Source organism: Heloderma suspectum, chromosome 11 (assembly GCF_057233095.1).
Source record: "Heloderma suspectum isolate Gila_16-S chromosome 11, 16-S_ref, whole genome shotgun sequence".
In the NCBI taxonomy this organism is placed as follows: Eukaryota; Metazoa; Chordata; class Lepidosauria; order Squamata; family Helodermatidae; genus Heloderma; species Heloderma suspectum.
Window position 1 is genome coordinate 6,996,265 of NC_139468.1, and position 1,153,433 is coordinate 8,149,697.

Here is a 1,153,433-nt window from a genome sequence, read left to right on the forward strand (position 1 = left end):
ATATGCTTTCTCCAGATTCAGAGGAATTATGCCCATGTACACCTGTTGCTGGGGAACATGGGGGGAGGGTACTATTGCACTCATGCCTTACTTGTGGGCCCTCAATTGGGGCATCTGGTTGGCCACTGTGTGAACAGAATGTGGGACTAGATGGACCTTTGGTCTGATCCAGCATGGCTCTTGTTATGTATATCTTTAAAACCAACAAAGGAGGCTTTCTGGAATGCAAATTTTCAGAAGGAAAGAGATTGCCACCAAGCCAATGAAGACAATGGGTGGAGCAAAAGCTTCAGTAATGTACAATGGTATGGTATATGGATTGTGCAGTGATTGATGGTAGGAGAATCGGGGTGTTACAATCATGCACTTATTTCATTTGAGCAGTGCTGGAGGGTATGGCATTGCAATGAACCCCTTAAGTCAACTAGGAATGGGTGATCTGAAGGCTGCCCAACCAGAAAATAAACCTCCTCTCCTCGAGAGCCCAGTCGAACTTCAAAACCCTTGAGGTGGGGGAGTTTGGGGGTTCGAAAGGAAGCTTGAAGGGGCCCAGTTCCTCCCATCTACCCCCCAGTCTGGGATGGCAGCTAGTTATCATGCAGGCTGTCAGCCTGCAGGCAACACAGCCCACCTTGAGCAGCCCCCTGTCTCTGAATCTTCTCTGTCAACACCTGCATCACAGCCCGTTATGGAATGCCTTAGAAGGTGGGTGTTATAGAACTGGAAGTTTGGACAGGAGAGCATTAATTGATCTAGGGTTTCTGCTGGAGATTGCCTTAACAGTCATGGCAGAGTTGCCAGGCACCTTCCTTTTGTTAGGGAGACTGCATGTGAAATGACAGGCTATGCCCTGCCTAGTAGTTTAGCATTCTAGAGAGAAGATGCCAACACACACACACACACACTTCAGAGATTAAACTTCTACAGACCCTGGGGAGGAATCTGAACTCTGAAAAATGACAACTCTATCAATTCACACTAATAAAGTTTTAACAAGGCATCCCCACCCCCAAAAGGCAAAAATAGGGACAAAACAGGAATAACTGATTTACTAGAAAATCAGTCCTTGATAAATAGGGACAGCTAGGGAGATATTATCAGTATTTATTTGCTTTGCATATACCTTCTCTTATGCAATTTCTTAAAGATTTCCTACATGCTCCTATTGATCCCATAGTCACGGCATAGTTATATTTATAGACAAAATTGGTAGCTTCCAATTGGTTGCCTGGTTGGTAGGAGAAACCGTTACCTTGGTTTTCAGCGCTGTGTAAATTTATGCAGGGCTGTGTGGGCAGCAAGTTATATTTTCTTCAAAAGTCATCTTTTGACATTTTTGTAAATGGTTCCTGGAGATCTCATTCCAACCCAGGTTTGTAGTATTATAAACAGGCAAGTTTTACTGACCAGTGAAACGGGCTCTTATTGCCTATATAAGGTACATCTACAAATTACAATTATTTTAATAAGGATTTATTGCTCCCAGCACATGTTTTAACCCAGCCTTGCAAATAAAGCCTATGAAGTTGTTGTTGTTGTTCAGTTGTTAAGTCGTGTCCGACTCTTCATGACCCCATGGACCATAGCACGCCAGGCCTTCCTGTCCTCCGCTCTCCCGGAGTGTGCTCAAGTTCATATTCATTGCATAGGTGATGCTATCTAGCCATCTCATCCTCTGCTGACCCCTTCTCCTTTCGCCTTCAATCCTTCCCAGCATCAGGGTCTTTTCCAGTGACTTTTCTCTTCGCATTTGGTGGCCAAAATATTTGAGCTTCAGCTTCAGTATCTGGCCTTCCAAGGAGCAGTCAGGGTTGATTTCCTTTAGGATGGACTGATTTGACCTCCTTGCAGTCCAGGGGACTCGTAAGAGTCTTCTCCAGCACCACATTTTGAAAGCATCAATTCTTCGGTGCTCAGCCTTCCTTACAGTCCAGCTCTCACAGCCATACGTTACTACTGGGAAAACCATAGCTTTGATTATGCGGACCTTTGTCGGCAAGGCGATGTCTCTGCTTCTTACTATGCTGTCTAGGTTTGCCATAGCTTTCCTCCCAAGGACAAAGCGTCTTTTAATTTCATGGCTACAGTCACCGTCTGCGGTGATCTTGGAGCCCAAGCAAGTAAAATCTGTCACTGCTTCCATTTCTTCCCCTTCTATACGCCAGGAAGTAATGGGGCCAGATGCCATGATCTTAGTTTTATTAATGTCGAGTTTCAAACCAGCTTTTGCACTCTCCACTTTCACCCTCAACAAGAGGCTCTTTAGATCCTCTTCGCTTTCTGCCATTAGGGTGATATCATCTACGTATCTGAGGTTGTTGATAATTCTCCCGGCAATCTTAATTCCGACCTGTGATCCATCCAACCTGGCGTTTCTCATGATGTACTCTGCATATAAGTTAAATACGCAGGGCGACAATATACAGCCTTGTCGTACTCCTTTCCCAATTTTGAACCAATCGGTTGTTCCATGTCATGCTTGCTCCCAGCATGCTTGTTCCAGCATGCTTGCTCCCGTGAGGCCATGCCAATTCCTGGGTTATTTATTCCTGTGTTATTTAACCCAGGAACTGGGTGTTATGTGTCATCCAGAGCACTTTTTCTGGACCAACTGGTAGCTTGAAGATGGAGCAAGCTTTTGAGTTACAATGACCACTTCATCTAGGGGGTGGGGGGAATATGTAGAACACAAGTACTCATTTGTCTGCATTCTGCAGACAAACTGGAGAGGGTTCAGAGAACGGCAATGAAGATGATCAGGGGACTGGAAACAAAGTCCTATGCGGAAAGACTGAAAGAACTGGGCACGTTTAGCCTTGAGAAGAGAAGACTGAGGGGAGATATGATGGCGCTCTTCAAGTACTTGAAAGATTGTCACAGAGAGGAAGGCCAGGATCGATTCTTAATCATCCTAGAGTGCAGTACACAGAAGAATGGGCTCAAGTTACAGGAAGCCAGATTCCAGCTGAACATCAGGAAAAACTTCCCAGCTGTTAGAGCAATACAACAATGGAACCAATTACCGAGGGAGGTGGTGGGCTCTCCCACAATGGGGGCATCCAAGACAAACCTGGACAGCCATCTGTCAGGGATGCTTTGACTTGGATTCCTACACTGAGCAGGGGGTTGGACTTGATCGTCTTATAGGCCCCTTCCAACCCTACTATTCTATGATTCTATGATATATATATTTCAATGTCCATTTGAGTTTGAGCCTGGGCTATTTGAGAAAGGCGGACTTAGCTGCTCTTCTCCACTCCCCAAATTGGTGCTTAACAGAGCTTGGTGCTCAACAACCTTGTCATACTCCTTTCCCAATTTTGAACCAATCGGTTGTTCCATGTCCGGTTCTTACTGTTGCTTCTTGACCCTCGTACAGGTTTCTCAGGAGACAGGTAAGGTGGTCTGGTACTCCCATCTCTTTAAGAATTTGCCACAGTTTGTTTTGATCCACACAATCAAAGGCTTTAGCGTAGTCAATGAAGCAGAAATAGACTTTTTCTGGAATTCTCTTGCTTTCCCCATGATCCAGTGAATGTTGGCGATTTGATCTCTAGTTCCTCTGCCTCTTCGAAACCCAGCTTATACTTCCAGTAGTTCTCAGTTCATGGACTGCTGAAGCCTAGTTTGTAGGATTTTGAGCATAACCTTGCTGGCATGTGAAATGAGCGCAATTGTACGGTAGTTTGAACACTCTTTAGCGTTGCCCTTCTTTGGAACTGGAATGTAAACTGACCTTTTCCAGTCTTGTGGCCACTGTTGAGTGTTCCAAATTTGTTGGCATATTGAGTGTAGCCCTTTAACAGCATCATCTTTTAGGATTTTAAATAGCTCCGCTGGAATACTGTCATCTCCGCTAGCTTTGTTGTTAGTAATGCTTCCTAAGGCCCACTTGACTTCACTCTCTAGGATTTATTTATTTATTTATTTATTCATTCATTCATTCATTTCATTTCTATACCGCCCAGTAGCCGAAGCTCTCTGGGCGGTTCACAAAAATTAAAACCAAACACACAATAAAACAATTTAAAATATATAGAACATTAAAACCACAATATAACAATACAACCACAATAAAATCTAGCAGCAGTGCAGGAGTTTAAAATACAGATTTAAAACAGCAAAGATAAAAATTTAGAAAGCTAAAATGCCTGGGAAAATACAAAGGTCTTCACCTGGCGCCGAAAGGAATACAATGTAGACAATGTAGGATGTCCGGCTCAAGTTCAGTGACCACACTATCATGGCTATCAAGGACATTCAGATCTTTCCTGTATAGTTCTTCTGTGTATTCTTTCCACCTCTTCTTAATCTCATCGGCTTCTGTTAGGTTCCTGCCTTCTTTGTTCTTTATCATGCCTGTCTTTGCACAAAACGTTCCCTTGAGATCTCCGATTTTCTTGAAAAGATCTCTGGTCTTTCCCATTTTATTGTTTTCCTCGATTTCTTTGCATTGTTCATTTAAGAAGGCCTTCTTGTCTCTCCTTGCTATTCTCTGGAAATCTGCATTCAGTTGGATATATCTTCCTCTTTCTTCCTTGCTTTTTGCTTCCCTTCTTTCCTCAGCTACTTGTAAAGCCTCATCCGACAGCCACTTTGCTTTCTTGCATTTCTTCTTCTTTGGGATGGATTTACTTGCTGCCTCCTGAACAATGTAACAGACCTCCATCCATAGTTCCTCAGGCACTCTGTCTATCAGGTCTAATCCCTGAAATCTATTCCTCACCTCCACTGTATATTCATAAGGGATATGATTTAGGTCATACCTGAATGGTTTAGTGGTTTTCCCTACGTTCTTCAATTTAAGCCGAAATTTTGCAACAAGAAGCTCATGATCTGAGCCACCGTCAGCTCCAAGTCTTGTTTTTACTGACTGTATAGAGCTTCTCCATCTTTGGCTGCAAAGGACATAATCAATCTGATTTCGATATTGTCCATCTGGTGATGTCCATGTGTAGAGTCACCTCTTGTGCTGTTGGAAAAGAGTGTTTGCTATGATCAGCGTGTTCTCTTGGCAAAACTCTATTAGCCTTTGGCCTGCTTCATTTTGTACACCAAAGCCATGCTTGCCTGTTATCCCAGTGATTTCTTGACTTCCGACTTTAGCATTCCAGTCCCCTATGATGAAGAGGACATCTTTTTTTGGTGTTAGTTCTAGAAGGTGTTGTAGGTCTTCATAGAACCGATCAACCTCAGCTTCTTCGGCATCAGTGGTTGGGGCATAGACTTGAATTACTGTGATGTTGAACCGTTTGCCTTGGATTCGTACTGAGATCATTCTATCGTTTTTGAGATTGTACCCCAGTACTGCTTTTCCCACCCTTTTGTTGACTATGAGTTCTACTCCATTTCTTCTAAGGGATTCTTGCCCACAGTAGTAGATACGATGGTCACCTGAATTAAATTCGCCCATGCTTGTCCATTTTAGTTCGCTGATTCCGAAGATGTCAATGTTCAATCTTGCCATCTCACGTTTGACCACCTACAGCTTACCTTGATTCATTGATCTTACATTCCAGGTTCCTAAACCTAAACTGGATGCTGTGTTCTTTACAGCATCGGATTTTATTTTCACCACCAGACACATCCACAGCTGAGTGTCCTTTCGGCTTTGGCCCAGCCGCTTCACTCTTTCTGGCGCTACTTGGAAATACCCTCTGCTCTTCCCAGTAGTATATTGGACACCTTCCGACCTGAGGGGCTCATCTTCCGGCGTCATATCTTTTAGCCTTGTGATACGTTCCATGGGGTTTGCTTGGAAGGATACTGGAGTGGGTTGCCATTTCCTTCTCCAGTGGACCACATTTTGTCAGAACTCTCTGCCATGACCTGTCCATCTTGGGTGGCCCTGCACAGCGTAGCTTATGGATTCACTGAGTTACGCAAGCCCCTTCGCCACAACAAGGCAGTGATGCAACAGGGATGCAAACCAAACTGAAATGAGCGGAGGCAGCTCAAGAGTAGGGCTGGGTCACAGCCTAATGTCTCCTGCACTGGATTAATTTCATTTATTTATTGTATTGCTATTAAATAGCATTCCCACTGTGCATCAGTTTGAGGAAAAGATTGAGGAACATTTTACTTAGTTTGTTTCTGTAAGTGACCTGCCTTGTGATGTGATAAATAAGCACAGCCGTGCAGAGCAAATGTAACCCAGTTGAACAGAGTCACAATATGAAGAACAATGAATTCAAAACTTACAGTGGGCAAAATCTCAGACAGATGTTTGTCTCTGAATTTCAGCTTCAAAAGAATAACAGTGGAAACCTATGCATACCTACTCAGAAGTCACACTACATTCAAAACACACTGCGTTTTTGTATTTTGACATCATCCCCTTTGCCTTTGGCCCCTTCCACCACTAGAATGCAGCCCTTGAGAACTTCTCCAAAATGGGATTTGGCCCTCAGGTCGAAAGTGTTTCTACACCCCCAGTATAGGATTGCAGCCTAAGAAATTATTCAGACTAATCATTTTGACGGAGAATTGTTCTTGCTATGTATCACACACTACGTTTTACCTAACACACTGTACTGTTAATTTTTGTGAAAAAAGGTTTATTCTTGTATGCTTCTAAATTGAAGCCATTTAGAATATAGGTTGCAGTATACACTTGCAGAATATATGCATATATTTGCTAGAATAAATACTAAAAAAAGAAAACAATAATTATTCTAATTTCAATTTGCTTGCCAATATTTCATTTTACATTGTTCAAATCATTTTTTTACTGAATATTCCTAATCACGTTAGAACGGACAATAATTATGTTAGGAGCACATGCAGAACACCCCAGGTTCAATGCATCTCCACTTAAAAGGAACAGGTAGCAGGTGATGGGAAAGAGCTACTGCCCATCAGAGCAGATTGGGGTGGACAATATCTGGGGGTCAGGGGGCTGCATCCCTCCCATGGAAAAATTGCTGCTGCTGCCATAATTATCATTATTATTAGTAGTAGTGGTATTCAGATGTATATACCGCTTTCCACAAAAGTATCAAAGCAGTGGTAGATGAAAGCAAAAAAATGAAAATATTGGAGAATGTTTAACCTGTACTCGTTGAACAAGCAATTTATCTGGTCCTCAGCCAAAGGGTTTCCTTCTAGGCCACTAGCTTCACTGGGGTCCTGAATGTCCATTTCTGATGCTATCCTCAGTCCTGAATTTTCAGAACTTGTATCTGTGAATTTCCTGGTCTGGATACACACCTGGATAAGACATTTGTTTATTTGTTGGTGTTGGATTCAAAGTTATTTTAGTTCAATGGAAAAACATTAATTTACACGTGTTCATTTTTTAGCATGCTTTTTAATCCTGTCAAATTCATAAAGCAGAGTACAATTAGACAATTTTAAGAATACAAATAATAATAAAAGCAGAAAGATATAATGATGAAATTGAGAGCTGACATTAAAACAGCCAATAAGACACTAGTCATAAAAAAAAACCTGCCTAAAAAGAAACAAGCTCTTTAATCTGTCACATATTGCTGGGAAGCCCATTCTAAAGCTTAGCAGGGCCACCACCAAAAAGGCTTGCTAGAGGTGATCACCAGTCTAACATTGTAAAGCTCCTACAATTTTCTAGGCACTGTACATTTTAGAAATAATAGACCCTGTCTGCAGGCTTACAATCAGGGCTGGTGTCAAGGGTAGGCATGTCAGACACTTGCCAAGGGCCCTCATCCCTGAAGGGGCCCATTGACAAGTGCCTCTTGGAGAATGAGGAGCAAAAGCAGCTGGTGACAATGATAGTGAGAAGGTAGACTCACTGAGGGAGGGGGCCAAAGGAAGGTGTCCTGGCCAAGGGCCCTCAAAAATCTGGAGCCAGCACTGCTTACAGTCTAATATATATGATACAAAAGAAAAAGGGATGGGGAGAGACTGGAACAGGAGAACATGAAAATTCAGATATTGCTAAAATGTAGTAGGTGTCCAGTGTGTTATTACCAAAAGAAAAACACCTGAGTTGAGGTACCCCTCAATTTTTTCACTGATAAAAGAGGGGGGAATGTAAAACAATACTAAAATCCAGGTGCTTTGGCAAATAAGTACCTTTATGCAAATGCTGAGACAATTTTAAAATGAAACTGAACAAAATATTGAGTATGGGGAAATACTGAATGAAGGCTTGAAAACATAATCCTTGAACTATTCTACATATGCTATACCTTCCTGAAAGAGGCTTTTTTCCTCTTTACACTTGAATATGATTTTCTATTTTGTACCCAGGTGCAATGTGTAACATGCTGCATCAGTACATGTTAAAATTTATTTGGTTACTTGTGAAATACTGTCTCCCCACCACCACCATTTTTGCATCTTTGTCGGTATCATAAACCTGTCCAGTAAATCATAACTAGGGTGGGAACAGAGAGATACATGGTCATCTGTTCATAAGTATGTTATGGCAAATGATCCATCACCTTATTGCATAATTGAATTTATGACTGTCAGTTTTAAAGGTAATTAAGTTTACAAGTGTGAAATAACAGAGGAGTAAGTGGTGGCTGTTTCAAAGGTCAAATTACCCTCAGAGTTTTATTCTTCAGTCAACATACCTCAGTGTGCATAGAGCTGTTACACTCAGAACAGATTACTATAGAAAGCCTGTTGGGTCCTTTAATTTTCCTTTTTTATTTGATGTGTGTAATCGAGATAATAAACCCACAGACTATGTGCCATCTTTAGGTAAATTAATCTTCCCCAACCCAGAACACACTAAGGAGTAAACCCCTTGAACACAGTGGGACTTACTTCTGAGTAAAGATGGATAGGATTGTGCTGTTAAACTGATCCACTTTCCCTGAAGTAAATGGGATTAAGGCTGTAGTCCTACTCACATCTAGGCTTAAATCCAGTTGTTCTGGTTTAGGTGATGTCATTTGACCTGTGAAATCTTTTTATGGTGTATGTAACAGAGCTGTCCCTGAGGTTATGTTATATTTACTCATATCTAGCAACCTGCTTCTATCAATGTCTTCTTCAATAGTCTGCCAACCATTACATTCTTCAGAAGCAGTTCACACCGAATAACTCCAGAAGAGTTTCATATAATAATACATTCTGTGACTTAAAGTGTTGCACAGAGTGTACCATGAATGTAGCTGACATCTCTCTCTGTCTCTCAAGCAACATATCTGCAAACTGCCCCTGAATAATCCAGTGAAACATTAAGAACATAAGTGGCTGCTCATATCAAATAACTGGTAATTCAGCATCAGTAATCATTTCAATTTATTGTATTAAACATTTCTATTTTAACCCCATTGTGTGTACATATAACATTCTCTTTATGCATCTTGGTTATTTCTACTCCCTTGGATTTCTCTTTGTTTTAACAAGGAGCTATAACAAGAGCAAACGCCTAGCACAAGAGAGAAAGTATCTTCTAATTATAGACTGTTAGGGTGGAAGGATTCGAAGGCACTGCTGATAACACACTTGGAACATTTCAGAGAGCGGGACCTATGACCTTACCTTGATAGTGAAGGAGAATAGAAATGAGCAAGTGGGGGCCGACCTCCTCCAGCACAGAGCAGAAAGCAGACAGGGTGCTGGGGACTTTGCAAGTGGGTTTCTCTAAAAAAATAGGCAGCTTGCTTCTCGCAGCACTCCCGGGACAAAATGTCTTTGTACTCCTCCAAGGTAAAGACTCTCCTGTAAACCAGATATGACAGCACTTTCTGCACATCCAGCTGTCTCACGATTCTCTCCCGGTGGTTGCTTAGGATATCAGCAAGCCAGTGGTGGTTCCTATCCTTGCTTTCCTTTTTTGTTGTTTTTGCGGTTATAAAACCAAGACTAGGACGGCCATCCAAACATGTTTGCACTGGGGCTAAAAATAAACATGTAAAGATATTCCAACTCTGGATCAGCTGTGCAATCTTCAACAGGCGACGGATGCATGATGCAGATGGAGGGAATGCAAGTACATCTTGTCTGCCTATGGTTATTGCAGTTCAGCTGGAAAAGACAAGGCCTGTATCCAAATTATAAAAGAAAGGGGGGGGGGGACACACAATGCTTGCAGCCCCCTAAGAGGATTACTTTACACTAATTAGCCCTTTACAAGCGTTAATAAATATCTCCACAACCATAATGAGAGAGATGGGAGAATAGCTGAGCTACTGTTACTTTTTAATTCTGTAAATCGCCTTCAAAAAAAGAGACCCTCTTTTGTAAGAACCACCTTCTTGAGGAAGACAGAATATAGGATAAATTATCCATGCCGAATGAGTGTTAAAACAAGGACATGACTTCAGGTGGATACCAAATTTCACATTCTCATGGGGCTACAATCCAAATCATCACACAACTGGTTGGCAACTGCCCTTTTTAAGTAGTATTTCATAGCTGATACGTTATGTGTAATGCACTTATGAACAGAAAGGCCTAGGAATCTATTTGTGTGGTTGTTGTGGGGAGAATGAGAAATATTTTTCTGAAAACTGGCATTGCTAACTTTTAGTGCTGAATGTATTTTATGCTTACTAAATTATTGGATCATTTTAATAAAAACACACACACACTCAGAAATAGTGTCTACTTAATGAATTAGGATTAAGAGAAGAGATTCTTACAGCTCCAGTGGAGGTGTACTGCCAGTAGTAATTATTCACATAGGACCACACTTGCATAACACCCCTCCTAACATGTAAATGCCTGCAATCTATAGCAGGGCATTTTTAAAAAAACCTTCTGTTTGTTTTTTTACAGGATTTTTTAAGACCTTTATACTGTCTGTTTCCTTGTGCCAACTTCCTCTCTCTCTCTCTCTCTCTCTCTCTCTCACACACACACACACACACACACAGCCAAACGTGTATACTTTCACATACATTTCTGCCATTTCCCACTGCGTTCATTAGCCTTACACGTACAACTTGCACTAAGCTACAGGTGACCATGCTTTCTCTAGTCCTGCTGGGGACTTCCAACCTAAGAAATGATGGGTGTTGTGAAAGTTCTGCACTTTGACGATGGAGGATGGTTTGAGATTACCAGCAAGGACATTGCTTGGCGCTTAAAGATTAGGTGCCCCAGCCCATAGTCTTATGTGCCATGGGGGGGGGGGGCACAGCATGCAGGCAGGGAGACTTAACCCTTCCTTTCCCAACTGCAATCCCCAAGAAAATCCCCTGACTGGCAAATGAACTTAGAAAAGATCTCCCATTACCATCAGTGGAAGCACTTTTTTCTCAGCTTAATTGCCATGCAGGGGAGATTGGTGAGGGTGGTTGCAGCATGTGGGGAGGGGAGGGAAGGGTTGGCCCATCTCTTCCAAGCTGAAGTTCTCCTTGAAAATTACGTCCTGCATGGCAATTATGCTCAGAAAAAATCACTTCCATTGGCATGAATGGACACTCATGGTTCTGGAGAATAAATTGGGGTCCTGGAAAATAGATTTGGGACTGGGGGTTGCATGGATAGGGCATGGAACTCAAGGCATGAGCCCCAGTTCAGAGGGACCAGTTCTGGTGCCTTCCCATTGTCATCAATCTCTCAGGGCTCCCAGTCTTGGACCATGCCACCCACAGCTTTTGCTTATGGGCAGTATGCATGGGGTTGTCCCATTTTTTTTCTCATGACAATTCTATAAGGTAGAATAGGATAAGACGTACAAGGGGCATGTAGGATCCCCCCTCCCCGTACACATGTTCAGTGCTTGAGGAAGTTCTGGGACTGCAATGGGTAGCCCTCCTTCTCCCCTTATATGCAGTGCATTCAGCAAATGTGAGTAGGAGTTCAGTGTGTATATCTGGGCCAATAAGGGTTTCTTTCTTGTGGAAAAGGTGTACAATGGTACACATGTAGATCCCCATATGGCCACACCCCCTTTCTCAGGTCCCAACCCCTTTTCTCCAACCACTGATCGTTTGGTGGTTTTCCACCCCCCCCCCAACTTCTAAAACGTTGAATGCTTCTCCTAAGGCTTAGTTACTGGCAGAAAGAGCTTTAAGCTACAATATGCTGCTATTTTTAGGTATTTGGGGGCCACCCCCTTTGGCCGTGAAACAACTCACTTGAACGCACAAGTGGGATCGGGCTGTGCTGAGTAGCTCCATCCTCTGATGTCACATGCACCATTTAGCTTCCCTCCCGGCATCTTCACATTGAGCGCAAATATCCGCAGGAAGGAGGCCTGTGTGTGGACAGCCCTACACACAAAGGCTTTCACGTGAGCAGGAACTAATTTATGCTGGCTGGAAAATGCTGGGAGTTGTAAGACTTTCTTCTGTCTAAACGTGCATAGGATTGCATTTCCCTAATACTAGAATGTTCCTAATACCAGAATAAGGCTACATACTCCACCTTTTAACAAAGACAAAACAACAGAATGCCCAAGGTCAGCTTAAGGTCCCAGACTCCCAGTATAGGCAAGTGCTCTGACAAGTACTGCCATCTTGTGCTTGTTGGGAGATAGAGCAAGTCCCTGTATGGACCAGAGTTGCATGTTGCCTTGGTAGAACTCTGCAAGCCTTCTCCCCAGCCCTGCACACAATTGATATCAATATTAGGACACTGCCTATTATAAAAAAATGTCTGGCATGCACTATCCCTGAGCATCTGCAGAATGCCTGAAGGGAAAAGCTTAGCTTTGGATAGTTTTATGTGTACAGTTGGAAGTGCAACATTTATGTGCAATGTGGCCAGCCATGCCATAAGGCAGAACGAAGCACTTTCCTCAGTTGGCAGTTAGTCATTAAAGGGTGGCAAATTGTCAATTATTTAATGTATTATGTTTTGACTGTATGGGTGTGCCACCAGGATTTTCCTTCTCAGGCACCAAAATGTCTTGAGCTGGTGGTACACACAAAACTCTTTCTGTCCCCTGGAGTGGACTTATAACTTTTTAAAGGATTCAAAAGAGTTAAACTGTACAGATTGGGGTGGGGGGATCCTTTGCTGCTTGCTTTTCTGCCAATTAGCTCCAGAGCAAAAAAGAAAAATCCAGCCTTATTATTTCTTCTGCTCAATTGCAATTTCTTATGTTAATCCAACTTCCAGGGTCAGTCCTGCCATTGGGTAAAGGTGACAACATTTGTATAGTTCATTTTATTATGAATAGCATATTCTGTGCAGCCCCAAAGGTCCAGGTTATATTGAAATATAGTGAAATAAATATTTAAATATTATGTATTGTTTGTGGAAAAATTAGCTAGGGAATCTGGATGGCGTCGGATGTAGCAACAAATTAGCTAGATACTAATGTTTCAAAATAGCAACTCCTGATGTCTGTTTGACAATCAAGCTACAAAACAGTATCGGATTCAGGATAACCATTTGGATGATATGGTTACAAGACTGTGCATGTAAAATACGGGTAGGAGGGTGGTATTGCAGTCATGACCTGCTTCTGGGTTTCCCATGGGCAGCTGGTTAGTTACTGTGTGAACAGAAAGCTGGACCTTGGTTTGATCTAGCATGGTTCTTCTTATGTTCCTTTGATGTTTTATGTGGTGAACCCTTGTTTAGGGCTTTTGTCTGCTGACCCTGTTTCTATTTCCATATTTTGTTTTTATACTATTGAGTTTGTTATGGGATTACATAATAAGAGCCATTGTTGTATTTGTTGTTGCATTTTATGCATTGGAAGGATGGGATGTACATCTTAAATATAAATCATAAATAAAAAGTCAAGTTTATTCATTAAAGTGTGTGTACTTTAAATAATATTAACCATAATGTATAGGAACTACGTTTGTAATTTAAAAGAACTTTAGCAGTAAATAAGGCTACCTTCCTTAAACTTCCATACAGTCGGGCGGGGGGAAGTATGTGATTTCCCATTTTGTGCTAGAGGCTTATCTACCTTCCTTCTGCTGAATGCGCTACTTGATCTTTTGTCTAGAGGTGTATCTAGTACAGAATTCCCAGCACTGGAGAATATATGTAAAACCATCATAAAGGAGAAGCAGACATTTGAAAGGCTAGAAATCCAGAAAGAGATCCTGCTGGATATGTTTAAAGTAAGTTTCTGGGTTTACTAATGCTGGAAATTGTCCAGTTAAAACGTTGTTCTGAACTTTGGAATCCGTTTTCACAGGGTGTATATACAGAGACCCCTCGAGACTCCCAACACTAAACATTTAAGGGAGCAAACCTACCGGGATAGGCAGCCACCTCCGAACTTATAGGCCACCGCCTATCCAATGCAGGGCAGGAAAGGCACGGAAGGGATCGTCCTGTCAGCGCTTCAGCCGCCCTGTACTTGCAGCTACACAGCTGATTTTGGCCATCTAGCTACGGGAAGGCAGACCAGGGGAAGCAGCTGCCGGATGACACGTTGGGTGTGTGTGTCCTACCGGCATTTCCTCCTTCCCCGCCCCGGAATGCCCCCAGGTATGCCCCGTTTTCACCACTCCGTGAAGTGTGGAGCTCGGGGCCGTTCTGAGCTGCCTGCAAGGCAGTGCGGGAGGGAGGGAAGGCCAGTTCCTGGAAACCAATGTACCCTATGGCTGTCTAGCTGCTGACTAGCAGCCATAGGATTGCACCCTTAGTCTACTATTCCTCCACTATCTGGGGTGCAGAGTGATGTTAGGGATACTAATAATAATGTGTGCATTTCACATTTTGGTGGGAGCAAGGGAGGCAACCTCTTTCTCCCTGCCTCAGTCTGACTGAGGCAGTATGTAAATATTTTAAGTAAATAACATTATTATTAAAATAACAACAACAATAATGTGTTTTTCAATTTTCTCCTTTCCCCCTGCCTCAGCCTGACAAAGTATATAAATCTTTTAAATAATAATAATATTAATTAGCACTAATAACGATGCGTGTGTTTCACACATGGGGGGAGCGAGGGCGACCCCACTCCGTTCCCTCCGCCTCACCTTGAGGCACTATATAAATCTTAAACAATAATAATATTAATTACCACTAATGACAACGGTGCACGTGTTTCAGATGTGGGGGGAGCGAGGGCGACCCCTCTCCGTTCCTTCCGCCTCAACTTGACGCAGTATATAAATCTAAAACAATAATAATATTAATTAGCACTAATGACAACGGTGGGCGTGTTTCACACGTGGGGGGAGTGAGGGAGACCCCTCTCCGTTCCCTCCGCCTCACCTTGCGGCAGTATATAAATCTTTAAATAATAATAATATTAATTACTACTAATAACGATGCGTTTTTCAAATGTGGGGGGAGCGATGGCGATCCCTCTCTGTTCCCTCTGCCTCACCTTGAGGCAGTATATAAATCTTTTTAATAATAATAAAATTAATTAGCACTAATAACGATTCGTGTTTCAAATGTGGGGGGAGCAAGGGCGATCCTTTCTCTGTTCCCTCCGCCTCACCTTGAGGCAGTATATCAATCTTTTAAACAATAATAATATTAATTAGCACTAATAACGATGCGTGTGTTTCACACGTACGGGGAGCGAGGATGACCCCACTTGGTTCCCTCCGCCTCACCTTGAGGCAGTATATAAATCTCTTAAATAATAATAATATGAATTAGTACTAATAATGATGTGTGTTGTTCACAGGTGGGGGGAGCGCAGGCGAACCCTCTCCGTTGCCCCTGCCTCAGCCTGAGGCAGTATATAAATCTTCTAAATAATACTAATGTTAATTAGCACTAATGATGGTGTGTGTCTTTCACACGTGGGGGGAGCGAGGGCGACCCCTCTCCCTTCCCTCCGCCTCACCTTGAGGCAGTATATAAATCTTAAACAATAATAATATTAATTAGCACTAATGACAACGGTGCGCGTGTTTCACACGTGGGGGGTGTGAGGGCGACCCCTCTCCGTTCCCTCTGCCTCACCTTGAGGCAGTATATAATTCTTAAACAATAATAATATTAATTAGCACTAATGAAAACGGTGCCCGTGTTTCACATGTGGGGGGCGCGAGGCTTACCCCTCTCCGTTCCCTACGCCTCACCTTGAGGCAGTATATAAATCTTAAACAATAATAATATTAATTAGCAATAATGACAACGGTGCGCATGTTTCACGTATGGGGGAAGTGAGGGCGACGCCTATCCGTTCCCTCCGCCTCACCTTGAGGCACTATATAAACCTTAAACAATAATAATATTAAGTAGCACTAATGACAACGGTGCGCGTGTTTCACACGAGGGGGAGTGAGGGAGACCCCTCTCCATTCCCTCCGCCTCACCTTGAGGTACGATATAAATCTTTTAAATAATAATAATATCAATTAGCACTAATGACAACGGTGCGCGTGTTTCACACGTGGGGGGAGTGAGGGCGACCCCATCCGTTCCCTCCTCCTCACCTTGAGGCAGTATATAAATCTTAAACAGTAATAATATTAATTAGCACTAATGAAACGGTGCGCGTGTTTCACACGTGGGGTGAGTGAGGGCAACCCCTCCCTGTTCCCTATGCCTCACCTTGAGGTACTATATAAATCTTTTAAATAACAATAATATTAATTAGCACTAATGACAACAGTGCGCGTGTTTCACATGTGGGGGAGCGAGGTCGACCCCTCTCCGTTCCCTCCGCCTCACCTTGAGGCAGTATATAAATCTTAAACAATAATAATATTAATTAGCACTAATGAAACGCTGCGCGTGTTTCACACGTGGGGAGAGTAAGGGCGACCCCTCTCCTTTCCCTACGCCTCACCTTGAGGCAGTATATAAATCTTAAATACTAATAATATCAATTAGCACTAATGACAACGGTGCGCGTGTTTCACACGAGGGGGAGTGAGGGAGACCCCTCTCCATTCCCTCCGCCTCACCTTGAGGTACGATATAAATCTTTTAAATAATAATAATATCAATTAGCACTAATGACAACGGTGCGCGTGTTTCACACTTGGGGGGAGTGAGGGCGACCCCTCTCCGTTCCCTCCTCCTCACCTTGAGGCAGTATATAAATCTTAAACAGTAATAATATTAATTAGCACTAATGAAACGGTGCGCGTGTTTCACACGTGGGGTGAGTGAGGGCAACCCCTCCCTGTTCCCTATGCCTCACCTTGAGGTACTATATAAATCTTTTAAATAACAATAATATTAATTAGCACTAATGACAACAGTGCGCGTGTTTCACATGTGGGGGAGCGAGGGCGACCCCTCTCCGTTCCCTCCGCCTCACCTTGAGGCAGTATATAAATCTTAAACAATAATAATATTAATTAGCACTAATGAAACGCTGCGCGTGTTTCACACGTGGGGAGAGTAAGGGCGACCCCTCTCCGTTCCCTCCTCCTCACCTTGAGGCAGTATATAAATCTTAAACAATAATAATATTAATTAGCACTTATGAAAACGGTGCGCGTGTTTCACATGTGGGGGGCGCGAGGGCGACCCCTCTCCGTTCCCTACGCCTCACCTTGAGGCAGTATATAAATCTTAAACAATAATAATATTAAGTAGCACTAATGACAACGGTGCGCGTGTTTCACACTTGGGGGGTGTGAGGGCGACCCCTCTCCGTTCCCTCTGCCTCACCTTGAGGCAGTATATAATTCTTAAACAATAATAATATTAATTAGCACTAATGAAAACGGTGCCCGTGTTTCACATGTGGGGGGCGCGAGGCTTACCCCTCTCCGTTCCCTCCGCCTCACCTTGAGGTACTATATAAATCTTTTAAATAATAATAATATCAATTAGCACTAATGACAACGGTGCGCGTGTTTCACACGTGGGGGGAGTGAGGGCGACCCCTCTCCGTTCCCTCCTCCTCACCTTGAGGCAGTATATAAATCTTAAACAGTAATAATATTAATTAGCACTAATGAAACGGTGCGCGTGTTTCACACGTGGGTGAGTGAGGGCAACCCCTCCCTGTTCCCTATGCCTCACCTTGAGGTACTATATAAATCTTTTAAATAACAATAATATTAATTAGCACTAATGACAACAGTGCGCGTGTTTCACACGTGGGGAGAGTAAGGGCGACCCCTCTCCGTTCCCTCCGCCTCACCTTGAGGCAGTATATAAATCTTAAACAATAATAATATTAATTAGCACTAATGACAAGGGTGTGTGTTTCACACGTGGGGGGAACGTGGGCGACTCCTCTCCGTTCCTTACGCCTCACCTTGAGGTACTATATAAATCTTTTAAGTAACAATCTTGTTAATTAGCACTAATGAAAATGCGTGTGTTTCACACGTGGGGGGCCCGAGGGCAACCCCTCTCCGTTCCCTAGGCCTCACCTTGAGGTACTATATAAATCTTTTAAATAATAATCATGTTAGTTAGCATTAATGATAATGCATGTGTTTCACACGTTGGGGGCGCGAGGGCGACCCCTCTCCGTTTCCTCTGCCTCACCTTGAGGCAGTATATAAATCTTTTAAATAATAATAATATTAATTAGTACTAATAATGGTTCGCGTGTTTTGACACGTGGGGGTCCTGAGGACGACCCCTCTCCATTCCCTATGCCTCACCTTGAGGTACTATATAAATCTTTTAAATAATAATAATATTAATTAGTACTAATAACGGTGTGCGTGTTTCACATGTGGGGGCCCCGAGGGCGACCCCTCTCCGTTCCCTACGCCTCACCTTGAGGCACTATATAAATCTTAAACAATAATAATATTAAGTAGCACTAATGACAACGGTGCACGTGTTTCAGACGTGGGGGGAGCGAGGGCGACCCCTCTCCGTTCCCTCCACCTCAACTTGACGCAGTATATAAATCTAAAACAATAATATTAATTAGCACTAATGACAACGGTGCGCGTGTTTCACATGTGGGGGGAGTGAGGGAGACCCCTCTCCATTCCCTCCGCCTCACCTTGAGGTACTATATAAATCTTTTAAATAATAATAATATCAGTTAGCACTAATGACAACGGTGCGCGTGTTTCACACGTGGGGGGAGTGAGGGCGACCGCTCTCCGTTCCCTACGCCTCATCTGGAGGCAGTATATAAATCTTTTAAATACTAATAATATTAATTAGTATTAATAACGGTGCGCGTTTCACACGTGGGGGGAGCGAGGGCGACCCCTCTCCGTTCCCTCCGCCTCACCTTGACGCAGTTAGGGATGGCGGAGAATTTCTCCCCGAAACTTCGGGGGGCCGAGCGCCAACGTGTTCGGCCCCCCGAACAAGTATCGGGGAGAAATCCTCCGCACCTCCCCCGCACCCCCCCCAGGACGGGACTTACCTTCCCTGAATGTCCCTCCGGGCGGCGGGTCCGGCTGGCGGTTCGGTGGGTGTTCGAGCAGGACGGAAGCGGCAGCCGGTCTTTCGACCGGCTGCCACCGCCGCCATTGCAATAAAAGAAAAAAAAAAAAAAGTCCCCTGATAGGCTACGTGACGATTCACGTAGCCTATCACGGCTAGATTTGCAAAGTCAGCCGTGATAGGCTACGTCAATCATCGCGTAGCCTATCAGGGGGCGTTTTTTTTTTTTTTTAACTTTCGCGGTACCGGCCGGGTGAGGCGGCAAGCCTCCTCCCCGGCCTGAATTTCGGCAGGGCGAGGAGGGAAGCCTCCCCCCCCCCCGGCCTGAACTTTGCAGGGGGAGCAGCGAAGCGCCTCCCCCCCACCGCGAACAAGCTGAGAGAAAAGGTAAGTGACTTTTGTCCACCCCTAAACGCAGTATATGAATCTAAAACAATAATAATATTAATTAGCACTTATGAAAACGGTGCGCGTGTTTCACATGTGGGGGGAGCGAGGGCGACCCCTCTCCGTTCCCTCCGCCTCACCTTGAGGCACTATATAAATCTTAAACAATAATAATATTAAGTAGCACTAATGACAACGGTGCACGTGTTTCAGACATGGGGGGAGTGAGGGCGACCCCGCTCCGTTCCCTCCGCCTCAACTTGACGCAGTATATAAATCTAAAACAATAATAATATTAATTAGCACTAATGACAACGGTGCGCGTGTTTCACACGTGGGGGGAGTGAGGGAGACCCCTCTCCATTCCCTCCGCCTCACTTTGAGGCAGTATATAAATCTTAAACAACAATAATATTAAAGAGCACTAATGACAACGGTGCACGTGTTTCACACGTGGGGGGAGCGAGGGCGACCCCGCTCCGTTCCCACCGCCTCACCTTGAGGCAGTATATAAATCTTTTAAACAATAATAATATTAATTAGCACTAATAACGATGCGTGTGTTTCACACCTGGGGGGAGTGAGGGCGACCCGGCTCCGTTCCCTCCGCCTCACCTTGAGGCACTATATAAATCTTTTAAACAATAATAATATTAATTAGCACTAATAACGATGCGTGTGTTTCACACGTGGGGGGAGCGAGGGCGACCCCACTCTGTTCCCTCCGCCTAACCTTGAGGCAGTATATAAATCTTTTAACCAATAATAATATTAGTTAGCACTAATAACGATGCTGCGAAGAGAAAACTCCCTGGAAAAGACCCTGATGCTGGGAAAGACTGAAGGCCAAAGGAGAAGGGGATGGCAGAGGATGAGATGGCTAGATAGCATCACGGATGCAATGAATATGAACTTGAGCATGCTCCGGGAGAGAGCGCAGGACAGGAAGGCCTGGCGTGCTATGGTCCATGGGGTCACGAAGAGTCGGACACGACTGAACGACTGAACAACAACAACAATAACGATGCGTGTGTTTCACACCTGGGGGGAGCAAAGGCGACCCTTCTCCATTCCCTCCGCCTCACTTTGAGGCAGTATATAAATCTTTTAAACAATAATAATATTTCACACCTGGGGGGAACGAGGGCGACCCCACTCCATTCCCTGCGCCTCACCTTGAGGTACTATATAAATCTTTTAAACAATAATAGTATTAATTAGCGCTAATAACGATGCGTGTGTTTCACACGTGGGGGGAGCGAGGGCGACCCTGCTCCGTTCCCTCCGCCTCACCTTGAGGCAGTATATAAATCTTAAAAAATAATAGGATTAATTAGCACCAATGACAACGGTTCGCGTGTTTCACACATGGGGGGAGTGAGGGCGACCCCTCTCCGTTCCCTCCGCCTCACCTTGAGGCAGTATATAAATCTTAAACAATAATAATATTAATTAGCACTAATGACAACGGTGCGCGTGTTTCACACGTGGGGGGACTGAGGGCGACCCCTCTCCATTCCCTACGCCTCACCTTGAGGTACTATATAAATCTTTTAAATAATACTAATATTAATTAGCACTAATGACAACGGTGCGTGTGTTTCACATGTGGGGGGAGTGAGGGCGACCCCTCTCCATTCCCTCCGCCTCACCTTGAGGTACTATATAAATCTTTTAAATAATAACGATATTAATTAGCACTAATGACAACGGTGTGCGTGTTTCACACGTGGGGGAAGTGAGCGTGACCTTTCTCCGTTCCCTCCACCTCACCTTGAGGCAGTATATAAATCCTAAACAATAATAACATTACTTAGCACTAATGACAACGGTGCGCGTTTCACACGTGGGGGGAGTGAGGGCGACCCCTCTCCATTCCCTCCGCCTCAACTTGAGGTACGATATAAATCTTTTAAATAATAAGAATATTGATTAGCAGTAATGACAACGGTGCGCGTGTTTCACATGTGGGGGGAGTGAGGGCGACCCCTCTCCGTTCCCTCCGCCTCACCTTGAGGTACTATATAAATCTTTTAAATAATACTAATATTAATTAGCACTAATGACAACGGTGCGCGTGTTTCACATGTGGGGGGAGTGAGGGCGACCCCTCTCCATTCCCTCCGCCTCACCTTGAGGTACTATATAAATCTTTTAAATAATAATGATATTAATTAGCACTAATGACAACGGTGTGCGTGTTTCACATGTGGGGGAAGTGAGCGTGACCTTTCTCCGTTACCTCCACCTCACCTTGAGGCAGTAGATAAATCCTAAACAATAATAATATTACTTTGCACTAATGACAACGGTGCGCGTTTCACACGTGGGGGGAGTGAGGGCCACCCCTCTCCATTCCCTACGCCTTAACTTGAGGTACGATATAAATCTTTTAAATAATAAGAATATTAATTAGCAGTAATGACAACGGTCAGCGTGTTTCACACGTGGGGGGAGTGAGCGCGAACCCTCCCGTTTCCCTACGCCTCACCTTGAGGCAGTATATAAATCTTTTAAACAATAATAATATTAATTAGCACTAAAAACGATGCGTGTGTTTCACACCTGGGGGGAGCGAGGGCGACCCCGCTCCTTTCTCCCGCCTCACCTTGAGGCAGTATTTAAATCTTTTAAACAATAATAATATTAATTAGCACTAAAAACGATGCGTGTGTTTCACACCTGGGGGGAGCGAGAGTGACCCCGCTCCGTTCCCCCGCCTCACCTTGAGGCAGTATTTAAATCTTTTAAACAATAATAATATTAATTAGCACTAGAAACGATGCGTGTGTTTCACACATGGGGGGAGCGAGGGCGACCCTGCTCCGTTCCCCCGCCTCACCTTGAGGCACTATTTAAATCTTTTAAACAATAATAGTATTAATTAGCACTAATAACGATGCGTGTGCTTCACACGTGGGGGGAGCGAGGGCGACCCCTCTCCGTTCCCTCTGCCTCACCTTGAGGCAGTATATAAATCTTTTAAACAATAATAATATTAATTAGCACTAATAACGATGCGTGTGTTTCAGACGTGGGGGGAGCGAGGGCGACCCTTCTCCGTTCCCTCCGCCTCACTTTGAGGCAGTATATAAATCTTTTAAACAATTATAATATTTCACACCTGGGGGGAACGAGGGCGACCCCACTCCGTTCCCTCCGCCTCACCTTGAGGCAGTATATAAATCTTAAAAAATAATAGTATTAATTAGCACCAATGACAACGGTTCGCGTGTTTCACACATGGGGGGAGTGAGGGCGACCCCTCTCCATTCCCTCCGCCTCACCTTGAGGCAGTATATAAATCTTAAACAATAATAATATTAATTAGCACTAATGACAACGGTGCGCATGTTTCACACGTGGGGGTACTGAGGGCGACCCCTCTCCATTCCCTACGCCTCACCTTGAGGTACTATATAAATCTTTTAAATAATACTAATATTAATTAGCACTAATGACAACGGTGCGTGTGTTTCACATGTGGGGGGAGTGAGGGCGACCCCTCTCCATTCCCTCCACCTCACCTTGAGGTACTATATAAATCTTTTAAATAATAACGATATTAATTAGCACTAATGACAACGGTGTGCGTGTTTCACACGTGGGGGAAGTGAGCGTGACCTTTCTCCGTTCCCTCCACCTCACCTTGAGGCAGTATATAAATCCTAAACAATAATAACATTACTTAGCACTAATGACAACGGTGCGCGTTTCACATGTGGGGGGAGTGAGGGCGACCCCTCTCCGTTCCCTCCGCCTCACCTTGACGTACGATATAAATCTTTTAAACAATAATAATATTAATTAGCACTAACGATGCGTGTGTTTCACACCTGGGGGGAGCGAGAGTGACCCCGCTCCGTTCCCCCGCCTCACCTTGAGGCAGCATTTAAATCTTTTAAACAATAATAATATTAATTAGCACTAAAAACGATCCGTGTATTTCACACCTGGGGGGAGCGAGGGCGACCCCGCTCCGTTCCCCCGCCTCACCTTGAGGCAGTATTTAAATCTTTTAAACAATAATAGTATTAATTAGCACTAATAACGATGCGTGTGTTTCACAACTGGGGGGAGCGAGGACGACCCCGCTCCGTTCCCCCGCCTCACCTTGAGGCAGCATTTAAATCTTTTAAACAATAATAATATTAATTAGCACTAAAAACGATCCGTGTATTTCACACCTGGGGGGAGCGAGGGCGACCCCGCTCCGTTCCCCCGCCTCACCTTGAGGCAGTATTTAAATCTTTTAAACAATAATAGTATTAATTAGCACTAATAACGATGCGTGTGTTTCACACGTGGGGGGAACGAGGGCGACCCCTCTCCGTTCCCTCTCCCTCACCTTGAGGCAGTATATAAATCTTTTAAACAATAATAAAATTAATTAGCACTAATAACGATGCGTGTGTTTCACACCTGGGGCGAGCGAGGGCGACCCCGCTCCATTCCCTCCACCTCACCTTGAGGCAGTATATAAATCTTTTAAACAATAATAATATTAATTAGCACTAATAACGATGCACGTGTTTCACACCTGGGGGGAGCGAGGGCGACCCCTCTCCGTTCCCCCGCCTCACCTTGAGGTACTATTTAAATCTTTTAAACAATAATAATATTAATTAGCACTAATAACGATGCGTGTGTTTCACACGTGGGGGGAGCGAGGGCGACCCCTCTCCGTTCTCTCCGCCTCACCTTGAGGCGGTATATAACTCTTTTAAACAATAATAATATTAATTAGCACTAATAACGATGCGTGTGTTTCACACGTGGGGGGAGCGAGGGCGACCCCTCTCCGTTCTCTCCGCCTCACCTTGAGGCAGTATTTAAATCTTTCAAACAATAATATTAATTAGCACTAATAACGATGCGTGTGTTTCACACGTGGGGGGAGCGAGGGCGACCCCTCTCCGTTCCCCCGCCTCACCTTGAGGCAGTATTTAAATCTTTTAAACAATAATAATATTAATTAGCACTAATAACGATGCGTGTGTTTCACACGTGGGGGGAGCGAGGGCGACCCCTCTCCGTTCTCTCCGCCTCACCTTGAGGCGGTATATAACTCTTTTAAACAATAATAATATTAATTAGCACTAATAACGATGCGTGTGTTTCACACGTGGGGGGAGCGAGGGCGACCCCTCTCCGTTCTCTCCGCCTCACCTTGAGGCGGTATATAACTCTTTTAAACAATAATAATATTAATTAGCACTAATAACGATGCGTGTGTTTCACACGTGGGGGGAGCGAGGGCGACCCCTCTCCGTTCTCTCCGCCTCACCTTGAGGCAGTATTTAAATCTTTCAAACAATAATATTAATTAGCACTAATAACGATGCGTGTGTTTCACACGTGGGGGGAGCGAGGGCGACCCCTCTCCGTTCCCCCGCCTCACCTTGAGGCAGTATTTAAATCTTTCAAACAATAATGATATTAATTAGCACTAATAACGATGCGTGTGTTTCACACGTGGGGGGAGCGAGGGCGACCCCTCTCCGTTCCCCCGCCTCACCTTGAGGCGGTATTTAAATCTTTTAAACAATAATGATATTAATTAGCACTAATAACGATGCGTGTGTTTCACACGTGGGGGGAGCGAGGGCGACCCCTCTCCGTTCCCCCGCCTCACCTTGAGGCAGTATTTAAATCTTTCAAACAATAATGATATTAATTAGCACTAATAACGATGCGTGTGTTTCACACGTGGGGGGAGCGAGGGCGACCCCTCTCCGTTCCCCCGCCTCACCTTGAGGCAGTATTTAAATCTTTCAAACAATAATGATATTAATTAGCACTAATAATGATGCGTGTGTTTCACACGTGGGGGGAGCGAGGGCGACCCCTCTCCGTTCCCCCGCCTCACCTTGAGGCAGTATTTAAATCTATCAAACAATAATGATATTAATTAGCACTAATAACGATGCGTGTGTTTCACACGTGGGGGGAGCGAGGGCGACCCCTCTCCATTCCCCCGCCTCACCTTGAGGCAGTATTTAAATCTTTCAAACAATAATGATATTAATTAGCACTAATAACGATGCGTGTGTTTCACACGTGGGGGGAGCGAGGGCGACCCCTCTCCGTTCCCCCGCCTCACCTTGAGGCAGTATTTAAATCTTTCAAACAATAATGATATTAATTAGCACTAATAACGATGCGTGTGTTTCACACGTGGGGGGAGCGAGGGCGACCCCTCTCCATTCCCTCCGCCTCACCTTGAGGTACTATATAAATCTTTTAAATAATAAGAATATTAATTAGCAGTAATGACAACGGTGCGCGTGTTTCACACGGGGGGTTAGTGAGCGCGACCCCTCCCCTTTCCCTACTCCTCACCTTGAGGCAGTATATAAACCTTAAATACTAATAATATTAATTAGTACTAATGACAACGGTGTGCGTTTCACACGTGGGGGGAGCGCGGGCGACCCCTCTCCGTTCCCTACGCCCCACCTTGAGGCAGTATATAAATCTTTTAAATAATAATCATGTTAATTAGCACTAATGACAATGCGTGTGTTTCACACGTGGGGGGAGCGAGGGCGACCCCTCTCCGTTCCCCCGCCTCACCTTGAGGCAGTATTTAAATCTTTCAAACAATAATGATATTAATTAGCACTAATAACGATGCGTGTGTTTCACACGTGGGGGGAGCGAGGGCGACCCCTCTCCGTTCCCCCGCCTCACCTTGAGGCAGTATTTAAATCTTTCAAACAATAATGATATTAATTAGCACTAATAACGATGCGTGTGTTTCACACGTGGGGGGAGCGAGGGCGACCCCTCTCCGTTCCCCCGCCTCACCTTGAGGCAGTATTTAAATCTTTCAAACAATAATCATGTTAATTAGCACTAATAACGATGCGTGTGTTTCACACGTGGGGCGAGCGAGGGCGACCCCTCTCCGTTCCCCCGCCTCACCTTGAGGCAGTATTTAAATCTTTCAAACAATAATCATGTTAATTAGCACTAATAACGATGCGTGTGTTTCACACGTGGGGGGAGCGAGGGCGACCCCTCTCCGTTCCCCCGCCTCACCTTGAGGCAGTATTTAAATCTTTCAAACAATAATGATATTAATTAGCACTAATAACGATGCGTGTGTTTCACACGTGGGGGGAGCGAGGGCGACCCCTCTCCGTTCCCCCGCCTCACCTTGAGGCGGTATTTAAATCTTTTAAACAATAATAATATTAATTAGCACTAATAACGATGCGTGTGTTTCACACGTGGGGGGAGCGAGGGCGACCCCTCTCCGTTCCCCCGCCTCACCTTGAGGCAGTATTTAAATCTTTCAAACAATAATGATATTAATTAGCACTAATAACGATGCGTGTGTTTCACACGTGGGGGGAGCGAGGGCGACCCCTCTCCGTTCCCCCGCCTCACCTTGAGGCAGTATTTAAATCTTTCAAACAATAATGATATTAATTAGCACTAATAACGATGCGTGTGTTTCACACGTGGGGGGAGCGAGGGCGACCCCTCTCCGTTCCCTACGCCCCACCTTGAGGTACTATATAAATCTTTTAAATAATAATCATGTTAATTAGCACTAATGACAATGCGTGTGTTTCACAGGTGGGGGGCGCGAGGGCGACCCCTCTCCGTTCCCTGCGCCTCACCTTGAGGCAGTATATAAATCTTTTAAACAATAATAGTATTAATTAGCACTAATAACGATGCATGTGTTTCACACGTGGGGGGAGCGAGGGCGACCCCGCTCCGTTCCCCCGCCTCACCTTGAGGCAGTATTTAAATCTTTCAAACAATAATGATATTAATTAGCACTAATAACGATGCGTGTGTTTCACACGTGGGGGGAGCGAGGGCGACCCCTCTCCGTTCCCCCGCCTCACCTTGAGGCAGTATTTAAATCTATCAAACAATAATGATATTAATTAGCACTAATAACGATGCGTGTGTTTCACACGTGGGGGGAGCGAGGGCGACCCCTCTCCATTCCCCCGCCTCACCTTGAGGCAGTATTTAAATCTTTCAAACAATAATGATATTAATTAGCACTAATAACGATGCGTGTGTTTCACACGTGGGGGGAGCGAGGGCGACCCCTCTCCGTTCCCCCGCCTCACCTTGAGGCAGTATTTAAATCTTTCAAACAATAATGATATTAATTAGCACTAATAACGATGCGTGTGTTTCACACGTGGGGGGAGCGAGGGCGACCCCTCTCCATTCCCTCCGCCTCACCTTGAGGTACTATATAAATCTTTTAAATAATAAGAATATTAATTAGCAGTAATGACAACGGTGCGCGTGTTTCACACGGGGGGTTAGTGAGCGCGACCCCTCCCCTTTCCCTACTCCTCACCTTGAGGCAGTATATAAACCTTAAATACTAATAATATTAATTAGTACTAATGACAACGGTGTGCGTTTCACACGTGGGGGGAGCGCGGGCGACCCCTCTCCGTTCCCTACGCCCCACCTTGAGGCAGTATATAAATCTTTTAAATAATAATCATGTTAATTAGCACTAATGACAATGCGTGTGTTTCACACGTGGGGGGAGCGAGGGCGACCCCTCTCCGTTCCCCCGCCTCACCTTGAGGCAGTATTTAAATCTTTCAAACAATAATGATATTAATTAGCACTAATAACGATGCGTGTGTTTCACACGTGGGGGGAGCGAGGGCGACCCCTCTCCGTTCCCCCGCCTCACCTTGAGGCAGTATTTAAATCTTTCAAACAATAATGATATTAATTAGCACTAATAACGATGCGTGTGTTTCACACGTGGGGGGAGCGAGGGCGACCCCTCTCCGTTCCCCCGCCTCACCTTGAGGCAGTATTTAAATCTTTCAAACAATAATGATATTAATTAGCACTAATAACGATGCGTGTGTTTCACACGTGGGGGGAGCGAGGGCGACCCCTCTCCGTTCCCCCGCCTCACCTTGAGGCAGTATTTAAATCTTTCAAACAATAATGATATTAATTAGCACTAATAACGATGCGTGTGTTTCACACGTGGGGGGAGCGAGGGCGACCCCTCTCCGTTCCCCCGCCTCACCTTGAGGCGGTATTTAAATCTTTTAAACAATAATAATATTAATTAGCACTAATAACGATGCGTGTGTTTCACACGTGGGGGGAGCGAGGGCGACCCCTCTCCGTTCCCCCGCCTCACCTTGAGGCAGTATTTAAATCTTTCAAACAATAATGATATTAATTAGCACTAATAACGATGCGTGTGTTTCACACGTGGGGGGAGCGAGGGCGACCCCTCTCCGTTCCCCCGCCTCACCTTGAGGCAGTATTTAAATCTTTCAAACAATAATGATATTAATTAGCACTAATAACGATGCGTGTGTTTCACACGTGGGGGGAGCGAGGGCGACCCCTCTCCGTTCCCCCGCCTCACCTTGAGGCAGTATTTAAATCTTTCAAACAATAATGATATTAATTAGCACTAATAACGATGCGTGTGTTTCACACGTGGGGGGAGCGAGGGCGACCCCTCTCCGTTCCCCCGCCTCACCTTGAGGCAGTATTTAAATCTTTCAAACAATAATGATATTAATTAGCACTAATAACGATGCGTGTGTTTCACACGTGGGGGGAGCGAGGGCGACCCCTCTCCGTTCCCTACGCCCCACCTTGAGGTACTATATAAATCTTTTAAATAATAATCATGTTAATTAGCACTAATGACAATGCGTGTGTTTCACAGGTGGGGGGCGCGAGGGCGACCCCTCTCCGTTCCCTGCGCCTCACCTTGAGGCAGTATATAAATCTTTTAAACAATAATAGTATTAATTAGCACTAATAACGATGCGTGTGTTTCACACGTGGGGGGAGCGAGGGCGACCCCTCTCCGTTCCCTACGCCCCACCTTGAGGTACTATATAAATCTTTTAAATAATAATCATGTTAATTAGCACTAATGACAATGCGTGTGTTTCACAGGTGGGGGGCGCGAGGGCGACCCCTCTCCGTTCCCCCGCCTCACCTTGAGGCAGTATATAAATCTTTTAAACAATAATAGTATTAATTAGCACTAATAACGATGCGTGTGTTTCACACGTGGGGGGAGCGAGGGCGACCCCGCTCCGTTCCCCCGCCTCACCTTGAGGCAGTATTTAAATCTTTTAAACAATAATAATAATAATTAGCGCTAATGAGAACGGTGCGCGTTTCCCACGTGGGGGGGGGCGCCTCCGCTCGTTCCCCTCCCGGCCTCGGCCAGACCCACCCGGGCAGCCGCGGAGGGGTCGAGGCGGCGCCGCCGCACTGGCGCGAGGAGGCGGGCGGGCCCGAGAACGCCGCCGCCCTCCGCCGTCTCTCGCCCGCCAGGCCGGCGCAGCGATGGCGGCCGTCGTCGCGGCGGCCGCTGACGGGGTCGCCTCACGCCTGGCCCGGCAGGAGCAGGAGATGCGCTTGCTGGCGGCCGAGATCGGGCGCCTCAAGGAGCCCGAAGGCTGGCCCGGCGGCCTCCCCGCCTCGCCCCGGGGGCGCGACGCCACCAGCCCGGAGCTGCGGGCGCTGCGGGCCGAGAACGAGAAGCTGCGCTACCGCCTCCTGCACCTCCGGCGCAGCCTGAGCGCCGAGCTCGCCCGCGCCGGGCCTCGCCCGCGGCAGGACCAGCCCGAGCGCCCCGGAGCCCGGCAGGTGAGCGCCGCCCTGCCGCGGGCTCCCAGCACGGGCCGACGGAGGAAGGAAGGCAGGAGCCCCCGCGGGCACTGCGGCGGCTGAAGCGCGCGTCGGAACGGGCCGCGCTGCCCCCCGGCTCGCCCTTACGCGCGAGGAGGCCCTAGCCAGACAAGGCGTGGGGGGGGGGGGAGAGAAGAGGTCTACTTCTGAGTCAAGAGTGCAGTAAAGGGGCTGATCCCTGTGCGGACTTACTCGGGAGTAAGCTCCATTGAAAGTATTTATTTATTTATTAATAAGTAAGTAAGACTTATATACTTCTCTACATCCCATGAACCTCCTGACGGTTGAATGATAAAAAGGGCATGATGATGATAATTCTTGTTGTTAAAATACGGCACTCAGACCTTTAAGGGCACAATCCTGTGCATGTTTAGATAGAAAAACGGCCTGCAACTAAGCTTGCGTAGCATTGCGCCCTGAAGTCAGATGGTACCAATACCAGTTAGAAAAGGAGAATACTACTACTAATATATTTTTATTATTGTTATTGGTACCATCTGTTGTTATTATTATTATTCTCCCTTTTTATTGTCATTGGTACCATCTATAATAATTCTCCCTTTTATTGTTATTGCAACCATCTATAATAACAGTAATGCTCCCCTTTTTATTTCTGTCTAAACATACATAGGAATATTATTAAAATACAGAATTAAAACCTTTAGGTTGCAATCCTATGCATGTTTAGACAGAAAAAAAGGCCTACAACTAAACATGCATAGGATCGCACCCTGAAGTCAGATGGTACCAATAAAACTGTAGCTGGTCTGTCAGGGAAGGCGTGTGTAAATAAAAATGTCTTCAGCTGGTGTGTTGGTACCTGCCTGACATCAACAGGCAGGGAGTTCCAAAGACAGAGAGCCAATACACTGAAGGCTCTGCTCCAGGTGGACTTCAGACAGACTGCAGGTCCATGAAGAACCACCACTTATTACATTTATATCCTGCCTTTTTTCCTCTTGCAAGGAACCCAAGGCAGCTTACATGATCCTCCTCTCCATTATTATCCTCTCAACAACCCTGTGAGGTAGGTTTGGCTGAGAGTCAGTGACTGGTCCAAAGTCACCCAGTGAACTTCATGACCAAGTGGGGACTAGAATCTGGGCCTCCCCAGTCCAACACTTTGACCACTACACCATGCTGACTGTAATTAAGGCTTTTGGTTAAGCAAAGAAACCAAAGTAGGTTTTTAACATTTATATAATGTGGTTGTAACTTTTCTCTGCTTAGGAGCCTCCCAATGCAAACCTTGCTGCTCGCCATGCTAAACATAAAAAGGAGAAGAAGAAAGAAAACCAAGCTGCTGATGGATGTAGGAATGAGGTGCGTGAACTTTTTAGTGTACCCAAGTAGCAACACTTGGAATGTATTTGTCTCTGTTGTATGTATGGACCTTGATCTTAAATTTTCCCTATTGGAGCAAATAGCAGCTTGGGGAGGGGAAAAAAACCGTGCAGGCAGGAAAGGTTTAAACCATTTCCCCAGTGTTGTGGTCCTGATTTATTTACTGTTTTGTATAGTGGAGCATCCAACTCCATGGGTCCCCACCCTCAACCTGAGGTGGCATAGCCTGGATGCAGGTGTACCACTACAGTAAGAACATCAAAATTACAGTTTTATTTGGCAAAAGTGGTTACTGGTGCTAAGAGAAATGAGGTACATGTGGGGCGTCTGGTGTGAATTTTTGTGACATTAAGAAGTAGGCCATGATTATCCGGATTAGCGCTAGCCATTGCTTAGCAAGTAGACTTGCAGTTGTACAGAGATGCATTTAGCATTGGCTTTTTACTATGGGAGCGTAGTACTAAGTGCAAGAAGTGCATAATAATAATAATCGGCATACGATAAGATTTAAATATGTTCTTTGTTGTTAAATACACTGGTCAGGTAGCTAGAAACAAGACATGGGGGGTTCACTTGGGAAAGTTGACAGATGCATCTGGGATCATAGTCCAGCGAAACTATATACACAGGAAGATTAAACTGCATATACAGCTGAATCCTTCATTTTTGTTTTTGCTATTGTTGTTCAGACTGTCAAAGAGACAAGCCCCTTTTAAACTGAATGATGTGAAAGATTGGTAGAGGGGGAAAAACTCCGAAATGAATGGGAGCTACCATGCTCCTGTGTGCAGCTCTCAGTCATTGCAGTGGGATTTGCACATGAGAATCACCAGATGGATCATGCCCTATGAGCGTTGATGGGCTACAGTGATATTTTTACAGTTACAGCAGGATCCAAGCTTCATCAAAGATAGGCTGAAGCTATATGAAGCACTGAAGAAAGAGCATGATGCGCTCCTTGATTCCAGAGCATCCACTCAAAGCAGACGAATCAAAATCACCCTTGCTGATGGGAAGAAGATAGAAGGGGAATCCTGGAAAACAACTCCGTATCAGATAGCTCTGGGAATCAGGTAGCTTTAAATGTGAAGTATTTTCATTGACAAAACGTTTCCTGAGAGCACAGTACATTCATTCGCCTTATTAAGCTAAAATTAGAGGCCTGCAACCAAAAAGCTGTCTGATCTGATTTGAAATCAATGGCCTAGTTCACATGCAAGGACAACTCAAAAGTGTGAGTTGTTATGTGGTGTGAGGCTGTTCACACCACATAACAACCCAGATGTTGTTGCATTGTGCATAGTTGTTGAATTGTGAGTTGTTGTGTTATGTGACCCCAGCTGCATTAACAAACCATGGCTTGTTAACCATGAACAACCCACAAAGAGAACCCATGGTTTGTTTTTGGGTTGTGAACTCTGGGTTGCTCATGGTTAACAAAGCATGGTTTGTTAGGATGGCTGGGTTCACACAACACAACAACCCATGATTCAATGACAATCCATACTCAACCCATACTCTGGGTTGTCATGTTGTCGGAACCAGGTCATTGGGAGGAGGGGTTGTGGTTGAATCGTGGGTTGTTAGTGTGAACCCTGCACTGTTAACCATGGGTTAACCACGAACCAACACAGGAAGAGAACCCATGGTTTCTTGTTGGGTTGTGAACTTTGGGTTGTTTGTAGTTAATAACCCATAGTTAAACCATAGTGTAGGGTTCTCATTTAATGACAGCCCACAACTGAATGACAGCCTGTTTTGAACTCTTACTCTTGGTTGTTGTTAGGTTTGAACCAGGTCTATAGGTTAATTGTGGGTTAAACAACCCACAGTTAACCTAACTATTAATTGTAGGTTAAAACTGGGTTGTTTAACCTACCATTAACCTATAATATCTAGGTTTGGAGGGATGAATATTCAAAATGGCTGCAGAACATTCCTGGCATTTGCTGTGGCAAATCATGGGTTAATTAAATTGTGAGTTAATTAACCCATGACCATTATGTAGAAACCGGGTCATGGTTTGTTCAACTGTCTGCGAGACAAACCTTGAGTAGGGCAACAACTTGTCAAGGGCTCCTTGGAGGGCTCTCTCAGTCTAATCCAGTAGCCAAGTCCAGACACAGACAAAGGGATTCTTTTCAAAGCTCTATTCTTCTTTTACAACTTACAACTCTACAGGTAGCAACTAGATCTGAGCAGCAGCATCCCTATGCCCTAAGTTGGAACAGTTGGTCCCCGTTTGAAAGGCAGTTACTGGCAGACCCCTGAATATAAGGACTAGGGAGAATCCCTCCCCTTTTCCCTTGGATCCTCTGGGCGCAACCGTTCTTTGAGCGCCAACCGGGCGCTACGCCTCCTTTCCGCGCCCTCCATTTGGCGCCGCTCTCTGCGTCTACACCGCGCATCCACCCAGTCTGCTATCTGTGCTGGGTCACTCCCTGGACTGCTTTCTAATCTAGGAATGTTGGTGGGAGGAATCTCTGTCAGCTGCGGGCCCTGGGAAAGAGGGGCGCGCTCCTCTCCCAGGAGCGACTGCTCTTCCTCCGAATCAGAACTACTCTGGGATTCTATGGGCTCAGTGTCCACCCTGACACAACTCATGGTTTAAATACACCATGGGTTAGTGTTACGTGCAAACCAGGCTTTTGTCTAGCAAACAACAAACAACCCAGTTTGTCGAACAAACCATGGTTGTTTTCTTAGTCACTGGGTTGTTTGTTTCCCTCTGCCTGTTCCTTCACTATATTCCAAGTGCCTTTGTGGCACTGCAGTTGTTGTTCAGTCGTTAAGTCATGTCCGACTCTTCATGACCCCATGGACCATAGCACTCCAGGCCTTCCTGTCCTCCGCTCTCTCCTGGAGTATGCTCAAGTTCATGTTCATTGCATTGGTGATGCTATCTAGCCATCTCATCCTCTGCCGACCCCTCCTCCTTTTGCCTTCAATCTTTCCCAGCATCAGGGTCTTTTCCAGGGAGTTTTCTCTTCGCATTAGGTGGCCAAAATATTTGAGCTTCAGCTTCAATATCTGCCCTTCCAATGAGCAGTCAGGGTTGATTTCCTTTAGGATGGACTGATTTGACCTCCTTGCAGTCCAGGGGATTCGTAAGAGTCTTCTCCAGTACCACAGTTCGAAGGCATCAATTCTTTGGTGCTCAGCCTTCCTTATAGTCCAGCTCTAAGAGCCATACGTTAGTACTGGGGAAACCATAGCTTTGATTACACGAACCTTTGTCAGCAAGGTGATGTCTCTGCTTCTTACTATGCTGTCTAGGTTTGCCATAGCTTTCCTCCCAAGGAGCAAGCATCTTTTAATTTCATGGCTACAGTCACCGTCTGCGGTGATCTTGGAGCCCAAGAAAATAAAATCTGTCACTGCTTCCATTTCTTCCCCTTCTATATGCCAGGAAATGATGGGGCCAGATGCCATGACCTTCGTTTTTTTAATGTTGAGTTTCAAACCAGCTTTTGCACTCTCCACTTTCACCCTCAACAAGAGGCTCTTTAGATCTTCTTCGCTTTATGCCATTAGGGTGGTATTGTCTGCATATCTGAGGTTGTTGATAATTCTCCCGGCAATCTTAATTCCGACCTGTGATTCATCCAACCCGGCGTTTCTCATGATGTACTCTGGATATAAGTTAAATAAGCAGGGCGACAATATGCAGCCTTGTCGTACTCCTTTCCCAATTTTGAACCAATCGCTTGTTCCATGTCTGGTTCTTACTGTTGCTTCTTGACCCTCGTACAGGTTTCTCAGGAGACAGGTAAGGTGGTCTGGTACTCCCATCTCTTTAAGAATTTGCCACAGTTTGTTGTGATCCACACAATCAAAGGCTTTAGCGTAGTCAATGAAGCAGAAAGAGACGTTTTTCTGGAATTCTCTTGCTTTCTCCATGATCCAGCGAATGTTGGCGATTTGATCTCTAGTTCCTCTGCCTCTTCGAAACCCAGCTTGTACTTCCGGTAGTTCTCGGTTCACATACTGCTGAAGCCTAGCTTGTAGGATTTTGAGCATCACCTTGCTGGCATGTGAAATGAGCGCAATTGTGCAGTAGTTTGAACACTCTTTGGCGTTGCCCTTCTTTGGAATTGGAATGTAAACTGACCTTTTCCTGTCTTGTGGCCATTGTTGAGTGTTCCAAATTTGTTGGCATATTGAATGCAGCACTTTAACAGCATCATCTTTTAGGATTTTAAATAGCTCGGCTGGAATACTGTCATCTCCGCTAGCTTTGTTGTTACTCATGCTTCCTAAGGCCCACTTGACTTCACTTTCTAGGATGTCCGGCTCAAGTTCAGTGACCGCACTATCCTGGCTATCAGCGACATTCAGATCTTTCCTGTATAGTTCTTCTGTGTATTCTTGCCACCTCTTCTTAATCTCATCTGCTTCTGTTAGGTCCCTGCCTTCTTGGTCCTTTATCATGCCCGTCTTTGCACAAAACGTTCCCTTGAGATCTCCAATTTTCTTGAAGAGATCTCTAGTCTTTCCCATTCTGTTGTTTTCCTCGATTTCTTTGCATTGTTCATTTAAGAAGGCCTTCTTGTCTCTCCTTGCTGTTGTCTGGAACTCCGCATTCAGTTGGATATATCTTCCCCTTTCTCCCTTGCTTTTCGCTTCCCTTCTTTCCTCAGCTACTTGTAAAGCCTCATCCAACAGGCACTTTGCTTTCTTGCATTTCTTTTTCTTTGGGATGGATTTAGTTGCTGCCTCCTGAACAGTGTTAAGAGCCTCGTGTGGCGCAGAGTGGTAGGTGGCAGTATTGCAACTGAAACTCTCCCCACAACATGAGTTCGATCCCAGCAGAAGCTGGGTCCCAGGTAACTGGCTCAGGTTGACTCAGCCTTCCATCCTTCTGAGCTCAGTAAAATGAGTACCCAGCTTGCTGGGGGAAAGGTAGTCACGACTGGGGAAGGCAATGGCAAACCACCCCGCTACAGTCTGCCATGAAAACACCAGTGAAAGCGGCGTCCTTCTAGGAGTCAGCAGTGACTCGGTGCTTGCACAGGAGGAACCTCCTGAACAATGTTATGGACCTCCATAGTTCCTCAGGCACTCTGTCTATCAGGTCCCTTAAATCTATTCGTCACCTCCACTGTATATTCATAAGGGATATGATTTAGGTCATAACTGAATGGTTTAATGGTTTTCCCTACCTTCTTCAATTTAAGCCGAAATTTTGCAACAAGAAGCTCATGATCTGAGCCACAGTCTCTGGCATGTAAAGAGTCTGGGTTTTTTGACTGCTCTTCCTCACTGCCTCTGTGACCTGACTTATCAACCCATGAATAACTCACAATTCTAGGTTCGCATGTAGCAGCCACCCATGGTTTAAACAATCCACAGTTCACAACCCAACAACAAATCATAGGTTCTCTTGGTGGGTTGTTCATGGTTAACAACCCATTATTAACCCATAATTCCAGGTTTGCACATAACGATAACCCATGATTCAACAAATCATGGTTAATTAAATCATGGTTTGTCTTTATGTGTGAACCAGGTCCATGTGTGTGAATATGAAATAGGAAGATGATATATTTACAGTCGATTTGCTTGTATGCTACAGATGCACATGTAAAAACAACAAGCAAGGGTCTTGTGGCACTTTAAAGACCCCACACTTATGATCGCATAAGATTTCATGGAACAGAGTCCATTTCATCAGATTCATAAAGTGTTATCTTCAGATGACAGGTATACATATATATGTGAGCACAGATACAAAAATGTAAGCATTGAGTTGGAGGGAAACAAAATTTAAAAAATAGTCTTTGACAGTTTGTTAAAATTTAAATTCATAGAAGTCTGTAGTGTTGTTTGCCTACATTGACGCTTTAATGCCTATTCGTCCCCTATACCCAATGCATCTCTTTGTAACTATATAATTAAAAGTTTGGCCTCAAAAGAAAGACTGCAAAAAACCTTTGGCAAGGGTTTTTATTTTTTGTGTTTAGCGAAATATTTAGCATGTTTGTGTCTTTAGTCGAGGACTTGCTGATGACGCCGTAATAGCCAAAGTGAATGGGGAACTGTGGGACTTAGATCGGCCGATGGAAGGAGACTCTACCTTGGAGCTGCTCACTTTTGATAGTGAAGAAGCTCAGGCTGTACGTAAACTCATTTTCTTTCTCTCTCTCTCTGCAAACTAACTTGGAAACAAAAGCCCTGATCCAGCAAGAGAGATCCATGTGCAGGAACAAGTAACCAATGCAAATATAAGTTGTGCATCTGCATTGCAGTGTTCATCCAGCCCAATCAAACTGAATGGATGTGTCTGTTGGTGCAAGAACATTTTTATCCAGGGTCACAGGTTGCTGCATGCACATGACTAGAACTGGATCAGGACCAATCAGTGTAATCTTATCACAAGTAATGGTGGGCATATACTTTTTGGCTAGAACATGCTTATAAGGTTGCTGAAATAACGTGTGTTGGGGATGTGTTTGCTGTTCATCTTTGTTGCTGCATGGATTCGAATCGTGAAGAATTTATCATTAGTGAAATGCAGTCAAGTGGGCAGCAGCATGTGGACAAGTATACAGAGAGGGGATGGTGGAAAGAAAAGGGCACGTATCCCACCAACTGAAAGGTGGGATGGGAGCAAGGGTTGGTGGACTAGGGTATGAGCCAGCCTAATCTAAGCTTGATCTTTTACAAGTGATCATATATGCTGGATGAAGCAGAAGTTGAGGTTTTGTATCTCAAGAGTGGAACTATTTGTGTTGCTGAGCTCTAATTTATCAGTGGGAGGGAAACCTAATCACAAATTTTACAATGATGCCATTTTTTTTAATGTAGGTTTATTGGCATTCTAGTGCCCATATCCTTGGAGAAGCCATGGAAAATTATTATGGTGGATGTTTGTGCTATGGACCTCCCATTGAGTACGGTTTTTATTATGACATGTACATTGAAAACAGGTACTGTTTTGCCAGCAAGTGTTAACATTTTAGAGTTGGCACAGTGAGTTGAAATACTGTGTGTAAAATTGGGTGTGTAATACTAAAAGTGTCTAATGCTAAAATTCGGTGTCAAATGCTAAAACAATGCTAAAAGATGTAGTGTTTTCACCTTAGGATACTGTACACAGTGATGTAAAGTTTTTGGAAATTTTGAAGCCGTGGAAAAAAAACCCAAATGTCTATCAGTAAAAGATGCAGATTAATAATTGTAATAAGAAAAGGAAGAAATAACTATGCCAGAAGTCTTACAGACATGATTTAAAGAAAAAAAAAACCTTCCCTGGCTTCAAAATGTCCAGAAATTTAACATCTCTAGTCTTCCTATTACAAAGTCTTCCTATTATCTCTAGTCTTCCTATTACAAAGTCTTCCTATTATTTCTAGTCTTCCTGTTACAAAGTTTTAGAAATCATTTGTGGGGAGGTAAAGACTCGCTAGTAATATATGAATACCTTGATTTAATAATTTTATTCATCATTCTAAGAGAAAATATTTCATAATCCAAAATTGTGCAATTATTTTTTAAATCACAAAAAGATTCTGGGGGTGGGGGAATAATTTTTTCCCAAATGTTTCTGAAGGGTTTTCTATGCCTTCACAGCTTCACATTCTGCAAAGGATGTCATTGTGTTTATGGCTGATCTTAACAAAAGAACCTTAGGATTTCACACTCGGAAGATGTCAGTACCCAAGACTTTGTTCAGATTTTGTTCTTACCAAACCAGGTCAGGGATAGGTTTCATCACCATGTTGTTCAAAAAAAGAAAAGAAGAAAAGATAATATACATTTATATACATGTTGAATTTAATTTATTAAAGAAAAGAAAAGAAATTTATTAAATTTATTAAAGAAAAGAAGAAAAGATAATATACATTTATATACATGTTGAATTTAATTTATTAAAAATTTTCACCCCTCTTTTCCAGCAGGAGTGTCAAAATTGACTTACAGTGATTAAAAGATAGTCCAAATGAAACAAAAATAACACCATATAACAGTTATTAATTTAACAACAAGATTATTAATTGGAAAGGAGCAAAGACGAAGCAGCTTAAATGTCTGAAGGCAAGAGGTTTTTACTTGGCATCTAAACACCAACGGCTGCCCTTTGTCCTATGTGCTCCCTCCAATATCAGAGGCAGTATGCCTATGTACATTAGTTGCTGGGGAACATGGGCAAGAGGGTGCTGTTGCACTCATGTCCTGCTTGTGGGTTTCCTGTGGACAGCTGGTCCACAGGAAACCCACAGTGCTGGACTAGATGGACCTTGGTCTGATCCAGCATTGCTCTTACGTTCTTTTGATGTTTTATGTGGTGAACCCTTGTTTAGGGTTTTTATCTGCTGAGTCTGTTTCTATTTCTATATTCTGTTTTTATACTGTTAAGTTTATTATGAGATTACATAAGAACATAAGAAAGTCCATTGTTGTATTTGTTGTACTTTATGCATTAGAAGGATGGGATGTACATCTTTTAAATACAAATCATAAATAAAAAGTCAGGATTATTCATTAAAGTGTGTGTACTTTAAATAATATGAACCATAATGTATAGGAACTACGTTTGTAATTTAAAAGAACTTTAGCAGTAAATAAGACTACCTTCCTTAAACTTCCATACAGTCGGGCGAGGGGAAGTATGTGATTTCCCATTTTGTGCTAGAGGCTTATCTACCTTCCTTCTGCTGAATGCGCTACTTGATCTTTTGTCTAGAGGTGTATCTAGTACAGAATTCCCAGCACTGGAGAATATATGTAAAACCATCATAAAGGAGAAGCAGACATTTGAAAGGCTAGAAATCCAGAAAGAGATCCTGCTGGATATGTTTAAAGTAAGTTTCTGGGTTTACTAATGCTGGAAATTGCCCATTGCAAACATTGTTCTGAACTTTGGAATTTGAAGAGTAGTACTCCCTCAAGTTGTCTGTTTTTACAGGGTTTATATATAGAGACCCCTCAAAACTGCCAACACTAAACATTTAAACCCATTGTTCCTCCACAATCTGAGGTGCAGAGTGATGTCAGGGATCTAACAAGCAGTTGTGGGGAATTGGTTTCAACACTTGGAACATAGGAAGTTGCTTTATACTGAGTCACGCCTTTGTCCATCTAGCCTGGTCTAGCCCTCCAGGGCTTCAGGCAGGATTCTTTCCTTGCCCTTCCTGGAGAAGCCAGGGATCGAACCTGGAAGCTTCTGCATGCAAAGCAGGTGCTCTTACCTCCAAGTGATGGTCCTTTGGAGCTGAAGTCTGCTTTTCTCTTCATTGTTCAACATCTTAGCAAGCCCTCTAAGGCGGGGGGGGGGGGGAGGACCTGCAGCCCTTGACTAATTTTATTCAGCCTGCAGAGATGGGGTGGCACAGAAAGAGAGAGAGATGGGGTGGCTCAGAGAGGGGCGTGGGAAGGGTGCAATGCTGCAAGTTCCACCCAGCATTGTCTCTGGCACCACCCACCATTGGCTGCACCCCCTGATTGACTTCCCATGGGTCAGTGGCCCTTTATAGGAAAAAGATTCCACATCCCTGCTCTGAAGGGAGGTGGAGGGCTCTGTTCCTTCTTGGCAGTCTTATTTTGTCTCCCCACCCAACAGACCGCAAGCCCTCATGTATAACCTTGTTGCTCCAAGCACCAGCTATGTGCCCACAACAGTCCTCCCTAACCCTGCAAGAACAGAGACCATCTCATGTTGGAAGGACTGGAACTTTAGGGGGTGGGAAAGAGAGTCGGGGTTGTGAGTGACCATGTCTAGCTTAAGCCTGTAGTTACTTTCTTCCCTGGATGCTGGCTTAAGAGCAGCCCCTTTCATTAGCAGTACCTGGGCTGAGAGCAAGAGACTGGTTTAACCTGCAGTAACGTGGGCCTCTGTGACCTTGCCATTTAATATATGATGAAATTGTTTCCTGAAAGAGGCTATGCTTAATATAACTAATCTACAGCCAGCCTATCTCATCTCTGTCTAGGTTCCTGTGCATGTTTTATTACACACTCTTCTGCTGGTAGGAATGTCCGACTCCCTGGGCCATGTCAGAATGAATTACTCAAGAAGTTCCTAGCTGCTAACGCAGAACTCTTGCAAAGAGGTAGACAATAACGCTGTTGCACCCATTTTAAATATGAATGGGGAAGGACCATATCTTAGCAGAAAAGCATATATTTTGCAGAAGGTTCTAGCTTCAATTCCCAGCATCTCCAGTTAAAAGGATCATGAGTGATGGGCAGAGAAAGACCCCTGCCGGAAACCCTGGAGAGGAGCCTGCCAGGCAGCAAGCAGTACTGGGCCAGATGAGCAGTGGTCTGTCTTGGTACAAGACCTTAGATTTTCATAAGATTTCAAGAAAATTCTATTTCTCTATTTGTTTCCTCCTATTCCTACTTTTTTCTTCTTCTTCTACATAGTATAACAAGTTTAAATGTCGAATCCTGAATGAGAAAGTTGATGCACCGACAACAACAGTGTACAGGTAGAAAAAAAGTGCAATTTTATCTTGCACTCTACAATAACAGCTACATTTTTTATAATCGAGGAGAAGATGCACATAAGACAAGTATTATTTTACATTTTGAGAGAGAATTCTGGGCTCAGAAATGAATGATGCTTTTTATAATGAGGACGTTGGTAACACAGTCACTTTATTGTTATAAAAGTATATAGCACCATCAAAGCACATGGCACTTGAGCTTCTGTGCTTGAAAGCCTACAAGCAGCGCTAAATCATGGTTTCCTGCTGCACATTTGGAAACACAAACCAGGGTTTGGTGTGATGTCTGAAGTTTCATTTTAATTGTAGGAACAGCAGTTAAATAAGTTCAGTATAAACACGTTGTATGTGTAACACAAAGTTCTATGTGCATTATCTTTTGGCTATTAACCTAAAAGTACCGAGTACCATATTTTTAAAATGATATCTGAACCTTAATAATCTTCTAATAGGTGTGGTCCTCTGATTGACTTATGCAGAGGCCCTCATGTGAGGCATACAGGAAAAATTAAGGCCTTAAAGATTTTTAAGGTGAGTGAAATTATTTATTTATATTTATTAACTATATTTTTATACAGCTTCTCATTTGTAACAAATGCTGAAGCAGTTTCCAAAAGAATAAAAACAAAACCAACAAAAACCACCACACACACACACACACACACACACACAACACTATCAGTAGGCTGGTGCAAAGATAGTTCATGGTGGGGGAAAGCCAAAGCAAACAGATACATTTTCAATAAATGCATAAAACATGCCAGTGTTGAAGCCTGGTATATCTCAGAGGGGTTATCATTCCAAAGAGTGGGTGCCACTGAGAATAGGCCCATTTCTGTGCCATCGCCACCTCCACCAAATGGAAATGTTTGACCATTGGCACGAACCACAGAGCCTCTCCTGAAAACCATAGTGGCCTGGGAGGCTGGTATAGGCGGCGAGATGGTCTTTGAGGTAACCTAGTCCTGAGTTGTTTAGTTTTTCAAAACTAGTATTTTCAAGGGTAAAACAACCTTAATAGTGAGTAAACTCCATTTCACCACAGCAGCTCAGTTTGCATATTATGCTAAGTCACGGTTTAATGATACATGGATGAATGTGTGCTGTCCTCTGTCCACTCCTCTTCCAGCACAGCCAGGAAAAGGACTTCGTCAAGGTTCATTTTCTATGACTCCTGGTTTCTCATTATGTACAAACCCAGGAATTTTGGTTTAAAACACACTCTAGTCAGTTGCTAAACAAACTGACTACAATCGTGAATTATTTTGCTAATCTAGTTAGAGTTTATTTTAAACCAGGGATGTCAAACCTCTTTTTAGCCTGAGGGCTGAGGGCTTATTTCAGAGAAGCCCTTGGGGGCTGTGTTCCAGTGGTGGATGGGTCCAAAGGCAAAGGAGGCTGAGTAAAAAATACCAGCATACTTTAGCTTAAAGCTCTTACTCCTAGCAACTAACCGGGTGAGTATAATTATTATGTTTGTGAATAGTGATAATAAAAATGGCATCTGGAGTGGCCATTTTGACCCCCCCCTTTTTTTTTTTTTACCTTTTTGGCACTCCATAGCTGCTTCAGATGCCTTTTTGGGGGGTGCTGTGGGACAAGAGGTGTGTGGATTGCAGGCAAGGGGCCAAAATGGCCCTTGGACCACCCAATGTTGGCACCCCTGAACTAAGCCTTAGGAGAGGCATTCAACCTTTTACAAGCGGGGAGGGCTGGGAAACCAGCAAACGATCGGTGGTAAGGGGAAAGGGAGGGGTAAGGGAAGGGATGTGGCCATCTGGCGAAACCCAAGAGGCTAGATTTGGAGCCCAGCTGGCTGGATTTGGCCCCCAGGCCTAAGATTCTGCACCTCTGTTTTAAACAGTGTAAAACACTGGAGAGGTCTAGATTTTATTTTTTTTTTAAAAAGAATGCACTACATTTATTAATGTATATTTATGCCACCCTATGTAACAAACTCAGGATGTGTTATAGAGTTTAGAAATCAACAAGCCCATCCCTCCCCAAAAACCATTTTATAAAGTTTGGGTTTGACATCTTTCCCGTGTCATGAAAATTATTGAGGTAAGGGATACGTGGATCTCCTTTTCAGAGGCTAGCCACAGCTCCAAATGGTCTCTAAGAAACCTCAAAGCCAAGAGATTTGGGAGGCCCTGTGCAAATCTGTCTCTAAACTTTTCTGTAGACCTGAAAGTTAGGACATCCGCTGTTGAGGGTTTCTTCTAGCACACTTGAGTACATGTCTTTTTTTAATAAGACCCAAGAAGTATAAAAGGAATTCACATCTGCTCATGCCTTTGGGGCATCTGTTGCCTAAATAGTCAGACGCCACTAATTTGTTTGGGTGGCTGGAATTCCTAGTCTCTTTTTTTCCTGGTAGCTGCTAGCACCTCTCTGAGATCCCTTCGTGAGGAGGACCGTGGTTCTGTTTACATGGATATGTGGTTGTTGTTTTATAAGTTCAGGAATTTGAACTGCCAAGCAGATGGCAGAGTCTGTCCGTGAGAAGGTATTGGCATATTCTCCCTCAGTATCCTCCTGTCTCACCGAATCAGCTTCCAAACATTCTGCCTGTTGTTTCACATCTCACTGTTGAATGAAATATAATGCAAGATGACAAAAGGCAAATCTTACAAGAAGCTGATGAGGCGGTGGCAGGGAGAGGAGGAGGGATGGCCTGGCTTATATAGAACAAGGCTTCTTTTAACGTCAGCTTGGTTTTAAGAACTTCAAAAATACCTTGCTGGATCAGACCAAGGTCCATCTAGTACAGTGTTTTGCTTCTGACAGCTGCCAGCCAGGTGCCTCAGGGAGATTGCAAGCAGAGCACAGAGGTCACCGCCTTCTTGCCCCTGTGGCGTCCACTATTCAGAGCAGGCTCTTTCTGCATATGGAGGTGCTTTCCTGCTGAAAGGCAACAATGAATTTAGCAGGTTTTGAAAGCCTAATTCTGTGAATGTTTACTCAGAAATAAATATCCCTTAGTAGTAATGCTGGGCTGTTTATATAGCACCATCAGCGTGCAAGGTCCTTTACAGTGTACAACAGGACAGGTCCCTGCCCCGAGGAAGTTACAATCTAGAATTAAACCAGCAAAGCAACAGAAGAGTTGGGGTGGGGAGTTGAGCATCTGGCTGTTTCAGTTGTGTATTCTTAGGCATAGTTACAGGCTTAGTTACGGAAGGTCTCCAGCATGGTGCCTGTTGGCAACAATGTGCCTGCAGTCACCTCTCTTGGTGCCCACCAGGCTCCCTGTCCCTCCCAATTTTTATTTTATTTCTGAAGGTTTTTTGCAATTAAACAAACATTAACTGGGAGCCAGGCATGCTGCAATGTGAAGTTCTGCCCTCCAGTGCCATTTTCATTTGGGTTCAAGAGAGTGGTTTTGTGTTTTGGAGCTCAGACCCCACCTCTGCCTTGCACTTAAGCTCTAGGGCAACTTTTATTTTTGTCTTTCCAGTTTGCCTTCTGGGAAATGAGTGTTTTGTGACTGGCCATGCCCACCATGGCAGCCATTGTATGAACGGCCAAGCACTCCACCCATGGCAGCCATTTTGTGAGAGCACCCATAACGCGCTCTCAAAATTGTGAAGGTGCCCACCAGTCGAAAAAGTTGGGGACTCCTGCAGTAGGGCAGGGGAACTAGATGGGTTGAGCCAAAGCCCTGGCAGCAAAGGGTTTTGAGGACGGATTTGAGGAAGTGGGAGAGGTGACTTCACACAGGCGTTCTGGGAGGTAGTTCCAAGCATATGAGGCTGTAACAGAGACAGGGCAGTATCAGTTGTGGGATGGTGGTGGAGCTCGATAAATGAAGATCACAGGCAGGGATATATTCAGTGGGGCTCACTCCCAGTTATGTGCACATAGGATTGCAGGCTTAGGGCACAATCCCATCTGGACGCCCATCAGCCTCTGAACTCATAGGCTAATGGGCATCCTATGCAGAGTGGGAGGAGTGCGGGGGCGATTTTCGCCTCTACGCTTCTCCCGCTCTGCATTTTTGCTAGATGGGCATTTATGCCCATCTAGCTAGGGAGCTGCAGAGGGGGAGGGAAGGAGGCAAGAGAGGGCTGGGGATAGCTTGTATCCCTGCTTCCCCAGTCCCCTCCCCACCCACACAACTGCCCCCTTTCCCTCCTCTCTGAAGTCACCTTTGCACTGTCTCCAACCTCAGATCAGATCCAGGAATTCAAACTATCCTATAGCGCCCCCCCCCCCCCCGTTGTCTAGGGGCCATAAAATTGCTCTCCCCGTTTATGTAAAGCAGTGCTAAGCAATCTGAGACTGTTTTGTTCCCATGAAGGGCTCAATGATCAGATGGCACAATTGTGCAATGTTTTCTTGAGTAGTGCTCATATTTAACCCTACCTTTTTTAATAACATTTTCTACATCAGAATTCGTCCACGTATTGGGAGGGAAAGGCCGACATGGAAACGCTGCAGAGAATTTATGGAATATCGTTCCCAGAAAACAAAATGATGAAAGAGTGGGAAAAGTTCCAGGAGGAAGCCAAAACCCGGGATCACAGGAGAATTGGGAAGGTGGGGTTTTGTATGCATCCTTTAGACTTTTAACCAAGGTTGCTGATGGATAAACACAAAAAGGAGTCTCTCACGGAGCCTTAAAGATTAATAGATTTATTGCAGCATAAGCTTTCAAGGATCAGAGACCACTTCATCAGATGTATGGAATGTTATCTTCAAAGCTCAAGAGTATACAGCATGAGCATAGTGACTGTTCCCAGCAGCATTCATTAGTGATGAATACTGCCTTTGTGAATGGCCACTGTACTTATTCTGTATACCAGGGTGCAGAACAATCTGGCCCGTGGAGCCACGGGTTCCTCCATGGGGCAGGGCTTAGCATCCAAGCCCCACTCCCTGAAGAAATCCTCATTGTCATCACCAATCTTCACATGGTGTCCCGAAAAGCCAGGGACTTGGCCGACACTGGGAGGAGCGGCTGGGAGGAGCGGCTTCTCCTCCCAACACCAGCTGAGCCCCTTTCTCTGTGCTGGGAGAGGTATGGAACTCCATGCCTCTCTCAGCCTGGAGAAAGGCTAAAATGAGCAGGGGAAGAGGCGATGATGCCAGTGGATGTGGCCAGCTTCCCCCTGCCCCCCATATTGCACCCTTGTTGTATACATTTGAGCTTTGCACAGAAACACTGGACTGTACTTGCATTTCATGGGTGTTTCAGCCCCACTGCTTACAATCCCCCCCCCACGCTATTATATTCTTCTGATGAAGTGTACGCTACTCCATGCAAGCTTATGTCACAATAAATCCAGTCCTTAAGGAGCCATAGGACTGTGTTCTGCTCCAACAGATTAGCACGGTTCCCTCTCTGGAATTGTTGAAGTGTATATAATAAAGAACCATTCCTATGTTTCCAGGGGGAAAGTATGACTTGAGGCTAAAACTCAGGATTGGCAAAATTCCCGTTGCTTGGTTATTTAAAAATGCAGCCATTGCTGATCCATCACTGCAGTGCTGTGTCAAGTGTGAAGCAGTTGTGTGATATTAGGGTTAAAATCAAAGAGAGTGGCTCAAACGCTTTTGCTTATAACCCAGCACCTGTCAGGTCTTTAGAGATGCGTGTTTGCTATCTGTTAATGAAAAATAGCCCTGTCACTGTTTCAAGTCCTTTTGATAGGTAAGTTTGAAAATACATTCCTTTGCTCAAAATACAAAGCTTGGGATCATCCTGTAGAAGTTAGATATAGCAAATTTCTAAATAAGAAATGTTGACTTCATGCAGTGCATAATTAACCTATGGAAATCATTGTCGCTGTATGTTCTGATAGTTGGTATCGTAAATTACTTTCTTAAGCACTCAAAGGCATTTCACCTCCATTAGCACAGGAATCTACAACACTGATGCACTTGTAGATATCTTTTATTAAAAAAAAAACCCTTTGCATACAACCTTCAGAAAACTGGAACACCAGTTTTTAAATTTAAATAGGTGTTCTGTAAGGAAGATGAGTATGTTTCTCTCCATATTGCAGATGAGGGGCTCAAGGATAGAAAGAGTGTGTTGTTCAAAGGTGCCGATAGCTCAGTCCTGTGCATGTTTACTCAGAAGCAAGTCCCACTGTGTTCAGTGGGATGTGGTCCCTTGTAAACGTGTTTTTGGAATTGCAGCTGTAACCACCCTCCCGCATTAGTTCTCTTCTATAGCTTTTGCCTCTGAGTACTGTAGCTATTGCAGAAAGAACTTTGGAGATTGCCCAAAAAAAGTGATTGCCCCTCACTGCTCTGCTATCTATCTCTATCCCAGCTCAGTTTCACCATAGAAGAATGGTAGATGAATGACATCCATGCTTGCATTTTACAACTTCATAAAATAAGAATGTTCTTTTCCTCTTTTAATTTCTGACATTTGTTTGTGTGGATTTAGGAACAAGAACTCTTCTTCTTTCATGATCTGAGTCCTGGAAGTTGTTTCTTTCTCCCCAGAGGCACTTTTCTTTATAATACGCTTATGGATTTTATCAAAGTAAGTGAATTTATTAAGCAAGAACAATTTAATATTGTCATATAGCACTTTTTTCCTGCAGAGAGATTCACATTGGTTACTTCTTGCATTAGCTGAAATTGTTTCTTTCATTTGTTACTTTGATTATGGCCATTAAGTATCCTATAAACCAAGGGTCAGCAGAAAGTAGATCTCCAGATGTCTGGGACTTCCCAGAAGTCCCTGCCAGCATGGCCAGTAGTCAGGAATGCTCAGAGTTGATGTCCAAAACATCTGGAGATCCACTTTCTGCTCACCTCTGCTGTAAACTAATGGCAAACTAATGCTCTGAGTGTGGATCTTTGTGTAGCCAAACTGGCACCATCCACACACAAGAGGGAGGTATCGATTGTCTTGGAAACCCAAGGTTTGCCAAAGTACCCCCCCACATCCCCCCTACAGACCCATTCTGTAGTCTAGTAAGACCATAGAATGCTAACTGATTGCTGTGGGTGGTAGTGGAATGCTGCAAGGCGAAGATGGAATGGAGATCCTGGAAAAGGGTATGGTTGGCTGGAACTTTGGACAGGACCACTCCACACTGCAACATTTTGTTGCAGGTCCCTCTTGTACCACTGAAGAGTGTTGTGTAGCAATTAAGAATGTTGGACTAGCACTGCAGAGCCTCAGGCTCCAATCCCTACTTGGCCATGAAGCTTACTGGGTGAGCTTTGGCCAGTCACTCCCTCTCTCAGCTGTACCTACCTCACAAGTTTATTATGAGGATCATATTGTGGGTGGTGGCGGTGGCAGGGAATCACCCAGAGCACTCTGGGGGAAGGGTGGGATAAAAATAAATTCCAAACAGGTATGTGCTTTGTGTGTATAAGGATATGCACATGTATTAAATGAACAAAAAGGAGCCATGCAGTTTTCTGTCTGCTGGACCAGATGGCCATTGGTCTGATCCAGGAAGGCTGTTCTTATTTGCAAGTCTAGTGTAAGCAAAAGCTTGGATGCATAAATACTTCCAAGGACTTCGCCGTAATTGTTGCTATGACTGAAGAGCAAAAGGGCCATTTTGTGTTTAGGAGCATTTTTTGCCTGTCGTTCATTAGATCTGGATTTACTTGTGCAGGAAGAATACCATCGGCGTAACTTCACTGAAGTGGTGTCTCCTAATATCTATAACAGCAAGCTCTGGGAGGCATCTGGTCACTGGCAGCACTACAGTGAAAACATGTTCTCTTTTGAGTCTGAGAAGGAAACATTTGCCCTGAAACCAATGAACTGTCCTGGACACTGGTTTGTGGTTCTTTTCATTACTGTTCCCAGTTATTTTGTTTTAATTTTGGACTGTGTTTTATCAATATTCACCCATCCACCATGGTTAGGAGTGCTTCTTAGACCCTGATTAGGAAACCAGCCTTAAAATCCAATTTCTCAACTGGGGTTTAGGAATATCTTGAACCGTGGTTAGAAATTATTGGGAGCAATAGAACCATAGCTACAGAAGGGGGCGGGGAGGAACTTGCATGTAAGAAGAGAGGGATGCAGGGTGGGGGGTCACAGGTGACCCTACAATGGGGTGAAGTGGTGCCTCAGGCATAGGGTTTTAGATGCCATCAAGGGTAGCACAACAGGAAGCATCTAGGTCTTTTTAGTGGGGTACTATCTGCCAGGATGATGTTGGATCAGTCTCTTGCGACCTTCTGCAGGCAGGTATGTTTTACCTACCAGTTTTTAGGTTTTTATTGTTATTTTGTATTTTGCCTCAATATTTACTGTTAGCTGCCTACTGCACCACTTGGCAGAAAGGCAGGATGCCTCTTTAATAAATACAATAAACAACTTCCCTGACTAAATCCTGTCAGTGTCATATGCTGGCTGGGGAATGCTGGGAGTTGTAGGACTTTTTTCTGTCTAAATAGGCATAGGATTGCACCCTTAATTTATTTAGGAAATGTGTATGTTGCACTTTCTCTCTAAAAAGACAATTGAGGACATGGCTCATCAAACTTTCTTCCTCACTTTCAAAAGCCCTTATGTCAACAAAATGTGGCTAAGGGCAACGGTGAGCTGGTGTGGTATAGACATATGTAGGACCTAGGTTCAAATTTTCACTCGGAGCCAAAGTATGTATGACACAGCAGATCCATAATATATTTAGTTTTATCTTAAAGCAAGTGGAGGGGCCTCTGGATCTGTTTGATTAATACCAGCTTCTGGGGAGATGGGGGTGCATTTAGATTGGAAAATAGCATTGGGGTAGGTTAAAAGAAAACCCTGCACCCCTGGTCCAGTCAAACCTGGAGCTCCTTGCACATGCTTTAAAGTAGGGGATGGGCAACTTCTGGCCCTCCAGATGTTTTGGCCTACAGCTCTCTTGATTGCCTATGCTAGCTAGGGCGGATGGGAGTTGTAGGCCAAAACATCTGGTGAGTCACAAGTTGCCCACCCTGGCTTTAAAGTAAAAATACATTTCTTATCATGGATCGTATGGTTTAAGAACTGTAATTTTAAAAAGTAAAAATAAAGATGTCAGGAGAACCAGTCTTGGCTCTCCATTTCATGGCTGGTTTGGCATTCATTTGTCAGCCACTCGCCATGTCTTGGCTTGCCTCACAGGATTGTTGTGAGGATAAAATAAGGAAAATCCATCAGGAGGAAGAGCAAGAAACCAATGGGGTACATACATCAAGCTGAGCATGGATACTTGACGTAACAAACATTTACTTCTCTCCTAGCTTGATGTTCGCCCATCGTCCCCGGTCCTGGAGGGAGATGCCGTTAAGATTTGCTGACTTTGGTGTTCTTCATCGAAATGAACTTTCAGGGACGCTGAGCGGTCTGACCCGGGTTAGGCGCTTCCAACAGGATGATGCCCATATCTTTTGCACAATGGAGCAGGTTAGGAGCCTGTGTTGGGATTGCTGCAACAGATGAAGGGTTTGTTTTTTCTAACATAGGGAGGGGAGTTCATGATAAGCGAGTATTGAAACTTCAGTGTTGTTTAAGTGCTACATAGATGACAGCTTTTATGACAAGTTTCCCTTTAATGTTGCAATTTTCACCGCAATTATTTGTATCTTAAATTTCAGATTGAAGAAGAGATTAAAGGTTGCCTGAATTTCTTGCAGTCTGTGTATGCCACCTTTGGTTTTACCTTCCAACTACATCTTTCCACAAGACCTGACAACTTCCTAGGGGAAAAGGAACTCTGGGATCATGCAGAGAAGGTAATGTAGGAAAAGATTAAATACTTCCATTCAAAGAAAGAGGCCTTGAAGCACAGTGACCATGTTTATATTGCTGACATTTCAACTTGGTGTAACTTGCCCTTAGCAACTTCAAAGCAGCCTGGATGACTTTGGGGAGCCCTGGAAGCTAAATCCAGGAGATGGAGCATTTTATGGTCCCAAGGTTAGTAACTGTTCATGCTTCTGCTTCTTGCTGAAACTCCTTAGCGGGAGATAAATGGTTGAAAACGGTGCTACCCTTGTCCTTTGCAGATTGATATTAAAATCAGAGATGCTATTGGTCGATACCATCAGTGTGCTACGATCCAGCTTGACTTCCAGCTCCCTATCAGATTTAATCTTACTTATGTAGGGTAAGTTTGCAAAAGAATCATTTTCAGCCCTTTCTGGGCCTGATTCAAAGTGCTGGTATTAACACTCAGAGCCCTAAATGACTTGGGGCCAGGTTATGTGAAGGATTGCCTCCTCCCATATGTACCTGCCCAGACCCTAAAATCATATTCAGGGGTCCTTCTCCAGGAACACCTGCCAAAAGAGATAAGGCAGGTGGCTATGAGGAAAAAGGCATTTTCTGCTGTAGCACCACGGTTGTGGAACAAACTCCCAAGAGAGGTTTTCCTGGTGTCTACATTGTAGTCTTTCTGGTGCCAGGTAAAGACCTTTTTATTTTCCCAGGCATTTTTAGTGTTTTAGCATTCCAGTTTTTTAGCTCTGCTGTCTTAAATCTGCTCTTGCGTTTTAAATATCTGCACTACTGCTAGGTTTTCCTCTAGTTGTATTTTTATTCTGTAGCTTTAATCTGTTATATTTTATATTGTATTTTCTGTTGTATTTTTGTAGTTTTAATTTTGTGAACTGCCCAGAGACCTTAGGCTATTGGGCGGTATAACGAAATAAATAATAAATTTTAGAACTTGACATGTTTGGACATGTAGGCCCCAAAACTAGCAAGGAGAGTGGAGGGATTGGAGGAGGCTGCAAACAGACCTAGAGGTACTGAGATACTGTGATTTTCCTCCTCCCCCAATCAGGTATAAACACAGCAACAGGCATAAATATGGGACAGGGGAATGCAAAGGAACTCAGAAGCAATGAGCTTGAGCAGAGACTGTGAAAACTAGGTGAGGATGTGACAGGAGACTTAGCCAGGCTTAGAGAATCTGACCCATACTTATTTATTACCATTGTTTAATATTTAATACCTCGCTCTTCAGTCCAGGGACTTTCAGAGCTGCTTATAGTAATTAAAACAAATAAGGAAGAATAAGGGAGCCATTGCAGATATTTGGGGATGGGGTGATATGATCAGAGCAGTGGGAGAGGGGGATGATTTGAGGCATGGTGTTATGAATTGGCCAAAGAAGAAAGAATGACTGGAGGGATGATGGGAGGGGGAACCAGCTTCAGCAATTTGGTGCAAAAGAATGGATGGATGATGGGAAGTGTGTTGTATGCTCTGTAAATGGAATGGAATGTGCTAGAATGGCACTCAGTTGTGTGAAATAGCATGGTAGAATTTTAGTGAATGTATTAGGGCCGCGGTGGCTTAGTGGTTAAGATGCTGAACTGCAGACCGGAAGGTCGGCGGGATAGCAGTTCGAGACCTGAGTGCCGCGTGACGGAGTGAGCTCCCATCTTCAGTCCTAGCTCCTGCCAACCTAGCCGTTTGAAAGCAAGAAATTGCAAGTAGATAAATAGGTACCGCCTCGGCGGGAAAGGTAACAGCGTTCCGTGCACCTTGGTGTTCAGTCATGCCGGCCACATGACCACGGAAGCGTCTTCGGACAGCGCTGGCTTTTCGGCTTAGAAACGGGGATGAGCACCGCACCCTAGAGTCAGACACGACTGGTTGGGGACACCTTTACTTTTTAAGGAGGATCCACAACTCGGGTGAAAGAGGGGGAAATACCCATGTTCAGTTCAATAGCAACAGCATTGCTTGTATAACCTATTCCACCTTTTGACTTCCTTTCTTTTTCAGGAAAGACGGAGACGACAAGAAAAGGCCAGTAATCATCCATAGAGCTATTTTGGGCTCAGTGGAGCGAATGATTGCTATTCTGGCAGAAAACTATGGTGGAAAATGGTGCGTAGCAGAGGTGTGCAGTAACTGGGAACGGTTCTGAAAGTTTCAGAAAGTAAAAGGCTCCCTGTAGTCCTGAACACAGACCAGGAAACAGAGTTATATATGAAAGAAGTTTCTCAGAGAGGTCATAGCCAAAATCTGGGTGAAGAAGGCAGAGATGTGCCTTTTTTAGAGCAGGAGGGTCACTCTGGAGACAGCCTTACCGCATTCATTTGGAACATAGCTGTTAGTCAAGTCCTGGGGCTGTGGGGGGAATGGCTCTGCAAGTTTGAAGCAGGAGCTATAGTGCTTATTGGCTGACCCCACTCCTGTCATGTCATTGAGAAACCTCTCTCCTCCACCAACATAATCCCAGAGCAGTTCTGTACACTTTCCACCCAGAATAAACAAACAAATCCTTCTATGTTGATAAGGCATCAAATGAACAAATACATGCATGAAGAATTCACCAGGTGCTTTTTTAAAAATAAAGTTGGACAGCCTCCCTGCTGAAGCTTGGGTGGGACAGGGGCAAGCTTCATAGCTGAGCCCATGTTTGATTCTTTGGTAAGTGAGTGATTCGCAAGGAGGAAGCTATTATTATTATTATTATTATTATTATTATTATTTATTAAATTTATTAATCGCCCCTCTGGCTGGTCACCCAGCCACTCTGGGCGATGTACAAAGCATATAATAAAACAGTTTAAAACAATAAAATTCTACAATAAAAACATTTTCTAAAATACCCTAACCCACCCTAAATGCCTGCCTGAACAACTACGTTTTTAATGCATGGCGGAAGCTAATTAAAGAGGGGGCATGGCAGAGTTCCCTAGGGAGGGAGTTCCACAGAGTGGGGGCCACCACAGAAAAGGCCCTCTCCCTCATCCCCACCAGTCTAGCTGTCCTGGCTGATGGGACAGAGAGAAGGCCATCCGAGGCTGATCTTGTTAAGCGGCCTGTCTGGTGCTGCTGGAGGCGCTCCTTAAGACAGGCTGGGCCGGAACCATATAGGGTTTTAAAGGTCAAAACCAACACCTTGAATTTGGCCCGGAAAACAACTGGTAACCAGTGCAACTCTTTCAGCACTGGAGTGATGTAATCTCGCCGGTGGCTGCCTTTAATCAGGCGAGTCGCCACGTTCTGTAGACCCAGCTAGACCCAATCCATAGCCAAAGGACATGCTGCAAACTCTGTTTTCATGTTTGCCCTGTGTTATGCTGTGGACCTTCCTGGGGTAACTCCTTGAATGGTATCCTGAAAACTAGCTTGAGTGGCTGGGTTCCCTTGAGTTAATCCTGCACCATTGATTTTATGTCAGTATCATGGCTTTTGGAGGAGAGGAGGTGGATGGTAAACAGGATAGATTTTCGTGGCTTCTTCCCATGCATCTGGCAGTATGATGCTGCTGTAGCTGCAATAAGATAGACCACTGTTTGCATCATGGCAATTGAAGCATGTTGTTTGGAGCAGAGGAGCACGTGCGATATTCAAAATGTGATGTATTCTGTATTGTCATTCTAAGTGATTTCATGAATTGGGGCAGAAAACAATCAAAATATTCCACCAATAGTCACTTATGCAGCCTAGCTGAGATGAAGTTTCTTCGACTTTGAACCAGTTTTGTTCCATTGACCCAAATTGGGATAAACCTACTCAAATCAAACTACTTCAGGTTGAAGATTGAGCTGTAGATAATGCAGTCAGTTTTTAAATATCACTGATAAACACTGATGTGAAGGAATGTTTACGGTAGTTGAATATTCACTGTGTTTCTTATTTTGGCCAGGCCTTTTTGGCTCTCTTCTCGGCAGGTCATGGTGATTCCTGTCAGCCCTGCCTGTGAAGAATATGCTCAGCAGGTGAGAGCAGAAATGTGTGCCGAAAGGAAGTGTGTGTGTGTGTGTGTGGTGAGGGGGGTGGGATTCCAAGTGCACAATATAGAAAACATTGGTGTAGTATTCAAGTAGTATTCAGGTGTAATAATGAATGACTGTAATTTTCAGAAAACTTCAGTACAGTGAAGTTGCTCTTTCTAAAGTTGGTTTGAACAGTAAAAAAGAGGGATCTGCAAATGGTTTCTCTGCTAAATTTTAATGATATTTCTAAAGTCTGAGTTATACTCATTCATTTCATTTTCACTTTTTATGTACAGTGCCCAGACCCTTATAGGGCAGCATAGGAATACTATAAATAAATGCTGCCCGTAGGCGCAGTTTTCAAAACGAAGCACATGCTTCAATACTGTACAAGAGCCATTTTTAAACTGTGTTGCAAGGAACTCTGGGCTTCTTTAGCAGCTCATGGGTTCTGCACTGAGATGATCGGCAATGGTGGCCAAGGTTCTCAGAAGGACGTCTTCTTTTCCATTAGAGATGACAGGGATCTTAGAAGGAGTCTTCTAGAATTTACTCTCACTGGGCCTAGGCCAATGGTGTGATCTCTAAGAAGAACCATGCTGGATCAGACCAAGGTCCATGTAGTCTAGCTTTCTGTTCACATAGTGACAAACCAGCTGCCCACAAGAAAACCACAAGCAGACATGAGCACAGGAGCACCCTCCAAGCTTGGATGGTTCCCTCTGTAAATGGGGAGTGTCATTTAGAACACATCCCACAATATATCTGGCAGCATGCATGGGGGTGCATAGCAGACACAGTGTTCAGATTGCCCTGGAAAAGTGTTCCATGAGCACCGGAATCTTTGCATAGAGGTAATATTATCAAATCATAATATCAACCCATTTTAACATTTCTTTCTTTAGGTCTGTAGTGACTTTTTTGAGGCTGGATTTATGGCTGATGTTGATCTAGACCAGAGCTGCACGTTAAACAAGAAGATACGAAATGCACAACTGGCTCAGTATAACTTTATTTTTGGTATCTATGAGTTCTTTTTAATTATCTCATCCCTTTTTCAGACAAAAAACCCATGATGGCTAGTACATGTAAGAGAATGTCATTGAGGTTGGTGGTTAGAAGGAAGAGCCCTCATAAGAAGAGCCCTGCTGAATCCTACCAAAGGCCTGTCTAGCCCAGCATTCTGTTCACACAGTTGTAGTGTGAACCCGCCAAGTGTGGCTTGTTGGGTTGGCTGACAAGCCACCCACAACCCTAAAACAGCCCATGGGTTCTGGCTGGCTTGTCAACCGCTCCAAGAACTCATCCTTGCCAGGTTCACACATAATGAGAAGCTACAGTATGCCCTTGCCACGCCCTGAATATTCAAAATGGTGGCATCCACCACAACAAGAAATCCCACAGAGAAATTCAGCCACGGTGGCTTCTCGTTACATGAGAACCAGGCCACTGTAGCTACTGGCTATAAGAGCTCTGGATTCTGTATATTCATATGAGAACTCCCTAGTCATTTGCTGAGCTACTGAGAAGTGTAAAAACTGTCAGTATACAAGGCCTTGGGGCACATGGAGATGTTGATGGAAAAGAGGTGCAGAGAAGGGAGGAGCTAGTACCCTCACAGCGCGAGTGAGTGATGTGTGTGTGTGTGAGAAAGCAGTGCATCAACTGGTGGCACATGTGAGTGAATAAAGAGGATGTATAATGAACAAGCACATCTGTGCATTTTCACAGGTCCCCTCTTGTAATTCATCATATAGCATGATGCTAAGCATTACTCAGAGATAACCTTGTTGGATACAGTGGGACTTCCTCCTAAGTAAGCATGCATAGGATTGCAGCTATAGAAGGCATCATGCCTGTGTCCCACGTAATGTTGCTCTGCTTTGTTCTTTTGAAGTGGTTGGAGAAAAGGAGAAAGCCAACAATGCTGTGAATGTGCGAACGAGAGACAACAAGGTCCATGGAGAAGTTTTGGTCACAGCTGCCATTGAAAAACTAAAGAAGTTGAAAGTGTTGCGTACTTTACATGCAGAAGAATTCTAGTTATTGCCTGCAGAAATCGCACTGAAAGGGGAAAATCGGCCCTATTCTAACCATGTTTACTTGGAAATAAGGCCCCCTGAGTTTGGTAGGCCTTACTTACTGGCAGGCACGCTGAGGGGTGCAGCTGTGGATTAGAGCAATAGCCTGATGCTAAAGTACTTCTTGACGTTCAGAAAACAAAACATGTAGCTGATGCAGGTTCTTTTGAGATACTGTGAAAAGGTGGGAATGTTGTTAGATATCTTGTTAGATCCCACTGAGAATTCCATGCATCTGGTTTGTTTTTTTTAAGTTCCATAGAAAATTGGCTTGTATGCTACAAAATCTTTTATTATCAACATCATTATCAGTTTATTTGTATGCTGCTTCTGCATGGTAAAACCATGCTCAAAATAGCTTATAGCAACATTTTTAAAAATTACCCAGTAAAATACACTGATAGGTAATGGAAGGTCTCAAAATGTATTTAGACATGCCACTGCTTCTGCTAGTGATTGCTGAGGAGAGTAAAATCTCAAAATGGAATATTTGTCGTATGTTTTACTTATTTTGAACCTGTATTGAGTTGACTTATTTGTGGGCAATCTCACTTGTTCATATTAGTGTCCCTCACCTGTATGTTGTAGATGCCTTGATGTGTTTAAATGTCTTGGCACAAAGGTCAAGCAAGTGCAGAGTGACTCAAGTCTGGAAAGCCGCTAGCCCTTCCATCAAGGTCAAATTCTACATGATGCAGCGGCCCGGCCATCTCACATGAATGGCTGTGCTGTGGTTCTGTGCCATGTGTGGGAAATCTCTAGATTCAGCATTTGTGACTTTGGGGGCACGATCCAAAGGACGTTGTTCTGCTCGAGCATCACCGAAACAAACAGTAGTGGTATGTATTCTGTGATGCTCCCATTCCTCCCAGAAGGGCTTGCATAGAGCAACACCTTAGTGGGTCATGCCTTGTAACATGTTTTATTTATTGGTACTTTCTTGAATTGTTCTCCCTGCTTTGGAGCATCCAAGAAACCGACGTACCAATTCTAGGTTTGAAGCTTTAAAGTTTAGTTACAGTGTAATGAATGTGTTTTGCCTCCTTTCTGGGTTGAATAAAATTTCAGTACTCAAATGTGGTGATACAGTCTTGTCAGTTTCTTAATTGAAATAATGTGGTTGAACTAGGGGTATCACTATTTACCTAGATGTATACTTTCTGTTCCTTTTTAAAATGTGAAATGCTGTTTCACTACTGTTGACTTGCTGCTGCTGGGGCCATGGGAAAGCTAGAGGAAAGCTGATTCCAAGACAATTCTACTGGCTGCACCATCTTTTGAAAAGTGAATATGATTTTTAAATGGCAACCATTTTAAGAAAAAATTATTCTTCTGCACAGATTACCAAAGGCTTAAGGTGCAATCCTATGGTTCCTGGGCAGGCATCCCAGGGTCCATAGGATAAATAGGACCTCTCCTCTGAGGGTGGAGAGAGAGAGAGGTCCAACCTTGGAAGGGGAATCCAACCTCGGAATTACCTTGTTTCTTAAACTCATTTTACAACCAAAACCCCTCTCAGCACCTCTGGAAAGCTCCACAGCTTGTGCCTCTCCAGCATTAGAGAAAGGGGAAAGCAAGCAGATTGTGGGGGTATGGCAGGGATGGATCCAAACAGGATCCAAAGCCTTCCCTGTCCCCAAACACTCACCCCAGCATGGGTATGTGCGTGCCTGTGTGGGAGAATTTACACTAGCCATGGAGCTGGAATAAATAATTTCCCTCCCATTGCAAGCAATCAGAGGGAAATAGTTTTATTATTATTTTTTTAAAAACCGAAACAGGATGAACAAGAGGTGAATGCTGCTCCTCCCTTGCTACTCTGCCAGAATGAGACTGACAGGGCTTTGGGTACAGCAGAGGCTCCAGTATTAGAGATTTATTTATTTATTTATTTAATTTCTTAATTGCCCATCTGGCTGGTCACCCAGCCACTCTGGGCAATGTACAATAATACAACAGTTTAAACCAATAAAATTCCACATTCCATATTTATACAGTTACTCATGGCGCTGAACATTTTTCTTCCCCTCCTGCTATAACTCGTCAGGGGTCAATCAAACTGGTGGATTGTAGAGTCAGGAAAGACAAAAGAACATACTTATGTTACCAGGCCTGGACTGTGGATCGCTGGCCTTGCGATTCCAGCACACTCTTTGCATAGCATGTATTCAGTCATTTCATTTTCATCCCACCCTTCGTTTAAGAAGCACAGGAATGCATACAAGAGAGATGGCTTGCTCATTTTTAAAATCACCCATTGTGTTTCAGGCCTGCATTGTGAGGGATTTGGGGATTATGCAAATAAAATATTTTTTTTCCAACAGCCTTTTCCCCCCCTTAAACTCATTTTACTACCAACCCCCCCCCCCCCCCGCCAGCAACCAATTTTTCATTACAGGTTGGAGATGATAATCAATTACATCTTTGCTTTCTCATACTACAAAATAAACACTGAATGGAGTAGTCTCGTGTGTGTGTTTTGTTTGTTTGTAGAGTCAATCTAAGTACAGATGGTAACCAGCGCTCAAGAAAATTACTGACATAAAAGGGATAAGCTTGCCTTTTTAAGTGGAGTCAAAATCTTATCCATAACTTGAAACTTCCTAAAATTTGTCAAACCATTTTTAATAGACGGTAGAAGGCTACCCTTAGCAGACAATAATAGCAACATTAGTTCTTTTCTCATGCTTGGTATATTTATAAATTGATGCACCATCTTTCAGTTTGCATTTACAGGGCAATGAACATTAAAAAGGTAGTAAAATACAGAAGGAAACAAGGGTAGAGTGGAATATTACTACTGCCATTGGCACCGTGGCGCCGGTTGCCAGGGTGAGTGTAATTCGTGGTTAGAGCAGCCAGCCCCAATGTGGCACCCTCCATGTGGTGGACTACAACCTTCATTATCCCCAGCCAGCATGTGCGGTTGCAGTCCACCATGGCTGGAGGGCACCAGGTTGGGCCAGGAGTGGGGAGACCCATGTTCACCTCCCAACTCAGCCATGCAGCTCACGGGGGGCCCTGAGCCAGTCGGGGTCAGCCTCACCTACCTCACAAGCTTGCAAGGATAAAATTGCGGGGCGGGGTGGAGGGAGCAAGAAGAGAATTGCGGCAGCCGCCTTGGAGGAACCGTGGGATATAAATGGCCTAAATCATGACTGGTTGAGTTTGGTCAAATATTTATTTTGTGAAATGAAAAAGCGCAGCAATTCATTGGCTGCTATTGGGGGGCTGAATTTATAAAATGAGCTTTTTTTAAAAAAATGAATGAATGCACTAATAATTCTCAGTCGTGTCCCCCCTCCCCCCCCCAAGCAAACACTAGCCCCTGCTGTCCTTTCATAGTAAATCCGATGGCCTTCAAGGAGCCGCACTAGTCGCCACCGACTCGCCCAGGCCAGTCGCTATGGCTCCTGTTGCGTGTGGTCACGCGGCTTCTGCCCTCACGGTGGCGCCGGAGAGCTCGTCCTAGACAGACTGGGAGAAACACACACCCGCACAGAGCCCGGCCTGCGCCTGCGCAGAGGGGGCCGAGCGCCGCTCGCCTCCTCCCCGCGGCCGCCCCTCCAGGCCTTCCTCGGAGCGGGGGCGGAGCCGAGCCGAGTCCCCGGATGAGGGCAAGATGGCGGCGCTGGCGGCGGCTGGTCTGCGGGCGCTGAAGAGGCTCTGCCGCGTCGCCCTGTTCCTCTCGCAGCTCTACGTCCTGTCCGGGCGGGGTGAGTGAACGAACAAGGAGGCGCGGGGTGGGGGGAGATGCTGCGGAAGCTCGGGGGCGGGTAGGTATTTATTATTATTATTATTAATAAATAATAATTATTAAAATATTAATTATTAATCGGTTAATATTGCTAATATCTCTCCTAGTAGCCCCCACATAGGGCCCTCAGGGCGCCTCACCAGACAGCAAGGCTGGGGTGGGCTGCGTCTGAGGGGGGGGGATTCCCCAAATGGGGGAGCGGTGCTGGGGGTGCAGGAAGAGGTGCTGGGGCTCGGGGCCCCCCGGCGCCCCTCTGGTTGGGGAGTTTTTCCCGCCTACGCAGGGATGCGGAGAAGGGGCCTGGTGGTCGTGGTGGTGGTTCTCAGGGTATTTGCGTAGTGGTGTGGGGAATGCCCTCTGCACATGCTCAGAGGGCAGATGCTCAGAGGCCTGCTACGTGCGGTCCAAAGGAGCTTCCCCCCAAGTGGGCGTCTTCCAGAGGTGTTGTGGCTGAAGCTGTGGTCCCAACACCTCTGGAGGGCGCCCAGGCGGGGAAGGCTGGTCTAAAAGTTGGGTGCCTGGCGTTGGGGGACAAGGTCTTCTGGCCGAGGGAGCCCCTTGTTACCCATGGAGGCCTGAAAAGAGGGAGGAGGAGGGTGTATTCTTTGTAATTGTTCAGACGTGGAAGATCTGCGCTCTGCTCGTGCCTGGGGGCACTGTCGGTAAATGTCATTTGTTTCTAAAGGTGAAGTCCTAGCATCAGGAAACAGTGGTTCAGGTCGAGTCCCTGCAAGGAGCTCCCTGACATACTTAGAGGACTAGAAAATGGGGGCTACTCTTCACTCAGGGGCTTTCTGCTCTCATGTATGTTTCATTTGTGCCCAGGGGTGCTGCTGTGACATTGGGGAATCGGTGCTGGGGCTGAGCCTCGGGGAGGAGTCCCCGGCACAATTTGAGATGCCTGCTCTTCCCTTGATTGGTTTTAATGCTGATGCTGTCAGATACATGCATGGTGTGTGGGCTACTTTGGAGTTTGAAAGATTATTGAAGAGTTATTTCTATCATTGTAGTCATATATAATGACACCCTTCCTTAAATCTTTGCATAGGCTTCTAATCCACTCCCTTATCCTGCTTCTATTCTTTTTATTTATTTTTTCTATACAACCCAATAGCCAAAGCCCTCGGGGCGGTTTACAAAGATTAAAAACATTAAAAATACAATATACAAAGTATACAAATATACAAAGTATACAGTATACAAATTCTAAAGCTCTCCATGATTTTGCATTCTTCTCCCTCCATCTCTGCCCAGTTTATACCTGCCTGTGACCTTTCTTCCTGCAACTGTACCACCCTCAGCTTCCCTGCAAAGGGTCCTGCCCTCTAATATTAATCCATCCATTCTGTCTGGCTGCCCCTGTGGCTGTTATATTCTCTCAGGACACTGGGACATTCTGGGAGTTGTAGGACTTTTTCTGTCAAAACATGCATAGGATTGTGTCCGTATAAGGTGCTGCATAATTCTCTCCAAATTAATTTACAGAGTACAAGAGGACAGGTCTCTGCCTCCAGGGGCGTACACTGTAATTTTTGTCACAGGGGAGATAGGGGAAGGAGATGGAAGCAGGGTTGAAGAGGGGAAGAAGATGCATTTTAGTTACATGCACTTTACTTCAGGGAATGGAGATTAAGGGACCTCATGAAGAATACCTTTTAGAGATATTTAATTTTGAGTTGCTGGGTTTATGGCTGTAATATTGTATTGTTGGAACAATGCTGTATAGTTCCAAGCAGTCTTGGAGGCCATGAGAGTATTCATTACTTAAGATTTCTTATAGGTTTATATATCAGCACTGAGTCTGAGTTAACACTTGGTAACACGAAAGCTCTGTTGATGTTACAGTCGGCATGTATCAATATTAATAATGTGCAAGTCAGCCCCAAGGCTGCATCTGCAAGGCAACTTATATTCATGCAGACTTGGGCATGGTCCATGTGTGCTTCTTGGCTGTAGCCTTGCATGTGTGAGTCAGCCCCAGATCTGCATCTCATTGAGGATATACAAAGTTGCCTTATGCTGAGTCAGACGGTCAGGCCGGTGGTTGTCTTAAGGCCTTAGGCAGAGTGGTTTTCCTTGGCCTTTCTGCCGGAGATCCTTTTTAACAGGAGATGTCCAACAGAGACTGAACTTTATGTAAGTTCTTGCTGTGTGAACATTAAGAGGCCCTGTAAGAACTGAGGATGACCTATGACCACAGGTGTAAATAGCATGATGGGATCTACGCTTTGGCATCCCTTTGAATTGAAAGCAATGTGGCCAACTGTACTGCAGGCCCCACTGAGGAGAGCGCCCTCCCAGACCATGCTATCAGTCCCAAATAATGAAATCTATGTTTTGTGGGTTTTCCCCCTTCCCCAGGATCGTTGAGCTTGGAGCAGTCCCACACACAAGCTCACCTATCAAAGGTTGCGATAGTCCCTACAAGCACACATGTGCCATCATCTAAAGTACCAGGTATGCCATTATTTTTTCATCTTGTTTTTGTTTAGAGTTAAAATATGTGACTTTGTAAACCTTGTTCTGCACTGATGCATTGTAGTGAAGCTTTTTAGAGGTCTGTGAGAAATACTGCGCGTGCAGAGTAGATTCCTTCCAAACCTCTACATGTGAAACCCTTTAAAGCACAGTTGTTATTTCAACTTCTTGGAATGGGTGACAGAAGAAATCAGAAACACAAATATTTTTTTCTTGAACTTAAAAATAACTAAAGGAAGTTTTCAAATTTGAAAAGCAACCCAGCTGTACTTTCTGGTAGAAAGTTGTTTCCTAGTAGGAGCAAAAGGATATTAATAGACTGGAAAGGTGTTGTTCACAATTGATCAGAAAAACAGCATGAACTTTAGAGAATGGATCTGAACGTGATTACAGACACCACTGCCACAGGGTGTTAATTAATGCCATTGTTAAATAAAATGTAGCTGCTAATTTGACATTGTACTTTCTCCTCCCACTTACCCTTCTGTGAAAGCAGTAAATTTTCCCTCTCTATGGATGGTAGCTCCTATTGTACTTCATAATGGCAGTCCAGGTATGTTTTCTGGACTATTCTCTCACTGTGTTTGCTTTTAGTGTTATAGGCAGTTCTTCTCTAACCTAGATCCAAAAAGTCAGTCACTTCCCTTTCCAGGTAGATGTGACCTATAATCTTACCCAAAGAAATGTCCCTGCATTGTGAAAATTGTCTGGGGCTGCCATCCTAAATATCGTTACATGGAAGTGAGACCCATTGAACCTTCTGGGGACTTATTTACACAGAGCTTCAGTTATCGGGCAGTATAGAAATGTAGTAAATACAATTTTGCTGTACATTTACCTGGGAGTAAGCCCCGTCAAATACAGTGGGCCTTACTCCTAAGTAAATATGCATAGGATCAGGCTGCACATTATTGAAGTATTTAAAATAGAAATAAATGAATTATTGAACATTGTAGAGTGAGGTGGGAAAATGCAGTTGATTAGGTGTTTTATACAGCACCTAGGAAGTTCAGATATCTTTTTCTAGCCTTGTGTGGAGAATACTGAAGCATGTGTTTACTGATTTTAATTCTTCAGAGACTACGTCAATGCCACCTTATGTGATCCAGTGCCCTAGCAATGGACTATGCAGCCGACTGCCTCCACAGTGCATGTCCTGTAAAACAAACTACTCCTGCATCTATGGAAAACCAGCGACTTTTGAATGTGAAGCCAATCCCCAGGTTCACTGTGTTGTAAGTGGAACAGCGGTTTATTCATTTGTAATCAGAACATGAATCTCATGGAAAATACTACACTGTCCTCGTTTGAAGGAAAAGGAACACAAATGTGTGCGTGTCTGGAGAAGTTCAGGAGGCGCTAGGTATAGATGAACATGATAGTCTGCTGGATCCAGACATCACTTTCTAGTTGGGGCTGAGATAGTTCACTTCTATAGTTTAATTACAGAGGTCTAAGGTAATTGTTACAAGTACCGCATTGGGATTTGCTCCAGTGATCCCTTGTGGCACTGTGCATGTGCATCCGTAGAATTAAAAAAATATATGTGGGAGCCTGATTTACCCCTACGTCTGTAAAGGGGAAATATGTGCATTGGCTTTCCCTGTCATCTGGAACCATGCACGATCAGATCATGGGGAGGAACTACGTACATTCAGCCGCTTTCCCTGCTGCAGACATTCTGCCCAATATGTGGATCACTGAGGGGTTGGGGGAGAGCTGGTGCAGCCCTCACACAATTACTGGTTTATTATTTATCAATATTTCTGAATCGCTTATGTTAAAGACATTTCTAAGCGATGTACAAGACAAGTCTTCTACAGAGGAAAAGATTACCTGTCTAGGAATGCTCGTTGGAAAGGTATGTTTTGGAAGGTGATGAAAACCCAGAAGGGTTTGTGCCTATCTCATTTGTATTGGCAGGGAGTTCCAGAGAGGATGCTACAGTACTAAAGCCCCTTTTCCGAGCCATAATGGACCAAACCTCCAAAATCGTGGGCAACACGAGGAGGGTATCTTCTGAGGGCATTGTGAACAGTTTGAGGGTGAATGCCTGAAGGGGGCCTGAACATTTTACATTTCACTGCTGTGAGGTCCCATTTTTGTACTGTCTATAGCCATGTATACCTGCCAATGGAGGATAATCCTTCATCCATCTAAAGAAGTGAAGTCTAGTCCAGAAATGATTTTGTTGTTCAGTCGTTCAGTCGTGTCCGACTCTTCGTGACCCCTTTAGCCTTGTGATACGTTCCATGGGGTTTTCTTGGCAAGAATTTTGGAGTGGGTTGCCATTTCCTTCTCCAGTGGACCACATTTTGTCAGAACTCTCTGCCATGACCTGTCCGTCTTGGGTGGCCCTGCACGGCATAGCTTATGGCTTCACTGAGTTACGCAAGCCCCTTCACCACAACAAGGCAGTGATCCATGAAGGGGCCAGAAATGATTATGCTACAATAAATGAGTTAGTCTTTAAGATGACACAGGGCTCTGTTGGCTTACACATTTTTAAAATTATTACTTTTATATCCCACCTTTTTTCCTTTTGCACAGAACCCAAGATAGCTGGCTTGGGTTTCTTGTACAGCGAGGTGGCTGGCTATTTGATTTTTTCATTCAACTTTGTGTTTGCTTAATATCGTAAAGGTGTCTAGCGCTGTGGTACTGTCAGCAGTATATCAGGCAATGTTGACAAGTCATGGGGTGGGGACTGTCCCACGTGACTGTCCTTGATTCAAGCAAAATGTATTAGATTTTCCAAAGAAAAGTCTTGTCTATTCTGTCAAGTAATATTATTATCTTTAATTTCTACTGAGTCGTGTTACTTATCTGTTAAAAAGCAAGTCATTTAATTATCTAAAACTTTGTAAGATAGGTGTCTCATTAATCTAACCTATGAGTTCTTCTATTTTTTTGCTACCTACACAGGATCCGAAAAACAATCGCCAGAAAAGCTTCATGATCAACATGACTTGCCAGTTTTGCTGGCAGCTTCCTCCATCAGATTATGTTTGTTCTGATCCTTCAAACTGTAAGACAGTCTCCTGTCCACGGGAACGATACAGTGCCAATTGCACGGTGCGGGATCATATTCATTGTTTAGGTAAGCCATGCTCTCTGTAGTTATTTGGGGTGAAATGCCATTATAGCCGCAATATCTTGTCCTGGTAGTGTTTTGCTGAAATACCTGGACTTTTGGACTTGTAACATGAAGGCCTTAAATTTAGCGAACAGAATTAAAATTTGGTTCATTCTTGAGGATTGCAGGTCATTCTCCCTTCTCTCTCCCTCCCCCCAGTGTATGTCTTTGGGTTTATGCCCATGTCACACATCGTTAGGGGCACAAAATATCCCTAGGGATGATGTCTTGTGCTGATCTGGAACCCCATCTATCTCTCAACCAACACATGCCATAGAAAACTAGGTCAGTGACTTACCGTGATTAAGTTCTCCATATGTTACTTTCTTGCTGGCAGTGCCAGCTGTTTTTGAAGTAGGAATATGCAAACTGGAAGACTTTTGGGATCCTGAGTGAAGACTAAGCTGTGTAAGCTTATTTGGTCTTACGATATCTGGCTATTGTTAAAGGGGGTGGTAGATACATTAGTCCAGGGGTGGGGTAATCTGTGCCCCTGTAAATGATGTTGGCTCCACCTCCCACCATCCCCAGACAGCATGACCATGGGCAAGGATAATGGGAGTTGATGTCCAACAACATCTATATGTCCACAGGTTGCCCCTTCTTCCTCCACTAGTCAGAAGCACTTAACAATGTTGTGGCATATCGGTCCATGTTTTATAGCACGGGTGAGCAGTCTTCAGGCTTGTGGGATCTACTTCGGGGTGTTTTTTTTTACTAGAAGCACAAGATCCCCCAATCGGAGCCTGGTGCAAAAAAAAAAAAAGCAGACTTAGAATTAAAGAGTTTTGAGCCCAGAATTAGGAAGGATTTAATCACATCTGGAGGGCACCAGGTTGGGGAACACTGAACTAAGGTCGTACCATAATGACCAATTTGACCAGTGATTAGAGTACTATGGTCAGTTTGTGCTTTGTTTTCCAGTGACCAGGTTCAGATGTCACAACAACTCAGGGTTTTTTAAAAAATCGTTGTGAACGAGTGGGAGTGAGTGGCTGGCTCCACCCCCTGATCACTCCCGCTGGGGCTAAACAACCCAGGGGCACCCCAACCCTGTGTTGTGTAGTCTGATGTACATCCCTGAGTTGCAACCAATGATTAAACCATGGGTTGTCTCGCCCCCAACAACCCAGAATTCCCAGTTTGTGTGTCATGCTAAACAACCCAGGGACACAGCATGCCTGGGTTGTTTAGCTCCTCCTATTTGCAGCAGGAGCGATCAGGCAGTGGGAGCAAGCATGATCGCTTGCTCCTGCAAAACACACAAAAGCCTAGTTTTTTAAAAAAAAAACTGGGTTACGACATCCGAACCGGGCCATAACGTGCTCTGACCTCCTTCACCTTTGTGGCTGTGCTTCTAAGATTTTAATGTATTTTTATTTTAAGGCAAACGTATCTTTCCCAAGATGCTTTATTGCAATTGGACTGGAGGCTACAAGTGGTCAACAGCCTTGGCTTTAAGGTAGGAAGGGGATTATCTGATTTCTAATTTCTCTGGGTATCCAGTATGACATGGAGTGCTCATAAACCCCAAACTGTAATGGAAAACCAGTAAGGACGTCAGCTGACAAAAAACCCTTGGTCGATCATCTGCCTTTAAACTGATTAACATTCCAGGAGCGCCAATACACCAATGCTTGAGTTTCATCATGACTGCCTGTAGTTTTCCGGGGTTGGTTTTGACTACAAAACCCTAAAACAGCCTGTGCCTTCCATACCTTAGAGGCCATTTCTTTTTGTGTTTCTGCTCTCACTTTTTAAGATTGGGCTGAGTGCACACTCTTAATAATTTAATTTCTGCAGGGGCGTTCGTTGCTGTACCCAAATCGCCTTACGTTGGTGGTTTGCTAGTATAGGATTTTTTCCACCCAAAGAAAGCAAACATTGTGCCAGGTTTAAAAAGGTGACACTGACTCCCGGTCCATTTCTGGGCACGACTCAAAGAGCTGGTATTGACCTATAAAGCCCTAAATGCCTAGGACTGCCTCCTCCCCCGTGAACCTGCGTACATGTTTAGAAGTTCCATGGAAGTCCTTTTTTGGGTCCCATCACCATTGGAGGTGAGATGAGTCACAACTAGAGATAGAACCTTCTCTGTGGTGGCACCCTGCTTTTAGGATTCTGGTGCCACGTTTGTCGCCTTTTTGTGTAGGTTGAAAAATCGTTTTATTTTCCCAGGCCTTTTAGATTTTTGTTTTTAATTTGACGTGTTTCTGTTCCATTGTTATATGAGAATTGGTGTTTGAAAAGTGGAGTAAAAACATCTAAATAAAACCTGTTTTGGACTAGATGTTTGGTTAAGTGAGTTATTTTGTTTTTGTTTATTTGGTTATTTTGTTTTTCTTTCTTTTCTTTACAGTCAGTTCTTAAGCATGGTACCTGTCCTAAGTCTTGGGAATAGGATGGGATACTGCCAGAGTTCTTTTAGTTGTGAAGACCAGTGTCAAGTCCTCAATACTTTTGATCAGATAATTGGTAGGGCTCCTTAAAATACACAATTTTGTTAGTAATTTTGTCAGTGTTGGTACGATGATATTTGTCAGTTAAGATGAATTTATTTAATTGCCTTGTCATAAACATCAAAAATAGATGGGCACCTAGATTTAGATGCTGAGCTGCTTATACGTTTAGAGCGTTTAGTGTTGCAGCATCCACCCTCTGGAATGCATTACCAGCTGTCATTAGACAGGCCCCACAGTTCTGGCGTTTAGACATCTTCTCAAGGCCACCCCTTCACACAGGCTTTCCCTGAAGTGTGACCGGCCAGCTACGGTCTGTGGCGCACAGTAGAGGGTGCAGTTTTACTGCTGATTAGCATTTATTTATTATTGTGCAGTTTTATTACATTGTTGGTTTTGATGTAATGACATTGTATGTTCACCACTATGATACCTCTGTGGAGAGCGGTATATAAATCTGGGTAATAAATAAAATACACATCCTTGTGTTTTCTCCGCAGCATCACACTCGGTGGTTTTGGAGCGGACCGTTTCTATTTGGGCCAGTGGCGGGAGGGGCTGGGCAAGCTCTTCAGCTTTGGCGGCTTGGGAATTTGGACTCTTATAGATGTGCTACTGATAGGAGTTGGCTATGTGGGCCCTGCAGACGGCTCGCTCTACATCTAACGGCTGATGCAAACTATCTCCGAAGTTGATCGTGCTGGAAAATACAAAAACTGGACTTCAGAAAGAGATCTAGGAGCGCCTGTTCCACATGCGCACATATATTTTATGTACAGCATCTGTACTTGGTCTACCTTTAGCTTAAGGTAAAATAAATGATCATTGAAGGATGCTTTTCTGGGGTTTGTTTTGTTTTGGCTTTTCAAATGCACCATTATTTTTTCTATGAAAAAGTTTTTCAAGTTGCACAAACACTATTTCTTGGACAGGTGTAAACTTAGGCATGCTAGTGGACAGGTCTAACAAATTTCTTAATCATGCCTGCAAGCGTTTCTTTTTCACATTCCAAATGGTGGTGTGGCCAAATCCAGGTTGCCGAGCAAACATTTTACTGTGAGTCTCTGATCATCTGAATTGCATCTCATCTGTCATTGTTCTGTAACTTTAATTTTACTTCAGGCAAAAATCTTCTGAAATGTTGAAAAAGGTTAACAGAGCTGCTGGAAACCTGAATATTGATCTGGGTTTGGTTGACAGATGCAATCTTAAAATCACAGAGTGGGAAGTGACCTAGGAGATCATCTAGTCTAACGCCCTGCTCAATGCAGGCTCTGCAATGCAGGATACAGTTTTAGCATCCCTGACAGATGGCTGTCCAGCTTCTGCTTAAATACCTCCAGCTTAGCATATCTCTACCAGCTCCTGAGGCTGTCTGTTCTACTGCCAAACACCTCTCACTGTTAGGAAGTTTCTCCTGGAGTTAAGCTGAAATCTGCTTCCTTGCAACTTCCACTCGTTGGTTCTAGTCCTGCCTTCAAGAGCAACAGAAAACATGTCTTCTCCATCTTCTGCCTAACAGCCTTTCAGATCACGATCATGGCTGCCCTTCATTTCCTCTTCACACTAAACATACCCAGCTCTTACTTGGTTTCCAGAGCCCTCATTATCCTGGTTGCTCTTCTCTGGATGTGCTCCATTTTGTCAATATCTTTTTAAAAATGTGGCACCCAGAACTAGACCCAATACTCCAAATGCGGCTTAAGGCAGAATAGTATGGAGCTATTGATTCCCATGAACTGGACATGATGTTTAAGAATGTAAGAAGAGCCCTGCTGAGTCAGACTGAAGGCCCGTCTAGTCCAGCTTTCTGTTTGCACAGTGGCCAACCAGCTGCCTGTGAGAAGCCCACAAGTAGTGCAGTAGCACCTTTCCGCTTGTGTTCTGCAGCAACTGGTATACAGAATTTAGAAGAAAGCTTTACATATGTGGCTTTCCTACATGGATGTCTGCATGAGGGAAAACACTTCTATGCACAGCTTTTACATTTCTTTCCACAGGAGCCACTGAAATAACAAACTGTGGGCAATTGTTGGGTTAACTCCGGACTGTTAACTCATAAACAACCCAGAGTTTCCCTGTTTGCATGTCACAAAACAATAATTGAAAGTGGAAAAGATGAGTGCATGGGAAGTAATGCCCTCGTCGCTTCACTCATCCCCAGAAATTCCTGGGTTAAACAACCCAGGAATTGCAGCATGTGCAAACTGGATCTACCCGTAGTTTAACCAACTCATAGTTTACAACCCAGAAGCCATGGATTCTCTTTCTGGGTTTGTGGTTAACAAACCATGGTTTGTAAGCACAGATGTGTTCACACATCACAACAACCCAGAATTCAACAACCCATACCATGGGTTACTGTTATGTGTGAATGTCTCAGGCTTTGCATTAAGGCAATCATGCAAGCAGCACTATAGCTCTTCACTTAATATTTCCCCATACCTCCCCCTATTCAGGAGCGTGTGGGATCCAATGCAAATTTGTTACAAATGTTTGTGAACTGCTGTAGAAAGGGAAGGAATACTTCATAACACACATTTCTGATGAGTAATTCTACTGAATAGCATATTTTAACGTTTATTTAAGGCTCCAATCTCCTGTTCTCTTCTTTCTTTCTTTCTTTCTTTCTTTCTTTTGAGAGCGGTGCATGTGTACAACAAAGTGGATGTGTACTGTCTAGCCAGATACTTTGGCTTTTGTAGGACTGATAAGTGTTGGATAACCATTGAAGCTCAGCCTTCTAATACAATGTACTGTAATAAACCTTACTTTGTTTCATCATTCTTGTCTTCTTGCTTTCCTCCTTCCATGCTGAAAATGAGTAACTACCTTAAATGTAGTCGGGTAAAACCGCCTTGATACTATTAGGTATCTAGCTCAGTACTGTAAGGTGTGGGCAGACATCAGGCTTGCAGGATCTACTTCGTTTCTTACTAGAACTTCCAAGATCTGCCAACTGGAGCCCTGGTTTGCAAAAGCCATACACTTTAAACATTCCTTCTGTGTAAAAATCCCCTCGTAGTTACCCCAAGCCTCCTTCCTATGAGCGGTGTAGGGTTTTCTTAGGGGGTGGGGTGGGGAGAGAATCATTTTGCTGCTGTTAAAACACGTGGTAGTCTGAAATCCTTGCCAGTCTACAACTCCTGTACTGGCTGGGGATAATGGGGACAGTATTCCAAGAAAGCTACCCCCAGGTTGGGGAAGGTTGCAACGCGGCGCAACACTGGCCTGGGAGTAAGCTCCGCTGAAACCCGTGGGGCGTCTTCGCAAACGCGTGTAAGCTTGCACCGAAACGCTATGCGCGCTGGCCTATTCATTTTTATTACCCTCCTACACCGCCCAAGGCTGCATATTGTCACCCTGCTTATTTAACTTATATGCAGAGTACATCATGAGAAATGCCGGGTTGGATGAATCAGAGGTCGGAATTAAGATTGCCGGGAGAATTATCAACACCCTCCGATATGCAGACGATACCACCCTAATGGCAGAAAGCGAAGAGGATCTAAAGAGCCTCTTGTTGAGGGTGAAAGAGGAGAGTGCAAAAGCTGGTTTGAAACTCAACATTAAAAAAACGAAGATCATGGCATCTGGCCCCAGCACTTCCTGGCATATAGAAGGGGAAGAAATGGAAGCAGTGACAGATTTTACTTGCTTGGGCTCCATGATCACCACAGATGGTGACTGTAGCCATGAAATTAAAAGATGCTTTGTCCTTGGGACGAAAACTATGGCAAACCTAGACAGCATAGTAAGAAGCAGAGACATCACCTGGCCGACAAAGGTCCGTCTAATCAAAGCTATGGTTTTCCCAGTAGTAATGTATGGCTGTGAGAGCTGGACTATAAGGAAGGCTGAGCGCCGAAGAATTGATGCTTTCGAACTGTGGTGCTGGAGAAGACTCTTACGAGTCCCCTGGCCTGCAAGGAGGTCAAATCAGTCCATCCTAAAGGAAATCAACCCTGAGTGCTCACTGGAAGGACAGATACTGAAGCTGAAGCTCCAATATTTCGGCCACCTAATGCGAAGAGAAAACTCCCTGGAAAAGACCCTGATGCTGGGAAAGACTGAAGGCAAAAGGAGGAGGGGTCGGCAGAGGATGAGGTGGCTAGATAGCATCACGGATGCAATGAATATGGACTTGAGCACGCTCCGGGAGAGAGCGCAGGACAGGAAGGCCTGGCGTGCTACGGTCCATGGGGCCACGAAGAGTCGGACACGATTGAACGACTGAACAACAACTCGGCCATGCCCACGATTGCGCTGCGGGGCTCTTCCCGCAGCCGGCTTGGAAATGGGAGGCGGCGCCGGGAGGCCCGTGGCGAGGCAGGCCTGCGTCACGCGGGGCGCAAACGCGCAATGGGGGCAGCCGGGCGCGAGCGGCGGCGAGGCGTCTCCTCCCTTCCTTCCTTCCTTCCGGGCGGGCTCTCTCCGGACCGGGAGGGAGGGAGGCTCGGTGATGGCGGCGAAGACCGCGGCAGGGGCCGAGCCGGCGCGCCGCTTTTACCAGCGGCTCCCCAAAGTGGTGAGGCTTGCGCCGCGCTCTGCTCTCCGGCCAGCCGCGCCTTGGTGGGTGGCGCCTGGGCTTACCCGCCTTCTCCCCGGCGCGGGACAGGAAAAACTCCCTCGCCCGCCCGTCCGTCCGCCCCCTCCCTTTGCTCCCGGGCTGCCCCAGCCGAGGAGCGGAACCCCCCGAGGGCTGGCGGGATGGGTGCCCTTCCCAAGCCGCTGCTAGTCGGGTCTCCCTGGTCTCCCCGGAGTTAGCACGCGCGCACAACAAAACTGGCCGACCCTGGGTATGGTTACTCGGAAGTAAGCCCCACGGGGGGACTTCTCTCCCTGGGAAGTATGCATAGGGCTGCACACACATTCTGTGTTTATTTAGAATCCGTTTTTCACCTTGAATAAAATCCCCAAAGCGAATAATGACAGTAATATAAAATAATACTTAAAGCAGCAAAATCATACAGAGCAGCAGGTTTAGATGCTAAAAATCTAAATGCACAGACACCATCAAACCAGCTCCAGCTATTTTTAAATAGTGGATTAAAACCATTCAGTGTACATTTAAAAAACAAAACAGTGGATTAAGACTATCCAAATATATACGTGTGTGTGTGTGTGTGGGCGCGCGCGCGCGCACACACACATATAAAACCTCTCCACCCGCTCAAATCCCAGCCCAACCCTACACATGTTTACTAAGAAGTCAGTCTTTCTCCCAGGTATTTGTACATTGATCGATTGATCGTATTTTTAGAAAAAAAGTTAGGGCTGCTGTCTCACAAAGCAATGTGCAAGCATACCTCTTCAGGTGTCCTTCCTATGTGGTAGGAACACAGGAGGAGAGGAGTGTGCTCTAGCCACCCATTGTCGCATTTGTCACACAGTCCTCCGTTGGGGGCTCTCCACACAATTAAGAACCCTGATTTGCTTCGTCACACACAGACACTACTAGATTACATCATCCTTTCATATATTCCCTAGCCATCCAAAAGACCTGCAGAAGATCTAACCATGAGTGCCTATGGAAACGCATCATTTGTAGTTCCCCTAACAAAAGATGCACTCAGACAACTTTGCCTAGGCTATTAAGGGAGTCACCAGCAACACTTCTGGCTCTGTTAAATCTCTCCTGTCCAGACTTTCAGTCTCACAACAAGATGTTGTAAACCAGGCATGGGCAGACTTCAGGCTTGCTCCAAATAGTGGAGGTGGAGGTAGGGGATGAAGCCAGGTGCAAAAAAGTTGGCTTGGGGCAGAACTAATTACCTGCTGCAGCCCATGAGCTATACATTGGGATGCCCTGCATATAAGTACAACTCTACATCTGGTTCACTCCAGAGCCAACGTTTTAATAGCCTACAAACCTTTTTGTTGTTGCTGTTAAACAATTGGGAGGCAGGAACACTTGCTAATTACTGCAAAATCATCCAAGTGATCTCCTAGTAGATCTGTATTGATGTTCTGTCTGCCCATGTTGTAAGCCAGCCCTCCCCAATCTGGTACCCTCCAGATGTGCTGGACTACTGGCTGGGCAATTCTGGGAGTTGTAGTCCAACACATCTGGAGGGCACCAGGTTGGGGAAGGTTGTTGTAAGCCATTCCTGGGCAGGGATGGCGTCGCATCTCCACAGCCCGTAGCATATTGCTGGCTCCATATAAAGGTTAAAAAGTATGGGTAGCAATGATATAAGTCATCCTGATCTAATACTGTCTCAGAATGGCCATAAAAGTCCATTAAAATGGTAGCAGATTCTTTTCAGAAGGGTATTTGCTTTTAAAACCTCTGCTCCTGTTCCCTGGTTTGCGAGCTACTTTGAAGCAAACTGCTCAGCTGCTGGTAGACCCTATCAGACAGCTAGGGCTGCAGCCTGCAGGAGAAACAAGCTGGAACAACAGCAGCCAGATGATAAGGGTCAGAAATGGGGCCCCAAAGGCTTGAGATGGGTTCGCACAGACCGCTCAGATGTAGAAATAATGGGGGCTGCTGCGTTGGTCCCACACGGACTTTCAGCCATCGTCCCCTTTGTGCTGTGCACCCAGCAACTTCCTTACATTGGTGATTCCCCAAATTATGTACCAGGAGAGACCTGCTGCTGTGATGCAAGAAATAATTACCCAGCTAAACCAAGGAGCGTACTGTGATCTCTCTGCATACTTCATTGTTCTAGCACCTTCTCCTCTTTCCAGTCAGGTTTCTCTGGGGGCAGATCGCCCATTCACATCACTGAATCAAGCAAGATTGGGTCATTGAGGGCATAATCCTATGCATGTTTAAACAGAGAAAAGGCCTACAACTCCCAGCATTCCCCAGCCAGCACTGCTGTGCTGGCTGGGGAATGCTGGGAGTTGTAGGCCTTTTCTCTGTCTAAACATGCATAGGATTGCGCCCTGAGTCACTTCCAATGTGGAGACACAGTTGAATTACAAACTGTTAAAAACATAAGACGAGTCCTGCAGATTCAGACTGTCTAAGCTGGTCTTTCCCCTATGAGGAAAGTTTATAACCCCTGGGATTGTTTAGCTTGGAGAAAAGGCGAGGGAGGGGAGACATGACAGAGGTGCACACAATTATGCATGGCATGGAGAAAGAGGATAAGGAGACTTTTTCTCCCTGTCTCATCATACTAGAACCCAGTGGGGTCATGCCATGAAGCTGATTGTTGGGAGATTCAGGACAGATCAGAGGAAGTCCTTCTTCCCACAGCACAGAGTTAAACTGTGGGATTTGCTACCAAAGGATGTCGTGATGGCCACCAATTTGGATCGCTTTAAAAGGGGGTTGGACAAATTCCTGGAGGAGAAGGCTACCAATGGCTACTAGTCCTGATGGCCATGTGCTACCTCCAGTATCAGAGGCAGTGAGCCTGTGTACACCAGTTGCTGGGGAACATGGGCAGGGGGGTGCTGTTGCACTCATGTCCTGCTTGTGGGTTTCCTGTGTGCAGCTGGTCGACCACTGTGTGAACGGAATGCTGGACTAGATGGATCCCTGGTTTGATCCAGCAGGGCTCTTCTTTTGAAGGCTATTTTAGTAATCTGGCATGGAACATAGTAGCTACTGATGGAATTCCCCCCCTACCCCACATCCTCCATGAATTTGTCTAATCCCACTCTAACCCCACCTTAAAGCCATCGAAGCTTGTAGCCATCAACATGTCCTGGAACTGGCAGCGAATTCCATGCATGATTTACACATGCTGTGAAAAAGTCATTTATTTTTATCTGGCACGAATCTACTGCTAATCAGTTTTATTGGACCTGCGTTCTAGTATTATGAGAGAGAGGGAGAGAGAGAGAGAGAGGAAAACGTCTCTCAATCCACTTCTCCCACATTGTGCTTTATTTTACACAGCTTGATCAGGTTCCCCTCTCAAGGCAGGGAGTGGGAGGCAAACCACACATGAGCTTAAATGCATCTCTCTTAAGTGACCTGGACCTTTTTAGAAATGCAAATTGCAGGCACAGGGCGACCCATCACTTTTCGAACTGTAAGGTGGGGGCGGGGAAGAGGAAGGCTATCTTTTCCCCCACCCCCTTGCAGCCGTCCCAACAAAAATCTTTGCCCAGCTGCCATCTGCATCAGGAGGGAAGCCTGTTGGTGCTAAACAGAAAAGTTCCAAATGCTTCAGCCCAGCCTTCATCAGCCTCTGCCCAACAGGAATGATAGGAGTTCAACACATAGATGTTCAACACATCTGGAGGGCATCAGGTTAGGGAAGGCTGCTTTAGCCATTTCTCATGGGAAGGTGCTCTGCCCGCCTGATCATGATTAACCTCTCCTGTCATCTGCCATTTCCAGCTCTACAATATCTTTTTTGAGATGGAGTGACCAGAATTGTACACCATTGCCTGGGTTATATCTGCAATTAGAAATACATTCTACAGAAAGAGAGAGAACTTTTAGGAAGAGACTTCCCCCCCGCCAATTGCTTCAAATGAAACATGGGGGAGGCAGGAAATAAACCCCCCTGAACGAAACATTGATTTGCCTCTTATGTAGGAGCTGCATGCCCACTTGAATGGCTCCATCAGTTCTGATACCATGAAGAAATTGATGGCTCAGAAACCAGATCTTGAGATCAGTAATGGAATGACTATGATTGACAAGGGGAAGAAAAGAAATCTGGAAGAGTGAGTACCCCCACTCTGCTGTGAGCCGCAATTTTTGGTGGAAGGGCAGATTATATTAGCATTTGTACACTGCCTTATTTGTTAAAAAGCCATCAAAGTGGTGTGCAACAATTTAAAACAATAAAACTTTCAGGTTTTTTTTTTTAAATTAAAGGCCTTTTCTGCAGTGGCCCCACACCTCTGGAATAAGTTGCCACTGGGGGTCTGCCAGGCCCCAATATTGCTGGCTTTTAGGAAGGCTCTGAAAACGCAGATGCTGTTGCACTCATGTCCTCCTTGTGGGTTTCCCTTGGGCAGCTGGTTGGCCACTGTGTGAACAGAACGCTGGAGGAGATGGACCCTTGGTCTGATCCAGGCTAGCTGTTTTTATGTTCTTGCTACTTTACTCTGGCCTTCCCCTGGTTATGTTTTATCAGACTGGATAAAGCTTCAGTTCTGTGCTGTAGTTTTGTTTTATGCTAGTGTTTGTTGTTTTCCAGAATGTTTGCCGCTGCTGCTGTTTTTAGTACTGCATCGATTTTTACTGTTGCATGCTGCCTTGGGAGGGCTTTTGCCCTCAAAGGCAGCCAAGAAATATTTTAAATAAATAAATAACCTCTTAATTTGCAGACCTTAAAGCAGGGGTGGGGAACACATTTGTGTGTGTGGGGGAGAGAACTCCCACCTGGCCCTCTGCAGGCCAGATGGAGTCAGGGTATGTGACCAGTCCCCAGGCATCATCCAGTCCCCAGTTGGCACTTCAGCTTGGGACTGGCTTTGCTGCACACAGGCTTTCCCCAGCTGGTTGAGGCGCCTTTGCCTGCACCGTGCCTTTCCCCGTCGGGCAAAGAGGCGAAGTGGAGGCTGGTGGCTCTGATGTAAGTGGGGCAGTGAATCCGCTCCAGGTTTCAGTCAGAACTCTAAAGGCCCTATCCAAGGTGCACCTTGGATAGTTCCTTTAGATTTCTGACTGGTTCTGGTTGAAACGCAGAGTGGATCTACCACCCCACTGACATCGGAGCCACCAGCCTCCACTGGGCCCTGGCCAAGGCGCATGACCCAATGAGGGCTGCGCATGCTCAGTGAGTACAGATGGAGGTGGATGGAAAACCAGGTGGAAGAGAGAATGGAATAGCGTATTCTAAACAGGAGCATGCCATCCTGCAACAAGTTCTTGCAGGGCGCAGTTGTTCATGGAAATGCCTTTTTTGTAAACGTTTAATGTAGGAGAAGAAGGTGCATGTGGGGAGCAGGAAATGTGGCAACTGATTTGAAATCAAGGTAATCTAGTGGAAGAAGCTGAAAAGGCTAATATTGAGGGGTATGTTGCTGTGTTCTTTACTTTTATGAATGAACTGAACATGGCTTTATTGTGTACAAAGGCCTTTGCAACATCTCATTGCATAAAATGGACTATCAGGCATTATAATTTGCATTGCAATGTTCAGAAAATTGACCATGGTTAAAATCAAGATTAAAATAGCAAAATTAAAAATCCATATCCGCAGTAATAGTAAATCGTGTCAATCAGTTCAGTTCAATCAATAACAGATTGTTTTTAAATGCACACATAATTTCTTAGCATTTTCATGCAATTGTCTTTTCAACCATTGGTTGGCGCAGATGTTTTCAGATGTTTCAGATCATCCATCAGGTTACCAGTAGGACTGAAGACATATTAATGGTAAGTTAAGCTTAGTGTAATGGGCTCTGGTGAACACAGCGCTCAGAGTATTAGCCTTTTGCTATGGGCTAGTAAAGATGAAAAGCCTTCAGTCATTGGCTGATTGGTTATTTTGCATTGTTTATTATTATGTTTCTGTATTGCCCTTCCTTTTAAGGAGCTCAAGAGTGGTGTACACAGACATCTCCCTGCTTCCATTTTTTTTCCTTGCAACAAGATAGGTTAGGCTGAGTGAGAGTCAATACTGTAAGGTCACTCAGTAAGTTTCATGGCTGCTCATGTTTCTGAGGGGCCTTGGGCAAAACAGCCTCAGTGGGCCCCTCCCTCAGTGAGTTTACTTTTTTACCACCATCGTCACCAGCCGCTGTTGCTCCCCCTCCTCTTTCTCATCATGGCTACCACAGAAAACCAGGGAGGAAGCAGGCTGTGGCATCTCCTGCTCCTCTTTTTCTCCACTACTGTTGTCTGAGCCGGAGTGAGAGGCAGGTGAAGAAGCTGGTTGCAATGGTGAAGAAGAGGAAGTCCAGGGGGCTGTGGTTAGACACCCCCTGCTAGGGTGTGGGGCCTTGGCAGGTGCCCAAATATGCCTACCCTTGACGCCAAGGTGTTGTGCTTTGAAAAAACGTCACTGTACTCTCCAAGAATCCTTTTGGTACAAAATACCACTATAATTTCAGGTAACCAAAGACGTTGTTCGGGAATTTGCCGCTGACGGAGTCAAGTATCTGGAGCTAAGGAGCACACCCAGAGAAGAGCAGGCCACTGGTAACCAATTATTCTGCCTTTTAAAAAAGAATTGCCTGCTGCCTCCCCTGCCCCCTGGGCATCCCCATTTCCCAAATCCTCCTCTCCAAGAAGCGTTGCTTCCCCCCATCCCCAAGTAGAACCTTGAGGAAGGGGGGATCCAGGATTTGGAGTAGTGAAACATTGAAATGCAACCCCCCTCTCCCAGTCCAAAGACCTACCCTTCCCAGTCCGAAGTTCAATCATGGCTGTCCTCCCTTATTTGATTATTGTTTACTAGCGAACGGACCTGGCTTGAAAAACACCCGGTGTAGGTCTGTGTTCAGTGATATTTGGATTTGGGTATAGCCACAGTCCGCTGATCCTGATCCATACTGGAAAGCAAAACCACTGGCTGCACGCGTGTGTGTGTGTGTGTGCGCGTGTGCGCGTGCACTTCAGCTTTCCCCAGCTTGGTGCCCTCCAGATGTTTTGGACTTCAACTCCCATCAGACCCAGCCAGAATGATCAATGGTCAAGAATGCTGGGAGTTGTAGTCCAAAAAATATTTGGAGGGCACCAGGTTGGGGAAGACTGGTGTACTTTATACTTGAAATGAATACAGATGTAGTCCATGTGTTTTTTCATAGGTATGACCAAAACAACATACGTGGAAGCTGTACTTGAGGGTATAAGACAATGCAAAGAAGAGGAATTGGATATAGATGTTAGGTAAGTTGTAAGCCAGAGAAAATCCACTGATTTGTAGGGCTGGATTCCCAGTGAAAGATTCCCAGGGCTTGTCGAGCGCTCTTGCTCTTTCCCCAGCCTCTTCTGCAAGAGTAGCCTCACAGAGCTACCTGCGTTCACTTTAGCAGGAAAACAGGTTTACCTCCACTCCCAACATCACAAACCTCATTTGTGCACTTAACAATTTTGATTCAAAACTTATAGTGAAAATATTCAGGCTGTAGTTCTCAAAGCGGTTATCCCAAATTATTCTTGTTTAAATTTAAATGAATTAGAATGAGATTACTCCAGAGTAAATGGTGTGAGGAGTGCAGCCGTCATAGACTTATGGGAGAGACTGTAGCTTGGTGACTGAGTATGTGCTTTCTGTGCAGAATGACCCAGGTTTGATCACTGGAATCTCTAATTAAAAGGATCAGGTAGCAGATGATGGAAAACACCCTTCTCTGCTTGAGGGCCACTGCCAGCCTGCGTAAGAACATAAGAAGAGCCCTGCTGGATCAGACCAAGGGTCCATCTAGTCCAGCATTCTGTTTACACAGTGGCCAACCAGTTGCATGTAGGAAACCCACAAGCAGGACATGAGTGCAACAACACCCTCCCACCCATGTTCCCCAGCAACTGGTGTACATAGGCCTACTGCCTCTGATACTTAAGGTAGCATAGAGACATCAGGACTAGTACCAATGACAGCCTTCTCCTCCATGTATTTGTCCAATGTCCTTTTGAAGCCATCCAAATTGGTGGCCATCACTACATCTTGTGGTAGCGAATCCCATAGTTTAACTGTGCTCTGTGTGAAGAAGTATTTCCTTTTAGAAGTACTTCCTGTGTAGACAGTCCTGGGTTCGATAGGGAAATAGCCTGACCTGGTATGAGGCTGCTTCTAACTACATCTTTTGCACTATTGGTTTTGCTGGCCATTGCTTTTATTTATATTCTAGATTTCTAATATCAGTGGATAGAAGAGGGGGGCCGACAGTTGCCAAGGAAACAGTTAAGCTGGCTGAAGACTTCCGGCTTTCCACCGATGGAGTGGTTGTAGGCCTTGACTTTAGTGGAAATCCTACGGTAACCCTTCTTTAACACATGCACACATTGGGGCTGTCCACACAACATGCTAACCCACACTCAGTGGTTGAGTGTCGGTTGTTTGTTGAACCATGGGTTAGCGTGATGTCTGAACCCAGGACATATTCTACAGGGTGACTTGTTAACCATGCGGTGTGGCTTATTTTTCTCAAACAAGCCACCTTGAGAACCCATGGCTTGTTGTTGGACTGTTCGGGGTGGTTAACAAGCCACATTGCATGATTAACAAACCACCCTGAGAAAAATGTCCTGGATTCAGACAAAACGCTAACCCATGGTTCAAAAATCAACCGGCATTCAACCACTGAGTGTGCGTTAGTGTGTTGTGCGAACCAAGTCACAGAGTCACCAAAACTATTATGTGTCTTTTTCAGGTTCTAAGTATTCTTTATTCACCTTTCTGTTTTTTACAAAGCTCAATTTGTGTTTCATGTTTGCTTTCAAGGCAGGACATGGCAAAGACTTTTTGGAGCCTCTTTTGGAAGCCAAAAAAGCAGGTCTGATGTTGTCGTTGCATCTTTCAGAGGTAACTTTTTGAAGTTTCAGAGGTTTACAGTGGGAACAGTCACTGTAGGGGTAATAAGGCGAGGTTTAAATACCATGTTTTTTAAAAATGAGCTGCTTAGGGTCCTGTGCAGTCAGCATCGCTTTTAAACCAGGTTGCCCTTTCCTATGTGCACAGCATGGGCATGCCAGCATCACCTAATCCTGCATGAGTAGGCCACTGTTATCCAATTAAAACATGATTGCTTCTCACATGGGAATCCTGCATGGGTAAAGGTTTTTATGGTTTCTTTCTTTCTTTTTTTTAACACATCTGGTGTCATCAGTACCCCAAATTATTCATTGTGTTGTTTCCCCAGACATTCATATTTCATTCTTCAAGCTTGCAGCTTGAAACAGCAAATTGGAGTACCTGTCCATGAGTAAATCTACTTGCAGTTAGGCACACCACCCTGCCTTTTTAGGGTGGACATTTTGTCTCTTGCGTTCTTTGTTCCTCATTATTCCTCTGCAAATGAAGATGAGGGACAAATAAAGCATAGCAGAAGAGGCATTTAATGTACTCTTCTGTTATACCTTTAACCAAGAGAAGATGGATTATAATGTTTTTTCAGGGTGTCTGTGTCAAATTACATGTTACATTAAATATGTTATCATATTTAACATGTCTGTCTCTTCTTCTTCTTTTTTTTAAGGTAGCCACAGAAGCAAACCTAATCAGGATAGGGACTGCGGTGCATGGGGAGGGTGTTTAGCCCTTTCCCCCCATGCTGCTGTCTCACTGAAAATCCCCCCGACCCCAAATTGCTCTGGGAAATAGTAGTTTTGTGATGGTGAATAGCACTTTTGTTGGATCTTGGCATGCGGGGGCGGGGGAGTAAATGTTGTTGATCTGTTTCATTTTAATTATTTTCTGCTGTTTTTATAGATGTGCTCTTTGAGATTATTTTAATGTCTAACTAAATGTTTATACATTTATAAGCGATGTTTTATGGTGTTCTAATATTTTATTGTAAGCCTCCCTGATAATGTTTTTGAGGGGCAGAGTATAAATCTAAATGAGTGATTCATAAATAAATAAATACGTTAACATAAATAACGGTCCCTGTGGTCCTGAATTGCCCCCCACCCCTTTCTTCTTTAAAACAACCAATACCAGGCACGTTAAATGTGACCCTGCATTTAACACAGTGTGTAGTTTGGCCTGACGTGTCGTGTTTTTAGATTCCAAACCGGGAAGAGGAAACCAGGCTCTTCCTGGGCCTGCCACCTGACAGAATCGGACATGGCACATTTCTTCATTCTTCATCACCAGCCTCGCAGGACCTTGTACAGCTTGTTAAGCGAAACCACATACCTCTCGGTAAGAAAAGAGCTTGAATAAAAGCTCGGTGACCATAGTTTTCACCTGTCCTCTGCTGTTGTGGCCTCTGAAAGCCACAAGCCCTCGATCCTTGCTGCCATGACAACCACTACGGTTGCAGCTACTATGCCTCAGGCCTACTCAGGGCCTGTTCTTGGTGAGAAGAGGGAAATAAGATGGCAGCTACTGGCTGAGCATCCTTGGTTCTCGTTTTCCTCCATCTTTCTTTGTCATGGAATTTGGATCAGACATACGCAGTCTCAAGATTCACAACGGGAAGCACTGATTTGAGAGCACGTGCCTGTGAAAACCGACCCCGTGTCAAACAAGTTTCATGTTGGATTAAAAGGAAAAAAAAATTAGTTCGACCCTTTCCTCTTTCATGTAGGGGCGATTTTCACATGGAAGCATTTTCAAACCAGTGCTTCCCCACATGAAACATGAGGTGGACTAGTTATGTGGTGTCTCACATCTCACTGCCACCACCATCTCATGTTAAGCCCACACAGATGACCAAACAGCTCTCAGTCTTCCTTCCCAGGCTAGCATCTGTATCATCCAGCAAAATGGTAGGGAGAATTTGAGCATTCATCAAGTGCCCATGTGTGGTAAAATAGTTAATTGTATGGGCTTGTTGTCCTTCAGACATCCAAGAAGGTTCTGAGGGAGACAGGATTTGAACCAGGGGTGTTGAACCTCTTTCATCCTGAGGGCTGGATTCCATTCCGGAGAAGCTCTCGGGGGCCACTTTCTAGTGGTGAGTGGAGCTGAAAGCAAAATGGGTGAGGCCAGAAATACCAGCATCTTTGAACTTAAAGCTCTTATTGCAACTAAACCTTAGGAGAGGCATTGCAACCTTTTAGAACAGGGAGAGACTGCACACAAGCTGGGAAACTATCAATGGTGGTCAGGGGAAAGGGTGCATGGTCGTCTAGGGAACTCCAGAAGGCTGGAGTGGGGCCCCAAGTTTGAGGTTCTGCCAATGGAGGCTGGTGGCTCCGATCTCAGTTGTGCGGTGAATCTACTCTGGGTTTCAGTCAGAATGCTACCTTGGATAGCTCCTTTAGAGCTCGGACTGGTTATGACTGAAACCCAGAGCGGATTCACTACCCTACTGACATCGGAGCCACCAGCCTCCAATGGGTTCATCACCCCTGGTTTAGACCTTGATTTTTTGGTTTGAAGATCAGGACAAAATGGTTCCTTTTCCTGAGCTGTTTTGTGGCAAAGGAGTTGGATGGCCTGCTCACATCCACTCCCGATTCCCTCTGATACAAACTTCTGTTTGCTTCCTCAGAACTCTGCCTGACGTCAAACCTCAAGGGTCAGACAGTGCCTTCGAGCAACCAGCACCATTTCGGGTTTTGGTACAATATGGGCCATCCCACCGTGCTTTGTGTAAGGCAGTTCTTATTTTCTGGGCGCAAAGACCCGGGGGTGGAACCTCTTTCCAAAAACAATATGGAGACGTCATTCAGATTTAGCCTGGCTTCTCTGTCATAAGAATACAAGCATGGCTGTATTGGACCAAGGGGCATATTCCTTCTTCTCACAGTAGCCAACTAGATATTTCCAGGGAGACCATAAGCTGGGCATGAAGGCATCTGCCTCTCCTGTTATTTCCAGCAGCTGTTATTCACAGGTATACTGCCCCTGCACATGGAGGATTTATCTACCTGTCATGATTAAGGATGTTTGGATTTTGTTAAATCCGTTCTCTCTGTGTTTCATGGATGGTCAGGCGTCCTTCATTCGTTCATTGATGGAATCAGATTTTTGGTACGGTAATTTTGTTTGTTTGCAAATGTGGATATGCACTAATGCACATTTGCACAAATGTGCATTTATGCCAGTGCACACTTCCACAAGTGTGCATTTGTGCAAATCCCTCCCAAAAGTTAAAAAACGGCCGCAAATCCACAGAATCTGTGTTACTTGGAAAAAACGATCTGTTGCAGAACCTGCATGTTGGATTTATAAAAATCCGAAATAATTTGAATCTGTTATGGATTTCTCCGACATTGCTATTCATGATTAATAGCTGTTGGTAGACCCACCTTAAGAATACAAGGATAGCCTTTCTGGATCAGATCAAGGGGTCCATTTAATTCAGCATCCTGTTTCCCACAGTGGCTAATGAGATGCCTCTAGCAAGCCCATAAGCAGGAGACGAGCAGCTCTCCCTGGTATTCAGTGATATAAGGTTCCGTATAGTGACTAGTGCCAATGAGAAGTGCCGTTGATAGATTACTACCGTTACACACGCAGTTCCTCTTTAGGGCGCAATCCTATGCACGTTTGGACAGAAAAAAGCTTACAACTCCCAGCATGCCCCAGCCAGCTGTGAAATGTTCTTTGAAAATAGGAAGTTTGAAAACCTCTGGACAGAAGACAGCTGTTGGTTGGGGAAGTATTCTGTGATGCAGTCTTATTTTAGTGTTCAAAGCAGAAAGAATTAACACTTACCGTTTCACAATTTGTTCTGCCACTAGACTGACGATAAAGGCGTTTTTGCAACTGACCTGTCTCGGGAGTACCAGCTGGTTGCGGACACATTTCAGCTCTCCAAAGTGCAGATATGGGACCTCTCCTATGATGCCATCAACCACATTTTTGCTTCCAGCCATACGAAAAGAAAGCTTAAGGAACGGTGGCATGAACTGAAACTATCTCTGCTAGGGTAGCTATATCAAAACCCCAACAAGTGGCACAGACATTATGTGGTTGATGTAGAGCAGGTGTATGCAGAAGGTATATCGGGATCTACCTGTTAGATTTCTGGGTGATTTGCAGTAGATCAGCAAGGATCTCCAACTCCCAATGGCTTAACATTTGCAAAAAAACACGCTTTTCCCCTCCTAAATTAGGCTGCTAAAATCAAGAAACCTTGGGGGGAAACGGGAGTAGATGAGTGTGCAAAAGGATGTGTGTGAGAGAGTTCAAGTTCTAGTACTGACAAAGAATTGCTGAGCTCTGCATATGCTCAGTGGCACCTCAATTCTCTGCCTACCTTTCTGAACCACTAGTTTGCATCTGGCTCCAGTTGGTGGAGCTCAAGTTTCAAATGCAAAATAAAGCAGTTCCCGCAAGCCCAAAGTCTGCCCACCCCTGAGGGAGAGAGTGTTTTCTAACTCGTTTGTAAATTCAGCAGAATCAATTGGTAAAGCTTTTCTTCCAGTTCAGCCTGCACATGGGAGAGAGTGTCTATTTGAATGGCTCCTGTTGTAAAAAAACAAAACAAAACCCCTCAAGCCCCCCTCTCGCATGTAGTAAACTAGCATGTCATGGCAAAAGCTCAGCTGAGCCTTTTGCCCTGACATATTTGATTTCTCTGTGCCGAGGAGTTGTTTTTTTTTTTAATGAGGGAATCATTCAAAATTGCAAACCGTTCTGACACGCCATCTAAAATGGTATTGCCCGGGAAAAGCTTTAGTGCTTAAATGTATGGAATGTGTAAACCAGCCTCTAATTGTTCCACACTTTGAATTGTTGCATTCAGCATCTCATCAAGTGGGTGAGGCAGTTTTTGCCATGGCGTTTTACATGTTGCACGGTGGGTAGGTTGAAACTGGAGACAAATCACACAATCGAGTAACGGGGACAGTCTAAAACATTTTAATACCTGAGGGAGGAAAGCCAAATTGCAAACCACCCTCCTATCTGAGCCACTAATTCACATGGGTCACAATTCATTGGAAAGTTCTCTTAAGCGAGCCACATAGAAATGAGTGGGAGTTCCACAAAAACTCTTACACTTTTTCACAGTTCCTGGTAATTTCAACATGGCTTGTAAAAGAATGTTTCTCAGTGGATCATCATCTCCCATGTTCAGATATGTAGGCAGTGTCCCTTTTCCTCTTCAGGAGACCCAAAATGCCTCAGGTAAGCCCAGCTAAAATTAGATTATGGGCGTAATGTAGCATAGTATCATGCATCTGACAAAGTGTATATATAAACTGCAGTAACAAGATCTCTAGGGAAACAACCCTGGAACGATCTCTGGAACAACCTTCCCCAACCTGGTACCCTCCAGATGTTTTAGACTACAGAACCCAGCATTCCTGACCATTGGCCATGCTGGCTGGAGCTGATAGGGGTTGTAGTCCAAAACATCTGGAGGGCATCCGGTTCTGGGAAGGCAGCTTTGGGCAGACAAGGAGAGTCAGTGTTCAAGCAATGTTGTTTTAGTCAGTTATGTGGAAGCGTTGTGTTTATCCAAGCCTAGTGTGGCGGTCTAAAAATCTACCCAGGTAGAGGATGTACATTGTAAATGTCTGGAATGTGCCTTCACGCTGCCTTCGGCATACTCCTCTAGATAGAGTCTCTCTAGTGTTGTAGAAAAACACATTCCAAATTCCATCAGAGAAATGACGTATGGTATGCATTTAACGGTAACTGGAAAGTCTCATCTGTTCTCTTTGGTTTTCATGAAGGACCCGTTAGCTTCACAAGGCTGATAGAAAAACAAAACCACGTCACATCTGAGACTAAGTGCAGATTGTTCAGCTGAGTAGCAATGAGATTTGCTTGGAGTGACATGCTATTGTTTGCAGGTGTAGAAACACAGTATATTCCCGTTTGATGACTTACCTGTGTGATTGAGACACCACACACATGACAACACAGGAGTTCCAGGAAGGGCTCTCCAGATGTTTTGAACTACCACTCCCGTAATGCCTTACCATTGGCTGTGATGCTTGAGGCTGATGGGAGTTGTCATCCAAAATATCTGGGGGTGGGGAAAGAGATTTCCTACCCCTGATTTAGACCCTCACTGTGGGTGCTTCCACAGTAAGTGTTTAGTGTGGAATTCCTATGCTTCATTCACTCACTTTTTCATGGGGCATCCACACAATGCCTTCAGCCAATAATTGTCATCCTGTATTTTTCTAGGGTCCATCCATCCTTTCTCAGACCACAGAAAGCCTGATTTTTAAAAGAAAAACATAAGAGAAGTACCATCTCCACAGGTGTAGAGGCCTTTAGCGGTACTTTTCCATCTTTGGAAAGGGTGGGGTTTTGACATGGACAGACTTAGCAGGAAAGCCTTTGCATTCTACACCATTTTATGAGCCTGTTTTTTAATCTACCTTTTACTTAACATTAACACTGTACTGTCATAATGTTGATTTTTTAAAATGATTTTTAAAAACTCCTTTCCAGTCACTACCATTAACCATATTGGTGATATGGTGGTGACCAGAAGGTATTTTAAAAAAATGGCAAAAATTAGGATTATCGTATTATACTGACATAGCAGTGTAACACTATATTGCAAAAATTAACATTATAGGAGCTGAGGAACTTTATGTCAGGGTGGACACTGAGCCCATAGAATCCCAGAGTAGTTCTGATTCTGAGGAAGAGCAGTTGCTCCTGGGAGAGGAGTGCACTCCTCTTTCCCAGGACCAACAGCTGACGGAGATTCCTCCCACCAGCATTCCTAGTTTAGTTAGCAGTCCAGGGAGTGACCAAGCACAGATAGCAGACTTAGTGGATGCGCAACGCAGACGCAGAGAGCGGTGCCAGATGGAGGGCGCGGAAAGGAGGCGAAGTGCCAGGTTGGCACGCAAACAACGGCTGCGCCCAGAGGCTCCAAGGGAAAAGGGGAGGGACTCTCCCTAGTCCTTAAGTTCAGGGGTCTGCCAGTAATTCCCTTTCAAACAGGGACCAACTGTTCCAATTTAGGGCATAGGTACTGTGCTGCTCAGATCTAGTTGCAATCGGTATAGTTGTTAAGTTGTAAAAGAAGAATAAAGCTTTGAAAGGAATTCCTTTGTCTGTGTCTGGACTTGGCTACTGGTTTAGACTGAGAGAGACCTCCAAGGAGCCCTCGACACTTTATGACGAAGGTGAAAGAAGAAAGTGCAAAAGCTGGGTTGCAGCTAAACCTAAAAAAAACCAAGATTATGGCAACCAGCTTGATTGATAACTGGCAAATAGAGGGAGAATACGTGGAGGCAGTGACAGACTTTGTATTTCTAGGCTCAGATTACTGCAAATGCTGACTGCAGCCAGGAAATCAGAAGACGTTTACTTCTTGGGAGGAGAGCAATGACAAATCTTGATAAAATAGTTAAGAGCATAGACATCACACTGACAACAAAGATCTGCATAGTTAAAGCAATGGTATTCCCCGTAGTAACCTATGGCTGTGACAGCTGGACCATAAGGAAGGCTGAGCGAAGGAAGATAGATGCTGTTGAACTGTGGTGTTGGAGGAAAATTCTGAGAGTGCCTTGGACTGCAAGAAGATCAAACCAGCCCATAGTCCAGGAAATAAAGACAGGTTGCTCACTTGAGGGAATGATATTAAAGGCAAAACTGAAGTATGTTGGCCACATCATGAGAAGACAGGATACCCTGGAGAAGATGCTGATGCTAGGGAAAGTGGAAGGCAAAAGGAAGAGGGGCCGACCAAGGGCAAGATGGATGGATAATATTCTGGAGGTGACGGACTTGACCTTGGGGTAGCTGGGGTTGGCGACGGCCGACAGGAAGCTCTGGCGTGGGCTGGTCCATGAAGTCACAAAGAGTCGGAAGAGACTGAACGAATAAACGAGTGTAACGACTCCCTTTCCACCAAAAATAGGTGGAAAAGCAGTTCAGTGCTAATTAAAAGACTGATTAAACAAATAAATGGGGGTCATCACACAGTGCCTACTGCAAAGGTTACATGCGTATGTGTTAAACTTCAAATGGCTCCCTCGTGGCAGCTGTGTTACACCCAAGGGTGTGGATGGAATGTAGTGACATGTCCACACAGAAATAGCGGAATACTCCCGATAGCATGGAAAGTCAATTGCAATTCTGTTTGTAGCTTACAGTGGAAGAACAATGACTGGATAGCACTAGGAAGCACCTGTCTGGAAACAGCCCGTGCCTTAAACGGATTGGTCCCTCTCATCTTGGAGACGATGTTGCTCCCAGTCACACATCCAGTTTCTAGCCATGAAGCAGGTGAGTTACCTGCATCCTTGAACTAGCTGTCTGGGTCTTCTTTAATAACTTCTGCTCACAGATAAGCTCAAGCAATTGTGCACCACAAACACAGGAAATCGATAATATCTACTTTAAGTATATTTTCTTTTGAGACCTTTCCCACCCTCGTTTTGTTCAAATTAAATGGAGTGTTTTAAGGATCAGCGTGTAGCGGAAGTTGTATGAATCTTTCTTTGCAATGGCAGTGGCATTAAATACTTAAATGCTGTACAATGTGAATTGCTTGAATGCAGAAAAGAGTGCTACTTGTATCAACAAACAATGCCCGAAGAAAATTTGTGACACTCTTCTTCTTGTCCTAGAAATATTTATTAATTATTTCACCATGTCTTGTTGCCCCAATGTCTGTTTTTTGTATGACAGGCATCACCCTGGAACAGTGGCATCTGAAATAGAAAGTGCTTTGGTTCTCTGATTCAGATAGGGCAAAGGGCTAAGTGGCATGTTTAAAATGTCGACTCAGTGGGTCTATGTAGGAGATTATTCTTTCTAGAGCACCTAAACCATGTCCATGAATCATAAGCCTTACCCACCATTCAGCTCAATATCTGAACTAGACCCCAAGAGTAAACGGGAGGAGAAAAGATGCCAGGATATGAAGATGAATTTAGCAGGCATTTAAACACACCAATGGAAGGATCAAGGAACTGATCTCAGGAGAGAAAATCATTCCAAGGGCAGGAAAGAGGAAGGGAATGGAGGTTTCCTTTTCTGAGGACAAAGGTCTCAGAGCAACAAAGAGAACTACACAGACTATGAGCAGACACAAAAGATGAATGCATGAGAGCAAGAGAACTGAGACATATGAATATCTACAGAAGTTTAAAAGAGTATGAGGGAAGCACATTTCTCTCTAGAACCAATGAGTAATTGCAGGGAAGCAGATTTTGGTTAAACGTTAGGAGAAGCTTCCCAACGGTCAGAGCTGTTTGATAGTGGAGCAGACTGTTTTGGAATGCGGTGAGCTCTCCTTCACTGGAGGTGTTTAAGCAGAGGCTGGATGCTGTCATTGCCAGAGTCCTGTGCTGAGCAGTGGGTTGAGCTAGGTGGATCTCCAAGGACTCTTCCCACTCTAAAATTGCATGATACTTTGAGTGTTAGGGAGGGGCCATAGCTCAGTGTGATAGAGCACCTGCTTTGCAGACAGAAGGTCCCAGGTTCAATCCCCGGCTTCTCCAGATAGGGCAAGGAAAGAATCCTGCCTGAAACCCTTGAGAGTTGCTGCCAGTCAGTGTCGACAATACTGGGCTAGATGGACCCATGGTCTGACTCGGTATAAGGCAGCTTCCTATGTTCCTACCTAAGCATGTTAATTTCAGTTTGTTGCCTCCTTGAAGATTGTCACTAGAAGATAGCCTTTCAGCTCTAGGATTAAATGCGACATCCAGTTTGCAAAGCACAATATAAGCAGCAGAAATGGGCAGGCCATGTTTGCTGTAAACGTTAGACGGCAATTGTCGAATGGCCGTTTTTACCTTCTTTCCCCTGGCTTTTGCAAAGAGAAAAGCTACAAGAGACTTGACCCAGCAAGGTGTTCTCATTTTGTGCTGGCAACTTTAATAAAAGCACAAAGAGCTTACAGGTGGTCCAGGGTTTCCTTTCTTCCTTGCCTTTAGCTGGTCCAGAGCCAGAGTCGGTCACACACTGCAAAAGACCAAAGGGAGTTGAGACTTGTATGAAACAAGGCCCAAAGAGGGGACAAGAATCCTGACTTTCCAGGTGGAGTGCTGGAGAAAGCCACAGAAAGGGCACAGGAAGCCAAAGACAGCGAAAGCCAACTCTCCCCTATAGGAGCGGGGGGGGGGGGAGAACTGAGGGGACATTTCTTCCCTGACTTCCTACCTCTCCCATGTTAAGATTGGTGGTTGCATGGGACTCCTCACATTGGAGGCAGATGTGCACCACAGGAAGTGGGGTCTGTTGTATATTCTAATTCAGAGGTGTTGAACCTCAGGTCTGTGGGCCAAATGCAGCCCAACTGGGTTTGCTTATGGCCACACCGACTTCCATTGGCTCCACCTCCTTTCCCCCGACCCCAGTCATTTGGTGGTTTCCCAGCTTCTGCATGGTTTTCTTCCCATTCTAAAATGCTGAAACGCCTCTCCTAAGGCTCAGTTACTGGCAGTAAGGGCTTTAAGCTAGAATATGCTGATATTTTTGGTATTTGGCCCTGCCCCCTTTGCCTTTGGCCATGCCCACCACCGAAATGGGCCTCCCCACTGCCACCACTCCGGGAGCTTTTCGGAAATGGAATTTGGCCCTTATTTATTTGTTACAGTTATATCCCCCTTTATTTCGTCCTTACAGAACCCAAGGCGGCGTACATATATAAATCCTCCTCCATTTTATCCTCACAACAACAACCCTGTGAGGTGGGTTGGGCTGAGAGTCTGCGACAGGCCCAGAGTCACCCAGTGAGCTTCCATGGCCGAGCGGGGACTAGAACCCGGATCTCCTGACTCCCAGTCCAGCACTCTCGCCACTACGCCACGCTGGTTGTCACACCTGAGGCTGAAGGGTTTGGCACCCTAGTTCTAAGTGATACATTATCCAGTTATATGCTGCACACTTGCTGAAAACCGTAATTCACAGCTATTTGCCATGAGGACTAAGTGGACCTTCCATGTACAAGGTATAGAACTGCCAAACAACAGATGCAAGGCGCAAACGGCAAGCGAAGCTTAGCACTGAGGTCCTGCATGTTGTGCAGGCAAAATCGTACGCGTTGGAAGGGGCCTTGCAGGGCACCTAGTCCAGCAGTTCCAATGCGGTGCCCATCGGGGCTGGCATCAAAGGAAGGCATGGTTGGGCACCTGCCAAGGGCCTACACCCCAGTGTGGGCCCACCGACTTGCTCCTCTTTACCATTGCAGTCTGCGTGTTCACCTGCCTCTTGCTTTGGCCCAAGCAACGGTGGTGGCGAGAAGGAGCAGCAGCAGATGCCACCACCAACTTGCTCCCTGGCTCTCCGCCTGTCAAGCAAGCAAGTGGAAGCAGTGCTGAGAGAGAAGAGGAGGAGAAAGAGGAGATTGTGACAATGGTGGTGAGAAAATAGACTCAATAGAAAATAGAAAATAGACTCAATAGAAAATAGAAGGAGGGGCCCTTTAAAGGCTTCTTGCCCAAGGACCCCCCAAAGCTCTGGTAACCATGGACATGTCCCTCAGCTTGTTTTTCAGCATGCTTTCTGTGAAATGGGTGTTTTGCCCACTGGCCATGCCCACAATGGCAGCCATTTTGTGATGGTGCCCACAGCACTTTCTCAAACATCCAAATGTGCCTGCTGGCCCCAGAAAGGTTGGGGAACCCTGTAGTACAGGGGTGTTGAACATCTTTCGGCCTGAGGCCTGAATTCCATTTCAGATAAGCTTTTGGGGGCCACGTTCTAGTGGTGTGCAGGGCTGAAGGCAAAAAGGGCAGGCCCAAAATAGCTTAAAGCTACAGGAACTGATCTGTCACCTGAAAGAAAGAAAAAGAACAGAGAGACGGAAGGGCTGGATGAGAAGAGTAAGACACTGACCAAAGGGTTTGCCTGCTGTCCTCCAGGGCTTGATGGAGTTGATGACATTGACATAATTGATCCACTTCTGCTCCCACATGGGACCAGGTCCTGAAAAGGGGAAACTAAAATGTTAGTGCAGGATTGTGTAGGGGAAAGAATATTCCATTTAAATCTCCATACACCTTTTTTAATTATTTGAACAATGATGGTAGGGAGGAAGATCACAAACATTGGGGTGGTCTATTTATGTTGAGATCTTCCTTTGCTCTAAATTGTCACTTTTGTTAGGAGTAGGACAGGAAGTATCTCTCCACAGCCCAAAGTATGCAAGATACAAGGAAATCCCAGCCCGGAGGATCAAATCCAGCCCTGGTGCCAAGGTTGCTGCTTCATTCCCAAGAGACCTGTTTAGGGCATGCTGCCTTGGAACTGGGAGGTTGTATAGAGCCATGGCTAGACCTCATCCTTCCATGCATTTGTCTAATCCTCTTTCCCAGCAACACTAGTGGCCGTCGCTGTATCTCAGAAGCAGCAAATCCCATTCTTTAACCGTTGCGTGAAGAAGTGCTTCCTTTCTTGGGTAGGCATGCTTGGGCCTACCTAAGAATCCTGCCTGGAACCCTAGAGAGCTGCTGCCAGTCAGTGCCCTGGCTCGCACATTACGGGCAAAACGAGCCAGGGTGGGTTGCTGGGGTGGTCAACAAACCACGCAGATCTCATGGCGTCTTCTAGGGTTGTGGGTGGCTTGTTGAAACACCCCAACAACCCACCCTGTCTGAGTTTGCATGTAATGACAAACCATGGTCCGCCCCCTGCTGGCATATGACGACAAGCCCCATGGAGAAATTACCCCCCGGTGGCATGTTATTACATGCAAACCAGCTCAGTGTCAATATCACCAGGCTAGGTAGGACTCGTACTTAGTATAAGGGAGCTTCCTACGTTCTGAGCCCAAAAATCATTTTACCTGTAGCCTGGGTTAGATCAATGATCATGGCTCCCCGGTGTTTAATGGCTTCTCTCATGAATCCGTAGTTGTCTACAATCTTCCAGGAGACAAAACAAAGAAAGAAAAAACACTTGGGTAGCAATCAAGAGTGTCATGGAATTTTAAAGTTCGAAAGGGCTTTGGAGGTCACCTAGTCCAGCCCCCTGCTCAGTGCAGAAATCCGTATCCCTGACAGATGACCATCTAGCCTCCACGTAAATACCTCCTGTGAAAGAAAGCCCACCACTTCCCAAGTCAGAGAGAAAGAGAGAGCCTGTGTGTCTGTATGTTTAATTTTTTTGCAAAGTTTATAAATGATACAGCAGTTAAGAGCTCCTGGTGTTCTCTGTCCTTTCCCACTTTTTGTTTCTTGCAAGCACTTTCCCATTCTTCCATTAAAAACATTTTATACCATCCTTCAGTTATTCAGGTTTAAGGAGAGTGTTCAATTTAAAAAAATATTTCACAATAAAATAATAAACCAGCAATTAAACATAAGAAAGCTAACAGTTTAAACAGTGCTAACAGTTCCGGTCTGATTGTATTTTATACATTTTTCTTCCAAACATTTTGTCAAGGGCGGCCCATCATTGAGTACAGTACATAGAAGTCTAATCTTAGAGCAGGGGTGCACAAACGACAGCCAGTAGCAGCAGCAGGAGGAAAAGAGTGGTCTGTATCAGGATTGCTGGGAGAGGGGCATAGGGTGGCCCTCTGTCCTATTTTACAGAGGATCATCTCCTATTTGAAGGTGTCCTCTATTTGAAGAGCTGTCCAGTACATATCTGTTCAATCCAGGCTGCCCTGAGCAGGGGGTGGGACTCGATGGCCTAAATGGCCCCTTCCAACTCTATGGCCTGGTTCGCACATCACGTGAAGCCAGTGTGGGTGAATTTCCCCATGGGGCTTCTCGTTGAGGTGGCGGCCGCCATTCTGAATATTTGAGCTGTGGTGGGGGTGCATTGTACCTTGCCATTCCATGCGAACCCTGCGAGGGTGGGTTGTTGGGGTGGTTGACAAGCCACCTGTAACCCTAAAACAGCCCATGGGTGCTGGGTGGCTTGTCAACCACCCCAGCAACCCACCCTCGCTAGGTTCACATGTAACAGAAAGCTACAGCACACCCCCATCATGGCTTGAATATTCAAAATGGCTGCTGCTGCTGCAACAGAAAACCCCATAGGGATATTCACCCACAGTGGCTTCTTGTTACGTGTGAACCAGGTCTATGATTCTATGAAAGATAAGGCACCATAAAAAGTGTTGCCCACCAGCTGTTAGTGCTTGAACAGGCAGGAACGTAGGCCACCTGGTCACCATTTTCCATCCTATGTTGAGTTGTACTGCAGTTTATTTATTTATTTATTTATTGTTAAATTTATTAATCGCCCATCTGGCTGGTCACCCAGCCATTCTGGGCGATGTACAACATACAATAAAACAGTTTAAAACAATAAAATTCTACCATAAAAACATTTTCTAAAATACCCTAACCCACCCCAAATGGGCAAACTATTTAAATAGTTCTATTTAAATTATAGTAATTATTTCTAAGTGTGCATCTATCCATGTAAATGAGCATTTGCAAATTTTATGCACATTGCTGCCCCCCTTTGTCTTCTTTTTGGGTGATTCCTTGGTGACCACACTTAAGAGGGGCAGAGAGAAGGCTTTCTACTCCCTTCCACAGAGATCCTTGTGCAGATCACTCCTTCATCACTGGAAAAAATGATCTATATCAGGATCGCCTGTGTGTGTGTGTGTGTGTGTGTGTGTGTGTGTACGGCCACTTACACATCTCCCCAAAAGAGAACATGCATCACCCGCAAAAGAGGACATTGATTTGCATACACAAATAGATATGTACTGATGCAAATTTAGAAGAATGATGACAACTGAAATAGAAATACAACATACCTCAGCAGAAGGAGGAAGGCTGTGACCAGGTGAGCTGTGCCTGTCTGTTTAGTCTCCCAGCCAAGTGCTGTTGATGGGCAACTTCAAGGCCTTTTAGCTCTTTCTTCTGATTGTTCTTTATCTTTAAACTGGACTTGGACCGGTCGGCTCCTCAAACAGAGGATGGCTTCAAATGGAGGACTGTCCTCTCATGTAGGACACATGGTCACCCTAGCTTGTCTGCCAACCCAGCATCACATGAATTCCTTGGTGCCAAAAAGGCTGTGTACCCTGTGCCTTAGATCCAACTTACAATGAGTCCAAGACATCAACAGAGAGCAAAGAGAAAAGCCATACTTACGGGGCTGGGAACGTAAAGGTAGACGGGCCTATTGATACCGTATTCTGGGGAGATGGCGTAAGGAGGCACACACGGTCTACAAAAAGAATAAAAATGCATGGCAAGGCAGCACAGAGTTAAATTCCTCATTCTTTGTTTTCTGTAAGATACATAGTAGGCGAACAGAGAGAGCTTGTGCCCCACCAGCAGGCCTGTTTCCTCCCCCCTCCCAGGAACCTGACACAGCTTCCTACGTTCCTATGAGCCGGAGGGTGTGGCCATCTGGGAAACCACGAAAGGCCCGAGGTTCTACACTCCTGCTTTAGAGCACCTTTCCCAACCTGGTTCCTCCCAGGCGTTTGGGACTACAACTCTCAGCAGCCCCAGCCAGCATAGCCAACTGTTAGGGATGATGGGAATTGTAATCCAACACACATGGTGGGCAGCAGGTTGGGAAAGGCCACTTTAGAGTTGCTCTGACACATCAGGAAGGAACGTGGTATGAACCCAGTCCATCCGATATACTGAGTCTTGAACAGCATACCTTGTATCATGTATATAGAAATATGACAAATCAAGCCCCTATAACAACATATACCTGTAGTAGGAAGACATGTTGCATTCATCCCAGCTCTGGGCTGGCCCCAGATGTGGTTTGGGTTTGTATGTGAGCACACGTGTGTGTGTTTGTGTGTGGGGTTTTGCTCCATAGATATTAGCGATGATCTCACAATGGCTTAAGTCTGAAGCTGATTGGCCAATTGTGCTGGGTGATGTTGCCGCCACCACCACCACAGACGGGTTGACCCCTGTGATGCTGCCATTACGTGATGCAGCTGTAGTATTACAGCTATTATGAGCTGTAACTGGTTGAAAAAAACTGGTTGCATTCAGATGATGATGATGATTAAAAAGACACTACCTGTGCTGCTCATCCGTGAACAGCAGTAGGCCTGGCCTGCCCTGGTGCCCCTCCAGATGTGTTGGGCTACACATCTGGACGGGTGCCAGGGCAGGCCAGGCTGCAATAGGCTTTAGGTCACGACGCTGTGCTTTGCTGTCCTTACTTTGCGCTCAGCTTCACATGCAGAAACAGCAGCAGCAGCTGGAATTCTGGAGGCAGGATGTGTTTTCAATCGGACACCAGCAAAGATCTTCACATTTGCCAAGGTTAACAGAGGATAAACTGTGTGTCACCGGCCGGGGCATCACCTCTGCAAATTCAAAACCGGTATCAATAGTAAAGTACAAGGAGACACTCATCCAATATACTTGCGTTATACTGTAATTTTGTCCTCACAATATCACCACTTATTACTACAGGTGTTAATTCAGGGCCAGCCCTACCATTAGGCAGAGTGAGGCAATGGCTTTGGGCAGCTGATTTGTTGTGGGGCCGGGGGAGGTCATGAAAGTAAAGCTAATTCTTAGTTAATTATTTTTATTTTATTTTTACTGCCAAAGGTGTGTGTGTATGCTTGTGGGATTTTCAACCCCAGGAGTCAAAATAACTTGGCTGGACTTTGGGTACTGTGCATCTTGGCTTGGGCGGGTGGGGGTGGGAAGAGACAATCCTGGCATCATAAATATGTTCCTGAAAATGTTTAGGAAATTGGAGGGCGGATTTTCACACCACACAAGCTCCACCTCTTCCCTGGAGCTGGACACACCTGCATTGTGGAGGATGCAAAATGGGGCTAAACCTGCCAACAGAGCTGATGGTGTCCCCACTTGCAGTGGCAGTATAACCCCCCCCGCAAACCTTTATGAGAAAAGGAAGATGGTGTGCTACAAGCCCTGCCAAACGTGAGCCCTACAAGTGTGGAACTGCTGGAGAATTTCTCCTCCTGCTAGAGAAATTTGGTGAAATTGCCCCCCAGTTTCACTGCTCACAAATAGGGTGGAGAATTTCAAAAGGCCATTTGTGCACCGCTCTAGACTGTATCCATCATTACCGTTTCCCCCTTGCAATATGCAGCCAGGCACACTAAGGTGCACAGTCAATTTGTACTGGAGTGACGGCTAGACCAAATAGCCAGCCACACACTTGAACTACCCACCAGATGTTTTGGACTACAGCTTCCAGCATTTCTAACCATTGGCCATGCTGGCTAGGGCTGATGGGAGTTGAAGTTCAAAATATTTGGAGGGCACCACATTGGGGAAGGCTGCTCTAGAACGTGCCCGATAGATCTGACACTTGAAAAAGTACTCCAGTTTTTAGTCAAATATTTACTATTTCCTACTGAATTCTTGCAAATATTTTCAGAAGAGCAGGACCCACCGAATTCACCTCCAGCTTCACTTTTGGTGATTTTTTTCTCTACCCAGCATCCTTTGCAGCATTTAAAGGGTTCTCTACCCATTTTGCTCTACCCATAATCCTTTGCAAAGAAGTTCTGTGGCAGGAGTTTCCTCAGCAGACAAGTCAAAATTTGAAAACCATTGTCTACATATTCTTTAAGAGCACGAATGTTTAACATTTTACACATTCCTTAATCTTAACTCTCATCAGCCTAGCTTTTAGTCCAACAAGCCCAGGAGACAGTTTTAAATATTTTTGTTATTTATTCATAGTACCAAAAATACATTTTTTGGTTGAATTGTAGGCTAGGTAGTGTCTTTCCAACACTAGACAAGATAATAGCAAAATATGAGAGCAAAAACTTGTGTGTTCCTGTCAAAACATTACAAAAAAGAAAGACTTCAACATAGCATTAGCTGAACTGGTACAACTCAGACAATTGCATCGACTAAATATATTTGCACTTTGCCATTTTTGAACAGAGTTTTGCAAATTAAAAAGTTTTCCCCATAAAATGTTCAGTTATAGCTGGCATAAAAATAAAAGTAAAATGCATCAACGTTGAAGAGATTGGTAAAAAAAAATATATATATATATAAAGACAACATAGATTAAGTGCAAATACAAACATACAAAGCTACATGGATACAAAAGCTTTTAAAATGAAAATACTGCCTTGATCCAAGTCCTTGAAGTGATTCAGCGCTGGAATAATTCACTGACTGGAGACCGTGTGGTGTGAACAAAAACAAAGCTTACTCATTCTTTGTGGGCTTACTCCTTTCATGACTGTTATGGAATCCCTTTGTGCCATCTGGGCCTTTGGGTAAACGCAACACTCCAACAGGTAATCCAACTGCACTCTGAATTTTGGGGCTTTGCACTGGGCTACCGACTGGACTTTTCTCTCGCGTTAGAGTCTGAGCTTGCCGCCTCCTCTGAACCCACGGACTACTAGAAGGGGTGATACTACTGTCCGACGAATAATCAGCGCATCTCCTCAATGTCTCTGGACTAGTGCTCAGGCTAAGTCTGCCATCTTCGGCAAGCGGAGACATCCTGGAAACTTTACGCAGGGAAGAAGGGCTGCTCCAAGGGCTTGATCTCGGAGACACGTTGGGGCTGAGGTGATTGTTCTGATAGGAGGAAGGGCTCAATTTGTTGGAAGTGCCGCTTTTGCGTCCCGAAATGGGAGAGGCAGGGTTGCTCTCGGGCTCCGAGGAGCTGTTGGCTGAAGATTCATCGCCAACGTATTGAAGTTCTTCGACTCTCTTATTCATGGATCGTGTCTTGTTAAGACCCTTGCCAGACTCATCGTCACGGTTCTTGACTTTTAGAACCTTCTTTTTGGGTGGCTTCATTCCAATGAGGACCACCTTCATGGCAGTTTCGTGGTCCATAATACACATTGACTCGTGAGCTTTTATAGCAGCATCGACCTCTTCAAACTCCACAATTGCACATTCTTTGGTCCCGACTTGGCTGTACCGGCTACTGAACCTCTTGATATCGGGTGGGATATCCTTCCCCGGCTTCAGGATGCGAACTGATGAAATGACACCATACCTGACGAAGGCTTTAAGAAGATGCTCCAACATCTTCTCTTGAAAGCATCCGTTCTCCTGACCTTCATCTGCAGCATGGAGATCTGACGTCAAGCAGATGTCATAGACAAGTAGCATCTTGCTTGGGAGATTCTCACTAGGGAATACCGGAACGGGGGTGTTTCGCCGAACCTTTCTGCTGTCGTTGTTCAGCTCCAGAACATCAGAATATTTCAGGGCATAAGCTGTGGTTCTCCAGTCGCGGGTCAAGTGTTTTACCTGTAAGTAAGAAACAGTAGCACATTCAGTAAAAGCCAGAGTAGTTCAACAATAAAAGGTAAAGGTAAAGGTGTCCCCAACCAGTCGTGTCCGACTCTAGGGTGCGGTGCTCATCCCCGTTTCTAAGCCGAAGAGCCAGCGCTGTCCGAAGATGCTTCCGTGGTCATGTGGCCGGCATGACTGAACAACAGGACAGGTCTTCATTCACATGTGTCAATTTCCACTAGCTTGGGACAAGTACCAACTGCCTTGGCAAACTAAGGGATACAATTAGTCTGCCATGCCAACCCTTTCAGCGCACATCCAGCGGCATATGCAGCAAGAGAGCCAGGACAGGCTTCCGTGGTGTTAGGATGCCCACATGGCCAGTGCAATGGAACTATAAAGATGTTGTCAAGCTTATTACATTATCGGTGTTGGTCCTCTTCTGAACTAAGGGGACTACTTAGAAACAGATCTTCCTGGTCCCCATACACTTTGGAAAGAGGGTCCAATTGTTGTCTATTCACCGTTAAGCACTGTATGGACTAATTTGCATGCAATGACTAACTATGGGCTAAACAACCCATGGTTAGCGGGGCTGTATGGCAGTGAGCGAGCATACAGACACCCGTCTGCCACTTCCACTTTGCATCTGCTTTCATCCACAACCCAGGAACACCCCATTCCATTGATGCGATGTGCAAACTCAAAACTCTGGGTTGTTGAAGGGCAAACAACCCCTGATTTGTTGTTGGGTTAAAACTCTAGGTTGTTTGTTACTTAGCAACCCAGACTTCCAGATGTGGATGCTGCATTGAACAATCCAGGAGCAAGGAACCCATGACCTAGGGAGGTGGTGGGCTCTCCCACACTGGAGGCATTCAAGACGAGGCTGGACAGCCATCTGTCAGGGATGCTTTGACTTGGATTCCTGCACTGAGCAGGGGGTTGGGCTCAATGGTCTTGTAGACCCCTTCCAACCCTACTATTCTGTGATTCTATGATTCTATGAACTATACCAGGCAACTTTGTATCCTTGCCAAACCTCCTATATCTGCAATTAGATACTTGGCTCAACAATACTACAAGTGAGAAGGATCTTGGAATGGTTGTCGATCACACGCTGAATATGAGCCAGCAATGTGATGTGGCTGCAAAACAGGCAAATGCTATTTTGGGCTGCATTAATAGAAGTATAGCTTCTAAATCATGTTTTGAAGAGAGGACTGAGGGGAGATAGGATAGCTCTCTTCAAGTACTTAAAAGGCTGTCACAGAGAGGAAGGCCAGGATCTCTTCTCGATCATCCCAGAGTGGAGGACACGGAAGAATGGGCTCAAGTTACAGGAAGCTGGATTCTGGCTGAACATCAGGAAAAACTTCCTGACTGTTAGAGCAATATGACAATGGAACCCATTACCTAGGGATGTGGTGGGCTCTCCCACACTGGAGGCATTCAAGATGAAGCTAGACAGCGACTTGTCAGGGATGCGCTGATTTGGATTCCTGCATTGAGCAGGGGGTTGGACTCGATGGTCTTGCAGGCCCCTTCCAGCCCTACTCTTCCATGATTCTATGATTCTGTGAAGGCATTGTTTACAAAAACAGATGCGAAGCGGTGATGGAGCAGGAGGCAGCGTGTTTGCTCTGGTGTGGCCCCACCAATCCATGGGTTAAACAACTCATGCATTGGCATTGCACATGAACCAGGCCTGTATCTATCCACAGGACATAACAGCCTGCTCCTAGACTCTCCAGGATACATAAAACCAAGAAAAGTTTAGAGCGGAAGAGTGGCTTGCACTTCTGAGACTGAACTCAAAGCCACGTTTTGCCTTCCCCAGGTGTCTGCACTCAGATTTATTTATTTATTTCTATACTGCCCAACAGCTGAAGCTCTCTGGGTGGTTCACAAAAATTAAAACCAAAGAGCACACAAATAAACAATATAAAAAGGATGGAGGGCTGAGTCAACCTGAGCTGGCTACCTGAAAACCAGCTTCCACTGGAATCGAACTCAGGTCGTGGGGAGAGTTTCGGTTGCATTACTGCCGCCTACCACTCTGCGCCACACAAGGCTCATAATATAAAATATACAAAACATTAAAACCACAGTATAACAATACAACCAGAATAGAACCAGAATAAAACCGAGCAGCAATGCAGAAATTTAAAATACAGATTTAAAACAGTTTGAAACTAGGAGCTTAAATTGCTGATGTTTCGATATACCTCTAGAGAAGAAGAGTGTGGACCAGTGCAACCTGGTGGCTCTGATGTCAGTGGGGTGGTGAATCTGCTCCGGATTTCGGTCAGAACTCGAAAGGAGCTCTCCAAGGTGTGGAGTGCCTTGGAGAGCTCCTTTAGAGTTCTGACTGAAAACTGCCGTGGATTTATCACCCCACTGACATCAGAGCCACCGGCCTCCCCTGGTGTAGACTTTGTCATTTACATACCTCCAACTAGGTGAACATTCCTTAATCCTATTGAAATCAACAGAAAAGCCAAGATACATACAGGATTGTAGCCTAACTGCACTTTGTTGCCTTCTCCTGGTGTAACCAAGATTTACAGCCACCCTGAAGCAACCCTTACCTTTTTGAAAGATGTCAGCAGTTTGACGCTGACGTACCCCATCTTGTTCCTCCGGACATGCTTCAGGAGGAAGGCATCTTTTTCAAGGTTTTCATCTGAAAAGTAATACTCAATCTGGGCCACTAACTTCAGGATCAGTTCTTGCTCTGGAGGTTTCCAATTGTGGCCAAAGTCGTCCCCGTCATTCTCACCACCGCTGAGGGGGAGAAAAAAAAGAGAGGAAATTGACCAATGCACCTTCACCTTGGCTCATTTTCTCATGCTTACCTCCTCATTTCTTCTTCTTAGAAGAGAAATGCTGCTGCAAGGTGGAAAAGGACTCTTCGAAAAGGTTGCTTCCAAGTTAGGGTCTATTAGTGCTACAGAGGCATTTTTTACCCAGTCAGCTGGGAGTGGAATTAAAATGATGGTTCCATGTGACAATATAGAGCTACATTATCCCCAAGACCAAGATCCTTCTATGATGTTTACTCATAAGTAATCCTCATTCAACAAATGCCCTGGGCAATTTTAATTGGAAGTTTCCTCTTGCCATGCCTGCCAGTTACTGCTTCCCGTTCAGTGCAGCAAGGGCATTAATTATAGATTTCCTTTCATTATTTATTTGTTTATTGTGAAATATTGTGTTTTATGTATTTATTTATGTATTATTATACTTATATCCCACCTTTTTTCCTGTTGCAAGGGACTCAAGGTGGCTTGGGTTCTCCTCCTCTCCATTTTATCCTAACAGTAGGTAGGTTTGATTTTTGTGAATGGCCTAGAGAGCTCTGGCTATTGGGTAGTATAGAAATGAAATAAATAAATAGGTTAGGCTGAGAGTCAGTGACTGGCCCGAAGTCACCTAGTGAATGTCACGGCAGAGTGCAGCCTAGAACCCAGATCTCCTGGGTCCCAGTCTAACAATCTAACCACTATACCACATTGGCATTTTAAATAGCACTATTTCACAATTTTTTTAAAAAAAGGAAAGCAATATGAAAGGAAAGCAATAATTAATTCCTTCTGCCCTTTGCAGGAAACAGGAAATGACTAAATTAAGGGGCAAGTAAGGAATGCCATACTGGCAATGAACATGAAGCAATTAAAGAGGTAGAAGCCACACAAGTCAGTTTGGTGTAGTGGTTAGAGTACTGGACTGGGGAGACCTGGGTTCAAGTGCCCACTCGGCCATGAAGTTCACTGGGTGACTTGGGACCAGTCCCTGACTCTCAGCCTGACCTACCTCACAGGGTTCTTGTGAGGATAAAATGGAGAGGAGGATCATGTATGCTACCTTGGGTTCCTTGGAGGAAAAGGAGGAATATAAATGTAACAAATACATAAAATAATAAACTTGTATTTTTAAATTTAAAACACCACCACAGGTAAGGCCTGAAGGAAGATACGCAATTCCACAAATACTGAAAGGTAGTGGATTGCTGCTGGCATATCTTCTGGGGTTATTCATTCTCTTATGTGTGGTTCCCTGTGGTAGAACAGGGAAGAAAGCATGTGAATCCAGTGGAGGTGATGGCTCCGACGTCAGAAGGGCAGTGAATCTGCTCCGGGTTTCAGTCAGAACTGGTCAGAACTCTAAAGGGGCTATCCAAGGTGCTTCACACCTTGGACTGGTGAAATCCACATATCCCTGGAAGAATTTGACAGCTCACCAGCACTGAGAATAAGGGACAAACCTGGGCTCTCTTCACATTGACAAGCATGCATGACTTGCTGATGTCAAGCCCAGAAAAAGGTTTTCTTTAAAAAATTGAAGGAAAATAAAACACACAGTCTAATGCCAAGAAATATGGAATCCTTCAACCTACGTATGGCAAATTCAAAGCACAGTTTGCATATACTAATAAGTAAACTCATTTGCAGCATAGATCCTTATGTAGCCAAAACAACAGCACTCACAACAAGAGGCTTGGGGGAATTCCAAGGTTTGCAGAAGTACAAAAATATATTTGGGGAAAAAATATCTATGGCAGTGGGGAGGAATCCCAAACAGCCCAATGAAAACTGATGTTCACTGCTCATTGGCCACACAATGCTGGCTAACCAGAAAACTGGGGGGTGGGGAATGGGGTATTCTGGAAGAGAGTATAGCTTGCTGGTGAGAACCCAAGCAGGAGCACTCCATGCTGCAACTTTCTTTTGCAGGCCCCACTTGTAGCTGCTTATTCAGCATAATGCACTCTGCTAGAAGATACACCCTCTCAACATGTCAAGCTGGAGTGCCTGACAACCCGGAAGGCCCCCCCCCCAATCCCAGATGCATGGAGGCAAGCTATTATTCAGTGGCAAGGAAAGAGGCACTCCGCACATATTTAGAGGCAAACTAGTGATTGCCCTCGTTTCAAGGCAGGGCTCTGACACCAGAAAGAGGCTATGGTGCTAAGCACTGGCTCAAACCATGTCCCGTATCTAAGCAATCCCATGTGCACTGAAAGGACTCAGATGCCGACGCCTCCCTGCAGCTGCATGTGCGCTCCAAGCTGTAGCTTCCAATTCTCTTCCACTGAAGGCGGGGTCTGAACGAGCACAAGATTTCCCAAAAGATGCCTCTTTCCTGGCAGCCCAGCGACCACAAGCTTATTCCAGAGGCGGATCTCGTCCGAAAGGGGGGAGTTGTCCTCTCCTGTTGCAAACCGCAAACACCACTGCATGCCCTTAAAGAAAAAGCAAGCTGAAAATCCAGGACTCTGGCTGCCTCCCGGGCTGCTGTGACTGGCTCCTGTCCCTGGGACATCACAGACGACCAACGCATCACGCAGGTACAGGGCGAGATAAGCTGGAAGTAATATCCTGGCTAGAAGAAGTAATATGTTGAGTAATATACAACCCGGTGTGGGGACCTGCAACAGAACGCTGCAGCGTGTGTCTAGCCCCTAACAGAAGTGTGTGCGGGCGGGGGGATTTTTGAAGAAAAGAAAGAAGGATCCTTTTTCTCACTATCTCCTCCCCCGCCAAAAAAAAAAAAACCCAGCAGGAGAAGGAGAGAAAAAGATGCCACAGGTCATGATGAAACAGCCCCAGCCTGCCGTTGTATAATAGTCCTAAGATGGAGTAGCAGAGGTGAAGCTGGCCACAGCAGTGGTAGAGCACATGGTTTACAGAGAGAAGGTCCCAGGTTCGATCCCCGGCATCTCCAGGTAGGACTAGGACAGGCTCCTGCCGGACATCCTGGAGAGGTCAGGGCTTGCATCAAGGGTCGGCATGGTTGGGCATCTGCTGAGGGCCCACACCCCAGCAGGGGCCCACTGACAAGAGCCCCCTGGACTCGCTCCTCCTCTTCACCATGGCAACCTGCTTGTCCACCCGCCTCTCGCTCCGGCCCGGATAACAGTGGTGATGAGAAGCAGGAACAGCAGATGCCGTGGCCCACGCGCTCCCTGCCTGTCAAGCAAGCAAGTGGGAGCAAGCAGGGCCAGCGTCACAGGTAGGCATGGTTGGGCACTTGCCATGGGGCCACACCCCGGCAGCGGCCCCCTGACAAGAGTTCTCCTCCTCTTCGCCACTGCAACCTGCTTGTTCACCCGCCTCTCGCTCTGGCCCAGGCAGCAGTGGTGGTGAGGAGGAGGAGCAGGAGATGCCGCGGCCCACGCGCTCCCCAGCTCTCTGCCTGGCAAGCAAGCAAGTGGGAGCAATGGTGAGGGCGGGGGGAGGAGCAAGAGCGCCAGGAGACACTTGTGCTAAGGCAGGGGGCCCATGGAGGGGGTCACGCCCAAGTGCCCTCCGAAGCCTGGAGCTGGCACTGAGAAAAGTTATGCCACAAGAAACACATTAGCCTTCAATACTGGGGCGGTCAGAAGGCAGAACAGTTTAACAGCAGCAGCAACAAAATGACACACACACCTGCTACACTAAATCATACTGCTGAAATGAAGAAAGCTTGGAGTAATGCACTCTACGTGGGGCTGCCCTTGAAGACCCATGAAGCTGCGACTTGTGCAAAATGCGGCAGCCGGATTAATAACTGGGACCAGAAAGTCTGAGCACGTTACGACCAATTCTAGCCTGCCCGCCTTGGCTGCCTGTGTCAGGGCGGACACTGAGCCCATAGAATCCCAGAGTAGTTCTGATTCGGAGGAAGAGCAGTCGCTCCTGGGAGAGGAGCGCGCCCCTTTTTCCCAGGGCCCGCAGCTGACAGAGATTCCTCCCACCAACATTCCTAGATTAGAAAGCAGTCCAGGGAGTGACCCAGCACAGATAGCAGACTGGGTGGATGTGCGGCGCAGACGCAGAGAGCGGCGCCAAATGGAGGGCGCGGAAAGGAGGCGTAGCGCCCGGTTGGTGCTCAAAGAACGGTTGCGCCCAGAGGATCCAAGGGAAAAGGGGAGGGACTCTCCCTAGTCCTTACATTCAGGGGTCTGCCAGTAATTGCCTTTCAAACGGGGACCAAGCTGTCAAGGGCTCCTTGGAGGGCTCTCTCAGTCTAACCCAGTAGCCAAGTCCAGACGCAGACAAAGGGATTCTTTTCAAAGCTTTATTCTTCTCTTACAACTTACAACTCTACAGGTAGCAACTAGATCTGAGCAGCAGCATCCCTATGCCCTAAGTTGGAACAGTTGGTCCCCGTTTGAAAAGCAATTACTGGCAGACCCCTGAATATAAGGACTAGGGAGAATCCCTCCCCTTTTCCCTTGGATCCTCTGGGCGCAACCGTTCTTTGAGCGCCAACCGGGCGCTACGCCTCCTTTCCGCGCCCTCCATTTGGCGCCGCTCTCTGCGTCTGCGCCGCGCATCCACCCAGTCTGCTATCTGTGCTGGGTCACTCCCTGGACTGCTTTCTAATCTAGGAATGTTGGTGGGAGGAATCTCTGTCAGCTGCGGGCCCTGGGAAAAAGGGGCACGCTCCTCTCCCAGGAGCGACTGCTCTTCCTCTGAATCAGAACTGCTCTGGGATCCTATGGGCTCAGTGTCCGCCCTGACAGCCTGTATGTTTCTGAGCCTGATTCAAGGTGCTGGTTTTACCCTTTAAAGCCTTACGCAGCTTGGGACAGCAGTACCTGACGGAATGCCTTTCCTGACTTGAACCTACCCAGACACTATGATCAACATCTGAGGCCCTCCTCTGAGTGCCTCCTCCAAGCGAGGCTCAGAAGGTGGCAACAAGGGGAGGGCCTTCTCAGTGGTGGCCCCCGGACTTTGGATGGAATGAGCTCCAGAAGCCCACCTGGCACCAACATGGTCATCTTTTGGTGCCAGGGTAAAACAGCCCTTTACTCCCAGGCATTTAAGGGCATATAATGGTGCACTTATGTCAGCTGTCTTGAACAGCTGTTATTGAAATTGCTTATTGATATTATTTTTAGGTATTTAAATTGTTTTCAGTTTTGTATGTTAAAAATTTTTAAACTATGTTTTATGATAATGTTGTATTATATAATGTTCTATAATGTTTATAATGCTGTAGGGTGTTTTTGGGGGGAGGGGGCGAATTGTTGTGAACTGCCCAGACAGCCTTGGCTATTTGGTGGTACAAGGAAACAGAAAAAGGTGAGCATCCAAAGTAGATCACAAAGAAGAGAAACAGGTTCTCAGGATGCAAAAATAAATTTATTATAGGAAGGTTGCTTCCTATAATAAATTTCTTTTTGCATCCTGAGAACCCGTTTCTCTTCTCTGTGATTATCTGGTGGTGTAGAAATGAAATGAATAAATAAATGAATGTTGTTGTTCAGTCATTCAGTCGTGTCCGACTCTTCGTGACCCCATGGACCATAGCACGCCAGGCCTTCCTGTCCTGCGCTCTCTCCCGGAGCGTGCTCAAGTTCATATTCATTGCATCCGTGATGCTATCTAGCCATCTCATCCTCTGCCGTCCCCTTCTCCTTTTGCCTTCAGTCTTTCCCAGCATCAGCGTCTTTTCCAGGGAGTTTTCTCTTCGCATTAGGTGGCCAAAATATTGGAGCTTCAGCTTCAGTATCTGTCCTTCCAATGAGCACTCAGGGTTGATTTCCTTTAGGATGGACTGATTTAACCTCCTTGCAGTCCAGGGGACTTGTAAGAGTCTTCTCCAGCACCACAGTTCGAAAGCATCAATTCTTCGGCGCTCAGCCTTCCTTAAAGTCCAGCTCTCACAGCCATACATTACTACTGGGAAAACCATAGCTTTGATTAGACGGACCTTTGTCGGCAAGGTGATGTCTCTGCTTCTTACTATGCTGTCTAGGTTGGCCATAGCTTTCCTCCCCAGGAGCAAGCGTCTTTTAATTTCATGGCTACAGTCACCGTCTGCGGTGATCTTGGAACCCAAGAAAGTAAAATCTGTCACTGCTTCCATTTCTTCCCCTTCTATATGCCAGGAAGTGATGGGGCCAGATGCCATGATCTTCGTTTTTTTAATGTTGAGTTTCAAACCAGCTTTTGCACTCTCCTCTTTCACCCTCAACAAGAGGCTCTTTAGATCCTCTTCGCTTTCTGCCATTAGGGTGGTATCGTCTGCATATCGGAGGTTGTTGATAATTCTCCCAGCAATCTTAATTCCGACCTCTGATTCATCCAACCCGGCATTTCTCATGATGTACTCTGCATATAAGTTAAATAAGCAGGGTGACAATATGCAGCCTTGTCGTACTCCTTTCCCAATTTTGAACCACTCGGTTGTTCCATGTCTGGTTCTTACTGTTGCTTCTTGACCCTCGTACAGGTTTCTCAGGAGACAGGTAAGGTGGTCTGGTACTCCCATCACTTTAAGAATTTGCCACAGTTTGTTGTGATCCACACAATCAAAGGCTTTAGCGTAGTCAATGAAGCAGAAATAGACGTTTTTCTGGAATTCTCTTGCTTTCTCCATGATGCAGCGAATGTTGGCGATTTGATCTCTAGTTCCTCTGCCTCTTCGAAACCCAGCTTGTACTTCCGGTAGTTCTCGGTTCGCATACTGCTGAAGCCTAGCTTGTAGGATTTTGAGCATCACCTTGCTGGCATGTGAAATGAGCGCAATTGTGCGGTAGTTTGAACACTCTTTGGCGTTGCCCTTCTTTGGAATTGGAATGTAAACTGACCTTTTCCAGTCTTGTGGCCACTGTTGAGTGTTCCAGATTTGTTGGCATATTGAATGCAGCACTTTAACAGCATCATCTTTTAGGATTTTCAATAGCTCGGCTGGAATACTGTCATCTCCGCTAGCTTTCTTGTTACGAATGCTTCCTAAGGCCCACTTGACTTCACTCTCTAGGATGTCCGGCTCAAGTTCAGTGACCGCACTATCATGGCTATCAGGGACATTCAGATCTTTCCTGTATAGTTCTTCTGTGTATTCTTGCCACCTCTTCTTAATCTCATCTGCTTCTGTTAGGTCCCTGCCTTCTTGGTCCTTTATCATGCCCGTCTTTGCACAAAACGTTCCCTTGAGATCTCCAATTTTCTTGAAGAGATCTCTAGTCTTTCCCATTCTGTTGTTTTCCTCGATTTCTTTGCATTGTTCATTTAAGAAGGCCTTCTTGTCTCTCCTTGCTATTCTCTGGAACTCTGCATTCAGTTGGGTATATCTTCCCCTTTCTCCCTTGCTTTTCGCTTCCCTTCTTTCCTCAGCTACTTGTAAAGCCTCCTCAGACAGCCACTTTGCTTTCTTGCATTTCTTTTTCTTTGGGATGGATTTCGTTGCTGCCTCCTGAACAATGTTACGGACCTCCGTCCATAGTTCCTCAGGCACTCTGTCTATCAGGTCTAATCCCTGAAATCTATTCCTCACCTCCACTGTATATTCATCAGGGATATGATTTAGGTCATACCTGAACGGTTTAGTGGTTTTCCCGACGTTCTTCAATTTAAGCCGAAATTTTGCAAGAAGCAGCTCATGATCTGAGCCACAGTCAGCTCCAGGTCTTGTTTTTACTGACTGTATGGAGCTTCTCCATCTTTGGCTGCAAAGGACATAATCAATCTGATTTCGATATTGACCATCTGGTGATGTCCATGTGTAGAGTCGCCTCTTGTGCTGTTGGAAAAGAGTGTTTGCTATGATCAGCATGTTCTCTTGGCAAAACTCTATTAGCTTTTGTCCTGCTTCATTTTGTACACCAAGGCCATGCCTGCCTGTTATCCCGGTGATTTCTTGACTTCCTACTTTAGCATTCCAATCCCCTATGATGAAGAGGACATCTTTTTTTGGTGTTAGTTCTAGAAGGTGTTGTAGGTCTTCATAGAACCGATCAACCTCAGCTTCTTCGGCCTCAGTGGTTGGGGCATAGACTTGAATTACTGTGATGTTGAATGGTTTGCCTTGGATTCGTACTGAGATCATTCTATCATTTTTAAGATTGTACCCCAGTACTGCTTTTCCCACCCTTTTGTTGACTATGAGTGCTACTCCATTTCTTCTAAGGGATTCTTGCCCACAATAGTAGATATGATAGTCACCTGAATTAAATTCGCCCATGCCTGTCCATTTTAGTTCGCTGATTCCCAAGATGTCGATGTTCAATCTTGCCATCTCATGTTTGACCACCTCCAGCTTACCTTGATTCATTGATCTGACATTCCAGGTTCCTAAACAATATTGTTCTTTACAGCATCGGATTTTCTTTTCACCACCAGACACATCCACAGCTGAGTGTCCTTTCGGCTTTGGCCCAGCCGCTTCACTCTTTCTGGCGCTACTTGGAAATACCCTCTGCTCTTCCCCAGTAGCATATTGGACACCTTCCGACCTGAGGGGCTCATCTTCCGGCGTCATCTCGTTTAGCCTTGTGATACATTCCATGGGGTTTTCTTGGCAAGAATACTGGAGTGGGTTGCCATTTCCTTCTCCAGTGGACCACATTTTGTCAGAACTCTCCGCCATGACCTGTCCGTCTTGGGTGGCCCTTCACGGCATAGCTTATGGCTTCATTGAGTTACGCAAGCCCCTTCGCCACAACAAGGCAGTGATCCATGAAGGGGAAATAAATGAATAACCATTAACAATTTTTTCCATGGAAGAGCGGTGAGATCCTTTCAGCTCTGCTGCTCAAAACAAATCCCTGGGCTCAGAATTCTTTCTTTCTGATTGTTTGTCTTTTGCACCAGGCTCTGGTTGGCAGACCTCAGGGTTCTAATAGATCCCACAAGCCTGAAGTCTGCCCATCTCTGCCTCAAGGGAACTTTCCCTAACAGGGCTGCAACTCTGCTCTGACCACTGAATAAACTGGTATGTGGGTGACAGCAATATTTCTGAAACAGGAAGAGTATTGTCTTAGATCAGGCGTGGGCAACCTGGCGCCCTCCAGATGTTTTGGATGACAACTCCCATAATCCCCGACCAGTGGCTATGTTGTCTGGGGCTGATGGGAGTTGTAGTCCACAGGGCAGCAGATTCCCTATCCCTGCCTTAGACGATGCACACATGATATGTAGCAGGGCGCTTCACCTCAGAAGAGGCATTCTACTTGCCTGAGAGGAAGGGGGAACACCTCTTTTGAGATGGGCTTGCTTTTGAGAACACCTCTGCAGTCTTTATACCAGGGCTGGGCAACCTGTGACCCTCAATGTCCTCTCATTCCTGGCCACTGAGCACCCTCGCTGTGGCTGGTGGAAGCCCAGCCACATCTGGTTACCCACTCCTGCTGTATAAGTACTTGTATTAAGAATAATTTCTCTTTTTAAAGTATCTGCTGCCCAATTAATCAGAGCACCTTTGGAGTCAGTCGGTTCAGTTTGGGCACAACTCTATAGGACAACAACCCATACAAAGCAATACCCCAGTCCTGCCAAACTGAACGGATGGTGCCACCTTCAAAACCGGATTAAGGCATGCTTACGGAAACCAAAGTAAAGGCTTTGGATGGGGGTGTTATGTGTGTGGGTGGGGCTGAAAGAACCTCCAATGGACTTCATCAGTGCTAATGGTTTTCTTTCAAAATATCCAGAAAGGTAGGAGGAGGTTATATTATTCTAGAGAACATGAATGTCAAAAAATAAACACTCAGGCAGCCAGAAAAACAACCCTATTAGATTGTGACTCATCTGCCTGCGAGTCATGCTGGAAACAAAACACAGGCAAGTGTCAATGGTAATCCATTGTCCTTCGCCCTTCAAAGCTTCTGGAGCATATTAGCAAACTGATTTCTTTCTGAATATTGACACAAACAGCCTTTTTTGTGGGGATTGGGTGTATGTGCCAGGGGAAGATACCCTGCTTATTCTCTTTTGAGCCAAGTGTCACTTGTATGACAGGACTTTGATTTATTTATCTGTTGGGCCATCCTTTCAGCAGGTGTCAACATCATCCAACCACTTGCAAATAAATCCAGGTTCCTGCCCTCTTCAATAATACCTGTAGCAATAGAACTGGACGGAAGTGGCCAAGAGAGCTTGAATATTATACCAGATGCAGACTACAGAGAAAGGGGAGCAACAGGTGAGCAAGCCAAGGCATCTGGCTGGTCAATTCTAGTAGCAGAACAGTGGGCTAGATGGACCCTTGGTCTGATCCGTGCAATGTTGTTCTTGTGTCCATAAGAGAATGTGGAGCGGACGTGGTGTGCCAACACTGCAGACTCCCTGCTCCCAGCATTCACATGGCCATTTTTGAGATATCATTGTGACTACAAAGCCAATGCAACCCTTCGTGTTGCTGCAGCGAAGCAGGCAGGGAGAAAGCACCACAAAGCCCTTCCCTGCCAGAAGGAGCATGCAGCTCCAACTGACCGCTCCCTGGGACGGCAGGCTCCGGCCTCATCCATCCGCCAGAGAACGTCACGGCAGGTTAAACGTCACGGCGAGGGAGAAGCCAGCATTACCTGAGACATCGGCCAGGTAAGGAACAGATGCAGGGGGCTTGTTTCATAGAATGCTAGAACAGTGGGGTTGGAAGGGGCCTACAAGGCCATCGAGTCCAGCCCCCCGCTCAATGCAGGAATCCAAGTCAGAGCATCCCTGACAGGTGGCTGTCCAGCCTCGTCTTGAGTGCCTCTCTAGGTGGTGGGTTTCTCCCTTCCCTGCCAGAAAGAACACCTGTAAGGACTCTGAAACCAAGAACCGGTGCCTGCATTTGGCTTTTTTCTTCCTCCCTCCCTCCCAATCCCTTTTCCGTCATGACTTTTACAGTGATGTAGTGGAACCAGGGCTCACGGGGATGTAGCCACAGCACTTTCTTTATTATTAGCAGGGACAATGAGCTGCAATTCTCACAGTATCTTGGGGGAAGGCAAGAATGAATTTCCCCAGCAACAATACATTTTTCTGTATTGTAATGCAAACTGTTTTGGGGTGGCTGGGTCTTGAATGGGCAATGAAGACCCATTAGTGCTACAAAAGACCTGCTCCTGACAGGAGATAAAACTGCTAGAACTGGTTTGTTGCTATGGATCAACAGGGCTGCCTGCCACTTTGGACTCTCCTGGGGTGTGTGTGTGTGTGTGGGGGGGGGGGCTATGGGGAACTGTCATCATGACCACCTGCACTTCAAAACACCATAAGCCTGCTTACACTGGTTGCCTGTATGTCTCCAAGCCTGATTAAAGGTGCTGGTTTTATCCTATAATGCCTTACAACGGCTCAGGACCACAATACCTGTTGGAGCACCTCCCCCAGCATGAACCTCCCCATACACTACATTTGTCTTCTAAGGTCCTCCTCCATGTGCCTCCTCCAAGGATGGCTCAGAAGGGGGCAACAAGGGAGAGGGCCTTGTCAGTGGTGGCCCCCCAATTCTGCAACGATATCGCAGAGGCCTGCCTGGCGCCACCAATATTACCTTTTCAGCACCTGGTCAGACATTTGGCAGCATATGATGAGGTTCTAATCAAGTCCTGGATTTTTCTTATTGTTGTTTCAGATTGTTTAGATGTGTGTGTCTATGTGCTGTCTGTTTATATGTTTGCGTGTAAATTGTTTTTTATTATGTATTTTAATGGCTTTTAATATTTGTAAACCACCCAAAGAACTTTGGCTATTTGGCGGTATAGAAATGTAATAAATGAAATAAAAATGAATGCAGACGGCGTCAGGCTCAATCCCTGACATCTCCAGGTTTTGGGGTTTTTTAAGGAGACCATTAGCAGAGCCAAGGACCCTGCTGGGCATTGGCAACTGCCCATGAATGCCTTGTGCCAATGCCTGTCCCATCCCTGGTGTCTCTCTCCAAAGAGCATTTTTCTTCCAACCAAGTTAAATTCTGATATCAGGGCTCAGCTGACAGAAAAAAATGGGGGTGCAAAGAGAGAGAACGAGAGAGCGTGAGAGAGTGAAAGTCCCCTTTGCATTAAGAATCACCCCCCCCTACTTTATACACGACTGGAAAAGACTTGCGCTCAAATCAGTCATCACTGTAGCCGTCTTCCCTTGCCTCAGAACCTACCACCACGAAAGCTGCAAAACTCTTCCTTTTGAACACTCATTCTCAGGCTGTACTCCAAGCAATGGGGAGAGAAAAGCCAACCCACACAAGTGTTTCCTCTTTACACAAATACTTGTGTACTTATTTCTAAGCAACCAACAGAGCCAAAATATTTGGGGATTGATTGCTGTATTTTGCAACGGATCACTTGAAAGAAAAAAAAAACACTTAAAAAAAAAGAAAAAAGCAACATCTTGAAAGAAGTAGTGAACAACAGCTAAGTGAGAGAACAAGAGACCAAGAATGCACTATAGTATTTCAGTGCTCAGCTGGGCTGGAACTGCTTCTGTGATTGGCCAGTGGCCAATTTTCGTTCTGCGCTAACAGCAGAATTACCACCAAGTGAAGTTCAATCCTCGAATTCTCCAGGTCGGGCTAGGAAATAATCCTGCCTGAAACCCATATACTTAAGCGTGGATTCCATTTGGGTTAGGGGCCTCGTAAGAAAAGAAGATTCCAAATGGAGCGGCAAGTAAATCTCAAAGGACCGCAAAGTTGTTGTCATGGCCCCCAATCTTGGTTTCGACATACACGCAAGCCACACAGTGCAGTGAAGCAGAATTTAGGATGGAGGCAGGCGTGTATTTCCCTGCAGGCTCAAAGATGCTCAGAGGGGTGTTGAAACTGAAGGGGGATCTGATCTCACCCTCTTAGCACACTAGCAAGTGCTATTTTTGCGAGCGCCGCAAATTAGGAAGGACATACAGGGTATGTGTGTATGAGGAGCCAAAGACAGGCTGTAATCTTCTTAGCACCCCGAAGCTCTGTGTTCAGAGTCATACTTTCCAACAGCACCACAGTCTCGCTCCAGGTGTCTCTAAACGGCGCAACCCTATGCATGTCTACTCAGTGTCAGGAATGATTCTGAGCGTGTGGAGAGAGTTAGCAGCTCAGATTCAGAGCGGGAACAGCCAGAACTGGAGGAGGCTTCCTCCCTAGTGAGCTCAGATATGGATAGGCGTTCTTCTCAGGAACATGGCTTGCAGATGGCTCGACCTGAAGGCCCCCCCCCTTCCTCCCCCATGAGAACCCAGGTCTCGGAGGAGGAGAGAGTGTGGGGTGTGACCTGAGCGATGCTCAGTCCAGCGCAGAGTCCAGCGCAGAGCGAAGCGGGAAAAGTTAGGGGTGGAGCTCAGACGTTCCACCTGGTTGTCTATGCATGATAGCTTAAGTAGGGGGGCACAACTGTAAGGGAGAGGCATCCCCCCCTAAGTTATTCTGGCCAGCAAGTTCTTGTTCAAACTGCCCGCAAGGTCTCCGATTCCCACTTGGCTCCTCTATTGATATTGTCAGGGTGGACACTGAGCCCATAGAATCCCAGAGTAGTTCTGATTCTGAGGAAGAGCAGTCGCTCCTGGGAGAGGAGCGCGCTCCTCTTTCCCAGGGCCAACAGCTGACGGAGATTCCTCCCACCAGCACTCCTAGCTTAGATAGCAGTCCTGGGAGTGACAGAGCGCGGGAAGCAGACTTGATGGACGCGCATCGCCGACGCAGAGAGCGGCACCAAATGGAGGGCGCAGAAAGGAGGCGTAGTGCCTGGCTGGCGCGCAAACAATGGCTGCGCCCAGAGGATCCAAGGGAAAAGGGGAGGGACTCTCCCTAGTCCTTAAGTTCAGGGGTCTGCCAGTAATTCCCTTTCAAATGGGGACCAACTGTTCCAACGTAGGGCATAGGTACTCTGCTGCTCATATCTAGTTGCTAAGAGTAGCGTTGTTAAGTTGTAAAAGAGGAATAAAGCTTTGAAAAGAATCCCCTTGTCTGTGTCTGGACTTGGCTACTGGATTAGACTGAGAGAGGCCTCCAAGGAGCCCTTGACAGATATTCGTAATTGTGTGGAGTAGCTGTTTTCCTTTGTAGCCTGAGAGTCTCTGAGGATTTGCATTTGTAAGGAACCTGGTCGCTAACTAATAAAGTAGTGAGCCTGAGGCCTGGTGCCTTGGAGTGCGTGACTGCCAACGGAGAGAACCAAGGGACCTGACACTCAGAAGTCAGTCCCACCGCATTCAATGGGCCTTTCTTAAGCGCATAACGGACTGCAGCCTGAAAGATTTCCCGGAAGCGGTAGCTGCTGCAGCAAAACAAACCGAGAGTCTTTTGGTACCTCAAAGACTAACACACGTGTTAGAGCATAAGCTTTTGTGGGCTAGAGCCCACCTCATCAGATGTGGTCGCCAGGCGTCATCAGAGTAGGATCACAGCAGCTCCATACAAATCTGTTTCTTACATCCATGGCTTGGTCAAAGCTATGGCCAAAAAAAGCAAATTCCTGTGCTGGTGTCTGTACTGAGTCACCCTGGACCGCTCCCTTGCTTATGCGTGTCTTTACTGAAAATACCCCATCTTTCCATTAGTATGCCTGAAGACAGCATACCACAACAGTCCAAATACAAAATGTGTTATATAAAACCACCAGAAAAGGGGTCAGGAGACAGCAAGGAGAAAAGTCAGGTCACCAGGGAGTTTAAAGCATTGGCAGTTTGGGAAACCTGAACAGGAAAGTCTGCGTGAGCCAGCAGAAGGCCCATCAGAGAGAGGGCCAGGCGGGACTCTCTCAGAAGGGAGCCCCACAGGCTAAGGGAATGGCTACAGAGCAGCCATCTCTCTGGGACACATGCAATTCGGACCCAGCGATTCTGAACGTGTGTAAAAACGTAAAGCTTTCTGGCAGTTACCACATCTCCTCATTCCCAAGATCCTCCTTGCAACTCCATATCACAAAGGATCCCAACAGCGGTTCGCGTGTCGTGTCTGTGAGTTAGAAGAATGACGCACCACGTGGATTTTCACCTAGGGTTGTCAGCACGTTCTATGCAGGGCCCTTCTAACAAGCCCAGATGGCTTTTAAAGATGTGTTTGCTGCTTACTGTGTGACAGCTATCCTTGACCTATGTTCCAGATCAGGTGGAAAGCTGGAGAGATCCTGTCCACACCACCACTGCTGCCAGAGGATGGAGAAATGAGTGACATTAACCGGAACGTCACTGACATCAGGGTTAGGATGGACATCAAGCCCCCTCTAGCACCGCCAACTGGGCGTGGACAAGAGCCCAGGAAACGGACCAGCAGGTAAGGCCACGTGGCTACCACGCATTGGCACAAAATTTAGCCATAGTAAAGAAGTAACAATATAAGCCTTGAAGAAGAGCAACACACATACTTTGGAAGGTGTTTTCAAAATGATGAGAAAGGAAGTAAGAGAGGATCAGACAATTTCACAAAGGATGCCTCTAACCATGACTAGTAAATGTTACGCAGTGAAATGAAACCTCCATTGTCAGAGGCGGTGTATCTCTGGTTACAAGCTGCTTGGGAGCAACAGCTGGCAAGGGCTATTGTGCCTTCAAGCCCTGCTTGTGGGCCTCCACGAAACATCTGGCCAGCAGCTGTGAGAACCAAGAGTCAGGCCTAGACAAACCTTTGGCCTGATCCAGCAGGGCTCTGCTCCTTAACTGTAGGCTGGGGGAGGGGGGAAGAAGCTGCAGTTCAGTGGTGAGGGAAGAGACACTCTGTACATGCTCAAAGGCACCTTTTCCATTGTTATTTCACATCTGTTTAAAGCAGGGGTTTGAACCTCACAGGCCAGTGGTCCAAATCCCATGAGCCTCAGTGGTTCCCCAGATGGCCAAACCCATGTCCACTGGCTCCACCTCCTTTCCCCTGACTGAAAACCTTTTGGTGGCTTCCTTCTTTTGCACAGGTCTTTTCCCCCCAGTTCTAAAAGGCGGAAATGGCTCCCCTAAGGCTTCATTACTGGCAGTAAAAGCTTTCAGCTAAAAGATGCAGATAGTTTTTGTATTTTGGCTGAAAGAGGTTCAACACCCCTGGTTTAAAGGCCTTAAATTCACAAGAATGGCCTAGATTCGGTCACTTTGCCTCCCTGATTTGAGAAAAAGAGTGACAATATTTCCCTAATATGCCATCTGCCTCTCACACTAAACTCATACTTCACCACAAACTGAAATTGGTTTTCCCATCACTTCACGCTAGAGTTTCTTGAGAAAAAAAACTGAGTATGAGCACAGAAAAACAGCAGGTTTTAAACCAGCCAAAGTAACCCCTAGGAATTTTAGGTACAGGCCTTCTGGAACAGGATTGAGGTTCCAGATCTCTCATTGTTCGGATTACTTCAGGAACTATATAGCTGGCCTTCTGAGTAGTCTTCTGCTGAAACAAACCTTCCTACTTTTGAATGGACAGTTAAGCAGTTCTAATGCTGCCAAGAAATAGCAGCCTTGAGTGAGAAACTGGAAGCCTTCTCAAAAGCCAACTCAGAATGCAAAAAGCAGGCATTCTAGGCCTTCCCCAAAGACTGCATGCATACTTCCAAACACACCTCTCTGCAACCATGAGGGCCATGTACTTAAAAAGCAAAAAAAAAAAAAATACAGGCAGAAGCTCAACATACAAACATGGGCATCAGCTTGTGCTTTCACGGTAAACGACAGTACGCTGAGTGGAGGAAGAGGTGTACCTGAAGGAGCACCTTCTCCACTATGTTCCTGCTAATTTGATAAGATCATCTTCAGAGGCTCTTCCCTGGGTGCCCCTGACCAGAATGGTGCAACAGGGAAAGAGCCTTCTCTGTAGTGGCCCCTGTCTGTGGAATTCTCCTCCCAGGGAGATCCTCCTGGCATCTTCACCGTACATATTTACACGTCAGTCAAGACCGTCCTCTCTAAGCAGGCATTTAATCTGTTGCTCTGATTCTTAACTTTACTGTGGCTCTTTAACATTTTTAATGTTTTAATATATTGATTGTTGTATTTATTGTTTTGGTTGTTGTTTTATTGTTTTGGGATTTTTATGCTAGTAAACCACCCTGACTGCAACTGCCAGTTGGGTGGTATTTAAATTAACGAACAAGCAAGCAAACATCCCTAGCTATCAATAGGCAGAGGTTAGCTTACCAGGAATTGACAGATCTCCCCCTGACCCTCTCCCACAAGATTTGTGCATCCTTTCAACCTGAGACTTCAGGAAGCTGAGCAAAAACAGCAGGCGAGGGAAGGAGACAGACACAGAAGGCCCCAGAACTACCGCGCTACGCTGCAGCTTTCGGGAATGCCTGCAGCCCCCTCATTAAGTCTGTGGTAATCCAAGATCGTGCCTTCGGTCTTCCGATTCATTTATGTCTAGGTAACTCCCTGTGAACAGCCAGCAGTGCGTCATAGCCCAAAGGGAGACTTCAATGAGCCAATCACGCTAATCAAGCAGCCCAACAGGCTGTCCTGCCCACACTGCAAAGCTTCTACGGATCCCAGCCATCCTAATCTTCTTTTCTCCTTTTCCATGTAAACAGCATCCGGCTAATGAGATTGGCAACCCCCCCCCCCCCAGCCGCGTGGTTCTGATGGAAACGGTACCCAGTGGGTCATCTGTTGGGGGAATGAGAGACTCTTCCATGGAAGGGCTGTAGCTCTGTGGTAGAGCCCCTGTTTTGCACACACAAGGTCCCTGGTTTGATCCCAGGCATCTCCAGGTAGGACTAGGAAAGACTCCTGCCTGAAACCTTGAGGAGCTGCTGCCAGTCAGTGTCAACAATACTGGGCTAGATGGACCCATGGTCTGAGTCCATATAAGGCAGCTTCCAATGTTCCTAATACTGGTCCAGCATCCATGTAACATGTCCCTTCCCCAAATGTGGTTTGGAGATAGGAAACACACTGCAGACTCGTATGCTCCTGGAAACCACTTGATGCAAACTATGGCTAAGGTTTACCAGGCCTGCTTAGAAACCATGGTTGGAAGTGGGTTTGTAGATGAGTTTTGTACAATTCCCTGTTCAGGAGTGGAAAAGGCAACAGGTCTCAAAGTTGGAGTCCCATTCCTCTTTTAAACAAGGTATGCATAAATGCATTCATACACACACACACACTTTTTAAGTTATTAAAAATGTACATTTTCCAGAGGAAAAAAAGAACATACTACGCAGCCAACTTCACCAACATCTCTTCTTTATATCAATGAAAATGGGTTATCAATTGTTATAATTTGTTGACTGTTCCAAAATTGTTTAAACCGCCTCCATTGTTGCTCAGACTTAGCACAAAGCCTCACTCCCTGTCTGTTTAGCTCTGATAATGCAGGTAAAATTCATCTCTTAATATTGATGATGCTGAATTGAATGTGCATTAAAATTAGAAAGGATTTTCTCCCTTATTATGTAGTTTAGATTATTACAGCACGATTCCCCTAAATGCTTCTGCCACCCCATCCTGCCTTTCCTTTCTTGATTCATCAATTTTATTGTATTTGTTTCAAACTTTTTCTTAGTCTACCAATTTCTCTGATACGTTCAGTAGTCGCTGCTTCAAGCTGTGGTGAGGAATACTAGCTAAGATGGCTTTAAAGGAGGATCAAACATGGAAGATGAGGAGGCCTGTCAATGACTATGTGGCATAATGGCAATATGGAACCTCCCATGTCGGAGGCAGCATAGCTCTGAATACCAGTTGCTGTGAAGAAACTGCACGGTGAGCTATTGCCTTCACGTTCTGCTTCTGGCCTTCCCAGAGGCATCTGGTTGGCCAATGTGGAAAGCAGGTTCCTGGAATAGATGGACCTTTGGTGCGATCTGTAGGTCTTTTCTTATCTTTATTAAAAGATAGGATATATGTCTGTCCGTCCGACCATAGCACCAAGACGATGAAACCCAGATGCCTGAACCTTGGCATGCATGCTAGCGGAATGTGTGCACCTTGGGATTATTTTGTTTTTAAAATGCATTAATTGATTTTAATTAATTTAAACGTGTCCATGTGCTTGAAGCCTGCAGTAGCATCTTCAGCCACGAGGGGCAGACTCCCCTAACCAGCACACAGCTTTGCAGTCCATGCAGTTTGAAGCCAGGGGAGATTAGTAGGCCAAGGGACACAGTCATACGTCTGCCCCTTTCCCGCCTGCTGTGGGGCAGCCAGAATGGAACCGACAGGGGAATAGAGCGGGCAGACGCCTCCCTTGGGACGCCTCCCATCTTCACTCAGATGGGTTGGCCGCAACGTATCCAACTCTGACGGCTGCGTACGTTGGCCAGAAGGCTTCGCTGGATCGAACTCAGGCACCTTTCCCACCGCAGTGCCCTTCGGACGTTTCGGCCTGCAACTCCCATCAGCTGCAGCCAGGATAAGCCAGGGATGCGGGGAGTTGCCGTCCAAAACACCCGGAGGGCGCCCAGCCAGGCTGGGAAGACTGAGCTGAAGGCCATTCCAGCCCACACGAAGCCGGGTCCGCCCGCTGGTCTTCACAACACTGAAATCGCCACGGGCTTGGCACGTGCCTCGCGGGCTCCGTCCCCCCGGAGAAAACACCCCCGAGGAGCAGCCGAGCCCCACGCGGACCCGAGGCTGCCACGCACACGGCAGCTGCCCAGGAAAGGCCTCCGAGCGCCGCCAGACGGACCGAGAGGCGCGGGGAGGCGCCCTTGCGCTGCTCCTGCCCGGCGGCGGCAGGTCCAGCAGAGGCGCCCGCTCCCGGCCCGGGGGCCAGGTCAGCAGGAGGAGGCGCCCCCGCCCGGCCCTGGGGGAGCCCTGGGCTCCCGGCCAAAGGCGGCTTGGAGCGCCGCGCGCGCCGGGCTGGCGGCGGCGGCGGCTCGGCGCAGCATCCGGCTCCCGCCGCGCCGGGCTTGCTGCGGGACCGGGCGGCCGCGAAGCCGCGTTGCATCAGGCAGCGCCTTGCGGCCGCGGGGGACACGCAGGCCCGCTGCGGCGGCGAGGGCGCGCCCTCCTCTTCCCCCGTCGAGTGCGGGGCGGGGAAGCGGGCGAGAGCCGCGCGGGGAGCGCGGGCGGCGGCGGCGGCGCCAGGGCGAGCGCTCCGCGGCGCGGGCGGAGAAGCAGCAGCCTCGCTGCCGGGGGGGGGGGGCGGAGGCGCGGGCGCCTCGGGGAGGCGCGTCGCCAGGAGCACAGCACGAGAGGAGCGGAGCGTGAAGGGCGAAGCGAAGAGCTGGGGGAAGAGGCCCGGGGGGGGGGAGGCTTGGAGGGAACCCACGGGGGCGGCGCCGGGAGGATGCTCGGCAAGGCCGCAGTCTGCTCGCGCGCGCGCGGCCTGGCTGGACCCGGCGCCAAACGCGTCTTGAGCAGCCATGTCAGGGCTGAAACGCAACATCAGTGGCAGGCACGGGGGAGGGCATCTTCCGGCAGGGCTGCAGCCGGGCGGGATAAGAGATTCCAGTGCCCCCCCCCCCCGCTCTATGCTTCGAAGGAAAACGACCCTTGGCGCCGAAGGGAGTTTCCCTGGACCGTGGCGTGAGAGGAAAGGGTTCCGCCTCCCTTCCCCACCTGTGGCCCCGATGAAAAATCCTCCCTTCGCCTACGCCTGCTATTAATTTAAAAACAAACCAAGCCAAACCCCGTGGCTGCGAACGACGCGTTTCGCATCGCGTCCGGTCCGGCCCGGCCCACACTCCCAGGGAGCGCTCGCCTCTTTTTGTACCTTGAGTTCCAGCCCGTTAACAGGTGACTGAGGGAGGAGGCAAAGTGGGTTTTGGGGAATACAGTCTCAGGTATTCCACTGATTTCCCGCCAATTCCCAACTAATTTTCTGCCGATTCCTGCTGTGACTAACAAATGTTCGGCCTTCTAGCCAGTGTTCCACTGATTCACTCGCCTGCTCACCAGTGGCGAGTACTGTTCCACCATCAGGCGAGCACCCCTGCATTTCCAGTGGAAGCTCTGCTCATGGGAGAAACTCGTCTTTCTCCAGCACATCTCCAATTCTCAGTAACAGAGAGGTGCCGTCTTTGCCTTACCGTTGGGCTCTTTTTGCAAAAGCCCAGCACAAGTGCCGACAGCCCTCTATTCCCCACATTGATGGCATCAAAGAGTTGGAAGGTACTTCAGAGGTCCTCTAGTCCACCTCAGTGCAGGAATCTTGCAACTCCAGTATCCTTTGACAGATGCCATCCAGCCTCTGCTCAGGAGAGCCCATCATCTCCCAAGGCAGTCTACCAAACAGCTGTTAACTGTTAGGAAATATCTCCTAATGTTTAGACGAAATCTGCTTCCCGTCAATTTCCACCTATTCATTCTGGTCCTGCCCTCTGGAGCATCAGAAAACAGAATCTGCTCCATCTTCTACGCAACAGCCCTACAGATTTTTGAATCCACAAGACTTGGAGAAGCCAACGTTGGTCGAATCCTGAACTTAACACAGCAGCATCAAGTATCACAGCAAATACAACCTCCCTTGAAGAGGGAAGCTACCAAGAGAGCCTCAGAGTCTGAAAATGCAAGGAAAAACTTTAAAGTATCTCAAGCCACCCCATAGGCAGCCACAACCTTATCACAGAACATGATCAAGCAGCTGCAGGATAGACAGAACTGACTCACGGGGCCCGATCCACCAGGAAATTATCATGAGCAAGGCCGAACAGGTCTCATACAACAGTAGGAGAAATCCTTGGTGGATTGCAAGTTTGATTAATTCATGCCTACCGGTGCTGTTTGGATCACCTGCCAAAATACCGTGAGTTCAGCCTTGCCAAAGAAGATTTCACAGAAAGAAAAACAATTGCACTGATTTATCACGACACCTAGCACTCTGCTCAGGTCCTGGGGCAGAAATGCATGGAAAAATATTAAGGAAATGTTCTCCTTAAGGAAAGTACCTACTTCCTTTTCTCCCAGTTGTCAACAGACATGAGAGCAGTGACAGTGTGGACTCTAGTCACCCAAATATGTCCCCCTTATAGTTTCCTATCTAAATGGACTTTTAATTCACAAAATGCTCTGCAGTCTTAGGGTTTGCACTTAGCCACCCTGTGAAAGAGAACTGCAAGTCAGGCAATTTTAGATTCTGCACTTAAGAATTGTACGGCTCTTAAAATGGCAACATGTTCCTTCAAATGGTCTTATGGGGCAAGGGCAGCTTTAGATGGTAAGGGGGTTTTACCTGAATTCCTTAAAAATGTGGTAAGCCACCCCTGCTGCCAAGTTTCAGGACCCTCGTGTTCATTTGGCTGAGTGGGCCCTGGATTTCTGCCCCAGAGTTGGCTTCACTGAAAGAGCTCTTGCTTATCCCCTCCTCCTTTTACAAAGTGGGGGGGGGGGAACCCTGGGGCCTGAAGAAGTATTTATTTCAAATCTGCAGTTGTCAAATATAGGTGGCCTCCAGCGACATACAGGACTTCTGGCGGACCAGTTTCTTCTTGACTCTCCCCTACTCGACTTCATACTATAAGGGTGGGCAGAAATAGAAGTAGGAAGATGCTAGTCCTTTGGATTTAAGCCTGCAGCCCAAGACCTACTTACTAGCGAGTAAGCTGCATTGGACAAGGTGGGACTTACTTCCGAGGAAACATACAGAGACAGGATTGCCCTGTAACGGGTGTGGCCCTAAACACAGTTCCAAGTAACCACGTATAGGGTTGCATAAATAGAAAAAGAGAGGAGGGAGGGGAGAAACTAGTTTGGTCCTGGCCTGGAGAAGTCCAAGAACCCACAGCCCGATTTTAAGCACGCTTACTCTGAAGTAAACCCCACGGAATTCAAAGAGGCAGACCTCTTCCAAGCCCGAGAGAAAGAGAAGCCTGTTGCGTCTTCTGGGACGGAAAGGAGCGAACCTCTCGTGGGGAAAATCGAAGTCTTGTGCCCCAGCGCAAATGGAGGCAACTCTCCAGGGGTGGCGGCGGAGTGTGTGGGGGCTTCGGGTCGGGGTCTCCCCTGGTCGGCAGTGTCAAGCTTTTCCTCCCCCTCCCCCCGGAGGAGGCCGCCCCGTACCTAGATTTCCAGCCACCGCAGCATCGGCCGGAATCGTCTTCGCTGCAGCTGCCGCCGCCTAACGGAGCCAGGCACAGGAGCCCGCGGCGCCGGTCCTCGTCGTCGTCGTCCTCTCGCTCGTCGTCGGGAACCGCGGCCACCCGGATCTCCACCGGGCCGCCGCCCGCGGCCACCACCTCCTCCTCCGGCTCCGCCATGCCGCCCGCGCTGCCCCCAGGCGAGGAGGAGGAGAGAGCTGCCGCCAAGCCGCGCCAGAAGCTCCCCAACAGTCTGCGGAGGAGCAACGCCGCGCCCGGGCCAGCCGCGGGCGGGTCCGCGTCCTCCTCCCGTTGCCGCAGCACTGAGCCCGCCGGAGCCGAGGCGGCGCTTCCAGCTCCTGCCTCCTCCTCCCCGCTCCCCTCCCCGCCACGGCAGCGGGGAGCCGAGGGGCCGGGCTGCCCCCGCCGCTGCCCCCGCCTGGCCTTCGCGGGCGGCGGCAGCAGCCGCCGGAGCAGCCCGTCGATCCAGGCGCGCAGCAGAGCGTACATGCGTAAAGATGGGGGTGGGCGACGGAACCAGAAGGAGCCCCTCGCGTCCGTTATAAACGGGGAGATGTCAAACCGGGGAGGGGGAATCACCATCCCTCCCACGTGGTTCTGGGGGAAGCGATATGCTGCGCTGCGCGCGTGCGGAGAGAGCCATCCTGCTGCCCGGGCCAGGTCAGCGCTTGGGCATCCGGCTTCCCAGAAGCCTCTCTTAAGTCACCCACCTGGAGCTCTCCAGATGCGTTGGAGCATGCCTGCTGGGGATGATGGGAGCTGCAGTGCAGCCCACAAGTGGTGGGCGCGCTGGTCGGGGATGATGGGTGTTGTGGTGCAGCACACCGCTGGAGGGCACATGGTCGGGGAAGGCTGAGTTACGCCGACTACAGGCCCCCCCCCCCACAAGCCGGTGCCTTCCCTATGGGTTGGGCCCTGCTCGCTGGGAATGATGGGAGCTGTAGTCCAAAGACACTTGGACGGCCCTCGATTGGGGAAGGCTGAGCTACACTGGTTCTTGGCAGCAGGGCCTCCCCAAGATGTCTAAACTTGCATAGGATTGCACCCTTAGGAAGCCTTCTGATGGCCGCTGGGCATTGTCTCAGGAGCCATGGGATACTGGGGTTCCCCCTTCTGAAGTCGGAGACGGCACTCCCACCTTAGAAGGGGGAGTCAGAGATCCACTGTCTTGCAGCCGGCGAAGAAAGAACTGCCCTCAGAGGTCCGGAAAGTGCCCTCGAAGCAGGGGAGAAGGGGGCGTTTCGGTGGGTGGAGGAGTCCAGAGAGGCCAGGATCCGAGCTACTCTGAGCCCCTGCCAGCCTCTTTGCCTCCATCTGTGAAGCGCTGACCCCCAAAATGCAGGGCAGGAGGATGTGGAGGTGAAGATCGCCTCTGCTGCTCCTCCCACCCTACATTCGGAAGCCTCCAAGTTCGGGGCTTCTGATCATCGAGGGCACAATTGCTAGGATTGCCCCCTTAATTTTCTTTCCTCTTCCTTCCCCATCCCCTTTTCCTTGTGTGTCGTGTCTTTTTATACTGTGAGCAGCTACTATCTTGTTCATGTATTGAATGTGAGCCGCTCTGGGGAACCCTTGTTGGCTGAGGAGTAGGATAAAAACACTTTAAATAGAGAAATTATTACAGATGCATACGGATGAAAGAGCCTTGCCAGATCAGGTCCAGCTACTTTGCCATCATGGTGGACAACTAGATGCCTCCAGGGAGTTCACAAGCATGGCCTGAAAGCAGTGGAGGCTGGTGGCTCCAATGTCAGTGGGGCATTGACTCTGTTCTGGGTTTTAGTCAGAGCCAGTCAGAACTCTAAAGGAGTTATCCAAGATTTAGATCATAGAATCATAGAGTTGGAAGGGGTCTACAAGACTATGGTCGAACCTGCTGCTCAATGCAGGAAGCCTGATTCCCAGGCGATTTCCTTTCCAAGTACTAACCAGGGCTGACCCTGCTTAGCTTCCGAGATCAGACACATCCAAAACTGAAGTGCTAGATTATAACTCTTCCCTGACATGGAACCCACCAGCCTCCACTACCTGGAAGAGAGGGCTCTTTCCCTGGTGTTGTTCCCCAATCACTGATGTTGAGAAGTATACTGCCTTTGAACACGGAGGTTCCCTTTAGCCACCACGGCTAACAGCCATCGATAGAGCTGGCCTCTTTCTCCATAACTTGACCCAATCCCCCTTTAAAGCCATCTAAATCAGTGGCCTTTGCAACATCTTGTGGCAACGGATTCCATACATTATTTTTCAAAATTTATTATTACATTTATATCCTGATACTTCCTGATACATTTATATCCTGATACTTCTCCTCTTGGAAGGAGCCCAAAGAAGCTTTCACGGTCTTCCTCCTCTCTCTTTTATCCTCCCAACAACCCTGTGAGGTAGGTTAGGCTGCGAGTCAGTGCCTGGCCCCAAGTCACCCAGTGAGCTTCCTCAGCCTGACTGAGTGGAAAGTAGAACCTGGGTTTCCCCAGTGTCGGTCCAACGTTCCAACCATTACACCACATTGGCTCTTGCACATTAATGATGTCTGGTCCAGGAAAAAGTCTTTCCTCACAATGCATAATGAATTTGTGGAATGCATGGAATGCAACCACAGGAGGCTTCCTGCACTTTTAAGTACTGTGCAGAAGAACATTTAATTAGGGGCAGATTTTCTCAGCCCTGTGATTGGATGGCATGACAAGATGCACCTGGGGATGCGTTTTTCTGCACCAGCCAACTATTAAAGACGTGGGAGCTGTGTTGAATTTGGTCCCTTTATGCCAGTGGTGCACAAGGTATTCCCCAAAGGCAACAAATAGGGGCAGATTGCAGAGAAATAGAGATTGTCTTTAGTAAACAGGGATAGGTAGAAAGGATGGATGAATCATATTGCTAGCTGGTAATAACACCGATCCAGAAGTGAAGTTTGCCACAGCAAGTAAAATGCAGAACAGCACACATGAAGTTCTGAGTTGATTGGCATGCAAGACGTCCAAGTAAAAATTAGGTGTTTTTCCCCCCCCTTCAAAGCCCATCATAGCCTCCCCCTAAAAAAACAGCAACCACAACAAACTGGCATTTAAACCAGTATCTCAGCTGTTCCATTTCAAGCTGCAGGTTGGGGAATCACAAGACCAAATGCTCCTCCCTACAAATACAGAAATAAAAGTAGGGTGTCTGGGAGAAAACAAGGGCAGAAAATTCCGACCCCTTCCTGTCATGCTCATTTGCTATCAGCAGGGAAATTGTCTGTATAGAGGAGCACTGTCTTGTGATTCAGGAGCAGGTCTTGAGGTAGACTGCATCTGAACATGGAAGTTCTGTACAGCAGTCATGGTTAATAGCTGCTGATGGATACTTATTTTTCAACAAATATGCCTAATCCCCTTGTAAACAGTGGTGCCACTAGGTAATTCTAGACCCTGGATTTAATGGGTCAGCCTTTGGATGTCCATTTGCATTACTTCCATTGGAAAGCACACATCCAGCATTTCTCTTTCTCCACCCGCTGTCATTCGTGCTGTAAAACGGCTTCCACATTACTGATATATTAGAACAACAAAGCTGTTTACCAACCCTGCTAAAAAGTAAAAGTTTTGCATTTTAAACTCAATTAAATCATTGCACGGCCACAGGAATAAAAGGGAGTTACATCACCTGCTGCGCTCTGGGTGGTCATTTGGGGTCCTGGACTTTGCCCCAAGGTCCAACCTAGCTGCCCCGGTGCTTGTAAAGGAACCGTAAAAACCCATAACAGGCATTTCCGTAATAAAGAACGGGGAAGAGATAAATTTCATCCTGCACCAGAGTGAAGTGACTGCAGTCCTGTGTGCTCTTACCCGGGAGTAAGCTCTATTGAACGCGATGGGACTTACTTCCAAGTAGGCGCTTCGCACACCATGATAAGCTGAGGTTATATAGCAATTCATTTAACAGATGCTAGCTCTCTATTTTAATTTCTGCCTGTTATATGTCTTGTTATTGCTGTCATTTTACTGGTACTTTATTTTTCTGTAATGGCAACCCTCTTTGAAAGCAAGTGCTTGAAAAGCAGACATGGAACGTATCACAAGGCTAAAAGAGATGACGCCGGAAGATGAGCCCCTCAGGTCGGAAGTTGTCCAATATACTACTGGGGAAGAGCAGAGGGAATTTCCAAGTAGCGCCAGAAAGAGTGAAGCGGCTGGGCCAAAGCCGAAAGGACACTCAGCTGCGGATGTGTCTGGTGGTGAAAAGAAAATCCGATGCTGTAAAGAACAATATTGTTTAGGAACCTGGAATGTCAGATCAATGAATCAAGGTAAGCTGGAGGTGGTCAAACATGAGATGGCAAGATTGAACATTGACATCTTGGGAATCAGTGAACTAAAATGGACAGGCATGGGCGAATTTAATTCAGGTGACCATCATATCTACTACTGTGGGCAAGAATCCCTTAGAAGAAATGGGGTAGCACTCATAGTCAACAAAAGGGTGGGAAAAGCAGTACTGGGGTACAATCTCAAAAATGATAGAATGATCTCAGTACGAATCCAAGGCAAACCATTCAACATCACAGTAATTCAGGTCTATGCCTCAACCACTGATGCTGAAGAAGCTGAGGTTGATCGGTTCTATGAAGACCTACAACATCTTCTAGAACTAACACCAAAAAAAGATGTCCTCTTCATCATAGGGGATTGGAATGCTAAAGTAGGAAGTCAAGAAATCACCAGGATATCAGGCAAGCATGGCCTTGGTGTACAAAATGAAGCAGGACAAAGGCTAATAGAGTTTTGCCAAGAGAACACACTGATCATAGCAAACACTCTTTTCCAACAGCACAAGAGGCGACTCTACACATGGACATCACCAGATGGTCAATATCGAAATCAGACTGATTATGTCCTTTGCAGCCAAAGATGGAGAAGCTCTATACAGTCAGTCAAAACAAGACCTGGAGCTGACTGTGGCTCAGATCATGAGCTTCTTGTTGCAAAATTTCGGCTTAAATTGAAGAACGTCGGGAAAACCACTAAACCATTCAGGTATGACCTAAATCATATCCCTCATGAATATACAGTGGAGGTGAGGAATAGATTTCAGGGATTAGACCTGAGTGCCTGAGGAACTATGGACGGAGGTCCATAACATTGTTCAGGAGGCAGCAACGAAATCCATCCCAAAGAAAAAGAAATGCAAGAAAGCAAAGTGGCTGTCTGATGAGGCTTTACAAGTAGCTGAGGAAAGAAGGGAAGTGAAAAGCAAGGGAGAAAGGGGAAGATATATCCAACTGAATGCAGCGTTCCAGAGAATAGCAAGGAGAGACCAGAAGGCCTTCTTAAATGAACAATGCAAAGAAATCGAGGAAAACGACAGAATAGGAAAGACTAGAGATCTCTTCAAGAAAATCGGAGATCTCAAGGGAACGTTTTGTGCAAAGACGGGCATGATAAAGGATAAAGAAGGCAGGGACCTAACAGAAGCAGATGAGATTAAGAAGAGGTGGAAAGAATACACAGAAGAACTATACAGGAAAGATCTGAATGTCCCTGATAGCCATGATAGTGTGGTCACTGAACTTGAGCCGGACATCCTAGAGAGTGAAGTCAAGTGGGCCTTAGGAAGCATTAGTAACAACAAAGCTAGCGGAGATGACAGTCTTCCAGCTGAGCTATTTAAAATCCTAAAAGATGATGCTGTTAAAGTGCTGCACTCAATATGCCAACAAATTTGGAACACTCAACAATGGCCGCAAGACTGGAAAAGGTCAGTTTACATTCCAATTCCAAAGAAGGGCAACGCCAAAGAGTGTTCAAACTACCGCACAATTGCGCTCATTTCACATGCCAGCAAGGTGATGCTCAAAATCCTACAAGCTAGGCTTCAGCAGTATGCGAACCGAGAACTACCGGAAGTCCAAGCTGGGTTTCGAAGAGGCAGAGGAACTAGAGATCAAATCGCCAACATTCGCTGCATCATGGAGAAAGCAAGAGAATTCCAGAAAAACGTCTCTTTCTGCTTCATTGACTACGCTAAAGCCTTTGATTGTGTGGATCACAACAAACTGTGGCAAATGCTGAAAGAGATGGGAGTACCAGACCACCTTACCTGTCTCCTGAGAAACCTGTACGAGGGTCAAGAAGCAACAGTAAGAACCGGACATGGAACAACTGAGTGGTTCAAAATTGGGAAAGGAGTACGACAAGGCTGCATATTGTCACCCTGCTTATTTAACTTATATGCAGAGTACATCATGAGAAACGCCGGGTTGGATGAATCAGAGGTCGGAATTAAGATTGCTGGGAGAATTATCAACAACCTCCGATATGCAGACGATACCACCCTAATGGCAGAAAGCGAAGAGGATCTCAAGAGCCTCTTGTTCAGGGTGAAAGAGGAGAGTGCAAAAGCTGGTTTGAAACTCAACATTAAAAAAACGAAGATCATGGCATCTGGCCCCATCACTTCCTGGCATATAGAAGGGGAAGAAATGGAAGCAGTGACAGATTTTACTTTCTGGGGCTCCAAGATCACCACAGACGGTGACTGTAGCCATGAAATTAAAAGACGCTTGCTCCTGGGGAGGAAAGCTATGGCAAACCTAGACAGCATAGTCAGAAGCAGAGACATCACCTTGCCGGCAAAGGTCCGTCTAATCAAAGCTATGGTTTTCCCAGTAGTAATGTATGGCTGTGAGAGCTGGACTATCAGGAAGGCTGAGCACCGAAGAATTGATGCTTTCGAACTGTGGTGCTGGAGAAGACTCTTACGAGTCCCCTGGACTGCAAGGAGGTCAAATCAGTCCATCCTAAAGGAAATCAACCCTGAGTGCTCACTGGAAGGACAGATACTGAAGCTGAAGCTCCAATATTTTGGCCACCTAATGCGAAGAGAAAACTCCCTGGAAAAGACCCTGATGCTGGGAAAGACTGAAGGCAAAAGGAGAAGGGGACGGCAGAGGATGAGATGGCTAGATAGCATCACCGAGGCAATGAATATGGACTTGAGCACGCTCCGGGAGAGAGCGCAGGACACGAAGGCCTGGCGTGCTGTGGTCCATGGGGCCACGAAGAGTCGGACACGACTGAACAACAACAACAACAACAACAAATGTGACAAACACAAATAAATCAAGAGGTGCAAGGCGCTGTACAACACACATGGTAAGCGCTACCCCAGAGGTAAAACAGGACCAGCGTCTCGCGCGACCCACACTTCCGGTTTCCATAGGAACGCGGCCAAATGCGTGGCAGGAGCTTCGCAAAGAACGGTGTTGGTGAGGAAGCCGCTCTACGGTCTGCCACTAGAGTGCCCCGTCCGTCCATCTGTCTATCTCGCTACGCCCCTCGCTCCGTTGGCCGCCCCTCACATTCAGTCGGGAACCCGAAATGTCTATAGTTCCATCGCATCCTTGTTCTCTTGGGGAGAGGCGTTTCGATTGGCCCGCAGCGTCAGCGGCGGAGTCCGTCGGCCACGCCCCCTTCCCGCGAGTCTCTCCTCCACTTCTTTTACCTCAGGCGGTGACCGTGGAATGCTGAGAGGCGGAAAGGGAGAAAACGAGAGGGCGGGCAGAGCGTCCCCCGGAAGCGGGGGTTGCTATGGTGATTGCCCAGCGGCTTCCGGGGAGGGAGGAGGAGGAGGAGAGAGCGGCGGGTTCCGCCCGAGGTGGCCGCCGAGGCTGGAGCCCGTTGCCATGGTGCCCAGCAAATGCCGCCCCGGCGCGGGGGCCCGGCCTGCACACGCCGTCTCGGTAAGCGGGGAGCCGGCGGGGGGCGGCGAGGCGAGGCCTGCGCCCCCGAAGGGCGGAGGCTGCGCGGAGCGGGGAAGCCGCCGCCCTCCGCGCCTCACCCCGCCGGCCTGCCTTTGTGGCGAAGCGTCTCCCCTCGCCATATTTTTTATTTATTTATTTATTTATTATTAAATTTATTAATCGCCCATCTGGCTGGTCACCCAGCCGCTCTGGGCGATGTACAACCCACCATAAAACAATTTAAAACAATAAAATTCTACCATAATTTTTTTTCTAAAATACCCTAACCCACCCCAAATGCCTGCCTGAACAACCACGTTTTTAATGCACGACGGAAGCTCATTAAAGAGGGGGCATGGCGGAGTTCCCTAGGGAGGGAGTTCCACAGAGTGGGGGCCACCACAGAAAAGGCCGTAGGCGGAGCCGTGGGTTGTTCATCCTCGTTTTGAGGGACCCTTCCGCCTCTCCATTTTCAGATTGCGTTGTAGTCCCGTTCAGTTGTATTCATATCATTTTTATTTGTATTTCGGTCCCAGTTCGTATGTCTAAATTCCCTGCCGGTGCATGTTCGGACAGAAAAAAGGGGCTTCCTTCTGAGTAAACACGGGGCGAAATCCAGCGTAAGACCTACTTGGAGAAGACCCGTTGAAATGACTAGGACTTAAGTTAGCCAGGACCAGTTGAGGTCTCACTCGTTTCAGTGGGTCTGTGCTACGTAGGACTTAGGTTGGGTTTTCCCCGCGTTTAGGATCGTACTTTATCATGGCTTGACAGCTGTCAGCAGTGATGGCTAAGGGTGCAAACCTATGCGTGTTTAGACAGAAAAAAGCCCTACAACTCCCAGCGTTCTCCAGCCAGCCACACTGGCTCAGGAATGCTGGGAGTTGTAGGATGTTTTTTCTGTCTAAACACGCATAGAATTGCGCCTTTTAGGGCACAATCTTATGCATATTTAGAAAAAAGGCCTCCAACTCCCGGCATGCCCTAGCCAGCATGGCTTTCTGGGGTATGCTGGGAATTGTGGGATGTTTTTTTTCTGTCTAAATATGCATAGGATTGTGCCCGTATTAATTAATTTTATATATTTGTATACATCATTCATTCATTTCTTACATTTTTATACCACCTGATAGCTGAAGCGCCCTGGGCGGCTTACAAAGATTAAAACGCATTAAAATACATTATAGATAGTATAAAAAACCATTTACATACAAACATATAAACAAACAGCATACACACAGACACACATATATCAAAACAATTTGAAACAATAAGAAAAATCCAGGACTTGATTAAAAACCTGCCTTTCCAGGTAGAAAGCTCTCTCAAGGCAGATTACAGAAAATGAAGGCCAATGTTTTGCCTGTGTCTGTCTTCTGTGTATTTTCAACTGGTGTGTTTTGCAACGTGCTAGTGTGCAACCACATATGAATATGCAATGCACAAATGGCACCCACATGCTCCTAAAGAGCACTGTCAAAGCACCCTGACGTGTGCAAATCAGGCATACAAAATATCCATAAGACACATGCAGAACAGGTGCTCGAAAAATGCTTTGCATGAGCATCTTGCATATTTTGTGTGCTTTATGTGTGAGTGATGTGCACATTTTTTTGTATCTGTGGCTTTGTTGGTATGTTTATGTATTATATGTGTGTGTGTTTTGTGGGAGTCTTATATGTGTCTGGAGTCTGCTTTGTGGGTATATTCGCATGTATGTTTTGCATGCATGTGTTGTGGGTGTCATGTGTGTATTGTGTGTGCATGTGTTCCGTGTGTGTGTGTGTGTGCATTTTGCATGTGTGTGTTTATGTCTGTGTGTAAATACATGCAAAACACCCAGCCACATCCGAAACACACACATGCAAACATGTTTTGCATGTATGCATGTTCACAGCATGCATGTGCAACCTGCATACCGTGTGTCTTGTCTGTGTATTATGCGTCTGTCTATTGTCAGTGACGTGGGGCAGAACATTTTCCAGTGTTTAATTTTTCCATGGAAAAATGTCCTTTTCATACGTTTATTAGTAAAAATTAATGTACACCGATTGTAAATACACTATTAAACGAACTTGGCTGTTTCAAAGTTGTAATTAATGTTTTTCAAGTGATTATGCCTAGCAAGTGGTTGAGAATACATATATGTCACTGAAATACATATATGTTTCAGAGTGAAATGGAAATAATACATAGTGGCAGTGAGACTAAAGGTGCCCCAACAACCTCAGTGCAAGAGAGCTGAACTCTGTCCAAATAGATGAGTCGTTGTCATATCATGCACAGTTTTGGGTTGTTAAAATTAATTAGTGTCTCAACGGTTTTCAGTACCTTAGGTTTTTTCCCTTAAATTTCAAAATGTATGGGAATAACATGCAATTTTCTTTACATTTTTAGAAGTATTCCAATAAAAATTCTACGAATATAACATTTAAATCACCCTATCGGGATAGGCAGCTGCCTCTGAACTCGGAGGCGACTGCCTGTCCAATGCAGGGCAGGAGCACCGCAGAGGGATCTTCCCCTCTGTGCTTCAACCACCCTGCATTCGTGGCTAGACAGCTGATTTTGGCTGTCTAGCTGTGGGAAGTTGGAGCGGGGGGCAGGGCGGACACTGGACGATCCATAGGAAGCATCAGAACAGCACGTCCACCTGCCACGCCCCTGGGAACACCCAGTTTTTGCCGCTCCTTGTTCCTCTTATGGGCGCAGAGTGCGGGGCCAATCCGCACTGCCTACGAGGCAGTGCAGTAGGGGGTGGAGGTCGGCTCTCAGGGAACTGACCTATCCTATGGCTGTCTAGCCGCTGACTACCAGCCATAGGATTGCTCCCTACGTATGCCTTAGAAAGAATCCACCCTCCCTGATATTCCAGGTCAAATACTTGTGGTATATTGGGACAAAAAAATTACATGTGTTCCTTTTTTTAGCTTTTTTAACAAAACGAAATACAAGTAAAATAAACCTGCTAAACTAGATTGTTCTAGGGTAGCCTTCGACAAGTTGGTGCCCTCCAGATGTTTTGGACCTCAACTCCCATCAGCCCCAGCCAGCATAACCTATGGTCAGGAATGCTGGGAGTTGTAGTCCAGAACATTAGGTTGGATATGTTAGGGCATCAGAACATTTTCTGATGTAAATGGAAAGTTTTCCTGTGCAATTACCCTATTCAATTTCCCCCTGGAAAACCCACTTCACTGTATATTATACATGTGTTATGTATATTTGTGTGTATTCTGTACATGTGTTTTATTCCTGTGTTGTGTGTGCAACTGTAGGACACAGAGGGATATATCTATCATGGGATCCTAATTTTTCAAGGCACCATCATGATGCAGTAGTATGCTCTGGTGAAGAGTTGGGGAATCAGTTTAGCAAATGCTGCACTATTTGTTCCTGTTGTATTATAGGCACTGCAATAAGATTTACTTATGTTTAGTGCTAAGAGCAAAGATTCACCTTAAACAGAAAGGCCATTCAGTTGTAATTCTAAACCATGGTTTAGTGATTCCAGAATAAGCAGGGAGAAATCTTGAGCATATGCATGCTGTGTTATGCTTGGGTGCCGAGATTAGTCACAGTGTGCAAGCAAACCATGGTTTGCTGATCTGTCTAAATCCCGCAAACTATGGGTTGCAGAGCATGGTTTGAGGAGGAAGCGTGTGAGCCCAAAGCTCATGCCTACTTGTTCTTGTAATGCTAAATCTTGGTCTAGCATTATGTCTGAATAGCCACAGATTGGCCCTTGCCTTGGAATTGCGTAATTTATGTGTTTTATCAAAGTATACCTAATTGTGTATAACAATTTCAGGGTTAAGTTCTTAAAAATACTTGGGTTCTCAAATGGGAGGTTTGCTTCAAATTGGAGTATCTATTACTTGTGGACATTTAATCAGCACGATCAATTTAGATATGCTGTTTTGCCTATAGAAAGAACATTCCTTTTTGTCTAATGTTCTTCACCTTCTGTTTTTTAAATTTTATGTTCCTGAAAGTTATTAATACCACTTTCCAATTTGCAGGCTAACAATTATGGGCTTCATTTGGTTCTCCAAAGCACATCGGCAGCAGAAAGAACCAAACCTGTGAGACCTGAATTTTTATTATCAAAATATAGAGAACCCAAATGTTCCAATCTGTACAGTGGTGTAGTGTACTTTGTATTTTGTGAAGTCTTGTGATGTCTGTGCAATACTTTGTATGAAAATGTCCATATTTTCTTCTTTTTGCTGTTAAAATTATCATGATAAGTAATTGCATGACCCCTGTTCTAGACAATATATTTTGTATCTGCTAAGTACATCTACTTATGTGTTGAAATTAATAAAGCTATTCTTAAACAGATAACCAGTAGACGTGTTTAATCCTATTTTATATATAATACACTTTGGCACAGACTTAAAGCATCTGACCTTCTATTATTACTAGATGAGCCAGAGTCATAAGCCAAGAACAAACAATAGCTTATGGCTCTGGCTTGTCGGGGGAGTGATATACCAGGATTCACACATCATGATATAAAACCTTAGGCAGAAGTTTCGCGGTTTGTTTAGCCACTCATGTTTGGAGAGTGAGAGCAGTCAAGAAACATGCACGAGCATGCTGGATTGTTCACATTAAGCCAGAATTCTTCAGAATTGTGACATGTGGAAGCAGCCACTACCTCTTATCCCTTCTCCAATCCGGTTCATCACATTCCCCATCCCCCAGTCTTGCACTCCTTTTGTTATAATTTTTTTTAAACAAACAAGATATTAATTTAGCTGGTATCAAAAATATCCTGCAACAATGCAAGAATAGAAAGGAGAAAAAACAAAGCAGTTAAGGGCTTGATCCTATGCATGTTTAGACAGAGAAAAGGCCTACAATTCCCAGTATGCCCCAGCCAGCATGCCCATGGCTGGCTGGGGCATGTCGGGAGTTGTAGGCCTTTTTTCTGTCAAAATATGCATAGGATTGTGCTCTAAGTGTCATAAATAACTGCCACCACGTGACCGTCTCTAGTGCAGTGCTTATAACATGCTTGCACTGAAGTGTAATTGTGTTGAAATATGTTTTTTGTTGCAGCTTGAGTTCAGATTACACAAAGAGCAACCCTATCTTCACAACAGATTCTTGCAGCATGATCTGGAAAAGAACTATTCAGGAAAACTAGGTAATGTTGGAAGATGGACTCTTTCTAAAATTATGCATGCTAACTATGAAAAGAAAATATGTGTTTATAGTGGTTGCATACTTGGGCCAATTTGCACAATCACTGCAACCCACCGTGGCTTATTTAAGCCACAGTGGTGTCAGGAGCGCTCTAGCTGCCTCTTGCAGTCCCCACCAATAGCCAACTCAGGACACAAACGACGAGGAATTATTTCTGAGACTTTATTCCTTTATGACTCTTTCAGAATACTAATCAATTAATACTAATCAAGATCCTCCCTCTTTCCCTTGGGTCCTCGGGACGTGATCGTTGTTTTCACGCCAAACGAGTGCTACGCCTCGTTTCTGCATCCTCCTCCTGTCGTCGCTCCCTGCGTCTGCGCCGAGCGTCCAGCAAGCCCCCCTCCAGCGCTCTCTCACTGCCAGGGTCACTATCTATCCCAGGAATGCTGGCAGGAGGAATCTCTGCCAGCTGCTGTGCCTGTGAGGGATGAGTGAGCTCCTCTCCCATGGATTGCTGTTCCTCCTCGGAATCAGAACTGCTCTGGGGCTCTATTGGCTCAGTTTCCACCCTGACATCATCCCCGCTCCCATGAGGCCCCCCCTCGTGCTCCTCCCCTGGGGCCCTGGGTTTGTGGGGGTACAGCTGGTGGAAATGCCTCAGCAGCAACAGAGCATGCACATTTTCCGTGGGTTCCCAGGATCGCTCATCTGGCCCATACCCCTTCCGGTCCACCAGATATTGCAGGTGGCCACGAGAAAGGTGGAAGTCCAGAATCTCCATGACCTCAAACTCGTCCTCCCCCTCCACCAGCACTGGCGGCGGGGGGGAGCCGGCCGAGCGATGAGGGTCACCAGAAACCAGGGGGGACAGCAAAGACTGATGAAAAACAGGATGGATCTTCATGGAGGGGGGGAGAGCCAGGCGAAAAGCAACAGGGTTAATCTGGGCCATAATCTGGAAAGGCCCCGTGTGGCGAGGCGCGAGCTTCCTTGCGGGCGAGTGAGAGGGGAGGTATTGGGTGGACAACCAAACTCAGTCCCCCAGTTGCAGAGACGGACCCGGCTGGCTCCGCCAGTCCGCAGAGGCCTTGTAGGCTGTCTTGGCTTGCTCGAGGGAGTCCCGTAAGAGGTGGTGTACCGCTTGCAACTCCTCTAAAAAGTCATGGGCCACTGGCACCGAAGAGGGAGCTAGGGTGGACGGGAAAACCTTGGGGTGGTAACCAAATTGGCAAAAAATGGAGTTTGGTGGGTGGAAGTATGGCAGGCATTGTTATAAGCAAATTCTGAGAAAGGCAGCAAGGAACACCAGTCATCTTGCTAGTATTTGACATAACAGCACAAATATTGCTCCAGAGTCACATTGGTGCGCTCGGTTGACTGTCCGTCTGTGGATGGTGGGCGGAGGAAAGACGGAGCGTCACATGGAGAAGGCCAAGTAGCTCCCTCCAGAAATGGGCAGTGAATTGGGCCCCCCTATCTGAAATGAGACCCTCAGGCAATCTGTGGAGCTGGAAAACATGTGCCAAAAAAAAGCTCCGCCTTCTCCCTGGCTGTGGGCAACCCAGAGCAGGGGATGAAATGGGCCATCTTAGAAAACAAATCCACCACCACCAGAATAGTGGTCTTACCATGTGAGCGAGGCAAGTCAGTGATGAAGTCAAGGAAGAGCAGTTTCCAAGGTCCTGAGGGGTTGGCAGGGGGTGAAGCAGTCCTATGGGCCTGCCTGAGGGGGCCTTCGCCTGTTGGCAGGTTGGGCAGGAGGCGACATAGGTCTTGACGTCCCGACACACACGAGGTCACCAAAAATCCGTGCAGGGTCTTGGTGAAGCCAAAATGCCCAGCGGTGGGGGACTCGTGGCACTGATGGAGGACCTTCTCATGGAGGGGTCTAGAAGGCACATAGACCCGGCCAGAATGGTAAAGCAGGCCACCTTGCAAAGAGAAGGGGGTAGAGTGGGGGAGGCCAGAGGCTAGCCCCAATTCCTCCACTTTTGTGTGGACAAAAGCATCCTGAGCCTGTTCAGAGTGATTAAGTTCCTCCCAAGAGTGAGGTACCGCAGCTGCCGCCAGGCTCGGGGGGGGAAGAATCAGAGGGGGGGGATTTCCCAGCTTACGAGAAAGAGCATCTGTTTGTAGGTTGTTGGAGGCCTTCACATGGCAAATCTTAAGATGGAACCGGGGAAAAAAAAGTGACCACCTAATCTGCCGCTGGTTTAAGGCACGGGCTGTCTGAAGATGTTCGAGGTTGTGATGGTCAGTTCTAACTTCGACTGGGTGCTGTGCCCCCTCCAGAAGATGACGCCAGGTCTCCAAAGCGGACTTGATGGCCAACAGTTCCTTCTCCCAGATGGTATAATTCCTTTCAGACATGTTCAGCTTCCTGGAGTGGTAGGCGCAGGGTTGCAACCTGCTGCCCGCCCGATCTGGCTGAAAAAGCACCGCCCCCCGCAAAGTCAGAGGCATCAGTTTGCACTGCAAAAGGCTTCCTCGGGTTGGGATGTAACAGGATCAGCTCAGAACTAAAAAGCTTCTTAAGTTCCTCGAAAGCCTGTTGGGCAGATGCCGTCCAATGAAAAGGAGATTTCCTGCCCTTAAGGAGGTCCGTCAGAGGAGATGTCAGCTGAGCAAAGCTGGGCAAGAACTTTCTGTAAAAATTGGCAAACCCCAGAAAACGTTGCAAGTCCTTCTTGGTGGATGGAGCCTGCTAGGAGAGGACAGCCTGGACCTTTGCAGGATCCATCCTGATACCGTCAGCTGAGATAATGTAACCAAGATTGTCCAAAGAGGTGAGGTCAAACGCACATTTCTCCAGCTTGTCATAAAGATGGTTCTCGTGGAGGCGCTGGAGGACGGTGGAGACATGGTGCTGATGGGCGTGGGGGTCCTCAGAAAATATAAGTAAATCATCGAGATACACAATGAGGAAAGTGTCCAAATAGTCCCGGAAGATGGCATTCATAAAACGCGAAAACGTGGGGGCGAGCCCAAACAGCATCACTGGGTATTCAGTACTGTACTGGATGCCGAAACAGGTCTTCCACTCATCCCCCTCCCGGATGCGAATCAGATTGTAGGCGCCACGCAGGTCCAACTTTGTGAAAATCTTGGCTCGCCCCAGGCACTCCAGCATCTCCGGTATGAGGGGGAGGGTGTACTTGTCGGGGATTGAGACCGAATTCAATGCTCTGAAATTGTGCACTGGGTGGAGTTCTCTGGATTTTTTGCGCACAAACGTGGTAGGGGCGCAGGCGGGGGAGGAGGAGGGGCGAATGAAGCCACGTCTGAGGTTTGTGTCCAAAAACTCCTGCAGAGCTCGAAGTTCCGGCTCCGACATTGAATACAGCCGGCGAGCGGGGATGGTTGCCCCAGGAATGAGGTTAATGGCACAGTCAAAAGGGTGGTTTCGGGGGGAGCTGGTCGGCCTCCTTCTTGTTGAAAACATCCCGAAAAGCCGCATACTTCTCTGGGAGGATCATGGTAGCTGAAGAACTGCCAGAAGCAGACGAGGGAGAGGAAAGGGTTAAGGCCTGGACTGGGACTGGCGCCTCGGACGGGAGGCAGTGCTCTCGGCAGTAGGGAGATGCAAGCTCCACTTGCTGAAGCCCCTAAGAAATCCAAGGATTATGCTTAAAGAGCCAGGAAACACCCAGCACGATTGAGTATTGGGGAACCTTGGCCAAGTGAAACTGAATCTGCTCAACGTGGGACTGGGCCCGCAGAGTGAGCAGAGCTGTAATTCGGGTCACCACGCCTGAAGAAAGAGGATGCCCATCGATGGTCTCCACTGCCAAGGGGGCAGGAAGAGGCAGGGTAGGAATCTTGTGGAAGAGAGCGAATGTTTCATCCATGAAACTGGTTGTAGCCCCAGAGTCCACTAAAGCTAGGGCCTCCACCTCACCCCACTGGGAGGAGTGGAGGTGAACATGCAGTGGCAGATGGGAGGGGGGGATTGCGGAAGGCACCCACCTGGTGGGGAACCGACCCCCACACTGGAGACCCCCAACAGGCTTGGGGGGCAGCCTAGTCAGGCCAGGAGATGAGGAGGAGGAAGGACAGGAGGGGGAGGCAGTGGGGCTGCGGGTCTAGCGCGGCAGGTTTTGGCGAAATGTCCCAGCTTTCCACACCGAAAGCATCGGCGCTCCACGTGCCGCCGCTCTAGTTCTAGGGGGAGGGGGCAGGAAACGTGGGGGAATGGGAGGAGGGAAATCTCGGCCCCTGGTGCCCCACCGGATCTGCCGGCGCCCCGCCGGATCTGCCGGCGCCCCTCCAGCCGACTATCTATCTGGAGGCAGGTCTGGATGAGGTCCTCCAAAGTAGGCGGGCTAGGCGTGCGTGCCAACTCATCCAAGATCTCGTCGTTCAAACCGTCCAAAAACTGAGCCACCAGCGTGGCATCATTCCACTGTAAATCCTGCATCAGCAACCAAAAAGTTGTCGCGTAGCTGGAAACTGAGTCCTTCCCCTTCCTGAGGTGGCGAATCTCCCGAGAAGCCGTCTGTGTGCGCAGGGGGTCACCGAAAAAACTGGCCATCGCTGTCATGAAACCTTGATAGTCCCTGAACAAGGGGTCATTAGCGAGAAGAAGCCCCAAAGCCCATTTAGCTGCCACGCCTGAAAGTAGGTTAATGATGAAGCCCACACGAACCTGTTCTGTCAGGAAATCCTCAGGTCGGAGGCGCATGTACAGCTCCAATTGGGCCCTGAAAATCTGAAAAAGTCCTTTCTCATCAGAAAACTTCTCTGGCAGAGCCACCGGGCACTTGCGGCAGGGGGGTATTGGAGGTGGTGGGGGTTGAACCGCAGCTTGCAGATTCTGTATGGCAGTCGTCAGTTGAGCCACTTGATCACGAAGAGCCTGGTTCTCTTGCGCCAGAGCTTGCACCGCCGAGTCCATGGCAGCCTCCAGAGGCAGTAGGAGCAGAGAGTGAAAAAAAGGAATGGGGACCAAGCTGTCAGGAGCGCTCTAGCTGCCTCTTGCAGTCCCCACCAATGGCCAACTCAGGACACAGACGACGAGGATTCTTTCCAAGGCTTTATTCCTTTATTACTTTATGACTCTTTCAGAATACTAATCACTAGTGACAAAGCAAGGAAAAGCACTGGGGAAAGAATGCAGAGTAGCCTAAGCTCCAGATAAGGCAGTTGGTCCCTGTTTGAAGGAGAATCACGGGAAGACCCTGAACTTATTGGCTAGGGAGAGATCCTCCCTTGGGTCCTTGGGACGCGACTGTTGTTTGCGCGCCAAACAAGCGCTACACCTCCTTTCTGCGTCCTCCATCTGTCGTCGCTCCCTGCGTCTGCGCCGAGCATCCAGCAAGCCCCCCTCCAGTGCTCTCTCACTGCCAGGGTCACTATCTATCCCAGGAATGCTGGCAGGAGGAATCTCTGCCAGCTGCTGTGCCTGTGAGAGATGAGGGTGCTCCTCTCCCATGGATTGCTGTTCCTCCTCAGAATCAGAACTGCTCTGGGGCTCTATTGGCTCAGTTTCCACCCTGACAGGTGGGCTGCAGCATGTGCAAGTGGCTGTTTTGAATATTCAACCCCTTGTTGCGGGGGAGGGGTTGGGGTGGCATGGTTTGTTGTTTTGTCTGAAGCTGGACTGCAGGGCTAACCCTCCAATAGTCTGTGGGTTATTTGAGGGTTGTTTAACCCTCAAACAACCCCTGCTGTCCAAGTTCAGATAACACAACAAACCATGGTAACCCCCCCCGGCCAAGGGATTGAATATGCAAAATGGCTGCTTACATGTGCTGCAACCCACCGTGGCTTAAATAAGCCAATAAATAAGCCAGTAAGACAAGCTGGATTGCAATGATCATGAGAACTGGCCCCTTATGTGTAAGACCGTTTTTCACTGTTTCTTGAAATAGAGCTACCTGTAGGCAAAATGGAGGGAGAAACTGTAGTTTTAGTGCAACTTCTCAATTCTCACAGCAAATACAGTTGTGGTGGATTTCCTGGTGCTACTTTAGTGGTCCCTGCAGGAAACAAGTAAAAGAAGGGCCGATAGACCAGTGGAGATGTTTGGGTAAGACTCAGTCTAATAAGGTTCTTAAGTGTTTTTGCATGGGTGTTCAAAGACACAGATCATCCACAGTCGATGTGTTTGCTGTGGGAAATAATTGTGTACCCATAGTAATTATGAACATAAGATAAAGATGTAAGAAGAGCCATGCTGCATCAGACCAAAGGTCTATGTAGTCTACACAGTGGCCAGCCAGATCACAAGCAGAACATGAGTGCAAATAGCATCCTCCTGCTTGTGTTCACCAGCAGCTGGTATAAAGAGGCACACTGCCTCTGGTAGTGGAGATAATGCATAGCCATCATGATTAGTAGCCACTGATAGCCGTATCCGCCATGAGGATAATTGTGAAGCTGTTCTTTTATATGGGGGGTGGTTGTGAGGATAAAATGGAGTGGGGAGAAGCAGGATTGATGCTGTGAGTTTAGAAGAAGGGTAGGCTTAGAAGAGTAATAAAAGATATCAGCTTTGATGTTTCCAAATACTCTTTGCAAAGGAATATGTTAATACTCAGAATTTAAATTCTAGCAGGTATAATTGTTTGATGAATGACATTGTTTGTCTGCAGATATATCTTATGTATGTTTACACAGAGGTCTGTCACACTGATTTCAAAGGGACTTGCTCCCAAGTTAATGTCCATAGGATTGCAGTGTTAGTTTAATCTTTGGTAATATACTGTACTGTGGTGATGTCAAAATCCTTATTTTGTTTTGCTCCTCCCCGCCCGCAGATGGCAGATTAAGCCCTTTATCACGCAGCAAAAAGTTGTACGTCCCTGTATCAACTAATTTTGCAGATATTCCTGGCCTGGAGCTGAAATATGGTGCAGGCTCTCTGGCAGCTTTTGGCGATTGCTCTTTTCCTAACCCTTCAAAATACAGAATTCAACAGACCTGTCATAGCACCAGTGGAAATATTCCAGGTAACTGATGTGAATTAGTTTGGGGGAGAGATAAAGTAGAAGTCCTATCATTGATTTTCAAATAGTACATCTAATTCCATTGGGCTGGGTAGAAGGAGAGGTGAGACAGTGAGACCCATTCCATTGGCCTGTCTGGACCACCCACTGTTTGGTTCCTTATTTCACTGAAGTGTCTCCTGCAACGGCTGCTCCACCTGATTATTATGTAGGAAAGTGATGGTACCTGAATTTGCTTTTTCTCTCCTTCCTACTCTGTTCTTTTTCCCTTTTGTATCATATCTTAAATCATTAGCCTGTACTATAAAATCTGAGCCACCTTGAGGGTGTTGACAGAAATATAACTAGATTAAGGTGCAATCCTATGAATATTTAGACAGAAAAAAGTCCTACAGTTCCCAGCACTCCCCATTCACCCATGTTGGCTCAGGAATACTGAGTTGTAAGACTTTTTTCTGTTTAAGGATTGTGCCCTAAGTAAGTAAAAGCTGCAGGACAAGGCCCTCACATATTCCCTAGTTCCGGCCAGCACATTTTGCTTGCCTCTATCTTGTAACTGCTACATATGATGAAAATGAAAACACTTGGCTGGATTTCAAGCAGTATTTTGAAAAACCTGAAGCTGGGATGGGCACTGGGAGTCTGTGATGAGATCCCAGGTCTGCCCTGTGGTTCTGACCCTCCTCCTATAATGGCCACTGTATCCTCCTTTTCCTTTCTGTTGTGCAGTCCTATGCCTCTTTATTCTAAGTTTTTATTAGATTTATATTCTGCCTATCCTCTAAGGAGCTCAAGGTAGCATATATGCTCTGATTTTATCCTTATAATAATCCTGTGATGCAGATTAGGCTGAGAGATAACCTGGAATTACAGGCAAGCATGGTCTGGGAGAACAAAATGAAGCGGGACATACGCTGATAGAATTTTGCCAAGACAACTCACTGCACATAACAAACACTCTCTTCCAACAACCTAAGAGACGACTTTATACATGGACTTCACCACATGGTCGACACCGAAATCATATTGACTACATCGTTTGTGGCCAAAGGTGGTGGACATCTATATAGTCGGTAAAAACAAGACCTGGAGCTGACTGTAGTTCAGATCACGAACTTCTTATTGCACAATTTAGACCCAGACTAAAGAGAATAGGGAAGACCCACAGATCAGTTAGATATGAGCTCACTAATATTCCTCATGAATATCCAGTGGAGGTGAAGAATAGATTTAAGGGACTAGATTTAGTAGATAGGGTCCCAGAAGAACTATAGACAGAAGTTCGCAATATTGTTCAGGAGGCAGCAACAAAAAACGTCCCAAAGAAAAAGAAAACCCAGAAGGCAAGATGGCTGTCTGCTGAGATACTGGAAGCAGCCCAAGGAAGAAGGAAAGCAAAAGGCAACAGTGATAGGGGGAGATATGCCCAATTAAATGCAAAATTCCAGAGGTTAGCCAGAAGAGATAAGGAATTATTTTTAAACAAGCAATGCGAGGAAGCGGAAGAAAATATAATAGGAAGGACAAGAGACCTCTTCCAGAAAATCAGAAACATCGGAGATAAATTCCAGGCAAAAATGGGTGTGATCAAAAACAAAGATGGCAAGGACCTAACAGAAGCAGAAGAGATCAAGAAAAGGTGGCAAGAATATACAGAAGATCTATATAGGAAGGATAATATTGGGGATAGATTTGACAGTGTGGTCAGTGAGTTAGAGCCAGACATCCTGAAGAGTGAGGTTGACTGGGCCTTAAGAAGCATTGAATGGGCCTTAAGAAGAACCTATGGCTGTGTGAACTGGACCATAAGGAAGGCTGAGCGAAGGAAGATAGATGCTTTTGAACTATGGTGTTGGAGGAAAATTCTGAGAGTGCCTTGGACTGCAAGAAGATCAAACCAGTCCATACTCCAGGAAAGAAAGCCAGGAACTGCTCACTTGAGGGAATGATATTAAAGGCAAAACTGAGGTACGTTGGCCACATAATGAGAAGACAGGATACCCTGGAGAAGATGGTGATGCTAGGGAAAGTGGAAGGCCAAAGGAAGAGGGGCCGACCAAGGGCAAGATGGATGGATGATATTCTGGAGGTGACGGACTCGACCTTGGGGTAGCTGGGAGTGGCGACGGCCGACAGGAAGCTCTGGCGTGGGCTGGTCCATGAAGTCACGAAGAGTCGGAAGCGACTGAGCGAATAAACAACAAAAAGGTCATCCAGTGAGATTCATGGCTGAGCAGGGATTTGAACTGGGATCTCCCCAGTCCCAGGCTGACATTGTAATTGCTGCAGCATGCTGGCTCACTTTATTTTCCCTACTCTCTTTCTGTTGTGCGTTCTGTGCTGCTGGCTTCTGGCTTCTGGCAAACAAGCTTATGATACTTTTATTTATTTAGATATATAGGTCTTAGGATAAATACCAAAAACCTCTTCTTCCCTCACCCAACAGTCTTTCCCCCATAACCCCGAATTCTTTTTCTCTGGGTAGTTCAGACTCCATCATCTTACGTGTGAAGTTAGGACATATATTGGTCCTCTTTATCATTCTGCAGGATATCTCTAGTCTAGAATTGGAGCCTTAGTACCAAGTCACTCACATGCAGTAGGAGAGCCAGTTAGGCATATGCATTGTCCGATAGTAAAATGGTTGTAATTTGTAAAATGTTTTCTGTCATTTTTGTAGTTAAATATTTATGGCTTTCCCCCCTATTAGATAATATCACTTATGGGAACACTGCCTTTCCCCTGGTGCACCGTACTGCAGAAGAGAAAACCCAACACTCTGACAGGTTGACCCTTGAAAGGTAAGGATAGAATGGGCATGCTGTGCTTTTTGTAGTCCTAAGTATGTTAATTTGAAAGGAACATTTATTAAATCCATGGTATTTAATAACACTTACAGCACAATCAAAACGTCTCTTTCTGCTTCATTGACTACGCTAAAGCCTTTGGTTGTGTGGATCACAACAAACTGTGGCAAATTCTTAAAGAGATGGGAGTACCAGACCACCTTACCAGTCTCCTGAGAAACCTGTACGAGGGTCAAGAAGCAGCAGTAAGAACCAGACATGGAACAACTGGTTGGTTCCAAATTGGGAAAGGAGTACGACAAGGCTGCATATTGTCGCCCTGCTTATTTAACTTATATGCAGAGTACATCATGAGAAACGCCGGGTTGGATGAATCACAGGTCGGAATTAAGATTGCCGGGAGAATTATCAACAACCTCAGATACGCAGACGATACCACCCTAATGGCAGAAAGCGAAGAGGATCTAAAGAGCCTGTTGTTGAGGGTGAAAGTGGAGAGTGCAAAAGCTTGTTTGAAACTCAACATTAAAAAAAAAACGAAGATCATGTCATCTGGCCCCATCACTTCCTGGCATATAGAAGGGGAAGAAATGGCAGCAGTGACAGATTTTATTTTCTTGGGCTCCAAGATCACCACAGACGGTGACTGTAGCCATGAAATTAAAAGACGCTTGCTCCTTGGGAGGAAAGCTATGGCCAACCTAGACAGCATAGTAAGAAGCAGAGACATCACCTTGCCGACAAAGGTCCATCTAATCAAAGCTATGGTTTTCCCAGTAGTAACGTATGGCTGTGAGAGCTGGACTATAAGGAAGGCTGAGTGCCGAAGAATTGATGCTTTTGAACTGTGGTGCTGGAGAAGACTCTTACGAGTCCCCTGGCCTGCAAGGAGGTCAAGTCATTGGAAGGACAGATACTGAAACTGAAGCTCAAATATTTTGGCCACCTAATGCGAAGCGCAAACTCCCTGGAAAAGACCCTGATGCTGGGAAAGATTGAAGGCAAAAAGAGAAGGGGACGGCAGAAGATGAGATGGCTAGATAGCATCACCGATGCAATGAATATGAACCTGAGCACACTCCGGGAGAGAGTGCAGGACAGGAAGGCCTGGCGTGCTATGGTCCATGGGGTCACGAAGAGTCGGACACAACTGAACAACAACAGCACAATCCTATACATATCTATCTAAAAGCAAGCCCCATTGCATTCAGTGGGTATAGGATTTCAACCTTATTCATGTAGTTAGATCGGCATATGATTGCAGCCTTACAGTGCAATCCTGTACCTGTCCACTCAAAAGTCAGGCAAAAATGAATTCAATGGGACTTACTCCCAGATACATGTGTATAGGATTGCAGCCTTAGATGTCTCTGGAAAGGCCTTAAGGAGTGGTTAGCATTTAGAACTTGATTAATAGATTTGTTCAATAACTAATTTATTAAGATGTTCCCCCAGTTGTAAGAGAAATTAAGGAGAAGGAATCAGGTTTATCCGTGTCGTATTATTACTTTTAGTAAGTTACCTTAGCCACTCTTGGAAAATGTTTTAGAAGGGGAAGATACTGATCTTAAAAAGTTATAATAAATTACCAGATCATAGAGATTGTTGTTTGTGGGACATTGTTGTAGGCAAAGCACTCCAGAAAGGCATCCTACATTCCATTAAATCTGCTGCAGATGTTTACAGATGGGCGTGTGTCCGCATGTAATTTCATTCATCCTTGTGCCTGGTAGGGAGAAGCAGTTCAAACTCTATTTTCCCATTTAAAAATAATATCGACAAAAAAATGTATCTTCCCTCCTAATGGGAACATTGTTGTTCAGGGTACCAGCCAGCCTTCGCTCCATATGGTGCATGCCCCCCGCCCTAGTTTTCTGTTTTTCTTTTACAATTGACACTCAACATTCCATGGCTACTGAGCATGCTCATTCTCCATTATGTAGTTTTAGGAGGGGTTTGCTGCTGTAGGTTACTTTTTTGTTAATTAATTTATTTAATCGATCTATATAGTGCTTACCATACTTAAAAAATATCTCTAAGCAGTTGATGGGGAGTTTAAAATACATTCATTTTAAAACTGCTCTTAAAGAAGCCCTCCTTGGATCCTCAAGTTCTGAACAACTTTCGCCCAGTCTCAAATCTGCCATTTTTGGGCAAGGTGATTGAGCGGGTGGTGGCGGTGCAGTTGAAGGCACACTTGGAAGAAACTGATTATCTAGACCCATTTCAGTCGGGCTTCAGGCTTGGGCATGGGACAGAAACGGCCTTGGTCGCCTTGGTAGATGATATGAGGAGGGCTCTGGATAGGGGTGAATGCTCCTTCCTTGTTCTCCTCGACCTCTCAGCGGCTTTTGATACCGTTGACCACGGTATCCTTCTGGACCACCTGGAGGGGTTGGGCATTGGAGACACCGTATTGCAGTGGTTCCGGTCCTTCCTCTCCGGCAGGTACCAGAGGGTAGCACTTGGAGAGGAGGTTTCGGACCCGTGGCCACTTACTTGTGGGGTGCCACAGGGTTCCATCCTCTCCCCGATGCTATTTAACATCTATGTGAAGCCGCTGGGGGCTATCATCAGGAGGTCTGGGGTGCAGTGTCATCAATATGCGGATGACACGCAGCTCTATCTCTCATTCAAATCTTCACCAAGGTTGGCCGTAGAATCCCTGTCCAAATGTCTGGAGACAGTGAGTGGCTGGATGGGGAGGAATAAGCTGAAGCTGAACCCTGACAAGGCCGAGGTACTTTTGGTGGGAGACAAGAGGAGGCTGGGGGATGTTGACCTGGTGTTGAATGGGGTACGGCTACCTTTGAAAGACCAGGTCCGCAGCCTGGGGGTCATTTTGGACTCCCAGCTGTCCATGGAGGCTCAGGTGTCAGCTGTGAGCCGGACAGCACTGTATCAACTCCATCTGATACGGCGGCTGCGCCCCTTCCTTCCTGACCATCTGCTCCCATCGGTAGTACATGCCCTGGTCTCCTCTCGTTTAGACTACTGTAATGCGCTCTACGTGGGGTTACCCTTGAAGACGTTTCGGAAACTGCAGCTGGTACAGAATGCGGCGGCTCGCCTGATTAAAGGCAGCCGCCGGTGAGCTCACATCACTCCAGTGCTGAAGGAGTTGCACTGGTTACCAGTTGTTTTCTGGGCCAAATTCAAGGTGTTGGTTTTGACCTTTAAAACCCTATATGGTTCCGGCCCAGCCTATCTTAAGGAGCGTCTCCAGCAGCACCAGACAGGCCGCTTAACAAGATCAGCCTCGGATGGCCTTCTCTCTGTCCCATCAGCCAGGACAGCTAGACTGGTGGGGACGAGGGAGAGGGCCTTTTCTGTGGTGGCCCCCACTCTGTGGAACTCCCTCCCTAGGGAACTCCGTCATGCCCCCTCTTTAATGAGCTTCTGTCGTGCATTAAAAACGTGGTTGTTCAGGCAGGCATTTGGGGTGGGTTAGGGTATTTTAGAAAATGTTTTTATTGTAGAATTTTATTGTTTTAAACTGTTTTATTGTATGTTGTACATCGCCCAGAGTAGCTGGGTGACCAGCCAGATGGGTGATTAATAAATTTAATAAATAAATAAATAAATAAATTCAGTACGTTAAAATAGATTGTATTATATATTAAAATAGAATTAAATACATAATTGCTAAAACATTTATATAAAACATTTCTAAAACATTAAAACCAATACTCACAACTCCATATTTAACAAACTGGGCAGCACTCAAATTCAGGGAAGGCCTGGGTAAAGAGACGGGTCTTTAATTGGTGCCTACAGCACGTTACATTTGGCACCCCCCGAATGCCAGATAAAAGGGATTCTGTACTTTTGCTTTGTTCTTCCAAACAAGCTGTTACCTCTGTCTTGTTTCTCACTGGCCCCATTTTGGCTCCAGTCCTACTGGCACTCAGTGTTTGAGTTCACTATTATAGAGGGTGATTCCCCTGTGTATTCTCCCACCTGTGCTAACTAAACCTTCTTTAAAACTTTTTAAAAAACGTGTCTTTTTTCCAGACAAAAACTGACAGTTTGCCCTGTTATTGATGGAGAAGAGCACCTACGTCTGTTGAGCTTCCAGCATAACTCCATAACTCGGATCCAGAATATTTCTAATTTGCAGCATCTTATTTTCTTAGATTTGTATGATAATCAGATAGAGGAAATCAGTGGCCTTTCTTCGCTAAGGTCCCTCCGTGTCCTTTTGTTGGGAAATAACAGGTAAAAGGGGGTGGGGGGAGAGATCGCTGACGAGCTTTTAAAAACTATTTCTGTAGGGCTGAGTTGTGTTCTCTGTCATTTTTAGCCATATATGTCCCCCTTTAGTTGGCAGAGGCTGAATGCAACACAATTCACTTCTGGTGCCAGAATGTCATTTGGAAATCACAACTTACCTAGGTATCTGCAGAGTCAAAGCTAGCTTTAAATGACCATTTAGAGTACTTAACTGTGAACACTTGGGAGATGAATGAGGTCTCAAGGCACAGAATGTGTGGGTTTGTAAAAAGCATAGTAGTTTTGCCAGTTTGCTCCTCAAACTAAGATCAAACTCAGCAAATGACAAGAACCCCTGAGGAGAGCCCAGGCTGCAGGCTTTGAAATTGACATTGCTATTCTTCAGTATGTTTACACGTGGCTTTGCAAGCCATTGGCTCAGCTGCTGAAATGTTATGGGATATTTATTAATAATCCAGATGTTCAGAAGGTTTTAAAATGTCAGCATACAAAGCTTGGGGTGGATGGGGTGTGGCCTATTGATGAGAAGGAGTGCAACACAGAAGGGAGTATGCAGAGCGAATGAAGTGTTGGGCAGTTGCTAGACCAAGACTGTTGGGCCAAATAATATCCCTAAGCATGCTTGGTCCTCATTCAATGAGTGACTAATTGCAGTATTGAAACGGTTGATTGCTTCCACAATGCATAGAAATGTAAAATTGACATCATGTGAATTTCGAGAGACCCGGATTACTAGTAAAGTATGCATACTTTCCCAGGTAAGGTCTGAAACACGGTCTTTTTCACAATAGCAGTCAGCAGTCCAATAGAGAGGAAGCCAAGCTGGATATGAGACAGAATGAGGTATAGGGGTGTGTGTGTCGTGGCCCAGAAATTAGATCCCCTGCTATCCCAGTTGGGTGTGAGGATACAGTCCCCAGAATGAGTCCTAAAAGGCACCACACTGCCAGTCACTCCCATGAGAAGGGAGCATAAGGAGCTAGTGGTGCCTTCATGGCCTGAGGAGACAGCCCTGCCCTCCTCCTGTGGAGACTCTTTCCTCACAGCCCATAGCAGTGCAAGCTCTTGGCTAGCATGCTACCTTCAGGGACAGCAGGAGACTCCCCAGCTCCACTGGATCCAGTGCCTGTGGAACAGGGGCGCCCCAACGGTTTTCTCAGGCGGAGTGGGGCTAGAAACCCACAACCTGGTGTGGTAGGACTACTTAAACCCTTAGTCAGCTTGTTGCTAGAGCAGCATCCGTATCTGGCCTGAATCTACTTTGCTCTGCAATGAGCTGTCCGTGGTCCTGCTGACCATTCTGGACTCCTGCCTCGCTTCACGGGTCACCCCTGGAACAGGATTGAGGGGGAAGAAGTGCAAGTTGCCCTTCTGCACCCTGGAAACACCTCAGATGAGGAGGGGAGGATCTTCAGTGGAGTCCAGAGATGCAGATCTGCAAACGGCACCAGCCACACATAACTTAAGGATTTCCTCCTCCATATAGTTCAACCAACCTCAGGTTGGAGGAGGGGGGAATCCCAGTGGTAGCCAGGACCATATTACTGGTGGGTTCACTGCTTACTCTTCTCTAGTGGGGTACATAACACTGTGGGAACACTCGGAAGCTTCTGGGTCCCCCCCCCAAAGCCTGCTTTTGTATCTCATCCTGCAGTCTTCTCCATGCTTTGCCCAGAAGTTAGGCACTCTACTTCCAGAGCACTCCAGTTTCAGACTAATGAATGAGCCCTTTTCCAGTTTTGTCAGTCTGCTTTCATCCCCACTTAACTTCAGTGGCAAGGGTAGACCGGTATTGTCTCTGTGGAGGCTTTGAATTGTGCATGCTGGAGCTTCATGGGTGCACTGGAACTCCCATAGTGTTGGATCAGGGCCTTGTTACATTTGATTGAAACTGATAATGGATCCCCCCCCCTTTTCAAATGGTAACACTTTGTCAATGCTTGAATGTTTCAGAATAAGGAGAATATCAAACCTAGATAACATTGTAAACCTTGATGTCTTGGATCTTCATGGAAATCAGGTACAGTGCAATTAATTAATTAATTAATTAAAAGTAGTTCTATAACACTTTTTAGTCATAGACTCTCAAGGCAGTGTACAATACAATAATAAAAAAAAACACTACAGCCCACAGAACGTGAAAGGTTAAAAGCAGAGCAACATAGTTAGGAACAGGAGCAGTAATCAAAGTATAAAATCAATTTAATACAGATTAAAAAACAACATCGTCCCTGCCCACCATTTTACAGTGCAAAAGATGTGGCACAAAAGCAAAAGGGGACTGGGAGGGATGAGGAAAACAAGCACATTCAGACATCAGTTCTTAAAGTTACAAAGTTCTTATAACAGGCTTCTGTGGAAACACTTCAGGGAGGGAAGGAGCCAAATGGCAGCAGGTGATGGAGTTGGCCTTTCTAATCTCCCTCTGTGGCAGCCAAGGGGAAGCTGTCCGTATACTGAAGCAGACCATAGGTCCATCTAGATCGGTACTACAATAATTGGCTGTAGCTTTCCAGGGGTTTCATACAGATCTTTCCGAGCCCTACCTGCAGATACTGGGGATTGCACTTGGGATCTTCTGTATGCAAAGCAGGAGCTCTACCACTGAGCTAATGTGTAAGAGCAAGAGAAGAGAGACAAAGATGGTGCCCCTGCCCTGCCCCACGTTTGCCATCCATTTATTGGTAAAGGTTCTCATTTTGACAAAATGAGAGTCATACAAGTGGGACCAGCAACAAAACGTTGCAGTGTGGAGTGCTCCTGTTCAGGGTTCCAGCCACCCATGCCTCCGTAAATACTCCAGTCCATTAACCTTCCCCATCCTGGTTTTTCATTCCCGTCCTCCAACACATTCTGTGTTCTGTGACCACTGGGCATGTGGAGTCTTCATTGAATAGTTTTGTTTTGTTGTATTTGCCCCCTTTGCTTTTTTTCTCCTAAAGATTTTTCTTTTTCAAACCTTGGGACTCCCCTGAGCATGCTGATACCTCCCTCTTGTTTCTCATTAGCCCCGTTTTGGCCAAGTAGCAGTCATAACTCAGCACCTGAGTTCCCTATTAGTATATATCAGCCTTCCTGACCTGGTGCCCTCCAGGTGTTTTGGGCTATTAACTCCTGCCTTTCTGACCCAGCATGGCCATGACCATGCTGGGTGGGGATGATGGGACTTGTAGTCCAATGCATCTTGAGGATACCAGCTTGGTAAAGGCTAGTATATATGACGATTGTTGTGATAGATGTTGCGCAGTCAAGTGTGCCCAAACACACTGTAACGTTTATGTAAGACTTGGTTTATATTTTAACCCTATAATTTTACTTACATACATACATATATATATATATATATATATATATATATGTGTGTGTGTGTGAGAGAGAGAGAGAGAGAGAGAGAGGGATCTTAAAAAAGTGAACCTGTGATAGGAAGGACTAAAGGAATTCCATTAGCGCTGACAGAGGAAGTTTATAAATAACATCTCTATGAATTCTTCATGAAACCCAGATTTCTGTTGTTGAGATGGGTGCTGTTGCTCTTTAGAAAGCAGGCACTGCAGAACTCTTAGTAAGAAGCCATCTTTGGAGAATTCCACACTTCATGCTTAGCCATCTGTTGCTGTTCTCCGTGTCTATGTGATGCCCAGCTCACATGTAAAGTGTTTATGCACTTGTTTGGCAAATCCCTTATTTCAGTGACTAATGAATATCTATGATAAGCTAGTATAGTTCTTCATTTTGCGGCTGCATTACACTACCTTTGCTCCTCTAGAATTAACCTATTCTATATGCATTTATTTGAAAGTAAGTTCAACTGTGTTCAATGGGGCATGCTCGCAGATGTGTTTATAGGGGTACAGCTGTAAGCATTTAGCTACTTCACTTCTCTAACATCTAGATGTACAATTGAATCTTAGAAGATAAGCTGCTGGCTTCTCAGTATTATTCTTCGGAGGGGATGGATGGACGGACTCTTAATTGCTAAAATATTCATTCATTTGTTACAGATTGCTATCATAGAAAATCTAAATCATTTAAGTGACCTCAGAGTGCTGAATCTTGCCCGGAATTGCTTAACATACATTGAAAATCTCAATGGACTGGATTCATTGACGGAACTTAATCTTCGATATAATCAGATCAGATTTGTGGTAAGTGATTGAACACACAGTGATTGAATACATTTGCTCTTAACCTCCCCCTCCCCCCAAAAACCCCATGCTATGCTTTGAATGAACCATATTGCCACTGCAGCTTAAATAAAATCTTTCAGTTTCTGGTGTGGCCTTGCAACATTTAGCGCATTTTTGACATGCATAATTTTCACTTTAAACAAAAACATATAAAATATATTTTGTGCAATGTCTATATAGCAGTATGCTGAGGGATTTTTGTAGTTGTGACTGTGAGCCCTCTTGCAGTGATTGGCTGAATTGCTCTAATGGTGTAGAGCAGTGGGGTGGGGCAGGCCGGAGGGTCTCTGGTTGCCAGTGGTGTAGCTGCTCTGTCCCTTAGGGATGGGAAGGGCAAGCAGAAGAACCTAGGCAAGAAAGGGTAGAAGAAGCAGAGGTCTGAGGATAGGCCTTGGGAACAGAGAACTGGAAGAGAGAGAGGTTCATAGGGAATGAGGGGAGTCTGAGTGGGGTGCAGAGAGAAGTACACATGATAAAGGGGCTGTAGAGGTGAGGCAGGCTGAAAACCCCCCACCAACTAAAACTTTGGGCTGCAGGCCTCTAATGGCTGTTTAGAATATCATAACTGAGACCCAACAGCGTTCATTTATAACAGGGGTGCAGAACCACTTTCAGCCTGAGGGCCAAATTCCATTTCAGAGAAGCTCTTGAGGGGGCTGAATTCCAGTGGTGAGTGGAGCTTAAAGCTGCTACTGCCAGTAACTAAGCCTTGGAAGAGACATTTCAGCGTTTTAGAATGGAGAAAAAGGGCACAAAAGCTGGGAAACTACCAAATGATTGGTGGTTGGGGGAAAGGGTATGAGGCCAGGGGAAGGGGCCTGGCCTTCTGGGGACCCTTGGAGGGCTGGATTTGGCCCCTAGGCCTGAGGTTCTGCACCCTTGATTTATAAGTTATAAAAATTAAGGCAATTTGTTCAGCATCACCACAGGTTAATCATGTTTATAACGAGTTTTACCCGAAATGATTTTTTAAAGGGAGACAAATTGCTGTTTAGAAACTGTCTTTTAACTTAGTAATTCCTACCATTAAGGCATTTTGTTTGTCAGAGGAAATATTTCTGTTGTACCTGGATGTGTGAAGGAAAACAGTATTCTCAGCGTTGGCTGCATTCTCCAGGTACACTGTGAATTCAGTGCAAATTTTCTTTTGTTACAGTGTTGTTGTGAACTTTAGCTAGTCATTGATGCCGTTTAACAGTCTTTGTTTACATTATGTGCTCTAAGCGCAGATCGTTCATCCCCAAAGGCCTTGTCTAAATGTACAACATGATGAGTGGTAGAATGAACTACAAATTGTAGATGCAAATCATATTTTTAAATGCTTCTCCGGCCACCAAAATATGACCTTGCAAGATAGAAAACTAGCATAGCAGGGAGATGACTGGATGGAACTTTTGTCTGGGTTACAGATTTTGTTTTTTATTTTCAGGGATATTTTTTATGTGGGGTAGCGTGAAAAAAGTGACAAATACATCTCCGCAGTCTGAGGCAGCACATCCACTCTACCACTCAGAATTGTACCACTTAATTTTGCTGCAGTTGTAGACTAGGGCCTAAGATAAGACTAGAAAGATGATCGTTCAGAAGTGGCATGTTCTCTCTCTCTTTCTCTCCCCCTCCCCCCTCCCTTGCATAATTATGGTATTGTAGTTTTTCCTTTGTTCCCCAAAATGTTTTTGGTCTGTCTTATTCAGGAAGGCTTTTGCTTTGGCCAGTGGCGTAGTGGAACCAAGGCTTCCAGGAATGCAGTGCCGGCACTTTGTGATTAGTGGGGACGCTGGTGTCCTCTGCCACCCCCTCCTCAGAATTCCCTATTCCTTCTTCACAGGGGGTGGGGGTGGGGGGAATGATTTTTCCCAGCAACAGTATGTTGGTCCTTGTTGTAATGCAAAGTATTTTGGAGTGGCTTGGTTGTGAATGGGTAATTAAGGCTCGTTAGCTTTACAAAACACCTGTTCCTGGTGGAAATGAAAACTGCTAGAACTGGTTTCTTGATATGGATCAACGCTGCTGCCTGACTCTTTGGACACTTCTTGGGGTGTGGCTGTGGGGACTGTCATGATGAGCGCCTCCACTTCCAAATTTACCATTGGCTTTGTCAGATGATGGCTGATGATGTCCTTCTAGATTATTTTATGACTGGCCATGTTGGCATTATCCCTCAGATTTAAAAACAAGTGGGGGGTGTTGTTTGGGGTTTTTTGCACTGCAATTAATATCTTTTTTATTGTTTGTAACCTGCCACTAGAGCCAATGGATTGGGGTAGAAATGGTAAAATAAGTTCCTTAAATAATGGAAGTGCATGTGTTTTATTCCGTTCTTGTAACGCGCTGATAGGCACATGCTTTTCAGTGTTACATTTAGATAGGGTTTGTGGAACCTGCCCTTCCCTGGGTCTCATGTTGATTTTTCAAAGTAGTTCTTCACGCTTGGTTTGGTTCAGTGTTACATACACACAAATCAGGCTTCTTTGGCAGTCCTGAAAAGTCATTTTGTGGTGCTGCTGTCTTATGGGTAAATGCTATCCTACAGGGCCAGCTTCACTTCCTTGGCAGAGTGCACCCTGCTGGGCTCCTCCCTACACCAGAGGTCCTAGCAGTCTTACCTGATAGTGGTGGAGGGAAACAAGGAGCAAGACTGTGTTGAGTGCTAGATCTGAGCTGCCATTTTAATATCCCACAGTGACCTGGAACAATGCTACGTCAGGGCAGTGCAGTCAATGTAAATGGTGGCACTGATGCCCTGGGGCTGAGGCCAGGCATCAATGCAGCAATGGGCCCTGCTGACGTTTGTTATGTACCGTCCTTTCATATGGCTATTATTGTTCACTTGGATTCTTGGCTCTCTTCAGATCCTTCAGTCAGAAGCTTCAGTTCAGTTCATAACACTGGTTTCGTTTCCTTTTATTACTGTTTAATTTTAACCTAGAAAAGTTCTTTAGTTTTGTGTGGAGGGAGAGAGAGTTTGGGGAGGATGTTAGGACACAAATAATGTGCTAACGTAGGCTTGGTCTCCACCTATAGCAGAATGAGGTGGCAGAATCCTGAGGTAGCAGAAGGCACTATACCACTCCTTCAGCTTATGGCTCAGTGCAGACCACAGGTGAGAGGTTCTTCCTCGGGTCCATCCGATGCCCTGCCCTGGGAAGCCCATGTGGCATAGCTGATTGGTTGGGGCGGAGCATGTATCCCTCATTACTGCCAGGCCACAGGCCAGAGAGGAGCCATTGCCAAGCTGCGCCAAGGTGCCTGGCCAACCTCTCCTGCCGTTTCTCCTGAGCCAGGCACAAATGGCAGCCCCCACCAAGACTGGGACCAGGGCATGCGGCAGAATGAGGTTGTAGACTCCTGCAGGGGGTAGAGTAGACTGTGCCACTGCAACTGTGGGGTGCTGTTTTTGGATTCTCCCCACGGGAGTAACTCTTTTTAAGTAAAAATCTGGCACATTGGGGATAAAGATATTAGCCTAGCCCACTCCTTGTGCTAGCTTTCTACTTGCTGGGAGTCCTCTCCCTGCACCCCCAAACAAGGGAGCATTAAAAAAAATGTGATGCCCCACCAGCAGTCTGATGGTATAGTCCATTCTGCCCCTTCAGAACTCCATTCTACTGCATGTGCAGACTAGGTCTTAGAACTCGTTAAGAGATAATTCAGTTTGTGGCACTAACTTCCACAGTCTTGAATTGCTGCACAAATCTATGGCAAGAACCTGGCTGGCCGGTAACTGCGAAGATGATCGCATGTGGTCCTTGGGGTTCTGCCTCATAGCTGGTTTGTTAGTTTACTTGAATTATTTTTATGCTGCTCAGCCAAAAAGGCTCCTAGAGCTGCTTACAAATAATTGGAAAAACATGACAGTCCCTGCCTTTAGGCTTACAATTTAAGAAGAAAAAGTAATAGGGAGGGAAGTTATGCAGCTTCATTTCAAAGCATAACTGTTTTCCTTTTCCAGTTGCAAAGTCACTTTCACACATCTGTGTATTTGTGCAGGCACATTCATTTGTGTGAAGAGCTTATCAGCTATTTTATTTGAATACTTTGTCCATTTGAACTGGCTTGGAAGAAGGTTCAGTTTGGAGGATCATGGATGCAATGGTATCATTATTTTTACATGCCCCTCCCGCCCCAATGTTCTTTTCTACCCCTTGAGCATTCTCTGTACGAAGACAAAAAACTGTGGCTTCCTGATCACCCAGCAGCATCTCAAACCTGATCTCTTTGGAATTAAATGGATGAGACAGGAAATGACAACACTGAGAAGGTGTCCCAAAAATAACTTTGTCTGGTGTTGTGCATGCAAGATGAACCCCTTGTATTCTGTGTGAATCGTTCCAGACAATGTAGGCCTGCCTCCTCTGTGCTCGTGTACCCACATCTGCTAGGTTTGATTAAAATCCTTGCTTCACACACAAATCTGCATTAAAAAGATATGAAGAATCTACCCATGGCTACATTAACCATCTTGATGATGAGCACAGGATGATAGTTAAAGGGTGTTAAAGAGGAACCTAATCCATGTTACCTGAAATTAATGTTCTCTGGTGGTCAGAGTGCATTGTGATTCTGTCATGTGGACAGAAATCTTATAGAAGGTCTGAATCTCTGTAGTCTTCTCAGACATTTAGGAAACCCAATACTAAGCCCAAAGGCTACGTGGCAGAGGAAGCCTTGTCTTTCAGAGTGGGTACAGAGGGTTTCTTCTTATATTGTAGAAAACAGACCAGTTACCCTTTGATTGTATGTGTCAGGAGCGCCCTGGCGGCCTCTTTCTGTCTACTCCAATAGCCAACTCAAGACACAGACGAAAGGATTCTTTTCAAGGTTTTAATCCGTTTACAACTTAATGCTAATCACTTTATCAGATGCTAATCACCAGCGACTAAGCAAGGAGCAGCAGAGTAGCCTATGCTCCAAGCAGGCAGTTGATCCCCGTTTGAAGGAGAGTCGCTTGAAGACCCTGAACTTATGGGCTAGGGAAAGATCCTCCCTCTTTCCCTTGGATCCACGGGAGGCGGCCATTGCTTGCGCGCCAAACGGGCGCTACGCCTCTTTTCTGCGCCCTCCAGCTGTCGTCGCTCCCTGCGTCTGCGTCGAGCGTCCAGCAAGCCCCCTTCCCGCACTTGCTCACTGCCAGGGTCACTATCTATCTCAGGAATGCCGGCAGGAGGAATCTCTGCCAGCTGCTGTGCCTGTGAGGGATGAGCTGGCTCCTCTCCCACGGATTGCTGATCCTCCTCAGAATCAGAACTGCTCTGGGGTTCTATCGGCTCAGTTTCCACCCTGACAGTATGGGTGAGAAATACCATGGATTGGCCCATACAATGTGGCCCAAATGTTTGTTCATCAGACCCTCAGGTCCTGCATCTGATATATCTATCCCCACTAACTGCAAATTGCAGAGTATTCATAGGAAGGTTGCCTCACCCACTCACTCCCAGGTTGTGTGTGGGCAATACCACCCCCCTCCCGCATCTCTGTGACTCATGAAAGGCTTGATTTGCATGCATTGTGTTGAGTTACACACATTCCCTGTGTTTCCCAAAGGTTATCAAAGCTAGTAACTGTATGCTATAAACTGAGAATCAGTTTTCAAGATTGGGAGTACATCTCTATGTTGTCCCTATGATGGAACTGCAGATAGTTAATCTATCTGGGGAAACCAGGAGATACCTGAAGAGTGCAGAACTGCTACTTAAAACCTGTCACTGGCAGTATTGCTACTTGGTTGGATGATTACATGCATGAGTTAGCACTTTGACGCTTTAGAGAGCAGCATGGCTACAGAATGGGATTTTATTTTGCATGCTGTTCGATTGCGGCACGCTTCCTCCTGTAAACGCTGAGGCAGCACCTTGGCTTCTTTTCTACAAGCCTGCTCAAAAAGAGGCCAGCGTCTGTTGCTGCCTCCCCCCCCCCCCCAACACTCTTTCTGTTGCAAGTGGTACAGTTTATTTTCCAAGGAGATCTGTGTCCCTTATAACCTGCACCGCAGAAGGATGGAGCTGCGTGTTCCACAACAATCAGTGCTGCAGCAAGGTTACAGTAAATACCAGTAGGCATGTTTCGTCCTCCAGAGAAGTAGAGCGTTCAAAGCATGCTCTCCTTCAGATGCTGAATTGATATTTTCTCTGTCATTCTAGAAAGATGTGGACACTTTGCCCTGCCTCCAGCGTCTGTTCCTCAGCTTTAACAATATATCTCGGTAAGCAGAAACTGGGGGTGGGTGGGGAGAGAATGTCAGTTTGCTCTCTCTCAGTACCTCAGTTATTCTTTTTCCTTTAGATGTCCATTCTAAATATTTGCAGATATTTATTTTTGTCTATGAAGAAATACTCAATGTATGGACTAGGAGAACAATAATGAACCCAACATTTACCCAGGCCTTTATGTATTTAAATGCTCAGAGGATAAATTTTCCTTCTCTGCCTTAAAATATGACCTTATTATATCTCAAAGTAGAAAGCACAGTCATTGATAACTGCAGATTCTATATGAGTCAGTTTGTGAATTGGTTTAATACTCATTATTTTAAAATGCCATAATAGGGTTTAGATTATACAGCCCATTATATTTGCTACAGTCTGTAACATAAATGGAAAACCCTTTAACTGAAGTTACTGGCTTCCATTTGTACATTTTGAACATCCTCTTAGTTACATAAGATGCAGGTTTTTCCCCTCGTTGTGCTTCTTTTGAATGAGGCCATAAAATGAGGCCATGAAATCAGTAACTTGCCTTTTTTTCTGCGCTGACTTGCTAGCATTTGAAAAGAAAATACTTTCTTCTTTTGTGGTTTTGTCTGGCTTTATTTCATATTTATATAATGTTACCTGTAACATTGAATTAAGGCTGTTTTCAAAATTACTGCTCATATTTTTGCCTAGAATGTACTTAATACCCTTGATCATCATCAAATGTTGCCATAGTTTTGTATGTTTAGCATGCTTGCTCAGAGGCAATTAAGTGTTGCAGCAGTGCCTCATTGCAGGATAACAGCCATGGTTTGCAGCAATCAGCTGTGTGTGTGGCATGCCAGGGAGGGGTCTTACTGATCTCAGTGGAATTTAACCATGTCATACTACTTCTGCTTGTGTTCTGTTGTACATGTAGAAGTGGAATGGGGAAATGCTTTTAATTGTAATCAATGGGAGATGGCAATGGTAACAGTGTCTGAAATGTTGCCTGCGGGCTACAGTTTAAAGTATAGAAGGATATGTGCCACTTGCTGAATATAAGGTTTGTATTTGTTAGCATTAAATGTATTGCAACAGCACTGAAAACATAAGCCTCACATTTAGTACACGCCCCTCCACAGTTTAAACTTGGCAGTATTACTTACACATGAACACAGGCTGCCTACGATGTTAAGCTGAAACACTCCAGCTTTATCTGCCCCTGCCCTTCTTGGACGGCATAGAATGTTTCAGTGATGCTCATATTGTTTAGTGATACATTTGTTGGGAGGGGCACAACAGTTGAAAGACTGCAGTGGTTTGTTGCTCTGGCATTAGGATGTAACCCCTGCAATCAATTGAGAATTACTTTCTGCTTTGCTGTAAGTGGCATTATTCTTCCAGTGTCCCACTTTCTTGCCTACAAAGTCCCAACAGTTGATGAGGGTGGTGGGTTTGCACTTAGAGGAGAGATTATCAATTTTTAAAAAAGGAAATCACTGTGTCTACATGTGGGTTGAACCAAGATGCCCCCTCACAGTTTTTTCAGCCTGTTGTCTGCCTGTGAAGCTAGATGGGGCCATTTTAATTATTTTTGGGGAGCTGGAGTGTTTTCCCCATTTAGTGGTGGCAGTGATTGCACTCCCTGTTGTTCCTAGGCACCATTTTAAAATATATTTTTTACCCACCAGACATCAGAGTGGGGGCTGTGCTTCCTGCCTTTGCTCTGAAGTTATTTTCATGATTCCATCTAAGCCAATGAGATGTTGAGGTTGAGATGTTATCACATAGCCAAGTCGGAATGATGGTGGGGAGCATTGTCCTTACTCAGGTGTCTTAGGTGAAGGGGAAAAAATTGCACTCAGAAGCAGTTGTGCCATTTTTTTTTTTCATGAACAGGGGTCATGACTCTGATCATAAGAACATAAGAAGCTCCCTGCGGGATCAGACCAAGGGTCCATCTAGCCCAGCATTCTGTTCACACAATGGCCAACCAGTTGCCCACCAGAAACCCACAAGCAAGACATGAGTGCAACAGCACCCCCCTGCCCATGCTCCCCAGTAACTGCTGTACATAGGCTTACTGCCTGTGATTACTGGAGGTAGCACATGGCCATCAGGACTAATAGCCATTGATCCCGAGCAGCAGCCAGAACTCTGAATTATAGAATCATAGAATAGTAGGGTTGGAAGGGGCCTATAAGACCACTGAGTCCAACCCCTGACACAGGGGAGAGAACCAGCTAGATCAGGAACATGAATGAATAGCACAAACTCCAGAGGTTCTGATCCTAGACCCTGACACTGAGCCTGAAGCCCCTTAAGCCAGACTCACCCAAACTAGGCTCTCTGGAGACAGCATCTCTTGAGCCAGATTCCCCTGAGGAAGTGACCTCCTTTATACCAGGGGTCTCTCAGTCCTCCGTTCAAGTAACACTCAAGGCAGAAGCTGATTGAGAGATGGTGGAGTGCTAAGCTCCAGACCAGGGGGATGCTCCTTTAAGGTTCTCCACTCTTCACAAAGAGGGTGGAGGCCTAGAGGGATAGTCTGGTCCCAGAGGGAATAAAGGGCCTCACTTGAGCAGCAGATGTCCTTGGAGTAAGTTGTATTTGTGGAGCTATCCAAGGTACTGCAGCACCAGCCTGCTGCCTGCCTGATGAGGTCACCCTTCGGTATCCTTTGAGGCCCATAGACTTCTGCTCATGGTTAGGCCACGACAACATACAGCAGTGAAAAAGATAAGCAGGGTGAGAGGTTTTTTGAAACGTTCCGCTCTTGTCCAAAGCACCTGCTCCAGTTTTGAGTAAAAACAAATGTATGACTCAGCGCTGGCTTAGATCCTTTCAAGCTCTGCACATTTAGCTTTCTGCTTCATTCATGCAGTTGGCTGTCATACAGATATCTACAGCTGTTGTTCCCTTTCTTGGTCCTCCTTATCCCACATCTGAAATCCTCCCAGGATTTGGAAAATAAACAGTCCTTCTGTAAACATTATCTGTGGCCCCTGTCATGTGATAACAGAGCAGGTAGCATATTCTAAGGCAAATTATGCAAATCTGTATATGAGCTTTTACCAACCTGGTGCTGTCCAGATGTGTTGGACTACAACTCCCAGAATCTTCCAGCCAGCTTTATAGTTAAGTTAGGCATGGGGAGCCTCTGGTCCACAGGGCAAATACGATCCGTAGGGGTTTCCATCTGGCCCACCAGCTTCTTCCCCAGGCAGGGAAAAGCTCTTATCTCTTATCAGCTAATTGAAGATAAGAGCTTTTCCCGATGCATGATAAGAAAGGGTTTCCTTTCTCACCGGACAGCACAGAAAGGCATCAAACTGCCAGTGGGGGAAGAAAGCAATCCCTTCTTCCATAAGCAGTTTGCTGCCTTCCTGTGTGGTGTGTGCACACGTATGTCTGGGGACTCATGCTAGGGGCTCCATGCCAACAGTTGGGGGGGGCAGTTGGGCTGTGATCACCCACAGCCAGCATGTGGCCTCCAGCATACTTGCCCAGAGCCATTGCAGCCCTCAAGCTAAAAAGTGTTCCCTGATTTATTTATTTTTTGCTGTTAGCAGGGGTTATTCACAGTGGCATAGTGGTACATCTTGAAGTGCAGGTGCAGATCATGTCAGTCCCTATAGCCACTCCCCAAGGGGGAGTCCAAAGATGAAACCAGCTGTATTGATTCTCATTAACAAACCTGTTCTAGGACTTCTAATCTGTTAGGAGCAATTCTTTTGTAGAGCTAATGGAACTTAATTGCCCATTCAGGACCAAGCCACCCCTAAAATATTTTATGTGACAGTAGGGAACAATATATTTAGCCTTGAGAAGAGAAGATTGAGGGGAGATAGGATAGTGCTCTTCAAGCACTTGAAAGGTTGTCACAGAGAGCAAGGCCAGGATCCCTTCTTGATCATCCCAGAGTGCAGGACACGGAAGAATGGGCTCAAGTTCCAGGAAGCCAGATTCCAGCTGAACATCAGGAAAAACCTCCTGACTGTTAGAGCAATACGACAATGGAACCCATTCCCTAGGGAGGTGGTGGGCTCTCCCACACTGGAAGCATCCAAGATGAAGCTGGACAGTCATCTGTCAGGGATGCTTTGGCTTGGATTCCTGCATTGAGCAGGCAGTTGGACTCAATGGTGCTATAGGCCCATTCCAACCCTACTGTTCTATGATTCTGTATTGTTACTGTGAAAATCTATTCATTTTCTCCACCCCCTGCCCCCCCAGCTACTGTGAGAATTGCAGCTAAGCTCAGAGCGAACAGGGATGTCTGAAGGGGGTGGCAGATAACGTCAGCATCTCTGCTAATAAAAACATGCCAGTGCTGTGTCCCTGTTTGCCCTGGCTGCACTACACAACTGGTCATTCACTAAGAAACATTTTCCATTTCAGGTATGTTGAAATGCTCAGGCCTTATAAGTACTATTTATCCACCTGTTGGAAAAAATAGCAAGATTATCAAAATATATTTTTGTTCTTTTTGTAAGAATATTTTTTTTCTAAAGCAATTGTAGCACTGGAAGGTCTAGAATCCCCCAGGAAGTAGTGCCTATAAGTGGAAATGTGGAAGATGTTTGTTTGTTTATTTATTTAAAGTATTTTTATGCTGCTCCATAGCCAGAAAAAAAGGCTCTGGGAGTGGCTTACAGTCAATCAGTAAAATTAGATAGTTCCTGCCCACAGACTTACAATCTTAGAAAGTCACAACACACAAGGAAAAGGGGATGGGGTGGGAAAAGGAAAATAATAATAATGAGATTTTCAGCAGGGATGGTGAAATGGCCTGTTCCTGTTTCCCTCACACCTTCAGCCCTATATTTGAAGGTCAAAAGTATTCATTTATTTCTGATGAATATTTTATTTCTCACCAACATTTAATCTAGCATGACAAAGGGTCAAAAAAGCATTTATATTTTATGGAATTGGGAAAGATCCAGCCTGCAGTCTTCTGAAGAGTTAAAGTTGGAATCACATGTTTCTGTATTTGAAAATTACAGTCAGAATCACTGAAGGTTGTTTATAATGATACTTCTGTGGTGCAATAAATGTGTAGTTCTTAGTTGTATTTAGCTAAGTACTTATTGCCTTTCCCCCAGATAACCATCTATTGGGGGAAATCAAACATAGGAGTTGCACTTGTCATATGCCAGTTATCTTAGTATATGGCTCATGTAGAGCAGTATGTAATTGACTTCATGCTTCTGCTGCCATTTTGGACCTGAGCCACCATTTTGCCTCTGGCTGTGCCCCAGTGAGACATTATTTTGCTCCTGACTCCAGTTGGTGGACCTCAGGATTCTATTACCCCCCCCCCCAACAAAGTAGACTTTGCAAGCTTGAAGTCTGCCTCCTCCTCACCACAAGAGGACTAGGACGCAAGCCAGAAAGTTCTTGGTTCAAGTCTTGACAAATCCAGAAGTTTCACATAAGTTTCTCTTCCTGGCCATGATCCCCTCCTTTCATCATCTGGGTCATTCACTGCCATTACGTTTTTTAGAGTCCTTTTTTTTGGAGACGTTCTGCCAGTATTCACTGAGCACTAATTTCTTTCAGCAGAATTTAAATTTGGCTACTTCATGATCCCGTCTTGAGTCCCTCCCCTACTCTTCATTCACCATGCATGCTGCATCCAGTATTGGATTACATATGGGTATAATTGGGTAAATTTATCATTTCTTGGTCCAGGAGGAGGAAGTACAGTGTAGAGGACGTACACAAACTTTACATCCCATTACATTTGAGAGGAACATGCAAACCAAACCTTAGCAGATATGTGAAGAAATCTTGGCCCCCCGTTGCCAAAATTCAGCTTTATCTGACATGGAGACTAATATTAATGGTTATCTTTATTACTGGAATTACATTATTAGCGGTTATTTTAAGGGGAGTAGATAAAGGTAGCCATATAAATTGGTGCTCGTATGTTTGAGATCAGTGACTGTTTCTTTCCTTTTGCTTCTCATTCAGTTTCGATGACATTCTGTGCCTTGCCGATTCTGCGTCCATTTCAGACATCACCCTAGATGGCAACCCCATAGCGCAGGAGACATGGTACAAGCATACTGTTCTCCACCATATGATGCAGCTCCGACAGCTAGATATGAAGAAAATCACAGTAAGAAAAACCCTCTTGGGAATAACTTGTAATGGATTAAACCTTACAATAAGCAAGGAGTTTTGTTTCACCAAGCCCGTCACTGTGTCATCAGGATTGAGCAGGGGGTTGGACTCGATGGTCCTGCAGGCCCCTTCCAACCCTACTATTCTATGATTCATGTTATGATTATGAAGAATATCTCTAACGTTTTGTCTGTACAAAATACTTAGCAGCTCATCTTAGCATTTATCGTCATGGGGTCTGAACAGTCAGTCAGCTTGTCCTCAGTGACCAAGGAGGCTTTGGATTGCCCTCTCCTTAAGACCATCTTCTGAAGCCCTTCTTGGCGTGCCCCTTCCTTTAAAGGCTAGTCAGGTGTCAGCCAGAAAGAAGGGTCCTCTCTATGGTGCCCCCACATTACATAATTAATTCCCTCCCCAGACATATCTGCTATCCCACCTTTGTTTCGTAGAATTTGGGTGCTGCATGTAGAGTTCTCGGGCTGTCTCCCACTCAGGCAGTGTCCTAGACCCAGACCTGCTTAGATTCAGCAAGGGGGCTTCTTCAGACTCTGGGACCAAGTGATATGTCGAGGGTGTGAAGAGAAGAACAAGAACTGGAATTTCCCTAAGTCTTCTGCCAGTATCCCTTTGGGAAGGGAGCGTAGCTCAGTAGTAGAGCACCCGCTTTGCATGCAGAAGGCTCCAGCTTCAATCCCTGGCACCACCAGCTTTAAAGCATCAGATAGCAGGTGATGAGAAAGGCTTTCTGTGCCCACATCCTGGAGAAGTGCTGCCAGTCAGAACAGGCAATACCAGGCAAGACGGATAATCATGTAATGGACGAAAAGGCATTGTAATCTGGCTTCGAAATAACACCTAGTGGCTAAAGCTGAACCAGTGGCAAGGAACACAGCTCATCCATTTTCATTCATCATGGCTGCTCTAAGTTCTTTGGATCCAGGAAGGCCAGATTAACTGGAGGTAGCTGCTGCTGCTTATTATTATTATTATCACTGTCACTGTCATCCCTCCCTTCTCCCCACTGCCCAGCAAGTGCCATGTCACGATGACTCCAAGGGCAGCTGGCAGTGTTTGCTGGATGTTCTTGTTGGGTCGATGGGCATCTGTGTCCCATCCACCACCAGCAGTTTTCAGCCCTCGGATCACTGTCCGCTGTTCCTTCCCCTCCTTTGAGTAGCCACATGGTGTAAAGCCATTTGATAGTGTGGTGTAAAGCCATTTGAGAAGAGAGGAGGAGGAGCAAATTCCCAGCAGCTCTTGGTCTTCTGGCATCTGACTGGTGTCATTTGCTAACGAAGCTCTTGCTGGTGGAGAGGGGGCGGGGGTGCAGCCTCCCAGCAGCTCTTGTCCTTGGGCCGGTGACGGGGGCCAGGGGGCCTTTCCTCTTAGTAGTGCAATATCTAAATGTATTTCACTCCCCCGCCGCCCCCCTGTCAACACACAAGCACATACATTAGGAGCAACACTAGTGCTATCGTTGTCGCTCCTTTTCCACTGTGGTGCATCTGTCTCTAGACTTTGGTGGGCTGCTCTGAAGTTGGCAGCAACACTGATATACTTCAGTCCACTAGGGGGAGCCACTAGCATGGCAGAACAGTGGACATCGGGCTTGTTACCCGTGTTTCATACCGACTGCATTCAAATTAAGGGGTTAAAGGGGAAGCAGCTGGGCACCCAAGACCCTTCAACAAGTGGAGAGATAAGAGAGAGAAATCCACAGCTGCTTGTGATGCTAACAGTAGTGTGTCCTCTTGGCCTCCATTAAATAAGTAAATCAGTCGCAGTGCCATTAGTGTGAATGGCACTTTACAGAGAAACAGCAAGCAGATGGGTTCCCGCCTGTGCCCCAAGGAGCTTACAATCTAAAATTAGATACAGGTGAGGAGGGGACGAGGGAGATGAGGCAATATGTGTTCAGTACAGCTGCACATACTGAGGTTTAGTTTTGGTAGGGGAAGAAGATTGAGAGGTTAAGCCCACAGTTTTGTGGAAAGGGTGTGTCTGGAAGAGGGATATGAAGGAAGACAAGAAAGGTGGCATTACGTGTTTGGGGAGGCAGTTGCGGAACGCATACTACTAAAAGTATCTTATGTATTAAGCAGCAATAATAATAACAACAACGCTTAATTTATATTAGTCCGGTAAAGATAGTGAAAAATACATGCAGACTTCAAAAGGATTGCAGTTTTTTTCTCCTGAGAATGATCAGACCTGCATAAGGAGCAGCATACTAAAAGTTGCAGCGTCCACCTCAGTGCACAGTGGTTCTTCTTTTTCATGCAGGGCACATAGGGGCAACCAAAGCAGGTGCACTGCAGGCCATGTTCTTGTGGAGCCTTGAAAGGCCCAATGTGGTTGGGGAGGGGCCAAGCGCCAACCAAACAGGAAGTGATCTCTTCCTACTTCCTGTTGAATCAGAGTCTGAGAACAAGCTTCAGCAGCTTGCATGGGGACTTGGAAGGCCTCACTCAGCGCAATCTTATGCTTCTCTGCTTATAAGTAAATCCCACTATGTTCAAAGGGTCTTACTCCCAGATATGTGAGCATAAGGTTGTAGCCACAGTTAGCTGAAGAACAGTGAGCAGCATGGAGGAGTAGCTAGGGGAGTGGTAGAGTGAATGGTGGGAGAGAGGTAGGCAGAGGGAGTGTGTGTGAGAAAGAGGGAGAGGTGGGCAGAGGGAGTGTGTGTGAGTCTACTCTGAAGGGAGGGAGAGGACTCTAAAGCAGGGATATTCAGAAGGCAGATCTCCAGATGTTTGGGACTTAAATTCCCAGAAGATGGCCAAGAAACTGGGAGTTGAAGTCCAAAACATCTGACAAACTACTTTCTGCCCGCCCCTGCTCTAAAATGACAATGACCTATAATTGTAATAGTTTAGTGTCTAAATAAGGGGTCAAATCTAAAGAAAAATCTATTACGTCTTACAATTTCTTAAATTGTAATTTTCAGTATATATTTACATTCTTGCAAACGTAATACACTATATTATTGATATTAAACAGAAATGGTGCATGGTAACAATGTATAGAACAGGGACTGGCCTGCGAGCTCATATTACGCCAGTACTTTTTCAGCTGCACTGGCTGCCAGTCCATTTCTGGGCCCGATTCAAAGTGCTGGTGTTAACATTTAAAGCCCTTAACGGCTTAGGGCCAGGTTACCTGAAGGATCGCCTCCTTCCATATGTGCCTGCCCGGACCTTAAGATCATCGTCAGCGGCCCTTCTCCGTGAGCCCCTGCCAAAGGAAGTGAGGCGGGTGGCTACTAGGAGGAGGGCTTTTTCTGCTGTGGCACCCTGGCTCTGGAATGAGCTCCCTGGTGAGGTTCACCTGGCACCTACATTGTATTCCTTTCGGCGCCAGGTGAAGACCTTTTTATTTTCCCAGGCATTTTAGCATTTTAGCTTTCTAAACTTTTACCTTTGCTGTTTTAAATTTGTATTTTAAACTCCTGCATTGCTGCTAGGTTTTATTGTGGTTGTATTGTTATATTGTGGTTTTAATGTTCTATATATTTTAAATTGTTTTATTGTGTGCTGTTTGGTTTTAATTTTTGTGAACCACCCAGAGAGCTTCGGCTATTGGGCGGTATAGAAATGAAATGAATGAATGAATGAATGAATAAATAAATAAAACATTGCTCATTCTTGACTAATGACCATGCTGGCTAGGGGCGATGGGATTTGTAGTCCAATCAGTTGTAGTCCAATCAGTTCTAGTCCAATCAGTTGTTCCCCAGGTTGGGGAAGGCTGGTCTACATCTTCACCTTTTGCAGGATGCTGGAGCCATGTCCATTTAGCCAAACACAAAGACACCACAGAACATTCCTACACATGAAAGGGACGAGCAGTGGAGGCTGGTGACTCCTGTTTCAGTGAATCTGCTCTGCATTTCAGTCAGAACCATTCAGAACTCTAAAGGAGCTATCCAAAGTGCTGAACCCTACCTCCCAAATGGGTTCCAGAGCGGATACACCACCCCACTGAAATAGGAGCCACCAGCCTCCACTGGGAACGAGAGGATTGAATCAAACTTCCCTGCCCGTCCACACCATGTATTGGACATTGGAAGCTGCCTTATACCAAGTCAGACCATTCGTCCTTCTAGCTCAATGTTGTCTACACCGAGGGGGGGGCAACATGTGTCCCTCCAGATGTTTTGGCCTAAAACTTCCACCAGGCCTAGCCAGCAGAGCTAATGGATCGTGGGAGTGGTAGGCCAAAACATCTGGAAGGCCACAAGTTGCCCACCCCGGACTACGCTGACCAGCAGCAGTTCCCCAGGCTGAGAAAGGCCTTTCCTAACCCTACTTGGAGATAAGCCAAGGATTGAATTTAGGACTTCCTACATGCAAAACATTTGCTCCACCACTGAGATATGATACATTTTTGGAATGACTATTTAGTAGGATTTTTAACAGCTAACAGTGTTGGAAATTTCCTGTTCAATATTATTACCGTCTCTCAATAGGCATCCACCCAGCTGCCATAAAAATAATCACTACAATGGAAGCATTGAAAAATATGTATTAGCATCAAGGATTTTCTTTAGATTAACTTTGTGCTGAATACCCTAATTGCATATTAATATGCAACTTCTCTAGGTACAGAAACGATCCTGTTCTTTCTTGAGCTTTCTATTAATAAAAAATACCTTTGTTTTTAGAAGCTTTTTTAATAAACATCCAAGAGAGATATGAATAAATCAAAATAAGTCTAAAAGTATGCTTTGCAAAATATTTGTGTTGGAGAACCTCGTAATGTTTGATTTCATTGTGAACGTTTTTTGTTACTTGGAAAATGTGTGTTCTAAAAATACTGCACTATGGGAATGTTTGAACCTCTCTTAATGGGATTGCATAATCCACCCAGTAGGGATGCCGTGTGGGTGTCACGTGCCATGATGGGACACTGGTAACATTCTTGTTCTTGGAAATATTTAGAACCATCATGCGTGTTGTTTTTTGGGGCTTATATTCCTAGTGGTCTACTTGTGGTCTACTTGTGTGAGCAGGATAAGGCTCCTCTGAGACTGCAGTAGGTACTTCTGCAGATCCCGCCCCTCTCCGGCATTTGGAGTGCAACAGATTCAGACAATTAGCTGCTGTGGTTGTGCCTGATATCACATGGCTCATGTGGGTAGACCTTAGTGGCTTTTAGAGAGCGTAAACTCTTCCAAAATAATATCCTTGACAATTCCTGTGTATCTTATGAACATGCCTTATGCCAAGTGAGACCATCAGTCCATATAGCCCCATATTACCTAGTCTGAGTGGCAGTGGCTGCAAGCAGGGGCAACTGGTGGATCTCCAAATGTTTTGGTCCCTCCCTCCTTTCTGCCTGTCTCTCCATCTCCTCTCTCCTCCTCTCTCTCCTTCTTTCCTATCTTTTGGGCTTCTTCCTTCCATCTCTCTGGCTCTTCTCTCTCTCTCTCTCTCTTCCTCCCTCCCTATTAAAACCAGTAGAGTGATTGTCCATTGGTTTTAATAGGGAGAGGAACAGCTCCCCACCTAGGACCCTGTTGCCCTAAGGCTCCTTGTTGGAGAGTGGACTTTGCCCCTCCTCCAGCTGTTTTTTGTGTGGGGGGGCTTTCCCCTCTGTACAAGTGAATGAAGGAGTCACCCCATTCACTTGCAGAGGTGGGAAATACCCTGGTGGGTGCCACATTGGACACACCTGCCATATAGTTTGATGCCAGGTGAGATCAGTAGGCTGAGAGACAGAGTTATATGCCTGTACCCTTCCCCTCTACTTTGGGGCAGCCCCTCCTCAGGGAAATGGAGTGGACAGACCCCTCCCTGGGGGGGTCTATAGGGGGCCACCATGACCGGGGCCATGCTTAGAGGTGCCAGTGGGCACAGCTTCACTCAGATGGGGCAGGGGTGATGTGTCCAGCTCTGATGGCTGCATACGTTTCCTTGAAGGCTTCACTGTATCTAACTAAGGACTCTTCCAACCTGTGTGAAGCTGCATACATCTGCTAGTTTTTAATAGAAGTATAACGTTGCTGTTACTTTGGGATTTTCTCTCTCTAATGGACTGACATGGCTCCCTGCAAGTTTGTGAGTCTCACTGTAAAGTTGTTTTGTTAACCTAGGAAGAAGAAAGGCGCATGGCATCGGTCGCACTAAGAAAAGAGGAAGAGAAGAGGCGTGAGAACCATAAGCAGACCTTATTGAAGGTACCAGGCTGTGTTGTTTTAAAGATGAAAACTAAGCGGACCTGGGCCCTGGTTTTCCCTCCCATCCACAACTTGTTGCCTTGTCACCCCTGGGAGTAGCTCCTTCTCAGTTGGCTCAATCCACACTGCATCCTCCATTACAGAATATTCTTACTCTGACTCTAGTCTATGCCGTTTCTCTTCCTACTGTCTTTTCAGGACCTTTTCAGTGGTGGCACCCCAGTTGTGGAACGCCCGTTCCAGAGAGGCTCGCCCGGTGCCTACATTAACTTGGTTCACATGATCAAAGTAAGCCATGGTGGCTTATTTAAGCCATGGTGGCTTATTTTGATCATGCAAACCAGGTTATTTAAGCCATGGTGGCTTATTTAAATTTTGGTGCATTCTGGGTGCGATTTTCATAATCACTTCCCTGGCACAGTTTGTCTTGTCCGAACCTGGGTGCCATGGCTTGTTGGAGGGGGAAACGACCCTCCAATACCCCATGGGCTGCCAAATAAGCCATGATGGCTTACTTTGATCGAACTGCCTATTGTGATCTGTTTATTTTACTTTTGATTTTCTGAGGCTTTTTAGTCCTTCAGTTTTAAAAAAGGTTGTGTTGGCCAGTGGCCATGCTGGCTGGGAACTATGGGAGTCCAATGCAGCTGGAGGGAACCAAGTTAGGGAAAGCTGACCTTGGGGTTTCTGGAAGCCTGTAGTCTCCCCATCCCTGATGCATAGCGTTTTATTTCAGGAGAAGAAACGCTTAACAATTAGCAATATTGCCCGTCAGTGGGAGAACCAACAGAATCGTTTTGCCCTGCTGTCTTCCAGTCAAGAGAACAACAAAGAGAACGAATCTTGTCAGAACAACAGAAGTGCTGCATATGTATTTCCTGAGGAAACCAGGTATGGAGGCATTATACTTGGCATCGTATGAGCCCAGAGGACCTCCCAGCCTAAGGTCCACTTAGCCCAGTACTGTGTCTCGATAGATGCCCCAGGGTAGCTCCCAAGCAGAGCAAGATAAATTTAGCTGTCACCTGCTGCGTCAGGGCCCAGTGAGATCAGTGGACCATGCTCTTTGCCTAGTAGGCTGCGGGTCAGGGACTGGAACAGGCATAGGAATATAGGAAGCTGCCTTATAGCTAGTCAGACCCTTGGTCCATCTAGCCCAGTATTGTCGACACTGACTGGCCATTGCGGCTCTCCAGGGTTTCAGGCAAGAGTCTTTCCTAGCCCCACCTGGAGACGCCGGGGATCGATCATGGGGCCTTCTGCATTCAAAGCAGGGGCTCTACTGCTGAGCTTTACCTGTCCCTAAGGAAGAAGTCTGTTTAGCACCCCCTCCCCCCAGCTGAAGTGCTCAGACTGAGGAACTAAGGCTGGAGCAACAGCTATATAGGGCCAGCGAGGCTCCCATTGGTTTCTCAGATCACCTGATCTGGCTGGTCAGACAGTACCATAGGTCTGTCTCTGGCCTTTTCGTCACCACAGAGATCAGGCCCAAGGCTCCCTCTGCCTGAGAGCTGCCTGAGCCCTGCTGGTTCATTGGTCTCACAAGTTTGGGCCATGCCCTGGCACCCCACGTGTTGCTTTCCCCCAGCATCTGATAACTTGGAGGTAAATTGCTTATGAGTATGGGGATTGCGTTTAACTGTTGTCGCTAATAGCCCCTGACGGGCCCATTCTCCATCACTTATCAGATAGTCTCCTGATATCTTCTCTTCTCCCCCTCTCCCCACTTCCCTTGTCAGTGTACCTTTGCTCAAGCTGCATTCTGAAAGATGTTCAGCTTCTTGATCAAAGTGGTTTAGTCACTAGTAGTATTCAGTTTTCTGGTGACTGGCTCGAGGGGAGTTTGGTCATTGTCCTATTACTCTAACTTTTGTCATTCATCATATTAATTATAGGAACGTGGAACAAACGTACTGCCTGAGGCATTATATAACTGGATGGTCAAATTCCTTTAGAACTGAATGGAAGGGATTTGTTAGCTGGAAAAAAAGTCTTGTCAAAGCTTTCTGTCATGTGAAGGCAGATTCTTGCCCCAGGCATTTGAGACTGAAAAACTTTGAAGAAAGTTTAGGTTAAGCCAGTGTATATTCCAGAGAGGAGTTCCATGTCTGCAGTTTGGGCTCTTCCATGCGCTTGAAGCATTTTCTTTCCAAGGTTTCAGCTAAGCAAATGTGTATGTCTGTGCATTTTCCAATACTGCAAAATCTGGACAGCCTTTGGAATGTCTGTTTAGACTTTCTGTGGCTGCTTGGTTCTAACTTCTTTTAATTCTTCTGCTCTTCTAGTAGTATTTTAAATCAAGAGGGCCAAAAGGCCATCCCACCCAACCCTGTCACAGCCTGGATCACCCCACCCTCACACCAGTATCAGCTCCCCCAAATCTACCCAGACAATCCAGAACGCAGCCTGCTGTAAGCAAAAAACAGATGCGCTGCCAAGAGTTGCTTGGAAAATAAAAGGATCCAGGTAGTTCAGAAAAGCAAACCAAGTTGCATGCAGTGTAACTAACCAGCTTGAGCTATGGAGGCCTGCTATTTATTCAAGAAATAATTTTAGTTCATCAATTCCTTCTATGGTGGCTGACATATGACCTTTTTCGTTCTTCAAAGCAAGCAACTCGGTGTATTCATAAACGGTGCAATCCAATCCACTTATACTGCAGGTGTGCACTACGGACAGTATAGCAGTCTCATACCCAAATGGTTATGGACAGTGTTGTTATGCCATACCAAAACGTGATGTTTATGGCACAGTTGATAACAATACCTGGGATTATACAGAGTGTGCCTGAAACTGAGAGCATATTTACACTACAAGCATAAGCTCTTTCTCTTTTTCCACGGATCCCAGGATTCATAGTTTGGGTGGGTGGGTTTCAGAGGTTGGTGATTACTAAAATAATTCTTAGCGTCCTCACCAGTCTCTCTGTAGGCCATTGCTCTTCATGGTAGGTCATGACACACTCAGTACAGCTGGGAACCCTGACCGTGCATTGGTTCCGCCAGTCACACCTCCAACTCTTTCATTTCTGTTGTTTAATTTTTCGTAAGGAGAAAGACAGACAAAAAAAGGAGAGATGGTGAGGAGAGGAGGAAGATAAACATACACATTTGAAAATTAACAGTGGGTCTCATGTTGCACTGCAGACTGGGGTAAAAGTGAATCTAGATTTGAAAATGTTGAGGGCTACTGTTGCAGACAGCAGGAATGAAGCCCAAGTCTTCTCACATACAAGCTAAAGTCAACTGAGCATGCTCCCTTGATCATTAGCATCATAATGCAGCATAAACGTATTGTATTTTTAAATGTTCCTTTTTGACTTACTTTGCTTTTTAAAATACTTGATAGTGGTTTTAGTGGATGGTAAAAATGAGTGTTTCTTAATAGTTAAATGAGTATATGATTCCCCCGTAGATTCAGCAATCTTCCCAAATACTATTTTTTCATTGGTATTTAAACCCTCTATAGAGGGTTTTTTCCCTCCCCCACTGGCAGCATTACTCAAAATATACAACCAGTTTAATAAGATCAAACAAACAACCGGATAATGCAAAATCAGCTGAATGAAGCTGTTAATTCTTTGTGCATGAATAGATCTCATAAACATAGGCTCCTCTGAACAGCTTCTCACAAGATGAACTGTCTGCTTCCCTGGTTGATGCCTGCACCTGTGTTATTTTAACAGAAACTGTTCTTTAACTGTTGCTCTGTTGATGATTCATAAGATAATTTCTGGGATTATTTTGGTCCTTTTCTCATAGCTTTGAGTTTGCCTGCCAAAGCCAATGATTGTTAATTTATTTAAGTTTCTTTTTTCTTTTTTTTTAACACTAGGTGAAAAAAACCCTTTGAAATAATGGCATCAATGCTTCTTTCAGGATTCTAAAATGGAAACTTAGTGGAGCTGGAATTTTTGTCAACATAAGGGGGAGACAGATCTGTCTTGACATCCTTTCTATATGCAGTTTGCTTGAAAGCCCTACATTCAAATCTTGGGCTGGTGATTTACTCACCCTGGTACATATGCAGTGTTGGGGTCCCTCTTCGTCCTGGTTAAGAAACTGAGAGCCAGACTCGCTGCATCCTCTCCCATAATTACGTAAGAAGAGCACAGGATCAGACCATGGTAAATTCTCCCAATGGAGGGATGTAAATAGTGGGGTCCCACAGGGATCTGTATTGGTACTGATGCTTTTCAACTTGTTCATAAATGATCTGGAATTAGGAGTGAGCAGTGAAGTGGCAAAATTTGCCAGTGGCACCAAATGGTTTAGGGTGGTTAAACAAAAAGGGGTTGTGAAGAGTTCCAAAAGGATCTCTCCAAACTGGGAGAATGGGCATCTAAATGGCGAATGTGCTTCAATGTAAACAAATGTAAAGTGATACACATTGGGGCAAAAAAACCCAACTTCAAGTATAACCTGATGGGATCTGAGCTAGTGATGACCGACTAAGAAAGAGATCTTGGGGTTGTGGTGGACAGCTCGATGAAAATGTCAACCCAGTGTGCAGCTGCTCTAAAAAAGGCAAACTCCGTGTTAGGCATAATTAGAAAAGGAATTTAGAATAAAACTAATATCAAACTGTCCTTATATAAATCTATGGTGTGACCACACTTAGAATAATGTGTACAGTTCTGGTCACCGCACCTAAAAAAAGATATTGTACATCTGGAAAAAGTGCAGAAAAGGGCAACTAAAATGATCAAGGGGCTGGAGCATCTCTCCTATGAGGGAAGGTTACGACAGCTGGAATGGTTTTGTTGTTGTTCAGTTGTGTCCGACTCTTCGTAACCCCATGGACCATAGCACGCCAGGCCTTCCTGTCCTGCGCTCTCTCCCGGAGCATGCTCAAGTTCATATTCATTGCATCGGTGATGCTATCTAGCCATCTCATCCTCTGCCATCCCCTTCGCCTTTTGCCTTCAGTCTTTCCCAGCTTCAGGGTCTCCTGATGCTGGGTTTCCTGATGCTGGGAATGGTTTAGCTTGGGGAAAAAGGAGGGTGAGGGATTTAGATGGCTTCAAAAGGAGGTTAGACAAATTCCTGGAGGATAAGGCTATCATTGGCTACTAGTCCTGATGGCTATATGCTACCTTCAGAGGCAGTATGCCTATGTACACCAGTTGCTGGGGAACATGGGCGGGAGGGTGCTGTTGCACTCATAGGTTTCCCATCATCAGCTGGTTGGCCACTGTATGAACAGAATGCTGGATTAGATGGACTCTTGGTCTGATCCAACAGGGCTCTTCTTATGTTCATGGTCACCTCTCGTCCAGCACCCTGCTTCCCACAGCAGCCAGCCAGATGTCTCTTGGGAAAAACTGGCAAGCAACAGCCCTCCCCCAGTGCTGCCCCTCCCCACAATGGGTATTCAGTGGCATCCTGCTCCTGCACATGAATGTTCCATATAGCTATCATGGCCACTGATCGTGATAGTCCTGTCCTGCTCTTTGAATGGCTCTAATCTCTCTTTTAATCCTGTCTAAGACAGTGGCCATGATGCTGGGCTTTGATTTTCTGTGCAGATTAGGAGCAGGAAACCTGGACAACTGCAGGAGTAGCTTCCCACATATAAGCCACAACGAGCTGCCTGAGAGCAAGAAAGAGCCTTTGACCCAGAAATCCCTTCCCCTAATCTCAGATGGTTTAAGGCTGGCTGTGGTGATGCAGTGCTTAAGGACTATTCAGCAAAGTTGAAGCCCCTTCCTCCCAGACCAACTCTGAGGCTGGAAGCGAGCTGGGCTGACGAAAAAGGTGCCTAAAGTAATGGAGTTGGCAAGGTAAAGCAGGGATGTGGCAGGGCTTAGCTCCCCTCATCCGTTCACTCCTTTTCATGTGGAAAACAGATTCCACCTTTTACTAGGACATGGCAGACATGTGGGGGAAGTGGGCATGCAAGAAGAAGAGATGGAAGCAAGCAATTTAATCCAGTTTGTTTAAACCCCTCCACAGAAATGGAACAAAGTGTCCTTATTAGGCTCTGTAGGGACCATTAAAAATAAGTATGTTATGTGTACAACATTTATGTTTTGATCATGTTGTATCCTACAGTAGCATCTATTAATGTTATTAGCTTCGCCCCTTTCCTTGCCCTGAAAGCTTTGCATTAGAATAATATTAAGCTATTTCCCTGTCCATCCAGTTAAAGCAAAGTTCTTTCTGTAATGTTTTCTTTACTTACTTTGGGATGGGCTGTGAAGCTAGTTTATTCTTAGTAATTTCCTGATCGTGAACGCCATGATTCTTTAGCCAAGCCCTCTATAATAAAATGTAATGTGTAAAAGAAGTTTCCACGTTCTTTTTGGAAGCTGTAATTTACTTTTATAGAATAAGATGTTGGAAGAATCACTTTGCCTTTATTCCTCTAAAAATAAAAAGCGGCAAAATATGAGTTTTAAAATCAAAATAATCCAAACTACTTTACTGTGTTATAGGTTTGCAAAGTTTATAACAACTCTGGGTATTTTCCAGGCAGTGAACTTTTTAAATTTCTCCTGCTTTCTGGTAAACGGGTCTGCAGTTCACAGCACCATTTACTCTACAGCAGTCCTATTAAAGGCAGCCTGTGTTGGAGTAAGTGGCTTTTGGATTGCAGTCGGAGTTTCTCTTTCCCTCCCAGCTCAAGAGGCCTTTGTCAGGGTGTTGTCAGTGGGTTCTCCAGTGTTCACATTTCTGAGCTTCTGTTACGTTTCCATAAATCAAAATTATGGAGGTAATAAAACAAACAGATCATTGCCTTTATGTTAGACTGCGGAGCATATGCAAACAGAAGCTGTGCTGCTGTGTCAGTATTTGAGCCTGCTGTGGCCCCAGAATCTGGGACCTGAGGTATGTCAACCACAGGTTCAACCTGTGCATACCTACCCAGTGCTGGCTAAAGAAGGAACTACAGGGAGTCCACCCAGGCCAGTAAGGAAGGCTAGTTAGCCACATTGGTCATGTGATACTCCCTGATCCTCCGTAAAAATGTTGGGGTCAAGCTCACTTACTGGTCTAAGCACCAAGGAGACTAGTTGTTTCCCATTTGTGATAAACTACCGGAGTCAAGGTTGATTGTTTAAGTATGGTAGTGTCAAATGGGGAGTAGGGGACACATTTTCCTCCCTTAGGGAGGCTGTCCCCATCTTCTACCATGGCCCCAGAGAGCATTGGACCACCTCTATTCCTTCCTGGGGCTGAAAAGGGATCCCACTGAGGTTTGGTGAGAGGTGGAATGCATTACACACATGTCTCATTCCATATTTCTGTAGAAATGGTCTACATTACATTTGGGTGGTAGAGTCAAGATGAACAGGAAGGTCTCAGCTCATGGGTACAGCGGCTGCTTTGCTTGGAGAAAATCCCAGGTAGAATTCCCAACAGTTAAAAACTGGTCTCGTGTAGTTGGGTTGGAAAGTCCTTCTGTCGCTCTCCTCCAATATGATGTCCTAGTTTAGCAAGCAAAAAAATAAAATAAAATTTGATCACCTTGCTTCACCACCTGGCCTCCTTGATGTTGTGTCTGTCATCGTATTATAGGGCTTCTTGAGAGGCACAATAGTTTTTAGAAAGTCAAAGCAACTATGTTCTTTTCCAGTTTCATTGTTCCAGTTTTTGTTGGGATTTTTTCTTTATTTCTGTACGTGAGGAATCTGAAGGATTGAGTCTGTACAGCACAGTCCAGGGAAAGTAAACTTAATGCATATTGAACATTCCCTGGGTGGTGCCTAGACTCCTTTATATTTCCAAAAATATGCCCAATTGATGCTGTAGCCAATTTAAAAAAAAAAAAAATTGGCACAAAGGCTGGATTCTTCAAAGTATACGCTTGGCCAGTAAGTGCTTAGAAGACAAATGAAAGCAGGTACTTTTATAATATCCCCCATCCCAAATATTTGACAGAGAAAATCAGACAAATTATTTTATGCTAAATGAGCAAGGGGTTCAGAACAGGGTAGTGAGCAAAGTAAATACTATTAATACAGTATTTGTAAAACACAGTGGTGTTCAAAGTACTTCCTATACACTTATCTCAACCACCATGTAAGGTAAATGAATAGTAGTATCCCTACAAATGAGAGTTAGCCCTACAAGTGGAGATCTACAGCAAAATGTTGCAGTGTATCCCCAATCCGTAACAGAAGTGCTCCTTTTCAGGGATCCATCAAACCTGGAACTGGAGCCTTGGAGTGCTGTTCGTTTCTTTATGGTATTTATACCCTGCCCTTCAGCCAGAAAGGCTCCCAGAGTGGTTTACAAAGATAAATAACATGAGAGTCCTCCATTTTACAATCTAAATTTAAGATGTGACATGCAAGGAATAAGGGACCTGGAGGGAGGATATGTATCATTGAATAGTAAAAGTAGCCTATTTGAAGAGATGGTGATGGTGACAGTTCACTACTTCCTCTCCTGCGCAGAGAGCAGCTGGTTGTAATGGCCTCTGAGGGAAGGAGGGGCCCAATCCCTGCTTGGTTGAACCAGCAGGAGGTGGAGAAGGCAGTTTTCTTTCCCACCCTCCTGAAGCCTTACCCTCACGTAATGCTCAAAGGCTCAGGTTTGGGATTGGCTTCCAATCCTGAACCTGAGCATTTTATTGCTAAAGTGTGGATGTGTGAGAGTGTAGGTTTCTGAAGAAGGGGGAAGCTGTCCTTTTCCCTTTCTTTCCTCCTGAACCCCTCCTCCCACCAATAAATTGCAGATAGAAGAGTTTTCTAATCTCGAGGCATGCATTCTCCTGAACCTAACCTCCCTCTCCTCAGATGCTATCAGCAAATGGGGGCTCAAGCAACCAAATCTTTATTCCCAACCCGCTGACACACACCCGATACCCTCAACATGCTGTTGTCTTGGATGCGGCTGAGCGTGCTCAGTTCTCATTGAGCGGTTCGTTGAGTGTTTTTCTTTCCTTTTTCTTTGAATTTACACTCCTGTGTAAATCTGTTTCACTGCCAAACTGACAGGCATAGGACCAGCAAATACTGAATGAGAAGCAGTGAGATCGCAGATTGGTGGCCACCGCTGAGAGATGGTGACTTGCCTAAATCCACCTAGTGGGTTTGTGGCAGAGTGAGATCTGAACAAGGGACTTCCTGGTTGACAGCTCAGTCTTGTTACCATTACACCACTTGTACTGGCTCTGGGGGTGGGGACATTCCCTTCCAAAGAATGTATTTCAAGATGATCTTTCAGCCCAAGGAGTGCATTTTTGTATTTAGGTATTGCTCCCAGATCACTAGAGTTTACAGAAGTTCAGAGCTGTGGATAACCCCGGCAAAAGTAGTACTGTTCCCTGGTCCATACCACAGCAGGAAAAACCCTCTTGTCCTACCCTTAATATGTTAATGGCATATATACACATTTTCTATTACAGAGATTCTGGCCGAACATCAGGAAAAACTTCCTGACTGTTAGAGCAGTATGACAATGGAACCCATTACCTAGGGAGGTGGTGGGCTCTCCCACACTGGAGACATTCAAGATGAAGCTGGACAGCCATCTGTCAGGGATGCTTTGGCTTGGATTCCTGCATTGAGCAGGGGGTTGGACTCGATGGTCTTGTAGGCCCCTTCCAGCCCTACTATTCTATGATACTATGATTCTACCATCAGAATCACAAAAAGCCAGAATATTAACTCTCATCCCCCTTAGAAAACTGTGCCCTGGAGGAACATTTTTTTTTTCTTTATTATATTTATATTCCACCTTTCTTCAGTTGTGGAACTCAAGGTGGCTACATGTGGTTCCCAGGTAGTCTCCCCTCCAAGCACTGACCAGACTTTTGACTTGCACCTAGTAGCAGTATATGCTCAGCGGCAGATGCTGATAAACTACAACTTCATACTGGTCCTGGGAAGATAGGTTTATTTTACTCATTTACTTGTTTAGGGGGCAATCCTATTACTTCCATCCTCAATGATTGTAAGCCTCTGAACTCCAGTGCAGAGTGGGAGGCGTGGCAAAGGCGACCTTTGCTTCCCTTTCCTCCTGCTCTGTATTTTCGCTAGATGGGCTTTTTTTTGCCCATCTAGCTGGAGCGTTTTGGAGGGGGAGGGAAGAAAGCTGGAGAGGCCTTGGGATAGCTCATATCCCTTCCTCTCCAGTCTCCTCCCCTCCCTGCCCACTGGGATGCCCCCTTTACCGCCTCTTTGAGGTCCCATTCCCGACCGCAGAGAGGCAGCTGGTGCAGTTCTCTCTCCACCAGCTATGAGAGGGAGAGGGGTTGGAGCACGGATTCCCCAATCTGAGCTCGGAGCACTGTTTCTGACCTCAGATCTGAGAATCCAAAAAATCCTATGGCCCCCCAGACACTGTCTAGGGACCATAGGATTGCTCTCCTGGAGTATTTTTATCCTGCTCCTTAACCAAAAGTGCTCCCAGAGCAGCTTACAAATAACCAGTGAAAGGGGACCATCCCTGCCCACAGGCTTACAATCTAAAATGACAGAATATACAAGGAAGAAGGAATAGGGAGGGAAGAGGAAAAAAATCAAGTCTTTCAGCAGAGGTGGTGGAATGGCCCCGCCTCCCCCTCTCTTCTCCCTCAGTGCAGCCTGCTGGAATGGCTGCTGGAGATGACAGACGAAGAAGAGGGAGCCTTGAAGGAGGTGGTCTTTAGGGCTGGTGGGATGGCCCTAATTCTTCTCTCCTCAGCACAGACTGTTGGAATGGGTTGTGGTGGTGACAGGTCCTGAGAAACTGGCTTCCAGGGATTGCAGAGTTGGCCACTCCTGCCCCTGAGTATGGAAAATGAGTGTCAAAAAAATATGTGCTCTGAGGTGTGGGAGGTAAAAAGAAGTGTCACATTTGTGGATACAAATATATGTATAGAAGAAGCTGCCTTGTACTCAGTCAGACCATTGGTGCATGCATCCCAGTATTGTCTGCAGTACACGGATTGACAGCGTCTCTCCACAGTCCTGGGCAGAAAGGAACCTTTCCTGGCCCCACCTTGAGATACCAGGGAGAGTATCTGGAATGTTCTGCATACAGAGCATGTGCTCTAGCCCTGGGCTATGGCCTGTCCCCCGAAATTTCAGGGTAAGATTTATTTTGGAGGGGCATCACGGCCACCGCCTGAAAGACGACTGATATGCTAACTGGCTTTTCAACTCATGACATATTTTCGACATGGACCTCTGTGGTAAACGTGCTGCCGAACCTCATGCTAGGGTGGCACCTGACATGATCCTGTGTTCAGATAATGGTTCTGCTTCTCCACTCAGGTCTCTTGATTCGCTTTTGAGCAAAGCTACCCAAGGGTTGTCTGTATTGGACTCGCACCTAGTGGAAGTAGATGGTGACACTCTGTACCTGTACGGCTCCGGAGCTCTGGAATCCTTGGATCGAAACTGGAGCGTTCAGACAGCCGGAAGCGTCTCCACAATCTCTTTTATTTTCATAGACTTTGATGAAATTGTTCCGGTGTTGCCGAAACTGAAGATCAGATTTCCCAATTCTCTGGTAAGAAGTTTTCTTCTTGATCTTTCAGCACTCTGGACAAGCCACAAGATGTCCAGCTGTCTGGTTTGGCTCAAGTAAGAACCTAAGTGTAGCCCAGCTGGATCAGGCCAAATGTCCATCTAGTCCAGCATGCCTCTGGGAAGCCCCAAAGTAGGCATTGACCTGGTTTGCACAATCACCACAGCCCATCATGGCTAATTAGCCATGATGGGTTGCAGAACTCGGGGGGGGGGGCAGGTTGGTGATCCAAGCCCCTGCTGTAGCAGCTTCTTGTTATGTGTGAACCCAGTGAGAGTGGGTTGTTGGAGTGGCTGACAAGCCAACCAGAAGCCATGGGCTGTTTTAGGCTTGCCACCCCAACAACCCACCCTCCTCAGGTTCGCACGTAATGAGAAGCTACGGCATGACCCCGCTGCTCCGCGAATATTCAAAATGACCACCGCAACAAGAAGGGAAATTCACCCATGGTGGCTTCTTGTTAGGTGCAAACCGGACCAGTAACTCCCTCTATTGCTCCCTAGCAAGTGTTATTCAGTGGCACACTGCCTCTGAAAAATGGAAATTCCTTTTGGCCATCTTGAGTAATAACTGTTGGTAGACGTTCTCCTCCTCACCCCCATGGATGTGTTCAATTCCCTTTTAAAGCCATGGCCAATACCACATCCTGTAAGAAGTCCATAAATTAATTATGTATTGTGTGAAGATTTTGTGTGTGGCCTATCCTGAATCTCAAGTCATTCAGTTGTACTTTGTTCTGTTTTGTACATGTGTCTTCATTTAGCTTGTCTGTTTTACTTATTTGTATGGTGAGTCACATACAGCGGACAGCTTATCCCACAGCAGCCACAGAGCCCTAAAAGGGTCAAATTTGACCTATTTGGCACTCCAAATGAATGCCTTTTTCATTATTCGTTTTTGGCAGGAACCTTAGTGGGGGGCGATAGTCCACGTGACGCCTACCCCTGTTGTATGGCCATAGTACCTGGCACTTGAGGCAGAAAAACCAACAAAGGCCTCTTCTCTGTCTTGGCATAAAAAATACAGAGTAATAAATTAAATAACAAACAATTGTCTGCCCTTCCACGACACCTAAAATCAGCTACTTGCGGCAGCCACCTGACTCTGCCTAATACTAGGGCCAGCCCTGAAACCACAGAAATATCCATATGCCCTTGTGGGCCCACCTCCTTGCCACTGTCACGACCTGCCCCCCTCCTCCCATTTGTCTTCTCCCTCTACGCCAGCCTTCCTCAACCTGGTGTCCTCCAGATGCTTTGGACTACAACCTCCATAAGTCCCAGCTAGCATGGCCAGTGTTCAGGAAAGATGGGAGTTGCAATCTAAGACGTTTGGAGGTCACACCAAGTTGGGGAATGCTGCTGTAGGCCCAGCCCACACCACTGCCCAGAAGGTGATGGCAAAGCAAGTGGAGGCTGCTGATTCTTCCCTCTGATCTTGCCACTACTCTTAGAGAGAGCAGGTGAACAGGCAGCAACAATGAGGAGAAGGATTGAGACCACTGGGCTCTTCCAGTCAGGTGTGGGCTTCAGCAGGTACCCGACCATTCCAATCCTTCGCACTGGTCCTGTCCAGATGATAAAAACTCACCTCAGGTATCCATTGTCCATGGCTATTGCCCTCTTTGGTGGAATATATATTTCGCAGTACAGAAGCCTAGATGTTAAAACGAGTCATTTTGGCTGTGCTAGTCAGAAGCCGCTCAGATCTAATGTTATCCAAATAATTCCTCCTCTCTCTGCAGTCTTCTGTCCTCCATCAGATGTTTAATGCTGCTTGTCTTTTTGTTTGTTTGTTTCCAGCACTTGAAATTCAAGGAAACCAACCTCCTCATGTTGCAGCAGTTCAATGCCTTAGCCCAAGTCCGCCGCCTTGAGCAGTTAACAGTTGATGCTCAGGGAAATCCAGTTGTCACCTTCACCTTGTGGAAGTATTATGTTCTTTTTAGACTGAGCCATTTCAATCTGCAAAAAATAAATGGGATAGAGGTAAGAAAAGGAAATATTGAAAAGATGGGGGCTGCCACGTTAAGTCTTGCCTCAATGTTTAGCGATGGTTCAGCTGATCCTGTCACTGGCTCAGTTCTGCAAAATAAGGTGCTTGTGTGAGAGGTCTTCTCGCAGGGTAAAATAATTTAAGGATACTTGTAAGAGTCCTGCAGCACTTTCCTGAGGAGGGCTCTTCACATCCTTGGCATGCCACAGTCATGAAGGACTTCGAGGAGTTCTTCCTGCGCTGTATTGCATTACTTATTTGAGTAGATTGCATACATGAGCTGTGTTTCTGTGTTCAAGTAAGCTGATGGATATATCAGCTAAACCAGCTTTAATTCCAACAGCAAAAAATATGAAAATGTAGCCAAGGGAGAAGAGAAGTGAGAAATTCTGAGGTCAGTAGGAAGCAAAAAGAAAAGGAACCTAGTAGGATGCTCATTACAGTTTTTTAATTTTTTGCCAAACTATTCTATCTTTTGATAAGTCGGGCATGTTTAAATTGGTGCTCTTGATTATACAGGAAACCCTTAAATTAACTGAGAATTGGAAACCATTGTTTAATAATTTGTTACAAACTGGGCTTATATCAGATACCTAATGAAATATATCTAGAAGTACAAATTGCAAGATTTACTTTTCAGTTCTTTTCTGGCACACATTAATTGTGGAGCACAGGACGAAGGGGCCCAAACACTAAACTCAACTGAAACCTCCCAGAGGGAGGAAAAAGAAGGAGAGGGAATAATTTCCCTTAAGTAATTCAGGAACTTATAAAGGAAAACATACCATTAAATTTCTAATATTATCTCAGAGTTGACATTTTTCTTCGCTAAACATAAATTATTTTTATGAGAATGTTTTAGAACGATCTTGTACTATCAAGCAAAATGATTAAAAAAAATTATCTATGACCCATTGGGGGTGCTATGAAATTTGAATGTTTGAAAATCTAAAAGGATTTACTGCTTCCCTCCTTAAATATACATGAATATTTTGTATTGTATATATTTTTGCACATATATGGGCAGAATCCAATGGGGTGCTTACACCCCCACCGATGGGTTCCACTGATTCCATTGCTCAAAAGAGACCCACTGCTTATGCAAGGGAAATTTAGCACTTCCTAGAGGAAGCCCCAGAATGAGCAGAAACGCTTGTTTCTGGGAGGAGGCAGGTCAGTGGAGCTCCCTTGTGAGCTCTGCCCACCTGCCTCCTTCCAGAAATGAGCATAAATGCTCATTTTGGGTTGCCCCTGGAACTGCTAAATCTCCCTTGCATAAGCGGCAAGCACTGCTTGTGGAAGGGAATTGGTGGGGCGGAAGAGAATCAGAGGACACGTAAGCGCCCCATTGGATACTTCCCTATATATATACACACACTCATACATGTATTCCCTCTCTGTCTCTCTGTCAATGTCTCCCTCTCTCTCTCTCTCTCTCCCTCCCTCCCTCCCTCCCTCTCTCTCTCTCTCTCTCTCTCTCTCTAACACACACACACACACACACACACACAGAAATAAAAAGAACTGTGGTGGTATAGCTGGTTGTGATTAAAGTTCATGTTTCAAATCTTGTCTGAGCTGTATGCATAGTAGGCAAGCTACTGGCAGTGATTGCATGTTATGCTAAATCAAGGTTTAGCTTTATGAGGACAAGTTGTAGTGAGCCTCAGGCTCACACTCTCCCCACTCTTCCAGCACAGCTGTGAGGAGGAATTCAGAAGCTTTCACTTCTGTTTTCGATGAGCTGCAGTTTGTTGTGAAGTCTGAACCCAGACAAGCTATGATTAATCTTGCCTTTGGTGTGTTGAAACAAGCCAATTTCAAATCTTTGTTTGTGAAACTGGTTTGTTTCAACAAATCATAGGCTGTGTTTGCACATCATGCTCAACCATTGTACTCTCCTCCCTCACTTTTCCTCCTGTGTGGCTGGGAGGAGGATTTCAGAAGTGTTTACTTTTGCTTTTGGTTAACCATGGCGTCCCATGTTATCCAAACCAGGAATCTTGCTTAACATCAACTATAGTTAGTTTCAAGCAAGCCAGCTTCTAACTTTGAAGCTGGCTTGCTGAAAGGAACCATAGTTGGTACTCACCGTGATTTCTGGTTTGGACAACACAGGAAGCTATGGTTAAATAAAAGCGGAAGCGAAAGCTTTCAAGCTCTTCTTGGTTGTGTGGGAGAAAGAGAGTGGACGTTGTGTCAAACCATGGTTTAGCATGATGTACGGACGTGGCCATAATTAAGATTAAACACAGTTTAGGGGGTTTGGATGCAACACGAAACTGAAGCTAATCTAACATGGAAGCAGAAGCTTCTGATCTCTTTACAGCTGTTCTGGAGGAGGAGAGGCAAGGATAATTGTATGAGTTCAAGGCTCTTACTGTAGCTTGTCCTTGTAGCCATGGTTTAGCATTACATGTGTACTCAGCCAATTTCTCTCAGCCACAGGCTCAGCCCTCACATCAGTAATATGGGGCCAATGTTGCTTTTTTCCCTTGTAGGGCTCCTAAAGAAATTGGAAAGAGAGAGTAGATGACGTGCATTTGGCATGCAAGGTGTAAAGGCTAAGTGTGATAACAGTTTGAGGAGATACTCTACAGCTTGATCTATGAGGGATATGTAGAGTTAAGTTCAAATCCCAGTCTTATCTGACTGTTTTAAGGATGATTGTGTGAAATGCTTTGAAGACACTAAAATGCTATGTATTATTCATAGTATTAATAATTGCCAGCTCAGTTGCGATTTTTGCTATGTGGCCACAGGCAAGTTGCTTCTTTCTTTTAGTTCTCTATTTGTAAAATGAAAATAATAATGGCCTATTTTACATGTTGGCTATGAAAGTGGAAGAGGGAGAACTGCAAAGCACTTTGCATGCTACAGCAGTGGCTCCTTAATTGACACGAGACAGCCAAAAGTGAGCACTTTTAAGTCACTTTTAAGATTTCAGTGGAAAGACTGAAGTGCATATTTAACCAGGTACCCACAAATATGGTAGCCAGTAGCAACCTTAAATTTAAATGCTGGTGACCACCAGGGAAAGCTTCTGGTATAATCTACTATTGTAAGTCACCAGCAACACAGGGCAGGCAGAGAGTGCCTTTGTCAAAATGGCACCAGGACGTTGGGCTCTGTGTCATGGGCTAAAGGGGAGAAAGCAGTACAGATATGCTCACAGATGTGTCCAGCTGCTCCTTGCCTGCAGAAGCTCCTCAAGCAGCAGCAGGTACAAAAGGTGCAGACTATTCTCTGTGGATGTAGATGCGAAAATGCTGACCATCACTGGCTACTAGAAACCATGATTGCCTACCAAGACCCGTCAAAGTATTTGAACCACGGTGGATAACGTCCGTTGAAACTGACAGCACTTTAAAGTGCACGACTCGGGCCGGATGCGAATCCTCCCATTTTTTCACTTCCGCAGGTTACACAGAATGACATGATAATGGCAGAAAGGCTGTTTGGTGTCTTGGCCTATGTAGCATCATCAGATGTACCCTATTGCCGCCTGCTTTCATTACTTGGAGATTGCAGGTAAAGCATATGTATGAGAGTAATCTTGCATTTGAGTGCGAAGGTTTTGGTAAGGGAGCTGGTGTTGTTTTGTTACGTATTCGTAGAGCTCCCCAATTTTCACGTTTCCTCATTCATTTCAGTGGAGGGGCAGCCTCTTCGTGTGTGCTAAATTATGTTTGTGTGGATATTACAGGAGGGGAGCAGCTAGGCGTGGGTCTCTGGTAACAGGGCTGGGGAAGACCCTTGCTGGAAACATTGAGAGACCCTCTGCCAGTTTCTTTCCTTCTGTCAGTCAGTCAATCATTTATTTACAAGCCAAGGGCCATTAATGAAACCTATACAATATCACAAAATGTATAACAGAAATAAAACAATGGAGTAATTAAACAACTTTAAAAAGTGCTCCGTGAATCTGAACTAAAATAACTTAGGCCTTTTTGCCAAAGAATAATATTTGTAGTTAATTGCAATGGCAGTTAGGGCTTAAGAATGAATTTTTGATGCCCCAGAACTAAAGCAGAAAGGACGACCTGCTGGGTCACTTGACTAACCCTTGAACACTGCTAGTTGGACTAGACCAGCCTTCCCCAACTTGGTGCCCCCCAAGTGTGTTGGACTACAACTCCATCCCGCAGCCAGCATAGTTCTCCCAGCTTAAGAGGAGAATTGTAAGACTTTTTCTTTAGTGTTTTGTTCTACTTACATTTCATCTTTAAAGTTTCTATTTTTTTCTTCTTGTGTGTTTATATTCTCCCCCACTCCTTTTCTCATTTTGGAGACTCATTTACAGCATCTGTCGAACATACCTATTAAGTTGTTGCAGTTCTGAGATAACGGGTGAATACCTTTCATGCGTCAAGCAACAAGATACGCAATAAACCAGGAACTCATAAATTTAAATTGACAAACACAAATGAAAGGCCACATATTGCAATCGCCAGTAAGGATCTGCAATAGCGTAGACTTGTAAATCTCTCTCTTTTTCCTTATCTGTACTCAGGAAGAAACAATTGTGTTATCTTTTGGAGGCAAAAGGGAAGAAATTTGGGTCTACAAGTGAAGATGACAATGACCGTCGAAAGCTTGGAGGAGAAAACGCCAGTCGGTCGACACTGAATTACTCCACAAGAGATTCCCAGACAGAAAAGCTGGAGGTGAGGAGACCGGGAGGAACAGGCGCTATGAAAATATTTCGACTGTTTGTTTTTGTTGCGGAAGCTCATCTCCTTTTTAATCAGTTTCTTATATATTTTCTTTTTTCCTGAAACGGCACAGTTGACTTCCATCCAGTGAAACAGTTTATTTCAAGATTTAACTGGAACATAACTGATATCTCCTGCTCCACATCCTAGCAGTAGCACTATTAAAAATATCCATAAGCTGACACATACATTTATTGTAAATGGAGATATTCAACACAACGAATGTACACAAAGACATACTCTTTCCCTCCTTGCTGCCTTGCTTTTATTCTGCTGCAAAATGAATATAAGCAGCTTAAAGTTTCATGGGCAAAACGCTGTAGTAAGGATGTGCAGTTGGGAATAAGCAAATAGATTTATTTACTGACTGCCATTTAGCTATTCATGGTTAAATCAATAGGAAAAAGTCAGTTGCAGGAGGAGAAGGTGGTGCTCTGTGTGTGTGTGTGTATGTGTGTGAGAGACAGACAGACAGATAGACAGACAGACAGACTGCATCTCTTCCCACCAGCCCTTTAGATCTGGCCACTTTAGTACCCCTTCGTACCCCCAACTGCCTCAAAGCGTGAAGCTTTGTGCACAGTTTATTTATTTAGAAACTTTCTATCCTCTAGGTAAAATCTCTCAGTGGTTAACATAAGGAAGAGACTAACAGTGCAGTCCTCTACATCAGGGCTGGGGAACCTCAGGTCAGGGGGCCAAATTGGGCCTTCTGGGGTCTCAGTCCAGTCCTCCAGAGTTCCACACACCCTTCTCCTGGCCCCAACCACTGATCATTTGGTGGTTTCTTGGGTTTTGTGCTGTTTTTCCCCCATTCTAAAAGGATGAAATGCCTCTCCTAAGGTTTAGTTGCTGGTAGATTTAAGATAAAATATGCTGGTATTTTTGGCCCCACCCCTTTTGCCTTTGGCCCCACACACCAATGGAATGTGGGCCCCCAACCTTTCTCTGAAATTGAATTTGGTCATCAGGCTGAAAGAGGTTTCCCACCCCTGCTCTACATGACTATTCAGAAGTAAGCCTCACCGTGTTCAAACAATAAGCATAGCATAAAACAGTAGCAGCAGAAAGACGGCTGAGCCAGGTTAGAACATTATATAAAAACTTAACTTGAATTGTTAAAAGAAACAACCAAAACAACAATAGGTTCTGGGTCCAAAACAACAATAGGTTCTGTGCCATGTGAGCCTTCCAGGGGTGGGCATTTCAGTGCTGTCGATTTAAAACTGGCAGTATATGCTCTGATCAGCCATTTCTGGTGAGTGGTCTAGTTGCCATTTTCTGAACCAATTTTAGTTTCCAAGTAGTCTTCAGTCCCACATGTAGCACATTGCGGTAGTCTAACCTGAATGTGATCATGGCATGGGTCACCGATGATATATTACAGGCGTAGGATGAGGCTGCGATGTGGCCAAGACCAACTAGTGCTTTTGTGACTGAGATCAGATTTGAATTGGAGACTTCCCAGCTCACAGAACATACACTGACTCATTGTGCTACACAAGCTGTTATTCTATGTCTGCATGTAGAGTTGTCATTCAGCACAATAAAAGTGAGGCTGTGTAGCAGAGGAATTTAAAGCGGCAAATGGCATACAGGGCAAGCTAATAATAAACCCTTATTTCCCATTTCCATCATACCAGGAAAAGGGGTTTGTAGTAAATTAGGTCCCTTGAGGGAACCAGTGATTGAGTAAAGTGCAGCTCTTTCTGTGAGGTGTGTAGCAAGTCGTCCATTATTAGGAAAAGTAAGTTCCACATGTACCTGTGGATTTTACCGAAAGTCCTACGGGAGCGAACAAGATAGCTGCCAACTCAGCTTGTCAGCAGCAAACTGTCGTCATAAATGTGATAGCTAGTTTACTGTTGAGAGTGGCACGTTGTATTCACCAAAGAATAATTATATTTTTAGATCATGGCAGCTGGAAGGGATTTGTCCTCTTTTACTACCCATTAAAAACAGTTCTGTGTGGTTTGGAGGAGCAAGTTTTGACCTCACGTTTTCAGCTGTGCTATAAATCAATTGGATTTAACACTGTGGCAGCTTCCAGAGGGCAAATTGTTATAGGGCTTTGTGGAAATCCTTCATAAAAGGGGATTAGGATAATTGAACAAGAAAGCCTCAATGCTGCGACAGTAATTTTTTCCTCCCCTCTCATCCGGCTTGCCATAAAGCCAGACTTGGGCAAAATTGCATGGCTTTTCTAGATCTTGTTGGTCAAAAAATCCTCCTGGCACACACAACACTGCTTTAGATAGTTGTTTTTGTTCAGTCGTTAAGTCGCTTTAGATAGTACAGAAAGATAATTTAATACAAATAATAGAAAATAGTGCTCCCTTAAGCTTTTTTTTAGTGTTTCAGTTCTGTTGTTTTTAAATCTATTATTGCTTGAGGCCAAGGCATGGAGCTAATGGCCAAAGCATAGTTTGATTTTGATGTCTGATCTGAGCCAATATTTTGCATTTGTGTTAGATATTTTTTGGTTTTTTTTACCTACCATGCCTTGCTTTGCTTTGTAGCTGAAAATTAGCTAATTTTCTATCCTGCCTAAGGAGCTTGGTAATGTTCAAACAGTTGCCTTCTCTTACATTGACAAACATTGCTCCCAAGAGAGAGATCCCCTTACCTCTTTTGGTACATCCTGTTCTTTGAGGACCAACATGTCAGGCTCTCTCTCTCTCTCTCTCTCTCTCTCTCTCTCTCTCTCTCATGTCCCTGGTATTTTTATAATTAAACTTTGCTGTTCTGAGGGGATTTGTTACCTTATTTTTGCCCTCAACAATGGTTCTTTTGTACAGGAAACGAAGGACAGGAAGAACTTCTGCCAAACCTACATTCAAGACTTAGTGAAGGAAGCAACTGACATCAATATGAAAAATGAGTCCTTGCAGAAACTCTGGCCTCACATGTTCATTGAACTCGTCAGGGATGCAGTGATCGAGATACGCAATAAGGATTCCTACATGAAGCTTTGCTTACAGCGGATCACCGATCAAAAATCCTAAAGTCACGACTTCCTCTGCATTTCAGTATCACGGTGTCATTTTTCACAAATTCCTAAAATGATCTCTACAGTTGCCATCACTCTAGGACGCCTTTTAAAATATATACGAATATTGCCTTGAAGGAACCCCATTTTCACAGTAAAATGTGCCCTTCTCACATTTTCAGATGAGCTTTCTTTTTTCTTGCTGAGATACACAGCATTATGCAGATAAATTGGTATCTGTGCTGTTGTCTACTGAATCCTAACCTCTCTGTTTTTTGTTGATGGCCTTGTTACTCTTTTCAAGCTAGAGCACTAGGTTTAAGAAAAGCAGCACCATTTTCTCTCTCTCTCTCTCTCTCTCTGTCTGATGCTCACCCTTTCAATAGTTTACTTGACTCTCTTGCTACTGTGGTTGGGGGTGGCAGGAAATGTCACAGTCTAAAATACTGGATTTGGAGGACTGAAAGTTAATAAATTACTCTGTTTATAAATCCAAAATCTGAGATTTTAAAGAATTGTTTTCATTTGATACTGACGGAACTGTGTGAAGGTGGCCTTAAGCTTTTAGAAGTAGGAGGTCTGCAAAAGGAACTAATAGTTCTGCCTGAGGCTGCTTCATACACCAAAAGATATTTCAAGTGTAATATGTGAATCCAACACACCTCCCATGCACTCACGCTCATTAGAAAGCTGCAAACCCAGGTGTGAAATGTCCCTGAGTTAAATGAGGAAAGAGAATACAGTTCTACAGCCTTCTATTTATTTAAGTACTACCTTTTAAATATTCTGCCTTCCTTTCAAAGCACTGTATATAATAATGTTTTTCATAATCTAGGAAATGTGCTTGAAAAGGGAAAAGGAATGGGGAGTGGAAGAAGACAAAAATAAGCTTCTTTGGGCACCAGCACTTTCATACTGTTACGTAATGAAGTTTCATAAGAACCAGGTGGAATGGTCATTGCAGAAGGCAGTTTTGGGGAAAGGAGAATCTAACAACCGTTTTCCCCAGTGCACCTTTTCATCTGAATAGAACCCCACTCACACTTTATATGTAAATGGAGCAGACTCTTGGATAACCATCCTGGTCCATCTTCTTTGGTCCTGTGCGTCGTGCTTGCGCTTTGTCTGTGTACCCACAATCCTTCATTTGCATAGTCCCATCCTGATTTCTTTTTCTTGGTCATGCCAGAGTGTGATGGAGTACTGACAGATGGTTTAGATAGATTTGTTCATCAACCTTTTTCAGTAATTGTAGGTTTTTAACTTAATTTATAACCTAACAGAACGTAACTTTAAAAGAATGTACTTTAGCAGCTAATATTGTATTCTAAGCTTCTTAAGGATTGTTTAAATTTTGGATGACTTGAAATTTTCAGGATATCATTAATCACCACTTATTTTCCTTGATAACAAGTATGTGCCATTAAGAGAGCCTTCATCTCCCTTCATTACCTGGATTTGTGTCTTTGGAATGTGGAAAAGAGCAGGCTTGTTTTCCCCCAAAGTTTCCTGGTCTTATTGGCAGGCAAATGCAATGTTCAGCTGAGTACAAAGTGCAGCGCTGCTACGTGGAGCTTAATCTGTCCATTTGCATGCCTTGGCTGAAGAAGAATTCTTGCAACAAGGAGAATTCCGAGGCTCCTTCGTCCCTGGTTACCTGCTTATTCAGGTTAGATTTCTCCGGTTGAAAGGTTGCCTAGGCGTAATCTGTCACCTGTGTCAGGCTCTCTTGCAGAATTCATGAAGGAGTTGGTACGGATCCTTGAATTACAAGTATGTGCCATGTTTGCATTGGCTGCACGTCCATTCAAATAACAAAGTCTCCAGCACTCTTTGCTTTTCTGTAAGATGGCTGTTTTCAAACTGTGTTCTGGGGAGCCATTGGGTTCCTCCAGAATCTTACTGGTGTCCCTCAGTGAGAAGATCACTACTAGAGGTCAGTCTTTCCTGAAAGAGAGCTTGCCCAATGCTACTAATGAAATGAAATAAATAAAATACTAATGCACAGCCACAAGGAAGCGTTGGGGTATGTTCTACAGTGCAGTGTCTTCTCCTGTCTTCTATTAACTTCATTTAAATATGATAAAGAGTTATAGCAGTTGTATAGAACACATAACATGGAGACATGACACTGTTAATTGCTGGCCTTTGCATAACACAGATCCTCCCTGACTTGTGTGCAGATCTTACCCTCTGCCCCCTGCTGACCTTAGCCATAGCTTGTTATGTCTGCACTCAGAATCCTCAGGGTTCATGCTAGCCAGGATTTTCTCTCAACCAGGATTCTGAAGCAGGCTTTGTTGCTGATTACAAATCCTAGCTTAAGGAGCAAGCCCTTCTTCATGTCTTTGAGAAGTTTCCAAGCGGGGCATGAGTATAATAGTCCTTCTTTGCGCTCTCTCTCTGCAATGTTTGGTACTTGGAGGTACTCTGCTGCTGAACCTAGAGCCATTACAAGCTCAAACAGGCCTGATTCATGCTTCATACATCCTAGAACAGACTTCCTCAACATGGTGCCCCCCAGATTTGTTGGACTATAACTCCCATCATCCCCCAGCCAGCATGGCCAATGGCTGAGCATGATATACCCTAGACCAGCCCTCCATAAGTCCAACACTTATAAAGGGTTCTGGGTTGGGGAAGGCTGTCCTAGGCCGGGGATGAGCTGACTTCAATCTGGCATGACTTGCTTATATATATATATATTTTCAGACTAGAGTCCTTGTAGTCAACTGATGTCTTTAAAACTTAGAAAGCAAGGTACTATAAAGGTTGGGGTGGGAGGGGAAGTTCTGGGCCAGGCGTGATGCCCTTATGGCTGTCTGGGGAATCCGAGAGGACTGGATTGGGATCCCAGTTGGGCTGGATTTGGCCTGTGGCCTGAGGTTCACTATTCTTTCCTTATGGCTGGCTGGATTGACCCAGTGAGCCTAAGGCCTTGCCATCCCATAGGCTTTTAAAGGCTTTTCTGTTTAGGTCCAGCTCCACACTCTGCTGAACTTTGCAACTAAGAATCTAATGCCTGAATCTGATTTTTTCCTCCCCCTTCTCAATCCCCTTTCCTTTTGTGTCATGTTTTTTAGATTGTAAGCCTGTGGGCAGGGGCAGTCTCATTATTGTAAGAAGAGCAAGATAAAAAATGCTTTTAATACAACCACCACTGGCTGATCCATGAGGGAACCTCTCTGAATATCTTCTCCTGGTAGGTGGAAAGATTTTTATATCAAAAAGCCATCCTTAGTTACAAACTGTCAACTATTAAGAGTTTGGTTCTGTTTTACTAGGCTGTAGCTTAAAAAAAATTGGGACTGTGTTTTGAAGTAATTTTAATAACTTACTAGAATGTATTTTGACATTTGTGTTTACCTTTTTGAAGTTGAACAACAACAACCTTGCACTTCCCTAAGAACAACCCCCCCCCCCCCCAAGTTCCATTGGAAGATCAATCATGGTTTGCTCAGCGTAATGTATAGTTTGGCCCAATTCATTTATATATACTAATAAAATGTGGGAAAGGACCCTACATATTTGTCCAGATCAACTAATTGCGGTACTGGGGTATGAAATGAATGCAGCTTTTGCTTTTGTTGAGAGCAAGGTCTGCCCACCATTGACCAGGTAAGATGTTCATTGAGCTGCTCTTTCTTCCCGGTTCCCCTTTCTGGATGATCTGAAAATCATTCACAGCTTTTGCTGATCAGGGTTGATTTTGCAGGTCCCTACATAACATACATCTCCAGCCTTTTTTCTGTGCTACCCTTGCACTGAGAGAACAGGGAACAGGGAAGAATGTCTGGACTAGCCATACAGATGTACAGAAGGGGCTGTAGGTCAAGAAGGCAGTGTAGCTCAGTGGTAGAGCACTTGCTTTGCATGCAGAAGGCTCCAGGTTTGATCCCCAGCATCTCCAGGTAAGGCTGGAAAAACTCCTGCCTGGAGAGCTGCTGCCAGTCAGTGTCAACAGTACTGGGCTAGGTGGACTGAGGGTATGACACAGTAAAAGACAGCTTCCTACTTTTCTGTTTGGTTGGCCACAGTGGGTAACACAGTGCTGGACAAGATAGGACTCTTATCGATAGGACTCATTTGTGAAGGAGTGGGACAGTGACTGGGAATGCCTTTCTTCCTGCCAAGGTTGGCAGCAGCTCACAAACGCGCTCCCCGGATGACCCATAGGTTGGGAAGGGGTAGAGGCCCTGCTTTGCACGCAGAAGGCCCCAGGTTTGATCCCCAGCATCTCCAGGTAAGGCTGGAAAAACTCCTGCCTGGAGAGCTGCTGCCAGTCAGTGTCAACAGTACTGGGCTGGATGGACTGAGGGTCTGACTCAGGCTAAAGCAGCTTCCAGTGTTCCTGTGGCTAGTGGCCGCATCTATTATTGCCTCACCTGGTCCGATTTGTGTGCTTTCTGGGTGGCAACTGATTTCCCCGAGATAGAGGAGCAGGAAATTGTGCACCCCTCTCTTGCACATACCTAACATGTGACGTAATCAGTCCACACAGAGGCTTGCATGTGCAAGCTCCCGACTTCCACCATTCTTCGCCCTCAAGGAAGAAAAAGACTGTGGGTGAGTATCAGGCTTTCATGCATATGGACCTTCATATCTTCCTCATGCATTACAAGGAGGTGAATGTTGGAGAAAGAACCATATACCCGCTTCTTCACCATGGGAATTAGATTCTCTCCCCCCCCCCCCCCCGGTAAGTATATGTACCTGATAATCATATGTACATACCTGGCATGGGTATGTACCAAATCTGTGGGGGGTTTCATGGGTTGGACATGTTTTCCCATTTGTTACATTCCCTTACCCAGAACAAGAATCCTGATCTCTGCAATTAGAACGATATCTCTTTTCCTGCTTTTGGAACAGGATCTAAAATAAAAGACCAAGTGTGCGCTTTTGTTTATGTAGAGAGTCTCTGTAGCATGAAAGGAGCAGCAATTCAACATGAGATGGTCCTGCCAGCACTGGGAAGAAAAATACCATGTGTGTGTGTCGCGTTTTTTATTTGTATGCAACTCAAGTTAGGCAGACCGCCTTGTTTGCCAGTAAAGATCTGTTATCTTCAAAGAGCTTGTAGTCGCATTCTCTGTCCTGCGATCAAACTCTGAACCACCTTGGCACAAGCTTATATAGGCCATCTCCTGTTTTCATCATGTTAATTACAAAGCCTTTGAGAGTACAAAACTGAAACTATCCTGAAGCTTGGCCCATCTCAAATGCATACTTGCCTTAAGTATCTCATCCATTACAAACAAACATAAATAGATTTCAAACCTTCCACACCCCACGCTTGCTTCTCCATTTTAAAAGAAGTCAGTGGATAGGTTTGCTCTTTTGCTGTGCTGTCGAACTTGTAATTCATGGCAGCAAACTGGCTTGACACAACGATAGACTGTTGGGAGGTTCTTAGTGGCCTCTTCTCGTGGTTTGCATTAAGTTCAAGATAGCTTTAAGTTGTGTGTCTCTTAATGATCTCATCCCTTCTCTATTTTGACTGGTTTCTCTCTATTCTCCTCTGTCCCTACATTAATCATAATCTCCAATCCCTTATGCTGTGTCCTGCCTCTGTGCTCTTCCTGTCGTGGCTCCTTAAGTGTGGAACTCTCTCCCTTTAAATGTTTGGCTGGCCTCTTTTTGTGTAAGAAATTATTTTAAAACTTTATTTTCCCCTCTTGATGTACTATTTGGGCCAGTTTTTATGCCATGCCATGACAGTTCTTATGTCATGGGTTAGTTAACCCCTGATAATCTGCAGTGCGTGCTGGCTGCCATTTTGAATAAGCATCCCCCAATTGGAGATTGCCGTGTTGTCTGAAGCCAGCCATCAGGGGTTATGTGAGGGCTAAACAACCCTTGCGTAACACTTGGCTTGTTGTAGGGTTATGCGAGAGTTGTTCAACTGGGGGCTGCATATTCAAAATGACAGCTGGCGCATACTGTGGCTCATCAGGGGTGTTAAATAACTCATGATGGATTGTCATGTCATGTGAATCAAATCTTTGACTTCTGTTTCTTCCTTTTCTGTCCTTCCTCCCTCATGCCCAAGTATCCCCTTTCCTGCCAACTCCCCTCTTTTTGTGACCTATTTCTTTTAGATTGTGAGCTTGTAGTCAAGGGATCTGTATATTTTATCTTTGTACAGCGCCTAGTGTGTGTTAGGACCTTTTATAGATAATGAAGGATGTTGAGATAATGCCAGCTTTGGAATGGAATGGATGGCTCTTGGGGAAATCCATCCTTTTGGAATGGATGGCTCTTGGGGAAATCCATCCTCTCATTTGTGTGATCCGTTCCATCTGGGAAGGACCAGACAGATATGAAAAGCTTCCCCCCTGCAAGGTTCAGTTGGAGTGTTAGTATGGAAAGAACTCATCTGCAGAGCTGACCTGAGACAATTTATCTCAGACTCACTGGCATGAGAAAGCAAGCCTTTCCATATATTTCTCATCCCACCCTTTCTTCAAGGAGCTCTGTGTGACTTACAGGGTTATCTCTGTTTTTCCTCACCCCAAATCCTGTGAGAGAGGTTGTGTGAATAGAGCTAGTCCCAGGCCCACCCAGTCAGCTTATGGCTCTGCAAAGATTTTATTTTATTCTTTTTGCTACACTTGGCACCCAGCATTTACGGTTCTCCCCTCCACCCCCCAGGTTGGCTCACAAAGGATCTGTTAAAAAAGAAAAGCCTTAAACTATAAAATAATTGCACATGAACACTTTATTAAAACGCAACAAACAGAATGATGGTAGGAACGTAGGAAGCATATAGGAACCTTATACTGCATCAGACCATTGGTCCATCTTGTTCAGTATTGCTGTCTAAACTGAGTAGGATCAGCTCTCTAGGGCTTCGGACTGGGGTCTTTCCCAGCCCTACCTTGAGTAGCTAGGGATGGAACCTGGCGCCTTTTTCATGCAAAGCACATGGCCTACCACTGTGGTTCTGAATGCACATGAGGCTGCCCCCTTGCAGAAGCTAAGCAGGTTTGAGTATGGTCAGTGACTGGAAGGGAAACCTCTTGGATATCATACATATGCCACCTTGAATTTCATGTTGGAAGAAAAGTAGGGTATCAGTCAGTGGAGGCTGGTAGCTCTGATGTCAGTGGGTCCATTCCGGGTTTTAGTCAGAACTGGTCAGAATTCTAAAGGAGCTGTCCAGGGTGCAGAGCACCTTGGATAGCTCCTTTAGAGTTCTGACTGAAACCCGGAGTGGATTCACTGCCCCACTAACGTTGGAGCCACCAGCCTCCACTGGCATTAGTAAATATGATAAGGTAGAAAGAAAACAACAACCCATAACTGGTGGCACACACCTTCAGCATCTATAAGCTTTTCTCAATTGCCAAAAAGACAAATGGTGACTGGGCCAGGCAGCCCTTCCTAGGTATCTGTTCCATAACTGGTATCATGACTAAGAATGTTCCATCCCATTTGCCCACCTGGTGATGGGGGCAGAGGGGACATGGACCAGGACCTGGAATGTTGACTGGAATGCATAGGAGGGAAAACAAACAGGAGAGGGGCTAGGAGTGGCCATAGCTCAGTGGTAGAGCCCCTGCTTTGCATGCAGAAGGTCCCAGGGTCGATCCCAGGCGTCTCCAGGTAGGCCTGGAAAAAATGGTGCCTGAAATGGAGAGCCATCGCCGCCAGTCAGTGTTGAGAACACTGGGCTAGATGGATCAAAGGTCTGAGTCAGTATACGGCAGCTTCCTATGTGCCCATGAGAAGGTGATCTTTAAGGTATCCAGATCACAGTCCACTTAGTGCTTTAAAGGTAAGAGCCAGCATCTTGAAAATGAATAGGTAACCTACGATGATTATGTAATATTGTAGTTGTATGCCCAGGTAGTAGGGATGTAGGGACTGTGTAAAATCTGCTCCATCTGTGTTTCATGGATTGTCAGGCGCCTTTTGTTCCATTGTCCGCTCACAGATGGATGCAATTTTTTTTCATTGTGCTGAAAAATACACAAATAATTCCATAAGAGGGTTTGCAACAATTTACATAATTTACTTTAGTACATAACATTTAGTGTATTGTCCTTCATTCCATTCCACTTTTCCCTGCATTTATTTACCAGTCTCAGCAGAACCTTTTCTTATGAATAAATATGTGTAATTTTGGGGAAAGTAAAAAAAAACACACAAAACCCAAAGTCCACGGACTCCACGTGGCCTGAGGCGGTCGGTCCACAGCAGATTCTGCAAACTGGATTCTTAGAAATATGAGCTCATTTTAGTCCGTCTCGAATTACTCCAGCATCCCTACGTGGCAGTGGTGTTTATAATGCTAGCAGGTGTGATATAGTGGTTAAAAATGTTGCACTGGGACATGGAAAATCCGGGTTCTAGTCCCCACTTGTCCATGAAGCTCACTGGGTGACTTTGGGCCAATCACTGACTCTCGGCCTAACCTACGTCACAGGGTTGTTGTTAGGATAAAATGGAGAGGAGGAGGACCTTGCACACTGCTTTAGGCTCCTTGGAGGAAAGACGGGATATAAATGTAACAAACAAATCAATAGCTGAGAAATAAATATTTGAAATGATCCCTATTCCGGGATTGGGGGTGGTTCTGCAATGCTGCATCTTGGTCCACAACACAATTGACACTAAGTCTTGGTATTGTGATTTATTTATTTATTCATGCATGCATGTCTTTAAAAATCGGTCCTGTCTTTGCGCTATACAGTTTGTGCCTCTAAGCCCGAGTAATGTGAACGGATTGGGCCTGCTGGCGCTAGCTCAACAGCTGTGCCCATAGAAGTGCTCCTGTGTCAATTCAGGCCAGATATTTTCCCCTTTTCGTTTAGTTTGATCAATGGCCCTACTAGATACATTAGCAAGACTTCATGTTCCACCTCATGCATTTGGGAAGCTTCCTGTACGTACTGAACCAGTATGGAGCGAAACCCCATTTTGTTTCTGGAATGCTTGAAATGGGGGTACCTGAAAAAAAGGTGCTAGCTTTTTTTCTCCCCTCAGAGGTCCGCGTATTCTGTACCTATGCAAGGATTGGATAAGAAGAACAAAATGCCTTTTTTTTTTTTTTTTGCATGTCTCAGACCGTTTCTTTAACACTTAAGTGCAAGGGAGGATAGCCCAGAATCACATCTGGTTTCCATCGACTTAAAATATACTGTTAGACAAATGATTGTAAAGTTAATTCAAAATACAGTGGTGAAGAAACTGGGCCTATGAAATGTTGTGTTTGCATTACTTTATATACACTCCCATCGTCTAGACATCTTATTTGGGTATGAGAGACTTTAATGGCATTAACGAAATTTACGTTTGGTGAAACAAGCCATGGCCGCATTTAGAGAAACGCATGGTTTTTCAGCCATGAATCATCTAGGTGGTGTTTCGCTGTGCATTAGTGTTTTTCCCGTTTCGTCATAGCGAGGATCAAGCTGGGCTCTCTAGACTTACAGTTCATCTTATTTATCCTCTTCCATTTCTATGGCATGCAAGCCAAGAAACTAGAATGCAATATCCCATGATCTGGTAGTCTTGTATACGTATCTACAGGATGTAGTTAACTTCTCATCCTTGCCATAAATTTTTATGAAACATCTATTACGAGGCTGTCATCATATGAATGTCCATGGGCACATTTGGCAATTTGAGAAACAGTCCTGAGTGGCCCCCCAAAATGGCTGCCATGGGGGACATAGCAAAGGGCAAGAAACCTGCCCACAAGACTGAGTAGAAGGCAGAGGTGGGGTCTGAGCCCCAACACACTAAACTCCTTTGAGCCCAGAGTTTTCAGCACTAGAAAAGCCTATTTCACAGCAATCCCAGCTGCCACTAAGAAACTGTAAAATTAAGTAAAAAAGGGGGAGGGGGAGGGCAACTTGGTGGACACCAAGAAAGGTTTTGGGGGCACCTTGTTGCCTACCTTTGCCATAGAACAGTGCCTTGAGAGAGATTAATGTAAGAGCCCTGCGGGATTGGATCAAAGCTTCATCAAATTCAGCTGTCTCAAACCTGATGCCCTCTAAATGCATTGGACTACAACTTCCATAATCCCCCAGCCAGCATAGCTGGCTGGTGGGTATGGGAGTTGTAGTCCACATCTGGAGTACACCAGATTGGGGAAGGCTGATGTCATGCAACGTTTTGCATGACAGCCTCCCCCAGTCTGGTGCAGTCCAAGTGGCCCGCCAGATGCCTCTGGGAAGCCCCCAAGCAGGGCTCGGAGGCAAAGCTCCCTCCTGTCAGTGATGCCCAGCAAGCTGGTATGCAGCAAGGTGCTGCCACTGCCTTAGAGGGATCCATCTTTGCGCCACAAGAGGCGTTGATAGACCTCTCCGCCATGAAAGTTTTGGAAGTCCAAACAGTGCCGTGTAGGTAATAGTGGCATCACTCATGATCATTAGCTTTCAGTATGGCTTTTTGCATTGCTGAATGTTGTGGAAGAAATTGGTCTACCAGCGTGGGAAAAGGAGAGTCGTGGGAAGGGCATATGAAAGAACTGCTGGCTGCCATGGATACAGCTGAGGACTGGTGAGTGATGAAGATGTGAAGTTGGTTGTGTTCCTTTTATCATCCAGTGCAGAATATGGTCCCTCCCAACGAAGAGTAGTAGTTCTTCTTTGGCAAGCTAAGAGCTGGTGGCACATCTCCGTCTTTCTCATGGACGCAACAAGCACCAGCGCAATCACTCCTTCCATCAATATCTTTGGCTTCCATCACTTCATCCCCAGATAAAATGAAACCCAAGGATTTGCTTTATCTTTTACTCTTGATTTCTTTCCTCTGTTGCCTCACAGTCTGAATTGATAGTGGCAGTTCCTCTTGGTAGGAACCTTTGCCTCAGTCTTCTTCTACTTCCTCCATTGCTCCCTCCTGTGGTTTCTTTTGTAAGCTCCATGGGACAGAGCCCTATACTTCTTTTGTTTTTGTTATTGCAGTGTAAAGCACTATGGGCATAAATAATGTTTTATGTTGCTCTTTACTGTCATTTTCTAACTGTATTTATTGAACAATGGTATTCCCGCGTGTGTGTGTTCTATGATGTAGAAGTTTTGGTTTTTATCATATATTTATTGTCTTCCAGGCACCTGGTAGGTGGAGGGTGTGATTCATAAATCTATTAAACAAACAGTGTTCAAGCTAACCTATCCCTATACCCCAAAACAGCCTTCTCCAACCTGGTGTGCTGGCTGGGAATGATGGAAGTTGTAGTCCAAAACATCTGGAGGACACTGGGTTGGGTGAGGCTGCTCTAAAGCAGTGGTTCTGTTATTTTCCTGGTGGACCACTTGAAAATTGCTATGGGTCTCAGTAGACTACTTAAACCTTTTTCTGTTCTACAAACCAAAAGCACATACATGTTTTGTCTTTTAATTACCACAGTCTTGCCTTTCTAATGTGATGGGTGAAATAAAGTACAATAACCTTTTTTCTTCAGCGCTGGGATTACTGTCAAAACCATACTCTGCTATGAAAATCATGGGCCCTAGGTCAGGCTGCTGAGAAGGGTCCTTTTAACTGGTAAGTTTTAAAGGAAAAAAATTAGTAGACTGCACCAGCACTGTATTATGAAAATCACAGGCATTAGGCCAGGGACTTGTTAGCTTGTTCAATAATCTGGCCTTGGTCAAAACTACCAAGATCATTGTCATCAGAAAAAAAAAAATCAAGCGTATGGCCAAGTATGGCTGTTCTTGAATGTGCCACAACTTTTCCATGAACCATACTTTGAGAACCTATACTATTGGCTGGGACAAGAAATAGGGCCTTCTTAGTGGCTGCACCAGTGTTATGGAACACTGTGTCCTGTTGAGGTTTGGTTGGCTCCATTTTTGCTTGCCTTTTGCTGGCTTGTGAAGATTTTTTAAAATTCTAGCAGGCATTTAATTTGTCAAGCTGAATTGATTTTCACTGTTAACCAGCATCTTTCAACCAAAATGGAAGTATGTAAGAAACTGCCCCTGGGTGAAGGCCTTGTTGTTAGCCAGAATAAGCTAGGGCAGGTTAATTGCTGAGTGCCTGATAATTTGGATGAACGCTGAAGTACGAATTGATATGCTGCAAGTGTTACGTTTTTTGGAGTGTTCATCAAAATACCTGTTGCAGCTGTTGGTTAACCCTGGCACTATAATGAGGCACCAGAAAAACAGTCTTCAGTTCAGACAAGACATCTGCTATGGCTTGTAAGTTATTCTGCTCTACTTTTATCTCATTCCTAACCAGCTTACACATGATAACCGTGTGCTTGAAGTTGGATCCAGAACAGCTGCTTCAGGTTAAAATCAGAGTTGGAACAGCAATCTTTTCTTGGGCATCTTGCAAGCCCAGAGTGGGATACAAGTGGGTAGCAATTGCTTGTGAAATTGGGACCCTGAGCCATTGCTGGACTTTATACTTCCTCTGCTGGTTTCCAACTAAGTTTCGTGCCTGCTAAATCAACTGACCTGAATTCAATTAGACTATTTAATTTGAAGGTGTATGATCTATAAAACTGAGCTGGTGCAGTATCCCCTCTGTGGGAGAGGGTGGAACAACTCTCTTACACAGATCTTTCAGTTGGTAGGTCAGGTCCCAAAGAAATGTGGCTCAGCTAATACACCCTATTGACATAGCTCCACTTTTGCCACGTTGGTGTCTCCTGTAATTACAATTTCTGCCCCATATTTTCTATCTAGGGCTATTCCTCTGCATTACTGTGCACTCAGTTCCATGTTCTGTAGAACCGTCTTCACACTTAGCATGGAAATATTTCAGTATTTGGGGTCTTTCCATACATTGCTCAAGTTTGTGCCAGCTAACGTCAATGGGACAACTAATTGGATGGTTCCTATCCAGAGCGATAAGAGAGACTGCCAAATACTGTAGCTTCATTTGTTATGGTAGTTTAATTTTTTGTGCATTTTTAGCACGTCACTAAGCTCTTTGAAATCATTGAGTGGTTTAGTGAAAAATCTACTTCGGCTCAATTAAAAACAATTTTCAGCAGAAATCTAGCGGTGGTTTTTTTTCCCTCATTAGGGGCAGAACTTGCCTCTGTTCTTGTTCCCATAGCCTCTCGTGCACAACTTTGTGTCTGTCTGAAGGCTGTACCTCTGCTCTCAGGATTCTCTCCAAGTTCATTCACCAGAAGCAAACACTTTGTCCCTCTTTGCTAGTCTCCAGTTCTCGGCCGAGCTGACATAAAATGCGAGGCTGGTTTTGACTACCTTTCTGCTCCTATGATTGTTTGGTGGCATGGGGCATAAATCAAGGAAAGGAAGAACTAAGAAAGCTGGAACATCTGGCATATCCTGACACCCCCCCCAAAAAAGAACATCTCATCTGCCAAAAAGAAATTCCCCTGCCTGCAGACAGACTGCAAAGGACAACGTTTACAGTACAATCAGAAGAAACGGCCTTTTCCGCCTGAACCTGCGTGCCTGTTCGGATCGTCCTTGGAGATCCTTCTTCAAGCTCCTTTACTGGTATTGCTGGTGAGGCGGGAGATGACAGGAAGGAAGAGTGTTCTCAGTTGTCACACCTTGACTCCGCAATACCCTCCCTAAGGAGTTTTCCCTGGTGCCAAATCTGCTTTCCTTTGGGGGCCGGATGAAAGCCACACCTGCCCAGGCATTTTTGGCCTCCTAAGACCTTCGGGTTTTATGCTGTTCTATTGGACTGACAGTCCACCCTGCTTTTAAAAAACAAAATTGTATTGATTGTATCTCTTGAGCCCTTAAGAGCTGCTTAAGGGAGCCCTGCCAGCTGAAGGGTGGAATATAAACATACAAAATAGAGAAGCTCATTTATTGAGCACGTCACTGGCACGAGCTACCAGGGCTAGAAGAAGGAGCCCTTGGCTCTGTGTGCCTCTGCTGAGCCACAAAATTGTGGTTTCAGAGCCCCTTTCTGGGCAATTAAGTAGTCAAAGGAGCGGGACTGACTCAGGCCACCCAGGGTTGTGCAGGGGTGAGACCCACTGTTCTTACAAGGTTCTGATTGGGTGGAGAAAGACTCCTGTGATTAGCACCTCACAACTGCAGGACCATTACAGAGATCTTTACCAGTCCTTTTATCTGGAATTCTGTAACTCTGGGGTCTCCAATGTGTTGTCCGTGGGCAGCAATACACCTGCAGACACCTCTCTGGGCACCTGCCAAGCTCTCTGCCCCTCCTGATTTTTATTTCTTAAGATTTGTTGTTGTTGTTCGTTGTGTTTAAATTTAACTGAGAGGCTGGCATGCTGCAAAGTGAAAGGCTGCCCTTCAGCAGCAACTTTATTTCGATTCAAAAGAGCGTTTTTGTGCTTTGGAGTTCAGACCCCACCTCTGTCTTCTGCTTAAGTTCTTGGGCAAGTTACTTTTCTTTCAGTGTCACCAATTTTGCTTCTGGGAAATGCGTGTTTTGTAATTGGCCTTGCCCACCACAGCAGCTATTTTCTGAATGGGCAAGACCCCATGGCAGCCGTTTTGTGAGAGGACCCATGACACTTGCTCAAAATTCCAGATGTGCCCACCGACCTCAAAAGAATGGAGACCCTTGCTTTAACTGGAAATGGCAGAGATTGAACCTGAGGCCTTTTGCATGGAACCCAAGGGCTCTCCCATGGAGCTATGGCTCTTCATCCCACTTCCCAGATGTGAACAATTTTAAGTTTTGAGACCTGCCTGACAACATTTTTTCCCCCATTGCGATTCAGAGATACCCCTGCTTTGGGATTTATACTGCTATAAAATAGTGCCTTGCTCCTGTGTGCACTTGCTTGCTGCTACCTGTGCAACCAGTGCATTTTGCAGATAAATATATTTATTACAGAGGCACCATAAGCCTCAAAGTGCCCCCTCACCCCAAAGGAGGCTGGCCTTCTACAAGGTCCTGAATCTCTCACGGCTTTGGGAAGAGACAGCTTGAAACTCGGTCGCTTTTTCGTGGTTGCTAACCCAGGGCAAATTGGATGCATTAAAGCAGCCTTCCCAACCTAGTGTCCTCCAGATATACCTATCCGGACTACAACTCCTGTCAGCCTCAGCCAGCATGGCCAATAGAAGTTGTAGCCCAACACATCTGGAGGGCACCAGGTTGGAGAAGGCAGCTATAAAGTATGGCCCTTTGACTCGCTTATCTTTCTGTCCGACCTTTGCTTAAGAATGTAAATGTGTTTTCACTGGCAGGAGCTTCACCTTGTGGCTTGCAGAGGTCCCCACATTTTTCTTAAGCTGCAGCCATTTCTTTTGCTTGATTTTTTTCGGCATTCCCCTTGGCAGTTCCTCGCAGTGTCATTCCGTGTGGTCTGTGCAGCGGCCCCATCCAAAACATTTTAGTGCTGGTTAACCAGAAGAGCTCGGAATTTGCATTTGTTCCTCTCGAAGCAGAGGGGGTAGCCCTTGGCGTTGTGTAGCAAGACGTTTCCATCTCTGCTCTGCTTTTTCTGGGAAGCTTTTGATCCTTAAGCAAAATTTACCCACCAAACCATTTACTTTTCTGGACCGGCCTCAATTGCCTTTTCCTGTTCTCTGAAATGGAGCAACTGCTTAGAGGTCTCCCTAAGATCTAATCACCCACAATCATAATCACCGCAGTGCTCCTCAGATGGATTGGGAAAGAGCTACCACTGGGATTGAGGAGTAGTGACTGCCTGCCTCTCACAGTGTGGTAGATTTCAGGACATCTGCCAAAACTGTGGGATAGGGAGTTGTCGAACTGCAATATTGGATGAATCTCAAGAATGGCTTCCATATGAGCCTGCCCGAAATCTTTGTTTTTCTTCTGCTTTGGATCCCCGACTCCCCACCAGCAGAAATACAGTGGATGGGTACTCAAGAAAGAGCTTTTTGGTGGTGGCCCTGAAGATTTAGAGCAGCGTCCCCAGGTAGCTAGGTGTTCTGAGCTTGCTTTTAATTGTGTTTTCTTTCTATTAATCCCACAACCTAATCTACCAAGCTTTGCCCCTTGCCAGTCAAGGCTCAGCAGTTTCCACCCCTGATTTAAACACACCACTGGTTCCGACCAGGGGCTAGGTATTTTTAAAAATCACAGTAACCCGACTAAAAGCCCAGCAAATCTATTCCCTCCCTCCCTCCTGATTTTTCCAATATAAGATAGTCCAAATTTGTCAACTGCAGTTACATATGTAGTCTCTTTTCATATTTTCTGATCATCTCGATTCTGTAAGGAAATGGAGCACAGGATTGCTACTGCTTTTCATTCCTGTTTCAAGAGCATAACATTTTGAAAAAAAATAAGTTTAAAAAAATGACTGCTGTCAAGATGCAGCTCATTCAAGCAACATTTAAAACTAATTCACAGTGTTAAGATTCAAATCCAGCATTTTTTAAAACAATAAAATCAGACATGATTTCAGCATCAACCACGTAGCAGCTTCAGTGTGCCATTTTTAAGATAAGAAGCTGCCTTATACTGAGCCATAGCACTGGTCCATCTAGCCCAGTATTGCCTGCACTGATTGGCAGCAGCCATCCAGATCTTTTTCCTTACCCCCTCTGTGGATGCTGTGGATTGGACTTGAGTGAGACCAGTTGCATGCGACGCATATGTTCTGTCATTGAGCTATGGCTGTTCCCTCTACTTGAATGAACAGAACGTTGGGTTGTACAGTAGCTGACTGGAACAGTTGCAGAAGTAATTTTTTTTTTTTTTACTGTCTGACACACTGATAAACCCTGTCTACCACAAGGCAACCACAAATGTAAGTGCAAGTACATATAAAAACTGCAGGTGTCAAGCTTCCTTAAAAAGAGGCATTCTCTCATCTCTTCCCTAGGAGGGAATGCATCTCGTAAGATAATGTCCTATGGCAGATGCCACAGAAAGTATGCCTTATGTTTCAGATCTATTGTTTTTGCCCATATGCAAATTTAATCACTTCATTAATCAGCTGAAATGTGTATGATGAATCAACAAAGATTTATTTTAATTGGGTCTCAGCCCTCCTTAAACACTTTTATCTCTTTCCAGCCCAAGTTTATATTGTTCACAGAGACAAAACCTGGCAGAGTTGGGGGCAATGAGAACACAAGTCCAAAATGGCCTACAATAAATATAAGTGGCTCCATTGGGACTTCCTCTTCCAGTCCATCCTTGAGGAATCAGCAGGACGTTTTGTCCTCTCTGTCTGGCCCTTTCTCTCTTTTCTCCTCTCCCTTTGAAGATTGGCTGTGGCAGTGTGGCCATAAGGCCTGGCTTACAAACAGTGTCACTGGAAACGGAACAATTCCTTTGATCTGCATCTCACACCTGCACTCAGATGCAGGTTCCAGCTTCTCTGAGGTTGACTTGCCATTTGCCAAAACACAAAACAAAAAAGGAATTCCTGCCATTTAACTAGCTCTTGTGCTGGGCATTGGCAAGCTCTAGTTCCCGGGCAACAGCTGGATGCAAATGCAAGTTAATCAAGACTTCAAGGACAGGGCCATCACCTCACATTACTTGAGCAGATCAGCCTGACTCCAAAAGCCAGCAATTGGATTGGATACAGCTGCCAAGAGAGGCTGTATGTGTGTGATAGATCATGCATAGCTTTTGTGAGCATTCCCAGCTCAGATTTCTTTGGAGTTTTCCTGAAAGCCTACTGTGAATAATCCTTTAATTTGGGGATTCTGGCCTGGTCTCTGGATCTTAGCCCAAAGCAGCGGTCTCTATCTAGCTAAACTTAATAGCTGCCAAATGTCCTCATTCACATGTGTATGCAAATTTCTATGAGTACACGTGTACCCCAAGAACCCGGAAATGTAGGGATCTTTTTCCAGAGGTGTGGTCAGCACACAGTAGATTTTATGCTGAATGAAATTTAATAGGGATAAATGCCAAGTTCTGTACTTAGGGAAAAGAAACCAAAAGCACAGTTACAAGATGGGGGATACGTGGCTCAACAACACTACAAGCAAGAAGGAGCTTGGAATTGTTGTCGATCACAAGCTGAATATGAGCCAACAATGTGATGTGGCTGCAAAAAAGGCAAATGCTCTTTTGGGCTGCATTAATAGAAGCATAGCTTCCAAATCCCAGGAAGTACTAGTTCCCCTCTACTCAGCACTGGTTAGGCCTCATCTGGAGTACTGTGTCCAGTTCTGGGCACTGCCCTTTAAGAAGGATGCAGACAAACTGGAGAGGGTTCAGAGGAGGGCAACAAAGCTGATCAGGGGACTGGAAATGAAGCCCTATGAAGAGATACTGAAAGAACTGGGCATGTTTAGCCTTGAGAAGAGAAGACTGAGGGGAGATAGGATAGTGTTCTTCAAGTCCTTGAAAGGTTGTCCCAGAGAGGAAGGCCAGGATCTCTTCTCGATCATCCCAGAGTGCAGGACACGGAATCATGGGCTCAAGTGACAGGAAGCCAGATTCCGGCTGAACATCAGGAAAAACATCCTGACTGTTAGAGCAACACGACGATGGAACCAATGACCTAGGGAGGTGGTGGGCTCTCCCACACTGGAGGCGTTCAAGACGAGGCAGGACAGCCATGTGTCAGGGATGCTCTGACTTGGATTCCTGCATTGAGCAGGGGGTTGGACTCGATGGCCTTGTAGGCCCCTTCCAACCCTACTATTCTATGATTCTATTCTATGATTCTATGCAGTGCTTCGACAAAGTGGAGATATTCACCTGAGAAATCTGTTAGCTGAAAGACAGAAGTTTTATGTTGCTAGAAATGTTTACAGAGAGACAGTTGGATACCAGTACTCAGAACAAAGGTAACAAAGGAACAAAGATACTTTAACATGTTGATCTCTCTTGAGCTGAGGATGTTTCAGGATTGGACCATGTTTCCTGCCAGGGAATTAGATTGGCCAGTTAAAGTTACCCATGTGGGTTGCTACACTAGTGGGTTGGTGACCTGGTAGTTAAGAAGGCATTAACATATATCCAGAGCTCCCAAGTATTGCATACTGCAAAAGGACAAGTCCTCTTTGAGTAGGTTATAAATAATAGAGGAGACCCACATGTCAATGAACTTGATTGAACTTCATTTACCATAAAGGCAGATAGCCTATCATACTAACATCAGGATCCTCTCGCTCAGGCACCATGAGCTTCTTGTCCGTGCAGCCTTTCCCAGAACAAAATTAATTTTATTTATTTATTTATTTATTACATTTATATCCCGCCTTTTTTCCTCCTTAAGGAACCCAAGGTGGAATACATTATCCTCCTCCTCCTCCATTTTATCCTCACAACAACAACCCTGTGAGGTGGCCCAAAGTCACCCGGTGAGCTTCCATGGCCGAGTGGGGACTAGAACCCGGATCTCCCAACTCCCAATCCAACACTCTAGCCACTACCCCACACCGGCTCTCCAACATGTGATGCCAACACAAATACAAGACACAACCAGCATGTAGATAAAAGCCATCATGGCTGAGCTTTTCAGTAACATAGTTGTAACTAATTCCGATTAAACGTAACAGTTCATGTGAGTCATGGCTAGGTTAACAGCTCTTCCTTTTAACAAGATTGTGACTGCAATCCTAGATAATAAAAAAACCTCAGAGGCAGCTTACAAGTCTTTAAACACACACACACATGTACATGTAAAAGCAATATATTAGTGCTCGTTCGTTTGCCATATTTTTATCCTCCATTTCAGACAATTATTGTCTCCCAAAGTGGCTCACATCAATAGCAAGGAGAGAGAGGCCCTGCCATCAGTAGTTCGTGATCCTGATGGCAGGACCCTGTCCCCAAAATAGGTTCAGCACCTTGGATAGCTCCTTTAGAGTTCTGGCTGGTTCTGACAGAAACCCAGGATGGATCCGCAGCCCCGCCGAAATCAGAGCCACCAGCCTCCACTGTCACAAACTAAAAAAGACACATAAAGGCAGGAGAGCGAAGGAAAAGGTAAAGGAGGGAGATCAGTTCTTCAAGGCCAGAACAAGGTGAGCGATAAGCGGGCATTCATAGCCAGCGGGGGCTAGAATGATCTTCCTTTGCTGAAGTTCTTACTTGAATAGCACTGGGTGGCTCATGTTCCTTTGGCCAACGGATGGGGCCAGAGTGATCCTTTTCTTTGGTTTTACAGCCCCAGGGCCACTGTCAGTTGGAACTGAGTATTTTTTCTGACACGGAAGGACAAAATAAGCTCCTTTCTGTGCCTCCTCTGACAGATGGATGGGGCCAAGCTGGTTTTTCCCTTGCTGTGAGGACCTTCCTGGGAGACAGCTGTGCAGCCTGCCAGTCGTGCTAGGTCCCCTGGCTGGTGGCAAAGCCAGGGCGTGCTTCCCTTCTGCTCTCCAGTTCTGGGGCAAATGCAATATAAATATAAATAAGCGCCTGTGAAGTGTTAGCCATTCCTTGGTGCTCCTTTCCCTCCACTCACCACAAACGGTGTTTGCGACTCCGAAAATATATGAGCCAGTTCATCCCATAACCCTCCTTACTTTCTCTGCCTTCATTGGTAGGTGTATCTATCATTCCCCTGCCCCCAGCCCAACTCTGTTAGTAGGCTCCTTTCAGTTCATCTGTCTCCTACTCACCCCTTGCCTTTTAAAAAAGATGTGGAACTCCCTTTCGGTAAATCAATATTTCTTTTAGCACTCCACAAATATTTCTCACCTGCACGCCTGCGATGTGACACTACGTTTTGCTTACTTTCTTTATGCCTTAGGAAACTCTCTCTCTCTCTCTCTCTCTCTCCCCCCCCCCCGACCTCCTATCCTTTGCTTTTAGCAGAAGAAATGAGAGAATTTCTTGTCAAAGGAGCTGTGGATACCTTGATTTCTTTGAAAAAGTGATCAGATTTAGGGCACAATCTTATGCACATTTAGACAGAAAAAAGTCCTACAACTCCAGATTTTGGAGGGCTCTTGGGTAAAACTCCCTCCATGGGCTTCCTCCCTCCCTCAGTAGGTCTACCTTTTCACTGCCACTGTCACCAATTGTTATTGTTCCTCATTCTTTTTCTCCTCATCCGCTTTCTCATTGTTACCACTTGCTTGCTTGACAGGCAGAGAGCCAGTGAGCAAGTGGCAACTATTCCTCCTCCTCCTCCTCCTCCCCCTCCCCCCCACCTTTGTCTGGGCCAGAGTGAGAAGCAGGTGAACAAGTGCTGGTTTTAAAGCCTTAAACCGTTTGGGACCAAGTTCCTTAAAGGACCGCCTACACCCATATCAGCCTGCCCGTGCTTTAAGATCAGGAAGAGAGGCCCTTCTCATTTGCCCACCTGTGAGAGCAGTCAGGTGGGTAACCACACATGAGAGGGCCTTCTCTGCAGTGGCCCCACACCTTTGGAACAAGCTGTCATCGGAGGTCCTCCATGCTCCATCATTGCAAACTTTTAAGAAGGCTTTGAAAACATATTTTACCTTCGCCTTCTCTTGATATGACTGCTATTGTTGCTGTTGCTTCTGTTAACATTGCTGTTGCTGCTTTTAACATCGTTGTTGGTTTTATTGTTGGATTTTATTGTTTTTATATTTTTATCACTTCTAATATTTTAATTGTTTTTATGTATTTCATTGTTGTAAGCTGCCTTGGGAGGGCGTCTGCCCTGAAAGGCGGCCAAGAAATATTTTAAATAAGTAGGTGAACAAGCAGGTTGCAAAGGTGAGGAGGAGGTGGAGTAACTCCAAGCGGCTTTTGTCAATGGGCTCCTGTCAATGGGACCCTGCCTGGGTGTGGGACCTCCACAGGTGCCCAACCTCCGCAGGTACCCAGCGCCAGCCCTGGTCGTGTTCAAAAACATATGTGTTTTTGAACATAGTGTTCAACGCCTTAATACTAGAGCTGTGCACAGATGGCCCCCCAAAATTCCCCACCCTATTTGTGGGCAGAGAAACTGGGGAGATGAAATTCTCAAGCAGTTTTTCAGCAGTGGGGCTTACCCTTGACAGAGGTTGTAGTACAGCTTCTTTCTTTTTTCCTAAATGTTTTTGTTTTTGTTCCGCAAAACATATTTTTGTGCAGCAAAAGTGGCACCCTTCACCATGCCCCATACCTAGTGTCATTCAAGGGCATTGTGTGTGGGAGGGGGGAAGGGGACCGCCACAAATACGGTGGAGAAAATTTGGCAGTGGCGAAGAATGCAGTGTGTGTTTTTCCTTTGTATAAGAATATATAGAATCAAAATATATGAGCCAGTTCATGCCATATCCTCCCAGGCTGCCTGCACTTCCTGATCTGAAAAAACCCAGTGGGAAGAATTCCCTCGTCATGTCTTCCCCTGGGCTTTAATTGAAGCGCGGGAAGCTGAGGAAACTACAGGCTTCTGGAGAGATGATTGACAATGAAAGAGGGGACACTTGTACATACTCCTCAGCCACCTCATAAATAAGGCAAGCAAAGAACCCTGAACCCAACCCACGGGGCTTTCTCCAAAATACTTTCTCCTTTGAATTACATTTCAAAAGCAATTTCATTTCTATCCAATTGAATGAGAATGGTAAAAAAAAAAAAAGAAGTGGAAGAAATTTTTGGCACAGCATTACTTAATATCCAATATAGTGAATGTAAAGATCTGGCTGTGAAGACAAACTCACCTTGACCATATGACCATAATGAGTGCCCTAACCATGATAGAGAGATCAGTGAAGTGTCTAATGAAAGCCACAGAGATGTAGATTTACAGAAGAGTCATGCCTTCCAAATGTGCCCCCCAAATCACATAAACTTGACAAAAGAAAAATGAAATGAAACCCTGAGGATAATCCCAGGTTGCACTCTCAGAAAACTCCGTAACTATTGACTGTAAGAATACTGGTTTCAGTATATAGAAATGAACTTCATCTCTTACGGTGTTATGGAATGCATAGGAACATTCTAATTGTGCAAACATTTTCTGTAAGGCTTATGCATAGACAGGGTTGCATTTTGTTGGATGGAAGGGGTGCAACAGAGAAGGGAGTAGGTAGCAGTGTCAAAGTGTTGGGTAAACGAAGTATGAATGTTGTGCGTGAGAGAGCGTGCAATGTGAATGGTAGGTGTAAGTCCATGTTTGAGTTAAGTGTGAATGGATGGGAGACAGAGAAGGTGTCCATCCTGAACCTTCTGCCCATCCATTTAATTTAGTGGGATGATCTGGAGGAGTTCTAATATTCTGAGGGGAGAAAAGGCTCCCCCTCCCTTTCTCCACACCATACAAGAAATGTGTTCTTGGACTTCTTTCCTGGAAACACTAGAATAGCCTTCCCCAATTTAGCACTCTGTAGATGTGTTGGACTACAACTCCCACCATCCCCAGCAATGGCCTTGCTTATCGGGGATGGTAGGAGCTGTGCTAATCACATTACAACATTGGAAGGATAAACGCTCACCTCTTATAATGCAATGGATTGAAGACCTTACAATGCTTTCAACATTTGAATGGGTGGTATATAGACGCCACTTGTAAATGTATACTTATTTGGATATTTGGTCTGCTTTTGTTTTGTGTATAGTTCTTAGAAACCTAATGAGGGCAGAATCTGAAATGTTTAGCTCTAAATATATTTTGAAATTGTTGTTCGTCTATCTACACTCTCTCTCTCCCCCTCTCCATATGTATGCATTGAAATTATCTATTCAGATTTATGGAGCCACATTTTTTCCCCTTCTTTCCTTCTCTTTTGTTGAAATCTTATCATAAAAATAAGTTTTTTAAAAATCACATCTGGAGGGTGCCAGATTGGTGAAAGCTGTGCTAGTGTATGATGTGACCTAGGTGAACCAGCTTTTATAGTGAACACAGGTGGACAACTTGTGGGCCTCCAGATGTTTTGGCCTGCAACTTCCATCATCCCTCACTATTAGCTATACAGGCCAGGGCTGATTGGAGTTGTTGCCCATAGCATCTGGAGGGTCGCAAGCTGCCCACCCCTGATGTAGAGGGAAGAAGGTAGTTTTTACAGGGTAGCAGCCACTGCACATGTGAGGGCCAGTGTGGTGTAGTGGTGAGAGTGCTGGACTGGGAGCCGGGAGATCTGGGTTCTAGTCCCCATTCGGCCATGGAAGCTCACTGGGTGACTTTGGGCCAGTCACAGACTCTCAGCCCAGCCTACCTCACAGGGTTGTTGTTGTGAGGATAAAATGGAGAGGAGGAGGAGGAGAATGTAAGCCACCTTGGGTTCCTTGCAAGAGGAAAAAAGGCGGGATATAAATGCAATAAATAAATAAATAAATTGTGTTATTGTGGATTTAGTAAGTAAGCCACATGAGCGGCTTTGTGGGGTACGTTTTCCGTCTTTTGCCGCAGAGCAGCTGTGGAGGATTGAAATGAGACCGCTAACTTGGCAACTGTCCTTTATTTCTGTGTGTTCTTCTGACATCAGAGAGGTATTTTTATATATCTGTCATTAGAAGCTTCCTCCACAGAATCCTTCTGTACAAGCTCTGGAGGGTGACAGCATCCAGAGAGACTAAATGTTTGACAAGTTTCAGCTTCCCTTATCCCCCCCCCCCCCCGGAAATGTCTGTCTGTCTAATAATTCAGGCTTGTTCAAAGCTTAATTTTGGCTGGGTTTGATGGTATGGATTTACCCATTCTGGCTCCTCTTACCTGAGAACTAGCTGGGTGGCTTGCCTGAGAACTAGCTGGTTCCAGTGCCTGGAACTGGCATTAGTCTAGGGTGGGTCACTTATTGCCACCACTTTGGTGGCTTTAAAAGGGGATTGGACAAATTCATGGAGGAGAAGGCTATCTATGGCTGGGTTCACACAATACGCTAACCCACACTCAGTGGTTGAGTGTGGGTTGTTCGTTGAACCATGGGTTAGCATGCAGTCCGAACCCAGGACGTTTTCCACAGGGTGGTTTGTTAACCATGCAGTGTGTCTTGTTAACCATCCTGAACAACCCAACAACAAACCATGGGTTCTCAAGGTGGCTTGTTTGAGAAAAATAAGCCACACTGCATGGTTAACAAGCCATCCTGCAGAAATGTCCTGGATTCGCACAACACGCTAGCCTGTGGTTCAACAAACAACCCACGGTTCAACAACAACCCACACTTAATCACTGAGTGTGGATTAGCATGTTGTCTGAACCCAGCCAATGGCTAAAAGTCCTGATGATTGTATGCTACCTCCAGTATCAGGCAGTATACCTATGTACACCAGTTGCTGACAGAACATGGGTGGGAGGGTGCTTTTGCACTCACGTTTTGCTTGTGGGCTTCCTGTGGGCAGCTGATTGGCTACTGTGTGAACAGAATCCTGGACTAGATGGACCCTCGGTCTTATTTAGCATGGCTGCTCTTACGTTCGTATTGCCAAAAAAGAGAAAGCGCATCACCACAAAAGAGGGCACCAGCTTACGTAACATTTGCATATGCAAAAATACCTGTATAGCTGCACATGTAGAAATAATTGCTATAATTTAAATAGAAATACAGGACATCTCACCATAGTGAAGACTGATTAGGAGACCCCAGTCTGCTCTCCAGGAGCCAACGGTTGATGGGCAACATCAGGGTTCCTGTTCTCCCTCCTTAGGGTTCTTTGACTTTAAACCAGACTTGGACTGGACAGCCCATCAAATAGTGGATAGCTTCAGACAGAGGATTGCTTTATGCCAGCTCTCCAAAACTGAGGACTATCCTCTGTAAAGTAGGACACCTGGCCATCCCTGGTGTGCTGGCCACCTTTGGGAAGGACCGGATGCAGAAATGGAGCTGTGGTAGCACAGAGGCAGAGCTGAGATGGCATAGAGAAAGACCCAAGCCAGAGAGGTTGAGAGAGCCCTGGGGTGCTTCCAGATGAGGCTTTTAGTGGGCCCATCACCCTGCCTGATTCACAAAATGTTATGGGGCCTTCAGGCCCTGCCCAACGTATCTTGCTGTCTCACGTGAGACCGCTGCTGCTGCCCACCTGCTCACTCGCTCACACCCATGCGCCTGCATGCCCACTTGCTTGCTCCCACCTTGTGACCTTTTCTAGTTGTGCGGCTCCCATGAGAACTCAGCCAAACTCTCGAGACCTCCAGCGAACTCTCGCGGGACTTGAGAGGTTATAAGAGTTCGGCCGAACTCTTACAAGGCCCCCAGTGGCCACAGTAAGGAAAAGCAGCGGCACATGACAGCAGGTTGCTCCAGAGAACTCTGCCAGTTGCTCTCTTGCTGTGGCCAATGTCGCGGTGGGAGAGCAGTTGGCAGAGCTCTCCAGAGCACCCACTGGAGTTGGCAGGGAGGTAGCAGGCCATCCTGCTAGGGGTGGGTGCGGGGTACAATTCACCACTCTTCCTGCTCCACCACCTGTTGCGGGCACGTGAGCCTGCGTAATGGAAGGGCCGGCCCTGGGCACCCCGGTCATCATCATCTTCTGTTTGTAACCTTTGCTGTACAATGTTTTAGTGGGGAGTGGTAGGAGCCCTCCATCCAGGAGGTCCCCTGGAGAGAAGTGAAGCAATGGTCTACGAAAGATGAGGAGGAAGAGAGACTGGGCACTACAAGGAAACATAGACCAAGGCCGGGGCAAGTGACTCCCTTTGTGGCCATCAAGCCAAAAAGCCTCTATGTGAGGAAGGGAGGGAGACGTTGACCAGGCCTTTACCCTGTGTCAAGCAATACAGCATCACTGGGAAAAGTGGGTGGTGGTGGCGGTGCCAGAATTATCCCCTTCCCTTTCCAGATGGCAGCAGGGTAAGACCGAGGCACATAGACAGTTCTCAATTTTATTACTTATTAAAATGATCGGATTTAAGCAACTGATTTTGGGTGTTTGCTTGTTTTTTGTCCATGGAATCTCGAGTTTAAATAATTCCCATAGGGTTAGCTATGTTAGTCCACTGCAGAAAAACAACCACCAAGCATCTTGTGGCACCAGTGCCAGGTTGTTTAAGTTATCATCAGCATCAGCACTGCTTTGAGGATGGTTACTGAAACAATTTTACATAACGTTTAGGCACAGGCAACCTGGTGTATTGGCCCCAGGAGTGTAACCAAGTCACCTGTAGTGCTAGAGAGGCCTAGAGATCCATAATGCTTGCTTCAGTTCATTATTGGTGCAATTCCCTTGCTAGTAAGCCTCTGAGCATGTGCAGATGAGTCAAAGGGCCAATAGCATGGCCATACTAATGAGCAGAGTGCTTTATCAAGCGCTCTGCCTGGGAAGCGAAGTTTGTTTGTCTTAAAGCTGCAGGTGGCTGTGCTGAGAACCAGACGCTGTTAGTCCATGCTGGGAATGAACGCTGGGGGCGCTTGCTGCTGTCATGCTGCCTCATTGCTAACATGTATGCTATAAAAGCCATGTTACCTCATGGCTCTGGGTTCAGAGAAGCCGTCTGATCCAACCGTTGGGTACACCTGCGTGCTGATTGTACTCAATGAAGTATCTCCTTGTAAGTAAACCTGGGTCTGATTTATCTTGGCACCTCTAAACTAAGGTGATCTTGGCACCTCTAAACTAAGAGGTCGAAGCCCATGGCCAGGGCAATACACCTGGTGATCTCCAGATGTTTTGGACTCCCAAGTTCCATAATCCCTTACTGTTGGCCAAGCTGGCTGGGGTTGATGGGAGTTGGAGTTCAAAACCTCTAGGGGCTGCCAGGTTGCTTACCCCTGATAACTGTCATAATCTGTATTTTTTGCATAGCTTCTTCTTCTGACCTCAGTGTTTATAATTCCCCGCTCATAACTGTGTGGGTGTACATGTCTGTCTGTCTGTCAGTCTTGTCTATGAGAGCTGTGTGCAAATGGCCTTTCAAAATTCTCCACCCTATTTGTGGACAGAGAAATTGGGAGGACAATTTCACTGACTTTCTTCAGGGGGAGGAGAAATTCTCCAATAGTTTCTCACAGGTAGGGCCCACCATTGGTAGGGGTTGTATCACAATTTCTTTCTTTTCTAGGGGTTTTTGGGTTTTTTGCACTGCCACTGCAAGTGGCAACAGCAACAACAGTGCAGGTGTGAGGGGAACTACGCTGTGTCAAGCTCCAGGGAACAAGAGGGACTAGTATTGTGCCAAAATCTGTCCTCCAGTTTCCTGAAAATGTGCTTCCCCAATGAAAGAGGCTTCCATCTTTCTTCCTCATTCTCAGGACATTTTATAATGTATTTTGATTTTTTTTTGCAGGTGATTTTGAGCTTACCTAATCACTGCAAGGTGGTCAAGGGTGCAGTGTGTGTTTTATCTTTCTATAATACTTCTCTCCATTGCTCTACAGCCTCCCAGGTGTGTTTCCTGATCTGAAAAAGCCCTCTGGGAGGAATTACCTCATGATGTCTTTCCTTGGGCTTCGATTGACATGCAGGAAGCCAAGGAGGCTCCGGCCTGCCAGAGAGGTAATTGTATGATGACAGACAGGACACTCAGACACACTCAGCCACCTTGTATGTAAGGTAAACACAAGAACCCTGAACCCAACCCCTGAGAATTTCTCCAGAATGTTCTTCTCTTTTGAATTTCTTTTCAAAAGCAATTGCTTTTCTATCAGATTGAGTGAGAATGGTAAAAAAAAAAATGTGGAAGAAATTTTTGGCATGGCACATCTGTCACTCTTTCTGTCTTTGTCTCTCTCTCTCTTAGGATATTGCCATATGCATCTGATGCAGTGGATTCAAATCCCTGAAAGCTTATGCTATAATAAATTATTGGCCTTTAAGGTGCCATAAGACGCTTTGCAGTTTTTTAAAAAAGATCAGGTAACAGGTGTTGTGAAGACCTCTGAGACCCAGGAGACCTGCTGCCCTTCAGAGTCAATACTGAACTAAATGGATGGGCATGCAAGGCAGCTTGCTATATGTCCCCTGTCTTTCTAGGTCAGGACCAGACAAGCTTTGCTGGATTTGAAGTGAGCGAACACGGATACACCTTTCAATCACTTGAAACGGCAGGAGGCAAGGCAGTGGCAGCTTCTCCTGCATTTTCCTTCCCTAGCCCTTTCTTCCACTCCATCCCAGCTCACTAAAATTGATCAGGACTTCAGGGAGGCCTCAAAGCAAGGAGGGGAGCGGTGGATGATGGGGTGGCAAAGGGAATTGGGGTGGGGGAGAGAAGCCACAGTTGTCTTGTCTCCTGGAGCATCAGGAGATCTGAAGGTACACGGATATTTGCAACCTTGGAATCTGGCATCGGATATTTTCAACCTTGGAATCTGGCACTAGACAGATCTTGTAGTCTGGCAACGGATGTGTGGGTGGGAGGTGGGGGTGAAGGATTTTTTTTAGAAATGACTGCCCGGAAGCAAACCCAGGAAAGCTCTATTGAGCTTTGGAATGGGGTTAAATTTGGAATGTTTGGAATGGTGTTAAATTTTTATATTTGACAGTTTTGTTTTTATATGAGGCTGTTATAGCTGAGTATTTGAGTATTTTATATAGAAAAATGGGGTACAAACATATTGAAATGAATAATAATAACAATAAATAATTTATTTGTTATCATCTCTTTTCTTTGAGGCTTCCTTATCCTTCCATCCTGCCTGCTAAACAATTTTGTGTGATGCTTGGGTGCAACTGCGTCAATGCAACATCATCTAACACAAGGCTTTGATTCATCCTCTGGACGGCAGTCCTCTTCTCTGCTGGGATGTCAAAGCAGAGTGCCATAGCTATCAAAGCACATTTCACCAACCTGCCACCCCCAGCCCCCCACTTTGTCCCTTCAGTACTCCTTTGACTCTCCTTGACGCATGTAGACACAAGGGCACACCACAGGAAGCACTGTGCATTTGAGGGATTAGTGTTGCGAGTGAAGGATCTGTCGTCTTGAGGAATGCAGTTCCAGATCTCCTGCATGTACCGCTGAAGGGCATTCTTATGGCATGAAGTATTGGGCGCCCTTGATCTCACTGCAGACAGAAATTCTCTGCCTGGAGCAATTAGCAAGGTGGCTCATCCGGCAGAAGGGAAGGATTGGATGGTGGTTCATTTTAAAATGAGACGCCAAGAGTCTGCAGTTGACGTAGATGAGCCTTCCCTAACCTGGTGCCCTCCAGATGTGTTGAACTACAACTCCCATCATTCATAGCCATGACTCATCTAAAGGCAGGAGGGCAAGCAGTCTCTTTCAGAGCTGACAGAGTGGAGGACATAGGAGTGCAAGCTGTGAGCTGGATGAACATCGCCTATGTGATAAACTCACAAAATGGCCTTAGTTGTAGCTGAGTAGGGATGTCGGAGAAATCTGCAACAGCACCAAATGAGTTTGGATTTCATGAATCTGACCTGCAGATTCCACAGCGGACAGGTTTTTCCTGTTGGGTGGATTCTGCAGACTTGTGGACCAGTTTTCTACCTTTCCTGAATTTTGCGCAAATTTTGTTTTAGAAAAATACGCAAAATTTAAAAAAAAGCAGCCAAAAATGTGCATTTCCCCCATAGGGTAAAATGTGAAAATGTGCATTTTGGGGGAAATTGCACTTTTTTGCATGTGGAAATCTGCACAAATTCGTCCACAGCAAAAAATCCACTTCCATCAATGGACGACCGACAGAATGAAAGGCATCTGACAATCCGCAAAACACGGAACAGAACAAATTTTACACAATTCATACATCCCTGTAGCTGAGCACATGCTCTGCAGGCAAAAGGTCTCAGGTTCTCTTTTCCTGGCATCTCCAGGCTGGGCTGAGAAAAATGTCTGAAACCCTGGAGACCCAGTGCCCGTTAGTGTGAATAATAATATGCTAGAACAACCTTCCCCAACCTTGTGCCTTCCAGATGGTTTGGACCTCAACTCTTATCAGCCTCAGGCAACTTATGGCCAAATGCCAAGACTGCTGGGAGTTGTAGTCCAAAACCCTTGGAGACCACCAGGTTGTGGGAGGCTGAGCTAGATGGACCGATGGTCATATTTTGCAGAAGACAGCTTCCTATGCACCAGTTGTTTTCCTAGTCCCCATGACACCCCTAAAGGTGCAATTGTCGGATAAAGACACTGATGAGAGGGCTTCAACATCTAAGCTTTCACTGGGGACAAAACAGACATTATTTAAACAGCAGCTACCTCTTTTTTATTCTTACCCTAGAGTAGTCACAGCAAGCCTGATCCAGATCTTAACCCTGCCCTACATGTTTTGGACTACAACGCCCAGCAGGCCTGACCCTTGGCTATACTGGCTGGGGCTGATGAGTGATGAAGTCCCAAACATCTGGAGGGCATCAGGTTGGAGGAGGCTGCTTTAAACTTTTCTATTGGTCAAGAATTTTGACATTTTCTTTTTGCAGGAATCGGCTTTCTAAATTTAGGCTTCCTCTGTGTGTGTGTGTGTGTGTGTGTGTGTGTGCGCGCGCGCGCGCGTGTGTGTTGTTTTTGTAATTTACGAGCACGCATTTCTACATGCTCCATCTTGCCAAAGCTGAAACAGAAGCCAAAGGGTTGACATGAGTAAGAGGCTTAAAGAACACAGCATCTGGCTTAGCATGCCTCGACAGTGGGAGGTGGCTGATTGATTATCCAAAATTCCCTTTCATGCATGCCTGGTGCAACCAGGTACAAGTAGGTTTCAATGTTTTTTCTCCCTGAAGGCTGTCATGTGGGATGGATTTGCAAGGGATCAGCCTGAGATGTCTTTGCAAACAGCTAGCATTTGGATGAACTGATCCTAGGGTGGTCATGTGTCCTCTTTTAGAGAGCACAGTCCTCTGTTTGAAGGTCTGTCCAGTCTAATTCTGGTTTAAAGATCAAAAGCCATAAGAATTGTTGCTTTTCACCAGTGAGCACCTGAACAAAAGGCTGAAGAGGCAGGCACACAGGTCACCTGGCCGCTGTCTTCCACACTATGGTGAGATGTATGGTATTTCTATTTAAATTATAATAATTATTTCTAAATTTGCATCTGTACCTATGAATTAGCAGATGAAAACGTTATGCAAATCAACAGCTTCTTCCTGCCCTGTTGGCTTCAGCCCCGTAGGGCATAGCAATCTTAGAAACCTCCGAGTTCAGGGGCTTCCAATCAGCAAGGGTGCAGTCATAGAATCATAGAATAGTAGGGTTGGAGGGGGCCTATAAGACCATTGAGCTCAACCTCCTGCTCAATGCAGGAATCCAAGTCAGAGCATCCCTGACACATGGCTGTCCAGCCTCGTCTTGAACGCCTCCAGTGTGGGAGAGCCCACCACCTCCCTAGGTCATTGGTTCCATTGTCGTATTGCTCTAACAGTCAGGATGTTTTTCCTGATGTTCAGCCGGAATCTGGCTTCCTGTCACTTGAGCCCATGATTCCGTGTCCTGCACTCTGGGATGATCGAGAAGAGATCCTGGCCTTCCTCTCTGGGACAACCTTTCAAGGACTTGAAGAGCGCTATCCTATCTCCCCTCAGTCTTCTCTTCTCAAGGCTAAACATGCCCAGTTCTTTCAGTCTCTCCCCATAAGGCTTCATTTCCAGTCCCCTGATCATCTTTGTTGCCTTCCTCTGAACCCTCTCCAGTTTGTCTGCATCCTTCTTAAAGGGCAGTGCCCAGAACTGGACACAATACTCCAGATGAGGCCCAACCAGTGCTGAGTAGAGGGGAACTAGTACTTCCTGGGATTTGGAAGCTATGCTTCTATTAATGCAGCCCAAAAGAGCATTTGCCTTTTTTGCAGCCACATCACATTGTTGGCTCATATTCAGCTTGTGATCGACAACAATACCAAGCTCCTTCTCGCTTGTATTGTTGTTGAGCCATGTATCCCCCATCTTGTAACTGTGCATTTGGTCTCCTTTTTCTAGGTGCAGACCTTGGCATTTATCCCTATTAAATGTCATTCTGTTGTTTTCTGCCCAGCGTTCCAACCTATCAAGATCACTTTGAATTTTGTTTCTGTCTTCCAACGTATTAGCTATCCCGCCCAATTTTGTGTCATCTGCAAATTTGATCAGCATTCCCTGCACCTCCTCCTCCAAGTCATTCATAAAAATGTTGAAGAGCACTGGGCCCAGGACTGAGCCCTGCAGTACCCCACTCGTTTCCTCTCCCCAGTTTGAGAAGGGCCCATTGATAAGCACTCTTTGAGTCCGATTCTGTAGCCAGCTGTGGATCCACCGGATCGTTGTTTCATCAAGCCCACTTTGAGCTAGTTTGCTAATCAGGATATCATGGGGCACTTTGTCGAAAGCTTTGCTGAAGTCGAGGTATATGATGTCCACAGTGTATAGGAGAGTGTCAGGATCCATTGGGATTTGAACTCTGGGTGCTTCCAGACAGAGGGCTCCTAGCACTACCAGTCAAAAGGCAGGATGCAGTTATTCCATCTTTTCTTTCTTAATGGATCCCCCTCCCCACCCCCCGAAAATGATGGAAGAAGTGGTGGGAAAGCACAGGAAGGCTACAAATGGAGGAAGATGTCACCTGGATCCCCCCAAAATGGATTTCATGAATGAGGCTATCTACAGAAATATCAGTATTTGTGTAAATAGACAGCACAAGTTATACAACATCTGTTTCCAGACATGAATAGTGTTGCTTTAAGACTAATTACCAGGTTGGCTGACAGGGACTATACAGCTGATAATGATCAGAGTAATTTGAGAGTCAAATTCATTTCATCCTTGGCTGTAGAGCATTTTGGTTTGCTCGAGTTCTGTAGAAACTGTTTTTGCACTTGTGGTAAGCTTCCTATGTTTTGTAAATAATTATTTTGTGAATTAATGAAATGTGGAATGAGATCTTAAATATTTTTTCAAAGGTTAGTTTATAAGGATTTGCTTCTACCACTAGAAGAGTAGAGAGGTGCAGCCCAGCAACAACGAATTTAAAATGATTTTCTCCTAAGAACTCAAAATCTGCAGATAAGGATTTGATCAAGGCAATTTGCTGAACCAGATTTTGATTGGCATTTTGTTGTTATGGGCATATGTTATTGTACATATTGGCAATGTAGTTGTGAACTATTGGGGGGGCGGGGTTGTGGTTGTCGGATATCGTCTTCGTAGCCCTAGTTGTGAAGCCTTCGTGCCCCTTAGAATACATCACTGTTGGTTGTAGCTGAAAAGGGGTGATAAAGATACTTTTGAAAAGGGGTGATAAGATACTTTTCAAGCTCTAGTGGAGTGGAGTGCCACCGCCAGACAAACAGTTGGCCCCTCTTGACCTCTCTTGCTTATAAATGCTTCCTCTTCAGAAAAGGGCTTATTGGCTGTACAACAGTCTAGTTTAGGCCTTGCTCCTGATGGACATATAAAGCTGCCTTAAGCTGAGTCAGAACGTTGGTCTATGTCACCCAGTATTACATAATCTGATAGGCAGTGAGCCTTTGGGATCTCCAGAAGAGTCTTTCATGCCACCTGCCACATGATCATTATTTATTTACTTTTACTTGCTAAATTTATTTCCTACCTTTTCCCCACTTGCAAGGAACCTAAGGCGGCTTACATGGGCAACCTCCTCTCCATTTTATCCTCACAACAAGCCTGTGAGGTAAGTTAGGCTAAAGATGTCAGGGACTGGACATGGGACCTCCTGCAAGTGAAGCGTGTGATGCACTTCTAAGCAGTGGCTCTCCTCTTTCTTGCTCCCCTTCCTCTGCTTGGAGGCTGAGCACTACTGTGGAGAGCCACGGTGGTATAGCGGTTTGAGTCTTGGACTGGGAGTGGGGAGACCTGGGTTCTATTTCCCACTCGGCCATGAAGCTCCCTCAGTGACTTCGGGTCAGTCACTGACTCTCAGCCTAACCTGCCTCTCAGGGTTGTTGTGAGGATAAAATGGACAGGAGGGGGTTCATGTATGTCACCTTGGGCCCCTTGGAGGAAAAGGCCAGGTACAAATGTAACAAACAAAGGAGTGTTTTTCTCCCTCTTCCATAACATTAAAACTTAGTGGTCATAGGAACATAGGAAGCTGCCTTACCCTAAGTCAGAGCCTTGGTCCATCTGGCCTAGTACTGTCAACACTGACTGGCAGCAGCGGCTCTCCGGGGTTTCAGGCAGGAATTTTTCTAGACTTCCCTGGAGATGCCAGGGATCTAACCCGGGACCTTCTGCATGCAAAGCAGGGGCTCTGCCACTGAGCTACAGTCATCCCAAGGAAGGCAGATGTGGGATAGACAAGAGGAGCCTTTCTTCACATAACTCACAATTAAGTTGCAAAATTCACTGCCATAAGGTTTGGTGGTGACCACCAGTTTAAGCTTTCAGAGGAGGTTAGACATGTCCATGGACAGACTGATGTATCAGTGGTTATTATGACAACCAAGCAGAAGCTGAATGTTGGGAGGCGGTGTGCCACTGACTTCAGGGAGGGGCTGCAGCTCTTTGCATGCAGAAGGTCGCAGGTTCAATCTCTGGCATCTCAAGGTAGGGCTGGAAATCTATCTGGAGCCCTGGGGAGCCATGGCTGCCAGTCCGTGTCAACAGTACTGGGCTAGATGGACCAAGGGTCTGACCCAGTATAAGGCAGCTTCCTATGTTCTGATGTAGTCACTGGGGAGCTCAGTATGCAGATGGCTCTTGCCTTTGTGCGCTGCTTGCAGGCTTCCTAGAGATATCTGTTTGGCTGCTATGGCAAGCAGGAGGCTGGAGTACAGAGACCTTTAGTCTGGGATCCAGTGGAGGGTCTTTCATTGTAAACTCTAATACCTCACAAGACCAGAATAATTTCTACAACTATCATTTGTTTTATATATCAGCTGAAGCCTTTCTAGCCAAAACAAATTTCCCTTGCATTCTCTACCACATGTCACTAGATTTCTCTCTCTTAAGGTTAACAAATGTTTTAAGATTGCATGCTCAGTGTCTTTGGAGCTTGGCTTTACCTAGTACTGAGAAGAATACCTTAAATTCCTTTCTCTATTTGCATTTCACCACTTCGATGGACAGGACCTTAAAGACGGAGTCTTGATCTTGGGTGGGGTCTGACATATAACATTCTTGGTGAGGGCTAAAGGAATAGTGGAGGGTTCTGGGCATGGGGCACTAAATATCCCCAAATAGGCCTGGATTCCACACTTGGTCTAATTAATCCTGATTACGTTTGCCATTCTCTCTGATGGCATGTTATTGAATTGGTTTTGTACTTGCTAATTAGGATCACCAACCCATTCAAGGCTTTTTTGAGTTGACTTTGTGATGATAAGGCAAAGGATCAGGCAGGGGGGATATATGAATGAAGTGAAGCGAATTGTGCAGGCAGAGTGCCCAGTACAAAATATGGAAATATAAAAACCAGTGATTACCTGCAACAAAATGTTGCAATGTATCTTGACCTCCTGTCAAGAATGCTCCAGTTCAAGGTTCTGACCAGCCACCCCCTGCTCCAGCAAACCATTCTATTTCATTCTCTGTCCTTCTCTCTCCCTCCCCCATCCTAGTTTTCTGTTTTTCTTTTCCTACTAACATTAAACATTCTGTAGATATTGAGCATGCTCAGTTCCCATTGGCTTTTTTTTTTTTTGGCCCCTTAGGTATGTCTTCTTTTTTTAAAAAAAGATTTCTTTGTGCTTCTGCAAACCTTGTCATTTATTATTTATCAATGTAATGTAATGTAATTTAATTTGTTTATTGCATTTTTATATCGCCCACTAACCAAAGCTTTCCCGCAAGCTTGCTGATACCTAGGGATCTGTGGATTGTGTAAAATCCATTTCGTTAGTGTTTCGTGGATTGTCAGGTGCCTTTTGTACTATTGTCCACCTATTAACAGAATCGGATTTTTTTGTTTCTGAATTTGCGCAAATTCACATTCGTGCAAATTCACATGTGTGAAAATGTGCAAATTTCCCCAAAGTGTGCATTTTCATACTTTAGCCTATGGGGGAAATGTGCATTTGGGGGCAGGGTTTTAATTTTTTTAAATATTTTTTCTACAACAAAATTTGTGCAAAATTTGGGGAAGTTAGAAAACTGGTCTGCAAGTCAGCAAAATCTGCCCAGCAGGGGAAAAGCTGGTCTGTCGCAGAATCCATGGGTTGGATTCATGAAAATCCAAACTCATCTGGTTCCATTGCAGATTTCTCTGACATCTGTACTGATACCTCGCTCTTGTTTCTTGATAGCCCTGTTTTGGCTACATTTCTGTTGGCACCCAGCACACGAGTCTGGTATTAGAGGGAGTGAAGGAACAATAGAGATGTCCTAATGGTTTGGTTCCACATTAGGAGAACAGACCAGGTAATTTGGACCTCCCAAACCCAGAGAGAACTTCAAATGGGGAAAGTTTCGGAAGCATCTTTAGGTTGTTTTAGGAGGCCTTTGGGTAGGAAGCCTGGGTCATCAGATATGCAGCTCTTACAGACACATACAGATGAGGCGTTGACTGGGCAATCACACTGCCCCATTCACTAAATTTTACGGGAGGTCCTAATAACATTAGCTTCCATTTGTAGCCCTCCCATATTTTCGCACCATTTCTGCCATTTTTTTTTCTAACTACAACAAAATTGTTAAGGAAAAAGAAGAAGATGGAACAGCTGCATGACATCTTTGGAGTGTTAGTGCAAGGAGTGCTCTGGAAGCACCCTAGCCTCTGTCCATAAAATGGTGGTAGTAGGTCTTGTTTGCATTACCGACCTTGACAGATCTTGAGCTCCCACATCTGATGACAAGTACTGTATTTTGGAATTGCTCCCCCCTGGTCATTGTAAAATCACTCTGTATTTACAATTAGGCCACGCCTAACTGTAAATAAAACCCTGTGGCCAACAAGCCATCATTAGTGTAGTCTGAATTTAATAGGTATTTTTTGGCTGAACTACAACCTCTCTGGAGATGTGCATACATGCGTACTTGGCAGGGGTTGCTTAATGAGGTAAATGCTCACTCCGTCAGATGTCCCCTCCCATGCCCCCTTGTGCCTCTCTGATTTTGTAACAGGTTTTAATTAACCACACCGAAAGAACTGTGAGCTATGGGAGTAGGAAACCTGGAACGAAGGAGTGCCCCAGCTTGAGCTGTTTCCGTGAAGGCCAGAGGTTATGGCTTCTTTTCTGAATGTTCTACAAGTGCCTTTGATTAAAGCTCTAGCCAGTGCCTCTTTTAGTTCTGCAGCTGCAGGCAGGAGGTGGGGAATGCAACTCCGCCCTCCGCAATCCACGTACGAAATCAAGTTGATGAACTAATAAACTATGTTTTTGCCACCGCCTGAAACCTTTTATCACGTTTCCCCAATCATTATGGTCTTTGATGTAAATGGTCCTTTGCCGAATCCTTTGGAGACTGAGGGAAGTAGGTAGTTTCTCAGGAGAGGTGGAGAAGCAAAGAGATTTGGGCAATCATAGAATCATAGAATCGTAGGGTTGGAAGGGGCCTACAAGGCCATCGAGTACAACCCCCTGCTCAATGCAGGAATCCAAGTCAGAGCATCCCTGACAAATGGCTGTCCAGCTACATTTTTCAAAAGATTTTCAATGGTTATGTAGGAGTTCCCAGTTGGAAACGCTATAAGAAGAGGGGTGGAGAACCTCTTTCAGTCGGAGGGCCAAATTCCACTTCAGAGAAAGGGCACATTCCAGTGGTGGGTGGGGCTGAAAGCAAAAGGGGTGGGGCCGGAAATGCCAGCATATTTTAGCTTCAAGCTCTTACTGCCATTAATTAAGCCTTAGGAGAGGCATTTCAACCGTTTAGAATGGGGAAAGAACCATGTAAAAGCCAGGAATACCAATTGATGGCAGCCGTTTTATGAATGGGAGGCCCTCCCGTTATGACAGCCATTTTGTGTGAGTGTCCATGACACTCAAAATGGCAAAGGTGCCCACTTTGGGTTGGGGGTTGGGGACCCCTGTAGTCCAAACGAGGCCATGTGTCATGATGCACCAATCCAACATTTCCAGGAACAGGCGCAGTCAGAACCTGGGCAAGCAGGTTCAGGGTTGCTTCCAGGAGAACACTTGAGTTTCCAAGGGCAGTGCAAGACAGGTCGATTCCCTATTCCCTGATCTATCGAGTACAATCTTCATCTAGAAGAATCCTGTTGGAAACAGGCCGGTGGACTGGCCTCCTCTTGGAGTTAGGAAGGCCATTGTGTGTTATAAGGGTGCTTTCGGATGAAGTTTATATCCTGAGATCACCCAGCCATGGAACATCCAGATGATGTCCCCTTTCATTTGTAAGCCTCCTGTGTTTTCTGGACCTTTCTCCTTTCTCTCTTTTTTTTTTTTTTAACAGAAAAAAAATCTTAAGATGCAAGAAGTGTGCAGTGCCTTTGAATTGGAAATGCTAGGAGCCAGCTGTCTGGAGGCACCCTAAGAACAAACACTTTTCCTCCTTATTTGCTTAAGGTCTTGGGGAGGCGCTGTTTATTGCTGAAATTACTGGGCTGACTTTTTCCTAGAAAGCTTCAGCGATTCTGAATGTTGGCTTCTTTTCCCTTTGCCTTGCCACCAGGTGCCACTTCACTATAACTTTAATGAAGTTAAATTAATGATGCTTTAAAGGGGTTGCTTGTATATTTACATTTCTCTGTGTTTCTGGGTACGCATCTGTCAGATACAGTTTGATACATCGCAATCACACCATATCAAACTCCCCTGCCACTTGCTTCCAAATTAAATGACTGTTGCAGAGCACTGCAGTTTTTTTAATATGTATACATACATACATACATACATACATATATATATATATATATATATATATAAACCCTGATGATGCCAAAATGGCAGCGCATGGGCTACCTTCCAGCTGGGACTGTTTGCAGTGAGGATGTTGCAAGAGGGTTCAAAACAGTGCTGCGATTTAGGAAGACATGTCATCAGTCTGCTAGTAACACTCTGCTCAATTTTTCCTCTTGTCTTTGTCTTTGGTGTAAGTCAGCACATGTTTGCCATTTTATGATGGAAAGAAAGATGTCAGAAGCAAGCTGATGCTAGAAGAATTAAGGATTGCTCAGCTGACTGTTTGCATTCCACAAGGAATTCACAGTTGATGGTTGTGAGAGCATCCCAAAGGCCCTTTCCCCAATCAGCATCCCTTTTTCAGGGCAAGATCATTTTCTCAGCACTCATGTTGCAAAGTTGTGGTATTTGGGGAAATGCAGTAAACTTTGCAGGACCTGAGCTGCTAGATTAGGGGTGGGCAACGAATGGCCCTCGGGCAACGTGCAGCTCCTGCCCCCCCCATTTTTTTCTCAAAAGAAAATGGCATCTGTAGTGGCTGCAGAGTGGCCAAATGGTCACATTTAGCTTGTTTGTAAGCTAAATTTGGCCCTTTTGGAGCTCCATAGTTGCTATGAAGTGCCAAAAGGATTAGATTTAGCTTGTGGACAAGCTAAATTTTACTCTTTTAGTGATCTGTAGCAGTACAGAATAGTTTGCTGCCAAATTTCAGGGGCAAACTGGCAATTTTGGGCTGTTTTTCTTTCTTTTCCCTAATTAATTAATTAATTACATCTATACCGTCCAATAGCTGAAGCTCTCTTTTTTGGGTGCCCTGCAAACTGTAGACTGCAGTGGGGGTCCAGAGGGTAAAAAAGGCCCCCAGACCTCCAGACGTTGTCCAACCCTGTACAGAGAGGTTGTCACAGAGAGGAAGGCCAGGATCTCTTCTTGATCATCCCAGAGTTCAGGATGTGGAATAACGGGCTCAAGTTACAGGGAGCCAGGTTCCGGCTGAACATCTGGAAACAACTTCCTGACTGTTAGAGCAATGTGACAATGGAACCCATTCCCTAGGGAGGTGGTGGGCTCTCCCACACTGGAGGCATCCAAGATGAAGCTGGACAGCCATCTGTCAGGGATGCTTTGACTTCGATCCCTGCATTGAGCAGGGGGTTGGACTCGAAGGAAGCTCTCTTCCTGGGCTGCTCCCTTTCTTTTCAGTGGGACTTGAGCAGAACCCCTGGGTGCATTGAGCCCCATAGAGTGGCACCATATCAAGGCGTGTGAGACAGTGTGTGCAGAACCTTGAGGGTAAGAACCATTACTTCCTTCCTGCCATTGCAGGATCTAGCCATTTATTCCTCCTCCCTGCTTCTGGTCTTTAACCAGTTACTGATCCATAACAAAGAATGACCACCAATGTTCTTTCTTTCTCTAGTTCTGCCTTCTCTTCTTTCCTTGTTCGTCTCTCTCCTTTCTGTACTCTTCCCTTTTCTGGCTCCACAAATGTATTTTCATTGGTGTGCTGTTGGAGGTTAGGCATCTAGAGTTCCTGGAGTGGTGAGCTGCGTACCTGCATGAAGCTCCAGAGTGGGGCACAAATGCAGTAGCCCTCTCTTGTTGTTTGAGCTGCAGCAATTGGTATCCTGAGGTATCCTGTCTCTAAACATGGAGGTTCTACTTCTCTATCATGGCTAATATGCATTGATAGCCGCCACCACTGCCTCCTCTTCCATAGATTTGTCTCATCCCCTTTTAAAACCTTCTTTGCCAGTGGCCATCACTGCATCTTGTGGCAGTGAATTCCATAAGTTACTGATGCCCTGTGTAAAGCAGGGGTGGGAGAAAGTAGATCTCCAGATGTTTTGGACTTCAGCTCCCAGCATTCCTTTAAATCCCAGCTGGTAGGAGCTTTCGGGAGTTGAAGTCCAGAACATCTGGAGATCTACCTTCTGCCCACCCCTGGGGCACATCAGGGGTGGGCAACTTGTGGCCCTTCAGGTGTTTTGGCCTACAACTCCCACCAGCCCTAGCCAGCATAGCCAATGGTGAAGGATCATGGGAGTTGCAGGCCCAAACAACTGGTGGGTGCAAATTGTCCACTCCTGGCATAACGCATGCAGACCTGCTTACCTGGAAACAGATCTGCTTTGCAGGGGCTTGCGTCTGTGCAAGAGACATGCAGTCACGCTAGTCCTCATGCAGTCAAAACATTTTCAGCTTGTACAAATGTTTTGACATTTCGGCTTGCTTGTGAACCAGGTATGTACGCTTTGAATGAATGTCCTGGCTGCATTGCCGAGACAAACATTTGGCTTTCAGATGATGGGCCGCCTTTCTGGGGCGGTGGCCCAGAACAATGTGATAAGCAGCCACGAGGTTGCCATGCAGTCGCTTGCAAAATATCCGAATGGAGATGGAACCTGAGGGGTGTTGCACGTTTTCAGGCTTTCTGTGGGGCAGTGCTTGGTGCTCAAATAACAGGGTGGGGGTGAGCGCAGAGTGGACCTGCCTGGCCATCTTAAAATTTGTGAAGGACACCGTAGCTTAGGGTGGCCGCTTACACGTCGCCAAAAAAGAGGACACCAACTTGCATAACATTTGCATATGCAAATCCATATGTATCAGTCCAAATTAGAATGTATTGTATTCAAATAGAAATGCAAGGTCCCCTGTGCTCCCTCCTTACGATTCTTTGACTTCAAACCAGGCTTGAACTGGAGAACACATCCAATACAGGACACCTTCAAACAGAGGACACCTGGCCACCCTACCTTAGCTATGAGTTGTAAAGACGAAATTCAAGAGTGTCCCTATATTTGTGTGTGTGAAATGTTGGGAGGTGCCAGTGTAGCATAGTGGCTCAAGGGACAAATCAGGAAGTCCTAGTTTCATGTCTTACCCTTGCCATGAATTCGGTAGGTGGCCTTTGGCAAGCCACCCAGCCTCATTCCTACCCCCACCTGCAACATGTCCCCTTTAGTCATCTAAAACTAAACCAAGGGTCTAGATCTAAACTCAAGAGCTCTAAGTGCGTTAGCTCAGGAGTGGGCAACCTGTCACTGCCCCCTCAGATGTTGTTGGACTCCCAACCTGTCACTGCCCCCTCAGATGTTGTTGGACTCCCAACCTGTCACTGCCCCCTCAGATGTTGTTGGACTCCCAACTCCCATCAGCGCCCACCCAGCATGGCCAGTGGTCAGATGTGATGGGCATGTAGTCTAACAACATCTGGAGAACTGCAGGCTCTCCCTGTCCAGGGAACTGAAGGTCCACCTATTGTCGGATGTATGTCCTACTCATAGAATCATAGAATAGCAGGGTTGCAAGGGGCCTACAAGGCCATCGAGTCCAACCCCCTGCTCAGTGCAGGAATCCAAGTCAGAGCATCCCTGACAGATGGCTGTCCAGCCTCGTCTTGAATGCCTCCAGTGTGGGAGAGGATGGAATACTCATCCATGAACTTCAGTGTCAGGTTGGACACTGAGCCCAGAGAATCCCAGAGTAGTTCTGATTCTGAGGAAGAGGAGTCGCTCCTGGGAGAGGAGCGCGCTCCTCTTTCCCAGGGCCAACAGCTGACGGAGATTCCTCCCACCAGCATTCCTGGCTTAGATAGCAGTCCTGGGAGTGACAGAGCGCGAGAAGCAGACTTGATGGACGCGCTACGCCGACGCAGAGAGCGGCGCCAAATGGAGGGCGCGGAAAGGAGACGTAGTGCCTGATTGGCACGCAAACAACTGCTGCGCCCAGAGGATCCAAGGGGAAAGGGGAGGGACTCTCCCTAGCCCTTAAGTTCAGGGGTCTGCCGGTGATTCCCTTTCAAACGGGGACCAACTGTTCTAACTTAGGGCATAGGTACTGTGCTGCTCATATCTAGTTGCTAACAGTAGAGTTGTTAAGTTGTAAAAGAGGAATAAAGCTGTGAAAAGAATCCCCTTGTCTGTGTCTGGACTTGGCTACTGGATTAGACTGAGAGAGGCCTCCAAGGAGCCCTTGACATTCAGTACCCTGGAGCAGGGGTGGGGAATGGCCACATCCCCTTCCACTGGCTCCACCCTCAGCTTCTCCAAAACTGAATTTGGCCCTGAAAGAGGTTCCCCACCCCAGGATTGAGGAAGCACCACCACAGAAGAGGTAAGAAGAGGTGAAATAGAGGGACCTGTGGCAAGCAGGTGGTGTGTTATTTCAATGCATGGGTCAACTCTCACTCATCCGTCCTGAACTCTCTTTGGCTCAGTCTCCAGTTTCTGCTTCAGAGATGTCACACAATTACAAGCTTTTTCTCACCATCACAGGAACTAGAAACTTGCTTCACAAGTGGGAGGAAGTGAAACTGACGGATATGCTCATCCAAGTAGAGGGGCTTTGAGCGCTTCACTCTTAAATGTCTGCGTTGGAATCCTTGTGCATTCAGCCATGTTTGTAGTACTGAATTAGGCCTGCCACCTCTTTTTTATTCTAACCAGCTCTGATAAATTTGTTCATGAGCTAGTTGGAAGGCTGCTGGAGGATGAGACGTCGGTGTTGGAGCAAAAAGCCCAAATCTCCTCCTCCTGAAATGTTCACAAAATGGAAATTTTAAAAGTTAGCAGGCATCTTCTTCCGTTAATCCACAACCGTATGAAGTTGGGAGCACTGCCACATGGGTTAAAGTGTTGTATTTTACCCCAATCTTCCCCAACCGGGCACCCTCCAGATGTATTGGAATACAGTTCCCATAATCCCCAGCCCCAGGTGATTGGCTGTGCAGGCTGGGGGATTGTGGGAACTGTAGTTCAATACATCTTGAGTGTGCCCAGTTGGAGAAGGCTGCTTTGTCTCTTTGCAACAGCCAGGGCTGTTTTACCCACAAAGATGCCAACTCCAAATGTTACTGGAAGTATTTCTAAGTATGACTAATAAGGGAGGGGGTTAGGAGAAAAAAGTAAATAAAGAAGTGAGGTATAATGGCCAGAGGAAACAGTTCGCTTCCCCCCAGTCCCTAAAAAAACCCCAAACAGTGACTTTTTAACACAATTAATATGCTTCTGACATGTGCAGGCACAAAACAGTTCCTTGGCAAAAGCATCTGGAGGACGTCAGGAGATCCATCACCCTGTGGTCGTCTTTTCCCTTTAACGACACTGCAATCGTGTCGCTATTCAGAAGGCCCATTCTTGTGTATCATTTCTTGTTTGCCCTGAGGAGGCTGAGCTGTTGAGATTCATTTGTCAAGACGGGGGTGGTGGAGACAGGCAAATCCAGAATCCTGACGAAGAGTTTATCCCAAAGTCAATACTTCTGAACCTACAAAGGAGGAGATTTTCTGTGATGGTTACATTGGCTTGTCCTGGCTTCCGCTGTAGCGGAGGATTGGATGGGCAACTGGTTTGACAAGGAGGGTGTGTGGTTGGGGGCCATCCCCTAAAACCATATGGAGAGATAGTTTTCTGAGGCCCTTCCCTGGCTGCCTCCACCAAATGAGGTGCAGTGGGTGGCCATTAGAGTGAGGACCTTCTCAGTGGTGGGCCCTCAGTTGCTAACCACCTTATGGTCTTTTTGGCACCAGATGAAGACCTAATTTTCCCAGGCTTTTGGATCTTAACATCTTGGAGTGCTTTTTCAATTCTTTTGCCTCAGTGTTATCTCCTCTTGTTGGTTTTATTTTGTTTCCATATTGTTTCTGGTTTTAGACTTCATGTTTTTATTCTACTTCTTGGTGGTTTTACATTTGTAACTAAAGTGCCCCCAGAACCTTCCGTTACTCAGCAGTATATAAATACTGTAAATAAAATGAATGAAAAGATTTCTTGTCATTCATCTTTGGTCAAAGGGGAGAGATTGGAAATGACCTGCAGGGAGGAACACACAGCCATGTTCCCAAGTTGGCAGTGTAAACATGATCTGGAAGCTTTTCTAGGGGGTCAGAGGAGTTCCACATGACCCACTGTGGCCTGTGGCTACACAGGCTTTTCTGCTGATCAGGCTGGTTTCCCTGACATTCCCTCCTTGTGTTGCAGCTGGGGGACCCTGGAATGGAGGGACCCCCTACCCAAAGTCCCTCAGGTCTTGGGTTCAGGTTTATCACCTCTCCCAGGAACAGTATTTCAGAGGTGCATCAAGCTTCTCCAACCACCCCTCTTCACATCCCCTCCCATTGCTGTTGCCTGAATCCTGTTTCCAACTGTGACTACTCTTTGAGCCAATTCAAACATTATTTTAAGTTGGGGCAGGCAGCCACAGTGGGGTGAAGCCTGGAGGACTCCCACCAGCCCTTCCATGGGTCAAATGACATCAAGTAGTGGGGCCATTCCCCCTGCCCCCCACCCCATAATATGTGGTTCCCGGCAGGCGCATTGGAAGGATGATCCTCCCAGCACATCTGGTGGGAAGCGGCTTTGCTGTGCTCTGGTCTTTTCCCACCAGAGAAGGCCCATGTGCACTGAAACCACTTTGCCTGCCCCACACCTTCTCCTGTTGGGGGGAGGATGCAAAGAAGGCAAAGGCACTGCTCCTCCAGCCCTCTTGTGTCACAAATCCCTTGGCTCCCTGATGTCTCTAAGCAACCTCCAGTATCAGAGGCAGTATGCTTATGTACACCAGTTGCTGGGGAACATGGGCAGGAGGGTGCTGTTGCACTCATGTCTGCTTGTGGGTCTCCTGTGAGTGGCTGATTGGCCACTGTATGAACACAATGCTGGACTTGATAAACCCTTGGCATGATCCAGCATGGCTGCTCTTACGTTCTGATGAAAAGTGAGTCATGACTCAACTTCTATTTGATTTCAGTGGGAACTGAATGCAACTAGTGTAGTCTGGATCCAAGCCAGTCTCCATGCAGATATTCAGCTGAATGTATGGAGGCTGGGACCAGGGACAGTGCCCACAACTCTGTCTCCCCCTTTTCCATGTCTTTGAAGAACGTCTGCATAGGGCTTGTATATCTGAGTTAGCATGTGAATGCACTCCGTTTTAACTGAAAAGTGTCTTGCTAGCTGGCCACAGTGGGGTGAGGATGACATATCACCCTCTGTGTCACAAATCCCTTGGCTCCCTCGGTCCTTAAGCACTCTCTCACACACAAATAGAGAGGCTTCAGTCTCATGCCTTTAATTCATTATTCACAGGTTCATTACAGATGCAAATCCGTGAAGACTCTCTGGCTACAAAGGAATGCCTCCAGGGGATTCAAATGGGATCACCGAAAGTTGCCTGCAGTTTGAAAGGGAGGCTTTCTGGCTAGGCTAACTTAGGGAGGGAGGTCCCTCCCCTCACGTGATGCTTCCCTATGTAGTCTTTCACGCATCGCTAACTGGGTCGACCATCTGAGCTCCGCCCCAACATTTCCCTCTTAGCTTTGCACCGCTGCCTTATGTCCCTTAGGTCATAGTCTCCAGTCCCCTCCTCCTCCTGCTTGCTGCTTCTCACAGAGGGGGGCAAGGAGGAAGCTTCATGCCCGGCCATCTGGGAGTTGGTAACCTGAGAAGCACGCCTACCCATATCTGAATTGGCTTGTGAAAATGCCTCCCCCAGTTCTGGCTGCTCCTCATCTGAATCTGAGCTGCTAACTCTCTCCCTGTGCTCAGAATCAATCCTGACATTTTGTTATCTCTGATAAGCGATTGGAGATAACAAGGGGATTCCTCTCTCTGCATCCGCACAGAGCCCCTGGTAGCTTCCAGAGCAGGGCAGGGGGGGGGAGGGAAGTGACAGGGCCCACAGAGGGAGCCCAAGCCACCACTGTAGGCTGGAGGCACAACCTCTGCTGGCCAGACTAGGCCCACGGGCTGGAAGTTGTCTGTGATGTACCCCTCCCACAGGTCGGTCTGCCTCCACTTTGGGACAGCTGTCCTCAGTGTCCCACAAGCTTCAGCCTTTAAATTCACCAGGTAAAAGAGACACCCAATATGCCTCCTTGGTCTCTTTTGCCCAAACAGGAGAAGTACCCAGGAAATATGAGCGCTATTGGTAGCGCAGAAAGATGAACAAGGCGTGGGATTTTATAATTTAAAAATAAAGTTTAATACAAGAGAATCATAGAATAGTAGGGTTGGAAGGGGCCTGTAAGGCCACTGAGTCCAACCCCCAAAGTTGTGTCTTATAACTATTCACTGAGTTCTCAGTCTTACCCTATTTACCTTACCCCTTCGGGCTCCTCTTCCCACAACCCCACTATCTAGATGTGGTTTCATCAAACCCTAAGTCCTTATGGCTGCCTCCAAACTCTGTCTCCCCTACTAATTTTCTGCTCCTGCCTTGTATAGACTCTGTCTCCTCTCTCACACGCCCCTCCCACCTTTCACTCACTCTCTGTCACGTTTCTCTTGGGCCCCCTCTTTCCTGATGTATTCACACGCCCAAGTAGAGAGGCTTCTGTCTCAGGCCTTTAATCCATTATCAACAGGTTCATTACAGATGCAAATCCTTGAAGACTCTTGGGCTACAAAGGAATGCCTCCAGGGGATTCAGATGGGAACACGACATTGCCTACAGTTTGAAGTGAGGCTTAGACTAACTTAGGGGGGGACGTCCCGCCCTTCCAGTGATGCTTCCCTACATCACCTCTCACGCATCGCTAACCGGGTTGACCGTCTGAGCTCCGCCCCTGACGTTTCCCTCTTAGCGCTGCGCCGTAGTCTAGCATCTCTTAGGTCACAGCCCCCGCTCTCCTCCTCCTCCGGCTTCTCACAGAAGGGAACGGGGCGGGGGGGGGGGCTTCAAGCCCAGCCATCTAGTAGTTAGTAACCTAAGAGGCACGCCTACCCATATCTGAACTAGCTTAAAAAAATGCATCCCCCAGTTCTGGCTGCTTCTCTTCTGAATCTGAGCTGCTAACTGTCTCCCTGCGCTCAGAATCAATCCTGACACTCTCTTGGAAACAATTGCCCCTAACTCACCTGGGCTGTGTTTAACACAGCAAATGCATACAAACATTCATACAGATTTCACATGGCAAGCGTTGTGATTTTGTCACAGTGCCCTTCTCTGTTTTCAGCGTATGTCTATCATGTCAGTGTGGGCAAGTGTTTGCAGGTAACGTGTGACACGTGGGCCCGCTCAGCCTGCCAGGCTTGGCCTACAGTGCTCAGGGGAGTGGCAACTGGATGGCAAACCGAGGCTTGCTGCCCTGTGAAGTGTGAAACAACCCTACATGAGGTGCACGAGGTGCTGTATTTAGGGATGTCCATTGCCAGGAAATCCAGCCCTTTTGGGGCTTGCTGGATTTCTGTGGCGCTCCCAACTCAGCTCACATTTGTGACCTGAGCTGTGGGTTTTTTTCTGGAAATCTGGGAACTTTGCAGGTCCCCCCCCGTAAATAGTCATTTGCAGAAATTGCCTGCAATTTGCAAAATTTGCATGAAGTGCGGCTGCAATTTATGCAAATTACACAAACAGCAGCCAAAATATGCTGCAATTTGCGCAAATGTCTATTTATGCAAATAAAAAATATGGAAAACTGGCCCTACTCGCTGCGGACCGAGTCAGGCTAGCTGGTGGAAGATGGAATGGAGTCCAGGAGTTCAGGATGGAACGGAGTTCAGGAGTCCAGGAGCTGAGGCAATGAAGGCTCATTGAGCTCCACCTCCCAGCTGGATTCCTCCAACATCCCTAGCTGTATTGTAGGAAAATAGAGTGACTGGGACTGGAGTGCCAGCAGTCACCCCAGATTTATTTATTTATTGTGATTTTATACCACCTTTCCCCCAAGGAGCTCATGGTTTCCATCTCCCTCCATCTTCACAACAACCCTGTGAGGTAAGTTAGGCTGAGAGATAGTAACTGGCCTGGGATCACCCAGTGAGCTTCGCAGCCAAGTGGGGATTTGAACCTGGGTCTTCCCAGCCCTAATTCAAGATTTTAATCCAGCTTTCCCCCAACTTGTGCCTTCCAGTTGTTTCGGACTACAACTCTCAGCATTCCTGACTATTGGCTATAATGGCTAGGGCTGATGGGAGTTGAAATCAAAACAATGGAAAGGCACCAGGTTAGGGAATGGTGCTCTAACCACTGCACTGTGATGTCTGAAACAGCTGAGGGGCTTTGTGGAAGGAAGTCAGAACATAGTTTAGCCTGCCCTAAATGAACACAGCTTTACACAACACTGAATAAGCTCTTAAATATGCCAGTAAAATTATATATGAAAATTAAAATGCTGGTCTTCCTTTGGCTAAGTCACAGTAACATCTGTCTTTCTTGTCTCTCTTAATTTGTAACAGAACTAGAGACCTACAGCAGTCAAAGGATGTCCCAAGGGTGCTATTTGGTATCTGCATTCTCTGTATTGTTTTTTTTTTAATGCCATATAATTTAAATCTTTCTTCCTGTTTTATATTTGTAACAATAACATGCATGATGCTTTTTCTTCCCTAATGGGAAAAATGACTCAGTTAGGTAACAGTAGAGCGGTCCAGTTGACAGTGGCGTAGCGTTCTCTGCCTGGCCTGGCGTGACATGAGGGAGGAGAAGTCTGGAGTGTTTATTGAATACTGTTCCTTGTTTCCTTGGAAAATAGCCATGCATAGCTATGGTTCTGTCTTAATCGATAATACGTAATATAAGGGAAAGTCAGAGAATAACAGTGTGTGTGTGTGTGTGTGAGTGAGTGTGTGTGTGTGTGTGCGAGAGAGAGAGAGAGAGGCGGGGGGGGGAGATGCAGAATACAAGAGATGGAAGCAGTCAAAGAGGTGTCTACTCCACATCCCCACCCCCAAGATGATATCAGATATTGTCGACCAAAACACTGGAACATGTCAGATAAAAGCTTCTGTGTTTTCCTGGCATGGGATGGTAAAAGAGACTTGTTAACCATTTGTTTATAGACCAAGGAGGAATGGTGGTTTCAGTTGGCATGTTCCACATTAACTGATGGAATTGATTACCCACAAGATGTGGTGATGGCCACTTCTTTTGAGCTGATAAGATATATATATATATATATATATATATATATATATATATATAGAGAGAGAGAGAGAGAGAGAGAGAGGAGATGAATTCATGCAACATTAACGTAGGGCCTTCAGCAACCGCTGAGTAAGAGCTGAGAACTGGAGGTTTCCAGGACTAGACCCACTCATGTGTGGCTCTATGTATAGCTTAGACTTCTCCAGATGTTTTGGCCTTCAACTCCCATCAGCTGCAGCCTGCATGGCCAATAGTCAGGAGTGCTGGAGCTGTACTCCAAAAGATCAGGAGGGAACCAGGTTGGGGAAGGCTAGTAAAGCTACTTTGTGGAATGGGCCACCAGGACCACAAGCTGGAGCAGTTTCCTAGGCAGCGAAGGCTGCTCAAGTACCAGATTGGCTCCACCCATTCAGGCTAGTCATTGGGTAGTATGTATCCAGTGTTCATCCCACATAGAGTAGACCCTTTTAAATGAATGGGATTTAGGTTAGTTCTAACTAATGTCTCATTCATTTCAGTGGGTCTACTCTAAGTAGGACTAACATTGGATACTACCCATTGGCTCTTCTCAACAGGAAGGGGTATGAAGACTTCCTCTTTAGGCCGGGAGTTCCCTGGTCAGTGACAGTGTTTCCTGGCTCTTCTTGGCATGTCCCTTATCTCTGATCTCTGGTTCGGCTCCTGGTTCCTACAGAATGGCTTACCTACAGTTCAGCGCTGATGCCAGGCATCAAACAAAACAGGCATTGGTTTTGTTTAGGCAAAGTCCCAGCAAAACATGAAAGCATTCTTCATTTTTTACATCTACACCCCTTTATTCCTCCAAGGAGCTCAATGGGTGGGCAACTTGGGTGCCAGATGTTATGGTCTACAACTCCCAACAGCCCTAGCCAGCAGAGCCAATGGTGAGAGAAGGTGGGAGTTGTGGGCCAAAAGTTCTGGAGGGCTATAAGTTGCCCACTCCTGATGGCCATGGTTCTCCTTGTCCCCAATTTTATTCTCACAACAAGCCTGTGAGGTAGGTTAGGCTGAGAAGGTGCGACTGGCCCAGCATCACCCAATTCACTTCATGGCTGAGTGAAGATTTGAACCCGGCTCTCCCAGTTGTAGTCTCACACTCTAACCACTACATCACATTTTTGAAAAAGCTTTTATAGTCCTTCCATAAGGGTGGTGGGGAGATAATAGCTCTCCTGCTGATTAGAGTCACTAACTTCAGAAGGGCAGCCCTCCCCGATCTGGTGCTCTCTAGATGTGTTTGATTACAACTCCCATCACCCCAACATGGCTGGGAATGATGGGATTTGAAGTCCCACACCTCTGGAGGGCACTTGGTTGGGGGGAAGCTGGCCTAGAACAGGGATGTCGAACTTCAACTGCCATCATCCCCAAACAGGGTTGCGGTGATGGGAGTTGCAGTCCAACATAACTGGAGGGCACCAGCTCCCATCAGCCACTGGTTGTTTGGTATTTCTGGCATGTGCATATTTCCCCCCAGTCTAAAAGGCTGAAATGCCTGAAATGCCTCTTCTAAGGCTCAGGTACTGGCAGTTAGAGCTTTAAGCTAGAATATGCTGGTATTTTGCCCCTGCCCCCTTTTCAAATTGATTGATTGATTGATTATGTATTGATTAATTGATTGATTATTATTAATACCACCTTATCTGCTATAAAGCCATCAGGGCCATGATGCCTTCTGCCTTTGGCCCAGCCCATCACTGGAATGTGCCTCCAGGGGGCTTCTTCGAGATTGAATTTGGCCCCTGGGCTGAAAGTGGTTTGACGAGGGATGGACAAATTCTGTACATTCCACTCCATCTATGTTTTGCGGATTGTCAGGCGCCTTTTGTTCCACTGTCCGTTCACAAACAGATTTGAATTTTTTTGTTATGCGGAAAAATTGGTAAATAATTCCGTAAGAGGGTTTGCAGCAATGAACATAATTTACCTTAGTACGTAACAATTACCTTATTGTCTCTCATTCCATTCCACTTTTCCTCAGCAGAAACCTGTGTATATTCCTGTGAATAAATTTGCGTAAATTTCAGGAAAGTTAAAAAAAGATCTGGAACTCCACGGACTCCGTGTGGCCTGCGGGGGTCGCTCTGCAGCAGATTCTGCAGGTCGGATTCTTAGAAATCTGAGCTCATTGTAGTCTGTCTCGAATTTCTCCAGCATCCCTAGGCTTGACAGCCCTCACCTAGAGAATTCTATAGCAGCTCATCATGTGGGAGCGCCAGCACATAGAGTTCTGGGATCCAGGTTCTAGTCCTACCAGCTGTTGACCATGGCAGATGGGTCTTTTCATAGCTCCACCATGAAACCTAAGTGTTGTTGGGAGGCAGCATACCACGGCTGAGCAGATGCAAGGCAGGAACAGTGAGGTGGGCTGGGGCTGCTGCCTCCATGTGGTCCCGGCGCCTTTCCTCGTGGAGAGGGAGAATCCTCTTCATGCAGTGACCCTATTGGGTTCTAACAGTTCGTGCAAGTTACGCAAATTATCGCCAAAATTGGGACGAACCGTGCAAATTGCGCCCCGCAATTTGTACACATTTCTGTGTATGTAATTTTTTTTAAAAAAATGGAAACATCCGCGAGCTGGACCAACTTGATGTAGGACGAGTCAGGCCAGCTTGTGGGGAAGTGAGCCAAAGTCCAGGGGACTGAGCTGATGAAAGCTAGACGAGCTCCACCCCCCTGGATGGATTCCTCCGACATCCCAACTCACCACCAGTCAAACATCCGCCCACTGGTTCTAGTTCTGTCCTCTGGAGCAACAGAGAACTATCCCGCCCCATCTTCTGCATGACACCCCTTCCGATATTTGAAGACGGCTATCACATCTCCTCTTAGTCTTCTCTGGACTAAACACACCTAGTCCCTCCAACCATTCCTCCAAGGACTGGTTGACTTCACCCAGACTTGGCTGAGTTTGTCCAATGCCTCTCCCTGTCCCGAGGCCTTTCCTCTGCCTATGCCAAGTCTTCATGCGATCACCGAGGTGAGCTTATGCAACTCCTTAGTCACTCAGTAAGATCAGTCTGGGCAAACGAATGCAAATGCCTAAACCCCGACAGTGATATCACTGAAGGGAGTAGGAGCGGCATTTCATCTCTTCCCGCTCACAGGTGGAAGGTGCTTGGCGGGAAAGCTGTGTTGGCATCCTACTCAGTTTTTCTCCCTGCAAGTAAACACATTGTGCAAGATGATAGCGAGGGGTGAGTTACTTCCTGTGGCTGATCCAGGGATCCAAAAGGCCTGTGGATTCTGCTCACCTCGGCTGGATTTCTTGCAGAGGTGTTCCCTTCTGAAGCCATGTTCAAATGGTGAGACAAAGCCACAGGCAGAGCAACCCAGTGGGTGCAAGGCAGTGGTGGGAAGAAGAATCCCTGGCAGGGGTTGTTTGAGGGTTAGACAACCTCCCAATAATCCTCAAACCACCCCTGCTGCCTGAGTTCACGCAACACGACAAGCCACGGCAAGCTGGACACCCGACATGATACAGCCCCTGTGGGTGAATGAAGCCATGGCGGGCTGTCGTGTGATGCGAAACGGGTCATAGAATAGCGAGCTGGCAAAGGGCAATGTAAATTTAATGGCTCTTAATTGCTCATTCAAGCCCCTCCCACCCCCCATCCTTTGCATTACAACAGGGATAGCTCCCAGCAGCTACTGCGAGGATTGCAGGACATCTGAGGGGGATGTGAGGTGACATCAGTATCCCTGCTAATAAAAAAAGTGCCAGTGCTGCATCCTTGTGAGCGCCGGCTCCATTACACCATTGCTGTCCCCATCCACCCCCAGCACATCCCCCTTTTGCCCTGTCTGCTGTCAGAGTTCTGACTGTGGAGAAACAATGGTGGCAGACCTGCCTCCCGCCGCCCAGGGGCAGCTTTGGAGGGCCAAAGCCCAGCCCCCCTGAAGCCCCCCCCCCCGACCACCGAGAGAGCAGCAGGTGATGATGGTATCAGGTCAGCAGAAGGAAACTCTATTTTATTCCTGTAGTCACACTGCTGCTACTGTTTCAGAGAATTTATAATGCAAAACTGCACATGCTCAGAGGATTACTGTTGTTATCAGGGTTGGCAAACCATGTTGTTATTATGTGGAATATTGAAGCCGTTGTAAAAGAGCTGGGGTGAAGATATATTTTAGTTGTGTGCTTCACCACAGAAATAATACACACGGCTGTCTAAACTGCAGCCTCAATCGACCATTAAGGGCACAATCCTATGCATGGTCAGACAGAAAAAAGTCCTACAACTCCCAGCATGCCCCAGCCAGCCATGCTTGCAACATGCTTCCATACCCACAATGCATTTCTCTGGCTTTGCTCAGTGCACAGGTGATTGAAGAACATTATGCACAACAATGCTTTTCTCTCTCACACACACACACTTTCTCTCTTTGCTGGCATTTGCTCATCCACTTTGCTGTTCAAATTTTGCTAAACAACTGTGATGTACTGGTTGTGAAATCCCATTCAAAGCAACTCTATAACTTACACTGCAGTTAAGGGCACAAACCTATGCATGTTTAGACAGAAACAAGTCTTACAACTCCCAGCATGCCCCAGAATGTGCCCTAAGTCCAGGGTATGAAATTACTTAGCTGTACCACTGGGCAAATCCCCTTTCCTGTCTGCAAATCCCCTTCCCTGCTCTCCTATCTTTTCTTTTAAAGTTGCTGTTTGCTTCATTTTCGTGTTTTTAATTGTGATAACTCATTACAATTTTTGATAAGGTAATTTCAGAAAAAGGCAACTAAAATGATCAAGGGGCTGGAGCATCTCCCCTATGAGGGAAGGTTACAACAGCTGGGATTGTTTAGCTTGGAAAAAAGGGTAAGGGGAGACATGATAGAGGTCTACAAAATTATGCATGGTGTGGCGCATGTGGATAGGGAGATGTTTTTCTCCCTCTCTCAAAATACTAGAACTCAGGGTCATGAAGGTGAGTGGTGGGAGATTCAGGACAGATAAAAGGAAGTCCTTCTTCACACAGCACAGAGTTAAACTATGGAACTCGCTACCACAGGATGTAGTGGTGGCTACCAATTTGGATAGCTTTAAAAGGGGGTTGGACAAATTCCTGGAGAAAAAGGCTGTCAATGGCTACTAGTCTTGATGGCTATCTGTTACCTCCAGAAACAGAGGCAGTGAGCCTGTGTACACCAGTTGCTGGGGAACATGGGTAGGAGGGTGCTGTTGCGCTCATGCCCTGCTTGTGGGTTCCTGGTCAACAGCTGGTTGGCCACTGTGTGAACAGAATGCTGGACTGGATGGACCCTTCGTGTGATCCAGCAGGGCTCTCCTTATGTTCTGATGTTCATTGTTTCACAATGAGAGTTCACTCATTTGTTTCTGAAATTGGTAAACATTTCAACCCTGTTGTTGATTAAAGTCTCTGTTTCTTTGTTGTTCTAATCAAGGTTATGCTTTAAAAATTACTGACCGCTATTTGGCAATACCTGTCCAATACAGACTGTAGATCCCTCCCCCCCTGAAAGATCCATTTGGCCCCCTGTTGAACTAATTTTCATCACCTATTGGAGACTTCTTTGTTCCTGCAGGTATTTTTATATCTATCTGGCTCAGAAGTTTTTTATGTACCATATTCTGCCTACCTTGCTTGTTTTATGGTAATTGTATTTCAATGATGTGAGCTTGATTGTTTCACACTATTAATTAATTTTGTTAGCCACCTTCTCGGCAGGTACATACAGGATGGGCTGTTCCTTTAGATACTCTGGGCAGTATCCAATACTGGCATGGCACTCCAGCTCGTGCCGCTGTGCCAGCAGGACCCACTGTGGGCATAATGGGGGGCAAGTGTGCTTCCTACAGTAGCCTCAGAAGTGAGCGGAAACAAACTGTTTCCAGATTGGGACAGGTCAGCAGAGCTCCCTTCTCCGAGCTCCGCTGACCTGCCCTGTTCTGGAAACGAGCTTTTCTGCTCATTTCCAGTTGCTTTAAGAACCACAAGTCCCAGTGGAGGCTGGTGGCTCTGATGTCAGTGGGGCGGTGAATCCACTTCGGATTCTGATGGAAACCTGGAACGGATTAACCGCCCCACTGACATTGGAGCCACCAGCCTCCACTGGCTGGCCCCTTGTTGTACTAGAAGTTGGTCCCACTAGTGTATGGGCAGCATAGGATATTGTCCATTAGAAAGAACCTGAGGCTTCTGTTAGTGCAGGCGGTATACAAATATCCTCAGCGGCCCTTCTCCGTGAACCCCTGCCAAAGGAAGTGAGATGGGTGGCTACTAGGAGGGCCTTTTCTGCTGTGGCACCCCGGCTGTGGAATGAGCTCCCTAGTGAGATTCACCTGGCACCTACATTGTATTCCTCCCGGTGCCTGGTGAAGACCTTTTTATTCTCCCAGGCATTTTAGCATTTTAGCTTTCTAGTCTTTTAGCTTTGCTGTGCTAAATCTGTATTTTAAATCTCTGCATTGTTGCTAGGTTTTATTCTGGTTTTATTCTGGTCGTATTGTTATATCGTGGTTTTAATGTGTTTATAGTTTATATTGTTCTACTGTGTGCTTTTTGGCTTTAATTTCTGTGATCCACCCAGAGAGCTTCGGCTATTGGGCGGTATAGAAATGAAATGAATAAATAAATATCACAAACCTCTGAGGGCTAAATGCATTCCCTAAAGTAGCACGCTGTTTTCACTGTTTTATTGTTTGAGAGTTTAATTGGCATTAGCTTGCTTAATGGTTTAATATGTTTTTAGCTGTTTACATTATTTATTGTTCTGCACCGTTTACATTGGTTGTATCTGTACGCCACCCCGAGATCTTAAATGATATAGGGCGGGATACGCATGTTCTAAATAAGCAAATAAATAAAATCACAAATGATGGAATGAAAACAAAACCAGCCTCTCTGACCAGTCGATTGACCCAAGCTTGTTTGACTGGTGAGATGCCCAGCCTTGCCCACGCAGTGCCATCTGGGAGCTCTTAAGGGGCCCTTCCCGGCAACGGCCACCAGGTGGCAGCTGAGCAACAGCCAGGCCGCGCTCCCCCGCCCAGCGCCTGGCTTTCCCCATTACGCGGGAGGTTAGCAGCGGGACGGAGAGGGAGAAGGGGAGCGTGCCCGAGAGAAGAGCTTTCCTCTGGGAAGCGTGGAGGGAAAGAACCCTGCGTGGTCCCGCAGGGCTCCCTCCGTCCTTGGCTTTGGGATTAGCTCCGGAGAGAGGGAACCTCTTGGCATCCCATGTGTCTAGAGCACCTTCAGCCCGGAGATCTCCTAAGCAGCCAAGTTGAAACTGACAAGGTAAAAAAAAAAAAAGAACGAACGAGCGAAAGAACGAAAGAAGCGGACTTTGCTGCAGGTTCCAAACTCTGACCTGCTCCTTGCATTTCCTTACCTAGCAAGCCGATTTCTGGAGATGGAGAAGAGGGCCGGCAGGGGTCCCCCCTCCCGCCTCTGATCAGGTGTTTGGGGGTCCAGGCGCCCCTTGCTAAATCTTGGGGAGGGGGGATGAGTCAGAGAGAAGGGTGAATAAAACACGATCATCACCACCACTTTTTAATGCTGGAAGGAGTGAAGGGGAGGGGGTAAAGCTGTTGTTTTCTTAAACTGTAAGGGGGACCAAATGTCCAAGACTCTGGCATCCGCATATCCGACAGGCGTGTGCGTGAGGGGTATGCGTCACAATCCAGCCGCAGTTAGGTACTTCTGAGTTCAATTATTTTCAAACACGTGCTTAGCTCTCCTAGTGAAATTAAAGTGACTTTCAGCACAGCCTGGTGCGTTACTGAAGAGTCCCACTGCATTCAGAAGGGCTTATTTATTTCCTAGCAAGCATGTTTAGGATCGTGGCCTCTGAAATGCATAGTTCTGGCTGGACAGCTGCGCTTGTCATATTCTCATGTTGCCAGAGGAATTGCTCCAGCATTGGACAGCTGCTGTGTAGTTCTAGATCCTGCGCAAAAATGACAAATCTTTGATTTTCTACTCTGTCGTTTCTGAACTTGCTGTACTGTGCGCGTGGTTACTTTGCTCCAGTTCTCTCTCTGACTCCCCACTTACAGATGGATTTTTTCCCCCTTCTGCAAGTGATCCCTTCAGTGTCACTTGCATTTTGCCCCCAGCTAGAAGAGCATCATAGCTGTAGCAAGTAAGAAAATATGTGTGTCTAAAGGAGGGTGGTGGTGGTGGAAGGGTGGGGGGAATGTGTCTTCTTTTTGGCTTCTCTCCACAGTCAACTTTGGAAGCCTCTCATGAGAGAAGGAGATAATTGGGGGGGGGGGGAAGAGCTGGTTCCAGATGGCATGCAAGCAAAATGTCTGCTTTTTAAAGAACATGCAGGATTAATGACTCCACTTTTCACATGCCGGTGAGATATATGTTGGGCCAAAGAATGCCTTTCCAGTGGAAATATGCAACGTGTGTTGGAAAACACAAGTGAATGGATTCAGAGATGGGTTTTTTTCTTCCTCCATGGAGTATGTGTGAAGAAAAGGATGCGAAAAAATGTTATACTGGAACACAACTCCATGTCGATTTTGAAAGATTTCTGCAGCCCTCCCCCCCGGCTTAATTACATTTTTATCCCACCCTTACTCCAAGGTACTCAGGAGACTGTCCACAGTCTCCCCCATTTATCCACACAACAACCCTATGAGGTAGGTTAGGCTGAGAAATAATGGCTGACCTGAGTTCACCCAGTGAGAATCATTTAGCAGTAGAGATTTGAAACTGGGTTTCCTGGATCCTAGGTTGAAGTTGCAACCACCACACCAGGAACCGGGTGCTTGATTCTTGACCAATGTGCCATTTTTAAGAAAAGGGGCTGAGGGCATCCTCCCCGCTGCTGGGTTTCTGTTCACCTGTGACCTCTCATGCCAGTCTCTCTCTCTGACCTCAGCTTATTGGTTCTACGCAGCATGCAATGGTCATGATCAACAATGAAAGGTATCCGTGTATTAGGTGTGCATGCCAGAGGCACAAGTCCAGTTTCTTTTTAAAAAAGTAGATGGTGATTTGACCTGTGCTTGACAACATTGCTATGGGGGAATAAATGTATAACCATGAGAAATGCCCTTTGTTGTTGTTGTTCAGTCGTTAAGTCGTGTCCGACTCTTCGTGACCCCATGGACCATAGCACGCCAGGCCTTCCTGTCCTCCGCTCTCTCCTGGAGTGTGCTCAGGTTCATATTCATTGCATCAGTGATGCTATCTAGCCATCTCATCCTCTGCCGTCCCCTTCTCCTTTTGCCTTCAATCTTTCCCAGCATCAGGGTCTTTTCCAGGGAGTTTTCTCTTCGCATTAGGTGGCCAAAATATTTGAGCTTCAGCTTCAGTATCTGTCCTTCCATTGAGCACTCAGGGTTGATTTCCTTTAGGATCGACTGATTTGACCTCCTTGCAGTCCAGGGGACTTGTAAGAGTCTTCTCCAGCACCACAGTTCGAAAGCATCAATATGGTCCAGCTCTCACAGCCATACATTACTACTGGGAAAACCATAGCTTTGATTATATGAACCTTTGTCGGCAAGGTGATGTCTCTGCTTCTTACTATGCTGTCTAGGTTTGCCATAGCTTTCCTCCCAAGGAGCAAGCGTCTTTTAATTTCATGGCTACAGTCACCGTCTGTGGTGATCTTGGAGCCCAAGAAAATAAAATCTGTCACTGCTTCCAGTTCTTCCCCTTCGATATGCCAGGAAGTGATGGGGCCAGATGCCATGATCTTAGTTTTGTTAATGTCGAGTTTCAAACCAGCTTTTGCACTCTCCACTTTCACCCTCAACAACAGGCTCTTGAGATCCTCTTCGCTTTCTGCCATTAGGGTGATATCATCTGCATATCTGAGGTTGTTGATAATTCTCTCGGTAATCTTAATTCCGACCTCTGATTCATCCAACCTGGCATTTCTCATGATGTACTCTGCATATAAGTTAAATAAGCAGGGCGACGATATGCAGCCTTGTCGTACTCCTTTCCCAATTTTGAACCACTCGGTTGTTCCATGTCTGGTTCTTACTGTTGCTTCTTGACCCTCGTACAGGTTTCTTAGGAGACAGGTAAGGTGGTCTGGTACTCCCATCTCTTTAAGAATTTGCTACAGTTTGTTGTGATCCACACAATCAAAGGCTTTAGCGGAGTCAATGAAGCAGAAATAGACATTTTTCTGGAATTCTCTTGCTTTCTCCATGATCCAGCGAATGTTGGCGATTTGATCTCTAGTTCCTTGGTTTCTTCGAAACCCAGCTTGTACTTCCGGTAGTTCTCGGTTCACATACTGCTGAAACCTAGCTTGTAGGATTTTGAGCATAACGTTGCTGGCATGTGAAATGAGCACAATTGTGCGGTAGTTTGAGCACCCTTTGGCATTGCCCTTCTTTGGAACTGGAATGTAAACTGATCTTTTCCAGTCTTGTGGCCACTGTTGGGTGTTCCAAATTTGTTGGCATATTGAGTGCAGCACTTTAACAGCATCATCTTTTAGGATTTTAAATAGCTCAGCTGGAATACTGTCATTTTCCCTTGCAAGAGGGAAAAAGGCGGGATATAAATGCAATAAATAAATAAATAAATAAATAAATCTCTGCTAGCTTTGTTGTTAGTAATGCTTCTTAAGGCCCACTTGACTTCACTCTCTAGGATGTCTGGCTCAAGTTCAGTGACCGCACTGTCATGGCTATCAGGGACATTCAGATCTTTCCTGTATAGTTCTTCTGTGTATTCTTTCCACCTCTTCTTAATCTCATCTGCTTCTGTTAGGTCCCTGCCTTCTTTGTCCTTTATCATGCCCGTCTTTGCACAAAACCTTCCCTTGAGATCTCCGATTTTCTTGAAGAGATCTCTAGTCTTCCCATTCTGTTGTTTTCCTCGATTTCTTTGCATTGTTCATTTAAGAAGGCCTTCTTGTCTCTCCTTGCTATTCTCTGGAACTCTGCATTCAGTTGGATAGGTTTTCCCCTTTCTCCCTTGCTTTTCGCTTCCCTTCTTTCCTCAGCTACTTGTAAAGCCTCATCAGACAGCCACTTTGCTTTCTTGCATTTCTTTTTCTTTAGGATGGATTTCGTTGCTGCCTCCTGAACAATGTTACGGACCTCAGTCCATAGTTTCTCAGGCACTCTGTCTATCAGGTCTAATCCCTGAAATCTATTCCTCACCTCCACTGTATATTCATAAGGGATATGATTTAGGTCATACCTGAATGGTTTAGTGGTTTTCCCTACATTCTTCAATTTAAGCCGAAATTTTGCAACAAGAAGCTCATGATCTGAGCCACAGTCAGCTCCAGGTCTTGTTTTTACTGACTGTATAGAGCTTCTCCATCTTTGGCTGCAAAGGACATAATCAATCTGATTTCGATATTGACCATCTGGTGATGTCCATGTGTAGAGTTGCCTTGTGCTGCTGGAAAAGAGTGTTTGCTATGATCAGCGTGTTCTCTTGGCAAAACTCTATTAGCCTTTGTCCTGCTTCATTTTGTACACCAAGGCCATGCTTGCCTGTTATCCCGGTGATTTCTTGACTTCCTACTTTAGCATTCCAATCCCCTATGATGAAGAGGACATCTTTTTTTGCTGATAGTTCTAGAAGGTGTTGTAGGTCTTTGTAGAACCGATCAACCTCAGCTTCTTCGGCCTCAGTGGTTGGGGCATAGACTTGAATTATGGTGATGTTGAATGGTTTGCCTTGGATTCGTACTGAGATCATTCTATCATTTTTGAGATTGTACCCCAGTACTGCTTTTCCCACCCTTTTGTTGACTATGAGTGCTACTCCATTTCTTCTAAGGGATTCTTGCCCACAGTAGTAGATATAATGGTCACCTGAATTAAATTTGCCCATGGTTGTTCATTTTAGTTCGCTGATTCCCAAGATGTTGATGTTCAGTCTTGCCATCTCATGTTTGACCACCTCTAGCTTACCTTGATTCATTGATCTGACATTCCAGGCTCCTAAACAATATTGTTCTTTACAGCATCGGACTTTCTTTTCACCACCACACACATGCACAGCTGAGTGTCCTTTCAGCTTTGGCCCAGCCGCTTCACTCTTTTAGGCACTACTTGGAAATTCCCTCTGCTCTTCCCCAGTAGTATATTGGACACCTTCTGACCTGAGGGGCTCATCTTCCGGTGTCATATCTTTTAGCCTTGTGATACGTTCCATGGGGTTTTCTTGGCAAGAATACTGGAGTGGTTGCCATTTCCTTCTCCAGTGGGCCACATTTTGTCAGAACTCTCCGCCATGACCTGTCTGTCTTGGGTGGCCCTGCACGGCATAGCTTATGGCTTCACTGAGTTACACAAGCCCCTTTGCCACAACAAGGCAGTGATCCACGAAGGGGGAAATGCCCTTAGAAGTCAGCTAATCTTGGATGTATCCCATAGTGGGCCTTTAATCCTTGCTAAGAATTTCCCACCCCAAACGCAAACCTCTTTGCATGCCCTGAAATGGCACCCCAGCTGTAGTTCTCATGCAACAAACACAAAAACCTACAAGGATTTTGCATTAGAATATTAATGTTGTTAATATTCACTCCTTTATGAAGGGACGACTCCTATGTTAGAATTGGCTGTGTGTGTGTGTGTGAGACAGAGGGAGGGAGGGAGGGAGGGAGAGAGAGAGAGAGAGAGAGATGGTAGGGAGGCAGAGGGTACATCTTCTGAGGACCATATCTAATAGAGGTGATTGTGACATGTTTGCTTCTTCCCCTCCTCCCTGTTCTTCTTTGGCCTTTACAGCACTGGCTGGCCTTTCTAGACACCTGTCTAACTTGTGTTGCTCTGTGCATTTGTGAGCTACTCAAGCTGGCATTTCACATGCAACTAGGGATGTACAGATTTTGCAAAATCTTTTCCATCTGCATCTCTTGGATTGCCAGGTGGCTTTCGTTCCATCGTCTGACCATTGATGGAATCTGTGTTCCCCCCCAATTTGCATGAATTTGCACTTGCAAAAGTGCTCAAATCCCCCCTGCAAGTGTGCAAATCCTCTCAAAATGTGCATTTTCATGCTTTAGTTTATGGGGGAAATTCCAGTGGTTTTTTTATTTTACATATTTTTCTACAACTGAATTTGTGTAAAATTCTGGAAATGTGCCATATTGTCCTTTGCCTTAGGCAGCAAAATATCTCGGGCCAGCCCTGTCTAAAACTGTGTTAGAGATGCCAGAGAAATCCACAGCAGATTCAAATGACTTTGGGTATTTATGAATCTGACCTTTGGATTCCAGAGTGGACTGGCTTTTTCTGTGTTACGCAGACTTGCATACTGGTTTTTCACTTTTGCACTAATGTGCATTAGCGCATTTGTGCAAGTGTGCTAATGCGAATGAGCACTAATGTGCATTAGCGCATCTGTGCAAGTGTGCTAATGCGAATGAGCACTAATGTGCATTAGCGCATTTGTGCAAGTGTGCTAATGCTAATGAGCGCTAATGTGAATGAGCACTAATGCAAATGAGTGCAAATAGAATGAGACTGTATGAGTGTGTGTATGTGTGAATCTGATTCTGTCATCGAGTGGACAACAGAACGAAAGTTGCCTGACAATGTGTGAAACACAGACAGAACTGATTTACCAAAATCCGTACATCCCTACATTGAACTATTGGTCCCTCCCAGTTTACCGAAAAGCTCTTGTGTCAATCTCTGCCTTCCCCAGTCAAGAGGCTCTCAGATAGCAGTTGATAAGAAGCACCTTTCTCTTCCTGAAACCCCAGAGAGCTCCTGTCAGTCAGAGTAGCCAATACTGAGCTAGATGGCCGTTAACTCTCCTGTAACCCCTTTAGATACTTGCAGTCAGTGGGGGCTGGTGCCCACTGAGGCTGGTAGGGCAGAGGACAGGGCAGACGATCCATATTCTACAGAGATTGCAGGAGGAGCACAGGAGACCACCTGTGGCATTTGGCAGCAGTGGAGCAAATGTACCTGGTTGTGGAGGGATCTTTCTGCCGCAAGTGGAGGGGGCACTGCCCTATCTGCCCCAGATATAGAGCCTTCCTCTGTTTGCAGCCCCCACTGATTAATATGTCAATGTACAAAGACTATTCTTTTGTTTCTAATGCTATTTCGGTGTGCGTGGGGGGAAAGTGTACATTGTTCTATCTTTAAGCCAGGGGTGTTGAAGCTCTTTCACCCAGAGGACCCCATTTAATTTTGGAGAAGCTCTCGAGGGCCACATCCAGTGGTGGGCATGGCCAAAGACAAAAGGGGCGGGGCCAACTTACATAAAATGCCAGCATGTTGTCGCTTAAAGCTCTCGCTGCCAGTAAATAAGCTTTAGGAGAGGCATTTTGACCTTTTAGAAGGGGGGGGGGAGGTGCAAAAGCTGTGAAACCACCACAGGCTCACAGTCTGGTGTGTGTGTGGGGAAGCAGGGGTGGGGCCAGAGGAAGGGGGCACAGCCATCTGTGGAGCCCCAGTGGGCAGGATTTGGCCTTTGGGGCTGGGGTTCAACACCCCTGCTTTAAGCAATCTGAACACTAAAATATTAGTTTGGATTTTGCCACGAGTATCCATTTAAAAAAGCAATTTCTTTGGTTTTTATTTTGCAAAATCTAATCTCCATCTTACTGATTTTGAATGTCAACCCATGTAATTCTGTCCCTGCGGCCCCAATGCTTTACCTAAAAGGCCAAATCTAGAGAGTTGCATGAGTTGCTTTAATTCCTTGCAGACACGTCACTAACCTTGCCCTTGTGAATTGTTTGTAATCAGCCAGGCCAGGAAATCCTCATCCAGGTGGCTTGGATGCGATTTCAGTGGAACCAGCAGAACTTCATTTGAGAACCAATTTAGGGCATGTATATATATTGTTGATAAATAGAATCTGAACAGTTGCGGCTTGGCTGTTTTGAGCAACGGGAGGCGGGAAAAGTTCCAACAGCCATTTATAATGAAGTTTAAAGCATTCAAAACCTGATAGATTGTGTCTGAACCGGGGCGTCTGCTGCTGACCAGAAATTGTCATCTACAATTAATTGTCCCACTCAAACACTTGCAGAGCTGATTCCTCCAAGAGGTATGCATAACTCCCCCACCCCACCCTTAGGAAAATGTGCTTTTATCTTAGGCAAAACTCAGCCACGATCCGGAGTTCTGTATAACCACAGAGAAATTCTGCTAGTCCTTCAGACGCTAGGCACACAGGATCTGGAGTGGAGGAGTGGAGCGGAGGAGCTGGCTGTTAATCCAGTTGGTCCGGAAGCAGCGGATGGGTGCAAAGCAGGCAGGGGACAATGCCAGAGCAGCAACCAGGGGAAGGAAGCAGAAGCTGGAGGCAGTGTCCCCACAGCAGCAATGGGTTGTTCAGAGTGAGGGACCAAGCTCTGAGGCCAGGACTTTACAGGGCTTGGTGGACAGGGATTGGTCCTTGCGGGGGTCAGCTGATGGATGTCAGGGTGGAAACTGAGCCCATAGAGCCCCAGAGCAGTTCTGATTCTGAGGAGGAACAGCAATCTGTGGGAGAGGAGCACGCTCATCTCTCACAAGCACAGCAGCTGGCAGAGATTCCTCCTGCCAGCATTCCTGGGAGAGATAGTGACCCTGGCAGTGAGAGAGCGCTGGAGGGGGGCTTGCTGGATGCTCGGCGCAGATGCAGGGAGTGACGACAGATGGAGGACGCAGAAAGGAGGCGTAGTGTTCATTTGGCGCGCAAACAACGGTCGCGTCCCGAGGACCCAAGGGAAAGAGGGAGGATCTCTCCCTAGCCCATAAGTTCAGGGTCTTCCCATGATTCTCCTTCAAACGGGGACCAACTGCCTTACCTGGAGCTTAGGCTACTCTGAATTCTTTCCCCAGTGCTGTTCCTTGCTTAGTTGCTAGTGATTAGTATCTGAAAGAGTCATAAAGTAATAAAGGAATAAAGCCTTGGAAAGAATTCCTCGTCATCTGAGTCCTGAGTTGGCTGCTGGAGGGAACTGCAAGAGGCAGCTAGGGCGCTCCTGACAATGGAATGCTCAGGCAGGCTGGTACTGCATCCTCGAGGGCGCCCTTGACGCCCAGAGCTCAGTCTACTGGCTTTCAGTGGAAACAGAACACCAGTGGTGCAGAAAGCTTTCTGGGATACCTGTTTTTTTTCTTCTTTTTTTGAAAATACTTTTTCTTCTATTTTTTACCTTTATAAATGAAATAAACAGTACCAACAACCTAGTCATTATCTACAGTTTCCAACAATACAGTATTTTTAGGAGGACACAGCAATAACGAAGAAGAAAAAAAGGAACAGAAGAAGGAAAAGGAAGAAGAAAGCAAGCAAGAAAAAGAAAAAATATAAAAAGTTACTTAAAAGGATTAAATTTGAACTGCATTACACACAAATTACAAGTATCATTCTACTTAAAAGTTATACCTATAACACTGCAAATATTACAATTCAGTACAGCATAGATAATCAACTTTACATTTCAGTATCATACCTTCAGTCTTATAGCAGCAAGGGAGCAAGCCTACAATTCATTTCCAATAACTATATATTGCCCTTCAGTTAACATATAATAGTAAAGCTTAACAATTTAACCAGCCAAAAATATTACTAATCAAAGTCTCATAATAATGATAGTAATAATAAAAAGGAAGGAAATTAAAAAGATAAGTAATAATAATAACAACTTTATGCTACCTATATTTTAGATAGTATCATTTCTAAATCTATATATGAATGCATACATTTCTATACACACACGAACAGGCATCTTATTATACAGTATATCATGGGAGACCTGTTTCAAATCATATGCACATGCCAGTGCCTTACACACTTATTGAAATTTGTTTATGCTTCCCCCCAGTCGGATGTATGAGAATTTCGATTCTGTTCACAAATCATGTGGGCACGTCTCATTCGTAATCCTTAATGCAAGCGACCAGGAGTGCTTTTTCCCAAGAAATGTGTGCAAATTCCTGAATTTGCACTGTTGTTTGAAAAATGCATTTTTTTAAAAAAAGTGCACTTTGAATTACAGGTTTTTAAAAAAATGCATTTTCATGTTTTATTCAATGGGGGGAAAGTGCACATATAAAAATGTACAGAAATCCACACTTTTCTCGTTCAAAATACACACTTTTCCCATTGGAATGAGCCAAAAAACAGGGCAAAAATGAAAATGGGAGCAGGTCGAAATGAGCTTCAAAGTGGTTTTCAGAGAATTTAGGCAACCTGAAAAACTGCTGGTCTCCCATCCTTAGCTTCCACCTGAGAAGGAACCCTCAGATTTCCTTCTTTTATGTCGGCATAGCGCAACATCGGTAGATCCTCAGGCAAGCTGCTACGTTGTAGGCTTGGTTCACCTATGCACATGATCACTTGATTTTCCCCGCAGCTGATGGTGGGCACCTAAAGACCAAACTACACATGACACCCAGCTGTAGCCTGTCATGCTTGTTCACAAAGGGTAGCTGTGGGAGGCTGTAGTCGGCAGCGTTGGGCTGGCATGTGAGGAAGAGGAAGAGGAGGGCTGCCGTCTGTTCCCTACTGTACCCACATGCAAGTTGTCACTGGGTGTTGCAGTGAGCAGGTGCTGAACCTGCCTTTATGAACCAGCTCCCACCTTTGGCAGATTCTCTTTGCCTTCTCACACCTCCCCATGCTCTTGAAGGGTGCTTCCAGACAAGCCTTTTAACCTAATATTTTGACCTAATAACCCATATTTAATAAAATGTCCAGGTGATATTGTCTTCCATTTATAACCATTCCCACCACATTTTCTCTTTTTTCTTAACGGGAAAAAAAAAAAAACCCTGTTAAGGAGGAAAAGATGGAAGAGGTGCACAATACCTTTGGGTTGGTAGCGCTAGGAGGACTCTGTCTGGAAGCACTCGAAAGACTAAACTCTTGTCCTCCTTTTGTGCTTGAAGTTCTGGATAGGCATAATTTGTTGGTGCAAGTACTGGATTGACTTTTTCCCTAGAAAGCCTTTGTAATTCTGAATGTTTGCTCCCTTTCCCTTTCCCTTGTCACTAGCCTTAGCTATGCAAAACTGCATGCAGACGGACCTAGGTTCGATCCCCGACTTTTCCAGGTAGGGCTAGGAAAGAATCCTGCCTGAAACCTTGGAGAGCCACTGCGGCCAGTCAGTGTCGACAATACTGGGCTAGATGGACCCAGGGTCTGACTCGGTATAAGGCAGCTTCCTATGTTCCTATGGAGTTTGAGTCCAAAATATCAGAGGTTGGATCCAGACTTAGTTAAACTTAGAGTACACCCATTGACATCAATGGGACTTAAGAGAGCCGGTGTGGTGTAGTGGTGAGAGTGTTGGACTGGGAGCCAGGAGGTCTCCCCACTCGGCCATGGGAGCTCACTGGGTGACTTTGGGCCAGTCACAGACTCTTAGCCCAACCCACTTCACAAGGTTGTTCTTGTGAGGATAAAATGGAGAGGAGGAGGATAACGTAAGCCGCCTTGGGTTCCTTGCAAGGAGAAAAAAAAGTGGGATATAAATGCAATAAATAAATAAATAAGTTGCCTCCTTTATGAATGACTGTCTAATGTCAGTGATGGATTGGATGAGAGTGAAGAAACTCAAGCTCAATCCAGGCAAGGTGGATAGAGTCCATAGCTCAGTGGTAGCAGCTGACGGTCAGTGCCAACAATACTGGGCTGGATGGAGCAAGGGTCTCACTCTGTATCAGGCAACTTCCTATGTTCTTTCTGTGGTCCTGAGAAGGTAGAATTTGAACCCGCATACCATAAGTGCTTTCGCCAGAGCTGAACGAATGGAGACATCGTTCTTGGGAACAGCTGGATGATGGTTTGTTCCTCCCCATCCCCTCTTAACTGAAGAAGAGCTTGGAATGACATCAAGAGCAAGGATGCCTTTTGTGCGATACATTGTAGCAAAGTAACCGAAACGACTGTCTGCTTAAAAACCGACACACCCAGCCCTTCCAGCCATGCCAGTAAATGTGCTAGCAGTTAAGAGCTGGCTTCTCTTGTATGCATGACCAGATGTTTAAAAAGGTCATATAAACTCTTTAAAAAGAAACACGACTCTTATTGCTGTGTAATTGCGTACGGTGGAGTGGTTGACCTGATGCAGCTTAATCTGTGCGGTGAGCCACTTATCACAGGAGGTGAGTTATGAGCCAGACAGTTTTTTTATGGGCTAGAGAGAGAGAGTGAGAGACAGAACAGGAGGACACTGGAGGTTCAGAAGACAATGGGCTCTGAATTAATGGTGAAATTAACGTCATCAATGCTTCATCGTTGCTTGTCCTTGTTTCGGATGTTGATCATTATATGAAGAATTTGACATTGACATGAGGGACAAAAACAGTCATAGGATGCTTGTGGCCAGGGGAGTGTGGGAAGAGGATCATGTCAAGACAGGCCGGCCCCAATCCGAGTTCCACATTCAGAGAGGGAGGAAACAAATGGATATATTTAGAAACATAGGTGGAGGACATTTGATCTTGACAAGTAACTTCCTTTGATTTTGTGACAATAGCTATTGCTCCAGGCAAGCATTCTTCTGAATCAGGCAGGTTTAAAAACCAGATATTATGCAGTGTATGGTGTGTGTGTGTGTGTGTGTGTGTGTGTTTACCTTTGTAAATGGCCATGGGGAGAGCATCCCATAAACATAGAATTGGAGAAAAAACACAGATCACAGAAAAGGCCCTTTCAGCTGGTACCCGTTGAGCTTCTCTCGGAGGGGGCATACACAGAAAGGCCTTTGAAGCTGACCTCAGGGACCAGGTAGGTTCACATGGGGAGAGGTGGTGGTCCTTGAGGTATTGGGGTCCTGAGCCATGTAGGGCTTTATAGGATAAAGCAAGTCCACACTAACATATGGTCACTGGGAAAATCCATCCCCCACCCCCAGCTACTGCGAAGATTGTAGCTAAGCTCAGAGGCAACAGGGAAATGTGAGGAAGTGGCAGATGACGTCATTGCCCTGCAGTGGAGGGCTGGTGGCTCCAGTGCCAATGGGATGGTAAATCTGCTCCAGGTTTCAGTCAGAACCAGTCTGAACTCTAGAGGAGCTCTCCAAGGCACTTCTGTATTCACTGCCCCATCGACATCGGAGCCACCAGCCTCCACTGTTGTTCCTGCTGATCAAAAAGTCCTGGTTTCAACCCTGTTGTCCCTGCCTAATGTGGCAACCAGTTTTCATGGATGCCTCTCCCTTCTTGGATGGGACAAATGAGTGAGGGCATTTAGTCTTGCAGAACCAAATGCAGGAATTCAGGCTGTCAAACCTGGGCACTTTTGCAGCCAACACTTGTCTGTTTTCAAGTGTATCTCTATGGTCATGATGGCTAGAAACTTTCCCAAATGGAAATTTTATTTACCTACCATATTGATAGGATGCATTAAGGAGCGTTCCTAAGGTGGTTTACAATGTAAAATTAAACCACGATACAATTGTAAAGGCCCCACCAATGGGGATATTCAGACAAAACACAGCAAGGACAGCACAAAAGCAAAACAAATGTATATGTGATAAAGCATCCTATGCCAACCAGGTGGCCTCCAGATGTTTTGGACTCCAAATCCCAGCATTCCTGACCACTAGCTGGGCTGGCTGAGGCTGATGGGAACTGATGTCCAAAACCTCTGGAGAGCAGGTTGAGAAAGGCTGTAAGAAAGCCTGATGCAAATGTAATGGATAGGAACACCAGAGGTTCCCTGGGCATGTCATTGAGACCACTAGGCCAGTGCTCTTGTCCTTGACATGCTCGTTTTCCAGAGCCAGGGTGCTGCTAATGTTTGGGAGCATTTCATCACACAATTCCCCCATTTTTATGTGGAAATGGTACAGCCCAAGGAGAACCCACCCTTCCTTCCTTCCTTCCTTCCTTCCTTCCTTCCTTCCTTCCTTCCTTCCTTCCACTCTTACAGGAAAACAAAACGTTATTCCTAAGTGGTGACTGACTTGGACTGTGTACGTAACTCCTGTATCATATGTATCATATTATATGATGTGACTCAAGTTCCCCTATTCATGCACTTGGATGAATAATAATATCCTCAAGAGCTCTGACAGTAGTGGCGCTCCTGGACTTTGTTAAAAGTTGGAATTAATACATCTGCAGCCGAACTTTTTTTCTTTTTTCTTTTTGTAATGGTCCTTGCGTTACAGTTGCGTCTGAAGCGTGCTAGTTAGCTTAGTTTAAGTGGGGCTTGATTCAGGGGGGATTTGAAGAGGAAGAGAATGGGTCTGTCTTGCCAAAGTAAAGCAATTGAGTTTACAGACTGACGGGAGAGGAAACTGGTGTTCCCCATTTTGCAATATTTACCACTTGGGCCTCTGGTCATGGTTTTCTGCACGTTGGCTGGGGCACAAATGGTGCCGATAAGTGTTCTTTCCTGGCCCGCGCATTGCAGCATGTGATTCGATGGGTTGACTTGGGATCCCTGCCCATACTAATCTTCGTTAGGCTAAGTACAGGAAATTGATGATCTATGATATTCTTGGCGGGTGAGTCGCAGCACTACATACTCGATAGGTCAAGAAGCAGGATGCTTGACATGTGATGCAAAGTTTGTTGCTCTGGTCTGTTTTCATTTTTAAACGTGCCAGTTCTTGAATTTGAAAGCCCTAAACACCTTGGAATATGGATACCACAAGGATGGCTTTTTCCCTTATGTCACCTCCCATAGACTTCATTTGACATCTGAGGTCCTACTCCAGGTTCCCACCCTCCAATTGAGGTTCAGCAGGTGGGCACAAAAAACAGGGATCCTTGTTGGTTGTGGCACTGACTCTCTAGAGACACATAAGGACATCAGAAGAGCCCTGCAGGATCAGACCAAGGGTCTATCTAGTCCAGCATTCTGTTCACACAGCAGCCAATCAGCCACCCACGGGAAACTCACAACCAGGAAATGAGTGCAACAGCAGCACACCCATCACGATGTGCCCTGAGAGGCCTGTGTAACTTCATAGGAACATCGGAAGCTGCCTTATACTGAGTCAGATTGTTGGTCCATCTAGCCCAGTATTGTTGACTCTGACTGGCAGCAGCTCTCCAGAGTTTCAGGCAGGATTCCTTCCTAGGCCTACCTGGAGATGCCGGGGATCGAACCTGGGACCTTCTGCATGCAAAGCAGGGGCTCCGCCACTGAGCTATGGCCCCATCAGAATACACCTTTCTGATGTATTCTGTGCCTGGCTCTTTTAGGGGGATTTGGAGAAGGGATGAAGGAGTAATTAGTTCAATTTGCCTTATCTAATTCCCCACTTTCAAACCAAGACATGAACCGGAACTCAGTCATCCTTCGAAATTTGCCCTTCTCCAAATTTTGCAATGGAGTTCCCAGTCCAAAGATGCATAAAAGTGGAGGAGGAGGGGGAGGAGCATCACCTGCGTAGTTTGTTTGTTTGTTTGTTTATTTATTTATTTATTGCATTTGTATCCTGCCTTTTTTCCTCTTGCAAGGCACCCAAGGCGGCTTACATTATCCTCCTCCTCTCCATTTTATCCTCACAACAACAACCCTGTGAGGTGGGCTGGGCTGAGAGTGCGTGACTGGCCCAAAGTCACCCAGTGAGCTTCCATGGCTGAGTGGGGACTAGAACCCGGATCTCCCAGCTCCCAGTCCAACACTCTCGCCACTACACCACGCTGGCTCTTAGGGGATTAGGGGAAAGTGCACACAAAATTCATGTATTAGTGAAGACAACATCAGAGAATGCGTTACATTAGGCAAATTGCTTGCAAAAAATGTGTCTAACCCAGCATTCTGCCTCCTACAGTGGCCAACGATGCCTCTGGGAAGCCCCCAAGCAGGGCAGGAAGGCAACAGCGGGTGCCCCCTTGCAAGTGGTATTCAGAGATCTACTACCTTTGAACTGGGAAGTTCCATATTCCTGTCATGCCTAATAGCCACTGATAGACCCCGCTCCTTCTCCTCCAGCAATTTGTCTAATCCCTCTTTATTGAATTATGTTTTATGTTTTTCATGGGTTTTTTTTTGCCAGCAAAGCCTTTCCAAAACAGTGAAATCTGTGACATGTCATCCACATCTGTAAATCTGGCGATAGACATTAGGACATCAAGGGTCGGCATGGTCAGGCATCTGCTGAGGACCCACGTCCCAGCAGGGGCCCACTGCCAAGAGCCCCCTGGACTTGCTCCTCCTTTGCACCCTTGCAACCTGCTTGTTCACCTGCCTGTCGCTCTGGCCCAGACAACGGTGGTGGCGACAAGGAGAGGCCATGGCCTGCTTGCTCCCTGGCTCTCTGCCTTTGAAGCAAGCAGGTGGGAGCAATGAGGAGAAGCAAGAGCAGCTGGTGGCAATGTTGGTGAGAAGGTCGACTCACGGAGAGGAGACCCATTGAGGGTGACTTGCCCAAGGGCCCTTAAAAAGCTGGAGCGGGTACTGCCAGAGATAGCCCAGGCAGTGATGGCCTACTGCTTGTTTACCACTGCTGACAAAGCTAGCCCATGTATCAGTCACTCGGGATCGATTACTTTGGTTTGAGAAAGATGGTGGTGGAAGCACCATCCTTGTGGATGCTGCATCTTTTCTGGTGCAATTGGTTTCCTCATAAAAGCCGAGGGACATTTTTAATGTAGAGCACAAATTCGGAAGACAAAAATGTCTAATATGAATGCATATTTGTATCTTGGGATTTAGGTGGCAATCCTATGCATGCGAACCTGGGAGTAAGTCCCATTAAACTCAGCAGAGTTTGCACCTGAGTAGACATGTGTAGGATTGCCCTGTTAATTAACAGCATTGTGAGTATACCATATAGTCTGCATACAGCGGATAAATCAATGTGCACTTCCATGACATAGAGACCCAGCGTAAGAAATTCACTAACTTTGGCCGATGGTGTTATCCTAGGAAAGATTGCCCCAGGGCAGCATCATATAGCATCAAATACAGAACCAAATAGGAGATAAATTCCTTTATAATCCCCTTTAATCCCCTTTTAAAGTCATCTAAACTAGCAGTAACGGCCACATCTTGTGGCAATGAGTTCCGCAGAGTAATCATGCCTTGTACGAAGATGTCCTTCCTGAATTGACTGCTCATCAATTACACTGGATGACCATCCTGATATTATAGGAGAGGGAGAAAGATGTCTCTTTTCCCCACTTTCTCTACACCAGGCAGAAATTTATAATCCTCCCCCATGTGGCCCACTTTCTCTGTTACCCCAATACTTCAGGGGCAATGAATGGCTACTTGTCCTGATGGCTATGTGCTACCTCCAGTACCAGAGGCAGTGTGCCTATGTACAACAGTTCTTGCGGAACTTGGGTGGGAGGATGCTGTTGCGCTTGTGTCCTGCTTGTGGGCTTCCTGTGGGCAGCTGGTTGGCTAGTGTGTGAACAGAATGCTGGACTAGATGGACTCTTGCTCAGATCCAGCAGGGCTCATCTTATGTTCTTATGTACTTAAGTGTCATCAGAAAAGTCTGCTGTAGAAACTCTCGACTGTGGCTACTGTTCCATAAGGAACTGGAGAAGGCTACCTAGGAAGTTAGAAGATGCTTTTCTTACGTCACCTGATAGCAATGCTTGGCCTATGCCAAACAGGACAGTGTTCAAAAGGGTGTAACCCAGGAGCCAGTCCACCCCCCCTTCCCCCCTTCCCAAGGCTGCCACTAAAAATGAGTGTATTATATCCTGCTCCAAAGAGAATTGGACCTTCCTATTATAGAGGGGGAAGCAATTATACAGGCTGATTGATGCAAGCTGTTTGGTTTAGAGGCCCCCCCCCCCCCGCAAGCTCTTTGTCGCATCTCAGACAGTAATTTTCATTAACTGGGAGAGGCTGGAGAAAGATGCTTCCCGCCGTACTTTTTCTTCCACAGTACTGCACGGATGTACCCTTTGACCACGCCACTGCCATTTTTCACTGGATTTTGGACTGGCAATATTTCATCCTGACATGTACTGTACTTTAATCTCTGTGTACACATGCTCGCAATTAGTTGCGTGGAAGTATTTATTGTTTCCTAAGGTCTTACTAATAAGATGGATCATAAACTTTTAAGAGAGGCTAGTAAGCCGGGCCTTGGTCCCATCCAGAATATTAATGCTGTAGCTGAACCACAAATCCTAGGAGAATGGCAATTTGCTCTGGGATATCATCGTATTGCTGTTGGCAAAGCTTGGTTCCTGAAAGGCTGATGGAGGTTGGAAAGTCTCAGCTTCAGGAGTTCTAAACAAGCGTAGAAAGAGGAAGTCCTGAACTTTCCATCTAGGTGCCTCAGTGCAATCTTTGGAAGTCATTATTATGAGTTAGTATATTTGCATACATTCACCTTTGCAAGCTTTGCTCAGTTTTAATTGGTGAGGGCAGTCAACTAAAACTTTGGTTGATTGGTTGGTTGGTAGTAAACTTTCATTGTTGAGATGGAGAATTAAATGTAAATTTGATTTCTCTGTGAGGCTACTTTGGATGTGGTGTGTTATTTATTTATACATATTTAAAAAGTGTATTTCCCACCTATTTCCCTAAAAGTGAACTCAAGGTGGCCAACAAACCAAGATCAACAATATTTAAAACCATCTTAAAAACCCATATGATTAAACAACAGAAATTATTTAAAAAAGCTCTGGGCTATTAACATGTTTTAACCAAATGCCTTCTTAAAGAGCTATGGGTTGTATGCAGTGTCAGTCCAACTTAGAATAGACCCACTGAAATTAATGGGACTTAAGCTATACTCATATGAGATACAACCCGATGTTTTTATGTGCTGCTCAAAAAGGTGAAGCGTCAGGGCCTGATGAATCTCTGTTGGCAAAGCGCTGCACAAACTAGGTGCTGCCACCAAGAAAACGCTAGACCTTGTACCTGCCTGCCTAGATTCATGACCTGCCTAGCTGCATGAGGCCAGGGCATCTCCGTAGTGCCCTAGATCGGTGGTCTCTAAAGTGGGGTGTGCAAGACACTCCACTGGGTGCGTGAGCCGCCTGACAATTGAGCAGCCTCCTGCTGCCCTGACCAGCTGCCATCGTGTGCAATGATGGTGGCGGCGAAGGCAGCAGGCTGGTGTGTTGCCCCGGCCGTGGGCGTTGAACTCTTAGGTTAGAGGTGCCAAGACAGTGATAAATCAGATTCAAAGGTTTACTTACAAGGAGACTTTATTGGGTAACTTACAGCACACAGGCATACCCAATGGTTGGATCAGACAGCTTCTCTGAACCCAGAGCCATCGGGTCCAATAGGCTTTATACAATACATGTTAGCACTATAACAGCAGCACGCGCCCGTAGCATCCATTCTCAACATCATCCAAGTGCAAGAACAGCACTTGGTTCTCAAGCATAGCTACCTAAGATAAACCAACTTCGCTTCCCAGGCAGAGTTAGGGATGTCAGAGGATTCCGCCATGGATCTCAGTGAGGCTGAATGCCAGTGCATTCGGGCGAAAAAGGGAACACAAATGGCGGCCGCTGTAGCTGCCGCCATTTGCGTCCCTGTTTTTTTTTGCTGTGATAGGCTATGTAAATATTTATATAGCCTATCACGGCAAAAAACAGGAACACAAATGCGGCTGCCACAGCTGCTGCCATTTGCGTCTGCAGGCTCCGCCCGCCCGCAAATGCACCCGGCTGGCGGCTCCGCGGAGTTGCCGTGGAGCAGAGCCGGCTGGGTTAGGATTTCAGGGGGAGGCGCTCCACACCTCCCCCCCACCGTGAATCACCCCTTCGAAAAGGTAAGTGACTTTCGCACATCCCTAGGCAGAGTGCTTGATAACGCTCTCACTCATTAGTATGGAATGTGCTAGGCCATACTATCAGCCCTTTGAATCATGTTCACATGCTCAGAGGCTTACTAGCAAAGGAACTGCAACAATAATGAACTTAAGCAAGCGTTATGGATCTCCTGCTTTCCGCTCAGCTGCCATCCTGCCTAAGGAGAGCAGGAAGGAGATTAACCCGTCCCCCTCTCCTTTGGCAGAATGAAGCCGAGGAGAAAGCACACACTATGACAGCTATGTCAGCTGCGACAGCCATTAAAACCAAGTAGCAAAATAAACGGAACTTGGAACCAGACCTTCGAATCGCTATCACAACGTATCACAAAGTGCTAAACCAAGATTTTCAAAAATAATGAAGCATATTCAATCACAGTGCCGTCACTAAAAATATTATTAATATATTTTTCGTGAGAGCAAAAGGGTTTTAAGTACAGTTAATAAAAAATTATTTTAAAGTTATTGTTTATTTCATCTTTATTGTTTATTGTTTATTTTTGTGCATGTTTTATAATGTACATAATCTAATAGTACATTGGTGCATTTATATAATTTATAAATAAACAAACAAACAAACAAACAAACATATTGTCAGGGCTCCCCTGTTGCCTACTGAATACTCCAATAGCCAAAATCAACACTCAGACAAAAGGGCTGCTTTCCCAGGCTTTAATTCCATTTACCCTAATGAGGCATGCAGATGCTAATTGCTAGAGACTCGGAGAACTACAAAGGAACAGCCACCTAGGGATTCAAAGGGAAAGTACATCAGTTGCTCTCTGTTTGGGAAAAGGGCGGCAATTCTCTGAACTTAAGGGGTGGGAGGGGAAGAACTCCCCCTCTCCCGTGATGCTTCCGGGCGCAGCTGTTGACGTCAAGCCAATGGGGCTGAGCGCCGAGGCTCAGTTGTGATCTCTCACTTGTGCCTGCGTCTGCGCCTCACGTCTAAAAGTTCAGGTTGTCCCTCCCTTTTCCATGCCTGGTTCACTGTCACTCCCAGGGATGTGAGAAGGGGGGGCCTCCCCCTCCAGCTGCACCTCTGAAGTCTGAGAGAGTTCCTCCCCCACCAATTGCGTCTCCTCCTCAGAATCAGAGCTGCTTTGGGACTTTATGGGCTCAGATACAACCCTGACACATATATTGGGGGTGCATGCTCAAGAATTTTTTGCAGATGGGGTGCACAATCAAAAACATTTGGAGAGATGAGCAAAGGGCTGGATGCGCCCAATCTCGTCTGATCTCAGAAGCTAAGCAGGGTCAGCCATGGTTAATACTTGGATGGGAGACTGCCTGGGAATCAGACTTCCTGCACTGAGCAGGGGGTTGGACTCGATGGTCTTGTCGGCCCCTTCCGACCCTATGATTCTATGATCTATGACCACTGCCCAAATGATGGCCAGAGCATGTGGGGAGGAATATATGGAAGAGGGCAATCCTTAATGTGTCAGTGTGATAGGGAATGAAAAAGCAATGAATAAAGATTGGGAAGGATATAGCTCAGCGGAAGGAAATCAGGAGTTCCCACCAGACGTTGCTGGACTACAACTCCCATTATCCCTGACCATGTTGATGGGGGTTGGGGTCCAAATAGAGATCTATGAATTTTGTAAAATATGTTCCATCTGTGTTTCACAGATTGCCAGATGCCTTTCGTTCCATTGACAGAATTAGATTTTTTCCAATTTCCCAAATTTGGGCAAATTCGCATTTGTGCAAATTCACACTTGTGCAAATACACACTTGCAAACATGTGCAAAGCCCCCCCAAATGCACAAAGCCCCCCCCAATGTGCATTTTTGTGCTTTAGCTTATGGGGGAAATGTACATTTTTGGCCCATGTTTTCTTATTTTATGTATTTTTCTATGACTAAATTTGTGTAAAATTCCAAAAAGTAAAACAAATGGTCCACAAGTCTGCAGAATCTGTGCGACTTAGGAAAAGCCAGTCCGCTGTGAAATCCATGGGTCGGATTCATAGAAATCCAAACTCATTTAATTTTGTTTCAGATTTCTCTAGGTCCAACACATCTGGAGGGCCACAGACTCCCCCCGCCCCCACACAGATGGTCCCAGATTCAACCCCTGGCATCTCCAGGTCAAAGGATCTGGTAGAAGGGTGATGGAAAAGATCTTTGCCAAAGAGTCACTGCTGGTAAAATAAGACAATATCAGGCTGGAATCTAACTGCTAGATGAACAATTAGTCTGAACTGAAATCGGGCAGCTTCCTCTGTCATTCCATCTAGCAAGGAATGGTTTTGCTTGTTCAATTGTAAGTCCTACTTATCCTTTCTTCAGTATCTCAGGGAGGAACTTAGAGTGAGCTTTGGGTTGTATGCACATATATTTGTCAAATGCTGAAAGAAATGTATTGATGAGGCATTTAATAAATTCAATAAATAGATAAATAATTTAGATGACTGACTGACTGATTTCCCCCACCATTTCTTATACCCATCAGCTGAAAATCCTCCCAGAGAGTTAGCAGAAGTACAGTCCGTTTGTGGAGATGAAGTTGTAGTTGTTGGCATGAAATGTCCCTTGACCGTTGTCCAAGATGAAAACAAACTATGAATGCCAATTGTATCAGCTTCTGTGATACACTTAGGTACAATCCTATGCATGTTTAGTTATTAAAAAAGGGCTGGCTGGAGAATGCTGGGAGTAGTAGGACTTTTTTTCTGTCTGAACATGCATAAGATTGCACCTTTAATGGGACAAACCCAAGCCCAACTGATTCTGGTGGCTCTCCTTTGTGTTGACTGTTGACCTTAGTCTAGTAGATTCAGGATTCATACATTTATTGATGTCATGTAATGTAGTATGTTTATTAAACAGGGATACATACCTCTCCCTGGCATGGTGCTTACCACTGGTCTGCAGCAGGCTTTCCTCTAGCCCAAGGAGTTTGGAGGCTGGGCTGTACTTAAGGGCAATGTATGCCGTCCATTCACTGGACCAGAATAGAATAGGTCTTTCTCTTCTTCAAATACCAACATCCTTATACCTGTCATTGATGCAGAAGTTCCAGTTGTGTACGATGGTACAGAGAAACCTTGCATTTGGTAGTGGTGGCAGCAAGATTTGGTAAAAAGACCCCAAAGAGACTATTTTAGAAGATGCATTTTAATATTCTCAAATGAAGTAACCATGATATTATGATGAATGAAAGGATACAAAGGATACGGGAGACACCCCAGTCACAAGATCTACCAAGGAAGGTACAGTGCAGGCTTCCCCAACCTGGTGCTCTCCAGATGTTTTCCACTATAGCTCCCATCAGCCCCAGCCAGCATGGCCAGGGATTGTGGGAGTTGTACTCCAAAACATCGAGAGGGCACTGGGTCACCTACCCCTGGTCTAGACTGACGGGCAGCAACCTCCAGGGTTTCGGGTAGGAGCCTTTTCCAGCCCTACTTGGAGATACCAGGGATTGAATCTGGGGCCTTCTGCATGCAAAGCAGATGCCCTACCACTGAGCTATGGTCCTACTCTGTAGGGAAATGCCCTGTTTTCAAAGGGGGACCTTTCAGGCCTGCCTTCATTCATTTACTCTTCAAGAACTGTTACTGCACTCTATTAAAAGCGAAGAAGCTGTTGTGTTTTGTTCTTTGGGTTACAAGTGGCTCTCCCAGTACAGGAAAACCACAGCATGTGATTAGCTGTTACTTTTTAGCATGTCTCTCAGAAATGGACTAAGTGCAGCTGGAGCTCATTCAGAAATATGAGTAAGTTCTCTTGGGACTACACCGCTTCAGAATGTGTGTGTGTGTGTGTGTGTGTGTGTGTGTATGGCAGGGTTGGGTTTATATATGACGGAGTGTTCCCCTATGGCAAAACATCACCTGTAGAAAGCCAGCAGGTCAGGGAGAAGGATCCCTGACCTGCTGTCTAGCGTTCTCCCTGCTGTGTGCTACTTTTGTGTGTGTACATTCAGACACACACTCTTCTTCCTGCAGCTTGAAGTGGTACAGTCCTGGGAGGGCTGTACCATTTGAAATTACTGAACATATAGTTTAGCCTTTATTCAGAGTACAACAAACTTCCTTGTCTGAGAACATAGCAAGATGGATTAGTTTAGCTCTTTCCTTATTGTGTTTTCCTTAATGTAAAAAATAAAATAAAATCTCCATGTGTTTTGGAATCTTTTTACACGCTTGGTGTCTGGAGAATTCACGCAGTGCTGGAGAGGAGAATGGGGCTGGGATTCTGCGATGCCTTTATGTGCAGGGCCCCAGTTTGCGTGTCTGCGTTTTCTAATGTGATGTCATGTTCCTCTTCCTTTCGGCTTCCTTCCCTGGAACATTCTTCTGTTTCTGTTCCTAGGCAAGAATACACTTCGTTTATAAAACATATGAGCCTTTCCCCTTCCCTGCTGTCTCCAAAGTGGCATGCAACTAAAGTAGGATGAAAAGAGCAGTATGGGTTGAAACCAATGTAAAAAACCAGCAAGAGTCTCCTGCTGCTTCTGGAGGTATCTTCTCCTTCTCCTTCTCCTTCTCCTTCTCCTTCTCCAGAGGCAGAGCTAGAGTTCCCAGAGACAAACAGCATCAAAAAGCAGCCCATGCCAGAAAACAAGGCTGAGTCTGGGCTTTTGGGGGAAAAGGCCATTGGTCCATCCCCACAAGAGAAGGGGATCTCTGCCTCTGAGACAGAGGTTGAGCAACCCCCTAGCCTCTGACAGTGGTGGCAGCTCAAGATGCATGCTAGAAGAATCCCTGTGAACAGGAGTTCCTGTCTGCAGAGGAAGCCTCCTCATGAGTAAAGGACTCCCCTTGCATAGGGCCCTAGTCATGAGGAGAACTTCTTCCAGAAGCCTCTGATGTGGGCCTCTGCTGGGATGTGGGGCCTTCGCAAGTGCCCAACCATACCTACCTTTGATGTTGGCCCTGGTTATGGCATCTGTCTCTCCCTGATTTCTCTGCCTCCCCCCCCCCCCAGCAAAACAAAACAAAAATCAAGCTGAATGTTTGCTATACTGAACTTTTGATTCAGGGTAGTAGTTATGCAGAGGAATAAGGAACTGTTGTTACCGACTGTACCTTAGCAACAGGGTGGGGCATAGGAGGAGATGAAAGCTTTCATTCTTCAACACATATTGGATGGGGGTGGGTGGGGAGGAATTAATGGGTGCAGGAGAGAAAGCCAACTCTGAGGAGTGTTTTAATTATTCCATTGCACCCGAAAGAAAGAAGCTGGAAGTGTGTCAGTCATGAGAGCGCTCAAATCTAGCCTACTTACCTAGTAAAGAGACAGCAAAAGCCCCAGGAGAAGGTTTATTATAAAGCCGGGCATCTTACAATAATGGCTCTTAGTTTCTCAGTGCTGTTGGCCAAGGAGGGAATAGGAATTAGTTGCAAAGCACTGTTTGAAATGTTAAGAAATGCTGTGGGATTCCAGACTTTTTCAGAGAGGAGTACTTCAGATGAAAGAGGATGTTAACTCAAAGTGAGACACAGGATTCTGGCTTTCATCAAAAAAAGGCTGATCTTATTTTGACAAGCACCCATGCATTAGCTGTGTTTTGATCCCTGGGGTTACGCATTACTTTCTGGATTTCAAGTGAAGGCATGATTCCATCTCCGCAATCTAACTTTCTCAACCTGTGAATGGGGCTGTGAAATGGAGGTAAGCTGAGGGTAGGACCACACATGGTCAATATCTTTATGGTCAAGCTCAGTGGAGGATGGTGGCTCCGTTGGCAGGGGGCTGGTGAATCTGCTCTGGGCTTCAGTCAGAACTGGTCAGAACTCTAAAGGAGCTCTCCAAGGTGCAGAAACACCTTGGTGAGGATTCACTGTCCTACTGACATCCAAGTCACCAGCCTTCACTGGTCAAGCTTCCTCGCCCTCTCTACAACATGTGGTTCAATATAACGATGTTCATTATTTTTCTGCACCCTTGCTGAAATCAAGAAATGTTCAGAGGTGGAAGTCAACACCTAAAGCTCTGCCTGCTTGCCAACTGAGATCTTCAGAGGTCCTTCTTTGGGTGCCCCCCCCTTTCAAGTCAGATAGGCTATCATAGGAGAAATGGCCTTTTCTGTGGTGGCACCCAAGTTGTGGAACTCTCTTCCCAGTCTTGATTGTCTGGCATTAGCACTGCTATCATTGAGCCAGGGGAAGTTCTCCTGAGGTTTTAGTTTCGCACATACTTTCAATGGCCCATTTGCTGTTTTATCTTAGGAACATAGGAAGCTGCTTTATACCAAGCTGCATGGTTAATCTATGTGAAGCCACTGGGGGCTATCATCAGGAGGTTTGGGGTGCAATGTCATCAATATGCGGATGACACTCAGCTCTACCTCTCATTCAAATCTTCACCAAGGTTGGCCGTAGAATCCCTGTCCAAATGTCTGGAGACGGTGAGTGGCTGGATGGGGAGGAATAAGCTGAAGCTGAACCCTGACAAGACCGAGGTACTTTTGGTGGGAGACAAGAGGAAGCTGGGGGATGTTGACCTGGTGTTGAATGGGGTACAGCTACCCTTGAAAGACCAGGTCCGCAGCCTGGGGGTCATTTTGGACTCCCAGCTGTCCATGGAGGCTCAGGTGTCAGCTGTGAGCCGGACAGCGCTGTATCAACTCCATCTGATATGGCGGCTGCGCCCCTACCTTCCCGACCATCTGCTCCCATCGGTAGTACATGCCCTGGTCTCCTCTCGTTTAGACTACTGTAATGCGCTCTACGTGGGGTTACCCTTGAAGACGGTTCGGAAACTGCAGCTGGTACAGAACGCGGCGGCTCGCCTGATTAAAGGCAGCCGCCGGCGAGATCACATCACTCCAGTGCTGAAGGAGTTGCACTGGTTACCAGTTGTTTTCCGGGCCAAATTCAAGGTGTTGGTTTTGACCTTTAAAACCCTATATGGTTCCGGCCCAGCCTATCTTAAGGAGCGCCTCCAGCAACACCAGACAGGCCGCTTAACAAGATCAGCCTCGGATGGCCTTCTCTCTGTCCCATCAGCCAGGACAGCTAGACTGGTGGGGACGAGGGAGAGGGCCTTCTCTGTGGTGGCCCCCACTCTGTGGAACTCCCTCCCTAGGGAACTCCGTCATGCCCCCTCTTTAATGAGCTTCCGTCGTGCATTAAAAACGTGGTTGTTCAGGCAGGCATTTGGGGTGGGTTAGGGTATTTTTTAAAAAAAATTTATGGTAAAATTTTACTGTTTTAAATTGTTTATGGTGGGTTGTACATTGCCCAGAGTGGCTGGGTGACCAGTCAGATGGGCGATTAATAAATTTAATAAATAAATAAATAAATAAATTAATCCATCCGGCTCAGTATCTATTCTGCCTGGCAGCTTTTGTGCAGGTTCTTAGCCAGAGATCCTTTTCATCAAATGCTACCTGATCCTTTTAACTGGAGATACCAAGTGTCACGATTCCCTTAGCCCCCACTTCACTTCAGTGCCCAAACATACACAGATGACAGGCTTCAGCCTACAGCTTTTAATCCATTACTTCACAGGGTCATACAGATGCAAATTCTCAGAGAAACTCTCTGTCTACAAGGAATGCCTTCAGGGAATCCAAATGGGATTTACGAGAGTTGCCTGCTGTTTGAAGAGGGAGGCGGTCTCGCTAGCCTAACTTAAGTGGGGGAGGTTCGTCTCTCCACGTGAGGCCTCTAAGCGCAGCTTCTCACACAAGGCCAATCAGGTAGACCATCTAAGTTCTGCCCCTGCCTTCTCTCTCTTTGCTCTGTGTCTGCGCCTGGCATCTATTAGGTCAACCTCCTGTTCACTGTCTCTCATGGGGCAGCGGGTGAGGAGGGACCCTCAAGCTCAGCCATCTGGACGTTTGTAACCTGAGAAGCAGGCCTACTCATATCTGGACTAGCCAGGGAAAAGACCTCCCCCATGTCTGATGGTTCTCCTTCAGAATCTGAACTGCTATCCTACTCCCCGCGCTCAGAAACACCCCAGACACCAAGGATTGAACTTTCAGCATGGCAACCAGGTCCCCTAGCAAGGAACTATGGTTCTTCTTCCTGTGTATATCAGATTACACATTGTATATCAGATAATGCACTCAAATGGGCAAATATACAAAAAGGCCTTAGCCTCTAAAGCTTATCAAGCTGGGCACCAGGGAAGCCTCCCTGGGGAGAGTGTCCCAAAACTGAGTGCCACCACTGAAAAGGCCCCCTCGTCAGTCATCGCCCACCTAACTTCTGGTGGTAGGGCCACATGGAGAAGGTTGTCTGTCTCATGACCCTCTTGACAAATGGGCAGGTTCATGTGGGAACCCAGATCTTGGCTTCCAAGCCATTTAGGGTAGTGATGTTGGGCCAGTTGCTCTGACCCCACTTAATCTACCTCTCAGGGTTGCTGTGAGGAAAAAGTGGGAGAACCCCAATGTATACTGTCCTGGGTTTGTTAGAGGATGGATGGGATAAAAAGGGCCCAAACAGTCTGAGAATTGTGAAACGATGACCCTTGGAACACCCTTGGAGTAGATCAGCCTTCTGCTACTTCTGTTTAAACATGTAGGACACTCTCAGAACGTACCATAAACATAGCCCTTTATTGGCAGCTCTAGATGCGTAAAATGTTTTATTTTTTACAGAAAGTTGGCATTTTTGCCTTCCTTCACAACACTTTGTGGATGGATACTGGCACACTCCCAAATAAATGCTCTGACTGGGAAAATATGTGAAGATCTATTTTCCCAAGGATTTTATAATCTTCCCAGTTACCTTTATTTTGTACAGATACCAATATTTTAGCCATTGTCTGAAATTGTCATTGGAAAATAGGGAATGTGGAGTCATGTCCATGATTAATTCTCAACTTAAAAGTGTCTGTCTCTCTGACTGTCTCTCTCTCTCTCTCTCTCTCTCTGTGTGTGTGTGTGTGTGTGTGAGTGTGAGTGAGTGAGAGAGAGGGAGGGAGGGAGAGAGGGAGGGAAAAGATGGATGGATATATTCCAACTGTTCCAATTTCTCAGAACAGTGTCTGTTTTCCAATTTCTGTCTGTGGTAAATTGGCTTTTGCAGTTTATCTCTTTTTCTTCTCTTTCCTTTCTAACTTCTGTTGTTGTCGCCATCTGTCATTTCCCCCATCCAAGAATGCCCTGGCTGTTGCAGTCTTTTAAGATCTGCAGGAAAGGCCCTTTTGTGGGTGCCATGAGAATTTATATCCTGCCCCTGCCCTGCAAGGAACCCAAGGCAGCTTACATGATCCACCTCCTCTCTGGTTTATCCTCAAAGCAACCCTGTGAGGTAGCTCAGGCTGAGAGTCGGATCACTGGAGTCCTGGCCCAACACTCTGACCACTACACCACTGGAATGTGCTCCCTCAAGAACTATGATTGGTCCCCACTCTCTAAAAGGGGGTGAAGATACATCTTTTAAAGTTATCCTTTTAAATTATGTAGTTGTTTTAAAGTTTTTTTTTCTAATTGTTGTAAAGTTTAATTGTTTTGAATCACTCTACTGCCTTGATGGCTTTTTAGCAAATAAGGCAATATAGAAATGGTAATAATAAGAATCAGTAAATCAATAAATGTAATTAACAGTTGTTTACTCCCTTATCTGGGATTGTTAGCATTCATATATGAATGTGAACATTCACAACATTTTGGACATCCATTGTAACTCCCCTTCTACCACTCGGTCTTGTTAAAAGAGATGCAACTTATTTTCTCGCCTTGAAAATGTATTTGCTTAGCCTTATTGGCCTGATGGTCTTAGACCAAAGAATCAGGGTTATAAATCAGTGGAAAATAGGAATTTGGAAAAAAAAGCCCTGAAGTTTCTTAGCTACTTCCACTAGAATTGTCAGTAGCAGCTGGCAAGGAACACAAGCTAAGCTGGAAGATAAATACCAAGGGAAATTTAGCTTGGCTTGCCATATATTTAAGTCAACAAGGCAAAATAGATTACATAGTACAGACCTATCCTGCACTTCAGTGAGTTTGGGATATAAATCTCACCCAAGTACATTGCTCCAGGTTAAAAACTCTTAGCTGAGCTTTCTTGTTATATGCATACATAGATTTTGAAAAGGGCTGGGGAAAAATAGTTTACAGACACCATCCATGATAGATGGAGAGTTCTAAAGGCATTTTACTGAAGTCTCTTGGGAGTGAAAGTCACAGAATCCCATAGGAGATGTCTCAAAATTACCAATTAGCTCCTTGAGTTTCTTTTTTTTCTTTCTTTTCCATACTGTTTGGGTTGGAGAAGCTTGCTTAACAGTGCAATCCTATACATGCTTTCTCAGAAATGAACCCCACTGAGCAATCCTATACCCAGGTGAGTGAGTATAGGATTGTAGCCTAATTTCCTGGGAATAAGCCCTGCTAAACTCAATGGGATTTACTTCTGTGTAATGATTGCTCTGTTAGGTTAATTAGCTCTGGGGTGTGTGTGTGCTTAATCCTATATTACTGACCTTCTTAAAAGTGTTCTCTCTTTCTATTGCAATTTCAAATCTTCTTGGGTTGGATCTGAAGGAGAGGTTTGTTTCCAAAGGTGCCCTTGTCTGAGCAAAAGGAGTCTTCCATGGAAGTTGCCCTTCTGTGCACTGAAATATTCCTTCTCTGAGTGGAATGGCATGTTTTGGATCCAATCCATTGCTTTTCTCTCTTTCTGTGTTGCATGTAGCTTATACTATGCACAAATCCACCCAACTAAATCAGATAAAGGACTGCCTCCTCTATGTACCCTTCTCTCTCACACACAGATCAACATTGGAGGGCTGTGCTCTGTGGTCCTTGAAGTTCAAGAGACGGGGCCTTCTCAGTTGTGGCACCTGTGCTGTGGAATAGCCTCCCTAAGGTAGCCTGCTTGGCGGCTGCTTTATTTGATTTCTGCTATATGGTGGAAATGTGTTTTTAGAAGGTTCTTTTGGGATTTGGCAACCTGATTATTAGTAGAACTTATTGCTGTCTTTTCCTCCCATTTTTAATGGGTTTTGGTCCAGAGTTTTAAACTCTAGTTCATGTTGATGTAATTGTTTGTTGGATTTCTTTTAGATACAATGTACAACCAGGTCTATTGATTGGTAAGTTCCTGTCCAATTGTGAAGATCATCTTTGGAGGGTTTTCTCTTAGAGATGCTATCTATAATGGGGTGATGGGTGGCTACCAGGGAAAGAGCCTTCTCAGTAGTGGCCCCTGTTTGTGGAATGCCCTTCCCAGGGAGATATGCCTGGCATCTGCATTGCATACATTTAGACACCGGATTAAGACCTTCCTCTTCTAGCAGGCATTTAATCTGTTGCTTTGATTATGAAGAGTATGTCTACGCAAGGCATTTGTTGTGTGCTTGTCATTCCTCACCCATGGTAGTTTGCAGGTGCTTTAGATGCCATCGTCATCCTCCAGGGCCTCTTTGGCGCTTTTCAAGCATTTCCATGGTTTTTTTTTTTTATCAAGGAGAGTCTGGTATTTTGGGGAATGGTGGAATCATATGCTAGTGTAGTTGCGCAATTCCACTATACCACAGCACCACCAAGAGGTTATGTAGTGGAACATATAGAAAGGCACAAAAGGAAACCCCCCAGAAAAAATGTGTGTAGAGGATCCGATCTTGATCCCAGAAAGAATCCGGAAGCAAAAACCATGGTTAAGTAGAGGGGTAAAAGCCTAACCTAGAGAAGCCCTAACTTTACTGCTGGCTCTTTTAAATATATAGTCTTTAAGGTTTTAATATTATGTTGATATTTTCATTGTTGTATTTTTTATTTTCATTGTTAATTTATTATTCTTGGTTTTTTTTAATAATTGTAAACCACCCTGAGGCATTTGCCAGTTGGGCGCTATATAAATGTAATAAATAAATACATATATAAATGTAATAAATAAATTTACATATATAAGTTTAATAAATAAATGCAGACTACTGCACTGGATAATTATTCAATGATTTTTTTTTTTTTAAAAACCCTCCGATCAGCCCATGAGTATGGGCAGTGGCCAGAGATAATAAAGATTGCAGCCCAAAACATCTGTAGGGCACTAGTTTGGAGAAGGCTACCTTAAAACACAGATCAGTTGCAAGGGTGAAATATTTCTACCCAAAGCGGGGCATACACAAGCTTTCAGATCAGCTTTGATCTTTGACTTACAGAAATCTGAGTGTACAGTAGAAGGAAATACCCTTGGCTGGTGATATGACCTTGAATGTGTAAATAACGTACAAGCCTGGGCATTTAAAAACTTGGTATATTCCACCAGCACTACACATGTATACATTTTGTTTCCTAGCTTTCTTCTCCACATCTATTCTGTACCAGGGTTATGGCTACCTTGAAATATTCAAGGGTACCTTTAAGATCCATGTGTTTTCAGACCACTTTGGCACATTCACCCACACGTTACATTTTTAGACATGCAACTTAAAAATCTTACGGACAAATGAGACGTGATGGCAACAGTTCTGTGTACTTTCTGTTTACTAGGAAGTAAATCATGTTTGAACTCGCTGGAGCTGGCTTCCAAGTAAACATGCAGAGGATGGCAGGGGGATACATAGATCCAAACTTATTTGTAGTTCAGAATTAGAATTTTCTTGGCACAGAATTTGGAATCCTTTGAACAGGTCTGGTCCTGACCTCCCTCTTGAGTTAAAGAAAGGCTTCAAATGCTCCTTTGCTGTTTTTAGTAAATTACAAGCTGCGTTTGTCTTGGGCAGATAACTACATCCAATGTTATCTGGCAGATAATGTCAAGTTTCTACAACAAACAGGTTGTGCTCCTGTTGTAAGCTTTACCGAATGGTGCACATGGTGGTTTGGAAGATAAGCTCTCGCTTTCCCCAGCCGTCTTTCAGTTATCTGATTGGTTGACAGAAACGGATAACGCCTTATCTGTGAGAAGCGATGCTGTAATGTTTCACGGCGGTGCCTTGCTGTTTGAATGCTGTGCCGGTTGTAAGCTGCCGGGCACCAAAAGCTGAGTCCGTAGAAGGCACAGATTCTGTCTTAACATGGAAAGAGGCAGGATCTTTTCACATCAACATGCTGTGTTGGTATTCTGGAATTCTTTTATGATGTGTTGGATTGTATTGCTCTATTGTGTTTCTGTTGTATCATTGTTTTGTGTTATTGTTTGTAATTGAGTGGTACAATGCCTCGAGTAGTTACGTTATGAGGCATTTGACAAAGGCCCCCAGGGCATAGTCTGAAGGCACATGAGGCAGGCACATGAGGCAGCCACCTGGCTGAAGCTAAGCAGGTCTGGGTCTGGTCAGTGTTTGGAGGGGAGACTACCCGGGAACCACATGTAGCCACCTTGAGTTCCACAATGGAAGAAAGGTAGGATATACGTGTAATAATAAATAAGTAAGTAAGTAAGTAAAATGTAATGTTTAATCATGACAGAGGGTGTGTCTGTTGTCTGTCTGTCAGTGCCATAGCGCCAAGACCATGAAACCTAGACACGTAGATGCATGCATACTAAGGGGATCCTGGGAATGTGCACCTCGGGGGTTTTAAAATGCATGAATTAATATTAATTTATTTAAATGTGCCCATGTGATTGAAGCCTGCAGTAACACCTTCAGACACTAGGAGGAGACTTTTCTAACCAACACAGAGCTTTGCAGTCCATACAGTTTGAAGCCAGGGGAGATTAATAGAGGAGGGGAACAATTCTATGCCTGCCCCCTCCCCCTACTGTCTAGCCCCCCCCCCACTCCTTTGGGCATTGGCTTTCACTTACATGGGGGAGGTAGAGTGCACATGTTCGCATGATCATGGAAGGGGAAATAACTCTTGGTGGCTTATTTCCCTACAACAGCTCATGGGTTCTGGGTAGCTTGTTAACCATGGCAACAAGCCACCCTCGCTGGATTCACATGACACACCACACTGTGCTAGTGGGGGTAATTATGCAAATCCCCCTGACAAGCAACTGGCACGCAAAGTGGGGGAAATAAGCCACAATGGCTTATTTCCCCCTCTGTGATCATGTGAACCTGGTCAATGTGTCCATCTCTAGCAGCTCATATCTTTGCTTGACAGCTACACTATATAAACTAGGGGCTATTCCAACCTGTGCGAAGCCAGGTCCGTTCGCTGGTAAATAAAAAAATAAATAAAGCCTGTGTGTGTGTGTGTGTGAGAGAGAGAGAGAGAAGGATTACATGCCCAGACATGATTTCCTTTTTACTGTGAAGCCCAACCAGGCTGTGATCTTACAGGACCATCAGAAGCTGCCTATTTGTCCATTTAGCCTACTATTACCTACTCTGACTGGTAGCATTTCTTTGGGGTCTCAGGCAGAGAAGGGTCTTTTCCATCACCTGATAACATGATCCTTTGAGCTGGAGATGCCAAGGCCTGAACCTGGGATCTTCTGCATGCAGGGGCACCCCTAGACTGGTGCCCTAGGTGAACCATGAAATTGGTGCCCCCACCCCCAAACCCCACGGGCAGATCTAGGCTGAGATATTTGGGACACTGGGAAATATTGTACCCTTATTTTCACTTTAATGAAGAGGCAACCCCCCCAGACATCTACAGTAGCAGAATTATTATTTATAATAAAACACACCCCAAATGTGTGTGTGGGTGTGTGTGTTTACTAAGCACTGTATCAGCACAGCAGGTCTGGTAAAAACAACAAAGGAGCTGAAGAGAGCCCTGGAAGGAGGGTCCCAGTTGTATTGTCAGGGGGGCCTGGCCAACGAGGTTCAACCCTCCGAGGGCAAAGGGAGCAGCTGTTCTCCCGTGTGTGTGTGTGTGTCTCTCTCACTCCTTGCCTCCAACTGGGAGCAGCTGTGGAGCGGGAGGATATCCTGCATTGCCTGAGGGAGGATCAGGTCCCAAAGGCCGGTGGCGGCCTGACTTAGTCCCACCATCCCCAATTGGTCCCTTGTTCACCGCCACTGCCTCAGCCATATCCCCTCTGTACGTGCAAGAGAACTGAAATAATGACATCTTTGTTATTGTATTTGTATTTTTTATTTGTACTTGTTTCCCTTGCATTCGTCATCCCGCTTAACTTGGAGCCCTAGGCCACCCCTGTCTGCCTGCACAGCAAGGGCTCTACCACTGAGCTATGGTCACCCTGCAAGATAATCCCTTCTATAGACATTGCATGGTCAAATGCTCAAGACAGACATGATCCCCTGCTGGACTGGGCCTTGGGATGACCCGGTGCCAACGAAGCCAGGAGCTCCGTCTCCCCTTATAATAGTTCATTAAAAGCTAAGCAGAATCCTTGAGTGGCCTCTTTTCAGATATCATATTAGAATGTACTTCGAATCTTTCTGTCTCTCCCAACAAATAGGCGAGAAAGTTAAGCTCGTGTTCAAAGGAAGGTATACATTGCAAATGTATCATTGTGATATCTCTGTTTCCTAGGTAGATGTCATAATAAAGACAGGCAGGTAATTGGTAAGGAGAGGCTGGCTTGGATTTAAATTTGTGCCAGAAAAATATTCCGGGCCCCTAATGATCACCCCTTTTTTTATTTGAGCGTTGCTTGCCCCTCCCCCAACTCATCTTCAAGCCCTGGATGAATGCGTGTCACTGGCGCCCCTACTTTTCTCACATGGAAGTCATGACTGGATGTTGCGGTCTTGGAGAAACACGGCTGTACAAACTTGGCTCTTTGAATCTGAGGCATAACGTTTAACCCCTCTTAGGTTTGAGAGGCCCTTTGGAAAGTGTTCCGTAAGAAATGCTGTTAAGTATTCTAACCGATCTTCATTTTTGTACTGTTTTCCTCAGGATTTTTCTATAATCCACCCTGAAATATTGACACACTGGAAGGCAACCACTTGCTCCCAAGCACATTGCTTTAAGGGACAAGAACCATGCTAGACAATTTTAAAGGCTCTTTAAGGTGAGTATTATCGTCTTCATCATCTCAGGAGACTTAGGTGCTTCTTCTTCTTCTTCTTCTTCTTCTTCTTCTTCTTCTTCTTCTTCTTCTTATCTCAAGAGACTTAGGTGCATATTATTATTATTAATCTCAAGAGACTTAGGTACAAATCTTCTGGCAAGTGTTTATTAGGGGATACTAGTGTACATAGAACTTCATCCGGGAATTTGAAATGATTTTGTACTTTATTTTGGTGCTTACCCCTACATAATGAATTTATGGCTTGGAACTACCTCAATCAGAACTGTTTGGTATTCAGGGTGGAGGAGGAAGGAAAAGAGAATAGAGGCATTAGTGGTCCAGCTCCGGTATCCGTTGTGAAATGAGTTCCAGGAGAGTGTAGTGACTGAGTATGGCAGTATAAAAGTGCACATAGATTAGCTTAAAGTTCTGGGCCATATTTCTCCTACAGGAGAGATAAAAATGCTTGCAGGGTGAGGCCTCTCGGGACAGGGACGGTACACAGGCAATCAAACTCAAAGCCTTCTGTCTGGATGGATGGATTTGCGACCAGAGAAGGAAGAAGAGGTGGAAACATGAGCGTTGGATGAACTAGGTCACTTTATTAATCATCTTTAAATTAATGTAACACACAAACAGGATCTGTGAGATGACAGTGCTGGAACAGACCGTAAATGTCCTGCAGGGTGGCTGGCCATGTTATTTGGGTGAGCGATATTCTGCCAAGGGAAAGAGGCAGGCCTCAGATCCCTTAAGCGACACCTAATGCACTCAAGGGGTGGGGGCTTCTTAAATTGATCCCTCCTGGTCCAGAACTCTGGGCAGGTGAGTCAGGTTAGCCCTGAAGGCTCTCCATATCTTGCCCACTGGTAGCAGAGCCCTGAGAGGCAGGCCTCGGGAATAGCCAATCACCCTAAAAGGTGCTCCTCGAGTTTTCCTTAGCTGCAGAGTTTCTTCTCACTCCTGCCAGAGTGACCAATTCACTTATTAAGATAGCTGCCCCCACTAACACCCAAACCTCAGTGCAAAGTGGGTGAAAAAACCTGCCCCACAGGGCCAATTGGAGGGCAGATAAAAAATTCCTATTTGGCCCCCAAGAAGCGAGACCAGCTAATCCTACACTGGGCAGGTAACTACATGGAAGGAGGCCTGAGGAGGGGAGCAGCGTGCCATTTAAAGCCCAAGCTCCTCCCCTAATGCCTGTGTGGCATACGTCCCCCACCACACACAGTGCACCCCCCCTCCTTCTCCCAGCTACAAAGGTGTCCTCTGCCCACATCTGTTCTGGTTGAGTGAGGAGCAGAGCTGTTTGTTTCACTTTCTCCCACATTCATTTAAAAAAAAAAAAATCTCATGTTTTTTCCTTCCTGTTTATAAAGAAATTTGTGAATTTTGTTAAGTTCATATAAAAATATGAACTGAACTAAATTCTCACCTATCCCTACACAGAAGTAAGGGCTACTGTGCTCAGTTGAGCTTTCTCCTTAGTAAGTATGTTTAGAATTACATCCGTAGTAAGATTTCTTGTGGTGGTGGGAGGTACTTTTCAGATCTGTAAATTGAATTAAAAGGCTACATTGGTTGGAAGTGAAAGTACTTTTTATGTAGAAATGTCTTTTGTTGATTTCTGCCCTATATTAACAAACATTTACAAATGACAAGTCCCAGATTAAGAGACATTCTTGGAGTTGCTTATGAAAACATCCTCTCTCTTGGCAGTGAGATGCATCCACGTTCTATTCCATGGTGCTGTGGTGATTTTAATTTTTTCCCAGTCTTGCTTGGCTCCACTTTATGCCTTTTTTCTTTGCATTTTAAGATTGCCAGCCTGTAGCAAAACCCCATGGAATAGGAAGAATCTATTTTCGTAAGGTTGGGAAGAAAACTCAGTTCAAAAAAACAAAACAAAAACCGGGCATGGCAAAGCATGCAAGATGCTTTAAATCCAGCCAAAGCAAGCTATCACGCGACAAACATGAAATTATATATATGCAGGGGGGGGGGAAATCATAACACACTAAGTCAAAATGAGGAGATTTGCATCAGGAAGGGCTCAAAGATTCCTGCCTCTGTGCTTGGAACAGAAAGTTGATAACAGCTTTGCAACTTGAGTCAAGCAGATGTACACCCAGGACAAGCTGGAAACTGGCTTCATTGTCCAGTTGGGTTGCTTTCCTTACACACACACCATGGGCCCTGATTATAATGTTCTCTTTGGGAAAAGGTTGGGATAAGCTTGGCATGGAATAATCGCCCAAACCCTAAGGACTCTTAAGCTTTGGAGTGAACACTTTTAATCTGTCAAGTAACTTGCTTTGAAGATTAAGGTCCCCAGAATGGCATCCCTTGTGTGGGATTGTTCATAGAATGTATTCATGGAAATGCACAACACTGCACACTGCTTAGTAAGCCCTGTCCCTTTTTTCTTTGAACTACAAGTAGGAGAACCATTTTCCCCCCACAAACTTCTTGCTGAATGACCGGGAGGGGGTGTGTGTGTGTGTGCGTGAAGGAACACGGTAGCTAAAAAGAACTGCTCAGAGAGGGGGCTGATTAGCCTGCTGAATTTATAGAACACTGCCTGCAAATACACAGATCTACCAAGCTTCATATCTCATCCCTCCACATCACGCATTACACATTGCTCAAACCTCTGCCCCATTAGGCTGTTTTTCTCTGTTTTACAAACCAAGTCAGGGTGTGTTCTTTCAGTTAAACATTCACTAGGAAAGCAGAATTGTCCTACAATCCGCTATTAGTATGGCCGCTTATGCATCACCCCAAAAGTGGACTAAAGCGGTCATAGATTTGCATAACATTTGCATATGCTAATGTATAGGAATAGATGCAAATTTTGAAATAATTACTATAATTTAAATGCATCTAACAGTGCTAACTGTTGATGGGGAATTTCAAGGCCTATCCACTCCCGTTATATGGCTCTTTAGCTTTAAACCTGACTTGGACTGGACAATAGAGGACTGTCTTCTATAAAGCAGGACACATGGCCACCCTCATGTTCAGGGAACCCTACAGTTTGCAGAAGTATGCTGCAGCCCACCTTGAGCTCTAAGGATAGGGAAGGTCAGAATTCTAAATAATAGAACCTTGGTTATAAATAATAGAACCAAGGCTCTATGAGCCAATAATGTGATGTGGCTGCAAAAAAGGCAAATGCTATTTTGGGCTGCATTAATAGAAGCATAGCTTCCCAATTCCGGGAAGTACTAGTTCCCCCCTACTCAGCTCTGGTTAGGCCTCATCTGGAGTACTGTGTCCAGTTCTGGGCACCACACTTTAAGAAGGATGCAGACAAACTGGAGAGGGTTCAGAGGAGGGCAACAAAGATGATCAGGGGACTGGAAACAAAGCCCTGTGAAGAGAGACTGAAAGAACTGGGCATGTTTAGCCTTGAGAAGAGAAGACTGAGGGGAGATAGGATAGCACTCTTCAAGTCCTTGAAAGGTTGTCACAGAGAGGAAGGCCAGGATCTCTTCTCGATCATCCCAGAGTGCAGGACACGGAATCATGGGCTCAAGTTACAGGAAGCCAGATTCTGGCTGAATGTCAGGACAAACTTCCTGACTCTTAGAGCAATATGACAATGGAACCAATGCCCTAGGGAGGCGGTGGGCTCTCCCACACCAGAGGCATTCAAGACGACACTGGACAGCCATCTGTCAGGGCTGCTCTAACTTGACTTCCTATGATTCTATGATTCTAAGTGTTGCATTTGGAGCAGAGGCAGACAACCAACATCATATGTTGCTGACAATGATGTTAATGTTGCTCCCATTAGACCTCCACATCTCTTTGAGGCAATCCCAGGGGGATTTGATCTGTGGTGTTTGTAATTTATTTGGGAGGACTGATAGGATGCCAGTGGTTAATTTTGAATCAGAAAAGTGCTAGGGTTCAACCCTGCCTCGGTGTTGTTTCCTGTCTGACCCAAAAGCCCAAATGTGTGGTCTGTGGTTACTTAGTGGCAAGAAAAAGCAGAACTGAACGACGCTGCTCATATGGTCCAGGATAAGAAGTTGCTTGCATTTTTTCTTGAAGCTTGAAACTCAGTTGAAACTCTTTTGTCCTGCAGGCTTCTCAGTTCCATAGTGGTGCTTGGATTTCAGCTTGTTATTCCGCAGCCCTCCATCCATCACAGAAAGGTAAGTGACATAAACAGACAAACAATATAATCTGGACCTTAATACATATAGAGCTTTTGCATCATCGGGGTAAATTTTTGGTGTGGGTGTTGGATTGTTATGTCTGTATGATGAGATTCAGGAAAGTTAGGAAGACCTCGACCTGGTTTGTATGACACCGCAATCCAGCGTGAGTTAAGTCACTCGTGGGGCTCTGTGACATCTGCTGGCCACCATTTTGCATAAGCAAACTGCAGGGTGTGTGCCCTGCGGCTTGTTCTGTCCTGGAAACCACCCACAACTCTAAACCAGGCCATGGGTTGTGGGTGGTTTGTTAACCATGCCAACAACCCACCGTTGCTGGGTTCACATGACACAACAAGCTGCCACATCTCCCCACTCCCACGGTTTGCATATGCAAAATGGCACAGCCCCACAGGTGAGTTGGTCCATGGTGGCTTGTCGTGACTGGACAGCCGCCTGTCAGGGATGCTCTGACTTGGATTCCTGCATTGAGCAGGGGGTTGGACTCGATGGCCTTGTAGGCCCCTTCCAACCCTACTGTTCTATGATTCTATTCTATGACTCTATGACTTGTGAACAGACCTCTAGAGTGCCTGGTAATTACTAGATTACTATAGAATTACTCGAGCCTCCATGTCCATATATTGTATTTTGTATTTGTTATTTTTTGGTACTATGTGTCATTTTTTGTGCATTTATGTATTTATAATACCCCCCACCCCGCATAACTCTAATCCGAACCAAAGCTTACATTTATTCTGCAGCACTGGATACTCTGAATTAGTGTAGGTCAATCCATATTACCTGTCATATTTCTTGTCAGGATAAACGCAAGGCTGCCACAGAAAATGGCAGCCTGTGTCATGTTCTCCGCCTTTGCCCTTTAATCTACTGTAATCCCCTGGCTGTTCCCCTCTGTGGGAGGAGAGAGCTGGGTGTTCCAGGAAACCTGCCCTGCACCCCCTAAGCTAGCCTGTTGCCCTCAGATGAGGTGGAGAATGCTGTCCTATCACCAGTATTGAAGTAGGATCCAACTGCCAGTCCAGTTGGCATCTGTAGAGCAGGAATGGGGTGGTTGTCCTTTGCCTCAGGCAGTCTTAGACCAGCCTTGGGAAGCATTCTGATGGAATGCCTTTCCCAGCATGAACTGGCCTATACACTACGCTCTGCATCCAAGGCCCTCCTCTGGGTAACTCCTCTGAGGGAGGCTTGGAGGGCCACAACAAGAGAGAGGGCCTTCTCGGTGGTGGCTCCCATGTATGGAATAACCTCCCTGACGAGGCCTGCCTGGCACTAACATTGTCATCTTTTTGGCACCAGGTTAAAACTGCCCTCTTCTCTCAGGCATTTGGCTGCATATAACGAGTCTTTGGATCAGGTCCTGGGTGGTCTCTTACTAATTGTTTTAGATACTTGTTGTGGTGGTGGTGGTTCTGTGTGCTATCTGTTTTATGCCCTTTTGTGTGAATTGTGTTATGCTTTTATCGTGTTATATTTCAATGGCTTTTTATTTCTGTGAACCACCCGGAGAACTTTGGCTATGGGGCGGTATAGAAATACAATAAATGAAATAAATGAAGGGAAATATTAATGTGTGTCTTCCTCCATCCCCTTTTTTCCAGCCACTCCAGTCCATTCCCACTTGCATCTGGGTTTTAGTTTTCCCCACCCCACTCCCTCTTAACAGTGAGGCAGCATTCTGTGGGCACTTACTCCTTGTTGGGATTTTTTTAGGGTTCCTCCCCTGAGTGGTTTTTATTTGTAAAATGAATGTGTACTTCTGCAAACCTCTGGGTTACCTCGAGTCTTCTGAAGCCTCTCTCATGTACATGGCTGTTGCTTTTTTGGCTACCTAAGTGATGGCAGTAGCTCAGTGGCAGAGCCCCTGCTTTGCATGAGAAGGTCCCAGGTTCGATCCCCAGCATCTCCAGGTAGGGCTGGAAAAACTCCTGCCTGAAACCCTGGAGAGCCTTTGCTGCCGGCCAGTCAATGTCGACAATGCTGGGGTAGATGGACCAGTGCTCTCCCTCAGTATAAGGCAACTTCCTATGTGTCATGAATTACGTGAGCGATAAGCAGCAGCTAGCGTTAGTCATTCAGTAGCCCAAGGTCAAGAAGCCAAGAGTATCAGTCCAAAGCCAAGGAAAATGAAACCAGATATAAGGATATGCTAAAGAATAGTCAGAGTCGTCCTGGGTTTGAGAATAACCAGAGCTGGGTCCAGGAGCTGGCAGGTACATTTTCTGCTATGGATGAGCATCATCCATTGTTTCCAGCACCTGAACTGGGCTTGAGGCTTGTGTTTTATGCAGAGGCTGATTTTTTGTGAACCACCCGGAGAGCTTTGGCTAAGGGGTGGTATAGAAATAAAATAAATGAAATAAATGAAAGGAAATATTGATGTGTGTTTTCCTCCATCCCCTTTTTGTGAGGCCAGCTGGGTCGAGCTGCAGATGTCTTCTGCCTGCCCATGTGCTGCCCCTCCCCAAGCATGCTCAGGCAAAGGCGTTCTGTGTCCTCCTCCATCCCAAATGGAGGAACAACGCTGCATTCCAGTGGTACTCTGACTGAGAATTGAATTAGAATTAGAATATAAGATGGCGATATGGGATGATGCTCTGGAATGTTGGACTGATGGAGAGAAGAGGTGGCGTGGGTTTCAGGTCTTCAACACAAATATACTGAAAGAAAATTCCATATCTTGAGTCTTTCTTTTCTGACGCCATTCCCATTTGGGTTGTGCTCAATCCTTGCAACAGGCTTTCTCAGCAACCACTCCTCCTGTGGTAAAACCATTCCTGGGCTGCATTGCTTCAGAACACAGATGGGGTATTGCATGACCAAATGCTTTTTCCTAGATATAAAAAAAAATCCCACTACATAGAAAATGAGAAGTCAAGATGGAGGGTTATTGGTTAGCTCTGTCCCTGACTTGTTGGGATTTTGTTTTAATCTGCAGGGATTTGTGTGTGCGTGCGTGCACGTGAAAGAGCATTTAGTCTCATAAGCTTCCACCTGAAGTCCAGGAAGTCCTTGTAATGAACCTCTGAAGAGCCTCTGAAGAAATTAGTCAGTAGGATCTCCGTGGTTTTGCTAATTGCCCATAGGGCTGCTCTGAAAAATCACAGAAGGGGTAATCTGGTAAAGAGAGTCTAAAGCAGCCTTCTCCAACCTGGTGCCCTCTAGATGTTTGGGGCTACAACTCCCATCAGCCCCAGACAACATGACCAATGATCAGAAATGATGGGGTTCCTAGTCCAAAACAACTGGAGTACACCAGGTTGGTGAAAGCTGGTATAATGCTTTTCTCCTAGGTTCCTTCCCCAATCTCCTCTGAAGGTCCTGTTTGCTCAATCAGAGGTAAAAGACAGTACAGCTATAGGTGCCGTTCTCCTCCTCCGCCATCGCCTCCCCCTTGCAGAGCTAGGAGCAGCTTTGAGGTGGGGGGTGACTTGACATTGGTGAGAGGGCCTTTACACAGGAGGAAGGGGTTAAATGTACTCTCCCCGATTACTGCCCCCCTGTGGTTTTTCTTTTCTTTTCTTTTTGGAGCAGTCTTGCACGGCTGCTAATCCGCAAAATGAAAATGGCAGGCGTTCCTAAGCACAAATCTCCAGGCTTTCTGTGTGGCTTGGCCCAAGGGCAGACCAAAAGAAGAAGTGTTTTTGAGTATTGTGTTAGATCAATCGCTGTATTTTGCATTCATGGCTGGGGGACTGAAGCAGACAGCATGTGGCCTACCAGGAGTCAGTGGCAAAGGGTACTGTCTGTGAGCACTGCCCAGCTCCCCCAGGTCTCTGTATCTGTGCCGGCCCTTAAACAAAGTGGAGATCAACGTGCAAACTTATCCTCAGCAGAAATTCCATTTCAGTTTGATCTTCGGGCTCAGCCTTGCAATAACACCCTGATCTGGTCGTTAATCCCACGAGATGAATGTACTTCCCCCTCCCCCCCCATCCTGAAGAATCCACCTATTGTGGACAAGCGAAAGGCATTCGTGTCCTGGAGGCACGGCAAGATCTAGAGTGGCTTTAAGCTCTGCTGGAAGAGAGAGAGAAAAATAGCCATAACCATGTGCTAACTACTGAGAAATGTAGCATTTCCTTTGGGGGGCCCCTGTGTGTTGGATTGACAGGTCCATTGTTCCGAAAAGAATGTGGCTGTCCCGCTAAGGTGCCCAGCGTTTTTGTGTAGGTTAAACAGGGTCACCAGCAACTTAACAGCGTATATTTTCGAAAACATGCATGGTCCTGACTTGCTCCCTTTTTGCATCAGCCGGGCGGGCCCCGGGGCCCTTCAGAACATGTCGCTATCTAAATAATTGCATTGTTTGTCTGAGGGGAACATGCTTCCCTTTTCAGGACTAGGGCTGTTATTTATCCTGGCCTTCTACAATGCCATCATGGGTGAGAACAGCATGATTAAGCTCCCATATAAAGTGACGATGACAACAACAACACCAAGGCTATTAAAGGAAATGGAGTGAGAGGGAAACAATCGCCTCACTTTAAGCTCCGGAATGAAGTGTAATAAAATGAAACACTTTCTTTGGGTAATGTCGGAATTAATGACAACAACAACAACAAAAGTACATTGCAAGTGGGAGGCACATTCTGCATTCGTTTCAAAGGCCTGGCATTAGGGGGACATTTTTTCAGCTCCTTGGAAGCGCCATTGGCGACAACCTTGAAGAAGTCCATTTTGCTGGAAACAAGGGAGGGCCTGAATTCCCACAAGTAAAGTTCCGTTCTGGCTACTGGGTCTACAGGGCCACCCTGGGCATATCATGTTGTAGGACAGGGTTCTATTGACATCAAGTTGAGCTTTCAGATAGAAGGTGTGTGCTCATTAAATTTTGTAAGACCCCAGTCAGCAGCCAGACATGAAAGCGGCTGTTTCTTCTCCCTGAAGCTAAGACAGGCCTCTTTCTAATGAACATAATAACATCAGAAGAGCCCTGCTGGATCAGATCAAGGGTCCATCTAGTCCAGCATTCTGTTCACACAGTGGCCAACCAGCTGCCCACATGAAAACCACAAGTAGGACATGAGTGCAACAGCACCCTCCCACCCATGTTCCCCAGCAACTGATGTACGTAGGCTCACTGCCTCTGATACTAGGGGTATGTAAGAACAGCAGAACAGCCCCTATGCTGGATCACACCAAGGGTCCATCTAGTCCAGCATTCTGTTCACACAGTGGCCAGCCAGCTGCCCACGGGAAAACCACAAGCAGAACATGAGTGCAACAGCACCCTCCCACCCATGTTCTCCAGCAACTGGTGTACACGGGCTCACTCCCTTTGGTTCTGGAGGTAGAACATAGCCATCAAGACTAGTAACCACTGATAGCCTTTTCCTCCAGGAATTGTCCAACCCCCTTTTAAAGCCATCCAAATTGGTGGCCACCACTACATCCTGTGGTAGCGAGTTCCGTAGTTTAACCATGAAGTATGAGTTTCATTCCAGTCAGTGTTTTGCATTGTTGCATTCAGGGCCAGCTCTACCTTGCAGCAGGGTGCACTGTGCTACTTCAGGTGGTGGAATTATAGGGGGATAGGAGCCATTTTTCTCCCTCTCTCATAATACTAAGACCCAGGAGCACCCCATGAAGCTGATTGGGGGGAGATTCAGCATGGATTAAAGGAAGGACTTCTTCATCCACTGCATCGTTAATTTGCTTCCGCAAGATGTAATGATGGCCACCAATTTTGATGGCTTTAAAAGGGGATCGGGCACATTCATGGAGGAGAAGGCTATCCATGGTGACCAATCCTGATGGCTGTATGCTACCGCCAGTATCAGAGACAGTATGTCTATGTACACCAGTTGCTGGGGAACATGAGCAGGATGGTGCTGTTGCACTCATGTCCGGGGGTGTAGTGGAGGCAGGGCCCACAGGGTTGAAGCGCTGGAACTTTTTGATTAGCAGGGATGCTGATGTCATCCCCCTCAGACATATCCGTTCCCTCTGAGCTTAGCTTCAGTCTTCACAGTAGATGGGGGAGGGAATGGATTTTCCCAGCAACCATATATTATTGTGAGATTCCCATGCACACATATATCTTACACCAAAGATAGAGATGCATCAACACAGCTTCTTGTATTTTTGAACTCTCCTTGGGGGCATGGCTATAGAGATTGCCATAATGAGCACCTGCACTTCAACATTTACCGAAATGCCACTGCTCATGTCCTTCTTGTTGGTTTCCCACAGGGATTTGGTTGACCCCTGTATGAACAGAATGCTGTAGTAGATAGACTCTTGGTCTGATCAAGCAGAGCTCTTCTTTGGTTTGTATGATAGGTGAGAGTAGGGGTGTCAGGGAAATCCTCAGTGGGCCCAAATAGGTTTGGATTATTTTGACTCTAACCCACGGATTCCTCAGCAGGCTGGCTTTTCCCCTGTTGGGTGGATTTTGTGGACTTGTGGAACATTTTTCTAACTTCCCTGAATTTTGAGCAAATTTTGTTGTAGAAAAATACACAAACATTATTAAAAAAACCAGCCCAAAATGTGCATTTCCCCCATAGGCTAAAGCATGAAAATGCACATTTTGGTGGGATTTGTGCATGCTGGGGGATTTGCTCATTTTCGCACATGCGAATTTGTGCAAATTCAGAAACAAAAAAAATAAATCCGATTCCATCGATAGGTGGATGATGGGATGGAATGAAAGGCACCTGACAATCTGTGAAACACAGACGGTACCGATTTTACACAATCCATACATCCCTAGTTCTGAATGGTGCATAAGGCCTTGGAAAAGGTGGTCCCAGTGTTGGTAGGAGTTGCTGTTTAGTGCTCTGCTATGCTTGGTCTTAAAAACAGAAAGTTTGCAATGAAAGGCAATTTAAAATGATGGTAATGAAAACAATAGCAACATAGTATGCTAATATCTGTCTGTCTGTCTGTCTGTCTGTCTGTCTATCTATCTATCTATCTATCTATCTCACACAAAACCCAACAAGGATTCTGCCATTAAATCAGTTTTCCTTTTGCAGGTGAGAGGGGGGGAAATAAAGAGACAAGGCACAGATATTTGGTATCAAATTTGGGCCACATTTATTGAAAATTTAAAAAGGGGAAATACCGGGACAGGCCACTAAACTGTGGCAGCAACTAGCTAGGCAATATCACGGGCTAAACATTTTCTGCCTGATGAGTGGCTTCTATGAGATTGCCACACCCAGGTCTATGCCCTTTTGGGGAAGGGAGGCCTTCCCCTGTCACCCCTTCCTGGGCCTGAAAACACTGGGTGGGTGAGGTGAGTTGGCCTCAGAGATAACCCTTATCCCCCTGCTGGGCCACAAAACTCAGAGCATAAGGCCTTGGGCATCACCTGTCACCAAAAAAGTGCCTCAGAATGATCACCTGTTCTCAGCAGCAGTGCCCGTTCCTACCAGCCAACCTGGAAAAAATGTGACAAAATTAAATAAACCATAAGAACCAAATTCAAATTCGCCTAATGGACACCCCTGCCCAAACCTACAGTGTGAAGTAGGCAAAAAGACACCCAGCCTCAGCCAATCAGACTATGAGCCAAAAATTCCTACTTGGTCCCCAAAAGGGCGACCAGCAGAACACACATTGCATATAGGGAGGGGGGGATGGAGCCACACTTTGAAGAGGCGGGAAGGAGGGTCCCGGAGAGCTGAAACACTTCTCAGGCCCCTCACCCAGCTGATGACACCACGTGGGAACTGCCAATGGCGATAGCCCATGTCCCTTCCTCCCCCCCTGCAATGCCCCCCTCTTGGCCAGGCAAGCTGGACTCAGGGTAGGGCATATCCAAAACAGCAGATTTGCATCTGCAGCGCTTAGCAATAGCTGTGTTAACACAACCAGAAAGAAGGTTCTTCGTATGTGGAGTGGGGTCACAGGGATTGTGGCAAGCCCAGATATACATGTAGAATCTGTGCAGAAGAGCCAATGAATGTGTGGAGATTGGAGGAGGGTCCAACTTTCACCCTAGATTTTGGTGTCTCTTGGGGACGGCAAAGAGTTTCACCAAACCAGCCCTCCCGACCCACCACCGGCTTGTCTTTTCATCACTGCCACTACCTCATGAAGGTGCTGCGGCCATTTTTTAATCCCAGAATTCCTTAAAGCAAGGGAAGGAACATACATTGCCCAAGTGTTTGTTGGCCTCAACGTGATGTTCTGTGATGACATGACATTGTTCTAAAGCCAGTCACAGTGAGGGCAAGGCCTCCTGCCCTCACTCTAGCGAACCACCATGGAATAAAAACGTGCTGCCCCTAGGTGTCTTAGGAGCACTACTGTGCTTGCAGTAAGTTTCTCCCCTGACTTCACTGCTGGATCAGGCCAAGGGTCCATCTAGTCCAGCATTCTGTTCACACAGTGGCCAACCAGCTGCCCACAGGAAAACCACAAGCAGGACACGAGTGCAACAGCACCCTCCCACCCATGTTCCCCAGCAACTGATGTACATAGGCTCACTGCCTCCGATACTAGGGGTATGTAAGAACAGCAGAACAGCCCCTATGCTGGATCACACCAAGGGTCCATCTAGTCCAGCATTCTGTTCACACAGTGGCCAACCAGCTGCCCACGGGAAAACCACAAGCAGAACATGAGTGCAACAGCACCCCCGCACCCATGTTCCCCAGCAACTGGTGTACACAGGCTCACTGCCTCTGATACTGGAGGTAGCACATAGCCATCAAGACTAGTAACCACTGATAGCCTTTTCCTCCAGGAATTGTCCAACCCCCTTTTAAAGCCATCCAAATCGGTGGCCACCGCTACATCCTGTGGTGGCGAGTTCTCTAGTTTAACTATGAAGTATGAGTTTCATTCCAGTCAGTGTTTTGCATTGTTGCATTCAGGGCCAGCCCTACCTTGCAGCAGGGTGCACTGTTGAGGATGCAACAGCACCCTCCCACTCAGTAAGTTTCTCCCCTGTCTTAGTGTCTTAGGAGCACTACTGCGCTGGCAGTAAGTTTCTCCCCTGACTTCACTTCTCCTGAAAATCCTATGGATGACCTCAGCATCGAACCCCACAAATGCTTTGGTGGGATCTTGTGGGACCATTTCGGCTCGGCCCCAGCTATAACCGAAGGTCGGAGATGGCAATTTCCTGCTGCTGTGGTAGGAACCACAAGTTCCACACGTGTCCTGTCCTTCCCTCTCTCCTGTTGCGACATTCCCCACCCACGTTTGAGGTCACTGGCTGCTGGTGGTGTGCCGTGTGGGGGAGGGGAGGAAGCACATGACCTTGTAACACAAATCAAGCTGCACCCCACACATTACAGGGGAGGAAAGTAGGAGAGACACAGCTGCAGTTTGTGATTACACTCCTGGGTCACACACACTTCCATCCTGCGCTTTTGCAACAGTATCAAGACCGGGTTCTCCGCACTTAAATTGCTGAACGATGGCATTCATTGCCAGTAATTTTATCCACCGGCTGCAGGGAGAGCACTGCACATAAATCAACGGAAAGAACCAATCTCCTCAGCCCTGACAATGAGATTCCTTACAGTCATAGCTCTGAAGCCATTTGAAATTGACCAGCCGAGCTGTAGAAACTTTAACAGAAGAAGTGCAGTGTTCTGTGTTTAGAACGGAACCAGGATCAACACTGACCCATGGAGTCTTTTGTGCTGCTTTAACAGAATGGGTCTGAGTTAAACCAGCCTTGCTTCCTTGAAGTGACACCTCCCTCCCCGTCCCCTGCAACACATATGCTTTCCCTTAAGCTTCAAGCAAGGCACGTATGTAAGTTCTTAAGGATCAGAGGGTTCAGATTTTGGTGAAGGAAATTCTAGGATTCCTCAGTGTGCACCTTACACATCTGGTTTTGCTCTGCAAGGTAAGCACAGGAAATATAATCAGACTGTGAGGCTTGGATAGTTGACTGAATGTTCCATTAAGATATTTGTAAATAGTTCGGTATTTCCTTATGATATTTCCTTATGAAGTGAAAGTAAAAGAATCTGCAATGCAATGGGTGGGAATCAATTTCATTTCCAGTCCTCTTTCATTTCCAAACCTGGACACACATAACACAGAATTCCCTTCTTACGGAGGATCTATTTGGGTGTGCGTACGCCTGCATGCATGCATAGATATTTACTTAATACTTGTTTCTACCATGACTCTTTTGTTTTAAAAAATGGAACGTGGTTTAGAAATGAATAGACATTAATTGTGTTAGTATTTCTGACTTGTCTTGAATTGCGATCTACAAAACAATATGAAAACAGCAAAGCAGGTAAAACAATATGAAAACAGCACAGCAGGTAAAACAAAGTGTTAAAAGCAGCAGGATAACAGTATCAGCTGCTAAAGAATGATGAAGGGTGCAATCCTGTGCATGTTTAGAAATAAAAAAGTCCTACAACTCCCAGGATTTCCCAGCCAGGATGCTGGATGGGGAATGCTGGGGGTTGTAGGACTTTCTCTCTAAACATGCATAGAATTGTGCTCCGAAAGGCCAAATGGAGCTTATTCTTTGGGCTCAAGATGAAGTAGAAAAATGTAATTGCCCAACACAATCATGTTATCAACCTCAGTGGCTGCACTTGCATGAAGGAGCAGGCTGGGCTTTATACCATGCCTTGGTGTTCATGCACATTTGTTCTTATGTACATGCATGCACTAGAAGCAAATGCTTCTCCCACCTTTAGGGATTGAACTTTTAGAGCAGGTTTCCTCAACCTGGTGCACTCCAGATATTTGGGGCTACAACTCCGATTGGTTCCAGACAGCTTGTCCAATGGTCAGGGATCATAGGAGCTGTAGTCCAAAACATCTGGAGGGCACCAGATTGGGAAGGCTGTTCTAGAGTCTTTGTGGGGGGGGAGGAGCTGAGACCTGAAGAATAACTACTCTACTGACTCACACAAACAACATTTCTAATCAAGGCTCCCCCGAAGTACAAAATGAGGACAGTGATTTATGAGGGACACGTACCAGAAAACCAGAACTGCCCCTAGCAAAATAGGGAGGGATGGAGCGTATGCAACTGCACTCAGATTCATTTCTTTGGATGCAAGACTCAGTTTTTGAAACACCAACCCACAATGGCTTTATTGTTTGGAATGCAAGGCTGGGGTTGGAGGAAGTCTCAAACTCTGGATGCATGAAGATCTGGGAAAAATTGGTTCAGGGTGGTTTGTCCTCTCAAGTGTTTAGATAATGTTTATGTCCTTTCAGATGTGGGCAGTGTCATGTGTGAGGATTGTTATGCTTTCCAGGCCTTGCTGAGAATGGCAGTCCTTTGCGGACGCAAAGATCTTCTATTTCCAGGGCACTGAGTTCTCTTAATCTTCCTTTACACAGATGTGCAGGCAGGATTATTCTTTCTTTCTTTTAATAATGTACAAAGAGCATAAACCCAGATCAATTAAGGCAGCAGCATTCACACTTTCCATATACAGTAAAACTCATTATGTGTCCATTATGTGGCTTTGAAAAATGAGATAGTAAGCAATAGTAGGGTGTATCAAACTGGCCAGGGCTCTCTTGAATGGTGCATGACATCAGAATACAGAGACTACATATGCTGTCTCCATATTTCGATGTAAATACTTTTGCCAGTTAGCTGTTCACTGTACCTCATCTTCCAGGCAGTGGTGTTCCCAGATCTGTTAATTACCTGTCACTTGTAACTAAACTACATTTCCAAGCATGCAAAAGGTGATGGTATCATCAAAATGGTTTGGGATCAGGATATCTACATACACCCATATGTACCTGCGTAAGCTTTAAGATAGGCATCGGGGTCCCTACTCTCTGGTCCACTGATGAGTAGGGATGGATCCCTTCCACTCTTAAGTTCATTCTGTCCTGTTTCCACATCATTTTTTTAAAAGTCTGAATGAAAATTCGTATGCATTTTGGTTTGCATTTTTCCTAACCTATGCATTTTTGCAAGCAGTTTTCCTTAATGTAATGCATTTTTGTGCACATTTTCTTTGCTTTGGAGAACTGCATCACAAAATTCTGGAAGTATGAATAACCACATCCTGTTTGTATATTGAATTGGGAACTGCAAACCTGGTAAGTTCTTATCAAAATGCCAGCTGAACAGAATTTACATCCCTCTCTTCCAGAGGGAGGTATAAAGCTGGTGAGTACTGGGTAGAGGGCCTTCTCTGTGGTGGTGACCAATCAGGTCACAAAGAAGAGAAACGGGTTAAGATGCAAAAATTAATTTATTATAGGAAGCCCTACAGTACATTAGGGCTTCCTACAATAAATTTATTTGTGCATCCTGAGAACCCATTTCTCTTCTTTGTGATCTACTTTGGATGCTCACCTTCTTCTGGTTTTTTGGTGCCCAGTCAGGGATGGTTGCCCCCTCTCTTTATTGGCTTTTAGGAGAGCCCTTAAAAACTTTTGTTTTATTCCAGTCTGTTTTGGGGTGATTTTTTGGCACTGTGTTTTGATAATGGTTTTACCTGCTGCTGTTCTTTTAGTAATATTTAATGTTGGTTATGCTATTTCATTGTTTTAATGGCTTGAAATCTTACAATGTTATTGCTTTAATTACTGCTTTGTAAGCTGCCTTGGGAGGGTGAACAACCTAAAAGGCAGGATAAAAATTCATTAAATAAAATCATCATCATCATCAGCAGCAACAATGATCTATGAAGATAAACCTTGTCAAGTATCATGGTTATCAAATGCTGGTCACTGGGAAACAGGCATAGATCTCCTACTGCCATCATCATCATAGTACCATAACTGCTATGTTTCTATGACAGTTCATCAAGAGAATTATTCTGATGCTGCCAGGAGCTAGATCTTTGTTGAATCAGTTGAATAATTGAGGTTAGGTGACATGTTCACCCATGATCCATTAGTGTAAATCTTCCTTCTTCCATTTCAATTGTCCTGCCTGAGCATCTCATTGTTACAACTTGGGCCAGATCTATACCTCATGGCATACCAAAATGATCCCATCGTGGTAATGCCATATCCTTCTTCCTCCCCCTCCCCCTCCCCCTCCCCCTGTTCTTGTTCTTGTTCTTATTTACATTTCTATACCACCCCATAGCTGAAGCTCTCTGGGCAGTTTACAAAAGTTAAAACATTAAAATACAATATACAAAGTTTAAAAACCGTTTACATAAAAACATATGGGCAGTATATATAAACAACGTATAACTAAAAACAACTTTGAACTAAAAACAGTCTTAAAAAACCCCCAAGAACAAAATACAGCTTAAAACAACACCGCTTAAAAACAGTACACAAAAGTCAACAAAAGGAACAAGAGTACTATTGCACATGTATACCTTGCAGCACACACAATGACATCTCTTGTGATATTTTGGATAATACGGAATGAAGAGTGGGAAATAATGCTAAAAAAGCAGTATAAGGAGTGTGTGAAGTGTGCCCCAACAGTTATCAGCACACTTCAATACCAATAAAAAGCACAAGTGTTGATCTAGCCTCGGTGTGGCACTCCTTTGCTCAGTTACTAGAATCCTGTGGTTTTGTCCCTTTTTTGTATTTGCCAGATACTGGCAATGTCCCCTCTTCGTGTACTCATTCGTTGATCTGCTGACTGTGTGAAAATAAGCTCTTTTGGGACCTGGCAGGATTATCTCCCCAAATATTCCCCAGATCATTCCTCAACTGAGGATTCATCCCACGAGTGCAGTTAGTGGTATGCAGGCACCCCAAAGCTAACATCCATCGAGACTTCGGGTGAGTACACTGGTGTGCTAGTCCCTGCACCTTGACCAAGTACAGCACCATGTCAGAACATTAGCATTTCTGAGCCCTTATTACATATTCAGTTCCTTGTACAACCAGTTAGTTTTGGAATAATTGTGGCTTCTAATTCCAGCGATATTTCCTCCTCAGGGGCGTTCTTGCATAGTGAAGTTTCAACAACTGTAGACCAAGTCCCGAGACGAAGATCTTGTTTCCTCCATGTCTAATGGAAGTGGCATTAGAATTTACACAGCAATTTAAATAGTGTATGAGCTGCTGTTTTCGGTGGAATGTCTGAATGAGGGCCAGCGTACATGTTTGGGGGAAATGGATGAATGTCTTGAGAAAGTATTTATCTATTATTCCCCATTTAGCATAATCTTAAGTCAACCCACTAAAGGGCATAATTCAGAAAGGTTAAGTGTGACCCTGTCGAGTGAAAATTAACACGATCGTTTGCTATTAGAGGTTTTTGTGTGTGTAATAAATAATAACGCACGATGTTGGCAAATAAATAGGCCAAGTTGAATTAATGGTAGTCTATTCAACAATCTGTAAAGGAATGCAAATTTCATAGGTCTGCTTAATATTTAACCTCCCCTTCCTGTCTCTCCCCCCCCCACTACCTTGCAAGCTGAAACCCTCAGATGTCTGGAAAATATATAGGGAACAGTTCAGGAAAGTGGCTGTTGAAGGGTGCCTCCTCTAGAGCAGGGTGCAGAACCTCAGGTCTGGAGCCCCAATCCAGCCCTCTGGATTTACCCAGAAGGCCATGCCCCCTTCCCCAGACTGCACTCCCCTTCCCCCAACCACTGATAGTTTGGCGGTTTCCTGGCTCTTGTGCAGTTTCTCCCCTTTTTGAAAGGTTGAAATGCTTCTCTAATGCAGTAAGAAACATAGGAAACATAGGAAGCTGCCTTTACCGAGTGAGACCATTGCTCCATCTATCCCAGTATTGTCAACACTGACTGACAGCTGCTATCACTGAGCTATGGACCCTACCCACCTTGCCTGGACTGAGCTTCAGCTTCTTTACCCTCATCCAGTCCATCACTGACATTAGACAGTCATTCACAGCAACTAACTTAAGTGCCATTGATTTCAATGGGTGTACTCTAAGTTTAACTAAGTCTGGATCCAACCTCTGATATTTTGGACTCAAACTCCATACGAACATAGGAATCTGCCTGACACTGGGCCGATCAACACTTATGGGTTTTTTTTCGCTTCCATTGAGGTTTCACTGCCTGTCTTTCACACTACGCAGTACCTGCCTCGCATTGGAACTGGAATTTCTGGCTTCCGTGCTCCCGCTTTCAATACCTTGATATCCCAGTATTTCCCCTTAATGTGCTCTGATTTTCTGCCTTCGCTACCGTATCTGGTTGTAGTCTCCTCCCCTGCCTGTCCATACACGGTAGTGTTTGTATTTCCCTCCTGTCCAATCACAGCTTTCGACGGCCCCATGTCATCTTCTGGCTACTGATTGCATAGCTTCCTCAGCACTCAATGTTTCCTCAGCAACAAGCAAAGGTCTGGATGTGCACTGCTTGTCTGATCTCAGAAGCTAAGCAGGGTCAGCCCCAGTCAGTAGTTGGATGGGCGACTGCCTAGGAATCAGGCTTCCTGCATTGAGCAGGGGGTTGTTCTATCCCTTCAAATGAGACTTAAGTTTTACCCCTCCTATCTCCCACTTTGGATTTTTTTTAAAAATTAAGGTGTTATCTTCGAAGAATCGTGGCTTCTCCGTGATTTTTTTTTTCTAATTCTGGCATGATCTTCGAAGAATCAAAAATTCAAATATTTGAAGCTTCAAATCTCCGAAGATTTGAAAATTCGAAGATTTGAAGCTTCAAATCTTCGAATTTTTGAATCTTTGAAGATTATGCCTGAATTAGAAAAAAAAAAACCACCATGGAGAAGCCACAATTCTTTGAAGATAACATCTTAATTACCCCCCCCCCGAAGCGGGGGATGGGGGGGTAAAACATAAGTCTCATTTGAAGGGATAGAACAACCCCCTGCTCAATGCAGGAAGCCTGACTCCCAGGCGGTTGCCCATCCAACTACTGACTGGGGCTGACCCTGCTTACCTTCCAAGATCAGACAAGCACGCACATCCAGCCCTTTCCTTGTTGCTGAGGAAACATTGAGGGCTGAGGAAGCTATCTGATCAGTAGCCAGAAGACGACATGGGGCCGTTGAGTGTTGTGAGCGTGGTGGGCGTGGAATCAGCAGAAACAGGAAGAGTTTCTGATCCTCCAATGAGAGCCTCCATCTTTAAGAGCAGGAAAACAGCACAGCACTCGAGTGTGAACCGAGCTTGCGCATTCGATGAAGCACCACAATGGGGAAAATGGGTGAGTGTGGATAATCATGTTTTAATGTGAGAGCATTTAACCAGACAGGACACTGAATTCATTGTGATGGTGGGTGCAATGTAGATTGGCCTACTGAGTCAGACCCTTGCTCCATCTAGCCCAGTATTGTCGACACTGACTGGCAGTAAAGGCTCTCAAGGGTTTCAGGCAGGATTCTTTCCTTGCCCTACCTGGGGAAGCCAGGGATCGAACCTGGGACCTTCTGCATGCAAAGCATGTGCTCTATCACACTGAGCTATGATCCCTCCCTATTAAGAGCTTTAAGTGAAACTCTGCTGGTATTTTTGGCCCTGCCCCTTTTCTTTTTAGCTCCACCCAACACTGGGATGCGGCCCCTGAGACCTTCTCTGAAATGAAATGTGACGTTTGGGCTGAAAGAGGTTCTGCATCCCTGCTCTAGAGCAGAGGCAGGCAACTTGGTATCCCCCAGATGTTTTAGACTACAACTCCCATAAGCCCTTGCCAGCCTGGCCAATGGCCAGGTGTCATGAGAGCTGTAGTTCAGAACATGGTGGTTGCATCCCCATGCTCTAGATGCAGATTAACTATTATTTCGTAGCCCAAATCCAGATCTACATGCACGGAGCAGCCAGAGCTGTGTGTGTGTGTGTGCGCGTGTGTGTGTGTATAGCCAACCTCAAGAGGTCAGGGGGCCATTTTTGCCCCATGGGCTGCACCTCCCCCACCCTGTGGTGCTGAATAAATAAGTAATAAATACATAAATAAATAAATCAGGTGTCTGGAGTGGCTATGGAGCTCCAAAAGGGTCAAAAGGTCTTCGAAGTGGCCACTCCAGGTGCCATTTTGTTTTTTAAATTCTTTTACAATGGGGGGGGCAGCAGGGGCTGGATAATAGCCCCTTATATCTGGAGCCAATACTGTTCTATAACCATTTGGCTCTTCTTTTCTCATCCAGCTGCCTTAGAGGGAGAGGTGAGATAACAAGGCCCTCTCCATTGGCCTGGTTGGGACCAACTGTTATTTGGCTCCTCCACTCTAAGCACCACCTCTGTCATCAGCCATTCCACCTGGCTGCATTTGGGGGAGAAGTGAGACAGCAACCTCCCCACCATCAGCTGGGCTTGGGCCGTTTGGCTTCTCCCTTCCCAGAAATGCCTTCACCAGTAGCCATTCCAGCCAGCTGTACCAGAGGGAGAAGTGAGATAGCAAGGACCTACTATCGGCCTGGCTAGGACCAACTGCCACATGTCTCCTCCCCAAACTGCATACATCTACAGCCAGTACACCTGTTTGTTATATAACAACATGTAAAATTCAATACCCAAATTCGCTCATCTTCCTCTTGCCTCTCAGGGGTGCTTGAGGAATTTAGTCCTTGTGCATTCAGATATGAACTAACTTGATCCTTACCTTCCAGACAAATGTGTGGCTTGGAGATGAGAAGATAAAAATATAAGGAGGGTCATTCTGGATCAGTCCAAGGGTCCATCTAGTCCAGCATTCTATTCACACAGTGGCCAACCAGCTGCCTGTGGGAAGCCCACAAGTAGGACATGAGCGCAAGGAACTGCACTCTAACGTTTCCCACAAACTGGTATACGTAAGCATACTGCCTCTGATACTGGAGGTAGCATATAGCTACCAGGACTAGTAGCCACTGATAGCCTTCTCCTCTAGGAATTTCTCCAATCCCCTTGTAAAGCCATTGAAGTTGGGGACCATCACGACATCATGTGGTAGTGAATTCCATAGTTTAACTCTGCGGTGTGTGGAGATGTCTTTCCTTTGATCTGTCCTGAATCTCCAGCCAATCAGTTTCATGGGATGAACCCACTGGGTTCTAGAATTAGGACAGAGGGAGAAAAATGTCTCCCTATCCATTTTGGAATGTTGTTTGCCTCCAGCTTTGCAATTCCTGAATGATTTGATGCAGTTCTCAGTGGAAACAAAATATTAAAATAAGTTTAGAAATGAGTGTATTGAGAGAGAGATGTTTAGAGCTGTGTATTTAAATCTGTACATAATTGTGATTTTTGAGCAGATTAAAAAAAAAGGTGCAGATTAATGCGGAAACAGGATGGAACAATGTATTGGTGAACATGTGCAAAAGTGTCAGAAACTGGAAGTAGACTGATTTACCCATTTGAGAGAAAACACACTTAGAAATCTGCATTTTTCACAGAAAATGCATTTGTAAATATGTATTCAAGGATGTATTTAGATGCAATTTTTATGCCATGCCAAAAATGTGGATTGATGCAGAAATGGGACAGGATGGATTGATGAGTGAACAGGTGATGCAGCTGGACATAGATTGATTCACTCATTCCCATGATGCTCTGTCCCTCTTCCATTTTGGATCATGTCTATTAAATTGCGAGCCATTGTATTCAAGTGTAATGCACCTTGAGCATCTTGACAGAAAGGCCAGATATATGTGTAGTAAGTAAATAGACAGTGAGTAAGTCATGGTGTTCCCAGATTCTTGGCAACCCCACTGGTCTCTTCAGGCCAGTTTATTTATACATGATTGGTAGCCCCTCTCAAGATCTCCTTGGGAGGTGCCGCTTGTGTGAATTTGGGGCTCTGTGGTGGGGGGCTGTGGAGGTGAATCTACTGCTGCTGTTGCTATCACAGTGGAATGGTCTCAAGTCAATGCAAAACAGAGTTCAAACAGTTGTCTTCCACTTTGCACATTTTGGCACCCTTGACTCCAAAGTTATTAATTCTCTTGACTTCAGAGTCTCTTCCAGCTTTGGCAGTGGAGCTTGCGAATTCCTTTAACCCACACAGCTGACTAAATGCCTGTGTATTCAATAAGTCGTTGCATACTGAGCAAAGAGATTAAATTACCAGCAACCATAACACCGTCCCCAAATGCTTGTATATCAGCATCCTTGGTTGCATTGTCTGGTGGCCAAAAACGTTGCACATTTCAGACTTGCTCTTGAGGGGTCATTGTGATAATATTGTCTAATACTCCCACAGTGATGAACATATTGTTCAGCTTCCTCTGGATGAGCGAGTTGTCCATGATTTACAGGAAGTTTGCCCCTTTCCATTTAATGTTCCTATTACAGCAATATGAACATGCATGTGCTCCGTGTATGAGTTTAGTAACTCTCTTCGCTATTAGCCTCTCCCTGGGTCAAATCTTTGGCCTTCCAAACTGTGGTCTCCTTTACAGCTGAATATCTTTTGAAACGAAACCTTCTGCTTTCTTTTGCTGCTCTTTTGAACTCAATCTGACCTTGGAAAGACTGCTCACACAAAGCAGCAGATGATAGTGGAGCCTCCTAGCACTAACATTAGATGTCTGTCTCTTTGCATCGCCCCTGATAACTTGTGTTGGACATCTCTATGTACTGCTGCTTCCATGGATGGGTACATAACAGTGGACTGTGAAGCTATAGAATGGGGCGCTTTTAATTAAATATACATTTGTCTCTGGCCTGGATCTCATATGATCACCCTGAAGCATGACCGCCCTGGAAGCTGTTGGGCTTCTGGCCAGAAGATGCTTGTGTGGAGACTCCATTTTAGCCTGTGCTGCTTGGCTGTGACTTGAATGTTAGTGACTGGAGCTGTTGCCTGATTAAAAGAAAGTGTAGCCAATTAATCACACGGGTTTTAGTCAATTGATCAATTTAAATTTGCATAAGTGGATTCATATTCGCATATGGGTAAAACCAGTAGTTCCGAAGCAGAAAGAAAAAGAATTTCTTTGGTTTTGGATGATGTGTGCCTGTCTTGTAGCCAACATCATTTTGGGGTGTTTTTTTTTGTTTTTTTGTTTTTAAAAACACACAAAAACAAAATACAACAACATAAACACAGTATACACATACACTAAAATATCTCTTAAGATTGTACGATATCTACCTTTGGCTCCCCTGACACAACGAATGCTTATTATTATTCTCTACTTCTTATCTTAGTTGTATATCATACATTGAGTTCACAGACATTATCTCATTTCTCTCCTAATTTTAACAACAACAAAAAGAGAACCATCTCAAAGTTCAAAAACCACATACTTAGATATCATTTTTCTCTATTTCTTGTACAAATTCTATAAAAGGTTTCCAATCTAACATAACTTTAGTTGCTGATCTTTCTTTAATTGTAATAGTAAGTTTTGCCATCTCTGCCAGCTCCATCATTTTCGTGATCCACTCGCTCACAGCTGGTATTGTTTCATTCTTCCATTTTTGTGCATACAATAACCTTGCAGCCATTGTGATGTAGAGAAAGAGGGTTTCCAACATCATTTTGGAAGAGGTATTTCCTCCTGTGCAAGAGGGAAGGGGGGCGATGCCTCTTTTGAGATAGTGCTTGCCATCTGCAGTGTTTATAAAATAATTTTAAAAACTAATAATTATCTTCCATCCTATTAATGGGGGGGTCTTCCTTAGTTGATTAAAAATGTTAAAAAGATGGCAAAATCAAATGATTTTATGTTACAACTCTAATCGTAACTATGGGCCTATTCACACCACCAGTTTATCTCTCTCCCTGTAGTGAGGTCATCCCAAGTAGTTCATGTTCATTTTGGCACAACTGACTTTGTCTTAGGAAAGCTCTAATACACCCTTCTCCAACCTGGTGCTGTCCAGATGTTCTAGACCAGCTCCCATCTGCTGTAGTCAGCATGGCCGATCGACAGAAATGCTGGGAGTTGCAGTCCAACACATCTGGGGTGGAGGCACCAGGTTGGGGAAGGGTGATCCAACCCTTGTTAAATTTCTATTTCTGTTTGGGCCTAGCAAAGACTGAGTGCTGGGATTAACGTGTGTGAAAATGTACCATTCTAACTGCCTTTCCACCATATCTTTTTAATCTCAAACCTCTCCTGCAGTCTTAAAGCTTTAACAGCTGGGATAACTTCTTCTTTTCTTCTGCTGAAGGTCAGCACTGGTCACTTTTTCCATTTTTCTCCCTGCCCCATGTAACTGAATCATGTTAAGTGATGGTTTTCAGTTGCTTGCAGCTTGATGGATGGCTTGCAGCTTTGCCAAAGGTGCCGTTGGGGGCTATAAAATGATAGTGAAACGGGCCCAACAAACAGGGCCAACAAATGTAATTTGATCTATCTCTGATAAACGTGGATATCTAGGCTTAATGGACAGTGAGAGAAGAATGGAGCAAGCCTAAGTGGGCTCGAGGCTGGGGTGGGGGGAGAAAAGGCGAATATGTTCTTTCAACCACAGCCCTCTCAATTCACGCTGGACAGGACAGAAGGTGGGTGGGCTGAATCCCCCCTCCCCATCTGAGCAGGGTTTTTATAACTTTCCCCGCCAATTGGATATTTTCCTGGATGGCTGTTTTCCAGAGAATGGAGCAGCTTTGGTGGGGCTGCTTTCCACCTGCATGGGTGCCAGGGGGGCACTTTGGCAGAGCTCCTGCCTAAGCATATCTTCTCACTGCAGACAGAGGCTGGCAGAGGGCCACCTGGACAACATCCTCATCCCTTCCAACCATCAATGGTAGGGGGTATTGCTGTGCAGGATGCCCTTGAAGTTTGCCTGTCACTTGTCTTTATTTAGGACATTTCTATGCTGGTCTCAAGGAAAACTACTATTATTGTAGTAGTAATGGGGGACTTCAATTTCCCCGATATTTGTTGGGAGACAAATTCTGCAAAACATGGCCCCTCCAGGAAATTCCTGACTTGTGTGGCAGATAACTTCCTCCTACAGAAAGTAGAGGAAGGAACTAGAGGATCGGCTATCCTTGACTTGATCCTAACCAACAGAGATGACTTAGTGGATAAAGTAGCAGTTACAGGAACTCTGGGGGAAAGCGACCATGTTGTACTTGAGTTCTTGGTTCTAAGGGAGGCAAAAGCCAAGTGTAGTCAAACGCGTACCCTGGATTTTAGGAAAGCTGATTTTAATAAACTCAGAACAATGATCCGTACGGTCCCATGGCAAGTGATGCTAGCAAGAAAAGGAGTCCAAGATGGGTGGGAGCTTTTAAAAAAGGAAATTCTCAAGGCACAATCACAAGCAATTCCAACAAGAAGAAAAGGTGGAAGACAACAGAAGAAGCCAATGTGGCTTCACAAAAAGCTTAGGGATGACCTGAAAACACAAAAGGACACATATAGGAAGTGGAAAGAAGGCCAAGTAACAAAGGAAGAGTACAGGCAGATAGCACAGAATTGCAGGGATGGCGTCAGGAAGGCTAAAGCTGAGAATGTGCTGAGGTTAGCAAGGGATGCTAAAAACAACAAAAAGGCTTTCGTCAGCTACGTGCAGAGTAAAAGGCAGAGGAAAGAAATGGTGGTTCAGCTATTAAATAAGGTTGGCAAAACGATAACAGATGACAAAGAAAAGGCAGAGGTGCTCAATTCCTACTTTGGCTCAGTCTTCTCCCAAAAGAGGGTCTATGACCCCCCTGGCAAAGGCGAAGTACAGGCTGAAGGGGCAGGATTGCAGCTTGAGATCGATAGGCATATGGTCAAGGAACACCTAATTACTTTGAATGAGTTCAGATCTCCAGGGCCAGATGAACTGCATCCTAGAGTAATAAAGGAACTGGCAGAAGAACTCTCAGAACCGCTGTCTATTCTCTTTGAGAAATCATGGAGGACAGGGGAAGTGCCAGATGACTGGAGGAGGGCTAACGTTGTCCTTATCTTCAAAAAGGGTAAAAAGGAGGAACCTGGGAACTACAGACCAGTCAGTCTGACATCAATCCCTGGGAAAATTCTGGAGCAGATGATAAAGGAATCCATCTGGAAGCACCTTGACAACAATGCCGTGATTACTCGAAGCCAACATGGATTTGTCAAAAACAAGTCCTGCCAGACAAATCTGATCTCATTTTTGGATCAAGTAACCTCCCTTGTAGACCGTGGGAATGCTGTAGACATCATATACCTTGACTTCAGCAAAGCTTTCGACAAAGTGCCCCATGATATCCTGATGAGCAAACTAGCTCAAAGTGGGCTAGATGAAACAATGATCCGGTGGATCCACAGTTGGCTACAGAATTGGACTCAAAGAGTGCTTATCAATGGGACCTTCTGAAACTGGGGAGAGGTAACAAGTGGGGTACCGCAGGGCTCAGTCCTGGGCCCAGTGCTCTTCAACATTTTTATTAATGACTTGGATGAGGAGGTGCAGGGAATGCTGATCAAATGTGCAGATGACACAAAATTGGGTGGGATAGCTAATACTTTGGAAGACAGAAACAAAATTCAAAGTGATCTGGATAGACTGGAGTGCTGGGCAGAAAACAACAGAATTACATTTAATAGGGATAAATGCCAAGTTCTGCACCTAGGAAAAAGAAACCAAATGCACAGTTACAAGATGGGGGATACGTGGCTCAACCACACTACAAGCGAGAAGGATTTTGGAATTGTTGTCGATCACAAGCTGAATATGAGCCAACAATGTGATGTGGCTGCAAAAAGGGCAAACTTTTGGGCCGCATTAATAGAAGCATAGCTTCCAAATCCTGGGAAGTACTAGTTCCCCTCTACTCAGCACTGGTTAGGCCTCATCTGGAGTACTGTGTCTAGTTCTGGGCACCATACTTTAAGAAGGATGCAGACAAACTGGAGAGGGTTCAGAGGAGGGCAACAAAGATGATCAGGGGACTGGAAACAAAGCCCTATGAAGAGAGACTGAAAGAACTGGGCATATTTAGCCTTGAGAAGAGAAGACTGAGGGGAGATATGATAGCACTCTTCAAGTACTTGAAAGGTTGTCCCAGGGAGGAAGGCCAGGATCTCTTCTTGATCATCCCAGACTGCAGGACACGGAATCATGGGCTCAAGTTACAGGAAGCCAGATTCCTGCCGAACATCAGGACAAACTTCCTGACTGTAAGAGCAATATGACAATGGAACCAATTACCTGGGGAGGTGGTGGGCTCTCCCACACTGGAGGCCTTCAAGATGAGGCTGGACAGCCATTTGTCAGGGATGCTCTGACTTGGATTCCTGCATTGAGCAGGGGGTTGGACTTGATGGCCTTGTAGGCCCCTTCCAACCCTACTATTCTATGATTCTATGAAAAGGCTTTGGGGCAAAGTACAATAAAATGGTAAAAACAGTAAATATACAAAACACTACCAAAAAACCTAGATAAAGAATGGTGGAAGCATCAATTAAAAACAGACTGAAATCCCCAGGGTGATAAAAATGCCTGGCACCGAAATGACATCAAAGACTAGTGCCAGGTGAGTCTTTCTGGAAAGGGCATTCCACAGATGAGATGCTACAACCAAAAAGGCTCTGTTTCTAGCATATATTGTGCCGGGGATCAGAGGGGGGGAAGAAAACTGATGTGGTGAAATGGAATGGAGTCTCCTGAAAAAGGCATGGCTAGCTGGGACCCTGAACAGGAGCACCCCATACGTCAACATTTTGTTGCAGGCTCCAGATTATATATGATAATAACAAGTTGTAGGTCAGTGGCAGAGCCCCTGCTTTGGATGCAGAAGGTCCCAGGTTCAATCCCCGGCATCTCCAGGTAGGAGAATGGAAAAAGTCCTGCCTGAAACCTTGGGGAGCTGCTGCTGCCAGTCAGTGTTGACAATACTGGGCTAGATGGACCAGGGTCTGACTCAGTATAAGGCAGCTTCCTATGTTCCTAATTAGAATTCCATGCAGACTTTTTACATGGTAGTGATGAAACAACAAAGGCACATTGTAGGGGTCAGATTCTCCAGATTATGGCAAACCGCCCCCTACAACCCAGCATGGCCCGGGTTTGCCCATCGCTGTGCCTTGAAAGCGACATTTGCAGACTACATTCTGCCAAAGCCTCTGATTTTCTTGTCATTGACTGTTCAGCGATGCATTCTGGCTGGCTGAGTTGCTTTGGGGTTTGGTGTTAATCTTTGTCTTCAGGCAATGTATTTAGATCTTAATCTTACCTGTGCCAGGGTGCTTGGAGCTAAGCCTCTAATGATGGTTCTGTGCTTCAGAGGCCTCTCCTTTTGAGGCAACGAAAGTGACCTGAAATGATTGTGTGTGCGTGTGTGTGTGTAAGAGGTTAATCTGTGTATGTGCCTAGAGTCCTTTAGGCTTGAAAAGAGCTCTGTATTTGCACACAGAAGAGCAGATCAGGGCTAAGTATTGTACTAGCATTAGCTCGAATATTTGATGCTTACTTTTGCTGGTGAATCCTTTGCATATTTTCTTTGAAGTAAAGCCCATTGAGATTACTCTGACTTACTCCCAGGTTAAATGTCCAGAGGACTGCAGCCTTAATTCCACAGATATATGGCAATGATAGTTTGCATGGAGTTTTACAAGGTTCCTTGCATGCAGAAACAGGCAAGGCTGAGTCCTGCCTTCTCACTGAGCCAATCAACAGAAGACGGGCGCTGCCAGTGTTGCTCTCAGGGCTAGGTGAATGGGTGGCCATGCTCAAATTCAAACCAAGAGGGGTGGGTTCTCTAGCTAAGCCCAGGGGTGGGGAACCTATGGCCCATGAGCTGCATGCAGCCCTCCGAAGTTGCCCGTGTGGCCAGCCATGGGTGTTGTCATTCCTCTCCAAATTTTCCCTGGACACCATTGCTATGGTTGAGAGCACACGCAGGATGATTCTCTCTGACGCTTCCTTCAGTGTTGTCAGGGACCCGATAGGGGCTGCCGGATGTCTGATCCTAACAATATTAGGCTTCTGGGAGATTGATCTTGCTGAGAAATAAGGCACACATAGGGATGCTGGAGAAATCTTCAACGGACAGAAAGGACATCACGTTCCTGAGGAATCTGCAATGGACCGGTTCTTCTTGCCGCTGTTGGAACTGGCAGGGAGAGAGAGAGTTTTATGCACGGCTTGTGCACTTTGGCTTAATTCTTTCCTCTAAAAATGGCAAGAGACGCAAATTGCAGCTGCAGTTTGCCTAATTTGCACAAATTGTGCCCGCAAAGTGCCTAGTTATGCATATATTACTTATGCATATCTTAATATGAGAGCGGTACAGCTTTTATCCAAAGATGTATTGATGTCATAGCAGATTCCCTCCATGCTAATTTGTCTGCTCCAACATCCTTAGGTCCCACAAAGGATAGAAGAGCAAAGTGCCGCCACTGAAGAAGATAATACAGGAATCCCAGGGATATGGGGTAGCTGGGGTCCCTGGTCAGCTTGTTCGAGAAGCTGCAGTGGTGGAGTGATGGAGCAAACAAGGCCCTGCCTTCCGGGATATTATTACGAGAGGAACTATCGTAGGCCTGGACAGTACCCAGCCTCTGACAGGACTCTTGGTCATCAGCAGTCTCCTCGCCAAGAAGACCCGCTGAATCCGTACTCCGGCCACATCATCTCTGCCATCCGTACATCGGTGCCTCTTCACAGGAATGGGGAGCAACCACGAGCAGGACTCTGGGCCGGAGTCTCCTCAGGAGGCCGTAATGACAGCAGAGGAGTATCAAGAGGGGGACGGCTTTCTCAGTCCCGGAGGCGGAGCCCCAAACCTGAAAGAAGGTACTGTGTTTTTTTTGTTTTGTTTTTTAAAATGTTGTTATTTCTTAAGGACCTGTAAGACAGGGCACTGTTGATGTTCACTGCCCCAAGCTGGTGGGCACAGAAGATGTGGCGTTTTTGGTGATGGCCTCATTGCTCTGGCACTCCCTCCAATGGGAAATTCACTTAGACCCATCCTTGTGCATTTTTGAAGTAGGTTTTAAAGACCTGGGACATCTGCTTTTATCTGATTAATTTGAATTGGGTCTGGGCTTTTAAATGGAATTTTAAAAATATCTTGATATATACATATACATATATATTTGGTTTGGGGTGGTATTGTTGAATTGTGGATATTGATATTGTAAAGTTATTTATCTATTTTATGGCACTCTTAGTGGGTAAACCTCCTTGAGAGAGCTGGATACCCTGTAAAGCTGGTATATAAATACTTAAAATAAATAAATATATTCTAGACTCAAGATGCATCCCCTCAGAAATTTAGGCTGCAATGCTATACTCATTTATCTTACTTCAACACTGGCTACAGGGCATCACACCTCGGGCAGCAAAATGTCTTGGGCCAACCCTGGTTCCTGGCAAAATGTCTTGGGCTAATGCTGGCTCCTAGCAAAATGGCTTGGGCCAACCCTGGTTACTAGCCTGCCTTTTTTTCAAGTTAGCTTGCTAACAATCATAAATTGTTGTACATAATCTGCTTTTTAAGGGGGGACGATTAACACAGGGAACTAGTGTATGGATCGCTACTTGAGAATAAAAATGTATTTATTTGATGACTGCTACCATGCAGTTTGACAGGGAGGACAAAATTATTTGTTCCAGTCCCGCCCACATGGGAATATTCCTCAGGAAATATTCCTATATTACTTCCTGTTTCTTTCTGTGAACAGAAAAATGTTATATAAAAAATTAAATAAATTACAGTTTACAGGGCATGATTGCATGTTCTGAAAGCAGTACTGGATACATGGAATTGAATACTTAGCATGGATTTCTGAACATCTCAGTGTTAATCTTTAAAATAACTAAATAAATACCTAGCCATTACATCCCTGGGGCAGTCTCCGCAGACTGTAGGATTGTTCTCTTAGCCAAAATATTGCAACAAAACAACTAATCAAAACTGGGCATCTAAATCATAGGTCTGTGGTTTTTTTAGAGTGAGTTTGCATTTTGCAAAATGTCCTTTGTGTCTCTATGACCCTCTTCTATGGAATGAAATTTGGCTGTTTTGCTGGAAACTGCAAAGAGAGATTTAGAAGGAGGGAAAGAGATAAAATTTAAAATGAAGCGGCTTAGTGTGATAGGCCTAATATGTCTTCCTAATTTTGCAAGGGCTTCAAAGGGCAAATGTAAATTCTGAGAGAAGCTGCTTCAGTTGCAGATAGCTCAAACCGACCAACCCACCAACCAACCAACGGCAAAATGTTGTCAAGTAATTCTGCTGTGGGGAATATCTAAACATCTGACATGGTTCCATTAATGATGAATGCTTTTGGAATATTTGCCTTTTTTTCCCTTCCCTGAGAATCGTGGCGGACATCTATAAAACAATAAAATAGGGATTAAGATTTGTGACTGAGATGAACTCGCACTGGAGAGCGTAGTTCAAGATGAAATGGGACAGGGTCAAAGCCAAAGAGGCTCAGAGAGCTGTGGAAATCCTTCAAAGACACAAAATATAACATTTGTACCACTTGGAGACCAGTGGAGGTGTCTTAAAGCTGCTGCTGGGCAGCTGACCAGGAAAACAGAGTAATAGATGCAGTCAAATGACAGGTGCTCAGACAGTCCTGGAGCTGTGTGGGCATCGTCTTTGACTTTTAAAGTACTTCACTGCTTGGGACCAGTTTATCTGAAAGACTGCTTGTCTCCACACAGAAAGACCCCTTGCCTCCACTCTTGCCTGACCATAGCTGAAGATCTTCAACAGACGTGTTTCTCCTAGACCATCAAAGTTCTGGTGGTGGCTCACCCTTCGTGGAATGTTTTCCCCAGGGAGGCTCACTTGCTGTGGTGTAGTGCTGAATTTTGAAGTGCAGGCACTCATCATGACAGTCGCCATAGCCACGCCCCCGAGAAGAGGCCAAAAATGTAGGCAGCTGTGACTCAGAGGAAACGGGGGAGCCTGAGGGTGTGTGCGTGTGTGTGTGTCTGTCGCAGATGACATCATTGTCCCTGCTAATCAAAAAGTCCTGGCTTGACAGCACCAGTGCCCGCTTGCTGCCTATTTTGATGCCATCTTGGTGCAGACATCTGCACTGGATGCTGGGGTTACCTGGGCTAGGACTACATGGAGTGTGTGATGTCAGGGATGGGATTTAAACAGTGTATCCCTATCCTCTGCTCACTTCTGAATAGGGCTCAGATTCTGCTATGTTCCTTTATTCTGTACAATTACCTTAGGCCGGCTGGCCAGCCTGCCTGCCTGCCTGCCTGCCTGCCTGCCTGCCTTCCTTCCTTCCTTCCTTCCTTCCTTCCTTCCTTCCTTCCTTCCTTCCTTCCTTCCTTTCTTCCACCTGCCTGCCTGCCTGCCTGCCTCTTATGCCCCACTTTCCAGCCAAGATTGTAGGTGCAGACATGGCTCCCAAAATAGCTTACAATTAAAATTCACACAAAGCTAAAATGATGATAGGAACATGTGCCTGCCCAGACTCTAAGATCATCCTCAGTGGTCCTTCTCCCTGAGCCGCCGCCAAAGTAAGTGAGGCAGGTGGCTACCAGGAAGAAGACCTTTTCTGCTGTGGCACCCCAGCTGCGGAATGAGCTCCCTAGAGAGGTTTGCCTGGCGCCTACGTTGTTCTCCTTCCAGCGCCAGGTGAAGACCTTTTTATTCTCCCAGTATTTTAGCATTTTAGCTTCCTAGTCTTTTAGCTTTGGTGCTTTAAATCTGTATTTTAAAACTCTGCATTGCTGCTAGGTTTTATTCTGGATGTACTGTTATATTGTGGTCTTAAGCTTTCATATTTTATACTGTTTTATGCTGCGCTTTGTGGTTTTAATTTTTGTGAACCACCCAGAGAGCCCTGGCTATCGGGCAGTATATAAATAAATAAATAAATAAATAAATGAATAAACAAATAAATGCACGATAAGATCTTCTGGTCCCTGGCAGTTGATCATAGTTCAGGCTTGTCCCTCCAAAGAGGTGGGCCAGAAGTAGATGCAGATAGACTCAAAGGCTGCTTGATGTTCAAGACACCACTCTAATCCTACGCATGTCTACTCAGAAGTAAGTCCCATTACGTTAAATTGGACTTACTGTCAGTTAGGGATGGACAAATCAGTGTATATCTGATCCACGTCAGTTTTTCATGTATAAACACAAGTTCATTCCCTCCAATTTCTGTATCAGTCTGCAATTAAAAAAATGTATGAAAATGCACATTTATCTTTATATGCAACTTTCCCTAGCGTAATCGTATTTGCATGCAACTTTCCCTCATATATGCATTTTTGTGCACCATTCTCCCCATCATCCACATTTTTATGTGCCACTTTCCTTAAAAAATGCATTTTTATATGCAATTCTTGATCTGAGAACTGTATCACAACATTTGGGCACGTGCAAAATTTGAAGGATAACCAATATGTTCTAATCAACATATTAGTACCGGAAAATGGTTTGCTTAAAAATGCAGACCAAGCAAGAATTCTCCCCCATCTCTACTTCCAGGTAAGTGTGTACAGGATTGCACCCTTAGTTATTCACTGGCCTCTGCGCTTTTGAATGCCTGATAGTTCTTCGTTCAATAATAATAACAACAACAGCAACAACATACAATAAAAGTACTTCTAGAAATGAATATTTTGAGAGAAAGCACATCCGAAGTACATATTTAAATACAAATGTTCCTGTGGATTTAAACAAAAATGCGCAGATGGATGCAGGAATAGGACAGAGCAGACTTATGGCTGAATACATTAGAAAATGGCGCAGTCTGGAAATAGACTGGCCCATCCCTATCTACACACTTACTTATGGCTGTATGGAGACAGGATATTTTTTCCTATAGTAAGATTCTTTGCTGGTGTCCAGGATGTTTTGGCTGACCCTGCGCAGGGAGATTTCTGCAGGGACCAGGGCAGGGTTGCTCTAAAGCAGCTCCAAAGATCCACAGTGGCAGACACAGCAGAAGTTGTAGGTGTTTTCCTCCTCTGATACATTTGCCTCCAGGGCTGCTTCCCACATTATATTTTTCAGACACAACATGACTCCTGTAAGCTGCTTCCAGATCTTCATGAGTAACATATGCCTTTTGGAATGAGTAACACACACAGCTGGCACCGTCCCCGGCGAACTCTCGAAAACCCCAACTTGATTAAACAGCTCTGAAGTGCCCAAATCTAGGGAAGGTGGTGGGAGCGGTGGGGGGATCTTGTATATTATAAACCTGGTCCTGTGAAAATCAACAGACATATAATATATAGAGCTGTGAGCAAATGGCACCTTAAAATTCTCCACACTATTTGTGGGCAGAGAAATTGGGGGGGACAATTTCACCAAGTTTCTTCAGGGGAAGAAGAAATTCTCAGTTTCTGAGAGCTGGGGCTCACTGGTAGCCGTGGTACAGTCTTTGTTTTTTCCCCCTCAGGGTTTTTGTTTTTGTGCAGCAAATGTGTTGGCAGGCTGGTCACCATTTTGCATTGTTCACTGTGCCTCATACCTAGTGTCATTCAAGGGCACTGTGTGTGCGTGTGGGTGGTGGGGGGGAAGGGGTCACCACAAAAATGGTGGAGAAAATTTGGCAGTGGCCAATAGTTCAGTGAATGTTTTTTCTTTCTATTAATATCTCTCAATTGTTCTGCAGCCTCCCAGGCTGCCTGCACTTCCAGATCCAGAAAAGCCCTATGGGAGGAATTACCTCATGATGTCTTTCCCTGGGCTTTAATTGAAATGTGGGAAGCTGAGGAGGACACAGGCTGCTGGAAAGCTGATTGTATAATGAAAGACAGGATACTTGTGCACACTCCTCAGCCACCTCATAAGTAGGGTAAGCACAAAAACCCTGAACCCAACCCATGAGAATTTCTCTGAAATTTTCTTCTGCTTTGAATTTCTTTTCAAAAGCAATTTCTTTTTTTTATCAAATACAATGAGAATGGTAAAAAAAGAGAATTTTTTGTTACAACGCTAACAATACATATCCATATATCTATATTTATATTAGCTTTTTCCAGCCTAGTTCCCTCCAGATGTTTAGGATTACAGTTCCCAGAAATCCTGACCATTGGCCATGAAGGATGAGGTTGATGGGAGTTTGGGGAAAGTTGATTGTCTGTCTCTCTGTCTGTCTGTACCTATTTATCATCTCTGGTTAAATCCATTCCCATTCATGTGCCTTGCTAACGTTTACTTATTTAAGGCATTGTCAGGAATGAGTCCAAGCCCCTTGAGATGTCTGACAGCTCTGATTCTGAATCAGAATTAGAACAGCAAGATCAGGGGCCGGGGGAAGGACGCTCCCAAGCGAGCCAAGATGCTGAGAGAGATTCCTCTGAAGGCCTGGACAAACAGATGGCCCAGGCTGAGTTGCTGCCCCCTCCCTCCAGCATAAGAACTGAGCAGGAGGAAGAAGAGAGATGTGACTTGAAAGACACTGAGGCACGCAGCAAAGCAAAGGGGGAAAAGTTAGGGGCAGGGCTCAGACACTCCGCCAGGATAGCCACTCTTGGAAGTAGGAGGGAGCCACCCCAAGGGAAGGGCGTCATTGCGAAGCAGGTCTGGCCATGAAGTTCAGGGCAAACTGTCGGCAACTTCACTACCTCCCAGTTTATCTTAGGGTTGGCGGAGAATTTCTCCATGAATCTTCGGGAGGCCGAGCACCGATGCATTCGGTCCCCCGAAAGTGTTGGGGAAATTCTCCGCCGGCCCCCCGCCCCCCCCGGGATGGGACTTAACTTCGGCGAATGTCCCTCTCGGCGGCAGGTCCCGGCGGCGGTTCGGCGGGGGCAGGGGCGGCAGCCGGTCTCCTGACCGGCTGCTGCCGCCGCCATTGCAAAAAAAAAAAGTAAAGTAAAAAACAACAGCACACACCCATGATAGGCTACGTAACAATTTATGTAGCCTATCACGGCTAGATTTCCAAAGTCAGCCATGATAGGCTACGTAAATCGTCACGTAGCCTATCGCGGGTGACTTTGGAAAAAAAAAAAAAGCGTATGCAAATGGCGGCGCCCATGGGGCGCCGCCATTTGCGTTCCTTATTTTGGCATGTCTAGTCTACGTAAAGATTTACGTAGACTACGGTGAAAATAAGGGCAACGCAAATAGCGTTCCCTTATTTTCGCCATAGTCTACGTAAATCTTAATGTAGACTAGACGTGCCAAAATAAGGAACGCAAATGGCGGTCCCCATGGGAGCTGCCATTTGCGTACGCGCTTTTTTTTTTTTTCAAAGTCACCCGTGATAGGCTATGTGATGATTTACATAGCCTATCACGGCTGACTTTGGAAATCTAGCCGTGATAGGCTACATAAATTGTTACGTAGCCTGTCACGGGTGTGTGTGTGTGTGTGTGTTTTACTTTTTTTTTCGCGGCCGGGTAGATGGGGCGCTCCTACCCGGCCTGAATTTCGCCGGCGAGGGATGGGGCACCTCCCCCCCTGGCCTGAATTTCGGCCGGGCGAGGCGGGGCGCCTCCCCCCCCTCGCCTGAACTTCGGGGGGAGAACTGAAGCACCTCCCCCCCACCGCGAAGCAAGCTTCGAGAACAGGTAAGGGACTTTCGTCCATCCCTAGTTTAACTTCCTTGATTAGAGATTACAGATCAGTTGTTTAGGGCTTGAGGCAGTCTGAGAGCTTCCTTGAATGTGCATTTGTAGAAGGGCTAGTCTCTAGCAAAATAATGTCATATTAGCCTGAAGCTTTGTCTCTTTGTGGTGTTGATTGTGAAGGGGAAGGACGATCCAGTTCCTGGCAGGAATTTATATCCCATCTGTACATGATGAAAAACCCCCCAACTACGATGTGGTTCACAACTCCCCCCACCCCGCCCCGCCCCCATAAAGAAAACACCAAGAAAACAGTAAACTACTTAAATGAAGCAGTGGTATATAACAATAATGGGGTGTGTGTCTGTTTGTCACTGCCATAGCACTAGGACTGTGAAACCTAGACACCGGGAACATGACAAGCATAGTAAGGGGACCCTAGGTATGTGCACCTCAGGGTTATTTTGTTTCAAAAACACATTAATTAATTTCAGTTAATTTAAATGTGGCCATGTGGTTGAAGTGTGCAATAACGTCTTCAGCTACTGGACTTTCCTAACCAGCACTTCGCTTTGCAGTCCAGACAGTTTGAAGCCAGGGTAGACCAGTAGGCCAAGAGACAGAGTTATATGCCTTCCCCCTCCACCCTGCTGTTGGGCTGCCCCAGGGGCGGCCCAAGACCATTTGCTGCTTGAGGCAAAGGACAGAAAGGCACCTCCTCCCATTCCATGTACAAAAGCTGACTGGACTGGTGGATGATTCTGTCCCAACACTGGTGATGGGACAGCATCTTCCACTGTACCTGAAGGCAGCAGGCTAACTTAGGAGGCACAGAGTAGATCACATGGCACACTGGTCTCTCCTCCGACACCTTGCTGCCATCTCCCAGCATCTTCCCCCTGAGCCGATTGCTTCACTCTGCCTAATGGTAGGGCCGGACCTGGGCAGCCCCTTTTAGGGGAATGGAGGGGCTGTAGGGTGGCACCTGGCAGGGGCCATGCTTGGGCATGTTTGCATTCAGAACGGGTGGTTGCAACGTGCCCAACACTGAGACTTGCGCAGGTTTGCTTGGAAGCTTCACTGTATCAAACGAAAGGCTATTTAGTAGGCTGAAGGACAGAGTTATTTTCCTGCTCCCTCTCCCATGCTGTGGGGCAGCCTCCCCGCAGCGTAATGGGATAGGAAGACCTCTCTCTTCGGGGGCTCTAGGGCTTCACCATGGAAGGAGCGACGGCTCAGGGCGCCAGCAGGCGTGGCTTCAGTCAGACAGAGTGGGCAGCTGCGTACGTTTGCTTGCAGCCTTTGCTGTATCAGCAAAAGGGCTGTTCCCACCTGTGCAAAGCCAGGTCTATTTGCTAGCACCAAAGAAGATCTGAAAACCATAAGAAGACATAAAAGCCATGAAGGGGTCTTTAGTATCTTTAGTATACTAAAGACTATAGTATACTAAAGTATACTAGTATACTAAAGTATACTACTAAAGTATACTAGTATACTAAAGTATACTAGTATACTAAAGTATACTTTAGTATACTAAAGACTATACTTTAGTCTTTAGTATAGGGCCTTTAGTATCCTGTAAATCTGGAACTCTCTATCACTACAAATTAGACATGTGCCAACCCTTCTAGGTTTTCAGTGTCTAGTGAAAGCATTCTTTTTCTAGCAGGCATTCCAGGAAGGTAATATCTTCTGTATATGGTAATAATAGACAGTATTTAATTGCGATCTTATTTTTGTTGTTCAGTCGTTCAGTCGTGTCCGACTCTTCGTGACCCCATGGACCATAGCACGCCAGGCCTTCCTGTCCTGCGCTCTCTCCCGGAGCGTGCTCAAGTTCATATTCATTGCATCGGTGATGCTATCTAGCCATCTCATCCTCTGCTGTCCCCTTCTCCTTTTGCCTTCAGTCTTTCCCAGCTACGATCTTATACATAAATGCAATAAATAAATATCATTAAATAAATAATCTAATACATGTTAATATGTATCTATAAATATACATCTAATATATTTTTATCCCACCTTTTGTTGACTGTGGTTCCCTCTCCGCATCTTATCATCACAACAACCCTGTAAGGTAGCTTAAGCTGAGATATAGTGACTTGCTCAAAGTCACCCAGTGAGCTTCTTGGCTTATAGCAGCATGGATGGTGTCAAGGGGTGGTGGTGGTGGTGGTGGGGAGAAAGCTCCCACTTTTTCTCCACTGCTGGAGCAAGAAGGGTACATGGATGTTTGGGAGGGGATTTGGAGGTGGGTAGGAGGGAGAAAGGCAGTGAGGAAGACACAGCTTCATATCTAAGCCAGAGAAGAATTCTTGTGGGTCGCAATGCTTGTATTGAGGGGGAGCATTACAAGTCAAGCTGGCCAAGATTCATTTTCTGAGCCTGGAAATGCAGATTTTGGGACTTTCATGAATCGGAATGTGTGTCTTGAAAGGAAGGTTGACCCCCTCTCTTCTTTTTTGCTTAGGAAGTTACCACTGGTGCGAGTACACCAGCTTTGGGTGATTATAGGGGCTCTGTGCCCAGATTTCTGCTGAAGGGCTCTGGTGCTGGATCTGGCCTGAATCAAATCCTTTATATGCTTTCCTCTGCAGAGGGGGAAAAAATTGTAATTGTCAGTTAGATTTATGTGAGGCTAATGAGGTGGGTGGGTAGCCTAGCCTTAAACAAACAGTGTGAGTTGAAAGGAATTACGTCTCCCCCGTGCTAATGAAAAACATTGACCTTTCTTGCAATTTTGTCAAAATATTAATGGGGGAGTGGGTGTGAGGGTTTCTCAAAGACATTTTTATACATAGAAAGGGTGAGGGGTGGGGGAAAGGGAATGACCAGAGGAAGGAGTTATACCAAGGAGGGAATCCAGGAATCATCAACATCTTGCATTTCTACGACTCGTTTTTCTTTCATTTGCTGCCAACAGTGGAGGAAAGTCTTGTTTTGCCACTTTCTCCCAAGTAAAGCTTCTAGTTGTGGCTTAGAGCAGAGGTCAGGTGCTATATATACTGGGAAAAGTAAAGTTATTTTTTAGCAATTAGGAAACAAAGTAGTAGTTTGGAGAAGACTGCTATTGAAAGCATCTTGACGTAGGGCTGAGAGAAAATGGCCCCTTGGAATTCTCCACCCTGTTTCCAGGCAGCAAAAGTGGAGAGGGGTTTTGCTGAATATACTCTGGGGGCAGTTGAAAATCTCCAACACTTTGAGAGCCTGTGGGGTGGGGTGGCAGGGGGGAAGGAAAGAAATTTTACTGGAGAAATTTAAGCTCGATTAATACTGAATGAAACTCTATTGTTAATTCATACCGGTGGATGAAAGAATCAATGGATTAAGAGAGAAGGACTGGAAATTGTAGGTGCCATGTTTGTTGCTCCAAAATATTGGGATGGATCCACAGTTGTGCTTGATAATACTCCAACCTATTTGTGGGCGGTGAAATGAAATGGGAGCGTTCTATCAGATATTTTCCAATGGGTGTGAAATTCCCCAAGCATTTGATAGGAGCCTGAGAATGAGACAGGGTGTAATCCTATGCATGTTTAGACAAAAGGAAGCCCTACAACTCCCAGCATTCCCAAGTGAGCCACTCTGGCTGGGAAAGGCTGGGATTTGTAGGGCTTTCTTCTGTCTAAACACGCATATGATTGCACCCTTACTTTCAGACAATTTCAGCTTGGCGTTAATTGATACCGTCTCTCCCAAACCGACACAGCGTGACTTCCTTTTGGGATGAGAGACCATCTGGACTTTGACCAACAGTGGGTCTTGAACCTGCATCCTGAGGGATGGCAGATCCAGGGGATTCAGCAAGCGTGCTATCACGAAAGTCTGGAAAAAGGAGGATGGTACAGACAGAGGCGTCACTTGAAGTCCAACTGGGATGGTGTGCAGTACATTATTTGCTTTTCCCATCCTATGTCCTGCCTACATGCATCAAAGCTGGACTCGTCTACCCTGGGGAACATGGGTGGGAGGGTGCTGTTACGGTCATGTCCTGCTTGTGTGTTCCTGGTCAGCAGCCAGTTGAACACTGTGTGAACAGAATGCTGGACTAGATGGACCCTTGGTCTGATCCAGCAGGGCTCTGCTTATGTTCTTACCCAGCACCTCGGTGGGGAGGCTTTGGTGCATGGCGGCTTTCCCTGGGTGGCAAAAACACATGTGCGCTGAAGCTGGGAGCACTGTTTCACTATGCCTGGGCGTTCCCCAGCTAGGGAAAGCCCTGGAGGGGTGAAGCCCGGCTGGCCCAGTCCCTTTCGCGCAGTCCCCTCCATCGGAAGGTGACGGAGGAGCAAAGGAGACTGAGTTGGCTCTCCTTCTGCCGCTCTGCATCCTCCCCAATGGGGGAAGACGTGGGGCAGGTGAACCTTCCCCACCTGAGGCGCTGGATGGAGGAGCACCAGGGCGGGGCGCAGCAACTCTGGCTCCCCAGCTGAAGTGCCGCCTGGAGGAGCTCCAGGTGATGCTTTGGCTGGAGAACGAATTATGTCAGGGGGCGTAGCTGCACCCCCTGATATCCTGAGGCTCATGGAGGGCTTGGTGGGGGGTAATCCAGCCCCCATCCAATTCTGGTTTCCCATCTCTGCTCTAGAGCAGAGGTGGTCAACTGCGGGAGATCCGGGGGCCATTTGACCTCCAGGACCACTCCCATCGTGGGCCCCACTCCACTGGGCACCACACAGTCCATGAGCATGCCCCCACCCGCACCAAATAAACAAAATAAACAAAATGCCAGTTCGCACAGAAATTCAGCCACAATCCACTCAGTAGTGCTGTAGACCACGACAAGGGTTAAATTTAGCCTGTTTCCAAGCTAAAGTTAAGCCCTTTGATACCATTTTTTTTAATAATTTGGGGGTCATGATGGATGGCAGTGGGGGCCACAGGCACCCCAAGGGCTGGATGTTACCCAACCCTGCTTTAGTGGATCATGCCGACTCCCTCTGCTATGTTGTATCCGTGCAACTTCTTATTTTTTTTTTTAAAAAAAGAACGAATCTTCCACTAGGCTTGCCAAAGGCATTCAGCTCACTGTCTGCCTGTACCGGATAGCTTAATAAACTTTCTTAAGCCCATGTGCTTTAAAAGCCTGATGGTGAAATGCGAGGGCTTGGAATGTTAATCTGCCCAGCATGGTGGTGGCGATACCGTCCCGAAAGGTGATAGATGGGTAGCTTTGGCTCAGACGAGGCAATAACTCCACCTGGCTGTTCAGATCACCTTTTTCTTGCACGAGGAGATGGCACTGGAGTCTCCGGACTCATCATGTGAGCACAGGCTATTTGTCAGTTTCCACTAACTAAAAAAGTCTCCAGGTATGAGCTGGGCTGTGGCTGCGGCCACACATTTGTCTACACAGAAGTTCAAGGAACAGCAAGATGGGCAATGACAATTTTTAGCATTTGTGTATGTTGCCACCCTTACGACTAGGCTTTACTCAGGCCTGATGATCTCTCACCCTTTTCCCTGCCTGTGGACTCAGGTCAGGTCAGGAGGGGAGGGGTTTTAGACCACCCTCTTCCTCCTCCTTCTCCTCAGATGAGAGAACCAGGGATGCTTGAGTTCAACCAACTCTTCCTAGCTTGGTTCATCTTGCTCCCATTCTTGTTTGCAGTTTGTTTTCCTTTTTCTTCGAACCGGACAAGTGTGCATTTCCATGTGCCTTTTTCAAAAGTGTGCACTTCCCCGCCACAGGGACCAAAGGGTGAAAATGTTTATTTTTTGAAAAATGCACGTTTTAAAGAGTGCCAGAATGGCCGTGGAAACATTCCATCCCCCCATCTCCCCAACTCTCACGAGACATCAGGATTCTTCCTGTCAGAGGGGTGCATCACCATCACCTGGCTGCGACTCTGTGTCTTCCTGCGGGCCGCTGTCCTCACCCACCTTGGCTCGCTCCCTGGCTCCCGTGGCAATAGCCTGTGCCTGCTGGGCTGCCGCTGCAGAGGTGGCTCCTTCTCAGGTTTGGCCCCTGCAGTGGTGGCCCCTTGTGTGCAGGTGCAGCCACTCCGGCAGGTGGCTCTTTATGAGTGGCCCCGTCGGGTCCAGGTGAGGGCAGGGGCCAGGAGGCTTCCCTCAAAACATCCCTTTTTGCATTTCCAAGCATTCAAATTGCCCCCTCTGCAGTCAAGGGGCGCAGGGGTCTTGAATGTGCAGAGCTGGTTTTAAAGGACTGCCAATTTCAAAGCAGCAGATGGAGCTGATGCCATCCACATGGCTGTGTCATGTGCCTCCCCTCTTCCCATGGGGCAAAGACATGCCTGCCCCAGAGCCAAAAGTATTTACCAAAGGTAAGGACTTGTGATAAGCTACCGCTAAAGACACCGAGCAAAGGCCTGGATGAGCCTGACCTCGCCTGATCTTGGAAGCTAAGCAGGGTCAGCTTCCTTGGGAGACCACCTGGGAATCAGCCTTCCTGAACTGAGCAGGGGGTTGGACCTGATGGTCTTGTAGGCCTCTTCCAACCCTATGATTCTATGCCGTTAGGACGAGGTGCAGGACCTCAGGCCTGCGAGCCAAATGTGGCCTGCTTGGGTTCCTAATCTAACCTGCCAGGGTTCCCCAGGTGGCCATGCCCCTTTCCCCTAACCATGGATTGTTTGGTGGATTCCTGGTGTTTGCACAGTTTTTTTCCCCATTCTAAAAGGTTGGAGTGTCTCTCCTAAGGCAGAGTTCCTGGCTGTGAGAGCTTTAAGCTGCAACATGCTGCTATTTTTTTGTATTTCGACCCCACCCCTTTTGTCTTGGCCCCTTCCACCAGTGGAATGCGGCCTCTGAGGGCTTGTCCGAAACTGTATTCGGCTCTTGGGCTGAAGGAGGTTTGACACTCCTGAGCGACAGCATTGGATTTGCGGCTTTCTGCATGCAAAGCACTGATCTATGGTGCCTCCCAAAAAGGCAAGATTTTAACTGGGGAAATCTCGGCTTACACTTGTGTAACTCAAACCCACACATCTTTACTCTGATATTGTATCCTCTGTACTAGTTGCCAATTCATTTCTGGGCTAAATACAAAGTGCTGCTTTTAACCTTTTAAGCCCTAGATGTCCTGGGACTCTGAGACCATTGTTGATCTTGATAGCAAGGATACATATGTACGCACACACTTGTATCACACTAGCAAAATTAAGCTCAGTTCCTCTGTTCTTAAGAAAAACAATTTTTTTTGACCCAAATGGAATCTTTTAAATGCTGTTTGAACTGCTGGGTCTAAATTTGCCCCTTGGGTTGACACACTGGAGTGCTCAATACTCAATTCCAGCTGAGGTTAAAAAAATAAATAAATCTGCAGCCCGTTAGAATTTTATTCGTTGTGATATATGTTTGAAATGTTGATCTGTTACTTTGAAATACGGAAATGACTGAAATTACAGTAGGCAGCATCTTGTAAAATGGATAAGCAGTAAAGTGCTAGAAGCTTGAAATATGCTGGAAGACGGGGACAGAGAGTCACCGATCGAGGCAATAAAAGGTGTTTTATTTGCGGCTGCTGGAGGCGGTGGAGACAGGAAGATGGAGGGAATGCAACGGGAGGGGGCTGGGATTAACCTCTGTGAGATTTCCAGTGGTCGTCGGATCCTTTGAAGCAGTCAGGGGCATTGCTGAAGCTAGTAGCATTATCAGGATAGAACAGCAGGCTTTGGAGTGACTTACAGGTGAGGAGGTATTCTCGAAGGCTCTGCTCTCCAAGCGCTCTGGAACTTGCTCAATTTATGAGGAAAAGGGGTTAATACCCTGAAAAGATATGTGCTCATCTCACCCCTTTGTAGGTGTGAAGTTATTTCTTTTCAGGGCACGTTTCCTTGTTAATCGAGGTCCTGCTAGGACTGAGATGGCAATTACCGGAATTATCCTTTCTGCAGTTCCCATGGGGTGGTGAGGGGAGTGAAATCAGCCCTCTGAACAGGGCAGGGGGCAGAGCTGGCTCCAGGTTTCAGAGGACCCTTGGCGAAACACCCTCAATGGGCCCCAGTGGTCTATGCATGGAGAGAACGTGAACTTCGTGCGAATGTCTCGCTTGAACTCTTCTTTGCAAACGAATTATGGCTGCACACTTCCTTGCAGGCATTGACCAGGGCTGGCTCCAGATTTCTGCTGTCCCTTGGGCAAGACACCCTCAGTGGGCCTCCTTCCTCACTGAGTGTCCTGCCCAGCTGGTGGAGTCCTCAAAGGAGGCTCTAGAGGCCCCAGAAGCCCAGGGCACTCCAGAACAGGGACTGCCCCCAGACCCACAGGGGCCTGAGCCCTCTCAGTGGCTGCAGGGCCATCCCTGTCAGGAGAAGGGGACCCTGCCTCTGAGGCAGAGCCACCCCCTCACCCCAGGGAGCATGGTCGCCTGAAGCAACAGGCTAGCAGGGCTCCTGTGTGAAGGAGTGCTTGCCTCCAGAAGAAGTCCTCAAAGGAGGAAAGGACTCCTCAGGAGTAGGTTCTGGAACGGGAGCTCTGATTACTGCAGCTGAGCTCTGGGTGGGGTCTGGCTGGTGTTGGGCTTAAAAGCCTTCACTGGAAAGCCAGCCAAGGTTGGAACAGCTTGGTCCATCCAGCCTCTGCCATGTGCCGTGCTCCTGAATTGTGCTTTGTGACTGATGCTGTTTCCTGATCTTCTGGACTGCGTAGCATACCTGACTGATTTACTATGTCTGACCTCTGCCTGGATTTTGACCACTCCTGCCTTAGCTTAAACCTCCTTGGATTGACACCTGTGTGCGTGACCATTTGCTTACCAACTTGACTGCTCTATTGCTAGGGGTGGACGAAAGTCACTTACCTGTCCTCGAAGCTTGTTCGCGGTGGGGGGGAGGCGCTTCGCTGCTCCCCCCGCGAAGTTCAGGCTGGGGGGGGGAGGCTTCCCGCCTCGCCCGGCCGAAATTCAGGCCGGGGAGGAGGCGCCTCGCCCGGCCGCGAACTCAAAAGTTTTTTTTAAAAAAAACGCCCCCGTGATAGGCTACGTGACGATTAACGTAGCCTATCACGGCTAGATCTGCAAAGTCAGCCGTGATAGGCTACGGTAATCGTCACGTAGCCTATCACGGGTGACTTAAAAAAAAAAAAAGCGCGTACGCAAATGGCGGCCCCCATAGGGAGCCGCCATTCGCGTTCCTTATTTGGTCGCTGTAGTCTATGTAAATCTTTACGTAGACTACAGCGACCAAATAAGGAACGGGAATAGCGGCTCCCTATGGGGGCCGCCATTTGCGTACGCACTTTTTTTTTTTTTAAAGTCACCCGTGATAGGCTACGTGACGATTTACGTAGCCTATCACGGCTGACTTTGCAAATCTAGCCGTGATAGGCTATGTTAATCGTCACGTAGCCTATCACGGGGGCGTTTTTTTTTTCTTTGATTGGAATGGCGGCGGCGTAGGGGTGGACGAAAGTCCCTTACCTTTCGCCGAATCTTGTTCGCGGTGGGGGGAGGCGCTTCGCTGCTCCCCCCGCGAAGTTCAGGTTGGGGGGGGAGGCTTCCCGCCCGAAATTCAGGCCGGGGAGGAGGCTTCCCGCCTCACCCGGCCGCGAACTCGAAAGTTTAAAAAAAACAAAACCAACGCCCCCGTGATAGGCTACGTGACGATTAACGTAGCCTATCATGGCTAGATCTGCAAAGTCAGCCATGACAGGCTACGTTAATCGTCACGTAGCCTATCACGGGTGACTTTAAACAAACAAAAAAAAGCGCGTATGCTAATGGCGGCCCCCATAGGGAGCCGCCATTCGCGTTCCTTATTTGATCGCCGTAGTCTACGTAAATCTTTACGCAGACTACAGCGACCAAATAAGGAACGCGAATGGCGGCTCCCTATGGGGGCCACCATTATCCGTACGCGCTTTTTTTTTTTTTTAAAGTCACCCCTGATAGGCTACGCGACGATTGACGTAGCCTATCACGGCTGACTTTGCAAATCTAGCCGTGATAGGCTACGTTAATCGTCACGTAGCCTATCACGGGGCGTTTGTTTGTTTTTTTCTTTTGTTGGAATGGCGGCGGTGGCAGCCGGTTGAAAGACTGGCTGCCACTCCCGCCCCAGACGAACACCCGCCGAACCGCCGGCCGGACCTGCCGCCGGGAGGGACATTCGCCAAAGGTAAGTCCCGTCCCGGGGGGGGGGGTGCAGAGGTGGGGTGTGTGTGGAGAATTTCTCCCCGAAACTTGTTCGGGGGGCCGAACACGTTGGCGCTCGGCCCCCCGAGGTTTCGGGGAGAAATTCTCCGCCATCCCTATCTATTGCATCGCTCCCTGTACTTGCGTATAAACAGCCAAGACTCAGTCTAGAGCAGGCCAATGAGCTACCTTCTCATCACCATTGTCACCAGCTGCTCTTGGTCCTTCTCTGCTTTTTCATCATTGCTATGGCTTGCTTGCTTGCTTGACAGGCAGTGAGCAGGTAGGCCATGGCATCTGCTGCTGGTCCTCACCACCACCACCACTGTTGTCTGGACCAGAGCGAGAGGCAGGTGAACAAGCTGGTGTCAACAGTGAAGAGTAGTGGCATCTCCAGGGGGTTCTTGTCACTGGGCCCCAGCTGGGGTGTGGGCTCTTGGCAGGTGCTCAGCCATGCCTCCCCTTGATGCCAGCCCTGGCTGGGGCAAGGAAATTTGGGGGAGAGGCTGCCCACAACAGGCACTTCCATGGGATCCTGGAGAAACCTGGTTGTGAATCTGCCACCTACCCCACATACTTCCGGAGGCCGCTGTGTCAGGACTGGTAGTGATATGAACTCAGGAGACACAAGGATATCTGTGCTCACCTTCAAAGGAGGTCAATCTTTTGCCCGTGTTCTGTGAGAGCACTCACAAAGATGAGTCTTTTGTATGGGCTCCAGAGGAGTGCTTGCAAAATGCTCATGGGCAATAGACATGCCACTTCTAGTGCCTCTCCCTTCCCCTGGCCAGAAAATTATGCTATTCCTGACCATATCCCTGACAGGAAAATGAAGCTATTCATTTCACTTCATTTATCCCATTTCTGTGGTGCCCAATAGCCAAAGCTCTCTGGGTGGTTTACAAGGCTGCGTCACATAAATAAATGTGATATGTCTATGGTGGTATTCCTAGCTCATTGGCTATGTAAACACATTTTATTTATGGATTGTGCTTTTTTTATTTATATCCTACCTGCCTAGTCTCAAGGTGATGTTTGCAATGAAGGCAAAGTAGAATAAAGGGTTACTTAAAAAAAAAATCTAGAAGCCTTCCTTGGTTAATCAGCCTCGGTTTTATTGGCACTCCCTAAAAAAAAGAAACAAGAATAATCTTAATATCATAAGAACATAAGAAGAGTCCTGCTGGATCACACCAAGGCTCCATCTAGTCCAGCATTCTGTTCACACACTGGCCAACCAGCTGTCGGCCAGGAACCCACAAGCAGGGCATGAGCACAACAGCACCCTCCCGCCCGTGTTCCCCAGCAACTGGTGTACATACGCATACTACCTCTGGTACTGGAGGTAGCACATAGCCATCAGGACTAGTAGCCATGGGTAGCCTTTTCCTCCAGGAATTTGTCCAACCCCCTGCTAAAGCCATCCAAATTGGTGGCCATCACTACATCCTGTGGTAGCAAATTCCATAGTTTAACTATGCATGGTGTGAAGAAGTACCTCCTTTTATCTGTCCTGAATCTCCCACCAATCAGCTTCATAGGATGACCCCAGGTTCTAGGATTTTGAGAGAGGGAGAAAAATGTCTCCCTATCCACATTCTCCACACCATGCATAGTTTTGAAGACCTCTTTCATGTTTCTTCTTTCATACTTTTGTTCATTTTATCTCTTGTTGTTCACTGCTCCAGAATCTGTTTAGATGTGGAGCGGCATATACATGTTGTAAATGAATAAAAACACTCCCCACATTCGAAACCACAAAAACTGAAAATACAGCAGCACAAAGTCTCAGAGAATCAGCTTGAGGAAGTAAAAAGATCTTGACCTATCCTCAAGAACCTAAAACAGGATAGGCCAGGTGAGATTCCATAGGAAAAGGGTTCAACAGGTGTGGTGCTACCATAAGAAAGGCTCTGCTTACACAAAGGATAAAATGGGGTTTGGGACATGCAGTTATGGATCATTTTGTTAAGGCCCCAATCATATAAACTGGCCTTAAACCAGTGTTTAAAATATATATTTCACTTTCCTTTTGACTTTTAGGAGCTCCTTCTGTAAAGAGAAAGAATTACTAAAATTTCAGAAGGCAACTGCTCATTAAAGAACAGTATACTAAGCAAATAAATTCTTTATTGGAGCATTAAAATCTGCTGGCAAAGGAAAAAAATGGCTGTCTGACATTTCAAATGTCAAATCCTCTACAGTTTTATGACAGAGCATCTTTTGATCTTTGGCTATATGGCATTTTCATTCCTTTCCTGTTTCTCCTGTTTCCTGTTTCTCTGACTTTTTAAAAAGCTCTTCCATTATCCTTCCCCCACAACCATTGCCATTCCTTTAAGCAAAGCCAAGGAATAAGACCATCTGATCTTGTGACAAAGATAAATATTCAGAGAACAAATTCATAGGGCATATGTATTCCTCAGACTAGTCTTGGTTTACTAGTCATTTCCTCTTCCTAGGACATTTTGGGAACTGCAGTTCTGGGCAGGGGAGAAGGGATCTCTTAACAGAATATGCAGCATTTTCATCAAGTCATGGATGTGTACAGATATAACATTGTTGGAGCAGTGGGGTCACATTGGGAACATACTTACCTCATTCTGTGCAATTTCCTCACCACGACTTAGCTCGGGGGGGGGGGGGGCTGGTTCTGTGAGATTATGGCAGAACTTCTGCTGTGCATAGAACTGATTGTTCGATGCTTATGATGTCAAGAACCATCTCACCCCATCATTGGAGCAGGTTTTTTTCAAGCATTGATTTTTTTTTAAAGGCAGTTATATATTTATAAATGTACATTTGGCACTTATAAAGAAGTTCCTGAAAAGAGATGGGGCGAGTTCAGATTGCTGACTGAATTATTGTTCAAAATGCTCATATGCAAGTCTAACATTTATACTATGAAGGCAGGAGGAAGCTGGCAGGAGAAAAAAAAAACCCTAGACAATGTGTGGCAGGAAGACTGCACATTGGCCCTGCCCACAAACTACACAGGTTTTGTATGAGCAACAATACAGATTGCTGCTCATGTGTTATCAACAAAGTGCATCTTGGGAAGTGTAGTATGACATCATGCAAAGGATCATGATGTCATGAATCATTATGTTGTGTTCACCCTTCTGATTGGCTGTTTTCACATGCTCTACTGTTTACCCTACAGTCAGCATAGAGCCGTGGAACTGGTGAGAGCATGCCCTGCCAACACAACTTCCTTGGGCCCCTCAGCCAGCTTTCTGTGGGGCTTGGATTGCACGTTACGGGATTTAAAAAAAAGAAATATAAGGAACACAGGGATGCATTTGGATCTGGCATTAGGAGGAAGTGGGAGAGTGTGGGATTTGTATTTTCACACTAAATTTCACCACCTGGACCAACTTAGGAAGTCACAAGAGGGCGTGAAATGTTCATCCTTAAAGTGGCTTATTATTTTAGTCTAGGAAGCAGGAAATCTAGGTAGCTACACCACACAAATGAGCACAAATAATTCTTCTGCTGCTTCCCTTTTCAGAGCTCTGATTAACAAGGTCAAAATTGTGCATGTTCTTATAGGTCAATATATGCAAGATATCCCTGTAGATTTCTAGTTGATAGACTCACAAACACTGCCCAGGTTCCATTTTGGGATCTCCCCTGCAGCGGAAATTACAGCAATGGATGAATCCAGGATTTTGTCAAAGCTGCGACTGGGAAGCACACCAGTGCATCTCCCCTGAAATGATAGCTAGGAAACGCATGAGTTTATGCCCTTTCTAACTCCTAAGCTTGTGTGGATTTTGAAGATATATTTTAAAACATTGAATGTGCAACCTGTCAGCATGTGATTCAGTGGAGCACAAGGGGGTCTGAGGACTGAGTGTATGGTGGGAGGGAGGCTGGGCGGTGGTGGTGGAATTTAAGTAGTTTGACCTTTGCTGCAATCAGAGGGGTGTTTTTTGTATTTTTTTGTGGAGTGGGGGTGGAAACCCAAATGAGACACGGCCCTACCTTTATTCTTCGGTATGAACAATGGAATGCATCACAGGGCTGGCATAAGCTGCTCTCGGCCACAGTCCTCACAATGTCCACTATGGGGTGAATTGACTGTATGTGCATGATAGTGGCAGGGCAGTGTGCAAGCAAGTGAGACCTACAAACCCAACTTAAAGTCTTTCCCCACAGAAAATAAGAGCTGAGTTAGGCAGAGCACAAACTTCTGTCTTACCTGCTATCTTCTGTTGCTGGGTGGACATGCTGCTGCCCAATTGAAGGTACACTAAAATCTAGCATTTTCCATGTTTTTTTGCGGGGGGAGGGGGCAGCTCTTACTTTTACCCTGGAAAAGAGAGAGAAGCAATAGCATCAAAATGCCATCTTCAGCCAATTAGATTATGACTCTAGACAAGGGGTGGGCAACTTTGGCCGTGTGTGTGTATCCGGCTGCCTCTTTCTACCACTGGACCCCTTGCAGGCCACACTCCTGCCACTGCCAGACTGCTGAAATTTTGGTGGTGTAGCAGTGGCAGTGGTGGCAGCATGAAAACCTAGAGGCTTGCCACCAAATTTCAGCAGTAAGCCACTACAGATGCTTTAAAAGGACAAATGTGCCAGTGTGGTGTTATAGCGTTGGACTGGGACTCAGGAAACCCGGGTTCTAATCCCCATTTGGTCATGAAACCACCGAGTGACTTTGGGCCAATCATGAACTCTCAGCCTAACCTACCTCACAGGGTTGTTGTAAGGATAAAATGGAGAGGAGGAGGATCATGTAAGCCACCTTGGGTTCCTTGCAAGAAAAAGGCGGGATATAAATGTAATAATAAAAAATTAAAACATATATAACTTGTTTGAATCCTATATAGTGATTTGCTGTCAAAAAGTGGCAGCAAACTGCTAGGGTTTTTTTGGGCCACCACTGGCAATTCTTTTTGCCACCAGGTTACCAAATTTCGGCAGGGCAGCAGTGGGGGCCACATATAGCCTGCAGCCTGCGTGATGCCCACCCCTGCTCTAGACCTTCCTGTCTTTATGGATCACATGGCTTTCCTTGCACACCAGCCCTCCCTGTGATGTCTGCCATTGGTTATACACAATCAAAGGTGGGAGCAAGCTTATTTCTCACTAAACAATTGGGCAGAATTCCACTTGCAAATTTTGCTATGTATCTCTGGAGCTACAGGGTCTAGAGCAGCCTACCCCGACCTGACATCTTCCAGAGTTGTTGGACCAAAGCTCCCATCACTCCATAAACCATAGTTATTGGCTATGCTGGCTGGGACGATGGGAAATGCAGTTCAACCTCTCTGGAGGGTGTCAAGCTGGGGAAGCTTGCTCTAGAGACTTTAAAGAAAAGATAAAAGCTTGGAATCCAGGTCACTGTAGGCCCCTGAAGTTGGTTGGCCCCAGGCAAATGCCCCATTTTGTCCTTTGGATGATCTGGTCCAGATTCACTACTCATAAGAACAGAAGAAGAGCTGTGCTGGATCACACGAGGGCCCATCTGGTCCAGCATTCTGATCGCACAATGGCCAACCAGCTGCCTGTAAGAAACCCACAAGCGCAACGGCACCCTCCAGCCCATGTTCCCCAGCAAGTGCTGTATATAGGCCTACTGCCTCTGGTACTGGAAGTAGCATGTAGCCATCAGGACTAGTAGCTATTGATAGCCTTATCCTTTATCCATTAACCTGGCTTCTGATGAACACAACGGTTTCTATGGCTTCCAGTTCCTGGCACCTCCTTTGAGAGATCAAGCACGGCTCCTGTGCCTAGAAAAAAATAAAAATAAACAAAAAACAGGTTCTGCAGAGGCTCTTAGAAGAATGATACTAGCAGCTCTAAAATTTTTTATCAGGGAGATAGTGCCTCTACTAGAGATAAGTCCAGTAAATTCTGAAAGTCTTATGAGATGTTGAATGTCATGAAATACTTGCCTTTCAACATGTGTTATCAGTTAAACAGTAGCTCGCTTTCCATTCATAGCTTCATTGCTAACAGCACTTTTTTTTTTTTTTTAGCCAAACTTGATGTACTGTTTAAATGAACGCTGAGTGTAAGGGATACAAAACTCTCTTCCTTCACAAAAGCTTGAATGACGCCAACACAGAATTTGTGGTATTGACAGTTGGCCTTCGAATAAAACAAAAATAAATAGTTATTAGGAATAGTTGTTAGGGCACACAATTTGTGATAAGCAAACCAGTCATATATCCCCACTTTGGTTGGGAGCAGATGGGTAACTCCCTGAAGCTGGAGTAAAATATCATTAGGTCTGTTATCGCTTTACTAATTAAGAAAAGGATAACTTTAGTTGTGAACTGGAGGGCATTTCTATGTCACATTAGTTTTATACTAGTTTAACTGTCATGGCTTCTTCCAAAGAATCCTCAGGACTGTAATTTCTGAGACTCCGTTCCCTCTACAGAGGGAGCTACAATTCTGAGAGGAGACAAGGAAGACTGTTAAACCAGTTTAAGTCTGTCACTGTAGATTTACTTGACAAAACAACACCCTTGTAGAAAAATAATCGATTTAAGAATGTTTAAAGCCTTTTCAATCACTTCGTCATTGACCTGCCTTGGAACCAAATGCCGAATTATTTTTGGCCAACCTTCTTTGCGTTAATCATGTCCTCTTTTGGCCATCAATTAAGGTGATACAATTAAAAAAAGAGGGATAGACCCTAAGTTCTGCACAAACCCCCCACAAAGTAGGGTACAAATCAGAGACATCTCATGAAATGAGGTATTGGTTTCATCAGATTCTTGTGCTGTTTTCATTGTCAGACTACATACAAATGAACTGGACCAGGAGCCTCCAAGCAAGCTGTGGGCAGCAATTTTAGATGGATTTCTCAACATGCAGAAATCTTGAGAAGTTTCATATCTGAGCCATAGGCAGCCATGGAATGAAACCCAGGGGTGGGACCAGGAGTCAGAAGAATCGAGCCAGGTGTCGGAAGGGTGGGGGGAAGGGGTCAGAATTAGGCACTTCTCCATTTCCCCAGTTCAGGAAGAGTTAAGGGAGTTGTTGCTTCAGCAATGATTAAACTCAAACTGAGAACTTCTGTAGGAGCTGGAGGCTCCACCACATCCTGGCTCTCAGCCAGGCCCTAATTCAGGCAGGTGTTTATAGGGATGTACTCGTTTTGTTAAATCTGCTCCGTGTGTGTTTCACAGATTGTCAGGCGTCTTTCATTCCATTGTCCACTCAGTGACAGAATTGGATTTTTTTAGGGATGTATGAGAACTTCATTCCACTTCTGCAGGTGCGTCTCCCCACCCCCAAAAGTAAAAAAAGTGGTCCATAAGTCTTTGGCAGCTGCACAACTCAGAAACAGCTGGTCCACTGAGGAATCGACAGGTCAGTTTCATAGAAATCCAAACTGATTTGAATCTGTTGCAGATTTCTCTGACATCCCTAGGTGCTTACATGGACTTCCTGCCCCTGAGTAGACTTACATGCAGCTAGCTGGGCAGTTCGCTGGCAGCCTTGAAACTACTGCCTGGCTCGTAGGGATGTCTGTTGCAGGGGAATCCAGTTCTTTTTTGGCTCGACAGAATTGTGCCGTATGTACAACTCGCTTTGTGTCTGTGAGCCAAGCTACGGGCTGTTCTTTGAATTCCAGGGACTTTCTTGTGCATTTTTTTGGGAAAGATTCCACAATTTGTGCAAATTTTTGAGCAACTCATACGCATTACGACCAGAGTTGTGCAAATTACACAAATTCAGCCATTATTTATGCAAATTGCTCAGAAATTTGCACTAATTGTAGAACCCCCGCCCCTACACAAAATTCCTGGAAAATCCATGAACTGGCCAACTCACTGCAGATTGAGCTGGGTACCAACTCTTGGGCTGAGCCTAGGAAAACTAATCAAACTCCACCCCCCAAATGGATTTCTCTGGCATCCCTACTGGCTCACCGTCTCCTCTGTGCCTTTGGCTCTGAGAGTGGTGGGTGAATCTGAGAGCCAGACATGAGCCCAGGTAAACAGAGTGTTGAATTCTGGTCCAGGGGCAGGATGTCAGGATTTGATGACTCCTCAGGGTCACTGATGGTGCAGGAATTTGCTAGTCCAGGGTGCAAATGAGGCCTGCATGGGGTCCCAATCCAGTACCTTCCCTTGTCCTCACTCCTTTCTCTGGCCCCACCTCTTTCCTCTGACGACTGATCATTTGGAAGTTTCCCAGTTTTTGTGCAGTTTTCACCACCCTGCATTCAAAAATGCCTCTCATAAGGCTTAGTTGTTGGCAGGAACAGCTTTAAGCTATAATATGTTGGCAGTTTTGATATTTTGGTGCCGCCTTTTTTGCCTTCAGGCCCACCGCATTTCACTTTCAGCCCTGCCCACTGCTGGAATGTAGCGATGTGCGTCGTTTGAAAACCCATCCCTTTTTGGGCCTGATGGATTGCCACAGCCTGCCCAGCTTGGCTTGCATTTGCAAGATGAGCTGTGGGTTTCCCCCAAAATCTAGGAACTTTTCTCAGTTTTTTTTTCCATAAACAGGTATTTGTGCAAATTGCGACTGTAATTTGTGCAAATGTTGGCCATAATTTGTGAAAATATCAGCTGTAATTCGTGTAATTTGTGCAAATTTGTGCCTGAAATTTTCACAAATTTCTATGTATACCCCCCCAAAAAAAAATCTGTGAGCTGGCCTTACTTAATACAGATTGAACTGGACCAGCTCATGACGAAGTGAGCCAAAGTCCAGGGGGATGAACTGATGAAAGCTCATTCACCCCATGGATGGATTCCTCCAATATCCCTACTGCAATGCCTCCCCCCCCCCCCCCGAGAGCTTCTCCAAAGTTGAATTTGGCCTTCTGGCTGAGAGAGGTTCTGCAGCCCTGTGCTAGATGGTCCTGTGCAGTGCTGAACCCTGAGCAGACCTCACCTAGAGCCAGCAAAGGCTAACATTGCCCAAAGAAAGCTCTGGCAGGAACAGTCCTTACCACTGAGGAGAACTAGTGACCAGCCTGGATGGGCAATATTTCTGGGGCTTGGAAACCCTTTGCTCCCCAGGGAGATCTTCCAGCCAGTAGCTGCAATGGCTGACGACATGAGGCAGAGATGCACCGAGCCATGGGTTCCCAGTTCTACCCTTGTCAGCTCCTGATGATCACATCCCCACCCCAAAGCTGTATGTTTCTGCACCTTCTGCCTGACACACATTGGGGCCAAAATACAAGCTCACGTCATCCAAGAGATCATTGTTGTTGTTAATTGAATGCATAACTGCATATCTCAAAGCAACAAATTGCATTCTAATTTGAGGTTGCCAGGGGTGTTCATAAAGTCCTTGAAGGCAAAACAGAAGCTGATAATAGTTTCTTTCTCAACTGAGTGTTGGCTAAGGTGAGAACATAAACCTCTATGAAGACATTAATAATTAGAAGCTGTGAGTTAAACCTTTGTTTCCAGATGCTTCTATGATGAAGGAAATACGACTTTCTCTCCCATGCAAGGTGAACGTCTTTCACAACCAAATTGACTGGGTTGGTTCATCTGTCAAGCCAAGTCATAATTTGGTGTTACATGAATGAACCCTGCTGGACTCTTGGGCTCATGTGCTCCCTCCTTATCTTATACATGGCAACCCTACCCCTCCTTTCCCAATGCTAGGCAAGCCATAGTTGGCCTTTTCATCCAAACTAGCAAATTATGGTTTGTGCTTGCCTTTTAAATCAGGACAGGAAACTAAGACCTCCCTTCCCCTACTGCAGAGAAAGCAATGAAATAAGTGAGGGGGTTGGGAGACTGATATGTGGGTGGGAGGGATGCAGGTAAGGAGGGAGGATTTCAGGTCTTATAGAATCATAGAATAGTAGGGTTGGAAGGGGCCTACAAGGCCATCAAGTCCAACCCCCTGCTCAATGCAGGAATCCAAATCAGAGCATCAGATTAAAATCCGAGCCAAAGAAGAACTTCCAGGGTTGTAGTGCCTTGTCTTCCTTCCTTCCTTCCTTCCTTCCTTCCTTCCTTCCTTCCTTCCTTCCTCCAAAGCATTTCTATCCCAGTCTTTAGTCAAAAGGTTCCCAGAGAGGTTTACATGAACCAATAATTAGGCCCTACCCTCAGGCTTACAATAATAAAAAAGACACACGACACACAAGGAAAGGGATGGCGGGGGGGAGGGGAGCTAGATGGTGATGCTTGATTTAGTTGCCCAGATGGATGGGATGAGAATAGACCTACTTCTGGAACCAATTGCACCCAGGGTTGCAGTGCCCCTGTTTTCCTCTGGGGCTGGTCTGCTTTTTGCTGGCCTGTTCCTCTTTGCTTTCTTCTCATCTGCAATTCCTCTCCTTCTGAGTTAAAACTTAATCTGTTCCTTCTCCCATCTCCTCAGGACAACATATTTCTTCAGACATCCTTCTGGTGGAAGATGGGGAGGGAAGGGCCATCACTGGCAGCTAGATTTGAGACAAGCATTCTGAGTCCTCCACATCTGTTTTTCCAGACCAGGAAATATGAATTTTGGCAGCAACACATCATATAGCATAGCAGGGTTGGTTTGGGGTGTGTGTGTGTTTTTGCATTTGAGTAGGTGTGTGTAGCTCCTGCCAACCTAGCAGCTCGAAAGCAAGAAATTGCAAGTAGATAAATAGGTACTGCCTCGGCGGGAAAGGTAACAGCGTTCCGTGCACCTCGGTGTTCAGTCATGCCAGCCACATGACCACGGAAGCATCTTCGGACAGCACTGGCTCTTCGGCTTCGAAATGGGGATGAGCACCGCACCCTAGAGTCGGACACGACTGGTTGGGGACACCTTTACCTTTTTTAGGTGTGTGTAGTCTTTCAACATGAGTGGGTCATACAAATAAATAAATAAACAAAATAATAAAGACATGCCCCAATAGATCCAATAGTTCCAACAAGAGAAAAGCAGCGATGTAGATTCAGATGGCCATAAGCAGAAAGCAGGCATGCTCAAGGTAAACCAGACCAGAAGCACCTGTAGACTATAATTAGTGGGTTAGGGTATTTTAGAAAATGTTTTTATTGTAGAATTTTATTGTTTTAAACTGTTTTATTATACGCTGTACATCACCCAGAGTGGCTGGGTGACCAGCCAGATGGGCGATTAATAAATTTAAAAATAAATAAAAAAATAAAAAAATAAAAATAATTAGAAGACTCAAGCAAACTCTGCTATACAGGACATAAAGAAAACAAAATCTGAGCAAAACCCTGGGTGTAAGCCAGTCTGATCTGTGTGAAAATTCCTTCCCCATTCCAAAATGAGGAACATCAACATGACAAGCCAAATCTCTTTTCCATGTCAACGTTTCATTATTAAGTACCCACTATGGTCTGGTATTATAAAAAAGTAAAATGGGATTCCAGTCTAAAATGGAATACGTGATAATCTGTTCCCAAATCACTAGTGATAATGCCTAGCATTGATATTTAGAACTTTGAGGGTATTCCAAAAGCATTGCATACATTATCTCAGAACTCCTTACAACAGCCTTGTAAGGTAGGTCAATATTTTTATCACCATACTGGAGATGCAGGGAGCTAAGATGGACAAGGAATGGCTACCTAAGACCATCTTTGTGAGAAGGGCTGTCGCTCGATGGTAGTGCAGCTACTTTGCACGTGAAATGCAGGAGCAGTCTTGTTTTTATTGATTGTATGCAAGTCGCCTCAGGAGCCTTTTTGACCGAGGAGTGGGCAGAAAACACTTTAAATAAATAGATAAATGAATAAATAAGAAATAAGTAAACATTAGTGGAGAATTACCATTCCCAGCACTATAACATCTAATTTCAATAGCTGCATATCTTTTCCCTATCACACGGAGAGGTTCTTCACGGCAATGATTGTCCTGCAGGAGATCTTGCACAAGTGAGTGACTCTGCAAAAGATTGTTCAGGATTTTGCAGGAACTGGAGCTAAATATTGTTCATTGTGATTTAGTTTTTTGGGGAGGTGCTGCCCAGGTGGTACAAAAACAACCCAAGCCTTTCTCAATGATGGAAAGATGTGGGGAAATGGTAAATAGAAGCTTTTTTCATAGCTAAGAGTTCAGCTCAATTAGGTTCAATGTCATTCTTGGGCAAAACAAAATGGCAGCTGCTACCTGCATGGAAGATGGAGTTGTGCCAGGGAGGGTCACTCCACAAATGTAATTTATATCTCCCTCTTTGCAGCCTGTTAATGGTGCTACAGAATTTTTTTGGGGGGGAATTCAGCCCACCACTAGATTTAAGGCATATATTTTATCCATCTTTTATTTTTCTTAAGCTGCAATACTTTGCCATTTTCAGTCTTCATTATTTCTAGGGGTGGACGAAAGTCACTTACCTTTTGTCGAAGCTTGTTCGCAGTGGGGGGGAGGCGCTTCGCTGCTCCCCCCACGAAGTTCAGGCTGGGGGGGGGAGGCTTCCCGCCTCGCCCCGGCCGAAATTCAGGCCGGGGAGGAGGCTTCCCGCCTCGCCCGGCCGCGAACTCGAAAGTTTAAAAAAAAAAATGCCCCCGTGATAGGCTACGTGACGATTAACGTAGCCTATCACGGCTAGATCTGCAAAGTCAGCCGTGATAGGCTACGTTAATCGTCACGTAGCCTATCACGGGGGCGTGTTTTTTTTTTTCTTTTATTGCAATGGCGGCGGTGGCAGCTGGTCGAAAGACCGGCTGCCGCTCCCGCCTCGCACGAACACCCGCCGAACCGCCGGCCGGACCCGCCACCGGGAGGGACATTCAGCGAAGGTAAGTCCCATCCCGGGGGGGGGGTGCAGGGGGTGGGGTGTGTGTGGAGGATTTCTCCCCGAAACTTGTTCGGGGGGCCGAACACGTTGGTGTTCGGCCCCCCGAAGTTTCGGGGAGAAATTCTCCACCATCCCTAATTATTTCCCCTAGTTTTGCTTTGTCATTATTGTAACACCCTGCTTTTTAGTCTTCAAGTCCTGTGTGTTTCAACACGGGAGGTTTCCACCCTTAAAGGTGGCCTAAAAGTAATTTTAAGTAATTAAAAAAATGGCAGAAAACTGAAATGGTGCGGTTGTTGCTGTTAAAGAATAGGTGAAGCCAGGTAAACAAGTCAAGAGTGATGGCTTCTTGTCTGGCAGGTTAAATCAACACTGTGGTTCACACATGCTTAAAGCGCGTAGATGGATTGTAAACCCCCGGGAGGCCACAAATGTGGAAAAGTTAAGTAAATGGCTTTCAAAGATGTCAGTGTAACAAGAGACAATCCCTCTTGACAATGCCCCAAGAGACAATCGGAGAGAGCAAGTAAGAAAATAAACACAAGGAACAAGGGATTTGGAAAGCATCTTTGATCTAGATTATTGGGGCTGGGTCTCTGCAACATTCCTTTCCGACCAAAAATGCATTCTCAGAAATGTTGGCTCCATGCTTTTGTTGTGGCTCAGGAAGATGCCCTTCTAGCTCAGTGCCCTGCAGTACAACAGGTAGGATGCATCTGGAGGGACCCTGCCTCAGGGGCTCTGCATAGTTAAGCATGAAGAGACCTCAAAGCCAAACAATAGCCTTGACTTTGGGCTCTGTGTCCTGTTCTGGACTGAGTAGAAGCCCACGGGGCTCAGTGTAAGGAAACAAGGAGGAGAGCTACTAGTGAGCAACTCACTCTAACAAGGGTTGAGACCAAACTGAAGCCTTTTATTGTACAGTCCCAGACTCCACCCTTTCCTACAAAATGGAAGCCTTAAAGGGACCGGCCTCTGGTCTGTAGCCTAGCATTCCTCTGTCTCTCCAAGAGCTCATGCCTGGCATGCTGCCAGCATTGGCACATCATCTCCCAAGACATAGTCTGAAGGCACAGGAGGCAGCCACCTAGCTGAAGCTAAGCAGATCTGGGTCTGGTCAGTGCTTGGAGGGGAGACCACCTGGGAACCACATGTAGCCACCTTGAGTTCTACAATGGAAGACAGGTGGGATATAAATGTAATAAATCTATCTATCTATCTATCTATCTATCTATCTATCTATCTATCTTTCTTTCTATCTATCTATCTATCTATCTATCTATCTATCTATCTAACTATCATCTATCTATCATCTATCTCAATGAAAGGTGGGGCTCTTGTAGAAGGGGGTGCTGACCTGGTGCTGAAGCTAGGCTTGAGAGTCTTAGGCTTGGGAGTCTTTGGTTGCTTGGGCTCAGGGGTCCCTAGCAGCTCTGCAGTGGCACCACTGGTTCTTCAGCCTCAGAGTCCATGTCACTGCTGGACTCCTGTGTCATGGCATTCTGTCCCTTTCCAACTCCTCTGTCTACACCTGTGTCCTCACAAGGGTGTAGACAGAGGGTGTAGTCACTATTTATTTATTTATTTATTTATTGCATTTATACCCCGCCTTTTTTCCTCTTGGAAGGAACCCAAGGCGGCTTACACTCTCCTCCTCCTCTCCATTTTATCCTCACAACAACAACCCTGTGAGGTGGGTTGGGCCGAGAGTCTGTGACTGGCCCAAAGTCACCCAGTGAGCTTCCATGGCCGAGTGGGGCTAGAACCCGGATCTCCCAGCTCCTAGTCCAACACTCTTGCCACTACACCACACTGGCTCTCACACCACAAGGACCCTTCCAACCCTTCATACTGAGCATGCTTGGCAAGGGAACATGAAAACAACACCAGAGGATCGGTGGACAATTCTGGCATGTGTGGTGGAGATTCTTTGAACTGTGGCCCTTGTTCATATGTGATTACATACACTACACATTTCCCCAATTTCTGGCCCCTGTCCCAATCTGCCTGACCTTGATAAAGCGCTATCCCTTTTTTGCCTTCTGGAGATGCTTCATTAACATTTTTGTTAGGGGTAAACAGCTAATCCTTCTTCAAGATCCTTCTCCCCAGAGGTGGGAGGGGGAGAGGTCTTTAGAAGTTCAACCTCTGAGTGATGCATCTTGTCTCTAGCACATATTCATGCCCATTCACGCGCATGAACACTAAGGCACTGTGCAGTGCTCAGCCTGTCATTTTATACAGCGCAGCTGCCAGAGTACATTGCATCCTGCTGATAGACAACATATTGTAGGACCATTATGGTGGGTCCCCCCCTCCCCCTCCCCAATATTTCTTCAACCAAAACAAAAAGTGCTTGGCTTTGAAATGGGTAGAGAATAGGTTATTACGTACTGAATCAGGGTTGTTGGACCTCAGGCTCACAGGCCAAAATTGGCCCACCTGGGGTCAGTTCAGCCCTACAGGGTCCACCGATGGCCATGCCTCCTTCTCTGCCCACCACCTTTTCCCTGATGGCTGATCATTTGGTAGTTTCCCAGCCTTTGCACCATTTCCCCCCTTCTTAAAAGGTTGAGATGCCTCTCCTAAGGCTCAATTATTGGCAGCAAGACCTTTAAGCTAAAACATGCTGATATTTTTTGGGTATTTTGGACCTGTCCCTTTTGTCTTTGGCCACACCCCCTTTGCTTTCAGCCCCACCCACCACTGGAATGTGGTCCCTGAGAGCATCTCTGAAACTGAATTCAGCCCTTGGGCTGAGAGAGCTTTGACACCCCTGCACCAAATCAACACAGTGGTGTACAAGAGGGGAAGCAAAACCTTCAGGAACGTGTGACAATGGGGGGCAGGGAGGGGTTTGGGCTGTGACCGCTTGTACAAAAATGTTACAAACATGTCCATATTTGCAGCTGTGAAATGTTGGTGATGTGTGATTAGGTTTATCAGTGGTGCTTTCTGGGGGTCCTTGGACATTTGCTGGGATGGAGTACCTTGGCAGGGCCCACCGGTACTACGGTTGGCTTACCCGGACAGTGTCCTGCAACAGCGGCAGCTGGAAAGCTGGCGGCCATGTTGATTCCCACAGTGCCCTGGAGCCCCCATTGTCGTGTCACCATCAGAGGCACGTTTGATGGGGACGTGAGATGGGGCCTTCGTGGTGGCTGGCCCCAGGCTGTGGACCTCACTGCTGAGGGAGTTGAGGTTGGTTCCCTCTCTGGCATCCTTCTGCCAGCAGGCGAAGATGTTTCTGTTCAAACAGGTCTTTGGTATGTAAGCAGGTCTGCTGGCTTGGGTGCTGTTTTTACTCTGTCATCATTGTGTTTTTAATTGCATTTTAATATATTTGGTTTATCACTGTTTTCATCAAGTTTTATTTATCTATCATTGTAGGCCACCCTGAGTACCATTTTCTTGGTAGAAGGGCTGAGTTCAAATTAAATAAGGGTGCAGTCCTATTGATTGTCCCTCAGTTATCCAAAGACCCTGAACCTGGAGGTGTCAGGGATTCCAAGGCCTCCGGCTGAGTAACGGGGCAACTGAGATGTCTTGCTGTGCAGTCCACAAGCTCTTTTTGCAGCAAATAGCACCTATTTACCTTTGAAGTGACTACAAAAGCTAAGAGCTGCCCTTTAGGTCTAATTAGCAAACTAAATCTCTTGGCAAGAGTGCTACTGAAAGCAGGACAGTTGCCTTTCAGCTCCAATGGATGGGTTTCCCGCTGTGCTTGGCTGGTTATTTCTGGTCTCCTTCTCCCTTCAAGGGGCTCCTCTCAGCCCAACTTCTGATGGGTGGGATGCTTCCCACCTCCTCTCAGCTCCTCCTGTTGAGGAAGGCTCTGTCACCTGCCTTCCATGGTCAGACCACTGTCTCCAACCTTGGAGGGGAGGGGGAGCCCAGTATCCTATGACTCTCCAGACATTGTATAGGGGTCATAGGGTTGCTCTCTAAATAAATAACCTGGAGCTGGCCTTGACACTGTTGATAAATATATATATATTTTTTAAATGGTTGCTGAGTTAACTTATTCCCCCTGTTTTTCTCTCTCCTGACCTCAGAGGCAGAAATAACGGCTCGATCGGACCTGGGAAGTATGGCTATGGGAAAGTGCCCTATATACTACCACTGCAGACTGATACGGGGCAATTGGTGCAGAAACCGCGACGGCAGCAGAGGCAGTTGACACAGAATGCATCAAACCAACAGGCGGTTGGTGCCGGGACCCCACTTGCTCACCCGGTTAACCATCTGCATCACCATGGAAGTCTGTTCCAAGAAGACCACAGGCCTCCCCGCAGGCCTCAGCTGGCAAGTGGCTCCTTTTACCAGCAGACTGCTCCCCGCCTGCAGGCCTTCCCAGCAGCTCAAAGTTTGTTCCATGATACGGACTTGACTGCGCATGTTCCCATAGCCCGCCAGCCGGCCCAAAGCCAGACTCTTGTTCAGAGGGCTGCAGCGATCGTGTGCACCGGAGCCTACAAGCAGCACAAACTCTGCAACACAAACGTAAGTGATGTCTTCCTTTTTAGGAATGTCAAGTGGTTCAGAGGAGCTTCTTAAAAACACAAGGATCACTTGAGTGGATGAGGTTATAAGAAGTGCCCTGTTGGATCAGACCAAGGGTCCATCTAGTCCAGCATTCTGTTCACACAGTGGCCAACCAGCTGTCAACGAGGAACCCACAAGCAGGGCGTGATCGCAACAGCACCCTCCCACCCATGTTGCCCAGCAGCTGGTGGACATAGGCTCACTGCCTCTGGTACTGGAGGTAGCACAGAGCCATCAGGACTAGTAGCCATTGGTAGCCTTAACCATGAACATTGCTCCTAACAGGGGCCACCCTGATGCCTTTGGGACAGAGGCCCAGGGGCCAAATTTGGCTCTCCTGGGATCCCAGTCTGACCCTCTGTGGTTTCCCAGATGGCCTTACCCTCTTCCTCCTTTCCCCCTAACTACTGATCACTTCACAGCTTTTGTTCAGATTTCCCCCTACTCTAAAAGGTTAGAATCCTAAGGTTTAGCTGCTGGCAGCAAGAACTTTGAGCTAAAATATGCTGGTATTTTTGTTATTTTTGGCCACTCCCCTTTTGCATTTGGCTCCACCCACCACTGGAATGCAGCTTCTCCAAGTGGAATTTGGCCATCGGGCTGAAGGAGGTTTTGCACCCCTGCTTTGGGAAGTTGCAAGGAGGGCGTGAACAAGGATCTTGCCTTGTTGTCAGTCTATAGCAATGTATATTGAATAGGGGTGGACGAAAGGGACTTACCTTGTCCCGCAGCTTGCTTCGCGGTGGTGGGGAGGTGCTTCGCTTCTCCCCCCGAAGTTCAGGCGAGGGGGGGAGGCGCCCCGCCTCGCCCGGCCGAAATTCAGGCCGGGGGGGGAGGTGCCCCATCCCTCGCTGGCGAAATTCAGGCCAGGGAGGAGCGCTCCGTCTCCCCGGCCGCGAAATAAAGAAGTACAGTAAAAAAACACACACACACCCCCGTGATAGGCTACGTAACGATTTACGTGGCCTATCACGGCTAGATTTCCAAAGTCAGCCGTGATAGGCTACGTAAATCGTCATGTAGCCTATCACAGGTGACTTTGGAAAAAAAAAAAAAAAAGCGCGTACGCAAATGGCGGCGCCCCATGGGCGCCGCCATTTGCATTCCTTATTTGGATAGGGGTAGTCTACGTAAAGATGTACGTAGACTATGGCGAAAATAAGGGCAACGCAAATAGCGTTCCCTTATTTTCGCCGTAGTCTACGTAAATCTTTATGTAGACTACCCCTGTCCAAATAAGGAACACAAATGGTGGCGCCCATGGGACGCTGCCGTTTGCGTATGCACTTTTTTTTTTTCCAAAGTCACCCGTGATAGGCTACGTGACGATTTACGTAGCCTATCACGGCTGACTTTGGAAATCTAGCCGTGATAGGCTACGTAAATCGGCATGTAGCCTATCAAGTGTGTGTGTGTGTTTTTTTTAACTTTACTTTTTTATTTTGTAATGGCGGCGGCGGCAGCCAGTTGGGAGACTGGCCCCCGCCCCCGCCGAACCGCCGCCGAACCGCCACCGGGACCTGCCGCTGAGAGGGACATTCACCGAAGGTAAGTCCCATCCCGGGGGGGGGGCGGGGGGCTGGCGGAGAATTTCCCCACCAATTTCGGGGGGCCGAATGCGTCGGCACTCGGCCTCCTGAAGATTCGTGGAGAAATTCTCCGCCATCCCTTATATTGAAGAGGCATATTGCCTCTGCTCACAGATACTCCATTTTGTTATCATGGCTAAAAGCCATTGATACTTAGATGCATTTTCTCTGCATCTTATGCTTTTTCAAAGCTACCTATGTAAGGGATGGGGGAGAATTTCATTCAGTTCACATGTTAATGTGGACTTACCTAATTTTACACTTTCAATCCAAAGCACAAACTGAAACTCAGGCATCCTTCAAAATTTGTGCTTCTCTGAATTTTGCAATAATTAAAAAATGCATATAAAAACTGTGCATTCTCATGAAAATAATATTGAAATATATAATATTAGGAAAACTGCTTGCAAAAATGTATATATTAGGTAAAACAGGGTACAAAAATGCATGCCTTAGGAGAAATGTGCCCCCAAATGCATACAAATGTTTATGTGAATGGTTTTTTTGTTTGTTTTTAAAATTCTCAGTGTTCAGGCTGAACCACACTTAAGACTGGAAAAATGAGAAACTGAGAGGAACTGAAATTGGCAACTTCATCCATCCCTAATTAAGCTACTGGTCATCGAGTCATCTTGCTAGATGGATCATGGCATTTTGAAGGATTACACAAGTTTGTAGATAGGTCTGTCCATGGCTGTTAGCCGCGACAGCTTAATGAAATCCCCAAGGCCTGGTGCAATATATCTCTGCTAAGCAGGAGCTGAGGACAAACAACAGGATAGGACCATCCTTGTAAGCTTCCAGGGGGAGGGTGTAACAGGTGGTGGGGAAGGCTCACTGCCTCAAGAGAGAGTCCCTATGATCCTGATGCTCCACATAGCCCTTGCAGCTATTTATTTATTGTATATATTACAGTTATATCCCACCTTTCTTCCATCATGGAACTCAAGGTAGCTACATGTAGTTCCCAGGAGGTCTCCCCTCCAAGGACTGACCAGACCCAAACCTGCTTTGCTTCAGCAAGGTGGCTGCCTCATGCCACATGAGACCATGCCCTGGGGCCCTAAAGACAACTCTTCTTGCCCAACCCTGTCTCCCTTCCTCCCCACCTCCAAATTCATCCCTCCCTCCCTCCTTCCCTCCTTCCTTCCTTCCGTTTGTTCTGTCTTTCTGTCTTTCTGTCTTTCTGTCTTTCTTTCTTTCTTTCTTTCTTTCTTTCTTTCTTTCGTGGGTAATGTATGTTCTTGAATGGCATGGAAGAGGGGGCTTTGCTTCAATTGTTGAACTTTTCGAATGTTTGTATTAGGGATGTCAGAGAATTTCTCCACGAATCTCAGGGAGGCCGAATGTCAGCGCATTCGGCCCCCTGAAATTGGTGGAGAAATGGTCTGCCTCCCCGCCCCCCCCCCGGCACGGGACTTACCTTGTTCGAATGTCCCTGGTGGCGGCGGCTCCGGCGGCGGTTCGGCGGCGGTTCGGCGGCGGCGGCTGGTCTTCCGACCGGCTGCCACCGCCGCCATTTCCAAGTAAAAAAAACAAAACACAAACAAACGTGATAGGCTACATAAAGATTTACGTAGCCTATCACGGCTAGATTTTTAAAAAACACCATGATAGGCTACGTAAATGTTTATGTAGCCTATCACGGCTGACTTGGAAAAAAAAAAAAAAGCGCATATGCAAATGGCGGCGCCCATGGGCGCCGCCATTTGCATCCCTTATTTTGGCACGTGTAGTCTACGTAAACATTTACGTAGACTACGGCGAAAATAAGGGGAACGCAAATAGCGTTCCCCTTATTTTCGCCATAGTCTACGTAAATGTTTACGTAGACTGCACATGCCAAAATAAGGAATGCAAATGGTGGCGCCCATGGGCGCCGCCATTTGCGTACGCGCTTTTTTTTTTCCCCCCAAAGTCAGCCGTGATAGGCTATGTAAACATTTACATAGCCTATCACGGCTGACTGCAGGGATGCAAACGGCGGCGGCTACAGCCGCTGCCATTTGCGTCCCGGCAGGAGAGGAGGTTTCGTGGCCGGAGGGACGGGGCGCCTCCCCCCCAGCCAGAATTTCAGGGGGGAAGGGACAGGGCACCTCCCCCCCAGCCAGAATTTCTGTGGGAGGGATGGAGCGCCTCCCCCCCACCGCGAAGCAAGCTTCGGGATCAGGTAAGGGACTTGTGTCCATCCCTAGTTTGTATTGAATGCTAAATAGACTTTCAATTTTTTTTTTTTTTAGTGTTCAAAAGGAACATTGAAAAGCCTGAATGGTTTTTGGGACGAGCCAAAGGGGGCTCGCACATTACTACTCTCTGTCTGTCTGTCTCCACTCTATCTCTCCCCCTCCACAGTCTTGGATCTTCTTTTCTTTAAGGACCTTAAAAGGAAATGGTGATGGTGCAACCCATCGTAGGTATGGCTGCAACTCCACTGGGGTCCTGACTCACCAATGCCCTAGATGAATGACTTAAAAACCAAATAATAAAAATAGGGAAGTGGTCTAGCATTAGACCCTGAAAAACGTATTCTATGTGTTCTCCCAGTATATACATTTGAGCAGTAATTTAATTTATTACCTGAAATGTTTTGAGGGCCCCTGCTGGCTTACAGAGAACACTGAGTTTTTTCTTTTATTTGGAACATTCCATGAAGTTAATATAATTTATCAAGGGGAAAGAACTCTGTTAATTGGAATCCTGGTGTTGGGTCACTTCCCCCTATGGATTCTGCTTGGGGCAGTTAATTAATTACAAATTAACTCAATCTGCCTTGGTCCATTAGGTCATTTCCTCATCGTTATATTTTTATTGTTTTTTCATTTATGGCAGAACTCGTTTTTCATGACTGACACTTTGGATCGTATGAAGTTTGAGCTTACACATTTTGGTTTGTGTGATTTTGAAAATTAAAAAAAAAAGATTGGGGCTTTTGGGGGGTGATTCATTAAGAGGATTTTATTCTTCATTGTTTTTGAAGTGCTTGATGCTGTTTTAGGCGTGGTACAAGTTGAAAACAAAAAACAAAGCGAGTCCCTGCTGGTCACTTGCAATCTACAAAATAAGACCCTATGGGATATGAAATGGGAAGGGAAAGGAATAATTAAAACACATAAAACTGGTTAGAAAGGGCTCCTAACGTAGATGGAAATTGTTGTTGCTTGCCAGATGGAAAGATGGGTCTCAGGAGGGGGAGAATTTACTCCTGTATAGTGAAATGCATGGTGGCTAGCTGATGTCAAGACCTATGCACAATATTCCAAGATCATATGTTCAGGGCTGTCATCAAGGGTAGGCCTCATTGGGCACCTGCCAAGGGCCTACACCCAGCAGGGGCCCACTGACAAGAGCCCCCTGGAGTGGCTCCTCCTCTTTGCCACTGCAACCTGCTTGTTCACCTGCCACTCACTCCGGACCAGACAACAGTAGAGATGAGAAAGAGCAGGAGATGCCACCGCCTGCTTCCTCATGAGCCCTCAATTTTTATTTATTTATTTATTATTAAATTTATTAATCGCCCATCTGGCTGGTCACCCAGCCACTCTGGGCGATGTACAACATACAATAAAACAGTTTAAAACAATAAAATTCTACAATAAAAACATTTTCTAAAATACCCTAACTCACCCCAAATGCCTGCCTGAACAACCACGTTTTTAAAGCACGACGGAAGCTTATTAAAGAGGGGGCATGACGGAGTTCCCTAGGGAGGGAGTTCCACAGAGTGGGGGCCACCACAGAAAAGGCCCTCTCCCTCGTCCCCACCAGTCTAGCTGTCCTGGCTGATGGGACAGAGAGAAGGCTATCCGAGGCTGATCTTGTTAAGCGGCCTGTCTGGTGCTGCTGGAGGCGCTCCTTAAGATAGGCTGGGCTGGAACCATATCGAGTTTTAAAGGTCAAAACCAACACCTTGAATTTGGCCTGGAAAACAACTGGTAACCAGTGCAACTCCTTCAGCACTGGAGTGATGCGATCTCGCCGGCGCCTGCCTTTAATCAGGCGAGCTGCCGCGTTCTGTACCAGCTGCAGTTTCCGAACCGTCTTCAAGGGTAACCCCACGTAGAGTGCATTACAGTCGTCAAGCAAGTGGCAGCAATGACAAGGAAGCGGATGAGGAGTAAGAGCTGCTGGTGACAGTGGTCTTCCTCTGTACCATACATAGCTGTTTTTCTGAGTTAAAATGCCCCCCGAATTGGAACCATTCCTCCAAGGGGAGTGGCTGCTGCCCCTTGATCATTTGGGTTACCCTTTTCTGCACCTTTCGCAGCTCTACGATATCTTTTTTGAGGTGCAGTGACCACAACTGTACACGGTATTCCAAACGTGGTGGCACCGCAGATTTGTATCAAGGCATGATGATTTGGGTAGTTTTAGCTTTCATTCCTTTCCTCATGATCCCAACATGGAATCTGACCTCTTCACAGCACATTGGGTCAACACACTGGTTCTTCTAGCCTAGCATTCTGTTCCCAACATTCTTCTGGGAAGCCTACAAGCTGGCCATGAAGACAACTGCCCTCTGCAATTACTTGTTCCTAGCATCTGATGTACACTGCCCCTGAAGAAGGAGGTTCCATTTAGCTATCATTTATTGATTTAGTTTAACGTACTGCATTTTTGTCCTGCTTTTTAGACAATCATTGACTCCTAAAGTGGTTCACATCAATAAAGAGAGAGAAAGACAGAGAAAGAGTCCCTGCCATGAGGCTTAAAAGCTCAAATGACGAAGGAAGGGGAGTGGAGGGAAAATGAAGAGGAGAGAGATCATGTTTTTCAAAGGCAGAACAAAGTGGGGAGCTATAAAGAGGCATTTAAATGCACCTGGAGTCTGGTGCATCTTCCCTTGATGGTGTTATTACTTGAATAGCTGTTGGTGGCTCTTGTTCCTTTGGCTTATGGATGGGGCCAGAGTATAATTCCCCTTTACTTCTGCAGTCCCAGGGCTAGTGATGTGTAATTTGTACAAATCACCCCATTTATGACCACACTTTTGTGCAAACTTAGCTATTCACAGCTGCATTCATGAGCAAATGGCTATTTGCGCAAATTCCTCCCCCCTGAAAAGTTCCCGAATTTGGCAAACTAATCTGTGGCTTGCATCACAAATGCCGAGGTGTTGCAGGGATCTGTCAGGCCCCCCCCAAATGATTTCAATGGGTCACACTCGAAGTATGACTAAATCTGGAACAACCCAAAGTGTATGTACTGCTACTGAAATGGCAGATAATATAAAACACCATGGGTTGAATCCAATGAGAGTCCTAATCAGAGAATATCCACTAAAATGAATGGGACTTGGGTTAGTCATGAGTAACTTAAGTCATTTCAATGGGTGTGCTCTAAGTAGGACTCACATTGGATTCAACCCCATGTCATCTGAGAAGGGCTAGAATTGATGGGTTTGGATATTTTTAGGGATGTACGAAAGTCACTTACCTTTTCGCAGCTTGGCTTCGCGGTGGGGGGGAGGCACTTCACTTCTCCCCCTGAAGTTCAGGCGAGGGGGGGAAGCGTCCCGCCTCACCCAGCCGAAATTCAGGCCGGGGGGGGAGGCGCCCTGCCTCACCCGGCCGAAATTCAGGCCGGGGAGAAGCGCCCCGTCTCCCCAGCCGTGAAACAAAAAGTAAAAAAAAAAAAAAAAAGACCCCGTGATAGGCTACGTGATGATTTACATAGCCTATCACGGCTAGATTTCCAAAGTCAGCCGTGATAGGCTATGTAAATCGTCACGTAGCCTATCACGGGTGACTTTGAGGGGAAAAAAAAAAGCGCGTACGCAAATAGCATGCCCTTATTTTCGCCGTAGTCTACGTAAATCTTTACGTAGACTAGACGTGCCAAAATAAGGAATGCAAATGGCGGTGCCCCATGGGCGCCGCCATTTGCATACGCGTTTTCCCCCCCCCCAAGTTACCCGTGATAGGCTACGTGACGATTTACGTAGCCTATCATGGCTGACTTTGGAAATCTAGCCGTGATAGGCTACGTAAATCGTTACGTAGCCTATCACGGGTGTTTTTTTTTTTTTTACTTTAGTTTTTTTTTTTTTGCAATGGCAGAGGCGGCAGCCGGTCGGGAGACCGGCTGCTGCCCCCGCCTGCGCCGAACCGCTGCCGAATCGCCGCCGGGACCTGCCGCCGGGAGGGACATTCGCCGAAGGTAAGTCCCGTCCTGGGGGGGGGCGGGGGGCCGGCGGAGAATTTCCAACCAACTTCGGGGGGGCGAATGTGTTGGCGCTCGGCCTCCTGAAGATTCGGGGAGAAATTCTCCGCCATCCCTAGATATTTTAGTTTCCACCGTAGTCCCTACTTATGTGGTGGCTGCCACCTTTCATTGTACTTTTGGGCCATTTCACAGATTATGTGGCAACAAACCTGGATTTGTAAGCTAATGGGAAGGTAATCAGGTGCTGCAGCCAATCTCTGAGTGTACCTTTTGTAAAATTTGCATGTTCAATATTTACATAATTATTCATGTTTTTCTGATTTATGCTTTTTAGGTGTACACTTTACCCCCCCCCAGCTTCCACCTAAAAAACAGAAATATGTATGAAGCATCCCATATTAAAATAAGGATTAGATCAATAATTAACCCCGAGTTACCACCTTAACAGAAATGGAGGTGTTTCCACTGAAATGTGGCAAATGTGTGTGTCTAACAGCCAGTGTCCCTCCCCCTGCTTTGCCCTGAAATGAAAATCAAAATTGAATGGTGCTCCAAAGAATCTGTTCTTTTAAAAACTCAATGAAGTGTGACTAGATCAAATTCCATTCTCTCCCTCTCCTTTTTTTGGTATCCCCCAACCAATGCCATTTAAATCCCAGACATTTTTTCCTGGTATTCACCCCAGGTTTCTCTTTTGTCTTGGTTTTTCACTTCATTACTCTTCGTTTCTCTGAGATATAATTCCTTCCACCCATAAGGTCTCACCCTTCCTCAGTATTTATAGCATAGTCCATGTCTTCTTCACTTACTGCTCAGCAAATTCAGACATATTTAGTATTTGTCAATCATCCCTCAATCCTTCTAGCCTCCTGGTCTGTGAATTCCCTTTAAATGGCTTGCATGCCTTCAGGGCTTGTTGTGAACAGTGTAGACCCTTGGTTTCAGATTTGGCATGCCTCAAAATATTTCTTTAGAATCCATGCAATGATGAAAGTCATTGAAACTCAACGTACAGAACGTTTACATCCGCCCCACCCCCGTTTATGGTGAAGGAGATTCAATTTCATTGCCAGATCTACATTTCAGTCTTTCTCCTTCCCCGACCCTTTTGCAAAGCCAGGAGTTTTCAATTAGAAAGCATTGAATTGTAATGGCTCTAATCCACATTGCATTTAAGCAGCCATGTGCACATAGGGGTTGGATTCAGGTTTATGCTGGATCAACTGCGCTAGCAGAAGTGGACTTCCCTGCCCCTCCTTCCCACCGCAGCCCCTCCAGACCTCTGAAAATGCTACAAAGCGTCAGCATTCCCTGCTGAATATGGAGAGCTACGATGTCAGTGGGAGGGGAATCACCCAAAAGTGAATGGAGGAATCTTCTGTGATTGGAACTCTTCCTGTTATGGAAAGCAGATCTTGGACCCAACCTATTGCACCTGGGATCTTTTGTGGAAGACCAATAATCCCCCCCCCCCAGCTCTGTGTCTGCAGAAAATAAAGTGGTGCACTTGAACTCTTTTCTAGACTGCTACAAGAAAAAAGCCAATTGCATTTTTGTTGTAGAGTGTTGAAAACTAGCACTTTTAATGTTTGCCTTTCCTTGTGCTTACAGTTACATTCCATGCTGATAGGGAGATGATATACACAATTGTGGAAAATAGATTAGATGATGATGATTATTATAATTTCTCTATCACCATCAGTGTTCTCGGCACTTTACAGAGCAGAAGAGGATAGGTCCCTGTCCTAAGAGTGAAGGACATAGTTTTTCACACAGCTTATAGTTAAACTATGGAATTCACTACCACAAGATGTAGTGATGGCCATCAGCTTGCATGGCTTTAAAAGGGGGTTGGACAAATTCATGGAGGAGAAGGCTATCAATGGCTACCCATCATGATGGGCACATATTATCTCCAGCAGCAGAGGCAGTATGCCTCTGTATACTAGTTACTGGGGAACATTATATTTATTTATTTACTTATTACATTTCTAATCTACCCAATAACTAATGTTCTCTAATGAACTAAACATCAGGAGTGTGCTGTTGCACTCATGTCCTGTGTGTGGGCCTTCTAGAGGCATCTGGTTGGTCACTGTGGGAACAGAATTCTGGACTAGATGGACCTTTGCTTTGATCCAGGATGGATCTCCTTGTATTCTTATGACCTTATGTTCCTAAATATTCAGTATAGTTGGGGCACTAAAACCCAATAAACTCTCATGTCTTTCTAGCTTGCTAGTGATATTCTGGGCAATTACTCATGTAAGACCAAGTGGCTGTTCAGGGATTTAATTTCATGAAAAGCTAAGTTGTTGGATGCCAATTTCTGTCTAGATATAAGTAATTGATGAATGGCTAACTTTGGTGGCGTGGGGGAGATAAGTGGCACAAAATCAAAAATCAAATTCTAAATGGCTAAAAATATATATATTTCTTTCCTGAACTTTTCAGCCAACTACATCCTGGTAGGTTTACTTCAGTAATTGGAAATGTCTGGGAAGTTGCCTTAAGAAAGCAAATGGAATTCATATATTACATGATGTCTGATCACTTCATCAGGTCCAAGTAACGGTCTTGGTACTGAATACTGTAGTTTGGGGGTGATTTTTTTGAAGTTGTTAATTCAGAATTAATTTATCCTACTGTAAAACTGGGCTTTTTCATAGTTTAGAAAGATAACCCTATGAGAAAAATGTGGAGCTCAGCCTTGAGGAAGTGTCCATGCGAAGATGCAGAGTCTGGACCTGAGTTTGTTGCGCCTCAGGTCATCTTAACTATTTATGTATTTCTCACATTTATGTCCCGACTTTTCTACAAGCACCCTCCAAGATCTTCCTCCTCTTCTCTCTATTTTATCCTCACAACAACCCTGCGAGATAGGTTAGGCTGAGAGTCAGTGACTGGTCCAAAGTCAGCCTGTGGGCTTCATGGCTGAAGGGGACTCCCAAGTCCCAGTCCAACACTCTAACCAGTACACCACACTGGTTCTCTTAGTTGGCATTGAATCACCAGTGTTGCAGGCAGAGACCGTTCCCAGCCTTGTTACCTGAGATACTTCAAGCTCAGTAGCTCCCAACCTTGGGTCCCCAGATGTTCTTGGATTACAATTCCCACTACCCTGATCATTGAACATGCTTGCTGGAGACGATGGAAGTTGTAGTCCAACAACTTGTGGGGAGGGCTAGATTGGGAAAACCCCTGTATCTAGCTGGACATGTCTGCTAACCACTTGCGCTATTGGTACACTTAGCCCATTATTGTCTACTCCAACTGGTGATATCTCCCCTAAGTCTCAGGATGGGTTCTTTCCTATCACCTGCTACCTCAGATCCTTTTAACTGGAGATACTTAGGATGGCTACTCAAACTGCTCCAATAAAGAGGATGTTGATTTGCATTTAATGTGCATATGCCAATTGATATACATAGAAACAATTTCAGAAAGAATGACCTTAACTGAAATAGAAACACAATGTATCCCACCACGGTGGGGAAGATTGTGACCGGGTGACCTGTGTGCCTGCCTGTCCAGGTGCTAACTCTTGATGGGCGGCTTCAAGGCTCCTGGTGTCTTATGGTTCTTTTCTATCTTTAAATGGGACTTTAACTAGACAGCCCTTCAAATGGAGGACACCTTCAAATGGAGGACTGACCTCTGTGAAGTTGGACACATGGACTCCCTACTGGGAATTGAACCTGGGACGTTCCATATGCCAAACAGGCCACTGAGCTTTGGCCCTTCCCCAAATCATTATTTGGGTACCTGGGCAAGAGTGGGCACACCTGACTTCTGTTATTTACTAATCTCTTTGATTTTATCTTACCTTTGAGCTTCCCATGGGGCTAACAGCAGACATCTCAAGCCCCTTTTAATTCTGGAGATACAAGGAAAATCATGTAGGCTGTATTCTAGCAGAAGAAAATCTGCCCTACTGTTCTAGCCAAGAAATGCAAAGGCACTGTGATGGTTGACAAGGCCTTGGCACTTTTTTTTTTTTTAATTCTGTCTAATTAACATCTTTGTTTATGTCATTACAATTTAATACATAACTTTCAACATGTGGGACTTCTTGCATTTTAGCTTCCTTTGATGGTTTCAGTTGACTTATGATGCAGCTCCAGTGAACCTCTAGTGTCCCCCCTCTTGCCTTGATACACCCACTCAGAGTTTTTGCTAGCGGTGTATGAACCCCACTCACCGGTCCGCCTGGAGGTCCTCAGGGGGGGGCAGGCAATCCATTCCTCCCCCCAGAATCCTCCCTGGCTGGCTCCGCGGCAAGTCTGCAGAGCTGCCAGCCAGGCCCGTCCGCAGCCTGACTTCCATCTGCTGCCAGACTGTGGACGCAAATGGTGTCCGCTACACTGGACGCCATTTGCGTCTGCAGACTGGCAGCGGACGGCTGCAGACTCAGCGGACGGACCCAGACCCGGCCGGCAGCAGGTAGGGTCCAACCGGGTTGAACTTCGTGGGGTGGCGGAGGTGAGTGCTCTGTACCGCCACAGACTACGGGGGGCCGGATTCTCATTGGAGTCCATGGCAGAATTCTCCGCCATCCCTAGTTTTTGCTACAGGTTTTGGGCGGCTTCTACAATCCCAAATCTGTTGCACGCATGAGCGGAAAAGCAATTTGTTCAGCTGTTTGCATGGCAAGGCGGTTGTCTTGCTGCTCCATGGCACAGCCAAGCAGTGTTTGGAGCATGGTGAGATGGCTGCAAGAAGAAAACGGCAACCTCCGCCTCATGCTGGGAAACAGCGACAAGGTAGAACCACAGGGGTTGTACCTCAGGCCGCGAACGCAGAGGTGGCATCAGGTGGCATCAGGCGGCAGGTCTGGGGAAAGACCTTTTCTCTGCCTGTCCCCAGGGGTGTGTGAGGAATTCATTTCAGTTCATTTGTGATCAGGAATTTATCCAGTTTGCAGCTTCTGGACTGAACACAGACTCAGAAGCAATCTGCGGTTGAACTCCGTATGTTTCCAAGATTGGAATTTGATTCACGGACACCCGCCTCCCAAATGTGTCCGAGAGCATGGGTACATTTGAAGAATGTGCGTGAAAAAAATGTGTACTTTGAAAAATGCACACAAATACTCTTTAATCAACGGGAGCACAATGAGTACATTTAAAAGTGCACACAATTGATGTGTACATGTGGAAAATACACATGGATTTTCAAGCAGAAAGAAAAACAAAAAACAAGGCCCACAATCTGATACAGACTCGAGTGTGCATTGAGCTTCGAGGTGGATTTTGGCGAACTTTGGTGAGCTCATGTTTTGCAGATTTGCCCATCCCTACCTGACACCCTGGAGAACTGCTGCCAATCAGAGCAGACAGTACAGCTAGTGCTGTGCTGAAAATTTCTCCCACATGTTTTTCTACCATTCTCATTCAATTTGATAGAAGAGAAATCGCTTTCGAAAAGAAATTCAAGGGTGAAGAAATTTTGGAGAAATTCTCATGGGCTGGGTTTGGGTTTCTTGGGCTTACCTGACTTAGGAGGTGGCCGAGGAGTGAGCCCAAGTGCCCTGTTTTTCATTGTGCAATCATCTCTCTGGCCGCCTGTAGCCTCCTCAGCTTCCTACACTTCAACTAAAGCCCAGTTTAAGGCGCCATAAGCTAATTCCTCCCATAGGGCTTTTCCAGATCAGGTCATGCAGGCAGCCTGGGAAGCTAGCTGTGATTAGGTAAGCTCAGAAACACCACAAACATAAATGATAAAACATCCTGAATGAGGCAGAACAAGGGAAGCCTCTTTCATGGGGGGAGAAAAGCTTCAGGAAACTGGAGGACAGATTTTGGCAGAGCACTAACTCCACCTCATCCCTGGAGCTGGACACAACCTGCATTGCTGTGAATGCAAACTGGGGACCAGCCTGCCAAGACAGCTGCTGCTGCTGCAGCATGAAGACCCCCAAACCCCTTACCAAAAAAAGAAAGAAGCTGTGCTACAAGCCCTGCCAATGGGAATTGCTACCTGGGAGAAACTGTTGAGAATTTCTCCTCCTCCTGGAGAAACTCAGTTAAATTGCCTCCCAAATTTCTCTGCCCACAGGTGGAGAATTTCAAGAGGCACACATTTCTAAGTACAATAGAGGTGAGGAACCCTTTCAGCCTCAGGGCTGAATTCAATTTTGGAGAAGCTCTTGGGGCAGTCACAGTGCCAAAAATACCAGCATATTCTAGTTTAAAGCTTTTACTGCCAGTAACTGAGCCTTCAGAGAGGCATTTCCACCTTTTAGAATGGGGGAGAAAATCCTCACAAAAGCCTGGAAACCACCATACAGGTGGGTGGGGAAAAGGGGAGGAGCCAAGGGAAGGGGCATGGCTGTTTGGGGTCCAGATGGTGACACTGTGGGGGGCAGATTTGGCCTCTGGGCCAGAGGGGGGCCCCCCGTAGTACAGAGCTAGATGGACCACTGGTCTGTCTCAGCGTAAGGCAGCTTTCTGGGAGCAACCATCAGTTGGTTGCTTTGTCACTTGGCCAGGTCTAGCACTGTTTGGAAGGTGTTGGGTTCTTATGGCGAATTCTGGGTTCTGTGGATTGCCTCTGATTTCATGTGAATCCCACGTGAGGTTGAAAGCAAACATGTGGATCTGCTCACAGCTTCTCTGAAGCCAAATTGCTGCATTCCTGGCATATATATATTAATGTGTCTTTAATAACTCCCTGTAGATCTGAGTGTCGTCCATTTTTCCGCCTGCAGAAATGTACACTTAGAAAGTGTGATAAAGCATTCCAGTCTGTCTTCAGTTCTTTTGTCAGTTCATATAAGATGTGTTTCCTGAAGATCTGGTGCATGAATGTGAAAAATACACCGTCCATTTGAAGAAACTTCACTCTGGGAAAACCTATATGTCGGTTTAATTGCATGCAGATTTTAGGAAGCCATGGAAATTGCCTTGTTCTGGAAGCCTCGATCAGAGAGATGGTATATGAATTCAAGCAAACACCATAAAGTTTCTTCCCTCTCTCAGCCCCCACTCCAAGAAGTGACATAGCATTCAAAAATCTAGAGGGCACATGCTGTCAGAAGGCAAATTTTAGTGGATTGTTCATGAAGTCCAGAGCAGAACATTTTACTGGTGTGTTTGTGTTTGCAAAATGTTACCTCCACCCACCTCATTTAAACATAACGGCTGTTTTCTTGGGACTCCCACTGATGTATTTCCAGATGCATTTCTTATTTTAATAGATTTTTAGCCCACCTTTCAGGCTATATACACACTCCCAAGGTGGGTTATATCCCACCATTTAGGAGAAAGTCTTCCCAAGGTGGGTTACAAATAAACATTAAAAACAATACCATAAATATGTAATAGAATAATAATCCGTGAACGTCTTTATTTCTATGGTGCACTAGTTGTTCTTGGACTCCAGTGCCCATCAACCCCAGCCAGCATGGGCACAGGTTCTCCACCCCTGCTTTATTTCTTTAGGCCGCAATCTGATACACTCTTTCCTGGAAGTAAGCCCCCGTTGAACATCGTTGGACTTACTTTTGAGTAGACTCACATAGGATTGCACTGTTAGTGATCGTTTTGCGTCATTATGCGTGTTTTCTTTTTTGTTGTTGTCTCTATTTTTTAGCTTCCTTTCAAAATAAAATAAAAACCCGTGATGATAAAACTGCATCCGTTAAAATATAATGAGCCAGCATAAAATCAGTATGGCTGATGGGCCTCAGCTCTATTTCTCTTTGTCCTCTGAGTCCTCTGAGCAGTGGCCGCAGGAACTCCAAGGGATGTAACTCTGGCAATCAGTCCATCTGTCCCAAATCACTGGGAAAGCCTTATTTTTAGAACTGTCGGGTCCTCTGCAATGTTACCTCCTCCCACCTCATTTAAACATAACGGCTGTTTTCTTGGGACTCCCACTGATGTATTTCCAGATGCATTTCTTATTTTAATAGATTTTTAGCCCACCTTTCAGGCTATATACACACTCCCAAGGTGGGTTATATCCCACCATTTAGGAGAAAGTCTTCCCAAGGTGGGTTACAAATAAACATTAAAAACAATACCATAAATATGTAATAGAATAATAATCCGTGAACGTCTTTATTTCTATGGTGCACTAGTTGTTCTTGGACTCCAGTGCCCATCAACCCCAGCCAGCATGGGCACAGGTTCTCCACCCCTGCTTTATTTCTTTAGGCCGCAATCTGATACACTCTTTCCTGGAAGTAAGCCCCCGTTGAACATCGTTGGACTTACTTTTGAGTAGACTCACATAGGATTGCACTGTTAGTGATCGTTTTGCGTCATTATGCGTGTTTTCTTTTTTGTTGTTGTCTCTATTTTTTAGCTTCCTTTCAAAATAAAATAAAAACCCGTGATGATAAAACTGCATCCGTTAAAATATAATGAGCCAGCATAAAATCAGTATGGCTGATGGGCCTCAGCTCTATTTCTCTTTGTCCTCTGAGTCCTCTGAGCAGTGGCCGCAGGAACTCCAAGGGATGTAACTCTGGCAATCAGTCCATCTGTCCCAAATCACTGGGAAAGCCTTATTTTTAGAACTGTCGGGTCCTCTGCAAATCACTGGTCCTGTTTTGTTCCCAATGGTTTGCCTTTGCGGGAGGCTTTATTAAAATGGTTCTTCTTCAGAGTTCAACTTCCTCTCCAGCATCTCTTAAAGCTGCAATCCTGTGCACGCTTATCTGGGGATAAACACCATTGAACAGGCAAAAATTACTTCTGACTAAATTGCATAGAATTTCTGTATGTGTGTGGTGTCTGTGTGCATGGCAGTTGTATCTTATCTCTATTGCACACACATGAACATTAAGCAAACAGCCTGCTGTTTCACAAGCAGCTGCTGCTAATGTGTCTCTTGAATACACTCATAACATCTTGTAGTAGGACGACTTACACTTTTCTAGTATATCTTTAACTGGGAGCTCATACACCCGCTTGGTAGTTGGAATTAGTGGATTAGTGAATAATTGGAATTAGTGAAGGACAGGGTGCTGCAGAGTAAATGAATACTGGTAGATCCCTCAGTGATTTGCCATAGATCAGCAAGGATCTCTGTCTCCCAATTATTTAACAGTAGCTTAACAAAATGACTGCCCATTGCTTGCCCTAAATTACACTGCTGAAGTGAAGAAAGGTTGTACTACTTACAGTAGTAAGTGAGTGTGTGTGTGTGAGAGAGACAGAGGACCATGAGATTTATTCACTTCTGGTACTCAGTACACATTCTTGGGTTCAGAGTTCTTTAGTCCTAAGTGTATGTCTTTAGGACCAAGTTCTGGTTGGTGGATCTTGGGTCTCTAGTAAAACAAACAAACAAACAAACAAACAAACGAATTCATGCAAGTCTGATGTTTGCCCACATACAGCAGGAGAAGGACAGCCTTTTGCAAAGTGTGTTTGGGGTGAAGGGCTTGGTAGTAGCTTTTGGTATGGGCATTGGGTGTTAGAAACATGACCCTATTTTCACCTGTGGCATGGTGGAGGTAGGTGGCCATTTGTCCTACTTTACACAAGTTAGACCTTTATTTAAAGGACCATCAGAGGACAGCCCTGTATTTGAAGGCATCCTCTCTTTAAAGAGGCATCCAGTCCAAATCTGGTTTAAAAACAATAAGGAGGGGGAGCAGGCCAGGGCCCAGAAGTTGCTCATCAACAGTTACACCCAGATAGCAGACTGGGAAGGTCTGCATGAGAAGGTCACGCAGTCGGTCATCTTCTCCGCTACGGTGAGACGTCTTGTATTTCTAATTAAAGAGCAGCGTTTATTTCTAAATTTGCACCTAAACACGTACATTTTCATATGCGAATGTTCTGCAAATTGGTGTCCTCTTTGGTCCTCTGTTTTGGTCACACATTTCCTCTGTTTTGGCACACGGTAAGTGGCCACCCTAGGTGGAGGGTATGCTCATACCAGCCCCATGTTTGGGCAAGCTGCTCTCAGTGGGCTCACCTCCTCACTACTGCCATCGAGGCCCATTTGTTTGCCTTCTCTCTCTGGGCCCAAAGAAGAAGCACATAGGAAATGGAGGATGCTACTCCATCTCCTCACTCTTGTCCCTGCTTGCAGAATCTGAAAGGGGAGGTGAACAGGCAGCAACAGCAAGGAGCAGGAGGGCTAGGAAACCATGTGCCTCAACCGGCGGTGTAGTAGCACATTCTGGAGGCACTCATCATGACAGTCTCCATAGCCTCCATAGTCCCCAAGGAGCATCCAAATATCCAGGTGGCTGCGTTGACCCACATCCACGAACCAGTTCTAGCAGTTTTCATCTCCACCAGGAGCAGGTCTTTCATAAAGCTAACAGGTTGTAATTGCCCATTCAGACCAAGCCACCCCAAACTGCTTTGCATTACAACTTGGAATGTATGGAATTCCGTTCTGTCTGTGTTTTACAGATTGTCAGGCACCTTTCATTTTGTCGTCTGCTCATTGATGGAATTGGACTTTCCCCCCAATTTCCCGAGTTTGCGCAAATCTGCACATGAAAATGCACACATCCCCCCCCCCCACGCACATGTTCATGCTTTAGACTATGGGGGAAATGCACAGTTTCAGCTGGTGTTCTTTAAAAATTTTTTTTTTTACTCTCTTTCTACAACTACATTTCTGTAAAATTCTGGGGGAAAAAAACTGCTCTGCAAGTCTTCGGAATCCATGCAACTTGGGAAACATTTGTCTGCTGCAGAATCTGCTGGTTGGATTCGTAGAAATCGTCACTCATTAGATTCTGTTGCAGATTTCTCTAACATCCCAAATTTCAACAAAGGACAGTATATTGCTGCTGGAAAAATTCATCCCTACCCCACCCCCCAGCTGCTGGGAGGATTGTAGCTAAGCTGAGAGGGACCAGGGAATTCTGAGGGGGGTGGCTGATGACATCAGTGCCCCTGTGATCAAAACGTGCTGGTGTTACATCCCTGTAAGTCCTCAGTCCACTGCACCACCATTCTGGACTGCACACTTGACGTTAGTGTGCAAGAGGTCCTACATGCACACCACAGTGTATGCGTGGACCTCCTTCACATGATTGAGTGGCTGCCAGGGGCATTGCCAGCAGGGTGTGTGTGGGAGACCACAACTAAGATTTGTGATTCTGCTTGCTGCTCATGCATTCACTGAATTCTGGCCTTGATTATGATGTGATCATTGAACTAAGCTCTCCTGTCTCTTCTCCGATTCAAATTTGCCACCTTCTGGGGGTTGCTTTGCAAGGAAGAAGAGATCCACTGGGATTGTGTCACAAATAGTTGCAATGCAATGTTTGCCCCACCATCTTGTGTCTAAGTCCAGTTGGCAGGGCTGGATCTGGTTGTCACTAGCACCTGGTCCACCCTATTAAGGAAACAGGTGCTCTTCCCATTAAATGGGCCCAGTTGGGCAAGCACGTGAGACGAGGCTTGTTGTTGGAAAGCCAGACTTGAACTTCTATGGCTTGGAAGCTCCCAGCTCTCACTGCAAGCCTAAAAAAACAAGACGTGAGTGTTGCTGCTAGCTTGCGAGTGATTTCTGGAGAACTGTTTAGTCCGACTGGCTGAAACAGTGGGATTTGATTCTGCAAAGAAAGGAATGATTGAACACAGATCTGTGGCTTCGAAGCGGTACATGGGATCAACAACAGGCATCCTAGCCAACTGTGCTGGCAAAACTCCATGGGTGGTGCTTGAAATGTACGGAGAATGTGTTTGCTGATATCTTTACAGTCACGCAGCATCACGTGCAAACACTCCATGCATATGGCAGGGGCATTTCACATCACCCCCAGCGTGTGGCTTGCGTTTGCTTGGGGAGAAGGTTTTCAGTAGCAACCGCAAGCAGGGAGTAAATACTGAATGGGCCCCGGGCCATGCAAGCTTTGGGGAGGGGTGTGATCTTTGCTTGATGGATCCCCATAAGAGTAGTGTTGCCAGCAGTTGGCCCAGGGAGATGCTCTTGTCCCATTCATGGGAGAAAAATGCCTTTGGGGAGCCCCTGCCTGACACAGATCTAGCTAATACAGGCCATGGCATGTGCTGGATGGTGAAGTTTAAATTGGTTATGTATTTTATGTACGTGATGCTTCTGTGCCAAATTAATACATGCTGTTTCAGAAGAAAAATGGATCATTAGAAGAACCTATGATTAGAAACGTCAGCCAGTAGGGTTGTGCCAAGGCACTGATATTTTAAAAAAGCCTGGGAGAGAGAGAGCAAAAAAGCGAGAAAGAGAGTTCATACCAACAGGAGAATTAGGTGGGACAGCTCTTCCTGTGCCTCTTCAGGCAGATGTTCACCCTTCAACTAGAGATGGAGGAATCAGTGATTTTCAAGCTTGGCTAAATTCTCTGAAAATAATTTCAAAGCTCATTTCACCTTGCTTCCGTTTTCCATTCAGAGCTTTTTCTGGTTCGTTCAAATGGAGAAAATGCACATATTTTTCCAAAGTGCACATTTTCCCTCCATTGACTAAAACATGAAAATGCATTTTTTTAAAATGTGCACTTCAAAGTGTACATTTTTTAAAAATGCATTTTTCAAATGTAATTGCAAATTTGGGAATTTGGGAACATTTCTAAAAAAAAAGTGCTCCTGCTTGCATTCGCCTCCAGGATTCCAAATAGGATATGTTTGCATGATTTGCAAACAGAAACAAAACTTACGCACATCCCAGCCTTCAACTCATGGGGTGAGATGGAGGGGGTGGAGCTACCACTCTCATCCCTGCTCCCTCTCATGCAATTCTAATTATGTGGGGAATCATATCCCCTGAATAGGCCTATAATTGTCCTACAATAAGTTATCAGTATTTCAAAATTCTGGCTACAACATTTAATTGGGCCTCTTTTTTGCAAGCAAAAACGAAATTCTCAAACAAAGAAAATATTCTTAAACATGAAATATTCTCAAACAAACTCAATGTTCAGAAGGCATCCCCACAAGGCAAAACTGGAACAGTAATAGTGATTTTGTAGGGCAACGTACTAGAGCATGGAGACCAGAAATCAGGATGGTTGGAGTGTATGACAATAACACATTACCCCATTATTGTTTGTCATCCAAATCATGCAAAGTTTTGTAGATGAAACACCTTGCAGTATCTGTTTGACCTGAGAGGATCATGGTGGGACAAACAAATTGAATATGACACCAGGATGCTTCCATCGTATCGCCTCCAGCTGACTTTAAAAAGATTGCATCACTAGGGCTGGATGAGAAATGTATTCAATCTGAATTTTTATGAGAACTTACTCAGTTCACACTTCCTGAACCTATATACTAACCAGAATGCATTTGTTTACTTTTCGGCATTTTGCGATGGAATTTGCAACTCAAAAAATGCACAGAAATGTGTATAGGTGAGGAAATTATGCACAAAAATACCGTATATACAGTAAAAGTGCTTCAAAAAGTGCACATACCTTGGAAAATGCACATACAATGCTTATACTAGAAGGAACTCACACAACAATGTGTTACGAATTTTGGTGCGGACTCCAATCCCCCCCAGCCCCAAATTTTAAGAGTGATGCAGAAAGAGGCTGAATTTTTTTTACAATTAGGATAAAGAGAAACTGAGCAAAACTAAAATTGACGGATTCACCCATCCCTATCTGTCTCCAGCCAGTCTGGCAAGGTGAAGGAACATAAGAACCTGCCTTATACCAGGCAGTGGCTCTCCTTCTCCAGTGTCTTGGGCAGAGGAAGTATTTCCCATTCACTTGCTCCCTGATCCTTTTACATGGAGATGCGAGGGACTGAACCTGGGGCTTTCTGCACGCATAGCACATGCTCCAAGCTACAGCCCCTCTCCCACATACATACACAGTGTGTGAAAGCAAGAGTGAGCGCACAGCTGCCCATGCCAAAGCCAATATGGCTTTCCTTCTCTGCGCTAGCTTCCCCACGACAGAAGACCGAACGCCAAATTCCTCATATTACTGAAACATGCATGTCGGCGGTTGATAAACTCACGTAGGGCAACGGTAGTTCCTGTCATCACCAAACGAGTTGGACATTGATTGATTTACAGGCAAGAAGAAGCACAAGGAATGATTCTTGCTAACTGTCTGCGTCCCTGGCTTTAAAGTCTCCAAAGCTTCTCAGCCAAGGAATGTATTTTTCTCCTCTTGTTCTCGCTCTACTTGCCTTCCCAGTTTATGTTATATATTTTTTTCTAGATAAGCAGGTCTTGTTATTAACCACCTGGAGAAAAACTTTGGGCAAGGGTGGGGTGCTTTTGGGAAGGCATTGTTTATGCATAAAGCTCCACAATCATGGATAGTAGTAATGAAACAGGAATATATCAGTATTCTTGGAGGAGATGTGTGTGTGTGTGTGTGTGTGTTAGGGAACAGCGAACTTACCTGGGTCCACCTTGTGCACTGCTCAACAGACCCTGCAGCTGCCCGCTCCCTTGCAGCTTTTATGTAAAGGGGCCTTTTACGCAAATGGTGGCCGTAAATAAGCCCATTTATGCAACATTACAGACAGAAATTGTCTATTTTGGCCTATTTACAGCTGCCATTTGTGGACCGGCTGGCGACTCATGCTCCATGCTGAACAGGGGTGGCTGGCTGGTGGGGTCCACAGACTCCAGTCTGGGGGGCTCAGTAGGTGGATGTCCATCGGACTCCGCCCCCCCCGGATATCCGTGATATCCCTAGTGCGTGGTATACAGTTTTGCAACAGATCAGTAACAAACAAGTAGGTAAACCAAGTACATTGCAAAGCCATAAACACACACCTTGTTGTTTGATGTTTGGTTGTGATGTTGAAGAAATCCACAACAGATTCAAATGAGTTCAGATTTCTATGAAACTGACCTGTGGATTCCTCAGCGGATTGGCTTTTTCCAAGTTGCATGGATTCCGTGGACTTGCAGATCATTTTTTTTTTTTTACTTGGGCGGGGGGAGGTGGTTGTGAAAATTTGCACTTGTGTGAAGGTGCATTAATGCTAATGCACACACTTGCCCAAGTGGAACAAAATTCTTGTACATCCCTAAAAAATTCTGATTCTGACAATGAGTGGACAACAAAATGAAAGACGCCTGACAATCAATGAAACACAGATGGAATGGATTTAACAAAATCCATACATCCCTATGACTGGCAATAGGATGATGAGTGCACATAAACTGTCAGTAGTTTCTCCATGTCAGATTCCATTGACCATGGCACTGGGCAGCAGTTTGGAACATGGCAGTCCTGTACAAAAGGATTGGGTCCTGTCTAAGTGGAATAAAACCAGAATGCTAGCACTTAACATCAAATATACCCCACTCATCCCACATCTCCACCATTGCACCCCCCCCACACACACACATTGGCCTCAAATATAGAGGGGAAGGGGTTATACATTGCCCAGGCTCCTCATTCTCTCTGCTTTCATTCCCTTGTTCTACTGAGGTACCAGGAGAGAAATGGGGGAATCCTCCATCGGCCCCATCCTGTCTGAACTTTAAATATCCACTGAGAGTTGTAATATCAACAGCCCTTTCCCACCCACCTCCACGAGACATCTGGGGTGTGGGTTGTGAGAGGTGGTTTCCCTATCATTATAGCAACAGGGATGTCATTGGCTATCTCCTCCTCTTTTGACCAATTGCTCATTTGCTGAGATGCAGACACAGAGTTGCTATGGTGGTATCAGCCTGGAGGTGGTGGCCACAGATTTTTTCCCATCAGTCTGTTTAGACAGCAGCAGTGAATCCCTGACATGTCATTTCAGGGGGCGGTGGGCGGGCGAGGAAGGGATGAACATTTGGATCTTTCATGAATATGAAACAATGTCCACAGAAGTTTGATACCTGTAGGGTCAAGAGGAAAAAAATGTCCACAGAAATTTGATACCTGTAGGGGTAAGAGGGGAAAAATGTCCACAGAAGTTTGATACCTGTAGGGTTAAGAGGGAAAAATGTCCACAGACGTTTGATACCTGTAGGGTTAAGAGGGAAAAATGTCCACAGAAGTTTGATATCTGTAGGGTTAAGAGGGAAAAATGTCCACAAAATTTTGATATCTGTAGGGTCAAGAGAAAAACGTTTGTACACTTCATAGATTGAAAAAGATCTATAACTTAACGACTGATCAGTGTTGAAAATGTGGGAAAACTGGTATGGACGTAACCCATATTTTTTGGCATTGAGAAACAATTAAAACATTTTGGAAGGTTATCTTGCATCCCAGACAATTAATCATGGGTTATAGGATCCCTGAGGATCTAGCGGTAATTCTGTTAAATTACTTGGAGGATTTAGTGGAAAAATGTTGTCATCGAGGTGGTGACAAATCTATTAACAGTGGTGAGGATGTCTATAGCTCTGTATTGGAAAATAAAAGAAAAAGATTATTGCTCCACTAACTTCAGGCCCTCCCCACCCCAAATATGAGGTACTGCTGTAATGATAAAAATGACTTGATAACACTCCAGGTTTGTCTTTGGGAAAAGCCCTACAAAGATGGACAACACTCGCCATGTACCAGAATGATAAAATTCCGTAACAATATATAACCTCTTGTACTTTCCCCCCTCTAATATGAAAAACAATATACTATAATTTATGCACGTCATTACAGTGTACTGTAGCGTATTTATAGTGCAGGGCTGAACGTTGGCAGAGGAGAACTTTTGGCCTGTGTTGGGGAGGAGGGGTTAAAGCAGAAACAGGAGGTGAAACCGTCTCCCCTCTTTCTTATCTCAGGGGTGTCATGTATTGCGTATTTCTGGCATGGGGTGCAAGTCTCGTGGTGTGCCTCTCAGCCTGGTGGTGGCCACCATATGTATTTACCCAGAATGACTGGAATGCCACCACGTCATAACGTTGCATTGTTCTGGGTATTCTGGGGAACTATGGTCACCTTTAGCAGTGGTGCCACCAGGGTGATGTAAAGAGTACCCTTTTGCCTGTGTCCTCATTGGCTGGGTCCCCCCAAGGTAGTGTCTGATGGGTTCAGATTGCTGTCATTCAAAAGTTAAGGTGGGGAAAAGGCCTTTTTTAAGGGGCCTGTGCTTTCTTTTTCCAGGAAGGCTGGGTGAGGAGGAGCAGCCGTTGCTGCCACCAGGTGAAAAAAAGAGAGACAGTGGTGATGGTGGGAAAAGCGACTTGCCTGGGGCCACCTCAAAGCTCTGGCCATTAGCCCAGAAGGAGCGTGGAGAAGCGCCAAATACTGTCATGTCCCTCCCTTCAAAATCCACCTCTCCCCTGAAAATAAATGGAATTCCAGCTTTTCCCCAGCATGTAAATAGGGCTGTGAAAATGGCGGTGGGGGTGGGGAAGGTATTTTCTCTCAGCGCTGCAGGTTTTTTTTAAAAAAAAGAAAGCGAAGGTGGCAAAACTCTACATTCCTAGGTTGTTTTTTTTTTCAAAGCATCTTTGCCTGGTGCACCCAACCGAGGAGCCAGAAAGCGATTAGTGCTTAGACAGCCTTCGGACTTCCAGCCAGTTTTTGTCAAATGGAAATAACTTTTCATTGGTTTCTCTTTAACCAAGTGCCTCTTGCATTACACACATTTTCTATAAATATGACTTTCTAGGCAAGGGATATTTGGATGGTTTTTCATTTCTTCTTTTTTAAAGTATATAAAAAAAGCAAGGCTGTAGCTGAGAAGGAGAACAGCCAAGTGTGTGACTGCAGTTAAAGGATTTGCTTGAAATAGCAGCGGCCTTGATGCCTGACTTGGGATCGCTCAGAGAAGATCCCTTGGACAGTCGAGACCAAAGACGTCACTGCTTCTGCATCTTGCTCCCAACTATGCTCCAACAGAAACTTGGAAAAGCAATTTTAGGAACCCCCCTTTTTTTCTGTTTTCCAAATTTATTCACTTTAAGCTACTGGACGTCAAAGATCTGGGAAGAATAACCAAGTTCAACTGGCTATACTGTTGATTAATGTAAAGCCATTTTAGTTAGGGAGAATTCTTAGAAAGCGGTCACCCGTGGTGTGAATTTGCATGACCCATCTCGTTTTGATAGATTTTGCAGTGATGAATCTGCATTTTGAAGTGAATGGGTCATTTGAGGCTGCCTATTTTCTGGAATTGCCAGTGCTGCTGTAAATAACAGATATAAATAATAGATATAAATTGACCTTCTCCAATGTGGTGTGCCCTCCAGATGTTTTGGATGACAACTCCCATCAGCCTGGACCAGCATGGCCAATGGGTAGGGATGATGGAAATCATAGTCCAAAAACATCTAGAAAGCACCATGTTAAGGCAGGCTGCTTTTTTACATACAGGACACAGTTTTCATTAAGCAGTTTTTAGCAAGTCCTATTACCAACATATATTTTATTTATTTAATTGAAACATTTATTTCCTACTTTTCCTATAAGATGTTCAAGGTGGCTAATGATTAGGGACGAGGGATAAATTTTAATATGAACACTTTGGAACCCCTGTACAAACCAAAACTCATTGGTTTTACCCATTGGAATTCACAGTTCTCTGAATTTTGCTATGGAGATATCCAATTAAAAATGTGTACAGAATACCTATACTAGACAAAATCAGGTTCAAATGTGCATTATATTAGGAAAACTGCTTGCAAAAATGTGCATAGATACATGCACATTCATAGAAACATGCATGCATTAGAAGAAATGTCCACAAAAATGCTTCTGAATTTTGTGCAAACTTTAACAAAAATTCTCAAAGTTTGTGTCAAACTAAAGACTGGAAACATGAGACATGGAGAGAAGCAGAAATTGGCAGGTTTGTCCATCTCTCCTAATGACAATAAGTTATAAACAAATAAGATTACTACAAGCAACAGAATACAAAAAGATAAAAGGCAGCTGTTTGAAACAATTAGACATGAAAAACAATTAGTGCAGGAGCTGAAAACTATTCATGTCTCAGAAGCCTGTCTAAACAGGAAAGTTTTAGCTCTCCAGTGGAAGGCCATTGAGGAGAGGGAGTTCCATAGCTTGGGTACGGCCACTGAAAAGGGTCTCTCTCTAGCTCCAAAGAAGATATTTCTGGGGAAACTGGGACACACAGGAGGGCTTCTGATGAAGATCTTAGCAGGTGTGCAGGCTTGGATAGGGGTGTACAGATCGTGTAAAATCCATTCTGTCTGTGTTTCATGGATTCTCAGGTGCCTTTCATTCCATGTCTGCCCATTGATGGAATCAGATTTTTCTATTTCTGAATTTGCACAAATTTGCACGTGAAAAAATGCACAAATTCCACCAAAATGCACAAATTCCCCTAAATTTAGCCTAAGTGGAAAATGCACCTTTTTGCCTGGTTATTTTTGTGCATTTTTCTATGACAACAATTCCAGAAAGTTGTTTTTTTTAACGGTCTGCAAGTCCGTTATCTGTCCACGGGCTGCGAGATCCATGGGTCAGAGTCATAAAAATCCAAACTCATTTGGTTCTGTTGTAGATTTCTCTGACTTCCCTAAACTTGGCTAGGAGAATATCCTGGTCCAAAGCCATGAAGGGCTTTAACAGCCATCACCAGCTCTTTGGATTGGCCAGGAAACAGATTGGAAGCCACTTCAGTTGTTTCAGTTAGGGAGTCACGTGCTTCTTCTTTACAGGCCCACTTAACAATTTGGCTGCTGCACTCTGGCAGTAGGGAGGGCATTTGTGGGACAAGTCTAATATTTAAAACCTGGACCTGTATGCAGAGAATTCATTACTTATAGGGAGCCTTGGAAATGGAGTTTCCAATATTTCTTTGCTTCATTGACTGAGCCAGGTCACATCAGGAACTCCATTTCCCAGGCTCCATGGTGGCAAAAGGTAATCCTCACCAGCGTTGGACAACTTGTGACCCTCCAGATGTTCTGGCCTATAACTCCCATCATCCCTCACCATTACATACTCTGGCTAAGGCTGATGGGAGTTGCAGGCCAAAACATTTGGAGGGCCACACATTGCCAACTCCTGCTGCACGCAAATGTCCAGGCCTTAAAGTTGAGGCAGGTGCACTGCTGATTGTCTCCTCCCCATCCCCCCGTCTGCTGGCTCCTCTTATTTTGCAGTGGTGGGTTTTGGGATGGAGGTAGATTGGTGGGTGGACTGCGAGGGAGCTCCCCTGTTAGGAACAGCCACAAGAGTAGGCACAGTTGGGCACCTGCTGAGGGCCCACACCTGGGCAGACAAGAGCTCCCTGAACTTGCTCCTTTTCTTCACCCTTGCAACTTGCTTATTCACCTGCATCTTGCTCTGGCCCAGACAACAATGGTGGTGAGAAGGAGGAGCAGGAGATGATATTGCCTACTTGCTCACTGTCTGTCTGTCTGTGAAACAAGCATGAGAAAGAGGATGAGGAGCAATAGTAGTTGGTGACCTTGGTGGTGAGAAGGTAGACTCATTGAAGGTGTGTTGCCCAAGGGCCCTAAAAAAACCTGTAGCTGGCACTGTCCCTGAGGTTGGTCCTTCTGAGCTTATTGGAAGATCTCTCAATGAGATCTCTGAAAGTGCTCAGAAAGACTGTATTAATTATGAAGTGAGTTATGGGTGATTCACTAGTCATGAATATCATCCCATCACTGTTGTCTTCACCATTGTTGCTAAAAATTTAGGTTAGATCTTCTGATATAATCACTGGTACTTTCTACATCACCATCAATAAGTATTAATGTAAGATTAGCAGGATATGGATTTTGGTCATCATATCCTCACTCTGTTAATAATCATGCTCAGGAAGATCAAAAATATTTTTGCTGTTGCTGACATTCTAATGCTAGATTCTGTTGGCACGGGGTAAACTAGACAAATCTACTTTTTCTTTGTCTGCTTATAAATGTTGCAAAAAAACCAGAAAGAAAAAAAAAATGTTTGGATTGAGCCATAGCACTTGTACAGAACACAGACACAATTTTCCAGGACTTTGTAGAACTCCATCCTCTTGTCTCCCAAGATAATCCTAATCAAATGAAATGTCTTACAATTCCTTATATTTGTTCATTAAATTGAACCACTATGTTGTCTCTTCTCTCTCTCTCTCTCTCTCTCTCTCTCTCTCTCTCTCTCTCTCTCTGTTTTTGAAGAAAGAACAAACATAATTGTTTCCAGTACAGGCACGCAGTCCCAACAATGCTTTCTTGGTCACATCTGGCAGGGTTGCAGAGGTCAGATTAATCACATTTCTGGTTTTTCCATCTCCATTGTCCCTGACGAGCATTTAGTTGATATTAGAAAAATGTAAGAATGATGCCATTATTGTCACCAAATGCAGCTGAATGCAGTACTATTGGGCCAGGGCTGGGCAGAAGGTAGATTCGAATCTACTGGTAGATTGCTGGATGATTTGTTATTATGTATTTTTTATTACTTATTACATTTCTGTACTGCCCAATAGCTGAGGCTCTCTGGACAGTTCACAACAATTAAAACCATAAAATACAACACGATAAAACATAGTATAAGACATAACATTTTAAAAGTAGCATGTAAACGCAAAGTAAAACCCACATGCGTCTGCTGATAAAGAATCAGTGTGGCTTCCACAAAGTTCTGTCTCACTGACTCTTTAGAGTTCTTTGAGAGGGTTGATAAACGTGTGGTCAGGAGTGATCCAGTAGGCATTGATTACTTGGTCATCCACAAGGCTTTTTACAAAGTCCCTCACCAAGGACTCCTGAGCAGACTTAGCAGAAACCAAAGACATGGAATAAATGATAAATTTTCCCAATAGAGTGTATAAACAGTAGGGTCCCCCAGGGATCTGTATTGGTATGAACATTTTTAAATTTGTACATGAATAGAGATGGGCGAACCTACTGTGGTCTGGGTTGCGTAGTGAATTGCTGGGCAGTCTGTGAGTGCCTGGTGGAGTGTGGTGTGGCTACCTGATCCCTCACCAAGCCGTCATTTTGCATAATAATGGTGGCCTGGCCTTTTTCATAAAGGCCAATTTCACGCAAATGATGGCTGTAAAACAGCCATTTACTCAAGATTACAGGGGTAAATCACCATTTACCCCTGTAATCTTGCATAAACGTTTGCTTTACGGCTGCCATTTGTTTAAAATCCACCTTTACGAAAAAGGCCAGGCCGCCATTTTGCAGCTTGGCAAGGGGTTGGGTTTTGAACGTTAGTTTGAATGTAGTTTGAACATTAATGTTTCACAAAGAAGTAAATGATATGATAATTGTATAACACTGTATATAACAGCTCATACGGACATTTCATTGTAAACAAGCAAGCCACATCCTGTGCCGTTCCCTGGCCATGTTTCTCCACGCAGTTCACAGAATAGATTGTTGTTTATTCGTTCAGTCGCTTCTGACTCTTCGTGACTTCATGGACCAGCCCACGCCAGAGCTTCCTGTTGGCCGTCACCACCCCCAGCTCCCCCAAGGTTGAGTCCGTCACCTCCAGAATATCATCCATTCATCTTGCCCTTGGTTGGCCCCTTTTCCTTTTGCCTTCCACTTTCCCTAGCATCAGCATCTTCTCCAGGGTCTCCTGTCTTCTCATTATGTGGCCAAAGTACTTCAGTTTTGCCTTTAATATCATTCCCTCAAGTGAGCAGTCTGGCTTTCTTTCCTGGAGTATGGACTGGTTTGATCTTCTTGCAGTCCAAGGCACACTCAGAATTTTCCTCCAGCAAAAGGCACCCTCAGATAAATTTAGCACCCTCAAATCTATCGCTTAAGACGGAGCACACTTATTCACATCCAGGGTGACCCTAGTTCAGGTTTTCACCTTTCTTAGTTTGGAGAGTTATTCATATGTGCATTTATGGGAGATGTAGGAATATTGATATAATGGGTTTTGTCTGCCTGAGCCCTAGGGGTATATGAAGCCCCCATACCTTTGGTCCGTGGGAGTCTGCGTGTGGGGGGGGAGGCGATGTGTTCCTCCCCCCTGGAATCCTTGCTGGCCTTGGCCGGCTCTGCTCTGCAGTGAGTCCGTGGAGCTGCCAGCCAGCTCCGGCCGCTGGGACGCAAATTTGGCGGCCTGCTACGACGGCCGCCATTTCATTCCGCAGCCCAGCTGTGGAAGGAAGATGACGACCTGACCCGGAGCAGCTTCTGCTGCCAGGTAAGGTCCGTCCCGGGGGGATTTTGGGGGGTGGCAGTGGGGGGGTAGTCCATTCTGCCACGGACTCCGGGGGGCCGGATTCTGAAGAATCTGGCCTCACTGGAGTCCGTGGCGGATTTCTCCGCCATCCCTACTGAGCCCTTCCATAGCCCATGGATGAGGTGTCATGGTGTGAGAAGCCTCCAGATGACTATAGCAGCTAAAGATTCTGACAGCTGCTACAAACACCTGTGAGCTCCTTCCAACTCCCTCTCTGTGGCACTGAGATTAAAGCCACATGAACAAGGTGAATTCAGGTGCAGATCAGTCACTACCAACTGACTGAGAATTCAAGTTTAGTCTCTTGTGCCTAAGCATTAACTGCACTGTTGCAGTAGAGCTAACAGTCATGTTCTGTTAATTGTGTTTTAGCTCTGAGAGATTCAGGTAACTTAATGTAACTGACAGATGGCTGGAAAAAAGAGAGGCAAGGTTAACAACAAAGCATGGTGTTCGGGAGAGAGTTACCTGGAAAAGCTTAAGCATATACAAATCAGCAAGGCCGGATGAAGTTCACCCTAGGGTTTTCCTTTCTCTATTTTGAAGAATTAGTAAAGGAAATGGCAGAACCTCTCAAAGAGAGTTCCATAAATCTTAGGCACATAGAAAGGTAGCAGATGGCTTGAAAGGAAAGGCTGTATTATAGTCTTGGAAAAAGGAAGGCTTTGGAAATGGATGATTTGTTTGTCTGAGTTCCTGAGCAGAAAATAATTCAAATCTCTAAAGAAGAGGATAAATTTTGGAATAATTGTGATGAAAAATAATAATAAGTAGATGTCTATATTTCTGGCCTGTGCCTCTTCTGAATGCTTTCCCTCCTAATTCCATTCTGTTCCATTTCTGTATTAATTTGTGATTATTATTATTATTAATGTTAAGATATCCTTTCAAAAATGTATTTTAAATGTAGCTTTTGAGACATTTCAACTGGTAAGAGCATGTTATAGTTGTGGAGCATCAGAGCCAGGGCTCAGTATACCTACAAAAACTTTGGTGAGATCATCCTTCCGCAAGCTAGTGCCCTCCAGACGTATTGGACTAAAACTCTCAGCATCCCCCAGACAGTGGCTGGGGATGCTGGGAGTTGAAGTCCAACACACCTGGAGGGTACCAGCTTGGGGAAGGCTGGCCTAGATTCATAGCATGGATTGAGTGATCACAAGTTTCCATGGCATCTCTACTGTGTTGGATTTCTTTGTCTCTTCCCTGGCTTCTTCAAAATGACAAGCAGTCTTGAAAAGCTGTGATCAGAAGAGTGGTGAGGGCTGGAGGAACTGCTTAACCCATTCCCTACCTTTCATTTGTCTGTTAAAGAATCCCACCCACACTGTTTCTTCCCCACTCATAGATGAAAAAGGCTTGGATCCCTTAAGCGTTTCCCAGCCTCTCCCGTTGTCTACAAGGTAAATTACTGAAATGTGTTTAGAATTTTTCCTCTTCTGGGGACCTGTCTGTTAGGAGCTTTTTGGACAAATGCCACGGAAATGCCTTCACTCTCTCGGATGCTTGTGAGTTCAGGCTGGTTGGATACCTGTAAATTAGCACAGCTGTTCCAGCACTGCTCTGAGATGATGCAGGTTTGGAAAAAGGATCCACACAGGTCATTCTGTTACCAAATCTATCCCAAAAAGCAATTAGAGTATTGGCTAAGCATTTGGAAAGGTCCAGCTTTCATGGCTCTCTAGTATCTGGAACACCTGTCCCCCAAGTTTTCCTGCTCACTTTAGCTCTACTGGATTCCCCCACGTCATGCTTGGTTTACCAGCTTACTGCTACTTAGATCAGGATTTAAAAACAAAACAAAACACAAGGATTGAAAGGGAGAAAACACTAACTGATGTGTCACTTGAGAAAAGTCCATGGAAGTTATTAATAGGGATTTTAGTCTTGCTCTTACATTTGTCCCCCAAATCTTGTTCAACTGCACTCCTTGATTGCAATCCTGCACCCTTTCTGCAGGGAGAATGAGGCCCAGAGTCATTCCCATCAGGCCCCAGTATATATTTTACCCACACGTACTGCTCTACTCCCCCTTTTCTGAAGAGAAAGCCTGTTGCACTACAGAAACGTCCTCAGTTTCTCAATTTTGCAGTCCTCCATTCTGGTTATCCCATTTGCTCAGCAGTTTGAGAATTATTTTTTAAACTTTGCTTCATAATTTGTACACATTTTTGTGCACTTTTCTACTAATACACACATTTTTGTATGCAATCTTTCTTAATATATACATTTCTGCAAGCCATTTCCCCTGATACAATCCATTTTTAAATGTTGATTTCAGGACATTTGTGTGCATTTGGTATGCATTTTTCATTGGAGAATGGCATCACAGAATTCGGAGAAGTGTAAATTTAGGAGGAAGATTACTGAGTTTTGGTTTGTGTATAGGTTCAAGAATGCAAAATTAACTACAAAACAGATTTCTCCCCCCAGCACTAGTTTGGATGTGATCTGGCATTAATGCATATAAAAAAGGGAGCAGTGGTGACTTGATTTGTGTTTCTAACACAATCCTCATGTAATTTGTTTAACAGGTGTGCCTTGAGAACAGAAGCATCAGGGAGGTTCAGTGTGCATCCTACAACAACAAGCCTTTTATGGGTCGATTCTATGAGTGGGAACCTTTTGCGGAAGGTAAGGGGAGATAAATCTCAGTGTCTTTCTAACGTGATGGAAAGAACTTCCTATTCTTCTGGAGCACATTATGTGACTTTCACTGTTCTGCTAGGTTGGTCATCTGTTTTGTGTGTGTGTGTGTGTGTGCGTGCGCACGCGCGCATATATTTAAGAGACCAATGGGGAGCATTTCAGTTCCCCAACTCATTCTGTAGCAGACCATACAGTTACCATGTTGCAGCAAAAAAATAAGGGTCAAAGGGTGAAGCTGCTAAATTGATATGCTTGAGGAGTTTTATGACCTGGTCTGCACTAATGCAGATCAGAACATAGTTATCTGCTTGCTTTCATGAATGTTCTGACATAGTTCTGGGTTCAAGAAGGGTATCAAAATACATTTTACAGTACTTATTTTGAGAGAAAATTTTTCTCAAAATACTTAATGAAATGCATTTTTTGGGGTGCAGATTTTAGAGAGAGGGAAAAAAACTTTGCAAATTAATTCTGGGAAGGGACCAACCTATTAGGGAACATTACATATGAAAGTAATGCAGATTAGAAAAAAAAGACTGATTCTCCAATCTTTACTGCTGAATTGGAATTCGTTAGCAAATTTGGCACTGTGAAACTTGGCTTCATCAAAGCCTGGGATTGCCTAAGAGCACAATCCCCTACCCCCTGCCGATGTTTATGGTTGGAGGGTGTTAAGATGGCACTGTCAGGGTTGGATCAGAGCCCAGAGAGCCCCAGAGCAGTTCTGATTCTGAGGAAGAGATAGAAACCATGGGAGAGGAACCCGCGTCTGTTCAGAGGAACAGCCAGGGGGAGAGCCCCTCCCGGTACACATTCCTGAGAGTGATAGTGACCCTGGCAGGGAGAGGGAGGAGCAACAACAGTTTCTGGATGCTAGGCACCAGTGCACCCTCAAGCGCGAGATGGCGGGCGCTGAGAGGAGGCGCTCAGCCCGCTTGGCGCAACGGCAACATCGGCGCCCCGATGCCCCACGGGAAAGGGGTGGACTCTCCCCTCCTAGCTCATAAGTACAGAGGTTTCCTGCATTCCCCTCCAAACAGAGATCAACTGATTCCTAAGGTTAGAACACCTGAGTAGGCAGCTCTCTTAAGTCTCATTCGTAGGATCAAGCAATTAGCATCTGTAAGCGTCATTAGATTGAATGGGAATAAAGCCTTGGAAAAGAGCCCTATCATCCGCGTGTCGATTCTGGCTACCTGAGGATTTCAGAAGGCATCAGGGGCGACCTCCTTGACAGGCACGTTGGTAGCCCTCTGTTGGCCTCTGTCAGTAGAGAGGTCCACTATCAGCTCCACCATGGCAGAGGACCCCTAGGAGGGTGGAAAGCTGCCACCACCAGTTCTTCCACTGACGTTAGCAGGTAAAAAGCACTAAAATAGGGCATTCTGTGGGCAGGGGAGGGGTGTGGAGAAGCTGTCTTTGGATCTGCTGTCCTGATGCAGCTCGATTAGCTATGGCTGCCTTGGAACTGGCCTAGCTAATCCCCCCATTGCTATCAAAGGGGAGGGTTGTAAAAACAAAGATCTGTTACACTGAAAAGCCTGATGACTGCCCCTACCCCTTTGTTCCATGGCTGGCATGAGTCTGCACAGCTAGGAATGTAGCGATAGATCTATCTTGTCCCTCCCCAGGATAGCTCTGAAACACATTACAAATGTGTCCCTCTTCATGTGTTTCTTTACACTACTGATCTTGCTTTGCACGTTCATCAGGAATGGGTCACCTCCCCCAACCCTAACTGGATCTTGTAATCATTTGACCAGATTCTCTCATCATTTATGCTCTACATAGTTCTGTGTCATAACTACTGCTTTCTCTTGCATGCTTGATATTTTGGGCATAGTTTATGCAAACGATCAATTTTCTTCTTGTTTTTGGGGCAGATGTGCCTGCCTGCTTATGTAGCTGATGATGTCATGCACCTGATGAGGTGGATTCTAGTCTATAGAAGCTTATGCCACAACACACTTGTTGGTTTACAAGATGCCCCAGGACTCTTGGTTGTTTTTGTTGCAACAAACTAATGTGGGTGGATTATTTAAGAGATGCTACTCTAAATGTGACCTCTGACTGTTTTGAGGAATAAACGAAAAACCAAATATTGGTAATCTCGCATGTATGTTCCTGGCTGGTTGGCTAGCCTTATGTGAGAAACTGGATCTCTCTCTCTTCTTCATCTCTCTCTCTCTCTCTCTCTCTCTCTCTCTCTCTCTCTCTCATGTCTGTCTGTCTGTCTGTCTGTCTCTTCTAATCTATCTCATCTATCTCCATGTGAGGAATTACTGTTGACAATTAATGTGGTTTGAGACTGAACACTTTGAAATAGGGATATATGAGAGTTTTGTTTTGCAAATCACTCAAAAATGCCCTGTCCACAATCCTGAATACGAACGGGAGTGCTTTTTCTGAAAATCTGTTGGCAATTTCCCAAACTTGTGTTCGCATTTGCAAAATCTCTACTCAAAAAAATGCACAGTTTTCTTAAAATGCACAAATTTTGAAAAATGTGTAACTTCCTCAAAAAGTTTCTCAAAATGCACAAATTCCTCAAAATGTGCAACTTCTAAATCAACCACACCTTAGGGAAATTTGTGCAAATTTGGGCATTTTTGCACAACTTTCACGTTCGAGAGCTGTTTGTTTTGTGCACTTTTTCCATTTGTGCAAATCAAAGAGCAATTGCAAATGTGAACACAAATCACAGAGAGATGAGCAGCAAGCTGATGTCTGGAGAATCTTGGTGACCTCACGGCTAACCTATTTGCTCCGGGAGAGATTTAATTAAAATATATGATGTTGCTGTTGATTATTTTCTTTTTGCAAAGCATTGGCACAGCATTAGTGTACATTTCTAAAGTCCCTGCAGAGATATAGATTTCCTCCAAGGAAGTGTAAAAACACTTTGAGGTGAGCAATAGGCACCCACTGACAAGGATTACAAATCAACTAGCCATCTATTAGAGGCTGGAAGTTAGTTTTTCTCAGACCAGATCAGGAGAGGCCCTTTTCCTCCTGTGTTTGTGGGGAGCAGAGGGAGAAGAGATCAGCAGTGGAATTTTGCAAAATCCTCACTATGCTTTATAAAATATTATCTTTCCCATCATAAGTTTGCTCTCTTACTGTTAAGGTCGTCTGTGTTCCTCATTCTCCTGCATAGTAGATGAAAGGTGTTTATGAAAAACAACACTGCCCATCACGATCTGTCAGATTGAACTGGGGAAAACAGTATGCCCCATCACGTTCTTTCCGACTGATGGACCTCCTAAAAAAGAATCCAAGTGCTAAGTCAGGGCTTTTAAGGACATGGAGAGTGGTGTTGGCCACAGCCCTGATCTGTGCAGAAGGCCAACTAGATATACATGAGAAGCCCACTAGCAGGACATGAATGCATAACCTCTCCTTGTTGTTCATCCTTAGTGTCTGGTATTCAGAGGTTTTCTGTCTCTATACATGGAGGCTCCACTCTGGCTCATTATGTTGTTAGATGTTATTATTGTTGATAGGATAGTATTGCATGAATACATACATTATAACTATTTATATCTCTCAGTTGGATTTTTACTTGATTTGATAAAGGTCCCAGGGCATCGTCTGAATGCACATGAGGCAGCCACCTTGCTGAAGCTAAGCAGGTTTGGGTCTGGTCAATGCTTGGAGGGGAGACCATCTGGGAACCACTAAGGCGGGGCTACCAGAGGCTGCTCGGGAAGGAGTCTGGGGGAAGGAGGACCAGCCAGCAGCTGCACCGGGTGGATCCTGAGCCTGCTTCTGCCCCTGCCAAACAGGTACGAAGGCGGGGCTGCCAGAGGCAGCACCTCGGCGTCACGCCAAGTGCGATGCTAAGTGCGCACTTCACGTCGCACTTGGAGTTGCACGGAACAGCACCTGCAGTCCCACCCACCTGCTTCTCCAGAGACACCAGCAGCCACAGATACCAGCAGCAAATAGCAGCAGCAGAGGGCAGCAGCTCTAAAGACCAGGGAGAAAGGGGCAAATGTGGACTTTATTTGCTCCGTCTTAGCTGCTGTTCTCTTTTATCTTTTTTATATTCTTTTAAACTGTTGTGCATTTTATATCTTAACATTTTAATATGTGCCTGGGAGGACTATTGAGCAACTCAGGGGGTCAGGGAGGTGCCACTATAACTGTGGTCATGGGCAGGGGGAGGTATGGCGTTGGGGGATTAACAGGCCAGCTGAGGAGAAGAGGGGCTAGACACCTTACAGCTGTCCCCTGTTCTGGTTCTTCCCCCAACCTGATGGTTCCCGGCAGCCTTACCAGTCTCCCCTTGGGTCTGATGGTGCTGCTGCTGAATGCCAGGTCAGCCCAAAATAAAATCTCCCTCATCCATGATTTGATTGTGGATGAGGGGGCTGACCTGGTATGTATTACTGAGACCTGGGTGGGGGAACTGGGAGGGGTCACTCTCTTCCAGCTGTGCCCTCCTGGGTACTCGGTGCAGCACCAACACCGACTTGAGGGTTGGGGAGGGGGGGTTGCCGTGGCCTATAGGAATTCAATCTCCCTCTCCAGGCTTCCTGCTCATTTGAGTGCAGATCTTGAGAGTTTGTACCTTGTGTTGGGTACCCGGGACAGATTGGGGATTCTGTTGGTGTACCGCCCACCCCGCTGCCCATCAGTCTCCCTGCCTGAGCTGACAGAGGTGGTCTCGGACTTGGTGTTGAGGACCCCTAGGATGATGGTCCTGGGGGATCTCAACTTCCATGCCGAGGCCGCTGTATCCGGGGCGGCTCAGGACTTCATGGCCGCCATGACAACCATGGGGCTGTCCCAACATGTCATCGGCCCAACGCATATAAAAGGACACACGCTTGATCTGGTTTTCTCGACTGGGCAGGAGGATGGTGATCTGAAAGTGGAGGAATTAACATCTGTCCCTTCGTCATGGTCAGATCACTTCCTGCTGAGGTTTAGACTCCTGGCAGCCTTCCCCCTCTGTAAGGGTGGGGGACCTATTAAAATGGTCCGCCCCTGGAGATTAATGGATTCCGATGGATTCCAGAGGGCTCTGGGGGATTTTCCTGCTGGTATGGCTGGTGCTCCTGTCGAAGCCCAGGTCGCTCTGTGGAATGCAGAGATGACTCGGGTGGTTGACACAATCGCGCCCAAGCGCCCTCTCCCTCTGAGCAGAGCCTGGCCAGCTCCTTGGTATACACCTGAGTTGAGGGCAATGAAGCAAGAGGGGAGACAGCTAGAACACAGGTGGAGGAAAACTCGTGCTGAGTCTGACCGAACACAGGTAAGAGCCCACTATCGAGCCTACTCTGTGGCGGTGAGGGTGGCAAAGAGACAGTTCTTTTCCACCCGCATTGCATCTTCTCAGTGTTGTCCAGCGGAGCTTTTCCGAGTGGTTCGTGGCCTGTTACATTCTGGGCCAGGGAGAGAGACGGTGGAACCCTCGGTGGCATGCTGTGATAAGTTTGCAAGGCACTTTGAAGATAAAGTCGCTCAGATTCATCATGAATTGGACACCACGATCAATGCAGTCCCATTGGTAGAGGCGTTCAGAGCACCGTCTGGTCCAGTTTTATTGGATGAGTTTCAGTTACTGAGGCCTGAGGATGTGGACAAGGTGCTTGGCCAAGTCTGATCGACCACTTGTGTGCTTGACCCTTGCCCTTCATGGCTTATTAAATCAAACAAGGAGGGGATGTCCGGCTGGGTCCAGGAGGTTGTAAATTCCTCCTTGAGAGAGGGAGTGGTGCCTGCCGCTTTAAAAGAGGCAGTAATTAGACCACTCCTGAAAAAGCCTAAACTGGACGCAGAGGATGTTAACAATTATAGGCCAGTGGCCAACATCCACTTCCTGGGCAAGGTGCTTGAGCGGGTGGTTGTAGGACAGCTCCAGGCACTGTTGATTGAAACAGATTATCTAGATCCATTTCAATCGGGCTTCAGGCCTGGTTTTGGAATGGAAACTGCCTTGGTCGCCCTGTGGGATGACCTTTGCCGGGAGAGGGAGAGGGACAGGGGGAGTGCGACCCTGTTGATTCTTCTGGACCCCTCAGCGGCTTTCAATACCATCGACCATGGCATCCTTCTGGATAGGTTGTCTGGGTTGGGAGTTGGAGGCACTGCATTACAGTGGTTCTGCTCCTACTTGGATGGCCGATATTCCAGAAGGTGGTGCTGGGGGATTATTGCTCTGTGCCATGGCAATTGTGCCATGGGGTTCCACAGGGCTCTATTTTATCCCCTATGCTGTTTAACATCTACATGAAACCGCTGGGGGAGGTTATCCGGAGGTGTGGGCTGAGGTGCCATCAATATGCGGATAACACCCAGCTCTACCTCTCTTTTTCATCAAATCCAGGTGACAGAACAGTGGCTGTTCTGAATCAGTGCCTGGGCACGGTAATGGACTGGATGAGGGCCAATAAACTGAAACTCAATCCAGACAAGACGGAGGTACTGTTAGTGGGTGGTTCGTCTGCCCGGCTAGGTGATATTCAACCTGTTCTGGAGGGGGTTGCACTCCCCCTAAAGGATCAGGTTCGTAGTTTGGGGGTGCTCTTGGATCCAGAACTGTCACTTGAGGCACAGGTGAACTCAGTGGCACGGAGCACTTTTTATCAGCTTAGGCTGGTATACCAACTACGCCCTTATCTGGACAGAGATAGCCTAGCTACAGTGATCCATGCTCTGATAACTTCTCATCTGGATTACTGCAATGCGTTATACGTGGGGCTGCCTTTGAAAACGGTCCGGCAACTTCAGCTGGTCCAAAATAGGGCAGCAAGATTGTTAACAGGGACTGGCCTGCGAGCTCATATTATGCCAGTACTTTTCCAGCTGAACTGGCTGCCAGTCCATTTCCGGGCCCGATTCAAAGTGCTGGTATTAACATTCAACCCCTTCATGGATCACTGCCTTGTTGTGGCGAAGGGGCTTGCGTAACTCAGTGAAGCCATAAGCTATGCCGTGCAGGGCCACCCAAGATGGACAGGTCATGGCAGAGAGTTCTGACAAAATGTGGTCCACTGGAGAAGGAAATGGCAACCCACTCCAGTATTCTTGCCAAGAAAACCCCATGGAACGTATCACAAGGCTAAAAGATATGACGCCGGAAGATGAGCCCCTCAGGTCGGAAGGTGCCCAATATGCTACTGGGGAAGAGCAGAGGGAATTTCCAAGTAGCGCCAGAAAGAGTGAAGCGGCTGGGCCAAACCCGAAAGGACACTCAGCTGTGGATGTGTCTGGTGGTGAAAAGAAAATCCGATGCTGTAAAGAACAATATGGTTTAGGAACCTGGAATGTCAGATCAATGAATCAAGGTAAGCTGGAGGTGGTCAAACATGAGATGGCAAGATTGAACATCGACAACTTGGGAATCAGCGAACTAAAATGGACAGGCATGGGCGAATTTAATTCAGGTGACCATCATATCTACTATTGTGGGCAAGAATCCCTTAGAAGAAATGGAGTAGCACTCATAGTCAACAAAAGGGTGGGAAAAGCAGTACTGGGGTACAATCTTAAAAATGATAGAATGATCTCAGTACGAATCCAAGGCAAACCATTCAACATCACAGTAATTCAAGTCTATGCCCCAACCACTGAGGCCGAAGAAGCTGAGGTTGATTGGTTCTATGAAGACCTACAACACCTTCTAGAACTAACACCAAAAAAAGATGTCCTCTTCATCATAGGGGATTGGAATGCTACAGTAGGAAGTCAAGAAATCACCGGGACAACAGGCAGGCATGGCCTTGGTGTACAAAATGAAGCAGGACAAAAGCTAATAGAGTTTTGCCAAGAGAACATGCTGATCATAGCAAACACTCTTTTCCAACAGCACAAGAGGCGACTCTACACATGGACGTCACCAGATGGTCAATATAGAAATCAGATTGATTATGTCCTTTGCAGTCAAAGATGGAGAAGCTCCATACAGTCAGTAAAAACAAGACCTGGAGCTGACTGTGGCTCAGATCATGAGCTGCTTCTTGCAAAATTTCGGCTTAAATTGAAGGACGTTGGGAAAACCACTAAACTGTTCAGGTATGACCTAAATCATATCCCTGATGAATATACAGTGGAGGTGAGGAATAGATTTCAGGGATTAGACCTGATAGACAGAGTGCCTGAGGAACTATGGACGGAGGTCCGTAACATTGTTCAGGAGGCAGCAACTCAATCCATCCCAAAGAAAAAGAAATGCAAGAAAGCCAAGTGGCTGTCTGATGAGGCTTTACAAGTAGCTCACGAAAGAAGGGAAGTGAAAAGCAAGGGAGAAAGGGGAAGATATACCCAACTGAATGCAGAGTTCCAGAGAATAGCAAGGAGAGACAAGAAGGCCTTCTTAAATGAACAATGCAAAGAAATCGAGGAAAACAACAGAATGGGAAAGACTAGAGATCTCTTCAAGAAAATTGGAGATCTCAAGGGAACGTTTTGTGCAAAGACGGGCATGATAAAGGACCAAGAAGGCAGGGACCTAACAGAAGCAGATGAGATTAAGAAGAGGTGGCAAGAATACACAGAAGAACTATACAGGAAAGATCTGAATGTCCCTGATAGCCATGATAGTGCGGTCACTGAACTTGAGCCGGACATCCTCGAGAGTGAAGTCAAGTGGGCCTTAGGAAGCATTAGTAACAACAAAGCTAGTGGAGATGACAGTATTCCAGCCGAGCTATTTAAAATCCTAAAAGATGATGCTGTTAAAGTGCTGCATTCAATATGCCAACAAATCTGGAACACTCAACAGTGGCCACAAGACTGGAAAAGGTCAGTTTACATTCCAATTCCAAAGAAGGGCAACGCCAAAGAGTGTTCAAACTACCGCACAATTGCGCTCATTTCACATGCCAGCAAGGTGATGCTCAAAATCCTACAAGCTAGGCTTCAGCAGTATGCGAACCGAGAACTACCGGAAGTACAAGCTGGGTTTCGAAGAGGCAGAGGAACTAGAGATCAAATCGCCAACATTCGCTGCATCATGGAGAAAGCAAGAGAATTCCAGAAAAATGTCTATTTCTGCTTCATTGACTACGCTAAAGCCTTTGATTGTGTGGATCACAACAAACTGTGGCAAATTCTTAAAGTGATGGGAGTACCAGACCACCTTACCTGTCTCCTGAGAAACCTGTACCAGGGTCAAGAAGCAACAGTAAGAACCAGACATGGAACAACCGAGTGGTTCAAAACTGGGAAAGGAGTACGACAAGGCTGCATATCGTCGCCCTGCTTATTTAACTTATATGCAGAGTACATCATGAGAAATGCCGGGTTGGATGAATCAGAGGTCGGAATTAAGATTGCTGGGAGAATTATCAACAACCTCTGATATGCAGACGATACCACCCTAATGGCAGAAAGTGAAGAAGATCTAAAGAGCCTCTTGTTGAGGGTGAAAGAGGAGAGTGCAAAAGTTGGTTTGAAACTCAACATTAAAAAAACGAAGATCATGGCATCTGGCCCCATCACTTCCTGGCATATAGAAGGGGAAGAAATGGAAACAGTGACTGATTTTACTTTCTTGGGCTCCAAGATCACCGCAGACGGTGACTGTAGTCATGAAATTAAAAGACGCTTGCTCCTTGGGAGGAAAGCTATGGCCAACCTAGACAGCATAGTAAGAAGCAGAGACATCACCTTGCCGACAAAGGTCCGTCTAATCAAAGCTATGGTTTTCCCAGTAGTAATGTATGGCTGTGAGAGCTGGACTATAAGGAAGGCTGAGCACCGAAGAATTGATGCTTTCGAACTGTGGTGCTGGAGAAGACTCTTACGAGTCCCCTGGACTGCAAGGAGGTCAAATCAGTCCATCCTAAAGGAAATCAACTCTGAGTGCTCATTGGAAGGACAGATAATGAAGCTGAAGCTCCAATATTTTGGCCACCTAATGCGAAGAGAAAACTCCCTGGAAAAGACCCTGATGCTGGGAAAGACTGAAGGCAAAAGGAGAAGGGGCCGGCAGAGGATGAGATGGCTAGATAGCATCACGGATGCAATGAATATGAACTTGAGCACGCTCCGGGAGAGAGCGCAGGACAGGAAGGCCTGGCGTGCTATGGTCCATGGGGTCACGAAGAGTCGGACACGACTGAACGACTGAACAACAATTAACATTCAAAGCCCTTAACAGCTTGGGGCCAGGTTATCTGAAGGATCGCCTCCTCCCATATGTGCCTGCCTGGACCTTAAGATCATCGTCAGCGGCCCTCCTCCGTGAGCCCCTGCCAAAGGAAGTGAGGCGGGTGGCTACTAGGAGGAGGGCTTTTTCTGCTGTGGCACCCCGGCTCTGGAATGAGCTTCCTAGCGAGGTTCGCCTGACACCTACATTGTATTCCTCTCGGCGCCAGGTGAAGACCTTTTTATTCTCCCAGGCATTTTAGCTTTCTGAACTTTTAGCTTTGCTGTTTTAAATCTGTATTTTAAACTCCTGCACTGCTGCTAGGTTTTATTGTGGTTGCATTGTTATATTGTGGCTTTAATGTTCTATATATTTTACATTGTTTTATTGTGTGCTGTTTGGTTTTAATTTTTGTGAACCGCCCAGAGAGCTTCGGCTATTGGGTGGTATAGAAATGAAATAAATAAATATAGAAATGAAATGAATGAATGAATGAATGAATGAATAAATAAATAAATAAAGTAGCCACCTTGAGTTCCATGATAGAAGAAAGGTGGGATATAGATGTAATGCATACATGCATACATACATACATAAAGATCTGAGGTTGTAATATTTCTGCAAGTAAAATAGTTTCAATTCTGTTTCATATGAATACTTTATTGACTTGGTCCACTTAAATATTTTTCCCTCCTCCCAAACCATCAGGATTGAGTGTGCCATAAAGCTGAATATATAATTCAAAAAAGATTACTTAGGATTAGCCTTTTCAGCTTCCTCTTAGCTATCAGTGGTGTATGGAAGAACAGTATTAACACAAGCACTGTAGAAGGGGTTATAGCAGCCTAACGCCACAATCCTATATGTGTCTACTCAAAAGTAATTCCCACTGTGATCAGTGGGACTGATTCACAAGTAAGTGGGTACAGGATTGCAGTTCAAGGAAAATAACCTTTTAAACAATAATATATTACAACTGCCTGTGTGTACACACATGGGAACAGTGAGTTGAACACACCAACTTCTTTGGTGAACAAGATAGCCCTAGGGAACAGTGGTCTAGGCCGTGTTGTAATTATACGGAGATGATAATCGGTTCCATACTGTGGGTGGCATGGTGCTGCTGCTTCTTCTTGAAGCAATAACAGCATGTGTGCTACTTTGGAGACCTCCTCCTTCCCAATATTCACTAGTGATGACTCATTCTCTATGGTGCCAGCAGAGGAAGCTCATGGGATTCAACATATTGCTACTACCATTTCTCTTCCACTCTCCTGAACAACACAGTCCTTTGTAGGAAGGGTTGAATTTTGCACCTCATGTTTGTACTGGAATTCTTGGAAGGGCACCTAACCCATAATTTACAGCCAAGCCCTAATGATGGAGTTAAGAATAATTTTACCACCTTCTTAAAAAAATGTGTATGTGTGTCCATGTTATGCATATAGTTTTATTTCTCCCTTGTTCACTATGGTACAGCTGCAATTTTAAACCATATTTTACCTGCTACTGCTCCAATACAAACTTTTGTCTTTATTATTTTTCTAAAGTCCATATTTAAGGGAGCATGAACCCTATCAATTTAGAATCTAAAATGAAGTATATTAGTTTATCTTGGAACAGTGATATTGGAACAGTAACAGTGGAACCGGGGAGGGGCCATAGCTCAGTGTGACAGAACACCTGCTTTGCATGCAGAAGGTCCCGGGTTCGATCCCTGGCTTCTCCAGGTAGGGTGAGGGAATATTCCTGCCCGAAGCCCTGGAGAGCCATTGCTGCCAGTCAGTGTTGACAATACTGGGCTAGATGGACCAATCGTCTGACTCTGTATAAGGCAGCTTCCTATGTTCCTAACAGTGAAACGTCAAGGTTGGTGAGAGAGAGGGAGAGAGAGAAGGAGAAGTTGGCTCTGAAAAATGGTGAGTTTGTAATCCTGAGTAAAAAATATGAACTTTGTACAGGGTAGCCTTCCCCAATCTGGTGCCCTCCAGATGTTGTGGACTACGCCTTCCAGAATTCCTGACCTTTGGCCATGTTGGATGCAGCTGATGGGAGTTGACGTGTGTGAAAGGTTAAATAATAATAATAATAATAATAATAATAATAATAATATATAAAGCGCTTTGTTACAAAGTGCTGTACGTAAAAGAATAACTCGACAATTTAAAATACATAATTACAATGATTCTATTACAACTTATCTCAAAAATACAATATTATAACAATAGTCTTAATAACCCAAATACTCCTCCAACCCACCTTGCCATGGTCCTGATCTGGAGTGGGGCCCCTGTGCCTTCTAGATTTACTTTAAAATAAAAGTAAAGACCTCTGGTTTCTGTCTGGAAAAGCCATGTTTGCCCAGTAAATCTGTGCTTGACTTTTGCTTGCTTGACTTCTCATTTTAATTACCTCTGTGTTTGCATAGTAATAAACTGAACGTAGTTGGAGAAGAATGGTATGCTATAATCTGAAAAATTTATGCTATGATTTTGTACGATGCAATTTAGTGTCTGCATCAATTATGGGGTGAACTACATGTGGTATTAATTGTGTGATTGCATTTAACTTGTTCAGCCTTTAAAATTTCAGTAGGAGCTTCATGGCTATCAGGGACATTAAGATCTTTCCTGTATAGTTCTTCTGTGTATTCTTTCCACCTCTTCTTAATCTCATCTGCTTCTGTTAGGTCCCTGCCTTCTTTGTCCCTTACCATGCCCGTTTTTGCACAAAACGTTCCCTTGAGATCTCTGATTTTCTTGAAGAGATCTCTAGTCTTTCCCATTCTGTTGTTTTCCTCGATTTCTTTGCATTGTTCATTTAAGAAGGCCTTCTCTCTCCTTGCTATTCTCTGGAAATCTGCATTCAGTTGGATATATCTTCCCCTTTCTCCCTTGCTTTTCGCTTCCCTTCTGTTCTCAGCTACCTGTAAAGCCTCATCAGACAGCCACTTTGCTTTCTTGCATTTCTTTTTCTTTGGGATGGATTGTTGCTGCCTCCTGAACAATGTTACGGACCTTCGTCCATAGTTCCTCAGGCACTCTGTCTATCAGGTCTAATCCCTTAAATCTATTCATTACCTCCACTGTGTATTCATAAGGGATATTATTTAGGTCATACCTGTATGGTTTAGTGATGCAGTCCACCACATCCAGAGGGCACTAAGCTGCCCTATGTAGTCTTTAAGGATTTCTGTTGCAAAAAAGAATATTGTAGAGGGAAGGGCTTCATAACTTGTGACCCACTGAGCTGAATACACTCTGCTGCCCATGTAGCAGAGGTCACCAGACCTGCCTGGCTGAAACTGGGAGAGTGGGGAGTTAGGCTGTACACTTAGCAGGCCATGATCCATGACTGGTACACTGTGTGCAGCATGGGGAGTTGTAGTTCAAACTCTGTGGAAATCCCCCCCAATGTATCACTACATTTGCAGGTGGCGAGGGTGGGGGCGATTTTGATGGTTTGGAGGGATTTGGGCAAAGGTGTATACCCCTTCAGGTTGGAGGGAGAATTATACAACTGAATGCTCTCACATGTCAAAGGCTTCCAGCACATAGAAAACCAAGTTGCCAAAGAATGGGCTAGGTTAGAACTGTATGTCCTAGTTGCTGGTTTTTAACTGTGGGGAATTTTTGACATGAGGGAGCATTCAAATGCAGCGTCTTCCTTCCACTGTATGTTAAAGTGGGGGAAAGCTATATCTGTCATGCCCCCTCTGCAAAGGAGTCCCTAAAGCTGGACATAGCAGAGGAGCTGCCTGTGCCAAAGGATATTGAGGCAGATCAGGTGGTTCCTGGGTCATCGGGGGAGGCGGCAATCAGCTCTTTGCCTCAAGACATAGTCAGCTCTCTCTCAGACTTGGAGACCAATGCCAAGTGGCCACCTAGCCCAGGAGCACAGGCATCCCAAGGTTCAGGCTCCACCAGCTGCCAGACACACAAGCTCCCACCTGGGGAATAAGGATTCTTTTTGAGTAAAGGTATACTCATAAGCAAGGCTTTGCTCATGAGTAGACCATTCCTCATGTGGCACTGTGTTTTCGGTGGTGCTATGAAAGCCTTCAGTTCTTGGCACAGAATGCTGGAACAATGTCTGTATATCAGCTCCCAGACTTCTGTCTTGTATTTCTCTGATAGCCTAGCTCTTCTTTGAAATTCCCTGTGTTTGGACTTTGGACTGCCTACTGGCCTTGCCTTTGGTACTGACCCTGACTAATTCCCTGGAGTTCTGTCTCTGCACCATTGTGAATGGGACAACATCCCATGGGTTATTCTGAAATATCAGCTCTAAACTCGGCTAAGTGAAGGTGTACGGGTGGGAACACTGAGAGATGGGGAGGCTGAAGGAATGTTGTGTGGGTTAGAATATAAGCAATGTCTTTGCTGAGGTCCCAGGGCAGAAGAAGCCTTTTCATTCTTTGTCCGGATTGGAATAAATGATGTCACTTTAGTCCCCAGACTCTCCTTCTTCAGAATGGGAAGCAATGGACACATTTTTCAGATGGCCTGCTGTGTTGGCTCAATTGCATATTTAAGTCCTTGCATCTGTAGAGAAGTCTCACCAAGGTAATCCACGATGGATGCTTCCCAGGGCTTGTGAATTCTTGGCTTGGACAACATAGTCCATCTCTGAAGCAACTCTCCCCCCACTCTCCATGTTGTCTTGGCCTACCAGGTCCTGGTTTTCACAGGCATTCATTCAGGGATGCATTGATATCCATCCTTGTGACTTGTGCAAAAATGTCGCTGTCCCGGTTCCTTAATGTAGCAGCCAGAATCATGAAGGGTCTCCTCATTACTTGTAATTTACCTTGAATAAACTAATTTGAGTTGGTGGCCCAGCAGATGTTTTGGCAATCTACGTGCTTATCTCAAGAAGCAATCCAGCTGTGCTGTTTTTCATCCAGCTGTTAGTTATTACTTCCAGCATACCAGCTGCTTTAAGGCTCTCTTTCTCATGGCTATAGAATCCCTCTTTTCCCATCTTCCGTCACTCCTTTGCCTCCACCTGTTTGAGATTTTTGTTTTGTTTTGTTTATTACTTCTGTTTCTTTTTTGGGTCAGGGGGTAGGGGATTAACTATTATTGAGCTTCTATTTTAATTGTTTCCAGTTACTGGACTATAAACCATTTTTGTTCCCACATTACGTGAACTACTCTTTTAGCGCCAGATAGGCCAAAAGGCAAATAAAACTAAAAAGGTTTGGGCAACTGAGAAGTCTTGAAGGATGCAGCTGTATTGGCTGTTGTGGGCGAAAGGAGTGGGGGGAAAAATAAAGAGACGAGACACATGTAAATGGTCTAAAAACTCAGACCACATTTATTCAAAATCAGCAAAGGGGAAATACCTGGGCAGGTGGCTAAACTATTGTGGCACCTAGCCAGGCAATATATTGGGTGAAACATTCCATGCCTGCTGAGTGGCGTCTATAAGGTTGCCACCCCTCAGGCCTTCCCTTGTCACCCCAACCCCCAGGCCACAGAACACTGGGTGGGTAAGGTGAGTTGAGCTCACAGGTAACCCTTATCTCCCCACTGGGGCTGCAAAACCCTGAGCGGGAAGTCTCAGGCCTCATCTGTCATTGAAATGGTGCCTCAGAATGCTTGCTACCCCTATTCACGCTAACAGTGCTTGCTCCCACCAGCCTACCATTGTCAAATTAACCTGACAATGAAAATGAAACCAGATTTGCCTATTTAGATACTCCTGCCCCATTTACAGTGTGAAGTAGGTGAAAAGACTCATGGCCCTGGCCAATTGGCCAAAAATTCCTGCTTGGCTCCCAAAAGCGTGAGCAGCAGAACCTCCACTACATCCAGGGAGGGAGGGAGCTGCACTTCAAAGAGGCTGAAGGGAGAGGCCCTGCAGGCTAAAACGCCTTGTGAGCCCCTCCCCCTGCCAGGGACACCGTACTGTAAATGCTAATGGTGATCACTTGTGTCTCTCCTCCCCTCCCCACCCCGACCCCCGGACATGGGGTAAGCCATTTCTAGCAAGAGACTCTACAACTCTGTAATATGCAGAGGTGTTTAAGTTAAAATCTCAGGCTCAGAACCAAGTTCATTCCATTGGTGGCATCAGCATCTGGCAAGATTGGGGAGTTATGGATGTTGCACCCCCCCCCCCAAGCTGGGCCCTGGACCTAAAGTAGTTCTTACTGCCCTCTCCTGGTGCTTGAGAAGCCAGCAGGGAGTAAGGATTAAAGACTGTGGGACTGACATTAACAAGGGTTACTCTCTTTGGGGGAGAGCCTAGTGCTTAAAACAGAAGTGGGGAATATGTGGTCCTCCAGATGTTGTTGGGCTCCAACTATGAGCAGACTCAGCCAGTGTTTATTTTCTTTTAGAAATAAAATGATGCTACAGAGCACTAATTGGGTGAAATTTAGTCCTGTTTAGCACCATTCAGCACTAATCAAGCAATTTATTTTAAATCCCCCCTCTCAATGTGGCCTCCAGGATGGGGTATCGAGTGAGTGAAAGTGCCCCCTGGACCTCCCACAGTATCTAGGCAATGGGTCTCTTTCCTTTGGGGGAAAAAATCCTGAAGCAGTGACCACCATAAACCACCCTTTACACTGCTTTTTCAGTGCTGATTTTGAATCGAATCATGGGAAGCTGGCCCATCTCTATGCCCGGTAGTGCAGAGCAGCTGTCCTTGCTGCAACTTGGAATTGATGCAGCTCCTTGGTTATTGTGGATAAAACCCATGCCTGCTTGAAGAAAGATACATGGTATTGATATATAGACAGAGACCGACTGACAGACTAGGGATGGTAGGTCAATCCAGTTTTTTAAGCCAACTGACCTGATTTCTACCTCCTAGACTATTACACAGATTGGAACGCTGTCGTCTTTCAGTTCTTGCATTTCTCAAAATTTTGCGATATGGTTCTTGGCTCAGACAACATGAAATATATATTTTGGGGCAAAATTTGTACAAAAATGTGTGTTTTAGGGTAAATGTATGCAAAAATGTGTATTTTGTGGGAATATTGAAATTGTGCTAGTTTCTATGCATTTAAATAAATAATCAAATCACAGATTGACATGAAAACAGGATGAAACCTAGCTATGAATGAATACATGCAAAATTGACATGGACTGCAAAGAGACTTATTTGTCGAAACATTTCATGTTAACCCCTGGATTCTCCCTTCATGGTTACATGTGTGGGTTACCAAGAAAGTTGGACAGTACTGAAATAACTCAACAAGTTGAGCTGGGGTGGAAGGTCCAGGACTGGGCACAAATTGAGTACGCATCACTGATCCCCTTTCATGGAGGAATCTTCTCCATCCTGCAGATTTTCACTTCAATTTTCCCAGAGGATATTGGAAACCATATCATTCTGTGAGGGATGGAGTGGGGGGCAAGTTCCATCCAACAGAGATTTTTTATTGTAACCTCCTCAAACTGCAGTCTCCAGTATTCTTTGGGGGAGAAACCATGTCAGTTAAACTGTCATCATATTTATTATTTAATACATTTATATCCCGCCTTTTTTCCTCCTTAAGGAACCCAAGGCGGCGTACATAACCCTCCTCCTCCTCCATTTTATCCTCACAACAACCCTGTGAGGTGAGTTGGGCTGAGAGTCTGTGACTGGCCCAAAGTCACCCAATGAGCTTCCTTACTAAGGAACCCAGTAAGGTGTCCTGACTCCCAGTCTATCACTCTAGCCACTACACTACATAAAACCAACGTAGGTTCATAGCAGTGGGGACTGGTGGCTCTGCTGTCCATGGGGCAGTGAACCCACTCTAGACTTTAGTCAGAACCATCCAGAACTCTGAAGGAGCTATCCAAGGTGTGACTAGTTTTGACTGAAACCTGGTGTGGATTTACCACCCCACTGACATTGAAGCCACCAGCCTCCACTTGTTCATATGTGTAACAAATGTGGATACCATATCTCTGAAATTACTACATATTTCTAGAGCTATGAGCCAGCAGTATTATTTATTATGTTTAATCATGCTATAATAGACATTTATAAAATGGGTTCATTTCCGTTATTCAAACAATAATAACTAAGTGTGCAGTCCAATGCACCCTTATTCAAACAATAATAACTTAACCCTTATTCAAACAATCCAAACTTCTAAGTGTGCAATCCTATGCATATTTAGATAGAAAAAAGTCCTACAAGTTCAGGACTTTTGTGTGTGTAAACATGCATAGGATTGTGCCCTAAACTGCAAAAGCAGACACTCTGGTCAAATACAGTAGAACTGAATGAGTTTTACAATCCATGCTTCTCCTTCAGTTGTATTAATTGTTTTAGTTTGTGAATGACACATTGGGGAAACAGATGGGTGTTTGCCACATTTTGTATGTTTTTCTTTAAAATAATGAGGCCCTTCCTAAACTTGAGACTTAATCAATTCCTCTGTTTCCTTGCCATCTGCTATGCTTGCATTTGTCCTGGAAATAGTAAATATCCTAAAACTTGTAAATATCCTGTTAGTAATATATGCAATGGTGTCTGTGGGCAGATTCTGAATAATCATATTTGGATTCTGCCAAATTTGGAAATGCATTTCTCCCCCAATTTTGCAGTGGCCAGAACACTTTTTCCATTGAATTAATTGTTCTTTTGCCTGGATTGCACCCTTTGTTATGAAAACTGAAGCCCGCTGTCTAAAAGTGCCCTCCTAGATCCATTTCATATCATCTTAAAACTAGATATTTGGGGCAGATGACACAATACCTCTCTCCTTTCCCTGAGTCTGGGGTATTCTCTTGAATCCTGCTATTTAGTTGAATTCTGTTGAATGATTTTTCTTGAGTTTCATCTGCCAAATGTTTGTGTGTCTGCTGGTTTCATTTTTGCTTTCTTTACTGCTTTTTAATTACCCAGTTTTGGTTGACACTGTTATATATTACATTATACGGCTGTCTTTAGTATTGGTGTTAGCACTGGTGTAGTGGAAGCTCACAGGGATGCAGAACCAACGCTCTTTGATTAGCTGACGTCCTCTGCCATCTCTTTCAGAATACCCTGTTCCCTCTGAGCTTAGGTGCAATTGTCACAGTAGCTGGAGGGAAAATGACTGAACAACAACAAAGCAACAATATATAGTTTTGAGCTATCCCTGTTGTAATGCAAAGTATTCTGGGGTGGTCTGGTCTTGAATGGGCACTTAAAAAAGACCTGCTCCTGTTAGAGATGAAAACTGCTAGAACTGGTTGGTTGATGTGGACCAACACAGCCACCTACATTTTTGGCCTCTCAGCGGGGGCATGGCCATGGGGACTGTTATGATGAATGCCTGCACTTCAAAATGTGCAACTACACCACTGGGTATTAGCTGCTTGTCAGGTTCTTGTGCGGTTTGTTGGAAGGCCCAGAAGAGACTGCATTGCCGTGGCCAGGCAGTTGTCAAGTTCTAGAACAGCAAAGGATGATCAGAGTGGCCAGAGGTGGCATTTAGTCACGTTGCTCAGACTGATGACCCAGGTTTGAGGCCACACTTCTATTAGACCACCCAGGCCCATAGTGGGTGTCTAGATCGCCTACTGTGGTTGGGCTGATGAACTGCAGTACCCCTTTCTGGCCATTATCCTGGTGGCACTGCAAAGCAGCAAAGATCAGGCCAGTAGATCTCACTGACTGAGAGCTGTCTTGGTGATATGGACAATGAAGTACCTGGGTGCTGCTACCAGATTTTCCGGTTCGAGACTTCAGATATGGTACACCAATCTTGTAGAGAGTGTTGGCCCTGAAAAGTGGGATGTAGTTACTTTGATACAGTCTTCTCTAACCTTGTGACCTCCAGATGTTTTGGACTACATTTTCTAGCATTTCTGGCCATGCTGGCTGGGGCCTTTGGGGGTTGGAGTCCAGCACATCTGGAGGATTGGGGAAGGCTGTCTTGCAGGCCCCCAGACAGATAGGATTGGTCTTGAAAGTGGCATCTATTCCTCTAAGGCAGGGATGGGCAACTTCTAAGGCAAAACTTCTGGACGGCCACAACTCCCATCACCATTGGCTATGCTGGCTAGGACTGATGTGAGTTGTAGACCAAAACATCTGGAGGGCTATACATTGCCCATCCCTGCCCTAAACGAAACACCTCTGTAATGTCTTCCCAAGCTCCTCTTTGCCAGCCGTCTGTAAAACTCGGGCTTCTGCCTTCTTGCTTGGCTAACAGCCAACTCTTAGACGGTTTCTTCCCTACCATACACAGAGCCAGAAGAGCACCAATTTCAGCCTCCGCACAAGCAAGTGAGGTATATTCAGTAGCTAGTAACCACCCGATCTCATGGCCATTGCACAAGCATCTCCTAGCTGTCAGCATCCATTAAAGAAGCATCTTTAGCTGTTAGCTAATCAAAAACTGAGAGAAAAGGTTGCATGACCATAGCACCCGTTTTTGCTTTTTTTGCACTTGCATTTTTGTTAACGTTAATGGCTGCCACAAGGAAACTTGTCATAACTGCAGCCAAAGGAAAGCAGAACTGCAGAACAAATCAAGAAAGTTCGAGTGAAAACGGGGCCTTCAGCTGTTGTGTATATTCCCTTTGCAAAGATGCTAAACCACATCAAACTGCCTCCTAATTGTGTAATCCTGGTAAATATGGCACATCTGGGACATAGAAGGCAGTAGAGTAAAATGTTGCTTATACAACTTTTGTCATATGGGATTCTTGATTATCTGGCTCGGTAGATCGCCTGCAAAGCTAAACTAACCAAATGAAACCAATTAAAATTAACAAGCTTACTGGCTTGGGTTATCCCACACAGGAGAGCAAGATGTTTGAGCACAACAGTGCTGCAGATAAGAGGTAGCTGAGAGTAATTATGTAAAATAGCCTTTCTGGAGGACCATCTACAGATGTGTGAGGACTCTGCTCTGTCAGATTTTTTAAACAGATTTTTTTCCAGTCTGCATCACCTGGAAATGCATGTGGACTGGATACATTTTGCATTCATAAATCTGTACATTTCCAGATGTGCAATTCATAACAGAATTCCCCCCCATCCGATGAAATGTGCACATTTGAAAAGTGTGTACATTTCAAAAATGAGCCCAGATATGCTTTAGTGGATGGGTGGAGGCATACAAAAAATGTGTACAATTTGAAAAATGGACATTTTAATAAAATGTACAAGAAAATCTGTACAGATTTATTTCAGTTTTTAAAAAATCCACACAGAATCACCATGGAATAGACTTGGAGGTGGAAAATGGAGGAACTCCATGGAAATGGGCCTTGTGATGGGTGATTCTACCAGGTCCATCTAATCTAGTACTCTGGTTCTAAAAGTGGCCTGCTACTACATTCTTTTGGAAAGACCCTCAAGGAGGGCATGAAGGTTAAAGCAAAGACCAGGGAATTAGTCAAGGTCAGTACCATAGGCAAGGGCTGTAGGCAGTCCTGGTCCAAACACAGGGAGGTCCAGAAAAGAGCAAAGTTAGCAGGGGAAGGACCAATCTGGAAGATGATGCATAGACATTGTTCCAGCACTCTAGGCCTAGAACTGAAGGCGTTGACATCTGAGCCTTCAGAGCCCCACCCAGAGCCCAGCTGTGGGCCACCAGGCATAGTCTATTCATGAGCACAGCCTTGCTCACAAGTATACTTTTACTCATGAGGAATCTTTGTTCCTCAAGCAGGCTCTCCTGCATCTGGTAGCCAGCTGTACCTGCACCTTTAGGCACTTGCGTTCCTTGGAGGTAGGTGGCTTCTCTGTACCTGCCTCTGGATCTGAGAAGCACACGTTGAAGGAAAGGGCCAATGGCCATCTCTCCTGAGGGCCCAGGATTCCCCTGAACTGACTCAAGGTCCCTCAACACGGGCAGCTCCTCCCTGATGTTCAGCTCAGGGGGCTTCAGGTCATTGTCTGAAGAGGGGTCCTCCAGAGAAACATTGCACCTAGAATCAGAAGAATCCATTTCTTCTGACCTACTTTACACCAGGCTTCCCCATGCCCCAGTGCAGATGTGTTGGGCTACAGATGTGTTTCGCTACAACTCCCACATGCTGCAGCCAGCAGGCTCTCCACCACGGTTGGCCATGCTGGCTGGGGATGATTGGAGTTATAGTCCCCACACATCAGAAAGGTGCTGGCTTGGGGAAGGCTGGTTCACATCAACTGGTTTTAGAATGGGGCGCAGCGACATTTTAAGCCCGACCTGGAGTTGGTTCCAAAAATGGCACCCCCCCCCTGCTGAGCACTCCCCCCATCTTTCTCCATGTATAGTTGGGTGTATTCCATCACCAACAGGAGCCAGTGGTATTGAGCAGGGGGTGGAGAAAGGGACAGCCTGACAGCAGAGAGAAGGAAGTACTTATTCACACAACACGTAATTAACTTACAGACCTCGTTGCCACAAGATGTGGTGATGGCCGTTGGCTTAGATGGGTTCAAAAGGGGGTTTAGATGGATACATGCAGCATAGGTTTACCAGTGGCTATTGGTCATGATGGAACCGCCATGTTCCGAGACAGTACAACTACCATTTGTTCAGGAGCAACAACAGCGGAGGGCTATTGCCCCCAAATCCCAGGTGCATCTGGTTGGCCATGATGGGAAACAGGATACTAGCCTAGATGGAGCTTTGGTCTGATGCAGCAGGGCTCTCCTCACACACACACACACACGTCACAACACTGGGTAAGTGATTGTACAAGTTTGGGGAGAGGATAAGAACTGGACCCCAGGGCAACATTTTGGACAACAGCACCACGGGAAGGGTAATGTCACTGTGTAGTTTCACCCATTCTCTTGGAGGATTTTAAATTATTATTATTATTAATAATAACAACAATGCAACAACAACAACAACAACAATAACAATAATATAAATCCTCCCTCCCTTGTGGGTCATGTCTGTCATTCTGCTTATCTTTGTAAGCTAGACTGGGAACCTTTTTAGTTAAAGGGTGGGGTATAAATGCTGCAAATAAATAAAATTAATTCTAGCAGATTGGTAAACCACAAACTTGCAGGAATGGATCTGCCATGTACTGATCTGACAGGTTCAAACACGTGGCTTACACATTTTGGAAGGTAGGAAGCTGTCTTATACCAAATCAAACCATTAGTTGATTTAGCTCAGTAACTGGTCCATCTAGCACTGAGTAGCAGTAGCTCCACAGGGTCTCAGTCTTTCCCATCCCTATCTTGAGATACTCCTGGGACTGAACCTGGAAACCTTTGCATGCACTCTACCTAGGAATGCTGGACTCTGGATTTCTATTAATCTGAGCTGAGAATTCTGCAGCAGACTGGCTTTTTCCGAGTCATGTGGATTCTGTGGATTTCCGGACTAATTTTTTTTAAAAATTTTTTTTGGAGGGGTGGTATTTGCACTAATTTGCATCAACTAATGTGGATTAGCACATTTGTGCAAATTTGAATTAGCACTAATGCAAATGAGTGTTAGTAGAACAAAATTCTGGTAAAAAAAAAATCCGATTCCGTCAATGATTAGACGATGGAACCATAGACTTCTGACCATCTAGGAAACACAGATGGCACGGATTCAGCAAAATCTGTACATCTATAGCTCTATCACTGAGCCCTTCTGAAGCCCTAGTTAAGAAACATGGTCACACTGTCTGCTTGGAGGACTGTTCTCTGCCTTGTTCTTGCTTTCACTGCATGCATGTTTCTTCTGTCAACACTTACGATAATGGCACCAACAAAAGGGGGGAAAACAGCCCTATTTGTGATATCTCTGAGTTGCAGGAGAAGGTCCTGAGAAATGTCACCATAAAGTAGCTCAGGCACTTGTGATCCAAGAGTTCAACCACCTGTCAACACGATCCCTGCCTCTCCCTGTACAATGGCTTCTCTTTCTTCCTCTTCTGAAATGCTTTGGAAACAAACTTTGCCGGCTCTGAATGAGTGACTGCCTTGAGCCACAGGCCAACACAGTCGCTGCATTAGCACAGCCAATTATCATTAATCTCTGTAAGTGATTTGTAGGTTTTTATAAGGGGAAGGATAAAGTTTTTAAAGGTTTCATTAACCATGCATGAAAAACTGGAGGTCTGACTTCATGCTGGTGCAAAATGAAGGCTTGGCTGAATGGATCCAGATGCAGATACATCGCCATATTGCTAATGCATGAGTCTTGCCACTGGCCCCAGAAGGCAACAAGTTATTGTCGGCTGACCTACAGAAGTGCTTAGGATGCAGAAATTGCTGAAGTGAGAGTGGTACTTGAAAGGCTGTGGAATGCGTGTGGGAGCGCTTTTTTTTTTTTTTTAACTTACAATCTGAATAATATTGCATGTTAAAAGTTCAGAAACACTTTGGACATTTCTACCCAAGGCATTTATTGTGCCTCATGTTGTGCCTCATCATTCCGTACTCATGATGGCTTGTGGGTTCTTTCGACAATGTCATGACCCTCCAGTTTTGCTTCTGTTTTTAAACAGCACTTTAGGCGAGGGTTTTAGAGCAGGGAAAATGCATTACTCTTTATGAAATCAAAAGAAAACACTTTCCCCACATGTGGAATTGCAGTATTGTGCTGTACTACAGTGCTGCCTAGAGGTTATGTAGCAGAAAAGCAGGAAAGGAAACACTCTTCATGTAATGCTCGGATCTCAATTCTGTGAGATCGAAAGTAGATACATTGGATTAACAGCCTTGTATAGAAAAGCTCTTTAAACATGCCTAAGATGTTTTGCTAGCTCTGAATCATCCTCCAACTGAATCTTTAAAGCTAAGAAATTGCTTTCATTGATCACTGTGTCTCTCCCTGCCCCCTACCCCCTGCCGCCATCCAGTAAAACAGTTACAAGCCTTGAGTTTTGGAGCCACTAATTTTGGGTTGAGTTTTTCACTATCATTCATTTATTTATTACATTTCTATACCGCCCCATAGCCAACGTTCTCTAAGCCTCTTGTGCTGAAATAGATATGTATATACAGCATTTTCCCTTCCCAAATGAAATGATTTAAGATATCTTGGGTAGATATGAGAGAGCCTGGAAAAAAAGTGGTAAAAATGAGGGGAAAACAGAGGAAAAATGCCCCCCCCCCGGACTTTGGGAAAATTTGGGGGAAAGTGTTTCTCCCCCTATTTTTTTCTGGATTTTATCCTCTCTCTCCCTCTCTCTCTCGTCCTGGGAGAGAGAAGGAGGGAGGGAGGCAGGGGTGAGGTAAGTGACTCAGCTAGGAACTAGTTATGAGCCTCCTGTTCAAATCTCGCCTCTGCCATTGGCTTTTGGCAAACCATTGTTTGCTCAGCTTCAGCAGGCCCAAGTATGCAATATGGGGCTATCACTATCCAATGGGCTTGCTGTTGTAAATATTACGGAGATGAAGTACTTTTTAAAAGGAAATAGCAGACATGTGGCCCCAGTTTAGATCTGGAACCAGGTGGGGGAAGGACGGGCCTTTAACCATTCACTCTGGGCTGTGGTCCTGGTCAGGGCCTGCTGCATCTGCTATCTGCATTGTAAGAAAAGCCTCCATTGGCACGTATGGGAGCTTTTTTTCCAATGCAAATAGCAGGTGTAGGCACCTGACCTGGATTGGGACCATTGCATGGGACAAAGGGTTGAACCCCGTGCCCCACCCCAACAGGGTCCTGATCTGGATTAGGCCTCCAGCAGCTGCTGTTTACTTTTAAAAAGCCATGCACACAATTGCTAATTGCGTGCATCGTGTTATGAATTGATGGAGATAAGGCTATCAGTGACTACTAGACATGATGGCTATGTACTACTTGGAGGCAGTATGCCTCTCCATACCAGTTGCTGGTATGGTTGGGAGGGTACTATTGCACTCACATCCTGCTTGTGGGCTTCCTATGGGCAGCTGGTTGGCCACTGTGGGAACAGAATGCTGGAGTAGAGTGGCCCTTGGTCCCATTCAGCAGGGCTCCCCTTATGTGTCTATGTCATGTCTAAATTGGTCCTCAGAAAGTGTGCCATATGAATTCAATGTAGTATTATCACATAAGTGAATGCCCCAGGCCATATTTTGGAGTGTGGATTAATTATGGATTAAAATGTTGCTTTTTTATTTAGGAATGGATTCATTTAAATATTGTTGACCAACCTTTCTGTCCAAAAATGGGACCCCTTAGCACAGCTAACAAACAAGATATGAGAACAATAAGATAGCAATCAAAATTAAAAAGAAAGAAATGCAATACAGCAGTTGAAACAATGCTACAGAAGCCAGGAGAGAACATGAGAGACAACAACACCCAACTGTAGTCCACTTAACACATAAGAGTTAACTCTGAGCATGTAAGTGTTAGAAGCTCCTGAGTATGTACTCCTGCTTGGTAACTAAAGAATATTGGTGGTCCACAGGGATTATAGTAAAGCCGTGAGAATGTAACAAGAGTCCTGCTGGATCAGACCAAAGCCCTGTCTAGACTAGCATCCTTTTCCCCACAGTAGCCAACCAGTGGGATAGGAAGGCAATCTCCCCCTTCCCCTGTTCTCCAGCAACTGATAATTTCAGAGGCATGCTGCCTTTGATCTTAGTCATCTTGACCTGCAGTCATGGATAGCTTTATCGTCCATGGACTGGTCTCAGGCAAGTAGACCACACAAGCCTGGAGTTGGTCCAATTATGCCTTGCTGGATGGAAGTCTTCACTTGTACACACACACCCCACACACAGATTACAAGAACTTAAAACAAAATTAATGTTCAGCAACTGCTCTGCCAGATTAAACCACAGAATTTCCCTGCAGTGAAGGCATCTGAAAGTGCAAACTGAAATCCACATCCAAGGCAAACTTTTAGCCGTGTCATTTCCTTGGCACCCGAGGGTGCTGTCTGTTTTCCAGGTCGAGGCATGTTGAACAGTGACACATTATGGGCACAGCCTCCTTTTGAAATATAGCGTGGCCAGCAGTGAGGGCCATGAGCTGTTCCTGTGTGGTGGACTCATGAGAAAAGAGTGATGACTTCACTTCAGCCTGGACACAGTGCAGCACAGGGCAGCCAAGGGGTGTGTGTGTGTGTGCATAAAAGTAAGTGAAATAACAAAGGTAATGCACCAGACGTGTGTTGTTAGACTTCGAGACATCTTGTCAGTAAAATCAGGCATTCGGGAAGGTGAGCTATGCAGAAGTATTAATCAGAGTTAGCATTTGTATGGCACTGTAGAGGCTTCAAAACAAACTGCACCCACGATCTCAGTAACCTTAACCAGCAGCAAGGTAGATCAGTAGTATTGCTTCTATCATATTAGGGCTTTGTAATGCTCTCTTCACTGACTTCCCTTTTCATTTTCACTGTACACTTCTTGTACAAACAGACAAACTTCTCCATGGAGTTCTTCCCTTTTTTTGGTCCAGATTGACAAATACTTAGGATCAGTGGTGTAGTGGTAAATTTTAAAGTGCAGGCGCTCATGACAGTCCCTGTAGTCACACCCCCAAGGGAAATTAAAAAATGCCGGCAGCTGTCTAGATCCATATCAATGAACTAATTCTCACAGTTTTCCTCCCCACCAGGAGCAGGGTCTTCTGTAAAGCTAATGGGTCTTAATTGCCTACTCAAGAACAAGCCACCCCAAAATACTTTGCATTACGTCAGGGATAGCTCACAACTATATATCATTGCTGAGAAAATTCCTTTCCTCCCCCAGCTATTGTGAGGATTGCAGCTAGCCTCCAAGGGAAAAGGCAGGGCTGGCAGATGACATCAGCATCCCTGCTGATTAAAAGGTGCAGGAGCTGTGTCTCTGTGAGTGTAGCTCCACTAAATCATTGCTTAGGATGCTTGTTTCAAAAAAGAGATTACAAATATACAAAACTTTGGTATCTTAGGGGTGTTCTTAGAAATTTTGGCTCAGTTTTTTGTGGGGAGGGGGAGGCTTGAGAGGTGTGAAATGGGGGGTGGGGTCAAAATTACACCGCCACTCTCACCTTAATTTGCTGCTGGTGGCTACCATTTTCCCCACAAACTGAGTGACCCTGCATCACGACATAGTGTCACTCCGAGGGGCGTTAGGAAGCCATGGCAACTCCCACTGGCAGCTGCCATTTTTTTCCCAGAACCCCACTCAGAATGACACTATGTTATGACGTGGTGTTGTTCAAAGATGGGGGGATGAGTTATGGGGTAAAATGATTGCTGGTTTCTGCTGGAGGGAAAAGGCTACCACCACTAGCGAGTTTCATGCCCCCCCCCATTTTGCACTACACCTGACTCAAAAGGACTCAAAGTGCCCCCTTCATTATCACCACCTGCAAATGGGGCAGCAAAAAAGGGGGGAATTTTCACTCTGCTTTAGTCAGACCCACACAAGGCATGATCCAGCCCAAGTTGAACCCTCTTAAAGTCCCATTGTTTTCATTCAGAGCATCAAGCACAAGCTCAAATCTTTCCCATTGAAATCCATATATCTTGGAAGTGCTTCACCCTGACTGGATCATTCTTATTCCACGTAGGATTTAAATCTTTCTAAAGAGTCCCAATTCTTCATGCTTTTAACATCTCTCTTATTTATTTAATAATATTGGAATAAATGGAAACCAGATTTCTTTGAAATGAGCCTTATTTATTCTGTGCTCTTGTATATAGGCATACAGCCAGTCTTTATTTATTGATCTGAAAATGTATATCCCATTTGCTAACCTTAAAAGGGCTTTGTCATTTCTGCTGCTGCACAAATGTTTACTCTCCATTCTTTTATAGAAGAAGCTTTTAATTCTTGCCATTTAGCTGCTATTAGGATCTCAGCTGCTGTATGTAAATTTAACACCAACTTTATTTATGTAATACTGACTTGAGAGAAGTTGTCTGGATCCCCCACCAGAAATGTGTATCTACTGCCCACTTACGGGAGGAAAGATGCTTAGACAAATTCCTGGAGGAGAAGGCTATTAATGACTACTAGTTCTGATGACTATATCCTACCTCCAGTATCAGAGGCAGTAGGCCTATGTACACCAGTTGCCGGGGAACATGGGCGGGAGGAGGCTGTTGCACTCATGTCCTGCTTGTGGGTTTCCAGTGGTCAGCTGGTTGGCTACTGTGGGAATAGAATTCTGGAAGAGATGGACCTTGGACTGATCCAGCACAACTTTTCCTTCTGTTCTTACTTTCCAAAGGCATCTCAAATTGGATGCCATATTTAGGGCGGGGAAGGTTTTGCAGGGGTGGGGAGGAAATTCACATAAGTGAAACCTAAAGATGTGAGGCTGCTGGCTAAACAGTTGCTGGAAACATATACCAAAAGGTGGGTCTAGTTTCAGAGATAAGATGAGGCAAACAGAGGCAAACAAGCTTTTTTCTTTCTTTTCTGAAACACATTAACATATGAATGAAGAATCCCATTAATAGTGTACTGTGAAGGGATGTGTCAGGACAAAGTGAGGTGAGAGGAGGAGAAAGTCAGTACCTGTTCCTTAGGAGTAATTTAACTCGGCTTCTTTTCTGCTGCCAAGATTTACTGGCACACCTCTTTACCCTATCAAATCACTTTATAAAAATAGAAACAATAAACTGGTTTTTAAGCCTTAACAACCTGCTCCATTGAGCTCTTGGAGTCAGCTTTCTCGGTGCCTCATACTTCAGAACCCCTCAAAAATAAATACAAAATGAAATCTGTAATGCTGTTCCTCTGCCCTTTTCTGCCCCTGAGCATATTCAGCCAATTTCCCTGATTGAATGTCTAGGAGAGGCAAAGGGCTCCCTGAGGCCTAGTCACGTCTTGACATAAAGTCACATTTCACCAACAAGTAGGCAATTATTGCGAGGAAATGAGTGTGCTGCAGAAGAAATGTTTACTATGGATAAACAGTGGGATGTTTGAAGAGAGAGGATCAAGGGCTCAGCATTTCAGTTAACATGAGGGCTGAGTCGAAAGAAGCAGGCTGTGAGCTTGGGGTCTCCAACATGGTGCCTGTGCCCACCAGGCTCTTTGCCCCTCCTGATATTTAATGTATTTCTTAAGAGTTTTAAAATATGTTTTTAATTGGGAGTCTGGCATGTTGCAAAGTGCAGGGCTGCCCTCCAGCACCATATGTATTTGGATTAAAGAGAGTGTTTTTTTGTTTTGGAGCTCAGACACCACCTCTGCCTTCAATAATAATTTAAAAATGTGTACAAAAATGCATGTATTAGGGAAGTGTACACGTTGTTCTTTGGCAAGTTTCTGTTCTTTTAGTCTCACCAGGTTGCCTTCTGGGAAACGAGCATTTTGTGACCAGCCATGCCCACCATGGCAGCCATTTTATGAATGGGCTAGGCAACCCCATGGCAGAGATTTTGGGAGAGTTCCCACAACACTCCCTCAAAATTCCAAATGTGCTCACTGACCCAAAACGTTTGGGGACCCCTGGAACATTTTCTCTCCCTGCCCCATGAAACGCGACTTCCCTTTTGGAGTGGCACTGTTTTGATTGGGGGATACTACAGAGAGAAGGTCCTTCATGAACACCTGGAAGACCCTCCTGCCCCATAGCTGGTATTCAAGCAGGGAATACAGTGAGAAGGGACCATAGATCAGTGGTAGAGCATATGGGCTGCGTGCTGAAGGTCTCCAGGTTTCATCCTGGTTGGCATCTCTGGCTAAGAGGATCAGGTAGCAGAGGGTGAAGAGATCCTTCTCTGCCTGAGAAACTCTGGGAAGCAAATCTCAGTTAGGAATGGGACATATATTCATTTGGTTTCCATTTTAATGTGAACCTACCTAATTTCACACTTGGATCACCCATATACCCGTTTCTGTGGATTACCCATATACCTGTTTCACAGCCATATTTTGCATATAGGTCTATGGGCAAGTGCGGCCAATTGCCATGTTTTTTGAAAACATGGTGACTGGGACAGAGACAAACAGGCCCAGGTAAGTTGCAGGCTGCTTACTGAGCTGGGGGAGGGGGGCTTGACTGCAGCCCAGAGGGCCAGAGAGCAGGGGGAGAGCTTGGCGGGTGCCCAGAGAACCCGAGCTGGGATATGTTCTCACATCCCTATCTTCAATCAAAAATTGTGTACACAGATGTGTGCATTAGGGAAAAGTACACATTGTGTATATTAGTGAAAATACTAAAAATGCACTACATTAGGAAAATTGCTCGCAGGCTTCTTGCACATTAGGCAACATTCTGCAAAGAAATGCATGAGTTAGGAGAGATATGCACAAAAATATGAACACATTTTCATGCGAACTTTAAAAAAATTCTCATAGTTTGGGATGATCCAAATTTAATACCGGAAAAATGAGAAATGGTGAGAAACTGAAACTGACAGATTTGACCTTCCCTACACTAGTGATGTATGGATTGTGTAAAATCTGTTCTGAGTTTTATGGATTGTCAGATGCCATTGATTCTTTTGGCTGCTCAGTGACAGAATCGGGTTTTTTCTGAGTTTTCAAATTTGTGCATCCATGCACTTCTGAAAATGTGCAAATCCCCCCAATTTGCACATTTTCATATTTTAGCCTATGGGGGAAATGCACATTTTTGGTGTTTTTTTTTTTAAATGCATATTTTTCTATTACAGACTTTTCACAAAAGTCAGGGAAGTTAAAAAAAAAATGGTTTGCAAGTCCATGGAATCTGCCCAGCTGGGGAAAAGCCAGTCCACTAGGGAATCTGTGGGTCAGATTAATACAAATCTGAACTTATTTGATTCTGTTGTGTTTCTCTGACATCCCTAAACTCAGTTTAGCATAGGCATACTGGACCAACAGTTTGACTTGGTGTAAGGCAACTTCTTATTTCCCTACTGTGTTCCATTTGTGAGAATCTTTGCTGTCGCATGGGTTCCACCACTTCAGCACCATTTTTGGTTTGTTCAAAAGAGCCACCCCGTTGTCCCAGTACCAACAATATCACCATGTATCTAATCAGAGGCTATTGGACAATGTCACTGGCAGCAACCAAAGCCAGTTCAGAGCGAGGATACTGCTGCGTAATATGGCATTTGTGATTATTTATTTATTTTTGTCATGTATCTATCTATTCTTAGGTGCAGACTATTATTGAAAAGAATCCATGGATTTGACAATGAGGGGAGAACACATGTTGAGAATCCTTGGCTTAATTGCTTCCTTGTTTGTTAGAATTCCCCAGTGTTAATGCTAACATATGGTAAAATAAGTTAGGTCTCTCTCCCTCTCCCTTCTATTCTCCAGATGTTTTTGCTGATCTGCGTGGTTGTGCAGAAACCTACAATGTATTGTGAATTTTTGGAGCTCTCTGCCATTTTGTTCTGGAGAAATTGCTGTTAAAAAAATCCCTCTGAAACTATAATATGAAGTTGCTTTAATTTTCAGCTGCTCATGGCTGGGCTTTTCTCTGAAAGGTGGAAGCACCTTGTGCAGTTCCTTGTTGGAATCAAGAAATGCTCAAAAAACTGTTCACCTTAGAAAGTTCTCTCGATGGGATGATTGAATATGCAGAGGCCAGCTTCTGTTGTCCAGTACTGAATGACTAGACCCATTCTGGTCCTCCACCATGAATGTATGATACATCTGTTCAGCAAATTCTAGCTAGGGATGCTTGAGGAATTTGATCTTTGCAAATTTCAATATGAACTGACCTGATTTGTTCCTCCTGGACTAATTTGCAGATTAGAACTTAGTTATCCACTGGCTTTCACACTTCCAGAATCTTCTGACACAGTTCTTGGCTCAAAAAACAACCTCATGTTAAAAACTGAGCATTTATATCTCTCACATTGGTTAGGGATCCCTCCCCCTGGTTAGCCTTTCTAAAAAAGAGACTGGAATATGTCTTACTGAGTTGTTGTCTATTTGTGTCTTTCTAATTAAATAAGAATAGACTTGTGTAGTTTGAGAGAAAATATGCTTTAAAATACATATTTAAGTGCAAATTTTCACATGGATTAAAAATAATAATAAATGCATAGATTCATGCAGAAACAGGATGGAACAACTTATGGGTGAACACCTGCAAAAGTGACATAGACCAGAGAATAGACTGATTTGTCCATCCCTAATACTAACTGAGGCTGACAGACACAGCTATTTCCCCAATCTTTACCCAGAAGCCATGCCTGAATTGGGTCACAAGGTTCTTAGATCTAAATCTGGAAGCAGAGTCTGCATGATGTGTGTGTTAGTCATGGGCATGTAGATTTTTGTTGTCTCTTCCTTCCATGTACCATATGTCTTTCATATGGGCAACTCTTTTGCATGTGACAGTAGTTCATTGATCACTAAGTTACCACAGGTTGCAGGGCAGGTTCCAGGTTTAGGAGAGCCCTCTGGCAAGACAGCCTCAGTGGACCCCCCGCTCTCAGTGAATCTGCTTCCCTGCCATCTTTGTCACCAGCAGCTGTTGCTCCTCGTCCTCTTTCTCATCATTGCTACCACATACTTGCTTGATAAGGAGTGGGCAAGTAAGCAGTGGCATCTACTGCTCCTCCTTCCCACCGACACTGTTGTCCAAGCCAGAGCGGGAGGCAGGCAAATAAGCAGGTTGCAATGGTGGCGAGGGGGAGCAAGGCCAGCAGACTCCTCTCAGTGGGCCTCTTCTGGGGGGTGGGCCCTCAGCAGTTGCCCAACTGTGCCTACCCATGATGCCAGCCCTGACAGGTTGCCACAACTAAGGTTGCTTTTGACATTCTGGCTGTGTGGGTGGTGCTGTAGGATAAACCTTCTTTTGTTTGTTTGTGTAACATGAATGTGCCAAAGCACTCAGGCCAATTTGCATTTTATAATGAAGGCTTATAATTTAAGAGATATGATACCAAAGGGGAAAGGACAGGGGAGGGAACAGCACCCGGACCCCCCAAAATGCATTTGACAGCATGCGTACATTTGAAAAATGTGCATGAAAAAAGTGTACTTCTGAAAAATGCACACAAATATGGGTTCATCAATTGAAGAAGAATGCACACATTTCAGAGATGCACACAATAGATGTGCACATTTGGAAAAATATGCACGGCATTTCATGCAAAAGGGAAAACCCGAAGGTTGAGACCTGATACAGACTTGAGTTAGAATGAACTTTGAGAGGGAATTCGGAGAATGTTGCCAAGCCCGAGTTTTCATGATTCACAGCTGCCTGTCTCTCTGTGTCTGGTTCATATACTGGTGGTGATATGCTGTAACTGAGTGCTGAGTTACACCATATCCTATGCTCTGTCATGACAATGTTGGCAGGGTTGTTGGCAGTGCAGGGGGGCTTTTTTTTTTTAATTTCCCCCTTTCATTGAAGTTAATGGGAGCTAAATTCTTTGTACCATGTCTGGAGCTGTAGTGCCATCAAAAGGTGCTGAGGGTGACCTTGTACTGAAGGAGTGTGAAATGCAATCCAAGTGTGCTTCTCCCCTATGCTGCTCACATCCCACCCATGAGTCTCTCCCATCTTAGTCGTTTCACCCCCATAGTGGCCCACTGGCATATCTGGAGTGTTCTGCCAGCACATGTATTTTTGTGGTTGCAGTGTATCTTGTGTTCTGCTGGAGTAGTGGGGCTTCTGCCACATCTTATATCTCTTCAGCTGGTGTATCTTCAATATAGGATTGTGTCCTAATATATGTCAGGACATGATGAATATCTAAGCTTGGGTTTTGAGCCAAAAATGGGCCACTCCTGTGAAGGACATTATCTCTCTCTCTCTCTCTCTCTCTCTCATCTATCTATCTATCTATCTATCTATCTATCTATCTATCTATCTATCTACCTATCTACACACACACACACACACACACATACACATTTATATACATCGCCCTCCCTCCCCCCCCACACACACGAGAGTGGAGATGTATATAAATCCTGCATTTGCATCATCTTGTTTTTTTAAATGAATCCGATAATTTGTTTTCTAGATTACATCCAGGGGCAGGTAATGTAAATGTAGATCTTGACGGTTTGAAAGGATTGCTACAAACTGCTCCAGGGAATGTTATCTGTTGGCATGGAGATAAATTCTGTGGTGGTGGGCAGCTGATCCACATGGTGAACCCCTGCAAAGTGTACAGATTTTAGCCTGTTTGTGTGAGGTGGGCAAGCCATCTCTTACTGGACGGTGGGATAGAATGGGCTCCCTCCCCCCAAAAAGAAACCCGTTACAAGAATCTTTTTGTATCATAATTGCTGGTGAAACAATAATGTGACATGCCTGGAAAAGGATCATAAGAAAGTGTTTGGCTACATTTGGGCCTCCGCTTTAGATATCAAGTATAAAAGCAGACCTCAAAGAAAAGTTTTTTTTTTTTTAAATGGGGAAAAGATCTTTTTAAAGCTGGTGACATCATTGGAGTTGGAAATAATATATAGTTGCGTGGTGTTTTTTTTTTTTTTACTGTATTCCTTTCTGTCATTATCCCTGATAAGGAGGCATGTGTGTAAAATGCATTACTGCAAATACGCTACCAAATGCTTGAGCCAGACAAGACTAGGCTATGCAGCATCTGTTGAATGATTCCAAGCATTTAAAGCAGGGTTGCCAAAATGGTTCACCAGCCAGCAGCTAGCCCGGGGCATTGAAATGCTAGTGGGTCAGACTCACTACCCAGGGGATGTCCAGAGCCTGCGCCCCACGTTTTCACTTGAAAAAAAGAAATTGCATTTTTTTGATGGTGGGCGGTGGGAGGGGGAGGCAGTGGTGGGCTTCTTGTGGTGGGTGGCTGCAGCTATGCTGGAGCCAAATGACAGCCTGAAATGTCAGAGTCAGGAATCTAATTTGTTGTACTCAGTAAAAACCATATACATCTTTATGAAAGGAAGGAACGCAGCGACGGCAATAGCAGCCAAGACAAAAACAAACTCAAACTCTGCATTACTGGTCAAACAACTCCTTCTGGCCTCTTTTCTTTCTCACATTCAGCTCCAGGTTTTGTGGGGCCCTTGGGCAAGATACCCTCAATGGGAGCCCTCCCTTAGGGTGCAATCCTATGGGATCTGCCCTTGATGTTCATAAGGCTCCAAACTTGGCTTACGAGTATCCAGTGCAGAGCGGGAGGCATGGCGGAGGCGGTCCTTGCCTCTGCCATGCCTGCTGCTCAGCATTTCAGCTAGATAGGCTTTTTGCCCAGCTAGGTGAGGTGTCATGGAGGGGGAGGGAAAGAGGCTGGAGAGCCCCCAGGATACCGCATAAGCCAACCTCTCTAGTGCCCTCCCCTCCACACCCATGGGAATAGACTCTTTACCTCCTCTCTAGGGATGTACTTGTTGTTGTTCAGTCGTTCAGTCGTGTCCGACTCTTCGTGACCCCATGGACCATAGCATGCCAGGCCTTCCTGTCCTGTGCTCTCTCCCGGAGCGTGCTCACTGCTCAAGTTTTTCACATATTGTCAGGTGCTTTCTGTTCCATCATCCACCCATCACGGATGGCAGAACTGAAATATTTCTGAATTTGTGCAATTTTGCACATGTGAAATTGCATAAATCCCCCCCCCCCCCAATTGTGCATTTTCACACTTTAGCCTATGGAGGGAAATGTGCATTTCTGCCTGGTTTAAAAAAAAAAAATCTTGGGTATTTTTCTATGAATACATTTGCCCCAAATTTGGGGAAGTTAGAAAACTGCTCTGCAAGTCTGGGGAATCTGCCTGACAGGGGGAAAACCAGTCCGCTGCAGAACCCACAGGTTGGATTCATGAAAATCTGAACTCATTTGGTTCCGTTGCAGATTTCTCCGATATCCCTACTCCTCTCTGAGGTCACTTTTGCAGCCTTGGAGAGGAGGCCGACACAGTTCTCTCCACACCGGTGGTGATGGGGAGGGGCAAGGGCAGGGAGCTTGGATTCCTGGCTCCAAGGTTGGGGCACTGTCTCCAACCTTGGATCCAGGAATTTGAAATATCCTATGGCCCCCCAGACTCTGTCTAGGGGCCACAGGATTGCTCCCTTTGTGAGTCTACCCAGTGGTGTAGCTAGGGCTGGATCTGGGGGGGGGGGCAAAGTAGAGCCCCCCCAATGTCCCCCCCCCCCGAGAGTGGCAGGTGATGAGAAGCAAACTCAATTTTATTCTTCTAGCCATAATGGTTCTCAGATTTAAATGAGTTTAAAATGCAAAAACACATGTACTCAGAGTATTTCTTTTAAGCAGGGCTGGCAAACTGTTTGATGGTTCATAGAATCATAGAATAGAAGGTTTGGAAGAGGCCTACAAGGCCATTGAGCCCAACCCCCTGCTCAATGCAGGTTGTTCAAATGTATTAGAAATGTAGAAGCAGTTTTAAAGCATGGAATGGTAGATGAAGGGTGTGGGGAACAGAAACATTAGTTCTCTGCTTCACGAGTGAAGTCATACAGATGGCCATCTAAAGGGAGCTGCTCTAAGCCATTAGGTTCAGGCACTAAAATTACCAGCTGCGCCACTGAGTTTACCTTCTCACTGCCATCATCCCCAGCTGCTACTACTCCTCACCCTCTTCCTCATCATTGCTCCCACTTGTTTGCTTGACAGGCAGAAAGCCAGGGAGCAAGTAGGCAACAACATCTACTGCTCCTCCTTCTCACCACTTCTGCTGTGTGGGCCAGAGCAAGAGGCAGGGCTGGCGCTACCATTAGGCAGAGGTGACAGATGCTGGGAGGTGGCAGCATGGTGTTGGAGCTGTGCACCATGTGCCTGCTCGGAGCTCCCTAAGTATTGAAGGATGCTGTCCATTGTTAGTGTTGAAGACCAGCCAGATGGGCAATTAATAAATTTAATAATTAAAAAATATATAATAAAATTGAAGACAGAGTCATCTACCAGTCCTGGTGGCTTTCATACATGGAATGGGAGGGGGCAGCCCCTTTTTCTTTGCTTCAGGCAGTAGCATCTCTTGGGCTGGCCTTGCCTCTCCCTAACTATGTGGTTTAGCCATCAGCCAGTGTTTTTCTCTTGGGTAAGTGCTAGGGCATACTCTAAAATCATCACTTTATTTATTTATTTATTATTTATAATATTTATAATATTTATAATATTTCTTGGCCACCTTTCAGGGCAGAAGCCCTCCCAAGGCAGCTTACAACAATAAAATACAACTTCACACAGCACATAGTTAAATTATGGAACTCACGACCACAGGACGTAGTGATGGCCACCAGCTTGGATGGCTTTAAAAGTGGGTTGGACAAATTCCTGGAGGAGAAGGCTATCAGTGGCTACTGGTCCTGATGGCTATGTTCTACCTCCAGTACCAGAGGCAGTGTGCCTATGTGCACCAGTTGCTGGGGAACATGGGTGGGAGGGTACTGTTGTGCTCATGTCCTGCTTGTGGGTCCCTGGTCGACAGCTGGTTGGCCAGTGTGTGAACAGAACGTTGAACTGGATGGACCCTTGGTGTGATCCAGCAGCGCTCTTCTAATGTTCTTATGATCCCAAAGTGCCTCCATTTCCCAGCATTCCCTGTCCAGGGGTTTGAGTACCCACTCTGAAGCTCACAACTCCCTACCATATAACTAGGTTGCATGAGAAATTAGTTTCAGGGTTTTTTTTTTTAATATATATTCTACCAAATTCATACCTCCCAGAACCGAATGTGGACCCAAACACAATCTGCAGTTGAACTCCATACATTTCTGAGCTTGCATTGTGATTCATAGAACAAAAATAATAATAAAAGCATTTAAAAATACGTACGTTTGAAAAAGCCTCAGAAAAAGTGTGGTTTTGAAACATGCATCCAAGCATGCTCTAATCAATGGGAGAAAAGTGTGTACATATAAAAATGCACACAGTTGATGCATACATTTGGAAAACTGCTCAGGAAAACATGAAAAAACTCTATTTACCACGATGGGGGGAAAACACAGGTACAAATACTGCTATTTTTAAAAGCTGAGAAAACCATCATATAATCCCATTTCCCTCTCATTCCCATAGGAGCGAGTAGATCCCACATGTTCCAGTTGAAAAGAAAAATGTAAGTTCTGGATGAGATGAGCTTCATCATGGAAATAAGATAGATTTGTTGTTCTGTGCTGTCAGCAACGTCATAGGAATGCTGGCTTTTTTTTTTTTTGGTGCTATCCTCCTGAACTGTCAAGGTAGAAGAAACACATCCCAGCAGACTTAGGCAAATGAAGTCTTCATGCATCTGTAGAGTTATAACTTGTGGATACAGTTCTTGGGGAGGAACTGAAGGCAAGATGCAATTTGCATGAAAACGTCATTCCAGAATTTACCCAGTTCACACCTCCTGGATCTGAATGTGGACCTGAATGCAATCTGTGGTCAAAGTCCATACATTTTTGAGTTTGCAAGCAATCCACAAAACAAAAACTTTTATTCAAAAATGTGCATATTTGAAAAATGTACATGGAAAAATGCAGACTTCTGAAAAATACACACAAACACACTTTAATCAGTGGGAGAGAATGGGTATATTTCAAAAATGCACACAATGGAAGTATATGTAAGTGCTCACAAAATTAGGCATGCGAAAAGAAAAAAATAAAGCTCACGATCTGATATGGACCTGAATCAGAACGAGCCGCAACAAGCTTGAATTTTGCTGATTCGTATACCTCTAGAGCCAATTACCATAGCTACATTATGGGGGCATCTCTTGACCTGTGTGTTTCTCTTCTCTGCCGTTGAAATAGGATGTGTTTCCCTTGTCGTTGTTTGGTTTGAATACTGTTTGAATCTTTGATTTGGCTGAACTAATAAAATGCTTCTTGGTTTGTTGGCTGGAGAACCATACTCAAAGAGTTCATGTCAATGGTTCCTCATCAAACTAGAGGTTTATTTGTTTGTTTGTTTATTTATTCAATGTATTCAATTTATAATCTGCCTATAGACAAATACTCTAGTTAATACAAAGTTAAAAACATACAAAAGCATACAACAAGAAAAACAATTTAACAAAAATTCCACAATAAAAACAACATGGCATAAAAACAGTATACAAGAGTCAACACAGAGGAACAAGAGTTCTAAAAAGGGAAGTCCTGCTGGAATAATAGAGTCTTTAATCCCTGCTTAAAAACCTTCAAAGAGGTCAGCACTGAGTGGGCTGCCACAGGGTTTGGTCCTAGGTCCTGTACGTGTGAACATTTTTATGAATGACCTGGAAGAAGAGATGTGGGGTGGGGGTGGGAGGAATGCTTATCCAATTTGTACATGACACAAAATTGGGTTGGACAGCTAATCCGTAGAAATAGGAATAAAATTTGAAATGATCTTGACAGGTTAGAAGACTGGGCAGAAAATAATATAATGAAATTTGATAGAGACAAGTGCAAAAATTTTAATTTAGAAAAAAGAAATCAAATGCACAGGTATAACATGGGGGATTCCTGGCATGGCAATAGTATGTGCAAAAAGGTTCTTTGAGTTGTAGCCAAACACAAGCTGAATATGAGTCAGCAGCAATATGATGTGGCTTCAAAAAAGACAAATGCAATTTTAGGTTGCAACTACAGAAATATAATTCCAAAACAACAGGAAGTGATAGTTCCACTCTACTCTGTGCTAGTCAGACGTCACCTTGAATACTGTGTCTAGTTCTGACATGACATTTTAAGGATTCAGATAAATTGGAATGTGTTCAGAGAAGGGCAACAAAGATGATCAGGGGACTAGAAACTAAGTCCTGTAAGGAAAGATTGAAGGAACTGGGTATGTTTAACCTATAGAAGAGAAGACTGAAGGGGGAATGATAACACTTTTCAGGTACCTAAAGGGTTGTCACACAGAAGAGGGCTACAACCTGTTCTCCGTCATCCAAGACTGTAGGACACAAAATAATGGCTTTAAGTTGCAGGAAGGCAGATTTCAGTAGAGTATCAGGAAAAACATCCTCAGAGCAAGAGCCGTGGACAATGGAACCAACTTTCTAGAGACGTGATGAGCTCTTTGTCACTGGAGGTATTCAAGCAGAGACTGGACAGCCATCTGCACAGGATGCTTTAAACTGGAGTCCTGCACTGAGCAAGGGGTTAGATTCAATGGTCTAAATTGTCCTTTCCAACTCTATGATTCTATGCAGTGATGAAGCTAGGTAATTTGAAACTCTGGATTTCATGGTCTTACTGGGGTGAGGTGTTCAGATGCTAATGTGTATTACTTCATTTACTTCAAAATGTAGCAAGCCAGCCCTGTGGCATTGGGGACCCCACCTGCTCATTCTCCTGAGTTCAGCCCTGGACATCTGCTTCAAAGTCCCACCCTGATGGCACCACTGTGTGTATCATGGGAAAGGAGACAAGGAAAGAGAGGTAGATCTGTATGCTGCTACTAAGGGTGAAGGAGGAGCAGAAGCATGCCTGGTCCTTGTGTTGCAAGAACAGGACCTGCCATTTTCCTCGATCTGAAGCAACATGTTTCTTGCATGGAGATATATTGCTTCCTGCATTCTCTGCTAGTGGAGGCAGAGCTGCAGAAGATGTACATTGCCTCCCCTCTGTTCTTTGTCCCTGTGGGCTTCTGATTTGCCTGTGTCCCCTGCATGCTATAGCCAGAAGGCCACTGTGGTCAAAAGATGGAAAATATGTATTGGGATGGGTGGCCAGGTGTCCTACTTTGCAGAGGATAGTTCCGTATTTGAAGTGCTGTCCAGTCCAAGTCTGGTTTAAAGATAAAGAACTATAAGAAGGATTGTCAGGGAACCTGAAGGTATCCATTTCAACAGGTAGCACCTGGACAGTAGACTGAACAGCAGGCACGCTGGTCACCTGTTCAGGTTTCCCCATGATGTCACATGTACTGTATTTCTACTTAAATTGTAGTAACCATTTTGAAATGCACATTTATACCTGCAAATATGCAACTTCTGTGCAAACCTTTTGCGCTCTTCTTTTGGGACGATGCATTTCCTCTTTTTGGGCGATGTGTACATTTACAATATAAATACAATAAACTCACAAGAAAAACAATGACAACATAAAACCAATAGTCATACTGACATAGCATGAAATATAATATGGATGCAGAACCAAAAACCATGATCAGTTATGTGAGTTAGAAACTACACTTTGGGGACTAAAATAGTATATCCTAAATGCTAACAATACTCAAATCCTTTAAAAGTCTTGGAGAACAGAATAGTCTTATCCTGGCACCAAAAAAGATAGCAGTGTGGGTACCAGGTGAGCTTCCCTTGGGAGAGCATTCCAGAGCTAAGGAGCCACCACTGAAAAAGCTCTGTCTCTTCTCACCACCTTCTGAGCACTCGATGAAGGGCTTGTGTGGATGACCTTAGGCAGGGGTTGGTAGGTACGCTATGACTTACTGGACCATGTCTCAACACCCCAAAGGTAACGTTTTGCATTTTTTCCTCCTAAGACTTCATTCTGAACCCTAGCATGGGAAGATCCCTATCTGCAAGATCCCATTTCTGTGTTCTAGCCATTGGCCTATAAGAAGTCTCATCAGTGGTAACCAGATGCGCATAACCATGCTGAGATCATATATTTCAAAAGAGCGATCATATACTTCAAAGTATGCGAGTAGCCAGGAGTAGCAAATTTGGTGTGCTTGATGTATTCTTGCATATTGGGCAAAAGGACTTAGCCTCAGGACTTAACAGACTCCTCAGCACTGGGGTTACTGACAATATTATAAATAATCTGATATTTGGTTTCCTGAACCTCATATGTTTCCAACAGTTTCTTTACACGACCTGCCAATAATTTCTAAAGAATGGGAGCTAGAATCCAAGCCGATTAAAATGGTAACGCAAAAAAGAATATGTCGTTAGTTTAGTGTTCAGTTCTGTTGAATAAAAGATCAGCGGAGATTACTATTTAATAGCCACCACCTTCCAAAGCACTTGTAAAAAAAGTAGAGAGAGTAATATGTTGTATTGTTTGGCATAATTTCATTTTTCTTTTTTTCTAGAGTTAATTTACTGGCATCTGGCAGTAGAGCTTCTATAATTTCATTTGTGTTCACCTTGGCTCAGTCCCCAACTTTTCCCTTCTGTATGTCCCTTACATTTGCAGTTGATTCACCCTAGATGTGTACAAAGGATGACACTGTAATCTGTCAGAGGAAGGACCACAGCTCAGTGGAAGGGATGTACAAGAATTTTGTTTTGCTTTGTTTTTGACTCGAATTTGCCTCATTCGCACCTCCAAATGTGAACATAAACATGAGCGTATTTTTTTTCAGGAAAAGCTCGCATGTTCCCAAAGTTACATTTCTGTTTGATAAATGCACACTTTAAACAGGTGCAGTTTTTTAAAAAATGCATCCCCCGCCCCGAAATCCACACTTTCATGTTTTAGTTTATGGGGTGGGGAGTTTCTGACTCAGCTGGAAATGAGTGTCAAGCAACGCTCATTTCTGGAATGGGGCAGGTCAGCGGAGCTCACAGAAGGTTTATTTCAAGGAGTGCTAGTTCCTGTAGTGCCAGAAGTCCATTCTGCTGGAGCAATGGAACTAGTGGAGGTGAAGGGGCAGTAAAGGGTACTACCCTTTATGATTTGGGGAGCCCATTGCTGGCACTTTCCAGGACGTTCTATGTGCATGTGCTTGCAGATGCAGCTTCTCATCTCAAATTGCACATATGCTCATGCACTAAGATAAGGCCTCAAAACTCAATGAAGAGCTCATATATTTGGGTAGGTAAAGGCATCAACACATCATGTGCTGGGACAGGATGCCTAATCCTCTCAAGACCTCTCTTTTCTAGTATGCCTGGCCTCTCATAGACTCCCTTTAGATGTTATGCTGAAGCACATACAGGAGTGGGTGAGATGAGGTCCCGCTCCATGTGCACTCAGTAACCTTGGTCATGATGTCTGAACAGTGATATTTCCAGACTCTGTTGGAACTGAGTATTCAAGACAGAGTAGCAAATCCAGGAGCAAAATCAAGTCTTGAAAAATGGTAAGCATAAACAGCACTGGACTGTGGAATAATGTTCTCTTTTGAATAGTTCAGTGTGTCAAACTGCAGAAATATACTCCCTTCCGTTTACTGACATTTTAGATTTAGCTGTCTTAGCTGCAAAACTTTATTTTTGGATCACATTCTCCTTTTTATCAGGAAGCATTTTCTCACTGAACAGCATTGTGGGTGGGCTATCATGGAAGATAAACAAATCTACCCATCGGATAAACGTCTTTCCTTATTTATTCTTCTGTATTTCACTTGTTTAACTTATGTTTTAGTGGTGTTATTGTTACTGGGGTTTCTCATTCAAAAATAGTGTGAAGGCAAAAGATGATTTCTCTGCCATCTCAGTGTTAGGGCCAAAGTAGATGCAACAACTTTTGGTGTATAGTGTTTTTAATTAAAAAAATTAAATCAGAATACAGTTGTGGAGGATGGAAGTGAAAGATCCATGTGTGGAAGGAGACAGACACCACTTTGATGGCTTTTTTGCAGATAAGGCAGTATATAAATGTTAATAAATAAATAAAATAAGTAACAATTTAGAATGGGGTTTAAAAGGCATTCAGAATGGGGCTTTGGAAAAAGACTGATCAGGTTCATTTGTCTGCTCACATCTTGCATGGATGCTTTGGCCAAAGTTTAGGTTTTGCATTATTTTTAGCTACGACAATATCCTCACATTCCTGTTACTTTTTGTTGGTGTGGTTTGCCTTCCAGTGGATGTAACTCATGTGGAGATTGTGTGTACACACGTGCACGCGCACACACACACACACACACGTGTATATGTCCTATGAGGAACAATTGAAGGACCTGGGCATGTTTAGCCTGGAGAAGAGAAGACTGAGAGGGAACTTAGAATCATAGAATAGTAGGGTTGGAAGGGGTCTACAAGACCATCGGGTCCAACCCCCTGCTCAATGCAGGAATCCAAGTCAGAGCATCCCTGACAGGTGGCTGTCCAGCCTCATCCTGAATGCCTCCAGTGTGGGAGAGCCCACCACCTCCCCAGGTAATTGGCTCCATTGTCATATTGCTCAGGAAGTTGTTTTTCCTGATGTTCAGCTGGAATCTGGCTTCCCGTCACTTGAGCCCATGATTCCGTGATAATACAATGATAGCATCCTTCAAAAATGTCAAGGTCTGTCACCTAGGACAATGAAGAGAGTTGTTATCTGCTGATGTCACAGAGGACAGGACTAGATCTAATGGGCTGAAATTCCAGGAGGGTAGATTTCAGTTGAACATTAGGAAAAAGATCTTGAAGGTAAGAGCCGTTCTGAAGTTGCTGCATCAAATAAGGGGTTGGACTAGATGGTCAACAATTAGAGGAAGTTGAGGATTTCATTCAGATCCTTTTTTAAATAAGAACTTACCAAACTTTGCATTTTCCCCATAAACTGGATGGAAAGAACTTGATTTTTTTTTTTAAGTGAATGTGAGAGAAAGTGAAATAGGCACATTGGTTCATCCAGGAAGAGGACTTTGAGTGCTTAGGTCTTAACTGTCTGGCTTTAAATTCTCATGTATTCAACTATTTTGTTGTGCTATTTTGTAATTGGAGATGCCACCTCCTTTTTTCTGGCAGGCTCCTCATCTTCAAGAGTTACGTGGCAGGCAGGAGCAATGTGGTCGTCTCCATGCTAGGAATAGCTGTACCTATTGTATGGGGCTGGTGTAGATGGATGAGAGTTTGGTTCAGTTCGTTTTTGATAAAAACGTCCCCAAATTCACACATTTCTTCATAAATGGGATGGAAAGAACTTGATTTTTTAAAAAACCTGAATGTCGGAAGAAAGCAAAACTGGCAGATATGCCCGTCCCCACCTTCAAGGCCTCCATCAACACCATGATTCCATATTTGCATAATCCAGCCTTCCCAATGTTTTGGACTACAACTCCCAGCATTCCTGACCATTTGACATACTGGGTGGGGCAGATGGGAGGTAAAGTCCAAAACATTTGGAGGGCACCAGGTTGGGGAAGGCTGGGATAATCTGTCTGATAATGATGGAGAGCCAGAGCTGCTTGCATAGTAGCTGTTTGGTTGTGCCCTGCCTCTTTGGTGATGGGAGGCAAAGGGTCAAGAGAGGAGGCCACAAAGATGGCGAGAGGGCAGGAGGCAGTGGAGGCAAGTGGCTCTGATGTCAGTGAGGTGATGAATCCACTCCAGGTTTCAGTCAGAACCAGTAAGAACTCCAAAGGAGCTAGCCAAGTTGCGAAGCAGAGTTCTGGCTGGTTCTGACTGAAACCCAGAGTGGATTCACCACCCGCTGACATTGGAGCCACCAGCCTCCACTGGTAGGAGGGAGAGCACATTGAGAGGAAACATCAAGGAGGCACCTACCTGCAGCATGACAGAATTCCATATGATGTGTAGGGATCTATGAGCATTTTGTTTCCGTTTGCGAATCATGTCAACACGTCCTGTTCACCATCCCGAACACGAACGTGAGCAGGAACAGTTTTTTCAAGTAACGTTTGCAAATTCCCGAATTAGCAATCATGTTTGAAGACGTTGTTGTTTTTTAAATGCGCACTTTGAAATGCACATCGTAAAAAAAGAAAAGAAAAAAGAAGCATTGTCATTCTTTAGTCAATAGGGGGAATGTGCACACTTTTGAAAAATACACACAGAAATGTGCACTTTTCCCATCTGAATTATCCACTTTCTCTTTTCGAACAAGCTGAAAAACAGGTTGAAAATGGGAGCGAGCCAAAGTAAGCTTCAAAGTGATTTCTGGAGAACTAAAGCAAGCTCGGAAATTGCTGCTTCTCCCATCCCTAATTACATGTGACTTTAAATGCATCGCTGCCTCTAATGTGCAGGTTAATAATACAAGAATAACAACAATTTAGGTCAAGATAATGACAGAGAAGAAAAGCCAAACTCTCCTGTAGTGCAGGTTCCAAATTAGGGGTGTATGAGAAATTTGTTTCAGTTCATTTTTGATCAGTACTGTTCATTTTTGCTCAGGTTTTTCCCAGTTTGCACCTTCTAAGCCCGTACATTTCCAAGCTTGCAATGTGATTCGTGGTCTTAAAAAAAAAAAATGCGTTCAACAGCAAGCATACATCTGACAAATATGCATGAAAAACTGTGTACTTTTGAAAAATTTGCACAAATATGTTTTAATCAGTGGGAGAAGAGTGCATATATTTCAAAGATGCACACAATTGATGCGTACATTTGGAAAAAAAATATGCATGAAAATACGTACTGATTTTCATGTGAAAGGAAAAACAAAACAAACCCTAAGCTCAGAATCTGATATGGAGTCAAGTTGGAACAAGCTCTGAGATGGGATTTGGAGAACTTCAGCAAGCTCAAATGTTTCTGATTTGCACATTCCTATTCTGCGTTTCTTCAGCAAAGGAGATCGTTACCTTGTCGTGGTGCTGGAGCTTGAGCACCTCAGTGATGTCATGAGCTAAACCGTGAAGGGACACCCAAGATGGGAAGGTCATGGCAGAGAGGTCAGACTAAATATGATCCCTGGGGAAGGAAACGGCAACCCACCCCAGTATTCTTGCCATGAAAACTAAATGGATCAGTACAACCAGAGATATGTCAGTATACCATCGGAAGATGGGACTCCCAGGTCGGAAGATGGTCAAAAAGCTACTCGGGAGGAACAGAGGATAAGTTCAACTAGCCCCAGATGTGATGACGCAGCTAGCTCAAAGCCGAAAGGACGGCTAGCAGCCGATGGTGCTGGTGGTGAACGATGAATCTGATGTTCTAAAGATCAACACACCATAGGAACCTGGAATGTAAGATCTATGAGCCAGGGCAAATTGGATGTGGTTATTGGGGAGATGTCAAGATTAAATATAGACATTTTGGGTGTCAGTGAACTGAAATGGATTGGCATGGGCCATTTCACATGAAATGACCACCAGATCTACTACTGGGGACAAGAGGACCACAGAAGAAATGGAGTAGCCTTCACAATTAATAATAAAGTGGCTAAAGCAGTGCTTGGATACAATCCAAGAAATGACAGAATGATCTCAATTCAAATTCAGGGTAAGCCATTTAACATCACAGTGATCCAAATATACGCCCCAACCACAGATGCTGAAGAAGCAGAAGTAGATCAGTTCTATGAGGATCTGCAGCACCTACTGGATAGTACGCCAAAGAAAGGTGTTATTTTCATTACAGGAGACTGGAATGCTAAGGTGGGTAGTCAAATGACACCTGGAATTACAGGCAAGCATGGTCTGGGAGAACAAAATGAAGCAGGACATAGGCTGATAGAATTTTGCCAAGACAACTCACTGTGCATAACAAACACTCTCTTCCAACAACCTAAGAGACAACTTTATACATGGACTTCACACCAGACGGCTGACACCGAAATCAGATTGACTACATCCTTTGTAGCCAAAGGTGGCGGACATCTATGCAGTCGGTAAAAACAAGACCTGGAGCTGATTGTAGTTCAGATCACGAACTTCTTATTGCACAATTTAGACTTAGACTAAAGAGAATAGGGAAGGCTCACAGATCAGTTAGATATGAGCTCATTAATATTCCTCATGAATATGCAGTGGAGGTGAAGAATCATAGAATCACAGAATAGTAGGGTTGGAAGGGGCCTACAAGGCCATCGAGTCCAACCCCCTGCTCAATGCAGGAATCCAAGTCAGAGCATCCCTGACAGATGGCTGTCCAGCCTCATCTTGAACGCCTCCAGTGTGGGAGAGCCCACCACCACCCTAGGTAATTGGTTCCATTGTCGTATTGCTCTAACAGTCAGGAAGTTTTAACAGTCTTTAACAGTCAGAATAGATTTAAGGGACTAGATTTAGTAGACAGGGTCCCGGAAGAACTATGGACAGAAGTTCGCAACATTGTTCAGGAGGCGGCAACAAAAAACGTCCCAAAGAAAAAGAAAACCAAGAAGGCAAGATGGCTGTCTGCTGAGACACTGGAAGCAGCCCAAGAAAGAAGGAAAGCAAAAGGCAACAGTGATAGGGGGAGATATGCCCAATTAAATGCAAAATTCCAGAGGTTAGCCAGAAGAGATAAGGAATTATTTTTAAACAAGCAATGCGCAGAAGTGGAAGAAGATAATAGAATAGGAAGGACAAGAGACCTCTTCCAGAAAATTAGAAACATCGGAGGTAAATTCCAGGCAAAAATGGGTATGATCAAAAACAAAGATGGCAAGGACCTAACAGAAGCAGAAGAGATCAAGAAAAGGTGGCAAGAATATACGGAAGATCTGTGTAGGAAGGATAATAATATCGGGGATAGATTTGATGGTGTGGTCAGTGAGCTAGAGCCAGACATCCTGAAGAGTGAGGTTGAATGGGCCTTAAGAAGCATTGCTAATAACAAGGCAGCAGGACATGATGGTATCCCAGGTGAACTGTTTAAAATCTTGCAAGATGATGCTGTCAAGGTGATGCATGCCATATGCCAGCAAATTTGGAAAACACAAGAATGGCCAACAAATTGGAAAAAAATCAACTTATATCCCCATACCAAAAAAGGGAAGCACCAAAGAATGTTCAGACTATCGAACAGTGGCACTTATTTCACATGCCAGTAAGGTAATGCTCAAGATCTTGCATGGTAGACTCCAGCAATTCATGGAATGAGAATTGCCAGATGTACAAGCTGGGTTTCGAAAAGGCAGAGGAACTAGAGACCAAATTGCCAATATTTGATAATGGAGAAAGCCAGGGAGTTTCAGAAAAACATCTATTTCTGTTTTATTGACTATTCTAAAGCCTTTGACTGTGTGGATCATCACAAATTGTGGCAAGTTCTTGGTGGTATGGGGATACCAAGTCATCTTGTCTGTATCCTGAGGAATCTGTATAACGACTAAGTAGCAACAGTAAGAACAGACCACGGAACAACGGACTGGTTTAAGATTGGGAAAGGAGTATGGCAGGGTTGTATACTCTCATCCTACCTATTCAACCTGTACGCAGAACACATCATGTGATGTGCTAGTCTTGATGAAGCCAAGGCTGGAGTTAAAATTGCTGGAAGAAACATTAACAATCTCAGATATGCAGATGATACCACTTTGATGGCTGAAAGTGTGGAGGAGCTGAGGAACCTCATGACGAAGGTGAAAGAAGAAAGTGCAAAAACTAGGTTGCAGTTCAACCTCAAAAAAACCAAGGATTATGGCAACCAGCTTGATTGATAACTGGCAAATAGAGGGAGAAAACGTGGAGGTAGTGACAGACTTTGTCTTTCTAGGCACAAAGATTACTGCAGACGCTGACTGCAGCCAGGAAATCAGAAGACGTTTACTTCTTGGGAGGAGAGCAATGACAAATCTTGATAAAATAGTTAAGAGCAGAGACATCACACTGACAACAAAGGTCCGCATAGTTCAAGCAATGGTGTTCCCTGTCGTAACCTATGGCTGCGAGAGCTGGACAATAAGGAAGGCTGAGCGAAGGAAGATAGATGCTTTTGAACTGTGGTGCTGGAGGAAAATTCTGAGAGTGCCTTGGACACTCCAAACCAGTCCATACTCCAGGAAAGAAAGCCAGACTGCTCACTTGAGGGAATGATCTTAAAGGCAAAACTGAAGTACTTTGGCCACTTAATGAGAAGACAGGATACCCTGGTGAAGATGCTGATGCTAGGGAAAGTGGAAGGCAAAAGGAAGAGGGGCCGACCAAAGGCAAGATGGATGGATGATATTCTGGAGGTGACGGACTTGAGCTTGGGGGAGCTGGGGGTTGCGACGGCCGACAGGAAGCTCTGGCGTGGGCTGGTCCATGAAGTCACGAAGAGTCGGAAGCGACTGACCGAATAAACAACAAAAATTCCACGTTTGTTATGTGCAGGGGGAGGGGGAGGCTTTGGGAATGAGTGAGCCTCCCTCCCTCAAGGGGCTCACCTCCTCCTTACCACTGTTGCTGCCACCCACTTGCGTTTAGCTTTAGGCACAATTGTCACCACCACCCAGAGAGTGGTGGTGGTGGTGGTGGTGGGAGAAGGCATGCAGATGCTCCTGCCCTTTCTTCTTGCTCCTCTCACTGCTTGCTTGAGACATCAGGAGAACAACTAGCAGCAGGAAAGAAGAGCCACAGCATGGCCAGGAGGCTCTAGGGATTGATAGTGGGGCCCCTACTGAAGTGTAGGCCCCTAGCCTGTGCCCAGCAATGCGAACCCCTGATCCCAACCCTGTCGAGAGCCATGGCTTTTAACCAGTTCACCCCCCCCCCCCAGCTTTAGCTTATATTGAAAAAGTGGAGGAGATCCAGTCACAGATCTCATGACGTGATATAGTTTGGTCTTTACAGCCCTGGGTTTGAGTCCATAGAACTACATCTGAATTTTTCTGGAGGGCTGAGTAAACGTAAAAAATAAATAAGAGGAGAGATGGTTGTTTCTTCTCTCTGTCTCTGAAGTGCATTGGAAATCTAAGTACTGTTTTGCTTGCATGGAGTCATGAATTGGAAATTTGCTTTGTGTGTGTGTGTGTGTCAGGGTGGAGGAAGAATGCAAAGCATCTAGGGTATGTGTTGATGCATGTAAGGTAGATAGTTGTGGGTGCCAGCAGGGCAAAGTTTATGACTCTTCTGTACAAATTTCAGATGAACTTTCCCTTTTTTTGGCTATAAATATAATTCCTCCAGTGATTCATCTTTTTGTATTTCCTTGTCAATATTTGCTCTTCTTGTGGTCTCTAACTCTGCAAGTGATTTCTTAAACCCACATTTTTCAGGCCTTTTTCTAAAAATTACATCTCCCTCCTTGTGATTTTTGTTTTAAAGAACCAGTTGGAAAGGAATGGTCAGGACATTGCCAAAAATGGGCAATTCTTTGGGATGTACAAAGCAGTCAAACATGAATACCAAGTGCCTGAATCCTGGGTCTGATGCATGTTTCTCACTTTATATCTTACAGATGTGTATCTTTGGCCACTTTCTAGGTGCTTCCGTATCTGGGTAGAATTCTGTTGTTATTTTTAGCACCATCTATGTACATATCACATCACAAAGAACAGTCTTGAGCAATCACAATCCTAAGGGGCTAACAATCTAAAAATAGAGACAAAGGGAGAGAATGTGGGGAGCGGGGGCAGATGAAGTCAAGGAAAGCAGCAGAGGAACATGCAATTACTTCAGTTATATGTACTCAGACTTACTTACGGAGGAATATTGGGACTCAGGGGGTGTTCCTATGGATTTGCTGATTATCAGCTTTAAAGTCTGCATGCTTTGAGACCAGTAAACTGTAAAGACCATCTCCACTGTGAGGCAATGGCACAGAGCCTCAGTGCCAGTAGGGCTGTTGGAGAAATCTGCAATGGAACCAAATGAGTTCAGATTCTAATGAATCTGACCAGCAGATTCCACAACGGACTGGCTTTTCCCCTGTCGGGTGGATTCTTTGGACTTGCAGACCATTTTTCTAACTTGCCCAATTTTGCACAAATGTTGTCTTCAAAAAATATGCATTAAAAAAAAGCCAAAAATGTACATTTTCCTATAGGCTAAAGCATGAAAATGCACATTTTTGGGACTTTGTGCATTTTGGGGGAATTTGCGCATTTTTGCACTGCAAATCTGTGCGCATGAGCATTTGCGCAAATTTGGGAACAAAAAAAAATCTGATTCCACTGACGGACGGACTGCAGAATAAAAAGCACCTGACAACCTGCAAAACACAGACAGACTGGATTATACACAATCCATACATCTCTAAGAGTCGGAGGCCAAATCTCACCCTCTTGGGTTCCCAATCTGGCCCTTGGGGGTTTCCCAGTCGGCCATGTCCCTTTCACTTTCCCCTGACCACTGGTTGTTTGGTGTTTATAGTATTATTTTAATATATTTAAAATAATGGTATTGCAAACAATTTAAAAACTACCAGAATAATACAAAAAGCAGTAAGATGAGGCAGCATCTGATCCATTGCAGTGATTTACAAGCCAGAGAGGGCCTTGGTGAACAAGTGCGCTTTCAGAAGGCATTTGAAATTTACCATGTTTTCTGCCTCCCAAACTGCATAGTGGAGGGTTTTCCAGGGGGTGGGCACCACCAGCAAGAAGGCCCACCTTCAAGCTATGACATGGCGACATTCTGTTGGTCGTGGAATGACCAGCAAAGCCACCCCAGAAGATCGCAATGCTTGGCTGGGTATAGATAGGGGAATGTGGTGTGCTAGATACCTTGGTCCCAAGTTGTTTAGAGCAGGGCTTTAGATGTCAACAACATAACCTTGAACGTGGCTTGGTAGCTAATAGGCAGCCAGTGCAGGGTTGTTGTTGTTTTTTTTAACACAAGTCTTACGTAAATATAGCTGGGTGTCCCACTGAGCCCCCTAGCTGCTGCCTTCTGCACTAACTGCAGCTTCTGAACCAGGTACAATGCAGCCCCATAGAGTGCATCACCAGTAGTCTAATTGTTTTGTAAAGCTGGGGCGATCATGCAAACCTTGCTGCAATCCAGACAATTGCCAGTGAATCTATTTTTGTATCAAAAGCCCCATATGGGAAATAAATTCCAAAGAAGTGAGAAAATCCTAACATAAACCATACAGATATGTCTCAGTGTTTCAGACGGGGTGGGATCTGACATATTTGAAAGCTGGGATCCTTCATATCTATGCATTCTACTACCAAGATGAGTTTTTGACTTTTCTATAATAATATATATGGGAATCATGGTCAAAGTCTGGTCCTCAGCTGTTGTAATTAACCTGGACTACAAAGGTGCAATTTTGTGGAAGAACAGTGGGAATGAGTGAATCTGTCAGTGTAGTTTCTGGTCAGTTTCTCATTTTTCCAACAATAGGCTTTGGCTTAATTCTGCATCAGTGTACTTTAAAAACACACACACACACAGAAAAAAATGTGTGTGCATTTTTGTACACACTTCTAATATACACATTTTTGTGTGCACATTTTGCTAATGTATACCTAGGGATGTCAGAGAAATCCAAAATGGATTCAAATGACTTCAGATTTCTATGAATCCAACCCATGGATTACACATCTTCTGAGTCACATGGATTCCATGGACTTGCCAACCATTTTTTAGTTTCCGGAATTGTACACAAATTTAGTTGCATGAAAATACAAGTTGCTTGAAAATATGCTAATATATATGCTCTGATCTGTGATCTCCCTTCAGCCTCCATGGTGTAGTGCTCTTTTTGTAGATGTGCTCTGTTCACTGATGGTACATCGACCTAAGAAAGACGTACAAAATGTTATGTGTGTGCTAGAGAAAGTTATGTAAATTGTGGCAGACTTTTTTGTAGACTTTTCTGAAGTGTGTGTGTGGGGGAATCTGATGCTGTCAATGAGTGGATGATGGAATGAATGGTGACTGACAATCTGTGAAACACAGACAGAATGGATTAAACAAAATCCATACATCCCTTGTGCACAGTTTTGAAAAAGATTTCCCCTGTTATAATGCATTTCTGTGGATAATGTTTAGGGCTGTGAACAGATGCTTCTTCACATCTTCTGAAGCAGCCCCACTCCACTTCAGACCGATTCAGACCCCCTCTACTTTGATTTGGATCCGGATCCAAAATGAGATTCAGGTGTCCAGATCAATTCTGATTTGTTCCTGGGCCTAATTCAGCATTTAAAGCCCTTTATGTCTTGGGACCAGGCTATCAGAAGTACCACTCTCTCCTGTATCAATGTGTCTGGTTATTAAGATCATTAACAGAGGTCTTCTTGCATGACCTAACGATCCCTGCAATATATCTGGTTGGGACCAGGAAAAGAGCCTTTTCAGTTGCCATATCCAAAAGGAGTGAAGGAAGAAGCCAAGAAGAAACTAACTAGTAAATGATAAAAAAATCTAGAAAAGACAGATTTGAATGGAGAAGGGAGGAATATAAGAAGCTGCAATGAGTGCATGCACACACCCCATATCGAAACAAACAAGCACAGCCCTCTCCCAACCAACCACCTCACGCGATGGACAAATGCAGTCTTTTGCCAAACTATATATACCCCCTCCTCCACCACTGTCTGTGATTGGAGACTGCTGGCTTAGGTTCAGCCCTAGAGTTCCCATTCGCCAAAGCACACTCCCTCCTCCTCCTCCGCCTCTTGCCTTCCCCCTCCCTCCTCCTCTCATCTCCCCCCCCCCCCGCATGATCTTTCAGAAGTTGATACATTTTGGAGACAGCCTGTCTGGGCTGCTCAGAAAGCATAAGAAGAGCTATGAATTTCTGAGGAGGATGAAGTGCCTTGTGGAGGAGCCGCTTTGCTTCGGGGTGCCTCAGTGCTGGTCTGATCCACTTTGTATCATGACGACGCACCTCTGAATCAGCCTGCTTGTTATTTGGGCTTCCTACCGAAACAGTGCATGGCCCTAATAATTTTAATTATTGTGAGCATTTCTGTGTGCACTTTCCCCTGTTTGGTATATGGGAAATGAGTGTGCTGTGACTGGCCATGCCCACCATGGCAGCCATTTTATGAATGGGCAAGCCTCCATGGCAGCCATTTTGTGAGAGCATCCACAAGACTCTCTGAAAATTCCAAATGTGTCTACTGACCCAAATTGTTTGAGAACCCCTGCCTAAAGGAAAAACCAAAACCAGGGATGGTGATTTACCAGGTTCAGGGACCAGAAAACAGGGATTGATGCTGGTAAATTGGCACAATTGGATCATGCACTTTGCTGGTTGCATTCCAGCTATGAAACTGATTCTCTCAGTTTCTATCCAAGGAGGTGGTGTGTGTTTTATAGCTGGGGATAGGGGAGAATTTTGTGCAGTTTGCATTTAGAAAAGAACTTACCAAGTTCATATGTCTCTAATTAATAGGTGACATTCAGAGTTTTCAGAATTTTGTGATGCAGTTCTCTGAACAAAAATGCTTATAAAAATGCTTTACATTACCTTAGGAAAAAATGTGAACAAAAATGTATATCTTAATGGGAAAAATATACAAAACAGCTTTATATTAAGGAAAACGGCTTGCAAAAATGTGTACATTAGGGGACATGTGCAAAAAATGTGTTTGAATTTTCATGCAGACAGATTACAAACTGATGTGGAAGCAGAAATGAACTTAAGAGGGGGAAAATGAGAAATGGAAAGACACCAAAATTGGAAGATTTGTCCATACCTCCATATAGCTAGTAGCCACCAGCTATCAAAAGCCATCAGTGCTCATTTAAGCAATAATCTTCTAGTGACCACTGTCCATTTAATAAGCACCTAAGGCTCTAAGCTCAACAAATGCCTAATTAAACTCTTCTTCACTTCGCACAGCCAGCAACCTATGATTTAGGTTACACATATTTATCATGGCCAGCTGGTTTTAAGCAATGGAAAGTATTGCCTGTTTTCTTCGCACAATCCATTTTGTATGTTCCTTTGAATGTAAAACCCGAACAAGCCAAAAATTAAAGTTTGAACTGTAGCTTCTGTAACCTGAATGAGTACTTACTAGTTAAAGCAATTTCATAGGCAACTTTATTAGCCTTACATGCCTGAATAGCAAAGATATTTCCAGAGAAGCACCTTAATGATTCGAATGGGTAAATACTCATTTTAAAACCATTATTTAATCTCATAAAGGGTCCATTGAGTCCTGCACTTTACATGTGAATTGACTATAAGCAGGAGATGCATATTAAGCAGAAAACTCCTGAGCATGTATTGTTAGGAATCACGGGCTTCTAAAGAGGAGAGCTTCGAATAAATTGTTGGGTAAGTGGTCTGTTCTCTCTGGTTTCAATTTGCATGCATAATGCAAGCTGTGACTGATGGGGGTTTCTTGTGTTTTGATGAATCTAGAAAACCACCATGAATTTCTATGATAAAGTTCAGCTTGAAATTTTGTGCATGGACTCAAGCAGATGGATGTGGAAATTGGCAAGACTTGAACTTGATGAGATTCTCCAAGTTCCACCTCAAAGCTTGGTCTGAACCATGTCCTCCGTATAGGGAGACTGGAGAAATCCGAGCTGGATTAAAATGATTTTGGATTTCGAAGAATCTGCTCAGCAGAATCCACTGTGGACAGGCTTCCTTGGGCTGCTGGAGTCCGTGGACATTCCGATCTTTTTCTTTTCTTTTTTTTAACTTTCCTGAAATGTAAGCATATTTATTCGAAGGAAAATACGCATGCTTCTGCTGACACATATGGCATTCTGGAAAATATATGCAGGGAAAAGTTGAATGGAATGGGGGACAACATGCTAAATATACTAACATAAATTACATTAATTATTGCCAACCCTCATAAGGAATTATTTGTGTATTTGTCTGCATACTGGGGGAAAAAAAAACAATCTGAATCCATCTGTGAACGGATGCCAGAATGAACAACACAGCAAAATCCATGAAACATACATGGAACGGATTTCACAAAATACGGACATCCCTACGTCCATGTCAGATTGTGAACTTTCCCCCTTCTTTTCACATGAAAACCACAAAGAACCTGAGAGTGCATTTGTAAGTATACAATCTTCTCCCATTGATTGGATGCAGAACCACAGGCTGGGGGTGAAATTTGGCCCTCCTGGGGTCCCAGTCCCACACTTCTGGGTTCCCCAGATGGCCACGCCCCTTCCTCTGGCTCCACCCTCTTTCTCCTGGCCATGGGTCATTTGGTTGCTTCCCAGCTTTTCTGCAGTTCTTTCCCCATTCTACAAGGCTGAAATGCCTCTCCTAAGGCTGACTTACTGGCAGCAAAGCTTGCGTTCGTTACATTCTTCACATTTATATCACACCTTTTCCTCAAGGGGCACAACACACAAGGCAGAGTACATGTTCGTCTTCCTCGCCATTTTAAACTACAATATGTTGGGTTTCCCCCCCATTTTGGCCACATCCCTTTTCTTTTGGCCACACCCCCTTTGCCTTTGGCCCCACCCACCACTGGGATGCAGTGCTTAAGAGCTTCTCTGAAATTGAATGTAGCCCTTGGCCTGAAAGAGGCGCCCCACCTCTGGATTATAGCATCTTTGTGTGCACTTTTTAAAAAAGTACACATTTTTTGCACACATATTTTTCTAGTGTAATAATTTTCCAAACACATGTCCCCCATCCCCCCCCCCAGGCGCAAATAGCATCACAAGCTTGGGAATGTGCAAGTTCTAACCGCAGATCGTATTCACATTTGGGAGGTGGAAGCAGCATCCATTCTGACAACGGAGACAAATTTTTTCATACATCCCTAAAATAGATGAGGGATGCTCAGGCATTTGGCCACTCACCCTGTAAGGGGTTAAGTCTTTGTGAGCATTCCGGCTGTCCTTTCCGAAAGGCAAATGGGCTTTGTGAGCATTGGAAGTGTTGCAAGGGCTCGAGGGTACTCACAGTGTCCCCACCATGTATGTGTCCATGGTCCCATTCTTCCCCTAATCAAAAGCCCAGACAGTTATTTTGGGACAGGAGAAAGCAGTGATGGTGGTAGATCTCCCAGCTGTCCAGAGAGTCTCTTTTCCTTCTCACTGGACATGATGCATAGAGCATCAATTTCCAGCCAGGGATATGCCTACTCAGGTCAGAAGGGCTCCACTCATTGAAGGTCCCTCTGGCAAATTTTGAGGGATTGTCCCCATGCACCAGAGCTCACCCTATTCAGCATGGTCCGGTCCCCCAACATGGTCACTGGGCTGCTGGGGCTGCCTTGGGAAGGAAGGAGTAGGGAAGCCTGCTTCCACCAGCCCAGTTGCAGGCCCCTGAACCTGGATCCAACCCATATGGTCCCATTCATATATTTGAATGAAGCTTCCTTATAAAGACTATTTGTCCACAGCTAGGTAATTCTAGGCCCTGAACGTAATGGTCTTATGGGAGCACCTGATTAGATGGTCATGCATGAAGCACCCAACTAACGTTTCTCTTCACCACCACCACCCTGCTGCCATTCCGTGCTTTACCACAGCTTCTACATTCCTGGTATGTTAGAACAACACTGATTTAAAAAAGAAAGACAAGGAAATACTGAGCATGTGCTGTTTCACATTTGAAGCTTACTTAAATCAAAGCAAAGCTAGGGGTGCACGAAACCCACTTACCTGGTCTCGCAGCTTTTCGCGGTGGGGGGGAGGCGCTTCGCTGCTCTCCCCCCGAAGTTCAGGCCGGGGGGAGGAGGCTTCCTGCCTCGCCCGGCCGAAATTCAGGCCGGGGGGGAGGCTTCCCGCCTCGCCCGGCCGAAATTCAGGCTGGGGAGGAGGTGCCTCGCCTCTCCCGGCCACAAAATTAAAAGTAAAAAAAAAACAAAAAACGCCCCCGTGATAGGCTACGTGACGATTAACATAGCCTATCACGGCTAGATCTGCAAAGTCAGCCATGATAGGCTACGTAAATCGTCACGTAGCCTATCACGGGTGACTTAAAAAAAAAAAAAACGCGTACGCAAATGGCGGCCCCCATAGGGAGCCGCCATTCGCGTTCATTATTTGGTCCCTGTAGTCTACGTAAATCTTTACGTAGACTACGGCGAAAATAAGGGCAACGCAAATAGCGTTGCCCTTATTTTCGCCATAGTCTACGTAATCTTTACGTAGACTACAGTGACCAAATAAGGAACTGGAATGGCGGCTCCCTATGGGGGCCGCCATTATCCGTACGCGCTTTTTTTTTTTTTTTAAGTCACCCGTGATAGGCTATGTGACGATTTACGTAGCCTATCACGGCTGACTTTGCAAATCTAGCCATGATAGGCTACGTTAATTGTCACGTAGCCTATCATGGGGGTGTTTTTTTTTTTTTAGTTTTATTGGAATGGCGGCGGCGGCAGCCGGTTGAAAGATCGGCTGCCGCTCCCGCCCCTGATGAAGACCCGACGAACCGCCGGCCGGACCCGCCGCCGGGAGGGACATTCGGGAAAGGTAAGTCCCGTCCCGGGGGGGGTGCGGGGTGCGGGGGTGTGTGGAGAATTTCTCCCCAAAACTTGTTCGGGGGCCCGAACACGTTGGTGCTCGGCCCCCCGAAGTTTCAGGGAGAAATTCTCCGCCAACCCTAAGCAAAGCACCATCATGACTACAGGAATAAGATGGAGTTTGCTTCTGCTGCCCTGCTGCAAAACACATTTACTTGGGAATAAATATGAGAATTTCGTTTCAGTTCATCCTGGATCAGAATTTACGTAGTTCGTAATTTCCGGACTGAACATGGACTTGGACACAATCTGTGGTCGAAATCTATACATTTCTGAGCTTGCAATGTGATTCACAGACAACCCCCGCCTCCCATGCATTGACAGCAGGTGTTCATCTGAAAAATGCACATGAAATAATGTATACTTTTAAAACATGGATGCAAATATGCTTTAATCAAGAGGGGAAGAATGTGTACATTTCAAAGATGCACACAATTGATATGTACATTTGGGAAAAATATGTATGAAAATACGCATGGATTCTGATGTGAACGGAAAAAAAACACCCCCAAAGCTTGCAATCTGATATGGACAAAAGCTGGAGCGAGCTTCCAGGTGGCATTTGGAGAACATTGGTGAGCTCGATGTTTTGATGATTTGGACATCCATACGAAGAAACACCACCTTGTGCTTATTCATATGGATAACAGATCTTTTAAAGTAAAAGTAATACAATGAGTATCTGTAACTATTTACAGACCCAGCCAGTTGCCCCCTGATGATATACATATTTTTAAATGCCCATGCCAGCCCACATACTGATTTCAGGGCTGTTTGCCTTTGCCCTCATCACCTGCCACTCTCTGGATGGTCATTTGCCCTGCCCTGGGCTGTGTGTGTTCCTTGGCCTGCAGGTTCCGTGCTAGCCACTTCAAGGTTTGCCCATCAACCCCAGTATTGTCTGTGCCGATGGGCCTCTAGGGTCACAGACACAGCAGGGTCTTTCCCAATACCAGCTACGTCTTCCTGTTAGCTGGAGATCCCAGGGGTCAAACCTGGGACCCTCCCCACAACTATTTCTGCAAGAACAGAAATATTTTTCCCCATCTGCTGCAGGGCTGTGAGCTCTTCAGAGTTTGCACAGAAGTCAAACTGCTTCTTTTCCAATAGGAAGATCCCGTGACCCACAACGTTTAAATCTGTTCTGACGGGTTCAAATAAGTCAGCATATCCAGAATAGTAGCATGTTGAGATGGATGCATCTGTCAGTTTTGGTTTCTCTCAGTTTCTCAATTTTTTCCAGTCACAAGCTCATTCTGTCCTATCTCTCCATCACTTTGCTAATTGTTCTTTAAAAGTCAATGCAAAAGTTCATACATATTTTTGTGCATATTTCTCTGAAAGCATTTTTGTACAATCTTTTGCCTAGTACACCCATTTTTGCAAGCAATTTTCCCTAACATAATGCATTTTTGGTACATTCTTTTTTTTTTTTTTTTAACCAATATACACAGTTTTGTTTACACATTTCCCCCTAATATACATATTTTTGTACAGATAATTTGACTGGAGATCTGCATTGTAAAGTCTGGAGAAGTGCAAATACTGAGAAATAATTGCCTTTCAGTTTGTGCATTGGGTTCAAGAACTGTATATTAGGTAGGTTCACAACAAACACATTTCTCCCTCTCCCCTGATTGCATGCTGGTGGTGCAGGAATTTTCCTTGCAGGTCTTTGCAGACTCTTGATTCCAACAGAAGACCTGAAGGATATAAGGTTTAATTGAAAAGGAAGGTAGTTTTAGGTGGGAAAAACAAACTCAACCCAGTCTAAAGATTTAAAAATGACACCCATAATTATTTGCAACCCATTTTTATATCCTCTTTGCACACAGCTAATTTTGACATTTGCAGCTGGCTTCATCTGGATCAGAACATGATCTGGTTCGGATCAGTTTAACGTCTTAGTCAGCCTTTCCCAACCTGGTGCCTTCCAGATATTTTGGACATCATTTCTGTACTGTGCTGTACTTTGTGGTTTTATTTTTTTGTGAACCACCCAGAGAGCTTTGGCTGTTGGGCAGTATAGAATGAAATAGATAAACAAACAAACAAATCCCATCAGCCCCGGCCAGCACGGCCAATGGCGGGAATACTAGGAGTTGTTGTACAGAACATCTGGTGGGCACCAGCTTGGGGAAGATGGTCTTAGTATTTGCAGATATGCATGGCAGCCATTTAGTGCAGCTGTGGAAGTGGGAAAATATGTTTTGTAAAATAAAACTGTTCAGAATCAAAAGTAAGTGGCAGGTTTACATTGCAGTCTTCTTTAAAACAAATCTTTCAAAAATCTTCAAAGCAGTTTGTTTGATTCCTCCCCCCCCCCTTTTATATTGTTCAGTCTCCCTTGGAGAAAACTATTAAGAAGTCTGTTAGCTCTATGGATTTTTTCTATGGAAAAGCATCACTTCTGCAGAAGCCTCTAAAAATATACCTGTGTTTACCCTGGGCAGGGTTTGTGCTCTGGTATATGGATTCTCATGTCACGATTTGATTTATTTGGATTATTTGGGCTTTGAATGATCCTCTGTATCCTCTGTTTGGATATTGGAGGTGGGACAAGTATATACATAGTACTTGGTCAACAAATCACAGCATTTATTTATTTATTTATTTATTTATTTTAATTTAATTTTTTAATCACCCATCTGGCTGGTCACCTGGCCTCTCTGGGCAATGTACAATAATACAACAGTTTAAAACAATAAAATCCCACATTAAAACATTGTATTTCTAAAAATACCCTAACCCACCCCAAATATCTGCCTAAACAGCCATGTTTTTAATGCGTGGTGGAAGCTCATTAAAGTGGGGGCATGGCAGAGTTCCCTAAGGGGCGAGTTCCACAGAGTGGGGTCCACTACAGAGCAGGCCGTCTCCCTCATCCTCACCAGCCTAGCTGTCTTGGCTGATGGGACAGAGAGAAGGTGGTCCTAGGCTGATCTTGTTGAGTGGCTTGTCTGGTGTTGCTGGAGGCGCTCCTTGAGATAGGGTGGGCTGGAACCATACAGGGATTTAAAGGTCAAAACCAACACCTTGAATTTGGCCCAGAAAACAACTGGTAGCCAGTGCAACTCCTTCAGCACCGGAGTGATGTGATCATGCCGGCGGCTGCCTTTAATCAGGCGAGCCGCCACGTTCTGCACCACCTGCAGCTTCCAAACCATCTTCAAGGGTAACCCCACGTAGAGCGCATTACAGTAGTCTAGATGAGAGGAGACCAAGGCATGTGCTACCGATGGGAGCAGATGTTCGGGAAGTTAAAATATTTAAACTTTAAAATATTTTCTGAAATAATCATCAAGGACAATGCCTTGCTCAGATTTATGAATGATCAGATCCTGGTTGGGGCATGCAGAGAGAGAGGGGGTATGTGTATATGTCTAATACCAAATGATATCATCAAAACACTGTTATCCCAATCAACAATTGACTATAATCAAGACAATTTATTACTATGCATCACTCACAGTGTACCAGAAACATACAAAACAAAGTCAGACCATTGATTTCTCCAGTCAAGGTTTGCCTGCACTGACTGGTGGTGGCTCTCCAGGGTTTCAGACAGAAAGGGGGGGGCAATGTCAAAGACAGCCACGGCTGGGCACCTGCTGAGGGCTCACACTACAGCAAGGGCCCATGGTGGTGGTGAGAAGGGGAGCAGTAAATGTCTGTGAGCGAGTCGTAGCAATAGTAGGGAAGGGGACGAGGAGCAATAGCAGCTGGTAACAATGGTGGGGAGAAGAAGGTAGACTCATGGAGGGAGGGGGCCCATTGAGAGTATCTTTCACAAGGGAGCCCAAAAACCTAGAGCTAGCCCCAGGCTGAAGTATTTTCCTGCCCTACCTGGAGAAGCTGGGAATTGAAGCTGTGACCATTTGCTCTACCACTGAGCCATGGTCAGCATCCACAGAGGTTCATATGGGGTTAGGCAGTCCTTTCGATAGCCTGGTTTCTCGGCCACTTAGTTCCATAGAGGTAAGAATCAGCATTTTGAATCATCCTTGCAAACAATTTGGTTTCCAAAATACAAAATACGATCCCTTATACAGATTTTCTGGGATGTCAAACATTTTAGATGTGCTTGGTGACAGCTCTCTGAACCATTTGGTCTTTCTGAACACAGTCTTCCAAGACAAGCCCACACAGAGCATATTGCAGTGATCTAACCTAGGTGGGACCAGGGTGTGGATAACTGTGGCTAGATCAAGGTTTTCTCAGGATGTTCACAGGTGAACCCTGAAAGGGTTAAAAATAATACTGTCAGGATATGTTGTCCATACTAAACCCCCCCCCCCCGACTTCCCTAAGATGAAGAGTGAAAACTTGTAAAACAGTTTCATCAGCCAGTTGCGAGAGTTCATGTGCTTGGTAAGGAACCTCGAAATGAGGCATCCGTGGAATTGTTAATTGTTGCCTTTGCCCATAAATCTTTGCAGAGGGTTTGTATGTCTTTAGGGTTGGGTTCATTAAAGAGGTGGCTGGTTTGTATCATAAAATGAGAAATGCTAACACAAAGCAGGATCGTTTCCCCAGTATGTCTATTCTGAACAGCCACAGAAAATTCTTTTCCAATATGGTGTGTGGGGGTTTTGTTTTGTTTTTAGAATTGCATTTTTCTTGATCTCTCTCTCTGTCTCTCTCTCTCTTCATAAAGAAGAAGCAGTTGATATGTTTTTGGCATTTCCCTCAAATTCAGTATCATATAAAACACTGTCTTAACTAGCGCTGTCACTGCTGTTTCACTTAAAGCAAGATGCAAGAAAGTTTGCCGGCCTCCTCCTTTGGTGAAACAGCTGATGGATTTTCAAGGGAAGACTAGCTGATTTTTTTAGGTGGTTCCATCCACCCCTACATTATCATCAGATTTTGCCTATGGCAAAATTCCAAGCTAATTGGGGTCATATCTCCTCAAGCAAAGCATCTGATGATTTTTGAGAGAAGCCAAATGAGCTCTGATTAGGGATTGATGAATCTGTCAATTTTGATTTATTTCAGTTTCTCATTTTCCCCATCCTAAATTTGCTTTGTCTTGAATTTCTCCAGTCTTAAGTTCTGTCCTGAACTTTGAGAATTTTTTTGTTAGATGTTTTCATGAAATTTCATTAACATTTTGTGCACATTTCTCCTGATTCATATATTTTTGCCTAACCTAATATACACACTTTTGCAAGCAATTTTCCTAATAGAATGCATTTTGAATATTATTTTCCCTAATGTACACACTTTTTTTTCATACACATTCTTTTTATGGGAGAACTTGAAATTTGGAGAAGTGTGAAATTTGAAGGATAATTGAGTTTTGGTTTGCATAGTGCTTTGAAACTTAAGTGCAAAATTAGGTTAAGCTCACATTATTGTGAATTGAACAAATTTCTCCCCCACCCCTAGTTCTGATAAGACTAGAAAAATTCCTCACAGGATTTTCACCTGCTCTTATTTGAGTGATGGGCAAACTCTCTTCAGTTCGATTCAGTTTTGGGATCTTATGAGCATTGTTGGAGTATACTTTTGAGAAATAAGCACACATATCCTTTTCTGAAAGTTCTAAACTCATAATGTTGGTTGCATTTGAAGTACTAGTTCCCCTCTACTCAGCACTGGTTAAGCCTCATCTTGAGTACTGTGTCCAGTTCTGGGCACCAACTTGAAAAGGTTCAGAGGAGGGCAATGAAGATGATCAGGGGACTGGAAACAAAGCCCTATGAGGAGAGACTGAAAGAACTGGGCATGTTTAGCCTTGAGAAGAGAAGACTGAGGGGAGATATAATAGCTCTCTTCAAGTACTTGAAAGGTTGTCACAGACAGGAAGGCCAGGATCTCTTCTTGATCATCCCAGAGTGCAGGACATGGAATAATGGGCTCAACTTACAGGAAGCCAGATTCCAGCTGAACATCAGGAAAAACTTCCTGACTGTTAGAGCAATACGATGATGGAACCAATTCCCTAGGGAGGTAGTGGGCTGTCCCACCTTGGAGGCATTCAAGATGAAGCTGGACAGCCATCTGTCAGGGATGCTTTGGCTTGGACTCCTGCATTGAGCAAGGGGTTGGACTCGATGGTCTTATAGGCTCCTTCCAACCCTACAGTTCTATGATTCTATGATTCATTTCAGTTTGCTTTAAAAAAAATGATTTTTTTTTGTGCTGGTCCTGGACACTTACCTCAGCTCAAATGGTCCTAACCCAACATCCCCAAAGTGTGATTTTTAAGGCTTCATGGACCAGTGGTCAAGCCCAGGTATGTTCCCAAGCCTTGGAGGAAAAGAGTTGTGTTGTCCCCAAGGTTTTCTGACCCAAGATCTGGGATGCTTCCCAACCCAGATATGTAAAGGCAATATAATTAAGCTAAAAGGACATCTTGCAGGTATACAGAGATGCTCATTTTACATTTTGAGCCGTACAACATCTCTGGGAAATGTCTCGATTAATAATGCATCTAAGCATTAGGAGCTGGACAAATTGGTATTCTGAAATTTGTACTACAAATTTCAACAATAAAGCTATCTCTAATATTTTAGTGCCTACGACAAGGTCATCTCCACTCTTTGTCTCTGCAATTTCTCTGTAATTTCTCTCTTCAGTATAAATCTTATCTGCTCTTTCACTAATATTATTTTCCTGGGAGGATGGTGAGCTGATCACTAGTGTTCTTACTCCTCCTTTTTGTTGCTTTTGAATACAATCAGATGACGACCCTAAATGTAAACAGATGATCATTTGTTGTTGGGATTTTTTTTTTTTTTTAAATCAGCATCTTGCTGAAATGTAATATTTGGATTATTGTAGGGAGAAGTTTTGTTGCAAGACTTTAAGTCCCTGGCAGTTTTGAAACTAATATCAGCGTCAATCATTCTTGCAGTGAAAGTTGGGAAAAATTCCAGGGTGATAGTTCCCTGCTGCCGAAATGGGAACCATCAAATTCTTTTGCAAGCTGAGGTTTTCCTTGGGGGGAGAGGGAAGAGTTGATGACATGCAGGTTTATTTCTTTTTAATAAGAAATATGCACTCATAGACTCACATTCACTATGGAATAGTTGCACACATCTTGAACCCTTCCTTGGCAAGAATTGTCACAGGAAGTTGGAATCTCGAGCAGTTTCCAGCTTGTTACAGACAGTTTAATGGGAAGTCCTCAAGGCATTATCCAGGGGCCCTTTCTTAATTTAGGGTGGTGGCTAGATTAAGTGTTCTGGCAACTTAACAGCCACTTCAGACATATATATTCTTTCTCCCCCCCTTCTGGCAGTGCAAAGGAAGGAAATATGGGGATTGCTTCTCAGTTCCAAAGAGGGAATAAGAGAAGAATGTGAGAAAATTGATACACAGAATTATGAATTTCGAGCAAAGCTGGTTCCAGCATGTAGGGCCCCCTCATCGTTTTGTCCTCTGTAGCCCTCCTCCTACTCCAGTGGGCATCCTGGTGGGCTTGCCCAGTGGCAGCACTGCTCTGATTGGCATCACAGCATTGCCCCAGGGCATTGTGGGAAATGTAAATGTCAACCACCTGGGTCCTCTCACTGAGTGCTAGAAAAACGGCAATGGGGTGGTCAACAATGGAGGTCTTCTTAGTGGCCATTTTCCTTCCAGAATGCCTCATAGAAACACTGCAGCTGGGCATTCCAGAGAAAAATGGTGGCCACCACCTGGAGAACACAGAGAGCACCTTCCACGACACTGCTGCCAATGTAACCCTGACCCCAGATCCTTACAAAATGAAATGGTTAAACCTCTCCCTGCAAGTTGCCTCCTGAAAACTGAGTGGCAGTTTTGTCCCGCACTAGTGGTAAGGGAACTGAGATCCACAGAGGTTGGTATTAGAGGCTGGCATCAGGAGAGTATCAAGAGTAGGCATGGTCAGGCACATTCCAAGGGCCCATATCCCTACAAGGCCCCACTGACAAGAACCTCCTGGACTTGCTCCTCAACTTCACCCTTGCAAGGTGCTTGTTGCCCTTCCTCTAGCTCTGGCCCAGACAATGGTGGTGGTGAGAAGAAGGAGCAGGAGATGCCACTGCTGACTTGCTCCCTGGATCTCTGCCCATCAAGCAAGCAAGTGGTAGAAATGATGGGAAAGAGGATGAAGAGCAAGAGCATCTGGTGACAATGGTGGTGAGAAGGTAGATTCATGGAGGGAGGCGGAGCATTGACAGTGTCTTGCCAAAGGGCACTCAGAGACCTGGTTCCAGCACTGACCAGGATGTGCCAGTCTTCCAACTATTCTAGTTCATTCTCAGACTTTTTGTTAGTGGCAAGCAGAGGACAAGAACAAGTATGGTATGTCCAGGAGGGAACAGCAAATGCTAATGGTTTGTTTGTTGTTAGTTTTTGAAAAAACTTTGCAAACACTTATCAAAATGAAAATATTGCCTATTAGTCATTGGGAAATTAGAGAAGTTACGTGAAATATGTTGGATCTGTTGCATGAAAATCACTTTAAAATTTGTCACTGGATCAGTTGCCCTTGGGTCATCGTTAGGAACACTGGATGAAATCCAATTTGAAAGAAGGTCAGATTGCACACTGTGATAATTCTTGAAATGCTACCCTTGCTTTTCTCCGCCTAAACAGCTGCAAAGAGAACCGGTGTGGCTTCTGCTGTACAGAATGTAAAGCACTCTGGCAACTTTATTGCTGAAGGTCCTTTTCGGGGGTTACTGAGGACCAGATGCTTGGATAAATTGTCATTCCTGCTTCACAGCATGAATGTGACTTCTACATTTGGGAGTAGTACCTAGAGGAATAATGGTATTAGTTTACATGTGGGCTTCCAGAGTTCACATCTCCCTAACTACAGCTGAACTAGGAAACTAACAGGGCAATCCTATACATGCCTACTCAGAAGTAAGCCCCATTGAGTTTAGTGGGACATTCCCAGGCAAGTGTGTTTAGGATTGCAAGATTTACTTCTGAGTAAACCTGATGTGATTGAGCTATATGCCTGCAATCCTACTTAACAGAGAGTAAATCCCGTCAAACCGAGTAGGAGTTACCTGGGTTACCTGGGAGTAATCCTTATAGAATTCAATGGGCTTTATGTCTGAGTAACTATACTTAGGATTATCCTTAAATTACGCAATTCCATACATGGTTACTCAGAAGTAAGCCCCACTGAGTTTAATTAGGCTTTCTTCCAGGTACGTGGGGTATAAGGTCACAACCTAAGGCTACCACCCTATGTACACTTACAAGAGAAAGTATTGTCCTATTCAGGCATTCACCTGAATGGGTGAGGGTTTAAAATGGGTACTGGGATAGGGCCATGCATGTGGGCCCCGCTCCCTACATCTCTGGGCATGCTGACCCCACCCCCCTCAGTTGAGACCTTGCCATGCTGAGTTGGTAAAGTCTGAAAGGGAATTCTACCCATGTTCACTTGAACACTGGTAGAACTCTCCACATGATTGCAGACCCTGCCTTTTCAGGGTTCCTGATTGCACAAGGGGTTCCACTTGTGTCCAGGCGACCATGGGTAGAAACCCCTTCCAGACCTTGCTGATTGAGCACAGCAAGGTTTGAACTGAGGGGGGTGGAGCCAGCACACCGAGAGACATAGGGGGCAGGGGCTCCATGCACAGCCCCAACCCAGTACCACTTTAAGTCCTCACCTATTCAGGTGAATGCCTGAATAGGGCATAAATCAACCTTCTTTCAAAATAATCTATTCTTTGGAAAGTTAAGAAAATCTGGGAAATCTTTAAAAGAGATATGGGAACCCACACTGTTTTGAGTGAAATTTCAGGTGTTTGGAGGAAGGAAAGGAATGTGATAATCATCTATGTTCACCAAATGTAAAATAATAATAATAAATGATCAGGTTGATATGATGCTATTTTTCTCATTTTAAAAAGAATGTCACTGTGGTTTCTCTATTTACTGTGTGCTGCAGCTGATGTCATGCACTCCCAGTAAAATATTATGATAAAGTGGAGGGAGGGTCAGGATAGGAGTATGGGTTTGATTCAGTCCTCAAGTGCAAACTCTATTAGGCATCGTGCTCTGTTTTTCATTGCAAGGCTTGATGATGACATCTTGGGGTTATATCTGCTTTGCTTCATGAGAAAACCTTCCCATTACCAAAGGTGAGGGACACATTATGCATGGCGCTGGGCTGTTTTTGATGATTGTTCCTCAGCACACTGAAAACTAAGACGATCCCTGCGGGATCAGACCATGGGTCCATCCAGTCCAGCATTCTGTTCACACAGTGGCCAACCAGCTGCCCACAGGAAAACCCACAAGCAGGACACGAGTGCAACAGCACCCTCCCACCCATGTTCCCCAGCAACTGGTGCACATAGGCACACTGCCTCTGATACTGGAGGTAGCATATAGCCATTAGGACTAGTAGCCATTGACAGCCTTCTCCTCCAGGAATTTGTCCAATTCCCTTTTGAAGCCATCCCAATTGGTGGCCATCCCTGCCATAGCTCAGTAGTAACAGTGCATGCTTTGCATCCAGAAAATTCCAGGTTTGATGCCTGGCATCTCTAGGTAGGGCAGAAAAAATGCCTGCTTGAAACCCCAGAGACTGATTGATTGCATTTATATCCTGCCTTTTTTTCCTCTTGCAAGGAACCCAAGGCAGCTTACATTATCATCATCCTCTCCATTTTATCCTCACAACAACCACCCTATGAGGTGGGTTGGGCTGAGAGTCTGTGACTGGCCCCAAGTCACCCAGTGAGCTTCCATGGCTGAGTGGAGACTAGAACCCGGATCTCCCAGCTCCCAGTCCAACGCTCTCGCCACTACACCACACTGGCTCTGGAGAGCCATTGCTGCCAGTCAGTGTTGACAGTGCTCAGCTAGATGGACCAGGGTCTGATTCAGTATAAGCTAGATTCTGATGGGTATCAAGCTATTGCTCCAAAGACCAGGCAGGCTATTTCACCTTTGGCACATTTGTGAAATGGATCGAGGGCCAAAACGAGACGTGACGTTAATAGCATGAATGCAATTTATATGCACTTAAAAAAATGTAAATAACAGTCATGGGTGAGTCCTGAGCGGTGTCAGGACCACAGGAGATGGGGAGGAAGAGCCTAACCCTCCACCTGCCATGGGCCCAGTGGAAATCCCGCCCCCCCGGAGAAATAGGTGCTTCTGGAGTGGAGGTGACTCATGTCTGCTGTAGATATATTTTTAATGTGCACATTAATTGCATTCATGCCATTACCATCACATCCGGTATGGCCCTTAGGATACTAGCTAGGTGGATAATGTTGCTCATTTATTTTGGGCTTCTGGAATTCAATTCTCCTGAACAATCATTTAGCATGCATGCTTAGGAAAGGAAAGGTTCCTCTTGTGCAAGCACCGAGTCATTACTGACCCCTAGAGGGATGTTGTTTTTCCTTGGCGTTTTCTTGGCAGACTGTATAGTGGGGTGGTTTGCCATTGCCTTCCCCAGTCCTAACTACCTTTCCCCCAGCAAGCTGGGTACTCATTTTACCAACCTCGGAAAGATGGAGGGCTGAGTTGACCTAAGCCAGCTAACTGAGGCCTGGCTTCCGCTGGGATCGAACTCAGGTCGTGGGGAGAGTTTTGGTTGCATTACTGCCGCCTACCACTCTGCACCACATGAGGCACCACACACATGCTTATTCAGTAGTAAATCCCACTGTCTTCCATGGGACTTACTCCCAATAAAGTGTGTTTAGAATTGCAGCCTAACAAAAGAATGCTGCAACCTCATGCCCACTTACCTGAACTAGGGATGTCAGAAGAATCCATCTGGGGGGCGGGCGTGCAGCTTGCCGAGCTTTCATCAGCTTGATCCCCTGGACTTTGGCTTGCTTTCTTGTGCGTTGACCCGACTTGATCTGCATCGAGTTGGGCCGGTTCACAGAGTAAATAGCAGTTCGTGCAAATCGTAACTGTAATTTGCACAAATTCCAGATGTAATTTGCACAAATTATGTGAATTGTGGCTGCAGTTTGCACACATTGCTATTTATGCAAACAAAACAACAAAACAAAAACGTTCCCGGGATTCAGGAAGAAACCTGTGGCTTGGCTCGCAAATGCAGTCCAAGCGGAGGGTGCTGTGGAAATCCTGTGAGCTCCAGCAACGGACATGCCTAAGCTGGACACAGTGGGTCTGACTTCCGAGTAAATGTGTACAGCTTTGTGCAATGAGGGCGTGATCGTACCGGGATAGTGGGCCGATGACAAGTTGGAGGTGGCCAACTATCTGATGCAGGGTGGGTGGAGGAGAGAGGGGATCCTCTCCTCTGCACTCTGCCTGCCCTGCTTTTGTGGCTAGATGGCCGATTTTGGCTGTCTAGCCAGGGCGCTTCAAAGTGGGGGTGGGAGGAGGCCATGCGGTGCACAGGAAGAGTCATAACAAAGTTTCTGTGGTCTCCTCCCTTCCCCACCCTCAGGAATGCCCCCATCATCATCATCATCATCATCAATACCCCACCTTTTCCCCAGTACTGGGACACAAGTACTTTTTACTCTCTATCTGTGCTCCATTTCCCAGCATGGAGACCGGTGAGAACCACGCCATCTACAAAGTACCTTGTTCTTGCTATTTTCTTGTTCTTGTTATTTTCTTGGTTTTGTTATTTTCAACTTTTGATTTCAGTTTGATTTGCCTGCTACAGCAGAATGGCGGTACTTGCAGCTGAAACATCTGTTGGTATCTAGACTCAGTCCTGCTGATTTTAGTGCTTCGGAGTCTCTCTTGCTCCTGGAAATACTCATTGAAGCTGATCAGATATATTGACCTAAGGTTCACGTTTATAAATATTTATTATCAACAAAGCAGCGGGAGAGGGGGTGGGGAGTGTGGTTTCTGTGAACCAAAGATCCCTATGGCCTCTAGACACTGTCTAGAGGCCATAGTATTGCTCTTTTAATTGCATAACATCCAGCACAATACATTGCATGTGTTTTCCCCTCCGCCCCCAACATATCTGCAATATAACTGTTTAAAAACCTGTTGCTTTATTCAGGACATTTATCTGTAGCTGTGTACGCATAATTTTTGTTTGGGGAACTGAAAACCACAGATATTCATTCCATCCCTGTGTTTTAATGCTCCTCCTTTCCCCCCCGGACACTGAAAGGTCTAAAGAGCCTCTTAACTTGCCTTCCGTCTGGGACTCTTCACATCTTTAAATGTTCCATGAAGTTCGGGCTTCGTGTTCACCACGCTGCTTCAAGCACTTTTACTAGCTGACTTTCTGCAGAATAATAGTCGGTAATTCAGGAGAAATGACTGGAGGGAGCTGTTGAAAGGCTGTGGCCTGCATATGTGTGTGTGTGTGTGTGTGTGTGTGCGCGCGTGCGTGCGTGTGTATATAATATGTTTTTAAGGGCCTGAGCCAATGCAGAATGGTTACAATGGAGAGTGGATAATGGATAACATCAGGTTTTGTGAAAGCTGCTTTTTGGCGAAAAGATGCTCAATGTATAGCTCACGGCTTGTGAGTGCAATATTTTTGTCGCAACAGAGTTTTTCAAAGATTCCCCTGCCCTTTGTTTCTTCCCTCCTCTTGGAGTACTGCCAACTGGTAAAGAAAGACACCTTTCTCCTTCCAGTCTTTCCACATATATAGTGGGACTTAAAGAGCTAGGGCCATTGTCACGAGATCACCCTGGCACTCTTTCTGGACAGGCTGAAAGATATGGATAGGGCACTGGGGAGTGTCTTAAAGTGGGGATCCCGGCAGCTGGTTCCCCGCCATCTTACCTCCTGAGCAGCATTTCTATGGCAGGCCTGGCAGATTGAGCTCAGTACTTCAAGGGCACCATCGAGGCTGCAGGACCAACCCTCCTGAGCATTCCGTCACCTGACTCCAAGATCCAGTCCTGGCCCAGCAGGCCCTATAAAGACCTTGCCACAGACCCTGCTATTCAGCCTGTGCAGCTGGTCTCTGGTGTCAGGATATTGCCTTGATGGCTGCCTTGTATCTTGGCCTCTGCCAAGTTCTGACCCAAGTTCTCTCCCACACTGGAGGCCTTCAAGACGAGGCTGGACAGCCATCTGTCAGGGATGCTCTGACTTGGATTCCTGCACTGAGCAGGGGGTTGGACTCGATGGCCTTGTAGGCCCCTTCCAACCCTACTATTCTATGATTCTATGACCCTGTACCTGCCCCCTGTCCTTTGCTACAGCTCTGGAACTCAGAACCTGATTGTTTTGGACCACATACCTGCTTCTGGCTTATTTGGATGGACAGCCATCAACCCCCCCCCCCTGGTCCCAGCACTCAAATGCCTGGAGCCTAACCTTTGTGGAGACCTGACATGGATGTGAGGTCAATGGGTAGACAGGTGGAAGGATGAATGGATAGTCGGACAAATGTCTAGGACAGGCTGGCATTTATGAAGGCTAAACTAGATGTAAAGCAAGAATCACCAGGCAAGGGTAACCCGTGTATGGGTGACACTGTCACCTAGATGTCCTTATGCCCTAGCACTCTATCTGCATTCTCATCAAGAATCTGTAGTCTAACATAATTTGGGAACATGTGGCAGGGGGAAAAACAATTCAAAAAAGTACTGTGTGTACATTGCAGAGTTCTTCTGGAAAGAATTCCTTTTCATCTCACTTTCACATCTCTGCAAAACTAAAACATTGCCCCTCTTTATCTGGTTTGGGTCTGGCAATCTCAGTACTCTCCCAGAGTCTAGGTACTGGATGTGGGCAAGCCAACTGACATTATCTCCAGACGAGGTTGAAGTCACAGCAATCACCAGGCCTAGTGACTTAGAGGGAACTGGGACTTCCATCAGTGACCCAGTTAATCCTATGTGTGTGTTTTGATCAAGCAGCCACTCTCTGGTGTCTTACCTCCTCTACCACCAATACTTCAATCCCTCAGAAAACCAGGCAAATTAGGTTCTGTGGGTCAAGGATGCCCTCTAAGTTTCAGTACCTGCCTGAATGCTGTCAGCTAACACCACAACCCAGTTGAAACTCACCAGCCCTACAAAGCCCTTAAGTCCAAGTCAGCTCCTCTGTCTGAGCAACTTTCCTCACCCAGTAGCCACCAAAAGCCCTTGCTTGCCTCTTGCCCTTTGGATCCTTGACCGCCTGCTCCAAGACCTGAGCAACAGCCTGTTGTTGACCACATCACATCATCTGTCTCTGACTCTTTGTGCCTCAGCCTGCCTGCATTGGAACTGGACCCACAGCCTGATATTCATACCACCCCCCCAAACACACACACACACACACACACACACACACACTGTTCAGTCTTCTAAGTCTAACACAGAAACAAAATTCAAAGGGATCTTTATAGGCAGGAGTGCTGGGCAGAATACAACAGAATGAAATTTAATAGGGACAAATGCCAAGTTTTTATTTTTATTTATTTATTATTAAATTTATTAATCGCCCATCTGGCGGGTCACCCAGCCACTCTGGGTGATGTACAGCGTACAATAAGACAGTTTAAAACAATAAAATTCTACAATAAAAACATTTTCTAAAATACCCTAACCCACCCCAAATGCCTGCCTGAACAACCACGTTTTTAATGCATGATGGAAGCTCATTAAAGAGGGGGCATGGTGGAGTTCCCTAGGGAGGGAGTTCCACAGAGTGAGGGCCACCACAGAAAAGGCCCTCTCCCTCGTCCCCACCAGTCTAGCTGTCCTGGCTGATGGGACAGAGAGAAGGCCATCCGAGGCTGATCTTGTTAAGCGGCCTGTCTGGTGTTGCTGGAGGCGCTCCTTAAGATAGGGTGGGCCGGAACCATATAGGGTTTTAAAGGTCAAAACCAACACCTTGAATTTGGCCCAGAAAACAACTGGTAACCAGTGCAACTCCGTCATCACTGGAGTGATGTGATCTCGCTGGCGGCTGCCTTTAATCAGGTGAGCCTCCGCATTCTGTACCAGCTGCAGCTTCCTAACCATCTTCAAGGGTAACCCCACGTAGAGCGCATTACAGTAGTCTAAACGAGAGGAGACCAGGGCATGTACTACCGATGTGAGCAGATGGTCGGGAAGGAAGGGGTGCAGCCGCCGTATCAGATGGAGTTGATACAGCGCTGTCTGGCTCACAGCTGACACCTGAGCCTCCATGGACAGCTGGGAGTCCAAAATGACCCCCAGGCTGCGGACCAGGCTGGTCTTTCAAGGGTAGCCGTACCCCATTCAACACCAAGTCAACATCCCCCAGCCTCCTCTTGTCTCCCACCAAAAGTACCTTGGTCTTGTCAGGGTTCAGCTTCAGCTTATTCCTCCCCATCCAGCCACTCACCGTCTCCAGACATTTGGACAGGGATTCTACGGCCAACCTTGGTGAAGATTTGAATTTATTTATTTATTTATTTATTTTATTTCATTTCTATACCGCCCAATAGCCAAAGCTCTCTGAGAGCTGAATGAGAGGTAGAGCTGCGTGTCATCCGCATATTGATGACACCGCACCCCAAACCTCCTGATGATAGCCCCCTACGGCTTCACATAGATGTTAAATAGCATCGGGGAGAGGATGGAACCCTGTGGCACCCCACAAGTAAGTGGCCATGGGTCCGAAACCTCCTCTCCCAGTGCTACCCTATGGTACCTGCTGGAGAGGAAGGACTGGAACCACCTCAATACGGTGTCTCCAATGCCCACCCCCTCCAGGCGGTCCAGGAGGATACCGTGGTCAACAGTATCAAAAGCCGCTGAGAGGTTGAGGAGAACAAGGAAGGAGCATTCACCCCTATCCAGAGCCCTCCTCATATCATCTACCAAGGCGACCAAGGCCGTTTCTGTCCCATGCCCAAGCCTGAAGCCCGACTGAAATGGGGCTAGATAATCAGTTTCTTCCAAGTGTGCCTTCAACTGCATCGCCACCACCCGCTCAATCACCTTGCCCAAAAATGGCAGATTTGAGACTGGGCAAAGGTTGTTCAGAACCTGAGGATCCAAGGAGGGCTTCTTTAAGAGTGGTCTTATCACTGCCTCCTTGAGGGCTGATGGCATCACTCCCTCCTCAAGGGAGGCGTTCCGCCACCGGTGCTCTAGCCGTCTCACCTCCTGTTCCAGAGCTCGTAACTGTGGATTGAACCATGGTGCAGTCCGAGCCCTGTTCAGGGGGAGGGGGCGTTTCGGAGCCACCTGATCTAATGCCCCAGTGATTGTGGCATTCCAGCCACCCACCAGGTCTTGACCGAGTGGCCGTTGGCGTGCCCCAGAGAATCCCCAAGCGCGTTCAGGAATCCATTTGGATCCATAAGACACCTGGGGCAGACCATTTTAATGGGTCCTCCACCCCTGCGGAGGGGTTGTGGAACCGAGAAGTCCAACGTCACCAGATAGTGATCTGACCATGACAAGGGGGTGGTGGATATACCCCCGACTTCCAGATCACTCCCTGCTTCTCCAGAAACAAACACAAGGTCTATTGCATGACCGGCTACATGGGTGGGCCCAGTTAGAAAATGGTGCAGCTCCCAGGAAGCCATGGTCTCCATGAAGTCCTGAGGTGCTCCTGTGAGGATGGCCTCCGAATGTAAGTTCTGCACCTAGGAAAAAGAAACCAAAGGCACAGTTACAAGATGGGGGTTACCTGGCTCAGCAACTCGTTCCCCTCTACTCAGGATTGGTTAGGCCTCATCTTGAGTACTGTGTCCAGTCCTGGGCACCTCACTTTAAGAAGGATGCAGACAAGCTGGAGAGGGTTCAGAGGAGGGTGACAAAGATGATCAGGGGACTGGAAACAAAGCCCTATGAGGAGAGACTGAAAGAACTGGGCATGTTTAGCCTTGAGAAGAGAAGACTGAGGGGAGATAGGGTAGTGCTCTTCAAGTACTTGAAAGTTTGTCCTAGAGAGGAAGGCCAGGATCTCTTCTCAATCATCCCAGAGTGCAGGACATGGGATCATGGGCTCAAGTTAAAGGAAGCCAGGTTCCGGCTGAACATCAGGAAAAACTTCCTGACTGTTAGAGCAATACGACAATGGAACCGATTACCTAGGGAGGTGGTGGGCTCTCCCACACTGGAGGAGTTCAAGACGAGGCTGGACAGCCATGTGTCAGGGATGCTCTGACTTGGATTCCTGCATTGAGCAGCGGGTTGGACTCGATGGTCTTATAGGCCCCTTCCAACCCTACTATTCTATGATTCCAAGTCCTCCAAGTTTCAGTAAATGACTGAATACTCTCAGCCAACCTCACAACCCATTTGGAACTCTCCAGGCCCTATAAAGCCTCGGTCAGTGTTTGGGATGTTCAAGCAATAAGTCCAATTAAAGAAACAAATGAATCAATAAAACATAACCGATATTTTTTAAAAGTGCATGTGTTTAGTTAGGTGAAAATGCAAAGGACAAGGGGGTTGGTGGTTCTGCTTTGCTCTTCCTGTGCAAAATTCATGCCGTGCCTCAGTTTGCATAAAGCCTGTTGATTTGGAGATATATTATTTTTTAAAAAAAAATGAAAGGAGAAGCTTTGTTGAAGTGCTGCTCAAGAAGACTGGAATGGCTGCACACCTCTGAGGTATCTTGTGCAGAAGGTTCCCTTGGGAATCAAAAGCAGCTGCCTTCAAATGGCTTGCCACCATGTTGACCAAGATGGATGACCAGATCTGTGCTCTTTTGGAAGGAAACTGTATTGAAGTATTTAGTGGATGAAGAAGAAAATTATTCATTGACTAATTGACCTAAACTTCACCGATAACATTAGTGTGCAGCAACTTGTCTAACACTCTTCTATAAACCCTGAACTGAATACAGCAGCAGATAAGATTTCCATTGACAATGAAAGTCAGTTCATGCTTAACCCAGAATGTTTCATTTCCCCCTCCCTTCCAACACCTCTGCAGAGTGCACACACCATTAGCTAGTGCTAGCTAATCCCCCCATCTCCATCAATGGGCTTAGTTTTTCACCTGCGGCATTGAGAACTAAGGGAGGGAAGGATGCAGCCATGGTGAATCATGTGTGCATTGCACAGATTGCAATCAAAGAGAGTTAAAAAAAAATGGGAAGGGCTGTAGCTCAATGGTAGAGCACCTGGGCTGCATGCAAAAGGTCCCACATTCAGTCCCCAGCATCTCCAGATAGGGCTAGCAAAGAATCCTGCCTGGAACCCTGGAAAGCCATGGCTGCCAGTCAGTGTCAACAATACTGGGCTAGATGGCCCAAGGGTCTAATTTAGTATGAAGCAGCTTCCTATGTTCCTATAAAAATATAAGAAGAATCATACTGGAGCAGACCGATTTTGCTAAGTATCCTTTTTCACACAGTGTCCAACCAGATGCCCCCAAGAAGCAGGGCAGGAAGGCAATAGAATCCTAGAAATGTAGGGTTGGAAGGGGCCTATAGGACCATCAAGTCCAAGCCCCTGCTCAGTGCAGGAATCCAAGTCAGAGCATCCCTGACAGGTGGCTGTCCAGCCTCGTCTTGAATGCCTCCAGTGTGGGAGAGCCCACTACAACAATAGCCTTTGTTGTTTATCCCCAGTGCCCCTGTGACCTTCTGCATACTTTTGCTCCACCACTGAGCTTTCCTCACTTCTCTTTATAGTACTCGACAAGGTACCTGAGAGGACTGTACCATATCTGCCCCTGCCCCTGGCTCTTCCTAATACTAGCTATGTCCTGTCCCTCCCTTGGTAGCTCGTGAGAGGACTGTACCATATCTCCCCCTGTCCCTGAGTCTTCCTAATGCCAGCTATGTCCATTTGTTTGGTTGGTAGTTTTTGAGAGGACTGTACTGTGTCTGTCCCTACACCAATTCTCTCCCCACCACCCACAATACGATTTTTATTTTTTATTTATTTTATTTACTACATCTATATACCGCACAAAAGCTATTTGTGCGGTATATAAATGTAGTAAATAAAATAAATAATAAATAAAAATCGTATTGCGGGTGGTGGGGAGAGAATTGGTGTAGGGACAGACACAGTACAGTCCTCTCAAAAACTACCAACCAAAGAAATGGACATAGCTGGCAATAGCCAAAGCTGTCTGGGTGGTTCACAAAAGGTTAAACCCCCAAATTGTTGTTGTTGTTCAGTCGTTCAGTCGTGTCCGACTCTTCGTGACCCATGGACCATAGCACGCCAGGCCTTCCTGTCCTGCGCTCTCTCCCGGAGCATGCTCAAGTTCATATTCATTGCATTGGTGATGCTATATAGCCATCTCATCCTCTGCCGTCCCCTCCTCCTTTTGCCTTCAGTCTTTCCCAGCATCAGGGTCTTTTCCAGAGCGTTTTCTCTTCGCATTAGGTGGCCCAAATATTTCAGCTTCAGCTTCAGTATCTGTCCTTCCAATGAACACTCAGGGTTGATTTCCTTTAGGATGGACTGATTTGACCTCCTTGCAGTCCAGCGGTCTCGTAAGAGTCTTCTCCAGCACCACAGTTCGAAAGCATCAATTCTTCTGTGCTCAGCCTTTCTTATAGTCCAGCTCTCACAGCCATACATTGCTACTGGGAAAACCATAGCTTTGATTACGCGGACCTTTGTCGGCAAGGTGATGTCTCTGCTTCTTACTATGCTGTCTAGGTTTGCCATAGCTTTCCTCCCAAGGAGCAAGCGTCTTTTAATTTCATGGCTGCAGTCACTGTCTGCGGTGATCTTGGAGCCCAAGAAAGTAACATCTGTCACTGCTTCAAACCCCCAAATACAACATAGTAAATTATAAAATGTTTACTTATTTCTTTATTTATTATATTAATATCCCACTTTTTTCTGGCAAGTAACTCAAGGCGGCTGACATAGCCCTCCTGCTCCTCTCTATTTTGTCCTCACAACAACCCTGTGAGGTGGGTTAGGCCAAGAGTCAGTGACTGGCCCCAAGTCACCCAATGAGCTTCATGGCCAAATAGAGACTAGAACCCGGATCTCCTGAGTCCCAGTCCAACACTCTAACCACTACGCCACACTGGCTTTACATGTTTACTAGCTATGTCCCTCCTTTGGTGGTACTTGAGAGGTCTGCACCTCTCTTCCCAATACTATTTGCAGCCCAATACTCTTCGCAAGTTATCTATCACCCCTCCCTTAGCAGCCCAACACACTATTCTCACTGTGTAAGTTAACTTGAGTATTGATTCCCCACCTCCCTGTAGAAAACCAGCCAATAAATCTTATCAGCAACACCGATGACTTCATTATCTTATTGGCTTTCATACTTCTCAATCCCACTTAGAAAGGAATTTTGCTATCTTGATGCCCTCCTTGTTTACATGCCTCCACTCCAGTCAACACCGCCCCCAAGCACCATTCCCGCTTGTATATTTTCATGCGATGCACAATTGCCCAAGATCAGAAAGCTTCCTGTGGCGGTAGAAACATAACTTTTTGATGAATGAGCTTTGTCCTTGGCACACAGCAGCTGCCCGGTGATTTTTAATAAAGCCCTGTTTTTGGTTATCTCATTATAACCAGAGGTATTTCTTAAGGACCTTAAAGGTCAGACTGATTATAAATGTCAAAATATCCACCAAGCCAACAGGGAGAGAAAGAAAAAAAAAAATCCCTGTTAATTGTTTGGGAACAGTGAGCTGGAAAACTCTAAAACCTCGTTGTAACAATTCTATTATAAGATTAATATGCCACAGCAGTGCCTGAGGGGAACGTTCAGTGGGAAGCTGAAGCCATTGCTGGCAATTATATTCAGGCAATTTAACTTTTATTAATGACCCTTCATCAACTTTGTTGCTTACATATTGCCTTGTCTGGCACGGTAAAGATGGTTTCGGCTGCTCCATCTTAAAATCGTTGCACAAAGGTGGACTGCAAAGAATGCAGCCAACCTTACTTGAGGGCTGTCATTCAAAATAACAAAATGAATAATGATTGATTGATTTAGAATATTTGCATCCCGCCTTCTGGTCTAAAGACCCTCAAGGCAGCTCACAAGATAAGATGATGAAGATGATAACAATTTTTAAAATTACATTTCTATCCCACCTTATTGATTTATTTACAATATTTGTATACTGCTCCATATCTAAAACAGATTTCAAAGCAGTGAACGTGGCAGATAAAATAGTAAAAGAATAAAAAGATTAAAACACCATACTGAAATTGTGCTTTTTAAAAAACAATGCCAATAGAAACCATGGCTGGTCGGTGAAGGAATGCCTCCTGGAACAGTGCTGTTTTCAAGAGGCTCCGGAAACAACACAGTGTTGGTGTCTGCCTGGCCTCCAGGGGCAGGGAGTTCCAAAGAAAGGGGAGCTTTCCACACTGAAGGCTCTTCTCCTGGTCAACTCCAGTCAGGCCATAGGTCCACGTGGAACCGCCAGGAGCATGCCCTCCGATGACCACAGGGACCGGGCAGGTTGGTAAGGGAGAAGGCGCTCTCTCAGGCATCCTGGTCCCAAGTTGTTTAGGGATTTGTACACTAGTACTAATACCTTAAACCTGGCCCGGTAGCGAATGGGCAGCCAGTGCAGTTCCCTCAGCAAAGGAGTTACATGCTGTAAAGAGGCAGCTCCCGACAACAGCCGAGCTGCTGCATTCTGCACTAGCTCCAGCTTCCGGAGCAGCCTCAAGGGCAGCACATTGTATAGAGCGCATTGCAGTAATCCACACAGGGTGCACTGCAGTAATCCAGTCTTGAGGTTACTAGCGCCTGTACCACTGTGGCCAAGCTATCCCTGTCCAGCTGGTAAAAAGCACTCTGAGCTGCCATGGCCACTTGGGCGTCCAGCGACAATGATGGATCTAGGAGTTCCCCCAAACCACAGACCTAATCTTCCAGAAGGAGTGCAACCCCATCCAGAACAGGCAAAGAGCCTATCTCCCAGACTTGGGAACCACTCACCCCCAGCGCTTCTGTCTTGCTAGGATTCAGCTTCACTTTATTGGCCCTCATCCAGCCCATTACTGTGTTTAGACACTGATCCAGGACCAGCACAGACCAGGATGTCACAGGGAGATAGAGCGGTGTGTCATCAGCATACTGATGGCACTTGGCTCCAAATCCCCTAATGACCTCTCCCAATGGTTTCATATAGATGTTAAAGAACATTGGAGACAAGATGGTACCCTACGGTACCATCCTCTTGCAAGCAATCCAAGGTGGCTTACATGAGCCTTCGTCTCTCCATTTTATCCCCATAACAGCCATGTGAGGTAGGTAAGGCTGAGAGTCAGTGACTGGCCCAAAGTCACCCAGTGAGCTTCATGGCCAAGTGGGACTAGAACCTGGATCTCCTGAGCCCCATGTCCAACACCCTAACCACTATGCCACACTGGCTCTCATCATAATAATAGAACAACACCAGAGCATCACAAAATAGAGCAGAAACACAAAACAACATGGAGCTAACTGAAGGCACCCAGTGGGTCCTGTCACTCACAATGGTGCGACTGGTGGCTACCAGGGAAAAAGCCTTCTCTGTAGTGGCCCCCTGTCCAGGGAACACTCTTTCTAGGGAAGTATGCCTGGCATCTTTGCTGTATACATTTAGACGCTAGGGCAAGCCCTTGCTTTTCTGCCAGGCATTTAATATTTAATCTGGTGCTCTGATTTTTAAATTTACTGCTGGCTCTTTATTTTTTTATATTTTTATATTTTTAATGTTTTGATATTTTGATATTTTCATTACTGTTTGGGTTGTTATTTTATTTTTTATTTTTATTTTTTATGATCGCAAAATTCCCTGAGGGCATCTGCCAGTTTGGTGGTACAAATTTAATTAGGCATCTGCCAGTTTGGTGGTATAAATTTAATTAGAAAAATAAAATGAAAACCTAACAAAAAGATCATAGCCCATCTAAATGCCAATGATGAGGGCTCTAATCAGGAATCCTAGGGAAGAGAATTCCTGGATGCCACTACAGAGAAGTCCCTGTCCTGCGTCCCAGCAAATTGGACCTCCGACGACAACAGGACGCAGAATAAAGCCTTCAGCGATGAATGCTTTCTGAATGAACACTCTGATTCTAAAAAGACACCAATCTATGTGGTCTTTTGTAGTAAAAACAACAACAAAAATTCTCCCTAAGAAATGTTAGACCCAATTCAGAATGGAAGAAAATAAATGGATTTAGTTGGATTGCATTGTGCTGCCTGAAAATCTATCCCCAGCACCTTATGTTTTCTGGCAGCACTATTTGTAAATCTTACTTGCATTATAGGATGGCCAGGTGTCCTACTTTACAGAGGACTGTCCTCTATTTTGGAGAGTGGGCAGAAGACAGTCCTCTATTTGAAGTTGTCCTTTATTTGAAGGGCTGCCCAGTCCAGGTTGGGTTTAAAGATAAAGAGCATAAGAAACTGTAGGAAGGAAGAGGAGGGACCTTGAAGTTGTCCACCAGTAGTAAGCACACAGGTTACTACTACCAGGTGGTCACAGTCTTCCCAACTATGGCAAGATGTATTGTATTTCTACAACAGCTTTGGTCACCTTGGTGGATGACCTACACTGGGAACTAGACAGGGGGAGTGTGTCCCTGTTGGTTCTGCTGGACCTCTCAGCGGCTTTCGATACCATCGACCAGGGTATCCTTCTGGGCCGCCTTGCTGGGATGGGACTTGGAGGCACTGTTTTACAGTGGCTCCATTCCTTCTTGGAGGGGCGGACCCAGAAGGTGGTGCTGGGGGACTCCTGTTCGACTCACTGGCCATTGGCTTGTGGAATCCCTCAGGGTTCTGTTTTGTCTCCCATGCTATTTAACATATACATGAAACCACTGGGGAAGGTTGTCCGGAGTTTTGGGGTTCGGTGTCACCAGTCCGCTGATGACACCCAAGTCTACTTTTCCTTTCCATCTAATTCCAAGGAAGCTGTTGGGGTGCTGAAACGGTGTCTGTCGGCAGTAATGGACTGGATGAGGGCAAACAAATTGAAGCTTAATCCAGACAAGACAGAGGTGCTCCTGGTCAGTCGAAAGGTAGATCAGGGAATAGGGATACAGCTTGTGCTAGATGAGGTTACACTCCCCCTGAAGACAGAGGTTCGCAGCTTGGGTGTACTTCTGGATTCAGCCCTGAACCTGGATGCCCAGGTTTCAGCGGTGGCCAGGAGTGCATTTGCACAGTTAAAGCTAGCGCGCCAGCTGCACTTGTTCCTTGAGATGTCTGACTTGGCCACAGTGACACATGCTTTAGTTACATCCCGTTTGGATTACTGTAGCACACTCTATGTGGGGCTGCCTCAGAAGAGTGTTCGGAAACTTCAGCTGGTTCAAAGAGCTGCAGCCAGACTGCTGACTGGGGCTGGTTACAGGGAGCATACAACTCCCCTGTTAAAACAGCTTCACTGGCTCCCGGTCTGTTTCTGGGCACAATTCAACATGCTGGTTATGTCCTATAAAGCCCTATACGGCTTGGGTCCAGGTTATCTGAAAGACTGTATTCTCCCCTATGAGCCTACTCGTGCCCTGAGATCTTCAGGGGAAGCCCTTCTCGCCATCCCACCATCAGCACAGGCACGTCTGGTGGGAACGTGGGAGAGGGCCTTCTCGGTGGCTGCCCCAAGGCTCTGGAACTCCCTTCCCAGGGAGGTGAGAGTGGCACCCTCCTTGATATGTTTTTGTAGGCATGCAAAAACTTTTTTGTTCCAGCAGGCCTTTGGGGATAACTAGTCTGGACCTGTGAAAATCTGACATATGGATATTATTTTTGTTGTTGTGGTTGTTTTTTAATGTTTTAATATTTTTACAATTTTAATATTGATGATTTAATTACATTTTTAACTTTGTACAGTTGTAGTTATATTTCTTATAGGGCCGCGGTGGCTTAGTGGTTAAGACGCTGAACTGCAGACTGGAAGGTCGGCAGGACAGCAGTTCGAGACCCGAGTGCTGCGTGATTGAGTGAGCTCCCGTCTTCAATCCCAGCTTCTGCCAACCTAGCAGTTCGAAAGCAAGAAATTGCAAGTAGATAAATAGGTACCGCCTCGGCGGGAAAGGTAACAGCGTTCCGTGCACCTCGGTGTTCAGTCATGCCGGCCACATGACCACGGAAGCGTCTTCGGACAGCGCTGGCTCTTCGGCTTAGAAACGGGGATGAGCATGGCACCCTAGAGTCGGACACGACTAGTTGGGGACACCTTTACCTTTTTAGTTATATTTCTATTCATAGATTTTAATTGTAGAAGTTTTAACATTGTAAGGCCGCCTTGAGTCCCAATATTGGGAAAAAGGTGGGATATAAATAAATATAATAAATAAATAAAATAAATAAATATTTCTATTTAAAATACAGTAATTCTCTCTAAATTTGTGACTAAATTTATGAGGGGCGTGACTGGAGGGATGCCAGGGTCCGTTGCAGAGTGAAGTGGGAAAAGTTAGAGGCAGAGCTCAGATGCTCCACCAGGTTGGCCATGCATGAAAGCCTATGCAGGAGGGAGCCACCCTAAGGGAGGTGCATCTCTCCTAAGCTAGTCGGCGAGAAGTTCTTGCTGAGACCGCTGGCAACTTCTCTAACTTCCACTTCGGCTCCTCTATTGATATTCATAATTGTGTGGAGTAGCTGTTTCCTTTGTAGTTTGAGAGTTTCCTAGAATTTGCATTTGTAAGGAACCTGGTTATTAACTAAGAAAGTAGTGAGCCTGAATCCTGGTATCCTGGAGTGTGTTGATTGCGAAGGGGGAGGACAAAGGAACGTGACAAGGGGCTGGACAAATTCCTGGAGAAGATGGCTATCTATGGCTACTAGTCTTGATGGCTATGTGCTACTTGCAGTACCAGAGGCAGTGAGCCTATGGACACCAGTTGCTGGAGAACATGGGGAGGGTGCTGTTGAACTCGTGTCCTGCTTGTGGTTTTCCCGTGGGCAGCTGGTTGGCCACCGTGTGAATAGAATGCTGGAATAGATGGACCCTTGGTCTAATCCAGCAGGGCTCTTCTTATGGTCTTATGTTCTGCCATGAACTCTGTAAGTGGTCTTGGGCAGGTTGGTCTTTCTTAGCCTCAGGCTTCTGTCTGAGGCAATATCATAATTCCATATAATAGCAAACTCAAATGGTTGAGTGTCTACTAGTCTGGAAGTTGCCCAGGGCTACTAAAACAACAACAGTGATGGAGTAGATTCTGCATTCTCAGCTGACTCCTAAGATATGCAGATGTCTAGAAGTTTGCAAATTAAAAGAAACAGCGCATAATCTCTTTTGGCTCCAAGGGCCACTCCTGATGTTGGCTGGGGGCCCGGGGGCCTCATGTATATGCGCGCGTGGGCGTGCACACTCTCCCTCTCTCTCTCTCTCCTCATCACCCCACACACATGTTCCCTCCCTGCCTGCTGAGATCCAAGGATTGTTGAGAGGGGGGAGGGAAAAGCCTCTCCCATCCCCAGTGATTGCCACTGAGATATCTGTTACTCTGCCATGACTAGCAGCGGGAAAACAGTGATCTTGGAAGTCAGGGAATAGCGGCTTTTCCCATTGCAGCACAGCTGATCAGATGGGGTGTAGGGAAAGGTGGTTGAGGTTCTGCCAGCTTTGGGGGCCACAGAAGCAGCAGGCAAGTGTTGCATGCGGCCCTAGAGCTACGGTTGTGCTGCTTGTGCACTCCTGTCTTATACCCTGAGAATGAATATATCTATATCTATATCTATATCTATATCTATATCTATATCTATATCTATATCTATACACTGACAACAAAGGTCCACATAGTTAAAGCGATGGTATTCCCTGTAGTAACCTATGGCTGCAAGAGCTGGACCATAAGGAAGGCTGAGCAAAGGAAGATAGATGCTTTTGAACTGTGGTGCTGGAGGAAAATTCTGAGAGTGCCTTGGACTGCAAGAAGATCAAACCAGTCCATCCTCCAGGAAAGAAAGCCAGACTGCTCACTTGAGGGAATGATATTAAAGGCAAAACTGAAGTACTTTGGCCACATCATGAGAAGACAGGATACCCTGGAGAAGATGCTGATGCTAGGGAAAGTGGAAGGCAAAAGGAAGAGGGGCCGACCAAGGGCAAGATATTCCCCTTGGATGGATGATATTCTGGAGGTGACGGACTCGACCTTGGGGGAGCTGGGGGTGGCGACGGCCGACAGGAAGCTCTGGCGTGGGCTGGTCCATGAAGTCATGAAGAGTTGGAAGCGACTGTCCGAATAAACAACCACATATCTATGTATCTATATGAATGATACATGCACATTATTAATAATAGAATAATAAAAATATTAATGTAGTGCTCTTTTAGTTGGTCTTCCATTCCTACTTTAAGCCTCTTCTCTCTGTCTTTGCATTCTGTCACCACCTTATCCCCCCCCCCCCATGCAGATATGATCATGTTTCTCTGCTGTTCATTTGCCTGCACTGGTTATCTTTTCCTTTTTACATTTAATTTAGAAATCTGTTACTTTTGAGTGCATTCACTCTTTTCTTCTTCTGTCATCTCTGATTTATCTGCAGCAGTCTGCTCCTTTCTGTTGCTTGTAAAAACTGGTATCTCATCCCTCTGTCACATGTCTTCCTGCTCTTTCTCTTATTGATAATTATCTCTGGGATACTCTACCAGCAGATATTCATTTAATTGATTCTTTTCCTCTCTGTTTTTTAAAATGCGTTAAAGTGCATTTAGCTTGGCTGACCTATGCTGATTTATTTTGCGTTTTTTTATGTTCTTCTTCTCCCTGATCAGGGAGGGGGCCATAGCTCAGTAAGCACATGCTTTATGTGCTGAAGGTCCAGGATTCAGCCCCACCATCTCCAGCTAAAACAGGGGTGGGCAACTTGTGGCTCTCCAGATGTTTTGTCTTACAACTCCCATGATCCTACTGGCTATGCTGGCTAGGGCTGATGAGAGTTATAGGCCAAAACATATGGAGGACCACAAGTTGCCCTCCCCAAGATAAAAGGATCAGATCACAGATGATGGGAAAGAACTCTTCCTGCCTGAGATCCTGCCAGTCAGTGTTGACAATACTGGGCTAGATCGACCAAGTGAGGCAGCTTCCTATGGTCTTATGAGCCCAGCTTCCCTTCATCTTCACAACCCCATTTGACAGGAGAAGTGCTCCACTTACCAACTGTTGATTCAGCATTCTCTCTTGCTCCTCTCCCTGTGTTTCAAGCAGCCAGTCTACCTATTTGTATTTAAACATATACCTCTGTTCAGTCTAGTGGGAAGGGCCATGGCTCAGAGGCAGAGCACACGATTTGAATGCAGGAGGTCACAGGTTCAATCCCCAGCATCTCCGGGGGGGGGGGGGGGGCTAAGAAAGAATCCTGCCTGAAACTCTGGAGAACTGCTGCCAGTCAGTGTCGACAATACTAGGCTAGATGGACCAAGGGTCTAATTTAGTATAAGGCAGCTGCCTATATTTCCACATCTCCTTATAGCTTTTTTTACTTTTTAGGTTTTGTCTAAATTAGACTATTGGAGCAGAACCTGTCTTTTTATATGATTTGCATAGTGCCTAATTTTTTTGAGGTGCTTTATTAATTCTTGTTGTTCTTCGATACTAATAACAACAACAATCCCACCTTCTCAGGTCCTTTGGAAGTGCATTTCCATTGTCTCATGGGCATGTCACAGCACGTGCAATACAACTGTATGAAATCCTTCCAGAACATTTGGAGCCGAGCAATACCAAACATATGTCTGATCTCTGCCGCCCCCCGCTCCTCTCAAAAAGCATTCATTATGTCAATTAATGACTAGAGTCATGCATTATATAGGAAACAATGTATTTCTTAAACTAGCTGAAGCAGGAAAGAAATACGCAAAAGGTAACGTTGTGTGTATGTTTTTATGGCTGTTCGCTTTAAAGAGATGTTATGGATTCCTAGAGATTTTAGCATATTGCCCCCTCTTTTTTATGTTAATGACAGAGATTGCTCTGTGTGCTGTTACGTTTGATAGTTTTATTACCAGTGTCGTCTGAAGAGAGACTCATAAGCTCTTTGACTTTGTGAACATAAATATTCTTCTTGAATCATTGCTTGGAATGCTGCTTCTTGAGTCCTCCTACGAGCTCAAACTTGACGGTTCTTTCTTCTTCCTCCCCTTTCTCATCTTGTTTTTCTGTGATGTGGCATAATGTCATTGTGGAACTGTGTTCCAAAAGATTGTACAGGGAGCAGAAAACTCTCATGATCTGCTGATCTTTCAGAGAAGATTAAAAACTGCAGTGGAAGGTAAATTGAGGCCATCTTGGCACCATGTATCTTGGAAGAATGTACATGCAATTCCTCTTTGACTATTGTCTCTTCCTCTTGCCTGCTGTCTTAGCATTCATTACACAAGGGCTGAAGTGCTGAATTCCAGATTTAGACTTAAAGTTTGGATTTTATGCCATGCAAAACGTTTATGCCAGCTGGTGGCAGAAGGTTTAATGGAGTGAGGCCCAAACTTTGAATCCTGATCTTTTGAAGGATAAATTTCATGATGGAGTATTCTACAGCCCCATGGAAGACAACAACAGTAGCAACACCAGAGGCATTTCCCTCATGAGGGTACTATGACTTTTGATTCTTCTTAGCTCTTCTTTTCCCGACATTCCCCACATAAATTCCCCATGTAATTACTACTACTATATAGCTGTCCAGGACCCACCCTACCATTACGCAGAGTGAGGTGGTTGCATCAGGTGGAGGATGCCAGCTAGGGGTGGATGAAAGTCCCTTACCTGTCATCGAAGGACGTTCGTGGTGGGGGGGAGGCGCTTCGCTGCTCTCCCCACAAAGTTCAGGCCGGGGGGGGAGGCTTCCCGCCTCACCCCAGCCGAAATTCAGGCCAGGGGGGAGGCTTCCCGCCTCGCCCCGGCCGAAATTCAGGCCGGGGACGAGGCTTCCCGCCTCGCCCAGCCGCGAACGCGAAAGTTGTTTTTTTTTTTAAAAAAAACGCCCCCTGATAGGCTACGTGACGATTCACGTAGCCTATCACGGCTAGATCTGCAAAGTCAGCCATGATAGGCTATGTCAATCGTCACGTAGCCCATAGGGAGCCACCATTTGCGTTCCTTATTTAGTCGCTGTAGTCTACGTAAATGTTTACGTAGACTACGGCGAAAATAAGGGCAACGCAAATAGCGTTGCCCTTATTTTCGCCGTAGTCTACGTAAACATTTATGTAGACTACAGTGACCAAATAAGGAACGGGAATGGCGGCTCCCTATGGGGACCGCCATTGCCCGTACGCGCTTTTTTTTTTTTTTTTTAAGTCACCCGTGATAGGCTACGTGACGATTGACGTAGCCTATCACGGCTGACTTTGCAAATCTAGCCGTGATAGGCTACGTGAATTGTCACGTAGCCTATCAGGGGGCGTTTTTTTTTTTTCTTTGATTGCAATGGCGGCGGCAGCAGCCGGTCAAAAGACCGGCTGCTGCTCCCGCCCCGCTCGAACACCTGCCGAACCGCCGGCCGGACCCGCCACCGGGAGGGACATTCGGTGAAGGTAAGTCCCGTCCCGGGGGGGGTGTGGGGGGCGGGGGGGTTTCGGAGGATTTCTCCCCGAAACTTGTTTGGGGGGCCGAACACGTTGGCGCTCGGCCCCCCGATGTTTCGGGGAGAAATTCTCCACCATCCCTAATGCCAGCAGATACCGGGAGGTGGCTGCGAAGTGTTGGAAGAGAAACCTGTGTGCCATGAGACCTGCCCTGTGACCCATAAGCTGCTGCCTTGAGGTGTGCTGGAGAATGCTGTCTTCTCCAGTTTTCCTTTATTGAACTAAAGCAGGGATGGGAAACGGGGGATGTCAGAGGAATTTCAGAGGAAACTATGGATGTTTGGGGCTTGAGCTTGGTGAGTTGTTGTCTGCTCAGGCCCCCAGACACTAGGGGTGGACAAAAGTCACTTACCTGTCGTCGAAGGCCTTTCGCGGTGGCGGGGAGGCGCTTCGCTGCTCCCCCCGCGAAGTTCAGGCCGGGGGGAGGCTTCCCGCCTCGCCCGGCTGAAATTCAGGCCGGGGGGGAGGCTTCCCGCCTCGCCCGGCCGAAATTCAGGCCGGGGAGGAGGCGCCTCGCCTCGCCCGGCCGCGAACGCGAAAGTAAAAACAAAAACAAAAAAACGCCCCCTGATAGGCTACGTGACGATTCACGTAGCCTATCACGGCTAGATCTGCAAAGTCAGCTGTGATAGGCTACGTGAATCGTCACGTAGCCTATCACGGGTGACTTAAAAAAAAAAAAAAGCGCGTACGCGAATGGCGGCCCCCATAGGGAGCCGCCATTCGCGTTCCTTATTTAGTCGCTGTAGTCTATGTAAATGTTTACGTAGACTACGGCGAAAATAAGGGCAACGCAAATAGCGTTGCCCTTATTTTCGCCGTAGTCTACGTAAACATTTACGTAGACTACAGTGACCAAATAAGGAACGCGAATGGTGGCTCCTTATGAGGGCCGCCATTATCTGTACACTCTTTTTTTTTTTTTTTCAAAGTCACCCGTGATAGGCTACGTGACGATTCACGTAGCCTATCACGGCTGACTTTGCAGATCTAGCCGTGATAGGCTACGTGAATCGTCACGTAGCCAATCAGGGGGCGTTTTTTTTTTTCTTTCATTGTAATGGCGGCGGCGGCAGCCGGTCAAAAGACCGCCTCGCTCGAACACCCGCCGAACCGCCGGCCGGACCAGCCACCTGGAGGGACATTCGGTGAAGGTAAGTCCCGTCCTGGGGGGGGGTGCGGGGTGCAGGGGGGGTGCGGAGGATTTCTCCCCGAAACATGTTCGGGGGGCCGAACACGTTGGCGCTCGGCCCCCCGAAGTTTCGGGGAGAAATTCTCCGCCATCCCTACCAGACACCAACTTGCATACCCCTGAGGTTGCCCGACTTGGCATGTGCACACCAAATCGTGCAAGCTTGCAGTCCCCCACTTGTCCATGAGCTGCCATTTTATGCAAAATTGCTGTTAAGACTTTTACAGAAATCATAAATAGCGTGTTTTATGCAATGTTGCAGGCATAAATGGTTAGACCATTTATGCCTGCAATTTTGCATAAATCATACTATTTACGGCCATCATGTTGCACAAAATGGAGGTTTCCGTAGAAGGCTTACTCGTGATTTTGTGTCAAATGACAGCTCATGGACAAGTGGGATGCTGTGTACTGCTTAGAGGGGCTTGCAGACCACCTGGTGGCTTGCCCTGTGCACCCACCAGGGTAGGGCAAGTGGCGGGGGACCAGAGAGTGAGGCGGGCATGGGGGAGTTCACCCATCCCTATGGGGAACCCCTGGCCCATGGATGTAACCTGGGCTATAGAAGTTCCCTGCGGAACCTCCTTGGAATCCCCTGTGGGGGAATCACCAGTGTTATGTCCTCTAGCTGCTGCCTCAGTCAGGAGAGCTTCACTGCACACAAGTTTTCTCCAGCTGGGGAAAGCCCACATGCAGCAAAGCTGGTCCCTGGCTGAAACACCAGCTGGGCCTGGCACCCCAGCCAGCTCTTCATCCCAGGACGACATGATGTCAGGGGCATGGCCACACCCCTGGAGATGCCAGGTATTGAACCTGAACTCTACCACCGAGCTCCAGCGCCTCACGCCATACAGGATGAGCCCATGGTAAAGGTAAGGGGTAAAACTGGGTTTCCATATCACTCTCAACAGATTGCAGATGAAAATAGGGATATGCAAGCAACACCCCAATTCTCATACGAAAGATTACTGCCTTACCTCCTCTGAAATATGCATTATTGAAGGCTCTACCCTACTGGTATTATTTATTTACTTAAACGTATCCTTAAACTAAAGGTTAAAAAAAAAGTCTCAAGGCAGTTTACAAAATAAAAACATGGAACTGTTAAAATGCAATTATCTAAAAGAACAACATTAAAATACCATTTGAATACAAACAAAAAATAAAATAATAATCAGGAACAGTTAAAACCATAAAATGTGATGAACGTATTGTTTTAAAATATGTCCCCTTGAATGAATATATTATGAATGAATGAATATATATATATATATATATATGTATGTATGTATGTATGTATGTATGTGTGTGTGTGTGTGTGTATGTACAGATTGTGTAAAATCCATTCCATCTGTATTTTGTGGATTGTCAGGGACCTTCTGTTCCATTGTCTGCTCATCAATGGAATTGGATTTTTTAAAATAGCTGAATTTGTGCAAATTCTCATGTGGAAAAATGTGCAAATTCCCTGAAAACGAACATTTTCACACTTTAGCCTGTGGGGGACATGCACATTTTTGGCCATTTTTTTTTTTTTAAAAAAGTATATTCTTTTACGATGAAATTTGTGTAAAATTCAGGAAACTCAGAAAAATGGTCCGGAAGTCCACAGAATCCACCCAACAGGGAAACAGCGGTCCACTGCGGAATCTATGACTCAGATTCATGAAAATCTGAACTCATTTGGTTCCATTGTGGATTTCTCAAACACACACACACACACACACACACACACACACATGAGGTTCAATTAAAAAATACCTTAAGAAATAATACTGGGCACACAGTTACTGATTACATATCAACAGCACAAACCTAGCCCCCAGCTCTGCTGATTGGCTAAGATTCAGTAGGATGGAGGTGACCCCTTCCTAGCAGGTGGTGACAGGGGCGGGCAACGTCTGCCTTGCAGGCCCCAGTCCTGCCCATGGAAAACTCTGCATCTGCAGATCTACCCCCAGTGGCTGACCCCAAGCTGGGATGTTCCAGAGGTTGCATGGGCTGAGGTCATCTTTGGATCCAAAGCCCCTCCATTTCCCTGAAAGGGCCCTGGATCAGTCCCCTCCGCTATGCCAGCTTTCAGTGTAGCTAAATTAGCGTAGCTAATTTCCCCCTATTGGTTTTGACGAGGGTGAAATTCCCACCACCCCCACTTAAGATTGCTCTGTAAATAGCAATTTGAGGTATATCTGCTCTGAGAAGAAAGCTCTTCTTGTGCTCTGGTCTAAAGCATGCATGGCATGTTTTATGTAAGCTAAATTTTTGTTGCTATAATTTTGGGCAATGCAGGGAGAAAGCATGGCGTGTTTCTGCCCGGGAGACCCGCTCACACAGAGGCGTTGTAATTGGGCGGCATGTGCTCTGGCCTCGGCTGTTAATCAGAGCTAATTATTAAAGATACATTCCACACAGAGCTGTTATCTCGAGGAATTTGCACAAATGGATTGGGTGGATCAGGGTTAGTGCTGGGTAGAAGCTCTTCCTTCCCATAAACTGGGGGAAACGCACGTTACGTCAAGATAAGAAGTAAAAAAATATAATGTTTATGAAATTCGTGTCTGCCCCATCGGTTGAGCACTTCACCTTACATCTAGGTGGAGTGGTGGAGACACCCAGTGGACACTTACTTGAAAGCAGCGTTCTTTTTGTGGTAACATTGCCCATTTGAGGCCTCGTCCCTTCTATTTACCCAACGTTCCTCTGTTAAATGTAATGTTTATGAAATTCGTATCTGCCCCATCGGTTGAGCACTTCACCTTACATCTAGGTGGAGTGGTGGAGACACCCAGTGGACACTTACTTGAAAGCTACGTTCTTTTTGTGGTAACGTTGCCCATTTGAGGCCTCGTCCCTTCTATTTACCCAACGTTCCTCTGTTAAATTTCTGTTCTGCACACAGTCAGTCCTCCTTGTCTTCTTTCATGGCTTCAAGACGGCCCAAGCAGAACATCAAAATGGTACCCTCCATGCTGATAAACCTAAATAACTCACCATTTTCTGCCCTTTAATGGTACTCCAAAATCTGCCACCCGAGGTGACTGCTTCACCCTGCTTGATGGTGGGGTGTGCCCACGTCCTAGGGCTGATTGAAAATGCCCCCCTCCCCTAAATTTGCAACCCCACCTGCTGGTGATGAACTGGAAGGCAGATTTTGGAGGGATAGGGGTGAAAGCATTTGAGGTTTGGGGGTGGGGGCTTAACAGGTATTGGTGATGGTGGTAGCAGCAGCTTTCCCCCTTTTTGTATGTGTGTTGCTGCTCTCCCCCACCCCTACAATGCCGTTTTAGAAAGCTGCTACAGCAATAAATAGTATTGGTCCAGTATTGTGGGTGGGAAAGAACAGCCACCATGGAATAGCTCTGCCTTGAGCGCATGAATTGGCAGCAAAATAAAAAAAAAGTGAATTTCACACATCTAATCTTGAGCTGAATGTTCTCAGTGGAGAACTTGTGATATGTCTCCACTTCTCATCTATTGCCATTGGCCTCTCTCAGGAGTATTTCAGAAAACAGAAACAGAAATAGAATCATAGGCTTGGAAGGGGCCTACAAGACCATCGAGTCCAACCCCCTGCTCAGTGCAGGAAGCCTGATTCCCAGGCAGTTTCCCATCCAAGTACTAACCAGGGCTGACTCTGCTTAGCTTATGAGATCAGATGAGATGGGGTGCATCCAGCCCTTAACTTTCCAAATCAGAGGAGATTCCCCCCTCACCCTGAAAATGGAAGCTATTCTGAAAGCAGGTTTGCTGTGTGTAGCATGTAGACTAATCCCACTTTTGCCTCTGTTCAAATTGTTCTCGCAGATTTTTGTCTGATTGATTCAGCGTGGCGTAGTGGCGAGAGTGCTGGACTGGGAGTCGGGAGATCCGGGTTCTAGTCCCCACTAGGCCATGAAGCTCACTGGGTGGCTTTGGGCCAGTCACTGACTCCCAGCCCAACCTACCTCACAGGGTTGCTGTTGTGAGGCTAAAATGGAGAGGAGGAGGAAGAGGATTATGTACGTCGCCTTGGGTTCCTTACGGAGGAAAAAAAGGCGGGATAGAAATGAAATGAATAAATAAATAAATATGAAAGATCTGTATGACCAGAAGTGATAAGTAAAATGCATGTGTATATCCTGAGGAGCGAAGTCTCAAGGAACTTTCAACGTCCTTCAAATGTAATGGTCTGCCTCCAGCCTTTGTCTCGAAGCGCTTGCTTTACATTCGTAGAACTCTAGCCACTCCTTGGACCTTGAACTCCCAAGAACATGGAGCTCATTTAGTAAGATTTATCCCTTTGTTACTTTTATATCCTGCCTTCCCTCCAAGGAGTGCAAGGCAGCATACCTGATCCCCCTCCTCTCCATGTTTTTCCTCGTAAAAACCCTGTGAGATAGATTAGATGGAGAGTCCGTGACTGGCCTAAAGGCACCCTGTGAGCTGAGTGGGGACTAGAACCTGGATCTCCCTAGTCCCAGTTATGGATGGTGTGGGTGCCCAACTGGGTCCGGGAGTCCGTCAAGCTCCCCCAGCCCACCCCCCGGACTGCGCCCTCCAAGCCCTTGGCCTCGCTTGCTCCCACTCGCACCCTGCCGGATGCTCCCAGATGCTCCCGGATGCTCCCTGTACTCACCTGGACCTGTCCGCAAGTGCCCACCATTTTGCCGGGTTTTTTTTTTAATGGAAAAAAAGAGCTAATTAAAATGCACACATTTAAATATACACACATTCAGGCTGGAAAAACTTGATCTATGCAATATTAGAAACATAATGCCTCTAATATTGCATAGATCAAGCTTTCCCAGCTTGAATGTCTGCATATTTAAATATGCGCAGTTTTAATTGGCAACTTAGTTTTTTCCATTAAAAAGATCTCTGCCACATTGCAGGTGCTCTCGGCCAGGACCCAGGGTGAGTGCAGGTGGCTCCCGGAGTGCGTGGGGGCTCGAGTGTGGGCCTGGGGGGGCGCGTGCTTCAGTGGGTGCCCACTGATACCAGGCGGGGGTGGATTCGCCCATCCCTAGTCCCAGTCTAACACTCTAAGCACTGCACCACTCTGACTCTCACCACACCAGATATGCCTTGGAGACCTTAAGAATAGAAGAATGTAAGAAGAGTCACGGTAGATCAGACCAAGGCTCGATCTAGTCCAGCATTCTGTTCACACAGTGGCAAACCACCAGATACCTCTGGGAAACCCATAAGTAGGGCCCCACCTGTCTTGGGGTCATGCAGGCAGCCATGCACATTGACTGAAATCTTGAGAGCAATGGCAATGTGGATGTTTGGAGACAACCCCTCCCTCCAGACTGAAATCAACAGGAACACCCATGCTTGCGCATGCATGCCTAGTTGCTCCAGCTGAAGAGATGGCTGTCGTCCCATGGAGATGGGAGAGAACCTATGAAGCAGACTGCCAAGCAGATAGGAAGCTAGAACAGATAAGCAGCTCCCAAACATGGGCTGCTGTCATACCTCTGGAAGGTCAAACTATGGTGTGGGTTCTTAACAACGGTTAGCAGAAGCCATGGTTTCACATGATGTCTGAAGGCATCCCATTAGTGTTCCAGTGTCCATCAGCAGTCCCTGGATGCTGCTGCAACTGAGTTAACTGTGCTGAGCGAAACATATGGCATAGATATACCACTGGACTGCCCACCGCAGTGAGATGCTTTCAAAACATATTCATAACTTTATGACAGGCCATGATCTGAAACAGGCACCAGTGTTTATAGATGTCTCATTTTATTGTGCCTTATAATGATAGTATCAGCATCTCTCCTGGGGTCTGTAAAATGTATTACCAGACTTCTCTGCCATCTCTCTTTTTTTAGAAACCAGGCTCATTGGCGGCATCCCAGCTGTCAACAATATTTGCAAAAGAACTGAGGATGTATAATCCCCCAAAGCCCGTGCTTTTTTCATCCTAAAGCTGTTCTTCTAGAGAGTGTCTTGGTTAATTTACTGTAACATCTGTAAAGAAATGCCATATATTTCTGTGTCGGTTACTTACAACCAAATTTATTTCATTACTTTCAATGGGAGGAGGATTATGAACTACATTAATAATGGAGGTTCATGTAGATTTATTTTCCCATGTGTGCAGAGGGTCTCCAGATAATATTGCACAATCTTGTGGGATTAGCAAGGACGTCTGTCTGAGTCAGGGAAGCCTACAGACATAGACTTCCCCAGATCCTAGAACCCTAAATCACTGGGGATTCCGGGACTGGGGAAACTCTATGTATGTAGGCTCTCCTGCCGTGCCCTCCCCCCACTCAGGCAGCTAATGTGTGGGGACAGCAATGCATCATCAGGGGCACTGCCCCACAGCCTCTTAATCATCCAGTGCCCCTTCATGGTAGTTACGCATAAAGGAGGCTAGAGAGATCGACCAGGAGATTCTTGGACTTGCCCATTGAAAGTCAGATCGAGGTGTGCTCAGCATCAAATGTCAGCATGGCTGGGCACCTGCCAAGGGCCCACACCCCTTCAGGGGCCCACTGGCAAGGGTCCCCTGGAGCTGCTCCTCCTCTTCCCCATTGCAACCTGCTTGTCCACCCGCCTCTCGCTCTGGCCCCGATACCGGTGGTGGAGAGAAGGAGGAGCAGCAGATGCCCCGGCCCACGTGCTCCCTGGCGCTCTGCCTGGCAAGCAAGCAAGTGGGAGCAAGGATGAGAGAGAGGATGCGAAGCACTAGAAGCAGGCATTGCCAGTGAGAGGGGAGACTCGCGGAGGGAGGGAGGGGGGCCACTGAGGGTATCTTGCCCAAGGGCACTCAAAACATGGAGCTGGCAGGGAGTGTGTCTCCCAAGGGGACATGCTATCTGGCCAACTACAACCCCCAGAGTTGTTGTTATTATTTGCTGCTGCCGCTTCTCCTTCTCCTCCTTCTCCTTCTCCTCCTCCTCCTCCTCCCTCCCTCCCCCTCCTCAAATAGTAGGGTTGGAAGGGGCCTACAAGGCCATCGAGTCCAGCCCCCCGCTCAATGCAGGAATCCAAGTCAGAGCATCCCTGACAAGTGGCTGTCGAGCCTCGTCTTGAACGCCTCCAGTGTGGGAGAGCCCACCGCCTCCCTAGGTCATGGGTTCCATTGTTGTATTGCTCTAATAGTCAGGACGCTTTTCCTGATATTCAGCCAGAATCTGGCTTCCTGGAACTTGAGCCCATTCTTCCATGTGCTGCATTCTGGGATGATCGAGAAGAGATCCTGGCCTTCCTCTTTGTAACAACCTTTCAAGTACTTCTTCTCCTTCTCCTCCTCCTTCTCCTCCTCCCCTCCTCCTCCCCCTCTCCCTCCTCCCCTTCCCCCTCCTCCTTCCTCTCCTCCTTCTTCCTCTTGCTCTTCTTCTTCACCCCTCCTCCTCCCTCTCCTCCCTCTCCCTCTCCCTCTTCTTCTCCCCCTCCCCTCCCCTCCCCTCCCCTCCCCTCCCTCCTCCTTCTCCTCCTCCTCTATACTGCCTCTTATTTTCCCAAATCCCGAAGCAGTTTACAAAAGAATACATTAAATACAAAACAATAAATCGTACCATGTTAGAGACTAATTCAAAGACAGGTCATGTCTGGGGGAAAGGCAAAGTAAGAAGATATGTTGTTAATAAATGCCTCAAACGTGCCAGCGTTGAGGCCTGGAGTACTGCAGAGGGGAGATAGTTCCACAGGGTGGAATCTACCACAGAAAAGGCCCGTCTCCGTGCCACCACCAAACAGAAACCCATAGGCCTTGGCACAGATGAAGATTGTAGTGTCCTGGGAAGCTGGTATAGGGAGAAATGTTCCTTGCGCTAACCTGGTCCCAAGATGTATAGGACTCCCAAGACGTATTTGTATACGAATACCAACACCTTAAAACTAGCTTGGTAGAGCGTGGGAGCCAGGGGAGTAGATCCTTTAGCACAAGCTTCTATGTGCATTAAGGCACCCACTCACTCACAGTATCTCCGTCTTGGCCCCACTCAGCATGGCCAATGGCCAGGAATTATGGGAATTGTAATCCAAACCAGTGGTATAGTGGAGCCAGGGCTCTCAGGGATGCAGCGCCGGCACTCTTTTTTTTGATTAGCAAGGGCACTGATGTCCTCCCCCTCAGAATTCCCTGTTCCCTTGGAGATTAGCTGCAGCTATCACAGTAGCTGTGGGGACATGGATTTTCCCTGCAACAATATATTGTTCTTTGTTGTCGTTTGGGGTATCTTGATCTTGAATGGCCAATTAAGACCCATTCGCTTTACAAAAGACCTGCTCCAAGCAGATGAAACCTCCTAGAACTGCTTTGTTGATACGGATCAGCACCGTTTCCTGAAAGTTTGGACTCTCTCTGGGATGAGTGGCTATGGGAACTGGCATGATGAGCGCTTGCGCTTCAAAATGTACCGCTGCACCACTGGTCCAGACATCTAGAGGGCACCAGGCAGCCTACCCTTGGTATATATAATACACATGCCTGAGTGCCATGTCTGGCTATGAATGCTGCAGGCATAAAGAGCTTAAAGGGAGCAAAATCAAACAATCTAAGGGGCGTCCATCAGGCCTCCACTCAGTGGAGGCTGGTGGCTCTGATCTTGGTGGGGCTGTGAATCCATCCTAGGTTTCAGTCAGAACCAGTCAGAACTCTAAAGGAGTGATCCAAAGTGCTGAACCTAGTTTGGGGACAGGGTTCAGCACCTTGGAAAGCTCTTTTAGAGCTCTAGCTCGTTCTGACTGAAACCCAGAATGGATTTACAGCCCCACCGAAATCAGAGACACCAGCCTCCACTGCCTCCAATTTGTCAAAATGGACAGGGTGGCATGGAGGGGAGGGTGGAGCCCATGTTGCAAGTTCATACCAAGCCCTGAAATAGGGTGTCCAGGCAGGTATAGAATCACAGAATCATAGGGTTTGAAGGGGCCTCCGAGACCATTGAGTCCAACCCCCTGCTCAGTGCAGGAAGCCTGATTCCCAGGCAGTCTCCCATCCAAGTACTAGCCAGGGCTGACCCTGCTTAGCTTCCAAAAATCAGACAAGATCGGGCACATCCAGCCCTTTGCTCAGGTGTCCTACTTTACAGAGGAATGTCCTGTATCTGAAGGTTTGATAGACGACAGTCCTGTGTTTGAAGGCATCCTCTGTTTGAAAGGATGTCTTGTCCAAGTCTGGTTTAAAAGTAACGAACCATAAGAAGCCATTAGAAGGGAGAGGAAGGACCTTGAAGAGGCCCATCAGCAGTTAGCACCTGGGCAGCAGACTGAGCAGGCACACAGGTCACCTGGTCTACGGTGAGATGGACTGTATTTCAATTTCAATTATAGTAATTATCCCTAAAGGTGCACCTATACATATTTATTTATTATGTATAATTAATATGAGATCTTAATGGTATAGGGCAGGACAGAAATGTTTTAAATAAAATAAAATAAAATAAATTATTATATTTCTATTTTGCCTTTTTCTTCTTTCAAGGAACCCATGGCAGGTGACATGGTCCTCCTGCTGTCCATCGTATCCTCGCAACAACCCCATGAGATAGGTTAGGCTGAGAGTCAGTGATGGGCCCCAGTCACCCAGTCAGCGTCAGGGCCTAGAACCTGGTCTCCCAAGTCCCTGCCCCAAACTCTGACGCAGGGGTAGACAGCCTTTGAGGGCTGTGGACATATTTGGTGATTTGAGAAAGTATCCTTGGCACCACCTCAGCATGGCCATGGATGGCAGACATGGCAACGGACAAGTAACCTGCTCAAAAGACTTGAGTGCAAGAGGAAGGTTTGGTCTGAGCCCCAACACACTAGGGGTGCAATGCTATGCATGTTTAGACAGAAAAAAGTCCTACAATTCCCAGCATGCCCCAGCCAACCATGCTGGCTGGGGCATGCTGGGAATTGTAGGACTTTTTTCTGTCTAAACTTGCGTAGGATTGCACTGTAAATAACTCCTTTCAACTTACAGTTTTCAGCACCAGCTACATGCATAGACTTCCCGAGAAGTTCATGCATGTATGTAGTCACCACTGGCAGAAACTTATTTCACAGTGATCCCAGCTGCCAGTAAGAAAATGTGTTGATTGGGAAAAAGTGGGAGGGTTAGGACACCTTGGTGGGCACCAGGAAAGATGTCCAGGGGGACACTGGTGTCCCCAGGTGCCATGTTGTCTATCCTTCTGTAACCAGTAAGCAACACTGGCTCCTATAAATTAGCAGATGCAGTTTTTGTCCAACCCTTTGTCCTCTCTTTTCACAATGTGTAACTGGCCGCCCTACCCAGAGAAATGAGGCTTGGGCCCTACTTGCCGAATGTTTCGCTGAATGTTTACACCATTATTAATGACATTGAGTATCTTTTATATATAATTCAAAGTTGGGAGTTGGTCATCCCTTTTTGAATGCCTTCCCATTGATGGATTGTCATGAAACACATTTCATTGGAAAGCTCTTGACACGCAGATTCCACGAATAGCAACAGGGGTTTGCTATAATTCGAGTTTGGGAGTTTATTTATGTCCATAAAGTTTTTTTTAAAGAAAGAATTAGGCTATCTTTCATAACAATGTACTGTAAAGTTTCATTTCTAATATCAAAAATGTCAAGTATAATTAATAAAGTACAATTAGTTGTGAACTGGAGCAAAATGAAATATGAACACAAAATAAGTCTCTTTATACCTTTATGAACATGGGTGCAGGCCAAAGTATAATGATATGCCAGTAACATACAGCCTGTAAACAAATCATGAAGGGATTAGGAGACACTTACACTTTGAATGTTTCAATAAACACAGTTAGTTAAGTTAAACCTTTCATTAGATTTGATTTTTCTCCACGAACTGCGTTCGCGGGGAACCAACTGGTTATATGCATGCACTCTTATGCATTGTTTTCTTTGATTTAGAAGTTGTTTAATTTTCTATGTGCTCAATAATGCAACAAACCCGCTCAACAACAACCCTATTTAATGGTAGTCCCCCCCCCCCTCGCCATGATGATGAATCAGTTTAAAATAACATTTACAGATTGGTATTCCAGAAACAGCCTCAGCCATTCACACATCTAAGCCAGCTGTTTATTTCCTGAAACCATCATGCTGCCATGTTACCATGTAAAATTCCACATTGTACTATTTATATATGTCTTGTGAAAGGAGATCTTCCAAAGCTGCTGAGGCTTGTTTATTTAACATTCTTTCTCCCGCCCACAAGAGTAATTCTAATGGGCACTTGAGCTAAATATGAGCAGAAAGGTTAAGCTACCAAAGCAGCCATCTTAGTTTCCCTCACTTTTACAAAGGGAATCAGATATAACCTTTATGGTATGATTGGTCAGTATGGCAGCCATCCAGAACATTGGACAGATGTTGCGAATTTGTACACTTCTCTTATTTTCCAAATAGGTGGATAATTAAAGACATTTTGTGTGCCCTTTTGATCAGCTGTTTTGTAATCTGTTACTTTGCAATCCCATCAGGCTTAAAGTCTGACATGGACTGACAGGCAATCAGATAATGGCAAATACGTGATTAATGCCAATGGTATTCCTTACTAGGAAAAAGTTGAGGGTCATCAGGGGGATCAGTAAAGTCCTGGGGCAGGGATGCAGAACCAAAGCTGGCCCTTTGGGGTCCCCCAGATGGCCATACTACTTTCCCCCCAGCCACCAATCATCTGGTGACTTCCTGGCTTTTGTGCATAGCTCCCCATTCTAAAATGTTGAAATGCCTCTCCTGTGGCTTAGTTATGGTCAGTAAGAGCTTTAAACTGGTATTTTGTTCACATTGTTGACCCTGTCCCTTTGGCCTTTGCCTCCACCCGCCACTGGAATGTGGCCCCCAAAGCTTCTCTGAAATGGAATTCTGCATCTCTGTCCTATGGGGATCCCCTCCAATGTGAATTTCTGTGAGCTGTGGTCATGGAAGGGGAACGGAGCTGGGGATGGGTGAGAAATTCAGTATATTGAGTTTATGATGGGCATCTAGCAAATCCACACCTCTTGAACCAATATACAAGCTGAACGAGATTGTCAGATCCATCCATCCCTACATTAAGCATGTGTATAGATTTCTCTTTTAATTTTGTGTGTGTATGCCCATAGATGTTTAAGGTTTTTAAGGATTATAAACTATATTAATGATGGAGGGGATGCAATGTCACTCTACTTCGTAGAAGCTGAAGAAAATGAAATTTATTTATTTATGTATTTATTTTATTGCATTTATATCCCGCCTTTTTTCCTCCTTAAGGAACGCAAGGTGGCATACATAATCCTCTTCCTCCTCCACTTTATCCTCACAACAACCCTGTGAGGTAGGTTGGGCTGAGAGTCTGTGACTGGCCCAAAGTCACCCAGTGAGCTTCCATGGCTGAGTGGGGACTAGAACCCGGATCTCCTGACTCCCAGTCCAACACTCTAGCCACTATACCACACTGGCTCTCAATATAGGTGATGGATCAGACATGAAAGGATTTTGCTTGAGCATAAACTACTCTCTACATTAGGGATAGGCGAGCAACTGATCCTAGTTCACTGGGATCCTCCAAGCATCATCTTGCTGCATGCTTGATTCTTATTTGCGTTTGCAACCACTGCTTGCGCTATGTGAACAGGAAAATTGTGCACATCAAGCAGTGACTGAATGTAAGGTTTGTGGAAATTTCCCCAGATTTGCACAGATTTCCTAATTTGTGCAACTTTCCTCCATAGACTACAGCAGGGCTGATTCAGTCTACAGGGAAATCTGTGCAAATTAAAAAATTTGTGTGAAATCAAACTGGGAAAGTTTCACAAATGGAACATGAGCACATGTCTGGCAATGTGCAATCATTTTTGGCAGAAACGTGCTTGCGATCACATTCGGGGCATCAAACAAGGCATGTTCGCATGTTTTGTGAGCAAAAATGAAATTCTCATACATCCCTACTCTAAACAGCCAGTACTTTCCATGTGATTAAGGAAGCAATCCTCAGCTCTCAGGGAGAACAGTGGAGGGGTTGTTGGTATGATGGATCTCCCCCTCTTCTGGTGGAGAAAGAGTTCCATGAGTGGATGGAACTCCAGTCTGCTACTGGAAGTCTCCTCATGTTGGTGTTGGAAAGCTCTGCTACCATTACTGTTCCACATGTAATGCTCTGATGGTGGTGACATGGAAAATGGGACATGTCAGAGGAGGCTGTGGATCTGCCAGGATCCTAAAACGATGGATTCTCCAGACACTCCCCCTAAAGGCCCTAAACTATGCCAGTGCTGGTGCAATTACCCATGATGGGACAGAAAGAAGAAAAGAAAATGAATGGGATAAAAAAGGTAAGAAAAAGACACCTATCATCCACCCTGGCCACAGAGATCCAGCAGGACTTTGGATCTGGTGGTTGATCTGCCACAGAATCTCCCCACCCCCTTAGAGTCGCTCTGCCCCATTGCAATCCTATCCATGTCTCCTCAGAAGTAAGTCCCATCAAGTTCCATGGGTCTTACTCTCAGGTAAGTCTGTATAGGATGGTAGCTTATGTCAAGACTTTGAACTATTGATTAGGGACAAAAGGGATACAGACACACCCAAACAAAATGCAAGGAAAAATAGCTTGAAAACCATACTGACACAAAGAAATGTTTGCCAGAAGAAAAATTAAATGAAATCGAGGAGAGGAACCACTCCCTACAATGGATTGTTTTCAAATGATGTTCTGCAAGCAAATAAGACTAATCTCTGCAGGCCTAATAAGGACAAAAATACCTCAGTGCAATGAAATAAAAATAGCGTATAACAAGGACAAGGCCTTCAACTGGAATATGCAAGCTTAGTTATGCAACTGGTTTAAGCATCTATTTTGGGGGGGGTAATGCGTACATTTTATTAGTGGAATACTCTTGAAATAGAAGAATTTTTTGGAGTAAACAAATGTCATTCCATTAGAGCATTCTCATAAACTTATAATGGACAACCAATGGCGAAATGCGGTTCTCTATCAGTGGTATGTTATGGAACAAGTGATGGTTGAATGATGGAGTTGCCATCTCCTTGCCCAGAATGATCCAGAGGACAAGGAATTCTCCAAAGAGCAGGCATCGAAGATAATTCAGGCAATGAACAGTAAGGATGCAAGCTGTACATGTTCAGAACTCACCCCCCCCCATCAGGGGAGTGATCTGATGTAGAGTCGATATAGAGTTGAACCAAAATTTCTTAGAAGACATTTTTGGGGAGAACATTTTTGTGCATTTTCTTTTACTTGTCCCCTAGAAAACGAAGGGCAGTTTGCAGAATGTCCTCCTAATATTTTCCACTATTTTTGTGGCAAACACCATTTTTCTACCACAATGCCCCAGAACTATGCTAGGTCTGGGCATTGTGGATGATACAAGATGGTGGCCAGGCCGCTAACACAGTCATGGCATCTGCCCTTTGCAGGAGCAGCAAAAAATAACATGTGGGATAAGAGAACTGAGCTGTGCTACTACAACTGCTGATGTCAGGGTTGTATCTGAGCCCATAGAGTCCCAAAGCAGTTCTGATCCTGAGGAAGAGAGGCAACTTGTGGGGGAGGAACTTTCCCAGACTTCAGAGGCGCAGCTGGAGGGGGAGGCCCCCTTCTCACATCCCTGGGAGTGACAGCGAACAAGGCGTGGAAAGGGAAGGACAACCTGAACTTTTAGATGTGAGGCGCAGACGCAGGCACAAGTGAGAGATCACAACTGAGCTTCGGCGCTCAGCCCCATTGGCTCGATGTCAACAGCTGCGCCAGGAAGCATCACAGGAGAGGGGGAGTTCTTCCCCTCCCACCCCTTAAGTTCAGAGAATTGCCGCTCTTTTCCCAAACAGAGAGCAACTGATGTACTTTCCCTTTGAATCCCTAGGTGGCTGTTCCTTTGTAGTTCTCCGAGTCTCTAGCAATTAGCATCTGCATGCCTCATTAGGGTAAATGGAATTAAAGCCTTGGAAAGCAGCCCTTTTGTCTGAGTGTTGATTTGGCTATTGGAGTATTCAGTAGGCAACAGGGGAGCCCTGACAGCTGATGGCGAGCCACACCCTCCACAAGCTGGTGGGTCATTTCTGGTGGAGAAATGTGGTGAAATGGCACCCACAATGCTGCTGCCTAGAAACAGAGAGGAGAGGGAGCCTGTGAACGAAACACCCCACCTGAGACTTTCATGGGAGGGAAGCCCAAGGTGCTGATGAAGCTCACATTCTCTGAGGCTGAAGAAGTAACTCTTCTCTCTTCCTCTAAAACTTTAACCCAGGGATGCAAATCTGGCCCCTTCCCTGGGCCTTGCCACCTTTCCCCCAGCCACCAATTTTTGGTTAATTCCTGATTTTTGTTCCATCCCCCCCACCCTTCAAAAAGGTTGAAATGGCTCTCCTAAGGCTTAGTTATTGCATTAAGAGATTAAGGGCGCAATCCTATGGCTGCTAGTCCATGCTCTGAGTCTGAGCCCATGCTCCAAGGTCGGTTCCCTGAGAACCAACCTCCACCTCCTCCTGCGCTGCCTCATAGGCAGCGTGGATCAGCCCCATGCTCCGTGCTCATAAGAGGAGCACAGAGCGCCGAAAACGGGGCGTTCTTGGGGGCGGGATGGGCGGAAGTGCCATTTTGACACTTCCTATGTGTCATCCGGCATCTGCTCCCCATGACTTCCCATGGCTAGACAGCCGAAATCAGCTGTCTAGCCATGAATGCAGGGCGGCTGAAGTGTGGAGGGGACAATCCCCTCTGCGCTGCCGCCGCCCTGCACTGGATAGGTGGTCACTTCCGAGTTAGGAGGCGGCTGCCTATCTTGATAGGATTGCGCCCTCCCGCTAAAATATGCTGGTGTTTCGGGTATTTTTGTTCTGCCCTTTCTGCCTTTGGCCCTGCCCACCACTGAAATGCAGGGCCTTAGAGCCCCTCTGAAATTGAATTCAGGCCTTAGACTCAAAGAGGTTGAACACCCCTGCTTTAATCCATAGGTTAAACATCTGAATTGTTAGCTGATTAGTCAGTGGAGGCCAATATTAATGAATAGGGGCAAATTTTTGTCGGTGAGGTTTTGGGTTAACAGTACATGTGGTTATTTTAAGGCTGTTTGGTCTTGATGTGTTAGTATGACAGGGATTTTTAAAAAAGGAATTATTAAATAAACATGCTCTTTCCTTTGAATGAATGGTAGTTCTTTTTTCATTTTTAATACATATTTAAAAATATCTGCCCCCTCTGATAAGCAAGGCACCTTACAAAGGAATTGAAAGACAGCACTCAAAGAAACAAAAATATGTCTTAGAGGTTTTCTACAGAAGGCATTTATTGTGCATTTGTTATTTATTGTGCATTTGTTATTCCTTACTTGTGGTTGTTTATGGGTTCTTTAGATGGGTTCTTTATGGGTTCTTTAAATGAAATTGTTACCATCCAGTTTCACTTCTCTTTTTTACGAACACTTTTGCAGGCTTTTTTTTTAGAGTTTGGGAAATTGAGTATTATTTGTGAAAGTGAAAGAAAATGTATTTTACTACTTGTGTAATTATGTTATTCCACAATAGCACAGTGCCACCTAGAGGTTATGTAGCAGAAAAGCAGGAAAGGGAGCTTTGTCTAGAGCTCAGATCTCAATACTGTGAAAAAACCAAAAGTAGATACAGCAGATTAACAGTCTTGTGTAGAAAAGCTCTTAAAGAAATGATCAGCATGAGTCATCCTCCTCCACTGTGCATGCAGAAAGGAGTTCCTCAGAGGGCCCAATGAAGCCTTTGAACTCTCCTTCCTCACTCCAACCAGCTCTTGGCCAGGTGCAGGAACCTTCCTGATACATGAGGAACCTTCCTGATACACACCCTTCCCTTCCCTGCTCCTCCACACAAGAGGAGCTTCACCTTGCAGTTTGGACCAAACTGCAGTTTCCTATTCCACACAGCTATGGGGAACTGTGGTTTGTACAAACCATAGTTAGGTAACAAACCAGAGGACTCTGTATGCTGCTTTTTTTAATGATGGGGTCAAGGGGGAGGTTTGCGGACCCTGTATTCCCCTCCCCATGATTGAAAAAAAAAAATGGGGGGGGGGAGATTGATCTGTAAAATGACCAGGGGATAAAAGGTTAAGCAGCTTCTCTCTATCTGTTCTTCCTTTGCTTCAAATTGTAGCCCGGAATACCTGATTGTGACTTAAAAGCAAAACAAAAACTGCAGAGTTTTGAGTCAAACCTTATCAGTAGAATGAAGGAAATGGTAATTTGTTTTAAAAAGTAGGATTGTATATTGAGCAAGTGACTGACTTTTTGACCTGCTGCTACCAACTACATGGCAGCCAGGAAGCCCACAAAAGGCCAAGGGCACAAGAGTTTAAGAAAGCAACTCCCCCCCCTTTGCACTTCTCTGCAATTTGGAATAATTAAAACCACCGCAACCAAAACAACTCTGAGACTGAAATGACATGGTACTGTAGTAATGAAGCAGCTGATGGTTGATAGGAAGACTCCTTTTGTTTCAAGTCAGTATATTAATTAAAAACACACATATGTTTTAGTGCCTTTATTCAAAGGTTTACACACTATTTTGCAATATCTTTATTGGTCCTAATAAAGGGATTGCCCAACTGAATTTTTGGAATTTTTCTCATGGACAATATGGCTATCTTTGCAGTCAATATGTTTATGTTATACTAAACTGTGTGAGACAGAACCCATAATTTAAATGATGATGATTTTTTAATGAAGCAAACAAGAAGAAGGCAGGGGTAGAAAAAACACAAATCCCTGCCAAAATGCAGTTATGCATAAAGCCAAAATGAAGGGCTTAAACCCACAATGGATTGGAACTGCCCCTGGTAAATAAGAAAATGGTAGAGCAGTGATGGTCACCAATTTGGATGGCTTTAAAAAGGGGTTAGAAAATTCATGGAGGAGAAGGCTATCAATGGCTACTAGTCTGGATGAATATATGCTACCTCTGGTACCAGAGGCAGTGAGCCTATGTACACCAGTTGCTGGGGAAAATGGGCAGGAGGCTGCTGTTGCCTTCATGTCCTGCTTGTCGGTTCCTGGTTGACAGCTGGTTGGCCATGGTGTAAACAGAATGCTGGACTGGATGGACCTTTGGTCTGATCCAGCATGGTTCTTGTGTTCTTATGTTCTTAGTTTCATGTGTTAGGGCCATTTGAAGGCTGTGGTTGATCTAGGGAAGGGCTGTAGCTCAGCAGTAGAGCCCCTGGTTTGCTTTCACAAGGTCCTAGCTTCAATCCCCAGCATGTCCATGGAAGACTGGGAAAGCTGTTGCCTGAAATCCTGGAGATCCAGTGCTGGTCAGTGTTGATAGTATTGGACTAGATGTACCGATGGTCAGACTCAATAGAAGGCAGGTCCCTATGTTCATTTATTCTCATGACCTACATGATTTCCCCTCTGCTGGTCCAAAAATAATAGGGATTGAATGGAATTTGAAGGGTGGTTTTATACCAGTGTCCCAGGCTGTGGGATCATAGAATCATAGAATAGTAGGGTTGGAAGGGGCCTACAAGGCCATCGAGTCCAACCCCCTGCTCAATGCAGGAATTCAAGTCAGAGCATCCCTGACAAATGGCTGTCCAGCCTCGTCTTGAAGGCCTCCAGTGTGGGAGAGCCCACCACCTCCCCAGGTAATTGGTTCCATTGTCGTATTGCTCTTACAGTCAAGACTTTTTTACTGATGTTCAGCCGGAATCTGGCTTCCTGTAAATTGAGCCCATTATTCCGTGTCCTTCACTCTGGGATGATCAAGAAGAGATCCTGGCCTTCTCTGTGACAACCTTTCAAGTACTTGAAGAGTGCTATCATATCTCCCCTCAGTCTTCTCTTCTCAAGTCTAAGCATGCGCAGTTCTTTCAGTCTCACTTCATAGGGCTTTGTTTCCAGTCCCCTGATCATCTTTGTTGCCCTCCTCTGAACCCTCTCCAGTTTGTCTGCATCCTTCTTAAAGTGTGGTGCCCAGAACTGGACACAGTACTCCAGATGAGGCCTAAGCAGTGCTGAGTAGAGGGGAACTAGTACTTCCTGGGATTTGGAAGCTATGCTTGTATTAATGCAGCCCAAAAGAGCATTTGCCTTTTTTGCAGCCACATCACATTGTTGGCTTATATTCAGCTTGTGATCGACAACAATTCCAAGCTCCTTCTCGCTTGTAGTGTGGTTGAGCCACATATCCCCTATCTTGTAACTGTGCATTTGGTTTCTTTTTCCTAGGTGCAGAACTTGGCATTTATCCCTATTAAATGTCATTCTGTTGTTTTCTGCCCAGCGCTCCAGTCTATCCAGATCACTTTGAATTTTGTTTCTGTCTTCCAAAGTATTAGCTATCCCACCCAATTTTGTGTCATCTGCAAATTTGATCAGCATTCCCTGCACCTCCTCCTCCAAGTCATTAATAAAAATGTTGAAGAGCACTGGGCCCAGGACTGAGCCCTGCGGTACCCCACTCGTTTCCTCTCCCCAGTTTGAGAAGGTCCCATTGATAAGAACTCTTTGAGTCCGATTCTGTAGCCAACTGTGGATCCACCGGATCGTTGTTTCATCTAGCCCACTTTGAGCTAGTTTGCTCATCAGGATATCATGGGGCACTTTGTTGAAAGCTTTGCTGAAGTCGAGGTATATGATGTCTACAGCATTCCCACGGTCTACAAGGGAGGTTACTTGATCAAAAAATGAGATCACATTTGTCTGGCAGGACTTGTTTTTGACAAATCCATGTTGGCTTTGAGTAATCACGGTATTGTTGTCAAGGTGCTTCCAGATGGATTGCTTTATGATCTGCTCCAGAATTTTCCCAGGGATTGATGTCAGACTGACTGGTCTGTAGTTCCCAGGTTCCTCCTTTTTACCCTTTTTGAAGATAGGGACAACGTTAGCCCTCCTCCAGTCATCTGGCACTTCCCCCGTCCTCCATGATTTCTCAAAGGGAATAGACAGCGGTTCTGAGAGTTCTTCTGCCAGTTCCTTTATGACTCTAGGATGCAGTTCATCTGGCCCTGGAGATTTGAACTCATTCAAAGTAATGAGGTGTTCCTTGACCATATGCCTACTGATCTCAAGCTGCAATCCTGCCCCTTCAGCCTGTACTTCGCCTTTGCCAGGGGGCTCATAGACCCTCTTTTGGGAAAAGATTGAGCCAAAGTAGGAATTGAGCACCTCTGCCTTTTCTTTGTCATCTGTTATCATTTTGCCATCCTTATTTAATAGCTGAACCACCATTTCTTTCCTCTGCCTTTTACTATGCACATAGCTGAAGAAAGACTTTTTGTTGTTTTTAGCATCCCTCGCTAACCTCAGCTCATTCTCAGCTTTAGCCTTCGTGACGCCATCCCTGCAATTCTGTGCCACCTGCCTGTACTCTTCCTTTGTTACTTGGCCTTCTTTCCACTACCTATATGTGTCCTTTTTCATTTTCAGGTCATCCCTAAGCTTTTTGTGAAGCCACATTGGCTTCTTCTGTTGTCTTCCACCTTTTCTTCTTGTTGGAATTGTTTGTGATTGTGCCTTGATAATTTCCTTTTTTAAAAGCTCCCACCCATCTTGGACTCCTTTTCTCGTTAGCGTCGCTTGCCATGGGATCTTACTGATCATTGTTCTGAGTTTATTAAAATCAGCTTTCCTAAAATCCAGGGTACGCGTTTGACTACACTGAGCTTTTGCTTCCCTTAGAACCAAGAACTCAAGTATAACATGGTCGCTTTCCCCCAGAGTTCCTGTAACTGCTACTTTATCCACTAAGTCATCTCTGTTGGTTAGGATCAAGTCAAGGATAGCCGATCCTCTAGTTCCTTCCTCTACTTTCTGTAGGAGGAAGTTCTCTGCCACACAAGTCAGGAATTTCCTGGAGGGGCCATGTTTTGCAGAATTTGTCTCCCAACAAATATCGGGGAAATTGAAGTCCCCATTACTACTACATCATGCTTCCTTAAAACATTGGCTATTTGCTTTTCAAAAGTTTCATCCTTGTCTTCTCCTTGATTGGGTGGCCGGTAGTAGACTCCAGCCACCAGGTTCCTTTTATTCTTTGCTCTATTTATTTCAACCCAGATGCTCTCGATGGGGCTACCAAGCTCGTCCTCCTGTATTTCTGTGCAGAGATATGTATTTTTCACATACAGTGCAACCCCACCTCCCTTTCTGTTCCTCCTGTTCTTTTTGAACAAGTTATATCCTTCAGTTGCTGTATTCCAGTCATGAGAGTCATCCCACCAAGTCTCAGTTATACCTATCAGGTCATAATTTCCCTCTTGTATTAAGAGTTCAAGTTCGTTCTGTTTGTTTCCCATACTCTGGGCATTAGTATATAGACATCGAAGACCATGTGCTTCATAGTCTGGCTTTCTTCCTACATGTGTCTGAAGACTATTATTGGGTGCTATCAGAGCTGTTCTCTCCGTTGCAGTGCATGCGCCTACGTCCATTGTTACCCCCAACGTTACATCTCCCTTCCCCATAGGATTCAGTTTAAAGCCCTCCTGATGAAGTTCTTCATGCTGTGGCCAAACACATTCTTCCCATCCTTTGTGAGGTGCAACCCGTCCCTAGCCAACAGCCCATCTTCCAGGAAGTATAGCCCGTGGTCCCAGAATCCAAATCTCTCTCGTCGGCACCACCTTTGTAGCCAGTCATTCACCCGGAGTATTTTTCATTCCCTTTCTATCCCTCTTCTAACTACTGGAAGGATGGATGAGAAAACTATCTGGGCCCCAAAGTTCTTGAGTTTCCTTCCCAAAGCTTCAAAGTCTGATGTGATCTCTTCGTAGCTCTGCTTGGCAGTATCATTTGTTCCCACATGGATGAGAAGAAAGGGATACCTGTCAGTGGGCTTTATGTGTGCAGGCAACCTTTCAGTCACGTCTCTCATCTGTCCTCCCGGGAGACAACATACCTGGTGAGTCCACGGGTCTTCGCGACATACTTGGGTCTCGATCCCATGCAGCAAGGAGTCTCCCTCTACTACCACTCTTCTCTTCTTCTTCTTGTAGGCCTGGGTTTCATCGCCTCTGTTTGACTGACCTTCAGCCTCTTGCTCACTCTCATGCAGGTTCCCCTGTGATTCTTCCTCTGCAGGCTATCCTCCAGTCTCATCCGCAAGTACCTGGAATCGGTTCCACAGCTCCACTGCTTCCACTGGTGTGGCGTCTAGTTCTTCTTCTCCTAACTGTCACCCTTTTCCAAGGAGTATCCTCTACTCCATTTTTCTTCACCTCAGCATTTCCCACTGCCTCATCTTGGTGTTGCTCTTCAAGCTTCTGGTCTTCCCTTTGCTGCTGTAGTTCCCCCATTCTGTCCAAGAACTCTTCATGTTCTCTTATTCCCTGGAGGGTTGACAGTCGCCGCTCCAGTCCACTTACTTTTTCTTCAACAGCGTGATCAACTTGCACTTGTTGCAGGTGTAGGCCATGTTGTTCTCAGGCAAGAAAACAAACATTGCACAAACCTTGCAGGTCACCACCACTGGAGTCTTGTCCTTCCATAGCCTCTTTTCCCTTTTTGTGTCTAGCTTTGTGATTGTTCTAGACTAGCCTGTGCCTGCTCCTCTACTCAGTAGAGGTTAAAAGCAGAGTCCCACTGGTGTGAAAGTGTGTGTTACAAGACAAATAAATGGAAAAAAGTTAGTTAAAAAAATAAAAAATAAAAAATAAAAAAATGAAAAAAAATGTTAGGGGCCTCCCCCTTGACCTCCCCTGCCGAACTCCCCTGGCCAACTCCTGTTTGCTCCCCCTGTCTGCTCACTCTGTTCACTCGCTCTCTGGGAGCTTGCCTGCTTCTGTAGTCCCTGGACCAGCTGGAGCAGCTTGCTCTGCTCTGCTCTGCTCTGCTCAGCTGGGAGGCGGGAGCATTACCTCTGAGGACTCATGGTCCAGAGGTACTGTCTGAAGCAACCCAATTCCTTGCTGGATCAGGCCAAAGTCTGTCTCATCTGGGGATGGGAGAACCAGGGATCCTTGAGCTCACTGAAATTCTCAGAACTTTACTTCAAAGCTCAGTTTGTCTCATTCCCATTCTTGATTGCAATCTGGTTTTTTTGGGTTCATTCGAATGGGAAAACTTGTGCATTTTTCAAAACTTGTGCATGTTTCAAAAGCAGCGCCTTTTGAGAAAGTTCTACATTTTTCAAGTGCAGATTTTGCAAATGTGAATGTTCAGGGATTTGTGTCATTTTCTGAGAACACGTGCTCCCATTTTCATTTGAGGTTGTGAGCAGGTCATTTTCGACTGATTTGTGAACTGAAATGAAATTCCCATACATTCCTAGGGTCATCCAGCATTTTGTATCCAATAGCAGCAGGCTAGGTAGCTGTAGAAGCTCATGTTAGGAGAGTGGTGGCCATCTGCTGTCATTTGTCCCCATCATCTGCTAACCATATACTTATTCTCCACATGGAGATGATCTCATAGGGTAGAACCCTATTGTACCTGTTTGCTTGGACCCACCACTTTTGGTGGTTTGCTTGGACCCACCAACAGGGCTTTTGCACTTCTAAAAATAACCCAAAATGAGTAGAAATGTTCATGTTCAGAACAGGTCAGGTCAGCAGAGCTTGCAGAAAGGAACTCCGCTGAACTGCCCAACCCAGGGCATTTTTAGAAGCGCTGAAGCTACGTTGCGCAAGAGGTGGGTCCTGCAAACGCAACGGAGCCAGAGGAGGTGGAGTGGCCCAATTGGATACTGCCCATTATGTTCTTTACAGGGCTTGTGAGATTCAAATTCTCTTCTTTAGTGCCCATCCCACTTTGTAAAAGGAGTTCTTTAGGATTTTACAGTTTCATTCCCCCTTTTCAAGCTTATCCATAGAACTGCCTTTTCCTTGGGAAGCAAACTGTATCTATTGTGGCCGAGGTGCTGATAGATTTGGTTAATGTGCCCCAGAGAATAATCAGTTCTTGTGGGGCCCCCTCCCGACCCCTATTCCATTTAAAAGTGAGCATGGCTGGCTGTGTCATTTTGATAAATAACGGCTTTCGAGCCACTTCTTACCTCTTTTCTTCTCCCTCAGGCTCACACATTTTTCTTAAGGCCTGCAAAACAAAATGTGTAAAAGAGTTAAAGAATGAATGTGTAACAACAGCAATCCCCCAAAAGCGAACGTGAACCTTAACCCCCTGTTGAATAGGACAGAATTAACTGGGCAGCATGGTGCCTTTTCCTACTCAAAGATGCTGTGTTCACATGGTGGTCTTGCTGGGAACTTGTAGTTAATTCTAAATACGGTACAAGTCCGGAGTCTCCAGGTTGTGATGGAAATAGCCGAAGGTCTCTCTCCCCACAGCATTAGAGTCACAAAAGCAAAAGGGCTGATTGTTTTACAACAGGATCACAAAAGAAACATCCGCATTGCTTCAGTTTGCCAGAAAATGTTCTTGAATTACCATATTAAGAACTCCCTGTATGCAGATAATGGGACTGGAGAGGAGGGTTTAAAATTGTGTTGCCTTCTCATGGACATGCTGGCTTTGTATATTTGTTTTTCCATGAGAGAGTATTCACACATGCAAGCCCCTAGCAGAAGTCTGAAGTGGATCACCCAGCAGGGCTGGCCCAAGACATTTCGCTGCCTGAAGTGAAGGACAGGATGGTGCCCTTCCCCAGGGCTTGCATCAGGGGTAGGCATGGTTGGGCACCTGCCGAGGGACCCCACCCCAGCAGGGACCCATGGACAACAGGCCCCTGGGCTTGCTCCTCTTCAACATTGCAGCTTGCTTGTTCACCCGCCTCTCACTCTGGCCCAGACAATGGTGGTGGTGGTGGTAGTAAGGAGGAGGATGCCATGGCCCACTGGCTCCCTGGCTCTCTGCCTGTCGAGCAAGCAAGTGGTAGCAGGAGAGGAGGAGCAGGGGCAGGTGGCAATAATAGCAGTGAGAAAGTAGACTCACTGAGGGAGGGGGCCATCCGCCCCCCATCTTCCCCCTCCCAAATGCATAGTAAATTGCATACATTAGGGGTAAAGTGCACACAAAATGTGTATCTTAGGGGAAATAACATTCAAAAATGCATTATATATTAGGACAATTGCTTGCAAACATGTGTATATTGAGCAAAACTGCATGCAAAAATGTGTGCATTAGGATAAATGTAGACAAAAATGCATACACATTTTCATGTGTCATTAAAAATAATCTCAAAGTTCAGGATGAACCAAATTTAAGACTGGGGAAATGAGAAATGGAGTGAAACTGAAATGGACAGATTCATCCATCCCTATTTTGGCACCTGTTTATAGAGTTTTCCTCCACACCTTTACTAAGACAAGCACAACTGTGGCATAGTTATCATAAATACATATATACCCACAGAGATGAAGGGTGGTTTTAAAGTATTTTCAAAAATAAACAGATAAGTAAAATATGCTAAGAGTGAACTCAGTTCTCCAATTCCTAATGGCTACATATGGGACAAAATGACACCATCCATGCTCAAGTAGGGGTGGCATTAGCAGACTTAGAGGAAGCCTTGTATTTAAACACTTGCTTGGTAGCCATGGGTGACCATGAATTCTATGCAGGTGAGTAAGCATGCTGGTGAAGTAGGGATGGAGCAGTCCACTCCTCCCCAGTGCCCAGCATAGAAACCAAGCAGGGTGCCAGAGGAGGGACTAGTTATAGCTACTAGTCCTGATGGCTACATACTACCTTTAGTAGCAGAGGCAATATGCCTATGGACACCAGTTGCTGGGGAACCTGGGTGGGAAGGTGTTGTTGCATTCATGTCCTACTTGTGGGTTTCTTGTGGGCAGCTGGTTGGCCACTGTGTGAACAGAATGCTGGGCTAGATGTGCTCTTATTTATTTATTTATTTATTTATTTATTTATTTCTATACCGCCCAATAGCTGAAGCTCTTCTTATGTTCCTAATCTTTAGGGTATCAAAAACCTAAGGGGAAACCCCAAAACAGCCCAATTTGAATTCTTAGCATGCTCAGTGGGGATGCAATGCTGACTGATCTTTTTTGGGGGGGGAGCAGACCCAGAACATCAGTGGAGTGGTGGGGATGAGTGGAATAGAATGGAATAGAGTTGTCCATTGCAGGGAAATCCAGCCCTTTTTGAGCCTGATGGATCCTTGCGATCGAGCTGGCTCAGCTTGCTGAGCCTCATGATAGTTCCCCAAACCTGGGAACTTTATTGGTGTTGTTTTGTGCAAAATCACAGGCCAATTTGTGCAAAAATGTGGCTGTAAATAGCACAATTTGTTCATAATTGCGGCCATATATGGCCTCATTTGCACAAATTAGACCATTTAAGGTTGCAATTTTGTGCAAATCCTGCTATTTACGGCTGTGTTTTTGTGCAAATCAAAATTAAAAACAACCCCCAAAATCCATGCGTCATCATCACATGCCAAGTCATCACAAGTCAAAAAATCCACAAGTCATCACATGCCAACTCATCACTTGCCATGTCAGGCTAATTCATGGATGATTGAGTTGGAATCTGAGAGGCTGAGCCAGCAAAAACTCACCAAGCTTCACCCCCCCCAACGGATTCCTCCAACATCCCTAGAATGGAGTATCCTTGAAAAGGTCATGGCTGGCTGCACCGGGAACAGTAGGAGTCCACACTTTGTTTCAGGTCCCACTTATTACAGTCAACTTGCTAGCCCTCCTGTCAGATCTCACAGAACAGAATTCTTCTTTTTCATTGCCAACTTCTACAGTACGATGGTTCCATTACATGACAGATGGTTCACTGCAACTTTTTTCCCCAAGAAAGAACAGTAAATATATTAAATTAAGTTATTGGGATGGCCGTTGGAAGGCATAGTTGGACTGCTGTCATATATTTTGTTTGGATTCCTCATTCTTTCCTCTGCTGCAGAAAATGGCTGATCCATCATTGAGGTCACGAACAAGGTCCTGGGAGCTAGCTGTCATTAGGCTGGATTAGAATGTGGGCAAAACAATCCTTGAAAAGAGGCTAAGCAGATATAGAAAAGAATGCATGCTTTGGAGGGGTGGGGTGGGGTGAGGCAGGGGATCCAACTAGGTTGACAGGACTGGAGTGGGTGATGATAGTGTCTTTGTTGGTACTGTCCAAAGTCTGTTTTTGTTGGCACTGTCATGCTGATGTAGAGATGGTGGCTGGTATGTATTTATTTCAGGCATTTCTATGCTGACCTTCATAAATATTTATCCCAGGTTGGTTTACAATGCAAATGAAAACAAAACATAACACTAAAATGACTACACTTCAATCAAACAGTTAACACAACTAAATGGCAGGCAGTTAGAACAGCAGAGTGAAAAACTTCCTTTCCTAATATTACAAGTTTCACTATTTTAATAACTCATTATGGTGCCTGGGAGAATAAAAACATCTTAGGCTGCAATCCTGTACACCAACCTACTGCAACCCAGCACCCTCCAGATGTGGGGGAACTGTATTTCCCATCATGCTTGGAGATGCTTGGAGTTGCAGGCCACCACACCCCAAGGGTGCCAGTTTGCGGAAGGCTGTGTTACACGTTTACTCGGGTCTAAGGCCTATTCAACTCAGTAAAGTGGGATAATGGCTAAGGCCTGGGGCAGTATCCAGTGATGTCATTCTTCAAACTCAAATAGCACTAGTGGAATGCTGCTGAATCTTTCCATTGTGCAAGTTTATTTATTTACTTATTAGATTTATTAGCTGCCCATCTGGCCAGCTACCTGGCCACTCTAGGTGGTGTACATTACAAATAACACAAAATACAACACAATCAACTGAACATTGCTCTAACCCCCACCCCAAATGCCCACCTGAACAGCCAGGTTTTCAAAGCCTGGTAGAAAGTCATCAAAGATGGGGCATGGCAGAGGTCACTAGGGAGGGAATTCCACAGAGTTTCTTTTCCCTTCTTTGTGAGCAACGTACGATACAGCCAATATTTTGATGGGTGCAGGCAGAATTTGTTTGTGCGGGAACACATGATCATGTAGTCCACACCCAATTCACAAATCCTGGCAAGTGTAACACCTTCATCAGGCCTCACTTCTGTCCCACATGTGCAGTATGGGGCCAATGATACTGGCATTTAATCCAAGGGTGTTGTAAGGTTTATGAAGATAACGTAAATAAAAGCTTTTAAACACTTGCATTTTTAACATAAATACTAAGCATTGTTCTTTACAAGGAAATAACCTCTGCTTTCAGATCCTGGTTTTAATTATATCTATTGTGTTTCTAAAGTGCCATCTATGTACTTCAGAAGAATGAGCAGGGAGGTCCCTACCCAAACAAACTTGCTATCTAGAAAATGAGAGAAGGTGGACAATAGAGAAAAGGGAGGGAGATGAAGGCAGGCATAAGAAGGCAGAAGAATGTGCCCTAAACAACTATGATGCTGTTCAAACACTATTAGTGCTCAGGGTGTCTTCTTTGGTAAGTGGGAGAGGAACATTTGCTCAAGGGGGTGTTGTCTTTCCTTCCAGGACAAAGGGTTTCTTTGGGTCATTAGAATGGAGCTGGCATCTGTCTCAGCCTCCACCATTGCCTCCTTGTTTAGTCCACAGTTACACCCCCGTGGCTGACGCTGTAGTGCTTTCATCTCTCACTCAGCAGGAAACAAAAAGAGCCCTGAGCCAAAGGAGAAGGAAGTTTCTAATTATCCACAATAGCTACTATGTTATGAGCCACTTGGCCAAGGAAGGTAGGAAAATAACACTTGAAACCCAACCCAAACCCAGTTATTTCGCACGGTGACAATTGGATTGGGTTGTAGGGATATCAGAGCTTTGCAGCTTGAGTTGACAACTGGCTTTTGTTGGGTTTTGAACAGAGTGAGGACTGGTGGTTCCATTGGCTTTGCTCATTGACTCATTCTTATGACCAGACTCAGGCAAGGGGATTTTTCAGCTCCTCTCCCCCAGTGTGAACAGAGGCATGGGCAGAGTTCTCATGTTATACCTTATGGCTGCTCATTCCCTTGTGCCCATGCACAAGAGCGAGCAGCTGGAATACATCAGAGGACAATTCTGCCAGAGCCTCCAGTGCTCATCCTGTTGGAGCCAGGGAGGAGATTTCAGAGTGGGGTTGCTGTTTAAACTGGGCATTCCCTGACTCAAAAAATAACTTCAATGGCCCACGATGGTCACCAGCATTATAGTACAGGTGTTATAGGCAGGGAGTTTTTCTCTGACCCTGATTGTAATTGGAGATAGAGAAGGATCTTGTGTTCCCTCGCTGGCCAGGCGGTGGAAGCTGTAGCAACCTGTTCTGTGGCAGAGCTCTCGTGCATTCATTTGTACACATGTAGGATGTTCTGACATAGCTGCCAGGGAGCATAGCTGGCATGTGCATTGGTAGGGGGTCGGGCTATGCAGGGCAGCCCCCTTACATATTCGTTCAATGCAGAGGGTATTTGATTGAAACACCTCCCCCCTCACCAGGGAGTGATTGAAATGGCCCCATTTCCTCGAGATTTCCACCACTAGGTGGAATGGACCCGGAGTCTAAAGCAGCACTGAACTCTGCATGTAACAGAAAACATTGGTTATTCGGCAGATAAGAAATGTAATACATACATACATACATGTAATAAATAAATTATATAAGAAAAGTTGAGATATCTAGTGTGGTGTTTTGGTCAGAGTATTGTAGTAGGAGTGGGAAGACCCGGTTTCAAATCCTTCCTCAGTTCTGAAGCTTGCTGGATATAATTGGGTAGAGGAGATGGCTTCAGCTGTATGCCAGCTGAAGTTCCTTGGAGGAAGGGTGGGATAAACATGCAATTAATTTTTTAAAAGAAGCAATACCTTTGCAGGGACCAAGTAGGAAGTCACGAAGAAGCGAGCAAGCTTTTGAGTTCAACACTTGAAAGTTTGTGTTCTCCTTTGTGACATTTTGGTTGATCCTAATTGTTGTATTACTCTGCTGTTAGCTTTGGATTCCCCCTCACCCATGAATCGAGATGGCTACCTGCCTGCAATTTTATTTTTCTGTATCTACAATTTTCAGAAAGATTGAAAATGTGTCTCTCACACATTGCAGCCACTTGTCTGTGATGCCTCACAAGACTCTTAGATGGCCCTTGATGAAAGCCTTCAAGAAGAAAATCCTTTAAACGCTGCCTTTTGCAAAATGTAAGCCCACTGAGATTCAAGACTAGATGCCTTTCCTGGGGGGGGGGGGGAAATGCATACAGCACATTTGGGCAATTTCCTCAATGCTTCTTCCACTAATTCTGGTAAAGCTACTGTACCAGCTCAAAAGGAATTTCACAAAATACAGTAATCCCCTTTTAAAGAGTGAATTGATTCTGCACATTGCACACTCTAAGCCAGCCTTTTCAAGAAGGATTCACTTGTTGGAGAAATGAAATGGAAGGAATATAGCTCATGTAGGAGAGGCCCCAGTTGAGGGCAATTTTCTGAGGTCCCCCTCAAACCCGGAGGTGGCTGCGCCGATGACTGACACAGTCATTATACTTTTTAAAGAGGAGGCAAGAATACCGGGTGATGTCTTCTTGGAGGTGGCAAGCTTGCTGCTTCTTACAAAGTGCACTGCATTAATTTGATCACTCTCTCGTTAAATTTTACTTAAAAAGTTAATGGCAATGTTTTGTGAAAAGGACAATTAATGAATATTATTTGGTAACGTCATGAAGGTGCTTTTAAAACATGCAGTAAAATTGTAACTGCATCACCTCTTCTGCCCTCTTTTCTCCTTTTATTGTTTTGCACTGTTAGAACCCTAGCCACTGTCTAATCTCAAACAAGCCCATGAAGGGAATTGGGCAAACTGTAGCCCAGCTGCTTCTGAGCACATTCTGATTAGGAACAGATTTTTCTCTGCTTTCCCTTTTGATTCTGTGGTCTCCTAGCCAGCAATCAGTAACTGTACTACTGAAAACCTATGTGCTGCAGAGACCTTATGCACTGCTTTGAAGATGTGGGGAAATGATCCTGAGAAAACTTAATACAGTAGAAAAACATGTGTGTGAGTGTGTGTGTAGGAGCCAGAAGAAATTGAAACGATGAAATATATAGCAGCCCTGACTTATTTTGCTACTAACCTATAAGGGCACTATTGATGTTAGAGAATTCTACGGCAGATTCAAATGAGTTCAGACTTCTATGGCTCTGACCTGCAGGTTCTGCAGGCAACCAACTTTTCCCAAGTGGCATGGGTTCTGTGGAGTTTCAGACTGGTTTTTAATTGGGGGGGGGGTTGTGAACATTTGCACTTGTGCTAATGTGCATTTCTGCTAATACATACTTGCGCTAATGGACATTTGTGCTAATGCACATTAGTGCTAATGCACACTTGTGCTTATTCACATTAGTGCAAGTACATTAGCACAAGTGGAATGAAATTCTCATTCATCCCTAAACAAAAATCCATCAATGAGTGCATGATGGAATGGCAGATGTCTGGCAATCCACAAAACACAGATGGAGCATATTTGCACTTCCCTAAAGGGCACCCATAATTCTAAGTTCCATAGAAAGGAAAATTCTGCCAGGTATGTATTTTTCCCACTGCTGCACTACTGTGCTGGGCAAATTTGCACCTGGTAGACATTTCCAGTGCTGCTGCTGAATTGAGGAAACAAAAGCAGAACGCACACTGAATATTGCAATTCTTTATGAGGAGCTACAAACAGGAACACACAGATCTGGGTGCTGATGCCTCCTGTGGTGAATTACCAGAACTACAGGCTGGAGTGTTCCCCGAGGCAGTAAAGGCATTCTAGCAGCCATATTGAAATCTGCCACAATTGGTGGGGGGGAGTCTGTTCTGCATTCTTATTAGTATCTGGACCAGGAATTTCTTCATTGGCTGGGGAGTGCTGGGAACTGTAGGCCAACACATCTGGAGAACACTTGGTTCGGGAAGGCTTCCTTAGGGCATTGATCGTTATGCAACTTCGTGACATAGATCATAGATCATAGATCATAGATCATAGATCATAGATCATAGAATCATATCCTTCCTTTAGTGCCATTGTTGCACCAAAGATCATCTCATCCTCTTTCTTTCTTAAATTGATATCCTGCCTTGGTGCTCAAGAGGGCTAAGATAATACAGTCTAGCCTTGTATTTAAACACTCACCTGGTAGCCATGGGTGACAATGAATTCCATGCAGGCGAGTAAGCATGCTGGTAAAGTAGGGATGGAGCACTTTACTCCTCCTCTGTGCCTGGCATAGAAACCAGGCAGGCTGCCAGAGGAGGGACTAGTTATAGCTACTAGTCATGATGGCTATATGTTACTTCCAGCATAGGAGGCAGTATGCCGCTGTATACCAGTTCCTGGGGAATATGAGCAGGAGGTTGCTATTGCATTCATGTCCTGCTTGTGGGCTTCCCACAGGCAGCTGTGTGGCAACTGTGTGAACTGAATCCTGGACTAGATAGCCCCTTGGTCTGACTCACCAGGGTTCTTCTTATGTTTTTATGAAGCCTCTTCCTCTGCAACCAGCATAGAAATGTAGCAGGCTGTTGGAGGATTACCCCCAGCTGGCAAGCTTTTGATTTTTGATTTTTGTGCAGGCTTGTAACACTTGTGGGCTTATTTACTGACCTGTAAATCATCACATACTGTAATGTTGCCTTTTGTGCCATTGTTCAAAGTTCCATGTTACATGATGCATTGCAGTGAATAAAAGATGTCTCTCTGTACAGCTCTGCTGTGTTCTGGTTGATAGCTCCAAAAATTTCTGAGTGTCTGCTCTGTTTGTGGAACTCCATGGGACACTAGAAAGTGCCCCAGAATCATGTCCACAGAAAATCAGAGATTGGTGTGTGTGTGTGTGTGTGTGAAGTGAATGAGTTAACCCAAAGCAGAAGTAGTGAAGGAGGTACTGAGTAGGGATATGCAAATCACCAAAACGCGCGTCCACCAAGGTTCTCCGAATTCCATCTCAAAGCTCATCCTGACTTGAGTCCGTATCAGATTGTGACCTCCGCTTTTTTTCTTTTTGCATAAAAGTCCATGTGTACTTTCATATGAATTTTTACAAACTGCACATCAGTTGTGTGCATCTTTGAAAAGTATGCATTCTTCCATCGATTAAAGTGGATATGTGTGATTTTTTTAAAAAAACAAAACATTTTTTTCATGTGCATTTTTGTACAAATGCTGTTGAACTCATTTTGGGGTTTGTGTGTGTCCACAAATCACATTGCAAGCTTGAAAATGTATGGACTTTGACCACAGATTGCATCCAAGTCTGTGTTCAGTCTGGAAGGTGTGAACTAGGTAAAATCCTGATAAAAAAATGAATGGAAACAAATTGTTCCCACAGCCCTAGTAAGGGGCAGCTCCACTCCCCCCCATCCCCATTGGCTTCCTCCACCTAAGCCAAGGGCCCGTCCAATAGATTTTGCTGCTTGAGGCAAAGGACAAGATGGCACCTCCTCTTCCAACTGAATCTTATTTCAGCACTAGTGATGGGGACAGCATCCTCCTGAGGGCTGCAGGCTAGCTGGGGGTGCATGGAGTAGGCCACATGGCTTACACATCTCTGCTATTCTATCCCCTCCAGCATCTGCCACCTGAGGAGGTTGCCTCAGTCTGGCTAACAGTAGAGCTGGCCCTGGCCTGCCCAAGCCTGTCTTTGGGAGGACTTTGTACTAGAGTGTTCATATTTATAGCCCATCCAATACATATGCATAACATGGTCTTTCCTCTCTTTCAGTTAAGGGCAGTCAGAAATGTGAACTTAATTGCCGAGCAGTAGGATACCGATTCTACGTGAGGCAAGCAGAGAAGGTCATCGATGGGACGCCATGTGACCAAAATGGAACCTCCATATGTGTATCTGGGCAGTGCAAGGTAAGAGTGATGCCAATTTAAAGATTTTGTGTTTTCCCTTATATGCAGCATCTATCAATGTATGTCAAAAGGGGTGGGAGGTTTTGGGCAAAAAAATGCTTCTAGATATTGCTTCACCATGCCAGAGGACTTCTTTCTATAGTCAGACACAACTGTTTTCTTTAGGCCTTGCTTTCTTCTCTTGTCGCCTTACTTGTCCACATCTGGACTATATCACACATGTTCCTGAGCTTTATTTTAGCTTTTCAAAGGATTATTGGAAGCTTTGAATTTTCTTTGTAGATGATAGATAGGTTTGGAGTTCCTATTATTTATTAAGGGATCCCTTGATCTAAAGCAGAAGGCCAGAAAACTTGCTGTTTTGATCCAAACAGAACATGCAAAGCTCAACTGGGAGTCTTCATGATTTAGCAGTGGTGTGCATGGCTGGGGGTGGAACCAGGAGGCAAAATCCATCCTCCTTCTCCCCTAGTTTGAGTCTATGTGCAACTGTTGTGTAAACAGCCCTTTGGGCTTTTTGATTTGACCAAGAAGTCAGCTGTGCCTGTTTATAACTTCACTGTTTAAACCACTTGTTCCAATTATCAACATTCTTCCTAGGGCTAAGATAAGCAAAACATAAAGAATGGCTCATATCTCAGGGCATATCTGTGTTACAAATGTGTTATCAGTGTTATACTAATTTTGCTGTCATGGCTTCTCCCAGAGAAGCCCTAGGAGGAAAGTAACCAAAGACTAAAAAAAGAGGGAGGATATGAAGTTCCGAGGGTGCACAAAATTAAATATTTCATCTCCCCCCCCCTCGGATCTTTCTCCTCAAAAGAAAACCAGTGAGATTTTAATTTAGCAAGGATGCTGATAATTTTGTTAAAGATCCATATCCCCATTCACAGGATGATAGTTTCCAGGTCTTGCTGGAGCAAAGGAATGACTCTTAGGACACAATCCTATGCACGTTTAGAGAGAAAAAAGTCTTATAACTCCCAACATTCCCCAGCCAGCATGTTCGCCCATTGCTAAGACGAATCAATAGTCTAATTCAGTGTAAAGCAGCTACAAACAGTCAGGGCCAGAAATATTGGAACAAGGATAACTGTTTTGGCATTTGGCCTCTGTACACCACCACACTGAAGTTGAAACACACCCAGATGGGAGCGAAGTCAGGACTTTCAGCTGTAATTCAAGGGGTTCGACAAACATGGGGCACTAACCATTCAGGAAGTACAGCCAGTCGCATACACACACCCCCATCGTTGGTGGCTCATAAGTAATGGAACGAATGGCTGACAAGCAGCTGCATGGCCAGGTGTGGCCTGTTTCCTGGGTACCCCATGACCAATCAAGCAGTTAAAAGGCCTGGAGGTGGTTCTGAGTTTGCATTTGGTAGCTGTTCACTGGAACTCCCAACATGAGGTCTAAAGAGGTGTCCATGCGAGTGAAGGAGGCCATCATTAGGCTGAAGAAACAACATAAACCCATCCGAGAGATAGCAAAAACATTGGGAGTGGCCAACACAACAGTTTGGAACATCCTGAACAAAAGGAATTAACTGGCAAGCTCAGCAACAGCAAAAGGCCTGGAAGACCACGGAAGACAACTAAAGTGGATGACCGCAGAATTCTGCTCATGGTGAAGAGGAACCCTTTCACAACATCTAGCCAGGTCAAGAATGCTCTTGCAGAGGTAGGCATATCATTGTCAACATCTACAGTCAAGAGACGGCTTTATGAATGTAAATACAGAGGCTTCACAACAAGGTGCAAACCACTGGTAACGCTCAAGAACAGACAGGCCAGATTAGCCTTTGCCAGCAAACACCTAAAAAAGCCTGCCCAATTCTGGAATAAGATTCTTTGGATTGATGAGACCAAGATTAACTTGTACCAGAATGATGGGAAGAGAAAAGTATGGAGAAGGAAAGGAACAGCTCATGATCCAAAGCATACCACATCATCTGTCAAACATGGTGGAGGCAGTGTTATGGCATGGGCATGTATGGCTGCCAATGGAACCGGGTCACTGGTGTTTATTGATGACCTGACTGCTGATAAAAGCAGCAGGATGAATTCTGAAGTGTATAGGGCTATACTTTCTGCTCAGATGCAGCCGAATGCTGCCAAACTGATAGGATGCCGCTTCGTATTGCAGATGGATAATGACCCAAAACATACAGCAAAAGATACCCAAGAGTTTCTCAAGGCAAAGAAGTGGGATGTTCTTTAATGGCCAAGTCAGTCACCTGATCGCAACCCAATAGAGCATGATTTTCACTTACTGAAGGCAAGACTGAAGGCACAAAGACCCACAAACAAGCAGCAGCTGAAGGCAGGCAGCTGCAGTAAAGGCCTGGCAAAGCATCTCGAGGGAGGAAACTCAGCATTGGGTCATGTCCATGGGTTCCAGACTTCAGACAGTCATTGACTGCAAAGGATTTTCATCCAGGTATTGAAGGCGATCTTTAAGTTTGAAATGATGTTGGTTTGTTCCATTACTTATGAGCCACCAACGATGCGTGTGTGTGTATGCCACTGGCTGTCCTTCCTGAATGGTTAGCGCCCCACTTTTGTCAAGCCCCTTGAATTACAGCTGAAAGTCCTGACTTTGCTCCCATCTGGGTGTGTTTCCTTTCAATTTCGATGTGGTGGTGTACAGAGGCCAACTGCCAAAACAGTTATCCTTGTTCCAATATTTCTGGCCTTGACTGTATGTCCCTTTGTAAGCTTGTTCCAAACATTTTAAGCACCCCATTACTTGTCTGCAATCCTACCTAGGACTGAAGCAAATTAGGAAATTTGCACAAATTTGGGGAGATTTTCCTTAAAACAGAATGATGTCCTTAAGCTCCTTCACCAGGGGGAAGGACCATAGTTCAGTGGGAGAGCACCAGCTTTGCAAAAAGCCCCAGGTTCCATCTCTGGTGTCAGCGTTGCCCCTGAACATAAGGAGTGGCAGAATGGTTCAGATTCTGAAGAAGAACTGCAAGATGTGGGGGAGGAAGTTTCCCAGGCTTGTACAGACATGAATAAGCAGACTCCTCAGGTTTCAAAGGCCCAGCTGGACAGAGAGGGCCCGTCTTCACACACCCCTGTGAGAGATAGCAAACAAGGAGAGGCAGGGCTTGGAGAACCTGAATTCTTAGATGCCAGGCGCAGACGCAGAGCCAAGAGAGAGGTGACCGGGGCAGAGATTAGACAGTCTGCCTGATTTGGCCTGGTGTGAACCGCTGCACCTAGAGGCCTCACAAGAGAGAGGGAGATCTCCCTCCACCACTTAAGTTAGGATAGTGCGCCCGCCTTTTCTTCAAATGGCGGGCAACTTTTGTAGCTTTCCTTTGAACTCCCTGAAGGCATTTCCTGTGTAGCCTGTGAGTCATTGACAATTTGCATCTGTATGACCCACTGAAGTAAATGGATTAAAAGCTGTGGATTGAAGCCTCTTGTCTGTGTTTTGATTTGCCCTTCGAAGTTTCAGCAGGGGCAAAAGGAATCCTGACATCTGGCATCTCCAGCTGAAAAGAGCATAGCCTTCCCCAACCTAGTGCCACCCTGATGTATTGGACGGACTACAACTCTCAGTGACTGGCTGGGGGATTTTGGGAGTTGTAGTCCAACCTGCCAGGAGGGCACCAGGTTTGGGAAGACTAGTCCCAGGTGATGGGAAGGATCATCTATGTGAGACCATGGCCACCCGCCATTTGTCCATGCAGGGTAGAGTAGACTAAGCTGGATGGATACATACTCTGACCTGAGATGAGGCAGCTTATTAGGTTCAGCAAAGGAATGGTGTGCTCTTTGCTTGGGAGATGGTATGGAACAAGTTACGTGCACACCCTGTTCTGCAGAACTGAATCACTTCTAGACAGAATCCCATCAAAATTGCAAAAAACATGGGATTAACAATGAAAGGGGCTCTCATATTGGCATAGAAAGGTTGTTTCCAGTTGGCTAGCTGAACTTCTACTCAGGTGATCCAAATGTTCAATAATGTTTTTGTGTGTTTTTTTTAAATGACATACAACTAATCTGTACTTCGTAGCATTTGGAACATCAGTTCAACCCCTGTTTTAGCATGGAAATGAATATACCTCCTCGAACTCTCTGCTGTATGAGCTTTGATGTTAATGATTCCCAGAATACTTTGCTGAATATTCTCCAAATACTTGGCATTCCATGATCCTCCGATTTCACTATTTGATATTACTCATCAGCATTTGATAGCTGGGATGCAATGGCATTTAGCCATTACACGATAATTGGCATTTGACTGTATTTTGTATCTAATAGCATTTGAGAAATGGCATGTAATGTATTTCATCATTGATAGTTTTTGACAACTGATGTATTCTTATATTTGATGCCTGCCAAAACAATCTATTACTAATGTTTTTGTTCTGCTCTCCCTATGAGGAAGTGCATATCTGGTCTTTCCCCTTCCAGTTTTAATGTCACAACACCCCTGTGCATTAAGTTAGGATGGGAAAATGAATGGTGCAAGGTCACCCAATGAGCATCATTGTTGAGTGGGATATCTAACCTGCATCTCCCCAATCCATGTCCAACATTAAGCCCACCTGGCTATGCTGCAAAACAGAAAAGACGGGATGACAACTCAACAAAAATACACAAGCTGCAAGGGAACTTACAGAACTGCACTTGATCAATATATTATATAAAATAAATAGAAGTTTATAAACATGTATATGATGAATAAAGCACAATTGATAGTGTACACCAAATTACAGGGAAGGGAATATTTCCAATGCATATGTACCATATCACTCATATCAATAAGTTTCAATGCGTATACATCATAACAAACATATCAGCTTCATAACAAACATATCGGTCCAACAGAACACCGGTGTATTACCATTTTAACTAAGAATAATCTTCCTCAAGAGCTTCTCTAGACCACTCTTTTAAATACATAACCAGCTATGAAAACTGATATCATAAGAAAAAATTTCACTTCCTGAATTTAGGAATTTTCAGTGGTGTACTGGTTAATAAGGCAAAATAGCCAAATATATTATAAGTTGTGAATGACATAATTCATCTGGAGAAAATTTCAATATTGAATGTAGAAATTCTGGTTTTCTCCAACTCATTCTTTCCCCAGAATGTATTTGCATTCTGAAAGCCAGTCACCAAACAAGAGATAACCCTGGCACAGTAGTATGTTTTATTTACTTATTTTGTTAATGTGTTTGTTTTTGAAAAAATAGATTCCCACTTTTTGATCTGAAAAGGGCCACAAGGCAGCTTGTGGCCCTTAAAAAAAAAAAAAATCTGTAATGCAAATGTTAAAAACCATGAAAACCAAAACAGAACTATAGTATAAACCACAGAACAGAACAGGAAAGACAGAACTAATTAAAAGCAGCAGCAAGAAATGAGAACATTCCAAAATTGGAGCATCCCAAAGGCTACTTGAAAAAGCACTGCCTCTGCCACCTGAAGATTATCAGAGAAAGTATATCCATTCTCGTAACATTTTCTTTTTCTTTTTTAAGCTTCCTTCTTTCCTTTTGTAGTGCTTTTCTGCTTTCACATCCAGGATGTCCATTTTTATTTTATTTAGAAAGTACTGAAAGATTAAGCGATGAAATAATGTATTAGCCCAGTCTGCATGTCATGACAACCCACATTCTTTTTTAAAAATTGTGAGTTGTTATACACAAATTAGTATGCTGATGCATGCTGCCTGATTACTCCTGTTGCAAGTGGGAGTAGCTAAAAAAATCCAGGGATGCATCATCCCTGGTTTATTTAGCATTGCATCCGAACCCAGAGCTCAGGCTTATCTCCCCGCAAAGCCAGAGAAACAACCCTAGAACAAACTATGGGATCTTTCCCTGGCTTGCCAGGGGGGAGACAAGCCAGGGGTCCAGGGATGCAACACTCTGCTAAATGGAGTACCCCTGGGTTTAGCTGCTTCTGCTTGTAGCCCAAGCATTTGGGCAGCATGCATCATCTCGCTGAAGACAATCCACTTTTTCTTTTTAAGTATGGGTTATTGTGACATGTGAGCTGGGGCACTGTATTCTTCCACTGGTATTTGAATGCATGTTGATGCTTTGTGGAGGGACTCAATGGAAGAGTAGATGCTTTGTGTGTGGAAAGTCCCAGATTTAATCCCTGGCAACTGCAGTTAAAAGGATGATTTATGACTTAAAATAAAATAAAATACAACAATGCATTTCTAAAACTGGAAATAATTTCTGCAGAAAAATATAGTAGTGGAAATTTTTTCTTTCCACTACACATCATTGGGATGAATATAAATCAATAAATCATAATCTCACTCAGGTTGAATTACTGTAAAAATGAGAGGAGGGCTGTTAAGTATTATCCTTTGCCAAATTCAGCCCCTTTTCCACCTTACTTAAACAAATTGCTTATTAAATACTTTTTCTTTTTCTTTTAACTACACTTGCAAATTGGGACGGGGTGTTCATGCTCCATTCTCCCTTCCCTCTTTTTTTAACAATTCAAAGAGGTAAGATGAGAATGTTAATTGCATGATTAGGTGATTAGAGAAGACATACGTATTAACAGTTGTCTTGGATCAAGTGTCCATTATAGCAGCCAGACTTCCCTATCACGTTCTGTGTGATCTTCTTTTTCGCTTTCATTACTGTTTGTGCATAATCTTATCTCAAAGCAGGTATGTTCTGAGGCATTGTACAATATTCTATATCTTAATCCTTTTAGAGAATTCAGTTGGATTGTGGAATGACGTTGTGACAAGCCTCTCTTTGTTCTTTCTTCATTGTTGGCACTGCCATTCCATTCTTGACATAATCGCTGAGATTTTCTTTCTCATTCCAAAGCTATTAGCCAAGCATCTTAGTACTGATGGAAGGGAGAATGATTCAGGTAATGACCTTGAACCTTTAGGGACCCTGAAGGAATCCCAGCATAGACCTTTCTACCTTTTTCTCTTGTGTGAACAAAATCTTCTTCAGGCTTCAGCCACTAATGCAAGAGATGGTTATGTTCAAGTCAACAGTTCTAGAGACTGACTAACCTGCTGATAAGAGTATATTTCACATTAATGCTCCCGTTTTAAACATACTTTCTCTGAAGTAAGCCTTATTGATATTACAGATATCAGAGAGCGTGGGGATAGGAGGTAGGTAGGCAAACTTATTTGCAAAGTAGGTGAAAAGAGGGAGGGGGGAGGGAGACTGGTTGGTTAGAAAGAGAGAGAGATGGATGGACAGACAGACAGGCAGAAAGAAGGAAGCTGGCAGGGAAAGATATACAAAGTGGTTAAAAGGAAGGAAGGAAGGAAGGAAGGAAGGAAGGAAGGAAGGATTGTTGGAAAGAGAGATTGGGGACCATCATGTCATGGACAGATATGGAGAGATATATTTCATTAATTACAACTGAATCTTAAACCCCTGAAGAACCTTTGTGGATAAATATAAGGTTATTAACATATTGAAACTCCTGTGATCTCAGTTGACAGTGATTGGATTTCCTATGCAATGTTTATGTTAAAAAAGAGGGATATCAGAGTGATCCAAAATGGATTCAGATGACTTCAGATTTCTGTGAATCCAACCCATGGCTTCTGGAGCTGGCCAGCACCTTCCACATCATGTGGATTCAGGGACTTGTGGACCATTTTTTAAAACTTATGGAATTGTACACAAATTCAGTCATACAAAAGCATGGAAGTAACTGGAAAATGTGCTAACAATATGACAACAACAGTGCATTTGCTCTTATTTGTAAAGTCATGAATGGCCACTTTTAGTTGGTTTCTCAGCAAGCACTGGGGAGAGACTGAGAGATGCATATCCTTACTGCCAGCTAGGGATTTCGGAGAAACCTGAAATGGATGACTTCAAATTTCTATGAATATGACCCATGGATTCCACAGCAGACTGGCATCTTATGAGTCACGTGGGCGTGCGGATCATTTTTTTACATTCCTGAATTGTATGCAAATTTACAAAAGTTACTGCAAAATATGATAATATATACACCATTAAAAAAAACAACCCCCCCAACCCCCACACAACATTTTATACATCTCTGAACTCTCTTCAGCCTCTGCTGTGTAGCACTCTTTTTTGTGCGCTCTGCTCATTGATTGTACACTGAGCTAAGAAAAATGCGCACAATGTTACATGCCAGTGAAAGTTACATAAATTGTGGTGGGCTTCCTTGTGCACTTTTCTGAAGGGGGAAAACGATCCAATTCCACCAATGAGTGGGACAATGGAATGAAAGACACCTGACCATCCACAAAACATAGATGGAACAGATTAAACAAAATCTGTACATCCCTAACTGATATTGATAGATCTTACTTTCAATTAAGCATGCTTAGGGGTGCAACCTTATGTTAACTTCCAGTTTATGAGTCACTTCCAGTTTATGAGTCACAGTTGTTTATATGTGAAAAGCGCTATTCCTTCAAGTAACTACCAAATTCAAAGAAATCTAGAACGGGGGTTGGTGAACTCCTTTATGGGGGGCGGTGTCCTGCTTCACATGTGAAGCCAGTGCATATGAACTAGGTGGCCATGCTGTTGTAATGTACATTATAATGTATATATATACATCTGTCCCTTTTCCATGTCTTTTGGGTAGGGATGTATGGATTTTGTAAAATCTGTTCTGTCTACCTGTTGCTACACTTAATCCTTAAACTTGTAAACAAAAGGCTATCACAGTTATACTATATTTTAAAAGTATGCTTATCCACCACTGCAAGCAGTGACAACCCTGACAGCCCACATATCCACTTAAAATGCCTTGTTTTAAATATTTATTTATTTATTTATTTATCAATCACATTTATATCCCACCTTTCTTCCTCTTTCAAGGAGCCTAAGGCAGCTTACATTATCCTCCTCCTCTCCATTTTATCCTCACAACAACAACTCTGTGAGGTAAGTTAGGCAGAGAGTCCATGACTGGCCCAAAGTCACCCAGTGAGCTTCATGGCCAAGTGGGGACTAGAACCTGGATCTCCCAAGTCCCCGTCCAACACCTTAACACTACACCACACTGGTTCTAGAATGTCAGGAGTAGGGATGTTGAAGAAATTTGAGATGGACTAAAATGAGCTCAGGTTTTCAAGAATCTGACCTGCAGAATCCACTGTGGAGCGGTCCCCTCAGGCTGCGCAGAGTCTGTGGACTTGTTGTTTTTTTACTTTCCCAAAAGTTACGCATATTTATTCATAGGAAAATACACAGGTTTCTGCGGAGGAAAAGTAGAATGGAATGGGGGACAGTGCACTAAATATTACGTACTAAGGTAGATTACGTAAATTGTTATGAAACCTCTTACATAATTATTTGTGTATTTTTCCTCATGATGAAAAAAAAAAATCACATCTGTGTGTGAACAGACACCAGAACAAAAGGTGCCTGACAATCCACGAAGCACAGATGGAGAGGATATTACGCTGCCCATACATCCCTAGTCAGGAGTTGTTATTGGGGTGTGTGTGCGTGTGTGTCTGTGTGTGGAGTGGCCCCCCTGAGAAATCATGGAAAAACTTCCCTCTACTTTTGCAGCCTTTACACGAGCCCACAACAGTGTCTGGGGCGGGGCAGTGTATTTCTGTCTCAAAACTGCTTTAGAATCTGCTAGGAAAGGAATCTTCCAACATCATTTTCTGAAGTAATCCAACCAGTGTTTGTTTAATGAATTCTTATCTTTTTCCTTTAAAGCGGGAATGGCCTCCCAAACTTGTGCAACCTTTTTGATTCCCTGCCCCACATCAACGTGACTTTTCAGAGGGTGATGAACATCCTCTTGCTCATGTTTGTGTGTGGGGTGGTGGTGTGGGGGAGAAGAGCGAAAGGAATGGGCCAAACATGTGAATTCCTCAGCTTTAGAGTACTTTGGCAGGGTAGTGACAGAATGGGTGGTAACCAATCCAGCTATTGCATTACCTGTCGTAGGGACTGAACAAGAACTACAACCCCCTGAGGACCTGGATATTCTCAGCAGATAGATTAAACTTTCTGTCTTCGAACAAAAGCTCATTGGCTGTGCAGGAAATTGCTTCTGAATGGAGCTGAAAGTTGCAAGGAGAAGCTGCCAGGATAACTATGCTGCTAAGTGATGTCTAAATGCTTTCCCATGGGGCTGGTAACACCATACCACCCCAGTTTCTTTCTTTCTTTCTTTCTTTCTTTCTTTCTTTCTTTCTTTCTTTCTTTCTTTCTTTCGGACAGAATGTTTGCAATAGGACTTTAACTTGTCTGGAGTAAGCACTTGCTATAAATTGTTGCTACTGGATCTCAAACTCTTCTGGCTTGCCTGGATGCTCTCTCAGGTTTGCAGAAAATTCAGTTTCTCCCTGATGAAAGGAATGGGCTCCCTGGCACTCATACCTGTTTCCTGATACTTGCATGACTCCTCTTCCAGTTGAGCTCCATTCAAATCCTGCTCAGTATGGGTTCTCAGTCTGGAGGACACAGGAAGACAGGTATCATAGAATCATAGAATCATAGAATAGTAGGGTTGGAAGGGGCCTACAAGGCCATCGAGTCCAACCCCCTGCTCAGTGCAGGAATAAATGACAGGTATAAATGACAGATGCATGCTTCAGCTTGTTCTTTCAAAATGCCCACCAAAATCACCTGAGGGAGGATCAAGCTCTCTCTCATGAGCATTTTGAAGGGAATAGCTTTAATTTTATATACATGTGCAACTTTCACTTGTATATAAATGTGATGCAAGCTTATATGCAGCTTCCATACCTACTGGAACATGTACAAATTTTGCACGTTGAGGAACTGATCCAATATCTTGTGAGAAGTGACCCTAGAAGTGTCCTTGAGCCAAAGTTGAGAGTCTGAGTTTTACTGTGCATTTTACAGAGCGTGTGGGTGGTGGAGGTGGTGGTGGTTCTGCCTAATTCAAATCGTTTCAGTGTGTTGATATGGTGCACACAGGCTGCAGACATGGTCCCCCCCCCCCACACACACAAATCTCATTCGTGTATAGTGACATCTAGTGTTGATCTGACATACTGTATCTCACTGCTTATCTTGTGCCTGATTCCTGTATGCATTTGCGGTCGCTGCTTGCTTTGTGTGAAAGAGAAAATTGCACAAATCAAACAGCGATCAAATGTGAGATTTCCCCAAATTTGCACAAATTGGCACAACTGTTCTCCATAGACTAAAGTGGGGCTGATTCAGTCTACAGGGAAATTTGTGTAAATTAGGAACTTTGTACAAAATCGAGCCAGGAACTTTAAGCGCTGGCTCGATTTTGGATTGAACATATTGACATAGGGCATGGATTGAACATGAGCACATCCAGCAATATGTGAACATTTTCAGCAGAACTGTAGAATCTAAATTGGTTTCTGCAGCAAGGCCTCCCCAGTCCCCACAGCTTTCTTTCAAAGCTGTGGGGACCTTGCCATCCCTCAAGGACCACCTCAGAGGTCCAGTGTTGCTATTAACTATCAGTGTTGCGGGAGGCCAGTTTTAAGGGCTGTCCTATGGGCTGCATTCCCAAGGGATGGAGGGCTCTGATGTCACAGATGTAGGGATGTACGAAACTCTTACCTGGCTCCGCGTCAGGCAATCTGTGGTGGGGGCGAGGTGCTCTGTCCCTCCCCCCGGAATCCTCCCCGGCCGGGCTCCGCTCCGCGACTTCATGGAGCCGCCGGCTGGGGCCACCCACAGCCGGATGTCCGGCCACTGGGTTGCACAGGGGTGCAAATGGCGGCTGCCGTAGCTGCCGCAATTTGTGTCCATGTCTTTAGCCATAATAGGCTACATAAATATATACGTAGCCTATCATGGCTAAAGACATGGACGCAAGTGGCGGCGGCTATGGTGGCCGCCATTTGCGTTCCTTCCTATTGCCGTGATAGGCTATGTATATATTTACGTAGCCTATCATGGCAAAAGACAGGGGCACAAATGGCAGCTGCTACACCATTTGCGTCCCTGCCCTGAGCCGTGATAGGCTACATAGATACTTATGTAGTCTATCACGGCTTGCCAGGTATGCAAATGGCGGCTGGCTCCAGATGGCGGCCACCATTTGTGGCCACCATCCGGCAGCAGCTGGAGCTGCTGGAGCCACCGCTGCCTCCAGAGCTGCAGCCAGGTAGGCTCCGTTTCTCAGGGCTTTCGCAGGGTGGTGGGGCGGGTTGCTCCATTCCGCCAAGGATTCTGGGGGGCCGAATTCACTGGAATTCGGTCTCCCTGGGATCTGTGGTGGAATTCTCTAACATCCCTACAGAGATGTCCATCCATCCAGCAGGCAGGAGGAGGAATGATGGAGGCTATTTTTGCCTTTCAGCCCTCTGAAATAGCTTTCTAACCCTCACTCCTTTCCAGGGATGGGATGGCAGCTGACTGGCCTTTGGATCCAGCAGACCCACAGCTTCTTCCCTCCCTGTCCCCTGGCCTGCCCCCCAAACACCCATTTTCTCCCGTATTGGAATCCTGGCTTTGGGAGAGGGAGCCATTACGGAGCATTCTACAGCAGCTAGGAGGACTTGGGAGATTCACATTCAGCTCTCCTCCTCCAAGGTTGTGGTCCTTTCTCTGGCCTCTGAGATCCACTGCATTCCATGTCCTCTCAGATCTCACTAGGGGTTATAGGATTGCTCTCTTAGGGAGCCAACAGGTTTGAGAGCTCATATTGGGTATGCGTAAAGGAGACTTTTGGTGCTGTTACTAAGATGTGTGTGTGGGGGGGGGGAGAAGGAGGCAGTGGGCTGAACTCCACATACTGATAGAACCAACCACCTCTTGTATTAGAATGATGGCGGATCTCTTGTGGCAAGCATTTACAAAGCAAATGAGAAGCTTGTCATGATTAATCTTCCCTTGAATCTGAAGCAATATGCAAAGTCTGGTTGGCAAAATATTCTTGCCTTTTCAGTTTAGCAGCTGCTTTCGAGAAGTAACCGGTGACTCATAAAACAACACCTTCATCTTACAACCTGGGCTGTTGTCTCTGACATGTGGTTACAAAACTGGGGTTAGCTGAGGACATGCCTTGTGATGAGGGTGGTATTTGGAGGAAGCTGTGGAACACAACTGCAATAAAATGCAACAGATCTTGTGGTGCGAGATGTAAAGATTTCATATATCTATCCACCCCAAAGGTGGTTGTGGGGGAACAGGTACCCCAACATGCTGTACAATGAAGGGTAAACTCAAAAATGGGATCTGGCTACAATGGTCCGGTTGACACCTTTTTTGGCCAACTGTATTAGCATAAGGCAGTGAAGGAGGCTCAAACTGGGGCCTCCAGTAACCAGTCTTCCATGACATATCTCCTGTGCCATCAGTGCTCAGGGCCTTCAACGAGCCAGTTGGACCATGGGCTGAGGTAGGCAACCTCTTTGGGCCCATGGGCACATTTGGCAATTTGAGAAACTCTTGTGGGCACCACCATAAAATGGCTGGCCACTGGAGGCCCCAGTTTGAGCCCCCCTCAGTGGCTAGTCACAAAGGACAAGTAATCTGCCCAAATGACTGTGGACCAGCGTGGTGTAGTGGCTAGAGTGTTGGACTGGGAGCCAAGAGATCTGGGTTCTGGTCCCCACTCGGCCATGGAAGGTCACTGGGTGACTTTGGGCTAGTCACAGGCTTTCAGCCCAGCCCACCTCACAGGGTTGTTGTTGTGAGGATAAAATGGAGGAGGAGGAGGATTATGTATGCCGCCTTGGGCTCCTTAAGGGGAAAAGGTGGGACATAAATGAAATGAATGAATGACAAGGCAGAGGCAAGAACACATGATTTGAATCCACTGTTTTCAGCACCATGTTTTTTGCCCCTTATTTTCTTGGTGGCTGGGCACAGTGCAAAGGAAAACACCAGTCTGCAGCTGCCCACTATCTTCATTTCCTGATAATGTCTCTGAGCCCAATCATGTAGCACAGCGGCATTCATGGGAAATGAAGATGGCAGCAGCTGGAGCCCCTCCCCCCCTTGGTTAGAAGTGATCCCAGATTCCATTAATAAAATGTGCTAATTAAAAACAAAACAAAACTGGGAGAGGTAGGGCAACCTTAGTAGGTTCTGAGAAAGGTGTCCAGGGGTACATGTTGCCTGCACCTGCTCGCTCTCTATGCAAGGGCACTCTCTAGGTTGCAGTTTTGGCCCGAGCAGTATCAGCTGACCCTGCAGCCTGAAGATGGCCAGTTGATCTCCCAAACCAATGGAGAGGCACCAGGCCCTAGGATGTCCTTCCAGACTAGTCCGGCTGAGCAATATGTCCCATAGAGTAACTGCACAAACTTTTCTCTTGCTGTGCCTTGTATTTGCCTGCCTTTCTCTCCAGTTGAATAGTAGAACTCCAGCCTTATTACCACCACATCTCCTGCCTCACAGGTGACAATCACATTTAGGGATGCTGGAGAAATCCGCAATGGCACCCAATGAGTTTGGATTTTCAAGAATCTGACCTGCCGATTCCTCAGCGGACTGACTTTTCACCTGTCAGGCAGATTCTATGGACCTGCATACTGGTTTTCTAACTTTCCTGGATTTTGTACAAATTTCATCGTAGAAAAATATGCAAAAAACCAGCTAAAAATGTGCATTTCTCCCTTAGGCTAAAGTGTGAAAATGTGGATTTAAGGGGAATTTGTTAATTTTTGCATGTGTGAATTTGCGCAAATGCTCATTTGCACAAATGAAAATTTGTGCAAATTCAGAAACACCCCCCCCAATTCCGCCGATGGGCGGATGATGGAATGAAAGGCACCTGAAAATCCATGAAACACAGATGGGATGGATTTTACACCATCCATACATCCCTATTCGCATTACCTGCATCAGAACCAGACTCTATGGCAGCTTGTTGTAAGCTAGCCCCCAGGCCTGATGATTAGGGCAGTAGACATCGATGTTACACAGATATCTTGTTCAGACTATAAAAAGGTCCAATTTATTTGTATTTATTAATTAATAAAATCTCTTAATTGCCCGTCTGGCCAGTCACCCGGCCACCCTGGGTGATGTACAACAGTACAATTTAAAACAGTAAAATTACACATTAAAACATCATCTAAAAACACCCTAACCCAACCCACCATGTAAACCATCACCAGATACATTTTTGATCCTAATGCTTACAGCTTGGACCAGGCAAGGTGGTTCAGATGAAATACAGCCAAAGCTGGACTGCCATCTGTAATGGACAGAGAAACTGAAAGAGCCTTTGTTACACTGTAAATAGCTGTCATAAATCACAATTCTACTATGATTACACATTTGCCGCTACAGAGCTGTTGCCTATGGTAGAAGGTGTTTGGTTTCATCTGATCATAGTTCTAAAACTAATGGGTTGGATCCTCAAAACTGCAAATGGGTTTCCTCTTACAGAATAACTTCACTGATTCCTCTTGCCTACCTCGGCCTCCTGTTACGTTCAAAAATGAATAGTATGGGATATGGCAGAGGGTGGAGGGAGAATTGTCAGAAATTGCCGAATCCCATTATGCAAGTGCAGATGCCTTCTGGTTGTGCTAAGTCCCCCTTGGATCAAAGTCACTGAGCTTACATCAGATAATGTTATAGTTCTCAGTTTCCCAGATTTCCCAGAAAGTTGTTTAAAACATGTGTTCAATTATGAGTTTAACTGGTCTTTGGTGCCATCTGGTGGATAGCTGGTCACTCTGCTGTATTCAAGTCTATTGAAGGAACAGTTATGGAACATGGCTTAGTAGTGAATGCTTGCACTTTGGGTAGTAACAGAGAATGAACTTCATGGACTACAGGAAGAGTATAAGAATTAGTGCTGTGCTGAAAATTTTGATTCTTCCATTTTTGGCATTTCGTGGGGACAGAATAAAAACTCTGGTGGAAGAGGCTGGGAGAGGTGAGAATTTTGGAGAATTTTCTCCTTGGGGAGGGGGACAGGGTTTCCACATACCTTTTTAAATGTAGGTAATTCTTGAGGGGTCTTCTTTCTATTGTTTTTAAACACCCCCTGCACTTGCAGGAGCCCAGGACTCTTCTCCAGCCTGGCAGTTCTTTCTGAACTCCCAGGAGACCATGCATCCTTGCCCTCTCCAATAGGCATCCAGGAAGAACTCCCATTAATTTTAATATTTTTAAGCTTGACTTCTGGCACCATCTGCATATTCACAAAATCTTGGTGAATACCTACTGATATTTTTATCCTCTGTTTCGGGGTGCAAGACCCTTCTTTTCTTTCCTATGAAAGACCATTGACTCATGGAGGAAAAACATCAATCAAGGGTTGAAGTTGGGTTTAGCTGGAGCTAAAAGAAGGCAGAGTCAGCAATAAGGTACAAGCATCTGTATCTCCAGTTTTCTTTGAGTTATCTTTGGAGAGGTGATAATATGTCGGGTGGGGTTGCAGGCTGCGTAACAAGCCAATGAGGCACCAAATAGCAACTTGAATGTACAACCTTTTCCTAGGAAGGGAGGATCACCAGCAAGGACCCAAGCAAAAGAGAACCTTCTCTGGAGATCCAAAGAGAACTCTGGAGAGAAGCCTACTGCTTTTCTCTGGACTCCAGCCTAAAAAGAAGTCCTTCTTCACACAGTGTAGAGTTAAACTATGGAATTTGTTACCACCAGATGTAGTGATGGCCAGCAACTTGGATGTCTTTAAAGGTGGAGCTATCAGTGGCTACTAGTCACAATGGTTATACAGATTCAGAGACAGTATACCTCTGTATATCAGCTGTTGGGGAACATGAGTGGTAGGGTGCTATTGGACTCATTTCCTGCTTGTGGGCTTCCCTCAGGTAGCTGGTTGGTCACCATGTGAACAGAATGCTGGATGAGGTAGGCCTTTGGTCTGATCCAGAAGGGCTCTTATTCTGTTCTTGTTTTTAATCAACATACTATGGTCACTTCCAATATGTCTGGTTGCTTCTCTTAGCTTTCTGTAGCCTGATAGCAGTGGTGTGGTGCTACATTTTGGACTGCAGGTGCTCATCATGACAGTCCTCATAGCCATGCCCCCAAGGAGCATCCAAAAATTCAGGCAGCTGTGCTGATCCATATCAACAAACCAGTTCTAGCAATTTTCATCCCCACTAGGATAAGGTCTTTGGTAAAGCTAATGGGTCTTAATCGCCCATTGAAGACCAAGGACCATAGGCTTGTTGTGCCTGGCATCGATGTATGGAGGATAGAACCAGACACATAAGGCCGCATGGTAGCAGCCTTTTCTTGACAGGGGTAAAGGGCAGTCAACACCACAGCCACACTGACTCCTTTTCTGGTGAAAGGCATGGAGCAACCCAATCCAGCTGACTCTGTGAGCCAGTTCTGGGGTTTCCCCACACAGCTTTCAATGACTAGGTTCTCACGGCATGCTAACCCATGCTCAGTGGTTGAGTGTGGGTTGTTGTTAAGCCATGGGTTGTTTGTTGAACCATGGGTTGGCGTGTTGTCTGAACCCAGGATATTTTCTTCAGGGTGGCTTATTTTTCTCAAACAAGCCACCTTGAGAACCCATGGTTTGTTGTTCTGTTGTTCAGGGTGATTAACAAGCTACACTGCATGGTTAACAAGCCATGCTGTGGAAAATGACCTGGCTTCAGACCACACCCTAACCCCCAGTTCAACAAAGAACCCATGGTTCAACAACAATCCACACTCAGCCACTGAGTGTGGGTTAGTATGTTGTGTGTTCAGCCCCAACCTTTGGCTTGTTTTGTTTCTGAATCCAAGTATAAAATGTCTCACTCTGTAGGCAGAGAGTTCCACAGGCCAGTTACATGCTGGAGGAAGAAAGGCCTTCCGTTTTCTTTTAAACTGCTCCATATCCATCAACAAACAATTTTATGTGGAAAGTGCATGCTGTTTATTTGCTTTGAACATCTTTACACAAGGATGCTCTCCAATCATGCAGAACTCCGGTCACATCAATGCATGACCACACAGTGGCGCACCACTCTAAAGAATGAGCTCTACCTTCTCCTGTATGAAACTCCAGTCCAGAAGGAACTGACTGACCCTTGATGACAGTTTTGGATAGCGGTATAAAACCCCCTCGAAAGCTGGTCTGGGTTGAAGCCACTTCGTTGCCTGCTGAGAGAAATCAAAATGTCACCCCTCTAATGAACATGGGGCACAACGCACTGAGAAGTTTGCCCGCACAAGCCCCATGGAGGTGGACAGGAGCTGCACAATGGTACGGTAGTACTCTTGCACTGCTTCATTTCATTGAGGTTTGTGCATGTGGGATATGCCAAAACCTAGAGCTGGCCACCTCCCTCTGTGCCACCTGGAACAGCACCCATCACCTGAAGTCATCCTCTCAGCCTGCAAGTGACTTAAATATGTATGAAATGACGTTTCTTATTACATGTGTATGATCCCATTGTCCCTATGAGCACAACTTCAAGTCAAAGCTTTCAGTTAACCTTGTGTAGTTTGTGAAGCAGTGCTTAACTGAGCTCTCTTGCTCCCTAGCGGGCCCATAACTTAATTTTTGCTCAAGAAAGAACTCTCAGTGAGAATGTAGGCATTTTGACTGTACAACTTTTACCTTCCCCCCCTCAACCCCCCTTGATGCTGAGGGAAACATATATCAAATCTGAAACTCCAAACAGGCCTTTATGGAAAAAGAAACCCAGTCAATCGTAGATACAGAGGCTGTTTGCTTGAAGGTGCTCCAAAACCCAGCATCAAGTGAATGGACCCCTGCACTTTATCCTAAATGTAAATTAGGACAGTTGCCAACTTACATAAATAAATAGCAACCTGGGGGGGGGGGCGGAACCAGCTGTGGGGACTGTCAGGTTTCATGACTTCAGAGGGGCAAAACAGAACCATTACTAGGGCAGGAAGGTCATTCTCATAAAGGAAGAAATATCTCTCTCCCAGAGTCCCAGGGATCTTGCAATAGTGGTATATGGTTTGCTCAGCAGCTAATGAGGAAATGTTCAAAGTGGTGGGTTTTTAAAAAATATATTATTAAGGAAGAGGCAGTGCTTTGCCACTGTCTATACCTGCAAGTCTTGGAGCACAATCCTATGGGTTGCACCCTTGGTGATCATAAGCCCCTGAACTCAGAGGCTTATGAGCATCCTATGCAGAGCGGGGGATGCGACAGAGGTGATCTTCACTGCCCTGTCCCCCTGCCCTGCATTTTTCACTAGTCAGGCTTTTTTGCCCATCTAGCGAAGGCATTTCAGAGGAGGAGGGAAGGATAAGCCATAACTTGGCCTCTTCAGTTTCCTCCCCTCGCTGTCCACTAAAATGCTCCCCTTTCCCTCCTCTCCAAGGTTGTATTTCCATTTTTTGGAGGGGGGGGGGAATTGCATATTTGTACAAATGCAAATTTGTGCAAATACAAATTTTCACATATTCAGGAAAAAACTCTGAAAAAATTGGCAATAAGCAGATGATGACACAAAAGGAGCCACTCTGCAAAACACGGACGGAACAGATTTTACAAAATCCATACATACCTAAGCAGCAGTGTCAGTGTCCCACTTAGGGTTGAACATGAGTTGATTTCTCTCTGTCTTTCATTTTTCGAGTCTTACGTTTGGTTCATCTAGCACTTTGAGAATTTCTCCAGTCTTAGATCAGTTTGTCCTGAACTTTGAGATTTGTTTAAGGGTTCACATGAAAATTCATATGTATGTTTTTGTGTGCTTCTCCTAATGCATGCATTTTGTATGCATCTTTGCCTACAATACACATTTTTGCAAGCAATTTTTCTAATATAGAATGCACTTTTAAATGTTATTTTTAGGGTTGTGCACCGCTTCATCCCAAAGATGGAGTCGAAGCGGGCCACTTTGGGCTGCTTCGGGCCCCTTCTGAGGCAAAGTGGAGGGGGCACGAAGTGACCTGAAGCAGGTCGGGGGCTCTCTGAAGCACTTCAGTGTGCTTTGGAGTGTCAGCACTCTGGCCTGGTGGTGCGGGTGCTTCCAGCGCCTCATGCGAGCCATCACAGGAGGAGTCACCATCATCGCCCCCACCACCTCTGCCTCCGCCTCTACCACTGCTGCCGCCACTGACGCTGTTACTGCCACTATTGTCGCTGCTGTCATCGCCATTATCGCCACCACTGTCCACTGCCACCTGCTCCTGAGCCCCAGATGCGTGCCGGCTCTTGTTGCAGGGAGCCACCATTTTAAAAATGGTGACTCCCTGCAACAAGAGTCAGCGTGTGTCCAGGGCTCAGGACTGGGAGGCATGGTGGCAAGGGATGTCAGAGAATTTCTCCACGAATCTCAGGGAGGCCGAATGCCAGCGCATTCGGCCCCCCGAAATTGGTGGAGAAACGGTCTGCCCCCCCGCCCCGGGATGGGACTTACCTTGGTCGAATGTCCCTGGTGGCGGCGGCTCCGCCGGTGGTTTGGCGGCGGTTTGGCGGTGGCGGCGGCTGGTCTTCTGACCAGCTGCCACCACCGCCATTTCCAAGTAAAAACAAAAACAAAAATAAGCAAACGTGATAGGCTACGTAAAGATTTATGTAGCCTATCACGGCTAGATTTTAAAAAAACACCGTGATAGGCTATGTAAATGTTTACATAGCCTATCACGTCTGACATTGAAGAAAAAAAAAACTGCGTATGCAAATGGCGGCGCCCATGGGCGCCGCCATTTGTGTTCCTTATTTTGGCACATGTAGTCTACGTAAACATTTACGTAGACTACGGCGAAAATAAGGGCAACGTTATTTGCGTTCCCCTTATTTTTGCCATAGTCCATGTAAATGTTTACGTAGACTACACGTGTCAAAATAAGGAACGCAAATGGCGGCGCCCATGGGCGCCGCCATTTGCGTACATGCTTTTTTTTTTTTTCAAAGTCAGCTGTGTTAGGCTACATAAACATTTACGTAGCCTATCACGGCTGACTGCAGGGACACAAACGGCGGCGGCTACGGCCCAGAATTTTGGTGGGGAGGGACGGGGCGCCTCCCCCCCACCAGAATTTTGGGGGGAGGGATGGAGTGCCTCCCCCCCACCGGGAAGCAGCAAGCTTCGGGATCAAGTAAGTGACTTTCGTCCATCCCTAATGGTGGCGGGCGGCGGGGGTGATGACGGAGGCAGTGGTGATAGCAGCAGCAGTGTCAGTGGCAGCAGCGGAGACGGCAGCGGTGGAGGCAGAGGCAGAGGCGGAGGCAGCAGCGGTGACAGTGGTGATGGCAGTGGCAGTGACGACGCCGGTGACTCCTCAAAGTAATGGCTGCTGGCGTGTGTCCCGAGGGCCCAAGTAAGGAGCTGGAGGTTTGATTGGGGTCTTTGGACGGGGTGGGTGGGAAGTGGGATTTGGCCATTTGAATCTCTCTTCAGGTTTGGGGCTGAGGCAGATTGGGGGTCCCCCAAATCAGTCCAAAGCAAATCAGTCCTGCCTTGGAAGCCCTGAAGCAGCTTCAGAGTCAGTTCGGGGGGTCCATGCACAGCCCGAGTTATTTTCCCTAATATACAGTTTTTAATATGCATTTTTTTGTTTGTGGAACTCCCTTGCAAAGTTCAGAGAAATGTGCATTTCAAAGGAGAACTGATCTTCGGCTTGCATAGTGGTTCAAAAGTGCAGAATTAGCTACATTCTCATAAAAATGTGAACTGAACTAATTTCTCCCCCACCCCTACTCATGTTCAAGAATTGCTAATTCATAGTTAAGACCTTTTAAACCAAGCAAAAGATCCAAGTCTGTTTCACATCAAACTAATGTAAAATGACATACAGCAATTCAAAGATATAAACTTTATCCCAACTTAAAATAATTAGGTTGTGGAGATGATACTGCTAAGCAATGCTTTACTTCTGTGTTTAAACTCATATTCCACCCTCTCCCAATGGCTTGAGTTCCTCCCATGTCAACCTTAGTGTAACTGATCAGTTGTATATGTCTGATTCTGTAAAATAATATGTATCATTCCTTCTGGAAGACTAGGCTTTTGCTAACTATGCCAGCATAGTCAGCTATAAAAGGGGACATAATTATCCCCAGTCTTTTTGAAGGTTATGGGATCAGTGTTTGCACCCAAGATATGCCTTGCATGCTATATACACATAGATGAGTCTTTAGCTTGTAACTTGTGTGTTGGGTATGTTTAAACTGGGACCATTGAAAATCAGACATTGGCTCATTGTGTGTCATGTGCTGTTGGGGTTGGAACTGGAAACACATGGCTCTTTGGACAGCTGCACCGTGGGATGAGCCACCAGGGCTACACTTTGGACTATCTCCCTGGGAAATGAAAGATTCCCAGGTAATGGAGTGACTTTGCCCACCATGGCTGGCCACTGTTTCTCCTCAGCAGGGAAAGCTCCAAAGTCTTCAGGTTTGGGCTGGGGAACCAAGTCTTGGCTTGTGCCCTGGTTTTGACCTGACCTCCCAACTTTGACTCCTAGCTTGAGTACTGGCATGTCCCCAGCTCTCACTTAATGACTACCTATGGCTCATCTCTATGCCATTGTCACTGCTGGTCAGTAAAGGGAATGACAGAGTTTTTAATTATTTATTATTGCATTCATATTCCACCCTTTTTCCACTTGCAAGGAACCCAAGGTGGCTTACATGGGCCTCCTCTCCATTTTATCCTTACAACAACCCTATGGGGTAGGTTAGGCTGAGAATCAGTGACTGGTCCAAAGCCACCCGCTGAGCTCCATGGCTGAATAGGGTCCACACCCTAGATCTCCCAAGTCCCAGTCCAACACTCTAACCTCTACACCACATTGGCTCTCTAAGCTGACACTAGAAGCCCAATCTGGTGACACTAACTCTGGGGTTGGTAACTTCCAAGGGTCCAGGGGCTACTTTCCACCCCAGCCCCCTTATGGGCTGCACTCCCACTGCTGTACTGCCAAAATTTGGCAGCATGGCATTGGCAAAAATATCAGTGGTTTGCCACCACAGTTTGGCAACAAACCATGACGGATTCCGAAAAGGGACAAATTTAGCTTGTTTTCAGACTAAAGTTCTTGGAACTCTTCATCAGACATGATCAAACAAGGGGGCAGGGATGGAAAAGTAAAAAGCTGGGAGTGGTGTAGTTGTTCCCCAGGTCTGCACTTTATAAGCATTAGTTCATGCTTTCCCATGCAAGGGAGGGCTAAAATATAACACATTGTAAGACCTGTTCTTTCCCCGTTATATTCTTTAGTGTCATTAAATCAGTTCTGAACATTCTGCGAGATTTTTGACTGCCTCCTCTGTGGAATGACAAAGGTGTGTGAAAACGTCCCCATAAATGTTTGAGAATCCAGAAAGTGTCCCTTAACCTTTTCCTTAAGATTCTTTTGTACCAGGTTTTCCTCAGGAGCTCAGTTTCACCATTTGCTTCAAAGGGGTCCAAGGAGATCCTCTGTCACATTTAAATTTCACATCCCCGGTGTTCAAATAAACTCAGATCACAGCGTAAAAGAAACCACTTGACTACTGCCTGGATTTTAACCTCTGTGCAGCATTTATGTCCAATCGTAACTTGGTCTCAGATCTGGGCCTCCCAAACTAGTGCATGAATAGGGAACCTGAAACCAAGTGACGATTTGTGTGGTTTCTTAATTAAATTTTGGCTCCCACGACGTGTCTAACAGAAAATTTTCACAGCTTTACAAGCAAGCACCTGTAGTATCCACTGGCAACAAGTACGGATGCTACTAAATATTAACCCCAGTGTACCATTGAAAGGGAATTGTTCGTTTCTACATCTAATGTGAAATGGGAGCTGTCAGTGATCGTGTGACAGTGTTGCAGTGTGCATAGGGAGTCCAAGAACTCCGTCTTTTTCCATAATGCCACCTTGCCCAGCAACTTTCATATTTCTCCCTATCCAGGAGATGCACAAATTATTAGCGCTGTGGGCAGGTGGCCTCTCAAAATTCTCCACCTTATTTGTGTTGTGGGCAGAGAAATTTGGGAGATGATTTCACTGAATTTCTCCAGGGGAAGGAGAAATTCTCAGTAGTTTCTCACAGGTAGGGTTGCCCACCAGAAGGGCTTGTAGCATGGCTTCTTTCATTTTTGGTAAGGGTTTGGGGTTCTTTCATGCTGCAACAGCATCAGCTGCGTTGGCAGGCTGGCCCCCATCTTGCATTCACCACAATGCAGGGGTGTGTGTGTGTGTGCGCGTGGGAGGGGGCGGTGTTGTGTCAAGCTCCAGGGATGAGGGTGGAGATAGTGCTTTCCTGAAATCTGTCCTCCAATTTCCACAAAGTTTTGTTCCCCCATGAGAGGGGCTTCCATTGTTCTGCCTCATTCTCACGACAGCCGATAATTTATGTTGAATTTCTTTTTGTGGTGTTTTTGAGCCTACCTAATCACAGCTAGCCTCCCAGGCTGCCTGCACTTCCTGATCTGAAAAAGCCCTAAGGGAGGAATGTATGTATGTATGTATATGTATTTATTTATTTATATCCCACCTTTTTTCCTCTTTAAGGAGCCCAAGGCGGTGTCCATAATCCTCCTCTGCTCCATTTTGTCCTCACAACAACAACCCTGTGAGGTGGGTTGGACTGAGAATCTGCGACTGGCCCAAAGTCACCCAGTGAGCTTCCCTGGCCGAGTGGGGACTAGAACCCGGATCTTCCGGCTCCCAGTCCAGCACTCTCGCCACTACACCATGCTGGCTCTCTTGAATGACCACTTGATGCCTTCCACTAGGCTTCAATTAAAGTGTAGGGAGCTGAGGAGGCTACAGGCAGCCAGAGAGATGATTGTGCAATGAAAGACAGGATGCGTGTGCTAGCTCCTTGGACACCTCCTAAGTCAGGTAAGCCCAAGAAACCCAACCCCAACCCCTGAGAATTTCTCTGAAATTTCTTCAGTATTGAATTTATTTCTGAAAGTGATTCCTCTTCTATCAAAACTGGAAGAGAATGGTGGAAAAATATGCGGGAGAAATTTTTGGCACAGCAGTACAAATTATTGTTGGATTGCGGGCAGGACACATTTATGGAGTGGATAGGTATGTGTGTACATGTTGCATGATTAAATTGAGCATTTTCCTGCCCCCACAAGGCATCTAATGATGTGAAATGGGGTAGAGAAAAACCCACCATAATGACATTGGGGTATGGGGTCAGTTGTGCTAGATATTATGGGTGGAGTGGCCATGTACCTATCTTCTCCCGGAGGAGAAGTTTATCAGTGGCTACTAGTTCTGATGGCTGTATGGTACCTCCAGTATCAGAGGCAGTAGGCCTCTGTACACTCATTGCTGGGGAACTTGACTAGGAGGGTGCTATTGTGCTCTTGCCCTACTTGGGGGTTTCACATAGGGAGCTGGTTGGCCACTGTGTGAACAGAATGCTGGACTAGATGGACCCTTAGTCTGGTCCACCATGTTCGTAATCCTCTAATTGAAGGTGTCCTCTTCTTGAAGTGCTGTCCAGACCATGTCCAGTTTAAAGACAGAACCAGTTTCAAGATAGTACGTGGCCACCCCAATTACAGTGAGAGAGAAGGAACTTGATGCAAGACTGCCATGTTCAGTGGCAGCCCTACGTAATTAGCTTTGCATAGCTCTTGCCTGTACAGTCAGTACAATAAGCTGTAGATCTACTCAAAAGTAAATCCCATTGAGTTCAGTGGAACTTCTGGGACCTGAGTTTCTTCTCTCCCTCCTCCCATCCCTTTTTCCTTCTGTGACATGTCTTTTAGATTGTAGGCCTGCAAGAAGGGATGGTCTTGTTTCTTGCTGAGTATATGCAAGCTATGCTTGGACCCTGTTTTGGCTGAGGAGTGGGGGGAAAATGATGAAAATAAAGAATAAAGCAGTGTGTATAGGATTCCAGGCTCGGCACAATTTAGACCCCGGTGGCCATGATGGAATGGAATCTCTTCAGTGGCATGGCCAGGCAGAGAAGTCATTAACCTTCCTTGTTGAAAGAGTTCCTCTGCTCTTTGTTTCAAAAGAAGGCACTGCTCAAATCTTCTAAAATCTCTCTTTCTTAAAATTAGTCTTATGTGTACATAATACTGGATTCTGTAGAGCATTCTTCCATAGCCATGACACCCTTTAAAACTCCTTTAATAATGTGTCTGCCTTGTAGTTCGGGGCTGCATAACATGGAATACAACCCACCCCACCCCCAGTACTTCATAGCCCAAGAAAATTGGCCAGTGTGTCAGCAATTGTGTTGTACCCCATGGGCTGGCAGTCACAATTGCTCCCTGGCAGTATTTTATTTTAATTAGGCTTGTCTGTAGTTTTTACAGACTCCTGTGTGGTATAAATTAGAAACATACGTTAGCTGTGTATATCTCTCATTGCAAGCAAAAGAAGGGCCCAGACCCAAAATCTGCTTTCTGTTATATTCTGAATGGAAAATGTTTGCCCAGGCGTCGCTCTCTCTCTCTCTCTCTCTCTCTCTCTCTCTCATTCTCATTCTCATTCTCTCCCTCGCCGGGAGCATGCCAGTATTAGTAATGATAGCTGCAGGTTGGCAGGCTGTTAGAATAATAGAAATTAGAGATGGCAAAAAAGATTATTAGGTCACACAGACGATTCCCTTGACACTACAGGTCTGTTCTTTATAGTCTAGAGAGGGTGAGGAGTTTTGTTTTTCCCCTCCTCCTCCTTCTTCCCTTTAGTTCAGTTTAGTCTGCATTTGAGTTATGCATAAATACTTGAGCAGGTGGGCTTCCCATAGGGAAATTTTTTTTTGGATGCTAATTCTGAAGACTTGATTTCCTCATGCAAACAAAGAAGGAAAATATGCAGAAAGGGGACCAGAGCTTCTAAGATAAGCCAAGGGCCATGGTAGAAAAGGTAGTACTTTGTGATTTAAGAAGTCTAGGCCTTGTGCAACCCCATGACGTTCCTGGGGAGCTGTTGAGGCCCCAGTAGGGCCTACCGCAGAAGGCTCTCCTAGCCCCACCCTTTCTTCCCCTGTCACATCGGTGCACTGTGAAAAATCAAAATGGCACCCAACTGGCACTGATTGGACTAGTACTGCCACCAAGTGAACCTGTCATGGGTGGCCCCACCAGCTTGGAGAGGATCAACCAGAAGGCAATATGTTAAGCAGAGCCTGAAGCTCAGAGCTAACTGGCCCCAAAGAAGCCCAAACTGAGAGTTACTAACCTCGCTAGGAAAGTGTAGGATTTGCCCCCAAATCTGGAGATTCCCTATGGAATGGGGATGGTGCTAGATATACCCACTTCCCTACCCTCTCCAGCCTAGAAAAAGAGCATGACTTGTGGTATGGGAGAAATGCTACTTCTGTCTGCTATTTTTAGTTTTAATATCTGTATGAAAACAATTAAAGTGTTTTAATTGTTTAATGGGCCACTTCAGGGGGGGGGGCAATGTGAGGAGGGAGAGCAGAGATGAACACACTAGCTCCACCCAAATGTTTGAATAACATTTTTGTCCTCTCCTTCTCCAAGGAGGTCATGGTTGTGAATGTGGTTCTCCCCCACAACCCATTTTATCCTCACACTAATCCTGTAAAGTGGATTAAGCTGAGAGATGGTGACTGGCCATCCATTAAACTTCATGGCTGTGAGGATTTGAAACTGGGTCAGATGGAGTCTTAGTTCAACACTGGCTCTCATAAGTGATGGTGCCCTGAACATTTTAACCAGTTCCATTGGCACTGTTTTGGCTTCTCTGAAAATTCCACAGTTTTGCCTCAGGAGGAATCTCCACGTTCACTTGCATTTTACTCAAAGCAAATGCAGGTAACAACCTAGGGTGGTTGAGAAGCCAGCTATCCCACCAAGAAAGCACCTTATTGGAATGGAATGACATTCTGGAAGGGAGTCATTGTAGCCTTCTTCAGGCATCCTCTAAGTGTGTCATCTCTACACATGATGAGGGAGAGAGGGAAAATCAGTGTCCTAAGTCATGCAGAAAGCCTTCAAGGATAGATGGGCCATGCTACTTGTAGTGGGTGATGAGAATGGGGACAGAAGGGGATGGAGCTAGTGTGTTCATCTCTGCTCTCCCTCCTCACATTGCCCCCCCCTGAAGTGGCCCATTCCCCCCCCCTTTAGAAACAAAATGGCACTCAGTAGCAGTTATGGAGTGCTAAAAAGGACAAACTCAGCTTGCTATCAAGCTCAATTTGTTGATGGTTGCACTCCATAGCCACTACAGAAAGCTAAAAGGGTCAAATTTAGCTTGATAGCAAGCTGAATTTAGCCTTTTTAGTGCTACAGAGTACTATGCAGTGTTTTACTGCTGAATTTGGCAGCAACCCAGTGATGTAATTTTTAAAAAACTTCCCTCCTCTCTCTGCAGCCTGAAAAGGGGAGCATGGGGGACAAAAGCCCCCTCCCCAACTTCTCACAGTTGCCCACCCCTGGTGTAGAGACTACGGGCTCCTTCACACCGAGCTTTTATCCTGCGATTGAGATTGCTCCTTCACAGAAGTTTGTGGGCTGTTTCCATGACGCAGTGACCATCCAAGGCATCTCCTGCACTAAATGCCCTTCATTCCATTTTTAAATAGATCACAGATAATGAGCTATCAAATTACCCTGTTGTGTTCCTCTTCAGTTTCCTCCATGAAAAGAGTTAAAGTGGCAAGAAGAGGAGTGAGATCAATGAAAGATAATGGAAGACTCAGATACAGGGAGAAGGAGGGGGAAGGGGATGAGGGTAAAGGAGGCATGTGAAAAAGGGTGTCGTTGTGATCCTGCATTTAAAACATCAGCAGAAAGCCCCATTTTAAATGTAGGATTTTAGGCTGGTGTAGAGATGCCCTACTTTAAGAAACGCTTGGAGAGGTTTTGTCTCTCAAATCTGGTCTTACAACTAAGCTTACAACTAAGGAAATATGATAACAAGGTCACCGCATTATCATTTAAGAGAAGAGTTCTGATGCTGGAGAACTCCCTTCCCTCCACATCTCCCCCACAAGTGAGTTCTCCTTGGGAGTGGGCAGAAGGAACTGCAGGCAGGCTTGGGGATGATGGTCAAGATGCAAAGTGGGAGAAGGAGCCCTTCCACTGATCTATGCTCAGATGGATTTCTAAAAGAAAATTAATGTATGGCAAGAAAGACTTGGGAAGTGTGTGTGTGTGTGTGTGTGTGTGAGAGAGAGAGAGAGAGAGCGAGGGAGAGAGATTCTTTTCACGAAGCTATGTGTCCCAGTGTGTTAAAACATTTGTAAGAGGCCCTTGGGGCAGAGTTGACCTTGTGGCCAAAAATGCAGAACCTCTGGATGCCATGCTCTGGGAAGAATTTTCTTCCAAGCCTTATACATCAGTGATGTATAGTTTTCCGCTATTTAACATGTTTTATTATTCATCAAATGGCCAACAGAGTTCAAAACATATGTAGGTAGTTACAATTTGGTACTCTCTGCATACTGAGACAAGAGAGAAAGATTGAGAGAGAGAGAGAGAGAGAGAGAGAGAGAGAGAGAGAGAGAGAGTATTTGGTGAAGCTTCTGTAGTGATTCCAAAATAGCTTGAACAATTTACTAGAAGGAAGCAAAAACTCTCTATCGGTTAGAGTTACAATTGAATAATTTTACAGACAATTGTTGTTAGGGCAATAAAATCCAACTTTGAAAAATCTCTCTTGATTACTTATGTGCAGGCACAGGTTGAAGGGAAATAATTGTGGCATTAGGAAAAACACACACATTTGCAACATGTGGGCACCAGCTTTCTTTAATTTATTTCTTGTCCCAACCCCATGCCCTTCATTGTCATCTTCTTGTTACATGGAAAAAATAAATAAATTTGTATTTTAATTTTATTTTAATGACGCTGCTGGTTTTCTTTGATGAATAGAGATGTTCAGAATGCCACTGAAAAATGTCACTAGACTTATGAACAATCTTTTTGGCTTCCCTTGAAATTATTTGCCAGAGGAGGAATCTCCAAGTTTGCCACAGATTTCATAGGAACAGATGAAGCTGCCGTATAATGAGCTGGAGTCAAGGGTAGCCTTGTTTGGGCACCTGCCAAGGGCCCACAGCCCAGTAGGGGCCCATTGACAAGGGCCCACCTGGAATTGTTCCTCCTCTTCACCTTTGGAACCCGCTTATTTACCTGCCTCATGCACTGACCCAGACAATGGTGGTGGTGAGGAGGAGGTTCAGCAGATGCCACACCTTCTTGTTCACTGGCTGTCAAGCAAGCAAATGATAGCAATAATGGGAAAGAGAATGATGAGCAATAGGAGGAGGTGACAATGGTAGTGAGAAAGTAGACTCACTGAGGGAGGAGGCCCATTGAGGGTGTCTTGCCCAAGGGCCCCCCAGAACCTGGGACCAGGACTGGCTAAGGCCATTGGCCCATCTTGCCTATCTGTTGTCTACTCTGGCTGGAAGTGACCCTCCAGAAAGTCAGGCAGAGGTCTTCTCCAACCTTGCTACCAGAGATGGCTACAGAATCAGATTCCACTTGATTCCATCCCAGATTCTTCAGTTCATCACATCCAGCATGGCTTCTGGATCCCAACTTGGTTGGGGTAGACGAATCAGTCTTTTTCTGGTCCATGTCACTTCCACATGTATTTATCCATAAGTCTGTTCTGTCAATTTCCCCTCCAAAATATGTATTTGTGCAAATTTTGGTATGTTTCAATTGCTTGATAACTATATTGCAATATTTGGAGAAGTGCAGAATCTAGTGGGCTCCTACATTCTGACACACTAGTCCAACAGGTGCCAATCAGGTCACTGTGTGTAGGAAGTTGCCAAGACTGAATTTCTCATACAAAAGAGTATAGATTGGTAGAATGGCTGGCGATGCCCTGAAGACACTGTTCACTTCCCAAATTAGAGGGAATGAGTGATATTCCTTTATGTCAGTGGTTCTCACACTTTTTTTCATGGACCACTGAAAATGGTTGGGAGTCTTCGTTAATCTTTTTTGTTCTGTAAATCAAAGCTCAGACATTATTCATGTTTTAATAACTTTCTTTTCCCCTCAGGGCAAGCATCAGTGTCGAAATCAATGCTGTATTATGAAAAATAGGCTCTAGGCTAAGCCGTTGAGAAGGTCCATTTAAATTGAATTTTTTTAAGAGAAAATTTACAAGGCTACACCAGGCCTATATTCTGAAAATCATGGGCCCTAGACTAGGATGTTGTTAGCAATTTACAGTTGAAATGTCCTAGGCCATTGTTAACCTGTTCAGTAATCTGGCCCTGGTCAAAACAGCTTTGATCCTCATTGTAAGAAAATAAATAAATAAATCGAGTACAGGGCCAAGTATAAATATGGGCTGTTCTGCAAACTTTCTGTGGAGCACCTGAATGGAATTTAGGGAATATAAGGGGGTGGGTGTCCTCTGGGTGCAATGATTCAGACACAATCTATATTACCTTCTCCTCTCAACTTCCTAATCATATCTCTCACATCCATGTTGATAAAGCTGCTCAGGAAGAGAAGGCAGGCAGACAGACTCTCAGAGGAGGGGAATTGTATTTTAGAAGGTATATTTACCATTAATAATGTTGATATTAAAAATAGAGTGGCTGCTATGTGTGTATACAATTTACAGTTGCAATGTTGTTTTGCTTCTATATGCCCAAAGTTATGATCTTTGGTTTTGGCAGCATAATAAGTCAAACCTTGCTGATCTGCTGTATGTAAATGGTTGAATTCAATGGAACACCTAGAGTGTGTGCTATTAATTTTCCACATTACAAATGTTTTAAGTAAGCCCATGAAATGTGTGAATTATAGAATTCAGGGTGAATCTAGCAATGTTGAGAGCCTGAAAGAAGTTTGACCCCAAAGTCTGATAAGCTTCTCAAAAGCCGCAACTCTGCTCCTGAACCTGCTGTGCATCTTCATCCCACAAATCTCAAAAAGTATTCAAAGATTTATTAATGTTACAGCTCCACTCATTTTTACATTGCGATGGTATATATAAGCTAGCAACATATTCTTTGAGCCCCATTTGCTCTAATGTACAGTCAGGGCCAGAAATATTGGAACAAGGATAACTGTTTTGGCAGTTGGCCTCTGTACACCACCACATTGAAGTAGGGATGGCGGAGAATTTCTCCCCGAAACTTCGGGGGGCCGAGCACCAACGTGTTCGGCCCCCCGAACAAGTTTCGGGGAGAAATCCTCCGCGCCCCCCGCCCCCCGCCGGGACGGGACTTACCTTCCCTGAATGTCCCTCCCGGCGGCGGGTCCGGCTGGCGGTTCGTCCGGTGTTCGAGCGGGGCGGGAGCGGCAGCCGGTCTTTCGACCGGCTGCCGCCCCCGCCATTGCAATGAAAGAAAAAAAAAAAACGTCCCCTGATAGGCTACGTGACGATTCACGTAGCCTATCACGGCAAGATTTGCAAAGTCAGCCGTGATAGGCTACGTGAATCGTCACGTAGCCTATCACGGGTGACTTTAAAAAAAAAAAAAAAAGTGTGTACGGATAATGGCGGCCCCCATAGGGAGCCGCCATTCCCGTTCCTTATTTGGTCGCTGTAGTCTACGTCAATGTTTACATAGACTACGGCGAAAATAAGGGCAACGCTATTTGCGTTGCCCTTATTTTCGCCGTAGTCTACGTAAACATTGACGTAGACTACAGCAACTAAATAAGGAACGCGAATGGCGGCTCCCTATGGGGGCCGCCATTCGCGTACGCGCTTTTTTTTTTTTTTAAAGTCACCCGAGATAGGCTACGTGACGATTCACGTAGCCTATCACGGCTGACTTTCCAGATCTAGCCGTGATAGGCTACGTGAATCGTCACGTAGCCTATCAGGGGACTTTTTTTTTTTTTTTTTTACTTTCGTGTTCGCGGCCGGGCGAGGCGGGAAGCCTCCTCCCCGGCCTGAATTTCGGCTGGGCGAGGCGGGAAGCCTCCCCCCCCAGCCTGAATTTCGGCCGGGCGAGGCGGGAAGCCTCCCCCCCCGGCCTGAACTTCGCGGGGGGAGCAGCGAAGCGCTCCCCCCCACCGCGAAAAAGCTGCGAGAAAAGGTAAGTGACTTTCGTTCACCCCTACATTGAAGTTGAAAGGAAACACACCCAGATGGGAGCAAAGTCAGGACTGTCAGCTGTAATTCAAGGGGCTTGACAAAAGTGGGGCACCAACCATTCAGGAAGGACAGCCAGTGGCATACACCCCCCCCCCATCGTTGGTGGCTTATAAGTAATGGAACAAACCAACATCATTTCAAACTTAAGGATCGCCTTCAATACCTGGATGAAAATCCTTTGCAGTCAATGACTGCCTGAAGTCTGGAACCCATGGACATGACCCAATGCTGAGTTTCCTCCCTTGAGATGCTTTGCCAGGCCTTTACTGCAGCTGCCTGCCTTCAGCTGCTGCTTGTTTGTGGGTCTTTGTGCCTTCAGTCTTGCCTTCAGTAAGTGAAAATCATGCTCTATTGGGTTGCGATCAGGTGACTGACTTGGCCATTAAAGAACATCCCACTTCTTTGCCTTGAGAAACTCTTGGGTAGCTTTTGCTGTATGTTTTGGGTCATTATCCATCTGCAATATGAAGCGGCATCCTATCAGTTTGGCAGCATTCGGCTGCATCTGAGCAGAAAGTATAGCCCTATACACTTCAGAATTCATCCTGCTGCTTTTATCAGCAGTCAGGTCATCAATAAACACCAGTGACCCGGTTCCATTGGCAGCCATACATGCCCATGCCATAACACTGCCTCCACCATGTTTCACAGATGATGTGGTATGCTTTGGATCATGAGCTGTTCCTTTCCTTCTCCATACTTTTCTCTTCCCATCATTCTGGTACAAGTTAATCTTGGTCTCATCAGTCCAAAGAATCTTATTCCAGAATTGGGCAGGCTTTTTTAGGTGTTTGCTGGCAAAGGCTAATCTGGCCTGTCTGTTCTTGAGCGTTACCAGTGGTTTGCACCTTGTTGTGAAGCCTCTGTATTTACATTCATAAAGCCGTCTCTTGACTGTAGATGTTGACAATGATATGCCTACCTCTGCAAGAGCATTCTTGACCTGGCTAGATGTTGTGAAAGGGTTCCTCTTCACCATGAGCAGAATTCTGCGGTCATCCACTTTAGTTGTCTTCCGTGGTCTTCCAGGCCTTTTGCTGTTGCTGAGCTTGCCAGTTAATTCCTTTTGTTCAGGATGTTCCAAACTGTTGTGTTGGCCACTCCCAATGTTTTTGCTATCTCTCGGATGGGTTTATGTTGTTTCCTCAGCCTAATGATGGCCTCCTTCACTCGCATGGACACCTCTTTAGACCTCATGTTGGGAGTTCCAGTGAACAGCTACCAAATGTAAATGTAACACTCAGAACCACCTCCAGGCCTTTTATCTGCTTGATTGGTCATGGGGTACCCAGGAAACAGGCCCCACCTGGCCAAGCAGCTGCTTGTCAGCCATTCGTTCCATTACTTATGAGCCACCAACAATGAATGTGTGTGTATGCCAGTGGCTGTACTTCCTGAATGGTTAGTGCCCCACTTTTGTCAAACCCCTTGAATTACAGCTGACAGTCCTGACTTTGCTCCCATCTGAGTGTGTTTTCTTTCAATTTCAGTGTGGTGGTGTACAGAGGCCAACTGCCAAAACAGTTATCCTTGTTCCAATATTTCTGGCCCTGACTGTATATCAAATCTTGTCTACTCTGTTACTATCATATCTTGCAGAAAGGCCCATTAAATGTTTGAATATTTCATTAACATCACTCCTGAAGATTCCACATTCTATTTTGTGGTGCATTGTGGAGCAAATATGGACCCATAATCTGCATGGGAACAATTTCCAGGATCAACATGCAAGTATTCCGGGGAAATATTTAAAGGACTGCATGACCCACATCGTCCTATTCACTCACTAAACTCTTTGAGAATGGCCCTGTTTCATGTTCCACCACCTTCAAGGCCTTCTCTGTTGCAGCAACTAGACTGTGGGAGGCAACTCTGCTGGAAGGTTCATAATCATCTGGCCCCTTCCTTAGACATCTTGGTGGAGACAGTCTTATTTCAGTGAGCATTCAGTATTGATTCATTGAAACCCCCTAATTTCTATAGTTTTGATGAAGCTGTTGTCTTTGTTGCTGAGTGCTTCTTCTCTTGGCATCATCTTGATTTTTATGTTACTCTATATTTTTTAAAAATGCTATTATTAGTTGGTTGCCTTTTCTATTGTATGCTATGTTTTGCTCCTGTGGTAGGCCGTGTGGAATGCCCTTATTGGAACAGTAGAACCATGGCTTATAAATTTTAATGTAAATCACTAAATAAAATATGCATGGCATCTGATGAATTTCATCATGGACATGAATCTTCCAGTGGAAACTGCAACAGGGAATGGAAATTCTCCTGATGGTTTCCAAATCAAACCATTCGTATATTTATGTAACATTTGCAAAACACTCCTAGAAACTTCCTGTAACACAAAAGACTTAATGCTTCAGGAACATGTATCTCATAAAATATCTGATCTAGACAGTGGCTCCTTATGTTACTTACATTACTGCTCCCTTAGTCTGAATGGAAGTGTCCTTTCCTTGAGTAGATTTTTTTTCTCTTATGGTGTATCTCATATGCACACTGAGATTTGTGTGTGTGTGTGTGTGTGTGTGTGTAGGGAATGGAAGCACTTCCAAAAACACTATTTTCCAAGAAGCTGCAGCTATCTGGATATTTCACTGCCTCATTCCTCAAATCCCTCTGCAGCTGACATCAGCGGGTGTCGTGGAACTTTCTTACCTGTCACATTGTCTTTCCTCCTCTGTGAAACTCATTGGGCTTTTCCCCTAAGGGGAAGTCACCCCCCCCCATGCAAGTATAATGAACAGAGGTAGGTGCTGTTTAGTTAAGGATAGAGGGAAATAGCAAGAACAGTTGGCTGAATGACCTTGCCAAAGTATGAGGTGACTGTTAATGAGGAATTTGAACAGAATATTAAGAAAAACATAATGTCACAAGCTAAACTCATAATCTAGACTCTAATAATTGAATTCACTTTAGAGGAGCCCCAGTTCTGAGTCCCACTACCCATCTGAGGTGTGGTCAGAGGGCATGAGGAAGAGAGTCTTCTTGTTAATGGCACCAAGTTTATGGAAGTCTTTGCCATGCAAAGTGAAGTCCAGCTAGTTCCATCCCTATAAATCTTTTACTAACCCTGTGTGTGTGCATGTGTAGATGGCTAATGTACTCATCTTTCTTTTTGTATTTGCTGGCCAAGATTTCTCCTCAGGGCCTCCCTTCAACTGTCTCTCAACTCTTTTTTTCAAACATACCCCAAAGGCATGTTAAATTCCTATTTAGGCCTTCTATCCCTGAGAACAAAATTGTGGCTGCATCACTGCACTGATCCATGCATTGCACAACGCTCAAGACTTATATTTGGGAGGTGGTGGTGGTGTGTATTAAGATAAACGATCTGAGATCATTCATAGGAAGCTGCCTGATACCAAGTTGGACCATTGGTGCATCTAGCTCAGTACTGTCTGAGTTGACTAGCAGCAGCTCCCCACGCATTTCAGACAGAGATCTTTCGCAGCCCTACCTGGAGATGCTGGGGATTGAGCTTGAGACCTTCTGCATGCAAAACAGGTTCTCTGCTACCGAGTATGTCCCCTCCATAGAACAGCCAGTGGTGCTATTCTAATCTTACACTATATCCACTCACTCAAAAGGTTAAATTGTACAGGAGTATAACTTGTGACAAGAATGTGTTTCACTTGTATTTGAGCCATACAATATCTACGGATGCTGCCCTTTATAATTAGAGCAAAGCATTCAAATTATACTTGAAGGTTGCTGTCATGTGCATGCTTGCTTGGGAGTAAGTCTTATTAGAATACATTTGCTTCCAAGAAAATGCATCAGACTGTGCTGCCCATATGGCTGTATCCTGCCTTGGGATGCAGCCATTTGTGCAGTACAATTGAACCCCAAAGGAACAGCTCATCCGCCTGCCTGCCTGCCTGCCTGCCTGCCTGCCTGCCTGCCTCTCTATCTATCTATCTATCTATCTATCTATCTATCTATCTATCTATCTATCTATCTATCATCTATCTATCTATCTATCATCTGCATACACACACAGAGAGAGAGAGAGAGAGAGAGATGCACATATGTTTTTAGTATATTTTCCCCATGTTGGTTGGGAATGATGGGAGTTGCAATCTAACATCTGGAGGGTACCAAGTTGGGGAAGGCTATCACACAACTTGTGTGTTATCCATTGGCACAGTCCCATTGACCCAAAGTGTGGCCGCTGTTAAGCTAACTCTTCTCGTGTGGTCTCACAAGAGGAAGGCATTTTTAAGTCTCAGTCTCAGGTTACAGAGGTTGCCCCAAAGTGCAAAGATCCCTTCAGCTTGTGCTTCTGGATAAACTTAACCAGTTTTATGGTGGCTATTTATGGTCCTTTCCATTGTAACAAACTGTGGTGGATTCTGTAGTGTCAGGGCATTTAAATCCCCCAAGGGCAGATAGGAAAACAGTAGCATCACAACCAAACTGATAGCCATGACTGAAAGAGCAGTGAAACATCTGGTAGATACATCAGTTGTCATGAACTTTAACCTACACATATGTCAGAATGGCTAATGTGAAATGCACCTTTTAGAAATAATGGGATTCCTGGGCTAATAGACCTGTGTACCAGAGGTTGCCTGCAAAGATTTTCTGAGATACACATATCATGATCTATTAATTGTGTGGATGCTGTCAGCAGGGCTCCAATAAGGCACAGATTCCCTACTCTCAAAATTACAGGACTGCTAGCATTATAAGCCAGAATCCTTCCAGTCTTGGAAGTCAGGTGACCTCCTAAGAGTCAATCCTGTGGCAAGGTTTACTGTCTGGGGGACAAATTTGTTTGGTTCACATTTTAATGTGAAGTTTTCAAATGTCACCAAACCAATAAGCAAACTTAAACTCAGTTATCCTTTGAAATTTGCACTTCCCTGAATTTGGCAATTGAGTTCTCCAATAAAAGAAATGCACACAAAAATGCATATGTTCATGAAAATAACATTAAAATGCATTATATTAGGAAAATTTCTTGCAAAAATGTGTATATTAGAAAAAGTTGTGTACAAAAATGTATGCCTGAGTACAAATTTTCATGCAAACTTAAAAAAAAAAATTCAAACTTTGAGATGAACTAGACTTAAGACTGGGAAAAATGAGAAACTGAAATGGTCAGATTCATCCATCTCTAGATTTGGGCCATGCTAGGTCCAAAACATGCTAGGTGCAAAACATGTATCAGGTTGCACCAAGCACTACTGGGACGAAGAAACAAAAATGGTTGTTCCCCTCTCCTCCATTTTTGGGAAAATATAAAAGCCAGCAGTTCCTAGGTTCTGTCCATAAGAGCATCCCCCTTTTCATCTGTGATATATTAGAGAGTATGGTCTCCAGGGGTGGTTATTTGGTATCCCTCTGGTGTACTATGATGGTGGATGAAGGGGCAGCCTTGCTGACTGTCAGCACTGACTTTATGAAAAGTTCTCCTTTGATGAGGAAACACCAAGTCCCTGGTTTAGAATTTCCCACCCAATTGTGCCCTGCTGTACCATTGCATGAAGCCTTGTGGACTATGCTACAGGATTGGTGCTTAGGTGTCACCTGACTTCCAAGACTGAAAGGATTCTGGCTTGTGGTGCTAGCAGCCCTGTGATTTTGAGAGTAGGAGATCTGTGCCTTATTGGAGCCCTGCTGCACCTGACAGCATCCTGTACCTTTGCAAGATGAGAACGGTCCTTCTACCAACCTAACTGGCAACAGCTCATTCACGATGGAGAAGGAGTTTAATAGAATCATTGCCTGAGGTTTTCTGAATTTCAGCTGGCTGCTCTCAGGTTGTGCTGGGATTTATTTTCTTTTGTCATTAGCAAAGGGAGCCATCCCAATCCCCGCTTATTTGTAATTGGCATGATGTGCGTAGGTTTTGTTTTGTTTTTCCATGTTTGGGGGTCGCTAGTGGAAGTAGATGCATTTTGGTTGTCATTTCTGTTGCCTCTCTCCAGCTAAAGCAGGGTGCAAAACCTCAGGTGTGTGTGTGTGTGTGAGCTAGTTCTCTGGGCGTCCCAAACTGGCCCCACCTCCTTTTCCCCAAATGATCAATCTTTTGGTGGTTTCCTGGCTTTTCTGCAGTCCCCTCCCCCCATTCTAAAAGGTTGAAATGCTTCTCCTAAGGCTGAGTTACTGGCAGGAATAGCTTTAAGCTACAATATGCTGGTGCTTTCGGTATTTGTAGTTATTTGGCCCCACCCCTTTTGCCTTTGGCTCCACCCACCACTGGAATGTGCCCTCCTCCAGCTTCTTAGAAAAGGAATTTAGCCTTCAGGCTGAAAGAGATTCTGCGCCCCTGACCTAAAGGGATTGTTTTCATAGGTTGAAGATAGATGTGGTATTTAAAGACAAGGGGCAGAGAGTCAAATCAGGTAATACTTTGCCTGATCACTCCTCTACACATGGTGGAAACAGGCTTCACTTCCGGTCACCCAGCATGCCTGACCTGCCTCTTGTGCCACTGGCTGTTGACATATACACATTGGGGCTGCAGTGTTCCAATAGGGCCTATTTCATGCTGTGAATTTTCTAGATAAAACCCAGGGATCGACTGTGCCTTTTGAGCCAATGCAGGTTGGGTTCTATATACAAAGACCTGATTTGGGTGGTCTGCCTCTGGTGGGGATGTAGGGAATTTAGAAAACACACTCAGGTGGACAGGTGTGCTGGGTGGGTATGGAGGTAAGGTAGGGATGGGCGAATCTGCCAGTTTTGCTTTCTGCCACATCCCAAATTTATAAAACCTCCAGTTCTTTCTCTCCCAAATATGAAAAGCTTTGTGAATTTTGGCCAATTCTGATAAAAAATGAACTGAACTGCAATTCTCACCCATCCGCACTAGCCAAATTCAATATGCACAGTAATACCCAGCATGGTACCTGTGTGCCACATAGCTGTCAAAGATGAGGAGCCTGCCAGAAAAAAGAGGGGGCAACCTTAACTCAGCACCACAAACATGGCTGAACCCAGACTTCAAAGCATTAAGCACTCAAAGCCCCGGGCCCGGCTGGATGAATCTGTCAACTTCTAGTTCTCCCACATTTCATCAGTATTTAAAATCTCGAGTTCTTTTGTCCTGAATATAGAGAACTTTGCAAATTTTGGTCAAAACTGAACTGAAACGAAATTCTCACCCAACCCTACTTTGAGTACAGTTTTGTAGAAACGCGATATACATATGAATAGATCAATGTATCATCTTTAAGTACATGATTCACACATGCAAAACCTGATTGTTTTGATGATTCTAATACAGTCTCCCCCCCACTCCCCCCGCAAATTTCATGCTTTGTGGGAAGTTCTAAGGGCAGTGCTGCAAGTTTAGTTGCTCTTTGGAAGAAGGGCACACTAGGGAATTTTTGTGTTTTTGTGATCTCTTTATATTTACACACACACTGTGTGTGTGATGCTTTGTAAGGAATTAATAATAGGCCATACTATGCTAGGAAAACTTGAGGCCAAGTTTGCTCCCCTACTAGCTCTCGACACCCGATACATAAAATGTGGTGTGTAAAACGCCACCCAATACTGCTATAAATCTCAGCATGTGCTAAACATTAATCTACCTCTCCTAAAGAACAAAGGAAGAATCAGAAACATCTAAGGAATGGCAGCAAGACTAAGCTTCATTTACAAATTTCACACTAAGGTCTGGGGGAGGGGGGGGGAGATTGTCTGACTCATTTTTTTTCTACAGCCATTGCTTCCCTTTAGGGCCAGCTACATCAATATCTTGCACGTTGAACACTTATTTCTCTAATAAAGGTTATGGGTTTAAGCAGCTGCCTCTTGTAACAACAGTGACCTGATTCTGAATGCTTAGGGGACCTTTAGGGGGAAGATAGATGTTAACATCTGTAGAGCGGTGGGGCCATTTTGAATGCACTTCACTGTTTCAATCCCAAGCATACTTTTTTGTTCTCCAAGTTTGCCAGCAAAAGCCAGTAATCAAAAGCAGATTGGCTGATGCCTGTGACATCAATAAGACACTTCACTCTGACCCAAACCCTGGAACATTTTCGTAACTAGTTTTAAAAAGGTTCTGCTTCTTTGAAAAAAAAAATGAACCAAGGGATGAACATACAGATGGGTAAAACATAAATGTGCGACTTCAAAGTGGCAAGAATGGGTGGGAGATGCAAGAATGAAGACTATTCAAAAGACTGCATGTCTGCCGTGCAAGTTACAGAGCCATGGAGAAAAATGGACTGGACCTTATTGGACAATGCTTTGTCCAACTACTCTCCTGTATGTGGAGGGAAATGGGAGCCAGAGAGTGCACCTTACCTCCCCATCCACCAAGCAAACCTGTCCCACTTCCAGTGGCACCAGTTCTGCATACTGTGACAGGGCCCCAGTGGGGATCCTGTGCATAGAATGGAATGTGCACTGGCTGAAATTGTGCCAATCCATTCCATTCCTGGGTTTTATCTGTAGCATTAAGCCTACGAGTGCTGAATTGTAGCCATGGAAGCCCTGTTGGAACACTACAGCCCCAATACGGACATGTCAAAAGTAGGGATGGGTGAACATTTTGTTTTAAGTGCCACCTGAAGAAATCTCTTGCCCATCCCTAGTGTCATCATAGCCCTACCCAGTGCATCAGACACTGACTCAGGAGGGGAAATCCTGTATCTCGACCTCAGCTGGATCTTGAAGGTGCATCTTTAGGGGACCCGTATAGCTGTCTGGGTGTCCCAATCCACAGAGAAGGAAGCTCAGTATAAAGGGGCACCACCAGACATCAAATCAGGGCTCACTTCTCCTAAGCAAGCAGCCAGAGCCCCACAAGCAGCTGGCCCATCAACTTCCCCTTGCCTGAAGTGTTTGAAGACCCACAAAGAAATCAGAGAACTTCAAAGAGGTGCTATTTGCCAAGGTAAAGGGTGGGCCCTTTAAGGTGTTGCTCTTCATGAAGGAGGTGGGACTTTGTTCATTGGTCAGGACCTGCATAATGGCTCAGTTCAGCCCTGGAAAATTTGGGAGTACATGGTCTGCTTTGGAGCTGTCCAAGGTCCTGCAGACCCATCTTTGGCTGATTCCTTGTCCTGCCATCTGCTCTGTCTTTGCTATATGCTCTCTCCAATTGTTTTTCATCAGTCAGCTAACATTCTCCAGCAGTTCGACTCCACTTCCTGCTATGAAGATGATCAGGGGACTGGAGACAAAGCTCTATGAGGAGAGATGGAAAGAACTGGGCATGTTTAGCCTTGAGAAGAGAAGACTGAGGGGAGACAGGACAGCACTCTTCAAGTACTTGAAAGGTTGTCACAGAGAGGAAGGCCAGGATCTCTTCTCAATCATCCCAGAATGCAGGACACGGAAGAATGGGTTCAAGTTCCAGGAAGCCAGATTCCGGCTGAATGTCAGAAAAAACTTCCTGACAGAGCAGTACAAGAATGGAACCAATTACCAAGGGAGGTGGTGGGCTCTCCCACACTGGAGGCATTCAAGATGAAGCTGGACAGTCATCTGTCAGGGATGCTTTGACTTGGATGCTTGCATTGAGCAGGGGACTTGATGGTATTATAGGCCTCTTTCAACCCTACTATCCTATGATTCTATGATTCTGCCCAGCCAATGTGATTTTTGGCTTATTCTCAAGCAGACTTCAACCCACCTTGTGGGCCTCCAGTAGCCAAGACAGGAGAACTCAAATGCAACACAGGGGATCCCACTTTTGGTGGCACCCCATGCTGTAAATAAATAAAGAAATCCCTATGTCACTTGTAACATACAGTTCACCAATATTTTTTTAGTAAGCTTAGTTGTTCTTAATCCTAAATTGCATCTCCCAGATTTCTGTAACTGCTCAACAATTCTTGCTTCCCATAAAGTCAAGGAAACAAAAGCAAACATAGTCTCCAAATCATACTGAGTAAAATGTAAAAATGCCCTTATCAAACCCTTGATGTGTTTTGGTAAAGACTTTCCTTTTGAGAGAAGTTGCCTTAATAGAAAATCTGTACTCTGGTGCCCCTGAAGAAACACATCAGGCATTTTACAAGGACATGTTATCTTTTTATAAAAATGTATTTTATAATACCATTATGAGGTTTTGTTTCTTCTTCTTCTTCTTCTTCTTCTTCTTCTTCTTCTTCTTCTTCTTCTTCTTCTTCCCCTTCCCCTTCCCCTTCCCCTTCCCCTTCCCCTTCCCCTTCCCCTTCCCCTTCCCCTTCCACTGCTGCTTCCTCCTCCTCCTCCCCTTGCCCTTCTTCTTCTTTTGCTTCCTTGTTTTTGGCACTGCTCCCTTTTTTTCCTTTCTCCCATAAGCTCCACCTAGAGACCAGTGCAGTGACCAGTAAAGGGGAATCCTTCTCCCACAAGAATTCCAACATGGATGAAGGGCCCAGGCAACACAAGAATCTCTGTTGATCCTTGCATGCTTGGCATCATTGTGAAACAAACAGTTCCTTCTTAATTTGGAATTTGGCAGCTGAAGAATTATTCCAGGATACGCAAAATCATTTTTTTTTAACTGCACATTTCTTAAGGTGATTATTATGTTGTCATTTCCTTATGTTCGTAGTTTAGTGGTGAGTCATTAAAAACAACAGCAGCAGTTTGACCATTCACTTTTGAATCCTTTATCTAAAAGCAGTTTCTGCAAGTTGGTGATGACATGGTTAATATTTCCTTGATAAAGTATGTTTGGATAACATCTTCCACATTTCAAAGGAATGCACGCCACTCTTCAAAACCAAAACTATGCTGGAGTCTTTAGAGCATCAACCAAGGGCCTGAACAGTGTAACAAATACATCCTATTATTCTATACTTTTTGTTTGAGAATTCTCTTGCCAGATCTCATTCTTCGCCTTGAGGTTTTTATTGTTAAAAGGCCAGATGTGAGCTGAGCAGCAGTATTATGAAGTGGAATGACAAACCTGTCAGTTAGAAACACACATGCAAAGCAGCCAGAATTCTGAAAGATTTGGCTCAGGTGTCCAAGTGACTAATTCATGAACCAAGCTTCACTGGACGATAACACAGCTTGGTTGCAGGAGATGGGCAGGTGATGTGATTTTCAGAGTCATCCATATTATCCAGGTTTGCCACCTGTGCATGTTGGTGCATAGTGTAGCACCTCTCTCTTGCATGGGAGGGAATGCAAGAGCTTTGGCTATTGCGTGGTATAGAAATGAAATGAATAAATAATAAAAAATGCCTTTTTGAAAAAAGGGCAACTGGTGTGACACATGTGCAGGTCATCACAAAGCCCCAGCAAGTGGCAGGCATCCACATAGAAGAGGCATTCCCTCTTGGGTGCAAGAGAATAGGGGAAACCATTCTTCTGAAATGACCCCTGCTTCCTGCAATTTCTACTTGATGATGCAGATGTGGATGCTGGGATCCTCCCTGCTGCAACTTTTTTGTTCAGTGTACCCTAGCACCCTCCATTGGTCATGCTGTCTCAGAATGATAGGGGTTGTAGTGCAGCACATCTGGAGGGTATCAGGGGTGGGGAAGGCTGTTCTTGTGCCATGAACTGAAATAGCTCTGCCAACTTCGCCACCCTTTTTGCACACTTGGAGATGACATATAGGTAACAGGTGGTGGTGGTTATACAAACCTGTCACTGGTGATGATAGCATGAATCCCGGTGGCTGGGGGATGTTGCTTCACCCGCCCCGCCAGAGGTCTCTAGAGTGTGGGCAGAAAGAATTGCTCACACTCCAGATATCTTCATGATGATGCCCTCTCATTGCATAATATTGTTATGAAGACAAGCTCTGTAGGGAATTGGGATGGTGGTGGTACCCAGACTCCAAAAATGATCTTCACCATCATGACCATGTAACATGATGCAACACTCAAGAAGTTGTGTTGGCAGTCAATGTTTTCTGCTATCCAGTTAGCTGGAGGTGTTCTTAAGAGAATATTCAACACAGCTCTACACGTGAAGACCAGCTTTAGAGCTCTCTAGACCCCAGGCAAAGGAATCTTAGATCCCACCTCCCAACTCAGCTATCCTCCAACACCTAAAGGGTAAAGATGGACAGATCTGTCAATGTCAGTTTCTCTTAATCACTCATTTTCCCCATCTTAAGTTCAGTTCATCTCAAACTTTGAGAATTTATCCAGTCTTAAGTTCAGTTTGACCTGAACCTTTTTTTTTTTTTTTTAAGTTTGCATGAAAATTCTTAAGATTTTTGTGCATGTTTCTCCTAAGGCATGCATTTTTGTATGCATTTTTACCTACTATACACATTTTTGCAAACATTTTTCCTAATAGAATGCATTTTCAAATGTTACTTTCTCTAATAACACATTTTTTGTGCACTTCTTTTTTGGACTGGAGAGTTCCATTGCAAAATTCAGAGAAGTGCGAATAACAGTTTTGGATCACATACTGGTTTGAAAGTGTGAATTTCTCCCCCATCCTTACTCAAAGGAGAGATTCTCCTCCACTGTTCTGAGGCTATGTAATGTCTCAGTTCCCTACCCCTCCCACACTATAACATGTCTTGTCTGAAAAGAGAAAAATGGTTACCCCCTCTGCCTGTGGAGCACCATCCTTTTAATTCGCATTCTCTGTGCAGTGCCCCCCCCCCCAATTGCTTACAATCTAAGCAGCTGAAATACTCAACTCTCCTGCGGTCCGCCATGTGTCCCTTTCATATTATCCCAGTTTTCAGCTACATCTGCATGAGACCTGCAGTAAATCTCTTTGTGGTAAAGGTAGCCAAGTTGGAACTGCCAATGGTTTCTTAAATGCTTAAAACAGCTTCTCCACTACAACTTGCCTGCAGGGAATAGATTTGACTCCAGTGGATGTGCTCAATGGATGCTCAAGAGGGTCTCTTTTTCTTTTTTTTGGAGGGGGAAAAAACCGCTGAATTCCTTTCATGGTTGTCTATACAGGTCTATACAAACCTGCTAAGTGGAAAACTAAACCATACTGGATTGAGGGTGGGAAGCGAGCTCTTGTGGAACATTTAATTTTTGTCATGTTGCTGTGAGACCTGTTTCCTCAGCTTGTCCATTTTTAGAATAGATACCGTATGTGAAGTTTGGCTTCTAGGCAATGCATACAATGTTTTGGTTCTGGTGCCAAATGAGAAATGGAGAACATGTGCAGTGTAAAAAAAATAACTTGGTCCCATTCACAGCATGTATGTAAAACATGTACAGCTATACGTAGCTGAGTCTAGACAAACAACGTTTTGGCATCTGATTTTTGTATGGAGCTTTGAATTGGAAGAAAGTTGCCATTAAGGAGTAAAGATGGGATTGTTATGAAAGTGAAAACAATTCAGACTGTAATTGATCATGCCAATAATTCACTTATCCCCTTCCAACTTGGCTTTCCTCCAACACCCAGAGGTAAGGACCGATGAATCTGTCAATTTTGATTTCTCTCAGTTTCTCATTTTTCAAATCTTCAGTTCATCTCAAACTTTCCAAAATTATCCAGTTTTAAGTTTGGTTTGTCCCAAATGTTGATCTATTTTTTTTAAAAAAAGATTGCATGAAAATTCATAACTATTTTTGTGTACATTTCTCCTAATCCATGCATTTTTTGTAAGTGTTTTTTTTACCTACAAGAGGAAGGGACATTGCTCAGTGGTAAAGCACCTGCTTTGCAAGCAGAAGGTCCCAGGTTCAATCCCAGGTGGAGCTAGGAATGATCCTGTCTTAAAGCTTGGAGAGTTGCTGTCAGTCAGTGTCAACAATACTGGGTTAGATGGACTAATAGTCTGACGGTATAAGGCAGCTTCCTATGTTCACGTATCCATATTTTTTTTGCAAGCAATTGTCTTGATATAATGAGTGGTTTAGCATTCTTTTCTTACCAGTTGCTGGGGAGCAACAATAGGGTTGGGCAATGCTTGAGGCTGCCCAGAGGCATCTGGTTGGTCACTGTGGGTAAAAGGATGCTACGACTAGATGGACCTTTTGTCTGATCCAGCATGGCTCTTCTTATTTATCCTTCAAATTTAGCTCTAGTTATGGGCAGGAGCTGGGATGCATGTTAGTTCGATGAGGGGACTAGCCAGAGATAACTATAGTCCCTAAAACTCCTTGAGCTTGAAAAGGAGCTACGGCAGACCAACCAGTTGAAGGGCAGATATCAAGCCAACTTAAACTCACCTTAATGTAGAACAGGGGTGTTGAACCTCTTCCAGCCCAAGGGCCAAATTCCATTTTGGAGAAGGTCTTGGGGGCCACATTCCAGTAGTGGGTGGACCAAAGGCAAAAGGGGCAGAGCCAAAAATGCCAAAAGTACCAATATATTTTAGCTTAAAGCTTGTACTGCCAGTAACTAAGCATTAGAAGAGGCATGTCAAACTTTTAGAATGGGAACAAAATACACAGAAGTCAGTAAACACCAGTTGGGAGAAAGGGGTGGGGCCAGAGAAGGGGATGTGGTAATCTGGGGAGCCTTGGAAGGCCAGGTTGAGAACCTAAACAGGCCATATTTGGCCCATGGATGTGAGGTTCTACACCCTGATGTAGAATATAAGCATTAGAATTGTGTACAAATGGCCTCTCAAAAGTCTTCATCCTATTTGTGAGCAGAGAAATTGGGTGGACGATTTCACCAAATTTCTCCAGGGTAAGGAGGAATCCTCAACAGTTTTTCAGAGGTAGGGTTCACCATTGGCAGGTGTTGTAGTACAGCTTCTTCCTTTTTGCCTAGGGTTTTTTTTTGGGGGGGGTTGTACTGCCACTGTAAGTTGCCCCACGTTTTCATTCTCCGCAATGTAGGTTGGTGGTTGCCATAATTTGTGAAAGGGAACTCCATTACCCAGGTACTATGCAAAGGTACATCATCCAAGTAGTACTTTATTCATGGACATTTTTCCACGAGGAAGCATTAAAAAAAGAAGTTGATCTACCACCTGAAGTCTGAAATACTGTCCATTCTGCCAGCATAAACTCTGTCAACATTCTCCATGACCTTGCCTCCTCTAGGGATGGGCAATCTGTTTTGCTTTCTCCCCCATTAGAATTGCTTAAATACCAAATGCTTCCCGTCCTGTTTATAAAGAAATGTGTGAATTTTAGTAAATTCTTACTAAAAATGAACTGAACTGAAATTCTTACTCATGTGGCCCAGACAAATTTGACAAGTTTGTCCATGCTGTTCCTGGCATGGAGAAGACCATGCTGTGGCTACCTGCCATCTATCTGCTAAAGTTGAGCCTGTCAGGAAAAAAACCACCACCACCCAGACATGAGAATCCTAATTCTGCACTGGCTGCCAAGATTAGGGATGGCGGAGAATTTCTCCCCGAATCTTCGGGGGGCCGAGTGCCAACGCATTCGGCCCCCCGAAATCGGCGGTGAAATTCTCTGCCCCCCCACCCCCCCTGGGACGGGACTTACCTTTGGTGAATGTCCCTCCTGGCGGCGGGTCCCGGCGGCGGTTTGGTGGCGGTTTGTTGCGGGCGGGGGCGGGGGGCGGGGGCCGGTCTCCCGACCGGCTGCCGCCGCCGCCATTGCAAAAAAAAAAAAAAACCTACAGTAAAAAAAACAAAAACACACCCGTGATAGGCTACGTAACGATTTACGTACCCTATCACGGCTAGATTTCCAAAGACAGCCGTGACAGGCTACGTAAATCGTCACGTAAATCGTAGTCTATCATGGGTGACTTTGAAAAAACAAACAAACAAACAAAAACGCTATTTGCGTTGCCCTTATTTTCGCCATAGTCTACGTAAATCTTTACATAGACTAGACGTGCCAAAATAAGGAACGCAAATGGCGGCGCCCATGGGCCGCCGCCATTTGCATACGCGCTTCCCCCCCCCCCCAAAGTCACCCGTGATAGGCTACGTGACGATTTACGTAGCCTATCATGGCTGACTTTGCAAATCTAGCTGTGATAGGCTACGTAAATCGTTACGTAGCCTATCACGGGGTCTTTTTTTTTTTTTACTTTTTGTTTCGCGGCCGGGGAGACGGGGCGCTTCTCCCCGGCCTGAATTTCGGCCGGGCGAGGCGGGAAGCCTCCCCCCTTCGCCTGAACTTCGGGGGGAAAAGCGAAGTGCCTCCCCCCACCGCGAAGCCAAGCTGCAAAAAGGTAAGTGACTTTCGTACATCCCTAGCCAAGATGCTTCCAGCTGGAATTCAAGGTTTTGGTGATGACATTTAAAGCCCTAAGTGGCTTGGGACCTTGACATTTGAGGGAGCGCCTGGCCCTATATATGCCCGCCCAAGGACTGAGATCTGTTGGAGGGGCCCTCCTCTGCGTCCCACCAGTGTGAGACACACACTATAGTGGGACATGGGAGCGAGCCTTCTCTGCTGTGGCACCCCGGTTGGTGCAGACATTGGTTTCAGTTTGGCAGCAAGTAAAAACATGGCTTTTTACCAACTTTTAACTTTGAGGGCTAAATACATTTCCTAAAGTTGCACGCTGTTTCCACTGTTTTATTGTTTTTGATTTTCTAAATGGTATTAGCTTGTTTAATGGTTTTATGTGCTTTTAGCTGTTTAAATTATTTATTGTTTTATACTGTTTAAATTTATTGTATCTGTACGCTGCCTTGAGATCTTAATGATATAGGGCAGGATATAAATGTTTTAAATAAATAATAAATAAATAATTCAGCCCCACAAACATGGTTAAATACACAAGGATTCAAACCCAGCGTTTTAAGACGTAAGCACTAAACGCCCTGGGCCTGGATGGACGAATCTGTCAGTTTTCCTTTCTCCCACATTCCAATTTTGTAAAAGTTATTTCCATCCCATTTATGAAGACATTTTTGTGTTTCGCTAAGTTCTTATAAAAACAGCATTGTTCGCTTGCTGACGGCTGCCCATGTGGCAATAAGCTGTCAGTAGGGATGGATGGACGCACCCATGCCTGGCTTTGTCGGGTGCTCATTGAGCTGCCTCTGCTCATGGTGCCGTGCGAGTTCCGTCATGGCCCGGCGGGCGCCCAATGAAGCCACAGGGATGCCCACCGTCCTAGCAAGCCACCGTTATGCACAACAGTGGTGGTGCGGGTGCTCCCGGGTACGTGATGTTGTGTAATTGGCGGCCGTAAAGGGCTAATTTATGCAGCGTTACACACTGCAGTCACACCGCAGTGCTGTGTAAATGGGCCCTTTGCAGCTGCCAGTCACGCAGCATTACCTTCCTGGGAAGTGCCTGAGATGCAACTGCCATGCACAGTGGTGGCTTGCTAGGAGGATGGGGCAGCTGCTGGGCACTTGGTGAGCTGCAGGGCACCCTGCAGTTCAGCGAGTGGGGGCCAGGAGGGTGGGTGGAGGGAAGTCCACTGGACTCCCCCCCCCCGCAGACGCTTGCAACATCCCTCGCTATAGGTGGGGAAGAGTTAATCCTCCAATAATTGACAGTGTATGAGAGTTTGGGATATGGCTTTCATGATGATGATGATGATTTGATTATATTTGTATTTGATGATTATTTGATTATTATGATTATGATTTTGTGAGAGTTTGGGATATGGCCTTGATTATTATTATTATTATTATTAATAGATTATATTATTATTTGATGATTATGATTATGATTTTGTGAGAGTTTGAGATAAGGCCTTGATTATTATTATTAATAATAGATTATATTATTATTTGATGATTATTTGATGGTTATGATTATGATTTTGTGAGAGTTTGGGATATGGCCTTGATTATTATTATTATTATTAATAATAGATTATATTATTATTTGATGATTATTTGATGGTTATGATTTTGTGAGACTCTGGGATATGGCCTTGATTATTTAATCAACCAATATGATTAGAGGCAGAGAGGAATGATCAGAAAATAATTTCTTTATAGAAAAATGGAGTCTTTTTATTTTATATTGCAATGATAAAGTTCAGGATTCAGTATAGCTTTATTTACCATTATAGGCAATTTAACTGGTCTGAGTTTGATTATGTTTATAACTCTTCTTTGCTATCATTTGTATTTATGAATCAGTGCTAAATGTTTTCCTGTGTTTATCTGCTGGGAGTTTCCTCTGTAAGAGCAAAAGGATAGATAAATAAATAAAATTATTAACCAACAACAACAATAACATTTTGATGACCTATAGTTATAAACAGTAAAACTGAACTGAACTATCAAAAAATGAACTGAACAAAATGCTCACCCTTCCCTAGCTTCCACCCCTAATCTCTGTGCTCTTGTACAGTCCTGCCCATGGCCTTTGATCCTTGAGATCCACCACTCTCCACCATCCAAAGGTCTCCTGCTCTCTCAGATGCCTCTACACTTCCCCCCTTGCTTCCCGCCATGCTTGAAACTGGCCTCCCAGTATGCCTGCATGATGCCAACTTCTTCTAATGCCTCTTCAAAAAACTCACCTTTTCTGTGAAGCCTTTCATGCAGTCCCTTAGTCCTCATACTGTAGGGTTGCCTTCCCCAACCTGGTGCCCTCCAGATGGCCATGCCGGATGGGGATAATGGCAGCTGCAGCCCAACAGATCTGGAGGGCAAGGTCTGGGTAAGGTTGCACTACTGTAACTAAGTATAAGTCTGTGAAATGGAAACAACATTTATTGTTTCTCTGTTCACACCTGTCTCCATCTCCCTTCCCTTCCTCTGTTGTCTCTCTGTTGTCAAATTTGCAAGGGATGTGTCCTCATGTACTTTGTAGTACAGACTTAAACCATAGAGCCTCAAGCCATTTGGAATTAGGGATGGCTGAACTCACCCCTGCCCCTCCTGTGAGCACTGCTCGCTGGACCCCTGCTGGCCGCCTCTCCATGTTCAACTGTAATTTTGTGTAAATGGGCTTATTTACAGGCACCATTTGTGCAAAAGGGCCCTTTACATAAAAGGACAAGCTGCCATTTCCCTGGCAGAGCAGTGGGGACTGCTGCAGTTGCCCGACTCAGCGCATGCCCAGTTGGGCAAGTGCAGGGGTCCACGGACTGGCATCTGAGGGGGCTGAGCTGGTGAGAAACTGCCAAGCCTTGAGCCCTAACCAGACGCCTGTGATGTCCCTATTTAGAATCATCTTAAATTCAACACCTTTGACCTTACTTATTCTTGCATTTGGCTTGTAGACAGTCATTCATCCATCATGGTCTCTCAGCCCTTGTCTTCATCTCGCTGCAGCAAAAGAGAGGCAGGTTTCATGCATTAGTGCATAAAGGCACAATCCTTATCTTATGCATGTTTAGATGGAAAAAAGTCCTACAATTCCCAGTGTTCCCCAGATAGCATGGCTGGCTGGGGAATGCTGGGAGTTGTAGGATTTTTTTCCATCTGACATGCATAGGATTGTGCCCTAAATTAGGCAGGTCGAGGTGTAAAGCCGCTACAAATGAGAACTAAGATTTTGGGAAAGGTAGACTGTCTATTACTGCCAGATCTAATTTTGAAACCAAATGAGACTTTAATCTCACTTCCTTTTCTGAGACTAATGAGTAAATGGCATTTTACAATTTTAGAATTATTTCAGTTCCTTTTTTAAAGCTTGGCCTATTCTTGTATGGTTCTCATCATTATATTGTTCTGCTGCTATGAACTGAGATAATCAGATATTGAGTTTTGATTTCATATTTTGCTACCACCATCATTTGAGAATGACAGGCTGTAGCTGTTCAGAAGTCGTGTGTCATGCCATTGAGGAATAATTAAAAACAAACAGCTGGCTACATGTTATTTCCCATAAATGACTCTTTCAACAAGTGTGTTCAATTTGTATGCACATGCCATCATGCCTCAGGCTTATGGTAACCAGATTTCCTGTTTTGACCGATGATGACCTGGTACATCTCATTTGTGTTTGTTGAGAGTCAATATCTCCTAGTTACTTGAGAGTTTAAGGAAAAGAAAGATGGCAATAGTTTTGGCATGCCAGTTTTGGTCCTTGGGAGGAGCAATCTGGGAGACAGAGCACTCAGTAAGCTTCTTCCCTCCTTGTACATCCCCTGTAAAACATGCAGAGGGGGAAAGGAGACCTTGAGCATTCCAAACTTTGGCCTTATTTAATAATGCGTCCTAGGCTACAATAATGCTTAATATTGATTGACTAGGGTTGTCTTCCCCAACCTGGTGCATTCCAAACGTATTGGACTGCAGCTCCCATAATTCCTTGCCAGCATGGCCATAATTCCTTGCCAGCATGGGACCACAGGAAGGCCACTTTTGTCCTGTGTGCCTGAGATTCAACACCCCTGCCCTGCTTCTTACATTGTTCAATTAGGGATGTATGAGCAGTTGGGCCCAGTGCTCTTCAACATTTTTATTAACGACTTGGAGAAGGAAGTGCAGGGAATGCTGATCAAATTTGCAGATGACACAAAATTGGGCGGGATAGCTAATACCTGATAGGCTGGAGTGCTGGGCAGAAAACAACAGAATGACATTTAATAGGGATAAATGCCTAGTTTTGCACCTAGGAAAAAGAAACCAAATGCACAGTTACAAGATGGGGGATATTTGGCTCAACAACACTACAAGTGAGAAGGATCTTAGAATTGTTGTCGATCACAAGCTGAATATGAGCCAACAATGTGCTGTGGCTGCAAAAAAGGCAAATGATATTTTGGGCTGCATTAATAGAAGCATAGCTTCCAAATCCCAGAAAGTACTAGTTCCCCTCTACTCAGCACTGGTTAGGCCTCATCTGGAGTACTGTGTCCAGTTCTGGGCACCACACTTGAAGAAGGATGCAGACAAACTGGAGAGGGTTCAGAGGAGGGCAACGAAGATGATCAGGGGACTGGAAAGAAAGCCCTATGAAGAGAGACTGAAAGAACTGGGCATGTTTAGCCTTGAGAAGAGAAGACTGAGGGGAGATAGGGTAGTGCTCTTCAAGTACTTGAAAGTTTGTCACAGGAGGAAGGCCAGGATCTCTTCTTGATCATCCCAGAGTGCAGGACACAGAAGAATGGGCTCAAGCTAGAGGAAGCCAGATTCTGGCTGAACATCAGGAAAAACATCCTGACTGTTAGAGCAATATGACAGTGGAACTAATTACCTAGGGATGTGGTGGGCTCTCCCACACTGGAGGCATTCGAGATGAAGCTGGACAGCCATCTGTCAGGGATGCTCTGACTTGGATTCCTGCATTGAGCAGGGGGTTGGACTCGATGGTCTTATAGGCCCCTTCCAACCCTACTATTCTATGATTCTATGAATTTTAATCTTTCTATCTGTGTTTCACAGATTGTCAGGCATCATTTGTTCTGTCATCTGCACATTGATAGAATCAAATCTTTCCCCCCCTTTGGAAAAGGACACCAACAAGCCTACAAAAAAGTCTGCCGCAATTTACAGAACTTTTGCTGGCAAGTCACATTTTGCATATTTTTCTTAGCTCAGCATACCATCTATAAGCAAACTATACAAAAAAAGAGTGCTACACAGTTGAGGCTGAAGAGAGATCACAGATGTATAAAACGTGTTTTTGTTCCTTGTTGAAAAAGTTCTATATATTAGTAGGGTTGTTGGAAAATTCCGCCGCAGACTCAAATGAGGCTGGATTCCAAAGAATACGACCTCCAGAGCCCACAGCAGAGTGGCTGCACTTACCTCTGGGTCTGGAGGAGTTCCCGTGGGGTGGCTCTCTGGCTCCCTATAAGACGTGATACACGAATGGTGGCTGCCATTAGCTTATTGCAGGAACGTTACAGCCATAAATGACATATTGTATGCCATTTGTGGCCATAAAGCACTTACTTTGACCTAAATACAGCTGTAAATAGCTCAAAGACTTTAGGTCAAAGTCAGTGCTTTATTGCTGCAAATGGTGTACAATATGCCATTTATGGTTGTATTTTTCCTGCAACAGGCTAATGGCCGTTGCCATTAGTGTATCATGTCTTATAGGGAGCCAGAGAGCCACTCTGCCAACTCTGGTGGATGTGGCTGGGCTCTGGAGGATTCTGTGGGGCACTGAGCAGCCTGAATTACCCCCCCCCCCGACACTTAAATGGCATCTCTGCTGTAGGACTGTACAGCTCCTTTGTTTCTGTTTCATAACATTGGTGCTTAGTCTGATTTAAGAGCCATGTTTCTAGGGTGATCAGTAGAATAAAAGAAGATGGAAGCTTTCCCCATTATATGCCCCATTGAACCATATTAACAAGTTTTAAAAACTACATTAGAGACACAAGGACCTTCTAAGCGTCACTTGTGAAAACAACTCTAAATACATCTTTGAGACCAATATTAATAAACTAATATGATTGGCTTTTTCTTTCTTTCCTTTTTTTTTTTACAATCCAGAGCCAATTTCCTCACATACGTCACTGCATCTATCCCAACTCTCAGTGTAATTTTGGGGGAATTAAGATTTGCACCTAATAAAACTGAGGTCCATGCTTTATGCGAAACCGTAAGCCATTACAAAAAAATCCTGCGGTATTTGGGTTTATTTATACCAGGCTAACCACATCAGCCAAGCATGGACTGCTGTGCTTTTCTTGTTCACATTGCAACATTTTCCTGCTTTTAATTTAGGCATGCCGAAGTGATGACTAGGGATGCTGGAGAAAACTGCAACAGACTCAAATGAATTGGGTTTTCTATGAATCCAACTTGCAGATTCTGCAGTGCACTGGCTTTCCTGAATCACATGGATTCCATGGACTCAAGGACCAGTTTTTTTTTGCTTTCTAGAATTTTACGCAAATTTACATAGAAAAATATGGAAAACTGAAAATGCGCATTTTCCCCTTAGGCTAAAGCATGAAAATGCACATCAGGGGATGTGCACATGGGGGGGGGGGATTCATGCATTTTCAAAAGTGTGAATTTGTGCAAATTTGGGAAATTGGGACGATGGAATGAAAGGCACCTGACAATCCATGGAATGCAGACGGAACGGATTTTACAGAATCCATACATTCCTAGTGATGACTAAATGCTTACTCTCCCCCAGTGTTCCCTAAACCTTTCATACCCGTGCAAATGATTCCCCCACCAGATTAAAACTGAAGGTGCACTTATGGTCAAAAGTGTAGACTTTCTTGATCAGCTTCCAGAATCAAAGACAGATTAGGGATGAATGAATCTGTCACTTTTGCGTTCTCCCTCATTTCAAATCTCAAGTTCTTTCCATCCCAAAGAAAAAGAAATGTGAGAATGCTGTTAAGTTCTTATAAAAATGAAACTGGAATGAAATTCTCACCCATCTCCACCAGCCAAATGCAATTTTCTCAGCACAGAGAGGACCACATGGTACCTGCCATATTGCTGTTAAAGATGAGGAGCCTACCAGAAAAAAAGAGGTGAGAACTCTAATCTAGCACTAACATGGCTGAATACACAGGGATTCAAACCCAAACTTTTAAGAGCAAAGGACTCAAAGTCCTTGGCCTGGTTGGTTAAATCTGTTTGTTCCGGGTTCTCCCAGATTTGAATTTTGTTAATCTCAAGTTGTTTTTGCTCCAAATATGGAGAACTTTGTTGTTCTCCATATTGGTTGTTGTTGTTGTTGTTGGTTGTTGTTGTTGTTCAGTCGTTCAGTCGTGTCCGACTCTTCGTGACCCCATGGACCATAGCACACCAGGCCTTCCTGTCCTGCGCACTCTCCCGGAGTGTGCTCAAGTTCATATTCATTGCATCAGTGATGCTATCTAGCCATCTCATCCGCTGCCGTCCCCTCCTCCTTTTGCCTTCAGTCTTTCCCAGCATCAGGGTCTTTTCCAGAGAGTTTTCTCTTCGCATTAGGTGGCCAAAATATTTCAGCTTCAGCTTCAGTATCTGTCCTTCCAATGAGCACTCAGGGTTGATTTCCTTTAGGATGGAATGATTTGACCTCCTTGCAGTCCAGGGGACTCGTAAGAGTCTTCTCCAGCACCACAGTTCGAAAGCATCAATTCTTCGGCGCTCTGCCTTCCTTATAGTCCAGCTCTCACAGCCATACATTACTACTGGGAAAACTATAGCTTTGATTAGACGGACCTTTGTTGGCAAGGTGATGTCTCCGCTTCTTACTATGCTGTCTAGGTTTGCCATAGCTTTCCTCCCAAGGAGCAAGCGTCTTTTAATTTCATGGCTACAGTCACCGTCTGCGGTGATCTTGGAGCCCAAGAAAGTAACATCTGTCACTGCTTCCATTTCTTCCCCTTCTATATGCCTATTCTATATGTGAATGTTGGTAGTTCTCATCAAAGCCAAAGTGAAATGAAGTTCTCACTCATTTGAGAAATCCACAACAGAATCAAGTGAGTTTGGATTTCTATGAAATGTTGTGGATTCTGCAGCAGACCAGCTTTTCCTGAGACACACGGATTCCGTGGGCTTGAGAACCATTTTTAAAAAAAACTTTCTGGAATTTTATACAAATGTAATCATAGAAAAATACTTTAAAAAAACAGCTGAAAAGGCACATGTCCCCAACAGGTTAAAGCATGAAAATGCATATTTTGGGGGGATTTGTGTATTTTGGGGGGATTCGCAAATTTTCTCAACCGCAAATTTGCACAAGTGCGAATTTGCACAAATTCAGGATTGGAAAAATCCAATTCTGTCAATGAGCAGATGATGGAATGAAAGGAAGCTGACAATCCATAAAATGCAAACAGAATGGATTTTACAAAATCTGTACATCCCTAGCAGACACCCTCCTTGCGACTTTCAGATAGCTCACTTAATATTGTGTCTTGGTATTCTGCCCTTTCCTTTTCTCAGACAGGGCTCAGGAATTTGATCAGGCTTTCTGGGCAATGGTGATGCTTCCCTCCTGCCTGCCAGCTGTTAAGCAGGCTGCTGCATTGGGCCTCCTCACTCAGTCATACAATGGTGGATGTTTCCAATGTCACGGCTTTTCTGCAATCAGATGGACGTGGAATCAAAATAGCGGTTCTGCTCAGCAAATAACATAGGATGATTTCCCCATTGGGGGCGGGGAATCTGCCAATGCCCATCTGATTGGGCAAGATTCCACAATATGTTTACTCAACACTGTGTAAACATTGTGAAGTCCCACGTAGCAACTGCATTTTGTGACAGTACTAGGCTCATTGAGAATAAATTAATCAGCAACTGCATCTCCTCCCCCCTCCCCCAACCTGTAGGGAATAGGAACAGATGGTTTTCTGGATTTTCCCTAAGAAATTTCCCAATTCAAAATTTCCCAGAAAACCCACATCACTAATTCTGTCAGTACTACCACCATCAGATATATGCATGTTTCGTAGGGACATGAAAGAGGGCCATCTCAGTGGCTTCTCCCAGTCTGCGGAACTCCCTGCTGAGGGAGGCTGGGTTGGCTCCTTTCTAGTGTCCTTCCGCCAGGAGGCAAATGTGTTTTTATTCAAGCAGGCCTTTCACGTGTAAGCTGGTGTTTGGGGCTGGGTGCTGTTTTTATTGATTTATTGTTGTTTTTTCAATGTATTTCTTTTATTATTGTTTTAATTATATTTTTCTTTTTAAAGTTGCCTTTGTTTCTGTTAGCTGACTTCAGTGCCATTTACTGGTAGAAGGGCAGGGTATAAATTAAATAAATAAAAAAATAGAGGTAGGTCAGGCTGAGAGATAGTGACTGGCTTATGGTCACTGAATGAGCTTCATGGCAGATTGGGGATCTGAAAGTGGGTTCCCCCAGTCCTGGCCTGACACTCTAACCATGGCAGCACACAGTAGAGATAGGAATGTTGGGGGGATCTGGTTGGGGGTGGTGGAGCTTGACAGGCTTTTGTCAGCTCAGCCCCCCAGACTCCATTCTGACTCCCACCTGCTAGTGCAACTCAGCCTGCAGCAAGTCAGGCCAGCTGGCAGATTTTCCGTTTTTTTTTTTTTTAATGCTTAAATAGACATTTGTGCAAATTTCAGCTGCAATTTGCATAATTTGTGCAAATTGTGGCCAAACTTTGTGCATATTGTGCAAATTGCACGTGCAATTTGCGAAAATGTTTATTTATGCACGCTTTCGGAAAACTCAAAAAGTCCCCAGATTTCTGGGAAAACCCACTCCTCGGCCCACAAATGCAAACTGAGTTGGGGGTGCCACAGAAATCCAGCAAGCTGAAAAAGGGCAGATTGCCCAGCAACAGACATCCCTAAGTAGAGAGCAACATTAGGAGAGGACTTTAATCTTCATAGCTTGCTTGTGGGATTCCCATGAAATGGGAATGGGAATTAAGTGGGAATCCCATTAAGTGGGCTTCCCATTAAACTGCAGGAAGCAGGATGCTAGAGTAGGCAAATGCTTGTTTTTATCTGACGTGGCTCTTATGTGTTCTTACAGATCATGTGCAGATACATCAGGCAGCTTTCTCCCTGGACGCATACTTCAGGCTCACTGCAGCACTGAATTATTTAAACAACCGATTTCACATGGCACACTAGTAGTTCTCTCGTGGGCAGTGGTGTAGTGGGGCCAGGGTTCACAGGGACACGGTGCCCACCCATTTTTGTTTGTTTGTTAGCATGGATGCTGACATCATCTGTCACCCTAACTAGAATTCTCTGTCCCCTGTGAGCTTAGCTTCAATCCTTTCTAGTAGGTGGGTGGAAATGACTTTTCCAAGTGACACTATATTGTTCCTTGATGTAATGTAAAGTATTTGGGGGTGGCTTGCTCTTGATTATTTAATTATTATCATTAAATAATTCAATGCTTTGGTGAGCCCAAAGTGTGCATCCAGGGAGAAAGCTGCCTGATGTATCTGCACATGATCCGTAAGAACACGTAAGAGCCACGTCAGATAAAAACAAGCATCTGCCTACTCTAGCATCCTGGGCAACTAAGACCCATTTGCTTTACAAAAGACCTGCTCCTGATGGAGAGGAAAACAGCTAGAACTGGTTTGTTGTTATGGATTAGGACAGCTGCCTCCAATTTTGGAGTCTCCTTGGGGGCATGGCTATGGGGACTGTCATGATGAATGACTGCACTTCAAAATGTACCAGTACAAATGTACTATGGGGCTTGTGGGCCCCATAGTTTGGCAGTTACAGTCATCTGGAGATAAGAAACAGACCTCTAAGGAAGGCACCTTTAAGCCCTCTTCACAGAATGAATGAGCAAGGTATCTGTGCTTTGAACAAGCTCCCAGAGGAGTTCATGTTCAACATGGAAGGCATCCATATTAGTCTATGTTCTACAGTTCTGGGCTGGAAGGAAGGTGTGGGGGTGGTATCACAGGACACGTGAGAATATTGCCTGCAATATTGCCTCTTGCACTCTGAACTTTGTTGGAGTGCTTGTTCAAAGTAGATTGCCGTTGTAAACTTCTCAAAATGAAGTAGTTCATAAAAAACAAGACAGTCCCAAACTCAAAACAGGCGGGTTGGCGTTTCGGTCTTCTGGGACACTGCAAGAGTTGCGCTTGGCTGCTTTGTGACAAGAAAGTGATTTTATTCAGCTTCACTCTGAGGCCAAATGAATGGTTGGGTTTCTCGTGACACATAACATGAAGGGCTGCAATTTGCAAAGAGGGGGGGGCAGAGGGAATGTGTGGCTGCATGCCAGCTTTAAAAATAAATAAATAAATAAGTTTATAAAAGAAAAATGGATTGAGGGGGAATCACTTTTCCCTGCATATAAATCAGCCCATTCACTTATGGGGTGAATATAAACGCTCATTAGTCAGAAAGCTTTGGCTTCCTCTCTACTTGCTGAGCAAGCTGGCCACTGAGATTGGTGACAGAGCTCCCCTTTGAGCCTCCCTAGGAACTCCTGGGTCTTGTCAGTGTATCATGACAAATGTTGCTTGGAGAGCGATCTGGGAATACGTCTCAATCTATGGACCATATGCTTTGGTGCAGTTAGCCCGTTCTAGTCCAGGAGTGCAGAATGTCTTTCAGACCAAGGGCCAAATTCAGTTTCAGAGAAGCCCTTGGGGGCCACATTCCAGAGGGGGGTGGAATCAAAGGAAAAGAGGGCAGGGCCAAATTACCAAAAATACCGGCACATTGTAGCTTGAAGCTCTTACTGCCTTAGGAGAGGCATTTCCGCCTTTTAGAATGGGGAAAACACCAAGCAATGGGTGGTTGGGAAAAAAGGGGTCAGGTGAGGGGAGGGGGGCATGGCCATCTGGGGAATGCCAGATTTGGTCTTTGAGTCTGAGTTTCTGCATTCCTGTCCTAGTCTCAGGATGTAATGGCCTTATGGGGACATCCCCCCCCAGTTTAGAAGGTAATATGTATCACTTTACTTAATTCAGAATGTGGTAAGCCAGCCCTGCTGCATTTGTCTGCATTTGCAGTCCTGCTCATTCTGCTAAGTGGAGCCTTTGACATCAGCCCCCAAGTCCTGCCCTATGGTCACTGTGACACTATATGTGTCACTGTGTTTTCAGCAGTAAAGCTGTCATGCTGTTTCACTGCATCATCCATGAACTCCCCACTCCTAGGAACCTGCTGGATTCACCACCCCAAAGCTTGTGAGTTTAGTGTGTGGAGGCATGCTGGCAGCTCTCCTTGGTGCTATGCGGACATGTCTGGCTATGGCTGGCCAAGCGGCATGTGCATTCCTGCTTGATGCTCAGAGCCAGGGTGTGGCTAGCCAAACCAGGGAACCAGCAGCAGAACCAAATACTTTATATTACATCAAGAAGGGTCTCTGCTGGCACTCCAAAGGCTGCAATGGGAAAAGGAGATAGGTAGGAGATAGGTAATGATGGAAGGAGACAGTAGGAAATAGATAGGAGATAGGGAGGAGGTAGGTAATGATGAAAGGAGATAGTAGGAAATAGATAGGAGATAGGTAGGAGATCAGTAATGAAGGAAGGAGAGAAAGGAGACTGATAGGAGAATGATGGAAGGAGATAAGTAGGAGATAGGTAATGATGGAAGGAGAAAAAGGAGATAAGTAGGAGACAGGTAATGATGGAAGGAGAGAAAGGAGATAGGTAGGAGATCTGTAATGATGGAAGGAGAGACAGGAGATAGAAGATTAATGATGGAAGGAGAAAAAGGAGATAAGTAGGAGATAGGTAATGATGGAAGGTATTGCAGATGAGGAATTATATAAAGTTGTGGGTCATTTAAATCCAAATTAGATCCTACATGTCTCCATTTCTGAGTCTGGGGAGCAAAGAGAGTCCAAACTACCCAGTCTCAGGGGAGCACTATCATCCTCAAGTTTAAGGAAATTTTAATATGAACCAAAGAAGGATCTGACGCCTTCCTTCCCTCTCAACCAGGCAGCCCCCAAGACCCTTCTCTCCCACCCCTCTTACCCAGTGGTGTAGTGGTACATTTTGAAGTACAGGCACTCATCATGACTGTCCCCATTGCTGCCTCTACAAGGAGAGTCCAAACACACAGGCAGCTGTGTTGGTCCATATCAGCAAATTGATTCTTGCTATTTTCATCCCACCGGGAGCAGGCCTTTTGTAATGGGTCTTAACTGCCCATTCGAGACCAAGCCCCCCCCCCCCAACATGCAGTACTTTTGTATCATAGCAGGGGACAGTGTATTGTTACTGGGAAAATTCATTCCCTCCACCTACGGTGAGGATTGCCGCTAAGCTCAGCGGGAACATGGGATTCTAATGGGGTGGCGGATGATGTCAGCCTCCCTGCTAATAAAATGTGGCTGGCACTGTGTCCCTGTGAGACATGGCTCCACCACACCACTGCTCTTACCTGGCTACCTTTGGTTCTTTGATAGCAGCAAGCAGGAGGTAGGGACATCTCTTCCTTGTCCTCCTCCCCTGCCACTGCCTGGTGTACCTCTGGGAAATGTCATTTTCTCAAGGACATTGATCTGGGCCTGGGAACTGAATGTCTGGGAAGAAGGAGAAGGTCTGGGAGCTGGCTGGGTGGAAATGGATTTAGACTGGCTCAGTAATAAGCCGAACTATTTTCCAGCATTTTGAGAATTAGCTCAGTTTATTCTGGGCCATTATGACAGGAGCCAGGCTGGGGGAGCTCGGCCATCACAAGCCAAGGAAAAGTCTCTGATCCACTGGAGCATTCAGATCGAGCTGAGATTCCCAAGACAGAGCAGAAGACTGCCAAGTATGGTAGACTGTTGCACAGCTTGGGCTGTGAGGAGAGGCGAATTTCTGTACTCACAGTGTATGAACTCCTTGGTTCACACTCTTATCAATAGAGAGGATCTCTCATTGTTCGTAAATCAACTGGTAATTCATCCCACGTTTTGGAGTTTGGCAATGGTGCTTTCTCTTTCTGGTTTTTCCTTGTTTTGGCATGTTTTGGTACAGAGGCCCCACCTCCACAATCACCCCCAATTATTATTCAGCTACCCCTGGCTTCTGAGATATCACCAAGCACATCTTGACAACCATAAGGGCTAGGAACTTGCTTTTAATTTTCAGTGAAAGCTGAGATTCCTAGGAAGCTCAGTTCTGCATTCAAGGCCTCATGGTGTTTTCGTCTTCTTCTTCTTCTTCATCTTCTTCCCTCCCATAGAATCATGGCACATGCATGTCCTTGGGTTTTGGCTTCAACATTTCGAAGTTAAGAAATGAAACATCAGGGGAGAGATTTCACAAGCACAGGGAATGTGGTGCAATACATTTAAATACTGCTACCATTGACTTGCCATTGTGAGGGGAAACTGAAGGTTCATTCTTAAATACAAATAGCCCTTTGAAGGCTTATGTCACAGCCTTAATAGTCTTTCAATGTACCATTTGTCCGCAAACATTGCTGCTGTTTTCAGTTTTCTTAAAAGGATATAGTTTACTCTGGAGTTGGATCCCAACCAATCCAAACCTACCATGTAACTTTAGGAAAAAGCTGATTTTCTGCATTAAAAATATCATTCAGATGTACTCTTTTGGAAACAATCATGTCTGTAGTAGCCTGGAAAATCTACTCTGCAGCTACCCACAGTATCTTTTATATCCAAGAAGAGATGCAGTTGGTGATAAAGTAGGAATGGACGAGTCTCTCAGTTTCAGTTTCCTTCAGTTTCTCTCTCTTTTTTTTTTCATTTTAAGTTTGGTCATCTCAAACGTTGATAATTTCTCCAGTCTTAAAAGATATCCTGAACTTTGAGATTAAAAAAACAAAATAAAAACAAAAAAAAGTTTGCATTAAAACACATAAGCATTTTGGTGCACATTTCACCAAACGTGTTAATTTCTGTACACATTTTTTGCCTAATATACACATTTTTTAAAATTATTTCCCCAGTGTACACATTTTTGTATGCATTTTTACTGGAGATCTCCATTGCAAAATTCAGATCAGTGCGAATTTCAAAGGATAACGGAGTTTCAGTTTGCATATTTGTTTGAAAGTGAGAGATTAGGTCAATTCACATTAACATGTGAACTGAATGAATTTCTCCCCATCCTTATGATGAATCCTGCTTTTGTATCATGGTGTCACATCCCACATGTCTGTCTGTGTGTGCTTGTGCTATCCATGGGCTGTTTTTTATTTATTGGTTACCTTGGGGGCATGTGGAGTCCTCCAATGAGCTTGAAGCTGGGCTCACATAAAGACATAAGTGCAGCCCTGGTGGTGGATCAAACCCTGTGGGGCCCATCTGGATCCACTATCCTATTTTCCATAGTAGCTAACCAGATGCATCTAGGAAGCCTGTAATCAGGGCATGAAATCAATAATGCTCCCCTGTTGTTTGTCCCTAGAACCTGATATTCAGAAGTAGGGATGGCAGAATAAGGCTATGTATTTATTCATAATTTTATTATTATTTATATATTTATTATTAAATTTATTAATCGCCCATTTGGCTGGTCACCCAGCCACTCTGGGCGATGTACAACATACAATAAAACAGTTTAAAACAATAAAACTCTACAATAAAAACATTTTCTAAAATACCCTAACCCACCCCAAATGCCTGCCTGAACAACCACGTTTTTAATGCACAATGGAAGCTCATTAAAGAGGGGGCATGACGGAGTTCCCTAGGGAGGGAGTTCCACAGAGTGGGGGCCACCACAGAAAGGGCCCTCTCCCTCGTCCCCACCAGTCTAGCTGTCCTGGCTGATGGGACAGAGAGAAGGCCATCCAAGGCTGATCTTGTTAAGCGGCCTGTCTGGTGCTGCTGGAGGCGCTCCTTGAGATAGGCTGGGCCGCAACCATATAGGGTTTTAAAGGTCAAAACCAACACCTTGAATTTGGCCTGGAAAACAACTGGTAACCAGTGCAACTCCTTCAGCACTGGAGTGATGTGATCTCGCCGGCAGCTGCCTTTAATCAGGCGAGCCGCCGCGTTCTGTACCAGCTGCAGCTTCCGAACCATCTTCAGGGGTAACCCCATGTAGAGTGCATTACAGTAGTCTAAACGAGAGGAGACCAGGGCACGTACTACCGATGTGAGCAGATGGTCGGGAAGGAAGGGGTGCAGCCGCCGTATCAGATGGAGTTGATACAGCGCTATCCGGCTCACAGCTGACATCTGAGCCTCCATGGACAGCTGGGAGTCCAAAATGACCCCCAGGCTGTGGACCTGGTCTTTCAAGGGTAGCCGTACCCCATTCAATGCCAGGTCAACATCCCCCAGCCTCCTCTTGTCTCCCACCAAAAGTACCTCGGTCTTGTCAGGGTTCAGCTTCAGCTTATTCCTCCCCATCCAGCCACTCACCGTCTCCAGACATTTGGACAGGGATTCTACGGCCAACCTTGGTGAAGATTTGAATGAGAGGGAGAGCTGCGTGTCATCCGCATATTGATGACACTGCACCCCAAACCTCCTGATGATAGCCCCCAGCGGCTTCACATAGATGTTAAATAGCATCGGGGAGAGGATGGAGCCCTGTGGCACCCCACAAATAAGTGGCCATGGGTCCGAAACCTCCTCTCCCAGTGCTACCCTCTGAAACCTGCCAGAGAGGAAGGACTGGAACCACTGCAATACAGTGTCTCCAATGCCCAACCCCTCCAGGCGGTCCAGGAGGATGCCGTGGTCAACGGTATCAAAAGCTGCTGAGAGGTTGAGGAGAACAAGGAAGGAGCATTCACCCCTATCCAGAGCCCTCCTCATATCATCTACCAAGGTGACCAAGGCCGTTTCTGTCCCATGCCCAAGCCTGAAGCCCGACTGAAATGGGTCTAGATAATCAGTTTCTTCCAAGTGTGCCTTCAACTGCACCGCCACCACCCGCTCAATCACCTTGCCCCAAAATAGCAGATTTGAGTCTGGGCGAAAGTTGTTCAGAACTTGAGGATCCAAGGAGGGCTTCTTTAAGAGCGGTCTTATCACTGCCTCCTTGGGGGCTGATGGCATCACTCCCTCCTCAAGGGAGGCGTTCACCACCGCCCTGATCCCCTCACCCAGTCTCTCTCTGCAGCCCATAATGAGCCAAGTTCCATTTTGTTCCATTCTGTTTCCACACCAGTTTGTGATTTTTTTAGAAGAAAATAACATGGACATTTGCATTTAGTTTGTATTATGTATCCATGTTAGGGATGTACGGATTCCCCACCATCCGTTCTGGTGGGGAATCCATGGGGGTGGGGGAGGCGATCCATTCCTCCCCCCTGGAATCCGCATGAAGCGGTTCCACTTCGCAGGATTCCACAGAGCTGAGGGCCACCCCATTCTGCCATCCGCAGGCCCCGGATTCCCCCATTTTTTTCCCGGCTCCCCGAACTTACGTAAATAATTCCATAAGTACCGCCAAAAAAAAATATTTTTTGTCATGCGACAAAAAAAAGCCGCATGACTGCTGGCTCTGCAGGACCTCGTGGTGCCGTTCCACAGAGGATTCCATGGCACAGACTGAAGGGAATTTGATCCCATTTCATTCCATGGCAGAATTCTCTGACATCCCTACTCACCTGACCTCACCTCCACAGACAATAAACAGAAAAGATGGAGGATTTCCGTGGAGTTCAAGACTCAGCCCCAGCAAAAGAAAGCCTCGGATCACAGGGAAAATGCCTCATAAAAAGGGTACAGCTGGTCGTGTTCTTCTTCCTCCATTTCCGATTTACAGATTTCTTTTCGTAATTGTTTTCGTAAAATCTGCCATTCAGCAGACAAAAAAAATAAAGGGTCCGTGTGAGCTCCGGTCCAGGTCGACTGGGCCGCTCCATTCCGAGGAGGATTCCACGGACTGGATTTGTCAGAATTTGATCCCATTTAAAATCCATGCGGAATTCTCTGACATTCCTAATCCATGTATTAATGCAGAAAGTGCAATGGTATTTATTTATTTGATTTGTACCCCACCTTTCTATGGAAAAAATGGCACTCAAGGCAGCTTACAGGCACAATTAAAATTGATTCAAACAATAATACAATATATTAAAATACAATAAAAGCATAACGTTTACAGAATAAAGAATATAAAAATTAAAGACAGTACCCGACCCAACAGACCCACTTACCCAGACCCCCCCCCAAAAAAAAAACCTGGGAAGGCTATATTCCTAAAGAAATTATGATGCTTGGCATTTTAGCAGTGATAAGACATGCAGAATTGTGAGTAGGTGGGTTCATAATGTGTTAAAACTTCATAGCATAATCACCTAAAAAGGTAAGAAAGATGGCTTAAAAAACAAAACAAAAAATTAAAGAAGAGCAGCAAAGAAGTATCCAATGTTTTCTGTCTAGCAACGAGCTGTTGCTTTTCAATGGAAAAAAGACAAAAAGCATGAAGTCTTTGGTTTTCCATTAACGTTGTATTTTCAAAGGCTCTCCCATCCATCCTAAACTTAGAGGGAAAAGATGGGCCATTTTTTTTTGTCCTGGCTTTGAAAGGCATGATTTGCATGGGTTGGGAATTATTGTCTGTCATTGGCCGTTGGAAATCCTTGCCTCTGCGACGTGTTTGAAGATATGATTTGCTGCACACGCAGCATGAATGCAAAGCCTGGAACAACAATACACTGGTGGAAAGATTCAGACCTGGCTGGGGAGAATGCAAAGCTCAGCTTGTTACCGGAGGCCTTAAGGTGATTGTCTGCCTTTATAAGTGTGTGTGGGAAAACAAACATGGCTTAATTATTCTAAGATTAGCATGCTTCTGTGATGAATTTGATAGCAGCTGCTGAACTTCACGGAGATGTCTCCCCGGTGAAGAACAAGTCCTTTCATGAAAGATGTTGGCGGAAGAACACAGCGCACCAATCAACTTTGGTTTGTCTTTGGTGAAACCAGTGAAGGTCAAGGAGTTCGTATCTATGCCTGTGAAAAATAAAAAGCCAGCCTCTAGAAATGGGTGATGTAGCTGGAACTTTCAGGCAGACTGAAATCAGACTTGCAACCAAAGAAGGCTTTTCTTTGCTGGGAGAAACTCTCCCATTCAATGAGTTTTGACTGAATTGTTCAGGTTGAAAAGTAACTAATTATCCTGAATGTGTTCATTAATGGACAGGATAATTTGAAGTTTCATTAGGCAGGATGGTTTATGGCTAAGCGCCTTCCCCTGGGGAGGCTTGTTGTCTCGACGGCGTGTGGGAATGCTGCAACATTGCCATACATACATGTGGAGTGTCCTTGGGTGGAACAAAATGTTTTGTCTGTATGCAACAGGTGTCCTGTGACTCCATTTTTGCCAAAAAGAATGGACTACTTGTTGGGGAAATGGCATTGACAAATGTGTAACTCTTCAAGGTGCTTTTGTCTGCTGGTGTGGCCATCGCTCAGTGGTAGAGGCACATGCTTTCTTGGTAAACACAAGGGAGCAGATTCAGTCCCCGGCCTCTCCAGTTGATCAGGTTGCTGATGATTGGAAAGAAGAACCTGAACCTCTCTGCCTTGAGATCTGGGGCAGCAGCTGCCAGTCAAAGTAGTCAAGAGTGGGCTAGACAGAGAAATGATCTAACCTGCTGTTACCAGTCAGCTTCTGAAGACCTGCTATGTTTAGTGGAGGTTACTTCCAAGTAGGTGTGCATAGGTTTGTAGCTTGGCAGTGCAATCCTATGCATGTTAGACAAAAAAAAAGAAAAATAAAAAAAAGAGAGAGAGAGAGATGCAACTCCCAGCATCCTTGGGGAATGCTGGGAATTGTAGGACTCTGTTCTGTCTAAGCATGCACAGGATCACACCCTTAGTCAATTAATCAGTTAGGTTAGTTGATTAAGAACACTTTGATTGATTATAAGAACTGTGCTGCACTTTATTTTTTATTGAAAAATACAACTCTTGCAGAATAAATAAATAAAAGAATGCAGATGGCCATCTTTGAAGAGGCATGGCCCCTTCTTTCTTGCACCTTACAGAGAAGGGAATGCTGCTTTGAAAAGAGAGTCAAGTAGCGAGAGAACTGCAGTAAACAACAGCAGCAGCTCTGTGGCATTCCTGATTGAGGACGATCCAATGGGAATGACACTATCTCATGATACAGCATTATTCCCTGGGGCATTTTGGGTTGGTTTCATTGAGTACAGATTTCATGTATGTAAGTAAAACCGTTCAGGAAGAAATTGGATAAACAAACAAACAGATAAATGAATAAATAAAGTAAAATGAAAAGGTTGTGTCATACACATCTCTTGGCTGGCCTGGCCTGTTTTTGCAGTGGATCATATTACTCTGCACATATTTCAAGAAAATTTCCCCATATTAATTTGAATTTGTTTTCTTTTAGTAATTTGGTGTAATATACCTTTCTCTGGACAGCTAAGGTCAATTGATCTTGAATCCAATTGTGTATTCTTGGTTGTAAAAGATGTCTCCTCCTGTCCTTGGCCAGAAAAGCTTTTTTATGATTTTTTTTTTGAAAAAAGGGATTGCAACCCTCTGCCACCGCAGATCTATTGTGCTAAGCCCCCCCCCATATGCGAATTTCTCCCACTCCATCCAAAGTCTCAAGAATGCCCTCCTTTCATAGAAGGCAAATAGCTCTGCAATGGTCCCTCCCTCCCCTCTGTACATGCATGTGTTTAGCCCAGCAGTAGACACTAGGGATGTACAGAGTTTGTTAAATCTGTTCCATCTGTGTTTCATGGATCGTCAGGCATCTTTCCCTCCATCGCCCACTGATTGACAGAATAAGTTCTTTTGCACAAGAACTTACTTCATTTGCAAATGCACGTTTTGTGCTAATGTGCACTTGCACTAATGTGTATTACCACTAATGCGCACTTGCACTAATGCACATTTGCACAAATGTGCATTAGTGCAAGTGCACATTTTGAAACTAACAAAATTGTGGAGATCCCCCCCACCCAGTTTAAAAAACCCCCAAAACTGGTTCACAAGTCTGCATAATCCACACAACTCAGAAAAAGCCAGTCCACTGTGGAATTTGTGGGTTGTATTTATAGGTATCTGAACTCATTTGAATCCCTTGTGGATTTCTCTGACATCACTACTATGAACAGAAAGTCCACCAGTGAGGGAGATACACTCTTCCCATGTTGATTTTCTAACTAGTTGCCTGAGTAGTTTAACTGCAGATTATGGCTCTGCTTCAAGGGGTGCCATTGACATTCATTACTGTAATGTAATTGGTAATGAAATATTTCAATTTTAATGGGCTGTAAATTAAAGTGTAAATTTAAATTAAAGTGATCCCAAGGAATGACAAGGGCATTAAAACCAGAAATAACAGTTATATGAAAGGCAATGGAGGCATCAACAACAAATCACATGGAAGCTTTCATATGTGATAGAATTGGCAAAACTTACCAATTTAATTAGAATTTGCAGCAGCAGGACTGCAAGCATTTTGAAATTAATTGATCTCCATTTTCAAAATTTTTGGAATATGCATGGAGTAGATCAAGATAAATCACCACATTTATTTGGAATCTCCTAAATATTGGTTACTTGTGGCATTTGTAATGCCTGGTTTTCTTGAGTGATCTATGTCTAACTTGTGATGAATTGCATCCAAAGGTGTGTGTTTTCCCCCCTCCAGTGGAAGGTACCTTCCTCCAATGGAAGGAGGAAACTGCTGGATTGAACCAAGAATCTTGGATGTATAACCAGTGAAGTGTAAGGACCTCTGTCTAATAATTAAATGAAATTCAGTGGTCCATCTGAGTGGCCCAACTGAGAGAGAACCAGAGCTTAATTTGTATAAGAGAAGTACTGGGATGTGAAGTCTTCTTTCCAAGCCTAAGTGGCAGCTTCTGAAACCAGTTTAATTAGAGCAGCCAGATGTTTTGGACCAACACACATCAGCTCCAGCCAGCATGGCCAATGGTATGCTAGGAATACTGGGGTTGTAGTCTAATGGTCTACAGGGAATAGTGGCAGGAATACTGGCAGCTGTAGTGTAGTCCAAAACATCTGGAGGGCACTAGGTTGGGGAAGGCTGAACTTGAGCCTTATACCACGTAAACTGTTAGACTCAAATCTTCAGTTATTCCCTGATAAGTGAGCAAAGGTGCAGCACTGATAAAAATCTAGAATATCTCCGCTGAATGAGAATAACATGTGAGCTACTAGAGACGGGGAAGTTGTCCTCTAAGAAATTTTGTCCGCTAAGAAATCTAAGAATTGCCAAGAAATTTTGCCTAAAGTGATATTCCAAAGCAAGTGAAATTCCAAAGCAAAAGTTCCTGCTCATGTGAAACATGGAGTGCCCCTGTAAACAGTGAAATGCCATACTAAAGGAAACTGATTTGGACCTGAGACTAACACAGCCCATCTACTCTCTCTGTCACATAAGCCTCCAAGTGACATACCGGTTTAAAATGATGATTTTTGGACTAGTGATGCCTCTGAATTTTGAATTTCCTGTCTTGGAAATATGAATCACAGTGACTCATAATTAGCAATGGGCAAACTTACCCCAAGTGAATTCATTTATTTCCTTGGAAAGGAAATTAGGAATGAATTCATCCATGTGAGCTCAGATGAGAGTTCTCTTTCAATACAAGATCGCATTCTCTGTGTATGAGATTTTGTACGTGCACAGTATCAAAGTGTATCTTGGAAGCTGTGGTTTGGAGTCACATAGTGTGGCATGACATTATGCATGACCCTGTTACGTAGCCCTTTCTTGATCGATGGTTTTCACATGTCCTGCCTGTGTGATGCGATGTTTACTCACCGAACCCCGGTATATGGAGGTGAGGAGAAGATGGACCTGTAGAGTTCTCCTCCTCCTCATGGAGCTAGCACTCCTTGCCGTCTGGGTGGCAGCTCTAGCAGGATGCCAAGCAAGCACCTGTGTGAGTGGGACAGTTGAAACAGCAATCCAGGTAAACGGGCGGGTAGGAATGCTAAGTAGCGGGGAGGGATGGGACCCCCCCCCCCAAGGGCATCATAGTGTATGCACCGGTCTCTGCTTAGGTTTGGAATAATCTGACCTTCTTTATGAGTTTCGGAGGGTATAGTTTGGTTTTCCTACCATAATCCCACACTGATTGGGGATTTTGCCCCATTATTACCTTGGATTAGTGTTTTGATGGATGATGCTGAAATATGTTAGCTTGTCTACTGCCATCCAAGTGATTTTTTTTAAAAATGTTGCACATAGCACCTCCCTTCCCCCCTGCATTTATTTATCTAAGGAATTTCTTTGAAGAGCATGTTAGATTTTTTCCCTAGTTTCCTTGGGTGGTCTCTCAAGGCACCGAGGGTGTAACCAAAAAGTAGGTCCCCCCCACCCCGCAATTCTCTTTTTCACTGAATGACCTCAGTTTTTATATGTGTTTTCTTTCAATTTAAGGCTTTAATTCTAATGAAAGAAAGGTGATATTTTCCCTTGAATAAACACACGACATCATTTTATGTTTCCAGCCCAAAGAAAGCTGCTGAACTCAGTATTTTCTTCTTTTCTTGGATTTTGCTTTCTTCTAGGGTGGGAGTCCTCAATCTCACCAATAAATCACATTAAAAAAGATCCAGGCCCAGAAAAATAAGTGGTTAGCTCTTAAAGGACTTAATATAGAATATATTTTACTCTGTAATGTGACTTCCAGAAAAACAAAATGTCATTTTGCTAAAGCAACATGGCAATAACTGTCTTCCAAAACATATGTAATAGTAATAGTTAGTGATAGGTGAATACATCCCACATTTGCCTTGAACATAGATGTGTGAATGAGCAGAACTCCAGCTCACCATAGTTCTCCAAATTCCATCTCAAAACTCATTCCGACTCAAGTCCGTATTATATAGCTTTTTTCTTTTCACATGAAAATCCATGTGTATTTTCATGTGTATTTTTCCAAATGTATGCATCAAATGTGGGCATCTTTGAAATGTGTGCATCTTTGTCCCATTGATTAAAGCATATTTGAGTGCATTTTTCGTACTTACACATTTTAATGCACATTTTTCATATGTATGCATGGTGTTGAATGCATTTTTGCAGGGGGAGAGGTCACAAATCACACTGCAGGCTTGGAAATGGATGGACTTCGGCTGCAGATTATGTCTAAGTCTGTGTTCAGTCTGGAAGATGTGAACTGGGTAAATCCTGATAAAACATTGACTGAAATGAATTTCTCATACATCTCTAGCCTTGAATCAGCTTAGTTAGGAATGTCAAGCTATTTCCCAGTTTGGAAATAGATTGGTTCAGAGTAAGCCAAGCTAAGTTAAGTTGGACCCTGTCAAAAAACCCAGTTGGAGCAAAACTAGGTATGGGTGAATCTTTCTCCCACTTTAGATATTTTTTTTTAAAATTCCAAGTTATTTCTCTCCCAAATGTGAAGAAATTTGTACATTTTGATAGATTCTTATCAGGAGCAAACTGAAATGAAAATCTCACCCATTCCGGATGGATGAATCTGTCAGTTACAGTGACCCCCAAATGCATTTTTTTAAAGCTCAAGTTATTTCCCCCCCAAATATGGAGAATTTTGCAAATGTTGTTAACTTCTTATCAAAACTGCATGGAAACAAAATCTTCACCCATTCCTGGGCTCAACATGATCCAATCCCTTTTCCACCCCCATGAGCCCCTAAACCTCTTTACCCTTCCACTCACCCCTACCTGTCCACAAATCTCTAAGTCCCTCCCCTTCATCTACACTCCACTGTCAATAACATTTTGGAGACAAAGAAGGTGATAATTATAAATTGAATTATAGTTTGGGGGTGCATAGAAAATCTGGGTTGGTTCTGAAAACAACTTTTGACAGTCACACTGAATGCCTACATGGGAGGTGGATTGGTTATGCATATGCTTCCATGTGCAAATTCATCAGCCTGCCATACCCAACAGTTATGGTAGATGATGACTTCAGAAAGTCATCCAGCTATTACCAATGTTATTTTGAGGACCAGCTGTTTCGTAAGGCCAGAGTGGGGAATGGCTGAACACTTTTGCTTTGATAATTTATTGCTGCAAGCCACCTTGGGAGGGCTTCTGCCCTGACAGGCAGCCAATAAATATTTCGATGAATCAATCAATCATTTGACAACTTAGATCCAAATGAGAGAATGCATGCAAGATGATTGAACAGTCTCCCAATATTTCCTTTACATGGAAAAACAGCATCAGAGGCTACAATTGAGAGCAGAATATCAGCGGTGGTGGAGATAGGTTCTGGTGAACTCTTTCCATTCCTGCCACTGTCCCAGTCAATGACACGCCTTCAAAGGTGCTTTCCCATCTGGTGTGTGTGTGGGGGTCAAGATGCAGGGTCTTTGTATCTTTTTCCCTGGGTGAAGAAAGCCGCTTGGGAAGGACTTTTTAAAAAGTTGATAAAGGGTGGGAGGGGAAAGGGTGAAGCAGCCCCTCTGCTGAAACTGTCAGCAGCTGGTTTTCCATTAAAGATGTCTTTAACAACAACCACCTATCAAGAGATCATCAGCACTGCCTCCCACATATTGTCTAATCTATCCCATAGATACCCAGAAATAGAACATATTCTAAAGAGGGAACCTTGAGGTAGGAACTCACTAGCACAAGTGTAAAGGGTTAGAGGTGGAAGAAGCTAAACTTGGAGAGCTTTGGGGAAAAGTCATCATCATTATCATCTTCATTATTATTATTTGTGTTGCCACCACTACCTTTCAGTTTTGGAAGAGCACTTAAACCTGTGCAGTGGCCGCCAAAAACTGCTGAAACAGTGGCTGCTACTAGGGATGTACGAAAGTCACTTACCTTTTCGCAGCTTGGCTTCACGGTGGGGGGGAGGAGCTTCGCTTTTCCCCCCGAAGTTCAGGTGAAGGGGGGGAGGCTTCCCGCCTTGCCCGGCCGAAATTCAGGCCGGGGGGGAGGCTTCCTGCCTCTCCCGGCCAAAATTCGGGCCGGGGAGAAGCGCCCCGTCTCCCCGGCCGCGAAACAAAAAGTAAAAAAAAAAAAGACCCCGTGATAGGCTACGTGACGATTTACGTAGCCTATCACGGCTAGATTTCCAAAGTCAGCCGTGATAGGCTATGTAAATTGTCACGTAGCCTATCACGAGTGACTTTGAAGAAAAAATTTAAAAAAGCACGTACGCAAATGGTGGCGGCCCATGGGCACCGCCATTTGCGTTCCTTATTTTGGCACGTCTAGTCTACGTAAAGATTTACGTAGACTACGGCGAAAATAAGAGCAACGCAAATAGCGTGCCCTTATTTTCGCCGTAGTCTACGTAAATCTTTATGTAGACTAGACGTGCCAAAATAAGGAACGCAAATGGTGGCACCCATGGGCCGCCACCATTTGCGTACGCGCTTTTTTTTTCTCCCCAAAGTCACCCGTGATAGGCTACGTGAAGATTTACGTAGCCTATCGCGGCTGACTTTGGAAATCTAGCCGTGATAGGCTACGTAAATTGTTACGTAGCCTATGCTCGGGTGTGTGTGTGTTTTTTTTACTTTAGTTTTTTTTTTTTGCAATGGCGGCGGCAGCAGCCGGTCGGGAGACCGGCTGCCGCCCCCGCCCGTGCCGAACCGCCGCTGGGACCCGCCACCGGGAGGGACATTCGTCAAAGGTAAGTCCCGTCCCGGGGGGGGCGGAGAATTTCACCGCTGATTTCGGGGGGCCGAATGCGTTGGCGCTCAGCCCCCCGAAGATTCGGGGAGAAATTCTCCGCCATCCCTAGCTGCTACACTTTGGTGCTGAAGTCATTTGGCAGTAGGTTTCTTGATGAATGAAGATGGGAACTAAGCGCCTTTTAATTTCCCCAGGGTAGAATTGCAGCTCCTTCATTCCTCATGATGCCATTCTTTACATTTCTCCACATCAGTTGTGTCAATCCTGGAATTACTCTATTATTACTTTGGGAAGTAACCTGATCAGGGCACAATCCTATGCAAGTTAAGACAGAAAAAAAGTCCTACAACTCCCAGCATTCCCCAGCCAGCCATACTGACTTGGCAGTGCTTGGAGTTGTAGGACATTTTCCTGTCTAAACATGCACAGGATTGCACCCTTAGTATATATCAGAGTAGGGAACTTCTTTCAGACCAAGGGCCTAATTAAATGTTCGAAAAGCTCCCAGGGGCTGCATTCCAGTGGTGGGTGGGGCTGAAAGCAATGAGGCCCGGTGGAAGGCAAAAAGTGTGGGACCAATATATAGGTTCCAGGGCATAGTGTGAAGGCACATGAGGCAGCCACCATGCGTGCTGAAGCTAAGTGGGTCTAGGTCTGGTCAGTGAAGGGAGACCACCTCAGAACCGTGTGTAGCCACCTTGAATACCACAATGGAAGAAAGGTGGGATAGAAATGTAAGTAATAAACAAACAAAGATACAAACAAACAATAACACACACACATATATACCAGCACATTTTAGCTTAAAGCTCTTACAGCCAGTAACAAAGCCTTAAGCGTAATAATGGGGGAAAAAGATGTATCTTCTATCTACAGATCTAAAGGAATGCCTGTTCTGTCCCTGAGAGGAGTTTTTCCATCACTTCTCCTCAGTCTGGCCATTCTCTCTATTACCTTAATTACCCTACTAACTTTCAGTGGGTTGGATCCAGACTTACGTAGTTATATGTAGAGTAGACCCACTGAAATGGTTGAGACAAGTTAGCCATGACTAGGGATGGGTAAGGATTTCATTTGGTTTTCTTTTTATGAGAACTTGCAAAAATCCACAGATTTCTCCATCACTGGGATGGAAAGAATCTGTGATTTCAAAACAAACCCGCAAACAAATGTGGAAGAAAGGGAAACTGAGAGAATCATCCATCTAGGCAGAGGGCTATGAGTGTTTGGTTCTTAAAGTCTGGGTTTGAGCCCCTACATATTCAGCCATGTTTGTGGGGCTGAGTTAGAGTTGCCACCTTTTTTCTGACAGGCTTTTCTTCTTTAACAGCTACATGACTGGCAGGCGCATCATGGCCCTCTCCATGCCTGATGACCTGCACCTGTTGAATTTGGCCAATGTAGATGGCTGAGAATTTCATTTGTTCCATTGTTTTAGAAGAAAACAACTTGAGAATTTTTTAAAAAGAAAAATAAATGTGGAAGAAAGCAAAACTGACAGATTTGTCCAACCCCAGTCATGACTAATGTAAGTCCCATTGTTTTCAGTGGGTCTACTCTGAGCATAACTAAGTTTGGATCCAACCCCTTATCTCATCTCTTCCCATGTTCCTCCATCCTTGTCTCATCTGTTATCTGTCCCAAGCAGAGACTGCATATATCCCTCATAGTGCTAAAGTGGGAATATTGAGCAAAGTTTATATTGCATTTAATCAAGCATGTTCTAATAAATAAGCAGCTTGCTGAAATGGTGGGCATCTGACTGTTGTTCATCCAGGCATAAATTTTAATGTGTAGCATTTCACTGAAACAGAATCCTTAGTTAACTGCTTTAATTGCCTGTTCAGATTTCTTTAATTTCTTCCTCCCTTCCCATCCAACTATTTCCCCCACAAACCATATGTTTCTGCACTGTACACACTGCTGCCCATGAAATACTGCTTCTGAGCCAGAGTTCAGCTCACAACTCTGTAGTTTTATAGCACTGGCTGTGGTTTAATTAAAACATCAGTGCCACAGAGGCTGAGACCAGGCAGGAAAGGAGGCGGGGAAGAAGGCAAATATAATCGGAAATAACGTGATAAATGGATTCTGATCCCACATCTGATGTTATTGCTTCCCCTGAAAGCACAGCTGGAGAGCAAAAATGTAAAATATTCCAAAATATTTTTAATGGAACTCTTTAAACAGTGGGAATGTTATTGGGAGCCTGAACTGGCCATGAGCTAATCAAAATTTAGTATTTTAATTGGGTGTGATCTAATCAGCTTTTGCTGCTCCAGCGGCAAGGCAAATATTTCTCTCTCTTTCTTTCCAAAGTATAGTTAAGGGATTTTTAAAATTGTTTCCTCTCTCTCTCTCTCTCTCTCTCCCCCTCTCCCTCCCTCATTCACACATACACATTCTCTCTTAATTTAGGTTGTCTAAAACGGTAAAACCACTGCAATTATTTTCTATCGCAATATAACTAACTGACCATCATTTGATGCCATCTCTTGGAGGGAGCCTGTATATCTAAATACATTTGTCCCAATCATTGTCTCCCTAATAATCCACACCAAAATAGGAACACAACGGTATGTGTTAATTAGATGCGATTAACTTTTCGTAAGTGTATATAATGCTTGCATTAGACAGCTGATTCGCTGAACCAAAACCATGGCACCCATTTGCAGAACCAGTGACAATTTAGATCACCTCTTAAATCACCCTAAGTGCCTCTACATGAATCAGACGCAGTGACAGTGCAAAGCTTCTCCTACCATCTCACATTCGACATTCAAGCAAACATGTGTAAGACTTCCTGTGTTATGTTTCTATGTGCAGGAGTGACTTACAGGACTATTCCCATAGCTAGGCATGTAGCAGTCTGATGCCTTCTCCTAAATTTAAAACATCCTTGTCAGGTGCCTATCAAAACTTTCCTTGGAAATCTCCAAGAACTGACAATTAGATTTGCCAATTTATTCCAGAGCTGAGCATAGAGTTAAGACGTTTTGTTCTGTACCATTAAATCCAACTGGTTTGCTCCAGGATTTGCCTTCTGCTAGAGGAAAGGACTTTCCATGAGAAAAGGGCCCCACACATGGAAGATTCTTCCATCTGATATTTGGCGATCCCCCTCCCGCCTCCCCCACACCAAAGTTCATCCTACTTAGTGGGGACGTCTGACCCTCTGTGTAGTATTTTCAGGGGTCTTATGGAGTTGCTATGGGAAGGAGGGGTGGGGAAATCCACTTCCATCAGTGCAGTTGATCCAGCAGAAATCTGGATCCACCCCAACATGTTTAACTTCAATCTACCTTCTTCATGATGTTTGGACCCATTGCGTTGAGTCATTCATAGGGGAGAACAATTTCATTGACAGTGCCAAACTTCTCTGACTGTCTCACATCTGATGCTCAAGCAAACATGTATAAGACTTTCTGTGTTATGTTTCTGTTTACGGGAGTGACTTATAGGTAGGGATGGACAGATGCCCCCCCATCTGAGTCGTCTGGGTGCCCACCAAGATGCTGCCCCTGCTTGTACCCCCCCCCCCGCTCACCGAGCTGCCCTCACCGACCTTGAGCCATCCTCAAGTGCCCATCATTCCATGGTCACCATTTTGTGAAAAAATGGTGCCTTGGGAGCGTCTGTAAATCTAATATTGTGCACATGGTGGCTGAAAAGTCCCCGTGTACACAATATTCCAGGTGTAAATGGCCCATTTCTATTTACAGGAGTGACTTACAGGAATATTCCTATGTCCAGGCATGCGGCGGTAAGGGATGTCACGAGTGCCCAATACAGCGGTGGAGTCCAACAGACTCCCTGCTGTTCAGCCCCCTGTACTCCCATTTGCAGACTGTATGGAACTCACCTGAGCCTTTAGATAACTCCTTTATGGCCACAATTTACATGACATTAGTTTTCTGGAAAGACCCAAGATGCCATTTTGCATAACAATGGCAATTCAGGGAAGGAGCAGGCAGCCCTGCCGCACTCGCCTGTTGATCGCCGAGCTGTGTAAGGGCGTGGGCAATGAGTGGGCACTAGGGATGGGGGAGAATTTCTCCCCGAAACTTCGGGGGGGCAAGTGCCAACGCATTCAGTCCTCCAAAGGTTCGGAAAGAAATTCTCCCCCCCCGCCCCCCCGCCCCCCCCCAGGATGGGACTTACCTTTTATGAATATCGCTCCCGGCGGCGGGTCCCGGCGGCGGTTTGGCAGGTCTTCGTCAGGGGCGGGGGCGGCAGCCGGTCTTTCGACTGGCTGCCGCCGCCGCCATTACAGGAAAAGTAAAAAAAACCAAACGCCCCTGTGATAGGCTACGTAACGATTAACGTAGCCTATCATGGCTAGATTTGCAAAGTCAGCCGTGATAGGCTACGTTAATCGTCACATAGCCTATCATGGGTGACTTTAAAAAAAAAAAAAAGCGCGTATGCTAATGGCGGCCCCCATAGGGAGCCGCCATTCACATTCCTTATTTGGTCCCTGTAGTCTACATAAAGATTAACGTAGATTACGGCGAAAATAAGGGCACGATATTTGTGTTGCCCTTATTTTCGCCGTAGTCTATGTAAATCTTTACATAGACTACAGGGACCAAATAAGGAACGCGAATGGCGGCTCCCTATGGGGGCCGCCATTTGCGTACGTGCTTTTTTTTTTTTTAAGTCACCCGTGATAGGCTACGTGACGATTAACATAGCCTATCACAGCTGACTTTGCAGATCTAGCGGTGATAGGCTACGTAAATCGTTACGTAGCCTGTCATGGGGCTTTTTTTTTTTTCTTTTTAAGTTCGTGGCCGGGGAGACGGGGCGCTTCTCCCCGGCCTGCATTTCGGCCGGGCGAGGTGGGAAGCCTCGCCCCCGGCCTGAATTTTGGCCGGGCAAGGCGGGAAGCCTCCACCCCCCGGCCTGAACTTCGGGGGGAGAAGCGAAGCACCTCTCCCCCACCGCGAAGCAAGCTGCGAGACCAGGTAAGTGACTTTCGTACATCCCTAGTGGGCATAGGCAACAGCCCCGTGAGCAACTGGTCTTCCTGGACAGAGGTGAGTCTGTCCATCCGCAGTGGCAATTTGATGTCTAAATTTTCTTTCTGACTAGGGATGCTTATGGAATCCTCCCTGTCTAAATTTCTCCCAGGATTTTATGGGACATATGGATTCTGTTCTGTCTGTGTTTCACGGATTGTCCAGCATCTTTCAGTTCATTATCCACTCATTGAAGGATTCAGATTTTTTCCACTTTAGAAAAGTGCACAAAAAAGTCCACCGCAACTTAACGTAGCTTTCCCCGGCATGTAACAGTTTGCATATTATTCTTAGCTCAGCGTACGATCAATCAGTAGAGCACACACATACACACACAAGATTGCTACACAGCAGAGGCCGAAGAGAAATCTGAGCTGTATAAAACAGTGTGTGTATGTGTGTGTTTTAAATGGTATATTTATCAGTGTATTTTCCAGCAACTTTCATATTTTTGAATGGCTAAATTTGCATACAATTCTGGAATTTTTTTTAAAAAGGTGGTCATGGAGTCAAGGCAACTCAGAAAAAGCCAGTCTGTAGAATCCACAAGTCAGATTCATTCATAGAAATCCAAAATCATTTGATCCGTTGTAGACTTCTCCGACATCCCTAGTTTCAAGTTATCAGACCTTGCTTTTGCAGGGACAATGGTGTCTTAGCAATCCACCATTCTTCTGTTTTGTTTTCTTTTTGTTGTTGTTTTATTTCATTTTACATTTGAGACTTGCAGACACATGCACAGCTAGGGATGTACGAAAGTCACTTACCTGGTCTTGCAGCTTGCTTCGCGGTGGGGAGGAGGCGCTTCGCTTCTCCCCCCGAAGTTCAGGCCGGGGGGGGGAGGCTTCCTGCCTCGCCCGGCCGAAATTCAGGCTGGGGAGAAGCGCCCCGTCTCCCCGGCCGCGAACTTCAAAAGAAAAAAAAAAGCCCCGTGATAGGCTACGTAATGATTTACGTAGCCTATCACAGTTAGATCTGCAAAGTTGATTGGGGATTCTGTTGGTGTACCGCCCACCCCGCTGCCCATCAGACTCTCTGCCTGAGATGACGTAGGTGGTCTCGGACTTGGTGTTGAGGACCCCTAGGATGATGGTCCTGGGGGATCTCAACTTCCATGCCGAGGCCGCTGTATCCGGGGCAGCTCAGAACATCATGGCCGCCATGACAACCATGGGGCTGTCCCAACATGTCATCGGCCCAACGCATACAAAAGGACACACGCTTGATCTGGTTTTCTCGACCGGGCAGGAGGATGGTGATCTGAAAGTGGAGGAATTAACATCTGTCCCTTTGTCATGGTCAGATCACTTCCTGCTGAGGTTTAGACTCCTGGCGGCCTTTCCTCTCTGCAAGGGTGGGGGACCTATTAAAATGGTCCGCCCCGGAGATTAATGGATTCCGATGGATTCCAGAGGGCTCTGGGGGATTTTCCTGCTGGTATGGCTGGTGCTCCTGTCGAAGCCCAGGTCGCTCTGTGGAATGCAGAGATGACTCGGGCGGTTGACATGATTGTGCCCAAGCGCCCTCTCCCTCTGAGCAGAGCCTGGCCAGCTCCTTGGTATACACCTGAGCTGAGGGCAATGAAGCAAGAGGGGAGACGGCTAGAACGCAGGTGGAGGAAAACTCGTGCTGAGTCTGACCGAACACAGGTAAGAGTCCACTGTCGAGCCTACTCTGTGGCGGTGAGGGTGGCAAAGAGACAGTTCTTTTCCACCAGCATTGCATCTTCTCAGTGTCATCCAGTGAAGCTTTTCTGAGTGGTTCGCGGCCTGTTACATTCTGGGCCAGGGAGAGAGACGGTGGAACCCTCGGTAGCACGCTGTGACGAGTTTGCACGGCACTTTGAGGATAAAGTCACTCAGATTCGTCATGAATTGGACACCACCATTAATGCAGTTCCATTGGTAGAGGCGTTCAGAGCACCGTCTGGTCCAGTTTTATTGGATGAGTTTTAGTTACTGAGGCCTGAGGATGCGGACAAGGTGCTTGGCAAAGTCCGATCGACCACTTGTGTGCTTGACCCTTGCCCTTCATGGCTTATTAAATCAAACAAGGAGGGGTTGTCCGGCTGGGTCCAGGAGGTTGTAAATTCCTCCTTGAGAGAGGGAGTGGTGTCTGCCACTTTAAAAGAGGCAGTAATTAGACCACTCCTGAAAAAGCCTAACCTGGACCCAGAGGATGTTAACAATTATAGGCCAGTGGCCAACATCCCCTTCCTGGGCAAGGTGCTTGAGGGGGTGGTTGTAGGACAGCTCCAGGCACTGTTGAATGAAACGGATTATCTAGATCCATTTCAATTGGGCTTCAGGCCTGGTTTTGGAATGGAAACTGCCTTGGTCACCCTGTGGGATGACCTCTGCTGGGAGAGGGAGAGGGACAGGGGGAGTGTGACCCTGTTGATTCTCCTGGACCTCTCAGCGGCTTTCGATACCATCGACCATGGTATCCTTCTGGATAGGTTGTCTGGGTTGGGAGTAGGGGGCACTGCACTACAGTGGTTCCGCTCCTACTTGGATGGCCGATTCCAGAAGGTGGTGCTGGGGGATTATTGCTCTGTGCCATGGCAATTGTGCCATAGGGTTCCACAGGGCTCTATTTTATCCCCCATGCTGTTTAACATCTACATGAAACCGCTGGGGGAGGTTATCTGGAGGTGTGGGTTGAGGTGCCATCAATATGCAGATGACACCCAGCTCTACCTCTCTTTTACATCAAAACCAGGTGAAGCAGTGACTGTTCTGAATCAGTGCCTGGGCACAGTAATGGACTGGATGAGGGCTAATAAACTGAAACTCAATCCAGACAAGACGCAGGTACTGTTAGTGGGTGGTTCGTCTGCCCGGCTAGGTGATATTCAACCTGTTCTGGAGGGGGTTGCACTCCCCCTAAAGGATCAGGTTCGTAGTTTGGGGGTGCTCTTGGATCCAGAACTGTCACTTGAGGCACAGGTGAACTCAGTGGCATGGAGCACTTTTTATCAGCTTAGGCTGGTATACCAACTACGCCCTTATCTGGACAGAGATAGCCTAGCTACAGTTATCCAAGGTCTGATAACTTCTCGTCTGGATTACTGCAATGCGTTATACGTGGGGCTGCCTTTGAAAACGGTCCAGAAACTTCAGCTGGTCCAAAATAGGGCAGCAAGATTGTTAACAGGGACTGGCCTGCGAGCTCATATTACGCCAGTACTTTTCCAGCTGCACTGGCTGCCAGTCCATTTCCGGGCCCGATTCAAAGTGCTGGTGTTAACATTCAAAGCCCTTAATGGCTTGGGGCCAGGTTACCTGAAGGATCGCCTCCTCCCATATGTGCCTGCCCGGACTTTAAGATCATCGTCAGCGGCCCTTCTCCGTGAGCCCCTGCCAAAGGAAGTGAGGCGGGTGGCTACTAGGAGGAGGGCTTTTTCTGCTGTGGCACCCCGGCTCTGGAATGAGCTCCATAGTGAGGTTCGCCTGGCGCCTACATTGTATTCCTCTCGGCGCCAGGTGAAGACCTTTTTATTTTCCCAGGCATTTTAGCATTTTAGCTTTCTGAACTTTTATCTTTGCTGTTTTAAATCTGTATTTTAAACTCTTGCACTGCTGCTAGGTTTTATTGTGGTTGTATTGTTATATTGTGGTTTTAATGTTCTGTATATTTTAAATTGTTTTATTGTGCGTTGTTTGGATTTAATTCTTGTGAACCGCCCAGACAGCTTCGGCTATTGGGCGGTATAGAAATGAAATAAATAAATAAATAAGTCAGCCGTGATAGGCTACGATAATCGTCACGTAGCCTATCACGGGTGACTTAAAAAAAAAAAAAAGCACGTACGCAAATGGCGGCCCCCATAGGGAGCTGTCATTTGCGTTCCTTATTTGGTCCCTGTAGTCTACGTAAAGATTTACGTAGACTACGGCGAAAATAAGGCAACGCAAATCTTTACGTAGACTACAGGGACCAAATAAGGAACGCGAATGGCAGCTCCCTATGGGGGCCGCCATTAGTGTACGCGCTTTTTTTTTTTTTTAAGTCACCCGTGATAGGCTACATGACGATTAACGTAGCCTATCATGGCTGACTTTGCAAATCTAGCCGTGATAGGCTATGTTAATCGTTACGTAGCATATCACAGGGGCGTTTTTGTTTTTTTTTTACTTTTCTTGTAATGGTGGCAGTGGCAACCGGTCGAAAGACCGGCTGCCGCCCCCGCCCCTGACGAAGACCTGCTGAACCGCCGCCGGGACCCGCCGCCGGAAGCGACATTCGTAAAAGGTAAGTCCCATCCCGGGGGGGGGGGGTGGCAGGGGGTGGCGGGGGTGGCGGAGAATTTCTCCCCGAACCTTCGGAGGACTGAATACGTTGGCACTCGGCCCCCCGAAGTTTCGGGGAGAAATTCTCCCCCATCCCTATCACAGCTTGCTGTGGTTGTCAATTCATGTCTAGGGAAGGGGAGACATTAGTCTGGTTCATGTTTTTATGAACTGAAACTCATTTATCCTTTGAAATTCACACTTCTCCAAATTTTTGCAATGGAGTTCTTTGATCAAGAAATGCATACAAAACACCTATAGTAGGCACACAAAAATGTATATATTGGTGAAAATAACATTTAAAATGCATTATATTAGGAAAAAAGGTTTGCTAATAATAGGTCCATTAGGCAAAACTGGATACAAACATGTAGGGATGTATGAATTGTGTACCTTTGGTGTCGCTTGACTTCTGCAGTTTGCGGCCAGTGCTCCATTCCGCCGTTCATAAGCCCCCGGAATTCTCCTCTTTTTTTTCTGCTCTGAAAATTACGAAGATAAATCCGTACCAACAACCGTCTGCATAACTTCCCTAAGAATCGCTATTTTTCATAAATATTTACGTATTTTCCCCCCTGCCCTGATGTGCAGTAATTACTTTCAGCCAAAACACTTCCTTCTCCAAGGGGCTTCCCAAAAGAAGGCTGTCCTAGGTGTGCCTGAGTGATGCACTCTTTGTTTAAAACAACGCTGTTTTAAAGAAAGAAAAAACCTTTTAAAATGACCATGCCGATCCTGGAGCCCTGCACGAGGTGTTCTCCCTGCTAAGCTTTATATTTCCACATCCAGCATTGTTGTTGACGTTATGAGACTAAAATGGAGAGGAGAACCAACTCTGCGCATGTCTACTCAGAAGTAAGTCTTACTGAGCTCAATGCGACTTACTCCTACACATGTCAGCACCCCACTTGCCCCCAGCTCAGCTTTGTATTTCCACATCCAGCTCATGATCAAACCTCCTGTTAGTTATGTCAGAAGACCCTTGGGTGAATGGGGGGGGGGTTTTCCAGGGAAACAGCTGGATTGAGGGAGAAGCTCCCCCCCCACACACACACGTAATGGAAGAATATAGTTCTTCTTATTCCCTGCTTCAGAAAGAACTTTCCATTATACTGTTTCTTTTTCATGAGTTTCATAACAGCAGTGTTGTGTAGTGGTTAGACAACCAGTGTAGCCTAGTGGTTAGAGTGTTGGACTGGGACTTGGGAGATGGGGGGTTCTAGTCCCCTCTTGGCTATGGAAGCTCACTGGGAGACTTTGGGCTGGTCTCAACCACACACATTGTTTGTGTGTTCTTTCTGAAGCAGTCACACTTATACAGATGCAGCATGAGGGGAAAGATTAGCAAGCTTCTCTTTCTTGGAATAAAAAGCACACTCTGCACATACTCAGAGAATGGACAAAATGAGGAATAAACATAGCAGGGAATATGAAGAACTGTATTCTTCCATTATGTGTGTGTGTGTGTGTGTGTGTGTGTGTGTGGAGCTTCTCCCTCAATCCAGCTGTTTCCCTGGAAAACCCCCCCCCCATTCACCCAAGGGTCTTTTGAGATAACTAACAGGAGGTTTGATCATGAGCTGGATGTGGAAATACAAAGCTGAGCTGGGGGCAAGTGGGGTGCTGACATGTGTAGGAGTAAGTCGCATTGAACTCAGTAAGACTTACTTCTGAGTAAACATGCACAGAGTTGGTTCTTCTCTCCATTTTAGCCTCACAACTTCAACAGCAACACTGGATGTGGAAATATAAGGCTTAGCAGGGAGCATAATACCTCGTGCAGGGCTCCAGGACCGGCATGGCCATTTTAAAAGGTTTTTTCTTTCTTTAAAACAGCATTGCTTTAAACAAATAGTTTATCACTCAGGCACACCTAGAACAGCCTTCTTTTGGGAAGTCCCTAGAAAGAGGAAGTGTTTTGGCTGAAAATAAACAGAGACGGAGGATTTCAATTTAAAAAGAACATCCACAAACAAGGCGGTGATTCACAATTCATTCATTTAAAAAAAAACTTACCTATTTATTATCTGAATACACTACACTGCGTTTTTATTTACGAAAATTCTGCGACTCTTTGCGGATGACGAAAAAAAAGCCGCATGATTGCTGGCTCCGCAGGACCTCGTGGTGCCATTCCGCAGAGGATTCCATGGCATGTTCTGAAGGGAATTCGATCCCATTTCAGTCCATGGTGGAATTTTCTGACATCCCTACAAACACGTATGCATTAGGAGAAATGCACACCAAAATACATACAAATTGCTCAAATGTGTAAGATGAACCGAAGTTATGTCAAAAACGTTTTTTATGCTGCATTGTATTTATTGTTGGATTTTTTGTTAAATAATTTTTAAGTTTGTATGCCACCTAGAGTATTTATATATAGGTGGGTTATAAATTGAATAAATAAATAAAAATGAATAAACATACAAGGGAAAGACCTTTTGGTGGTGACCCCCTGATTATGGAATGCTTTCCACAGTGATATCTGCCTGGCACCAACACTGCCATCTTTTCAGTGCCAGGTTAAGACCTTCCTCTACTCCCAGGCATTTGATGGCACATGATAGGGCTTTTAATGGGTATTTTATCAGGTCCCAGTTTTTTTATTGTAACTGGGTTTTGTTTAGCTTTTTAATGGCTTTTAATTTTTTGTATGTTAAATATTTTATATTATGTATTTTGTATTACAATTTTTGTGAACCTGTCAGAGAGCCTTGGCTACTGGGTAGTATAGAAATGAAATAAATGAAATGAAATGGAATTGTGATTGGAAAAATTATCCAAGTTCAGGATGAACTGAATTTAAGATTAGAAAAATGAGAAACAGAAAGAAACTGAAATTGAAAGATTCATCCATTGCCCCTCCTCCTCCCCTCCCCCTCTTCCTCCCCCCCCTCCTCTCTTGGCACAGGTTACCAATATACCCCAGTGCATAGGTAGATCAGTGGTGCAAAAAGGAATCTTGATGTCATTTCACAATTTCATTTGGATTCATTTTGGGGGCTGCAATTTATCAACGTGCATATAAGCATTGGTGCACACCAGTTGCATGTAAGAAAAAAAGAGACACACACATGCTCCATGTTGGTTAATAAAGCCAAACAGGAATTCTGACATGATTATGTGATCAGATCAAGATTCCTTTCTGCATATGTGCTGGTGTGCCTCAACAAGTTGTAAGAACAAAAAGGTAAACTGAAAACTGGGGACTGTGTGTGTGCAACAATTCAGAAATTCATTTTAAATATCACCAAATTAAACCCAAAGGCAGATGGAACAGAACAAAGGGCAGAGCAAACCTATGGAAAAGGAGAAATCCTTTCCTACTTCTCATAAAATACCTTTCAAAGATTTGGGAAAGGCAGCGTATCAACCCTCTCAAGGCCATTACATGACTACATCCTTCGGGGTCTTTTTATTGTGTCATTGGGTCAACGTTTGCCTAACATCATCACAAGATAGTTTTCAAGGAGGAGTATTTTCTTGTTAGCTTCAACAGAAACCTATTTCATTCATGAACCATGCAAAAATAATGGATTTTCTGCTTGCTGCTCCCTGTTGCATATACACACACAGCACAGGGTTGGGTCCAGTTTAAGGTGATTAGCTGATGGGTAGACAATTGAGGGGGGGCTTTAAATATAGTGCTTATGGACATGCACCAAAGGGATTTTAAAGTGGGAAATAGGCATCAAATCTCACATTCCAGCAATAAATTCCCCATAGGTCTTGATTATGCTGTGTGTGTTTTTTCCCCTGCTTCTTGAATTTAGTCCATTTACCAAGGCAAAAAGATATGAGTGAGGGCAGGAGACTGGGATGCACACACAGCACCTAGAACTTGCCTAAAATCAACATGCAATTTCATGTTGCTTGCTGCTGGCTTACGAACTGTTTGTTTTAACATGATTGATTTTATTTTATTTTGTTAGCCACCTTGAAACCCATGTAAAAAAAGTGTGAGAAGAATCTTCAGATAAAATAAAATAAATGACATAATGCAGAAAAGTATAGGGCTAGGATGCTTCCTGCATCCATGAGAAAAGAGAGCCCAGTGAAAAAGCCTGGAGCATCTGGAAGCCATTTATTATGCACTGGAACAGCTTACCCAAGGAATGTAAAATCTGAGACCATGTGTTGTCAATGTCTTGACTGATGGTATCATTTGATCATTGGCATTGCCTATTATATTGTAAAAAATAAGTAAGTAAAGCATGAGGGGAAAGATGGTTCTCCACAGGGTGCAGCATTTCCAGGCCCCATCTACATGAGCCTTTTACTCCAGGGTGACTGTGAGTTGAGATCCCTTAGGAAACAGGATGTGGTTGCCACTTTGCAGCCATCCATGGTTTTCTCCTGGAAAATGTGGATTTCCAAGAAGGTGTTTTGCTGCGATGCTTTTGGTTTGCTGTGGGTTTCCTGTGGTTGTGAGCTGTCCCTTCCCCAAACTGACTTCCCATTTTGCGGTGGGCATGTTGTAGGTGTGCATAGTGTTTGCATCACTCTATGATGCCTCTTTAATCCCCCTGTCCTTTCACAGCTGCGTAGTTACAGAGGCACAGAGAGGCGTTTTCATTTATTTAATCACACATTTTTGCAACTTCGTATCTCCACAATGGTTCCTTTTGGACTCAGTGGCCAGGGGCTGTTTTTTTGGGGGGAAGGACCAACTTCTCTCCGGCCACCATTTTGGAGCAATGGGTAAGCACATACCTCTCATGCCTTGGGTGAGTGTGTGTCAGGATCAGGTTTTCCTTACCTGATCCTGAAACAAACAAACAAACAAACAAAAATACTGGAGATGCCAGGAATTGAACCTGAGAACTTCTACATGCAAAGGGAACTCTACTACCACTGAGCTATAGTCTGTCTCCCCAAAGAAAGCAGTATATAGGACGCTGCCTTATATTGAGTTGTACTATTGGTTTATCTAGCCCAGTACTTTCTGCATCAAGTGTAGGTAACCTAGTGCCCTCCAGATGGCTTGGACTACAGTGCCCATAACCAGAATCATTGGCCATGCTGGCTGGCGCTGATGGGAGTTGTAGTCCAAACCATGTGGAGGGCGCCTGGTTGCTTATTCCGGGTCTACACTGACTGGTGGAGGCTCTCTGGGTTTTGAGGTAGGAGTCTTTCCCAGCTCTACCTGGAGAATGATGAATTCTGCTACTGAGTAATGGTCCTTCCCTGTACTTTTAAGGAAGTGCTTTATATCTTGTGTAGAAGAGGGTGTTCTGGCAGGGACCACTTGCTCTACAGGAGTGGGGAAAGTTTTGTTTGATAAAAGCTGCTCCTCTACACCACTCTTAAAGGTACAGGATGTCTGGTCATCCCACTTCCAGTGGCCTGGGAAAGAAGAATCTTCATTCATGTGGACAATTGCCCATAGAGAGAAAACTGAGCATATGTTTAAGTATTTTGATCTCCTTCTAAGTGTAAAGGCAATCTATTGACATTGTCTGAATTTTCCATATTTCTGCATGTGCATCCAACATTTACAGGGCTTCTATCTTACATAGAATCCCACATATCTCAGACAATCAGAGGCCAAATGGACTTGCCAAATAGCCTTTGGGAATGATCAATGAAGAGCTAGCTGATATGTGAAGATAAGCAGAGTTTTGTAAGGGCCCCAAGATGTCAGAGTAATTAATCCCAGACAGAGATTATCAGAAAAAAAAGAACATATATTTCCTCATACCAGTTCCTGAAGATTTGCTTTAAAAGACTGAGATAAGTATAGGCTTGCAAAAATAGCCAGGGCCATGGGACATCCTGGCTGTGCACCATCATTAAAGACAAAATCAAAGCAAATAAAATTCAATTTCTGTACTTATCATAACTTATCATGGTGCAGATTTGCACAGACTGCCTTGTTTTCCCCCCTGCCCCAAATAATTTGTAGGTATTGGGCAAAGACTGGGAGTGAGGGAGATAGGTACACAGAGGTCGGTGGTAGATGGCCAGTATAATCTAGAATTAGTGGCCAAGGAAGGAAGCTAGCAAAATGGCCCAGAATGTGGCTGCCAGAATCTTAACTGGAGCAGAGAGATTGAAATATGGACCTCCAATAATTATATGGCCTGAGGTAGCACTGTGGCCAGGCCCTGACACTTGAACCTGAGTCCAGTTACTAGGGGCCTTCCAAGACCTGTGTGGTATTAGCAAGACTTGGCCCTCCTCACCCATGTCTGCAGCCCTTAAGCACAATTCCAGTGGGCCCATTTGCTCGTGTAGGCAATGTATCTGGCAGTTAACCATAGATAGGCACCAGAGTGCTAGGCTCAAGAAATAAAGGGCTTCCCCTTTAAGGCTCTACACTCAGCAAGAGGGTGGAGCCTAAGAGGGATAGTTAGGCCTGGATGGATAAACAAACATAGTTGAGACTGAGACTATGTTTTATGGCAGCATGGGAGCTGCTCCATGGTCTCTATCCAAGGTCCTGAAAGACCTGCCTTTGAATTGGTCTTCTTTATGAGTCTTGATCCATTTCCTGGCCCCTCCAGGAAATTCCTGACTTGTGTGGCGGATAAATTCCTCCTACAGGAAGTAGAGGTAGGAACTAGGGGATTGGCTATCCTTGACTTGATCCTAACCAACAGAGATGACTTAGTGGGTAAAGTAGCAGTTACAGGAACTCTGGGGGAAAGTGAGCATGTTATACTTGAGTTCATGGTTCTAAAGGAAGCAAAAGCTGAGTGTAGCCAAACCTGTACCCTGGATTTTAGGAAAGCTGATTTTAATAAACTCAGAACAATGATCAGTAAGGTCCTGTGGCAAGTGAGTCTAATGAGAAAAGGAGTCCAAGATGGGTGGGAGAGTTTTTAAAAAAGGAAATTCTCGAGGCACAACCACAAACAATTCCAACAAGAAAAAAAGGTGGAAGACAACAGAAGAAGCCAATGTGGCCTCAGAAAAGGCTAAGAGATGACCTGAAAACAAAAAAAGGACACATATAGGAAGTGGAAAGAAGGCCAAGCAACAAAGGAAGAATACAGGCACGTAGCACAGAATTACGGCGATGACATCAGGAAGGCTAAAGCTGAGAATGGGCTGAGGTTAGCGAGGGATGCTAAAAGCAACAAAAAGGCTTTCTTCAGCTATGTGCGAAGTAAAAGACAGAGGAAAGAAATAGTGGTTCAACTATTAAATAAGGATGGCAAAATGATAACAGATGACAAAGAAAAGGCAGAAGTGCTCAATTCCTACTTTGGCTCAGTCTTCTCCCAAAAGAGGGTCTATGACCCCCCTGGCAAAGGTGAAGTACAGGCTGAAGGGATATGATTGCAGCTTGAGATCGATAGGCATATGGTCAAGGAACACCTAATTACTTTGAATAGGTTCAAATCCCTAGGACCAGATGAACTGCATCCTAGAGTAGTGAAGGAACTGGCAGAAGAACTCTCAGAACTTTCTATTATCTTTGAGCAATCATGGAGGACAGGTGAAGTGCCAGATGACTGGAGGAGAGATAATGTTGTCCCTAACTTCAAAAAGGGTAAAAAGGAGGAACCTGGGAACTACAGACCAGTCAGTCTGACATCAATCCCTGGGAAAATTCTGGAACAGATGATAAAGCAATCCATCTGTAAGCACCTTGAAGACAATGCAGTGATCACTCGAAGCCAACATGGATTTGTCAAGAACAAATCCTGCCAGATGAATCTGATCTCATTTTTTGATCAAGTAACCTCCCTTGTGGACTGTGGGAATGCTGTGGACATCATATACCTTGACTTCAGCAAAGCTTTCGACCAAGTGCCCCATGATACCCTGATGAGCAAACTAGCTCAAGTGGGCTAGATGAAACAATGATCCGGTGGATCCACAGTTGGCTACAGAATTGGACTCAAAGAATGCTTATCAATGGGATCTTCTGAAAATGGGGAGAAGTAACGAGTGGGGTACCACAGGGCTCAGTCCTGGGCCCTGTACTCTTCAACATTTTTATTAATGACTTGGAGGAGGAGGTGCAGGGAATGTTGATCAAATTTGCAGATGACACAAAATTGGGTGGGATAGCTAATACTTTGGAAGACAGAAACAAAATTCAAAGTGATCTTGATAGACTGGAGCACTGGGCAGAAAACAACAGAATGGCATTTAATAGGGATAAATGCCATGTTCTGCACCTAGGAAAAAGAAACCAAATGCACAGTTACAAGATGGGGGATATGTGGCTCAACCACACTACAAGCGAGAAGGATCTTGGAATTGTTGCCGATCACAAGCTGAATGTAAGCCAACAATGTGATGTGGCTGCAAAAAAGGCCAATGCTATTTTGGGCTGCATTAATAGAAGCATAGCTTCCAATTCTGGGCACCGCACTTTAAGAAGGATACAGACAAGCTGGAGAGGGTTCAGAGGAGGGCAACAAAGATGATCAAGGGATTGGAAACAAAGCCCTATGAAGAGAGACTGAAAGAACTGGGCATATTTAGCCTTGAGAAGAGAAGACTGAGGGGAGATAGGATAGCGCTCTTCAAGTTCTTGAAAGGTTGTCACAGAGACGAAGGCCAGGATCTCTTCTCGATCATCCCAGAATGCAGGACACGGAATCATGGGCTCAAGTTACAGGAAGCCAGATTCCGGCTGAACATCAGGAAAAACTTCCTGACTGTTAGAGCAATACGACAATGGAACCAATTCCCTCTCCCACACTGGAGGCATTCAAGATGAGGCTGGACAGCCATCTGTCAGGGATGCTCTGAGTTGGATTCCTGCATTGAGCAGGGGGTTGGACCCGATGGTCTTTTAGGCCCCTTCCAAACCTACTATTCTATGTTTCTATGATTCCCAGCCAGCTTGGATTTGTAGACTGCTTTTCAGCCCTAAACAAGCCTTCCCTCCTAAATCAGTTTACAATACTCTAAAACAATAGAATCAAACAATTTAAAACTGTATTAAGAACATTTAAGCAAAGGTGAAATGAAAAGCACAAAAAAAGAGTTAAGAAATTAAAATGGCAATTTCCTAACTGAATACCATTGAAAGGCAGACCAAAAAAGAACAACAATAAAAAAACATTTTTACTGCCTGCCTAAAACCCACCAGGGGCTAGTCTACCTTCTTTCAGGAGGGAACACCACAACTGGGATGTTTAAGGGCCTTGGCTCAGGGGTAGAGCTCCCGCTTTGCATGCAGACGGTCCCAGGTTCGATCCCTAGCAGCATCTCCAGGTAGGTCTAGGAAAGAATCCTGCCTGAAACCCTGGAGAGCTGCTGATGCCAGTCAGTGTTGGCAATACTAGGGTAGATGGACCAAGGATCTGACCCAGTAGAAGGCAACTTCCTACGTTCTTATTTTCCAATCGGCTACAACTATTTAGGTGATGGCACTAAAAGCAAGGCCATAACTATGATAGTAACCTCTAGGCAGGTTGATCTGGGAGGAGGTTGTCTTTCAGGTATCTTGACCCCAAACCATTTAGAGCTCTAGAAGTAAGAACTAGCATCTTGAATTGAGCATGGAAATGAATGGGAAGCCATTGAAATTGTTCTAAGTGGCATAATATGTTCTGAAAAGCACATAGCAAAAAGCATCCTAGCCACTGAATGTTGCACCAGCTGCAAAGTCTGAATGCTGTTTTAGAGCAGCCCCATGGAAAGCATGTTGTAGTAATTTATTCTTGAAGTGACCAAGGCATGTGCCACTGTGGCCAGTTCCATCTTTTCCAGGAAGAGGTACAGTTTGCATCTAAACTGAGCAAAGTGGTCCTGGTCACAGTGGGTATCTATTGTAGGCATCCCATAAGTAATGCTGGATTGAGAATGGGGAACCCCCACATTTCAAACCTGACCCATTAGAGGATGTGCCACTCCATCTACAACTAGGGATGTATGAGAAATTTGTTTCAGTATGCTGTTGATCAGGATTTACCCAACTCACAGCTTCTGGACCGAACACAGACTCAGATGTAGTCTGCGGTTGACGTGCATGCCTTTCCAAGCTTACAAAGTAATTTGCAGACCAAAATTTGACAGCATGCGTCCATTTGAAAAACATACATGAAAAAATGCATACTTTTGAAAAATGCACACAAATACACTTTAATTGATGGGAGACAAATGTGTACATTTCAAAGATGTGCACCATTGATGTGTACATTAGGAAAAATATGCATGGAAATATGCATGGAGTTTTATACGAACAGAAAAAAAAACCCCAAACTCGCAATCTGATATGGACTTGAGTTGGAATGAGCTTTGAGATGGAGTTCAGAAAACTTTGGAAATTCTGAGTTTTGCTGGTTTGCACATCCCTGTCCAGAACAGCTTGTGCGCTCAATCCTGGATCAGTTTGTCTACTGAACATCAGTAACTCTGACCATTAGCCCTGCCTGCTTGTTTCCTGCCTATCTTCTCTCTCTGCCTCATACTGCTTGCTGGATCTGTATCCTCCTGTCCCATCCATGGGCTCTGCTTGATCAGGGCTGGGTGGGTGGGTGCGATTTGGATTGTGGTTTGGATTGTGGGGAGAAGGAGGAACTTAAACATTCCCCTGCACATTTTCTCTACTTTAAATCACCTCCCTGAAGCAGGGGAAAATGTACAATTAGTGGAAAGTTTTCTCCAGTGGTGCAAATAGCAGCTGTGTGGGTGTTGGTGGTGGTGATGGTGATGGTGATGGTGGTCAGATTGGAAAAATGGCATGGGGGAAGGCATTAAGCCCTCCTTCTCCAGCACTGCAGCCCCAATCCAAATCCCCCCTTCCCCCAGTAGCTGCGTTTGCCAATTCAAAAAGCCTTGGAAGGTCCAATTACAGGTCCTCTGATGTCATCTTCAGTTTGTCCCTGAGGTCAAATACTTGTTAAGGGATAATGAGGCATGTGTCCTGGAACCAGTTCAGATCTCACTTGCTCTTCTAGGCAATAATGCAGGGCATAGCAATACAGAATTGAACAATAAAGCAGACTCTTGCCTATATAACAAGCTGGGTGTCTGGTTTAGATGTTAAGCTAATATTTGCCCAGAAAAAGAGATGCACACAAGCAAAGAATGCCGGCTGTTTTCAGGTATGGACTTCAATCAAGCAAAGGCATGATGACAAAATTAGGGATGTCGGAGAATTTCTCCACGAATCTCCGGGAGGCTGAATGCCAACACATTCGGCCCCCCGAAATTGGTGGAGAAATGGTCTGCCCCCCCCCCCGGGATGGGACTTACCTTTGGTGAATGTCCCTGGCGGTGGCAGCGGTGGCGGTTCGGTGGCAGTGGCGGTGGCTGGTCTTCCGACTGGCTGCCGCCGCTGCCATTTCCAAGTAAAACAACAACAACAACAACAAACGTGATAGGCTACGTAAAGATTTACGTAGCCTATCACGGCTAGATTTTCCAAAAACACCGTGGTAGGCTACGTAAACCTCTACATAGCCTATCACGGCTGACTTTGAAAAAAAAAAAAGTGTGTATGCAAATAGCGGCGCCCATGGGCGCCGCCATTTGTGTACGCGCTTTTTTTTTTTCCAAAGTCAGCTGTGATAGGCTACGTAAAGATTTACATAGCCTATCACGGCTGACTGAAGGCCAAGGACGCAAACGGCGGCGGCTAGGGCCGCCGCCATTTGCGTCCCAGCAGGAGAAGAACTTTTGCAGCCAGAGAGGCAGGGCACTCCCCCCCGGCCAGAATTTCGGCGGGGAGGGATGGGGCACCTCCCCCCCAGCCAGAATTTCGGGGGGAGGGATGGAGCGCCTCCCCCCCACAGCGAAGCAAGCTGCAGGACCAGGTAAGTGACTTTCGTCCATCCCTAGACAAAATAAAGAAACAAACACAAGTGTCACTACTTAAAAGCTCTGTCAAATGAAAGTTTATTCTAACACCTAAATGTCATAGTGTGTGCATGCATGCATACAGGCATCAGGCATACCTCTCTGGGGGACATGTTCCATATATGGGGTACCACCACCAAAAGGTCTTTCTCCCCGACCAACAGCAATACAACATCTACCTGAGAAACTGGACAGCCCAAAGACCTCCAGTGAAGATCTTAAAGGCTGTATAGATTTGCATGCAGGTAAGCAGGCCTTTGGGTGACAATATCATGGTAAACCTGGTTCATCCCAGTCCTAGGTTTGTCATGTCTTTCTTCATGGGAACCTGAGCAAATCAATCTTAGTTATAGCAGCTTGGAAAAGAAATTAGGTATTTTGTTAGGGGGGGGGACCCACGGCCTCCCTGTGAAACTGAGTATGGCCACATATTTGACGCGGCATAGACATCTAACAGATGTTTAAGGCATTGTATAGAAGCTTGTCTAGCCTTGTAAATCTGCATCTTCAGCCTCTTTTAAAAGCAACTTGTGTGGGCGACCTGGGGTGGGGTGGGGGGGAGAGTCCAATTTAAAAGGCCATTCTGGCTTTTGTATATTCGCAAAGCTGTAAATTTCAGAATGTTCTCTGTACCTTCGTAAGTTTTACCTTGGTGACCAGGATATATAATACAGATGTTTCTTAGAAAAGCTATTTGTGTTTAGTAAAAGTTGCATTAATTTAAACTTTCAATGTCCTCTCCCCCGCCCCCGCCCCCACCCCCACATATGCTAAACTCACAGGAGGCCTCTGACAAGGTGCACTGAGGTCAGACTGTATCAATTAGATACCCTGAGTGGAGTTTACCTGTTTTGTTAAATTGTGTGCTGCATAAATCTGCATGAAATGTGCCCTCTACTCCCTTTTCTTTCTCCCTGGGGTCTTGTCTTTATTTTTCACTGGACGGAAAATGGCATACTCTACAGATTGCTATCTGTATCAATGAACACTACCCTTGTGCTTTTCTTAACTTTTAGCCCTTTGGATTTTGGATTTTTAGTCGTGGCTGGGAGTTGTACCACAGGGTCTACACCAAGGACTTTGTGGCACCATCAGCCTGGCCAGAAGTCAGCGTGGTTGGACCGGGATTAATGCAGTTCTCCTAAGGCGGAGCAAAAAAGTTTGCCCCAAATTCACAACCCCTTTTGCACATGGTGAATTGGTCTCTCTCTCTCTCTCTCTCTCTCTCTCTCTCTCTCTCTTTCTCTCACCCGCCCCTCTGTGTGTGTGTGTGTGTCTGTGAGGGGGGTCACTTTTGGCAGGGTTTCCCCAACTGAACACAGAAGACAGGAGGGCTCAGAGCGAAAGTAAGAGAGAGATACTCCATGGAGCAATTATGTGGGCACCAGGCAAGACAGAGTGGTGCTTTTTACAGCAAGGCAAGCACATGATAATTGTTGGGATGGAATAGGTCAGGGGTAGTCATATGGCTTTTGGACTACAATGCCCATAATCCCCAGCCACCATGGCCAGTGATCAGGGATTGTAGGAGTTATAGGGTATCTAGGGTACCTATTAAAATGAATGATGGCTCTACTCTATTCCATTCATTTCAATGGGTCTATTCTAAATAGGACTAACATTGGATGCCACCAACTGTCCAAAACATATGGAGGGCACCAGGTTGCCTACCCCTAGAAGAGGCCATCAATGTGGGTCTGCCCCCCCCGGCTGATCCCAAGCATGGAAGCCAGCCCCAAACAGGCATCCTGTTCATTGATCTTTCTTGAAAGAACCCTGCTGGTGATCAATTCTGATGTATTGTTTCCCATGTGTTTTCTTCCTATGAATCATATCAGAGACAATATCCATATTGTCTTGCTGAACAACGCCCTTTCTAATTTTCATATAGCCAGGATTTAAAAGGACAGGAAAAAAACATCACACCAACATCTCCCTCTTCCTTTTCTGGATAAACTGTTCAAAAATGCATCTTCTGATTAAGCAGTTTCCACATCTTTTTTATTTTCATTAAGTTAATCACTGCATCAATGTTTCCTTTGTTAATTACAACAAGGGTCATTCTGAACATTTGATCTGGCAGCTGAGTCATGGCAGTAATTTGCACCAGGCGTGTAATGGATCTGTTCTTTGTTCTGTGCTTCCTTGTTCTAGCTGTCAGGGTTTGTGGTGTCCGAACTTGACTCAACTTAATTTCTCTTATTACATTTCTATCCTGCATTTTGTTTTCCTCTTGGAAGGAACTCAAGGTGGCTGGCATGGTCCTCCTCCTTTCCATTTTATCCTCACAACAACCCTGTGAGGTAGGTTAGGCTGATAGTGACTGGCCCCGATTCACCAAGTGAGCTTCATGGCCGAGTGGGGACTGCAACCTGGGTCTCCTGAGTCCCCATCCAACACTCCAGCCACTACCCCACACTTGGTTTCTTAAATGTGCACAGATGTTGTGCACATGGGCCAGCTTTTGTGTGCTTCTGAAACATTTCTTTCAGGATGCATGCAGACATAACTGCAACCAAACTGCAGTTGTGCCGCCAACCTGCAACATGGCAGTCAGGTTCCAAAAACCAAGCAAAACCTAACCACCACCAGAGATGGACAAATCTGTCGGTTTCACTTTCTACTGCATTTAGGTTTTTAAAAATAATAATCTTAAGTTCTTTCCATCTCAACTATGAAGGAATTTGTGAATTTTGGTAAAACCCTATTAAAGAAGAATGAAAACGAAATTCTCAGCCATCTGCACTGGCCAAATTCAGTAGGTACAGCTATTCTCAGCATGGAGAGGTCCATATTTCCCATGCAGCTGTTCAAGGCAAGGAGCCTTCCAGAAAAGAAGTGGTAACCTTAATTCAGTACCAGAAACATGGTTGCCGACACAGGGCTTCAAACTCAGACTTGTAAGAGCTAAACATTCGAAGTCCTCTACCTGGTTGGATGAATCTCTCATAGGGATTCCGCGACGGATTTGAAATCCATCAGAGAATTCCGCAACGGATCTCGGTGAGGCCGAATGCCAGTGCATTTGGCCCCCCAAAATCCGTGGTGGAGCGAAGCCCCCGCCCCCCCAACCCATGAAAGGCATGCGGGACGAAGTCCCTGCTGCCCCCACCCCACGAAAGGTGCGCGAAATGGAGCACTTACCTGCTCCCATCTGTGCTGCTTTGCGAATGGCGGCCATCCTGGCTGCCATTCGCTTCCTCTTCTTCCTAGCCGTGATAGGCTACGTAAATACTTACGTAGCCTATCACGGCTAACGCAGGGACGTCATTGCATCCCTGTGGAGGCCGTGATAGGCTACCTAAGTATTTATGTAGCCTATCACGGCGGGGGGACCCCAGCGTACACAAATGGTGGCAGCTACTGCCATTTGCATACGCTTGTCAAGGGCTCCTTGGAGGCCTCTCTCAGTCCAATCCAGTAGCCAAGCCCAGACACAGACAAAGGGATTCTTTTCAAAGCTTTATTCCTCTTTTACAACTTAACAACTCTACTGTTAGCAACTAGATATGAGCAGCAGAGTACCTATGCCCTAAGTTGGAACAGTTGGTCCCCGTTTGAAAGGGCATCACTGGCAGACCCTGAACTTATGGGCTAGGGAGAGTCCCTCCCCTTTTCCCTTGGATCCTCTGGGCGCAACCATTGTTTGCGCACCAGCCGGGCACTACGCCTCCTTTCCGCGCCCTCCATTTGGCGCCGCTCCCTGTGTCGGCGTCACACGTCCAGCAAGTCTGCTTCCCGCACTCTCTCACTCCCGGGACTACTATCTATGCTAGGAATGACGTTGGGAGGAATCTCTGTCAGCTTTTGGCCCTGGGTAGGGATGTACAAAAGTTCCACCACGGATCTCGGGGAGGCCGAATGCCAGTGCATTCGGCCCCCCGAAATCGGTAGCGGAACGGCCCGCCCCCCGCCCCCCCCGGGATGGGACTTACCTGGGGCTGATCTTCCTGGTGGCGGTGGCTGCGGCGGCGGTTTGGTGGCGGTTCGGCAGCGGCGGCTGGGGCGGCTGGTCTTCCAACAGGCTGCCACTGCCGCCATTTCCAAGTTTTTTAAAAAAACAAAACAAAAAACATGATAGGCTACATAAAGATTTACGTAGCCTATCACGGCTAAATTTTTAAAAACACCATGATAGGCTATGTAAATCTTTATGTAGCCTATCATGGCTGAGTAAAAAACAAACAAACGCGTGTACGCAAATGGCATTCCTTATTTTGGCACGTCTTAGTCTACGTAAACATTTACGTAGACTATGGCGAAAATAAGGGGAACGCAAATAGCGTAGCATCTACGCTATTTGCATTCCCCTTATTTTCGCCGTATTCTACGTAAATGTTTACGTAGACTAAGACGTGCCAAAATAAGGAACGCAAATGGCAGTGCCCATGGGCGCTGCCATTTGCGAACGCGGGTTTTTTTGTTTTTTGTTTTACTCAGCCGTGATAGGCTATGTAAACATTTACATAGCCTATCACGGCTGACTGCAGGGATGCAAACGGCGGTGGCTACGGCCGACACCATTTGCCTCCCTGCTAGCCAGCGGCCGGATGTCTGGCTGCTGGCAGAGCTGGCCGGCGGCTCCGCAGAATCCCTGTGGAGCGGAGCTGGCCGGCCAGGATTCGGGGGGGGGGAGGGACGAAGCGCCTCCCCCCCGGCCAGAATTTCAGGGGGAGGGACGGAGAGCCTCCCCCCCAGCATCAGCATAATCCGCGAACAGGTAAGTGACTTTCGTACATCCCTAGCCGGGGAAGGATGAGCACGCTCCTCTCCCAGGAGCGGCTCCTCTTCCTCAGAATCAGAACTACTCTGGGATTCTATGGGCTCAGTGTCCACCCTGACATCACTGTGGTTTTCCCCCCTGCCATGATAGGCTACATAAATATTTACGTAGCCTATCATGGCTCAATACAGGGACACAAATGGCGGCAGCTACGACAGCCACCATTTGCGTCCCTGCAGGGCTGCCCAGCAGCCGGATGTCCGGCTTTGGGCGGCCGGAGCCAGCTGGCGGCTCCATGGCTTGGCCGCGGAGTGGAGCTGGCCGGGCAAGATTCCAGGGAGAGGGATGGAGTGCCTCCCCCCCACCACAGATGCCCCTGTGTGGAGCCAGGTAAGGGATTCGTACATCAGTTTCGGTTTCTCCCACATTCATTTTTTTTAAAAAAATCTCAAGTTCTTTCCAGTCAGAAGCAGAAATAAGTTGCAGTGAGGACTGTTATTACCCCCCCCCCCCGCCCCGGAGGGGGGACCTCCCTGACCTGGAAGTCTTTATAGTCCTTCCAGGTGAAGGGAACCTACTTGCAGCCTGGGTGAGGTCACACTAGAGCTTCTGAACACTTAAGCACCCAGGTAACACTGTTACCTGCAACCCCAATGGCTCCCCACAGGAAAGAGTAGCATACAAGTCCATAGTTTTCTGGTTGCAGCCCCAACAGCTCCCTTAGGTTCCAAGTAAACTATGCATTGGTTTCAATGGGCTGTATATAGGGGTGTCAGAGAATTTCTCTGCCAACGTATTCGGCCAACGTATTCGGCCCCCCGAAGTAGTTTCAGGGAGAAATTCTCCCCCCCGCCCTCCCCGGGATGGGACTTACCTTTCGCGAATGTCGCTCCCGGTGGCGGGTCGCAGCGGCGGTTCAGCAGGGCTTCGACAGGGGCGGGGGCGGCCTTGGTCTTTCGACTATTTCGACGATTCGGCTATTTGCGTTGCCCTTATTATCACCGTAGTCTACGTAAATCTTTACGTAGACTACAGCGACCAAATAAGGAACGCGAATGGCGGCTCCCTATGGGGGCCGCCATTTGCGTACGTGCTTTTTTTTTTTTTAAGTCACCCGTGATAGGCTATGTGATGATTAATGTAGCCTATCATGGCTGACTTTGCAGATCTAGCCGTGATAGGTTACATAAATCGTTACTATCACGGGGCGTTTTTTTTTTTACTTTTCTCTTGAAGTTCGCGTCCGGGGAGACGGGGCGCTTCTCCCTGGCCTGAATTTCGGCCGGGGGCGAGGTGGGAAGCCTCCCCCCCAGCCTGAATTTCAGCCGGGCGAGGCGGGAAGACACCCCCCGCTCGCATGAACTTCGGGGGGAGAAGCGAAGCGCCTCCCCCCCACCGCGAAAAAAGCTGCGGGACAAGGTAAGTCCCTTTCGTACATCCCTAGCTGTATACTTACCTTTGTCTAGACTGCACCCACTGAAGGACAGAAAACAGAAAGTAATGGAATGGCCATGGCCCTTTCAGTGATTCCAATATTTTATAGCATGGACGCCAAAGCCCTGTGGGTGTTGCCCAACGTATCAGTAATAAAAGAACAGGATTAGTTCTCTTTGGACTGTTCTCTTTGGGTTCTTTGCAGTGTGGAGAATGCCTTAGGAATTTACTTCATTGTTGGTTTTTTTAAAAAAAATAATGTTTCCTTTTGGGATGAATGAAGGAGCATTGGTATTCACTTACACCAGCTGTGCAAAGTCTAATCTGGTGTGTTTTGATCTTGGTTTCAATTAAGCCTGAAGATTTTTAGCCAAATGCTTCGTTTGGCTCTTGGTTGCAGGTCTGCAGCCCCCCTCAGCAGCATTTACAATTATAGGACCCGGAAACTTGGGATTTCTCCAATAAATGGATAGTAAAAATGCATCTGGAGATTAAGCATTATTCTTTGTAGCATGATCTTTGAATGGATGGAAGTGATTTTGCATTATGGGTGTTGTTAGAAAAAGGGTTGGGGCACTTGTAGAGAAATCCTATGGGCTGGTGGCATCATAGATACATATCTAGTTACTCATGCTTAACTAGTTTTTGCTGATATGGTACTCAAAACAGAGCCTACAGTCTAGTCATGGTTATTATTTTTAAATTTGGAGAATACACTCTCAGGGATTATATGGATCCAAATGGATTCCTGAACGCGCTTGGGGATTCTCTGGGGCACGCCAACGGCCACTCAGTCGAGACCCTGGTGGGTGGCTGGAATGCCGCAATCACTGGGGCATTAGATCAGGTGGCTCCGAAACGCCCTCTCCCCCTGAACAGGGCTCGGACTGCACCATGGTTCAATCCGCGGTTACGAGCTCTGAAACAGGAGGTGAGACGGCTAGAGCGCCGGTGGCGGATGTCTCACTCCAAAGACGATCAGACACGGGCTAGAGCTGTATCTTCAGCCTATCACGTGGCGGTGAAGGCAGCAAAAAAGGAATATTATGCTGCCTCTATCGCGTCTGCAGAGTGCTGTCCCAGGAGGCTGTTCCAAGTGGTCCGGAGCCTGGTCAGTCCTGTGGCTCCGGTACCACTGGAGCATTCTAAGGCCTCCTGTGAGGCCTTGGCAAGGCACTTTGCAGATAAAATTGATCAGATTAGGTGTGTTACTCTGCACGCTGTGGATACAGTTAGTGAGCAAGAGGCAGCCTGTGGCAAACTGGTTTTGTGGGATCAGTTCCAGCTTCTTCCTCCTGATGAAGTGGACAAGGTACTGTCATCTGTAAGGCCGACCACCTGCTTGCTTGATCCTTGCCCATCTTGGCTCATTATGGGCTGCAGAGAGAGACTGGGTGAGGGGATCAGGGCGGTGGTGAACGCCTCCCTTGAGGAGGGAGTGATGCCATCAGCCCTCAAGGAGGCAGTGATAAGACCACTTTTAAAGAAGCCCTCCTTGGATCCTCAAGTTTTGAACAACTTTCGCCCAGTCTCAAATCTGCCATTTTGGGGCAAGGTGATTGAGCGGGTGGTGGTGATGCAGTTGAAGACACTTGGAAGAAACTGATTATCTAGACCCATTTCAGTCAGGCTTCAGGCCTGGGCATGGGACAGAAACGGCCTTGGTCATCTTGGTAGATATGAGGAGGGCTCTGGATAGGGGTGAATGCTCCTTCCTTGTTCTCCTCGACCTCTCAGTGGCTTTTGATACCGTTGACCACGGTATCCTCCTGGACCGCCTGGAGGGGTTGGGCATTGGAGACACCGTATTGCGGTGGTTCTGGTCCTTCCTCTCTGGCAGGTACCAGAGGGTAGCACTGGGAGAGGAGGTTTCAGACCCGTGGCCACTCACTTGTGGGGTGCCACAGGGTTCCATCCTCTCCCCGATGCTATTTAATATCTATGTGAAGCTGCTGGAGGCTATCATCAGGAGGTTTGGGGTGCAGTGTCATCAATATGCGGATGACACGCAGCTCTGCCTCTCATTCAAATCTTCACCAAGGTTGGCCGTAGAATCCCTGTCCAAATGTCTGGAGACGGTGAGTGGCTGGATGGGGAGGAATAAGCTGAAGCTGAACCCTGACAAGGCCGAGGTACTTTTGGTGGGAGACAAGAGGAGGCTGGGGGATGTTGACCTGGTGTTGAATGGGGTACGGCTACCTTTGAAAGACCAGGTCCGCAGCCTGGGGGTCATTTTGGACTCCCAGCTGTCCATGGAGGCTCAGGTGTCAGCTGTGAGCTGGACAGCGCTGTATCAACTCCATCTGATACGGTGGCTGCGCCCCTTCCTTTCCGACCATCTGCTCCCATCGGTAGTACATGCCCTGGTCTCCTCTCGTTTAGACTACTGTAATGCGCTCTACGTGGGGTTACCCTTGAAGATGGTTCAGAAGCTGCAGCTGGTACAGAACGCGGCGGCTCGCCTGTTTAAAGGCAGCCGCTGGCAAGATCACATCACTCCAGTGCTGAAGGAGTTGCACTGGTTACCAGTTGTTTTCCGGGCCAAATTCAAGGTGTTGGTTTTGACCTTTAAAACCCTATATGGTTCCGGCCCAGCCTATCTTAAGGAGCGCCTCCAGCAGCACCAGACAGGCCGCTTAACAAGATCAGCCTCGGATGGCCTTCTCTCTGTCCCATCAGCCAGGAAAGCTAGACTGGTGGGGACGAGGGAGAGGGCCTTTTCTGTGGTGGCCCCCACTCTGTGGAACTCCCTCCCTAGGGAACTCCGCCATGCCCCTCTTTAATGAGCTTCCGTCGTGCATTAAAAACGTGGTTGTTTAGGCAGGCATTTGGGGTGGGTTAGTTAGTTAGTTAGTCACTCAGAACCAGTCAGAACTCTATAGGAGCTATCCTCCTGTCCTGTGGTTGGGTGTGTGTGTGTGTCACTCTAGCATGACAGCAGGAGGGAACCTTTAAGAGGAAAGCCATGGGTCCCTAGCAGCATGTGAACGGTTCTGGGTGGAAGCAGCTATAAGTGTGTGTGTGCGTGTGTGCGTGCGTGTGTGTGTGTGTGTGTGTGTGTGTGAGAGAGAGAGAGAGAATGTGAGAAAATTCAGAAGAAGCTAGTAGAGTTCTAGATCAGCCAACAGAGTTGCAACTTCTCTCTGCCATCAAGTGGCACCATCAGGGTAGGAATTCAGGGCAGAAGTTCAAGGTCCCACTCAGCAGAATGAGCAGGAGGGTTCCGGAATGCAGCAGGGCTGGCTGAGGTGCCATCAATATGCGGACGACACCCAGCTCTACCTCTCTTTCTCATCAAACCCAGGTGAGGCAGTGGCTGTTCTGAATCAGTGCTTGGGTACGGTAAGGGACTGGATGAGGGCCAATAAACTGAAACTCAATCCAGGTACTGTTAGTGGGTGGTTCGTCCGCCCGGCTAGGTGATATTCAACCTGTTCTGGAGGGGGTTGCACTCCCCCTAAAGGACCAGGTTCGTAGTTTGGGGGTTCTCTTGGATCCAGAACTGTCACTTGAGGCACAGGTGAACTCAGTGGCATGGAGCACTTTTTATCAGCTTAGGCTGGTATACCAACTATGCCCTTATCTGGACAGAGATAGCCTAGCTACAGTTATCCATGCTCTGATGACCTCGCATCTGGGTTACTGCAATGCGTTATACATGGGGCTGCCTTTGAAAACGGTCCGGAAACTTCAGCTGGTCCAAAATAGGGCAGCAAGATTGTTAACAGGGACTGGCGAACGAGTTTATATTACGTCAGTACTTTTCCAGCTGCACTGGCTGCCAGTCCATTTCCGGGCCCGATTCAAAGTGCTGGTATTAACATTCAAAGCCCTTAACGGCTTGGGGCCAGGTTATCTGAAGGATCGTCTCCTCCCATATGTGCCTGCCCAGATCCTAACATCATCTTCAGAGGCCCTTCTCTGTGAGCCCCTGCCAAAGGAAGCGAGGCAGGTGGCTACTAGGAGGAGGGCCTTTTCTGTTGTGGCACCCTGGCTCTGGAATGAGCTCCCTAGTGAGGTTCGCCTGGCACCTACATTGTATACTTTCTGGCGCCAGATGAAGACCTTTTTATTTTCCCAGGCATTTTAGCATTTTAGTTCTTTAGACTTTTAGCTTTGCTGTTTTGAATCTGTATTTTAGATCCCTGCACTGCTGCTCGGTTTTATTCTGGTTTTATTCTGGTTGTATTGTTTACTGTGGTTTTAATGTTTTATATATTTTGTATTGTTTTATTGTGTGCTCTTTGGTTTTAATTTTTGTGAACTGCCCAGAGAGCTTCAGCTATTGGGTGGTATAAAAATGAAATAGATAGATAGATAGATAGATAGATAGATAGATAGATATAGATGATAGATAGGTAATCACATTTTGAAGGACACACATATTACCATCTAAAGATAGGGGTGGGGATAAGATTACTAATTCCAGAGTCTAAAATTACCAAACTGCACTGCTGGACTGTTCTGCTGGTGAGAGGGAAAGTGTATGCAGGAGCACTGCATATGAATTCCCTATTAAGAAAATACAGCAGCGTGTTTCCGCCTCTGTGGCATATAGGATATTTCACATACTCAGAAACCAAAAATATGGCCCATTATAATAATGGACACCTTGCTAGTATGTCAGTGTAGACCAGCATTAGAATTTGAAACTGCAGGGTCTGCCCTTCCTCCCTCCTACAAAGTTCAGAGTCCTGGTAGTAGTTGTGGCATTGAGAACATAATAAGCGGTGTGAGAAGAGCTGTAATGGCCAGAGCTATCTGAAGTTTTTCTTGGTTTGTTTTTGAAAAGAGGTGGGTTCAAGAGATACAGCTCTGCAATGACAACATCCAGACATTGGTCTGAAGAAGACGAGGTTGCAATAACATGAAAAGTAAGTTCAAAGTGAAGTTGTTCCATGTTTGTAGTCAAGCTGGAGACCTGGGAGAGATGGCAGTGCTTTATAAACAGACTTTTGTTCTTCATGCATTGCATACATTGCTGTCAGGAAAGGGGGAAGGATATTTGGTTTTTGGTGTTTTTGTGTGGGGGTTTTATTGGTGGTGGGGGAGAAACCTGGGATGGAGACCAGGAATCTGTCATCAGAATGCAGAAGACTGGAGTAAGGCCAGGCAAAATAAAATGCTTGAGATCAAGTATGGGCAGGTGACAACTGAGGACCTCTTTCTTGTTTTTCCCCCAGCATCTCTGCCATCATATCAAAAAAGAGCGGAGGAGGAGATAATGATTTTAGCACAATGAAAATAAATAAATAAATAAAGAAAGAAATACATACTTTTGGTATTTTAGAAGAATGTGAGCACGGCCAGGGCTGGGCCTGTTCCCCCGCTCCAATATCAAAACACCATTTGCAGGCCACGAAACTGGGATCTGAGCTATTTTGGATGGTGGAGGGCATGCCATTTTCATGAAGGACCTTGCCAGAACTCCTTGACAGGTCTGATTAGTTGGCACCCATCATCTTTTCCCCCAAAAGTGCCCCATTCTGAGAGGCATTCTGGGGAAAAAATGGCAACTGACACACACACAAATGAGGTCGTCCCTTATATGGGCCAGCTGCCAATTCCTCCCACGATGTTCCTTGGAGTGGGGTATTTGGGGGGAGGAAAGATGGTACTTGCCAGCTGATTGGAGGTGGAAGGGAGTTCTGATTCCCCCAGCATTCAGGCTGAACTTGCCCTAGTTCAAAGACTTAGCCCAGCCTTAGGGTGGAGTAGGGATGTACGAAAGTCACTTACCTGGTCTCGTAGCTTGCTTCGCGGTGGGGGGGAGGCGCTTTACTTCTCCCCCCGAAGTTCAGGCCGGGGGGGGGAGGCTTCCCGCCTCGCCCGGCCGAAATTCAGGCCGGGGAGAAGCGCCCTGTCTCCCCGTCCGCGAACTTCAAAAGAAAAGTAAAAAAAAAAAAAAAGCCCCATGATAGGCTACGTAACGATTTACGTAGCCTATCACGGCTAGATCTGCAAAGTCAGCCGTGATAGGCTACGTTAATCGTCACGTAGCCTATCACGGGTGACTTAAAAAAAAAAAAAAAGCGCGTACGCAAATGGCGGCCCCCATAGGGAGCCACCATTCGCATTCCTTATTTGGTCGCTGTAGTCTAAGTAAAGATTTACGTAGACTACGGCGAAAATAAGGGCAACGCTATGGGAGGAAGACTACAGGGACCAAATAAGGAACGCGAATGGCGGCTCTCTATGGGGGCCGCCATTTGCTTACGCGCTTTTTTTTTTTTTTTTAAGTCACCCGTGATAGGCTACGTGACGATTAATGTAGCCTATCACGGCTGACTTTGCAGATCTAGCCGTGATAGGCTACGTAAATCATTACGTAGCCTATCACAGGGGCGTTTTTTTTTTTTTACTTTTCTTGTAATGGCGGTGGCAGCAGCCGGTCGAAAGACCGGCTGCCGCCCCCGCCCCTGACGAAGACCTGCCGAACTGCCGCCGGGACCCGCCGCCAGGAGCGACATTCGTGAAAGGTAAGTCCCATCCCGGGCGGGGGGGTGGCGGAGAATTTCTCCCCGAACAACCTTCGGAGAACCGACTGCGTTGGCACTCGGCCCCCCGAAGTTTCGGGGAGAAATTCTCCCCCATCCCTAGGGTGGAGCAGAAACAATTATGGGAGGGAGGGAGATCAGCTTCTAGATGAGCATTCTGCCAGACAGAGTAGCAGGTCTTGCACATCAAAACCACCAGTAACAGGCTGAGCATAATCTCTTGGGACATTCTCCTATTGCAAATTGTATTAGCAATGACTGGGAGCTATGCAAGAGAACAACTGCTATCTTTTCCAGGCATGCTTACACAGGGGGGATGATCTTGTAGAATGGAGGTAAGAGTATTTCCGTGTAGGACAGAGCAGGCAGGGCCAGGGGAGGAACCTGCAGAGTGATTCAGTCTTGCTCTGTTCTGAGCCTTGTTCTGCTTACTTCTGGGTAGTCATGCACCAGCTTGTCCTGCTTTCTGCTGACTAGTCACGCACTGGCTTGTCCTGCTTACTCCTGAGTAGTCATGCACAGGCTTGTCCTGCTTACTCCTGAGTAAACATCATGCTCATGTTTCCTTCCAACTAAATGTACAGAGGCTAGGTGTTGGGATGCTATTTGAAAGTGCTACTGAGTTATTCTTTCCTGCTTACTTTTGAGTAGACATGCAGAGTCTTGTCCTGCTGATTTGTGACTAGACATGCTGTTCACACTTACTTCTGTTCACGCTTTAGTACTACTTTAAAATGGTAACAATGGATTTTGGGAAAGGCTGGGTTTTTCAGCCCTGCCTACTTTTGCATTTGGCTTCACCCACATTTGCATTTGGTCCCACCCACCACCCCGAGAGCTTCTCTGAAATGGAATCCAGTCCTTGGGCTAAAAAACTGTTCCAACCACTTCTGTAGATGTGGCAAAGTGGAAAAGTGGAAAATTAAGTGGAAAATTCTAAAATGAACAACTGTGCTATTTTATTCCTTTGTGCCAAGATACTGACTTTGGAAATGCTGAACGTATGTTTGAGGCAGGACCCATGCATCACCATAGCATCACTGTTAACCATACTTGCATGTAAACCCATGCACTTCTGCATGGGTTTACACCACTTACAGCCCCTGTACTCAGCACTGGTTAGATGGGCCTCATCTGGAGTACTGTGTCCAGTTCTGGGCACCACACTTTAAGAAGGATGCAGACAAACTGGAGAGGGTTCCGAGGAGGGCAATGAAGATGATCAGGGGACTGGAAAGAAAGCCCTATGAGGAGAGACTGAAAGAGCTGGGCATGTTTAGCCCTGAGAAGAAAAGACTGAGGGGAGATAGGATAGCACTCTTCAAGTACTTGAGAGGTGGTCACAGAGAGGAAGGCCAGGATCTCTTCTCGATCATCCCAGAGTGCAGGACACGGAATCATGGGCTCAAGTTCCAGGAAGCCAGATTCCGGCTGAACATCAGGAAAAACTTCCTGACTGTTAGAGCAATGTGACAATGGAACCAATGACCTAGGGAGGTGATGGGCTCTCCCATGCTGTACATTCAAGATGAGGCTGGACAGGACAGCCACCTGTCAGGGATGCTCTGACTTGGATTCCTGCATTGAGCAGGGGGTTGGACTCGATGGTCTTGTAGGCCCCTTCCAACTCTACTATTCTATGATTCTGAGCTTGCTAATAGTTCTCATTAAAGTGGTCAATCCATATTTGGGTGCTGCCAGTTCAAACTGTAAGTGGGAACTCACTAGGGATGGAGAAGAAATTAGTTTGGTTAATGTGGACTTAATATTTCAAACCAATATGCAAAATGAAACTCAGTTATCCTTCAAAATTTAGACTTCTCCAAATTTCACAAGGAGTGTGTGTATGTGTGTTAGAACATTGCAAATAAATAAATACATTTGATCAAAACAGCTGTCCACTCAACACATCCAACTGCTGCCCAATAGTATAGACAGAGAGGAAATTACTTCCAGCAATGGTAGTAGACAGCAGTTATGTGTTTGCAAATTGGAAGGATTACAACAATCTCCAGAGCAGAAAGGTGAAGAAAATTCAGTCTGGAAGGGGATAGTGGAATAACCATGAGGTCTGCCTTATGGTCTGTGAGCTTCCCAGCATAGGGAATTCTTGGGAATTCATCTTGAAGGGAAGAGGTCTTAAGTCTTCAACTGCCCCCTGGATCCAGGAAAGTACTTAAACATATGCATCTCCTTTTAAAGAGCATGAGTAATCCATTTGCTAAGCTATTCACCCTTGGATTTCCTGATGTAAACTGAAACCTGATTAGGCTGAGATGGGGAAAGCCCAAGTGGCTCCCTGCACCCCCCCTCTCTGCCCCACCCTGTACATTCTTGGGAATGTTGTATTCCGTTGTCCACACCTGACTGTTTTGCCAAAGGGGATGTTAATACTATACAAATGGAAACTATACAACCCAGATTAAAATCTTTTAAGTATTGGACCAGTTTTGTTAGTTTAACTTTTCTAATAAGTGTTGAAGGAAATGTACAAAGTTTTCTTAACCCCCCCCCCCCCGATGTACTTTCTACTGGGGGAATATTGACCTTCTTCCATTCTGTTGGGTTTCTCGGGGGTCTATTTTACTTGGGGACTTTGGGCGACCCAATCAAATCCTATGTTGTTCTAGAGCACAATTAAACATGATTGATCCCCGATAGACAGAGGACTCTGCTCTTGGAGCCCTCTGTCCACCCAAAGCCCTGCCAGGAAGAGCCAGGAAGAATGGGAAGAACAAGAGAAGCGTTTCCACTTCCTGTTCCTCCTGAAATGCATTTTGAGTTAGGTGAGCCTCCAAGATCATCTGACTCTCCTACTGTGAGTGGGGATCCACCAGATCCATATCTTATCTCCTCCCCACCCACCGTCCCACCCTCCAGATAACCATTTTCTCCCCTCCTGAGGTCACAACAACAACCTCAGCAGAAGGAGCCTCTGCAGAGCTTCTCATGGCAGCTGGGAGCAGGTTGGGGCTGGGGAGAGCCACAATCAATCTCCTCTTCTGAGGCTGGGGCTCTGTATCCAGCCCCAGAAGAGATCTGCAGCATTCATTGGACCCCACATGCTGTCTAGGGCAGTAGCGTAGTAGTGGCAAATTCAGAAGCGCAGCGTCCCTTTGTGACAGTCACAGCCACGGCCCCTCACAGCCATGCCCCCTTCTAAGATTATGCAACCTTGTAAGATATATAGCCCTCAACTGGGATCCAAAAACAGTGCAGCTGAGAGTAAGGCAGGGGTATTTCAGTTGGACATCTGAGAAAAAATGCAGGGGTGTTAATCTTTTTCACTCACTCGCTCACACACAAACATTTTAGGTTTTCAAAATATGATACTCTGTGGAAGCTTCACCCACTCAACTCAGCCCTCATGGACAGACCCCTTCTCATTTCAGCAGCCCCCTTGCACACTCCCTTAGCACCCCAGCATTACCCGTTAGCCTTTCCTAAGCGCCTTCATCATATCTCCCCCCTCCCCCCCCAACAGAAACGTCCACACAGCCAGCTGCATTGAACCACACACACACACACACACACACACCCCTTCTTTCTCCTCTCCCCCAACTGATTTTTCCCATTTCCCTCCCCTCCACCAGGGTTTGTTTGCCCAGATACATGCCAACCTTGTACCAAAAAAGTGTAGAGCAGGTTGCTTTTGGCAACTCTGCTTACTGTAGAAATTAATTAACAGTGCAATCTAATGGGTCTTTATTTCGAATTAAATTTACAGAGATCTTGGGAAGGCAGCTAAGGCTGCCGTCCTACGCACACTTACCTGGGAGAAAGCCCAACTGGCAATTGAACGTAGTGGGGCTGACTTCTGAGTAAACATGCTTGTGTGACAGATCCTAAAAACTGGCACAAACCAGCCACCTGCCCTGACCCCTAAGTAAATAATGGTGGTAGTGCCCCCCCCCCCACTCTCCTGCTGCTGCCGTGGCCAGCAGCAGCAGCAGCAGCCCTCAACGGGGGGCTGGTGTTGCAGGAGAGGAGGGCAGCCCCGGGCGCACAGGCACGGAGCAGGGACGGGCAGAGAAGCCAAGAGCTGAGGAGGAGAATTCGGGGGGGAGAAGGCTGCAGAGCTCCCTCAAGCTCCCTTTCTCACTCGCCCCCTTTGTCTGGCCGGCTCTGCGTAGGAGAGGAGAGGCAGCCAAGAGGCAGCCGCCCGCACTCCCTCTGCTCCCTCCTCCTTCCCTAGCAGACTGCGACCTGGCTGGGGGCTGGCTTCAAAAACAGTGCCAGAGCAAAGCCACCACTATACCACTGGCCTAGGGGCCATCAGATTACATCCTTAGCACATCCTTTCTGCATGCTGATGACAATTTACTTTTCCTCTCTACCTCAGATCTAAGCTACACGTAGGGACACATGAGAATTTTGGGATTTGCCCACAAAACATGTGGGCATGCATGCCGCATTTGAAACTCTGAACATGAGTGCAAGTGCGGGCATGTGTCTACTGACAACATTCACAAATTGTTGAACACATGCTTCCATTTGTCTCATACCCAATTCTCAGTTTGATTTGTGCAAATTTTGAAATTTGCACAAATTTCCCCTGTAGGAATCAGTAGAGCACTGGCTTTTCTGCAGAGGACTGGATTTTCCCCAGTCAGGAAGATTCTGTGGTCTTGCACACAGTTATAGAATCAAAGAATCATAGAATAGTAGGGTTGGAAGGGGCCTACAAGGCCATCAAGTCCAACCCCCTGCTTAATGCAGGAATCCAAGTCAGAGCATCCCTGACAGATGGCTGTCCAGCCTCGTCTTGAACGCCTCCAGTGTGGGAGAGCCCACCACCTCCCTAGGTCATGGGTAGGGATGTCAGAGAATTTCTCCATGAATCTCGGGGAGGCCCCCTGAAATTGGTGGAGAAACGGTCTGCCCCCCCGCCACCCCCGGGACGGGCCTTCCCTTGCTCAAATGTCCCTGGTGGCGGTGGCTCCGGCGGCGGTTCAGCGGCGGTTTGGTGGTGGTTTGGCGGCGGTTCGGCGGCCGGTCTTCTGACTGGCCGCCGCCATTTCCAAGTAAAACAAAAACAAAAACAAACAAACGTGATAGGCTACGTAAAGATTTACGTAGTCTATCATGGCTGACTTTGAAAAATGGGCGCCGCCATTTGCGTACGTGCTTTTTTTTTTTTTTTTTTAAGTCAGCCGTGATAGGCTACGTAAACATTTACGTAGCCTATCACGGCTGACTGCAGGGATGCAAATGGCGGTCGCTACGGCCGCTGCCGTTTGCATCCCGGCAGGAGACGAGGTTTCGTGGCCGGAGGGACGGGGCGCCTCCCCCCCGGCCAGAATTTCAGCGGGGAGAGATGGGGCGCCTCCCCCCGGCCAGAATTTCAGGGGGAGGGACGGGGCGCCTCCCCTCCTGGCCAGAATTTTGGGGGGGAGGGACGGAGCGCCTCCCCCCCACCATGAAGCAAGCTTTGGGATCAGGTAAGGGACTTTCGTCCATCCCTAGATGGGTTCCATTGTCATATGGCTCTAACAGTCAGGAAGTTTTTCCTAATGTTCAGCCGGAATCTGGCTTCCTCTAACTTGAGCCCATTCTTCCATGTCCTGCACTCTCGGATGATCGAGAAGAGATCCTGGCCTTCTTCTCTGTGACAACCTTTCAAGTACTTGAAGAGTGCTATCATATCTCCCCTCAGTCTTCTCTTCTCAAGGCTAAACATGCCCAGTTCTTTCAGTCTCTCTTCACAGGGCTTTGTTTCCAGTCCTCTGATCATCTTTGTTGCCCTCCTCTGAACCCTCTCCAGTTTGTCTGCATCCTTCTTCAAGTGTGGTGCCCAGAACTGGACACAGTACTCCAGACGAGGCCTAATCAGTGCTAAGTAGAGGGGAACTAGTACTTCCTGGGATTTGGAAGCTATGCTTCTATTAATGCAGCCCAAAATAGCATTTGCCTTTTTTGCAGCCACATCACATTGTTGGCTCATATTTCGCTTGTGATCTACAACAGTTCCAAGATCCTTCTCACTTGTAGTGTTGCTGAGCCACCTATCCCCCATCTTGTAACTGTGCATTTGGTTTCTTTTTCCTAGGTGCAGAACTTGGCATTTATCCCTATTAAATGTCATTCTGTTGCTTTCTGCCCAGCGCTCCAGTCTATCCCGATCACTTTGAATTTTGTTTCTGTCTTCCAAAGTATTAGCTATCCCGCTCAATGTTGTGTCATCTGCAAATTTGATCATCATTCCCTGCACCTCCTCCTCCAAGTCATTAATACAAATGTTGAAGAGCACTGGGCCCAGGACTGAGCCCTGTGGTACCCCACTCATTACCTCTCCCCAGTTTGAGAAGGTCAAACAGTTTTTCTAACTTTCCAGAATTTTGCGCAAATTTAGTAAATAAATAAATAAATGCCCAAAGGTGTTAGGGATGTCAGAGAATTCCACCACGGATCTCGGTGAGGCCGAATGCCAGTGCATTTGGCCCCTGAACTCCGTGGTGGAACGGCCTGCCCCCCCCATCCCCCCCAGGATGAGACTCTCCTGGGGTGGATCTTCTGGGCGGCAGTGGCTCCGGCAGTGGTGGCGGCGGCGGCGGCAGCCGGTCTTCTGACTAGGGATGTATGAAAGGCACTTACCTGGTCCTGCAGCTTGCTTCGCAGTGGGGGGGAGGCGCTTCGGTTCTCCCCCTGAAGTTCAGGCCGAGGGGGGAGGCGCCCCGCCTTACCCGGCCGAAATTCAGGCTAGGGGGGGAGGCGCCCTGCCTCGCCCAGCCGAAATTCAGGCTGGGGAGAAGCGCCCCATCTCCCCAGCCGCGAAATACAAAAGTAAATGTAAAACACGCACACACACACATGTGATAGGCTACGTAACGATTTACGTCGCCTATCACGGCTAGATTTCCAAAGTCAGCCATGATAGGCTACGTAACAATTTACATAGCCTATCACGGCTGACTTTGGAAATCTAGCCATGATAGGCTATGTAAATCGTTACATAGCCTATCACGTGTGTGTGTTTCTTTTTTCTTACATTTACTTTGTAATGGCGGCGGTGGCAGCCGGTCGGAAGACCGGCCGCTGGCCCTGCCCCCACCGAAATGCCACCGAAACGCCACTGGGACCCGCCGCCGAGAGGGACATTCGAGGGAGGTAAGTCCCATCCCGGGGGTGGGGGGGGCAGAGAATTTCACCACCAATTTCGGGGGGCCGAATGCGTTGGCATTCGGCCTCCCCGAGATTCGTGGAGAAATTCTCCGCCATCCCTACTTGCGACTGGCCGCTGTCGCCGCCATTTCCAGGCTTGTGTAAAAAAGAAAAGAAAAAAAAGACGTGATAGGCTACGTAAATCTTTACATAGCCTATCATGGTTGGGTGGGTTTAAAAAAACAACAACCAGCGTACGCAAATGGCGGTGGCTACGGCCTTTGCCATTTGCGTTCCTTTTTTTACCGCCTTAATCTACGTAAATATTTATGTAGACTATGACGGCGAAAATAAAGGGGAATTCAAATAGCGTAGCGGGTGCTATTTGCATCCCCTTTTGATTTGCCGTTTTAGCCTACGTAAAGATTTACGTAGGCTAAAATGGTGAATGAAAAAGGGACGCAAGTAGCGCCCGCTACACTATTTGTGTTCCCCTTTATTTTCGCCGTCATAGTCTATGTAAATATTTACGTAGATTAAGACAGCCAAAAAGAAGGAATGTAAATGGCGGCGGCCGTAGCCGCTGCCATTTGCGTACGCGGTTGTTGTTGTTTTTTTACCCAGAGCCCTCCGCGGCCAGAAATCCGGCTGCGGACGGCTCTGGCCTGGCCGGGCCGGGCCTGGCTGGCTGCTCTGTGGAGCTGATGTGGAGCACAGCCGGCCATTCGAGGATTCCGGGGGGAGGAACGGAGCACCTCCCCCCGGGCCAGGATTCTGGGGGGAGGAACGGAACGCCTCCCCGCCCATCAACATAATCCATGAAAGGTAAGTCACTTTCGTACATCCCTAAAAGGTGTGCATTTTCCCCATAGGCTAAAGCATATAAATGCAGATTTCCCCCATATGCTACAGAGTGAAAATGTGCATTTTGGGGGGATTTGTGAATTTTTACAAGCACGAATTTGCACAGCTGCAAATGTGCATAAGGTCTGAAACTAAAAAAATAAATAAATCTGATTCTGTCAGCGAGAAGACAACAGAACAAAAGGTGCCTGACAGTCTGCAAAATGCAGATGGAACACATCCCTAGTTGTCACCTAATGGCATGGACTGAATTTATAATGTAGCACAGGGATAGACAACCATTTTGGCCCTGTTGGCAAATTTGGCAATTTGAGGAACGGCCATGAGCACCACCAAAAAAATTGCAGATGTTGGAGGCATGGCTGGTTACAAAGGATAAGTAATATACCCAAATGGCTGAGTACAAGGCAAAGGTGGGGTCTGAGCTCAAAAATACAAAGTTGAAGTGATTTCAGACGCCAGTAAGAATTAAAGAAAATTAAAAGTGGAAGGAGTAGTGCAACTTGATGGGGCACCAGGAAAGGTGAATGTGTGTGTGTGTGTGTGTGTGGGGGGGGGGCTGGACTGGTTTTTGTGGGAACCACATAGCACAACAAGAGCTTACAGGGCAGATTGATTGATTGGTTGATTGATTAATTAATTGTTACATTTTAATACCACCTAATAGCCAAAGATTTCCAGAGAAAAATTGCCTAGATCCAATTAAACAATGGTAGCAGGTGGGACCAAATTTTTGCATGTCTTAGAAGAATATGAAATAATGTTTTGAAATTATTGATTTCATTTTCCTGGAAGAGATCTATTTACTCTGAATCCACAACAGAAGGATGAGAGGAGAATTATTCCAATCGTTTTAAGGCAACTTTTATCATGCAGGGATTATGGACCAATTTGCATTTGAAAAAAGGAATGGAAAGAAAAGAAAAAGGTCACAAAATGAATTAAGTTGGAAAATGTGTAAAAGAATAACACCATTTCCCAAAGCAGATCTGTTTAATTCTGAATGGTAACATAAACTATGGATTTGCAGCATTGTAATCTTTTAGAGTTAGGGAGACTTATTGTTCCTCAAAACTGCCTTCACGTTATCTGGATGCCTTGGAAAAGTAGGAGGGTGAACATTAGTTTTTTTAACCAGGAAGATCTGTGGACCTCTCATTCACCACCTAGTCTAGAGCAGCTATGTGGTGGAGAGTGCTGACTAGGGATTGCAGAGAATTCCACCATGGATTCCAGTGAGGCCAGATTCTAAAGAATATTCTAAAGAATCCGGCCCCCCAGAATCCGTGGCGGAATGGCCTCCTGCCCCCCCACCTCCCCGTGGAATGCCCCCGGGACAGAACTTACCTGGGGCGGATGCGGCGGATGTGGCGGATGCGGCGGATGCGGTGGATGTGGCGGATTCGGCAGCGGCGGCAGTGGTTCCGGCTCCGGCGGCGGCTCCGGCGGTTGGTCTCCTGGCTGACTGTGGCTCGGGTGCTGCAGCTGCCATTGCCGTCCTTGCAGTGTGATAGGCTACGTAAGTATTTACGTAGCCTATCACGGCTAACCCCCCTCAAAACAAAAACCAGTGTACGCAAATGGCGGCTTCGGCAGCCGCCATTTGCGTTTCCTATTTTTTGCCATTCTAGCCTACGTAAATATTTATGTAGGCTAGAACTGCGAATAAAAAGGAACGCAAATAGCGCCATGATAGGCTACGTAAATACTTATGTAGTCTATCACGGCAGCCTGGCTGGATGCAAATGGCAGCTGGTATGGCGGCCGCCATTTGCACCCGCACCAGCCCGTTCGCAGCTGGAAATCTGGCTGCAGATGGCCCTGTCCGGCTGTTCCGAGGAGCTGCTGCGGAGCGGAGCTGGCCGGGCAGGATTCTGGGGGGGAGGACCGGATCGCCTCTCCCCCTGTCGAGGATTCTGGGGGGAGGGTCGGAACGCCTCCCCGCCACTGCGAATCAATCCACGAAAAGGTAAGTGAGTTTCGTACATTCCTAGTGCTGCTGACACATTTCTCTCTAGGGATGGTGTGGGTGCCCGTCTTGGTCTGGGATTATGGCAGACTGCTCCTGCCCTCAAAACCTCTCCTGCCATGCCCTGCCCTGCTCGACCCCTGCCCCCGCTCACCAAGCTGCCCACAACTTACCTGGTCCCCATCTGCCTGGGCCCCATCTGCATGATCACCATGTTTTGAAAAAAAAACATGGCGATTGCAATACCATGCACATAGACTTATATGCATAATGGCTCCGTGAATCTTGTGTGTATGGGTGATTCATGGCACCATATTGTCTATAAGTCTATGTGCACAATATTGCAATCTGCTGCAATACTGCAACCTGCAATATTGCAATCTGACTGCTGCAGAGGCGGACGAGGCCTGGGTAAGTGCGGGTGGCTCAGCGAGTAGGCGTGGGGCTTGGGCATGGGTCCAGGGATGCTTGAGTGGGGGCAAGGGCTGGGCAGGCACTCGAAGAACCCAGAGGGGGTGGTGGCACCTGCCAACCCTAATTCTCTCTCCTTCTTACATACTCACTCATTGTAAAGTGTTGTGCAGACAAACTCCCAAACAATGGGTTGGATCCTGGATACCATTTGACTAAGTCAGGATCCAATCCAATGTGATTTCCTTCTCTGGTTTCAGTAATGTATAGGAGTGTTTTAAGAATTTGTTAACACTTACTGATAATTGGATATATGCATCAGAGTTGGTTGAAGCCTGAGTCACACTGGGACAATTTGGACCATTTTTGGTGGTTCCCAAGGCAATGCTCCAGTGTGATCAGAACTGAACCTGCTGGACCTGGATGAGGCTTTGTTACTGACTCGGGCTTTGGAGATGCAGACATTCTCCTCTCTAAACAGTGTATTTCGGTGTCATTTCTCTGACTATGAGAGTGGAGAGTTTAGTTGAGCAACTGACAGGTGAAGTGCACACCTTCTGATCCTAGGGTGTGTTCTACCAGGGGTTCTCAAACCACTTGCTTTGGGAAAGGACAAGGATGGGACCATGAGATGGCCATTCTTCAATGCTACCAGGCTTCAGTTTGAAAAAAGCCTGAAATTGGTTTTCAGTCATTATAAATCCCTAGTCCCTGTGCCTCTTCTTCTGAAACATTGCAGACACACCTCTGTGATGTTAGTTATTTTCATACACATTGCCCCCAGAATTCACAGGGATGGTGGTGGTATGAGGAAGTGATTCACCCAAAATTGTGGACTCCCCTTCCATATAAACAGCTGCACCTATCCTTCTGAAACGTTGTCGACTTTTTATGCAGGGACATCTCTAGGCCCTCTACCATGCACATACTGCAATGGGGGGGGGGAAGAGATTACTTCTGAAAAATATGCACAGAAATGCACACTTTTCCCATTCAAAATGCACACTTTCCCCCTTTGAACAAGCCCCCCCCCAACCCAGGTCCAAAATGAAAATGGGAGCAAGCCGAAACGAGCTTCAAAGTGATTTTGGGGAGAATTTAGGTGGGCTTGAAAATTGCTGATTCTTCCAGCATGTATGGGATGAAGGAGGTCCTTGTGACCCTGATCCCAAACCTTTTAGGGCTTTACAAGTTAAGACCAGTACTTTGAAGTGCGCCCAGCAGAGACAGATTGGAAGCAAATGACAACTGTGCCATATCGGTGTAATGTAAACCCATGAGGATCCCTGTTACGGGATGTGGTATCTCTTAAGATGTAGTAGATTTTCTAAAGGTCAGATGAACCATAGATAGCCAGTGGGGGTGTTCCTAGAATTTGCAGCAGGGATGTTCAAATAGTTCAGCACCTTCACTCAAATTCTTGCAAGTGGCATCAAGGTGGGCACAGGTTCTGCTTACACCCGGGTGCCCTGTAGAATGCTTGGTGCCACCACCACCACCTCTTCCTCCTCCTCTCCCTTCCCTTGGGGGAGGCAATGATGGAGGTGGCAGCAGTAAGAGTTCCATTAGACAGAGCTGCCTCCTCCATCATGAATGACCTGCAGAGCAGGTCCCACTGGGGATTCTGGGACTTGTAGTAAAGGGCCTGTCACTGACAAGAAGAAAGACTCTATGGGTCTGTGGGAGCGCCTGCTGCCGCCACCCCCCCCTTCTTCTTGCCTAGGGATGGGAGAATGAACCATCTTTGAACTTATTAACGTTCTCCATTTTCCACCTCAGTTCTCATGTCACCTCATTCTCATTCCTGCATGGATAGAATTGATGGCTATTCCTTCTTATTGGTACACGTTCTGTTTCTTTCTGCTGTTTTTATGCCAGAGCTCCTTCACATCCCCACAGGCACTCTTCAGGGCTTTTCCCCTGCCCCTTATTCAGCTGAGCTGCCCCAGGACGCTAATTGCTGATGCTGGCTATGCCAGTTATCTGTATACCATCTGGCAGTATACAGTCAAGCTAATGCTACGAACAACCAGCTGTAAATATGAGGCTGTGGAGTGTGCCCAGTGTCAAGGGTTGGCATGGTTGGGCACTTGCCCAGGGCCCACACCTCAGCAGGGGCCCACACCCCAGCAGGGCCCCCTGGAGCTGCTCCCCCTCCTCCCCATTGCAGCCTGCTTGTTTGCCTTCCTCTTGCTGTGGCCCAGACAGCGGCGGTGATGAGAAGGAGGAGCAGCAGCTCCCACGGCCTCCTTGCTCACTGGCGCTCTGCCTCTCAAGCAAGCAAGTGCTGGCAATGATGACAAAAGATGAGCAAGAGCAGCTGGTGACAACAGTGTGAGAAGGTTGAGTCTCTGAGGGAAGGGGCCCACTGAGGGCGTCTGGCCCAAGGGCCATCAAAAACCTTGAGCTGGCGCTGCTGTGAAGCTGTGCCAAAACAAAACATCCTCCATTGTGCGCTGGGCACTAGAAGATGACTGGCTACCCATGTGAGTAAATGTATGAATTTCCAACATCCATGACCAGCACTTGGTTTTCCCAGAGGGCTAATTTGGGAAAGGAGTGGGTATAGTAGGCCAAATCCCTTTCTCCTCACCCCCAAATGATGTATGGAAGCTATTTGCCATGGGGATGATGGGAGTTGCAGTCTGACACATTTGGAGGGCACCAGGTGAAGGAAGACTAGTCTGTGGCCAAGTTCCATTTCCATAGGAGTTGCTCATCCTTACCTATCTTTTGGGATTGGCAACTGATGGGACACATGGCAGCTAGGCCAGAGTTTACACAGGACAGCCCCCTCCCCACCTCACCCAAGTAGTTGGCTTTGGGCATAGAGACATCTGCATCCAAACCTAATTAGGAAGGTATCTTGCAGGGTTAGGTTTTACTGCAGAAACATTATTAAAACCTGTGGTCATCCCATGAAGCTGATTGGTGGGGGATTCAGGAGAGTTCTTCATACAATGCATAGCTGTACTATGGAATTCAGTGCCATAAAGCGTTATGGCCACCAACTAGAATGGCTTTAAAAAGAGATTAGACATAGTCATGGAAGATAAGGCTATCAATAGCTACTAGGCAAAATGGGCACATATTATATCCAGCATCAGAGAGTTGCTGGGGACCATAATCAAGAGGATGCTGTTGCACTCATGTCCTGCTTTTGGGCTTCCCACAAGGAGCTGGTGGGAACAAGAATTCTGGCTAGATGGTCCCATGGTTTGATCCAGCATGGCTCGTCTTATGTTACGTTTTCAGACGACTTGTAAATGATGCAGTTGTCTGTATTGTGATCAATGATGCTGGATTATTTTCTAGTAATAGTGGAGGTGGGCAGAGAGTGGGAGCAACGGCTTCAAAAGCCTGCATTGTTTAATTGTCCAGAGGCACCTTCAGCCTCCAATTCTCCAGTCATGCCTGCATAAGTTAATAAGGCACTGGCGAGATTCCTTGTGCAGAAAAAGTTGCCGTAGCTTCTTAGAGCTTCATAAATCAGAGCAGATGCCAGACTTGTCATTGCCCATTTTCTGGTCCCTCCCCTTCTTTACTTAATACTAACTATACACACACCCCTACCTCTTTCCCCAACTCATTGCCCCCTCCCCAAACAGGGAGAAGTCATTACATGAAAAGATCAGCTTACCAGTTGTCTTCAGAGCAGAGTGGCTGAGTGCAGAAGCTCCTGGTAGTTAACACAGTGAGTGAGGCAGAAGAGAGACAGACATGCACTGAGCTGCAGCCCCCAAGGCTGCGATCCTTTTGAGACACCAGAGCATCTGTTAGCTGTTAGCACTTGGCAAAGGGATTCAACCTCTAGGGTAGTTGTCGAGTTGGGTGATCATGCTTGCCAGCTACCTGTTATTGACATTGCTCTCCTTTCAAGCCACGACATCAACAAAAGCTGAGGAAGAGGTAAGAGCGTAACACCTTCTCAGGAGGAGTCATCTCCTTGTCGGCATTGTTCCCCTGTCCCACCTCTACCTGTCAAAAAGATGGCAAGGTTGTTCTGCACAGCCAGCGTGTTAAATATCATTGGTAGTAAAGAAAGACTGGGGGGGGGGAGAAAACCCCACTGTTGAAAAGTTATCTTATCTGGTCTGTTTGACAAGGAGGTGCGTAGCATTTCCTGTGAAATAAAATTATGATGTGTGGGTTGGGGGTGCATGGGTGGGCTTGCAGGAATTACTTTAAATACTGGACTGTTTTCTACTACCCTCTGCAGTATTGGACATCTGTGTGCTTCTGTACTTGGGGGATTTTGGTAGGAAGATGTGTCTGATTAAATCTACTGGTGTTTATTTTGCTGTCGTCTTCTTGTTTGGGGTGTGTGTGCCTCCATTCTGCTAGTTACGAGCATATCCAGTCCACATGTTTTGAGTAGACTTGAATTCACCAGCACAGGTCACAGGAATATTGAAAACTGCCTGTGTTTTTTTGGAATGTTTGCCTGTGGTTTTATTCAGGATGTGTTTGGTTACATTCATAATGAATGTATGGCAATGAGTCTGTTTGATAGATGCTGCTGTTTAACACTGTGTTTAGTCGAAGACCAGTTCCTTTGAGATCAATGGAGCTTCTTTCTCTGTGTTTAAGAGCTAGGTTTACCATGTTAAACATTCCACAATGAAGTGCTCCCCCTTTATAGTTCAACCAAAAATCTCAGAGAACCATTAGATAGATTGAAAAAGATTCAAAAATCCTCATGTGACAATAACAGCGTCGTTGTTTTGAAGACTGCCATAAAAATGCCAATAGTTTCCTCTTTTCTATTAACCTCTGTCACCACCAATTGCCATCTGTATTTATGTCTGCTTATGACAACCCGTGGTATGCAGAAGAGCTAAATAAAAATCAGCACTCCACAAGAGGAGAGATTCTGCTTTGAAGGTATGCCTTTTGTTAGTTTTGTCAGACATTTCCAACAGGTTTATAGGGCTTGCCACATCTACTTTCCCTGCTGCTGGAGTGAGCTGAGCTCACATCGGTGTCTCCAGCTGTTGGGCGGATGCTAAAGATCACTTTCACTTCTAGCACTTTACTGTGCATACATGTGTGTGTGTGTTTTGGGGAGATGCAGGATTCATCGGTTAGTCAATTCCTGAAACAAAAGCTTTATTTGGAAATCATTCAGGGTTGGGAAATATCTTGGCTGCTGTAACGAAATTAAAGCACAGGTCACCTTGGAGCAGAGTCTCAACTAATCTTGGATGCATTGATGATCACAGTGCCTGGACGCTGGCCGTTACTACATGGTTTTGCTAAAGTTCTTTAAACTTTTGTGTTGATTGTTACTCAAGCAAAGGGCAGGATAGAATAACTTTGAGCGCGGGCAAAGCAGGATGTCTACAGCAGCTGACAGGGCTCTCCAGGGTTTCAGAGCTGAATCTCTCTGAACCCTACCTGGAGTTGCCAGGGCTTGGATCCGGGTAAAGCATGTGCTCTACCACTTAGCTCCAGCCTTTCCTCAAGACCTACCTTGTCCTGGCTCGCAAGACTGTGGCAGCTCATATGGAAAGTATTTCTGTCACCGCGGAGCGCACATGTGGTCTTGAGAAAACCGCATTAAGCTTAAATCCAGAATGGCAGTGGGCTGTTTGGCTGCCAGTTCCCTTGATTAGCCAGTAAAGCAGGGGCTGTGTTGTTACCTAGAAATGAGTTTCCCTAGGACAAGGTGTGACATGGCATGTTTTCATGCTGTAATCTGACTGTCACATGCTTTAGACTTCTCCCTGTCCATTGAGCTCTTTGGTACGGATAGCATGGAAAATGTGAACAGAACGTTCTTCAGACTGTATTATCTCTAAGAGTGACAAATCTATGCTTTGCTCAGAGCATACGTGCCTAATGTCAAAAGTCACAGAGCAGTTAGTGCACCACTGAGTAAAAAGGGGGAGCATTTTGTCAACAATGTTGCCCCCTCTCCCACACAAAACGTGCCTCCCATCTTGGGCATTTCTCTCTCCTCTTAGCGAAAAGTTGCAAAGGGGTGGGCATCAGGGGACAAGAGGGAACATGTCCCCAGTGCGAGGACAACCCAGCCAATGATCTCTCGCTCCAATCTGCTTTGCATATAGTTGACTAACTGGGGAAGAATGCAAAGGATAAGCATCATAATGCATGTCACCAGCCATAGCCTGCCCAATTAGTCATGTGCAACTATACACGACGAGAACAGGATTGGGAGGAAAGTTTTGCCCTTCAGTGGCCGAGGGAATGAAACCACCAGCACAGCATGGGAAGACAAGGAGCACCAACCCCTAGTGTAGTCAAATAATACTAGAACGGCCTTGGCAACGGGGGGTGGGGGGCTTCTTTAGATCAAGGGATGAATTCAATTTTGGAGAAGCTCTTGGGCTGTATTCCGGTGGTGGGCAGGACTGAAAGCAAAAGGGGTGGGGCCAGAGGCAAACGAGCCCCCCCCATCAGCATATTTTATGCTTGAAGATCTACTGCCAGTAACCAAGCCTCAGGAGAGGCTTTTTAACCTTAGGGGATTGGACTCAGTGGTCTTATAGGCCCCTTCCAACCCTACCATTCTATGATTCTATGAACCTAGGGGGAAAAACTGCACAAAACCATCAAACAATCAGCAGTCAGGAGAAAGGGGGGGTCAAGAGAACAGGGTATGGCCATCTGCTGAACCCCAGAGTGTTGGACTGGGAACACAGGTTGGCCAACCGCGGCTCAATGCCCCTGATTTAGATGGTCGCGTGCAGGGCTTCACTTATGTCCAAATGTGGTAGCTCAGCCCTGCTGGATTTAGGGGCCTTCCTGCTTATTCAGCTGAGTGCAAAAGTACACAAGAGTGAGATGTGATTATACTCTTGAGGTCCCTGCCCTGCCAACATTTCCCCCCAACCTAGAGCCAACTTTTGCAACAGAAATCAAAACCTCTCAGAAAAACCTGTGAAGCACTAATAACTGTGCAGTGTCTACCTGTAGTTCAGAATTTGCTAGAACAGAGCAATGTTTAGGACTGTTTTCACAAGAAGCCAAATTGTTGATGTTTCAGGCTCTTTGCATTTTCTGTTAGACTGACATCCTACAAGCTGTATTATGCATGTTCAAGTGGTAATGTTTTGTAGTCTTATAAATATTATCCCTAACACACCATCAGGAAGGGGCCACACCCTGAGATGTAGAGAGGGGTATATGAGGCCTGCTTGCCAAAAAACAGTTCCCTGTGGAAATTCTGTTGCCTAAATGAAAATTTGCCTGGATGTGGGTAACTTCCATCAGCGGTGCAACTATATAATTTTATCCCTTGGATTTAATGGTCCACCACTCCATGCTTTACAGTTGCTTCTACACTCCTGATATGTTAGAACAATGCAACAAAACTATTTGCCATCCCTAGCTGGTTTCCTACTTCTGATATATTAAACAAATTCCATATTGTTGGCCTTGACGTTGTTAGTGGTATTCTCCCCAAAGCACATCTTAGCATCACCTGTTGCCTCTGTTTGCATCTCCTTTGCACATGTTTGTGCTCCCTTTTGTTGTCCTCATTTGGGCAAGATGTTACAACTGCTTCTACATTCCTGATACGTTAGAACAACACAACAAAACTGTTTGCCAACCCTGATATGCATATGCAGATTTATATTTTAAGTCCTTTGAAGTAGTTGCTCCATCATTATTCATTCATTCAATTTATAACTGGACTATATACATCTACTCTAAATGGTGTACAAAGTTAAAAACAATTTAACAAAAAAAATCCAACACAGCATAAAAACAGTATTTGTTGTTTATTTGCTCAGTCGCTTCCGACTCTTCGTGACTTCATGGACCAGCCCACGCCAGAGCTTCCTGTCGGCCATTGCCACCCCCAGCTTCCCCAAGGTCGAGTCTGTCACCTCCAGAATATCATCCATCCACCTTGCCCTTAGTCGGCCCCTCTTCCTTTTGCCTTCCACTTTCCCTAGCATCAGCATCTTCTCCAGGATATCCTGTCTTCTCATGATGTGGCCAAAGTACTTCAGTTTTGCCTTTAATATCATTCCCTCAAGTGAGCAGTCTGGCTTTATTTCCTGGAGTATGGACTGGTTTGATCTTCTTGCAATCCAAGGCACTCTCAGAATCTTCCTCCAGCACCACAGTTCAAAAGCATCTATCTTCCTTCGCTCAGCCTTCCTTATGGTCCAGCTCTCGCAGCCATAGGTTACTACGGGGAATACCATTGCTTGAACTATGCGGACCTTTGTTGTCAGTGTGATGTCTCTGCTCTTAACTATTTTATTAAGATTTGTCATTGCTGTCCTCCCAAGAAGTTAATGGAATTTAACTGTAACTTGAGCCCACGGAATAATGGGCTCAAGTTACAGGAAGCCAGATTCCGGTTGAACATCAGGAAAAACTTCCTGACTGTAAGAGCAATATGACAATGGAACCAATTACCTGGGGAGGTGGTGGGCTCTCCCACACTGGAGGCCTTCAAGATGAGGCTGGACAGCCATTTGTCAGGGATGCTCTGACTTGGATTCCTGCCTTGAGCAGGGGGTTGGACTCGATGGCCTTGTAGGCCCCTTCCAACCCTACTATTCTATGATTCTATGATTCTATGAAGTAAACGTCTTCTGATTTCCTGGCTGCAGTCAGCGTCTGTGGTAATCTTTGCACCTAGAAAGACAAAGTCTGTCACTGCCTCCACGTTTTCTCCCTCTATTTGCCAGTTATCAATCAAGCTGGGTGCCATAATCTTGGTTTTTTTGAGGTTTAACTGCAACCCAGCTTTTGCACTTTCTTCTTTCACCTTCGTCATGAGGTTCCTCAGCTCCTCCTCGCTTTCAGCCATCAAAGTGGTATCATCTGCATATCGGAGATTGTTAATGTTTCTTCCAGCGATTTTAACTCCAGCCTTGGCTTCATCAAGCCCAGCACGTCGCATGATGTGTTTTGTGTACAGGTTGAATAGGTAGGATGAGAGTATACAACCCTGCCGTACTCCTTTCCCAATCTTAAACCAGTCCGTTGAATGAGAGTTCTAAAAAGGGAAGGCCTGCTGGAATAATAGGATCTTTAATTTTGGCTTAAAAACCTTCAAAGAGGTCAGCAGGCACATTTCAGCCAGCAGGTCATTCCACAACTGAGGGGCAGCAAAAGAGACATCCCTCTTGTGTGTGGCTGCTAATCTCACATTAGGCAGCCACAGCAGATAACTACATATTTCTGTAATCATGACTACATGAATAAAATGGAGTTTGCTTCTGCTGTGTTGCTGCCATTGACAATTGCCAAATGGTGGTCATTTGAGTTCCCCACCCTCGGTCTGTGGGGCTCTGGACTTTGGCTCCGAGATACAGCTCTAGCTGTACCACTGATTTCCATTCTCCACTGCTTTTTCCCTTGTGTTTGCTCTACTCCAAGAGTACAGATATGTGCTCACATATCACAGTGCTTTATGGGCTTTGTAGCCTTGAAGTGGTTCACAGGCAGTAGGCATGTGGTTGGCCACCGTGAGAAACAAAAAGCTGCCATGAGCACTATGGGGTGGAAATGGGGGATACGAATCTAACAAACAAACAAACAAACAAACAAGGCTCCTCTTATGTTCATAAACATGTAGTACTGGATCCAAAGAAGACTGAGTGAAAGGCAACTAGCCACTAGTGCCATTTCAGAAATGGTGATTTATTGATTGATTGATTGCATTTCTATACTGTCCAACAGCTGAGGCTCCCTGGGCATTTCGCAACAATTAAAGCCGTAACATTCAAGATGATCAAACATAATATAAATTTTAAAAAGTTTAAAAGTAGCATGTAAAAACAAAGTAAAACCCAACAGCAGTTACAGCCCAGGGAAAACCTGCATGAAAAGGTGCTTTTTTAAGAGGTGTTTGAAAGATGCCACATTTTCTGCCTCCTGAACTGCATGGGGAAGGGTTTTCCAGAGGGCGGGTGCCGCTACGGATAATTGGGTAGGGTCTATAGCACTTCTTCTACTTCTGCTTGAACAACAGGGCTGCTGATCATGTGGTGTGTGCATATTTTATTTATTTATCACATTTCTATACTGCCTATTAGCTGAAGATCTCTGTGTGGCTTACAAGACAAAGCTTAAAACCAGAAAATACAAGAACACAGTGCTAACATAGTACATACCACATAGGCTGCTAAGGAGAGGGCCTTTTCTGCTGTGGCACCCTGGTTGTGGAATGAGCTTCATGGAGAGATTCGCCTGGTGCCTACATTGTGCTCGTTTTGGCAGCAGGTGAAGACCTTTTTATTCTCCCAGGCATTTTAGTTTTCCAGCTTGATTTATACCTGGTATTGTATTTTAAATGTTTGCGCCGCTGCTAGCTTCTTTTTGGATATTATTTTATTTTTATATTGTACTTTTAAACTTTTAAACTTTTATATTGCATTTTATTGTCTGAATTTTATTGTCTTGTATTCTATGGTTTTGATTGTTGTGAGCTGCCCAGAGAGCTTTGGCTATGGGGCAGTATAAAAATGTAATAAATAAATCAAGTAAGTAGTAAAACATACTTTCAAAATCATAAGTTTAAAACAGAATAAAACCAAAGTAGTAACCAAAATAAAAGTCAGCAGCAGTGCAAAGATCTAAAATGGCACTAACACTGTTTTTAAAATTGAAGGGCTAAAATGCTGGGGGTTGAAGAATGAAGGTCTGTACTTGGTGCCAAAAGGCCATCTCCTTCATACCCATCCACCTCACCTCATTTGGCAGAAGCACCTAAAGAAAGGCCTCTGAAGATGATCTTCGGGTCTGGGCACTGGGCAGGTATCTATGGACAGATACAATCTTTCAGGTAACCTGCCCCTAAGCTGTTAACACAAATACATGTTTAGGCTCATTGCAGTATGCAAGCTAACACATGCACAGGCCGTGCACATTCTTCGTATGTGCAAAGCACCGGCGTGAACATATGAAGAGGGCTACTGTGTTACACCTACATCTAGGAGTGGGGGAACTGGCAATAATCCCACAGAGTGGGTGGGATTATTGCCAGGGACAAGCAGAGATCCCACAAAAAAGTGGTACTCTGTAGGCCACAAGCGAAGTGAGGAAGTTACATGAAGGAGTGGGAAAATACATAAGGAGAGCCCTGCTGGATCATCTAGTCCACCTAGTCCAACATTCTGTTCCCAGGGTGGCCACCCAGCTGTTGACGGGAAACCCATGAGCAGGAGATCAGTGTAACAGCACCCTGCTGCTCATGGTCTCCAGCAACTAGTGCCCATGGGCTTACTGTCTCTGATACTGGAGGTAGCTTATAGCCATCAGGACTAGTAGCCATCGATAACCTTCTCCTCCAGGATTTTGTCCAACCCCCTTTTAAAGCCATCCAAATTGGTGGCCATCACTACATCCTGTGGTAGGAAATTCCACAGTTTAACTCTGCACTCTGTGAAGAAGTACTTCCTTTTATCTGTCCAGAATCTCCCACCAATCAGCTTCATGGGATGACCTTGGGTTCTAGTATTAGGAAAAAGGGAGAAAAATGTCCCCCTATCCACATTCTCCACACCATGATAATTTTGTACACCTCTAAGATGTCTCCCCTCACTCGCCTTTTTCCAAGCTAAACAATCCCAGCTGTTGTAACTTTTCCTCACAGGGCAGATGCTCCAGCCCCTTGATCATTTTAGTTGCCCTTTTCTGCAGTTTTTACAGCTCTACGATATCTTTTTTAGGTACAGTGGCAGTGACCAGAACTGTGCATAGTATTCTAAGTGCGGTCACACCATAACTTTATATATGGGCAATATGATATTGGCAGTTTTATTCTCAGTTCTTTCCTAATCATGCCTAATATGGAATTTGCCTTTTTCACAGTGGTCACACGCTGGGTCAACATTTTCATCTAGCTGTCATCTACAACCCCAAGACGTCTTTCTTGGTTGGTCACTGGTAGCTCAGGTCCCATCAGGCTATACTTGAAGTTGGGTTTTTTTTTTTTTTTTTTTGCATCACTTTACACTTGCTTACACTGAACCATTTGGATGCCCATTCTCCCAGCTTGGAGAGATCCTTTTGAAGCTCCTCACAATCTCCTCACATCTCAGCAAATTATTCCTCTACTTAAAGCAAAGATGAGTAATCCTGGTTGTATAGGCAAGAGATTGCTTAGTCATCTGCAACAGCTGTTCAGTCCAGTGCAATCAATCTTGCACAATCACTCCTGTCCTACGTCAACATTAGATACTGATGTCTAGGAATCGGAAACATTTTTCCCCCAGCCCCACTGAAAGCTATTTGCATTTTCAACAAAGCCCAAATAATCGACCAACCCTTTTCGCCACTCTGGAAATTATGCATTTCTCCTCCAGTCACTTCCACTTCTGTTCTTTTCTTATTAAGAGGATGCTTCTGATGTTTCCCCTGTATCAATCTGGGAATGCTTTTTATGGAAGCTCTTAGATACTGTGGGGCATAGCAAGGCATGCAAATGGCTTTCAAGCCTCATAAAACATTTTAATTAAAAGCCAGGGAATTCTTGTGAAACTCTGTCCTGGCATTTCCATACCAACCCCCCCCCTCTCCCACCTACCATTTTAAGAGGTTGGCTTTATAATAATTTTGGTTTATTGCTCTGCATAGCACTCTTTTTTGCATATTATTCCTTTGCATGTAATCAGCTCTGGGAGGAGAGGCAAGTGTGTTAATGAAATTATTCTGCATCTTGCCACCAAAAGCCCATCTGGAAACGGGCCCAGCTCTGCATGCTGGATGTCTTCTGAGTAATTGTATGAGCTTCCTGCTGTTAGTGTCAGGGAACTTAACTTTGTTCTAAACCTTCCTTCAGGGTATTGTGTGCTATGGCTGAATTACAGGGAATGCTCACTGGGATGGGCATCATGGAATTAACAGTGATTAGGAATTTTAAAGCCAGATTTGAATTTCTTTGCCTGGGTGAAACACAATGCATGATAGATGGACCTCAGACCTGCAAAGCATGAATTGGCAAGACAGCTCAAGTCTATGGTAGGGCTGTGTTCTGTTCTCCACTTCAGGCATAGCCTGAATGAAACCAATTTCAGTCCTGACATCTGAGTAGGGATGAACAAATCTGTCAATTTGGGTTTCTCTCAGCTTCTGTTTTTCTGATCTTAAGTTCACTTCATTCTGAACTTTGAGGTTTTTTTTTTTTAAAGTGCTTATGAAAATTCATATGCATTTGCATGTGCATATGTGTGCATTTCTCCCAATTTGTACACAGTTTTGCTAATATACCCATTTCTGCAAGTGATGTTCTTAATATAATGCATTTCTTTTTATTGCTATATGCTTTTTTTGTGTGCACTTTCCCCCAATATACATATTTTTGTAGGCATTTTTTTAATTGGAGAATTCCGTTGCAAAATTTGGGAGAACTGCAAATTTCGAAGGATAACAGAGTTTCCCATATTGGTTTGAAAGTGTAAATTAGGTACATATTTGAGTTAAAATGTGAATGGAATGGATTTCTCTCTCATCCCTACTTCTGAGCCTGGTCTACACAAATAGCAAGTCTGTATCTGTGAGCAGGGCTGATGGTTTGCCTCAGAATTGGGCATGGGCTTAGGAACATAGGGTAGTATCCAGTGTTGGTCCTACATAGAGTAGACACATTGAAAGGAATGAGACTTACATTGGTCACAACTAAGTGCCATTCATTTCAATGGGTCTACTCTACGTAGGACTAACATTGGATACTACCGAGAAGAGCCTGCCTTGTACCAAGCTCAGGTCGTTGGTCCATCTAGTTCAGTATTGTCTATATTGACAGGTAGTGGCTGCCAATGGTTTCAGAGAGGGGTTTTCTCCAGCTCTACCTGGAGATACTAGGATTTGAATCTAGGACCTTCTGCGTGCAAAACTATGGCCTTGCTGGAGCAACCTTTCCAGTAATTTAGAGTAGAGGCAAATTCACCTGGTATGGGATGCTCTTCCTCTTGGGCACTAGTTGATGGTCACCATTCTTTTCCCCACAATAAGATAATCAGAAAGGCCCTGCTGGATCAGACCAAGGGTCCATCTAGTCCAGCATTCTGTTCACACAGTGGCCAACCACCTGCCCACGGGAAATGCACAAGGAGGACATGAGTGCAACAGCACCCTCCCATCCATGTTCCCCAGCAACTGGTGTACATAGGCGTACTGTATAATAATGATGATGATGATGATGATAATAATAATAATAATGCCTCTGATACTGGAGGCAGCATATAGCCATCAGGACTAGTAGCCATTGATAGAGTTATCTTCATCCTGTGGTGGTGGATTCCAAAGTTTAACTATGCTCTGTGTGAAGAAGTTCTTCCTTTCATCTCTCCAGAACCCCCACCAATTAGCTTCATGGGATGACCCCTTTGGGTTCTAGTATTATGAAAGAGGGAGAAAAATGTCTTCCCATCCACTTTCTCCACACCGCGCATCATCTTGTACATCTCTGTCATGTCTCCCCTTACACACCCTTTTCTAACCTAAACAATCTCAGCCGTTGTAAACTTCCCTCATAGAGGAGATGCTCCAACCTCTTGATCTTTCTTGATGACAATGCTATATGAGTTGTAGTGTCACTGTGATGGGGGCTTCTGGGTAAAATAAAAACTGCAGCCCCCTATCCTGTGCTGCCATTTTGTTTTACTCAGAAGTCCCTGTCAGAGCAATCACTACCTCATCAAATAGTGTCAGTCTGCATGGATTGTGGGGGAACATTGAGCTTTCACTCCCATGGCTCCCTGAAGAAAATTCTAAAGAAAATGCCCCCGCAGTTTTGCCACCCGTGAAAGGGGTGGTGAAACTGGGGAAGGCATTCCACTCAGTCCTTCTACCCTGGACTGGGCACCACTTCAGACTGCGGCTTCTGGAAGCAAAGGGCACATGTTTGAACTGAACACATTAAAGGTATGATGTGTAGATATTAGCACACCCTCCAGCCTGTTAGGGATGAGTCTAAGCGCCTTGAGATGTCTGACAGCACTGATTCTGAAGCAGAGTTGGAGCAGCTAGATCAGCCATGGATTCAGCCGTGTGACTAATTCAGGAAGCTCATTTTATTTATTTATTTATTTATTTCATTTCTATACTGCCCAATAGCCGAAGCTCTCTGGGCGGTTCACAAGAATTAAACCCAAACAACACACAATAAAACAATTTAAAATATATAGAACATTAAAACCACAATATAACAATACAACCACAATAAAACCTAGCAGCAGTGCAGGAGTTTAACATACAGATTTAAAACAGCAAACCTAAAAATTTAGAAAGCTAAAATGCTAAAATGCCTGGGAAAATAAAAAGGTCTTCACTTGGCGCTGAAAGGAATACAATGTAGGCGCCAGGCGAACCTCACTAGGGAGCTCATTCCAGAGCCGGGGTGCCACAGCAGAAAAAGCCCTCCTCCTAGTAGCCACCCGCCTCACTTCCTTTGGCAGGGGCTCACGGAGAAGGGCCGCTGACTATGATCTTAAGGTCCGGGCAGGCACATATGGGAGGAGGCGATCCTTCAGGTAACCTGGCCCCAAGCCGTTAAGGGCTTTGAATGTTAACACCAGCACTTTGAATCGGGCCCGGAAATGGACTGGCAGCCAGTGCAGCTGGAAAAGTAGGCTTAGAGAAACAGGAGCCAAAGGAAACACAAAGAATCTGGTTGATCACTTTGGGAAACAGGATGCTAGACTAGATAGGCCTTCTAGGCCAGGGGAGGGACCCTCCCTAGTGAGCCAAGATGCTGGGAGAGATTCCTCCAAAGACCTTGACAAACAGATGGCCCAATTAGGGATGGGGGAGAATTTCTCCCCGAAACTTCGGGGGGCCGAGTGCCAACGCATTCGGTCCTCCGAAGGTTTGGGGAGAAATTCTCCGCCCCCCGCCCCCCCAGGATGGGACTTACCTTTTACGAATGTCGCTCCTGGCGGCGGGTCCCAGCGGCGGTTCGGCAGGTCTTCGTCAGGGGCGGGGGTGGCAGCCAGTCTTTCGACTGGCTGCTGCCGCCGCCATTACAAGAAAAGTAAAAAAAAAACAAACGCCCCTGTGATAGGCTACGTAACGATTAACGTAGCCTATCACAGCTAGATTTGCAAAGTCAGCCATGATAGGCTACGTTAATCGTCATGTAGCCTATCACGGGTGACTTTGAAAAAAAAAAAGCGTGTACGCAAATGGCGGCCCCCATAGGGAGCCGCCATTCGCGTTCCTTGTTTGGTCCCTGTAGTCTACGTAAAGATTTACATAGACTACAGCGAAAATAAGGGCAACGCAAATAGCCCTTATTTTCGCCGTAGTCTACGTAAATCTTTACATAGACTACAGGGACCAAATAAGGAACGCGAATGGCGGCTCCCTATGGGGGCCGCCATTTGCGTACACGCTTTTTTTTTTTAAAGTCACCCGTGATAGGCTACGTGACGATTAACGTAGCCTATCACAGCTGACTTTGCAGATCTAGCCGTGATAGGCTACGTAAATCGTTATGTAGCCTATCACGGGGCTTTTTTTTTTTTTTTTACTTTTCTTTTGAAGTTCGCGGCCGGGGAGACGGGGCGCTTCTCCCCGGCCTGAATTTCGGCTGGGCGATGCGGGAAGCCTTCTCCCCGGCCTGAATTTCGGCCGGGCGAGGCGGGAAGACACCCCCCCCTCGCATGAACTTCGGGGGGAGAAGCGAAGCGCCTCCTCCCCACCGCGAAAAAAGCTGTGGGACAAGGTAAGTCCCTTTCGTACATCCCTAGGCCCAAGCTGAGTCCCTGCCCATGAGAACTGCCCGTGAGTCCCTCCATGGTGAGAACTCAAGTTTCTGAGGAGGAGGAAGAGGGGTGTGACTTGATAGATGCTAGGGCACATCGCAAAGCGAAGTGGGAAAAGTTAAGGGCAGGGCTCAGACACTCCATCAAGTTAGCCATAGGGATGGTGGAGAATTCCACCATGGATTCCAGTGAGGCCAGATTCTTTAGAATCCGCCCCCCGGAATCTGTGGCGGAATGGCCTCCTGCCCCCCCACTCCCTGCAGAATCTCCCCGGGATGGCACTTACCTGGGGCGGATTCAGCGGCAGCGGCGGATTTGGCAGCGGTGGCGGCGGCTAGTCTCCTGGCCGGCCACGGCAGGGCTGCTGCTGCCACCATTGCCGTCCTTGGACCATGATAGGCTACGTAAGAATTTATGTAGCCTATCATGGCTAATGTAAAAAAAAAAAAATACGTAGGCTAGAACGGCGAAAAATAAAGGAACGCAAATAGCGTCCACTACGCTATTTGCGTTCCCCTTTTTTTCGCCGTTTTATCTTACGTAAATATTTATGTAAGATAAGTCGGCGAAAAATAGGGAAAGCAAATGGCAGCCACCGTAGCTGCTGCTATTTGCGTATGCTGTGTGTGTGGTTTTTTTTTTTACGTTAGCCATGATAGGCTATGTAAATTGTTACATAGCCTATCACGGCTGTCTAGCTGGATGCTAATGGCGGCCGCTACGGTGGCCGCCACTTGTGTCTGCACCAGGCCGTCCGCTGCCGGAAATCTGGCTGCGGACGGCCCTGGCCGGCTGCTCCGTGGCCTGGCCGCGGAGCAGAGCCAGCCATCGAGGATTCCGGGGGGGAGGACCGGATCACCTCCCCCCCCGTCGAGGATTCCGCATGGAGGGACGGAGCAAAGATAAGTGAGTTTCATACATCTCTAGTTAGCCACTCTCAGAAGCCAATGTAAGAGGGAGCCATCCTAAGAGAGGGGCATCACTGCGAAGCAAATCTGTCTGTGAAGATCACACCCAAACTGTCAGCAACTTCACTACCCTCCATTTTGTCTCCTCCAATTAGAGGTCATAGATAAGTTGTTTATGGGCCTGAGGCAGTCTGAGTTTCCTGGAATCTGCATTTGTAAAAGGCTAGTCTCTAGCAAAATAAAGTAGTATTAGCCTGAAGCTTTGTCTCCTTCTGGTGTTGACTGCAAAAGGGGAAAGTAGGGATGTACGAATTGTGTACCTTCAGTGCCACTTGACTTCCGCAGTTTGCAGCCTGTGCTCCTTTCTGTCCTTAACAAGCCCCCGGAATTCTCCTCTTTTTTTTCTGCTCCGAAAATTACAAAGATAAATCCATACTGACAACCGTAATTCCAGTGCCCACCCGTCTGTGTAAGTCTGCATAACTTCCATAAGAAAGGCTATTTTTCGTAGATATTTATGTATTTTTACCCCTGCCCTGAGACGTGCAGTAATTACTTTCAGCCAAAACACTTCCTCCTCCTAGGGGCTGCCCTAGGTGTGCCTGAGCAATGCACTCTTTGTTTAAAGCAACGCTGTTTTAAAGAAAGAAAAAACCTTTTAAAATGACCATGCCGGTCTGGAGCCCTGCACGAGGTATTATGCTCCTCTCCATTTTCGCCTCACAATGTCAACAACAATGCTGGATGTGGAAATATAAAGCTCAGCAGGGAGAATAGTACCTCGTGCAGGGCTCCAGGACTGGCATGGTCATTTTAAAAGGTTTTTTCTTTCATTAAAACAGCGTTGCTTTAAACAAAGAGTGCATTGCTCAGGCACACCTAGGACAGCCTTGTTTTGGGAAGCTCCTAGAAGGAGGAAGTGTTTTGGCTGAAAGTAAACGGAGACGGAGGATTTCAATTGAAAAAGAACACCCACAAACAAGGCGGTGAGCACAATTCATTTTAAAAAAAAAACTTACGTATTTTTTATCCGAACATACTACACTGTGTTTTTATTTACAAAAATTCTGTGACTCTTTGCGGACAATGAAAAAAAAGCTGCATGACTGCTGGCCCCACAGGAGCTCGTGGTGCCGTTCCGCAGAGGATTCTGTGGCATGGGCTGAAGGGAATTGGATCCCATTTCAGTCCGTGGCGGAATTCTCTGACATCCCTAGGGGAAAGACAATCCATTTCTGACAAAGCCTATCACAAATGACAGAGATGGACACATTTGAAACATTCTCATGCCAAGGGTCATTGACCAATTTCCTTCCTACCCCCACGATGACACATTGTTGAAGGCATTCCTGCAACTTGCCCCCACTTGGCTGTAGTGATATAATCACATCAGGAGCACTGTTCCTCTTTCAGCACAAGGGCCAAATTCAGTTTTGGAGAAGCTGTTGGGGACCACAATTCTAGTGGTGGGAGGGGCCAAAGGCAAAAGGGGTGGAGTCAAAATACCAAGAGAACCCCAAATACCAGCATATTTTAGCTTTAGAAAGCTCTTTCTGCCAGTAATGTAGCCTTAGGGGAAGCATTCAAACCTTTTAGAATGGAGGGGAAAACACACTGCAGCAACTGGGAAACCACAAACAGTTGAAAGAAAGCGGAGGGGCCTGGGGAAGGAAGTGTGGCCATCTGTGGAATGCTGGAGGGTTTCATTGGGACCCCAGGAGGTCTGGATTAGGCCCGTGGGCCTGAGGTTTAACACTTCTGACATAGCCAAATCTGACAGGTGATGTTCATCTATTATAATGTCTTCCCATTCATTCCCTGACACCTGATCAGATGGATTCAGCCATGTGACTAATTCGGGAAGCTTAGAGAAATAGGAGCCAAAGGAAACACAATAATGACAAAGAATCTGGTTGATCACTTTGGGAAACAGGATGCTAGACTAGATAGGCCTTAGGTTTGATCTAGTAGGGCTGTTCTTAAGCAGTTGGGGAACAATTAAAAATGGTGAACATTCAAATTACAAAAATCCCCCCTCCCCCCTAAAAAACATTTCTATCACACTGAAATCCCTAGTTTCTGTACAAAAATTGAAACTGGGGAATGTCTGGTCCAGCTTCTTATATAACCCTGTACCTTTGCAGACTATGCATCAGGATAAAGGATGCTATCTGAGCATCCTTTACAAGCAAATGTGGCCAGATGGTGATATGTATACATAATAGTTTTGCTTTCAGAAACTGAAATAATGCAACCTTAGCAAGAGAAAAAGGATAACTTGGTACTGTGCCTCTGAGCAATTGAAAGCAGCTCTGTTTATACTCAGAACACGGAATCTATTTGAAAATTCAGTCTTTCTTCCTTGCCTCCCCACCCCACCCCAAATCAGTGGCACAAAACTTTTCTTTCCCTTCCTCTCCTCTCCTCTCCTCTCCTCTCCTCTCCTCTCCTCTCCTCTTCTTTCCTTTTTGGAACAAAGTAACAATTTTGGCAGAGGAGTTGGATCCTGGTCCTGTTTTCTTGCTCTGCTCCTGTTTTCTTGCTCTGCTTCCTTTGGCTCCTTTTATCCATTAGCATTCCTTAGCTGTGTCTCAGTATTACTTAGCATGGTAAGAAGTCCTTGGGCTAAACTACACACGCTGTTAAATGTGTAGCATGTAGCTGAACCTTAGTTTTTTATTTTATTTTACTGTAAGCAAGCAGGGCTCCAATCCATATCACGACCCTCATGCATGGTCGGGGGCGGGGGAATAAGCCTTCCCACCCATCTGCTCTCTCCCTTAAATACCCACCACCACCATAAAGGGAAAAAGGACCTCCACTAGCACCAATGGAGGGGGTTCCCCCCCCTTTTTTTAGCCCTGGCATGGGGGTGGGGGTACAGGCAGTGGTCCCAATCTTGATCAGGATCCCATGCACTTGTACTAACGGGGAAAAACAACAACTAAGGATCAGCTACATCCTAGCCTACACATTTAACATAGCGTGTAGTTCAGCTCCCTTTTAAAAGGAAAGTAGTAGAAAAACCCAATGCATTGTGAACAAATACATTGCATAAGATTTCCAATTGCCTTTGCTTCGACTATCATAATTTCTCCCTGAAGGCAACAGCCAGGCAAGGACTTTGGTGCTTGAACCATGAGCTTCATAGTCTGCATCTGTGGGCTGGGCTAGTGATTTACCCTGGGGCGTGCCCTGGGACTGCGTGTGCTCTTGTCCCACAGCCATCTTATAGTGCCCAGTATTGATTACTCTGTCCCAGTTGCCATTTATCCATATCAGATTGCCTGGCGGGATTTGTTTTGTACAAAAATGTATGTATATTTTTGTGCATATTTTTCTCCAAATGTATGTATTTTTTTTCCCATCCCTGTTCTCTGCAACTCACATCACAAGCTTGAAAATGTATGGACTCAAACACAATTTGTGTCTGTGTCCACATTCAGTCTGGGAGGTCCAAATCGGGTACATTCTGTGCAAATTGGGCACATTCTGGTCAAATACATACTAAACTGATTTCTCATGCATCCACCTTCCCATGTACATTTGCTATTGACTATCTTCTCTCATGCAGCTAAAATACACTACTGATGAGGCCAGTCCTATATGTATCTGGGGGGAATTCCTCTTTTTCCAGTCTGCAAAATAAACTTTCAATGCATAAGTAAATTCTTTCATAATGTAGCATGGATATGCTATATTAAATAGACATGCTACCAGTGGTAATTTAGTAACCTATGGCAGTGGTTATTAGTTCTGGAAATGGTGTGTTTTTTGCATTACCACTGGAGGTATGCCACATTATACATGCACCACACTGGCTATAACTACTGCTAGTAGATCCTGAGATGCAAGTAGGGATGGAACCAGGGATGTTTGAGCTCACTGAAATTCTCCAAACTCTACTTTGAAGCTTAGTTAGGCTTGCTTCTGTTTTTGTCTGCAACCTCTTTTTTGGTTTGTGCAAATCAGAAAAGTGCACATTTCGAAGGGAAAAGTCCCCTTTTTGTGTACATTTTCAGAAGTGTGCACTTCTCCCCCATTGACTAAAGCATGAAACTGTGTATTAGTATTTTTTAGATGTGCATTTCAAAGTGTGTATTTTTCAAAATTCAAATGCGACTGTACTTTTTGGAATGTGAGAACAGTTCTTGAAAAAATGCTCTCCTGTTCACATTTGGGGTTGCAAATGGGGCATGGGTGGATAATTTTGAACTGCACTGAAATTCTCGTGCATCCCTTACTTACTGAAAATTGTAGACAGAATCCCCACAAACATATCCTTCATATGGTAAATGCAATTACTGTTTGATTGCATGGTTGTTTTGGACCAAGCCTATTGACAGCTTCAATGCAGGAAAATCATAGTTTATACATCAGCTACACAGCTTCTGAAATCCCTGCCCCCTCCATCCAAATCATGGTCATGATCATAGCTGGGATGTTTAGCAGAACGGTTTGTTTAAAATAATGTTTTATGCCTGGTTACTGTGGGTTGTTTGGGGTATGAAACAGCTGGATGTGGTTGCAGATGACACATGATTAAACGGTGCTGAAAGATTTACATTGAGGAATAACAGTGCTATAGAGATTTGGGGGAATTCCGGCTCTCTGTTTGAAGAGTTCTGGTGTGGATGGCTCGCCACAACCACAAATTTCCCCAGTTGCTTATATCACCACCACTTCACCATAAATCACTGGATGTGGTCATGCTAAAGGCCTCACATAGATTTTCCCACCATTCTCACTTGCACGGTATTGCTAATGACTGGGACATAGGAAGCTGCCTTATACTGAGTCAGACTGTCTAGATTGGTGTTGTCTACTCTGACTGGTAGCATCTCTCCAGGTTCTTTGGCAGTAGCCTTTTCTGTCACCTGCTACCTGGTTTTCTTTTCTTTCTTTCTTTTTTTTTTTTTTTGGTTTTAATCTGGAGATTCCAGGGAATGAACCTGCAACCTTCATCATGCAAAGCATGTGCTCTACCATTGAGCTGTAGTCTTTCCTAGTCTCTGTGTTGACTGTTTTGGACATGGAATTGAAAACTGTCCTTCTAATTTCTACAGACCACCCTTTCATAGAATGATAGAATGATAGAATCGTAGAATAGTAGGGTTGGAAGGGGCCTACAAGGCCATCGAGTCCAACCCCCTGCTCAATGCAGGAATCCAAGTCAGAGCATCCCTGACAGACGGATGTCCAGCCTCATCTTGAATGCCTCCAGTGTGGGAGAGGGAATTGGTTCCATTGTCATATTGCCCTAACAGTCAGGACGTTTTTCCTGATGTTCAGCCGGAATCTGGCTTCCTGGAACTTGAGCCCATTATTCCATGTCCTGCACTCTGGGATGATCGAGAAGAGATCCTGTCCTTCCTCTCTGTGACAACCTTTCAAGTACTTGAAGAGCGCTATCCTATCTCCCCTCAGTCTTCTCTTCTCAAGGCTAAACATGCCCAGTTCTTTCAGTCTCTCTTCACATGGCTTTGTTTCTAGTCCCCTGATCATCTTTGTTGCCCTCCTCTGAACCCTCTCCAGTTTGTCTGCATCCTTCTTAAAATGTGGTGTCCAGAACTGGACACAGTACTCCAGATGAGGCCTAACCAGTGCTGAGTAGAGGGGAACTAGTACTTCCCGGGATTTGGAAGCTATGCTTCTATTAATGCAGCCCAAAATAGGATTTGCCTTTTTTGCAGCCACAGCACATTGCTGGCTCATATTCAACTTGTGATCTACAACAATTCCAAGATCCTTCTCGCTTGTAGCCATGTATCCCCCATCTTGTAACTGTGCACTTGGTTTCTTTTCCCTAGGTGCAGAACTTGGCATTTATCACTATTAAATGTCATTCATTCTGTTGTTTTCTGCCCAGTGCTCCAGTCTATCCAGATCACTTTGAATTTTGTTTCTATTAGCTATCCCTCCCATTCCCTCCCTCTCCATTGCACATTGCTGAAGGCTTCCCTCCGTGTCTTCATTTACTTTTCATTGGTCTGTCCAGCAGTGCCTTTAAAGACTATACATGGCTGGGGCTAATATTTGAAGATTTTTATCTTCCTTAATAACATGATGAACTAAATGTGTTTATCATTCAGTTAACAAAATGCTGGAGTGGATAATTCCATCACCAGACCAAATGTTCCATGAAATGAAGACAGGAGAGAGAGAGAGAGAGAGAGAGAGGAAGAGGAAGAGGGATGGAGGGGGAGACCTATTCAGTCTGATGTGGCCTGCTGGGGAAAAGGACCACAATAAAAAAAAATCCATTGGCTAAGGGCATTATCTGTCAGAGTCTTTGAGATGATGGCTTCAGGTTTACCTGGGTCTGTGTAGGCTGAAGGCTCAGGGTAAAATCCAACAAAAGTCCTCCATAGAGTAGACCCACTAGAATGAATCGGGCTTAAGTTATTCATGACTAACTTAGGTTCCATTTATTTCAGTGGGTCAAGAGCCCTCTTCAGGCATAGAAAGGAATAGGAACATGTACCATCAGCTCCTTGATTAGAAGTAAGGCTTGGGGAGAAAGTAGTTTGGTTTGCATTTTGATGCAAACTTACCTAATTTTTCCATCTCAAACCAATACGTGAACTGAAACTCAGTTATTTTTCAAGCTTCAATCTTCTCCGAATTGTGCAATGGAGTTATTCAGCCCCCCCCCCCCAAAAAAAGCATACAAAAATGTGTATATTACGAGAAAATGGATGCAAAAATGCATATATATGTGAAAATAACATTCAAAATGTGTTATATTATTCTTGCATAAAACATGGATGTTAGGCAGAATTGTGAAAAATGCATGCATTTGGAGAAATGCACACAAAAATGCACAGTGATTTCCATGCAAACCTTAAAAAAAAATATATCTCAGCCATCACCACCAGGACTCTTGGGAGCACTGAAAGTAGTGGTGAGTCATCTGCTGGCTTTGCAGAGTTTGCACCTCAAAATGGCCAAAATGCCACCCCCCTCAACATTGCAGCAATAAGAACAGGCGGCAAAGTTAGAATAGCACCTTCAAGCATTGTAAAACTGGCTCCGCTCCTACATCACTGTTTCTGTTGCCCTATGGAGGGTGGATCTCTGAAGGGAAGAGCCTCTTCTGTCTGTGGAAGTTCTCTGTGCAATTTGGAACCCTTTCAAAGGGTGATGGAAATGGCAATTGAGGGGGCAAGGCAGACACATCCCCCCTCCTCACCCTTTTACTTCACAAAGTTTTAGAATGCCCAGAAAGTGCTTATCTGTTGCAATGAGGAGAAAGGTGGTGTTTAGAAACTAGAGATGGATGAATCTGTCAGCTCCAGTTTCTCCCAGTTTCTCATTTTTTCCTGTCTTAAATTCAGTACATCCCAAACTTTGAGATTTTTTTTTTAAGGTTTGCATGCAAATTCATAGGCCTCTTTTGTGCACACTTCTCCTGATACATGCATATTGGTACACATTGTTGCTTTTTTTTGCAAGCGATTTCCCCAATATAATAAATATTTGAACATTATTTCCCCTAACATACTTATTTCTTGGTATGCATTTTTTTGACTGGTGAAGTGTGAACTTCAAAGGATAACTGAGCTAAAGTTCACATAATGGCTTGAATGTGAGGAATTACGTAAGTTTGCATTAAAATGTGAACAGAACAAATTTATCCTCCCATTCCCATTAAAAAGAGAGGATATCCACAAGGAAGGACAACAGCCACATTGGTCATAGCTGCTAATTGGAAATCTACACTACACGTGATCTTTGCCAAAAGGCTGAGAAGTGAAATCAGCAAATGAAGTTTCCCTTCACATATGACAATAGAAAATCTGGGACCTTGCACTAATGGAGAAACTCACTAAACATCCTCAGGTACAAAGAGGACAAGTAGAAATTGACACTTTATATGAAATATGGTTTCCATGTTTTGAATTTGCTAATATTGAGAAGAATACACGGCAACCTACTAAGACATATGGAAGTCTATGGCATAGTGTGTTAGGATGATGAGTTTATCAGTTAATTTTGCTTGTACCAAATAGAGACCCTGAGTGATCAGAAAGACTGTAAAGACTGCATTTGGATTTGTTACCATTAATTGTTAGTTTGAAAAAAAAATCAATTAGAAAAAGAAGGAAGTGGCTGTGAAGAGGGAATGTGTGAGGTCTTCAGTCGTCTGTGAGGGCCAACCATGAACCTTTTTTAGAGATTATCAAGACTTCTATGAACTTGCAGAGGGTGGGTGATCGTCGCTGTGAAGGAGGTAAGCTCTCCTCCCCTAGAATGTGCGAAGAGAGCCCCCATTTGTTGAGTCATGTGTGCAGTGGTGTAGTGGAACCAGGGCTGGTAGGGATGCAGCCCCAGCACTTTTTTTTTTATTATCAGGAACTCTGATGTCATCTGTCACCCCCCCTCAGAATTCCCTATTCCCTCTGAGCTTAGCTGCAATCCTCACAGTAGTTGGGGCGCGGGGGGGGGGGGGATGAATTTCCCCAGCAACTCTCTCTCTCTCTCTCTCTCTCTTTATTTATTTTCTATACTGCCCAATAGCCGGAGCTCTCTGGGCGATTCACAAAAATTAAAACCAAAGAGCACATAATAAAACAATACAAAATATATAAAACATTAAAACCACAGTAAACAATACAAAATATATAAAACATTAAAACCACAGTAAACAATGCAACCAGAATAAAACCAGAATAAAACCAAGCAGCAGTGCAGGGATTTAAAATACAGATTTAAAACAGCAAAGCTAAAAGTCTAAAGAGCTAAAATGTTAAAATGCCTGGGAAAATAAAAAGGTCTTCAGCTGGTGCCAGAAAGAATACAATGTAGGTGCCAGGCAAACCTCACTAGGAGCTCATTCCAGAGCCGGGGTGCCACAGCAGAAAAGGCCCTCCTCCTAGTAGCCACCCGTCTCACTTTTTTTGGCAGGGGCTCATGGAGAAGGGCCTCTGAAGATGATCGTAAGGTCTGGGCAGGCACATATGGGAGGAGGCGATCCTTCAGATAACTTGGCCCCAAGCTGTTAAAGGCTTTGAATGTTAACACCAGTACTTTGAATCGGGCCCAGAAATGGACTGGCAGCCAGTGCAGCTGGAAAAGTACTGGCATAATATGAGCTCATTGTACAGTCTCTGTTAACAGTCTTGCTGCCCTATTTTGGACCAGCTGAAGTTTCCGGACCATCTTCAAAGGCAGCCCCACATATAATGCATTGCAGTAATCCAGACGAGAAGTTATCAGAGCATGGATAACTGTAGCCAGGCTCTCTCTGTCCAGATAAGGGCATAGTTGTTCCCTTATATTGTTCCCTGTGGCAATGCAAAGTATTTTTGGGGTGGCTTGGTCTTGAATAGGCAATTAAAACCCATTAACTCTACAGAAGACCTGCTCCTGGTGGAGATGAAAATGGATAGAACTGGTTTGCTGGGAGGATCGACACAGTTGCCTGAATTTTTGGACTTCCTCTGAGGGGGTGTCTATGGGGACTATCATGACGAGTGCCTGCCCTTCAAAATTTACCACTGCACCACTGACTATGTGTTCAGAAGGCCCTTTCGATTAGATGTGGAATGCTGCCTTTTGCACACAACTTTCCATGCAGGTCCCCTCTTCACATGCTTCTGGGGGTTCCACATGGACCAATGGCCTGGCTGGGGTCCACCCGGAGAAGAGCCTTCAGTATGGTGGCTCCCATCCTATGGAACTCCCGGCTTCTTGAGGTCAGGCAGGCACCAACACTGGGTTGTTTTCGACGCCTCCTGAAAAAACAGTTCTTTTCCAGGAAGCTAACCTTCCTTGGTTAGCCAGCCTCAGTTTTATTGGCACTCTGTTTTTTCAAGAATAATTTTAATGTTTCATTCTTTTTATGTTTTGTTCATTTTATCTCTTGTTCACTGCTCCAGAATCTGTTTAGATAGATGTGGAGTGGTATGCTGTAAAATGAATGAATGAATGAATGAATGAATGTATGTATGTATGTTCTAATGGATGCTCATAGGTGTGGGGAGGGGCCAAACACCATGATGCCCCTCCCATTCCCACCCTTATTCCTGATAATGTCAGGTAAGGGCAGCTAGGCAGTTTAGGATCTGAAATAATAGTGTGATTCCCAACTCCTTTTTCTATGTCTGTATGAATGGTTATGTGCATATGAAGAACACGTGGAGAAGGAACCCTGGGAGTTAAAGACTTCATGTGAGATGGGTGAAAGGTGCAGCAGTTCCATATTCCATTTGTTGTAAAATGAAAAGGGGAAATGTTAATTAAAAAAGAGAGTTTTGGACTGGTTCTTTTTTTCTTTTTTCTTTTCAAGAGCCATTCTGAAGGGTTTGTTTGTCCTTGGAAGTGAAGCTTGTTCCTCTATTTCAGCCAACCTCTACTTTGTACTTTCTTAGATTTGACTATGAGCAGATGTGATCAAAGGCTTCTGCATTTAAAGTACCAGAGAGATGACGAAGCAGCTGTAAGTGAAAGCGAAACATGTTGGAATATGTTTAAACCAATCCGACACACTTTCAATGTGAGGTTTGGAACTGTGCATCTTTGTTGCATTCAGCTGGGAAATCTTGACGGTCCAATGAGCAAATGAAAGCTGTGATACATTCCCATGGGTAATGGTACAATCCATTGGAAAGTTGTCCCATGGAAAATTTGCCCTTGTTTGAGATAAGGGATATATAAGAAATTTCTTTCAGTTCGGTTTTGAATTTACCCAGTTCATGCCTCCCAGTCCCAAACATGGTCCCAGACACAATCTGCATTAAAAGTCTGTACATTTCTGAGCTTGCAATGCAATTCACAAAACAACAAATCTGTTAAAAATATGTACTTTTGAAAAATGTGCACAAACATGCTTTAATCAATGAGAGAAGAATGTGTACATTTAAAAATGTACGCAATTGATATACAATTGATATGTTTGGAAAAATGCACACAGAAATACACATGGATTTTCATTCACAAAGAAACAGAAGAAGAAGCAAAGATTGCATTTTGAATTGGACATAAGTTGGAATGAGCTTTGAAGTGAAATTCAGAAGTGAAATTCAGAGAACTGTGATGAACTCATGTTTTGCTGATTCCGACTTCCCTAGTTGAGAACTACTCCACACATGTAGGTACATTACTTGACTTTTATGCACGTGACTACTGTACCCTTGGGTTCACATAATATCTTATGTGATATTATGTGAATGCTGGAAATGCTGCAAGACTTTTAGTAACAGAAGGAGGCTTTATTCAGAATAGGCTTAATGAACTTAACTACAATGTTCTGGCCTGAGCCAGCAGGACTCTACAGGAACCCAGAAAGGACAAAATGAGAAACCAGCAAAGCAGAAACTTCCCTTTTGGCTTCTTGTACATATTACAACAGTCCAGCTGTACACTTCCAGCTGGGGGATCAACAATGTCCTTGCAGCAACTGCATGGAGGCACTGCTGGGGGCACCCAACTCTAGGATCAAGTTTTTAGTGGTCCTGTTGTCAAAGTTCAGTTGTTGCCGTAAGTTCAAAACTGCCCATTTGGAGGGCACCATCTTGGGGAAGGCTGCGCTGCAGTTATGCATTATATAACACCTAAGCTCTGAATTGCCTGGGCTATCTCAGGAAGTGTCTTCTTCCATATGAGTGCCACCGTAGCCTTCTGGGTACAAGCTAGAAGATGCAGACTTCTTTTGGTGATGGTCCCTGTCCTTTGCTCTCAAGGTAAGCAGTTCAAGGTCATATACTGTTACAGAAAACCAGGGACTGCTCTGGGTTTGATGGGGCACTAGGCAAAAGTGATATCTAGTCCCCCCTTCTCTTATCAGGGGGCTTAGGCAGACTTATCTGGAATGATGGCAGGGCTCCCAGCAGGGATTATGAGAAATTTATGTCCATTTGGTTTTAATCAGGATTTACCCAGCTGGCACCTTCTGGACCGAACATGGACTCAGATGCAATCTGCAGTCGAAGGCTGAACATTTCCAAGCTTGGAATGTGATGTCTGAACCAAAAAAACAAAAACAAAACAAATAACAGTGTTCAATAGCATGTGTGCATTTGGAAAACGTGCATGATGCACTTTAATCAATGGGAAAATAATGCGTGCATTTCAAAGATGTGCACAACTGAAGAGTACATTTGGAAAAATACACATGGAATTTCATGCAAAAAGAAAAAAAATCACAGTGAGCTTTCAGGTGGAATTTGGACAACTTTGATGAACTCGGGGTTTGCTTGTACTCATGTCCCTAGCTCCAAACAGTCACTTTACTGATTAATTAAAATGGCAGCTAGTCCCAACCACCTGGCACTGCTCAAAATACTGAGCCAGAAAAGAAATTAAAGGAGGTGGGGCAGGTATCAGCAGGGGGCCCAGCCAGAGTAGGGGGGCTGGCAGCTGCTCAAGGATGCCAGGTACTGATGCTGAAGACACTTCTTTTCCTTTCAAAAGGCTGGTTTTATTATAGCTGGTTGGCCAACTTTTGTTGTTGACTTTTCTGCTGGTTTTAGTGCTGAACTTATCTCCATTTCAGTGGTTTTCCTCTCCTCTATAAGACACCTTGAGATCCTCCTGATACAGGTGTGAAGTACTTCGCTACGATAAATAAAGTTGCCTTGCTATTGGCAGGATGGCAGAATTTATTTTAGAAGATGGAGATATGTTTCCCCATGAGCCTGTGAACCAGGCAGTGTTTTTCAGTGGTTTCCATGCCCTTCACCTCTCTGACCAGTGTATCAGAAGATCAATTGTACTTCACCCTTGTTAAACTTGGACACATGATCCACAGCAGAATAATTTAAAATCATAGATCCAGTCTTCATGACAGGAGAATGGGAGACAGGAAGGAATTAAAATGAGTAATTCAAGTCTCATTAAAAAACAACAACCAAAAGACACTTTCCCCCCTTTACTTTGAAGGAAAAGGATGGACTCTCTTTGGTATTTTGAAAGTCTTGAAACTCTAGGATAATATAAAACACATGAAAAGTAGTTCTGACTCAAGGTCTTTTCCAAAGCCCACTGGCGATTCTTCAGCAGAATTCAGTGGGTTTGGATCAAGCCCTTAAAACTATTTATGATGTGCTCATAGAACACAGAGAGAGTTTTTTGAGTGTGTCTTCTTGAAGAGATCAGAGTGGAGAGATGCATCTCACTCCTCTATAGTGAAGTACTTCACATTTGGAATTCTTATTGGTAGTCATGGACTGGTTTTAGGGATGGACGGACTCACCTCCGTCCAGGCTCGTCAGTTGCTTGCTGAGCTGCCACCGCCCACGCCCACTTGCCACAGTGTGCAAGCCCCTTGACAGCTCAGCGAGTGTCCAACAAGCACCATTGACCCACCCGCTTCTTCTCCAAGCCATTCACACCTGTAATGTTGCATAGATTGCCCTCTACAGCTGCAATCTATGCAACATTCCCTTCCCAGAAATGACTGAGCCACCAGTGTTGCACAAAATGGCGGCTCAGGGAAGGAGCGGGTGTGCTGCTGGATGCTCATGGACTGTGCAGCGCTCAGGTCCAGTGAGTGCCGCATGGTCCGTGAATGGGGTCCAGGGGGCTAAGCGGGGGTGGGGGGTCCATTGGACTCCACCCCTGCATTGGGTGCCTGAACACCCCTACCTGGGTCACTCAACAACTGCGGCACAAAGTGATGACATTCGTGTGAAGGAGTTGTCACAGGCACTACATTTAGGGGTGGACGAAAGTCACTTACCTGTCCTCGAAGATTTCCCGCGGTGGGGGGGAGGCGCTTCGTTGCTCCCCCCGTGAAGTTCAGGCCGGGGGGGGAGACTTCCCGCCTCGCCTGGCCGAAATTCAGGCCGGGGGGGAGGCTTCCCGCCTCAGCCGGCCGAAATTCAGGCTGGGGAGGAGGCGCCTCGCCTCGCCCGGCCGCGAACTAAACAGTTTTAAAAAAAACAAAAAACGCCCCCGTGATAGGCTACGTGACGATTAACGTAGCCTATCACGGCTAGATCTGCAAAGTCAGCTGTGATAGGCTACGTAAATCACCACGTAGCCTATCACGGGTGACTTTAAAAAAAAAAAAAAGCGCGTACGCAAATGGCGGCCCCCATAGGGAGCCGCCATTCGCGTTCCTTATTTGGTCGCTGTAGTCTACGTAAATGTTTACGTAGACTACAGCGAAAATAAGGGCAACGCAAATAGCGTTGCCCTTATTTTCGCCATAGTCTACATAAACATTTACGTAGACTACAGCGACCAAATAAGGAACGGGAATGGCAGCTCCCTATGGGGGCCGCCATTATCCGTATGCGCTTTTTTTTTTTAAAGTCACCTGTGATAGGCTAAGTGACGATTTACGTAGCCTATCACAGCTGACTTTGCAGATCTAGCCGTGATAGGCTACGTTAATCGTCACGTAGCCTATCACGGGGGCGTTTTTTGTTTTTTTTTAAACTGTTTAGTTCGCGGCGTTTTTGTTTTGTTTGTTTTTTCTTTTATTGCAATGGTGGCGGCGGCAGCCGGTGGAAAGATCGGCTGCCGCCCCCGCCCCTGACGAAGACCCGACGAACTGCCGGCCGGACCCGCCTCCGGGAGGGACATTCGGCAAAGGTAAGTCCCGTCCCAGGGGGGTGTGTGGGGTGCGGGGGGGGTGCGGAGAATTTCTCCCCGAAACTTGTTCGGGGGGCCGAACACGTTGGCGCTCGGCCCCCCGAAGTTTCGGGGAGAAATTCTCCGCCATCCCTAACTACATTAGATGTAGCATCTAGGTGATCCTAATGTTGTTGTTGTTTTAGATCTAGTTTAAGTCTACAAGCCCCAATCTGGATTTAGACCACTGCACTACTATTAATGTATCTGGTTTGATGGCTGCTTTGACCTTGTTTTGATGTGTGTGTGTGTTTTAAAATGCAGTTTTTAATATGTTGTATGGCAGTTGTTAGCCACTCTGCGCATCTCCATTTGTAGGGGGAAAGTGGGATATAAGTGTTATCATAAATAGATAAAAATGGCTAAAGGTGCAGTCCTATGCATGGTTAGGCAAAAAAAAAAGTCCTGCAACTCCCAGAATTCCCCAGCCAGCATGTAGGACTTTTTTCTGTCTGAACATGCATAGGATTTCACCCTAAATATATATTATCTTATTCTACAACAAAATGCTGCTTATTCCCAAGTCAATGTATAGCAAGCTGTACACATACAAGCCTTGAGAGGAGGTCCTTTTGCCTAATGAAAGAAAGCTACTTAGTATGCAGCTTGGAAGTTGTTGTCTAATGGTGCAACCCTATTCTCAAATGCTGGGAGTTGTATGACTTTTTTTTCTGTCTAAACATACATAGGATTGTACCCTAACACACAAAAAAACTGCTACTGCCCACGCCACCTAGTGTTGTACCTCTAATTTAGAAATGTTGAAGTGAAATTAATAGAGGTTCAAGGCAAAAGGAGAAGCTAATATTGTCCAAAGATGGTCTTTAAAATTGCTGGTGTCACTAATCCCCTATTAGGTATAACAAGGCTCAATTTTTGTCTTTCAAATGGCTTCATGGAGTCACATGTAACTCATCAAGGCTGATTTTAAACATCTTTGTTAGCATAGCAGGAGAGGTTAGTCAAGATTGGTCCCATGGGTGCAATTGTTCAAACTTATAGCTGCACAAATTTATTTGAATGCATTGCTACATATACAAGCGGTTTAAAGTTCCACCCTGGTGGTATGTCTGGAGATAAACTCAACGGTGGTGGCCAGACTTCCAGAGACTGATTGCACTGGCTTGTCAAGTTTGCTGAAGTTTAGCGGCCAAACCACGCTGGCTTGCTGATAGAGCTGTATTGTTGTTGATTTGGTAGTGGTTGTATTCAAGGCAGCAGGATTGGTTGGTTGGTTGGTTTTTTAAATATCCAGCTGTTTTCAGCTCTGTCTTTGGAGAATGGCAACATGCAGTTGGCACAAAGTCACCTTTTCCCTTTGCAAAGGGACTGAATGAGAATGAGTAGAAGGCTATCTCAGGGAGAGGTAAGACAGCATGGCCCATTCCATCAGCTTGGCTGGGGCTTCCAACAAACTGCCATTTTGTTTCATTTGCCCCCACTGAGAATTGCAGCAATTTTACCCACCTTCCTCAGAGTGAGGTTTACACAGCAGGGCACTCTCTGTTGGTTCACCTGGGACAGACTGCTGCATGATGCCTTCTTTTGCAGAACTACCTCCATCAACATCAGAGTGGGGCTGAATGGTCTCCTAATAATGGAAGGGAGGCAGATTTAAGCAAAGGTGTGGTGATGGCTGTGCCTGATGGACCCTACTTATAGGAGGTAAGATAACATCAAACCATGGGCATTCTGGTCCACCCAACAGGAAACACAGCCAAGTCACTTTTCAAACTTAAAAGGCAGTGGAGAGAGGGGGGACTTGCCCCTGTAAGTAAGGTAATCAAATTCTACTCCCCTCCACCTGACCACCACACAGACACACACAGACACACACTGAATTTCCATCAGGAAACCACATTGAAATGAACACACAGAACAACTGTTCCTGTCTTCTTGACTGCAATGGGCTTTCGTCTTATTTAATTTATTCTCAGTTTCATCCATTTTGTCATGCACTTGGTGGGGCTTAGCAGCAGGAGGGGTAGAGTTAGTACAAAATGATGGAATCTGCCAACCCGTGTGAGTAAGGGAAAAGTTACCCACACGTGTTGCCTATTCATTTATATGTTGGTTTTTGTTGCTTATAAATATCCGTCCAAAGAAGGGATGTGCGAATCAGCACAACGTGAGCTCACCAAAGCTCTCTGAATTCCATCTCAAAGCTTGTTCCAATTCGAGTATGTATCAAATCGTGAACTTTTATCTTTTTTTCTCTTTTCATATGAAAAGACGTCTGCATTTTTCCAGATGTACACATCAATTGTGCACAACTTTGAAATGTGTGAATTGATTACATTGTATTTGTGCCCATTTTTCAAAAGTACTAGGGATGGTGGAGAATTCCAACACGGACTCCAGTGAGGCTGGATTCTTTAGAATCCGGCCCCCTGGAGTCCATGGTGGAATGGACTGCTCCCCACCACCACCCCGCGAAGTCCCTATGGACTGGATCCTACCTGCCTCCAGCGGATCTGGATCTGGCTGCTCCGGCCTGCTGCTCCGCTGTGTGGCTGCGAATGGCGTCCATAAACAAATAAATGGCGTCCCCTACACATCCGTAAATAAATGGCATCCGTAAATAAAGCGGGGATGCAAATGGCGTAGGGGACGCCATTTGCATCGCTGCTTTAGCCATGATAGGCTATGTAAATATTTACGGAGCCTATCACGGCTAAAGCAGCGACGCAAATGGCATCCCCTGTGCAGGATGCCATTTGCGTCCACAGCAGCCTGGCAGTGGATGGAGGCCCTGCTGCGGATCGGCCTGGCCGGTGACTCTGTGGACTCGCCGTGGAGTGGAGCCGGACGGGCAGGATTCTGGGGGGGAGGAACGGATCACCTCCCCCCTGTAGAGGATTCCGGGGGGAGGAACGGATCACCTCCCCCCCGGCCAACCCCCGGCGAAAGAAAGGTAAGGGGGATTCGTACATCCCTAAAAAGTACACATTTTTTTCCTGCTCATTTTTCAAATGGATGTATGCTGTTGAATGCATATTTTTTGATTTGTGAATCACATTGGAAGCTGGGAAATGTATGGACTTCAACCGCAAATTGTGTCCATTTTCAGTCCGGAGGGTGCGAAGTGGGTGAATCCTGACAAAGACTGAACTAAACTGAATCCCTCATACATCCCTAGTGCAAAGGCCTCCAGGGGGGCTAACAATCATTTAAACCCAATCAATAACAAAACATTTGATAAATTAATAAGGAACATAGGAAGTTGCCTTATACTGAGTCATATCATTGGTCTATCCAGCCCAGTATTGTCTATATTCATTGACTGTCAGAAAGTGGCTCTCCAGGGTTTCAGGCAGGAGTTTTTCCAGCCCTACGTGGAGATGCCGGAGGTCGAACCTGCGACCTTCTGCATGCAAAGAAAATGCTCCACCCCTGAGGTATGCCACCCCCCTTGAAAATGACTGAATTAAAAACAACTGTAAAACAGAGTTTTTGATCTCTAAAACAGAAGTATTTATAATAATAGCACCATTTATAGCAATAATTTAAATAATATAATTTATATCTGGCATGGCTCCTCTGATTGATCAAGGCTGGCCCTTTTTTCCGTTGAGTTTTGTTTCCAGCATCTCTAGGGTTGATCCCTGTGTTTTAATTTGTTAGGGAAAAAAAGATGGAATGGAAAGAATTTCTGCTTTGTGCTGCAATCCTGCTAAGACACGACTTAAATTCCATTGGACTGGATTTAAGCACAGCCAAAGTGAATGCAGGATTTTGGCCTTAAATTACTCTTTATTTTTCAGAAGCTTCTGTATAGGAGTGCAGGGAATGGGGAGAGGAAGAGAAATATATCACTTAGAGAGCAATATTATGCATGTCTGCTCAGAAGTAAGCTCCCAGCATGTCCAATGGGACTTACTCTCAGGGAAGTGGATACAAGAGTGCAGCCTAAAGGATTCTTGCAACATTAGGATATTTATCTTATTGAAGGCCCTGTTGGCATTCTGAACATGATCGACAGACAATGTTGAGAGACACAGCTAGTGCTGTCAGCGAAGGCCATAAATCTTCTATGTCCACACAAGTCTTTAATGTGGATTGTTCCTCACTTTGTGACACTTCAGTGGTGATGAATGAAGAATATATGAGGACTTCTGCCCCTGTTGCTGCCCTAGCACATTCCAGCAGTGTTGGAGTATTTAAATCAAGTGGACATTTATGGCAAACAGGCGAAGGATTTCTACCTGTGGCATTTCAGATGTCATGTTCAGATCTTTCCAAATGGCAACAAGGTAAAAAACAAACAAACCACACACTGGCAATTAATTCAAGGTGTAGGGAGATACTGATTTGTCTATCAGTAATGGAAGATATTGCTGATGTGAGCTGTTTCACCTTGCAGTTATGTCACAGGGACTGCAACATCCCAAGATGTGGTCTGAAGACACTTGAGGCAGCCACCTTGCTGAAGCTAAGCAGGTCTGGGTCTGGTCAGTGCTTGGAGGGAAGACCACCTGGGAACCACATGTAGCCACCTTGAATTCCACAGTGGAAGAGAGGTGGGATATAAATGTAATAAACAAACAAACAAACATCTTCTGCAAAGTCCACACTGGACAATGCGACTTCGTTGCTTGGTGATGCAGCACAGCACAGCAGCCAATGGTTGCTTGCATGTCTGAATGAGCCATCACAGATTTAACCTCACAGAGAGAACTAACTTTCACATAACCTTGAAACATGATGGTTGAGCATCTGCTTTGCATGCAGAAGCTCCCAGGGTCAGTCCCTGACATCTCTAGTTACAAGAGGAACAAGTAGTGGATACTGTGAAAGACCTGGAGAGCCTCTGCCAGTCACAATAGACAATACTGGCCTAGATGGACAAGGAGTCTGATAAGGAAGCTTCCTGTGTTCCTAAGACTTTTTTAAAACATATTTTATTGTTTTTTCAAATTTAACAATACATTAAATGACTGAACAGCATGAAATATCAATAAGAACATCCTTGATAACATGCAATTGTGTTGCTTGTCTGATCTCTTATCTTTATCAAGTTGTACTCTGTTAACCCAATAAATCATTCCATAAAGACCATGTGACTGTGGTGGTTGATATACCTTTTGGGCTGTATCAAAAAGTTTATAAAATCCCACCAAGTTGTGCCGAAGTAATTCCCATTCTTGCACATTTCTGTAAGCCCTTTGTGCGTTGGCTAACTTTTCCATTAGAGCTATTGGTCATAATCTGAGTCAACTTGAACATTTAGCTGAGAGCAATCAAGTGCGGAGGCATGGTGATGCATGTAGGTGGACGAACTATCCTGAAGTACATTAAAATTGTAGGTAGCCTTCGTGGTCCATTAGAAAATGAAAATCCAAAACCCACCATAGGGCAATACTTTAATGAGGACCAACCAAAATGTCACAAAAAAATGAGGTACGTTTTTGAGTTCTCCAGAACTATGGTGATGTTAAGTAATGTAGCTGAGGCTGTAATAGACAATGTCTGAGCTAGATGGTTCAGACCATTCATGGTGATAAAGCAGCCTTCCCCAACCTGGTGCCCTCCAGATGCATTGGACTGCAACTCCCAGCATGGCCCAGCTGCCTGGGGCATGCTGGGAGTTGCAGTCCAACACATCTGGAGGGCACCAGGTGGGAGAAGGCTGTTATAAAGGCTTAAAATGCCACATACTTTAGTGTTGGATACATCTGGTAACACAATTCATTTTTGTGTGGTGTTTTACTGCCAGATATTTTTATTTATTTATTTATTTATTAATTATTAAATTTATTAATCGCCCATCTGGCTGGTCACCCACTGAATTGGGGTGATGGCCACTGAATTGGGTGGCTTTAAAAGGGCGTTATACAAATTCATGGAGGAGAAGGCTATCAATGGCTACTAGGCTTGATGGCTGTGTGTTACCTCCAGTACAAGAGGCAGGGAGCCTATGTACACCAGTTTCTGGGAACATGGATGGGAGAGTGCTGTTGTGCTCATGTCCTGCTTGTGGATTCCTGGTTGACAGCTGGTTGGCATCTGTGTGAATAGAATGCTGGACTAGATGGACCCGTGGTCTGATCCAGCATGGCTCTTCTTAAGTTCTTAATGAAGAGGACCACCTCAGTAAAACACAGCACAAAAATAATCCAGATGCAATCATTCATGCCATGCCATCACATTGAGACTGCCTTTTTGGCAGAGTTTTATTGGTAACATGGATGCCAATGAACTGAAGGAAATGTTTAGAACTTCTCCTAGCTAAACCAGAATTAAGGAGGAATAGAGCCAGAGCTGAGCTGGAATTTCCAAGAAGCCTTTTTTTTCCTCAGAAAAATTCTGAGATTTTTGTTTTCTTTTTCTCACCTAGAAAAAGAAGGCAACTTTGTGGAATTTACTCTGAATATTATTCACAATTTGTCTCCCATGAGGAACCAGAAAGATGTTACGTCTGGGGGCATTGTTGAGGATGAAACATGGTGGCCAGACTGCCAACACTGTTGCTGCTGTTATCATGATTTGCAGAGACAACAAACAAACAAAACAATGTTTGGGAAAAAAGAAAGCAAAAAGCTGCAGTACTGCCACTACTGACAGTGAGCCCAACCCCCAAGAAACTGTTGGAGAATTTCTCCTCCCCATGGAGAAATTCAATGAAATGGTGCCCTCCAATTTCTCTGCCCACAATTAGGTGGTTTAACATCATGGTTAAAGAATTTGAGAGAATGGTTTAGCTGTCTTTCTATACAATTATTCAGAGCAGCAGCATCAAATATGAAAAGAGCTGTCATGACAGCTAACCTCCGATAGGAGATGGCACCTTAAGAAGAAGTACATCAGAAAAAGGTACACACATCCAGCTGACTCAGCAGCGGCAGATCTGGGTTGACCATGAACATTTATTTTACACTTCTTATCATCTTCCCCAATCTGGCATCCTCCAGATGCATTGGACTACAACTTCCATCATCCCCATGTTGACTGGGAGGTGTGGTTAATGGGAGCTGTAGTCCAACACAGTCTACATGATCAGAACTGTTTCTTTGGGGGGGGGGATGTTATGCAGGACATTGAGATCTAAACTCTTATCCATAAGCTCCTTTGGCTTGTGAGATTTTGTCACATGCCCTGAAATGCTCCCAAGTGTCTCCTGAAATTAAATAGTGCAGGTTTCTAGCCTTTAGGTGTGGCCCTGCTTGAGACCCTTGAGATCAGAACATCAGAAGAGCCCTGCTCCTGCTAGATCAGACCAAGGGTTCATCTAGTCCAGCATTCTGTTCACACAGTGGCCCACCAGCTGTCAACGGGAAACCCGCAAGGAGATCACAAGTCCCCATTTGCTCATAGCTCTAAGGAGAAGCCAGATCAGAGAGAACCAAGGGCATTATATGGTCAGGTGGGCATAAAATATTGGAAATAATATCCCAATTGAAATTTGGGAAACTCTGTGGCGTAAGAGCCATAATTTTTCATTAAACATATCCATTAGAGACAATTTGTATAAGGTGATGACAAGGTGGTATATAACACCAGTTAAAATAAATAAATTAAATAAGATTGTCCCACTGATTGTTGGAAATGTCAGAAACAAATAGGAGATTGTTTATCATTTATGGTGGGAATGTGCTTTGGCCAACAAACAAAAAAAAACTGGAGGACGATCAATAAAAATATGGAGAAAATGCTAGGCTACACAGTTTCATTAGATCTCCTGTCTCATCTTCTTAATTGTATGGATAGATTTGTTAGTCAACAACATAATGGATTAACAGCGTATATGTTGGCTGCAGAAAGAATATTGGATGCAAAAAACTGGAGGGGACAAATAACAGCTTCTAGTGATGAATGATTCAAAAAATAGATGCAGGACTTTAATATATTATATTAGAATTGCAGAAAAAAAGGACAAAGTGGTAGTGGGGGTGGCGGGTAGAGAGAATCAGAGGAACAATAAAGGAAGAAATGGGGAAAACTTTCTTATCCCTACTCTTTATATGTGATGCATTGTAGAGCTTCATATTCGACGTAGGACTACAATGGGGCAGTGCAGGCATGTGACCTTGTTTCTTTGCAGTTTTGTTCCCCATTTTTCTCTTTCATTTGCAAGTTGCCTGCCTCCCTTTCTGCAAATTGTTAATGCAGCAGACCTGATTTTCCTGTCTCAAAAGCCACTTCGAAACCTTTGCTTCTTTCCCCATCTGCTCCTGCAAACTGAAGCAAGAGTGTGGGTGTAGGTGTGCGTGAGTGAGAGAGACAACAATTGCTTCATTATTTCTGCTGAACTTGGCAGATGGTGTAACATTTGGGCAGTGTTCCTTCTTAGTCATAAGGTCTGAAAATGTATTCCTTTAAAAAAACAAAGAAAGAAAGAAGCAAAAGTAGTGAAAAAGTGGCTGTTATGCTGCAAAAAGAAGGGTGACCATCTTTGCAGTCCGCATACATACCCACTGCACCATCAGTGGCAATGTGGCAAGGAGGGGACAGACATCCATTAACATGTCAGCATTGAATGGAAAAGAGGGGAAAATGCGGTCCTTTTCTTCTTTCTAAGACAAGATTTCAGGGGGAAAACAACAACTCTGGGGTCTTTTTGAAAACCTAAAATTATTACCCTCCAATGAACACCCCCCCTGAATTATATCCTGCTTTTTCAACCAGCAGGCCATCATGGTGGAATACAATGTGTTGGATCCAACCCTTGCGCGAAGAGGAGTCCACTCATACAATGCCCCATCCTCTCCCCCCTGCAACCCCTTTTGTGTGCCCCGAATCTGTTCCAGAGGGTCCCCTGACCCTTTGGGGTAGGTTTGGACTGCACATGGGGAGGGGAAAAGAGGGGTGAAATTTACTGGCCATGTAGAAAGTTGTAGATTTTTTAAAAAGATCAGGTTCATCACACGAGGCTGAAATCCCACATCCTGGGGCTTTTTGCTTCTGGTTTCTTTGTGGGATTATGATGGGCTTCTTTACACAGGGAACACATGATTTGAATGGAGAACTTCTTTTCTAGTCAGCAATGTTCTATAGATTTCATTATACAGCACCATCTAGTGGCTGTATAATAGCACAACACAGTCATTACACACTGCGGATATCTCGCATTAACCTTTGTTATCGGCTTAACTCTGATCTGTTGAAAAGTGGGATAAAGCTCAAAAAGTGTGGGAGATGTTCTGGAAGTTGATGACATCATGTAAAGGATGCACAAATCTCCGTGAGTGACTAGTCATGAGTGTGCAATTACAGGCTTGTTTAGAAATGCTTGATGTGGGTTCAAAAGTTCCCATTACTTTTTAAGCAAGGGGGCTTACCAGAAGTGGCGGCCACAGCTTTTTCTTCTTCTTTCCCTTCTCTTTCTTTGATTGTAAATAAGTAAAACCCCACTCCTGATAGTTTAGCATGCACCAAAAGAGCAGTGTGGTGTCACTTCTATCGACAGCTGCTTCCCAGCTGTTGTCCCCCACAATGCACCCTTGATAGTGCACCTGCTAAATGACCAGGTATTATGAGGATGATGATGATATAAAGTTGGGGGGAGGACAAGTTGCCACTGATACTGCTTCTGGTAAATCCTTTCCCCTGAAAATTAATGAGAATGTTTGCTTAGGGATAGGGGAGATATTCAGTTGGCTTACCTGAATTTGCACCTTCAGACCCAAACTCAGTTATCCTTTGAGATATTCTGTGAATGTTGCAATGGAGTTATCTGAACAAAACATGCATACAAAGATGGCACATTAGAGGAAGTCACACACTCCATAATACATTGTATTAGAAAATATCTTGCCCAAAATATGCATATTAGCAAAAATGCATACAAAACACACGTTTTCGGAGAAATGTGCAGAAAAATGCTTATGAATTTTCATGCAAACTTACCCCCCCGCCTCCTAAACCCTCAAAGTTTGTGGCAAATCAAACTTATTACTGCAGAAATTCTCAAAGTTCAAGGCACATCGAATTTATGACTGGAAAAATGAGAAATGGAGAGAAACTGAAATTAACAGATTTGTCCATCCATATTTTCAACCCTCCCTTACATAAATGGCCAGAATAGCTACCCTTGTTCACCATGTGAGAATGAGCTGGCAAATGTGGAGTGGTCAGTGAAGACCAGCTCTACCACAGAACTCTTCTAGTGCCCCAGGAGCAAATGCCCTAATGCCCCAGGAGTACAAAATGCAAATGCCCCAGGATACATTTGCATCCTTCTAATGAAAATGGCTCAGGAGTACAAAAGGCATTGTACTGCTTAAGCGGTCTGTTTCTATACATTTCCTCCTTCCCCCCAATGTAAGGATATTTAATGGAATGTTTTAACTTCACAACAGATCAGATTGTTATATCTACAACTCAGAACACACAAAGGGACACTGGGTCACGGACCACCTGTCCGTGGTCACCAGCTGCTCACTTGTCAACATCGTTGCAAAGTATCTGTAAAGGCTTCTCTTGAAATGTCCCCAAAGGGCATCAGAGGGACAGTAATTTCCAGGGACAGCAATTACCAGTGATTACCAGGGACAAAGACTAGAAAACAAGGACTGTCTTTGATAAATAGGGAGAACTGGAGTATACATGTGTCTCCACTCCTTCCCATTCCTCCATAGTCCCACCCCTTTCAATATTAAGTTTATAAGCTTCTTGGCTTAGGGACCCGACTGTGTGTGTGTGATTGTGAAAGTCCCATGCATATTGGCCATGCTATATAAATAAATAATTAAGTAGCCTGCTAGACTTTTGCACTTGGATCTTTGGTTGGTAGGCACCATGATTTGGCACAGCAGCAGGAATAATAATGATTCAAAAAGCTGCCCAGAAACAAGCACTCAACACAAAATTATTAAATTGCTGCAGATGTCAGTTGTCCCCCCTTTTTCTCCTCTTTCCTCAGGGTGGGAGATTAATAGCATACTCTTACAAAAGTAACAACAAAAAGCACTGATTTTCCCAGGCCTGCCATGGATTTATTTCTCTGACTGTTTTTTTTATAGCCTCTAGCTATTTTTCTTAAGTGAAGTGGGGGGGGGGGATATCCTAGCCATGCCCAGGGAAATTTTTAGCCACCCTGCTATAAATCTAAAACTCAGTTGTGGTTGCTAGTTTTGTCCCACTCTGTGCTAGAGAAAAAGAGCGCTTAATTTGTTGCGTTTTGTTTTGCCAAGTTATTGCAGTCACATGGTAGAGCTCAATAGAGGAAATGACTCAGGAGTTTTATCCTCCTCCCTCTGCTTGTATGCATTAGTGTGGGTAGATATTGGACCTTTGGTCTCCTTTTACATGAGTTATTTATTAAGCAGTTATGAAATGCAAGGGCAAGAGGCCATGTCGATTCCGGTAGAGGAAAGCATTCGATCTGGCAAACAAGCATGACCTAATGATACAGACCCAAGCAGTAGAAGTATTGGATCATCTACTCCAGGTCCAGCTCCAGCTTTCTGAGGGCGCTTGGCCAAGACACATTCAATCAATGGCCTCCCTCCCTCTACCTTCTCACTGTCATTGTCACCAACTGCTATTGCTCCTCTCTCCTCTTTCTCATCATTGCTACCACTTGTTTGCGTGATGGGTAGAGAGCCAGTGAGCAAGTCGGCTGTGGCCTCTCCTGCTTTTCCTTCTCACCACCACCACTGTCTGGGCCAGAGTGAGAGGCAGGGGAGCAAGCGGGTTGCAAGGGGAAAGAGGAGGAGCAAGTCCAGTGGGCCTCTTGTCAGTGGGCCCTTGGTGGGGTGTGGGCCCTCAGCAGGTGCCCCACCATGCCTACCCTTGACGCCGGCCCTGATCTACTCCATTCATGTTTCCAGTGACCATTAGTTATACACATAACATATATCCAGGAGACCTTATCCAACCATTCTTTAAAAGACTTTAAAGAATGGTTGGATAAGGTCTCCTGGATATATGTTATGTGTATAACTAATGGTCACTGGAAGCATGATGGACTGATTTAATTAAAAGTATTAATTATAACATTTACATTCCACCCTTCTTTCTAGATGCTCAAGGCAGTATAATTCCCCCCCCCCCACACACACACACTTTATCATCATAACATGCCTGTGGGGTAAGTTGAGCTGGTCCAGGGTCATCTGGTGAGCTTCCTGGCTGTCTGAGTAAAAATCTGAACCCTGGTTTCCCAGGTCCCACTCTATAAACTCTACTTTAACCCACACTGGTTTTGGTATGTGAAGCCTTCCCTATTATTTCTGCAGATGATTCCAGCTCACTAAAAAAGTTGCCTAGTATGTGACCTGAAGTTTAATTTCAGCTCTAAACAAAGAGATGCTACACACACACAACTGGAAAGTCCATGATTTATTTGGGACACCTGTCTGTAGAAGTAAACATTCCACCTCAATAGCCTAAGAATAATAATTGCATCCTTATTTCAACTGAGAAGATTCTGCAGCTTCCTAGGTATGTTATTCCATTGCTGCTCTTCTGTTCAGGAAACTCTTCCTAAGCTTTAGACTCAATTTATTTTCCTATAGTTTTGAAACAATTATCTCCTCACCAGATACAAATGAGCAGGCCTTCCACCTTCTTCTAAGCTTCTTTTAAAGGTTGGAATCCAGTTAGCACATCCCCCCTTAATCGCCATCCACCATCTATCTAGCTTTAAATGCATAGCTCCTTCAGTCATTCTTTTCTTTCTAGATGCTCAGTACCCTTATGGAACTGTGCCAGGAACTGAACAGGATACACCAGACATTTTTTTAAAAAAAATCAGTGCTAAATTAAATATCAATTTAATCAATACTCAAACTGATATCCCGAGTTGCTAGAAAATTGTAATTATTTGGTCTAGAAATTAGTACTGTACCATGTACATTCTCTGACCAAGTGGTGATTTTGGAACTGTAATACATGGGAAGGGTTTGCTTGTTTAGATCAGGCTTTCCCAACCTGGTGCCTTCCTGCCCTTTTGAACTTCAACTCCCATCAGCCCCAGCCAGCAAGGCCAATGTCATGAGCAAAATACCTGGAGGACACCAGGTTGGAAAGGCTGTTTTAGAAGTTTGTTTATTTATTTCTATACCACCCTGTTGCAGAAGCTCCCTTTATCTCCAACCCCAGAGGCTCTGAACAGGTTACAATGCATCATAAACATTAGGAACGTAGGAAGCTGCCTTATACCGAGTCAGACCATTGGCCCATCTAGCCCAGTATTGTCGACACTGACTGGCAGCAAAGGCTCTCCAGGGGTTCAGGCAGGATTCTTTCCTCACCCTGCCTGGAGAAGCTGGGGATCAAACCTGGGACCATCTGCATGCAAAGCATGTGCTCTATCACACTGAGCTATGGTCCCTCCCTCTGACATTCTCAATGGAGACCAGGATAAAAATGGGGTGGGGGGAGGAGGACTGACATCTTACACCTCTCAATTCAACCAGTTCCCACCATTTCCCATCTTCTCCTACCCACTCCTGCCCTAATGTTTCTTGGTGTGAAAGTCCTTAACTTATGGAAGATCCCCAATCACAATTTTTTCTACCCCATTACATAGGCTTTTGCTACATTCGTTGAAGTCCCCTATTGGTTGATGCACGAGGAATGATGTACCATTATAAATCTCTCCCCTGCACCATTTAAAAAAAATAAATAAATACTTGATTTTCCTACCCCAAGGCCACTCTTGAGCTCACCATAGTGCTCAAGTACATGTCTCCCGCAGTGTTCCTTAAAAACAACAACAGAATTATTGTTCCCATTGTTGTTCCCTATTTCCCATATCCAGCAAGGTTTTCTCATGGCTGCAAAAGAAGGCCTTCCTGCCTTGAGTAGGGCTGGTGAAGTGTTCCACCAACCACCACCACCTCCCATCTGGAAGCAGACTTATCCATAAAAATAAGAGGGGATGTGCATCTGTGTCAGGGGTGTTTCTGAGTGCAAGGAGCGGGATAGCAGTTCAGATTCTGAAGGAGAACCTCCAGACATGGGGGAGGAGTTTTTCCAGGCTAGTCCAGACTGCTTCTCAGGTTACAAGCTTCTCAGGTTACAAACGCCCAGCTGGCTGAGGAGGAGGGTCCCTCTTCACACACCCCTGTGAGAGACAGCGAACAGAAGGAGGCGGGGTTTGGGGAGTCTGATCTAATAGATGCCAGGCGCAGGCGCAGAGCAAAGAGACAGAAGGCAGGGGCAGAACTTAGACAGTCTACCCAACTGGCTTTGCGTGAGAAGCTGTGCTCAGAAGCTTACTTTTACTTATTTATTTTTATTTGCAGTATTTATATATAGAACAGATTTGGGGGCAGTGAACACAAGAAATAAAACAGTAAAAGAATAAAAGTATGAAAACACCACATTAAAATTATACTTGCTTAAAAACACAATACCAATACAAACGTAACTGATCAATTAAGGAATGCCTCCTGGAACAGTGCTGTTTTCAGGAGGTGCTAGAAACAGCACAGTGTTGGAGCCTGCCTAACATCCAGGGGCAGGGAATTCTAAAGAAAGGGGGCCACCACGCTGAAGGCTCTTCTCCTGGTGGACTCCAACTGGGCCATAGGTCCATGTGGAACCACCAGGAGCATGCCCTCTGATGTCCTCAGTGACCAGGCAGGTTGGTAAGGGAGAAGGTGCTCTCTCAGGTATCCTGGTCTTGAGTTGTTTAGGGATTTGTACATGAGTGCAAAAACCTTAAACCTGGCCCAGTAGTGAATAGGCAGCCAGTGCAGTCCCCTCAGCAAAGGACTTACATGCTGGAAAGGGGCAGCTCCTGACCACAGCTGAGCTGCTGTGTTCTACATGGAACTTTTATGGAGAACTTTTACGGAGAAACCCGAACTCTACTTTCATAGAGAAACCCGAGCCACCAGGTGAACAGGTCCAGTAAGTGGCAGCAGCTCAGTGAGCAGGATCTCCACCCCCCTCTTAGACTCTCGGGACATCCCGAATTTTAATTCATTAAAATGTGTCCAGGTTGGTGAAACCTGCAGTAACATTCCCTAGGGGCAGATGTCCCTGGCTAGCACATGGCGTTGTAGTCCATGCAGTTGGAAGTGAGGGGAGATTAGTAGCCTTAGGGACAGATTTATATGCCTGCCTCCTTGCTGTGGGGCACCCCCACTCAGGGAAATGGAGTGAACTTGCCCCTCCCTCTGGTTGCTATCAGTCTGTCAAAGAGCATGCTTTCACTCAGATGGGGTGAGCACAGTGTGTCCAACTCTGGAAGCTGCATGCGTATGTTTGAAGGCTTCACTGTATCAAACTTAGGGATATTTGAACCCGTGCAAAGCTAGGTCCAGTAGCTAGTTACAACTTAAAGGGGTGAAGTGCCTTTTCTGGCACTGCTGGTTTTGCACAAGCTGTTGAAATCCTCCATAATCCACCAGTGGGTTGACCAACAATTGATCTCATGTTCAACTTCTCCATGATCTCATGTTCTTCAGCTTTCACCCTTTGTCCTTTCCATTTATTCCAAACTCCCCCAGTCCTGCTTCTTACAGCTTCTTTTTGACTCATGGAAATGTCATCATCTTTCAGGTAATGTCTCATGGAAGCTTTGGCTTGAAAAAGGGTCAGTTAGTCAGCAAGTTAGAATTTGATTTGGAGGCCAGAGTTACGACTCGTTCTGCTACAAAAGCATTCTGTGGGGGCTTCTATGGATACAAGTTCCCAGAATATTGTGGTTTCACTCTTGATAGGAAGATGGATAGGTCTTGTTTGATTATGAGCTTTTAAGCAGTGACATTCTGCACTCAGAGCAAAGTAGCACATTGTTGGTTGGTAAGATAGTTTTCCAAGGTGCCTGGGTGAATGCCAGAGAATTTGGATCATTCGTTTTCTGAGTGGCAGTTGGGTTCACATTAGAGGGACAGAAAGCCTTCTGAAATTTGTATATCAAAGAGAGCTATTGCAGGTTACAAAATGCCACCTCTTACTACATTAAAAATCAGAACTGGTGGGAATTTTCAATGAATTGTTCCCAGATCTTTTCACCTAGTTCAGTGATTGGTATCACAAATGAAATAAAAACTGTAGCAGGTTTTTGTTCTCTATGGTATCACATTGCTAGGGCTATGCAGGAATGAGTGTGGGGTAAGCCCTTCCCCCAGTGCAGCTAATTTCCATACTAATCCAAATTTGAGAACCTCCATCCCCTATGAGCCATGTACGCCCTCCCTCCCTCCCTCTGAAATACTACTGCAATGTCAATAGCCCATGGCAAAACAATGCTTTCTGAGGGCCGCTGGAGCTGTGTGTTCTGTCTCACCTCATTACCAGAGTGCCACCATCACCACCTGGCTGAGTAGCTAGCTGACCACCTTCTACTATATACACTCAGTTGCCCCTGAGGAGTTTAATTCAGAGGAGGCCTTATTAGTCATTCCGCAACCAGTAGAATTTCACCATGTAATAGCAAGCAAGGAGGACTTCTCAGTAGTGGCACCCGCACTCTGAAATGCTCTCCCATGCATGGTTTGCAAGGCAAACACTATGACAAGTTTCAACCACCTCTTGAGAATTTTGTTTTTAACCACAGGCTTTCCCTGATTGCTTATTTTATTTTTATATTTGCTGTAATGTTTTAAAATGTATTATTTTATATTGTATGATATATGCAGTTTAGTGCAACCACTTAGAGATTTTAGTATAATAAGCAGTATAGAAGTGTGACAGACAGACAGACAGACAGATATGGATATAGATAGTACATTTAAAGGGAACAGGAAGGGAGTAAACCAGGAATTTTAATTTGAGCTGGAGAAGAATTCAGGGGCTGTTAATGCTCATTTAAAAGTAGAGGCATTTGGATCCAATATTTCATTGAATTTCATTTATTATATTTTTATACCACCCAACAGCCAAAGCGCTCTGGGCGGTTCACAAAAATTAAAAATATATGATACGTGTTATCATATGGCTCTTCCAATAGAAGTTGTGAAATGTGCTAGTTCCTTCCTATTCATACAGAATGCTGATGTGCTGTTGGTATATCTTTGGGCTCCTTTCTCAATCTGCTTCCAGGTTTTAGTGATGATGTGATCTGTGCTCATGATTAAAACAAACAACAAACTCATGTTGTTTGTTTTAATCCCCTACTGCAGATTCAACTTTAGTGCAATCACAGGAGCTCTCCTCTTACCACATACAATATTATGTGGATCCACCTGAACCCAAGATTTGATTTGACTGATTGCATTTATGCAGCCTCCCATCAACAAATGTTCTCTAGGTGGCTTACTGATCAATACAAACAAAATAATATGATAAAAAAATAAAATAATTAAAAATAATAAAAAGCTGCATAAAAGCTCACTCCTAATAAAGATAGTATAAAACAATAAGGCACTTATATTAAAAAAGAAAACAAAAACAAAACCTAAAACCTAAAACAGCAAGAGCCCAAGGGATATTTAAAATAGGGATGAACGAATCCCTTATCTGGCTCTGCGCAGGGGCATCCGCGGTGCGGGGGAGGCGCTCCGTCCCTCCCCCCAGAATCCTGCCCGGCCAGCTCTGCTCTGCGGCCAAGCTGCAAAGCCACCGCCCGGCTCCAGCTGCCCGCAGCCGGACATCCGGCCGCTGGGCACCCCTGCAGGGACACAAATGGCGGCTGTCGTAGCCGCTGCCATTTGCGTCCCTGTATTGAGCCGTGATAGGCTATGTAAATATTTACATAGCCTATCACGGCAGGGGGAAAACCCCCAGCATACACAAATGGCGGTAGCCGCCACCATTTGCATACGCTGGGTTTCCCCCCCCGCCGTGATAGGCTACGTAAACGCTTACGGTAGCTGCCGCCATTTGCGTACGCTGGGTCCCCCCCCCCGCCGAGATAGGCTACGTAAATACTTACGTAGCTTATCACGGCCTCCACAGGGATGCAAATGGCATCCCTGTGTTAGCCATGATAGGCTACGTAAGTATTTACATAGCCTATGATGGCTAGGAAGAAGAGGAAGCGAATGGCGGCCAGGACGGCCACCATTTGCAAAGCAGCGTGGACGGGAGCAGGTAAGTGCTCCGTTTCTCATGCCTTTCGTGGGGTGGGGGCAGTGGGGACTTCATCCCGCGCGCCTTTCGTGGGTTGGGGGGGCGGGGGCTTCATTCCGTGATGGATTTTGTGGGGCTGAATGCACTGGCATTTGGCCTCACCGAGATCCGTCGCGGAATTCTCTGACATCCCTAATTTAAAAGGCCTGAGTCAATAAAAAGATCTTCACCTGGTGTCAAGGTTCTACTTATGATCTGGTCCCCCCGAGCAACTCCTTAAGGATCTCTTGCCTCCTTAAGTGTCCCACCTTCCTTCTTACAAACTTCCCTTTCCCAGTAACATGGGGTTTAGGTTGTAGACGTGGGGTGACTGACACTCTAGACACAGGGTTTAACCACAATAGTTTATTGGTTGTTTTAAAGCAAACAAATGACAAGTAAAGTTATTTGCACAATAGAGCTGAGAGATAAAAAAGGCCTTAAAAGAAAAGAAAATTTGCAAAATGCAAGTTCCTTTACCATAGCTATATTTAGTAGGGATGTACGAAAGTCACTTACCTTTTCGAGGGGGGGACATTCGCGGTGGGGGAGAGGCGCTCCATCCCTCCCCCCAAAATTCTCTCCGGCCGGCTCCGCTCTGCGGAGATTCCATGGAGCCGCCAGCCAGGGCCGCCCGTAGCCGGACATCCGGCCACTGGGCAGCCTGCAGGGACGCAAATGGCGGCTGCCAAAATACATCATCTCTGTATTTTGATGTGATAGGCTACGTAAATATTTATGTAGCCTACCACAACAAAAACAAAAACAGCGAACGCAAATGGCGGCGGCTACGGCAGCCACCATTTGCGTTCCTTTTTTTTTGCCATTTTAGCCTATGTAAATATTTACATAGGGTATTACAGCAAAAAAAAAAAAGGAACACAAATGGCAGCCACTACGCCATTTGCGTTCCTTTTTTTTTTGCCATAATAGCCTACGTAAATATTGACGTAGGCTAAAATGGCAAAAAAAAGGGAACGCAAATGGCGGCCACCATAGCCGCCGCCATTTGCGTTCCCTTAGTTTTACTGTGATAGGCTACATAAATACTTAGGTAGCCTCTCACAGCTTCCGCAGGGATACAAATGGCGTCCCTGCGTTAGCCGTGATAGGCTCCCTAAGTATTTATGTAGCCTATCACGGCTACATGGAAGAAGCGAATGCAAGAAGCAGTCACAAGTCAGCGCAGTCGGAAGCAGGTAGGTGCTCCGTTCCGGGCCCATTTCGTGGGGTGGAGGGGGGGGGGCTTTGTTCCACCACGGATTTCAGGGTGCTGAATGCACTGGCATTTGGCCTCACTGAGATCCGTGGCGGAATTCTCTGACATCCCTAATATTTAGACTTTTCTACGGGTGTATGAACCCCACTTACCAGTCTGCTCCGGGGTCCGCTGGGGGGGGGAAGTGATCCATCCCTCCCCCTGGAATCCTCCCTGGCTGGTTCTGCTCCGCGGCGAGTCTGCAGAGCTGCCGGCCGGGGCCGTCTGCAGCCAGACTTCCGTCTGCTGCCGGGCTGCAGCCGCAAATGGTGTCCAGCGTAGGGGATGTGATTTGCGTCCCTGCCCTTTGCTGTGATTGGCTATGTAAATATTTATGTAGCCAATCATGGCAAAGGGCAGGGATGCAAATGGTATCCACTATGCCGGATGCCATTTGCGTCTGCAGCCTGGCAGTAGATGGCTGCAGAACAAAGAGGACAGATCCGGACCGGCCGGTGCCAGGTAGGGTCCATCCTGACCTTAGTTCGCGGGGTGGCGGAGGGGAGCAGCCCATTCCACCACGGACTCTGGGGGCCCAGACTCTAAAGAATCCAGCCTCATAGGAGTCTGTGGCAGATTTCTCCACCATCCCTAGACTTTCTAGGCAGCTTCTTCCTGCTCTCTCCTCACTGCTTTCACTGTTGCTCTTGCTGCTGTTTCTGCTGCTGCTGCTACTCTTACTGACACTCTCTTTTTATACCCTACTCCCCCAAATCCAAAAGTACTGCTTCAAACCTGAAGAAATGAAACTTAATCGGGGAAATGAAACCATTCCTCTGAGGGCTACCCACTATGAACAAAACTCCAGGTCTCTAAGCCTGACCATTTTGTCCATTGCCTCTGTAGGTCTCAAACCTCCACACCTGACATTGAAAAGAGCATAAATATGGTGCCAAGCAAGCCTCTCTGGACTATTCCAAAGCCAAGGTACCAACACCAAGAAAGCCCTCTTCTTATTAGGGATGTACGAAAGTCACTTACTTTTCCGGGAATATGTTGATGGGCGGGGGGGAGGCGATCCGTTCCTCCTCCCCGGAATCCTCCACGGCCGGCTGTGCTCTGCAGCAGCTCCGCGGAGCAGCTGGCCAGGCCCAGCCAGGCCAGAGCCGTCCGCAGCCGGATTTCCGGCCGCGGAGGGCTCTGGGAAAAACAACAACAACAACCACGTACGCAAATGGCGGCAGCTACGGCCGCTGCCATTTGTGTTCCTTATCTTTGGCCATCTTAATCTATGTAAATATTTACGTAGACTATGACAGCGAAAATAAAGGGGAACGCAAATAGTGTAGCAGGCGCTATTTGTGTCCCTTTTTGATTCACCGTTTTAGCCTACGTAAATATTTACGTAGGCTAAAACGGCGAATCAAAAAGGGACACAAATGGCGCCCGCTATGCTATTTGCGTTCCCCTTTATTTTTGTCATCATAGTCTACGTAAATATTTACATAGACTAAGACGGCCAAAAATAAGGAACGCAAATGGCGGCGGCTGTAGCTGCCACCATTTGCATACGTAGTTTTTTTTTTTAAACCCAGCCATGATAGGCTACGTAAATCTTTACGTAGCCTATCATGTCGTTGTTGGGTTGTTTTTTTTTTTTTACAAGACTGCAAATGGCGGCGGCGGCAGCCGGTTGGAAGACCAGCCCCCACCACCGCAGCCACCGCCGGAGCCGCTGCTGCCCGGAAGATCCACCCCAGGTAAGTCTCATCCTGGGGGGGATCCGCAGGTGGGCGGGGGAGGTGGCAGGCCATTCCACCATTGAGTTCGGGGGGCCGAATGCAGTGGCATTCAGCCTCACCGAGATCCGTGGCGGAATTCTCTGACATCCCTACTTCTCACGAGCCCTCTGCTTCACTCAGAGGGAACACATGGAATGTGGACTCCAAAGTAGGGATGGCGGAGAATTTCTCCACGAATCTCGAGGAGGCCGAATGCCAATGCAGTCGGCCCCCCGAAATTGGCGGTGAAATTCTCCGCCCCCCGCCTCCCCCTTGGGATGGGACTTACCTCCTTCGAATGTCCCTCTTGGCGGCGGGTCCCGGCGGCGTTTTGGCAGCGTTTCGGCGGTGGCGGCGGCGGCGGCCGGTCTTCCGACTGGCTGCCGCCGCCATCATTACAAAGTAAATGTAAAAACAAAACAAAACACACACGTGATAGGCTACGTAACGATTTACGTAGCCTATCATGGCTAGATTTCCAAAGTCAGCCGTGATAGGCTATGTAAATCATTACGTAGCCTATCAGGGTGACTTTGGAAAAAAAAAAAAAGCACGTACGCAAATGGCGGTGCCCATGGGCACCGCCATTTGCGTTCTTTATTTTGGCCCGGGTAGTCTACCTAAAGATTTACGTAGACTACGGCGAAAATAAGGGCAACGCAAATAGCGTTGCCCTTATTTTCGCCGTAGTCTACGTAAATCTTTAGGTAGACTACCCGGGCCCAAATAAGGAATGCAAATGGCGACGCCCATGGGCACCGCCATTTGCGTATGCGCTTTTTTTTTTTCAAAGTCACCCGTGATAGGCTACATAACAATTTATGTAGCCTATCATGGCTGACTTTGGAAATCTAGCCGTGATAGGCTACGTAAATCGTTATGTAGCCTATGACGTGTGTGGGGTTTTGTTTTGTTTTTACATTTACTTTTTTATTTCACGGCCGGGGAGATGGGGCGCTCCTCCCCAGCCTGAATTTCAGCGGCGAGGGATGGGGCGCCTCCTCCCCAGCCTGAATTTTGGCGGGGCAGGGCGCCTCCCCCCCCGGCCTGAACTTCGGGGGGAGAACCGAAGTGCCTCCCCCCCACCACGAAGCAAGCTGCGGGACCAGGTAAGGGACTTTCATCCATCCTTACTCCAAAGAGAATATTAAGGTTTGGATAGGCATCTATGGTAGGGATGTATGAGGAATTCATTTCATTTCATTTTTGATCAGGTTTTACCCAGTTTGCATCTCCCAGACTGAACGCTGACTCAAATGAAATCTATGGCCATTGTCCACACATTTCCGAGCTTCAGTGTGATTCATGGTCCCCAAAAATATGTTTGACAGTGTGTGAGCATTTGAAAAAGGTGCATAAAAATGTATTTTTCAAAAATGTGCACAAACACACTTTAATCGATGGGAGGAGAATGTTTGCATTTCAAAGATGCACACAGTTGATGCATACATTTGGAGTAATACGCATGGAAATACACACACATTTTCATGCAAAAAGAAAAGATTGCAATCTGATACGGACACAAGACGGAACAAGCTTTGAAGTGGAATCTGGAGAACTTTGACAAGCTCGAGTTTTGTTTGTAAGCACATCCCTTATCTACGGAAGAATGCTTGATGGCAGTTGATGAATTGCTCATGTAGGGCCCCAGCTTTGGCAGTGGAACCTAGGAAGCCGTGACCTCATGAACAGAAACCAACACATGCTTTCCCCAGATATCCCTCCAGTGTTTCCCAACTCTCTTGAAAACTTCAAAGGGGTACTAGGAGCTGAGCTGTTGTGGGGTGGGGGATTAAAATTTGAGAGTATAATTATTTGGGGGAGGGAGGAGGTACTGTGTTATGAGGATTTTCCCCCTCCCATGTGGCTCATTCTTTGTGTATCACTTGACTACCTTAACATTAGGGCTGTGCGTGCCCCTCTGTTCCAACTTGGAAGCCACACACTTTGGGGTTTCCGAGGTGGGCCCGATTCAGCCCAGGCCGAGTTGCCACCCCCCCCACGACCTGCTTCAGCCTACAAAGCTGAAGTGGGATTCGGACATCCGAATCCCATTTTGCCCCTTTCCCCCAACATGCCACCCAGCCTCCAACCACTTACGTGGGCCCTTGTTCTGTTGGGGGTGGCACTGCTGCCAGGGGAGCCGCTGCTGCTGGGGCAGCTGTTGGGGAAGGCACTGCTGGTGCTGCTGGGGAAACTGCTGCCTGTCACAGCCGGCCAACCACTGTTCTGCCCTCTTTGCAAGGAGGGAAGGACGGGTGATTGGCAGGAAGCTCCAGCTGCCCATCAAGCCTGCACAGCCTCCTTCCTTGCATGGAAAGAGACTATGCAGATTTGACAGGCACGAGGGCAGGAGTTGCCCTCCACCTGGGCTCTCTCCCTTCCTTGCAAGGAGGGGATGGCGCCTGGTTGGAGGCCAACTCCCGCCTCTGCTCAAACCTTCATGTGTTCCTTGCTTGCAAGGAGCCTCTGAAGGCTTGAGTGATGCCAGTGGTGGCAGCTTGCAGTGAGAGTGGGCTGCTGCCGTTGCTGCCCATGGAGCCGCTGCTGCCTCCAGCTCCTAGGCTGTCTAGATGCATGCCGGCAGCCATCTTGTTCCGGAATAGGGGGAGCCATTTTAAAAATGGCTTCCCCCATTCCTTGGAACAAGACGGCTGCTGGTGCACATCCAGAGGATGAAGGAGAAGGGGGCTGGGTGGCAGCAGTGGGGGTGGCATGGGGGATGGGCCTCCGTATCACTCCGAAGCGCACCGAAGCGCTTCGGAGTGACCCGATCTGCTTTGGAGCCCCTCCGCCTCAACTTGGAGGTGGCCCAAAGCGGCCCGAGTCACCCCGCTTTGACTCGGAGTTCAGGCTTCAGGTCAAAGTTGCGCATAGCCCTACTTAACATTGCCTGTGCGAAGAGAAATAGTCACTATTTCAGAACCCCACAGCACATGCAGTGTTTGTTGCATGATATATGCTCATAATATTTATCTGCCATGACAAGATTATACATCCGTCCTTTAAAATGTATTACTGTTTGAAGGTGGTTGTTGGGCTGGGGGGGGGAGTTACCTTTTCCTTGAAAGAATGTGAAATGTTTTCTCTTCATAAAAGAGAGCACTTGAATCCACATTTATGTAAATCATGTTGGGACTAGTTTATTGGCAGTAGCAATATTTTCTACCTATCCTTTACTGTGTGGGCAGTTGAGACACATTGAAACTGCCCAATTCATTTCTCCAGATGTGTCAAGAACACACAACATGGGAAATGACACGTTAAAAAATGCATAGAATGGACTACCAATAACTTAATTACCTTTCACCCTGATAGGATTACCTTGTGCAAAACCGTCTGCTTTTCAAAAGCAATAAGCAGGAGGAGAATTGCCTTGGTAGATTCCACCTCAAGTTGGCATGTGTTGCTTTGCCTATGTCAGGGGAGAGGAACCTGTGGCCCTCCAGATCTCACTGAACTCCAACTCATATCAGCCCTGGCTAGCATGGCCAATAGTCAGGAATGATGAGAGCTGTAGTATAACATCCATAGAGCTGCAGGTTCCTCACCCCTGGGCTTAGGTAGTCCTGAATAGGTGTGTATCTCTTAAAAAATGTGGTCGAAGTTTCTCTTCCTCTTGTAATGCTACAACTCAGGGTCATCCAATGAATCAGATTGGCTATAGATTCAGGACAGGAAAAAAAAACCTGTACAAAAGACAACAACAATGCATAAAGTAATTAATGGAACTCACTTCCACAAGATGTGGCTATGGCTTAGATGGCTTCAAGGGGGGATTAGATACATTCATGGAGGAGGAGGAGGAAGAGGAGGAGGAGGGGGAGGAGGAGATCTTTATCAATGATTATTAGCCATGATGGCTAAACAGAGTCTGCATATTCAGAGGCAGTACATCTCTGAATACCAGGTGCTATGGAATGACAGGAAACAGGTGTTGCCATCCTGCCCTACCTGTGGGCTTCCTGGAGACATTTGTTTCGCCATTGTGGAAAGCCAGATGAAATGGAGGACCACTACAGGGCCAGCTCTAGGTTTGAGGGCACCCTAGGTAATTTCCCTTTGGTGGTTCCATCCTATACTGGTGGCCCCCTGGCCATAGGCTTATCTGGTGGTTATTTATTTATTTATTTATTTATTTATTTATTTATTTATTTTATTAATCGCCTATCTGGCTGGTCACCAGGCCACTCTGGGCAATGTACAACAATAAAAACAGTTCATACAATACAATTCCACATTAAAAACATATTTCTAAAATTACCCTAGCCCACCCCAAATGCCTGCCTGAACAACCACATTTTTAATGTGTGGTGGAAGCTCATTAAAGAGGGGGCATGGCAGAGTTCCCTAGGGAGGGAGTTCCACAGAGTGGGGGCCACCACAGAGAAGGCCCTCTGCCTCGTCCTCACCAGCCTAGCTGTCCTTGCTGATGGGACAGAGAGAAGGCCATCCGAGGCGGATCTTGTTGAGCGGCCTGTCTGGTGTTGCTGGAGGCACTCCTTAAGATAGGCTGGGCCAGAACCATATAGAGATTTAAAGGTCAAAACCAACACCTTGAATTTGGCCCGGAAAACAACTGGCAGCCAGTGCAGCTCCTTCAGCACTGGGATGATGTGATCTCGCTGGCAGCTGCCTTTAATCAGGTGAGCTGCCATGTTCTGTACCAGCTGCAGCTTCTGAACCATCTTCAAGGGTAACCCCACATAGAGCGCATTATAGTAGTCTAAACGAGAGGAGACCAGGGCATACTGATGGGAGCAGATGGTCGGGAAGGTAGGGGTGCAGCCACCGTATCAGATGGAATTGATACAGCGCTGTCCAGCTCACAGCTGACACCTGAGCCTCCATGGACAGCTGGGAGTCCAAAATGACCCCCAGGCTGTGAACCTGGTCTTTCAAGGGTAGCCGTACCCCATTCAACACCTGGTCAGTATCCCCCAACCTCCTCTTGTCTCCCACCAAAAGTGCCTCGGTCTTGTCAGGGTTCAGCTTCAGCTTGTTCCTCCCCATCCAGCCACTCACCATCTCCAGACATTTGGACAGGGATTCTATGGCCAACCTTGGTGAAGATTTGAATGAGAGGTAGAGCTGCATGTCATCCGCATACTGATGACACTGCTAGGGATGTACGAATCCCTTACCTGGTTTTGGTGGGGGCGTCCGCTGGCGGGGGGAGGCGCTCTGTCCCTCCCCCCGGAATCCTCGATGGGGGGGAGGTGATCTGGTCCTCCCCTCCCAGAATCCTGCCCGGCTGGCTCTGCTTCGCGGTGGCTCCATGGAGCAGCCGGCCAGGGCCATCCACAGCCGGACTTCCGGCTGCGGACGCAAATGGCGGCTGCGGATGCAAATGGCAGCTGCCATCGCGGCCGCCATTTGCATCATTCCAGGCTGCCGTGATAGGCTACGTAAGTATTTACATAGCCTATCACGGCATCCCCCCCCAAAAAAAAACGGTGTACGCAAATGGCGGCGGCTACGGCGGCCACCATTTGCATTCCCTATTTTTTGCCGTTTTATCCTACATAAATATTTACATAAGCAGTTACAGCGAAAAAAAAGGGAACCGCAAATAGCATAGTGGGTGCTATTTGCGTTTCTTTTTTCTTTTTGCCATAATTGCCTACGTAAATATTTACTTAGAATAAAACAGTGAAAAATAGGGGATGCAAATGGTGGCCTCCGTAGCCGCTGCCATTTGCATATGCCTTTTCTTTTTTTTGGCTTGCCGTGATAGGCTATGTAAATACTTACGTAGCCTATCATGGCAAAAACCAGAATGCAAATGGCGGCCACAGCAGCAGGTCGAAAGAGCAGCCGCCTCCGCAGCTGCTGCTGGAGCTACCGCCATCTGGAACATCCGCCCCAGGTAAGCTTTGTCCTGGGGGCAATCTGCAGGGGGTGGGTGGGTGGGTGGCAGGCCGTTCCACCACGGATTTCGGGGGGGCTGAATGCCAGTGCATTTGGCCTCACTGAAATCCGTGGCGGAATTCTCCGCCATCCCTAGCACCGCACCCCAAACCTCCTCATGATAGCCCCCAGAGGATTCACATAGATGTTAAATAGCATCGGGGAGAGGATGGAACCCTGTGGCCCCCCACAAATGAGCGGCCATGGGTCTGAAACCTCCTCTCCCAGGGCTACCCTCTGGTACCTGCTGGAGAGGAAGGACTGGAACCACCATAATATGGTGTCTCCAATGCCCAACCCCTCCAGGCGGTCCAGGAGGATACTGTGGTCAATGGTATCAAAAGCCGCTGAGAGGTTGAGGAGAACAAGGAAGGAGCATTCGCCCCTATCCAGAGCCCTCCTCATATCATCCACCAAGGCAACCAAGGCCGTTTCTGTCCCATGCCTAGGGATGGCAGAGAATTCCACCATGGATTTCAGTGAGGCCGAATGCACTGGCATTTGGCACCCCAAAATCTGTGGTGGAACAGCCTGCCCCCCGCCCCCCCATGGATTCCCCCCAGGATGAGGCTTACCTGGGGCAGATGTTCCGAATGGCAGCAGCTCCGGTGGCGGCGGCAGCGGCTGGTCTTTCGACCGGCTGCTACGGCTGCCATTTGCATCCTGGTCTTTGCCGTGATAGGCTATGTAAATATTTACGTAGCCTATGACGGCAAGCCAATAAAAAACACACACACCATGTCGTACACAAATGGCAGCAGCTATGGCGGCCGCCATTTGCGTTCCCTATTTTTCGCCATTTTAGTCTACGTAAATATTTACGTAGGCTATTATGGTGAAAAAAGAGGGGAATGCAAATAGTGCCCATTATGCTATTGCGTTCCCCTTTTTTTCGCCATAATAGCCTATGTAAATATTTACGTAGCGGTGCGGAGCCAGCCGGGAAGGATTCCGGGTGGGAGGACCAGATCGCCTCCCCCCGCGTTGAGGATTTCTGGGGGAGGGATGGAGCGCCTCCCCCCCCCACAAAAAATTCCACGAAAAGGTAAGTGAGTTTTGTACATCCCTACCCATGCCCAGGCCTGAAGACCGACTGAAATGGATCTAGACAATCGGCTTATCTAGATTCTCTGGTTGAAATGGGACATTTAAAATGACATCCCCTGGCTACGTTGGGGGGGGGGATTGGGGGACATTTAAAAAGGAGGCTTGCAGACCCAGGGCAGGCATATCTGTTGCTGGGGTGGTAGAGTCCAAGCAGTATCCAACGTCTACTTGGTTCTGCTGGGCCTGAACCTCTGGTCTGAACCAGCAAGGCTCTTATATTCTTATGTGCATCTCAAGTGAACCTCAGGGTTATTCCCTTGGATGCTTCACACATTCATGGGATCCAAGGGTGGCTATGTGTCCTCTTTTACAGAGGGCCATCATCTGTTTGAAGGCCTCCTCCAGTTGAAGGACTATGCTGTCCAATTCCAGTTTAAAGATAAAGAACCAGAACAACTGTTGCCCATCAGGAGTTAGCACCTGAACAGCAGACTGAACAGGCAGGCACACACACAGGTCACCAGGTCACCATCTTCTATTGTATAGTAAGATGTACTATATTTCTATTTAAATTACAATACTTATTTCTAAATTTGCTGCTATATCAGTTAGCATATGCAAAGTTCATACAAACTGCTGCCCTCTTGTTTGGTGATGAATTTCCTCTTTTTGCCAATTCATAAGAGGCCACCCTATGGGAGTATTCAAGGCCTCCCTGCATGGAGTAGATACACCCTAAAATGTTAAGGGATAGGGATGTGTGAACCAGCAAAACTTGAACTCACCAAAGGTCTCCAAATTCCATCTCAAAACTTGTTCTGACTCGAGTCTGTATCAGATTGGAAACTTTTTTTTCTTTTCGTATGAAGATCTGTGCATTTGTGTGTGTGTGTTTTTCCAAATGTACACATCAGTTGTGCACATCTTTGAAATGCATGCATTAGTCTCCCATTGATTAAAGTATATTTGTGTGCATTTTTCAAATGGGCATTTTTTCATGCACATTTTTCAAATGTACGCATGCTGTTGAAGGTGTGTTTTTGCTCCTCGAATCACTTTGCAAGCTTGGAAATGTACAGACTGCAGATTGTGTCTTAGTCTGTGTTTGGTCCAGAAGGTGTGAAATGGGCAAATGCTGATCAAAAATGAACTGAAACAAATTTCTCATACATCCCTGTTAAGGGATCTGAAGCATGCACTCTTGGCTGTATACTTTTCTGGCTGCTGAATTTCTTTCCTTGTGCCATTACTATGTTGTGTGTGCATATGGTGTGCATATGGTTGTATACTGTAAACAGTTTTGAGCCAAGGAAATGAGTAAGAAAAGTAGATCACACAAGACTGAGGTCAGCTCTTCCTTGTTTCATATGACACAATCAGAAGCAAAAAAGTTTTTTTTTTTTTTTTAGTACTAAGCTCTTCAGTTGTGAAACGATATATTAGCCAGTTAAAGCTAAGGGGGGACCAACAGAAGGTCAAGATAGTGTTCCAAATGCGCATTACAATTGTCCCTTCATTTAAACACTGGCCATTAAACACTGCCAATGTTTACTGTAAACAGGAATCTAAATGCAAGACAAATTAAAAGATTAGAGGCAAACTGTCATTATGAGATTACAGCTACTCCAAACAGCTTCAGTTTACTGACATAATCCAGTAAAATTTTGAATGCCCTGCTTTAGTTTCCAGTATTGAGCTCAGATTTCACCAGGAAATAGAAGAAGAAGAAGAAGAAGAAGAAGAAGAAGAAGAAGAAGAAGAAGAAGAAGCCGCCGCCGCCATCTACCAAGTCCTCAAAGACATTTGAGATTCACAAACATACATTCCAATCCTGGCACAAGCAGAGCCATAGCAAGCCCTGCGAGATTTGATGGGTGGGTTTCTGCCCACTTTCCCCAAGGGAGGCTTTGCATAGGAGCTGTTGCTTCAGCAACAATGCAGCTCAATGATGCTTTTATAGAGGAGCTGGAAGCTTCTCAGCTAGGACCTGATCCAGGCAGGTGCTTGCATGTGCTTTTCTCTCCCCCTGAATAGACTGACATATGTCTAACTGGACACTTCACCAGGGGCTCCAAAGCTCCTGTCAAGCATGCCATCTCTTCTGTTCCTGTGGTCCTTGGGTGCTAGAAGGTGAGATCTGAGAGCCAGCCAGGGGCTCAGATGACCTCCAGTCCTGTGGCTGTCATGTCTGGGTCTGAAGGCTCCTCAGGTTCATTGGGGGTATGGGAATCTGCTGAAGGTGCTGCTAGCCCTCACCAGAGACAGGGCCTCTTTGGTGGTGACATCAAAACTTTGAAATGGCATAATTTTGATTTTAGCTATTGTTTTAATGCTCAGATTTACCGTTTCCCATTTTGAATGTGTTTGAATAGAAAAGTGGGTTAGGTGTTTATCAAATGAAATCAATAAAAATGTGGATTGCATCTACTTTACACATGCAGAATTCAAATGCACACTTGAACACTGACAACTGTTAGTAAAATCCATGGCGAAATGTCCATGTGGCCCCTGGAGGTTATTGCTATTCCATAGGAGTTGTGTGGCTCACACGCAACCTCACACTTCATCTGCTGGAGGGATGAGGGGGGAGGGACATCTGTATTTCTGTTCAGGATATTTTTGTGTGACAGAAGCCTGGAAGTTTGGGGGATGGGGGTGGAGAAAGCAAATTAAAACTAATGTCACTTTAAAAATGGTAGCCTGAGTTTCCTTCTTAAAGGGAGGGAGTCTTCTTGACATTTGAGTTGATGATGCAGCTTTTTAGCTTCACTTAATTTTGTCAAGTACATCTGCAATGCCCTGCAGTGGTTTCTTATGCAATAATCCATTAAGGCTCTGGAGATGTTTTGCATCGTGGGTGGGATTTGGTTTAATGTCTAATTCCCCCCACCCCTAGCTTTGAAAAAAGCTTTCCAAACAAGCAGATGCAGGTTCTGAGTTCCTTACTTAATCCGTGTTAGCGAGGCAGAGTGCTCTGTTTCTGTCCATCCTCTTGTGCCTGTGTGGATAAGTGGGTGCGTGTGGAAATGATCATGCCCTGGAAGTTGACCCACATGACGTTATGAGTTGGCAGTGCGTCTTACATTTCTGACGACCACGTGCCAGGAAAACAGAATTAAGTAACTAACATATTTGGTGTTTGCCATCACTGGCCAAGGAAACCAGATGTCAAGTTTCCAGACCTAAAAGAACCTTTTATTGTGCTCAGATTAAAAATGGCACAACTGTTTATATAGCTGTAGGCAGGAGCAAACACAGGTGTCAACTGAAAAATGACCGAGTGCAGTATGACCAAAGGGGCTGGGGGCGGGAAAGCATACACAACAGGTTGGATCTGGACTGGTTCTCTTCTTGGATGATATATGAACTGCAAGTCTCTTGAAACTGTAATTCAGGCTTAGATGCTTTGGTCTTTTTAGTATCAAGGCAACTGGATAAAACTGGCCCTGAATTTTCATCTAAGGTCACTCTGAAAGTGAATCCAGCAGGTTGTGCTCTAGCAAGAAGTGTGTAGAAATTAGGGAGATGTGGGATGACTACTCTGCTAGACCTACTGAAGGTCTTTTGGATTGTCTTGAAATTCATCAACACTCTAAAGCCACACGTTAGCCAATATTGTGGTGATTATAGGGATGTTGCAAGCGCAGTTCGGGGTTTGGGAATTTGTTGAGCAACCCTCGCCCGTGATCCCCAAACTGCACCCACCAAGATGCTGCCCTTGTTCACCCCCCGGCCACTCATGCCCGCTCGTGTTTCCCAGTACTCACCACGAACCCAGTACTCACCACGACCCATTTTCGTGCCTTTGATTTCTGAGTAAAACAGGAAGTTAAAAAATGTGCATATTCAAATATGCGCAGTTTGGAGCTGCGAAAGCTAAATATGTGCAATATTAGAAGTATAGTCAGCGAACTTGTGGGTGGCTCAAGCACAGGTTTGGGGGGATGTGAGCACGGGCGCTGCTTTGGTGAGTGCCTGGAGAACCCGAACTAGGGTGAGTTCTTACATCCCTAGGTGATTAAACTAACAGACATTTCAGAGACAGTGAAAAGAACTCATTGGGTCTCTCTCTGCATTCCCTTGACAAAAAGCAAATCAACACTGCCTTTCAAAATAAGTTGGACACTGTGTTCAAATGACAGATAAACCCTGCATCTTTCTCTCTCTGTGCTTTATTTTTGCCACTGTTTGACTCAGAGCTCCTGCTGGCAGCCACCATACCCTGTCGACACACACGCACAAATTGCCCCTGCATTGATGCTACAGCATGACATAGCATTGTTCCAAGGGAGCATCTTGGTGGAAATGTTTAAGGGCCCCTTAAGAGAGAGAGACACCACCCCCTCTGCCTGCCTCTCTACCAGCAGCAAGTGCCCTCCAACATTTAGAAATGTTAACCCCCCTGTGAAATATAAGCAAATTCTTTCCCCCACCCCTCCCTGCCTATCGCACACACCATTCATGCTGCTGGAGAATGGGATGGTGAATTGGGGAAAGGCATTTCATCTCATTCCTAGTTGCACACACAGAGAATATTTTAATTGTTAGTGACAAATTAAAACCAATCAGGTTTTACATCGGAATGAGAAATGGAGGCTTCAGGAACCGGAAAGTCTCCTAACTCCTTCTTTGATGTTACTTTCTGATTTTACATGTTAGTCTAAATATCTGCAGCCAGAAAAAGAGCAAGAGGCCTAACAGTTTCAACATCCATCTGTGGGATTGTACTGGAAGGACAACAAGGGCTTTCTTCAGTCTTAAGCCTTCTCAGGCTTTCTATTTTTTTTTTTAATTGTTGCCTGACATCTGCTCTCCAAATGTGGGCCTGTCATTTTTCTTGTTCAATTTTCTTTCCTGCCTGGTTTAGAAAGAGCAACCAACCATGGATGAGAGCAAGGAGGTTGAGTACTCAGCACCTCCAGGTCTATCTCCTCTTTCTATGACCTCCTCAGGCTTGACAATAAACAGTATAACAAAATGTCAGCCTCTTATGTTGCTGAAAATGTTTCTGGGCTAAATTAAAAAAGCCCCCCCCCTTTTGTTTTTGCATGTGGTTTAGCAACAAAAGAAATCCCTTGCTGAGGAGGTGGTCTTCTGGGAGAGATGTTGGGCCCTGGTCCACCTTTAAATCACATTTCAGGAATTTCACAAAGCAGCTTTCCCTAACCTGTGCCCTTCAGATGTGTGGGACTGCAACTCCCATCATTCCCATGTTGGCTGGGGATGATGGGAGTTGTACACCAACACATCTGGAGGGCACCAGGTTGGGGAAGGTTCACATGAGGGGAAAAAAGAGAGTGGAGGGAGGAAAGAAATACTCTTTTTTTCAAGTCAGTTCTGTTAGAAAACAGTAAAAAAAAAAAAGCAGGAACTTCTAGGGGGCTATAGAGGATATAGAAAAATACAGAACACTGCCTAAAAAAGTAATGAGTGAACCTCAAAAGCCTCAAATCAGGATGAGGATCTATAATCTAGGCCACCTCCCCCAATGACTGGAAAAAGAGCTCAGTCGTAGTGAACACACTACTTAGTGACCACACAGTTTAGGCAGACCCTTTGCACCACCAAAAAAGAGGAAATGGGTCTCACCCGCCCCTCTGCAAAAAAAAAAAGAAGAGGACACAGATTTGCATAAAATTTGAAATGCTAATGTACTCATTTTTGTGTACATAGTTTTTGTGGAGGTGAACTACATCACGGACTTTGGGAATGTACAGAATTTGATGGCACTCCAGCTGTGTTTAGGTTTTGGAAGGAACTATTAGCTTTAGCAACATAGCTTATTAAAACTGGGGTGGCTTCCTTCCAGCACCAGAATTTGCTCCCCAACACCACACTAGCCTAACAAGTGTGTAATGTCAAAGAAAATATATCATATATTTATTTTAGCTATGTGGAGCCCAATGTACAAAAAAAAAAAAAAAGGCATAGAACATCCATCAATTAAGTAATTAAAAAATCTTCATGTATTGTTACAAAATGGCAATATCAGTCATTATTTTGGGAGATGGAGGTGGGAAGGATGGAGCTCAGGTACTCTAATTAATGATACTTTAATAACTGACCTTATAGCTCTACCTGCTCCGCACATCACAGGTGCTCAGGACAGGTGTGGTTAGCTGGCAGGTGCTTAGGGGCTCTTCCTGTTTTATTCTCATTTCACACATTCCGGGGCAAGGCCTTTGCATTTGCCAATGGCTCTGGAAGACATTTAAAAACCAGCCATTTGAATTTATTTTCCTATAGATTAATGCACAGTGAACTCATTTTTTGGATTGGCTGCCACTGTTTCAGCCACCAGCTGCAAAGGTGATAGCCATGTTAGGCAAATTTCTCAGCTTTATGGCACCTATCAACCTGTTCACAAAAATGTCAAAGCTGGCAGTAAAGCTTGATATGCACAGTGACTTGATTTTTCTAACCTCTGATTTTAGCAGTTTTATAACCTGTGGGAGCAAGGGCCTTTCCAAATGACAGGTGAAAAACAAAGCAAAAATTATTATTATTATTATTATTATTATTATTATTATTATTATTATTATTATATTAGCACTTGACTGGTATAGGCTTCAGTTGTCCTGACATTCTGGTAAATCACTATCCCAATTTTCTTTTCAAATTAACATTTTATTGAAGATTTATTTCTTTATTATAATACATACAACACCTTTCCCTCCAAAACCTCTCTTACTCCTACGATTCCCCTTGCTTTAACACAGAAGGCACTTGGCTCTATTTCGTCTACATTTTGTGGATGTTGGACATCCCTTGTTCATTTTTTTTTTAAAGAAAATAGCTGTATTCTTCTATGGAATTTTCCAGTACAATGAACACAGGCTAAACATAGCCCTGAAAGACATTAAATTAAACAATCAATCACAAGCAATTTTGTTTAATGTGAACTGCTAGATTTGTCATTCTTCAAGGTCTGTTCCCTCTCCAAGGTCTTTAGAGGTTACATTTCAAGAATGGTGAGCAGATAAATCTCATCTGTAGTACACGTGCGTGCGTGTAAACATCCACACACGAACATGATGGTGTGATGTAGCACTCAGACTCCCATTTCACACGTTGCAGCTGCTGAGATATACTTTGAACGGCTGGTGATAACTTATTTCTGGGCAGCGATGGTTCTTCTACTATAGCTTTAGTGAGACCCAATATGCATCCAGCTTTTTAATCAATGAGATACTGATTATCGCAGACAGCAGGCAGACTACAACAGATCTGGTCTCGTCTAGATGTTTTTGGACTCCAACTTTCATCTACGGATATATGAGATTTTTTTTTAGTTTGCAAATCAACCGAATGTGCCCCATTCACAAACCTGAACAGGAGTGCTTAAAAAAAAAAAAAGTTCACGCATTCCCCAATTTGCGATTGTGTTCAGAAAAGTAATGAGTTTTTTTTTTAAATGCACACTTTGAAATGCACACTTTATTTTTTTAAAAAAGCATTTCTGCTCTTTAGTCAATGGGGGGGGGAAGTGCACACTTTTGAAAAATGCTCACAGAAATGCAGACTTTTCCCATTCGAATGAACCAGAAACATATTGCAAATGAAAATGGGAGGGAGCCAAAGTGAGCTTCAAGGTGAAGTTTGGAGAAATGTGGCAAGCTTGAACATCCCTGGGTTTCCCATTCCTACTGCCATCCCCATGCGTGTGTGTGGGGGGAGGGGTTGAAGGAGTGATCCAGAGCATAAAAATGGGGGTATTGTAGGTGAGTCTCCGTTTTGCTTGTGCAAAGATGAGTCCTCGTTTTAGCAATTAACACAATATTGTGCCCTTGTAGGGATGTTGGTGAAATCCACAACAGAATCAAAGGAGTTTGGATTTCTATGAATCTGACCCATGGATTCTGCAGACTTGAGGACTGGTGTTTTTTTTTAACTTTCCAGAATTGTATGCAAATTTAGTCATAGAAAAAATATATAACATAAAAAGACACCAGCTGAAAATGTGCATTTCCCCATAGCCTAAAGCTAGAAAATGAGGTGTGTGTGTGGGGGGGATTTGTGCAAATTTGGGAAACTGGAAATTATCTAGTTCCATCAATGAGCAGACGATGGAATGAAATGCGCCTGACAATCTGTGAAACACAGGCAGAATGGAATTTACAAAATCCATGCATCCCTAGGCCCTCATGCCATGGGTTGGGAAGAGACTTCCAGGAAGAACCATGTTCTTTTTGGGGGGTGGGTATCATTCATGAGATGTCCAGGGGGGCATAGGATATTGGCTGTTCTCCGTTTTCCAAATGCATATGGCAGGTGTGTGCTCCAGAGAGGGAGAACATGCTGTATAAAATTAAGTGTAAAGGGCTGGTGGGGGGTGGGGGTGGAGCCAGAAGGGAAGGATCATGAAATTGTCTTTTGATGGGAAAGACCCATAGAAATCAATGGAACAATTTCGCCATGGCGAACGTAAGTCCTGTTGATTTCCATGGGTCTGTTCTAAACATGACTAAGAGTAGACCCATTGAAATGAATGGTACTTATGTTAGACTTTCGTTGGGTAGAACTCCGAGTCCAGATCTAGCCCCATAATAAGCAGCCAGCTCCAATTCTTTTGAGACATCTTTTCTCACTGTTCCCATGGAAATTTTGGAAAGGGACAATTATACTGGATTCGTATCTCACCCTTTTTTCAAGGAGCTCAGTCAGAGTGGCGTGCATTTTGAAACACCTGTGGAGGGAGTGTCCTGCTTGGGTAAACCACTGGGGGAATTTCAAGAGAACAATAAGACTATCGGAATGTCTGAGTGGGATTCTGCACATCTGTAATGAGCTTAAACACAGCCTGTTTTCAAGCAATGGGCAATACTGAAAAGAAATGGAGTCCAAGGGAACATGGAGCGCCGTTTATTTATCTATATGGAGTTTTCCTCCAAACGCATTAGAAGAGCCCCTCGCAATGCAGCCTCTTGTCCTGCCCTAGAAACACTTGAAATGCAACCGGATCTCTGCCTGCATCAATGACTCTCAAAAGTCCCTCTGCAACACCATTGTATGTTTCTGGGGAGGAAAGAATTTTAAGCCAATGAAGATTTAGCCACCATTGTGTGGCTGTGAGGCGTGCAAGCTCATCTGAAGCTCATTGGGGGCCACCTGCCTTTCAGGGTGATGGCGAGGAAGACGAGGGCAGGACTGGAAACATCGAGGAAGAATGGCAACATGTTCTTAATGGCCAGCAATATTGGTTCATCTTTGGGAAAGGGGGTCCCTAATGAGAAATACCTTTTGTGTTGCCTTTGTCGTCTACACTGAAAGGGGATCAAGATCTTTTGAAAAGGAAAGCAGTGGATGCACTTTGGTTGTGATAGGCTTTCAAAGGCGAAATGAGTACCAGATTCAGCAAACCATCTTTGATAGGTCACCCCTGGGCCACCTCCTTCCCTCATTGCTATTGAATAGGTGGCCAAATCAAAAGGGTTTCATGTTGTTCCAGCAGAATTCAAACTAAAGCAAGCCCATAAATGGGGGAGTTGGGAGCGGGGGAAGTGGGCTTTCTCTGGTTTAGGCCTCATGTGTTAATTTGTTAATTTGAGAAAAGTGCTTTTTGCTTTTTGGTGTGTGTCCACACATATATATTCTACAGATGGTGAACATCTGCGTGTAGCTGATACAGGGTTTACTGCAGCTGTTAAATGGAACAGGGAAGGGGTATGCTATCGTTTTGTTGAACTGTTGTTATACTGAAGTGTGAGAATGGAGTGGATGAGGAACCATCAACTAAAGCGTTCTGCAGAAATGTTAATGTCCTTAACGTTTTATGGCTGAAATGTACCATACTGAGAAATGTGGGCCTGCTTTGAAAGGGTTCTTCAGTGAACATTTACTGTGCACAGCATGAAATGTGTTTCTGTGGGTCTGTTTGTATTAAAAGAGACGTGGCACCCCCCCCCCCAGCAGTGAGCGATACAATATGCTGAGTGGTAATTCTGAACGTGAGGACTGGAAGTCAGCGGGAGACTGGTGTGCGAAAGAGCTTTCTTGAAAACCTAGATGTTTGTATTAAGCAGGCAGACTGCCCAGTTGGCAACCCTGTCAAGTCCCAGTACTTGGGTTTAAAACTGATTTATGGTTCAGTACTATAAACTCTTGTGCTGGGGTAGCCCGGGTTGCCATTTTAACTTTCAATGGATGGGCGAAGAGAAGAACAAGATTCACAGCATGGTCAAAGATGGGGTCTTGGATACATTGCCAAAAAGGAGGAGTTTTTGAGAAGTACTTGTGCTGAGTCTTTTTAAATACATTACAAAACCCAGAGATATGGCTGCTCCTAAAATTAGGAATGGGCAGCAGAGGCTGGTGGCTCCAATGTCAGTGGGGCAGTGTATCTGCTCCGGGTTCCAGTCAGAACCAGCCAGAACTCTAAAGGATCTATCTAAGGTGTGAAGCTATCACCCCGTCCCTCAAGCAGAAATGGTTTATTTTTCTATTTCTGATATTTATATACTGCTAAATATAATAAAATCCCTAAGTGCCAGTGTGGTATGGTGGTCATAGTATTGGACTGGGACTCAGGAGACCCGGGTTCTAGTCCCCGCTTGGCCATGAAGCTCACTGGGTGACTTTGGGCCAGTCACTGACTCTCACCTAACCTACCTCACAGGTGGTGAGAAAGAGGATCATGTAAGCTGCCTTGGGTTCCTTGCAAGAAGAAAAGAGGTGGGATATAAATAAGTAAATGTAACAAACAAACAAACAAATGAGTGGTTCATATATAAATAATGAAATTGCATTTAAAATACAATATTGAAAACAATTCAAATTATAATAAGAGCAATGCAAGGAGCAGTAAGATGAAGCAGCATGATTAAATTAATTTCAAGCTAGGGAAAGCTTGGTGAACATCAGAAGGCATTTGAAAAATGTGCACCCCCCACCACCAATAAACCTGCATTTTCATGCTTTCACTTAAGGAATAAAAGTGGGCATTTGGGGTGCATGCTTGGAAAAGTGTGCAATTTTTGTGTTTGAGAATGCACACTTCTGTTTGTAAAGAAAAGATGCTCATATTCAGGAGCAAGAATGAGGTGAGACAAGTATCGAGGTGGAACCTCACTGAGCTCAAACATGGCTCATTCTCCTATCTCTAAGTAGAACCTTGTTCTGGGCCCTGGCAGAGGACCCAAAGTCAAGACCTTTTAATTTTAAATGATATTCTTTAAATGTAACATATGCATGTTAAAAACAATACATCTGAATTATGGCTGAGCCAAAAGTTCCTGGATGGACTTTTTTAATTTGAAAGGGGGAGCTCTGAGCGTGTGAGACTGAGAAAGGGAGGGAGTTCAGCAAAACCTGAGCTTGCCAAAGTTCTCCGAATTCCATCCTGAAAGCCGTTTCGACTGAGTCCATATCAGATTTCAAGTTTTTTTTCTTTTCGCATGAAAATCCATGCCTATTTTTGTTCATATTTTTCCAAAAGTATGCATCAATTGTGCACATATTGGAAATGTATGCATTCTTCTCCCATTAATTAAAGTGTGTTTGTGTGCATTTTCCAAAAGTACGCATTTTTCATGTACATTTTTCAAATGTACACATGGTGTTGAGTGCATTATTTTTGGTCTGTGAAACACATTGCAGGCTTGGAAATGTATGGACTTTGACAGGAGAATGTGTCTGAGTCTGTGTTCGGTCTGGAAGCTGTGAACTGGGTAAATCCTGACCAAAAACAGACTGAAATGAATTTCTCATACACCCCTAGGAGAGAGAAGTTTTACAAAATGATTCACCTTTATTATGGCTGGCACTGCCTGTGCACGATATAAGTGGCATCACTTCCGCTCCCTGCTGCTGTTCCTCTCTCTCTCTCTCTCCCCCCCACAAAATGCCCAACCAAGGGAGCAAAACAATGTTTTTACTCTGATTTGGCTTCATGATGACTCCATGCAGCCAATGAGATTTGATTATATGCTGATGTCTCAAGCCAAATCACAGTGAAGGCAAAGTTTCCTGCCTTCACCCTGGTGTTTTTTGTCAATAAAGAAACGAATGCAGAGAAGTGCAAACAAACAGCAGAGAGGAATGAGCACCCAGCAATAGTAAGTGGAGAGAAAATGAAAACTGTGCTAGTAGAGACCCCACAGAATCACCAAAAGCCCTCCCCCGCCTAAGGCTGTGAACGTGGTGGCAAAGTTAAGGGCGTCATTTTGGCACAGCTGAAGCAAGAGCATGAAATGTACATCTGTTGGTTGGTTCATATAAAAACAGACATTGCATCCCCCCCAAACACACACACACCCCATGACAACTGGTAATTCTGAGCAAGGATATTGAAAGTCAGCAGGAGATCTGTATGGAAGCACTTCCTGAAAACGTTCTGTACAAGAGGAAAGAAAATGAAACCAGCAGCACAAACAAGAATTTGTTGGCCATTGAAGGGGCAGGGATTAATATCCTCTTCTAAGCTTGGCACACTCCACTTCTAGTTTGTGAGAAGCATATGCAGCTATTCACAAGCATTTTCCAACAGAAGTAGGGAAGCCTAGAATTTAACCTTTTTTTTGAAATTAAAAAATAAATAAAACCCTCTCCATTTTCTGGGCTCCTTGAACCACTCAGTCTGAAGGGGATGACCAATAGGCACCCCCACCCTCCAGCTGCCAGCATTAGAAAACCAATCTGGAATTATTGGGAGATTGTGTTAGGTGGCCAAGAATTGGTACTTGTTAGAATACATTGGTGAGTACTCACACATCCAGGACAAGCAAGTTCAATGAAAAGAATGGGGGGGGGGATGCAGCATGAGTTTTCTCTTCTCTTTGCTCAGAGAAAATGGCTGTACAATTAAGCTGCAAAGTGGAAAGGTCAAAGGTGTCTTTAGTTTGCTGGGGCAGGGCCATAGCTCAGTGGCAGAGGACATGCCTTGCATGAAAACGGTCTCAAGTTCAATCCCCGGCATTTCCCTGTAAGCCTTGGAAAGAGCCCAGTCTGAAACCCTGGACAGCTGCCAGTCCATGTAGACCCAGGGGTGTAGAAATTCAGGTCTGCAACCCACATCCAGCCTTCCTGGGGTCCCAAGCTGCCCCTCCATGGTTCCCCAGAGGGCCCTTTCCTCCTGGCCCCTGGCCCTTTCCCCAGTCACCCATCATTTGATCCCCGCCCCAGGTTTTGCATGTTTTCCCCCATTCTAAAAGGCTGACATGCCTTTCCTAAGGCTTAGTTAGTGACAGTGAGACCTTCAAGCTACAATCTGCTGATATTTTTGGTGTTTTGACCCCACCCCCTTTTGCCTTTGGCCCCACCCCTTTGCTTTTGGCTCCACCCACAACTGGAATGCAGCCTTCGGGAGCGTCTCTAAACTTGAATTTGTCCCTCAGGATGAAAGAGGTTCAACACCCCAGGTGTAGTCAATGCTGAGCTAGACGGACCACCAATGGTCTGACCTGGTAGCTTCCTGTGTTCCTACTGTCAGCTGCTTGCAAGGAGCCAGCTTGATTTCTCCTAACTGGAGATCTTAATGAGCAAGAGGCAAATGGGGTGTCAGATAAGGCACAACCAAAGCTAGAATGGGTTGGATCCAGATCCATTCACACATAGAATAGATTAATTGAAATCAATGAGACTTTAATAAGTCATGACTAACATGATAAGTCCCGATGGTTTCAGTGGGTGTACTCTAAGTAACTAACTCTGGATACAGCCCAATATGATAAGGGCGAGATCACCAAATATTTATTTATTTATTTATTTAGTACAATGCCTTTCTACCAAAAAAATGACACTCAGATGGCTTACAGAACCAATTAAAATTGATTAAAAAAAAACAATACAGTATAAATACAGAAAAAAATATTATTAAACACAACACCCAACTCACAGACCCACTTTCAGGCTAAAAGTCTTCTTAAATAAAGCAGACTTTGCCTCCTGGCAGAAGGACAGCAGAGTGGGAGCAAACCTAGGCTCCCTTGGGAGGGAATTGCATAGCCTAGGGGCGACCACCAAAAAGGCCCCCTCTTGGGTTGCCAGCAAACATACCTCTGAAGGTGGCAGTCTTGAAAGAAAGGATTTGGTGTTACGTGTGAACCAACTTACACTGGTACAACGAAATGGAAGTCTGCATTGAATCTGGTGTTAGATTAGGACACGGTGTTTGTTTATGGACTATACCAAGGTACAGTAAAATGCTACTTGCAGATGTTCTGGTTGGGAATTCTCTGCTTCACATTTAAATTTTGGAAATTATCTTAATTGGTCTAAGGCACAACCACAGTATATGTTATCGCTTGAGGAATCTGCAGAGAATGCCAGCGCTCTACAGAAAAAGAAGCACTCTCTATGGACAATGAAGAGAATTAAAATGTTCTGAGTTATATAACTTTTTTGTTAAGTTGACAAAAGGGTGATTTCACACTTTATGTAATTGTCTCCAAGTTGTTGTTGTTGTTTTCCTTCCTAAGCCTGTTTTTGTGACCAGGAAAAGCACTAGATATACAGTAAATGGGCAGTGGAGTTTCCAAGGCATGCTGGGAGTAGTAGCCCAACGCATCTGGAGGGTACCAGTTTGGGAAAGTTTTCTGCAGCTGGTGCATCTGCCTGATGTCAGGGACCCCAGGTTCATGATATTTTGTTAATAGCTTTGCATATGGATACATAGAATCATAGATTCTATGTATATACCCATATCATGGGTAGCTTCTATGCCAGCACTAGCTGGCCCCAGGAAGATATAGTTCTAATGTGGAGATTATCATTTGATCAGATAGGTCCATGTCCAAAGCTGTTAACAAGTGCTGCTCACCCCATATGGAGCCCATAGCAATGTATGATGAAGCCTGCTGGATCAAGCCAGTGGCCCATCTAGTTCAGCCTTTCCCAACCTGGCTACTTCCAGATGTTTTTGCACTACATAACATTTCCCAGCTTTCCTGACCATGGGCCATGCTGGTTGGGGCTGATGAGAGCAGAAGTCTAAAACATCTGGGAGGCACCATGTTGGAGAAGGCTGATCCAGTTCATCACTTTGTCTCCCACAGTTTGGCCAATCAAATTCCCCTGAGAAGCCCACAGGTAGGGCAGAAAGGCAATAGCCCTCTCCTGTTGTTTCTCCCTAACAACAGGTATGCACATTGTCTGCACATGTGGGTTACATTAGGCATCACGAGTAACAGCCATTCTCCAACCTAGGTCCCTCTTGGTGTTATGGGCTACAACTCTTATCAGCCCCAGAAAGCATGGTCCATGGTCAGGGAGTTGTACATCGAAACATCTGGAGATTATACATCATAGGAGACCATGCTTGTTGTTGTTGTTGTTCAGTCGTTCAGTCGTGTCCGACGCTTCGTGGCCCCATGGACCATAGCACGCCAGGCCTTCCTGTCCTGCGCTCTCTCCCGGAGCATGCTCAAGTCCATATTCATTGCATCGGTGATGCTATCTAGCCATCTCATCCTCTGCCGTCCCCTTCTCCTTTTGCCTTCAGTCTTTCCCAGCATCAGGGTCTTTTCCAGAGAGTTTTCTCTTCGCATTAGGTGGCCAAAATATTTGAGCTTCAGCTTCAGTATCTGTCCTTCCAATGAACAGTCAGGGTTGATTTCCTTTAGGATGGACTGATTTGACCTCCTTGCACTCCAGGGGACTCGTAAGAGTCTTCTCCAGCACCACATGCTTACATTATACATTATAGGCTGCTGTACATTATATAGTACAAAACAGGAACATAGGAAGCTGCCTCATATCAAGTCAAACCATTGGTTCATCTAGAGCAGTATTGTGGACATTGCCTGGCAGCAGCTCCCCAGGGTTTCAGGGAGAAACTTTTCCCAGCCCTACCTGGAGATGCCAGGTATCAAACCTGGGATCTTCTGCATGCAAAGCAGGGGCTCTACAACTAACCCCCTCCCCCAATGGTAGTCAAGCTGGCTTTTGAGACAGCTGGCCTACCATTGCTGATGGTCTCATTGGTGAACCTCTGATGATCCTCTGAGGAACCACAGGGCTCCTCTGGAACAAGCTGATATATATATATATATATATATATATATATATATATATATTTGCCCATTCCAGATTTGGACAGGATCATGTTCTAATGTTTTTGCAGGTTCACTGTAATTAGTGAACGCTTAGACAATCTTCAACATCAAATCATTCGTTTCCCTTTTATTTTGACCTCCCAAAGCCCTTCCTTCAAAATTTTATGTAAACATGACACAGTATTCTTTTTTTTTTTTAAAGGTTAAATCCTACTTAATTAAACATGCATAACAGTCTGAAGTTCATTTGGAAGTTCAAGGATCTCCATTGGTGCAATGAATCCATTTGTTCACCACATGCCTGGCTTCCACTTGGAAACAAGGCACATTGTCTTCTAGAATGATTTAGCAGTGTGTTTACATAACCAGAGTCCACCAACTCTTAATGTGTTCCATAACATGACACAAATTAATGTTTCTCTTACGAAAGGATCTCTTTCCCATTTCATATTGCCAATATCCCTGCCCAGTTACCTGTTTCCTTGGTAATGTCCAAAGCATCATTGGATTTTTTTTTTTTAATCAGAAAAGAGCCATGCAGTTGGCTGGGTAGGTGTCTGGTTTCATTTTGTTATGAGTAGGGATGTCCGGACTTCGTGAAATCCATTCCGTGTGCGTTTCATGGATTGTGCAGTGTTGTTCATTCCATTGTCCATTCACAGATGGATTCATTATGTGAAAAAATACACAAATAATTCTGTAAGAGGGCTCACAACAACAATGTACATAATTTACATTAGTATGTAACATTTAGTGCAGTGTCCCCCATTCAATTGGCATATGCCTCAGCAGAAACTTACATATTTTCCTACAAATGCATTTGTGTAAATTTTGGGAAAGTAAAAAAGAAAGAAAGATCTGAAAGTCCATGGACTACACATGGCCTGAGGGGGGCAGTCCACAGCAGATTCCTCAGGCTGGATTCTTAGAAATCTGAGTGCATTTTAGTCCATTTCAAATTTCTCCAGCATCCCTGGTTATGAGTATCTCCATTAGTCCTGCTCTCCATCCCTGGTAGTGGTGGCAATACTAAGAATGTAGTGACTGCACTCTATGTGAAACAGAGAAAACTATGTGTGAAGAGAACCATGTGTGGTGTAGTGGCTAGAGTGCCGGACTAGGACTAGAAAGACCCAGGTTCTAGTCCCCACTCAGCCAGGAAGCTCACAGGGTGAATCTGGGCCAGTCACTAACTCTCGGCCTCTCAGCAAAGACATTGTGAGGATAAAATGGAGAGGAGGAGGACCTTGCACACTGCCTTGGGCTCCTTGGAGGAAAGGCGGGACACACATAAATAAATAAATACGCAAGAAGCTGGCTTATATTGAGTCGAACCATTGATTTCTCCAGCCTAGTGTTTCCTGTGCTGACTGGCAGCAGCTCTCCAGGGTTTCAGAGGGGAGTCCTTCCCAGCTCTATCTTGATATGCCAGGGATTGAACCTGGAACCTTTTGTATGCAAAATGTGTGCTCAGCCACTGAGCTACCTAGTAAGAGTTTATTAACTGTGCTGCTTGGAGATGGAGAGCTTGCCAGGAAGGTGCCTGTTCCTGGAAAAATCCCCATGGTTAGATTTACTGGGAAGCCAGGCCCAGAGTTTAAGAACAGACAAACATAGGAAGAGCCATGCTGGATCAGACGAAGAGCTCTAATGCAAGATTGGCAGCCACATGCAAGAGGACCTTTTCCTTTGCTGCCCCTCAGTTGTGGAATGACCCGGTAGAAATGTGCCTGCTGACCTCTTTGAATGTTTTTAAGCAGGAATTAAAGATGCGATCATTCCAGCAGGCTTTCCATTTTTAGAATGTTATTTATCTTTGCTGATTGTTATATACTGGAAGACAAAGAAGGCAGGGACCTAACAGAAGCAGATGAGATTAAGAAGAGGTGGAAAGAATACACAGAAGAACTATACAGGAAAGATCTTAATGTCCCTGATAGCCATGATAGTGCGGTCACTGAACTTGAGCCGGACATCCTAGAGAGTGAAGTCAAGTGGGTCTTAGGAAGCATTAGTAACAACAAAGCTAGCGGAGATGACAGTATTCCAGCCGAGCTATTTAAAATCCTAAAAGATGATGCTGTTAAAGTGCTGCACTCAATATGCCAACAAATTTGGAACACTCAACAGTGGCCACAAGACTGGAAAAGGTCAGTTTACATTCCAATTCCAAAGAAGGGCAACGCCAAAGAGTGTTCAAACTACTGCACAATTGCGCTCATTTCACATGCCAGCAAGGTGATGCTCAAAATCCTACAAGCTAGGCTTCAGCAGTATGTGAACCGAGAACTACCGGAAGTACAGGCTGGGTTTCGAAGAGGCAGAGGAACTAGAGATCCAATCGCCAACATTCACTGGATCATGGAGAAAGCAAGAGAATTCCAGAAAAACATCTATTTCTGCTTCATTGACTACGCTAAAGCCTTTGATTGTGTGGATCACAACAAACTGTGGCAAATTCTGAAAGTGATGGGAGTACCAGACCACCTTACCTGTCTCCTGAGAAACCTGTACGAGGGTCAAGAAGCAACAGTAAGAACCAGACATGGAAAAACCGATTGGTTCCAAATTGGGAAAGGAGTACGACAAGACTGCATATTGTCTTATTTAACTTATATGCAGAGTATATAATCATGAGAAATGCCGGGTTGGATGAATCAGAGGTCGGAATTAAGATTGCCAGGAGAATTATCAACAACCTCCGATATGCAGACGATACCACCCTAATGGCAGAAAGCGAAGAGGATCTCAAGAGCCTCTTGTTGAGGGTGAAAGAGGAGAGTGCAAAAACTGGTTTGAATTGAAACTCAACATTAAAAAAACGAAGATCATGGCATCTGGCCCCAACACTTCCTGGCATATAGAAGGGGAAGAAATGGAAGCAGTGACAGATTTTATTTTCTTGGGCTCCAAGATCACTGCGGATGGTGACTGTAGCCATGAAATTAAAAGACGCTTGCTCCTTGGGAGGAAAGCTATGGCAAACCTAGACAGCATAGTAAGAAGCAGAGACATCACCTTGCCGACAAAGGTCCGTCTAATCAAAGCTATGGTTTTCCCAGTAGTAATGTATGGCTGTGAGAGCTGGACTATCAGGAAGGCTGAGCGCCGAAGAATTGATGTTTTCGAACTGTGGTGCTGGAGAAGACTCTTACGAGTCCCCTGGATAGGGGTGGACGAAAGGCACTTACCTTTCGTCGAAGCTTGTTCGCGGTGGGGGGGAGGCGCTTCGCGGCTCCCCCCGCGAAGTTCAGGCCAGGGGGGGAGGCTTCCCGCATTGCCCCGGCTGAAATTCAGGCCAGGGAGGAGGCTTCCCGCCTCGCCCAGCCGAAATTCAGGCCGGGGAGGAGGCTTCCCGCCTCGCCCGGCCGCGAACGCCATTGTTTAAAAAAAAAAAAATGCCCCTGTGGTAGGCTACGTGATGATTAACGTAGCCTATCACAGCTAGATTTGCAAAGTCAGCCATGATAGGCTACGTCAATCGTCACGTAGCCTATCACGGGTGACTTAAAAAAAAAAAAAAAGCGCGTACGGATAATGGCGGCCCCCATAGGGAGCCGCCATTCGCGTTCCTTATTTAGTCACTGTAGTCTACGTAAATCTTTACATCGACTACAGCGACCAAATAAGGAACGGGAATGGCGGCTCCCTATGGGGGCCGCCATTATCCGTACGCGCTTTTTTTTTTTTAAGTCACCCGTGATAGGCTACGTGACGATTGACGTAGCCTATCACGGCTGACTTTGCAAATCTAGCCATGATAGGCTACTTTAATTGTCACATAGCCTATCACGGGGGCATTTTTTTTTCTTTTATTGGAATGGCGACGGCGGCAGCCGGTCGAAAGACCGGCTGCCGCTCCTGCCCTGCTCGAACATCCGCTGAACTGCTGGCTGGACCCGCCGCCGGGAGGGACATTCGGTGAAGGTAAGTCCCGTCCTGGGGGGGGTGCGGGGGGCAGTGGGGTCTGGAGGATTTCTCCCCGAAACTTGTTTGGGGGGCTGAACACGTTGGCGCTTGGCCCCCTGAAGTTTCGGGGAGAAATTCTCCACCATCCCTACCCCTGGACTGCAAGGAGGTCAAATCAGTCCATCCTAAAGGAAATCAACCCTGAGTGCTCATTGGAAGGACAGATACTGAAGCTGAAGCTCAAATATTTTGGCCACATAATGCGAAGAGAAAACTCTCTGGAAAAGACCCTGATGTTGGGAAAGAGTGAAGGCAAAAGGAAAAGGGGATGGCAGAGGATGAGATGGCTAGATAGCATCACCGATGCAATGAATATGAACTTGAGCACGCTCCCGGAGAGAGCGCAGGACAGGAAGGCCTGGCGTGCTATGGTCCATGGGGTCACGAAGAGTCGGACACAACTGAACGACTGAACAACAATTTATCTAGGCATTGTGCAAGAATTTGAAAGGGTCACCCCCGAAAATTGACTCTCCCCCGCTCAAAATGTCTAACCCAATGTCAAGTCAAGTCCAATCTGTGCTGGGCCAAGTTGAAAATGGAGTTTGCACCCCACCTCTGCCACTATCCTGCCTGCCCTTTACTAAGCAAAAATAACAGCCTTGTCTTGGGGGTGGGGGGTGGGGGGACAGGCCATGTAGGCCTCATACACAGAGAGAGAGAGAGAGAGAGACATAGATACTGGGCCCAGTCCTCACACACACACATACACACACACTCCCATAAGGTCTTTGATGGGAAATGATATGTAAGCCATAATTTCCTGGCATCTCCTTAACTGGAAATGACAAATGGAGCAACCTTTCCTGCCAGGGAAGCATGGATTTATAGTTTTCTAACTACAGCCATCTTGATCCCCAGAAAGAAATTACATTACAACCAAGGAGAGGCATGGTAGAGCCTCATCTACCTCTTACTCCCTTCCCCAATTCCCAAACTGTGTTGTTGTTGTTGTTGCTGCTTTTTTGGCAGGGGGAGTAGCCTGCATAACTAGGATGAATGGAAGGGAAAGGGTTTAATCTATGGAGTTTTGAAGTGTCCTCACTGAACTCTGGAAAAAAACCCAAATGTGCGTTTGGGTGTTTGACAGGAATACTCAAGAAGACCAGCTGATTTTTGTCATGCATCAGAAGGGTCACACACATCTAATAAGAACTAGCACTGCTATTAACATAAGTAAAGCAATGTTATTAATGCAGATCAAATGTCACACCACACACACACAAAGTATGACAAATTGTTCATTTGGCATGCATACTTAGTACATGAAACCACTTACCTGTTTAAAGGAATAGTGTACAGAACAAGAGAATTGATTGGAATTATACAGAGCTTGCATAAATTGCTGCCTGATATGAAGTACAAGATGGCACCCGCCCCATTCCATGTACAGAAGCTGGTGGGACTGGAAAGTGAATCTTATTTCAACCAAGGGTGGGCAAACCTCCCCACAAACACCTGCCACGCACCAGATTCCTTCCACTTACCCAACCATGTTTGGCACACTGGGCAAGCCATCGGATGGTCTATGGGTGCCTGGCGAGTGGCTTGCAGCACCTCTTCTTTCCACAAGCCACCATTTTGTGTAAACATCACAGGTAAGCTACTTACATAAATTGTGATTTCCACAAAATGGCAGCCATAAATAGCACCATTTATGCAAAATTACAGGTGTAAATGGTCTAATTAATGGCATCAGGGGGGCAAGCTGGCAAGAAATTGCTGAGCTTGAGCCCCAATTGGATGTCCCCCAACATCCCTAAATTCAACACTGCTGATAGAACGCTGTCCTCTGCAGAAATTGAAGACAGCACGGTAGCTTAGGGGGTACTGGGCAGGCCATGGAGCACACATGCCTCACCCTCCAAAACCTCACTGGCACTTTCAGCCTCCCAACATCCATTGCCCGAGGTGACCACCTCAGTCTGCCTAATAGTAGGGCTGCCCCTGGAACTATAGGTCTCCCAAATCATATATGTTTGTACCATAAAAAAAAGGATGACTTCCCTCTGACCCTATTAATAGCACCCCTGGGCATTGAAGTTGAGTCAAGCAGAGTTTGAGTAGTTCAGGGGAAAGGGGGACATATCTAAATGGTACAGAACACACTTTGCATGCAGACGTTGCCAGCCAGGATCAATCCCTTGTAGGGCTAGAAAAGAACCTGAAGAGCCACAGTCAGTCAGTGCAGACCATACTGAAACAAGTAGCTCAATGGTCTGACTCAGTTCCATTGCTTCTTGCTTCAGAATCAGATCAGGGAAAGTAGGAACATTCCCAGACTTCTGTCACAGATCACAAGATCCAGTCAGATTCAGTAGATGTCTTGTGATTTTTTTATTTTCATTTCATCTCATTTATTTCATTTTCATACTGCCTAATAGCCAAAGTTCTCTGGGTGTTTCACAAAAAAATAAAAAAAAAGTGCTACTCCATTTCTTCTAAGGGATTCTTGCCCATCAGAACCTGGTTGAAGTGACCACCTGGAAACATATGTATACAGTCTTGAGCTTGATAGTATAAGAAAAGTGGGTTATAACTAATTAATACTTCAGAAGCTGAAGTACTATAGAGTTAAGGGATAGTGGTTAGACTGATGGGCCATAAATCTTACCTACTTCTTTGTTAGGTCTGGAACACCTCTTTATTTTTCTGGACTTGATTTTAAGGAAGTTTATGTTTCCAAGGGTTGGCATATTCCGATTCCCCAAATCTAGGCAGGTGAATTGGCATATTATACAAATCAATTCTCTACAGTCTTTTGTCCTTCTTTGCTTGAAGAGAGCTCTGAGGCCAGAGTATACACAATCCACACTTAGTTTACAAGGCCAGGTCCCAACTTCAGTCCATGAGGTTCTTGGTTAGAAGAACCCCTGTGAATCAAGCAGTGATTGTGGAGGAACGGAAAAAGTTGTCTTATACCAGGTCGGGCTATTTGTCCTTCTATTCCAGCCTTCTCCAACCTGGCACCCTCCAGATGTTTCCCATCATCCATGAATATTACCATGCTTGTTGGAGCTGATAGGAGTTGTAGTCAAAACATCTAGAGAGCACTATGTTGGTGGAGGCTGTTCTAGCCCATTATTGTCTATTCTAGTCTTCCCCAACTTGATGCCGTCTGCTTGTTTTGTACTTCAGGGTCTCTGGCAGGCAAACAGCTGTGTAACCTGATACTTCATCCTAACTCAAGAGGCCAGGAGTTGAACCTGGAACCTTCTGCATGCAAAGCATGGGCTCTACCACTAAGCTATTATCCATCCACTATATAGGTTTCTGACAGTTTTCAGTGCTGCTACACGAGTTACACAACTCTGTTCTAATGCAATGCATTTCTTCCATTATTGTACATGTGCCATTCCTTTCAAATCAACATGAATCAGGTTTTGGCACTGAAAAGAAGTGTGTGCGTGTGTGTGTGTGTGTTTGCCTTACAGAGTCACTATGAAGGTGAACCCAAAGGAAATTGCTATTTGTGCACATTTGTTTTGGTTTAAATAGTTTATGGTTTTCAGCACAGGTACAGAAATGAAGTGACTCCAAATCCCTTCACTTTGGGAGACATAAAGCTGCCCTTATAAGCTTTAGCCAGTTTTAATCAAGTTTACTACCTGCTCTATGATGCTTTCACCTCATAAAGCTGACAAAGAGGGGATAAAATGGCGATGATGAGAAGATCCGTTGTTGGCACATCCATGGAGCCAAATGGAAAATATTTAAAAGGATGAAACACAGATTCTTTCCCCAAGATATCTGATTAGAAACACTTGAAAACCAGCCTGGTATTATTGTGAAAGAAAGAAAGAAAGAAAGAAAGAAAGAAAGAAAGGCAGGCAGGCAGGCAGGCAGGCAGGCAGGCAAGCTAGCAAGCTAGCAAGCTAGAATTCAGTTATTTGTGTGTTAGGAAATAGTGCCGAAAAAAGTTAAAGGCCAGCATGATATGCATTGTTGCTTAGGATGTGGGGGACTCAGATTAATCTCTCCCACCTCATCTGACCATGAAGTTGGGTGATCTTAGGCAAAAAATCATTTGTGGCACAGTCTAAGCTACCTCAGAGGGTTGGTGGTAAGGTAGACTGGAATGGGAATCAAGACCGCAAAGCATGCTTTACATCAGGCCGCCAAACTTGTGCCAAGCCAAACACAGCTCACCAGGCATGCTTAGTGGCCTACAAGGCATTTGACTAGAGATGTTGGAGGAATCCATCCAGGGGGTGAAGTTCACTGAGCTTTCAACAGCTCAACCCCCCGGACTCTGGCTCACTTACCTGCAAACTGGCCCAACTTGATCCATATCAAATCAAGTCAGTTCTTAGAGTTTTGTTTTTGTTTGTTTTTTCTTTTCTTAAAATCGCCATTTACACAAATTTCGTCTGAAACTTGTGTAAATGGCTATTAAAAACAAAACAAAACAAAGCATGAGGACATTCATGGATTTTGGGAAAAAGCCTGCAGCTTGGCTCACAAATGCAAACTGAGCCAGGGGCTCCAGGGTAATCCAGTGAGCTCAAAAAGAGCCAGATTTCCCCACAATGGCCATCCCTACATTAGACTGGTATAACATAGGTAGGCTATGCCAGTAAGGTGAAAGAACAGGTGGCATTATTTCTTGGTCCCTCTTCAGACAGTTTTCAGTTTGGCATCCATCTTGGAACCACACACAAATGTGCAGAACTCAAGCATGCTCAGTTCCAACCTTTCTAAAGAACCATGTTTGCCTTTTGACCTTGAGGTGGCAACAGTGTAAACATTAGAACCAGCCCCCTTTTTTTGCAATTTCAAGCAAACGGGAGAGAAATCCTGAGAGAAATCCTGAGGGCTGAATGGGGCACAGAGAGGTTGTGTTCATGCAACTTTTGTGCAGAATGAAGGGTTTTCTCCCAATGAAGCAACCTGTTGCACTCCCTCACCCTGATGAAGCAGGCCCACATACAGAAATGTATTATTGCATATCGATAGCTTGCACTGTATTAGGGTGGTCTAGGCAATGAACGCTGTCTTACTGAACTGATGCCTATGTGGTGCTGATCCCTAAGTCATGACCTTGGAATTCCCACACATGTACACACACCACCAGCAGCGTCATACAAAAGATAAATTACACTCTGCATTTATCTCACTTCTGACCTTTTTTAAGCTCATTCTCCATGAATTTACATCACACCACAGCACATCTGGAGACATCACCTTGCATGAAGTGGTAGAAAACATCCATGACTTCTTTCCCATGCTATTTATTGGTGAACTGTTAACATTCAAATTGCTGCAATGGAAATTCTGAGAAATCCCTTTTTGTCCTCCCCCCCCTCCAAGTTATAATGTGAGAGATATTTTATTGGTAAATGGCCAATGATTGTATCTTCTACTGTTTGGTATTTGTGGCCAGGTATCTGAAAACTAGGGATATGCAAATCAGCAAAACTTGAGCTCACTAAAGTTCTCCAAATTCCATCTTGTAGCTTGTTCTGACTTGAGTCCTTATCAGATGGCAAGTTTTTTTTCTTTTTGCATGAAAAGCTGTCTGTATTTTTATGCATATTTTTCCAAATTCATTCATCAGTTGCACAGATCTTTGAAATGTATGTATTCTTCTAGCGTTGATGAAAGTGTGTTTGTATGCATTTTTCAAAAGTACACATTTTTTCGTGCACATTTTTCAAATGTGCGCATGCTGTTGAATACATGGGGGGGGTCTGTGAAAAATTAGGTCACATTATAAGCTTGGAAATGTATGGACTTTTGCTGCAGATTGCATCAGAGTCTGTGTTCAGTCCAAAAGGTGCAAACTGTGTAAGTCCTGATAAAAAAGAACTGAAACAAATTGCTTATAATCCCTACTGAAAACTAGGGATGGATGAGTGCCCCCCCATCTGGGTTTTCTGGGCACCTGCCCACCCCCTGCCCCTTCTTGCATGCCCCTAGACCCGTGCTCAAGCCCCACACCTGCTCATTGAGCTGCCCACACTCTCTTGTGCCCCGTCCTCCTGTGCCATGATCACCATATTGCGAAAAACGTAATGATCGCAAAAATGCGCACATAGACTTATATGCAAAATGATGGTGTGAATCGCCCATATACACAAGATTACAGGCGTAAATAGCCCATTTACATTTGTATATATGGGCAATTCACAGCACCATTTTGTGTATACGTCTGTGTGTGCATTTTTGCAATTGCCATGTTTTTTTGCAAGCTGGTGATCACGGCACAGGACGACGGGGCCTGGGTAAGGGTGGGCGGCTCAGTGAGCTTGGGGTGGGGGGTTGAGCAGGGGCAGGGGCTTGGCAAGAATGGCTCAGAGGTGCAGGCATTCTGCTAGATTTGCTGACCAAAACAGGTGCATGCACCATCCCTAATGAAAACTAAGTACAAGCAACAGAAAGAGATCCACTCCATAGCACTCTACAAAGCCAATCGATACATGGAGGTTGGGGAATAGACACAGTGGTCATGGTCCTGATTTCCCCTCCATATGTTTAGTCTACCTGCTTTCTGAAGGTCTTAAAGAGTCCAATATGAGAAAGGGAGAAATATTTTTGATAGTAGAATTGACAAGAGAGAGGGGTACATGATAGAATTGTGGGTGGGATACTCCAGAGAAGGTCTAGAACCAGCAACAGAGAGCTAAATGTCCAAAGTGCCACCAATAGAAATGTTGACACAAAGCCTATCTGTCTTGTTAAGTAAAAAACAAACAGTGGATTAATCAAGTTGGATACATTGGCATAATGCCTAGAGTCTTGGTAAGATGAAATCTTGTCTAGAATAGCAGATCAAAAATAATTGGGTGAAGTATTACACCTTGCACAATGCTCGAATGAGAGAAATATCTGACTTCGCATTTGGCCTGAGGTGTAGACTCCAAACCAAGAACATCTTGTATGTTAAATACGTCTTGCAATGATTATATGATGGTTTTCTAAGATGAATTGTATTTTAGGTGATGGGGTGGGATTGCATTGTTAGGTTGGTATTATTAATAGATTCTCATGTACACACAGTAATGTGTGAATCAGCAAAACTTGAGCTTATTAAGGTTCTCCAAATTCCACCTTGAAGCATGTTCTGACATGAAAATCCATGCATATTTCATGAACGTTTTTCATGTTTCCATTTTTCTCCCATTGCTTAAAGTATGTCTGTGTGCATTCCTCTCGGCAAGTCTACATTTTTTTCACGCACATTTCTCACAAGCGTGCATTTTTCAAACACATTTTTATTGTTGTTCTGCAAATTGCACTGTAAGCCCCTATATGAATGGACTTTGACTGCAGACTGCATTCAGGTACATGTTCAGTTCCAGGACGTGCAAACTCACTAAATCCTGGTCAAAAATGAACTGAAACAAATTTCCCATACATCCCTATGTACAGATTCAACCTCCTCTCCACACCATCTGACTCAGCTTTTGCCACTCAGATATTCAGAGATGTGTTGACCCTTACTGAGAAATTGTTGCTAGTATTATGAACACTTTTGGCTTCCACTGAAATTTCTTTACTCCTTTAGCTGAGCAGGAGCCTCCACATTTACCCTCAAAATATTTAACTAGAGGTAAAATGTGGTGACAATTCTGTTAGTAAAGTAAATGCCTATGTAGCCTGATATCTGAAGGTTCACTTGAATCCATATGAACTATCCTGATTGCTAGCCTTCTCTGCGGTGGGACCCCATTTGTAGAACTCATCCCCTACTACTATTTGCCAGGTGCCTACTTTATTAGGAATTAGGTTTTAAAAAACCCCTCTTGTGACCCCAGAGTCCAAGAATGACCTGGAAACATCCAAAAGAGGCCTTGGGGTATAAGTGTGTGTGTGTGTAGATAGATAGATAGATAGATAGATAGATAGATAGACAGACAGACAGACAGACAGATAGATAGATTGATTTAAGGTGGCTCGGCCTATTTCGTAAATCCCAATTTATGCAAATGGCAGCCATAAAGCAACCATTTAGGCAAGATGGCTGCAATCTTGTGTAAATGGCCCCTTTACAGCCCCCAATTGTGTAAATGGGGATTTAAAAAAGGTCTGAGTTGCCATTTTTATGCAAAATGGTGGCTTGGTGGACCAGCACGGACTGCTGTGCTTGTCTGGCTTGGCATGCGTTGAATTGGGAAACGTGGTGGCCTTTGGACTGGAGTCTGGGAGGTCAAGTGTGGGGAAGTCTGCCAGACACCAATCCCATTCCAGACTCCCACAACATCCCTACTCTCATGACCCCAGAGTCCAGCAGTAACCTGGAAATAGGAAATAGATGGTGAAAAAATAGTAGGGATGTACGAAAGTCACTTACCTTTTCGCAGGGGTGCTTCGCGGTGGGGGGGAGGTGCTTCGCTTCTCTCCCCAAAGTACAGGCGAGGGGGGGAGCCGTCCCACCTCGCCCGGCCGAAATTCAGGCCGGGGGGGGAGGCTTCCCACCTCGCCCGGCTGAAATTCAGTCCGGGGAGAAGCGCCCCGTCTCCCCAGCCGCGAAACAAAGTGTAAAACAACAACAGCAACAACAAAAACCCGTGATAGGCTATGTAACAATTAATGTAGCCTATCACAGCTAGATTTCCAAAGTCAGCCGTGATAGGATACGTTAATCATTACGTAGCCTATCATGGGTGACTTTGGGAAAAAAAAGCGCGTACGCAAATGGCGGTGGCCTATGGGCGCCGCCATTTGCGTTCCTTATTTGGTCCCGGTAGTCTACATAAAGATTTACGTACATAAAGTCTACATAAAGATTTACATTTGTGTACGCACTTTTTTTTTTTTTCAAAGTCACCCGTGATAGGCTACGTAACGATTTACGTAGCCTATCACGGCTGACTTTGGAAATCTAGCCGTGATAGGCTACGTTAATTGTTACGTAGCCTATCACGGGTTTTTTTGGTTTTTTTTTACACTTTGTAATGGCGGTGGCGGCAGCCGGTCGGAAGACTGGCTGCCGTCCCCGCCCCCGCCGAAAGGCCGACGAACCGCTGCCGGGACCCGCCGCCGGGAGGGACATTCACCAAAGGTAAGTCCCATCCCGGGGGTGGGGGTGGGGGGGTGGCGGAGAATTTCACTGCCGATTTCGGGGGGCCGAATGCATTGGCGCTCGGCCCCCCGAAGATTCGGGGAGAAATTCTCCGCCATCCCTAGAAAATAGTGGTGCCGATGGAAAAGTCAGTGGGCCTGAGCAACACTGTAGAACAGCTGTCCCCCCTGAGCTTGAGATACCAGAGACCTCAAGCCTAGTCCAAAAGCTGCAGCCCCAGTCCCAGGAACAGGCCAGCACATCTACTTCCAAGGGCCCCACAATCCATGACAGCAGGCCCTGGCCTGAGTTCCTGGAGATTGGGAGATCTCAAGCATTTCTCCCAATCTCCAGGAACTCAGGCCAGGGTCTGCTGTCATGGCTTGACTTTAGGCCAGGGACCAGCCCATTAAGGCCATCCATTTGCATGGAACGGTGGAGTCTGAGAGGGGGCCTTTACTGTCCAGACATAAAAAGCTTCACTCTGGTCTCAGACCTTGCTGGAGCCAATTGCATGCCGGGAGCTCTCCTTGGTGCTGCAGCCTGCAGCCTCCCTTCCTTCACTGAGTCTGTGGGCTCCTCCTTGGGGTCAGAACAAGAAAAAATGGTTCTCTTTGGCTGGTGGAATTAATAGCATTTGATTTTAAACAAATCATGTCAACAGCTAGGTTTTGCTATTCTCAGTTTTTTCTCTTTTTAAATATTTATTTCATTTCTATACCGCCCAATAGCCGAAGCTCTCTAAAGTGTTGATAGTCTTGGTTATTTTCCGAAGATACTGTTTTACTGAAGAAGATATTGTTTGCCGCTGTGGTGGAAGTAGGCAGAAACAGGATGGAAACTGCATGGAGTTCTTTCTCATTGAACATTCTCACTCATGTTCATCACTAAGATATTATGCAGCTGTGGCAAAACAGGAAGCACGAGTGACTCGCACATCCTGACCTCCATTAATTGCTGTAACATCTGATGAAGCTAATTGTGTGGGTGGCAATGCTTCATCTTGCTCAGTTCCCCATGCAATTTGATTCTCAAAGAAGGCCTCTTGATGGGCTGTTGAATTTTGCCTTAAATGTCACACAGTAAATTCAGAGGCAGAACATGTAAGGAATTTTGAAGGAAGCAGAGACGGGTTTCTCTTGGACTAGCAATAGTATGTCCCAGCCAAGCGAAAACAGGAGAGGAAGCACAGTCCAATCATGCTTCTTCTTTCGCCGTATCCAGGTAAAAGGGGCTTTGGAGTATAGGTATTGTTGCTAGTGAACAATTTCTTTACTTTTTTAGCTAAGCAGGACCCTCTGCATTTGCCCCCCCCAAATTAACTAGAGGTAAAATGTGGTGGCAATTCTGTTAGTAAATTCCTACATAGCCTAATATCTGAAGGTTCACCTGCTCCCATATTGAACCATCCTCATGGTTAGCAGCCTCAGCAATGGCCTGATCTGTGTAGTACTCTGGGTGGCTACAAGGGAGAGGGTCTTCTCTGTGATGGGAGCCCATTTGTAGAACTCCCCCCCAGCTATTTGCCAGATGCCCACTTTATTAGGAATTAGGTAAACAAAACACCCTCTCATGGCCCCAGAGTTCAGGAGTGACCTGGAAATATCCAAAAGCGGCCTTGGAACATAGGTATAAAACTACTGGAGTTCCATAAAGCAGTGTTGAGTGGTAACAGTGGCTCTAAAGAGGCCTTCCCCAATTTGGTTCCCTGCAGGTATGTTGGACAACACTTCCCAGCATAGTCCAACGTATCTGCAGTGCACCAGGTCAGGGAAGGCTGCTCTAAAAGCTGTCTTCTTCACCTCCACAAGGGTGGAGGAGACAGCTGTCTCCAAAGTTATCTAATTTGTCTCTGAAATATCCCCGTTTGTGGATCCATCTGTAATATCATTTCATGCAGTTCAGCACTATCCATCATTGCATCATAATACTTGTACACACAGTCTCTTCATTGTTTCATAGGGATGTTCTTTTTGTCGTGACGTGCCCATGTGTTTTCGTAAACTCTGTAGGGGAGGACTAACCCTTCTGTTCTGTGTTTGACTATATCCTAATACAGCACTGCCTGATCCCATACTTAAGGTTTCCGGAGGATTATTGCAGTAAGTACAATAAATTAAAACCATATTTGAAGCCATCCCAAAGCAGCACTCCATTCTGGATGATATACAGATCCTCCTAGGCTTGGAACTATGTGTGGTCATGGCACTATGACATTCTACTGAAAGCTAATACTGGAGATTCTTGATCTATCTCGGTGGTTTTATTTTACTTCTATCAAATTGTACTTAGCCATGGTTCCAGAGATCCCACGGCTCGGCTTGTAAATACAAGCCGAATTAGGCGGGCAGTGGAAATCTGTTGAGCCCCCCAAAGGCCAGATTTCCAAATGACAGACATCCCTAATCATTATTAGGATCAGACATTCTTTTCATCCCTCCCATTTTTTTCCTCACTGAACTTCCAGTTGGACAAAGACCTCTGTGATTTCAGAACTTGCACCCAGCATTTCTAGTAGAACAGGAGCTGAAGAAAACAGAGCATGGCCTCTTCTGGATGCAATGCTAAACCATGGATTAGCAGAACCTTCCTCAACTTGGTGCCCTTCAAACTATAACTCCCAGGATTCCTAACGATTGGCCATGTTGGGAAGGGCTGATGAAGTTGAAGTCCAAAACATCTGGAGGACACCAGGTTGGGGAAGGCTGTGTTAGTACTACATGAAAGAGACATTTCGCCTCCTCCAGCATGATGGCAAGGAGGAGATGGGAAGCATCTGCTTTTCTGTTTTTAACTGAACTGGCAGTTGTCTTCCCCCATACAATACCTCTGGTAACAATTCAACATCGTCATGTAGCATCTTCCCAGAGAAGGGCTCCCAAAGCATGTGCAGCTGTGTTGCTGGCAGACACTCTGCTGAGCTGTGGCAGTGCTTTTAAACTGTATTAAACATTGGGGAAAAAAATTAGGAAGCCCTTGGGCCACCTCATTATTACCTGCAACTACTACTGCCTAAGGATTGACAGATCTGGCCATTTCATTTTCTTGTACATCCATTAAAAAACAAACAAACAAACAAACAAACAAACAAACAAACCTCAAGTTAATTCTGCCCCAGATATGAAGAAATCCACACATTTTAGTAAATTATTATCAAAAATGAACTGAAATGAAATTCTCACCCATCTATACCAGTAACATTTAGGGATATCCTTTGCAAGGAAGTCTGGGCCCTTTGGGGCTTGACAGGTTTCTGCAGCATTCCCAACTCAACTTGCATTTGGGAGCAAAGCTGAAGGTTGTTCCCAAAAACCAGGAACTTCTTTCATTTTAAACAATGTGTGTAAATAGAAATTTATGCAAATTGAGGCTGCAATTTGTGCAATTTGCACTAATTGTGCAAATTGCACAAATTGCAGCCTCAATTTTCATAAATTTCTATTTGTGCAAATCAAAGCTGAAATTTGTGCAAATCACACAAATTGTGGTGGCAATTTGAGCAAATTTCTCTAAATGCAACCAAAAAAATGGAAAATCCATGAATTGACCTGACCTGACACAGATTGAGTCCGGGCATCTCACGGGAAATGAGCCAAAGCCCCAAGGGGGGGTGGGGCAAGCTGATGAAAGCTCTGTGAGCTCCACTCCCCAGCTGGATACCTTAGTCTAAGGATGTCAGAGAAATCCAAAATGGAACCAAATGAGTTTAGATTTTTATGAATCCAACCCATTGATCCCTTAATTAACAGGCTTTTCCCCTATCAGGAAGATTGTGTGGACTTACATACCATTTTTTTTCTAACTTTCCAGAAGTTTGCACAAATTTATTTGTGGAAAAATATGCAAAACTAAAAATTCTGGCCAAAAATGCACATTTCTCCCATAGGCTACAGTGTGAAAATGCACATTTGGGGGGAAATTGTGCATTTGGGGGGAATTTGTGCATTTCTGCATGTGCAAATTTGTGGCCAATGGAACAAAAGGTGCCTGACAATCCACCAAATGCGGATAGAATAGATTTTACACAATCCATGCTTCCCTTCCTCAGACTTCCCTAGCCAAATCCAGTAGGTACAACTATTCTCAGCACGGAGAGGACCGTGATGTACTTGTCTGCCATGTAGCTATTAAAATGATTTAATATACCGGGATTCAAATCCAGACTTTTAAGAGCTAAGCACTCAAAGCCCTGGGCCTGGATGGACAAATCTGTCAGTTTCTGTTTCTCCCACATTCACTTAAAAAAACAAATAAATCTTAAGTTCTTTTTGCCCCAAGTATGGAGAATTTTGTGAATTGTAGTAAAATGTTATTAAAACCAAACTGAAGCAACATTCTCACCCATTCCTACTACTATCCTCAAAGTCAGTGTATCTTTGCGTGCACCCTATGAAGTACCACCCAATTTTCCAACCCACCTTCATGTGGATTCAACAGAGCCTTGCAGGGAGAGGGGAGACTTTGCCCAGCCTGAGTTCATAGGTTCAATCCCTGGGATCTCCACTTAAAAGGATCAGATAGCAAGTGATGGGAAAGACCCTCTACCATAGTCCCTGGAAAGCCTCTGCCAGTCAGACTTGAGAAGACTGGGCTGGGGACAGGCAAACAAGTCTGTTTGCATGTCCCCGGGTTCTTCAAACATCTCCTTATCATATAATAGAATAGTAGGGTTGGAAGGGGTCTATAAGACCACTGAGTCCTTGCCGCTCGTCTCGTGCCCGATTCCTGTTCGTGCTTGTGATCTCTGCCCACTCTGCGTAAACAGGAAGCTTACACAAACCAAGAAGCCATCAAATGGGACATTTGTAGAAATCTCCCCAAATTTGTGCAAATTTCCTAATTCTGCAAATTTTCTCCATAGGCCACAGCAGGGCTGATGGGTCTACTGAGGAGATTTGCACAAATTAGGAGATTTGCACAAATTAAACTGGAAAGTGGGAATGAGACGAGCTAGCATGGGCTTGTGTTTGACAATTTGTGAACATTTTCGGCAGACACACACTCACACTCATGCTTGTATTTGGAGCTTCCAACGGGGCATGCTCACATGTTTTGCGAGCAAAAACGAAATTCTCATACATCCCTGGACTGGGCTAGATGGACTGCTGCCATGGCTTGGTACAAGGCAATGTCATACGCATTTAATCTGAGAAGAAGTTCTAGGGAGGCGAGAGAGTGGCTGACCCAAGTTCATCCACTGAGCTCCTTGGCTGAGCAGAGAAATAAATCCAGGTCTCTTGGGTGTAAGCCCAGCTATCCACTGCAATGGCTCTCTAGTTTTCTAGTCCTCCATCCATGCCATGTGCCTTCAGCAAATCACCACCTGCTGCTATGCCAATCCCAACGCCTCGGAATCAGACTCCATCATCAACTCATAATGCCTGTTATCACCCGCTCACAATCTGGTGCCACTAGATCAGTGAAAGCACATGATTGTCACTTTGTATTATGTATGCTGCCATCGCTGGGCTTCTTTGAATATATTCACTTAGCGATGCAACGCTAACATCTGCTTTCCATTTGGAGAATCAATCAGCACTTCATCTCCGTGAATGCCTGGCGCTAGCCAATCCTATTGTGTACATCGCCTTAAATCCCCATGAAGTCCTCCACTGAACGTTGCATCCAGATTGCCCCTTGTTTTTCTCGAGGGACTTAACTCAAATTAAATTTGGCACACAAGTCTTGAACAGTTTCTGTACTGGGGACCTGCAACTTATAAAGTTTTTGGGAACATGTTGTGGACTGTCTTTGAGAATCCCGGAGTTGTTTGGCATGTAGCATGACTTTTATTTTACTTTTCAAAGTAGAGTTAAATGTCGAGTGTAAATCATAACACTACAAATTGTATTTTGTGTGTGTGTGTGTGTGTGTGTGTGTGTGTGGGATGAGATGGTTGTGGCATTCTGAGTTAGAATTTTGCAACAGTTGTGTAGTCCACACTATGCAGTACATAAGCGAGGTGGGTTAAAATTAGGGCTGCAGCGCTTAAGCAATTAATCAGAACATTTTAAATCCAATTCAATGGTCCTGATTCACTGGGCAACATAATATCTACCTACCTACCTACCTACCTACCATCTGTCATTCATTCATTCATTCATTCATTCATTCATAATATTTATATATATATATTCATAATATTTATATATATACAAAATATATTTATATTTTGGAGCGGTGAACAGCAAGATAAAAGAATAAAACCCCATAATTTAAACAATTAAAACATTTTAAAGGAACAGATTCTGAACATAATAAACTGCAGCTGGTCACTCAGGGAAGGCCTCCCAAAATAATGTTTTCAGGAGGTGTAGAAAGTAGGGGTGTACGAAACCCCGCTTACCTGGCTCCACTGCGTTCTGCAGGTGGGGGAGGCGATCCGTTCCTCCCCCAGGAATCCTCGATGGGGGGGAAGGCGATCCGTTCCTCCCCCCCGGAATCCTGCCTGGCCGGCTGTGCTCCACAGCCAGGCTGCGGAGCTGCCGGCTGGGTCAACCTGCAGCGGGGCCTCCAGCCGCTGCTGGGCTGGTGCGGACGCAAATGGCGTCCTGAGTAGGGGATGCCATTTGCGTCCCTATGGTAGCCCGTGATAGGCTACGTAAATATTTACGTAGCCTATCACGGCTAAAGCAGGGACGCAAATGGCGTCCCCTACTCAGGATGCCATTTGCGTCCGCACAAGCCTGGCAGCAGCCGGAGCCGCCGCCGGAGCCGCAGCCGGAGCTGCAGCCAGGTAGGCTCCATTTCGTGGGGCTTTTGAGGGGTGGAGGGCTCCGTTCCACCACGGATTCTGAGGGGGCAAATTCACTGGAATTCGGCCCCCCTGAGATCCGTGACGGAATTCTCTGACATCCCTAGTAGAAAGCAACATGACGTTGGCACTTGCCTGGCCTCCAAAGGCAGGGAGTTCCAAATGAAGGGGGCCACTATGCTGAAGGCACAGATCTTCTGCTGGACTCCAATCGGGCCACAGGTCCACGTGGAACCACCAGGAACTTGCCCTCTGATGACCTCAGTGACTGGGCAGGTTGGGAAGGGAGAAGGCGCTCTCTCAGGTATCCTGGTCCCAAGTTGTTTAGGACTTTGTACACTAGTACTAAAACCTTAAGCCTGGCCCAGTAGCAGATAGGCAGCCAGTGCAGTTCCCCCAGCAAAGGAGTTACATGCTGGAAAGGGGCAGCTCCCGACAACAGCTGAACTGCTGCGTTCTGCACTAGCTCAAGGTTCTGGACCAGCCTTAAGGGCAGCCCCACATAGAGCTCATGTCAGTAATCCAGCCTTGAGGTTACTATTGCCTGTACCACCATGGCCAAGCTATCCCTGTCCAGGAAGGGCCGTAGTTGGTGAACCAGCCAAAGCTGGTAAAAGGCATTCTGAGCTGTCATGATCACTTGGGCCTCCAGCGACAATGATGGATCTAGGAGTTTCCCCAGACTATGAACCTGATCTTTCAGGGGGAGTGCAACCCCTTTCAGAACAGGCAATGAGCCTATCTTCTGGACCTGGGAACCGCTCACATATAGGGCTTCAGTCTTGCCAGGATTCAGCTTCAGTTTATTAGCCCATTACTGAGTTTAGGTACTGATCCAGGACTTGCACAGCCTCTCCTGATTCAGATGTCACAGGGAGTTAGAGCTGTGTGTCACCAGCATACTGATAGCATTTAGCTCCAAATCCCCTAATGACCTCTCCCAGCGGCTTCATATAGATGTTAAACAACATTGAGGACAAGATGGTGTCCTGCAGCAGCCCATAGTTCAATTGTCAAGGGGCTGAGGAATAGTCACCCAATGTTACACTTTGAAATTGGCCCTGTAGATAGGACCGGAAGCACTGTAATACAGTGCCGCTGATACCCATCCCATGGAGTTGATCCAGGAGGATACCATGGTCAGTGGTATCAAAAACTGATGAGAGATAGAGCATAATTAACAGGTTGCACTCCCCCTGTCCCTCTCTCAATAAAGGTCATCCATCAAGGTGACCAAGGCTGATTCAGTCCCGTAACCAGATCGAAACCCATACTGGAATGGGTCTAGATCATCAGTGTCCTCCAAGAGTGCCTTCAGTTGCTCTGCCATGACCCACTCAAGTATCAGCTGTACTGGCTGCCAGTCAATTTCTGGGCCTGATTCAAAGTTCTGGTATTAACATTCAAAGCCCTAAACAGCCTGGGGCCAGGTTATCTGAAGGATCGCCTCCTCCCATATGTGCTTGCCCAGACCTTAAGATCATCCTCAGCGGCCCTCCTCTCTGAGCCCCTGCCAAAGGAAGTGAAGTGGGTGGCTACTAGGAGGAGGGCCTTTTCTGCTGTGGCACCCCGGCTGTGGAATGAGCTCCCTAGTGAGGTTCGCCTGGCAGGCACCTACATTGTATTCCTTCTGGCGCCAGGTGAAGACCTTTTCATTTTCCCAGGCATTTTAGCATTTTAGCTTTCTAGGCTTTTAGCTTTGCTGTTTTAAATCTGTATTTTAAATCTCTGCATTGCTGCTCGGTTTTATTCTGGTTTTATTCTGGTTGTATTGTTATTGTGGTTTTAATGCTTTTATAGTTTATATTGTTTTACTGTGTGCTTTTTGGTTTTAATTTTTGCGAACCACCCAGAGAGTCTCGGCTATTGGGCAGTATAGAAATGAAATGAATAAACACATAAGTACCTCCACTAGAAGAGAGGTATTTGTAACTGGGCAGTAGTTGTCTAATACCAGAGTGGGCTTCTTCAGGAGTGGCCGCACTACTGCCTCCTGACAATGTTTGTCATAGAAGCCGTGAAGCTGGAATGCCAGAGACAGCCTCAGCATGGAAGCTGAAGTCACCCAGAACCACCATCCTGGGTTCCTCGAATACCACGCTCAAGACTGCCTCTGCCAGCTCAGTCATGCCAGGGAGGATGCTGGGCAGCAGGGTAAGTGGTACACCAGCAGCATCCCCAATCTGTCTCTATGGTCCAACAGTAGGTGCAGCCCCATAAGGTCTGCTCCAAGGTGGAGTGGTTTCCTGGTGATAGAGATGGAGGTTCTATGAACCACAGTGACTCCCCAACCCCCAGCCCTCCAACCTATGCTGGTGCTTCACTGAGTACACAGGTGGGCAGAGCTGAGTCAGGTCAACCCCACCCAGCTCACCCCCTCCAAGTATCAGTAATACATGCCAGGTTGGCCTTCTCATCCATGATTAAATCATGAATGAGTGCGGGCTTCTTGTGGACCGACCTGGCATTAAATAGCAGCACGACAAGACAGGAGGGCTCAGTGAATGAGATATCAGGCACATGAGAGCTAGAGGAAGGGGGTAGAAGGGGAGCAGTGTGTAGATTTCTGTGGCCCATCTACTTTGATGTCCCAACACCCTCCTTCTGCCATATCTTATTCTGCCCCAAGTCACTGGAATAGTGGTACCTGCTCCTTGGGTCCCTGTATCAGAGTTTCCCAAGCACATCCTTACCACACCAGAACTACCCACACACTCTCAGTACCCACCCACCATTCGACACATACACTAAGCTTATCCAACAGTCACTCCCAACCAAACAACACAATCACAGTTTGTAGCTTGTAGTTATAACCAGCCACTGGTCACATCTAGACATCAGGCTTGCCAGCCAGCCAGCCAGCCAGCCAGCCAACATAAAGCACAAGAAGGTGCTTATTTCCTAGCCATTCAAACTACCTCCATTAGTTCATGCTCATTCCATTGGTCGCCTGAAGTGTGGCAAATAGTTCTCCCACCTGGCTCTTACCCAGGGGAGGCCCCGCGTCTAACTACCACTGTCTCTCACCCTGGGCAGAAGAAGCAACTCTGGTACATGAAGCCCCGATCCCCTGTCTCTCACCCAGGGTGGGCAAACAATGAGATGTAAGTACAGCTGTTATCAGGGGATCCCTGCTCTCACTCAGGGACACCCCACTAACACAAAACAGGTAGTCAATGGACAAGCAGAGAGTAAAAAGAAAACTAAGGAACAAGAAGAAAGTAAGAGACACCCTCACCCTCGTGGCATCCTCAAGGGGCAAACCAAAGGGGTGCACCCCTTTGGGGTTGCCCTTACTGGGGCTGTCCACCAGTGGCAGCCCACCATCTCTTGGCAGGGCGGCTTAAATCTCTGTGATGCCAAAGGTCTCAAAATGGTTAAGAGACAGCTCTCTGTTAAAATTGGTGGGAGATCTTCAACAGGTGGCTTCACTCCACAATCAGTGTCAGGCTGACTCAAGGCAAAGCTACTAGGAGGTGTGTGTGTGTGTGTGGGGGGGGGGGGCGCATTGCAAGTAATTGCAATGAACTAGAACAGGTGGAACAAGTCTCTCCAAGTTCTCTTCTCTCACCAGTCTCTCGCCAGTTCGAAGTGCAGAGTGCCTGGTCCTGAGTCTGTCTATCTATCTTAGGGGTGTGCATCAACTACAGGATTCAGTTTGGACCCTGATTTGGTGCTTAGAAAAGCAGCCTGATTCAATGTGGACCAATTTGGAAGCTACCCGGTTTGACTTGGGTCTCTGCCAGAAGCAAGATTCAGAATGAAGCTTTGTGTCTGCCATTGACTACCATAGGAAATCCACAGAATCTCAAACATGTTTTACTTTTTAATATAATAGGGTCAACTTTGCAGGCATAATAGAAACTTCATAGAAATAGGTGCAAGGGCATTGGTTCTGAGCGCCATAAATAAACAAACAAACAAACAAATAAAGGAAAGTGCATATAACTTATTTGTTTCTCGACAGCATTAGATGACATTTGCCAGCAGAGTTGCCCCCTGTGTGGGAGTAATCCTTGTCAAATTTCAAGCAGATAGTTGCAAAGGCTTCCTGTGTGTGCAATGGGTTTTTTGGTTTCAGAATCTGTGCAAATTTGCACATGCAAAGATGTGCAAATTCCTACAAAATGCACAAATCCCCCCAAATGTGATTTTTCATGCTTTAGCCTATTGGGGACATGCACATTATCAGCCAGGTTTTTTTATTTTTGTGTATTTTTCTACCACAAAATTTGTGCAGGTTAGAAAAATGGTCCGCAAGTCCATGGAATCTGCCCAACAGGTGGAAAGCTGGTCCACTGCAGAATCCATGAGTCAGATTCATACAAATCTGAACTCATTTGGTTCCATTGTTGATTTCTCCAACATCCCTAGTGGGGAGGAGAGCTCACAGACTTTTTTCCCTCCCAAATCCATCTCCCTGCTGTGCTTGTAGTACTCTGCACCTGCTTGGTATTCTGGGAGCAGTAGAGGGGTTTCAGCAATTGTAGGATGTTGGGGAGGGGCATGCAATGTTGGGGAAGGGTAGGCAAAGCATGCATGACTTTGGGGCAGAGCCAACAGGTTCTGCCTCACTCCTCCCTTCCATACAAGCCTCAGAGGCAAACATCTGAATAGTATTGCTCTTATATCTCATCCCACCATTGAATCTTAGTTTGCAAGCCCCTTGACCTGTCTTTTTTCCTTATGTGGTTCAATAAAGGGCTGCACACACTGGCTGTACTGTATAATATCTTTCAGTTCATTAATTATAAACATCAAAGTGTGATATTTGTTTTTTCAGTACTGCTGATTAAAAATGTTCTCAAATAGAATTGTGCTGTGTATTTAATCTGCAGGGTCTACTTACAGAAATCCAAGAAAAACAGCTCTGGAGAGAGAAAGGCGGGGGATGGTTTCCTTTATTTCAAACATGTTTTGAGGATTATTTGGTTGAAAGGATGCAAATGTTACAATTACGTCAGGAGACTTTGAATCTGGTGTTGATCATCATCTTGAAGGTGGCATTATTGATGAGCAGGTTCCAACTTTTTCAGACTAATTGTGAGGTTTGCAGTGCCTTGAAAAAAAGAAGAAAAAAGAGTATCCCTAAAAACTCATGTGGCCCGAACCTACCATGTTTTGCACAGATCTCATTCAGTTCAGCAGACCCTGCGTGAGAGAATTTCCCAAGTGATTAATTTCACAGTCTTCCTCCACAGAACCTGGATGCTCTTTGCATCTATTTGTTGCCTCTTGCTGCTTCTTGATCCGGTTGCAGAAATCCAGTTCCTGGATTGCTTGTTTTCCTCCTCACTTCTCAAACATTCACTTTATAGGGATTATTTGGACACCATGTTTGATGCTAAAGGTGACCCAAAATGGTGGGGAGGGAGGTTTTTTTTTTAATGTATTCTACTGAAAAGTGGGCTGAGCTTCACTTCCAGTGATTGGGAGGGGACTGCCCTCTGCTGTGAACTCACTTGGTGGCCTCAATTAAGAGCACAATCCTATGCATTTTAGACAAAAAAAGTAAGACTTTTTTCTGTCTAAACCTGCATAAGATTATGCCCTAAGGCCCTAATGCATGCATAGGATTATGTCCAAGCAGGGATGAGTTTTGTTTGTTTGTTTGTTTCAGTTTGGTTTTGATAAGAATTTACCAAAATTCACAAAGTTATCCATATTTGGGACAAAAAAACCTTGTGATTAAAGAAATTCAAATATGGGAGAAACTGGAACTGATGGATTCATCCATCCAGGTCCAGGGCTTTGAATGCTTAGCTCCTCAAACTCTGGGTTGGAATCCCTGTATAGTCAACCGCGTTAGTGCCGAATTAGGGCTGCCACCTCTCTTCTTTTCTGACAGGCTCCTCATCTTTAACAGTTACATGGTCGGCAAGTACACATCATGGCCCTCCCCATGCTGGAGATGCCTGTACCTATTGAATTTGGCTGGCACAGATGGGTGAGAATTTTGTGTCAGTACATTTTTATAGGCTTTTACCAAAATTCACAAAATACTTCATAATTGGCAAAGAAAGAATTTTTAAAGATTTTAAAAATGTGAACATGGGGAGAAGTGAAACTGACAGATTTGTCCAACCCTATGCCCAACTGCAATATGGGAATAGTAAGACCAACTTACCCAACAGGACTGTTGTATGGGTTACATAGATCTGTCTCTGTATGCATCAGAATGAGGAGGTAGCATGCTGTGATGATAGAATGGACTGCACCATTTCAGACTGCAAATGTGGAGGGGCGATGGTTTCTTTTTAAAAAAATACTCCCTTGTGTTGAAAACAACAACTCCATTCAAAGAGAAAACCAGCGTAGCTGTAAAAGGATGAACTAGCTCCATTCTCTCCAATGTCCTTCTCATTGCAGGGAACGTTTGTACATGGGAAAGCATTTGGAAGTGGCATCCCCTGGTATTGTTTGAAGCGGCACAGTCCATTCCATAGGACCCCCATCTCACTGTACTGCAACAGCCAATCCATTCTGAAAGATCATGTCTCATGAAGTGTGCAAATTATGCAAATTCAGCCATAAGTTGTGTAATCTGCACAAAACTGTAATTTGTGCCAATTGCTCAGAAATTTGCACAAATGGCAGAACCTCCCACATCCACCCCAAATGTGCAAAATTCCTGGAAAATCCATGAACTGGGCCAACTTTCTCAGATAGATTCAGGGGCCACAGTGGAAAGAGAAACAAGGTCCAGGGGACTGAGCTTAGGAAAATTTATTTATTTATTTATTTATTTATTGCATTTATACCCCGCCTTTCTCCCTCTCGCAAGGAACTCAAGGCGGCTTACATTATCCTCCTCCTCACCGTTGTATCCTCACAACAACAACCCTGTGAGGTAGGTTGGGCTGAGAGTCTGTGACTGGCCCAAAGTCACCCAGTGAGCTTCCATGGCCAAGTGGGGACTAGAACCCAGATCTCCCGGCTCCCAGTCCGTCACTCTCACCACTACACTACACTGGTGGAAAACTCATCCAATTCCACTCCCCAAACAATTATCTAACTGCACCTCTGTCCTTATGTCTTGAATGAAGGCGCCATCAGTGAATATGTAAGTGGCATCCCCCAATATTGTCTGAGGTGGCACAGTCCCTCCCATTGGGCCCCATCTCACTGTACTGCAAGAGCTGACCCAGCCTGAGACATAATGTCTCATGAAGTGCTTTGAACTCTCCAAAGCACTTTATGGAAAGACATCTCCTCCTTGAGCCTCCTTTCATCTTTCCTCGGCTTGCCTCCTTTCCCTCTTCCTGTTGTTTGCTTCTAATATTTTTTGTCCTAATCATCTGGTCACAATTTATTCTACCCACCCCAGAGTAAAACAGCCCCTCCACATCTCACTCTGACTCCCATCAATAACTCACCTTCCCTGTTGAGCTGTAGACCAACATTTTTCTCCATCATTGTTGAGCATTCCAAAGCTCTGAGCAGCTCCAAGCAGCTGCCTTTAAAACAAACACAACACCAAAAAAATAAAATAAAAATCAACCTGCCAGAAAAAATGGCTTTATTCTTCACCCCTGAAATTATTTTGGCTCAAGGCCCAAGACCAGTAATGTTCAGTTTTGGACCAATTACAGGTGTCTGCTCCAATATGCCATAACTCATCAGTGTTATAAATATCTGCTTCACACTACTGAAAGAGGGAGACTCCTGGTAATCCAGCAGAATACCGAGCTTCACTGTGTGCCTATGTCTGGTAGAGCAGTAGTGGTTTTGTTGCTGTTGTTCTTTTTCAAGTAGGATCCAGAAGGTACTTCTAGAGGAAGGACTTCTTCACACAGCACATAAACTATGGAATTCACTGCTACATGATGTAGCTATGGCCACCAACCTGGATGGCTTTACAAGGGGATTAGACAAATTCATGGAAGATAAGGCTATCAATGGCTACTAGTCATGATGGCTATGTGGTATCTCCAGGATCAGAGGCAGTCTGCTTCCATATGACAGTTGCTGGATAACATGAGGGTGCTATTGCATTCATGTTCCATGTGTGAGAGTCCCAGAGGCACCTGGTTCATCACTTAAGAACGGAATGAAGGAGTAGATATGCCTTTGGTCTCATCCAGCATGGCTCTTCTTATGTCTTTATGGTGGCAATTCTAGCAAATTTGATTGATTAGAATTGGGTGAGTGACCTGTGGCTTGCATTAGATTGGCTCATCAATAAATGGAGCCGTTCCCCCAAATGTTACTTCCATTGGATTGCATAGAGGAGGTAAAGAGGCCGCACCCCCCACACACACACACTCACACACCCAAACTCCAGGAGCTGGTGGGGAACCCCCCCCATTGAAGACCCTTGGGGCAAGAGGTTCCTGAGTGGGGGTTAGGTTTCCCAACCATCACCAGCGCACTTCTGAGTGCAGCCACTTTTTGTTTCCAAGGTTTGGGTTCAAAAGTTGTGGTGGGATCTTCTCTAACTTTGATTTTAATCCAATCCACTGGACAATTCATGGTCTCCTAATGTTTGCCCCTTTGAGGTGAGCATAACAAGCCCCCAAATCTTATATACAGGATTGAGAAGGACATCTGATATGCCAGCCCAGCATTAAGACTTGCTACTAGGGTTGTACAAAACCCCACTTACCTGGCTCCGTTGGGGTCTGCAGGTGGGGGGAGGCGATCCGTTCTTCCCCCCAGAATCCTCGATGTGATAGGCTACGTAAATATTTATGTGGCCTATCACGGCTAAAGCAGGGATGCAAATGGCATAGGGGATGCCATTTGCGTTCCTGCTTTAGCCGTTATATGCTATGTAAATATATATGTAGCCTATCACAGGCAAGCATAGGGACACAAATGGAATCCGCTACGACGGCCGCCATTTGTGGCTGCAGTAGCCCGGCAGCAGCTGGAGCCGCCACCGCCGCTTCATCCACTGCCGGAGCTGCTGCTGCCGCATCCACCACCAGGTAGGTCCGTCCCGGGGGGATTCGACGCAGTGGCGGGGGGGTAGGCCATTCCGCCATGGACTCCGGGGGGCTGGATTCTAAAGAATCTGGCCTCACTGGAGTCCGTGGTGGAATTCTCTGACATCCCTACTTGCTACATGTTTAAAATGGTTGCATATACCAACCCCTGTGTAGGGATCATTGAACATGTGATGTTGGAACTCATAGAAGTTCACTGAATTTTTCCTGGAAGCTCATTTCACCTCGTTCTAGGGGTGGACGAAAGACACTTACCTGTCGTCGAAGCTTGTTCGCGGTGGGGGGGAGGCGCTTTGCTGCTCCCCCCGCGAAGTTCAGGCCGGGGGGGGGAGGCTTCCCGCATCGCCCGGCCGAAATTCAGGCCAGGGAGGAGGCTTCCCGCCTCGCCCGGCCGCGAACTCGAAAGTTTAAAAAAAACCAAAAAACGCCCCTGTGATAGGCTACGTGACGATTAACGTAGCCTATCATGGCTAGATCTGCAAAGTCAGCCGTGATAGACTACGTTAATCATCACGTAGCCTATCACGGGTGACTTTAAAAAAAAAAAGCGCATACGCTAATGGCGGCCCCCATAGGGAGCCGCCATTCGCGTTCCTTATTTGGTCGCTGTAGTCTACGTAAATCTTTACGTAGACTACAGCGACCAAATAAGGAACGGGAATGGCGGCTCCCTATGGGGGCCGCCATTATCCGTACGCGCTTTTTTTTTTTTTTTAAAGTCACCCGTGATAGGCTACGTGACGATTTACGTAGCCTATCACGGCTGACTTTGCAAATCTAGCCGTGATAGGCTACGTTAATCGTCACGTAGCCTATCACGGGGGCGTGTTTTTTTTTTCTTTTATTGGAATGGCAGCGACGGCAGCCGGTTGAAAGACCGGCTGCCGCTCCTGCCCCGCACAAACACCCGCCGAACCGCCGGCCGGACCCGCCGCCAGGAGGAACATTCGGCAAAGGTAAGTCCCGTCCCGGGGGTGTGTGCGGAGTGCGGGGGGGGGGTGCGGAGGATTTCTCCCCAAAACTTATTTGGGGGGCTGAACACGTTGGCACTCGGCCCCCCGAAGTTTCGGGGAGAAATTCTCCGCCATCCCTACCTCGTTCACATTCCTGAATGCAAGCATCTTTTTTTCCCCAGTTGGGAAAAACTGCATTTTTTATAAGGGAAAGCATGCATTTTTAAACGTGCACATTTTTCATATGCTGAAGTGTAGGGATGGCAGAGAATTCCACCACGGATCTCGGGGAGGCCGAATGCCCGTGCATTCGGCCCCCCAAAATCTGTGGTGGAACGGCCTGCCCCCCCGCCCCCCCTGCAGATCCCCCCGGGATGAGATTACCTGGGGCGGATCTTCCGGGTGGTGGCGGCTCTGGTGGCGGCTGCGGTGGCTGGTCTTCTGGCCATTTGCGTACGTCTTTTTTTTTTTTTTTTACCCAGATGTTTTAGGCTATGTAAGAACTTATGTAGCCTAAAATGACTGGGTAAAAAAGAAAAAAGAAAAAGGTGTACACAAATGGCGGCTATGGCCGCCACCATTTGCGTTCCTTATTTTGGGCCGTCTTACTCTACGTAAATAATTATGTAGACTAAGACGGCGAAAATAAGGGGAATGCAAATCTTTTGCGGTGGGGGGGAGTCACTCCATCCCTCCCTGGAATCCTCGATGGGGGGGGGAGGCGATCCGGTCCTCCATCCCTCCCTGGAATCCTCGATGGGGGGTGGCGGTTCTGGTGGCGGCGGCTCCAGTGGCTGGTCTCCTGGCCGGCCACAGCTGGGCTGCTGCCGCCGCCACTGCAATCCTTGCAGCCGTGATAGGCTATGTAAGAATTTACGTAGCCTATCACGGCTAACTCTTCCTCAAAAACCAACCCCCCCCCCGCAGCGTACGCAAATGGTGGCGGCTACGGTGGCCGCCATTTGCGTTCCCTATTTTTCGCCGATTTATCTTATGTAAATATTTACATAAGATAAAACGGTGAAAAAAGGGGAATGCAAATAGCGTAGTGGACTCTATTTGTGTTCCTTTATTTTTCGCCATTCTAGCCTACGCAAATATTTACGTAAGATAAATCGGCAAAACATAGGGAATGCAAATGGCAGCCGTCGTAGCCACTGCCATTTGCATATGCTGTGGGGGGTTTTTTTGGGGGGGTAGCCGTGATAGGCTACGTAAATTCTTACGTAGCCTATCACGGCTGCAAGGATATCAACGCCGCTGCTGCATCCGCCCTAGGTAAGTGTCATCCTGGGGGGATTCTGCGGGGGGCAGGGGGGCAGGAGGCCATTCCGCCATGGATTCTGGGTGGAATCCATGGTGGAATTCTCCGCCATCCCTAATTTTTTGGATATGCACACTTGTACAAGTGCACACTTTCAAATGTGAACTGAAGTACAAAAAATTACAAAAGATTCCTGAGAATTGTGTTCCTGTTTGCATTCGCATTCAGGACTTCAAATGTTCATGTGATTGGTGAACACTGATAGTAAAGGTTATCAATGGCTACAAGTCCTGATGGCTATGTGCTACCTCCAGTACCAGAGGCAATGAGCCTATGTACACCAGTTTCTGGGGAACATGGGTGGGAGGGTACTGTTGCGCTCATGTTCTGCTTGAGCATTTCCAGCCAACAGCTGTTTGGCCACTGTGTGAACAGAATGCTGGACTAGATGGACCCTTGGTCTGATCCAGCAGGGCTCTCCTTATGTTCTTATGTTCTAACAGGAATGAAATTCCCGTACATTCCTACCACTGTGCCTCACACTGTCACAAAGCATGCTACGTGTCCATTAAGAGAAGCCTAAAGACCTAGGTAGTTTAAGGCTAATCTTCCCCCATGTGAACCAACATGGTGGGATGGGTGAGAAATCCACTCCTCCCCAGCCTTTCAGTGAGCCGAGACAGAGTTGCATTCCAAAATCTGCATTTTTGTGAGCTTTCCAGTGCAGCTCATCTCAGCAAAAATGTGCACAAAATTGTGCATATTAGGGGAAAGTGCAGGCAAGATGCATCTATTTGAGAAAAGCGTGCACAAAGCTGCATTTCAGCAATGTAAAATACTTGGGGGGAAAGGCATGTTTAAACATGCACACAGAAATTTACATTAACACATACTTTAGGGAAAATCTGCACACACACCCCTCGGGCAATTTCTGTACAGATTTCTGTAGCTTTTTTTTTTTTTTTAAGGCAAGCTCATGCAGACATGGGATAGAATGAGCCTGACCTCAAACAACCGTCCAAAGTCCAAGACTGAGAGATCTATCTATCCTTACCTGCCTGAATATTAAGATTAGGGCTGTGCACTGCCTCGGTCCGAAACCTGAATGACGAGTCAAACTGGGCTGCTTCAGACGTGCCTCCATGTGATACGAAGTGGAGCAGAATAGCAACGAGGCACCCTGGAGCAAAGCAGCTTGTACACGAAGCACCTCATCTGACTCGGTGATTCATTCTAAGCAACCCAGACAGCCTGGTCCCAAAAGTATCAATTTGAGAAAAGTTCAGTGAGGGTTGAGAAGGAGCGAGGGGGGATGGGAGGAGGAAGAAAGGAGCTTTGGCAATTGGAAACTGTAGTTGCCAAATTGGGGCTGAACGTAACCCAGCATTCTCCAATCAGAGACAGTGAAGGATGAGGGGGGAAGACTGCATAACTGGAGAAAAACGGCTGTGTTTCAGAGACAGAGATCATTCTGGTGGTGTCACTTAGGGATGTGACAAACTTCCCCCCTTCTCCCCCCCCTGCAGTCCCTGCTCCGCTCACTGGTCCCTCCACCACTGCCACAATCATCATCTTTTTAAAAAACATGGTGATTGGAATTCTATGTGCACATAGACATATATGCAAAAAGTGCCATGAATTTTGAGTTTATGGGCAATTCACAGAACGTTTTGTGTATATGTCTATGTGTGCACATAGACTTATACACAAAAAGCGCTGTGAATCACCCAGGCAGGAGGAGGAAACGAGGCGCATGTCCCTGCTGCTCGCTAGCTGTCTCCTCCTCGAGAGCAGGAGATGGCTAGCAGTCCTTGGGGGTGTTTCCATCAGCGATTTACCCCCTTGATTGACAAGGCACAGTGCCCCTTCATTATAGAGATCCTGTGGATTAAAATGGGGGCTGGTTTCCAACTTTGTGTTGGAAGAAAGTAAAACAGGGATCCATGAAATCACAAAGGGATCCTCATGATTTCGTATGATTTTTAAATGGGAGACTCCCCAAACCACCATCCAATCACAGAGCACATCTGCCTCTGAGCCAGAAAAGTCATGGATCCACCACTAGGGATGTATGAAACTCACTTACCTTTTTGTAGCTTGGATTCGCAGTGGGGGGGAGGCGCTCCGTCCCTCCCCCCGGAATCCTCCCTGGGCCAGCTCTGCGGAGCTGCCGGCCAGGGCTGTCTGCAGCTGGAGTTCTGGCCACAGACGGGCTACTGCGGACGCAAATGGCGGCTGCCGTAGTGGCCGCCATTTGCATCCTGCAAAGCTCCCATGATAGGCTACGTAAGTGTTTATGTAGCCTATCATGGCAAGCCCCCCCCAAAAAAAATAACAGTGTACGCAAATGGTGGCGGCTATGGCAGCCGCCATTTGTGTTCCCTATTTTTAGCCGTTTTAACCTACGTAAATATTTACGTAGGCTATTACGGCAAAAAAAAGGGGAATGCAAATAGCGTAGTGGGTGCCATTTGTGTCCCCCCCCATTTTAGCCTATGTAAATATTTACTTAGGCTATTAAGGCGGGAAAAAAAGGAACGCAAATAGCGCCCACTACACTATTTGCGTTCCCCTTTTTTTCGCCGTAATAGCCTATGTAAATATTTACATAGGCTAAAACGGCTAAAAAAAGGGAAAGCAAATGGCGGCCACTGTAGCTGCCGCCATTTGCGTATGCTGCTTTTTTTGTGTGGCTTGCCTTAATAGGCTTACATAGCCTATCACGGCCTCTGCAGGGATGCAAAAGGCGTCTCTGCGTTAGCCGTGATTGGCTACGTAAGTATTTACGTAGCCTATCATGGCTATGATGAAGAAGTGAATGGCGGCTGCAGGGCGGCCGCCATTCGCAAGTCAGCATGGATGGCAGCAGGTAAGTGCTCCATTTCGCATGCCTTTCGTGGGTTGGGGGGTCGGGGGCTTCATTCCACCATGGATTTTGCCATGGCATTTGGCTTTACTGAGATCCGTGGCGGAATTCTCTGACATCCCTATCCACCACTCCTGGGCACAGCCATGGCACAAAAACAGGGATCTGAGGCAGGGATCCTCTATATTTCATATGATTTTTCACACCATTTGAGGTGAAGCAGAAGATCTGGGATCTGCTGGGAAGCAGCAGATCTGGGATTCCTAGTGTGCATACTTGGACAAAGATGAGTTCTGTGGTTTGATGTGGGGGTTGGGCAGGGGGACCGAATGTAAAAATTCAGAGGATCCATATTGAATTGGGTGTCTCATCCATGGCTTTATAATATGATGGTGCTATGAAGCCCCCAAATCTATTTTTTTTGTCACTCAATCCATGGGCATAGATGTGCTCTGTGCTATGACAGTGTTTGGGGGTATCTTTCTTGTAAAGATCATGAGGATTTTATGGATCCTCATTTTACCCAGTCCCCTTTGTGTTTACTGCTCTCTTTCCCAGCACAAGCATATGTATGTCTACTTGGAAGTAACTCCCATTATGGTCAATGAGACTTGTTCCTGAAATGCAGGTGCATCTGGACTTTCAGGGGAAAGAAGAAAGGGTGGGGGTGGGGGGAAGCCTCTCTTATTGGTTGAGCAGCCCCTGCCAGTGAGATGATATTCACTCCAACCCCCACCCCCACCAGGAAGTATGTTCTGTGAAGCAATTTTTACTGGTGTGGAGAACCTGTTCATGGAGCCCTACATGGACCACATTGCAGCAAGGCTGATTCCTTTTCAATTAAAACCCAGTGGTCCTCCATTCGCTTCTTTTTCTGTTGAACCTCAAATTTCAGCACAAAATCTATTGGGCCAAACTGCCTGAAATTTGACAGGTGGGATCCCCTCCATGTCGGCCGAGAGGTCCCCAGTTATGAAAAAGTTATGGCCATTTGTGCTTTCCCATGCAAGTCAATGGAAAATACCCAAACTGAGTGGTCTGGATATCCAAATCTCACTTCGTATCCAGAATTGAGTCAAAGCAGAGGGGGCCCAAATCAGTCTGAGTCGAAGTGGGGCTAATTAGGTCCAAAGCGGCATCCAAAGCAAAACAGGGTGTCTGTGCACTGCCCTAATTAAGATCATCCTCAGAGGACCTTCTTGTGAGGTGAGCTGGCTGGTGACCATGGATAGAGAGAAATTTGTTGGTTGTGGTGTCCTGGCTCTGGAATGATCTCCCCACTGCCCTCCTTGACTTTGCAGGAGACAAGTGTTCTCTGGGCGGGCTAGCAGTGGGTTGCCAAGAAATCAGGCTGAGTGTGGTCTTTCCAGTCCTGGTACCTGATCTCATTTTATCTGGAGACACTGGAGATTCAACATGCAAAGTCAATAGCTCTGGACTCTACCACTGAACCATGAGCCCTCCCTATTAGTTTAATTCTGATGCATTATGGGTATGATTTTGTTTTAATTGTTTTGCTCTCTCCCCCCACCCCCTTGTAACAGAGTATTGGCTGTGATGATTACCTTGGCTCAGACAACGTGGTGGACAAATGCGGGATCTGCGGAGGGGACAACACAGCTTGCAAAGTTGTCTCAGGAGTCTTCAAGCACACCTTGACCAACCTTGGGTATCACAAAATAGTCGAGATACCAGAGGGGGCCACAAAAATCAACATTACAGAGATGTCAAAGAGCAACAACTACCTAGGTAAGTTCTGTCTCTTTCCAGAAGGAAACTTGATGTCAGTGGTCAGAACCGACCCATACACTATGAACAACATCTAAGTCCTTCCTCCAGGTGCCTCTTCTGAGGGAGATTCAGATGGTGGCAAAAAGGGAGAGAGCGTTTTTCATGGTGGCCCCCTTATTGTGGAATGCTCACCCCAATGAGGCCTCCCTGGTGCCAACATTGTCAACTCTTGGGCAATGGCTTAAGACTTCCTTCTATTTCTAGGAGTTTGATAGCATATGATGGGCTCTTTAATGCATCAGTTGAATTTTTCAGTGGTCTCTGTTGTTTTGGTTGTTTTATGGGGATGATGGTATTTTAGTGGATAATCTCATTTAGCTGTTTTAAATTTTGTATGTTCTAATTTGTTATAAGTAGCCTTGAGACTTTTTCAAAGAAGCAGGCCTCAAGCTGGTGCTCGAGAGGAGCTATTCATTATTCCCCAGAGCAAGACTGTCACTTGAAAGAAGGGATGGGTGAAAACTCATTGGTAGGGATGTACAAAACACTTACCTGGCTCCGTGTCGGGCAATCCACGGTGGGGGGAGGCGCTCCGTCCCTCCCCTCGGAATCCTCGACAGGGTGGAGGCGATCCGGTCCTCCCCCCCGGAATCCTGCCTGGCCGGCTCTGCTCCGCGGCCAAGCCGCAGAGCCGCCGGCTGGCTCTAGCCGCCCACAGCCCGATATCCGGCCGCTGGGCAGCCCTGCAGGGACGCCAATGGCGGCTGTCGTAGCCGCCGCCATTTGCCTCCCTGTATTGAGCTGTGATAGGCTGCATAAATAGTTACGTAGCCTGTCACGGTAGGGGGGAAAAACCCAGCGTACGCAAATGGTGGTAGCCGCTGCCATTGGCGTACGCTGGGTTTCCCCCCCCCCCGCCATGATAGGCTATGTAAATACTTACGTAGCCTATCACGGCCTCCGCAGGGATGCAAATGACATCCTTGCATTAGCTGTGATAAGCTATGTAAGTATTTATGTAGCCTATCACGGCTATGAAGACGAAGCGAATGATGGCCGCAGGACGGCCGCCATTTGCAAAGCAGCGCGGACGGGAGCAGGTAAGTGCTCCATTTTGCGTGCCTTTTGTGGGTTGGGGGTGGCGGGGACTTTGTCCCATGCGCCTTTTGTGGGTTGGGGGGCAGGGGCTTCATTCCACAATGGATTTCGGGGGGCCGAATGCACTGGCATTTGGCCTCACCGATATCCGTCGCGGAATTCTCTGACATCCCTACTCATTGATTCGCCTAAATAACCATCAAGGATTTGTGAGCATGCTTTGCAAGCACACACAAAACCTGGACGGGCTTTGCAAGCATTCGTTTCAAATAATGCTTGCAAATCCCTGATCCTTTCCCTCCCTTACCCTATTTTGCAATCAGCCTATTGAAATTACACGTGTTTTTAGTAAAGAAGCTTGATAAAATTATTATAATAATTATCTTCAGATGAATGCACGTGGAGACTGAGGATAGAGAGACTGAGGCAACTACAGCTGCCCAAGGAATTAGATATTGGTGAATTACAATAAAACTGAAGTGACCTGCACCTCCCAGACTAATGTGAAGATCAGAACATCGCAATCCACTGGCATTCACACTCCTCTGAATGTTGCAATGCTGTTCTCAGCTCAAAACTGTATCAAAATGCATTTCTAAAATGAACATTCTGAGATAAAATATGTTTAGGAATACATATATTGATTGATTGATTGATTATGATGTTTATAAACCACACTTGATAAGGTATCCCAATGTAGTGCACATAGCATTATAAAAAAAAGACAAATAGCATATAATAGCAACTATCAGGGCTGGCGACCAGAGTAAGCATGATGGGCATTTGCTGATGGCTCACATCCTAGCAGGAGCCCACTGACAAGAGCCCCCTGGAGTTGCTCCTCCTCTTCATCACTGCAACTTACTAGTTCACCTGCCTCTCACTCTGGCCCAGACAATGGTGACTTAAAAAAAAAAAAAAAAGCGCGTACGCAAATGGCGGCCCCCATAGGGAGCCGCCATTCGCCTTCCTTATTTGGTCGCTGTAGTCTACGTAAATCTTTACGTAGACTACGGCGAAAATAAGGGGAATGCAAATAGTGTTGCCCTTATTTTCGCCGTAGTCTACGTAATCTTTACGTAGACTACAGCGACCAAATGAAGAACGTGAATGGCGGCTCCCTATGGGGGCCGCTATTAGCCGTACGCGCTTTTTTTTTTTTTAAAGTCACCCGTGATAGGCTACGTGACGATTTACGTAGCCTATCACGGCTGACTTTGCAAATCTAGCCGTGATAGGCTACGTTAATCGTCACGTAGCCTATCACGGGGGCGTTTTTTTTTTTTACTTTTATTGGAATGGCGGCGGCGGCAGCAGCCGGTCGAAAGATTGGCTGCCGCCCCCGCCCCTGACGAAGACCCGACGAACTGCCGCCGGGACCCGCCGCCGGGAGGGACATTTGGGAAAGGTAAGTCCCGTCCCGGGGTGTGTGTGCGGGGGGCAGGGGGGTATGGAGAATTTCTCCCCGAAACTTCTTCGGGGGGCCGAACATGTTGGCGCTCGGCCCCGAGAAGTTTCGGGGAGAAATTCTCTGCCAACCCTACACCCTCTCAATCATGGTACAGGCCAGGTTTCTGATTTCAGCTATCAGTCATCCTGTTGGCCATCTTTCATCTATTGGTCTCTCTCCCATTCACTCTGACTTCCTTCACCTTGGGCTGGCTGGCTGTCATTTGTTCCCTCCCCTTTACTCATGGTTTCTTTTCTGACTGTGGAGAGCATTTAGTTTCTCTCCCCTGTTCCTGCAATATCCAGCAAGGAAGCCTCTGTTGAACATTTTAATAGTGGTATGAGATTCAGTGTGGATTATTTTGTAGTAGTGCTTACAGATTCATTCACTTGCATTTTTAGTAGTGTTTTTTATTCAATCTGCTCATCATAATTGTTGTGCTTTTTTAATCAAGTCTGGTAAATTCAACTTTTAACCTTTCTTATGGGGCCTTACTGAGAAGCGTAAACCTACCTTAATGTGTTTCTAACAAATAGTGCCTATGACAAAATTACATCCCGGGCAATGCCGGGTTTATCAGCATATATATATATATATATATATATATATACACACACATATTAAAAATTCAGATTAGTGTGGAAATAGGCCAGAATAGACTTATGAGTGAACACCGGGGAAAGTGATGTGGACTGGAAAAATAGACTGATAAGAACTTAAGAATGTAAGGAGAGCCCTGCTGGATCAGATCAAGGGTCGATCTAGTCCATCATTCTGTTCACACAGCGGCCAGCCAGCTGTCAATCAGGAATCCACAAGCAGGGCATGAGTGCAACAGCACCCTCCCACCCATGTTCTCCAGCAAGTGGTGCACATAGGTTCACTGCCTGTGGTTCTGGAAGTCCATCCATCCAACCCTACGTGACACTCATTATCATCCCATTCCCCCTCTCCACACATGCAGTGACTGTGTGAAAAGGTCTTTGGGATCTTGCTTCCAGTGAAAATACAACTGTAATGCAAAATATGGGTTCTCCGCATCAGTACTCCCTGGTCCTGTGCACCAGCTGTGTTTTTATCTGCTTCACATCTGAAATACAGATGTGGATGTGGTCACTCTGAAAACTCTCTCTCTCTCTCTTTCATATCAGTTGATTGCAACTTGTGAAAACAGGAAATGCGCTCCGCATTTATGATGTTAGCAAAGTGTCTGGTAGTTGGTTGGATGAAACAGCAGCCATGAGAACCTTCAGTCTTGGGAAACTGGGCTGGCAAGACAGGGGGTGGGGAAGAGATTGATTTGGTGGATTGAGAGGCCCCAAAGCCAGACCGTCAGCTTTAAAGTGAACCATATGTGGCAGGTTTCTTTTTTTAAAAAAAACACATATCCACCTTGGGGTTGGCATAGGCAAAACTATAAAAACTCTGGGGACCGTGTGAAGGCCTGGGAACCTGGAGGCACAGTCTGTTCCCATACATGCCAATGGGCCGGACTCTTTTTTTAGGACAGAAATGCAGCTATTTTCTGCATCATTCGTTCTGCAAAATGCCATAGCGTGTTCATGTCAAGGCTAGTCTTGAAAAAATAAAAGAAATACCCACCATCACCTTTAAAATAAAATAAGATAAAATAAAATAATGATTTGCTCTTATTTGCCCTCTTGGGCCATTCCCACTAGTTTGTCTGGAAATGTGAGCTTCCCCCCCCCCCATCCACTTGTCAGTGGAACTGTACAGTGTACACTGTGGGTGAGAGTTACAGAGCCCCTGTTCCAGCCCTCTGGACTTTGGCTCACTTATATGCGGGGCTGCATTTGAAAATGGTCCGGGAACTTCAGTTAGTCCGAAACAGAACAGCAAGATTGTTAACAGGGACGGGCCAATAAGATCACATTGTGCCAGTGCTTTTCCAGCTGCATTGGCTGCCAGTCCATTTCTGGGCCCGATTCAAAGTGCTGGTATTAACATTTATGCCCTTAACGGCTTGGGGCCAGGTTATCTGAAGGAGCGCCTCCTCCCATTTGTGCCTGCCCAGACCCTAAGATCATCCTCAGTGGTTCTTCTCTGGGAGCCCCTGCCAAAGGAAGTGAGGTGGGTGGCTACTAGGAAGAGGGCCTTTTCTGCTGTGGCACCCTGGCTGTGGAATGAACTCCCTAGAGAGGTTTACCTGGCACCTACACTGTACTCCTTCCTGTGCCAGGTGAAGACCTTTTTGTTCCCCCTAGTATTTTAGCATTTTAGCTTCCTAGTCTTTTAGCTTTGGTGTTTTAAATCTGTATTTTAAATCTCTGCATTACTGTTAGGTTTTATTCTGGTTGTGTTGTTATATTGTTTTATGCTGTGCTTTGTGGTTTACATTTTTGTTAACTGCCCAGAGAGCTTCGGCTATTGGGTGGTCTATAAATAAATAAATTTTCATGTTTGAACAATGAAAACAACCCCCCCCCCTCACATTCAGGGACAGGAACGAGTCAGACTGAGCTTTGAGGTGGAACTTGGAGAATCTCAGTGAGCTCAAGACCCACTGATCCTCCTATCCCTACCAGCATGTTGACGGAAAAATTCTTTGCTAGGATTACAAAGCCCAACAGAAAAAGGCAACCATTAAAATATACCTATTGGACTATTAGTTCCTACGCCCTGCTGCAGGGATGGATAACCTTTGGCCTTCCTGGTGGTGTTGGACTCCAGGTCCCATCTGCCCCAGCCAGCACGGTCAATGATCAGGGATAATAGCAGCTGTACTCCAGCAATACCTGGAGTGCCACAGGGCAGGGATGGGCAAACAAGCAATTTCTGAGATTGTTAGGATTCTCTGACCATTGCGTTATTTATTTAATTAATTTATTTACAATATTTGTATATTGCTCCACATTCAAAAGTTTTTGGAGTGATGAACAGCCAATAGGATAAAGAATAAAAACACCATGTTAAAATAATTACTATTTTAAAAAAAGAAACAGAATTCTGATAAAACCTAGTTCTGATTTAAAAAAACCCAGCCGGTCACTCTTGCAGCTCGTCTCATGCCTAATTCCCATTTGCATTTCAGAATGCTGCTTGCTTTGTGTGAATGGGAAAATTGCACATATTGACCTGCAGTTGAATGTGAAATTTGCGCAAATGCCCCCAAATTTGCACAAATTTCCTAATTTGCACAACTTTTTTCTATGGACTTACACAGGACTGATTCAGTGTACAGGAGAAAGTCACACGAATTAGGAAAGTCACCCAAATTGAACACAAACACACATTCAGCAATTTATGAATAGTTTTGGTGGACATGTGCTCTGCTCGCAATCACATTCAGGGCTTCAAAGAGGGCATGGTTGGATGTTTTGTGAGCAAAAATAACTTCTCATACACACCACCACAGGGTGCCCAACTTTGCCCTACTGTAACAAAGCTGGAGGTTGGGAAGGCTAGTTTGCCATCTCGAAAGTGGAAGGTACTTTGGGTTTTGTCTGTTGTCGCTCCAAATGCAGTATTAACCTTGGTTTTGTGTGTTTTTCTTACCTAAGCTTGGGAGGGGATTGGAGATGTGATATTTTAATCTGGTCAGGATTTAGTGCTTTGTTTAACTCGGTGCATTTGTAGGCTACATTGAGAGTTTTGTTTGGTGGTTTAAAAGGCCTAACCTGCCTAAAGGGTGGAGCAGAATAAAAACCGAACAAGCCAACTGCTCAGTAAGACTCACCTCCTGCACATGCAACATGTCTAACATAGTTTGCATGTGGTTCTTGGTGTCTAATAGCAATGGCTGATTAGACTCCTGAGACAATACTGTGGAGCCTATCCAATTAATGCTTCATTAGTTGTAAATAGACCATAAAATTAACATACAGGAATGTATTTTCCCCCAAATGTTAAATCCATCTCCTAGTCTGGCCAAGTGATTGTTATTGAAAATCAAAGTGTATTTTCCAGAGCTGGAACTGAGATTTTGGCTCCTCACCTTTGAGTATTTTGAATTCTGTTATGGGAAATTATGCTTTTCAAAAGGTACTTGGGATAACAACTCACAATTTGTTTCCTAATAATCATGTACATAACAATGCTGCCTATTAACTGTCTGAGCCGATGTTCATTTATGATATTGAAAGTTGTTATTCTTGCCAGATCTTTCTCCACTTAAACGTTAATCAACATTTTATGTACCGTCTCTGAATCAAATAATGGATATTAGAAGGAATATTGTCAGGAATCAGAATATTCATATTCATTCTAGGTTGCATAGATACACAGCTGAGTCGAAGTTCTGTTTGTGTCAATTGGTAGAAAACGTTGGCATGCCCATTTCTACCTTTTACAAACATTTTAGAATTGTAGTGGTATGTAATTAATAGGAGTTCCTTTGTTTTGTATTTGATTCTGGAGTTAGAGATCATGCCTATAATTCCCATCACCTGTTACAGAGATCCTCTATGGAGTGATCCCCACATGTGGCTGATAATGGTACCCAACCAGTCTACCTTTCCGAAGCCTACAAAGACCTAGACCAGAGCTAGCCTTAGCTGGAGTGAGGTGGCTGCTTCAAGCAGCAGATGCTGGGTGTCAGGGTGGACACTGAGCCCATAGAACCTCAGAGCAGTTCTGATTCTGAGGAGGAACAGCCGTCTGTGGGAGAGGAGCGTGTTCTTTCCTCCCAGGCCCTGCAGCTGGCAGAGATTCCTCCTACCAGCATTCCAGACATAGATAGCAGTCCTGGGAGTGAAAGAGCGTGGGATGAGGACTGGCTGGATGCTCGACGCAGACACAGAGAGCGATGAGCTATGGAGGGCGCAGAAAGGAGGCATAGCGCCCGTTTGGCATGCAAGCAACAGTAACATCCAGAGGACCCAAGGGAAAAGGGGAGGGACTCTCCTTAGCCCATAAGTTCAGGGTCTGCAAGTGATTCTCATTCAAACAGGGACCAACTGTTTCTAACCCGGGGCATAGATTCTGCTGTTCATAGCTTAGTCGCTGGTGATAGAGTTATTAAGTTGTAAAAGGAATAAAGCCTTGAAAAGAATCCTTTGTTTGTGTCTGGAATTGGCTACTGGAGTAGACTGAAAGAGGTCGGCTAGGGCCTCCTGACACTGGGGCATCATGAGGGGTGGTGGTGAACTGTCAGAGGACAGAGCTGTGTAGACCACGTGGTCTGCTCTGGCCCCTCTAAGTAGTGCTGTCATCAAGGGTAGGCACGGTTGGGCACTTGCCAAGGGCCTAAATCCCAGCAAGACCCACTGACAAGAACCCCTTGGAGTTGCTGTTCCTCTTCACCACTGCAACCCATATGTTCACCTGCCTCTTGCTCTGGCCCACACAACAGTGATGGTGAGAAGGAGGGGCAGCAGATGCCATGGCCTACTTGGTCACTGCCTCTATGCCTGCCAAGCAAGCAAGTAGTAGCAATGATGAGAAAGGGGATGAGGAGCAATAGAAGCTGGTGACAATGGCAGTGAGAAGGTCGACTCACTGAGTGAGGAGGACTATTGATTGTTTCTTGCCCAATGGCCCTCCAAGACCTGAAGCCAGCCCTGCCCCTAAACTAGCCTGCTGCCCTCAGGAGTGGCGAGGACACTGTCCCATTGCCACCAATGTTGAAGCAAGATTCATGTCTCAGTCTTGTGGGGTTCTGGATGTGGAATCAGGGGGATATCTTGCCTTCACCTCAGGCAGAAAAATATCTTGGGTCAGCCTTAGTGTTGACTTCTGTTTTCCCAGGATTGAACATCCTGGCTTAAAACAGAGGGATCTTTTCTTCCCTGCTCCCCTCCACACACACCATTTATTAAACATTCAACTCAAAATCTGCATCTCTTGAAATTTAGCAGCTGTTAGGAAGGAACTAGATTTTTAGTTGCAAAGTTCAGCAGGTCATGGAGTTGGATCAGGGGCAACAAACTTACATTAATCAGAAAATGGAGATTTTACAATGAATTAATGATTTTCTAGCCACAACCTGTTGGAAGGAAGTCTCTATGCATTACTAATTATGTGCTTTCCCCCCTGAAAAGCCAGATTACAGATCAAATAGGTAGGTTGTTTATTGTGTTGGGATATGAGGCTAGCAATATATGGATTTTGTTAAATCAATTCCATCTGTTTTGCGGATTGTCAGGTGTCTTTCGTTCCATTCTCTGATCATTGATGAAATTGGATTTTCTTGAGGGATGTACAAGAATTTTACTCCACTTGTCCTAATGTACGTTACTACTAATTTACACGTGTGCTAATGCATATTAGCACAAGTGCAAATTAGCACTAATGCATATTAGCACAAGCGTGAATTAGTGCTAATACATATTAGCACAAGTGTGAATTTGCATACATCCTCCCAAATGAGAGCCAGTGTAGTGTAGTGGTGAGAGTAACGGACTGGGAGCCGGGAGATCCGGGTTCTAGTCCCCACTTGGCCATGGAAGCTCACTGGGTGACTTTGGGCCAGTCACAGACTCTCAGCCCAACCTATCTCACAGGGTTGTTGTTGTGAGGATACAACGGTGAGGAGGAGGATAATGTAAGCCGCCTTGAGTTCCTTGCGAGAGGGAGAAAGGCGGGGTATAAATGCAATAAATAAATAAAATGTAAAAAAGAAAAGAAAAGAAAAACATTCTGCGAGTTTGTGGAATCTGCAAGTCAGATTCATAGAAATCTGAACTTATTTGCATCTGTTTCAGATTTCTCTGGCATCCTTGTATGAGACTTTTTCTTTTTTTTTTTTAAAGCCTGTTAACCTTGAGGTTTGGACCAGAGCTCATTTTACACATCATAAAGTCAGTAATTTTGCTTAATCGATTCTGCTAGAAATCTGTTGGTAGTTCGGAGACCTTTCCCTGCAGACTTTACAGTCTGCCTGGACCTGAGCCTAACCATTTGGGCCTAGCTTTGAATAATTTGGGACCTCATCATAGATCTGGAACTCTTCAGCAGTGTATATGTAAGCTGGAAGAAAAGTGACCTTGACCCACTTTGGCAGAGAATATATTCCGTTATGCGCTGGATTCAGATCTGGCAGACAATCTCCCACACTGTCCTTCTGTTCAAGAGAGCTGTGCATTTCTTTGCAATAACATTGGCTTTGATAAATCTGATCAGGCCATCAAGTTGCATTTGATTAAATCAAGATAGGAGAAGGAGAAGGAGGAGAAAAATGATGCGGCAGAAATATTGGCATTCAACTTCTGTTAGGATCGTCAGGGCTACTCTTGCCTTACAGTTGTCCCTGTGTAATCTTATTGTGTCTTATCTTAAGGTCTTACTGTGTGGACCTTAAGATCATCCTCAGCGGCCCTTCTCCATGAGCCCCTGCCAAAGGAAGTGAGGCGGGTGGCTACTAGGAGGTGGGCCTTTTCTGCTGTGGCACCCCGGCTGTGGAATGAGTTCCCTAGTGAGGTTCGCCTGGCACCTACATTGTATTCCTTCCGGCGCCAGGTGAAGACCTTTTTATTTTACCAGGCATTTTTGCATTTTAGCTTTCTAGACTTTTAGCTTTGCTGTTTTAAATCTGTATTTTAAATTCCTGCACTGCTGCTAGGTTTTATTGTGGTTGTATTGTCATATTGTGGTTTTAATGTTCTATATATTTTAAATTGTTTTATTGTGTGCCATTTGGTTTTAATTTCTGTGAACTGCCCAGAGAGCTTCGGCTATTGGGCGGTATAGAAATGAAATAATGAAATAAATAAATAAATATTGCTGTTGCTAAAAACCCAGTGCACCTCCACCGTAAGAAGTGGCTAGCCCAAGGCATAGATTGGCCTGTTTTCAAGAAGGAAAGTCTCCAATTTGCATGGCCATAATAAGACATACAGGTTGTTGGGGTTGTACTACACTCCCCAGGAATGCCCGTTAAATCGATTAAGGCACACCATTAACGTGTCTCCTTAAATAAGGAGTTTGTAGAAAACCTAGACAATATTAGACATAGACCTCTGGGGAATATTCTTCACTCTTATTGTTGAGGTAGAAATTAGCTATTTCCATGGGGCAGATTCCACCCTGCCATGAAAAACACATGGTCTGCAACCCTAGAACATAAGAAGAGCCCTGCTGGATCAGACCAAGGGTCCATCTTGTCCAGCATTCTGTTCACACAGCAGCCAGCCAGCTGCCTGTGGGAAACCCACAATTATGATATGGTATACAAAGGCATACTGAACAACCCTAGACCTACTTACCTGGGAGTAAACCCCACTGAACTCAATGGAACTCCCTTCTGGGTAGATCTGTAATAGATTGCACAGTTTTAGCATAATCACATGCATGTCTACCCAGAAGTAATACTTATTGAGTTCAATAGGACTTATTCCTAGGTACGTATCTATAGGTCTGCAGCCCTACAGTATGTGATGGGTTTTCCTTCTGATCCTGTTAGGCACCACGGTTTCTTCTGTTTTCTGTTTCCTAGCTGAGCAGAGCAGAGCAGAGCAGAGCAGAGGAAGCTGCTCCAGCTGGTCTAGGGGCTATACAAGCAAGCAGGCTCCTAGAGAGCAAGTGATCAGAGTGAGATAACAGGGAGAGCAAACAGGAGTTTGGCAGAGGAGTTGCAGTGGAAGAGGAGACAAAGGCAAAGTGGTGAGTGGGCTGGAGTAACCCCAGGGGACTTTCCTTTCCATTCTGAGTCGCCATGCTCACCATGTGCTCCTGAGAGCTCCAATTGAATTGAAGGGGTGTGGCCTGAGTACTCCCAGCAGCTGTGTAGGCAGGGAGTTTCAGTCTGTTTCCTGCCTCCTAGCTGAGCAGAGCAAAGCAGAGCAGAGGAAGCTGCTCCAGATGGTCTAGGGCCAGCAAGCTCCCAGAGAGCGAGTGAACAGGGAGAGCAAACAGGAGGTTGGCAGAGGAGTTCAGTGGGGGGGGGTCAAGAGGGGAGGCCCCTAATATTTTTTTTTATATTCTTTTTCTTGTAACACACTTCCACACCAGTGGTACTCTTAGGGATGGCGGAGAATTTCTCCACAAATCTTCGGGAGGCCGAATGCCAATGCATTCGGCCCCCCGAAATTGGTGGGGAAATTATCCGCCGGCCCCCCGCCCCCCCCAGGATGGGACTTACCGTGGCCGAATGTCCCTCTCGGCGGCGGGTCCCGGTGGCGGTTCGGCGGCGGTTCGGCGGGGGCGGGGGAGGCGGCCGGTCTCCCGACCGGCTGCCGCCACCGCCATTGCAAAAAAAAAAGTAAAGTAAAAAAAAAAAAACACACCCGTGATAGGCTACGTAACGATTTACGTAGCCTATCACGGCTAGATTTCCAAAGTCAGCCATGATAGGCTACGTAAATCGTCATGTAGCCTATCACGGGTGACTTTGAAAAAAAAAAGCGCGTATGCAAATGGCGGCGGCCCATGGGTGCCGCCATTTGCGTTCCTTATTTTGGCACATCTAGTCTACGTAAACATTTACGTAGACTATGGCGAAAATAAGGGAACGCTATTTGCGTTGCCCTTATTTTCGCCGTAGTCTACGTAAATCTTTACATAGACTAGATGTGTCAAAATAAGGAACGGAAATGGTGGTCCCCATTGGAGCCGCCATTTGCGTACGCTTTTTTTTTCAAAGTCACCCGTGATAGGCTACATGACGATTTACGTAGCCTATCATGGCTGACTTTGGAAATCTAGCCGTGATAGGCTACGTAAATCGTTACATAGCCTATCACGGGTGTGGGTGTGTGTGGGGTTTTTTTTACTTTTTTTTTCGCAGCCAGGTAGACGGGGCGCTCCTACCCAGCCTGAATTTCACCGGCAAGGGATGGGGCGCCTCCCCCCTGGCCTGAATTTCAGCCGGGCGAGGCGGGGCGCCTCCCCCCCTCACCTGAACTTCGGGGGGAGAACCGAAGCACCTCCCCCCCACCGCGAAGCAAGCTTTGAGAACAGGTAAGGGACTTCCGTCCATCCCTAGGTACTCTGTTGTTAACCTCCAGTGAATAGAGGACAAAACACAGGCTTTCCCACTCCAATCAGAAAGCTAGAATTGTAAACGGAATAGAGACGATGGAAGGAAAAGACTTTCCAGTGGTGGTGACCTGCAAGGTCTCTGCAGTGTTTGTTTTCTTGCCTGAGATCAACATGGCCTACTCGTGCTACAAGTGCAAGTTGATTACACTGTTGGAAGAAAAAGTAAGAGGACTGGAGCGGCAAGTGTTGACTCCAGGGAATAAAAGAACACAAGGAGTTTTTAGACAGAACAGCAGCAAAGCGAAGAACAGAAGCTAGAAGAGCAACAGCAAGCTAAGGCAGAAAAGGAAAATACTGAGGTGAGAAAAAATGAAGTAGAGGATACTCCTCAGAAAAGGTGAGAGTTAGGAGTAGAAGAACTAGAACCTACTCTGCACCAGTGGAAGCCGAAGCAGTGGAACTATGGAACTGTTTTCAGGTACTTGAGGATGAGACTGGAGGACAGCCTGCTGAGGAAGAATTACAAGGAACCCCACAGGAGAGCGAGCAAGAGGCTGAAGGTCAGTCAAGCAGAGGCAATGAAACCAAGGCCTACAACAACAAGAAGAAAAGAGTAGTAGTTGTAGGAGACTCCTTGCTGTCTGGGATTGAAACCCAAGAATGTCGCAAAGACCCATGGACTCACCAGGTATGCTTTCTCCCAGGAGGACGAATTAGAGATGTGACTGAAGGGTTGCCTATACTCATAAAGCCCCACTGACAGGTATCCCTTTCTTCTCATACAGGTGGGAACTAGGGATGTACGAATCCCTTTCCTTGTTCCGGTCCGGGGCATGCGCGGTGGGGAGGAGGTGATCGGTCCCTCCCCCCGGAATCCTCTCTGGCTGGCTCCACCCCTCAGCGAGTCCGCGGAGCCACCAGCCGGGGCCACCCGCAGCTGGACCTCCATCTGCTGCCAGGCTGCAGCTGCAAATGGTGGCTGCCATAGCAGCTGCCATTTGTGTCCCTGTGTTAGCCGTGATAGGCTACATATATATTTACGTAGCCTATCATGGCAAAGAGCAGGGACACAAATGGCAGCCATTATACCATTTGTGTCCCTGCTCTTTGCATGATAGGCTACGTAAGTATATACGTAACCTATCATGGCTAATGCAGGGACACAAATGGTGTAGCGGCTGTCAAAGAGCAGGGACGCAAATAGCAGCTGCTACGCCATTTGCATCCCTGCTCTTTGCCATGATAGGCTACATAAATACTTATGTAGCCTATCACGGCTAAAGTAGGGAGGGAAATGGCAACCGCAGACCGGGGCAGCCATTCATGGCTGCAGACAAGGGGCAGTGGATGGTCCGGATGGCCGACACAAGGTAAGATCCATCCCGGGGAACTTTCGCGGGGTGGTGGAGGGGGACTGCTCCATTCCGCCACGGACTCCAGGGGGCCGGATTCTAAAGAATCTGGCCTCACTGGAGTCCATGGTGGAATTCTCTAACATCCCTAGTGGGAACAAATTATACTGCCAAGCAGAGCTACGAAGAAATCACGTCAGACTTTGAAGCTTTGGGAAGGAAACTCAAGAACTTTGGGGCCAGATACTTTTCTTATCCATTCTTTCAGCAGTTAGAAGAGGGAAAGAAAAATACTCTGAGTGAATAACCTGCTATGAAGGTGGTGCTGACACAAGAGATTTGGATTCTGGGACCATGGGCTACACTTCCTGGAAGATGGACTGTTGGCAAGGGATGGGTTGCACCTCACAAGAATGTATTCAGCCACAGCATGAAGAACTTCATCAGGAGGGCTTTAAACTGAATTCTATGGGGGACAGAGACATAATGTTGGGGGTAACAATGAACAAAGGCTCATGCAGCACAATGGAGAGAACAGTTCTAATGGTGCCCAACAATAGTCTTCAAAAACATGTAGGAAGAAAGCCAGACTATAAAGCACATAGTTTTCAATGTCTATATACTAATGGCCAGAGTATGGGAAACATACTTGAACTCTTAATATGGGAGGGAAATTATGTCTTGATAGGTGTAACTGAAACTTGGTGGGATGACTCCCATGACTGGAATACAGCAATTGAAGATATAACTTGTTCAAAAAGAACAGAAGGAACAGAAAGGGAGGTGGAGTTGCACTATATGTTAAAAATACATATTTCTGCGCAAAAATATAGGAGGATGAGCTTGTTAGCCCCATCAAGAGCATCTGGGTTAAAATAAATGGAGCAAAGAATAAAAGGAACATGGTGGTCAGAGTCTACTACCAGCCACACAATCAAGGAGAAGACGAAGATGAAACTTTTAAAAAGCAAATAGCCAATGTTTCAAGGAAGCAAGATGTAGTAGTAATGGGGGACTTCAATTTCCCCTATATTTGTTGGGAGACAAATTCTGCAAAACATGGCCCCTCCAGGAAATTCCTGACTTGTGTGTCAGATAACTTCCTCCTACAGAAAGTAGAGGAAGGAACTAGAAGATTGGTTATCCTTGACTTGATCCTAACCAACAGAGATGACTTAGTGGGTAAGTAGCAGTTATGGGAACTCTGTGGGAAAGTGCCCATGTTATACTTGAGTTCATGGTTCTAAAGGAAGCAAAAGTGGAGTGTAGCCAAATATGTACCCTGGATTTTAGGAAAGCCAATTTTAGTAAACTCAGAACAATGATAAGTAAGGTCCCATGGCAAGTGACTCAAATGAGAAAAGGAGTCCAAGATGGGTGGGACTTTTTTAAAAAGGAAATTCTCAAGGCACAATTACAAACAATTCCAACAAGAAACAAAGCTGGAAGACAACAGAAGAAGCCAATGTGGCTTCACAAAAAGCTTAGAGATGACCTGAAATATAAAAAGGACACACATATGGGAAGTGGAAAGAAGACCAAGCTACAATGGAAGAGTACACAGGCAGGTAGCACAGAATTGCAGGGATGGCATCAGGAAGGCTAAAGCTGAGAACGAGCTGAAGTTAGCAAGGGATGCTAAAAGCAACAAAAAGGCTTTCTTCAGATATGTGCATAGTAAAAGACAGAGGAAAGAAATGGTGGTTCAATTATTAAATAAGGATGGCAAAATGATAACAGTGGACAAAGAAAAAGCAGAAGTGCTCAATTCCTACTTTGGCTCAGTCTTCTCCCAAAAGAGGGTCTATGACCTACCCCCCGGGCAAAAGTGAAGTACAAGCTGAAGGCACAGGATTGCAGCTTGAGAATGATATGCATAAGGTTAAGGAACACCTCATTACTTTGAATGCGTTCAAATATCCAGGACCAGATGAACTGCATCCTAGAGTAATAAAGGAAGTGGCAGAAGAACTCTCAGAACCACTGTTTATTATCTTTGAGAAATCATGGTGGACGGGTGAAGTGCCAGATGACTGGAGGAGGGCTAATGTTGTCCCTATCTTCAAAAAGGAGGGACCTGGGAACTACAGACCAGTCAGTCTGACATCAATCCCTGGGAAAATTCTGAAGCAGATGATAAAGCGATCAGTATGTAAGCACCTTGAAAACAATGCAGTGATGACTCAAAACCAACATGGATTTGTCAAGAACAAATCCTGCTAGATGAATCTGATCTCATTTTTTTATCAAGTAACCTCCCTTGTGGACCGTGGGAATGCTGTAGACATAATATACCTCAGCTTCAGCAAAGCTTTCAACAAAGTGCCCCATGATATCCTGATGAGCAAACTAGCTCAAAGTGGGCTAGATGAAATAACTCTCAGGTGGATCCACAGTTGGCTACAGAATTGGACTCAAAGAGTGCTTCTCAGTGGGATCTTCTCCAACTGGGAAGAGGTAACAAGTGGGGTACCGAGGGGCTCTTCAACATTTTTATTAATGACTTGGATGAGGAGGTGCTGAGAATGCTGATCAAATTTACAGATGACACAAAATTGGGTGGGATAGCTAATACTTCGGAAGACAGAAACACAATTCAAAGTGATCTTGATTAGGGGTGCACGAAACCCACTTACCTGGACTCGCAGCTTTTCGCGGTGGGGGGGAGGCGCTTCGCTGCTCTCCCCCCAAAGTTCAGGCCGGGGGGGGAGGCTTCCCGCCTTGCCCGGCCGAAATTCAGGCCGGGGAGGAGGCGCCTCGCCTCGCCAGGCCGCGAAATTAAAAGTTTTTTTAAAAAAAACGCCCCTGTGATAGGCTACGTGACGATTAACGTAGCCTATCATGGCTAGATCTGCAAAGTCAGCCATGATAGGCTACGTAAATCGTCACGTAGCCTATCATGGGTGACTTAAAAAAAAGCGCGTATGCAAATGGCGGCCCCCATAGGGAGCCGCCATTCGCGTTCCTAATTTGGTCGCTGTAGTCTACGTAAATCTTTACGTAGACTACGGCGAAAATAAGGGCAACGCAAATAGCGTTGCCCTTATTTTCGCCATAGTCTACGTAATCTTTACGTAGACTACAGCGACCAAATAAGGAATGTGAATGGCGGCTCCCTATGGGGGCCGCCATTATCCGTACGCGCTTTTTTTTTTTTTAAAGTCACCCGTGATAGGCTACGTGACGATTTACGTAGCCTATCACGGCTGACTTTGCAAATCTAGCCATGATAGGCTACGTTAATCGTCACGTAGCCTATCATGGGGGCGTTTTTTTTTTTTTACTTTTATTGGAATGGCGGTGGTGGCAGCCGGTCGAAAGATTGGCTGCCGCCCCCGCCCCTGACGAAGACCTGACGAACCGCCGCCAGGACCCGCCGCCGGAAGGGACATTCGGCAAAGGTAAGTCCCGTCCCGGGGGGGGGGTGCGGGGGGCAGGGGGGTGCGGAGAATTTCTCCCTGAAAGTTGTTCGGGGGGCCGAACACGTTGGCGCTCGGCCCCCCGAAGTTTCGGGGAGAAATTATCCGCCAACCCTAATCTTGATAGACTGAAGCGCTGGGCAGAAAATCAGAGAAAGAAATTTAATAGGGATAAATGCCAAGTTCTGCACCTAGGAAAAGAAACCAAATGCACAGTTACAAGATGGGGGATACTTGGCTCAACACTACTACAAGCGAGAAGGATCTTGGAATTGTTGTATATCACAAGCTGATTTAGGTGCCAAAAATGAGCTGCAAAAAAGGCAAATGCTATTTGGGGAAGTATAGCTTTCAAATCCTGTGAAGTACTAGTTCCCCTCTACTCAGCACTGGTTAGGCCTCATCTGGAGTACTGTGTCGAGTTCTGGGCACCACACTTTAAGAAGGATGCAGACTAGGGATGTTAGAGAATTCTGCCACGGACTCCAGTGAGGCCGGATACTTTAGAATCCAGCCCCCCGGAATCCATGGTGGAACGGCCTCCCGTGCCCTGCCACTCCGACACCCCGCGGAATCCCCCCAAGATGGAGCTTACCTGGGGCGGATGTGGCGTTGGCTCCAGCGGTGGCTCCGGTGGTGGCTCCAGCTGGTCTCCTGGCTGGCCGCTGCTGGGCTGCTGTGGCCACAAATGGCGGCTGCTACAATGGACGCCATTTGCAGCCACAGCAGCCCGGCCATGGCCAGAACTCCAGCTACAGCCAGCAGCTCCACGGAGCCGGCTGGGGAGGATTCCAGCAGGAGGGACAGAGCCTCCCCCCACCGCGGATGCCCCGGCGCAGAATAAAGTAAGTGTTTTGTACATCCCTAATGCAGACAACCATCCTAAAGGAAATCAACCCTGAGTGCTCATTGGAAGGACAGATAATGAAGGTGAAGCTCCAATATTTTGGCCACCTAATGCGAAGAGAAAACTCCCTGGAAAAGACCCTGATGCTGGGAAAGACTGAAAGCAAAAGGAGAAGGGGACGGCAGAGGATGAGATGGCTAGATAGCATCACCGATGCAATGAATATGAACTTGAGCACGCTCCAGGAGAGAGCGCAGGACAGGAAGGCCTGGCGTGCTATGGTCCATGGGGTCACGAAGAGTCGGACACGACTGAACGACTGAACAACAACAAATGCAGACAAGCTGGAGAGGGTTCAGAGGAGGGCAACAAAGACGATCAGGGGACTGGAAACAAAGCCCTACGAGGAGAGACTGAAAGAATTAGGCATGTTCAGCCTTGAGAAGGGAAGATTCCGGCTGAACATCAGGAAAAACGTCTTGACTGTTAGAGCAATACCACAATGGAACCAATTACTTAGGGAGGTTGTGGGCTCTCCCACACTGGAAGCATTCAAGATGAGGCTGGACAGCCATCTATCAGGGATGCTCTGACTTGGATTCCTGCATTGTGCAGAGGCTTGGAATCGATAGTCTTATAGGCCCCTTCCAACCCTACTGTTCTATGATTCTGTGATTCTGGCTGCTGCTTGTTTATTCCTGGATTAATCACATGGGTGATCTTGCCCAGAGATCACACAAAGAATGGAATGACCTCCCAGCACCATACTGCCAATCAGCTATGGCTACTTGATGATGTTACTGAAGGCCAGTGAGGACAAAGTGAATTTATAAGCAGGTATTTCAGAAAGGGTGCATAGTGTGCGTATATCACCACAGGGGTGGTATTTTTAGTTGCTTCTAAAAAAAAATTGTGAAGAACCCTGATTATTTTTGGCTCAACGCTGATTAGGTCTGTGATAACCTCGATGAAAATTTTTCTCAGCACATGCTGAGAAGGCATTAAAGTTATTGTACTATGAGTACTATGAGTGATTAATGTGCAAGCTAAAGTGAACTCTGCTGTATAAAAAAAATAAATAAATTAGGGAACACTTGGAGGGTTGTTTTTTTCTCCTGCTCTTATGGCAGTTCATGTATCAATCAAAATGATTAGCGATGACACGTAAACATCCACTTAGCCCTCTGGCGTCATCTTTTTCATCCTTGCTGTCATCATACACAGGCTCCTCTTCCTCCTTGGAGTATTCTACTGGAAATACCTGGGAGGGGACATAGCTCAGCGGGAGAGCACCTGCTTTGCTCGCAGAAGGTCCCTGGTTTAGCCCTCAGCATCTGGAAAAACTCCTCCCTGAAACCTTGGAGAGCTGTTGCCAGTCAGTATTGGGAATTCTGGGCTAGATGGAACAATGGCTTGACTCAGTGTAAGGCAGCTTTCTGTGCTCCTATCTCATTCTTGACAGCTTTAAAACAATGGGTATTGAAGGAAAGCAAGATTAAACTTTGCATTCCATCACTTTGTGGTGTTAAAGGAAGAAAGCAAGCAAATGTGGAGAGGGTGTGTTGCAGCAAAGTATTTCATTTCTCCCTGATGAGAGGAGGGACCTTTGTTAACTGATTAACTGGAAAACATGCGTGAGCTTTCGAGATCGTTCGCTGTTTTTTGGCCGAATCTCACCCGCTACTCACAGCCATTATGCATTTTACTCGCTCATTGTTTATATTGTAGCTCTGTGAGGCACCAGTTCATGGCTTTAAAGGGAGAGAGTGAGAGCAGGAGAGGCTTTTGTTGCAGATGTGCGCTGTGATTTTGTTGGCTTGCGTGCAAAAGTGACTGCGGCAGCATCAGGTGGTTTTGGTTTCTTCAGACCAATTGGGTAAGAAAGTTGCTGCTCCTTGGAATGTTTGGGGTGCTTACCACTGTAAAATGGAGATGAAGAAGAAAGCAGAGCAGTTGAGGGAAATTGGTAGTGGGTGGGACAAAGCATGGAGTGGTGGGATGACAGAAAACTGCACAAATCATACAGCATTGGCCATGTTTCTTCAGCACTTTTGTTGAGGATCACATATGCCCCTTCTTCCATCCCTGTGGCCCACATGGGATCTGATGCATTAGGCATAGTCGATCAGGGATCCATGTCCATCCTTCACCAGATGGCTGAGAAGAAGCTGGCACTGGAGGCCCAGTTCTTGTTGCACCAAAGTTTTGCGCAAACCCTTTTAGCATTGCTTCTGAGGAGGTTGCCAGGGGAAATCTTCCATCTTGATCTTGCTGGCAGAGAAATCCCACTGCTTCCCCTTTTCTACAGTTACAGGAAAGGGAAAGCCTAAGCAGGAAGCCAAACCTAACTTCCACCACTACTAGCTCTTCAATGCCAGCACTGGACTGGACCTAACTTCCACCTAACTTCCACCACTACTAGCTCCCGAATGCCAGCACTGGACTGGACCTAACTTCCACCTAACGTCCACCTGGACCTAACTTCCACCACTACTAGCTCCTGAATGCCAGCTTGCCAACTTTCCTACCAAGGGCTTTGGGAAAACAACATAGCAGGAGATGTCTGTATCCCTCAAGGAGGTGGAAAAGATGGAAGGATGAACTATGGACTAGATACTTTTTAATCACTGAACTTCATACTAAGCACTTTGGAGGGGGAGGGGTGGCAGTGATGAACAGTACTTACTCTCCCTATTTCAAAGCCTTGAAGGCAGATGTTCCTGCCCAACACAGAGAAGCTGCTGATGGTCTCTTCCTTTCTTGCTTCTTTGCTTTAGGGAAGCAGAGAAAATTGTTGGCTCCTTGCATGCAGTAGTAAGATGGGGTTTTCCCTTTCCGTACTAACTCTAAGGGAAGTGAAAGATAATAGAATCTTTACATTTCCTTTCTACAGACGACGGAAACCTGGAGTAAGACATATAAGGGACAAACCTTATCCCACAGAAAATGGACTCAGTGAGTGGGTGCAGCTGAGAGTAAGAAGACTTTGGGAGTCCAAACCTGAACATTTTCCCTGTCGTCTCTACCAGTATGATTCCCCTATTGATAGGGATGTACGAAAGTCACTTACCTGTAACGAAATTTGATTAGCGGTGGGGGGGAGGCCGGGGGGGGAGGCACTCCATCCCTCCACCCCCAAATCCTGGCCGGCCGGGCCGCAAATGGCGGCGGCCGTAGCCGCCGCCATTTGCGTCCCTGCAGTCAGCCGTGATAGGCTACGTAAATGTTTACGTAGCCTATCACGGCTGAGTAAAAAAAAACACCATGAGTACGCAAATGGCGGTGCCCGTGGGCGCTGCCATTTGCATTCCTTATTTTGGCATGCCTTATTTTGGCATGTCTAGTCTACGTAAACATTTACGTAGACTACGGCGAAAATAAGGGGAACGCAAATAGTGTAGCGTCTACGCTATTTGCGTTCCCCTTATTTTCGCTGTAGTCTACGTAAATGTTTACGTAGACTAGACATGCCAAAATAAGGAACACAAATGGCAGCGCCCATGGGCGCCGCCATTTGCGTACGCACAGTTTTGTTTTGTTTTTTTACTCAGCCGTGATAGGCTACGTAAACATTTACGTAGCCTATCATGGTATTTTTTAAAAATCTAGCCATGATAGGCTACGTAAATGTTTACGTAGCCTATCACATTTTGTTGTTGTTGTTGTTGTTTTTACTGGAAATGGTGGTGGTGGCAGCCGGTCGGAAGACTGGCCGCTGCCGCCACTGCGCCGCCGCCACCGCGCCACTGTCGGAGCTGCTGCCGCCAGGAGGATTTGCCCAAGGTAAGTCCTGTCCCGGGGGTGGGTGGGAGGGGCAGACCATTTTGCCACCAATTTCGGGGGGCCGAATGCGCTGGCATTCGGCCTCCCCAAGATTCGTGGCAAAATTCTCTGACATCCCTACCTACTGATGGAACCCCTACACAGATGTCCCAAGATCATGACAAAGTGCTGGAGCTCAGTGGCAAACCACGTTTTGCCTGTAAAAGGTCCCCATTTGATACCCTGGCAACTCTTCTGGTTGAAAACCTGGAAAACAGCTGGCAGTCACTGTAGAAAATATTCAGTCAAATGGACCAATGGGCTGCCTATGTATAAGGCAAGTCTCTACTTTCCTAACCAGTGACAATCAATGCATGGCTTGGGTGGAGAAGAGCCACAGAGTGTAATCCCAGCCCTTCCCTCCACATGTTGATTATAGGGCTACTGGCAACCTGCTTCTTGTGGTCTTCAGACACCACTTCTTCTAGGACCCTGAAGGATTCCTAAATAATTTGTCGCATCATACAGTTTGTAGCTCCTTTCTCAGTGGCACTTGTTTTCACTGGTTCCTTTCCAAGAATGGAGCCATTTCTGTCATTTGGTCTTTAGTAAAAAAGAAAAGAAAAAAGATACGATTGAACGGGTGTTTCATATGCTTCCAATTTAGTGGTTGAAATTAAGCAGGTAGGAGCCCAAAATAGCATAGTTGGTAGAGCTGGGGGAAAAAAAGAAAAATCCAACCAAAAAAATGGCATAATTTAAGAGAGGCTGTTTCAGTTTATTTTATCATCTGTCTCCTACATTTTGACAGGTTTTTGGTATGGTTTGGAGTGACTATTATTCATCTCACCATAGCAGATGAGCCTTCAAACCTATGTTCTCTTGAGGTGTGAACATTCAGAACCAATACACCAAAGATCTGAACAATAAAATGGTCATTTTTGTAACAAACCTAGTTGCTGAAGCAGTCTAATCATGAGGCCACCCAAATTATGGATTCTTTTTCCTCAGGTGCATAGTGTGACATATCTCATCAATGAACCAAACTGGACTCTATGGTAAATGTTTTTAATGCTGTTTCCTTGTTCTTTCCTTGTTTTAATATGGGTTTATTGCTTTTAGCTATATGTCTCACTCATCCATAATGTCTACTAGAACTTACCCAACTTTTTAAAATATAATTTTTATTCTATTTTTTATCTTTATAAATGAAATAAACAGTACCAACAACCTAGTCATTATCTACAGTTTCCAACAATACAGTATTCTTTGGAGTACTCAGCAATAACGAAAAAGAAAAAAGAAAAAAAAGAAGGAAAAGGAAGAAGAAAGCAAGCAAGAAAAAGTATTTAAAAAGTTACTTAAAATGATTAAATTTAAACTCCATTACACACAAACTTCAAATAACATTCTACTTAAAAGTTATACCTATAACATTGCCAATACAATTCAGTACAGCATAGATAATCAACGTTACATTTCAGTATCATATCATCAGTCTTATAGCAAGGGAGCAAGCCTACAATTCATTTCCACTAACCGTATATTGCCCTTCAGTTAACATATAATAGTAAAACTTAACAATTTAACCAGCCAAAAATATTACTAATCAAAGTCTCATAATAATGATAGTAATAATAATAAAAAGGAAGGAAATTAAAAAGGATAAGAAATAATAACAAATCACTAATATATTTTATACTATCTATATTTTAGATAGTGTCACTTCTAAATCTATATATGAATGTATATGTATCTATACACACACAAACAAGAATTTTATTATTCAGTATATCATGCCTAATATAAAAAAAGAGGAAGTAAGAAAGAGAGAAAAAAGGGGGATATATGTAAACAGTCCTCTAGAACTTACCCATCTTCTGATGTCACAAGTGTTGGGAACTGGATTGCCCTTCCCCTTTGCAATCAACACCATAAAGAGACAAAGCTTCAGGCTAATGTGACATTATTTTGCTACAGACTAGCCTTTCTACAAATGCAGATTCAAGGAAGCTCTCAAACTGCCTCAGGCCCTAACCAGCTAATCTGTGATGTCTAATCAGGGAAGACAAACCAGATGGTAGTGAAGTTGCTGACAGTTTGCTCATGATCCCCATGGCCAAACTTGCTTCACAGTGATCCCTTAGGGTGGCTCCCTCCTATGCCAGTTTCTAAGAGTTGCTATCCTGGTGGAGCGTCTAAGCCCTGTCCCTAACTTTTCCTGCTTTGCAACACGCCCTAGCATCTCTCAAGTCACACCCCTCCTCCTCCTCAGAAACTTGAGTTCTCACAGTGGAGAGAGGGGGCAGTGACTCAGCTTGGGCCATCTGTTTGTCAAGGCCTTTGGAGGAATCTCCCCCAACATCTTGGGGCTTTAGGGAAGGTTGCTCCCCCAGGCTCTGATCTAGCTGTTTCAACACTGATTCAGAATCGGAGCTGTCAGACATCTCAAGCGGCTTGGACTCATCCCTGACAACTTTTTATGTTTCATCACCCCTGCTATAAATTGTTGACAGGAGGGTGCAGAGGCAGAATCCAGAATATTGTGACATTAGGACATGGGCATGTTATTACAGAGCTGAGAGCTCCATAAAGTTTTTACCGACAGTTGCACATTTAGCATAACATCTCTTTTTCACTGTCTTACATTTTGCATAACATCTAGTTGGTCTCTGCATTAGGACACAGAGGGCATATAGATAGCCAGCCAGTGCAGTGTAGTGGCTAAGAGGCTGTGCTATGAATCAGGATGGGCAGTTCAGCAGCACTTAAGCTCATTGAAGTTCTCTCCCCTCAAAGCTCATTCTGACTCATAGCCATATTAGATTGAGAGTGTTGCTGTTTTTTTCTGCCCCAAAAATAATTCAATTCCATGTATTTTTAAAATGTTTGGCTTATAGCCCATTGACTAAAGCATGTTTGTGCACCTTTCTCAAATGTGCACATTTTTCATGCACATTCTTCCAATGTACACATGTTGTTGTTGTTGATGGTGTTGCACAAATTGCCTTACAAGCTCAGAAATGTCCAAACTTCAGAGCTCAGATTGTGTTCAAGTTCATGTTCAGTTCCAAGAAGTGTGGATTGGATAAATTCTGGTCAACACTGAACTGAACTCAATTTCTCAACCATCCCTAGTCCCCGGTTTGAAACTTGCCTCTGCCATAAGACCATAAGAACTTAAGATCATAAGAAGAGCCATGCTGGATCAGACCAAGGGTCCACCTAGACTTGCATTCTGTTCACACAGTGGCCAACCAGCTGTCGACCAGGAACCCACAAGCAGGGCATGAGCGCAACAGCACCCTCCCACCCATGTTCCCCAACAACTGGTGTACATAGGCTGACTGCCTCTGGTACTGGAGCTGGCACAGAGCCATTAAGCCTAGTAGCCATTGATAGCCTTCTCCTCCATGAATTTGTCTAACCCCCTTTTAAAGCCATCCAAATTGGTGGCCATCAGTATGTCTTGTGGAAGTGAATACCATAGTTTGACTACGTGCTGTGTGAAGAAGTCTTTCCTTTATCTCTCCTGAATCTCCCACCAAACAGCTTCATGAGATGACCCCATTGGGTTGTAGTATTTTGGGAGAGGGAGAAAAATGTCTCCCTATCCACATTCTCCACACCAGGCATAATTTTGTAGACCTCTATCATGTCTCCCCTTATCCTCCTTTTTTCCCGAGCTAAACAATCCCAGCTCTTGTAACCTTCTCTCATAAGGAAGATGCTCCAGCCCTTAGATCATTTTAGCTGCCCTTTTCTGCCCTTTTTCCAGAAACTCACTATGAGGCCTTAGGCAAGTCTCTCTGTCTCTCTCTCTTTCTCCCAGCCACATTCTCCCCATCTTGTAATATAGAAAGCTGTCCTAAGGATTACAACTAGATAATGCATATCAGGCACTTGGAACACTTGAAAGGACTATACAAATTATGACAGTGATGATGGTGGTGATGGTTCCTGAACCATGTTGAGCTACTTTGCATTAGAGAAACCAAGGAAAGCCAGGGTCTGATAATTTTGCAGAATAGAAGAATGGTCAATTTTTTTTTTTAATTTGTATCCCACCTTTCAACCCAATGGTGCTCAAGGCAGCTATCAGACATGGCTATTGGCTGTGATTTCTCAATGGAACCTCCATGTTCAGTGACAGTGTATCTCTGAATGCCAGAAGTCAAGGACCAAATAATGTGGGATGACTGTTGTTGCCTTGTTTATGGGCTTCTCTGAAGCATCCAGCTTGCTGCTGTTGGATTTAGGATGCTAGATTGGATGGACCCTTGATCTAATCCAGCAGGGTTCTTCTTCTGTTCTTAATTCATGCAAGGACTTTTAAAAAGGGATGGAGAGACTCACCTCTGTTCGTCCTCGCCAGGCACTTGCCAAACCGCTGCTGTGCTGCATGAGCCGCTGAACAGCCTGGCCAGTGCCAAGCAGCTGCCCATCCCTTAGCAAGCTGCCATTTTGCATGAAAATGGCAGCTTGGGGTTTTCCAGAAATGCAATGTTATATAAATGGTGGCTGGGAAGGGGGTGATTTATGCAACATTATAGGCGTAAATGGTCCATTTACATCTGTGATGTTGCATAAATGGGCCCTTAATAGCTGCCATTTACACAACATTACATTTCTAGAAAAACCCAAGCCACCATTTTTACACAAGTTGGTGGCTCGCTAAGGGAATGGGAGGCTGCTGGGTGCTCACAGACCATGCAGTGCTCAGCAAATGGGTCTGGGAGGCTTGGGGGCAGGGAGGAATTCCCTGGACTCCGCTTCCCTCTTGGACTCCCATGGCATCCCTATTTTTTAACTTGCATTGGCCTGTGGATTAAACTTACATGGAAATAACAACCAGCTCAATATCTGCAATGGCTGTAGATAATTTCAACCAAGGGTTCAGAACCTCTTTCAGCCTGAGAGTCAAAATCCATTTTGGAAAAGCTCTCAGAGGCACCATTCCAGTAGTGGGCAAGGCCAAAGGCGAACAGAACTGGATCAAAATACCTCCAAACTCACAGCATATTTCAGTTTAAAGCTCTTTCTGCCAGTAACTACGGATGTCTGCAGAATCCGCCACAGACTGAAATGAGTCTGAATTCAGCCCTCTGGAGTCCGTGGCAGAACGGATGTGCTCACCTCCACCTCCCGGACCCACGCGGACCGAATCCTCCCTCCCGGCGGCTCTGCTCAGGAAGTGATCCAGACGCAAATGGCATCTGCAACGCCATTTGCATCCCTGCTTTTTCACGAGATAGGCTACGGAACTATCTATGCAAAGTCAAACGCGTAGCCTATCACAAGAAAATACAGGGACACAAACGGCATCGTGGATGCCATTTGCATCCAGATCACTTCCTGTTTCTGCCCAGCAGTGGCACAGATGGCAATGGCCATCGAGGATTCGGGGGGGGGGGAGGAACGGATCGCCTCCCCCACTGGTGCCCCCCCGTGGACGCAAGGTAAGGGATTCGTACATCCCTACCAGTAACTCAGCCTCAGGAGAGGCATTTTGACCTTTTAGAATGGAGAAAAAAACCTGCACAAAAGCTGGGAAACCATCAAAGGGTTGGTGGTCAGGGATCCATGTGTATGTGTAATATCGTATTATTACCTTCCCTTAGTATTTTGAGGTGGGACAGTTACAAAACCAAATAAGGGGTGGGAGAAACATAACCATTCTTATCTAGCCACAACTCCTCCCTCCCTCCCTCCCTCCCTCCCTCCCTCCCTCCCTCCCTCCCTCCCTCCCTCTGTTCTTTAAGAAGTTTCTGACACTATTTATATCACATTCAGGTGGTTATTAAAACATCAGTTTTCTGTAAGTTCCTTGAGTTCTCCTCTGACATCTAATAATGCAAGGCAATTTGCTGTTAGTTTTAACCTGTCACTGCTTGAGCATTTGTTCCTAGCGTTGACAATGGCATTTTTTATTATCTCCGCCTCAGAATTCCATGCTTTATTACCACAGAGGGGGTGAAAAGCCTAATGAAAACAAACATGCAATAGGTGCTGCATCTCACACACAAACGTAGCTCGTTTTTACTATCTACATGACCACGTTTTGGCATTTTATACAAAAGACAAGGCAATGAGGAAGATAATAATGTCCAAACTCTCCAAATGAAACCCGAGCTGTACGACTAATATTGATTCAGGCTCTGACAAAAGATTTCCCTACATTTGTTTTGATTTAAGGAGGCCTGGAGTCTGTAACTAATCCATCTTTATATTTATGAATAAATAGTGGTATGAGAGAAATGTCATTATACTGAAAGCAGATCAGTAAAGAGTGTCAGGTGCTGAGGTGGTGGCCCAGTTCAGATATTCAGCTCCCCCCAGGCAATCACCCCAGGATGGAGTGGGGTCGCTGGTGAGCATGTAATGCAGCAAGATAGCATCAGTTCTTTATGTGGGCTGTATAAGTGGCTGCTTGGATTAGTATGTTCAGGGCAAGCCTTTTTTAAACCATTGTGATCTCACACTAAGTCCTAGTGACCACATAGGCTTGGCTAGGGATGAGATAATTTGTCAAGCTCCATTTCGCTCATGTTCTCTGTGAAGATTTGAGGCCTTCAAAGGGGCAGGGGAAGGTCAGGCTTAGAGGCCTGGAGTTTTCTGCTGGGAGGGGGTCACCCTGAGAGGAGTAGTTTCATTTCTCCAGTTAAGTGTCAGTTAGTTTTATTTCTCCACATAAGTTTTATTTCTTCAGGTCTGAAGCCGTACTTCCAGTTTTGAGGGAGGAGGGTATATAAATCGAGTGAGAGAGCCAGTAAGAGGTGAGACGGCCAGACCCTTAAGTGAGAACAGAGTCTGAAGAGTTAGCAGGAAGAAGCAGCCTAGAACAGTCTCAGGACAGCTAGAGTAAAGGCATTTGAGTTTTGCAAGTTTTATTTTCTTATAATGCCTTTTGTATTATTCCGCTCTATTGTGTAAATACCTTTAGTTGTGATTTGTTTGCTTTAAACTGTTGTGTAAAGTAACAGTAAACTGTTGTGGCTAAAGCCTGTGTCTAGACTGTCAGTCACCCACACCTACAGTCTAAACCCCATGTTATTGGAAAGAGGAAGGGAAAAGAAGGAAGGTGGGACTCTTAAGGAGGCAGGAGTTGCTCAGCGGGTCCAGGTCATAAGGGGAACCTTGACATTCTAATTTCCCCACTGCTAAATTTATTCTGTCCCATTTTTGCATCAGGCTGTGTTTTATTTATTTATTTTAGTCCACATTTGTATACATTTCTGTTTGGATTTTTCTCCAAAATATACACAATTTTTGATACACGTTATTTAAAATGTATGCATTTTTATGTGCCTTGTTTCAAATGCACACATTTTCATGAGTGTTTTTTTTTTTCATTTTCTTTTTTTGCAAACTGCATCACACACTTTGAAAAAGTACAGATTTCAACATCTAACTGTGTCCTGTTTTGGGTTTAGGATTGGGAAGTATGAAATTGGTAAGTTGGCATTGAAATGTGGACCCAAATAATTTCTCACCCATCCCTAGCTCCGCTGACACAGAGGTGCATGTACTGTAACTGGTGGGTTGATGTAATTCCAGCAGGGACATGAGCCCACCAGTGGTCTTGCTTGCTCCTACACCTGATTAAGTGGGAAACCAGGCCAGGATCATTGAATCTGGGAGGAAGGAAAAAACAGTGGCCTGGGTGTGGAGAAAGGAGGCTGCCTGAACATGAAAAAGGAGTATTTTGAGGGGGAGAAATCACACTGGCAGATGGCTGCTGCCAACGTGCAGCACCAAACTCATACATTACTTCTCCCACATGTCTGCATTGATGGGGGCTACTCCATGGAGGACAATTTTGAATCTACAAGCTGGGGCTATGTCATATTGTGGTGTCTGTACTTAGGGAAGGGTGGATTCCCTACCTGCTGTTTCGGGGGGGGGAATCCACCCGCAGGGGGAGGCGATCCCTCCCTCCCCCCGGAATACTCTTCAGCCGGCTCCGCTCTGCAGCAATTCTGCGGAGCCGATTACCAGCTCCATATTGTTGGTGATACGGCCGCCATACGGCCTCTGGCTGAGGGATCTCCAGACATAAATGGCGTAGTGGACACCATTTGCAGCCGTAAAGCTCTTAGATTAACCTAAATGCAGCCATAAATGGCTGCATCTAGGTTAAACTAAGGGCTTTACGGCCGCAAATGGCATCCACTATGCCATTTGCATCTGTGTTTTCCCCCGCGATAGGCTCATTGGGGTCTGCAGCAGAATTCTCTGACATCCCTATCTGTACCTCATCAAAACTCAGTGTGAGAAAATTGGCCATAAGCTTCCAAGCACTGAGCTACTAGGACAAAGCTTTAAAACAGATACACCCTTCACTGGAAGATGTCCTATGCTTTATTTTGGCAGCCAAATGCTGGGGAAGATCCTAAATAAATTTAAGTTTATTAGGCCAAGATTTATGTCTGCTTTGTCAGTCTTTCTCCAAGCTGAGAGAACAAGCTAAGAATGAACAAGTTAAAAACGCCACAGGAGATGCTCCGAGATATCCATCTCATTTGGGCCATTGTGTCATTCATAGCGCATTTTTAAGAATACCAGCTTGTTGGTAGTCACATGTGGTCTATCAATAGACAGCTGCAATTTATCATGTATAAGCAAAACAGTGCCATCTGAATTCCCCATCTCTCCAGCACAACCAGAAAAAAAAGTTAAACGGAAAATCACTCCCCCAATCAACCAACGAAAGGAGGTCACAAACTCATCCAAAGTATACTCCAGGCAGATAATTCTACTTCTTCTAATGCTATCCCACCAATTGAATCACATGCAGACTGGTGAACTCCCATCTATCTGTTTTAAAGTAGAGCTGGCTTTGCTATTCTCTGCTTTGATCTCTAAAATTATCTAAGAATACCACCCATGTTTCATATCCTCATGATTTGTTCTCAGTGTCAATTGTTTTGGAGACTTAACAACCTTGATCTGTGTTACAAAGTTACATTAGATGCATAATATTTGAACTAACATGGCTTGCCCCAAAGAATCCCAGAAATGTCATTAGGTGAGAGTGCTGAGAATGTTCTCTTAGGAAGCCCTAGCCCAGTTGTGGGCAACGTTGGGAGATCTGGGGGCCTCCCCCCCCCCACATTCTAGGGATGCTTGAGAAATTGAAGATGGATTAAAATGAACTCAGATTTATAAGAATTTGACCTGCAGAATCCACTGTGGAGAGAACCTGTCAGGCTGCATGGAGTCTGCGGGCTTTTGAATGTTTCTTTTTTTTACTTTCCTGAAATTTACGCAAATTTATTCATAGGAAAATATGCCCGTTCCTGCTGAGAAGAAGTGGAGTGAAATGGGGGACAATACGCAAATGTTATGTACTAAGGCCACTTATGTAAATTGTTACACAACCTCTGACATAATTCTTTGCATGTTTTTCCACATGAAGGGGGAAAAATTCACATCCACCTGTGAGCAGATGATGGAGCAAAAGGTGCCTGACAATCCATGAAACACAGGCAGAGCACAGTTTGTAATCCGTGGGGCAAAGAAAAAGATCTCAGTTTTGCTAGGGGTGTACGAAACCGCACTTACCTGGCTCCGCTGGAGTCTGCGGGGGGGAGGCGATCCAGTCCTCCCCCTGGAATCCTCGATGTGGGGGAGGCAATCCAGTCCTCCCCCCTGGAATCTTGCCTGGCCAGCTCTGCTCTGTGGGCCAGTCTGCGGAGCCGCCAGCCGGGCCGATCCGCAGTGGGGGCCCCATCCGCTGCCGGGCTGCTGCGGACACAAATGGCATCCTGCGTAGGGGACTATTCTAGGCCGTGGTAGGCTATGTATATATTTACGTAGCCTATCACAGCTAAAGCAGGGATGCAAATGGCGTCCCCTACGCCATTTGCATCCCTGCTTTAGCTGTGATAGGCTACATAAATATTTACGTAGCCTATCATGGCTAAACCGGGGACGCAAATGGCAGCCACTATGACGGCCGCCATTTGCGGCCGCAGCAGCCTGGAAGACAATGCTGGAGCCATCGCCAGAGCCGCCGCCAGGTAGGTCCATTCCGGGGATTTCAGGGAGTGGCGGGGGGTATTCCATTCTGCCACGGACTCCGGGGGGGGGAGGATTCTAAAGAATCTGGCCTCATTGGAGTCTGTGGCGGAATTCTCCAACATCCCTAAATTTTGCTCCCGAAAATCAGCGGCAAACCACTAAGGAAGCCTAAAGGGTCAGAATCTTTCTTGGATTTGGAAGCAAGATTTGGCCATTTTAGGCTTCTGTACTTCTAGCTGATGGGAAGCGGTGGCTTAGTGGTTAAGACACTGAACTGCAGACTGGAAGGTCGGCAGGACAGCAGCTCAAGGCCTGAGTGCCACGTGATGGAGTGAGCTCCCGTCTTCAGTCCCTGCTCCTGCCAACCTAGCAGTTCGAAAGCAAGAAATTGCAAGTAGATAAATAGGTACCGCTTTGGCGGGAAAGGTAACAGCGTTCCGTGCACCTCGGTGTTCAGTCATGCCGGCCACATGACCACGGAAGCATCTTCGGACAGCGCTGGCTCTTCGGCTTAGAAATGGAGATGAGCACCACACCCTAGAGTTGGACATGACTGGTTGGGGACACCTTTACCTTTTTTTTACTTCTAGCAAACAACTACAGAAGCCTAAAATGACCAATTCGGGCTTCAAAACAAGAAAGATTCTGACACTTTAGGCTTCCTTAGCAGTTTTCTGCCACTAAGAGAATTGGGTAAATCCATTTAAAAAAACTCAACAGAGCAAATTTCTCACCCATCCCTAGGCATGACTCATCAGTTAATTTGTATGCTAAATCCTTCTTTGACTGTGTCCAGTATTACTGTGAAGCTTCCCGTTCGCCTGAGAAATGTTTTAATCCTTCTTTTGAATTTGGTTAAGCTCTTCACTTGAATTGTGTAATAAGGGAAGAGGACTGATATCAGATCAAGGTTTTTTTAAAAAAGTAATATTGCACATTATGGATGAAGTCTTCAATTAAGTAAATCCCTTGGTTAGCTAATTTAATGGCTTGATTACAGATTAAAATAGAGCTACATTTAATTGGATTTGGCCAATCGTCTTCTCCCAACTGCTGCTATTGGGACCTAAATAGTTTATGTTTTATCTGGTTCATTTTCCAGTGGTCCCCTCTGGAAGAGTAACACCCATGCCTGTGCATTGACTTGCATCTGTCTGAGGGCACATCACAGGTAGAGGTGTATGGATTGTGTAAAATCTGTTCCATCTGTGTTTCATGGATTGTCAGGCACCTTTCATTCCATTGTCTGCCCGTCGATGGAACTGGATTTTTTTTGCTTCCGAACTTGTGCAAATTTGCATCTGTCTGCTGCAGAATCTGTAGATCAGATTCATACAAATCTGAAGTCATTTGGTTCCATTGCAGATTTCTATGACATCCTTAATCACAGGCTGACTGAAACAATTGTGGGATTAGCATGTATAAACTACAGCTGCCAGTGCAGGCACCAGGTTTTTGAGTGCCCTTGGGCAAGACACCTGCAATGGGCCCACTCCCTCAGTAAGTCCACTTTCTCCCCACCATTGTCACAAGCTGCTCTTGCTCCCCCTCCTCTTCCTCCTTCTCATCATTGCTCCCACTTGCTTGCTTGATAGATAGATAGCCAGTGAGAAAATAGGCAGGGGCATCTTCTACTCCTCCTACTCACCACCACTGTTGTCTGGGCCAGAGCGAGTGGCAGGTAAATAAGCAGGTTGTGGTGCTGAAGAGGGGGGACAACTCTAGGGGGCTCTTCTCAATGGGCCTCTTTTGGGGTGTGAGCCCTTGGCAGGTGCCCAACCATGCCTACCCTTGATGACAGCCCTGCTCAGAGGACACAGAGCAGGCCATGTGGGCAAGTGCCCAACTATGGCTGTGCTTGACATTGGCCCTGATAGCTGCATTCCTGTCTTCCGGGGAATAGCATAGCAGTATCTTAAGTAAAATGTCCCTCCCTATCTTTCCGAAAGACATTCCCATGGGTCCCAATCCATGGTGCTAGGACCAAGATGAAAGTTCGATAGGATGAACTTTCAGCTCAATCTGGATGTGTTAAGGAATGGGACAAAAGGGGATCAAAATGCTTCACCTGTCTTCTTTTCTTGACCACCACCTCTAGTTTTGCAGCAGCAAGGTGTGCTCTTCCGAGCTGCCATTTTCTCCCTCTTTTTTGCCCCATACATGCCTGGGAATGATTCTATGTGGTGTAGCATCATTCCCAGGGGACCTCTGGAGAACAGGGCTTCTTGGCAGCATCACCTGACCTGGAAGGATTACTGGAAGGTCACACTTGGATTTTGTCTGGACAGCAACAGTATCCACCACGTCTGGCTCAGTGGCCTATAATTCTCCTGGCTCATGAGCCCCAGCTTCTTGGCATATTTCTTGGTGCCCCCTTGGGAGCTGCCTATGGCCTAACAGTGTCAACACAGAGCTGACAGCAAAATTTCAATCAAGTATGAGGAAGATAGTTTCTCTTCACATAAAACATTTGACGACTTCTAAGAAACCTCTCCCACCTCCAGCCAAAGAGCTTTGCTAAGACTAGTAACACTTTGTCAGAGATCAGTAGTTCTCACAAAGGTAGCCGTTGTGTGCTAAGTCAGTACTGGCTGCTCTGATCGGCAGTAGCTCTTTAGGGTTTCAGGCTGATGGTCTTTCCCATCAGCTGCTACCTGATTCTTTTAACAGGAGATGCCAGGATTAAACCCAGGACCTTCTGCATGCAAAGCATGGGAAGTACAAATCAGCAAAACCTGAAGTTGCCAAAGTTTTCTGAATTCCATCTCAAAGCTCATTCCGACTCAAGTCTGTATCTAGGGATGGGGGAGAATTTCTCCCCGAAACTTCGGGGGGCCGAGTGCCAACGCATTCGGTCCTCTGAAGGTTGTTCGGGGAGAAATTCTCCGCCCCCCGCCCCCTCCCCCGGGTTGGGACTTACCTTTCACAAATGTCGCTCCCGGCGGCGGGTCCCGGCGGCGGTTTGGCAGGTCTTCGTCAGGGGCGGAGGCGGCAGCCGGTCTTTCGACAGGCTGCCACCGCCGCCATTACAAGAAAAGTAAAAAAAAAACTACCGCCCCTGTGATAGGCTACGTAACGATTTACGTAGCCTATCACGGCTCGATTTGCAAAGTCAGCTGTGACAGGCTACGTTAATCGTCACGTAGCCTATCACAGGTTACTTGGAAAAAAAAAAAAGCGCGTACGCTAATGGCAGCCCCCATAGGGAGCCACCATTCGCGTTCCTTATTTGGTCCCTGTAGTCTACGTAAAGATTTACGTAGACTACGGCGAAAATAAGGGCAACACTATTTGCATTCCCCTTATTTTCGCCGTAGACTACGTAAATGTTTACGTAGACTAGACGTGCCAAAATAAGGAACGCAAATGGTGGTGCCCATGGGCGCCGCCATTTGCGTACGCACAGGTTTTTTTTTTACTCAGCCGTGATAGGCTATGTAAACATTTACGTAGCCTATCACGGTATTTTTTTAAAATCTAGCCGTGATAGGCTATATAAATCTTTATGTAGCCTATCACGTTTTTTTGGTTGTTTTTTTTTTTTTACTGGAAATGGCGGCGGCCGGTCGGAAGACCGGCCGCCACAGCTGCCGCCGCACTGCTGCCACACCACCGCCGGAGCCGCCGCTGCTGCTAGGAGGATTCGCCCAAGGTAAGTCCCGTCCTGGGGGGGCGGGGGGGCAGACCGTTTTGCCACCAATTTCGGGGAGCCGAATGCGCTGGCATTCGGCCTCCCTGAGATTCGTGGTGAAATTCTCTGACATCCCTACATACTACTGTGATTTTTTTTAAAGTGCATCTCATGATTGCAGTCCTTGTGAGATGCAAAAGCACAAATGTTTCTTCTTCTACTTCTTCCATGCCAAGCTACACCGAGCAGAGTAGAGGATGAACAGCCACAGGCATGTTAACTGATCTCTCTTCTCTAACTTGAATGCCCATGCTGTGGTTGGATTAGGACACCATTCAGTTGTGTTTTTCCACTGTTTGGGGTTGGTACCAAGTGTGTGCTGGGTTTCAACGCTGAGCTTATGATTGTGTAGTTGAGCAACACTGGAAAGAATGTCCTACCTGTTAAGGAACATTAGTAGGCAGATTGATCAAGCATTTGGTGCCTTTCTCCATTGTGAGAGAGGCATAGAACTCCATGCCTCTCACACAATGGAGAAAGGCAAATGGATGGGTCCAGGGTATGGCTATCGGAGAAATCCACAACAAATTCAAATGAGTTCAGATTTCTTTGGATTCAGCCTGCAGATTCAGCAGCAGACCACCTTTTTCCAAGTTATGCAGATTCTGGTGGGTTTTTTCATGGGGGGGGGGCTTTGTCCCTATTCACATTAATTCAAGTGCACATTAGTGCTACTGTGCACTTGCACAAATATGCTAAACTGCATTAGTTGATGTGTATTAGTGCTAGTTCACACTAACTCATGTGGATTAGCACATTTGCGCAAGTGTGCATTTGCGCAAGTGCGCATTAGTTCAAGTGGAACAAAATTCGGGGGGGGGATCTGATTCCATCAATGAGCAGATGACAGAACAAAAGACTTGACAATCCTCAAATCACAGATAGAATGGATTTACCAACATCAATACATCCCTAGTCCAGGATCAAGGCATCAGTGAGTGTGGGCATGCTTACTGACATCCTCTGGAGGTCCCCCACCTAAAACCTTTTGGAAACTTTTCCCCCTTGCCATGCATGAACCAGAACTAGGGATGGCGGAGAATTTCTCCATGAATCTCGGGGAGGCTGAATGCCAACGCATTCGGCCCCCCAAAATTGTTGGTGAAATTCTCCGCCACCCCCCGCCCCCTCCGGGATGGGACTTACCTCCCTCGAATGTCCCTCTCGGCGGCGGGTCCCGGTGGGAGTTCGGCGGCGGTTTGTCAGGGGCGGGGGCAGCGGCCGGTCTTCCGACCGGCTGCCAACGCCGCCATTACAAAATAAAGTAAAAAAAAACAAAAACACCCGTGATAGGCTACGTAATGATTTACGTAGCCTATCACGGCTAGATTTCCAAAGTCAGCCGTGATAGGCTACGTAAATCATTACGTAGCCTATCACAGGTGACTTTGTGTGTGGGGGGGAAGCACGTATGCAAATGGCGGCGCCCATGGGTGCCGCCATTTGCGTTCCTTATTTGGGCCCGGTAGTTTACGTAAAGATTTACGTAGACTACGGCGAAAATAAGGGCAACGCAAATAGCTTTTTTTTTTTTTTGAAAGTCACCCATGATAGGCTACGTAATGATTTTCATAGCCTATCACGGCTGACTTTGGAAATCTAGCCGTGATAGGCTACGTAAATAGTTACGTAGCCTATCACGGGTTTTTTTTTTCACTTCTTTATTTCACGGCCGGGGAGACGGGGCGCTTCTCCCCGGCCTGAATTTTGGCCGGGCGAGGCGGGGTGCCTCCCCCCCCAGCCTGAATTTCTGCTAGGCGAGGCGGGGCGCCTCCCCCCCACCGCGAAGCAAGCTGCGGGACCAGGTAAGTGCCTTTCGTACATCCCTAGTTTTCTAGGTCTGGCAGGAGCCATCTGTCAGGGATGCTCTGACTTGGATTCCTTCATTGAGCAGGGGTTGGACTCGATGATCTTGTAGGCCCCTTCCAACCGTACTATTCTATGATTCTATGATTCTATGCCCAAGCCAGCCAGACATATAGAATTATAACCCATTTACACAGAGTAGCAGCTAGGGATGTACGAAAGTCACTTGACTTTCGTGGATTATGTTGATGGGGGGGGAGGCGTTCCATTCCTCCCCCCCGGAATCCTCCGCGGCCAGCTGTGCTCCGCGGAGCAGCCAGCCAGGCCCAGCCAGGCCAGAGCCGTCCGCAGCCAGATTTCCGGGCGCGGAGGGCTCTGGGAAGAAAAAAAAACACCGCATACGCAAATGGCAGCAGCTACAGCCGCCATTTGCGTTCCTTATTTTTGCCGTCTTAATCTACGTAAATATTTACGTAGACTAAGATGGCGAAAATAAGGGGAACGCAAATAGCGTAGCAGATGCTATTTGCGTTCCCCTTATTTTTGCCGTCTTAGCCTACGTAGGGATGTACGAAAGTCACTTACCTTGCCCGAATTTGATTTGCGGTGGGGGGGAGGTGCTCCGTCCCTCCCCCCCGAAATTCTGGCCGGGGGGGAGGCACTCCATCCCTCCCGCCGCGAATCCTGGCTGGCCGGGAACGCAAAAGGTGGCGGCCGGAGCTGCTGCCGTTTGCGTCCCTGCAATCAGCCATGATAGGCTACGTAAATGTTTACATAGCCTATCACGGCTGAGTAAAAACAACAACAACAACCACGCATATGCAAATGGCGGCACCCATGGGTGCCACCATTTGCGTTCCTTATTTTGGCACGTCTAGTCTACGTAAACATTTACGTAGACTACAGCAAAAATAAGGGGAACGCAAATAGCGTAGTCGCTACGCTATTTGCGTTCCCCTTATTTTCGCCATAGTCTACGTAAATGTTTATGTAGACTAGACATGCCAAAATAAGGAACACAAATGGCGGCGCCCATGGACGCTGCCATTTGCATACGCGTGGTTTGTTTGTTTGTTTTTTACTCAGCTGTGATAGGCTACCTAATAATTTAGGTAGCCTATCATGGTATTTTTTTTTAATCTAGCTGTGATAGGCTACGTAAATGTTTATGTAGCCTATCATGTTTTTTTGGTGTGTGTTTTTTTAACTGGAAATGGCGGTGGTGGCTGCCGGTCAGAAGACCGGCGGCCCCAGCCGCCGCCACCGAACCGCCGCCGGAGCCGCCGCCGCCAGGGACATTTGCACAAGGTAAGTCTCATCCCGGGGTGGGGGGGTGGGGGGGCAGACCGTTTCGCCACTGATTTCAGGGGGCCGAATGCGCTGGCATTCGGCCTCCCCGATATTCGTTGCAAAATTCTCTGACATCCCTAAGTCTACGTAATTATTTATGTAGACTAAGACGGCCCAAAATAAGGAATGCAAATGGCGGCAGCCGTAGTCGCCGCCATTTGCGTATGCTTTTTTTTTTTTACCCAGTCGTTTTAGGCTATGTAAAAACTTACATAGCCTATCACATCTCTGTAACCCCCCCCAAAACTGCAAATGGTAGCGGTAAGTCTCGTCCCAGGGGGGATCCGCGGGGGGGCGGGGGGTGGCAGGCCGTTCCACCACAGATTTTGGGGGGCCGAATGCACTGGCATTCGGCCTCGCCGAGATCCGTGGCGGAATTCTCTGCCATCCCTAGTAGCAGCATAGTTGAACTGTGATGGCCCACACTGCTCTATCCAGACACTGCCCTTTTTATACTTATTGATGCGAAGAGACATGCACTGTGTGCATTAGTTGAACATATCAGATTTAGTTTTACTTCTCCGTGCTGACTCGATCCTTAGTCAATTTATTTGTGGCCTTGCCAGTAGGGCATCTCCAGGGAAGGGAGTGCAAGTTCTGCCACAGCTGGATCCTCTGAACAAAGAGCAGGAGAAATGGCCTCTTAGAATGGATTCAACCCCCACCCCCACGCACACCAGTCAGCATACCAGATACAAAGGGCTTGCGAAGCTTTATGGTCTGGGGTGGGACAAATCACATAGAAGTGGCATGATCAGATATACACCTGCTAGGTCTCTCGGTCCCAGCACAGCACCCCATTTCTACTCAAATTACATGGCCAGCTGAGAAATCACATCCCCTCTCCGAACATTGTTTCTGAGCTACTTCATCCAGCAGTGCTCACTCTTCCTCTTTCTCTGCTTTTCGATCTCATAGCCAGGGGTGGCCTTTGCAGGGAAATTCTGTTCACTTTTGACTCAACGGATCCCTATGGCGCTCCCGACTCGGTGCACATTTGCAAACCCAGAGGTGGGTCAGTTCCCCCAAACTCAGGAACTTTTCTGCCTTTCTCAAAAGTGTGCAGGAGTCCCAGTTTGCACAAAACGATGGGTATAAGTATTTATGGAAATCACAATTTGCACAAAATTGCCACTGTACATAGCACAATTTCTGCAAAATCTCAGGCATCCGTGGTCGAATTAGTCCAAACATGCAAACAGAATGAAATTCTTTAAAAAAAAAAATCCAACGGATTATTTTTATTTATTTATTTATTTATTTATTAAATTTCTTAATTGCCTATCTGGCCGGTCGCCCGGCCACTCTGGGCGATGTACAACAACAAAACAATCAAAAACAGTAAAACAAACAAACATTAAAACATCCTGTTCTAAAATTACCCTAACACACTCCAAATGCCTGCCTGAACAGCCAAGTTTTCGGTGCATGGCGGAAGCTCATTAATTCCACTAATGAGCTGAGGACAAAATGAAAGACGCCTGACAATCCACAAAACACAGATGGAATGGCTTTAATAAAATCTGTACATCCCTAAAGACAAGAGACATGAGTGAGTGAGGAAAGGAAAGGGGAGGAGTGTAAAAAGGAAGGAGAATTGGTCAGGAAAAGCCAGGGGGATTAGGTGCCAAAACAGGCCAATGGTAGGGTCTCAGCCTCTCTCTCTCTCTCTCTCTCTCTCCCCCCCCCAATCTCTCTCTGTCTCTCAGTCTCTCCTTCCATCCCTTGCCAAGGGCCTGACTGCTTCTAGAGTACAAAAGGAAGGGGAGTGTGTGGCAGTCAGGCCAGGAAGATGGATGGAAAGGGCTCTTGACTCAGCTTTCTCTCCCTCTGTTAAGAAGCAGACTAGATGGCCCTTGAAATACTTCAGAAGGGAAGGGGCCAGCCCAGAGGTTGGCTAAGCTAGGGGTGGATGTCCCTGTAAGTTCTGCTTCCTTCCACATTGATTTTTATTTCTTAAAAAGTCAAGTTATTTACATCTTGAATATGAAGAAATTTGCAAATTTTGATAAATTCTTAACAAACTGAAAGCAAATGCTCACCTGTCCAAATGCAGAAGATCCTGGAATAATTCCCAGGCATCTCCATTCAAAGGATTAGATAGCAAGTGATGGAAAAGAGCTCAGCAGGCTGAGACCCTACTAAGCCATTGCCAGTCCAAGTAGACCAGGAGTGGGGAACCACTCTCAGCCTGAGAGCCAAATTCTGTGTTGGAGAAGCTTGCGGGGGCTGCATTCCAGCAGTGGGCAGGGCCAAAGGCAAAGGGGTGGGGCTAAAAACACCAGCCTGTTGTAGCTTAAAGCTCGTACTGGCAGTAACTAAAAGGCTTTGGGCCTTTTAGAATGGTGGGAACTACACAAACAGCCAAGAAACTATCAAACAGTGGCAAGGGGAAAGGGGGAATAGCCAGGGGAAAGAGATGTGGCCATCTGGGGCAGCCCAGGAGGGGCAGATTTGGCCCATGGCCTGAGGTTCCCCACCCTTGAAGTAGGGATGCTGGAGAAATTCGAGATGGCATAAAATGAGCTTGGATTTCTAAGACTCTGAATTGACGCAAATTTATTTGTAGGAAAATATGCAGGTTTCTGTTGAGGAAAAGTGGAATGGCATCGGGGACAGTACGCTAAGTCTTCCATATTGGGGTAAATTGTGTAAATACTTACAAAACCTCCTATGTATCTGCATATTTTTCCACATGATGAAAAAATCCACATCCATCTGTGAGCAGATGATGGAACAAAAGGTGCCTGACGATCCGCAAAACACAGACGGAGTGGATTTTACACAGTTCGAACATCCCTACCTTAAAGTAGACAATGCTTGTGCTAGATGGACCAATGGTCTAACTTCATATAATCAACTTTGTTTGGTCATATGCTGACACAGTTACAAGGATCCATGCAATTGCCTGCATCCTGGTGCACTATCTGTTCGCATCTTCCATCCAGTCTGGGTGCTGTGGGGAGCACCGGCCTTCAGCTCCAGAAGCAACACCGTTGGGCTCTTGACTCAGCATGTTCACTGGGACACAGTGGTGTGTCCCCACTCCAAATAAGTGTTTTTAGCTGACTCATGGCTAAGACCATTACCTAGGCTTCCATACTTCTGGCTCATTTCTAAACTAAACTGCAGATGGTGACCATGAATCCTATGCCTTAAGCAAGGCGTCAATGAACTTGGCAAGATAAACTCTCAGGGCACGCTCGGGACAATCAATTTCATGGAATTTGCTGTGTCTCATCCATCCAAAATGGGAGGGGAGTATGATTTATGATGTCATGTTCTTATGCAGACCTGCTGCCTGTCTCTTTAGCAACATCTTTATTGAGACACGCCTTGTACTGAAAGCTCATTTTTCAAGCCAAGGAAATCACCGAACATATCCCACCGTGATAGAAACTGCCAAGACAGAGCTAATGGCAAAGACAGGCTTTTTTCTAGCCATTTTCCCTCATTGACCTGCAAGAACAGAACCAGTTCAATTGCAAACCATGTTTGGACCAGGTTAGTCAGCTCACTTCATAAAAATGAAAAATGCATTTTCCTTACTTTTTTTTAAAGTTATAAATTAGAAGATGCCATTCCTCCTTGGAAAAAGTTCTGAACAAAAGTTAGATAAGCTTAACTATGCTATCAAAGAAGATTAATTTGTTAAAACCATCACTGATGGCTCCTTCATTCTTCAAGACATAAGGACAGAAGTGCAGTTACATAATGGTTGCAGAAATCTATTTGGGGAGTGGAGTTTGATGAGTTTTCCTAGGCTCGGGCCCCTGGATTTGGTTTCACTTCTTGCTATGGCCCCCAAATCAATCTGAGGAAGTTCATGGATTTTCCAGGGATTTGGCACATCTGGGGGGCTGGTCTCCAATTTGCACAAATTTCAGAGCTATTTGTCCAAATTACAGCTGAATTTGTACATGATGCAACTGACTTTGCACAAATTACACAAATTATGGCTGATTCAGTTGTAATTTGTGCAAGCTGCTCAGAAATTTGCACAAATTTCAGAACCTTCCCAAAAATGTGCAAGAACGTTCCCAGAGTTCAGGGAACAGCCCACAGCTTGGCTTGTAGATGCAAAGTGAGTTGTACATGCCACAGAACTCCATTGAGCCAAAAAAGCAATGGATTTCCCAGTGATGGACATCCCTATTAATGGTCTTAGGGGGAAGGTGCTCTTTAGATCATAATGTCTATTACTTCACTTACTTCAAAATGTGGTAAGTCAGCCCTGCTGCACTGGGAACCCTCCAACTCATTCTGCTCATTGGGGCCCTAGACATCTGCCTTGAAGTCCTGCCCTAATGGCACCACCCCCTAGGGGTGTTGATTTATTTGTTGGGATGTATGAGAAATTTGTTTCATTTTATTTCTGATCACTATATACCCAGTTCACACCTTTCGGACCAAACACAGACTTGGATGCAATCCAAAGTCCATACATTTCTAGGGATGTCAGAGAATTTTGCCACGAATCTTGGGGAGGCTGAATGCCAGCGCATTTGGCCCCCCGAAATCAGTGGTAAAACGGTCTCTCCCCGCCCCCCCGGGACGGGACTTACCTTGGGCGAATCTCCCTGGCGGCGGCGGCGGCTCTGGCGGCAGTTCGGCGGTGGTGGCTGCAGCGGCTGGTCTTCCGACCGGCTGCCGCCACCGCCATTTCCAGTAAAAAAACAAAAAAAACATGATAGGCTGCGTAAAGATTTACTTAGCCTATCACGGCTAGATTTTTTAAAAATACCGTGATAGGCTACATAAATGTTTACATAGCCTATCATGGCTGAGTAAAAAAAAAACCAAAACAACCGCACGTACACAAATGGCGGCGCCCATGGGCACCACCATTTGCGTTCCTTATTTTGGAACGTCTAGTCTACGTAAACATTTACGTAGACTACGGCGAAAATAAGGGGAATGCAAATAGCGTAGACGCTACACTATTTGCGTTCCCCTTATTTTCGCCGTAGTCTACATAAATGTTTACGTAGACTAGACGTGCCAAAATAAGGAACACAAATGGCGGTGCCCATGGGTGCCGCCATTTGCGTACATGCGTTTTTTTTTCTTTTACTCAGCTGTGATAGGCTACGTAAACATTTAAATAGCCTATCACGGCTGACTGCAGGGACGCAAACAGCGGCGGGTACGGCCGCTGCCATTTGCAGACCTGGCCGGCCAGGATTCGTGGCAGGAGGGACGGGGCGCCTCCCCCACAGCCAGAATTTCAGGGGGGAGGGATGGGGCGCCTCCCCCCCAGCCAGAATTTCGGGGGGAGGGACGGGGCACCTCCCCCCAACCTCGAATCACATTTCATCAAAAGGTAAGTGACTTTCATACATCCCTATAACATTTCTGAGGTTGCAATGTGATTCACTGACCCTCAAACTACATTAGACAGCATGTATACATTTGAACAATGAGCATTAAAAATGCATGCTTTTGAAAAAATGCACACACACACACACACACACACACAAACACGCACATGCTTTCATCAATGGGAGAAGAATGCATACATTTCAAAAATAAGCACAATTGATGTGTACATTTGGAAAACTATGCACAAAAATATGGACAGATTTTCATGTTAAAAAAGAAAAAAACCCAAAGAAACCTCTCAATCTGATGTGTACTTGAGCCAGAGCAAACTTCAAAATGGAATTTGGAGAAGTTTGGTGAACTAGAGTTTTGCTGATTCACACATCTCTATTAACTTGTTGCAGGATTGGTCATTGCAAGCAGGCTAGCCTTATAGGGTAGAACTGGTCTACATTTTAGTACAGGCTACTGGAATGTGTTGGGTCTTGGATCTTAGGGTTTTAGATCAAGTTGAGCATTCTTGATCAGAAGTGGGCGGGAGAGAGGCAATTGTTGACAGTTCACCCTGCAGCCCTCCCTCACTTCCCACACTTTTCTGGAGCATCCCCCAAATCTCTGCAGTATATTTGAGGGAAGCACTGGAGGATGGCAGCATTCTCACAAGATCTGCTACCATTCTTTTGAGGGCTCATATAACTGGTAAGAAGTCCTCTGTCTGAATTATGAACATAGGTTTAACTGTACAAGTTTTGATGTTGTAAAGCCACCTTGAGTCCCAGTACTGGGAAAAAAGGAGGGAATAATAATAATGATAAGCTGCTGCTGCTGCTTTATGATGGGTAAGAGCACTGGTCCATCTAGCTGAGTATTGTCTACTCTGACTGCCAGGGGTTCTCTGGGTCTTGGACAGAGATGGTTCCCATCAACTGCTGCTTGATTCTTTCAACTGGAGTTGTCAAGGACTGAATCTGGGACCTTTTGTATGTAAAGCATGTCCTCTGCCACAGTGCTAGGGGTCTTCCCCCTTGACTATAACTCATATCCAACATAAAACTAGCTATTCAAATGCAAAGATGCAAATGGTTCTTAGAGCTTTTCTGCATGAGGTTGTTAATCCACTGTATCTACTTTCACTTTCATCGCAGAATTGTCATCTGAGCACCACATGAAGAGCATTTTCTTTCCTGCTCTTCCTGTACATAACCTCTAGATGGCACTGTGGTATAGCAGAATAGTGCAAATACAGTAGTGGTACTTTCTTTCACTTTCTTTCACTTTCACAAATAATACCATATTTTCCCTGCTCTAAAAAACTCACTGAAAGTGCTGTTTAAAAACAGAAGCAAAACTGGAGGGTCATGACATAATCTAAAGAACCCATAAACAACCATGAATAGGGAATGTTGAGCACACAATAAATGCCGTGTGTAGAAAATCTCTTAGGAAAAGATTAGTTTACCTTATAATAGTCAATGCTGCCATTGTGTTCAGGACACTTATCTGCATAAGAGAAAATGCCATGTTTTGCCCAGCACGTTTGAGTCATTGTTGCTGTCAGGATTCCCTTAGCCCCCACTTCACGGCCAAACATACACAGATGAGAGGCTCCAGTCTACAGCTTTTAATCCATTACTTCACAGGGTCATACAGATGCAAATTCTCAGAGACTCTCCATCTACAAGGAATGCTTTCAGGGGATTCAGATGGAATTTATGAGAGTTGCCTGCTGTTTGAAGAGGGAGGCGGTCTCGCTAGCCTAACTTAAGGGGGGGGAGGCCCCTCTCTTGTTGTGAGGCCTCTAAGAGCAGCTTTTAAAGCAAGGCCAATCAGGTAGACCATCTAAGTTCCATCCCTGCCTTCTCTCTCTTTGCTCTACACCTGCGCCAGGCATCTATTAAGTCATCCTCCTGTTCACTGCCTCTCACAGGGGAGGGTGAGGAGGGACCCTCAGGCTCAGCCATCTGGATGTTTGTAACCTGAAAAGCAGGCCTATTCATGTCTAGACTAGCCTGGGAAAACACCTCCCCCATGTCTGATGGTTCTCCTTCAGAATTTGAACTGCTATCCCACTCCCTGTGCTCAGAAACACCCCTGACATCTACACACTGCATGTGCATTAACTGCAATGGTGCAATTGCACATAGTAAATTGTATCTAATGTTAGACCTACGTAGAGTAGATCCACTGCAAAGTAGGGATGTCAGAGAATTTCGCCACGAATCTGGGGGAGGCCGAATGCCAGCACATTAGGCCCCCGAAATCGGTGGCGAAACGGTCTGCCCCCCCCCCCCGGGACGGGACTTACTGTCAGGGTGGACACTGAGCCCATAGAATCCCAGAGTAGTTCTGATTCGGAGGAAGAGCAGTCGCTCCTGGGAGAGGAGCGCGCCCCTTTTTCCCAGGGCTCGCAGCTGACAGAGATTCCTCCCACCCACATTCCTAGATTAGAAAGCAGTCCAGGGAGTGACCCAGCACCAATAGCAGACTGGTTGGATGCGCGGCGCAGACACAGAGAGCGGCGCCAAATGGAGAACGCGGAAAGGAGGCGTAGCGCCCAGTTGGCGCTCAAAAAACGGTTGTGCCCAGAGGATCCAAGGGAAAAGGGGAGGGATTCCCCCTAGTCCTTATATTCAGGGGTCTGCCAGTAATTGCCTTTCAAACGGGGACCAACTGTTCTAACTTAGAGCATAGGGATGCTGTTGCTCAGATCTAGTTGCTACATGTAGAGCTGTTAAGTTGTAAAAGAAGAATAAAGCTTTGAAAAGAGTCCCTTTGTCTGTGTCTGGACTTGGCTACTGGATTAGACTGAGAGCCCTCCAAGGAGCCCTTGACACTTACCTTGGGCGAATCTTCCTGGCGGCGGCGGCTGCAGCGGCGGTTCGTCGGTGGTGGCTGCGGCGGCCGGTCTTCCAAGCAGCTGCCACCGCCGCCATTTCCAGTAAAAAACAAAACAAAACAAAAAAAGTGATAGGCTACGTAAAGATTTACGTAGCCTATCACGGCTAGATTTTTAAAAAATACCGTGATAGGCTATGTAAATGTTTACGTAGCCTATCACGGCTGAGTAAAAAAAACACCAAAAAATGCATGTACGCAAAGGGCGGCACCCATGGGCGCCACCATTTGTGTTCCTTATTTTGGCATGTCTAGTCTACGTAAACATTTACGTAGACTACAGCAAAAATAAGGGGAACGCAAATAGCATAGCGTCTACGCTATTTGCGTTCCCTTTATTTTCGCCGTAGTCTACGTAAATGTTTATGTAGACTAGATGTGCCAAAATAAGGAACGCAAATGGCAGCGCCCATGGGCGCCACCATTTGTGTACGTGCGTTTTTTTTTACTCAGCCGTGATAGGCTACATAAACATTTACGTAGCCTATCATGGCTGACTGCAGGGATGCAAACGGCAGTGGCTAAGGCCGCCACCATTTGCGGACCTGGCCGGCCAGGATTCGGGGGGGGAGCGACGGAGCACCTCCCCCCCGGCCAGAATTTCGGTGGGAGGGACGGAGCGCCTCCCCCCTGGCCAGAATTTCGGTGGGAGGGACGGAGCACCTCCCCCCCACCTCGAATCACATTTCGTGAAAAGGTAAGTGACTTTCGTACATCCCTACTGCAAAGAATGGGATGTAAGCTAAGTTCCATTCATTTCAATGGGTCTCCTCTAAGTAGAAGTAACATTGGAAACAACCATGTGCCCTCCCCCTTCAGAGTACAAGTCTGACTCATGGTTGCCCATTGAATGCACAATTGGCTTATTTTTACAGTAATATTTGCAAATCTGCTGCTTGTTTGGGGAACTTATCCTCAACACTGAATATGCAGCTTTTTCTTTAGGGGGGGGGGTAAAAACCCTTCATGGATCACCCCTTGTTGTGATGAAGGGGCTTGCGTAACTCAGTGAAGCCATAAGCTATGCCATGCAGGGCCACCCAAGACGGACAGGTCATGGCAGAGAGTTCTGACAAAATGTGGTCCACTGGAGAAGGAAATGGCAACCCACTCCAGTATTCTTGCCAAGAAAACCCCATGGAACGCATCACAAGGCTAAAAGATATGGAAGATGAGCCCCTCAGGTTGGAAGGTGTCCAATATACTACTGGGGAAGAGCAGAGGGTATTTCCAAGTAGCGCCAGAGAGAGTGAAGCGGCTGGGCCAAAGCCGAAAGGACACTCAGCTGTGGATGTGTCTGGTGGTGAAAAGAAAATCCGATGCTGTAAAGAACAATATTGTTTAGGAACCTGGAATGTCAGATCAATGAATCAAGGTAAGCTGGAGGTGGTCAAACATGAGATGGCAAGACTGAACATCGACATCTTGGGAATCAGTGAACTAAAATGGACAGGCATGGGCGAATTTAATTCAGCTGACCATCATATCTACTACTGTGGGCAAGAATCCCTTAGAAGAAATGGAGTAGCACTCATAGTCAACAAAAGGGTGGGAAAAGCAGTACTGGGGTACAATCTCAAAAACTATAGAATGATCTCAGTACGAATCCAAGGCAAACCATTCAGCATCACAGTAATTCAAGTCTATGCCCCAACCACTGAGGCCGAAGAAGCTGAGGTTGATCGGTTCTATGAAGACCTACAACACCTTCTAGAACTAACACCAAAAAAAGATATCCTCTTCATCATAGGGGATTGGAATGCTAAAGTAGGAAGTCAAGAAATCACTGGGATAACAGGCAGGCATGGCCTTGGTGTACAAAATGAAGCAGGACAAAAGCTAATAGAGTTTTGCCAAGAGAACACGCTGATTATAACACACACTCTTTTCCAACAGCACAAGAGGCGACTCTACACATGGACATCACCAGATGGTCATTATCAAAATCAGATTATGTCCTTTGCAGTCAAAGATGGAGAAGCTCTATACAGTCAGTCAAAACAAGACGTGGAGCTGACTGTGGCTCAGATCATGAGCTGCTTGTTGCAAAATTTCAGCTTAAATTGAAGAACGTAGGGAAAACCACTAAACCATTCAGGTATGACCTAAATCATATCCCTTATGAATATACAGTGGAGGTGAGGAATAGATTTCAGGGATTAGACCTGATAGACAGAGTGCCTGAGGAACTATGGACAGAGGTCCATAACATTGTTCAGGAGGCAGCAACTCAAACCATCCCAAAGAAAAAGAAATGCAAGAAAGCCAAGTGGCTGTCTGATGAGGCTTTACAAGTAGCTGAGGAAAGAAGGGAAGCGAAAAGCAAGGGAGAAAGGGGAAGATATACCCAACTGAATGCAGAGTTCCAGAGAATAGCAAGGAGAGACAAGAAGGCCTTTTTAATTGAACAATGCAAAGAAATTGAGGAAAACAACAGAATGGGAAAGACTAGAGATCTCTTCAAAAAAATTGGAGATCTCAAGGGAACGTTTTGTGCAAAGACAGGCATGATAAAGGACAAAGAAGGCAGGGACCCAACAGAAGCAGATGAGATTAAGACGAGGTGGCAAGAATACACAGAAGAACTATACAGGAAAGATCTTAATGTCCCTGATAGCCATGATAGTGCGGCCACTGAACTTGAGCCGGACATCCTCGAGAGTGAAGTCAAGTGGGCCTTAGGAAGCATTAGTAACAACAAAGCTAGTGGAGATGACAGTATTCCAGCTGAGCTATTTAAGATCCTAAAAGATGATGCTGTTAAAGTGCTGCACTCAATATGCCCACAAATTTGGAACACTCAACAGTGTCCGCAAGACTGGAAAAGGTCAGTTTACATTCCAATTCCAAAGAAGGGCAACACTAGGGATGCACAAAAGTCACTTACCTGGTCTCGCAGCTTGCTTCGCGGTGGCTTCGCTGCTCCCCCCGAAGTTCAGGCCGGGGAGAAGCGCCCCGTCTCCCCGGCTGCGAACTTCAAAAGAAAAAAAAAAGCCCCTGTGATAAGCTACGTAACGATTAACGTAGCCTCATGGCTAGATCTGCAAAGTCAGCCATGATAGGCTACGTTAATCGTCACATAGCCTATCACGGGTGACTTTGGAAAAAAAAAAAAACGCGTATGCAAATGGCGGCCCCCATAGGGAGCCGCCATTCGCATTCCTTATTTGGTCCCTGTAGTCTATGTAAAGATTTACGTAGACTACGGCGAAAATAAGGGCAACGCTATTTGCGTTGTCCTTATTTTAGTGGTGGACGAAAGTGACTTACCTTTCGTCGAAGCTTGTTCGCGGTGGGGGGGAGGCACTTCGCTGCTCCCCCCGCGAAGTTCAGGCCGGGGGGAGGCTTCCCGCCTCGCCTGGCCGAAATTCAGGCCGTGGAGGAGGCTTCCCGCCTCGCCCGGCCGCGAACTCGAAAGTTTAAAAAAAAACAAAAAACGCCCCCATGATAGGCTACGTGACGATTAACGTAGCCTATCACGGCTAGATCTGCAAAGTCAGCCGTGATAGGCTACATTAATCGTCACGTAGCCTATCACAGGTGACTTAAAAAAAAATAAAAATAAAAGCGCGTACACTAATGGCGGCCCCCATAGGGAGCCACCATTCGCATTCCTTATTTGGTCGCTGTAGTCTACGTAAAGATTTACTTAGACTACAGCGACCAAATAAGGAACGGGAATGGCGGCTCCCTATGGGGCCTGCCATTATCCGTACGCGCTTTTTTTTTTTTTTAAGTCACCCGTGATAGGCTACGTGACGATTTACGTAGCCTATCACGGCTGACTTTGCAAATCTAGCCGTGATAGGCTATGTTAATCGTCACGTAGCCTATCACGGGGGCATTTTTTTTCTTTTATTGGAATGGCGGCGGCGGCAGCCGGTCGAAAGACCGGCTGCCGCTCCCGCCCCGCACGGACACCCGCCGAACCGCTGGCTGGACCCGCCGCTGGGAGGGACATTCGGCAAAGGTAAGTCCCGTCCCAGGGGTGTGTGCAGTGGGCAGGGGTGTGTGGAGGATTTCCCCCCGAAACTTGTTCGGGGGCCGAACACATTGGCGCTCGGCCCCCCGAAGTTTGGGGGAGAAATTCTCCGCCATCCCTACCTTATTTTCGCTGTAGTCTATGTAAATCTTTACATAGACTACAGGGACCAAATAAGGAACGCGAATGGTGGCTCCCTATGGGGGCCGCCATTAGCCGTACGTGCTTTTTTTTTTTTTTAAAGTCACCCGTGATAGGCTTCGTGACGATTAATGTAGCCTATCACGGCTGACTTTGCAAATCTAGCCGTGATAGGCTATGTTAATCATTACGTAGCCTATCACGGGGCGTTTGTTTTTTTTACTTTGCTTGTTATGGCGGCGGCGGCAGCCGGTCAAAAGACCGGCTGCCGCCCCCGCCCCTGACGAAGACCTGCCGAACCGCCGCTGGGACCTGCCGCCGGGAGGGACATTCATGAAAGGTAAGTCCCATCCCGGGGGGGGGGGGCGGGGGGCGGAGAATTTCTCCCCAAACAACCCTTGGAGGACCAAATGCGTTGGCACTCGGCCCCCCGAAGTTTTGGGGAGAAATTCTCCCCCATCCCTAGGCAACGCCAAAGAGTGTTCAAACTACCGCACAATTGCGCTCATTTCACATGCCAGCAAGGTGATGCTCAAAATCCTTCAAGCTAGACTTCAGCAGTATGAGAACCGAGAACTACCGGAAGTACAAGCTGGGTTTCGAAGAGGCAGAGGAACTAGAGATCAAATCGCCAACATTTGCTGGATGATGGAGAAAGCAAGAGAATTCCAGAAAAACGTCTATTTCTGCTTCATTGACTATGCTAAAGCCTTTGATTGTGTGGATCACAACAAACTGTGGCAAATTCTTAAAGTGATGGGAATACCAGACCACCTTACCTGTCTCCTGAGAAACCTGTACGAGGGTCAAGAAGCAACAGTAAGAACCAGACATGGAACAACCGATTGGTTCAAAATTGGGAAAGGAGTACAACAAGGCTGCATATTGTCACCCTGCTTATTTAACTTATATGCAGAATACATCATGAGAAACGGCGGGTTGGATGAATCAGAGGTCGGAATTAAGATTGCCGGGAGAATTATCAACAACCTCCGATATGCAGATGATACCACCCTAATGGCAGATAGCGAAGAGGATCTCAAGAGCCTCTTGTTGAGGGTGAAAGAGGAGAGTGCAAAAGCTGGTTTGAAACTCAACATTAAAAAAAACTAAGATCATGGCATCTGGCCCCATCACTTCCTGGCGTATAGAAGGGGAAGAAATGGAAGCAGTGACAGATTTTACTTTCTTGGGCTCCAAGATCACTGCGGACGGTGACTGTAGCCATGAAATTAAAAGACCCTTGCTCCTTGGGAGGAAAGCTATGGCAAACCTAGACAGCATAGTAAGAAGCAGAGACATCACCTTGCCGACAAAGGTCCATCTAATCAAAGCTATGGTTTTCCCAGTAGTAATGTATGGCTGTGAGAGCTGGACTATAAGGAAGGCTGAGCGTCGAAGAATTGATGCTTTCGAACTGTGGTGCTGGAGAAGACTCTTACGAGTCCCCTGGACTACAAGGAGGTCAAATCAGTCCATCCTAAAGGAAATCAACCCTGAGTGCTCATTGGAAGGACAGATACTGAAGCTGAAGCTCAACTATTTTGGCCACCTAATGCGAAGAGAAAACTCTCTGGAAAAGACCCTGATGCTGGGAAAGACTGAAGGCAAAAGGAGGAGGGGACGGCAGAGGATGAGATGGCTAGATAGCATCACAGATGCAATGAATATGAACTTGAGCACGCTCCGGGAGAGCATGCAGGACAGGAAGGCCTGGCGTGCTATGGTCCATGGGGTCATGAAGAGTCGGACACGACTGAATGACTGAACAACAAAAAACACAGATATTTGTGGCATCCCTACATGCTCCACCTTCATGAGGCAGGAAATGCCCCAGGCCAGCTCTAGCTTGTTTAAGTGTGTTTCCATTTTGAAGGGAGTTTTACATTCTACAGAAGTTATTAAGTTACCTGTTGCTTTAGAAGTTATCTGCATAACATTTGGTGTGGATACCAGCAACATATGAGCCATTAATCTAGCAGCCAGCTTGATACACACTAAATTGGGTTCTTAGAGCCTCTTCAATCCAAATCAAAGCAACTCATCCCTAAATTTTCCAGGGCCAGTTTATCTGCAACACTGAAGATCAGGCTGGTTTTGTTCTCACTAGCAGTAGCAGAAGATTCCACAACAGCAAATAATACTCATTTATTAGCTTTTTCTATATAATTAATGCATGAACCCCCATAGGTTTGCATCTGGCCTCTCTGTACAGTCCCATTTTTAATTATGAGCATGAATAGGAAAGATTTGGGCACCATCAATGCCCCCTCCATGGTCACACTATGGAACCCTCCCTCCATCCACTGAAAGATCTGGGACATTTCCGGAGAGTTTGGCCAGAGACATTTTGCTGTGTCTGACCAGTAAACTCTGTTTTTTCTCTAATGCCTTACTGAATTGATGATTCCTCCATTGTTCTTATTTTCATCGCCAAATTCAGCAGGCTGCAGGCTGCCTCAGCTTTCTGCTCCTTTGTTTCACTCCTGCCTCCTGCCCATCCTCTGCCAGTTGCCGATGAGACTGCATGCATGCTTGCAACAAGATTCATTTTCTGCAGTGTTTTAGTGATGCATGCACAAAGAAGAGTGTTTTCTTTTTGTGTCTGATGAGGAAAGCTAGCTTATGATAGCCAAAGGGACTCCATCAAGCTCAGAGTGGGGCTGGAATGCCACCTCTCTCATAAGCTGTCCCATGATTCTTTAGCTCCAATGCCTTTAACCCCCCCCCTCACTCACCTCCTGGCTGTGGTCCCTGCCTAGCACCCCAGCACTTGAACCAAACCAAGTTGCGACGTAGCAGGGCAAAATGGATTATGGGAGAACATGTTCCAAAACAATCCACAGGGTTTACAGGGTCATAGTCTAGGATAGGATAGGGATAGGGTACAAACCCTCGGACCAGTTCAGTCCAAAGGGTGTGTGTGTCTGTGGAGGGGCAATTTGGGCTGCTCAGGGCCCCTTGGGATTCTCCGGAGCCCACCTGCATCCACCAGAGTTGGCAGAGTGGCCCACTGGCTTCCTATAAGATGATGTGCAAATGGTGGCTGCCATTAGCCTATCACAGGAAAAATACAGCCATAAATAGCGCATTGTATGCCATTTCAGCCATGAAGCACTGACTTTGACCTAAATTGCAGCTGTATTTAGGTCAAAGAAAGTGCTTTATGGCTGCAAATGGCATACAATACGCCATTTACAGCTGTCACTTTCCTGAGATAAGCTAATGGCAGCCACCATTAGCATATCGTGTCTTACTAGGGAGCCAGAGAGCCACCCCACAGAATTTCTCCGGACTGGGAGGTAAGTGCAGCCACTCCACCATGGACTCCAGAGGTCAGATTCTTTGTAATCTGGCCTCCTCATCTGAGTCTGCGGTGGAATTCTCCCACATCCCTAGGATAGGCATGGTCAGTAGAGATGTTGTGAGTGCCTCAGAGCAAGATGGACTCCCCCCCCATTCAGCCCCCAAGATGCCGCTTGCTGAGACACAGGGAACTTGCGGATGTGCTCACTGAGTGCTGGGCAGTCTGGGAGTGCCCCGCAGCTGCCTGCTCCTTGATCTGAGCTGCCATTGTTACACAAGATGGTGGCTCCATAATTTCCATATTTCTAATGTTACACAAAATGGCGGCCATGCAGGGCCATCTCCGCAACATCTCCACAGCCTGCTTGCTCACTGTCTCTCTACCCATCATGCAAGCAAGTGGTAGCGATGGTGAGATAGAGGGTGAGGCACAACAGCAGCTGGTGACAATGGTGGTGAGAAGGTAGATTCACTGAGGGCCAAACGATATGTTCTTCAAATCATACGTAGGAGAGATACACAGGATTGGATTAATAACCTCAGTGTATGCCTGTGTGGCCCTGATTTAGACTGGGGTTATGGTGCTCCAGGAGGAAAAAGACAAACAAACTCCAATCTGCACTGGAATCAATGGAGGCTTTGGGGGTGGGGGGGTATGTGGACTTTTTGGGGTATGTGGACTACCCCCTTAATGGGGGTATGTGGACTTTCATGATGAACTGAAATTAATTTCTGATAACTCCCTGCTTAGGAGAGGCATTTCAACCTTTTGGAAAGGGGAATAACTGCACAAAAAGCCAGGAGATCACCAAATGCTTGGAGAAAAGGAAGCAGGGCCAGGGGAAGGGATGACCTTCTGGGAGAACCCAAGAGAGCCAGATGGGGACCCCAGGAGGTAGATTTGGCCCACAGGGCTGAAATTCTGCACCCCTGTAATAGACACATCTGTCCCCTATGTTATAACACCAGGATCTGGTGCTCAGAGGGAGTCTGTGTCTGGATATAGAGATTGTATTTTGCTCAGCTTAACCAATAGCACCAACAGATGTGTCCTCAACAAATTTATCTAATCATATATGAGAACTGAAAGACCCTGGCTACAAGGCAATAAGAACCACTGAATATGACCTTGGAGGCTGCTTTTCTCTGTTTTCATATATATTCCCTTCCAATTCCAGCAGCCCCAAGAGAAAATTGCTGTTGATTTCTGTTACTGGAGCACTCTTGATACAAACGAAATAATGTTGGGGCTCTCTGCAGAAGATATTGCTGCCTATTTTGAATAGGATGTGGAACAGTAGTTTCATAGGGAAAATGGAAAGTAGATAAATGCAGTACTCAGACTGTCAGTTCCAAAAGGGTTTGGAGGGTGGGGAGTACATATCTCAACCTTGCTCATAGGAGTGATGTTGTATGTGCTTCAGGAACTTGTTTGGATCCAGCAGACAGAGCTGACACATGTTGAAGAAGGTCTCTGCTACATAGACACGGGTTCTGTGCAGAACTTTTGCTATTGTTTCAGTGGATATTTCTGCTTTGGTGACATTACATGCTTGAGACGTTTATCTGGAGGGATAGCAATACGAGAGGTTTTCAAGCTCATTAAATTACTTGAAAACTAGGGATGTGTGGATTTTGTAAAATCTGTTCCATCTGTGTTTTGTGGATTTTCAGGTGCCTTTTGTTCCATTGTCTGCTCATTGTGGGCAGAAAGGGGGAAATAAAGAGACAGGCACAAGTGAATGGTATCAAATTGAGCCGCATTTATTGATTGGTCTGCAAAGGGGAAAGACCTGGATGGGCAACTAATCTGTGCCAGCCACTAGCTAGGTGCTGTAATGGGAGAAAACACTCAAAGCCTGAAGAGTGGCACCCCAGCTGGCCACCCTCCAGGGCTGCCCTTTTGGGGGGAGGTAGGCCTTCCCCTGTCACCCCCTCCTGGGCTGCAAAACACTGGGTGGGTGAGGTAAGTTGGCCTCACAGGTAACCCTTATCCCCCAGTGGGCTGCGAAACCCAGAGCGTGAGGCCTCAGGCATCACCTGTCACTCTGAATGCTCACCATCCCTGTTCTCATCAGCATTGCCTGTCCCTAGCAGCTTACCTGGATAAAACCATATTCTGGTTTTTACTTTTATTTTACACTGTAGTTTTAAACATTTATGCTTTTATAATGTATCGTATGTTGTATTTCCTGGTTTTAATTGTTGTGAACCGCCCAGAGAGCTTTGGTTATTGGGCGGTATAGAAATGTAATAAATAAATAAATAAATGTGACCAAAGGGACCTAACTGTCAGATAAAGCCAAATTCACCTAAAGGACACACCCACCCCACTTCCAGTCTGAAGTAGGCAAAAAGACACACAGCCCCAGCCCATCAGATTGCAAGTCAAAAATTCCTGCTCAGCCCCCAAAAGGGTGACCAGCAGAACCCACACTGCAAACAGAGAGGGTGGGAGGAAGCCATGCTTCCAAGAGGCATTTAGGAGGGGCCCGGAGAGCTGAAAGTGCCTCTCGGGCCCGTCCCACCCCCGGGGCACCACCAGAAACCACCAATGGCAGTTGCTGATGTCTCTCTTCTCCCCCACTGCCTGCAACAGCCCCCCCCCCACGGCCAGGCAAGCTGGACACAGGCTAGGTACTTGTTGGAACTGGGATTCCCCCCCCCAATTTCCTGAATTCATGCAAATTCACATTTGCACAAATTCACATGTGCACTAATTCACATGTGCGCAAATGCACACTTGTAGAAATGCACAAATCCCCCCTCCCAAAATGTGTACATTCCCGCCAAATGTGCATTTTCATGCTTTAGCCTATGGGGGAAATGCACATTTTCAGCTGGTGTTTTTTTTTGTTTTTTGTTTACATATTTTCCTACTAGTAAATTTGCATAAAATTCTAGGAAGTTAAAACAAACAAACGAAGAAACCCAGTACACAAGTCCACTGAATTTGTGTGACTCAGCAAAAGCCAATTTGCTGGGGAATCTGTGGGTCAGATGCATAGAAATCCAAACTCATTTGATTCCACTGCGGATTTCTCCAACATCTCTACTCAAAATCACTTTGAAGGTTGTTTCCTCTCACTCCCATTTTCATTTCGATCCATTTTTTTGCCCCATTCAAATGGGAAAAGTGCGCATTTCAAATTGTGTGGGCTGGTTTGTTTTTAAAATGCATTTTTCAAATGCAGTGACAAATTTGGGAATTTGGGAACATTTGGAGATTGTAAATGGGACATGTTTGCATGATTTGTGAACAGAAACTAAATTCTCCTACATCCGTTTTTATCTGCAGTATACAATTTTCTCAAAGGCAGGATGATCTAAACTGTTATTTTGCATGTTAGTGTACACATTTATGCTTACATACAAAAGAGACTTGGAAAGCCAACTTCAAAGAATGCATGATAGGAATGCTACTGAATTTCTCCTTGAATCTTGGAACGACCTGGTCTCACTGACAGAGTGGAAAGAAAGCATTAGGAATTTCCTCCAATTGGCCTGTGTTTTATTTCCAAGTTTTGTGCAGAGCAGTATGCAAGCAAGGTTTACCTTAGCTTTTGGTTCCTTGAGTTCCTTTGTGTCTTTTCCACTTCTCTTCTTGGCTGTAGTGCTTTGAGCCTAGATGAAACACAGCCAAAAGAAGAAGAAAAAGCAGTCTTGACTGGATTGCACCTCTCACTGTATCAAGGAAAACACTGCCTGTCCATAAGAAACCATTAGAAAACAAAAAAAAAATCTTGATGCAATTGTATCTAGGACCGCATTGAGATGGTGCTTTCCAATCATTTATCAGTGTTCAAATGCAAATTAGGAACATGCAAGACAGATGAACTGTAGGAAATGGAAGTCCAGCAAAACCGTGCATGCTTCATTTATGGAATTAATTTTAGAAATGATCCAAGCTAAATAGGAATACAGGAGGAACATAATGAAGGACAGAACAAACCCGAGGAACAGTCAAGGAAGTGGGGTGGGCTTTTTCTGCTTTAACACCCCAGCTGTGGAATGAGCTCCCTAGAGAGGTTCGCCTGGCACCTATGTTGTACTCCTTTTGGTGCCAGGGGAAGTCCTTTTTAACATTTTTCCCAACTTTTTAGTGTTATAGTCTTTTAGCTCTGCTGTTTTAAATCTGTATTTTAAATCTCTGCATTGCTGCTAGTTTTATTCTGGTTGTACTTTTATATTGTAGCTTTAAGTTTTTATATTTCATATTGTTTTATGCTGTATTTTATGGTTTTAATTTTTGTGAACTGCCCAGAGAGCTTTGGCTATTGGGAGGTATAGAAATGAAATAAATAAAATAAAAGGAACAGAATGTGGTGGTGGAGGGGGGATGTTTTCCCCATCCCACTTTAGAGATGTAACCTGCTTTTGAGCATTCAACCTGTCTTGGTTTCTAATTCCAGATCTGGTTTATAGTTTGAAAATCCAGCCAGGTTTTACAGGGACAGCTAATAAGTAATTTAACTTCATCACTTCTCCACAGTATAAAACCTATCAAGATTTTAATTTTAAAAGTATGAATTGGGAATTCCTTCACCCAGCAGGGTTTATTAGCTTCAGTATAAAATGTTCCAGACACATGATTGGTTGCAATTTGGCACCTGAAAAAGGTACAAAGTTTTTATACTGTCCAAGTGTCCAAAAATGAAAAAAGAAATGCTGGCCTCAGAGTTATGAAGACTTTTTTTTTAAGTTCTTTGCTCCACAGTCCAACTCCACACATGTTAGATTCTGGAAGTGCTTTCAACATATGGAATTGCATCTCTGAAGAAATGAATTTGGCATTCTGAGTATTGGAAATTAAAGGTGATTAAGATATTGTCCAGCTCAGTCACTCTTTTGAAGGCAGATGCAGGAAAGAAGATGTGAAGATAGTTTAGCATGTTATGAAACAAAGCCTTAATTTACAAGGTCCTAAAAGATTTATTTCAACTGTCTTGCCTTTGCCACATGTTTATTTCCTTATTGCATAGAAAACATTTTTATATCAACGTTCATTCTGTTCAGAATTCCAGCACAGTGAGCAATCCATTTAATCACAACACAGAGAACAACAACAAACAGCTAAAACTCTTAATTCTTGAAAAAAAATATACACATTAAAATGGCTGGATGAAAAAGAAAATGTTTTAGTCTGGTGCTGGAAAGATTGCAACATGGCCACCATGTCAGCTCTGTAACCTGGGGCTCTCCAGATCTTGTTTGATTCCAGCTCCTATCATCCACGCCCATTGAGCCATGCTGACTGGGGCTGATGGGAGTTGGAGTAAAACAGTATCAAGAAGGCCATGCGCTACCTCCAGTATCAGAGGCAGTATACCTATGTACACCAGTTGCTGGGGAACATGGACAGGATAGTGCTGTTGTACTTGTGTCCTGCTTGTGGGTTCCCAGTTGATAGCTGGTTGGCAACTGTGTGAACAGAATGCTGGATTAGATGGACCCATGGTCTTATCCAGTATGGCTCTTCTTATGTTCTTATGTTTTTATTATCTTCTGAAGAACTGGTGATATTTTGTTTGAAGGAAGACTCATTCTATATCACTGTGAAGGTTGCAAGTTTCTTATTTCAGTGGAATTGTAGTTTGCCATTATGTTCCAATCCAACTTCCAACCATGGTTAGTTATCCTGGCTTGTTTGAATAAACTAAAGTTGACATTAAGCACAGTTCCAGGTTCACATGTAACAAACAGGAGGTAGTTGAACATAGAAGTGAACCCTTCTGATCTTCTCCTTGCAGCTGTACTAGAGGAGGAGAAGGGGACCACATGAGCCCAGGGCTCATTTTGATAATGCTAAACTATGGTTTAGTGTTACATCTGAACCCAGACATGATGTCACTTAATATTATATGCTGAGGGCATACTGTAGGGGAAGACGGTTGTCTTTTCGACATGCAAGTGGGCTTCGCAGAGGCAACTGGTTGGCCACTGTGGGATATAGGATACTGAACTAGATGGGCCTAATTTCTGATGTAGTGGGATTGTTCTTATCTTGAATATGTGAAATAAGGAACAGGTTGAAAGAATGTTAACTCTTTGTTGGACCAAGGGCCCAATTAGACAAGCATTTTGTCTCTGATAGCATCCAACCAAATGTCTCTAGAACCTCCGAAGCAAGGCACAGTGGAAAGGAAGATAACCATTGCCTTGACTGACCCCCACCATCTGGTGGTCATAGATATACTACTGTTATATCCCAGTCCCTCAGAAAGTGACTTTGTATCAGAGAAGGGGTTCATGGAGATCTCTTTGAGCAGGAAACTACCTTAGGGGCATCACATCCCACCTGAGGCCCAATTGGAGAGAGGGGATTTTAATTGGAGCCAGAGAATAAATTTTGGGGCTGTACAAGCTCACCTCTAATTTGAGGCTAACTTTTAGGAGACCCCAAAATTCTTTTCTGAGCTTGGCTTGGAGGAACATCATGGGAATATCTTGTACAAACATTTGAATGGGCTTATTTCCCGGTGGTGGTTTAATAACAAGATAGCGCTGGCAAACCTAATTCAGGCTGGTGACCCATGTTGAATATCAAATAAGACTTCAACAAATATGCTAGTTTTCAAGTACAGATCCAATCTTTGTACAATTTCATTATTAACCATTGAATCCCTGCCAGCATTTTTAATTTAATTTCTATGCCTTAGTTGTTGGTTTTTTTTGGAAAAAAATAACCAAAGAAGTACATTAGGAACTATTAAAATAAAATAAAAATCAAACCTTTAATAGACATATTCCATATGAAAAATTAGTATTTTAAGTCCAGATCAAGAAAAAACTTGCCAAGAAAATCTGTACTGCAGGTGTTCAAATTAAATCACACTGAGTATAAACAGCAACTCACTGACTGTAAGTCATTGTCTCAGGCAAATTAGCATCCCTCACCCTTTTCTTTTTACAGTATGTGGACATTAAAGTTAGGGATGGCGGAGATTTTCTCCACAAATCTTCAGGAGGCCAAATGCCAACGCATTCGGCCCCCCAAAATTGGTGGAGAAATTCTCCGCCGCCCCCCCCCCGGGATGGGACTTACCGTGGCCGAATGTCTCTCTCGGCGGTGGGTCCTGGCGGCGGTTCGGCGGCGTTTCATCGGGGGCGGCGGCCAGTCTCCTGACTGGCTGCCGCCGCCGCCATTGCAAAAAAAAAAGTAAAGTGAAAAAAAAAAAAACACACCCGTGATAGGCTACGTAATGATTTACATAGCCTTTCATGGCTAGATTTCCAGTCAGCCGTGATTGGCTACGTAAATTGTCACATAGCCTATCACGGGTGACTCTGAAAAAAAAAAAAGTGCGTACGCAAATGGTGGCGGCCCATGGGCACCGCCATTTGCGTTCCTTAAAGATTTACGTAGACTACGGCGAAAATAAGGGAACGCTATTTGCATTGCCCTTATTTTCGCCGTAGTCTACATAAATCTTTACGTAGACTAGATGTGTCAAAATAAGGAACGCAAATGGCGGTCCCCATGGGAGCCGCCATTTGCGTACGTGCTTTTTTTTTTTCCCAAAGTCACCTGTGATAGGCTTAGGGATGGCGGAGAATTCCTCCCTGAAATTCGCCAACGCATTCGGCCCCCCGAAATTGGTGGTGAAATTCTCCGCCCGCCTGCCCCACCCCGGGATGGGACTTACCTTTGGCGAATGTCCCTCCCGGCGGCGGGTCCCGGTGATGATTCGTCGGCCTTTCGTCAGGGGCGGCAGCCCGTCTTCTGACCGGCTGCCACCGCCACCATTACAAAGTGTAAAACACCCCAAAACTCCGTGATAGGCTACGTAATGATTTAAAAACGTCCTGACTGTTATTGCAATACGACAATGGAACCAATTCCCTAGGGAGGTGGTGGGCTCTCCCACACTGGAGGCATTCAAGACGAGGCTGGATAGCCATCTGTCAGGGATGCTCAGACTAGGGATGGTGGAGAATTCCGCCATGGATTTCAGTGAGGCTGAATGCACTGGCATTTGGCCCCCCAAAACCCGTGGCAGAATGGCCTCACCCCCCCGCCCCCCTGCAGATTCCTCCCCGGGACGAAGGTTACCTGGGGCGGATGTTCCGGGGGCAGTGGCTCCGGCGGCGGCTCCAGCGGAGGTGGCAACTGGTCTTTCGACCAGCTGCCACAGCCGCCATTTCCATCTGCTGTTTAACGTGATAGGCTATGTAAGTATTTACGTAGCCTACCACAGCAAGAAAAGAAACCCACAAACCCGCGTACGCAAATGGTGTTGGCTACGGCAGCCGCCATTTGCGTTCCCTTTTTTTCACTGTTTTAGCCGCAGCAGTCCATCCGTGGCTGGAACTCCGGCTGTGGAAGGCCCTGACCAGCTGCTCCATGGAGCCGCTGCAGAGTGGAGCAGGCCGGGCAGGATTCCAGGGGGGAGGACCGGATTGCCTCCCCCCCTGTCGATGATTCCAGGGGAAGGGACGGAGCGCCTCCCCCCCCAATGCGAATCACATCTGCGAAAAGGTAAGTGACTTCCGTACATCCCTAGCTCTGACCTAGATTCCTGCATTGAGTAGACTACGCCGTAGTCTATGTAAAACTTTACATAGACTACCGGGACCAAATAAGGAACGCAAATGACAGTGCCCATAGGGCGCCGCCATTTGCGTACACGCTTTTTTTTTTTCAAAGTCACCCGTGATAGGCTACGTAACGATTTACGTAGCCTATCACGGCTGACTTTGGAAATCTAGCCATGATAGGCTACGTTAATCGTTACGTAGCCTATCACGGGTTTTTTTTGTTTTGTTTTTACACTTTGTTTCGCAGCCGGGGAGACAGGGCGCTTCTCCCCGGCCTGCATTTCGGCCGGGCGAGGCGGGGCGGGGCGCCTCCCCCCCTTGTCTGAATTTCGGGGGGAGAACTGAAGTGCCTCCCCCCAACCGTGAAGCAAGCTTCGAGAACAGGTAAGGGACTTTCGTCCATCCCTAAGTTGGAAAACCAAGGTATGCAGCTGATGGACTCTTCCTATGTTAGCAATACACTACTCTCCTCATGTCAGTGGTACAGAAGCATGATTGAGGGCTTGAACCCAAACCCTCACTTGCATAGAATCATAGAATCATAGAATAGTAGGGTTGGAAGGGGCCTACAAGGCCATCGAGTCCAATCCCCTACTCAATGCAGGAATCCAGGTCAGAGCTAGGGATGTACGGAAGTCACTTACCTTTTCGCGGAAGTGATTCGCAATGGGGGGGAGGCGCTCCGTCCCTTCCCCTGGAATCAACGACAGGGGGGGAGGCAATCCGGTTCTCCCCTCCAGAATCCTGCCCGGCCTGCTCCACTCTGCAGCGGCTCCATGGAGCAGCCAGTCAGGGCCTTCCACAGCCGGAGTTCCAGCCACGGATGGACTGCTGCGGCTAAAACAGTGAAAAAAAGGGAACGCAAATGGCGGCCGCCATAGCCGCCGCCATTTGCGTATGCAGGTTTGTGGGTTTCTTTGCTTGCTGTGGTAGGCTACGTAAATACTTACATAGCCTATCACGTTAAACAGCAGATGGAAATGGCGGCTGTGGCAGCCGGTCGAAAGACCAGTTGCCACCTCCGCTGGAGCTGCTGCTGGAGCCACTGCCCCCGGAACATCCACCCCAGGTAACCTTCGTCCCGGGGAGGAATCTGCAGGGGGGCAGGGTGTGTGAGGCCATTCTGCCACGGGTTTTCCCCCATCTTGTAACTGTGCATTTGGTTTCTTTTTCCTAGGTGCAGAACTTGGCATTTATCCCTATTACAATTCATCCTGTTGTTTTCTGCCCAGCACTCCAGTCTATCCAGATCACTTTGAATTTTGTTTCTGTCTTCCAAAGTATTAGGTATCCCACCCAATTTTGTGTCACCTGAAAATTTAATCAGCATTCCGTGCACCTCCTCCTCCAAGTCATTCATAACAATATTGAAGAGCACTGGGCCCAGGACTGAGCCCTGTGGTATCCCGCTTGTTACCTCTCCCCAGTTTGAGAAGGGCCCATTGATAAGCACTCTTTGAGTCTGATTCTGTAGCCAATTGTGTGGATCCACCGGATCGTTGTTTCATCTAGCCCACTTTGAGCTAGTTTGCTCATCAGGATATCATGGGGCACTTTGTCAAAAGCTCTGCTGAAGTCGAGGTATATTATGTCTACAGCATTCCCATGGTCCACAAGGGAGGTTACTTGATCCAAAAATGAGATCAGATTCATCTGGCAGACTTGTTCTTGACAAATCCATGTTGGCTTCGAGTCATCACTGCATTGTTTTCAAGGTGCTTCCAGATGGATTGCTTTATAATCTGTTCCAGAATTTTCCCAGGGATTGATGTCAGACTGACTGGTTTGTAGTTCCCAGGTTCCTCCTTTTTGCCCTTTTTGAAGACAGGGACAACACTAGCCCTCCTCCAGTCACTTCACCCATCCTTAGGGATGTACAAAAGTCACTTACCTTTCGCGGATTATGTTGATGGTAGGGGGGGAGGCATTCCGTCCTTCTCCCCAGAATCCTTGCCGGGGGGAGGCGCTCCGTTCCTCCCCCCTGGAATCCTCTGTGGCCAGCTGTGCTCCGCGGCAGCTCCGCGGAGCAGCCGGCCAGGCCCAGCCAGGCCAGAGCCGTCCGCAGCTGGATTTCCAGCCGCGGAGGGCTCTGGGTAAAAAAACAAAAAAACAAAACCACGTACGCAAATGGCGGTGGCTACATTTGCGTTCCTTATTTTTGCCGTCTTAATCTACGTCAATATTCATGTAGACTATGATGGCAAAAATAAAAGGTTCTAAAATGGTGAATCAAAAAGGGACGCAAATAGCGCCCGCTACGCTAAATGCGTTCCCCTTTATTTTCACCATCATAGTCTACGTAAATATTTACGTAGATTAAGATGGAAAAAATAAGGAACTCAAATGGCGGCGGCCGTAGCCGCCGCCATTTGCGTACATGGTTTAAAAAAAACCCCACCCAGGCATGATGTAAATCTACGTAAAGATTTACATAGCCTATCATGTCATTTTTTTTTTTAAACCTAGCCATGGTAGGCTACGTAAATCTTTACGTAGCCTATCACGTCTTTTTTTTTTTTTTTTACAATCCTGGAAATGGCGGCAGCAACAGCCGGTCGGAAGACCAGCCGGAGCCGCCGCCGGAGCCGCCACCACCCAGAAGTTCTGCCACAGGTAAGTCTCGTCCCAGGGAGGATCCGCAGGGGGGCGGGGGGATTGCAGGCCATTCCGCCACGGAGTTCGGGGGGCCGAATGCACTGGCATTCGGTCTCACCGAGATCCATGGCAGAATTCTCTGACATCCCTGTCCGTCCTCCATGATTGCTCAAAGAGAACAGACAGTGGTTCTGAGAGTTCTTCTGCCAGTTCCTTTATTACTCTAGGGTGTAGTTCATCTGGCCCTGGAGATTTGAACTCATTCAAAGTAATTAGGTGTTCCTTGACCATATGCCTATCGATCTCAAGCTGCAATCCTGCCCATTCAGCCTGTACTTCGCCTTTGCCGGGGGATCATAGACCCTGTTTTGGGAGAAGACTGAGCCAAAGTAGGCATTGAGCACCTCTGCCTTTTCTTTGTCCTTTGTTATCATTTTGCCATCCTTATTTAATAGCTGAACCACTATTTCTTTCCTCTGTCTTTTACTATTCACGTATCTGAAGAAAGCCTTTTTGTTGCTTTTCGCATCCCTCACTAACCTCAGCTCTTTTTCAGCTTTAGCCTTCCTGATGCCATCCCTGCCGTTCTGTGCTACCTGCCTGTACTCTTCCTTTGTTGCTTGGCCTTCCTTCCACTTCCTATATGTGTCCTTTTTTGTTTTCAGGTAATCTCTAAGCTTTTTCTGAAGCCACATTGGCTCCTTCTGTTGTCTTCCACCTTTTTTTCTTGTTGGAATTGTTTCTAATTGTGCCTTGAGAATTCCCTTTTTTAAAAGCTCCCACCCATCTTGGACTCCTTTTCTTGTTAGAGTCACTTGCCAGTAAGAGTCACTTACTGATCATTGTTCTGAGTTTATTAAAATCAGCTTTCCTAAAATCCAGGGTATGCGTTTGACTACACTTGACTTTTGCTTCCCTTAGAACCGAGAACTCAAATATAACGTGGTCACTTTCCCCCAGAGTTCCTGTAACTGCTACTTTATCCACTAAGTCATCTCTGTTGGTTAGGATCAAGTCAAGGTTAGCCAGTCCTCTAGTTCCTTCCTCTACTTTCTGTAGGAGGAAGTTATCCGCCACACAAGTCAGGAATTTCCTAGAGGGGTCATGTTTTGCAGAATTTGTCTCCCAACATATATCAGGGAAATTGAAGTCCCCCATTACTACTGCATCATGCTTCCTTGAGACACATGCAGAGACACTACTTAGTTATAAGTCGAGTTGCTCAAGGATTTTGGCCAGTCTGCAGTTTGAAATGAGTCAATCTGATCCAGACCTCCTGGATTAATGTGCTGGTCGGTTGTCCTTCAGATTTTGCACATCCTCAAATTTTGCAGTGCTGTTCTTCGCTCAAAAAGGTACCCAAATTAGGTATGGGAGAACCAGGGATGCTTGAGCATGCTGAAATTCTATGAACTTTAGATCAAAGCTCAGTTTGGTTCCCTCTTGCTAGAGAACTGTTTCTCAGTTTGTTCAAATGGGAAGCTGTGCTTTTTTCTTTCTTTCAAAAGTTGTGCATTTTTCAAAAGTAATGCTTTTTTCAAATTGTGCATTTTTCAAGTGCATATTTTGTGAATGTGAACGCAAGTTTGGGAATTCACTAACATTTTCGGAGAACATGGGCTCTTGTTCTCTTTTGTGTTTGGGGTTGCAAATGTTTTCAAGTGATTTGTGAACTGAAACCAAATTCTCTTACATCCCTAGCTGAAATGTATATTGATATCACCTGGAGAAGAGATACTCCTGGTGGTCCCACATGGCTTGGAGATCTACCTGGAAACTACCAGGAGCAGGGGCTTTAATGTGGCAGCTCCCATCCTGATCTACTTTGTTTTTGGTGTTTGCTGAAGACCTTTCTTTTCAGGCAAACACGTCCTGACTGATGAGAATTTTCCAACCAGAGTTGTATGATCTATTTGCTTTTTCTGTAAATGTTTGTGTGTGTGTGTGTTTTATTATGCACTGCTCTGCTACTTCTCCATGTGGAGCAGTCGTTCATAAATTCTATAACAAATAAGAGAGAAATGTTCATTTGCTCATAAATGCAACTTAATAATAATCCAGTTATGCTTGTTCAGTGGTACACAGTGGTTTAGGGCAGCCTTCCCCAATTTGGCGCCCTCTGGATGTTTTAGACTACAACTCCCATCAGCCCCAGCCAGCAAGGCCATTGATCATGGATGGTGGGAGTTGTAGTCCAAGACATCTGGAGAGAACCAGGCTGGAAAAGGCTGACACAGAATCTATTTAAACAACATTTGTTTTAGGCCAGCATTTCTTGAGTCAATATACAGATTTGTGACTTGAATTCTGCATATATTTCGTATGATAATTAATTTTAGGGAGATCTGTTTTAATTAATGACAGTGTTCAGTTTTGGTTTAAAGTTGTGTATTGTATGTCCTGATCTTTTAATTATGTCTCCATTTTCCTGGTTTATCTAAATCAGGGGTGGGCAACTTTGTGAGGTCTGGCGGCCATTTTTGCCCCTCACCCCCCCCTTTGAAGGTGCCAAAAAGGCACCTGGGAGTTTTTTTAAACAAACAAACAAACAAACAAACAAACAAACAGAATGGCACCTGGAGCTGCTACAGAGCACCAAAAGTTTGCTGGCAAGCCAATTTTAGCTCTTTGGGCAATCTGTAGCACCTCTGGACATCATTTTGTTTGTTTGTTTGTTTTAAAATGGGGTTCCTTCTGAATTTTGGGGGTGGCAGGGGCCAGACTGGGGGGTTATAGGGGCTGCATGCATCCCAGGGGCTGCATGTTACCCACCCTAATCTATCTCATTTATTTGAAGAAGAAGAAGAAGAAGAAGAAGAAGAAGAAGAAGAAGAAGAGCAATATAATGTGGGGAAAATGTGTATTTTATTATAAGATTGATGTAGAAATGCAGACTTTGAGAGAAAATATCTTTAGAATGCATATTTTGTGAGTAAATACATTGACAAATAACATTTAACTAAAAATTCCATGCATACAGTGTGTGTGTGTGTGTGTGTGTGTGTGTGTATCTATATCTATATCTATCTATATCTATATATATATATCAGATTGATAGGGGTGTGCGAACTCCACTTACCAGTCCACTCCAGGGTCCACTGGGGGGGGGGATGCGATCCGTCCCTCCCCCCAGAATCCTCCACGGCCGGTTCCGCTCCATGGTGCATCAGTGGAGCTGCTGGCCAGGGCTGTCCACAGCCGGACTTCCATCTGCTGCCGGGCTGTGGCTGCAAATGGTGTCCCTGCTCTTTTTGTGATTGGCTACATAAATATTTATGTAGCCAATCATGGCAAAGGGCAGGGATGCAAATGGCATCCACTACACCAGATGCCATTTGCATCCGCAGCCTTGCAGCGGACGGCTGCAGAACGAAGACGACAAACCCAGACCAACTGGCACCAGGTAGGGTCCATCCCGACCTTAGTTTGCGGGATGGTGGTGGGGAGCAGTCTGTTCCGCCACGGACTCTGGGGGGCCGGATTCTAAAGAATCATTGGAGCCTGGGCGGGTTTCTCCACCATCCCTACAGATTAATGGAGAAATAGAATGGAACAGACTTATGATTAATGTAAAACTGACTCAGTCTGGAAACAGAGAAATTCATCCCTGCGTAAAAGCAGGGATGACAGAATTCCCATGCATATTCCTCTGATTTGTTTTGCCCTGCATTCCCACTCTTCCCAACTTCTCGTTCAGCTAAGAGGATCTCTAAAGTAAAATCCAGAATTGGAATACACAGCTCAAGAGTATGGGATGTGCAAGTGACTGGCAGGGTGTCAGGACCATGGACAGATCACAGGGGAAATGGATGCACTGCGAAGGCTGGCAAGCAGTTATTTGCAAGGGTTGCTCCAGGTCTGGTCATGCACCTATTATGTCAGAAAGACTGTTTAAGACAAGAGTAGGTTGAGGTTCAGGCTCCACCTCTGCAGGGAACTTCAGATTGCAAGTAAAGTGGCCAAACTCTGGGCTGGGGTAGCCTGTTACCACTTCTCAATTGGTGTGGCTATGAAGGCAGCATGCTGAGCAATGCAGAGTGTTCTGGAGAGGAGTGACTGGTACCTGAGGCTATCCAAACGGAAACAGTTCAAGGGACTGGTGATGGGTGATATGGAGTCTCTGGAGGCAATCCTTCCTCTTCTTGGGTTGTGGAATTTGCAGAAATGTGTTCTCCAGTGACCGCATCCCCGGGGATGTGTTCCCGATGAGTAGGGATGTCAGAGAAATCCACTGCAGATTCAAATGAGGCCAAATGCTTTGGAATCTGGCCTCAGGAATCCGCAGTGGATCGGGACCACTTACCTCCACTCCAGGAGGACTGGAGGCAGAATGGCACTCGGCTGCTTCTTGCCAGGCAATCAGGAGGATGTGCCCGTAGGCTTATATGCAAGATTCACGGCTCTATTTTGCATATATGTTTATGGGACATGCCCATAGACTTATACGCAAAATAAAGCCATGAATCTTGCATATAAGCCTATGGGCACATAGACTTATATGCAAGATTCATGACTCTATTTGCGTATAAGTCTATGGGCACATCCTCCTGATCACCATTTTTTTTTAAAGCCATGGCAATCGGCAGGGACAGGGAGGAGGCAAACGGCACTGGCTGGCAGGAGGGAAGGTAAATGCCCCCAAGCCAGTCGCCCTGCTGGAATCCGAGCGGAGCGGAGCTGCTCTGGAGGATTCCGGGGGGGGGGACAGATCGCCTCCCCCCCCCAGGGATTCCCCACCGGAACAGATGGTGGGGAATCCATACACCCCTACCCATGAGTCTTGGACTCTGCGGCCTTTGCGTGTTCCTCCTCTGGAGAGGAGCTTCCCAAACTCATCTCTGGATCCTAGGCCATTCACTCATGGTCCGTTGCACTAGTTATCCCTCCAGTCCCTAAATTCCTTCATTTTATCTTGCTTATCTTGATTGGAACACTTACTTGATTTTTGTGTTGCAAACATTGCTTTGGCCTTCTCTCCCTGCTAGGGATGAGCAAACACACCCCAGCTCAGGTTCTCCAGGCATCCACTGAAGCACCGCTCCTGCTGCCTCCACCGGCCCATGCTCCAGCCCCCTCAAGCTTTGCGAGTTGCCTGCACTAACCCCGGGCCAGTCCGGCGAGTGCCCACCATTATGCATTAGTGGCATTATGCCTCTAATATTGCTCATATTAAGCTTTCCTGGCCCCAAACGGCACATATTTAAATATGCACCTTTTTTGTTAAACCCCACTTTTTCCGTAAAAAAAAGAAAAAGCAGCAAAATGGTGGGTGCTGGCTGGCTGGGTCATGGTGAGTCTGGGAGGGCATGAGTGGGCACAAACGAGGGCAGGGGCTCAGCGGGCATGGTCCAGGGGTTGTGGGTGGGGGGGTGACAGACTCCCAGATCCAGTCAGTCATCCGTAACATCCCTACTCCCAACCCCACCCTCTCTCTTTATAAATAACCTTCTCTCTCTCTCTCTCTCTCTCTCTCTTCTTACAGCATTGAGGAGTCGATCAGGGCGTTCAATTATCAATGGGAACTGGGCAATTGACCGACCTGGGAGATATGAGGGAGGAGGAACCATGTTCACCTACAAACGCCCCAATGAAATCTCAAGCACTGCTGGGGAATCCTTTTTAGCAGATGGCCCAACAAACGAAATCTTGGATGTCTACGTAAGCTGCAACTATTTGGCATAATAATACAATTCTTGCTAACCACAAATCCTTTCTATTCTATCTCATTAACTTAGAGAACCCCCCATAATAATTAGGAGTATGCAAACCACCTCATAATAGGAGAAGACACTACTTTCCAGCACAATCCTCTACACATATATAGTCAGAAGTAAGTCCTACAGAGTTCGATTATTTATCAGGTTTCTATCTTCCAAGTAGCTTAGAGTCATCATTCCATTGGATCCTCAGAAACCCTGTGAAATAGACTAGGCTGAGAGATAGTAGTTGGCTTTAGTTCACCCAGTGAGCTTCAAGTGGGGCAGGAGGAATGGGAAAACAGAGTTTAGAGGATTGTGAGTGGGTGGGTGGGTGGGAGGGAGGGTGAGTTGAGGTTTGGTGGTCACATGTGTGGGAGGAGGCGGAAGTGTGGAATTCCTCTCCAGCTCCAATTGAAAGCTGAGCTGGAGAAGAAGTCAGGTTTCATAATGCTCACCCTGTATTTGGAGTGAACATTACAAGCTCTGAAGACACATATTTATGAGCCTCAAAGTAGGGCGTCTCTGTGGTATATCTAGCCCTTTTGTTTACTATGGAGATGAATGCGCATGCACGCGCGCACACACACGCACACCAACCCATATGCTCATGTGGCTTTTTTCTACCTTAGATGATTCATCAGCAGCCCAACCCAGGTATACATTATGAGTACATCATTCCAGGGCCCAACGTCATTAGTCCTCAGGTGCCTCTTCATAGACGGCCAGGTAAGACAGCCTGTTTCTTTCTCAAAGTTTTGTCTAGGGATGTACGAAAATCACTTACCTGTTCGCGGATTATGCTGATGGTGGGGGGGGGGAGGCACTCCATCCCTCCTCCTGGAATCCTGGACAGGGGGGAGGCGCTCTGTTCCTCCCCCCCCCGGAATCCTTCTTGGCCAGCTCAGCAGCCGGCCAGACCCAGCCAGGCCAGAGCCGTCTGCAGCCGGATTTCCGGCCGTGGAGGGCTCTGGGGAAAAAACAAAACAAAACTGCATACGCAAATGGTGGCGGCTATGGCCGCCTCCATTTGCGTTCCTTATTTTTGACATCTTAATCTTTGTAAATATTTACGTAGACTAAGACGGCGAAAATAAGGGGAACGCAAATAGCGTAGTGGGCGCTATTTCGTTCCCCTTATTTTCTTCGTCTTAGTCTACGTAATTATTTGTGTAATTATTTGCATACACCCCATTTGCGTACGCCTTTTTTTTTTTTTTTTTTTACCCAGACATTTTAGGCTACGTAAAAACTTACGTAGCCTATCACATGGGTGTAAAAAACAAAAACAAAAACCTGCAAATGGCGGCGGCGGCAGCCAGTTGGAAGACCAGCCGCCGCAGCCACCGCCACCACTGCCTCCACCTGGAAGATCCGCCCCAGGTAAGTCTCATCCCAGGGGGATCTGCGGGGGGGGGGGGCGGCAGGCCATTCCGCCACAGATTTCAGGGGGCCGAATGCACTGGCATTCGGCCTCCCCGAGATCCGTGGCAGACTTCTCTGCCATCCCTAGCTTTGTCTGCTGTCTCTTTCTCAAACAGCTCTGTAATCTGTAATTCTGAAATCCACATCACTGTGAGCTTTCCAGAGCAGCTTGTGTTAGGAAAGATGTGCACAAAATGCATGCAGACAGCACTTTAGCAATATAAAATACTTGAGGAAAAATGCGTACATTACAAAATGCACACAAAAAGCGTATATTAATGCGTACATGACAGAAATGCATATGAATTTCTGTATGGATTTTTTTCTTTAAACTCTGTATGGATTTTTTTAAAGCTTTTACGGAAATGAGAGCTTCACTTTGACCTAACCCCCCCCCCCCCGTGACAATCTCAACAAGACTGAGATTGACAGATCCATCTATCCCTAGATAATTCTGATAAGGTTCACACCACTTTGGGTTGCAAATCATCGTCATCATCATCATCGCTGGTGTGGTGTGATGGCGAGAGTGTTGGCCTGGGAGTGAGGAGATCCGGGTTCTAGTCCCCATTCACTCGGCCATGGAGCTCGCTGGGTGACTTTGGGCCAGTCACAGACTCTCAGCCCAACCCTCCTCACAGGGTTGTTGTTGTGAGGATGAAATGGAGAGGAGGAGGAGGATGTACGCTGCCTTGGGTTCCTTAAGGAGGAAAAAAGGCAGGATATAAATGTAATAAATAATAATAATAACAATAATATGTGTTTTTTTTAAAAAAATCGCTGCTTGATGATAGCAGGCGCATAGGGATCGGCAGATTCACCTCCGTCCGGAGCTGTCTGTCACTTGCCGAGCCACCACCTTTCCCCTCTTGCTATGTGAGCCCTTTGGTGGCTCAGTGAGTGACTGACAAGCACCGCAGGCCTGCCTTCTCCTTCTCTGCGCTGCTATTTTGCACAACAGTGGTGGCCCAGGCATTTCCGGGAAGGGAATGCTGTGTAAATAGCATCCACAAAGAGCAATCAGTGCAACATTCCCAGTGTGAGTGGCCCATTCATGCCTGTAATGCTGTGTAAATTGCCCTTTACTTCCACAATCTACGCAACATCCCTTTCCCAGAAATGCCAGAGCTGCCGGTGCTGTGCAAAGTGTCAGCTCAGGGAAGTGCCGGACACTCACAGACCACACAACGCTTATGGACAGGTCCGATGAGTGCTGTGTGGCTTGTGAACGGGGGCCTGGGGGGCTGAGCAGGGGGAGTCTGACAGTTTGGGCTCCTGAGACATCCCTACAGGCACTAGACATGTAAGAGGATTGCATTTCAGTTTGCGAATAATCAGAACTGTCCTGTTCACAGCCTCAAACATGAATGCAAGCAGGGACACATTTTTAAAAAATGCTCACAAATTCTTGAGCTTGCAGTTGTGTTTGAAAAATGCATAGTTTCTGAAAAATGCACACTTGTGCTTTTTAAAATAATGTGCTTTTTAAAAGAAAGAAAGAAAGAAAGAAAGAAAGAAAGAAAGAAAGAAAGCCAGCCAGCCAGCCAGCCAGCCAGCCAGCCAGCCAGCCAGCCTTAGTCATGCCTTGGTTGGTTCATGCCTTGGTCCATGGTGGGAAAGTGCATACTTTTTTTAAAAAAAAAAAAGTGCACAGAAATGTGCACTTTTCCCATTTGAAATGTGCACTTTCCCTTTTTGGTCAAAAAGAAAACCAGGTTGCAAATGAAAACGGGACCCGAGTTTCAAAGTGGCGTATACAGATTCTCAGTGAGCATGATGGTCGTTTGCTCTCCCATCCCTACTATTTTCTTTATTTTTGTTGTTGTTGTACTTCCACTTCTAACTCAAATTCTAGTAAGATGACGTTATTCGGTCCTTCATACGATTGCCCCACAAGCCTTTAAGTGCATGAAGAATGGAGTCCCTATGTGTAAATAGACTTTAGCTTTTTCCAGGCAAGGAACTTTTAACTGCTGATCTGCGCAGTAGCACGAGTGCCAGAAAAGGCTCCTGAACAACTTTCTGCTTGGTGACAAATGGGGTGTCATGTTCCAAAAGAATCATATGGCCTTTGTATATAAGATCTTCTTTGTGTTTCACATTTTGCTGCTGGAACGTGCTTCTAAACTTGCATAAACATCCCAGGCCGTCATGGGGATTTGGCCATACAACGTTCAGACTGGCTCATCATTGAGAAAAACATCTCCTATTTTAATTCATGACTGTCTCTGTTTCCCCAGGGGAGCCATTCAATGGCCAGTTGGATGTGATGGAGACAGTGAATTATGAGGAGGAGTCTTTGCATAGGGAGACAGGCACTCACGTGGGGCAGCCTGTGGGGACCTTCCCAGTGATTCAGCCAGGAAGATTTCCCGCTTATCAGCCAGACAACCAGGTGCCTGCTGGTCAGCCACCAAGACGCAACCGAGAGCACAACTGGAAGCAGATTGGAACAACTGAATGCACCGCCACGTGTGGGAAAGGTAGGCCGTTCGCAATGCACGTGCAGTCGGCACATGCGTTCTGCCCTGGAGAATCCCAGACTGCCAGAGGCGAAACTGGTAGCAGGGGAAGAACTGAGTGACTCTGGAGTCCTTGTCTCTAACAGGGGGGAAAGCAAACATAGGCAACATCTGGTGAGAGCAAAGCCTATAAAGAAATATAAAGCATGGTGTTGGGGATGTCCATCGCAGGTAAATCTGGCCCTTTTGCAGCCCAATGGATTCCCTTGGTGCCCCTGACTAAGCTTGCATTTGGAAGCAAAGACGGGGGTTGGTTCCTGAAATCCAGGAATGGCCGTAATTTGCAGAAATTGCTGTGTATGAAAAAAAGTGAAAAGTTCCCGGACTTCGGGAAAAGCCTCCACCACAACTGCCCACCCCCACATTGCTGCCCCCGCCATGTCTACTCTCCCCTAGCTGTATCCCCCCCACCCTACACACTGCCAGCTCTCCCAGAAACCAGGGGTCTCTCCCCCACCACATCTCCTTCCCACCCCCTTGCCATTCTCCTACCCACCACTGAAGCTGCCCCTGCCACATCTCCCAACGCTCTGCCACATCTCCCCCACCTCCCAGCAACACACCACATCTTCCAGCAGTCCGATCCCCCACCAGTTCTCCCAGCTCATGCCACGTCTCTCCCCCAACTCCCAGCTCTATTTACGGGGGGGGGGGGGAGAAAATCTGAGACCTGGCCCAACTCAATTTGATCAAGTTGGGCCAGCTCACAGAGAGGGAAGCCAAAGTCTGGGGGTGGGGGAGCTGCTGAGAGCTCAATGAACTCCAACCCCTGGATGGATTCCTCTGACATCCCAACATGGTGTATGCATCAGTTAAAGGGGGAACTTATTCATGGAGTCAGGGGGATGTCGCTTGAAGGGGCAATGGAGAGAAACACGTGACAATCCCTCCCAATGGCTATCTGTGAAATGGAAGAGCCATAGCTCTGTGGTAGAGTATGTGTAGGGTCTCCAATTCAAACCTGGCCTCTCCAGTTAAAAAGTCCTCAAATATTAGGGCTTCAGAGAAAGACCTGTGCCTGAGACGTGGGAGAGTGTTTCTCAGTAAAGGAGTGCAACTCATTGGCAAAGCTCATGCCTTTGTCCTGCATGCAGAATGCCCATGTTCAGTTTTCAGCATTTCAAGTTAAATTGATCAGCTGGTGAGAAGACCTGCATATAGACCTCCCCGCTGCCAGATTTACATGCCATCAGGAAAAAAAATAATGCATCTTCCACAATTGCATACACAACCACCTATGCAAGCTAGACTGAGAAGAAAAAGATTAAGGTTAAATGCACGTCAGCGTGAGTATCTGAGTTCAGTACTCTTGGTGGGATCATGTGCTGTTGAGCGTAGGGATGTATGAATAGTGTAAAATCCGCTCCGTCTGTGTTTCGCAGGTTGTCAGGTGGCTTTTGTTCCATCGTCTGCCCACAGATGGATGTGATTTTTTTTTTCAGCATGTGGAAAAATATGCAAATAATTACATAAGTATTTACATAATTTACCTTACTATGTAACATTTAGCATGTTGTCTCCCATTTCATTCAATGATTCCTCAGCAGAAACTTACATATTTTCCTATGGAATTATATGCAGAAATTTCAGGAAAGTAAAAAAACGATCCGAAAGTCCATGGATTCCGTATGGCCTGAGGGGGTCTCTCCACAGAGGATTCTGCAGGTCAGATTCTTAGAAATCCAAGCTCATTTTAGTCCATCTTGAATTTCAGAGAATTTCTCCACGAATCTCGGGGAGGCTGAATGCCAGCGCATTCGGCCCCCCAAAATTGGTGAAGAAATGGTCTGCCCCCCCGCCCCCCCCCAGGATGGGACTTACCTTGTGCGAATGTCCCTGGTGGCGGCGGCTCCGGCGGCAGTTCAGCGGCGGTTTGGTGGTGGCGGCGGCAGCGGCGGCCGGTCTTCCGACCGGCTGCCGCCGCCGCCATTTCCAAGTTAAAAAAACAAGCAAACGTGATAGGCAACGTAAAGATTTACATAGCCTATCATGGCTAGATTTTAAAAAAACACCGTGATAGGCTACGTAAATGTTTACGTAGCCTATCACGGCTGTGTGAAAAAAACCCAAAAACGCTCATATGCAAATGGTGGCGCCCATGGGCGCCGCCATTTGCGTTCCTTATTTTGGCACGTGTAGTCTATGTAAAGATTTACGTAGACTATGGCGAAAATAAGGGGAACGCTATTTGCATACGCTCAGTTTTTTTTTTCACTCAGCGGTGATAGGCTACGTAAACATTTACGTAGCCTATCACGGCTGACTGCAGGGACGCAAACGGCTGCGGCTATGGCCGCCGCCATTTGTGTCCCGGCAGGACCGGATTCATGGCCAGAGGGACAGGGCGCCTCCCCCCCAGCCAGAATTTCGGGGGGGAGGGACGGGGCGCCTCCCCCCCAGCCAGAATTTTGGGGGGAGGGACGGAGCGCCTCCCCCCCACTGCTAATCAACTTTAGGGTTCAGGTAAGTGACTTTCGTACATCCCTAACGAAACCCCATTTACCTGGCTCCACCGGGTTCCGCTGGGGGGTGGTCTGTCCTTCCCCCTGGAATCCTCCCCCTGGAATCCTGGCCAGCCGGCTCCACTCCGCGGCCAAGCCGCGGAGCCGCCAGCCGGCTCCGGCCGCCCGCAGCCAGACAGCCAGCTGCTGGGCAGCCCTACAGGAACACAAATGGCGGCTGTTATAGCCGCCATCATTTGCGTCCCTTTCTTTCGTGGGGGGGGGGAAACCTGAGCATACGTAAATGGCGGTAGCCACCGCCATTTGCGTACGCTGGGTTTTTTTCCCCCCTGCTGTGATAGGCTACGTAAATATTTATGTAGCCTATCACGGCCTCCACAGGGATGCAAATGACATCCCTGCATTAGCCGTGATAGGCTACGTAAGTATTTATGTAGCATATCATGGCTGAAGAGAAGCAAGCGAATGGCGGCTGCAGGACGGCTGCCATTCGCACAGCAGCGCGGATGGGAGCAGGTAAGTGCTCTGTTTCGCATGCCTTTCATGGGGTGGGGGTGGCAGGCACTTCGTCCCGCGCACCTTTCGTGGGTTGGGGGGGCGGGGGCTTTGTTCCATGACCGGTTTCGGCGGGTCGAATGCACTGGCAATCGGCCTCACTGAGATCCATCGTGGAATTCTCTAACATCCCTATCCCTAATTGAGTGCTCATTCTTATCCAGAGCTAGCACAACTATTCAAGTCACATGTGCTGGGTCCCCACTCTAATGTGCATCCATTTGTGCAACAAAAAACACCTAGGGATGTCAGAGAATTCCACCATGGACTCCATTGAGTCAGTGGCAGAATTCCCCCAGAAACCGTGGCAGAATGGCCTCCCCCACCCTGCCACTCCGCGAAATCCCCCCGGGATGGAACATACCTGATGGTGGATTCTGCAGCTCCGGCGGCTCCGGCAGCGGCTCCAGCTGCGGTGGCAGCTGCAGTGGCAGTGGCTCCGACTGGTCTCCCAGCCGCTGCCGGGCTGCTGTGGCCGCAAATGGCGGCCATTGTAGCGGCCGCCATTTGCGTCTTTGCAGTAAGCCATGATAGGCTACGTAAGCATTTACGTAGCCTATCACGGCAAAAGGCAGCCATGCAAATGGCATAGCAGACGCCATTTGCGTGGCTGCCTTTTGCTGTGATAGGCTACGTAAATACTTATGTAGCCTGTCATGGCTTACTGCAAGGACGCAAATGGCAGCCGCTACAACAGCCGCCATTTGTGGCCGCAGCAGCCCGGCTGCGGCCGGCCCTGGCTGGCGGCTCTGTGGACCCAGCCAAGGAGGATTCCGGGGGGAGGGACGGAGCACCTCCCCCCACCATGGATTGACCAAAGCGGAGCCAGGTAGGGATTTCGTACATCCCTATAAACACCGCATGTGCAGACGCCATCTGGAAAAACAACAGGATAGCTGAGATGTTCCACACAGACTGAGAATGAGAGGAAGCAACACAGACAACTCAGTTTGTGTTGCCATCCCTATTTCTCCCTATTAGGGATGGCATCCCTATTTCTCCCCATTTACTCACCACAGTCCAGAGTGAGGGCAGGAATGTTTCCTACCCTTCCTCCAATTTGGCTTCAGACATCAACGTGTTTCCAAATCTGATTGGCTATGTGGCATCATCAAAACGCCAAATTCAGAGTGAGAAGTATTATGGTTAGGGATGTTGGAAAAATCCACAATGGAATCGAAAGAGTTTGGATTTCTATGAATTCAACCCACAGATTCCTCAGCGGACTGGCTTTTCCAGAGTTGCACAGATTCTGCGGACTTGGGGAGCTTTTTTTAACTTTCTGGAATTTCACACAAATTTAGTTGTAAAAAAATACATTAAAAAACCCCACACTGGTGAAAATGCACGTTTCTTGCATAGGCTAAAGCACGAAAATGCACCGGGGAGGGGGGGTGGGATATGTGATTTTTAAAAGTGTGAATTTCTGCAAGTGCAAATGCGAATTTGCACAAATTTGGGAAATTGGAAAAAATTCTGTCAGTGAGTCGATGATGGAACGAAAGGCATCTGACAACCTGTGAAACACAGATGGAACAGATTTTTACAAAATCCGTACATCCCTAATTATGGGTAAAGACAAACAAATGATGAATTGGGAGGGAGAGCATTTGGGGCAATTTTTGGTGGTGGGGTGAAATGGTTTGTGGGAGCAGGCTTACCTTGGCCAGTGGGGTAGCAGCAGGGCAGTGGGGCTTTCCCCTCTCATCATGTAAATAACAACTCCTGTGTCCATCAGCTACAATCCACCCCCCCTTCCCAAAATGCTTCAGATACCAGGGATGGTGGAGAATTTCTCCCCGAAACTTCGGGGGGCCGAGCGCCAATGTGTTCGGCCCCCCGAACAGGTTTTGGGGAGAAATTCTCCACACTCCCCCGCCCCCCGCACCCCCCCCGGGACAGGACTTACCTTTGGCGAATGTCCCTCCCGGTGGCGGGTCCGGCCGGCGGTTCATCGGGTCTTTGTCTGGGGTGGGAGTGGCATCCGGTCTTTCGACCAGCTGCCGCCGCCGCCATTCCAATAAAAGAAAAAAAAACGCCCCCATGATAGGCTACGTGATGATTAACGTAGCCTATCATGGCTAGATCTGCAAAGTCAGCCGTGATAGGCTACGTAAATCGTCACGTAGCCTATCACGGGTGACTTTAAAAAAAAAAAAGGACGTACGGATAATGGCGGCCCCCATAGGGAGCCGCCATTCCTGTTCCTTATTTGGTCGCTGTAGTCTACGTAAAGATTACGTAGACTACGGCGAAAATAAGGGCAACGCTATTTGCGTTGCCTTTATTTTTGCCGTAGTCTACGTAAAGATTTACGTAGACTACAGCGACTAAATAAGGAACGTGAATGGCGGCTCCCTATGGGGGCCGCCATTTGCGTACGCGCTTTTTTTTTTTAAAGTCACCCGTGATAGGCTACATGACGATTTACGTAGGCTATCACGGCTGACTTTGCAGATCTAGCCATGATAGGCTACGTTAATCATCACGTAGCCTATCACGGGGGCGTTTTTTTTTAACTTTTAATTTCGCGGCCGGGCGAGGCAAGGCGCCTCCTCCCCGGCCTGAATTTCGGCTGGGCGAGGCGGGAAGCCTCCCCCCCCGGCCTGAACTTCGCGGGGGGAGCAGCGAAGCGCCTCCCCCCCACCGCAAAAAGCTGCGAGACCAGTTAAGTGACTTTCGTGCACCCCTATCAGATACAGTATCATTAGGGTGTTCTGGGGCAAATGATAGCATCCAACACAGGAAAACAAGACCATTTTCACACACTTCCCCTCAAATGTGAGCTAAACGTTATCTGCTAATAATGTTTAGCTCAGCCCTTGTTCATTCTGAATTCTGTGTTTTATAGCAACCTATTTTTGAAAATAGTTTTTCCTCCCACTTTGGGGTTGAGTTGGGGTGGGGCAGAGAGGGAAATTCTTCCCCATTCCAAGCACTTAATATTGGCTTGGCCACTTTTCCTTTGCACTCCATTTGTGTTGGCAAAACATCTGATCCTTTAACGGAGGCATCACAACTCAGAAAAATCACTGCATGTATTCTCGGCCAGGCTGCGCCCCACACCCGTCTCTGCTTGCCAAACGCAAGGTGTTGTGCCTGTTTAGAACCTCTGGAATCAATACAGGTGGCCAGGCAACCTCGCAAGGTGCTCAGGCGGGCCACCCTTTTAATATACCCCCCCGCTCACAACCCCGCCACAGCCTCCAATGCCCAGCTTAGATAGAAATGGGAAGATAGGTAGCTGTGGAAAAGTGATTTGGTTGCAACCAGCCTGTCTGCTACTTCAATAGAAACAGTACATTGAGAAAGAGTTGCTAACCAACGGTGAACATTGCCCCTTGCCAAAAGTTACATATTTCCTGCAAATTCTACCAGGAGAAGAATAATAGCCCTAGAAGCAAAATTATTGTAAATTAACATGTGTGATGCTGAAAGCTTTCCTGGTTGAATACGCCACTGAATACATTATAATTTGACTTTGGCAGAAACTTGCTTTTTCGTTTCCTTTATGAGTAAATCTCCCCTTTTCTACCGCGCATATCAAGCAGCCATTAGTACTAATCAGCAAGAGAGCCATGGAATTTGACCCCCCCCACACTACTTCACCTTGAGTTAAAGAACTTTGGAATCTTTTAGTCCATGAATAATGAAAATAAAGCACCTTCTGGATGTACTGCTTTGTCTTACTCACTGCAAGGTGCTAAGGGTCACAAACTTGTGACTTTCGCTGTGGGGCCTTTTCCTTTGTGCCACTGGGCAGCTTATTGGAGGAAGGAACTTGGTCCCTGCTGCACTGCAGCACTAGTGCCACTAAAGATGGCCAAAGGTTGTATTACAAGCTCAGTGAGTGTCCGGTGACACGAAGGACCAATAGCATTCCTCCTGACAATATGCCTACGCCCTGGCTGCTTCCTGGCACACCTGCATATAGGGCTGAGCCAAAATAGTCCTTCTCAATTTCACATCCCCATACAGGGGGTGCAAAGGTGGGGAACTATTCCAGGGATATTCAAGGGGGAAGTTAAAGGGGGTAAACTTGCGGCTGGCACTCCCAGGTCTTTTGGCAACTGGTGGCTTCCATTTTTTTTAACCCTGAATTTCCTCTAGAATATGAGCAGGAAGCATTGCTCTCACTCGGATTGGCTTCAGAGCAATGCTACATGATGCCATCATCATGTTGCATTGTTTTGAAGCTGTAGGAGATGAACGCATGATCAGCAGACCTCTATGTTTTTTTTGTGGGACTGTACCACTTCACGTAGCAGGTCTGGGATTGAGTGTTTGAATGTTCTCATACATGAAAAATTGTCCAACATAAAGAACTAGCAAGCCATTGAGAGGGTTCTAACTTAGACCCCTCTTCTCTATGGCATGCTAAAGCTGGAGTCCTATACACACTTACCCTAAAGTAAGTTCCTGTGTTCCCATTACTGAGTAGGCATGTATAGGACTGCACTGTAAACTCCATTATATGCAGGGAATTTTTCTTTTTTTTAATATATGGAGGGAGAGTCCATACATTTCAGGGCTGGCTCAAACATTAGACAAGGTGCCTCAGCAAGGTGCTATCTAGTGGGATCTCTTGCCTACAATGGTGGGCTGCCCCCCCCAGGATTAATAGGGGGGCCATGAGGGACATGTTAATAATGTTGACCACTCCACATGGTGGCCATATTCCCCCCGCACGCACGCACACATGCATACAATGTTCTGGAAGCTGAGCCAATACCTAAGACATGCTGTGGTGGGAGGGACATGGGGGGGCATGGCTGCTGCCATACTAACACGGATGCCCCAGTTTTTGTGGTGGTGGCCATGTTTTTCTTACATATGTCCCAGATGTTTGGTGGTGACTAGGGATGTATGGATTTTGTTAAATCCATTCTGACTGTGTTTCGTGGGTCATCAGGCGTCTTTCATTCCATCATCCATTCATGGATGGAATCAGATTTTTTTTTCTTTTTTAGGGATGTACGAGAATTTCATTCCACTTGCACAGGGTGCACTTGTGCCAGTTTGTACTAGCACTAATATGCATTAACATAGGTGCAACTTTGCATGAATCCCCCCAAAACGTAAACAAAAAGTCTACAAGTCCACAGAATCCACGCAAATCTGAAAATGCTGCTATGCTGCAGAATCCACAGGTCAGTTTCCTAGAAACCCAAATTCCTTTGAATCCATTGTGGATTTCTCTGACATTCCCAGTGGTGGTGGCCATATCTTTCCCCACACACAATGCCCTGGTGGTTGACTCAGCTTCTGGGGCATGGCTAAAGATGGCCACCTGGAGCAGATAAAACTTTATTTAAAGAGGGTCCTGGGTAGGGATGTATGAAACTCACTTACCTTTTCACAGAATCTTTCGCGGTGGTGGGGAGGCGCTCTGTCCCTCCCCCCGGAATCCTCGACGGGGGGGAGAAGATCCGGTCCTCCCACCCAGAATCCTCGACGGCCGGTGGTTCTAGCGGCGGTGGCGGCTGGTCTCCTGGCCAGCCGTGGCCGGGCTGCTGCCACCGCCATTGCCATCCTGGCTTGCAGCCATGATAGGGTACGTAAGAATTTACGTAGCCTATCATGGCTGGGTTAAAAAACAAACAAAAATCCAGTGTACGCAAATGGCGGCGGCTATGGCAGCCGACATTTGCATGCCCTTTTTTTTGCCGTTTTATCTTATGTAAATATTTACGTAAGATAAATCGGCCAAAAATAGGGCACGCAAATGGCGGCCGCTGTAGCCGCCGCCATCATTTGCGTATGCTGGGTTTTTTTTTTTTAACCCAGCTGTGATAGGCTACGTAAATTCTTATGTACCCTATCACGGCTGCAAGCCAGGATGGCAATGGCGGCTGCAGCAGCCCGGCCTTGGCTGGCCAGGAGACGAGCCGCTGCCACCGGAGCCACCACTGGAACTGCCGCCGCCGCTGAATCTGCCCCAGGTAAGTGCCATCCCGGGGGGATTCCGCGGGGGGGGGGTGGGAGGGCAGGAGGCCGTTCCGCCATTGATTCTGGGGGGCCGGATTCTTTAGCATCCGTGCTGGATTCACTGGAATCCGTGGCGGAATTCTCTGCCATCCCTAGTCCTGGGCAGACATCCTTCTTGGGCCCTGCTGAGGCCCCAACAGCTCTCTGAGCACTGGGGGCTGATACATTTGATCCCCCAACTACTGTCTAAAGTGGTACGGTGCAACAACAGATCTGTCAATCACACAAAGCTGTCATTGCTATGTTTCACCTCTTAGTTGAGAATAATGCATGCAAATGGGGACCACGATGGTTCAGATTCTTTCCTGCCTCACAAGAACTGTGGTATTGTTATCAAAATATACTTCAGTGTTGGCACAAGTCCAGCCATATGTCATCTTTTGACTGGGGAGATTATCCAACTTGGTCTAAGTTCCAGCCCTGGAGAAATTGGCAGGGACAACGGCCCTCTCTGGTTTAAATTCAGAAACAGGGATTTATTCCAGGGCTCACTGAGGGAAATTATAAAACTCCCCCCTGAGCTTTGCAAAAAGAGGATCGGTTCTCTGACGTGATAGAATGGGTAGACAGATCCTGAAGGTTTGGGAAAGGTTTCCGCCACTGTGGAAGCTAATCAGCTCTTGTTCTGAGCTTCAGCTCAAATGTGTTTATTTTAGCCATAGGTCATATATTAACAAAGGTACAGTGCATATGAAATATATGTGTGTGTTTGTGTGTGTGTGTGTGTGTGTGTGTGTGTAGAGAGAGAGAGAGACAAAGGGAGAGAAGGAGGAGGAGGTGGCCGCAGGGCGGGGGGAGCTTCTATGGATATACGAATCAATCTACTGTATATCCAGTCCACGTCAGTTTTGTAAATCCATTCCATCCAATTTCCACATCATTTTGCATTTTTTAAAGATGCACAAACATTTGCATTCATTTTTGTAGGTGACTTTCCTCAACATATGTATTTTATATGCCATTTTCCAAATATACACAGTTTTGTATTCAACGTCTCCTGATATACACTGATTTGTATGCGGTTTTTGAGTGAAGGACTGCATCTGAAAATCTGGAGAAGTGCAGAATCTGAAGGATAGCTGTGTTCTGATCTGCCTATTAGTCCAGAAAGTTCATGATGCAATGCTGTTACATGCATGCTGCTATGTATGATGATGAATACAATATTTAATTTGGGGGAACAACATTTTTGATTGTAAGATGCCATTTTTGCCTGTGTGACTCTGTAAAACAGGGAAGGGCAACTTTTGGCATCTCCAGATGTTTTGGCCTACAACTCCCATCTTTGATTATACTAGCTAAGGCAGATGGGAGTTGTAGGCCAAAAATCTGGAGGACCACAAGTAGGGATGCAGGAGAAATTCAAGATGGCCCTAAAATGAGCTCGGATTTCGAAGAATCCAACTTGCGGAATCTGCTGTGGAACGACCTCCTCAGGCCACACGGAGTCCCTGGAGTTTCTGATTTTTTTTTTTTACTTCCCCAAATTTCTGCATATTTATTTGAAGGAAATCTGCAAGGTTCTGCTGAGGAATAGTGGAATGGAATGGGGGACAATACGCTAAATGTTACATACTAAGGTAAATTGTGTAAATTCCTCCAAAGCCTCTTACGTAATTTTTGTTGTTGTTGTTCAGTTGTTCAGTCATGTCCGACTCTTCGTGACCCCATGGACCATAGCACACCAGGCCTTCCTGTCCTGCGCTCTCTCCCAGAGTGTGCTCAAGTCCATATTCATTGCATCGGTGATGCTTGCATATTTTTCCGCATGATGAAAAAAATATTCGCATCTTTCTGCGAGCGGACGACGGAACAAAAGGTGCCTGACAATTCACGGAACACTGATGGAGCAGATTTGACACAGTCCTTCCATCCCTAGCCACAGTTGCCCAGCCTTGTTGAGAAGCATCGTGTATCGATGACACTATGTCAGTCCATCAGTAAAGAAAGTGTATCTGCCATTAAATGGATTTTTCACTGCCTTACTCTTTTGTTTCCTTGTCACCCAGGGTCACAGTATCCCATCTTCCGCTGTGTAAACAGGAACACTCATGAGGAGGTGTCTGAGAGCTACTGTGACACCAGTACCAAGCCCACTCCAGAGGAGGAAGCCTGCAACATCTTCCCTTGCCCAGCCTTGTAAGATAACGATGATTATATCCATATCTATCATCTGTCTACCTATCATCCATCTATCTATCTATCTATCTATCTATCTATCTATCTATCTATCTATCTATCTAATCTATCATCTGTCTGTCTGTCTGTCTGTCTGTCATCTATCATTTCTCTCTCTCTCTCTCTCTCTCTCTCTCTCATCTATCTATCCATCCATCCATCCATTCATCAATTACTTTTTTATCCCACCTTTTTTTCCTCTTGCAAGGCACCCAAAGCAGCTTATGTGGTCTCCTCCTTATCCTCACAACAACCCCGTGAAGTAGGTTAGGCTGGAGTCAATGACTGGCCCAAAGTCACCCAGTGAGCTTCATGGCCAAATGAAGACTAGGTGGGTGGCACCCACAAATTAAGGGTGCAGTTCATCTGGTTTGCAGGCCTTTTGAAGACAAAATTGTAGACTTTTAAAAAATTATTTGTTTATTAAAAAAAATGGGAGAAAATTAAGTGTGGGGGAGGCCCCCCTAGCCCACCCCTGGCTATAGGCCTGACTCAAGTCCGGATCTCCTGAATCCCAGTCCAACAGTCTAACCACTACACCGCACTGAATCTCACAGATATAGCACCATCAGTTCTCTTGGCACTTAACAGAGAACAAAAACAGGTCCTGCCCCCAAGAAGCTCCCAATCTAAAATTCAACACAGAGGAAGTGGGGAGAAGGGGAAGGAGTGGCCAGCAAGAGAAGTATCTGCTGCTTTTTCAATTACGTCTACTTAACTATAATAGATACCACTAGAAACGAAGGGAATAGTCCTATTCATACTTACCTGGGAGTAATTTCAGGGCAGATGGGTGTGCTTGTGTGCTGAAACTTACCCAAGCTCCTAAGGCTCCCTTGCAGGAGGCAAACTGCTTTGTTAGATTTCCCAGACTGCTGGACTGTGGAATGACACCATTAGATACTGCCCAAAATGTTCATTGTCAAAATGTCTTTATGAGATGGGCGGCACTTTGGCAAACTAGAAGCAGACTCAGCATATAATCCAGGTACTTTTTATATCTGGCCTGTAGATGAGAAAAAATATAACCCCTTGTCTTCCTCCCTCCCATTATCTCTCAGCTGGGATATAGGGGAGTGGTCAGAATGCAGTAAGACCTGCGGCCTTGGAATGCAGCATCGCCAAGTCCTGTGCCGGCAGATCTATGCCAACCGCACCCTAACGGTCCAGCCCCACCGCTGCCACCACCTGGAGAAACCAGAGACAACAAGTACGTGCCAGCTGAAGATCTGCAGCGAATGGCAAATTCGGACAGAATGGACATCGGTAAACAGGAATGATTCACACCTGTAGGGAAAGGTGTAGAGACTCATCACGGCATGGCTCCCTCCCGTGTGATGGATAGTTCTAAACGTTACTCTAGAGGGGAGGAGGGATCAGAAGCTGTGGGAAAGCCATGTCCACAATATTATATGTGCTCTGACCAGAAAAGACAGTATCGATCCCATCCCATGTGCAGCAGCAACATAATGCAAATTAGCTTTTCACTGCCAGATATGTCATGTTCCTGCCTTTGTGCCTCTGGGACATCAGACCAGCTTTATCCAGTCACTGCCATCTAGGGATGTACGAAAGTCACTTACCGTTTCACGGAATTGATTCGAGGTGGGGGGGAGGCGCTCCGTACCTCCCCCCAAAATTCTGGCCAGGGGGGAAGCGCTCCGTCCCTCCCCCCCCGAATCCTGGCTGGTTGGGTCCGCAAATGGCAGCGGTCCATGGGAACGCCGCCATTTGCGTACGTGCATTTTTTTGTTTTGTTTTAAATCAGCCGTGATAGGCTACGTAAACATTTACGTAGCCTATTACGGTATTTTTTAAAAAAATCTAGCCGTGATAGGCTACGTAAATCTTTATGTAGCCTATCACTTTTTTTGTGTTTTTGTGTTTTTTTATCGGAAATGGTGGCGGTGGCAGCCGGTCGGAAGACCAGCTGCCTCAGCCACTGCCGCCGAACCGCTGCCGAACCGCCGCCGGAGCCGCCGCTGCCAGGAAGATTCGCCCAAGGTAAGTCCCGTCCCGGGGGGGTGAGGGGGTGGCAGACTATTTCGCCACTGATTTCGCCACCCGAGATTCGTGGCGGCGGCTCCAGCAGCAGTTCAGCGGCTTCAGCTTTGGCGGCCGGTCTTCCGACTGGCTGCCGCCGCCGCCATTTCCAGTTAAAAAAAAAAAAACGTGATAGGCTATGTAAAGATTTACGTAGCCTATCACGGCTGACTTTAAAACAACAACAACAACGCGCATACGCAAATGGCGGCGGCCATGACCGCCGCCATTTGATTTCCTTAATTTGAGACGTCTTAGTCTATGTAAACATTTATGTAGACTAAGACGGAGAAAATAAGGGGAACACAAATAGCGTAGACGCGTTGGCATTCGGCCTCCCAGAGATTCGTGGAGAAATTCTCTGACATCCCTAGTATTACTTCAGGTGTAAAGCAGGCAGCTAGCATTTCTCTCCCCCACCACACCAACTGCCATTCCATGCTTTACAACTGCTTCTACATTCCTAATATGTTGGAACACCAACAACAATGCTGTTTGCCAACCCTGATTTTAAACTCACTTACATCTTAGCACCATTGTGACTACAGGAATAATGTGGAGTTTCCTTCTGCTTCCCATCGCCTGCCACTCTCTGGGTGGTGGTGGTGAGGTGGCTTAGGCTGCAGGGCACTGGACACTTTGGCCCAAACTGTAGCTGCACCACTGATGAAGATTGGGATGTGGTCAGTGGGAGACATACCTGAGAATTTTGGGGTGGGGCTTGGCTAGGGCTGTCGGAGAATTCTGGCATGGACTCCAATGAGGCTGGATTCCAGAGAATCTGACCTCTGGAGTCTATGGCAGAGTGGATGCATTTACCTCTGGATTTCCTGCAGGGTGGCTCTCTGGCTCTCCCATAAATGGCTGCGGTTTAGGCCAAAGTCAGTGCTTTACAGCCACAAATGGTGTACAATACACCATTTATGGCTGCATTTTTTCCTATGATAGGCTAATGGCAGCCTGCATTAGCATATCATGTCTTATAGGGAGCCAGAGAGCCATTCTGAGAACTGCAGCAGATGTGGTGGGGCTCCTGAAAATTCTGCGGGTGTCAAGGGCTCCTTGGAGGGCTCTCTCAGTTTAATCCAGTAGCCAAGTCCAGACACAGACAAAGGGACTCTTTTCAAAGCTTTATTCTTCTTTTATAACTTAACAACTCTACAGGTAGCAACTAGATCTGAGCAGCAGCATCTCTATGCCCTAAGTTGGAACAGTTGGTCCCCGTTTGAAAGGCAATTACTGGCAGACCCCTGAATATAAGGACTAGGGAGAATCCCTCCCCTTTTCCCTTGGATCCTCGGGGCGCAACCGTTCTTTGAGCGCCAACCGGGCGCTACGCCTCCTTTCCGCGCTCTCCATTTGGCGCCGCTCTCTGCGTCTGCGCCGCGCATCCAACCAGTCTGCTATCGGTGCTGGGTCACTCCCTGGACTGCTTTCTAATCTAGGAATGCTGGTGGGAGGAATCTCTGTCAGCTGCGGGCCCTGGGAAAAAGGGGCGCGCTCCTCTCCCAGGAGCGACTGCTCTTCCTCCGAATCAGAACTACTCTGGGATTCTATGGGCTCAGTGTCCACCCTGACAGCGGGGCTCCAAGCAGCACGGATGGCCACTCCACAGATCCCCCCCCGTACCGGACAGTGGGGTGTTCGTACACCACTAGGCTTGGCTCCGCTTATTTTCCAGATGAGGTTGTCAATGGTAGCTTCCCCCTTTTTATTTTTACACTTCAAACGAAGCCTGGCCAGATGTGAACAGTGGTTGGTAAGGCTCTCCTCCACAGCCTTCTGAATTCCTTCCGGTTGTGTTCCCCCAGCTGGAAGCAGGTCAGAAGGCTGCAGGGAGATGAAGAAGATCACTGGCTATGAATTGTGCCCTGTATTTAAGAAAATAAATAAATAAATAAATAAATAAATGAGAAAAGCATACCCTCAACCACCTCTTCTATCAAGTAAGGCAAGCCAATGCCCACGTTTCTTAGAAATTTGCCCACGTACCATGAAAGCAGCCAAAATTCCCTGTGGGCGGGAATGGGTCTGTGAAACTGGAGAGGGAAATTCAGCCCAGTGCTGTATCTTCACTTTAGATTTTATCCCCCACTTGGTCCTTCCATGGAGTTTGGCTTCCTTCCCTGTTTCATGACACAGTGTGATCGGGACGTGTATGGGTGAATCTGTCCATTTGGGCTGTGTGAGGATCCTGCTTTTTAGAAGTGTTAACCTTCAGATTTTTCTAGCACCATGATACTAAGATGCGGTTCTTCGGTTAGATTATTGCCAAGAGAGAAATGAAATCCTTTCATTTGCAAAATGATGATGTTGGAAAAACAAAAACAAAACCTACTTTAAAAGAGGACAGGACATTATAACGGGAGAGCCTGCTTATCAAACAGATCCTAGAGTTCTGTGTTCTTTCTGGAATTCAAGGAGGTCCCCAATTTTGAAAGTATTTTCTTGATCTTAAAAGCAAACACATGGCTTAAAAATTTATTTGTAGTGGCCACTCCACCCACCTCCCAGTGTTAAAAAACAGAAATGCGGTTGTCTTTGTCTTTGATCTTGGATTCTGGAGAAGCAAGATGGCATTTTTAATTTTAGCAGGCTCAGATTTATTCCACTGCATTAATCAGCTCTTTCTAAAGTATAACCAGAGTTACTTCTGGTAAACAGGGGAGAAATAATGGAAGATATGATGCCATCCATTCCACATCATTCCATTTGCGTTCCTTCTTAGCAGGGTAGGAACTTGTCCCTATTAGGGCAAAAGTAACTTGGTCCATACTTAAAGAAACTTTCTTCTCAGGAGTCTCAGAATACATTTGCCTGATGGGTTTGACAGGGAAACATTTAGTGCGGAAATGAATTTGTTTTTTAAAAAACCAAACCTCAAACTTATCTGCAAATGTTGATGGCAAATTACTCTGACTGTGTGGCCATTGTCAACATATGACAGCACCTGACATGCAATGATAGTACTTGAGAGTTGACTTGCAATATAATTGAGGTTTCAAAAAAAAAAAAATCATTCAAAATAATGTCTGTGTTAAATTTAAAGTGTGTGTGTGTTTGTTTTTTACTGTGCTTAGGGTTGTCAGAGAAAGCCTCAGTGGATTCAAATGACTTTGGATTTCTATGAATCCCACATGTGAATTCTGGAGCGAACCTGCTTTTTCTGAGTCACACAGATTCCATGGACTTGCAGATCAGTTTTTTTTTTTTTTACTTTGAGGAGATTTGAGCAAGTGTACATTAGTGCAAATGTGCATTTGGAAACAGGAAAATAATTCTCATTAAAAAAAATCTGATTCCGTCAATGAGTGGACGTTGGAATGAAAGACGCCTGACAATCTGTGAAACAGATACAGATTCAACAAAATTTGTACATCCCTATCAGGATGTACATCCCACTTTAGGTGTGTTGTTGTTGATGATGGTAACAACGACAACAACATCACATCATATTTCTAAATCTGTTAAGTCTGAAATCCAAATGTCGAATATTCTGTTTTGAAGTCAATTTTGACATTAATAGCTGAATTCAGAAATTCAAAAGTTTCACCAGGTTTTAACATTTTGCAAATTTTTGTCTCAGCTTTAGAGAGTTTCATATGACTTTGGTTAATATTCTGTTCAACATCCCTTGAAAATAACCAACAAAGGACATTTCACACCTTCTGTCTTAGCTCCTTACATTGCTAAAATCTTATTACTGGGGAGACTTTCTTGGCCTTTAATTTGTCCTACCTTCCTAAAAAGTAGAGCTGCATGTAAATGACTTTCAAAAGTTTCCAGCCTATCTGTGTCTGTGGGCAAAGAAATCAGGGAGATCAATTCACCAAACATCTCCATGGGGAGGAAAAGTTATCCAACGGTAGGGATGTGCGAATCCACCCCCGTCCAGGTTCTCAGGGTGCCCACCCAGCCCCTGCCCCCCCTTGCTGGTCCCCAGACTGTGCTCGAGCCCCTCTTATGCTCCGTGAATGGCCCACACTACCCCAGGGGCCTCGTCAAGCTGAGTGGTCACCATTAAAAAATAAATAAAATGGCGATCACAAAATGTGCACATTTGCATATGCACAGAAATACACATTTTTGTGAATGCACATATTTATGTGTGTTTGAAAATGCACATTTTTGCAAAAATGCACATTTTCACGCACATGCAAATATGTGCACTCGCAAAATGCGCATTTTTGCAATCACTATTTTATTTCTCAAAAAATGGCGACCATGAAGTTTGACAAGGCTGCCAGGGTGAGTGCAGGCCATTCACCGAACATGGGCAGGGGGTGAGCAGGAGCAGGGGCTCGATGAGCAGGGCTCAGAGGTGTGGGCAGGGGCGGTTCTGCTGGATTCCCAGATGGAATCGGGTGCTTGAGCCATCCCTATCCAACAGTTTCTTGGGGATGGGGCTCACCATTAACAGTAGAACCACTTCTTTCCTTTCCCTAAGGCTTGTTTTTGTTTCTTGCTGCCTCTACAAGTGGCAACAGCAGCAACTGTGTTTGAAAGCTGGCTGATATTTTGCACCCTCCAGAATGCCCCAGACATAGTGTCATTGAGAGCTGGGGCTGGGTGGGAGGGGAGGTATAGTGACCACTACAGAAAATAGATACTTTTCAGAGAAAATTCTGCATGCTGGCTTGCTTGTTCTAGGGGGCGAAATAAAAATAAAAATCTCATACATTTTTGTTAAAACCCATTGGCCATAATCCATAGTCCTTTGAGCAAATAGGACCCCTATTGCTAGGAGTGGCAATGGGGTTCTCCTAATTATGATAACATCTTGGATTTCTTGGTACAGATTTTAACCTCTTATGTTCTTTTTCCAGCCCAAGATGTTACTAAACCTTATCTGTGACCCATGTGTCTTGTGCATTGTTGACCCAAAGTTCTTTGTTGTTGTTTTAGTGTTCCGTGCCATGTGGAGTAGGTCAGAGGACTCGAGATGTAAAGTGTGTCAGCAACCTTGGAGACATTGTTGACGATGAGGAATGTAACATGAAGCTCCGCCCAAATGACATCGAGAACTGCGACATGGGGCCCTGTGCCAAGAGCTGGTTTCTTACAGAATGGAGTGACCGGGTAAGGCTCTGCCTTAAAGAGAAGGACCATAGCTCACTGGTGCACAACACGGTTTGCATCCCAGGTTCATTCCCTGGCATCTCCAGTTAAAAGGATCAAGTAGCAAGAAATGGCAAAGACCCCTGCCTGAGAGCCTCAGGGTGGTTGCCAGTCAGAGAAGGCAACACTGACTGAGCTACAGTGATCAATAGACTGACTCACTATAAGGCAGCATCCTATGTTCTGGGCCAATCCCCACTCAAATCGCTGACCGGCTTGCTGTTAGGGATGTTAAGACATTTCTTTCAATTTATTTTTGACCAGAATTTACCAACTTTGCACATACCAGAGCTGAACATGGACCTGAATGCAATCTGCAGTCGAAGTCCATACTTGGAATGTGATTTGCACAGAAAGCAGTCCAAAAACATGGACTTTTGAAAAAATGCACACAAACATGCTTTGAAACAATGGACACAAACATGCTTTAACCAGTGGGAATAAAATGTGTGCATTAGGGATCAGTGAACTCACCACGGTCCAGGTCATGTGCCACTCACTGGACCCCCACTGGCCACCCTCCCCTGCTCAGTGTGCATGACGAGTCACCAGGCAGTCCATGAGCATGGCATGTGCAGTGTGCAGCCACCCAATCTGTCATGTACATAAAAATGGCGGCTTGGCCTTTCTGTAAAGGCAGATTCATTTTATGTAAATGGTGGCCATAAAGTGGCCATTTATGGAAGATTACAGGTGCAAATGGCCATTTATGCCCATAATCTTGCACAAATGGTCATTTTACGGCTGGCATTTGAGTAAAATTGGCTTTTATGAAAAAGCTGAGCCACCATTTAGCAGCTTGGCGGGGGATTGAGGATCCCTGTGTTTGCCTGATTTGGTGTGTGCTGAGTCAGGCAAGCATGGGGATCCATGGAAGGTGTCTGGGGGGCTGAACCAGTGCTTTCCCGATGGCTCTTGAACCCCACCCAGATGCCTACGACATCCCTAGTGTATATTTCAAAAATGCACACAAGCGATACTACGTTTGATGCTGTACAAATTGTCATGTGAAAAGAAAAAGCAACACTCATAATTTGACATGGCATGAGTTGGAATGAGCTTCAAGGTGGAATTTAGAGAACCTCAATTAGGGATGTACGAATTTGTAAAATCAATTCTGTCTGCACTTTGCGGATTGTCATGTGCCTTTCATTCTGTTGTGCGCTCATTGGTGGAATCAGATTTTTTTTTCCAATTTCCCAACTTGTGCAAATTTGTACTTCCAAAATGCACAAATTCCCCTGTGTACAATCTCCCCCAGATGTTCATTTTCATGCTTAACCTATGGAGAAAATGTGAATTTTTGGCCAGTGTTTTTTTTTAAATTTTATGTATTTTTCTACGACTAAATTCATGTACAATTCTGGAAAGTAAAAAATCTGGTCTGCAAGTCCACAGAATCTGTGCGAGTTGGGAAAAGCCAGTCTGCTGGTCAGATTCATAGAAATCCAAACTCATTTGATTCTGTTGCAGACTTCTCTGACATCCCTAAGCTCAATGAGCTCATTTTGTTGTTGTGGTTGATTTACACACACATATGTGCTGTTAGCAATACCAACAAAGTCCCCCAAACTTAAGCCTGAACATGAGCTTTGAGGGCTTAGTAAGACATGCTTCAAATGAGAAGTGAGTGATAAAACCTCCCAAATCCTAGAGAAGATCTCCTGGCTAACCCAGAAAAACTGGGGCTGAAGCAAAACCTGACATCTGCAAGAATCTTCTTACTACAAGAGTCTCTCACAGGGGTGGGCAGACCTTTAAAACAGCCCCCTGGGCAAAGTAGCAGAGATGAATTTGTTCATGAAATGATCTGATTTCTTCTCAATATTTTGACAAAGAACTTGCTATGATGGAATGGGAAATGCACATTTTTGGTCGATGTCCCCCCCCCCTTCATATTTTTGTACGACTAAATTTGCAGACAATTCCAGAAAGTATAAAACTGGTCCACAAGCCCACAAAATCTGTGCCACTAAGAAAAAGCAGATCCACTTCAGAAGCTGCTGGTTGGATTAATAGAAATCCAAACTCATTTGAATCCATTGCAGATTTCTCCGACATCCCTAGCTGCAAGGGCGTCTCATTTCTAATGTATAATTGAGAAGTAGTTTTGTGTTAGTTTATTTTCTTTTACACAGGGATGAATGTCTCTTTTGAAATTTATTGGAGTGATATTTCATGGGCATGGGAGAAAAAGAGTTGTCCTCCAAGACAGTGAAATATAAATAAATGCAGTTAAGTATTCTGGATTCGAGCCAATGTGGGTGTAAATCTTCTCACTTGAATATCCAGATTAGCTGCAGGTTCGGTTTTCTTTCTCTCTTCTTCCAAATGTGCTGTTTGGTCCCACACAGGGTTGGGTTTTTTTAAAATATGACTTCATTTTTGTTTTTACACCAGAGAACGGCTTTTAAAATATTTTTGCTGTATACCCAAAGGATACATAGTGAATTTTGAACAGAGTTTTTCTAAATGTTATTGTACGTATTTATTTATGTTAAAGGAGAGAGTCCAAGATGAAGTGTGTGTGTGTGTGTGTGTGTGTGTTTGGAATGGGGGAGGGGAAACCATTATTATGCTGTTCATGCTTTACTGTCAGGAAAGACAGTAAAGACACCTCTTCATATTAACAATTTCCGAACATTTGCTACTGTGCCAGATGCAATTCATTAGCATTTCTTCCATGACTACATCTGGGGCTTGAGCTTTAAGGGAGGGTTCCTTTTTAAAAATCAAACAAACAAACGGAATTCTTTTCCATAGACGGAAGAACAGGGGAACATTTGCTAAGAGGGGACCTTAAAATGAGATGATCACCTAACAATTAAGGTACCTGTGACCTGGGAGCTCCTTGGTCAGAACGCCCAATGTCCTTTTTCTTTCATTGGAAGCATGCATGCAATCCAACCAGTGTGAGACTTGGATCAGGGCCTCAGTGCTTATTTCCTCATTTTAAAGCACCCCTGAAGCTGCTATTAGTTGTGGGGCAGCAGGGAGGGCAGGTTCAATATGGATTCTACAGAAACTTACTTTATCACACAGTATCTGTTCCAGATGGCTTCCAGGTTGCTGCTAAGAAGAACTCTTCTTGCCACTGTGAAACTGATGTGATGGTGAAGGTAGGGATGTATGAGAAATTTGCTGTGGTTAATTCATTTCTGATCAGGGTTTATCCAGTTCACAATCACACCTTCCAGAAAGAACACAGACTCAAACACAATCTGCAATCAAAGTCCATACATTTCCAAGCTTGCAGTGTGATTTGCGGACCAAAAAACTAGGGATGTACGAAAGTCACTTACCTTTTCTCAGGGGTGCTTCGCGGTGGGGGGGAGGTGCTTTGCTTCTCCCCCCGAAGTTCAGGCAAGGGGGGGGGAGCCATCCCGCCTCACCCGGCCAAAATTCAGGCTGGGGGGGAGGCTTCCCGCCTCACCCGGCCGAAATTCAGGCCGGGGAGAAGCACCCCATCTCCCCGGCCACGAAAGAAAAAGTAAAAAACAAAAACAAAAACCCCATGATAGGCTACGTAACGATTAACGTAGCCTATCACGGCTAGATTTCCAAAGTCAGCCATGATAGGCTACGTAAATCGTCACGTAGCCTATCACGGGTGACTTTGAAAAAAAAAAAAAAGCGCGTACGCAAATGGCGGCGGCCTATGGGCCGCCCTATTTATTATAAGTAAAGTAAGTTATTTACTTATTTGGTAAAAAAGATTTACGTAGACTATGGGGTGGCGGGGGGGTGGCGGAGAATTTCACCGCCAATTTCGGGGGGCCGAATGCGTTGGCACTCGGCCCCCCGAAGATTCGGGGAGAAATTCTCCGCCATCCCTACAAAAAACGCACACACGTGTTTGACAGCATACGTACATTTGCCCATGGGAAAATGCCCATGAAAAATGCATACTTTTGAAAAATGCACACAAATGCGCTCAATAAATGGGAGAAGAATGCATACATTTCAAGGATGCACACAATGGATGTGTACATTTGGAAAAACGTGCATGGATTTTCATGCAAAAAGGAAAACAAACAACACAAAGGTTGCAATCTGATACGGACTCAAGATAGAACTAGCCTCAAGATGGAATTCAGAAAACTTTGGCGAGCTCGTGTTTTGGTGATTCATACATATCCAAGTGAAGAGTTTGCTCCTTTATTTCCCATCCCCTCAATTTCATGCTGAAAAATCTCATCTAAGAACTTCCAGCTCTGCACTAGCTGAAATCCTGTCTATGTACTTGTCACTAACATGGAACAACGATATGAGCACACACAGCCACTTCATGTTCTGTGCTCTGGAGCTCTTGGTAGTTTTTTTTTTCTGGCAGGTTTTCAACATTTCTTTACAACCATGAGGGCTAGAAACATCTTTAAGAAAAATGTTTTGGGAGAGAACCCTACTTAGTACTCACAGAAAGACAGAACATGCACCAAATGACTTGCTGTGCAGCTGTGCACGATGAAGTGGCATGTTGTTGATCAGTTGTTAAGTCATGTCCGACTCTTCGTGAACCCATGGACCATAGCACGCCAGGCCTTCCTGTCCTCCGCTCTCTCCCGGAGCGTGCTCAAGTTAGTATTCATTGCATCGGTGATGCTATCCAGCCATCTCATCCTCTGCCGTCCCCTTCTCCTTTTGCCTTCAATCTTTCCCAGCATCAGGGTCTTTTCCAGGGAGTTTCCTCTTTGCATTAGGTGGCCAAAATACTTGCACTTCAGTATCAGTCCTTCCAATGAGCTTGATTTCCTTTAGGATTGACTGATTTGACCTCCTTGCAGTCCAAGGGACTCGTAAGAGTCTTCTCCAGCACCACAGTTTGAAAGCATCAATTCTTCGACACTCTGCCTTCCTTATAGTCCAGCTCTCATAGCCATACGTTACTACTGGGAAAACCATAGCTTTGATTAGACGGACCTTTGTCGGCAAGGCGATGTCTCTGCTTCTTACTATGCTGTTTAGGTTTGCCATAGTTTTCCTCCCAAGGAGCAAGCGTCTTTTAATGTCATGGCTACTACAGTCACCGTCTGCAGTGATCTTGGAGCCCAAGAAAATAAAATCTGTCACTGCTTCCATTTCTTTCCCTTCTATATGCCAGAATTGAGGAACACTCAGCATTGGGAGATGTTTGACTTTGGTCTTGTTGGCAGCTTCACAGGATGTGATGGAATGCATGTTTTGCATGCAGATGGTTCCGGATTCCATCATGTAGGTGGTGATGGGAAGGATCAGTGCCTGCGACCCCAAGGAGCTTCTGCCAGCCAGAGTAGAAAATACTGGGCTAAATGGACAAATGTGAAGTAGACAATACTGGGCTAAATGGACAAATGCAAAGTAGAGAATAAGGGCTAAATGGATAAATAGACTGACCTAGTATTAGGGCTACATGGATCTTTCAGTCTTGGTCTTGCCAAGACTGTTGGATCTTTCAGATCAAGTCCATTTTCTCCCATTTCCACATGAACTTGCAATTTTTTTAAATAATAATTCTTCACAGTATACAAATTAATGTGCAAATTAGTGGATGCATGCACCCATTGACTCAAGTGTGTCTGTGCTCATTTCTCCAGAAATGTGCTCATTTCTGGAAATGTGGACATTTGTCTTTGCACTTTTTTCAAAGGTGCGCACGTTGTCAAACACATTTTGTTTTATTTTGCAGAAAACATTGTGAGCTCAGAAATGTATGGATTTCTGACCACAAATAGCATCTGGACTGCTATTCAGATCTGGGAGGTGCAAATTGGGTAAATCCTCAAGAAAAACTTGATGGAGCGAATTTTTCACACATCCCTATCTAGTATAAGGCAGCTTTGTATGTATTGCTGGGACAGCAGCTGCCCAACCTTCAATCTCTGACCTCAGAAGGAACAGGACAGCAAGACAGGCAGAGCTTTCTCCAATGAGCAGGGGGAGGTGGGCCTAGTGATGCATGAACCCCCCACTGTCCAGTCTGGGGGCGTCCATGGAGGGGCAATCTGGGCTATTCGGGCCCCTGTGGAATCCTCCGGAGCCCAGCCGTATCTGCTGGAGTTGGCAGAGCTGCTCTCCAGCGGTAAGCTGATGGAGGGCCATTAACCTATTGCAGGAAAAAAAATACAGCCATAAATGGAGTATTGTACATCATTTGCTGCTGTAAAGCACTGTTTTTGCCCTAAATTGCATCCGTTTACACAAATTACACAAATTATGGCCGGAATTTGCACAAATTTCTATTTATGGGGGGGGGACCCAGATTTCAGGGGGAAAAACAGTTGGCTGGAGCATTCCATCTGCTGGAGCATTCCATCTGCCGGAACCACTGGAGCATTCTAAGGCCTCCTGTGAGGCCTTGGCAAGGCACTTTGCAGATAAAATTGATCAGATTAGGTGTGTTACTCTGCATGCTGTGGATACAGTTAGTGAGCAGGAGGCGGCCTGTGGCAAACCGGTTTTGTGGGATCGGTTCCAGCTTCTTCCTCCTGATGAAGTGGACAAGGTGCTTTCATCGGTACGGCCGACCACCTGCTTACTTGATCCTTGCCCATCTTGGCTCATTATGAGCTGCAGAGAGAGACTGGGTGAGGGGATCAGGGCGGAGGTGAATGCCTCCCTTGAGGAGGGAGTGATGCCATCAGCCCTCAAGGAGGCAGTGATAAGACCACTCTTAAAGAAGCCCTCCTTGGATCCTCAAGTTTTGAACAACTTTCGCCTAGTCTGAAATCTGCCATTTTTGGGCAAGGTGATTGAGCGGGTGGTGGCAGTGCAGTTGAAGGCACACTTGGAAGAAACTGATTATCTAGACCCATTGCAGTTGGGCTTCAGGCCTGGGCATGGGACAGAAACGGCCTCGGTCGCCTTGGTAGATGATATGAGGAGGGCTCTGGATAGGGGTGAATGCTCCTTCCTTGTTCTCCTTGACCTCTCAGCGGCTTTTGATACCGTTGACCATGGTATCCTCCTGGACCGCCTGGAGGGGTTGGGCATTGGGGACACCGTATTGTGGTGGTTCCGGTCCTTCCTTTCCGGCAGGTACCCGAGGGTAGCACTGGGAGAGGAGGTTTCGGACCTGTGGCCACTTACTTGTGGGGTGCCACAGGGTTCCATCCTCTCCCCGATGTTATTTAACATCTATGTGAAGCCGCTGGGGGCTATCGTCAGGAGGTTTGGGGTGCAGTGTCATCAATATGCGGATGACATGCAGCTCTACCTCTCATTTAAATCTTCACCAAGGTTGGCCGTAGAATCCCTGTCCAAATGTCTGGAGACGGTGAGTGGCTGGATGGGGAGAAATAGGCTGAAGCTGAACCCTGACAAGACCGAGATACTTTTGGTGGGAGACAAGAGGAGGCTGGGGGATGTTGACCTGGTGTTGAATGGGGTACGGCTACCCTTGAAAGACCAGGTCTGCAGCCTGGGGGTCATTTTGGACTCCCAGCTGTCCATGGAGGCTCAGGTGTCAGCTGTGAGCCAGACAGCGCTGTATCAACTCCATCTGATGCGGCGGCTGCGCCCCTTCCTTCCCGACCAGCTGCTCCCATCGGTAGTACATGCCCTGGTCTCCTCTCGTTTAGACTACTGTAATGCGCTCTACGTGGGGTTACCCTTGAAGATGGTTTGGAAGCTGCAGCTGGCGCAGAACGCGGTGGCTCGCCTGATTAAAGGCAGCCACTGGCGAGATCACATCACTCCAGTGCTGAAGGAGTTGCACTGGTTACCAGTTGTTTTCCGGGCCAAATTCAAGGTGTTGGTTTTGACCTTTAAAACCCTGTATGGTTCCGGCCGAGCCTATCTTAAGGAGCGCCTCCAGCAGCACCAGACAGGCCGCTTAAGAAGATCAGCCTCGGATGGCCTTCTCTCTGTCCCATCAGCCAGGACAGCTAGACTGGTGGGGACGAAGGAGATGGCCTTTTCTGTGGTGGCCCCCACTCTGTGGAACTCCCTCCCTAGGGAACTCCGTCATGCCCCCTCTTTAATGAGCTTCCCTCATGCATTAAAAACGTGGTTGTTCAGGCAGGCATTTGGGGTGGGTTAGGGTATTTTAGAAAATTTTTTATTGTAGAATTTTATTGTTTTAAACTGTTTTTATTGTATGTTGTACATCGCCCAGAGTGGCTGGGTGACCAGCCAGATGGGCGATTAATAAATTTAATAATAAATAAAATAAAATCTGTCAGACCCTCAAAGGGCGTGATTTACAAACAATGGACATGCCTAGGGGAATGTCTTCATTTTAATTTTAAAGATGGGAGGGGGAGCCCCAGACACAAAGCATATTCTGCTTAGAACATCCTTTGTAAGCAGCAGATCTATAGCAAAATCTAACAGTGCAGGGTGGGGTAAGTCAGTATCTTCTTATTTGGTACTTGATTTGAAACTTGATCTGTATGTTAAGCTCATTTATAGCCACTTAAAACAGAACACAGCTGAATTTCTGGTGAACTTCACCAAGAAATCTTGCTTCCAATAGGGATGTGCCGTGCGACTTAACAGAACTTGAGTTCATCGACATACTCCAATTCCCATCTGAAAGCTCATTCCGACTCTTTTCCATACCAGATTGTGATATTTATTGTTTTTTCCACAACAAAATTGTGCATATTTTCGTGTGTGTTTTTTCCAAATGTACACATCATCTGCGTGCCTTTTTCTGCATTTTTGAAATGTCTGCCTTGAGTAATCTGTGTTTTTGTCCCTTTTCCAACTGTATGAATGTTTTCATGCACAGTTTTCAAATGCACATGTGTTTTTTAATGCATTGCTTTGTTGCTCGAATTGCATTGCATGCCCAGAAATGCATGGACTTGAGACTGCAAATTGGTTCAGGACTGTGTTCGGATCCGGGAAGTGCAAACTGAATAAATGCTGATAAAAAAAATGAACTAAAGTGAATTTCTTATCCATCCCTAGTTGCCAGCTCCTGTTTCTCTTTGAGAAGCAAAATAAGCTCATTGGATCTTCAAATGGAAATTACCTGGAAAACAGAAAATTAGTAGCATCTAGCCTGATAATTTTGGATTAGGGCCACCACACTGGAGGAGAGGGGTTTACTTTTTCCTCTGCACTGTTTCCCACCTTAAGCTGCTATCAGCTGCAGAGGGGAAATCATACCAGTAAAATGACATGTATCATATGCCTCTCCCCTCTCTGCCCCTACAGAAGTGCAGCTAATACCCACCTAGGGGAACTATTCAGATTGGTGCTGTGGCAAACGCAAACTGCCCCCCCTGCTGCTTTTAGCCAAAGAAGAAGACATTGGCAATAAAACTCCAATTATGTATCTTACGCATCACATGAAGTTTGGCTTATTATGTCAGGAACTGCTAGATGGTGACTGTGTATGGCTGCTCTATGTGATGAGCCACAGAACCGCTGCATTGGAATGCTTTCCTGGGAAATGTTCTCAAGCTGGCCATTAGGAACATTGGAAGCTGCTTTACACTGCCTTACATGCAATTGGTCTATCTAGTCTGTCATTGACCCTGACTGGCAGAGGCCCTCCAGGGTTTCACGCAGGAGTCTTTTCCTGCCCTACCTGGAAATGGTGGGGATTGAACCTGGGACCTTCTGTGTGCAAAGCAGGGGCTCTGCCACTGAGCTACCATCCCTTCCATTGGGCCCTTTCAGACAGGCTTTGTGTCTGGCCAAAGCCCTTGCCGAAGGAACCGATCTTCCTGGCTCTGGTGCACTCCTTTGTGTTCTTCGGCTTCTGCTCTTTTGGGTCCCATCTCCTGACCTTGCCCTTGGCTCTGACTTTGAGATTGCTCCCTGGGACTGACTCCTCCCTGGGACTGACTCCCACTTTGCCCGCAGCAGTAACATCTGGGCAACCCTTTGGTCCGGATTCCTGCTTGTTCCTCAGTTTGGGCAGCGGACTGGTTTGGTTCCTCATTTCTGAATCCCCAGCTTGTTCCTTAGCTTTGACCTCCTGGCTAGGGATGGATGGATGCACCTCTGTCTGCTCCCTTCAGGCAGTCAATGAGCCATCCACACTGCCTGCCTGCATGACCCGTGCTGCCGGAGCTGCAGGATGGCTTGGCGATTGCCCGAGAAGTGCTGGGAGGCCGCCCGTCTTACTGAGCTCCAGTTGTGCACAGAAATCACAGCTTGGGTTACTTCTGCATATGTAAAGTTGCATCTATGGTTGCTTTACAGGGGCAATGACTCAGGATTACAGGTGTAAAGGGCCCTTTACTCTGTAATCTTGAGTCATTGCCCTTTTAAGGCAGCCATAGACACCACTTTACATATGTAGAAGTACCCGAGCCGTGACTGTGCACACAATTGCAGCTCAGTAATGAGGTGGACAGCCTCACAGCGCTTCCCGCTGGTCACTGAGCAGGGGGAAGTCTGTCGGACTCCACTCCCTCCTCAGACTCGCATGCCATCCCTACTCCTGGCTCCTGGCTTCTCTTGGGCAGCTGCTTATGGCTCAGCCCTGACATGTCATCCCTAATATCAGAGTTATCTGCATCAGTCCCTAGACCAGACTTGTCCATCGTGGTGGCCTCCAGATGTTTTGGATGACACCGCCCAGCATGCTTGACCATTGGTCATGCTCACTGTGGCTGATGGGGGTTGAAGTCCAAAACATCTGGATCAGCACCAGGATAGGGAGGGCTGCCCTAGACATTCTTGACCTCCAGCAAAGTTCAGAGCCAGAGCTGGTTCCACACTTTATCACCTCCCTGAATCATTGCTAACTCCCCACCACCACTTACAGAAAATAGTACCCAGCACAGAGCCATCCATTCACCTCCCAGGAATGTTCCATAATATATATATATATATATATATATATATATATATATATATATATTAGCAGCCTTACACAGCTACTAATGAAATTACACACACACACACACATACACGTACACACTTGCAAAATGCCAAATCTGGTGCATGTTTCATACCATGTAACAAATGCTTATTTGTGGCTTTCTTTCCATGTGAAATATAATATAACTGCTTGTAACTGTATAAATTCAATTATGCATACATCTTTCAGCAGTCAGCACATGGTTTTTCTTTATTCTTAATAATCCCCCGCCCCCTGCAAAACACACACACACACAAAAACACAAATGCAGCTTCCCTCTCCTTTAGGAGGGGGACAAGGGAGTGAGCAAAGAAATAGGGAAAGAAAGTGAGCACAAAGTGTATGTGCAATGCCAATTGGGGTAGGGGGATCTTTGAAAGAACTGGCAGCTGATCAAAACACTTTGGGGTACTGAAATGTGAGGAACACATAAGAAGGGGTCTTTCCTTCAATTTGGTTTAAAGAACAGTGTAACCCATACTCACATGACTGCTTTCTCCCACTTCACACAGTGAGATCAACATGGAAACTGGTCCAACTCTTCACATCCAGCACATCTTTGGCAAGCCTGTTTTTAGGAAGTGTACCAAAGACGTGCACCCTCCAGCTCTGGCACATATCTGTGGGTGATGGCACATGGAGCTCTATATGAGCCAGAGCTGCTTCAGTTCTCTTCAAGTAACAAGGGATAGGAAGTGTGATTACTACAGTTGAGCCAACATTTCTCAAAAGACAAGTTTCTGAGAAAATTTCAGAGATTGTTTGGTTACTCTCTCCCTCTCCCTCTCTCTCCCCCCCTCTCTCTCTCACACACACACACACACACACACAGACACGCACACAGACACCCACACCAAGTAATTGTAGGTTACTTCGGAGACTTTTCTCTGGGTTATTATATTTTGGTGGCTGTGGCTACCCTACCCCCTGCATAATTTTCCAGAATGAAATTAGATCCAGGGCATTATGGAGGATGCAAAATGGTGGCCTGGCTGCCAACAGAGTTGCCACTGCTGTCGCTTACAGCAGAAGCCATGACGGCAAAACTTGGGGTGGGAAGAATAAAGCTGCACGCTACCACCGCTGCCAAGAATGAGCCCCATCCCCAATAAACTATTGAAGAATTTCTCCCCCCCACTCCGAAATTCAGTGGAATGATCCCCCTTGTTTCCCAGCACACAAATAGGAAGGGAGTCCATCTAGTTATCAGCACCATGCTTTGACCAAGTGAGCCAGCCAGCTATCTCTCAGTGGCACTGCCCTGGTAAACTGTTAGGAAAATTGCGGATCTGTTCCCCCCACTCTAAATTAAGGATGGGTGAGAAATTTGCTCTGTTTGGGTGTGTGTGTGTGTGCTTCTACAGATTTCCTCAATTTGCACCTCCAAGTCAGAATTGTATTCAGAAATCTGTATTTTTGTAATTTTTCTGATGCCGCTCGTCTCCAGAAAAATGAACACAAAAATGCTCATTTTAGGGAAAAGTGTAGTGGTTAAGACGCTGAACTGCAGACCGGAAGGTCGGCAGGACAGCAGTTCGAGACCCGAATGCTGCGTGACAGAGTGAGCTCCCTTTTTCAGTCCCAGCTCCTGCCAACCTAGCAGTTTGAAAGCAAGAAATTGCAAGTAGATAAATAGGTACTGCTTCTGCGGGAAAGGTAACAGCATTCCGTGCACCTCGGCGTTCAGTCATGCCGGCCACATGACCACGGAAGCGTCTTCGGACAGCGCTGGCTCTTCGGCTTAGAAACAGGGATGAGCACCGCACCCTACAGTCGGACACGACTGGCTTGGGACACCTTTTTGTGCCCGCTTGAACTTAATGTTTGGCCTTGCTGTTTGACATACTTAGCTTTGGCATGGGACTTAGTATCCTTTCAAGATGATGATGAGAATTAGTATTAGTATTATTAATTTTAAGTAAATGTCATAGACAGGGAGGAGGGAAACCATGGTGAAAACCCCTCCATGCCTTTCTCTCTTTCCATTTTGTTCTGCGGGCACGTCTTTGCCAAGATCCCTCTTTTTAAAATATATATAAATAAGAAAGTATTAATGGAAACAGTCATCTCTGCAAATTGTAGCAACACCTATTCCAGTGTTCCTTAATTGCATGTCCTTTTTTGATTGCAGAATGTGACCTTCCTAATTGCGGAATCTGTATTTGTCACCCTTTTTGTGCCACATAGTTCTGTCCTCTTCCAGGGCTTATCAAAACCTGTTTCACTCAAGCCACAATAGGACTAATGGTCACATCTGGGGTCTCTCACCATGACAGTGTTCTGCGGAATGTGGTGCCGGTGTCCGTACGCGATCTGTCATATGCATGACCAACCACATCAGCAGTTTGCCGCTGGAGGGCTGTGGACACAACAGGCCATCAGAAACAACCCCCTGTGACAATGGGCCATGTTTGGGGAAAGTGGAATGGTTTGCTGGAAGCTGGAGCCAGGTACTGTTTATCGTTATGTATTTATTCAAAGCATTTATGTCCTGCTCTTCAGCTGGAAGGGGTCCCAGTGCAGCTTGCAGATCAATAAAAAGAACACAGTCCCTGCCCTCAGGTTTACAGTCTAAAAAGACATGGCACAAAAGGAAAGAGTGATGTGGAGGGAAAAGGAAAACAAGAAAACCTAGACACCAATGCTTAATGTTAAACTGATCTGATAATGAGTGGCTGTAATGGAGATGTAATGGCCAAATGTAGCAGGAAATTGTTGGTCTTCTCATCCTGAACAGCTGGAATGGAAACTGAGTTGCTTTCTCTTTGAGGAGCCCCCCCCCCCAAAAAAAAGGGCTGGTCTCTCAGCTGAGCTGATGGAGTGGCCCTGCTTCCTACTCTCCTTCAGCAACAGCCTGATGGAATGGCAATGGGTTGGCAGTTGGGGGAAAGGCAAAGCCAAGGAAGCTGGCTTCTCAGCAGAGCTGAAGGTGGCCCTGGCTGCATCCCTTCTCAGTTCCTGCTTCAGCTTGATGGCATGGCTGCTGGACCCTGAGGATGCTTGGGGAAAATCCAGCCAAAATTAAGCACTGGTAGGCACTATTGGTTCCAACAGGAGAGCTAATCATGTGCTTTGGGCTGCAATCATATGAAGACTCATCTAGGAATAAGTCCTATTGAAATCAATGGGGCTTACCTCTGAGCAGACATACATAGGATTGTATTATAAATCTCTCCCATTGAAATCGACAGGGCTTAAAAGTGCTTGCCATTGGATGAAAATGGGCAGCCCATTGTATATATTGGCAATGGTTACCTTCCCTCCCCCCTGTCTCCCGATACAAACAGGATTTGGGTGGGTAATTGTCACATTCCAGAGCTTTGGGGCTTTTTTTTTTAGTGTGTGAAGAATTATCCTTTGTTTGCTTCATCTGTTTTCAATGTCTTTTATACTTACGTGTTTTCATTGCTAGGACAAAGTGTATGGTGATTGAAAGGATATTGCTTTGTTCCCCTGCACCTACAGTTGCATTTTTTCCAGACTAAGATTGTGTAGCTAGTAAAACTAAAGGAGAGGAGGAAAAAACCCCTGGTAAACTGTTAGGAAAATTGCAGATCTGTTCCCCCCACTCTAAATTAAGGATGAATGAGAAATTTGCTCTGTTTTGGAGTGTGTGTGTGTGTGTGTTTTTACAGATTTCCCCAATTTGCACCTCCAAGTCAGAATTGTATTTTGAAATCTGTATTTTTGTAATCTTTCCGATGCCGCTTATCTCTGGAAAAATGAACACAACAACGCACATTTTAGGGGAAAGTGTGCCCAACAGGCATACATTTTAGAAGTGGGCACACAGACAGCATTTTAGCACTTGGGGAAAGTGCTTGGGGAAAATGCATGTATGTAAAAATGCACACCAAAAATGAATACATTAATGCATAAATTAAAAATGCACAAAATATGAACTTCGGTATAGATTTTAAAAAAATGCTGTGAAGAAACCGGATAGAATGAGCTTGACTTAAAAAGAAAAGAAAAGATACTATCAGTGTGTCTGAGATTGGCAGATCCATGCACCTGACTTGAAACATTTGGTAGTTCCTTCAAATATGTTCCCTAGAGAGACTGTCCCTGTTCTTTGGTTTCATTCATGTTTGGGTTTGGGATCCCCCCCCCGCCCTGAAAAAAAAGAATCCAGTTTATTTCAAGCTCAGCTACAAACCCAATCCAAGCCCAATGGTGGCATTGGGAGTGGGATGGGGTCTGCTTTCTCCCCCCTCAACAGTGTGAGCTCCACCCCTGCCCCCAACCCCCTCCATGTTCCTAGAAAGAAATGAAATCCTCCTGTCACTGAAGCAGCAGACAGGTGAACAGGAGAGAGGGAGGAGTCCTTCTACAGCTCAGATTGTCATCCAAGCTGGAAGAGAACCAATGTAATGCTCACCCCATATGCAAGGTGTGTGGCATGACTTGCCGAGGTTTATAATCTGGGCCAAGGAATTACAAATTTGGGTTGCACCACTACAAGCATTTTAAAATCACGTTATCGTCAGAACATGGCAAGGCTGGCGAACATTACAGAAATGAGTAGAGCTTGAGATGCTATGCTGGCATAGTGGATCCCTTAATATCAGGCTATCAGACAATTGGCTTGGGGCTTAGCGCAGGGTTGCTGAATCTCTTTCAGCTCGAGGGCTGAATTTCATTTCAAAGAAGCTCTTAGGGGCTGCATTCCAGTCCTGGCTGGGGTGGAAGGCAAAACAGGGGAGGCCAGAGGCAAAAGGGGCAGCGTGTTTTGCCAGATCTTGTAGCTTAAAGGTCTTACTGCCCATAACTAGGGATAGCACTGGCTGGCACCTGATTCTGTCTGGGAATCCAGCAGACTGCCCCCCCAACCACACCCCTGAGTCACACACACTGAGCCCTTGCCCCTGCTTGCCCGCTACCCATGCTCCCCGAGCCACCTGCACTCACCCGGGTGGCCTCCTTGAGCCCTGCGATCGCATTTCTTGAAAAATGAAATGGCAGTCACAAAAATGCACATCGTTGCATGTGCAAACATGTGCATTGTCACAAACATGCACAATTTTTTTGTGACCACTATTTCGTTTTTCAAAAAATGGTGATCACAGAGCTCAACGAGGCTGTCTGGGTGAGTGCGGGTGGCTGGGCGAGCGGCAGGGAGCTCAACCACAGGTTCGGGTGTGTGCAAGCGGGAGCAGGGGCTGGGTTGGTGCCTGGAAAACCCAGACAGGGGACACCTACCCAATCTGTACCCATAACTAAACGTTAGCAGAGGCACTTTGACCTTTTAGAATGGGAGAAAAACTTCGTAAAGGCTGGGAAACCACCCAAGGATTGGTGGCCGAGGGAAAGGGATCTGACCCTCTGGGGAAACCCAGAGGGCAAAATCTAGCCCAGGTAGGCTGGAAATAGCCCTGGGGCCTGTGGCTTAAAGTTTTTGTTTTTGTTTTAATATTCACAAACATGATGAAACAAAGTAACTTGCTTCAGTTCAGCCCCAACCAGAATTGGTAACAGCTGTCACCATCAAGAATAAATGTCATCTCCCAGTAATGCTCTCCCAAGTAAGTTTCTTCCATAATGCGATCAAGATCCCTCTGTTAATGAGTTTGGCACAGATAGCAAAAGAGCAACTTCCATTTGCTCAGCAATGCTATTTTTAGGATGTTTTTAAAATGTTTTGCAGTGCAGCTCTTCCCCACCCCCCACCCCCGGATTAGAGATGTCGTATTAATAAGAGAAGCAGCTGTCTGCTCTGCAATATCTAAAAGAAGAGGGGTGCCTAGTTATGAGGCAGGCATTATTTACTGTTTCTTCCAGACTTCTGAGTGACTGGTCTCTGCAGGGTATGCTGGAGAGCTAATAGTTTAACTCCATCTTGTCGACTGTTAAGGATGGCACAGGAGTCTGAGGAGGGGGTGGAGTCCCCCTGCTTAGAGAGCCATTGGTGCTGATGGACCCAGCCTCCAAGCGCCCCGCAGCTTGGCCAGCAGCTGGGAGTGGGGTCCTGCCTCTGCCAGCTGTCAAGGAAGCACTTGACAACTGGTGGGGCAGGTGCCCAAGCACTCTAGCCTTGTCCTTCTTGGGAGGGGTTTGCATTTGGGGGGTGGGTCATGCTGAGGGCTCCTCCTGCCTTGGCTGCTGTCAAGGAAGCTCTTGACAACCAATGGGGGTAGGATGGGCCATAGAACCATAGAATCATAGAATAGTAGGGTTGGAAGGGGCCTACAAGGCCATCGAGTCCAACCCCCTGCTCAATGCAGGAATCCAAGTCAGATGTCCCAGGCACCCTAGCCCTTTCCTCCTCAGGAGGAGGAGAAGGCTAGAGCGCTTGGAGCGTGTGCAGTGCTGGGGACTCTGGTGGTCAAGCCCTTGTGGGAACAAAGCACAAGGGCTTGACTGCTGGAGTCCTTGGCTCACAGAGGAGGGGTGGCTTGTGCGGCTAGGCGGGCAGGGTGGGCAGGGAGGTGGGGGGGCAGCTTGTCGAGCTCCCCCATGCCCTGGATGAAGATGAGTCCGTCCATCCCTTTCCATTGTATCAAGGATAGCATTGTCCATTTTGCTGTGGAGGACATACACCAGAGTCCCAAACCTATAGATGGGGGAGAAATTGGTTAAGTTTGCATTTCAGTGCCCACATACCTAATTTCATACTTTCATATGAAGTTTGATTCACCCTATGAACCAAAAGTCTCACATCTCTGAATTTTGCAGTGGAATTGCCCTATCAAAATGTGCATACAAACATGTGTATATTAAGGAGCATAACATTCCAAAATGTATTATATTAGCAAAATTGCTTGCACCAAATGTGTACATTAGGCAGAAATTGAACACAATTGCACGTATTTGGAGATATACAGACAAAATGCTTACAGATTTTCATGCAGACATTCAAAACAAAAATTCTCAAAGCTCAGGATGAGTCACACTGAGGACCAGAAACATTCTCAAAGTTCAAGAGGAACCAAACTTAAGATTGGAAAGATGAAAAATCGAGAGACACTGAAATGGACAGATTCATCCAGCCCTAGTAGATTGGAGTGGAAGCTACTCCTCATGTGCTTATATGATCTGCCCCATTCAGAGATGCCCCTGTGACCAGGGTCAGTTGGAAGCTGAGTGGGGAAAGAAGACCTTTAAAGGTGAAACAGATTTGGAGGGGCAGAGCTCCCACAGTTACTGCCAGGTACCTGGGTGGTGTGGCCTTAGCAAGCTACGTGCATTACCATTACTTTGGTGCTCTCTTTCCACTGCAAGTCCAGCAGACGAAGCTCGGTGCTTTGAGGGTGCCATCTGGGCTGCAGGACCAGCCAGTCTGAGCATTCTGTCATCTGACCTCAAGGAGCCAATCCCAGGCTACTGGACTCTATAAAACCTCAGCCTCAGACCTTGTTCCTCAGTTAGACCATTTTGTCTTGTCTGTAAGGACACTGGCTAAACTTTGGCTCCCTCTTCCCAACTGGTGCTTTGGCTCTTGAGCCCTACCTGGCTCAGGCCACATATAAACCTGCCATCTGGTACACTTCCAAAACCACACATAGGGATGGAGAAGCTTTCAATGGAATCCAGTTTTGTCCCAGCACTGGAAGAGCCCGGATCTCTTTGGCTGTGATGAATCCGAGCTCTCTCATTTTCATACTCAGCCCACTGATGTGGCTGATCATGCCAATTAGCTGATTAGTTTTGACAAAGCAAATGATAAAACTTTTAAGGCTTTATGTCTTTTGCAATAGAAGTGGCCCCTTTTTTATCCTCCCCGCTCCCTCTCGCAAAGCATTTTGTTGGGAAAGAGATCTAAGTTAGATTAGCGATGAGTTAGGTAAACAAAAACATCTCAAGGCAATAAAAATGCCAGCCGAGAATTTCACAGAAATCCAAGCTATGAAATCATAATGTAATGCAGGATTCCCCCCTTCCACTTCCCCAGATGCAGAAGGAAAAAGGAGATCCAATTTGAAGCCCCCTCCCTAAATATTTTAAAAATAAAATCTTAAGGCTTTGCTTTCTATTGACATCAAGCCCACATTGCAGAGTGTGCAGAGTTAAACAGTCCTGAAAAAGCCATTTATTTCCTTTCCTTAGCAAGGCCTCTGATTACCATGTCTGAGAGTCTCCCAGCCTATGCTGAGCACCCAAATCTTATTGGCCTTGCATAAACATCCTTTCCAGAAACATACCTTAGAATGGACATGCTGGGTTGTAACTGGTGGAGCAGCTCCACGGTTTTGTTTTGTTAACTGGCATCCTAAGAGTTAATCTTCTCTAGGGCTAGCAATTCACAATGCAGTTAACAGGAATTATGTCTTGAACTCCTGGGCACCCACACAGAGTTTATCCATAAATCTACCATATTGCTTCAGGCTTCTAATTTATTTCTCCAAAGTAATAAATTCTTCAGGAATAGGCACCCTCAGACATTTTAAAACCCATAATACTTTAATTCTCCACTGTTAGCTACAGCACACACACACACACACACTTGAAAAACCAAATATGTATATAAGATTGATTCATGCAGAAAATTGCAGAAACACTGTTCATTGGGTCTGATTTATAGACATATTTAGGGGAGAATATCAGACTCTCTTCTGAAATGGGCTAATTATGAAACCAAGACCTGCACCAGCCATGATTGTTAAATTTATTTATTATTTAGTTAAAATATTTCTTGGCTGCCTTTCAGGGCAGAAGTCCTCCCAAGATGGCATACTGCAGTACATTGCCATTCCATCATTTCTATAGGGATGAGCATGCTAGCAAAACTCAAGTTCACTGGAATTCTCCAAATCCCACTTCAAAGCTTGTTCCATCTCATGTCTGTATCAAATTGCAATCTTTGTGTTTTTTCTTTTCACATGAAAATTTGTGAGTTATTTTCATGTGTATTTTTTTAAATGTAGACATTGTGTGTAGCTTTGAAATGTATGCATTCTTATCCTATTGAATAAAGAGTGTTTGTGTGCAGTTTTTTGTGCATATTTTTTAAATGTATGCATGCTGCCAAACACATTTTTTTGGTCCGTAAAACTAGGGGTGCACGAAAGTCACTTACCTGGTCTCGCAGCTTTTCGTGGTGGGGGGGAGGCGCTTCGCTGCTCTCCCCCTGAAGTTCAGGCCGGGGGAGGAGGTTTCCCACCTCGCCCGGCCAAAATTCAGGCCGGGGAGGAGGCGCCTCGCCTCGCCCGGCCGTGAACTAAAAAGTAAAAAACAAAACAAAACGCCCCCGTGATAGGCTACGTGACGATTAACGTAGCCTATCACGGCTAGATCTGCAAAGTCAGCCATGATAGGCTATGTAAATCATCACGTAGCCTATCACGGGTGACTTAAAAAAAAAAAAAAGCACGTATGCAAATGGTGGCCCCCATAGGGAGCCGCCATTCGCGTTCCTTATTTGGTCGCTGTAGTCTACGTAAATCTTTACAGCGACCAAAAAAGGAACGGGAATGGCGGCTCCCTATGGGGGCCGCCATTATCTGTACGTGCTTTTTTTTTTTTTAAGTCACCCATGATAGGCTACGTGATGATTTACATAGCCTATCACAGCTGACTTTGCAAATCTAGCTGTGATAGGCTACGTTAATCGTCACGTAGCCTATCATGGGGGCGTTTTTTTTTCTTTTATTGGAATGGCGGTGGTGGCAGCCGGTCGAAAGACCGGCTGCCGCTCCTGCCCTGGACGAAGACCCGCCGAACCGCCGGCCGGACCCGCTGCCGGGAGGGACATTCGCCAAAGGTAAGTCCCGTCCCGGGGGGGGGGGTGCGGGGGGCGGGGGGGTGGAGAATTTCTCCCCGAAACTTGTTCGGGGGGCCGAACATGTTGGCGCTTGGCCCCCTGAAGTTTCGGGGAGAAATTCTCCGCCAACCCTACATTTATGGCTGCATTTTTCCCTACAATATACTACCCTATCACGGGGAAAAAATCCAGCCGTAAATGGCATATTGTATGCCATTTGCAGCCATAAAGCACTGACTTTGACCTAAATACAGCCATAAACGGATGCAATTTAGGGCAAAGTCAGTGCTTTACAGTCACAAATGATGCACAATATACCATTTATGGCTGTATTTTTCCCTGCCATAGGCTAATGGCAGCTGCCATTAGAATATCACATCTTCTAGGGAGCTGGAGAGCCACTCTGCAGGAAATCCTCCGGAAAAGGAGGTAAGTGCAGCCACTCTGCCATGGACCCCAGAGGGCGGAGTCTTTGGAATCCAGCCTCATTTGAGTCTGTGGCAGAATTCTCCAGCAACCCTACTTGAAGACCTCCAGTGAAGGAATGTTCATCCACCCGTCTAGTAATTAGCTCCATTGTTGAACTGCTCTCACTATCTAGACCTTTCTCCTAATGCTGAGCTGACATCTACCCTCCTAGAACTTCAGTCCATTAGATCTTGTCCTGCCCGCTGGGACAGCAGAGAATAAGTGTCTTACTAGGGTTGTTGTGGGAGTCTGGGAAGGGAGTGGAGTCTGGCAGACTTCCCCCCTCTCAATGTCCCAGTCTGTGGGACACCCTCTCAGACTCCAGTCTGTGGACCACCGCACTTGCCCGATGTGGTGTTTGCCGAGCTGGGCAAGGGCAGCAGTCCCCGCTGGTCTCCCCAGATACCATTTTGTGTAAAAATGGTGGCTCAACCTTTTTTGTAATTCCTCATTTACACAAACAGTGGCTCGATGGCCTTGTAGGCCCCTTCCAACCCTACTATTCTATGATTCTATGATTCTATGATTCTATGGTTCTATGATTCTATGATTCTATGATTCTATGATAAAGGGGCCATTTATGCAAGAGTACAGGTGCAAACGGACCATTTACACCTGCAATCTTGTGTAAATGGCCACTTTACAGCTGCCATTTGTGTAAGTGGGGATTCACCAAAAAGACTGAGCCACCATTTTTATGAAAAATGGGAGCTCAGCAAAGGATCAGGCAGCTGCATGCCAGTCACTGGACAGCTATGGACTGCCCAGCAGCTCTCACCATGTGCAGCAAACAGGGTCAAGGTCTAGCCAGGGTCCAGCAAGAGGCCCACAGCATGGATAGGGATGAGTTCGGCCATCCCTATGTCTTGCACCCTTTTACGTGACAGCCCTTTGGGTATTCAAAGAGCACTATCATGCCCAAATAATAGTGATTTGTTTGGGATGGATCATGCCCAGGGCTGGCATCAAGAGAAGGCCCCTAGGCAGGGCCCCCACAACCCAGCAGGGGCCCTTGGACAAGAGCCCCCTGGAGTTGCCACCACGCTTCACTCTGCTTCCTCGCTTTCCTCTCGCCCTGGCCATGGACAGTGGTGAGGGTGAGAAGGAGGAGCAGCAGATTCCGCTGCCTGCTTGCCCTCTGTCAAGCCAACAAGTGGTAGCAAGGAGGAGGAGGTAGAGCAGCTGGTGGCAATGGTGGTGAGAAGGTAGATTCGCTGAGGGAGGGGCCCATGGAGGGTGTCTTGTCAAAAACCTGGGGCTGGCACTAACCGTGCCCCATGTTTTTAACAGTGCCCCGCAAATGATACAAATGTTAAACTTTCAGGACTTCAGACCTTGGTTGGTATGTGTGCGTTTAGTGCACCCTAGGTAAAGTGTGTGTTGATTTTACTCAGTACACCCTGTACTTTTCACTGGTACTGAGGATAAGTATCTGTTCAGGATATTGCAAAAATTCTACCCAAAGTATAAACAATCCCCCCCCCCTTTAAATAACAGTCAACTGTGCTATGCTTAAAAAACCCTTTTAGAGATCCTACCCTTTCGAGTGACATTGAAACCAACATATCGTTGGATTTGTCTTCTAAAGACCTTTTTCAAAAAGTGCCAGGAACAGAATTGTGTGTGTGTATTTAACCTTTAAAGAAGCAGTCAGAGGCTCTGCAAGCCAAAATTTGCATTTCAGAACTGGAACCAACACCCCTTGCTCATGAGGTTGTTACAAAGATGAAAAGAACACCCTGGTGGATTCTAAGCTTTCCCAAATATCTCATGGAATGGGGATTTTTTGGAAGCAAGCAAAGCCGAATTCTCACCTCAAACACTGGAGGCTTAACAAAAATGTTAACAAAAATGTTAACCCCAACAGGGTCAATTTCACTTAGGAAGGTGAAACTCATTTGTCCCATTTTTTTGAGAAATGCTTTTGAATACTGTTGTCTTGTGATGAGTACAGCCATCTTGTGAATACCCAGGATCCAATTTAATTAGTTACCATATGTGCGGAAAAGATCCAGGACAAAACCAATACTTGTGGAATCAATGCACAACTAGGATTTGGCCGACCCTTCCTTTATCTTCCATTTTCCTTGGGTTTAGCTCAGATCAGGCAGAAATACCAGCTGTATTTGAGCATTCAACACACAAGGGAAGCAAACATGTGAGTCAGGAGCAGCAGCACATTGAGTAGACCCTCCTGCACATTGAAAAGAAACATCTGCAACTATACATACGGATTCCCCCCCTGCAGATGTCTGCACTCAATGCACAGATAACAGCAGAACATGGTGTGTGATGTTAAGGGTAGGCTCACTCAGTGCAGCCCCTCTCCTGGCTTTCTTGTTCAGCTATGTTCAGTTCTCCTTCTTGAAAGCTGCATCTGGGTATATAGGAATAGGAGCAAAGAAGAGCCATGCTGGATCAGACTAAAGGCCTTTCTAATCCAGTCTCCTGCTTTCTGCATCAGCCAACCAGATGCCCCCGGGAAACCCACAAATGGGGCATGAATAGCCCAGGGGTGGCCAACCCAGTGCCTCCCAGATGTTTTGGACTACAACTCCCATAATCCCTGACCACTGGACATGCTAGGTGGGATTGATGAGTGTTGTCATCCAAAATATATGGACACCTGGTTGCCTATAATAGCCCTCTCTCCTACATGGAAGACTTTGAAATGTCTGATCAAATTCTAAGCAAGTACAGATGCCTATGCTTTTTATGACTATGATCCATGCATGCACGCACGTGCACACACACACACACACACACACACACGTGGAATGTTCTTCTTGTTTCTTGCCTGTATATTGAACTTTATTCCAAAATAAAGTGATTTCCTGCTGTTCACCTCCACCCTCAGTGATGGGGATAATATTCAGTGACAATAATGCTTCTGAACATGGAGGTTCCACTTAGCTATCAAGAGTAGTGAGAACAAAAGAAGGACCCTGCTGGACCTTAGATCAAAGGCCCGTCCAGTCCTGCATTCTGTTTTTCATTGTGGCCAACCAGATGCCTTTGGGAAGCTCACAAGCATGATATAAAGACAACAACTTTCCTGCACAGTTCCCCCACCCCCCTGCTAGTATTCAGTGGGATACTGAACATGGAGGGTTCCATCATGACTTATAGCCATTGCTAGATCTATTTTCCAGAATTGAAGTCCTGCCAAACCGCTGTAATGCATTAATTCTGGGAACGAGGCATCCTGCCATCAGCCATCACTGCAAACAGGTGCTACATTAGGACTCCCCTGGCTGAGAAAGCTTAATCTAGAATCTGGGATCAAGCATTTTCATCCTCAGTCAGACCATCAGCAATCTCTGTTTGGACTGGAGGTGGAAGGAGGGGAGAAGACTAAATCAGGCCTTCCACTCAGTGGTGCAATTAGGTGATTTTAGACTCTGGATTTAATGGTAGGGAGGTGTATGGGAAATTGGTTTCAATTCATTTTTGAACAGAATTTATTAGGGGTGTGTGAATCCGCAAAACTCAAGCTCATCGAAGTTCTCTGAATTCCATCTCAAAACTTATTCCAACTGGAATCCATATCATATGAGCTTTGTTTCTTTTTCTTTTCGCATGAAAATCCATGCATATTTCCTTTCATATTTTTCCAAATGAATGCATTCTTATCCCCTGATAAAAGTGCATTTGTGCACATTTTTGAAATGTACTCATTTTGAAATGTACACATTTTTTAAATGTATGCATGCTGTTGAACTTTTTTTTTTGTCCGCAAAATCACATTAGAAGCTTGGAAATATATGGGCTATCCAATTTGCACCTTCTGGAACCAAACACAGACCCAAATGTGATCTGCTGCAGCCAAATTTCTGTGCTTGTGATGTAATTCAGGAACAACAACAACAACAAAAAAGCATTTTAAAAATGTGCACAATAAATCTTTAATTAATGGGAGAAAAATGTGTACATTTCAAAAATGTGCACAATTGATGCATACATTTTGGAAAACAAACACAAAAATATGCATGAGTGTTCATACAAAAAGAAATAAACAAACAAAAGCAAAGCAAAGCTCGCCCTCCGATATGCACATGAGTTGGAATGAGTTTCGAGGTGGAATTCCGAGAACCCAGAAGGTCCTGAGTTTTGCTGATTCACTCATCCTTACTGAATTGTCTTATGGCAGTGGGGGGAGCTATTTAGATGGTGATGTATATTGCTTCACTCCAGAATGTGGGAAGCTAGCCTTGCTGTGTTTTGGGGACCTCCTGCTCATTGTACTGAGTGGGGCACTGGACATCATCTGCCCTGAAGTCCTGCCCTGACAGCACCACTGCTTCCACTCCCTCCTACCATCTCCTGAACGGAAGGGAAAATGTATCTTTTCCCTCATTAAACAATTACCAGCTTGGCGAGGGGGAAAATATATATGCCCCTCCATTGTAGGTTTCCACAGCTGCTTTGGGTTTTAAACAAAATTGCAGGAAAAGAAGTTGTGCAACTGAGTGCTGATGTGTAGTTTGATCTTTAGTGGACCCCCTTCATCTTTAAGTAAAAGTAGGTGTTTCTTTTTATAGAGATACAAGACCCCAACCATGCTTGGTTTAATCTGAGGACCTGGTACCATCATTCCATGAAAGTGAACAGTTATTAAACTTGAAGTGTTGAGCCTCCTGTATATTTTGTTTTCTGAGCAAAATCAATTAATCCTGATTAAAGTCAAATGCATGCAACAGTTCTTGGGCAGAGACAGACATATATGTATAAATGTATGAATAAATCTGCAATAAATACAAAGAGGCTAAGGGTAAAAATCAAGGCCCAGCCATTGAAGAGAAGTGCAACAGATCTTTAACAAAAAGACTGTCCTGTTTACACGTTCTGATTTTTTTGTTTGTTTGTTTTGGGGTGTAGGAAGTGATTACTAAGTACCTCTCCCATTAGCTCTCCATAATGGTTCCCAATTATATGTCTGCACAATTCCAAAGATTTGTCCTCAGTATTAAAGCTCCTCCATTTCCTGCTTCTGACTCAAAGCCTGGTCTAGAATAGGCATTTGGAAGCAACGTGATCTGATCTGCACGCCTTGCACAAACCCCTTGCACAACCCCCTTGTGTTTATCGATCCTGCATTTCTCTGAATCTTGCGGTGCAGTTCATGGTTTAAAAAATGTATCAAACATGTGTATATAAAGAGCATTTTAGGATAAAATCATTGGTTATGAATTTCAGCATCTGTTAAAATTGTATGGTGGTGACACTTGGAACATCCTCAGATTCCATTAATTGAAGGATAATAATTGAAATGTTTAGATGTTGATGAAATGGATAAAGTAACAGGGGTTATTCACAGAAAAGACAAGTAATACATGAGAGAAATGGGCAAACTGTATTGTGTATTGGAATTCCCATTACAGTCCTATTCAGTGTGCTAGGAATTTTTATTTTGAGCAGACTTATGAACGAACACATGTGAAACTGAACAGACTTTGAATGAAACACATAGATTGATACACCCTTCCCTAGTCTAGACATTTCTTCAGCTGCAAACACTTGCTGAATCAATGAAAAGTATCCCTTGTTTCCACACTTCTTCAGGCACTAAACTGAAGGAGGGTGAAATATTCACCCATACAGAATGTGTCTGGGATAGGGGTGGACGAAAGTCCCTTACCTGTCGTCGAAGGACGTTCGCGGTGGGGGGGAGGCGCTTTGCTGCTCCCCCCGCGAAGTTCAGGCCGGGGGGGGAGGCTTCCCGCCTCGCCCCGGCCAAAATTCAGGCCGGGGGGGAGGCTTCCCGCCTCGCCCCGGCCGAAATTCAGGCCAGGAGGGAGGCTTCCCGCCTCGCCCGGCCGCGAACGCGAAAGTTTTTAAAAAAACAAAAACGCCCCCTGATAGGCTATGTGACGATTCACGTAGCCTATCACGGCTAGATCTGCAAAGTCAGCCATGATAGGCTACGTCAATCGTCACATAGCCTATCACGGGTGACTTTAAAAAAAAAAAAAAGCGCGTACGCTAATGCCGGCCCCCATAGGGAGCCACCATTCGCGTTCCTTATTTAGTCGCTGTAGTCTATGTAAATGTTTACGTAGACTACAGCGAAAATAAGGGCAACGCAAATAGCGTTGCCCTTATTTTCGCCGTAGTCTACATAAACATTTACGTAGACTACAGCGACCAAATAAGGAACGGGAATGGCGGCTCCCTATGGGGGCCGCCATTATCCGTACGCGCTTTTTTTTTTTAAGTCACCCGTGATAGGCTACGTGACGATTGACGTAGCCTATCATGGCTGACTTTGCAAATCTAGCCGTGATAGGCTACGTGAATCGTCACGTAGCCTATCAGGGGGCGTTTTTTTTTTCTTTGATTGCAATGGCGGCGGCGGCAGCCGGTCAAAAGACCGGCTGCCGCTCCCGCCCCGCTTGAACACCCGCCGAACCACCGGCCAGACCCGCCACCAGGAGGGACATTCGGTGAAGGTAAGTCCCGTCCCGGGGGGGGTGCGGGGGGCGGGGGGGGGTTCGGAGGATTTCTCCCCGAAACTTGTTCGGGGGGCCGAACACGTTGGCGCTCGGCCCCCCGAAGTTTCGGGGAGAAATTCTCCGCCATCCCTAGTCTGGGATCACCGATATGACCAGTCAAGTGGGCATTGTCCTTACCCTTAATTGGCTTTGTTTGCCCTCAGTTAGGGATGCTTGAGGAATTCAGTCTTTGTGAATTCTGATACGAACTGACCTCTTCTGCATAGAAATGTCAGAGGAATCCATTTGGGAATTTTCACTGACTTGGTCCCCTGGACTCCGGCTCATTCATCTGCAAGCTGGCCCAACTCAGCATGCAATGAGTAGGGCCAGCTTGCAATTATTTTTTTTTTACTTTTTAAAAAATTTGCACAATTCATGGTTTGCACAAAATTGCGGCCAAAAATTTTACAATTCGCACAAATTCATGCGATTTATGGCTGCGATTTTGCAGAAATTCTGATTTGCACAAATAAAAAAAATCCAAGGAAGTTCCTAGGTTTGGGGTACTAACCCAGAGCTCAGCTTGCAAATGCAGCTGAGTCAGGGGTGCTGCAGGGATTCTTCAGGCCCCCCAAAGGGCCAGATTCCCCCATGACAGACAACCCTAAATCTGTACCTCCTAGACTAATTTTTAGCTTGGAACTTAGTTATTTGCCAGCTTTTGGACTTCCTGAACTTTCCAGTGCAGTTCTCAGCTCAAATATTGCATCAAAATGCATTTAAAAATATGTATTTTGAGAGAAGGTATGTATTTTGAGGGGAAAATGCAATTAAAAAAAATACATTTTTAAACATTTCTATACAGATAGTTTAAAAAATAACAATAATCAGAGATTAGTTCAGAAACAGGATAGAACTGAACATATGCAGAAGTGACATAGACTAGAAATAGACTGATATGCTGATGCCTACCCTCAGTGACATTGTTGGGGTCACAATGTGGTCCCTGATTCACTAGGATCACTTCAGGAAGGATAAATATGCCCTAATCAGAAACAAAGGGGCACCAAAGCAGTGAAAGGAAGGCATGCCGCAGCAAACAGGTTTTTAAAAGAGAAGAAGAAGATTATTATTGGGCTGTTGTTCTTCCATGAAATATTTCGTACTCCTCAAAATTCTATAGGAATTGAAATTATAAACTTTGGAACTGCTCTCAGTCAAAACCTGATCGTTGTTGCATGAGACAAGAGTTTTTGGAACAAGACTGATCGTGATGAGGTATCACATTCAGCCCTTTTGACCCACTAATAATCTTACTTGGCTACTTATATTGACAGGTGGGACAGAGCCAACAGCAATAATTTTGGAATTTGATAACAGCTGCAAATGTATTGATTGTGAACAAATGGTGTGAACTTGCTTTCTCTCTGGGGGGGGGGGTTAGTTGAGCTTTGGAAGTTGGCTGAAATATCAAAATTAAGTGAGCATGTCCATTAATTTAAGATGGTGAATGACAAATGGAGAGAAAGGGAACAGTGTCAGAAAACATTTGTTTTAGACCAGCTACCTGCATTACATAACACAGTTTCTGCCTTCTCTTGCCTGATACAGTGTTCGATTGAATGTGGCAGTGGAACTCAGCAGAGAGAAGTGCTTTGCATTAGAAAGACAGAAAACAGCTTTGATATGCTGAATCCCTATGAGTGTTCATTTTTGGAAAGACCTCCCAGCCAGCAAACCTGCTACCTCAAGCCTTGCGGTGCTAAATGGTTTAGTACTGAATGGAGCACAGTGAGTATTTCGCCATCTTATTTTTGTTCTTCTCTGTCTTTACTGCAAGAAAACACACATGTTCACACTGGAAGCGCTCCAACTCTTTGAAGTGAGTACAAAGATTACTTAGTAATAGGTAATATTTAGGGGTTACCAAGGTGGAAACATAACTTACAGAGAAGAGGGAACTACTCCTGGAAGCTGTAGCCATGGTTAGTCCCCCATGTTTTCCCTTCTGAAGTGTCTTGTTCAGCTTATCCCACGTCCTGGCAGCTTTACGATTTGGATAATGATGCTCTGCATCATGGGCTGTGATTAGCAAGGCAGAAACAAAATTTGAACTGGGGACTTCTGGTTCATACCCCAGTTCAGGGGTGTTGAACCTCTGTCAACCCTAGGCCCAAATTCCATTGCAAAGAAGCTCTCGGGGGGCTGCATTCCACCAGTGGGAGGAGCCAAAGGCAAAATGGAGCAGGTCCAAAATTGCCAAAAATGCCAGCATATGGTAGCTCAAAGCTCTTGCTGCTCGTAACTAAGCCTTAGGAGAGGCATATCAGCCTTTCAGAATGGGGGGGAAACTTTCCCAAAGCCAGGAAACCACCAAATGATTGGTGGCTGGGGAAAAGGAGGCATGGCCAGTGGAAGGGGACATGGTCACCTTGGGTACCCCATGGAGCCAGATTGGCATGCATGCAGCAGCCCAGATTTGGCATGCAAGCCTGAGGGTCAACCTCCCTCAGTGCCACAGACTGCCACGGTCTTTCAACCACTGCATTAGACTTAGGGATGGTGCAAGCATCTGGCTGGGGCTCAAAGCCTGGTGATAAATAGCTGATTTGGCCCCTCAGACCCCAGTTTGCGGACCCGAGCTCTTGCCCGACTCATTGTATGCTGAGTTGGGCAAGAATGTGGGCTCCCAACCCCTCAGCGGGCCACCTATTGCCTAGAAAGAAGGGAGCAAGCCCTTGCTGCAGAGGCAGCGGCACGGGACAGGCTGATCGTTTTCTGTAAGTCTCTTACGCTTACGTAAAAAGGACCAGCCTGTCTCTTGCTGCTGCTGCTGTAGCAAGGATGGGGGAAGGAGGAGAGGTGCTGCCTTCTTCCCCTCTCATCCCTGTCACAGCTGTGGTGGTGGCGCCAGCGAGGGACAGGCTGGTTGTTTCATGTAAGTGTAAGAGACTTACAGAAAACAACCAGCCTGTCCCTTGCCCCCACCAATGCTGTAGCAGGGGTGGGGGGAGAAGAAGGGAGCACCTCTCCTCTCCTCCCCACCCCACTGCAGGGGTGGCAGCGGGGACACCCCTGCAGCTGCCCATGCCGCAATGCGAGCCTCCATTTTGCACAGCAATAGCAGCTCGCAGCAAGGAGCAGGAGCTGTGGGACATTCCTGGACGGTGTGCCGAGCCCTCCAGGGCTCATGCAGCCCAGCGCCAGCACACAGGGCGGGCAGCAGCAGGGACTCTGCCAGCAGGCACAAGCAAACTCTTGCATCTCTAATTAGACTAGCTCCCCAAAGTGAGGAACTGCTTCCCTGACCAAGAAACAAACCCAGGGCTTGGCACTGCGAGAAATAAGTCTGCCACAAGGGAGAAGGAACGGAGGGGGGAAATGTCCTTATTTCATACGCGTGCACCCTTTGTGATTGTCGTGATGTGCATACATTTTGTGATCAGGTTTTGGAATTGTGGAGCATGAAAGGTTTTACAAGGAACACTTTGCCTCCTGGTGGGTGTGATTGCTAGCAATCGGGCAAACTCTACTTGTCAGGCTTGGAATGTGGTTCAGAAAACAAAAATATTCTCTTCAACCCTCAGAAAATAGCTCAGATGATTCCAAACCTATTTTTGAGACAAATGTGGCACCCCAATGATGACATCAGAAGGACGAGAAGGTCCAATCCCAACCCACTGTTGAGCCTCCTAGCCCCCTTCTATCTCCTTCTCTGCCTCTTTGCTTCCCTCCAGTATCCCAGCCTCCTCTCCCCAGCCTGCTTTCCTTGCTGCTCTGGCAATGGTATGAATGTTCTCTCTGTTTCCCCTCCTGTATTTCCCAGAATTCCTGCTGGCTGGCCCACAGATATAGCAGCAAGCCTGATACCATGGGGGAGGGTGTCGGGAGGCCTCCCTCCCTTCCTCCCTCCCACTGCTGCTGGAACAGAAGGAAAGGTGAATGAATGAGTGGCAGGGATGGAGGAAGCGGGACTGGAATTGGGCAAGAGGAAGCATAAGGATGAGCAAGAATTCCATTTTGATTTGTTTTTGCCACGTTCGCACCCCCACATTCAATTTGCCACATTTGCACCCCCAAATGTGAACACCTGCACATTTTTGGGAAAATACTAGCATATTCCTCAGTTTGCATTCATGTTAAAAAAATGCATACTTCAGAAAAATGTGCACTTTTTAAAAGGCACATTTTAGAGAAAATGCACATTCTCATGCTTTAGTCAATGGCCAAATAGTGTGCCTTTGGGTGCGCACTTAAAAAAAAAGAAAGTGCGCCCAAACATGCACTTTTCCCATTCAAACAACAACAAGCTTGCAATTGCAGTGGAAACAAGCTTCAAGGTGAAAATGGGAGAATCGTGATAAGACTGAACTTTGCTGATTCTTTCATCTCTAAGGAAGCATGGAGAGGGGGAGTTTATTTCTTCTCCACCTTGGACTAATATCCAAGCTGGAGAAGACCTTTCAGAGCCATAATGCTCATCTTATATTTCACATGAGCATTCCTGAGCCACCACCAAGATTCTTTTTCTTTTTTCTTTTCTGAGCCATGACCTGACCTTTCAGAACAGAAACTTGCAGCATAACATCAGATTCTGAAATTACTCCCATGGGATCCAGTGGTGCAGGCTGTAGATTTCTCTCTCTCTCTCTCTCTCTCTCTCTCTCTCTCTCTCTCTCCATATACTAATATTGCATATATTAAGCTTTCCCGGCCCCAAACTGTGCATATTTAAATATGCACATTTTTTAAGCTCCACTTTTTCCATAAAAAAGGTGGCAAAATGGTGGGTGCTTGCCAGATGGGTCGGGGTGAGGCCGGGAGGGTGTGAGTGGGTGCGAGCAAGGGTAGGGGCTCAGCAGGCACAGTCCATGGGTCATGGGTGTGTGTGTGTGATGGACTCCCGAACCCAGTCAGGTGTCCATGACATCCCTACCTGGGGTGGGGGAAAACACTTTTCCTGGTCTGTCTCAGCAACCCTCACCCTCATCAATATGTAATTCAGTTAGAAGAATGGGGAAAATTTTATGCAGAGCCTTCCAAATGTAGGGATGTATGAAAGGTACTTACCTTTCCGCAGATTATGCTGATGCTGGGGGGGAGGCATTCCGTCCCTCCCCCCAGAATCCTGGCCGGGGGGGAGGCGCTCCGTTCCTCTCCCCTGGAATCCTGGCCGGCCGGTTCTGCTCTGCAGGGATTCTGCGGAGCCGCCAGCTGGCTCCGCCAGCAGCCGGACATCCGGCCGCTGGCTAGCAGGGACGCAAATGGCGGCGGCCATAGTTGCCGCCATTTGCTCCCTGCAGTCAGCTGTGATAGGCTACATAAACGTTTACGTAGCCTATCATGGTGTTTTTTTAAAATCGACCCGTGATAGGCTATGTAAATCTTTACGTAGCCTATCACATTTTTTTTTGTTTGTTTTTTTTACCTGGAAGTCACGGCAGTGGCAGCCGGATGGAAGACCGGCCGCCACCGCTGCTGCCGCCGCACTGCAGCCGGAGCCGCCGCCGGAGCTGCTGCCGCCAGGAAGATCCGCCTAAAGTAAGTCCCATCTCGGGGGGGGCAGGGGCCGTTCTGCCACTGATTTCGGGGGGCCGAATGCGCTGGCATTCAGCCTCCCCAAGATCCATGGCAGACCTTTCGTACATCCATATAGGGATGTACGAAAGGTACTTACCTTTCCGCGGATTATGCTGATGCTGGGGGGGAGGCGTTCCGTCCCTCCCCATGGAATCCTGGCCGGGGGGGGAGGCGCTCCGTTCTTCCCCCTCAGAAACCTGGCCGGCTGGCTCCGCTCCGCAGGGATTCTGCGGAGCCGCTGGCCGGCTTCACCAGCAGCCGGACATCTGGCCACTGGCTAGCAGGGACGCAAGTGGCAGCAGCTGTAGCCGCTGCCGTTTGCGTCCCTGCAGTCAGCCATGATAGGCTACGTAAATGTTTACGTAGACTATCACGGCTGATAAAAAACCCAAAAAACGCCCATGGGCGCCGCCATTTGCGTACGCACACTTTTTTTTTTTTAATCAGCCGTGATAGGCTATGTAAACATTTACGTAGCCTATCATGGTGTTTTTTTAAAAATATAGCCGTGATAGGCTACGTAAACCTTTACGTAGCCTATCACGTTTTTTTGTTTCTGTTTTTTTTTTTACCTGGAAATGGCGGTGGTGGCAGCTGGTCGGAAGACCAGCCGCTGCAGCCGCCATCGCCTAACCACTGCCGGAGCCGCTGCCGGAGCCGCCACCGCCAGGAAGATCCGCCTAAGGTAAGTCTCGTCCCAGGGGGGGGGCGGGGGACAGGGGGCCGTTCTGCCACCGATTTCGGGGGGCTGAATGCGCTGGCATTCGGCCTCCCTGAGATCTGTGGCGGAACTTTCATACATCCCTAGCTTTGCGTGAACAGGGAAATTGCACAGAACAGCAATCAAATGTGGAAGTTGTGGAAAAAAATCCCCACATTTGCACAAATTTCCCCCATAGACAAAAGTGGGTCTTATTTAGAAGACCAAGGGTCCATCTAGTCCAGCATTCTGTTCACACAGTGGCCAACAAGCTGCCTATGGGAAACACACAACTAGAACATGAATGCAACAGCACCCTCCCGCCTATGTGCCCCAGCAATTGGCGTACATAGACATACTGCCTGTGACACTGAAGGTAGCATATAGCCATCCGGACTAGTAGCCATTGAAAGCCTTCTCCTCCAGGAATTTGTCCAACCTCCTTTTAAAGCCATCCAAATTGGTGGCCATCACATCTTGTAGAACTGAATTCTACCATCCCTAAACCCAGCTGGCCACTCATCAGCATGCTGTTCCCCTAAGTAGTGCCATGCAGCTGCAATTTTACAAAAATAAATTTCTAGACCTTGTGTCCCTGCCATCCCTGCCAACGCTTCCAGAGTTTCAGAATTCTGATCTAGGGAGCCCTGTCTAAACTGATAGATTTGGGTTGCTACAACAAGCTCATATATCTTCAGGTCAGAAACTGATTGTTTGTACTTTGGCTTCCTTTTGTATAATTAGGGATGTCGCAAGAGTCCACTGGGTGGTGGTGGTGGAGTCTGACAGACTCCCCCTAGCCCACCCTCCTGGTCCCCACTCACCAAACTACATTCATGCCTGTAATGTTATGCAGATGGGCCCTTTATGGCCGCTAATTACACAACATTACCTACCCAGAAGTGCCCGAGCCACCATTGTTGCACACAGTGGTGGCTTGCTAGGAAGGACAGAAAGCCCGCAGCTTCGCTGGGTGCTTACCAGGCCCTACGAAACTTTGCACAGCACTGCAAGCAGAGGTGGGTGGTGGCAGTGGCTTGGCAAGCACCCAACAAAGCTGGGCCCAGGTGAGGCCGTCCATCCCTACATATAATAATCTTAAGATGTAGGAGGTCTATCAAGAAATGTCAGGCATGTTCATGTCATAAGCCTTATTTTTGACATGTAGGCTGTTGGCATGGAAAATGTCCTGCTAGGGATGTACGAAAGTCACTTACCTTTAGCGGATTATGTTGATGGTGGGGGCGGAAGCATTCTGTCCCTCCTCCCAGAATCCTCGATGGGGGGGAGGCGCTCTGTTCCTCCCCCCCAGAATCCTCCGCGGCCGGCTCTGCTCCGCAGCAGCTTTGCGGAGCAGCCGGCCAGGCCCAGCCAGGCCAGAGCCACCTGCAGCCGGATTTCCAGCTGCGGAGGGCTCTGTGGAAAAACAAACAAACCCACCTACGTAAATGGTGGCGGCTATGGCTGCCGCCATTTGCGTTCCTTATTTTTGCCATCTTAATCTACATAAACATTTACGTAGACTAAGACGGCGAAAATAAGGGGAACGCAAATAGCATTGCGGACGCTATTTGCGTTCCCCTTATTTTCTCCATCTTAGTCTACGTAAATATTTACATAGACTAAGATAGCCCAAAATAAGGAACGCATTTCGTACACTTTTTTTTTTTTTACCCAGTCGTTTTAGGCTACATAAAAACTTACCTAGCCTAAAACATCTGGGTAAAAAAAAAAAAAAAAAGCGTATGCAAATGGCGGTGGCTATGGCCGCCGCCATTTGCGTTCCTTATATTTGCCATCTTAATCTACGTAAATATTTACATAGACTAACATGGCGAAAATAAAGGGAAGCCTTTTTTCTTTTTTTTTACCTAGACGTTTTAGGCTACGTAAAAACTTACATAGCCTATCACGTCTCTGTAAAACACCCCCCAAAAACTGCAAATGGCGGCAGCGGCAGCCGGTCGGAAGACCAGCCGCCGGAGCCGCCGCTGCCTGGAAGATCCACCCCGGGTAAGTCTCATCCTGGGGGGGATCTGCGGGGCGGCGGGGGGGTGGCAGGCCGAGATCCGTGGTGGAATTCTCTGCCATCCCTATGTCCTGCACTGGTAAATTATTAGGGCTGAGTCAATGGGGGGGGGTGGCGGCTGTTTTTTGAGAACACTTTCAGCAGTGGTGAAATGCACTGTTTCCTTTGGGCAAGTGTTCAGGGGCTACAATAAGAGAGGACAAAAGTGTTTGCCCATTCAGCATGATGTTGGCTTTGCTCTCAACCAGTTTGCTCTAGGGATGTCAGAGAATTCCGCCACGGATCTCAGTGAGGCCGAATGCCAGTGCATTCAGCCCCCTGAAATTTGTGGCAGAATGGCCACTCCCCTGGCCCGCCACCCCCCCGGCCCCCCCGTGGACCCCCCCCGGGACAAGACTTACCTGGGGCGGATGTTCCGGGCGGTGGCGGCTCCAGCGGTGGCTTCCGACCGGCTGCCGCCGCCGCCATTTGCAGTCTGAAGGGTTTTTTTTTACAGAGACATGATAGGCTACGTAAAGATTTACATAGCCTATCATGGTTGGGTTAAAAAAAACAACAACCGCGTACGCAAATGGCGGAGGTTACGGCTGCCGCTATTTGAGTTCCTTATTTTTCACCATCTTAGTCTATGTAAATATTTACGTAGAGTATGACGGCGAAAATAAAGGGGAATGCAAATAGCGTAGTGGGCTCTATTTGCATCCCTTTTTGTTTCACCATTTTAGCCTACGTAAATATTTACGTAGGCTAAAACGGCGAATCAAAAAGGGACGCAAATAGCGCCCGCTACGCTATTTGCGTTGCCCTTTATTATCGCCATAATGGTCTATGTAAGTATTTATGTAGACTAAGACGGTGAAAAATAAGGAACACAAATTTGCGTACGCTTTTTTTTTTTTTTTTTACCCAGAGCCCTCCGCAGCCGGAAATCCGGCTGTGGACTGTTCTGGCCTGGGCCTGGGCGGCTGCTCCGCGGAGCTGCCGCGGAGCATAGCCGGCCGTCGAGGATTCCGGGGGGGAGGAACAGATCGCCTCCCCCCCGTCAAGGATTCTGGGGGGAGGGACGGAACGCTTCCCCCCCCACCATGAACTTAATCCGCGGAAAGGTAAGTGACTTTTGTACATCCCTAGTTTGCTCTCAGTCTCCTCCATGATGCTGCCATGTAGCCAAATCTGATTTGCTACCTAATGCTACTGAATTGTGAGGTTCATGTTGTGATTGGCTGGGATCAGGTGGTGAAGGAGAAAGAAGTACTAGGAAAGGGGAAAATGGTGACACTGAAATGGCAGCCCACTGTTCTGCCAGTATGCTGGCAATATGGATGACTGTCGCCAGGAAATCTGGCCCTTTTTGGGCTTGCCAGATTTTCATAGCACCCAACTTGACTTGCATTTGCAAGGCAAGATGCGTGTTTCCCCCCAAATCTGGGAACTTTTCCATATTTATTTATTTGTGAAAATAGACAGTGTGTGGATTGCGACTGAAATTTGCACAAATGTCTATTTCCACAAATTTCACTGTGGACTGAGTCAAGCCAGCTAGCAGAAGACGAGCTGATGTCCAGGGGACTGAGCAAATGAATGCTCATCGAGCTTCATCCCACAACTGGATTCCTCTGATACCCCATGTTGACACATGTTCTAAAAAGTGAAAGGAGGTTTCAGGAAACATTTTTGGGCCCTTGAGTGCGCTGCACTCAGACCAAAACCTGACACAGGTGAACATTCAGCACACCACACCTAGAAACAATGGAAACAAGGAAGATATCAGGATGTTTACAAAACACTAAGCTTGCTTTGAGATTTACTGGTAAATGACAGGATTTCCTAATATTTCATTCTCAGAGCTTTTAAAATCGAAAGAATTACAAGTAAATTCCAATATTTACCAGCCTTTTGTCACTAACCTTTAAATAGTTATGAATGTGTCCCTGTATATTATCTTGGCTTTGTAGACCCCTTCCAACCCTACTATTCTATGATTCTTATTGTGCATGTAACAACTTCTATCTCTTCTACACACCTGAAAACTAAAATGCCCCACATCTCCTTCAAATAATAATTTAAAATGGGGGATTTAAAGAATATCTATTTGACATCAAATAGATACAGCAAACTCCTTCCTCCCTCAGTGTTTTGACGGAGGTGTATGCGGTGAACCCCCTGATTCCTTGTTGATTTTATTTTATTTTTGCAATTACCACTTTCTCCATTCCTCAGCAAGCCCCCTTGAAAATAATATAATCCTAAATTCCTTCTGAGACTCTTCACACACAAACTGCTAAGTATGGAAATTGTTTTGGCTTCCACTCTGCACACTGTTCGTGATTACTTTGCTTCCTGGATAGTTTCTCAAGAAATTCTAGGAGGAGGGCTAATGAAGCAAGCCAACCTTGCTTTAAGACAAAGAATGGAATTATGAAAAAGCGGCTGTAGGCAAAGTCTGTTTTCTGAAGTGACTGCAAGCCAAAAGCAACTCCCAGCAACTGAGGCCTGGGTGCAGGGCAATATCGGTGTCAGTTCATATTCTTTGGATCCTTGCTATTGCCAGTGAGATCCTTAATCTTAGGCTAAGAAGATACTGGCTTAGCTCATGGTTCTTAAATGCTACATTTGGAATACTGTGTCTGGTTCTAGTTTCCCCATTTCAACAACGGATATCATAATGAAGTGAGGGGTCTGGAAACTAAGTCCTGTGAGGAACAGTTGAAAGAACTGGGTTAGTTTAGCCTGGAGAAGAGAAGATTAAGGGGAAGCATTTTAGTGATCTTCATGTACCTGGAAGGCTGTCATGCAGAAGATGGAGCAGACTTGTTTTCTGTTGCTCCCGAGGGCTAGACTAATACAAATGGGTGGACACTGGAAGGAAGCAGACTTCAGGAAAACAATAAGAGTAGGGCTGGGAGAATGAGCGATGTTCAAGCTTGTTGAAGTTCTCCATTTTCCAGAATTAAGAAGGGGCACTTCTCCATGCTTGCATCCCAAGTGTGCACTCCACCCCCCCATTGTCTAAAGCAGAAAAATGCAGGTGTGTGTGTGTGTGGGGGGGGTTGTGGTGAGCATTTTCAGAAGTGCACACTTGCACAAGTGTACACAAGTCTGGGAAATTGTGAATGTTTCCCAAGAATTACGCTCTTCCTTGCATCCACGCCCAGGGTTGTGAATGGGACATGTTTATGTGATTCATTCATCACATGAACCATGCTGGATCAGGCCAAAGGCCAATCCAGTCCAACACTGTGTTCACACAGTGGCCAAGCAGATGCCTATGGGATGCCTGCAAGAGGACTTCCAACTGTATAATTCTATGGTTCTATAATACTATCCTGGAAAAGGTACGTAATAGCCAAACAAAATAATCAGAGCTTTGGAGCATCCTCCCTATGAGGAAGGTTAAGGGAAAAGGGGTGGTGGGGAGGCAACATGATAGAGGTTTATAAAATTATGGACTGTGTGGAGTAGAACTTGGGTTCATGTAGTGAAATAGACAGGCAGTAGATTCAGGACTGTGAAGAGAAAACTCTCTGGAAAAGACCCTGATGCTGGGAAAGACTGAAGGCAAAAGGAGAAGGGGACGGCAGAGGATGAGATGGCTAGATAGCATCACCGATGCAATGAATATGAACTTGAGCACACTCCGGGAGAGAGCGCAGGACAGGAAGGCCTGGCGTGCTATGGTCCATGGGGTCACGAAGAGTCGGACACGACTGAACGACTGAACAACAAGATTCAGGACAGACCAATGAAACTAGTGCTTCAGACGGTGCACAGTTAACTTGGACTTTTCAGACCCAGAATGTGGCCATGGAAGAACCCCTTGATGTCCTTCTCTCCTCAGGGCCTCCGGCCCCAGAAAGGCATCTAGCCCTCAGTTTCTAAAGGAGGTTGCAGTGCTGTCTTCAGATTCTGAGGACTCCAGTTCCAAAGCCACCACAACCAAAGGATTCAATAGCAAGCAGTCCCCCTTAAGGGAAAAGGCTGATGCAGTGTGTGGGAGAAGCTTTCAGTCTCTAGCCTAAGCCCTACTTAAAGCTCAGTATGAATCTGCCAGTTGTTGGAGCGACATAGAAGTTGAGCTTGTTCAGAAGTTCAGGTCCTACTTTGAGCACTGTGTGGTGCTACCCTTGCTTTGCTTAAGTGGTATCTGGCTTTGGCTGACCTCACTTCTGGAATCCCACCCATGCTGACTATCCTAAAAGTCAACCCTTGCTAGGCCTAACCTTGCTTATAAGATCTGGTTATTGACCCAAGCCAACCCTGGTGTGACCACAGAATCATAGAATAGTAGGGTTGGAAGGGGCCTGTAAGACCATTGAGTCCAACCCCCTGCTCAATGCAGGAATCTAAGTCAGAGCATCTCTGACAGATGGCTGTCCAGCCTCGTCTTGAATGCCTCCAGTGTGGGAGAGCCCACCACCTCCCTAGGTAATTGGTTCCATTGTTGTATTGATGTTCCTTTTCCTGATGTTCAGCCAGAATCTGGCTTCTTGTCACTTGAGCCCATTATTCCATGTCCTGCACTCTGGGATGATTGAGAAGAGATTCTGGCCTTCCTCTCTGTGACAACCTTTCAAGTACTTGAAGACTGCTAACATATCTCCCCCCAGCCTTCTCTTCTTGAGGCTAAATATGCCCAGTTCTTTCAGTCTCTCCATACGGTTTTGTTTCCAGTCGCCTGACCAGACCCAGCTCACCAAACCCTCCTGGGTTTGGGCTTTTTAACCATCTCCCTGGGAACCTGGATGCAACAGTACTGTCAACTGAGCTAACCGCATACTCAGCAGGAACTGTAACTTGAAATGGTAGAGGATAAATGGATCACTATCAGCAGTGATTAGTTGTGATGGGTCCATGGACAAAATTAGTATACCTCTAAAGTGAGGTACTACAACCCAGAGAATGAAATTTTAGCAACCTCTCTGCTGCTCTGCAACCACCACATAATTATCAGATTCCCTTTCTGATAGAGTTTCTGTTTATTAGCTCTAATTTCTCTCCCCCACCCCCTGATCCTTGCAAGTTTTGCTCTGACCCTGGCATCACACACAGGAGTAGATCTTCCTTCTCCATGCAAGTGAAATATAATGATGTGTAATGGTGGTATGGATGACTTGGGTGGAGACGGCTTGAAAGTTGTAAAAAGAATTCAACTTATGATATTAATGGACAGTGGATTGTGCTACAACATGACAGATATCTGCGTAAATATGTACACGATTGACCTGCTAGTGTGGGATCCTTTTTCATTTCAGATCTCACCACTGTGTGTGAACTGCATTTTTTTTCCTTGCAGTGCTCAAAATCCTGTGAAGTTGGCTTCCGAATCCGAGAGGTGCGATGTCTCTCAGATGATATGATGCCCAGTACCAAATGTGATCCACAGCTTAAGCCAGTGGAAAAAGAGCATTGCAACACTCAGGACTGTGTGCCGGAAATAGGTAGGACAATATTACAGTTATTCTAACCCTGCAACTCCATCTAGTGGAGGAAAAATAAATGTAAGCCACCTTGTATACTGAAACAGTCCCCAGTCAGATTCGTGTGTGTGCCCGTGTGCCCATGTATGGTGGGTGTGGGTTGGGGGGGGGAGGATTAAACTAAACCAAAATAAATACAGCATTTTTGAAAAGTATGTTGTTTTTTTCACATGAGAGTTAGAATGATATTATATATATATATATATATATATATATATATATATGTTTGATTTGGAGTGCCCAGGCATCTGAGGAATCTTTAGCATCTGAAAAAATGGCAGTGTTTGTGCATGGTTTGGTGTATATTTCATGAGAATGTTCTGCCTTTTTGAATGTTTGCTTGGGTTGGGTGGAGTCTGCTTTGAAACATTTGAAACAAAACCCAAAGTCCTTGACATGGTGCTATGCTATGTTTCAAATAGATTCCATGAGCAACTATATACTCTGGCTTAAGAGGAATAGTTTTAATGTGATTTGTTCATTCATGCAGCTGCCAATATCATAAAACCTTAAATGGTAGGAACCAAATAGATTAAGTCTCAAAAACTAGTTGGGTTGGTTCTGATTTTTATTATTCGAACCCTGCCCAGTGAAAATAGTAATGGACTCAGGATCTGAGATCTACGTTTTTGAATGAAAGAGCACGGTTCCATAGCAAGCTAAATGAAAAGAAGATATGCTTTATTGAAAGTAGAAAAAAAATCCACATATAAAAATATAAAAAGGAAAGTAAGTCTTACAATTTTTCTTTAAGAAGCAAATTGCAGTATCTGTTAATAGAGGCACTGCACTGACTCAGGGCTCAAAGCAACCATGACACACCCTCCAGGTTCTAGGATCAGAGACAGGACCCAGAAAGTTGGGCACTCTTATTTTTATGTTGTTGGGCTTTTGTTAGCCCCATCCCATGTCCAAAGTTCTGCCCCCATCTATGCCAGATGTTGATTACTTAATTCTGCTTACATTTTCCCTTTTGATATCTCCTGAAGTATGTTATGTTACTGTGTTTATAGATGATTACTAGTTGCTCTGAAAAGGGCAACTAAAATGATCAAGCGGCTGGAGCATCTCCTCTATGAGGGAAGGTTAGAGCAGCTGGGATTGTTTAGCTTGGAAAAGAGGAGGGTGAGGGTGAGACCCTCCAAGCATAGGATCTCCAAGCACATTCAGGAATCCATTCGGATCCATAAGATGCCTGGGGTGGACCATTTTAATGGGTCCTCCACCCCTGCAGAGGGGTCGTGGAACCGAGAAGTCCAATGTCACCAGATAGTGATCTGACCATGACAAGGGGGTGGTGGATATACCCCCGACTTCCAGATCACTCCCCACTTATCCAGAAACAAACACAAGGTCTAGTGCATGACTGGATACAAGGGTGGGCCCAGTTGGAATAGGGTGCAGCTCCCAGGAAGCCATGGTCTCCATGAAGTCTCAAAGTGCCCCTGTGAGGATAGCCTCTGAATGTACATTGAAGTCCCACAACACCAATAAGTTAGGGGACTGCACACGCGCATCAGAGACCACCTCAAGCACCTCGGCCAGGGAGTCAGTCGTGCAGTGGGGTGGACAGTACATGAGCAGAATCCCCAGACTGCCCTTCGGGCCCAACCTCCAGTACATGCACTCAGCAACCTTGGTCTCCTGGAGAGGGGGTCTGGTGAAGACCAAGGACTCTCAGTAGATAACAGCCATGCCCCCTCCCCGATCCCCAGCCCTCGGCTGCTGTGCATATGAAAATCCAGCTGGACACATGGCCGCCAGAGTTGGAGCAGCGGCCTCAGCCAGCCAGGTCTCCGTAATACAATATTCATATTGTGTGGAGGAAGTGGATAGGGAGAAGGTTTTCTCCTTCTCTCATAATACTAGAACCTGGGGCAACCAATGAAGCTGAACATTTGGAGGTCCAGAGTGGATAAAAAGGAAGTATTTCTTCACACAGCACATGGTTAAACTATGGAACTGGCTAGCACAAGATAGGGATGTCACAGGTGTGTGGCTGGGGCTCAAGGCCTGGTGAGAAATCGCCATTGCAACCCCTGGACACCATTCCACAGATCCCCATGCTTGCCCAACTTGGCGAGCACCGAATCAGGCAAGCGTAGGGATCCCTGATCCTTCACCGAACTGCAAAATGGTGGTTCAGACTTTTCTCATAAAGGCTGATTTTACACAAATGGCACCCGTAAAGTGACCATTTATGCAAGATTACAGGCATAAATGGCTGCTTTATGGCTGCCATTTGCATAAAACTGGCCTTTACGAAAAAGGCCAAGCTGCCATTTTTACACAAAATGGCTGCTTGGCAAGGGTGGCCACGCACCGCTTGCTGAGTGCTTGCAGACTGCCTGGAAATTCACCATGTGTGGCGAGCATGAGTAGGAGTGGGCAGCCTCTGGGGGTCCAATGAGCGGTGCATGAACTGGACCATGGTGAGCACAAGATGTAGTGATGGCCACCAACTTGGACAGCTTTGGAAGGGGGTAGAAAAAAATTGTGGAGGATAAAGCAATCAACTGCTACTAGTTAGGAGGCCAATATATAACCTACAGCTTCAGCAGCAGTATGTTTCTGTATACCAGTTGCTGAGGAATATGAGTGGGAGGGTGCCGTTACTCATGACCTGTTTGTGGGCTTCCCATTGGGGTATCTGCTTGGCCAGTGCAGGGATGGAATGCTGGACTACAGAGTCCTCTGGTCTGATCCTGAACACAACTCTTCCTATGTTCATATATATGCAGGAAAGATGGGAGCAAATGTCAAGAAGGAATTTGAATCCCACCCCCACACCCCTTCCATCAGGGTTAATGCAAACCCACACACATGAAGCCATTTATGTCAAGGTCCCCAACAGCTCACTCTGAATGATGCATGAATGTTCACAGGGTCAGAGCTAGGGCTCAAATTTGGAATGTAGGCATGAGATGGTCCATTTGCAAATCTGTGGAACCTGCATGAATAATAAATGTCACTGTTATTGCAATTCCTCTTCCACTTTAAACAGCTGGGTTTCGCTGATCAATTAACACTTGGCTACAGTGCCTGCCAGTCACACAGCTGCCTGCTACCTTGTGTTTGGGAGTCATGAAAATGAAATTGATTTGTACTTGACTTTGAACAAAAGTGATTGGGTGTATGTATTATTTAAGCTGTGTGGTTTGGGGAGATGTATTATTTAAGCAAAGCTAGGTGAAAAAAAATAAAATAAAAACAAAAGCCAGGCATCACCGTGAATGTTAAACACTCATCTAGATTGTAGGCACTCCCTCCTTCTCCCATGAACAGTTCCCCAAACAACATGTGAATACCACAAATCCTGTGGATCAGCTTAAGCTGCAGCATTACAAACAGAAAACCGCACCCCACTGAATGTCCAGATTAATCCAAAGCTTGGAAGGACAGCAGAGCTGGCTAGCTGTACTTTACTTCCCACCCTTGCCACAACCCATATAATAATCTCCTTCCTTCTGAACTCTGACACAGCTTTGCATTGGGAGGTGCTGTAGGCAACTTTTGTAGGGTCAACTAACTAGGAATATGTGGAGAAATGTCTTTTTGAAACTCTTTTTGCTTCCTTCTGAAGTCCACAGTTGTTGCTCTGAAAGATCTCATTGGCTTTGAGATTTAACCTGAGGGGTGATGGTTGAAATTGTGTTTGCTATACTTTATTGCCTAATCACTTCTATGGGAGAAAGCACAGGGCTTGATTTGTGACTGCCATCAAGTCAGCTCCTAAACCTGCTCTTCCCCAGTTATGCTTCTATCTACATAGTCCCAGGTTTTCACTTGCATGATCGCTCCCTCCTAGCAATTCTGTCTTGGTCATGTTCATGTTTAATGGAAAGTTGAGAAGTTGTGCATGTGCGTGCATGCGTGTGTGTGAGTGTACCCACACACGTTGGACCTGAAACGAAATCTGACAGTGTGGAGTACTTCCGTTCAGTGTTCCAGTCAGCAAGCCCCTTTTTGTCTCCCCAACTATCAGCATTCTGTGCCCATGGAGACTCCCAGTCTTCACTGGGCTGTTTTTGGGATTCCCTCCACAGGGATTTCCCCCCTAAAATTTTCTTTGGGGGGCATTATTTCAAGCCTTAAGGTCCCCCCAAATATTATATAAAATCAAAAGTCCAGGCATAAACAATATGCAGTGGTAAAAACAAACAACATTTCATTGGAGAATTGAAGTTAAAGACATCACTTTAGGTCCAGTGCATGCCACTTTTATATGTGTTCACTCATAAGTCCATTCTATCCTTTTTCACATGAATCATGTATTTACATATGTAATTTTGAATGCACTTTCTCTCAAAACACACGCACGCGTGCTCACACACACACACACACACACACACACGTCAAAATGCATTTTGATGCACGTTTCGAGCCAGGAACTGTGCCGGTCATAGCTTTGATGGTGGAGAGATGTAAAGCAGTACATTCACTGATGAACTCAGTGGGCAGCTAGGTCCTTGTGGTAGAAGGTTTCCTCTAGGTATAGGGGTGCTGGAGTAATTTGAGATGGACTAAAATGAACTTGGATTTCTAAGAATCTGACCTGCAGGATCTGCTACAGGGTGACCCCCTCAGGCCGCATGGAGTCTGTGGACTTTTGGATGTGTGTTTTTTTTTAACTTTCCTAAAAGTTACACATATTTATTCATAGGAAAGTACACAAGTTTCTGTGGAGGAAAAGTGGAATGGAATGGGGGACATTATGCTAAATGTTACGTACTAAGGCAAATGATGTAAATTCTTACAAAACATCTTACATGATTATTTGCGTATTTTTCCGCATGACAAAAAAAACCCCAAGTTCGCCTCCACCTGCAAGCAGATGATGGAACAAAAGGTGCCTGACAATTTGCGAAACACAGACAGAGCAGACTTTACACAGTCTCTAACTCCCTATGTAGCTATGAAAAAAATCTAACAGATATTTTTGTCTGCCTCTTTTTTTTCCAGATGAAAATTGCAAAGACAAATATTACAACTGCAACGTTGTGGTTCAAGCCCGGCTCTGTGTCTACACCTATTACAAGACGGCGTGCTGTGCATCCTGCTTGAGAGTGGCCAACCGGCAGTCGGGGTTTCTAGGGCGCAGATAACAGTGGATCCATTGCTTGCATCAGCCCTCTGCCTGGGGATTTGTGGCTGCTTGGACTGCAACAGATTCTACCTTCTTAAAGAGAGGCTTCCCGTGGTGGTGAGCGCCTCAAGGGCATGATGGATGCACACCCGTGTGATGATCACTAACGCACTGTATAGGAACTCTTTGTGTTTTGGAAATGTACACTGTAAAACCGGGGCTTTCGAAACAGCATCAGGCACAATCCACTGAGAACATGTCTGGGAATGTATGAAGAGCCTCCAGTGATCCATGTAGGCCACGGTAATTCAAAGATCTCAGTTGGGGCCAATGGAATATCCCCAAGCAGTGAGCTAGCTTCCTCAGGGCTCATCCATTTTTCCTTATGTAATCATTCCATGACACCCAGTAAAAAGGTTACAAATTTTATTAGGACCAAGGCAGGACTTTTGCTTCCTACCTGGATGTAACTAATCAATGGTGGTCACCAAAATGGAAAGTGGAACTAAACTAAAACAGCTGCTTCACCCTAAGGAGCCATATGAAATAATGCTGCAGTTCGACCCTAAATTCCCTCTTGGCCACAATAGACAACCAACACACCATAGCACATTACTTCTGTTGACACACTCATTGCTTCCCCCTCCGTAGAACTCTATCTGCTGCTGTTCCTATTACATGTTATTGACTTCATTGTGGTATTGCTTTCTAACTGTTTTTATGGTAAGCCACCTTGCGAGGGTCCGCCCTCCCCCGCACAAAGGCAGAGCAGAAATAAATACAATAAATTACAGAGAAACTGTGAATTCCAATGAGTGTTAGAGACTAATTAAAAAAACAACAACTGCTGGCATTTTTATTTTCAAATGGAGAGTACCCATTGCTTCTTTAGTGATTTTTTAGTGAAAAAAACTGTGATTTTTAAAAAATCTTGAACAATCATCTTCCTATTAATTAAGGATGTTTATACTGAAGAGTGGCAGAGAATTGTTTTAAAACCAGATTAAGGGCGCAATCTTATGCCGGTCTAGACTGAAAAAAGGCCTACAAATCCCCGCATTCCCCAGCCATCCATGGGAGTTGTAGGCCTTTTTTCTGTCTAAACCGGCATAGGATTGCACTCTAAAAGGGCAATCCTCTGGCCCCTAGACAGCATCTGGGAGGCCACAGGATTTTTCAGATTCCTGTAGGGATGTTAGAGAATTCCGCCACGGACTCCGGTGAGGCCGGATTCTTTAGAATCCATGGTGGAATGGAGCAATCCCCCCCACCATCCTGCAAAACCTCCCTGGGATGGACCCTACCTTGTGTCAGCCGTCCGCCGCCCTCGTCTGCGGGTGCGAATGGCGGCCCTGGTTTGTGGCCGCCATTTCCCTTGCTACGTTAGCCGTGATAGGCTACGTAAGTATTTACGCCTCCTCCCCTCCCAAAAACTCAGCTAGATGACCAAAAACACTCTGCTTTGGATACTCTGCTTTGGATCCAATGCTCTGCTTGAGGTACTCATAAACCTATGAGTTTGGAGGCTCAGAAATATCAAGGGTGGATCCAATAGGATTGCAACCTAAATAAATATTTTGCATGGGGAATAATATAACTTACCTAAATTAGGGCCCAATCCTATAGGTAGTGCATTCCCGATAGACAGAGAGCTCTGAGTTCGGAGTCCTCCATCTATCCAATGCCCTTTCAGCAAGAGCCAGGTAGGTCGAGAGGGGGGCAGAGGCAATTTCACCTCTGTTCCTCTGTTTAAAATGCAAAAAGCAGCTAGAGGGGTCTCTGAACCTGCCTAGCTGATTTATCTTTCAGTGGGTGGGGAAAGGACTGGAGTGCAGTTGTGTCCTCGTAAAAGAAGCTTTTTGTGGCAGTTGGGAGGGTGGACATGGTGGAGGAGGGAAGGTACATGACTGGATCTCCTCGTCCATGCTCATAGCTCTGTCTATGGGTGTGGAGGAGATGATCCACAGCTTTTTATGGTGCCCCAGATGCTGTCTAGGGGCTACAAGACTGCTCTCTTAATCTGCAAAGAACATCCAGAGGTCTTTTTTTTTCTTCTTCAAGCTACAATATCCTGCAGACAGGAAATCTAGCCTGCATTAGCGATAAAGTTTTCTTCTTTTCAACTCCTCACATTTCTTTCTTAAAATAACAACAACAACCCTGAGGAAGACTCCTGTGAATTTGAAAGCTAGCTCATTGCTTTGTGATTTATTTTTACTTGGTCCCAATAAAAGTTCTTTTGTGGTTGTCCTTGTTGAGATTTCATTTTCCTAACAGACAGATATGGCTGCCTACCTTTTTTTTTTTGGTCTACATTGGAGAATACCAGGAGTTAGTTGTTGAATAACTGGCTATCCTGATGGACAACAAAGTTATAAATATGTGCACAGCTGAATTCACGATGGCAGCATTTATTAGACAGGTCCCCATGATGAGAATTTTGTGTGCCTTGTGAAAACTAAAGATAAGCACAGAAAGTGGCTTGTATCTGGTCAGACTATTGGTCCATTCAGGGCACAAGCCTATGCTGTTGCAGGACCTTTTCCTGACTAAATATGCATAGGATTGTGTCCTTAACACAGTACTGCCTACTCTGATTGCCTGCTGCTCTACAGGTAGGGATGTTGGAGAAGTCTGTTGGGGTATGTGCGAGCTCAATGAGCTTTCCTTGGTTCAGCCCCCCCCCCCCCCGACTCTGGTCCACTTTCCTTTGTGGAGCCTGAAAAAGTCTGCAGCAAGTTGGGCCAGTTCGCGAATTTTTGTGTTTTTTATTTTGTGCAAATTAGGGCGGGATTTTGTGCAAGTTGGGCACATTTCGACTGCAATTAGTGCAAATCTCTATTTGCACAAATTATGGCTTGACACACAAAAAAAGAAGCAAAAGGTTCCTGTTCAGGGAAAAACCTGTGGCTGGCTCACAAAAGCAAACCAAGTGGGGCACACCACAAGACTCTGTTGAGCCAAAAAAAAGAAATGGATTTCCCAGCGACAGGCTTCCATGTCTACAGGGTCTCTTTGGCATCACCTACTCTCCGATGCCAGGGATTAAACCTGCATGCAAACAGTGTACTGTGGTCCCCCTCCCCATCAGTGGTGTAGTTAGGTAATTTGAGACTCTCAACTTAGTGATCGTATGGGGTGGGTATCTCAAGATTGTAATGTGATAAGGCAGCCCTGTTGCCTCTGGAGGGATCTTCTGCTCTTCCTGCTGAGCGGGGCCTGCACCTCCATCCCAAAGCCCCGTTCTGAAGGCATCACTGCTCACCATGCTCAGTATTAGTGTATGAAAATCTGATGTTCTTGATATTCAGTCCACTTTTAAAAAAAAACTTCTGTACTTCACGGTGCAAGAAAGGACAGATGGAAAGAAATCCTAGCTGAGCTCGAGGCATGGCATGCTCAAAATTGTACTGCTAGATCCCCACTGATTATTTAAGCTTCATTTGACCACAGTTACTCCCTGGATACCTACCCAGCTTTTGTTGCCTCATTCTTTTTGCCTTAGGCATATGAAAAGACAACATTATCGGGGCCATCCAGCAGAGAAATATTCTATAATGAGTTCTTGCACCAGAGCCCCAATGTCCTGCAGAATGTTATTTTTTCAATTACCTCAGTTGATCTGTAGTAAACAATCAAGTAATTTAAGTGTTCTTCTGATTCACTGCGCTCTGTTCTTCAGACCGAAGCAGTCACACTTTAATGGCCTAGATATTTCATCCATAACACCAGTGCATGAAATATCCATTCTGTCATTTTCCATCTGTGTTGAGAGCGTTTTGCTGTTCGGTAATTTTCGTTCCCTGCTATTAGAGAAGTTGGAAAATGGGAAGTTAGATGCTTGCAGAGTGTATTCACACATGACCATGTTGATATAAAGTAATGATTGCTTCTGACTTTCAATGAGGGATAAATGAATCAGTCTGTCAGTTTCACATGTATTCAATTGTAAGACTTTTCCATCCAGTTTCCACATCAGTATGCATTAAAAAAAAAAAAACTGCTCAAAATTTTGTATTTATTTTCATAAGCAATTTCCCCCAACCTATGCATTTTATATGCAATTTCTCCAGTATGCACATTTTTGTATGAAACAGTTGCATACACAGTTTTGTACATAATTATTGAGCTGAGAACTACATTGCAAAATTCGAAGTGTGCAGTCTGAAGGATAACTATGTTCCAATTTGCGTATTAGTCTGGGAAATGTGCATTAAGGTCATTTCACTTAAAAATGCAGACCAAACAAAATTCTCTCCCATCCGTAGTTTTGATATAGACAACAAAATAAGTGAGTTTGTCAATGGTAGAGATATCACTGTTGTTTCCTGGTCCAGAAATAAGAGCCTTGGGAGGTAATAATGCTCATCTCAAATACAAGGCAAGTATTATGATGCCTGAAATATTTGGCTCTGATTGTTTTTGAGGAGCAAAAGAATTCTAGCCCTTCCCCCTCTCCCTCCCACCCACTTAGCTCAGAAATTTAATGGATATACTAAAAGAACAAAAAACAAAAAAACTAGACCGTTTGCCAGATTCCTAAAATTAACCTAATCTGTCCAAAACAAGGAAGGATATACTTTGTTATAACTTATTTTTTATATTTGTAAATACAAGATGTTTATAGGAAAATATGTATTCTAAGCTATGTCTATATGGAATAAGCCACTGCATCAAAATAGTTCTATTATTTAGAATATGAGATTTTGTTGTGTGTTTTGGTTTTTGTTTGGTTTTTTTTTAACAAAAAGGGACTAAAAGCATATTTATTTATATATGCCATCTACATTTCTGTCCAGTTATTTTGGCAATACTAACCAGCCTTTGGCCTGGAGTTTTATACCACATTGACATATATAAGTATCATACTGTAAATCCATAGTTAATGGTTTCTTTATTTCATGGTTAATAATCCACTTCTACAAATGGATTTTTTTTTAAAAAAAGTGGGAGATGTATAAGTGAAAAGTAATTATAGACTAGTTCAGGAATATATATGCCCAGCAATGCACCTGAACCAGATCTGTACAGCATCCTTTTCACATTTGTATACATATTATCTGATGGGGGGAAAGTTTGATATTTTTGCTTATGACTAATTTATTTTTTATTATTGTGAAAAAAAATAAAGAAATTAAATAAACTTCCCCTCCAGTGAGTTGCATGTTTTGTAGTTAAGAGTGTGAGTCACAATGTCCATAGTTTGAATCTTTGCCCCCAGCCCCAAATATTGACACAAGGGGTGGGGGATAAGTGTCCAGCCAGGGTGTGAAGTTCTTAGGTTGGGTTTTGGCTCAGCCCTAGATGTTCTTAAGTCTGATGTAACATGCTTATTTTTCAGTTGTTAAAATATCATTTTTTCCCAGTGGTTTGTGTACTGCTGAGGTTTTGGGAGTCTGCTTTTTTGGTTTCTTCCTTATATATTAACAAGCCAAAAGCACTGAAGAATTTACATAAAGAATAAAGTGGGAACTGGGCTTAACTTGTGGACTTTAAACATACCCTTCCAGTAGACTAGGTAAAAGCTTTAGAAAACAAGATGAGAAAACATTCATGGACATTTTAGAATCCAATGAAAATGTTTCTGTAATGTTTGCTCTTTAATCCAAAGGTATATTTTTTTCACTTAGAGATGGGTTCCTTGGGCCCCACTATATTCTAGGGATGTACGAAAGTCACTTACCTTTCTGCGGATTATGTTCATGGTGGGGGGGAGGCGTTCCGTCCCTCCCCAATGAATCCTCGATGGGGGGGGAGGTGATCCGGTCCTCCCCCCCAGAATCCTGCCCGGCCGGCTGTGCTCTGTGGCAGCTCCGCGGAGCAGCTGGCCAGGCCCAGGCCAGGGCCATCCGCAGCTGGATTTCTGGCCGCGGAGGACTCTGGGTAACAAACAAACAAAAAACGCGTACGCAAATGGCGGCGACTATGGCCACCGCCATTTGCGTTCCTTATTTTTCGCCGTCTTAGTCTACGTCAATATTAAGGTAGACTATTACGGCGAAAATAAAGGGGAATGCAAATAGCATAGTGGGCACTATTTGTGTCCCTTTTTGATTCGCCGTTTTAGCCTACGTAAATATTTAAGTAGGCTAAAACGGGGAATCAAAAAGGGACGCAAATAGCGCCCGCTACGCTATTTGCATTCCCCTTTATTTTCGCCGTCATAGTCTACGTAAATATTGACATAGACTAAGACGGCAAAAAATAAGGAACGCAAATGGCGGCGGCTGTAGCTGCCGCCATTTGCATACACGTTTTTTTTTTTTAACCGGGATGTGATAGGCTATGTAAGTCTTTACATAGCCTATCATGTCTCTGTAAAAAAAAAACCCAAAACCCCAACAAGACTGCAAATGGCGGCATCGGCAGCCGGTCAGAAGACCAGCTGCTGCGCCGCCGCCGAAGCTGCCGCCGCCCGGAACATCCACCCCAGGTAAGTCTCGTCCCGGGGGGGATCCGCGGGGGGGCAGGGGGGCAGGCCATTCCGCCAGAGATTTCGGGGGGCCGAATGCACTGGCATTCAGCCTCACCGAGATCCGTGGTGGAATTCTCTGACATCCCTACTCTATTCATCCCTTCTCTCATTTCTTTTCATTCCTTTTCTTTGCTCTTTTTTGGGGTGGTGGTGGTTCTTTCTTTTACTGCCTAAACAGACCATACATACAAAACACAGACTATTTTTGGGGTGGGGGGCAGGGGAAGCAGCAACACATTGAAATGCTTGTAATTAAATATTTTGTGGCAGGGGATCATGCAGCCCTCCAGATGTTGTTGGCCTGCAACTCCCATTGTCCCTGGGCAACATGACCAATGGTGAGGGATGATGGAAGTTGCATCCCAAAACATCTCAAGGGCCATATGTTCCCCATCCCTATTGGGGGGGGGGGTAACATTTTCCTCCATTGCCAACTGCTATTTTTACTTGAGGTTATTTCCCCAAAGTATACTATAATAACAATATTGCTGTGAGAAATGGCATCATGCAATGACTCTAGCCTTACAGCATGATCCTATGTATAAAAAAGGTAAAGGTGTCCCCAACCAGTCGTGTCAGACTCTAGGGTGCGGTGCTCATCCCCGTTTCTAAGCCGAAGCGCCAGTGCTGTCCGAAGACGCTTCTGTGGTCATGTGGCCGGCATGACTGAACACCGAGGTGCACGGAACGCTGTTACCTTTCCTGCCGAAGCAGTACCTGTTTATCTACTTGCAATTTCTTGCTTTCGAACTGCTAGGTTGGCAGAAGCTGGGACTGAAGACGGGAGCTCACTCTGTCACGCAGCGCTCGGGTCTTGAACTGCTGACCTGCCGACCTTCCAGTCTACAGTTCAGCGTCTTAACCACTAAGCCACCGCGGCCCAATTCTATGTATACTTAGTCAGAAATAAAAGCAACTTTCAGTGGGTTCTCATCTACATGTGCTTCAGAGATTGAAGCCTCCAATTTATTTCTTGTGCTCAGAAATCATGCATGGAGAGGAAATGCAGAGCAATAGATAAAGTGCTGGGCGAAGATGACCTTGGTTCAAATCCCCACTCAGCTGTAAAGCTCAGTGGTTGACCTTGGTCAGCCTGCCAGTGTCCATCTCTCAATTGATCCCCCTTCACAGGTGTGAAGCAATAACATCATGATTACCATTAAAAACCTGAGTACAATGCTGGTGAAATAAGAATAGCTGAAGGGGGTGGGGGGGACATGAGCTGGGCAAAGTCAGAGAGCTAGGCAGTTGTCTCAAGAGCAAAGTAAAGAACTAAACCCACCAATGGCAACTGATTTATTCTTAATGTACAATGCAACTTCTTAAAGATGAAGCTAGGAATGTACGAGAATTTCATTTTGCTCACAGAGCATGCAAGCATGCCCTGTTTGCAACTTCAGACAAGATTGCAAGTACAAGCTCGTGTCCGTCAAAAATGTTTGTAAGTTGCTGAACATGTACGCACATTCGATTTCCACACATTTTCCTACATTTACACAAATGTCATGATTTATGCAAATTTCCCCCATAGACTGAATCAGCCCCTTGGTAGTCTATGGAGGACATTTAGGACATTTGCATAAATTTAGGAAACTTGCATAAATTTAGGAAATTACATTTAGGGAACTTAATTACAGCCCAGGGAAAGCCCAGGTGAACAAGTGTTTGGAAGATGTCACATTTGCCACCTCCTGAAGTTCCCAAAGGGTGGGTGCCGCTACTGAGAAGGCCCACCATTGGTGAATTGCATGGCGACATTCTGTTAGTTTCTGAACGACCAGCAAGGCTTCCTCTGATGTTCTTAAAGGGCACCTGGGTATGTACAAGGGAAGGTGGTCTGGTAGGTATACTGGTCCCAAGTTGTTTAGGGCTTTGCTTGATAATAACAACCTTATATATGGCTCAGTAGCTAATAGGAAGCCAGTGCGGTTCTTTTAACAAAGATGTTACATGAGCATGGGGGGGGGTCCCAGTGAGCACCCTAGCTGGAGCATTCTGCACTGGCTGTAGCTTCTAGAAGAGTAAGCTGCGGATGTGATACACCCCACCCACCCCGCAAGACGTGCCAGTACGTTGCTAACACAATTTATTATTAAACAACTAGTTAGACTGGTAATGGCCCTGAGACAAGGAGCGTTAGTGGTGGTTTTGTGAAAGGCTGAAGGGAAGACCGACAGAGACCCTTCTTAATTTATTTTGCAATTTGCATGTTTAACAAGGTGTGACCTTAACTGTCCTGCTGGCAACTCCTGGGACTGCTGCAATGGACAGAGCTCCCAGACTACTTGGCATGGACCAGACAGAACTGCAGCCATCACTCCCTGTGACAACATGTGACAGGTTGCATGAGATGCAAAGCTCCATCCCCTCTTATGCTTCACAAATGAAAATCTGCACACCAGTGTTTTTAAGAGCCCTAGTTCCGGATACTTTCCTAGCCTCACCTGGGATCGAACCCTGGACCTTCTACATGCAAAGCAGGGGCTCTACAGCCCTTTCCTGCCCCAGCCTAGTGTAGTCCCCTGTTCTAGACCATTTATTGTTAGCAGCTTATTTACTGACATGTTTGCACCATACGGGATGATTGATTTGATGTTTACAAATCTTGTATTATCTTAATTGAACTCACATGTTTTAAGGATTTATGGATTTAATATTCGTGAACTTTGTTTTATGTTATTTGAATTGAACTTCCATTGACAGAGCATGCTAGCATTTGTGTTGTTCACTATTTTTTTGCATACTGTCTGTGGATTTTGATATTATTGTTTTTGCTTCAATGAGCTATTGTTAGCCATTGTGAGCTTCCTCTTGGAAGGAAAAAAACACAGGGTGCAGCATTGAATGCTAATGGAATTGGGAGGCTGAACATCAGGAAAAACGTCCTGACTGTTAGAGCAATACGAGAATGGAACCAATTACCTGGGGAGGTGGTGGGCTCTCCCACACTGGAGGCATTCAAGATGGGGCTGGACAGCCATCTGTCAGGGATGCTCTGACTTGGATTCCTGCATTGAGCAGGGGGTGGAGCTTGATAGTCTTATAGACCTCTTCCAACCCTGCTATTCTACGATTCTATGAATAAGTTCCAGAGACACTGATGGTCCAGTATTGGAGACTGGGAGTTAATCAGTTTGAGTTATAATTTGATCTAACTAGTGGTGCCCCTAGGGCTGGAACTTGCAACCAGTGTCCAGGGTCCTACAAGCCTTGACCCCCCCCCAGTGAGAACCCAGAGAGCCCAGACAATGAGGCAAAATCAGAAGCTAACTCTGTGTTATACCTGTAGTCGTGATGCTGCTATTAGTTAAGTACATTTAAAATCCAAAACTCCACATGTCACAGTATTATTTGAAACAAAAACAAAACAAGCAAAAAAAGTGGGTCAGTAAACACTTCTGGTGTTGTATCAACATATTGCGAATGGAGAAGCAGCTGTAAAGGATGGAAGGGCAGCTGGGGGGGATAGAAATGTTAGTTGTGTGCTTCACAACAGAAGTAATACCCATGGCCATTTTAAGGGGAGTGGGGGTAAATTCGTTAGGGATGTACAAAAGTCACTTACCTTTCCACAGATTATGTTGATGGTGTGGGGGAGGCGTTCTGTCCCTCCCCCTGGAATCCTCAATGGGGGGGGGAGGCGATCCGCTCCTCCCCCCCGGAATCCTCCATGGCCGGCTGTGCTCCGCAGCAGCTCCATGGAGCAGCCGGCCAGGCCCAGCCAGGCCTGAGCCGTCCACAGCTGGATTTCCGGCTGCAGAGGGCTCGGGGAAAAACAAAAATAAAACCTGCATACGCAAATGGCGGCAGCTATGGCCGCCGCCATTTGCATTCCTTATTTTTGGCCATCTTAATCTATGTAAATATTTACGTAGACTATGATGGTGAAAATAAAGGGGAATGCAAATAGCATAGCTGGTGCTATTTGCGTCCCTTTTTGATTCACCATTTTAGCCTACGTAAATATTTATGTAGGGCCAGTGTAGTGTAGTGGTGAGAGTGATGGACTGGGAGCCAGGAGATCTGGGTTCTAGTCCCCACTTGGCCATGGAAGCTCACTGGGTGACTTTGGGCCAGTCACAGACTCTCAGCCCAACCTACCTCACAGGGTTGTTGTTGTGAGGATACAACGGAGAGGAGGAGGATAATGTAAGCTGCCTTGGGTTCCTTGCAAGAGGAAAAAAGGCAGGATATAAATGCAATAAAAAAAATGAGGAATGCAAATGGCGGCGGCTGTTGCCATCGCCATTTGCGTACGCAGTTTTTTGTTTCTTTTTAAACCCAGCCATGATAGGCTACATAAATCTTTACGTAGCCTATCACGTCGTTTTTTGTGTTTTTTTTACAAGACTGCAAATGGTGGCGGTGGCAGCCAGTCGGAAGACCAGCCGCCGCCGCCACCGAAGCTGCTGCCGGAGCCTCGGCTGCCCGGAAGATCCGCCCCAGGTAAGTCTCGTCCTGGGGGGATCCGCGGGGGGGGGGCAGGGGCTGGCAGGCCGTTCTGCCACAGAGTTCGGGGGGCTGAATGCACTGGCATTCGGTCTCACCGAGATCCATGGCAGAATTCTCTGACATCCCTAAAATTCATCGAGCCCAGGGTTTAAAATTACCAAGCTGCATGACTGGCTCTAGCAGAACTCCTATGTACTTATCTGCCTCCCCAAGATCTGGACTGTCTGGCTCTTAAATCTGATCTAATGCATTTCCCCACCTGGTAATCTCTCAGTCAGGTAGGGAACCATAGAGCCTCTGGCCCATAAAGAGGGAGGGAGCAATCTCCGCTCCCCCTGTTCAGGAGGGCTTTGTGTCATTCTTGGCTGCTTCCTTTTGTTATGTGTTATGAAGGCGAGCTCCTCCATAGCCCCAAATGTGCTAACACTGTGGCACTCAAGGTACTTTTGATTCATATTCCAGCATGACAACAAAATTGAATTTGAAACCAGCAGACGTGACAAATGGAAAGAATCAGTGTGAAATTTGACTGGTGATCCGTCAGTGTCTCATAAAATGTAACTCTTTCACAGCTCTTTCAGGGCTGACATGTTATTTACTCATGAGCCCTTTTGTTTGCCTCGCTAAAGTATGGGAAGTTGTCCCAATCCACTTGGGTCCGTAAGCCATTTGTGTGCCGATACACATATCCAGATGCATTCTTGAGTTGTGTAAGGATAGAGACTGAATTGTGGTCAATCATGACTTCCAAATTGGACTACTGCAGAGTAAATTATGTGGGGCTGCCCTTGGAGTTTGCAACTGGAACATGTCCTGAACTTAGGGATGGGTGAATCAGCCTACTTATGCTCAGTGTTATTTTTGCCCATAGGTCAGCTCTGTTTCTGCATTAATCTGCATGTTGTGATATACAATGTACAAAATGTGCATTTAAATAGCATACACACTCTCATACACATTTATGTTTCTAAATGCATTTTCTATCAAATTATGCAGTTTGAAAAGTATTGTAGCCATGATGCCTGGGGATGATGGGAGGTTGCTGTCCAACACACCTGGAAAGGACCAAGTTGAGGAAGACTAGGTAAGAGTATTGGACCTATACAAGGGGAGACCTGGATTCAAACTGGATTGAGAGTGTTGGACCTATACAAGCAGAGATCTGGATTCACACCCCCCCCTTGCTAAGTCATAATGCTTGCTGGGTAAGCTTGGGCCAATCACACTATCACAGTCTAACTTACCTCACAGGGCTGTTGTGAAGATAAAAACAGGGACTATGTCTGTTGGCTGAGCTTGTTAAAGGATGGGTTGAATAAAAATGTCAATAAATAGTACACAGCTTGTGCTCTGGCCAAATTTGAAGAATGGTGCTTTTCTTCTGTTGATACGTACTGACATTTCAAGCCATTAAAAAAAGGTAAAGGTAAAGGTGTCCCCAACCAGTCGTGTCAGACTCTAGGGTGCGGTGCTCATCCCCGTTTCTAAGCCGAACAGCCAGCGCTGTCTGAAGACACTTCCGTGGTCACGTGGCCGGCATGACTGAACACCGAGGTGCACGGAACACTGTTACCTTTCCCGCCGAGGCGATACCTATTTATCTACTTGCAATTTCTTGCTTTTGAACTGCTAGGTTGGCAGGAGCTGGGACTGAAGACGGGAGCTCACTCCGTCACGCGGCACTCAGGTCTCGAACTGCTTTCCTGCCGACCTTCCAGTCTGCAGTTCAGCGTCTTAACCACTAAGCCACCACGGCCCAACATTTCTAGCCATTACACTCTTGCAACTGCAGCAAGGAAGCTGGCAGCAAAATCTAGGGATGTACGAAAGTCACTTACCTTTTGCGGATTATGTTGATGGTGGGGGGGAGGTGCTCCGTTCCTCCCCCCCCCCGGAATCCTCCGCAGCCGGCTGTGCTCCGCGGCAGCTCCTCAGAGCAGCCGGCCAGGCCCAGCCAGGCCAGAGCCGTCTGGAGCTGGATTTCCGGCCGCGGAGGGCTCTGGGTAAAAAAAAAAAAAAAAAACACGTACGCAAATGGCGGCGGCTACGGCTGCTGCCATTTGCGTTCCCCTTATTTTTGCAGTCTTAATCTACGTAAATATTTACATAGACTAAGATGGCAAAAATAAGGGGAACGCAAATAGCGTCCACTATGCTATTTGCGTTCCCCTTATTTTTGCCATCTTAGTCTATGTAAATATTTACGTAGATTAAGACGGCAAAAATAAGGAATGCAAATGGTGGCAGCTGTAGCCGCCGCCATTTGCATATGCCTTTTTTTTTTTTATCCAGACGTTTTAGGCTACGTAGGTTTTTACGTAGCCTATCACGTCTGGGTAAAAAAAAAAAAACGTACCAAATGGCGGCAGCCGTAGCCGCCGCCATTTGCGTACATGTTTGTTTGTTTGTTTGTTTTTTTACCCAGACGTTTTAGGCTACGTAAAAACTTATGTAGCCTATCACGTCTCTGTAAAAAAAACCACAAAAAACTGCAAATGGCGGCGGCGGTGGCAGCCGGTCAGAAGACCAGCCACTGCAGCCGCCGCCGCTGGAGCCGCCGCCACCCGGAAGATCTGCCCCAGGTAAGTCTCATCCCATGGGGGATCTGTGCGGGGGCCGGGGGGTGGCAGGCCATTCCGCCACAGATTTCAGGGGGCTGAATGCACTGGCATTCGGCCTCACCAAGATCCGTGGCGGAATTCTCTGCCATCCCTAGCAAAATCTCCCTTCCATTCTGTCTTTCCTTCGCATCTTTCTCCCCAAGATGAGCCAAGGAGAGTTCACTTGTCACTGTTTCTCTGCCTCTCTTCCTCACGTCACATTCAGAGAGAGGTGTGGTAGGCACAGATGTATCCCCCCACTCCAAGCAAAGGGTTAATTCATTTCCAAGCAGGCTGTTATCTCATAGCGCCTTAGATTTACATTGCTACCAAACCCAAAACTTTATTCTTAGGTATTTCAGGTTTGGAGCTAACTAAATACGTGTTGGGCTGAGGAAAGCAACCGTTTCCTTCCATTGGTGAACTCTGAGCTTCATCTGTACAATCTTGTGCACTTGAACGTGCATGTAAAACAAAGATAGCCATGAAATTTTCATTCCTACATAAAATAGGGGTGTCAGAGAATTTCTTACCGAAACTTCGGGGGACCGAGTGCCAACGTATTCGGACCCCCGAAGTAGTTTCGGGGAGAAATTCTCCGCCTCCCCCACCCCCCGCCCCCCCTGGGATGGGACTTACCTTTCCCGAAATGTCACTCCCGGTGGCGGGTCGCAGCGGTGGTTCGGCAGGGCTTTGACAGGGGCGGGGGCGGCAGCCGTCGCCATTCCAAGAAAAGTAAAAAAAAAAAAAAACGCCCGCGTGATAGGCTACGTGACAATTAACGTAGCCTATCACAGCTAGATTTGCAAAGTCAGCCATGATAGGCTACGTAAATCGTCACGTAGCCTATCACGGGTGACTTAAAAAAAAAAGAAAAAACCGCGTACGGCTAATGGCGGCCCCCATAGGGAGCCACCATTCGCGTTCCTTATTTGGTCGCTGTAGTCTACGTAAAGATTACGTCGACTACGGCGAAAATAAGGGCAACGCTATTTGCACCTCGCCCCAGTTGTCCAGAAGGGTGACCTTCAGGGCCATGGGTTGCCGCCTTAGCTTAGCTTAGCTTAGTTTAGCTTAGCTTATCTATACGACGCCCGGGCTGCCTGCAGCTCCGTCAATCACACCCCAGTAACCCCAGCCACTTGACGCAGCATCTTACAGGGTTTTGCTGGATTAATTTAGGATTCCTCGCCTGCCCCCGCCCGCTCGGGCATCCACGTAAGAGACATATCAGATCCCTACGCTAATCTGGCGAGTTGTACTGTCACCAGGGCTACTCCTTCTCATAATGACGTTCACCTGAGGAGGTGCGTGACTGGCTTATGTGAGGCCTTTTCGCAGGAGGGTCGCCATTGCCCTTCCTTGCGCAAGGACCTGTTGAACCAGGTCCTTTCGCTCCAATTTTGACTCCTTCCCGGCCGGGTTCGGCGATGGATCTGGCAGTGGCCACATTCACCAGGCTGTCTCCCGCACTGGGCCTCGGCCGATGGCGGGTCCGCCGCTTCAGCACTGCTATCTGTGCCAGGAATAAAGCTCCAAGGGCACATGCTCCCAGGACACGTGCAGTTTCCGTCGTGAGTGCCCCCTTGTAGCAATCAGCACTCATGCACCTCTTGCCCAATGCCCGGGGGATGGTAGGGTCCCCTTGGAAAAGCTGAGGCAGTAGGAAGCTCTGGATGGCCCATGCCTAGTTAGAACGCGTCTTGACTTAGAACACGGTTTTATGCTAGGTTGTAGGGACCCCCCTTTTTTTCTCTAGGTCAGCATAGGCCATCCTTACCTCGTAAGCGACATTTCTCCTCGCCAGGCATCGACAGGTTCAGGAGAGGTTAACAAGGCAGTACTGGTGGAAGGGTTTTAGCCCCCTCCTTTTCCAAACCCCGTTATCTACTCTAGGGATCTCCTCTTTTCGAAATGGTGCCCAGGAAATCCTCTAGGGAGTTTATCCTGATTCGTAACCTCTTCCCGGAGGGCCAGTCAGTTAATCACGAAATCCCTGGTCATCTCTGCTCAGTGCGACACACCTCTTCGATGAGGCAGCTGTCTTGGTCTGAGATCCCGTCCACAGGTCCCTGAGGGGCATGTGCTACATGGAGTCCAAAGACGGTGGTCAAAGTTCTGACCTAACGCAAGTATTGTTACCCTTTCCTGTTATCTATGTGTTCCTTAGCTCACAAAAGGCTGAAGGCCAGTCTCCCACATCAACATTCGGTGAAGCCAATCTGATACCCTTAGGGTTATTCTTGCCTCCCTCTGAACAACTTTCAGGTCCTTTAGGCACAGCGCCAAGCAGTTTTACATCAGGCAAGACTTCAACTTAGTAGTGCTTTAATGGCACCTCCTTCTGGAAGCGTGAGCCTCTCCTCAAAGCCGGACTGTGGATTCACATGGTTCTGCCGCTACCTCCAAGGGGTTTCAGATTCTTAGGGCAGGTCCGATCGTGCTGTGGGTAGTGGCCTGTAGAGTGGAGGCTGCTGCCGCCGCCAAGCACATTTTGGAATAACCTTATAGCCAAGTCAGTAACCCCCCCCCCTCCGGTATGACAACATGACCACGTTATTCATTCTCCGTCCTCCTGAAATTGGAGGGTCATGTCATGTGTCAGTGTGTTCATACTCCAGAGTTGGTGTTACAACATCAGGTTCTGGGTCCACTATGTGCTGGGTTAGACAAACCCAATTGTCAATGCCTTGTCATGAAATTAGGTCAACGTCTTCTGGGCCTTAGCCCCACGGGTGCTCCATTCCCAGATCCCATCCTTGCAGTACTACGGGGGACCGGGATACTGAAGCCAGGCATGCCAGTCTGCACTCCATGGCTCTCCGTACAGGAGCCGCCTGCGACAGAGTAGGTAGGGTGTGCCGCGCTTTAGGCAAAGCTTCAGCGTTAGGATTCATGACCCTTATCTATAGATCAGTGGCCGCATTTCACGCCTCCTTAAGGAACAACAGACTATTTGGGACCATAAGTCACAAGCTGGCCATTTAGCCTTCCGGCCCACGACGGTGGGATTCACTGACTCCATGTCGGATTTTAGGGTTCGGCGTGCAATATAGTGTTGGGCACAGATGTTGCCTGCTTTAGTAAATTAGCCACCCTCTCTCTCTGGATACCCCTTTCGGGCTCCAGGGGTAATGGCCCTCCATTTCAGCTTTCCAGTAAGATGTTTCCCTGTCCCACATAGCAGCCTTAATGGCCTTCTTCAACCCCCCCCTCAGGAATTCAGGGTTGGTCTGGGCTCCCAAGGCCGACTGGTCCCAGAGGGCCTTGATATGCTTCAAGGTACAGGTCTGGCCCAATGTAACCCATTTATGTATTTGGTGATCTAACTGATCGGTATGGCAAGGGCACGGCAGTGGCCCACGGTCAAATGCAAGTCAATGGGTTAGGCCCCGTCGGCACCTTATGGGTTTTATGGAATGCTGCGGGTCTGAGGAGGGGCTTCGGTTTTATCACTTCAACAGCTTACTGTTGACTTAAGGGCAATTTGGGCGGTTTCTACATTAGCTCTACCCCGCTAGGCCTAGGTAATTTGCAGTTCAGAGCCCACTGTTGTTACATCGAAGCAGTCTCCATGGTAGCCGCTGGAGGTTTCTCTCTCAGGCATGTTAGGACATTTTGAAAATGGGGCTTCACAGCATTTCGGCCTGTGTTCTCAAGTTGTTCGCTTCTTCCTGACACAATTTTCGCTTTGCTTGCCCTAATGTGCTTACTCCTTAGACCAGCAGACTCGTCGTACGCCGGAACGGGTGCTCTTACATGGGCACGTTATGATGTCTGGAGCTGCACGAAGGGCTTGTATGTCATCTTCAGACTTCAGCTTCTGTCACCCTGTCACATTAGGATCCAGTGGCTTCACAGACGTGGCAGGCAGTGGGAGCCCCCTCCTCACTCTGCTCCACCAAAGTTTGTCAGTCTTCCTCCGCAGGTCCAGGTGCTGCACATTGAGAGGAATGACGTTGGCTGTAAGCCAGGCATGGACCTGATCGAACAGGCCTTGGTTGAGATGCAGGTGGTCCGGCATAACTGGCCAGAAGTAGCCTATTGCAGCCCTCACTGCTCCCATGGATCAATGGGATGGACTGGAATGACGTTGCCAGCAGCAGGGCACGTCCGAAAGTGCACAGAGAAATGGCTTATGGCCATGTGAATGAGGTGATGGATGCATCACCCACCAGGGAATTCTGTGGACTTGGAGGGAGCGTTACAGGTAGGACGGTGTCCGCCTGTCTCATTTAGTGAATAACATATTTCTGTCTGATCTGCAAAGGGGCCTGCGGGAAGTTCTTCTGCACAGGTGGGGGGAGTTTCACAAGCTCTAGGCTTGTGACTCCTGTGGCGGCTAGGATGGGCAAAAACAGGAAAGTAGGGATGGTGTGCATTCAGAGGCACCTTATGGTGACAGGTGACGCCTGAGGCCCACCGAATGGGTTGTGCAGCTTGGCGGGGGGGATAAGGGTTGCCTGGGAGACCAACCCTACTCACTCACCCAGGTGTTGTGCGGCACCGGGTTGGGGGTGACACCGGAAGGTCTACCTCCCCCAGAAGGGGCAGTCCGGAGGGATGGTGAGATCACCGCCACCCCTCAGGCTGGGTGTGTTTTCGCCCAAGAAGTGCCAGCTAGCCCCTGACACAGTTAGATGCCCGTCCTAGTTACCCCTTTGCAGCTATTTCAATAAATGTGGCCCAATTTTCAACCCAAGCTTGTTGTCTGCATCTTCTTTAACCCATCTCCGCTCACAAATTACAGATGTGAGAGTACAACCCTCTCCATCAGCCTGATTGAGACATTAGAAGAGCCATGCTGGATCAGACCAAGGGTCCATCTAGACCAGCTGGTATTCAGCTCCTCCTCTTTCACAACCATCTCCCTCAGCAGCCATTCCAACTGGCTACATCACAAGGAAAGATGAAACAGCAAGGTCCCCTCCATTGGTCTGGTGGAGACTACAGCTGGCTCCTTGCTTCCCCAAACTGCCTCACACAGTGTCAATGGTATCTGGATTCACTCCCCCCCTGTTTGTTCCCTATTCCCTTTCCCTTTTGCATCACATCTACAGAAAAGTGGTCCATAAATGCAGTAGATAAAATTAATTCATTCATACTTTAATCAGGGGCAGCAACAGTGGAGTTGTTTAAGTGAGCCAGAGACTTTTAGGGAGCTGAGAGTGGTAGAGGTTGAGGAGTGAAAAAACAAATCTACAGACATTACTCCCATTATACCTGAAGAAGTTGATTGTATGGTTGTGTGGAAGAGAACATGGTCTCCACATGTTCTATTTCATGTTTAGTGTAACCACAGAATACATTCAAGTACTACCTGGTATTTCAAAGTTTAAATGTCTAAGACATCTCGACATCCAATATTATCAAGTTGCTTTGCATGTTTGTTTTGTTTTGTTTTTTCTCCATTTGGTTTCATAAATTATCTCATGAATGTCTTGGAATCATCAGCTGTCTTGTCTGATTAATGAAACCATCAGCTCATTAGTTCTAGGAAGCAAGCATGTCACAAGCAATGAGTTGTTTACCCAAGAAAATTAAGGTAAGAGTCTTTGTTTGGCTTTGGTAGAGGATCTAAAGAGCCTCCTGTTGAGGGTGAAAGAGGAGAGTGCAAAAGCTGGTTTGAAACTCAACATTAAAAAAACGAAGATCATGGCATCTGGCCCCATCACTTCCTGGCATATAGAAGGGGAAGAAATGGAAGCAGTGACAGATTTTATTTTCTTGGGCTCCAAGATCACTGCAGACGGTGACTGTAGCCATGAAATTAAAAGACGCTTGCTCCTTGGGAGGAAAGCTATGGCAAACCTAGACAGCATAGTAAGAAGCAGAGACATCACCTTGCCGACAAATGGTCGTATAATCAAAGCTATGGTTTTCCCAGTAGTAACGTATGGCTGTGAGAGCTGGACTATAAGGAAGGCTGAGCACCGAAGAATTGATGTTTTCGAACTGTGGTGCTGGAGAAGACTCTTACGAGTCCCCTGGACTGCAAGGAGGTCAAATCAGTCCATCCTAAAGGAAATCAACCCTGAGTGCTCATTGGAAGGACAGATACTGAAGCTGAAGCTCCAATATTTTGGCCACCTAATGCGAAGAGAAAACTGTCTGGAAAAGACCTTGATGCTGGGAAAGACTGAAGGCAAAAGGAGAAGGGGACAGCAGAGGATGAGATGGCTAGATAGCATCACTGATGCAATGAATATGGACTTGTGCACGCTCCAGGAGAGAGCGCAGGACAGGAAGGCCTGGCGTGCTATGGTCCATGGGGTCACGAATAGTCGGACACAACTGAACGACTGAACAACAACAAAAGCTTTTGGCCTGATACAGTATTCTTCTGAGTAAGTCTTCTTCAGCAGTATAATTAAAAATTTATCCTTATTTCCATACAAGGAACTTCTGGTTCCATCCATGCAAGGAACTAATGAAAATGCTGTGACTGAAGCATGTGTTGCTGCTTCTGGAAGTGTATGGTATTGGTGGCTCAGATATCTGCTAGCAATCTTCCTCTAAGCAGCCCAAAGTAGTAAACCTGGCTCACTCCTGCACCCAATTTTATCCTCGTAACATCCCCATGTAAGACTGGGGTGAGTTAGTGACTGACTCAAGGAGAGACTGAGAGTTAGTTGACTGGCTCAGTGTCCCCCAGCTGAGCCAGAGTATGAACTTGGGACTCCCCAGTCTTAGCAACACTACACCATACTGTCTCTTTGCCAGTGTTAAAATAACAAACCTTCACATATTTATTTCAGAAATAAGTGGGGACGTTGGAGAAATCCACAACAAAATCAAGTGAGTTTGGTGTTCTTTGAATTTGACCGATGCATCCTGCAATGGACTGACTTTTCCTGAGTAGCATGAATTCTGAGGACTTGCAGACCTTTTTTTTTTTTTTTTTAACCTTCTGGCTAAAGCATGAAAATGCACATTTTGGTGGGGGATTTGCAAATTTTGGGAGGATTTGCACATTTTCTCAAGTGCAAATTTGTGCAAATGTGAACTTGTGGACATTTGGGAAATTGGGAAAAAAATCCAATTCCACCAATGAGCAGGCAGTGACAAAAGGCACCTGACAATCCATGAAACACAGGTGGAACAGATTTTACAAAATCTGTATGTCCCTAGAAGTAAGTCATGGAGTTCAATGAGAATGGGCTTTCAAGTAAATTTGCATAGGATTGCAACCTTAAGGGCCAAATCCTATGCATGTTGAGACAGAAAAAAAAAACTCTACAATTCCCAGCATACCCCATCCAACGTGATTGGCTGGAGGGACGTTGGGGGTTGTAGGACATTTTCCTGTCTAAATGTGCATAGGATTGCAACCTTAAGATGGGAAATGGTAAGAGTTTTCTGCATGCACCATAACTTTCATGAATATGGTGGTTGCCCCCTGTCCCTTCTAGGTATGCCAATTGCTTAGCTCCAACTGTTAAAACACAACACTTCATTAAACAGAGTGTGCATTTTTGATTCCCCGACTTCTCCTGATTAAAGTTTCATCAGGGTGCAGCTTTGCAACTTGTTTGCTTTTAATTATCCATTCAATTGGGAAAGGCATATTTTAAAGCAGTATTCTTTACCTTCCAACTAGCAGCAATTAAAAACAACAACATTGCAGTCATACTGGAGTTTTTCCCCTCCTACATGTGCCACAATCAATGGGACTCAAGTTTGACACATCTGTTTGTTGAATTACAAGCAAATAATTGGATTTCCTTCTTCACAGACTCAACTCCAGAGCAATTTACATTCTTATAAACTCAAGGCTTCTTTAAACAATTGAATTCATTCTCGATGTAGAGCAGGGATGGGCAACGTCTTGGCATCAGTGGTGCATTCCTGCCCCCCCGTGGACACCACCAGGTTCCCCCTGCCAATTTTGTCACCAAAAATCATGGCAGCGGTAGCAAAAAAGCAGCAACATTTTTTCTAGAAAACACAGTTCACAGGGGGTGGATGGGTGCCTTGTTTGGAAGCAAAAACTCATTCCTGGGAGGCTTCCAGGACATTTCTCTGGGAGCATAGTTCTGCTTCAGAATGAAGTGTGCACTCTCCATGCACCTTATTTTCAAGAAAAAAAATTGCTGGGGGGTGGCGGTGCTCCACCATGGCAACAATTTTGGCAGTGGCAGTGGAGGGGGGATGCAAAGAAAGGTTAGGGGGCACATGCAGCCCACGGGTAATGTTCAGCCCACCCCCAATGTAGACAACACATCTGATTTAGGGATGTCGCAAAAGTCCGTGGGGGTGGAGTCCAATGGACTCCCCATCACCTGCCCTCCTGGACACTGCTCTCCAAACCACAGGGCACTCACAGACCTGCTCAGCAAGCACCCCACTGCTCACCAAGTGCCCGGCAGCTGCCCGTCCTCCCTAGTTAGGGATGGCAGAGAATTCGGCTACGGATCACAGTGAGGCCAAATGCCAGCGCATTCGGCCCCCCGAACTCCGTGGCAGAACGGCCTGCCACCCCCCGCCCCCTGCAAATCCCCCACGGGACGAGACTCACCTGGAGCAGATCTTCCGGGTGGCAGCGGCGGCGGCAGCAGCAGCCGGTCTTCCAACCGGCTCCGCCACCGCCATTTCCACTCTTGTAAAAGAAAAAAAAAGAAAGAAAAAGAAAGACGCGATAGGCTACGTAAAGATTTACGAAGCCTATCATGACTAGGTTTAAAAAACAACAACAACGACGTGATAGGCTACGGAAATTTTTACGTAGCCTATCATGGCTGGCTGGGTTAAAAAACAAAACAAAACGGCATACGCAAATGGCAGTGGCTACGGCTGCCGCCATTTGCGTTCCTCATTTTTGCCCTCTTAATCTACGTAAATATTTACGTAGACTATGATGGCAAAACTCAAGGGGAACACAAATAGCGTAGCGCGCGCTATTTGCGTCCCTTTTTGATTCCCCGTTTTAGCCTATGTAAATATTTACATAGATAGGGATGGCGGAGAATTTCTCCCCGAAACTTCGGGGGGCCGAGCGCCAACGTGTTCGGCCCCCCGAACAAGTTTCGGGGAGAAATCCTCCGCCCCCCCCGCCCCCCGCCCCACCCCGGGACGGGACTTACCTTCCCTGAATGTCCCTCCCGGCGGCGGGTCCGGCTGGCGGTTCGTCCGGTGTTCGAGCGGGGCGGGAGCGGCAGCCGGTCTTTCGACCGGCTGCCACCCCCGCCATTGCAATGAAAGAAAAAAAACAAACACGTCCCCTGATAGGCTACGTGACGATTCACGTAGCCTATCACGGCAAGATTTGCAAAGTCAGCCGTGATAGGCTACGTGAATCGTCACGTAGCCTATCACGGGTGACTTAAAAAAAAAAAAAAAAAGTGTGTACGGATAATGGCGGCCCCCATAGGGAGCCGCCATTCCCCTTCCTTATTTGGTCGCTGTAGTCTACGTCAATGTTTACATAGACTACGGCGAAAATAAGGGCAACGCTATTTGCGTTGCCCTTATTTTCGCCGTAGTCTACGTAAACATTGACGTAGACTACAGCAACTAAATAAGGAACGCGAATGGCGGCTCCCTATGGGGGCCGCCATTCGCGTACGCGCTTTTTTTTTTTTTAAAGTCACCCGTGATAGGCTACGTGACGATTCACGTAGCCTATCACGGCTGACTTTCCAGATCTAGCCGTGATAGGCTACGTGAATCGTCACGTAGCCTATCAGGGGACGTTTTTTTTTTTTTTTTTTACTTTCGTGTTCGCGGCCGGGCGAGGCGGGAAGCCTCCTCCCCGGCCTGAATTTCGGCCGGGCGAGGCGGGAAGCCTCCCCCCCCGGCCTGAATTTCGGCCGGGCGAGGCAGGAAGCCTCCCCCCCCGGCCTGAACTTCGCGGGGGGAGCAGCGAAGCGCTCCCCCCCACCGCGAAAAAGCTGCGAGAAAAGGTAAGTGACTTTCGTTCACCCCTATACATAGATTAGGAGGGCAAAAATAAGGAACGCAAATGGCGGCGGCCGTAGCTGCCGCCATTTGCATATGCGTTTTTTTGTTTTTGTTTTTACCCAGAGTCCTCCGCGGCCGGAAATCCGGCTGCGGACGGCTCTGGCCTGGCCGGGCCTGGCCGGCTGCTCCGCGGAACTGCCGCTGAGCACAGCCAGCCTCGGAGAATTCCAGGGGGGAGGAATGGAGCACCTCCCCCCCGGCGAGGATTCCGGCGGGAGGGACGGAAAACCCCACCCACACCATCAACATAATCCGTGAACAGGTAAGTGACTTTCGTACATCCCTATCCCTAGTGAGCTGCCATTGTGCACAACAATAGGAGCTTGGGTGCTTCTGGGTAGGTAACATTGCATAACTGGTGCCCATAAAGGGGCCATCTACGCAACATTACCGGCGTGAATGGAGAAGACTGTGCAATGAAAAACAGGACACGTGCACACACTCCTCAGCCACCTCCTAAATAAAGTAGGCACAAGGAACCCAAAACCAACCCATGCGAATTTCTTTGAAATTTATGCATCATTGAATTCCATTTTAAACACAATTTCTTTTCTATCAAATTGAATGAGAATGGTAAAAAAAAATGAAAAAAATGTGGGAGACATTTTCAGCACAATCCTAGATCAATGTCAGGCCTGGCTCCCTGTCAACATCAGCAACCAAACGTGTTAAAGAAACAGAAAACTCTCTTTATTACAGCAGGACACAAATACAGGCACCTCACCGGAGTCCACGGATCAGAGTCCTTTGTGAGCCCAAGTTCAAATAAATTCAAATAATCTGAACAGGAGCCAGAAACAGGGCCTTAAGGTCCAGCAGGGTCCCCAAGGTACAGGATCCAAGGCATGCAATAGTTCAGGGTTTGAGAGGGGTCCAAGCAAAATAATGTCTGGGATCAGCAACATTGTGCGCATAAACCTCTTTTGCCTGTGCACCAGCTTTTATGTGGGGGCAGGGTGACTTGAGTCCTTTACTTGTCCATCCAGCCTTATGGGAAAACTTACCCTGGAGGTAAGCACTCGGCCTCACTGGTTATTTTTCCTCTTGCCTTTTTGGCCACTGGCACTGCCTGGGAGACAGTACTGAGCATACCCCTTCCTCAGCCAGGTCTGCCACTGGCCTCTTATCAAACCATGTTCCTCAGGGTGGGGTAACTCGGCTGCTTTTTCCCAGACTAGTTCTGGCTGTTGAGGAGGAAGAGGAGGGGCTGCCTCCCCTCACCACAATCTACTGTGAAACCTGACAATCCAAAACTCGACTAGGCCCCCAATCAGATTCTTCTATATCTGAATCAGATTCTTCCTCTGAGACTGTGGCATTAGGGGAAGGCATGACATTCAGGATGTGCAAATTAGGTTGATTCATTTAAAAGTGTGGACCAAACAGAATTCTCCAGCTTCTCTACCCGTAGCATGTTAAAGCTAACAAATATATCATGGGATAAGCTTTCATGGACTACTTCATCAGATGCGTCTGGTGAAGTTAATATAGACCCATAGATAAATCTGACCGGAAAGCTTATGCCATAATAAACTTGTTCACCTGAAGCGCTACAGGAGGCTTAGGGCTGGCTGGGGCATGCTGGGAGTTGTAGGACTTTTTTCTGTCTAAATGTGCATAGAATTGTGCCCCCCCTTTTTAATTATTAGTATTATTTAGAAATACTGGTTTATACAGATCCATCAGGAATCCTTCAGAATGGAGAGAAACACACCATCATACAAGCTCTGTCACTGACACTTAGCATGAAGGAAGGCAGTTCAAACCCTCATCCAACAACCCTAAAAACAATATACACAAATGCGTTTGGGGATCATGTTACTACCCCAAGCCATTTTCCCATGTATTCTGGGATGGTAAAATGTTCCACAATCTCAGATGTGTCTGGTGTCATAAGAAATGTATTTTCAATGCAAAATATTAGAAATATTCAAAAAGAATCATAAAGTGCCGAAATAAAACTTTAGGCAAAACTTTATTATTACTAAAAACTAATGTTTGGGGTCATTTGGGGTGTTCCTTTAACCCCATATCTGTCCCTGGGGAGGTTAATGTTCCCCCAAGGAATTCCCATGACTTATGCCAACCTGACACCCAGATAGGGATGGCGGCAGAGTCCAGTTGGGGGCTGGAGCTCAGCAGATTACTGCCAGTTCGGCCCCCTGGACTGGAGTCCACAGACCACTATGCTTGCCCAACTTGGCACACACCATGTTGGGCTAGCACGGCAGGCCCCACTGCTCTGCCAAGCTGCCATTCTGCGCAAGATGGCAGCCTGGTCTTTTCCATAAAGGCCAATTTTACATAAATGGTGGCTGTAAAGAGGCCCATTTTTGCAACATTCCAGGCATAAATGGTGTATTCAGTGATGCGTGGCAAGCTGGGTTGAGCAGCTGGCAGGGGTCAGGCAAGCAGCGTGTGGTGCAGATGGGGTGAATTCACCCATCTCTACACCCAGAGTACTTCAGCCTGCTACCCCAGACTGGTTGTCTTTGAAAAGTGAACAATGGAGCATTTTTACACCCCAGGGCATTGTTTGTGTTTGCGGCATAACGACACCCCGATGGCAAAGTCAACAGATGCTTGGAATAATGTATGCCCCAGGTGAATTTTTGTTTCCAGAAAGAAAATGGTAAGTGGTAAGGGGCTGCAATTTGTGGACATTGAGCATATGGCAGTGCACAGCAATCTCATGGGAGGACTACATTGTAGGTCTATTTCTCTGTAAATTCTGCAATGAAAAGTGCACTTGGCCTGTTTGTCACCCCGTAAGGTCAGATAAGGGTTTGGCAATGGGCAATTATTTGTTGATATATTCTTTGCAATCTTCCACCTTCCACTGCTCAAATAAGCTAATGAGAAACAGTTCATTTTCTTTAGAAAGTTACTGGTTGGTCAAGAGATTTAGTCTCTCTCTCTCTTTGGGAAAAGGGGGTTCTGTGTACTTCCCCTATTTTTCATTCAAAAAGCAGTTGTGCATCTCCATAAACTAATTCTATCCTCTAAACGTTTCTGCCATATGGTGTCACTGTTGCATATCAACAAAAAGCACCATTATTTGCATCTGCAAGGAATGTTTCTGCTGCCAAACATTGCTTCTGATTCTGAAAGGGAGCATGTATCATTATTAAGGTAGAGTACTCAGTTCCAATGTTTTTTGGCACCTAGTGGAGAAGAGTTTGAAGATTTGTCCTTCATTTTGATTCTTGGCTGAAAACTGTATTTTGTTAGATGTTTGTAGATCTATCAGGTCAAAAGATAGGGTATATATGTTTTGATGAATACAAGGGGGTGGGGTCAAAATGTCCAAATCCACCACAGAATTAGGGTGGAACTATAAATTGTGTTACCTTGACAAATTGGCATTTGTCAAAATAACAGAACTATGAGCTAGGAGAAATTTGGAGGGAGAAGTGATACCTGAATGGGGCTGCTTTATCCTTCTCAGTATGTCCATTGATTTTCTCCTAGTTGGTTTTGCTTTTGGGGTTTTTTTGCATAAAATGTGCCCCTTTTATCCCAACCCTTCCAGCAAAGACTCATATATCTGCATCTTCTATAGAGACACAAGAGGATCTCTGTGAGTGTATGATAAAGAGGTATGGCCACTGTTGGGTGATTTTCAATTCTGTGGTTGGAGTGCCATTTCTGTTGCTCTTTCTATAGACACATTGATATTTTTAGGTAGGGATAGGTGACTGCCTCTATTTTCAGTCTGTGTTAGTTTTGCATGTGAATTTCCCACATTTCCATTCCATTTCTCCATTAATCTGTGATTTAAAAAAAGAATAATAATCTCAAAATATATATTTAATATGTATTTCCTCTTAAAACACATATTTAAATGTGTATTTTCTCAGAAAATATTTTTATTTTTTATTTATTATTAAATGTATTAATTGCCCATCTGGCTGGTCACCCATCCACTCTGGGCGATGTACAGCATACAATAAAACAGTTTAAAACAATAAAATTCTACAATAAAAACATTTTCTAAAATACCCTAACCCACCCCAAATGCCTGCCTGAACAACCACGTTCTTAATGCACGACGGAAGCTCATTAAAGAGGGGGCATGGCGGAGTTCCCTAGGGAGGGAGTTCCACAGAATGGGGGCCACCACAGAGAAGGCCCTCTCCCTCCTTCGTCCCCACCAGTCTAGCTGTCCTGGCTGATGGGACAGAGAGAAGGCCATCTGAGCCTGATCTTGTTAAGCGACCTGTCTGGTGCTGCTGGAGGCGCTCCTTAAGCATATTTATCTCTGTGTTGTTGTTATTATCCTTATTCTTATCTCTTCATCTTATCATGCCAGGACAGCATACAAAATGTTTTTCACAGACACACACACACACTTTGATATACAATAAAAACAATAACACAACATCAACAAAAGTGAAAAAGGCAGGACATGCCTGAAATAGATAGCTCACGTAGCCAGGTTAATAAATCAATTTACAATACCTGGGCAAACAAATACATTTGGATCTCTGGCACTGAAAAGATTATAATGTCAATGCCTCCATGCAGAGGGCGTTCTACATTCACAGCGCCATCAAAGAAAAAGCTCTCTTTCTTGTTGCCAAATAATGTACCAATGGTACATAGAGAGGAGTTTCCCCAGCTCATCTTAAAGCAGAGGCAGGGTGGTATATGGAGACATATTTGGATTCCAACTCAGGGCTTTGAAGGGAAGCATCAGCACCTTGAATCGAGCTCAGAAGTGAATAGGCTGCCAGTGTAGCCCTTTTAGACTCAGTGTAATGTGATTCTGGGGATGTCAAAGGAATCTGGGGTGGGGGGTAAAGCTCAATGAAGTTTCCTTAATTCAGCCCCCTAGACTTCTCTTTGCTTTCCACTGCAGAGCCTCACTCGGTTTGCATTGAGTCAGGCCAGCTCATGGATTTTCTGTATTTTTTAAGTTCTGCAAATTATGCAAATTTCAGCCGCAATTTGTGGAAATCTCTATTTGCGCAAATTACGGCTCACCACAAAAAACATACGGAAAATATTTCCATAGTTTGGGGAAAAGCCATGGCTTGGTCCACAAAGGCAAACTGAGTTGGGCACACCACGGAACTCCGTCAAGCAAAAAGGGAAATGGATTTCCCAGCGACAGACATCCCTATATAACTCCAGCTGGCTGTTAGATTGTCCTCACTCTCAATTGCCCTCACTTCCCCTCAGTGACATCATCATGAAACAAAACCTGGTTGGCTACATAGTGTTCTGATGTCATCCTGGTTGTTATGTGATCCCTGATAGGGATCCATGTGACTCATCCAGAAAGGAGAAAGAAACTGCAGCCAGTGAGTGGAGATGGCAGTAGTGAACTGGTGTTGAAGAAATAGGGAAACAATAGCAGCATAAATTACTCCCACCCCATCAAAATCTCTAGTTCCACTCTGCCCACCCCCCATCAAAAGGGGAGAATATTTATCACTCTCTTTGTGGGTACTATCAAAGGCAAGATGAAATAGCTGCTGCCAATCTCTCACAGCTGAATGTACAAACCAGCAGTTGAATTCACAGCCAGGCAGTCAGCTCTGTCTCCTATAGGTGGAGGATCAAGCAAGTGACGTGTCAAAACCAGGCAGCCGTTGCTCAAAAATTAGCACAGCGATTCCTCCGTGGCTGTTACAGCAAAATGATTCCACTTCCTCGTGACTTATTTAAAAAGCAAATAACCCAGGAGATCAACAAAATAACAGCTTGTTGGGAGGGCAGGAAGCTGGGAGTGTGGGTGGAGCAGAGGAGTTGCAGTGACAGTCTCTTTACAGCTCTGCATTTCCCTTGCCTGTATGTGTGAAGAAATTAAGAAGGGAGCTTGCAGGGAATTGGTTCCAAATGTGTAAATGTACCTCCATTAGATTTCTCCCCTGGGGCCCAGCTATGTCAAATATATCCATGTCAATATATCTAAAAGTGGATTGACATGATTCTGTATTAATGCACTGGTCACAATTAGTGCTGTGCCGAAAATTTCTCCCACATTTTTTGACTCCATTCTGATTCCATTTGATAGAAAACAATTGCTTTTGAAAAGACATTCTCAAAGGAGGAGAAATTTCGGAGAAATTCGCATGGGTTGGGTTTGGGCTTCTTGGGCTTACCTTACTTAGGAGGTGGCTGAGGAGTGTGCAGGAGTGTCCTGTCTGTCATCATGCAATAATCTCTGTGGCAGCCTGTTGCCTCCTCGGCTTCCCTCACTTCAGTCAAAGCCATCATGAGGAAGACATCCTGAGGCGATTCCTCCCATGGGGCTTTTTCAGTTCAGGAAGTGCAGATGGCCTGGGAGGCTGCAGGCAATGGAAAGATGTGTAACACAGAGAGAAAACACCCACAGCACCCTTGGCCACCTTGCAGTGATTAGGTAAGCTCAAAAATACCACCAAAAGAAATTCAAAATTCTGCTTCAGAAGAGTGGAAGCCTCAACACAGTCAATGCTGCTGCCCCCTACAGAAGCAGTGCAATAAACCAAAAACCCTTAGGAAAAATGGAAGGACCTGTGCTACAACCCCTGCTGATAGTGAGCCCTGCCTGTGAGAAACTGTTGGAGAATTTCTCCTCCCCTGGGAGAAATGTGGTGATATTGCCCCCCCCCCCATTTCTCTGCCCACAAATAGGCTGGAGAATTGTGAGAGGTCCTTTGTGCACAGCTCTAATTGCAATAGCTTGGTCCTTTGAAATGCCCAATATAGTTGCTGAGAATCAGGAAGGCAAAGAGACAAGGGCAAGAGGTGAGCATGGCTGGTGGAGTCTGATGGCAAAATGCATTCCCGTTGCTCCTCCTGGCTAGCAGCCATAATTTCAGCTTGCCCAGAATGCCTTGCAGTTATGCTACATCATGGCATTCCAAGAAAGAAATGGTGGACCTTTCTGTAAGGCCTGTTCCCAAAGAAAAGATTTGACTTATCGTAAAGCCAATTGACCCTATACCAGATATGGGTGAGGATTTATTCAGTTCATTTTTTGATAAGAACTTTCCAGCATTTTCAAATTTCTTCATAAATGGGATGGAAATAACTTGTGATTTAATAAATTCAAATGTGGGGAAAAAACCAAAATGGATGAATTCATCCATCCAGGTGGAGGGCTTTGAGTTCTCTAAAAAGTCTGGGTTTGAATCCTTGTAGGTTAGTGCCGAATTAGGGTTTATATATGTATTTGATCTGTAGCCTGCCTTCCTTCCAAGAAAATGGCACTCAATGGTTGCCACCTCTTTTTTTTCTGACAAGCTCCTCATCTTTAGCACCAATATGGTAGGCAGGTACAACATGGTCCATTTCATGCTGGGAATAACTGTTCCTATGGAATGTGACTGGTGCAAATATTCACACTGTTACACATTTCTTCATAAACAGCATGGAATGAGTCTGAGAATTCAAAAACTTGAATCACTACACACCACTTTTCTTACTAGAAGATGTCATCTGTTCTCACTCTTTTTTGGATGGATAATGACATCAAACTGGCATAAAGGTTTTGCTCTTTGCGTTAATTAGGTCAAATGCATTGATGTCAGTTCTGTCTGCTGAAGTCTCTTTCATCATCATATCCTTAAGAGAATACATTTCCCATACATTTTTAATGTTGCAGTTAGGTGTAACTTTTGAAATCGCAAGCAGAACCGTACTCAGCAGTTTTAAGATTCTTGCTTACCTGCAGGCATCAAAGGCAGCTGTTCCGGTTTTGTGGGTTAGACAGGGGACTGACATCTTAAACTTCTGCAAAGAAGACACATTACTGTTCACTGCTAGTGATTTTGCAGGATAATTTGATGTTTAAAATGGAAGGTGCTATGGGTTTAGAACTGACTCAAGTTTGGTAACTAAGTTCCTTGGTGATCTAATGTGGGGCTGTGAATCACTTTGGTTCTGAATCCAAATACCAAAGTGAATTGAGGCGCTTTGGAGGTGCCTTGGTGAGATCCGAAGCAGATCAAAACAACAGCAAGGCATTCAGAAGCGAAGCAGGTCACCGCCGAAGCGCCTCGGTCTGCCTCAGAGATTTCGAGCTATTCTGATGCCTTCTGAAGGCCGGACAGCCTGCCTCTAACATGTGTCAACTTGAGAAAGATTAGTGAGGGGGAAAAGAGGAGGAAGGAGGGGGAAGCGGGGAGGAGGAGAGAGTGAGCTTTGGCTAATGGCAACTCTAATTGCCAAGTTAGGGCTGAACTTAACCCAGCAGTCTTCAATCAGTGACAGTGGTGGTGGTGGGTACTGTAAATATTGGAGAGGGGAAGCCCGTGTTTGTTTCAGTGTGTGTGTGTGTGTGTGTGTGTGTGTGAGAGAGAGAGAGAGAGCGCTGTTAGGTGGTGGTTACTGGAGAGAGCAGAATTGGTTAGTTAGTTGCCTAGATCTGTGGTGTGTGTGTGTGTGTGTGTGTGTTGTGCTGCAGCTTTGTTCTTCTTATTCTCTCCCACCCAGCCCTTCTGAATTCAACCATTTCATTGCTTTTTTTTCTAGATTATTTGTTTAAAAAATCAAAAACATTTAGTACTTTGGTAGTTTTGTTTTCTCCTTTCCTTGTCTTGTCCTTTGGATCACCCCCCACCACTGCCCTTCTGAATTATTCAACTATTTTATTGATTGATTGATTGATTGATTGAATTTCTTAATCGCCTATCTGGCTGGTCACCCAGCCATTCTGGGCAATGTACAATAACACAAACAGTTTAAAACAATAAAATTCTACATTAAAAACATCATATTTCTAAAAATAACCTAACCCACCCCAAATGCCTGCCTGAACAACCATGTTTTTAATGAGTGGCAGAAGCTCATTAAAGAGGGGGCATGGCAGAGTTCCCTAGGGAGGGAGTTCCATAGAGTGGGGTCCACGTCCACCACAGGGAAGGCCCTCTCCCTCGTCCTCACCAACCTAGCTGTCCTGGCTGATGGGACAGAGAGAAGGCCATCCAAGGCTGATCTTGTTGAGCGGCCTGTCTGGTGTTGCTGGAGGTGCTCCTTGAGATAGGCTGGGCCAGAACCATATAGGGTTTTAAAGGTCAAAACCAACACCTTGAATTTGGCCTGGAAAACAACTGGTAACGAGTGCAACTCCTTCAGCACTGGAGTGATGTGATCTCGCCAGCAGCTGCCTTTAATCAGGCGAGCCACCGCGTTCTGCGCCAGCTGCAGCTTCCAAACCATCTTCAAGGGTAACCCTATGGGGAGCGCATTACAGTAGTGTAGACGAGAGGAGACCAGGGCATGTCCTACCGATGGGAGCAGATGGTCAGGAAGGTAGGAGCACAGCCACCTTATCAGATGGAGTTGGTACAGTGCTGCCCAGCTCACAGCTGACACCTGATTCTTTCTTTCTTTCTTTCTTTCTTTCTTTCTTTCTTTCTTTCTTTCTTTCTTTATAAAAATATACAAGAAAATGTTTAAAAGTAGTTTGGTTGTCTTGCCTTGCCTTGCCTTGCCTTATTCTTTGGCTCCCCCACCCCTCTGCCATTCTCAAGTCAATACTTTCTTCATTGTTTTCCAGCTAGATCCTGAAACAAAAATATTAAAAATAGTACTTTCCTTGTTCTTGGCTCTCCCTGCCCTCTTCTCAATTCCTGCAGTCATTCTTTTCCCATTGAACTCTATATCTTTTCTGTAAAAAAATAAAAAAAATCAACCCTTTTCTTTGCTTGTAGGTAGTTCTGTATTTGCTTTTCTTTTTCTCTTGTGTGTCTCTGTGTGTGTCTCTCTGTATGTGCTTGTGTTGTGGTTGAGCAAAGCACTGCACATGTCTGCGTTTCAAAATGCAGTGGGCAAAGCACTAAACACACAACATCTATTAAATAAGACTACACTGTGTGGCAAAGCAAGCCCAATATGAGGCGTCTTTGGGGTCTTGGCATTGAGGCTGCCTGTTACACAGATTTCATGCAATTCTGTGCAACCAATGAAAAGTTATAGCTCTTTGCTTTGCGGAAAACATAGCACAGCCTGCCTGCCAGGCTGTTTTCACAGGTAATGTGTATTGTATTCCATTCAGTCAAATAGAGCCCGAGGTTATCCACTGTGAAGCTGAAAAGGAAAGGGGAGAAGGGTTATTTACACGTCAAAGAAACCTACAGCAGAGATTAGGGAGAGCGACCTCCTAATCACGGCTTCAACACCTAACTTCTCTTATTATCCCTTTATGACCTTTGGTTTGAGTTTCTGAGAACAGCACATTTTATCTGTGCATAGCACAATAATTGCTTGGCCAAAACTGTCTGAAATTTGGCAGATGGGATCACCTACATGGGTGCTGACAGTTCCCCAAATTACATGCACTTCAGTGGAAACAGTGAAAAGTTATATCTCTTTACTTGGAGAGTTTTTGTTGAAAAAATCAAAAGTCACCTGCACCTAGCACAAAAACGACTTGGTCAAACTATCTGAAATTTGGCATGTGGGATTATCTCCATGGGGGAAGACAGGTACCCAAATTTCATGTATTTATCATGAACACTGAAAATGTTATGTCCGTTTCTGTTGTCCAATGCAAGTCAATGGGGAAACGTCAAATTTGAACGATTCGGATATCCGAATCTCGCCCCAGATCCGAATCCGAAGTGAAGTGGATTGGGTTTGAATTGGTCCAGAGCAAGGTGGGACTGCTTTGGAAGGTCCAAAGTGGCATCCAAAACGAAGTGGGGGTCCACATGCACAGCCCTAATCTAATGCAGGTATAATGATGATGATGTGAAAATCCCGCCATCCTATGGAAGAAACCAATCAATACTCCCATATTGTATAGTGGATATTCCATCTTTGTGGTGAAAAGAACCAAGATTCCTCTCCGAAAACTAAAATGGAACAGTTCACCCACCCACCCTTTTGCTTGCCCCTGAAAACCCCCAACTCCATACCTTGATCCTGAAAAGGGGAGGATGAAATGGAGGGTGATTTCAAGGCAGACCTGGGGATGTGACAGAGGTACCCATTTTGATCTGATTTGAAGCATTTTAAAGATCAGAGTAATTGTGTCATCATAAAAATGGTCACTCTGTTTTTATCAATGCCTTTCTGTGGATTTTGGAGCCCCTTCGATTAAATATATTGTACATGCATCTTCTATTTCCCTTTCCTAATGAGAGTGACTGTTGTCCATGATGCATCCTGAATTGTAATTGGATTGGAATGGAAGGATAATGCACCTGCCTGGGAAAATATGACATACTAATTACTCTACCCCCACCCCACCCCCACCCCTAAATACAATAACAGTAATTATTCCATCTGGGCTCGAGGCTCCCTTTCCCATTGTAATTTGTATAATTATTGTATTTACTTACATGTTAAATTAAGCAATTGTTCCTTCGTTTGTTTCATTGCAAATGTCTGCCTGGATTAAGCAGAATGCTGAGAGATTTGTTTTTCAGGAAATGGTACATGTAATTTCATCTCCTTGCACTGTGATTCTAAAACAACAAAACACACTTTTAAAATGGTTGGAAAAGGATGTTAAGGGTGTCGAAACTCAAACCAGAGTAGTGATAGGCAGAACTGTCTGTTTCACTCTGCTGCATCTGGATTTTTTTTAAATCTCAAGTTCTTTCTCTCCTCAATATGAAGAACTCTATGACTTTTAGTAAATTCTTATAAAAAATAAAATAAAAATAAAAGCTGAAATGAAATCCTCAGGATTTGCACCAGCCAAATTCAGTGGGTGCAGCTATTCCCAGCATGGAGAGGATGATGTTGTACTTGCCTGCCATATAACTGTTAAAGAGAAGCCCATCAGAAAAAGAGGTGGCAATCCTAGTTAAGCACAAATATGGTTGAATACACAATGTCTCTTTAACAAAGGTTTGTCTAATTTGGCTAATGCCCAATGTTTTGGAAATGCCCAATAGTTGCCTCCTTTGGGGAGGTAGTTATCATATGGATAAACTTTGTATTGGAAACCTCTTTAATATTTACTGATGGACATGTTCTCTTCAACTGTTTATCTGCTTCTTGGAATGTAACACATGGTCAGTGTAAATGGATTTTTTGTGCCCCACCTGGCTGCTAAAGACTGACACTACAGCACTGGAAGGGTAAAAGATCACTGCCTATAATGCGATGGATTGAAGACCTAATGACACTAGCAACATTTGAAAGAGTGGTATATAGGTGTCACTTGCGAATGGACTTGTATATTTGGATATTTGGTCTGCTTTTACTGACATTTATGTGTAATCTTTTCCCCTTTTTTCTAGAATGTTGTAATGTTTCAAACTGAGGACTTTAAGGTATGTTGTTTTACTTCAAAAAGAAAAAAGAAAAAAAATGAGAAGCACGTCAGAAAAAAAGAGGTGGCAACCCTAATTTAGCACACAAGGATCCAAAGTAGAATTTTAAGAACTATGTACTCAGAGCCCTGGGCCTGGATGGAAGAATCTCTGTCAGCTTTGGTTTCTTCCACATTCAATGTTTCTTAATCTCAAGCTCATGTTGTCCCAAATATGGAGAACCTTGTGAATGTTGATAACATTCCTTCCCTTCAGGGTTCCTCAGTTGGCCATGCCCCTCCTCCTCCTGCTGTCCTCATCCCCTTCCTCTGATCTGTTGATCATTTGGTGCTTTCCTGGCTTTTCCCCATACAAATGTAAATATGCAGACTTACTAAATCATAACCAATGGCCATCAGAAAACAGAAATCAAAATGACAGGCATCACAGATAACTGAATGTGGAAGCATTTGCAGCAAAGCAGTTAACTCCCCAACTTCTGGAAATTTCTCTGAACTTCTCCTGCTGTCCCCCAACACAGCAAAAAACTGCCCTAACTTTTGTGGGAATGAATGGACTCATGAAAGTGTGTGTGTGTGTGTGTGTGTGTTTTCTGCTCAACTTTATGTATAATCCAACACACACGATGCATAAATTTATTTATTTATTTATTTACAATATTTATATACTACTCCACATCAAAAGATTTCAGAGTAGCAAACAGCAACGATAAAAGAATGATTCTATTTCTTCCATCACCAGAAATGTCCCAATGAAAACTTCACAGCACAAATCTAGATGTGATAATCATCTAGATTATAACATCTAGATTTGTGCTGTGAAGTTTTCGTTGGGACATTTCTGGTGATGGAAGAAATAGAATCATTCTTTTATCCTTGCTGTTTGCTACTCTGAAATCTTTTGATGTGGAGTAGTATATAAAAATTGTAAATAAATAAATAAATAAATAAATGCAACGGGGTGGGCTTTAGATGGTTCTTGTGCATGTTCAAATTTTTTAATGCCTAATTAATGGAGAGATCAATCCTATGCCCCTTAGACAGCATATGGGGGAGACAGAATTCTTTGGTTTCCCAGATCAGAGCTTGTAGACAGCACTACAAGCTCATAGGCAGGAAACCATGCCCCCCCTCCCCTGCCCCCTCGTAGCCGGGGTGGAGAGAACCGTGGCTACCCCTCCATGCCTCCCCATGCTTGTAACATGGAGCATGAACAGAGCAAAAAAGGGGTGTTTCTGGGGGCAGGGAGGGGAGTAAACTGTGGATGCTGTTTTAGGCAGCTCCCTATGCGGTCTCCAGCCCTGTTCCCCCCACTCTCTGAAACTCCGCTTGGATGCCCAAAATCAGGTATCTAAGGAAAACTGCAGGGCAGCCAGATCACAGAAGGAATCCTCTCCTCCGTGCTCCATCTGCCCTGCATTGGATAGGAGGGTGCCTCCAACTTCAGAGGAAGTCAGAGGCAACTGTCTATCTCATTTGCCCTAGCATTTGCAAAATGGGTTTACACATTGGCAACTCCATTCTAAATCCCTTCAGCTTTCCCTGCTGTTTGAGATTAGATTTCTAAAAGGCAAATCTAATGCTGACTTTATTGGGAGCCATTGGCAAATGTGCCTGTTCTGGGACTGATCTATTAAATCCAATTTGCCTGCTCTCCAAGTTCTAATGTTGTTTGTGTGCCTGTGTCTGTGTCTGTATTTCTTTTGGCTAACTGATTGACTTAGAAGATTTGTTCCATCATGATGAGCAGAGAAATGTCTTGATTTATGTACTCTGGTAGCAGTCTTTTGCTTATTAAATGTAATTAGGTAAAGCACAGCATCTTCTCTCTCATACTATGCATGCAGAGAAATCATTAGATGACTCATAGAATAAATGGCTTTTTAGTTTGTGAAGCATTTTCCAGATCAAATTGCCAGGAGGCCCAAATATTGAAGTTAACAACAGTGCTCAAAGTTTCCAGCTCCCCTTTCTTTGTCCCAGGTGGTTTTGTCTCCCTATGAATCCCATAGGTATGGGAAAGGACCACAGTTTCAGTTGTTACTGGCTGGAAACAGCGGGAGTGGTTTTAATAGGCAGAATTTACTGGGAATGGGAAAAGTTGTCAGAAACTGGGTTCTTGAATGCCCAGTCTTGAGTATAGGTAAAGGTGTCCCCAACCAGTCGTGTCCGACTCTAGGGTGCGGTGCTCATCCCCGTTTTTAAGCCAAAGAGCCAGCGCTGTCCAAAGATGCTTCCGTGGTCATGTGGCCGGCATGACTGAACACCGAGGTGCACGGAACGCTGTTACCTTTCCTGCCAAGGCGGTACCTATTTATCTACTTGCAATTTCTTGCTTTCGAACAGCTAGGTTGGCAGAAGCTGGGACTGAAGACGGGAGCTCACTCCATCACGCAGCACTCGGGTCTCGAACTGCTTTCCTGCCGACCTTCCAGTCTGCAGTTCAGCGTCTTAACCACTAAGCCACTGCGGCCAGTCTTGAGTATACTCAAGTGCAAATTAGGGATGGATGAATCTATCAGTTTCACTTTCTGCCATATTAGTTTTTCTGAATATGAAGAACTTTACACATTTTGGTAAAACAGCACTACAAGCGAGAAGGATCTTGGAATTGTGGTAAATCACGAGCTGAATATATGCCAACAAGGTGATGTGGCTGCAAAAAAGGCAAATGGTCTTTTGGGCTGCATTAATAGAAGTATAGCTTCCAAATCCCAGGAAGTACTAGTTCCCCTCTACTCAGAACTGGTTAGGCCTCATCTGCAGTACTGTGTCCAGTTCTGGGCACCACACTTTAAGAAGGATGCAGACAAGCTGGAGAGGGTTCAAATGAGGGCAACGAAGATGATCAGATCACGGGACTGGAAACAAAGCTCTAAGAGGAGAGACTGAAAGAACTGGGCAGGTTTAGCCTTGAGAAGAGAAGACTGGGGGGAGATAGGATAGTGCTTTTCAAGTCCTTGAAATGTTGTCCCAGAGAGGAAGGCCAGGATCTCTTCTTGATCATCCCAGAGTGGAGGACGCGAAATAATGGGCTCAAGTGACAGGAAGCAAGATTCCAGCTGAACATCAGGAAAAACTTCCTGACTGTTAGAGCAATACGGCAGTGGGACCAATTCCCTAGGGAGGCGGTGGGCTCTCCCATGGTAGAGGCATTCAAGATGGGGCTGGACAGCCATCTGTCAGGGATGCTTTGACTTGGATTCCTGCATTGAGAAGGGGCTGGACTCGATGGTCTTATAGGCCTCTTCCAACCCTACGATTCTATGATTCTTTGAATTCTTAACAAAAAAAAAACCTGAAACAAATAGGGCTGGGTGAAAGTATCTGGGTCTACCTCTTGCGCTGTGCAACAGATCCCCGCTGGCCACCTGACCCTGTTCTGCATGGGCGTGAGCCACTGGCTGGTCCGCAAGCACCCAGGGGCTTTTTACGTAAATTGCCTGTAATGTTGCGCAAATGGGCTTATTTATGGCAACCATTTGCATAAAAAGCCCCTCTACATAAAAGAACAAGCTGCCATTTCCCACAAAATGCAAAATGAACACATCTTTTACCTAGAATCTGTTAACTAGCCCTCACATTGTCAGCACTGGACAGAAATGTGGAGCATAAAACACAAGCAATCACATTTTAACCAAAGTAAGACAACAGGAGATCAATAAAACAATTTCCAGCAATTAGAATGGAGAGGGTGGAAATAGCTATTAGCAGCCTTTTCCTGCTTTTTAGAGAAAATCCTGTCCTTCGGCTGAAAGCCTGTCATCCGTTATGGCAGAAACCTGTCCTATGAGAGTCTTCCAATTTTGGAAACCATTGCATTTTTTCTCTTGGCCTGAGTACTGTTGATCAAAGTGCTGGGCTGGCTAAGCATGCCTTATGGATGATGGATGCTGAAAAACTCTTGTCCACGTATATTATCCTTATTGTTCCAAATTCTGAAAGAACATTTGACACGTAATAGATAGTAAAAACGCAATGAAGTTCTCCCAAGCTAGGCTTGGTTTCAAATGCTGAAGGCTTAGAAAGTCCACCTCAAATGAGAGGGTAGGTTTTAATGCCCCTGAATTCATCACATGCTCAGATTTTGATCTTAGCCAGAGATTAATTCCTGTCTTCCCCGCCCCCTGCCAGCCATTACCACTCCACACAATGCCATCCCAGTCAGTCCCTTCTCCCGCCATGCACACACCTTCCCCCCTCTCTCCCCTTTCCTTGCAAATGACGAAAGCAGCAGCAATGATGGAGCATTTAAAGAGGGTGGTTGTTCAGTCGTTAAGTCATGTCTGACTCTTCGTGACCCCATGGACCATAGCACGCCAGGCCTTCCTGTCCTCCGCTCTTTCCTGGAGTGTGCTCAAATTCATATTCATTGCATTGGTGATGCTATCTAGCCATCTCATCCTCTGCTGTCCCCTTCTCCTTTTGCCTTCAATCTTTCCCAGCATCAGGGTCTTTTCCAGGGAGTTTTCTCTTCGCATTAGGTGGCCAAAATATTTGAGCTTCAGCTTCAGTATCTGTCCTTCCAATGAGCACTCAGGGTTGATTTCCTTTAGGATGGACTGATTTGACCTCCTTGCAATCCAGGGGACTCGTAAGAGTCTTCTCCAGCACCACAGTTTGAAGACATCAATTCTTCAGTGCTCAGCCTTCCTTATAGTCCAGCTCTCACAGCCATACGTTGCTACTGGGGAAACCATGGCTTTGATTATACGAATCTTTGTCGGCAAGGTGATGTCTCTGCTTCTTACTAAGTTTGCCATAGCTTTCCTCCCAAGGAGCAAGCGTCTTTTAATTTCATGGCTACAGTCACCGTCTGGAGCCCAAGAAAATAAAATCTGTCACTGACTCACTGCTTCCATTTCTTCCCCTTCTATATGCCAGGAAGTGATAGGGCCAGATGCCGTGATCTTAGTTTTTTTAATGTTGAGTTTCAAACCAGCTTTTGCACTCTCCACTTTCACGCTCAACAAGAGGCTCTTTAGATCCTCTTCGCTTTCTGCCATTAGGGTGGTATCGTCTGTGTATCTGAGGTTGTTGATAATTCTCCCGGCAATCTTAATTCTGACCTGTGATTCATCCAACCCGGCATTTCTCATGATGTACTCTGCATATAAATTAAATAAGCAGGGCGACAATATACAGCCTTGTCGTACTCCTTTCCCAATTTTGAACCAATCGGTTGTTCCATGTCTGGTTCTTACTGTTGCTTCTTGACCCTCGTACAGGTTTCTCAGGAGACAGGTACGGTGGTCTGGTACTCCCATCACTTTCAGAATTTGCCACAGTTTGTTGTGATCCACACAATCAAAGGCTTTAGCGTAGTCAATGAAGCAGAAAGAGACCTTGCTGGTATGTGAAATGAGCGCAATTGTACGGTAGTCTGAACACTCTTCGGCATTGCCCTTCTTTGGAATTGGAATGTAAACTGACCTTTTCCAGTCTTGTGGCCACTGTTGAGTGTTCCAGATTTGTTGGCATATTGAGTGCAGCACTTTAACAGCATCATCTTTTAGGATTTTAAATAGCTCAGCTGGAAGACTGTCATCTCCGCTAGCTTTGTTGTTACTAATGCTTCCTAAGGCTCACTTGACTTCACTCTCCAGGATGTCTGGCTCAAGTTCAGTGACCTCACTGTCATGGCTATCAGGGACATTCAGATCTTTCCTGTATAGTTCTTCTGTGTATTCTTGCCACCTCTTCTCATTCTCATCTGTATTCTTTCCACCTCTTCTGAATCTCATCTGCTTCTGTTAGGTTTCTGCCTTCTTTGTCCTTTATCATGCCCGTCTTTGCACAAAACGTTCCCTTGAGATCTCTGATTCTTGAAAAGATCTCTAGTCTTTCCCATTCTATTGTTTTCCTTGATTTCTTTGCATTGTTCATTTAAGAAGGCCTTCTTGTCTCTCCTTGCTATTCTCTGGAACTCTGCATTCATTTGGATAGATCTTCCCCTTTCTCCCTTGCTTTTCGCTTCCCTTCCTTCCTCAGCAACTTGTAAAGCCTCATCAGACAGCCACTTGGCTTCCTTGCATTTCTTTTCCTTGGGGATGGATTTAGTTGCTGCCTCCTGAACAATGTTACAGACCTCCGTCCATAGTTCCTCAGGCACTCTGTCTATCAGGTCTAATCCCTTAAATCTATTCCTCACCTCCACTGTATATTCATAAGGGATATGATTTAGGTCATACCTGAATGGTTTAGTGGTTTTCCCTACGTTCTTCAATTTAAGCCGAAATTTTTCATCAAGAAGCTCATGATCTGAGCCACAGTCAGCTCCAGGTCTTGTTTTTACTGACAGTATGGAGCTTCTCCATCTTTGGCTGCAAAGGACATAATCGATCTGATTTCGATATTGACCATCTGGTGATGTCCATGTGTAGAATCGCCTCTTGTGCTGTTGGAAAAGAGAGTTTGCTGTGATCAGCATGTTCTCTTGGCAAAACTCTATTAGCCTTTGTCCTGCTTCATTTTGTACACCAAGGCCATGCCTGCCTGTTATCCCGGTGATTTCTTGACTTCCTACTTTAGCATTCCAATCCCCTATGATGAAGAGGACATCTTTTTTTGGTGTTAGTTCTAGAAGGTGTTGTAGGTCTTCATAGAACCAATCAACCTCAGCTTCTTCGGCCTCAGTGGTTGGGGCATAGACTTGAATTACTGTGATGCTGAATGGTTTGCCTTGGATTCGGACTGAGATCATTCTGTTGTTTTTGAGATTGTACCCCAGTACTGCTTTTCCCACCCTTTTGTTGACTATGAGTGCTACTCCATTTCTTCTAAGGGATTCTTGCCCACAGTAGTAGATATGATGGTCACCTGAATTAAATTTGCCCATGCTTGTCCATTTTAGTTCACTGATTCCCAAGATGTCGATGTTCAATCTTGCCATCTCATGTTTGACCACCTCCAGCTTACCTTGATTCATTGATCTGACATTCCAGGTTCCTAAACAATATTGTTCTTTACAGCATCGGATTTTCTTTTCACCACCAGACACATCCACAGCTGAGTGTCCTTTTGGCTTTGGCCCAGCCGCTTCCCTCTTTCTGGCGCTCCTTGGAAATTCCCTCTGCTCTTCCCCAGTAGTATATTGGACACCTTCCGACCTGAGGGGCTCATCTTCTGGCGTCATCTCTTTTAGCCTTGTGATACATTCCATGGGGTTTTCTTGGCAAGAATACTGGAGTGGGTTGCCATTTCCTTCTCCAGTGGACCACATTTTGTCAGAACTCTCTGCCATGACCTGTCCGTCTTGGGTGGCCCTGCACGTCATAGCTTATGCACGTCAAGCCCCTTCGCCACAACAAGGTAGTGATCCATGAAGGGGGCCTTTGTATTGCTTAAGCATATTTTAGCCGAAGGGCCAAATTCCATTTTGGAGAAGTTTTCAGGGGCTACATTCCAGTGGTGGGTGGGGTCGGAGGCCCCAAAATTCCAGCATATTTTAGCATAAACTTTTAGAATGGGGGGTACACAAAAGCTGGGATGCCATGCAGTGGAACCTAGCAGTGGTTGGGGGGAATGGGATGGGGACAGAAGAAGGGTGTGTGGCCATCTGGAGAACCCAAGGGTGTGGGATTTGCCAGGGCCTGAGTTTCTGCTTAACATGGAGTTCCAACTCAGGGTGGGGGTACCCAGCTCAGAGCTGTCCTTCTGTAACAGCCTTTTTTTTTTTTTCCTGAACCAATGCAATCCACAGCCTTTTCAGTTATGTCAAGCCTCTTCACTGATCCCATCCCTGGTATATTTAATTTCTCTACACTGCAGTTATTCCCCACCGTCACCCCCTCAACATTCCAAGTGCCGCCTTATGAAATCTCACAGGGATTCATTATACCAATAAAAATTATTTGAAAAATAAGTACATTGAATTAAAAAAAAATTCCATTCCACCAATTACAATAGAAAGTGAATAGGAAACCATATATAGTTTTCATATATAGCTTCCAGCTTTTTGGCAAATGATGGACACAAATGGTTGCCAACACATGTTTTCAGTGCCAAAACTGTATGGCCGTGTATTTATTTTATTTTTTTCTGTTAATTTCCCTTTCTCTCTTGATCTTTAACCAATATTCCTCAAATTTTCAGGTTATGTAAAATAGACATTTCTGTCTGGCACATGCAATTTTCAGGATGATCAGTGAAATCCTTTCAATTTTATTAAGGTTAGAATATTCCCCATCCCAATTTTCATTTAACGTGGTGGAATCCTTTTTTTGACTGATTGCCTTATCTACTGGAGGCACAACTGTGCCTCCAATAATAAAGTAATATGGATATTAATCCTGGTCCACGTTCCATACCTCCTAATGCCAAATTGCATGATTACTTCTAAGATAACTAGCTGGATGTTTTGTTTTGTTTTTCCTGTGAGCTCTGGAAAATTCAATAGGTGTTTAAAATGAAGGCAAATGTCTTGAATGCTAAAATCACCATTTCATGAAGTCTTAATGAACCCATTACTTATGGGCTGAATTGAACAGAGAGCAATCCAGAGGGAAGAGGGGGAAAGGATTTTTTTTTTTTTTTCCCCAGGAGCCAGATATGCTTTGTTCTCTCTGGGGTAAAACAGAAGTCCTGAAAGAGTTTGTTTGTAAGATGCGTCAGAACAAATCAAAAACAAAACAGGATCGGATAAGCTTTTTTTAGGAACCAGCTCTTGTGTCTGTGTTGTGCTCTCTCACTCTGTGTATGTTCCTGTGTGTTAGAAAGATGCTCAAGGGCTATGATTAATTCACATTGTACCCAATACCACTGACCTGACCTGCACTTCCTGGACCAATCTGCTGATCAGAGTGTATTTATATCTTTTGGATTTTCATAGAATCATAGAATAGTAGGTTTGGAAGGGGCCTACAAGGCCATCAAGTCCAACTGCCTGCTCAGTGCAGGAATCTAAGTCAAAGCATCCCTGACAGATGGCTGTCCAGCCCCATCTTGAATGCCTCCAGGGTGGGGGAGCCCACCACCTCCCTTGGTCATTGGTTCCATTGTCATATTGCTCTAGCAGTCAGAAACAGGACGTTTTCTCCTTATGTTCAGCTGGAATCTGGCTTCCTGTCACTTGAGCCTATGATTCCGTGTCCTGCACTCTGGGATGATGGAGAAGAGATCCTGGTCTTCCCCTCTGGGACAACCTTTCATGTACTTGAAGAGTGCTATCATACCTCCCCTCAGTCTTCTCTTCTCAAGGCTAAGCATGCCCAGTTCTTTCAGTCTGTCCTCATAGGGCTTTGTTTCCAGTCCCCTGATCATCCTTGTTGCCCTCCTCTGAACCCTCTCCAGCTTGTCTGCAATCTTTGCCTTTTTTGCAGCCACATCACATTGTTGGCTCATATTCAGCTCGTGATCTACAACAATGACCTGTTACACTTAGGGATGGATGAACTGTCCCACATCTGCCCCATGTGCCAGTTGCCAAGCCCCCACCGCTTACCCGACTCCTGTGCAGGGAGAGTTGTCTGACCATCCATGGGCACTTGGCAGTAGCTCGCCACTCCTCACGAGCCTGCCTCTGCTGCCTGTCGGTCGGCCCTTCGTGCTCCCCTTGCAAGGAAGAACACGAGGGGCCACTACTGCCAAGCAACTGCACCTCCTTCTGGCAGTGCCTGGCAGCGAGAGGCGAGGTTGCTCAGCAGTAACGAAGGTGGCGAAGGCGGTGACAGCAGGAGGGGAACTTCTCAGAGGGAGGCACAGTTTCTCGGCAGCAGTGGTGCCCCCTGTTTTTCTCTCTGTAGGGGCCACTTCAGGGAGAAGGAAACCCTTGTGCCAAACACCCGGCACTCAGTTGGCTGCAGTAGTGGGGGTGGAAGGAGGAGGAGAAAGCGCCACTCCCCTCTCCCCACCCTGTCACTGCAGTGGTACCAGTGGCCACAGGGACAGGCTGGGGATGAGGGGAAGAGGAAAGGTGCTTCCCCTCTCCTCCTCCTGTCCCCATTACTGCAGCAGCAGGGACAGCTGGCTCGGGGGAACGCGGCCAGCTGTGCACTTGCCCAGCTGGGCGTGAGCCAAATCAGCCGAGGTTGCAAGTGCTGTCCAGAGGGCTGAGCCAACAAGAAACCAGGGAGGCCACCTGCACAGACAGTCACACTATCTTCAGATGGAGACTGGTAGGTGTTCCGCCCATCCAGCAAGCAGGCGGTAGCAGTGATGAGGAAGAGGAGCAAGAGCATCTGGTGACAATGGTGGTGAGGTGAGGAAGCTCTTGTAGGCCCCTCACTAGTCTATGATTCTATGATTCCAAATCCAAAATCAGATCCGGTGACTGCAAAACGCATTTCTTACTTTTATGAACAATTCTCATAGATGTCGCTCTTAGCAGCTCTCCTGTCCTTTGCAACACATTCTGGATCTGAATGAGATTTGATAACTCGGATCAGTGGCTTTTGTGCTCCACGGTGTGTTTTGCTGCATTTGGTAGTGCTCTTTTTCTTATTTTGTCTCACAAGATGAAATAGGGCAATATCCAATTTGCACAAAAGCGAAGGAACTTGGGGGAGGGAGGGACAAAGGGATAAAAAAAATGAGCTGAACATTGTTAAAAAAAAAAGTCTCTCTGGTATAGAATGACACAGAGGCTAACATGCTGGAGTTCTTACTGTTCTGAAATAATCTCTCTTTCTTTAATAGTGTGTCCCCCAAAGCCTGAAGGCTGTGTCTCAAATCCCCTGTGAAGGAACCTGGAGAATGATGCATATTTATTAGCACAAAGGATCAATGTTATCCCGAGGTAGATATATATTACTGGCAAGCAATTCAGGCCAAAAAGGAGACTTGTCTATAAATCTCAGACCTCATTTTCACAGTGACTGCTACTGAAGCCAAGGGTTGTTGGTCCACTGAATGATGCTCCTTGGGGAACAGTGTTAGGAACAATAGCTGGCTTCTCAGCAGCAATAGAGCTGCATGTGAAGATGAGAAGTAAGACCATTGGTCCATTTACCCCAGAGCTCAAATGGTAGCAGTAGGGATGCTGGGGACGTTCGAGGCAGACTAAAATGAGCTTGGATTTCTAAGAAAACGACATGCGGAATCCTCTACAGAGCCACCCCTTCAGGCCACGCAGAGTCCACGGACTTTCGGATGATTGTTTTACTTTCCCGAAATTTACGCATATATATTCGTAGGATAATATACACATTTCTTGCTGAGGAAGCATTGAATGGAGTGGGGCATAATATGCTAAATGTTACACACTAAGGTAAATTATGTAAATATTTACCTAAATACTTACATAATTATTTGCGTATTTTTCTGCATGACAAAAAAACAAGTATTCGCATCCGCCTGTGAGCGGACAATGGAACAAAGACACCTGACAATCTGCATTCCACAGTCCATACATCCCTAGGTAGCAGGTCTCCAAGCTCTCAGATTGAGGACTTTCTGACCCCAGCCGCTTGAGGTCGTTTTAATTGGATATGGCCAGGATTGAACCTAGGAGCTTCTGCATACAAAGCATGTTTTCTGCTACTGAGCTCTGTCCTCTTCCATAGCTCAGTGGCAGAATGCATCCTTCACATGACAGGAGTCTCAGATCGTGTACTGACATAATAACTGGGGTGGAGTAGCATGTTTTGCCTATGGACCTGACTGGCCGTAGGAAGCTCATTTCTTCCTCTACTCTACGTCAGATGGAACAGAATCATGGAAATTGGTGCTAGTAGGCAGAGCTTAGTGTGTAAAAGGACATTGTGGCTAGGGCTGTCTGTCATTTGGAAATCTGGCCCTTTGAGGGCTCAAAGGATGTCTGCTGCCCACTTGACCCAGCTTTTATTCAAAAGCTGAGCCATGGGTTTCTGCTGAACTCTGGGAACTCTTTATGGCTCCCCCCCCCTTTTGGCAGGGGCTGCAATTTGTGAAAATAGACATTTGCAATAATTGTGGCTGAAATTCTCACAAATTTGTGTAATTTGCACAAATTGTGGTCGTAACTTGCACAGTTTGTGCAAATAATGCAAATTTGTGCAAATTTTGGCAGTGATTTGTGCAAATGGAAAAATATGGAAAATCTGCTAACTGGTCCAACTCGCTGCAGACCGTGTAGCAGAAAATGGAATGAAGTTGGGGGCGGGGAGCTACTGAAAGCTCATCGATCTCCACCCCCCAAATAGATCCCTCTGACATCCCTAATTGTGACACTTCAGTGGTGATAAGAGTATTCCTCAGCATTTCCCCTCAAGGCTATAAGATTCCTTGGGTGAGGAAAGGAAACTCTTTGAGGGTTGCTCAGAGTTGTGGGGCTTGGAGAGGGTTGCAATTTGGGAGGGCCTCCATCAACACTGGAAAGTGTGCTCAGCTGAGCCAGTTGCAGGTATTAAACCATTTCCAGTGCAGGGCAAGATCAAGCTCACTCTTTACTTAAGTGTAATGATTCCTGGCTCTTCCAGCTCTCCTCAGAGTTAGAGTTCTGCTGCAGATCTCTGTGTATTATTTTTGATAAAATGGTGGCCTTTTGTTTATCCCATACCATTGCCTCACACCTTTTTTTTCAGGTGAGGGTGCAACCCCACATGGACTGAATGTACGGGTGCCCTCCAGACATTTTGTGTTGTAGTCCAAAATGCCTTGGTGGCACCAGGTTGCCTACCCCTGTTCTACAACATGCACCCAGAAATCCCTTCAGTGTGCTGGGTTCCCATGGAAGATGATCAGAGATTAATACGATTCTGAATAGAGATTCTGGAATGTCCAAACTCACTGAAATTCTCCAAACTTCACTTCAAAGCTCAGTTTCGCTCACTCCCATTTTCATTTGCAATCTGTTTTTTGGTTCATTCCAATGGGGAAAATGTGCATTTTGGATGGGAAAGGTTTGTGTTTCTGTGCACCTTTTTCAAAAGTGCACCCCCCTCGATTAAAACATGAAAATGTGTACTTTAAAAAAACTGCGCATCTCAAAAGTGCAGTTAAAAGAAAAAGATGCATTTTTTGAAAGTGATCAGGTGTTCAGGAATGTGAGAAAAAACTCCAAAAACTGTGCTCCTGTTTGCATTTGGGGTTGTAAATGCGCCATATTCAGATGATCTGTGAATGGAAACAAAACTCTTGTACATCCCCACAATTCTCATACATCATAGCTGCATGAATATGTTTTCCTTGATCTTTTTTTTTTTTGTAAAGCACAGTTTTATTGTGTAACCTCCCTTTGAAAACCATTTCCTCTTCTCTCTAGAGTTGAGCTTCCCTATTTTTATAAAATACTTTTTAAAGTGTGTATTTCCCATTGGTATTAAAATAGATCTTCCAGCACAGCTGTAGAGGAGAGAAAACTAGAAAATCAACCTGGAGATATTAAAATCAAGGAGCGGGGAAAGTACAGTCATGATTGCAGTGAAGGATCATTCTAATGAAGCTGTTTTATGATCCACAATTTAGTTATCTGGGGCCCAAAGGCAGGGGGAGAGTTGTTGCAATCATAAAGAGGAAAGTACAGTATTTAAACTTGGGATGAAATGTTTCTCTTACTGTTACTTCAATTAGGTTTTAATTAGCCTGTGGTATGAGACAGACAATGCAGCTAATGAAAACACATTATCCTCCATTTGCCTGTAACAAGTGTTGTAAAATTCTTTTAACTGTTACATACTTGTTGTAATTACTGTCAGGAATATGAGGGCTATTTGCAAGTAACGAGAAAGATGTCGCAGAACCCATCTCTTGTGTACGTTCATCTGTGCTAATGAACTCATTAGTGAATAAGCACTGTGTAATTCATCCCAAGCTTAATTGAAGTTTTGGAGAAATACAAATATCATTAAGAGGTAGCACACTGCATAGCTTTCTTCTGTCGAGGTTTTCCTTGGTTGTCGTGATTCGTGCTGCTGCTGCTGTAATCTCAGAGCCTTATTCACACCTCATCCTGGTTTTGGATTAATTTTTAATAGGCCATCCATTCCAAGAATTCATCCTGACGCATTAGAAGCTTGCTATTCTGGTCAGCTGGAGAGGATTTGTGAAGGGGGATTCAGATTTTTGAATGCTTCTAGCGGCAAACAGGCCATCCTGCAAAAATGATTGTTGGTGAACACATTTGTATTGAATTCCCCAGAGCAACAGAGGCTGAGAATTAAAAGCAAACATAAAAGATCTACTGTGCTCCTTTTCATGGATTTCAGAGCTGATAGCTACTGCTTTGGTCATTGTGCTGTGCCTGATTCTGTATTCTATGCTTGCTTCAGATCCTCTGTGCTTACCTTGGTCTTATTCTTGATGCAGCTGTAAGGACTACTGTTGATGGGGGCAGTGTCAGATCCATGTTTTCAAAGGTCCTTGGGCGAGAAACCTTCTGTGTCCCCCTCCCTCAGTGAGTCTACCTTGCTTCTCATCACCTTCTATTGCTCCTCACCCTCTTTTTCATCATTGGTTCCATTTGCTTGCTTGACAGGCAGAGAGCCATTGGGCAAGTAGACCATGGCATCTCCTGCTCCTCCTTCTTTTGCACAAATGTCCACCACAATTTTGTAATTGCAACAAATTCCGGATGCAGTTTGCCTAATTTGTGCAAATTGCACCGGCAATTTGTGTAAATCTCTATTTACGCCCCCCCAAAAGGACAGAAAATCCTCCAGCTGGCTCGACTCACTGCAGGCAGCTGGTGGAAGTCAGAAGGGAGGCCGGGAGGGCCAAGTTGCTGAAAGTTCACCGAGCTCCGCCTTACAACTGGATTCCTCTGACAGTAGCTGTTGATAGGGATGGACGAGCCCATCTCCGTCTGGGGCGGGGGAGCTCGATGAGCTCCCACACCGCAGCTCATGCAGCCCGGGCCCTGCTCGCTGAGCTTCCTTGCTCACCCCACCTGCCAGCAAGCTGCGCGAACTGCCCCTCTTCCTCGCGCTGGGTGTCAAAGGCTGGTGTGGGGAAGAGGGGCCTCAGTGCAGCCGGCCCCCAGCCTCTCGCCCTGGCCTTCTCTAGGGGAGGCCAGGGCGAGAGTGCCGGGGTGCTGCCATTCCCTTCTTCCACGCACCAGCTGTAAGGCCGGTGCAGGGAAGAGGGGCCTCAGCGCAGCTGGCCCCCAGGCTCTCACCCTTGTCTCTAGCAGGTTGGGGGCAGCTCTAGAAGGATAGGTGCCTCCTTCTCCCCACCTCCCTGCTACAGCGGCGGTGGCAAGGGACAAGCTGGTCATTCTCCGTAAGGCCAGGAAAACTTATGGGAAATGACCAGCCTTTCCCACACCTCTGCCACTGTAGCAAGGGTGGGGGGAGGAGGAGAGGTGCTGCCTTCTTCCCCTCTCCTTGCTGAGGGAGCAGGCGCCTGAGCTCTTGCCCGACTCAGCATGCCGTGAGTCAGGCAAGGGCTGAGGTCCGCGAGCTGGTGTCCGGGGGGCCGAACCGGCAACTTCTCGCCAGGCCTCAACCTGACACTCACGACATCCCTAGCTGTTTATACATAAGAATGTAATGCAGCGGCTGTCCAGTACATTAGAGAGGAATGGAACAGATCATAAGAATGCTCTATACCGCCGAATCAGTGGAAAGTTGCCTTAGTTTCCATACATAATATTCATGTAAATTTAAAATTGAGGCTAATTCAGCAAGAAATGATGTTCCATGCATACTGGACACCACAGAGGCTTGTTAAGAGGAAGCCGGCAAGCTCCGCTAGATGCTGACGATGTACCGCAGACAATACATTGCTGAAACATGAGGTGTGGGCATGCCCTGCGGTGGGTCCTTTCTGGTTGGAAGTTATTGCTAGCATAAATTTTCTTCTTGAAAAACCTGTGAGGATTGCAGATGTTCACGTACTTTTAAACAACATTCCTGTGATGTGGAGATTAACAGATGGACAGCACAAGTAGCCTTTGAGAGCCCTAACAGTTTCAAGGAGACATATACTTCAATCCTGGAAGGATAAACACCTATCATTTGACGGTCTGAAGACCTTACTGCTCTTGCTGCATTTGAACGTATATCCTACAGTCATCAATTTTGTCTGGATGTCTGTTTCAATATTTGTTGTTGTTGTTCAGTCGTTCAGTCGTGTCCGACTCTTCGTGACCCCATGGACCATAGCACGCCAGGCCTTCCTGTCCTGTGCTCTCTCCCGGAGCGTGCTCAAGTTCATATTCATTGCATCAGTGATGCTATCTAGCCATCTCGTCCTCTGCCGTCCCCTTCTCCTTTTGCCTTCAGTCTTTCCCAGCATCAGGGTCTTTTCCAGGGAGTTTTCTCTTCGCATTAGGTGGCCAAAATATTGGAGCTTCAGCTTCATTATCTTTCCTTCCAATGAGCAGTCAGGGTTGATTTCCTTTAGGATGGACTGATTTGACCTCCTTGCAGTCCAGGGGACTCGTAAGAGTCTTCTCCAGCACCACAGTTCGAAAGCATCAATTCTTCAGCGCTCAGCCTTCCTTATAGTCCAGCTCTCACAGCCATACATTACTACTGGGAAAACCATAGCTTTGATTAGACGGACCTTTGTTGGCAAGGTGATGTCTCTGCTTCTTACTATGCTGTCTAGGTTTGCCATAGCTTTCCTCCCAAGGAGCAAGCGTCTTTTAATTTCATGGCTACAGTCACCGTCTGCGGTGATCTTGGAGCCCAAGAAAGTAAAATCTGTCACTGCTTCCAGTTCTTCCCCTTCGATATGCCAGGAAGTGATAGGGCCAGATGTCATGATCTTCGTTTTTTTAATGTTGAGTTTCAAACCAGCTTTTGCACTCTCCTCTTTCACCCTCAACAAGAGGCTCTTGAGATCCTCTTCACTTTCTGCCATTAGGGTGGTATCGTCTGCATATCGGAGGTTGTTGATAATTCTCCCGGCAATCTTAATTCTGACCTGTGATTCATCCAACCCGGCATTTCTCATGATGTACTCTGCATATAAGTTAAATAAGCAGGGTGACAATATGCAGCCTTGTCGTACTCCTTTCCCAATTTTGAACCACTCGGTTGTTCCATGTCTGGTTCTTACTGTTGTTTCTTGACCCTCGTACAGGTTTCTCAGGAGACAGGTAAGGTGATCTGGTACTCCCATCACTTTAAGAATTTGCCATAGTTTGTTGTGATCCACACAATCAAAGGCTTTAGCGTAGTCAATGAAGCAGAAATAGACGTTTTTCTGGAATTCTCTTGCTTTCTCCATGATGCAGCGAATGTTGGCGATTTGATCTCTAGTTCCTCTGCCTCTTCGAAACCCAGCTTGTACTTCCGGTAGTTCTCGGTTCGCATACTGCTGAAGCCTAGCTTGTAGGATTTTGAGCATCACCTTGCTGGCATGTGAAATGAGCGCAATTGTGCGGTAGTTTGAACACTCTTTGGCGTTGCCCTTCTTTGGAATTGGAATGTAAACTGACCTTTTCCAGTCTTGTGGCCACTGTTGAGTGTTCCAGATTTGTTGGCATATTGAATGCAGCACTTGAACAGCATCATCTTTTAGGATTTTAAATAGCTCAGCTGGAAGACTGTCATCTCCGCTAGCTTTGTTGTTACTAATGCTTCCTAAGGCCCACTTGACTTCACTCTCTAGGATGTCCGGCTCAAGTTCAGTGACCGCACTATCATGGCTATCAGGGACATTCAGATCTTTCCTGTATAGTTCTTCTGTGTATTCTTGCCACCTCTTCTGAATCTCATCTGCTTCTCTTAGGTCCCTGCCTTCTTTGTCCTTTATCATGCCTGTCTTTGCACAAAACGTTCCCTTGAGATCTCCAATTTTCTTGAAGAGATTGCTTATATTAATGTTTATATTTGAAACTAGGGATGGCAGAGAATTCCACCATGGATCTCGGTGAGGCCGAATGCCAGTGCATTCGGCCCCCCGAAATCTGTGGCGGAACGGCCTGACACCCCCCGCCCCCCGCGGATCCCCCCCGGGATGAGACTCACCTAGGGCGGATCTTCCAGGCGGCAGTGGCTGTGGTGGCGGCTGCAGCGGCAGCGGCGGCTGGTCTTCTGACCAGCTGCCCCCGCCGCCATTTCCACTCTTGTTCTTATAAAAAAACAAAACAAAAACGTGATAGGCTACGTAAAGATTTACGTAGCCTATTATGGCTAGGTTTAAAAACACACACGAGGTGATAGGCTACGTAAATCTTTACGTAGCCTATCATGGCTGGGTGGGTTAAAAAACAACAACGACCGTGTACGCAAATGGCGGCGGCTACGGCCGCTGCCATTTGCGTTCCTTATTTTTGCCCGTCTTAGTCTATGTAAATATTTACGTAGACTATGACGGCGAAAATGAAGGGGAACGCAAATAGTGTAGCGGGCGCTATTTGCGTCCCTTTTTGATTCACCGTTTTAGCCTACGTAAATATTTTTACATAGCCGCCATTTGCGTACGCATTTTTTTTTTACCCAGAGCCCTCCATGGCCGGAAATCCGGCTGCGGACGGCCCTGGCCTGGCTGTGGCTGGCCGGCTGCTCTGCGGAGCTGCCACGGAGCACAACCGGCCGCAGAGGATTCCGGGGGGGAGGAACGGAGCGTCTCCCCCCCCGTCCAGGATTCCGGGGGGAGGGACGGAACACCTCCCCCCCCACACCATAAACATAATCCGTGAACAGGTAAGTGACTTTCGTACATCCCTATTTGAAACACAAGTGACGGATCCCCCCTTTTTAAATAAGTAATGGCGGTGCGAATAGTTATTCTGACTGTGAATGGGTAGGCTTGTTTTGTTATGTTCTTTTTGTTGGCATTTTTGTCTGTTCTTTTTGCCCCATTTTGTTTTGTTTTGTTATAATTGCAAATTATTATTATTATTAGTAGTAGTATTTTAAAGAGGAGGCTGACCTGACCGACCTGAAAAAAAAACCTGACAATCGAGACTGAGATTAACAGATAGGGTAAGTCAAAAGGTTTTTAGATGATTGAGATGTGTGGATCTGAATATATCACCGAGTGCTTTAGGGGAATTAATTGTAAGCTCTCCGGCTTACAATCAGAGCCCCAAATTTAGGAAGAAGGAAAGTGCTGCAATAGTGACAGAGGATAGATTTATTTATTTTATTATTTTATTTATTGCATTTATACCCCGCCTTTTTTCCTCTTGCAAGGAACCCAAGGCGGCTTACATTATCCTCCTCCTCCATTTTATCCTCACAACAACAACCCTGTGAGGTGGGTTGGGCTGAGAGTCTGTGACTGGCCCAAAGTCACCCAGTGAGCTTCCATGGCTGAGTGGGGACTAGAACCCGGATCTCCCGGCTCCCAGTCCAACACTCTTGCCACTACACCACACTGGCTCTCAATCTAGATAAATTGAATCTCCTCTCTTCTATTGGGAGATGTTTCTTTCTATATGCAGTTTGGGTGTCACCCATCTGATTCCCACAGAAATGTCCTTAACACATTGAAGAAGCTTTGTGGCATATATGCCAGAAGGACTCTGATAATATAAAGAAGGCATAGTATGATGTTCATGTTATGAACACGCAGCCACATGCAAGAGGACCTTTTTCTTTGCTGTCCCTCAGTTGTGGAAATGTGCTGGTTGAAATGTGCCTGCTGACCTCTTTGAAGGTTTTTAAGCAGGAATTCAAGACTCTTGTTATTCCTCCCCTTTTGAGAACTCTTGTTCCTTTTGCTGACTCCTGTATGGTGTCTTTAAGCCGTGTTGTTTTAAGCTGTGTTGTTTTATTGTTGGATATTTTTCCGTTAAATTGTTTTTAGTTCAACATTGTTTTTAGTTATATGTTGTTTGTACATATTGTCCCTATGCTTTTATGTAAAGGGCTTTTAAACATTGTACATTACATTTTAATGTTTTAACGTTTGTAAACCATTCAGAGAGCTTCAGCTATATGGGGTGGTATAGAAATGCAATAAATAAATAAATAAATAAATAAATAAAGTAAGTTGAGGGGATTTATCCCCCCCACCCCTCAATAGATTTAAGGTGAGGGATATCCATTTGTTTGGATCAATTTTAATATTGTTTAGTGGGGCCTCTGCATTGAGATTTTACCAGAGTTCTCATGTTTCTAATTGACCAAATTAAAACTCCCCTGTTCCCAATACAGAGAGTCCCAGAAGCGAACACAAGTAGCCCTCAAATGCTGTAAAAGCTCAGGCCTTTTATGAAAAATGTGTTCTTAGTCCCTAGTCGAGCCCAAGAAAGAGCTTCCTTGCTTGGCTTGTCAAGACACATTTCTGAGATCTATGGGTTCCTTTTTCACTCTCCCCTGACCTCTTTGCAAGCCATCTTTCTCACTGTGTAAACTGCCTAGCCAGTGCGTATTTGAGTAGACTCCAGAGAGCCTGATAGAGTGTTTATGAAGGTGCACTGGAGAACGCTATGAGCTCATCTGAGCTCTTTAAAACGACAGGTTTTAAACTTTATTTTACAGTGTACATATACCTAACAGCAGCACTCATATATGTACATGATTGCTGTACATGATGTACAAGATACTAGTCATTCTTCACTGGCATATCAACATTAGGGAGGGGGGAGAAATCCGTTTGGTTTGAATTTTAATATGAACCAAATTATCATCATCATCATTTCTATACCACCAAAGCTCTCTGGGCAGTTTACAGAAGTTAAAAAACTAAATACAATATAAAATGTTTAAAAGCCATTTACATAAAAGCACACAGAAAATATACACAAACAACATATAGCTAAAAACAACTTCGAACAGTCAGTCATAACTAAAGACGCATCCAGGACTGATTAAAACTCATCATGTGCTGCCAAATGCCTGGGAAAAGAGAGAGATCTTAACCTGGTGCCAAAAAGATAACAATGTTGGTTCTAGGAGGACCTCATTGGGGAGCTCATTCAACAGATGGGGGGCACCACCAAGAAGGCCCTCCCCCTCATTGCCTCCTCTGAGCTTCCCTTGGAGGAGCCACTTGGAGGAGGACCTTAAATGTTGAATGTGGAGTATGGGTAGGTTAATTTCGGGAAAGGTGTACTTGTGGTCCCAAGCTGTGTAGGGCTTTATAGGTTAAAACCAGCACCTTGAATTGCGCTCAGAGCAGATAGGCAGCCAGCGCATACTTCCTAAGTGAATATTCAAACCAGAACATAATTATCCATTTGTCTTTGCACTTCTCTGAATTTTGCACTACGGTTCTCTGATCAAAAAGCTGCATACAGGAATGCAGACATTATGGAAAACTGCATGCAGAAATTCATACATTAGAGAAAAAAATATTTGCAAAAATGTATCTATTAGGGACAATTACATCCCAAAATGCATAGAGGAGGAGAAATGCATTAAACATGTGTATATTAGGAGAATTTTTTTTTTTTAAATTCATATGATTTTCAAGAGGACTTTTTACAAAAGAAATTGCAAACTGATACAGAAATGGAATAAACATGTGCTTCAAAACATTGAAAGTAGTAGAAAGCAAAACGGACAGATTTGTCTGATCCTAATTGACATAGTGGGCTGGAAATCTCAGGTGATGCCTAATGGGCTGTGACCCTGAGATGATTTTCCCAGAACTGTTTTAAACACAACCACATTCCTCGGGATATGAAGGCGACAATTTAACAGAAGCTCTTTAGGGGTAAAAGGAACGAACACTTGGATGTAATTCACAGCATTGCCAGATTTGATCACTCTCTTGTGTATGTCTTATGAAATTGTCTGAACAGAAAAGCAGCCCCTTCTCCCTTCCCTGGAATGTTGCCCGACCTGTGGGGAAAGCCTTAATAAATGGCAGGAAGGCCAAGTCCCAGCACAATCTAGATTCTCTGTTGCAGAGAATGAAGGACACATTAAACCAAATTAATGAATAGCTTCTTAGTCTCCAGTGGATCCCCTTACCTACTTAAGTTCATTGCTCACAGATGGGTAGCATTATTATTTCATGCTTTGTCGGAAGCAATGCAGCTATTATATTGCACAGTCTGCATGTCATTCAAAAATAAACTTTTCTACAAGTGTTGTACAGGGTAAGTGGTCTCAGTATGTGTTGTTTTTGTTCTGTTTCTGAGAAGGCAGCAGAAGCCAAGTAAACTCTGCTGTTCTGTGTAAAAGACATGGACGCATTATCCGGCATCACAGTTGCATCTTCATACTTGCAAAAATGGAACCTGGGACATCTACCCTGGAGTAAATACAGATGTAGGGCAAAGATCTGCAAATGCAAACTCTCCAAATGATACCTAATGGATGCTAACAGATACTAACAGATGCATAGTAATCCCTTCTCAATGTACGCTAATAGATATATACTGATAGATATATACTGATAGATGTGTACTAATAAATGTGAACTAATAGATGTGTTCTAATGCATACTAACAATGCATATATAATGTATACTAGTGTAATGAATACTAATCTTTACTAATCCTGTGTCACCATTTTATTGAGTTTGCAGCAGCAAATATTACAGGGGTCATTCATGTGTGCTTAAGGAAAAAAATGTCTTTGAACCATCTTTTGTTATTATTTGTTTATTTATTTTAGAATATTTGTATACTACTTCCCATCTTTAAAAAACCTTGAAGTGGTTTACAGCAAATTATAAAACAACACATCATTATTAAAATCACACAACATTTAGACAGCTAATGATGGGGTGGGGGAAACAGGATAAATGAGTAAGTTTTAATACATTTCAAAAGCGTGTGATCATCAGTGCCTGATGTATTGCTGAGGGGAGATCACTCCAGAGGGAGGGGGCCACCACAGAGAAGGCCTGTTGCTATGTTGCTGGCTGCCAGATGAGACTCTGCAGGATGTGGCATGGACAGAAAGACCAAATCACAGTTTACCTTAAGCAGAGCTACAACCTAATCCTATCTTTCTGGCCTTCACATTAACTGTAATTAGAGACCCAGTAATGAAGGATCACATTCTTAATGTCTAATTACAGAATGACTCTGGTACTGGCAAAGCAACATGGAAGTCCTTTAAGGGTTTCTTTCCCCCCGTTTAAATTAAAATCTAGAACAGATTTGGCAAGTGTTAAGGGAAAAAGCTGTTAAGGTCCCTTTGATGAAAAAATATAATCTTTCAAAGATGAGCCTGAGAAACTAACTGTCAGTAATGTCTTAACCTTGAAAGCTGCTAATTAAAACCTGATTTTATATGAGGAGTTTGCTATAGCTAAATTCTGTGAACTCAGTTTCAGGCGAAATCGCCACTTTATTTGCATGTGCGCCCAAACTGGTTTTGCATGATCGGATTACTGCATATTGCTTCACAGGAGTTTGAGTTTAGTCTCGGGTATCCTTGTGCTCCCTCAGATAATGGAGGTGATCAATGCCTTTCTTAAGAGTTCAATGTCTATGAAAACCTCTTGTAACCTTAAGTCTGGTCAGACTCAAGGAAATCCCATTTGCCTTCTGGACAATGTACTAGGAGCCCTAAAGATTGCCTGCACAGCAAGAAATAACCACTTGTTGCTGGCAGTTTGAACAAGAACATCCCGGCCAGACTAGCTTAGGGGGGGGCATGCCCCCTGCCTTACAGTTGCTCCCCCTTATGTAGGCTATCATGCATAGCCAACCTGGAGGAGCATATGAGCTCTGCCTCTAACTTTTCCTACTTTGCTCTGCGACAAGAGCGTCTGAGCTCTGCCTCTAACTTTTCCCTAGCATCCTTCAAGTCACACCCCTCACTCTCCTCCACCCCCAAGACCTGGGTTCTCATGGAGGAGGAAAGGGGTGGGGGCTCCAGGCTGAGCCATCTGTGTGCCAAGATCTTGGGAAGAAGGCCTTGCCATATCTGAACTCACTAGGGAGGGAGCTTCCCCCGGTTCGGGCTGTTCCCATTCTGAGTCTGAGCTGCTAACTATCTCCACATGCTCAGATTCATTCCTGACAATTACCCATGCTTGTTTCCCTTACTTCTTAAGCTGTAGTCATCCTTACATTTGTTGTTGTTGTTGTTCAGTTGTTCAGTCCGACTCTTCGTGACCCCATGGACCATAGCACGCTAGACCTTCCTGTCCTGCGCTCTCTCCCGGAGTGTGCTCAAGTTCATATTCATTGCACATCCTTACACAGCCAGTCATAAAACAAAAGACATCAGAAGATGGGCAAACCTGTCTATTTTCTGTCAGTATCACTTCCCCCTGTTTTTAGCCATAATTCCAGTCTGTTCCATTTCTGCATCAGGTGCATTCTTTAATTATAAATATTTATTTATTTATTTATTTATTTATTTAATTAATTTCTATACCGCCCAATAGCCGAAGCTCTCAGACCTTCTATTATCTCAGAATAATATTTAAATCGTTTGCTAGTACATGTCAATGTGTTGTTTCTCTAAAAATACATCTTTAAATGTGGATTTGGATACATTTAAGCTGCCAAAAATAACCATAACTTTCAGAGACATATAACAAATTCCCAGTGCACACGTCAGGTTAGTTCATATGAGAATTGGCGAAGATCGAATTCTTCAATCATCTGTAAATGGACGAGGCATGTTCTTTCCATCAACAAAGCTGCCAACTTTATGGATAGGTGGCGAATACATTTGGTTTGCATTTAAATACAAACTTACAAAATGCACACTTTCTACACCTACACACAAACTGGAATACAGGTATGAAATGATATTTGGAATTATCCAAATTTCATGATGCAGATCAAAACCTATGAACAGATATTGAGAGGTGTGTTTTTTGTTAATGGACATCAGTATAAAAATCTATTAAATGAATATTAGGGGAAAGTGCAATCAAAAACACACCATATTCATAGAAAATGCTTGAAAATGCACACATTAAGAAACCATATAAAACTGTGTAGCTTTGGAAGAATGCATACAAAAGTATGTACGGATGCTTGTGCAGATTAGGAATGGTGAGCATGGAATATTCAAGCTTGTTGACATTCTCCAAATACTTCACTGAACCTTGTTTCACCCTTTTGCATTCCTGAATGCAGCTCATTTTTTTTTTATTGGGAAAAATGCACATTTTAAAAAGTGTGCATTTTCCCCCAACTGATAAACAAGAACACTTTTTTTTTTTCATGTGCACTTTTCCTGATCGAAAATATGCATTTTCCCCATAGGCTGAAATATGAAAATACAGATTTGGGGGGATTGTCGCATGTACACAAGTGCGCCTGTGTGCATATGCAGAAACACACATTTTTGGTAATGCACACTTGTGCAAGTGCCCACACAAGTTCAGGAAATTGTGGAAATAGCCCGAGAACTGCATTCCTGCTAGCATTTGGGGTTGCAAACGGGACAAGGGAAGATTTCCTTGTACGTCCCTAGTGCAGACCTTAAAATAATGAAAAATGATGGTGAAATGAAAAAAAACTTTAAAAATTAAAAAAACTTTAAAAATTAAAAAAAAACTTTGTGGAATAGAATGTGACACATTCAGTCATCCCTAGCCCCTGTGCACACAGACATAGGAGATATATGACTTCTTCATAATTATTTGGCCCGTTATCAGAAACTGAATGATTTCCCTGACTCACAACCAGAGTGTTAGTCTGTACTTCAGGAACCACCTGCAGATATCTTTTGGATTTATTGGCCAGGGAAAGAACCACTGGATGATGAATTTAATCAACTCCCTGTGTTTACTTTAATAGTCTGGTTTAGCATTAACCTCTTGGTTCATTGCAGGATGTACCAAAACACTGTGTTTACATTACAGTAGATGCCAAACGTATGTTTTGACACTGTTTGGGTCCCCCAACCCTTTAAAAGACTTTCTGGGTGGGGAGAGACAGGGATAAACTGCACAGAATGATCAGTGACATAGTTAGCCAGTATTGTCTGTGGACAAAAGAGGAAAATGGGCCAACAGATGGTTTGGAACTGTGTGTTTTTTCTTCTTAAGACAACAATGGCCTTTTGAGCAAAAACCATGATTTTGTGCTGATAACAGTTGAGGCATCAATTTGCCCATTTTGAAACATCTTTTCCTGATAATGAGCAGAGTGATGTGAGAATAATACTCCTATCAACGAATGCATGGAAATTCTGCAGCTTTTCTTTCAGAAACTGTGATTGCAAGTTTAATTTCCTGTGTTAGCTGGAAGCCAATGAAAGGGACAAAAGACATGGTTGTACTAGTCTGGTGTGGGGAGAACATGGGATTGGAGATATGGATAGACTTTTCAGAGTGCATAAGCCTAAGAAGCTCAGGCCTTCCTGCACCGCAGAGTTAGGCTGCTCTCCTGTACCCACTTTCCTGGGAGTAAGCCCCACTGAACTCAGTGGGACATGTCTACTCAGAAGGGACGTGTGTGGGACTGCAGTGTAACTAGAACTCTTAAGGGCTGATTAGCACATATAACTGGTTGGAAGTGGGATAATGTTGTTTTTTTTTTTTTTTTAAGGCATCTACCTTAAATCCTTAGATATGAACATAAGAAGAGCTGTGTTGGACCAAAGGCCTATTTAGTCCAGCATTCTGTTCCCACAGTGACCAACCAGCTGCCTGTTGGAAGCCCGCTAGCAGGACATGAGTGTGATAGCACCCTCCTATCTGTGTTGTCAAGCAACTGATATATAGAGGCATGCAGCCTCTGATACTACAGGTAATACATAGCCATCAGGACTAGTAGCCATTGATAGCCTTCTCCTCCATAGATTTGACCACACATGGCCACACTGCAACACCTGAAGTTTCTGACAATGTCAGATGATGACTGGGGACACTTTGGTTCACATCCCCACTCAGCCATGAACCTTGCTGGGTGACTTTGGCCCAGTCACTGACATCTCAGCCTAACCTACCTCTCCAGGCAGTTGTGAGAATAATACTATGGGGAGGAGAGGACCACGCACACTGCCATGAGTTCCTTGGAGGAAAGTTGAGATGCCATAAATGCCATAAATATACAGTGCCTTACTTGATGAAGATAGTGATGCTTCATCTGAGTGGAATCTTAAATTTTACCATTCAAGTTTACTTTATATAGAGTTTGATGGCAACTCTAATTTTGACCTGGATCTATTAACTGAAAGACATACTCTGTCTGTCTGTCTGTCTGTCTATCTATCTATCTATCTATCTATCTATCTATCTATCTATCTATGTATGTATCTATCATCTATCTAATCTATTTTCATATTGTTTATTGTTTATATTGTTGTTGTTGTTTTAAAAAATCTGATATTTTATACAATTATTTATATTATTGATGATTTAATTACATTTTTAATTTTTGTATATTTCTATTTATATGTTTTAGTGTACAACTTTTTAATGTTGTAAAGCTGCCTTGAGTCCCAGTATTGAGAAAAAGGTGGGATATAAATATAATAATAATGATAATGATAATGATAATGATAATGATAATGATAATAATAATAATAATAATGTATCTGCTTGCCAATTAATATATCCTTCTATCTGTTTGCACCCCTGAATGCAAATGTGAGCAGGAGAGTGTGTCTGCTGAAAATGCTTGCAAATTTCCAAACTTGCATTCATGCTAAGAAGAAGAGTCAATTTTAAAAAGTGCACGTTTCTAGCCTTTACTCTACTATTTTACTTTACATTTTACCTTTCAAATTTACTTTATATGGAGCTTCATGGCAACTCTAATTTTGTCCTGGTTCTATTAACTGGAAGGCATACCCTATCTATCTATCTATCTATCTATCTATCTATCTATCTATCTATCTATCTATCTATCATCTATCTATCTATCTATCATCAATCATCGCTCTCTCTCTCTCCCACCACCACCCCATATGCATCTGCTTGCCAGTTAAGATATTCCTCTCTCTGTTTGCACCCCTGAATGCAAATGTGAGCAGGAGAGTGTGTCCGCCGAAAATGCTTGCAAATTCCCAAACTTGCATTCATGCTAAAAAAGAAAAAGTCAATTTTTAAAAGTGCACATTTCTAGGCTTTACTCTGGGGGCAGAGGAGGAGGAGGAGGAGAAGGAGGAGGAGAAGGAGGAGAATTTCAAATTTTTGGAGCACTTACAACAAAAACGTGCACTTTTCCTGTTCAACTGAAATGGGAAAAGAAGGTGTGTGCTGCAAATGAATGAGGAAAGTGAGGCGAGGCGAGGTTCAGATTGGTGTTCAGAGAACCTGGGGAAGAGCATTTGTTCATCCACCTCTACTTCTGAGATTAAGTGGGTGGCTAGTCAACAGAGGGCCCTTTGCTGACATGGTGAAAACTCCCTCCCTAGAGGTTTTTTTATTACTATGTTTTTTGTTCTTCCTCTTTCAGTCTTGAATGTATAATTTCATAAATAAGCTAATGCTATATCTATCTTAAATGTATATGCTGCTCCATATCCATGCACTCAAAGCAGTTAACAATAAAACCACAAAATAACATTATAAAACTATCACGATACAGGACTTACCTCCAAGGCAGGATTGAAAATGACAGTTCTCCAGTTTGAAAAACAAACCAACGAACGGCAGCCACTTCCAAGACTAATAAGGTTCCAGCAAGGCAAATGCAAATGTGTTTGTCCGTGAATGCATGGAGAGGGAAGGGAAGCCAGGTCACATTTTCTCTCCCTGGTCCTAGGCTTCATCCATTCCACCAGAGGTATGGGTAGAGTCTATGCACTCAGACCTTCCTGTGGGATCAGGAACCCTGCAATAGGTAGGGTCCCTGGCAAACACACATACAGAATATGTGTGCTCTGTTCAGCCCTTTGGCTGAATTCACAGAAGTCAGGATAGGGCCTGAAGGCATGATCTCGTTCCACAATTGAGAGGTTTTCTGAACATGGATATATACCATCACCAAGAAGGCCCTATTTCTTGCAGCTACCTGCCACAGCTCAGATGGCTGGAGAAACACATCAGAGGGCCTGCTCAGAAGATGTTCATGCATAACACATCAGAAGAGGCATCCCTTTAAGAAAGCAGGGCCCAGACAGTGTATGTCTTAGTGATAATTAGATATAACACAGGAAGTTGCCTTATATCGGGTCAGTCTATAGTACATCTAGCTCTATATTGTCTGCACCAGCCTTCTCCTACCTGGTGCCTCCAGATGTCCTGGTCTACACTCCCAGCACTTGTGACTATTGGCTATGCTACCTGGGGTTGATGGGAGTTGAACATAAGATCATAAGGAGAGCCCTGCTGGATCAGAGCAAGGGTCCATCTAGCCCAGCATTCTGTTCACACAGTGACCAGCCAGCTGTCAACCAGGAACCCACAAGCAGGACATCAGCGCAACAGCACCCTCTTGCCCATGTTCCCCAGCAACTGGTTTACATAGGCCTACTGCCTCTGGTAGTGGAGGTAGCACACAGCCATCAGGACTAGTACCAATGGGATGCCCTCCAAGGGACTGTGTGTTTCCTAACTTTCATGCAATTCTGTTCAAGCAGTGAAAAGTTATAGATCTTTGCTTTCAGACATTTCCTTGAAAAAAATCAAATTTCACTGACGCCTAGCACAAAAACTACTGGACCAAACTGTCTGAGATTTGTCAGGTGGTATGACCTCCAAGGGGGGTGAGAGTTGCCCAAATTTCATGTATGTAATTTCATGTGTGCAACCTTTCATGCATAGTTGCCATTTTCAGTATTTTTCCCAGCTCTACAATATCTTCTCTCTTTTTTAAAGGAGTGTACAGATTCCCCACCTTCTGTTCCGGTGGGGAATCCGTGGGGTGGGGGAGGTGATCCGTTCCTCCCCCCCCCGGAATCCTCCAGAGTGGTTCTGCTCCGCTCGGATTCCGGGGGGGGGGAACTGGCTTGGGGGCCGCTTACCTTCCCTCCTGACAGCCAGAGCCGTTTGCCTTCTCCCTGTCCCTGCTGATTGCCATGTCTTTTTTTTTTTAAAGGCAATCGGCAGGATGGGCCCATAGACTTAGAGGCAAACAGATTCATGAATCTTGTGTATAAACCTATGGACACATAGACTTAGACACAAGATTCATGACTCTTTTTGCCTCTAAGTCTATGGGCACATCCTGCCGATCGCCATTTATGTATTTTTTTAAAGAAAAGACATGGCAATCGGCAGAGACAGGGAGGAGGCAAACGGCTCTGGCTGGCAAGAAGCAGCTGAGTGCCTTTCCACCTCCAGTCCTCCTGGAGCGGAGGTAAGTGGTACCAATCCACTGTGGATTCTTGAGGCTGGATTCCAAAGAATCTGGCCTCATTTGAATCGGCAGCGGATTTCTCTGACATCCCTACATTTTTTAGGTGTGCTGACCAGAACTGAACCCAGTATTCCAAGTGTGGTTGCACCATAGATTTGTATAAGGGCAGTATGATATTGGCAGTTTTATTCTCAATTCCTTCCCTAAATATGCCTAACATGGAGTCCCCTCCCTTTTTTTTTTACAGCAGCCACAGACTGGGTTGACAAATTCAAAATATTTGGAGGTCACCAGGTGTCAGAAAGCTGGTCTACACTGACTGGCTGTGTCTTCCCAGGCTGGGGTCTCTCCCAGCTATACCTGACTATGCTGTGGATCGAACCTGGGACCCTTTGCATGCAAAGCATGTGTTCTATATTGCTTAACTATGGCATTATCCCTAGGGATATATGAAAGTCACTTACCTTTTCGACGAGGTGATTCATGGTGGGGGGGAGGCGCTTTGCACCTCCCCCCAAAATCCTAACCTGGCCAGCTCTGCTCCACAGAGATTCCGCAGAGCCACTGGCCGGGGCCCCCTGCAGCCGGACATCTGTCTGCTGGGTAGCCTGCAGGCAAAAAAACCCAAACAAACCAGCATACGCAAATGGCGGCGGCTACAGCGGCCTCTATTTGTGTTCCCTTTTTTTCACTGTTTTAGCCTACGTAAATATTTACATAAGCTATTACGGCGAAAAAAAAGGGGAACACAAATAGCGTAGTGGGCGCCATTTGCTTTCCTTCCCCCCCCCCACCATTTTAGCCTATGTAAATATTTAAGTAAGCTAGTATGGCGAAAAAAAACAAAGGAACGCCCACTACACTATTTGCATTCCCCTTTTTTTCACCGTAATAGCTTACGTAAATATTTACATAGGCTAAAACAGTGTGTGGGGGAAAGGAACGCAAATGGCGGCCGCTGTACCAACCGCCATTTGCGTACGCTTTTTTTTTGTTTTTTAACTTGCTGTGATAGGCAACGTAAATACTTACGTAGCCTATCACGGCCTCCGCAGGGACGCAAATGGCATCCCTGTGTTAGCTGTAATAGGCTACGTAATTATTTACATAGCCTATCACAGCTAGATGAGGAAGCAAATGGCAGCCGCAGCGCGGCTGCCATTCACAAGTCAGCGCGGATGGCAGCAGGCAAGTGCTCCGTTTCGCATGCCTTTCGTGGGGGGGGGGCAGGGGCTTCGTTCCATCACAGATTTTGAGGGGCCAAATGCACTGGCATTTGGCCTCACCGAGATCCGTGGTGGAATTCTCTGACATCCCTAACTATCCCATATGAAAAGAGAGGAACATAGGAAGTTACCTTATTCTTAGTTGGACCATTGTTCCATCTGGCTTGGTATTATCTTAACTGACTGGCAGCAGCTCTCCAGGGTTTCACTTGGGGAGTCTTTACCAGCCCTACCTGGAGATGCCAGGGATTGAAATTGGGACCTTTTGCATGCAAGGCATGTGCTCTACCCACTGAGCTAAAGCCCCTCCAAAAAGCTCAGTTCTACACAACCACCAAAAAAATTCACTTTGGAATTAAGGGGGTATACACAATTCTTGAATGGCCTGAGCCAACCTCAGAGACCAATGGCCACGGTTTGTCCAGTGCCCTACTATGAGGAATTACATTTTGCCTCTCACATTTAATTACATTTAATGCAAATGTACCTGTTCCCATTTGTCACATATTCAAGAAAAATGCACGTAAGATATTAATTGGCATAGCTCCTTTGGATCTCATTGTGGCCTTCTAAATATGTCTTAATTCAGACCATTTTCTAATTTTGTTTTCAAGCTGTCACTGACTCCACTCTGAGGCTTAGCTTCAGTTTAGAAATGAATGAATAATGACAGACATCTTCAAAATGAGAAAGACTTCAGACTTGGCATCAGAGCTCAAGGGACTCTTTCTATCTTTTTTCCCTTCCTTTCTTGTGGCCCTGGGGCATGACAACAGTTTTATATAATTATGAGTGGTGTGAAAAAGGTGGATACAGATTTTTCTCTTTCCTCCCTCACTTATGATATTAGAACTTGTGCCTCCCCAGTGAAAATGATAGGCAGCATATTCAGGACAAAGTAACTCGTTCACACAACTAGGGAAGTATGAGAAATTCATTCCAGTTTGGTTTTGATCAGGATTTACCCAGCTTGCACCTTCGAGACTGAACACAGAGTCAGATGCAATCTGTGGACAAAGTCTGCATATTTTTGAGCTTTCAATGTGATTTGCAAACCCCCCCAAAATGTGTTCGACAGCATGCACACATTTGAAAAATGTGCACAAACATGCTTTCATAGAATCATAGAACAGTAGGGTTGGAAGGGGCCTACGAGGCCATCGAGTCCAACCCCCTGCTCAGTGCAGGAATCCAAGTCAAAGCATCCCTGACAGATGGCTGTCCAGCCTCGTCTTGAAGGCCTCCAGTGTGGGAGAGCCCACCACCTACCTAGGTCATTGGTTCCATTGTCGTATTGCTCTAACAGTCAGGAAGTTTTTCTTGATGTTCAGCCGGAATCTGGCGTCCTGGAACTTAAGCCCATTCTTCCGTGTCCTGCACTCTGGGATGATCGAGAAGAGATTCTGGCCTTCCTCTCTGTGACAACCTTTCAAGTACTTGAAGAGCACTATCATATCTCCCCTCAGTCTTCTCTTCTCAAGGCTAAACATGCCCAGTTCTTTCAGTCTGTCTTCATAGGGCTTTGTTTCCAGTCCCCTGATCATAATGGGAAGACAGTTGATGTGTACATTTGGAAAAATATGCTTGAAAATACGCATGGATCTTCATGTGAAAAGAAGAAGAAAAAAGCAAAGCTTGTAATCGGAGAAGGACTTGAGTAGGAACGAGGTTCAAGATGGAATTTGGAGAACTTCTGCAAGCTCACATTTTGCTGATTTGCATGTCCCTACAATATGTAATTAATCTATGGAATTCTTCACCACAAGATGTGGAGATGGTGAGTTGCTTAGATGGCTTAACTGATATACAAGAATTTTATTTTCATTCATTTAAATACAGAACTTGCCCAATCTGTACATGTGAGTGCTCACGTATTCCTGAGCTAGCCATGCTCAGTCACAAAATGTGTACTTTAGAAAAATGTACATTTAAAATGTGCATTTTGAAAATAGGGGGGGGCATTTTCACACTTCACACATTTTCAGTGGTGGGGGGAGTATTTTATGTATTTATTTTATTTTTATTTAAAACATTTGTATCCTGCCCTATATCATTAAAATCTCGGGGTGGCATACAAGTATACCTTTGGGTATAAACTTTAAAAAATGCACAGCCAAATGCATACTTTCCCCCATTCGAATGTGTGTGTGTATGTGTGTGTGCGTGGGGGGGGGGAGATTGCAAACTGGAATAGGAATGAGGTGGGCTGAGCTTCAAAGTGGAACCCACAGAACCTTCATGATCTTGACCCTTGCTGATTCTCTGATCTCTAGATGGCTTTAAAGAGGGCTGCACAAAGTCACAGAGGAGAGGTTTATCAACAGCTATTTCACAATATAGCTGAGGATAGGGATGGGACTGGTGCCTGACTGATAGGGTCTGGGAGTCCAGTGGACATGCCCCCAAGCTGCCCCTGCCAAGCGCCTGCCCCTGCTTGAGCTCCCCACCAAGCTGCCTGCACTCACCCTGGATCCGTCCACGAGCGCTGCGAGCCCCGTTTCGTGAAAAAATGGTGATAGCGAATATGCGCACATCTGGCCTTATACAAAATGGCACCATGAGTAACCATATAGGCTATTCACGCCTGTAATTTTGCGTATATCAGCCATTCGTGATGACATTTTGTGTAAGACTAGATGTGTGCATATTCAAAAATCGCCATTTTCTTTGCAAACTGGTGCTTGCAGTACTCCTGGACAGGTCCAGGGTGAGTGCGGGCAGCTTGGTGAGTGGGAGGGGGGCGCTCAAGTGTAGGTCCTGGGGGCACACAAGCCGCATCACTGGCTCAGCAGGTCCCGGGAGACCTGAACTCTGGGACACCCATCCATCCCTAGCTAGGGATGAATGGATTAGTTCAGTTGCAGTCCATGGCTTGGATCCATATCTTCCTTCCATGGATAGAAGGGCTCCACCTACCCAGTTCTGAAGGATCCCCCCATCATTCACACCACACTTCTCCCCATGCAGCAGGGTCCCTTGGTCCTCTGTGTAGCAGGAAAGTCTGCTTTCATCAACCTGGTTGCACAATGCACGTGCTTAAATCTGGATCCAACTCTGTGTCACATTTGCAAGTGTACACAAAAATGTCCATCTGCCCCATTTCCTCATTAATCTGTGGTTTCAAATCATATATATATATATATATATATATATATATATATACACATGCATATATATACATGCACACACATACATATAATCTCTGCCACTCCTGGAATCTGTTTAACAGCACAACTATTGATGAGGGTGGAAGCCGAACCTTTCAGCTTAAAATTTAAATATTATGTTGTTAGTGTTTCTATGTTTCATCTACATGCATGTGTGTGTGTGTGTGTATACATACATGAAAAAATCATATCTAAATACATATTTTAATGTATTTTCTTTTTTGAATATGCATTCCTAAATGCAATTTATCTCAAAGTACTCATTCCTAATGTATTTGAACTCAAAATATGTGTTTTGATATGCTTTTTGAGCCGAGAAGCTTGTTGCTATGTTTCTAGGGGAAAGCAACATTCTGATCCACTCATTAGTCTGGGAAGTGCAGATCAGGTCAGTTTGTATCAGAATTCACAACGATGGAACTCCACAAACTTCTCTAGCTGTAGTTTAATGGAACCTATGATTGATGAGGGGCCAGTTAGCAGAGGTTGGGGAAAGGGGAAATGTGGCTTTCAGGTCTTGCTTCTGAGAACCATCTGGCCAGCCACTGTGGGATTCTAGCACATCAGGACCCTTAGGCAATGAAAGAACACTTTTCTCTGGGACTTACGGCATGATCACAAGCATGTTTAATCAGAAGTAAGTCCATTTTTTGTTGCTGTTTAGAAAAAAAGGCAAATAAGAATAATAGTTGAAGACTGGCCAACTTCCAGTGTGGTTGGGGGGCAAAAAAGGAGTGGAGTGAAAGGCCAAATGGGTGGGGGAAAATATGAAAGATGCCATCCTATTTTAGCTTAAAGCTCTCACTGCCAGTAACTGAGGCTTAGGAAAGGTAATTCCACATTTCAGAATGTTAGTGGAGGAAACTGCACAAAAGTTGGGAAACCATCAACGGTTGGGGGAAAGGGGACATGGCCATCAGCAAGACTTCAAAGGGCTGGACTGGAACAACAGGAAGGCCAGATGTGAACCTGAAGTTCAACACCCCCGTAGTAAAGGCTGCAATTTCTTTATTTATATCTTGCCTTTCCTCTAAGGAGCTCAAGTTTTATCCTCACAACAAACCTGTAAGATAGGACAGGCTGGAAGACACTGATTGGCCAAAGGGTACCCAGTGAGCTTCATGGCTGAGCAGGGATTGGAGCCTCTTTCTTCCTTAGTCCTAGTCTACTAGTACTCTAGACTGCACTGGTTCTCATGAACCCAGGTCTCAAAGTTCCCTTTCAATCCTGGAATAAACTGACTTTCAAGAACTTGCAATCTACATGCATATATTTTAAACTACCCAAGGTGTATTAAATGCTGTAAGTATTTGAGTGCATGGCTTCTTTGGGCAGAACAGGGTGAAATTCCTTCAACTAAAAGTGTGGCAATAGCAACAGGAAGTGGCTACATTAGTCTTGTATATGAAACCATGCTGCTTATGGCAATTATTGCCTGTGTATACTGTGCCACGTTGCCAAGACTATGTCAAGAATCACAGCATTGCCTTTGCAATAAATGTCTCTAATTAACTCGTCTCTGCAGCTAAACATTCCAAATATTGATCTACACATATGTGCCAATGTAAATGTTCCATACAGCTGGTTAATGTATCAGTCAAATTTCTACTGAACTGCTGGAGGGGATTAAAATGCACTTCCCTAATCCAAAAGTGAGCATGCTGTTTACAGTGTCATTTTTTTCTGAAATGCTTATGTACAGAAGGGGTGTTACCTCTGTTCACATGAGTTGAATGAGCATGTTGGTGGGGTCATTTGGCCATGACATTGGGCGTCATGGCCAAAGACCCCTTGATCCATCTTGGTCAGAAGAGATCTCCAAAGACTCCAAGGATGGACACAAGTGGGTCCCTGAAGCTTCCCTGGAGACATTCTTCAAAGCAGTGGGACCACTAAAGGCTTCCATAGAAGATGAACCCCCAAACACACTGATGCCTACATCTCTGACTCTGGAGGAGGTGGTAGCTGTGCCCTGACTGCCCCCCCCCAATTAGGTGGAACCTCTCTTGAACTACCCACAGCCTTTCTTTCCCATCCCACCATGTCCAGAGAGCATGGACATGCAGGAGGCATTTCAACTAGGATGGATGGACTCACCTCCATCTGGGCCCTTCAGGTGAATTGCAAGCTGTCATCACTGCCCGCCTGTGCGTGTATGTGTACCTTTGGGACAATACACATTTTTTGTGCCAATGGGGAAAAAAAGAAGCTTGCAATCTCTCATGAGTTGGGATAAGCTTCAAGATGGAAACTAGAGAACTTGGATGAACACAAGTTAAACAGATGTTCAAATACCCATCCAGGACTATACAAAGCATCAATCAGTCCCCTAGACCAGTGCTGGAGTGAGCAACGCTCCTAGCTAGGGATGTGCGGAGTTTGTAAAATCCATTCTGTCTGCGTTTTACAGATTGCCAGGTGCTTTTTGTTCCATCGTCCACTCATTGGTGGAATCAGATTTCTCCCAATTTCCCGGATTCATGCGAATTCACGCTTGCAGAAATGTGCAAATCCTTACCAAATGCATGAATCCCCTCCCCCAAAAAAGTGTGTGTCCCCCCCCCCTAAAATGTGCAATTTCATGCTTTATCCTATGAGGATTTTCATCTGGTGCTTACCTATTTTTCTACAACTACATTTTCGTAAAATTCTGGAAAACAAAAACTGGTCCACAAGTCCATGGAATTTGTGTGACCCAGGAAAAGCTGGTCCACTGAAGAATCCATGGGTTAATTTCATAGAAATTCAAACTCATTTGATTCCATTGTGGATTCCTCCGACATCCCTACTCCCAGCTTCCTCCTGCCAGGTGAGCCTAGTATCCAGCCTAATCCTGAATGTTGCTGCGCAGGGAGCTCTCCATGGTCCTGATCCTCATCTGTCTGGCCTGATCCTCACCCAAACACCTCCACAGGCTTCATCTGAATACCCCCACTTCATCTGAATACCTCCTGTGCCCCTGGAAAAGGAGACTGTGTTCAGCCTGTGTTAATCTGAAGACTAAAAGTGGGGAGAGGAAATGGGGTGCACACAAGCCCCAGCTCCAACATCCACATCCCCACCTGCTCAGTCCCTGACCTTCCTGTGTTGAGGGGGCTTCATGTTTGCCTAGATGCGATTAGAAGCCTACAGACAATCCTGCTTCATCAACATTCCCAATCATATGGAGGCTTCTAAGCACGTATCTTTTAAAAAACAGTTTTCATGAACAGTAAATAGAAACATTTTCCTTTGATAAAGACATATTTGAAACATGTTGGGAACTTACCAACATGTAAGTTACCTTACCTTGCCACTGTCTTTTTGAGTTTTTTGTTTGTTTGCTTTTTGTTCTCTGGATTTTTGCAGCTTTAAAAAGCTTCCTTTACTTGTTTGTGCCAAATGCCTCCTTCACTCCAGTTGTGATCAACATACCTGAAGAATGGGTTGGTGTCTTGTTGAGCTGCACCAACCCTCACAGTTCTTCTTCCTCCCTTGTTGTTTGTTGCATTGACATATTGAACAATTGGCAGTCATTCTGGAATGGATATAATTTGGACATAGACCTTTGCCACCACGGTCCTTCAAGGATCATCACGTGTCACAGCTGAGAATATAAGCTGGCATTGAAACACAAGGACTGGGCACTTCGTCCCTCTTCCTCCACATGTGTAAGTCAGAACTTTATCTAGACTCAGCATTAGGGATGGCATGGGAGTCCAAAGAAGGGGTGCAGTCCAATGGACTCCCCCCAGTCTGGCCTTCCAGACCCCACTTGCCAAGCCGTGGGGCACTGATGGACCAGGCCACCAAGTGCCCAGAGCTCAGCGAGTGGCTAGGAGTGGTGCTGAGGACTCATCCTGTCTCCACTGGCTGTCAAGGAAGCCCTTGACAACCAGCAGGGGCAGGCACCCAGATGCTCTAGCCCTGTCCTTCTTGGGAGGAGGATGGGGCTAGAGTGCTAGGGGGTGAGCCTAGCCATGACCCATGCTGCCTCTGCCAGCTGTCAAGGAAGCTCTTGACAATGGGTGTAGGCAGGAGGGGCCTCAGCAGCACCCAAGCCCTCTAGCCCCATCCTCCTTGGGAGGAGGATGGGGCTAGATCTCTGGGGGGGGCACTGTGCCATGCCGTGACCCGTCTGGCCTCCACCTCCTGTCAAAGAAGCCCTTGACAACTGGCGTGGCAAGAGGGACCTCTGCGGTACCCAAGCATTCTAACCCTGTGCTTGGGGGGTGCACCGTGCTGAGGACTCTGGCAGTCAAGTCCTTGGCGTGGAGAGGAAGAGCAGCTCGGTGGGTTGGCAGGGCAAGCAGGGAAGCTCATCAAGCTTGATAAGCTGTCCTGTGCCCTGGATGGGGATGAGTCCATCCATCCCTTCTCAACATTGCTAATTTTGATGTAAGTCAGCATTTCACCTTTCCAGATGATGCCTCTCTGGACACATCATTTTGCAGAATGAGGGTGGGTGGGGGAGAAGCAATGGGTTATGGTTGCAACTAATAAAATTGGCATAGAGCTCCACCTATATAAGAAATGATAGTGAAGAGCAGGGATTATTAGCAAATTAAAGAGCAACGGCCACAGATCTAACTGTGACATCACATTATCTCTGGCCAGAGTATCAAGTAGCAACAAAAGTTGGTTTAAGGCATTGGTCCCTGTGCTAGATAAACTAAAAAAAAATAATTTCTAGAGTAGCTGCCAATACAAGCAGAAGTTCTTGCTTGGGTGTACGAGGATTTCATTTCAGCTTGCAAATCATTAGAATTTGCCTCATTTGTAACCCCCAACACAAATACAAATGGGAGCAGATTTGTCCACAGATGGTCCCAAATTTGTGACCACATTTGGAAATTTTTTTTTTTAAGTGTGCAGTTTAAAATGTGCATTAAAAAAGACACATTTTCAATGGGGGGGGAAGTGTGCACTTCTGAAAAAAGCACATGGAAATTGAAATGAGAGGAGGAGGAGGAAGAGGAAGAGGAAGAGGAAGAGGAAGAGGAAGAGGAAGAGGAAGAGGAAGAGGAGAAGAAGAAGAAGAAGAAGAAGAAGAAGAAGAAGAAGAAGAAGAAGAAAACAGCTTACAAACAAAAACAGGAATGAAGCAAACCAAACTCTGAAGTGGAGTTTAGAGAGACTTGGTGAGCTCAAACTTCCCTCCCATCCCCACTTGAGAGAAATATCTCAGGGATTTCAAAGAAAGGGGGGAAAGGAGCCTTGATTTAAAATGGTGGCATTTATTGAGGTGGTGGTAGTTCCACACATCCTAATCTGGGAACCAGTGTGGCATAGTGGTGGGAGTGTTGGACTGGGAGTCAGGAGAACCTGGTTCTAGTCCCCACTCAGCCATGGAGCTCAGTGGGTGACTCTGGGAGAGGAAAAGAAGTACCATGTAAGCCAACTTGGGTTCCATGGAGAGAGAGAAAAAGGTTGGATATAAACATAATAATAAAAAACACATAAAACAGAATGTTACATATTTCACTATTTTGTTGAATTAGCATAATCTTCTGCAATAAAGCCTGCATTGTTGAAAAACTACAATTTTCTAAAAAAATGCACAACTTTCTCAAAGCACACAGCTTTCTCAAAAATGCACAACTTTTCCCATTTTAACCAAAAAAAGTGGGGGTTGGTAACTAGAGCAGGAGCAAGCTGAACTGAGCACGGAAGTAAAGTTCAGAGAATTTCAGTGAGCTCAAGCATCTTTGGTTCCTCCATGTCATGTTCCTTTGTCTTCCCCCTCCGCAGTCAACACACTCCAGGATACCAGGCTTCAAGCTCACTACTTTATTAGTTCATGGCTCACTTCCTTACAAATGCAAATTTAAAGAATCTCTGAGACTGCAATGAAAACAGCTAATCCACACATTTACGAATATCAATAGAGGAGCCGAAGTGGAAGCTAGAGAAGTTGCCAGTGGTCTCAGCAAGAACTTCTTGGCCAGACTAGCTATGCAGGGATGCCCCTCCCTTCGGGTGGCTCCCCCCCTATGTAGACTTTCACACGTAGCCAACCTGGTGGAGAGTCTGAGCTCCACCTCTAACTCTTCCTGCTTTGCTCTGCGACCAACCGTAGCATCCCTCAAGTCACACCCCTCACTCTCCTCCTCCCCCAAGACCTAGGTTCTCATGAAGAAGGAAAGGGGTGGGGGCTCCAGGCTGAGCCATCTGTGTGCCAACAGGTCTTGGGAAGAAGGCCTTGCCATATCTGAGCTCACTAGGGAGGGAGCCTCCCCCTGTACTGGCTGTTCCCATTCTGAATCTGAGCTGCTAGTAGGGATGTCAGAGAAATCCGCTGTGGATTCAAATGAGGCCAGATTCATTGGAATCTGGCCTCAGGAATCTGCAGCATATCGGGACCACTTACCTCCACTCCAGGAGGACTGGAGGTGGAATGGCACTCGGCTGCTTCTTGCCAGCCAGAGCTGTTCGCCTCCTCCCTGTCCCTGCCAATTGCCATGTCTTAAAAAAAAAGAAAAAGCGATTGGGAGAATGTGCCCATAGACTTATATGCAAATAGAGTCATGAATCTTCCGTCTAAATCTATGTGTCCATAGGTTTATATGCAAGATTCATGGCTCTATTTTGTGTATAAGTCTATGGGCATATCCTCCCGATCACCATTTTTCCCTTTTTTTAAGACATGGCCATCAGCAGGAACAGGGACAAGGCGAACAGCTCTGGCTGGCTGGAGGGAAGGTAAACAGCCCCCAAGCCAGTCCCTCCCCCCCAGAATCCGAGTGGAGCAGAGTTGCTCTGGAGGATTCCAGGGAGGAGGAATGGATCGCCTCCCCCCCACGGATTCCCCACTGGAACAGACGGTGGGGAATCCATACACCCCTAGCTGCTAGGTATCTCCACACACTCAGATTCATTCCCGACACTCCATCCCTAACCAAACAGTTGGAGCCCTCTGCTGTTGGTTGTCCCTGTCATCTGGTGTTCAGAAGTTTGCAGAAGTACACTAATCATGGAGGTAGGTACACATAAGTACACTAATCATGGAGATTCCATGTAGCTCCCATAGAAAATAGTCCATTATCTGCTCTTGGCCTAATCCCCTTTTCAAGCCCAGACACAACATGCCGTGGGTCCTGGGTGGAATCCATTACCCACGTAGGAATTCCACACATGCAGACCATCACATTTAAATACCCTTGCTATGTGCATAGCCCATTGGGATTCAGCGTTAGCAAGCCCATAGTTCAAATACGTGGCCTGCTGATTGCTGTCATGTCAATGGGCTCCATGAATTAAACACAATGAGGCATGCACTGAATGCTTGCACAGGTAAGCCATGTCCCACCTCATGTGTAGTCACTGCCGTCATCGTTTTTTCCTGTTCCTCACCGAAATGGCTCATGGAGAGCTCTCCATATACTCAGTAAAACAAGACAGTTCCTGCCCACAGGTGTACAATCTAAAGGACATGACACACAAGGAAAAGGGAATGAGGAGGAAAGAGGGGGAAAGAAAAGGTCTTTTCAGCAGGGCTGATAGAATGGCCATGTTTTCCCCTCACCCTCAGTAAAACATCTTGTAGACAATGGATTGCAGAAATTAACTGCACCCTGTGCAAAGAGGTAGTTATTTTTGTCTGCCCTGAAGCTACTAGGCTCTCAGTGGAGGTTAGAAAACATACCTTGCTTTTTCTACTTCAGAGGGAATGCAAACCCATTCTTTAGCAGTGGGTCCCTTCTCTTTTCCTTCCTTGACTTTTGAAAGCAAAAGAAGTGCAGAGTTTAAAACAAGGAAATGTTTCCATCAGCACTTTACAAGCCTAATAAAAGAGATGTGAGTGGACTCAGGATGAAGGTATCCCATTCTCAAGTGCCATCTTCAAGTTCTTGCTGTTTTACAGATTGCCAAGTGGTAAAAATGATGACTCACTGGAACTGCAGAGTTCAAACAAAGCTTCTTGATCTATGAGAAGTCAAACTTATATACGAAGGGGTGAGATCTCCTTTATTCTTCCCCAAGTCTGAGTGGCTCATTGCTCCAAGACGTCCTTTGGATACTTTGTTCTTTGCAATCTCTCAAATATTAGTTATAATTTGCTGTGAACCATAGCCGAGGCCTTGCGTGTTAAATGAAATGACCTGTCATTTTCAGAACGGATATTGTAAACAAAAAGTCTCCGTGGTTCAATTTATATCCAGAGAGAACGTTTTCAGATTGGATTACCAGCTCAAGTAATTTATCTTCCCAGGGGCTGAGAAACTGTGTGAGCTCCTAAATTTAAATGTTCATGGTCTGTGATTTCCAGCTTGTGAGTTTGCTGACTGTAAGTATTCAGAACTTGCAAGTGAATTTTCTGCTGATCTTTTCTTCAGATTGTCTACAGTGGGAGATGGAAGGTCTCTTTGCTAGAAAGCTTGACATTTCTCAAAAGTGTATTTAGTTTCCCTGATATTTTGAGATTGCATGTAGGCTGGATATAAATGCATGTTGCTTTTCTGATCTTGGAGCAAGTGTTTTGTATTTCCCACTTATGTCATACAATGCTGGGTCTACACCATAGGCAGGAATGAAAAATAGGTCAAGATAGCAGAAGCAGACAAGAGGCAGAACTGAGGAGCAAGCCAGAAGTCAGTTCCAAAGAGGAAGTCAGGACTGAAGAACAACCTAGTGCTGTCTGTGCTGTGCTGAAAAATTTTCCCACTTTTTTTACCATTCTCATTCCATTTGATAGAAAACAAATTGCTTTTGAAAAGAAATTCAAGGGAGGATAAAATTTGGAGAAATTCTCATGGGTTGGGTTTTGGTTTCTCGTGCTCAACTGATTTATGAGGTGGCTGAGGAGTGTGCATGAGTGTCCTGCCTGTCGTTGTACAGTCATCTCTGTGGCAGCCTGCAGCCTCCTTGGCTTCCCACACTTCAGTCAAAGCCATCACGAGGAAGACATCCTGAGGCAAATTCTCCCATTGGGGCTTTTTCGGTTCAGGAAGTGCAGGTGGCCTGGGAGGCTGCAGAGCCAGGGAAAGATGTGTAATAGTGAGAGAAAACACCCATAGCACCCTCAGCCACCTCACAGTAATGAGGTAAGTTCAAAAATACCACCAAAAGAAATTCAAAATTCTGCCTCAGATAAGTGGAAGCCTCCACACAGTTGCCACATATAGAAGCAGTGCAATAAACCAAGAACCGCTAGGAAAAAAGAAAGGACCTGTGCTACAACCCCTGCCAATAGTGAGCCCTGTCTGTGAGAAACTGTTGAAGAATTTCTCCTCCCCTGGGAGAAATTTGGCAAAATTGTCCCCGCAGTTTCTCTGCACACAAATAGGCTGGAGAATTTTGAGGGGCCCTTTGTGCACAGCTCTAGAACAACCTATAGATCAGAATGGAAGGGCAAGTCAGAACTGGAGGACAAGCCAGGAGACAGGACTGAAGTATGAGTCAGAACATCAGAACAAGTCAGGAGGCAGGATCACAGAATAACCAAGAATAAAGGGAGATGCCAGAGCTCAGGAAGACCCTGTTGCTAAAATGGAACAAGAAGCTCCTTTATACGACTTCCTGTCCAGGAACATCCAGTGGCCAGCCTGGGTGGGAGGAGTCAGTCCAAGGGCAGCCACACACACTGCCCAACCGTCTTCCTTCACCCGTAGTTCACTGATGCATCACATGGGGCAGCCACACACAGATCCAGCAGCTCCTGACAGAAGGAAAGCACAAGCAATACAAAACAAGGCAAGATTGAACTTGTAATAGGACCAACATCCAGATGTATATACAATGAGAGTACCAAGGATTAGGGATGCGTGAGGCATAGATCTTTCTGAATTCCTCTATGACCTGACCTGCATCTCTTGAACTAATGTGCAGATTGGAACTTAGCTATCTACAAGATTTCGTACCTCTCAGTATGTTGGAACTCAGCTCAGCAGGTTAACGTCTGAAGATTTGCATTCAAATCAACATTTTGAGAGCAGTTACACATTTAGAATCATAGAATAGTAGTAGAATAGTAGGGTTGGAAGGGGCCTACAAGGCCATCGAGTCCAACCCCCTGCTCAATGCAGGAATAGTATTATAAGATACATAGTATTCCAAGAGGATTTAAAAAATGTGGAAATAGAATGGAATGGAAAGATGTGTAGAAGTATACAAAAGTGACCATGACAGGAAAGAGATGGGCTTGCAACATATAGATGGGCTTGTACAATGGGTGACTGACTAAGCTGGACACAGCTACCATTCACAAAGAGTTTTGATGAACCTCCAGTTCTGATGCCTCTGTGGGACTGCTAGGAAAAAAAAAAAGTGGGGAGCTGTCAACATCATCTGACAAGTCACAATATATGGCTGAAGGGATGAATTCAAATGGGTGCATTACAAAAGCTGCAGGTGCAATATATTAAACATGGTCAGCACAATCCTATACATGTCTTCTCAGAAATAGGACCCACTGAGTTCAGTGGGATTTACTCCCGGGTACGTGTGCATAGCAATGCAATTTTTAATCTATCAACCATGCTGTCAAGATGTGGATTGGGCCCCAAATAGGCCCCACGGAACTGAAACCCAAGGAAAGGGCTGGGTGGAGTAAACTTTTGCTGTTTTGCTTTGTCACGGAAAATTGTGAAGCAGAGTTTAAAATGTCACTGAAGGGCAATGTAGCATTGCACAGATTTTGATCAGAATGATCGAGGGACCCTTGTTTACCAAACAGCTGCCTTACAAAATCTTTAGCTTGTGCTATTTATTGGGGGGATGGAATATTCTGGAAAAGGGCACAGCTGGCTGGCATCCTGAATGGCAGCACTCCAGACTTCGAAATATTGTGTTGCAGGCTCCACTGGTACTATTACATACTATTACTGTGTCTTTGAAAGTCCGAAATATAACTTATTGCAGGGGTGGCCAACTTGTAGCCCTCCAGCTGTAGCTGGACTCAGGACTGGTGTCAAAGGTAGGCATGGTTGGGCACCAAAGGTAGGCATGCCAAGGGCCCACATCCCAACAGGGGCCCACTGACAAGAGCACCTTGAAGTTGCTCTCCTTCACTCTTGCAACCAGCTTGTTCACCTGCCTCACACTCTGGCCTAGGGATGTATGAACCTTCCAGGTCCGGGGGCACGTGTGTCCATGGAGGGGCAATCAGTGCTGCTCAGGGCCCTGCAGAATCTTCTCGTTCTGGAGCTCAGCCGCATCTGCTGGGATTGGTGGAGTGGCTTTCCAGCTCCCTATAAGATGCGATACGCTAATGGCGGCTGCCATTAGCCTATTGCGGGAAAAATACAGCTGTAAATAGCATATTGTATGCCATTTGTGGCCATAAAGCACTGACTTTGAAATAAATTGCAGCTATTTACAGCTGCATTTAGGTCAAAGTAAGTGCTTTATGGCATACAATATGCCATTTATGGCTCTAACTTCCCTGCAATAAGCTAAAGGCAGCTGCCATTAGCGTATCACATCTTATAGGGAGCTGGAGAGCTGCCCTGCGGGAACTCCTCTGGACCCAGAGGTAAGTGCAGCCAGTCTGCCGCTGACTCCAGGGGTCGGGTTCTTTGGAATCTGGCCTCATTTGAGTCCGCAGCATAATTCTCCAGCATCCCTATTCTGGCCTAGACAATGGTGGTGGTGAGAAGGAGGAGCAGGAGATGTCACTCCCTGCTTGCTCATTGGCTCTCCACCTGGAAAGCAAGCAAATGGGAGAAAGGATGAGAAAGGGGATGAAAAGCAACAGAAGCTGGTGACAATGGCAGTGAGAAGGGGGACTCGCAGAGGGAGGTGAAGCATTGAGGGTGTCTTGCCCAAGAGCCCCCCAAAACCTGGAGCTAGCACTAGCTGGACTTCAGCTCCCATCGTTCCTAGCCAATATAGCCAATGATGAAGAGCTGTAGTTAAGGGTGTACGAATTACTTACCCCATTCTGGTCCGGGGCATCCATGGGGGGTGTGGAGGCGATCCATCCCTCCCCCCGGAATCCTCCCTGGCCAGCTCCGCTCTACAGATAGCTCCCCTATCATGGCTAACACAGGGACGCAAATGGCAGCCGCAGACCGGGGCAGCGGACGGACCGGACAGCCGAAACCAGGTAGGGTCCATCCTGGGACAATTTTGCGGGGTGGTGGTGGGGATTGGTCCATTCTGCCATGGACTCCGGGGGGCCAGATTCTAAAGAATCCGGCCTCACTGTAGTCCGTGGTGGAATTCTCTAACATCCTTAGCTGTAGTCCAGCAACCTCTGGAGGGCCAGAAATTGTTCACCATATTGGAATAGCAGATAGCAGTATAATAATAATATAATATTAGTACTCGAGTGCTGCATTTAAATAAATGAATCCAGTGATTTATATACCCTGGATTTAAATTATTGAATCCAATTCAGTGGGTTGGGCTTAGTTAGTCACAGTTAGAGGCCTGGTAATATCAAAGGACTTAAGTTAGACATTACTTACCTAAGTCCTACTGATTTCAGTGGTTTAGCTCTAAGTGTGATGAAGTCTGGAACATGTCCATCAAACCTAGATTTCAGTATCCTTGCTTTCAGATTTCAGGTTGAATCCCTGTGTTTATGGTGCTAAATTAGACCCGACACCTCTTTTCTCTGGCAGGTTCCTCATCTTCAGCAGCTGCCTGCATGGCAGGCAGGTACAGCACAAACCTCCCCATGCTAGGAAAACCTGTCCTGAAGAATGTGGTCAGTGCACATGGATGAGAATTCCATCTTTTTGGATAAGAGCTTACCACAATTCATAGCTTTTCTTCATATATGGGATGGGTAGAATTTAAGATTTATTGATTTTTTTATTATTATTTTTAAATGAAGGTGGGAGAAAGTGAAACTGATGGATTCATCCATCCCGCATTTGTGCACCACCCAGCGAACTTCAGGTTTGGGATGATTTAAAAAGGTAATAAATAAATAAATACATATTTCATGTACGTATGTATGTATGTATGTATGTATGTATTTCTATACTGCCCAATAGCCAAAGCTCTCTGGGTGGTTCACAAAAATTAAAACCACAGGGTACAGCATAAAACAATATAAAACAGCAACACTTAAAACTACAATATGGAAGTACAACCAGAATAAAACTTAACAGCAAAAGAGTGATTTAAATTAAAGATTTAAAACAGCAGAGCTAAAAGACTAGAATAAAGTCTTTTAAAGTTAGAATAATAGACTAAAATGCTGGGAAAATAAAATGGCACCAAAAGGAGTACATCGTAAGTGCCAGGCAAACCTCTCTAGGGAGCTCATTCCACAGCCGGGAAGCCACAGCAGAACAGGCCCTCTTTCTGGGAGCCACCCACCACCTTACTTCTTTTGTCAGGGGCTCCCAGAGAAGGATCCCTGAAGATGATCTTAGGGTCCAGGCAGATGCATATGAGGAGTAGGGATGTCAGAGAATTCCACCACGGATCTCAGTGAGGCCGAATGCCAGTGCATTCGGCCCCCCGAACTCCATGGCGGAATGGCCTGCCCCCCCGCCCCCCCCCCGCGGATCCCCCCGGGAAGAGTCTTACCTGGGGCGGATCTTCCGGGCGGCAGCATCTGTGGTGGCTCCGGCGGCAGCGGTAGTGGCTGGTCTTCCGACCAGCCGCCGCCATTTCCAGTGTTGAAAAAAAAAAAACGTGATAGGCTACGTAAAGATTTACGTAGCCTATCATGGCTAGGTTTTTAAAAAAAACAACAAAAAACGACGTGATAGGCTATGTAAATTTTACGTAGCCTATCACGTCTGACTTTAAAAAACAAACAAATGCGCGTACACAAATGGCGGCGGCTATGGCCACCGCCATTTGTGTTCCTTATTTTGGACTGTCTTAGTCTACGTAAATCTTTACGTAGACTAAGATGGTGAAAATAAGGGGGAACGCAAATAGCGTCTGCTACGCTATTTGCGTTCCCCTTATTTTCACCGTCTTAGTCTACGTAAATATTTACGTAGACTAAGACGGCCCAAAATAAGGAACGCAAATGGTGGTGGCCGTAGCCGCCGCCATTTGTGTACGTGCTTTTTTTTAAAGTCAGATGTGATAGGCTATGTAAAGATTTGTGTAGCCTATCACAGCTGACTATAGGGACGCAAACGGCTGGATGTCCGGCTGCTGGCGGAGCCGGCCAGCGGCTCTACGGAATCCCGGCGGAGCGGAGCCAGCTGGCCAGGATTCTGGGGGGGAGGCACAGAGCGCCTCCTCCCCCTGTGAGGATTCCGGGGGGAGGGAAGGAATGCCTCCCCCCCCCAGCAGAACCCGGCAGAGCCAGGTAAGGGCAATTTCGTACATCCCTAGGGAGGAGGCGATCCTTCAGATAACCTGGCCCAAACCATTTAGGGCTTTGAATGTTAATGCCAGCACTTTGAAATGGGCCCAGATGGACTGACAGCCAGTGCAGATGGAAAAGTACTGGCATAATGTGATCTCATTGGCCAGTCACTGTTAATAATCTCACTGCCCTGTTTTGGACCAGCTGAAGTTTCTGGACCATTTTCAAAGGCAGCGCCATGTATAGTGCATTGCAGTAATCCAAACAAGAGGTTATTACAGCATGGATAACTGCAGCTAGGCCATCTTTGTCCAGATAAGGGCGTAGTTGGTATATCAGCCTAAGCTGATAAAAGTTGCTCCATGCCACCAAGTCCTAAAGCCCTAGCCCCAGTCTGCCATTACTTGGTGGGGGGACCATTTTCTTTCTTTCTTTCTTTCTTCCTTCCTTCCTTCCTTCCTTCCTTCCTTCCTTCCTTCCTTCTTTCCTTTCAGGATGGCAGTGTGTTGGGAGTTAAAATAAGGAGGGAATTCTACAGCAGCACAAAAGAACACATCCTGACAGTGAGGATGTATTGCGCTGTGCAATGCACAGGCTCCCAAGTAAAATGGTCGAAGTCTATCGCTTCCAGCATTTTTAAAAGGCAACTGAGTCAGGCAATCGTGAATAGCTAGGGCAGGCAGACCAAATGTATATTAATGCTCCTTTAGTGTTTAGCATGAGTTTAAAAAATCTGAGTAAAATGAAGACCATTTACAATTCTGACACATCTCAGCACATCTACCAATGTTAGCCCAACACAACGCCCGTAAGTAGGCTTTCAAATGATAAATTTCCATCTCTGCTTGAAGTGTACTTGAACTCAAGGTTCTAATACTGCAGACACAGAGATGATGTATCGTTATGCAGACATCACTATTTTTGGTGAACTATCTTCTGTATGAACCCTGTTGAGCCTTTTTATTCATAATTGATTATGTTTAGGAGGATGCTTTAATAGAACTCTCTTAAAGAGCAAATAAGATAGAATCTGCAAGGCATCAGACATATCTTTGGAGAGGGAATAATATAAAAACTCAATAGTTTCATTTCCCTTCCAAGGAGATTAGGAAAGCAATTCCATCTGGAAAGGAACACCCAGTGGTTTCAGGCTCTTAGGCATGGGATAATAACTAAAATGAATGTATTCCTCCAAATTCTTCACTATGAGTTTTGATATTGAACATGTTTTTGAGCTCTTTGGTATTTGCTGCATAGTTCCTGGGATTTCATATGGCCCTATTTGGCATCCTCCAAATATCCAAATTGAATATTTGATTTCAATTTGACATGTAATGGTTTTTTTATTAGAGCCTGACAGCATCTGAAAGATGGCATCCAGTGGTAGTTAGTATTTGACAGCTGATATGCAATGGCATTTCGGTGACAGGCAATAGACGTTAGTATTTGGCTGATGAATACCCATTTCAGAATACACTGTACTTTTTTGACTGTATGGTGTGATAACTTGTATAAAATTTGGTTAGATATAGCAAAACTCATTTGGATGACCACTCCACTCTACTCCAAAAATCCATTGCACTCTTGATGATGTTGTGGGGAGCACAATGGAGCTGAAGTTTGGAATTTGGCTCCAAATAACTTGGTTTCCAAAGGCTAGTTCTGATCTGAACTGGGGAGGAGAGCTCACTAGCCCACCCCCAGGCAATTTTGGACTTTAAGGGTTAAAAAATCCAGCACCTGAAATTGTGCCCTCAAACCAGCTGGAAGGCAGCACAGTTCTTTGATCACTATGAGGAACATAAGGAGAGCCCTGCTGGATCGGACCAAGGGTCCATCTAGTCCAGCATTCTGTTCACACAGTGGACAACCGGGTGCCTCAATGGGAAGACCACAAGCAGGACTTGAGTGCAGCACCCCCCTCCTGCCCATGTTCCCCAGCAACTGGTGTACACAGACACACCGCCCCTGATACTGGAGGTAGTGTAGAGTAGGGATGTACGAAACTCACTTACCTTTTCACGGATTGATTCGCAGTGGGGGGGAGGCGCTCCGTCCCTCTCCCCGGAATTCTCAATGAAAAATAAAAGAACGGCAAAAAATAAAGGAATGCAAATAGTGCCCACTACGCTATTTGCTTTCCCCTTTTTTTCGCCGTTAATAGCCTACGTAAATATTTACGTAGGATAAAATGGCGAAAAATAGGGAATGCAAATGGCGGCCGCCGTAGCTGCCGCCATTTGCATACACATAAATACTTACGTAGCTTATCACGGCAGCCTGGCTGGACACAAATGGCGGCTGCTACGGCAGCCGCCATTTGCATCTGCACCAGCCCGTCCGCGGCCGGAAATCCGGCTGCGGATGGCCCTGGCCGGCTGTTTCGTGGAGCCGCCACGGAGCGGAGCCGGCCGGGCAGGGTTCCGGGGGGGAGGACCGGATCATTTCCTCCCCCGTCGAGGATTCCAGGGGGACGGACGGAGCGCCTCCCCCCCCCCCACGAACACAATCCGGGAAAAGGTAAGTGACTTTCGTACATCCCTAGTCAGAATGGATGAGTTGCAGATTTATTTAAGAATACTTCCCTATTGGATATCAGTTACTCTGTCTACAGATGTAAATATAAATGTGTATACATCAGACGTGTGTGCAAATATACTGCATATGTTATGCTGTGCATTTTATCAGAGATTCTGCGGACTTCCCTACAACCAACCAACCAACCAACCAAGGATACAGGAATACACTTGAGCTCAGCTGGAACAGGAAGCCCTCTTATACTCCTTCCTGGCAAGGAGGATCCAATGGCCAGCCTCAGTGGGCGGAGTCAGTCCAAGGCCTGAGGGTACTTCACTGAGAAGCTGCTGTCTGCAGTTCAATGACTCACCCCACAGAGCAGCAGTCCATAGCTTTCAGCAGCTCCTGATGGCTAATATGATCCTGTCTCCCTGGCAGTCCAGCTTTCTATAGACAGGGTGGGTTTTTTCATCTTGCTAGTGGGAGACTATTCAAACTAGGGATGTTTGCCACCCCCCTGCCTCCCCCACCCATCAAGGATTCCGGGGGGAGGGACGGAGCACCTTTCCCCCCCACCGCGAAGCAGATCCACAAAACGGTAAGTGACGTTTATACATCCCTAAACCTGATCCATAACCAAATTAAATTCAGCTAGTTGGATTCTCAGCCTCTGGATCAAAATTTAAATAAATTTGCATTGCTCCTCTTCCTCCTCCTCCACTAATTTGAGCATTGGCCTATCACTGTAACAGCTGCAAGAAAGCTGGTCTAAGTGGTGCATGTTAACTAAGGAGAAGGTAACATTTTCAAGGGAGGGGGGAATGTAGAAAACAATTTTGACATTACCGTGGAGATTGACTGTCAGGCTGGTGAGGAACAAAAGCCACTGAATGAAATATATTTGGCTAAAAGAGGCTCAAAAATGGAAAGCTAAGGACAGTATGGCAAAGGGTCACTGAGGCCACAGGAAAGCAGCAGATTATTTATTTATTTATTTATTTATTTATTTATTTATTTTTAGTATTTGCATGCTGCTCAACACCAGTGTTCTCTACGAATGTTGCAGGAATCCATTTGAGGGATGAAGCTTGATGAGCTTCTCTTAGTTTGCCCCACCCCGACTTCAGCCCACTTTCCACTGCAGAGCCCACCTCAATCTGCGCTGAGTTGGGCCCGATTTTCATATCTTTAAATTGCACAAATTATGGATCAATTTTGCACAAATTAGCATAATTTCACCTGCTATTTGCACAAATTACACACAGTGCAGCCGCAATTTGCACAAATCTCTATTTGAGCAGATTATGACCACCTAGGGATGTACGGACTGTGTAAAATCCATTCTGTGTTTCGCGGATTGACAGGCACCTTTCGTTCCATCATCCGCCCACAGACAGATGTGATTTTTATTGTTGTTGTGTGGAAAAATATGGAAATAATTCCATAAATATTTACATAAGTATTTACATAATTTACCTGAGTATGTAACATTTAGTGCATTGTCCCTAGGGATGTACGAAACCACTTACCTGTTTCATAAGTGGCATCTGTGGGGGGGGAGGTGCTCCGTCCTTCCCCCCTGGAATCCTCCAATCTGCCATGGATTCCGGGGGGCCAAATTCACTGGAATTCGTCCTCCCTGGGATCCGTGGAAGAATTCTCTGACATCCCTAATTGTCCCCCATTCCATTCAACCTTTCCTCAACAGAAACTAGGGATGCACGAAAGTCACTTACCTGGTCTTGCAGCTTGCTTCATGGTGGGGGGGAGGCACTTCACTGCTCCCCCCGAAGTTCAGGTCGGGGGGGGAGGCTTCCCGCCTCGCCTGGCTGAAATTCAGGCCGGGGAGAAGCGCCCCGTCTCCCTGGCCGCGAACTTCAAAAGAAAAAAAACAAACGCCCCTGTGATAGGCTACGTAACGATTAACGTAGCCTATCACGGCTAGATCTGCAAAGTCAGCTATTTGCGTTGTCCTTATTTTTGCCGTAGTCTACATAAATCTTTACGTAGACTACAGGGACCAAATAAGGAACGCGAATGGTGGCTCCCTATGGGGGCCACCATTAGCCGTACGCGCTTTTTTTTTTTTTAAGTCACCCGTGATAGGGTACATGACGATTAACATAGCCTATCGCAGCTGACTTTGCAAATCTAGCCGTGATAGGCTACGTTAATCGTTACGTAGCCTATCACAGGGGCGTGGTTTTTTTTTTACTTTTCTTGTAATGGCGGCAGTGGCAGCCGGTTGAAAGACCGGCTGCCGCCCCCGCCCCTGACGAAGACCTGCCGAACCGCCGCCGGGACCCGCCGCCGGGAGGGACATTCATGAAAGGTAAGTCCCATCCCGGGGGGGGGCAGGGGGGCGGAGAATTTCTCCCCGAACAACCTTCGGAGGACTGAATGCGTTGGCACCCGGCCCCCCGAAGTTTCGGGGAGAAATTCTCCCCCATCCCTAACAGAAACTTATGTATTTTTCTATGGATTTATATGCTTAAATTTTGGGAAAGTAAAAAAATCATCCCAAAAGTCCATGGACTCTGCATGACCTGAGGGTGTCGCTCTGTAGAGGATTCCTCAGGTTGGATTCTTAGAAATCCGAGCTCATTTTAGTCCAGCTCGAGTTTGTCCAGCATCCCTATCAGCCCACCACACACACACACACACACAAATATGCAAAACATTCCCAGAGGGCTTTCTTTTAAAAGATAAAACAAGAAAAAAAATGTCAACCTTGCAGTCACCTCGTACAGTTAAGGAAATTAAGCCACCAGTACCACCACTGAATGTTTCAGGGAAAACCCTCCCTTCTCTCTCATGAGAAAGCTACAGATAATTGCACCCTGTTATCCCACGGGGTAAAGATTTACAGGAAAATGGGGATGGGGAATTTCAGCCCATCATTAATGCTTTTAACATACGTGTGCACCAGAGACAAGATTTGTCCATCCAACCACTGAGAGATTTAACCACTAGGTAGCAGGAATGTGTGGAAGGAACCCTTCAGAATGACAATTCTAGAAACTTATGCTTATACATTTTAGCAAATGGGCTCAGAAAATGGACAGTGATTTACCATGAAGAAGGCTCCATGGGCAGGGAGTCTTCTGGTAAAGAGGGACATTTCCTGGTAAAGCTGAGCCACTTGAAATAACATAGGAGGAAAATGTCAAAGCAGCAACAAAACCCATCCAATGCTTATTAAAATCCTGAATGAATAAAATGCTTGTAACCTAGTGACTGAAATGTAAGACAGCTGTGCAGCCCAATCCAGTGCATATTTATTTGGAAGTAAGCTCTGGTAAGTTCATTGGGGCTTACTTCCAGCCAGGTAGGTATGCATAGAATTGCAGCAGCCATTGCACACACCACTTTTTTGACTACTGAAACTTGATTTTATTTGTGTATTGTAGATTGTGTTTCATAGCTTGTGGTTATGCACTTTGAGGATGCTTGATGGGCAGAATTGGAAACAAAACTGAAAAGGCAGAGGAAAAATGGGAGAAAATACTGTGGTTTCAAGATGGTGATAAAAGGATTAGGCTTGGCAGAGAGAAAGCTACTGATGGAGGAAAGAAGGGGCAGAAAACAGGGTGCCTGTCAATTTCTTGACACCCCAGATTCACAGAACTCTTCCCAAGATCTTAGCAGGAACCTTCTTAAATGGGTAAGGATATACCTTGCTGAAAAATGATATATATCTCACAAGCAGGTCTTGCAGGAAGGGAAAAATGGGGGACATTATAGTGTTCTCCAAAACCCAGGAGGGCTGTTAGCTGTAGCATAGAAGAGGAAAGACTCTGCTGCCCCAGAGGACAGGGCTGTACCTAACAGGCTGAAGTTACTGGAGGGTATATTTTGGTTGAATGTTAGGAGAAAAATCTGAATGGTAAGAGCAGTTCAGCAAAAAAACCAGGAAGAAGCTGGGCAGCCACCTACTGGGATTGTTCTAGCTCTGGATTTCCTGCATAGGGAACAGGGTGGTGGATTTGAATGCCTACAAGGCCCCCTCCCACTAGGGATGTCAGAGAATTCCACCACGGATCTCGGTGAAGCCGAATGCCAGTGCATTTGGCCCCCCGAACTCCGTGGCAGAACAGCCTGCCCCCCCGCCCCCCTGCGGATCCCCCCCGGGACAAGACTTACCTGGTGCGGATGTTCCGGGTGGCAGTGGCAGCAGCTGCGGCGGTGGCGGCTGCGGCGGCTGGTCTTCTGACCAGCCGCCGCCGCCGCCGCCATTTGCAGTCTTGTAAAAACAAAAAAACAAAAAAACTACGTGATACTAGGCTATGTAAAGATTTACGTAGCCTATCATGGCTGGGTTTAAAAACAACAACAACAACAACAAAAATGACGTGATAGGCTACGTAAAGATATATGTAGCCTATCATGCCTGAGTTTAAAAAAACACACAAAAAACTGTGTACGCAAATGGCAGCGGCTATGGCCGCCGCCATTTGCGTTCCTTATTTTTGGCCATCTTAGTCTATGTAAATCTTTACGTAGACTATGACAGTGAAAATAAAGGGGAACGCAAATAGCGTAGCGGGTGCTATTTGCGTCCCTTTTTGATTCGCTGTTTTAGCCTACGTAAATATTTACGTAGGCTAAAACAGTGAATCAAAAAGGGACGCAAGTAGCGCCCGCTATGCTATTTGCATTCCCCTTTATTTTCGCCATCATAGTCTACGTAAATATTTACGTAGATTAAGACGGCCAAAATAAGAAACGCAAATGGCGGCAGCCGTAGCCACCGCCATTTGCATATGCAGTTCCCCCCCCCGAGCCCTCCATGGCCAGAAATCTGGCTGCGGATGGCTCTGGCCTGGCTGGGCCTGGCCGGCTGCTCCGCAGAGCTGCCGCAGAGCTAGGGATGGCCGTGAATTTCTCCACGAATCTCGGGGAGGCCAAATGCCAACGCATTCAGCCCCCTGAAATTGTTGGTGAAATTCTCCGCCACCCCCTGCCACCCCCCCGGGATGGGACTTACCTCCCTCGAATGTCCCTCTTGGCGGTGGGTCCCGGCGGCGTTTCGGCGGCGTTTCGGCAGGGGCGGGGGTGGCGGCCATTACAAAGTGAATGAAAAAAACCAACAACACACACATGATAGGCTACATAACGATTAACGTAGCCTATCACAGCTAGATTTCCAAAGTCAGCCATGATAGGCTACGTTATTCGTTACATAGCCTATGACGGGTGACTTTGAAGAAAAGAAAGCACGAACGCAAATGGCGGCGCCCATGGGCGCCGCCATTTGCGTTCCTTATTTGGGCCCGGGTAGTCTACGTAAAGATTTACGTAGACTACGGAAAAAATAAGGGCAACATTTGCGTACGCGCTTTTTTTTTCTTCAAAGTCACCCATGATAGGCTAGGTAACGATTAACGTAGCCTATCATGGCTGACTTTGGAAATCTAGCCGTGATAGGCTACGTTAATCGTTACATAGCCTATCACGTGTGTGGTTTTTTTTTCATTCACTTTTTTATTTCACGGCCGGGGAGACGAGGCGCTTCTCCCTGGCCTGAATTTCGGCTGGGTGAGGCAGGGCACCTCCCCCCCGGCCTGAATTTCGGGGGGAGAACCGAAGCGCCTCCCCCCCACCGCGAAGCAAGCTGCGGGACTAGGTAAGTGACTTTCGTACATCACTACACAGAGCACAGCCGGCCATGGAGGATTCCGGGGGGGGGGAGAAACGGATCGCCTCCCCCCCCATCGAGGATTCCGGGGGAGGGACAGAACGCCTCCCGCCCACCATCAACATAATTCACGAAAGGTAAGTGACTTTTGTACATCACTACCTCCCACACTGGTCCCATTTATAAATACCTTATTACAGGGGCCGGGAAACACGTGGCTAGTGATGTGGAAATCAGCAGACTTGAACTCATTGAGGTTCTTCGAGTTCCACCTCGAAGCTCAGTCCAACTGATGTCCGTATCAGATTACGAGCTCCCCCTGCTTTTTGAATAAAAATCACAATGTATTTAGGTGTGTTCTTGGGTAGGTACTTATAGAATCATAGAATAGTAGGTTTGGAAGGGGCCTACAAGGCCATCGAGTCCAACCCCCTGCTCAATGAAGGAATCCATGTCAGAGCACCCCTGACAGATGGCTGTCCAGCCTCGTCTTGAATGCCTCCAGTGTGGGAGAGCCCACCACCTCCCTAGGTAATCGGTTCCATTGTCGTATTGCTCTAACAGTCAGGAAGTTTTTCCTGATGTTCAGCTGGAATCTGGCTTCCTGTAAGTTGAGCCCATTCTTCCATGTCCTGCACTCTGGGATGATCGGGAAGAGATCCTGGCCTTCTTCTCTGTGACAACCTTTCAAGTACTTGAAGAGTGCTATCATATCTCCCCTCAGTCTTCTCTTCTCAAGGCTAAACATGCCCAGTTCTTTCAGTCTCTCTTCATAGTGCTTTGTTTCCAGTCCTCTGATCATCTTTGTTGCCCTCCTCTGAACCCTCTCCAGTTTGTCTGCATCCTTCTTAAAGTGTGGTGCCCAGAACTGGACACAGTACTCCAGATGAGGCCTAACCAGTGCTGAGTAGAGGGGAACTAGTACTTCCTGGGATTTGGAAGCTATGCTTCTATTAATGCAGCCCAAAAGAGCATTTGCCTTTTTTGCAGCCACATCACATTGTTGGCTCATATTCAGCTTGTGTGATCAACAACAATGCCAAGATCCTTCTCGCTTGTAGTGTTGTTGAGCCACGTATCCCCCATCTTGTAACTGTGCATTTGGTTTCTTTTTCCTAGGTGCAGAACTTGGCATTTATCCCGATTCAATGTCATTCTGTTGTTTTCTGCCCAGTGCTCCAGTCTATCCAGATCACTTTGAATTTTGTTTCTGTCTTCCAAAGTATTAGCTATCCCACTCAATTTTGTTTTTGTGTCATCTGCAAATTTGATCAGCATTCCCTGCACCTCCTCCTCCAAGTCATTAATAAAAATGTTGAAGAGCACTGGGCCCAGGACTGAGCCCTGCAGTACCCCACTCATTACCTCTCCCCAGTTTGAGAAGGTCCCATTGATAAGCACTCTTTGAGTCCGATTCTGTAGCCAACTGTGGATCCATCGGATCATTGTTTCATCTAGCCCACTTTGAGCTAGTTTGCTCATCAGGATATCATGGGGCACTTTGTCAAAAGCTTTGCTGAAGTCGACATATATGATGTCTACAGCATTCCCACGGTCTACAAGGGAGGTTACTTGATCCAAAAATGAGATCAGATTTGTGACGTCTGGCAAGACTTGTTTTTGACAAATCCATGTTGGCTTTGAGTAATCACGGCATTGTTTTCAAGGTGCTTCCGGAAGGATTGTTTTATCATCTGCTCCAGAATTTTCCCAGGGATTGATGTCAGACTGACTGGTCTGTAGTTCCCAGGTTCCTCCTTTTTACCCTTTTTGAAGATAGGGACAACATTAGCCCTCCTCCAGTCATCTGGCACTTCCCCCATCCTCCATGATTTCTCAAAGCAGCAGTTCTGAGAGTTCTTCTGCCAGTTCCTTTATGACTCTAGGATGCAGTTCATCTGGCCCTGGAGATTTGAACTTATTCAAAGTAATTAGGTGTTCCTTGACCATATGCCTATCAATCTCAAGCTGCAATCCTGCCCCTTCAGCCTGCACTTCGCCTTTGCCAGGGGGCTCATAGACCCTCTTTTGGGAGAAGACTGAGCCAAAGTAGGAATTGAGCACCTCTGCCTTTTCTTTGTCATCTGTTATCATTTTGCCATCCTTATTTAATAGCTGAACAACCATTTCTTTCTTCTGCCTTTTACTATGCACATAGCTGAAGAAAGCCTTTTTGTTGTTTTTAGCATCCCTCGCTAACCTCAGCTCGTTCTCAGCTTCAGCCTTCCTGATGCCATCCCTGCTATTCTGTGCTACCTGCCTGTACTCTTCCTTTGTTACTTGGCCTTCTTTCCACTTCCTTTATGTGTCCTTTTTTGTTTTCAGGTCATCCCTAAGCTTTTTGTGAAGCCACATTGGCTTCTTCTGTTGTCTTCCACCTTTCCTTCTTGTTGGAATTGTTTGTGCCTTGAGAATTTCCTTTTTTAAAAGCTCCCACCCATCTTGGACTCCTTTTCTCATTAGCGTCGCTTGCCATGGGACCTTACTGATCATTGTTCTGAGTTTATTAAAATCAGCTTTCCTAAAATCCAGGGTACGCGTTTGACTACACTTGGCTTTTGCTTCCCGCAGAACCAAGAACTCAAGTGCAACAAGGTCGCTTTCCCCCAGAGTTCCTGTAACTGCTACTTTATCCACTAAGTCATCTCTCTCTGTTGGTTAGGATCAAGTCAAGGATACTTGGGTGTGCATCCAAAAGTATGCAGTTTTCTCCCATTGATCAAAGCATGTTTGCTTGCATTTTATTTTTTGAATGTATGCATTTTTCAAATGCATTTTTTTAAACTCATGAACAGCAACCCAAGCTTTGAAATATATGAGCATTGGCCACAGATTGTACTCATGTTCATTTGGGAGGTGCAAACGGGGTCAACTGTGGTCATATTAGGGATGTGTGAATCAGCAAAACTCAGGCTTGCTAATGTTCTCTGAATTCCATCTCAAAGCTTGTTTTGACTCAAGTCCGTATCAGATTGAGAGCGCTGTGGGATTTTTCTTCTTTTTGTATGAAAATCCATGCATATTTTTGTGGAAATTTTTCCAAATATGCTCAACAATTGTGTGCATCTTTGAAATGTATGCACTCTTCTCTTTGTGTGCATTTTTCAAAAGTATTCATTTTTCAGGTGGGTTTTTCAAATGTACGCATGCTGCTGAACACATTCTTTTTCCCCATTTACGAATCACCTTGCAAGCTCAGAAATATATGGACTTTGACTGTAGGTTGTGTCTGACTCTGCGTTCAATCTGGAAGGTGTGAACTGGGTAAATCCTGATCAAAGATGAACTGAAACAATTTTCTCATACATCCCTAGGTCATATACAAGCTGACATAAATGTCTCATACATCCCTACATGTGGCCCTCCAAATATTTTTGGACTGGAACTCTCAGTAGCTTTAGCCAGCAAGCCAATGGTAAGGGATTTAGAGCTGCAGTCATCTGCTGCCCCCTTGCCCCCCGCAAAAAAAAATCAGGGGGAAAAGTAAAAAATGGCAGTTTGCTACCAAATTTTGGCAACTCTTACAGACGTTCCCTAAGGACCAATTTAGCTTGTTTTCAAGCTGATTTTTGTTGGTTGTTACCACTGCTGTGACAACAATGCAACCCACGGGAGTCACTCTGGGAGGATTCACCCCTAGACTGCCCACAGTTGCCCACTGCAGGCATACTGTGTCACTGTGTCCTCATTGTGGTGATGGTGGGAACTGTTGAGAGTCACTGAAATATTTCCTAGACAACTAGAGAAGCTACAGGCCATGTTATGATGCCCTACTTCAAGTGTAAGGAGTGTAAAAAGTACATTGTGTTCCTTATGCAACCACAGAATGTCTTAAAAGCTTTGACAACTCAATGAAGGCTGCTCTGTTGTGACTGCTGGGTTTTCTTGGGCTCTACTTGACTTTCACATGGGCTGTGACAAGGCAGAAAGTCACATCTGGTATTCCCTATTCGGATATTCCCTGATTCTGTAGTGAAAGAAACAAGGCGAGGCAACAGGGCCTATCCTTTATCTGCTGAAAAATGAAAAATGGTAGTCTGCACATGTCACACTCCGCATATTGCAATTTATAGCATGCAAACCAGTGACAGAGCTATCCATTCTCTGTGCATCACTAGACCTGAAGAGTCACTGGGCTAATTTTTTGTGGCAGCAGCCCCCCGCACACACACACACACACACACCATGAGACAGAGATTGAGAGTATCTCCCTTGCTGGCAGGACAAGTATACTGCAGTTGCCGTTTCTGACATCCACATGTTACCCAAGCTGACTGGGTAGCCACGGCAGCAATTATGTAATATTGCTCAGGCATATGTTTTGGAACTAGGGCTTCATATGTATGTATGTATGTATGATGTATTTATTTATTTATTTATTTCTAGACTGCCCAATAGCCGAAGCTCTCTGGGCGGTTCACAAGCTCTCTGGGCAGTTTTTCTCCTGAGAAGGTGCTGCGTTCTGATTAGGAATGCTGGAGAAATTCGAGACGGATTAAAATGAGCTCAGGCTTCTACAAATCCAACCTGCGGAGTCCGCCGCAGAGTGACCCCCCCAAGACTGCATGGAGACCGGGGACTTTCAGATTTATTTTATTTTTTACTTTAAATGTACGTGTATATATCCGTAGGAAAATACGTAATTTTCTGCTGAGGAAACGTTTCATGGACTGGGGGACAATATGCTAAATGTTACATACTGTGGTAAATTATGTAAATACTTAGGTAAATAGTTACGTAATTATTTGTGGATATGTCTGCATGACGAAAAAAGAATCATCACCATCCGCCTGTGGGCAGACGATGGAACGAAAGGCACCTGGCAATCCACGAAACACAGACAGAGCAGATTTTACACAGTCCGTATATCCCTAGCTCTGAGGCCCTGACTCAAAATCCCGGGGCTTTGCTTGTGTGAACTGAGGGGCATCTTTGAAGCATGAGGGCTGAAATAAGCTCATCAGAACAGCCCTCTTGGGTCAGAGCAGAGGCCTCTGTAGCCCAGCATTTGGTTTCCCCTGGTGGCTGACCAAATGCCCATGAGAAGCTCACCAAGAGAACTTCTAGCAGCTGGGATTCAGGGTCAAACTACTCCTTATATTAACCGCACAGCATGTGACCAAGCCTTGCTCTTCCCCATCCCAAACTGTGTCCATCTAATCCAGTATTGTCTGTCTACTCAGACTAGCAGTCTAATCCAGTATTGTATTATGTGTCCATCTATGTGTCCATCTAATCCAGTATTGTCTGTCTACTCAAACTAGCAGTTCTCCAAGGTTCTAGGAGGGGGTCTTTCCAATCACCTGCTACCTGATCCTATTAAGTGGAGATGCCAGGGACTGAACCTGGAACATCCTGCATGCCATGTGTGTGCTGTAGTTAGGGATGCACGGATTTGTAAAATCCATTCCATCTGCATGTTGCAGATGGTTAGGTGCCTTTCGTTCCATCCAATTTTGTCCAATTTCCTGAATTTGCACAAATTTTCAAATCCCCCCCAATGTGCAAATCCCTCCCCCACTGAACAGGGTATTGGACTCAATTCTCTTATAGGCCCTACCCAACCCTACTATTCTATGATTCTATGTGCATTTCCATGCTTTAGCCTATGGGGAAATGTGCATTTTCTGCCAGTATTTTTTGTTATTATTTTATGTAGTTTTCTATGCCTAAATTTGCATAAAATTCTGGAAGGTTTTTTGCAAAACTAGTCCGCAAGTCCATGGAAGTTGTGCAACTAAGGAAAAGGCAGTCTGCTGCAGAATCTATGACTTTAGAAATCCAAACTCATTTGATTCTGTTGCAGATTTCTCCAATGACTCTAGCTTAGGGATGGCGGAGAATTCTAGGGATGTCAGAGAATTCCGCCATGGATCTCAGTGAGGCTGAATGCCAGTGCATTTGGCCCCCCGAACTCTGTGGCGGAACGGTCTGCCACCCCCCCGCCCCCCGCGGATCCCACCCGGGACGAGACTCACCTGGGGCAGATCTTCTGGGCGGTGGCGGCTCTGGCTCCTGCCGCCGTCACCATTTTCAGGCTTGTGTTAAAAAAAAAAAAAAAAAGACGTGATAGGCTACGTAAATCTTTACGTAGCCTATCATGGTTGGGTGGGTTTAAAACAACAACAACTACAGCCGCCGCCATTTGCGTTCCTCATTTTACCGTCTTAATCTACGTAAATATTTACGTAGACTATGACGGCGAAAATAAAGGGAATCACAAATAGCGTAGCGGGCGCTATTTGCGTCCCCTTTAGATTCACCATTTTAGCCTACGTAAAGATTTATGTAGGCTAAAACAGTGAATGAAAAAGGGACGCAAATAGCGCCCGCTACGCTATTTGCGTTACCCTTTATTTTTGCCTTCATAGTCTATGTAAATATTTATGTAGATTAAGACGGCCAAAAAGAAGGAACGCAAATGGCGGCTGTAGCTGCCGCCATTTGCGTATGCGGTTGTTTGTTTTGTTTGTGGTTTTTTTTACCCAGAGCCCTCCGCGGCCGGAAATCTGGCTGCGGATGGCTCTGGCCTGGCCGGGCCGGGCCTGGCCGGCTGCTCTGCGAAGCTGCCATGGAGCACAGCCGGCCATTCGAGGATTCTGGGGGGAGGGACGGAACGCCTCCCCCCTGACCATCAACATAATCCTTCGAAAGGTAAGTCACTTTCATACATCCCTAGAGAATTCCTCCGGAGCCCATGGCGGAATGGAGCACTTACCTCCGCCTCCCTGCGGAATTGTCTTCAGCTGGATCCTCCAGCTCTGGAGTGCCAGCGATATGGCTGCCATGCCGTATTGCTGGCTGAGGGGTATTGACTGCAGATGCAAATGGCATCCAGGACACCATTTATGGCCGCAGTCAATACCCCTCAGCCAGCGATACAGCAATGGCGGCTGTATCACTGGTGCTTCGGAGCTGGCTGGTGGCTCCACGGAATCGCCATGGAGCAGAGCCAGCCAAAGAGGATTCCGGGGGGAGGAACGGATCACCTCTCACCAAGGGTGGATTCCCGTCTGGAACGACAGGTAGGGAATCTACCCATCCCTACTCTAGCTGTAGTCCTGAACTAAGGTTCCTCCCCATATCTATTACAGAAATATGAAGCACACAGAGAATATTCAGTGCTTCTGATATGACCTGTGGAGGGACATTTAGCTGTGTCCTCCCAGGATTTCAGCCCTTGTTGAGAAATGGTTCAATACATCAGTCAGTCCAAACCATGGAGTTCCGAGAGTTGGTAATTAACACCGAGTAACAATTTGCTGCATGAGCATCTGAATCAACCCCAGTCTTCTACATGAAGGACATGGTTGTCAGGAAAGCAGGCCATGGAAATTGAATGCAGTGAGTTGAAATGTGAAAAGATTACACATCTTCCCATATCAGTGCAGGAACAATAACCATTCGCAAAACAACCCTGATGCAGCCATCTATCTAGCACAAGATTGCAAAAAAAGAAATTACTCAAAAGTCATTGTGCAGAAATAGGCCCCAAGAGCCACCAATGATGGGGGCCGTCATTTAATTTGACAGAGCAGCCTCTCAGAAATATGAAGCTGAGATTGAAAGAAGAAAAAGGACATACCTTCAGGGGAGGAAAAGGCACTGTCAGGAACTTAGATTAAGCTATAAATGAGGTTAAAAATGAATGTGGCATTTTCAAGAATGGCAGATGCCAAAATCTCACAGAAGTGTACCATGACAAACCTGAAACTGGGCTTTATAAGTTATGGGTCACTTACTTTCCATTAATTCCAAAGAATACTTGCTGTGGGAGGTGGGCGGAGGGGGTACAAGTAAGAGAACGCTGCGAAAAAGAGTTAAGATCTTCATTAAACGCCCCACTCAGAATGCTTTCTACTTCTGAGGTGAGGTGGTTCAGGTTGTGGCATATCACCTCTGGAATATCGCCTCCATTCTAGTCATCTGGCACCTCTTTTATAGTATTCAGTCCCCTCACCCATTGCAGACACCGCTGTTCACCCAGGCTTTATTTATTTATTATATTTATATCCCACCTTTTTTCCTCCTTAAAGAACCCAAGGCGGCATACATAGTCCTCCTCCTCCTCTTCCATTTTATCCTCACAACAACAACCCTGTGAGGCGGGTTGGGCTGACAGTCTGTGACTGGCCCCAAGTCACCCAGTGAGCTTCCATGGGGACTAGAACCCGGATCTCCCGACTCCCAGTCCAACAGTCTAGCCACTACACCACACTGGCTCCGTAGTGGCATTACTCCAAGCCATTGTGGGAAATGATGGCAGTAGCTCCCAGGGGGCTGACAGTGATCACTAATGCTGTTGTTGACCAGCTTCAGCATAGGAAGAGTGCCACTGACAGAGAAGAGGGCCCTCTCGAACTGGGCTTCGACCATATTGTTTCATCCATGGAAGAACTGTGCCATAGCAAATCACTGACCATGAGCTGGAGAAGAAGAAGAAGAATGGGGTACGGCTATCCTTTAAAGACCAGGTCCGCAGCCTGGGGGTCATTTTGGACTCCCAGCTGTCCATGGAGGCTCAGGTGTCAGCTGTAAGCTGCACAGCACTGTAACAACTCCATCTGATACGGTGGCTGCTCCCCTTCCTTCCCAACCATCTGCTCCCATCGGTAGTACATGCCCTGGTCTCCTCTCGTTTAGACTACTGTAATGCGCTCTACGTGGGGTTACCCTTGAAGACTGTTCGGAAGCTGCAGCTGGTACAGAATGCAGCGGCTCGCCTGATTAAAGGCAGCCACCGGCAAGAACACATCACTCCAGTGTTGAAGGAGTTGCACTGGTTACCAGTTGTTTTCCGGGCCAAATTCAAGGTGTTGGTTTTGACCTTTAAAACCCTATATGGTTCCAGCCCAGCCTATCTCAAGGAGCGCCTCCAGCAGCACCAGACAGGCTGCTTAACAAGATCAGCCTCGGATGGCCTTCTCTCTGTCCCATCAGCCAGGACAGCTAGACTGGTGGGGACGAGGGAGAGGGCCTTTTCTGTGGTGGCCCCCACTCTGTGGAACTCCCTCCCTAGGGAACTCCGTCATGCCCCCTCTTTAATGAGCTTCCATCGTGCATTAAAAACGTGGTTGTTCAGGCAGGCATTTGGGGTGGGCTAAGGTATTTTAGAAAATGTTTTTATTGTAGAATTTTATTGTTTTAAACTGTTTTTATTGTATGTTGTACATCGCCCAGAGTGGCTGGGTGACCAGCCAGATGGGCGATTAATAAATTAAATAAATAATAATAATACTAATAAAGAAGAAGAAGAAGAAGAAGAAGAAGAAGAAGAAGAAGAAGAAGAAGAAGAAAGAGTTGTGATGTACAAGGTGCTAGTATGTGGTGGTATGGTGAGAGTGTTGGAGTGGGGTTCAGGAGATCCAGGTTCTAGTCCCCACTCAGCCATGAAGCTCCCTGGGTGACTTGGGGCCAGTCACTGACTCTCAGCCTAACCTACCTCACAGGGTTGCTGTGAGGATAAAATAGAGAGAAGAGGAAGAGGAACATGTGCACCACCTTTGGCATCTTGGAGGGGGGGGAGGAGGGATATAAATGGAACAAACAAATAAATTGGCCCACCCAGTTTACAAACAAAAACAAACACTTATCACCAGAACCACAATAATGCTGTGCTCCCCTCCCGCCACACTCTCTATTTATCTGCTATTTCACTTGCAAGAATGTTGCTATGTGGCCTATATGACAAGCAGTGATGGCTTTGGTTTTGAAAGCTCAGTACCGTTTTATTGTTCTTCTAATGGCAATTTTCTTTTCCCAGTAGGGATTTGATCTCTGAAATACCATGACAAATTCCCTCGTCATAATCTCTCTTGGAGACTTCAGCAATTATTCTGTTCAGGGACTGAATTAACCTTTGTAATAGCAGGAATTCATCATCTCGGTCCTCAAATCTCTCTGGAGCTCTGTATCCTCTTTTACGAAGTACTGAACTAAGCCAGGCATTTCTAGTACTGAACTAAGCCCAACATTTTCCCTTGAGTCTATATTTACTATACATCCTGTGAAGATAGCAAAACACATACATGCCAACATTTAAATAACTGCAAAAGAAATGAGGTAAGAAAAGGAAAGGAAAGGAAACGTACTAAAAGTTGCAATGTTCAGCTTGATGCAAAATGGCGTTGTTTCATCCCCAGTTATCAGGCTGGCTTTATTACAAGGCAGCCTAGGTACTCTACTCTGTGACCACTCCAGACACCACTGGTACACTCCTGGTGGGGTCCTCAAAGGTCCCATGTAGTTGCTGAAACCTCTTCCCAGGCTCTGAGAAGACAGAAGAGGAGGCCCCATCTGCTCCATACATGAATCGACCCTCTTCTACTTCCAGTTGGATCACAGCATAGCCCTTCCCTGAGTCTGGAATGGGGCCTTTGTAGTAGGGTCCCCCCGCCTCAAAAGGACAAAACAGGACATTGATTTGTATAATGTTTGCATATGCAAATGATTGATAGATAGACAGATAGATATCTGCAAATTTAGAAAAAAATACTCCATTTTAAATAGAAATACAATACATATGACCATAGTGATGACTGTGACCAGGTGACTTGTGTACCTGCCTGTTCAGTCTGCTGTCCAGGGGTCCATCTTCCCAGCACTGCTTTCAACTTTCACTCCATTGTAACTGTGCAGCATTGCAGCTGCGAATTAGCTTCTGCTGTGGTTAGGGATGAGCGGATTCCCTACCTGTCGTTCCAGCTGGGAATCTGCCCTTGAGGGGAGGTGATCCATTCCTCCCGCTGGAATCCTGGCCAGCTGGCTGTGCTCCATGGTGATTCCACAGAGCCGCTGGCTGGCTCTGGAGTGCCAGTGATACTGCTGCCATTGCCGTATCGCTGGCTGAGGGGGACTGACTGTGGACACAAATGGCGTCCAGTACGCCATTTGTGGCTGTAAAGGTCTTAGTTTAAGCTAAATGCAGCCATTTACAGCTGCATTTACATTAATCTAAGACCTTTACAGCCACAAATGGCATACTGGATGCCATTTGCATCTGGAAACAGTCCCCCTCAGCCAGCGATACAGCAGTGGCGGCCATATCGCTGGCACTCCGGAGCCAGCCGGCAGCTCCACAGGATCGCCGCAAGCAGGATCCGGCTGAAGAGGATTCCGGAGGGAGGCGGAGGTAAGTGCTCCATTCCGCCATGGACTCTGGGGGGCCAGATGCTTTAGAATCCAGCCTCATTGAGGTCTGTGGCAGAATTCTCTGCCATCCCTAGCTGCGGTACATGCACAATTTACTGCCAGGTTGTTTTCATGACAGTGTTGATATGATCTATATATCATTAGTAGGGATGGACGAAAGTCCCTTACCTGTTCTTGAAGCTTGCTTCGCGGTGGGGGGAAGGCACTTCAGTTCTCCCCCCGAAGTTCAGGCGAGGGGGGGGAGGCGCCCCACCTCACCCGGCCGAAATTCAGGCTGGGGAGGGAGGCGCCCCATCCCTCGACGGTGAAATTCAGGCCGGGTAGAAGCGCCCCGTCTACCCGGCCGCAAAAAAAAAAGTAAACACACACACACGTGATAGGCTACGTAATGATTTACGTAGTCTATCACGGCTAGATTTCCAAAGTCAGCCGTGATAGGCTATGTAAATCGTCACATAGCCTATCACGGGTGACCTTGAAAAAAAAAAAGCGCGTACGCAAATGGCGGCTGCCATGGGGACCGCCATTTGCGTTCCTCATTTTGACACGTCTAGTCTACGTAAAGATTTACGTAGACTATGGCAAAAATAAGGGCAACGCAAATAGTGTTCCCTTATTTTCGCCGTAGTCTATGTAAATCTTTACGTAGACTAGACGTGCCAAAATAAGGAACGCATGGGCCGCCGCCATTTGCGTACGTGTTTGGTTTTTTTTTCAAAGTCATCTGTGATAGGCTACGTGACGATTTACGTAGCCTATCACGGCTGACTTTGGAAATCTAGCCGTGATAGGCTACGTAAATCGTTACGTAGCCTATCACGGGTGTGTGTTGTTGTTGTTTTTACTTTACTTTTTTTTTTTGCAATGGCGGTGGTGGCAGCCAGTCGGGAGACCGGCCGCCGCCCCCGCTGAACCGCCGCCGGGACCCGCCGCCGAGAGGGACATTCGGCCACAGTAAGTCCCATCCCGGGGGGGGCGGGGGGCTGGCGGAGAATTTCCCCACCAATTTCGGGGGGCCGAATGCATTGGCATTCGGCCTCCCGAAGATTCAGGGAGAAATTCTCCGCCATCCCTAATAGTTGATATTATCTATATGTCATTACAACATTCAGAGGTGCTCCTGAATCCCATCTTTATTGCTAGAGACGCAGGTGACCTCAGTGGCCTTGGGCACCCATAACCAATTTTGGTTGGTGCACCAACTACACCCTCTCCTGGATAGGGGCAGCCTAGCCACAGTGATCCATGCATTGGTAATCTCACAATTAGATTACTGTAATGTGCTTTATGTGGGGCTGACCTTGTTCTGTGGATCACAAGCTGCAGCTAGCGCTAAATGCAGCAGCTAGGATGTTCAGCGGAATATGTAACTATACACATTACACCTGTTCTGCACTGGCTGCCTATTTGCAACCAAACCATGTTCAAGCTTTTGTTGCCGACATCCAAAGCCCTAAACAACTCAGGAGCGGGATACCTAGCAGACTGTCTTTCCCTACATGCATCAAATCAAACCTTGAGATCTTCTGAGGAGGCCTTATTGGTTGCTCCACGACCAGCAGTGCGATGTCAATAGGGATGGCAGAGAATTCCGCCACGGATCACGGTGAGGCCGAATGCCAGTGCATTCGGCCCCCGGACTCCGTGGTGGAACAGCCTGCCACCCCCCCACCCCCCTGTGGATCCCCCCCAGGATGAGACTCACCTGGGATGGATCTTCTGGGTGGCGGCGGCGGCGGCTCCGGCGGCAGCTTCGGCGGCAGCAGCGGCCAGTCTTCCGACCAGCTGCCGCCGCCACCATTTCCACTCTGGTAAAAAAAGAAAAAAGAAAAAGAAAAAGAAAGACGTGATAGGCTACGTAAAGATTTATGTAGCCAATCATGACTAGTTTTTTTTTTTAAAAAAAACGACGTGATAGGCTACGTAAATCTTCACGTAGCCTATCATGGCTGGGTGGGTTAAAAAACAAAACAAAACCATGTACGCAAATGGCGGCGGCTATGGCCGCCGCCATTTGCGTTCCTTATTTTTGCCCTCTTAATCTACATAAATATTTACGTAGACTATGACGGCGAAAATCAAGGGGAACGCAAATAGCGTAGCGGGCGCTATTTGCGTCCCTTTTTGATTCCCCATTTTAGCCTATGTAAATATTTACGTAGGCTAAAATGGGGAATCAAAAAGGGACGCAAATAGCGCCCGCTACGCTATTTGCGTTCCCCTTGATTTTCTCCGTCATAGTCTATGTAAATATTTACGTAGATTAAGAGGGCAAAAATAAGGAATGCAAATGGCGGCGGCCGTAGCCGCCGCCATTTGCGTACGTGGTGTTTGTTTGTTTTTACCCAGTTTGTTTTTACCCATTTTACAAACAGTTTGTTTATTTTTACCCCCCACCATCAACATAATCCGCAAACAGGTAAGTGACTTTCGTACATCCCTAGACGTCAAGCAGCGGACATAAATGGGCCTTCTCAGTAGTAGTACCCACCCTCTGGAACTCTCACCCCATCTGTGGTCCAAGAGGTGGAAAGTGTGGGGAGCTTTAGATGCCTCTTAAAGTCCTACCTATTCAGGCTTTCCCTTACTTAAAATAGTACTGTGCTGTTTCTGTAAAGTTTTTAATGTATTGTTATCATCATCATCATCTGTGCAAGACAGGGCCACTAATACAAGGACTCTTGCCACTGCCACCCACCAACCTCTAACACTCTCCTTGCAAGGAGAGCATGAGGGGTTGGCAGGTGCTTGAGACACCTGCCCCCACTGCCCATCAACCCCTCATGCTCTCCTTGCAAGGGGGCAGTGGTGGCTGCTTCCAATCCCTCATGTGTTCTCCTTCCCGATGCAGCAGCAAGGAGACGTGAGGGGTTGGCAGGTAGTGGAAGTCCGCAAGCTGGCCCAACTCACAGTGGTTGAGCTGGGCCAGCTCATGGATGAGTGAGGCAGAGTCTGGGGGCCTGAGTCAGCAAAAACTCACTGATCTCTATCCCCAAACTGGTTCCTCCAACATCCCTAGATGTATGAGAATTCTATTTTAGGGGTGAAATCTTGAAAGATTTTACTGCTTCAGTCCTGGTAGATTTCATTTTGTTTCCCCCCACTGGCATCGACTTGATCTGTAGTGAGTCAATCCAAGATGTGGATATCAGATTTTTTGAATGGTGATGAGAATTTGCACAAATGGGATGGTAGTTCCACCCCGCCCCCGGAATCTTTAAATTTTTGCAAATGGGATGGGAAACAAAATTCTTGTGCACCCCTGGACTAGAATTGGGGCTTTTCAACGTGAATAAACTATCAGTTTACTAAAGCTAAATGAAGTTTAATGTGTGGTTAGCAGAAAGCTTTTTGGATTCTCTTAGAACAATGTGTGGTACCCTACAGGTTTTGTGGAATTAAGCTGGATTTCTGCGTAGCTGTAATTTTGCAGATCCCACGGTATTCATTCCCTCACCTGCTGTGCTTTTTGGCTAACATTGCTTTTTTGTTTCCATTCTCTTTTTGCTGTGTGCCTTAATTCTCCTTAATCTGGCAAGTGGTTCAGCAGATGCTATGTCTTCTGCCAATGAAGAACTCCCAGTGGAACCATCAAAAATGCACTAGACCAAAACTGGAGTTTATAGACTAAACAGTACTGGAGGAGATAGGGATAGACACATTTCTGTCCTATGTCACTGTTTGCTGAGCGATACATCTAAAAATTATCTGCATATCTTCTCAACTTTTGGAGTTTTGAATGACCTGTTTTTGTTTTTTGTTTTGCAGTGGAAAGCAATGCATTAGGAATTGTGCATTATTCCATCTTCCTGTCTCCCTCTGCAAAACAGTTCATACAGAGGGCTGTTCATGTCCCTTTTGCCACAGCCCTGACTTCTTTTGCATTCTTCCTCTCCATGTTATCCAGATGCATGTCTCCATCATGAAAACAATGGGAAAAAATGGGTTGGATCCAGACTTGGCCATACTTAAAGTAGACCCATTCAAAACCAATGGGACTTAGTTTTGTTCTTTTTAGTGTGATAGTACATATCAAAATTCATAAACTCTCTTCACACCTTTTCTATAAGTTTATTGCATGCATGAAAAAGAGGGGGGTGACTGCACCATGGCCCCTTCCCATATAATGTACTCCAGCGGCTTCGTTTCCTATCCCTCACATGTAAGCCAAAGGTTTGCAAAGGAACACCTATGTGCATACAGGTAGATTATTCAACATATTTGTCATATGGATTAAATGAAGCACAACAATGGAAATAAAGAACAGCACAAGCTGCCAAGCAATCAATATCTGTCTCAATTTTCTGTTTAAAATATCCCAGATGGAGTCACTCTTTTTCAAATAATTCACATGTTGAAAGTCCCCATAGTCAGGGATTTTATTACTGTTTTGCCTCCTCTTACATTTGGCATTTAACCTATCGGTGACTATCGGTGACCTGTAATTATCAGGACACAATGGTGACAGTGCCGCGTCTTTGATGGGTGCCAGGAATGTGAGCGTAGAAGACATACAACAAGGCTGTGATATGTGAGCATAAAAGGCAGGTGGGAGTAGAAGTGAGCATATAAGTAGGGATGTACAAGGATTTCATTTCAGTTTGGAAATTATTCGAACTTGCCTCACTCGCAATCTGGAATGCAGGTGTATTTTTTTCAAGAAAAGGTTAGCAACTTCCCAAAGTTCTGATCGCATTTAAAAAGTACATTAAAACAATCTGCACTTTAAAATGCACATTTAAAAAACAACAACATGCTCACATTTTAGTCACTTTCACACTTTAGCCAATGGGGGAAATTGCACACTTTTGAAAAGTCTGCATGAAAATGTACACTTTCCCCATTCTAACAAACAAGAAGATCACAAATGTACATAAGCACAGCCATGCTGGATCAGATCAAGGGTCCATCTAGTCCAGCATTCTTTTCACACAGTGGCCAGCCAGCTGTCAACCAGGAACCCACAAGCAGGGCATGAGCACAACAGCACCCCCCCACCTATGTTCCTCAGCAATCAGTGTACATAGGCTCACTGCCTCTGGTACTGGTGGAGGTAGCACATAGCCATCAAGACCAGTAGCCATGGACCAGTAGCCTTTTCCTCCAGGAATTTGACTAACCCCTTTTAAAGTCATCCAAACTGGTGGCTATCACTACTTCCTGTGGTAGCAAATTCCATAGTTTAACTATGTGCTGTGTGAAAGTCCTTCCTTTTATTTGTCTTGAATTTCCCACCAATCAGCTTCATGGGATGACCCCGTTGGGTTCTAGTATTTTGAGAAGGGGAGAAAAATGTCTCCCTATCCACATTCTCCACACCATGCATAATTTTGTACACCTCTCTCATGTCTCCCCTTACCTTCCTTTTTTCCAAGCCAAACAATCCCAGCTGTTGTAACCTCTCATAGGGGAGGTGCTCCAGCCCCTTGATCCTTTTAGTTGCCCTTTTCTGCACTTTTTCCAGCAATACTATATATGTAGATGATAGATAGATAGATAGATAGATAGATAGATAGATAGATAGATAGATAGATAGAGTGTGTGTGTATACGAAGAGTCGGACACGACTTAACGACTGTCGTGTATGTATGTGTGTGTATAGATGTATATGTATATAGTGCGTGTGTGTGTGTATGTGTGTGTGTGTGTGTGTGTGTATACACACACATATTTAGGTGTGGTGACCAGAACCATACACAGTATTCCAAGTGTGGTCACACCATAGATTTGTATACAGGCAGTATGATGTTGACAGTTTCATTCTCAATCCTTTTTCTAATTATGCCTAGCATAGTGTTTGCCTTTTTACAGCAGCTGCACACTGGGGTGACATCTTCATTGAACTGTCCACCCTAGCCCCAAGATCTCTTTCCTGGTTGGTTACCACTAGCTCAGATCCCATCAGGCGATACTTGAAGTTGGGATTTTTTGCCCCAACGTGCATCACTTTACACTTGCTTACATTGAACCACATTTGCCATTTAGATGCCCATTCTCCCAGTTTGGAGAGGACCTTTTGGCGCTCTTCACAATCCCTTTTTGTTTTAACCACCCTAAATAATTTGGTTTCATCCACAAAATTGGCCACTTCACTGCTCACTCCTGATTCCAGATCATTTAAGAACAGGTTGAAAAACATTGTTCCTAATACAGATCCCTGTGGGACTCCACCATTTACTTCCCTCCATTGGGAGAATTTACCATCCATTCCTACTCTCTGCTTTCTGTTCTTTAACCAGTTACTGATCCATAAGAGGACCTGTCCTCTTATTCCATGACTGCTAAGTTTTCTCAGGTGAGGGACTTTGTCAAAAGCTTTTTAGAAGTCCAAGTAAACAATGTCTACCTGATCACCCCTGTCTACACGTTTATTGACACTCTCAAAGAACTCTAAAAGGTTAGTAAGACAGGACTTACCTCCGCAGAAGCTGTGTTGATTCTTTTTCAGCAGGGCTTGTCCTTCTATATGCCTACTAATTTTATCTTTAATAATTCCTTCAACCAATTTACCCAGAACAGACATTAAACTAATGGGCCTGTAATTTCCTGGTTCCTCCCTAGATCCCTTTTGAAAATTGGTGTTACATTGGGATCCAGAGGGGAGACTGAGAACAGATTGAGAAATGACAGATTGACAGATTTCAGAGAATCTTGGTGAATTTGAGCATCACAGGTGCTCCCATCCCTACATATAAGGCAGTTATATGTGAACATATAAGGTAGTTTCATGTGTGCACATGGAACTGCCTTCTATGACCATTGGACCATCTAGCTAGCTTCTCACTGTGTGTAGCACTTTTCTTCAAGGTCTCTAAAAGGACTCACAGCAAAGGCCTTGTACAGGGACAATTAACAATTTCTTAATTAAAAACAATAATAATAAATATGTAATAATTTTACATGTATAACAATACACTTATCACCAAAATAATAAAACAAAAGAAAGCCCTCCCAATGTTCTGTCTTTCAGCTTAGGTCCACAACAAAAATATAAATAAAACTTCTCTCTGAAGCTCGATTTTTCTGCTGGCCAAAGAAGGAAAACAATTTCTACTCAGTTCATTCCAGCTCCACAGCAATCTTCTCAAAATGCATCAGGATCCAGCAACACAGGAACAACTTGTTAAATAGCCCTTTGTACAATATAAAAGAGCATAAAGAACAAGGAACTCATAGTGTTTGTAAAAAAAAAAATCATGACTCTTTAAAAAAAATTTCAAAAGGAAACCTCCCAATGTGTCTCAAAGGTTCAGGGTCTTACAGAGGGGAGAACTCAAGCTTCTTCCACACCACATTTTGGTAACTGCCTAAAATGGTGGCCATTCCCTATCTCACTCCTCTATTGAGCATGTGCAGGAATACTCCCACTCAGAATTCTTAAAGAAAAATATATCAGTGTGTTACATGTGTACTTTGGCTGGCAGTAGTGACTCATGGACCAGACCTTTGTCAGTTTTACTGGTTAATCATTAGCTTCCAGATCCAATTGAAGATGTTATGGCTCTAATTGACCTGGGCCAAACATATCTGGGGGACTGTCTTTCCTTATATGAGCTAGGGTTGAGTCTATGTATGGACTGTGGAACTTTTGCATATGATCACATGTAGGTCCTTTCCCTCTCATTTCTGCATTAAGCTGTGGTTGTTGTTCAATGTTTAAAAAAATCTGCATGAAAACTCATATTTAAATATGTTTCTTTTTAAATGCACTTTCTCTCAAAATATGCATTTCTAAATTATTCATTTCCTCTCAAAATAGAATTGTCTAAATTTATATTGATACCTTTTTTCTTTTTTCTTTTTTAAGTGAGAATTGTATCCAAACATTTGGGATGTACAAAAATGTGGTGGGTAGCTCTGTTCTGATCTGCACATCAGTCCAAGAGGTACTAATCCGGTAAAACAGTACCAGAATTTGCAAAGACTGAATTCCTCAAGCTTCCCTAAGATGAGCCCATGAAGATCAGCTAGAAAGGCACTGCTGAGGATTTAGTTCTAACAGACTCTCTGGGCAAGGCACAAATCCAGACTTGGAATGTGGGTTTTCCAACCCAGGTTCCCTAATATCCATTGCTAGAGGTAGGAGCTTAGGTTGAAGTGGAGCAGGCAGAAAATAATGTTCTGTTCACCAGGCAAGGGCAGAAATCCAGGTTCCTGTCTCAGATAGCTAGTCAATAAAATAAGACCCAGCCATAACATATGAGCCTTCTGGAGTCCCTGATAGGGTGCCAGGGTTCAGTTATGGGCAGCAGATTGAAGTGACCCATGAACTGGAAACCAGGAGTTTAGGAACCAGTCAAGTCCAAAAGGCAAATGAGAAGTCAGGGTCAAGCAACAAGGTAGAAGGCAAGATCAAAGAGGAAGTCAGGACTGAAGAACAAACCAGGAGGCAGGGCCAAGGAACAAACTAGAATCTCAGGAAGACCTTGCTGCTCAAGAAAGACACAGCTGGACCAGGAAGTCCTTAATAGTCCTTCCTGCCCAGAAATAACCAACAGCCAGCTGAGTGGGTGGAATCATTCCAGAAGGTTCTTCACTGAGAAAATGCTACCTGCAGTTTAATGGTTCACCACACAGAGGAGCTCCACACAGGTTCAGCTGTTCCTGATCAATGGATACCTAAGGCAAGATTTGAATGAGGGTCCTCCTTATTCATAACTCTGTAGCCACTGTGCTACAATGCCCTCCCTCATAAAGCTGATGGCTCACTTTTCAGCATTTAACCTTAGAATGTTATCTTAATAATATTAACAACAACAATGAAACAATTACTGTTAATAATACAATAATAAACATTGCAGCAAAACTTAGATGAGGGTTACTTTTTACTTTTTAATCTATGAAGCTAATATCCCAAACAGCAACTACATTAAATAAAATATGATTTTTCTCAAATTAGAGAATTGCTGCAGGGTGTATTGGGAATATTAGCCTTTGCCATCAGCAGATTTTTGTTCTTCTCCTAGCACTTTGGAGTCTCAAAAGACACACATGTATTATCTTGGAGGTCATAAGGTGAATAATTAAATGCACATAGCTTGATCGAAAGGAGGTTGTGGAAATTTTACAGCAAAGATATCCACATCTTCCCCATTAAATTGCTAATTTGGATGACATGTTCTATTTGTGTTTCCATGATGTTGAATAGCATCAGCACTTGCGTTATTTATAAACCGACAAATTGAAATGTCTTTTGATCCTGGTTGGCTGTTATTAATAAGAAGCATTCAAGCATTAGGCTCAGAAAAAAGGAATGCTGCACCAGTGAAAATGCTGATGGCCTTTGTGAGAACTGTGGATTAGGGATGGCAGAGAATTCTGCCATGGATTCCAGTGAATCCGTGGCGGAACGGCCTCCTGCCTCCCCTACGGAATCCCCCCGGGACGGCACTCACCTAGGGTGGATTCGGCAGATTCGGTGGCAGTGGCGGCAGTTCCGGCGGCTGCCGCCGCCATAGCCATCCTTGCAGCCGTGATAGGCTACATAAGAATTTACATAGCCTATCATGGCTAACCCCCCCCCAAAAAAAACCCAGCGTACACAAATGGCGGCGGCTACGGCGGCCGCCATTTGCGTTCCCTACTTTCACCAATTTATCTTACGTAAATATTTACGTAGGCTAGAACGGCGAAAAATAAAGGAACGCAAATAGCACCCACTACGCTATTTGCGTTCCCCTTTTTTTCGCTGTTTTATCTTACGTGAATATTTACGTAAGATAAAACGTAAGATACGGGCACTGGGTTGGGGGTGACACCGGAAGGTCTACCTCCCCCAGAAGGGGCAGTCCGGAGGGATGGCGAGATCACCGCCACCCCTCAGGCTGGGTATGTTTTCGCCCAAGAAGTGCCAGCTAGCCTCTGACACAGTTAGATGCCCGTCCTAGTTACCCCTTTGCAGCTATTTCAATAAATGTGGCCCAATTTTCAACCCAAGCTTGTTGTCTGCATCTTCTTTAACCCATCTCCGCTCGCAATTACCTTCCAGACTGAACACAGACTCAGACACAACCTGTGGTTGAAGTCAGTATATTTCCAAGCTTGCAATGTGATATGCAGACCCCCCCCCCAAAAAATGCATTTGACAACATGCGGGTCAGGGTGGACACTGAGCCCATAGAATCCCAGAGTAGTTCTGATGCTGAGGAAGAGCAGTCGCTCCTGGGAGAGGAGTGCGCCCCTTTTTCCCAGGGCCCGCAGCTGACAGAGATTCCTCCCACCAACATTCCTAGATTAGAAAGCAGTCCAGGGAGTGACCCAGCACAGATAGCAGACTGGGTGGATGCGTGGCGCAGACGCAGAGAGCGGCGCCAAATGGAGGGCACGGAAAGGAGGCGTAGCGCCCGGTTGGCGCTCAAAGAACGGTTGCGCCCAGAAGATCCAAGGGAAAAGGGGAGGGATTCTCCCTAGTCCTTATATTCAGGGGTCTGCCAGTAATTGCCTTTCAAACGGGGACCAACTGTTCCAACTTAGGGCATAAGGATGCTGCTGCTCAGATCTAGTTGCTACCTGTAGAGTTGTTAAGTTGTAAAAGAAGAATAAAGCTTTGAAAAGAATCCCTTTGTCTGTGTCTGGACTTGGCTACTGGATTAGACTGAGAGAGCCCTCCAAGGAGCCCTTGACAATGCGTACTTTTGAAAAATGCACATGAAAAAATGCTTACTTCTGAAAAACACACAAAATTATCAATGGGAGAAGAATGTGTATATTTCATAGATGTGCAAAATCGATGCATACATTTGAAAAAATGTGCACTAAATACGCATGGATTTTCATGTGAAAAGAAAAAATGTTGATGGTGGTGCTGACTAAATGTACGTCTATAAATAAAGTAAGACGGATTGGGCCAATGTTTACACAAGCACGGGGCAGTTTTCTCATGGATTAATGGAGAAGAATAAGGATGGAAAAGAAGGAGCATGGATGTTGTCAGCCTTTCTTCCTGAAGGACAAGGAACCTGTGGTCTCTACCCTCATGGATCTGTGATTTTGCTAGCCCTCAGATTTTCACATTCACATCCATTCAACAGCATTAGCGTTTGCATGATGTGAAGACAAAATGCAAGATATTTAATGTAGAGAGGCAATGTTTGATTGTAGCATGCTTTCTTTGCCCTTTATATCTGCATCTTTCTCTGTCATTCCATCACTACCACCTGATGATTCATTCAGGGTCTTCTCCATAATTGTATAGCCATCATTTTTCTTTAACAGGGTGGAATAGATGAAGCTTTAAATTAAAGAGTGTCTTGACACAAACTAGGGAGTGTCATCCTCATACTGCAGGTCACCTCAGTGGTTTGAGTCCCGTTAACATCATTGTTTCAGCATCTCTGACACCCTGATGGAGTGAATGGTTAGGTGATACTTTAGAACAATGAAGATATGTGGGATATTATTCTATAGATTTCCCCCCCTCCAGACTTTTGAAAAAGATCAGTTTGTCTCACATGGCTGGGCCAGCATTTTTCATTGCTTTTCTCTGGATTTTATGAATAAAGCTCTAAGACTGAAGAGATGAAATGTCTACACACACAATTGGTCACTGACAACCCCCCCCCACACACACACACACACACCCAAATTTAGACTGGGGTCCTGCCATGTTAATAGGGATAAACAGAGTGGCCTGTTGTAAAAGCATAGAGAAGACATACTTTATGTCAGGGATACTGAACCCTGGTCTGTAGCCCAAATCTAGCTTCTTGGGGTTCTTCCAGGAGGTGGGGCATGGCTTGCAAGTTGCCCCACCACCCTGGAAAAACCCTCCTGGAGGTAAGAACATAAGAAGAAGCCATACTGGATGGCTTCATCTACCAAGGGTCCATCTACCCCAGCATTCTGTTCACACAGCAGCCAACCAGCTGCCAACAGGAACCCCACAAGCAGGACATGAGTGCAACAGCACCCTCCCACCCATGTTCCCCAGCAACTGGTGTACACAGGCTCACTGCCTCTGATACTGGAGGTAGCATATAGCCATCAGGACTAGTAGCCATTGATAGGAATGTATGAGAAATTTGTTTCAGTTTATTTTTGATCAGGATTTCCACACTTCAACACTTCCAAAGAAGCACAGACTCAGACACAATCCACAGTCAAGGTCCGTCCATTTCCAAGCTAGCAATCAACTTCATGCACCAAAAAAATGAGTTCAATAGCATACGCACATTTGAAAAATGTGCATGAAAAATGCTTACTTTTGAAAAAAAATCTGCACAAATATGCTTTAATCAATGGGAGAAAACCTGTGTGTACTTTCGCGAAATGTACACCATCAATTGTGTGCATTTTTTAAATGTACACATTTTTAAATGTACACATTTTTGAAATATACATTCTTCTCCTATAAAGTGTGTTTGTACACGGTTTTGAAATGCATTCATTTTTCTCCTATGACTAATGCATATTTGTGCATATTTTTGAAATGTACTCATTTTGAAATGTATGCATTTTTTAAATGTAGACACGCTGTCAAACACTTTTTTGGGGGGGGGGGGTTGTTCCTGTGAATCACATTGCAATCTCAGACATGTATGGATTTTGACCACAGATTGTGCCTGAGAGACCATGTTCAGTCTGGGAGGTGTCAACTGGGTAAAATCCTGATCAAAAATGAACTGAAATGAATTTCTCATACATCCTTAACCACAACTCCAATCAACCCTGAACACTGGCCATGCTGGCTGGAGAGTTAGAGTCGTTCAGCATCTGCGGGGGGGGGGGCACATATTCTGCACACCTGCTTGAATTCAACAGGTGGTAAGGCAACTGAGAAAGGGTGCTCAGCTCAGCATTGGTATCATGTGGGCCTGCAAGTGTGGGGATGAGCCGGGAGATTATGCAGGAGAACAGCCTTTCCCTGTCACCTGTCACCTGACCATTATCCCAGGGAATAAGTCTGGAACCTGCTGCAATGGTCAGAAGGACAAGAGCTCTCCTCTCCTCTGAACATGAGCTGCAAAATGGCAGTCAGTGATCCTTTTGAAACAAACAAACAAAACAATAGTTGAATTGTGGCAACGCTCTCCACCAAATCCTTGTAGACTTGCTGGAGCTGGTTTCTGAAGCAGTAGCTTCGTCATTTCAGCTGTGGCATATCCCTTGATGTGCAGATGGCATGTGAGCCTTGGGCTCATGCTCAATATTGCATCAGGCATGACTTATTGTCACTTAATGGCTCCCCAGCAGCCCTTCCTGCACAATTGTTCTTAGTTTGTCCCACAGATTATCTGCCAAAAAAGAACGGAGTTGATTTCCCGCTGGCTGGCTCATTGTTTATTCATCCGCATTTGTGTGAAGGAGATGATTAAAATGCTGCTCAGTTTTCTCCACTCGAGCACAGTGGTGAAATTTACTTTCCCTTTTACACAGGTGTGCATGAATATTCAAGTGCGATACTAGGACGAACAAGCAGTAAAATCTGTTTTTGGGGGAGCCACTTTTGTGAAATATTGGAACGTTCTTCTTGGACTCAGAGTTGCTCATGGACACCTTGGAAATTGAAGTCATTCATAACACTGGATCTTCTTCTCACCCACATTTCTTTCTCAGTTTTGAAGTTCCAAATGATGTAGATAGGGTTCTGCTTAATGTTGCCTCTCCCCCATCCTATTCTCCAAACACCTCAGTTTGTACAACACCTTGTCTGGTACAGTGTTGTTGTAGTTTTTGTTATTGTTCCCTCTAATAATGAACTCTGGTGGATGAGTACCAACAGGAAAATAGCCAAAAGGGGGCCACTGAGAAACAAAAGGAAGGTTGGATGAACCCAGAGACATGCAGAAGCACAAAACATTTTCAGAATCAAAGGGGAAAACCCATCCAAAAAACAGACCAGTGAAGACTAAAAATCCTCAGTGTACTAAGATAAAAATAGAGCTGTGTGCAAGTGGCCTTTCAAAATTCTCCAGCCTATTTGCAGGCAGAGAAATTTGAGGGACAATTACTCCAAAAGGAGTAATTCTCCAAAACTTTATCACAGGTATGGTTCACCGTCAGCAGGGGTTGTAGAACAGCTTCTTTCTTTTTTCCTGAGGGTTTTTGGTCTTTGGCACTTACATTGTAAGTGGCAAAAGTATCAACTGTGTTAAGGCTTCCACTTTTCTGCCTCATCTCAGAGCATTTTATAATTTATTTTTTAATTATTTTTATGATGTTTTTGAGCTTAGCTAATCACTGTGAGGTGGCTAAGGGTGATGCATTCCCCCCCCATTCTATTACACATCTCTCCATTGCTCTGCAGCCTCCCAGGCTACCTGCGTCTCCTGATCTGAAAACAAGAACAACAACAACAACCCCAGAAGGAATTACCACATGATGTCTTCCCCTCTGTTTTCATTGAAATGTGGGAAGATGAGAAGGCTAGAGGCTGCCACAGAGATGATAGTACAATAAAAGACAGGATACTTGCACGCACTCCTTGACCACCTCATAAGAAAAGTAAACACAAGAACTCTGAATCCAACCAATAAGAATTTATCTGATATTTCTTATCCTTTGAATTTCTTTTCAAAAGCAATTTCTTTTCTGCCTGGCTAGGTGACGCTCAACCTGTTCTGGAGGGGGTTGCACTCCCCCTAAAGGATCAGGTTTGTAGTTTGAGGGTGTTCTTGGACCCAGAACTGTTACTTGAGGCACAGGTGAACTCAGTGGCATGGATGGAACACTTTTTCTCAGCTTAGGCTGGTATACCAACTACGCCCTTATCTGGACAGACAGAGATAGCCTAGCTACAGTTCTCCATGCTCTGATAACCTCTCGTCAGGATTACTGCAATGCCTTATACGTGGGGCTGCCTTTGAAAACAGTCCGGAAACTTCAGCTGGTCCAAAATAAGTAAGCAAGATTGTTAACAGGGACTGGCCAACGAGGTCACATTATGTCAGTACTTTTCCAGCTGCACTGGCTGACAGTCCATTTCCGGGCCCGATTCAAAGTGCTATCATTAACATTCAAAGCCCTTAACGGCTTGGGGCCAGGTCATCTGAAGGATCACCTCCTCCCATATCATATGTGCCTGCCCAGACCCTAACATAGTCAGTGATCCTTCTTCATGAGCCCCTGCCAAAAGAAGTGAGGCGAGTGACTACCAGGAACAGGGCCTTTTCCACTGTGGCAACCCGGCTGCGGAATGAGCTCCCTAGAGAAGTCCACCTGGTGCCTACATTGTACTCCTTGTTGTGCCAGGTGAGGACCTTTTTATTCTCCCAGTATTTTAGCATTTTAGCTTCCTAGTCTTTTAGCTTTGGTGTTTTAAAAATCTCTCCTTTGCTGCTAGGCTTTATTTTGGTTGTACTGTTATACTGTGGTTTTAAGCTTTCATATTATTTGATACTGCGCTTTGCAGTTTTAATTTTTGTGAACCACCCAGATTGCTTTGGGGCAGTATATAAATGAAATAATACATACATAGATACATAAAATTTTCTATCAGTTGGATTAAGAATAATTGAAAAAAATATGGGAGAAATTTTCAGCACACACATTTCTTTTCTTTCTTTTTTTAAAGACAGTCCCTGCCTGCAGATTTGATATTCTAATACACTCCCTATTGATGTGGGGGGGGAGGGATGGGGTTGCCCCACATCAATAAGGACGTGTGGATCAGCAGACCTTGAGCTTGCTGAAGTTCTTCAAATTCCATCTCAAAGATTGTTCTGACCTGAGTCCATCTCAGATTGCAATCTTCGTTTTGTCTTTTTTTTTGCATGAACATCCGTCCATATTTTTGTGCATATTTTTTCAAAATGTATGCATCAATTGTGTGTATCTTTGAGACATATGCATTCTTCTCCTATTGATTAAAGCATATATGTGCACATTTTTCAGAAGTACACATTTTTCATGTATGTTTCCAAATGTACACATGCTGTCGAACACATTTGGGGGGGCCCCACGAATCACATTGCAAGCTCAGAAATGGACAGACATTGACAGCAGATTGAATTCAAGTCTGTGTTGGGTCTGGAAGATGTGAACTGGATAAATCCTGATCAAAACTGAGCTGAAACAAATTTCTCATACATCCCTGCATGTAAACCAAGCACTAGTTCTTAAACTTACATAAGTGTCCTTATGATGATGAGCTTGAATGGTGATAGTTCTGGGATAGGATGTGCCAAATGGCTGCTGGTCTCTCAAACAAAACAATAGAATGGCTCCATTGTTCCACTCCTTTTCCTGCTCTAGCCAGTTATTAATGGCTGCTACTCATGAATGAGACAACAACTCATATTTCCCTTGGGGATGGCTCAGGCACCTGTCTCGGTCCAGGATTCTGGTGGGCCGCCTGCTTCTGTGCACCCACTTGCCCCCCCCTGCACTCGCCAAGCTGCCCACACCTACCTGGGCGTCGTCCACCTCCACCATGATCACCATATTTTGAAAAATGGACGGCGATCGCAAGACTGTGCACAGAGACTTGTACACAAAATGGTGCTGTGATTTGCCCATATACATAAGATTCATGGTGCCATTTTGCATACAAGTCTATGTGCACAGTGTTTTCAAAACATGGCAATCGCGGTGGAGGCGGATGGGGCCTGGGTAAGTGCAGGCAGCTCGGTGAGTGTGGGAGCCAGGTCCAAGGCTGCAAGGGTAGGGGCTATGCAGGTGCCCAGAGAACCCAGAGGGGGGTGCCCATCCATCCCTAATTTCACTAGTATTCTTGCACCCAATCCTATCTACTTTTTGCAATGGAAAGCCCAACAGTTAGCGTTTTCCGTGTTGTCCTGTGTGAATGCCCATATACCGTATTACGTGCTTTGGTTGTCATGTAATAGGATTAGCCAATATTTGGTATCCAGCTTGAGGCATTAGGTACAGTCTGCTAGGAATATCTGCAGGAGGTCCACTGATGTATAATTAGTTCCCAATGGATTGTATCTAGAGATAATACTGATTCAGTATGCTGATCATGTCTCTAAATTACTCCTATGTTTCTGTCTTGTTGCCTGTTTCACCACATGCAGAAGAAAAAAGGGGGTGTTGGGGTGGGAAACAACTCTTTGGAACTTGTGCATTAGATTGGATTAGACTGGGAGGTTGGGGAGTGTTGGGCAACAAAATTAATGCCTGTCTGTAAGCATTTTTTTAAAACAAGAAAACCAGAAGAAGCCTGACAAGACATATGGTCAATGTCAAGACCTCCTGTTGCTTGATGGAGTGGCTTAACTCCTCAGATAGCTCCTACTCTTATCATCTGCGTAACACAGGGTGTGTGGGGGATAACACCTGCAAGATCACTTGGTAGGAAAACTGTGCCAATAGCAACACTGTGCAACTGTTTTCAGTTTATGCAATAATCATGACACTTCAGAAAGAACACCATACAAATAAACATCAAGCAATGTCTAAAGTGGTGTGTGGAAGCAGGAGGTTGCAAAGAATTATGTTGAACATTCCTCCCTTTTATCGATACAATGCTGGGCTCACAAAACCTGTTTAATTGGTTCAGATACTTACATGGGCAGCGAGGGTCTTCAGGTGGGGAGGGACCTAACATATCTCCTCCACTCCACCATGCAACATAAGAACATAAGGAGAGCCCTGCTGGATCAGACCAAGGGTCTATCTACTCCAGCATTCTGTTCACAGAGTGACCAACCAGCTGCCCATGGGAAATCCACATGCAGGGCATGAGTGCAACAGCACCCTCCTGCCCATGTTCCCCAGCAACTGGTGTACATAGGCATATTGCCTCTGATACTGGAGGTTGCGTATAGCCAGCAGGACTAGTAGCCATTGGTAGCCTTCTCCTCCAGGAATTTGTCTAACCCCCTTTTAAAGCCATCCAAATTGGTGGCCATCACTACATCTTGTGGTAGTGAATTCTATCATTTGTGCTGTGTGAAGGACTTCCTTTTATCTGTCCTAAATCTCCACCAAGCAGCTTTGGTGGATGACCCTCAATGCAAGCGACCCTCCTTTTGATTCCCAAAGATATTGTGATAACATGTATTTATTTTATTATTTACAATATTTATAGACTGCTCTATATCTAGAACAGACTTTGGAAAGGTGAACACACAAAAAATAAAACATTAACAGAATAAAAAGATTAAAACACAACCTAAAATCATGCTTTTTTAAAAAAAAACAGAATGCCAACAGAAACCGTGACTGGTCAATGAAGGAATGCCTCCTGGAACAGTGCTGTTTTCAGGAGGCGCTGGAAACAACACAGTGTTGGTGTCTGCCTGGCCTCCAGGAGCAGGGAGTTCCAAAGAAAGGGGGCTGCCACACTGAGGGCTCTTCTCCTGGTGGACTCCAGTCGGGTCATAGGTCCATGTGGAACCACCCAGAGCAAGCCGTCCGATGACCTCAGTGACCAGGCAGGTTGGTAAGGGAGAAGGCACTCTCTCAGGTATCCTGGTCCTGAGTTGTTTAGGGCTTTGTACATGAGCATGAAAACCTTAAACCTGGCCCGGTAGTGATTAGACAGACAGTGCAGTTCCCTCAGCAAAGGAGTTACATGATGGAAAGGGGCAGCTCCTGACAACAGCCGAGCTGCTGTGGTCTGCACTAGCTCCAGCTTCTGGAGCAGCCTCAAGGGCAGCCCCACATTGAGTGCATGGCAGTAATCCAGCCTTGAGGTTACTAGTGCCTGTACCACTGTGGCCAAGCTATCCCTGTCCAGGAGAGTCCATAGTTGGCAAACCAGCCAAAGCTGGTAAAAGGCACTCCAAGCCACCATGGCCACTTGCCCTTCCAGCTACAATGATGGATCTAGGAATACCCCTGGACTACGAACCATCCAGAACAGGCAATGAGCCTATGTCCTGGACTTGGGAATCACTCACCCACAGGGCTTCCATCTTGGCAGGATTCAGTTTCCGTTTATTGGCCCTCATCCAGCCCATTACTGAGATCAAGCACTGGTCCAGTATTTGCACAGCCTCTCCTGATTCAGATGTCACGGGGAGATAGAGCTGTGTGTCATCAGCATACTGATGTAGGGATGGCAGAGAATTCCACTACGGATTCCAGTGAGGCCGGATTCTAAAGAATCTTTACGTAGGCTAAAACGGCGAAAAATAGGGAACGCAAATGGCGGCCGCCATAGCCGCTGCCATTTGCGTATGCTGGTTTTTTTTTGGGGGGGGGGGTTAGCCGTGATAGGCTATGTAAATACTTACGTAGCCTATCATGGCAGCCTGGCTGGATGCAAATGGCGGCCACTACTGTTGCAGAACCCAGAGTCAGAGAGACCACGGAGTGAAGGAAAAAGAGATTCTTTATTTAACGCGCGGGCTTAAGGCTGGAATCATTTCCAAAGAGCCAGAAGCCCCGAAATACATCAGCACATTGGTTTTATAGACATTGTGACACATATGAAATGGCTCCTCCTCCCCCTCTCGTGTGGGGTTGCAGTCCTCAACATTTCTTCTCTTAGCACCATTGTTTATAATACAAGAACTGGGTTATAGGGTAGCCATGATAAGGAGAGAACAGAAGAGAACAGCAGAGAACAAGATATACAATTGTATGACCTTTGACAAGACAAGGAATTCCTGTGTCTCGTCAGCTTACAACAATATATTCAAGGGAGAAAAAGCTCAGCAAGAACATGAAGCATGATACTGCATGAGGCTACTTAGTCTGACCCCCGATATGGCTGCTACATTCCCCCCTTAAATGCATAATTTCATTACAATTATAGCATTTCTGATAACCATACAAAGCTTTTTGTGACATACATATTACTTAGCCTCTTGTTGGGCTATTAGAGCGCAGAGGGCAGCAGTTTTACTAGCTGAGACATAAAACAGATTGGTTAAACAGCACATAAGACAAGGAACGCAGAGACATAACAGTATCTCTATGAACAACACTGGTAGAATTAGGATGAACAATGCTTCAAGCCAGCTAAGATCTGGAAGTCAAGGGGTTAACTAATTGAGCTAATTGTTTTGTCTTATTGTTTTGTTAGCTACTATATTGTGCAGCTTGTTGATTTGTTTATTTACAGCATTGCCATTATCAGTTAAGTTAAAACAACAGAGCTTTTGGTGTGTCTCACAACTTAAATGATGAAGAAGGAAGAGGTAATTTATACCAGCTCTATTTTCTAGAACTGCACCTCTTAGATCACGCAACTCTTTATTTAACAATGACAATGCTCGTGAGGTGGCATTTATGCTTTTGGCTAAGCTGCAAGCTAACCGGTTGATCTCCAGACCATCAGCCAAGGCTAAACCTGGAACTCCAACCAGTGACATTGCTAAGGCCAATTTTTCTGAGTCAAAATATAACTGCACATGACTATTACAATTTTTAGTTAGTTGGAGTGCTCGAGGCTGCCGTCGACGGATTTTTTTCGGGCCACAGGGGAAGAATTGGCACCAGTTCAATTGGCGGCTGAGGCAACATGGGTGGTTATTAGACAAGTTGGCAGGAATGAATGACCAAGTGCGGGAACTACATGTCTAAAACCATCTATGAGGCAAAAGTATGTGGACATCATTAAAAGATATGTTTTGAATTTTATTACAGTGGAAGGGGGCCAGGGATAGCTTTGTATTTTCTGGAAAAGTTTTGACAATTAAGCATTCGTGCACACGCAGCAATGATGGGGGTGCGTAGAGTGAACTCTGTAGGGGGTAGGATCTTTGCAACTATGCCCCAATTAGCATTTTGGGAATAAGTTAAACTTACACCATAAACTTTTAACATGGTATCTTTTTGAATTTTTCTAGGATGTCTACAGACAGGTGTTAGGCAAGAGCTAATAAGCCTGTTTGCAGGTATATCTCTTGGCAAACAAAAATGTTTTACTCTCGTGCTGTTAGCCAGGTGAAGCTAGTAATTATCAGCAAATCACTGGGACAAACTTCTCCTTCCAGGGGCAGACCCCCCTTTTTGCACCTTATTAAGGAAACACAATGCAACACTACTAACACTACAACACGCATGTTTGATCTTCTTTGGGATCTGACCGTACACTGGGCAGCTATTCGCCTGGCAAGCTGCAGTAGGGTCTAGTCCCTTTCTTCAATTTTCCAGTTGCAGGTCTGACCATACGCAGAGGGACAGTCTCCCAGTGTGTCCACAATAAGGTCTAGCCTGAGTCTTCTTACTGCTTTTTCAGAATGATTTTTAAAGGATTTTCAGGATTTCTATTTACAGTCTACTCTCCCCCTCTCGCTTTCTTGACTCGTGTCCAATGTATCCAGGGTTTAACTCCAGCTGCTTTCATAGCTGCGGGGGTGGAAAGTATGACAGTTCTCAGTCCTCTCCATCTGGGAGTCAAAGGGTTATTTTTCCCTCTTTAACTCATACTTTAACTCTTGGTTGGAAAGTATGAACTTCTGTGATGGGAATGGCTTATTTTTTAAGACAAAGCGACGCTGGGCTTGAAGAACTTTGCTCAGTGTTTGGACTTCTTGTTTAAGGCTAACGTTTGCTTGCTTTTGATGCCGCTCTAGTGTCAATTATGAAGTCAATGTCACGGCCCCTCACAGTCAATGTCACGGCCCCTCTCAAGCTGTTTCCCTCTTCGCCTATTCTGGCCCCTTTGGTTTTCTCCTTTGTGTATTTGATTTATTTTATTTGGGCATTCATGCCATTAATGTCCATCTTGTCCACACTGGGCACACTGGTTCTTTTTTAAGAATCTTCTGCCTCTGCCGGGTCTTCTTCTTTTTTTCTTTTTTCGTTTACGTCTTCTTGGGCCTCTGGGTCGAGGGGGGTGTACTGGCGATAGGCATCTGAAAGACGCTCCAAGTACGCTCTGGGGCCTCGGTGGCACGTTGCAGCACTTTAGACACTTTGGTCATATTAACTGACTTCTTCATACCTGCTTTCATGGCTTTTAACAGCAGGGTTTGATACTGGGTGAGGCGCTCTAGCCCCACTTGTGTTTTGGGATTCCAGCGGGGGGGGGGGTTACTTACAAGGAGACTTTATTGGGTAACTTACAGCACACAGGCGTACTTAATGGTTGGATCAGACAGCTTCTCTGAACCATGAGCTATTGGGCTAAATGGGTTTTTATACCATACATGTTACCCATGAGGCAACACAACACTAGCAAGCATTTTCAGCATAGGCTAGAAGTGTTTGGTTCTCAGGCACAGCTTCCTGTAAACAACTTCGCTTCCCAAAGTGCTTGATAACACTTTTATTTATTAGTATGGGAAGACAATTTTTTTCTTTTTTTTGCTTTCTTTTTCTTTGCTGATCTGCCTGTATTGCAGATCATGTTTCAAACTTTTTACATAAAACTTTCTGCTCCATGCACCAGCCTTGTCTCTTTATTTGTCTTTTTCAAGTTAAACTCACTTACTTAAACTTTTCTGCCTTACACTAGTCCCAATGACACACATTTGGGATAGGCTCTTCTTCTCTTTCTAGTTACATTTTCTTCATCTTAAAGAACTATTACATTATTGTGGCTACTTTACCCCAGGTAATAAGCTCCAGGCACAATCAGCTGCTTTTAATTTACCCTGGGGGCAACTATGGCCACGCTTCTTTTTTATAAATGTTTTTTTTTCTTTGCCTCTTGCCTTTTCTTTCTTTCTTTTTTTCCTCCCTTCTCTATCTGTCTTCTACTTTCTCTATTTCCTTCTTTTCTACTTGCTTTTGTCTTTTCCCCTTGTCATCAATCGGGAACCACACTTAGTATTATTTGGAGTTGCAACTAACACTAATCTGCAAATATCACATATATTTTATGATATTTAAGAAATCATAAAATATATACAACAAACTTTTTCTGCAATTTAACACAATGAATGGAAAACACTTTTTGCATGGTAAGGCATGATGGAGCAGATCCAGCAATTATACTGCTCTTCTGGCTGAAAGCATTAAAATCAAGGGACGAGCATACCCACACACGCAAAGAATTCTAGGTCACCATTTTTGCATCGGCAACTCTATGCTGCATGAGTTCTGGCAGAAGGAAATCTAAAAGTCATAGATCAAACTCAGCCTGCTGTACACTGAGCTGACTACAAACATAGACACACGGTCTACAGCAATGAGAGTTCAAGTTTATCAAAAGCTTCATAGCACTGTCCATGGCAAGTCTTTGACAATTTAAAATTTTAGTTCATGTGCAGAGTGTCTCTAAAAAGCCCAGATGATGATGGAGGCAAACAGAGAAGGCTCTGGGCAATGAAGATGAGATGTTTCTAGCAAAGGCTCTCCACTTTTGCATCAGTTTAAAAAGGGAAAGTGTGGCCCTACACCCCTTCTGACAGACAAGGGCCTTTAACTTTTTAGCAAGGCCTCTGTCTAAACAGAGCGGCACAGCTCAGCTCTCTAGCCGTGACACTTTAACTTGGGCATCTCCTCTGTAAATTTTATTCTACTTCTGTCAGGTTCTCACAGACATTTTAAAAACTTACTCTTTTTTTTCTCTTCTAACCTGGTACACGAAAGCACTGAAACACTGAGTGCCGAAACTCAGGACTAGGGTTGGCGGAGAATTTCTCCCCGAAACTTCGGGGGGCCGAGTGCCAACGTGTTCGGCCCCCGGAACAAGTTTCGGGGAGAAATCCTCCAAACCCCCCCCGCCCCCCGCACCCCCCCCCCCCGGGACGGGACTTACCTTCACTGAATGTTCCTCCCGGTGGCTGGTCCGGCCGGCGGTTCGGCGGGTGTTCGAGCGAGGCGGGAGCGGCAGCCGGTCTTTCGACCAGCTGCCGCTGCCGCCATTGCAATGAAAGGAAAAAAAAAAGCCCCCTAATAGGCTACGTGACGATTCACGTAGCCTATCACGGCTAGATTTGCAAAGTCAGCCATGATAGGCTACGTGAATCGTCACGTAGCCTATCACGGGTGACTTTAAAAAAAAAAAAAAGTGTGTACGGATAATGGCGGCCCCCATAGGGAGCCGCCATTCCCATTCCTTATTTGGTCGCTGTAGTCTACGTAAATGTTTACGCAGACTACGGCGAAAATAAGGGCAACGCAAATAGCGTTGCCCTTATTTTTGCCGTAGTCTACGTAAACATTTACGTAGACTACAGCGACTAAATAAGGAACGCGAATGGTGGCTCCCTATGGGGGCCGCCATTAGCGTACGTGCTTTTTTTTTTTTAAAGTCACCCGTGATAGGCTACGTGATGATTGACGTAGCCTATCATGGCTGACTTTGCAGATCTAGCCGTGATAGGCTACGTGAATCGTCACGTAGCCTATCAGGGGGCGTTTTTTGTTTTTTTTTTAACTTTCGCGTTCACGGCCGGGCGAGGCGGGAAGCCTCCTCCCCGGCCTGAATTTCGGCCGGGGCAAGGCGGGAAGCCTCCCCCCCGGCCTGAATTTCGGCCGGGGTGAGGTGGGAAGCCTCCCCCCCCGGCCGGAGCTTCACAGGGGGACCAGCGAAGCGCCTCCCCCCCACCGCGAACGTCCTTCGAGGACAGGTAAGTGACTTTCGTCCACCCCTACTCAGGACGCTGGGGGGTGATGGGCATCGCCTTATACTTGCATTTTTCAGGCAGCCTTTAATCTTCGGGGAGGCGGTGGGGTGATTTGCAGGACTTCAAAGGCAAGCTTCTCAGTTTGTTTGTATTTGTAAATTCCAAGCTTAAAACAGGACACGATGAGGTACAGGGCAGCCAAATTCTTGCTTTGGCACAGGCAACAAATAACTTGGGTCAGCTTTCTTCGCTGGGGTCTCAAACAGGAAAACAGTCTTAATTTAAAGTTGTAACATCACTGACAGCATCAGCCAGCCAGCTACACAGATCTCATTGTTTTTTAAGACAGTTGCTCCAATATCTTCTTTTCTTCTCAATCAGGTTGGGTCTCCCAGCTTACACAGTTTATTGCAGCTTTCAGAAGCATGGTAATAGCGTGATTTTGGCTTGGCCAGGAACATGCTGTCTGGTTTCTCGTTCTCTTCAGCACACACACTTAGGCAGTGTAACACTGGACACTTAAATCAGTGAGATTTCTTCATTGCAGGGAATCCCACGGCAAAAGCTTAATGGTTACGCTCTTCAGAAATCATATAGCCGATGGTCAGTAGCTACAGGCTCTATGCAATTCTAACACAGTTCAAAACTAAACACGGTTACCTTGACAGAGATCTTCAACATGGTCTTTCCGCTTCATTCTGCTTTGGGACAGTCTTATGGCACACTTTTCACTCGAAGAGGGGTCTAGCCTGTGCTCTGGGGGCTGATTCTTCATCTTTATTTTCTATTTTGCCTTCATCTTCTGGGTCTTCATTTTCAGTTTCCATTTCTTAGGGATTTCATCTCAATTAGGCGAAGTGATGATGTTGCACAACTCAGAACGTTGTGGGCAATTTTCCTGCCCCCCCTCTCTCGGCGCGCTAGGCTAACAGCTACTTCTTCGGCCTTACACTCTCACGCTCCCACGCTTTGTTAAAAGCCAGACTGTCCTGCAACATTTTTCTAATTAACAGCCTCAGATCTTGTTCTTTTTTTCCTCTCAGTTCGACCTTGAGCTTTTTGCTGTTTTCTATTTCTATTCTGAATCTTTTTAAAAAAACCTTTTTCCTTCTCCCAAGGGGGTGCAAGGTTTGCTTCCCCCACCACCCATAGCCTCCCTCCTAAATTGAAGACAGACACAATTAGGGAATGGGAATTGGTCAGTGAGTAAGGGGTCTCACTGGCCGACACAAGAGGATTTTACACACCACACACTTTGCTACTGGCCTGGGCACTCGGACGGTCAACGGTAGGGATGGCGGAGAATTTCTCCCCGAAACTTTGGGGGGCCGAGCGCCAACGTGTTCAGCCCCCCAAACAAGTTTCGGGGAGAAATCCTCCGCCCCCCCCGCCCCCCGCACCCCCCCCCCGGGACGGGACTTACCTTCCCTGAATGTCCCTCCCGGCGGCGGGTCCGGCTGGTGGTTCGTCCGGTGTTCGAGTGGGGCGGGAGCGGCAGCCGGTCTTTCGACCGGCTGCCGCCCCTGCCATTGCAATAAAAGAAAAAAAAAAAAAGTCCCCTGATAGGCTACGTGACGATTCACGTAGCCTATCATGGCTAGATTTGCAAAGTCAGCCGTGATAGGCTACGTGAATCGTCACGTAGCCTATCATGGGTGACTTTAAAAAAACAACAAAAAAAAGTGTGTACGGATAATGGCGGCCCCCATAGGGAGCCACCATTCCCGTTCCTTATTTGGTCGCTGTAGTCTACGTAAATGTTTACGTAGACTACGGCGAAAATAAGGGCAGCGCTATTTGCGTTGCCCTTATTTTCGCCGTAGTCTACGTAAACATTTACGTAGACTACAGCAACTAAATAAGGAACGCGAATGGCGGCTCCCTATGGGGGCCGCCATTCGCGTACGCGCTTTTTTTTTTTTAAGTCACCCATGATAGGCTACGTGATGATTCACGTAGCCTATCACGGCTGACTTTCCAGATCTAGCCATGATAGGCTACGTGAATCGTCACGTAGCCTATCAGGGGACGTTTTTTGTTTTTTGTTTTTTAACTTTCGTGTTCGCGGCCGGGCGAGTCGGGAAGCCTCCTCCCCGGCCTGAATTTCGGCCGGGCGAGGCGGGAAGCCTCCCCCCCGGCCTGAATTTCGGCCGGGCGAGGCGGGAAGCCTCCCCCCCTGGCCTGAACTTCGCGGGGGGAGCAGCGAAACGCTCCCCCCACCGCGAACAAGCTGCGAGAAAAGGTAAGTGACTTTCGTCCACCCCTAGTCAACGGTATGCGTCAGAAACCACAGTAGCCACTCACACAATCATCAATCTCTCCACTGCATCCATATGTCCCTGCCACCCACTTTTCCCACTTTTTACCAGAGCGGAAAGCGGCTTCCCCAGCTTCCTCAGCTTCCTACTGAGTACTGGCGTGCTGGGTACTGGCGCCCACTCGGGGGTGTGATCAGGCCCCCCTTCTACCCGCAAGGAGTAGGTTCTTTTTGTATACGTATACCACCAACACTGACCTTCTTCATAAGGCAGGGCCCTCTTTTTTTCTGCCCAGTGGCCTTTTTCCCTAAAGGCGGGGCCCTCTTTTTCCCATATACTTGCCTTTCTCCTGAAGGCTTCCAATGTGGGTTTCAACTCAATTGCAGCTGCGATACAGGCAGGGCTCAAGTTCCTTCCTCCGCTTCCCAAGGTTCTCTTGCCGCTCGCTGCCGTTTGGGCGATCCCGGTGCAGGCTTTCTCCCATTCACTCGACAAAAAGGTTGGTGGCGCCAAGAAAGGGAGGCATGCGCCGAGCTCGTCTTCCCGGTGCGGCGATCAAGAGCAGGCAACTGCCACCTGTCTGGCTCAGAGCCTGCCACATCCGAGTCACGGCACCATTTATGTTGCAGAACCCAGAGTCAGAGAGACCACGGAGTGAAGGAAAAAGAGATTCTTTATTTAACGCACGGGCTTAAGGCTGGAATCATTTCCAAAGAGCCAGAAGCCCCGAAATACATCAGCACATTGGTTTTATAGACATTGTGACACATATGAAATGGCTCCTCCTCCCCCTCCCGCGTGGGGTTGCAGTCCTCAACATTTCTTCTCTTAGCACCATTGTTTATAATACAAGAACTGGGTTATAGGGTAGCCATGATAAGGAGAGAACGGAAGAGAACAGCAGAGAACAAGATATACAATTGTATGACCTTTGACAAGACAAGGAATTCCTGTGTCTCGTCAGCTTACAACAATATATTCAAGGGAGAAAAAGCTCAGCAAGAACATGAAGCATGAGACTGCATGAGGCTACTTAGTCTGACCCCCGATATGGCTGCTACACTACGGCGGCCGCCATTTGCATCTGCACCAGCCCGTCCGCGGCCAGAAATCTGGCTGCGGACAGCCCTGGCCGGCTGCTCCACAGAGCCGCCGCAGAGCGGAGCCGGCTGGGCAGGATTCCGGGGGGGATGGACGGAGCGCCTCCCCCCCCACAAATCAATCCGTGAAAAGGTGAGTTTCGTACATCCCTATACTGATGGCACTTGGCTTCAAATCCCCTAATGACTGCTCCCAACGGCTTCATATAGATGTTAAATAGCATTGGGGACAAGATGGTACCCTGAGGAACCTCATAGCTCAATTGCCAAGGGCTGAAGAAAGGTCACCCAATAGTACTTTCTGAAATCGGCCCAGGAAGTATGACTAGTACCACTGCAACACAGTGCCTCCAATACCCATCCCATGGAGTCGATCCAGGAGGATACCATAGTCGATGATATCAAAAGCTGATGAGAGATGGAGCAGAATTACCAGGGTGGCACTCTCCCTGTCCCTTTCTCGATAAAGGTCATCATCGGGGCGACCAAGGCTGATCCAGTGCCATAACCAGGACGAAACCCAGATTGAAATGGATCTAGATAATCAGTATCCTCCAAGAGTGCCTGTTGCTCTGCCACTATGGTCTCCAGAACCTTGTATTTGCAACTGGGAGGTAGTTGACTAATACCATTGGGTCCAGTGGGCTTGTTCAGGAGTGGTGACACTACTGCCTCCTTAAGAACAGCAGGGACTACCCCTTCCCCAAGGTAAGCATTCACCACACCCTGGACCCACCCAGTCATACCCCCTCGGCTAGCTTTTATTAGCCAGGAGGGGCAAGGATCGAGATGGCATGTGGTCGGTCGCATTGCTGCGACCAATGTAACATATGCCATGGATGTGCCGTGGATACTCCACACTGGCGCCCAGTTGCAAATATGCATGATTCTAAAAAAGTGGCCTCTCCCCAACTTTTTTAGAATGTGAAAAACAATAGCAAGCATTTGGCATGAGACTAGACCCCCCTCGATATCCTGAGATCTTCATTAGAGAAACTAGATGTTTTGGACCGCAACTTCCATTATCTCCAGAAAACATGTCCAATAGTGAGGCATTGATGTGAGTTACAGCCCAGGACATCTGGAGGGCACCAGGTTGGGGAAGGCTTCTCCACAGCTTCCCACCCACCACACTTCCTGGAATGCTTTGGGAGCAATATAGGGTGTCTACTTAAGCATCACCGAAAAAGAGGACACATATTTGCATAAAATGCTCATGTACTAATTTATATGAAGATATGCTAATTTAAAAATAATTATTATCATACAAATCGAAATACAATACATGTCACCATAGTGTGAATTAGGGATGTACGGATTTTGTAAAATCTGTTCCATCTGCATTTCGTGGATTGTCAGGTGTCTTTCGTTCTGTTATCCACTCATGGATGGAACTGGATTTTTTCCAATTACCCGAATTACCTGTGAAAATGTGCAAATCCCCCCCCCCCCAATCAGTATTTTCATGCCTTAGTCTTGGGGGGAAATGCATATTTTCGACCAGTACATTTTATAATTGCATGTATTTTTCTACAACTAGATTTGTGTAAAACTCCGGAAAGTAAAACAGGTCCACAAGTCTACGGATTGTGCGTGATTCAAGACAAGCTGGTCCATTGCAGAATCTGTGGGTTGAATTTATAGAAATCCAAACCCATTTGATTCCATTGCTGATTTCTCCGACATTCCTAGTATGGATGACTGTGACCAGATGACCTGTCTGTCTGCCCATGAAACTGGGCAACAGTTCTTATGGATCTTTATCTTTAAACCAGAATTGGACAGGGCAGCCATTCAAAGAGAGGAAACCTTCAAATAGAGAAGGCAGTCTGAGAAGTGTAGGCTACAGAAAAAAAAAGGAAAACTCTCAATCACCTCATAAGTACACACACACACACACACACACACACACACATTGCTTAATGCTTTCTTTTACAACTAGACTATTTCCCTTCCATCCGGCCTGATTGAGATGAAGTTGATAGCTGTACAAATCTAAATTCATTGCTGGGAAAATCTCTTCTCATATGTGCGGGCATTTATTTATAGATCCTTCATTTCAATCTAAACCTTAACCTGCTATAAATTTGCAGAGGTGCTTTGCAAAACTTTCTATCCAAGCGGTGGCAGACATTTCATCTTCAGCTCTTATTGAATCACTTTGTTGTGTGACAAAGGACATATTGACAAAGTGTAATTTATTAAAAAGGCATTTATGTCTCTTCATGCTGTATTGAGAGAAATCTCACACAAGTACACCCCCCCTAAGAAGAGTACCTATCCCAGTAATTGGTAATTAAGGTTTAGCAGAATTTTTATATGTTTTCATTTTGTAAGGACGTCGGAAGAGCCATGTTGGATCAGATGAAAGGCCTATCTGGTTCGCCATTTTGTTCCCAGAATTACCAGCTAGATCTGGATGCCTCATTGGAAAGCCTGGAAGCAAGAAATGAGGGCAAGCGCCCTCTGACCCTGTTGATCTCCAGGAACTGATATTACCTGTGATATTGGAGGCAATATACAACCATCAGGACCAGTAGCCAGTGATAGCCTTAACCTCAATGAATTTGCCTAATCCCCTTTTAAAGCTGTATAAGTAGCTGACATCACTACATTTTGTGGAAGCAGATTCCATAGTTTCACTATCCACCATGTGAAGAGAGCTTTGGCTATTGGGTGGTATAGAAATAAGTAAGTAAGTAAGTAAGTAAGTATGTCCTTGTATCTGTCCTGAACCTCCCACCAATCAGCTTCATGGGATGACCCTGTTGGGTTCTAGTATTATGAATGAGGGAGAAAAAAATGTCTCCCTGTCCACTTTTTCCATACCATTTATTTATTATTTATCTATTGTAATTTTATCCCACTCCTCAGCCAAAAAAGGCTCCCGGAGCGGCTTACAATCAATGAACAAAGAAGACAGTGCCTGCCCACAGGCCTACAATCTAAAAAAGACACGACACACAAGGAAAACGCAATGGGGAGGGGAGAAAAAAGAATTAGGCAGACTGTCAGCAGGGCTGGTGGGATGGCACTGTTCCCCCCTCTCATCTCCCAAAGGAGGGGAAGTCCAACTGGAGCAGGCCCTGATGTTCCCTTTGCCTGCTCCCTCGCTCCTTCTTCCTCCCCACTGGGCCATGGATGTCAGTTAGCCCTGTGAGGACGGGGGGAGTCCAACTGGAGCAGGCCATGGATGTTCCCTTTGCCTGCTCCCTCGCTCCTTCTTCCTCCCCACAGGGCCATGGATGTCAGTTAGCCCTGTGAGGGCGGGGGGAGTCCAACTGGAGCAGGCCCTGATGTTCCCTTTGCCTGCTCCCTCACTCCTTCTTCCTCCCCACAGAGCCATGGATGTCAGTTAGCCCTGTGAGGGCGGGGGGAGTCCAACTGGAGCAGGCCATGGATGTTCCCTTTGCCTGCTCCCTCACTCCTTCTTCCTCCCCACAGGGCCATGGATGTCAGTTAGCCCTGTGAGGGCGGGGGGAGTCCAACTGGAGCAGGCCCTGATGTTCCCTTTGCCTGCTCCCTCGCTCCTTCTTCCTCCCCACAGGGCCATGGGTGTCAGTTAGCCCTGTGAGGGCGGGGGGAGTCCAACTGGAGCAGGCCCTGATGTTCCCTTTGCCTGCTCCCTCGCTCCTTCTTCCTCCCCACAGGGCCATGGGTGTCAGTTAGCCCTGTGAGGGCGGGGGGAGTCCAACTGGAGCAGGCCCTGATGTTCCCTTTGCCTGCTCCCTCGCTCCTTCTTCCTCCCCACAGGGCCATGGGTGTCAGTTAGCCCTGTGAGGGCGGGGGGAGTCCAACTGGAGCAGGCCCTGATGTTCCCTTTGCCTGCTCCCTCGCTCCTTCTTCCTCCCCACAGAGCCATGGATGTCAGTTAGCCCTGTGAGGGCGGGGGGAGTCCAACTGGAGCAGGCCCTGATGTTCCCTTTGCCTGCTCCCTCGCTCCGTCTTCTTCCCCACAGAGCCATGGATGTCAGTTAGCCCTGTGAGGGCGGGGGGAGTCCAACTGGAGCAGGCCCTGATGTTCCCTTTGCCTGCTCCCTCGCTCCGTCTTCTTCCCCACAGAGCCATGGATGTCAGTTAGCCCTGTGAGGGCGGGGGGAGTCCAACTGGAGCAGGCCCTGATGTTCCCTTTGCCTGCTCCCTCGCTCCTTCTTCCTCCCCACAGAGCCATGGATGTCAGTTAGCCCTGTGAGGGCGGGGGAAGTCCAACTGGAGCAGGCCATGGATGTTCCCTTTGCCTGCTCCCTCGCTCCTTCTTCCTCCCCACAGGGCCATGGGTGTCAGTTAGCCCTGTGAGGGCGGGGGGAGTCCAACTGGAGCAGGACCTGATGTTCCCTGTGCCTGCTCCCTCGCTCCTTCTTCCTCCCCACAGGGCCATGGATGTCCTGCATTGATGCATTTCTATCCTCCTCCCCTACCCACTTTTTTCTAAGCTAAACAGTCCCAAACATCATAACCAAGGGCCAGCCCTATCATGAAGCAGCGTGAGGCACTCGCATCAGGTGGCAGAGCAGGAGGGTGGTGATCTGTGCCATTCTCCCCCGCTCCTGCCAGGAGGGCCTGCTTGTTCCCTGCTACCTGCAGCGGATGCTCTGGAGAGCTCCTCCAGATGCTCTCCTGCAGTGGCATTTGCTCTTCGGAGCAGCCGCCCATGCTCTGTTTCCCTCATCACATGCCTTCAACTTTGCCACCACGCAGCCGGAAGCAGCAGCTGTGGATCTCTTATGAGAGCCCTGCAGGTGGAACAACCAACACAGTGGCCGCAAAAGTAAGGGGGGGAGAGGGCACATGAGTGGGGAGCGGGCACACAGTGGGGAAGGGGCACATGACATGACAGTGGGGAAGGAGGTGTTATGCAGTGGAAGCATGTGTTCTGTCCCACCTCCGGAGGTGAAAAAGGGAATCGTGTTGTGCTCATATGTACAGTTGCATCAGGTTTGTTCCAGGAGCGGGAGGGGGTGTTGCTGTGTTTTATTCCCACATGCACATTGGTAATGTAGAGGAGGAAATGAAGCAAATGAGCTGAAGGGACTAAAAGTTGCCTCGAACTTTGCATGCTCCAATTCTGTGATTATTTTAATTTCCCCCCCCCCTAAAACTGGAATTCAGGAGGAAGAAACAGAACTTTCAATGAAATGTTGCAGGCCTGTTTCTGTTCGGGGTTTCAGCCACTCCATGCCTCCTCCATCACCAAGCAGTTTTCTGCTCCCTCTCACTCAACAAGCAGCCAACATTCTCTGGCCACTAAGCACACTCAGCCCTCATTGGAGTGTTTTTGTGTCCCCCCCTAAGCGCTCCCCCCCCCAGGTTTCTCTCTCTCTCCTTCTGCAAACCTTGGAGTTCCCTTAAGTCTGCTCATACCAACTCTCTCCACCATGCAAACCCAATGAACAATAAAGGGATAGGACATGGGGGATTTTCTCATCCCTAATTAGAACTCTTTGGAAGCTCTTCTGTTGGTAGCGGGGTTGGGGGGATGGGAAGGAAAGTACATGCTTTGACCCTGGTAAAACAATAAAGGGATGTTAACATCCCAAAGACAAGCCTGATGGTGCAGATGAAGGCTTAATCACTCCCAGTTATTCCATCGAGCTGGAGCAAGGACAGTAAATAAAAAAGATATGACTTTGACACCAGATATAGCACTACTTGGATATATTGTGTGAGGGAGGAAACTGAATTGCAGGATAAAGTCATGTGTTACATCTCTGCACACATGGGCGCATGGTAGGGATGGGGGAGAAATCCTCCACGGACCCCAGTAAGGCTGGATTCAAAAGAATCCGCCACCCTTCCGGAGTCCGTGGAGGATCGGAAGACTTGCCTCCACCTCCTGGAGGAATCCTCACCGGCCGGATCCTCCCTGCCGGCCGGCTCCGGAGTGCCAGTGATACGGCTGCCATTGCCGTGTTACTGGCCAGGCGGATTGGCTGCGGACGCAAATGGCATCCAGTGCACCATTTGCGGCCATAAAGGTCTTAGATTAAGCTAAATACATCTGTAAATGGCTGCATGTAGCTAAATCTAAGACCTTTATGGCCGCAAATGGCATACTGGATGCCATTTGCATCCGGAGACAGTCCCCCTCAGCCAGCGATATGGCAATGGCGGCTGTATCGTTGGTGCTCTGGAGCAGGTCAGTGGCTCCTGGAATCAGCACGGAGCGGAGCCGGCCAGGTAGGGTTCTGGGGGGAGGGACGCATCGCCGATCCCCCCTGTGGACCCACCCCCCAGGACCTGGAGGTAAGTATTTCATACATCCCTAGTGCATGGGTATGCACTGACTACCATGCACCTATCCTAGGACTGGGGGAAGTAAATAGGAAATAGTCCAGTTTAGTATCTTGCACCAAGACAGAACTCTTGACCCCTTGTTTACCCATCTTGTGACTGACCCATATAGTCCACACAAGAGGGAGCCACAGGGAAAACAATTTGGATGTCAGGAAGGGATTGAGACAGTTTGCTACCACCCAGCTCTGGCAAAAGGAAGGAACTACAGGGAGACCATCCTTAGCAGCTAAGGAAACCTCCTCATAGCCATAGGCCAGAATTGGTCAAGTGATGCCACCCAGCTTCTTATAAATACTCCATAAAATACTTGTATATTTCTTATAAAAACCCTCCCTGCATCCGGAAAATATTAATAATTTGGGGCTACTGGCAAATGTTCCTTTCCTGGGCAAGGTTCTTGAGTGTGTGGTTGCCAACCAGCTCCAGACTCTCTTGGATGAGACTGATTATCTCAATCCATTTCAATTGGGGTTCAGCCAGGTTTTTGGCATGGAAACAGCCTTGGACATCCTGCATGATGACCTACGTTGGGAGAAAGACAAGGGGAGTGTGACCTTGTAGATTCTTCTTGATCACTCAGTGGCTTTCGATACCATCGACCATGGTATCCTTCTGGGACAATTGTCTGAGCTCGGAGCAGGAGGCACTGCATTGCAATAGTTTCTCTCCTACTTGGATGGTCTGTTCCAGAAGGTGGTGGTTGGGGAATATTGCTCAGCCTAGGGGTGGATGAAAGGCACTTACCTTTCGTCGAAGCTTGTTCGCGGTGCGGGGGAGGCGCTTCGCGGCTCCCCCTGCGAAGTTCAGGCCGGGGGGGGAGGCTTCCTGCCTCGCCCCGGCCGAAATTCAGGCCGGTGGGGAGGCTTCCCGCCTCGCCCGGCCGAAATTCAGGCCGGGGAGGAGGCTTCCCGCCTCACCTGGCCGCGAACTCCATTGTTTGTTTTTTTTTAAAAAAAAACGCCCCCGTGATAGGCTATGTGACGATTAACGTAGCCTATCACAGCTAGATCTGCAAAGTCAGCCGTGATAGGCTACATTAATCGTCACGTAGCCTATCACGGGTGACTTTAAAAAAAAAAGTGCGTACGCTAATGGCGGCCCCCATAGGGAGCCGCCATTCGCATTCCTTATTTAGTCGCTGTAGTCTACGTAAATGTTTACGTAGACTACGGCGAAAATAAGGGCAATGCAAATAGCGTTGCCCTTATTTTCGCCATAGTCTACATAAAGATTTACGTAGACTACAGCGACTAAATAAGGAATGCGAATGGCGGCTCCCTATGGGGGCCGCCATTAGTGTACGCACTTTTTTTTTTAAAGTCACCCGTGATAGGCTACGTGACGATTTACGTAGCCTATCACGGCTGACTTTGCAAATCTAGCCATGATAGGCTACGTTAATCCTCACGTAGCCTATCACGGGGGCGTTTTTTTTCTTTTTTCTTTTATTGCAATGGCGGCGGCGGCAGCCGGTCGAAAGACCGGCTGCCGCTCCTGCCCCGCTCGAACACCCGCCGAACCGCCGGCCGGACCCGCCGCCGGGAGGGACATTCGGCGAAGGTAAGTCCCGTCCCTGGGGGGGGGTGCGGGGGTGGGGGGGTGCGGAGGATTTCTCCCCGAAACTTGTTCGGGGGGCCGAACAAGTTGGCGCTCAGCCCCCTGAAGTTTCGGGGAGAAATTCTCCGCCATCCCTAGCTCAGCCCTGTGAATTCTCCAGTATAGGATACCACAGGGGTCAGTTTTGTTCCCCATGCTGTTCAACATCTACATGAAACCATTGAGTGCAGTCATCCAGAGTTTTGGCATGCCATGTCATCAGTATGCTAATGACACATAGCTCTATTTCTCCTTTCATCTTCTTCAAGTGAGACTGTGGGTGTGCTAAAGCAGTGCCTAGCTGCACCAATGGACTGGATGAGGTCTAGTAAACTGAAACTCAATCCAGAAAAGATTGAGATGCTGTCAGTGGGTGGTTCTCCTGACTGGATGGAGGCTGTTCAACCTGTTCTGGATGGAGATGCACTATCCTTGAAGGAGCAGGTTTATAGCTTGGGGGTTCTCCTGGAGATGTCACTTGAGGCTCAAGTAGTATCTGGACAGGGATAACCTGGCTTCAGTTGTCTATGCTCTGTTAACCTCCAAGTTAGATTAGTGCAATGCACTGTACATGATGGGGTTGCCTTTGAAGATGGTTCAGAAACCATCTTCAAAATATGGCAGCCGGATTGATAACAGGGACAAGAAGGTCTGAACATATAACATTGATTGCATTGGATGCCTGTACAATTCCAAGGTGCTAGTTTTGTCCTATAAAGCCTTACACAGCTCAGGACCACATAAACTGATGGAGTGCCTCTCCCAGCATGAACCAATCCATACACTATGTTTAGTATCTAAGGTCCTCCTCCAGCTGCCACTTCCAAAGGAGGATCAGGGGGCAGCAACCAGGGGGAGGTCCTTCTCCCCCAGTGAGACCCACCTGGTGCCAACATTGTTATCAGTCTTCTCCCAAAAGAGGGTCTATGACAACCCCCCCAGCTTGGATCTTGGAATTGTTGTAGATCACAAGCTGAATATGAGCCAACAATGTGATGTGGCTGCAAAAAAGGCAAATGCCATTTTGGGCTGCATTAATAGAAGCATAGCTTCCAAATCCAGGGAAATACTAGTTCCCCTCTACTCAGCACTGGTTAGGCCTCATCTGGAGTACTGTGTCCAGTTCTGGACACAGAACACTTTAAGAAGGATGCAGACAAGCTGGAGAGGGTTCAGAGGGCAACAAAGATGATCAGGGGATTGGAAACAAAGCCCTGTGAGGAGAGACTGAAAGAACTGGGCATGTTTAGCCTTGAGAAGAGAAGACTGAGGGGAGATATGATAGCACTCTTCAAGTACTTGAAAGGTTGTCACAGAGAAGAAGGCCAGGATCTCTTCTTGATCATCCCAGAGTGCAGGACACGGAATAAGGGGCTCAAGTTACAGGAAGCCAGATTCTGGCTGAACATCAGGAAAAACGTACTGACTGTTAGAGCAATATGACAATGGAACCAATGACCTAGGGAGGTGGTGGGCTCTCCCACACTAGCGGCATTCACAACGACGCTGGACAGCCATCTGTCAGGGATGCTCTGACTTGGATTCCTGCATTAAGCAGGGGGTTGGACTCAATGGCCTTGTAGGCCCCTTCCAACCCTACTATTCTATGATTCTATGACATCACAGGCAGCCAATTATGCAACATTACTTTTACTGAAACCCCAAGCCACCATTTTTTTACAAAATAGTTGCTTGGTGAGGGGACAGGAGGCTGCCAGGCACTCATGGACTGTGCAGCACTCGGGGAATGGCCCAGTAAGTACAAGGTGGCTCAGCAAACAGGGTCTGGAAAGCCAAGCGGAGATGGAGAGTCTGAATGTCAGGAAAAACTTCCTGACTGTTAGAACAATACGGCATTGGAACCAATGACCTAGGGAGTAGGGATGTACGAAAGTCACTTACCTTTTCGCAGGGGTGCTTTGCGGTGGGGGGGAGGCGCTTCACTTCTTCCCCTGAAGTTCAGGAGAGGGGGGGAGGCGTCCCACCTCGCCCGGCCGAAATTCAGGCCGGGGGGGGGAGGCTTCCCGCCTTGCCCTGCCGAAATTCAGGCCGGGGAGAAGCGCCCCGTCTCCCCGGCCGCGAAACAAAAAGTAAAAAAAAAAAAAACGTGATAGGCTACGTAACGATTAACGTAGCCTATCATGGCTAGATTTTCAAAGTCAGCCGTGATAGGCTACGTTAATCATTATGTAGCCTATCACGGGTGACTTTGAAAAAAAAAAACGCGTACGCAAATGGCGGCGGCCTATGGGCGCCGCCATTTGCGTTCCTTATTTGGTCCCGGTAGTCTACGTAAAGATATACGGGCGTAGTCTACGTAAATCTTTACGTAGACTACTGGGACCAAATAAGGAATGCAAATGGCGGCACCCATAGCCCGCCGCCATTTGCGTACGCGCTTTTTTTTTTCCCCAAAGTCACCCATGATAGTCTACGTAATGATTAACATAGCCTATCACGGCTGACTTTGGAAATCTAGCCATGATGGGCTACGTTAATTGTTACATAGCCTATCACGGTTTTTTTTTTTAAACACTTTACTTTGTAATGGTGGCAGCGGCAGCCGGTCGGAAGACCGGCTGCCGCCCCCGCCCCCGACGAAAGGCCGACAAACCACCGCCGGGACCCGCTGCTGGGAGGGACATTCGCCAAAGGTAAGTCCCATCCCGGGGAGGGGGCGGGGGGCGGAGAATTTCACCGCCGATTTCGGGGGGCCAAATGAGTTGGTGCTCGGCCCCCCGAAGATTCAGGGAAAAATTCGCCGCCATCCCTACTAGGGAGGTGGTGAGTTCTGCCACACTGGAGGCATTCAAGGTGAAGCTGGACAGCCGCCTGTCAGGGATGCTTTGACTTGGATTCCTGCATTGAGCAGGGGGTTGGACTCAATGGTCTTATAAGCCGCTTCTAACCCTACTTTTTATGATTCTATGATCTTTTTGGTGCCAGATTTAAACTGTCCTCTTCTCTCAGGCATTTGGCAACTTATGATGAGGTTTTAATCAGATCCTGGGTTGTCTTAGGTGGATTGTTTAAAAAATGTTTTTAGGTATATGTTGTCTCTGTGTGTGCTGTCTATTTATATTGTGTTTTTTATGTAAATGGTTTTACACTTTGCATAATGTATTTTTAATCATTTTTAATCTTTGTGAATTGCCCAGAGAGCTTCGGCTATGGGGCGATATTGAAATGCAATAAGTGAAATGAAATACTTCTATGTCTGGTTTGCTTGTTCATCTGAGCAACTACCTGCTTGTGTTGACTATCATTAGTAGGGCAGAGTGAATCTCTCAGTGTTGATTTCTCTCCATTTGTCTTTTTTTCCCAATCTTAAATTCCATTTATCCCAAACTTTGAGATTTGTTCAAAAAGTTTTTTTTATTAAATGTATATACATTTTGTGTGCATTTCTCCTAACACATGCATTTCTGTTTGTATGCAATTTGCTTAATATACTGTTTTTAAAGCAATTTTCTTAATAAAATGCATTTTAAAATGTCATTTTCACTAATATGGACATTTTTGTGTGCACTTCCCCCTAATAAATGCTCTTTCATATGCATGTTTTGATGGAAGAACTCTACTGCAAACTTTGGAGAAGTGCGAACGTCTGAGTTTCAGTTTGTGTTCTGGTTCAAAAGGGCAAGCAGATTTCTCTCCCATCATTAACCATTAGTCTTGATCATTTCTTTCAGAAGAATGTTGGGTGCTGGTGTATCCCATCTCTACTGGGGGATATTTCATGATGTAACTAGTAATGCATACCACCTTTGGCTGGCTACCAAATTGGAATTTACAAAAGTATCAGGAAATCTAATCCAGGCTCTGCAGGTGCAGGGGAAATGATTGTAGTTTGAAATTGCCTAGCTTGGTTTCCCAAAGCAGAGACTTGGCAGGAGCAGCTGCAGGGTGACTGGTTAATGGGGGGCAGGGGGGAGGGACATGGCACTTAGCTTCTTGGATTCTAGCAGCTTGCGCTAACTGCCTTGGGAATACCACTGCCTTTGCTCAACTGTCACATCCCAATGTTTCCTTCTTAACATGCAAAGTGTCGGAAAAAAACCTTTCTTTCAACAAGGATACCAGCTGCTCCCCTTTCAGCATCCTGTAAATGGAACTGAACGTTTCCAAAGCTGGAAAGATGGATCTGAACTCACCACTCAGGCAGGCAGGACAGGAGCCAAAAGATTGGATAATGAGGGTGGAATTCAACTCTGAAGCAGACCTGAGGTTGGAGACTGAGCTCTACCTCTTAAAATGTCAGATTGGGTGAAGCACAATTTGAAATGCTCCTGTTTTGAAAACATGACCAAGCAAGTAGAAAACTAGTACAGCAGGAAGAATTTCTCCAGATGTGCTTGTTTGTGTTTTTTTCAGCACTGCCCTTCTACCAGCTCCACATCCCTTAACAAAAGTCCTGGGCTTTCCGAATGGGCAATTTGTTGTGAAACATATAAACTTCCATCCCACCTAAGCAAAATATGTGCATATTGTTAAGTAATAATTAGAGGAATCTTCATCTACTTCTCAAAATCCTCACCCACTCTTAGTTTTGTTTCTTACCTATTAAATACCAATTGGTGTGTGCAGCAGGCTTAAGGACAATAAAAGAAGGCTTTGGCACTTACAACAATTATTTAACGCGCTCAACCTGACCCATTATTATTTCTGCGATAAGTTTCCCTTCATTACTTCCAACTAAGGTAGACTGATTTTAATCTGATCTGCTAACATCCTTTAAAGAATGGGTTCTTTTCCTGTTTCCCCTTCCTTCTTTCCCTCTCTTTGATCAAACTCAGATGGAGGGAGCAATCCTATGGACACTAGACAGCAGTGGCTAGAAGGCCATAGGATATGATGTTTTCCAGGAACTGACCTCAGAGTCAGTAAATATTTACATAAATATTTACGTAGACTACGGCGAAAATAAGGGCAACACTATTTTTTTTCCAAAGTCAGCCGTGATAGGCTACATAAACATTTACGTAGCCTATCACGGCTGACTGCAGGCCAGGGACGCAAACGGCGGCGGCTACGGCTGCCGCCATTTGTGTCCCAGCAGGAGAAGAGGTTTCACGGCCGGAGAGACGGGGCACTCCCCCCCTGGCCAGAATTTCAGCGGGGAGGGACGGGGCGCCTCCCCCCCACCCAGAATTTTGGGGGGAGGGACGGAGCACCTCCCCCCCACTGCGAAGCAAGCTTCGGGATCAGGTAAGTGACTTTCATCCATCCCTATGTATGAGGAATTTGTTTGAGTTCATTTTGGATCAGAATTTACCTACTTCACACCATCCAGATCAAACACGAAATGAGATACAATCTGTGGTCAAAGTCCATACATTTCCAAACTTGCCATGTCATTCACAGACCAAAAAATAATGCATTCGACAGCACGTGTACTTTTGAAAAATGCACATGGAAAAAATCTGTACTTCTGAAAAATGCACACAAATACACTTTAGTCAATGGGAGAAGAATGCATACTTTTCAAAGATGTGCACAACTGTTGCATGCATTTGGAAAATAGGCATGAAAATATGCACAGATTTTCATGTGAAAAGAAAACAAATGTCACAATCTTATACGGACTTGAGTTGGAACGAGCTTTGAGATGGAATTCAGGTACCTTCAGCAAGCTTGAGTTTTGCTAATTTGCACATCCTGGTTTGAGAGAACCCCAAGGTTTTCAGAAGTATGAAAAAACTTTAATTAAAAAAATCCCTAGGTGGCAAAAAAAAAATTAAAAAAAATCCCCAAAGTAGCTGAATGAGGCCAGGGAAAACTGACTGACTGTTAGAGGGGGAACATGTAAAACTAGAGGAATGGAAAGTAACTTGGAAGAGGGAAAGATTTATGGATGGATGGACACACCTCCATCCACTCCCTTCAGGTGGTTGATGAGCCCTTCTCGCCCCAGCAGCCGGGCAGGCAGGAATCTGTTGCACTCCCACACCAGCCCTAGCAAGATTCCCGCCAGCCAGCCATGAATAGGGCCACCCCACATAGGGACGTCTGAGAAATTCACAGTGGATTCAAATGAGTTCAGATTTGCACAAATCACCCAACCACCCACCCCAAGCAAAAACAATGGTCTGTAAGTCTGCAAAAACCACATGACTCGGAAAAAGCCAGTGTGCTGGGGAATCTGCAAGTCAGATTCATAAAAATCTGAATTCATTTGAATTTGTTGCAGATCTCTCCAATATCCCTAGTTATTCTTCTTGAGGTTGCTGATAATTTACAGCAGCTCAGGCTAATAATGTGCTAAAATGTATGGAAGTCTTATCTACATACACATGCGGGCATACAAAGCAACCTGTCTTCCATCCATCATAGGCTACTAGTATTGATCCCTCCTAGTTATATCCACATGATTGATCCACCCATAACAGACTTTTGATAATGCTCTAAAGACTGAAAAAAAAGTTGGTTGAAATTTTATTAGTAATAAGGGAAATTTCTCTCTGATATATGAGTTATATATGGGTAGATTAGTCCTGCCATTGAATTGTAAAGGTTTGCCAGTACTTCTTATTAAAGAATCTATCATGCAAAGGTCTTTGCATGAGGGGCTGTGTGAAATCTGATTCTGCCATAAATAAGTTTGACACTTGTAAGGGCACAATCCTATGGGGATAGGCGTCCCCTTCCAAACTTGTAGGTGACTGCCTGTCCAATGCAGGGCAGGAAAAGCACAGAGGGGACCATCCCTTCCATACTTCTCCTGCCCTGCATTTGCAGCTAGACAGCTAATTTCAGCTGTCTAGCCATGGGAAGATGGAATGGGGGAGGAGGCTGCTGGATGACATATAGGATATGTCATACTGGTATTTCCCCCTTCCCCACCCTGAAACGCCCCCCCAGAATGCCCCATTTTGGCCACTCCGTGCTCCTCTTTAGAGAGCAGAGCACAGGGCTGTTACATGTTCTGGGAAGGGGGAACCATCCTCGGAGCACGGGCTCCAAGGTTGGTTCCCGGAAACCCACATATCCTATGGCCGTCTAGCCAGTGACCAGCAGCCATAGGATTGCTCCCTAAAATGGGTTATCCTGATCAGAACAGTAATGGACAGGATGACCAGCAAAGTATGTGCTCCAGTCTAAAATGGTGAGGTGCCCTGCAGCTTGCAAGTTCTACAGTCCCAGCAGGATGGCTGGCTAAATACTTCTGCAATCTTGATTCATCATCCAGTAGATTCAGAAATCCCCTTCATAGATCACTGTCTTGTTGTGGCGAAGGGGCTTGCATAACTCAGTGAAGCCATAAGCTATGCCGTGCAGGGCCACCCAAGAAGGACAGGTCATGGCAGAGAGTTCTGACAAAATGTGGTCCACTGGAGAAGGAAATGGCAACCCACTCCAGTATTCTTGCCAAGAAAACCCCATGGAACGTATCACAAGGCTAAAAGATATGATGCCGGAAGATGATCCCCTCAGGTCGGAAGGTGTCCAATATACTACTGGGGAAGAGCAGAGGGGATTTCCAAGTAGCACCAGAAAGAGTTAAGCGGCTGGGCCAAAGCCGAAAGGACACTCAGCTGTGGATGTATCTGGTGGTGAAAAGAAAGTCCGATGCTGTAAAGAACAATATTGTTTAGGAACCTGGAATGTCAGATCAATGAATCAAGGTAAGCTGGAGGTGGTCAAACATGAGATGGCAAGATTGAACATCGACATCTTGGGAATCAGCGAACTCAAATGGACAGGCATGGGCGAATTTAATTCAGGTGACCATCATATCTACTACTGTGGGCAAGAATCCCTTAGAAGAAATGGGGTAGCACTCATAGTCAATAAAAGGGAGGGAAAAGCAGTACTGGAGTACAATCTCAAAAATGATAGAATGATCTCAGTATGAATCCAAGGCAAACCATTCAACATCACAGTAATTCAAGTCTATGCCCCAACCACTGATGCCAAAGAAGCTGAGGTTGATCGGTTCTACGAAGACCTACAACACCTTCTAGAACTAACACCAAAAAAAGATGTCCTTTTCATCATAGGGGATTGGAATGCTAAAGTAGGAAGTCAAGAAATCACTGGGATAACAGGCAGGCATGGCCTTGGTGTACAAAATGAAGCAGGACAAAAGCTAATAGAGTTTTGTCAAGAGAATACGCTGATCATAGCAAACACTCTTTTCCAACAGCACAAGAGGCGACTCTACACATGGACATCACCAGATGGTCAATATCGAAATCAGATTGATTATGTCCTTTGCAGCCAAAGATGGAGAAGCTCTATACAGTCAGTAAAAACAAGACCTGGAGCTGACTGTGGCTCAGATCATGAGCTTCTTGTTGCAAAATTTCAGCTTAAATTGAAGAATGTAGGGAAAACCACTAAGGGAAAACCTTACATTCTTAAATTGAAGAATGTAGGGAAAACCACCAGCCTGAGGAACTATGGACGGAGGTCCGTAACATTGTTCAGGAGGCAGCAACTCAATCCATCCCAAAGAAAAAGAAATGCAAGAAAGCCGAGTGGCTGTCTGATGAGGCTTTACAAGTAGCTGAGGAAAGAAGGGAAGTGAAAAGCAAGGGAGATAGGGGAAGATATATCCAACTGAATGCAGAGTTCCAGAGAACAGCAAAGAGAGACAAGAAGGCCTTCTTAAATGAACAATGCAAAGAGGAAAACAATAGAGTGGGAATGACTAGAGATCTCTTCAAGAAAATCGGAGAACTCAAGGGAACGTTTTGTGCAAAGACGGGCATGATAAAGGACAAAGAAGGCAGGGACCTAGCAGAAGCAGATGAGATTAAGAAGAGGTAGAAAGAATACACAGAAGAACTATACAGGAAAGATCTTAATGTCCCTGATAGCCATGATAGTGCGGTCACTGAACTTGAGCCGGACATCCTGGAGAGTGAAGTCAAGTGGGCCTTAGGAAGCATTACTAACAACAAAGCTAGCAGAGATGACAGTATTCCAGGTGAGCTATTAAAAATCCTAAAAGATGATGCTGTTAAAGTGCTACACTCAATATGCCAACACATTTGGAACACTCAACAGTGGCCACAAGACTGGAAAAGGTCAGTTTACATTCCAATTCCAAAGAAGGGCAACGCCAAAGAGTGTTCAAACTACCGTACAATTGCGTTCATTTCACATGCCAGCAAGGTTATGCTCAAAATCCTACAAGCTAGGCTTCAGCAGCATGTGAACCGAGAACTACCAGAAGTACAAGGTGGGTTCCGAAGAGGCAGAGGAACTAGAGATCAAATTGCCAACATTCACTGGATCATGGAGAAAGCAAGAGAATTCCAGAAAAACATCTATTTCTGCTTCATTGACTATGTGAAACCCTTTGATTGTGTGGATCTCAACAAACTGTGGCAAATTCTGAAAGAGATGGGAGTACCAGACCACTTTACCTGTCTCCTGAGAAACCTGTACGAGGGTCAAGAAGCAACAGTAAGAACCGGACATGGAACAACCGATTGGTTCAAAATTGGGAAAGGAGTATGACAAGGCTGTATATTGTCACCCTGCTTATTTAACTTATATGCACAGTACATCATGAGAAATGCCAGGTTGGATGAATCACAGGTTGGAATTAAGATTGCCGGGACAATTATCAACAACCTCAGATATGCAGACGATACCACCCTAATGGCAGAAAGCGAAGAGGATCTAAAGAGCCTCTTGTTGAGGGTGAAAGTGGAGAGTGCAAAAGCTGGTCTGAAACTCAACATTAAAAAAACTAAGATCATGGCATCTGGCCCCATCACTTCCTGGCATATAGAAGGGGAAGAAATGGAAGCAGTGGCAGATTTTATTTTCTTGGGCTCCAAGATCACCGCAGATGGTGACTGTAGCCATGAAATTAAAAGACGCTTACTCCTTGGGAGGAAAGCTATGGCAAACATCACCTTGCCGACAAAGGTCCGTCTAATCAAAGCTATGGTTTTCCCAGTAGTAACGTATGGCTGTGAGAGCTGGACTATAAGGAAGGCTGAGTGCAGAAGAATTGATGCTTTCGAACTGTGGTGCTGGAGAAGACTCTTACGAGTCCCCTGGACTGCAAGGAGGTCAAATCAGTCCATCCTAAAGGAAATCAACCCTGAGTGCTCATTGAAAGGACAGATACTGAAGCTGAAGCTCCAATATTTTGGCCACCTAATGCGAAGAGAAAACTCCCTGGAAAAGACCCTGATGCTGGGAAAGACTGAAGGCAAAAGGAGAAGGGGACGTCAGAGGATGAGATGGCTGGATAGCATCACTGATGCAATGAATATGGACTTGAGCACGCTCTGGGAGAGAGCGCAGGACAGGAAGGCCTAGCATGCTATGGTCCATGGGGTCACGAAGAGTCGGACACGACTTAACGACTGAACAACAACAGCAGCAACAAATTCAGAAAACCATTTTAAGATGGAAAGTGTGGCTCTGGCATATCACAAAACATATGGTCATATCAGGATTATGAAAGTGCAAGGTCAATGCTAGGGATGACAGAGAAATTGACAACAATTTCAAAGGAGTTCAAATTTCTATGAATCTGACCTGTGGATTCTGCAGTGGACCAGCTTTTTCTGAGTCATGAAGACTTGCAGACTGGTTTGTTTTCACTTTGAGGGGTGGGGATTCACACAAATGCATACTTGCGCAAGGGTGCATTACTGCAAATGTGTATTTGCAAATGAATGAAATTCTTGAACAAAAAAACTGGATTCTGTCAATGACTGTATGGTGGAATGAAAGATGCTTGACAATCCGCAAAAGACAGATGGAACAGATTTAAGAAAATCTGTGCATCCCTATTGAACATTTGTTGGGGCTAGGGATGTACAAAAGTCACTTACCTTTCCAGATCATGTTGATGGTGGGGGGGGAGGTGCTCCGTTCCTCACCCGGAATCCTGGCCGGCCGGCTGTGCTCCTCAGGGATTCTGCGGAGCTGCCGGCCGGCTCTGCCAGCAGCCGGACATCCGGCCGCTGGCTAGCAGGGACGCAAATGGCAGCAGCCGTAGCAGTCAGCCATGATAGGCTACATAAATGTTTAATTATTAACGTAAAATGTTTAATTAATTAATGTAAAATGTTTTAAAATGCTACGCTATTTGCATTCCCCTTATTTTCACCATCTTACTCTACGTAAATCTTCACGTAGACTAAGATGTGCCAAAATAAGGAATGCAAATGGCGGCGGCCGTGGCTGCCGCCATTTGCGTACGCACGTTGTTTTTTGTTTTTTGTTTAAGTCAGCTGTGTGATAGCCTACGTAAACATTTACGTAGCCTATCACAGTTTTTTTTTAAACCTAGCCATGATAGGCTACGTAAATCTTTATGTAAACTATCATGTCTTTTTTTTTTTTTAAACTGGAAATGGCAGCAGCAGCAGCCGGTTGGAAGACCGGCCGCTGCAGCCGCCGCCGCCGAACCGCCACCAAACTGCCACCGGAGCCGCTGCTGCCAGGAAGATCCGCCCCAGGTAAGTCTCGTCCCGGGGGGCCAGACTGTTCTGCCACAGATTTTGGGGGGCCAAATGTGCTGGCATTCGGCCTCCCCGAGATCCGTGGCGGAATTTTCTGACATCCCTAGTTGTAGGGATGTATGAAAATCACTATTTGCGTTCCCCTTATTTTTGCCATCTTAGTCTACGTAAATGTTTACGTAGACTAAGATGTGCCAAAATAAGGAACACAAAACCTAGTAATGGCGGCGGCGGCAGCCGGTCGGAAGACTGGCCGCTGCAGCCGCCACCGCCACTGCCGTCGAACCGCTGCCAGAGCCGCCGCTGCCAGGAAGATCCACCCCAGGTAAGTCCCATCCTGGGGGGGTGGCAGGGGGATGGCGGGCCATTTCGCCACCGATTTCAGGGGCCCGAATGCACTAGCATTCGGCCTCCCCGAGATCCGTGGCGGAACTTTCATACATCCCTACCTAGTTGGGGCAAAAAGAATGAGTGAATACAGAACCACTTCTGAGCTGTCAAGTTTAATACAACTTGATGTATTTTCAGTCAAGTTTCACACATTCATCTGCATGTTATCAAGTATTTAAATGATGTTGTATATGTATATATGAACCAGCCCACAGTAGCTACTATACTGGGTTAAATTAGGGATGGAGAGATGTATCAGTTTTGCTTTATCCCACATTGTATTTTTTTTTAATCTTAAGTTCTTTTCATACTGTTTATGAAGAAATTTGAGGATTTTGGTAAGCTCTATTCAAAACATGTAAAATATTTTTAAAAATATGAAATTCTCACCCATCTACATAGGCCAAATTCAGTAAGTACAGGAATTCTAAGGATGGCAAGTTTCACTTTCTTGCACATTCACTGTTGTTGTTGTTTAGTTTTCAAATTCTTTCTCTCCTGATTATAAGTAATGTGTTTATTGCTCAATCCAAATATCATTTCAAAAGATACAAATGTAAAATTTAAAATATGATTATACAATACCAAAAAATTGCAGATCAAGTTAAAACAACAAAACTATGATACATATCAAGTCTTTACTAAAGTTATGCTCAATTTGCATAAGTTTCCCATCTGTACCAAAGAAGCAGGAATCGCAAAGGTGACTAGGAATCAAACATGAGACAGACAAGCAGGGAGTTGATGTCTGGAGAATTCGGGAAATCTTGAACATGGCTCATTTGCCCATTGCTACCTATGCCTGGATGGATAAATCTGTTTTGCTTCCTCACACATTCATGTGTTTGTTGGTTTGTTGGTTTTTAAACATCTGAAGTTCTTTCCATCTTATTTAAGAAGATGTTCTTGTAAGTTCATATAAAAAGAAAATAAAAAGAAAAGAACCAAGCAAAATTCCCACCCATCCTTAAAACTAACCCACCGTAGTTCACTGGAGTCTGTTAAAAATGGATCATTGTTGGTTTTATTTTTGGTTTTAATTGTTGCTTTTATTGTTGGCTTTTATTGTTTTTATGGTTTTAGCATTTTTAATATTTTAACGGTTTTTATGTATTTTATTGTTGTAAGCGGCCTTGGGAGGGCTTCTGCCCTGAAAGGCGGCCAAGAAATATTTTAAAGTAATAAATAAATTGGATAGAGCAGTCATGCTAGAAATTGGGGTCAACCAATGAAATAGATTGGCATTATTTTCAGGACAACGTTTCTAGAAGAGAGGAAGAGGACTCTGGCAGAGCAGCAGCACAGGTAGAAATGTGGGTGGACCACCAGAGCAAGAGGTGGCTAACTTTCAAATACTTACTTTCCAGACTGCTGTAGTGAAACTGAGCCAAAAATATTAATAATGGAAGAGCCAATACTGCATTACTCATTCATAAAGAAGGAATCCAATACTGCAAAGTGCAAGAAGGTGAACAATAGGAAGAGAACTAATTTTGAAAGAAGGCTTGAATAGGATTTATCTACACCTGACAACCGGAGTAATTTTTTTTTAATGTAGTAGATTCTGGTGCTACCAGAATTTATGACAGCCATCAGAAATTGAGACTGTGATCATCTGTATCATCAATCACCCAGCACCACATTTGTTTGTTTCAGGAAGGTTTAAGTAATTTGATGCAATTTGAGGACTCAATGAGCTTCTTGAAGACTGTTTGAAATGCAAAGGGTTTTCTTTAGCACATGCTCAGTTCTTGCACCTGGCACAGTGGGGCAAACGAGGGGGCCCTGGGGCAGCAGCAGAGTCATCTGCCACTGACATTGCTCCTCTAGGTAGCAGTTGAGACAGGGGGGTGGTGGATTGCTGGGCCCACACAGCAGGGCTCTATTCATTAGTGTGGCCATCCGAATTATGCCAACCTCGGTCTCAGTGTGTGTACATCAGAACTGTGGCCTGCATAATTCAGATGGCGGCGCCAATGAAGATAGGTATGTGGGCTGGGAGTTTTGCTCAACATTGCTACTGGGCAAGCACTGGGGAGGGCTAAATTCCAGTGGAGGTGGCACTGATTGGAGCTCCTAGCCCCATATTCATCAGCTAACATCTGACTCACACCTAACCCCCCCCCCACATATGCATGTTAAGAGCAGCATCAACATAATTCTGATGGTGGTGCATGGTCAGTGAGTGCAGCTGGTGTATGCAGTCTGGGAGCACCTCTCAGCATGCACCACCACTACAAGCAGGCAGGCAAGCAACTTGCACGCCCACCAACAAGTAGGTGAGGTGCGCAGGCACTGCTGGAGGAGTGGGGGGCATGGATGTATGGATTTCGTAAAATCCATTCCATCTGCATTTCACAGATTCTGAGGTACCTCTTGTTCCATCGTCCGCTCGTTGACAGAATCAGATTTTTTCCAATTTCCTCAATTCGCACAAATTTGCATGTGTGCAAATTTACATTGCACAATGTTGCACTTGGAAAAGTGCACAGATACCCCTCCTATGGGGAAAATATGCATTTTTGGCCAATGTATTTTTTTTTATATATTTTTCTATAAATTCAAGTAAAATTCTGGAAAGTGGAAAAATAATAGGGGTGTACGAATTGTGTACCTGCCGTGCCGCTTGACTTTGCAGTTTGCAGCCAGTGCTAAGTACCGTCATTCACAAGCCCCCGGAATTCTCCTCTTTTTTTTTCCGCTCTGAAAATTACGAAGATAAATCTGTACCAACAACCATAATTCCGGTGCCCAGCCATCTCCATGAGTCTGCATCACTTCCGTAATAAAGGCTATTTTTCGTAGATATTTACGTATTTTTTCCCCTGCCCTGAGACGTGCAGTAATTACTTTCAGCCAAAACACTTCCTTCTCCTCGGGGCTTTCCAAAACAAGGCTGCCTTAGGTGTGCCTGAGCGATGCACTCTTTGTTTAAAGCAACGCTGTTTGAAAGAAAGAAAAAACCTTTTAAAATGACATGCCGGTCTGGAGCCCTGCACGAGGTATTATTCCCCCTACTAGGCTTCTATTTCCACATCCAGCGTTGTTGTTGATGTTGTGAGGCTAAAATGGAGAGAACCAACTCTGTGCATGCCTACTCAGAAGTAAGACTTACTGAGTTCAATGCGACTTACTCCTACACATGTCAGCACCCCACTTGCCCCAGCTCAGCTTTGTATTTCCACATCCAGCTCATGATCAAACCTCCTGTTAGTTATCTCACTGGTAGGGATGTATGAAAGTCACTTACCTTTTCGAAGGGTGACATTCACAGTGGGGGGGAGGCGCTCCGTCCCTCTCCCCGAAATTCTCCCTGGCCAGCTCCACTCTGCAGTGACTCCACAGAGCTGCCGGCCAGGACCGCCCGCAGCTGGACATCCAGCCGCTGGGCTGCACAGGGACGCAAATGGCGGCCGCCGTAGCCTCCGCCATTTGCGTCCCTGTATTTTGCCGTGATAGGCTACATATATATTTATGTAGCCTATCACGGCAAAAAGAAAAAAGGAATGCAAATGGCGGCAGCTATGGCGGCTGCCATTTGCATTCCTGTTTTTTGCCATGATAGGCTATGTAAATATTTACGTAGCCTATCGCGGCAAAAAAAGGGAACACAAATGGCAGCAGCTACGGCGGCCGCCATTTGCATTCTCTTTTTTTGCCGTGATAGGCTACGTAAATATTTACTTAGCCTATTACAGCCTCCGCAGGGACGCAAATGGTGTCCCCACGTTAGTCATGATAGGCTACATAAGTATTTACGTAGCCTATCACGGTAATAATGAAGAAGCGAATGGTGGCTGCAGACGCGGCCGCCATTCACAAAGCAGCGCAAACGGCAGCAGGTAAGTGCTTTGTTTCGCGCGCCTTTTGCGGGGTGGGGGGGCGGCGGGCTTCGTTCCACCATGGATTTCAGGAGGCTGAATGCACTGGCATTCAGCCTTACCGAGGTCCATGGCGGAATTCTCTGACATCGCTAAAAAATATGGTCCACAATTCCACAGAATCCATGCGACTCAGGAAAAGCCAGTCTGCTGCACAATCTATGGGTTGAATTCATAGAAATCTGAACTCATTAGATTCCGTTGTGGATTTCTCTGACATCCCTAGTGGGTTGGGCCTATTTTAGCACCTTGGGTACATGAACATAATGTTGATAATAGGAATGAATGCCTAATCCTCAGGATTGATGCCTGATACATACTGATTACAGCTCAATCACAACACTCTCTTTCAGCATATAACATCAGTGGTGTGATGGTACATTTTGAAGTACAGGCATCCTTCAGGACAGTCCCCATAGCCATGCCCATGCCCCCAAGGAATGTCCAAACACTCAGGCAGCTGCATTGATCCATATTCCAACTGACCTGGATGAAAGACGGCCTGTTCTGGGACAAGCAAAGCATGATCCTCCACCAATCCTCCAGTTTTTCTAGGAGAGATCTGGCATAAATCTTCCCTGGAACATCTAATAAACTAATTGGCCTATAATTTGCCGGGTCATTCCTAGGCCCCCTCTTCTTTTTTAAAAAATAAATCAGAACCACAATAGCTGATGACCAACTTGGAGGTGAAATCCCTGTGATGTTAATTAAGGAAAATAGCGATGAAAATATTGGGGCCCACCAGTCAGGGAATGTAGTAAAGAGGTCTGGTGGAAGATCATCTTCTCCAGGAGCTTTATCATCTTTAGTCTTAATATTAATGACTTGGCCCTGTCTGTTGAAATATTCTCTCAGCAATGTTCCCAGTTACATTCAGCAGAAGCCCCCAAAGAAGAACTAGGGAGGATAGGCTCACTAAATACCCTCCTAAAAAATAGGTTTCCCATTAGGTCTTAACAGTACTTCCCTCTAGAAATATCAGCCAATCACTTCTAGCAACTTCCATCCCCACCAGGTCTTTTGTAAAGCTATTAAGTCAGAATTACACATTCAAGACCAAACCACCTGAAAATACTTTGCATCGCAACAAGGGGGCGGGGAATATATATTGTTTCTGGGAAATTGTATTCCCCCCCTGCTATTGTGTGGATTGCAACTAAGGTCAGAGAGAAGACCTTTTGAGGGGGGTGAGTGGAAGTTGATGTCAGCATCCCTGCTAATTTAAACGTGATGGGATGACAAGACCTAGCTCCACAACACCACTGCATAACATCTAACTAACGACACATTTGTCTTCCTCTCCTCTTGATATGAGGAACTGTAACTGACAATAAAGTAAGAAGGTACAAGATAAGGATGTGCGAACCCATCCCCTTCTGGGTTCTCCAGGTGCACGCCCAGCCCCTGCTCCTACTTGCCAGTCCCCAGACTGCGCTCAAGCCCCTCCCATGCTTGGCGAGCAGCCCACACTCACTTCAGTGGCCTCATCGAGCTCTGCAGTTGCCATTTGTTGAAAAACAAAATGGTGATAGGAACAATGCACATATTTGCATATGAGCAAAAATGTGCATTTTTGCGAATGTGCGTATTTGAATATGCATGAAAATGTGCATTTTTGTACATACACACATATGCCCATTTGTGCAACTGCCATTTTATTTTTCAAAAAATGGTGACAGCAGAGCTTGATGAGGCCCCCAGGGTGAGTGCAGGTTGCTTGCCGAGCACAGGCAGGGAGTGAGCGGGGGCAGGGGTTCAGTGAGGAGGGCTCAGGGGTGTGGGCAGGTGGGGTTTCACTGGATTCCCAGACAGAATTGGGTTCCTGCACCATCCCTAGTACAACATCAAAGTGTATGGAAGCTGCAGACCCTCTGCCTTCTTTCATTGCAGTTCTGGTCATGGTGTGCCTTTCTTAGCAATACATTTGGAACAGTGGGGTATGAGGTGTCCTCTTTTCCAATTGTTAATAGTAAATCCTGTACAACATACACAATGAGACCTGCCTTCACTGGAAACATCCACAAATACTGCAAGCCAACAGCTTCCGTGATGCCTCAAAGCAGGAAGGAAATGAGCTCATGTCACCTCAGGAGCAAACTGGAACTCTTCTCCCCCCATCCAGCCACCCCCACACACCAGTAATTAAGCATCCTGTTGTGCTGAAGATTTGTTCTGTAACTTCCAAGTGATACATATCATTTCACTTTTCTTTAGCAGATCCGAATCAAACCACCTAGGATGTTTGTTTTTTGAAGTGCTACTTTGGAGAATCCAAACAGCATGCTCCAGACAGTGTGGCTCTAATTACGGCAAGTTGTTCATAGCTAGTGAGTTGATTATGAACTGGAGGCAAATCAATGTCTGGAACATTTTTTGCCAGAAGGAGGCAGCTTTGTAACTGTCACTTCTGGAAATAGTCCTTACCCTGAGTCACTAGATCAAGGGTAGAGAACCTAGGAAGATAGGAAGCGGCCTTATAGACCATCAGTCCATCTAGCCCAGTATTGTCAACACTGACTGGCAGCAACTCTCCAGTATTTCAGGAAGGGTTCTCACCTAGCCCAACTTGGAGATGTTGGTTATCAAACCTGTCACATTCTGCATGCAAAGCAGGGGCTCCACCACTAAGCTATGACCCTTCCACCATGGGTCCTCTGGATATTTTGGACTGTAACTCCTATGACCTCTGACCATTGGCTTTGCTAGCTAGGGCTCATGAGAGCTGCAGCCCAACAACATCTGGAGGAGGGATGTCAGAGAATTTCGTCACGAATCTTGGGGAGGCCGAATGCCAGCGCATTCGGACCCCCAAAATCGGTGGCAAAACGGTCTGCCATCCCCCTGCCCCCCCCCGGGATGGGACTTCCTGGCGGCAGTGGCGGGGCAGCGGCGGGGCGGCTGCTGCGGCGGCCGGTCTTCCGACCTGCTGCCGCCGCCGCCATTTCCAGTAAAAAAAAAAAAAAAAACATGATAGGCTACGTAAAGATTTACGTAGCCTATCATGGCTAGATTTTTAAAAAAATACCATGATGGGCTACGTAAATGTTTATGTAGCCTATCATGGCTGATTTAAAAGAAAAAAAAAACACGCGCATACTCAAATGGCAGCGCCTATGGGCGCCGCCATTTGTGTTCCTTATTTTGACACATCTTAGTCTACGTAAACATTTACGTTTACGTCTACGCTATTTGCGTTCCTCTTATTTTCGCCATCTTAGTCTACGTAAATGTTTACGTACACCAAGACGTGTCAAAATAAGGAACGCAAATGGCGGTGCCCATGGGCGCCGCCATTTGCATACACGCATTTTTTTCTTTTAAATCAGCCGTGACAGGCTACGTAAACATTTACGTAGCCTATCACGGCTGACTGCAGGGATGCAAACAGCGGTGGCTACGGCCGCCACCATTTGCGGACCCAGCCGGCCAGGATTCGGGGGGGGGGAAGGGACGGAGTGCCTCTCCCCCTGGCCAGAATTTCGGGAGGGAGGGACGGAGTGCCTCCCCCCCGGCCAGAATTTCAGGGGGAGGGATGGAGCACCTCCCCCCCACCGCAAATCAATTTCGTTAAAAGGTAAGTGACTTTCATACATCCCTATGTAGGGATGGGGGAGAATTTCTCCCCGAAACTTCGGGGGGCCGAGTGCCAACGCATTTGGCCCCCCAAAATCGGCAGTGAAATTCTCTGCCACCCCCCCGCCACCCTCCCGGGATGGGACTTATCTTTCACGAATGTCCCTCCCGGCGGCGGGTCCCGGAGGCAGTTCGTCGGTTCTTCGTCAGGGGCGGGGGTGACAGCCGGTCTTTTGACCGGCTGCCACCGCTGCCATTACAAGGAAAGTAAAAAAAAAAAAACCCCGTGATAGGCTACGTAACGATTAACGTGGCCTATCATGGCTAGATTTGCAAAGTCAGCCGTGATAGGCTACGTTAATCGTCACATAGCCTATCATGGGTGACTTTGAAAAAAAAAAAAAGTGCGTACGCAAATGGCGGCCCCCATAGGGAGCCACCATTTGCGTTCCTTATTTGGTCCCTCTAGTCTACGTAAAGATTTACATAGGCTACGGCGAAAATAAGGGAATGCTATTTGCGTTGCCCTTATTTTCGTCGTAGTCTACGTAAATCTTTACGTAGACTACAGGGACCAAATAAGGAACACAAATGGCGGCTCCTTATAGGGGCCGCCATTTGCGTACGTGCTTTTTTTTTTTTTTCCAAAGTCACCCGTGATAGGCTACGTAACGATTTACATAGCCTATCTTGGCTGATGTTGGAAATCTAGCCGTGATAGGCTACGTTAATCGTTACGTAGCCTATCATGGGGGTGGTGTTTTTTTCGCGGCCAGGTAGACAGGGCACTTCTACCTGGCCTGAATTTCAGCCGGGCGAGGCAGGGCGCCTCCACCCCCTCGCATGAACTTTGGGGGGAGAAGCGAAGCGCCTCCCCCCCACCGCGAAGCAAGCTTCGAGGACAGGTAAGGGACTTTTGTCCGTCCCTAAACTCAGGTCAGAATGTCTGAACACTTCCCCTGAAAAAATGTCACTAATCTCACCAATGCCAGGGCTGCACTGGGTGTCCAGTAGCTCATTCGCGCATTACTCTATATTGATGGATATATGAGAGGCGTGTGCTCGGCCAGGTTTCTGATTGACCATGTGCTCAGCTGTGCGGGTTCAAAAGGGGTGTGTCCTGAAGTAGCTGCTTGACTGAGCATCTGGTGTGATTGGAGGACTGCTTCCTGCTTGCTGTCAGGAATGTCCCTGCTGCCTTCTGAAATCCTCAAGTAGCCCAGAATCAATATGCAGACAAAAGGGCTCTTTCCAAGGCTTTATTTCCATTCAACCTAATGACGCTTACAGATGCTAATTGCCTTAGCCTAAGAGGAAAACTTAAGAGGGAGCAGCCTACCAGGGGATTCTAGCCTTAGGGAGTCAGTTGGTCTCCATTTGGAGGGAAAGGGCGGGAAGCCTCTGAACTTAAGGGCTAAGAGGAGAGAGTCCACCCCTTTCCCGTCAAGCATCGGGGTGCAGCTGTTGTCATCGCGCCAAGTGGGCTGAGTGCCTCCTCTCAACGCCCACAACCTCTTGCTTGTCCCTGCACTGGTGCCTCATGTCCAGAAGCTCCAGTTGACCCTCTCTCTCCCTGCCAGGGTCACTGCCACTCTCAGGAATGTGAGCATGGAGGGACTCTCCCTTCAGCTGTGCCTCTGAAGAGTGAACGGGTTCCTCTCCCATTGTTTCTATCTCTTCCTCAGAATTAGAACTGCTTTGGAGCTCTATGGGCTCCAATCCAACCCTGACACTCAGCCAGCAGAGGCTGCATCCATAGATCCAGAAGGAAAATAAGCCAGCCAGTTCCCAAGGTGCAAGCTCACTCAGTGAGCTAACAGGAGTTTGGTAGCAGAGGTCAAGGAGGAGGTGGGGGCTTGGATTCCTGCACAGAGCAGGGGGTTGGACTTGATAGCCTAAGTGGCCCCTTCCAACTGTATGATTCCATGATATATTATACCCCCTGCCTGTATTCCAGACAGTTTACAATCTGGCTAAATAGCACATCACAAACACAAACAGAAAAACAGCAAGACCAGCTCACAATTATAACATGGATACAACTAATATAATAACAGGTTCAATAGCAGCATCCCCAACACAGCAGTTCAAGGATCCCACTCAGCAGTCATGCAAACTCAAAAGCTTGCTAGCCTGGGTGGGTGTTGTGCTCACCTAAATAACAGAGGATGAGTCTCCTAGCAAAACTACTCAGGGAGGGTGTTCCACAATGTCTCTCATGTCTGTGTGATTAGGTTAAATGGCAATGGGTGTAGGGCAGGGATGCAGAAAGTCTGGAACCATAATCAGGTCCACTTGGGGTTCCCAATCCAGCCCTCCAGAGCTCCACAGATAGCCATACACCCATCAGCTGACCCCGCCCCTTCCCCATGAGAGCAGATCATGTGGTGGGTTCCCAGCTTTTGCTAGTCCTTTCCCCATTCTAAAAGGTCACTATGCCTCACCTCAGGCTTAGTTACTTGCAGTATGAGCTTTGAGCTGGTCGTTTTGGAATTTTGGCCCTGCCCTTTTTGCCTTTGGTCAAAAAAAGGCAATTTTTGTGGCACCCCGGCTCTGGAATGAGCTCCCTAGTGAGGTTCGCCTGGCGCCTACATTGTACTCCTTTCGGCACCAGGTGAAGACCTTTTTATTTTCCCAGGCATTTTAGCTTTCTAAATTTTTATCTTTGCTGTTTTAAATCTGTATTTTAAACTCCTGTACTGCTGCTAGGTTTTATTGTGGTTGTATTGTTATATTGTGGTTTTAATGTTCTATATATTTTAAATTGTTTTATTGTGTGTTGTTTGTTTTAGTTTTTGTGAACCGTCCAGAGAGCTTCGGCTATTGGGCGGTATAGAAATGAAATAAATAAATAAATAAATTTGGTCCTGCCTGCCATTTGGCCCTCAGGCTGAAAGGGGTCCTGCTCTCCTGGTGTAGGGCCTCTGAAAGTGATCTTACATTTCAGACAGACTCATATGTGAGAAGGTGATCCTAATGGTTTTGTCATCCTAGACCATACATATCTTTAAAAGTGGACATTAGCATTTTAAATTAACCCTGGAAACAAACTGGTAACTGATGGAGATGATCTAACTTTGATCAGAGTTATCTAACTTGGGGGCAGAAAGAAACTAGCGATTTGGGCGTGAGGAAGAAATTGGACCTGAAAAGCATGTTAACCATCCCAATCCAACACAGTTATTTTCCAAACAACATTCTCTTCATTACTTCAGATAAGATGGATGATGCTAACACAGAATATTCACCTTTACCTGATGGAATGACTCTCCTGATGTGAACCTACCTGGGACACTATGATCAACATCTGTGATCTTCCTCTGAGGGCGGCTTGGAAGGTGGCAACAAGGGAGAGGGCCTTCTCAACAGTGGCCTCATGATTATGGAATGAGCTTCCCACTGAGGACCGCCTGGTGCCAACACTGTCATCTTTTCAGCACCAGGTTAAGACTGCCATTTAAGGGCATATGTTGGGACATTTACATCAGCTGTCTTGAACAGGTCTGTTATTGAAATAGTTTACTAAAATTGTTTTTTGCTATTTAAATTGTTTTAAATTTTGTATGTTATACATGTTTAGACTATGTTTTATTATAATGTTGTATTATGTAATGGTTTTATAATGTTGTAGTTCATATTTTGTGTGTGTGAATTGTTGTGAACTGCCCAGAGAGCCTCGACTATTGGGAGATGTAGAATTGAGAGGATGATGATGATAGAGCCAGTTTGGTGCCATTATTTCCCCTTGCTGCTGCTGCTGCTGCTTCTTCAGAGTCATTCCTTACCTTATTAGGTCTTTTTCTTATTTATGCAAAGGTGATCCTAAGCAATCAGGGATCCATGTTGAATATAACTTAATCTATGCAACCAGTTAGATTTGTCTATGTGCTGGTGTCACTCACTTAAGGGAAATTCAGAGTGAGGGCAATGTTTCCTGGATAGGAAAACACTTCTGAAGCAAATACTGTAAACAATAATCAAAGGATGGTGCTTTTCAATATTGGAAAAACATGTTCATGATGAACAATTAGTACTTCTTGGGTTGTGATGTTGAGTGGAAACCTCTGCTTGGAACACCAGACAAGGCAGAACCTTGGAGAACTCCATGAGCATCTTGATCCAACAGAAGCCAGAGACTGACAGAGACCTTGTAAATCCCTCAGACCAAACAACTCTTACTAGTACCACCCCTCCTGTCTGAGGCATGTGGCTTCTTAAAGGGACAACCCCCTGGCCCAGAGGAGAGCATGTCTATGCCTCTCATTGGCTTCTTGCCTCCTCTGCCATTGGGTAGGTCACAGGTAGGCAACCTCCAGATGTTTAGACTATAACTCCCATCACCCCAACCACTGCCCCTGTGGCTGGGTTTTATGGGAATTGTAGTCCAAAACATCTGGAGGGCACCACTTGCCTGCCCCTGGGGTAGGTGTTGTAGAGAGGAAAGTGACTGGCTCCTCAGGGGAATAATTTCTGGGGGAGGGCATCTGTAAGGGTTATGGCAGAGGGTCTACAAGGTTGTTTATTTGCTTGTTTATGCCCAACCGTTCCACCAAGAAAATGGTACTCAAGGCAACTAATGATAATAGGAATCAAAACAAGAATAAAACCAATACATGAAAATCACAATCAAACCACCTCAACAATAAAAGATTAAAAACAGCACCCAACCCAGCAGGCCAGCTTACACATCAAAGACCTGCTTGAATAAAAATGTCTTTGCCTGCCGATGGAAGGACAGCAGAGAGGGAGCCAACGCAGCCTCCCTAGGCCAGGAGTTCCAAAGCCTGGGCACATCTGTGGAGAAAGCTGAGCAGTTCCGTATCGCACAGCTTAATGTTCAACATCCAGAAACTGGTCATGTTCCTCAGCCAATGGTATGGCAATGGCAGCCAGGAACTCAACTGGCTCATCCTCTACCTCTGAGCCTTGGATGTTGGTAGAGAATGGGACTACCCATCACCGCTACCTGCCCCAAGGGGTGTGTGAATCAGCACAACACAAACTAGCTGAAGCTCTCTGAATTCCATCTTGAAGCTCATCTGACTTGAGTCTGTATCAAATTATGAGCTTTGTTTTTTTTCCTTTCTGCATGAAAATCCGTGCATATTTTTCCAAATGTATGCATCAGTTGCTGACATATTTGAAATTCTTCTCCCATTGATTAAGGCACATGTGTGCACATTTTCCAAAAAATATGCATTTATATGCACATTTTTCAAATGTGCGCATGCTGTCAGACACAGTTCTTTTTGGTCCATGAATCACATTGCAAGCTCAGGAATGCACGGTCCTCAACAGTCCAGAATGTGTGAACTAGGTAAGTCCTGATCAAAACCAACCTGAAATGAATTTCTCATTCATCACTACCTGCCCAAAAGGGAATTTGGGGGGCTCAGAGTAGGGGAAGGGGGCTGAGGAATCACACAAGGAAATTCAAGGCAGAGAGCCACATTGCAGCAGGCTGAGCTGACCGGAATCCTGCCTGCCAGATTATAAAAATGGGCACTCACCTTTTGACTTCCACCACATCCCTAGGCTAGTTACTGTACTCCAGTGATCTCTACTGTTTTTTTAACTAGGAACCATGTTGGGTCCAAGTAGTGCTGCTGATGCCACACCCAGCAGAAGTCCACGTTGCTCTCTCTTTCCCATACATTAAATCCCCCCTCCAACTCCAGTGACTGTGTAATGCACACTGTAGCTAGCCAATCACATCGCTCTTTGCCGCTTGAATTCCACCCCCCACAGCTAATTGGCTGATTGCTCCTGCTTTTGTCAGCCACCTTACAGCTGATGAGCAGCAGGTCCCTAATTCTTCAGTCCCAAAGCCTCCTCCAGTAGCTGCGTTAGAGCAGCTGCCCATTAAGCAAATAAGGCAAAGCTAGAGAGCCCCCGAGGAGAGTTGATAGCTTAGGTGCTGTCACCATTGTTACGTTACCCAGGGGTAAAACTGCAGCTTAAAGGGACTCATTTTGCTTGTTCCCTTTCAAGTTAGTTAGCCCAGTGTTGGCTCTATGTTGGCAGTTTTCAAAAGACTAGTTTCTGATCCCCCTGCCCCCCACAGGTGATGCATTTTCCACCGAAGCCTGCACTTAAGAAGAGCTGCCTCAGCACCTCTGAGCATGTAATCATCACATTCAGACTTACTGATCTATACCCTTTCAATATTTCCTCCTTTCTTTTTTAGCAGTGCTCTGCTTTCAAAAAGTGATGTAGATAGAAGTCTCTTCTTTTGTACAGTACAGCCATCAAGTTTAATTGCAAGGGCTGGCTGAATTCCCATATAGCCTCCTCTAGGGGAAAGAAACAAAAAAGAAAATAGCAAGAGAGAAGAAGACTCTGAGGCATCTGGAGGTAGGAACGCTGGAGAATTCTGCCATGGACTCAAATGAGGCTGGATTCCAAAGAACCCAATCTCCAGCATCCACGGTGGAGTAGCTGCACTTACCCCCGGGTCTGGAGGAGTTCCCGTGAGGTGGCTCTCTGGCTCCGTATAAGTCATGATACGCTAATGGCGGCTGCCATTAGCTTGTCCCAGGAAAGTTACAGCTGTAAATGGCATATTGTATGCCATTTATTTATTTGTTTATTTCCTGCCTTTTTTCCTCCTTAAGGAACCCAAGGTGGCATACATAGTCCTCCCCCTCCTCTATTTTATCCTCACAACAACAACCCTGTGAGCTGGGTTGGGCTGAGAGTCTGTGACTGGCCCAAAGTCACCCAGTGAGCTTCCATGGCCGAGTGGGGACTAGAACCCAGATCTCCTGACCCCCAGTCCAGCATGCTCGCCACTACACCACACTGGATCTCCATGTGTGGCTGAAAAGCACTTACTTTGACCTAAATGCAGCCATAAACAGCTGCAATTTAGGTCAAAGTCAGTGCTTTATGGCTGTGAATGGCATACAATACTCCATGGACACCCCCCCCCCAGGCCAGACAGTAGGGGGTTCATACATCCCTATCTGGAAGATCAACAATATACTGCCAATGTAATGCTAGAACTTGGGGTCATCCAATGACACTGATTGGCTATAGTTTCAGGTCAAGCAAAAGCAAGTACTTCCTCATGCAACATGTGATCTATCTGTGAGGGGCACAGTGGCAAGAAGTGGCTAGGTTGCTTTAAATAGGGTGTTGAACCTCAGGTCCATGTGGCAAATATAGCCCACCTGGAGTCCCAATCTGGCCCTCTGAGGCTGCCCAGAAGGCCACGCCCTCTTCCATTGGCCCTGCCCGTTCCCCGCCACTGGAATGCAACCCCAGGGGGCTTCTCTGAAATGGAATTCAGCCCTTGAGCTGAAAGAGGGTTGACACCCCTGCTTTACAAGAAGATTAGACAAATTCACCAAAGACTATCTATCTATCTATCTATCTGTCTATCTATCTACCTACCTACCTACCTACCTACCTATCATTTCTATACAGCCCAATAGCATAACCTCTCTGGATGGTTTACAAAGATTAAAAACATTCCAAATACAGTATACAGAGATTAAAAGCCATTTGCATAAAAAACACACCAACAGACAATATACACAAGAGAACATATATCTAAACCGACTTCAAACAAGCAATCTTAAGCAAACAGCCTTAACCAAACCAAACACCATCAAATAACAACGACTAAGGGGGCAATCCTATGTCTTCCAGTCAGCAGCTAAATGGCCATAGGATACGTCAGTTTCCAGGAACCAACCTTCCCCCCCTTCGGCGCTGCCTCACAGGCAACTCGGAACAGCTCTGCGCTTGGAAGAGTGTAGTGTAGTGGCCAAAACGGGGCATTCCGGGGGGTGTTCCGGGGCAGAGAAGGTTGAAATGCCAGTACGACACATCCAACATGTCATCTGGCAGCCACTTCCCCCACTCCGAAATCGGCTGTCTAGACACAAATGCACGGAGGCTGAAGCACGGAGGGGACAATCTCCTCTGCACTTCTCCTGCCCTGCATTGGATAGGTCATCACCTCTGAGTTCAGAGGCAGATGCCTATCGCCAGAGGATTGCGCCCTAACACTTAAACCTTAACATCAAAAAGAGCGGAGATAAAACCTTCAGTCATATATTAAAAAACTTTAAAAATCAAGTGGAATAAAAATGTTTTCACTGCCCACTAACTGGCATCAGGCTGACTAGTATCACCTCCTTTGGGAAAGAATTCTGACCATAAGCAAGGTGCTGCCACCGAAAAGGCCCTGTCTTGAGTTCCTACCAATCAAACTTCATTTGGTGGTGGACATATAATAGGGCCAAGATTATCTTGACCTACGGCAAGTTCATCTGGGAGGAGGTGGTATTTCAGATACCCTGGATCTAGTAATATTGGCTATATGGAATGTTTAGAGATAGTATGCCACAGAATTCCAGTTACTAGGAAAAGACAGAGGGGAGCCCTATTACCTCAATGCCCCACTTCAGACTTACATAGGAAGCTGCCTTATACCAAATCAAACCATTGGTCCATCTAGCATAGTATTGTCCACATCAATCTTCCTCAACCATCCTTCCAGATGTTTTGGACTTCAGCTCCCATCAGTCTGTGCCAGAATGGCCAATGGTCAGAAATTCTGGAACTTGTAGTCCAAAACATCAGGAGGGGAAAGCTCTTCTACACTGACTGGCATCAGCTCTTCAGGGGTTTCAGACAGGTGATGTTCCCCTGGAGGTGACGGGGATTGAACTTGGGACCTTTTGCATGCAAAGCATGTGCTCTGTCTCTTGAGCTATGGCTTCCTGGAGGCACCTTTTGGGCTTGTTCAGGAAGCAGGATGCACTGGACTAGATGGACCTATGGTCTAATCCAGCAGGGCTCTTCTTATGTTCTTATAATTATACATTCTCAAGTTCACTCTCAGGCAATCATGCTCATTAGACCTAATGTGGGAGGTAGTTTTTCAAATTACCATTTATGAAGGGGGGAAAAACGAAGCAGCCTCTCAGGTATCAGGTAGCTATTTGCAACTTTTAAATTAGATTTACCTTTGCAGGAGGGGGGTGTCACTTTTCCTTTGCACTTAATTTAGAAATCAATAGATGAATTACCTAGCAGAATAGTGATGTTCCTTCTCCCAATAAAGGGATTAAACAGAGCTGATGAAGGCTGAAGAGACCTTGTTTTGCTTATCTAGAAGCCAATTAAGAATAAACATAATTAACCAGAGTGGTTTGCCAGGGAATGGGAGGAATTGGCTAAGATATCAAGAGCATTGCTGTGACTTTAAAAACTTTCTAAACATTTATCAGCTAATCAGTTTGCCACAGTACTTGAGAAACACTCTACAAATGATGTAAGTTCTTAGTGAAAGGCTTTTGGCCTTCTTAGTTTGTTTTTCGGTATCAAAGTTTTTCAAAGCTGTTCTCGCTGCACTGTTCAAATCTGCACAGGAAGATAAATCTGTTACTGTTCAAGCAGAGTCCTACTGCATTGCCACCTGCTAGGTAGAGGTGTCCAGACTTGGAATCTTCTAAGAAACCTATGCCCTGCTGGGCCATTGCCATCAGGGCAGGAGGAATTTTGCCTCCCGTTCCTCCTCAATAAACAAAATAGCCATCTTACCAGTTTTGGGTGGGGATGATTGAGACAGAGCCCATAGGATGATGCGGATCCCAGAATCTCCTCTCCCCTGCCTTCCCAGCCCACCAGAATGCCTCCTCCATGACCTCTACGAGGTCATCTGAGGTTCCTGTTTTGACTTTGGAAAGCAGCCACCAAGGTTCTTTCTGTGGTGGCTGTTAGGCTGTGGGGGAGGGATCCAATATCGGATTCCCCCTCCCCAGGTCATAGGAGTGTCTATGGCCTTGGGAAAAGGAATCCAAAATATCCTATGGTCCCATATCCAAAATGGTATATTATTAGTATTAGCATTAGCGTTAGTACTAATATTACTATTCAGTCCACCTATGAAATTATTCCTTTTCAGATTTTGGTTGATGGGACAGGGTTCAGAGATCCTCCTCTATAAGCAGAGCAGCTATTTCCTCTGACAACCAGCTCGTGCAAAAACCTTGCTTAAGGATAAGATGTATGAGAATTTTGTTTTTGCTCACAAAACATGCAATCATGCCCCATTCAAAGGTCTGTATGCGAGCATAACCACGTGTCTGCTGAAAATATTCACAAATTCTTGAACACGTGCTAGCCTTAGTCTTGTTCCCGATTCCAAGTTTGATTCGCGCAAATTTCCTAATTTGCGCAAATTTCCTATTTTGAGCACATTTACTCAGTGGACCTTGCTGCCCCACTTGAGCTTATGGATGAAATTTGCACAAATTTGGGAAGATTTGTGCAAACCTCCCATTTGATTGCTGCTTGATTTGCACAAGTTTCCCAATTGCACAGAAAAAGCAGTGATTGCAAACGGGAATGTGAATTGGGCACAAGATGAGTAGCAAGGTGATGTTTATAGAGTCCTGATGATCTTGGCCATTGCTCATTTGCCCCTCCCTAATCCATAGAACTCCTCCCTATGTCAAAGAGGAGAGCCATTTTGGGAGTGCTTGCCCCCCTACCTTCAATCCTCATTTGTTGGTTGGTTGGTAGTAAGGTTTAAGCCATGACCAACTGGCATTCCCGGGGCGGCTTATGAAAGGGTAAAAATACAAATATTACAAAATAAAAAAAAAAAATAACCAACAGCAAAACAACAGCATGGCACAGGAGAAAACCTCCAACCAATTAAAAAATAAGCTTATAATAATGTAAAATGTTAAAAGAACAGCCATTTTTAAAAACCTGGGAAAATACAAAATGTCTTCGCTGGCTACGGAAATGATCACAAAATAGGCATTAGCCCAGCCTCCCTGGGGAGGTAGTTCCACTGGTTTGTAGGGATGTCAGAGAATTTCTCCACAAATCTCAGGGAGGCCAAATGCCAGCGCATTCGGCCCCCCGAAATTGGTGAAGAAACGGTCTGCCACCCTCCCCGCCACCCCCAGGACGGGACTTACCTTGTTCGAATGTCCCTGGCAGTGGCGGCTCTGGCGGCGGTTCGGCAGCGGCAGCTGCATCGCCCGGTCTTCCGACCGGCCGCCACCGCTGCCATTTCCAAGTAAAACAAACAAACAAACGTGATAGGCTACATAAAGATTTACGTAGCCTATCATGGCTAGATTTTAAAAAAACACCATGATAGGCTACGTAAATGTTTACGTAGCCTATCACGGCTGACTTTGGAAAAAAAAAAAGCGTGTATGCAAATGGCGGCGCCTATGGGCGCCGCCATTTGTATTCCTTATTTTGGCACATGTAGTCTACGTAAACATTTACGTAGACTATGGTGAAAATAAGGGGAACGCAAATAGCGTTCCCCTTATTTTCGCCGTAGTCTACGTAAATGTTTACGTAGACTACACGTGCCAAAATAAGGAACGCAAATGGTGGTGCCGATGGGCGCCACCATTTGCGTATGCACTTTTTTTTTCAAAGTCAGCTGTGACAGGTTACGTAAACATTTACATAGCCTATCACGGCTGACTGCAGGGACGCAAACAGCGGCAGCTACGGCCGCCGCCATTTGCATCCCGGCAGGAGGGGAGTTTTCACTGCTGGAGGGACGGGGCGCCTCCCCCCCAGCCAGAATTTCGGGTGGAGGGACGGAGCACCTCCCCCCACCACAAAGCAAGCTTTGGGATCAGGTAAGGGACTTTCGTCCATCCCTACTGGTTTGGCACCGCCACCTAAAAGTCTCTCCCCTGGTTGCCACTAGGGATAGGCAAGAATTTAATTTCAACTTTTTTAAAAAAAGAATTTACCAAAAATCACAAATGTCTTCACACTTAGGATGGAAAGAACTTGAGATTTATTTATTTAAAAAAAATGTGGGAATGTGGGAGAAACCAAAAAACCAAAAAAGAGTGGCTGGGTGACCAGCCAGACGGGCGATTAATAAATTTAATAATAAATAAATTAAAAAATGACAGATTTGTCCATCCTAGGGATGTACTTACCTTTTGCGGATTATGTTGATGGTGGGGGGGGGGAGGTGTTTCGTCACTCCCCCCAGAATCCTCGCCGGGGGGGGAGGCGCTCCGTTCCTCCCCCCCGGAATCCTCCGCGGCCGGCTGTGGTCCGCGGCAGCTCCGCGGAGCAGCCGGCCAGGCCCAGCCAGGCCAGAGCCGTCCGCAGACGGATTTCTGACCGCGGAGGGCTCTGGGTAAAAAAATAAAACAAAAAAACCGTGTACGCAAATGGCGGCTGCTATGGCCGCCACCATTTGCGTTCCTTATTTTTGCTGTCTTAATCTACGTAAATATTTACATAGACTATGACAGCGAAAATAAAGGGGAATGCAAATATTGTAGTGGGCGCTATTTGCATCCCTTTTTGATTCACTGTTTTAGCCTACGTAAATCTTTAATCTTTTTAATCTGTAAATCTTTACGTAGGCTAAAACGGCGAATCAAAAAGGGACACAAATAGCGCCCACTACGCTATTTTCGTTCCCCTTTATTTTTGCCGTCATAGTCTACGTAAATATTTACGTAGATTAAGACGGCAAAAATAAGGAATGCAAATGGCGGCGGCTATAGCCGCCGCCATTTGCGTACGCGGTTGTTGTTGTTTTTTAACCCACCCAGCCATGATAGGCTACGTAAAGATTTACGTAGCCTATCATGTCGTGTTTTTTTTTAAAAAAAACACCTAGCCAAGATAAGCTACGTAAATCTTTACGTAGCCTATCACGTATTTTTTATTCTTTTTTTTTACAAGCCTGGAAATGGTGGTGGCAGCAGCCGGTCAGAAGACCAGCCGCCACAGCCACCACCGCTGAAGCCACCGCCGGAGCCGCCGCTGCCGCCGCCCGGAAGATCCACCCCAGGTAAAACTCATCCCAGGGGGGATCCGCGGGGTGGCGGGGGGGTGGCAGGCCGTTCTGCCACGGAGTTTGGGGGGCCAAATGCACTGGCATTCGTTCGGCTTCACCAAGATCTGTGGCGGAATTCTCTGACATCCCTAGTCCATCCTGGCCTAGAGCTTGGAGTGTTTATTAGGTCTTAAAAGTCTGGCTTTGAATCCCTGTGTATTCACCCATAGGGTCCCCACCTCTTTTCTTCTGACAGCCTCCTCATCTTTAACAGCTATGGGAGGCAGGAACAATATGGTCCACTCAATGCTGGAAACAGTTGAACCTATGGAATTTGGCTAGATCTCCCCCCACCCCCAGCAAAAAACAGAGAAATGGCTTCCACCATTTCTCTGCCCACAGTGGAGAATGTTGAGAGGCCTTTTGTGTATAGCTCTTGCTCCTCTCCTCCCCTTGAACTGAGATCTGACACGGTGCCTCTTATCCAGATGTGTACTTCATATAGCTGTTTACATAGCATCCAGAAACAGAACTGAATGAGAAATATTTTTCTTGCACTCCTGGCTCCTGGTTTCAGCATATAATGAATACTAAGTTCATATATTGCTCTGGGGTGTGTGTTTGTGTTTTAAAGTCTGTTGCCCTTCAGTGTGTGTACTCTAAATATTTGGCTTCTAACCATTAACATTTCTTCTCATTGTACTCTCTAACCACTATGGAGCAGAACTGGTCATACCTTTCCTTGAGGTGCCATAATACACCTGCATCTCCTTTATTTCCCAAGGTACAATGTGCTCCCATTAGAGCTGTGCGCAAACGGCCTCTTGAAATTCTCCATCTTACTTGTGGGCAGAGAAATCTGGGAGATGATTTCACTGAATTTCTCCAGAGGGAGGAGAAATTCTCAACAGTTTCTCCCAGGCAGGGCTCCACACTGGCAGGACTTGTAGCACAGCTGCATTCTTTTTTCCTAAGGGTTTTGTGGGGCTTTGTGCTGCAACAGCATCAGCTGTCTTGGCAAGCTGGCCCCCAATTTGCATCCAGCACAATGCAGGTGGGGGCAGTGCTGTGTCCAGCTCCAGAGATGAGGTGGAGTTAGTGCTCTGCCAAGTTTCCTCCCCCCATGAAAGAGGCTTCCATCGTTCTTCCTCATTCAGGATGCTTTATAGTTTATTTTTGTAGTGTTTCTGAGGAGCTTACCTGATCCCAGCTAGCCTCCCAGGCTGCCTGCACATCCTGATCTGAAAAAGCCCCATGGGAGAAATTACCTCATGGCGCGCCTTAAACTGGGTTTTAGTTGAAGTGTAGGAAGCTGAGGAGACTACTGGTGGCTAGAGGAATGATTGTACAATGAAAACCAGGATGCTTGTGCTCATTCCTCAGCCATTTCCTAAGTAAGGTAAGCCCAAGAAACCCAAACCCAGCCCATGGGAATTTCTCCAAAATTTCTTCACCATTGAATTTATTTTCAAAAGCAATTTCTCTTCTATCAAATTGAATGAGAATGGTTGAAAAAAATGTGGGAGAAATTTTTGGCACAGCACTAGCTCCTGCTAACTGACTTTCTGGCATGATCTGCCTTATCCTCAAACATGACCTGTCGGCAGGAGATAACTCCATGAAAAGACTCAGCAAGGAAGGGGTGGTGGGAAAACCAACCAGTACAAGATAAAGTACTAGATATACATGGACATTTCTGCAAGGTAAGGAAGAAAAAAGGGAACCCTGTCTTGTAATAATGGGTTTGATTCTGAGCACAAACGGCAACCATACATTTTTATTTAGAAGAGCTTCGGCTATTTGGCAGTATATAAATGAAATAAATAAATAAACAAACAAACAAACAAATAAATTTCGCTCCCTCCTCACTCCATACCCCTCAGAGTCAAATCCAGGAAAGAAATAGGAACTCTCAATGGTAACTAGTAACTTCACTTTGTGCCACACGTCAGGCTAAGCATACCAGCTGACTTGCTGATTCTTTCGGCAAGCCTTCTAAAATGGTACCAGTTGTGTCAACATTTCACAGAGTAATTGTAAGACTTACAAGTGACCCAGTTTCATTCATTATCCTTGGCTTTTATGTTATCAGTGCTATGTTATAAAGAAGCAGGCAACTGGAACTGAAAACCTTTCACTTCTCCCTAGTTTGGTCTTTGAAAATCATTTCCTAAATGGTCCAACAATTCCTATTATGTCTCCATCTTTGAGGCAAACATAGCCACGGTGTCCTTTTTTCACCACTGCTGAAGATTTAACATTCACTTACCTTTGTGGACAAGTGTTTAGACCAAACAGCTTTGACACTGAACTGCCATGTGGGCCAAAACTCATAGCAGAGGCATAGGATGATCACATTCCAAAGTGATGGAAGTCGATAAGGAGGATGTTTTTTCCTCCCTCTCTTCTAAGACCATTATAACAGAGCAGTATTATAAAACATAGAGCTATTACACTAGATGTGAGTTCTGATTCCCAGCTCACCCAAATGGAGTGGGGGGCAGGGGGGGATGAAATTACAACCATTCCAAAAGTGAGGTGGTATATATAGATCCATGTTGCAGTCTTCCTCACTCTGCTGAGATGTATTTTATATTTGTATTTAAATTATAGATATGATTTCTAAATCTGCATTTATACACACACAGGGAGAGAGAGGGGGATCTCTCTCTCTCTCTCTCTCTATATATATATATATATATATGCAAATGATATGCAAATTGGGGTCCTCTTTTGTCTCCCTTTTTTGGTGATGCATTTCTTATTTGGCAGTAATATTAGGGGTGGACGAAAGTCACTTACCTTTTGTCGAAGCTTGTTCGCGGTGGGGGGGAGGTGCTTCGCTGCTCCCCCCGCGAAGTTCAGGCTGGGGGGGGAGGCTTCCCTCCTCGCCCCGGCCGAAATTCAGGCCGGGGGGAGGCTTCCCGCCTCGCCCGGCCGAAATTCAGGCTGGGGAGGAGGCTTCCCGCCTCGCCCGGCCGCGAACTCGAAAGTTTTTTAAAAAAACAAAACGCCCCCGTGATAGGCTACGTGACGATTAACGTAGCCTATCACGGCTAGATCTGCAAAGTCAGCCATGATAGGCTACGTTAATCATCACGTAGCCTATCACGGGTGACTTTAAAAAAAAAAAAAAGCGAGTACGCTAATGGCGGCCCCCATAGGGAGCCGCCATTCGCGTTCCTTATTTGGTTGCTGTAGTCTACGTAAATCTTTACGTAGACTACAGTGACCAAATAAGGAATGGGAATGGCGGCTCCCTATGGGGGCCGCCATTATCCGTACGTACTTTTTTTTTTTTTTAAATCACCCGTGATAGGCTACGTGATGATTTACGTAGCCTATCATGGCTGACTTTGCAAATCTAGCCATGATAGGCTACGTTAATCATCACGTAGCCTATCACGGGGGCGTGTGTTTTTTTTCTTTTATTGGAATGGTGGCGGCGGCAGCCGGTCAAAAGACCGGCTGCCGCTCCCACCCCGCATGAACACACGCCGAACCGCCGGCCGGACCCGCCACCGGGAGGGACATTCGGCGAAGGTAAGTCCCATCCCAGGGGGGGTGCGGGGGGCGGGGTGCGGGGGGGTGCGGAGGATTTCTCCCCGAAACTTGTTCGGGGGGCCGAACACATTGGCGCTCGGCCCCCCGAAGTTTCGGGGAGAAATTCTCCGCCATCCCTAAGTAATATGTAAGTGGCCACCCCACAGTTCAAGTAACACTGATCACTTCAGAGCTGAATAGGAATTATTTATTATTGTTGTTGTTGTTGCTATTATATCCAGAGAGACCTGATTGACTTTGGTAACTGGAATTTTTTCACCTAGAATCATAGAATCACAGAATATTAGGGTTGGAAGGGGCATACAAGACCATCAAGTCCAACCCCCTGCTCAGTGCAGGAATCCAAGTCAGAGCATCCCTGACATTTGGCTGTCCAGCCTCGTCTTAAATGCCTCCAGTGTGGGAAAGCCCACCACCTCCCTAGGTCATTGGTTCCACTGTCGCATTGCCCTAACCATCAGAAGGTTTCTCCTGATGTTCAGATGGAATCTGGCTTCCTGCCACTTGAGCCCATTATTCTGTGTCCTGCACTCTAGGATGATCAAGAAGAGATCCTGGCCTTCCTCTCTAGGACAACCTTTCAAGTACTTGAAGAGCACTGTCATCTCTCCCCTCAGTCTTCTCTTCTCAAAGCTAAACATGCCCATTTCTTTCAGTATCTCCTCACAGGGCTTTGTTTACAGTCCTCTGATCATCTTCTACACCTACTCTGTACTGCATTGCATGGGTATGGGGAAATTGGCTTTGGGGCACCATGGGTTAATTAGGTTGGTCCAGGGCAGGACAGTCCCAGAAGGAAGGTCAAGAGGACCCAATAGGGACTGTCCTGAGGCACTTTTGTGGTGAGGGGGGGATTCCCTAGCATGGCTCCTTAGGTCTATGTGTCTCTTGGGACAAGACAAGGACCTCTTAGAACACAATCCTATGGCCCCCAGAGGATTTCTGAGGGGCCATACAAAGCTGGTGATTTTCTCCTCTGAGGCTGTACACATAGGTATGGCCGTTCCCAAGAAATCTGGCCCTTTGGGGGCTCACCGGAGTTCTGTGGCATGCCCAACTTGGCTTGCAGTTGCAAGCTGAGCTACAAGTCTTCCCTGAGCTCTGGGGATTTTTTGCATATATTTTGTGAGTGTCAGCTGCAATGAGCACAAAGAGGGATTTGTGCAAATTACAGCTTCAATTTGGGTAATTTGCACAAATTACACAAATCTGTGCCAATTGTGGGCATAATTTGGACGATTTCTTTATTTAAAAAAACCCACTGAAGATCTGCTAGTTGGCCCAAGCCACTGCAGACTGAGCTGGGCCAACTAGCAGAAGATGACCCAAAGTTTGGGGGGATGAGCCAGTGAAAGCTCGCTGAGCTTCACCCCGCAACCAGATCCCTCTGTCATCCCTATGTACACAATGCTATGTACTTGGAGGTGAAAATCCCACATGCACAATCACCCCCACACCTCCCACCTGCCATGGAAAGCTCCATGGCGGCTTCCTCTCCCCAAGTCAGAGTGGCAACCTTGGAAGGAGAAGAAATGGACATGTACGGAGTAGGAAGGTATGAGAATTTCATTTCACTTCGTTTTTTGACCATAATTTACCCAGTTCGTACATTCCAGATGGAACACAGCTCAGATGCAATCTGTGGTCAAAGTCTGCACATGTCTGAGCTTGCAATGTGATTTCTGGAGCAAAATCAATGTGTTTGGCAACATGTGTGCCTTTGAAAAATGTGCATGCAAAATGCATACTTTTGAAAAGTGTGCCCAAATATGCTTTAATCAAGGGGGGTAGAATGTGTACATTTCAAAGATGTTCACAACTGATGCATACATTTGGAAAAATACAGACGGAAATATGGACAGAAAATATGGATGGAAATACGGATGGAAAATACGGACAGAAAATATGGACAGAAAATACGGACCAATTTTCATGCAACACCCCCCCCCCCCAAACAAAGAAAGTTTGCAATCTGATACGGCCTCAAGCCAGAATGAGCTTTGAGATGGAATTCAGAGAACTTTGGTGAGCTTGAGTTTTGCTGATTTGCACATCCCTAGTCAGGACTGGGCAAGTGGGTGGGGAAGGGCTAGGCTGAGGTTCTTCTGGATCCATAAGCCTCTCACCTCCTGTCCCTCCCCCTGGCAGCATTATTCAGCTGGACAGGCTCAGAAGCCTGTCTAATGAGAAATGCAATTAACACGGATGAAGAGGTGAAAGTAACCTCCATCCCTCCTGCCTCCCTGCTAGCGAGAGCCCTTGGATAGTCAGAAGCCTCCTATCTCTGACACACCTGTCATTCAGAGAGGGATGTCAGAGAATTCCGCCACGGATCTCGGTGAGGCCGAATGCCAGTGCATTCGGCCCACAGAACTCCGTGGAGGAATGGCCTGCCACCCCCCGCCCCCCCGCAGATCCCCCCCGGGATGAGACTTACCTGGGGCGGATCTTCTGGGCAGAGGTGGCTGCGGCTGCGGCAGTGGCTGGTCTTTCGACTGGCTGACGCCGCCACCATTTGCAGTCTTGTAAAAACAAACAAACAAACAAAACCGACGTGATACGCTACGTAAAGATTTACGTAGCCTATCATGGCTGGGTTTAACCCCCCCCCCCCGACATGATAGGCTATGTAAAGATTTACGTAGCCTATCATGGCTGGGTTTAAAAAACAAAACAAAACCTGTGTATGCAAATGGCGGCGGCTATGGCCACCGCCATTTGCGTTCCTTATTTTTGGCCGTCTTAGTCTATGTAAATATTTATGTAGGCTAAAACAGTGAATCAAAAAGGGACGCAAATAGTGCCCGCTACGCTATTTGCATTCCCCTTCATTTTCGCCGTCATAGTCTACGTAAATATTTACGTAGATTAAGATGGCCAAAAATAAGGAACGCAAATGGCGGCGGCCGTAGCCACCGCCATTTGCGTACGGGGTTTTTTTGGTTTTTTTTCCCCAATGCCCTCTGCAGCTGGAAATCCGGCTGTGGATGGCTCTGGCCTGGCTGGGCCTGGCCGGCTGCTCCACGGAGCTGCCGCGGAGCACAGCCAGCCGTGGAGGATTCCGGGGGGGAGGAAGGGATCGCCTCCCCCCCCATCGAGGATTCCGGGGGGAGGGACAGAACGCCTCCCCCCCACCATCAACATAATTCACAGAAAGGTAAGTGACTTTTGTACATCCCTACATTCAGATGATAATCCCACAGGACTGCACCTTTGGAAGCTTAAACTGCCTCACATACCTAAAACTCTCGGCCTGTGGGACAAGTGATTCAGCTGAGCCTCCCTGTACACCCAAGGGTGGGATCTCCTGCAGGAATAGAAATCTACCTTTACTTTACTTGATAACTTGCTCTTTCCCAGGAACCAGAGTTGCCAATCCACCTTCACAAAACAAGCAAAATGTCAAGAGGGATTTAGAAGCTCCTACTGAGAAGTTTCAGGGGAAGCAAAAAAAGAAGAAGAAAAAATTAATGGCACAATCTTATGCATATTTAGACAGAAAGAAGTCCTATAACTCCCCACATGGCTGGCTGGAAAATCCTGGGAGTGATAGAACCTTTTTCTGTCCATACTTGCATAGGATTGTGCCCTAAAAAAGCTTGCCAATATGATCAGTGAAATTCCTCAGGGGGCTTTGTACATCCTTCTTGGAAAGTGCGGTGCAAGTATTTGTTTTGCCAGCAAATAACTAAATAAATAATAACTGGCATCTGAGGGGTCCATAATGAGCAAGAACAAGTCTTTCATTAGCAGGTAATGGCTGTGTTTCTTTATGTAATGGAGATGCTGATTTAGTGCTTTTTGGAGCTGATAGCCTCCATTTACCTCTATTAAAAGTGTCGTTAACCCCATAGCCTCATGGAAAATGAGGCATGAGACCACTAAACGGGCGGCCTAGGTGGGATCATAAATGGGGATGATTAAAATGATTTTACTCTCCTGCTCTTTCTCTGGTTCCTCGTGTTCATCGACAACGGGCTTTCTAGACATAGTGGCAGCTGAAGGAGCTGTACCCTCCACAGAGAAGTCACAAGAGGAAGCAGAGTGACAGAATATTGTATGAGACCCCATATTGTCTCTCATCCTTCCTCTAAGGAACTCAGAATGACATATATGTGGCTGTCACCTGGCAGCTTCACGACAACCCTGTGAGGTTTGTTCAACAGAATAACGCAAGCAGGACCTGTAACAAAATGGTGCCGTATAGACTACACCTACTCTGGGTTCCAGTCAGCTAGGCATAAACTCCCCTCACCCCCGGTTTTCTATTCCACCCCTTCCACCAGACAACAGGGTTCCCTGGTCTCTAAAGATGTCCTCATTGAACTGTTTTTGATATTTCTCCCCCTTTAAGGTCTTCTCTAAAGTTCTTTTTGTGCACATGTGTTTCTGCAAAGCTTGAGATTCCTCAGAACCTGCTGATTCTGCCCCCTTGTGCACAGATGGTATGACTACATAAGCAACAGTACTCAGAGAATGAATTGACTATTAGGAATATTAGTATCATATTTTAGTCCAAAGTCCTTGAGTGAGCTTCTTGGCTGAACAGGAATTTCTACTCACATCTCTTTCATTCAGGTTGAAGATACTACCCACCTCTCTCTCTCTCTCTCTCTCTCTCTCTCTCTCTCTCCAGTATCAGAGGCTACTTCCAATATCAGTGGTGGTATGCCTATGTGCACCAGTTGCTGGGGAACATGGGCGGAAGGGTGCTGTTGCCCTCGTGTCCTGCTTGTGGGTTTCCAATGGGAGGCTGGTTGGCCACCATGTGAACTGAATGCTGGACTTGATGGACCTTGGCCTGATCCAACATGGCTCTTCTTATGCTCTCTCTTGCTTTCTTTCTCTCTCTCTCTCTCTCTCTCTCTCTCTATATATATATATATATATATATATATTCCACCTTTTTTAAGCAACTAAATACAGTAATTTAAGACAGTCATAAAATATTAAAAAGCAAACAATATATTATTTAATTCTAGAAATGCATATACTTCCCCTTCAACAAATGTTCCCAGGGTGGTTTGCAGATGCAACAAGACAATTACAATATCATAAAGCAATCAATAAAATGATAAAATGGCTAATTCAAGCAGTATGTAAATTAAAAATTTCAAAAAATTATATATCTATGCAACAATCACAAAACCTCAGCAGCAGCAGGGATTCTTACCATGTGTATACTCAGAAGTAAGTTGAGTTCAATGACGCTTACCCCTAGTTACATGTTAATTGGATTGCTGCAGCCTGAAATATCAGTGGTGCATCACCAAAAGTCTTTTAAAAACCCACACACCACAAGTTCACCAAGTAATGAAAAGTGAGCAGTAACGGGGGGAGGCAGGCTTCCCTGTGGAGAGCATTCCACAACAATGGTGCCACAACCAAAAAGCCCTCTTGTATCTACCCACCAAAACTTCAGGCAGTGGTGATGGACATGGAACAGGAATGCTGATGTGCATACAGGTGGATAAGAGTGGAGGCAGTCCATAAGGTAACCAGGTCCTGCCATTTAGGACTCAAAAGGTAAAATTAGTCCTGGAGATATATGCTCCAGCCAATCAGGCAGCCAGTCCCCAAAATTTTCTGGTCGCAATACTTGGGTCCAGTTGAAGGAGCATCTTTCCAGACATGCTTCAAGGGCACCTCCATTCAGAGAGAGCAGCATTATATAGAAACCTGGTAAATTCTAGGGATTTTACCCAGTACAGACTGAGTAAAATCCACTCCATTCGTGTTTTGCAGCGCCTTTTGTTCTGTTGTCCTCTCACAGACAGATGAAAACTTTTGTTCATCATGCAGAAATATATGCAAATAATTACGTAAGAGGTTTCGTAAGAGTTTACATAATTTACCTCAGTACATAACATTTGGCATATTCCACTTTTCCTCAGCAGAAACCTGTGTATTTTCCTATGGACAAATTTGCGTAAATTTTGGGAAAGGAAAAAAACACACACATCTGAAAGTCCACAGACTCTGTGAGGCCCAAGGGGGTTGCTCTGCAGTGGATTCCACTGGTCGGATTCTTAGAAATCCAAGCTCATTCTAGTCCATCTCCAATTTCTCCAGCATCCCTAGGGACGTCTCCAGTTGAAACCTCACCTCAACCACAATTTCAGACTCGGATCCCCTTTCACATTTCAAACTATACATGTGTGGTGAAATAGTTCTGGCTCAGCTTATAGGGCTTTTGTAAGGACACATTTTGCAAGCTCTTTGCACTAAAAAAAATAACGATGCTATGAGGTGAAATTCCCTTCATGGATCACTGCCTTGTTGTGGTGAAGGGGCTTGCGTAAATCAGTGAAGCCATAAGCTATGCTGTGCAGGGCCACCCAAGACGGACAGGTCATGGCGGAGAGTTCTGACAAAATGTGGTCCACTGGAGAAGGAAATGGCAACCCACTCCAGTATCCTTGCCAAGAAAACCGCATGGAACGTATCACAAGGCTAAAAGAGATGACGCCAGAAGATTAGCCCCTCAGGTCGGAAGGTGTCCAATATACTACTGGGGAAGAGCAGAGGGTATTTCCAAGTAGCGCCAGAAAGAGTGAAGCGGCTGGGCCAAAGCCGAAAGGACACTCAGCTGTGGATGTGTCTGGTGGTGAAAAGAAAATCCGATGCTGTAAAGAACACTATTGTTTAGGAACCTGGAATGTCAGATCAATGAATCAAGGTAAGCTAGAGGTGGTCAAACATGAGATGGCAAGATTGAACATCGACATCTGGGGAATCAGCGAACTAAAATGGACAGGCATGGGCGAATTTAATTCAGGTGACCATCATATCTACTACTGTGGGCAAGAATCCCTTAGAAGAAATGGAGTAGCACTCATAGTCAACAAAAGGGTGGGAAAAGCAGTACTGGGGTACAATCTTAAAAACGATAGAATGATTTCAGTACGAATCCAAGGCAAACCATTCAACATCACAGTAATTCAAGTCTATGCCCCAACCACTGATGCTGGAGAAGCTGAGGTTGATGGGTTCTATGAAGACCTACAACACCTTCTAGAACTAACACCAAAAAAAGATGTCCTCTTCATCATAGGGGATTGGAATGCTAAAGTAGGAAGTCAAGAAATCACCGGGATAACAGGCAGGCATGGCCTTGGTGTACAAAATGAAGCAGGACAAAAGCTAATAGAGTTTTGCCAAGAGAACACGCTGATCATAGCAAACACTCTTTTCCAACATCACAAGAGGCGACTTTACACATGGACATCACCAGATGGTCAATATCAAAATCAGATTGATTATGTCCTTTGTGGCCAAAGATGGAGAAGCTCTATACAGTCAGTAAAAACAAGACCTGGAGCTGACTGTGGCTCAGATCATGAGCTGCTTCTTGCAAAATTTCAGCTTAAATTGAAGAACGTAGGGAAAACCACTAAACCATTCAGGTATGACCTAAATCATATCCCTGATGAATATACAGTGGAGGTGAGGAATAGATTTCAGGGATTAGACCTGATAGACAGAGTGCCTGAGGACCTATGGACGGAGGTCCGTAACATTGTTCAGGAGGCAGCAACTCAATCCATCCCAAAGAAAAAGAAATGCAAGAAAGCCAAGTGGCTGTCTGATGAGGCTTTACAAGTAGTTGACGAAAGAAGGGAAGCAAAAGCAAGGGAGAAAGGGGAAGATATATCCAACTGAATGCAGTGTTCCAGAGAGTAGCAAGGAGAGATAAGAAGGCCTTCTTAACTGAACAATGCAAAGAAATGGAGGAAAACAACAGAATGGGAAAGACTAGAGATCTCTTCAAGAAAATTGGAGATCTCAAGGGAACGTTTTGTGCAAAGACGGGCATGATAAAGGACAAAGAAGGCAGGGACCTAACAGAAGCAGATGAGATTAAGAAGAGGTGGAAAGAATACACAGAAGAACAATACAGGAAATATCTGAATGTCCCTGATAGCCATGGTAGTGCGATTACTGAACTTGAGCCGGACATCCTAGAGAGTGAAGTCAAGTGGGCCTTAGGAAGCATTACTAACAACAAAGCTAGCGGAGATGACAGTATTCCAGCTGAGCTCTTTAAAATCCTAAAAGATGATGCTGTGAAAGTGCTGCACTCAATATGTCAACAAATTTGGAACACTCAACAATTGCCGCAAGACTGGAAAAGGTCAGTTTACATTCCAATTCCAAAGAAGGGCAACACCAAAGAGTGTTCAGACTACCGCACAATTGCGCTCATTTCACATGCCAGCAAGGTGATGCTCAAAATCCTACAAGCTAGGCTTCAGCAATATGCGAACCGAGAACTACCAGAAGTACAAGTGGGGTTTCGAAGAGGCAGAGGAACTAGAGATCAAATCGCCAACGTTCACTGGATCATGGAGAAAGCAAGAGAATTCCAGAAAAATGTCTATTTCTGCTTCATTTGACTACACTAAAACCTTTTATTGTGTGGATCACAACAAACTGTGGCAAATTCTTAAAGAGATGGGAGTACCAGACCACATTACCTGTCTCCTGAGAAACCTGTACGAGGGTCAAGAAGCAACAGTAAGAACCGGACATGGAACAACTGAGTGGTTCAAAATTGGGAAAGGAGTACGACAAGGCTGCATATTGTCACCCTGCTTATTTAACTTATATGCAGAGTACATCATGAGAAACGCCAGTTTGGATGAATCACAGGTTGGAATTAAGATTGCTGGGAGAATTACCAACAACCTCAGATATGCAGACGATACCACCCTAATGGCAGAAAGTGAAGAGGATCTCAAGAGCCTCTTGTTGAGGGTGAAAGAGGAGAGTGCAAAAGCTGGTTTGAAACTCAACATTAACAAAACGAAGATCATGGCATCTGGCCCCATCACTTCCTGGCATATAGAAGGGGAAGAAATGGAAGCAGTGACAGATTTTACTTTCTTGGGCTCCAAGATCACCACAGACGGTGACTGTAGGCATGAAATTAAAAGACGCTTGCTCCTTGGGAGGAAAGCTATGGCAAACCTAGACAGCATAGTCAGAAGCAGAGACATCACCTTGCCGGCAAAGGTCCGTCTAATCAAAGCTATGGTTTTCCCAGTAGTAATGTATGGCTGTGAGAGCTGGACTATAAGGAAGGCTGAGCGCCGAAGAATTGATGCTTTCGAACTGTGTTGCTGGAGAAGACTCTGACGAGTCCCCTGGACTGCAAGGAGGTCAAATCAGTCAATCCTAAAGGAAATCAACCCTGAGTGCTCATTGGAAGGACAGATACTGAAGCTGAAGCTGAAATATTTTGGCCACCTAATGCGAAGAGAAACCTCCCTGGAAAAGACCCTGATGCTGGGAAAGACTGAAGACAAAAGGAGAAGGGGACGTCAGAGGATGAGATGGCTAGATAGCATCACCGATGCAATGAATATGAACTTGAGCACACTCCGGGAGAGAGCGCAGGACAGGAAGGCCTGGCGTGCTATGGTCCATGGGGTCACGAAGAGTCGGACATGACTGAACGACTGAACAACAACAACAACAAACAACAATGAGGTGAAATCTGCCTAGCAACCATTTATCCTGTTAATTTGAACATGTCTTCCTTTCCGTATTGTTCACATAGCCCAAGAAAGCATTGCTCTCACCCAGGTAAATACGTGCTTTGATACAATTGCTTCTCATCTCTAAAATAGTTTCCCATTAGTTATGGTTGTGGCTTTTCTGGTCACCTGCCAACTTCTGCTCATTGACTTAATCAATAGAGGGTGATCTTGTTTTTGTTGTTCCCCAGTGGATGTGCTGTAACAAATGCATATGATTTATTTTATTGCTGTCATATTTCAGGGATATATGAGAGCTTGTTAGCAGCCAGATGTTCAAACCCTTTTCTCCTGCTGAAAAGCTTACTGCTGATTATGGCTGCCAATGCTGTGGTCACTGAAGTGTTAATGTTGACTGTGACAGGATCGTTGCTGGTTATGTTAATCTATCTTGTTGAATTAATATTAATGTATGAAGTTTTGCAGGAAATGTATACACAGCTGAGAAAGGGTTAACAGTGGGCAGGGTGGGGTTTGTGTGAGATTGGCTACTTTTGTTCTTCCTGGGGGGACGGGAGGAGTGAGTGAGGTCTCGAGAGAGTTATTGCCATGTTTTTCTGTTTGTTGGTTGGGGGAGAGAGATGGAGTACCATCTTGGATGAGGAGGGAAGATTTTTAGGGGTAGTGAGGCAGGCATAGGCTAAATAACAACATCTTGTAAATAATAGGGATGGTACGGGTGCCTGATTCCATCTGGGACTCCAGTGGAAGAACCCCTGCCCCCACTCACTAGGGATGTCAGAGAATTTCGCCATGAATCTCAGGGAGGCCGTATGCCAGCGCATTCGGTCCCCCGAAATCAGTGGCAAAACGGTCTGCCCCCCCGCCCCCCCCAGGACGAGACTTACCTCGGGCGAGTCTCCCTAGCGGCGGCGGCTCCGGTGGCGCTTTGGTGGCGGCTGTGGCGGCCGGTCTTCCGACCGGCTGCCGCTGCCACCATTTCCAAGTTCAAAAACAACAACAACACACACATGATAGGCTACGTAAAGATTCACGTAGCCTATGACGGCTAGATTTTAAAAGAATATCATGGTAGGCTACGTAAATGTTTACGTAGCCTATCACGGCTGAGTTAAAAAAAAATGCGCGTACGCAAATGGCGGCGCCCATGGGCACCGCCATTTGCGTACGTGCGTGTTTTTTTTTTTAACTCAGCCGTAATAGGCTACATAAACATTTACGTAGCCTATCACGGCTGACTGCAGGGACGCAAACGTTTGCAGACCCGGCCGGCCATTTGCAGCGGGAGGGACGGGGCTGCCTCCCGCCCGGCCAGAATTTGGGGGGGGAGGGATGGGGCTCCTCCCCCCCGGCCAGAATTTTGGGGGGGAGGGATGGGACACCTCCCCCCCGGCAAGATGGGACACCTCCCCCCCACCGCGAATCAAATTTCGTAAAAGGTAAGTGACTTTTGTACATCCCTACCACTCACCCCCTGCCCACACTTGACGAACAGCCCAGATTCCCCCCTGCAGTCCCATCAAGCTCCACGGTTGTCATTTTTTGAAAAATAAAGTGGTGATCGCAAAAATGCACACATTTGCATATGTGCAAAAATGTGCATTTTCACTAATGTGCGTATTTGCGTATGCAAAAATGCGAATTTTTGCACATATGCAAATATGCACATTTTTGTGATTGCCATTTTGTTTTTCAACCAATGGTGACTGTGGAGGTCGACGAGGCCATTGGGGTGAACCTGGGCTGCTCACCAAGTGCAGGAGGGCCTCGAGCGCAGTCCGGGGGCTGGCAAAGGGTGAAGCGGCTGGGCGGGCACCCTGAGAACCCAGATGGGGGTGGGTTCACACATCCCTAGTAAATAATGAACTTTTATTTTATTTGTCTGAGCTAAATCCATGTGCCAGCTTGGATTTAAAGCTCTCGCTGCCAGTAACTAAGCCTTGGGAGATGCATCTCAACCTTTTATAATGGGGGGTGGGGATATGAAAAAGTTGGGAAACTACAAAATGATTGGTGGTCAAGGGAAAGGGGGTAGGGCAAGGGGAAAGGGGTGTGGCCCAACCCTGGAGAGCTGGATTGGGACCCCAGGTGGGCAGCATTTGGTTCACGGGCCTGAAGTTCTGCATCCCTAGTCTACAATGATTGGCAACATGACCCATGATTGCTCTTCTTTTATGCTGTTTCTCAAATGAGCACATAATAGCCAGGAGCAACTTTACAAATTAGACATAACAGTAACAGTGATAGGTTAGATGAGCTTGGCATTAATTGTGGCTGGGTAAAAGGTTAGTTAAGTCAGTGGTTTGGCAGTGAAGTCCCACTCCTTAGGCTGATTATCCTAGGCATGAAGGGGAAACATCCAATGTTGGATGTCACATTGATCTATATCTATAGCTATATATTTGGAAAGGAGACTTGTGAGATGCAGTTCAGTTAAGAGAATGTCTTGTGCCAGAGCTGTATTTACCTTTTGAGTTCCCAGGCCCTTTCCAGGAGAAAACAGTAGTGCAAAATGACATATTGCAGAATAGCCAATGGATCACAGTGACTTTGTTGCTCTAGGTTTGGGTTTTGTATTGTTGATTTAAGGTTGTGATCAGCTGTTTTCTCTTTTGTAGCACTTCCAGAAAGCCTAAGAGTCAGCATGTCAACCATCAGCTGGTTTTGTAAAAAATTCTTCTACCTATGTGATCTGGTGACTAGTGTTGTAGTTGGATTACAGAGGCTTCTGTGATGCCTTCATTCTTCCCTCCCTGTATGTCATATAACAATTTGTACCTGGAGTGTTGCTGAGCATCACAAGGATCATTGGAAATGTTGCTTCCAAGGCTCCTGATTCCTTACTATGGACATCTGGAAACTGCATTTCCCAGGACTCCTTGACTAAGGAAATGTTCTAACTTCTTCTCTCACCTAGAGAGAATGATGCAATACATCATGGATGGTCATTTTTTTATTAACAGGGCTCCTGTATCCTTGATAGCTGTTTACTTCTGCAGTACTGGATCTCCCAAAGTCTTTTCATCTACAAAATGTATTATAGTATTGAAATGCTATAGTATTGAAATGCTATAGTATTGAAATGCTAGTCAACACTGCTGTAGATGGTAACTTTGAAGGAACTGATGGGGAAAATTCCTGTGGAAGATGTTTTGGCTAAGAGACCTCACAGTGTGTGTAAGATTCTCTGGTGAACTGAAACAAAATAGAAAGATGTGTCCAGATCAATAATAATATTAATAATAAAATGCCAGGTTTGCAAGCCATAGACCTAGCAATAAAAACCTTCTGGGCTGCAGGACATGGTATACTCTGAACGATGGAAAAAGAAAGCTCACAGTTCATTCTTGTGGAATTCAATTGACGGAGCAGCCTTCTGCTTCAAAAATTGGATTCAGCTCAATATGATGAGAGTATGAGAGTTCCTGGGAAAATTCTGGAGCAGATGATAAAGCAATCCATCTGAAAGCACCTTGAAAACAATGCAGTGATGACTTGAAGCCAACATGGATTTGTCAAGAACAAATCCTGCCAGACGAATCTGATCTCATTTCTTGATCAAGTAACCTCCCTTGTGGACTATGGGAATGCTGTAGGCATCATATACCTCGACTTCAGCAAAGCTTTCGACAAAGTGCCCCATGACTTCCTGATGAGCAAACTAGCTCAAAGTGGGCTAGATGAAACAACGATCCGGTGGCTCCACAGTTGGCTACAGAATCAGACTCAAAGAGTTCTTATCAATGGGATCTTCTCAAACTGGGGAGAGGGTACCGCAGGGCTCAGTCCTGGGCCCAGTGCTCTTCAATATTTTTATTAATGACTTGGAGGAAGAGGTGCAGGGAATGCTGATTAAATTTTCAGATGACACCAAATAAGGCAGGATAGCTAATACTTTGGAAGACAGAAACAAAATTCAAAGTGATCTTGATAAACTGGAGCACTGGGCTGAAAACAACAGAATGACATTTAATAGGGATAAATGCCAAGTTCTGCATAGGGGTGGATGAAAGTCACTTACCTGTCCTTGAAGCTTGTTCGCGGTGGGGGGGAGGCGCTTCGCTGCTCCCCCCGCGAAGTTCAGGCTGGGGGGGGAGGCTTCCCACCTCGCCCGGCTGAAATTCAGGCCGGGGAAGAGGCTTCCCGCCTCACCCGGCCGCGAACTCCAAAGGTTTTTTTTAAAAAAAAAAAACGCCCCCATGATAGGCTACGTGATGATTTACATAGCCTATCATGGCTGACTTTGCAGATCTAGCCGTGATAGGCTACGTTAATCGTCACATAGCCGATCACGGGGGCATTTTTGTTTTTTTTCTTTTATTGCAATGGCGGTGGTGGCAGCCAGTCGAAAGACCAGCTGCCGCTCCCTCCCCGCACGAACACCCGCCGAACCACTGGCCGGACCCGCCGCCGGGAGGGACATTTGGCAAAGGTAAGCCCCGTCCCCGGGGGGTGCGGAGGATTTCTCCCCGAAACTTGTTCGGGGGGCCGAACACGTTGGCGCTCGGCCCCCTGAAGTTACGGGGAGAAATTCTCCACCATCCCTAGTTCTGCACCTAGGAAAAAGAAACCAAATGCACAGTTACAAGATGGGGGACACGTGGCTCAACAACACTACAAGTGAGAAGGATCTTGGAATTGCTGTCGCTCACAAGCTGAATATGAGCAACAATGTGATGTGGCTGCAAAAAAGGCAAATGCTCTTTCGGGCTGCATTAATAGAAGCATAGCTTCCAAATCCCAGGAAGTACTAGTTCCCCTTTACTTAGCACTGGTGAGGCCTCATCTGGAGTATTGTGTCCAGTTCTGGGCACCACATTTTAAGAAGGATGCAGAAAAAGTGGATTCAGAGGAAGGCAACAAAGATGATCAGGGGACTGGAAACAAAGCCCTGTGAAGAGAGACTGAAAGAACTGGGCATGTCTAGCCTTGAGAAGAGAAGGCTGAGGGGAAATATGATAGCACTCTTCAAGTACTTGAGAGGTTGTCACAGAGAAGAAGGCCAGGATCTCTTCTTGATCATCCCAGAGTGCAGGACACGGAATCAAGGGCTCAAGTGACAGGAACCAGTTTCCGGCTGAACATCAGGAAAAACATCCTGACTGTTAGAGCAGTATGACAATGGAACCAATTGCCTAGGGAGGTAGTGGGCTCTCTCACACTGGAGGCATTCGAGACGAGGCTGGACAGCCATCTGTCAGGGATGCTTTGACTTGGATTCCTGCAATGAGCAGGGGGTTGGACTCAATGGCCTTGTAGGCCCCTTCCAACCCTACTATTCTATGATTCTATGATTATATGACTTATTGATACTAAGATATTCAAGCCAAGACACTGCTCATTGCTTTGGGCAGACTTATTCCAGAGATAGTCCCTAACATTGTTGAGGAGGCAGCAACGAAATCCATCCCAAAGAAAAAGAAATGCAAGAAAGCCAAGTGGCTGTCTGATGAGGCTTTACAAGTAGTTGACGAAAGAAGGGAAGCAAAAGCAAGGGAGAAAGGGGAAGATATATCCAACTGAATGCAGAGTTCCAGAGAATAGCAAGGAGAAACAAGAAGGCCTTCTTAAATGAACAATGCAAAGAAATGGAGGAAAACAACAGAATGGGAAAGACTAGAGATCTCTTCAAGAAAATCGGAGATCTCAAGGGAAGGTTTTGTGCAAAGATGGAGATGAGAAAGGGCAAAGAAGGCAGGGACCTAACAGAAGCAGATGAGATTAAGAAGAGGTGGAAAGAATACACAGAAGAACTATACAGGAAAGATCTTAATGTCCCTGTTAGCCATGATAGTGCGGTCACTGAACTTGAGCCGGACATCCTAGAGAGTGAAGTCAAGTGGGCCTTAGGGTAGGAAGCATTATTAACAACAAACCTAGCAGAGATGACAATATTCCAGCTGAGCTATTTAAAATCGTAAAAGATGATGCTGTTAAAGTGCTGCACTCAACATGCCAACAAATTTGGAAAACTCATCAGTGGCCACAAGACTGGAAAAGGTCAGTTTACATTCCAATTCCAAAGAAGGGCAATGCCTAGGGATGGCGGAGAATTTCTCCCCGAAACTTCGGGGGGCCGAGCGCCAACGTGTTTGGCCCCCTGAACAAGTTTCGGGGAGAAATTCTCTACACACACACCCGCACCCCGCACCCCCCCCCCCGGGACGGGACTTACCTTTGCCGAATGTCCCTCCCGGCGGCGGGTCCGGCCGGCGGTTCGGCGGGTGTTCATCCGGGGCGGGAGCGGCAGCTGGTCTTTTGACCAGCTGCCGCCCCCACCATTCCAATAAAAGAAAAAAAATGCCCCCATGATAGGCTACGTGACGATTTACGTAGCCTATCACGGGTGACTTAAAAAAAAAAAAGCGCGTACGGATAATGGCAGCCCTCATAGGGAGCTGCCATTCGCGTTCCTTATTTGTTCGCCGTAGTCTACGTAAATCTTTACGTAGACTACAGCGACCAAATAAGGAACGCAAATGGCAGCTCCCTGTGGGGGCTGCCATTTGCGTACGCGCTTTTTTTTTTTTTTAAGTCACCCGTGATAGGCTACGTGATGATTAACGTAGCCTATCATGGCTGACTTTGCAGATCTAGCCATGATAGGCTACGTTAATCATCACGTAGCCTAACACGGGGGCGTTTTTTTTTTTAAAAAACAACTTTGGAGTTCGCGGCTGGGCGAGGCGAGGCGCCTCCTCCCCGGCCTGAATTTCGGCCAGGCGAGGTGGGAAGCCTCCCCCCCCAGCCTGAACTTCGCGGGGGGAGCAGCGAAGCACCTCCCCCCCACCGCAAACAAGCTTCGAGGACAGGTAAGTGACTTTCGTCCACCCCTAGCAATGCCAAAGAGTGTTCAAACTACCGTACAATTGTGCTCATTTCACATGCCAGCAGGCTTATGCAAGGTCAAGCTTGGCTTCAGCAGTATGTGAACCAAGAACTACCAGAAGTACAAGCTGGGTTTCGAAGAGGCAGAGGAACAAGAGATCAAATCACCAACATTCGCTGCATCATGGAGAAAGCAAGAGAATTCCAGAAAAACGTCTATCTCTGCTTCATTGACTACGCTAAAGCCTTTGATTGTGTGGATCACAACAAACTCTGGCAAATTGTTAAAGAGACGGGAGTACCAGACCACCTTACCTGTCTCCTGAGAAACCTGTATGAGGGTCAAGAAGCAACAGTAAGAACCAGACATGGAACAACCGATTGGTTCAAAACTGGGAAAGGAGTATGACAAGGCTGCATATTGTCGCCCTGCTTATTTAATTTATATGCAGAGTACATCATGAAAAATGCCGGGTTGGATGAATCACAGGTCGGAATTAAGATTGCCAGGAGAATTATCAACAACCTCAGATACGCAGATGATACCACCCTAATGGCAGAAAGTGAAGAGGATCTCAAGAGCCTCTTGTTGAGGGTGAAAGTGGAGAGTGCAAAAGCTGGTTTGAAACTCAACATTAACAAAACGAAGATCATGGCATCTGGCCCCATCACTTCCTGGCATATGGAAGGGGAAGAAATGGAAGCAGTGACAGATTTTATTTTCTTGGGCTCCAAGATCACTGCAGATGGTGACTGTAGCCATGAAATTAAAAGACGCTTGCTCCTTGGGAGGAAAGCTATGGCAAACCTAGACAGCATAGTCAGAAGCAGAGACATCACCTTGCCGACAAATATTTGTATAATCAAAGCTATGTTAAGACTCTTACAATTCCCCTGGACTGCAAGGTGGTCAAATCAGTCAATCCTAAAGGAAATCAACCCTGAGTGCTCATTGAAAGGACAGATACTGAAGCTGAAGCTGAAATATTTTGGCCACCTAATGCGAAGAGAAAACTCCCTGGAAAAGACCCTGATGCTGGGAAAGACTGAAGGCAAAAGGAGAAGGGGACGGCAGAGGATGGGATGGCTAGATAGCATCATGGATGCAATGAATATGAACTTGAGCACGCTCCGGGAGAGAGCGCAGGACAGGAAGGCCTGGCGTGCTATGGTCCATGGGGTCATGAAGAGTCGGACACAACTTAACGACTGAACAACAACAACAACAATTCCAGAGATAAAGTTGAAGATTTGCTTCTATGCATCTTTGATCTTCCTGACCAAGCTTATGAGCTGATTAAGCTGAGAATCTTTCTTACAGACCCTCACAGTGATTGTTTCCTGTTGACGGTGGATGTGGAGATTCTTCTTGAGTTAATATAAACTGAGGAGGGAATACAAGAGAATTTATTTATTAAGTGTATATCCCATCTTTCCATGTGTAATGCCCAAGACAGCTAACAATAACATACAATTAAATGCATAGTAAACCAGTAAAAAGGGTAACAGTCTAATGATCAAATTTGTGCACCATTAGGAATAAGTGAGAAATTTGTTTCAGTTCATTTTTGACAAGACTGTACTCAATTCTTGCCTCCTGGAACCTAATGTGGACCAGAATGCAATCTGCGATCCAGAGTCAAATAAGTCAATACATTTATAGGCTTATGCTGTGATCTGAGCAGCAAGAAAATGTGTTCAAAAAGACACACAACTGAAAAATGCACCCAAACACGCTTTAGTCAAGGGGAGAAAAATGTGTGGTTTTCAAAAATACACACAATCGATGCATCGGTGTGAAAAGAAATGTATGAAAATCTGCACTAATTTCCATGTGAAACACACACATGCATACCCTCAGCTCACAATCTGGATGATCTTTGAAGTGGAAATTGGAGAACCTGGACAAATACCTGGCCTTTCCCTGGACTGTAACTGCTGCTGGTATTACCTTGTTTTTACGTGGTATATTTAAACTTTTATAGTTTTATATGGTGTCTTTTCAAGTTCTTTTTTATGGTTCTAATTGTGAACTGCACAGAGTACCTATTATACTGCACAGAGAGCCTGCTAGTGGGCAGTATAAAAAATGTAATCACCATCATAACGTTTTGCTGAGTTGCAGATGTACCCGTCACCACCACCATCACTGCAGTTCCTCTCTCCTGCGACTGTTAGATTTTACTATAAGTCAACGACAGCAATGCCTGTTGACCAGTCGTTTCACTGAGTAAATCCACTATTTTGCTGGTCACATAGGAAACAACCACATAGCAGGTCAGATTATTTGTTCATCTACATTGTTCAGTATTGTCTGCTCTAGTAGGTAACACTTCCCCAGGAGCTCAGGCAGAGAAGGGTCCCTTCCACTACCTGTTATTGACTCCTTTAACTAGGGATGCCAGGAACCACCACCTTTTCCACCACCACCTCCTCTTCCTCCTTCTTCTGGTTCCATGATTTTTTTATTTTACTTTGAAATAAAGTTTTTTTAAAAAATAAAGGTAACAAAAAGAAGAAAGACATGCATAATAATTAGGGATATCCGTCACTTGGAAATCCAACCCATTTGGGGCTCATCTGACTTACACTGCATGCCTGATTTGACTTGCATTTGTGAGCTGAGCTGTGGATTTCCTCCGAATGCTGGGGGCTTTTTCCATTTTTCCAGTTGCGATTTGAGCAAATAGAGATTGGTGCAAATTGCATCTGAAATTTGCGCAAATTAGAAAACACAGAAAATCTGCTAAAAGCTAGGGATGGCGGAGAATTTCTCCTCGAAACTTCGGGGGGCCGAGCGCCAACGTGTTCTGCCCCCCGAACAAGTTTCGGGGAGAAATCCTCTGCACCCCCCCCGCACCCCGCACCCCCCCCGGGACGGGACTTACCTTCGCCGAATGTCCCTCCTAGCGGCGGGTCTGGCCGGCGGTTCGGCAGGTGTTCGAGCGGGGCGGGAGCGGCAGCCGGTCTTTCGACCGGCTGCCGCTGCCGCCATTGCAATAAAAGAAAGAAAAAAAAAAGTCCCCTGATAGGCTACGTGACAATTCACGTAGCCTATCATGGCTAGATTTGCAAAGTCAGCCGTGATAGGCTACGTCAATCGTCACGTAGCCTATCACGGGTGACTTAAAAAAAAAAAAAAAAGTGTGTACGGATAATGGCGGCCCCCATAGGGAGCCGCCATTCCCGTTCCTTATTTGGTCGCTGTAGTCTACATAAATGTTTACGTAGACTACGGCAACTAAAAAAGGAATGCGAATGGCGGCTCCCTATGGGGGCCGCCATTAGCGTACGCGCTTTTTTTTTTTTTTTAAAGTCACCCGTGATAGGCTACGTGACGATTGACGTAGCCTATCACGGCTGACTTTGCAGATCTAGCCGTGATAGGCTACGTGAATCGTCACGTAGCCTATCAGGGGGCGTTTTTTTGTTTTTTTTTTAACTTTCGCGTTCGCGGCCGGGCGAGGCGGGAAGCCTCCCCCCCGGCCTGAACTTCGTGGGGGGAGCAGCGAAGCGCCTCCCCCCCACCGCGAACAAGCTTCGAGAAAAGGTAAGTGACTTTCGTCCACCCCTACTAACAGCCCTAAGTCGCTGCAGACCAGGGCAGGACAGTTAGTGGGAAATGGACCCCAGTCCAGAGGGGCGAGCCAAAAAAAGCTCATCAGGTTCCACCCACCAAATGGATTCCTCTGACATCCCTAATAATAATTTAACATGATCACTACAGAAACAAAGAAATGCACTAATTATAATTCTTAGTCTATCACCAATATACTTGTGGAACATCTACTGTAAAACAGTCTAAGTAGGAGCTCACTATCTAATGAAAATTTATTTAACATATATAAGGTGTGTGTGTTATTTGTGTGTGTGTCTGTGTGTGTGTGTGCACGCGCGTGCACACACATGTGTATTAATCAGAAAAATATAGGCATAGGCTTATATTGTATGTCCAACTGTACATGCAACTGTACTTGGATGGAATCTGATCATATCTTTGAAAGGGTTCAACACAGGAAATAAATGGTGCCATAATATCTTTCTTAAAATTAGGATTCCTTGCTTGATGCACTTCCTGAGTAAGTTTAAACATAGTCATATCCCCCCAAATTTGATCAACCCACTGCTCTTTAGTTGGTGGCTTTGGAGATTTCCAATTATGTACTATACGTGACTCTGCAACTGCATACAATTGTTGAACAAGGTCTTCATGCAGGAATCTGGCATGCAAAGCAGGTCCTCTACCACCAAGCTACAGTTGCCTCCCAGTTAAGATGAAATAGATGGGATTTTAAAAACAACACTGTCTTACTGAATTGTACTCTGCTTTAATGGGATGTCTGTGCTCTTTCAATTATTTGCTCCCCCATACGTTCAGGATGAGGCAGACTGTAAATCTAAATAAGAATGTCAATAAAAAAAATCTGAATTCTCCCCTCCCACCCCTTGCCTATATTTCTCTTAAGTGCTTTATGCCTGTGTACAGTTACGTGCAAAAAAGAGAACTGAAAAGGTCACCAGCAGAGCCTGCCATTGGTGAAGCAAAGAAAGATCGCCCCACAGACGTCCTGGTAAATGTCAAAGAAGATATGAAAAGCTAAAATGTTACACAAATTGGGAAGGTCGGTGTTCAGCAAGAAGCTTGCATGTGTTGTGGCTGAGTTCTCAATGAGGCGGTAAAGGCTGGATTGTATCATCCACTGCCAGAGGCCAGAAGAGTCTACAGAGAGATGGGATGTCTGTTTCTGTGAATTGACAATTGTCACCGTAAGCCAATCCTGGAGTCCTCCAGCAGTCAGTGGTAATCTGGGCTTAATGATCTTATGGGGGAGCCCTTTAGTTGGCCGTGTGAATCACTTCAGTTGTGAGACACACAACTAACATTTCTCCACCGGGTCCGCCCTCCCCACAGCTGCCATTCCATGCTTTACAATTGCTTCTGCATTCTTGATCCACTAGAACAACAAAACTGTGTGCCAGCCCTGATATTAAACATCATAAGAATACTCTGAGCATATGCAGTTTTGCATTTTGGATGCCCTTAATCATAGCAGCAGGATGACTACAGGGATAAAATGGAATTTGCTTCTGCTGCTCTGCTGTCCTCATCACCTGCCACTTTTTGGGAGATCATTTGAGACGTCCCTGGACTCTGGAGTTGTCCTGGTCTTTAGGTCCAGATCCAGACCTAGCTGCAAAATTGCCAGGAGCTCCTTCTGACCTCCATCCCCTGGAAGGAAGAGCCTGGGGAACTGGATTAGACCTGCAAGTAGAATTCACCTGGGCTCAGGGCCTGGAACTTCGCTTTGACAGATCAGTACTCATTGACTCAAAGGAGAGTTGAGCATTTGAGGCCCACAACTCCTTTTCCAGCTTGAACTTGCACCTGTGGTAATTGGTGCGTGTGTGTGTGTGTGTGTGTGTAAAATGAGGTGCAAATGACTTCCCATCGAGAGAAAAGGCAAGAAGCAGTGCCCACACTCTGCTTGGGCTTTGTGATGTCACCTTGTTGCCAAATCTGATTGGTTACATGGTGCCATGATGTTATGACAGTGGCTGCATGATCTCCGACTGCCTGGATCACATAGCCAGAAAGAAAAAAACTTCATTTTTTTATTTTTTTAAGTGCCCAAACTGTTTCCAAGTGGGACAGTGAACATGAACACAATGTTGTGAAAGTATGTGGGGTCCCCTGAACTCCACATTTTTTCACCCAAATATGTGCCCAATGAAAATTCATCTTAGCCCTATTTCACACTCATAAATAGAGTGCATTATCAGAGCACACTCTCATGATAAAAGCAGATTCTGCAATTCTGATGTGAAACCTGGAAGCACTATTAGAATTTTAATACAAAAAAAAGAGAGCATCATGTAAGCCAAATGCAACCATCTTCTACATGACAGATGGCTGCTGTTGTTTTTAAAGGAGATGTGACCACTTGTTGAAAAATTCACTCTCTTCACAGGGACAGGCCAAGAAATGTTGTTGCTTGAGATGAACAAGATGGTGCCCCTTCACATTTCATGGACAAAGGCTGACTGGACTAACAGATGCATCTGTTTTGAGCACTGACGATGGGAAAATGTCCTTTACTGCTGTTATTTATCTGGGTTTGGGGGGGGGATGACAACTCTACTTGAAGGTAGCAGGCTAATTTAGAGGGTGCAGAGCAAGCCATCTGGCACACAACTTTCTCCTCCAGCACCTTGCTTTTATCTCCCAGCTTCTGCCACCTGACCTGAGGCAACTGACTCACTCTGCCTAATGGTAAAGCCAGCCCTACCTCTTCAAAATAGGGATATTGTTGTTTTCACACAGGAAACTTTTTGCACAGCCTGAATTAACAGCATGTGGAGTTCCAGTTCCGGTCAGCACGAGCAGCGGTAGATTTCATGGCTCCTTGGTCTGTTTGTTTGTTTTAAATTTTAATTGTTTTAAATTGTCACAATGTGTTTTAAGTTTTAATTTGCCAGTTTAAACCTCTATTACTGTAGTGCACGCCAGACAACTGTAATGTTTTGGCTGCCCTAAAGGTTTAATCTGTTCAAGTTTTTACCAGCTATGAGGAGGCAATGCGAGAGCTCTCAGTGTTTGGACTATGTTTTGAATTCTTCTGATAAAGTCCTTACATACACACACAAGCCATAGAAGCATATGTGAACGCCTGCCTCATTGTTTTGCCAATTTTGCTGACTTCTGTAAGCATTTATCAAGTGGAGGAGCTTGCGGAGTGGTGCTACCTGATTTTTCTATCCTCTGTTTGCAATGTGTAGTAAGAAAAAGAGACAGAGCGACCAACTAGAGTCTCCAACTTTCCCTGTTTCAAAACAATCTAAAATTGATAGCTTCATGCTCGGTAGCTCTGATACCCCTGGAGGACTCCCAATCCTTACTACTAATGGATATTCAATCCTGGCCTCCCCTTTGGGGGAAAATGATGAGTCCCAGGAAGGAAAAATTGAGGACTCCCAGGAATGGAGAAATGAGGAGAAACAGGCAACTACCGGGATGAAGCCTGAAGATGTGAACAAGGCAATTATTGATACCATGGCAGAACAGTGCTTGTTAATTTTTAAAACTCTAATTAATATTTTTGGGACAATCGGAGCTATAAATGATAAACTAATTCCTATCACTGGATATACAAAACAACTTGATGAGATTATACAACTTCTCAAGGATCAGGATACCAGAACAAAACAAGACGTGAATCCAGAAGTAAATCAGAAAGACATGACACTTCCAGTTTTACAACCTGTACAGGCTTTGGTTCCTTCAACTGTATCCCAGCATTCGAATTCCTTGAACCTTGCAGACTGTGGAGAACTTGTAGAACTGAAGAATTGGGACTTTAAGGGGAACTTAATTTTAGTCCCAGACCAAGTGGCCTTTGAAATATCACCATTATCAAATGGGGTTCTGCCTAGTTGGTGGGGGAAAAACTGAGTTGTGTATAATCTTAATGCATTGTTGAACTTAAGAATTCATATAAGAAATATTAGATCTGTACACATACTTCCAGGCTCTCTGTATTTACAAAGATGTATAATAACTTTTAACTCACCAATGTTGGTTAAAGAAATCTTTGCTGCGAGGCTCCAACTGGGTAAATATGGAGTAAGGGCTAGAAGGGTCTTTAAAACTTATTCATTAACACCACTATTTAAGCAGATATCTAGAAGGAAACCCATAGATCAGTATGCCCCAGAAGCAAGTCGACTACATAATGTTCTAAAGCAGTCTAACACTGAAATGCTCATTGATTTTACAACTCAGGAGACAGATGTTGGGACCATTGATATAGAGTCCACTGATCAGGGCCTTCAGAGAACAAACTTTAGGTCTTTGTGTCCCTCTAGTCCCCCACTCAAAAATGATGTTTTGTTAGACACTGAAATTCTCTTAACCAATACTGCAATTAATTCTTATATTGACAACTTTCAGTTGATACCACAAAGAAAACAGAAAACAGTGGTAGCTGAAATCAACACTACAGTAGTCCCAATAGCAAATAATTCTCAAAGGAAACACATGATCCAGAACTCCACTTCCCACTTAAATGGTGCCGTGCAGCTTGACCCCTCAATAGATCCAATTACATTAGATTGTTCCTCCTGACAAAATAAGGCTTTGGGGAGTTCACTTAAGTGTGTGTCCTGGAACATCTCTGGATGGTCTCATAAAAGGGCAGATGGTTCATTCAGAACGTACCTTAGATCTTTTGATATCATATTCCTACAGGAAACATGGTGCACAGGGGAAATTCTTCTGAGTAATTACAAAACCTATGAAGTCCCTGCAAGTATCCCCAGGGGCATGGGACACCTGTGGGGGGGGATTAGCCTGTTGTATATCAACTTCATTGAAAGGTGAAAGCTATCTCATCAGTAATTTGGAGTCCTGGGCTTTGGCTATATTTTTCAAAATTAATTTAACATCATATATCATGGTAAATGTATATATTCCTCCTTGGAAATCAACTCATCACAGCAAAAATGTTTGGGAAAGCCTTACAGATTACATACTTGGCCTGCAGACCCAACTATCTGGAGCTCATTTGATATTAGTTGGTGATTTTAATGCCCGGATTGGCCCAAACTGGAATGCAATAGAGCCAGTCTCCTATTTTTCCCTGGATGACTTCCCACTGATAAAGGATAGACAGTCAAAGGATCACACGATTAACACCCAAGGGAAGCAGTTTATTCAAATGATCTTTCAATCTGGACTTCTCATTCTGATTGGCTCTCTGTCTGAGGATTTGACAGGGGAATTTACCTTTATCAACCATCTTGGGGCTAATGTAATTGATTATATTGCAGTTCCTCCAGCTGTGTTTGGGCTGATTATGCTCTTTAGAGTAGATTCATATCCATGTAGTGATCACCAACCACTGATTGTCCAGTTAGAATGTTTTAAAAATGCCCAGGCAAATCAAGAAAATAGGCTCCCAGTCCCAAGCACGAGGTTTGCAACATACCATCGTAAATGGGCAAATGTGAATTTAAATGCTTTGGAACGCTTATGGCATTCTGAGAATGTACAACTCTTGCTGAATACCCTGTCCTCTTCCAAAGAGACGGAAGTAGTACTAGAATGTTATGCCCAGATTATAGCAGCAGTCGAACCTCTCTTATTTTGGAAAGGCCAGTCAAAGAACTTAGAGGCCAAAAGTGGGTAATCCATGGTTTGACATGGACTGTAGGAAACTTAAGCAGGAAATTAAAAGACAACATAAACTCCTAAGAGACAGAGGTATAGTCCCTTTACCACAATCCTATTTGGCACTGCGTAAATTATATAAAAATACAATTAAAGAAAAAAAGCAAGAGCATGCTAGGTTGCAATGGGTGGAACTAGCATCAGCACTCGAAAGAAATTATAGACCTAGATTTTGGCACCTTACTTCAGACTTAAAATACTCTGGGACTCCATCCATTGACTCTGTTATTACAGCACATGAATGGGAACGACACTTCCATTCCCTCTTTTATGATGAGATGGCCTGTCTTCCCCCATTGCAGGAGGAAGACCCAGAATCATGTAGTTGGCCCCCAGTCACCTGTGAGGAAATAGCTATGCTGATACGGAAGCTGAAGCATGGAAAGGCCCCCGGAAGGAGTGGCATTTCACCAGATTTCTTGATCGATTATCCTCATTGGTGGATCCCAATGTTAGCAACCTTATTTACACTTATTGATAGAACTGGGAAATTTCCCCAAGATTGGGCAGTAGCTATTGTAGTGCCTATTTATAAAAAGGGCAATCGGTCAGACCCTAAGAATTATCGCCCTATAAGTCTACTGGATGTTATAAGTAAGCTGTATGCAAGACATCTTTTAGATAAGCTGGAAAATTGGGTGCTCAGGGAGAATCTCCTTGTTGAAGAACAAGCAGGCTTCCGATGTGGCAGATCTACAGTAGACCATTGTTTTCTACTAAAATATTTGGCTGGGAAATATACATCTCCCCCTTATCACTAACTTTTTGCTGCATTTGTAGACCTTCGAGCAGCCTTTGATCCTGTATCTAGAATAGGGATGGCGGAGAATTTCTCCCCGAAACTTCGGGGGGCCGAGCGCCAACGTGTTCGGCCCCCCGAACAAGTTTCAGGGAGAAATCCTCCGCCCCCCCGCCCCCCGCCCCCCCCGGGACGGGACTTACCTTCCCTGAATGTCCCTCCCGGCGGCGGGTCCGGCTGGCGGTTCGTCCGGTGTTCGAGCGGGGCGGGAGCGGCAGCCGGTCTTTTGACCGGCTGCCGCCCCCGCCATTGCAATGAAAGAAAAAAAAAAGTCCCCTGATAGGCTACGTGACGATTGACGTAGCCTATCACAGCAAGATTTGCAAAGTCAGCCATGATAGGCTACGTCAATCGTCACGTAGCCTATCACGGGTGACTTAAAAAAAAAAAAAAAAGTGTGTACGGATAATGGCGGCCCCCATAGGGAGCCGCCATTCGCGTTCCTTATTTGGTCGCTGTAGTCTACGTCAATGTTTACATAGACTACGGCGAAAATAAGGGCAACGCTATTTGCGTTGCCCTTATTTTCGCCGTAGTCTATGTAAACATTGATGTAGACTACAGCAACTAAATAAGGAACGCGAATGGCGGCTCCCTATGGGGGCCGCCATTCGCGTATGCGCTTTTTTTTTTTTTTTAAGTCACCCGTGATAGGCTACGTGACGATTCACGTAGCCTATCACGGCTGACTTTCCAGATCTAGCCGTGATAGGCTACGTGAATCGTCACGTAGCCTATCAGGGGACTTCTTTTTTTTTTTTTTTTACTTTCGTGTTCGCGGCCGGGCGAGGCGGGAAGCCTCCTCCCCGGCCTGAATTTTGGCCGGGCGAGGCGGGAAGCCTCCCCCCCCGGCCTGAATTTCGGCCGGGCGAGGCAGGAAGCCTCCCCCCCTGCCTGAACTTCGCGGGGGGAGCAGCGAAGCACTCCCCCCCACTGCGAAAAAGCTGCGAGAAAAGGTAAGTGACTTTCGTTCACCCCTAATCTAGAACTCGCCTTTGGCAGAAGCTTACACTTTTAAATGTGGATTATAAATTGCTCAGGAGAATACAGGGGCTGTATGAGAATTCTATCTTGTGTGTGAGAGAGTCTTCAGGTGATCTTTCAGGCCCCATTATTGTTAACAAAGGAGTGCACCAGGGATGTTTGCTTGCACCTCTTTTATTCAATCTATATCTTAACGATATGGTTCCCTACTTATCTAATCCAGACTTCTTCCTACCTCTTTTAAAAGACAGGAATATTTCAGTGTTATTGTATGCAGATGATGCTGTTCTCCTGTCATACACCCAGGTGGGGATGCGTAGGCTTTTAAGAGCCCTAAGCTCATATTGTGTGAGAGAAGCCCTTCAGGTCAACTACGAAAAAACTAAAATCTTAGTCTTTGGCAAAAGGAGGAAAAAATACCGATGGCAGCTGGATAACCATCTGCTTGATCAGGTCAACAAATATAAATACCTAGGAGTGACATTTCAAAGTTCAGGATCTTGGTCGGAGCACTTGAATGCAATAGCCCTGACAACTAATGTAACTAGTAATGCCACTCTTCGTTTTGCTGCTGGACCAGGTGGTAAGATGGTGGCCCCTTTAATAGAGCTATACAAGGGCAAATTACTTCCCCAAATATTATATGGGGCACCTGCCTGGACCCATGCTAACATTGCTTCATTGGAGTCAGTGCAGCGTAAATTTCTATCCAGAGTACTCGGGGTTCCCAGATCCACGTCTAAGGCCATTGTCCGATTAGAAACAGCTTGTCACTCAGTGGGAATGCTTGTTCAAAATGCTGCCACTTTCTTCTGGTTAAAGATAGTGCTCCAACTGGCCTCCCCCTTGGTCTTATTAGCATATGAAGCTATGGGAAGGGGCTCATGGGCAGACAAGATAACCACATCTATCTCTGAGCTGGGCTTTACACAATCATATTTGCTTGCGAGGGGCTATGATAGAGCTAGGGATGAGATTTCAAAGAGGTTACAGGATGTTGATATTCAAACAACAATGGCTGTTGCTGCTGAAAGTCGCTCTAACAAGATCTATAAAAGCATCATGACCTCTCCGGGGAAGGATCCCCCGTATTTGATTTCCATCACCTCACATGAATTGAGATGGCTCATGACTAGGTGTAGACTGAACTCACTCCAATTGATGGAGGTGAAGGCACGTTATAGGATCCATCATGGCATGAGTGCAGATTGCCCAGCTGGTTGCCCCAAGGTAGAGGACATGGTACACTTTTTAGCAGAATGCCCATTGTATATCGATTTGAGGAAGCAATATCTTGAGCCCCTATTAGCTGTACTTGAGGATACTTCTGGTGCAAGTATAACTCGATTATTATTAGCTGGAACAGATCATTATACATCATATAGGACTGCTAAGTTTGTCAGTCGAGCCCTGGAGAGGCGAAAGTCATTGGCTGTTATAAAAAAACTAAATCCGTAAACATGGTAATAATATTCTGGCAGATATTGTTTTAGGATTTTAAAATGTTTTTAACTTGCTCTTGTTAGTTATTTTATTAATAATTTGTACTTTGGTCTCCCTTTTGGGTTGATGTGAGAATTCTATTTGTTTTGTGTGCGGACGGCCTGATTGGCTAAAAAGCAATAAACTGTATACTGTAACAGCATGTATTTACTAAACCAAAACTCCAAACATGAATTTTGCTGTTGGCTCTTGGGTAAGGAAGTTGGAGGAATCAGTATGGGGGGATGAAGATCAATGAGTTTTCACTGGCTTGGCCCTGCGGACTCTGGCTTGATCATCCATGAATTGAGTCAGCATGAGATGAGTCAGACCAATTTGTAATTTTTTTCAGGGGTGGGGTGGGGCTGTGCAAATTGCATTTTGCACAAAATTGTGGTTGTAAATAGCACAATTTATGCAAAATTTAGATCATTTATGGCCTGGATTTTGCACCAATTGTGCTACTTATGGCTGGGATTTTGCACAAAAAACTCCCGGTAAAGTTCCCGAGTTTTGGGAAATATCTTGTATTGTATCTCGTAAGCAGAAGCCAAGCTGGGTCCATCACAGGGATCCGTTGGGCCCCCAAAGGGCTGGATTTCCTCATGATGGACAATGCTACTCTCAGGAGAAACAGTTGATGGATTTTCAAGGAAGTGCAAAGAGTTTCAATAAGATCTTATTTTCTCAAAATATTTGAGAATTTGCACATTCTTCATACAGCCTTCCCCACCCTGATTCCTTCCAGATATGTCGATATATGACTCCCACCATCTCTAGATAAGTAGGCTGGGGACAATAGGTGTTGCAGTCCAACACATCGGGAGGGCACCAGCTGGGGGGCAACTGGCCTCATAAGAGCTTTGGCTCATGTCTTATTAGCTACTGAAGCTGGAAAAGGATTTCGACTTAACTAGAGTTGTGCGAATTCACCTGAGTCCGCCCCGCGACCCACTACCCAGATCCCTGCCTGCTGCCAGACCTGGCTGGCACTGGGATGTGAGGTGGCTGGTGGTTTGCAGGGGCCCGGTGAGTGCTGTCTTTGCCGCTGCTGCGAGCAACTGCGTCCCTCTCTGCTGAGCACTGGCAGAGAGGGGCTCAGTTGCTCTGGGTGGCAGCATCAATAAGAGAGGGACTCTCCTGCCACCACTGCCACCACCCAGAGCAACTGTGCCCCTCTCTGCTGAGTGCCAGCAGAGACGGGTGCAGTTGATCTTGTTGGCAGGATGGGAAGGCTTCCCATCCTGCCCTCACCACTCAGGCAAGGAGCAGGGGTCACTGTCCTTGCCCGACTCAGTACGCACCGAGTCGGGCAAAAGCAGGAAGTCATGTACTGGTGTCTGGGGAGCCGAACTGGCAGGAACCCACGAAGCTCGAGCCCTCAGATGGACAGTCGCAACTTCCCTAGGCTTAACTCAGCTGTGGATTGTGCCATGGCCAAATTGTTCTCCAGCAAATAGTTAATAAGCAGCCTTTCTAAAAAGCTGCTGGAAATGATATCTTAAACAAATGTATTCATTCATTCATTCATTCATTCATTTCAAAAGGCCTTTAGACTCCAAATAGGTACAATCATTGAGATGAAGATAATCGGTGGCACTGGAATGAGACAATTAGAAATGTCAAAGGAAGTGGAGGAAGCTAATAAAATGATGCTCCATTTGAGAAGAATGTGTTACAGTTCAGTCTCTTCTGGGACAAATGAGGGAAAAAGGGTGCCTAAATGAGCAGAGCAGGCCCAGTCTTTCCCGTTCGGAATGTGATGTCTGAAAATAGATTTCATTTTACCAGTGAATTATAGCTAATAATAATCTTGGTCTCTAAAGCTGCCAGCACGAAGATCGAGTGATGGCTTTATCACCATCTCAGGAAAGCTGCTTTTACTGTAATGATGTTTGAAAGGTTTCTGTGTTTACAATGAAAAAAAGTTTGACTCTCGCTGTGACTGAGAACTGTTGGGAGCAGAAAATGGAACACATTATGTTGCATGTATGAATGCAACATCCAGTAGAGCTGTGCACAAACGTCTTCTCAAAATTCTAAACCCACCACCCTATTTATGGGTAGTGGGAGTCATTTCATCAAATTTCTCCAAAGGGAAGAGAAATTCTCCAACATTTCCTTGAGGATGGGGCTCACTATAGCAGCAGGAGGAGCACAACTTCTCCCTCCCCCCCTTTTTTTTTTTGCTTCTGCTGCAAACGGTAGTGGCAACAACAATTGAGCTGGCAACCTGGCCACCATTTTGCATTGTCCACAATTAGTGATGGGAGAACTTACCCTGAGTTAATTCATTATTTATTCAGAGAGGAACCAATTTGTCCATGTGAGTTCAGACAAGGGTTCTCCTTTAATATGAAATCTCCGTCCACATATGCGTTTTTGCACATGCACAGTATCAAGGTGCATGTTGGGAGCTGTAGTTTGGAGTTGCATCGTGGAGCTTGTCATCATGCATCACCGTGTTGTGTGCCCCCTTTCTGATTGATTGTTTCTGTGTGGCCTGCCTGAGTGACGATGTGATGCGATGTTTACGCACCATCACCAGTCGCCGGTATGAAGATGAACCAGCAGTGTCCTCCTCTTTCTCCTCATGGGAGCCAGAGCTGTGGCACTGGCAGAGACAGTGCTGAGGGAAGCAGCTGAAAACATCACCAAGTAAGTTTGGGGGGTCTAGGTGATAGAACGACTGAAAATTTAGGGGGCGGATCTATGTACTACTTTACGGTACATGCTTCAAAGCTCAGAATCAATTCCAAACATAATAGCGAATTCATAATACATTGTTCCAGGCTTGCCACAAATGTGAGCATTATGAATGGATGAGTTTTGATGAGTGAGCTGATTATGAAACTCAGCCCTAGACGTAGGGCAGTATCCAATGGTGTCACTGCACAAATTCAAATAGCACTACTGGAGTTCCTCTGAATCTTTCAGTTGCACAGAGTTGCACAACCAGTTGCACAAGTGGAATGTGCAACCAGTTGCACAATGGGTTGCACAAAAGTAATGTGCAAGAAGTTGCACAACGGGTTGCTCCAGCATAATGCACAACTGGTTGTGCAACTGCACTTATGCAGATGTAGCTTTACTTGGATTCTCCTCTTGGACATAGTTTGGAAGCTACTTTTTGCTAGCGCAATGCCATTTGCACTAATAGAATGAGACAGTTCACCTTGCCCCCACTGCCATTCTCATGCATTATGGGGTGGTGGTTGGGAATAGTGTTTGCCAAACTGTTGCATCGATAATGAAGCAAATTTATTTTCTATTGCTCTAGAGTGTAGGACCTGAACCAAGTACTTCAAATTACAAGAAAGGGGTTTTTGACTAAGGATGTAAGAAAGTTCTGCCACGGATCTCGGGGAGGCCGAATGCCAGCACATTCGGCCCCCCGAAATCGGTGGCGGAACGGCCCGCCACCCCCCACCACCCCCGGGATGAGACTTACCTTGGGTGGATCTTCCTGGCGGCGGTGGCTCCAGCGGCGGTTTGGCAGCAACGGCTGCGATGGCCAGTCTTCCGACTGGCTGCTGCCGCCGCCATTTCCAGGTTAAAACAAAAACAAAAAAAGGGATAGGCTACGTAAAGATTTACATAGCCTATCACGGCTAGGTTTTTTTTAAAAAAAACGTGATAGGCTACATAAATGTTTACGTAGCCTATCATGGCTGACTTTAAAAAAAAATGCATATGCAAATGGCGGTGGCCACAGCCGCCGCCATTTGCGTTCCTCATTTTGGCACGTCTTAGTCTACGTAAACATTTATGCATCTACTCTATTTGCGTTCCCCTTATTTTCACCGTCTTAGTCTATGTAAATGTTTATGTAGACTAAGATGTGCTAAAATAAGGAACGCAAATGGCGGCGTCCGTGGCCGTCGCCATGTGCGTACGCGCGTGTTTTTTTGTTTTTTTTAAGTCAGCTGTGATAGACTACATAAACGTTTACGTAGCCTATTATGGCTGACTGCAGGGACGCAAACGGCGGCGGCTACGGCCGCCTCCATTTGCATCCCTGCTAGCCAGCGGCCGGATGTCCGGCTGCTGGCGGAGCCAGACGGCGGCTCTGCAGAATCGCTGCGGAACACAGCCGGCCAGCCAGGATTCCGGGGGGGGGGAGGAACAGAGCGCCTCCCCCGCACGAGGATTCCGGGGGGAGGAACAGAATGCCTCCACCCCAACCATAAACATAATTCGCGAAAGGTAAGTACCTTTCGTACATCCCTAGTTTTGACTAAATATTAAGAAGATGGTATGAGCTGTTCAGCAGTGGAACAGACTACCTGTGAAGGTAGTGAACTCTTCTTTGTCAGAGGCTGGGTCCTATAAGATACTGGACTCTCCTTCTGCAGAGGCTGGATGGCCACCTATCAGGAATGCTACAGCAGTGGATTCCTTGTATCAGCATGGGGCAAAACTAGATGACCATTGAGGTCCCTTCCAACTTGGTAATTCTATATATTTCCTTCTTCCTTCAAATTCTGGTCTTAATCTCACAATTTGGTAGTGATTATAGTACCATTTTGTTTTCTATCCCAACCAACGGATTTATAACGTTGCAGACAAATGACCTAATTTGTAACAAAACTGGAGATAAGAATTCATCCCCAAGTCTATGGCTTCCAAGGTTATCAGTATGTTGTTGCAATATTGCAGACTTGTCGTTTTAGAAGCACAGATGGATGGATGCTATTTATTTACAATCAAGACCTACAACCTTGTCGGAGTCATTCATTTTATTATTTCAGACTCTGAAACAAATCGGCCAACAAATTAAGTAATGGGGAACTTGCAACATATGTATTTAGAGAAGGGATTGGGGCACAGCAGGCAAGTGTGGGTGTATTTCGTTATATAATACTGGAGGTTATTGCTTTGAAAGGAGAAAAGTGATAAAAATGGATGTGCTGGTAGCTGCATTTTTAATATTTTGCAATATGCGAGGATTAACACTAATATAAAAGTGGACAGCTTGTGAACAGAGCTTTGAACAGTGCTTGGAAGTAAGATCTAAGAGGAGATCAGAACACTGAATGTAAGAACCTTCCAACCCCCCTCGAAATTGCAACCTTCTAAGTCTGTTTTTCCTTTTTGCAACAGTCACAGCTTCATTACATGCACTTACGTGTAACATACAGTCTGCCACTAAGTTGTTTCAGGAAGCAGAGATAACTGATGTATTACAGGATTTCTGTTATACTGAATTCATTATATGTTCTTTAGATTTCTGGTGTCAGTTTAGAAGTGGGGGAAATGCTTTGAGCTTCTCCAATTACCTAGCCACTTACATTCCTCATGATAAAAACTCTTTCTAAAATTGGAGACAATTTTCTTAAATGTGTGTCTTCGAGTTTACTCTTTGTTTGAGAGGGCCCTGGGGAAAGTGCTCTTGGAGGTGTCCTATTGTCTATCAATGGGCCCTGGCAGGCTTACCTAGTAGTGGTGGCAGCACAGGGCAGCTGGATCTAATTACCCATAATTTCCCAGAGAGAAGCAAGGTCAGGAGCATTCTGGGAAATTAACATGTTGGCTTGAACCAGAGTGCTGCTCTAGGGGGAGGGATGAAGTGGGGGTGTAAGGCATACATCAGTGGTTGGCCCTGACTGCTACCCAAGTATCCCAGATGGCGGCATCAGCCCTGCTTGAAGTAGGGATGGGGGAGAATTTCTCCCCGAAACTTCGGGGGGCCGAGTGCCAATGCATTCGGTCCTCCGAAGGTTGTTCGGGGAGAAATTCTCCGCCCCCCCACCCCCCGCCCCCGCCCCGGGATGGGACTTACCTTTCACGAATGTCCCTCCCGGCGGCGGGTCCCGGCGGCGGTTCGGCAGGTCTTCATCAGGGGCGGGGGCGGCAGCTGGTCTTTCGACCGGCTGCCGCCGCCACCATTACAAGAAAAGTTAAAAAAAAAAACGCCCCTGTGATAGGCTACGTAACGATTAACATAGCCTATCATGGCTAGATTTGCAAAGTCAGCCATGATAGGCTACGTTAATCGTCATGTAGCCTATCACGGGTGACTTAAGAAAAAAAAGAAGAAGCCCGTACGGCTAATGGCGGCCCCCATAGGGATCCGCCATTCGCGTTCCTTATTTGGTCCCTGTAGTCTACGTAAAGATTTACGTAGACTACGGCGAAAATAAGGGCAACGCAAATAGTGTTGCCCTTATTTTCGCCGTAGTCTACATTAGGGATGGCGGAGAATTTCTCCCCGAAACTTCGGGGGGCCAAGCGCCAACATGTTCGGCCCCCCGAACAAGTTTCAGGGAGAAATTCTCCGCACCCCCCTGCCCCCCGCACCCCCCCCCGGGACGGGACTTACCTTTGCCGAATGTCTCTCCCAGCAGCGGGTCCGGCCGGCGGTTCATCGGGTCTTCGTCAGGGGCGGGGGCGGCAGCCGATCTTTCGACTGGCTGCCGCCGCCGCCGCCATTGCAATAAAAGAAAAAAAAACGCCCCCGTGATAGGCTACGTGACGATTAACGTAGCCTATCACGGCTAGATTTGCAAAGTCAGCCGTGATAGGCTACGTAAATCGTCACTTAGCCTATCACGGGTGACTTAAAAAAAAAAAAGCGCGTACGGATAATGGCGGCCCCCATAAGGAGCCGCCATTCCTGTTCCTTATTTGGTCGCTGTAGTCTACGTAAATGTTTACGTAGACTACGGCAAAAATAAGGGCAACGCTATTTGCGTTGCCCTTATTTTCGCTGTAGTCTACGTAAACATTTACGTAGACTACAGCGACCAAATAAGGAACGCGAATGGCGGCTCCCTATGGGGGCCGCCATTTGCGTACGCGCTTTTTTTTTTTAAGTCACCCGTGATAGGCTACGTGGCGATTTACGTAGCCTATCACGGCTGACTTTGCAGATCTAGCCGTGATAGGCTACGTGGATCGTCACGTAGCCTATCACGGGGGCGTTTTTTTTTTTAACTGTTTAGTTCGCAGCCGGGTGAGGCGAGGCGCCTCCTCCCCGGCCTGAATTTTAGCTGGGCGAGGCGGGAAGCCTCCCCCCTGGCCTGAACTTTGTGGGGGGAGCAACGAAGCGCCTCCCCCCACCGCGGGAAATCTTTGAGGACAGGTAAGTGACTTTCGTCCACCCCTAGTCTACGTAAATCTTTACGTAGATGACAGGGACCAAATAAGGAACGTGAATGGCGGCTCCCTATGGAGGCCGCCATTTGCGTACGCACTTTTTTTTTTTTTCAAAGTCACCCGTGATAGGCTACGTGATGATTAACGTAGCCTATCACGGCTGACTTTGCAGATCTAGCCGTGATAGGCTACGTTAATCGTTACGTAGCCTATCACAGGAGCGTGTTTTTTTTTCTTTTGAAGTTCGCTGCCGGGGAGACGGGGCACTTCTCCCCGGCCTGAATTTCAGCCGGGCAAGGCGGGAAGCCTCCCTCTTCGGCCCGAACTTCGGGGGGAGCAGCGAAGCGCCTCCCCCCACCGCGAAGCAAGCTGTGAGACCAGGTAAGTGACTTTCGTACATCCCTAGCTTGAAGTAGATTTTTTCCCCCAAGTATGTTTACACAAAAATGAAACAAGTTCATTAAAACAAAAAACATCTTTGTAGAGCATCCCATTCCAGAAACAACTAGGGATGGACGGAATCTCCTCTGTCCAGGGCAGTCATTCACTCACCAGGCCACTGCCATCACCCTCCCACTTGCCACACCACATGAGCCCTTCAATGGCTTGGTGAGTGCAAGCTCCTCAATGGGTCGGTGAGTGACCGACAAGTGCCATGAACCTGCCTGCTCCTTCCTTCCCTGAGCCACCATTTTGCTCAACAATGGCAGCCCAAGCATTTCTGGGAAGGGAATGTTGCATAGATAGAGGCTGTATAGCGCCATCTATGCAACATAGGCCAAGTGGCACCTGTAATGTTGTCCAGATTGCCCTTTACAGCCACAATCTACACAACATTCCCTTCCCGGAAATGCCCAAGCTGCCATTGTGGCACAAAATGGCAGCTCAGGGAAAGAGCAGGAAGGCTGTGTGTGGATGCTTGCGGACTGCACAGCACAAGCAGATGGGTCCAATGAGTGCCATGCAGTCCACAAATGGTGGTCTGGGGGACCAAGCAGGGGGAGTCTATCGGACTCCACCTCCGTATCGGGTGCCCGCAACATCCCTAGACACAACAACAAAACTAAGGAAAGCTGAGGACAGCCATAGGAAATTTGAGTTCTGTTCTGCAGCCAGACATAAAATACTGAATGTGTTAGTTTCATAGCAACACTCAAGACTTGGAAGAATTCTGCAGTGTCAGGACTGATTCTGAGCACAGGGAGACAGTTAGCAGCTCAGATTCAGAAGAGGAACAGCCAGAACTGGGAGATGCATTTTCCCAAGCCAGTTCAGATATGGGTAGGTGTGCTTCTCAGGTTACTAACTCCCAGATGGCTGGGCCTGAAGGCCCCCCCCTTGCCCCCCTCTATGACAAGCTGGGAGGAGGACAAGGAGGAGGAGGAGAGTGGGAGCTGTGACCTAAGAGATGCTAGACTGCGGCACAGAGCTAAGAGGGAAACGTCGGGGGCGGAGCTCAGATGGTTGACCCGGTTAGTGATGCATGAGAGGCAATGTAGGGATTACTGGAAGGGCGGGACATCCCTCCCTAAGTTAGTCTAGCCAGCAAGCCTCACTTCAAACTGCAGGCAATGTCGGTGTTCCCATCTGAATCCCCTGGAGGCATTCCTTTGTAGCCTGAGAGTCTTCGAGGATTTGCATCTGTAATGAACCTGTTGATAATGAATTAAAGGCGTGAGACTGAAGCCTCTCTATTTGTGTGAGCACATGAGGAAAGAGGGGGCCAAGGAAACATGACATGCAGCATCCCTTCTAGGGATGGGCGAATAAGCGATGTTCAAGATCACCAGGAGTCTCTGAACATTGTCTCACCGCTGGTCTCATACCTGACTCCCATTCACATTTGCGATCGCTGCTCTCTCTTCCCTAATAGGAAACTTGTGCAAATCGAGCAGCAATCGAACATGAAACTTGCATGACTTCACCCAGTTTGATTTGTGCAAATTTCCTACATTTTCACATTTTATAAATTCCTAAATTTCCTCCATGGACTAAAGCAGGACTGATTCAATCAACAGGGGGGAATTTGCATGAATTACAATATTTGCATAAATTTAGGACGTTTGTGCAAATCAAATGTGAGCAAATGTTTGGCAATTTATGAACATTTTGGACAGACACATTCTCGCAATTGCGTTTGAAGTTGTGAATGGGACATGCTTGCATGTTTTGAAATCAAACGCGAAATTATCATATATCCCTAACCTTTCCTGGCATTTATTTTAGACAATCTCCTAGTTAAACCAGAATTCAAGAAGGGTGGAATTCAGGACAGAGGAACAATAGACAGGGATGTACGAAAGTCACTTACCTGACGTCCCTGCAGTCAGCCGTGATAGGCTACGTAAATGTTACGGACGCTACGCTATTTGCGTTCCCCTTATTTTCACCATCTTAGTCTACGTAAATCTTGACGTAGACTAAGATGTGCCAAAATAAGGAACACAAATGGCGGCGGCCGTAGCCACTACCATTTGCGTACGAGCGGTTTTTTTTTTTTAAGTCAGACGTGATAGGCTATGTAAACATTTACGTAGCCTATCATGTCTTTTTTTTAAAAAAAACTGGAAATGGCGGCAGCGGCAGCTGGTCGGAAGACTGGCTGCTGCAGCTGCTGCCGCCGCACTGCCGCCGGAGCCGCCGCCGGAGCTGCCGCCTCCTGGAAGATCCACCCCAGGTAAGTCTTGTCCTGGGGGGGCAGGCCGTTCCGCCACCAATTTCGGGGGGCCGAATGCACTGGCATTCGGTCTCCCCGAGATCCATGGTGGAATTCTCAGACATCCCTAACAATAGAGGAACTGGAGAATGGAGGAACTGAACCAGAGAAATATGCTCATCCTTATTAGGGATGTACAAATTGTGCACCTTCAGTACCGCTTGACTTCCGCAGTTTGCGGCCAGTGTTCCATTCCGCTGTGCACAAGCCTCCGGAATTCTCCTCTTTTTTTTCTGCTCCGAAAATTATGAAGATAAATCCATACCAACAACCGTAATTCCGGTGCCCAGCCATCTCCGTGAGTCTGCATAACTTCCGTAAGAATCGCTATTTTTCGTAAATATTTACTTAAAAAGAAATTGAAATCCTCCATCTCCATTTACTTTCAGCCAAAGCACTTCCTCTTCCTAGGGGCTTCCCAAAAGAAGGCTGTCTTAGGTGTGCCTGAGTGACAAACTCTTTGTTTAAAGCAACACTATTTTAAATAAAGAAAAAACCTTTTAAAATGACCATGCCACTCCAGGACCGGCATGGTCATTTTAAAAGGTTTTTTCTTTCTTTAAAACAGCGTTGCTTTAAACAAAGAGTTTATTGCTCAGGCACACCTAGGACAGCCTTCTTTTGGGAAGCCCCTAGGAAGAGGAAGTGTTTTGGCTGAAAGTAAACAGAGACGGAGGATTTCAATTTAAAAAGAACACCCACAAACAAGGCGGTGAGCACAATTCATTTTTTTAAAAAAAAAACTTGCGTATTTGTTATCGGAATATACTATACTGCATTTTTATTTATGAAAATTCCACGATTCTTTACGGACAACGAAAAAAAAAGCCACATGACTGCTGGCTCTGCAGGACCTCGTGGTGCCGTTCCACACAGGATTCTGTGGCACAGACTGGAGGGAATTCAATCCCATTTCAGTCTGGGGTGGAATTCTCTGACATCCCTAATCCCAATCAGAATTGAAGCATGGAAAAGCTAACTTTTGTGTGGCATGTGAGTGGATATGATGAAAACTAGACAGCCTGCCAAAATCTTTCTCAAGGCTGGTATTCTGGAATAAGCCTGGTAGTCAAGCCTGGAATCAGCCAGTCTGAGAGTAGCTCAAACTAGGGATGTAGAGATTTCATAAAATCCATTCCATCTGTGTTTTATGGGTGGATTTATTCCATCACCCACTCATTGACAGAATTAGAATTTTTTTCCAATTTCCTGAATTTGCACAAATTTGCATTTGTGCAAATTTGCTTGTGCAAAGATGTGCAAATCCCCCCAAAGTGCATAAATAGTCCACAAATGATTCCCTTGCAGATTTCTCCAACTTCCCTAGCTCAGACTGAGGAGATCAGCCAAGGTTAGGAGGTGCATAAGAGCCAATGGAACCCCATTGGGCCATTCTGCCATCTGATCTATGCTCTATTAGTAGCTGTTGCAATACTGCCTCTGGTCAGCTGCATTGGTAGGTCTGGACCCCACCTCAAAACGAATCAGTGGCTCACTCCTCTGGCAAGATACTGTAGTGGCAGAGAGGCAAATGTTTCAATAATCCTTGCTACAGGCCTTTTCAACACTTTGCAGCCATAAGGAGAATCAGAGAGCAATTTCTTTAATCCACAGACAGGCAGTGCCTAACATGCTCAGGAATTTCAGACCTTTCAAGTGCATTATGATTACTTCTTCAGTGCTCAAACCAAAAATAGGTACCAATCTGAAATTGGAAAGCTTAAGATGAATGGAATTTGATTGCTGTCTCTGGCACGCTGATTTTCTTTCCCCCAAGCTGATTACCTGCCATATTTTGAGACCATTGTTCTTTTAAAAAGGTGTTACATGAATTCACTATATTTATGACTGAGCGAGCTAGGAGTGAATCAATAGCAGAAGTGTAGTATTGGAGAAAAATTTCAGACCCCAAATAACACATTGATTTTAGCTTAATTAAAACTTTAAGGTCACAGCAGAAATTTTTTTTCAAAGTCAGCCGTGATAGGCTACGTAAAGATTTATGTAGCCTATCACGGCTGACTTTGAAAATCTAGCTTTGATAGGCTACGTAAATCGGTACGTAGCCTATCACGTTTTTCTATTTTTTACTTTACGGGGAAATGGCGGTGGCGGCAGCCGGTCGGAAGACCGGCCGCCGCCCCCGCTGAAACGCCACCGAAATGCCTCTGGGACCTGCCGCGGAGAGGGACATTCGACAGAGGTGAGTCCTATCCCTGGAGGGGGGCGGGGGGTGGCGGAGAATTTCACCACCAATTTCGGGGGACCGAATGCGTTGGCATTCGGCCTCCCGGAGATTCGTGGAGAAATTCTCCACCATCCCTATGATTTGTGTGTTCATGTGTGGGGAAGAAAATTTACACCATGCTTCAGGGGCCCTTGCCACTGGCAGCAGAACTTCAGTTGTGGCTTCCCCCTTTCCTTCCTTCCTTCCTTCCTTCCTTCCTTCCTTCCTTCCTTGTTCATCTCTTTAAAGCTCCTCTTGACAGATGCCGCTCCCCCACATCAAAGGTCGCCACTAGGGATGTACGAAAGTGCCCTTATCTGGCTCTGCCGGGTTCCGCTGGGGGGGGGAGGCGCTCCGTCCCTCCCCTCGGAATCCTGGCCGGCCAGCTCTGCTCTGTGGGGATTCCACGGAGCTGCCGTCCGGCTCCACCAGCAGCCGGACATCCGGCCGCTGGCTAGCAGGGATGCAAATGGCAGCAGCTGTAGCCACCGCCGTTTGTGTCCCTGTAGTCAGCCATTATAGGCTACGTAAATCTTTACATAGCCTATCACGTCTGACTTTAAAAAACAAAACAAAATGCGCGTACGCCAATGGTGGCGGCTACGGCTGCCGCCATTTGTGTTCCTTATTTTTGGCTGTCTTAGTCTATGTAAATATGTACATAGACTAAGACGGCGAAAATAAGGGGAACACAAATATTGTAGCAGACGCTATTTGCGTTCCCCCTTATTTTCGCTGTCTTAGTCTACGTAAATATTTACGTAGACTAAGACGGCCAAAAATAAGGAACGCAAATGCATTTGCGTATGCACTTTTTTTTTTTTAAGTCAGACGTCATAAGCTACGTAAATCTTTACATAGCCTATCACGTCGTTTTTGGTGTTTTTTTTTTACAACACTGGAAATGGTGGCGGCAGCAGCCGTTCAGAAGACCAGCCGCCGCAGCCGCTGCCGCCCAGAAGATCCACCCCAGGTAAGTCTTGTCCCAGGGGGGATCCGCAGGGGGGCAGGGGAGTGGCAGGCCATTCCACCACGGAGTTCGGGGGGCCAAATGCACTGGCATTTGGCTTCACCGAGATCTGTGGCGGAATTCTGTGCCATCCCTAGTCGCCACCAGAATGACACTACAATATGCCAAAACCTTATTCCAGAGACATTCTCAGGTGGGGATGGGAGAACCAGCAATTTATGAGTATGTTGAGGTTCTCTGATTTCCACCTTGATGTTCAGTTCACCTTGTTCTTGTTCCTGAATGTAAGCGTCTCCCTCTCCCCCCTTCCCCCTGCCGCAAGAGGAGAAGTGTGCATTTTTGATTGGGAAAAATGCACATTTTTAAAGTAAACATCCAAATGTGTACTTTCCCCCCTTTGATCAAAGCATTAAAATGCATTAAAAAGTTCATTTTAAAGGGCATGCTTTTCAAAAAGGCAAAAAGGCAACCACAAGCTCAAGAATGTGCAATCCTTTCTTGGACAATGTGATCAGGTTCACCTATGGGGTTGTGAGAGGGGCACTTTCTGCTGTTTTTTTTTTTAACTGAAGTGAAATTTCCGTACAGCCCTGATCTTGGGGGGAGGGTGGCTCCTTGCCAACAGACACTGAGAGGATCCTTGCAAAGAGGCAGAAGCAAAAACATTTTTTGAAACAACACCAACAACCATTTCTGCTGCCAAACGCTAACAATGTGGGGATCAAAAAACTTTCTCACTCCCAAAAGAACTCACAGTTTCAGAATCACCTTTCCCAAAAACAATCTGAAAATTTGAAACCTCGAACATTGTCCTGTTTGGGGATGTTTTCTTCCCCCCTCCATGTTGTGGTGGTGGTGGTGGTGGTGGTGGTTTTACTTATGATTTGCTTGTACTTCTGCAACTTTTGGCATTCCCTCAAACCTACCAATACCTCCCTTTTGTGCATGTGGATGGTTCTCTTGTGGCTTCATAAGCAACCACTCTCAATGCCTGAACTCTGGAAATAGAGGGGATGACAGTGTGTTTAATCTGGAATTCAAACAATAATCCATCTCCAGTGCAATCACATAAATGTGTACTCAGAAGTGAATCCTACTACACTGCCAGAGACTGCAATCCTAAACACAGATGCAAGGAATTAAGCCAAATAGAAAACAGTGCAGCTTACTCCTGAGAGAGCATGATTCGATTGCCCTGTAAATCTCTGACAAAGGGTGTGTATTATAAGGCATCTTTAGAGAATCTCAGCAACTGAATAGGTAGCAATAAAGTCAGACAAGCTGGCAGTGGTGTACAAACCATTGTGGCCATAAAAATCAATGCATGTTAGCAGCGTAGAGGCCCACAAGTCATCCTGTTCAAAAATCCCCTCCTATAGCAGCCATTCCAAATGGGGCACCCTCCAGATGTTTTAGACCACAACTTTCATCAACCCCATGTAACATAACCAATGGTTGGGGATGATGGGAGCTGTAGTCTGGAATATCTGGAGGGCATCATGCTGGGGAAGGCTGCTTATAGCTATTGGAATCTATAGGATGGGTAAACCTTCCAAGGCTCTGCTCGGATTGGCTCACTGTTTTCCTAAACTGACTGGCTCAGAACATTTGCCACCTCACTCAGTCATACTGAAACACCCCAAACACTCTTCTCTTTCCTGGGCAGGAGCAGTGGCAGTGCCAGCAAAAGAATAGGGGTGGGAGATACATTTTTCCCTCCTCCTCCTCCTCCCCCCTTCCCATGATGGGACACAGTGTGTGTCAAGGCTGCTCTTGCAGAAAGATCCCTGCACACATTCATCTGAAACTTGGCCGGCTTAATCCCCTGAGAAAGGGCAACTATCCCTGCAACTTTCATTCAATTCTGCAAAGAAATTTAAGAAACATTTCCAGCAGTTCCCTATTAAAAATCAAAATATGGAAGTGTGTTTCACAAGAACCACTGCCCCTTTCGTTCTGACCTCTGGCACACATAATTCCTTCCTAAAGGGCTACTTCGTTTGCAGATTTTATCCATGTCTGGCAAACAGGGGGGGAAAGTTATTGCCATTTTTAAAAGAATTCCGTGTTAATCAATGGGAGGCTTGAAGCCCCAACTATCAGAATCTTGACTTGGATACAGGACTGAAGTTGAAGCAGCTGACCTCTAAATCAGTTGGACCAGTCAAAAAGGGGTCCAAGGTGAATATTATGGTTGGTGCTCCTCCTGTGCAAGCACCAAGTCATTGCTGACTCCTAGAGGGACGCCACTTTCGCTGGCGTTTTCATGGCAGACTGTAGCGGGGTGGTTTGCCATTGCCTTCCCCAGTCATGACTACCTTTCCCCCAGCAAGCTGGATACTCATTTTACTGACCTCGAAAGGATGGAGGGCTGAGTCGACCTGAGCCGACTACCTGGGACCCAGCTTCTGCTGGGATCGAACTCAGGTCGTGGGGAGAGTTTCAGTTGCAATACTGCCGCCTACCGCTCTGAGCCACACGAGGCTCTCAGGGTTGGTGCACTCCCGTACTAAATGGTCTGTGAGCTGGGTGTCTCAAGAGCCACCTTGTCCTGTACAAGCCTGCCTGTACACTGAGGTCACCAACTGAGGCCTTACTCCATGCCTTGTCCTTCTGCACCTTCTACAGACATAAAGACATTGCTTCTTTCTTTCTTTCTTTCTTTCTTTCTTTCTTTTTCCAATGACCAAGAGATGGTGAGCAGTTGCATACCACTTGCATCCTGTTAGCTATGTAAGTATGATCAAAGGGAGTTTCATGTCCATAAAACATAGATGAAGCAATCACTCTTTACCTTATATATTATCCCCCTCTGCTCTATCATTCATTCTTTTGCTCTCCAGTACCAATTCTATGCTGATGGACTTTCCCTCTACTGTTCTTTGCCTGATTTCACTCTCTCATCTTTATTATTCTTGATGATGTCTCCACTATTTCTTCCTGGATGGCTTCTAGTTCCATAAAAACTGAAATGGAATAAGACTCCACTTCTTCTACCCCCAATTTTGCTTTTGTTCTCACTTTCCCTTCTACTAGGTAGTTCTCTTGACTCTTCCATCCCTCAAGCTCATAACCTTGGTTTATCACCCTTTCTCTACACGTATCTATTCAACCCTGTTGCTTTCATCTCTCTCTCTCTCTCTCTCTCTCTCCATATGTGTGTGTGTGTCCGTTTGCTATTTTGATACTGAAAGCAAGGCATTTTCACAAGTTTTCGTGAAAAGCAAGCTCTCCTTTCAACTCATTTTCAACCCATTTTCAACCATTTCTGTAGTGTTTGATGGGTGTAGCGCTGGTAACAAGCCACTATTCTGCTACTCATATTCCCCAACAACAGGTGTACAGAGGCATACTGGAGGTAATATATTGGAAGTAATATATAGCCATCAGAACTAGTAGCCTTTGATAGCCTTTCCTCCATGAATTTGTCCAATCCTCTTTTAAAGCCATCTGAACTGGTGGCCAGCAAATTCCATAGATTAACTATATGTCATTCTTTTTATCTGTCCTGGATCTCCTATCAGTCAGCTTCATGGGATAACCCTGTCCTGACATTATGTTCCAACTAGTATTATGTTCTAACTCCACAAATCCAGTAAGATTAACCCAATTACTTACTAAAGTTCTTTTAGATTTTTGTAAAGAGGGAAGCAAACATTTTGCTGATGTCGTTGGAGGGGGCGGGGAGTAGAGAGAAAGCAAAGTTCAAAAAGGCCTGCTATTATATATACTGAAGGTTACATTGCAAAAAGAAAACTCAGTGCATCTTAACAGCATGTGCTATAGTTACTTTTTTATCCCTCCAAATAGCCAAAGCAATATTTTCAACAAACTTGAATAGCCACACACGCCTTTTTGGGCACTGGATACACATATGATTCTTCCTTTTAAGGATCCTATATTGGGTAAGGGGAGGGGAAAACTAGTGTTAGGGCACTTGCCTTGCATGTAGGGATGTTGGGGGAATTTGGTTGGGGGGGTAGAGCTTTGCAAGTTTTCATCAGCTTGTCCCTCCAGATTCAGGCATGTGGATCCCCAGGCTTGCCTGACTTGATGCACACTGAGTCAGGCAAGTTCATGGTTTTCTGCTCTTGTGTGTGTGTGTAAACCGTGATTTGTGCAAAATTGTGGGTATAAATATTTATGGCTATCCCGATTTGCACAAAATGGCAGCTGCAAATAGCGCAACTTGAAAAAAATTGCAGGCAAAAATGGATATTTACGCCTGCAATTTTATGCACATTGCGCTATTTATGGCTGTCGTTTTGCACAAATGGGTTTGCACAAATTGGGGCTGATGGGTTTTTTAAAAAGCAGGAAAGTTCCCGAGTTTCAGGAACTGACTCGCCACTCAGCTCACAAATGCTTGCTGAGTCAGGGGTGCCATGGGATCCGTTGAGCCAGAAGTGAACAGGAATTCCCCACAATGGCCATTCCTACTTGCATGTAGAAGGTCCCAGATTCAATCCCTGGCATCTCCAGGTTTTGCCAAGAATGAATCCTGCCTGGTGCCCTGTAGAGCCACTGCTGCCAGTCAGTGTTGACAGTACTGGGTTAGATGGACCAATGGCCTGACTTAGGGATGGGTGAACAAGCGATGTTCAACCTTGCCAAGACTCTTTGCACATGGGATCACCACTCACCTCATGCTCGATTTACATTTGTGTGTGAGTGAGATCACTGCTCATTTGCACAAACAAGAAAATTGCAAACAGCAAAACAAACAGCAATCAAACATGAAAGTTGGACAAAAATACCTAAATTTGTGCAGATTTGCACAATTTCCCCCACAGACTTAAGCAGGGCCAATTTAGAAAGTTACATAAGTCAATCCAAGTACAGGTTTGGTAATTTGCAAACATTTGTGGCAGAAAGGTTCCCACACTCTCATTCAGGGCTGCAAACAGGGCAGGCTCACATGTTTTGCAAACAGAAATGAAATTGTTGTACATCCCTAGTCTGATTCAGTATAAGGCAGCTTCCCATCTTCCTATGACTCAGCCAACTGGCCCGTCTAGTCCAATATTGTGTCCAAAGCTCCAGGCCTTCGCTGTTCCCATTCCCAACGCTATTATCTGCAATTCTTTTAACTGGAGAATGAAGTAGCAATGGTAAATCTCTCTGTCCCACTTTTTCTCTTTTTTTTCAAGCACAAGCTCATTCTGTCCTAACGTTGCATCAGTTTGTGACATTCTCTAAAGTAAACATGTCCATTTTTTTGCATTTTTGGTACACAATTTTGCACACCATTTCCTCTAATATATTCATGTTTTGCAAGACATTTTCCCTAATGTATGCATTTGTATTTGCTATTTTCTCCCAATATTCACATTTTTGTATGAATTTCTTTTTATCAGAGAACTGGATCACAGAATTCAGAGAAGTGCAAAAACTTAAGGAGAATTGTATTCCAGTTTGCATCTTACTTCAGGAATTGAGAATTAGGTTGGCTCATATTAAAATGCAATCTGAACAAATATCTCCCTAAATTGAACCTTCAAGACTTTCCAAAACACACATCTTACCACTGAGCTATAGACCTTCTTCAGGCACACATAGCTTGTACATAAATCAATTGAAATTCTTTATAAAAGTCACTCAGTGCATTGAGATCTGATAAGCTGGGCAAAATTGTAGATGCTTATTGCCAGAGGGCCTCCATTTTGTATTCCCTTATGATCACCTTGGCTCAAAACATCTACAGTTTGTCTGGAAAGTTTCACTGGAGTGATCTAGAAAGCTAGGACAAAATCGACTTGAACTTCCATGCCAACATTTTCTACTGAGTTGGACAAGGGAATGTCTCCAACACTCTATACTAGTGCTGTGCTGGAAATTTCTTCCCCTTTTTTTTTTTTTTTAGCAATTCTCATTTAGTTTGATAGAAAACAAATTGATTTCAAAAAGGAATTCAGAGGAGGAGAAATTTCAGAGAAATGATCATGGATTGGGTTTGGGGTTCTTCTGCCATTTGCGTCCCCACCTTTTGTCATGATAGGCTACGTAAATCTTTGTGTAGCCTATCACGGCAAACAGCAGGGACACAAATGGCATAGCGGACACTATTTGCATCCCTGCTCTTTTCCGTGATAGGCTATGTAAAAATTTACATAGCCTATCACGGCAAAAGGCAGGGACGCAAATGGCATAGCGGAAGCTATTTGTGTCCCTGCCTTTTGTCGTGATAGGGTACGTAAATTTTTACATAGCCTATCAAAATTTTTACATAGACAAAAGGCAGGGACACAAATAGCGTCCGCTACGCCGGATGCCATTTGCATGGCAGTGGCCAGAAGTCTGGCTGAGGACAAGCCTGGCTGGTGGCTCTGCAGACTTGCCACAGAGCGGAGCCAGCCAGGGAGGATTCCAGGTGGAGGGACGGAGCGCCTCCCCCCCCATGGACCCCCCCAGCAGACTGGTGAGTATCTTTCATACACCCCTAACAATGACAGACAAGACACTCATGCACACTCCTTAGCCTCCTCCTAAGTAAGGTAAGCACAAGAACCCCAAACCCAATCCATGATAAATTCTTAGAATCCGGCCTCATTGAAGTCCGTGGCGGAATTCTCCGCCATCCCTAGTCATTGTACAGTAATTTCTGTGGCAGCCTGTCACCTCCTCAGCTTCCCACACTTCCCACACAGTCAAAGCCATCTTGAGGAAGACATCCTGAGGCGATTCCTCTCATGGGGCTTTTTTAGTTCAGGAAGTGCAGATGGCCTGGGAGGCTGCAGGGCAATGGAAAGATGTGTAACACAGAGAGAAAACACCCACAGCACCCTTGGCGACCTCGCAGTGATTAGGTAAGCTCAAAAATACCACCAAAAGAAATTCAAAATTCTGCCTCAGAAGAGTGGAAGCCTCAACACAGTTGATGCTGTTGCCCCCTACAGAAGCAGTGCAATAAACCAAAAACCCTGAGGAAAAATGAAAAGACCTGTGCTACCTACAACCCCTGCTGATAGTGAGCCCTGTCTGTGACAAACTGTTGGAGAATTTCTCCTCCCCCTGGAGAAATTCACTGAAATTGTCCCCCCAATTTCTCTGCCCACAAATAGGCTGGAGGATTTGGAGAGGCCATGTGTGCACAGCTGTACTCTATACCAGGGGTGGGCACCTTCTGGCCCTCCAGACGTTTCAGCATACAACTCCTATCAGTCCTCCCCAACATAGCCAATAAGGAGGGATCATGGGAGTTGTAGTAGGCCAAACCATCTGGAGCACCACAAGGTGTCCAGCCCTGCCCTGGCACATAAATTTTCCCCAGTTGTGTTTCAGAAGGGCTTATTCCTTGAACATGGATAATTAGTTTGCAAGCACATAGATGCATTTCTCAAGCAAGTGTGGCAGCATAGTTGTGAAGAATAATCACATTTAGAGAGGATTGGTTCCCCGGCCTAGCCTAAATTGCACTCCTGACCATCACATGTCACATTTCACCTTGGCTTCTGTCTCTTGTTCCCCAACCTCTGAAAGGGCCAGAGGTTTCTTTTTGTTTTGTTTTTAAATGTAAAACAGCAATTCCATTATCCTACGTATAGGCCCTTATCGCAAGCAAGATAGGCCTTTCTGTTCTAGCAGTTTCAGGGCATAAGGCTTCGTGTCAGAAATGACTTCAGTGCAAAAATAATGAAAAACCATGATAAAAATTACTCATCTTATGAAGGAGGGCAGATGTTGAGGCAGAGCACAGCTATTCGAAAGCAGGAACTGCTGTTATGTCTGGATTATTTTCCATACCTTGGAAGCAGTCTCATTACTCCAGACTGATTATTTCTCTCTCCCCTTTGGGGGCATTTTTCCATTCTGCAAATGGGCTTTTTTATTGCATACCAATTATTTTCCTGTTGCAATTGGGCAGCATCTACAGAGAAAGGCATTAAATGAACCACCTTTCAATAGTAGTGCTGGGAACAATATGATTGGCTTTGCCCATTTGGTCTGTTTCATCTCCCAGCAAATGCTTATCAGTTCCTCACACCTACCGGACGTCTGATTCTGAATAAAATACAGTTTTCTGAACTGAAAAACCATTTCCTTAAATCTTGGGCAAATGAAAGTTAATTAAGAATACATGTGAACACCACTCTTTAAATGGAGGCAGCTATTTTTAAGCCTTTTCCCAGTGGCGCTCCAGAACTATAACCATTTGATAGTTCTAAGTAAAGGAAGGCAAAACCTCACCAGCCTCACGGATTAGCACGATGTCTGCATAGTAGCAAATTCAGGATGGTCTGTTGTGTTTAACATTACAGAAATTAATGTTGCTGCTAGAAGAAAGGCAGCCAACATTGCAGTGGGGGGTTCCTGTTTTAAAGCAAGGTCTTAGCAGCTCTGTCCCAATCATTTTCACCCTGCCACCTGCACAACTTCACTCCCACCCCCTCAGAAACACGGAGGCATGATAGTGATGTACAAAATGATGCATGGTGTGGAGAAAGAGGATAGGGAAACATTTTTCTCCTGTCTCATAATGCTAGAACGCAATTTGGTCCTCCCATGAAGCTGATGGGTGGGAGATTCAGGACAGATCAAAGGAGGGGCTTCATCACACAGCGCATGGTCAAACTATGGAATTCGCTACCAGAGGATGTAGTGATGGCCAACAATTTGGATGGCTTTAAAAGTGGGTTAGACAAGTTTTGGGAGGAGAAGGCTATCAATAGCTACTAGTCTTAATGGCTACGTGCTACCTCCAGTACCAGAGGCAGTGAGCCTACATACACCAGTTGTTGGAGAACATGGGTGGGAGGGTCCTGTTGCATTCATGTCCTGCTTGTGGGCTCCCAGCTGGATGGCCACTGTGTGAACAGAATGTTGGATAAGATGGACCCCAGGTTTCATCCAGCAGGGCTCTTCTTATGTTCTTAATAGTATATATGCAGTAAAGCAAAGGACCACATTTGGTTTCAGAGAAAATCTTGGGAGCCCCATTCCAGTGGTGGGAGGGGCTGAAGCCAAAAGAGGTGGGGCCAAAACACCTCAAACAGCAGCATGTTTTAGCATAAACTGCACCAAAGCCCATCAAAGCAAATTCCATACTTTAACTATGCATGGTGTGAAGAAGTTCCCCCTTTTAGCTGTCCTGAATCTCCCACTGATCAGCTTCATAGGATGACCCTGGGTTCTAGTATTTTGAGAGAGGGAGAAAAATGTCTCCCTATCCACATTCTCAGCTCCATGCATAATTTCATAGACCTCTATCGTGTCTCCCCTTACCCTCCTTGGGCCTGCATAGACACAAGAGACACTTTTTTTTTTCTTCCCCCCCTTTTTTTCCCTGTAGTAGCAACATTTCTTTGTGTCACACAATAATCTGCTTAACACTTCCTTTTGTGAAAGGGAAATGATGCACTTGAATATCACAAATTACAACCCCCTCAGGCTTCCAGTCGTACATGGATGATGCCCCATTGAAATCAGGATGCACTCAGGTCTTGATTGTTAGTCCGTGCTTCTCTGAAGCTTTAACTGGCTGCCTCTTCAGATTGTGCCATGCTGAGTGGATAAAAGGTTGGCATTTTTAAGCAGCATGCTTCCAACTGTCATATGCCAATGTAATGCAAATATGACATTTTGGTATGTTTCCACATTACAATGTGAAGATGACTGAGCTGAGGAGGAGTACTTGTTGCGAGTGCATCAAATTGCTGACATCAGGAGGATTCAACGCACTTGACCTTGAAAAGGATCACTTCGGCTCTGCTCAGAATGTGCTAATTCACAGGATACATAGATTTATTTTTTGAAAAATCAATAACACAGAACAAAATACCTTTGTTCTCTTCAGATAAGATAGAATTTTCCAGTGTTCGGCATTTAAACAGCCTGTTCCATGGCAGGGAAAATCAAATCGGCACTGTTGCTGTATTTTACATTAGCTGAGTATTTTAAAAATGACAATTTTGGATATGAAGTTAGCTTCATTTCATGGGGATGTAGTAGTTAAATTGTTGGATTTGGACAGTGCCAGGATTGAATCTGAGTGTGTGGAGATAGGTAGCAGCTCAGAATTAGGGATGGTGGAGAATTCCGCCACGGATTTCAGTGAGGCCGAATGCACTGGCATTCGGCCCCCTGAAATCCGTGGTGGAATGGCCTGCCCCCCCCGGCCCCCCGCGGATTCCCCCCAGGACGAAGCTCACCTGGGGCGGATGTTCCTGGCGGCAGCGGAGGCTCTGGCGGCGGCTCCGGCGGCGGCGGCTGGTCTTTCAACCAGCTGCTGCGGCCGCCATTTGCATCCTGGTCTTTGCCATGATAGGCTACGTAAGTATTTACATAGCCTATCACGGCAAGCCAAGCAAAAAAAAAAAAAAAGGTATGCAAATAGCAGCAGCTACGGCGGCCGCCATTTGCGTTCCCTATTTTTCTCTGTTTTAGCCTAATAAATATTTACATAGGCTATTAAGACGAAACAAGGGGAACGCAAATAGCGTAGTGGGCGCTATTTGCGTTCCTTTATTTTCACCATTTTAGCCTACGTAAATATTTATGTAAGCTCTTATGGTGGGGAAAAAAGGAATGCAAATAGCGCCCACTACGCTATTTGTGTCCCCCTTTTTGTCACCACAATAGCTTATGTAAATATTTACATAAGATAAAATGGTGAAAAATAGGGAATGCAAATGGCGGCCACTGTAGCCGCTGCCATTTGCGTACACTGTTTTTTTTTTCCCAGCCGTGATAGGCTACATAAATCCTTACGTAGCCTATCATGGCAGCCTGTCTGGGTGCAAATGATGGCCACTACGGCAGCTGCCATTTGCGTCTGCAGCAGCCCGTCCACGGCTGGAACTCCAGCAGTGGACAGCGCAGCCGGCTGGGCAGGATTCCGGGGGGGAGGACCGGGTCGCCTCCCCCCCATCGAGGATTTCGGGGGGAGGGACGGAGCACCTCCCCAGCCACCACAAATCAATTCCACGAAAAGCTAAGTGACTTTCGTACATCCCTAGTCTGGAAATAACATAACTTTATCTTGTTTCCAGGAAAGGCTTCCACCCCCTCTTGCCAAACGCAGGATATAATTCTTTGTGGAGACTTTTGCAAATTGGACTATGATTGTGTAATCAGTCCCTTTAGCATTTGGCACACAAAATGCCTGCTCAATATCAAGTAAATAATCAGATGGGATAGGGAATATCTCATGCAAAAGTTTATCCACAAAAACAGGCAATTTTACATAATTACACAGATTTTTAATCCCAGTAATACATACATTGGATCTCCTCATGAAGGCCTCCAGTTGAAAAATTCTATCAGAAGCATTTTTAAGACAAATTTGTGTTGTAGTTTCATTTCCTGCCACTTGGTCTTCTAGCTCATTAATTTTCATCTCCATTTTTTGCCATGATGCATTAATTAAATCTAGAGCTCCTTGCAAGGCGGTGATGGAATTTTGGATTAAATCCAGTCTTTTGGCTTGCTCCGTAAATTGCGAAGATAAAGTCTTTATCAGAATAAATAATTCCCCTATATCTTCTGTTCTCGAAACTTTTGACACAGGGCATGTGGGGGGAGTTGATGCTGGCTCCTTTCTTCTCCTCGGCACAGACATGTTTCTCTCAAACAGATCTTGCAGGTCCTCAGATGTTCTCAAATATTGTTAACATTTCTTAAATCATCCCTCAGAAGTTGTTGATATTTCTTAAATCATATATTATTATGGAACACAACCCTGTTTTCTCCTATGAAATAGGAGTCTCAGTACAGCTTTTTGCATTGGTAAACTCTGGAAAGATAATCCTGGAATCCAGCCCCCCCATCTCGAGGGGGGTGCTTTTCTCCAAGATATTATCCAGATGTTGCCTTGCCCCCCTTTTAATTCCAGGGGGGAATGAAAAGGTTTTTCAACCTTTTAAAAAGCTGTTTGAGAAAGCTCCCACGGAGCACGTGGGATGCTACCAGAGCGACATTGGTTCAAACCAGAAGTCATTTCCAGTTTTTTAAAAATATGTGTAAATAATAATTTGCATGAATTTTGGCTGTAATTTCTCCCAACACGCAATATTGACAGACTGTTGAGGAAGAAAATTAGGGATCTATGAAAGTCACTTACCGTTTCACGTATCTGCTTCGCGGTGGGGGAGGAGGCGCTCCATCCCTTCCCCCAGAATCCTCGATGGGGGGGAGGCACTCCATCCCTCCCCCTGGAATCCTGCCCAGCTGGCTCCGCTCCTTTCGGAGATGCCCCAGGAGGGCGGACCACCTCCAGCTGTAGAGTGCCACCTGGGCGAAACCACAAGGAGAAGGATGTTGCTTGGATAACTGCTGATGGAGATGCCGCAAGAGGGTGGACTGCCTGCAGCGGTGGTGTGCTGCCACGGTGAGCCTGCGAAGGCAAGGTGGAGGCCTCAATGGCATCCAGGTGCACTGAACCCAGTGTGGCCGTGCTCTGATCCCCGACTGGAAAATGGATGTTGCTTGTGCACTCGGGGGAGAGGAGGCCGAAGAAGGGATGAGCTCCACTGTAGGCAGTGAGCCCTCCGGAAGAGCGGAGGAAGATGGAGCCGAGGAAGAGGAGGTGGATGCTTCAACAGCATCCAGGCAAGCTGAAATAGAAAACTGCTCCCCTGATCATCTTCGTTGCCCTCCTCTGTACCTCTCCAGTTTGTCTGCAGCCTTCTGACGGATGACAGAGAATTCCGCCACGGATTTCAGTGAGGCCAAATGCCAGTGCATTTGGCCCCCGAAATCTGTGGCGGAATAGCCTGCCCCCCCGTGACCCCACAGATCCCCCCTGGGATGAGACTTACCAGGGGCAGATGTTCCGGGCAGCGGCAGCTCCGGCAGTGGATTCAGTGGCGGCGGCTGGTCTTCCGACCAGCTGCTGCCGCCACCATTTGCAGTCTTATCGCGTCTTTTTTTTTTTTTTACAGGACGTGATAGGCTACGTAAATCTTTACGTAGCCTATCACAGCTGGGTAAAAAACAAAACGTGTACGCAAATGGCGGTGGCTACGGCTGCCACCATTTGCGTTCCTGGTTTTTGGCTGTCTTAGTCTACGTAAATATTTATGTAGACTATGACGGCAAAAATAAGGGGAATGCAAATAGCGTAGTGAGCGCTATTTGCATCCCTTTTTGATTCGCCGTTTTAACCTACGTAAATATGAAGGTAAGCCGAAGGTAAGTCCCGTCCCGGGGGGGGTGGGGGGTGGAAGACCGTTTCGCCACCGATTTCGGGGGGCCGACTACGCTGGCATTCAGCCTCCCTGAGATTTGTGGCGAAATTCTCTGACATCCCTAATCCAGATCACTTTGAACTTTGTTTCTGTCTTCCAAAGTATTAGCTATCCTGCCCAATTTTGTGTCATCTGCAAATTTGATCAGCATTCCCTGCACCTCCTCCTCCAAATCATTAATAAAAATGTTGAAGAGCACAGGGCCCAGGACTGAGCTCTGCGGTACCCCACTCATTACCTCTCCCCAGTTTGAGAAGGTCCCATTGATAAGTATTCTTTGAGTCCGATTCTGTAGCCAACTGTGGAGCCACTGGATTGTTGTTTCATCTAGCCCACTTTGAACTAGTTTGCTCATCAGGATATCATGGGGCACTTTGTCGAAAGCTTCGCTGAAGTTGAGGTATATGATGTATACAGCATTCCTATGGTCCAGAATACGGATGTCAGAGAATTCCGCCACGGATCTTGGGGAGGCCGAATGCCAGCGTATTCAGCCCCCCGAAATCGGTGGCAGAACAGTCTGCCACCCCTCCGCCGAGACTTACCTGGGGCAGATCTTCCTGGTGGCGGCGGCTCCAGCGGCGGCTCCGGTGGCGGTTCAGCGGCGGCGGCAGTGGCGGCCAGTCTTCCGACCGGCTGCTGCCGCTGCCATTTCCAGTTAAAAAAAAAAAAAAAAAGTGATAGGCTACATAAAGATTTACATAGCCTATCATGGCTAAGTTAAAAACCGTGATAGGCTACGTAAATGTTTACGTAGCCTATCAAGGCTGACTTTAAAAAAAAAACGCGCGTACGCAAATGGCGGCGGCCACGGCCGCTGCCATTTGCATTCCTTATTTTGGCACGTCTTAGTCTATGTCAAGATTTACGTAGACTAAGATGGCGAAAATAAGGGGAATGCAAATAGCATAGCAGAGATATGTATTTTTCACATATAGTGCAATCCCACCTCCCTTTCTGTTCCTCCTGTTCTTTTTGAACAAGTTATATCCTTCAATTCCTGTATTTCAGTCATAAGAGTCATCCCACCAAGTCTCAGTTATACCTATCAAGTCATAATTTCCTTCTTGTATTAAGAGTTCAGGTTCATTCTGTTTGTTTCCCATACTCTGGGCATTAGTATATAGACATCCAAGACCATGTGCTTCATAGTCTGGCTTTGCGAGCGGAGATGGGTTAAAGAAGATGCAGACAACAAGCTTGGGTTGAAAATTGGGCCACATTTATTGAAATACCTGCAAAGGGGTAACTAGGATGGGCATCTAACTGTGACAGCGACTAGCTGGCACTTCTTGGGCGAAAACACACCCAGCCTGAGGGGTGGCGGTGATCTCGCCATCCCTCCGGACTGCCCCTTCTGGGGGAGGTAGACCTTCCAGTGTCACCTCCAACCCGGTGCCACACAACACCTGGGTGAGTGAGTAGGGTTGGTCTCCCAGGCAACCCTTATCCCCCCCGCCGAGCCGCACAACCTGTTCGGGGGGCCTCAGGCGTCACCTGTCACCATAAGGTGCCTCTGCATGCACACCATCCCTACTTTCCTGTTTTGCCTGTCCTAGCTGCCACAGGAGTCACAAGCCTAGAGCTTGTGAAACTCCCCCCACCTGCGCAGAAGAACGTCCCGCAGGCCCCTTTGCAGATCAGACAGAAATATGTTATTCACTACATGAGACAGGCGGACACCGTCCTACCTGTAACGCTCCCTCCATGTCCACAGAATTTCCTGTCAGATGGTGCATCCATTGCCTCATTCGCCCAAATTGCCCAAAGCCATTTCTCTGTGTGCTTTCCGACGTGCCCTGCCACTGGCAACGTCATTCCATGCCTTCCCATTGATCCATGGGAGCAGTGAGGGCTGCAATAGGCTACTTCCGGCCAGGTATGCCAGACCACCTGCATCTCAACCAAGGCCTGTTCGATCAGGTCCTTGCCTAGCTTACAGCCAAAGTCATTCTTCTCAACGTGCAGCACCTGGACCTGCGGAGGAAGACAGACAAACTTTGGTGGAACAGAGTGAGGAGGGGACTCCCACTGTATGCCTCATCTGTGAAGCCACTGGATCTTAATGTGACAGGGTGACAGAAGCTGAAGTCTGAAGACGACATACAAGCCCATCGTGCAGCTCCAGACATCATAATGTGCCCATGTAAGAGCACCCGTTCCGGCGTACGATGAGTCTGCTGGTCTAAGGAGTAAGCACATTAGGGCAAGCAAAGCAAGAATTGTGTCAGAAAGAAGGAGCCAACCCGCGAATGCAGGCCAGAATGCTGTGAAGCCCCATTTTCAAACTGTCATAACGTGCCTGTGAGAGAAACCTCCAGTGGCTACCATGGAGACCTCTTCAATGTAACAACAGTGGGTTCAGAGCTGCAAATTACCCAGGCCTAGTGGGGTAGAGCTAATGTAGAAACTGCCCAAATTGCCCATATGTCACAGTAAGCCGTTGAAGTGATAAAATAGAGGCCCCTCCTCAGACCCACGGCATTCCATAACCCATAAGGTCCCAACAGGGCATACCCATCGACTTCCGTTTGGCCGTGGGCCCCTGCCGTGCCTAGGGTTGGCAGAGAATTTCTCCCCAAAACTTCGGGGGGCCGAGTGCCAACGTGTTCGGCCCCCCGAACAAGTTTCGGGGAGAAATTCTCCACACACACCCGCCCCCCACACCTCCCCCCGGGACGGGACTTACCTTTGGCGAATGTCCCTCCTGGCGGCGGGTCCGGCCGGCGGTTCGGTGGGTGTTCGCCCAGGGCGGGAGCGGCAGCCGGTCTTTTGACCGGCTGCCACCGCCGCCATTCCAATCAAAGAAAAAAAAATGCCCCCGTGATAGGCTACGTGATGATTAATGTAGCCTATCACGGCTAGATTTGCAAAGTCAGCCGTGATAGGCTACGTAAATCATCACGTAGCCTATCACGGTGACTTAAAAAAAAAAAAAAGCACGTACGGATAATGGCGGCCCCCATAGGGAGCCGCCATTCCCGTTCCTTATTTGGTCGCTGTAGTCTACGTAAAGATTTACGTAGACTACGGCGAAAATAAGGGCAACGCTATTTAAAAATAAGGGCAACGTAGACTACAGCGACCAAATAAGGAACGTGAATGGCAGCTCCCTATGGGGCGCCATTAGTGTATGCGCTTTTTTTTTTTTAAGTCACCCGTGATAGGCTATGTGACAATTAACGTAGCCTATCACGGCTGACTTAGCAGATCTAGCTGTGATAGGCTACGTTAATCGTCACGTAGCATATCACGGGGGCGGTTCTTTTTTAAAAAAAACTTTTTAGTTCGCGGCCGGGCAAGGCGAGGCTCCTCCTCCCCGGCCTGAATTTCGGCCAGGCGAGGCGGGAAGCCTCCCCCCCGACCTGAATTTCGGCCGGGCGAGGCAGGAAGCCTCCCCCCCCGGCCTGAACTTCGTGGGGGGAGCAGCAAAGTGCCTCCCCCCCACTGCGAACAAGCTTCGAGGACAGGTAAGTGACTTTCGTCCATCCCTAGCCGTGCCCTTGCCATACCAATCAGTTTGATCCCCAAATACGTAAGTAGGTTACATTGGGCCAGACCTGTACCTTGAAGTATATCAAGGCCCTCTGGAACAAGTCGGACTTGGAAGCCCAGACCGTCCCTAAATTCCTAAGTGGGGGGGGGGCTTGCAGAAGGTCTCTAATGCTGCTGCATGGAATGGGGAAACGCCTTACTGAAAAGCACAAATGGAGGGCCATTACCCCCGGAGCCCAAAGGGGGGTATCCGGGGAGAGAGGGTGGCTAAATTTACTAATGTAGGCGACATCTGTGCCCAACCCTATATTGCACACCGAAGGTGGGCGGGCAGGCAGGCGGGCGGGCGGGAGAGCGGGCGGGCGCTGCCAGCGCCTGCACCCCTGCAGGGGAGGAAACAACGAGCGCCATACCCGGGCACATGCAGCCAGCACCACCGCCAGTGCCCCCGCTGAGGCAGCAAGTTCTGGCTGAGGGGCAGCGCCCGCGCACGTGCGCCGCCGCCGACGCAAGCGCCGGCAAATCTGGAGCCGCAGCAGGCACACTGAGCGAGCGACGAAGGAAGGAGTGGGGGGTGAGCACGCTGCCGCCATGAGTGCCAGAGCCCCCAGGGGGCAGTGAGCGCCGGTGGTGACAGGCACCGCATCCTACTGTGCGCCGCCACCAACACCGGCACTCCTGCCAGCCGGCAGGCGTCGACCCCGAGGGCCCCACCACGAGCGCCAGCAACCCAGGAGCCGCGGCCAGCGCCGGCATGGAAGCGAAGCTTTTGGGCACGCTGTAGTACGCTGAGTCCAGGTGGCTGGAATAACAACAAAGCCGGACTCCAGCAGGCAGGTGTTCCTCGTCGTTTCCAGGCGGATCCTTAGCTCTCTCTAGCTGCGTAGAGCCAGAGAGCTGAGATTGGGAGGGGGGCTGAGTTTAAGGCAACTCAGCCTGCCCCTCCTTGCATGGTGGTGCCACTGGGGAGCACCAATCAGAGGCCCCTACGTCTTGTCACCCCACCCACCCACAATGCCCCCCCCTTCCAGCCAGACAAGCTGGTGCCGGGGTTAGGGCATTTCTTCCTACATGTCCCTGAAGATTATTGGGTGCTATTAGAGCTGTTCTCTCCGTTGCAGTGCATGAGCCTACGTCCATTGTTAACCCCAACTTTACATCTCCCTTCCCTGTAGGATTCAGTTCAAAGCCCTCCTGATGAAGTTCTTCATGCTGTGACCAAACACATTCTTCCCAGCCTTTGTGAGGTGCAACCCATCCCTTGCCAACAGCCCATCTTCCAGGAAGTATAGTCCCAGAATCCAGATCTCTCTTGTCGGCACCACCTTCGTAGCCAGTCATTCACCCGGAGGATTTTTTGTTCCCTTTCTATCCCTCTTCTAACTACTGGAAGTATGGATGAGAAAACTATCTGGGCCCCAAAGTTCTTGAATTTCCTTCCCAAAGCTTCAAAGTGTCTGACATGATTTCTTCGTAGCTCCGTTTGGCAGTATCATTTGTTCCCAGTTCCCACATGGATGAGAAGAAAGAGATACCTGTCAGTGGGCTTTATGAGTGCAGGCAACCTTTCAGTCATGTCTCTAATCCGTCCTCCTGGGAGACAACATATCTGGAGAGTCCATGGGTCTTTGCGACATACTTGGGTCTCGATCCCATGCAGCAAGGAGTCTCCCACTACTACCACTCTTCTCTTCTTGTTGTTGTAGGCCTGGGTTTCATCGCCTCTGTTTGACTGACCTTCAGCCTCTTGATCACTCTCATGTAGGTTCCCCTTTGATTCTTCCTCTGCAGGCTGTCCTCCAGTCTCATCCGCAAGTACCTGGAATCGGTTCCACAGCTCCACTGCTTCCACTGGTGCAGAGTGGCGTCTAGTTCTTCTTCTCCTAACTGTCACCCTTTTCCAAGGAGTATCCTCTACTCCATTTTTCTTCACCTCAGCATTTCCCACTTCTGCCTCCTCTTGCTGTTGCTCTTCAAACTTCTGGTCTTCCCTTTGCTGCTGTAGTTCCCCCATTCTGTCCAAGAACTCTTCATGTTCTCTTATTCCCCAAGGGGTCAACAGTCACTACTCCAGTCCACTTACTTTTTCTTCCAGCGTGATCAACTTGCACTTGTTGCAGGTGTAGGCCATGTTGTTCTCAGGCAAGAAAACAAAATTGCACACACCTTGCAGGTCACCACCACTGGACAGTCTTGTCCTTCAATTGCCTCTTTTCTAGGGATGTACGAAAGGTACTTATCTTTCGCTGATTATGTTTATGGTTGGGGGGGAGGCTTTCCGTCCCTCACCCCGGAATCCTCGCCAGGGGGGGAGGCACTCCGTTCCTCCCCCCCCGGAATCCTGGCCGGCCAGCTGTGCTCCGCAGGGATTCTGCAGAGCCGCCGGCCAGCTCCACCAGCAGCTGGACATCTGGCCGCTGGCTAGCAGGGATGCAAATGGCGGCAGCTGTAGCCGCCACCATTTGTGTCCCTGCAGTCAGCCGTGATAGGCTATGTAAATGTTTACGTAGCCTATCACGGTTGACTTAAAAAACAAACAAACGCGCGTACAAAAATGGCGGTGGCCACGGCCGCCGCCATTTGCGTTCCTTATTTTGGCACATCTTAGTCTACGTAAACAATTACGTAGACTAAGGTGGCGAAAATAAGGGGAACGCAAATAGCGTAGATGCTACACTATTTGCGTTCCCCTTATTTTCGCTGTCTTAGTCTATGTAAATGTTTACGTAGACTAAGATGTGCCAAAATAAGGAACGCAAATGGCGGCAGCTGTGGCCACGGCCATTTGTGTATGTGCGTTTGTTTTTTTTTAAAAAAAGTCATCCGTGATAGGCTACGTAAACTTTTACGTAGCCTATCATGTTTTTTTTAAAAAAAACTGGAAATGGCGGCGGCGGCAGCCGGTCGGAAGACCGGCCACCACAGCCCCCGCCGCCGGAGCCGCCGCCAGGAAGATCTGCCCAAGGTAAGTCTCGTCCCGGGGGGGGGAGGGGTGGCAGGCCATTCCACCACCGATTTTGGGGGGCCGAATGCACTGGCATTTGGCCTCCCCGAGATCCATGGCGGAATTTTCGTACATCCCTACTCTTTTCCCTTTTTATGTCTAGCTTTGTGATTGTTCTAGACTACTATGTGCCGGCTCCTCTACTCAGTAGAGGTTAAAAGCAGAGTCCCACTCTTAGCCTCTGTCTCCTTCGTCTCCTTTGTCTCTTCAACCACGCCAACTCCTGTTTGCTCCCCCTGTTCGCTCGCTCTCTGGGAGCCTGCTTGCTTCTGTAGTCCCTGGAACAGCTGGAGCAGCTTGCTCTGCTCTGCTCTGCTCTGCTCTGCTCTTCTGGGAGGCGAGAAACAGACTCAGCTGGAAGGTGGGAAACAGGGTAATGGGGAAAAACAGTGATTTCAGAATATCAGTAGGTGGGAGGAGGAGGAGGAGGAGGAGGAGGGAGATGTTAAACACCAGGATGCAGAAGTCAAACATAATACATGGGAGCAGAGACTATTGTTCAAAGGTCTCTGTCAGGAATCCCCCTGTTGACTACTGAATCCTCCATTAGCCAGAATCGACACTCAGAAAAAAGGGCTGCTTTCCAAGGCTTTAATTCCATTCAACCTAATGAAGCTTAGAGATGCTAATTGCCTGAGACTCAGGGGAAATACAAGGGAACAGCCAACTAGGGGTTTCTAAGAGTTAGGATGTCAGTTGGTCTCCATTTGGGGAAAAGCGCAGTAACTCTCTGAACTTAAGGAGTGGGAGGGGAAGATTTCCCCCTCTCCCGTGGGGCCTTGGGGCGCAGCTGTTGACATTGAGCCAATCAGGCTGAGTGCCTAAGCTCAGCTCCCGCAACCTCTTGCTTGTGCCTGCACCTGCACTTCGCGTCTAAAAGCTCAATTTGTCCCTCCCTTTCCATGGCAGGAATGTGAGTGGGGGGGAGCTCCCCCTCCAGCTGCGCCTCTGAAATCTGAGAGAGTTCCTCTCCCACGGATTGTATCTCCTCCTCAGAATCAGAGCTGCTTTGGGACTCTGTGGGCTCAGATCCAACCCTGACATCATCTATGGTTGACAAAAATTGCTCACAAATGCAGTTTCCCCCTCTTGGTGAAACACATAAATGAGATACTTATCACTCTTGTAGATCCAACGGATCTGAGAAACAAGGTTGCATCTCAGAATACCTAAGAAGTAGGGATGTCAGAGAATTTCTCCACGAATCTCGGGGAGGCGGAATGCCAGCACATTCGGCCCCCCGAAATTGGTGGAGAAACGGTCTGCCCCCCCACACACCACTGGGACGGGACTTACCTTGTGCGAATGTCCCTGGCGGCAGCGGCTCCGGCGGCGGTTCGGCGGCAGTTCGGCAGCGGCGGCTGCGGCGGCCGGTCTTCTGACCGGCTGCCGCCGCCGCCATTTCCAAGTTAAAAAAAAAAAGTGATAGGCTACATAAAGATTTATGTAGCCTATCACGGCTAGATTTAATAAAAACACCGTGATAGGTTACGTAAATGTTTACGTAGCCTATCACGGCTGAGTGAAAAAAAAAAAACTGCGCGTACACAAATGGCGGTCCCCTTATTTTCGCTGTAGTCTACGTAAGTGTTTACGTAGACTACACGTGCCAAAATAAGGAATGCAAATGGCGGCACCCATGGGCGCCGCCATTTGCGTACGCGCTTTTTTTTTTTCCACTCAGCCATGATAGGCTACGTAAACATTTACATAGCCTATCATGGCTGACTGCAGGGACACAAATGGCGGCGGCTACGGCTGCCGCCATTTGCGTCCCGGTAGGACAGGATTCACGGCTGGAGGGACGGGGTGCCCCCCCTTGTCAGAATTTGGGGGAGGAGGGACGGGGCGCCTCCCCCCCAGCCAGAATTTTGGGGGGAGGGACGGAGCGCCTCCCCCCCACCGCGAATCAACTTTCAGGTTCAGGTAAGTGACTTTCATACATCCCTACAGAAGTCCTTTGTAGGAGGACATGCTCAAATTGCGGGCGGGGGGGCTCCTGTCCCTTACCTTTTGTGACATTCCCCTTAGCTACTGTTTTTAGAAGGCTACAGGGAGGATTATTGACTAAAATTGTGTGGAGTCTATTGCTGGTGGTTGTGGACCATATTCAAGGCCTGCCCACCTTTCCGCTGCCCTGTATTTGAGTGCATGTGCACACACGCATGCACATGCATGCTGGAATGGTAATGAACATTCTCAAAACTTTGGAGTATTAGATCTGCAATGGCCCATTCACACATGCAGTTCATCCCTTGATGTTGCAACCATCCAGTGATGTACATGGAACCAGCCCTGAATAAGCTGAATGTGTAAACTTGGGTCCATTCAAATATGTTGTGTCTGAGCAGAGACTGGGTGATAGGTAAGTTCTACCTGTGGTGTCTGCTGCACATCCTGTCATTCACAGATGCTATTCCTGTCAATGGGTAATGATGATAATCATTTATGTGTGGATGGTTCTTTAGTGTGTTTAATTTTCTCTTGATTGCACTCACATTGATTAATGTTTAAAAGCTATAGCATCTTCAGGCAGACAAGGTGCAACAGTGCCCTCTAATGAAGAAAATGAGCATCACCAAGGGCGCTGTTGACTTCACTCCTTTGCTTCACACAGAAGCTTGTTATGGCAAAGAACGACAGAAGTATTTTTAAAGACAGTGTACGGCATCCTTGCCGAAAGCATCCTAGTTTGCAATCTACTCAGTGAGGTATGCAAATGTGGACTCCTCTCACAAAACGAGAGCTTGGCTTAAAATATCATGAAGGATGCCTCCACAGTGGAAATAACAAAGGTGGGAACCCGAAAACATTGTTCATTTGGCTTCATTTAGTGTTGCTAGAGACTTGTCTACAAGATGTCTGCATCACTGGAGGAACGACACCAGGCAATGCCACCTTTTCTCCTCTTTCCTTGGAAGACACACACCCACGTGCTGACAAACCTCATCATACAAGTTGTCTTCCTTGTTAATGCATTCCATCGAGAACAGATCTCTCTGCATCTTTGTACAGCAATCCAAGTACTGCAGTGGAAGAGGATGTTGTGTTGTGGTTGACAAGCAAACAGAGCAAACAATTGCCCAGCCATCTCTAGGCTTGTCAGCTACTGCAGGATCACATATAAAGGTGTAATGAAGCTCTGTGAGACGAACTTCCACTTTCGTCTGAAAGTCAGGGTGAATGATGAGCTGAAGTCCCCATTAGTTGTTCACCATCTCCCATTGTTGAGTTCCTTGAGATGGAACAGTTTACTGAATTTCAAGGTGCAGAGTCTCCAAGTTCTCAAAATGGCTGGGCCCAGCTCTCTGCCCTTGCTATATTCTAAGTCAAAGACAGATCTCCAAACTATCTTCATAAATCAAAATGCCCAGAGTTAGCACAAGCCTAATATGACTTGACTGAACTAATAAATTATGGTTGTTCACTTTTCTTTCCCTATTGCTTTCCATAATGAGAATATATCATGGCAATTCCCAGCCTTGCAGAGAGGGTCACTCATATTTGTCCCCATGCCAGCTAATTAACTCCTTGCTGCTGTAAGCGCCATTCAAGCTATAAATCTGACAGATGATTGGGGATTTGCGTTACCAAAGATGACAGCAATTTTGCTTTGCTGATTTAGAACGTTATATGGCTATCGACAGGCAAATGGGGGAAAAAAGAGATCTACGGGTTTAGAGGTTCAGCCAAAAAGGGAATGACTCATTATACACAGCTGAGGATGGCTTTGCATATTACAGATCTACAGAGAGAGCACGTGTCTCAAGAAGCTGGAAAATATCATGTTTGTAGCTTTAGGATCCATATACAGGATTTCCCTTTCTGTATAGGGAATCCTTATACAGGATTGGGGTTGGACTCAATGGTCTAATAGGGCCCTTCAAAACCTACTATTCTACTATTCTATGATTCTATGGTTTTCCTTTCTGCATAGGGAATTATCATTTACTGTGTTTAGTCACTAAACTGTGTTTAGTCTTTCTACTGCCCAGAACCTCACATCCAATACAGTATGATTCCGCCCCTGTAAAATGATTGACTGGTGTGTAAACACACAGGGATGGTGACCCCTAGGCAACTGAACTGGAGTGGATCCTAAGGCTACAAGCTTTGGCTGGCTCCACAAGGCCTTAATGAGGGACTGGATTAGGGATGGGGAAGAATTTCTCCCTGAAACTTCGGGGGGCCGAGTGCCAATGCATTCGGTCCTCCAAAGGTTGTTTGGGGAGAAATTCTCCGCCCTCCCGCCCCGCCCCCCCCTGGGATGGGACTTACCTTTCACGAATGTCCCTCCCGTAGGGATGGCGGAGAATTTCTCCCGGAAACTTCGGGGGGCCGAGCGCCAATGTGTTCGGCATCCCGAACAAGTTTCGGGGAGAAATCCTCCGCACCCCCCGCACCCCGCACCCCCCCCCCCGGGACGGGGCTTACCTTCGCCGAATGTCCCTCCCAGTGGCGGGTCTGGCCGGTGGTTCTGCGGGTGTTCGTGTGGGGCGGGAGCGGCAGCCGGTCTTTCGACCGCCATTCCAATAAAAGAAAAAAAAACGCCCCCGTGATAGGCTACGTGACGATTAACGTAGCCTATCACGGCTAGATTTGCAAAGTCAGCCATGATAGGCTATGTAAATCATCACGTAGCCTATAACGGGTGACTTAAAAAAAATATATTTACGTAGACTACAGCGACCAAATAAGGAACGCGAATGGCGGCTCCCTATGGGACTGACTTTCAAATCTAGCCGTGATAGGCTACGTTAATCATCACGTAGCCTATCACGGGGGCATTTTTTTTTAATGTATATATACTTTGGAGTTCGTGGCCGGGCGAGGCGGGAAGCCTCCTCCCTGGCCTGAATTTCGGCCGGCTGCCACCGCCGCCATTACAAGAAAAGTTAAAAAAAAAAAACGCCCCTGTGATAGGCTACGTAACGATTGACGTAGCCTATCACGGCTAGATTTGAAAGTCAGCCATGATAGGCTACGTTAATCGTCACGTAGCCTATCACGGGTGACTTTAAAAAAAAAAGTGTGTACGGATAATGGCGGCCCCCATAGGGAGCCGCCATTCACGTTCCTTATTTGGTCGCTGTAGTCTACGTAAATGTTTACGTAGACTACGGCGAAAATAAGGGCAACGCAAATAGTGTAAATCTTTACGTAGACTACAGGGACCAAATAAGGAATGCGAATGGCGGCTCCCTATGGGGGCCGCCATTTGTGTACGCGCTTTTTTTTTTTTAAAGTCACCCGTGATAGGCTACGTGACGATTAACGTAGCCTATCATGGCTGACTTTGCAGATCTAGCCATGAGGCTACGTTAATCGTTACATAGCCTATCACAGGGGCGTTTTTTTTTTCCTTTTGAAGTTCGTGGCCGGGGAGACGGGGCGCTTCTCCCCGGCCTGAATTTCGGCCGGGTGAGGCGGGAAGCCTCCCCCCGGCCTGAATTTCGGCCAGATGAGGCGGGAAGCCTCCCCCCCCCAGCCTGAACTTCGGGGGGAGCAGCGAAGCGCCTCCCCCCCACCGCGAAGCAAGCTGCGAGACCAGGTAAATGACTTTCGTGCATCCCTAGACTGGATTTCTTTTCTCTACTATAACTGAGGCTTTTTTATTTGATGACATTGCCTTGTTTTTTTCTATGTAGTTAGATAACCCTAACTTCTAATCTCTCTGAAATCGCTGGCATCTGAGAAAGGGATTGACCACTAGGGATGGGGGAGAATTGTCACGTAGCCTATCAGGGGGCGTTGTGTTTTTTTTTTTTAACTTTCGCGTTTGCGGCCGGGCGAGGCGGGAAGCCTCGTCCTCGGCCTGAATTTCGGCCAGGCGAGGCGGGAAGCCTCCCTCCCGGCCTGAACTTCACGGGGGGAGCAGTGAAGCGCCTCCCCCCCACCACGAACAGGCTTCGAGAAAAGGTAAGTGACTTTCGTCCACCCCTACATATTATGGAGAGCTGTGTGTCAGGGCCAAGCCTTTGGACTGCTTAGAGATGGCAGAGAATTCCGCCATGGATCATGGTGAGGCCGAATGCCAGTGCATTCAGCCCCCCAAACTCTGTGGCGGAACGGCCTGCCACCCCCCCACCCCCCCACCCCGCGGATCCCCCCTGGGACAAGAGTCACCCGGGGCGGATCTTCCAGGTGGTGGCGGCTGCGGCGACTGGTATTCCGACCGGCTGCCACCGCTGCCATTTCCACTCTTGTAAAAAAAAAAAAGACGTGATAGGCTACGTAAATCTTTACGTAGCCTATCATAGCTGGGTGGGTTTAAAAAAAAAACAAAACCTTGTACACAAATGGTGGCAGCTACGGCCACCACCATTTGCATTTCTTATTTTTGCCCGTCTTAGTCTACATAAATATTTATATAGACTATGACGGCAAAAATAAAGGGGAACGCAAATAGTTTAGCGGGCGCTATTTGCATCCCTTTTTGATTCCCCGTTTTAGCCTACGTAAATCTTTACAAAGACTAAAATGGTGAATCAAAAAGGATGCAAATAGCACCTGCTACACTATTTGCGTTCCCCTTTATTTTCGCTGTCATAGTCTACGTAAATATTTACGTAGAATAAGACGGCAAAAATAAGGAACGCAAATGGCGGCGGCCGTAGCCGCCGCCATTTGCGTACGCGGTTTTGTTTTGTTTTTTACCCAGAGCCCTCCACAGCCAGAAATCCAGCTGCGGACAGCTCTGGCCTGGCTGGGCCTGGCCGGCTGCTCCGTGGAGCTGCTGCGGAGCACAGCCGGCCGTGGAGGATTCCGGGGGGGAGGAACGGAGTGATTGACCCCCCATCAACATAATCCACGAACAGGTAAGTGACTTTCGTACATCCCTAGGACTGCTGTACCAGAACATAACGGTGTAACATGAGAACATAAGAAGAGCCCTGCTGAATCAGACCAAGGGTCCACCTAGTCCAGTATTCTGTTCACAGTCTGATTCCCAGCATCTTGAGATGCATTCTTCCTCTGTGAATCTGTGGTGGATGTTTTCTAGCTTGTCTATGCTCATCAAGCATTGGCCAACTAGCTGCCTGGGGGAAGCCCACAAGTAGGACAGGAGTGCAGTAGCACCTTCCCACTCATGTTTCCCAGCACCTGGTATACAGAGGTATACTGCCCCCTACACTGGCAGTAATTAGGGTTGTCATTGGTGCCCGACTGGGTCCGGGAGGCCAGCAGACTCCCTTGCGCTCAGCCTCCCGGACCCCACTCGCCAAGCTGTGTGGCCCTGGTGGGGCAGGAGGATGACTTCCCTCTCATCCTCCCCCTGACCTGCCAATGAGCAGTGCTCCCTTCTCCCTCCATTGTGGCTACCATGGTGGCAGCTGCTCTGGTGGGGCAGGAGGATTTACCGGGCCCATCTCCTCGCCTGTCCTCCTTTGCAGCTGCTATTTTAATACAAGAGGGGGGCGTCGTAAGTCTATTTGTGCAGAAATGGCTCTTTAGGGCCACCATTTTGCACAACAATAGACTTACAAAGATCAAGATTCCCCATCTTATGTTAAAATGCCAGCCACAAAGGAGGACAGGCAGAATAAGACTTGCACGAGCCCCGGGCATGAGTGGAATCATTCCTGATTCCAAGTTTGATTTGTGCAAATTTCCTAATTTGCACAAATTTTCCCAATAGCCCAAATCAGCCCCACTTTAGTCTATGGAGGAAGTCTGTACAATTTAGGAAATATGAGCAAATTTTGGGAGATTTTCACAAATTTTCCAATAGACCAAATCAGCCCCACTTTAGTCTATGGAGGAACTTTGCACAATTTAGGAAATGTGAGCAATTTTGGGGAGATTTGCATAAATTTTGGGAGGTTTGTGCACATCACTGGTTCCATCACTGCTCGATTTGTGCATATCTCCCATTCATACGAAGTGAGCAACAATCGCAAATGTGAACAGGAATCGAGCATGAGATTAGCAGCAAGACAATGTTTGGAGAATTCTAGGAATCTCAGATATTGCTAGTGTGCCCATCCCTAATCCAGTGCTGGTGGAAAGCCAGTGATGAACACAGCACAGTTTGTTTAATGGTCTGCATTCACCTCCTATCTGAGTGCCAGGACGCCTACATGGAGACCCGCTGATAATCTTCAGTCATCTTCTTCTTCTTCTTCTTCTTCTTCTTCTTCTTCTTCTTTAATTCTTCTTCTTCTTCTTTAATTCTTCTTCTTCTTCTTCTTCTTCTTCTTTTCTTCTTTTCTTCTTCTTCCTCTTCTCCTCCTCCTCCTTCTGGCGTCTCTCAAACATTTTACCTAGTAGGAACTTCTGTATTTGCTTTGAAATTTAAACCTTTGGTGAAATTCAGTGACCGCTCTAGCTTTGGGGAAGTTCTAAAGTAGAGTGAGACATGTCTGAGATGATAGTACGGATGGCTGTAGGTTCATGCACTACTCTGAACTAGAGAAAACAAGATTAGACCATTTGCAGTTCTGTTGACTCATCCAAATTAGTGAGTGATTACATTAGCAAAAACCTCTTTCTGCCACTAGATACAGAATACTTGCATTAATAATGCCAGATGTTAACTCATTTCAAAAGTCAGATACAGAATTTATCTACTCTTTTATTCCAGCATAATGAAATTACTGGCATACTGATAAAGTGGCCAGATTTACAATGGAACACTATAGAACATACTAAGACATTCAAATTCAGCATAGTATGTTGCTGTGATCGTCTGCTGAGCCAGTAAGGAACCAAACAAGGCTAAGGATATAAGCTGGGGGTGGGGTAGAGATAAGAGAGGGGTAGCTGTGGAAGGCCTTGCTCATTAAACGTGTTAAAAGGGTGGCCCCCAAAATGAAATTTGAGCTGTATTGGGTGTTCTTTCTTTCTTTCTTTCTTTCTTCTTTCCTTTCCTTTCCTTTTTCTTTTTTGCAAAACAGCTTAGAGTTAGGAATCTTGGGGGCAAGAACTGGGAACCTTTGGAACTATTGGCAGTCACCCTTTGCATTGGGCCACCAGAGCTGTAGGTTGGGGCATCTCTCTGAGCAGTAAATTGTTCTCTGACCATTGGGTCCTCCTTGGCAGGAAGAACAATAGAATATTTCCTGTTCAGGCTGGGTAACAATGGCCTCTCCCTTCACAATCAACACACTCCAGGATACCAGGCTTCAGGCTCACTCCTTTATTAGTTAACAACCAGGTTCCTTACAAATGCAAATCCTCGGAGACTCTCAGGCTACAAAGGAAACAGCTACTCCACACAATTACGAATACCAATAGAGGAGCTGAAGTGGAAGTTAGAGAGGTTGCTGACAGTTTGAAGAAGAACTTCCTGGTAGGGATGTCAGAGAATTTCGCCACAGAGTCCAGTGAGGCTGGATTCTAAAGAAGATTAGAGGCTGCCATTTGCGTCCTTGCAGTAAGCCGTGATAGGCTACGTAAGTGTTTATGTAGCCTATCACAGCAAAAGGCAGCCACGCAAATGGCATAGCAGCCGCCATTTACGTGACTGCCTCTTGCCGTTATAGGCTACATAAATACTTATGTAGCCTATCACGGCTTACTGAAAGGATGCAAATGGTAGCCGCTACGATGGCCGCCATTTGCGGCCACAGCAGCCCGGCAGCTGCCGGAACTCCAGCTGCGGCTGGCCCCAGCCGGCGGCTCCACAGAGCCGCTGCAGAGCGGAGCTGGCTAGGGAGGATTCTGGGGGGAGGGACGGAGCGCCTCCTCCCCACCATGGATTGACTGGCACAGAGCCAGGTAGGGATTTTGTACATCCTTACTTCCTGGCCAGATTAGCTGGGGGGGTGCCCCTCCCTTACAATTGTGCCCTGCTATGTAGGCTCTCATGCATAGCCAACTGGGTGGAGCATCTGAGCTCCGCCTCTAACTTTTTCTGCTTTACTCTGCGATGGACCCTAGCATCCCTCAAGACATGCCCCTCACTCTCCTCCTCCCCCAAGACCTGAGTTCTCATGGAAGAGGAAAGGGGAGGGAGGCTTCAGGTCGAGCCATCTGTGTGCCAAGGTCGTGAGAATAATACCTTGCCATATCTGAGCTCACTAGGGAAAGAGTCTCTCCCAGTTCTGTCTGTTTCCATTAGGGTTGTCAGAGAATTCCGCCACGGATCTCGGTGAGGCCGAATGCCAGTGCATTCGGCCCCCCGAAATTTGTGGCGGAATGGCCTGCCATCCCCCCTGCCCCCCTGTGGATCCCCCCCAGGATGAGACTAACCTGGGGCGGATTTTTCGGGTGGCGGCGGCTCCAGTGGCGGCTCCGGTGGCGGCTCCGGCAGCGGCTGTAGTGCGGAGTGAAGTACTGTAGTGAAGTAGTGCGGCTGGTCTTCTGACCGGCTGCTGCCACCACCACTTGCAGTCTGGTCTTTTCTTTTTTTTTACCCAGACGTGATAGGCTATGTAAAGACTTACACAGCCTATCACGTCTGGGTTAAAAAACAAAAACAAAACTTGTATGCAAATAGTGGCGGCTATGGCCGCCACCATTTGCATTCCTTATTTTTCGCTGTCTTAGTCTACATAAATATTTATACTTTTATACTTTAATAGAAAAAGAAAATTGAAAGGAGAAGCCATAATTTCTGTAATAAGTATCCAACTCACTACCCAGTCCATGATGAGATTCATCACCAAACTATCTTTCATTTCTCTTAATGCCCAAATTGGGACTCCTAGACCCTTTCCTACAGGCCTCCCATCGAAGCTTCATGAGGAGATCCAATGTACATATTATTGGGATTAAAAATCTGTGTAATTATGTAAAATTGCCTGTTTTTGTGGATAAATTTTTGCATGAGATATTCCCTATCCCATCTGAGTATTTACTTGATATTGAGCAGGCATTTCATGTGCCAAATGCTAAAGGGACTGATTACAATCATAGTCCATTTTGCAAAAGTCTCCACAAAGAATTATATCCTGCATTGGGCAAGAGAGGGTGGAAGCCTTTCCTGGAAACAAGATAAAGTTATGTTATTTCCAGACTAGGGATGTACAAAAGTCACTTACCTTTTTGCAGAATCCTCGATGGGGGGGAGGCGATCTGGTCCTCCCCCCAGAATCCTGCCCGGCCAGCTCCACTCCACAGTGGCTCCGTGGAGAAGCCAGCCAGGGCCGTCTGCAGCCGGAGTTCTGCCTGCAGATGGGCTACTGCAGATGCAAATGGCAGCCGCTGTAGTGGCCGCCATTTGCATCCAGCCAGGCTGCCATGATAGGCCATGTAAGTATTTATGTAGCCTATCACGGCTGGGAAAAAAACAAACAAACAGCGTACGCAAATGGCGGCAGCTACGGCGGACGCCATTTGCATTCCCTATTTTTCGCTGTTTTATCTTACATAAATATTTACATAAGCTATTGCGGCGAATAAAAGGGGAATGCAAATAGCGTAGTGGGCGCTATCTGTGTTCCTTTTTTCCCGCCGTAATAGCTTACGTAAATATTTACGTAGGCTAAAATGGGGGGGGAAGGAATGAAAATAGCGCCCACTATGCTATTTGCGTTCCCCTTTTTTTCGCCGTGATAGCTTACGTAAATATTTATGAAGGCTAAAACGGCAGGAAAAAAAGGAACGCAAATAGCACCCGCTATGCTATTTGCGTTCCCCTTTTCTTTTCTTTTTTTTGCTGTAATAGCCTACGTAAATATTTACGTAGGCTAAAACAGAGAAAAATAGGGAACGCAAATGGTGGCCGCCATAGCCGCCATTTGCGTACGCCTTTTTTTTTTTTTTGCTTGGCTTGCCGTGATAGGCTATGTAAATACTTACATAGCCTATCACGGCAAAGACCAGGATGCAAATGGCAGCTGCGGCAGCCGATCGAAAGACCAGCCACCGCCGCCGCTGGAAGCGCCACTGGAGCCACCACCGGAGCTGCCGCCGCCCAGAACATCCATCCTAGGCGAGCTTCGTCCTGGGGGGAATCCGCGGGGGGGGGGCAGACCATTCCGCCATGGATTTCAGGGGGCTGAATGCCAGTGCATTTGGCCTCACTGAAATCTGTGGCGGAATTCTCCGCCATCCCTAATTCTGAGTCTGAGCTGCTACCTATCTCCACACACTCAGATTCAATCCTGGCACTGTCCAAGTCCAACAATTTAACCACTACACCCCCATGAAATGAAGCTAACTTCATATCCAAAGTTGTCATTTTTGAAATACTCAGCTAATGTAAAATACAACAACAGTGCCGATTTGATTTTCCCTGCCATGGAACAGGCTGTTTAAATGCCGAACACTGGAAAATTCTATCTGAAGAGAACAAAGGTATTTTGTTCTGTTTTACTGATTTTTCAAAAAATAAATCTATGTATCCTGTGAATTAGCACATTCTGAGCAGAGCCGAAGTGATCCTTTTCAAGGTCAAGTGCGTTGAATCCTCCTGATGTCAGCAATTTGATGCACTCGCAACAAGTACTCCTCCTCAGCTCAGTCATCTTCACATCGTAATGTGGAAACATACCAAAATGTCATATTTGCATTACATTGGCATATGACAGTTGGAAGCACGCTGCTTAAAAATGCCAACCTTTTATCCACTCGGCATGGCACAATCTGAAGAGGCAGCCAGTTAAAGCTTCAGAGAAGCAACACGGACTAACAATCAAGACCTGAGTGCATCCTGATTTCAATGGGGCATCATCATCCATGTACGACTGGAAGCCTGAGGGGGTTTGTAATTTGTGATATTCAAGTGCATCATTTCCCTTTCACAAAAGGAAGTGTTAAGCAGATTATTGTGTGACACAAAGAAATGTTGCTACTACAGGGGAAAAAGGGGGGGAAGAAAAAAAAAGTGTCTCTTGTGTCTATGCAGGCTAGGGGTGGACGAAAGTCCCTTACCTGTCCTCGAAGGACATTTGCGGTGGGGGGGAGGCGATTCGCTGGTCCCCCCGCGAAGTTCAGGCCGGGGGGGGAGGCTTCCCGCCTCGGCCCGGCCGAAATTCAGGCCGGGGGGGAGGCTTCCCGCCTCGGCCCGGCCGAAATTCAGGCCGGGGGGGAGGCTTCCCGCCTCGCCCCGGCCGAAATTCAGGCCGGGAAGGAGGCTTCCCGCCTCGCCCGGCCGCGAACACGAAAGTTAAAAAAAAAAGAAAAACGCCCCCTGATAGGCTACGTGACGATTCATGTAGCCTATCACAGCTAGATCTGCAAAGTCAGCCATGATAGGCTATGTCAATCGTCACGTAGCCTATCACGGGTGACTTTAAAAAAAAAAAAAAGCACGTACGCTAATGGCGGCCCCCATAGGGAGCCGCCATTCGCTTTCCTTATTTAGTCGCTGTAGTCTACGTAAATGTTTACGTAGACTACGGCGAAAATAAGGGCAACGCAAATAGCGTTGCCCTTATTTTCGCCGTAGTTTACGTAAACATTTACGTAGACTACAGCGACCAAATAAGGAACGGGAATGGCGGCTCCCTATGGGGGCCGCCATTATCCGTACACACTTTTTTTTTTTTTTTTAAGTCACCCGTGATAGGCTACGTGACGATTGACGTAGCCTATCACGGCTGACTTTGCAAATCTGGCCGTGATAGGCTACGTGAATCGTCACGTAGCCTATCAGGGGGCTTTTTTTTTTTCTTTTATTGTAATGGCGGCGGCGGCAGCCGGTCGAAAGACTGGCTGCCGCTCCCGCTCCGCTCGAACACCCACCGAACCGCCGGCCGGACCCGCAGCCGGGAGGGACATTCAGGGAAGGTAAGTCCCGTCCCGGGGGAGGTGCGGGGGGGGGTTCGGAGGATTTCTCCCTGAAACATGTTCGGGGGGCTGAACACGTTGGCGTTCGGCCCCCCAAAGTTTCGGGGAGAAATTCTCTGCCAACCCTAATGCAGGCCCAAGGAGGGTAAGGGGAGACACGATAGAGGTCTATGAAATTATGCATGGAGCTGAGAATGTGGATAGGGAGACATTTTTCTCCCTCTCTCAAAATACTAGAACCCAGGGTCATCCTATGAAGCCGATCAGTGGGAGATTCAGGACAGCTAAAAGGGGGAACTTCTTCACACCATGCATAGTTAAACTATGGAATTTGCTTTGATGGGCTTTGGTGCAGTTTATACTAAAACATGCTGCTGTTTGAGGTGTTTTGGCCCCACCTCTTTTGGCTTCAGCCCCTCCCACCACTGGAATGGGGCTCCCAAGAGCTTCTCTGAAACCAAATGTGGTCCTTTGCTTTACTGCATATATACTATTAAGAACATAAGAAGAGCCCTGCTGGATGAAACCTGGGGTCCATCTTATCCAACATTCTGTTCACACAGTGGCCATCCAGCTGGGAGCCCACAAGCAGGACATGAATGCAACAGGACCCTCCCACCCATGTTCTCCAACAACTGGTGTACGTAGGCTCACTGCCTCTGGTACTGGAGGTAGCACGTAGCCATCAAGACTAGTAGCTATTGATAGCCTTCTCCTCCCAAAACTTGTCTAACCCCCTTTTAAAGCCATCTAAATTGGTGGCCATCACTACATCCTGTGGTAGCGAATTCCATAGTTCGACCATGTGCTGTGTGAAGAAGCCCCTCCTTTGATCTGTCCTGAATCTCCCACCCATCAGCTTAATGGGAGGACCCCATTGCATTCTAGCATTATGAGACAGGAGAAAAATGTTTCCCTATCCACATTCTCTACACCATGCATCATTTTGTACATCACTATCATGCCTCCGTGTTTCTGAGGGGGTGGGGGTGGGAGTGAAGTTGTGCAGGTGGCAGGGTGAAAATGATTGGGACAGAGCTGCTAAGACCTTGCTTTAAAACAGGAACCCCCCACTGCAAAGTTGGCTGCCTTTCTTCCAGCAGCAACATTAATTTCTGTAATGATAAACACAGCAGACCATCCTGAATTTGCTACTATGCAAACATCGTGCTAATCCATGAGGCTGGTGAGGTTTTGCCTTCCTTTACTTAGAAACTATCAAACGGTTATAGTTCTGGAGAGCCACTGGGAAAAGGCTTAAAAATAGCTGCCTCCATTTAAAGAGTGGTGTTCACATGTATTCTTAATTAACTTTCATTTGCCCAAGATTTAAGGAAATGGTTTTTCGGTTCAGAAAACTGTATTTTATTCAGAATCAGACTTCCGGTAGGTGTGAGGAACTGATAAGCATTTGCTGGGAGATGAAACAGACCAAATGGGCAAAGCCAATCATATTGTTCCCAGCACTACTATTGAAAGGTGGTTCATTTAATGCCTTTCTCTGTAGATGCTGCCCAATTGCAACAGGAAAATAATTGGTATGCAATAAAAAAGCCCATTTGCAGAATGGAAAAATGCCCCCAAAGGGGAGAGAGAAATAATCAGTCTGGAGTAATGAGACTGCTTCCAAGGTATGGAAAATAATCCAGACATAACAGCAGTTCCTGCTTTCGAATAGCTAAAAGGTAGGCTAAAACATAGGCTAAAACGAATAGCTAAAACGTAGGCTAAAACGTTGGGGGGGAAAGGAATGTAAATAGCGCCCACTACGCTATTTGCGTTCCCCTCCTTTTTTGCTGTAATAGGCTACGTAAATATTTACATAGGCTAAAACGGCGAAAAATAGGGAATGCAAGTGGAGGCCGCCGTAGCCACCGCCATTTGCATACGCCTTTTTTGAGGGGGGGTTTTGCTTGGCTTGCCATGATAGGCTACGTAAATACTTATGTAGCCTATCACAGCAAAGACTAGGATGCAAATCGTGGCCGTGGCAGCTGGTCGAAAGACCAGCCACCGCCGTCACCGCCGCTGCCGTTGCCACCACCGGAGCCACTGCCATCTGGAACATCTGCTCCAGGTAAGCTTCGTCCCGGGAGGAGTCCATGGGGGGCGGGGGAGCAGGCCGTTCCGCCACAGATTCGGGGGGCCGAATGCCAGTGCATTCGGCCTCACTGAAATCCGTGGCGGAATTCTCCGCCATCCCTATTCCAGATGACATCAAAGAGGTGGCGAATAAAAGAAGGCAATTTATCAAAGCAAAAATTATGGCAAAACAAATGAACTTACAATATTACTTAAAATAACCTACTACACTTTGTATTGTGTCTGAAGGTCAGATGAAGAATTTTCTAAATCATGAAATGGCGGAGGCATGGCTGAACGTAAAAGTGCATGAGAATTCTGTTACAACCCCATGAACTGGAATCTTTAAACAAGCTTTATTAACTGCTTGTGTTTAGTCTACATGATCCAGGCTAGGTCAGAAGATAAATGATTATACATATATTTGTTTATTCTCTTTCATCTTTCTTTTTTTCTTGCTTTCCTTAATATTTTTTATTTCAAAATAGATATGGTATGTTGTATTTAAATTTATTGTTTGAAGGTAATTGTGCACATACATTTATATATAAAATATATTACTGATTATTGAAGGTTTATTTTAAGTTTATTATTATATAACACTATATTCCTTTTAATTATTATTATTATTAATAATAATAATAATATAGGCTACTGGGAATGAACTGTAGACCTGTTTCTTTGATATAAGATTGATGATATGATATTGAAATGTAAGGTTGTTTATTAAACTGTAAGATTAATTTTTTTAAAGGGGAGGGAGAGAGAGGGGGGAGGGAAGGGGAAAGACTCTTCTTTTTTCTTCACTTCCTTTCCTCCTCCCTTTTCCTTTTTTCTTTTCCTTTTTCTTTTTCCTTCTCTTTTTGTTATTGTGGTGTCCTCATCAGAATATTGTATTGTTGGGAAATTGTAGTATTGATCAGGTTGTTGGTAATTTTGGTATTGTTTATTTCATTTATAAAGATAAAATAAATAAAAATATATTCACCAAAAACACACACACCTGGAAACCTGCAAACTGGCCCAACTCAATGCAGTTGGAGGAGGGAGTGCCTCTCTTGGTCTTATTTGTACATCTGCAGACCTCGAGGTTTCCCAAGCCTTCTTGTGCCTGGGTGGCATCATTTTGGCTATGTAAGCCATGTCACTCAAAGGTTAGAAACACTGGAAATAGATTAGAAGAAGGTGATTTTGCACACTCAAACAGCACGCTTGAGACAATATAGAGTTTTTCACATACAGGGAGTTATCAAACGCTGTTCTCCAAAACTGGGAAACACACCTAGAGACATATGAAGTTGTAAATCAGCTCACACTGTCCAACTAACATTTGCAAGACAGAAAAAATGTCAGCTTTATGAACTGAAACAAGCCCCTTTGGCATGTTATCTCTCTCTGCTCTGTCTCCTTCTTGATGGGGGCAGAGGGATTAATAGGAAAGAAACAGATAAAATGTGGTCAACTTAAGCAGGTTTTAGGGAGCCCTTGGCTTAGGGATGTACAAAAATCACTTACCTGTTCGCGGATTATGCTGATGGTGGGGGGGAGGCGCTCCGTCCCTCCCCCTGGAATCCTGAACAGGAGGGAGGCACTCCGTCCCTCCCCCCAGAATCCTGAACGGAGGGGGAGGCGCTCCATCCCTCCCCCCGGAATTCTGGATGGGGGGGAGGCGCTCCGTTCCTCCCCCCCCCCGGAATCCTCCTTGGCCGGCTGTGCTCCGCGGCAGCTCCGCGGAGCAGCCGGCCAGGCCCAGCCAGGCCAGAGCCGTCCGCAGCTGGATTTCCAGCCGAGGAGGGCTCTGGGAAAACAAAAACAAAAAAATGCGTACTAAAATGGCGACGGCTATGGCCGCTGCCATTTGTGTTCCTTATTTTTGATGTCTTAATCTACGTAAATATTTACGTAGACTAAGACGGCGAAAATAAGGGGAATGCAAATAGCATAGTGGACTCTATTTGCATTCCCTTTATTTTCGCTGTCTTAGTCTACGTAATTATTTTCGTAGACTAAGATGGCCCAAAATAAGGAATGCAAATGGCGGCAGCCATAGCCGCTGCCATTTGCGTACACCTTTTTTTTTTTACCCAGACATTTTAGGCTACGTAAAAACTTATGTAGCCTATCACGTCAGTGTAAAAAAACACACAAAAAACCTGCAAATGGCGGCGGCGGCAGCCGGTCAGAAGACCAGCTGCCGCAGCCGCCGCCGGAGCCGCCACCGCCCGGAAGATCCGCCCCAGGTAAGCCTCGTCCTGGGGGGATCCATGGGGGTGGCGGGGGGGCAGACTGTTCCGCCACAGATTTCAGGGGGCTGTATGCACTGGCATTCGGCCTCCCCGAGATCCGTGGTGGAATTCTCTGTTATCCCTACCTTGGCTCAGTACTCACAAAGAGCATATGAGGTGGTAAACATGTGTCTGAAGTGTACCATTTAAAAACCACAAGTAAAGTTCACATAATTAAATGCTCCTACAAGATAATTTAAATTCACACACACAGGGAAAAGTATATATCAGGAGAAGGGTCAGGATGGATGAACATGCAATGTTCGAGTTCCCCAAGATCCTCCAAACATCAACTTGCTGCTTGTCAGTCCTCAATTTGTGCTGGTGTTTGAGATTGCTGTTTGTTTTTCTGAAACAGCAAAATTGCACAAAACGAACAGCTGTCAACAAATTTGGCAAACAATTCCCAAATTGGTGCAAGTTTTCCCCATAGATTAAAGTGTGGGTGAACTAAAATGTGTGCATTTTGAGGAAGCTGTGCATGTTCAGTTTTTTGGGAAAGTTGTGCATTTTGAGAAAGTTGTATATTTGGGGGAAGTTGTGCATTTTCAGAAAGTTGTGCATTTTTCTTTTTGTGATTGTGAAGGCAAGTTCAGGAACTTGCGAAAATTTGAGAAAAGGCTCTCCTGTTCGAGATTACAAATGGGCATTGGCAAGTAGGGATGGACGAAAGTCCCTTACCTGGTCCCACAGCTTTTTCTGGTGGAGGGGGAGTCGCTCCGTTTCTCCCCCTGAAATTCTTGGCAGGTGGGGAGGTGCCCCGTCCCTCCCCGGCAAAATTCTGGCCAGGGCGGAGGCACACCATCCCTCCCCGCCGAAATTCTGGCCGGAGGGGAGCGCCCCGCCTCTCCGGCCGTGAAAGAAAAAAGTAAAGTAAAAAAACAAAAAAAGTGATAGGCTACGTAAAGATTTATGTAGCCTATCACGGCTAGATTTTCAAAGTCAGCCGTGATAGGCTATGTAAATCTTTATGTAGCCTATCACGGCTGACTTTGGGAAAAAAAAAAAAGGCACTTATGCAAATAGCGGCGCCTATGGCGCCGCCATTTGCGTTCCTTATTTGGGCACGGGTAGTCTACGTAAAGTTTTACGTAGACTACGGCGAAAATAAGGGCAATGCAAATAGCTTTTTTTTTTCTTCAAAGTCAGCCGTGATAGGCTACGTAAAGATTTATGTAGCCTATCACGGCTGACTTTGAAAATCTAGCCGTGATAGGCTATGTAAATCTTTACGTAGCCTATCATGTTTTTTTTTTTAATTTGTAATGGCGGCGGTGGCGGACGGTCGGAAGACCGGCCACCGCCGCCGAACCGCCACCGGGACCCGCCGCCGAGAGGGACATTTGCACAAAGTAAGTCCCATCCCGGGGGGGGGGTGTCGGAGAATTTCCCCACCAATTTCCCGGAGATTTGTGGAGAAATTCTCTGACATCCCTATTGGCAAGTGATTTACCAACTGAAACAAAATTCTCATACATCCCTACAGAAGGGTTCTATATAAGGATAAGATGAAATCCCCCTCAAAAACAAAACTTGGTGGTGAACTGGGAGGAAGGGGTATTTCGTCAGTGTTCAGGGTGGGGTAAAATTGTATCTATGGTTTCAGGCATAGCTGACATGACATATTTTGCTGCCTGAGGTGAAGCAAAAATGCCCCCCCGCCCTCATCACTAGGAATCACTATCAAGTTAAAGTGTATAGTACCCAAGGCTGGTCACATTATTTTGGCACCAGAAGCAGGAAATCCAACAAGCAGCTCCCCCTCTCCCTGGCAATAAAATTATTATTATGATCATCATCATCATCAACAACAACTTCCTTTTATGACACCCAAAGTGGCCGCCTAATATTATGTCTAGGGAGCACTTTCAGTGTCAGCAAGGAGCATTGGTTCTGTCTGCTTTCCTGCATTTAAAACTCTAAACAAGAACTGTTTTGTTTTGTTTTTTACACTGACTGAGATGTAGGGATGTACAAAAATCACTTCCCTTTCGGGGATTATGCTAATGGTTGGGGGGGAGGCGTTCCGTCCCTCCCCCCGGAATCATCGCCGGGGGGGAGGCTCTCCGTTCCTCCCCCCCCCGGAATCCTGGCTGGCCAGCTCCGCTCCGCAGGGATTCTGCGGAGCCGCTGGCTGGCTCTGCCAGCGGCCGGACATCCGGCCGCTGGCTAGCAGGGATGCAAATGGTGGCGGCTGTAGCCGCCACCGTTTGCGTCCCTGCAGTCAGCCATGATAGGCTACGTAAATGTTTACGTAGCCTATCACGGCTGATTAAAAACAAACAAACACGGGTACGCAAATGGCGGCGCCCATGGGTGCCGCCATTTGCGTTCCTTATTTTGGCACGTCTTAGTCTACGTAAACATTTACATAGACTAAGACGGCGAAAATAAGGGGAACGCAAATAGCGTAGACGCTACGCTATTTGCATTCCCCTTATTTTCGCCGTCTTGGTCTACATAAATGTTTACGTAGACTAAGACGTGCCAAAATAAGGAACGCAAATGGCGGCGCCCATTGGCGCCGCCATTTGCGTACGCGTGTTTGTTTGTTTTTAATCAGCCGTGATAGGCTACATAAACATTTACGTAGCCTATCACAGTGTTTTTTAAAAATCTAGCCGTGATAGGCTACGTAAATCTTTACGTAGCCTATCACTTTTTTTTTTTAACTGGAAATGGCGGCGGCGGCAGCCGGTTGGAAGACCGGCTGCCGCCACTGCCGCCGCCGCCGAACCGCCGCCGAAGCCGCCGCCGCCAGGAAGATCTGCCCAAGGTGAGTCCCGTCCCGGGGGGGGGCGGGGGGCAGACCATTCCGCTACCGATTTTGGGGGGCCGAATGTGCTGGCATTCGGCCTCCCCGAGATCCGTGGCAGAATTCTCTGACATCCCTACTGAGATGGCAGCACCAGCACCAAAGGGATGCTGCAGGGTGGAGTGGAAGATGCAGTGATATCCATTGTTCTTCACATAGCTGTTTGGATAAGAACATAAGAAGAGTCCTGCTGGATCAGACCAAGGATCCATCTAGTCCAGCCACCTGTCAGGGATGCTTTGGCTTGGATACCTGCAATGAGCAGGGGGTTGGACTTGATAGTCTTATAGGCCCCTTTCAACCCTACTATTCTATTATTCTAGTCCAGCATTCTGTTCACACAGTAGCCAACCAGCTGCCCATGAGAAACCCACAAGCAGGACATGAGTGCAGCAGCACCATCCCACACTGGATCCTACCAGCGTCCAGGTTTCTCCTCCTTAATTGAACCTGTTTGCTTGTTTTTATCTAAATGGGGCTTACAGGTACAAAGGAAATTTATTGGTAGCTACCATTTTTTAACGGCAGCCACCATTTCATCCCAGAATGCTGAAAAAGGACACTGAGTTCAGAGCATTCTGAGAAAAAATAGCAGCCAGCACCCATCAGATGCTGAGGAAGCCTCATCAGCCTCAATAAAGTTTGAGCCTCATCAACCTCTGTAAAACAGCCCTCTTCCAGGAGGCATTCCTTAATTGACCGGTTACGTTTTTTATTGGCATTGTGTTTTTAAACAAGTATAATTGTAGTGCTGTGTTAATCATTTTATGCTTTTACTCTTTTATCGTTTGTGTTCACTGCTCCAAATCTGTTCTAGATATGGAGCAGTATATAAATATTGTAAATAGATAAATAAATTTGCAAAGAAAGGCGGGGGGTAGAGAGAGAGAGACTTCCATGTTCAGACAGCAATCTAATGAAGACTTTCAGAAATGTATTGACTGGGATGAAGGGAGGGGAGGGGAGAGGAGGGGGGAATGAAAATGATCTCACAAATTTGCCACTTGCAAATTAGCCAGCAAAATTGGAGGACAATACTTGAGAGCTGAGGTGAGGATCTATTTTATGCTTTTTCCTCAAGTTGTGTGAATTTTAATCATTCCCCTTGGCTTGCAGATACCCTCTTCCAAGATTTTTTTTAAAAAACAGAAAAACAAATATAGAATAATTAGACTTTTTTTTGGAGTGGCAGAGTAGCTTAAAAGCACAAAATTAGGGCAATATCAATAAAATAAATGAAAAAGTAATGCTTTTGCTTAGGGATCTAGAAGTAATTCAGGAATATTAGCTCAATGGTGCATCAAGTATATAAAAAGGGCAATCTTGGAGTGTGGGAAGCTGTGGAGTGATGAAGCGAGAAAATAGTCCTATGCTCTAAAGATGCCAGATTTGAGAGGTTGTGTAGAGTTCCAGTCTATAACTCTAATTTCCTGGCACCTGTGCATTTTATGTTACTTAGCCCACTTTTTAAAAATTGTTGAATTATTCCATCAACCTTTCCCATTACCCAAGAATTCAATTTAATTAGAATATCCTGAATTTTAGCCCTGGAATACAGTCCAATTTTCTGTCTGTCTGTCTATCTGTCTGTCTGTCTGTCTTTCTTTCTGCATCACATTATATATATATATATATATATATATATATATATATACATATATACACACACACACACACAGTACTGTGCAAAAGTCTTGGGCCACCTTTACATTTGTTGTTTTAGAAATGGTATAATGACCATATATAATCATCTCTTCATTAGAATACAACCAGAAAATACAGGAAATTTGTATACAGTATTCAACAATAGAAAAAAAAAATCAGAAAAAAGCTTCCATAGGCTAAAGTGGCAAGTATTTAAGGTGACCTCCCCTTACACTAGAGTAACAGCAGGCGCCTAGCCAGGAATGGTCTTCGTGGAAGGGTAGCAGCCAAGAAACCACTTTTGTGGAAGGGGAACAGGGTGAAAAGGCTAAGATATGCTAAAGCTCACACAGATTGGAATGAGGATCAGTGGAAAAGAGTATTATGGAGTAATGAATCCAAGTTTGAAGTTCTGGGGTCCAATCGTTGACAATATGTGAGAAGAGTTGGAGAGAGATGGACGAATGAGTGCTTGCAGCCTTCAGTGAAACATGGTGGAGGGTCTGTCCTGTTTGGGGCTGCATTTCTGCCAATGATGTTGGTGATCTTGTCCATATTGATGGGATCATGAATGCTGAAAAGTACAGACAGGTTTTAACAAATCATGCCATTCCTTCTGGAAAGCGCCTGATTGGGAATGGTTTCATTTTTCAGCATGATAACGATCCCAAGCACACTGCTAATGCAGTGAAATCATATTTAGTGAGGAAAACAGCTAATGAAACTGACAGTCATGGACTGGCCTCCACAGAGTCCAGACCTGAATATTATTAGGGATGTCAGAGAATTCCGCCACGGATCTTGGGGAGGCCGAATGCCAGCGCATTCGGCCCCCCGAAATCGGTGGTGGAACAGTCTGCCCCCCGCCCCCCCCCCCGGGATGAGACTTACCTGGGGCGGATCTTCCTGGCAGCGGTGGCTCCGGCGGCAGCTCCGGCGGCGGTTCGGCGGCTGTGGCGGCCGGTCTTCCGACTGGCTGCCACTGCCGCCATTTCCAGTTTAAAAAAAAAAAGATGTGATAGGCTACATAAAAATTTACATAGCCTATCACGGCTAGGTTTAAAAAAAAAACATGATAGGCTATATAAATGTTTACATAGCCTATCAGGGCTGACTTAAAAAAGATGGCGAAAATAAGGGGAACGTAAATAGCATAGCGTCCGCTACGCTATTTGCGTTCCCCTTATTTTTGCTGTCTTAGTCTACGTAAATCTTGACGTAGACTAAGACGTGCCAAAATAAGGAACGCAAATGGCGGTGGCCGTGGCCGCCGCCATTTGCGTACACGCGTTGTTGTTGGGTTTTTTAAGTCAGCCATGATAGGCTACGTAAACATTTACGTAGCCTATCACGGCTGACTGCAGGGACGCAAACAGCAGCGGCTACGGCCGCCGCCATTTGCATCCCTGCTAGCCAGCGGCCAGATGTCTGGCTGCTGGCGGAGCAGTCTGGCAGCTCCGCAGAATCCCTGCGGAGCACAGCCAGCTGGCCAGGATTCCAGGGTGGGAGGAATGGAGCGGGGGGGTCCAGGATTCTGGGGGGAGGGACGGAGCGCCTCCCCCCCCACCATCAACATAATCCATGAAAGGTAAGTGACTTTCGTACATCCTTAAATATTATACAGGCAGTATGGGACCACCTGGACAGAGAAAGAAATAAAAGACAACCTACATCTAAAGAAGAACTCTGGGAAGTGCTGAAAGAAGCCTGGTATAATATACCGGAAGATTACTTCAGAAAACTTCAGGACAGTCTCCCCCAAAGAGTTCAAGATGTGCTTAGAGCCAAGGGAGGTCACACTAAATACTGACCTTTGCCTGTACATATTTCCTGTATTTTCTGTTTGTATCTTAATATAGAGACCGAAAAATAATTATGGATGGTCACTAAAACTTTGCTAAAACAACAATGCTGGTGGTGGCCTAAGACTTTTTTCTGTGTGTGTGTGTGTGTGTGTGTGTGTGTATATATATATATATATATATATATATATATATATGTGTGTGTGTCTGTGTGTATATATCTATCTATCTATCTATCTATCTATCTATCTATATATATATATTTATATGGAGAGAGAGAGAGAGAGAGAGAGGTGTAAAGCAGCCAACAGCAGTGCAACAAGGAAGCTCAGGATCTACTGTGGATGCCATCAGTCTGAAGGTAAAATATATAAGAAAGATAGAAAGGCTAACAGAATAATTTTGAAATATATTTAAAGGTAAACATTTTGGCTTCTACCCTCATCACTAACTTTATAAACAATGTATATCTGTTGTTAGTCTATCTTTCATATAGAGGGGGTGAGGGAGAAGAAGCTGAAACGTTTAGCTCTAAATATATATTTTTAATCAATCTATTGTTAGTCTGTCCATCTTCCATACACACACACACACACGTATATGTATGCATTTTCACAATTTACCTTATGGGGCACATTTTCTATTTTAAGAATGCACATTTTTTCCCAAGGGGGGTAGGGAGAAACGTGTGCAATCAGGAATGCGGATGAGCAAAACAAACTTCAAGGAAGAATTCTGTGAACTGCAACAAGCTCAAACACCACCTGTTCCTCCATCCCTATTTTGGAGTTCTGAATTATCTGGCCTTATTTCAAAAGAGAATCCAATGCATTCAGAATCCTCCAGGACGTTAAAAAAGATTTGGCAACAGCATTGGGAAGAGGGAATTACAAGAGGAGAAGTGTGTGTTTTCTTTTTTCTTTTCTTTTTTCTAAATGTGGATGACTTTAAGATCTTCACTCAACATGGTTGAGTGAAACAAATTGTTGTGTTTTGGGCTCTAACCAGTCACTGTACCTTGCACAGTAATGTTCTCACTATAGGCAATTTTGATTGAGACCAGAGTGTGATCTGCGGGTTAAGGGAAACGATCCATCATTTCTTTTGAGATTATTTGGCCTACAGTGAAGAGTGAGAACATTTTCTTTGTAAACTGCAGAGTCTGTGAATTGGGTCTTTTACTTTGAAGGCTGTTCTTCAGAACAGGTTGCTTTGGGACATAGTTTTGAAAGCGTAATGGATTTTTTTTCCCCTTAGCCACTGGTCTTTGTAGCCATTTATAGTTAGGGAAATGTTATTTGTGACTAGCAGGCGATGGATGTAGAGCCTGCACTTTGGGGTGGCATGGGGCACTGCCATGCCTTTAATTCCCAGAGAAAGAAGAAGAAAGTTGCTGTTTCTCCAGCTCCCAAACTCACATCCCCTGGCTACCTTTCTCTCTGCAGAACCCTGTGTGGACTGTCTTTGCATTTCACTTTTGGTACTGACCCTTCCTGGTTTCTATTTTCTCTGTCTTGGCACTGCCTGAAGAGGGACCACTTCAGATATTTGAAGACCACTATCATGTCCACACTTAATCATCTCTTCTCCAGGTAGTTTCCAGATTATCCTGGTCACATCACAGTTCTCTTCATGCAGTGTTTTTTACCCAGGCATAGGTCTACTATTTATTATTTACTACTGAATGGACCCAATTTCAAATGGCTTGGAATAGTCCTTCGTTTGATACAGCAAAGCCTCTAAGCATAGTTGCATAGCTGTCAGAGTTGGAAACATTGTGCCCACCCCCTCTGAGTGAAGATATGGCTGCTGAAACCGCTAAACATGGCCCCTGTCATTGTACACTTCTCTAGTCCCCTGCGAAGCAGCTGCCCCACAGCAGGGGGCAGAAGGAAGCAGCTGTAGAACTCTGTCCCTCTGAGTACTCCCCTGTAGCTTCAAATTATATCAACTGTAAAGCTATCTGCCACCTAGTATCTGAAGATGGCACTGCAAGTGTCAAACACACTAACACATTTAAATTAATTAAAATTAATTGGTCCATTTTAAAAATACAAATAATCCTGAAGTGCAACTCCTAGGCTGCCCTTAATATGCATGGTGAGTTTCAGGTGTCTGGGTTTCATGGTCTTGGAGTTATGGCACAGATAGACAGACAGGGAGAAACAAATCCTCTTGTTATTATATATTTCAAGTATTTTTAAACTACTTTTTAGGACTACACCCTCTCAAATCAAGACACAAAAAGAAGTGAGACACAAGGTACAAGTTAAAGGTGTTAACATAAGACCAGATGTCCAGATTACTTTGTGAAACTGCTCTGCGGACATATGCTATGGTATCAGGAGGGGCTGTAGCTCAATGTGACAGAGCCCCTGCTTGGCTCGCAGAAGGTCCCCGGTTCGATCCCCGGCTTCTCCAGGTAGGGCTAGGAAAGAATCCTGCCTGGAAACCCTGGAGAGCTGCTTCCAGTCAGTGTCGACAATATTGGGCTAGATGGGCCAATGGTCTGACTCAATATAAGGCAGTTTCCTATGTTCCTATCAGTCAAAGGCAGCCTTGAAGGAGGAGGCCTTCAAGGCTCATATATATGCTAGAGTAGAAGGAGGAAGGAATAGGTCTATTGGAAGGGAGTCCCAAATGCATGAGGCCGCATATGCACATCAGTAAAACACTGCATGAAAAGAATACTGATGCAATCATATGCAAAATCACAATCAAAATGTCTTCATTGCTATTTTTGATCACTGCACATATGTGCATTAGTTTTGTAGAAGGGGAACAATTGATGTGAATAAGTGGTGGAAAACTGCACATACTTCAAAGTGGAATTAATTTTACTAATTCTGCTCATCAAATTGGAATTCAGGGGAAGAAAGTGCAAGGCAAAGGGAGCACACAGAACAATAAAGGAACAGAAATGGGGAAGTCATTTTCCCCCTTGTGGAAAATCCATTGCCTTCCATCCTCTAGTTTCTTGTTAATTATTGTTTAAGAACTCCCACCCTCAGCTGCTTTATTCATCCTGTAGTCATTTGGCCACCAAAGGCTAGATTTTCTATTTAGCTGCTGTCTTCAAGATGCACTGAAACCTCGTCAAGGGACAGTTAGTTGTGCTCAGCGTATTGCTTCATTCTTTCGATCCACACTTACAGCAATGGAGAAGGAGTAAATAAGCTTTTTCACTAGGAAAGCAAAGTGCCCGGGGTGTGTGTTGGTTGAGACTTTAGTCTAAAAATAATTGGCAATAGCTGTGGCCTCAGTTAATATACTGCCTGCTAGTTGGCCTGAACTTTTCTACATGAAAGCAAGGCAGGCACTGAGGGATGATAGAGTTTGGTCTAATGTTGTATTTATGGCAGGCAAAATACCTTTGGGAAATGGTCGCACTCGACAACAGAATACTTGTTTAGAGGGGATTGTGGAGAAGAACTAAAAGTAGGGCTAAGCTGAAACTACCTATCTATTTTCATGTGTGTCTCTACTAGGGATGGCGGAGAATTTCTCCACGAATCTTCAGGAGGCTGAATGCCAACGCATTTGGCCCCCCGAAATTGGTGGGGAAATTCTCTGACGGCCCCCGCCCCCCCCAGGGGGCCGAATGTCCCTCTTGGCGAATGTCCGAGAATGTTACCGTGGCCGAATGTCCCTGTTGGCGGCGGGTCCCGGCGGCGGGTCCCGGCGGCGGTTCGGCGGGGGTGGGGGCGGCGGCCAGTCTCCCGACCGGCTGCTGCCACCACCATTGCAAAAAAAAAAAGTAAAGTAAAAAAAAAAAAAAACACCCGTGATAGTCTACGTAACAATTTACGTAGCCTATCACGGCTAGATTTCCAAAGTCAGCCGTGATAGGCTATGTAAATCGTCACGTAGCCTATCACGGGTGACTTTGAAAAAAAAAAGCGCGTACGCAAATGGCGGCGGGCGGCGGCCCATGGGCGCCGCCATTTGCATTCCTTATTTTGGCACGTCTAGTCTACGTAAAGATTTACGTAGACTATGGCGAAAATAAGGGAACGCTATTTGCATTACCCTTATTTTCGCCGTAGTCTACGTAAATCTTTACGTAGACTAGACGTGTCAAAATAAGGAACGCAAATGGCGGTCCCCATGGGAGCCGCCATTTGCGTATGCGCTTTTTTTTTTTTCAAAGTCACCCATGATAGGCTACGTGACGATTTACATAGCCTATCACATCTGACTTTGGAAATCTAGCCGTGATAGGCTACGTAAATTGTTAAGTAGCCTATCACGGGTGTGTGTGTGTGTGTGGTTTTTTTTTACTTTTTTTTTCGTGGCCAGGTAGACGGGGCGCTCCTACCCGGCCTGAATTTCGCCAGCAAGGGATGGGGCGCCTCCCCCCCCTCACCTGAACTTCAGGGGGAGAACCGAAGCGCCTCCCCCCCACCGCGAAGCAAGCTTCAAGAACAGGTAAGGGACTTTCGTCCATCCCTAGTCTCTACTTGAAGATGTGCATAGAAGCAAAACTCAAGCTCAACATTCTCAAAATTACACCTAGAAGCTCATTATGTTCCGTGTCCATATTTGATTGTGATCTTTTGGGGAGTGGGGTCTTTTTACATGAAAAAAAATTTTTACGTAAAAAGACACCACTGTTTTTGTGTGTGTGTGTGCATTTCTGTGCATGTTTTTTTTTCTAAATGTACACATCAATTGTGCTCATCTTTGAAATGTATGGATTCTTCTCCCATTGATTAAAGCATGTTTGTGTGGATTTTTCAAAAATCCACATTTTGTCAAGCATTTTTCTAGCAAATATACACCTGCTATCCAACACATTTTAATTATTTTTGTGTGTGCAAGTCACATTGCAAGCTCAGAAATGTATGGATTTTGATTGCAGATTGCATTTGAGTCTATGTTCAGCCTGGGAGATGTGAACTGGCTAAATCCTATTCAAAAACAAACCAAAATGAATTTATCATGCATCCCATTCACTGCCTATTGCAAAAACTGAGCCCTTTTTTTTCAGTAGAGATGGGGAGGGGGTAATTCTGTTCAGATTTGAATGCAGACTTACCTAACTTTGCCCTTTCAAACCACTATGCAAACTGAAACACATTTATCCTTCAAAATGCACAGTTCTCTGAACTTTGCAATGGAGTTCTCCAGCCAACCAATGCATACAAATATGTGAATATTGGGGAAAATCATTTTCAAAAATGCATGATAAGAAAATCACTTGCAAAAAATGTGCAAGGTAAGAATGCATACAAATATGTAGGTGTTGGGAGAAATGTGCACAAAAATATGTTTCGTGAGGACTTTTAAAGAAAAATTCTCAACGTTCAGAATGAACCGAATGTAAGAGTAGACAAATGAGCAAATGAGAGAAACAGACATTAATGGATACATCAATCCCTAGATTTCAGCATCTTCCCATGCCTACCTCTTGGAAGTTTACATCAACATACATTCAAAGTGGGCAGGTGTGAGATGGTGTGAAAATTGTTAATGTATCTATGCCATGTGCTAGCATGCAATGGTATGACATTTCCAGTACAGTACCTTCGTAGCAACCTAATTACTACATGGCATTATTTATGGGAGTTACTGCCAGCTACGGAGTTCTTGGAAGTAGCAGCACTTGCTGCTCTTCCTTAGTGCCAAAGTGGTAACAGGCCACTAGATACTAGACATTGCAGGCCACAGGCCACAGCAGAAAATAGCTGCTACGTGTCTAGCTCCTGTGTCCCCTACACACACGCACGAAGTCTTGTAGAACGTTCCTGTATCTTGACATCCATTTGTTCATATGTCACCTGTCAATAAAATGTATCAGGGAGGCTCACAAATTTCAAGGTAAAAGAACATAATGAAACTGAAAAAAAATGCATTAAAAAGGGCAAAACAATGGGAAAACATCAAATTCCGAGCAAAAGCTTCTTTGCTTTCTAAAAGGCCTGAGTAAAAGACCTGGTCTGGTCCAAGTAGCAATCTAGATCTAGATTTCTAGATGCTCCCAAGGTCATGTGTAAAAAGCAGAGATGTACGAATCCCTTACCTTGCTCCCCTGAGGGGCATCTGCGGTAGGGGGGAGGCACTCCATCCCTCCCCCCGGAATCCTGCCCGGCTGGCTCCACTCCGCGGCCAAGCTGCGAAGTCGCCGGCTGGCTCCGGCTGCCCGCATCTGGATATCGGGCTGCTGGGCAGCCCTGCAGGAACGCAAGTGGCAGCTGTCGTAGCCGCCTCCATTTGGGTCCCTGTATTGAGCCATGATAGGTAATATTTATACGTAAATAAATATTTACGTAGCCGATTATGGTGGGGGGGGAACCCAGCGTACACAAATGGTGGTAGCCGCCGCCATTTGTGTACACTGGGTCCCCCCCCTGCCGTGATAGGCTACGTAAATACTTACATAGCCTATCATGGCCTCTGCAGGGACGCAAATGGCGTCCCTGCTTTAGCTGTAATAGGCTACATAAGTATTTACATAGCCTATCATGGCTTGAAGAGGAAGCAAATGGCTGCCACAGGACAGCCGCCATTCGCAAAGCAGCGCGGACGGGAGCAGGTAAGTGCTCCATTTCGCACACCTTTCATGGGGTGGGGGTGGTGGGGACTTCATCCCGCATGCCTTTCGTGGGTAGGGGGGGCGGGGGCTTCGTTCCGTGATGGCTTTCGGGGGGCCGAATGCACTGGCATTCAGCATCACCGAGATCCGTCGCGGAATTCTCGGTCATCCCTAGTAAAAAGCTCTTCTGACCCCTCTGCTATTGGGGCAACTTGAGTATCCACAGGCACCCTCTGAATTTGGATGCTACGCCTCAGCCTCTTCGGCTGAATTGTAGTATCCCCTTGGAGGATACTAT

The 1,153,433-nt window shown here is 45.7% G+C and overlaps 7 protein-coding genes and 2 long non-coding RNA genes across 17 annotated transcripts; 5 read left to right on the forward strand and 4 right to left on the reverse strand.

Annotated features, from left to right (window-relative positions):
* The first annotated feature begins 29,800 nt into the window (after positions 1-29,800).
* TARS3 (threonyl-tRNA synthetase 3) lies at positions 29,801-60,198 on the forward strand. 3 transcript variants are annotated; one of them, XM_084816728.1, is made up of 19 exons: positions 29,801-30,171; positions 31,444-31,536; positions 32,440-32,630; positions 37,550-37,673; positions 38,365-38,486; positions 40,244-40,361; positions 41,926-41,990; positions 42,461-42,539; positions 46,404-46,550; positions 48,412-48,510; positions 49,607-49,773; positions 51,216-51,378; positions 51,570-51,707; positions 51,814-51,891; positions 51,981-52,081; positions 53,710-53,814; positions 55,586-55,658; positions 56,561-56,675; positions 57,553-60,198. In XM_084816728.1, exons 1-19 carry the CDS (start codon positions 29,869-29,871, stop codon positions 57,696-57,698), a joined length of 2,427 nt encoding a protein of 808 aa, XP_084672854.1. In that variant the 5' UTR covers positions 29,801-29,868; the 3' UTR covers positions 57,699-60,198. The 3 variants fall into 3 exon arrangements, with proteins under 3 accessions (XP_084672854.1, XP_084672856.1, XP_084672855.1); XM_084816730.1 differs by having other exon boundaries at positions 38,365-38,450; XM_084816729.1 differs by having other exon boundaries at positions 32,446-32,630.
* A 1,139-nt stretch (positions 60,199-61,337) lies between these two features.
* On the forward strand, positions 61,338-72,350 carry TM2D3 (TM2 domain containing 3). Of its 2 annotated transcripts, XM_084816732.1 has the most exons (7): positions 61,338-61,452; positions 63,855-63,950; positions 65,049-65,206; positions 66,897-67,071; positions 68,494-68,569; positions 69,467-69,582; positions 70,067-72,349. In XM_084816732.1, exons 1-7 carry the CDS (start codon positions 61,359-61,361, stop codon positions 70,171-70,173), a joined length of 822 nt encoding a protein of 273 aa, XP_084672858.1. In that variant the 5' UTR covers positions 61,338-61,358; the 3' UTR covers positions 70,174-72,349. The 2 variants fall into 2 exon arrangements, with proteins under 2 accessions (XP_084672858.1, XP_084672860.1); XM_084816734.1 differs by lacking the exon at positions 69,467-69,582 and having other exon boundaries at positions 70,067-72,350.
* Positions 72,351-74,002: 1,652 nt separating this feature from the next.
* Positions 74,003-90,072, forward strand: MAPDA (N6-Methyl-AMP deaminase). Its single transcript, XM_084816731.1, has 10 exons — positions 74,003-74,094; positions 78,076-78,206; positions 79,809-79,869; positions 80,547-80,634; positions 81,243-81,324; positions 82,287-82,413; positions 82,880-82,960; positions 84,163-84,301; positions 85,599-85,699; positions 86,794-90,072. The coding sequence occupies exons 1-10, from the start codon at positions 74,029-74,031 to the stop codon at positions 86,983-86,985; spliced, it is 1,068 nt and encodes a 355-aa protein (XP_084672857.1). The 5' UTR covers positions 74,003-74,028; the 3' UTR covers positions 86,986-90,072.
* A 2,766-nt stretch (positions 90,073-92,838) lies between these two features.
* LOC146336945 (uncharacterized) lies at positions 92,839-100,353 on the reverse strand. Of its 2 annotated transcripts, XM_084816736.1 has the most exons (7): positions 100,313-100,353; positions 99,096-99,242; positions 98,050-98,125; positions 95,772-95,850; positions 94,823-94,912; positions 94,193-94,301; positions 92,848-92,947 (listed from the first exon to the last, which is right to left on the reverse strand). In XM_084816736.1, the coding sequence occupies exons 4-7, from the start codon at positions 95,827-95,829 to the stop codon at positions 92,941-92,943; spliced, it is 264 nt and encodes an 87-aa protein (XP_084672862.1). In that variant the 5' UTR covers positions 95,830-95,850; positions 98,050-98,125; positions 99,096-99,242; positions 100,313-100,353; the 3' UTR covers positions 92,848-92,940. The 2 variants fall into 2 exon arrangements, with proteins under 2 accessions (XP_084672861.1, XP_084672862.1); XM_084816735.1 differs by lacking the exons at positions 94,193-94,301; positions 99,096-99,242; positions 100,313-100,353 and having other exon boundaries at positions 92,839-92,947; positions 98,050-98,273.
* A 225-nt stretch (positions 100,354-100,578) lies between these two features.
* LARP6 (La ribonucleoprotein 6, translational regulator) lies at positions 100,579-128,307 on the reverse strand. The gene is made up of 3 exons (XM_084816402.1): positions 127,755-128,307; positions 104,733-104,928; positions 100,579-102,156 (listed from the first exon to the last, which is right to left on the reverse strand). The coding sequence occupies exons 1-3, from the start codon at positions 128,279-128,281 to the stop codon at positions 101,089-101,091; spliced, it is 1,791 nt and encodes a 596-aa protein (XP_084672528.1). The 5' UTR covers positions 128,282-128,307; the 3' UTR covers positions 100,579-101,088.
* Positions 128,308-135,380: 7,073 nt separating this feature from the next.
* Positions 135,381-200,496, forward strand: LRRC49 (leucine rich repeat containing 49). 5 transcript variants are annotated; one of them, XM_084816738.1, is made up of 17 exons: positions 135,381-135,509; positions 139,532-139,594; positions 140,577-140,664; positions 147,491-147,616; positions 150,324-150,414; positions 154,435-154,638; positions 156,607-156,673; positions 158,655-158,798; positions 164,981-165,042; positions 170,990-171,137; positions 177,240-177,323; positions 178,060-178,214; positions 188,530-188,767; positions 190,588-190,773; positions 194,202-194,311; positions 195,294-195,447; positions 198,294-200,496. In XM_084816738.1, the coding sequence occupies exons 1-17, from the start codon at positions 135,453-135,455 to the stop codon at positions 198,498-198,500; spliced, it is 2,184 nt and encodes a 727-aa protein (XP_084672864.1). In that variant the 5' UTR covers positions 135,381-135,452; the 3' UTR covers positions 198,501-200,496. The 5 variants fall into 5 exon arrangements, 4 of the variants coding, with proteins under 4 accessions (XP_084672864.1, XP_084672863.1, XP_084672865.1 ...); XM_084816737.1 differs by having other exon boundaries at positions 147,425-147,616; positions 198,294-200,495; XR_014785308.1 differs by lacking the exon at positions 194,202-194,311 and having other exon boundaries at positions 147,425-147,616; positions 198,294-200,455.
* Positions 200,497-321,356: 120,860 nt separating this feature from the next.
* On the forward strand, positions 321,357-885,987 carry THSD4 (thrombospondin type 1 domain containing 4). Its single transcript, XM_084817856.1, is given in 15 exon segments — positions 321,357-321,817; positions 355,386-355,833; positions 389,166-389,265; positions 515,002-515,138; positions 746,067-746,271; positions 817,189-817,364; positions 818,035-818,131; positions 821,068-821,310; positions 832,364-832,493; positions 833,594-833,798; positions 839,481-839,654; positions 852,771-852,944; positions 868,708-868,887; positions 880,699-880,843; positions 885,845-885,987. Coding segments are annotated over 15 exon segments (3,018 nt in total).
* On the reverse strand, positions 663,122-698,596 carry LOC146336949 (uncharacterized). Its single transcript, XR_014785309.1, has 4 exons — positions 698,561-698,596; positions 676,493-676,563; positions 668,358-668,481; positions 663,122-664,274 (listed from the first exon to the last, which is right to left on the reverse strand). It is a non-coding gene; the product is annotated as an uncharacterized LOC146336949 (long non-coding RNA).
* LOC146336950 (uncharacterized) lies at positions 734,301-742,915 on the reverse strand. Its single transcript, XR_014785310.1, has 3 exons — positions 742,711-742,915; positions 737,868-737,948; positions 734,301-735,550 (listed from the first exon to the last, which is right to left on the reverse strand). It is a non-coding gene; the product is annotated as an uncharacterized LOC146336950 (long non-coding RNA).
* Positions 885,988-1,153,433: the final 267,446 nt, after the last annotated feature.

Excerpts from the sequence above, each read along its gene's own strand:
- LOC146336945 (XM_084816735.1), bottom strand. The coding sequence starts at position 98,178 with ATGAGGAATTTAACTCTGTGCTGCCTTGCCATGCATTTTTATTCTTTT. Across the intron at positions 95,851-98,049 it reads ACCTTTACGTTCCCAGCCCC|ATTGTAGACAACTACGGATT; the intron begins GTAAGTATGGCT and ends GTCTCCTGGAAG. Across the intron at positions 94,913-95,771 it reads TGATCTAACCCAGGCTACAG|GACCTGGTCCCATGTGGGAG; the intron begins GTAAAATGATTT and ends TCCCCTTTTCAG.
- MAPDA (XM_084816731.1), top strand. The coding sequence starts at position 74,029 with ATGGCGGCGAAGACCGCGGCAGGGGCCGAGCCGGCGCGCCGCTTTTAC. Across the intron at positions 79,870-80,546 it reads GGACTGAAGACATATTAATG|GTAACCAAAGACGTTGTTCG; the intron begins GTAAGTTAAGCT and ends CTATAATTTCAG. Across the intron at positions 81,325-82,286 it reads GAATTGGATATAGATGTTAG|ATTTCTAATATCAGTGGATA; the intron begins GTAAGTTGTAAG and ends TTTATATTCTAG.
- LARP6 (XM_084816402.1), bottom strand. The coding sequence starts at position 128,281 with ATGTACGCTCTGCTGCGCGCCTGGATCGACGGGCTGCTCCGGCGGCTG. Across the intron at positions 104,929-127,754 it reads TGCGGTGGCTGGAAATCTAG|CGGTGGTGAGAATGACGGGG; the intron begins GTACGGGGCGGC and ends TCTCCCCCTCAG. Across the intron at positions 102,157-104,732 it reads TGCTGACATCTTTCAAAAAG|GTAAAACACTTGACCCGCGA; the intron begins GTAAGGGTTGCT and ends TCTTACTTACAG.
- TARS3 (XM_084816728.1), top strand. The coding sequence starts at position 29,869 with ATGGCGGCCGTCGTCGCGGCGGCCGCTGACGGGGTCGCCTCACGCCTG. Across the intron at positions 37,674-38,364 it reads ATAGTGAAGAAGCTCAGGCT|GTTTATTGGCATTCTAGTGC; the intron begins GTACGTAAACTC and ends TTTTTAATGTAG. Across the intron at positions 49,774-51,215 it reads ATGAACTGTCCTGGACACTG|CTTGATGTTCGCCCATCGTC; the intron begins GTTTGTGGTTCT and ends CTTCTCTCCTAG.
- LRRC49 (XM_084816737.1), top strand. The coding sequence starts at position 135,453 with ATGGTGCCCAGCAAATGCCGCCCCGGCGCGGGGGCCCGGCCTGCACAC. Across the intron at positions 158,799-164,980 it reads ATAATCAGATCAGATTTGTG|AAAGATGTGGACACTTTGCC; the intron begins GTAAGTGATTGA and ends CTGTCATTCTAG. Across the intron at positions 188,768-190,587 it reads TCAGATTTCCCAATTCTCTG|CACTTGAAATTCAAGGAAAC; the intron begins GTAAGAAGTTTT and ends GTTTGTTTCCAG.
- TM2D3 (XM_084816732.1), top strand. The coding sequence starts at position 61,359 with ATGGCGGCGCTGGCGGCGGCTGGTCTGCGGGCGCTGAAGAGGCTCTGC. Across the intron at positions 63,951-65,048 it reads GCCATCATCTAAAGTACCAG|AGACTACGTCAATGCCACCT; the intron begins GTATGCCATTAT and ends TTAATTCTTCAG. Across the intron at positions 69,583-70,066 it reads TACTTTTGATCAGATAATTG|CATCACACTCGGTGGTTTTG; the intron begins GTAGGGCTCCTT and ends TTTTCTCCGCAG.